Source organism: Bombus flavifrons, chromosome 6 (genome assembly GCF_040668555.2).
Source record: "Bombus flavifrons isolate JBK064 chromosome 6, iyBomFlav1_principal, whole genome shotgun sequence".
In the NCBI taxonomy this organism is placed as follows: Eukaryota; Metazoa; Arthropoda; class Insecta; order Hymenoptera; family Apidae; genus Bombus; species Bombus flavifrons.
This window is the reverse complement of record NC_138447.1, coordinates 13,870,217-14,878,456: the sequence shown is the minus strand read 5'-3', so window position 1 is coordinate 14,878,456 and position 1,008,240 is coordinate 13,870,217. Positions and strand designations below refer to the sequence as shown.

Here is a 1,008,240-nt window from a genome sequence, read left to right as displayed (position 1 = left end):
GATATGTATTCGTACGAGCCGTTTAATGCAAAATCGATATAAGTCAATTTTTTGCCCATTTGATCCAACATCTCGAAAGAGTAAGTTTCATTCTGCTTTGCGGAGAAGCGGCGTAAGTATATGTTCGCTAATTTGCCGATGGAGTTAGCGGAACGAGTGAGAATCGCTCGCTCGGTCCATCGCAGAATATTTACTTTATCCCTCATTGTCCAGTGATCAACCTTCTTGACTTGTATCGCTTTTGCATTAAACGGTTCGTACGTATCAGTGACGGTAAAGGTACTGTACGTAGAGAGAGAATTTTCTCTTCTGGCTTAGATATTCGAATACATATGTATATTTCGTTAAACGAAAGCAAATTGATTAAAAAGAGAATCCGGTCGTTATCCACTGACAATATCGTCTGTCAATAAAAATAAATCCATATGGATATCGGAATTTTGATAGCTACTATCAACTATGTAGCCGTCCAGGCTAATTTTACACGTTGAAGTATGCAAAATTAGTATCTGTTACGATTTCTTCATTTTTCCTCCGTATCTCTTCGAGATACTGAATCAGAACGATATTCACCGTGGCAAACATTCACGTAAAGTGCTTAACATTTCACGTAGCTTCAGCGAATCGTGTAATCGTGTAATAGAATTCGCGCGACGTTAAAGTCTACGAAATTCGTATCTCGGATGGCTTTTGCTAAAATGAGTTTCCTTTGGAATATAAAGCAAGGAGGATCATTAATTGTTAGAACAGAGAGATTAGAAATGACCAGTTAAAAATTAAAAGAATTAATAATTCTTAACTCTTGGAAAGTAGAATTAATTTCTTAATTCTCCGACTTGAATTTAACAGCGTTAAAACACGTAACATACGTCGCGGTTTTCTCACTGACCGTACTTCTCTCTTAGCGTAATGTGCTCTTCCATATGGAAGGCTCTTCGTCCGTGGCCCGTAACCCAATAGGCTTCCCGTAGGAAGATCATACTTCGGTACAAAGGCTGATCGCTACATCGCACGCGATCACGATGCACGTCATGGAAACTGACGATCTTCATAGCACCATTTGCTCGCTCGTCCTCTGCCACGCCAATATCGCACTCCCTTTTGGAACAAAGTGCACGTCTTGAACACATTTTCTGTATTTAACAAGATGAACCCTGATGTCGTCGAATTTTTCGCTTCGTTCGTAATTTCTACAACAAACTGTATCGATCTTCTTCGTTCTTTCCTTTTCTCGTCCAAATTGATATATCACATATAATATACTTTTCGTATTTGAAAACTTCTGCGCGCTTGAACGTCAATACATACGATACTATAAATAAATAAATAAACAATAAATACGATACTATAATTGTATATGAAAGTAGTATCGTATTGGCAACTAAGCGATTGCGGATTTTGTCAATAGGTGGTATTGATAAAATCCGCAATCGCTTAGTCGCCAACCCAATATTTTCTTGAAACATTACCATCTTTCTTATTCTCTTACTTTACGTAACAAAACGCACGATCTTAACGCTGCGATCTTCTTCTCGAATCTAACATCGGTATAACTTTTTACGTTTGAAAATTTGTATATAATTGGACTCGGCGTAAGTTTAACGCTGTAATTATCATTCTTTCAGAAGTTTCTTGCTCGTGTATACTACCAGGCTGCGCAATAAATTCTATCAACGATATTATTGATTCTCTGTTTTACTTGTTGAATCTGGTATCGGTATATCAGTTTTCATAATCGCGAACTTTCACATCATCGAACATGCAATTAACTAAATTCGACGCTACCAGCTTCTTCGATTCTTCGATCTTTCTTTTTAAGCGAGAATAGAACAGAGTACTCGACTCTTTCTTTTTATTTCCGTGCTGACTTAAGAGCACATCGTATAAAAAATATTCTTCGGCTCGAATTGCCGGCAAAGGGGAAGTAACCCCATAGAATCTCAATTAATATTTGAACAAAAAAAGAATATACGCGAATTCGTCGATGCGTGGAATCACGTTGGAGAGCGCGGCTACCATCGCGGAGGATCTTTCAGAGGAAATGAGCCATCCACTGCTTTGTATCCATTCTCTTTTGTACCGCGGACATTTCGTTTCGAAATCGATGAGAAGAGGCGCGGTAAAGGGTTTCGAAAAATACGACGATACGTGCCGACAAAAAGACGTTTTATTCGATTCACAAAGAAGTCCCACATTGTTGGCTGTGCCACTTGAGGCGATGCCCGTGCACTCCACGTTGCTACGGTGTTTCGAGATTCAAGGGATGCGCTAGAATCGGGCTCCATACGTTGCCTCCTGTATTTACGGCTCGTTTTTCCGCGTTTCGACGCGTGGCGATTCGATACAAAGCCTATTCATGCTCACCCGCTGTACAATGTTACTCGTTAAATCTATTTATATATGAAGACATCGTTAATTCCTCGTCGTTTCCTGTTTCACGTTATATATAGAAAGGCATAGAAAATTAGCCGTAGAGGATGTTTCAACATTGGCGACGTTCGGTGATCGATGAAATTTTATCGGGCAACGAGAAACAAGCGTTAATCGATAAAAGTTCGCGAACTTTCTCGCCAAGATATCGATATCTGTGCAAAATGTTCAAAACATCAACGATACGTGCGATTCATACTTCGACGCCTTCAAATTGATATATTCCTATGGATTAGATTAGCTTCTGCAACTTAAGCTTCTTATGCTAGGTTTTAGATACCAACTTTGTATATAACATTCGATATGAACGTATTGTACGAGCAGACAGACGATTGGTTCTTTATACAAAGATAAATTAAGAGTGCAGGATAAAGCTTGTTTCGTGTAAACTATCGGCCGCACACGTATGCGCATTTACATGGCTCAGATAGTCATTAATCAAATTTCTCTTTCTGCTTTTTCGTATCCAATAACTCGTAAAAATTGCCTGGCCAGATTTCGCAAAAAACAATAACCGTATCTTACAATTAACTACATGCGCGTTGTTGGTTGGTTGGCATTCGGAAGAAATGCGGGTCTTATTGGCCAATTTACCAGCAACGTACAGTACTTAATTACGTATCGAAGATCGATCTCTTTGAGAATCTTTTATTGCAAAAATTCTATTTTATTTCGTGTCTTTTATTTGTTTTTGCGTAAGAAATTATCACTCCTCCTTACTTTCAAACTATAGCCTATATATAAAATCGTTCTTCGACCGTGATTAAAATGACTTGCCAATCTTGAAACATCCTATACGTTATTTCGTACGGAACTCGGTTAGTTTCGTGGCTGCGGAACCAGACCTAGTTCCTAGCTATCGTCTTGTTCCTTCGTCGAGAAACTGTATCGCTTATCCTAAGTTAATACATTTCTAGTATATCGTTCTTGCGTGTTCATTCACTCGTCGTTTCGTTCGACCGTTTCGTTGGCCGCCAGGATTCTCACCAAATCGTTCGAGGACTCGTCGACGTTCGTGTAGGTCACCGTGTCCCGGTTCTTTCGCCTGATGTCCCAGTGACCGAGCGGTCGTCTCAACAGGAAAAAGCCCGCAGCCAAGACAATTGCCACGACCAATATAAAAATGCAGGCCCACAACACTGGATGTAGCATCGTTGCATCGTCCTCGCATTCCAGCTCGTGACTTGGTATCTCGCTTAGCTGTCTATTGGAGTGTTGTTCGGGAGTTCTGCACCTGTGACAGAGACGAAGCAGTTGTATTTTATCGTATAAACTCGATTCATCGAAACGAAATTTTATTATAAGGCGAGCTATATCGTGCGAATGAAAAATGATAGATAGAATGATCGACGAACTCCAATTATATCGATTGTTTATGCTCTGATAAATTTAGATAAAGGAAGTTCCACCATAGTAAAGAAAAATATCTTTTTACTGGGTTTTAAATATGTTAGGTGAACGAAGGAAAATAATTTTCCGTATATGTGATAAGGTATTTAATATTATAACAGAGTATTAGCTTAAGTAGCATGTAAATGTGTTAAAAGATTAATAAAAAAAAATAATTTTAGTAGTAGCAGAGACATCTATACGAAATTCGAAAAAGCCTTTGTTACTTGCTGCTCGATGCTTCAAACTATCGGCTGTTATTCGATGAAAAGTTTAGGTAGAGTGTTCGGCAGATTTTACTTACTTAATTTGTCGACTAAGAGCCTTCGTAGCGTTTAACATATTTAGCCACTGCATTTTACAGTCGCAATGCCAAGGATTGTTTTCAAAGCTCAAAATCGGTGTTCTCTTTATTATCGACATGAGGTTGTAATCCAAGGTTCTCAGCCCGCAGTTGCTTACCGAGAGCCGTTGCAGTCGTGGTAGAAGACGATCGTTATATGGGATCATTTTTAAGGACGTTAACGTTCTCGAACCATCTAAAGACAGTATTTCTAAACTGGTCAAGTTTTCGAAATCATTAAGTAATAACTCTCTCAGATTTTGCATGTTATTCAGTTTTAGTTCTCGTAACCGAGGCAAATAAACGTCTCGTAATCGTGATATATGAGTGTTGGACAAGTCGAGCTCTTCTAGATTGACTGGTAGCGATGGAACCCTACTGATGGGATTCATCGATAAATCTAGGGTAGATAAGTTAGTTAGCGTTTTGAAAAACTCCGAGGAGAAATACGACGACGATACGTTGCTCAAATTCAAATATCGCAGCGCCTTTAAGTTCCAGAAAGCGTTTTCATGGATTCCATCGTTGATCGGATTGTTGGCTAACGTAAGATATTCCAAAATCTAAAAGACACGAATCGTTTACAGTATATTCATTTTTCAACTTGTATATTATAAGATAAGAGACAGTTACTTTGAAATGCTCCAACATAGTTTCGTTAACGATGGATAGTTTGTTCGACGAGAGATCGAGTATTTTGAGCTTCGGGATTCGATCGTTGAAGGCATTGTCGTCGATATATTCAAGTTTGTTATGGCTGACGTTTAATACTCGTAAATTATACTCGTCTTTACAAAGAAAGAAGAACCTTTGAAGATGATTCTGCGACAGATCCAATATTTCCAAATTTGCAAGGTTAGTAGAACAGTCAAGGAAACTGTCAAATTCGTTCTTCCTTAGGATGAGATCGGTAACTTCTTGCAGATTAATCTGTGACTGAATCCTCATGAAAAAGTCTTCTTTCTTCAAACCACGCTCGGACAGATCCACCTGCGATGTGCAGAGAAAGAGAAATAAGATTTCAAAGAAACATTATTCCTGCATGAAGTGAGGAGAAAAATAAACGAAAAATTTCGACATTGTTCCTGCATGTGTCATTCGCGCCAATTTTAAGAGATGCGAGGAAACAAATTTTGGCGCGTCGGTACGTCACAGTAAGTGCCATTACAATTTAAAAAATCGCGGTCTATCGTGATACAATGCAATATAATACATAATCCTCTATACGTAATTATTTAAATCATCATCAAACGACCAATAAAACCGTTATTGGTGCCACATACAAATATTATAACAACGAACAACGTACAATTCAAAATTTAAAATTACTACGTATCGTACACAATAAATAAGTAAAAAAGTTGTGTAAACAAGCGATTTGGGGAACGAAATTAAAAAGAAATGTCGCCAAACGGCTCGCGAATCGTTATCAGATCAAGTGTCAAAACGTCGCGTGTATAGACCCACCAATTTCTTCGAGGTCGTGGAAGCAATTAAAACGAGGATTGTGATAGCCCTGAGCCACATTGTCCAGGTAGTGGATGAGTATGTGGTACACAGATAGACGTGAAGGAACTTTGATTTCGTTTAAATCGATCACGTCGGGACCGTCTAGATTCAACTATGCCTCTCACACAACGATCCGATGGAATGGCAACGAATTCATCCGCGGCATACTCTGCTCATGATTACAGTGCCGAATTAAGAGGGGATCAGGAGGGGCCTCAACATCCTGATGCAGTTGCTTGACCGATTTCCCTCTTTTTCGCGCCGTATTTTATAAGCTTTATTGCTTTATGGAAATCTTTCAGCGATATTCGAACCACTTATACTTTATTATACTTTAGAATTTTGTTTATTTTATTATTTTATTACTTCACTTATACTTTAACTTTTAACTTTCTTACACAACTTATAAATGATTTAATTTTCTTCACATCATATAAAGTATAAACTTCGCTTGCAATAAATTTAGTTGCAAATAAAAAAGACTCAGGTCGATAATTACTACGAAATCAATCGATAATTATTACGAAAAACTTTCGAATTATTTAATTCTTCGTGGTAATTCTCAGTAATAAGTTTTGGTTCGTTGCCAATGATAAAATATAAGTATCGTGTTCCTTAAAATTTGAATTATTCAGTCGAATCCTTCTCACGATATTATTACGTCTATTAATATTTATACACTTTTCATTCGATATTTCAGTCAAAATTTGTCATTGAGTTTCTTTTTGAATTTTCAATTTCTCTTCAATTTTTCTATCAAGTTTTTTACACCATGGTCACGTTTATTAAACGACTTGCACAACGCTGCCGGCGAACGTGAAATGTAAAAAAAAATTCTTCAAATGTCCTTTCGAATGGATTCACGGGGCGCGCATCGTGTTAATCCGTTCTCGAACAGTTCAGAATCCGAAAGGCTAACGCACCACTTTTTCGATAAAGCGAGATTACGTCCCCGATCCGCTCTTATGGTCTGCCCTGCGTTTGCTTTTTTCTTCCCATTAATCGCGTGTTTTTTCAATTAATTTATATTCGCACTACGATATCGCGCGACAAAACTTATTGCCATTAAACACGGGACAATTTAAAAAAAAAAAAAATATCGGATGGAGGTAGAGAAAAGAAACAGGAATGGTTGGCATATAACGACGATGCACCATTAATATCATTGTACTCGAATGCACGATTAATTATTGGACAGTCGACGGAAACGTTGAAGCATATCTGGTTAACTCCCAACGTCGCGATAAAGTTGGCTCCACCAAGCATGTAGGCTACGATAATGCGTTGCGCTATAGTTTTATTGCAATTAATATAAAGTTCAATGCTTTTTGTTTCGTGCCTGTGATACGACTCATCTTTTGGTAATTTTTTCTTTTTCTCCTTCCAATTTAAAATCTTATATCAGCAATGTACACTTTTTTTCATCTTGAAAGTGTGATACTAAAGACGGGTAAGATAAGATTTAATATCTCTTTTACTAGGGTATTACAAATTGTTGTAATTAGAGATATATGTAATACCATTTAATGGGTTGATTTGTCAGAGATTGTATGTTTAGACCATCATGTCTTTTATTTTACTTGAGCATCAACTTTAAATATATTATGTAAGATCATCGTGTTAGAACTTTAATCGTTGAAAGGTTAATATAGTTTATTAGGGAAGTCTGACGTACGACGAACGTACAGATATTGGCTATCGATTGGAAAATCTATCTTGGAAAATCAATTGTGTAAATATAATATAAATGAAACAGTTTGTCAAGATTCGGGCATATCTTATATAGTATTCGCGCCAGCGATGAATTATTGCCGCCAAGATGTGTGATATACGTATATATAACAACAAATATTTTAATATTTTCGACGCGTGTACAATAACAGTGGCAAGAGGGTCATTCACTTTTTTGGAGTTTGAGGTGTGCTTGTCGCTTTGAACACCAATGGATTCGATACTCGGAATATGCTCGGTAACATTGTAGCTAGGGTACCAAATACTTCCTCTGACATTCCCTAGAAAATACAAATATTTGATAAAAAAGTTGTTAATTAGATAGAACTATCATTTGTTGTATTGCATCTTTCGGATTCAAATTAAATCACCTTTGGTACCAGAAATTGCAGATTCTTCAATTCAGCACCACCCCAAGATGCCATTTCTATCATGAACCCTTTTACACATTTGAAAACTAATTCTGCTCTCTTTGTACACCACGCAACGGTCATATCCTAGGATAATAAAATAAGATTTATAATTTAATATTATTAATCATTTACTATAATATTTCTCAACAAAGTATTAGTATAGAGATTATTTTTTTAAGTGAAATATACCTCCGACATTTCATGAACAAGAAGTATTGGAATAGTTAGTGTGGTTACATCGTTGCAACAAGCAGTTTTTAAAATATTTCGTAATCCTAAAATGGCCGGGTGTCTTGAATTGATATCGCCTGTAAATTAAGTAAAACTGTTATCAACATGAAGCATCTGTAGTGAAATAAATACATATTTATTACTCACCAGATCGCAATGAATCGTTTACTACCATGTGGAAAATTACATGAACTTGCGCTAAATTTGAATGCCTCGTAATATAAACATCGCCTGTCTGTAAACTTTTGCTGCCCGTTGATCTTTTTGCCTGTAGAAAAAAAATGCATTTAGACTGGATTGGATAAGATATCCATATCAAATTTCTTTTTAGTTTACTTTTACGTACTTGTGAATCGTTTCCTTCTTTGTGATGCGCTTGCCTCCAGGCAACAGCATCCTTCACATCCTCTCGAATTTTTTCTAGTTGTTCATCGATTGGTGGGAAATGAAACTCTGTCGTTAATTGACATATTGAACATAATTCTAAAAGAAAATTTAATTGTTAATAAGATATGTATAATCGAACAATAGCACTTGTTAATTTAGTACTCGACAAAATAAAGTGATACCTTTCGTTATTCCTGAATAACTTCCTAAATGATTGTCGCTCAATAATACTAATCCACACAAATCATTAGAATATAATCCAAGAGCAGTCTGTAGTCTTTGAGGCGTTGGATCCATTCTATTTTAAAAGAAATGAAATGCTTTTTTTCAAACTGAATTTTAATGCAAGGTAATCGTAGTGTCTTTTTTTGTTTTTGTTTTTTCTAATTTACCAACCCAGACTCGCTCTTTTTTGTTCTACAAAAATCTAAAACATCGCCTGTCAGTATACGTATATTGTGCATCTGTTTCATCTGGGAACCCAAATGTATAGTGAAACTTTCTTCCAAGATAGGATATTCAGCCGTGTTCTTCTCTTCGCTATGAACAAAATTGTCTAACGCCGGTCGTATCGGTGGCATCGTCAGAATTGGAGAACCCCTAATAGTCATATAATCTATAACTATCAAGCCCATATCGCATGTCTATTCGTTATATTTATATATACGTACACTGGAGTCGGCAACATGTTAGTCTGCTGCTCTTCGAGTAACCTCATGATCCAGTTACGATATTGTCGCCTTTGTTCTAATTTCAGTGCGTCAACTCTTGACCCCCAGTGACCTTGCAATAAACTTTGTTCCTCAAAATGTCGTCCCGCCATCTCGTTTATAGATTTTTCGGTAGAACCAGCTTCGAGAGCTTCTACAGCGACTCGCATCTCCTCAGTTTGCCTAAAATTCATTTTTCTGATGTTTCTCTGTTCTCTTCTTTTTTTCATGCATTCGTGGAATAAAGACGAGTTATTTGTGTTTCAAAATCAATATTGGATCATTTGTATTTGTACAATTACAGGTCAAAACAAAAATATTAAGATGTCAGAAAATTTTAATCAAAGCTCTACTTTTATTTATATTAGATAGAGATGAGTTAACTGCATTTCAGTTTTTATATTCTATAAATGACATTCATGCATATCAGTATCATTATAATCAAAAGATATAGTCCGGAAATAGGGAGCATAGAGTACAAGGTTCAATTATAAAAAAATGACTGTTGACTTATATTGAAGCTGTTAATAATCTACATGAAAGGTCAATGCAAGTGATAATTTATATTACATGAACTGCTGTGTGTAATATAAATAGATACTAGTATATGAATTTGGTCTTTATTTTGTAGTGTAATATATAAACAGAAGAACATAAAAAATAATATGTACAAAGCATTCTGTACAACATAACACAATATTGCTACTAACTTTTGAGTAAGTTGTTCATACTGGGAGTCCCTCATCTGAATAACTTCAGTTACTTCTCTTCCATGTTTATGTTCCGCTTGAAGGATAGGCTCTAATGATGGAGAGTGTACCAATCTATGATATGCAACGGCAAACAATTCTTCATCCGTTGTTCCAATAGGATCGGCATATTCTACTGTCTTCTGCTTATAGATTTTTTCCCAGTTTTTAATAATATCTTCAATATCTAAGGTCCCAGATTTTGCATTTTCAAGAGCTTTTTCTGCTTTCTCATCATAAAATTCTAATGTTAATGTTTTAATAGTATGCTCCAATGATTCCAATAGGTCTAATTCCACATAGCATGGCAATTTAAAAGATGACATTATACGGTGCATAAGTTCCTTGACATTTCCACGATAAGGTATCTTTAATGGAACTTCCAATACATATTCTTGGTTTGTAGTACATGTTGGAAATTTATATATAAATGTTTTCTCTATATACTCATCCTCAGGCATATTCATATCTTCTAGAATAGTTTTTCATTATACTTTACAGCCCAGATATTTATTTTCTAAAGAGAGATAGGGAGAAAGAAATCTTTAGTTAGTTTTTATAAAAGAAATTATGTAAAAAAAAATTAACTTAATTTAACATTTAACTCTTAAAATATCAGGAATAATAAAGAGGTAGGTCAGCTTATTTCTCTGTAGTCAATAATGTTTTGCAGAGATCTGCTTTCACAATATTCCGGTCATAAGGTCAACGATAAGTTATAGTTATGCACCTCTGATTGCATCTCTTATCTATAATATATTAAAAACAATTATTTTCATGTATTAATTGTAATGGCTTTAGATTTGGCTTTCAGATAAACTTGTTATCAAACGCATATAAATCCGAGATTACTCTTATAAAAAAGTCAATTAAAAACATGCAACAAGTAATTTTAATGCAATTAAAAATGTTTATAATAAACTTCGATATCAAGCATTTTTAAGTGTATTCTGTACACTGTGTCATGTACAATTTTTTGAAATAAATATGTTTTTCAACTTTTCTTACCGACTTATGAGGGCGCTAGTAGAAAGGTCTCTGATTTGTTTATGAATAATTATTTCGATGAATGTACTATTGAGTAATGATTTAAAACTCTAGCAACATTTATTTTAGATTCCCATGGAATGTAAATGCTTTTAAAAATATATGTAAAACAGCAGATATCATATTAAATTGAAATATGACTACTAATCTCTCTACTTATGACTACTAATCTAAATCTTGAAAATTATACTTGCAAGATGTTTATACTTTCGAAGCTAGCTAGCCTTGCCTTGTCAAGCGTGTTGTCACGTGGAAAGTTTGTTTCTGATTTGTTTCAAGAAAAACATTCTAAACGAACAAACGAAACACACACATAACAGTCGTAGAAACCATTTAACGCCCTCCAATCATTTGATCGCCAGTTCGACCAACCTAAACATTATATATATATATATATATATATATATATCGTTTAAGTATGTATAGAATATGTTGTTTACTGCGTTATATTTCGAACGTATAGAATTAACAAACAAAATATTGTTGGGTAAATCAATTACATCAAGTATTATAATTTATTGAGTACTGAATGATTGTCGCCTGCTCTTATTATTTGAATTGATATATTGTTACGTTGGCTGCATTTTACGAGACGTAAACGTCGGCGAAATTTTGGATCGTGATTTTGGCGGTAGTAGATTTTCAAGTATTAAATCACATTTTTGAATATGGTTGGAGACAAAAGCCAAAATGTAGAACTAACAGATCATGAAGCTGAATTATACGATAGACAAATTCGCTTATGGGGTTTAGAATCACAGAAACGGCAAGTAAAATACAATCTAACCTAAAATTTCTGAAGTTTCAAAATACAATATAAGTTATTGTTTTATACAATTAATTAAGAAATACATTAGCAATATATACTTAATTACCGGGATATAAACATTCTATTTATAAGTGTTTTTGAGTTGATGTGTAATATTAAGCAATTATAGGTTACGAGAGGCGAAAATTTTATTAATAGGCCTGAACGGATATGGAGCAGAAATAGCAAAAAACATTATTTTAGCAGGTGTTAAAGCAATTACATTTTTGGATCATAGAAATGTAACAGTTCAAGACCGGTGCTCACAATTTTTAGCACCTAGAGAATTACTTGGAAAAAATGTAGGTAAACAACTTCAGATATAGAGGAAGGTATATTATTTATATGAATATCATGTTCATAGAGGGCTGAAGCATCTGTGCAGAGAGCACAAAGTCTAAACCCTATGGTTAATGTAGAAGCGGATACATCTAATGTTGACGATAAGCCAGATAAGTATTTTAGCAAATTCAATGTAGTCTGTGCAACACAATGTACTATAACGCAAATAAAGAGGATTAACGAGGCATGTAGAAAACATAATACTAAGTTCTTTAGTGGAGATGTATGGGGATCGCTAGGTTATACTTTTGCTGATTTAATGACTCATGAATATGCAGAGTAAGTAGATTTCTAAATCAGGTTTTTGGAAGTGGTTTTGTTAATGTATGTAAGTTATTAAAAGCAAGAATTATTTTATTTCACAGAGATGTAGTACAAACAAAGAAAATACAAATCTCGGAAAGCGGTGAACCTATGCAAAAGGACAAATTTGAAAATATTGTTGTAACTGAAAGACACGTAGACACTTTTGTACCTTTCAAATCAATTTTAAATATTACAAAATCTTCTCTTCCTAAAGATTCAGAAATATATTACATGATACTAAGTAAGTGTTTTGGAAAAAGATTTTTATAATAGTAAGGACACTTTTATATTATATATTCTTATTTTAGTAATGCTCAATTATCGTGAAAAGTATGGCAAAGATCCATTGCCCAGTGAAAGAGGTTCTGAAGATTTTGCGGCTGAAGCTGCAGCAATTATTAAAAAATACGATCTTGAGGATAAAATAAATCATATAGTCGAGTATGTATTAGAAAAATTGTTATATTATTTAAAACGTTTAACGTTTAATCTATTAAAAACTATATAGTAAAATTTATTATTGATTCAGGGGTGATTTATACGCACAAATTAGTCCAGTGTGTGCCATTGTTGGAGGTATTATGGGTCAAGAAATAATTAAAACAGTTTCACAAAAAGGTACACCACATAATAATTTGTTTGTTTTTAATCCAGATACATTATGTGGGAAGATTTTAAGATTAGGTCAGTCATAATAATTTTGCAGGGTGGTATGTTCTAAGTGCTTTTTTTGTATTACCAACTATTTCATAATTTCGTAAGAATGAAATAAATTTGCTAAAAAATAAAGAAAGATACTATTGTGTTACAGCTATGTTCCTTTATATACACAAATAATACAATATTATGTGTAATCACATTATCATAAAATGTCAGAAATTCTTTATACATTTATTTCAGGAAAGAATATTTTTCGAGGCTTTTCTAGTATATATTTTTGATTCAGGATTTCTTTCACTTCGAATTACATTACACTTCTTATATCTCGCTTCAAAACCGAAAAGAACATATCGCTCGAGTTTTGGAGCTGTAGTTGCGAATTGTCGAGGTTTCCAATGTATATATTAAATATATGTTGCATTTCCATGTTCTTCATTTCGTGGCATATAAAAGTCAAATGCATACGTAAATGTAGTTTATCACAGCCCGCACGGGTTCTAAGATATTTTTGTTCAACGTGTACAATCCTCGGAAACGAAGGGGTCGTCGCGCGTACGTGGAAATATGACTCACTTTCCCGGCTTCCGCCGGGGCAATTTGTGACCCGCTTTGCGGATTTTTTTCGTGTCCTTTCGCGTGGAAAACGCGGTGGGAAACGTGAAATGGAAATTGAAAAATTGGAAAAGGGGGAGTCGAGTTGGAGCACGGCTCGTTATGCTTTATCGGCTCGCTCGATATTACCTTCGTTGCCGCGACAATCTCTTTTTATGCTTCGACATTATTTAAAACGTTGTACCCTTTCGTGCAATCTCCCTGATGAAATCCCATCACTTTTCAATGTCCAAGTTTAATCGACTTTATTCTACGAGAATTTCAACAAAGTCTCTAAATATATACAATATACAGGGTATTTCAAAGCGTACAATCAATTGTACGTATCGATTGAGGTTTACTTTCCAAGTTATTTAGTTTTACGGGCATGTTTTACCTATTTCACATTCTTTTACGTTATTCACATCCATCCATATTCATTTTTTTTCATAGATTCTTTTAATTTTCATTGCTATCTCTATTCTAGCGATGGTAATCAAATTACCGTGTTAGATATTTGATATTTATTTTACCTTAACACCATAAAAGATGTAATAAACATGAACAGCGACACCAAGGTCTGATAAGTACGGAGAAACGGAGCACGTCTTCATTATTTATACCCGTCTATTTATTTCTCTCGTCTCAACTTTCATAATTACCTTTTTCTTGATGAGTGTAATCAGATATTTTACTATATTATCTAACCCAATCCGAAGAGATTTAATAAACATGAACAACGACATGAAATCTGATAGGTATAGACAAGTTATCCAACATCAAATTATTCAATTACGCTATGATCCTGCGCCAAGTAATTGCTTTCACGCGAAGTATCATACCTTGCTTCCTTGCCAGTGCGTATCAGCTTCGTACGTAGGTGCTTGAGAATCGATTCGTTTTTCACCGAAGAACTATGACGTATCGTCTTTTCCCATGGACACGATGTCGCGTGTCCCAATGATCATCGCGAACGATCGTACGTAAACGCGAGGAATTAGCTTGTCAAATGTTGCTCGTGTATATCCTTCTCCTCCTCCTCCTCTTCCCCGATTACAGGTACTTACAGGCGTGTACAATCGGGTTCCTTAACGATGCGTGCACGTGCTTTCACGGCTGTCGAATTATCTTTCACGAGGCGCTTTCACTCGCGTGTCTCCTGCTCGTTGAAAAACCATTAACTCAGCCGAAACTCGTATACGAACTGGTCACCCTTGCTTCCCTTAAATCGCGTTGGTACGCTCCTTCGCGTTCGCTCTGCTGGTCCAGACTAGGTTGAACCGTTACGTGACTGATGTGCCGTCACATGTCCGCGAGCGCGACCAATTGTGTTGACTGGTGATTTATAAATTTAATAGTCCATCGTCATTCTGCCGGAAAAGAGTCTGTCTCGGTCTCGAGAATCTTGCTCGGCCGACAGATAAAAAGTTTCGTCGTTGCGAATGGGCGGAGATTGTTTGAATCTCTGAGCAGTGAATTCATTTCCGTTAGTAAACGTAATTTCTGGGTTTGGAGTTTAGATTATTATTACTAAATTGTGGAATCGATCAGTTTGTAAAGGATTATTCTTTATAATATACTTTTTAACCGAACAAGTTTGCAGAGGGTGGTTTAGTTTCTAAGGAATTATCAAATTGATTAATTTGTGAAGGGTAGTTTATAGAGCGGAGTTCTAAGTGGAAAGATTCTAAAATTCATTAATTTGTAGAGCACAGCGTATAGAATTTATGGATACGGTTCCTAAAACAAAATATTTTAGAATTCATCACTTTGCAGAGGCTAGTTATATACAGGGTGGTTGGTAACTGGTGGTACAAGCGGAAAGGGGGTGATACTACACGAAAAAAGAAGTCGAAAATATAGAATAAAAATTTTTCGTTTGAGGCTCGTTGTCTGGATGGAAAAATTAGAAGAAAAAATATTTATTCGACATTTTGAACTTCTTTTTTCGCGTGGAATCACCCCCTTTCCACTTGTACCACCAATTACCAACCACCCTGTATATATAAAATTATCATTTATATCGTCAAATATTTATTAAAATTTATCTGATTGTTAAATATATTACTATGCGTTACTGTTAAATATATTTAATATGTTAAATATTGTTTCATATAAAGATCTTGCGATTAATTAATATGTATACAGCACGTGAGCTTTGATTTTAATTAAAAAGAAATCCTGGAATTGACTAGTTTGTAAACGGCAGTTCATAGAGTTTACGCTACTTTAGCGAAACAAATCCTAAAATTCTTTGCTCACCCTCTGTAAAGCTTTTTTTTAAATGAAAAAAATCGTGGAATTAACCAGTTCGTAGATGGCAGTTTAAAGACCTTATGGGACGTTTGTTTGACGTTTTGGTACGAAATCGTATAGCTACTGTACCTGTTATCGATGCAATGGTATGGTTTTATCGCGAGAACATTCGCCAGGTTCGCGTATCAGCAACGTGGAAATGCTCACGGTAGTTCTGAAATATGATCGACCCGCGCAACAATTTACTCGCGATATTATCTCACGGCAAATAGGCTAGAAGACGTAGAGGTACTTCCCGTGAGTCAGGTAAGGAATTTACCAAGACTACTGTCACGGCTGCCGCGCGTACATTCATTGAATCAATACGACACGTACGCCTCTAGGAATGTTAAATGACTGCGGAGGAGCAAACGTAGAGGAACGCGTGTTTCATTTCCAGCGATATGCTCGTTTCAACGTTCCACCAAATTGCTCGTTAAAACGAAATGATCGTCACGCAAACGCGTCTGAATGATTTTATTCTTGAAAACATAACTTTGCAATTTTCAGTTTATGATTTCGTGTGTTATGGCTCCTACATATTTTTCATTTCTCTGTTTCTTACACGAGTGTGTCATGATTATTCTCGCGTTCCTCTTGTGGAAGAATCGTACAAAAATTAAAAAATCGAAAGAAAAACACACCTGCCGAAGCAATAACGTTACTTGGACAATTGGATCGATGCAACGTATGCGTCAATAGCAGCGAATGTGTAAATTACGAGCGCGGTTATTTTACGCAATTTTGTAATTTTGTGCAATGATATCGAAAATTTCAACCGAGAAAAGGAAAGATTCATCGTAACGGTTACTTAACCGCGAATTGTCAAATTGAAGACGAAGGTAAGTAAACGGACGTTTGTCGGTCTAACTTACTATCGAGTTTCCAAGTCTAAGCGTGAAATAAATTTAAAAATTTATTATATGGGCATAAACTAGTTTGCAGGGCACTTTTGGGACAAAAGTCCACCGTAGACGAAATAAGAAAAAAGAAGAAAGAAGACGAAGAAAAAGAACGAATGGAAGAGGGTGCGCCCTTCGCACATTGCGGCTGTACACGCTGATTTATGATGCGACGAAAATTATTGCCGCTGTTAAAATATCTCGAGGCGTATTTATTGACAGATACGCGTTGCCTCCGCGAGACCATTCGTAAAACGAGGTGGTCCTCGAGACAACAAGGCAATGCCGACTCTAAATGCTATCCGTAAAGCCTCTCGGTACAAACGAATCGTAAAGGTACCATTTTTGCCAGAAACTGGTCGCCTTTCTTCCAAATATGCAACTTTAATAGCTTCCCATCAAGACTTCCGGGCGTTGAAATCAAAGTTTCCGAGCATTTTACAGTTTAACCGAGCAAAGTACTTTCTCGCGTCATCGCGCAATTCGTTCAAGTCTTTTATCTCTATTATAGTCTTTAATTTCGATAATCTTTTTTAAGTACTGTAATCTTTTATTTATGATACGAAGAATATTTACGTTATGTAGTAAAGATGAAAGGCTAAAACAATCTCGAGATCCTAGAATTGGTAGAATATTCAGCATTAGGTACCTGAGTCGATGATGCTATAAGAATAATTAAGAAGATTTTTAGATACTCTTTTTTACGTTGAATCCAACAGAAGGGAAATTAAGACCTTTATCCCTTGTTAAGTTTTAAAATCGCGACGATAGATGTAATCGTTCTGCGAATCTTTTTCTAGGAGAAAATTCATCGCGAATGTATCAGTTAAACATCGAATTAGAAATAATTATCGTAATTATACATTGTTTTTTAGAAGTAAATTATATATAGCTGGAATAGACCATTGAGATTTCCTAACGCCTAACAAAGAAAGAAACAAAGCGAATTAGGCTTTGTACGATAACATAACTGTTCTATCATATACAAGATTAAGCGATGACAAAAATGATACTATAACAATCATTCAAATTACCGCTTTCTAATAATCTGCCAATGTTTATAGAAGTGAACTAAATTTCGAACAAAATTTGGAAAATCCCTTCGTCAAAGAGAGAACGCGACGCCTGGCGCCTACGACACGCGATTTTAAGCGTCGCCGGTGGTGGCCGACTAAAATTAACCTTTCCGGCAACAACCCCTACGATTCCCCGTGTAAACATGCAACGGGAGCCGCCGTTGTGTTCGTCGCCGTGCTAAATCGTCCGCGCTTGTAATATTCGGGCAAGGATCGTCGGCGGCGGCAAAAATTGCGTACGTGAGGCAACTGCTTACGACTTCGTTCGTTTACTAGCCGCTTCCTATTTATACCAAACCGCCACGATGTTTTCTCCTTATCAGTGTGTTATTTTCTCTATCTCTACTTAGCCTCGGTTTATTAACTTCTTCCTCCAAAGGAACTATCTTCAAGGTTTCGTTTTGTGGTCGCGTTTCCACCCTTTTACGACGAGAACTTTTCTTTTATCAATGAATGTAATAATGTAATAGCGTAGACAATAAGGTGGAAAATTCGAAAGTGATATAGCTGAATTATAATTTAAAAAATGGGATATTAATTCCGCTTATAATTGGATTCTATCCGATTCCAACAAGTTTCGGTAGTGCGAGATATTATAGTAATCCAGCGGTTTTTTTAAAAGTCACCTACAAACGTAGTTCTCATAAATTAATGCTCTACGTTTATTATACTTCCTCGAGTTATGAAAACGTATCGCGGCAAAGATAAAAGTTATTCAATTATGAAACCAGAGAGGTGATACTTTTAAAAGTTACATTACGCGACTAAATTCAAACTCTCAAAGTCTTCACTTACACCGCTATGATTTTCCTTCGTTGTTATCAACCTCGTTTAAGGAGTTTCGTTGCTCGTTCCGAGGACGAGATCTCGCGTAGGTGAAATTTTGCAAACGAACCCGAAGAAGGAAGGCATAAAAGGTTTTCATGGTTGATTTTCTGACCGTAAAGACGTAATATTTTTTTCGTGACGCATTGGAGGCGCGTGGATCACCAGCCTTCGAGTGCATTAACAAAATAACGTAATAAAATCTGCCCCCGCGGTCGCTGCTCTTTGTCCCTTCACCTCTTTCACCTCTTTCACCCCTTTTCACCCCATTTTCGCTCCAACTTCTCTCGTTCGTTCTTTCTTTCCTCTGTCACACTCGTCTCCTTCGTTCGTTTTTCTTTTTCTAGGTGGCCGCTCGTAAAATCTGATACATTGTGCGACCAGCCGTGGCGTATTCGTCATGTCGAGACACACCGAAGACACGCGATCGACGAAACGAAAGGATTGACCCCGTGGAACGTCCGTGACCAACCATCTTCTTTTTCTCTGCCAGGCACCTACGACTCCAGCGTTCCACGAAGTATCGATTTATGGGGTGAGTCGTATGAATACTTCCTTCCGTGGATTTTTATGCCGTGCATGATGCATGTAATTCAGCGTTTTACTGCTCACAGCGAGATATCCTTGATTACATTGTGTCTGACTTGCTTTCGGATATCGCGATGTTACGTAGCTTTGTGCACCATCTTAATTCACGAGGAAATTCGAAATCCTTTTCGAGCTGATGAAATTAACGATGGGGTTGATTTCGAAGATCGAAAATTTAGCGGCGTTCGTAATTTTTTCATTGAAACTATTTCAACCGAAACTTTCGTTTTATTAATCGATTTAATGCTACGAAATTGGTTCAACTCTTCTAGGATATCTGGAATTAGATTGCGGTTAGGTTAGAATTAGATATCCTTAGAGTTAAACCAATTTCGTAGCATTAAATCGATTAATAAAACGAAAGTTTCGGTTGAAGTAGTTTCAATGAAAAGATTACGAACGCTGCTAAATTTTCGATCTTTGAAATCAACCCCATCGTTAATTTCATCAGCTCGAAAAGGATATCTAGATATATTAGGACGCTTAGCACGTCAAAGTGGTGCTGCTTCTGTTAATAGTAGCTTGCAAAAGTCATCGATGGAAAGTAGGATGAAAGTGCAACCTTCTTTCTGCGGTAATATTTGCCAATAGAATGCTATTCATATTCATGATGAAATACAGAAATGTAAATGACGACTGATTAATTATAAACCATAAATGGTAAAATTGCAACGCTACACCTCGGGTTTAATATATAATTAACGATATAGTACGACATAATTGGACAGTCTATATAATGAATTAAAATACAATACAAACAGTAACGTATATAGCAATTACTATGCGAAAAGTACCTGCACATCGTCAGGCAAATAATTCCTCAGTTTTCGAAACTGTGTATATAATTTATATGTCGGAGATGAAAGAACATCGGGATTTACCGTCTGGAATGTTGGGAAAAACCCTAATACTCTAGTCCAGACTTTTACTATAGCTACACTTAAGTAATAAAAATAAGAAATAGTTTAATGTTCTAATCTGGCTTTATAACGATGGGTTCGGGCTCGAAGTGACATAGCGGGTCACTGAACGTAGCCACGGTCAAGGGAGGGACCTGTACCTGACAGAGGTATGGAGTGATTATATGGCTCTCCTTAAAAACAAAGATTGACCCAAGGAGTGGGAAAAGGACTATATAAGGACAGTTTCATTTGGATTACGAGTTAATTAGTCAGTTAGTCGTTGGTCGTTGGTCGTTGGTCGTTGGTCGTTGGTCGTTGGTCGTTGGTCGTTGGTCGTTGGTCGTTGAGCGAATTGTTGATTGAGTTATCGAGAGAGTTATCAGAATCGTGTATTACGTTGTTATTCGTCATCCCGTGGACCGTGGACTTGTTATCGAACCTCAATTCGTTGTCATCAACATCTCGACCATCCTATCGCCGCCATTACTTATAGCCTCTTGTAGTGTCCACATTTGTACCAATAAACATCAGCTATATCCGCGATGGTAAATTTGAGTAAAGGTTCATCGAACGCCCGAAATTCCAACCTTAATCCGACATATATATTACATAGTGTGTGTACACCGAGGGAAGTGTCAAGTCTTAATCTTTAGATCTCCGCGCTCCAAGAATCTACCAACGAATCTCGTCTCCCAATCGCAGAATCGCGAGAATTCGGGGTCCATCTCGAGTCGAGTTTCAGATTTCGAGCGTAGCTACGATCCCCTTGTAACATAGCCTGGCTTTACGAGCATTCGCCAGTGCAGTTCCGACAGTTTTTAGGGTCAAACGAATAGCTAATGCAAATACGGCTTCGTGGTCGGCATTATTTCACCTCTTGTGCTTCCACGGTCGGCCGTTAGTCTGGACTGGCTGGAGACGAGCATCTTACTCCGTCTCCTTCGACCCTCCATCGCGCTTTCCATTGATTCGCGCGTCTCTTGTCTCGCTTTCGGAAGGGACATTACGCGAGAACTTAACGCTGTTCGTTATCAATTAAGACACGGTCGTCGCAATTAATTCCCTCGGCCGGTATGGAAACGAGAAGCGGAAACGGCGTCGTCTTACGAAGGCGGAGCGCGCGGGTATTTCCTTCGGATCGTGGACGAGAGTCTTAACGATATGCGCTGGGAATAAAGCGGCTTAGGAGAGAGCCACGTAATGATACTGATTAAGAGAGAGGATTTCGAGTCTTGTTTCATTTAGTTAGACAATGGCTGCGTTTATTTCTGCGTTTATTTTCGAGGAAAAAGGGTGGGAAAAAGAAAGAAAGGAAGGAAGGAAGGAAGGAAACAAAAGAAGAGACGAAAAGAGAGGATGGAAGTTAAAGACGAGAAGAATATTTCTTAGATACAACGTGATCTGTGACACAAGTTTTCGAGCCTCGATCTGAGCAGTGTTAATATAACTGTTTCGTTGCACAACAAGCTTCGCGTATTTGCTTCAATATGAAATATACATTTTGTGCGTGTATGTGGGTGCTCTTGCGTAATTGAATTATTATTAACAATACGTACAGGTTACGAGTTACACGCTATTAGCTCAATGTAGAATATTCTGTCGCACAATAGCTTAGTTATATATTATTATTTATATTATTATTGTCTATGTTATTATCTATATTGCTATTATTATTACACATAGCTTGGTTATGAACAAAACAGATGAGATTGTACATGTAAATTTTATAAATTCCAGCAAGCAATTACTCCATATGACGTTAAACAGAGAAATCTATAACCAATAACTTGTTGCTTGTCAATTTAGTAATATCGTTGATTGGTAAATTATTGCGCAAGACGTAATCAAAACACTACTACGAGTCAATTTCTATTTCATATCACGAGGAACATATTCCGAAAGCATAGACATTCGATGAAAAACCAAGAGCAATAACGTACAGTTCTTAAAACACGTAACATAACGCGAAACACAAATGAGACGATAGGATGCAAGCGAACAGACGATCTCTTGGAAGAAAGAGAGAAATTTGAAAATAAAAGTTCGTGGCTGAGGAGGTGGGAGGTTTTGGAAGCAACGCGGAGAGGGTCGAAATTGAATTAATATGCATAGCCATGCGAGGTCCGGTTTGGAGAGCGACGGTGATGGAACGACGAAATCTATCTCCGACGCGCGTCCCGGTGGCCGGAGAACAAACCTGTAATTTGTCAGAGTGGCGGTCTCTAAGCCCCGGCATTATAATTTACGCCTATGCAGAGAGCAAACTAGAAAGGAGGAGGGTCGACAGCCCCGGACAACACGTACTTGGCCCTATACCGCGAAATCGATTGACTTTCAGAATATCGTAGAGTGTAGACAAGTAGATAGCATTCATTGTTCGTAGAAATAGGTAAAAAATGTCGCTATGTACTTTGTGGGTTCTTCGTAAATTCGAGGGATTTTCGTGCAACAACGACAAAAGCGAGTGATTTCCACGAGCCTTTTTAGATTAGCTAACTGGTTATATGGGACCTTTGTAGACCATTTTGGGACATAGATAAAATAGTCTCGGAGTAAAAATCTAATTTTTTTATTTCAGTTCTTCTTATCGTACATGATACAAGCCTTGTGATCGTCTTTAACGATGTGAGCATTGTGACGTGCAATATAATATCTGTCACAGCCATCAGAATGGAGAAGTTAAGAAATTTTCTTACAGTTAGATAGTTTACGCTGGGACTGAATTTATTTTTGAAAGGAAAACGTGGAAAATTGGAAAGTGCCAGAGTTTAGAAGAAAAATTTAATACAAAGTTATTCGGATCTACGTATATACATCGATGCAAGTTTCATCAGTTTGTTCTTATCGTGTCTGCTACGAGAACCATACGATTCAAACACGCATTTCGTACCAATCAGTTAAAAAAATTAATTGTCTCTATCATTCAAATGTTCGATATAAAAAAACGTGTGCATATTCAAAACTATTCGCTCGATCCTATTAAAAGTTTCCTCGTCGTAAGTCTCGAATCGAGCCATCCTCGTTTTCGTTTCACTCTCCGCGAAACTCAGCTGAAAGATCGTTCTCTTGTTAATCTCGTTACATCGAGTTTTTCCTCTTTTTTTGCGGTAAAAATCCCAACGAACAGAAAGCTCGGTACAGCGACGACTCGTTAAATCGTTCCTTTCTTCGCCAAGAAGAATTTGTCATGTTTCCTCCCGTTGGTTGCCGGTGCTTTAAGCCACTTCTTCTTAAACTTCTCTGGAAAGAACGCAACTCTCGGCGAATCGGGAAAGATAGGAGAGAGAAAAAAAGATGGGAAATCCTCGAGGGACGAAACCAGGAGAAAAAGATAAAAATCTCGCGAACGGCGGAACGCATCCGTTAAATTACAATGGGCACGTCGTCGTCGCGTTACAATGTTTTCCTTGGAGCGTGCGTGGAAAGAGAGAGGAAGCGTATCATAAGTTACCGTGTGTGACAGAGGGACTGGTGACGTCGGTTCAGTCCATATTTCATGCTTTTGTTCGATTCTGTCGGGCATTATTTTAGGTTATGTCGAGAAATGCTTTCTGGATCGCGGTTTACCGTTCTCTTCCTCTTGCCACTTCATCCTATTCCCCAACTTTCTCTCCCTTTTTCTTTTTTTCACTCCCTCTCTGTCTCTTTTTCTCTCTCTCTCTCTCTTCGTCTCTACCCATAGCCAATAACCAAAGAGGGAGAAATATGTGGAGTTTCCTGGCCAACCTCACGAGGGCTCTAATGTAAGCCCCTTGTTCGAGGTACGATTTCGTGCTGTACCATCGACACTCGACCTTGTTTGCCCTTTTCCATGTCTCCGCTTGGACAAATAATATCGAAAGACCCGCGAGAACTACTTAATTCCGAAGTACACATCGTACACATCGTACGAAAGATGCTTGAGGAAGATCGATATAAGCCGCTTCTGTCTCTTGTTTAGGATCGTTTAAAACAATAACATCGTCATTTTTGTAAGGGATCAAGACACGAGAGGGAATCTTCCGATGTTTTTAATTCGCGCCCAGTAGGATGACAAGCATCGTGCATTTTGAACGGAAACACTGATACAAATTGTACGTACGATCATTCCATGCCTGGTTCGTCCAGATATTCATCAGTTTCGAAAATAGAAATAACGTTAACACACAGTTTATCGACGAGTTTCGTCAGAAAACTACCACGATCTCTGTCACTCTAATATACTTCAGGTAAATCATGTTCTCGCGGTAGGTACATTTGGTCGCATCAATCTGAGAACATGGATGATCTCACAGCCTTCTTTCGCGTGCTTGATCCGAATCATTCGATCCGTTCGTGTATCTTTATCGGTGAAAACTATCGATCACTTGATAAGAGCAACCCCATAATTCTTTTTCCTCCAGATGTGAATAATCGATAACGAAGGCAAGCGTGCTGCATCCTGAAGATTATCCTTAGTTGACGAGAATTCTTTCCAGTAATCAATTTCCACCACTAAGTGGAGTACTTTCCATACAAATCTTCGCGTGGTTGAATCCTCGTAGCATAAATCAAACTGATTTTATCCCGTTCGGACGAGGGGGGTCGACTTTAACGACACACGTCGTTCGGAATCGTCGCGAAGGTTGCCCGCGTGTCATTCTTGTCGGTCGTTTAACAGCGGCGATAAAACACGTTCCACCTATCCCTTTCTACCTTCAACCGTCTCTCCTCTGTTCGTAAACGGCCGAAACCTTCTCTTACCATGGTTGCACATGGCTTATAAGAGCGCGTGCCACTTTAAAGCATTTCTGCCGATATAAGGGGTTGACTTATGGCTCGCGCGATTCCCCCGAAAAACGACGGAGACGCCAAGATTGCGAGAACCGAGATACCAGCACCAACGAAGAAAAGAACCGAAAAGAAAAAGAAAGAAAGAAAGAACGAGGAAAGCCAAGTATGAAGCATACGAAGCAGGCTGAGAGAAGAGAAGAAAAGAAGAGAACTAGAAAGAGGGAGAATAGGAGAGACATACGCGGTGGCGTCTCGACCGGGACGACCGGGATATTGCATTGTGTTTTCTTTCGGGACAAATGATTTACCGTGTTTCCCCTTATATTGCCGCGAGCTACTACAGCCCCGCAAAAACACGTAAGGGGTTGCGAGAGTCACCGTGAATCGGCGACGGGGCCACGAAGCGCAAGGGGATGCCGTTGCTTGAACAAGAGAAAGAAAGAGAGAGAAAGAGAGATCGAAATAGAGGCGGACGGAAAGCAAACCGTACGATATGGGAGGTATTACATATTTATGGGCTTCTGGTACGGGCACGGAAGCAAATTTCAGGCAAATCTTGCTGGAAATAACGTTAGAGCCATTGGGACGTAAGGCCGCACCGTTTTCGTAGACGACGAATATCGGCGCGGTCTCGAATATTATTTTCCTTCGGGGTGGCCGAGATTCCCACTATTTTTACGTGTACGATCCTTCGTCGACTTATTTATCGTTTATTAAAATCCAATATTTGAATATTTCTTTCTGCCTGGTGCGAGAAATCGTGCCCTCGTGTCGTGGATTCTCATCTCGTTGATTGCTTATAGTGTTCAGATTAGTGTAGCCTTTTTCTGTATATAATTGGAATATTTCTTCGCGAGGTATTTTATTGACGATTTTTCTACGCTTTTCCTATGCCTCAATAATATAATATTTATTATATAATTCTCCAAAAACTATATACAAGATGTCCTGTTTCTCACATTCGGTTGCAAGTAAATATTCTCGAAAAGCGTTTGGAAATTCGCGAGTCAGCAGACAGCGAGGGAAACTCATCGAGAAGTCCGCGAATTAATCGCAGTGCAGGAAAGTTAACTCATAGGGAATTCTACCGGGCGTATCTACCAGCCAGGCTCATAGAGAATTCTACGGGGCAAATTTGCAGGAAATAACAAGCTACCGGTAGCAATCATGCAAATTAGCATTCGGTGATACATTATTCGTTTCCCATCGAAGCTACTGCGTCCTTGTCTTCGAAAGAGGGGTATAGCCTTCAAGAGGGTGGCAATTATCGTTTCTTTGTTCGTTGAGTGGTGCTCGCGAACGATCGCGAACTGTGTTCGTGAACATTATCGTTAATAGCGCCATTAACGTGAGATATCGTCGCGGATATTCGTCGAAGTAACCGGAAGGAGTTAACCTCTATTCCGTGGCGGACAGTGGAACTCGATGGACTGTCGACTTCCGATTTCTTTCGGCGATATTTTATGCGTGGGTCGGAGAACGACCCTAGGGGAGCGAGCACGACTGACCGGCGAATTATTGAATATTGAGCAGAGCCACTTCTTCATGATCATTGGGAATCGAGGGAACGGGAAACAATGGCTAGCTCGTGATCGTAACTATCATTTCGGAAAACAGCCACCCCAGACACCGTGTTCCATAGAAAACTCGTAAACCGGTGGCCACCCGCAGCGAGACAAATTTTTATTAAGCCGATGCAGCGTGGCGGGTGCTTTGTCGGTGATTAGAAGTTTAGCGAGGGGCTGGATAAGGGTGGAGCGAAGTTAATTAAGCTTGTATTTAAAGGAAATTTATACTAATTTAAGTTCTCGAAGTCTCGGTATCAAATATTCCGATTTAATATTTTAAATCTAAACAGAAATTCAATATCATCGTCATTCGATATATCATATAAATCATATAAATGTTAAATATCGTTTCATTGAATATCGAAGTTCATTAATAAAATAGACAATCGATCCTTTAAATACTTCTGTGAAAATACCTTTGTATGTGTGTGTGTTAAATATTTTCAAGTTCGTTTCAAGCTTTCCGATATAACGAAGATAGTCGAATCTCGTAACAGGGAAAACACTAATGAAATTTCAAAATGTTTCGTATAATGCACATAATATATTCGTAAAAGGTGTCTGGCGAATGTTTGAATACTTTCGTGAGCCTGTGTAGGTAGGAAAGCCTGTCAGGGATGCGAACCTTGGCGACCGAGTAATTTTCGATTGCCAAGACGAAACGACGGATGAATAAGTAAGAAGATATCGAGCCTGCAGCAGTTTGCGATCACTTTGTAGTCGGATCGACTATCTTCGTCTCCTTGTGGATGCGTAGCAGCTACGGTCGAAAAGGGGTTGTTCGGGCTGGCTTTCCACGGAATGTCCTGGCTCGCCGTGGTTAGAGGCGGCTGGATACACTGGCACGGGATTTCGCGAGCAATTACGTGATTAAGACGCCTCCGGCTCTGCTTCGGGTCTACTAAGTACGTACTTAGGTCTGATCCGTTACAGTGCTAACTGGCTGTCTCTCCTACCATCTTGTTTCTCCCTTAGCGTCGACTGTATCGTTTCTTGTCCTACTCTGTTGGTACGTGTATTTCATGACGAACGTTTACCCCGTCGGCCCTTCTTCGTGAATTTCGTCGCTTTTGAAAATAGAACCACGGATCGTGATCAGCTAACCGAACCGCGCAACTTTGCATAGCAACGGCAGTCTCATTTACCATAGAAAACTTTTCGTCGATAGTTTTATAAAAATTTGAACAAGTTATTTATGTTAATCTACATTGTTCAATATCTGCGACTGAAGGATCGTTTTCTATGTTACTTTGATTTTTAAACTAATTTTTGGTAACATACGCGTTTCTACAATTTTTTAATGATTATATAGTTCTTATAGTCCATTTTCATAGTGATAGATATAATATGACGATTTGTTAAGTCAATAGGACTGTTTTACTTTCGTTTTCTTGGTTGAGACCGTAAAACCTTCGAAGGGATTGTTCATCAAGCAATCTCTGTTGCACATTTTGTTGACTTTAACTAATTTACAGTAATCAAATTTTCATAGTAGACCGCGGATTTGTATAAATTTATCAGATTACATTTAGTAAGTAAAACAATTGAAGAATGCTTGGAAGAAACAACTTAAAATGTCCAAGAAACAATCTTTCCAGGAGGAAGAGAGAGCTTATGCATTAAGGAAGTTCAAGTTCATGGAAAATATAAATTATATGTGCCTGTATGTTCCGCTTCTTAATTGTAAAGAAACCACAATTTTCATTTAGACTTTGGATAGTTGGCACAGACAAAAGCTAAGAAATAATTAACCGACGTTTATTGCCACTTATATTTCTTTCTATGTCTTCTGGCATTTCTAATAACTAGTTAGAGAGGCAAATTGCATTTAAATTCTATACTACAGCATTCTCATTCGTACGTAGGACATTTTCCTATAGAAAAACCAAATTGTTAAATTGCAACGTTTTCTATAAGCACTCTCCGGTGGATCTATCTAGGTTCAATTTGAAAATACCTGATATAATTTCTCCAATAGCATTACAATGATCATTTTATTGCCACAACTATAAAGTCGTGTTTCATCCTTCCTTCTCCATGAATCTATACGACAGACCATCCGTAGAGAGGCTCACGAGGAATTAAAAACGACGGATGTCGCGTCCATCCTCGCTTTTATCTCCGGTCGCGACGTGTCGCGTACACTTTATGGCCTCGTGAAAGAAGTCCTCGTCGCGTTAGATATTCATTAGGAAGGATGAACAACGTGGTCCCTCTAGTCGTTACGAAAAGACGCGGGCGAGTCGGTTGTCTATAATAAAAAAAAAAAAAAAAAAAAAAAGAAACAATAATTGGCTGGAGTAACGCGGCGGGTTTAAAAGCATTTTACGACGCTCTTAATTAACCCGGAAATCACAATACGAGGCACAGCGACGTCGTTGGCGTTTCTGTTTGACGGAAAGCCTCGATTCTAACACGCGTTTTACGTTTTAATAAAATACTCTTCTTTAATTATTTGCGCGACTCGTTTCGGCTGTTTCAGCCTAACTTTTACGCTCGTGCTCTCCTCTTGACGCACTTGTTACGCGCTCCATGTTGCTCCCTAAGCTTTCACGTTGATTCGCTCGTTTTCCTGCGAAAGCAACGTCGTAAAGTAAGGATTAACACTGCCTGGTCTTCCGTGTATCGATGAAATAGTAACAAAATGTGCGTGGAGCGCTTTGTACAGTGCTAGATACGATTACGTATGTATTTATGTATTTCAGTCTGATGGTGTAGAAATTGAACTTGGTTTTACATAAACTACAGACACGAATCATAACTAAGGTACGAAGACACGAAACGTAAAACTCGCAGTAACTAAAACAACATGCAAATATCTCGTCTATGGTTATCTTTCTTCTGTATCTCAGAATACTTTGAATAAACCTTCTTCCTGTTATACCAGCACGATTATGTTTGAAGCTGTTGGAAGGTAGCTGCAATTTCCGAAATCCAATCCTACACAGGATCTTCGAATATTCTAATTTGAATTTTCCAATTCGAGTTCAGATTCGCTTAATCTTTCAATGGACATTCGGGACAATGGACATCCACACAAGTGAATTACCGCGAATAAATAAATATTCTCGAGTATAAATTTTCAAGCACGACCAGTTCAATCACTTTTTCTACAATAATCGTTGTTTTTTTACTATCCACATAAAAAAGTTTTCTTACGTTCGATCATCCGAAAGTCGAGGCTCACCGTAGGTCATAACCAGACCATAATCTTAGACATGAAAAAAGGAGGATTAGAGAACCAACTATCTTTATTGCTGAGAGCGTTTAGTAAAAATCTCAAGCATAATCTCGACGAAATAGGATAGCTATAAAGCGTGGAGTGTATCAAGGAAGGAATCAGCGTGTTCCACCCTCTTTCTTCCAACGATTTCGACGCGTCGAACCACTCGAAGCGCCTAAGGGGTATATGACGCGTGGCATGGTGTGAACGAGGCCTCATTTGAATCCGAATGGAGACGATTTTCGCAGAAGAGGTTGTCAGTGAAATGGCAGGCCGCGAGAGGGAAGAAAGAAAGCAACGTAGAACGAACAGAGAGGACGAGAGAAACGGTTCACTCTACTTTCTGGCATAACGACGATGCCAGCAATATGTCACCGACAGATATTCCCGTTGGTATTTCAGAGAGTGCGAACTATCGACCGGAAGCTCATGTATTTCCGTTTCTATATTGCATCGGGCTCACTTGGATTCCCTTTCACCGAACCGTTTTTTCTTTCCCTCCCTTTCCTTTCTTCTTTATTCTTATTCTTGTTCTTCTTTTTCGCGATCCTTCGTTTCGAGGAAACGCTGAGTTCGCGTTTGCCAGTACGCCTCCGTCGAGGTTCTCTATTTCTTAGGGATAAAAGTAAACATCGAATTGAAAGTTTTATTTTTACGAGAGAAAGAAGTATGTACATTGATCTTTCTCTTGTTTTTCTTGTTTGAAGAAACTGTGATTTCTAATATGTACGGAATATAGAACAGATAATCGCCTGTGACTTAACGATATCGATAGAATACACTAAAATATTGTAAATGTTAATGAACAAATGTCCAAATGGATCACACAGACGCAACGCATCTGTTATGAATTTTCTTAAACTGTGTCTCTTCCTCTTTCAGTCTTTCGAATGCTGTGGAGAAGATTTCGCAAAATAGCAGATTAGAATGTTGAATTACGTATCATATGCGTATCATTACGATACAAACGATTCACATTTCGCGGTATTTTCACAAATTCGCACGCTCCTTTCAAGAAGTCACTTAGTCCATTCTCCCTTACAATTTATCCGAAGGTTCGTTTCATTTCATCGGCTTACATTATAGCTGAGAAGCCGCGGGGCAAGGTGGCGGATTAAGTCGCAGAAAAGCAACAGCTCGAAGCGTCGGTCGAATGTCGCTGTTCGACTATTAGCACTTCCTCCCTCTCACAACCTTCCATCCACTGTTTCGCTGGCGGGGTTATTATCCTGCCGATTTCATAACATCCTTCGAAGTCGACGCTTCCTTCGGTATTCCTCTCTTCTCGTCGTTTCCCCTCCTCTTCCGGGACACTAGAACGCCGACACTCGCGCTCCATTAAAGTAATGAAGGCACTGTTGCCTCCGTCTTCGTCTGTCCTAGTCGCGTGACGCTACGGACACCAAAGGGTTTCCTTCCAAGGAATTTATTCCGCGTCGGGGGGCTGTTAAACTCAAAACAAACCCAGGCCAACCCATCGTCTTAGCCCTTTCTCATTTTCCGTGGCTCGCGCCTCTGCGCCTTATCCGTCGACGCGGTCGTATCGTCGCCGTGCTCGACGACGTTTCTTCGTTCGTTGTCGTCGTCGTCACGCCGCGAGAAAGACTTTATCGTTTCGCCTGCTTTGCATCCAGGGTATTAAGCCCACGCTGACGACCGGGTATTATTCTTAAACTGCGACGCTCGCGGCTCTTCCAGTCCCTCGATTACCCTCTAATTCTAATTTGACGTTTTCCAACCTACCAGCCACCGGTACTTTCGCCTTTCATAAAAACCGGAGACGAGACTTCTGGTTATTTCTTGCTTACCGCGAAACTGGAACGACTGTTGCTTTTATTTTCCGAGACTGGTTGTCGGTGTCCTTCCGCGCTGGTAATTGCTTCCTTGGAAATTTGCTGATTATCTTCTGCGATGCCAGTGTTGTGCAGGTGTGCAGCGGCTGCTTGATTAACCAAGAGTAGAAGGTAAGGTATTTCAGGATGTATTTGTCCGAGGTTTGTTTGAGAATTAGCTTTTTTGAGAGTAATTGGAACATGTCCTTTGCGTACATTTTTTCGTTTTATCGTCTTTAAATAAACAAGTTCCTAGTTCCAGTGATCGCTTATAATAGAATTATTCTGTTTCACGATAAAAAGCTCGTCTCACGATCGTAAAAGAACGATGGTGAACACGATAATAGACGAAGAGCGTGACTCACCAACGTCGATGTTACTCACTTCCTATATGTGACTGTACGTCTTCGAGTCTTAATTTGTCAACCAGGAATCAGTTCATGAAAAACGTATGGAGCAGATCGACGGATCTCGCGGTTCACGTGTACCGATGAATGTAGTAGGCTCGACGTTGGCCATATGTCGCGTGGGTCGCGTGCCTTCACGAGTGGCCATTCGGTGGCTTAGTAATTACGTGCTCGAGGAATAATGAACGACTAATATTGTCGTCCTACCTCCATTCCCGTCTCCTTTCTTCGTCGGTCACGACTTATCGACCTTTCGTTTTGTTGGCTTTTCAGCCGGTTCGTAGCCACGCACGAGTCCTTTGATTCAACTCACGCGTACATGTATACTATATATGTATATCTTTTTTCTACTTTCTTCTTCTCCTCCTTCTCCAATTCATTTTGTATTTTTGTTTATTATTTCCTCTGCCCATTGTCTCGACAACATTTTGTCGTCGTACAGGGGAACAATCGATCTGCCGTGTTGCATTCGCGTTGCACCCTGCCCTCACCCCTCGTGCAAACGAAGATAAGGATCTCTGTCGGACAGGTGAGGCGTGGGAAGCTGAGGCCAGAAGCCGAGGGTTCGAATTCTCTCCACGTCCCTCAAACCTTCTGACAGCCTCCTACAAATAATTAAACTCTTTGTCGTTAGGTTCACCCCTTTCTATTCGGCTGGACCGGCCCTCTCGATTACTATGGATTCTTTCGACTCTGAATTGCGAAACAGTCAGCTCGAGTGAACGCACGCCATCTCGACACTCTGAACGCTTTGCTATGCTACTTGTTACGGTCCATGCCGGTGAAATATTTTCTGCGGTGAAATTAGTTATTATTGCGTTAAGGACGACTTTTCGTTCTTTCTTTTGGTTCTTCGAACTACGATACGAGTAAGTTCTTCCAGTGCGGTTACGGTAGATCGCTGCACTTGTGATCTGTGCGAATGAAATCTCTTCTGGAAGGAAGAAATTGAGAATTCTTTTAAGGTAGTTCGAATTACAATTTTATTTGCATTGTACGAAGCGGTTGTTCGTACAAATTCACTGATTCTCCGTTTAGAATTTTGCGCTCGTACATTAGGAGTTCAAGTAAGTAAATTCAATCGGCGGAAGCCAGATGCTAACTAAAACTTGGCTCAAATAAATAAGGTTCATATAAACATAAATCACTACGATAAATTACTTGAAGTAACCCGAACCAAACTATACCTGCGCCACGCTAAATCTTTGTACCAAGCTCACCCCGCTATTCAATCTTAAACTCTCATACTTCCATCTCCGGTAGATTACCTTTTCGTTTCGCACAAGTACCAAAGCCACATAATTAATTAAACTTGCCTAAACTTTCCAAGACGGTACTGGTGTGTCGTTTGATTTGCGATTCGCGACTAGCCGATAGACTTTCACCGCGATACAGAGTGGAAGTCGCGACCGCGTGCAGTTCTCTTCTTTCGTCGGTGAAGAACCAAAGGATAAAAGAGAGGGAGAAAGAGAGAGAGAGAGAGCAAGGGGAGGGTTCTAATTAATGGGCGGCACTGTGCTTGACATGTTTACTCTGGGCGCAACCCCTTGAGCCTTCTCTCTCTATTCTTTTTCAGCGAGGGCGATACAATCCTTGCCCCTCCGTCTTACTTGCCTCCGCCTCTTTCACCTTCCCGTTTCACCCTTCCTCCTCCTCCTCCTCCTCCTCCTCCTCTTCTTCCTCTTTCCTTCTTCCTCTCGCTTTGTTTGTTTTTCTCTCCTTTTTCTTCTTTTTCCTTCCCCTCCTTCTCTTTTTTCTTTTTTTATTTCCACGAGTTTAGTCAAAAGCAGCACGCAAATACTCGCGCGCTCGACGAGCGACCAATTATGCTGACCGAAGAGCGTCGGCGAGAAACTTTAGAGTTCTGATTAAACACGGTGCCTCTAATGGATGGTGCTTCCAGCTGGAGGAGCTGGAAACACGTCATCCGGCAGATCGATCAACGCGACTACGTCGCACGACTACGAGTTAAGTACGAAATGTAGCACTTTGCTCGGCCGCTTTTATATTTATGGGCTCGGTGACTCGGTGCAACGCGTTCGCGTCGAGGTAAATCGTTGAAAAGGAGCTGCCTGCTCTTGCGAGCTTTCCACTCCTTCCTCTCTGTCTCCTTTACTCCCTTTTCTATTTCTCTTTGTGAATGCTGCGTGTTTCGTGCGATGAACGCGATGAAACGTAATTTCTGCTGAATATCCGATACCTTTTTTTACTTTTTATCTTTTAATCCTCTGCGATAGTTCCTGCATCGTTGCAACGATAGGTTTTCTTCGGTTCTTTTTTTGCGCGGGAAGAAATTATGTAGGATTAAGAGCGAAATGTTTGCGATTGGGATTTTCAAGGGATGACGTGCGATATATTTTAACTCGTGTTATCACTTTTATTTTAGTTTCTAACTAGAAAAGGTATATTATATATAAAAAAATATTTAAAACTGTAATACCGATATTCACATTTACGAGCGTAAGCGTTACCATTGTGGCGACGACGAATTTTGCAGTTTCAAGGAAATTGCTGCAATAAATGGTACGCGTAAATCGCGACGAAAACGTTGAAGAAACCTTAAGAGAAGTAAAAGCAAAAAGCAAAGATAGAAATCGACGTGGGGTTCGTTTGCATGCTACTTTTCGTTCTTTTTATTGGAAAACTAGTTTTACTCTGGTCAATAATTATCTGATTCCATCGAAACCAAATCAATTACTCATGGTTACCGCAATTATCTCAACTTTATTGACACCAATGATCTCATTAAACACCATCAGCTGGTTATTATTGAATACTTCAGCAAGTATTTTAAATGCGATTAGAGACTTTTCCAATTGCGAATTTATTGCGTTTCTCGATCAAATTGTTTTTCTCTATCGTCGGAAAATTTCGGAAATTTCGGAAAAATACGAAACAATTATTATCGATTTGCCTGGTTTCTAATGATTTGTCGTAAAACATTAAAAAAAAAAAAAAAAAAATAAAAGACCCGAGAACTGCAGCAGGATCGAATGAAACTGCGGTATCTTAAATAACGTATACGGGACTTTGATTGTGCTTAGCTCTTCTTCTACGAGTATGTTGTTGAGAAATTTAGTAGAATATTTTTTCTCTGCCTAATAACTCACGCGGAATGTGTTAATAAGAACCGGCACGATGTTAGTCGAAGATGTTGCAACTTTGCGCGTGAACTTTTGCCTGTAAGGTATACGGACGTGATTAGAGCACGACGCAGGATACAGTGTTTAGCACTGGCACTCGTGCAACCGGTTATCCCGATACGTGGCGTGCATTTTAAGCGTTTCAATTACATGTGAATTAGTGGTGAGCCATACTTGCTGCCTTGTTGCTTGCTTACCCGATACGCGTGTATACGGAGGCAACAGTTGATTGCAGTTCTTCGGACGAGGAAGCGGTTTTGTTGAAAATTTAATTACACACTCTGTGCGGTATTTTCTTTTACTACGAGCAATTAATTAGCAGGATTGGTTTCTACCGATGGTTGCTGTTGCTATTTTTTCCCAATTATATCTGATGGATGGGGGAAGGTTGCAAATTCACTGTAGTAAAAGATTACGAAAGGTGAAGATGTAGGTAATTATTTTTTGATGTTTTGTTCGCCACGACTCCTTTGGTACAGTTTAGGATAATTATCGTACGATTTTTTATTCGTTAATCATGGAAATATTTCTATTTGATCGTTACACGCGTGTATTTTCTGCATATTGTAAAAGTATATATATTTATGAATTACTATAAAGATTTCTTTGTAAATTTTGTGATTTCTGCTTTATTCCATGTGTCGATCAAGGCTTGAATTACCTCATTATCATCCCCTATTTCGCTTCAGATATGTCGCCAAACAATCAAGCCTCCGGTCTATTAACTTTGGAAACAACAAACGCAATTACATAACATCACAGCCTTTGGCTGCAACTTTCTATTACAAACGTGGTTCGATCGATGGACCTGTCCTCCTCGCAATTACCGCGGTTCTTGCCGCTGTGGGCGTCGTCATTTCCATAGAATCATTGAATCGCGTTGCGTACACGATTCCGCGGTGATTGCACGTTCCGTGAACGCATAATGAAACGTCGATGAATGCCACTCTCTGAAAACGCTTCGGCGAATAAATAGAGGAAGAAGACGCGAATAAAGGAGGAAACGTCGCGCTGCGAGACTTGACGCGTCGTAATGGAAGCGCGGTACGGTTGCACGCAATTTCCGACCTCGATGACGTTCGATCGATGCTTCGGATGATTATTATCTCCGTGGCTGTTTTGCACCGCGCCCTTTTAACCTTTCACGCTTTTCCGTATCGACGTGCATCTACGTACCGTGAAATGAACAAAGTTGCTTAACGTGCCACCGCGTTTGTTTCAATTTCGCGCCTGTACAAAGTGTTCGGCTACAAGTGTCAGGAAATCTAAAGGATGACTCTTGAAGTCGAAATAGCAATTAAGATATGTAAGATAAAGAATAAAAATATTACATTTCCTTTTTTGATGATCCAAACTGGACTGTTGCGTAGTTCTTGGCTTGGTATCGTTTTCCTAAGATTAATCGACTGATTAATTTTTGGAAAACGATGCCAATTACCAGGTCTCACCACGAGGAGGTGACTACGCACGAGACCCGCCCATGGGTTAACACTATACATCGATCTCGACATTCAACCTATTGGCAGAATGTCGAGTTTTGACTCTACTTGACCATGGGCCTGCGTAAAGAAATAGTTGTTTCGTAGTCTAACCGCGAAACACATATCTCCAACGCAGCGCTTACATGAATCTTTACAAACGTAGAACAAAGCATACGTAACGCAACATCTATCTCCCACACAACGATTACATCGATCAGTACAAATATTATACAATAATTCGCATCCCTGCTGGCAGCATTCGGTATCAAAGACACATTTATCTAACTTGGAAGGAAAAGAAGAAAATGAAGCTACTGACACTGTATATACCATTTCGTGTCTTGCAGAAGGGACATACGAGTCGCTGTACTAAACTGTTTAACGTTCTACTTTTGCGACACTATAAGATATTGAAGATATTGAAAAGTTATAAACTCTAACGTGATTTCAATAAGTTTCCCTTAAAAATGGGAAAACAAGAAGATGCCCGATGAAACAGACGATAAAGGAAAAAATCGCGGCGCGCCCGAAACGAACGAGATCGCGATCTCTCGAAAGAACTAACAAACCTACGCGACGTACTCCCGTGCACCAGATAACTCTAAGGTTCAGCGGAAAGCCCAAGCATTGACCTTCTCTCGATACCTGTCAAGTCGTCTGGATCTTATCACGGTCGATGGCACCGACCGATGATACTAGTGACCCAGCAAACAGGCCTGCAATTTAACACACTCCAACTGAAACAAGTGAGAACCCGGGGAGGGACCGCTGAACAGGATTACGAAGGCAAGAGGCCTCAACTGCACAGTGGGGTCCACTCACGAGGATGGACCGCTGAACAGGATTACGAAGGCATTACCCCAACTGAACAGTGGGGTCCCCCCGCCCGCGAGTTTTTCACTTAAACAGGATTACGGAGGACGTGAAATGCAGGTCTCTGCCCGAGTACCGAAGTACCAATCGGACAGTATTGCGGTCGCAGGTATCACCAGTGCGATGACAACTCCCGCGATTCGAGGCAAACGACGGGCAGTTTTCGAGCAGTTACTAACCACAGAGGTGTGCCTGGGGCGACTTACGAATCCAAAGATTTGTCCAGTGCACGTTGACCCGCACGTACCCGGAATACGCGCGAACGAGTACGTCACGCTACGGTTTGAAAGAACTGAGCGACCGTGAACCGATATATCGCGGGAACAATTTTTCCAGTGTGGTAAGCGAGGGGATCAAGAGAGACGAGATCTTTATTTTTCGTTGCAAGATAGATAAGTATCTTTGTACAGAATGAGCTTACAATGTACATAACATAGGTATCTATCTTATGATTAATTAAGGCTAAAACGCTCGCATCCCACGGCGTCCTGCGATGTCCCACGTTGTCCCACGATGTCCCACGATGTCCTTACATGAATCTTTACAAACGTAGAACAAAGCATACGTAACGCAACATCGATCTCCCACACAACGATTACATCGATCAGTACAAATATTATACAATAATTCGCATCCCTGCTGGCAGCATTCGGTATCAAAGACACATTTATCTAACTTGGAAGGAAAAGAAGAAAATGAAGCTACTGACACTGTATATACCATTTCGTGTCTTGCAGAAGGGACATACGAGTCGCTGTACTAAACTGTTTAACGTTCTACTTTTGCGACACTATAAGATATTGAAGATATTGAAAAGTTATAAACTCTAACGTGATTTCAATAAGTTTCCCTTAAAAATGGGAAAACAAGAAGATGCCCGATGAAACAGACGATAAAGGAAAAAATCGCGGCGCGCCCGAAACGAACGAGATCGCGATCTCTCGAAAGAACTAACAAACCTACGCGACGTACTCCCGTGCACCAGATAACTCTAAGGTTCAGCGGAAAGCCCAAGCATTGACCTTCTCTCGATACCTGTCAAGTCGTCTGGATCTTATCACGGTCGATGGCACCGACCGATGATACTAGTGACCCAGCAAACAGGCCTGCAATTTAACACACTCCAACTGAAACAAGTGAGAACCCGGGGAGGGACCGCTGAACAGGATTACGAAGGCAAGAGGCCTCAACTGCACAGTGGGGTCCACTCACGAGGATGGACCGCTGAACAGGATTACGAAGGCATTACCCCAACTGAACAGTGGGGTCCCCCCGCCCGCGAGTTTTTCACTTAAACAGGATTACGGAGGACGTGAAATGCAGGTCTCTGCCCGAGTACCGAAGTACCAATCGGACAGTATTGCGGTCGCAGGTATCACCAGTGCGATGACAACTCCCGCGATTCGAGGCAAACGACGGGCAGTTTTCGAGCAGTTACTAACCACAGAGGTGTGCCTGGGGCGACTTACGAATCCAAAGATTTGTCCAGTGCACGTTGACCCGCACGTACCCGGAATACGCGCGAACGAGTACGTCACGCTACGGTTTGAAAGAACTGAGCGACCGTGAACCGATATATCGCGGGAACAATTTTTCCAGTGTGGTAAGCGAGGGGATCAAGAGAGACGAGATCTTTATTTTTCGTTGCAAGATAGATAAGTATCTTTGTACAGAATGAGCTTACAATGTACATAACATAGGTATCTATCTTATGATTAATTAAGGCTAAAACGCTCGCATCCCACGGCGTCCTGCGATGTCCCACGTTGTCCCACGATGTCCCACGATGTCCTTACATGAATCTTTACAAACGTAGAACAAAGCATACGTAACGCAACATCGATCTCCCACACAACGATTACATCGATCAGTACAAATATTATACAATAATTCGCATCCCTGCTGGCAGCATTCGGTATCAAAGACACATTTATCTAACTTGGAAGGAAAAGAAGAAAATGAAGCTACTGACACTGTATATACCATTTCGTGTCTTGCAGAATGGGGCATACGAGTCGCTGTACTAAACTGTTTAACGTTCTACTTTTGCGTCGCTGTAAGATATTGAAGATATTGAAAAGTTATATAACGTGATTTCAATAAGTTTCCCTAAAAAATGGGAAAACAAGAAGATGCCCGATGTATCAGACGATAAAGGAAAAAGTCGCGGCGCGCCCGAAACGAACGAGATCGCGATCTCTCGAAAGAACTAACAAACCTACGCGACGTACTCCCGTGCACCAGATAACTCTAAGGTTCAGCGGAAAGCCCAAGCATTGACCTTCTCTCGATACCTGTCAAGTCGTCTGGACCTCATCACGGTCGATGGCACCGACCGATGATACTAGTGACCCAGCAAACAGGCCTGCAATTTAACACACTCCAACTGAAACAAGTGAGAACCCGGGGAGGGACCGCTGAACAGGATTACGAAGGCAAGAGGCCTCAACTGCACAGTGGGGTCCACTCACGAGGATGGACCGCTGAACAGGATTACGAAGGCATTACCCCAACTGCACAGTGGGGTCCCCCCGCCCGCGAGTTTTTCACTTAAACAGGATTACGGAGGACGTGAAATGCAGGTCTCTGCCCGAGTACCGAAGTACCAATCGGACAGTATTGCGGTCGCAGGTATCACCAGTGCGATGACAACTCCCGCGATTCGAGGCAAACGACGGGCAGTTTTCGAGCAGTTACTAACCACAGAGGTGTGCCTGGGGCGACTTACGAATCCAAAGATTTGTCCAGTGCACGTTGACCCGCACGTACCCGGAATACGCGCGAACGAGTACGTCACGCTACGGTTTGAAAGAACTGAGCGACCGTGAACCGATATATCGCGGGAACAATTTTTCCAGTGTGGTAAGCGAGGGGATCAAGAGAGACGAGATCTTTATTTTTCGTTGCAAGATAGATAAGTATCTTTGTACAGAATGAGCTTACAATGTACATAACATAGGTATCTATCTTATGATTAATTAAGGCTAAAACGCTCGCATCCCACGGCGTCCTGCGATGTCCCACGTTGTCCCACGATGTCCCACGATGTCCTTACATGAATCTTTACAAACGTAGAACAAAGCATACGTAACGCAACATCGATCTCCCACACAACGATTACATCGATCAGTACAAATATTATACAATAATTCGCATCCCTGCTGGCAGCATTCGGTATCAAAGACACATTTATCTAACTTGGAAGGAAAAGAAGAAAATGAAGCTACTGACACTGTATATAAAATTTCGTGTCTTGCAGAATGGGGCATACGAGTCGCTGTACTAAACTGTTTAACGTTCTACTTTTGCGTCGCTGTAAGATATTGAAGATATTGAAAAGTTATATAACGTGATTTCAATAAGTTTCCCTAAAAAATGGGAAAACAAGAAGATGCCCGATGTATCAGACGATAAAGGAAAAAGTCGCGGCGCGCCCGAAACGAACGAGATCGCGATCTCTCGAAAGAACTAACAAACCTACGCGACGTACTCCCGTGCACCAGATAACTCTAAGGTTCAGCGGAAAGCCCAAGCATTGACCTTCTCTCGATACCTGTCAAGTCGTCTGGACCTCATCACGGTCGATGGCACCGACCGATGATACTAGTGACCCAGCAAACAGGCCTGCAATTTAACACACTCCAACTGAAACAAGTGAGAACCCGGGGAGGGACCGCTGAACAGGATTACGAAGGCAAGAGGCCTCAACTGCACAGTGGGGTCCACTCACGAGGATGGACCGCTGAACAGGATTACGAAGGCATTACCCCAACTGCACAGTGGGGTCCCCCCGCCCGCGAGTTTTTCACTTAAACAGGATTACGGAGGACGTGAAATGCAGGTCTCTGCCCGAGTACCGAAGTACCAATCGGACAGTATTGCGGTCGCAGGTATCACCAGTGCGATGACAACTCCCGTGATTCGAGGCAAACGACGGGCAGTTTTCGAGCAGTTACTAACCACAGAGGTGTGCCTGGGGCGACTTACGAATCCAAAGATTTGTCCAGTGCACGTTGACCCGCACGTACCCGGAATACGCGCGAACGAGTACGTCACGCTACGGTTTGAAAGAACTGAGCGACCGTGAACCGATATATCGTGGGAACAATTTTTTCAGTGTGGTAAGCGAGGGGATCAAGAGAGACGAGATCTTTATTATTCGTTGCAAGATAGATAAGTATCTTTGTACAGAATGAGCTTACAATGCACATAACATAGGTATCTATCTTATGATTAGTTAAGGCTAAAACGCTCGCATCCCACGGTGTCCTGCGATGTCCCACGATGTCCCACGGTGCCCCCGCGGGGGGTTGTTAGTCCAGTCTAGATCACCAAAATTCTTTTAGAGGCTTTTGGTGATCTAAACTGGACTGTTGCGTAGTTCTTGGCTTGGTATCGTTTTCCTAAGATTAATCGACTGATTAATTTTTGGAAAACGATGCCAATTACCAGGTCTCACCACGAGGAGGTGACTACGCACGAGACCCGCCCATGGGTTATTTAACAATACACATCGATCTCGACATTCAACCTATTGGCAGAATGTCCAGCTTTGACTCTACTTGACCATGGGCCTGCGTAAAGAAATAGTTGTTTCGTAGTCTAACCGCGAAACACATATCTCCAACGCAGCGCTTACATGAATCTTTACAAACGTAGAACAAAGCATACGTAACGCAACATCGATCTCCCACACAACGATTACATCGATCAGTACAAATATTATACAATAATTCGCATCCCTATTGGCAGCATTCGGTATCAAAGACACATTTATCTAACTTGGAAGGAAAAGAAGAAAATGAAGCTACTGACACTGTATATACCATTTCGTATCTTGCAGAATGGGGCATACGAGTCGCTGTACTAAACTGTTTAACGTTCTACTTTTGCGTCGCTGTAAGATATTGAAGATATTGAAAAGTTATATAACGTGATTTCAATAAGTTTCCCTTAAAAATGGGAAAACAAGAAGATGCCCGATGTATCAGACGATAAAGGAAAAAGTCGCGGCGCGCCCGAAACGAACGAGATCGCGATCTCTCGAAAGAACTAACAAACCTACGCGACGTACTCCCGTGCACCAGATAACTCTAAGGTTCAGCGGAAAGCCCAAGCATTGACCTTCTCTCGATACCTGTCAAGTCGTCTGGACCTCATCACGGTCGATGGCACCGACCGATGATACTAGTGACCCAGCAAACAGGCCTGCAATTTAACACACTCCAACTGAAACAAGTGAGAACCCGGGGAGGGACCGCTGAACAGGATTACGAAGGCAAGAGGCCTCAACTGCACAGTGGGGTCCACTCACGAGGATGGACCGCTGAACAGGATTACGAAGGCATTACCCCAACTGCACAGTGGGGTCCCCCCGCCCGCGAGTTTTTCACTTAAACAGGATTACGGAGGACGTGAAATGCAGGTCTCTGCCCGAGTACCGAAGTACCAATCGGACAGTATTGCGGTCGCAGGTATCACCAGTGCGATGACAACTCCCGTGATTCGAGGCAAACGATGGGCAGTTTTCGAGCAGTTACTAACCACAGAGGTGTGCCTGGGGCGACTTACGAATCCAAAGATTTGTCCAGTGCACGTTGACCCGCACGTACCCGGAATACGCGCGAACGAGTACGTCACGCTACGGTTTGAAAGAACTGAGCGACCGTGAACCGATATATCGCGCGAACAATTTTTCCAGTGTGGTAAGCGAGGGGTCAAGAGAGACGAGATCTTTATTTTTCGTTCCAAGATAGATAAGTATCTTTGTACAGAATGAGCTTACAATGCACATAACATAGGTAATCTATCTTATGATTAATTAAGGCTAAAACGCTCGCATCCCACGGTGTCCTGCGATGTCCCACGATGTCCCACGGTGCCCCCGCGGGGGGTTATTAGTCCAGTCTAGATCTCCAAAACTATTTTGGATGATCAAGACCAGACTATACTCATGTAGTTTTTAGCTTGATATCGTTTTCAAATAATAATACTAATATTCAAAATAGTACTTGGTGTATTATTATTTGGAAAACGATACCAATTACCGGGACCCACCACGAGGAGGTAACTACTTTCGGGTCCCATTTACATAAAGAGTTTCTAAGCATTGGAAGCAGAGATGTAAAATTATTTTATAATAAAGAAGTGGCGTGTATTGAAATTTATTAATTAGAATAGCTGTAGTACGTGGATCCGCATAATCATACTTGATTATCGAACTTATCATCGAAGAGACGAAACCATGCGAGGTAGCAATTGTAGCGCGTATGGACGAATGATAAGATGTCGTTGCCTTCGGTTAAATTGCACTTGTTTCCTTGATTCCATGAATATGGTGTTGTGTTCTTGGTTTTGAGCAGACATGGAAAATTACAACTTAAAATTACACTCTGTGTTACCACAGGTTTTATACGAAATAGTGAAATGAGAAATTAAATACTGTATTTAAAATTAAAAAATAATGCTATATAGAAATAAAATAGCACTTCAAAGACTTGATAGATTTCGTTAATAAAATAAAACAAAATAAATCATTAATTCACTCACTACGAATTGATGGTATTGATTTAAATCAATGAATGTAGAGTTACAAATTAATGGCTTAAATGTTATAAATTAAGAGCATAATTACTTTGAATTAATGCGACAACGTGGTTATAAATTATTGGTATAACTGTTAAGAATTAATGGAGTAATTGTTTTAGATTAATGGCTTAAGTGTTATAAATTAATGGCTTAAGTGTTAGAAATTAATAGTTTAAATGTTATAAACTAATGGCTTAAATGTATAAAATAACAGTTTAAATGTTGTAAATTAATGGCTTACATGTTGTAAATTAATAGCTTAAATGTTATAAATTAATAGCTTAAATGTATAAAATAACAGTTTAAACGTTGTAAATTAATGGCTTAGATGTTGTAAATTAATAGCTTAAATTTTGTAAATTAATAGCTTAAATTTTATAAATTAATGGCTTAAATGTTATAAATTAATAGTTTAAATGTTAAAAATTAATAGTTTAAATGTTATAAATTAATGGCTTAAATGTATAAAATTACAGTTCAAATATTGTAAATTAGTGGCTTAGATGTTGTAAATTAATAGCTTAAATGTTATAAATTAATGGCTTAAATGTTATAAATTAATGGCTTAAATGTTATAAATTAATAGTTTAAATGTTATAGATTAATTGCTTAAATGTTATAAATTAATAGCTTAAGTATTGTAAATTAATGGTTTAGACGTTATAAATTACTAGTTGCAATGTTGTTGTTTGATATTTTTTTTTACTTACCTTATATTTATGTTCTTCTTCGATGTTCACTCTCCGGAATTTCAGGCACAAAAGAGCTCGCGCGCGACTTCCGTGTTCCTTATATAACTTGACAAGGTGTCGGTTTGTTAATCAAACGGTAACGATTTTTTGACATAGCAGGAGGCGGTTTTTCCATTATAACAAAATCGAATTGAACAATTTCTTAATTTTTATCGTAAATTGGCGTCTTTAACGATTTAATACGATATCCTTTTTTATCATATTAATAGTTTCTGCAAGCTAAGACTGAATTCACGCTTCTTTAATACTAGTTTTCGACTATCAATTAGTTTGAACGAAAAGGGGAAAAAAGCCTAACGGCAGTCGATAACGTTACTGTGAAATTAATTAAGGTATTAAATAATCAGACGGATAACATTCATATTAAGCGTTATACTATATTATCGATATTCGTTCATTTACTCGTGCTAATTAAAAAATAAAATGATCTTTTTTCTTGAATAACACCGACATCACTGTCTGCGATATTTAAAATTCTCATTTAATGCTTATTTAAAAGTCAGGTACCTTTTTAATTCTTCTCAAGTTAAACGAGTATATTTACTCGTTATAGTTGTAACATAAAATGGCTTTATTTCTACAATACCGCCTGCATCGCTGTACGTGATACAGTTATTAATTATGTAGCGAATAATATGATCTAATTGGCTGTAATCACGGTTAGGTATTTCTTCGTTAAATCTGTCGATCTATTAGGCTATTAGCGAGAGACTACTTATAGATTCCTTGAAGAATTGTTTGATTCTTATAAATTAATGTCTTAAATGTTGTCAATTAATGTTTCAATTGTTATAAATTAATAGTTTAATCGTTGTTAATTATTTGCTTAAATGTTATAAATTAATAGCTTAAGTGTTATAAATTAATAGTTTGAGTGTTAGGAATTAATGGTTTAAATGTAAAAATTAATGGCTTAAACGTTATGAATTAGTGGCTTAGATGTTGTAAATTCATGACTTAAATGTTGTAAATTAATTGCTTAAATGTTATAAATTAATAGTGCAGTCCAGTCTAGATCATCCAAAATTCTCTTAGAGGCTTTTGGTGATCCAAACTGGACTGTTGCGTAGTTCTTGGCTTGGTATCGTTTTCCAAAGATTAATCGACTGATTAATTTTTGGAAAACGATGCCAATTACCAGGTTTCACCACGAGGAGGTGACTACGCACGAGACCCACCCATGGGTTATTTAACACTACACATCGATCTCGACATTCAACCTATTGGCAGAATGTCCAGTTTTGACTCTACTTGACCATGGGCCTGCGTAAAGAAATAGTTGTTTCGTAGTCTAACCGCGAAACACATATCTCCAACGCAGCGCTTACATGAATCTTTACAAACGTAGAACAAAGCATACGTAACGCAACATCTATCTCCCACACAACGATTACATCGATCAGTACAAATATTATACAATAATTCGCATCCCTACTGGCAGCATTCGGTATCAAAGACACATTTATCTAACTTGGAACGAAAAGAAGAAAGTGAAGCTACTGACACTGTATATACCATTTCGTGTCTTGCAGAATGGGGCATACGAGTCGCTGTACTAAACTGTTTAACGTTCTACTTTTGCGTCGCTGTAAGATATGGAAGATATTGAAAAGTTATATAACGTGATTTCAGTAAGTTTCCCTTAAAAATGGGAAAACAAGAAGATGCCCGATGAATCAGATGATAAAGGAAAAAATCGCGGCGCGCCCGAAATTAACGAACGAGATCGCAATCTCTCGAAAGAACTAACAAACCTACTCGACGTACCCCCGTACACGAGATAACCCCGAGGTTCAGCGGAAAGCCCAAGAATTGACCGTAACTCGATTCCGTTCGAAACTTACACGAGTCGCGGTCGGTGGTGCCGACCGATGATGCCAGTGATCCACTGGTAATTCAGCCGTGGATCCAGCCGTGGCATAGGCCAGCAACTTAACACACTCCAACTGAACAAGTGGAACCCGGGGATGGACCGCTGAACAGGATTACCAAGGCAAGAGGCCCCAACTGAACAGTGGGGTCCACTCCCGCGGGGCCGAACAGGATTACGGAGGACGTGAAATTACAGGTCCCTGATCCGATGCAAAGGTCGAGCAGTCACCAAGACAGAGGTGTCCTTGGGGCGACTTACGAATCCGAAGAGTTGTTTAGTGCACATTGACCCGCACGCAACCGAAATACGCGCGAGCGAGTACACCACGCGACAGTTTGAAAGAACTGAGTGATCGCGAATCGATAAATCGCGTATACAATACCTCCACTGTGGTAAACGAGTAGAGGGAGACGAGGTTTTTCTTTTTTCGTTGCAAGGTGGATAAATATCGTTGTACAGAATGAGCTCACAATGCACTTAACATAGGTATCTACCTTACGATTAATTAAGACTAAAACGTACGCATCCTACGATATCCCACGGTGTCCAACGTTGTCCCACGGTGTCCAACGATGTCCAACGGTGTCCAACGATGTCCAACGATGTCCAACGGTGTCCAACGATGTCCAACGGTGTCCAACGATGTCCAACGGTGTCCAACGATGTCCAACGATGTCCAACGGTGTCCAACGGTGTCCAACGGCGTCCAACGGTGTCCAACGGCGTCCAACGGCGTCCAACGGCGTCCAACGGCGTCCAACGGCGTCCAACGGCGTCCAACGGCGTCCAACGGCGTCCAGCGGCGTCCAACGGCGTCCAGCGGCGTCCAACGGCATCCCACGTTGCAGTCCAGTTTAGATTATCCAAAATTCTCTTCGTGACTTTTCGTAATCCAAACTGGACTGTATTAGCGTGGTTCTTAGCTTGGTATCGAATTATTGTGCAATGTTTTTACTTATCGATGTAGTGGTTTTCCAAAAATTAATCAACTGATTAATTTGCGAAAACGATTACATCGATCAGTACAAACATTGTGCAATAATTCGCAATCGTACTGGCAACATTCGGTATCAAAGATACATTTGTCTAACTTGGAACGAAAGAATGGAAATGAAACTATTGACACTGCATATACAATTTGGAGTCTTGCAAAAGAGACATACGACTCGTTGTACTAAACTTATGAAGATATCGAGAAGTTATATACTCCAAAGTGGTCGCAATATACTTCTTTTAAAAATGGGGAAACGGGGAGAATCCTGAACAATCAGACAATGAAAGAAAAATCATTTGAGTATCTAGTATACATATTTAATATGCTATGAAATGTTCGTATATGTAACTGAAATGTAATTTCTGTAAATTGATAAATCTGGGACAAACTCATTTTCTGGTTTCTATATGAAAGAAACAGGCATCTTTAAAACGAGAACAATTTAAAAAATGAAAAATAAACTACTAATAATGGTCAATTATAGATCAAATTACTATTGATTAAATTTTAGTAAATATAGAGAATCATTTGTATCTTTTTAATCGAAACTAGGGTTACGTTGAAAACAAGAATTTTAAGTAATTGAATTTAAACTGAATTAAAAATTGAAAAGTTCATTTGGAATAACTAAGATGAGGGAAACCCCGATTATTATAAAATCACCTGCTTTGTCTTTTAACTTTTAACTTTTAAGAATATGTCTTATAGCAGTATTTTCAGTAATAAACATAGTAATAAGGGGTGCTGAAAAGGAAACAAAGCAGTAGCCAGAAGGGCTACTAAAATTCAATCGTCTTCCACTCTATATAAACCCGATCAACACGCCGAGAGTGGAACTGAATATTTTTGTTTCGCAACACAAATTTACTACTAATATTTATGAAGCAGAAAATTCTCAAAATCAAACGCGACGAGTGCTTCGTTATATCTGCAATATCAATTAATCTACCATTAAAAAAAAAAGAAAAGTTTGAAAATTCCCGATATTTGATACGCAACGCTAATAAGTATAAATCTACGCACTCGTATTTAAGCAATACGCAACACTAATAGCGAGAGATCGAAGTGCAACCATTTAAGAGGTTGCTGATGAACGATCACACTTGCACAGTTCTTACAGCTGTACGTGTGATCCAGGAACAGTGTCCGACAATTGCAGTCGGAGGGTTTGGGCAGTTTATGAACGCAACTCTATTCAACAAAACGCGATCATTCATTATCGCAATGCTAACAGGAAAAATTAGCAGAACTCGCGATGGAATAATATCGCAACGCTAACTCTTATAGTGAATTTAATAAAAATTACCATTTACTATATAAATAAGGTACTTTAAATATTCTGGTATTGCTACTTGCAATACTATAAAATTAATTAAAAACTAACATTTTTATAATCTAATTTTAAACAATACAAAACAAAATAAATATTGATACGTATTGTTCTATAAGAAATTCTAAAAATTCATAATAAAATTTGCAAAAGACAATCGCGATATCGTAATTCGCAACTCTAAAGCAAACGCGATTATCATTTTATCGCAACTCTAATTTAAACCGTAATCATTTTCTCGCCACACTAATGAAAGTCCGCGATGTTATTTCGCAACTCTAATACAACCCGTAATTAATTTGTCGCAACACTAATAAGAAAAATCGCGATTTGCCCAATGGGACGATGGACCGATATATACATCGGCCAAAAAAGCAAACTACTACTACTACTCCTACTACTACCACTACTACTACTACTACAAATACTAAAATCGAGCATAGTGACAAAGTAGTAACAATAATGACTTCCCATGCTCTGGATGACCCAGAGGATGGGTAGCCATTAGTAGTTGCCCTCTTGAGTGGCAGTTTGCCGGGCCTCTTCGGCTTATAGCCTTTTCTTTCTTCGGGCGCAATGCCCGCTGAAACTTAAATCTAAGCTCGAGACTTCTAAATCGCAAACAAAAAAAAAAACTTGAAAATAAAAATATAAACCGCGGAAGCTGATTGAAGTGCACATGGACTGACCAACGATCACTGCTGTGATCGTTGCTCACTCGCATGTGCGTGCTCGAGCAATAAACGTTCGCTTCGAGTCCATTCGCGACGGCGACCGCGAAATTCGAAAAATCGAAAGGCAAAACCAGAGACGAGTGCATGCTCTACTCGTGCCAGTTTCACCGTCGATTTTTCAAATTAGATTTCCAGAAACAGGTTGGTCACACGAAAATGTGCCTACCCGACCAGAGACTGTGCCAACCTGCCCGGCCCTACCTACTTATAATTAACAGACATACCAGAAAGTATACTACCTATCCTACCTAGCGCTATATTTAAAAATGGCAAAACAGGCACACCAACACACTCGCTCCACGGTTCTCACACAAACGCTCGGGCGCAAAGGTCCTACACTAGAGAGGACGTCCCGGGACGCCTCCGACACCCGAGCTTAACACAACATGCACACTCTAAGGTACGTACCTTTTTCCTGAAATCGACTGACGAAGGCTAGTGACCATTGCGTAAAACGTGATAAAACACGTCTACAGAAATTATATTTTTAAAATAAATATAAGTAAACTTGAAATTATAATTGCAATTGATAGCAATATTAAGAGTGTGATTGCACTTAATCGTGTAAATGATATTATCACAAATTGCGATTCTATCGAGACGTAAATTGAATCGATATATGTCTCGACATTTTTAATATTTGAAGTTTTAACGAATAAGAAAAAGCGACGCAATTCCACGGCCTAACAACACACACACATAATGTGGAAAATACGTCGTGCACGATTCACTAACACATCGTCAGTCGCTGATCAATTATTACATTACTTAATTCTAGATCATCGTGCTCAATGTCTTTCTCCCATTCAAGTAGCACCTGGGCACGTGAATGAGATCCTGACAATGGGCACGGAAAGGGTTAAACCTGAAAATCCTGATCTAAAAAGATGATTAGTTTGTGTAATTTTTATTTAACGGACTAACGTTCTTTGATTTTATATTTTACTACTTTGTATCTGATTAAATCTACTTTATTAATTTAATAGTAATTAAGTAAGTCTACTTTATTTATTTAATAAATCAGAACAAAATTTTAATATTGCAATAAAGATAGCGTTAATTGAAAAAGACTGAGACTCGATCAAATGTAATAATTGACTCTAAATATATTACTAAGAAAGAAATAATCTCAGGCGATCTCTTTATCAAAGCATATACTCGAAAGTGCAGAGGCAGTGTCCAAAATTATTGCTTTGATTCAAAAATCTGCCTGTCGCGAAGTGTCTTCTTGCACGTAAAATTTCACACATTCTTGTACGGGAAAAATGAATTTTAACTCATATTTTAAATTCTAGCCAAAGTGAAATAAACGAACGTGACTTAATATTGTCACGATTAATTCATTGCTTAAGATCAAGTATATTTGTGTCAAACAGATATATTCGTGTAGATATTTGCCATTTGCAAATATTCATACGGAATATTAACATGCATATTTATAAGTAACACGAATATATTCTCAAGTGTATATGTTTAAACTAATTATTATAATCGCGCTGTGCAAGAACACCTATCCTAAACTAATAAATTTAAAAAAAGAATGTTACTACTCACGGGTAAAAAAAATACCCGCGGTCACTATGCTCGCAAAAAATTCTACGTAATACAACCAGTCACCCGTGCCGATTCGGACCTTTCATCCTACGACATGATTGGGTGACCGGAGGAACAGAAATGCATGCGACTCACCGTCCGAAGCGGAGAAACAGAGGACGTACCATGGATGCTGCGCCATCCCAGCGAATATCATCAGAGAGACTAACATCAGGCAGGAACCGTGTAAAGCCCAGTGGTGGAAATGGTGGTTGTTTAAGGGCGGATGGGAGGGGGAGGGGTGAGGAAAAAGCGAAACGTCGTTTCGACAATTTTCTTCTTTTTCCTATCGAACGTTTATTTAGAAAATACTGCTATTTTTTTTTACACTTAAAAATTATTATTGAGTAATTGGAACAAGTTTGAAAAATATTATTTAGTTGAAAATTGTGAGATATTTCCCGATAGCGAACAAATGCTTACGAATACCGTGAATGCAATGCAATCGTTTGCAAGAATTATACTGTTCGCAATTAGAATATACTCTGAATTTTCGTTATTAGAATACGAAATATACATTCCACTAATACACTATAGTCGCGTGTTATAAATATTGGAAAATATTTGCAAGAATTCAAAAGTTCGCCACTTAAATATACTTAGAGAATACTGCACAAACACGCGCGAAACCTTGTTTCGAGGTATTTGAATCTAACTGTTACTAAGTTGCAAGTTTACGACGTTATAACTCAATTTGAAACAATAAGATAATACGCTAAAAATTCATTTGAAATAAGAGAATAATTTCATACATCGGGATCTTTCGAAAGAATCGATGGAATCACGTGACGCACTCATGTGCACAAAATAACTGCAAGATTCAGTGGTAAAGAAGAATAGATTTTTATATCTCGTTCCAAGTGAGATAAGTATCATTGTACAGAATGGGCTCAGAATGGATTCCACATAGTCAAGACATATCCCACGATGTCCAACGGTGTCCAACGGTGTCCAACGGTGTCCAACGGTGTCCAACGGTGTCCAACGGTGTCCAACGATGTCCCACGGTGCAGTCCAGTCTAGATCATCCAAAATTCTCTTGGAGGCTTTTGGTGATCCAAACTGGACTGTTGCGTAGTTCTTGGCTTGGTATCGTTTTCCAAAGATTAATCGACTGATTAATTTTTGGAAAACGATGCCAATTACCAGGTCTCACCACGAGGAGGTGACTACGCACGAGACCCGCCCATGGGTTATTTAACACTACACATCGATCTCGACATTCAACCTATTGGCAGAATGTCGAGTTTTGACTCTACTTGACCATGGGCCTGCGTAAAGAAATAGTTGTTTCGTAGTCTAACCGCGAAACACATATCTCCAACGCAGCGCTTACATGAATCTTTACAAACGTAGAACAAAGCATACGTAACGCAACATCTATCTCCCACACAACGATTACATCGATCAGTACAAATATTATACAATAATTCGCATCCCTGCTGGCAGCATTCGATATCAAAGACACATTTATCTAACTTGGAAGGAAAAGAAGAAAATGAAGCTACTGACACTGTATATAAAATTTCGTGTCTTGCAGAATGGGGCATACGAGTCGCTGTACTAAACTGTTTAACGTTCTACTTTTGCGTCGCTGTAAGATATTGAAGATATTGAAAAGTTATATAACGTGATTTCAATAAGTTTCCCTAAAAAATGGGAAAACAAGAAGATGCCCGATGTATCAGACGATAAAGGAAAAAATCGCGGCGCGCCCGAAACGAACGAGATCGCGATCTCTCAAAAGAACTAACAAACCTACGCGACGTACTCCCGTGCACCAGATAACTCTAAGGTTCAGCGGAAAGCCCAAGCATTGACCTTCTCTCGATACCTGTCAAGTCGTCTGGACCTCATCACGGTCGATGGCACCGACCGATGATACTAGTGACCCAGCAAACAGGCCTGCAATTTAACACACTCCAACTGAAACAAGTGAGAACCCGGGGAGGGACCGCTGAACAGGATTACGAAGGCAAGAGGCCTCAACTGCACAGTGGGGTCCACTCACGAGGATGGACCGCTGAACAGGATTACGAAGGCATTACCCCAACTGCACAGTGGGGTCCCCCCGCCCGCGAGTTTTTCACTTAAACAGGATTACGGAGGACGTGAAATGCAGGTCTCTGCCCGAGTACCGAAGTACCAATCGGACAGTATTGCGGTCGCAGGTATCACCAGTGCGATGACAACTCCCGTGATTCGAGGCAAACGACGGGCAGTTTTCGAGCAGTTACTAACCACAGAGGTGTGCCTGGGGCGACTTACGAATCCAAAGATTTGTCCAGTGCACGTTGACCCGCACGTACCCGGAATACGCGCGAACGAGTACGTCACGCTACGGTTTGAAAGAACTGAGCGACCGTGAACCGATATATCGCGGGAACAATTTTTCCAGTGTGGTAAGCGAGGGGATCAAGAGAGACGAGATCTTTATTTTTCGTTGCAAGATAGATAAGTATCTTTGTACAGAATGAGCTTACAATGCACATAACATAGGTATCTATCTTATGATTAGTTAAGGCTAAAACGCTCGCATCCCACGGTGTCCTGCGATGTCCCACGATGTCCCACGGTGCCCCCGCGGGGGGTTGTTAGTCCAGTCTAGATCACCAAAATTCTTTTAGAGGCTTTTGGTGATCTAAACTGGACTGTTGCGTAGTTCTTGGCTTGGTATCGTTTTCCTAAGATTAATCGACTGATTAATTTTTGGAAAACGATGCCAATTACCAGGTCTCACCACGAGGAGGTGACTACGCACGAGACCCGCCCATGGGTTATTTAAAACTACACATCGACCTCGACATTCAACCTATTGGCAGAATGTCCAGTTTTGACTCTACTTGACCATGGGCCTGCGTAAAGAAATAGTTGTTTCGTAGTCTAACCGCGAAACACATATCTCCAACGCAGCGCTTACATGAATCTTTACAAACGTAGAACAAAGCATACGTAACGCAACATCTATCTCCCACACAACGATTACATCGATCAGTACAAATATTATACAATAACTCGCATCCCTACTGGCAGCATTCGGTATCAAAGACACATTTATCTAACTTGGAAGGAAAAGAAGAAAATGAAGCTACTGACACTGTATATACCATTTCGTGTCTTGCAGAAGGGACATACGAGTCGCTGTACTAAACTGTTTAACGTTCTACTTTTGCGACACTATAAGATATTGATGATATTGAAAAGTTATAAACTCTAACGTGATTTCAATAAGTTTCCCTTAAAAATGGGAAAACAAGAAGATGCCCGATGAAACAGACGATAAAGGAAAAAATCGCGGCGCGCCCGAAACGAACGAGATCGCGATCTCTCGAAAGAACTAACAAACCTACGCGACGTACTCCCGTGCACCAGATAACTCTAAGGTTCAGCGGAAAGCCCAAGCATTGACCTTCTCTCGATACCTGTCAAGTCGTCTGGATCTTATCACGGTCGATGGCACCGACCGATGATACTAGTGACCCAGCAAACAGGCCTGCAATTTAACACACTCCAACTGAAACAAGTGAGAACCCGGGGAGGGACCGCTGAACAGGATTACGAGGGCAAGAGGCCTCAACTGCACAGTGGGGTCCACTCACGAGGATGGACCGCTGAACAGGATTACGAAGGCATTACCCCAACTGAACAGTGGGGTCCCCCCGCCCGCGAGTTTTTCACTTAAACAGAATTACGGAGGACGTGAAATGCAGGTCTCTGCCCGAGTACCGAAGTACCAATCGGACAGTATTGCGGTCGCAGGTATCACCAGTGCGATGACAACTCCCGTGATTCGAGGCAAACGACGGGCAGTTTTCGAGCAGTTACTAACCACAGAGGTGTGCCTGGGGCGACTTACGAATCCAAAGATTTGTCCAGTGCACGTTGACCCGCACGTACCCGGAATACGCGCGAACGAGTACGTCACGCTACGGTTTGAAAGAACTGAGCGACCGTGAACCGATATATCGCGCGAACAATTTTTCCAGTGTGGTAAGCGAGGGGTCAAGAGAGACGAGATCTTTATTTTTCGTTGCAAGATAGATAAGTATCTTTGTACAGAATGAGCTTACAATGTACATAACATAGGTATCTATCTTATGATTAATTAAGGCTAAAACGCTCGCATCCCACGGTGTCCTGCGATGTCCCACGATGCCCCACGGTGCCCCCGCGGGGGGTTATTAGTCCAGTCTAGATCACCAAAACTATTTTGGATGATCAAGACCAGACTATACTCATGTAGTTTTTAGCTTGATATCGTTTTCAAATAATAATACTAATATTCAAAATAGTACTTGGTGTATTATTATTTGGAAAACGATACCAATTACCGGGACCCACCACGAGGAGGTAACTACTTTCGGGTCCCATTTACATAAAGAGTTTCTAAGCATTGGAAGCAGAGATGTAAAATTATTTTATAATAAAGAAGTGGCGTGTATTGAAATTTATTAATTAGAATAGCTGTAGTACGTGGATCCGCATAATCATACTTGATTATCGAACTTATCATCGAAGAGACGAAACCATGCGAGGTAGCAATTGTAGCGCGTATGGACGAATGATAAGATGTCGTTGCCTTCGGTTAAATTGCACTTGCTTCCTTGATTCCATGAATATGGTGTTGTGTTCTTGGTTTTGAGCAGACATGGAAAATTACAACTTAAAATTACACTCTGTGTTACCACAGGTTTTATACGAAATAGTGAAATGAGAAATTAAATACTGTATTTAAAATTAAAAAATAATGCTATATAGAAATAAAATAGCACTTCAAAGACTTGATAGATTTCGTTAATAAAATAAAACAAAATAAATCATTAATTCACTCACTACGAATTGATGGTATTGATTTAAATCAGTGAATGTAGAGTTACAAATTAATGGCTTAAATGTTATAAATTAAGAGCATAATTACTTTGAATTAATGCGACAACGTGGTTATAAATTATTGGTATAACTGTTAAGAATTAATGGAGTAATTGTTTTAGATTAATGGCTTAAGTGTTATAAATTAATGGCTTAAGTGTTAGAAATTAATAGTTTAAATGTTATAAACTAATGGCTTAAATGTATAAAATAACAGTTTAAATGTTGTAAATTAATGGCTTAGATGTTGTAAATTAATAGCTTAAATGTTATAAATTAATAGCTTAAATGTATAAAATAACAGTTTAAACGTTGTAAATTAATGGCTTAGATGTTGTAAATTAATAGCTTAAATGTTATAAATTAATGGCTTAAATGTTATAAATTAATAGTTTAAATGTTAAAAATTAATAGTTTAAATGTTATAAATTAATGGCTTAAATGTATAAAATAACAGTTCAAATATTGTAAATTAGTGGCTTAGATGTTGTAAATTAATAGCTTAAATGTTATAAATTAATGGCTTAAATGTTATAAATTAATGGCTTAAATGTTATAAATTAATAGTTTAAATGTTATAGATTAATTGCTTAAATGTTATAAATTAATAGCTTAAGTATTGTAAATTAATGGTTTGGACGTTATAAATTACTAGTTGCAATGTTGTTGTTTGATATTTTTTTTTACTTACCTTATATTTGTGTTCTTCTTCGATGTTCACTCTCCGGAATTTCAGGCACAAAAGAGCTCGCGCGCGACTTCCGTGTTCCTTATATAACTTGACAAGGTGTCGGTTTGTTATTCAAACGGTAACGATTTTTTGACATAGCAGGAGGCGGTTTTTCCATTATAACAAAATGTTGTTTATTAACAGCTCAAATGTTATGAATTATTTGATTAAATGTTATAAATTAATTGTTCAAATGTTATAAATTAATTGTTTAAATGTTGTTAATTAATAGTTTAAATGTCGTTGATTAATAGCTCAACTGTTGTTAATTGTTTGTTTAAATGTTATAAATTAATTGCTTAAATATTGTTTATTAATAGCTTTAATGTTGTTAATTATTTGTTTAAATGTTATAAATTAATAGCTTAAATATTGTTTATTAATAGCTTAAATGTTGTTAATTATTTGTTTGAATGTTATACATTAATAGTTACAATGTTGTTTATTAATAGCTTAAATGTTGTTATTTATTTGTTTAAATGTCATAAATTAATAGCTTAAATTTTGTAAATTAATAGCTTAAATTTTATAAATTAATGGCTTAAATGTTATAAATTAATAGTTTAAATGTTAAAAATTAATAGTTTAAATGTTATAAATTAATGGCTTAAATGTATAAAATAGCAGTTCAAATATTGTAAATTAGTGGCTTAGATGTTGTAAATTAATAGCTTAAATGTTATAAATTAATGGCTTAAATGTTATAAATTAATGGCTTAAATGTTATAAATTATTAGTTTAAATGTTATAGATTAATTGCTTAAATGTTATAAATTAATAGCTTAAGTATTGTAAATTAATGGTTTAGACGTTATAAATTACTAGTTGCAATGTTGTTGTTTGATATTTTTTTTTACTTACCTTATATTTGTGTTCTTCTTCGATGTTCACTCTCCGGAATTTCAGGCACAAAAGAGCTCGCGCGCGATTTCCGTGTTCCTTATATAACTTGACAAGGTGTCGGTTTGTTAATCAAACGGTAACGATTTTTTGACATAGCAGGAGGCGGTTTTTCCATTATAACAAAATGTTGTTTATTAACAGTTCAAATGTTATGAATTATTTGATTAAATGTTATAAATTAATTGTTCAAATGTTATAAATTAATTGTTTAAATGTTGTTAATTAATAGTTTAAATGTCGTTGATTAATAGCTCAACTGTTGTTAATTGTTTGTTTAAATGTTATAAATTAATGGCTTAAATATTGTTTATTAATAGTTTAAATGTCGTTGATTAATAGCTCAACTGTTGTTAACTGTTTGTTTAAATGTTATAAATTAATAGCTTAAATATTGTTTATTAATAGCTTAAATGTTGTTAATTATTTGTTTAAATGTTATACATTAATAGCTTAAATATTGTTTATTAATAGCTTAAATGTTGTTAATTATTTGTTTAAATGTTATAAATTAATAGTTTCAATGTTGTTTATTAATAGCTTAAATGTTGTTAATTATTTGTTTAAATGTTATAAATTAATAGTTTAAATGTTGTAAATTAATAGCTTAAATGTTTTAAATTAATTGTTTAAATGTTGTTAATTAATAGTTTAAATATCGGTGATTAATAGCTCAACTGTTGTTAACTGTTTGTTTAAATGTTATAAATTAATAGCTTAAATATTGTTTATTAATAGCTTAAATGTTGTTAATTATTTGTTTAAATGTTATACATTAATAGTTTAAATGTTGTTTATTAGTAGCTTATATGTTGTTAATTATTTGTTTAAATGTTATAAATTAATAGTTTAGATGTTATAAATTAATAGCTTAAATATTGTTTATTAATAGCTTAAATGTTGTTAATTATTTGTTTAAATGTTATACATTAATAGTTTAAATGTTGTTTATTAGTAGCTTATATGTTGTTAATTATTTGTTTAAATGTTATAAATTAATAGTTTAGATGTTATAAATTAATAGCTTAAATATTGTTTATTAATAGCTTAAATGTTGTTAATTATTTGTTTAAATGTTATACATTAATAGTTTAAATGTTGTTTATTAGTGGCTTATATGTTGTTAATTATTTGTTTAAATGTTATAAATTAATAGTTTAGATGTTATAAATTAATAGTTTAAATGTTGTTTATTAATAGCTTAAATGTCGTAAATTAATAGTTTGAATGTCGTTGATTAATAGTTTAGATGTTGTTAATTAAGAGTTTAAATGTTTTAAACTGATAATTTAATTCGTAACAGTTTTTCTTCGATCTTCACAGTCCGGGAAATATAGCACAAATGAGCCCGCGCGCGAGTAGCGTATTGTTTATATACCTTCAGCATGTACTTGACAATGTTCCGAAATGTAACGGCCTTTTTATATCTCGAAAGTTCGTTTTTCCCGTTATGACACTACAGAATTTGATAATTTTTTAATTTTTATTGTAAATTGACACCTTCAACAATTTATTACAGCAATCATTTTTATAATTTCAGTAATTTTTACAAGCTTAAACTAAATTTACGCTTCGGTGGTACTATTTTTTCATTTGAAACTGTACTAATTTTTATCAAATGTCAGTTTATGATGAAAATAACTGTGCTATTATAGTGAAACGGTGTAACTATTATAAATTAATAATATAATTGTAAAGAGTTAATGGAGTAATTGTTTTAGATTAGGAATAGATTGTTATAAATGAATAAAATAACCATTATAAACTAGTTATTAATAAGTAAATTAAAATTCTATTTCGATCTACACGGTCCGCAGATCAAAAAAATACTCCCGCGCGAATTGAATGTCCTTATGTATACATGGTATACATATATAATTTTTATACTGACTAACAACGAATTTAACTCGGTTTTTAACTGGCGTTGATTATGTTTGGATTAGGTTTATGGTCAGAGAAATAGAGATTTCTTCTTAAAAAGAATTTTTACTATTTTTTCCCTGGTCTCCTTATCTACGAATATACTCAAGTAAAAATATCTACTTTGAAAGGTATCTTGAGTATAGATTCGATTTCTAGCGATAGATAACTGTTAAATAGAGAAAGCTACAAAGCTAGAAAGAACATTATACCAATTCGAGGAGCAAAGCATTTAAAAAATTTCAGTAATGTCTACTATAACACGTGCGTTAATTACGTAATTTATTATAATATCCACATTCGTTAATTTCTTGATACGCCGAGTACTTAGTATTTTATCCTACGTTTCCCATAAACGAGACATAGTTTTTCGCCAGAATAAGTACCTACTTGCGTCTAATTGGTACTCTTACGATCTCTTTTGTCATAAAGAAAGCAACTGAAGCAATTTCCTTGTACAAATAGACCCATTCCGTGTCAATATAATTTCTTTATATCTTCTTCAACACTTTTCCATAATCGAAGATGTAATCGTACTGAGAAAATTGATGGTTCTTCCACATCGATTTTCCCCAATCGTCGTTCGAGAACCGCTTTGACTTGGATCGAGACGATACGAAATTATTGCAATTAAGAAAAAAGGACGAAGGTAAGGCGGGAAGGTGAGTTTGCACGCGATCGTTCCTGGCCATGCACGATCGATCGTGGTCACTTTGAACGATTATTCTCGTCTGTGGCGGGAAATTGCTGCTTTGTGGTGTCTGTCCTCTTACATCGTGCATAAGCGTGTCTCTGCGAATGTACACTTGTACACATTGTAGGCCGAGAGCAGTCAACTATGGAGATTACACGCGCAGTTCGATTCTGACATTATTGCGCTCGATCCAGTTCCAGTCACACGTGATTCCATGGTAATTGCGTCTGTGGTAATGTCCTGCGTTTTAAGCGGATACGCGCTGCTCCGCGTGTCCAACGATTTCTGAACTGTGCGCTATAATTCTACGTTCGAGAGATTGCTTGTAACGATGGTAATGTTAGATCGATGTATTATTCGATATCCAGTTGTTAGAGAACGTTAAAGAGCAAGAAATTTGGTACAATACGCGTGCGTTCGGTATCAAAGAACGGTACGATAAAATTGTTAGATCTTTGTTTCGTGTTATAGATCATCCGCATGAAAATTGAACAATATATGTAAGTGTACAAGAAATGACTGTATTAAAAAAATAATTATTTAAATTCTGGCGAATAAGTGGGAAAGAATATATCACATTGACATTCGCTAATGTAACAGTCGGAAAGATGAAAATTTCTATATGCAATTGGAACGCGCGAAGATTCTGAAAAATTAAAAAATGATACAAAGAAATCTCGGGGAAATGTAACGTTCTAAAAGCGTTTTCCCTGCAATTAGAAGTCTTTTAATCGTTACCTGTTTAATATTATCATATATGAAACGATTGTCGTACTAAAAAATTAAGAAACTCTAATTTCTGAGAAGGATCGAAACAACAAGTTGTAGAAAATTCTACATTTAATTTTCGCGTAATAATTTATTCTAATACGGTATGGTCGATGGTTTCATATTACGATGAACGAAACTTCGCGTACTATGGTATAACGTAAACTTGATAATCCGTAAAATCGTACGACCTGCATTCCATACAGTTTCGAACATATTACTCCTCTTAACATCCTCAGTATTATGCGTTGTACAAACTCGTCGGAGTTATCTGAAGTGGCAGCTCGTTCTTCGAGTCGAAGTACTCGTGTAATCCTCGCGAATGCAATCTGACGTTGAAATTATTTATCATCTCCTCGTAACACTTGTATCGCGGTCTTATGCAATTAAATCACTGAAAAGCAGCCGAGTTTAATAATACAGCGTAGAAGCTCCATTTATCCTTCACGCGTATTTCGTTTTCCAAAGGCAACGCGTAAATCGCTATAATGTCGTAATTTCAAGACGTCGAACAGAAACCTCGATCTAACATCGCTGTTAGATCTTTGAAATTGCACAAATGTCTACTTCTTTTGTAACGGTGATACTTCTTTGTAAATTTATCTGCTTGTAAGTACGCGATTACGTCGATATCTCGTTGCAATGTAACTGAATCACGTTACTCTGCCGATGTTTCACGTTATTGCGTCAAATATCGATGCATGTACGCAAACAAGCGCGTTACACATGTATCGATAAACGATTCTGATTATGCTAAATAACCCAACACTCGAACTGCGCATGATTTATTGAATCGAAATGAATTTTGAAATTTATTGAATCGAAATTAAATTTCTGATTTTTCCAATATCTATTAATATTCCTATTCGTGTAATTTCAATTCAGATGTGCGTTATGTGTGGTATGTGACGCAGTGATTACAGCGTCGAGCTAAGCCGACATCGTGAAACGCTGATGGTAATCGTAAGTGCTGACTATGGTACGCGACCAGATATTTGATCGTTAACGTTATCGATTGCGCGATACTCTGTTGACACTGCGCCGTGTAAGACGTGTCTCTAATCGCGAGGGTTTGTTCTTCGATCGAGGGTGAAATTGGACGAGGGAGTGAAATTTCGTGTCCTCGTTTAGGTTTGAATTGGCACCGGAGACTGTTTTTGTTACGCCATAGGGCGTAGGTTTCATGTTTGAGTTTGATAAGTGGGTTCTCGGGAAAATTGTTCGAGTAATTGATACTCTATTATTAATTCTCTATTTTCAGATGTACAATTCAATTAACAGGACCATCCTTTATCTAAAAACTTCTCTAAACATGGAATTGATAATTGACGAAGGCATACCGGTTTCAAATTAGATCGATTTTGGTTCTTGCAAATGTAAATTGGATATAATTCATTTGTAACAAAAGCGAAACGATATATTAACAGATAAAGGATCCGTGAAAGAGGAATTATTATGTCCAAGAAATTGGAAATGCAAAAATCTCAAATCTCGCGAATCATTCCCGACTGGCAGTTTAATCAAACGTTAAATACTTTGTTATAAAACTTTGACGAAACATTAAAAAATTCTCCTCTCTGAGTGAATTACCAAGCAGAATTCATCATTTGTCATTTTACGACTGATTAAACGGCAATTTAAACACCGTTACACGGTTGGAAGACATTCCGATCGAAAAAGGGTGTAGAAAATAATCTCCAGTAGGATTCCCGCTATTCTTCACACAATTACGCCTTTAACTACCATATAATAGCTTTCATTACGTCCATTCGACAAAGTGATTTTTAATTATCCCTCGGGAACGATTCATCATCCGTCGTTCTTAACCTGCCCGATTAATGATCCCGCCAAGATCCTGTTCCATATTTATCCCGACCCTTCGAGTCTCAGCACTGTCCCAGCAATAAATAAATTTCGTCACGAGATGGCCACAACTCTTCGCCAGTCAGGAGGACTCGTTCCAGCTATTTCGCGGGTCGGCACCGAAACTGGCCCGCCCTCCTTTCGCTACACGCACATGTACAACCATGTACAACCTCACGCTCACACACAATCGTTTGACACGACACGAAACACGCGTACAGAGCGTTCGACTGTAAATCAATTCTACGCATCGGAGGTATTTCAGTTAAACGACACACGAGTGCCCCGTGGAAGAGTCTCCCGTTTTTCCTTTGCCATCTTTCTTTCGCCAATTCTCACGCGAGTAGTATTATCCTCGTTCTCCTATTCTCACCCCGTTCTTCCTCCCCTATCCTCCTTTTTTCCTCTTCCTTTTTCATTCGTGTCTTTCTGCCTCGTTTCTCCTATCCTCGTCCGGTCTGCTCTTTTTCTTTCTCTCTTCCTTTTTCACGTTGGTCATACAACCCCGGCAGCGTGTAGGATTCTATACGGTTCGGATATAGAATTGAATGCGACGCATTGTCCGGCGTAGTCTGACCGTACGATATTACAAGAGGAAAAGGGGCGACACGGAGGGAATAGGAGAGGGAGCAGGAGGAAGATACCAGGGAGGATCGAATAGGGTGAAGAGGAATAAGTGTGGAGGGCGCCAAGTCTCCCGAATGAAACGAGTGGAACGGGAAGGATCGAGTTATGTACCGTCCACCCTTGGCCAATGGGCGCGTTAAATTATGCCTTGTCTCGACCGGGACGCTGCATCCAGACTCCCAAATACCCGGATCCTCGTTGTACCAGAAGCGACTGCTCGTATCGTTCTGGTATTTATACTCTTTCTTCTTTTCCCTTCCTGTTTTTTCCCTTTTTACTCTATTTTCCTTCGAATTGCTGGACCATGAAGCTTTTCGAATTGGCCTCGCGCGACCGAACTATACGTTGCACTGTTTCTCGTGCCTGAGATTCCGCTGGTATTCGAAAAGGAAATATAAGAGCCTGTAACGAAACAGCAAAACGTCTGTGAAATCGTTAAACACGAGAGAATATACGCGTGCGCGCCACGAGCTCGCTAATTATTTTCTCGGCGTAATTGCGGCTCGCAAAATATAAGCGCGATAACATCGGGAAATGGGAGATGCTCTCATTGCAATAACACAATTACAGGCCGATGTAATATATAATTCAATTTGTCGACTGTGTTTCGACTGGTTCTCCGATATGTGGGAACAATTGTAAGTGGTGGATGATATTATTTGTGTGAGAATATCGTTATGATAAACATTTCTCGAATGATTCATAATGATTTTTAACTTTGCAGTAGAATTTTTATATTTCAACCGCATTTTTCTTCCGATGAATAAAAAGACTTTCAATGTTTTAAGAATATGTTTCGTATAAAATTGGAACGAGAAATCATGGTACAAGCGAACAGTTCTTCGAGACTTTAAAACTCTTCGTATATGGTAAAAAACCAAATTTATATAAAAAGGAAACGCTGCAAAACTCCACTGCAACAAATTAATGCGTTCTATACTAAAAGAACTACTAGCTATTCTATTATTGCTCGTACGTTATTATATATCTACTTTCTTTAAATAAAAGCCGTCTACGAAGATTTTTCCCACTGAGTGCATTAATAACAATTTAAAAAATGTTTCAACGAAGAAAACGATTGACTTGAAAACCACCCAAAGATCACAGCAGGGTTAGGGAAGAAGAATAGGAAGAATAGAAGCAAGAAAAGCTAAAGTGTTCTTAAATCTCGTCTACTACGGTGTCGGAAGTACAAACGACCAGACGATCGTCGTCGATAAGGAATCTCGAACGATTTGTCGAAAACGATCCGTTGGCTTTTTTCCCACGGTTTCTCCACGATTCGACGTCGCGTCTTATCCCACCATTCTCGCGGGAACTCGCGTTCCTGTTCGGTAACGAGGCAGGAACAGGAAGAGGTGGAAGTTTTATAGGCGAAGGCTCGCGTTAAAAGCGAAAAGACACTGGTACAGGAAGAGGGAGAAGAGGGTTAGGAAAAGAGGGAAAGATGCGGGAAGTATAAGGGAACATCGCGATTCAGGGATCGCGTAATGAGACTCTCAAAATATAGCTAACGACAATTGTCGAGGGTCAGTCTACCGTGCTTTAATCGTAACTGTCTATTTTTATTATTTTCCCTGAATCTCCACTCTCTTTTTCACCCCCTGCTCCAAGGGGGTAGTGGCGTTCTTTTATCCTCGACCGTCTCGACGCGTCGCGGCGTCGAAATAGCCCCGGAGATAAATTTAAGACGCTTAGTGCTTTTGGATGCTCGGAGAAGTCCTGCGAGTCTTCGCGCCGATGAACTCTCCGAACGAGTCTCTTGGATTTCGCGCTTCGAAACGTACCGACGTTTGGAAATCTGACGTTGAATTTCCTTTTCCTCCACCGTATAACGCAAAACAGAAAACCAAGAATGAGGGAGAAGTGATAGAACCACGAAGTAATTTGAAGTTTCGTAATCTTAGGGTATATCTTTTTATTCTAACCGATAACAGAAATATTCTTTGTGCGATCTTGTATTTAATTGGCAGTAAATTTGAATACATTATGCGTTCTTTCTAAAGATATTAGGAAAAATATATGTGTATTAATTGTTTGTTATAATAATTAATCGTTACTAATCATTGATAGAAAAATTTTTTCCCGCAGCCTAAAACAGATTCTATTCTGGCAGGATTAAGTAATCGTGTAGTGATACTTTCGCTTCTCCTATTTTACCCTTTTTCTTTATTTTGTTACTGAAATTTCACGTGAAACGCGCTATATTTTCGACGGTTTTTGCGCGAGTGCGTCGACGAATCGAATTTCGCGCAGGCGTTAGCGAGCGAGCCACGAAGAATGAACAGTGTCAGAAAAACGAAAAGGGAAAAACAGCAGAGAAAAAGGCGAGTGAAAGAGAGAGAAAAGGCGTTGGTTTTGAAAGAAAAAAAAAGTGGCCGAGTTTCGTAGCTGTAGTGCAAACGGGTCGAGTTTCAAATAAAATTCCTCGATGCATCGCGGCCGTTCGTACGTGATTGATATCGAAAATGTAGTTCCCAGGGCAAACTCGTTGGCGTCAATTCGCTCGATAACATTTTTCCCCGCCCTCGCTTTCCCCTGGTACCGCGTTTTTTGACATCTGTTTGTTATTGCCGCGTCACGAGACAGGATATCGACGCCGGGAAAAACGCGCGTTTTATTAGACGGAATTTCTAACTGCAACGATTCATCCCCAACTGTCTGTTCCTCTTATTGTTTGCCCATCTCTTCGTCGAGACGAAATTGCACTGATACGACAGGGACTCTCGAGGCCGACTGAAAGAAACACTCTCCCCTGAAGTAGAAAGCATCGCGTTTCTCATTGTCGTGATTGCTATCGTCGCCTAAATGCTGGACCACGAAGAAAGCAGTACTGGTCCTGATTATTCGAAGCGACGCAAACGTTTACCAAAGAATCAGGATACTATGTGCCACATGTAAGATCTGAGAGATTTGACCTTAGAGATTTGACTTGTGTTTGCGAGATCAAGATCTCTGAGATATAAAACGTATCTTCTTGGAAAAATGGTCTCCCATAAAGTATTCGCCTACAATTTTTCTCCTTTCTATCGTACGAGAAATAAGTGGTTTAAATAAAAATTTTCCTAGTTACGTAGAAACCTCGACATCGTGAATGAGATGAAAATGGTAAAAGATGCGGTACACTGCGTGACTCCATCCTTTGTATTTGATATTATTCGTATTTAATATATCACTCTCTACTAACGAACATGGTTCTTTATCCAATTGAAATTGAACTGTTGGATTTCCACGCAACCATTGAATCTGAAATAGAATGTGAAATAAACATTTAGTCTAAACAAAATTCACAATTACATATAGAATAGAATTTACTTATAATTCTATGATTAATTTCTAATCCACTTCTCACTCCAAATACATAGCCATTGAACTGTTACGGAAACCAGAGAATTAAAATTACACCGGTGTACATCCTCCTACCCCTTCGCTTCTAAAGATACTCCTACTCTATCGCTCCTCTATAAGGTCATACTCTTCGAAAGGGCCAAACGAAGCACGAAATGTAGCCCGAAAGGACAAGAATGGAGATACTGGATACAAAACGTATGACGCAAAACGTAAAGCCGAGAAAGAGCACGCTGGAATAGAATGGGGAACAACGCCGATCGAGAGAGAAAGAATGCGCGCAGGAGCGTAGGAGTAGAAAGATAGAGTAGAGGGTATTATCGAGAGGCATGATAGCACTTTCGTACGTAAAACAAGCGAAATGGTTTTGACATGAAGTGCAGGGCCACCGAAGGCGGGTGGACGGTAGGGTAGGCCGGCACCATTCCATAATCCATTGTGTCCAGTGCCAATTAAACGGTGCTGCCATGCGTATGGTCAGGAACTAACCGGCCGTTCTCAACACGGTCACGGGTCTACGTTGGCCGCGCGTACGTTCACGCATACGTGTGTCCCGCCGCGTAAGAGGAGCGCAGATAGCTGCAGGAGGAGGCGAAACCAGGAGGTAGTGGACCGCCACACGCTGATTGGGGAGCATCTGGACCTCTCCGGACGTACCGGCAATTACCGGACCGGGTTACCTATAACTGTACACCCCCCAGCTTCATGTACACGCACCACCACGCGAACGATCAGCACGGTGCACAGGCTGTTTCATAAAATATCTCGTCTGAATGTACTTACGTGATATGGTAGGAAGCTTCGTCGACGGATGTGAGGATCAAGTCGTCACGGTTATTTTCTTAGGCGGGTGTCGACGTAGAGCGAGAGAATTTTAACTTTGTAATTTGAACTTTGAATATAACGATAAATTTTCATCTTGGTGAATCTTTTTATTGGCGGTGAAGATCGATTTTGAGGAACGATTGGCGGCCTTGCTTCTGTTTCCTAATTGTGTAGTTTGTATTGGAAGTAGATTCAGGAAGACGTTTGATAAGTTCAAAGTGAAGAGAATATACTGTGACAGAAGATTGCCGATATTTTTATTAAAGATGAGAATCTTGAGGGATGCTTGATAGCAATGTTTTTATTTGACTGCTTCTTTATATCGTTTACTGTTACATCTTATCGCATAGGAAATTTTATATCGTTCCAGAACTTCGTTTGTCTATGGAATTCTCTATTCGATATCTGAAACAACCTGTAGCCCTTGTCTAACACAGGCTTAGCTGTATTAGCGATGGTACATGCGATGCGTTATAATCGCGATGGGTCGCCAGTCGTGTGCACCGGATCAGTAGAAATCTGTTGATTGGTCGCCGCCACTTGATCCATAGCAGACCATCGTCTAGTCAGGTCGGTGGCGCTGGCTTTTCTTCGTCACGACAGCGCGTTGCGGTTTCTCCTTGGTATCCGCGTGCGTCAGGCACTCGTTTGGTTATTCGAGACGCTCTGGTTTCCCTGTTCGACCAGATCTGATTGTTTCTGGTACGTTTGCCACGTCGCGAATTCTAGAACCGAATCCTAGAAAATCGGAATAGCGAAACGATCTCTGTGTAACATCGCGTGGCTATGAATTAAAATTCGTTCCGTTCTTGCTTCCGTTCAGGCATTAAATTCTCGTTTCAACGATCTCCGCAGTGGATGGGGAGTAAAACAAAGAATGGAGTTCGAATGTTTGTTCTCGAGCTGGTTCGTAGCTCGAAGTAAAATCGAGCGTTAAAGAGTGGTCCGGAGATTGTAGGGGAATTGGTATGTTATTGATCAGACAGAGTAATAGTAGAGTTCGTTGAAATTCGTTTCTTCTTAAATCGGAGTAAATTTCATTTCCGTGTAAGAATTGTATTCTTAAATCATTTTAATGAGATCCGAAGCACGATTTCAACATAGAGCAAATTAAACGAATCTCGATAAATTTGAAAAATTTAATCTCGCGTAGCTATATAATAAAATACGAGCGACATTAGATTTTCCAATATTGTGGATCATGATTTTTTAATCTTATACGGATTGGAGATTATTTTATTTGTTTCTTTGACGACGATCCACGTTGAACTCCAGATATGTAATAAGAAATGAAGACAAGAGGGTGAACGAACTCGTATGGTCTCCATGAAAGGTATCGAGACATTTAGGCACGAACGATCGTAAACAATTAGAACGATCGTGAAGGCGCTTGGAAGACGAGCCGCGAATACAGAGTCGACTCGCGTTATAAATGCTAACAACGCATCGGATTTACATTAGCAAACATAGATATCGCGATTATATCTGCATCGTGCGACCTGCTGCGTCGCGAACATCACCATACGTTCAGCACGATTAATGGGGCAATAGTGTGTCAGCAAGGAAACGAAAGCCTGAAGAGTACGACATCGCGATGCATATGTAACTCGATAGTATATCTCATTTCCGAATAGTTCGTAATGGAAACAATCATTTTATTACTACTATTTAAGCATTCAAAATTTATACTCGATACAATCATCTTTATGGTCTGCACGAGTATACCGAGTTCTTCCTTCATTTTATCTTTTTGTCGCCACAATATAACCATTTAAATTTGATACAAAATTAATTTTACAAATCTTACCTGCAAGTCATATCTACGTGTCATAAAATTTAGATAATTCTATGAACTTTCTTTTTATTATAACTGTCTAGCCGTTTAAAGCCTATACATTCCGTAATTTTTTTTGTCGATTGCATAGAAATTCCGATTTCTTCCTTGCAACCATATCCTTCTTCGTATCTCCGTACCATGTATTTACATAAACATTTGTACAAATCTGTACGGAATTATCTTTTTCCGAATACCAGATGCCACGTCATGTCGCTGAAATACAAACTCAGAAGCTCGTAATTGCCTGTGCAACCTTTCCTCTACCAAACGCCGTACACCTGAAATCACAAGATACATCTTCAACGTGCCTCCAATTCCCTTCGTCGTTCTCTTAACGTCACCAACGATTGCTTGGTCACGCAGGAAGATTGAAAATTTCCAAGCGTCCCAGCATTCTTACGGTGCATCTGGAAGACGCGCCGCGACTAATCGAGCGTAGAGATCGATGGAAGCCAGAATCTTTGCACACGCGAACCACGAAGAACAAGGCTTCCACGCAGACACGTGTCCGACCACGTGTGTCCCGATCCACGGCCGTTACTTCTACCTTACTTCCACCTTGTCGCGTTACTCTGCCTTGTCTTTCTTTCTCCTGGACCCCCCTCAGTCACTCTCGTCCCTTTTTAGTCTTTTTAGCCTTTCTCCGTGTATACATATGCATGCATGCAACTACGTATGCACGACCACGTTCTGCTAGTCGCGGGAGATGTGCTTTTATTATTTTATTACACAACGAGTTCGCTGGTTCGCGAGGAAAACTGAGCACGTTAAATCGGAGATTCTTCTCACGTCGTCTAGCGTGGTTCTTCTCTATTTCGTTCTTTTCTTTCGACGGTCTATTTGTTTTGTTCGTCGCTATATGGAAGGATCGACTTCTTTGTGTCTTCACTCCCTACCCCTTTGTACGCGATCTTTCGCGTTTAGTTTCTTATACTTATGGAATGAATATAAATCAGAATATATTTCGCGTGTTTAATCCTCAATCCGTACAGCTGAATATTATTTCATATGGAAGAAAAATTATGATTCTAATTTAATATTTAACGTACGCTGGATACAGAGAAAAATATTTAAATTCTTCGAGATATCTCTCAGATTGATTTCTTAACGTCAGGAGCTTCGATGATTAAATTATAAAACCTGCGCCAAAGAAATTAAAATGACAAATTGAAAGATATAAAACTGAAGAAGGAAAGTTAGCTTCTTTTAGCAAGTATACAAATCCTCAAAGATAAAGCATTGTAAATCAGTAAAATCTATAGGAAATTACAAATTGATCACTATGTCCACTCTGTCAACTATTCTGTTAACGAAGAGATACACGGCGTACGAGATAGTCCATAAATATGAAAGAATCACGATCGTGTTACTTTTCTGTGATTATCGTGCACAGCGTTTCAAACGCACATACAATCTTATGTTGAATAAGAACTGACATATGTTCAAAAAGAACATTACTTTAATAAATTATTTATTGTACGAAGGAACAATTACCGACACGCGATCGCGACTATCGAATCAGATACCCGGCAGCAAATAGTCAACCGAACGACATCCGATCGGCGCAATAAGACGGGCAGCCGCGTCGCTATTTACGAGCACACGGGGTCGCATAAATTCATTTATCCAGAAGTTATCGATAACGTTCAATAGCAATCGGAAGATTTACGACGTCGAAACCCTCCGGTTCTTTCCCTTACAGCCGATCATTTCGTATACTTATGTATATACAGGGTGTGTCCTACTTTTGCGGCCAGACTGTAAGAGTACAATCTATAAGTAAAAATAAGGAAACAGTTTGACTATAAACGCTTCGTTACAAAGTTACATACAAATATTGAACGCAGCCTGAACACGAAAGATTGTGTTTACTTTATTTCTATAAATTGTTTTTTTTTTTAATTTAATTTAATTTAAATTCTACAATTTGTCCAGTAGGACATTTGGTAAAATATTATAGCTTAGTGGTATAATAATATAACATGTGGATGGTTACCCCAGCGGGGTTCCATCTTCCAAGTTGATTCTATAAAGAGTAACTGCAATTGTTCAAATGCTTTAATTCTCATCGCAAAACGCATGAATTTATTACATGCCGAATTTCCTGAGAATTTTATTAAATATCGAACTAAATTGTTAAGTTGGGTAGTTACTAAGTAACAGTAATTAATTACTTTTGTACTATACTACGATCTTTCATATCGTGTAATAACAAAATCGTTTCTACACACATATTTCGCGCTACGATCAATATTGGCTTATAATTTTGTAATAAAACGTTTACAACAAAACTTCGTCTAACATTGTTCCTTATTCTCGTGCGTAAACTATCCTCTTACAGTTAGGTTGGGAAAGCGAGAAACACCCTGTATATGTGTACGCCTTATTCTCCAATTCTTGTTGCCTGTTCTTTTTCCTGTTCGGTTGTTCGCGTTATTACGTCCGCCCCTTCTTGCCCGTAGTCGTTGCAGAGGCATCGAGATCGATGATAATTCCTCGTTGCGAGGGCGAGAAGAACGATCAAAGCCTCCGTTCGTCAAATTATTTTCCAAGCGTCGATCGAACAAACGTTAAGCTCCGAGGCCGGTTTCAATTAGGATTACTTACTTTAATTCGCTCTCCTCCGCGAACTTGAAACATTAAATACACTTTAATGAGCCTAATGGCACTTTAGTGGGAGGGATGCCTTTGAAGAAAACTTGGTGCCACGGAACTAGGCCTTTCCTCGCTCGCCGATGAGAAACAGAACTTTCATGGAAAGTTTCCTGGTGTAACTAGCGGTTAACCAATGGACGGCTGTCTACTAGTTAGACCGTACAGTCAGTTGAAGACAGTGGAACTTCTAGTCAAGAACTTAAATCGTTATATCGGATTACCAACCATGAACTAGACAGAATATCTTCATCTATATAGCCGCAAGGATAGATAATTTATCAGATTTTCCTCTGGACGATCGACATTTCCGTTTTTCCGACGCTTATAATTCAAGCGATCGCGAAGTTTCGCCTGATGGAAAGTTGGTAAGGCAACGATGAACTAAGAGGGAAGGGAGGGACATAGAAGTTTTTGATACTTGGATCGTCTGCGTTGCAGAGGGATAATAATAAAATTGAATGGTGGATCGATGGCCACGTTAATTGGAAGAGCAGTCGGGTCAGTTGTAATTGCTTTATCGCGGGAATGATAGGTTTTACCAGGATCGCAAACGTACTGCCTCGTTACAACGTTTCATGTTGGTTATTATGCAATTAGTATTGCGTAACGTTCGACGTGCTTGAAGAACGGAAACGAGGTATTAGAAACGTTCACGGCAATCTCTTATTAAACAATTAACTGGACTCCGTGAGATTCTAATTTCTCTTTCATTCAGAATTATTTGTTTAGGCTTTCCATGGTCGTCCAATCGAACGCGAAAAGATCGAGAAAATGTATGAAAGCGTAACAAGATCGTTACATCTAACAATAAGAGGAAAGAAAAAGATGAAGTTATTAATAATTATTACAATTCGTATAATGTACTTGAACGTCGTCAATTTATTTGAAAAATTTGAACGAAGGCTTCGTTCTTCTCTCGATAATTTTGTAATTTTAATCCTATAACGATTTCATAATTGTGGAATAAACGGTCTTTTACATAGAACTTAATACATTTGAGATAATACCTCGTGATATAAGAGAATGTAATGGTACGGTGAATTTTCAGAATTTTCTCAAATAGTGTAATTAGGCACTCTGTCATTATTCCGTCTTTAAGAGCCCACTTCCAGTGGTATATCGTACGGAACGGGTTCAATCATTATCACGTCGGGCATTAAATCTCGGATCCTTTGGACTAGAACCCTGAAGCTGACCATCGACTCCATAACCATTCTCCAGTCATCTACCGTGCTTTGCCATTACCAAGGATCGTGGCAATTATTATCCAATTAGTACTGCGTAACGGACACCGCGTATATACCGTTCGAAAAACCAAAACGAGCTATAACCACAAAGGAGGCTACGAAAAATCTCGTGGAAAAAACAAAAAAGGGAAACGATTACGGTATAAAACGAGAAAAGAATACGATGGGTGGCTTCAAACGGGGTAGGCTTCAAAAGGAGAAACAAGACAGGATAAAAGTCAGATTTTCTAATCGTTTATAAATCGAGCGAAGCTTAATATTGGATTGTCTGATTATTTCTAAATTGATTAAACCTTAATGTTAAATTTCCTAATTATTTGTAAGCTTCTCACGCGACAGTACAGATGCGCTAGTGAATCGAAAAGCAATGCGCGATGTTCGCGTACGTCGTAGAGAACACTTAATGTTCGCTGTACTTTACGAAGGTAAATAGGAAAATAACATTAACCGTAAGGTGTGTGTGACTTCCGTGATCTAAATAGATCGCGCTTCGACTCTCCTCTCTCTCTCGACTATATAAAAAATCCCAAGAAATCGACGACAATGTAAATACGAAGGATGAAGATCGAGACAAACTAAAAATAAAACGACGATTCGAAAGGAAGTATAAGAAGGGAGGGTAAAAATGGAAAGAAAGAGAAGAGTGGTAGAAGAAAAAATGAATCGCAGGGGGAAAGGGAGAAAGAACAAACAGGAGAAAATGAAGAAAAAGCAGAAGAAAAAAAAGAGGAGCGAAGGGGAGAAAGGGAGAAAAGCGGCGAGAGAGAGAGGAGAGAGTGGCGGGGTAAGGTCAGTGCCGTGGACATAATATGGTTAGTGACCGCGTGACGTCACAGCCGCACCACGTGACTACGATAAAACAAGCTGCTTCCGAGCAGGGATACGCAGTCGAGGAGCGGAGAGGGTCGTACAGCGTAGCTGACCGATCCACGGGAAATAGTGGGGAGGGGGGCTGAGGGGGGCAGCGCGTAGTACTACGCCTCGTACTACACGTGCGTGCGTGTGTAAGACGATAACGAGGATACACGCATTCGCTCGTGGCGAACACGCATTCGCTCGTGGCGAACACGTAGTTCCGCGTACGCGACACACAGATAGAGCGAGTAAGGGGGTGGAAGATGGGAGGAGGTTGGTCGGTGCACGAGACGCAATAAGAGCGTACGATTAGAGACGACTCCCGGGACGCAACTGGGAACGCGTGATTCTCGTGTTTGGAAATTGGTTTAGCTGGTGGATATATGAACGGAGAGATTTAGTTGTTGGACGTGAAGTTACGTGCGTACCAGAGATTGTAGAGCTACGGACCTTGTAGATGGGTTTTGGAAGGCCCGAAATGGGATTATGTAGGATGACGTTTGATACGATGGTTACATTTTCGCGTAGTTTACAGGGAAATATGATTTTTATACCTTTTTTATGGTATCCTCTGGCGATGAAACTTCGAAAATCGAGGGCTCTGTTTTGCCAAGCGTTTGTGAATTTATTTATTAGCAGTTGCCTTTACTTTTTTATTTCGCGTGCATGAGAACGGAAGTAGATAACAATTTGTAAAGTATAGACGACACTTTTGCTGTGGTGGCGGCAGAGTATAAAGGATTGGAAGATCGTGGGCGCAGTTTGCAGCTCGAAAATACAGAGGACGCGTTGGTTTTGTTTTATAGCAGCGCAGAGGTTTAACGATTCGTTGGTTTTAAACGAAGCGGGAGCAAATAAATAAATTTCTTTGTTACGCTTGTTAAATATTTGACTAACATCGCCTAACGATATTCGGCTCTTTTAACAGCAGAATATCCGAAAAAAACTCTATACTGGTTAATCCGACAGAAACGCTTTTTCGTTCGGTGTTATTTTCATACACCGTAGGGTGAGTCGTGGCCGACATAAAATATTTCCAGCTGGTCGTTAACGCATAGAATAATTTACTCTTTCCCGTGCGTGCGCAATAATCGCGGTGTCGTGTGCACGTGTTACGTAAACACGGTATATTATTTCGTGTAATTTAACCGCCTATCTCTATAAATAATGCTTGGTGCACCGAGCCCACAGTATATTGACTCCGAAAGCCCTAATGAGTATCTGTCCTATGATTTCACGCAATTTCCATCGACCTTTTAATCGAAATTCCCCCCTTGTACGATTTATCCGTTATTAAACCGTTGCGAAATTCGTGGAAACATTACAAAGCGCAACGACATCGTTATAACTCTGTTTCTCATAAATTTTCATAAATTGATGAATTTCATACGTTAAACGAGTAAATATACGTTTAATTATTACGAGAAAAATATATAGGAAAAGAGAAAAACGAGAGAGCGAAACTGGGAAGATGCGAGGGGAGGGATAAGAGCCGAAAAATATTGGATTCAGCAGGATGAGTGATAACTTCCGTATCGAGAAAGGATGTCGCCTATATGTGTGGGTGAACACACCGTAGACGAGGCCAGAAACATAGTCTTTTTATCGCAAGTATTTTACACAAATATCTCGCATTATTAACATCTTACTATCGAATATCTTACAGAGGGGAGGAATAAAAACGAACGAAAAACTAGAACGAAATGAGAAACTAGTTGAATTACCCGTATAATTATGCAGTGATCTTGTATTTCACCTAATTATTATGCGGTTCTAAGATACACAAGATATGTAAAGTATCGTAAATTCTATTCGATAATGCTTGTCATTGTTTGATTGCTGGATTTAACGACTTTTAATAAGAAATATACTGCGTTAAATTAAGTTCTGAACGATATAATGGCGCGACAGAGAGAACTCGTCTCGTTTTCCAGCGAAGAGGTACTTGCGAGTTTAATAGTACACTTGGAGATTCCCGTTTTAGTGTCGCAAGTTCGCGATAAGACGCGTATGAATATATCGTAGTAACGTTTCGGAAGCGAAATTTAAGGGTAATAATGCCAGACCAGCCGCACACATTCGGCATAATGCATTCCTGCGATATTCCAACGTCTCGCTCTAGCTTACTCGTCACGCTCGTTCACAATTTCCACGATACACATCTGCAATTCAGATGCGGTCGCGTCAATCTGATCATTCTGCGACGATCTGCATTGACAAGATATTGTCATATTCTCGAATAGACTTTTTAAAGCAATTCCACTTGCTGGAAAGACAGAGGAAAAGAAGTAAAAAATATCCCAAATTGTAAAAGATGCAATGCGTCATATATGGTGAGAAAGCGAATATTTTCTTAATGCATTACGATGTAGGAGAAAAGGAGAACGTATTGTTATAAAATACAATGATATAGAGAAAAATAAAGAAGCTGGAGTCTTTTTGACGTAGAATTACACGAATTACAAAATATTGAAATTACTTTCCATGTTGTATCTACATATACATATTGAATCTCCCGCGAATTTTATTATTAACTTGAAATTGATATTATAGATATCGTCTTAGTAATCTTCTTTATTTCGATTTTTCACGAAAAAATGTTCTAAAGTAACAGAACTTTGATTTAATTTCTTTTCAAATTCTTTACTTCTGTGGAATACACAATGATGCCAAACTATCGTCGAGTAATGTACACCACGATTCCGCAACAGCGATATAAAAGTATCTTAACAAATACTATAAATCGTCTTACGTAGTCTTTTGTCAAGAATATCGCATTAAAAGCATTCAACGTACAAGCACGTTTGCGATAGCAACGCGCGACTATTCGTTTCGCTATCTCATTAACAAAGAAACGAAGCGTTCCGATCGATCGATACGAACGTATTAATTAATGAAGCGACCTTAAGCAGGCAATAAAAGCATCTCGAGGCACGATAAAACGTCTCTGTCGACGAAGTCTCTACTACTTTGCGGAGGAGGCGGATAGAGAAGAAGGTGGATTGATAAAAGAGGAAGGGTAAAAGGAGACGAAAGGATGGAAAAGAACAGCTAATGGAAACGTCAAAATGTAACGGCGCTACGAGGCACGTATAAACGCTCGGTTGTTCTGTAATAATGCCGGTATTGTTGAGCTTATCAAGCGGGGCTAATTGGACGCGAACAGCTGGGCCGGCTAGTTGCTGTTCTACGACGCTTCGAAGCGACCGCCGCCTCTACTTTACACTGATAATGTAATGGGACCTATCTGGAACACAAAAGCCGGCAATAGTTTAATGGATTTGTCTCAAATTGTCACCGACCGTCAAAACAAACCCGATGATCAGAGAAGAGGGAGGGGGGGAGAGAGAGAGAGAGAGGGAGAGAGGGAGGGAGGGAGAGAGAGAGGATGAAATTGCGCTTCGCTACCGCGACAATGCGTCGACGTATTAAGTGCATAATTATTGCTGACCGGTGCTTCGCTACCCGTTGCAGCTGCATGATTCGCCAACGAGATTGCTGATCTGTCGATTGGTAATCGAAGTTGCGTCGAAGGTTGTATGGTGCAGTGTTTAGCGGCACAGGGAAATCAATGCGTAGTAGTCAGCCTTTTTGTAGAATTCAGGTTTACAGTTATCGTATGGAAGATTGGATATTTGTGGAGAGAACTGCGATACGAGAAAATTGAAATTTGGGTTAACTTATTGATTAAGTCGGTAAAACGAATGTTTTATAATTGGCAATAGGAATTAAAGGTTAACCATCTGTATGTAAGGTGAATTATTAGCAGCACGAGCGAGATTTTACCGTTGAATTCTTCTTACGGAGCGAGTTCCTATTATTATCGAAAACAGCTTCGAACATTTGACGTAATGAACGATCGTACGATGTATTAGAGACGTTAAAAAGTATTTGAGAATATTTTTAGATGTTGCGGAAGCTTACGGGAGCGAAATGGCTTGGATGTAAACAACTCAGTTTGCTCAAAATAGTATGGAGGATTAATAAACACGAATGAACTTTAATTAAATCCAGGTTTTACAAACACCGATATAACGAAACACGTAGAAAGATAAAAGATTTCCTAAAGGAAAAAGCTATTATATAGATACGTTCAAGACTATTAAAGTGACTATATACTTAGTTAACTCTTTGCCAGTTAACAGGTGAAAAATCGAGCTGAATAATTCATACGTTTAAACGTATCCGTTTTGAACGATAATGTTATATCTTTTTGTTGAACGAGTGTGCATAAAAATCAATTTCAGGACGATAGTTATAAAGCACGTATGAATGAGTCGTTTAAATGAATTATGATTCTACTCGTTTACTTCGAAACGACCGAGCTCGTGTAAGCAAAGCCATTTTGCATTCACGAGAAAAGTCATTTGCCCGTGCGGGAGAACTTCGCTTCAGGAACTGTCATTAAGGATCGTTCGTTATTAAGCTTACGAAGGGGTCGCGAATAACGTAGAAAACAGGATTCTATGTACTTCCATCAGGAAGTTGCACTCATGTACGTTTGTATGGCTACGACGCAGGCAATAAATATTATCGATAAAAATTAACAATAACGACGGTGAAAGATAACGCCGTCGTTAAAAATAGATTCTTTACTCACGTTATATCTAACGTTTCAACGATTTAAATCGAACATATGTTACTTGTGCGAAGATCGCAAAGAAATAAATACAAATTTGATTGCTTCTTTTTATGAAAGCAATCAATTCTTACAAATAGCATCTAACGTTCAATGTCGATGCTTAATGACATTTGAGAAACTTCCGCAGATTAAACGACAACGTTAAAAGCATGCCACGTACCACAGATAGCAATCTTTTATACGAGTTATTGGCTGTTCGATTTCATATTCATAGAGGCAGATACGGATTATTTCAGATTAACAAAATGCTCTATAAATGTTATATGAACCAGTTCGAACTCATACAACTATATTATAGATTACTCTGGACTTATGGAACTCGTTGTAAACATAGTTTTGTAGAATTTGAAACGAATCAGTTTACGATTAAAACACTTTCAATATTCGTAAAGCACTCGATCAGTCAAAATTCGTGGACCCCGCGTTGGATCGACCTAAGGTCGAGAAATCAGAATCAGATTATCTCGAACACATAGAGTTCCAGAAGGAATAGCTGACAGCCAAAGAATTCAAGTCTGGTCACTTACAGGATCGAAGATCCGATTGTTTCAGAATTAAAGAACGCGATTTGGATCGTTCCAGGCTCGAAAGATTATCGAAAGATGGAGTTAGAAGATTTTAAGGATCGAAGAATCCAAGTTAAATCGGTCCAGGGAATAAAGAACCCGACTCGAAGTATTCTAGTACCGAAGGATCGATCTCGTCGCTCATTCAGGCACTTGGGTGGTGCAGTGAAACGATCCAACTTAAGGTTTTTCTCCGTAGACGATTCAAGCCTCTTGAGTCTAGAACAGTTCTATCCAGCTTCTTTTTTTAAGATGTTCTAATCATGGATTCTTCGATTCTAAAGTTACTACGTATGGACTTCTATTCTCAAGCGATCCTACTCTAAAGTGAATCCTATTACAATGATTTAGCAATAACTAGAAATTTTGCGCTTCAAAACGATTCATAATAGATCTCACGAATTTTCAAGATACTTTGAATGAAAATCTCTGAAAAATAGATATATCTACGAATTTAAAACGACGTAGTTCGCAATTCACGATTCTGAAGATGCGCGATACGAAGTCCCTTAACCTTATGGTGATCCAATTCGGTCTTGTCCCCAATTCCTTCGACATTCTATGGGCCCAACACTGAACCTGGTAATCTAAACTAATTCGCTGTGTATTCATAACTGTCTGTAATGTGTCCAATGAGTTCGGAGCCATTTATATCGTTGCCCATATCTTCATATCTCTATTAGCCTTCGTTTTTTCTTTTCCTCTTCGGGTGCCTTCAATATTGCTCGTTAAGCGGCGATACGTGTCAGGACGTTTGGTCACGTATCTTATTATAGTAGTGTCAGTGAATCTTAAGGAATATACACATGTTGAACGTAGTAATAATAGCCGGGACGATGCAATAGACTTTGCGTAAGCACGATGTGGTACGTAAGAAGCAGCGGGAAATACGACGAGTGTTGCGTTCATGGTTCCGTCGGTGAAAGATTTGTGAAAAATAACATACGAACCGTATGCACGGATGGCTTACACGTGGATTCGCTTTTAACAACCATCTGCAGCTTCTTGCCCTCGTGACGTAATTATAATGTTTTTGGTTCGTTGCGTTCATTCGAACTGCTCGGTTCTCGTTTTGTTTCCTTACTTTGCTTCTTATACGCTTTCCATCGAGACAATGCTTCGGTTGTCATTCTACAAACTACGTAGCGATAAATGGTACTTTTTGCGACGCTGAGTCGTAGCATCGAAATTGAAAAATCGAGACATTAAAGGTAAACTATGCATTCCGCTGCAAGAATTATAAAATTTATGGAAATTACGAAATTTTTAATTTAGCTGAAGTTTCGTGCGAATATTTTTATAGATCACAATTTAATTATTCTTTTAAATGATTCATCGACCTTCTATATTGACGTGTTATATGTTAGACACGATAGTTTGTTAACGAATTTTTCTCCATGTTGGAACAAGATCGTAATGCATATAAAATTAGATTTTATTTAGCAGCAACCTTGCAGCACTTATCGCGCTGCCGAGATTGTTTCTCGCCGGTATCGAGATCGAGATGCGCAATTATGCTCATTAAATGGCGAATCGTTACGCATAGGAAGTGATTACGGTTCTTCATACTATGATTCAGTTCTGATTTCAAGCATCTTTCTCTACATCGAAATTAATTACATACAAACACGCACACGAACGATCGTTATCTTTCAATTTACGGTTATCACTCTTCACTTTAACAAAAGTAAATTTTAACAAAGGAACAAGAGTAAATTCAAGAAACCTTAACTTCCTTTTTTCGTTGCATAAATCGGCCACGTCATAACCAGTCGTACAAATTGCTAATTTCAAGATGGTTTTGTCATATTTGATAAAAGCACGCGTCTAATGGTTAATTATCACCTGACAACGACCAGGCGAGTTTAATAGAATTAAACTCGAAGAGAGTTCCGTGTTGATTTTAACGGAATCTCATGGTTCGGCCGCGAGACTACGCTTTCGTATTGAAACTTCGCTACCGGTTTCCGTCGCTACACGGTTTATCGAGTTCGAAACTGGTGGACCGTCCAATCGGTTCGACCATCGCGCAAAGTCTGTCTCCAGAGATTCTGGCTGTCCTTGGCTTCGCCTAAATTAGTCGATAAACCCTGGTTTAAAGTTCTCCAACTGTCGACCGGGTAGTTCAGCCCCTCGCTATTCCTCTGGCCACTCTGCTCTGCTCGGGGTTAGTATGAATTTACTCCCCCGCAGCGTGGGAGAAAAAGTAAAATAAGGGGCACACGGACCGGAAAGGGGAAGGGTTGATCGACCACGATGGGAATTAAAACGCGCGGAATGCTCGTGATTCGAATTAATCGGTCGTGCAGGACACTGGCTCGTTCGCAGCTCGATCAAAGTGGCCGTAAGTGAATTGAAATCATTTGAATGGGTTCTTCCTTTTACCATCACCCCTTCGTGCCAATGTAAAAGATGACAGGGTTCTTTCTGATTTCTGTTTTTAGGATATTAAATCGGCCAAGTAATATTTTTCTCATAGTTTATATATGATCGAGCAACTGTTTAACTTAACTGCTGTAATTTAAGCTGCAGTCATTTGTCTCCAACTTTTGTGCGAGACTCGTATAAACGTCTTGATATTTAAAAACAAATCAAGGTTGGCTATAAATGGAACCAAACCTAGCTGCAGATTTATTTCATCCTCTAAATGTACAAGTATCTTACGTTCTTTATATTTTTATATATAATATCCACCAAAGGTACGCGGTGTACGGATGCAGGAAACTAAAATAATAATACAATTTTATATATATATATTCAGGCATAATTATGCGAATATTCAGTCAGTGTAATTTTATCTGTCGACTGCCACGATTCATTTCTGGCGAGACTAAACTTTCTACGTGAATATCTATCGTGAAAAGAGGAGGGTTAAGATATCACCAAACATAGCAATCCTTCTTTTCTCCGTAAGATATAATATTCCTCGCCATTCACCATAATGCATATTCCAAGTAATCTTGTTTCTTCCGTGTCGCGAAAGCTCGCGGATCTCGTCGTTATCGTGGCGAAGCATTCATTGGAAGCCGTTGGGTCGCGTTGGATCGCGTTTCCTCGCGTTTCCTTCGGATAAATCACAGAGTGCTAATGCAGCTGTGAGTGGTACGTACATACGTGCAGGATATGACGAGCTGGATCGATCGGATCGAACGAGGGCATCGAATTTCATTAATCGGTCGTTAGTCAACAACTCGAAGTATAAATCTCGCGGACAGTGGCGCAGAGAGTGGCTTCGAGCACGCGTAACTACAGATAACCGTTATCGGCGTGACTTTTTTTTTTCGCGAGTCGAATCGCCTTTTTCCTTGCTTCCCATTGGTTGCGACAGTGACTCATTTACCGAGAGCAATAATAACGTTCTTCTCCATGGGCCTGTTCGAACACGCTCGTCCCACTGCGTCTTGCCTCTCCTCTCCTCGGTTCGTCTCGTTTCATCCGTTACTTTCTCCGATCAGCTCATCTCCCTTTCGTCCTATCCTTCTATTCGTATCTCTCGTCTTTTGCGCTGCAGCAATCTGAGTGGGTCAGCCGGATAAAGAAACCTCGATGGTTTGTCGTCGTCAACTACGACAACGACGACAAGAAGAAGGCAGCGGAGGAGGAGAGGGTGGACGGCGATGAACTTCCACGTTGGCAAATGGTCATTGAGTCAATTACGCGGATAAAGTGCACCATTGTGCGGCGTAGCGGCGATTTTTCTAACCCCGTTCGCCGTCAACGACGTTTACACGGTTAGGCGGATAACGCCGCGCGTTTAATCACGCGTGCCTTCCTTTCCAACGAGATACGCTCGTGTTCGATGCGAGATCGCTGCTCCCTGGCTACCGTGCAGATAATTTATGTGCCAGAGGAATGCGTTGGAGATGTTCTAATTAGTTATTCGTGTCGTAAGACGAGTCTAGAATATCCGGATGTTTCTAGTATCTTAATCGTCGTTCAACCGTTTGATGGAAGATTTCTTAATGTTTAACTTGTTGCAATTTGTAATCTTTTCTACCAAACTATTTTTTACGCGTATAGGAAACACAATGCAGAAAGAAAACACTTAATGGATAGAAAACTCGGAAGAGTGGAAGAAATTCCGTGGACGAGAGAAATTCTGTAGTTAGTATAACGGTATTTATTATCATAGAATATACTTTGTCATTTTAGAAGTAATCTTAGCATCGCAAAAACACTGACTCTTTAATCACAGCATTAAAAACCTATTTCATCCAGTAAATATCGCGTCAATTCGTGTTAATGTCGACGATTATTCGTCTCGTGAGACGTGACAGTGAATTTCCCCAGCCGTAGTACGTTTATGAATTTATTTCGTTACGAAAGAGACTCGGGGTCACGTCGCGTTTAATGATACACATTATGCACGTTAAAATCCAACGATTCGTAAAACTCCACTCGAATAAATCGTCGAGTTGTTCGACATCGATGACGTTATCGTTTCTTTCTTTTTTTTTTTTTAACCGTGGGATAATGTATGTGGCTTATTACCCGCGAAAAAGTAAATTACGATCATTCACTTTCCTATTGTATTTCTGCTTCTCTTTATTTCTACGCTTAGAATCGCAATATCGACGTACGAAGGTAATGGACGGGTTAACATCGCGGGGCACGTGACCAGACAAAAGTTAACGATAGGTTTGAAACCGTAAGCGCGTTTTCACCCCTTTTTTCTTCTTCTTTCGATCATCGTGTCCCTATACCCGCCCCGGATGTGCGTGCACGTCAATTTCATCGCAGCCATTTCCCTTTTTTCTTCGTTTAATAGGGTTAATAGGGGACTCGTAGAAAATCACTCATCTATCGTGGAACGAGGGTCGATTGAAAGTGAAATTAAATCAACGAATATTTGTAAAGAGTATGGTCTCGAATCAAATTCAATGTGATATACAGTGGAAGAATAAACTGTTATGATACGATGGAAATTTTACGTTGAGAAAAATCCAACAATTCATACAGCTTTCGACTAATACGATTATTTCGAAATTTCGAACAAGTACTTAACGACTTAGAAATACATAATTATGACAATTTAATTACAGTATAAATTTGTTAGATTGTTATTTATAGGTATTTAAATATTTGTCACTACTACAACGAAATTTTTATTTCACAATATTACAGATAATCTGTATAAAAATAATTAATGTTCTTAATCTGAGAACTTGCCGAGCTGAAATTGTCGCTTTAACGAATGTAGAGATATGCCGCGTTTCTATCGAAAAATGTGTCTCTCGTCCTTCTAAGTAGAAAACAGCGACGATATCATCGATGAATTTGCGTGAATTTTTGAAACGTTCCTCGAACAATTCTTTTCTAGCGTGTTTCGTGGCTCAAAGGGAAAACAAACAGGTGTAAAAATAGCGACGTACGTGTGTTTATTCGAATTCGATTTGGCCCGCACCAAAGAAACCCGTAGATTATGCGCCAGGCATGGTAGTATCGCGTGCACGGGCCACGTAGGCTCTCATCAGCTAAGTGCACTTTCATCGCAACCTCGCGGATAATCGACGTACGATTTGTTTTAGCAAATGAAACGAAAACGCGTCTCGTCGAAGTCGTTTAATTTCGACGATATTTACTCGCACCGCGAGCCGATATTTCAACGCTGATACGTCTCGCGAGTTACATATTGCACGCTGTTCTCTCGATTTTCAAGTGTGATAATCAAACTACCCTTTTTAGGAGAAACCTTCTATTTCCAATAAACGAAAACGCATAGAAACAAGAAAATAAGAAAGGATAAATGAATATTTGAATTGCTTGTTTGATCTTCCAATTGATACAAGTAGTTATAGTTTATCGTATCGTCGAATGAATTGTTAATATCTAACGCGCGTAACATTCAACGTAACTGCCGACAAGAAGAAAGATTCATTTCATTAAATTCTTAATGACTGTGTTTCGTTTTCGGGACTATTTCGGAAGCACGCAACGAGAAGTACGATCCGTCGTATTGTAATTCAAGCTACGTGACTAACGCGTAGCACTAACGTTCGTTGGTTTCAAAGTGTGTGTATTCAAATTTGACATTTGGTCATTTCGAATTTTACCGAAGCAAATATCGTTAAAAGATTCTATTGTAACTTCTTTTTCTTATTCTACTTAACAATTAATAAAACGAATAAAATTACATCGTATTCTTTATATGCATTAGGAATTACACGGATCTATTTAAAATAAAAACAAACGCGACTCACGCGTACAGTGGTTGCAATGTTATCAAGTTTAATATTTCATTTTCGTAGTATCAAATTTTTGTAATCATACGAAAACTCTACTAAACGATACGAAACTTAATTTGCTGGAATCCGATTAATCGGTTTATAAATGCTACGATAAATACAGTGTATGCACATACAAATTCTTCTTGTTTCTATGTGTATTTACCGTAAATTTTACTCGAATGCGATCGTTCCGACTATACCTGCATTTTTCTTTATTAACACGAATATACCATCAATTTCAATATCGCCAGTAGCTTCGAACATATAATTCATCCAACAAATGCGCTACACGTACGCATGACATCACGAGGTAAAAAGACACGGATCGGGAAATTAGAAAAATCGGAGGTACGAACGCGAGCAAAGTTGGAAGCAAAGATCTGGGCCGGCAATAATTAGAGTCTGCTCCCTCGAAAGATTCATCGATCTTCTGCGGGGAGCGACGCACACGGTGTGGCATCGGGTTAGCAACGAGGGTGGTCGGCTAATGAATTCTTAGTGTCCGTGCCTCGCTTTAGAGCATTCCCGGACACGCGAGCACATTGCCGTCCCGTGTGCTACGCGGGGGTTAATTTAATACAGGTAGATTGCCCGCAGGTATCCACCCTAACTTTCTCCGTCTCCACCCTCAGCCGACCGTATCGTCGCGCCACCCTCCGCGTAATATAACGTCGTCACCCTTAGCTGCTCTCTCTCCGAGCTGTTCGCCGCGGAAACTAACGGAGAAAGAGAGAAATGGAATATCAGAGAAAGAGAGAAAATTATCCTGCATCAGCGAGCGTCACGGTAATGGGAACAGGAGGACCATTGAAATAATACGTCACGTTTAAGCGAGATGCGTCTTAGCAACGCACGTACACTACCTCTCAAAAGTTTGCGGTTACTTTTTCGCTTTTTGACGGAATTTAATCTAACGAGCGAAGTACGGACTTTTATGCAAATTTATATTTTTACGGGCGCCACTGAATGAATGGAACTCAAATGGCGATTCGTTTTACTTGTAAAAAATTATAACGAGTATTCCGCTTCGAATATTTTATATATTGCTGTATTTTACACGAAGATCATAGGAGATAGAGAAACGATCGGTACGTACAGTTTTGTTGATTATCGAATTTTAACGTCACTTTACGGATAAATAGAAACGTGACGTAATTGATATTGAACGACGTAAGTTTCTTAAGAACAGTCGATAAGAGTCGACGAAGTTTCGCGCGAGTGAAAGATATAATTACTGAGACAAACGCTATTTCAATATCATGAGTTTGGAAATTTCGAAGAGAATGGTAAAACATGCGTTTAGATGCAAACTGTAATCAAAGCAGCATGTAACCAAAAGCCAATTTTGGTGATATGGGATAGATCGATGGACAATTTGATCGAGTTTTATAAAATGTAACTAATCGTGTTTCGTTTCATTATTTTCCAGCCATTAATTTTTCATTACACTGTTTGTACACTTTGTTAGGTAATATTACTATGAGTCGATGAAAACATCCGGATACTTATGAGGGATAGTGTATACTGGTCTCTTGTGTCGATTTAGCTAGAGAGGGTGCGTCTTTCTTTCAGAACGAAAGGATTGCTGGAGGGTCGATGTTCTCTAGTGGCACGAAGAGTACGCTGTTTTCATTTTCTTTGCTTTTCTCCTGCTTTCCGGTTTCTTGGGCTTTCTCGAGGGATGAACGGGGTTGACGATGGTCGACGAGTCGGCTTCTGGTTGGATGTAAGGTGTAGATATCAGTGAAAGATCTATATACATACGTATCAAGAATTTTTGAACGTACAGTGTGCTTTGTGATCAATGTTCTACTTGAATTACTTCACTTGTATACTTGAATTAATGTTACCAGCGAAACTTCGTAAGTGTAGAAATACAAACCACTGGCATCAAGAAGCTATTATTGAAACTCTCTTGTATCACAGAGACAAGTTTTATAATAACACAAGAACTTCGAGTAGAATTACAAGTCCGCTGTGTAGAACATTGTGTGTAGAACAGCAGTCTGTAACATGAAACTTCTAACTTCTCAATTCACTAATATTATTAGAGGACTGAGATATGGTTATCAATTATTTTCTTAACTTCTCCAGGGATATTGGAACACGCGTGACATGTAGTTTTTTATTCAAATATGCTTCCGAACATAATTTCCAACCATTTCAACATACTTCCCAATATTATCTACCTGAATCAACGTTTAAAACTACATTTCAAATAAATACAAACTAAAAGATACACAAAATTCTTCTATCTTTGATACTTCCCTCCCTAAAGGTGTTAAACGTTAAATCAAACTATTATTCTTTATTTTTACTTCTTCATATAAACTTCCATCTGACAAATAACAAACAATTCTTCCAGCTTTAATAAATTCGTCCACAAAAATCACGATTACGCGATCAAATTATTGTTCTCCATTTTCGTTACTCGCTATCGACCCGTGTCACGATACGTCACCGTCAAATGCGCTGATCCATCGCACTGACGACTACGTGTCGCCGAATTTTCGTCGAGTGTCGTGATTCACGAGCACTCCGGAGCCTCGAGTACTCTACGAGATTCGTTCAAAGAAATCGAGTTGGTGGTTGCGTGAGATTGCAGAGTCAAAAGGAATTGGTAATTCGACTTTAAATTCCTACTGGATATCTTCTCTCGGCGCGGCGGATCCGTCGATCGTTTTGTTCGTCGCTCACAGACTCAAGGCGTTGAGAATCTCGTTAGATCGATCGCCAGAGTGCCACGTCCAATTATCGTAATTCTCTTATCTGGCTCGGTTCTCGAACGTAGAAACTCGGAAAATGGTCTCTGAATAAATCAGGCCGGGCAAACTTCTCGATATCCCGACTTCGTGATCGCGTGTACAGATTCCTTTCGCGGCGGTGGGAGGACGGTGAATTGGCATAAACTTCGGTCTGATTGTCTGTGACGAACTCGTCGGGCGACTTTATGGGATTGTAATGCGTATCTAGTTTTACTGCCGTAATTCTCAATGTTCCCGCGAACTTCCCAGCCCCTCCTCTTCGTTGGCGACGCGTCACGAAACTCGTTACCCGGCGAGCTTCCCGGAAGATTTCTCGTACCCCGATGTTTTCGGTACTTGGAATCTTCAATGAGGTTCTTCGGAATCGTCGCTTTCCCACAGACCGACTGCGTCGGTCTGGCTTGGTTCGTTGATTGTCCTGCAATCACAAGGAACGGTGTTTTATTTTGCGGTTACGTGTCATGACTTAGATCTTTTATGTAGAACTTTCAATCTTGGGAATTTTTTGTCCGAGACAATCTATCGAAAATTGAATGTTTATTAAAGAAGATAATGGATGGAACGATGGTAAATTCTAGGAATTCGCTCCGTTATTTACTCGCAAAGTATGATTTGAATTTTGGTAGAAACCTTTGGTAAAAGGTTCTGTGAAAATTAAACCTTGTTAATTGAAATTAAACAACGTACGTGTGAATAGAATCCACGACGAAGCGTTCATTTGTATTCACCAACAAAATCACTCGCTTAAATCTTCAAACGGTTTACAAGTCTCGAACACTATCAAATTCGAGACACACGCTAACCGAGCAGAATTTCTCTGATCCTCTGAAGAACGTTTTGAAGCGTATCCATCGAACCACATCTACTCAAGATAATTCCCGTGGCTTGTACGCGTTCCGAATTCGAATGAAAAGACAGCTTGGAAACCGGCGAGTACCACGAATGGCAAAAGGGGGTGACGTGCACCGATACGGCATATCGGGGATGAAACGACAAATACAGAGGATGGGCGGGGGTTGTATAGTAACATGACCCACCCTTGCATTCGTCCATCGCGTCTGTACTAATCTGTGGTCCAGTCGTAAACCGTTTAATTCCGTTTCGTGATAAACCGCGGCCGCCGTTTATTGCTCGACCGGTCACCACCCCCTGGCCCAACCCCTAGACGCGTCGACGGCTCGTTTCATCGATACGCGACGATTCCACGCGACCAAACGTAATTAATAGATATTATTTATTCGCCTGACGTTTGTACTTGCTGGACGACGCCAGGAGAAACGCAGAGTCGAGGGAGAGTGGACGAGTGAAATTGTGGGTAGAAGGGGTAGTTTCGTGCGTACAAAGGTGCGGCAGGAATGCGAGATGGAATATGAAAGGTCGCGAATGCCTGCGGCGCGTCTCTTAATCCGCTTTGCGTTTCACGGTGACTGAAAGAGGTTTCCCCTTTTCTCGATGAAACGACGACAGGGGTGGCATCCACGAGAACGGTCGTCGTGTCGAAAGACGAGGGTCCCTGGACGCGCGAGATGTATTTAATTGCGCTTTATCAACGCCGCTGACCGCGCTGCGTTTATCGCGATCGGGCTGCCCTTTCATTTTGGAAGGGTGGCTCTTCTCTGCCTACGTTTTATGATCGTCGAGGTACATACAGGTATATGTACATTCCTATAGATACCGGTCATGACATACGAACTTTAGTCGTATGTAAAACAACAATTTTGAAGTATATATTCAATCTGGATAACCCATACCTGTAAGGTACGTTGTAACTTTCCTAGAAGAAATACTACTTTCTTATTTCGACAACGAACTGGCGTGCAATTAAAGTTATCACAGCAATTTATATTTCCTTGCAGCTGAGGTAGAAGTATCTTTGAAAAAAGGGATGAACTCTATTAACGCAAGTCTTAATTGGCTCAGAAAAATCGCTCTTTCACTGCGTCTTAGAAGCAACAACTGTTTCTAATCAATTTGTGCATAGGTAAATGAAATACGAATACGCGAATATAGACTTAATCTGACACTCACAAGCGTAGTAAAGGCTGTCTTAAAACCGTGTTAAGTCCGTTAAGTACAGAATTAAAATTTCTCAGAAAGTCGTCGCGCAAGTTACGTTATATCTTCTGGCGATACGATCGCCGGGCTGAAAACAAGTTAGGTGCTTGAAACGAGTCTTGAAGAGACCGAAGAATCTTTAGAAGCGTTTTTCCTTTGCGAAAGGAGAGGTCGAGTAAATTGGATAGCGACGATTAAAATCGCGGCACGGTCGACAAGGAACCGGCACTAAAATCGGAAACGCTCTCCTTTCCAGATTTACGCCTCGGTTCCGCTCAGGCATCGTCGTTCGAGAGACATCCATCAATTTAATTGGCCACTGTTACTCTTCCGCCGACGATGGACTATAAACCGTGGGTGGATTGCTAACGAGACAGCGGCAGCTCTCGGGGTAGTTCGGTTCTCCCTGTGCCACGGCCCCGCGATTGCATATATATTGCATATCCCGAGCGAGCGAGAACGCCGGGCTAGCGGCCACTGTTAATCAGTTTAGAGTTTATGTCCGTCCATAAACCCGACTCTACCCTCCCAACCCTTCGTTCCCTTCTCGTCTAGCTGTCATTAATAAAACCCCCGTTGATAACTCGAAAAGTCGCAAGATACACCGGATGGGTAGCCTAGCCACGTCGTTCGTCGACTTTCCCCTCGTTTTGTGTTAGTTCGTCGTTCGCCGTTGGTAGGTAGAGACGCGCACTCTGCAAGCCGATCCAAAGGCGGAACTCGTTATACGCGGCAAAGAGTAGAAGGATTTACTGCCGAGATTCGCATCGTTCCGAGGAATATAGCAGCTTTTTCATTTTCATGCTGTCGCTCTTAATCCACTGTCCTGGATAATTAGCGGTCTCATCGATGGCCTCCGCGACGTTTCCCTCTTGCTACCCATCCAGCAAACTTCTCACCACCCTTTCCCCTGCCCTGTCATTTCTGTTGTCCGCTAACGAACCCCCAACTCTGTTTGCCCAAGGGCCGATTATATATTCGAAGGAAAGTTGTTCCTCCGCGATGTAAGCTCCGGAGTGCTGCAACTCCTCGATGGGGTTAAGGGTACTTCGATCACGGGCTTGCGAAGCTTGTTACCTCCCTGTGACGTTCTCATTCCATGATGCTTCTCTTGCTTATTTCTTTTCGTTACTGCAGGAAGAAATGGTTCTTTGTGCGCAGAGTGCTCGTATTTCTTAGAATAGTTTCCGTACAAAAGGATAATGCTTAATCACGTTTATTGTATTGGCTCGTGTGTGTTCTTATCTACAGTTATTTTCTTAATAACGTTTTACATTTATAATATCGTATGATGTAACGCAAAATATTCTCTAAATATTATCACGAAGATGTGTATGATACGCATTTTTATTTTCTTTAGAAGAAATAAAATATTAGAAGCGACTACTTACAAATAAAGGCTTCCTGCTGCGAGTCTTCTATCGCGGAAAATTATTTTCTTTACGATTGTACACGTAGTTACGTAGATAATTTAACGTATAAATTGACGATATACGCTTCATATAACTGAATCGTGCGATAGTTTTTCCACACAGGGATACCAAAAGGATCCAATATTCTATCAGGCATAATCGTAGAATCCATTCTTTCACAAAAATATCGTGTCTTTCCCTGCACCCGGACAAATTCTCCAGGGTGTACGCGGGTGTCGAAGGTCATAACGCGCGATCGGCGACACGTGTTAGGGGATTAAAACCGCGTATATACCGGCCACGTTCCCTGACTGATACGTTTCGAGTTTTAACGATGATCCGGCCAATAACTTGGGGCTTAAACCGTGGCGTGAGTTGTGGTTCGCGCTCGATCACCAATCATTGGTTATGCCTCTGGTAATTAACTAATGTTCTTCTCTATGCAAATTACGCGGCGCGTTTCGTGCTCCCGTTCGATTCATCGTTCATTCGCGCCAACCCGTTATTACGACGCGGTACCGCTGGTTGACGACCAAGAAACGATCGTCGAAGAGATACGAATGGAAGCCATCGGTTCTGAACGTTGGTAATAATGTAATTAGTCCGCGAGCCAGGTCAGGTTTGCCTAACCATGAAGAGGCTGCATCGAAGAAAATTGATGACGAGGAAGGAGCGTTGAACGCCCGTAGGCGACTCTGCTCGAGGATTAATCATCTTTGCATGAATGGAGATAGGGATAGTCTTGACGCTCGAACGATTAACGATGCAAACTGACGCGCTCGTTTTTAAAACGAACGAGTTTCTCGTCCTGTTCTGCCGTACAGCTTTGTTAATATGTTCATTCGAGGTTGATAGGTTTCAAGTTTGCTATGGTGAGTGATTATAACTAGGTTTATTAACGTCCGCGGGGAGAACCGACGCCTCTTAGGTCAATTGGCAATGAGTTGGATTTTCTGTCACCTGTGTATGCTCTGGATTGACCTTAACGATATTTCCTGCGACTGTTACAATCGGATATTTCAGGTGGCTCTAACAGCTGCTGTAACGTGTCACCTTTCACACCTGTTGTAAATTATACCTGGCATCTATATCTACCGTGTCATGTGGTTTTCAGTATTTACTTTGGCTGTTACGATAGAGAGAGAGAGAGAGAGAGAGAGAGAGAGAGCGGATCGATAAATCTGCTGCGGTATTCTATCTGAAACAAACCTCTGTTCTCTCGTTGATATCGAATGCAAGACCGGTTAATCTTTTTACGATGCGCACCAGCAGCTATGTCATAAGGAATCTTTATTCAATTTAATTGGAAACTTGTAATATCTTAATTGTTCCGTTGTTCTTCTCATCTATGCAGATAGGTGACTACTGTCTCTAGTTTGCGTATAGATTCTATTTATATATTCAATGACCAGTTACTTGCTAGACCATATCTACCATAAATTGTTATCATAAGCCATTGCTATAAATTATTACCGTCAACACCTATTTACACTGTACAGAAATATTTTCATAATTTGCCGCATTACCCGATTACGTTACATCGGCCGCATAAAATATCGTTCGTCGAAAATACATACTTAATAGTTTGTATTCTTCTTATTATCGTACCTATGTTTTATTCATATTCCATTTCTTCTATACATTTCTCACTTTAATGAAACCCATTCCACGCTCTTTCCACACGCTCTTCACGTCAAGGCCATTAATCAGAACACCGAAACGGACAAACTACACCTGAAAAAAAATTCTATCGTTGTTTTTATTGGACCGTCGAAAACTACCCCCGACCGCCTCCTGCAAAATGTTATTAACGAAAGACATCAAAAGCGAGAGAGAGGTCTCAACCATCGTGCACGAATGATGGCCTGTTATCACGATGATCCGCCCTCAAACTTAATTGAAAACGACGTAATTTCCATGAGTAGCGGTAGTTGGTCATTGGTGAAGGTCAGTATGCGTGCGAGCACGTCGAAACAGCCTCGTTCTCGTGGAGAAGGAGTTCGTTCCGCGTGCGTCATGCACGCATGCGACAACGGGGGCAGAGGGTTCCCGTGGGGCGCACATACTCTAACGATCTTATCGAGGATACGCGGCTCTTACGAAACGTTCCACGTTACTTGTGCCCTTTCGCGGTCGGCTCGCGATAATTATTATATAGGAGCGTAGTAGCCGTGCCTTGGATGCAAATCAACGTCGTTTCTGGGAACGTGTCGCGACCTTACATTCTCAGTGTTTATTTATTTGTTTAGTGTACGAGAATTTTCTTGGTGCACGAAGGTATAGTTTTGTAAAAATATATACTATGGTGAGTCAGAAACGCATATGCATATTTCAGCAGACGAATGTACATATTAGAATAAACGAAAAAGTAAATATAAAATGCAGAAGATAAGTAAGTAATAAACATAACTCAACGTGAGCATATGTTCGGAGTGTCCGCCTCGTGCCTCGATACGTGCTGCACGCCTTGACATCGTGTTCCGCGTTCTCTCGAAAGAACTGCATGTTCCTCGAGTAGTAGCCCTATATTCATTTTGTCGTAGATCGTGTTCATTGTTTACTCGTGTTGAATATACGATACATTTTAAATGGACGTAGAAACAAACACATAGTGGTCGTGCAATGGAGCTATCCATCGCGAAAGTACTGTCGAAGGAATGTTCTTATTGTAAAAAGAAAACAAGGTGAAAATCAAGAACATTTTCTTCGATCATTTATATCTTGAAAACTAAGGTACGCAAGATATGTGCCGTTTTTTAATTTATTTCAACGTGTAGATTCACCTTCTGAAGTATGGAACACTTGTATCTACGTTTCGTACTATACCGAAATTGTTCCGCTTTTAGGACTTGCAATTCCCCCTTTTTTAAATTCCAAAAGCGTCTAAACTAATCCTGGAAACATGATTTTGAAAGGCATAAGGGGATCGTAACATATTTACACAAGGAGTTGCACTTGTAGCATGTGAAGTATGGGATCATAAATAATTTCTAGGATTAGTTTAGACGCTTTTGGAATTTAAAAAAGCGGGAATTGCAAGTCCTAAAATCTGAACAATTTCAGCACAGTACGAAATGTAGATACAAGTGTTCCATACTTCAGAAGGTGAATATACACGTTGAAATAAATTAAAAAATGTCATATATCTTGCGTAACTTAGTTTACGATCCCATACTTCAGATGCTACAAGTGCAACTCCTTGTGTAAATATGTTACGATCCCCTTATGCCTTTCAAAATCATAACGCTGGAAACGTCCACGAAATACCGATCAACTCGTAAAGAAATCCTCGATAAGCAGGAGCAGATGTTCGGACAAGAACGCACGGAGAATCGGCGAACGAAATTTCGCGTCAGCTCGATCAAATTGAAATCGCATCGGCCGTGCTCTTCGTGCAATTTCGTTGGGGCGAACGAGTCTGGCAGTCGTCCTATCTCTTTCTCTCTCGTGCCCCCCTCTTTCGTTCTCTGTTATCGCGATAACTCGTCCGCGATCCTAATTGAAACCGCGAAACCTAATTCCCGAGAGTGTCCAATATAGGTCCCCTCCGCAATGTAACCGTTCAACGGGTCAATATATACATCAACGTTTCACCAGCCTCGCTCTTCTTTCTCCATCTTTCTCTCGTACGCTATTCTCGTTCTCTCTGTTTCCCGTGGACCCTCCCGAATTTATTCCCGAGCTACTTTATTTGCTTTCATTAAGCGGCGTGCGCTGGCTGACGTGCGCGATTAACCGAACCCTTTCGCGCAATTAAAAATGGATAACGCGACCCGCGTAAAAATAGAACGACTCGAAGCGAGAAATGCTGGAAACGAGAGACACGCTTCCGCGCGAGTGAATTGCGCACTGTGGATAGATGTTTCGCCGATTTTAACGTTCGTCGTTGGTTCATCGTCGACTTTCAACGATATAGTTGATGTGACTTGAACGATAGATAGTTGAGAATGTACGACATTCCTGTGCGTAAGTCATCATCGAACGCTTGCAAAAATGGCTATTGAAACGTATATACCTTTGATATTACGTAATTTCAACATTTAACGTCAATGTTAACTGTGTTTCACAATGTAGATTATTTCGTGGGATAAAATCGTGCATATTTTAATTCGAGTGAATAACGAAAAATCATATACCTATAAAACTTATATGATTTCCTCGGGCGACAAATTAATAGTTTGTATAATAAATTATATAACAAATGTAGGAATGTTATATTATAAGTAAATAGAAAACAGTATGATAAATACAATATCGTTGCACTCACGCGAAATCGAATATAATACCGCGTTTCGCGTATTCGTTTCTCACTAACAACACAAGGAACTTCACACGACCACGATAAATTCAACTCTGACAGCATTTTCCACGCTCATTTTTCCCTTAACAAACCTTGGTAACGCTCACAACACTCCTTGACAACATTAACATATCTTGACAACTTTTATAAACAATTACCCCTCACGTCACGTCCTTCCTGACGTCACTCCATCCCACACAAATATATATTTGATCGAATTCGTATGATAGCAATCACACTGTGATGCAATTTTTCGATCGTACAGTGGGAGCTCGCGTTTAAATAAACGGATTTAACAAACAAGAGTTCGTTTAATCGTGTACCGACTAAAATTTGGTTCGATCGAATGAAGTTTATATGAACGCAGTTTTATCGTAACATATAGATTAACAAAGTCAATCTAGGAAGTCGTATTTACATCTTAACAATTACTTTACCCCAAATAAACAAAGTGTCCGGTGATTTATGGACACGAACGCATACATAATACATAGCCTTCTTGCATGTGGGTTGATAAAGGTTTTAGTTTTGTTGTTTGATTGAAGAAATATCGTATATTGATTGGATAAATACCGCGGTTACTTTGCGTTAGAATTGCTAAATAACGTGATATTACTGTACGAAAATACGCTTTCAGAGATCTCGTAGTATCCAGTTTTAAACATTTACGTTTCCACGTCGAATTTCTGGGCTGGATATTTTATTATATTTTATTACATTTTTCAATTTCAGAATATGGAACATATCCTTCCTCCGTGCTATTTAAATTAACTCGAACATATCAACGTTAAATAGATACGTTGTTTATTATAAAAGTATGACAATATCTCAAAATTATAAACAAATTTTGAAACGATCTTTATTCGTTTGTCTAAAAAGAGAGAAGACAAATATTTGTAACGTATACTTTGTTCTTAATCATTAGATTTCATCTGAAATTAATTTCATTCAATTTTTTGCCAATGTTTCGCGAACACACGCAACAATGCACGAAATATCTTCCATTATTCGTTAATACTTTTGCTTTCGGTGTTTGCCCAGATCTACCGAGTATGTCGACTACAGTCTTCCTTATCGAATAACAACTACTAATGTTACTCCCCTCGAAATATACGTCAATTAAGCGTATTTTACATAGAGCTTCGTCGTGTCCAGGTATTATCCTGTGTACTTATGCATCCTAGGCGTGTACGACGAACTACCGCCTGGATAACGGAATGATCCATTAACTGTAGAAGAAGGTAATATGGTATTAACACGCGTGAAAGGGCGTGCTGACCTATCCCACTATCGGACAGCGTACGCTTACAAAGGGGAGAAGGTAATGGGTAGGAGGCGACCATCCTTTCTGACACGCTTAATTACCTCGAGATATCATTCCTTTAAAAAACATTCAAGGGGACTGTTTCTTCACGATCGATACAGAAATTTGTACTTCCTTACGAGAATGACGGTTAGTGTCATTGAAATTGGTGGAATAGCGAAATAAATTTGGGTAGTCAAGGTTCGACAATTCTGTCGCTTGAGAATCAAAAAATTTGAACGTTGGGAAATTGGTAAATTTGCAAATTTGAAAGCTTAGCAAGTTGAATATTCTTTAATTTAATTTAATTTAACAATTAGAAAATTCGAAAGTTCGGGAATTTTTGAATATTTGAAAGATCGATAGTTTAGAGAGCTAAATATTAGAAAATTTTGAAATATTTAATCCTTTGAAAGCTCGGAGAGTTGAATATTTGAAAATTTGAAAGTGTATGCTGTTGAATACTTAAACTGTTGAAAGCTTAGTGAGGCGAATATTGGAAAATTTGGAATTTTTAACATTTTGCTATCCGAGAGTGTGAGAATTTCGAAATTTTAATATTAAAAAATTGGAATATTCGAAAATTTGAAGAAATCGTTTTACGACTCCATACAGTTTCTAAACATTTCAATGAAATCTCCGTCTACAGAGAACCGTATTAATCGAACTCGCGCGAGAGCAAAATCCGCCTGCGATCTCTGTTTTATTGTAACGGCGATGATCGCATCGGCGATGCGATATTTTTGAAGCGGGTTTCCAGCGGGGCGAATCTCATCTAGAAACGCCTACATAAGAGCCCGGAAAAATGCAGACGGTCTGGCTGGCACCGTGAATGCAGTTTCGGTGCAGCAACCGCGAGAAATATAAAATCCTTACCCGCGACGACTTTGAATCGCGAAATTATTCAAAGTGTTTCACGCGGTTTCGGGCACTCGGGCTATTCCTTTCCTTTTCTGTTCCTTTAGCAACCTCTTCTCTTTCTTATTCCGCCGTCACGACGGGGCAGTTTCTGTTTCAAGCCATTTGCAAATGAACTTTCCATAAAATTTTATCACGCGACCGATATAAAGGAGAAACGTCGCGTTTCCTTAATTTATACGGTCACTGTTCGTTCACGATTTTTCCTCTAACAACGTACCAAAGGTCTACGAACTCTGTGTATACTGATAATTTTACAATTAGAAATACCATCGAAGTTAAGTGGCACGCATTCGATTTGCATTTGCAGATTATAGGGAAATAACACGATAAATCGAGTTCTCTATATTTTTTCTTTTTTTTTTACAGGGAAATAGTTTTAAAACACCAAAATCGTTTTCTTATTTGATTTTCTACACGCTTGAAGATTGTCAAAACTTTGCTCGTCGTAATATCAAAATACGGCCTGTCTTCATAATTATGCAACTTCCAATTAATTTATTTTTACAAAGACGCATCTTTGCATCTAACAGATTATTTTCGTTGTCAATCAGTAGACTACGGATGTTTATGTATTTATGGAAGATTTCAATGTACAAAAATATACAAATTGTACATCACGTAAAAAGAAAGAATACGAAATGTCAAGAATCAAATACTCATTGTAATATTTGATGGGTGAAATAAATTTCTTTCTTCGTACGTTCTTTTATAGGAATATAAATTGCCACAAGCATCTGCAGTCTATCAATTACGTTATATTAAAGTCGTCTTGTCTAATCGTCGAGTAACGTTAAAGTCAGAAAATCAACAGAAACGTACGTATCACGTTTTTCTCGTCTGATCTCCATTTATAAGGGCGAGCGTTTAACTCACGACTCTATTCGACTCAACGAAGATAAACTTTCTTTCGTGTTTCTTTTTATTACGTCCTGTTAGTATCTCCTCTAACGTTGGATTTTTATAGCCATCGGTGATAATGATAAAGCCTGATCCACGGCTGAAAGGTGTTGCGCAAGAGCAGGGCGAAGCTTGACGAATAAGGTCACGAGAATTTATGACACTCGTTCTCTCGAGTTTGCGCCAGTTGAAACCACGAACGATTGGAGCAGAGATTTTACTAGACGGAAAATAATTTTACAATCTACTAGTAGAGCTATCGCAATAAAATTCATAACTAAATCGATATTCGCATCTGTATCTCGATATCAAAATTTCTCGTCTATTGTTTCTAATTTCGCGGTGTTGCAATTGAGGATTTAATGGGAACAATTATATTTCCTGCAGCAACTAGACACGCGCATGTAACGATGCATAATTTTTTGACTTATTTCGATTTCTCCATGATTTTCCTTAACTTACATAAATACATATAGTAAGCTATTCTTTGATATTTAAAGATAAGTATGCAAATTTCTCTATCAGAGTCTAGCTTTACTTATATTTTTTCCAACTTAGAAATGTTCTCCATAAATTTGTAAAATGTATTTGCAAGAAGTAACGTGTGCAGGATACGATGCATAATATTTGCATTTATTCCGGTTTTTCTATGAATTTCTCCACTCTTACGAGTAACGTGTTCTTTAACGTTTAGAAAAATACACAGTTTTCTACCTATAATTTTCCCAAGGCAGAGACTCTCCTCGCGGATTCATGAAATGTATTTCGAAGGAATAATATCTATTCGATGGACATTCATGGAAGCTTCAAGCAGAACCGCTAACTCCACAAAACGAAACGATCTAATCAGAATGCAGAATCGAATTCACCGGTCGTGAATCGAATACAAACGACCTGAAGTGTGAAACGTGCAACATTGTCAAGCAAGAGGATATTCTAAAGCAGAAACCTGTTCAGCTATCTTTCAGAGAAGCTTGTCTCCCTCCCATGGAAGCCACTCGATCTCCAGATGTATATCAATTTAATTTCCCAGAGGAAGAAAAAGGAAAGGAGTGCTCGGATTATTTCAACGTAATACGCTTGAACGATACGTCAGACGATCGTTGGTTGTATGGTGACCATGTACGCTGTACATACACACGCAGGAAAAGCCGGAGGAGTGAACGTTCGGGCCAAAAAGTTTTATGAGTTTTAATCAGACGAACGAGCGGCCGAGTGCCGTGACGCGAGTTCATTTGCGCTAATGAAATCACTGTTATCTCCTCGACTTCGTGTCTCATATTGCGCCAACTGCTGTTCCGCGTTGGCTCCGTATTGTAAAGCGTGATGGCCGGACGCTGGCGCTGGCTAGTCATAAGTTGGCGAAAGGAACGGAAAATATTGGTCTGCTACGTGTTGTTTTTCCTCCTTTCCTGCTGTCGTATTATACTTTCTTTTCGTTTTGTGGATAGATGGAGAATTTTTGGTCACCAGGATCCTCTCGCACAATAATTTATTAACGCTAGAACTACCGAACAAGTGAGAATGATTCATATCAGATTCTTTGTTCTCGCAGTTAATAAAAACGTGCAAGTGTTTCTGGTGATATTAATGTTTACTTTTATATACACACAAATAATTCAAATTTCTGTCATACGTTTCTAATTCTAGTCAAGTATACTCCATGTAGATGCATGTACTGAGAAGTCGTTCGTAGCTGGTATGTGTTCTAGTATTAACCGTCGTTCGTAGCTCGTGTCAATTTGGCAGATTTTTGACGTTGAAGATAATGCTATTTTGCCATCTGTACACAAAATTAATCTGACATTTTGTGACTTGTATTTTTGAGTATCGTTAATGGTGAAACGTGCGAACAAAAGGTGTGACATTTGCTACAAAAAGGGCCCTGTGCCAATTTGACACACATAATTCTCACTTGTATCGAGTCCTTCGACGGCCAGTTCATTGCTTTGCAATTGTTGCACGACAACTATGTATTCGTTGCACTATCCCTTCAGAATGCAGCTAGACAGATACCTCTGAATATCATTTGGCGTGAACATGAAAAGTAGTAGAAGAAGACGCGTTATGTATTCTCTTCGTTCTTCTCTTCGTTGCGAGACAAAGCTAAGAACAGTGAGATCGAAGCATTGCGAAGTTGGACACGTGCGAATGAAATTCGATACTTTCGAAGAAGAACTAACGTGCATGCACGTGAACGACAAGGAACAAAATTAATTATTTATCTTTTCGTTTCATTGATGCTCTACCATTATGCCAGTCTGACGTATCAGGAACGCATTAAATTGGGAAAATGCGCGACAGCTGAGAGTCAACTGAATCGACAATTTACATATTGCTTCTTGACATCGGACACGTTGAATTAGAAATTAAACCTACCGAGCTCTCCGAATAGGAAATTAGTAACGCTGGGGCTACCGAGTCGGACATCGCTAATTCTGAGCCTAGCGAATCGAAAAATGATAATATTGGGCCTACCAAATCGAAAATTAGCGTTACTGGGCACAGGATTAGAAATCACCGGTATTGGGTTCGCCAAATTACAGACCGTGAAAAATAAGTCCATCGATTTAAGGATCGTCGATCTGGAATCGCCTAAGTTGAAAATTAACCGTATCAGACCTCCCAAATCGTAGCTATCGAAGTCCCAATATTCATCGGTGAAATCTTGAAAAGTTAACTCTCGAATCGAACGTGCGCATTGAATGTCGTCGACGTGAAGTCTACTTGCTCTACCATTCCACGAATGTCTCCTTCTCGTAATTCACACTTTACGCGAGTACACGAATTAGCATAGACCGTTCGATTTGAACGCCGCTCTACTCCATAACGATCGTCCGTAGAACCGTTTCCAAGTATTTGCGATTGCCATCACATTGCAAAGTACCTGCGATCCCGATTATCTAAATGCCGAACGACCACTCCGAGTGGCTCGTCTTACAGAGCAATAATATTGTTGTTGGTTCCAGGCTGCTTTTCACACCCTATAGAGTTGTATTTTACGATATCGGCAGTGTAGAAATATATACTTGCCTGTACTTTGTGTATAAGTACAGTACCGTGCAAAAGTCTTGGGCTATCTATGATCGTGATAGTCGTAAAGTTGACTGATTGATATTCTTTGGAAATATTTTTATCGTATTTCTAAATCAATTCTTGAATGCATTTCTAAATCAATGCATTGAATTCTTAGATTTTCGGAATTTTATATTTTTGAGATTTGTAGATTTCTATGTTGCTTATACGTATACTGAATGTCCCGTAACTCAGATACAATTGAATAAGGAGCGAGATACATACGTGGAAAATTTGTCAAATATCATGCTTTCTTTTGCAAAAAGATAGAGTATAAAAATTTGTTGAGTATACCTATGTGAAATTGGCTAATTCTCGAACAAAAAGTGGACTGTTAATATGAAATTTCTGTTGGTATTAAAATAAAATTAAAAATGTGAGATAACTTCCTTTTACGTCCGTTATCCGTTTACGGAATGTAGACTCAGCCTGTACTTAATTGCGCCATTTAGTAATATTATATCTTTTTTTATTATCTAAATGTTAATTAAAACTGTTCCTACATGTAACATGTATCACACAATTTTCACTGTAACAGTATCAACAGGTAACTTGTAACTTTTGCACGGTATTGTACCCCCTCTAACAGGTCACAATGTTGTTGCATTTATATCAAACTAACGACTGGTTTCCACAATTTGCATAAGATAAACTCATCTTGCAGATACTAACATGTAACAGCAGAGTCGAGTCTATAAAATTGAAATAGACATAGATAGTCCAAAGATCATTATTGCGAATCGTTATCATTACTGCAAAGACATGTTCGTTTTTACAAATATAATGTAGTTGGACTACCTAGAAAGCTTGATCATGTATTTTCTGTGTAAATATCGCGTGCAGATAGTCTAGCGGGCCAAATAGTTGGCCGGAAATATCTTTCCTGGTCGGTAAAAAGAAATTGGACAAACCCGCGGCTCAATGGAGAGCCAGCGGATATTATTGCTCGTCTTACGAGGCTTCCTGGTTGCGAGCGTAGTTCAGATAAATCTTGGACGTCTCGCGAAGGCGTTTAGTCCGCTTGGCTCGAAGAAAAGAATTTCTGTTTCGGGGGAGACAGAAGAATGGTCGTAAAAGTGATTGCAGGAAGGAGAATTATGGTTGCGTCTCGCTGGCTGCGCGGCTGGTCGATAATTAATTAGAGCAGAGCAATAAGTGAATCTTGCGAAAGTATCTACAGTGACTCACGGTAGCTTTTGAACGCGCTTGTTATAAAAATACTTTATTAGTATCGTTATGCGCGTTACACGAAATAACCTGAAATTTCATTCGTCTCGTAACGAAACGCAATTGTCGCACGGTTATGTTGGTACAGTTTGAAACAAGTTGGAAGATAGAAGTTACAAGATACTTGCTGCTATATCACAATCATATTTGAACAGTCAATTATTCATTATATTACGATAATAATTTTCAATTTTAGTACTAATTACACGTACGTATTGTAATAAGTTCATAAATAATAATCATTGCTTGCCCCAGGCACGCAAACATCAAAAATTTTCCCCTCAATTTCGAAGAATCTTCTTAATCTAAATTATAACACAGAAATTAAAGAATCGAGGCGAAACATCTCTGCAAAATTCGATAATTACAAATATCTCGACAAAAGCGGTTTGTTCGTAATTTTATAATTAGTATATATATACTTAGAATTACTTTTACGTGGTGGCAGGTACATACACGTATAGATACATATATTATAAAAAAATATATACGAACACAATATATACATACGCATGACACAACACACAGAATCTATTCGTAAAAGTTTTACATAGCAAATATTCGAATACTTTCACGAGCCACTGTACGTTATATTGTATATTGTTACTTCGTTTCTTTCTTTTCTTCAGATTTTTCCCGGTAACAACATTCTATCGACTGGTAGTGAGAAATGAAAGGGAAACGGAGAATTTGTTTGCAGTTTATAGTTGAAAACTAGCGAACGAAAAACGGAGTATTTAGATGCGAAGTAAAAGCTAGATGTAAATCATCGGTACTGTCTATTCGCAGAATCATCTGTTCAGAACGGGGAGGTTAATGATCAGTTTTCAGCCACCCATCGATTAGTCACCATCATAGCTGTAATCGCTTTTAATCCTGAGTTATTACTCATGCTAGATATATCGCTATTATCGCACCGAGTAATGTCGTACTATGTACGAAATGAACGCGAAATTATACATTCGGACCAAGCGTAGCTAAAATTTGCGTAGAGTATTTGTAGCGCGACGATGTCACTCAGAAGCAAAACACGCTGTAACTCGAAAGTCACGTTCTTCGCATATATCTGAGATTTTCTCTGCAGAAAGAAATTTCTTAGCTGTTTGTATTTTCTACGCGCGCACGTTAACAAACAATTCAGAGGGCCAACGTCAATGATATACGACATTTTGGACGTCGGAATTTCTTTATTCAATTTATTCAATATTCTTTGAGAAAATATTCTTCTAACCGGTTTACGCAACATATCAGGTCTTTAACAACTTGGAGGATAATTATTCGCAAAATATTTTTTGCTCAAGAGATATGAATAACGTAGAGGTGAGTAAAAAGTACTTGAATGATCGTAACGCTAAAACCGATTAAAAATTGTTCGGACAAGCGTTCGCGAAGCTACTCGATAGATAGCGGAAGAATCAGACAAAAACACTGTGCATATTATGCAATAAAAATTACTTTTACAAAGCTACTTTATCCTCAAGGCTTCTTCTGCTTATAAGAAAAGAAAATAGAAAAATCAATCACAATATTCTACTTAAATTTGACAGAGCTAATAATTATTCGAAATAGATAGTCTTCGTGGCAATAAAATACAATAATACAACGAAGTAGATAGAAGAAAATTGAAAAGATTCAAATACAAACGAATGCGATCTTGGACGAAACATTCACTTTCTCTCTTCTCTCATTGTGTCTAAGGTATAGATCTGTTAGGCGAGCCTTACTGAAGAGTCCATACTAGCAGATCTTGGACGAAACACTCACAAACGAATGCATAATGTTCTAATGAAACAGCGTTGTACAGAGTAGAATTTCATTATGAACTTTCTAAACAATCCATCGTAACGATCGAAACTACAAACTATTATACCAAACTTCCTTGAAAACTATGGATGAACGTGCAGGTTGTTGATGACCAGTGCCGAAAATCACGAAACGCGTTATCAGGATGTTTAATCAAAGGTCGTATACCAAGCCGGCAGCGTTTGCAGCGTGAAATGGAAGAGAACAATTTTGAACCGGTGGGGTAACCTGGTGGATATCGCGTCGACGTGGTACATAAGCAACGTATTATCGTGATGGCGGACAGTGAATTAACGACGAGGCGATTTCCAGGCATTATATTGCGTCTGGCTGACAAATAGAGACGCTGTTATATCTCGTGGCACGTGTTGTTGGGTAATCAAGCGAAGTACCTGCCGGTACACGGAATATTTTAAGGTCAGATTTTACTATTTTCCCGTGCAGCCTACGTACGCTGGCAACGGTATAGTGCCCCGTTGAAGCGGATGGCGTGCGACCAGGTATTATCGTATCCGTTTTCGTCGTCGCTTACCTTCGTGCACGCAGCACCAGACGATTCGGCCTTCCGCACGGCGGAATTTCCTTTCGTCGAATCGGTTGAGTTACTCGGAACCTGCTATCGCGACAGAACGCTTTATTACCGCCGCGTGATTATTGTTGTTGCGAGCAGCAACTTCATTTGCTCGTCGAGCGTCGTGCTCCGTTCCTTTTTTGCTCGATGATTCGAATCTTTAGCGAATATTTGTTAGCGGAGACATAGAAAGTTTAGGAATCAACGGTTGTTTTCGTTTCTCCAACTCGTGTTCTTCTTTCGTTTTAAAATAAAGGAAATAAGAATATATAAAATATAGGAAATAAGTGTTGTAATTCGGGCGAGATGTCCAGCAACGAATAAACAGGATAATTTAAGGGATATCTGTATAAGACAAGGTAGAACGAAGGTGAAGATTATAAAACGTGTTCGAGGTTCTGTTTATTAGCTATTTATATTTTAGAATTGATAAGAATATGCCTGAAATTCTGTAGGTCTATTACGCGTGTGTTCCAATAAGGTGTTTCATTAAGAATGACAGATGTGAGGTATTAGGAAAATATTTATTTCAATTTAAAGTACATTGAATGTTACTAATCGTAAGTCCTGCGGCTTGTTCCAAGTTCGATGTATCATACGTGAAACTTGTGGTACAGGAAGATGATGTAAGCGATTAGTCGATGATATAAGATTTAAGCTTGGAGAGAACAGTTAGCAAAATGACGAATGACATGTTCTAAAACCAGGCTTATCGTTAATACAACTTATAACAGTAAAAGAGAGATGATTATTTATTTGAACACCAAGAAAGAACTTGGAGCAACGTTTTCTACTCGAAGATCTTGCAATACGATTTATTTTCGTTTACTTGCTTCGCATGGTAATATTCTTCGAGTCATCTTGCAAGGATTCTACGGTATTTAATCTTCAACAGTCATAGTAAAATGGTTTATCAGTGCAGAATCACCGTGCAATTAGCTGGCGCTGCGTTAATAAACGGTACAAAGGATTTTCCCGACTGACGTTCGGACTTTTAGTCGGTGATTAGCGTCGAATTTCGCCGGGAAAACGTTTCAAATTAAGCGTCGCCGCACCTGAGCTTTCTCTTGTGTATTTCGAGAGCACTGTCGTGTGTGAGCACGTAGAAAGAGGCGTGCTCATATTTCACTGTCGCTTGGGGGTGCGATGTTACCGCTCAGTGGAACATTAGAGGATATTATGTATCGCATGCATCAGAAGTATTCCAGCTAAACGTCGCGGTAATTTATACCGAAAGTCGATGATCTTGCGTAAACCTCCGCATTGTCCGTGTTACTTAATGTCGCGATAAATATGCCATAATAATCTGTCTATGAACATATATAAAATTCGTTTAGTAATCTTACTACGGTATTTAGGACTTCGAACTTTTACATTCTAAAATCTCGTCCTCGTTTTGATAAATAAAAAGGTTTTTAACCAATTATGCAACTAGGCAAAACGAATACCTTCCTATCTAGGAAATCGTTTAACAATTAATACACCGAAATCTGTCTTAGTAGATATCGGCTCTCAGATTCTATGATATTGCATCGATTTCGAGTCGACTTCACGTCTCTGATTCTTGATAGTCGGAATAAATAGAATGATTCTCGCGTTAATAATCCCTCGCCAACCAATATTTTTAATATCCTGTATCGAAATATCGTTACCAATGCCCACAGTCGTGACCTGCATCATAAAACGTAGTGCTCAATGCACCTCGTAACATACGAGTGCATATTTCGCTATGCGTAAAACGCGTTATACCAGGGAAGAATTTAGAAAGGAAAGAAAAGAGCAACTGAAAAGAATGCGGGGCGGCTATAAGAGACTAAATGAAGGAATTTACAAACGTTTATGTCGAACAAAACGGTCGAGTTTTCCGCGTGGTTGTACGCTTTGTGCGATCACGGTAATTTCATTTCCCTCGAAACAGGTTGAATAACCATCGAACACTCGAGTTCTCCGCCTACGAGCGTTCAGGGAAATTTTCTATGTAGGCGAATAGAGATATTGCACGCGGTTCGTCTTCCGATTTCTCCTTTTTCTCTTCTTCTTTTCTTCTCCTATTTTATTTTCTTCCGACGAATTAAAGAACTCACCCCTCGCCGTTTTCCCACACAACCGACAGAATAAAGGAGAGAAAGATGCCGGTAATAATAGTGCTCGCGGCGAGGCACGTTGCTCTAGCCGAGTCTATTCAACCTGTCATTCGCGTTTTGCGGTCACCATTGTGATTTGCAATGGTAACCCTTCGCACATCCTGCCTATTGTCGCGAAAACGTTCGTTCCTCTCTCTTGCTCCCACCCCATATAGTTCTATTCCACTCTAGACCGTTTCATTTCCTTGTCTCCTTTGTGCTCTTCCTGCTTGGCTTCTCTTCGCTCGCGTGTGTCACCTACTCTATCACGTTGCTACTTTTTCTTTAATTTCATTCGCTTCGTATAATTTCCATTCCCTCGTTATACACTTTTAACGATTTTTTATTTATCTCTCCGATAGCTCCCTGGTGTCTTTCAAATCGTTTCTCACATGTGATTAGATATTTAGATTTCCTCCTCGATCACTGCTTCTTGTAAATAATACATAAACGTCATCTTCGTACATTTATCCTGACTATCTCTTTGACATAAGTCTTCATTGTTATTCCTCACGCGATTCTAATTATTTAGTTTGATACGAGTGTTCAATCCCATCATTCCTTTTACTCTAATTGCTTCAATTGCTTTAATTCAATATCGTTATCCTTAAAATTGTTACCTTTACAATTACTTCAAATCGCGTCGTTGTCTGGAAGAAAATTCCAGGTTAACATTAAATAACTAGAAATTTTACTCGAATCGACCAGTGTAAGTCAAGTAACAGTTGTTCAACTCCAATTACGTTTTAAGTAGCTTTAAACATTTATGATACTATTAGCCAATCCTTATTGTATTCCCTTCTATTTTCCTCTCTTTCTTCTCTGTATTTTCCAGTTTGCGTTTCTTTCGTTTCACCTATGTCATTTTACCTTCTCGTCTCCCATTTTTCGTAATTCTCGGTTCTATCGTTCGCTTCTACCCCGAGTACTAACTTCACACCCCTTTCCGTTTATTTCTAGCTTCGCTCCTCGCCCTCGAACTCCACACAACGTTCAATTCGAACCGGAAGCGTGTAAGCGCATAATTTTAACGGGCAACGCGTTTCGAAGCGGGTAAACGATCGCGCGTACGCGTGTACGCGCATACAACACGGTTTGTAGATCGTGTGAAAATCGTTGTAGCGCCGCACCGGTTAGACGCTGGTTCGAGCCTCCTCCGGTGAGTTGACACGCTCGATTCTTCGTCCTACTTTCGAATTGATGTAATTATCGAATCGAATTATACGGTTTGCATCCATACGCTGTTATTCGTGTCTCGTTCGAGCTCGTACAATCAAGTCCAGCGTTTCCTTTTCCTCGTTTTTCTGACAGGCTTTCTATCACGGCTGCTGGAATTGTGGTCTGTCTTCGCGTGGGGTACGGTCACTGACTATGCTTGGGACTTCACGCCACGTTAAAACGGTTATTGTCGACTCGACAACGGTGACTGATTGGTTAAAATTGGTTTTCGTGATGTACGGGAATTATTTATACGTTTGTAGCGGCACATGAGCTAGAGGACAATTCGAATCATGTTGTTGTTTTACCTCGGAGTATCAATATCGTTAGAATACACATAATGTGATATTAAATAAACTCCGGGCAAAACAATGTCGCCGCTATGCGCAACCGTCAAACAAATTCGAATTTAAATTTTCCGGCTCTTCCCCGACCAGTATAAATAAACGAACGCGATCGTAAGGTGACTAGTTTTTATCAGTCAGTCTCGAGCGATCTTATTAGCGATTTATACACTGCCTTTAGCGAATCCGTTAGTACCGAGCGAACGTTCTCTGTATTTATTTATTTATTATTTAAAAATATGCTTGACGGTTTTCAACTTCGAGTTATCCGGTCATTTATTATTATAACCACATATTATTATAATAGGAAAAATTATCGCGACCCTTTCGCGGTTCGAAGAAGATTTCAGCTCTTGTTTCTTCTTTATATCGCAAGATTTTTACTATAAATATTCTCGTCGCAAAGAAATCATAAAATCAATTTGATACGTCGACTGTGAAACCTTCGCACGCTTCATAATCTTCATTTACACAGTTTGCAAGACGAATTAGAAATATTTATGTGATTTTAGTCTTAGAAGGAAGGATTTAATTTTTACTTGTAAAATATCATGGATATCAATAAAATCATTTCCAGCACGTAAATAGATCAATACTGTCAATAGATCAATAAAATATACACAACGTATAACAATGAAACTTTGCAAGGAATATTCCGGATTCAAAGCGCCAGGGTTTAAAGAAATACTTGCTCGATCGATTTCCGCCTTTGACGAAGGATGAAGGGTTTGTGGAAGACGGTAGAAAAGGGAAGCAAGCAGCGGTTAGGCTAGGTCAGTTACCCAGACGGAACGAATTGGGTCAAGACGGAGTACCAGCTCTCCGGGGACGGTTTTGTATTATGCGTGAGACGACATATGGTTGCCGTTCGGACCTGCTACATTGTTATTCACGAGTGTTTGCACGTTCTTGGAAGGAACGTTTACGTTTTAGAATGTACATATCTTTAGCTTCAGTTTTGTTGGTACTTCTTACATTCAAATATGTTCGTAATCCAAACATACGTTCTAATTTTTCCTTCCACGAGTTAATCTCCATTTAATTGATCTGCGATAAAAATGTTGGAAATTTCTCTGCGACTCTCGACGATCGAATCCTTCGCGATGATCGTGTCACGTAAACTTGAGGGTTAGATGATAAAACAAGAAGGTTCAGTCGTAACAACTACTGTCTTTATTTTCTAACCAACTTTATTTACTAACACAGCACAGGTTTACAATAATCGAGACTGATCGGAGACATGTTCACTATTCGTAGGTTTAGTGTTTTTCTGTCTAAGTGTTCTCGTCTCGTTACGGAGGAAAGCTCGGTGTGGGTGTGCCCTTTTTAATTAACAACGCGGATTCGCTGTTCGCACCTTTCGTTAGGAAAAGCGAGGGTAACGATCCACGATGCCAATTGGTTATAGGCCACGTTAATAAACGAAGATAGGAGGAGGAAGCCTCCTACCAACGTGGCTAGTAGGTGATATTGTTTATGGGAAAACCCAACTTTTTCGTTAGTTACGTATTGGTAATCAGTAAGAACGTATAATAACCTAAGGACTGTTTCAAGGACCATCCATAAGCAGATAACGCTTACAAAAATACTAAACTAAAAGTTTAAGTCTATGGTGGGTCCCTGGGGTACTTGAGGATACGCGGTGAAGACCTGCACACATTCGGCCTCTAATATGAATTGACGTTCGCACGACGTTCGCATGAATTGACAGTCGCACTGAATACAACGATGGTTAATACGCGATATCATTAAGTGGCAGTTTAAATAATTAAGCTTCCACGGATAAATCAAATCGTTCATATGCAAGTCTAATTTCTTTGTCGTTCTAAACCTCCAAGAAATCTAAAATAATTTTCAGATGCTTACCCGAACGATTGGAATGTTTTTCGATAGAAACAAAATTTCTGTTGAAGAAATTCGAAAATGAATATTCGCTTGAATCGTCAACGATATCGGCGGTTAACGTATGAAGACGTAACTTCTAATACTACAAAAGAATTGCCAACGTAAGGAAAGGATAGAATACAGTCGTAAAACATATAAATTATAGAGAATGAAAAATTGGAAACACAAATAATAGGGGCTAACGTTCGCTGCCCCCGGTCTCCTCCCGCTTCCTCTTCTCCTATTAATTTCTGATTACAGGTTTTGAACGGGAAATTATCCTGTTTCGTGTTCCCGTGGTAAACAAATTCCGGTTTCCGCTCTCGAGAGTCAACCGATAAAACGTTGCAATGCCGCACTTCCGTCTAATTACCATATTTCACGTTTCGTATTCGAACTTTCAATTTGCCCAATAAAGTTTTCATCGACGCGGCTATATGCATCGGCGTCTATCCTCTGGCTAAATATTTCTCCACGAAATAATTTTGACCGAACGATGTATCGTTCGGGACTAACGGTGGTTAGTGTATCTAATTTTAACGAAGCGTAGTCGTTAAACAGAACGGGTTAAATTAAGCGGTGATGCATTACGCTGCCAGTGCATTTCGATTAGATTAAGCCGCGTCTCTATGACGTTCCGCAGAACGCGGTTTGGTTACAAACAATGCATCGGGGAGCAGTAGAGTGCTAATGTTTCCCCATGTTACGTGACACCGTGTCCACTCACGAGTTCTAGCAAACATTTAAATATTATGCTATTAGTTATACTATAGTTTTTGACAATTAAAAGGTACAATGCAGTAGCGTCGCGTTAACCGATCAGAATCTTCGTTAACTGACCGTTGCTATACTCATTGTACTTAGTTAAGATATTCTATCTACCATCTCTAAACCGAGTGAAACCAAAGTTTAACGATTTCTTTATTCCATCTTCGTTTTTCTAATACTCCAACATATCTTGAAAAACGAGAAAATGTTAGCATACGTGTATTAACTAAGACAATTAGCACTTACTAATTTTTCCAGCGAGTCTCAGAGCAATTTGACACAATAATTTACTAACTGGTAATATTAGTCCGATAAATTACGTGTCATAAATCGTGAAAAAAACTAGGATAATCGAATAGTTCGTAACTCGTAAAATTTCATTGGCCCATAAATTTTCTAACTGATAAATTAAAAATCTTGTACTAAGTATAGAACTTAGAACTTCCTTGATTCTTACTTTTCTTATTCTTCGTAACAGAATCTACACGAAATCATACTTTAAAGATATATAACGTGAAAAGTGTATCAAAAATCATTCACCAAACATTCGAAGGTTTTTCGACGTCAGGACGTCGGTTTGTACGACTGGGGGATCGGTTCGTATAGAGCACGTACATAATGTTGGATTTAGTGTCCGCGTTAAGGCTGTCCGAGTTGGAAGCTCGAGCTCGGAGCCGGCGAGATACCGACCGTGTATCGTGATTTGTGGACGTCAATACGGGGGTTACGCGTGACGTATCTCACCGATCATAATTACATCCTGTTACTGGAGATTCTGGCTCCTTGCTCGTCTACCTCCACGCACACTGTCTCCTCCATCGCCATAGACGTCCTTCGATGGTCTCCTGATTTACCGACTTCCTCTCGACTATCGTCTAATGACTCAATCGCTTGTTCCGCTCTGTTGAATCGTTGTATGAACACTCGTAAAAAAAGATCATCGACCAACAACCGCAAGAATAATTATTTTTCAAGCAGTTTAACTTCCTTTATTTCTTTCTCTTCCAAGGGTTAAGAAAAGATCACAAGTGAATCATTGGAAGAACACTTGCCAGAAAGAAGTAATTTCCAGCTGCCATAACTACTTTTACATAAGCAAAAACAACGAAAATACCACAAACTAATACCCACAACAGTATCCTACAGCAATCCAACTATCTTCAGCTACACTAACGATCACTTCCTTCCTAAAAGTTGCAATTTAGTATCACAAACTGATACTTGTAGGATCTGTTGCCTCGAAATTTGCAAACGGAAGCTTTTAACAATCTCTATCCTATCCTTGCCAGAAATTACAGTTTCGTGTCACAAACTAATGCTACCAAAATCACTTCCATATCCAATTACCCTTCTCCTTGTCCAAGTATTAAAAGCAACCAGTAACCATTGATCTCAAACATATTGCACTACCAATATCCCTAACATTCTTCAGTCTGGAATTCCGTCGGAAAAAAGACACATAAAAATATCGAAACGTGGAAAGCGGGCAGTAATCTGGAATGGCAGTCGGTCGTCACGGGTGGCCAGTAATTCGAGTCCGTCCAATTCACCACGATAATTGCATTTCGCGATATGCCGAATCAGTGGATACGTGTCCGGCTAGCCGTAAGGCATCCACGGAGCATCCGAATCCTGTCGATCCTCTCTCCGTTAACCCGGTGCCAGTCGAAGCTACCTCCTGGCGGTCAGCCTTCGATTCGCGCTTCCATCCGGCTTCGACTCTCCCTTCTCGATAATGCTGCGCCATCCCTTCGTGCATAACCTTGCGTGTACATGTGCGAGTACATGCAGGAACGTTTCACCTATTAGTCGCTGTGGAACGGCAGCTCGCCATCACGCGACTCCACCGGCGGGCTAACATCAAAGCCAAAGGCATAGTTGCACTCTGGGGACGGCCTATAACGCGGCGAAGCTGGTTTACCCGGTTGCAGTTCTCTCCCTGAACTCTCTGCTGCCTGCAGGCGGACGACGATACCAACGAGAGGAAGCTGCCTCTACTGCACCGTTGCAATTTCACCCTGAATCTCCTGCCACGAATTTCCCAATCGGAATTTACCAGAATTTCCACCCTTAATGACGCTACCTGCTCCATAGCGTACGTCTTACGTCACGTGAGGATCTCGAGGATCGTTCGTGACGGCCGGGTCTCGGGGATGGTTCGAGCTACGAACAAGGATTTACGTTTCGGTGGTTTCAGGTGTCTTGGTGTTCGTATTATGGGAGTACACGTTTCCATGAGTTTTCTTTAATTGTTCATAGATAGGATATTCGTGAAACGTTGATATTTCTATGCATGGAATTGGAAGAGTAGAACTTTGTGGCAGAAATCTGTTTCGCCTGTCGAATGCCGTAGCGAATAGTTTGGATATTTTATATATTTGAATATTTCTGCAATACTTATCATCCATGCAACTATACATCTTTAAATTTGTCTATGTAACTACCGTACATCAAGTTTAAAGCTTGATTACACGAAGACTCACAATTTATTTATAAGTTATAGCATCGCAATGCGTAATGTTAGATAAACTTGCTTTGCGATGCTTCGTGTTGGATTTAATTTACAAAGTGATTTTACTAAATAACTTTATCTTCAATGTGAATAAATTTATGTTTTCTACGACTGTTGTTCATTCTGCACATCATCCCCATTAGGGTCATAGACCAGACAGAACGCTCATGTTTTTAATGGGTCGTTCTTGAACTCTGACGATATATCGATGTATTTAAACACGTTTTATTTTTTTCACGTGGACTTGCAAACGACATTACCAGGTATATAATTTGCGTCTCTGCGTTCACGCAATCACCGTCATATTTATATTTCATGTTTCACGATTTTACGTTGCAAACACGTAATTGTCACTGTGTCACTTCAAAGCACAGGAAGTTACAAGGGGTAAACCGAAAGAGGGTAACAGATCGGGTTTGCTTTTCGAGAGGCGGGATTTTGTTCAGCGTCACTGGAGTCGAAATTTTACGATCGACATTTTACACTGTAACCTTCTTACCCCACTTTTTTGTTAGGTCAAACGGAGATATTAAATGACGGTCGAGCCAGTAAACGTTGGTAAAGGCAGCGCTATTAGTATAAATACGGTTATAATGCAGAAGTTAGGGTTGCAAAGGGTATAAACAGCCAGTAAATCAACAACTTTAACCTTTGTGCTGAAGGGACTCGAATAGAACTCGAAACCAGAACGAAAGTTTAATACCTGATCCATCTACCGACACAAAACACCAAACTTTCCCTAGTCAATTTCGACGTCACTCCTACTCGAAGTTTAAATGGATAAAACCAAAAAACTAAACGAATCGTGAAAAATGTAAGCTTTGTTTTTCTATTTTAATACGTGTGTATCACCGATTCAGCTACTATAACTTCCATTCACATAACTGTTATTCACTCGAATACTCTTTAAACGAATTCTCAGTTAGCAATCGTCTGGCAGTATGCGTTTATACCTGTCCCTGTATTCTCTCCAATAAATCACGAAATTAACTTGCAAGGAAATATATTCATCCCTGGAGAATGAAAAACCAGAAACGAAACAGTCCATCCGCGAAAGAATCATCTTTGCCCCTCGACCTCGTGACCTCAAACCGAACAACAAGAAAAAAGGGAAAGAAAGAGAAGAACGAAAGACGAAGGCAGCGCAGGTTGGAAAAGGCGAGCAAAAGCCGATCGTCTTCGCCGGTGCGAGTCTTTCACAAGGATCGCCGAATTAATCTGCCATTAATATCCGCTCGGGCACGAAAGAGCAAGCCGGTCGAGTGTGTAAAGCTTCTCTAAACAAGCGGTCGCGTAACAAATGGCAGTCGGTTCTCATTCACGTCCAGCTCGGCCGCTTTAATGCCGCGGCCATGTATGCATACGGCCGGAAGGTGATTAATGCCGAACAGGAGGGTCAAGATCCTTCACGATTAATCAAATTAAGGGGTGGAAGCGCGAGATAAAACTCGCGCCCGTGGAAAAGTCCAGTTAGACGCGTTAACCATCGCCGTCTCTGTCTGTCGGCGAGGTCTCGCCCCGGTTGCTCGACCGTTGAAAGCGGACAATGAAAAATGACGAGCATGACTTATCTGTATCGAGGACTCGCGAGACGAACCACCGGCCTTGAAGGGAGGCGTGACCGACGACGGGGGTTCGTTTCGTCGTCGGTAAGCTGACCGGCCCGAAATATACAGGGTTCGTGTTGAGTAATGACTGCTCGAATTTCGCGACGTTTAAACGGTGCTTGAGAGTTTCGTCAGGGCCATTGGGCGGGAAGAGAGGCTAGCTGATGTCTGGAGGATTAATGTGCCTTCGAGCTCAATTGTTTCCTGATGAATGTTAAACAGATAGGCATTGGCCGTTATTGGAAATAGCGCGTAGTTGGTTTCTAATCAAACGAATTTATCAGGCGATTTGAGGAGGAAGATTTTTAGTTTGACTTCTTGTATTTTTCGTCTGATTCTGACATAAAAGTATTTCGAACGAGAAACATATTTGTTACGGAAGATTTAGAATTGGTGCGATTGTAAGCGTTTATCATGAAACCTTTGATAAATTCTATTTTTACATTAAGTTACTAGCGTCATAAAGGTTAAAGGAATTAGCTCTCGTCTCGCGAATTCGTTTGTAATCACCGATCACATACATGGCACGAAAATCTTGCAGACGTTATCTCGACGAAATCTTTCGCACGTCAGGACAGAAACAATAATTTAATTAACCGAGCCATAGTTTGAACGTGTACGTACTTATGGCGTGTAATACGTACCATGAATATAACTCGTGTTTCTCACATTTTAATCTTGAAATTCGTCTGGCGAGTCTTACGTGGTATTAGGAAGCAAGGGGTGACCAGTGACCGATTGTATTCCGAATGTAGACGACAGCCATGGGAACGATTTACAATAAGAACAAGAAGAACATTTTTCTGAAGGAGTAACGAGAATCGAACAATTCCAAGGTCAGAAATCAGTACGTGCCGAAGCTCGAAAGACCGATCTCGTTATACACGAATCTCGCAGTTCCATCAACTCGGATGACATTCCAGACGAGTCGTTGAATCGTTTCAGCAGGCAGAAATGTCGGAAGAAGTCCAGCACAGCGAGGACAGCATGTAAATGAGTAATTGTCCCGCGAGATTAGCGACGCTGATGTCCGTTGAGAGGGTCTCGTCATCTCGTTCTAAAAGAATGAAATAAAAGGAGAAAAACGGCGAGCCATGACTTATCTGTATCGAGGACTGTGCAGCACGTTCTCTCGAGCGACGAGAGGCGTGACAATCGTAATCCCGATTCGTTCGAGGTACTTGAATGGGAAACGAAACTGGACACTGGTCAGCGAAAGGTTGCAGGGTGCACGAATGAAGATCCTTCGTGCAACGTGGCCACCATTGAAGGTCTAGCCAACGGTGATCGAAGATTAATGGAGGCTCCCGACCGTCCCACGACGATTTGTTATGTCCAATATCTCGCTATTAAGGACGGCTTCGCTGCTGAATATCCTGTTTCTTCGGTGAGATTCGCCACGATTTATTATTAAATGCACGTGTTTTAAAAGATTAGTTTCGTGCAGAAATATCTTGTCCGATAATAATACTACTGATCTTTGATTGGCACTTGAACGTATATTGTGTCGTATATCGTGCGTTATAGGTATCAGGATATTTACTAATTATGTTTACTGAGAAAACGTCAAATTTTGCTTTATTTGGCTTTTTAGATTACAGCGTTACGACAGACGCGTGTTCTGGTAAATGAAACATCCGAAGATCGAAACGCATACACTTGCAAAGGATCACGCAACCACTGTAATTATATAGTGCGATAATACGTTTATAATAAGATGTCTAGGAAATAAAAATAGCGAAAAGTATTGAATCGGTACTTATATACTTACAGCCGATAATGTACGTACTATATGTAAATGATAATAATCAAAGTAATACGACGAGGTACGCGTTAATCATATTTCCATCTCAATAAAAGTTGAAATTAATTTCATCAAAATTACCTGGATAATAGAAAATTGTAAAAGCAAAGAACTTGAAATTTGTCATTTTTATGGGTCTGATGGTTTCTCCTGTTTACTATATAATTTAAAGCAATTACATCTCAACCGCCTTTCAACTCGGAAAGCATTACACGCAACATTACACGGCAATAACCATCGTGAGCGAAAGATCTAATCTCCTCGAATTTACGTTGCTTTTAATTCAATATCCTTCCTTATAAACACACGCTTGAAATACATCAACCCTGAACAGTGGAACGTATCATCCTGCGCAGATTCACGGACCACCCTTTTCGTTCTGACGCGAAGCTCACGCGGTTTACGAGAGTGAAAAGACTGGCCAGCCACGATGATCCCTCGTCGCTCTGCGAGATCAGGTTCCTCGACTACGATCGGTTCTCGTAACGAGTTCATATCTTGCGCATCGTTTGCCTCGAACAGAGGCAAAGCCCGTTCCCAAAACAGGGAACGAATCACGATGTTTCGCGATTCTTTCGAAACTGCACACCTGACGATCCACAAGGGGAAGAAGGGTCTTTGAAGATTCAAATACGCGATGATCGAGCCTAGATATATCGCAGAATCTTCTGACCAACGAAACGAGTCACGGTAGAGTTTGAGCGTAATAGAGATGTTGAGTGCAAAGAGCGAAAACGATCATCGACCGATGAAAAAAGGATCGGATCGCGCTGTGATTTTAGGGGAATTTTTAAGCTGTTTCTAAGTGGTCACAGCAAATTCTAGTATGCTATACGAAAATACCATAAAGCTTTGTGATCGTTTGACTGTGTATTCTTATGCGTTTATGGGAAAATCGAAGATGCAAAAATACTCGGAATACACGTGATACGCAAAGATATATAAAACTATGGTTAGTTCAAAGTACAGTACCGTTTATAATATTTAACACGTGCAACAATTTTCCATCTGGGTTGCATTTTTAAAATTATTTCCATCGAAGTATGAATTTACAGAAATTTAGTGTTCTTTTTCGTAAATGGCTAATCATCGGCTTTTCACCGGTGGCTTTCGCACGTAAGATAGCGGATTCGATGCAACGTACGCGTATCAGTTAAAAACCTATTAGCCGAGATAAGGGAAACGAAATTAAGTAGAACGATAGAAAATTCGTAATACGTTCGATGGAGAGGACGTTTTTCGCAACGAAGAGGGTGACGGTGGTGACATAGAGGGAGAACGCGGAAGCGTAGTGAAATAAAGAGATGCGGAGATACAGAGGGGTAAAGAGGGGTAAAGCGGGGAGGAGTATTCGCAAACACGCGAATTTCAAAAGGCACTCGACTACGCGATGTCCCCGGCATAAGCGACGGGGACCTTTGACGACGTATGCAAATACAGATCGAGCATGATAAATTGCTCTTGTCAAGACACCCGGTATTTCGCACGAGCCCATAGAAACCCGTTTCCATAGGGAACGGATTCCGCATATAATTTCGTCGGCGACGGTTGAGGCTCGCAGCAACGATTCTCTTCTCTTTCCCCGTGTTCTTGTTCCGGCCGCGCTGTCTCTCGGTTTCCGGTGGAAACTTTCGCGAGATCCGTCTCGCCCGATCGAAACGCCCTTCCTCTTCATCCCTTTACGACGCTCCCCTTTCCTAGGCCGGCGTTATCGTCGACGCCGAATTTTGATGGAAATGTCGCGACACGTGCACCTAAATGTAGTTTCATGGCAATACCATGGTAGCTGATCGAATATTGCTGTAAACGAAGAAAACCACTCGCTTTTGGGAATTTATTAAATTTTTATTAAATTTGTTAAATTTATTAATTTCATTCTCCTTGGTTAAGATAGAGGTAACTGGTTTATTAGACACGTGGTTATTTTTACCGCAACGCTGCAAGAGAAGAACGAAGGAACTTAATGTTAGAAGATCTGAAATTCAGATTGTAATATGAATATGCAGCATATTATCATTATGAAGAAATATGCCGAATATTATACCTTTTCTTGCGCGAATCGTTCCTTTTAAACGAAAGAAAGAATCTTTCCTATATATCTGTTTTGTGTATAGCTTTCGTTTCGAAAGACAAAAGAATTAAAAATTATTCAAAGGACATAATCTCGACATAAGGAACTGTAAACGAACCATATTGGGATCCGCGTGAAATCTTCAACCTCATAGTACGAGTTGTAAATGTCAACTATATAAATCGATCGTTCTCACCGTTGAAAAGAATGAATTGCTTATAAATTAGAGAATTCGAAAATATACTTGAAATATCTGTTGTGTGTACGTCGAGGAATCATATTTTCACGATAACGTCAGAAATAATATCAGATCAACATAATACTTATCGAACGATTCAAGTTTCTCTTCATCCCTTTTCCACGTGTTCCTTTTTCTTTCCGTATAACACAAAGCTTCTACAGTCCCAACGTCCCTTCAGAGTCGTTAGAATCGCGCAAGACTTATCTCAGAGACTTGTATATATACCTACTGGGAAACTAGTTCGACTCTCGTCAGAGAGACGAGAGACCATTGGACGGAAGATTTATGTCGCGTTTAACACGGCTGCGCCTTTTGTCGAGGCAGTGGCAACATCACGCCTTCACGACTCCGACAGGGGTTACATCTATCTCGCTGTCATATCGCGTTAATGCAGCATCTCCACCGGTCGCGAGGTTGCTCCACGATTTCGTGGCTAAATCGTCTCATTAACGGGTTTCGTGGGGGGTCCCAGCTCATTTGCATCACACTCGCCCTTTGGAACCGGTCCAGCGACACCGTATTAACCCACTGAGACTGTTTTTACGACTGACTATTTGTTTGTCGTCTGGTGAAAGATGCTGCCTGTCAGTCTGGGAATGATCTTTGTTCTCTGTTACCTGGCCCAATACATTTCTTGTAACGATTTCACAAATTTTCAGACGTTTTGCAATCTTAATGTTTATAGGAATTGTCGTGTACTTGACATTTCCTTAACGAACTCGTTGAGAGTCAGAGATTTTAAGTTTTAAAAATCTGGGAGTTTTATATTATATTAGGTTGTCCGAAAAGTTTCTTTCGCTTTATGAGGAAATAATAGACGCACAATGTTCTTTTGTTTTATATTATTTCGTCGAATTACGTACGATTCATTTTGTTTTGTCGAGATAAACACCGTGATATTTCACAGACTTGGTTTCACGTTTGTACGAAGATGCACTGTTGTACAAAACACGTTTGCGAAAGAAAGACACTTTCCGGACAACCTAATATTACGAGTTTCGTTATTGCTCCGGTTTCAGTTACTGTGAGGTATCGTGTAAGAAATTTGGTACAAAGCGTTTAGAATATAATTTATTCGTAGAATAACAAGCGTTACAGGTAGAAAATATTCTACAGAAATTTATTAAGTAAGTTCCAAGGGAATTTATTTCCAATATTTATCCTAACATAATATTTTTCCCTTTCGCAATGAGATATCTGTTTATACTTTTCTTGGAATATTTCTTTGAGTTTCTTTTAAAATATTTTCTTTCATAGAAGTTTCTGCAAAATTTAAAAGAAAGAACTTTTATTCATTTTTGAAAATATTCGTTTGATATAAATTTGCTTTGAATATATATACCTGATCCATGTGATTATTTCTAACATTTAATATATGCATTTATTCATCTGGTATATCTTATGCTCCTCTCTACCATACGATTCAATTACCATTTTGCACGAGCTTCTTCCTCCATTTGGAGACCTACGTGCACTTAATCGCGGCGAAACGCGTTTCCGATACGGCCAGCGCTCAGTTCCCCTTAATTTCGACGAAGGCAGACGTGATGCACTGATTTTCCCGCCTCTCCAATTTAATCAGTGACCGTCGACGGTCCGTGAGGGCCGATGCAACGAAACCGGATCTCGAACTTCTGATGGAAATGCAAATGTCATCCGTCCGTCTGTCCAATCTGAAATTAGGCTTTCGTGGTCAGGAAATTTTCGTTTCTGGAAATCCACGTTGTCTCTTCGTGCAACACGACGACGAAGATTAAACTCGAATCAATTTTCAGTTTCATAGATTCTTTAAAAATTTCAATTCTTCAACCGCAATTTATAGAACGTTTCATACTTTTTATTTATCCTTTCCTGAATGACGAATTCTTGACAACGTCAGATCTTTATTTATCGGCACGTAATCATTCAGAATTTACAATTGGAAGAGAGAAATATCGCGGAAACTGAACGTAGAGATTTTCCAGAATAATATCGTGCAATGAAATATTTCATTCCAATTCATAGAAACGTGAAACCAAGTCTGTGAAATGTCACGGTGATTATCTCAACAAAACAAAATGGATCGTACGTAATTTGACAAAATGATATGAAACAAAAAAAGAAAATAATTTTAAATGTCATAAAAAGTGTTAAAATATGCAAGAATTACTTTGCGATTATCTTTCTAAAAGGAATGCTATCTATTAGGTTTATGTCGAACCTGAACTTTCCAATCGCGCGCTCTAATTGCCCATCGGTTCCTGTTTATCCGGAGATACGCAGAATACTTCTACATATTTCTCAATCGCTAGCTAGGGCATTAACATTAATCAGTCTGATCGTTAACATTAATCGGTTGATATTACCGGCCAGCTAATCGAGACACTTCGATCGCTGGTCTCGGGTCACCGACGTGATCCACGTCGCCAGAAACGCGTTCATCCATCCGGCAAAGGCGAGACGATCGCTTGGAAATTGAAGCCGCAGAGGCGGAGTCCTCGGTTGACTCACTGGAAACCATGCACCCGAGATTGGCTTCGCGGAAACGCGATCTCTGCTCGAGAGACGACCCCTCTGCCTGTTAACAGTCTAATTAAGATGATAACCTGTTACTAGTGATAACGAGGCTCGCGAACCTGCATCGTACGCGTAAACGGTGGAAACAATTTCGACGGATGAAATAGAACACCGGCGCGATGGCTTAAAACTGTAGAAACCCGTGGGTGGTAGACCGTTTCCTTTTGGAAAAGGATCGTCTTGTTGTTTGTATGAGAGTTTCATTAGGAGCCTGAGAACGGTTCGTCTGCGATCGTTTTCCTAACGATTCGCGTAATTAAGTCGGCTACGAGTATTCGTGCTTTGGAAATTAAGCTGGAGCTTTGCGTTCTTTCGAGAAATATTCCAACGAATCGAACTAAAAATCTGCACATAAATTCATTTAGCTTCGTTCGAACGTTTCTTCAATTTAATTTTGGATTTCTTAACAAAACATTCAACTGATAGATAAGCATAAAAGAGAAGGTGGAACGAATCGGATAAAAAGATTCTTCCTTTTTCTCAGCTAACTTCACTCGAACGCTTCTCGAGCCTGGCTTTGTCCAAATATTTTTCAGAAAATATTCCATTAAATTTTGATCAACAATGAAATGAACTAGATGTAAAGACATATTTTCTCAAGTAAATTCACTCCATTGAAAATGTTCTCCATCCTCTAACCTATCGCCATTCAGTGTATCCTTTTAAAATTCCTGTCACCGCGAGTCATCGCAAGTCTGAATCCTTATCGTACTTCATCGTCTTACACAATCGTGCTTTGAGCTTTCGGCTTCCTGCTCTTCTCGTGGCTTTTACAAAATCGTCGAAAGAGACGAGCTATCAGCGAAGCATGAAATCATTAAACGTCGCCAAAGACCGAACTTGCAGGGAATCTTACTTGGCGCCATGATTCTCCGCGGCGTTCGTTTTAAATGAATTTCCCAGAACGCAGTTTCCATTCAGCGCGATAAAGACGCGTCGACGTTAGTTTCCCCACGGAAGATCGAGTTATTCGCGCGACGAAAGACCATGCAACGTCATTATCGGCTGTTCGAAACGAACAACCTACTCGTCGTCCCTTTTCACCTGTCAAATCGGTGAAACCGGAACGACGAGACTCTCGAACGCGAAACTTATCGTGTATAACGACGTTTTCCAAGTTGAAAAGCGCGGATAAAAAGGAGACCGTGCGAAGGGTAGAAACGAATCCCCATTCACAGAGTCGAGGTGGGTTCTTTGGAATCTTTTCTAGTCGCGTGTGGCGTTGGTCAGATTTCTAGCCGTTTGCACGAGATTTTCAGAATGTCCTGGGGTATCACGAGAGGGAGTTTCATACCGTTGATAAACGCGGTTGGGTAGGTGTCGTCGGAGAAAATAGGGTTGGAAAAGTGGAAGTTAATTGGGTCTGCGTGGAGAAACCGGAGAATATGTCGTTCCAAGGGTGTAGGAAACCGTGTTCGCTAGTGATGGAGCTTCAAGTGTACTTGTGGTGAGGATGAGAGATTGAAATATAGAAAATCGAAAGGTAGAAGCTTTCCTGTTTTGTTTCAGACTGTAGTGTTTGAATTATTAACTGACGTCGAATATTTTTCATACAATGTGCGACAAAAAATGAGATTGTGCCTGTACCTTCTTTTATTAAAGAAATTCAGAAAAATTCGACTAAGATCGCCTCGACGTAGTTCTCTTTCGACTTGACACACAGCCGTATGCACCATCGTATGTCAGCGTTCAAAAGGATTTCTGTAAATCATTTTCTGCGACGCAGATCGAGAAGCGTCGTTTTCGTTTTTACACTTCTTGTCGACGAAAAGTGGTGGACTTCTTTAATTCAAAAACACGCGCACGGGACATGCAATCTCATGCAAAAGACAAGAAACTTGATGTTTATTCGTTGTTCAGTTTTCTTGTCCGACATTATTCAACCGAACGCGCCTATAAATCGAAGATGCGTCCACTTGTACCGAGTGCAGCGATCGAGCTGATTTTTGCAACATTGTCGCTTGACAAGAGATCTTTGATAGTCGGTTTCTTTATTTTTCCCCTCCAACTCCTGCTTCCAGAGCTATAAATTCGTCTTTTTTTAGCGATTTCATCGTAAGAATCGCAAAGAAAAAGGCTCTCGAAATCAGTTATGATCCTCGATTAAATTTCATTTACGTTTCTTAAAACATTCTCTGCCTTTCTTCAAATCAAATGATCAAATATCAAATCTGTTGATATTTTCATATATTCGATTTCACATCCAATTACAATGTAACCTGGATAACTCGAACCTCTATAAGACTACAATTTTGTCCATTCCCTTGCGCTCTGCGAGAACTTGCAGAAGTCGAAATAAAACTTACATTGACTGAAATTATCTGCCACGTGTCCAGACACATAACTTTACTTCTGTAACTCGAGTTTAGAATAGTCAGACTTCCACAGGTCCTCTGTAAATTTAGCCCTGTAAGTCGAACTTTTATAGCTGCAGCCTCTGCAGCTCGTAGTGTACCTATAGCTACGCTTCCAGCTGTTAGGATTGTCTCGAATAACATAAAACGAAAAACATAAGACGACACAAGCCGTATCAGTACTTCTTTGTCCTTCGACCACGTGCATTCCATAGAAACTAATCGTTTTTCGTCGGTCGAACGCACAATTGCCACCATCTGCCGCGTCTTTAACTTTTGGAGTTACGTATGTTGAATAAAATGGGTTCTAAGAAGAAGCTCGAAATACTGAAACTTTTCGACAAAGTGAACGTAATTGTGTCTTCGTACAAAGCCTCCGAATGTTGGATTTTCGTTCGTCGAACCTCTTTTACTCGCCAATTTCGATAAGTCGAAACTTCTACAAAATTGGCGATTTTAGTTCTTCCATTGAGATTCGAGTTATCAAGGTTCGGTCTTAATGAGACGAATCGTAGAAATCCTCAATCTTTTCTCAAATCCTTATACTCCTTCATCGATTCACCGAGTAATATTTTCTAACCATAAAAATTTGTCTGCTTTCAGGAACGGAACGTCGCATCGACGCGATGATTTCTCATCGGCTAAATTCAAACAACATCGCATCCAGCGCGTCTTTAAAGCGCTCAGTCGATCCATCGGCAATTTTTCACGCGATTTCAATCCACGAGGGAAGCGCGTCTGGCTGACGACGCGGAGGCGGCCCATGCGAGCCGGCCCGCACAAAGGCGCATCCTCGCGAGGAAATTTATCGCGACGGGACGACGTTTCCCGTGAAAAGCGTCGAAGAAAGAAGATAGAAACGAGGCGAGGAGCGCGGAGAACGCAGCAATCTGGTGAATAGGCGCGCCTTCCAGAAGCGTCGCGAATCAATTCCCGGATTGACTCTGCACCAGGTTGCCGCGCCGATTTTTCAGCTTTCTCCAGGCGGAAAACTCGCACGTCTCGTATCCATGGCATATTTGCCTGGTTACTGAATGGAAAATGGATCGACAAGAATGCAATATCGGAACTCGCGAACAATCGTTCGATGTCAGGTAATAGAGACGATATCGATATGCCAAGAATTTTTGTTACCTTTGATCGTTGAGTGAAGCCCTTCGTGTTTAAGGTATTTATTTATTTAACGATTATTTAACGTGCTTGACTATTATTATGGTTACTATAGTGATCGATACTGGACTTGTCATTGGCGATTTGCAAGTTAATTAAGGTATTCGAATTAAAGAAACGTTGATGGAAATTCAGTAAATCTTTGATACTTTTGATATCACTTTGATCGATCATTTTGATTTAAAGTGCCAGTTGCATCTGTTATAAAATACTTGGCAAAAGTGTTCGTGTACTCTATCTCAATCAACATAGATCATATCTTACTCTACAAAGATACTCGAACAACTAAGAAGACGAAGTTTTGCCAAGTTTTATTATTTCAAAGTATCAGGTCTGTAAATATGAAACCGGAATTTGCCTATAGATGGCCCTAGCTGATAATGTAGTTATCATTAAACTACGTCATTGATGCCAAAAGTCTTTGTTGACATCTCACAAACATTTTCCACTCGGAACAATACAAGTTTCATACGACAGCATAGTTTGTAATAGCGTTGAACGTGTCAAATTTTGTGCCTGGAAACTACGATTTGCGGACAGCATTGATTTTCTGTTACCATTCGAAGAAAACTGCTGCAGAATCGCATCGAATGCTTGTCTAAGCTTACGGTGAGCATGCTCTTGGTAAATCACAGTGCTTTCAGTGGTTTAAAAAATTCAGAAGTGGCAATTTTGACGCGAGGAACGAAGAACGTGGAAGACCACCGAAAAAGACCACCGAGCTGTTAAAACCTGGCGAAACCGTTAATACCGAGCGCTACCGACGACAAATGATCGATTTGAATCAAGCTTTGCGTGAAAAACGACCAGAATATCAAAAAAGGCAACACAAAGTAATTTTGCTTCGTGATAATGCACCATCGCATACAGCAAAACCGGTCAAGGAAACGATCGAAGCGTTCAGTTGGGAAATACTTTCGCACGCGGCTTACTCACCAGACTTGGCTCCGTCCGATTACTATTTATTTGCATCGATGGGACACGCACTTTCTGACTAGCACTTCGCTTCTTACGAAAATGTACGAAAATGGCTCGATGACTGGTTTGCCTCAAAAGAGCGACAGTTTTTTTGGCGTGGCATCCACCAATTGCCAGACAGGTGGGAAAAATGTATAGCTAGCGATGGGCAATACTTCGAATAAAATATTTTTAATCATTTTCATACAATAAACGTGTATTTTCTATACAAAAGTTCCGGTTTCATGTTTACATACCTGGTATATCTATATTATGTTAATACTTTGACTGCCACGTTGGTCATATATGACCGGCCATGGTTTCTTCTGTGACGCCACGGTAGTCATTGGTGACCGAAGCGCTTGAACTTCTTACAATTGTAAAAATTGTATGAAAATTGACAGTTAGGGAATTCTGAATATAACCGATAAATAGAAGATACTTTGAAATAAAAAGAGCCCCATTGAACAATTAAACATTTCTATTAGAACATCAAAAAAAAAAATAAGAACAAATCTTACAGCTAATGGTGCACTGCGTTTGCGTCCCATATCTTTGAGGGGTAATCTACGAATATTATTATAAACACACCTTAGAAAATAATCCTAGATGCTTAGAAGTGTGCACATACCTTACTATTATATATACAGTGAGCAAATAATGTTCACTAATATCTTCTACACGTTTCAACAATATATTCTGCTCGTTTTGCTCACGACGAAATAACAAATGCGAATGGTTTGTTGAAATAAACGAAGCGTTCTTATAATTGTTGAGAATCGTGGATCTTTGAAGACGAAATAATGTTACAGGAACACTAAATTTACACTGAGGATTCATATTAAAATAGTAATATATTTATTTCATGGACGATTCCTTATATATTCATCGATATACACTTGCACGCGTCTCAGCACTTTCTTCTATATCCGACTGTTAACCGACTGAACAGTTTACATTCATCTGTTTTCGGGACACCGCGCACACACATACCTCCACACACTGATACCCACATACAAGTACCTCCACTACGCATTTAACCCAGTCCAGCACAGAAAATTATACATATCTCAACAATAATATGTCGCTATTAACTGTTACCAAGGCGCCACGATGGTCACCCGTGACCACCAATAAGATAAACGATCCATTGGGGAAGAATGTTGTCTTACATCATCAATTTATTATCATTTGTCATTATATACTTCGAATAATAAAAATACTCCCGAGGCGTCCTGAGCGAAACATGTGATTTCGGCGTGGCAGTCAAAGTGTTAATATTTTGTGTGCACCTCGTTTTGTCTTTGAAACAAATATTGAGATAAGCGACTCTACTGTTTCGCTAGGAGTAAGATAAATCAAAGATTAAATAACAGTCAGTCAACGTGTTAGGATTTTGTTTCGTGGTTTAGCGATCGTACGGGAGCTCGTTTATCGATGGACGAATGTTCGCTGGTTGTATTAACGCGGAGACGAAAGCTCGTACACGATTGGGTGCAACAAATGAACGCGACAAAGGGAATCGAACGGCACAACGATCGCGGCAAATTGGTTTGACAACAATGGGATTTATTGCTGCGATCGGCCGCTACGAAAGATGATTGATATTGTATCCGCTTTTTGAGCGTGGATCGCCGATTGGAGTACGTGCAATGATTAAAGCGATTGATGGGTGTACGGTGCGCGAATGAGGAAGAGAAACGGGGTGTCGTTGTTGAATATTTCGCACGAACGTAGAAGAATTCATACGTAGTACGCGTTAGATTCGAACGAACGTCAATGAGATAGAAAATATTTTTTAGACAATACGGATAACCTATTTGAGAATTAAAATGGATTTGTCTTCGTAATTAACTGGTCGTGAATCTCTGTGCAAATTTGTATTTTATATGCATTCTATATATTTTCTACTTTTATATTTCCTTTTATATTTCCTATTAATCGTGAACATCCGCGGTCTACTAATTAACACCGTGATTCAATAAAAATAAGTAGTGTAAGCAATAAGTTGCGTTACATAGAAGTGTAATATATTTCAATACCCGTTAATTACACTAGGGATAAGACGAATTCTGCGTATAAACACGAAAAGACAATAGGTTAATTCAACTATCGTGAATAATTTCACCACCCCATCAGAATCAGCAATCAGCTAATAACCCATTACTTTGGTAAATTATTCCATCGAGCATATACCATTATAGTCGAGCAGAAAAGTTGAGAGATCGGATACCAACGTCGATGACACGAAACGTAGCGAGCAAACTTTCCACCCCTTTAGTCGGGGGACGTGATTTAATATTCCTTGCTTATAAAACGTTCCCCTCTCCGGCGTTCAGCCAATGATCTAATAGGAAGAGCATGTCCATTAGCGGTGGCTTCGTTAAGAAACAAAAGAAAGAAAAAAAAAGGTGAAAAGAAAAGAGGAACAAGGTGTTTTGTACGGGACAAATGGGCGGGCACGCGCGAACGTGGAAACTTGACGCGTCTCGCGCAAATCCAGAAGTGAAAATTCCCGTGAAAGGTTCTTTGATGACGTCGTGAACCGAACAGAGCAAAAGGGAGATCTCTGATGGAATCAATTCGCAGATCGACGCTTGCTTTCATTCCCATCGTCCGCTTCTCTCTGCACAAACGATCGCTGCCAGGATCGTATTCGGCGCTCTCTTGCCTCCTTTGAGCAATGCCGAACGCTCGATCAAACTGGCAAATCGTTTTCATAAGCAGAACCGATTAGGCTACTCGGCGTTTCGCTTCAATCGATGAAGCTTTAAGTCCACGAACACGGATATTTATCTCGAGGATTCGACTAATTGAGTATTAGGCAACGTAAATTGATTCCAAGACTCAGGTTTGGTTTTTAAGTGACATCTTGTTACCGTTGGTAGATTGCTAATGAATCTTCTTTTGATGTGTATCCCGAAGGATTCGAGGCGTATGCTATTTTATGGAACAACCAGAAGTATCGCAAAAATAATACATTTCGGATATGAGGGACTGAACTTCGAACTGAGACTCGTTTTTCCGAAATTAGTCGGTACATATTTTTATAACAGACAATTTTATTCTCAGCCTATTTCTGTTAGCTGGAAGAACAAATTCCGCGATGATATTTCAAGTAAGTAGTTGGTTAAATTCTAATAGAAACCTAGCGTAAAGTATGCAAAATCTAAAGTGTAAATTTACTTAAACTTAATCTACTCGACTTATCTGTTCAAATGTAAATTTTGCTAAATCAACCTATTTAATTAAGAAGGATAAATGCCAAGACTCGTTTCATTTATCGAAGAAATAAATAGATATTCTTTGAACTCCGTCTGCAATTATCCACGTTTCGTAGATACACTTCTGAAATTCCTAAAATTTCCACGAATTACATGAATATCAACCGTCCCTTGTCCAAAATCCTCTCATTAACTTACCGTCTCAAAACCCATGATCCACTCTCTTGGATACCCATAACATTTTCCAAACAAAAAAGCCGCCTGATATTCACGCTCGCCTAAACACGGCCCTGGGAACGCGTCTTCTAGCTCGGTACAACAGCGGCTTCGCACGTGGACTCGCAAAATGCGATCACACCCTCGTGAAACGCGCGATGTGGCGCACAAACCCTCAGAGTTCAGGAGTGCACCCTTTGGCAGGGCATCGCGTCGCCGAGGAAGAACTGCATTCATGCAAAGGATGGGGGAGAGAGGGTGAAAGAAGGGGGAAGAGGGTAATGGTGGCGGATATCACAAGGATCGGGCCTCCTTCCTCTTCCAGTTCTCTCCCTTTCGAAGGCCGGTTTCAACGTCAATCTCTCCCTCCTCCCACCATCCCTTCCATTTTTTCACCTCCCTTACTCTGCCTTCATCTTTCCCTCCTTTTCGTTCTCTCGTTCCCTTTTTGCTGTCAGGGACAGGACGTTGACCTGACCTGGTGAAACACATACGGAGGTCCTTACACGGACTCTGAACCGCGTGGAACGCGGTGCACGCTCGAGAGAATGCACGATGCGATCCCGAGGAGAGGGATTTTTACATCAAGTTCTGGTGAAGAGAGAGAAAGAGAGAGAGAGAGAGAGAGAGAGAGAGAGGGAGAAACGAGAGTGAAGCACGGTGGTAATGGTTGGCTGGTAATGGTGGTGGTGGTGGTGGTGGTGGTGTCGCGTTACGACGATGCTCCGGTGTCGTCGAAGCTGCTGAAACGTCACGCTGCTGGAAAACCAGCCAGCGAGAGAGGAGAGGATCAGCGAACGAGGAGTCGAGATTCCCGTTGTGGGAGCCTCTCTCGTTTCCTCTCCCTTCTGCCTTTTTCTCCCGCTTCGTCTCCCCGTAATCTCGTGGCCTCTCGGTCGCGTGATCGCGGCTTTTACGCCTTTCAAACAGCCGGTTTATTTGCAGCGTACCGTGTACAGGACGAGGCTATGCAAATTGTACGAGAGCAGGTCGCTCGTGCCCGCGGCCTCGTCACTCGGCGTCCTTTGAACCTTATCGAAGCGACTGGACCGAGCCGAGAGTCTGAATTATTCAGAGGTCGCTCGATGGAACGATTCGTCTTCGGGGATCGGAGATCTGCGTGGACGCTCCTAGCGAAGACGCTTGAGAACGTTTCCCTTTTCAATTCTTTGATCCTGCGGTGTGTGTTTTATGCTCCGGGTTCCAGATTTCCAGCCTGAATCGTGGATTTCGCGATCTTAAGATTTTAGACTTTGCGATTCAGAGCTTTGAACTTTGAATTCTGCGTTTTAGATTCGGTGTTCCGTGTTCTGAATCCTAAATCCAACATTCTGATTTCCAGATTCTACACCTTTCATTTCAGGCTTTCGCTTTCCGACTCCCGGCCAGTGAACTGTGAATTGCGAATTACCTTCCTGACAACATATGCTGTAATTTTCATCGTCGAGTATTTACACGCAATCCACGTTCCCCCATTTACCGCGTTCCAAATTTACACCGAGCCATCCACGTGTTTTCGTTCTCGCCAATCTCGATACCGCCGATATCAATTATCCCCCGTGAGCGGGCGGTTCGCGTTTTTGATCGCCGACTCACCCTGCGCGCGGATCAGTCGCGACCGATCGACTCGGATGAAAGGGATGGAGTCACAAGGGGCTAGAATTCCGCGTCGCTACGCGTTATCGGTTGAAATCGTATCGGGCGGAATCGAGATTTCGCAACGCGTCAACGATACTGCGTGCCGCGCGCATTCGAGTGCATTGATCCGGTCAATGCAGGGCGGCTCGGTGAATGCGTTAAGTGCAGTCTTATATGGGAAAAGTGGGGAAGGGTGTACCGTGTGCACGGAATGGTGTGTAGCTCGCCTAGGGAAAGGGGTTGCATAGAACCTCGGTGAATCGAAGGGAGACAGAAAGAATCTTCGTAAGAGCGAGACGAAGGAAGAGGGAGAAAGTGAGGGAGAAAAATATACCGAGTGCAAGGAGAAAAAAGATGAGAGAGAGAGAGAAGGGGGGCAGAGTAGGGAGGAGAACGCCATACTTTATGAATACACCACCATTCACCCCAGTTATTACTTCCTATACAGGCTGATCCTCGTCACCGGTACGCGGTACAGCTGTTGTTGATATGACAGAGAAATTAGCGATGGAAGTGTTAGGTGATTGAATTATCATGGCTGTAAGCTTGTTTTTATTTGTTGAAAAAATATTGAGAGCAAATTCCACATATCTTTTCGTGCTTTTCTATAGTCCAGCTCAGAGGAGCCGAAGAATTTATTTCTATTCTATTTTTCAAATTTGTCATTCCTATTAGTTTAAACAAATGTAGATTGGTGAATCGTGTCGAGACCAGATAAACAAAGTACGTAACAGAATTTCTTTTGATTTCATTTTCCAAGTTCTTGGTTACTGTCAATTGAAACAATTTTACCTTTTCAATCCTACATTTCTGTTAGTTGAAGAGTACAGGAACAAAGTGACTGAAGTATACACGGTATAGTTCACTTTTCAAATTCTTGGGAACACGAAGAAGCTACTTCGCTTCGCTAACGAGGAGCACCCAGTATTAAAAAGTTCTTAGCTCTTAAAACTTCTGACTTAAAGGAGAACACCGTAATCTCCAGCCTTCCGTTCGTCATCTTTCTCCAAACATCTGAAATCTGTCCTCGTCGCAGGAATCACCCTATACTCTGTACACCAACTTCTCTCTTTGGATTCGCACGTACGCAAGAGCGCACGGTCACAAGCTCACGAGCGCGCTCGTCGTAAAAAAAGATGCAAATACATCGTCATCACGCGTGCATTGATAAACATTCTATGTATGGAAATAACACACGTGCGACCCCTTTGATGCGTTGCGGTCGCGAGCCCGTAAACACGTTCTTACTTCCTGATCCCGGTGCGTTCGCCTTGCGGCTCCAAGTCCGTGCACCGTTTCTCTCTTGATCAATGACTCCCTTCTCGAGTGTTTTCGTTATTCGAAATCGTTGGCTGGAAGACGCAGAGTTTGTTAGCTTGTTGAGTAGCCGACCACTTTACCTGTCCTTCGTTTCGTTATTGTACACCTCTGCGTGTGCTTCGTTTCGACGTTACCGTTGTTTAGTACCGGGCACCAGGTGTTTAATGGAAGCAGGGCTTGAGATTTTAGACATTTGGGAATTTCCACATACTCTGGTTAAATTAAGCTGGAGTGCGTTCTCGATTGTCGAGTAAATTGAGCACAGCTTGATTCATTTTTGTCGTTGATTTTACTGGTTTTGATTTATTCCATCTTTTACAGTTGCTGAACTGTCTGAGTCATTTTTTAACTATACTTGGTGGGGAGAATTTTGTAAGTATGGAATTCAAAATTAATGAAAACTAATCAATTTCGATTCTAGTTCCTGCAAATAGAAATACATTTAGAATATAGATTATTCTTGATAGAATTGAATAGATACGTCCAAGAGATTGACGATCTGAGTGACAGATTAATTTACTTCCGTTCATTAGTAAATTAAAATATCTCTTTAAATTTCAGAAAAATATGAAAGCATCGTTGTTCGTAGTTTCTCTAGTTTCCGTTGAATGATAAAAATTTCCTTGAAACGTTGAACGTTCTTTTTGTTAATACAAGAATCAGATTCGGATATAGAAATTCAACGATTGCATCAGAATTAATATCGATACTTGCAACCCTTCAAGAAGATAAAAATCTCAGACGTCTTCGACGTAGAAGTCAAAGAATATCGGATAAAAGGATTGAAACGTATGAAATATTCGGGGCATCATCCATAGATGGAATTTCGCATTCCAACCAAGGTTCGCGTGCAAAATCGTTGCTGCCGGTATTTCTTCGCTCGTCTAATCGTCTGACAGAACGATGAATATTTCAAGAAACTCCCGTCGACGAGACGTTGATCGCAGTCAATAAATAACGAAACGCTTTCGTCCCGGGTCAACCAACTCTACCCACGACCCTTAAAGCGATCCCCTTTGTTCGCTCTAAAAAAAACGCGCCCTTTCCATTTATGTCGCGCATCGCTCTCCCTTAAAATCAGCTAACCACTGTCCAACACGAGACCAAAAGCGAATAAAATGAAGAAAAAATTACTTTAACCCCGAACACACGTTTGCAAGCTTGCGTCGAGCGTTCGCGCGAATTCAATCATCGCAACTTGGTCGCTGTAAATCCGCGACAGGGCGTGCAATTCCATTCTGTTATTCAACTTTGTGCCCGAATCCCGATGATCCCATCGATCCGTCGATCCAGGTGCACGCGAACCCGCGAAATTCGAGGCTGGATTTTATCGACGGCTCGCGGGGACGTCGAGCGGGATCGCCCATGGCGTAGGATTAACAACCGGATAATGAAGTCAGTGTTTCATGCCCTGTGAAATTGCGCTCGGTCCGCTCGCCATTCGATTCTCGCTTTGATTGCGCTATGGGCGAAAGCGCAATGCCCATAAACCGGTCCAGCGTTTAGCACCATCGCGAGAGTGGCCTTCCCTGTGGAAACCGCCACTGTTAGAGCGCACAGCGCCCCTACCACCGTACCGTTGGATTTTCCACGGCCGAATTTCCCCGGCTTTTCCAGGCCAGTCGCACGCGATACGAACCATCGTTTCGCTTTTACGGGCCTTTCACGCTGTATCGCGCTCGGCTACCCAATGTGTTTTTCAAAAATTCCCGCTAAAACCAGCTCCGGTTGGCCGCTGCGGGAATGCAGACCTGCTTTTCCAGGTTGCTATTCAGCAGGGATTGTCTCTTGTTCCGTGTGTTTTGGGAGCTTCCTTTTTTTCATTTTGCACGTTTGATTCGTCGTGGTTAATTTCGGCTTATTTTGGCTCATATTTAGCAAGCTGAGTGCGGAGGCTGTTTATATTTGATTGTAGCTATACATTTTCGTAACTAATAACATGTATATTTTGATATTTACGTATTTATATGGAATTAAAGTTTGGTATACAATAATCGATTTTACGTAGGTGTTAGAAATGAAAGGAATGAAATGAAATATAATACTCTTCGATATTATCATGGTTTATAAGCAACGTGTTAATTTTATTCTATCGTGTTCGTTATAAAATTATAGATAATGTCTTGTATGGACATTGTACATTGTACACTGCAATCTTTAAAGGCCTCCTAATTTTTATCCCCACTTGTACAATGTTTTACTAATTAATAGTATTAGTAAATTGAAGGGTTTGCACATTGCAAGTTACAAACTTCTCATTGATTTTGGAACTTCTTGTCAAATCGGATAATAACCAACAAACGTTATAAAATTTACGTGAAGAGTTTCATTTGTTCTACCAGCAATTTTGGTAGTATCGTTCATGTTTATTAATGTTGTTAACTTGTAGCTTGAGACTTGTAAAATTTCACTAACCACATTGGTTCCATTGTTCAAGGCAACCCTAGTGGTTATATCATATATACCATGTATAGAAAAGTTTTGTATCATCTCGTCTATACATTTTCTATCATATATGCGTTTATTAGGTTGTCCGAGAAGTTTCTTTCGCTTTATAAGGAAATAATTATGCATGAACATAATAGTAGAAATAGAACGAAATCATATCTGATTCAATAAAATAATATAAAACAGGAATTGTTGTTCATCTATTATCGCCTTATGAAACGAAAGAAACTTTTCGGACAACCTGATAATTCCTTTCGTTGCTCAAATTCGCTAAATTTTCCTCTTGTCGTGCTCAATATAAACGACCATCTACCACCAACGATGTAAAATTCCGGACAATGTAAGTTCAAAGTCGATACACGTTCGTTAATTCAATATCCCGTTGACCATCGATCAACGCGTCCCGTTTCCCAATTAAAATAAGACCGGGTTGATTTTCATGTAAATTCGAGAAATCCATAATGCGGGGGCGGTTTTACCCGGGCCGTTCAATAAATCGAGGAATCGCAATCACCGTGGCTTTCAGGCCGGCCCCTCGTCAAGGGGTGCTCGTTGTCCATGGAGATGACGATGATGACGACGACGATGATTATCATCATTGTGGCCCCGAGCTTGATATCTCGCTGCAACCACGATGATATACCTCAATTTTCGCGACTGCAGGCGAACACACCCCGTCTCTCTATATCTATATATTTTCGGTCTTTTCATTATGGCATAATGAAGCGACAGGGTAAAAGTAATTACCTGTATAAACCGACGTTTTCATTACGCGTTATTTGTCAGCCGTTGGCGCAATCGTTACAGAATTCATCGGCATTAGTCGAGCTACGATTTCGATACGCTTAATGGCGAACCAGAATGGCATTCGTTGCGAAACTAACGAGAGGAGAGGTACGAGCTTGGTCAGCTGTGCTCTGAAACAAACCCTTTTCGATAGGATGAATCATCGTAGATTCGATGACCTGTCCAGGGGAGGGTGTTTCATTCAAATGATAGTCTGTCCTTCGCGGTGTCGCCATATACGATTGCTTGGATGTTTCATTTTGGATGACGAGAGGGTCTTTCGCGTTTGTTGAAAATTCCGTAGAAATTTTACGAAGAATATATCTTTGTATTTAATAAAGAATATGTCTTTCTTACGGATTAACGTTTTAATTATTCGGACGATATTATGTTGCAATCCATGCGCGTTAAACTAACGCGAAAAAGACGAAAGATCCTCGTGCAATCTGTTTCTAAAAATAAAAAAAAAAAAAAAAAAAAAAGGAAATATACACGCCATACGATAAAAAAGAGCATTTACAAGTATTTTCCAATGGCAAGTTCCAAATTGATCATTCGAAACGTCGAAACGATCGAGAGGGATTACTCGGCTGGAATCCGGAAAAATATAACCATCACCCGGCCCATCGAAATTAAAGCGTCCGCGTGAAAATCCCAGATTTATGCCCATCTGGGCCTACGAAATACCGCACGATGATCTCGATCAGCATGAGCGATGATTCCCGTTTCGGAATATACATTTCCTCTCTTGCTTTCTCTCTTCGGCTTTCGAACGTGTACCAGCCAATATGCGATGATGAACTGCGTGGATTGAAAGCGATCACGGGTGTTAACAGCGTTATAACATGCACGCTGATATTGCAGCGGCCACGGTTACGGTGGCCATGGTGTTTTGCGTGGCAGGAGGTCGCGTTACGAAACCCCATGTAACATAGTCACTCGGAAATCGAACCATCAGAGAGATACTGGTCGAAGGTCGTTGTCGAAATTCACTTATACACGTATCGCGTGAGAGTGGTTCCACTTTTGCGAATGGACTCGTTTCTTCTTCATTACGTTTTTTCCACCTCCCCTCCTCTTTTCATCTATCCATCAGCAGGATCGTGTTTCTTTCGACCTTGATCGCGTAGGTCGTCGTTTCATCCCCCTACGGGACGCACACGGCCCGCTTGATCTACGGGTTTGTTTACTGAGGCGTCGCACAGTTCGGCATGCAATAGGCAAAAATCGAAATAATCATTGGTCCATTTCGTCCTATTATTCAATGATATCATCAGTCTATAATTCCTTAAAAATAATTATAAATTCCTTAAATAAATTCCTTAAACAATAATTCCTTAAAAATTGATGGAGAGTTAGTAAAAATCGTTTGTTCGTCAAACTGTAGTCGCTTAGAGATTGGCTCGCTCATTTATATTATATTCTCGTTTGTTGGTTCTTGTTATATTAGGTTGTCCGAAAAGTTTCTTTCGTTTCATGAGGTGATAATGGATGAACAACAATTTCTATTTTATATTATTTTATTGAATTAGGTATGATCCATTTCGTTCTATTTCTATTATTATACTCGTGCATAATTCAATAAACTAATATAAAACAGAAAACACTGTGCGTCTATTATTTCCTTATAAAACGAAAGAAACTTCTCGGACAATCTAATATAATGCTTGCTATACTTGGAATCAGGAGATTTTGACCAGAGATATTTTTATAATCCAATTAAATAATTTTCCCCTTTTTTGGAAAAAGCAATTTTAAAGGACCAGTTCAAACCATCCCGTAATTCTGATTGTTTCTGATTGTGTCAAGAAGGTATTGAATTATCGAACATTGCTATATTTGTTCTGTTGCAAAACGCTACGCGGGATGTTTGCAACTTTTTTATTGTTAATCCATTCGTAATTTCACGGATTCTCCACTTAGTTAGAGTGGGTTTCTGAACATACTTGTTGCAAGAAAATGTTAAAAGTCGCAGGAAAACTCTGTTCTTTACTAAATTATTTCCTATCTGACGAAATGGAAGGGAAGATAAATGATTTCTGCACGACATTTACGAAAACATGGCAAGATTGTTCTCGCATAGGCACTATTTACTTAAACGTCACCGAGTGTGGTCAGATAGAGCAATAAAATCCAATGATAATGATCAGAGCTTAACTACCTGAATCTGAAGAAACTCGTTGACGTTTGTAACGGAATATCGCGTTATTTTCCTATAACTTTTTCAAATAACTTCCAGAAATTGTTCCCAGGAAATTTGGAATCGTTTTCTCGTATTAGCGTATCGTTTTGGTCGATTAATCGGTTCGTTGATAATCTAGCACGTCTTGAATGAGACCAATAAGTGACCTAATACTTCTGATCAAGGTATACGTACTTGTAGACAGGCGACGAGTATCCATGTGTAGAAAAATCGTGTAATTCGTAATCCGAGCGCTAGGAGGAACAGCTAAGAACGAGCGATTCACGCGGCTTTATTACGAATTAAGCGCAATTCCGACCTGGCCCGGGGAAAACCGCGCGCTCGTAAACCGCAAATAATTTATGGTCACGGGTTAACCGTGCTGGCGTGTGCGGACGTAATTTTTCCACGATGTCTGATGGCCGTCCAGGGTGGTTTAAAGTCGAAAGATTCTGGAGGATGGGCAGATTCCTTGTGATGATATCGGAAGAAGCATATAATATGAATGGCCAGGTTTGTAGAGCTAAACGATTTCCAAGTGGCTTCAGAGAGTAGTTCTGTTTTATGGGAGCTTTGGCTTCTAGAGATTTCCGTCTGAGGTACTTCTGAATACCATTTTCGTTCGTCGTGAATATAGAGGAGCGTTCGAATTCTCTTGCTCTGCTTTCCTACGATACGATACGTGTAGAAAGTTATAGAGCAAAAGACAATTTTATTTTTTGTACCAAGCTGTTTAAGGTAAACCGATATCGACTATTTACTACATAATTTTAAATCTACAATTCGTAGCTGACATCGGAAGTAACGAGTATCGCTTTCAATTAATATACACATAATCCAACAACAATTTGCATGTTTCAGTAGCATCGTGCATTGTTACCACGAATCAAATTAAAATAGCTAAATACTCATGTATATTGATTTGCTGTTTCTATGATAAATTCAAGATTGTTAATCGAGAAAGTGCTTTGACGTACAGCCGGTTTAACAAGTCGTCAAACTAAACGTCGATTGTGTCAGATATTTCTTCTACTTTCCTCAAATATTTCTTTAACCATTCATTAACATTCGTCACTGTATCATCTGTCATTTTCTCATTTACCAGAAACCATTGATTTATCGTGTATTATCTTTCAACATCGTTTCAAATTGGACGATCGCTCCTCCGCGTTTCTTCGCCAAACAAAGTCAATGTACAGGGAATGCGTTTCACCCCTTTTGATCGTTTCTGCGCGTTGACGCGCTGGCGCTCGTGTGCACGCATGTACGTACGAGCAATAATGCAGCAATACAGCCGATGTTTAGTAGTCGTATTATCGTGATCCGTGTTTGACCACGGTTCGCAGCCGCGGCTGTTTGCGCGATACACAACCGCGTAGATTGCTACCAGTCGGATCACGGTATCGGGCCAGATGTATCGTTAAGATATCGAACGTGATATCAAGCGTCGAATATGTCTACCGCACGTGTACGTACCTGGTAACGATCCTGACCGAAACATTTTCGCAGAGGAAACGCAGACATCGATTCCCGCGCGTTTAGAGCCACACTCTTAGTCGAGCAGCCGATTTCCACGTGGCTAACTGCGAGACGATCACGCTGAAACGACTTTTCGATGCAGGTGTTCGACGATTTCAACGTTCTACACCTTTTTCGCAAGTTCTCGTTGCGATCTCTGTGTTTCCTCCCATTGTTAGCGACTGATCATCTTATTCTACGAGATTTATATTTTTTACTATTACAGTACATTTTATTGTATAATTGTATTCTCGGCAATTCTATAAAATCTTCTTTTACAAACGTTTTATTCAAATGTACTTTCTAGACGGAAGGATTTTTCATTCTCTTCTTTGATCTTCGAGTGGAATTTATTACGTAAATGTAGTGACAGTGCTTGCAACAGGGTCCGTACAAAGAGCTTCCATCTCTTTCTGAAATGCGGAATCTACGTGGTTGAACAATACAGTTTTATTTGAAAGAGAGCCTCCGCCTCTCGGAAATAAGTAAAAGAAACCAAATACGAGATGCGATAATCTATTGTACTATTTCAGAATTAAAAAGCCCTTAACGCTCTCGAGCGCATAATCAAGGGACAAAAATCCTAAAACATTCGTGCGGAAAGAATCGATGGTCCCGCGATTGCTTCGATACTCCGATGGGCGAATCACCGAGAAGCATGGAGACGCGGCGAAGAGAGAAAGAGAATATTATTTCGCGTCGAATGGCGCAACGTCCGTAGAAGTGGCCACGTATAAATTGTCCGGCCAGTCGTCGAGAATGGGAAAATTTTTACGTAGCTCGATCGTTGGCTCGCGGACGCGAAAAGGGGTGTGAGGGGGTGGCGGCGTACGAAAGTGGCCTCTCTCTCGAAAAAAAAAGAATCGTTCACGCTTCTGGCTCGTGTGTACACGCGTGTGCATGCACGGCCGAGATACGAGGCCTCTTTACGACCAATATCTAATGGATTGCATCGGCCGAGCGCAAACGTTAAATTTGACGTTCACGATTATTGCGGCCCTCCGGGGAGGCCAGTACGAATACACGACCAGGACAGTGGCCAGGGAGGGGTTGGGACGACGCTCGACGTTAATTTTATAATCCTGGCGAAAAAGTTACGACCCTCGGAGTCGACCGAGTCCGGATCTCTTCTCCTCGTCATCCACCCCGCGCTTTTATACTCTTCCCGCTTCACCACCCCCGCGTTCCCCGGCTTTTCCACCATTCCACTAGACGGTTCCCGCTTTGTCACGTTCTATCGCTGAATCTCGTGCCACCGCGAATACTCTTTTATATGGCGAATACTTCTTGATAGGATTTCCCGATCTTTTGTCCCCTTTTTCTTGTCGATGAATATTCGCCCGTGATTGGCTTTTGTGAAAAACGATTTTGGAGCTATGCAGTTTCATATAGCTCTTTAGTCATTTTATTAGCTGGGTGATTTACGATTTCGTCGATGCGTTTGTCTTTTTTCTTTTTTTTGAGCTTCGAATAGTTTTTTTTTTTTTTTTTTGTAAATAGGTAATACATCTTGTAATAACGAATGATAAACTTGCTGATCGAGTAATTTTTGATACAACCGTATCCTTCCATTGTCGAAAGAATTCTTTAATCTATGGAAAACACGAAAGAATCAGTTCAATTTGATATTAAAGTATTTTTGATAACATTAAAGCTCCCTTGTTTTCTGAAACAAGTACAAGATCGAACGTCAAGTTTTGTGCACTATATTGAAGATAATAGCGAAGATGCTGATCCTACGGTGAAAAAGATATGCAAACTCAATGTTCCACGGATTCAAAGGATGATCGTAAAGAAGCTTGGAGTCAAAGACTGCCAACAGTGAAAACGCTTTCTTCTTAAATATTCTATCCTTTGGCAGAGCCAAGCTTTCTCTAAAGACGTTTCATCCAGTAAATACGAATTACCGCATCTCGACAACCGCTCTATTTAGTCGATTCTCGTGCTCTTTGCGCATCAGAGAGTCGGCCACGGTTGCAACCCTTCCACGAGGTTTCGGTAACTGTGGCGTAAGTCGGAAGGGTTTGTCTCGGTTGCAATATTCATAAGTAAGCGGCTTGCTTCTCGCGCTCGCCGTCGAGTTTAACGGAATTACGCGTTAACGGTCGATGCTTAAGAAAGTTGGCTTTGATGGAAACCAGGGATGCTTTCAAACCAGGGTTGACGCGTCTCGTCGAGCCACGGCTCTTTAGCCCACCGGTTTATTCGGCGACGACGAGACTGAAGAGGAAATTCTCTCGCGAGCTATTCTTTCGTTTTATTGTTTATTCAAAAACTCGTTAGAATTTCATGGGGCCGACCGTTTACGGCGTGCAACGCGCACGCGAAACGATCCCCCATTTACAAGAGGGGGTGTAAGCGGCTTTTTTTCTGCTTCAGGGGCACAAAGAGCCTTGTTGCCGATGTTGCTCGCTTTTTGACCGCCCTCGTCGCACGCTTAGCCTTCACGGCGAATAATTAACGCGGTATCAAAAGGGATTATGAAAATATCGTGGACGGTGCCCTGGAACGTTCAACGAGAGTTTAAGTCCCGCGTCGGATGAAAGGAGAAAATCTTCTTGAACGCTCTACTCCGACGGATATCTTTGTGCGTCACGATGGAACACGTTGTTTGACTTTTGCAATATATTTTGAATCGCCGATCTATAATATGATACTGTAGCGATATTTATTGAAATTTTCATATTATGTAGTTTCATATTTATGGATTACTGGAAAACAGTTTCAGTTTATTTCAGCACGTGCGTTGCAAGCATCCGCTCGTTGGAATACACTGTTCGTGTCCGACACATTTAGTTAATTGCTGTTTCGATCTAATTGTTGAAGAAAAACCAGTCAACTTTTTAATTTGTTCTCTGCTTTTTTTCAACTTTCTTCTATTTGTACATAATATGTGCATTACAAATATATATTTTTAATATTAATTCGAAATGTTCCTCCCATTTTGTATAATTTTCTCTCACCTTTCTCTCAAGTCTCGAATCTCGTCGCGAAAGAATGATATTGGGACATCTTCGTGTTTCTGCAACATTTAGAAAGCACTGTCCGATCAAAGAGTGCGACATCAGTCTGATTAAGCGATAATTTGTCGGCGATAAATCTGGACGCTGTACGCAGAAGAAATTCCCAGGCAAAGTTAAGGGTAGCGATTCGAGCCACATGCGTCCTAGAGTTGTCGTCGTCGCTCATCGTGCTCACTGTCGTTTCGCGAGATTATCGTCACCAACGAACCACGATGCTGGCGTTTCAAATAAATCAATACCGACAAAACAATAGCGCAGAAACGCGGAAGATTATATCGAAGTTTAGAGATCTATTGTATAAATTGTAGATTTATATAAAATTAACTACACATGATCGCTTGACAAAAATTCGAAAGCTTTTGCATGCGCCTGATATATTCGATATCCATTTCGCCAATTCTGCGGTGTATTTGAAAATCCCTGTCTATTTAAAAATTACACACGAAGAATCTACAATAGGTGGCGTAAAAGAGCAGACGAAAGAATAGAAAATCTTCGCGTCAATTCATCAGTCACTCGTATATCCTACAGAAGAGACAATCTTCCAATTAGTTTCTCCATACTTCGCTCGATCTCCATTTTACACACTTCCCTCTCCTTAAAGGGAATAGCGTAACCGCCTAGCGACGACTAAGAACCCACCTTTCCTTCAGCATCCCTCAAAAAGAAGAAGAATAAACCTGAAACATATCCCACGCGTGATTTACTACGAGATATCGGATCTGTTAAAGAGGCGTAAATTATTGTCAGGAAAAATTTCAGAATCTCCCCTATCGGGATGTTTCCTCCCGCGTGATGCCGCAGCACGAAACGCTTCGAAAGCAGATCCTTGCCTCGACGTCGCAGTAATGAGTGCATCATACCCATTATGCAACCGAGGACGGGAGGAAGGATGCTCCTTCCACGAACCGATGCGAGTTCATAATCACGGGGACAAAGCGAATGCTCCGCAACCGCGCTCCGGAAATGACGATCCTCGAGGAGCTTCCTTCCATCGTCCTTCTGGCTTCGGGAACACCGGTGTCCTCGGGAGGACGCACAATGGCGGCCGTAATACGAATCGGCAGGAAACCGATGACGGCGTTGTTGCATCCTCCGCGAGCACGGCCACAAAAGCACAGCATCTAGGTAATAACTTGGGGTAATCATCGAACGGGACGCCCGACCGTCTGGAAGGATGCGTGCCTGTTGTTCCTGCCACGAGAATATGTGGCCTGGTAATCACTCCTGTTCGTCTGAAATAATTCGTTTCCTTCTAGCGAGGGGGAAACCGAGCGGATGAATGCAGGAATCGCCGCTTCTGGGGGAGACGCTTTCTGATTTTCGCGTTTGCTCGATACTCTTACACCGTTTTTGTGGATTTTGGTAGCTGATCAGCTGCTTGATTAATTATTTTTGATAGGTTTGCTTGCTTCGTTTGGAGCACCTGGTTTGATTTTTCAGTATATAATTAAAATCTTTTTAGAGAAGGATTAAAGAATTTTAGTTGGTTACACTGAGAGAAAAAGTGACAATTATATCAATCATATTATTATAAATAATAGCTACTTAGATATAGTTTATCTTGTAGAGATCTTAGCGGTATCTCGAATACGATGGAAAAATATTTCCTATATTCTGAAAGTTGAGATTCGATTACTAATATTCCTATCGTGATTTATTTTTACATCGAATCACAAGTATGAATTCGTGTACACGATACATCGCAGTCTGACGTGATAAAATTCAAGAGTTACTCGTCTGTTTTAGCTATACAAATGAAAAGTCCTTCTTCCCTTACAACTTGTCACCCTCGTCTTCTTCATCGTCTTGAACCTCTCCTTCAGAATAAATTCATTCTCACGTATCTTTGTTTCTACACCATATCCACTTGCAATAAACGATTAACTCCATCAAAAACATTCAGTTATTATATTATAAGAATCAACCTGCGTGTCCACTTAAAACTTAACTTCCCTTGTGCTCTGCGCGTGTCTTGCAAACGAACCAAAGGAATAAGAGGACGAGAAGGGTTGAAGATGAAGGTAGGGTGTCACTTTGCAAGAATTATTACTTTCTGCTGTAACGAATGCTCAGAATATACTTGTAAAGGCAGCAGAACACGACTCGTGGATGGCGAAGCGTCGGGACGCCGATTTCACCACGACGAACGCATCGAGTCGCACACTCGAACGAGCATTAACGCGAGCACGAATAGAGGAAGCGCGAGCGCGAGTGGAGAATCCTCTCTTGTCTTAGTGACGTCGTGGCGTCATTACGACTCGTTCTCTCCCTCTCTCTCTCTCTCTCTCTCTCTCTCTCTCTCATCCCGCTCGAAGGACGATGCCGTGGTTTTAATTACGCGGATGAAAGTGCACAAGCTGACGCGCGTCCTTCCTCTGCTTCGCTCGTTCGACTCGCCTTTTAAATGGAGCAACGTGTGACACACGTGTGCTGGAGATGTTTCTTCTTGGCGTGAAAAAAACAGGTTGGAAATGCGTTTATCGAGGCCTGTCTTTCAGTGGAATTAAATGAGACTTTTTATGGAATTTGTGTATTACTGTGCTATGAGTGTTCAGGCACTTATTCTAAGTGGAAATGTGTAAAAATGGACGAGTTAGGGGATAAACGTTTGTTTTAATTTTACCTTTTTATCAGCAGAGATTTAACGCAATTAACAGTACGATAATTAAGTCGGTGGGAAGCCATACTAATCAACTTCGTAAATTGAAAAAGAGGGAAGAGCGATGATGTTGCAAGAAATATTATTTTAAAAAATGTATCTTGTACTTTACATCTTGCACTAAACAAAATGATCTTATCTGTAAGAAAAGAAATCTTCATAAATATCCAGTAGTCGTTATTTTTGTAAATTACGTTACTACAATTCAGTTAAAATTTTCGTTTTTATGATATTGAATTAAGCAAAATCAATGAACGTAGTTACTCACCTGACGGGCTCCACTTTTCAAATAATCGAATTCAGCTCGTAATAAATTCATTGCCGGTAAATAAAATCCATTGCTATTACGTGTAATTCGACGATGAATAAAACGTGGCTCCATAATTCAAGATTGTTTAATTCGAGACGGGATGCAATGGAATATTAATCCCATCAAATGGAATACTAATGGAATATTAATTAACCGAATTGACTATTCAACCGATTCTCCCGCCCCACGTTCCTCCCCCACAGCAAGGAGGAACACAGTCATATACGTATATCATACAAGAAACGTGACTTTTCCCAACAATACTTATTCCAACCGAACGCGCCATTATCACAAGTTAGATTGTAAAATCGAAGAACGTTGCTCCAAACTGCACCATTCGCTCACAAAAACCAGACTGTTCGCTATTAACCTATTAACCCTGTGCACGCTTCTTGCGCAACTAAGCATTCTTCCAACTACGTTTCTTTCCTTCATAACACCATTTCCCTATTACCTCGATAACCATCGTTAAGACCAAACATGCACTTCGACTAGCCAAGCAACTTGCCATTCCACCCTTTTTCCAACCCTTAAGAACAAGAAAGAACCATGGAATTTCTTTCGACCCAGTTCGATCTAGTCTTCGTCAACAGTCAGCCTTTCGCTCCCTCTCACGAACCACCCTTCTAACCATCCTTCTAACCACCCTTGTGTAAAAGCATCCCAACAAACAGATCCTCCGCTATTTACCGAAGAAGGCCGAGACTTGGCGCGAAAGTTTCGCGAAACTTCCCGATCCCTCGTCTTTAAAGATAGGACGTTGCCCTGGGTGCTCGCGAAGGGGGGTTTGGTACCACTGGCATAGATGCATAAACGAGCAGCAGGCACGCACACAGGCTCGTACAACGGGCCGCGGGACACACGCGTGCTGTGCGTGTCGACGAACGAGACGAGCGTACCTACATTACATGCAAATAAATATGCCATGCGAGGTGGCGAGGGGTGTATGGCCGCGCGGGATCCGACAGGGTGCAACAATAGGCCCTCACCGGTTGCCATAGTAACACCATCAATCCCTTAGCAACAGCTTGAGATCTTAAAGCCGAGGATTCGCTGCGACTCGCGTGGATCATTTAATGACACGGAGCTCGCTGATGGGATAGGGTTATCGCGGCTGATAGGTTTAGGGCTCGGGTCGTTCGGATGATGGAGGTTTCGGGGATTTTGAGATGAAGATGCTTGGATGAGGTTTGAGAAAGTTTAATGGAGGGACTAGGCAACTTGCGCAGGTCATCTGTTTTAGGTTCCGTGTTTTTGTAATTGATGAAAGTATGTAGGTGATTTTGGGAAGCTAAATGGCGACTTTTATTCAGCTGGAAATGCGATTATGTATATTTATTACGTTAATTCGAACCATTTCTGTATGGGATATTATACAATTGTAGGATCTTAGGAATTGGTAGCCTAAAAAGATTGCAAAATCAGAAATGACGGCGAACTTCTTGTTCTGTCTTATCTCTTTGTCATTTGATTGCACGTGATTAATTTTCCAGCGAATTCTTCATTGATTTTCTAGTGACAAAATTTTCAGAAACTCTTTCCCTTCATTGCAGTTTCTCGTCTCCTTTTTTTAGTTACACATGCGAGGTAATTAATTTTCTAGTGAATTTTTTGTCGATCTTCTAGGGATCGGATTTTCAGATACTCTTTCCCTTCGCCAGATACTCTCGGTCGAAATTGATTGATGTCAACCGTGGAAATTCGATAGAGTGCCTCTGTCGAGTCTCCAAATTTTCAGAGTCCATCAGAGAACTGCGGACGAATCTTTATCCGTTCAAATCTAGGAATGTGATTCGAGTGTTCTGTATAAACCGAGACGCAGAATTAAATCACGTTGGGTCGCGTTATCAAATTTCCATGCTTCCGTTCCCGCCCTCTACGATTCACCGTTTGTTCTTTTTCCGCGGTTATCGCGTCGAGACGTGACGAAATACGTTTCCCACTGCTTTCCAGCTTGCTCGTACGTGACGAAGATAACGATTTATCCCAATCGTCAAAAGAGGAAAAAATATAAAAAATTGCAAGAACTACCATCTCCCGACAAAGTAACCGCCATGCAATTATCATTCAACGATCTTCGTATTTCCATACAAAGAAAAATCTGTTTCCTTCATCCACGTTCGATATTTTTGTCTGCGAATTAACATTTAACAAAATTTAATCTTTTATTTTCTGTGATTTTAATTGACAGAAACGGTAACTCCACGACTCATTAAAGGATTAACACGATCCTGTTGTACTTTTCTCAAGTTCGTCTCTGCCTTTTCTACTGGTCCGTCAAATTTTACTTCCTCCATCGACCAAACAATAAAATCACCGCGATTAGAGTTGAACCTCTCGACCCGTACTTCTTTCTTCAAGAAAAAGAAGGAAGTCTCCGTTCCTCTGACTCCTCCACTTCGTTCTTTTCTCGATTCAAAGCATGCAGGTAGTTCTCTTGAAACGACGTGACTCATTTGTCGGGGTAATTACGTATTTATCGCGCGAAATTTCGGACAACTTCCTCTCGCGACGGATCTGGCGCGCGAAAAGGAGCCAGAGCCTCGTTGCCGACGGCCGACAGCCGGATGCGCTGCTTTTATCAGATTTCAGGTTGGCGGTAGACTCGCCTTCTTCGAGGCCACGAAACCCTCCGGTTAATTAACCGTGTCCGAGGAGAAAGGGAAACGGAACTGGGTTCGCGAACCTGTCCGTCAAACCTCTAACTTTTTTCCTTCTTTTTTTTCCTCCTGGCTTTATGTTAATTTAATTAACGTAGCTTCTTAAGTTTCGCGGGTAAAACAGAGACGCAGGTCGCTTCTAACGTGATTAATTGCAAGCAGAAAGCGCAGATTGTGGGCGAATATTTTGCATAACTGGGAGGGAAGATTCGTCCCGGAAAATCTTTCGGTTATTCCGTGTTTGCTGCATGGTTTTAGTACTTCGTTTGATAAAGTCAGTATACCGGTCGGTTATTAGAGTATTCCCGTGTCAGAGTTTGCTGTTAGACAGCCGTGACGGGCAGATAGGGAGCCGTAACCAGAAACCCGTAGCCTCTTAGTCAATGGGTCGATACCCTGAATACGACAGTGCATTCGGCGCCTGGCTATGCAACGACGATAGTTGGGAATTCAATTCAGCTAATACCGTCTTACGGTCCTCTACAAATCGACAGACCACCGATGCATTCAATGAATTCGGATCAACGTCACCCTACCTTTACTCGCCAGTCACGGAGAGCAGTCACGCTTTTGTTTCTGCTCAGCGTTTTCGAACATTCATCGCGAAACTCGGTTATAATCGTCATTCCAGTTTGTAGTTCCGAATAGTTCTGTGATCTTCGTCAATGACGCGTTAAGGAACATTTGTGTTATAGTGGAAATTATTAATGTATATTTGTTATTTCAAGAGGATCTACCTATGTGTACGATCAAATTATTTATTTATGCATACAAAGAATATAATTGAATATAATAACATAGTTTAATACATTATATATAATTTGTTAGAAAGCTTGACTGAAATTGTTATTTTATTTTAGAAGCTTACATCGCTCCATTTTCACCACGAAGTTCGTACTACGAAAAACGGCGACAAAAATGAGTCACAAAGCCTCGCAAGGTTTCTACCTGCTCATAAATAATAGATACGAATCCTCAAACTTTTCCATACTCTACTAAATATCACAGTGAAAATGAAACCTAACGTTTAGAATTTTTCACAGAGATTAACGTAGGTAACGAAATACAACAGGAACTGATGAAAAGAGCTTTGCTTCATAAACTGATATCGCTCGACTTTCGCCAGCAAGTCCGCTTCCAACAGTGTGAAAACTACCCTCCCAAAACCACCCTAACGATCGCCAAACACCTATACCTCTCTCTTTCCACTCGCTTCATCCGCACAAAAAGCTCGTCAGAGTTGAACTTAACCCATCCTCGTGCTGTGGCATGTCTCCTGGACGTACGGTTTTGTCTCGCGGCGGGTCTACTTGGAAATTGGCAGAACGTTTCGCGGCCCCGTGGATCGGGCATTGATTAATGGCGCGCCTGTTGCAGCCCCGGTTACAATGCAATTTGCTTTGCATCGGGACGCGTACGTGTATATACCGCCGGTATATCCCGCGAGCGTGTGTTTGCATTTTGAGGGAGGCGAGAGGGAGGGACGGAGGATGGCGAAACGCGTGGGTCAAACTGGCGCGGTGTAGCATTGGGGCCGTTGGTACAGGAGACGATGAAAACGGGAGGGTGCATCGGCGGTCTGGCGGTATTTGCAGCGAAGTGACAAAGCCGTGACAAGAGTGACACGGTGGCATGGAACGGACGACAACTAATTAATCATCCTGCGGAACTGGCATCGCGTTTGGCGCACGTAGGAGCTGGTGCAATGAATGCACCGGCATGCACCTCGCGTCCTTTCCATTCGGACATGTGTCTAACCGACGCACACGAGAGCGTACCGGCCGCAATTGTGTAGATCGCCGGTGTTCTCCGTCTTCCTTTCACCCATCGCTTCTCCCTCGTGTCTCTGTCTTTTCCTCTATCCACCTTTCTCTTTCCATTCAATTGTTTCTGCCTGCGATTCTCGTCTTTCACCGATCGACCGGCGAGTCTGTCTTTGTTTACCGGACACCCTCCGGTACAGATCCTCGCCATTGGATTTGCCTATCGGCACTGTTGCAGCTACATTCCCGCCCTTCGCTCCCCTCGGCTACACCCTTGCTGGCTGATTGTGAGTCGCCGTCACGCTTACTGTCGGTCTACGAACGTGGTTCTATCGGCGAGCGAGCCGATTGTTTCGACAGAAGTCGGCCTCGCACATCCACGCATTAATTACTATGCATAAGCGATGGGAATTAGTGGGTTGGAATGTAATTCCTCTGCGTGGGCTTAGAATTCTGAGCGAACGGCGGAGATTTTGCGATTTGGAAAGTACATTCTTATATTAAGTTCTTGGCTATGGTGTCTTTAGGATCGAAGACGTACTTGGTGCAACAGTCGAGGCTGTTTTAATAAAATAATAAGAGAGACACGCGCATGTCTGCAGTTAATGGTAGAACAAATATAAATGGAAGTAAAAGTGATTCTGTGTGAACGTACATTTCTATCGAATAATCGTTTAAAGTAAACATAAACCATGAGAATACAAAGAACATACAAAGAACATCGAATTTCACCGTTTATCGTCCCCCTCCTCGACTCATAACTCGCGTATCATTTTTCCTTAATGATTCTCACCTCCGCTGTCTGGTAAATCAGTTTACTCACAGCCAGTTTCTCCGAATCAACCTAAGAAACGCTAAGAAACACGGTGAGAAGATGCCAGCTTGAAACAGAGAATCCAATTTCTTTTGGAAGAAGAGGCTCCGGTGTTCGATCGACGAGACGGTCCAGGTCGAATAAATATCGTAGCAGTCCCGGGAATCAGATCGACTCGGGAGAAAGAGAGGCATCCATGTGTCTTCGGCAATTTCGTTAAACTATTGAAGTCAAGTGCCCCCCGGAGTGCAAGCCCTCGGTTACGGTTTTCTCCGGGACGTTCCATCGTTTCTGCTTGCTTCGTGTTCCTCCACGAATGTTTCAACGAGACGATAAGCTTTCCTGGCCAACGTACGCAATACACAACCTTTGTCAATTTTAGGGTAGACAAGCTCGTTCGTTCCTTTCTTTCTTTCTTTCTCTCTCCTTCCTCTCTCGTTCTCCTTTCTCGTTCATTTTCCTGGGCCATTAGCGACGAAGGAAGACATCAGCTTCCACTCAGTGATTACCGGAGAAGAATTTGCATAACACACGAGTCGCGCTCGTACGACGGCATTTACATTTTATTCGAATCGCGGTAATCGATCGGATCGAGTCTCCCCGGCGCGTTCTGGAATGAAATGAACGCGACGATGGAGGGATCCAGTGAGCCAGAGCATCGCCGCAGCAGAGGGTTTGGCTGCTTTAAATAAAAATAAAGTGGCCATGGATGCGGCCCGGATGGACGCATTAGCGATTGGGGAAAAGCTACGAGTTAGTTTTAACGAGCTCGCTTCGAAACTTCTCTATTATGGACTTTCCTCTTCCGTCCGTCGTCGTTTCCTCCCGTACTTCATTCTGTTTTTCTACCTGCACCGCGAGTGTGTCTTTTCCTTTGCTTGTACGGCAGCTTTGAAGCGGTAGACGGCTAATTAGGAACTGAGAAATGTTTCCTGGTTTACGTAGCATTTCCTAACATATTTCGAGTAGTTGGTTCGATTAGTGTAGTTGCATTGTAACATATCCAGCTCAATTTAAACAAAACCGCGCAATAAGTAAATAAAAAAAAAAGAAAAAGGCGATCAATCGAAGTTTCGTCAGAAGAAAATCTTCTTCGTCATCTTCCACAGAATCATCGAATATACAGGGTGGTTGGTAACTGGTGGTACAAGCGGAAAGGGAGTGATTCTACGCGAAAAAAGAAGTCGAGAATCTAGAATAAACATTTTTTTTTAATTTTTTTTTTTTAAAGTTTTCCATCGAGACAACGATCTACAGTGAGATCCGTTATAACGTACCGCACGCGTACCGAGCCAAAATTCAAAGTCGATTTTCTCGAAAACAAAGCCTCAAACGAAAACTTTTTATTCTATATTTTCGACTTCTTTTTTCGCCTAGAATCACCCCCTTGCCGCTTGTACCACCAGTTACCAACCACCCTGTATATTATATATCTGTTCCAAATAATATACATACATACGTAAATTCTTTCATTTTATTGACAACTTTGTATTCTTATTATCTGTAAAGTATTTAATCATCTGCTCTATTTTGGAAAGGGCAAAGAAAAAGAACGCGCCGAAACGACTAGCAATTTCGGAACGATGTTCCGAGCGGAGCTCATGTATTTTCTGGATAATAATTTCGTCCGGAGTTTCTCTCCCCCTTCTATTACCAACCACAAATTACCGCGCCGCGGCGGCAGTAGTTTTGATATACGACCCGTACTCCTCCGCGATCAAGCGCGATTTATACGGTGCAACAATAACGTTTACCCTCGATACCGGTCCCCCGTGTATTTTACCCGGGGACAGTTTTACCGTCGCGCGAGGCGCAACCAGTGCGAATCCATAACCGCGTTTTATACACTTTATCTGCATTAGCAGTCGTGCCACCGTACTCCGATATATTTATTACGCGATACAATTTTTATTTTATTCTGTTTGCGTGACGATTCTTTACGACCGACTAGATTCAAACTTTATATTGACAGTGCACGGCCGTTTAAGGGGCCATTTAATGATAATAAGAAACGAAGAGGCGTACGGGTTTTCGAAAAATTGTTATTTCAAACGTTTCTTCTGTTTATGTTCTATAAAAGAAAGAATAAGAAGGAAACGTGGAGAGTACGCCTTATCACGGTAGCTGCAGTTGGAGGTATCTTTGCTACAATTTTAATGGGCAAGATTTGCCATGGAGGAGATACGAATGTAATTTCAATGAAACTCTCAGTGCTTTAGGATATCTAAAAGGCTTACGTATTCTTAATGTCTCTCTTAATATCTTTCCTTTTAGTTAATGCCGTCATATATCCCTCGCACATATCTTCTTGAACATCTATCAGTAACAGTACGTTTAGCTTAAACTCGATATTAGACTAAATACATTCCAATAATTTACAGTACTATACTATTAGCACTGAAACTATCAAACCGAACAAAATAACCGGTATCAGATTTTTTGTTTTTAAAATTACCCTTTAAAAGTGAATATCTGTTGATAATATTTTTTAAGAAACAAATGCATGCTACGACTACATAAATTTACTTATTTCTTTTTACTTTATTTTTGCATATTAAACGTCAGTAGATGCGCATAGCGTTAAACCAACGAAGCAAAAATATCTCCTTTTCACGGTACTCGAAACAAGGTGGCCTGAAAGTAAAATCCAGTGTCGATTATTTCACAAAAGACTATTTCGCTATACCTTAAAGCCGGTGCGTGAGGGAGCTGGAAGTAGTCCTGCTGCAGCTCTCAAGTATCGCGGTGCGCACGGTCGCGCATAATTCTGCCGCATTTCGATAATAATCGTAATTGAAGCATTTAATGCCCGGTGGCGTCGATATTCCAATAATTCACCGGCTCCCTGTCACGATGCGCAATGGTGTGAGGTGTAAGGATCCCCCCCGGTTCGATTCCCGTGGGATCCGGTCCTTCTCGGTTCCACGGCAATGCATCACTCTGTCCGCAGTCCCGTAACTCACCGCGCCGCTCGCACACGCGTGCCCGCGCGGACAGCACGCACATAACACACACGTAAACACATCGTTGGACACGCATGGTCGATAAACGCTCACATACAACCGATCGAGGATAGGTGTGCGCGCATACGATGCGACATAGCGATGGAAAGACGGGGTCGAACAGATATATGGCCCGAAGTGAACGACGTATCTAATCTAACCCTTCTGGACAAGATACTCCGTGATGCGCGACGGGGGTTGCCTCGACCATGCGTTAACCGTGCTACCCCCGGCCAGGCCAAGTGTAATCTAAAATTACAAGAATCCACTGGCCGGACCTGTGCTGACCGGGGCCATTTGTCAATCTGCTTGGACGATTGCTATCGACACTTTTCGAAAGGATCGGGCATGTAACTTTCGTGAAGTTGAACGATATTTTCGACGACGCGGTTAACCCTCCGTTCTTTGCATCATTTCACGCAACGATATTCTTCCTAGAACGCAGTCAGGCGTTTGTAAGGGGAGGAAATGTGCAATGGATAATTAGATCAATTTAATATGGAGCGTGGAGGAAGCTTTTGATAATTAAAATGATCTCTTGGCTGCATGTTCGCGTATTACATAATGCGATACGTGTCTAATAAAATACATATACATGTTAATTATTGAGTGTATACTTTTAGGATTTTTGAAAATATTAAGAATTTTTGTGTTTGTTAAGAGGAGAGTAAAATTGAGAGGAACGTTGAAGAATTGGAACGTATTTCAGCGTTAGCGAGCAAATATATGATATACATAATTCTTTGTATTATGCGAAATATAAATGGTGTAGAATGTATATCAAGGATATTGAAACAATAATAAGAAGTCCATTCGCGTGAATATCGGAATTCGATATTTCCCCATTTCAAGCGATTATCTCTGTAACCAATTTCAACTATCCTTTCGCAATTCATCGATTATCGTTACACGCGTTACTTGCGAACCAAAAACTTCATTCTCTAAAAACTCTCAACAAACGAACGAACAAACTCGCTATAAATTCAATCGTCGATCAGGATTACCATCTACAATAACTCAGCGGCCGTAGACCTTCCTAAAACTTCAAAACGCGCAACAAAACCCTTTCCACCGAAACGTCACGAGCCACTCCATCGCTTCCATTCATCACGCGGCGCAAACTTCGAGCGTCGAAGAAGCTTATCGCAAAAAGCATGAACGCGTTCGCAGTTGCAGAGCTTCGCAGTGACTCATTGCGTCGCGCGATGTTACAAAGTTGCGATCCTCTCGCGGCTCCCGAGATATTCATCTCCATCAAGGCTCGGCTAATAACTCGGGCGCTCGGTTCACCGAACAGAAAGAAGCAAAACAGAGAGCCCTTTCGACTCCTGCCCTTTGAACTTACTTTCTCGCCATCCCTCCCCTCTGTCTCCGCGTTTTCTGCAACACCGTGTACTCGCAGATCCAGACCATTAAGGTCGTCTCAATCGCGCCACGGGTGGTCAACTCGAGGAACACCGAAGAAAGAGGCGGAGGGCCGCGTTTGCGAAAGTAGGGACAGACTATTTCGCATCCGTCATCGTTTAGAGCTCGTAAAAGTGAAACGATCACCGGCAACTAAAGTAACGAGGCCTGAACACAGGCGTGACGATCAGATGCCATCGAGCGATAATGCCCGCATCGTGGCATCTGCTAGTCGCGTTCTCGTCACGCTGCGATCCTGATTTCGACCTTGATAAAATTGTGCTACGGCCACCAGGGAACGCGTTCACGCGGGGATAGCGCGTGAAAACACGACACAGAATACCGATCCTACACCGTCGGTAGCTACTTTTCTCCGTAGGCTCCCCGTTGATTTGACCTATTTTCGAGGGTTGAGTGATTCTGAACGAGAATCGACAATGTGTATAGATTTGGAGGAGGGGTTATTGGTGTCGAAGAAAGTCAATTTATCATCGTCATTATTATCCTCTTTTATTCTTATCTCTGAAGTACCTGTGAGGATTCTTAATCGACCGTAATCTTATTATGTTTGTGTAATTCCTTTCAATCGATCAGAACGACGTTGCGCGTTGTATTACACGTGTGAACTACCGGCGAAAAAGATGACATCTGTCTTTTATAGAGAGCCGTTTGAAAATTCAGTACGTCGATTAACTTGCGTTAGATTTGTCAAAGCTGTTACTTCGAATATCTCATAGTCTTTAATATTCTATAGTTTCTAGCGAGCCCTTCTAATTGGTATAATTACGTGAACTCATTGCGAATCGTTTCTACCCACAATTCATATTTAACGAAGAAAAATCCTCACGCTAACCACTCGCAACGAACATCGCGTTTCGCATTCTCGGTTTAATCCATCATCATCGGTGGAAATCGAAGGGATGGCCAGGCCGCTCCGGGCGATAACGGGGCCGGCAACGAGGAGAGCATCACACCGCCGCGAATAGTTCATTAAAATATCCATGAATACGTAATTGTGAATGCGGTCAGAGGCAACGAAATCAGATAAATGAGCGCGTACCAATCGCGCGAAATGGAACAGTAATTCGTACAGGTTTGCACAATTAAGCCAGCCATCGAACAAAAATATTCTATTTCGCTTCCGGTGACCGCGCCATTAAAATCCTCTGTGATTACTTATCCATTTATTTACGGGAAAGCTGGAGTGACTCCCCCGGGCTCTGAATCGTTTCAATTTTCACCGTTACGGGCTGACCTGGCTGCAAATTGTCTTAATATCCTGCCGTTAATAACGTCGACCACGCATGACACGTGAAACGATCGAGCAATATGGTGGACAATTTTCCATGGCGTCGAGTTCGAAACGAAATCGAGTGAAAGAATAGAAGGTGCGTTAGTCACGGGCCATTTTGCCACCAGCCGTGACCTGTACGCGCGTTGCCTTTATTTTCCAAGCGTTAATTCACTCGAACAGTGTTCGTCCTCTCGTGCAGGAGGAAGTCGAACCCCTCGAACGAACCTTTCTTTTCTCTTTTTTATCTCTCTCTCTCTCTCTCTCTCTCTCTCTTTCTCTATGTAAGTCCTCTATCTATCTATCTATCTTTCAGTTGTGAGCGTTTTAAAATCCGGCCCGGTTCGCGGCGGTTCGGTCACGTGCCGTCACAGGGGGTGCATCATAATGCGCTCGTCACCGTGCTGTTTCGCCTCCGCTGCTCGGTTCTTCGTGTATCGAGATGCATACGTAATTAACGGGAAGCATTAACGGGAATTAACAGGCGGCTTAACGGCGCGGAAAAGTAACGTGGGAGCTGCGAGGCCGGAACACCAGCGAGCCAACCTTTTTGTTGTTTGTTTCGCTTTATTCGGGATTGTCTTTGGTAGCAATTTTTTGTCGAGTGATCGACGTTTGTAAGATTAACAGCCTGTCTTGTCTAGTCGCGCATAAATCTTGTGATTTTGTCAGCAGCTACTCAGAATGCTGCTTGCTCATTGCATGTAATATAACGTAAGATGAAATGGCATTTTCTGCGATAAGAAAAGATATTGAAGAATATTCGAGTACTGGCATGTACGCACTTTGTATTACCAAACCTCCGATTAAACAATTGACGTCAGAAGTTGTAATTTATACCACGTGTATGGCTCGATATTACGAAACAAGGAATTAATTGACGCGTGAATATTTTGACGAGTCTGTGCATTTAATGATTGAATTATTAACGTCTAACTGGAAAACGAAGTAAATTATAAATAGAATTATTAATCCTGTCTTCCTTTCCTTTCTGATATTTATTCCAGTTACAATCGATATAGTATATTCATAAATTTAAAATGCATGAATATAAATCGATTCCTTTTTGTTAATCGTACTCCTATTATTTATCAAAAATGTGTAAATCGATTTGTAGGAGTATTAAAGTCGGCTTGACTTCCAAACGCGTCAGAAAAAGTATATCGATGATGATGATGATGATGATGCATGTGTACCAGTCACGGGATGGTCAATATGCACACAGATCGCTAATGCAAGCTGCCGTCAGGCTGAAATTACCCAGGTAGAAATGATCGATCCAATTAAGCACACGACGTAACGGAAACGTATAATCGTGTCTAGAGACGGCTAAAGACGGTCGTGCGTATAATTGGTAACGTATAGTTTCGTTCCTTGCTTCTGTTAATATCATACAATGATAAAATCTTTAATAAAGTGCCTGTTACACGGCAATGAATCCTCAGGTAAGTGGCATTCAATTTAAGAACGTAATAACGTCTCGTAATACATCGACGATAAATTTCCTTTGCTTGATCTTCGAATAAATCTGCTTCGAATAGTATCGAGACGAAAAACATTGTATCGTATTAAAAGTTGATTTAAAAGTTAGCGAGCTACGGTTACGTGGCACACAAACACCTTACGATCGCTCAGAGATCTCAATTAGACGAAATAGTCGTATAACGAAGGCGTTAATTACACCGTTTGAAACTTTCTCGTGGATCTATGTGTTTTGGAAGAGATAAACCTTACTATACTTATTGCTATATTTTAGTATACTGATTTCTATATTTGTACTATACTATGTATATACGTTGTAAAATACTCGCGTAACTGTGGAAGAGAAAGGTGGTATAATTTTTGTATCGTTTCAATTTCATTTATATGAAATCCGTATCGTTGATAAAGAAGTGAAGTACAAAAAGAAAATCCAAGTTCAATTATTTTTTTGTGGAATATAATAATTTTAAAACGATCCTTGTTTTCTTTACCTAAAGTAGATAAAAAAATAGAATATTGTTTAGTATATAAAAATGCGTTTTTTATAGACAAAATATTCTAATATTACTTTATTAATTTATTTAGTTATTACTTTATTAACCACGCTATAAATGTAGTCATACAATTAATTGTAAGTAAACGAATTGAATAAGGTATAACCATTCTCAGCTATTCTTTTCTTCGCATCTCATGGACCTTCCCTCTTGATCAACCTGTCCGTAGTGCGTTCCATGCTACTTCAAACATTCTCACTACTCCATTCTTCAGCAACAATAACATCCTCTAAAAAAACCCTCTTTGAAAAAAATCCTTGCAATTGCAGACGATCGTCAGAGCGTAAAAAAGGCGTGGAAACAACGGGTCGTCGGTTCGATTCAAAGGCGTGAACTATCGGTGAAATGATCAAAATAATCGAACGTAGACGAAGGAAGCGAATGGTGGAGACGAGCACATCGTAAAGTGAATCTCATTAGCGATACCCTGATGCATAGCACGGCTACGGGGGGCATCGCTTTGATGTCGAATGAACTGCCGCCCCCTGAGGGTCATAGCACGCGGCATTATTGTTATCACGAGACGAGGCTGTTTCTAATTATCGGAAAGGAACCGGAAGTCGCAGCCTGCGACGCCCTCCTCCACTCACAGAAGAACGTTATTTGTCCTACGTTAAAGGCACGTACTCACTGGCAACCAGTTCACGACTAACGTTAGCGAACACGATACTCGATAAGATGATCACAAGCATTTTATATCCAACAAATAGTCTGTCGATGTCACAAAAATATTCGGACTTATAGAAATAATTAAAAAAATATTTAGATAATGATAGACTGTAATCTTCTGTCAAATTAAACACTTTATTTGTTTATTTATCCTAGATAATTTTTTATATTTAAGTACAAATGGAAGATGTCTACTTTTCGCGTTACAGAAATATTAAAATAAATTGTGTTTTAATAAATACCAACAGTACGCAAACAAATTACGGATTGTTGTCCGTGAACTGTTTGCGAACATCAGTGAGAACGCACCTTAAGGGAAACAAAAGGAAAAAGCAAGGCAAAGGGATCGAGGTCCGCTTTTGGTCGAGCCGTGAAGAAAGACAAAGCAAGGGGTCGATGGCCCACCTGTTCTTTCGGAACCCTTTGACGAATGACCCCTGTAGACGAGTTACACGTATTCCTCGGTCCCCTGTCATTAATCATATCGACGCCGTTGGATGATCGGTGTTAAGTGCGTTGCGTGCCACCAGGTCTCCTCGATCGCGGTTTGTTTGCCTTTCATTAATATTCGATTTCGATGCGACGATGGAGAATGAATTTCTCCCATGGATTAATTCGAGAACGAGGAAAGTGGAGTTTAAGTCGTTGATGTAGTTTTATGTTAATTTTAAAGTTAGGATTCACGAGGTGCGAGGAAAGATTGACATTTTCTCTTTATTTTGTGATGGGTTTTTCAGGATAGAATGTAGAAGATCGGATTAGCGAGATTTTGGTGTTTTTATAGGAAAACAAACTGCGACATCAGTCCGTAACAAAGTACAACATCAGGTTTAAGGATTAAATAACTCAATCTTTCACACTAATAGTTTATCTTTGTATTTAATCACGTCAAAGAAAAATACTTCTACATAGCCATCAAATGGCATCAAACACAAACAATCAACAAATCTCAACTCTTCTAAACTCGTCAATTCATTTAACGACAACATGAAAAATTATATTGTATATACGTTTTTTAAAAGTACCTTATTGGATACTAAAAAGGAAGAAATACTGAAAAAACCATAAATCCAAGCTCTCGAAGCAACTAGTGGAACGAAGGACTTTCACCTGCGTCCAAATGACATCACCTAATTTCCTCCAGAAAGTAATCAAATAATAGTACCGTCCAACATCGTCAGCGTAGCAGCAATTTCGGTTTAATCGCTCGTTCCGGAATCACCCCCGGTGACGCTTCGGAAAATAAATTTGTGAAAGTCCGCCACGAGCACATGTCACACTGATTGCACATCCGCTTCCGCCGCCGTTAGGTACGAAGACAGCGCGCCATTATAAAACCGGCCCCACGAAAGAAACATAATATTTATTGCCAGCTTCCGTTCAATTAGGGGTTGACACGGCATCGCGACGAAGGGAGAGGGTTTGCTACATCGAACCCGCTTTCATCCCCCCAAAAATTCTGTGTACCCTGTCCGACCCGCCTTTCTCTGTCGCTTGTCGATGCTTTCGAAATCTATGTTCGCTTTCACCCCCCGCTCGATGGGGTGTTCTGAATTTATATATTGTTCACCCTCTTCCGATTCGGGACGACACTCGCGAAATGGCTCAAGAGGCTTTTTTTCCTTTTCGCCCCGCGTCGAAACGGGGTTGGAAACTCGAGTGTCGAGAATGTGGCAAGGGGTTTGTAAATTACCAGTATCTCCTCTCCTCTTTTTTTTTTGTCAGTGTCTCTTGCCTTATGTTGGATAAATTGAATGAGATGATCGGAGATTTGTTTGCAGATGGCGGTGGAAGAGGCGTGTTATTTTTAATTAATTCGACTATTACAAAGTAAAAATATCTATTACCGTAATAACGACGTTTCTCGATTTAATTATATTTTTAGCTAAATCAAATAATTTTCTCTTACTCGATGGAGATAAAAAACACCTGTTATTACGGTACAAAGTTAAGTGTCTATTTCCGATAAAACTACCACTGCCACTGTACTTCAGACTAATTCTATTTATAATATCGATTGTGTAACATTTTCAGCACACTGAGTGCACATACTCTCCTGTCCTCGTCTGTTCTACAACTATATACAATACGGTTTATTGCTATTTTTCATCAAACACTATACAAACAGCGTTGAACAAAGAGGCGTATTTATTTTTAAACTTAGGAGAGCACCTCTATTACATAAGCTATATTTATATTGACATTAACTTCATATACTACGCACGCTATTTAATATTTAATAATAACAATCTACAATATGTATATATATATATCAACAAACAATAAACAATTCCATTATCGATTTATTTTTATCGATCCACTAATAAGGTGTAGTGAAGCGTACTCTTTCATAGCGGTCCCATGGTGTAATGGTTAGCACTCTGGACTTTGAATCCAGCGATCCGAGTTCAAATCTCGGTGGGACCTGAAATTCATTTTTTTTCTTTTTTCAATTCGCATTACCTGCTCTTCGCACGTTTACACTTTATACCATTTAACGACACCAATCCATTTTTTTTTTATTTTATATTTCCTATTTAAAAAATCCCGCTTACAATCTACAATCACACCAGCGCGCACAATCTACGCTCACCACTTATCTTCCTACTCGATCGTAACAACGCGAAGCGACAGAGAGATACGTATCTACATGGTGCGCAATATTGTAATGCGTTTTCGCTGTTCGATCATTTTTAATGAAACGCCAGAACGCATCTTACGTGTCGACGTGAACGTCGATCGACATATGACGCGTCTCTATATCCGCGAAATCCCCGTGCCTGACGCTTAATCCGTAATTATATAACGCGTAGCCGGCGATAATTCATTTATTATACATGTAATTCGATAATCGGACAGAGGCGTAGACCGCGCGTTATCGTTCGTTTCCACGAAGGTAGCGGTGCTTTTTCGCCTCGCGATGTCGGGCTTATCTGGAATCACCGCGTCCCGGCTACCTGGCGTGTAACTCACGGATCAAAAATGTATCCGGCCGCTAATTATCGGCTAAATTAAGCCCTACTCCGGACGTACGAAACGTTGTAAGTAATTCGCTACCGATGACAGATTACGCGTTCACAACGACGCGCCATTAAAGATTGATTAAAATTGTAGAAATTATAGGCACGCGGTCGCTTCCACGATGTTACCCGCAACGATGTACGTAGCACGATTATTTTCAGTTCTTGTTGTTTTATCTTTCAGGCTACAACGAAGTGAAAATGTAGCGGTAAATTGCCGTAGAAAATGACACGTGTTTATATGTTCGTTTTTATTGCCGTTGTTAGAGATAAGTGCGTGGTTGGAAGTGGTGAATGGCTTAGCGAATGATTACTAGATCCAGTTGATACGGATAAGGTAAGGGACAAAGTAAAGAAGACGTTCAGTGCATTATATAGATTTTCAAACAGCAACTCAATCTTTGATAGTGAAACACAGAATATTTAATCAGCTTCATTTTTCGCAGTTTTGATATCCATCGCGTTTATCCTTCGTTAAGAAGATTTTTAATTCGAAAAGAATATAAGGTTGCTTTTAACATATTTTCTGATTTTCATTTTATGTTGAAAATTCTCTGCTTCTCCAAACTCGGGGTTTCTTTTTCCAATGAAACGAGAATATGACGGAACGACGAAAAGAAGGCAAATATTATCTGTATCGAGTTTACATATCACTAAAGCGATCTATAAGAAAAATAAAATACAAAATAGAAATCCGCATTCCTAATATAATTGAAGCTAGATATTAGATTGTCCTAAAAGTTTCTTTCGTTTCACAAGTGAAATAATAGATGCTCAACATTTTTTATTTTATATTAATTCATGGATTCATGTATGATCCATTATGTAGTAATAAATGGATCAAATAATAATGGATAAATAATAATGGAGAATAAAATGGATCAAACGTAATTCATTAAATAATATAAAACAAAAAATATTGTGCATCTACTACTTCCTGATAAAACGAAAAGAACTTTTGCAACAACCTAATATAAAAGCATCAGAGCTTAAAATGCAATTTAATAAGTAAAAACTGTAGCATATTCAAGTAAAACTGAAACTATCCGTAACCGAAGCCAAAGCAAAAGATGACTATTTTCCATCATTGTAAATATCAACTACGCCAAAATTCAACGATGAAAGGTGCGAACGATTCACGCGCAATTATGTTTGCTATCCACGCAACACACGTGACCAATAATCCGACCATTCGTACGACAAACATATGTATAGCCATAACATATTCGCGTCTAACGTGGCCGGTGCTCATCAATCACAATTACAAAACGCCAACGCGAATAGTAAAATCACACAAATTACACGTTCGCCGCTCTCATCGGCCGCTCTGCTGCACGCGAGCGCATTATTACCGAGCGTTTCCCGGTATCAACATTAATCAACCAGCTGTCTATTCTATATTTCCGTCGAGGTTGTCGCATTGATTTCGATCCCCTTAAATCAGTCGTGGAAAAACGAATTTCCCGGCGCGACACGGTGTTTCGCGATTCGAACGACGCGTGAAACATTGGATTGCGAGTTCATCGTAATTTATCGACAGCACGTGTTTTATGGGTTTTCGTTCACGCGGCGCTTGCACAGTGCGTAAACAGCGGTTTCAAGTTTCCACAGAGGCAGCTTCTTGCTAGGAAAGCAGATTTTTTCATTGCTATTCATACGCCTCTGTAAGTAACTGTTTTTGTGGCTTGCGATTCAATTTCGTCTTTTCGTTTCTCGAAATTCTTCGGGCAAAGTTGCACTCGATATCATTCTACTTTCTTACAATCTCTGAATTTTTATACACAAATTTCACACTCGTTTCAATGTATACAAGTTTGTAGAAAGATCGTCGTATAAAATTAGGAAACGAAAAATTACACGTATCAAGGAAGATCATCAAAGAACGTATCAGGGTTAGTGTAATTTTGGATAGAACTTTGAGGCGAAGAATTTTGGAAAAGAAGTTTATTATGAAATAAAAGTTGTTTCCATCTCTACATCCTAACAACATGTTCGAGGATAAATATTAAATGGAGTTGATAATCCATGAAAAGCATTTATTCGTTAAATCTAAATAAACGTACATCTTTTCCTATGTATATCGTTGATTCCTTGAAGCTTTCTTTCTTCTTTGATAGTTGCTCAAAAATTATTTTTTCGTTCTTTTTTGAAAACTTTCAAGCTGCCCCCAATACAAGAACAGATAGTTCGTCAACTTGTCCCAATTGCACCGATCCAAATCCACAGGTGTCGAACAAATTTTAGATTCCAGTACAAACAGTGAACGACGATCCGTTATGATAATTACAGTCTGCGATGAGCAATCGAGGATAAATGGTCCGAATAAGCGATCATCGTTCGTTAATCCCTGGAAAATGGCCGATTTCGCGAATCAGATTTCCTGGGACGACGAAGGATAAGGAAAACGGAGGGCCCAGACTACGACGTTCCCGTACGATCGTTACAGCAAGTTCATCAAGATGTGACAACGCCACCGTGAAACTGTCGCACGCTCGTAAAATACTTTCTCAATTTAAATTTCACCGAGACGATCCCTTGGAAGTTTCCGGTTAACGAGCGGAACCGCCCTAACTCAGTTGGACGATAAAATACCGGCCTCGTAATGACGGAACGTGTAATCGAGAATCACACGAGCCATCGTCCGTAACACTTCGCCCGCGGAATTGCACCTCGTCCGCGGATAGACTATCCAGACAGGGCAGACGGTATCAAGAATCTTGCCACACCGTCGTCAACCGATTCTAGAGATCGTTTTGTACCAAGATCTTTCGAATCTTATAGTATAATTTTATTTCTGAACCTGCTGATAGTGATTTCTTGATGGTGATGGTTTTATCTAAGTTTACAGGATTCAACTACTTCTCTGCATTAATGTAATCGTACTTTATTTTCGTTATATTTCGGTTTCATTGAATGCAGATTTGTTTAAGTTTTAATATACTTTTCTATATTTTTCTGAATATATGGGCGAATTTTTCATACGAGATTTGTTAGGAAGATATATAACCCAATATAAGTCTGCAGCTATAAAATTGTCGATTTATCGTTAGTTAGATTTTGAACAAAATCGTGAAAGATGTTTCATTTTTATTATATTCCACTGCCATTGAATCACTACATCAAGCTTTAAAATTCTAATAGAATATGGAACGAATTTGGAACAGGAATTCGCGAAGCTTTCACCAGATTAAAACACCGGCGAACTACTTCTATTGTTGTCTTTGAAATAAACTGTTCTCATACTGTTATAGAAAATAGAAAAGATTCCACCAACTATTCGAGAAACCACGTTGATCGATGTGAGCGTAGAATATGAAATAAAACAGTTATTAATTCCACGCTAGTATTGCTATCGTATTTAGTTACACATTCCGATACGTTATCGTTTATCGCGTGTAAAATTTCGACGTACCAATCACGCTAAAAAAATAAGCAAAACTTATCAATACATCCATCCATTATGAAAGAAATTAAACGATTCCTGTCGCCATAGCATTTTCTAATTGAACGTCCAACACGCCTGTGTCGCTTTTATTCCAAAAGTAAGTAAGTACTCGATAAATCCGTCGCATTGAAAATGTTTTCCAGCCAACTGAAAAAGCCCTGCTACGCGTCGTATATAAGCCACGGCGAAGTTACTTTATGCTCCGATTTAAGGAATACGCGGCGTGCTCATAAACCATAAAAGATTCCAGTCATAACTCGAACGGTATCGCATTTTATTTAATTGCCCCGCGGCTCTTACACGGCCCTAAAGGAAAACAGGCAGCGGAGAACTTGCGTGCATAATATTATTTATTACCAAAGAAGCTGTTAAAGTTTAACGCCTGCCGCGCGAAATTAAACGCGATAAAATGTTTGTTATCCAATCGTATCGCGCCTCTAACGTCTCCTCAATGTCACGCTTGTTCCGCCTCGCTATCTCTCGCGGATAAGACGCGACTTTACAACCGCGAAGAAGCTTTCGGCGTTCGCCCTACCGAGCGCACGACGATCAGTCGAAGACGCTTCGATCAGTTAACGCGACTGCTCGTGACTGATAAAGCCGACACGTCGAGAGTACAGCCTTCTTAATGCACGTTCGATTTAATTTTATTCGTTAAAACGTACTATATTGTATTTTTGATATAGATACGACTGGTACAGTCTACGAGCGTTTACAATTGAAGACCATAAGAGACGAACACGATATATACTAAGTTTCTATGCATTTATGGGATATTTAAAAATGCAAGAATCTACGTAACATGCGCAGGTGTAAATAATATTTCAAGCGAGGTAGTTGTTGGAATGGTTAATGGATGGGATAAATTTGTATTGAAAGAATAAAGGAGAAGATGTGATTTATCGCATTCTTTGTCTGTAATCTTCGGTTACGACCCATTGGGCACTTCAACAGTAACAAATTGATACGAAGTGAGAAAAATTGGTTTCCAATTTTCGTGATCTTCATTCGTGTTTCTTATTTAATTAGGAATATATTAAGATACATATAAATCCTTTTGATACATATCGGAAGTGAAATTTTGAAAAAATGACTTGGTCAAAACGTTGATTAAATTAAAAGACCAATACAACGCATTAAGTCGTTCAACGAGATTTATAACTCCAGCTCAACGCTCGAATAAAACCCCTGTCACCGAAAAAAACGCAAGAAGACATCGACGTCTTGGGTTAAGAAAACTTTGCATATTTTTAATAGTCGCAGGCATCTCGAGCCAATTTCCCGTTTCACCATAAAACCCCAAACGCTCGAGATTTATGGCCACCGCGTCAATTATAATCCGTTTCATTCGGAAACCTTCTTCGTTTCGACAAACCTAACCCTTCGCGACTCTGCTGCACACCCTCGAACTTATATCGTAAAAGAAGAACGATATTAGACGTTCTCCCTCGTCTTCCCTCTCTCGAACCTACCCGCTTGGCAAGCTGAGATGGAGCCTGGCTTTGGGGAACGTTTAAATAAGACGCGAAATTTTTTATACGGGTAAAAAGCGCGTGGCACGACGAGGAAGGCACAGCGAGTTTGTTCGTAAAACGTATCCCGCCGGATGGGCCAGAAATGGCCCCTCTACCGTATCGAATGATTACCACCGAGGAACGTACAACGTCGCGATTTAACTGCCCCTTAAAAATTGTTTGTCTACGCGGCGTTTTAACAACGCGATCCCCGTATACGATCTCTCGTTTCGTTCGTCCCTCGTCGATGTTCTCCGTTTCGCGACGTTTAAGGTAGATTTTAATGTATGCGCGGGAAACGACGCCGGTGGATGCCTTTGATGAGCGAGCGTTTAAAACGCGAATATTTGGAAGTAGGGTAAAAAGGGAGAAGATATAGTGTTAGGAAATTGAGTCGTAAATGGTACGGTTTTGCAAATGGTTGCTTGGAAGTGAGAGGGTTCGATGAATAGGGTGGCTTGTTGGTAGTAATTGTTAATGGTTTTGGAAAGAGTGGAGTCTTCTTTTAGAAGAAATTGGATCTAGGGAATGGTGATGTTTTAATTAATATCGGTAAGTAAAGATTATCGTTGGGGATGAAGGGTAATAATCGTATTGCGGGTATTTATACAATTTTCTATTTTTATGAATATAATTGAGGGAGCGTAGCTTAAATAAAGATTTGTTTCGCTTAACGAATAGTTAAATAACGAATAGTTAAATAACGACTAGTTTATTCTGGATAGTTTACGGATTTATCGCTATTACGTGAATTTTCTGCATTTCTACATCTTTAACTTTCCCAAAGGTGTTTCAAAATTCGTGGTCTGACGGTGATTCTCAAAGACACGGATTATTTATTTAAAAAATTGAGATAAAATACGACAGTAGTTTGGTTGTTTCGTCTGTGAAAATCATCACTAGAAAATTTGATTGTATAGCGTAATTGAATAATTATTGATTTACATTTTTCTACAAGAAATAGTATTTTCCAAGCAATCCCATCGACGGCGTTAGTTTAGGACTTAAAATGTATGTCAACGAGTTACGTTTCATCGTGGGATTAAAATAAAACAAGACTGATAAAGTTTCAGTAATTGGTTCTGGAGTGATACAGAGTTTCCTAATCTGCTTATAACAATACACTCGTTATCAAACAAGGCATCTGGAAAATATTATTTCCAAAAAACAATCCAATAAGTAATACATTATATCATACATTTTAAATTTAATACAAATATTTTATCTACAAAATAGTTTCTCTGAAATCTTTCGTTCTATTTCTCAGAGCATATTATTCCTTATTTTCATGTTTCTGTATTCTCGTATGTGCTTCTTTCTATTTATTTAACGAAAGTCTTGGACTTTTCACAAAACCCATCTCAAAACTGGGTTAAGAATCTTTCTCCTTAGTAACAGAGGAGAGCACGAAAATACAGTACGAAATATATGGAAATGCTATCAGTTAGATAAGCGATTTTATTTAAAAAAAAAAAGAAGAAGCATCGCTTACGTTCGTTTCTCGATTGCGTATCGTAAATTCGATAAGCTCGGTCCCAATCTCCTTGGTTTTCGTCACTGCGCATAAAAATTCCCTACGTCAGCAGTACTATCGTCTAAATAGCCGAATTCGTTGCTTCTAGGTCAATGTGGACATTCTTGACCGAAATGCAAAAACAAAAAATCAACGAATCGAACGAAGCGTCGTACGAGAAGCGTCTGATTCTTCGTGTCTGGCCATGACCTGGAAAAATCTACTTGCTTCAGTTCCGCAAGGAAATGGGATTGCGATGGAATTGGAAGTTTTAGGGGAAATGGGACCTAGATTTTTGATACGTCGGAAAAATTGTGCTGGTTCATTTTCTTTCAAATGTTAACCTTAATTCAAAAGCTATTGCTGTTTCTCAAATTACTTTTTGTATTTTTCCTTTTCGCTCTTCTTCGATATCAAGTGACCTAAAATCTAAGTACGAGGTTGTAGATTTTACATTTTATTTTATCTGTATGTTATATTATTTTCTTTTATTATTATTTCACTGTACTACATCTCAGTAATTTATTTATAACCGCATTTTACCTTAATTACATATTTTCAGAGTAGGTTGCGCGTTATCTAAAAATTTTTAAATTACTCTGAGTGCATCTAAGTAATTAAATAACTAAAGTTATTACTTGACTCATTTTAGATTAGTTTTTAATTAGCAGATAAGTATTCAATTAATTTATATAACACCCTTCAGACTAGTTTTTCAATTTTCTATCCAAGTCAAAAATTGTAAATTGTTTCTCTGCCAAACAATCAGAATTCCGCCGGTAGATTCCGCGATTCATTGAAACATACCTAGAAATAAAAAAGAAGGAGAAGGAGCCTGGAATTTTTTTTTCATATCCAAAAGCCTTCGTTTTCTCTCTAAACTCCCAGCTAATTTAATAATTTGTCGCGAAAGAAAAAAAAAAGAAAAAAGAAAGGAAATACGATCGCAACGTACAACAAGCTTCTTTACACCGTGAAAACTGTCTCTGCAAATACGTGGCCCACGGGAGGTCCCTCATTAAACATTCGTCTCTCGTTAAAGCAGAACGCGATCTAGCTCCTTAATTCGGCGATGAGGAGTAATTAAGCGACGCGACGAACAGCGCAGCTGTGAACACGAGATGGAGAACACAGAGAGACGTCGAGGTACTTTGTTTCGCAGTAAACCGGGTTTAATGACTTCATGTAAAAATACCCCATCGACTTTACGATATAGCTTCTCCCCTGCGCCTCTTCCCTACCTTTCCATCGTGTTCCTCTTCCGATGCTTTCGTTCCATGTTCCCCGTGATCTTCTATACTTCTCCTCGCAGGGTGAGTTTTCGGCTACGACCATAATTTTATAGTTTTATGTAAACTGTATCGAGCCATGAAACACGCGGCGCTCTACGATGGCTTGATGGTGATTGGCGTGCAGCACGAGATAGAGAGAGGATTTCTACGGGGTATAAAATTTTCACGACGTTCAGTCTCGGCCGCCTTTGACACGCAATTCTTTTTCGTCCGCTGCCTCGAGACGTCGTAAATAAGTGATAACTGGATCGCGGCACGGCGGAACGCGTCGTCAGCGATCGTCGGCCTCAGTTTCGACGTTGTCCTGCTTTGGATATCGGAATTTCGGTGGTGGCTTTTCGACGATGTTGTTGATAGGCGAAGTTAGTAGTCTCTGTTGGCGAAGAAAGGCTCGAAAACGAAACTTTCTACGAGAAATATGAGTAAAATCGTATCTGTCTTGGCCGAATGATCTTCCTAGAAGTCAATTGAATAGATGCATTTGGAAGAAGTATAAGGTAATATCGATTTATATTGGAAGAAGAAGACACAAGAATTAAATTCCTTACGTCCAGAACAGATGAAATTACGTCTATTTCAGTTGAATAAAGTTATTGGGAGATGACTGAGCAATTTATTCAGTTTCACGTTCCCTGATAATTAACAGTTTGAAGGTGGAGCAGGAAAGTGGAAATATAGAGTAACATTGATTCATATTGGAAAAGAAAGGGTACAAAATGAAGCTCTTTCTTGGTTGAATAAAGTTATTGGAAGGTAATGGAGCGATTTATGTAGCTTTACACCCCGTAATAGTTGAGAATTTGAGAATGGAGCGCGAAAGTGGATCTATAGAGTAATATTAATTTCTTCTAGCAAAAAGAAAATCCAAGAGAAAGATTTCTGATAGCCAGAACAGTTAGAGTGGTGTATTTCATAATCTTTGGATATTTAGTCGAATAAAGTTAGTGTTACGTCGGGCGACACTATACCTAGCCCAGGCCACACACTGCGGGCCAGACGGGAACCAGATGTCCGCTCATCCTTGCTGCATACCCTCAATAGTCTTAAGGACCCATCATAAATCCCAGTAATTTGCTAGCTACGGTCCTTGAGACCCAACAAATATCTTTTTTCCCAATCATTTTCTAAAGACTATTGTCTACTACGGCTTGACAAGGGAAAGTTAGTTTCTTCTCACGTACGATGCTTCCTACTAGCAACTTTCTATCGAGGGCGGCTAAGACCCTTCCTAGTCCACCAACCTTCGTTTATCCAATCAGAAGCAATGTATACTGCCCTCACTTTCCTGACCAAAAATGTCATGAACAAATCCGATGGGCTCGTGCGCTAGACATACCCATCGCCAGCTTTCCTCCGACACAGCATCGTCGCCCAACTTACTTCTTCTGCGACATCAGAAAAGTCAAGTCAACATGTCAGTAACGGGTTAAGCAACTATAACAAAACTCTAAGAGCCTTGCTCTATCCTCAACGAACATTGTGCCAGTGTATCGCGTCTCTATACGCTAACTCATTGTCGACGATATATATTATAAGCAACGGTGTAACTTAAGTGGAAGAAATATATAATTTATAATTCTGTGAACCACAGTGTTATACTAACTGAATCACCCCTATTATCTTAACGGAAATCAGGGGATCGATCAACTCGTGGTGTCGATTATTATAATCGTAACGGGAATTTACGACTCTCGTTGACGTCTCTCCTCGCGATTGCGTCTCCCCGCGATTGGTTGAAAATATAGTTAGTATGGAGTAACTGAACGATTTATCCAATTCCAGGTCCCTTAGTAATTGCTAATTAGGAGCAGAGTATAAGGGTGAAGTACGCTCTGACGTTCAAATTACGCACGAAGGCTTGGCATGACGCAACACTTCGTTTGTAACGTAGGTCAGGTAGTTCTACATATAGATCTTCCTTTGACCTAATTCTACTTTCGCTTTACGTGATGGATAAAATGTCAGAATTTATGAAAAATATTGGATTCTTATAAGTGAAAATGTATAACGAGGTAAATATTATTGTTATTGTTTAATAAATAATTAATTTATTGAAGACTAATAATTCCAGGATAATACCTTACGTTATATGTAAAAAATTAGAAGTGGACCTCAAGCCTTCGATAGCTCAGTTGGTAGAGCGGTGGACTGTAGTTGGAAAGTAAAAGAGCGGACATCCATAGGTCGCTGGTTCGAATCCGGCTCGAAGGAATTTTTTATTTTGTGAATTATAATTTTGCATTAAATATTTGCATATAGATATCCACTTGTAATTTTTTATATATATTTGTTAATATTATTGATAAACTATTAAAGGTATTGTACAATTTTGCGCAAAGACTTATCTGGTCATAAATACAGTTATGAAATAGAAAATCAATAAGAAGAAAAATTTACTGTGAAAACTTAATTGAATAAAATATGTAGATTAAATTATAAGTTAATTCAAAACGATTCGCTATATAAACAGAATTGAATCAGATCTAAAGAAATTTGATTTATCGTAAAGCTTCCTATTTTCAACTAGATTATTTTTAGTAATATGTGTTTATATATATAATATATGTTCCTCTTGCTGAATATCACTTCTATAAATATTTGAATAAAAAAAAACATTAGTTTGTCACACAATCACATGTTTTGTTGTTAGAATCATTGAAAAAATTATGAGAAATATTTGTGGAACATTGATCAATTAAATAATTATGATTTTTCTATTAATACGAAAAAAAAGCGATTGCAAAAAAAGCAGGTCCCACCGAGATTTGAACTCGGATCGCTGGATTCAGAGTCCAGAGTGATAACCATTACACCATGAGACCGCTTGAAAGGGGTAGTTTTTCTCACCCCTATCGAGCCCTTGAAAAATATTCCGCTATTATAGTAAAAATGATTTAGAAAAAAGATTTTTCTCAGGTTCCACCGAGATTTGAACTCGGATCGCTGGATTCAAAGTCCAGAGTGCTAACCATTACACCATGGAACCGGTTGGTTAACGATTTATATATATATGTATTCTATCTACAGAAACATATCCTATATAAATATATCGGCGTAATCAAAAGAAAACTACTTAGGTTCCACCGAGATTTGAACTCGGATCGCTGGATTCAAAGTCCAGAGTGCTAACCATTACACCATGGAACCTCACATGCGATCGATTTTTTAATATTACATCGTATTGAACTTTTTTTCATTTCAAATGTTAATATTTTTATAAAATTTAAGATTATATATTTCGTACTAAAATTTGAAATAATAATGTAAATGTTGTTTCTATCTCAATATTGTATTGGTTACTTATTTTATAAAGATCTTCTCACCGTTATGTAGTTTGTTAGGAAGATTTAATAACTTATATAAAACTTCATCTTATACGTCCATAGTCTAACAATGGGAGCTTCAAAAACTATAACTTTCATGTGAAACCTGTTGCACGAGCAAAATATAAAAATTCTTAGACTTTAATATTAATAACTTATTGTTTAAAATTTTCAAGATGTAAAAAATATTGAAGGTCCCACCGAGATTTGAACTCGGATCGCTGGATTCAGAGTCCAGAGTGCTGACCATTACACCATGGAACCCTCTATTTAAGCAATTTTCAGTCTACTTTCTTCTTGTACTAACATTTTTTCAAAATTGCAATAAATGATGCAAAAACGTAGGTTCCACCGAGACTTGAACTCGGATCGCTGGATTCAAAGTCCAGAGTGCTTACCATTACACCATGGAACCAGTTGTTGAAACAGTATTTATTTAAATTTTTTAATTGATAAATTATTTATCAATATTTAAATGATTTTTTGAACCAAAAACAAAGGTTCCACCGAGACTTGAACTCGGATCGCTGGATTCAAAGTCCAGAGTGCTTACCATTACACCATGGAACCAGTTGTTGGATTAGTATATATTTAAATTTTTTAATTAATAAATTATTTATCAATATTTAAATGATTTTTTGAACCAAAAACAAAGGTTCCACCGAGACTTGAACTCGGATCGCTGGATTCAAAGTCCAGAGTGCTTACCATTACACCATGGAACCTGTTGTTTAATTAACTTTTTACGCCTCCTATTGTTGTTGAAACATTTGTTTAACTTTATAATAAATTATTGCAACGGTAAATGCAAAAGTATAGGTTCCACCGAGACTTGAACTCGGATCGCTGGATTCAAAGTCCAGAGTGCTCACCATTACACCATGGAACCTCTTGTTAGTAATATTCTTGCCAATAAATGACAATTATCAAAATCGCATTCGATATTCCCAGCTGTCACGTAGGTCACGATTAGCAAGAAATCCGCGTGTCTTATCGGGGCTTTAATTCTTCTGCTATGCGCATTTTACTTATCTACCATAATCCTCCACTTCCTTTTTCAGTTATTATCAGCATTTTTTCCCAACAAACCAAACTCACACACACGCACACAATGAAAATCACAGAAATAAAACGCGTCTACCTAAAACATAAAAATCATCAAATTACCAGCCTTTAAATCGTTCTTCAACTTGCTCCAATCCTCCACCCTCGCCAATGTACCAATCAATTCCACAATGACATTCAACAATCTCGATCGACGAACAAGCCAGCAATCCTCCCTACTTTCCGAGTCGTTCGTCTCAGCCCGGAAACCACTTGAATTAATTTCCAGTCAAAGCATATTCTCTGTTCGGACGGCGCGACGCGTTCTCCTGCTTGACGTCCAATCAGGTCGAGCAACCCCATAGCCGCGGATACCCAGGCTCTGTTTGACCCTCGATCGGCCCGCGACAGCTCCGATTCCATTTCTCTGTTATACTTTCGTTCACAATGGCTCTTCTTACGGTTCGCTGATCCTTGACTGACAGCATCCCAGGCAGGCGGCACGTTCGTTCTAGGTGCGGTCCTGTCAACCTCGGATGACAGCCGACAGAGCAAGTGTTATTGTTCAGTCGGATTTTCGGGCCACGGGGATGATTCAGCCACCGTTCACGCGGACACGCTCGATGCATTTAATTAATTTGATAATTGGGCGCCGCGCTTAAGCACGCGGCGCCTGGAACAGAGAGGAATGTAAATCTATGGGGCGATTTATCACGCTGCGCTTGCAAGAGATTTTTGTTATTTCATTGCGATGGTTAGACTGCGAATGTTTATGCATTTTCATACTTTTAGGGATGCAGCTCGAGAGACGAAGCTTTAAGGGAGATTTGTTCCATCGACTAAATATCGTAGTAAACGCTTTATCTTGAGTATTTCGTATACTTTTGCGTGGTAAGATGCATTTTATACTTTACGTTTTTGAAATAATAAGCGGATAAACATTCGCAGTCTGGCGGTGGTATTAGCGGAGAAAGAAAGGAAAGAGAGTTTCGTTTAAACACGAGGCGCTTGGAACCGGGACGTCTAGCTTATGGGTCAATTTATAAGAGAAAGATTGTGCCAGATTTTCGTTACTTCTTTGTGATCGTATTTTTGAAAACAAAGACAAAAGGGAATTTTAAACGTACATTATTATATTATAACTAGTAGTCAGGAGCAAGGCTCACAACATGGTAAAATTGAATTATGAAAAGCGATCTATATTCTGATTTATCGTCGAACGGAAATTAAGCAGCTTTACGAAGATAACCCCTGTTGTAGTCCCGTAATTCCATGATCTAGTTAAAAGTGCACTTGCAGAATTTTATAATATAACAAATACTTTGTTAAAAAAGTATTGTATTGAACAGTAATTAGATTTCGTTAGAGTATTCTCTGGGTTTTCTGAACAGAAGCAAACATAGAGAAGAGTCTCTTTCGCTATGAACCATTCGATAATAAAATAAAACCGCTAGGAAAATTGCAAAGAAGGGAAAATGGGAACTTCGTTTTTCTGTCGAAAACGTGGATCTGCAATATCGAAATTTTAGGATAATAATCAAAAGTTGAAAGGATTCGTAGAATTCTCATATTTGCAGCGTAACACGAGTTCTAAATTACGCATCGCGGAGGGCCCTTTTGCTAGGGGGAATTTCGCAAGAATTTCTTTGCCTCTTATCGAGTAAGCAAGCTGCTTTCCTTCGGAGACCCGATGTTCCACCGAGCATGAAATAAGTGTACACACGCGGAGGAAAGGGACGATAAAGCGAATTTCGAAGGGAACAAGACACGAAGGAAGCGGTCGTTCTCGAAAACGCGGATCCTCCCCGTCCAATCGAATCCGCAGATAAAAAGAATCTGTCCCCGTTGTAAAACCATAAAGGTGTAATCGTGATCGTACAAGGGAAAGGAAGTAAAGAAAACAGCGCGATATATGTTCGCCATTTGTGCAGACAGGATTTACAACTTTGCGCAACAGTGCAAACAGAATGACGTTTAACGCTCGTTATTTAAACAGGATGGATATCTTTGATGTTTGTCGCAGGATATTGACACGAAAATTTACCGAGAAATTACGCTTCGATATCGATTACGAGATTAAGTATCGATTCGTGTTTTGGTTATTACATTATCAGTATCGTATACTGCCAAGAAAACGTTTTAAAGTTATTACTTATTACTGAAGAGTACACGGAGAAAATATGAGTCCATCTTTGATTCTATGACTTTTTATCGGTTGTTGGGAAAAGAAGCATTTCAATGTGAAATAGTTGAGAAGATCTATAACTTGATAAATTAAAGGATATAAAGATTGTAAAAGTAGATGACATATCTATGTGTACTGTTTTCTAAGAAACGAATGATATTTGTTTAGTTGTTATGTTAGTGTAATTTAATTAACAATAGTCTATATTACTATTACTAATGTATTATATTTTTTAAGTGTACCGAAAGACAAATGTCTATATTTATGAAACACATATTTAATTCCACAACGAAGTGCAAAGATAATTTTGTTATGAAAGTGGTTGACAATAAATCGGATTTTTAAATTATTCTGTAGAATACGAGAAATGTGACTTGTCATATTTTTCATCCTTGTGTTCTTCGTTTATTTGATAAGAATCTAAGTTCCATTTCTCTAATCATATTCATAAAACTCTGAATTCCTGGCAATATCAATAATTACCAATACATTCCCCGCCCTATTTCCCTGAATTTAAAAACTTGAAGTCGTAGTTTTCCTAGACTTCGACAAAATTCACTTACTTTTCCAATTTCGCCACGAAATATGTTACTTCTCTTGACTTTCCCAATTTCACGAAAAAGTGGAATTTCCAACCACTTTCCACCGTATCGTCAAAAAAGTGGCATTCCCAATTTCATCACGAGACGTGTATCACTGGGTCATCAGTTTCCGCGGAACCATTCACCAAAAACCTGGCGACAAACGTGCACCAAAGTACACTCGCTTTGCGGCTTCTTTTCTAATTAATGCGCGACTAGCGTCAATCATTGACCTCTGTGCCTCGCACGGAATAAAATATTCGACCACGCGTCGTCCCGAGGCACAATGCAGGAAGTGCTCGGTAGCGTGGCGCATCCCGTTGCACAAAAGCCGCGTGCAACCGGTGCAGTTGCTCTCCCTTTTACCCTCTTCTTGCCGTATCCTTGTCCCTCTTCGAAAGCTAAACAGAGAGATGCCCCGGCGGCGCGTTTCTCCCGCTAATGAATTCCTCTTTATGCCAGCGAGTAATTGGTACCTCGCATTATTCTCAATCAGCGAGGCTGTCCTCGCGACGTAGTAAGGATCGCGAGCTAGGGAGCGACTGAGTCGAAAGAATCACCGTTTCGTGGCAAAGAATGAGAGAGTCGAAGAAGAGACACCGCGAATGATAGGGACAAAGGAAAGCAGAAATGCAGTGAAAAAAAAAGGGAAACGTGGAAAGACGCTGTGAAAGTTAAGGAAAGAGGGAGGAAAGGAGAAAACTCTGCACGGGAGTTAAGGGAAAAAGGAGGAGAGGAAACGATGCGAAGGGGTCGAGAGCGAAAAAGGAAGAGAAAAAATATACGGGGTGATCCATGTAACTGTTTCAAAGCGTAACTTTATTCTTAATGTGGTCTGAGACGTAATACGCTACTCTTGTGCTTATGCTGGTTAACGAAAGTATTCAGAATACTTACAGCGCATAAAAAAGTTTAAAACCGATACTTGCGTGGAATTGTACAAGTGGAATTTGTGTTAGACATTGTTTTCTGTACCAAATCCATACGTCTATTATAGGATATACATAATTATGTTATACATTCATTTCTCTCGTCAATTGTAATCCAAGTTTTTTAAAATTATAGCGTCTTTTTTCGTTTTATTCTTTAAATTTTCTTCTGGCTGTCACTGTACCGTAGAAAGATTTTATGAAGACATTATGTATGTTATACGAAACCTTTGGAAATTTTATTATCGCTGTAATAAGCTAAACATATCATCATTATGTTAGTAAAGTTTGAAATCAATCCGTAAATATATATATAAAATAGTATTATTTATTGAATGGCGAGAGGGTTCGATCTACATAAAAAAATATTCATTTCAGCATTTAAGAAGTAATACGATTATTGTTGTAAAGAATCTATAATCCTACAAATGTTACAGTCTTTGAAACTTGCAGTCTTTCAAACGTTCGTCTTCTTCCTTTGAAATTTTTCTTTAAGTGCGTTAATAACGGAGTTACGTCTGAAACAATTCTGTAGATCACCCTGTAGAGAGGAGTGAAAGAGGGAGAGCGAACGGAGGAGAAGGAACGCGGGAAAACCACACAGAAAAGTGCATCAGCGGAGGAAGAGATTCGCTGATTTACGAGCGGCAGTTGCTGGGAGGGCATTAATATTCGTGACGGAATATTAAACCGCGAGCGTCAATGGGCAGAGCTTCAAAGAGATTTTCCGGCCGCGCAGGGAAAAGTCGAGAGATAGAAGGCGGGTGGCAGATCAACGTTCCTGCAAGATTATGAGATTCTCGTTAAGTGCCACGTGTAAAGAGTTCTTTCATACGCAGCCTCGACCCTGCCTGCATCATCGTTCTGCTCCTCGTCGTTATCCACGATAACGTCCGAGTTCGTAAAAAATAAATCGTCGCATAAAACGACACACAGAGATATATCGATTTATCGTTGATTTTATTTTTCACGTCGGAATTTTTTGGACTGTCAGAGACATGCGAAGGTATGGGTTTTTCACGCGATGGATTTTATATCTTGCCGGAGATATCGCGGGTATTTATTCCATAATTCGGTTGGTTCAACATTTCCCTGGGAATTCGGTTGGATCGGGGGGTCGAAATTAATTCGAGCATTTTTCGACGCTGTCCCTCTTGATAACGTTTTATTACGTGTCACGCGATATTGGCGCTTTTTATTATTGTTTCCTTTCCGCGGGCTGATGAATAGAAAGCATGACGGAAAATAATTTTGCTTGCTGAGTGGAAAATTCGATTCGATGACGAGACTAATTGCACGTGAAATGGAAAATGAACGCATTACGATCCATTCGATTTGCAATATTATGTGCCGATATCGAACTATAACAGGCAAATCGATCCTCTTTTATCAAATATACTTAATTATAGGCAAATGGCCAAGCAGGCCATAGAAAAAATAACTCGACCATCTACAATCTACAGAGAAATTCTGTAACATATTGATTATACAGTAATGAAATAGTTGCTATCTATACAAAATCTTATAGCGTACTGTTTATACTCATTGTAATAATTTTTCTGTCTGATCCTAATTCGGTAACCGGTACCTGTATTCATTAATTAACTAGCATTGTTAAATCATGGGGTGATTTCAACGGTTGAAAAACTCTTCGCTAAACATCAATTACTTATCGCAGAAGCAAGAATTCCATCGTGAAACGTCGAAATCTCGCCTGGAGCGTTGCAACGTCCCGGATTCGAACAAGGACATTAATGAGGTAAGGCCGTCAGAGAGGGTAGTCCTGGTAATAATGAGGAACATTTTTATAACGAGGATCACCATCGCGAAATCATCTCCTGGGAAAAAAGGGAGAAAACGGAAGGAGGCTGCAGCACGACATTTCTCTATCCAACATCATCCTCCATTCTCCGTCGTCGTCGTCGTCGTCGTCGTCGACGTCGTCGTTGTCGCGGGGAGACTTAATTATCTAATTAATTAACCTCAATCAGAACGATGAGTAATTTCTCGGTTCGCTGGCGCCTTTGCCAACGTCGAGACTTTCTTGTCACGCCGACTGTGGCCCCGAATTACGGATGAGTTCACGGCAAATCGATTATGTCCCGATGCTATTGCCCGCCTCTATTTAGGCGCAGCATCCACAGGATCCACAATCCTCCGGCGTTATCCTGTTTTCCCTGGCCGACCAATTTGCTCCTGCCAAGCCAGCCCTCATCCCACCGATCCGTTCTCTATATCTGTTCGCCTTTATCTTCGCCTCTTACACGCCGATCGCGCGATAACTCGCTCGTGAAACGACCAGACGACGCGAGTTTGTTTTACCGGGGGTTCTCTCGCCTGAAAATTGCGTTTGCTCCCCGTGCAACGTTCTCGACATGCTCTGTTCCAAAGGAAGGCAACCCGCTCGAACGAATCTTTGCCAGAGTTTGGCAAAGTTAAGGTATTATAAATTTTGTGGGGATTTTTATTCGAAGAAGTAATAGATTGTAGTTTGGATGTAAAATTAATATCTACGAATGGAGTCGGGGAGGAAATTAAAAGTTGCGAAATAGGAAAAGGGAATTTTATAACAGTTCATAAATTAAACTTTATAAATTGGAAAGAAGAGAAAAGTGATTACGTTACCAACGTCATACTTTTAAATGCATTTTAGAATAAAGCATAAGTCGTATGATATATCGTGAGCATAGATTGCAATAAGTAAAAAGGAGATCATTTATTATTTAAAAAATTCAACACTGGCCTAGGAGAAAGAAGAAGGATACGATAAATCACTTCAACTTCGAAGGTCGAAACAGACAAGTGTTACACGAAAATTGTTCGTTAATATACAGCCTTGTGAACAATAAAAATCCGATCTGTAGTTTAAAGAATCAACTTCCAGGACGTAGAAAGGCGCCATAAAGATCTCTGAAAATTTTTCCCACAAATATTAATTTCATCAACTGCCTACTATTTTCATAATCGAAAAGCACAGTCGCTAATAAGAGCAGCTAGATGCAATCCCCAATTCCAAATCGTTCAACCCAATCAGCCACCCTCTTGGAAATAACAACACCGCCCCGAAGATGCTGGAATTCCTACTGGCAAGCATAGTCCAGGATCCGGTGCCGACAAAAGCGATCCACTCCCTTGGTATCAGTGTAACTGACGTTTTTGACGCGTCAAGTGGATCCAGCCACGGCTAGAGTTTCGTTTAACACACACAGGCACGCCAAACTGAGATACTCGTCGATCCATATCGGCTACTGTTTTACATAAACATCGACTCGTCAGCGACAGGGGCGGAAATCGCAAGCGGAAGGGTGGCAAAAGGGGAACGGTGATTCGTCTAAGTGATCTCAAGTGTTTTCGCAGTTGACTCGCGGCGTGTTTGCACGGCGAACGAAGCTTTTTAAGGTTGGTTTAACCCTGGCCCCGGGCCCCATTTTCGAAGCTAACTACGTATTTAGTTAGTCAACCCCGAGGCCGCGAGGCGCGATGGGAAACGACAAGTGGCGTTTTCCCTCTTCGAACGGTGGACGATTGTCGTGCCATCGCCACCGTCTTTCATGTGCTAATTCCTGTTTATTTAATCGAATGCTGACGTCGATCGCCCCGGGATTAATTTCTAATATGCTTTAACGTGACCCGACTAGATTGTTTGGACAAACGCGTTTGTCTAGCGTTTAGGTGGACGAGAGATTTGTTGGCGTTGTGGATGATCTCTTTCCAAGGATGGAGAAGCGTGGAGATCGTACGAAAGTGGGGAATACGGGAAAAAGAATAAAACTATTTTTGTCAATTTGCTGACTTTTATGTCACTCGATGACTAGTTTAAATATTACGGTCGAAGAAGGAAATAATATGACAGATTCGAAGATACATGTTAGCCTCGTAAGGAGAGATGATAAATCCACGATGTTTTGCATTAGGTATTAATTCTTACGTTAAGTAGATTGATACGAGACTGCATAATTAACGTTATTACTCACAATCTCTTTTATTCTATATTTTTCCTTCGTTTCTTTTAGTAACATTCTAGCGTTTTTTTTTTTTTTTTTTCGAACGCGGATACTGGTGGATTGTTCGACGAAGAATCGATATCGTAGCGACGCTTCTTGTTTGCGAAACAATGCGAGACAGATCGCGCGAGCGAACTGTCGCGGCGTACTGAATTTTTTACCACGCTTTGTTCGATGTCGCGTTCCCTGCTAAATTATAGTTTTGTTTGGGCTGTTTCGTTGGCGCGAAACGGTGATCCTTGACCGAGACGGTTCACAGGGCGACGTTTGAATGAGGATTCGCGACACAAATCGAAATTCGTTAGCCACGTTCGCACAACAGGTTCACACGTCCGTATGCCATGTTCGCACGTTTGCAGGCAACGTTCTCGTGTTCCACAGTGTGTTATCTGAATGAGAATTCAGGACAAAGGTAAACAAATTCATACAATGTGCAGTTTTCCTGAAACTTGATACCTTCTCGATATCATCTCCGTATGATGTATAATGAACGAGTGAGCTAATTTTCAAGTGATTAGATCGTGATGGAGAAACGATTTTTACTAATCCTCCATCGATTTTTGGGATTAGGTTATTTAAATAATTATAATTACGCGTGTGAAATTATAATTGACATTTATATTATTTACAGGCTGACGATATCATCGAATAATAAGATCAAAATCGAACAATGATTATTCCGATTTTTGTTCACTTCATGTCACGCTGTGCGATTGTGAGATTTAATTGCGCGCGTTAATTCCGTGCACGCGGTCTTTTTAATTCGATTAATGGACCTCGTTTAAATTTCAGAATTTGATTAAAGTTATTCGAAAGCATTAAATAACGAATAAGATTATTTGAAATATTTCGAAACATTCGAAAATGTTTTGAAACATTCGATTAGCTCAATTCTTATGATTTCTTTGGAAGAATTGTAGGTAAATATTAGGTGATACTGTTACTTTGCAATGTCATATCATATAATATTGAAATATTATACATAATGTTTATTTAAAAGTCCTCTACAAGTCTACAAAACTGAAATTTAAATTTCACACAACCTTCGTTGGTTTAAATATCGAATCTATGATCGATACCGCGAATACAACTTCTTCGTTGAAAGTCAAAGGGTTAAAATGAAATTTCTGCCATATAGCAACGTAGATAATTACTCTTCTTCCATTCTTCGCTTTGTACCGTTATAGTATTAATTAGCTTCGAAGCAAGCATTTTAATTGTTTCCGTTTAAACATCTCCATCATAGTGCTTTACATTAACAAGCAGATATCGTGTTCTACATTAAACAAACGTTAAACCAATTAAAACGCAAGCCCACACGTTATAAATCAATAAACGTGTTCATAATTTTCATTCACCGTGCTTGCGCTCTTCATTATCGATATTACACTCACACGTTCTTGCAAAACGCGTTTCGATTCTTCTTTCACCCGTCGACCACCCCGTATCACGATACAGACGTTGTAAAATTAGCGATATTAAGCGGATCGTTCGAATAAATTCTCGTTGCTGACGCATTAAAATTATCGTATTTCGGCGATTCTTTCATCGGACGGTGGAAAATTACACGCAAACACGGGAAAAGCATTTGTATTATTAATGCAGAATTCGACGATAATTTCGAGGCCGCGGTTTCGAGATCGAATCTCGTGAAATTGCGAAGGCTGACTCGCTAAAAGCACTTGGACGCCACGAACCAATTAGCATCTTCGTAAATTACCGGCGAATTACTTTACGAGCTGATTGTGATAAAATCGCTGGAACACGTCTCATTTCGAGTCGACTCGCTTAACGAATGATAACAAGGAATTACGCGACCAAGCTTAACTATCTCTATTAAACATGTACATGTACGTTCTCAAATCGAATATCTAATTATTTACTAATTAGGAAATAAAATCATGTACACGCGAAAGTCTTGCACTTCCTTTCCTCTTTCTATTTTTTTCTATTTCTTTCTATTTCTTCCTGTTCTCTGTTTTCCCCTCATTAATTTCCTTCGACAGCTGCCGCTGTCAGAGCTTATTATCGGCGGCATTGTCAACATGGCTGGTGCATCATTATATCACGAATCGACCAAGCGATAACGCGACGATTGCGAAATTAAGTCAGCCATTGAAGCTGCCGTGAACAGGGTTTAATAATACGCGATTATCGGTGGATCACTCCTTTGGCCAACGGGTACAAGTAAATTATGTCCCCTGTTAATTAATGACACCCCCAATAATGTGTTATTAGTTTCTTTATGGAATTTGGTTTAATCGACACCTTAATTGAAATTTAGTCCTTTATGGCGTTCGTTGGGTGTAAAATTTCACTTTAATTATACATTTAATGCTTTTGCTCGAGCGTATGTTCGTTGAGATTTTCTTTTCGAATTTAATATTACGTTGTTGTTTGGACGATGGTAATTATCGTAAACGATCGATACCGTTCTTTGTGGCTAGATCTAATTGAATTTGAATCTTGATAGCGATATAAAAATTATAAAAAAATAGCGTGACTCACCGGTGGTTCACGTTATCGCATAAAATGAAGCTGTTGCGAACCACCAGTGAGTCACGCCACACGTTGGTCGCGCTAGTTTATGCTGTGAAACGAGCGTTAAGACAGGATAACTCGTTTTGAAATAACATACGTCGCACGTGCGAATTAATTAACATTATTATTCTAATGCTTCGTTCTTGAATTAGTAGGTAAGTTGGTAATCACGAGATTTAAACAGAGCGTAATTTTGTTCCTTCAATAACAGCAATGCCAGGTGAATGCCTTTTCGATTTCAAGCAATCTATCAAATGTTATTTCCAATTTTAATAAAGAGAACGTAATTCTTTGAAAAAGAACAAGAATATAAAATACCATACAATATCTTTTCATTCTTTGAACGTTTGCTTTCGAAGCTATATCAGAATTTATTTTTAGATACCATAAATCAAACGCTCAAAAGATATAAAGCAACAGGAGAAGATAGAACAAGATAGAACGCTTACGAATAGAAAATACTTTCTTTGCTTTTTAAACTTCGCTTTATTATTTTCAAATGTCATAAATATTCGATTACTCGACAGTCGATTATTCAATCGTTACTCGATTCAGAACGTACGTGATGTAACATCTGGCAGATTTTCGTCTCTCGTTTATCGAAGAGACGCGTCTCGTGTCGAGTATTTCTCTATCGACGATATTTTCCATCCTTCGTGAGGAATTTTCGAAATCCTTAGCAATCCTGTCTAATGGATTACATTCGCGGGGATGTTCTTACAAAAGCAGAGCTACTTCTCCCGGCTGGCAAAGTCCTACCCGATTCTAAAGCTCGTTGATGTATACGATCGTCAAGTAAAGACCGTGAAAATCACGAGACATCGCGTGATTTCTACTGACTTCCGTTTCTTATTGCGCCACAGTCGTTCATACGGGTGTACGTGTTGGACAACGTCTACGTTTGCATTCTGGTGCACATACTTTTTTACGTTGCTCTGTGGTACGCCACTACGGTAAGTACAACTGTAAATTTTGCACAGAAAATTTAAGACAAATTTTGTCAACATTTGGAGGTAATCCAAAATTACCATACAATAAATTTTCCGCTGTCGCTCTTGTAATTTCTCTTCCATAAAGCTTGAACAATTCTAATCGAACATTATAATCGTTAAAATTTATCACTCGAAACCAATCTTTTTCGAAAACTAATAATCTATCGATAATTTTAATCGAATCGCCAATAATCTAAAACAATTAATTACAGTGATTGATGCGACTGCGATGATTTTTTTTAACGCTTTTATTAGCTTCGAATAGATTTGTGTCCACATTCCTAGACTTCTTATTTAGTAATTTAGTATTATGCTAATTATAGAAATCTAAAATTTCAATTACATTATTAATTAATTAATAAATTAGGAAGCTTCATTTGTTTCTTAACTGCAGGTGATAAGAAAAATGGAGAAGGCGAATAAGGAGATGCTAAAAATTATGGAGGAGAACAGAACGGTGCGTCGACTGATCGATAATAATAGAAATTCAATCGTATCGATTTCTCGTTTAAACGATTGTTGCAGAGACTGGAAGACGTAGTGGCGTTGAAAGACAAGAAAACGGAATACGACGAGGCGGTGGTTAAAGTGGTTAGTGTCTAGAAGAAACTTTCAGTTCTTTCAAAAATCACAATAAACAATGACTAAGCGAATCTCATTAAACACTTTCAGAAAGAAGCGCAGAGATTAACATCGCAGGAACTGGAAGACGAGGTAACTAAAAGTTCAACCGTCTTGTTAATCTTATAAATATGGCTAAAGATTTTCATCTTTTTATTCTACTTTATTTATAATTTTACCTATAACAACTTAATTCTATAATAAGTATAAACATAGGTGCATGTGAACGAAATATTTTCAGTTACAAAGAAAGGGGTAGCTTCCACTGTGATTTCTAGAAAAAGTAACTTACAACCTTCGAATTTTTATTCTTCGATCTCGTTCTCGCTTCGATACACAAAAATCTGACGATTTTAAAAAGAATTACAACGTAACATACTATCTTAAAGCTTCCGAAACTTTTTAACTACAAAAAAAAAAATGAAATTAATTGCAAAATAATGTCAAAGACGAAGCAACGATAGAATTAAGTTTGCAAAACTCCTAGCCCCATAAGATTCATTTACTTTATCAAATCTCAACAAAATTATTATAATTCAGATGCAACGTCTAAGCACGGAGCTGATCAACGCAGAGGACAAGCTACTGGAACTGGAGAAAGTGGTGAAGAAAGTATCGAAAAAATATCTCTTCTATATGAAACATAACATTGAAATTCCTTCTATAGCGAAATTCTTCGATTGTCATTAATTCGTAGTTGATTTCCAGTACATATCCAGCGGAGAATCGTGCAAGAGTTCTGCGGGCGACGTCGCTGACCGAGAAAACGAACGCGCGGGACCGTGTTTTGGCGAAGGACGAACAGTCTCGCTCGAGAATCTCAAGGTACGTTTCAATTAAACTGTGTGCACCGATTTTCCCTACGTGACGGTGTTCTGTAATTGTCAAGAAAATGAAGACGGGGAGGGCGGTTTACCTCTTACTACCGGTTACGTCAGTCGTTGTAACAGCTTGGGCCAGCGTTCGGAAACCGCCAGCAAAACGGAGACGAACAGATTGTTCAGGAATTCTGTTAGGGAACTCGCGACCACCGGGACGCGACGTGTAAAGTTATTTCGGTGTCTGGCGAACGAAATTGGGGAAAACCATAGGACTCTCGGTTAGTTAAGACGCATTCAACGGAATAGTCGAGGCTTTCGAACCCCGTGGAAGAGTTAATGCTGACGCCGATAGGATTGTCGTCGTATTATTGTTAGGATTATTGTGTGTCTTGATTACGTAATTTATCGATAGATCGCTTGGATAATGGACTGCGGTAATCCTTTATCCATAATAATTAGTTTGTGGATGTTTATACAAATTTGCGGTACTAGGAATACGATCGAAGAGATTGAATGTAAATAGATGTTTACTTCATCCCTTAAATGTTACGAGTATTCTGCTTTGTATGTTTTGCATGCCTTTGCTAATTTTCATAGTGGAAGCATAGCGTTTACTCTGACATTATCTTGTTATAAAAAATATTTTCCGTTCCTCTTCCATTATTTTATTATTCTATTTATATTACTTCGATAGGTTAGATTAGATATAATAAGAACTAGAGAAATTAGGTTCAACGATCGAAGAAATGTATTATTGTCGTATTGGGTATAGATATTTTACAATTGCAAATAGTTGGAGGCCATTCGAAACCGACAGGCGAGAATTAAATAAATATACACAAAAATGCTAATTAGAAATAGTATTTGTTTGAATTTTGAACAACTTGGTAAAATTATTTGCATGTTTTTTACTTTAAAGAAATTTCGTTGTATTCTATGTAAATTAATTTTCTTCTTTAATAATCGTCTCTAAGTTCTATAAAAAGAGTATGCTCTCCAGAGAGAATATCAGAAAAGAAACCTCTGTATCTATTTTTACATTTCTCGTAAATGGATGAACACCTGCAATCTATTTGGTAATAATTATAGCATCTAAGAGGTTCGTTATTGATCGAATATCGAATTAACATCAATGAAAATTAATAGAAATATGTTGTACATTGTGTTGAAGATACTCGAACCGTCATTTCCACCGCCGCAGCCACCGGAACCTCCACCTAGGAAGTATGGGATCTTTGTCTCTCGACCTCCTGGCCAACGTCGTCCGCCTCCCGCGGCTTCAGCTGCGACTGCACCCCCAAAAATCGGACACAAGTAACTACGGATCCGTGGAAGCTTCCGAGGAATCCGGGATTTATCACCGTAAGCGCTATTTTACCCATTCTGTAACCTTTTTTTTTTTTATATAGAATTCATATTTCTCGTTAAATAAAAACGTTTCTAAATATTGCAATTAACGTTACAAAGGAAACTTAAGAGAACTTAGTCTTAAGTTATGTCCGTGGTAATATTTGATTTTTATATTACGTCCACGAAATATTAGGTTGTCCCAAAAATTTCTTTCATTTCATAAGTGGAATAATAGATGCACAACATTTTTTATTTTATATTATTTTATGGATTTATGTATGATCGATTTTGCAGTAGTAGAATAAAATGAATCAAACGTAATCCAATAAAATAATATAAAACAAAAAATGTTGTGCATCTACCACTTCCTTGTAAAACGAAAGGAACTTTTGGGACAACCTAATATTTCGTAATTTGTCGTCAAATTAGATAATTATTGTCATAAACGACAGCTAGTTTACCCGAGTTACTAATTTCAATAAAAAGGAGAGAATAAAATATCACCGATTTACTTTCTCTTTTCTATTTTATAAATTACTGACAGAAATTATGAGATTCTGTACACGAACGTGAATCATAGAAATTTGCATACATGCTTAGCAAGTTGCATACGTTGTTTTAGACACGACTTTTCGAATATCTTTTCATGTCGAATGTGACTTTTATGATACTTGATGATTTCAGACCCTGATAAATTCATGTGGAGTGCTGGAGATCGTCGACGAGACGATAGACGAAGAAGGCGATCAGGAAAATTCGCTAATAGTGGCATTTCGACGCGTTTTAGTGTGAAACAATTGCACGACGAGTCTCTGAAGAACGTGACACCTTTTACCAGATCGTTGTTGGGTCTCGTTACAATTTTCACGCAGAAAACATATTAAATATACTGCATACAAATAGACTATGTAATATATTTCTTAAATATATCAATTACAAGTGCTTGCAATAAATTGAATAATATATAGGAAATATTACACACTTTCTACTTTATATTTATCTCCTTTATACGTAATTATATTACATGTATAAAATATTGCTTGCCCTTTTCTAGGGAAATTGACTTGTTGGGATTAAGCATCTCTGATATCATGAACATTAACTCCGGATACAGAAAAACTGCATATCCGAATAACGAGACTTTCTCATTTATAACACTTACCGCTAACAACAAACCGAACGAATATAAGTACGTAATATATTCGCGAGCATTAGCTAACATAAACATCTTACCACGACAACAGCTCAATGCTTATTCAACGAAATTGCAGATTTCTGCCAAGTCATTCAACTATTCATCAGCATACATTGGATGTTTACTTCGTGCATATCGTTAATAGTAATTGGCAAAATTAATTACCACGTTTACGTCGAATACTAGTGTCGAGGAGAAACAATATTCGTATTACACGATCATACATTGTAGATTATTAGACTTTTTCTCACGCGACTATAGCAATTACGAAATACGCTGACGTCTTTACAGACGTGTGTCAGAGTGCAACGCGTATACGATGACTCTGTGGGAAAGTGAAATTAAAAATAGAATCAAGTTTCAACGCATATTGCGTAGAAAAATGGCAATTAAAGCAAAATCAATTAATCGAACTTAAACGAATTTATGAAAATTTATTATTGTGAAAATATACGAAGCAAAGCAAACGTATCTATATGGACTTTGAAGATAGTACGTGACTGATCTTTTGTCTGATCTGGACGCGCACGTATCATTGCCCTTGGGCAAACTGGTTTACTCGAAGAAAAATTCTTTTTGTTCTACGTACGCAGGATATATCGTGGAACTGGAAAATACATTTATTCAGGATTGTGAGAGCAAACATCGTATTACATGTGTAGAACTGTTGTTGAAAAATAATTTCTCCGTGTAAATATTTATTTCGTTGTGTGTCGAGATATTGAAGAATGAAAACAACATTTTGATATTGTTAATGTTGACAAAACAATAACATATTTGATACTTGTATTTAACAAAATATTATTTGTTACTAACGAAGAAAACTGAAATTATTAAGTGATATAAATAAAACTGTTTCAAAGAAAATTCCATGTTCTACTTTTCCAGTATCTTATATCGTAAAAAGAAATTAGAGTGAATAGTTTTTGATTTAAAAAGAACACTGTTTCTAACAATTTCCATACTTAACGTTTCCATTAAAAATGTAATATTCTATATCTTAACAATTAAAACTGGAGATTACTAGAAATACCGCATCCAGAGGAAAAGAAATAACACGGAATTAATAAATTAATTAATAAATTCATACTAAGTGGAAAGTCGATTAAATACGAATCTGTACTTGTTTTATCCGATAAGATATAGAACTCGTGCGCTATCAGAACAAAGTGAAAAATGGTTGTTAAGTGTTCGCACCGGTTCTCGCCAGACAAACTGGCGAATAAACGAACCACGGCACGAGATCGGCCGATCCGATCGCTGCGAGTTGCGGCCGAGTGTCCAACTTTCACTGACAACTCGTTAGGTCCGTAGGCCGTGGTTTCGAATCATTCACAGTCATTCCGCGACGTCGGTAGACCGCGGCAGCGTCGCTGAATTCCTCCAATCGGAACGCATTCGTCATCTAATACACACATAACTTTTTGTACTTGACCTATCAAATTCTATTATTTAATCAAAACACTATAATTTCCCGTAAGTTTGTGCCCGTGTCGAGTATAGCATTAATTAGAGTTTAGAAAGCTTTGTTACCGCTCGTGTTCGTGCCAGTGATTTCACTTTTAACGGAGCAGTGTTAGAGTGCATTCCGCGGACTACAAACCAGTTTTGCACCGATTCAATTTTAAGCCAAGAAAAAGAAGAACACGGAAGAATCCGATTCAGAGGAATATTGGAAAAATTTGACTTGTGTGGTTCAGTTTTAAGTATAGTGTTCCATCGTTCGGGATTGCGTTGGCATTGCGACACACGGGATCGAAGAAAGTGGAAGTGAACAGAGAGCGAAAGTTCTGCTATAACATCTTCCACGTTGAAAGTTGACGATCCGTGACCACTGGCTCAGCACATCGTCGATGCTTCTCACGAGTACGTATTGTTTCGCTATATGTGTATTTACATGCTCTCAAAAATCGGGTTAAGGCGTTGTAACACGACTATTGCATAACTTGAACGCTCTCCTTTCAAATTCTTACGGAGACCTTAATACGTCTAATTTTGTCGACAAGTAATTATTAAATATTGATCAATATTGTTTAACATTTTTCTGTTTAATTATTACTAGAAATACAAATTATTTCAGGCAATAATTGTACAAGAATTTCTTTCACCTACTGGAATAACCTTATGTCCATAAGGAAAACACTAAAACTAAGTGGGCTATACTAACAGACTAATACCGATTCCAATCGATATTAAATATTTTCTAACAATGCTGATACTATCCTATTTAATTATTATTAAAGAAAATATAAAGATATCCAAAGTAACAACTGTACAAAAATTCCTATTATCAATTCAGAATTCTAACTGATTATAGCGTTTAATTGAACTCGTATGTTCTAAGAATTATCGATCAATAATCGTCAGAAATAAATTCTTAACTACCATTGCATTACTACATTACAGTACGATAAACACGTTCGTAAAGAAGCAAAGCAAAAATTGAAAGCTGCAGATATACGAGCACTATGTAACTTGCACACCAGGCGGCATTACGAAAGATTACGGTAGCTACAAAAAGTATTTGCACATACCCTTCTTTCCCAATAAAACGTTTTTCCATAAAGACCCCTAGCCCCTATACATGTTGAAACATGTCGCGATGCATGATACATGTTACAATATATGCGTATCAGAAGCAACTTGTATCGATGTAGGAATCAGAATCACGTTTTAACTGGACCGATCGGGACGCAGGTTTTTTCTACCTGTAACGCGTATCATCGGTTAGTTTACAGTAGGCTGCCATCATTGTATTTTGTTTCCTAGTCCTTGAAAGACCTGTTTTCATCTGGTATCGAAAAACAAAGTTATCGATAGGCAAATAATTTCTATGATCGCTCGGTTCGTTCGTGTTTACTTCTCTTAATAACGTGGAATTTGAAAACCTGTTTCTCTTGATTAACCATCACTTTGTTCGTTTCTTTTTAATCTTTAATTCTTTATTTTTTGCAGTCAATATTGCCCTCTGTTATTGACAATTAATATTTGGAGAATAATCAGACATCGTAGCACGCATGTTTCGACATTGGTGTCGCATCACAAACTAAGGAGAATCGGTAATCTGGTAGACTGGAACTGGTGCAGATTTCATGAAACGCAGCTGTCGACGCATGCATAGCAACGTGTTTCAACGTGTACAGGAGGTTTTACATTTCATTCTCAAGGTATCAAATGTTTATCGTGATACGAAAGTATCACTAAACGATGCGAAACTTAATATACTTGGACCTAATTAAATAATTGCTACAATAAATAACGATCGTTTCCAACGATACCAACGATAAATTCGAGACAATAATTGTTGCTGCCTTAGCGATCGGAGTGCCTCTGTCTAGCGCCGAGTGTTTGCATCACAACATTCGAAGCCATTGCGTCTGTTTTTATATTATCCTCGAGCAGTCGACTATTGTTCTTCGAATTTCGAAGATTCTACAATAGCAGCGCTATCTTCGGCAACGTTTGGCGGCTCGACGGCTTAGCAACAGCTCACCGAACTGTCAAGGCTGTCAACGACCACCGATGACTGTTTTCCGTTTCATCGTCGTCGTTGACATGTCACGTTTCATTGTCGAAAATGCTGTTTGATCGCGGTTTCGATCGCTGCTTGCACAAAAATCTAAAATTCTCCAATGAGACGGAGAGCACGTATACGGCATAAATCGGCGAGTTGCGCTCGGCCTACGCACTTGTGCGATCTCGCTTTGTAATTTACAGATCTTACCATCACGTGTGATATTCACCGTGCTCGACGTTAATCCGTTCTAATTTCTCTCTAATTGTTCGCGCCCGTACAAAGTTTAGAAGTACAGCCTCGATTTATTTACTCCGTTGCCTACATTAAATATTAAGATTGTTTCGTCAACCTAGTTTTGAGTTATAGTAAACTCTCGTAACTTGATATATTTCTCCTAGTCGTACGAAAATATTATTAAATCATACGAAATTTAGTACATTTAGACCCGATTAATTAGTACGTAAATGCTACGATAAATACACTTGTTTCCAACGGCTCCAACGTTAAGTTCGAAGCAATAATTGTTTTTGCCCTAATAATCCCCTGATAGTTGTAATGAACTCTTGTTTGGATAATCTCTTCGTCTCGCGTCCGTGATTATTTATTATCGGCTTGATCTTTCGTTCTAATTTATTCCGACGCAGCGTAGACGCCTCCGACGTTACGTTCCAAACAACAATAGTACGCAATAATATTTTTTGTAGCCACTGTAATTCCAAGACGATGTCAATTTATCGGGGACTCTTGTCCTCGCCTTAATTCTAATACGAAGATTAGTATCGGTAATATAACCCTCTTTGCCTTTTAATCTTTCTAAGACCTTGCGTCTTAATCGACGGCTATATTAGGTGTACCAGAGCGAGGACTAAAGTTCAAACAGCAAATCCAGTGGCGCGGCGTGTTCTTCCGATCCGGTCCTTGAATCGGTAGAGGCCGCAGTGAATCGAGGATCGTCGATCGGTGCGGACGTGACGTTACAAGGACGCCAGTCGGCATGGCTATGGACACCAGCACTGTGCGTCTCGTGATATTCCTCGGGATGTTCCTCATGTTCGCCGGTGACTACAGCTACGTGATCTTCACGATTTTCGGTCGATCGTCTCGGCAAAATATCACTGAACCGGTTAAAAGTCTGGAGGATCCTGCAAGCAAGGTTCCTGGAGACAGGGTAGCCTTGACGACGGTGAAGAAGGATAACGAGAAAGAAAACGGTAAGGAATAATTTACACGCGCACGAGGAACTAAGAAATCTCGACTATCGACGCGCTAACGAATGTTCGTAATGTAATTGTAATTTCCGGAAATGTTATGCTAATGTACTTGTGCATTGTAACGAGTCGTCGGATTTTTTATCGTAGTACCGTGTGCGGTTTCGTTCCGGGATGTTAAAGGAAGTGTTAATTCCGTTTGATTTATTCGTATGGAAGCTATTGATTTAGTTTGAGCTCGATCGAGTTCCATGTGGATGGAGAGCTTCGATTTGTAATGCGTTGAGCTGTAGATAGTTAGAAGTAAAGTATTATTTTCCTTTCTCGATGACAGTTGATATTCGTTTTGTTAAAGGTATTTGCACAGTCTTAGTAATTACAGAAACAACAAATTTGACACAAAATTTATACGATTCGTTATTCAAGGTGGGGACAACAATGATTCACGTTGTGTGTTCATTAAATTCGTTGAATAAATCGTGTTCCATAATAGTCATCAAATTGGAGAAATTCTTACTGTGAGCGAGACAGCATAATGTACCCATATTGGACCCTTTTATCCATCAAATTGGATTTCAAACAATTTGAGAGAAAAATTCATCGTATTAATGTAAGAGAAATTCCTTAATCCTCATTCCAGAAATTTAGTACATTTTTTACCTGAAGTTTTACCTCAAGCGATTATCTTTTTACGTTCTGATCGTTAATTGTTTGGCGTTACTTGTGTAGGTTTAATCGATAGTATGCAGCATGCAGAATATATTATATTTTTCGTTAGTCGTGTACAAGTCAACTATCCGAATTAATACAATTTCTTAAAAATCTTTATTAATCGCCACAAATTTACAAAATACAATTTGCAGGCCTTTATTTTTATATATTGTTGTCAAGTATTATCCACTTAGTATATTTTCACCAGGTTTCTTACGCAATCTTTGAATAAAATAGGATCAATTGTCGCAACCGTGACAATCGACCATCGAAACATTCCACGGCCCAGCTGTCCGATTTAATTAATATTTCTCGCTTTAACGACCCGATAGTTCGTATTAATCACAAGACTATACAACTTGTAGCCAGGAAACGATAAACAGATCGAAATAAACGTTGAAGATAAACAGGTTGGAGAGCGAAAGAGTAAGAATTGTTTACTTAGATTATCTACCTAAAAGGTAAAAACATTCGTAGCTTGATTTCCAAGCCGAGATACATTAAACATACTATTCTGCGGTATAAACTAATTTGCATAAACATTAAATGTTCATTAATTCGTTAATGGTGGGATATTTAGAAAAGTTTATGCATCTTATATATATATATTACTTTACAGCGATCTCGCGACGCGCGAAGATGATGACGACGATCAAGACGGCTTGCTTGCCCAAGCTTATATGCGAACTGACCTCGTCCGTCCATCAGGATCAACTGAGTGAGATGGAACGGTCATTGCTAAACTTAATCAGGTAAACGACGAGTTGTTTGTTTCTCTTAAGTAGATAAGTCCAAGGACACAAAAAAAAAAAAATTAATACGTAGCTCGATTTAAATTTCCTTATAAATTAATGATCGAATTATTTAACAATTTTGGTCATTGATTTTACCCAAATATGCGTTCAATGTTAAAAATTCTTTCGTCGAATTTTTAGCACTAGAACTAGCGATGATTAAAATATAAAATTGAACTAACAGCTTTCTCTATAAATTTCTATACGACGCTATCAATCGGTCATTTTTACTATTTTCATAGTCCTGCTGTCTAAGCACCCATATGAAGTTATCTACAAATTAGTATTCCATAAAAATTCCATCGCCTACTGCACTGAACCGCCCAGAAACATTAAGAAACCGAGCAGTAACTTTTCTTTTCAATTAAAAAATCATCCGCATAGCGATTCATCAATATTCCAAGTCCTCCGTGGAAATACATTTTCGATGGCCGCTATGTAAGAAGTAGTCCGAAACGTTCCGCTTTTAGGCGGGTGAAAGAAACGAAATAGATCATGACGAAGAAACAGCGATTACACATTAAGAACGTTTACGAGCCGTTCGACAGAGTTGATTGACGTTCGAAACCTCCGGGATGATGGGGCAGTTTCGCGCTGGAACTTTTACGACACCTCATAGGACGCTCGTAGCTCGTCCACTTTCATCATCGACTCGTTCCAGTTCACCACTTTCACTTTCCACTTTCGATCACCATCGACGGTAATGCGAATTCGCTGGATCATGAGATTCTCGATAGGCCAGCAACCATAATAAGAGCCACCAATGTCACGTTGTGAAATTTATATTACATCCTGGACTCAGTTGGACTATTGTCCTCGTTCTGTTTACGAGCTATCAATGTGTCGATATCGTTCAATGGTACCTTGTAGCTCAAGCTAATTGCTTCCTAATTTCGTCTAGATAAATCGTATTCTATCGTGGATTGTGTGTAGAAACGTTGGTCTTGTTCTTTTTACTGGCTGCCAATGTCTCTCGAGATTTGTTTTACGGTATGTTCAACATCAAGCTGAGATATTGGATGACGAAGTTTCTCAATTTTTATAGAAAGATCGTATTCTATCGTAGCTTGCGTCGAAACATTGTTCTTACGAGTTATCGATATCTCGATAGTATCTTCTAAATCAAGCCACGTATTCGATAACGTCAATTTTTATACAAAAATTCGTAAAACGCTGGATCAAGAAAAACGATTGCTTCGTTGCAAAATCGTTAGAACAATTTGCGCACGTTACGAATCATTGATTCAACAACCTGACTACGCAATAGCGAACTGATAATTGAACAATAAACATAGCCATACAAACTCGCACAATGTTACAATCTCGCGCCACCTAGAAACCTTATTAAATCAGCCATACTTTATACGTAAATCGAGTACAGCGTTCATAAACAACAATATGCAGCCTCTGGACTCCACTCCCCCCTGTCGGAGAATTAAACGTCAGCTCGTCGGATTACCTTCCAATCTGCAGATTACACCGATGGAGCAGTGTACGCGCCGAATGCTCTCTTCGATCGTGGGAATATCGATCAGCGCGGTCGAAGCTTGATCCTGGTGCGCGAAACAACAAGCCGAGCGCACAGGCCAAACAAACGTCAGTTCGATATCTCGCTAAACAGATGCAGTCGAACAGTCAGGCTCGATATCGTTGCTCGCGAGGATGCAGCGTGTCATCGAAAATTGGATGGCGAGCTGAGCGGGCCGCGCGTTGCGCAATTTTCAATGAACGAGCGTTCGACGTTGAACGATCGCGCACGGACGTTACGAAGCACGTCGCGACGCTGGTTCGCCGCGTTGAAATTGGATGACGGCCGCAGTATCTCGCAATATTCGTTTACGATCGAGAAGCGAAACGCAGCCACGCGCCGTCACCATCGGGGGTCATTTTGCTCGCTGATTAAAAGCAAAGTTATGTTAAACCGGCCAAATATCGACCGCGACGATGCGCGGTCGGCTCGCGTTGTTTCGATCCCGCTGCGAATCTCCGCGTTTCAACGCGATTCGCGGCGGATTTCACGTTTTTGTTTTCTCCTCTTCTCTTCTTTTGTGCGCGTATGTGTTTTTGCGAGACGTAGGTATTGATTGAAAGAGAAATTGTCACGCGGGATTTTTCGGACTGGAAACTGCGAATGAGCAGGAATTTTTTGTTCCACTGCGGGACACGTGGAATTCGAAATCAAGAGAGAAATATCTAGTTTTCTCTTCCATAGATTCCTGCCATGTAGATACGTGTTTTAAACTCGAGTAATTTGTAGCTTTAATTGAATTTTATGAGCTGGTAACCCGAACTGACAGAGCAGAAATTTTATTTCCTAATACGATGTGACGGTGCAATTTTCAATCATGCGAACAATTTCTATACTCTTCGTCGCCACCTCTCAACTAGGTGGTGATCAGTTAAATCGAAAACTCGGCGAACCTTCAACGATATGAACCCTCAAGGTGGAGGTAGATTAAGGAGTTCTAATTCGTTTGTCATTTTTGTATGTTTATTTGAAGAGATTTGTAGTGTGTGTCGAGGTGTGTTGTATGAACGTAAGAGCCTACTTTCCTCTAAGTATGAAATCTGTGTCGTGAGGCACGTAACTGTTCACGTAAGTGATGAACGAGCGAGTGATGAAAGAGTTATGAACGTAAGAGAGTATGAAACGTAAGTATGTACGAGACCTGTCTTATTCTCGAAGCACGTGTTGCTTGCATTCCAAGTGTCTGTCTAGGGGCTACGTTTTCGTCAACGTTTTCTACCACGTACAAATCTATATCTTTGCAATCATGTGACTGTTAAACTGTCGTGGTCGCCTTGCAAGTGGTGCGTCCACTGCGTATCTGGTTGAGAGTACGTAGCACAACGTCCCGTTAGCGACATCATCCGGTGACCTATTGTCGAGTTCTAATCCGGGATCGAAGTTTATCGCACGTCATCTGTTGTTGTGCGGACCTGACGAGCGCTTAAAAATGCTAACCGTGTCGTGGACGTGATTCGAATTGCAAAGTTTATAATCTGCAATGTAGGAAATTCCAACTTCTCAGAAATAGCAGATGTACTGTCCGTATCGTAAAGTTGGGATAATCTCGTATCCTCGATATTCCTTTTCCAAATTTCATACCAAATTCATCGTTCGTAAATAGAAGTTGGCGAATGATAAATGTAAAAAATAAAATTTCGGTCGAATATTTACACAAGATAGAATGGAGATGCAGCGAAAGAGAACAGGGAAGAATGTACGGAGATCTGGTATTTAGCTGCAACACGTTACTATTTCCGGTCATTGAAGAGCCAGCGGTTTTTCTGCGAGCAAAAGGTCGAAGTACAACGTGAAAGTTCCTCTGCTCTTATGTAAGCCGCCTCGAAAAGAGAACGACCATGTGCTTCTACGTTGACGGAGGCTATAGCGATCCGTCACTTTCCTTTTCACGAGTTATTCAATCTTCCGACTTTCTACGGCGCCTGAAGCGTGTTTCATTCGAACATCACTTGTCCCTGAATCTTATTTCGCATCATTTAGTCCCTACAAGCAGCGGTAATCGGTGGAATCTATATGATATCATTTCGTAATTGATTGCAGAGACGTCTCTCTTTTTTCGTTTTCTTGTTCTTGTTTTCCGGAGATTGAAAACAGAGAAATAGAATGGTAGCTCGGCTTTAAAGGTTAATTCGCGGTCGTTGCTCGGCTACGATGCTTCCGTTCATCTCGCGAAATTACATACAGCTCTTTACTTCTCCACGCGGAAATTAAATTTCGTTTCGACCGTGTCGAGCTTAATTGACAGAAATTAAGCTCCGAACCTTCCGTGCTGTTTCTTCCGTTAGAGTAATTAATTAAATAATTAAATAATTGATATCTAGTAAGAATAGCTTTTGGTAATAAATCGATAAAATTCTGTCAGATTTACGTGACAGATATTATTGAAACATCGACGTACATGTCTCTCATAATTCATATATTTTTTAATACTCTAATTTAATCATGAAAATCCGTGTAAATAAAATTGAAATAATTGAGAAACGTAACTTCGTGTAATTTAATATTCGTTTCAAACAGATTCATAGCTGCCACTGAGTAGTTTTGGTTTCCAAAACTACGTCAGAAAATCACCAAATATACAAAATATGCGAAGAATACAATGCTTAATCTGATATCTCAGCTTTGATACGGTCGAAAATAGATTTGTGCACTAAAATCGACAATCTACAAAATCCAAGTTATGGTCACATTTGACAATACACGTGATAAATCAAAACAGTCGTAGTAAATGCAAAGGCTGATCTTCGATCATTGCCCCCGAATTTTCCACTCGTTCCCCAACGAAGCATCAAATTAAAATACACGCAAACGAACAGGAAAAGGAAATAAAAAGAACGCGGGAAAAGTCGAAAGTTAAACAACCAACAAGGAATGATGTCACGGTGGATCGTGATGGTTAACGTCCCGGAAGGATTCGTGCTTTATATTTACTTTTATGCGTGCGTAAACGCCGTTCCCATAGCGAGGCCGATTTTTATGGAACCGCTCCGGGTTAAACCGATCAAGATGGAAAAGCTAAGAAGCCGTTTTGCGTTTGCTCGTTATGCTCGCCTCGAGGCTGCGATCGTAAACGGGCAAACAGGGAGATTTCCCTTTTGCGGCCGCGAGACATCTTCCTCAGGAGCCATGCGTGACGAAACTGTTTCTTACGACGATCAGCCCCCTTCTTCCGACTTCCCGGAGGATGGAACGTGAGTTCCCATATTTTCGTTGACAGGATATGGCGCACGCCTTTCTTCATCGGCAGTTGCGGTCGCGGATATTATGGATCGTTGTGTCTTCTTTGGGTTTCATATATTTGATATGAAAAAAGGTTAACGTGTAAAAATGACTCTTCGCGATAAACGCGTTTAAAGTTCTACAAATTGTCTATTTTCATTGTTAATACAGTGGCCATAAGTGGTATTTGCGCACTATTGTATTTATTATAGCGTCTATGCACTGGTTGATCAAGTCCGAGTATATTGAGATTTCCATATCATTTGATAGTACTTTCGTAGGACTACGAGATTTGACTAGGAAAATGGAACTCAATAAAACAAATACTTCATTGAAAAATGAGAATATGTACTTGTAAACACTTGGTAGTTATTGCGCATGATTCTAATTGTGAGTTGTGAAGCGAATAATTATTCTACGAGATTGGGCTTGCTCTCATTGCAAAGACTTTTGTCTATAAAAATCACGAAGAAGTCGAAATCGATTTTTTTTATTCTGAACTTCTTTTTACCACAACATGTCGCGTATCAACATGTGATAAACGCATTTAAAGTTTTACAAATTGTCTATTTTCATTGTTAATACAGTGGCCATAAGTGGTATTTGCGCACTATTGTATTCATTATAGCGTCTATGCACTGGTTGATCAAGTCCGAGTATATTGAGATTTCCATATCATTTGATAGTACTTTCGTATGACTACGAGATTTGACTAGGAAAATGGAACTCAATAAAACAAATACTTCATTGAGAAATAAGAATATGTACTTGTAAACACTTGGTAGTTATTGCGCATGATTCTAATTGTGAGTTATGAAGCGAATAATTATTCTACGAGATTGGGGTTGCTCTCATTGCAAAGACTTTTGTCTATAAAAATCACGAAGAAGTCGAAATCGATTATTTGCATCTGAACTTCCTTTTACCAGAACATGTCGCGTATCAACGCGTGATGTATTATATTTGTGAGCTATATAGGAGTTTTTAAAATCGAGAACGATTGGAAGATGTTGGAGTCATCTAATAAATTTTTTCACGTATTTCGATTTAATTTGTTAGTTAAAGATCCATTTGTCAGCTATGTTGTGATTTTTAAAACCTAGCAATGATTGGATAACGCATTGATCATGTAATGATTCTACGCGTTTCGCTATTTAATAGAAGTTCCTTCGCGTGTGCTCTTTATTTAAATCTCTTTCTGATATACGTTTTAATTGTGTTATAATTACTAAAATTATCGCGATAATTCAATTTGCAAATTTATTTATTTTTATGAATTAATTTATTTTATGAAACGCGATGGTTTCAGCGGGGATTTTAAGCAAAGTGAGAGATAAAGAGAGATGTTTCTGTTTCTACAAATAAGATACCAACGAGGATTAGAAACCATGGAAACGTTTCTTTCACAACCTTTATTTACAGATTCTATGCTGATATGCGCGTTAATTATAATTCTCTTGGATCACGCAACTAGATAGTAAAAGTTTCAAAAAAGATACACGAATAAAACACGTTTTTATAAAGAATCAGGAATATCTGCGTTGAAATCTTTGAATATTAAAAAGGATTCGTCGAAATTCTAATAATAACGGTGTAATTAATATTACATGAGATTATATTATTGATCTTCTTATATTGATTATATTATATGAGAGAAGAATCTAAATGAAGCATCCTTATAAAGAAACGAGGTGGAAAGTATCGAATTTTTTGAACACTAAAGCAGAATTACCACCAAAATTCCAATAATAACGACACAGTTAACGTTACAAGATATCAGAAAATAATCCGAATAAATAATATACGCACAGAAAATTGTATTAAATAGTAAAATCTACTGGAATCGAAAGTTGGAAACGGAAGTACGTCGCGTGGCGAGCGTCGACCGGAGGTTCCCAATTTTCCCACATTTCTTCTTACTTGGTGCACAGGACGGAACCAGAGAAAGGCTGGTTCGTGCAATTTGCAGTCGGTTTCATCGAGCGTAACGATTCTGGTGCACGTATTTACAGACAGCAGTCGATATCGAAAGTAAAAGGCAACTCGCCTTGTGCCTGTTCTTATGCGGCTTGTTCTCAACCAGTTTATCATGGTCAAACGTTGCGAAAGTGGAGTCGATTTCGTGCGTGCCAGTGCCGTCGACGCCCGTCGATTATTCTTTCGATCGTTTCGAAACGAGTTTCCGCGACATAATCCTTGCGAAACGTGTTCGTAAATATGACACCTGTTTCGTCTTATTCGCGTAAATCTATTCGCTTTCACAAGGAGGAAAAGTAAGAGATTTTTACCAACCGTCGAATATTGCTAAATTAATTTCTTGTAACGACGTTACATATTTCATATTTACAGAGATGAAAATTCACGATAACTTGGTATAAATATATATAAAAATAATGTTAGCATTTGTTATAAAAAATAAGTGTAGCACAGAGCTATTAGCTTTTAAATAACAGTTGAGTTGTCAAACTTATCTAAATAACAAGTGATAGTTTGCTTTTTTCTATAACTATTATGAATAGCTGGTAATTCTTGGCAAAATTGATGTTTACTTTTATTGAGATCAAAATACGTTTACGTATGCTTTAGTTTATTTACATCGTGCCACCTTAATTGTAATTATTTGCAACCAAGTTAAGCTAGCTATATTCGCTTAGAAACTGGAAAATGTTGAATAATCGTTGAGTGGTATTCTATATGATAAAGAAACCAGCTAGTGCATAAATTAATGTTTGGTATTAGCAAGTTCATTGAAAACTATTAAACTACTACAAACTATCAATCTATCGACAAATAATATACAACAATTTATTAAAGCTATAAGCTGTCCTAAGACTTCGAGTAAAAATTTATGTATAGTACATTTATCGTATTATTTAAAAAATTTGTAATTCTAAAGCTAGGATCATTTTAATAAAATACGTTTGAAAACCATGCGTTTACATAGGAACAGCTACTGCAAGTTATCAAAGTTTCAACGTTACCGCAGTTTTCCGGAACTCGTTGAGCAGCGGACGCTTTGCTAAGGCACTTTAATTTGCAAGAATTAAAGTTCACTTTTCAACTATAGAACAGTGATAAATATTTAGCTAAATATTTACATTAATTAACGTTACGTTAGCGGGGCAACATTTTGATACTTGCTCCGCCCTGGCGAAAGAGGAAGTACAAACGATGAATATTTCATGGAAACTTTTCAGGGACACGAGCTTGAACACGATGGCGGAAGTGCCCTCGAGGTACCACTTCGCGGCGCATATGGGTCAACTGATATCCGGCGTGGAAGGTCAAGGATGTCATAATTTCTACCCTACCTGCCCTCTGCCTGGCTCCAGCGTTCTCAACATGATGAAGAAGATTCGACTGCGTTGACGCTACGAAATCACGTGGACAAGCAATGAAAAAATACGACAACACGATCTGCGATATCGCAGATGATTTTTCTCGTAAGGTCGTTACGAACAGAATCTCGACTTTTTAAAAATTGTGGATAATTTCTGTTTCACTTCAAATGATGTTTCTTACGAGTAAGATATTATCGTAAAAAGACGGAAAGAAAGAAAACCTTTTTGGTGTGCTTCTTAATACAAGTTAAAATTAGATAGTAATTACGAAGATAGTTAAGAAACTTATGTCTAGATTAAGTGTACTTAAGGAGTAATTTCTATTATGATCATACTCGACTCTAATGAGTACTCATTAGATTAGAAAAATAGAGTTTAGTCGATGTAAGATTACTATAAACTACGTTTAAGTGTATGGAATAGTATTTCATCCCAGAAAATACGCGATAATTATTTATTTTTCGTCGTCGAGCGATCTTTGATTGCACACCTCTGCGTAAAATGTATTACGAAACCACTTGTTTTATAGTATCGAAAATAAAAAAACTCTTTTGAACGTACGAAAATCATTCGCAAACCCCTTACGCTTCTTGAAAACTCTACGTCTCAAACATTTCTATCTTTCTATTTATTTCTTATTTTTGTATTCTAATCAAAGTACCAGACTTCCGAAATTGAAAAATTCCAAAAACGAGATATATAAGATTACAGAATGTCCATATGCGTAAACATACAAAATATCAAAAAGTAAAACATTCGCTATAGTATTTGTGAGCGAAATATTGGAAGATGAAGCAAACCTGGATTTAGATTTTATTTCTTCATTCTCTTCGTAAAGATATTTTCCATGAACGTCTTACGAATTATCCAAAATCCGCTCTATTTTCCTATCCTTCGACTTAAACGTTTCATTCTTTCGCATGATTCTTCTTCGCAGTCGCGTTGCATAGTATTTCGAGCGCGCCTTTGTTAGGTTGCCGGCAATTACGGGACATTTTCGGTGTTTTCGACCGTAATAGCAGTTTCCACGGCGAATCATCGTCGCTCGAACTGATTTGAACGAGCGCCTGGTCCTTATTTACCATCGGTGTATGTATAATATTCAGTGAGCGTATAAAACGTTCACAAAGACGTTCAGGCCAGGTAATGTCTCTTTCACTGGAACTCGCTCCTTGTAATTATTTCTCGTGCGCGCCGCTATGACAGAAAAGCTGGCTCTAATTTGTGGTACAGCTATTTATCTTTCCCGTTGCTCGTTATCGTTTCGCGTTTAACCCGTCTGTGATGCTTTTCCACGAAATTAAATGAAATCGGCACCTAAGCATTCGATCGTCGTTGCTTGCAGCGATTATTCATGTGATGCTCTTTTATACATTTTTTCTTTTTCTGTAGTAATTAACAATTGTTCTTTTTATTACTGCGCGATTGATTTCAGTTTGCGTTTAATATACGTCTTTGTATTTTCACATTTTATATTTTATAGACGCCAAAAACGGCACTTTATTGGTAAAACTTTCGAATTTCGTGGACCTTACCGAAAAATTTTATATATTTACATACGTAATTCGGAAACTTCTTCGAACCCCTTGAATACATCGACTGAGAGTTGTAATTTACCACATAACTCGACGTTTGAGCAAAATTCGTTAAAATTGGTGAAATGTGGTCCGAGAGTTTGATTTTTTTTCTGTTTGACAAACGAAATATAAATTTGACGCGTGATTGGTGTGTCTCCGTTTGGGAAATTTCATTGCCAGCATGAATAAAAAATTTTTACCGAAAAAGTGATCGAGCTTTGTCAAACAATAGTGGATTTAAACGTGATATCGTTTTTATTATGGGCAGTGACGAGGTCCCTATTCCCAACAGCACTCTTAATCCGCTGAAATTAAATTTATATCCAATTACTGTCTACATTAATTGCGACCAATTTAAAACGAACGTGATTAGTCTTTAATTATTTATCACTATTAATCGTCGTTTAAACGCAAAATGCATTCACTTTTGCAAACAATATGTTAGTAAATCGTCAACCAACAGATACAAAAATAATCTGAATTTTCAATTATAAATATTTTATGCTATATTTTCTATTATTTTGATATTCTGTGCTACATTTTCCCAAAAGACTTAACATTCTTCTATCATGAAATTATTTCTCCTTATACTTGCTACCATTCCCTTAAGGACGCCTTCCGTTTCCTTTAAAAAAGGGAAAGCAAATCTTACGACGGTGATCTCGCGTGAAAACAATCCGTACAATTTACAGCGGCGTCTGTAGCGGCGAAAAGTTATTGTAATAATCTCCGGCGCCTTTATCGGCTTAAGCACTATGCCAAGCGTGCTTTCTCCGCAACGATAGCGAAGAGGATCGTGCCAAAAACGATGTCGTGCAGTTACGATCCGCGGTATTCTCGCAAAAATGATCGCAGGCGTTTCGTTTATCGCGCCAACTTGCAAGAAAACAGGAGGAATATCTGGAAAAAGAAGGACCCCCCATTGTTTCGTTCGAAACAGCGTCGCCGCGTTACCAGACGTCTCGTCACGTTCGGATGAAAATGAGATTGAAAGTCGTCGTTGATATCACGAAGTTTCGCCGAATAATCGAAAGAATTTTCAAGTGTAGAATAAAATTTGTTTGATAGAAAAATTGATACAAACGACGTTATTAGTAATTGGCACTTTTTAAGGTAAATTTGACGTTCATAATAAATGAAATGTATACGACAATGAATTAGGATTTTGAAGGCATTCAACAACGGCGAATATGAACTGGCATGTTTATGACATGGTTGTTTGTTAACGTTAATTAAGTTTCCAAGCTGGGACAATGAGAGTCCTGCTGTTCTGTAAAATTGGAAGCTTAAGGCAGTTGCGGATTCCGAGTCTTGCGACCTTACGAGCTCGAGTCTGTTAAAACACGTGGCTGCCAAACGTAGGAAAATCGGTGGATGTCCAACTGCGCAGGAGGACATTTCGCGTTAAGAAATTTGGGAGCTTCTTAGATAAATAGAATTATTGTCTTTCTTTCTCCGTACATTGCATCGAATTATTATATACATGCAAATTTTCAAATTATTCCGAACTGAAATAAAAATGAAATAAATAAGAAAGTTAATGGCTAGAACTAAAATTCATATTTAAAAATGAATAACCTTAATTGTCATTTTCTATCGTTCGTTTGAAAATGCAGATATCACCGATATTACAAAGGAGAAAATTAATCTGCAGGTAGGAAATCGACCGTAAGAGATCGCTGGTTTCTATGTAGCAAGGTAAAAGTGCATCACACACATTCGGATCGACGTGAACGAGAGTACGTAAGAAAACCTCGTTCATTGAGCAACGATTCGAATAGATTCGCGCGTAATCGTTCTCCGTGCCACGCAAGAAATCAATTATATTCTTACGGAGTAGTTGCTGCGTGATCGCACTTAAGTAGTTGCTGACACCATTTCTATGTACTATTACGAGATATCGCTTAAAAAACACCACTATCTAGTAAACACTTTCTCAATCGCTAAATTTATTCTATCTGGAATGTTCAACCTCTCGAAAACGTCCAATAGAAGTTGCATATTAACACTTTACAGGAAACTTCTCTTTCTTTCCCAATCCAAAAAACATTGTTCGCGTCATGTAACTTCCAACTATTTTATATTATTCGATAAAACTTCAACGTCGTACAAATGTCTCGAATCTAAAGAAACTTTACTCACAGAACCTCCCTTGAATCCAGAGAACATTTTCTATCTACATTTCACGTGTCATGCAATTTCCACGAGCAACTTCGATTTTCACGCTTCCGTCCTTTTTCGATTCGAAGAAACTCTACAGATTTTACAGAAATCTGCCTGGAAATTTAAAGACCAGCCTTCACGCACATGTCACATCTTACGCGAGTTGCACAATTAATAAAACTTCGATGTTTACACTTCGAAAGATCTTTCCGCGTTTTACAAATCCGACTGAACTCCGCGAACACATTTCACAAACTGTTCGTTCGTTCAAAAGTCAGTGCTCGATTTCTACGTTTTCTGCTCGGTCCATTGATCACCCCCGGAACTGGATGTCCGCCGCAAGCGTTAACCCCATCGCGACCAAACTTTCGATTTACTTGGACATTCGACGTTCGAAAGGAACTTTCTACGCGGAAAGCACTGCCAATCGTTGGTGCTGAAGCATACAGGGCTACGAAACCGTGACGATGACCTTGCGGAGGACGCGACTCGACACGGAAGAAAATTAGGACGACGCCACGCACCGGTCTTGGTGGCGCACTAAATGTCGCAATCGGTCGGACGCCGTTCGTTTGAACGCGACGACGAGGAAGGGGCCGAACACTTTCTCTCGACGATCGACTCGAACCAGCGGCAGCAGGCCTACGGTCGCCCGGAGGAACACTCGACCACGAGTTTTTACCAAAGGAACAGCTAGTCTAACGTCACGTTTTCTACCGGTGATCCTCTACATCGCAACTGTCACGTAGAACAGGTCGGCGGAATCAATCGATATCGGTTCGGTGTTATCTTCCAACGAAACACGTGAATAATCGTACAAGGAATAAGAACCAAGTGGATGCGATGGAATGCGATGGATTTGTGAATGAAGTTTGAGACTGTTGGTGGAATGTGTTGCGATTGATAGAGGTTTTGGGTGTTTCTGAAGTTTCGGCTTTCCAAGTGGAACGTATTCGGATTGATTGAGATTTCGAACGTTTTCTCTGGTGGTTGCAGAGTGAATAATCGTAGGAAGAATAAGTTCCACTAGAATGGATTTGTAAATAGAGAGTATTGGCAAAGGGAGCTGCAGTTGGTCGTGGTTTTCAATGGTTTCAAATGTTTGATATAATTGTTAAAAAGCGTTGACTTGCGTGAAAGTTGCTTGAGCGGGAATTGGTCGAAGAATTTGTATACTTTGCAGTTGAGATGCTTGAAACTGTTTGAATGAAATGGATTTGTAACTGAAAATTATATATAATTATAAGTAGAATCGGGCTTGACCGAGTTTTGGTCGAATTCTCTATGGTCGTTGAAAAACGTTGAATAATTTAGAATTTGTTTGAATGGGTAATTTATAAAATTTACGACTGTGATAGATTCGGGTGGAATGGAGTTGTGAATGGGAATTATTAATGAAGTATATCGAAGTTTGAAGTTTTTAATGTTCTCCGCTGTCTACGAAGACCGCTGAATCGTTTGGAAACCAATTAAACGGAGATTAAATTGTTTGGAGAATTTCAGAAATTTGAATTTAGAACGTGGTTGAAGTTGTGTATGGTGGTGGGATTAATATATCAGCTTCTTGCGAGGGATTAAATTTAATTTAAAGTTAATACAATGAACAAACGTTCGTGTGGAAACAATAACGATAACAGAAATAATATATGGAATAACAATAAATATGGAAACAATGCGATTAATTTGTTAGATAGCGTTCTAAGATGCAAATGACAAATGCGCGTTTGATCCTGGGATGTTGCTTCCTTGCGGTGACGTTGGTGAACGCGGCACCGGGTCCAGAGGAACCTGCCTTCCACCTTCCGGTGCAGTTGATCGGCTTCCCCGTGATTACAGCCGCTGTGAGGATCACTAATTTCGTGAAGAAACTTGCGTACTCGTTGAATCCAGGTGATTTTCATTTAAAATTCATTTAATAAAAAGGAACTACTTATGTAGAGTTATAAAAACAATTAAAAAATACTTCGATTCGGTGACTTGGGATTTTGCAGATATTTTTTATCTACAAAATAAATAAGAAAATGCGACGAGATTCGTTCAAGTGAATAGTAAGAATCCAGCAGGATATCATCACGTTTTTAAACGAATCACAGGAACAGAAATCTGTCGCACGAGCAAGTTCAATGTTCTTCCACTTCGATCGCCGGTCAGTTAAGTACATTCAACGCAAAAAGAGGTTGAACTTCGGTGTATAGGTGATTCGTCTAGCCTGTAGTTTCGGGCGTGAATCGAATGGACGAGCAGCGAAAGCGAAAGTGTTCCACTTGTTGCAACTTCTCTCTCGGAATACCATGTAACGTCCGCGTAACACTCCGTTGTTTCCTGGACAAACATGTTGTCGTTAATCACTGTTTGCTCTTGGTAATTAGCACGGATTCTAGGTAATTAATGATTATTGTTAGGGTAAATTGAAGGATTTATTTTGAAAGATTTGGTGAATGTAATGTGGGAGATTTTTAATAGATTTAATATTAATAATTTTCAATTGGGACAAATATTATAAATTTCTAATTTAATAAACCTAATGTTATTAATATCGTTGATATTAGGGGTGGGTGCGGTATTACAAATATTCAATTCAGTATATTCATTCATAATATTATAGAAGGTCGACTAACTTGTGGGTAATTTCTATTTAAATCTAAATGACGTTTCTTACGAGTAAAATATTATTCTCGTAAAAAGAGAGAAAGAAGCGGAAGCTTCTTGATGTATTTTTTAATACAAATTAAAAGTAGACAGTAGCATTTTAAACATATTTTATATGTCTAGATTAAGTGTACCTAAGAGATGATTTCTATTGTGATTATACTTGACTCAAATGAGTAGTTTACAAATATAGTTTACAAATAGGTTTACAAATTTTGTAGTAAAACATAAATCATTTGTTTTACAGTATCGAAAATAAAACTCTTCTGAGTGTACTAAAATCGTTCGCAAACTGCTACTCTTCTTAGAAATTCTACGTCTCAAACATTTCTATCTTTCTATTTACTTCCTATTTCTGTATTTTAGTCAAAGTTCCAAACTTCCGAAATTGAAAAATTCCAGAAACGGGATATAGAAAATTACACAATGTCCATATGCAAAAACATACAAAATATCACAAAGTAAAACATTCGCTATAGTATTTGTGAGCGAAATATTGGAAGATGAAGCAAACCTGGATTTAGATTTTATTTCTTCATTCTCTTCGCAAAAATATTTTCCATGAACGTCTTACGAATTATCCAAAATCCGCTCTATTTTCCTATCCTTCGACTTAAACGTTTCATTCTTTCGCATGATTCTTCTTCGCAGTCGCGTTGCATAGTACTTCGAGCGCGCCTTTGTTAAGTTGCCGGCAATTACCGGACATTTTCGGCGTTTTCGACCGTAATAACGGTTTCCACGGCGAATCATCGTCGCTCGAACTGATTTGAACGAGCGCCTGGTCCTTATTTACCATCGGTGTACGTATAATATTCAGTGAGCGTATAAAACGTTCACAAAGACGGTCAGGTCAGTTAATGGTTCTTTCGCCAGAACCCGCTCTTGCTAATTATTTGTCGCGCGCACCGCTATGACAGAAAAGCTGGCTCTAATTTGTGGTATAACAATTTATCTTTCCCGTTGCTCGTTATCGTCTCGCGTTTAACGCACCTGTGACGCTTTTCCACGAAATTAAATGAAATCGACACCTAAGCATTCGATTGTCACTGCTTGCAAAGATAATTTATCTAATGCTTTTTTTAAATATATTTTTCCTTTTTCTATGGTAATTAACAATTGTTCTTGTTATTACTGTGTGATCGATTTTAGTTTGCGTTTAATATCTGTTTTTATATATTTTTACATTTTATATTTTATAGACACCAAAAACGATATTTTGTTGGTAGAACTTTTGAATTTCGTGGATCTTACCGAGAAACTTTATACATTTAACACAAATATTATAAATTAATGCACACAATACTGGGTCAGTGTTGCAAAATTTTTAATTTGGATTTGATAATACTAATTTATAATTCTATACGCGTGATGAATTGAGAATCCATTGGTTTCCGAGTTTAGTAATATACCAATTTATTTTCACAAGTTTGGTAACTATCCGTAATAATAAAAAGTTCCATAAATTATAATCAATCGCCATCAATTCCAATATTTGTCAAAACTTTCTCTTCCATGTTCCGATTTACTTGCTATAGATATTAATAAATCTAAAAAATAATCCAATTTACGCTTCTCTTATATATCACTGCGCGTTTCATACGTATTATGAAATGACTGAGAGAGGAATTTTTAGCACCAAGGATTGATTAATAAATCGGTTTCAATATCGATAATTCGATAGAGTGTGAAATTTAGATGTGTGAAATTTGACGAGCAGTCAGCAATGACAGGCGAACACGCGACCGCGGATGGAATGCTATCGAGATATGTCAATTTTCGTTAAAGTGAACGTTGAAGGAGTCACGCCGTTAATTGGTCATTAGCTAGGGATAGTTATTTGACGGTTCTGAATGATGGAAACGTGGATTGTCACTTGGATTGATGACAGTAACCTGTCTAGGTATATAACAGCCTGTATTGGTATTCGTATAGTGCATTAACTCGTCTGGCAACGATGGTTCATTGAATATTAAGAACGAAATTGACCGATTTGGAAATTGTTAAATTGAATTGGAGATCTCGACGAAGCTACCGGGAATGTTAAAGATATCGTTCAAGAACAGTGTGAGAATTTTCGACAGCCATTCCATGAAGTCGTTTCGCTAATTGCGAAACGATTCTGACATTTAGCACAGTTTTACCTCTCGTTTTTAGAGACTTACGTCAACCGAGTAAGACGAGACCTGCCTTTGGTACACGACGAAGAAATTCTAGATGTTAGCCAAGTGGAGAAGAAGTTGATATCGGAGTTGGGCAGTAACGTTTGCGTTTACGAGAGAATCTGCGCCAAGTATGCGGCCGAAACTCTGCAGAAACGAAGTCGGCAACGAGCTTTGGACTGGGACGTCGTTTTCAGGTACGTTTTATTGATATTTCGATATTCGCTTGAAGTTTCAAGAACTACGTAGTACTGAATTCGATCTAATCGTTATAAAAAAATTAAGTAACAAATTTGCAATAAATTATTAACACGAAAATATATACAGATCTAAATATCAGATTTAATTTAATTTTTATCTCAATCTTCTACTTTAATTCTGTTATCTTAATTTCTTGATTCAATCTTCTTGTTGCAACTTATTTTCACAACTCGTTTCACTGCAATTTGTTATTTTTGAGAGTAGTGTTTTCAAAAGAAATCACATTCAAGAATTTAGATCTATTGTACGTGTACATTAGGATAGTCATTAAACGTTGATTATCAACAGATCTATCGATAGGCATTACAACACACTATTACTATTATTATCACGCTATACAATTTTCCTAGCACATTGCACGTAACACTCTATTTCTCAAACCTGTCTCCGAGATATGCAACTATTTCTCATATCTTGTCGTACGAGTATTTTTTCCTTCTTATTAATTCTCGTCTTACTTCAATTTTCCTTCTTACTCTTCAAGAACTCACGATACAATTTGACCTACTTTCCTAGAAAAAACCATACAACTTGATACTATATAGTTTTTTTCGTTCACTCCAACTTCTATTCTAACTAACCTGTTTTTCCATAAAATATTCAAGGAAAGAAAATAATTTAATCTGAATACGTTGCCATCCTGCTAAAAAACTGGTTTCCTTTTTTCTTTTTTTTTTTCTTGCCCGTTTCAAATCGCTCGCTTCTAATTCATCTCTAACTTTCGTTATACAATTTCAGACATAAATACAATTCACTAATTTACTGTTCTATCACAGCAACATTACACACGTTTGTTTTCCTCGCAATCCTATTTTTTCTTCTCATTTACTTTAATTTCCACTCATCCTCGTTTCAATTGCTACTTTAACTTATGCAAATTTAATAGCACACTAGCCTTCCCCGATTCTTTTTTCATTTATTTCAATTTCCACTCGCCTTCACTTCGACTTATACTTTAACCTACGCAAATTTAACTTGCGCATTCGTTCTGCAATCTAAAGGAAAGATAAAAATACTTCAACGTTAACACGTTACCATACTTTCCAATAACACCGTGTCATATTTACATAAACTTGTCATGTTCCTGGAGAAGCTCATACACTTTGCATTAATGCGTCATCATCCTCTATTAACAATCCTAATCTCCTTCATTTACATCATATTTGTTACTCAAACCGTTATACGTATACGTTTACCTTAATCGTCACATTTTCACCTTTCATCTGATGCGACAAAGTTGGAGTTTCTCTCTTCTTCTCACGGAAGTTCTCGAGAGCGATCGACTGTTCCGACTGTTGTATAATTAGTCTTGGTGGATCGATTGCGAGGCAGCATCAGTAAAACAAATCAGTCGCGATCGATAACGCGGTTTTGCAAGTGCATCTCGAATCCATGTAGTCACTTAAGTAACCACGTCCCTGAAGTTCACGACTCAGGGTATCGACGACTGGCAAAGATTAGTTCTCAACCTTCGTTGCGCTCGATGGCCTTGCGAAACTTGGTGAATACGAAGTTTAATAACGAGCTCGTTAGTGCATCGTAGGAAAATTACCGATCCATTTGGTCGGCCAACCGTGAAACGGGTCTTCTGTCGCCCGATCGTCTTCTTCTTGTCTTCTTTTTTCTACCTTGCGCCGTACCGATGATGTCAATCCTGACACGGCGTACGACTTTTTCCTCTGACACCGAGTAAACGATTTCTCTGAATCAAAGATACAGCTCGGACGGTTCTTGAGACAGAAATTCCTAGAATTGCGTGGAATTATGAGAATTTGTTGACATTCCGAGAGTGAAAGAGGCGACGAAAGGTATTTGTGTGTTTTAGCGCTGGTCACGCAGTTAAGGTTGATTGGATATCGAATCACGAATTTTGTAGTTGCTCTTTTACGCGTTCTTCGCGTCTATCGTATGTTAGGAAGGTTTGTCGTTCGTAGAAATTCAAGTGATAGTGAGTTACGATGTTTGTGACATTTTTCAAGGATTTCACCGAAGACTAGTAAAATATTTGACAGATATGTTTGTTTCTAGGTTTTAATTATTCTCCACTGAACTCCTCTTCCCACTTATAAAAATACTCAAATTCTCATGTCGATTTCGATGAAGTCTACAAGAGGTTTCGATAATTCCGTGAAACATTAACGAGACTGCATGAATCCTTGGGCTCTTAAACCGTCAAACTTGTCCTACCTATCAAAATATCAGAATGCGAACAATGTCTAAAACAGCAATTCCAATTCAGCATCCCGTCACATGCTCGTTCAAAATTCATGCGTAACAATGCTTCGCGATCTCCAATGCATTGATTCCTCGAGTCATAACTTCCGCGTAGAGAAACCTCCACCTGCTCGTAAAAGTCGAAATGTGAAACGAAGGAGATGCAACCGAAGAGATCGCTTCTCTCTTCAACGGCCTTTCCTGCATAAATTTCAGGCATTCTTGGATAATTCGTCGAGAATGATCGGACAAATAAATCATGCGGAGATGCAACGAATGTGATCTGGTCAGAAGTGAAGACAGTCAAACAGTTTAGATGGATTTAGAGGTTTTAGAAATTTTTTACGATGAAGTTCTATTGTCACTTGATCGTTAATATTCATACTTTGTTATTATTCAAATTTTCCACCACGATGAACTGTTTATCAATTTATAAAGACGCGAAGAAAGAATTTAAGAGATCGACTAGAGGCACTTGGAAGGATCTGCTCCATACTATAAATACAACGCTCATGAATGAATTATAAATTGAAAAGCTTGTAAACGAAACTTCAGTGTCATTTATGTTATATCTTCTATCGCCACAGAACCTTCGTCGATTTATCAAAAATTAAAGGTCGCTTCTCTTTCCACTTCTCTCTTCTCGCTGCATAAATTCCAGGGATTTTCAGGTAATTCGTGGAGAACGATCGGTCAGATAAGTCCCCTGAAGATGCAACGAAGGTGGCCTGGCTTCTAAATGACCCGACGCTTCTATCCAACTAGTAGAAGTGGAAGCTAATAGAAATCCGTGCTACCGGTTGTTCGTAGCTAGCCGGCCACGAGCTCGCACTAAATTCAGTTGTAAGTAACGCCAGCGGCAGATAGCCCTTAATGGCGGTCTCCACGAGCGACCTAATGCATCCTGATAACTCTCTTCGTTCCACCCTCCACCCGTTCCTTCGTTCTCCGCCGTTTTACGAGCGTCTCGAGCTACCCACCTTCGAATTCGAACGGCTTATCTGCGATTTCACGGTGCCGAGATGGCCAGCGCGTGTCCTCGAAGACGAAACGCGTCGGTTAATCGCTTCTGTCACCTGTAGGGGCAAGATGGAGGTAAGGCAGAGAAGATTCAAGGGAAATGAGAGGATGTATCGAAGGTTGGAACTGGCAGAGACACGTTTGGAGAGGTTTAACGGAGCATGCATGAGAGACTGGCATCCTCGAGTCCCTCGCAGAAGCTATTCAAGTCGAAGGATGGAAGGTTAGGAGGTTTTCGGATGGTCAGCGTGAGCTCAGGTCTTTTCAAATTCCTTTTATTTTAGGAGTAGTTGGATCTTAGTCGTGAAGAGGCGAATTAGGTTTGTTGGTCGTATTTGTGTACATTCTTAGGCCATATTTGTTGATGATGTACGTGTAATACTTAGGAGCAGCAAGTTCCTAGGATCTTCAAGGTTTCTTTGATCTTCAAGGAAACATCATCAGACTCGATCCGGTGAAAATCTCATGGATCTCGACTCAGCAAAGTACTCGATCAAATTCGTTGGTAGTAGAAACTCTATGTAATTCCGATACAAACTCTTCGATTCTAATATTTCCGTGGTTACTAGGGTGAGAGAGATCTTCGTACAATTATCGACTCCAACCTCACATTTCTAGACCACTCAGCACACGTCACCGCTACTTCTTCTAGAATGCTGGGTTTCATTAAGCGTAGCTGTGGTCATTTCAGCAACCCTTGTGCCTTAATTAGACTTTACCTCTTCCCTTGTACTCCCTCACCTTGACTATGCCTCGGTCATCTGGCAATTCCGTATAGCCAGACAAAGTGACCAGCTTGAGAGGATCCAGTACTTCCTTCTCGGGTTCCTTGCTTGTAAATCCGCCTGTCCAATGAACGTTCGTGATCGCGACTCCTATCACGGAGAAATAGAAATTCTTTTCACTTGCAACTAGGCGATTGTCTGCCGAGACTATTTTCCTATTTAAAATTTTAAATGGATTTATCGAACTGTTCACAGCTCTTAGCCTTATCAACTTTCACATATCTTCCTACTTCTCCGGCTCTCCCTGCTCATTCTATCGACCATCCTTCTCCTCCAGATTTGGTCACACGAACACTATTGTCCGTGTATGCGAGTTAGGAAATTCAATACTTTTGTGCAATAAGATCAACTTGTTTTTTACCTGAATCGGCAATCTCGTGAAAAAGGTTCACGAAGCTTTAGCTAACCCGTGCGATCCGATTATCTCACAGCGCCTGTATCACGCTGACACCTATCTTCCTTTTATTATGTAGCATATATTTGAAAAACGAATCTTCCTCCGTTTAATAAATGAAAATTAAAATTAAAATTAAATGAAAATCTTTCCATTCTGTTTCGAGTATGTACGAGTCTAGTTCGCGTAGAAGGGGTTATTTGCAAGGGTGCAAGATCAAATTATTATGTTAGGGATTTTTTAACTCAAAAGTTATCGTTAAAATTCGAGCATTACTCATTTTAAATCTTCCAGTATCATGATAAATTTATTTACCAATCTATAAAAGAACGAACATAGAATTTAAGCGTAGAAAGAATTCTAAATCGGTAAACTCACGGATGAAGCTTCATTGTCGTTTATTTCGTATCTTCCACCGCCATGGAACCATCATCGATTTACGAACAAAAAGCTCGCGAATTTGAACGGTTTAGACAAAGACACTTTCAAAAGATTGCAATGTTAAACGCGTAGAAAATTCTCACGAAACAATTGCACGTGAATCTCGAACGCTCGATATGAAATAAAGAAAAGATACTCGACGTAGGTAAGAAAAATCATATTTAAACGCTCTCGTACCGCCTATAACTTCCTCTCTAATCTCTCCATAAGCACCGTGCAATGATCCACGTTATTCTTCTTACCATACCAGAAAAAAGACACGATCCAGTTACTTTACAACGTACACGCACCACGCATAGCAATTTATGTTTCTCGACTATCGCACGAACGCTCGTAACGCTTTCACAATCAAGTTCATTAGATGGTAACGTATGGGAATGATGGTTTTACAGCGGGTACAAATCATCGCCGAACCCGATGAAGGAGAATTATTTATTGAGCGTGTTCCTGGGCGACATCATAGGAAGCCCGCGACTCTGTCATCAGCTGGCGAAACGAGGGAGAGGCTGCGACGAGGCCACGCTCTCGGATTAACTGTAAACCGTACCCATTTACGGAGCCGCGTACAGATTGTAAATATCGCGAAGCGTGTTGCCGGTTTGCATCGTGCAAAGGATCGTCTATCCTTACTATATAATAATCGTAGTTGCGTAAAACGCGACGAGGATAAAATTGTATAGGGGAACTAATGACTTTAGGACCCGTAATTAATTGTTATCGCTTTGTTACCTGAAGTTCGTTGCTTATAGGATTTACCGATTAATCGTACTTTATCGTCGGTGGAATCCAAATGGAACGAGTCGTCGATGATAGAAAACTGTTAGAATGAAAAGATCCGACGAACAGAGGGCATATTAGTTTCCCATTTCAAAACTAACGTTCCTTGTTGTTATCGCTTGGAGAGTCTTTTAACGAAGAAACGATCTGTTGTTAATCGTTGAAAACGAATACAGTCGCTTGCAAATGTGCGATCATTTTCATATTTCATAGCTATATCGAGTGTTTTGTTAACTCTCTTGTTAATTTGAAATCTATGTTATAGATACGTATCAATAGTGATTTCCTTTATTTCGATAGATTTTTCATGGAAAATTTGTCTGAAGTAACGCAATTGTTAAGTTGATACTTTTTTAAATCCTTGAATTCTGCGAAACGAATAGCGACTCTCAAGTTTCGATCGATTTGTATATTGCAAACAATGTACACGATATTCTACGAATTAATTGCACGAGAAGTTTAACACTGGCTCTATCTTAATTCGTGATTTTTTTACGGTATAGAAATGGTACAAATGTTTGACAGTTTTTAGTAATCGGTAACTGTAGTGTTAAATATTCGTACGCATAACTGAATTACATAGGAAGAGAATTTCGAACATTTCAATTTCAAGAGCAACAAAAAGATCGGAAATGTCCATCGAATTCTTGCCAGAGCAACAAAGTATCATTGATTAATTTTCTGTTGATTAATAAATAAAGTCATTAAAAGAAAACAAAAACAAACGTACTTTGTCTTCTTTAATTCCGGTGAGGCGTAGAATACGAATATCTTCGAACGTGTACGCGGCACACGAGCGAAAAACGGTCACACGAAGTGAGAGTAGACCACGATGACGTTTCTTCCTACCTACGCTTCTTCGGCCGAGCTTGTGTACGAAGAACGCTTTCGAAGAAAGTCCCAGTTGCCGTGGAACTGTGACACGATCATCCGCGAAGCGAAACACTCGCCGTATTCCAGCAACGATCGCAACAAAGTGCTACTGCGAAAAGAATTACCGTCATCGACCGTTTTATTCTTTCGTCGGTAAAATTCATAATCCGGTCGACGTGAAAGTTTAAAAATTCGATATAAACGAAATATCTTTCGACAAATGTTCCCCGTGATGGGAAATTCTAAAAAGAGTTGGCAGAGAAATTTTTCAAAAATTTGGTAAACGCTAGATATTAAACAAGGAAATAAAGAAAAAAATGGAGAATTATAGTACGACGTTTAGGTTGATGCTCGTTTGCCTCTTATTTTGCTCTGAAATTCGCGCAGAGGATCAATTTCGCAGGATTCGTCGTAAAATCGGCGAGGATCGTTATTGTAATTTTGACGAAGCTCGAAGCAATTATAATGCCGCGGATTTATTAAGGTAAGTAGCAATTATATTGCAAATTTATTATTGTCGTTACTTTTCAATAAAAGTTTGAGATATTCAAGTGGGAAACATGATTCGTCGCGTAGGTGTATCGATGAATTGGCTGTCGATCTCATCGATCGAGAAAGTGGCGTGCTAAAAGTCTCCAATGGAAAAGGTCAATCGAATGGATTCACGGGCAGGAAGATCTCTTTTATGGATGTTTTCTCGAGTGTTTTCAATAACGCTGCGACGGTATGTTGGAAATTGAATTTGTCCATTCATTATGCAAATTTTATTCGGATTCGACTGGTATTTTTAAAGTTTTCGAAACATTGAAAAGAAAAGAGTTAGAATTATAGGAATAATAAGATTGTCATTATCGAGTTCTTTATTATCCACGAATTATTTCGTTACGAGGTTGGAAGATACGTAATGAACTATCGAGCGAGAACATCGTAAATAGCATTATACGAGTTTATTAGTTGGAACGTTCTTAAATTAATAATAAATTACATCGTGAAATTTAATACCGAGCATATGTTGCCGCACTAAAAACTCCAGCAATCGCTCGTCGTAAAGAATTTAATGTATCGCCGATTATCGGTTATTACGAAAGCACATGAAATACTATTAAATACTGTAGGTTAATTTTCTTTAAAGTCACTAATAAACATTCTCTTGTATACAACATCGAAAGAAGACAAAAGAAACCAGACGAAACAAACGAAATTCGACTTTCTAATTCTAATTTCTAGCTAAGTTTTACTACCCCTAAAAAAAACAATATTCACTCGTGAAAGTAAGAGCCTTTCATTATAAGAACTTCTCACAGTAGATGAACTGTTCTGGATATATAATTAGCATTAAATTCCTTGAAAAGTAAATGACACATCTTCGCAAGATTTTTTATCGCGAAAGGTGAGAATAAAAACTGAAAAACAAATGTATGTTTTCATTAAAAAAATCTCGTAAAATCGTAATCATGGAAATAGAAATTATCCTAGTGTTGTTCGTGCTCCTTCAAATAGCGCAATCTTATTCTAAATAATATTTTTATAAGAACAAAAATAACAGAAATATTTAGATATTTTTATATAAATGTCTGCATGAAGTTCCATTCTTTTCGACATATTCGACACGCAAAAGAAGTAAGTAACCAATGGTCTCGATGTTCCTGCATCTACGCAGAAAATTCCACAGCTTTTCTACTTACAGTCGCATCAGAGCAGCTCCCTTCCGGTGTACCCGATTTCCGACTATCAGCAATCGAATTATCCGAGTGAAACCGTCGGTCTTTCTCCTGGATTTCAAGTGAATCTGCTCGATGCGCTGTCTACGATATCCAACCACGATGACTACAAGTGTGTGCCCAGGATACTCTGCGAGATGGCCAGCGGAAAACTTCCTGGAAGATCGTTAAGCAAACAGGGCTCCAGCTTCTTCGAGTTGCTCGGTCGAAATGTTTTCACGGAGTACGTTTCGTGCCACGAAAATCAATACAGTGATAGTTGCCGAAGTAGATATTTCTTCTTCGACGAACATCGAGAGCCTCTCGATCGATTTCTTTTTGTGTTTTCAGCTGGCTAACGAAAATCGACGTCGCTGGAATGTCTCCATTGCTGAACTTTGGTAGAGCGATGATTCTTGGGTATGGCAATCGAGGAAATTCTGTGGCCTGCTACGAGGCGTTTCCAAAATGTCCAAGAGACACGAATGGATTGATTTACTATCTGAATAACTATAATGGAGGATTTTTCAATCTTTTCAACAGGATTCGGGGTGGAAAATACAGGACGTCTAACGGAAATCCTGGTCAGCCAGGTAAGAAAATTATAGATTCGAAGGTTGGGAATCTTTTGTCGATAGTTGGATAAATTGTCTAATTTCTTGTTTCGTTTAGTTAATGATTATTCGAAGATTGAAGTGAGGGAGAGAATAGTCGCTGGAAGCTCGACGAAACACATTCGGAATGAACCAGTGCTAAATACGGTTCAATTTCCATCTATAGAATACCAAGAATATTATGCAAACGGAGAGTATCCAAGATTTGATACGATAAGAAATTACAATGCGATTACTTTTCCTGATCAAAGAGAATTAAGCATCGAACCAACGAATAGTTTACAGGATGACGTTCCAAAATCGGAACCGTACGTTTGGCAAAGAGACAACGTTGCATTTTTTCCCAAAGTAAATTGCATAAAGTACAGCAAGTACGAATCGAAATTCCCTCTGTATTAATTGCATGTACGTTATTTCAGGAAAACGAAGACAGAGGAATCTCTCAATTTCGATTCCCCTCGAGTTTTACAATCGCACCGTCGTAATTCAAAATTGTAACATCGAAATACGTAACCAAATACCTCAGTGAATCCAATGCGTATAATTAAATAAAGGTTTCCATAAAACGCATAAAACCATAGAATATTCTAAACTCCTTAACTCGTCTTCGGGGGATTACGACCGCGATAAAATATCGAATTTCAATTTTGCATCGCATAAACCAGGCGCCTTCCGTCGTGCGTTGCGAATTTGCGGATTATCAGCGACGAGAGAACCGCTGCAAAGACGCGATACAGGTTTCCGCGAGGCAACGTCGTTTATTTCGTCAGCGTTGCTCCCATCGGCAATTTTCTATCCACCTGTACGCGATGCGCTCATAACAGGAAGTCCCGAGTCGCCGGTGAACGCGATGTTACTGGCGCGGACGCCATTTGTGGAAACAGCATGGGGCGCCGTTAGAGTACCGACAACTTGTCCAATGAATCTGCGCCCGAGTATGAGCCGCTTTATGTCTCAGTTACGCGGCACGATAAATTGTATTTTATCTCGATTCGATTTCCTGCTTGCTACCGGCGCGTTTGTATGCGTGCACGCAGGTGTGAGACTTTCAGGGGCAACGAAGGACGATGAAAGAAATCACGGTGAATCTAGAGTAACGTATAAGTGATATAAACGGAAGATGAGTTAATAGAATGATATATATAGGTAGAAGGAAGATGCTACAGTAATATTTGATTACTTGTGGAGTAAATTATTAATTGGACGTGACGTTGGAATTTATGAAACTCGTCTGTTTAAGATAGTATAATAATTATAATTTGAAGAAAAGCGGATGCATGAGAATTTGACCATAGTAACGTTGACAATAGCAATTAACTGTAGCAAATTGAGTTAGGATAATTCGACGCGCCTATGGAGTCAGAATATCGAGTAATAAATGAATTACCATTGATTACAATTTTACGTGGTAAATGATATTATCGATAACTGCTACAGACACTGCTGTTTCTAAAATCATACCTTTAAAGTAATTAATTATTACTCTCACCTAAAAAAAAAAAAAAAAATGTTAGATATTCACTTCGAGTTAAGTATATTTCATCTGAAATATTTTTAAGTGGATTCGTTTTTGCTGTTTTCGTTTTATATGAGAAATGTCAACTTTCTAAGTAATATTAAACACGAACGAGCCTATTATCATGATGTTTCGAGGGAGGAGCTGCGAACGATGGCGAATATGTTCACAAACACGCGAATGATCCCGCTATAGTCTACTAACACGTTAAATCCATGTTTTCGAGAAGTCATACTTTCACGCGTATCTTTCATTGCGATTATTTCGCGAGAGAAGCGATAATTTTCACGGTGCAGATAGGAGACAGGTAACAATCAATAGCGACGGTACGTATTTATCGTAGCTTACGCGCGAGTAAGAATTAAATTATGCAAAACCTCGTAATAATGCGTTATAGTCAACCCTTTGCTTCGCTAACCAACATAAGGGGTTACTAACGTTATCGTACGCTCGTTAAAATCGCACATCTCTCGCTAAAAACTATCCTTCATCCATCTAAATGGCACTTTCGCGTTTACCGTAATTATATCTCTCTGTTCCCTTACCTATGTCCACCATCGTTTCTATCGTACATTATATGTAGAAGTTCTGATAAATTGTTCAACGAAACCGCTCTCTCTCTCTCTCTGTATAGCTTCAAATAAATTCTAGTAATTTATCACTTTCGAATTTTTACATCTCAATACATTCCTTTCGTTTCAACGCACAAAAAGACTTTCGGCATATGAAGGAAAACGTTAGCGGTATATATAAGTGATATGTATAAAACCGAGTAATGATATGTATTAACAGAGTGATTCTTTTAGATTTCTCTCAAGCTCAAGAAACTTTCTCAACTAATATCAATAATATTATCAACGAAACTTTACAAATCACAAATTATATCTTACTTTCGCGCAATATTGGCAAGTTTAGTAATAACATTTTACAGGTAATTCTGCACATCGTAATTATTAATTATCTCGCTCGAGGAAAAATTATAAAATCGTAAAAAATAGATCTATAACGTACACGTTGTAATTTATCGATTGGCTGATAATTATTGGTTGGTGAATTGCCGTGCACGAGAGCTTACGACTAGAAACCAACTATACGTTGACCTGTTAGACTTAGTCTGAACCTGACTGCATCTGACAATTCTACGAACCGATCTGAAACTTTCAAATCCCGAGTCTTGTACAAACCACGATCAATCCTAAAACCGACCGCACAAACGAATGTATAAAGGAAATTCCTTTCTCCGTATAGCACCCATTTCTCTCGCGAAATTCGCTACGTCCCCAGCACGTGTTCCCCCAAACTTTTTTTCACCAGATTCACGCGTATAGCTTGGCCTGTCTCGTTCGGGAAAGAAAGAAACGAAAGGTACGGTGGTGGAAAAAAAAAGTAGAAGAAAAGGGGGACGACGTGTAATTATTTTATCCTTTCCAGCGTGTAATTCGAGGCGTGCTCGCGCCCAAATGTCGACCAATGATCGTCGTAGCCCGAAGGGCCGTGTGCTTCGGACAAGGCCAAATAGGGTGCAACTGACAGCGAAAAACAATTAGCCTTCTGATACATCCGATGTCGCCTGGTTCGAAACGCGGAGGCGCGTTGCGGGCGTACGCAACACTTTAGGGTGTGCTTGATTGTTCCTGGCAACCGAGCGAGTCCTTCGACACGGTTTCTCAGCCGTCTCGTAATTGAAACGGTGATTTTTGTATCGCCGGTTCGATGGGGGGTAATTTTCGGCCCGCTTTGTGGCCGACGTTGGCATTTAATTTGAGAAATTGGGGATGAGAGATGGGTTGTTCCCGCGGTAGTTTGCTTAAGATGTTATAGAATTAAAGGATGTTTGATGAAATTATGGTTGAAACATAGACACATGCGAGAATATGCGGAATATGTATATAAGGTTCAATTCTAGGATAATTCAGGGATCGATTCTGAAAATCGACTTTATTGTGAAAATACTTAAATGAAATACAGGAGTAAACAATAATTAATAACAGTAATAATTAAATAAACAACAACCAATTAATGACAGTAAACAATAAATAGCAAGTTCTGTGCAATGTCTACCTGAAAATCGAGATTCGATTTTCAACGTCCTGAGCTACCGATCTTTCTCCGTCAATCTTCAATGTGTTAAATAATTACTCTTTCTTCTGTGATCTTGTCTATCTCCGATGTTGATCTCTGTCCGTCCGTTTGGGAAATGCGTGCCTCTCAAAATGGCTCTCCGTAAAACAAAGAAAGCCGCTCTGTCCGTGAAACAAAAGAAGTCGTGCTGTCCGTAAAACAGAGAAAGTCCCCTTGTTTATCCGCATTTGAACTCTTAAAGAGTTTACATGTATAATATACAAAATTATACACAATATCTGAACTAAAGTATTTGTTATAATATTTAAGAGAAGATCGAGAATGAAGAATGAGTTCTTGTAGTGGTTTACTCAGTACACGTAACAGAATTAGCAAAGGAAGTTTAGTACAGTTGTATTTAGAATATTTGTGCATTCGTACACATTTATTATAAAATTTGTTCGTAATGATATAAATTTATACAAATATTCGCAGTTTAGTTATACTTCGTTGGAACTTTGGAAAGGTCTAAACGATTTTGGATTTACTAACAACAGTCTAAGAAATTTGATGAATTGGAATAGTCCTACATTTTGTGCTTCTGATATCCAAACTGTATACAGGACAAGACTAACTAAATATTTATTCTGTTTCTACTAATGTTGAAACGTTTGAAGCACAGTTCGAATGATTTCAAAGGGGAAATAGGGGGAATATTTCGCTTCAATCTTATTTCGTATTATTCCAAAAAGTCTGATATATTTATTCCATTTCCTACATTATGGACATCTATATCTCCTGATTGTCCCGTACTCTTAAAATTCCCGCCCCGCAGCAAAAGTTTCGTCACTTCGCGAAACTTGCAACCCCTAAAACCTAATCGTATCCCTCTTACTGGTCGAAATTGAACACACAAATCAGGGGTAAACGGTTACCATTCCGTGGCGATGGTCGTTGCGGAGCAGCGTCGCGACGCGCATGACTCCCTTCGTCGTCGTCGTCGTTGTCGTCGTCGTTGACGTCGTTGCCCATAATCTCACTCTATTAGGGCGGTATTATTTTCCGTGGTAGACATCAAAGAGGATTTCCCGCGGGCTCATTGTATCGCAGCGATAATTCCTCGTTATTAGGAGCGGCGCCGGCAGCGTTGGTCTCATGGCGGCTTACCACACCCCAAGTGCCGAAACAAATCCTCGCCAAATTGGAGCCGATGCAAAGGAGCAAAGACGCCACCCGGCGATGACAAAAGGGGGGACGCGGATCGTCGCGACTAATCCCCGTGAAAAATGCGACTCAGGTGAACCAGGTGAGAAGCTGACGAGAGAGGGAAAATCGAATTTTCAGCCAGCGGATCCGATCAAGTGTTCCTGATCGGATAGAAATAATTAGATACGTTTAAGGGTGGATACATGTGGGGATCTCGCGGTAATTCGGTGTTCAGGCTGAGGAAGGACATTTTTGTTGACGATGGATGAAGAATTTTGGGTCGGTGGCTTGGAAAAATTGGCGTGAAAATGATTGTAGGTTGTTCGTGGGGATTTGATGTTTTTTAGAGAGGGAACACGACCTGGGATTGATTTTCTATTTATTGCGAAAGACGATAGGAAGCACGGAGTGATATAAAATACGTCTTGTTTGATGTTTGAAAGAATTGATCATTTCTTGGCAAGTATAGCTTGAAATTAGTTTCGTATTTATTGTGAAATATTCACATGGTTTATTCGAAGTTGAAAGGATGTTTTTTCTTTACAAGAGAATTACGACTGGCTTCTTCTTGTGAATTTTTAGCATTCTTATAATTTTTGTGGTTACCTGAGTGAGAATCAGTCAGAGAATTTTTGTATGGGAACTTACATTCAGTTTCTCAAGCTCTTTAAATAAATCAATAGTATTTAGAGTACTTCGTACTTAAAAATGTCTTAACATCAAGAACAATCGCATATATCTCCTGTTTATTAATCGAGAAATTAAAGTTATCCCTGTACGTTGGAAGTTGGAGCAAATTAAAAAAATCCCAGGGTCCGAGTTAATCAAGGATCAATAACACGGTAGACCGAGTTCGGTCCACGGAATAAGACATAAATTTCCTCACATTCCTGCTCTCCGTTTAACCATAAAACACCGCGTCCACTGTTCTATTTAGCCATATATTTTTCTGCACGAGCGTTCCACAATGGTCCAATATCGTCCTTCCGTAATACTCCCTACGGCTCTGTAATGAAGCGAACGAAAAAAGAGGAAGATCGAAGAACGAGGAAGAAGAATCGGAGTCGAATTCTGTGCAGAGTCTCTCACATTCTTAACATGAAACCACTTCGTTCGTTACTTCGCTTGATTCTGAAAATCCAATCAAGTTCCAAGCGGTTAAGCACAGAAAACAAATTAAAAATATACAAAACGATCGTAAAACCAATCTGGACGTACGGAATACCACTATGGGGAACAGCAGCAATGAGCCATATAAGCAAAATAGAGACAATGCAAGCTAAAATTCTTAGAACGATAGTAAACGCCCCATGGTACGATAGAAACGAGGACATTGGGAAAGATCTGGGAATACCAACGGTCAAGGAGGAGATTAGCAGATGCGCAAGAAGGTACAGAGAAAGAATAGCAATGCACCCGAACCGGCTGGCAACGGAAAGGATCAACACATCAAGCATAGAAAGAAGACTAAAAAGGAAACACCCAACAGATCTCATAAAGGATATAACCTAACAAACACGAAGATGGTACCCCGCTGGGGGTAGCTACCCACATGATAATCAAACAGCCAAAAAATTCTACCAAATGTCCAAATTGGACAAATTGTGAATGTAAACAACTAAATAAAAAAAAAAGTTCCAAGCGAAGTGGAGCTTCTTTCAACAGTTTGTCGAATTTGAAGTAAACAGCATTCGTATTATTATTTCAAGTTTAATAGTTCAAGTAATATTATTTCAAGTTTTCCACTTTCTATGCTCAATTATACGTCACGTATCTCGTATTATATACAACTATATTTACATTTATGTACAAAGTATGACAATGAACAAATATGCAATTATAATAATAATTATAGTTACAATCGCATTATTCCTTAACATTTTCCATTACTGTATTTCGTCACAACATTTCTCACAACGTTATATAATTTCCTTTAACGCTTTTTATATGCACTCGAAGTAAGATGCAAGACGCTTGAGTTCAAGCAACTTAGCTAATCCCAACGAGGTTTTAGACGCGAGGACAGCGAAGGTCAGGTCAAGAGGATACATTTGTACAGACAGGCCGGTTGAACGAGAACTTTTGAGAATACTGTGTCTGTGGTGGATCTCTTTCTGGTGGCGATTGCACGAGGGCGGTCACAACCCAACCAGAACTGTCCTCCCGTTTCACGGATGGATTTTTCAATTTAGAGGCATCTTTGTCACGGGGGGATGGCAATTCGAGCGGACAAAAGAAGCCGGACGGCCGTAGATCTCGCTGAAAACTGGCCCTCTCTCTATCGGTTCCCCTCGATGGACGGAATAATTCGAAGCGAGGATGAGAATTTCGCGACCCACTCGCTCCTTAGGATCGCGCCACGGGATCTCGTGGCCGCTACGGATAAGTGGATATCACGGGGATGGAAAATATCCCTGTGCCGACCTTTCATTGTCGTGGCCACCGAGATTTCCCCTCCCTTTTAAAGCGTTCAATCGAGACAGGCCCTTTGTGGACCGAGCGTCGAACCGTGGATGTGATCGATTGTCCCTTTATTCGCTGCTCTAAACGCTGCTTTAAATGCTCTTAATTCCTCTGTTCCGCCTTTATGATTTATGACTTTCTGGAATATTGTAAAAGCTTTCCTCGTGTTTGTCGAACGATGTCCTATAGTTGAGAGTGTTTAAGGGTTTATAGAATTGCGTGTCGAATTTCTGAAACTCAGAGGCACAGGTAGCAGGAGAATTAATAATTCTGACACTAATAGACTCTACATAATACTTGTGAAGATTGAAAAATTCATTCGATAGTAATAACAAGGAAATTAATAACTTTGACACTAATAAACCGTGTATAATACTTTAGGAAAGTTGAAAAATTCCAGAAAATTAATGATTCTGACACGAATGAACTCGACGTCAATGCCCACGAAGCTTGAAAAATTTATTCAACGGTAAGAAGGAAATTAATAATTCTGACGCTAATAAAACTCTACACCTATACGATATTTAGTTGATTTAATTTTACATCAAAGCAACGGTGTCCCGTTTATAAATTCCCCTGGAAGCGCGGCATTCAGCTCGATTTCCCAATTTCGACGCCGAATAAACACCTCCCTATCTGTTTATCAGCGAGACCGAGGCGACATTGCCGGGTATCCCCGTGCTCATTAAAAAAGGAATCATCGATGCCCTTTATCGGATCGTCAAACAGCGATCCTCCCTTTAAAACGGCCACGGACCATCCAGATCCAGCGGATAGGCTTTCAAATCGTTCATAAATAAAGCATCGAGCTGCGGGTCTCGTCTCGTGCAACGTCAGTCAGCCACGTTGATTGCAGCATTGAGGGCACGTGTCGCGGATCAATCCTCGGCCGCGTGTCAGTATTTTCGTATCATCGCCCAAGGGTGCCACCGACTTTGCTCCCCGTTTCCCTTTCTAACTCTCGCGCCTCCTAGTCGCGTGTTTTATCCCTTGCAAACCGCACTTTTGTGGCTGTTTTCATTTTCTGGCAACGTCTTTCTCATTTTCGAAGCTTTAGCCCGCGTCGAAAGAACAGAGAAACGAGAATATAACTTTCTTCCTCTTTCCTTTCTTTCGCCAGTCATATCCGCGTCGCTATGTTTATCGTCTTTCTTTCTTTATCTTTTTAATTTTTGCCTTTCTTTTTTAAACGACTAGACGACGCTTTAATGCGACAGGATTATGCGGCCGGTCGAAAGCTTCAGATTTTCCTCGAGATTGTCACGGATAAAGAACTCGAGCAAACAGGGGGTAAAGGACACTCGCCGATTATCGACACCTCCTTTGCTCCTCGCTCGGTGGCTGGATTTTTAATTAAAGTATTAACCGAACGGGGCTGCTGGCTTCCTCGCTTGGCTGTTTTCTGTCATTCGATTGGTAAAACGTGAAAAGGAGTCTGAGTGTATTTGTGGAGATTGGAGTGGAAAAGGATTTAGAGATCGGGGATCAAGAATTCATATAAAGGAGTAATCTTGTTGTTTGAACTGATTAACACGTGTACCAAAATCCTTCTGGAAGATAAGTTATTATTGAAACAAGAAAAATTATCATTTAGAAACGATCACTGGCTTGATTCAATAAAGTGACTGGTACTTTTAGAACTTTTGCCACCTCTACCAATATTAACTTCCTGAGAGATGCTGACATGTAGGTACACGTACTTCGTGTTCAATTGAAGCATCATTTTGAAACATGCAAATATAAAATGTAACATATATGTGTAATTAGTTTTCTCAAACATTTACTTCAATTTTCTCTTATGACAATTTTTCTTTAATACTCTTTTCTTCAAGTTACCATTCAATATTTAGAAATATTGTTAGAATATTGTTGAAATATCGTAGTATTGTTTGAAATATAAGTACATAAATATAATATAATAAATCATACACATATAGTGAATCAATTTGACCAATCACACACAGACACACTGTTGAACTGTGCAGTTTTCAAAAGTTGAAATCGTCCCACTCTCAAAAGCCTTCTTAAGCGTTGATGTTGTTAAACGTAATCGCTGTAAACAATAATTTTTTCTAGATCCAATATTCGCTTCTTCACTTAATTGATTCTCGTTTCATAATGATTGTAATTGTTTAACTCAAAAAATACGAGCTGCAAACTGCAAACTTTCTCCTGTAATAACCTCTAATGGTCCAAACAGTAAACTCGATCCAGAATCGGAACGTAGAATCCCGAAGCACAGGCGCCATGGTGTTCTTAGAAGAACAGTCTACTCGGAAGCGTTTTATGTCCACAAGCAAAGAAAGAAGTGACGCGTTTTACCTAGGCAGCGTCTGTACTCTGTGGGCTACCCGTTGCAGCGTCTTGGAGGATCAGAAGCGTTCGTTCCGCACCGGCGAGGGCTAATTCGCGCTGGAGGACGCGAGTACAGCTACTTTCGTCGCTTTTCTTGCGACGCATCACGCGGTACGAGATGCTCGTTTCTGTTCGCCGCGGTTGCGGTGTTCCGCGTGCAAAAAGCGGAAGCGCGGCGATCGCCGCGCGCGGAAAACTGCTCGTTCCTTGGTTTTGCAGCGACCCGTGAAACGCGCCGTGCCTCTTTGGGAATTACGCAATTATGTAAAGCGGAAGGGGTTAGCAGACGTTTTATACGGACGCTACCATGCCATCTTCTTGCGCGCCGTGATCTGCGCGATTGAGTTGTAAAGAGGAGCCGCGTTCTTTTAGATACGATTATTTCATTTAAAGTTGTGTATTTTTTTTTTAGTAGGAAAGGCAAGGAGTTGTGTTTCTTTGGTGGTTATAGCGGAGTTTCAAGTGTTTTGCGTGTGTGGTTTGGTTGGATATTTTTGGTCTGCAAATCTTGTGACTATTAAGGAGTTTCTGGAAGTGGAAGATGGAGTGAGATTGAAGAGCGAAGAAAGAGAAACTCTTCTGTCTGTACATTGAATAAAAAAAATAAAACAATTATCCAGGGATAGGTCATAAGTCATGGAGTAGAAAAAACTAATTTTTCTTTTATGTGTTTGTTTGTTTCTCACAGCGTAAAAACTACTGGACGTTTTGATGGGATTTTCCCTGTTTCATAACTTAGCTTAATAAAATCTGCGAAGATAAGTTTGAAATACTTACGGTACACATTTTAAAGTTAGATTGGCACAACATTGAGAAGGAAACCAAATTAACCGACTATGCGAATAAAAAAGCAGAGCTGTTAGAAACATAATTTTTACAGACAGATGTCACACATCGTAGAATTTGAAGCGTACACGGTCGTCGAAATCGCGCAACGATTATCCGGAACATTGCCCATGCACTTGAACCAACCCCATCCCCTTCCAAGACGTCAAACTTCCTGTCGACACGAACGTCCATCGCCAATGACATCCTGAAAACCTATAATTAACGAATTTACGGATGCGCTGGTCGATGGAATACCGCGATGTTTGCCCCGGTTTCCCAGTATTTGATATTCGTAACGCGTATGAATCATGGCCAGAAGGTGTGACGGGATGTGATTATACGGTGTCAGTGGCGTGTACGCGCAAGGAGTCCCGCACTTTGCGCGTTTGCCGTATTATTAAGCCGACAATACGACCGGTTGGGGTGGTTCTGCGGCTTTGCCCGTCGGGGGTCGAAATTCAGCTCCCGTGCATCGTAATAAAGAGACGCGCGTGCGGGCCCGGGAGCTTTTAAAAAGTGCCATAATTACACGGTCAGCGCCACCGCTGTCAATGGTCACGACGACGAACATCAGCCTCCTCGTTTGCCTTTCGTGCATCGACCATCGTGTTTTCCTCGTTTATTTTTTCTTTTACCCTTGCTGTCTCGTTCTACCGGTAGATGTAATTGCAACGTTCGAACAGTGACACCTGGGTCTGCGACCAGGCTATTGACTTTACGAGCCAGGACGTTTGAACGCTCGTTTCCGCGGCTCAAAAGGAGGAAGTGGCGTGTCTCTGTGGTATTACACCGCTGCTGGTGGTTCCAGGTGAACAAAGTGTGAAGTAGGTTGGAATTGCGGTAGACGAATTGGGAAACTTTGATGGGAATTTCACGGTTTAATTTGTATATAATATTGTTCATATGTAATATTTAATTTATATATGTCGGGGAGACGTTGTGGTCAGGATTGTGGGTGTTTGGTGAGTCTTCATTGAAATTAGCCATCGTTGCGATATAATAAAGACACAGCTTATTAGCCCAGGCGCGGATGATACAAATTTGACAATCGACTATGGTGATTGGGCACCCGCGATACTAGCAACAATGGTCTCGGGTTCGACAACGAATCCGCGGTCAACGGGATGATGGATGAACGTGCTCGCGAAGTCTAAGTCTGAACAATAATTCGTAAGAACGTTACTCCCTTTAGTCGACGAGATCGCGTGAAAGAATTCTCTTTCGTCCCGGTGATGCCACAGAGGAAAACTATCTCAGGGTGTGTCTAAGGACACGAGATCATCGGATTCGTCGAGGATAGTCTTCGTTCAGAGGGTAGGGGAAATTGGCATTGCTGCTAATTGGTCAATTTCCATACCGGTGGTTAGAAAAGATGCTAGTCGCCCTCGAGAGAAAGTTGCTAATGGGCACATCGACATATGGCAAACATCTTACTCGAAGAATAGGAGCTGTGTGTGGCCACGGGACAGAGACCGTTAGAATGTTTACTGTCATGTCTTGCCAGGGATATTTCTTTTAAGGGCGGCTATAAAATTACTTCATACCTTTGTTAGACAAAGCGTTCATCCCTTGACCGCGGGTACGTTGGCGACTGACGGTCGCCTCGAGCCCAAGCTCACTATTACTAATCCCGGACGATTACAGATAGGTTGAATAATTACAATTGTTTAATTACAGCTATAGTAGACTCCAGGTTACAATGTTGCGGGATTATCCAGCATTCCAGAGGCTCCGGTGTTCTTTCCTCTCCGACATATATATAGTATGTATAACAATATAAAACAATAATATGAAAGAAATATGTATATAAATAGCGGATATTGGGCAATTTAGATAGTTCTGTAATCTTGGATTATTGGAATTTATAATTTTTGGAGCTTAGAACTTCTTTATCTACTAGTTCTAACACTATTGTCATAACTTGGGCAATTTTCCTTTGGGTACTTTCATCGACTGGAATTCACAACTTCTTGTCCTTGGAATTTATAATAATATCTACTAGTAATAATCGGTAACTGCTGTTTGTAAAAGTTTCGAACTCTGACCCGTACATTTTTCACTATATTAATAATATCTAATTTATGAAAATCGCTTAATCATTGATCTGAATGCTTTAATATTTTTAAAACATTTTCAAGTAATTCTTGAAATATTCCAATAGGCGTATTCGCGTTTATATCTCAAACGTTATAAAACAAGAAGCAAGAAGAAACGCATCGTTGGTATCCCTCTAAAAATCACAATATTACGATCGCTCATGGAGAAGCACGATTACTCGCGTGTCACTCAGCGGCAGTTCATAGCGGTTACTAATTAAGCGTCTCTATCATCGAATAATGCGTATAACACAAAGTGAAAAGGGACGAAGAAAGTTGAAAGACGGCTGCAACGAGCGCAACGAGCCACGAAGGATAATCGGCTTATTTGCTCGAGTCGAACGCGACTCGCGCGTTTGTCATTCGTGCCACGTGCTGTCGTGCTTTTAGAATCGTGCTTTTATTTGGCGAGCACGATTAAGCGGTCTGTGCTTGATTCGATCGTGGCCCTTCGTCTCGAGATCATGGCCTCCATCGACGTTCTGGTGATTAGCGAATGATGAAAATCATAAAACTATGAATAAGCTTATATCAAACCTTCTTTTAAATTTCAATCGTCTCCTATAAGAATATTAAAAAAAAAAAAAGAAACGTTTAATTAATAGACTGCGGATCCTGGCGCGAATTTACATTTTTATGAACCTAACTAAAATGAGATCTACGCAACGATTCGTTTCACCTACCAAATATCACAATGAGTAGCATACTTTCAATGTTTTATACGGAATGGTTGGTAACTGGTGGTACAAGGGGAAAGGGGGTGATTCTACGCGAAAAAAGAAGTCGAAAATATGGAATAAAAATTTTTCGTTTGAGGCTTTGTTTTCGAGAAAATCGACTTTGAATTTTGGCTCGGTACGCGTGCGGTACGTTATAACGGATCTCACTGTAGATCGTTGTCTCGATGGAAAAATTTAAAGAAAAAAAAAAATTTTTTTTTTAATTTTTATTCTATATTTTCGACTTCTTTTTTTGAATCACCCCCTTTCCGCTTGTACCACCAGTTACCAACCACCCTGTATATTTTTGCCTATCATATGCGTTTAGGAATAAGAAAGATACTATTCTTAGGTTGATCCATACGAAACGTCCTTTCTCTGGAATTTCAAATTGACGAACTAAACTCGAGAAACGCTTAAAGATGGATAAAGCGTGGTAAAAATTGAGAAAAAAACAAGGTTATATACTAAGTCGCAGCGAAGCGACTCGTCTCGCCGACGTGAGTTATGGCCGAAAGGGTTGAATTATGTACGAAATTATTCGAGCGTCGAATTTATGTGCCGTGGCCGCGACTTGGCCGGGATATCAAGTGATATTAATTGCCGTGATAAAAAGCGAAGCCGGTCGAGGGGCTCGCTAGCTATAGTTGGTCCCGTTGCCTCGAGCAATTATGCGTGACGCTCGTGTGCATTAGACGCTTCACGAATTTTGTTTCGAATGGAATTGTCAGGAGCATAGTCCGTTCTTAACGTTAGAGGGTGAATCGAATATCAACCCTTTATGGGTTGATACATCAAGGAATCTGTAACTTAACCTTAATACTCTGTGACTTCTCTTCCATGTAGGCGAACCAAATATCGAAATAAAAATTCGATTAGCTAAATTATGTTTTTTATAATTGAGGAGAGCGAAACATTTAATTCCAAACGAAACATCTTTCTCCGAGTTTCTGTGTCTTTATAATAACTCTGTAAATCTACTATGTAAACGAAGTGGAAATTAAAATACGACTTAAATTACAATCAGACAGTAGTATCATTTATTACGAGACATATTAATTAATTTAATATATTTATACGTTCTCTATGTCTAATTTAATACCTCCGATAATTTGAAGTAAACAAGTAAAAGCAACACGTGAGACATCCAACTTTCGTAATTTTTATCATCAGATTTTATCGTCGTTGTTTGATAATGAATATCCCAGATCGGAAGATTCGTAAAATTTTCTATGACACATTTCCTTTTAATCTTCGTGAATCTTTATCTTCGCTAACGAACAACCGACATCGGAATATCTATAAGACGAATTGCAAACGATCAACGATTTTTCTACCCGCCACGCCGCGCCGGAAGATCGCTCGGCAGCCTTGACCAACGATGAGCAAACAGAGTGCAGCGGGTTATTCATGCCTGCCGGTCTTTCGCAGCTGTGCCAATGTTCGTTGATAGACCGTGAAGAGTTACATTACTGTGTTATGCAACGATCATTGCGTGACACGATTATCATACCTCGTTCCTTTTTCTCCTTTTTTCTCGTTTCTCGATCGAACGCATCCAACAACAATTTTTTACTTCCAACGTTTCCATTTTCATCTACCAATTGCGTTAGGTCAGAGCTCTTCAGGCGAAATAACAATCGGACGCGTTCACGCGAAAGTATGCTGTCAACGATTTATGGAGTGTTGTGGCAATAATGAAAACAACTGTAAAGCTGTTTTTGCCAAGGAAACACGCTCGAAGCGATCCGATCTTTTATTTATTCGCAAGGTAATGCGTTTGAATGACGCAACGAACAGAGAAAATGGTTTTGTCGCTAATGGTGACATGTACATACTTAAGACGCAACGAAATGCCACTTCTTTGAAATACGTCGAGGTTTAATACGAATGTTAATAATAGTAGTATCCAAGGAATGGCCAAGATTGATGGTAAACGGTGGGTAATGTCTGGCTAGTAGCGAGATAAACCAAGAGCGTGGATGCTCGATATCTCACGTACTTATGGCCATCGTTTCATAACGCTCTATGAATCACTACAGATTGACGGTCGGCTTTTGATAAGAGCGAGCCGTATCGCCACTCTTTATTACACTTTTTCCTTTCTTTCACCTGAAAGAGATACGTTATAAAATCTCGTATAAACCATCAAAGCTTTAAAAGCTTTTAACTTCAAAATATAATTTACAATATAGGTATAAAATCTCTCTGGAATATAATCGATCAAACTATGTACCAACTCTCTATACGATTCTTTGAAACAACAATTTTTTCCTACGCTCGTATTACTTCCCTTATTTACACAGAAAGAAACCCTCCGTGCTTAACCTTCATTTCACATTACCGATACATCTGGTTGATTGTTTCCAATCGATTGAAATTTCTTTTTCTTCAAAAAGCAGGCGATTCTTCGCAAGAAAAGTCCTTTACCATTTTCGCGTCATCTGCCCTATTTGCACAAACCGAATGGAATCCCCATTAGAATTTTCTTCTTGATAAATCAATATATCAAATCAATTATTCCCAACTGTACATAATTGACAAAAAGCAAACATCCTTTACTACCCTCTCGTCATTTCCCTCGAAATAACCAAATACAGTATCAACGTTTTCTTCGAAAATTCAATACATTAAATCGATTAAAATTGTTTTCCCTCTAAAAAGTATACGATTCTGTGGACAATTTCTTAATAGAAAAATAACTACCCCTGCGTTATCGCCCCTATGTGGCCTCGAAATATTCGATCGTCGATTCAAACCATCTTCTCAATGACTAATACATTAGATCGATTAGAAACAATCGAAAGCCAAAGAAACAGCACTTTAGAGAAGCAGATTCTACCCCATGAATCAACACCACCCACATGTTTCTCGACAGCCCTCTCGGCTCGCTCCAGCCATTATAAATCATCCCCCGGTGCTGTGGTCGGTCTCGTGACGCGATATTCGGGCCATTTGGTCGTCGATCGACGGGGAAACGGCCTCGAGAGAAGTCGAGACTCCGATACGCGTTTCGAGAGCACCGGCGCGGCGCGGCGCGGTGCACAGGTGTGACTCGCGCTGGCACGCGCGTGTCTCTCTGTTTACGCTCGCTCCGTATCGCGCTAGACTGCCTGTCGCCACGGCTTTATCGCCTTTTTCTCCGGCCCCTGCTGCCTCGCGACGACTATCGTCGCGGCACTCGCCCGATAATGTGATTCATTCCGCTTTGCTCGCTGTAAATCAACTAGTTACGTCGCCGCGAAAAAGTTCAGCGACCAGAGTTTCGATGCGGAACCACTTCTTATTTCGTGATGGCGATTCGTGAATTTTTTATTAGCGTAGCTGGATTTTCTGGGTCTCTTGAGAGGTTGTTTTTGTAGAAAAACAAGCGGAAAGTTTTGAGCAAGTTTTTGGCAATGACGCGAAGTAGATAGGGAATTGATCAGAGGGATGGATTGGTTTGAAATAGCGTGAAATACAACGACGATTCGATGGATGGATTGGAAAGGGGAAAATAGTTGTTTCTTTATATTTGTATTCAAAATTATGTGGTTTTCGTAGTTTCTGGTTTGGGAAGCATTCTTCGTTTATCAATTGCGAAGACACAATGCACTGAAAGTAGAGAAAACGGTCGTTACAAAGAACAAATACGTTTATCGTTTAATTAATCATTAATTCGTTAAGAATTGGAAATATGAAAGCGTTAAGAGCAAACTGTAATCTATTCTTATTTTTCCTATTGCAAAATCGAGCAAGTGATACATATATTATGACTCTATATAATTTTTCCCTCGAAAATAAAAATATCTTATCTGAAGAGATTGAATTACCATCGAGATGTTCAAATCTGGTAATTGATGGGATCGTTCGACGATTCTGTGAAATTTGTTAACGTGCGAAGTGAATCACAAATACCCTTCGCGGAAATTTGTCTGAGAACCTACTGCGACGAGAGAAAATCGATATTTTATCGAAAGCTCGATAACTATCCACCGCGTACATATTTTCTACTCTATTTACCATACTCAAAGACACGTAGATACTTGCGCGCGTCTAAAATTCATATGACTCACGAAACGATGTTATCTCGTTACGTATTTCATACATTCTTTTCCCATGATTCGATTATTCTTATCGATCCGTTTTTAATAAACGCATCTATACAAAATTTGATTTTTCTAGAATTTGTTGACTTTTGTTACCGTGCGCGTATGTTTCTGGAAATTGTAGCGGGTTATGAGTAATGAGCACAATAGTAGCAAATAAACGCGCAATTGAGTAAAGATCAAAGTTGATCCCACGATGCCGAGGTGTCTTTATCGAACGACTTACTCACGCCGTTATATTTTAACGCTACGGCACGTTCACCACCTTGAATCACTGCTCGTGCGTGACCGAGTTTTCTGCTTCGTGATTGAAACCGTCTCCACCTGACGTCTGCAGAAACCAGACAATGAGACGCGCTTTATGTAAACAGTTTAGATAAAACGTGGCTTTATTGTTTGCTCGAAGAAGCGTACAACGTTTATCCGGGATAAGAAATGGCAAAAGTGAACAAGACGTCACGTTTATTTACGCGTTACAGCGTGTATCTTATTTGTTTGAAATAAATATAGAACACGCATGACATTTGAGACGAGGAAGCTACAGATAAATAGAAACTCTAATAGAAAAATCTGTTTGCTTGCAAACATTAGAACGCATTATTATACGCGTGTATAAAAGCGTGTAAATTTATACATGGTGGTTGGTAATTGGTGGTACAAGAGGAAAGGGGGTGATTCTAAGCGAAAAAAAGTCGAAAATATAAAATAAAAATTTTTTTTTTAATTTTCTTCTTTTTTAAATTTTTTTAAAAATTTACAGTGAGGTCCGTTATAACGAGACGTGATAAAGTGCACGCGTACCGAGCGAAAATTCAAAGTCGATTTTCTCGAAAACAAAGCCTCAAACGAAAAATTTTTATTCTATATTTTCGTCTTCTTTTTTCACGTAGAATCACCCCCTTTCCGCTTGTACTACCAGTTACCAACCACCATGTATATCAAAATCTTTCTCATATTCTCCGTAATTGTTATAATTAATTACTTTTGAAAAAAAAATCACGAATATGAAGTACGATATTTTATTTTAAACTTGATTTCTTGTTAACGCGCAAACGTCTGAAACTTCTAATGATTTATACGATAAAATGATAATATTCTCTAACATGATCTTCATAATGAGTCTTTTATTTTGTTTCTCAATTCTATGTCCCAAGTCTGTAGCAAAAGAAATTATTGAAACGTTTCCAGGGAACATGCTGCCACTAATTATCTGGAATACGAGAAATCGAGGATGAACACGTTTCTTCAGCTCGTTAGCTCGGAAAACTCTGGTCGCGAGAGAAACAAAACAGAAAAATAATGTTTTAACATACGCGAACTTCTCTCGCAACTTTGCAAACAGTGTCCTACCACGTCGAAGAAATAGAGCCACGTACGGGAAAGCGCTAAACCTTAATAATTATCGCTCGACTAACTACTCCTTTAAACAGTACACAACCGAACAGTACGATATCGCACCTTAATTCACGCAGAGTTTAAGACCGTTTCAACCCTCCAGTACCAGTCGTCATACTCGTTCATCGCTTTCTTCAAGGAACAAGAACGAAACAGAACAACGTATTTTTATTTCACAGTTGATACCTGCATTTACTTTTCACCTAGTCATATTTCGCGGCGGAAATTATTTTACGATTTCAAAACGAAAACTCATCGATCAGTCCGTTTCTTCTTATACATACGATCATAAAAAAAAGGGTACGGATTTTAATCAATTTTTGGTTACTCAGGGTAAAACGTTGAAAAAATCAAATACTGGGTTGACAATGAAGTGATTGCGGATTTTGTCATTATCACCTAATGACAAAAGTAAGAGAGAGATATTTGAATCAACTAACTAACTGACATCTAAGCATTTTTAACCTTGACTCGATGTGACTCAAATAATTCTACCATAGAGGGGAATACCAATGAATATACAGATCGAATAAGAGTATTGTAGTATTAGGGAAAACCCTGGAGAAAATCTCGATGTACTATAGGTACTATAGGTAAAAACAACAAATGATGACAGACCAGGGAAAGATGGAGAAACCCGATGGGCCTATAGCCATGGCCCTCTACGACACGGGGTAATTAAAAAAGATGTACTTGACCATGTGTCATCCACATCTGTGTGCGTGCTAGGAATATCAATACCGTGGTACAAAAGGTAACTATAAGTCAGTTGCGAGCAGAGTTGTGAGAGTTGTTAGAGAGTTGCGAGGAAGCAGAATTGCGGAATTTGCGTCACGTTAAGTAACCATAGTTTCCTGTTTATATCAATAATAAATAACTTTGTAGAGATCATTAACCAGAGAATGGAATTTCTACAATATTACCAAGTGATCGAGACCAAATCGCCGGTAGTCGCGTATGAACTCTGACCACCTGAATTTCCTGCAACATTGTTGAAGTGGGTTTCACTTCGAGGAAAACTCCACATCTTCTCTAATGTTTAGTTTTCTTAGTCCTCGAAGCCACTGAGTATTGTTTAGCACTAAAACAATTTGAAGAGCCTCTCAGCCTCGTAGCCTTTTCTAGGAACATGCCTTGCACAGATGGTGCAGCGGGGTACAGACAGGCCAGTTTTTCGTAATTATATAAATACCCATAGGCCCATGGCTTCAGAGTTGTTTCGTAAAGTAACGCTACCAGCGTACGGATCTGGTCTAGCATACACATTGTACTTATACTTAAACTTACTTAAATATTATATATTTCTATTATACATTCATCCACGCATTTTCTCTCTCTATTCCGAGATAGGTAAACCTAAACAAACATTTCCACCAAGCAGAAGAAGATACAAAAAAAAAAAAAAATGAAAGAGAAATAAAAGGAATCTGGACCGTATCCATCAATCCCATTCATCATTCTCCTTGACATTTCCAGAGAAAGAAAAGATTAAAGAAAAAGGAAATGTAAAGGAGATAGAGAAACTTAATGATATCACAAAGGAAGGCCAATAGAACACAGGTGTAAAAAAGGGAAGGTTCTCCCACGCGAGTCAACGAGGCGGGCGACGTTCAGGTTGCGCGAGGAGCGGAACAATTAACGCGACGCAGCTCCCATTCTTAAATTCCAAGCCGTCGAACCGAGCAGGCCTCATTTTCCACTTGGCTCGTCACCGCAATTCGCGACCAGTCCGCTTAATATCCGCGACGCGCTCGTCCACGGACAATACCATGCATGTACCATTGCGCGCGTCCATAATTCACGGGCCAGAGGGTCGCCGATAAAGGGCTAACCGAGGCCGCTAACGCCTGACACGCGTCCCCTTTTGTACGTTGTACGACCATTGTTTCTTCCGTGTGCCCGTGGCGGGCAAAGAAACCGCGAACAGACCGGATCCGCTTCATTTCGCCCGCGAATTTCCGCGACGCGAACGAGGGTTAAAGAGAGGGTGAGAACTGTAGCGATAGACACGGCCGCGTGCGCTCAATGGGCCCTCGATTTAATTTCTGCTCGCCGATGATTATTCTGTGGACGGATTACGCGTTATTGCGTGTTCCATTTACACCGGCTATTATATCGTCGGTTTTAAAATACCGTGGTTCACGTTGTTGTTAATAACGATCATCGGTGATCATCGAGACACTCGGGGTTGGTGGTTGAGCGATACTAATCTAAGTTGCGCGTGTAATGTCGAGTCTGTGTAACGTGCTTCTTTTTCTGGGTGATCGAAATGTGTGACGGTTTAGATTTTTATTTGTTGTAGTGGAGAAAGGTGCCGATGGATTGGGGAGATTTTTAGAGGAAATTTAATGAGCTTCCTTTATGCGAGTAATATTGCAGGAGAGGATAGTCCAAATAATAATAGAAACAATGAAAGAAATACATGTTTTAGTTTAAAAAGAATTGCGTATATATAGTAACTGTGTATATAAATGAGTTATTATATTTGTAAGAAACATATAACTTTTAAAAGAATATAATCTTTGAAAGGTACTCTGCTTCGAGTTCCTTCGTCCTGTTCTACAACCATTTTTTAAATTACAAGCAGAAAACTTTGGCTATCGTTAGCGTTGCATAATTTATCCTGTGTACAATTAAACTTTTTACAGAAAAGAAAAGACATGTTTTACTTACCCTCGTTTTTACTCGTTACTTTCGTAAAAATACAAAAACGTCGGTCACTTGAACAGCATAACTCTCGCCGTATCAAAATCATAGCTTTGATACCCTTTCATCTCTCTCCGCACGAATCGTTATCCAGCAATTAGAAACCACTTCGTCTCCCCTATATTTCGAGACAATCCTGGTTTTTACACGATGCAGGACAAGGCAATCGCGATGCTGTCATCCGACGATCGTGTTCGTTCCTCGCGCGGAAACACCAAGCGGAAATCGTCGCCCCCGCGATATGGTAGGTGGCAGACGGCAAAAAAAAAAAAAAAAAAAACAGCACACACACACAGATTCATGGGATAAATATGAAGGGAGATTCGCGCGGGATCAAACTGGTCCGCGAATGTATGCAAATAGAAATGTAATCTGGTGTCAGCGGCGCGACCAATAATGTCAATCAAACGCACTGGTGGCCGAAAGCCAACAATGGGGAATTGGCGAGCGAGTATATGGCCCAGAGCGAATATGCAGTATGTAAATGTTGTCATATCAATGGGGATCTGCATATGGATGCATGCCAGATATACCGTGGCTAGCCGGTGACACGCGCGCTTTGGCGACATGTGCACTTGGTTTAACCCGTCCTCGGACCCTTCCCATTTCTGCTCGTCATCCTTCGCGTCCTCCTGTTGCCACCCACTCCGCCACCCTGCGTATCTTCCATCGCACTTCTACTTTTCACGCGAATTATGCTCGCTAACACCGGTTATCCCGCAATGATCGAAGGGGTCGTTGCATTAAGAAAATGCCCATTTGCCAATAATGCAAACCAATAAAAATCAATTGAAAATTAAATCGGTTTTTCGTGCTTAAATAAATTTATAGTTCCAATTAATTTCCATCTCGAATTACTGTGTTATTAAATAAATAGAGGAATAAGAGAAGAGTCAGAGGATTTCACGAAGATAAGGGAAAAGCAAAGAAAAGAAAAGGAATAAGAAATGCGGGTACAATGAACGGTAACGCACAGTTTCAGTCGATTAATCCCAAAGTGACAGTTATATTATTATTTTCCGCTGTCCATCATTCGTCAGCCGCTGCAGTCGACCATCGCAAATCTTTCAATAGAAGTATCAACCTCCTTACCTGTTCCCATCAGTTCTGATCTACGTCGACGGTTTGATAGGACCAATTTGTTCTTATTAACGCGACTCGATGCATTATACGTAGCTCTCACTGGCAGCTTCTAATCTACGAGCACGCGACAACGTCTTACGACCACCACGAGACCCGGACAGAACGTCGGGGGTTGATTGGTTTGCGGTCACATCCGTTAGTAATGAGGTTCGCAGATGGCACGTCTCAGGAAACCCATTAAGCCGATTCTAAACACCGGAACTGGTTGCCATGCTGATCGATACAGATTAAACGGACTGGCTACCCTCTGGAGGCGGCCAAAGATTATCGAAATAAATTATTGATAGACCGCAGATCTTCGTAATCGAATGTCACGGCGATCTTAGTCGATCTTAGAACGATTAACGTTGTTCTTCGTGTCGTTGTCCGTTTCTGGTTCGCGTTTGGAGAATGCTATTCGTGCGAACGAAGGCCGATCGATCTATGAGTAACGTTCGTTAATCGAACAAGCGTAAATTTTTATTAGAAACAGAAGTTTCGATGTCAATGTTTGCTTTGAAAATTATCGAGTGATTCATTTTATCGAAGCTTGGCAGTTTTTAGATTGTCAGTACACGATAACGATCCTCTTAGCGATAGAACTACTATATTCGATTAGGAGTTACGTTTGATTACGATTCGATTGGAATTAGATTGATGATAATCGCGCCAGCTTCCTTACTGTTAAGTAATTACGTGTAATAGGTAGGTTTATCGATTTTCATCTATATTGGATATAATCTCTGATAATTTCTAACCAGAGAATTCCATGTTAAGATACGAAGGCACGGTTTAAATTTCGCACAGACCGACACGTTATCTGTCGTAATCCTTTTTGAAGATCTCTAGTATTTCGTGTCTATCTCTAGTATAGTATCTCTAGTATTTCGTGAGATTTGCGCTTAACCTGATGCTTTTCTTCTATTTCTTACGATTTACTTATCTTCTACGTAATATGCTGAAAGAAGAATGAAAAGAAGGGAACGGTGTGGGAAGGGAAAAAGAGAAATCGAACTGCGCTCGAAGAATCACCCGAACGTCTCCATATACATTCGGTGTTCACATTTATTCAATAAAATAAAAAAAATGTCAAGTACAGTAATAATACGGCGACACATAATGACACCGCCGCAATCGACATTTCATAACAATATGATTTATCGATAACTATAAAAGTGAAAAAATCTGTACAATGAAAGACACGCGGGTAGCGAAGAGATGCCCCCGTCCCTTTGCGAACTCCCAATGGTCGACGCTACACCACACGAAGAGCGTCAATCTGTGTGCGTGCGTGCGTGCGTGTTCCTATGTGTATCCACGTACACATATCTTGCAATACCGACGAAAAAAAAAACGATGAGAAGACAAAATAAAAAAGAAAGAAAGGACGAAAGAGGGGCAAACGCGAGAGAAAGAAGGGAGCGAGAAGCGTCGCGACGTCTTCGGGGCGATGCGTCGACCGGCGATCGGGCAGCGGACGCGAGAACAATTGTAAAAGTAACGACCATGGGGAGTGAATAATTACACAATGTTAAGATTATAGAATAATAATAATAATAATATTAATAATATTAATAATAATAATAATATTCAGATAATAATTCAATCATATATAATAGGTAATAATAATACATTCTCGTAGCACTTAAAATCCTACTCAAATAAAATTAATAACATAAAAAAATTGTCATAAACTAAAATCAAAAGTAATCAATAACATAGTTATGTAGTGACTTAAATAACACAGCATCGTATGATCGGGCTTCGGCTTGCTCATTCCTCGTTGATTTCTTGATATTGTTGCTCGGTTTGAATTTTTCTCAATAAAAAGCGATACAGAAGATATCGTTTCTCTATTTTAGTCGAGGAAAAGATCCAAGTGGTCAACGATGAATGGGCAAACTCGTGGCCGTACTTTCGTGTAAAGAAGTAAAGAATATCGACGGAAACGAAGGAAGGAAAATGAAGAGCGAGAGAAGCGCGACAAAAAGAAGAAACAGAGATCGAGAACGCAAGAATAGAGAAGTGAAATGTCGCGGCGTTTACGCGCCCTCCGAAGGGATGCGTAAGATTCGTAGAATACGGCGCATTCCTTTCCTTTTTCTTTCTTGTTCTCTTTTCTTTATCGAGAAATCGACGTAACGATCGGACCGTATAATCTTTCGATTTCTCGTTTCGCTCGAATAATCATTTAAGAGAAGACCAAAGAAGAAACAAGTTAAAAAAAAAAAAAAATGAGTAAGGAGAGGGTATGGAAACGAAAATAGGATGAAAGAAACGTAATGGGAGGCAGGAGTGAAGTAGAAAAGTAAGAAGAACAGAGAGAAAAGGAAAAAAATAAGAATTGGAAGAAAACAAAAAATAAATTAACGGTAGGTACCGCGCTTTTCTCACTTACGCGTGATATAAGGGGGGGCCTGTTACATAATACGATATTTTACGCTTGTAAATAACATATCACGTTGACCGCCGTACGTCTTCCGTCCAATCACTCGCATCGGGACAGTCGTTAAGCGAAAACACAAAAACTCCTAAAAAGGAAAGAGAGAAAGAAGTTCTCCTTTTACACACACGTTTACGGAGTTACAAGTTATACAGAGTACAGAGTAGAAAAATTTGTGTTTGTTTGTTTCTTTCATATTCTTTTGTCTCTCTTCTTTTCCTGCCTTTCTTTATCTTTATTCTCATTTTTTATTCGTTTTTTTTCTTTTGTTTGTTTTGTTCTAAGCACCTCAAGCGTTATGCAACGGCTCGCATCGTTATTCCTCTCCTCCATTTATTTGGTCGCTTCTTTGGATTGGTCAGCTGGACGAAATTTCGTTTCAAAATATATATATATATATTTCTTTCCCGCGTTTCGCAATAAAACGTTTTCGCGCGCAGAACACTTCTACTATACGCATCTAAGCATATACAATATATATATTATATATATTATATATATATATTTCTCTCTGTTGTCTTTCGTTCGCTGTTTCGCTGCTTTCGTTTCTTTCTCCCAACCTTCCCTTTCTCATTCTTTCTCTGGCGCGTGCACGCGAAAGAAAATCGTCTTCGTTCGTCCGAGCCAAGCGAGAGAACCCAGAAACGATCGAGGAACGACCGTTTTTCCTCTTCACGTTTCTCGCTTCTTCGCCTATCTCGAGCAGTGGGGGAAAAAGAAGGAAAGTAGCAAAGGTGAACACGTTTTCTCCGAGTCCAGACTCTATCACAAGGTTGCTGCGAGCTTTACAAACGGCTTGAGAGTCGCCACGCCTCTTTTTATTCCTCTCTTCGTCCTCTTTATTTCCTTCTCGTACGTTTTTCTCGGCTCTCGTTTCGTTTCGTTTTCGCGGATTTTTCTCGACGTAGAAAGGCATCGCGAAACGCTTTGTTTCGCTCGCCTTGTTGTCTCTCTAACTTTCACGCAACTCTCATACGCACTCGCGAACGAGGGACCAGGGGAGAAAGATTGGTCCCTCCGCGTCTCGATCACACGTTTTCTAGCCCTTTCTCTCTCGCATATAGTGTTACGAACAGATCGCGGCGGTCTATATGGTCCACGGGACATTTGGCTACAGGTAACGTTATTACTCTTTTTTTTTTCGTCATTTTTTTTTTACTTTTGTTTGTTTTAGGTTTAATTAGGCGTTTAAGGGGTACGAACAATCATCGTCTTACGTTTAAGTGGGGCACATTCAATTACGATTACACACGGTCGGATATTACAGGCTAAGTATTATTATGTCTCTTAGACGTGACTCCATTGAAATCGAACGTTAGTTTTGTAGAATAAAAATCATGTTGGAATTTTCATAATTAGACAAGAAGAACTTTGTTTCTTTTTCTTCTCTGTCGTTTATTTCCGTTGCATTTTCTGCATACCATACACAGAATAAATAGAAACTGATTTCTTGGCGGTATGAATAAAATGAAAATAACTGACAGACGGATTTGTGAGTCACTTCTAGAGGGAGAGGGAGAGAGAGAGAGACAGAGAGAGAGAGAAAGACAGACAGACAGACAGACAGACAGACAGACAGACACAGACAGACAGATAGATATCATTGATGAAGCGGAATCGCGAAATGGGCGAATATCGACACGACAAAATGGCAACGTGCTTCGCTTTTTAGGAGTTACAAAGAAATTCGCGGTGGCTAATTTGCCATGGTTGGCACCTGAAAAATACGCAACACGCATTATAAAAACGTTATTCTACGAGACTCACGAGCTTTCGACCGCAAAAGATCGCCAAGTCTCGCAAAATCTTAAGTTCTCTTTCTTTCTCTTTTTCTTTTTATGGCAAACTTAAGAACAGTCTGAGCAAATGAAACATCTCCAATTCTCTCTTCCTTTCTTTTTTTCTTTTTTCTTCTTTCACTTTCGCTCGATCACACGCGCGATTATGCAACACTTATATCATTGTCTTTGTATGCTCGTGTATGTGTATGTACGTGTATAGCTGTATACATGTAAGTATCCCCTAATTTCATTCATTATTTGCAATTCTCTCTTTTATTATTCTCTTCGTTAAATACAGTACGCTCCACGATTTCTCTCCTGTTTTCTTTGCAATTGAATCGGGGCCCGCTCGATAGCGATTCTCCGATTTTAGATAAAAATCGTTGGAAACATCGTAGGGCACACGAGCAACTCGAGAAAACCCCGGCTTAAATACTGGCGGGAGATTCAAGTTTTATACAGGGTGGTTGGTAACTGATGGTACAAGCGGAAAGGGGGCGATTCTACGCGAAAAAAAGTCGAAAATATAGAATAAAAAATTTTTTTTTACTTTTTTTTTAATTTTTCCATCGAGACAACTATCTACAGTGAGATCCGTTATAACGTACCGCACGCGTACCGAGCCAAAATTCAAAGTCGATTTTCTCGAAAACAAAGCCTCAAACGAAAAATTTTTATTCTATATTTTCGACTTCTTTTTTCGCGTAGAATCACCCCCTTTCCACCTTGTACCACCAGTTACCAACCACCCTGTATATCGTTCATGGTGCGCTACGTCGATAGGTAAGAAGAATCGGATGAAATCGAGCATTGTCTTGTTCGAGATTGAAGATCCTCGTCAAATAACGATATGTTCGATCTCGATCGACAAACATCGACGAAATTGAAAATTATCGCACGAACGAACGAAACGGAACCGGAATACCTTCGAAGAAAAGAAAAAAACGACAACACACACGCGAGTCAAAGTACAAATGATACAAATAAACAGCAAATACAGAGGAAGAACAACAGATCTCCGTATCTTAGTTCGTTTTGTTAAGAAAAAAAAAGAAAAAAAAGAAAGAGAAAAGGACGAAATAAAACAAGAAATAGAAAAATCTCAATGACTGGTCCGATAAAAGACTAGTCTATTATCTATCAAACACCGTGTTGTAACCTCGAAAGCTTACAGTTATCACGATGCGACTGGCGGTGGTTTGATACGCGCGATTAATTAACCATAATGAATGATCGATACAAGGATAAGCTCGCGGGCGTTTAATGGAGCGCGGAACGTACAGCGAAATAATCAATTTCCGTTGTGGTAAACCCAGCTTAGAATCATCGGGCGAGATCATTCACCGATTTACCCGTACACTGTTTTTCATGATTTTCCACGCTTTCGTTTTTGCCCTCTTCGAGCGTCCCTTTGCTCGCCCGCTTCGTTCGTAGTAAAAAGTTCGGTGGCGCGATCAGGAAAGGGGAAGAGGAAGAAAGAACGAGGTGTCGATATCGTTTGATCCTGACGACGAAGATAAAAAGTAGAAAGAAGAGAGTCGATAAAGACGATAGAGAATAAAGCGAATAAAATTGCGAAGAAAATTAGAACACGCCGGCCGTTGATAGACCAGTTTGCTCATCTTCGAGCGCGCCACCGGGAGATCATTGGAAAGTTTCGTTTTACGATTAATGATTACGATTACGAGCTAACACGTACAAGAGGGAATTAATCTTTCGATTCACCAATTCATTTGGTTGAAACGAATTAAAAAAAAAAAAAAAGAAAAAGGAAAAAGCAGAGAGTAATAAAGGAGGATAGAATGTAGATGGAAATAGGAAAGAGAGCGAGACGAAAACGAAACGAAACGACGAAAACAACAAAATACGAGAGGTATTATAGGATGCTCTCGATCCCGATACGAGAATCGAACACGTTTTCTCCGCCCTTAAACGGGGTCATTCTCTCTCTTACTCCTGCGGAGGGTTAGGGGCATAATTGGGAAGGGGTGAAGGGAACGGGTACATTATAATATTCATACGATTATTCGTTACAATAATCAGATATTTCATTAATAATTACGAGATCACAGTGACGCTTTGACGCGCGGGGATCTCGGATAGGCGGGCTGCTTTTGTTCGACTTTAGCTATTTGGTTGGCCAGTTACTCATTAGACTAGCCTTTCTTTTTATCTTCGATCTGATTGAGCTGATTGATTTCTGTTTGAACTCTTTGGACTGTTTCGTTTTTTTTTTTTTGTTTTGATTTTCTTCGATGATCCAGAAAATTATTGACTCGACTTATGAAGGGTTTATTTCTTTGTTTCTTCTGTCGACTAAAACATGGCTCTCATCTAACATCAATCGAAGAAATCGGCCAGTGGTCCTCGAGTAAAATTTGTAACAACGAGGTCGAAAAGGAAGAAATTCGTAACACAGCCTGCCCCCCACGATCCACTTAGTCACAGTTATAGCTTATATCTCAGCCTCGGCTGTCGTTCTCCGATTTTTGTCAATCTCAAAGGAAAAATCATCGTCTTCAGACGAGAAACACCTCCACATTTCTTTCTTCTTTCCGATTTTTTTTTTCCCCTCAAAAATCCTTTCTTTTGTTTCTCAATCGTTCATTCTCTCTCCGGGTTCGCCCTTTTGAGATACATCACTACCACTATATTCTTTTATACCGCACAATATGCCTCGAAATAGCATTTCGATAATAATATATATATCCAAATATACCATTTAAAATATATATATATATATATATATTTATATATATAAGTGTTTTCCATTATAATATATATACTTTTATTCATGTTTATTTATATAATTAATACGTTCTCAATATGGCTGACTACTACGCTACGTAAAAATGCTTCTATTAAGGGGAGGAGGATTGTTGGCTTTTTTTACCGTTTTTCTAAAGCGTGGTAAAGTTGAAACCAAAACGTGAAAAGGAAAGTAATACGAAATGAACAGACGGCGGGTGGAAAGGATACCGTAAAGAAAACGAAAAAAAAAGAAAAAAAAGTAGAGAACTAAAAAAAAAAAAAAGAAAAAAGGTTCAGGGGACAATAGCAAATCGTAGACGGTTATGGTACTTTACGGCCCCACGAACAAGCGGCTATGTACATGCGTTTTTTCTTATTTCCTGTGGTCGCGTTTAATCTTAATCCCATGTGCTTGATTGGCTTATCGTTTGCTCGACTGGTAGTAATAGCTTCTATTTCGTTTTACTAATCGCGTTTTCCTCGGTTTCTATTTTATCTCTTTAATTGTTCTCTTTTACTCTGACTCTTAAACCTACAACGGGGCTATGTTTTGCACAGGGCAAAAATTTGTTCGTGTTTTTCGGTGCTCTATTTCATTTTTTTCCCCCTTTGCGCGTTACGTTGGCTAACGTACGCGCAAAGAGGACATAGGCAAAAATAAAAAAATGAAAGAACGCAAACGGAAAGAGAGAGATTTCATTAAGTATAGCCGCGGCGGTCTCAAAGGCCATCTCTGGGCGCTGATTTCACCGCGATAATGCAGGGAACGAACAGGAAGGGAAAAAAATATCTAATAAAAAACGAAAAAATATTTTGCGTTTAACTACGTGCACACGACGTTCACGTTCAAACTCTACTTCCTTTTCCTTTGGTCGGAATGCTAATATAGAAAGGTTTCGCGAGCGCGATGAGAGCCCTGTTCGCCGGCTCCCTTCTCACGACGCCAATGGCAATTACTATCTTATTACATCACAATTGTACGACGATCCTGCTCACTCTCGTGTTTACCCCCTCCTCGGGTAAATAGAGAGGAGAGAAGAAAACTCGATCGACAAAGAACTTAAACAGATTCTAGAAAACAAAGTGAACGACGAGAAAACCGGAGACAAGTTTCTGCTGAACCTCTAACAGAGTTTAACTACCATCGAACGAGGAGACGATTGGGGCAACACCGTGAAAAATCACGTCGAACAAAATGTCGTTCGAACTTCAAGCGATAATTCTTCATCGATCTAACGGAACACGATTAAAGACTTAACCACCTGTCAAACATACTATCGCCAATTAATTCAACCAAAAGGAAGAACAAAAACGAACACACGTCGGACGAAATCACAGGGTGGAACGAAAGAAATGGTCGGCTCAGCACAGAACTTGTGCTCCCCAGAAACATGTTCGATGATTTCTGGCGATGAGTAGTCAGTGAAAAATACGTTATATTAAATTACTATTTTTACGACGAGAACATCAAAAGACTCTAGGTAATCCGTCCGTCGAACTATTTCGAATTGGCCGAACGATGAACAGCAACGTTTTCCGTGAATACGTACTCGCGTTCACTTGGCTCACCTGTACTCGACCAATCGAAATTCTTCCTCGGAGAATCAATCAAACAATCATTCTTCCTTTCTGCACGCTTTCTTTCTAAAGGGTGTTCCCTCTCTATGCAGTGGCGTGTCTTTACTTTTCTCGTTTAGAGGGAAAAAATATACACGCTACCTCGAAGAAGCATTCAGGCAGAGCTGATGGCTTCTGTTACATCTCTGTGCACTCGTTCATTCATTCGATAAACGACACACACCTCTCACGCGCGTTTCATCATTAGGACGAATGGCAGTATTAATTATCTCGCGAGAAGTACGATCAACGCGAATACTCGTACAATCCTATTTAGACTTATATGAATACGTTTTTATCTATAAATAAATACTACTATATCCTCTACACACTGGAATACTTTGACGGAGAACGTCACGAAACCTTATCTGTTATCTAAAGTGGAAGAAAAAATGGGCAAACAAACAATAATAAAAAATAATAATATTATTAATAATAATAATATAATAATAATTGTAATAAAAATATTAATAATTATATGTATATTATACATAATTACATATGTATAATATGTATATAATTAAAAAAATAGATATATAAAAAAGGAGAAGTCTTTACTCGGGAGATAGAGACAGAGAGACAGATAGAAAGGTCCACGGGAATACACTATCGTATCGACAGCCTTATGATGATTTTGGTTTCATCCCGTTCGAGGCTCTCAGCACGAGGCCCGAAACAGGGATACTCTAACTATCCTTTAATTATAAATTCCACTTTCAGCTTCCTACGAACGTTCGCGCCAATTTTGGCGGGACGCGGCATGGAATCGCGAATATACGAGACAACCAAGACCTAAATACACGCTAATTAACGAGATCAAACAAAAAAATGGTCGTTCAAAGAACACAGAATCGCGAAAATCTATGAATAACAAGATAGAAGAGGAAAATAAGAGCAGAAGAAAGGATAAGTGAAATAGAGCGAAGAGAATGAGATTGTTTAAACAAATGGAAATGACGAGACGCGAGCGTCGATCATCAAGAGAAAAGCGTAAACGTTACGGTGAAAGACACTGTGAGCAGAAGAAGAAAATGGAGAAAAATATGTGGAATATGAAACGAAAGATAGAAGAGAAAGATAGAAAAAAAATGACACACACAGGAGCAAAGGGTGAGAAATCCTTTGTCACGAGTGTCATGAAGGGCGTCCTTCGTGGAGGAGGGCGCCACTAAGAGCTAAGCTACCGGAGATCATTCGAAAACTGTCCACGGGACACGCAGCTAGCCAATTAAGATGCTGCGATCCTCGATCTATCGATTATCTACTTTAATTATTAAATGTCGACTTATTTACTGAATTTTAATTATTTTAGTTAAATCCTCTATACAATTACAATACGTTGCTCCCCTCTTCACGTTACATGTCCTCGCCCGTTTCCCTATCAGCTCAATCGCGCATCTTATCTTTTCTTCTTCTCTTTATTCTCTTTGAGTTTTTCTTCTCATAGTATTATTTTTTTTTTTGTTCTTTTACTTTTAGAATATACTGAGAGAGAGAGTTAGAGAGAAAGAGAGAGAGAAGCTCCCCTTGAAAATCTTTCTATGTACAGATGATTCGACCATCGCCATGAACGTCCAACGATATCGATCTTAATCCACGGCCGTTCTTCTCCAAAAATCGCAATTAATCGACCCTTGAATCGATCAATTCCGGATACTTTAAATCACCTGAATCAAATTGTCGACAAATGTGTCTCGGCAGACTTCTCTATCTTTTTGCCATCTTTTTCTCCTCGAGGATCATCGATCGCCCGCGGAACGACATGGCGCGGTATCATGATATCTCAGATAGAGTTCTGCCTTGCCTGTATCGGCTAGGTAACCGCGTTATCTACAAGCCACGTCAAAATACTTCCTACCGACGGGAACGGAACAGAGAGATGTCTTACGAGTAACGAGAAATTAAGCAAATGCATAATAAGAAAAAGAAAAAAAAAAAAACACAGACGGAGAAGAGCAAAGTAAGATTGTACGGAGAAACGAAAATGTCCATGTCTACTCTGTTCCGTTCCCGTGATCACACTACTTTATTTAATTTTTTTTATTTTATATCCGTAATGAGATCATCATTTGATTATTGGGTTAAGTCCTCTTTGGATCTCGTCCTTAGCTCCCCGTCACCCTCACCAAGACCAGTGTCACAATGCGATCGTCACCTTCGCTATTCGTTCTACTCGAATATTATCATGTAAATTCACCCGGGAGAAATATATATATATAATATATATGTATATAATAATCAATATATATATAATAATATATATATAATAATCAATATATATATAATAATATATATATAATAATCAATATATACATATATGTATATATTTATATTATCTTCTTAACTTTCTACCATGCAATATAACCTGAAGGCGAACGATCGCCATGATCGAACGAACAGTCGGTGTTCGATAATACACGTCGATCGCTGCCGCGGGCGAGAATGCACCTGGGAGTCGATGTTGTATCCCGAGTCCATCGCGCGACGATCACGCGGAAGATGAACTCTCTCGAGCAAGATGATACTAACTATAGCTCTAAGTAATCGTGAGCTTGACCGATGTCGATGCGGAACATTAAAGAAAGAAAGAAAAAGACAAATCAAAAAGAACACAGACTCTGGATGCGAGTCTTTGATCGTCGTCGAGGCAGAGTTACTCGAACGTACGCGACATCGGTCTCCTTTTTACATCGAATCATCGTCAAACAACAAACATCAGAGAAGTATGAAATGGTACTTGGCTTCAGATAACTCTGACTCCTTGACAAGTAACGAGTTGACAAGCTCCACCCTCGTCGTCCTCGTCATCCTCGTCGTCAATACCGCTATCTATACCTCCGTACTCGTCGAATTCTTCGACTTCCTCGTCCTCGTCCTCCTCATCCTCCGAGTATTCATCCTCGCTCGAAACATCACCATCGATAGGACGAGGGCGACATAGCATTAGTGCATTCTCGTCCGCGGAAGGCGATAGACACGCATACATAGAAAATAAATCGTACAAGATATCGCGTTGGATATTCCGGTAGGACGTCCAGCGGGAATCGTCCAAGCAGAGCCCTTCCTGCTGGCTACCTATCGGTCTTTCGACCTTCGAATAATCGATACCGGACGATGGTATCCGGACGCACGTGGTGCGTGTAACGGGCCAGGAAGGAACAGTTGCTGGTTTACCAAGTAGCGACACGTCGTACTGGTTGTCCCTGATGTGGCTCCAAGCTTGGGTAATCGTTCTTCGAGTTCTCGAAGCATCGTAGTCGTTCGTCGTGACGACGAAACGACAATTCTGTTGCGCCTATCGAAGGCGAGAGACCAACCTCCATCCGAGATACAGGGCCACCGTCGTCCACAAGGTCTCGCGGAGAGGAGCTGGGATAAGCAACGACAGGAAACTGTCGGATCCGCTCGTGTTGTTCGTGTTTGCGAAGCTTGGGTTCATCGCGCTCAGTCGAGACTTCTCGATCTCAGCGGCCTGTAACACAGCAGAGAAACGATCTGAGTATTCCATCAGATTTAGTTTTATCGCTGTATAGTTTGGTACAAGTACTATATTGGTAGTGCTATATGTAACTTGCGCCTGTAAGATCCTAAAGTTATATAGATACAGTTTCAAAGGAACTGGTAGGAAGACGGAATTATAGTTAGCAATAAGCGAAAGGAAAAAGAATCGCTGCAATTAAGCCGACGCTACTACATAGTAGTACAGATTACAGAATTTGAGGAAGGAAGTAAGTTTAAGAAAGACACAACGTTCTCCGTAGAACCTCGATAAGAGGAACTCGACGAGCTGTCGTGTTTCTGTTGGAGCAAGAATCACAGGGAAATGGAGTGGGCCAAAGAAAGACGGGGTTCAGGCTAAGGCTCCTCTAATTGGGAGTGTCCTAATTGGACGGAATTACCGTCGATTCGACACTCCTTGCGGCTAAGCCTCCGGCGTAGAGAAAGCACCGCGCTCTTTTTATCGAGTTCTCTCTGCCTGATCCCTTCGAATTTACACGAGAAGACGAGAGACGCTCGGGGGGAACACGACGCCGCCGATTAAGGTCCACCGAGCTCCCTCGGGAATAGCGGCGCCACTTGCGCGAAACACAAATCGCGGCCAGGAGCGCATTAATACCGGTTAATTGTCAATTAATTTCCGCTTTGAAGAATTTCCACTGAGGAACAATTGGCCTGCAAAACTTTCCTCGCTTAAGAATCCGTGTCTCCCATCCCCCTAAACCCTTCTCGAACACAAAGGTCTTCGTTATAACTTGCACGGAACGCTTCATTATGCAATTAGTCATTAGGGGGTGAAATCAGCACGACAAAGGTTATCGATATTCTTCTAACAATTCAATTCACTCTTTCTCCTTACGATCAATTGTTTCATCCAAAGGAAATTTCGTTTTATTGAAATATTAATCACCTCGAGAGATCAGAGATTCGCGTCAAACTCTCTGGGTCTGATAAGCACCACGATAATATATCCCGCCAGCGATAATTCCGCTTTCTCCTATATCTGCTGGGCGAATATTTGCCGACCAGTGTATCTTCCCCATTCCAAGAGAGTGGAGGGTGAAAGGGAGATTTCCTCTCTGTTTCCTCGATCACACCCGCAGTCCGCAGAGTGCGCGCGCGCGACTTCCGATCCTCGTTTCGTCTTAATCCACTCGTGGTGGCCGGACGTGCAATAATAAACGACGAGAAACAGGGGGTGAGCTCAATCTCCGTGAGCAGAGGCTTTTATGGGGGGATGGCTCCATAATATCTGGTCATCGTGGGCTTCGATCCGCCCCAATACAACTCTCCTTCGTCCCTCTACGTGAACCGGAGGATAGAAAAACACTCGGGCCGAGTGTTGCCTCGTCGCGAGGAAAGAGATTACGCGGCGAATGAAGAGGGTGCGAGCGAGAGAAGTAGAAAGGCGTCGCATTAAGAAAGAATTATGGTCTATGGACTCTTCTCGTGGGAGTCCTCCTCGTCAATTAATAGTATCCCTCCCCTTCCCACTACTCGTTCAAACGTCTTCCCCTCTTTCTATCGCGATCTTTTCTCGAGCTCTGTCAGCTGAATTTCCTTTTACTTCGAATCGTCTGAGGGAAGTGCGAAGCCGAACGAACGTTTCACGCGTCTTGTCCGTTATCATCGAGGCAGCTGCGACTCGAAACTTTCTCTCCCAACGACTATACAGGCGTATGGAAAGATGGCGAGCAGGTTTTATTGCTTCGGGCCCGGAAGAGAACGCCCTGAACCGCTTGAGCAACGCGCGCGATTTCGCTCGAGCTTCGTTCACCGTTTAAACGCGGAATTTATGCGCGACCTGGTCGCCAGGATTACGTTGTCGGTGTTTATCGTTGCCGAGACGGTAAATTTTAATTGTTCGTGGCAGCCGGTTGCGTAACTGGCTAAATATCGTTGCTGCAACCTCCTCTTTTCTCCGCTTTTCCGTTCGTTCGGGAACGCGTTACACCGCGCGGTTGATTTAATGCGAGGATTAGAGAAGGCTGGCAACTTTAATTCAAGTAGTGCGATGATTAATAATTCAGCGAACAGGAAACGCACGGACCAACCATTTTCTGTGGATTTAATACGCAAGACGATACCGTCCATTCTGAAGGAACGTGATACAGATTTAATTAAACTTCCTGCTTTGTTGCGTCGCACATCTTCTTCGAGGAAGCTCTACAGCTTTGGAAGAATGGTCTTAACAAACGGAAGAAACTTTCTGTCTCGCTATAGAAAAGAAAAGTTGCTTTACTAAGTAACCGATCCACGAGTTAATCTAAATATGTATATTCTATCGGATAATAAGTTACAATAAATAAATACAAATGGAAAAAAAAAGAAAATTCCTTTACTACTATAACTTCACGATTAACAATTCAAACTTGAATTGCGTCTACCTTTCGCCAAAAAATTCATCAAAATTAAATTAAACCCTGACATCCGTGCCAACGATACAATAATAACCTTTCAATGGAAAACGAACTGCAACGCCATCAACTATCGGAGACCGGGATATTGAGCGACGTAATTGCGCAGCTCGCCATGAAAATAGCCATTCGGACGGACGTTTCGGTAAGCCGCGTAAGAAAACGTTCACAGGCAACTGAGATTTGCGGACTGAACGTCGAGGCAACCTGAGTAGCAAATGCGCAACGCATCGCGTGGGCGACGAAACCCTCGCTACGATTCGATCTTGGCGAATACTTTGAAAGATGGTGGAAATATGACGTGAATCGTAAGACGAAGCGGTCGATCGCGTGCTTCGGAAGGAACTCATCGATTATGTAGCCAAGAGCAACGGCAAGAAAAGTGGACAGAATGTTCTTGCTAGATCGACCAAGGGATCCGTTATGCCACCGAGTGTCTAATGTATCAATTTGCGCGTCTATCGTTTGAATAACTGATAAATACCGACGGGACGTTCCATTAACTGCGCCATGGTTAAATCAGACTTCGAGGAAATCTAAGCTAAGCTAAAAGCGGGAGGAATATTTTATCGTGTCGATGAAGCAATTTTCTTGGTGCTACCGCGAATGGCTTCGACAGGCCTTCTAGGAACGAAAGATTGCGGAATACTTGGATGTCTGGCCCGTGTGATTAACCCTTGGAATAAAATTGCTCCATATTTGTATCTGTCTTTCTTTTGTAATTTTTTAAACTTCCAATATCCGGATTCGAAGAATTTCGAGATTTTTCCTTCTTCGAGGAGTAATAATTGATATTTTTCGCATTTCTCTGAACTCGTATTAAGAATTCATATTTTTATGCGCCAATTCATAGAATAAAGAAATAGTTTCCATGAATAATAAATCACGAAGAGGTTGGCGAGTAATGCGAAGAAGAGATCGAGAGATCGCGAGCAAAGGAGAAGAGAGCAAAGGGGGCTCACGATTGCACGAGATAATTGAAGATAATTTTCTCGGCCCGTGGCCACGGCTCGTGCTGCCATGCCCACTTAACTTTCACGTAAGGGGATGTGACCACTTAGCCGTTACATGCTCGCTTACTCTCCATGCATATGTAAAACGTTGCCTTCGCATGACGAACGGGGAACGAACGGGGATCGTGTTTGTAAGTTACATTCGATCACGCGTTTCTCCGATCGACTCAGCTTCCTTCTGCACCAAGAAACCCGCGAAAGGTCGCAGGGACGCGATGACATCCGGTAAAAGCAATTTTCAGGGGTCGATAAGTCAATGCCTATCAAGTGGCGGATAAAAACGTAGGTACAAGCATGTCGTGATCGAAGTTACACCAAGCTCAATTATGTTATAATCACTTTTAAATCTTGACTCTTGTTTCGTAGCGATAAAATGACTTAAGATTTGCGATAAACGAATTATCGAAGAGCAATGTATAGATAACGGAACAACTGGCCTTAGGCTTAGAACCAGTCATTTGAAACTAGTCCATAAACATTTAACGAAGAAAACATGGTGTAACCTTTGCAGCTACGATCCATATCTATGTCAGCGCCATCGTATAAAATATGAGACATCGTAAAACTACGGAAGAGACGTCAATCTCCACGAGCAAATTGAATTACTTCAACGTAAAAGAAAAGCACGACAATTTCATCACGAAGGGAACAAAATCTGTAATTAAAGTCAAGAGAAAACAAAATAACATTTACTCTTTAATTTCATATATCGAAAACGCGAGGCTTCATCACGTCGTAGTGAATATCGCTGAATCGAACCAAGCAAGAGTAAACGAAAAAAAGTGAGCCAGGTCTATAAGACACAAATAAGACACGAATCTACCCTGTGCACATAGAACAGAGGAGATACAGGAACATCTCATCTCTGCCCCATCGACAGATTAATCTGACACTTCGATTCCCCAAGAGGGAGGAACGCAAACACCATGCCGGGGATTCCGTAGAGACAATTCCCCCGGCGGAGAATTCGCCACGATTCGTATTATCAACAAGCCTCGGGTCCTCGAGTTACCGAGCCGATCGGTATCCGATCCTCGAACGCGACGCGCAAGATTTCTTCAATTTCACGGATCCGTTCGCCCCCTTCAATTACCACCACTTAACCAGCAATAATTAGACGTTGTGGGATTGGGTATCACGCTGACGCGGACCTTTAAAGCGAATAAAGTCGAGACGAGGGATAAAAGAAGGGAACGCCCTTCCGGCTTGTTCATCTTTTTCTCCGTCTCTCTGCTTTTTAGATGGATCGTTCTTTATTGCCCTTGGCTTCTTCCTCTCGATCGGCCGCGGCAAATCACGGGGAATCTCGTAAAATCGTGAAAGGCCTGTGCCTTTCCTCCGAGCTTCGGCGACGTGCGTAAGTGAAAAGAACGACCGACCGTAATAATCGTTGCCGCAGAAACCATTCTCTTCCTCTCGCTAGAGACGATTCGATGATTACTAGGTTTTAGATCTGTTTTTATGTTCGTTTATGCTTGTCTATTAGGTCCAATTCTCTGTGCTTCTTGTCTAGATTATGAAGAAGATTGAGTGTGGTAAAACTCCGCTAATGTAAAGTTCATTTATTCCAACGAAATTCCAGTTAGCGCGTGATCAAAGGAATTCCTAGATGAATCCACTTATCTAAAAAGAAAATAATAAGATTGGTAAATTTTTATTCTATGAACTCTAATTGTATGTAAACTATTTGTCCACTGAAAGTTCATATAAGTGGAGTCTCTGTGATCTAAGTCATGTAGTCTGGAGAGAGAGAGAGATGACCGGTACTCGTAAATATACTAAAACGATAAAATATACTAAAACTATAAAATGATTTTTTCATAAGAGTAGGAGAAAAAACTACACTCAGAAAATATTTGACGCGGATTACATGGGACGCGCATCGATCGTGAAATTCAATCCAATTCTAATAAATCTACGATGGACTTTCGCATCGATAGGCGATCTTCCGTAATTCGTTTGCGAGTGTCCGCGAGCAATTTCATCTGGGCTCGGTGTAAAAATGGAATTCTGCCATAAAACCGTCCGATGTCCTATTTCTCTCACCTGTCTGTCCGGGACAAACAACCGGGAACCACTCGTAAAATCAGTGGAACATCGTTCCGAGGCCGTCGATACATATTAGATCGAGTGATCAAAAGAGACAGGAAATGGAGAAGGTAAAGCGGGTGAGACGGTGATGAAGTGGCGGCTACGCGCAGGGTCGTACACACTGGAAGCAATACTAGACGTCTTAACGGTAGCGGGCAGATATTTATTGCGCCCACGGGACGCCGTCGGTGGCACCGATATAACTAAATTCGTGTTTATGACCCTGGCTTGACCCACTCCAGCCGCCAATTTCTCTCCATTCTTCCGCAAACCGGCGAGAAAGAGAGAGAAAGAAACCGCGACGAAATGAGAGACACTGAATCATTCGTGGGACCATTAAATCGTGGATATCGCGACCATGGCACGGGGGATTCTTTCATCGGTCAGATCGACTTTCGGCAATCGATGTTGCTCCACGTAAGTAGAAATGTATCGAATTTTATATGAGAAGAAAATTATATGAGTTCCGCAGCAAGTAAACAGATCAACTACTTTTTATTAATTTCTTAATTTCATAAAAATATTTGAATTAACTCTCCTTTGAATTAGCTGTCCTCCTCGTTATTTTTTGCACGTTTGCATCTCTTCAGGGATCCTTTCTTTTTGGACTATTTCACCAACAAAAAGCGTGGAATACGTGAAAGGTACAAACATTGCATCAAACAATAAAACCAAATATTTAAAAATTATGTATCTAAAATTTGTTAATATTCATTAAAATATAACATGCATTTCCGATTATGTAGAACCAAGGTCAGCGGAGTTAAAAAACAATTCTGTTATGAAGGACGGTCTCTGAAGAATCAAACCGATCAACTCTACTTTTTATTCATTTTTTAATGACATTGAAATTTCTGATTAAAAAATAACCCTGTCAACCGGTTGAAGAATTTAGCATTGCGTTGAAATATGGTTAAATTGAAACGTTAGATATATAATACCCTGAGAATGTGAATATAATAGTAAAAAAATGTTGGAGTTATGTACGCTAAGCTACGAGAGGGTGAATAGGATAAAATTAATTTAGGAATTGAGGGCGTAAAAATGCCGAGGGGGTAAGCGAATTTTATTTTAAGGCTTCCCTTTTTGGCATCTGCGTATTCCGGCGGTTTTATAACAGTCACGCTACAAGGGTGACTTTATGACGAGTGAAAAAGTATCGCGCGGGGGTGGATAGGATTGTGACAGGGATCGCGCAACGCAATTATTTTTACGCCACGCACTTCGCACCTGTATTCTTCGCGTCGTAAACACTTGGCGTTACGCTCGCGTTGACGACAAGCCCGGCATTCAACCGCGAAAACTCGAAAACAATAGAGCCATCCTGAGCTTTCCCTTTTTTTAGCGTCAGAAATTCAATATGGATTTCGAGCTTCTTTCTTTAGTATTTTCAGATCTTTACGAGATGTAATTTTGCAGTACTACGATTGTCTTAAAAATGACTTGCAAATATAGAAAGAATAAGAAACAAACATCTTTTATAGATAGAAACTTAACTGCACAACTCCACACTTTTCACAAACTTGTTAATTTTAATGTCAGAGCGTGTATCGTACTGAACTTCTCAGAAATCAAACAATTTATCTAGACGAAGTTGATCGGTTTAACTGCAACGTTACAACAATGTGACTCTTACGTAACAACTATGACACAAAGATATGTTTTACGAAAAGATTAAGTTACAGAACTTCCTGAACTATCACTCCGATTCGGCTAATCCACTGACCTTGGTCTTTGACGCGTGGAAATCGTCGGCGATGTTCCTGAGGTTGGCACCTACGGTCGCCCAGTAATTTCCGTTGAAGGCCTGTCCAATGTGGCCGCAGCAGCACTTGCAAATTGACTTTACGGCGGATGTCTTCTTCACGGCCGCGGAGCTACCACCCTCTGAGGCAAGTCTGCGTCTTCGCGGTCGTGGCCTTGGATTTGGCACCGGTGCCACATCGTTCACATCATTGTTGGATTCCGGAAACTGGAATGTCGCGTCCCTGGTTGGACTGCTGGGCGCAGATACGGTCACCTGAGGCGCAGCGGGCGGAAGTTGCTCCACGGCAGACAACACCAAATCCGGCAGCGGCATGCGAGCCAAATCCGAGTCCACCAGAATTGGATGCCGGTCGTCGCCCATTCGTCGTGGCAACCGATCTGAAGAACACAAGAATTTCGTTTAGTTTCATTCCAGTTTTCTGGATCCAAAATTTGTCAAGTATCGTTTTGAAAAGAATCTATTCACGAGAAAGATTGTGTTGCTTTCTTCAAAGATTCGGTTAACTCTGATCTGAAGAGTACAGGAAATTCGTGTCACTTAATCGAAGGTTTGCTAGCCCACAAAATGTTCAAGAGTTAAAGTGAATTCGCCAATAGAGAAGATCGTTTCTTCTGCCTAGAAATCTATATTAAGCTTGATTTAATAGAGAAGGAAAATTCAATTTCAACAGGGGAAATTTAAGTGAAAGTTTATTAGTTTGAGATTTATACAAGCTATTTTATTTTTCAGACGACTGAAGAAGATTTATCGACGAAGAATGGATCGTTTCTTTTCTCAGGGTTGATATTAACCGCTTCATTCGAATCGGTGCTAAATGTCTGTGAATATTACTATGACCTTTACAAATAACTACAGGATGACTTCGACTTTTTTGCTTCGTTGAAGATAAACGTACGATCGAGGATTAGACTTACTAAATCGTGCTTATCTCACGATCTACAAACGTATTTCTAAAATCCAACAATTCGAATGAAATGCCAACTTCAGCTAAATTTCGAGATATCGTGGCAACTGTCTAATCAACTTCGACCGCAATTTGTCAACTTTGCGAACCACATGCGCGCGTCGGGTTTCGTCGGCGTGTCCCATAAATCTCGCGCAAAATTCAGCCGGATAACCGAGCGCCGTACGAGATCGCCTTACGTGCAAGCGTAAAGTTCAAACTTTCCTCGATCATCCGATAAGTACAAGCTCGACGATTCATCATCGCCGTTTCGATCGCTCCGAGCGATCTTTCCAACTGCCTACTGAAAACAGATGGCCGCCGCGATATCGTAATCGACGAAATACGCGGTCCAGCCGATTTGTATTCAGCGTATCTGGATTTACCATCGATAATTAATCGTGGCACAAAGGCAAACGTTGCGTCATACAATGGAAATGCTACGATCTACGCACGCATGACGGCCGCGCGCCTTGCTTATAAGGTTTAATGCCACGCTCTGGCTAGACAACGGCAAAGGCGATCACCGGGTTGCCCTGTAATGGTAACTAACGACATTGTTGGCTAATGATTGTCTGAAAATTTACAACGTTCCGTACGATAGCCTTCGTTCCGTGATTTCGACATATCTAACCTACACACATATAGATGCACACGATATATACATAGAAAGTGCAAGGATATTGTCAACACAGATTATATACTGTACGTGATGGAGCGTTTCTTTGAAAAAACGGCAGAATTCAAAGGAAGAGAAGAAGTGGAAAAACGAAATAATCGAGGCTGAGTATGGTATCTGGCGGTCAGGAAACGCTTGATATCGGACTGCCGCGCGGTGTGTCGGGGTACGCGCGTGTTTCGCCACTTTTATCGCCGCCAGTAAGCCCGAAGAAGCGTTTTCCGATTGATAAGTGGCCACGCGCGTTTTACGTCTCTCGCGTCGACGCCAGATAAACGCAGTGTAATTCCGGCTGAGAGAACCGGTAAACAGAAATGTACTCGGTCGGTCGCTTGACTCGCTTTTACGACGCCTTCGATAATTAAGAGCGGGACACCGAAGAGGGGTCAGGCCCCGTGGTAATTAGTTTTAACGAAGCCTTTTCGCTGGCTCGGCGGTTTCGTCGCGAGAGAGGGCCTAACGGTTTACTGTTTGCGCCAACTCCGAGACGCAGTAACGCGTTTTACGAACCGCGAAATGGTACTCGTAAACCGAGTGCAACTGGTTTTGGAATTTTCGGAGCGGGAACGTTATCTACCGCCACGGATGCCGAGGACGTAGTTAAATACCTTCGAGAAACAACGAGCTACTTCGCATCACGGAATCAGGTAAGACGCTTCGATCGCACAGTATCATGCGAACGCGTCAATAATCACGTTCGTATCAGTGACGTATATACCAGCTTCCTTTTTTGCTTTCCAAAAGACGCTTGTCGGTTAAACGTGTCTCTGTTCACGGATCTTCCTTTGATAGATTTTGAGTTAGAGAAATCAGAATGTAAAACATGAAAGCAACGATTAAAAGATAATTCATAGAACACAACGTTAGCCCTTCTTTATTCTTCTTCGATCTTTCTCTCCCTTGAATAAACAAAAAAACATATAATATTTTCAGGAAACCAAAGCAAGAATCTTTTACGTATCTTCTTCGAGCTTCGAACAGTATCGAATAATAGACAACACGACCGAACAGAAACATGATTCAAAGGTTATAACAGGGTTACAGTGTATCAAGAATCCGATGACATTTCAAGCTAACAAAAGGAAAGACCAGCAAGCAAAGGCTAGGTAGGTAATCTCAACTTTCAACAGAGCAAAAATTTGCGAAAAAATCCATCTTTTCACGTCGATAACCGATACAATCATCCACCGACAAACTATGAAATCCATCTTTTCATAAGCGAAGAACAGTTCGCGCCTGTGGGCTGCCAGAAACATTTAAGCGCGCGGGTTTTTCGCGCGATGTGCGCCGCGTGCGCGTAAATCGAAGCCATGCGTGACAAAATAACAATTCCTCAGCGCCTCCGGCCGCCATTGTCTCAGGGACCGGTCGCAGTGGCGCGCGCGCGTGCGCCCTCGTGCGCTCGCGCGGTTGCATCCTTGACATTTCGAGTAAACGTCCGCGCTAGCATTCGCACGCGCACCACTATACTCAGGCCACACTCTCCTGAGGCTCTCTTTCGCTTGTGCAACCCGTACGCGCGCGCATCGGCCACACATCGTCGCCTACTCGCATCGAACTGCTCGATCGCGAAATCTCTAGCAAACGACAGGCTTTTCACCGCTTGCAAAACAACCGCTGCGCTTATCCGAACGTATCGACGGTCTCGCTTCGCTTTCTACCTCGCGATTTTCCTCGTAAAATGTCACTACACACACATGCCAATATGTATATTGGATGGAACACGAACCTGGTGTGAACGCCAGCCTATTCCAAAACCGATTTATGTAACGATCTGTTGTAATTATCAATGCACGCGAATGATTATTAGCACGGATTCTGTCAGCTCGCGATTTACGACCGCCTTCAGCATGACAAACGGCCAGCCTAATTCTAATTTATGCCCCGGGGAAGTTCGACTATATTCGACCTCTTACAGCCGTGCAATTTTCGCGCGCTTTCCTGTGAGATTCAAGGCGACCCGCTTTTACTCGCGTTAAGATTTCATTCGCTTTTCTCTTGGTTCCACGGTACATAATATAATGGCAAGATATTAAAAGTTTGTCGGTAACTTGAGTTCTCGATAAGCCAGTTCTTCGCGATGCGGTCGAAAGAACTCGTCTTCGTGAGCGGAGCAACTAAAGGGGGAACGAGAAGAGCACGGCTCGCGCGTCCCATAAAAGCGTTCGGGGCAAAAAGTGCAGCGCGCACGTGGCCAACACCCGCATGCACGCTGCGTTCGCGGTCTCGCGCGCGGACATTGGATCCGCGTGCATCAGAGAGGACGTGCACACGCGGTTCGAGGGCGGGGACGTCGGGTTGGAACCGACGAAAAAGACTCGAGAGGAGAATGGTCGTACACAGAGGGGACGTGAAACGAGTATATAAAGAACAAGAAGGTTGGGACAAGGAGGAGGGGGATCGTGAGCCAACGAAGAGGGGGGAGAGGCGTTTAGACAAAAAAACGGGGTTGACGAGACGAAGCAAGGAATGTACGGCTAGAAAAAAAAGAGAAGTTCCACGAAGAGATAGAGCGGTGGAGATAATACGCGGTGGAAAAAAAGGGAACTCGAGAAAGCAAAAACAGGAACAAGAAGGGAAAAAAGAGAAAAGTGGCGGAACGAGGGGGAAATTTCGAGTGTACACGGACCAGCGGGAACACGCGAGAGACAATGTACATTATGTACACGCGTTATGTCAAAGAGGCAGAAAGAGAGACGAAAAAAGGGCGAAGAGTGGGAGCAGATTGAACGCTGGCAGCATATGCGAGCACGTGACTCACATGGAGCGCCCTTTGTACGCGTAAGTGCAACGCAACTTGTTACAGTATACGTGTAACGTCAACCCTAGCAGCGCGAGCGCGATTTCCCGCACCTATGTGTGCGTAGGTGCGAGTGTACGTGTGCCTGACAGCATACGTGAGCAGTGGTGAACGCTCAACTGCACAAAGAACCCCTCTCAAGGCTGCTGCAGTCGCGATACACACCAATGAGACGCGTGCGCGCGCGACGACGACTTGCGCGTGGAAACACTCGCGAATCGCGAGCGGTGTCGAGCGTATACGGGCGAACGCGCGCTCAGTTTTTATCGTGTCACGCTTTTGCGGCTTTTCAGAGACAATGAGACGGAACAGTCGAACTACGTCGTTCCAATGATCGGTTGCTCGTTTCGTCAGAACCTCCCGCTGAGGCTGTAATGGAAATTAATTTTTACGCGATTTGGTAGTCGGTCTTGGAGTTTCCATGGAGTCACTGTTAAGTACGTTCGATTGATGCATACATATGGGGCGCAGGTGGAAATACGAGATCGGTCTATTTATGCCGATCTTCTGAGTTTGAATGTCACTCAATGATTAAAAGTGTGAATTTTGAGGCGCTTTTGCTAGACTTTCACCCTACAAAAATATTTTCAAGAAATGACAGACAAGATTCTTTAATCGATTTCTGTAATTACTTCTACAATACGTCTAAAGAACCAAGTCATTCTCAATGCTTATACATTACAATGTAATTATTTGGTGTAGTTGCTCTGTCTTCAAAATGTAAATATAACATAGCTAAAGTCGTTAATACAAAATTAATTAACGGCATACATTGAATTTTAAAGTCGTTTCCTCGTTAAAGGAAGGAAACATGGATTATATTTCTCCATATGATCTTCATTTATAAAGGAAGTAGATAAAATTCCAAGATATACATATGTATACGCCAGGCACATATTAAATATTATTGTTAGTTTAACACAATAAAACGTAAAACCACAAATGAGTCACCACGAAGAAAAGTCGAACCATCCAACCAAACTTACACGTGCACGACATTTCTCGTTCTGTAATAGAAAATATCGCCGGGCCTATTCGAGAGAACTGAAGTCGTAAATACGCGATGATTTCTCCAGGATGTGGACGATCGTTCAAGTAACGTTCCTTAAATCGCGCCACGGTGAACGTACCGTACAAAAGCAGCGGATTTTGCGTCTTACTTGAAACTTTACTTCGCTTGACTTTCGAACGCTTCGCGGAAATCTCGTAAAACCTCCAACTCCGATATAAATGTTCCCCACCACGCTACACTAGCAGTGGACAATCGATTCGCGGCGTGCTCCATTTTTTTTCACCCGAGAATCGAACGATCTTTCGCCGTTTCGAGTAATTCCCTTCGACGAGGCAAGATCTCGTGCTCGCGTTGTACCAACGCGATTGCCCGGCATGGAAACGGCTACGGTAGATACGTTATCGCGATACGGGCAACGAGAAAATTGTAAAAATGAGGGAACAAGGTTGCGCCATGACGCGGCCGGCCATCGATTTCCTACGACTATCTGATTACCCAATAAATTCTGTCCACCGGTTCGCGAGCACGAAGCCCGATCGGATTCTGCGGTGCAGAAGTCGTATCGAGGAAACGTTCCGGGGCTCGCTCGACCGATTGATTACACTCTTATTGACTACGTGACTCGCGATTTCGTTGTCGGCGGAATTAATCGAGGTTCATAGTTGATTGCTTGCAATGTCTCTGCGCTCGACCTACAATGTATGGATGATGAGGAAATTCTGGTGAAACAGAGAGTAGAAAAATTGTGAATCTATTTTAAGTTTCCAGCATTTCGGTTAATTCGAATGTTTTGATTTGCCGTATGCGAAAGTGAGTACGTTGGAGGAAGAAATATTTTTATAAAAGTCCCTGCGCAAAGATACGTGCCTCTGGTAATGCGAAAGTATTTGCACGCCATTTACATGTCGTAATAATGAAGTATAGTAAATTTCGTATTATTTAGTAGTACTTTTATACAAACTATATTTTATATAACAAAAAAGGAATATTATGAAGATGAAGCGTAGAACTGATCAAGGAACATTTCATCGAAAAGTACGTGGAAATATTCTTTGCAGCAGTGTACATCTGCAACTGGAAGTTATACGCTCGATCCAATAGCTCTACTTGTATCGGGCAACGACAAAGCGATGCATAGCTTCCGTTTGCGGTATAATCACTAAGAAGCTGCACATTGCTGATTATATCGTTAACTGGCGAATCGCCACTGCAAGTTGGTCACGTGTTGCCCCGTTATTCGATGATTATAATTACGAGCGAATCAAGCCTCTCTCTCTTTGTTTCTTTCTTCCTGTTGCATCGCGGTCAATAATCGACCGAGAATCAAGCGGAAACCGATACCACTAAGCTGATGGAACTCGAGATTCCACGAACATGGAATAGTCTTAAGCTCCGGAATTATGCATACGATAAAATATATTCTCTGATTAGAAAATATTCAATTCAATAGAATATTCTATCGCTGTAATGTACTTAAAAAATTCTCTGCTTCGCTTAATACGTCGGTTTCCAATATACTTTATGCGCCTCTACAATGTTGGAGGTATTATCGATAAGTTTTATAAGTGAACAGTCGCAACTTCCATCGAGAGAAACAAAGAACTGGTTTTGCGAGCTTTAGCTGTCTGCGTGGAACGCATATTCAGAGTTCGGTTCAGTTGGTTTCAGTATATACTTCGCTTCTTTCGACGCAGCCATATAAACAGTATCGATATTATCATTTGAATATTTCCCATGAATATTCATATCGTGATAATGAAAGCAATATTCATCAACCGAGATGAAACTTTAGAAAACTTTCTCCCTCTCTTAAGCAAAAGAAGAAAACCTTCGACAAACGATCATAACGATTCGAAAGCGATCAAATAATGGAAATAACTCGAAAAAAATTAGAAGTACATTTTGTTTAGAGATCGCTATAATCAGGATGTATTTTGGAGGAGCTCGTGAGGAAAAACAGCGGTAGATCTTCACGCTCGATAAAATCACGATGGCGAGCCGCGATAAGCGAAACCGTACCACGAAGGGTTGAGGTAATCGAAGGAAAAGGGTTGCCGGGCAGATAAAATCAGCCGAATTTCATGTACGGCTGGAGACGCGTGCTCGAGCCGCCTACGAAGAATACGCTCAGGGGAGCGTAAAAATGTATAACAGTAAAAGAACGGGGAGAAGACAGGAGTACGCTCATCGCTTCGTCTCAATGAATATTAATGATTCCACGGGGCCAGCTCGCGCGAACCACCTTCGAAATCCGTGAAAAGCACGCGGCGAGCGGTACAATTAGAGTTTTAATTAAAAACGACGCGACGCGACGCCGCGGATAAGGATCGACCTGGCAAGAAGAACGTTAATTGGCCGGAACCACGGGCAACTAGCTTGTTAAGTCGAAAACAATCCGTCATGCGAAAAACATTGTTTCGATGTTTGTTTTGGAGAAAAATATCGTGACAGATATTGCTGTACACTTGCATCGATTAGAAGTTCGTTTAAATCTGGATAACGACCGACTGAGTACATTTTAGTGGTTTTATAAAAATAAAAGATGTAGAAGTTTTACTAAAGTATACGTGGAATTAGGATTTTCGGTAATTCGTAGGAAGTTCTATTTATGATTGCTCTGTGAATTTTTAAATTTAGATATTCGAGAACTTATGTATAGGTTTAAAATTGCGTTGCCTATACAATTCTGTGGAACCCTAAACTATGACTCTGAGAAATGATGTAATACTTGGAATTCAATTTCTTAGAAATCTTTTAAGGATTCTACGACGGTTGCAATTGTATATGATAAAAATTTTGAAAGATATTAGGAAATGAATTATCCGCTATCTACTACGATTCATATTGTGCAAGTTAACTTCCGGAAGTAACGAAATTTCCCTTATGCATTAATAAACATGTTTTCACGAGCATTGCGTAAAGCAGAACGGGAACCTCGCCAGGAATTATACTTACACGGTGTTGATCTGATTCATCTAGAGCTAACCGTCTTTCGTGGACTGGGACGTCAACCAGAATCTCGTGAATGTTCCGCTTCTATCGAAGCGAAAAAGGCCAGAGATAAGTGAGAAAATTCAATAAACCTGGTTCTGACGGATAGATAAGGAAGATACGGCATTGTTCTACTGACGTGAAGATAAAACGCGACTCACCGGTGACGGTAACGAACTATCAACGAGACGACCACGAAAAAAGAAGGAAAAATAAAGAGAAAAAGAGAAAGAAGGTACTGATACGATGAATATTTTAAGGGCTCCGCCAATAACGCCAGGCTCGTTGGATGAATGGAAGGAGACGGCCATCGCGGACCGGACGATCGTCAATGACGAATTTCTTTCAATATTTCATCAAGTCTATAGACTACGGTCGGTGCTTTCGTTCTTCGTGTTCCGGATCGATCGTCTTCGGGATTTCCGCTGGGAAAACCGTGATGAGGTAAATTCAGAATGCAACGATCGATAGGAATTACAATCAGAATTCCACTCGCATAACTTTTTCGAGTAACATCTAATCGAAAAATTCTTTTAAGGAAGCGTAGAAAAAGATAAGGGAATTTTGTATCCACGTAAATAATATAATGGTCGAAATTTTGGCGCATCAATTTCTCAGAATTCTTCCATGCAATTTAACACATTAAAACATTAATTGCTAACATATGGACTATATCTGTTTATGGCTGAAATAAGACCAGGCAAGCTTGACGCATACGCTGCCACGGACGTACAATTATACGCAGAATTCACTGTACTGATACCAACAGGTTTTTACGTATATCTCGGAAACTAAGGCCGAGTGGCAGTTATATGTATAGGAAAAAGTTGTTCAGAATCATGTCTCCGACGACATATTCAAAAAATTAGCGAAATCGGCGATGTGGATAAAATATCGATAATTACGGGTAATTGTCAGTTGTCTCTGAGAGAAGCAGAACGTCTTACATCAATTTCAATTATCAATTATTACGTATTCAAAATGGAACATTTCAAATTCTAGTCCCTAGAATTATTCCATAATTGTATAAAATTACCCATTATAAATATGTTAATATACAAAGTTAAAAAAAAGAGCAAGTTCGCAGTTTGAAAAAGAAAAGGCCAATTCTACTGGTCTTCCGGGAGGACGGCGAGTTCACTGTGAAATTCAGTGCACCGATACGAGCGCAGGCTTTACGACAATGTAACATAATACGAAGTTCAGTGTCGAAGGGTTATCGTTTTACGGACGATATCCGATCTTTCTCTTACCGAGAAATTAAACGCCTCCGATTAGAGCGGAATCGCGGGGCATGGACAGTTCGATTCTCTTATCGGTTCGCGCGATGGGAAAGGGGCGCGGGCGTCATGGTTCGCAGCGAAAACATTAGCGAAGGGGTTATCCGTAACGTTGAAACGTAACGTCGACAACAATAAGACAAGCAAAACGAATCGCCGAGAACGAGAGTGAAAACGGATAGGCGGAAGAAAAAAGAAGCGAGCGTGATCGGGTAACGCGGCGTAATCGTTATTACCGTGGTCGCGTTTACGCGAGCACGATGACGAGGTGGAAGTTTTCTGCAAATGTCACGGGAGAAGACTCGGAACGGGGCTGGCCACAGCTGTTTCTATAAATAACCAACCCCGACTCGATGCAACGGCGCGCTCGCGGTCCGCCAGATTCTGCATCTTCTCTCGAAACCACGCTGGCAAACTATGGTTATTGACCCTCGCACATACACCGTACGCCACCTATTTTCGTTTGAAAAATAATGAACAGACGCGTAATTCAATTTTTCTAACAAGGATTCTTCTCAATTTCCATCTAATTTTCCCTTGGCTTTTGGTAGTATAGAACGTCTTTATCGAGTCCAAGAGGGTTGATATTACATATAATATTATATCTTTGGGAGATCGATAAAAGAAGAAAAAAAATTTCTTAAATCAGTGGGGAGGATTCGCGATCACTGGAAAAATACATACGTACATTGTTTTGAGGAGCGTGATATTTTCAAGGAATGTTGCGTCACTTCAAAACAATAGTAACACACTTGCAACGGCCGGATGCAATTTGTGGTTTCTTTCGGGACACTTCCATGCGCTGCTCGGCGAGATCAAAGGCTCGTTAGCGACGTATTGCCGTGAAACTGCGGCAAAATGGATTCAGAATGCTATCTGACGACGTTTCCTCGCGGTTAATCGCGCATTTCGAGCGAACAGGGTGCATTGACCCTCGATCATAAGCATTTTATAGGTGGTTTATAAAATTACGGTCGCTACGCAAGTAATTCTGAACTAATTTAAAACTAAAGTTTGTCTCAACTAATTGGCAGCCTGACGTCGCTTTTCTTGCTCTCTGAATAAAACTGCATTTATAGCTATTAACACTACTTCAAAGAGAGCAATCAATAAATAATTATTATTATTTAATAGTAGTATTAAAATAAAAAGAAAAAGGAAGAAAGAAAAACAAATTTCATAAGACTACTTAATCGTAAATAACTTTCAAGGTTCAACAAATTTCCATTAAATTACTCAAAAAATCACCTCAAAATTTATCATAAAAATTATTTCATGGTTGACGAACTTCTTCAGAATTGACCATACACCATATACATACGTACTATTTGAAAGCGTGTAAGATACGATATCGAGGCACTCGTCGAGCAATCGTCGCGGCACGGTTCACGGTTCGATACTGCAATCTCTGGTGGACGATCGACATCCGAGATTCGGGGAACGAGCCGTTGCATCGCGTTTTATGGCGCGTTTTACTCCGGTGTGTGCCTGACCATCGGTCTTTTCTCCTCGCTCCTCCTCTCTGTCTCTTTCCTCCTACTCTCCTGTCGATCCGAGCGACCGCGCCGTCTCTTTCGCCGTAAAGGAGGCTCGAGCAGCGGTGCAGGGTCATGGCCGGACATCGTCTGCCATACTCTCGCCTCTACACCCACGCTACATCTGTTATACTCGCCCCCTTTCGCTCGCTGCACCCTCGTAAAGCCGCGTTTCATTATGCGCCGAATATAAGTTACCGCAATTTACGCCTCTGGCTCGCTCCTCTCCTTCTCTCTCTTCTTATCTTCTGTTTTCTCTTTGCGCCAGTCTTTTGCGTGGTATGTTCCAGCAAAATTTCCCTGGTTATTGTTACAATGAAGAAGGATTGCATCGAGAAGAGACAGTTGAGAAACTAATGGACAAAGTTGAAAGCAAGTGCACGTGATGGTGAGTATGAGAATTGTGATTAGAAGGATTGCAGCTTGAAAGTTTCCTTCCACAAGTTTAACCCTTTTTACAACATTGATGTTACAGCCAATGATATTGAGGCAATTTTTATTTGATTTTGTTTTCATCGATGAAACGACAGAGAAGGGAAGTTTTCTTCTGCTTTCAAAAAGTTTCGCTGCAAAATGTATACTAAAATTTATTGATCGATTATATAATAAAAATTATCGAAGTGCAAAGAGTCGATCGCGATACACGCAGCTAAAAATCATGAGGCAACAAGGATGACATTTTTTAGTTACCTTTATCATGTTACATTCTAATCATTCTACTTGAACAAATAAAAAATCACGAATTTACGATCGTCTTACTGAATAGCGTCGTTGCTTTCGTTAGTTGTAATTAGTTCCAAGCAAAGAAAACACTACTGAACAATGCTATTTAAAGCGAGCGCGAATGTAACAGCAAATATAAATTACTAAAAATTCTGGGAAAAAAGCGTCAGAGCATTAAGGAGCAAGGACCTAAGAAGACATTGAAACTGAAATCAAATTAATCACGCGAAAGGACGGGCAAATGTAAATCACGCGATGACACGCGCGTTTCACAACCTACGTGTCCTTTTTCTCTCGAACGTCCGCGAAATCACGGCAAAAGGTGTCGGGATATCTCGCAACCATCGCGATGGACCGAAATTTTTCGACGCTGACTCATGGGACAACGACCGCTGTCAAATGTATCAGAATTTTCGACAAATCGTGCAACAGCCGACGCGAGTCAACGACCTGGACGAAACGACGATCGCTCCGAGACTTTACGAACGTTCGCGTGTGTCGTGAGTCCTACGAAATAATACAAAGCGAACTTCCCTATATCCTACGCCTTAATTTTGACGAATTTGTTGCGCCTTCAATAGCGATTAATCGTTTTTTTACATCTGGAAATTGATTAAGAAGTAATTCTTTGTTGGCAGAGAATTTATATATCGAACCTCTGAAACCATAATTAATATATTTGACGCTTAATTTTTAGTAAGAGCAAACTATCGTAGCATAATGTGCACGGAAAATATATTCGATTTTTACTGTTATTAATGCTATGTATATTGAAACAGACTACTTAATTCTATGTCTTGTTGCAGTCAATGACGAAACAGAACGTGAATTGAAGATTGATCAGTACATGTTTTAGGGAACATGCGATACTTAAAATAACGAACAAAGATATATATCACTAAAAAAAGTTGACTTTTTGTAATTTTTTGTCGCAACTCGAGTATAGATATCTTGTTGCAATCAGAAGTTACAACCACCGAAATATTTTACTAAACGCCCACATAACCCACTTTCTCTCTTTTCCCTGATTATCAATAAAAAAACTAACATTGGAATTCGGTGACATACTCATACTCCTACTTATGTATAAAATGTCGAAGAAAACCATTTCGGATAACTTCGTGTGTGAAATGAATATGAAGCGAGAATTTTTGAATGATCTATGATTTTTTTATAGAAACTTGATGAAAAACATGATTCTAAAAGTATCTTTCAGGTTTGAAAAGGAAATTGGCTGCAGAGTCGCGTTGTTCCACTCGAAAGTTATCCGCGTTGTACCGCGCGACAACCACGTGTTGCATTTCTAGTGGATATGCAGCGTGCTGTCCTACTCTCGAGTGTATATACCCGCGGCTGCAGCGTGTGAGAAGTGGAAATTAATTGCGTCGCACGTATTATAAATCTCAACGTATTCAGAGTTTATTAAAAAGTAACAATTTTCAATCGGTGTTTACAAAATCATCGATAATATAAGGAAAAGGAAACATACATTTTTCAATAAATAAATAAATAAATAAATAAGGTAAAAAAAAAATAGCTTCAAAGAAAATAACAAAGATCAATTATACAATGTCAGATAAAGATCATTTGTGTCATATATGTCATATATAGGTATCAAAAATTCACAGCATCTGTTCAAAAAACAACAATGACTGAATTTATAAATCCTTCGCGTCGCAGCAATAGCTGCGACATTGCGAATAACTTTTAAAATTAATCTACATAACAAGAATTACGTTAAGCATTTTAATATTTTTTTTTGCATTTTGCTTAACTTTTTTCGAGTGTCTACATTTCTTTTTATATTCTCTCGACTAGATCCACCAGTCCCCGTGGACGGTCAGAAAACGTCTCGTGGACGGTATTGTCATTTTCTCATGCAATTGCCTCTATTTGGTCGCCCTTCGAAATGGTCTTCGAATGCATCTTTCTGAAAAGCCGTCGGAAGGATATCGTTGTAAGACTGGATCTATCCAATAGATAAATGGATACATCCTAGCCATGAGACCGGGGCCAAGTGGAAAGAACAAGAAAGACGCGGCCGTAGCACGTGTCAACGAGCCACATGACCACGTAAAGTACGGTAGTCGATTGTTCGTCCCTTTCTATCAAAAGATAAACTAAAGTTGACGCCATAAACACAACATGTTGTTCATTGCGCTGGACAGTTCGACATTTGTACAAGAACGCGTAGGAAAATCTTGAGAAAGATGCAAACCAATTTTAATAAATCGTTCAACTCACGATTTCGTGACGGATGCTGGTCGTTCCTGTTTCGGAGGACCTGTTGCAGAGCGGCGTACAGAGCGAGCATCAGTTGCTCCAGATCCTGTCCCTGGACCTCCGCTTCGTCGTCGGACGGCAATAAGAATGGGATGGCCATTTCTCGATCGTGGCAGGTGCACTACGATTTTCAGATCTTGAATACTCTGCTGCTCTCTTCTCGTCTCGACACTGCAATCGAACTAATGTCAGTGGATCAAGCACTACCACTTTTTGAAATTTCTCTCTCGATTCTGTTTTACGCTACTCTCTTTTCCCCGCAGGCACAGAATCGCCGTTAAATCGAAAAAAATATCGACGGTTCAAGAGTCAAAGGGGATTGCGAGCACGAATTTTTCCGAGTTCGACACAAAAGGTATTTTCGTGGCGACACACGTGCCTTCGGGCTTTGACGGCGCACGCTCGATGTTCGTCGCCGCGGTTACGAAGGTCTCTATCGTCGTCACTGATTGTCCGTAGAGAAAACGCACGTGGCCAGAGAAGAACGCAACGCGCCAACCAGTTGACGAAAATCGTGATCCGCGGATTTACGGCGATCGAGCAAATAAATAAGTATACGATCGACTGTGCGTGCGATTAGTCTGATTTCTTTCTCTATCCGACGCGCGTGTCTTAATCACGTCGCCTGCAACGCCTATAAGGTGGATCCTCGAATGGATCACTTTCCATGAGTGAGATCTGTCCGCCGTTGAACTCAATCGATTATCGAACTCCGTTTCACGGACGGTCGAGATTCACTGGAATATCGAAGTTTGAGATAGATGGGGGCGCGCTCGCACGTCCGACGATCTCCACAGAGAGGCACGGATGGATGACAGTTCGAAAACGTTTCGTGGGACGATGGCACAAAGTTCAATGTCCTCCGGTCAAATGTACGACACACGATGCACTAACTGAGTCTATTGGCAAAAGCGTCAATTTGCTTTCCTCTTACACCGAGCACAAGCGAAATATCCGCGCGAGAGGGAATAGAACAGGGAAAATTGACTTCTTTCGTCCGTTTCTTCGATTCCCACACACGCACACGGTCGATGCTATATAACACGTTGCGTCTCGCGACTGTCCTCTTTGACGCGACTATCACACGTGTGTACGTAGCAAAAGTGCAAGAGAGAAAGTAATGCGACACGAGAACTCTCGACTGAGCTTAGGTAACGAGAAACACGTCTACACTCCTCGAGATCTAGCGTGGTAATGATTCTGTGCTTTCGTTTCAGCCACTCGGCCCGCACGTTCTGCCTCGCGGCGGCAACCGATTTACCCCACTCCGCCAGTCTCGCGCGGCCGGTTGCTCCAGCAGTGGGGGAACGATGCGCGCGCATCCGGACTCGAACGATGCGAGGAAAGGGAGAAAAGAACAGTCGCTAGTGGGGTTGTGTGTGTGTGAACGTTGCGTATGTGTGATCGTGTGGTTGCGCGTGGTCCGTAGCGTTGTAAATTTACCGGTTAGGGTCAAGTAGGGTAAAAAAGATGGAAGGAAAATCAAAACTTTCGAAACCGAGCGTGGCACGATGTCCCGTGTTTTACGCGTCGACGAAACATCGATACGATGCACTGACTCGAAAGAGTCAGCGAATGCAGCGCGGCCAGAAGATTTTGCGCGCCATTTCTCCAGGTTTGTAACCTCTCCTAACGTTGTCGTTTTTCTTTTGTTCTCTTTATTCCGGTTTTGTATATTAGTCGTATCGTAAAAACGATAGTTCTCTCAAGGATAAAAGATTTTCCTTTCGAGCATCCGACGCGAAACGCTGGCGAAGGCATAGCAAAGCAAAGCAAAGCGTGTAGCACGTAGCAATGCGATCTCGACAGGAGAGAGTGAGAGGGAACCCATACAAACGAGCGGCACGGTTGTATGCACTTCGGAACGGTTCGTAGAGGCGCGTATGACACGACGGAGCGACACTCGAGCGTAACTGCGTAGTTTCTGCGAGCAACTTCACGGGGGTAGTTGATGGAGTTTTACCAATACATTCACGTTTTCGGGAAATGGAATTATAGACAGTGAAAAGTTATCGAGAACGACTCGCATTATCGCGATAGAATAGCTCGAGTAACATCGTTGTATAATTTAACTTATGAAATACGTTCCTGCTTCCACACTTCTCCTAATAATTACTCAGTTTTTCCATCGAAACTAAGACACGAGATAAAACGGACGTGAAAATACCGACTTTGAACGATGAATAAATGAAAGTCGCCACGGTGTCTTAATTTCGCGATAATTTGCGGAGATGCGACAGATATCTCTGGGACTGTGATGCTTGTCTAAGCGACAGTTTTTTATGCGTCCAATGAATGGGTAAACAGGAGGAGAAACAAGAATACAATGTGCTCCTACTGTGAGCGCTGATTCACAATGCATACGATACACCCAGCGCACTGTACAATGAAACCACATAAATAAGTATCGGCATATTACTCTGCACGGGGACAATGGGATCAAACAAGAAGGAAAAAAAAGGAAAAAATCCAGGATCCGAAATTGACATAGCTAAATGCTTTATATAAACAATCTTATATTATCACTTACAACCTGTAACATTTTATTTCTACGGTATTGACCTATACAATGCTAATACTATGTAATATAGAATAGTTAATAATGATTATATCTCTTAATCTAAGACGGGCTTATAAAAAACTGAAACAAAAACAAAGATCAAGATTCAAAACAAAAGCCAAATTTATAACTAAGTATCACTACATTCATTAGGAAAATATTATCGTAAACGATCGATTAATACGTTAAATCAAGATACTCTTTATCCGTACAAGTTTCCAGAATTACGCATAGTAGTCACACAATAGCTTGTTGGCACCGAATAATCATTTTTCGCGATCCGACTTGCAAATCCGTTCTCGCGAGACAAAGAGTCCAACGAAACCGTCGAACGGGCAAAGTATACGTACACGCATTATCCTAAGTACGATGCACCGATTCCAACATGATCGAGCAAGCGAGTCACTCGAATCGACGAACGATCGTGGATTATCTGCATTCACCGGGGCAGGTTGACGACAAGGCACAAGAGGAGAATAGATTAATGGCGGGAACGGCGCCGAGAGACATTGTCATTGGATATCAGATGAGAGAGATCAAGAGAGAGAACACGAACGAGAGAGAGGCAGTTAAAGGCCAGGTGAGTCCTTCGTGTATCGGGGATGGCGTTACAGAGAGATGACATTACTGCCACGGACCATAGAAACTGGAGTCGACGAGAAGAGAAGCGGGCCTATCCTGATGGAGAATGCCACATCGATATTGACAGATCGATCCTTAATCCCAGCCACAGTTTATAGGCAACAATTTCACGCGAGCCACAATCTAAGTCTAGGCAGATGCACGGGTTGTACCGTTAATCAAATTTTCCTGCGCGGATGCAGAAAAATATTAATTGACTGGATCGGCGAAACGTCGATCGAGAACGCGAGCACGAACTACTTTTACACGTCGCGAATCCTTTCATTCGTTTGTCTGTCCGTACGGTGATTTATGACTGGCGCGTAGATTAGATTTTATTGGGATCTTAATTAGCTGGTAATCTCGAGATGCGGCTACCGAGTTACCTTCGTAACGTGATTGCCATCATTTCTTTGATCCTTTTGCGTTCGAGCGAGGATGGGAACGATTACACCGCTGGAAAACTTGATTTCCCGGTGAAACGGTAAGGTGAAACATTATCGAGAGCGAAGATAATGATAGATACATGAAGCAATAGTGCTACTAACGTTTTGTTTCGGACGATCTTTCTTCCACTTTCCTTTTCTTCATAGGTTTTTTCTCTGAATACCAGCCAAATACCGCCCGACAGTCCAAGTTTGTTAGTTAAATGTGAACTGAATGTAAAAGTAATTCCTTCATTTTCATGTAGCATCTAGTACGATAAAGAAACGAGTTAAAAGATTGATTTTGATAACTTACATGAAAGCGATAAGATTCACTGTTTTATCAAATTGTACTCTAGTAACTTCGATCACTACTAACAGTCTCCTCTCCTTTCCTCGCGTTTATAAGGAAGTATAAGCTTATCTTATCTTCATCGATAAGTAAAACAGTATCAGTAAGTAACGAAGTATTGAAGGAAACTACTATATGCAGAGCTGGAACGAAGACCATACGTGTATATGATATGTACACGAGATAGCACTTATCGATTGACCACAAACCTCCTAATCTATTTTGACCAATTGGACCTGCATTATTTTCAGCTCTGCGCAATATTTAGCTAATTTATCTATAAAGTTACATTTTTTCAGAAATGAGAGGTCATAACTTTAAATTACCTATCTTTGTCTATATCTTAGTAAGTAGAGTTATCAAATTATCAAAGTCCGAAATCTCAAATAATCCTCATATCACTGTCTTGTTTATTGCACATTCCTATTTAAATTCTGACATAACATATACTTTAAAACATTAAATTCCTCCTTAATTTTATCAAATACATTTTTTTAATAATATTTCACTCAGACCATCTTGAATTCTTCTAAGCGCTTGCAAGATCATTTCTACTGCGTTTCTTTTTCAATTATTGTCAAACTATTCTAATTGGCTGTCTGTTTAACAGAAATCTCAATTTAAATACATAGTTTATTTTTCAAAGGTATCATCCCTTCAGTTCTATAATTAAATATGTCGCAACTTTGTGTCACAATACATTTTCATCGCTTGAAAGAATTTAATTAACTCTATATAATAATAAACGTAGAAGATTATTTTATGAAAATACACGGTGGCCTTACACCACTGTGATTTTCAACCTGCAATAGTCTATCGAATCGTATGATATTTAGCTCAGCGATTCTAGTCGTCTAACTATCCTTATAGCGATCAACGTTAACGATCCACGAGTTTAGCGGCTCGGAAGTGGCTCTCTGTCGTCCGTGTGGCCCGGGTCTTTCGTTTTATTTCCACGGAAAGCATTGAATCGGTTCCTGGCCGGTAGCGGGCGAGATTTAAAACCGGTAGCACCGTATGCTCCGACTGGATTGTATATTTTTAGAACGACCGGCATCCTCGCGTGGGCGGACACGCTGGTCACCGGTCCAGGAACCTGCACCACGTTGTTTCCAACGCGCACGATGATCCCCTTTTGTCGGCGGATCACGCTCGTCGCAGATTTCTCAGCGTTCGTTCTTCTGGCAACGCGCCGTGAAGCAAGGATAATTCGTTGGGATTTAGGGGGACGCCACCGGTGCTCATTTTTCAAAGAGAAATCTTCGATCGATATAAGGGTGTTAAGAGATCAGCCAGCCGTTATTTCTGTTGTGTTTCTTCGATTTTGATTTTAAAAAGAAGTTTGACATCCGAATAATTTGAAAGTAGGACATTCGTTTATTGCAAGATTTGTCACATTTTCCGTAAACTTGGGAACTTTAACGGCGATATTATGATATAGTAGGATGTAGTTATTTGGGTCAGTATTGTTTTAACATTTTAAAATTCGACCTTGAATTTCCCTTGAATTTTTTGTATAAAATAATCGAACTAGTATATTGCGAGACACTGCTAGTCTGGATAATTTGAATGTAGAAAGTTTCTCCAAATAATAACAAAAGAATGAGAAAACGCGAAATCCATGGAAATTCGCTAAACCTCACATCAAACCACAATCGAAAATTTATTTTACTTCATAGTAACTCTTCACTTTCAAGCATTTGCACTCGAAAAATTGTCGATGACTCTCCAACGGTACTCCCACGAGTAAATTCCTTCTAAAGATTACACACACGAGTGTTATAATCAGTCGATACGTAACAGAAACCAAATAACAGAGATAAAGGAAGTGGCGTGCGTATTCTGCGTGATTACGGTAACTCAACGATAAAGCTCTACGTCATGCTCCAAAAATGATATTTTGGCGATGATACCCGTCGATCGACAACGAAAACACGTTTTTCGTCCTTTCTACCATTATACACACGCTGCTGTCGTTTACGAGGTTAATAGTAAGAGCAGCGTTAGTAAGCGTCTTTCATACTGGCTGCCAGGCAAAAACTCGCCAGTTGGACGAGTAATTGGCCACGATGCAAGGATACGAATGAAAGTTCTCAGCGAGGTCATTGAAGGCGGACAGGGTCAGGAAAAATCGTGGACGAGAGTTACTTTAATCGTATTTCAACGTTTCTTAAACGAATCGTTAAACATGCTATTAAATGTATTCTCCTCTTAATTATTGTTATATTTTACGTCAGAGTAACATTAAACTCTCGTGCAGTATTTCTATTTGTCTAGAATGCCGTACTGAAATTGTCGTAACATGTTACAAGATTTACGAAAAAGTGAGTCAGAATTTTATTCGATTAGATATACTTAAGAAAAGCGACGGTGAAGCTTTATAAATAATTGTAGAAAATGCGAACTAGGCTTTTTGCAAGATTTCTGAGATTGCGGTTTAATGAAAACAATTACATATGCAATTTCTTTTGTAATAATTCCTACATGCAATGTAGATTTAATCTACATCCGTTGTCAGGTAACTTAATTTCGCGTAAAACTTGAAGCAACGAAATTAACGTACAAAAAAGCAGCACGATTGAGAATCACATCCGAAAGGTGACTCAGCTTATCACGTAGATGGTACGAATTGCATTTCTTATCATTTTTTATCGGATTATCGGGTGCATTCACCCTATCCCGCCGGTTCATCGAACTAGATTTATTGCCTGTTTTGTGCAAATGTCGACTCGCCGGACCGGAAAGAAATTATTAAAACGGCGTAATGACCTTACGGCGACGTACCACAATAAAAAAGTCAGTAACCAAGCGCAGTAACTAAAAAAATATAAAATGAATCGAATGACAATAGCCGGAAAACTATGGCCGTGCATTATTTGTAATTCACGAGCGAATCTCGTGTCTCAAGCTTACCATAACGATTTCATTCCATCGTCAATGTCATCACGTTCCAAAATCTCAAGAATTATCGTTCGTTCCATCGAATTTACAAATTGAGTGTTTCATAATGTGTCGTGTAAATAGGACGAAAAGATGAGATCGATTCGTGTGAAAATCTTAACCAAACAGCAATAAAAGCGATTTTATCTTTCGGTGTTGAAACAGGGTCTTTTGATAAGCATCAGAAAAAAACCCACTTACATCTATAGTCATCGCTGCTTAAAAGTTACAAAAGATTCCACTGAGTGATAATCGAATGATCGGCGAAAACGTAAGAACCGGGCATCGATATCCAATTACGTGTCCCTTCGGTTTTTCCTCCTTCTTCGTCTACAACGAGCAACGTATTTGCAACGAACGACGAGAGAAACACGTGGAAAATTGTTGGATTTCGTAGCGAAATGGAGCGCATGGATATGGATTTATAGAGTGCGCAGGTGCGAAGACGCGACTAATATCGGCAATTTTGTAATTCTGAAAGCGTCCATTCGGTAAACGCGTACCGAGCAGTCGAAGTGAAAGAACTCCGCGTTCCGAGAAGTGCACAAACGTCAGTCACGAAAGCACAGAGACACGTGCACGCGGGCACACGTAACGCGATGGGATTTCTCGATAAGTGAACACTTCAATGTCAGAGGAAATTATTTCCCTCGGATTTTTAAGATTTCAGAACGATTTTTTCGATACGTTCAAACGATCTGAGACGATGGATTACGATCGTGATAACGTTATATACCGTTGCTGTTGGTTGCTCTTTGTTTGAGACCTATCATATTATTTAGCATGTTGGGAAGAGAACGAAATATTATTTATGATTTTTCGTTGGTGATTTTTCTGTGTTATCGATTCACTTCCTGTGATTTTATAAAGTACGTTTAGTTCGTCGAGCTAATTGTCACGCTAATTGTTCATTGGGTTTCATTAAAATTGCCAAGGCGTCAAGCCTTCTACAAAGTCTGTCTGTCAGAGCACCTTTATCAATTTCCTTATCGCATTCCAATGTATCTTAATGTACATTTATTTTTAGCTTCTTGCTCATTATCAAATCGATATTCGTTGCAACACTAGAATCATATGAAATTAAAATATTCACTAAGTATGTTAAATATATTTTCTCCCATCTTTATAATTTAGCTTAAAACATCGCCAGAAAGTGTCAGAAATTTCAAAATCACCTAGTTCACAAAATTAATAACCATTTCTACTTGCTTGTTACACCATAGTCGTTCCGATTAGTGTGTTTTATTTTATAATCTCCATGAATCTCAATATTTTCTTTTTTACTTATTTCTTTTTACTAGTAATTAAGTAACTACTTTATTTAAAACAGAATTTTTGATAGAAAATTTTATTCTTATACCTTCCAAATTCCCAAGATTTGATTTTTAAGAACATTTTAAAGAGTATTTACATATAACTTCAACCTTTTGCTTTATGAATTGTTTTCACCTCTTTAGCATTAACGATTGTCAAATATTCTTTCGGCTATCTCTCAGATAAATTTCATCAGAATTAGCACATATGAATTCGAAATATTTCCTTCTCGGTCTATCTATTTTCCCATAAATGTTTCAAATCGTCATGGACAAGCATAGAACAAAGTTTGGCTCGACGTAGTCGATTATATAAGTTGGTAGCAGATATTTGATAGCAGATCGTTCTTTTTCACGATAAGCAATTATATCAATCATGTCTGTGAAGGACGTGACTATTCTGCACGAGATTCGTAAATCGAACAGCGGAAATGGAGAATTCGCGAGGGTGTTTGCGGATGCGATAACGAGGGGCCGCAAAGTCAGATTGTCTGTCGCCTTCTGTGTGCTAGTAGCAACAAAACATCGAGCCACTTTGTCGTCATCGTTGTCATAATTGTGAAACGATCGAAATTTCTCGCAAAGGCTGTTGTGATCGCGAACCGATTCACCAGGATACCGGTTCTTTTCGCCACGCGCCGCGGAACCAATCGACATCTTCGTAAACACAGCGTGACTCGCTTAAAATTGTTGCGGGTCAGTAGCACGATCGCGTGCCACGCTATCGATACTGACTTTCCTTAAACTTTCAGATAACCGACGTTGATTAACGTTACACTGATACTGGTAAAAAAAAAGTGTAATCAGTAGCTGGTAATATTTCTGTTTTATTGCGACGAAAGCTACGTACGAGAAGTGAAAATGATTCAGAAGTGCGCAGAAAATAGAAATTTTGGCATGTGATAGAATTATACGGCGGATAAACGAAGAAACAGATGTTATATACCCAGATATCTCGTCGATGACATTTTCCATAGAATCGATTAATCTAACCGAAGAAACAAGTAATTGCTAATTGAATGGATCGAGCGAGTTATCAGAGGATACATCAACATCTGGAAGATCAGTTTACATATCACTTTACTCCAACCTACAAACTTCTCAGAAACTTCGACTGGCAACAGAAACGTTCCTAAAAATGCCGGACGTGGTGCGGTCATCGTGATTGGAATCCAGGTCGTATTCGTCGAATTACGCTACTGTAAACCGCAGCGTCGACATGGCTCAAGGTCGTACGCAACTTTCCAACATTGGAAGCTTTCGATTTCCTTCTTCCGCAAACTTCAACCACGATACGAAATGTTTAGAATTATTTGAAAAATTGCGTAAAAAGAGAAAGAACGTTTGAACTTCTCCGCGTGTATAGAAAATGGGAAAGGTGAAAAGAAGAATAAGAAGATGAGAAGCAAAAATTGGCTACAAAGGAGGAAAGGCGGAGAAGAATCGGATGAGAGCAAACGAATGCTCGCGCAGTGAGTAAGCCTGGTGCGCTTGCAGGTGCATGGACGTGCATTCCCAGCTGTGAGGGCGTAATATGCAGGTAGACGCGCGGAAATCGTAGATAACCGGTGAACGTGAGGTATCATCAAGGTCCGATAGATAGGAATATAGTTCGTTTAGGCAGGACAAAAAGAGTATCATCAGACGAGCTAATCGTGGGACACGCCGGCCTCTAACGATAACCTCGGCAGCCCAGAACCTGCCCTTGCAGGCTAATAAAACGGTATCTGTTTCAGATAAAGCCATGTATACCGAAGTTGCATGCACGGTTCGCGTAATGTTGCAACGACGGCGATAATCGTGCGCCTTCCCCAAAGAATGTTCAGCCACGCGTCAGATAACAATTTCCTCGACCTTGTCTAAAACATCGATGTAAACATTTAGTGTCGCGTGTTTTTCGATCTAACGGTCTATGACGCAGTTTCGTCATAGATATTTATTTGGTGCATTCGACGGAATTTCGCTAGCTGTCCTTGAATCGTGACAACGGTTTAACCGCTAATACGAAACTTTCCTACGATGACTACGTGTTACACGTGTCCATTGTTTTACCGCGATAATGTGTTTTTACTCGACCTTCAATTCAACGATGACGAACAAATATTCAAGATCTGTTCAATAACAGGGAACATTTCCTTCGTATAATTTTCTAAGTTCTGTATTTTACAATGTTTACTCTATTAAACGGTATTGTAGTATTTTTTTCCCCACTATTTCGAAACGCACTATCTTAGAATGTTTTTGGCAATCGAATGTAGACGTGATTTTCGAGACCCGTTGAATAAAGCGGTTATTATTTGTACGAATGCAAACTGCGTCACATAGGTTGAACGAGGAAAGGTAAACTTTATCATGCGCGATCGATAAAAGAGAAATGGCAACTTCGATACATTTACTCACCGAAATGGAAGACTCACGAAATGGAGCAGTCGGATTATTTTCAAAACACGCTGAACTGTTTCGACTATCAACAGGTTGTGATGTCTAGAGTAAATCTCGAGTAGACGATGATTTAACGAAAGCACGCTCTCGAAGACTAATTTTGAAAATGTTGGTCGCGTCGGTGGCTAGCTTAATCTCGACGAGATTTATGGGCTGTGACGGAGGGGTTCGGGACACGTGGCTCCGCTTGTTTTCCACCAATCACAGCACGCTGCTTCGGGTCTCGCTACGTTTTACTTGGCCAATCCTGGTGTAACCTGCTCGCCGCCTCCGTCACCATTGGCAGATACCAGGCTGATGACTCCTGCGATTTTCACCAAGAAACCAAACAGAATCCCTGATCGCTAGCGGCGCGCGCCGCCTATTATCAAACCAGAAAAAATTCGCTATCAGGGGATGATACCATCATCAAGGAATTCCTCTATATTTAATTAGTCGATGTGAGTATTTTTTCCGCTTACGCGATCTTCTACGCACTTTAACTGGCTCGTACGAGTTTTAAGCTACATACACACATACGCATATTGTCATCGAGAATTCCTTTTGGACGACGAATTGCAGTTACAATGTGTACGAAGTGTTTGCTCTTTACCGAAAATGGGGCCATACGTGTTGACTTTGTTTAAAGAGATTTATTAGGTTGTTGGGAATGATTAATGACACTTGTTGATCTAGACAATTTCTCCTTCCATTTGCTTTATGCGCTTCTCGTTGATATTGCAAACTGATCGAAGAGAAGGCAATCACAGAATAAAGCTTTGACGTGCTTACGCAACGCAGTCCTCGAAGAATACACTTAGTCTGTTTCCAATTCGTTTATCGTTTCCATTCGTTATCGCGGATCAAACACAGGTGACAATCTATCTAAATACTATGAACACACCGTGGCTATCGACCATGAGTACAGGTAGTCCCACCAGGTCGCATTGTTTGTATGTACACACAACGGGCCGGTGTTTGCGACCATTGACTCATCAAGGCGAAAGGCATCGAAGGGATTCAGCGAAATATCAGGCAGGTTAGTCAGAACCGAGATGAATCACGTGATTTTTCGAAAGAACAGGTTCGTGCCTAGCAACCGTCCAATCCCGGGCGGTTCTTTTAAGGCCCAGAAACACAGGTTCTAACCCGAGGGACCCTTCTTCCGCCCTCCGAACCCTCCCGCGTCGCACGATCCCGTCAGGTTAACTCGAACGCGCTATGACGGACCTACCAACAGCAGGAAACGAACCCGATGACTCACCCGTCTCGCTCCGAGGAAACGAAACGACGAACCGGCGCGGCGCGGCGTGCATAGAAACTGGAACGCAACCAACTCTTACCGCACTTACGCGCATCGCATAATCTTGTTACCGCGCTTCTGTTCTCCAGCCACATACAGTCACGCGATAGTCCACCAAATTCACGTGCATCGATCTTCGTAGATAGGAATAGCGATAACACGTACATTTTTTTTCTGTTACGTGCTTGTTAATTCGTTATCAGAAATGTTGAAAATTTAATTTTTTTTTTTTTTTTTTGGAGCGAAGATTGATTGATTCCTGAGTCCGTTTTCGGGTTACGTAGTTTTCTTTATGGAGATTTTACGTAATTATTCTTCCTAATTGATGTCTATACGAGTATTAACAAATATAGATATAAAGTCCAATAATTCTAAATTTTATAGGTACAAAGAAAGATAAACTTTTTCTCATCTAAGTGGATGTCGATCGACTTCTAAATTCACCTTGGAATTTGGTTTTCTTTTCTGTATAAAAGTTTTGTGTAACGATTGCTTCGAATTAGTAACAACATAGATATTGGTAAATATCGATCTAAATTTCAATTAATAATTGATTTACGTTAATTAAATTAAATTTTACCAAAGCGAAATAACTGCCGCGGAAGTTACAAATAAAGATGAACTTTCGAGTACTTTAATCTCTTATTTCGCCCATGGCTAACTGCAAGTAGCATGTCTTTCTCCGCGGAAGCGGTCGTTTGTTTCTGCTCGAGAAAATGCTTTCAGATGGAGAGGAGTGCTTCGACCCCAGGAAGAAGTCGTTTTTCTTTGCTTAACAATCACATGTACGTTTCGACAAAGTGGGCCGGAAGCGACAGCGCGCCGAATAATTTCGCAGTAAGGTGTTTCTAATCGCCACGCAATCTCTTTTGTCGGCGTTTTCGTACAACATCTCGCGTAATCTCGATTAATCGAGGCAAAGGGAAGAAGCGGCCGGTCAGGAAACGAGATGACAATTTTTCACGCAGGATACAACCATTGGCTGCGATAAAACTGATAACGCGAACGTTTTTCACGAGACGATCTTTTTCGCCCGGAAACGAAGGGAAGACGAACGTAGCAGCGGTCGACACTTTGCTTAAATGGAAGCCAGAGAATTTACTCATTTATCAACCGTTATGGCCATCGTCGTAACGCGTGCCGCGATCTATTGTAGAAGCCATGAGAAATTTCGTCGTATTATGGTGCTCTCGCGTGCTACGCTAGCCTCAATCCTTTTAATGGCAACCCTCTATGATTTAAAACCCTCGCCGTCATCGGGAGTGGTTTGTGGACCTTGCTAAATGTTCTATCGGGTCTTGAATTTGTAGATTGTTTTTCACTTTCATATAGTATTTGATTTATAAGGATATTATCTATCCACCCTTTTCAAAATTCGCCCTTGTTTTCAGTGTTAAAATCAGAGAAAATAACAAGAGAACGTCATCCATATTAATGTTTTTGAAATTGAAATTTGTGAATGCAATTAAGGATACAGATAAATTCTAATCTTGGAGAATTTCGCTAAAATATTAGAATATGTTGGGCGAGGTCAGGTTCGCCTCCGTGCAACTCGTTGATATATCTAACGATATAAATAACTTTTAAAATCTAGCGAAACATTTTTTCATTAGAAAGATAAACTCTTAAAACTCGTTGATATATTAATTGGTCCAATGGTATAAAGAATATTGTAGAACTCTGCTAGCCATTTCAAATATGCTTTATCCTTGCAATGATTCAACGAACACCGAATTCTAGAAAATTCTACCAAAATAATCAAAACAGTATGACACGGAAAGTATTTAAAACTACGCAATAAATCATATTATTCTATGATTCCAGTCGATTGCGTGGAAAGAGTCGTGAGCACAGAGATCCATAAATCGCTGCGACAGCGTAGCGGCGCGACTCGCAGGCCGGACAGGCATAGAGAGCCAGACAGTCGCCAGGCAGACGGACACCAGACGGAGACGGTGAGAGCATTTTTTCCTTTTTTTCCACCTCTTTAAGGCAGGCCTTAATATTCTTATTGGGCATCGGCGGCGTCTCCATCCTCAGGAGCTTGTTTCTTTTTATTTTTCCAGACTCCGAGTCTACAGAGACCCGGTTTCGAAATTGTACTTTTTATTAATTACACTCTCTAAACGAAGCAAACCTCACGTCAATGTTAACGAGATTTAACTATGAATTCTTTCATAAATAATTCAGTTCGGAATTTTGAATCAGAGATCCATGTTTATCTGGATAGTCGAACGATTGTATCGACAAAGTGACTGAACCAAGGTGTTGGAAATTTAGTTTCATTTCAAGTTAGAGGTTTCATTTTTCGTCTCGAAACGTCCAAGTGACAGTAGGATGATCGTTGATGCGTTTCGGACGGACAATCGAGGCGTCGAGACAAGGAACGGGGAACGGACGATTTTCAACGACGCAAAAGACGTGCCCACACCTCCCTTTTGTCCTTTTTCTCGGTCGACCTGCGCATTATTTTCTTCCACAAGCCTGGTCCCGGATCGGACGAATGCACCTGCAAGACGGAACAGGTCCCAACAGGTTCGGATTCCCCTGCTTCGACGCTTCTTACCTGTCCCCTACTCGTTGGTCTGATTTCAGGGGGTCCCTTATTTTTTCTTAAAACGGTACAGCCAAGTTCGTGTATTTCGATCTTTTGTTGGTACACAATTTTTGGCCTGCCCCGCATAATTTTCCAGACAGCGTTTGGGATTGGAGTTTTTGCGATTTTCATGTTATTTTCATATCTGAATAATCATAGATCAATAATAAGATAAACTTAGTTGTGATGTAAATATTTGACTATTGCGAAGAGTACTATATTTACGTTATAATGTGTGTTCTTTGAATTATTTAAAAAATATTTGATAAATATTCTACAAAAGAATGAACATTGAATTAAGAACAATGGCTTTTTAACATTTCTTCTCTTTGAAATAAATTAGCTATATGCTTTAACCTTCACACTTTGTTCTACATTTCCGCTGCATCAATCGGACGTAACTCCAAGACAACGTTGCACCGTTTACGAAATCGCGCTAAGAAATAGTTTCCACGTTAGCAATCGATCTTAATCTCCCCCATAATCGCGAGTCATTTTCGTAACCGTGGTAGCTAACGATCCTCTGAAAACCTTGACTCACGAACGACAAACCGTGGAAAGAATTGACGATTCGACGTTCGGGCGCGTTCACCTTGAGTTCCCACGACCGGGAAAATCGACGACGAGGAAATCGAGAAGCTCTTCTGTCGCGACGGGTCCGGTAGCGGTGGAAGGTCGCTCAGATAAAGCTAATCTACAGATAACAGTGTAAATTTGCGGCCTCCAGAGTTATGGAGTTGGATCACAGCCAGACTCGGCTGCGTCGAATCCTCTCCGACCGACCTAGTCCAAAGAATATTCAACATACGCTATATGACCAAACCGCAGAAACAAGAAGATCGATGCAACCACGCGTGACCTATCGAAAAATCACGTCCGTGCTCTTGTCATCGACAAATGTTCGAACAAATGTTCGAACAAGTCGTTAGCAGAAAAATAACCCTGCACGGGACATCCGTCAACGAGCACAGCAGACCAGAGTATCCGAAGCTTTACACGCTTTCGATTCTTTTTTCTCCGCTCTCGAACATGCTGCAGCTTCGCAGATCTGTTAGGGATCAACACACTTGTGTAAACGTGACCCGAAGATGACCATAGGGAAACAGGAGAGCACAGTGTCCGCTTGCAGAAGGAGAAGGACAGGCTGAGGTAGATTTTGGTAAAAGCGGAGGATTGCTCGAAGCAGGCAGTTACACATCTGGCCTTGCCTTTTCTCCCTTCGTTTTCGTAGGACCTGTCCGTGAAAAGATCCACGTCGCGTCACGTAATAAATGGCATAGGGCCCCGAAAACTGGTCCCTTACCACACCAACGCGTCGCCCCTCTATCTTTATGGGATCTTCTTGTGAAGAGGGACAAAAAGGTTCCCTGTATCGAAGGAGACCCTGTTTCCTGGAATTCGTCCAGCTTTTCTGGGACTTTCAGGTTGTTTACTACGAATCACATTTGCGTCGAATCTCTTCTCGAGTCTCTTCCAAGATAGGAAAAAGTTCGGTGTTTATTTTCGAAGATTTTTTTTCAGTTAAGTCTGACAAACATCGGCGGTCAATCGTTAAACAAATCACAACAGGTGACGTTACGATGCTTTGTCGAAAAATAGAATAGCGTACGAAAATGAGAAGGACTTCTGGTTACGAACCATCTCTGGTTTTCTCTGGTCTTCTTCTCTTTGTGAACTTATGGCTACTCGTCTTTCCGGATGATTAATGAATTTGGGAAGGGCGTCTTCGCTGATGGATTTCAAGTTGATTTTTTACCACTCGAAATGGCTTCGAGTGTAACAAGAGAGGGGCAACGCAGCAACCGAGTGATTTCATCTCGATGCAATTTCACAATGCAAATGTTATCTCCCTTATCTTTTCATACTTGAAATTCCTCACATTGCTCTTTTTTTCCTGTCGCCTGCGTATATTCACTGATGGATTTTAAGTGTTGCTTTTTGTATAATCTTCCTATATTTCAACGTAGTTATGTGACATTCTCTACTCAATCGACTCACTTCTTCCTATTTCTCCACGTTCGAAATAAGAAGGGAAACGATGTCGATTGTTACACCGAAAAAGAGACCATGATGATCCCCTACAAACATATAAACTAGTAATCCTCTAGATGTTGCGATTGTGTCTTAATGCGTCCATGTTCCAACACCTGTTATTAAAATCATTCGTCTGAAATTGCTCTAAAATTGGTCGAGTTCTACGATTCTTTCATGTCTAAAATGGCAGAAATGAGAGACTGGCGGGGACCAGTTCCAGAGAAATTCCCGGTATGGTTCGCACGAGGGCAAAAATTAGGCTATTAGGAGGGTCCATCGGGTGGAGAGGACACGAAGTGAGACGGTCGCGTTCCCGGTAACCTTGGCGCGTCGCGATCAAAAGGAAAACAAGAGGGAGAAACGGAGCGTCGCGGGGGTAGAATTAGGGCAAGTTAGAACGGTGGTTAGCGTGGGAGGGTGAACGACTAATCACAGTAATTTCGTTATGGGAGCCACTATGGAACGGTGTCCGCCTCGCTGCTCCTCTGCACGGTGCATTTTAATAAACGTGAGAGAAGAGGGCACGGACGATGAAGAAGGATCACGTGACGAAACAAAGAGTAGCAGAAAAGAGAGAGAAAGATACTGAATTTCTTTTCTTCGACAAGGTAGAAGACGAAGAAACGATCGGGCAAAGAATAGAAGAGAGAGAGAGAGAGAGCGAGGTAAAGGAGAATCGAGCCCTATGGTGTTGCCGTATGGGAAATCGCCCGCAGGCATGGTCAACGCGCGCATAATCGGTGGGCGTTGCACGGATTATTACGGGAAGCCAAAAAGTAATGATGAATTATTCTAACTTCGCGCAGCACCCGCAACAACCAAACCCTCCCTCGACACCCTTCGCTTCGAGGGGCGAGCAAATGACGTTCCTTGACCCCGAATTGCAACGAGGGAGACGCAGGTATAAATGCATACTGTGGAATCGTTTACCGTGCCTCTCTTCTTCTTGGTCTTTTCTCTCTCTACGTCCACGTAGGGGGAAGTGGCACCCTCCGAAATTGCGGGTTTCAGATCTTACGATGATTCTCTGGATTTCTTCTTTTTGTACACTGTTCTCCTCGTTTTGTTGTTTCCTAGAAGATCTCTGGATTATATACGAGCCTGGTCACAATGACGATGTTGCAGGATGTAGGTAAATTTTGTGAGAGTCTAGGACTTTGATATTTATTGACAGTGTCGAATCAGAAGTCGGAACGAGACCGATTCCTTATCGTAATAGGCATTTTCTGTTGTATCAGTGCAAATATTGATAGTGGTTATCGCTTGTACTCTTCAGTGCGAGGGTAAACGAGCGTAGAAGTTTATCTATGTTAGAAGAGGCAGAAATCTCGCGAATGCAATATCAATATTACATAAACTATGTATAATCGTAACGTTGAGACAGATCGTTCACCGTTCGCCAGGGAGGGTGTGTCGATTATTTTTCTCTTTCGAATCTTTCGAGTCGTCGACCGAAGAAAATTGATAATCCCGGCTGGTGTCCGCGAGGCACGGAGCGCGGACGACGCGTTTCGCAGCGGAAAAAAGAGTCGACGGGCAAATAAAGTGCTCGTTAATCCAGGCCTGTGGTGAAAGAGCGAGCGAGACAGCTGGTAGAATCCTCTTTGGATGAAAGTATGTATTAGCGGAGAGAGAAGCGGCCATTTTTGTTTCTCCCGTCTGGACACGATGATGAATAATTAGAGAGCTACCCGGCTTCGTCTTTCTTTTTTCTTTTTTGTATTCCTCCCTCTTCTCGTTGCCACCCCCGCTGGGATTTGCGAGAGATACGGACGCGAAACCGAGAGCAGAAGCGGACTGCTGGCCGCCTGCAGGGCTGCGTGCACTCGTTATCTCGTTGTTTCGGGGCCCTGTTCGAGCGGGAAAAAAATGTGTACCGGGGAATTCGAGTGGCGAGGCCCGCGGGACACACCGGCGACCGCGATACAAGACACACGAGGAAACCTTATCGTGGGCAAACAAGCTCGACGGGCACATTATTTTCATGAAAGTACAACGACGACGACTCCGGGACGTTCTCTTCTGTCTTTTTCCTTTTTCTCTCCTATTTTCTTTCTTTCTCTCTCTCTCTCTCTCTCTCTTCTTCGTCTTCTTTTATTGAAACATTTATTTATGCAACCCAGAAATCCATTTATTGGAACAACATTTTAATCAGCGAGTGATTAACTGGATTCCCGTCCATTGAATTCATTTATCTGAGCTCTTATCAAATGATCAAATGATGAAGAGGAATATTAGAAACAATTATTTCTTTCTGATTGTAATAATTTTTCCCCTGCCGAGATTAAGGGGAATTATTCGAAGAATCGATATAAAATTGACCCACTGAAAACGTCATAAATATCGTTTCAGTTATTTCTCTTAACAATCTCTTAAATATTAGTTTGTCCGAAGAGCGTCTTTCTACTACAGACGCGTCTCTTACAACGACGCATCTTTATACAAACATAAAACCTAATCTGTCGAACGTTGTGATCTTTATCTTGATAGAACAAAATGGATCATACGTAATTCGATAAAATAACATAAAACGGAAAATGTTGTGCATCCATTACTTCCTTATAAAACGAAAGAAACTTTTCGGACGACCTAATACATCAACACGTTCATTTACGTTGTAACAGATTCTTTCTATCTTTGCTCTTTCTTTGATGTCTATGAACAACGATTCGCTAGATAGCAGTGAATTCCATCGGCAAAAGGGTTACGGATCAAATGCCGAGCGTGTGTCGCGCACACTCGATAACCTCGATCGCGAGGTGTATAAATATTTAACGCGGTCCCGTTAAACTCGCCTTCCCGATTCGTAAACCGACTCGTGTGTCGACGACTGATAACGCCGCGTTTACGCGCCTTGATATAAATAGCTAGTGTAAACAGTTTCCATGAGATAGTCTTTTTTCGAAGATGCAACGAGAGAAAATGGGGAAAAAGATGGGAAAGAAGCGCGACGATAAACTGGAGCGCGACCTATATCCACAATAGCAACATAGATGCTACTGCACCGATGTTTTCTTATTATCGCCTCTCAGATAAACCTGTGAATCAGTATCGATGAATCGACTGCCTTCCGTTTTCTATTAATAGATTCCTAACGTTCTCGGATCATCTCCATCTTTTTCATATGATTGCGGATCTGCGCAAATTCTTACGATTATTGTTTCGTAATGAGTATTTGCTATAAATAAATCGTCTTGATCCACCTTACGCGTTATCGATAAAAATCACGAAAAGAGAATAATCGATGTTAAACCGCGTGAATAACCGACTGTGAGATAAAATAAAGGAGATACCCTATACTGTAAATGTAATTAATTTCTTTTCCAGCCGCGATTAACCATGCACTTGAGTATATTTAATCTTGTATCTTCCACTGATACCGCTACAACGATGTTGACAGCTTGAAGATTCGTACTTTTTTGAAGCGATAAAACGAGGAAGAAAAGAAAGCTACCGTATAAATAAATATACAAACACTTTTAAAGCAGAAGCTTTGATCTTCCGATTGTATCTCTCTACAAACGCGCTACGATGCTTCTGATCGTGCACAAATCTCCAGAGTACTGTAAGTTTATCAACTACAATAATAGCCTTGTGAAAATAAAATTTGTAGCAGCACGTCAGATAGGGAGCAATTGAAATCATGTTATTGTTTTGCCTCGGAGTATCAACATCGTTAGGACATATATAACGTAATAATAAATGAACTCCGGGCAAAACAATGTCGCCGCTACGTGCAACCGTCAAACGAAGACGAATTTGAATTTTCCGGCTCTCCCCTGACCAGTATAAATAGACAACCACGTTCTCCAGAAGTCAGTCAGTCGTGCGAATCAATACCACTTATCAGTCTCGGTCTCGAGCGATCTTATTAGCGATCTGTACATAGTCTTTAGCGCATCAGTTGTATCAAACGTCTTAGCGAACATTCTCTGTATCTATTATTTTAAAATATATTTGATGGTTTTCAATATCGAGATATCTCGTCATTTAAATAACAACTCAACCAACCATTCTCTACAAATGTATCAATTTCCATCCTAAAAGTATACTGAAGTTTCGGTGCAATCTTATCATAAAAATTCTGCGCAGCGTAATAGATTAATTAATTAAAGTACCTTAGAAATGGCAAAATCGCGTGATCAAGGTTACAAGTTGCGATTTTCACCGATGGTCGGCCACCAGCGGATCATTCTGGAATTGTGTCACCTGCGCCTCCGGCCGGTTCGCTTATGCGTCACGATTCGGTTGTTCCGTCATGCCTTCTCGAGGGGCCAACGTCTGATTGTGCAACACGGTCCCTATTTTATTTAAGAGGCTGGAGAGCATGCTTTCGCCAAACGAACGGCCGATCCCTCTCTCCTCTAGCAGTCCCTCTTGTGCGTCGACACTGAAAACCGTCGGGCGGAGGAGCGCGAGGAAAGGGGGCAGGCAAGTGGCGACGAACAGGAAGGATAGGATAGTGAATCATACCTTGCTCCACCGACGGCGACGTCAGAAGACACTGTGGTAATTTCTGCAGCGGTAACTCGACACGTTGCCCCAGTCCCTCGGTTTCGCAATTTTGTAAAACAGTGACGCGGGGGCGGGTATGAGCCATTCGGAATTTGTCACTGGAATCGAAGGCGGTCGAGAGGAAAAATCTATTATTCGCGTGTTTTATGATACGATGAAAGAGAACTTTTTGTTGGAGAACGATTTCCTCACTCGTACACGTCCTTCGTTTCTTTTAATTAATTTCGCCCTTGAAAGATCGACGTAATGGTAAGATGTCAATATAACGGAAGGAGAAGTGGTTAAGACGGCATTTTCTTTGTTGAAAATGTCTGTAAAAATATAATTTTTGAGCATTCGGATAGAAGATTGTTCGCATAAAGAGATATGCAAATTATGTGCACTGCTTTTGTTATTGGATTGACAGAAGATGCAATTTCAAACGGTTTATCTGCGCAAATTCTTACGCTTATTGTTTCGTAATGAGTATTTGCTATAAATAAACCGTCTTGAGCCACCTTACGCGTTATCGATAAAAATCACGAAAAGAGAATAACCGATGTTAAACCGCGTGAGTAACCGACTGTGAGATAAAATAAAGGGGATGCCCTGTACTTTGAATCCAATGAGTCTTAAGAAACGTAAAGAAGCAATTGCACTCTGAAACCAAACTACTGTAATTAATTATCCGCTTTTCAAGAAATGAGATATTATTACTCCCGTATTCTAATACTAAAATCATAGTACGATTATACTAGAAGATTATATGGAAAGAAAATTAGAATAAGAAATGTCGAAATTGAAGGTAATCAGCGTAACGTCTAACGTCTCGGTCAACTTTCATGTTTTTAAATCAACTAACGGATGGCGATGCTTCTTATAAAGAAGAGGAGGCCAAAAGAGGGTCGCCAGCTTGCATCTGAATCATTCGGCGGTACTGTCGCGAAAAGATATTAATTTGCCTCTGGTTCGCTCGGAGAGCAGGCGTGTTTCGTGGAAAGGTACTTTCGGTTAGTTTACTACTCTTGCCGGAGTACACTCGAGCAACGGCTATCGGGGCAAAAAAACTTTATCCTCGCCACTGGCTTTGGCTTTCCGCGGGGGCCCCGTGCACCGATGAACACGATTAACCAATTAGCGATACCGTTCTCCTTGTTCTACGCGCGGCAACTTTATCGTCGTCGCTGTATTTTACGACGCGTTATTTGGGGAACCAGCTCTCGGAATTTCAACCGACGAGCCGACCACCTTTTTGCAACTCTGTCGTCGCTGCTCGTAAGATGGAATGTCACTCGCCATAGTTCTCGATCTTACGTAACCCTTTCTTCCATCTCTTCTCGCAGGTCTTCATTCGGTGTCTTTCATCGTATCGTGTTTCTTGAATCCTTTAACCAACCGCTACTAGCCATAAAAACTAACTAGCACCAAGAGTAACATATGATTATTTGGATCAGAAGGACGTTTGACTCAAACTAGGTATAATCGTCTTGCAAATTCGGCAAATTCGATTACGAACAATTTTTAAGCGACCTATGCCTGGAAGCAGGTTAGTCGTTGTTCTTGGCGTAATATGTATACAGTGAAATATATCGTATAAATATCGTAATAAACATCGTTTGATTATTCTGTATAAAGTTACAGATCGTATCTAAATGTTGGAGCTTAGACCGATTCAAAGAATGCCAGGAATCAGGTTTTCGGAAATTGCTATTCGCGTGTTAAAAAATATTCCCAGAATCCTCTAATCTTGCTCGAAGTATGTAGAAATTAAATATAGAATATAGAAAGTGTGCAGACAAGGTCGAGATATCATCGACCTCGTGTCCCGACCGAGAGACGATACCATTTAAATATTCAAGATTCTCTGACCAGTCCAGACCATCCAAAAAGGATTCGCCAATGTGAACGGACGATGAACGATCCGCTGCAGAACAGGCTATTAAACCATAAGGTGCAATTCGAGCAGGAGGCCGTGGAACAATGTGCACCGACTCGAACGTTCATCGACCCCCGCGATTAATCCGCATTCCGCGGTCCGAATCCCGGCGAGTCCAGGATCGGCCGACGTCGATGACTCATACTCGTGATCGGTAGCGAATTCGTGCGGTACGTTGACCTAGACACCGGTCTGTTGACTCGACTATTTAACACGTGCGTTGATCAGAAGCGAAACTTCGCGTCGACACACGGCAAGTTTAAAGAAAGGGAGGGAACTTTAAATGGGAATGGTGGAAAGAGAAGCGAAGATGGAAACGAAGAAGTGGGGAAAAAAGAGCGGTGACTAAGAGACGTGCACGTGGAGTAGCGCGATGCACCGTTAACGGGGTGGTTCTGGAAGGGGCTGGTAACCACCATCATCATCGTCGTAGCCACCAGCAAGACCCCGATGAGTCATCCGACCGTTGGTATCGAAGAAACGACGGAAGGACCCAGGGACGCCTCCTTCGACGTCGGGCCCCTGCTGGCCAGATTAGCTAACCTCGTTAGAGCCACACACACTTCGCGCGTCGCCGCTAATTGTTTCGTGTACAGGTCGAGTCACGTGCTTCGTCGACTGTTGTTTCGACGCGTCGAGAATCGTTTGGTTACGATGCTTGTAAACAGTACCGAGAATCGAGCTGTTCATTCCCCGAAACACGGCTATCGTGAATAGACGAAACGAAAATTTTGTACAAAATATCTTGAAATTTATTATTATTCTTAGGTATATGGATAATTAATTTATGGAAGTAAGTTAGGTGTTTCTTAAGGATTAAAACTTATCATGCGCTCAAGTAATGAAATTGAGAAAGTTATAAACAACGAAGTCGAAGATAAATTAATTGTAACTTGTTTATTAAAGAAAAATTATATGATTTGGAATCGGGATTAAGAGTTTCAGACGTTTATCTTGGAAATATGTGATTTCTGGATTGACAAAAGATTTTATAATTTAATAAAATTGTCTAGGTTGGCCAATTTTTCAGACGTACGACTCAGTTCGTGTGAGTGCCATGATACCGAAGTAATTTATCGTTCGGAACTTGCTCAGCGAGGCTTGACGCGTCCACGTCACAATAATGCAGAGGGCATTTTAGGTAACCTCTGGATTAATCGTTTCACACTTAAACGGTGAAAGGATCAAATGGTCTTAAACGTAACACAAATGACCCTATAATTGAGCATAAAACTTGCGTTAAAAACACATGAACTTCGTAATCATAGTCGTCGATCATGCAATCAAAATTGATCGTGAAAATCTCTAATCTTGACTTTCTAAGCGACACAGGCGATAACGGGATAGGAGGAAACAAGCTGGGATACAGGAATAAATGGGATAAGGGAGGGCTAAGATGCGATCTGGTGAAATTAGAAAGTACCTCGAGGCCCGATAGCTCGATAAACGGTGGCCATTTTTGTTTCAGGTAGTTCGCTGCTACCTGGTGAACGCTAATGGCCGCGAAACATGACTCACTATGTTTACCGTTCTATTATCAAGTAATGGATTGTAGATCTATCACTTTCTATTTGAAGTCGATGCGTATCTAGATCCAGTGTACTTGGCTCGTGTTACGCGTTATCATTCTGAATACACATGACGCGATACGAGCAATAAAAATCTACAAGAACGAGAAAAAGAAGGAAAATAAGAGACGATAGAAATTTAGCAAATTTCGCGATCGTATCGTTCAAATAGCATAATACGTACATCCTTGTTCGCAAGCATTATATTGGGCTATTTGCTGCTCTGGTACACGCTTAAAACGGTTGATCATGCGTGTTCATGTTCGTACTCGTGTCTATCCTATATGTGTTCGGTAATGTAACATAGTAGCTGCAAGTTTGTGAACGTTACAAGCAGAAACTATACGTGTTAGCACCTATGATTTTTTCATTTAATTAATTATAATTTAAACGAATTATATTGGAAACCAGGAGAAGTCTATTAAAAATCTGAATATCATTTGTGATATTACGTATCAACGTTAGAACTACCGATAGTTAACACGAAGCTATTTCTACCAAAACCAGTGCAAATGACTGGTCTTTAAAAAATACGTAATAATAGAATATTTTTATATTTATTGATTTATTACTTTCTTACGGAAGCAATGTTATGTAGTAGATTTTTCGTATTATTAATCTATCTGGGACCCCCAAAATGAGGGTTGACACATTTATAAAATTGTAGAGCCAGTCATTCCGACTGGTGTGGTATTTCTAGCGTTGGCATCTAGCGATCTAGCGACCGATTCGGAATTTTCCTGATAACTGATATCATCATATCGAATGATAAGCAGTAAACATTTTAAAAACGTGTGGGAAGTTGTACAAAACGAGAAAACTGGTTAATTGCGGTTCGATAAACAGATTGCAGGATCCTTTTACACTTTGACAAGTATCAGTCATTTTGTCTGATATTGGTATAAGCAGCCTTGATACAAAATTGTTTCGAGTTTGAATACATAAAAAACAAAATAAAATTTGTTATATTATTCTTTTAGTTATCGTTGCAAAAGTCATTACATCATTACAGAAAAAAAATATAAAACGAAGTAAGAATTTTAAAATAAAATTGTAAAACCAGTCAATTTGTGGTGTGATAGTTCTAGTGTTAAACGTATACAATCAGAGAATCTCAAATACGATGAAAGTCTGAAATTGTTCAAATTAGTTGCCGGTAGAAGAAACTTTAATTTTATTATTTATAATTGCTCTAATAACAATTGCTCTAACATATCTATTGTTAATAATTCTCTGTATTTATCTTATTTCGCTGTGTCTATTTTAATACTTATAAATAGGGGTGTGTTTATCGAAAGCTTTCTTCTGCAGTCAGTATTGCGAAACGTTTTTACATACATATATGTATTCTCGCAAGGATTATTGAGAGGCAACAAATTCGCAACGATCGACGTCTGGAGGATTACGTAAATGGCGGACGACGACGATATCGGGTCGAGGGAAAAATCGGGAAAAAGGAGGCCGCAGTCATTCAACAATGTCACCGCACGGCTGGCCGGGAAATAAATGAAATGCATTTCCATGGAGTGCATACTTCGATACTCGCGGACTATTAATATCGCTATGACAGCTTGACTAATGATCCTCAATACCGAAGCACGGCTTTGACATTACGAGATTAAAATCCTGCGGATGAAGAAAAAAATTGCCAGGCGTTGACAGAGAGAAACGCGAGAGGACGAGGAAGTTTTAGCACGCGACTTAATGCGATTACATTTTATGTCGATGTCATTTTGCATCCTCACGGATTCACAGAGATCCATATCTAGTTCGATCGATCAATCTTCGCTATTCGTTAATATTTCTTTGAATATTTATAGGCGACATAGAGCGAATAGCAACATTCTACGATAATTATAACGCGTTGGTAACTGTTGCTGTAAAATTTCGTATTTTTCCAAGCTGCATACCGTTAACATAAAATCACATCCTTTTATAAGAAGTAATAAGGATAAATAATAGGAATAAACACGTAAGAAACTGGTGTGAAACTCTGATCTTAGAAATTCTTCTTTAATAACCCTGTTCTAATGTACTGTGAAAATTCGTGTAATTAAAACTACTACACATATATTCTTTATTTTCTGCAACAGCCTACTCTTTTAGTCGAACTTGCCAAATATGATTCATTTTTAATCGTTTCGCAATCACGGACAAACTAATCCGTGATGCAATACCGTTGGTAGGATGGCCACGGTCGAGATGTCTATTTCTCTGTAATTACAACTCTCGCCCTAATAAACAAACAGATGGGATATCTCGCCCGTGGTCAATATGGCCATCGCATGTACGAACAATATTGTGTCTCCACATAGTAATGGTATCTCGGCCGAGATTCCTGGTAATGAAGCGATTAATACACTCTCGCGAACTTATAATATTCTCCAAATGTTGTTCCTTGTTTAAACGAGATTTAATCGCGATCGGGAAGCAAACAGTGTCATTTACGTATTTTATTCACCAAGCTCGTACAAATGTCGATACAAATTCAGCTAAGCTTGAAATCTAGTTTTAATTTACAAACTATGCTTGTATATTTTAACAAATTTATCAAACAAGACAAAACAAGAGAAGATAATACGAGATGAGACGAAAGCAGGACTAAACCGGAACTAAGGCGAAACCTGAAACGACAAGGAAACCACACGTAAAAGATAGGAGATTCGCAAATTCTCTGATTGACAGATCGACGAAGTAGAACGCAAACAGAAGAAAAATAAAAAAGCACTGTTTTCTTTCCACACGACGATCGTTGAAAAACAGCCATTTATTTATTCAGAATATATACGAGGAGAATAAATCGCGTGACCTGTTCTATCGGCCTTTCGGTAGATCCTGCCGACATTGGCAGAGAAATGACAGGCGAAAAACGAACGAAATTACCCTGGAGTTGATCACCGCGACAATAAGGGGGTAGTTTAGCCCCGGGACCAGCGAATTCACGGGCGTTCAAAGGGGCGGGCAGGGGATGAGACGGGGGCGGAATAACAATCTCGCAGAGTGTTTCTGGATATCAGCCTTAATGCGACCTGTCCGGTCAACCAGATGCCCTGATAGGCCGATACGAATTTTTTATTCATGAGCGGCGTTCTGATGGGATTTTCATCGACGATCTCACCTGTCTGCCCTCCCGTCGATCGCCGTCCGGTGCAATTGAACGCGAACAACAACGACGACCGACGAAATCCGCCTCGTTTATTTATGCAAAACGCGATCCGCTCGACATTCGTTCTGTTGCCGTATCGTGCGGAAAAATCGGTAGGAACCGTGGCAATAATTGACGCGACGCGTTAAAGAGAATGGACAATTTCGAACTGGTCCAGTTAGATTTATCGTCACTGGTAGAACACCAGTTTAGGTGTTTATAACTTCTGACAGGAACGTTGATTCTGTTTAACACAGAGAATATTCAAGCTGATAGTGGGCTAGGATAGCTATGCATATTTATACAGGACGCACTGTTTAAACAGAAATATATATGAACAATGATATCAGATCGTCCAATAAGTTCGTACTACGATGCATTCGTACCTTTCACGATGTGTTTTACGAACTAAGAACCTAAATTTCACCAGACGTATCGAATAAACAGTAAGTTCAGCACGTCGTCCGATGAAATGTCAAAGTTCGCCTGTATCTCCTTGGACATTCTTACACCGCCAATCATCGACCTCGAAACCTCCTTATGCATTCAGCATGAAACAAAAAAGATCTGAAATAGCAACCGTAGCAGCGAGCATCTCGATGAATCATTCGCTGGTAGCTCCCCGCGCGAGGTGGCACCACGCGCTACTCGCCAGGAAACCACGTTTCCTGCTGTCTTCGCGCACAAATACAATTAAATCTCGCCTGTTAAGGAACGACTGCAACGAGAGGAATCGAATCGAGCGATCACGTGGAGCGCGAGAAACGCGAAGGGTGAACCGAAGACTCGGTTGAGGGCAGAAACGCGCGCCACGGAGAAAGGGAATCCGCCGAAATTATCGTTCATCAGGCGAGTGCTCGACGCTGCTCCCACGGGAATATCTCTCCGGTTCATCCGCCCTTTGTTGCGTGGCAATTAAAATTAGCGCTGTTAATTACGCGATGCCGCGACGCTTGTTAGCGACCGTTAGCCGAAAACTGCCAAAATTAAACGCGGGATAAAATGTAACGCGGCGCGTCTAATGGTGTAACGCGCAACCCCCTATTTTTTCTCCTTTTTTCTTTCGGCTTTTTTTCCCTGCGCTACGGCTGATTTAGATAACAGTCGGCGCACGAACGAAAACATTTTTCGAAACGCGCCGGATTTTTCGGCAGGCCGGCGGTTTTTCCTCGCCGCGTGGCTCACGTTTAGCTGGAATTAATCGGCGCTCGTTGCGTGAAATTCGCTCGCTAATTGCGTCCCGCGATACCGTTTTCTCCATTAGTTTGGCTCGGTTTGGCGGAGCTGGTTCGTTCGTGATGTTGGTACGAATATTTGAGTCTAACGGTTGAAGTACATGGGACTTTACGAGGACGTTGTTAATCGCCACTGGTTAAACTTCCTTCTATTTCGCACCGTGAACGATTAAAATGGACGAAATGTTACGTTATATACTACTTCATGCGAAAGCTTTGTTCTCGTTGATTTCCTAATTTTCACGTCACTTAATGGCTAAAAGGAAAAATTCAAAAAAGAAGACAAATAATCTAGATACATACGAGGTTCAAAGATAGAAGGACTTTTCAAAATAGCAGTAGATGTAAAAAATCAGAGATAGTTGAAGAAGATAAGAAAATCAAATAGAAAAGTAATCTTGTTGACATGAAACTGATTAATAATATAGCAAAGTTTTAAATTGTTTCTGTAAACGATGGAAAATATAACTTGTCATACCTTCGTCCTGTGACCTTCGTATACTTTAAATACATCAGTAGGCAACTTAGAAAATTGGTTGGATACAAACATCCTCTATTACCTTTGAAACCGTTCCATTGTTTGCAACGTTAATCTGTAAAATCCCATGCAGAAGGACGGAACGGGAACGCAGGCCCTCGTATTTGTTAAACAGTTGTGTAAGTACCCACAAACTGTGCGGTGATTGCGGTCACGTGGCGGCTCGCATCGCTCGAACGGAAAGTAAAACAGAGACTGTACACGCCCCGGAGGGTGGTTTCTCTGAATGGGCTGTTGATTGTAATCATCGGGTGTAAGTAATGCCAGTACTACGCGGACGTATATAAATCTACTGTGACTCGAGAATGTCGGCCGAAAATATCATCAGGGAAGTGATGGAGGCCGAGAAAATTTGTCCAGCCCTCTTTCCTTTTCAAGTGCATTTACATCGATGAGCATACATGATTTATTGGGCGAATTCGCTAAGTGGGCGTTGGAACGTGACTATTCGATGCTAACGTACTCTTTATTCTAGATTATCGAGCGATTAAAATCGTGGTATTTGGTATTTTTAATATCTTCCCTTCTCTGAAAAGATTCATGTAAAAGACTAGTTCCTGAAATTCCTCACTTCCCCGAAACAGAGATACTCGTACTGTAATCGCAAGTATAGGAATTGCGGGGATGCTTACTTATAAATTCAGTTAATTAAATTATGAAAGGATTAATTTTTTTCTATAATCTATAATCTGTAATTGAATATCTTGCCTACAATGTACAATCTATAACAGGATTTAAATGCATTTCTTATACTAAACATAAGCATAAACATAGTTTAGTACAAACAAGCTGTAAACATAGAACGACTCTTTCAAATTTGTATCTCGAAACTGTTTATGATAAACTCATTAATTTTAGTCGGTATAATGACTTTCCTCCCTATACACATGCCAGCAAACCATCAGAAATTCAGCAGCGTATCACTCAAACAAATTCCGATCATACCTGATAGGTACACGGTGCACAGCCTCGTCGATAAGAAGATCGACGTAGAGGTTGTTTTCGCACGATATGACGTTTAATTAATAAAAGGTTCGCCTCCCAGCCGCGGATGGATGCGATATCAAGCCGCGAGATGTTTGAAGACGAGTGTCTGAGCGGGTTGGAAATGGATCGAAGCTGTTTGTCGGCACCGGAGACCGCGTTGTCAAACGGAGGCACGAAATGGCTCGCAACGTATACACAAACGCTCGATTCTAATTGGATGGCGGCGTTGTGTTTCTGAACCACGCTGTACTCCTTGACGCTTCTCGGCAAATTGAACGTGTATGCTCGCGCGGCAAATTGAGGAATTGAATATTCATACGGTTCCAACCCTCTTGCACAAAGGTGAATTCAATTACGCATGATTGCCCGGCTCTAACCCTAGACCTCCTCCACTCTCTTTCGTAGCATCCTCCATTCGCGTCTTTCCAGTCTCTCTCCTTCCTCCGCGCGTCTTCCTTGCCACCGTTCCATTCTACCGGCTTATCTGTCTGTTCATCTTCTTCTACCACTCCGTAATTCCTATTCCCACCTTCGACTGCCTGTCTCAGAGAGCAGTTAGGCCAATTTTACGCTTATTGGTACGTAAATACGGATCTACCTGGTGGAAGCTACCAGTGGTCCGTAGAAGGAACTCTAGAGTAGAGTAGAGTAGAGTAAACCCTTTCGTGTCGCTTTCCTTAAGGGATGGGGGCAGAGAAGCTTCCTCGGTGCCTAGTACCCTTCTGTGTGCAATTAATATTGATCAGAAGAAAGGATCTGTCTTAGGCTGGTGACGTGCATGGTTCGTAGTCCCTCACAAGATTCTTTAGTTATTTCATTAAATAATTAGTTGATTATTATTTCTTAATTGTATACTCGTATAGGATATAATACCATAGTATGGTGTACTTCGTCGCAGGACAGTATACAACCAAAGCTTCAATAGTACCATAAATAATTTTCCTGGCAACGTTGCACGATTCTTCTATAGCTTTTACCTCGATGGTTAAAATGTGCAGGTATTGTGTTTGCTTGCGGCTAGAAGGTAGTATAGGGTCGTGTTTAATGACACAGGTATCTTTGTTATTGACCGAAGTGGTTACACCTGCCGATTCGAAGAATCTCTTACCCTCCATCTCACTGGCAAACATTCTAGTCACGCATACTCACGCGTAATATACAATTCAATTATGTATGATTTCCGGAAATCTGCAAATAAGTTTGTAAATATACAAGCGAAATCTACCAAGATAATTTTCCAACCAACCTAAACACTTGCCAAGGAAACAGTTCTTGCAAGAATTAATTACATTCACTGATTCATGCTTTGCACCGTAGTTACCCCAATCTCTGCCCTGTTGTAAATTCAAGCGAACCAGAAATCTTCATTGTGTCACGCACGATCTCTCTATAACGAGCAAGAACCGCATTCGGCAAGTATATCCCAGTCGATTAAAAAGCAGAGCCCTCGATTTGCGTCACAGGATCCCGCATAGAGTCTCTGGCGGTTGAAAACCACCCCCTGTCGACGGGGCCTCCGATCCGGCGAACAATACGTATCGAAAATAACCGGACAGACCGCTCGTTAACGGGCTAATAACTCATCAGTTTTACGAGCGCGAAGGTCGACGGGGGTCTCGATTTTAGGGCGATATGCACTGTTGATGGCGCAGGTGTGGTCGCCGGCGTGAAAATCCCTCGTTTCCTGATTTGCCACCCTTTCACCCGCACGATTCTCGTCGATTCCTTCGAACGCTTTTAATCTTCGCGTTAGCGCGGCACATTTTATTTGCAATTTTCTTCGATCAATTTACATTATCGAAATTAGATTTCCAACATCGTGACGATGGAGGGAATTTCAAAGATTTGCTTAATATTTTCTCGTCACTATATCTCCCACTCTACAATTGAACTTGAAATACAAAAGAGATTAAACTATTTGTTATATTAAGGTAAGTTATTGGTAAATTATTGGTATTTAATAAGTTGCTAAGAGAAGTTGCGTGGAAAATTGATTCTTTGATAATTATCTTCGTAATTTTGTAGATTAAGTTATAGGTGTATATTATATGTATATCATAGGCAAGAGGGATTTTACGGATTAATTAATTAGTTGGCTAGGTATAAATAGATGAGATAAAGACAGGTGAGTCAACGAACCTCCTGATTTTCGATGAAAAAAAAAAAAAAAACAGCGGAAGATTGGAGTTATTGGACAAATTTGACCAGTTTAGCTATGTATGTAGTTATGATTCATCGACACGTCATACGTGAGCCTTGGCACACTTAATAACGTGGCGTCATCGCGATCGATACGTTGTTTTCAATTAATAACAATAGAAATAGTAATTGAATAGATATTAATTCTACAATCGTACCGTGTTCTGCATCTTTCTACCACGCTCTACATTTGTATAAAAATTGAAAGAATTACGAAATTCTGCGGCTTTGTAGACAGTACATCGTAAATTATGATATACAGCGGAATGTCGGACGTTAACTACCCGCCAGGTTCGTGAGCTGCGATTAAAAACCTATCTCAAAAGAAATCGCCGGGAACAAAGTGATTTACGGAATAAATCCAGCATACGTGAACGATAAAATGCCCACTGTGAGACGACGTGCCCCGATTACACGTGCACGAGTATCTTGCGAATTGATGAATTAAACAAGACTCGTATAATATTAAGTTCATCGAAGACCTTCGAACCCTTATCTTATGAGAGTTCACTGGTGGTTCACTGATGGTTGCAAGACGACATGATATTGATACGTTATATGTAATTTGTATTTGGTTCAATGACTCGACGATTGTCCAACGATTTTGTTCAAAGGAATTGTATTTTTTCAATTAATTAAAATACTAATGTATGAACTTCAGACTATGTTGAAAAGGCTTTGATTACTATTTCTATGTTGTTTGTCATGTATTGTTGGAAATTGTCATATATTATTTTTAGACATTGTAACGTGACTCTTTCACAGCAATCTCGTTGTTCTCTGTCATGGAAAATATATCTAGTCTCTATTAATTTAATTTAATAATGAGAAAATCGAAACAAATTTATTTCTGAATGTAATCTATCTTATCACGAATAGCTTTCAGTATTATTAGGCAAGAAGTTAATAATATAAAATTTCCTTCGAAAATTATATCTATTATTACGAATGGCCTATTATTCTTCATGGTGACACATATAAGATAGATATGCAAGAATGGAAAGATAAATCGTCGGTGATTCGCAGGAATTGCCTGGCACGCGACAATATCGCGAGAGGCAGCCCTTTAAATTTCAACCCCTAGCTCGGTGCCAAAAGAATCGCGGGCCAGCTGCCAACGTTTAAGCGGGAATTAAAATTTCAGAGAAGCCCGGATAGGGAAAAATATACGATCGAATGTCGTGCGCGTGAAACGACACGTGAAATCTGTTGCAGAATGCCACGATTCTAACAGAATCGGCGTGGTTATCGTTGTTTCAACGTCGTTAAATCGGCCGCTTCCTCCACTTCCATGCAATTCCTGGAACAGAACGATTTAACGTTGAGAATCGAAATCCTTTCACCGTGATTTCTCTGGATCGCGAGATGATTTCGAGAGAATTGGTAGAGATTTCAGTCGCAATATCCATGTCCGATGACTCACTCTACTTAGTCGCTGAAGGGAACTATTAGTAGAGGTGATAATAACATCAATTATGGTACGTATAGTGAGTCATCGATTATCGATATTAAGCTACGATTATTAACAAAATAATGATAACGGTAATAGTGTACAATTTTGTAAAATAACATGGTGCGCAAAGATAAGTAAATGACTGTTTTATGGATTTTGAATTATGGCAGAAAAGTAACCTAGGTATATCAGGTACGAAGTAATTTTATTTTACAATTTTTAGAAGTACTGTTCAGATTGTAATACCTTCGTGAAACAGCAGCCACTTTTAAAAACACCTTTTAAAAACTGGACTTAAAAAAGTGCTTTAAAAAGAAAAAATAAAGAAGCTCAAATAAAGAAGAAATGGCTTGCTAAAAAGACAAGGATAAAGATTAACGTAAGAAATAATGGTAAAAGTGCTGAGATATTATTTGTCTGCGAATTAGCTGCAAAAATCAATGCAACAAAATTTCGCGCAAATCAATAAGTTTCCAATTGATTCGGTGAATAAACCTGTCGATAGCGAAGAACGAAGAGGCGAAATGAAAGCGGAGGTAGAAAAAGGGAGAAGAAATACGAGGCGCGTTTTGCGAGCGCTGAAACATCAGGTCTGTGTAACACCAATAGAAGCAGGGTCAATAGAAGCGACAATAGAAGGGAAACGAAACAGAAACGAGAGCATAACAGTGGCAGTTGCTTCAATAGTGCGTGTTGCTTCATACACTTTCATCGGTTTCATTTATCGAGGAAGCGAACGAATTACTCATCGATTTTTTGCTATGCCCCAGCGTCAAATAAAAAACGCAAGACAAATTAATTAAAAAAAAAATTCCCATGAAGACAAATAATCATCGTGTCATAATATAATCAATAATTGTCAAAATTAATCAAAGTCGGTAATCCTGTGCAATCAGAGTCGCGTCTTACATTTTATTTTAATCGTTTCGCAGCTTGTTTTAAGAGATTGTTTAAAACCTGTAATGTTTACGCTTATCGTGACCGATGACTAAATTACACTTGTCTACGCAAATTCATATTTTTATGAATCGCTTGAGAAAATATATCTACTTTACTCTGAACAAATATTCGCGCATTTTTACATATTCGTGTTTAGACATATGATCTTACAAAATCAAAGAAGACAACGATTGAAACAAATATCTTAAAGACCCATTAAATACAAATATTAGGTTGTCCGGAATGTTTCTTTCGTTTTAGAAGGAAATAATAGACGCACAATGTTTTTTGTTTTATATTAGTTTATTGAATTATTAATGAACGTGATAATAAAAATATAACGAAATGGAACATACCTAATTCAATAAAGTAATATAAAACAGAAATTGTTGGTCATCTATTATCACCCTACGAAACGAAAGAAACTTCTCGGACAACCTAATACAAAAGGGAAATTTCTTCGAATTAAGGCATTGGAACGCAATTCCACGAACATCGAACCATCTGCAGAAAGGCAGCCTACGATCGAGTTGTCCTCCGCTTCGAAAACGTCGATCACGATGTTCGTCGAGACACAAGTATACCTTGTATCGTATCGATAGGCATTCCAGGCTCGAAATAAAGGCGAAAGAATGACGCTCACCGTTCGGAGGATTTCGTACCGGTCTCAGAAATGCGAGGCATTTCCTCGTCGCGGACAAATTTCTATTACGAGCAACGAAGACGTCGACTGGTAGACGACAGGGTTGGAAACGGGCGAGAAAGGAGGAGGATCGTATACCAACGAAGAGAAAAGAAGTTAGATAGTGTTTTGTTTTGTCCAGCGTGTAGGTGGACATCATGATGACAGGATAGAACATAAACGTGGGGCTCCCGAGGGAGTTACGGGACATAAAATCCCGCGTCGCCCCTTCCATGCTGGCGTCGAGATGTCGGGACTTCCCCGTTTTCCCATATAAAACGTGCCACTGTTGCCCTGCCCTTTCTTGGCTCTTCCTCATCAGCCTGTGACAGTCGATCCTCCCTTTCGTCCTCGAATTTCGTCCCGTGGATCGGTCCAACAGATTGAATCCAATATCCTTCCTCGATTTCCACGGAGGACGACTATCATCGAATCCTTTTTTCGTTTCTTCGATCGAAGTAAAGGAGGAACGTTTTGTACATGAGTGTTTTGCATGCAAGTATAGATAGAAGTCTTTTGTTGCTGACAAGGTAGGAGAGTATTTCACGTCGAGATACGAGTATCGATACCATGTATCATGGATAAGGATATGTATTACCTATAGGGACATTCGTGTAGCGAGAGATGCAGTATCGCGATATTGATTTCGTGCACTCTGCATTCGTCAGTCAATGGTGACTTTTTCTATATACGTAGATATGTATTCGTACACTATCGTCTATAAGTATTAAGCCAACTATTCGTTACACATTTTATTACACGAATTTCTCTTCTCCCAAATTTGGCAATTTCTATTGTATTAGGTTGTCCGAAAAGTTTCTTTCGTTTCGTAAGGTGATAATAGATGAACAGGAATTTCTGTTTTATATTATTTTATTGAACTAGGTATGATCCGTTTCTATTATCATGTTCGTGCATAATTCAATAAACTAATATAAAACAAAAAACATTGTGCGTCTATTATTTCCTTACAAAACGAAAGAAACTTTTCGGACAACCTAATAATACCTGATACGGATTTATAGTCGAGTATATAAGTGTACACGTGTATGTGAAAAAGGTTAAGATGGCAGAAGGAAGCATATTCGATAAGAAAGTGCGTAACAGCTACTCCCTCTTTACCATTCCATTTCTTCAATATCTACATAGTCACAATGTATCGTTGGAAGCTGTCCCGGCAAGCTGGTGAAAGGTCCTCTAGCTCGTGGTCCGTAGCCAGTGAAATTTCTTGCGTAAGGTGCGCATGGCGATTACGCACTCTCGACGCTCCGTGCCAGCTCGCCGATTATTTATCTTATCGACAGGACGGGCACCGTTGCAAGACAGCTCGGCGACGTGATGCAACGTACCTGTAATACGCGATCTCAGTTGTGTACTTGTGAAATACGCCCCGTTTTACGTCACTGTTCGCGCATTTATCACGAAACTCGCAGGATTGTGGATGTTTAAGTAAATTTTTCTTTATCAATGTAAATAAAGACTATTTCACTGTCTTGCTTTGACTATCTCGTATATTTTTTAATATTATCCACACATACATACGCGACATATATATAAGCTTCAATTCTAGGATAATTCAGGGACCGATTCTGAAAATCGACTTTATTGTGAAAATACTTAAATGAAATACAGGAGTAAACAATAATTAATAACAGTAATAATTAAATAAACAGCAACCAATTAATGACAGTAAACAATAAATAGCAAGTTCTGTGCAATGTCTACCTGAAAATCGAGAATCGATTTTCAACATCCTGAGCTACCGATCTTTCTCCGTCAATCTTCAATGTGTTAAATAATTACTCTTTCTTCTGTGATCTTGTCTATCTCCGATGTTGATCTCTGTCCGTCCGTTTGGGAAATACGTGTCTCTCAAAATGGCTCTCCGTGAAACAAAGAAAGTCGCTCTGTCCGTGAAATAAAAGAAATCGTGCTGTCCGTAAAACAGAGAAAGTCCCCTTGTTTATCCGCATTTGAACTCTTAGAGAGTTTACATATATCTGTTTTTGTTGTTACAATTAGCAAAAGCATATTACACCTTTCGATAATACCAATGTTTACTTTTATTCAGCCAGAAACTTATTTATTACTCTGGTCAGGATTAACTATACGTAGAATATATTCAGATACACATAGAAAGTCGATAGTTTTCACGTTAAATTCTTAGACCAGTTAGAACGAAGAATGACATGTAAGAAAAATTAATTAACTTCAATGTTCCTTAATTACCAGGCCATACTTTGTTGATTTTGATTCCATTTCACCCTATTAGAAAAAAAAAGGGTCGGCTGAAAGTTCCACGTGACAAATGACACGGTTCACGCCCTCGTCTAATCATAAATCAACGAAAACAGAGGTCACGGCAACTAAAGTAGCGGCGTCACTTATGTCAGTGGGGTTAAACAACGTCGAACCTTGATTTGATTTTTCGATGACTGGGTCACCTTATGTTCACCCTGTGTAATGACTTTGTTTATCACGTCATAAGGCGTCCAGGTGAAATATTGCATCGGATCGACGGTGGCCGAGGCTTAATCGAGCCGGTCCGCCGTTTCCAAACGACTTTACGCAATAACGATCATCGGTTCCCCGTGCACAGGTGTACGCGCGAACGCATGAAATTACGTAGTAATACGCGTTTCCGTGTCCCCGCGCACCTCTCACAAGCAAATTGAGATGACTCACGTGTTCCCGTTACACTGTGCCACGTTTGTTTCCATTGCTCTTCAGATGCCATCGATTCGTTTCTTTCCTTTTTCATTTTATCTCTTTCCACTGTTTCATTTCTTCCTTTCTATTCCAACGGCCTATGTTTATTTATTAAACAAGAAAAAACAAAAAAACAAAATTTGTGGAAATTTATTAATCGAGCCTCTCAGAAGCCACACCGATCGTCTTTGCTTTTTGCTGATTCATTAACTTTGTTACGTAAGTTTAATGTTCGATTTCAGGAAACAAATATTTCCATAAATTCGCTCGTCGTAAGAAGATGACATAAATAATGGTTAATTCTAAGGTAAATTCAAAAAAACTATGTTTTATATATTTTATGTTTTATGTTTATGTTTAGACGTTAAAGGAACTATCGAATGTTCGACTTCTTTCTATATATTTCATCGAAGCTTTCAGTTAGTTATTTAACCTTAAACTGGAGAAGAAACGTCGATCTAGATACCCTTTAGGCAGAAAAACGCATAAACGCTAATAATAAACAGTAATAACGATGATCACTCGCAAGCGTGAGACGATGCGTTCGTGGGGAAAGTGAAGACCGAAGCCATAAAAGATGCTTTTTATACACCATTGGCGTTCGTTTCCGGTTCTATTGCTGATTTCACCGAGGTTTCCGCGGTGAAAATGAAAACGTTCCGGGCCACTGTCGATCCGGTAAGAAATAAATGGAAATAATGAGATAGCAATAAAGATAACTCGCGCGAGTCCGAGCAATCGAGAAGCGTTCTCGAGCAATTTTCGAGTCGCCGATAATTTCTAAAAAAACTGGGCAAATGTCGGTACCCTGATGTACCGAGAGATGCAATCAAATTCTATTATCGTTTTTCACGCGTTTTAGTTTTCGCGTATTTCAAACATACTCGATCGACATTTTCCAAGAAACTTCTTGATTTCTTCGTGGCTACGTCTTTCAGGTGATTCAGTTTTTTTCAGTCACTCGACTATCGGTGTTTTCAAGGCTTAGCGAATACGATACGATATTTCTCGAGGCAAGAACCATGTCCTCCGAATAGGAAAGCTAGTCGACACGTGACGAGTGAAAAGTGAACGCTTTCAACGATAGTAACCCTTCCACGTGAAACAACAATAGAGAACCGAACTTCCCTTCTGACACGTTCAGATCCTGTAACGTGTCACACTTGCTCTTGTCCAAATACAAAACCAACAAACCGAATCCTATAACTAACAGACGCGACATAATCGTTCTCGTAAAACGCAACCCTCCCTTATAGCTCTTAATACTAATAAACCTCATTAGTTTCATCCACGATCCGTAACTATTTAAATTGACATTTCACGTTCGAATTTACCCTTATGATTTCATGGATTGATTTAGAACCATTCGAGCCTCGTTCCGAGGAATCATTTTTTCCATATTGACCAATTATTCGACGATAAAATTATTAAATCGACACGCTTCGTTCAACAGCGTTATTCTCTTAATTCGAACTATTTATTCGAATTATTTTTTTTTTTTTTAAATTATGATTACGTATTAAACGATCGTTTCGAAACGAAATGTAGGACTTTTGAGAATATCAAATATGTAAAAGGTACCGAAATTTCTTACAAAAGCTTGACATTTTCTAATAGCTCCAATGGTATTTTTAACCAGGAACAGAATCCTTACGTTGGTAGTAAGACGGTTAAAAACAAATTTCCAAAGTAAATTTAGAATTTCCTGTCGCGTCTTTAGCCAATTGAATACACCAAGCGGTCAAGTTAAAAAGGGAGCGTAGCGGTGCAAAATGCGGAGGAAATCGAGCGAGGATCGAGGGAGCAACGAGCCGTGAGTACCCTTGACAGTGGACACATCGCGGCTTCCTGGTGCTCGCGAAATCGTACTCGAGCCTAGGACTCGTGAAAGGATCTAGGATCGAGCACGAACAGTCTGCTCTCGCTCGATTACACGGTAGCCCGGCAAACCGATCGGTGGACCCTTTCCACGCCAGGATTTCTGTTCAACGATCCGTTTTATGAGTCAGCTTGACTGCCTTCGCGGAAGGGACTGAGAGCAGATTCGCTGCTTCGTAGCATCGTCGGCTCACGAAACACCGTGTAGGAAGAGAAATAGAGAAGAGAGAAAGAGAGAGAGAGAGAGAAGATGGCAACGACGAGGAAAGGGAGGAGACCATGAGGATCGATCGGTTCGAACGATCGCCAAAGAAATTATTGCGGCTTCGTTCCGGCCTGATAAACGACCTCTACATACTATCATTTCGACGTTTATGCTTTTTCTATTTTCTTTTTCTCTTCTCGTTTTTTTTTTCTATTATTTCCCTTCCTCTATTTGGGGAACTAGACCATCCGAAAGATGGCAAAGGATGAGTTAGTAGGAACGACGGTAATATCGGCGAGAAAAAGTGGAATACCGCAATAAAAGAGCTATTGGAAGGCGAATATCTGTATCGTGGAACATTCAGAGGACTGACAAGCACCAGCTCGTGCTTATGTTTCTTTCAAGAACCGATACGGTCGACTTGGAATAATCTAACCCTAAGTGCCGACTCGAGAGGAAATCGAAGTGGACTTGGGGAATATCTCGTAAAAAATGAAGAGCACGTAGATAGGTAGGAAGAACGCGTTACCCAGGCCATACTTACTTTTACAGGTAAACGGATTTAAGATTCAGTACATCGTCAATCAGTTTTACCTTACCGAAATTGTCTGCATATTTGATTTTGCAATTAAACGCGCGTCTTTTAATCTCCTGGAAAATTTTCAAGATATTGCTCGTCATACTATTACAATACTGAAATTTTCAAAGTATCGCTTCTTTGGCGTCCATGGAACTTCGTCAATTTCTCCTCAACTTAATTCGTAAAGACCTACATCTTCGAAGTTGACGCATCATTTTCATTTCCAACTACGTCATATTAAAATTCTCCCGTTTAATCTTGGAGCGGCACTAAAATCAGAAACTCAAGAAAAATGTACTTATCGCATCTTTCTTCAGTGTCCTTTATATCCTATACGTAGTCTACTATGCGGCGGATGATATTCCTCGAAGATTTCGAAATTTCCTGCTACATTTTCCACGAACGACTCGACCATCTAATTTGCATGCTGGATATGACGGGCACGGAAATCGAGCAAGGAAATCGGTTTGCGAATCGAAGCGCGTGTTAGCTCCGCTCGGTTACTCATACGCGAATTTATGCTCGTTCCCTTTCCCGATCGTAACTCGACGGGTCACGATGGATCTATGCTAATGGAAATCATTAATGCGTCCACAAGGATCCTAATCGGCGGTGATAATCTCGCGCGGGGATCGCGAAATTAAAATGCACGCGCGCACAGGTGGGCACATCGCGTGTTGCACTGATGGTTCACCGGACCAAAATACGCGCACGTTACGTCATCAGGACCACACGGTATTTCCGGATTGTGTTTTTCTTTCCTTCCCTCTTGCACCGACTCGTTATCGTGCAACAACTCGTGATAATGGAGAAGGAAAGGGAGGGAAGGTAAATGAATATGCATCAACGTATCAGACAAACATCGAGCTTTTTAAATTTATCTCCGACCGATTGCTGTTTGTAATTTTAAATTACACGAAAGCGAACGAAATATTAACGAGACATCCGGCTCTTTCCGATCGAGTTCGCCGCGCCTGGGCTTCGGCTTGTTTACGCGCATCGAAATGAAACGTGGATTGCCGAGGATGGCCGAGCTCGGACCGAGTTCTTGATTGAAATGCTTGTGTTTGGAGCGGAATGCCGCCGGGAAAAATTATGCTCTGCAGAATCGAAGCTTAATTTGAGTCGGATAGAGAAGAACCAGAAGAATCGCTGAGAGACGCTACGATGAAACTACCAGAGACATAAAAAAAACGAATGATTTGTGAAACTTATTTTTACAAATTTCCTGAATTTCGAAAATTGGAAAGGAAGATTGGAAAGCTTAATGGTTTGACGAAAATATGAATATTCGAAGATTCGAAAATCCGAAGGTTTAAATATCAGATATTCGATACGTCAACCGCAAAGGGAAATGTAATGCACGGCTCTAGCACTCGCTAGGCATCTCCTCCCGATATCGATGAAAGAATTCGTCTCGGCTAATCACCAGCGTATCCGCGTTGAAAATCAATCTGCATCTCCACGGCAACCAATGGGCTGCCGATCGTGCAGGTAACCGATCGCCTTATCAACTATCCGCTACCTGTTCCCAAAACTGACGACTCATGTTGGAAATAATAAATCCGGTAAACGACGCAAATCCCGCGGAGCATTAATGTAAATTCATGCGGAGCGGCTCTCCTAATCGGCTTCGAGTACACCTGCACGCGCCATATGGTGTTTTCTATTCCAGGAGCAACGTGTTGTCGATTGGAATAGTGCGTGTTCTACGGGGTGGCGAGGCCACGACCCCATCGTAGGTGAGCTTCGAAGCGACTACGAACCCTCGGCTCCTCGATCATTATGTATCGCCGCCACGGATTACGAGCTATTATCATTCCAAAGTGGAAAGGGACGTGTCCACCGCTGGCAATCCACGAAAAACAGCGGCATATGTTTGATAAGTTCGTATGACGTTCTCTTCTCGCACCCCCTTCAGTATACCACCTCCGTGACCGCCAAGAGGAGCACGAATGTTGACACGCGCGATAATTAAATTTGAATGCGAGCAATTGGGAAGTGCGTGTCCCTTTTGTAATGGCTTTTTGATCGGCTGGTGGCAATTAAACCGACCGATTTCGCGATCGAATTAATCGCAAGTAAGCTGGCGGTGGGCAGCTACTTTGTTACGCATCTCGATAGATTTTGAAACGTTTGTTTGTACAGTGACAGTACCTGCGATTCGATATAGGTAAAGCATAGATAAGATTGCGAAGGGTATTTTTATGTAACTCTTCTTGGTAATTTTCACGTGCGCGTACGAGTCAGTGCGTTAATTATTTTTATTCGTACAAATATCAGAGTTTAGATTTTCAGATATAAAAGGTATCATTTTAGAGGAAATATTCTAACTGTCGTCGTACGAGTATGTTATTTGATAATTGATGAAACTCTTTCCTTCTAACAGGTACGAAATATTGCGATTTTCTTTCGGAAAGGCACAGTTCGAACCTAGAAACTTCAATTGTAACGATCACATGACCTTTCTTTTTTTAAATTCCATGTACTTAAAGGGAAATAAAAAGTTAGAAATTTCAAAACCCACGCTTCGATCCTCTTCTGCTTAAACCGTCTCCCGAAACCGTCTCAATTGCAAGATCCATAAAAAATCCTTCGTGACTTGTGCGTTTCACCCTATTCCCGAAAGAGACCAAGTTTCCACGATAAGACGGTACAGAAATTTTACGTATCTTCCTTCTTCCCGTTCTTTAGAGAAGCTTTTTCCTCGAGATTCGAAGGAATTTCTATTTTCGTCCCGACCACAGATATCTTTCTCTCTGCGGACTCGGGAACAGTTTGAAGCTCGCGTCAAGATTTCAGAAGGCATTACGGACCGCGACAGTTTATTATCGCACATGTGGGTTTAGTCTGAGAGTTGTCTCCAACTCGGCGAGCAAGTCGGCCGATCGTCTGTCCGCGGGGCCACCGAATAAAATCAGCTTCTTCTGACCGACGCGACGGGCCAGGCTTCGAAAAAGAAGGAAAGATGCGAACCAGATTTGACATGCTACGCTCCGATCAATCTTCTTACTTTCATCCATAATCCCGCGAAATATTCTCGCGATAAGACGAACAATTCCTTTAGAAAATATTATGAAAATAAAAATTTGATTACCATGATTTCAGAAGGAAATTCTTACAAACCTGAAACACAAGATATCAAGAATTATATCAAAGTTATTTAAGCAAGAAATTAGCTAATTTAATTGTAATATTAGCAATCGGATTCTCGAGTGTCCATTCCTACGTTTCTTTCAACGATCGAAGGAATTGATGCAATAAAGAGATTTTGTTTTCTAGTAAATTGAGCAAAGCAACAAAAACTAACTTAAAATTTATCAAAATCAAATCGCCTTTTAAAACATACTGCATACATTCGTATTAATAAACTTTCGCACTTCTCAATACCTTTCTTTCTCTTTCGATAAATACAATTTCAATATTGGATCTGTCTCCTGCAAATCGTTCAATTTTAGATTTCCCAGACTAAATATCCACAAACTACTTGGAATCGCCGTTCCGTGGATATTTCCATGTCGAAGTTTGCACAAATATTTAAAATACTAAAACTCGAAGCTAGAAGTCAACGGAATGTAGATTGTTAATTAACAAAATCGATTTAATCTCGAGATCCAAGGAACAACAAATAGAAGTATAATTGAATGGAAATTAAAAATCGAACACAGTGGAGAAACACAAAGAATTTTCGAAGCAATATGAACGTGAACGACGAAATGGGACAAGCTAAAAATAAAATAAGGAAGAAGGCGAAACCACAGTGGAGGAAATCCACTTTCGAATTTACATCAAAAAGGATTTCGTACGTGGATTAACGCTCGGTAGAGGCGTTTCTAGAATAAGTCTTTAGAAATTCTGATCGTCGCCAGAGCGATAAATAACGAAAGTCCTCCGGAGTGTATATCTTTCGAAAGATCAGGTTGGGATAATGAGAGGCAGGGGCTGACCTGCAGGTGTGGGATGGGGATCTGCTACCGGGCTACGCGTCATTGGCGTAGCCACCAAAAAATCGTTTCCTGCCCGTTCTCTTCCACGCCTCTCCGCCAAGTTCCCCATCCTTCCACTTCCACGGTCCCATTACTCCGTTTTTTTACCGGAAATTTTGATTTGCTGCCATCGCTATAAAAACATCGTTCCTCAATATTCGATCCTCCATTATATCATTGAAGGAATGGCGCAAAAAGCGCGACAAATATCTGGCCAACGGATGAAGAAGCTGGGACAAAACGAGAAGAACGAAAGGCACTCGGCGGTAAAAAACTCTTGTGAACACTTCTCGAAGAGGAAAGGGTTTATTTTGCCAAGTTGTACGGATTTTGTTGCGATTTCGTCTGGTCTCGATGTATATTAAATCAAGCTTGTCCAATTGTTTCTTCGTCTTTTTCAGACGACTTGTTTCTGTCCTGTATTTTTTACTTGCTTGGTATTCGATGGTTGGTATCGAGATTTCGTAAGAGTTTTCTATTTTCTTAAGTTGGTGGACGTGAGATATACCGTGTGAGGCTTTATCTCGGGATATACCTGTTTCCAGCTGTTGTAAATTAATGATGTAGAAGTAGCTCAAGGATATGGTGTAGACGCACGATGATGAAATCGTGGAGTAAAGTGTTTCATGAATATTGTTAGGTTCGGATGATTTTATTGTCGAGATCGTTAATTACAGTAATAAATAGAGGTGGATTCGTACTATCGTTTCTTTGACTGTTTTATTTATGCGAATAATTAATTTCTCGTTATTTAATAATTTAATGAGTTAATAAAATTTATTTGATGTTTGAGGCTTGATTAATCTAACCTTCGAGTTTCTAGCATGAATTCGAGAAAACTATGACATTGCAATTGTAATGCCGTACGTATGGAAGGTAGGGTAATGAATAATGACTTTCAGACGACTCGGCATTTTTAGACTCGTTCAACAGCCAGCTACCTGTAGCGACAGACCACAAGAATATGTACACGTTGCATCAGCAGCTCATCTTCTGGTAATATGATCTAACGTGAAACGGTGTACGAGATTAATAAACGACGATAACTATGATACAAAACACGTAGTATATATCGAATCTCTAAATCCGAAACCGAGATTCCATTTTTGTTTTAATTGTCATAATCGATGCTTAATGTAATTTCTTTTCGCCACAATAGCGACACGAACCTTTCGATTTGGAATATTATTCCCATTTATTATATTATTTTATATACGAACCTGTCTTACCTAATCAACGCATTACGTAATTTCAATCAATTTCTATTTATAAATCTTCTCAGTGACGTATGCAACGACGACACGAAACTTCTTTTACATCGAGCGTCAAGCTACAAATCGCGATTCGACATTTGTTCGAGCGTTTGAACCTGCCTGAAAAATTAGTTCGAAATATTCATGTTCATATATTTTTCTGGCATAGAAAATAACAACGTGAATTTTTCGATTCGGAATAGAACACTTACACATCCGATGTTCATTCTATTTCGAGAATTCAACCTGTTCCACATACTCATCGCACGATATAACGATAATTAATTTCGCATATGATTCGACATATATTCCATTAGAGAATCCAATCTGTCCTATAGTCGGCACTTGATACAATTCCAATTAATCTTAACCTAAGCCAACGAAATCTTGCCAATAAGCAACAACGACACGAATCTTGCAATTCCGCCAAAGACCCCAAATACACCCTAATCTCTCGATCCTGCAGTTCGTAGCACACAATTATCCGGCCAATAAACGCACCTATCGAATACCTTGGAAATCGACAAATTCACTTTCGTAGCGAGTGGCAGGGGACAGAGAAGCATTCTCTCGGTGGAAGCTCGGGGGATCACGATTTACAGGCGAGTCGTTCGCGGTATTCGAATAAATTTGCCGAGGCTATAGCCCGGTTCCGGTTACGCAGAGCAAGCGAGAGCGAGAGAGGGAAATAAATTTCCGGGATCGACGACGTCGCGACGCGACTCGGAGGAAAATCGAGCCAAGGACTAATTGTGGCCGGGAGGAGGGGTGGTTTTGTCGTGGCACTACCAGCTGGAAAATCCTCGTCCGCATTCCACGTGGACGAACGCGTCCACGACGAAGAACGACCGGAAGCCCATTGACCGATGCCGGAATGTAATTTCGTCTTGGCTGAAATTCTGCCGCGAGACGTGGCTCGCCTTATTGGCCTTTATGCGGCGTGCCGACTGCTGCTGCACCTATAAAACTCGCGGCGGACCATTATTGTGAGCCCCCGCCACCTAGACACCATCCTCCGATCCACAGAACCTACGACGAGATTCTGTTTCTCTTGGCAGACGCGTATGAACACGCGGAGAAAATAGAAGGTAGGAGGAAGACGAAAAAAAATGAGCAAGATGAGAATTTGAGGGATGGTTTATGAGATCTTGTGAAACGTTTCCCTGCCTCCGGCTGGATATTGAAAATTTATTACCGATATATATATAGAGAGAGAGAGTCACAGGTGTTCAAAGGGAAAGATCGAAGAGCTGTTTTATTAATAAGGGTTCATGGTGGATTGCAATTTGTTGCGAGGAATTATAGGTGCATCGTATTCCGTTATTCAAGATTACGTGCAGGTAGGTATAATGATCCAATTAGGACGTACAAGATATCTCGTTTAACTGTATCACTTGGATCATCTTTTATTTCCGGCATTTTCTGCTATGCGTTACGGTAAATTCTTACGCTTGGTTAGAACATTTTTACGTGTGATAGTGTTTAGTGCATATTAAGGATCGTTTAGTCGAGTATCGCTGCTTTTATTCGTATTTGATAGTGGCTCTGAACGTGAACTTGATAATCCATCTATTCGTTGTATAAAATAATGTTCTCGATGAACGCCTGTATATTCGGGTTAATCCTGCGAGAATCAGTGGACAGATTTTGATACCGGTTTTTACCAGTTTAAAGACCTAGGCGTGGGAGACATTAATTTATGATAGAAGGAAACAGGAGTCGAAAAATATGAACCGGAGACTGTTTACGGATATTCGAAAGGCGACAGCCACTTTCTTCGCTGCGATCGTGTTTTATAATCTCTCCCTCCTTTCTCTTCTCGGCGTGCGGCATGTCAGAGGCTCGACGACATCGCTGTTGTTTCACGGATTACAGAACGTTTATCGAACCAATAGGAAATCAGCAATTCGTCAGTTGTATTATTAAAGAAAAATTACGTATTTAAGATCCCAGGTAAAGACCGGATATATCAGCTGGTTATAAATAATACGAAATTCCTCGTTTCGATGTTAAACCTCTTTGCTTTATGATTTTTTATGATCCTTATCTTTCTATATCTAACAGAAGATACTCGAATGATTTATAGAATTTGTATTCGATAGCCGGTAGCCTTGGGATTTGGAATTACGATTTTAATTACAATCCCATAGAAAGATTAAAGGGAAACCTTGATACAAGCATAGCTTCTCTTCCCTGGTTTTCATCCTTAATCACTCAACGTTCATATTTCTCTTGTAGCGTAGCGTGTTCTCGATATCTGCTCTCCTACCTATAATTCTGAACCGAACCGATATTTTGTTATAATAATTTTGCATTATAAATCATTCCTTACCGCGCTACTTGCTAATTTACAGTTCTTTTATTCTAAATCCTTTCCTCGAATCACAATGCATAATTTTCCTAATGACTGAAGATTCAGCGTCTGAAATGCTTCTAGAATCAACTAAAAAGATGAATATTACACGACTAAGATCGTCAGGATCGATTTATCGAAATACAAATCCTAAAGCACTGCCTTAGAGGAGACAGTCAGGTCAAATATCGATTTCAGATGTGTTTTTCCAAGTTAATAATCAACAATCGTAAAAAGATATCCACTTCCGTGGCCCATGCTCCATTCTGCAACCGGATACGGACGCGTGCATGCGCTCGAGCACCGGTGTCGAGTCATGGAAACGAGTTTTCTGCGCGTTGAATTTCAGGGTGAATCAAGAGCGACGACCCTCGACGACGACCTTTTAAGCGGCGTGCACAAGCGTGGTGGCGGTGGCGCGCACGGTTGTTTGGCCGCGTCGTCTGGTCGTATCAGCAGGATGATCGGGCGGGAGGGGCGATGACGGGCCACGATGATGATGACTTTGATTCGCAAACACGCACCCCAATTACACCGGGGCTCGGCTGCTATCCGCGGTCCGACGTTCGATCGCCTAGCTGACCGTGCATTAGCTGCACCAACAATGCATTATTCAGTGCATACACGTTCTGTTGACGTATTTGCCTGTTTCGTAATATGATTGCCGCGATATTATTCCCTGTGTACGTATACTATCCACCGTGTTCCACCTGCAGACGAATAACTTGCCGTTTTACAACGATTCCATCGGCAAATATTAATCCGATCGTCTATCGTTCACCTGCCACTTGGATTTCGCCTGCTTGCGTTTTCGGTTTACGGACGACCATTCGATTAACGATCGATACCGCGAGATCGAAATTACATACGAAAAGCAGGTATACAATTTTCTTGATTTTCCAATGTCGGTGAGGATTTGTTTTGATATAACTCGATTAAAAAGAGGAACAGATTATTCGATTCAAAGATACGTGACTTATAGCAAGAAATAGCAGATGCGTGGTTTTGTGAAAAATCTAACAGTACGTCTAACGTATATTAAATATGACGACTGATAGATTTGAAACGAACGTTTTTCGAAGTCATAGTTTTGAGAAAAATTCCGATAATCAAATTTAATAGGAAGGCAGTTTTAGTAATGCGAGTGTAATTGATTGACAAAGTACTCGATTTTAAAATTGCTCTCATACGAGAAACAAAAGAAGTGACTTATATCTCTGCCCTGTGGTCTTCATGTAGGAACCGGTTATTACAATCATCATTAATTTGTCTTGTTATTACGTTATGTAAGTAAAATTGAAGAGAAAATCGAAGGTATATAATAATAGCTATACGAGAAATCTCAGTCCTTGTTGCACATATATCTTGCTTGATACTACATGTAATTACAATCTTTGTACCAATACCTCGTGAGCTTTTTCTTACTCTAGTTACAGTTCCATTATTACGTTATCCATCATTTTTTTACCCTTCGAGTAATCATACAGATAAGATATTTCTCTGACAACCGCGGAATTGTACCGCCCGTCGTACGCTCGTTAATATTTTCCTCCTATTATGACATAATCGTGAAAACTACTGTTTTATCAAATCGAATCTAACGATCAGTCGGCTGATATTTTTTCCTGTATCGTGCTCCTAAATAATCGCTATATTTATTATTAAAGCACTCAGAAGTCCCATCGATAACATTCACGCGAAAATGATTCGTCCAAACCAACTCGCAATTTCGTTAGGGCAATTTTTATAAATCCGCGATACATTTTTCGAATTTTTATTGGCAACATTTAAGTGATTTTTTATATCTCTTTCTCGCGTATCTCCATTATATCCAATCCATCCATATCCAATATATCTCCATTTTGACTTCTTTTTGATACGTATCGTATTTCTACTATCAAGCGATCAAATGCCGAAAAAGATTCGATTAGCTTTTTTTGGTAGTGCGATTTGATAGGTTTGCGAACCGTGAGAAAACGATCGACGAAACGGATTGGACGCCGCACCGCTTGAAAACGATCACTGACAGAATTTCTATAACGCGGCCCGTGCGGTGAAAGAGCGAGCGCGAACGATTCGCGTTTCGCACGTATCCGATCCGTGACCGTCCTACCGATGCACATGCCTCTATTGTATTTTTGCTGCATGTGCCATTTAGCTTGCTATTCTTGGCTGAACTTCCGCGTACCTGCCTCGATTGACACGGCAGAGACGAGCAGCGTGTCTCCTGTCCGCCGATCGCGCACGATAGCTAGTAAGTAGACGAATCGACGACCTGTTCGCGTTTCTTGCCAGCGTCAATTAGATGCTCATTGCTCACAGACGTCGTGGCGATCGGACATCGACGATATCTATGGAGTCTCTGTGGATCGTGAAAGTGAAAGAAGGACTTCACTGGCAATGGTCAATTAAGAGATTGAAATGGTAAATGATGTAAATATTGGAAGAGAAATTTTTGGTTTAGAGTAAGCGAGAAATATCGGATTAAATAACGTTATATACTTTTAAATATATTATTCTTACACCATTGAAATATTCAGCATGCAATTTACATTATCTTTTCATTGTAAACATTGTTATTCTTTTTTTTTTATCAATTATACTGGAGAATTAGAAATGTTCGTTTATATGCCAACATCGTATTATCGTATCGCTATTATTTGTCTAAGACTTTTTATTAAAATTATTTATTTGTATTTTTCCTACATAATAGGAAAGATATAAATTTGTAAGATATAATATTATGTATAAAATCTACCATTTTCGAGTATCCTATTGTTTTACTGTCATCGTTAACTAGATGTTGAAATGGCCATGTGAAACAGCGGCCGCTGCAATTGAAACGAATAAACCGGAACCGCCAGAGAAAAGAAATCGAGACATGAAAATTGCAAATGGTCCATTGAGCGAAAGCCCGCGTGGCCGTAGCTTTCGCCCGGTCAAAACGCATCGATGGTTTAATGCGATTGGAAATCGAATTGTCTCTATCGAGGCTTGCGATCGAGTACCCGATAGTTTGTTTGAGTTTTCATTTTCCCCGTAATTACTTTAGAGCGTTCGTAGGCGAAACGAAAAGCATGCAGCAAGGGGCGGTGAGTAAAAAGTGAGAGAGTGGGAGGGAGGATGGGTGAAAGGTGGAAATATCGGCGAAATTCCATGGGGAGAGGCGAGTTCGTTGTGGATGATATGACATTCCCGCGAGCAAGCGCAAATCTGTCGCGATACAAGCAAACAAATGCAAAAACGCGCGGCCGGAAATACGCAGGCCGATGCGCCAGGCGCATCGAGGTCCGGCCTGGCCACAAATATTTGCGTTTCAGAGTGCTGTCCGTGGTAATAACAAAGGAAAATAGAGCGTGGAACGGACTCCCAAGTTCGCGCTGGTTATGCATTCGCGTGACACGCCGAGAATACGCCCTTCCGATTAAACCCGGCCACGCTTCTGCCAGTTTTTAACGTTGTACAACAACACGCCACGCGATTACAAACTGGTCGCGCCGATCCATTGCACGCGACACACCAAGGAAACCCTTTTTTCCCTATTTTTTCTGTTTTTCGTGGAAAGGAAATTCGGCAGAGGATTTGTGCTCTTCTATGTTTGCTTCGATTTTCTAGTTGCTACACATGGGTATGTGGAGTAACGGACGGCGAATAGAAAGTTACGTGTTTCTTATGGAGTTAGAAATTTTACGTGGGAGATTTTTGTGATTTCGTTTGCACTCGATCTATCTACCGTGTCTTGCGCGAGCTTCTCAGAAGCCAAACTGATCGACTCTTTCATTGCACAGACATATATATGTCGAGTTCTCATTGGGGTTAGAAGCGTGCAACGAATCTTCGTTTGGATTAGTTGTTGTTATACAATATAGATGATATTTACTGGTACAAATACGATTATTACAGAATTTGACAAGTAATCGTGACGATTAGGTACTCGAGATGCTAATGACAATGATCTTAGGTTCAATAACGAATCCACGATCGACGGGGTAGCAAATGCGCTTTCTTCCAAAGTCTAAGTCGAACTGAACTTACGTGTTCGCAATTCAAGTGTAACTAAACTTACTTGTCCACCGTACAAGTAGAACTCGACTTACTCGTCTCAGTCCAAGTGGAACTGCACGTATATACTCTTGTCTGTACCTCTCTGTACCCCTCGGGTCAACTATATTTTTAAGGAGAGCTATGCAACTACTCCATACCTCTGTTAAGTAAAAAAGTTCATCCCATGGCTACGTTTAGCGACCAGATGTGTCACTTCGAGCCCAAGCCTTTTAAATCATAAACAACTACTTTCAAGTTTCATTATTTAAGTACAGCTATAGTAAAAAGTCTAGACTAAAGTATTGGGGATCTTCCCAAAAATTCCAAAAGGAAGGCCCCGATGTTCTTTCATCTCCGACAGATATATAATTAATATTCTATTATGAAGAAACGAAAGAATTAAATTAATCAACTACGTGTTCTAAAAGTCTCTTAATTTTACTTCCAAAATAGATGTATGATTGATATCTAATTAGGTCGGAAATGATTTAAAGAACAACGTTTAACGTAATAACAGTATTTAAACAATATTATCTCCATTGCCTCCGTGTAATTTCCATTCATTTTAAGTAAATCTCACCCTCGTACAAACGAAGCGAATAGAAAATGATAATCGTGATAATCGATCTAATTTTCCGCAAAAGTGAATCTTGTCTCTCTCTCTCTCTCTCTCTCTAAATCTCTTTGTTCGTTCTCGATAACTATTCGAAATCAGCAGAAGAACGATTCTATGGTCGTTAATGCGTATCCTGAAACACGGGGCTTCTCTATACCCGGCATTCGTAGTGGTGACCGTGCGCGGTCGATTTAAATTAATAAAGCTAATCGAGCCATAATCTATCGGACAGAGAGAGCGCCTAAAACAACAGACGGAGTTGGCCGGTCCATTGTTGATCGCACGTTCAAAATATGCAAATGAACGGGGGATGAAAGCGTCCCGACGCGCTGTTCGGTCGTCATCACTCAGTTGCGCGACGCCAGCTATACCGTTTTCCCTTTTAACCATGTGTGTGTATGTGCGTGTGTGTATTCGCGTGGACACGCCGGTGATAATGAAAATACCGCGATGCCAGCGGGCTCGGTGATCATTACGGTCATCAGCGGAATGACCGGCTCGATAGTCGATCAATTAAATAACCCTGGTCGAGGTACGAGCGAAATCGATGCGAAGCCTGACCGACCGACGCAATCCGGCTTCGAGTCCATAAGCGAGTTCTATGGGATTGGGAAATATTTTGCTCTCGTCGATGGGATAATGGAGAGTAGAGTTGTTTGCCAGATATTAGCATAGACGGGCTATAGAATAGACTTGTCGCCGCGTACGACTTGTGTCATATGTAGTCTGCGGGTATTTATGCAAATTTATATTTTTATAGACAGAGTAAAGATATGGAAATTAAGCAGAACGTCTCAGTTACTAAGAGAAGCATGAGTACTCTACTTTGAATGCTTTAAATATCTTTGTATATTATGCGAATTTCAATTTTCTAGAGACGCATAAGAATCGATAGATTACGGTAAATATCACGGGTCGTTCGCAACATTGTTTTACAAGGATTTGTACGTTATCCTCGTGCGCGATTAATTCCATGGAAAATTAATAATATTGGTATTATATTATAAGAAAGTGTCGTTATATCTAAATCGATCATTGATCGCTATTTCGACGAAATTTATTCGTACAATTAGTTCGAGCCACCGAGAATATTCTTAATACTTAATCTAAAGCGACCAATCTGAGTCTCCTACTAAAACATCTTCTTGTTAACATAAAAGACTAAAAGGTACTCGCACTTACTTCGAGATAGATCCACATATTTATTAAAATCCGGTCAAAGTAACAAGTTCCATTTCGCGGTAATACGGTTCTCATCCGGCTCGAAGGTGCTCAAGCTCCGCCTTTCTTCCTCGTTAAAGTAGCTTTTTCTATTCAGCCAGTGTATATCAATGATGATACTCTTTTAGCCCGCCAGTTTTTACACGCAATTTGTGCCCATCGGGGTAAAATAATCCTCGCGCGCGAACGCGATCAAACGACGAACCTACACACTGCATCCGCGGGTTTGCTTGATTTTTATTTAACGACTGGTTGCGAAACGGTGTTGAGCGACGATAAATTACCAAGCTGAACGGCCGAGCTTCCAGTAAATAATGCTTCCTCGAACGGTTTCCATTACGGCTGGCGCGAGCGAGCGCGCCAGCACAAACGGCGTGTACTTTTTCGGTGTAAATTATTACACTCTGCCGAAGCCATCGGGGATCCTAGACCATCGAGCCTTCGATTGTAAAAACCGGCAATAAGGGGCCGGCCGCAACTATCGCTCGTTTCTATGCAACTTCTTCGGCATTACCTTGAAATACGAGCGAACGGAGAAGCAAGCCCGAGCTGTGTTGCAACCGCGATTGTAACGGGCCACGTGGCCTCCTCGTCGTAAATATTACGCCCGGTAGGCAAACGGTCCGCGCCTTCCTTCCGCGAATTCGACCAGAGAACAAACCTCAAATCGTCGTAACCGCGAATTCGTGGTCTGACCATCGCGTCCAGTTCTACTTTTTCATTGCCTTTTCTTACGCTCTTGCGATACTGCTAGGTAAATGTTAGGTTGCGCGCTTCAGATCTGCGATTCGATCGGCCAACGATCCGGCGAATTAATTAGACTGCGAATACTCATGCAAAGTCGTATCTTTTCGAATACGTTTAGGACAATTGATCTATCGCGACGAGTACTATTATTTTGTATACATTATATATTTTTGTCGCGTACTATGTTGATTTTCCCCCTTTCGAATTTCCTATGAATATCATAAAAATCCGCGGTGTAATTATAACCGTGAATTCGTTGTCTGGACATTGTATCTGTACTGGCGTTTCTACTTCGTCTCTTTCTTACGCTTTGTTAGTACGCATGGGTAAATGTTAGTTCAACGACGTGGAAGGGTAATTGAGCTGGTTCGAACGGAATAATTAGACTTGTTTGGTAGCTACTCGAATATACGAGCTTCTATGATACACGTTTTGTCGTGATAGTAAATTAAGCAGGAGATTTACGGTGCTGATGTTTATCGTCGTATTATCTGGATTGAATATCGTGTATTTCGTTTCGATATTCATAGACGTAGCTAGCAATGAATCGAGTATCAATAATATCTATCAAATAAATTATAATGCCAATGGATTCTGTACGGACACCGATGGCCAATAAAATTTCCAATTCATTTTCATACGTACGACGGAACGATACAAATTTTCATCTTTTCCAACGAAAAGATTCCGAGAAACTAATCAGGAGAGTCGCATCTCCAATTTCCACGTGTTTTCGAACCACCTCGGACCACATCACCGTTCACCCGCTGAGCGGACCCACCAGTCCATTTTCGTAAAAAGTTAAAAAGAATGAAATTTCCTCGAGGTAATCGTCCCGGTAGGAAATCACCGGACCTGCAACGGTTATCGTAGTGACGATCGTGATCCATTCGGCCGTTCGAAGGGGCGTTTATCGCGATCGTCGACTTCCAGCGACGCGTCACCGCGCAGGATATAGGCGCAATTACCAGCGCTGATGGGGATCTATCCAGACGACGAAGATGGCCAATTCGCGGAGAAGGGGGAGAAAACGCGTCCGCGAAAATCGCCTTGCATCGTGTTCCGGATGCTTCATCTGCTGGCAGCTACTCGCGTTTCTTCCTCGAGAAGTCTTCTCCCGACCGTAGCTTTATTGGGCTAATTTAAATAACGACATGGAAGGGGTGCCATCTCGTGCCTCCGCCCCTTTCTTCAACTTTCCACCTCCTGGCTTTCTATTCGACGGGCCGAATATCTCGTCGCTTCTTTTTCCCCCTCGTCGTCTTTTGCCAGCCCGCAGTAGTCGCGATGACTGAAGGATTTACGGTCTTTTATTGCGCCGAGCGTTCATCTCGAGCGAATGCAAATTAAGATCTCGCTGCCCTCCACGCTCGTAGACACGTACCCGCGGCTGCAGTGCATCGCCAACCGGGAGAAAAGGAGCTTTTGTCTTCGGGCTTGTGGCCCGTTCCAACGTCTACAATGCTCGCCTTTGTGGCGGCTTGTTACCGAGATGTTGCTCCTCTCTATCCTTCGCCTCTCGTGTTCCTTCGTCTTTCGTGGCTGATTTTTACCCGCATTTTCTCTTCGGTAATTTTGAACCACTGAATAAGTTGTTTAAATTCCTTAATCCCCTGTTATTTATCACACAGTCTGTTTCGTGATTGCTTAATCTCTATTCGTGCTTCTTGTTACTTTGGTACATTGAAAAGAATATAAAGTAGCGGAGTATCGTTCGGAACACTAATGGAAGTTTTATTTCTCTATTTTCGACAGAATTTCCAATCTCCTATCTTTTTACTTTTATTATATTAATCGTTTACATCGATGCAAAGGGCAGATTAATTTTAAGACAACGAAGAATTGCTCGATAGGAAAATATTTGCACGTTAAAAAGCGACCGAAACTTTCCATTGGATCTCCGATGATAATGCAAGAGTTAATTCATCAAGAATGAGAAATAATAGTACAAATTTTTCTCGAGTTTGTGCTGGCGGAACGGCTACCAGTCTCGGTAAACTACGCCCGAGGAAGCAGCGGTGCAACGTTTCTACGTTTCTGCGAGATACACCGGCGGCAAGGCGAATAATTCACCTGCAATTTTAGGCTCGACCGAACCGCGTAATAAACCAGTTTATACGCGTATTAAAGCCGTGCTTTTTCGCCGGCAGACTGCAAGAATCGCAATATGATAATTGCTGGAAACCAGCGTGCACGCGCGCGCCTTTACCCGACTAGCCTACTTTCTAATTCCGCGTCGCGTAACACGCAGAAGCCGTGAACTTTACTCCTGTACTCGTTCTTCCTTTTCTCCAGATCTTCCTCATAAATCTTTATTTTGTAACTGTCGCAGTCGACGCGCCATTTTATTAGAAAGTTAGAAAAGCATAATCATCCTCTCAACGAAGTTTGCAACTGTAATATTTCAAAATTTTGCAAAACTTTCATAGAAGCGATTCTATGATATTTTCGTTGGAATTGTAAAATTTAGAAATCGATAAAGATTAAAATTAGAATTTATCGTAATCCGAAAGAAACGTATGGTTGACGCATATATTTTCTTCGATCGAATGGTTGAAAAGCAAAGACATTTTTTAAAGTAGAATTTTTCACCATAACGTTGCGTCTTACATTTTATAATAAAGCGAGAAGTGCGATGAACAAAAGGAAGTCAAAGAAAATAAAAGACAGTTTCTTCGTAAAAAAACATGATTTCTCGTTAATCTTAAACCGTTTGGCTTTGACTTCCAGCATATTTCTAATCTGAGACTTGGTAGCAGGAAGAAAATTGCAGAATTATTGTGACGGTGTGAGATCAAAGGAGAAGACTGAGAGGCGTTGCGTTAAGGAGAAATTGGAGGTTAAAAATGTAGAAAGCTCCCGGAAACTTGACGGTTGAAAGGCCGTGAACTGGACTGGGGGCAAGATTCGTGTGGATTAAAAAATCGTGGGAGAGAAGGATTGAAGCTCCTCCAGAAAGAGACAAGAAAGATGATTTTCAAAGAGAGGAAGAAACTCTGAAGATGTTTAAAGAAGATTGCCAAGTTCCTTGGAAAGCAGATGTTCAAACGCTGGAAGAAGTTTCAAATGAGGGACAAGGATCCAAAAAAAAAAAAAAGGAGAGGCTCTCCAGACAGGTTGTACATTAAAGAATCTTTAACCACAGGGTGAAAATAGTAGAACGCGGTGTCAAGGTTGAAATTCTTTGAATAGAAAAAAATAGAAAATCCTAGATAGACTCGAAAATCTCTGCGATATGTGAAAAATTGAAAGAAACCATGCAGATCGAAGCAAACAAAGGAGAAGAAAAGACATCGCGCAGAAGCAATCTAACCGCAAGCGAAGCGTAAAAAGCTGTCGCATCGTTTCGATTTCATCAGAAGCAGCCTCTAGCTTGCCGCAGAAATTGTCCGTAATTACGGTGTCCACGCGCATGACAATCATAATGTATGCATCACGGTCTTTTCTTTTTCCGTGACGCGTTCGTCATATGTTTCTGTTCGATTCGCGAACTATACGCCATATGACAAGGTACCGACGTAATGCAATAATATATGTATTACTTCTACAGTGACCAAGCTGGTCACGAGCTCGACCCTATATTTTCCAAAGGAATGTGCGTTTCCCTGGTGGCACGTGGCCGTCGATTGATCAGTCGTTGCATATGGACGAAAGGATTGGCTAGGAAAATTAAATGCAACTGTCGAAGCTAAATGTGGCGGGGCGAAGAGAAGGAAAAGAGAGAAAGAGAGGTAATTTCTAGTTCTGACCGCGGCTCTGTCAACGATCACGTCAGTTTGCTGGGTTTCAGAGGGTCCGGTTAAACGCATCATACGGCTTCCAGGATAAATACTGGCGCTGCACGCGGAAAAGGGGTGTCACGATTGGGGATCGAAACGAATGTGTCATCCGGATCGTGCTCGAAAGCTTCCGAGGGATTCCCGACGCTGACCGATCGCTCTTCATGCCTGGATAATCCCGAAGGTTGAAACGGGGTAGAAACTCGGGGCTGGACGCGTGCATGCCGTGCGGCCAGAGCCTCGATTAATGCGTTTCCCTCCGCTCCCGTTGTAATTCCTCGCGACTTGAACTCGTCAAACATCGGACGCTGTTTAATTAACGGGTTATCGGAGAACCGGCCTCTCGTACGGAGAGATAGTTTTCGAGGTGATATAAATTCCCGAGGATGGTTTAATGAAGGACAATGTTGAAGCACATGGCGGAGGATGTTACTCGTTGATGAAGCGCGATCATGCATAAATATATTAACTTCGACACGTCTTTCGAGGTATTTTGGTCGAGGTAGTCACTTCTGTGATTAACAAATCTTTTACGTTCGAGCGAGGGATAATATCATAAATTTGTATCAAGAAAAGATGCGAAAAAATCATTTTAATTATATGGTGAAGATTTTCTTAATTTTAATATTTTCGACCTATATAATCCGAAATGCATATATTATATTTCTCCAAATGCAACTGAAAATTAGCTGTGAAAAATACTTGGTTTTAGTATCCAGTACAAGATTGCAACGTTTTATGTGTACCACGCTTTTTATGAATAACGTATTCAGAGAAGAGAAAATATCTGAAGAGATACACGCGCGCAAAGGAAACGAGTGCGACAGTCCGGTTATAAAACGTTGAATGTCGTTGAAACGAAAAGAACATTGAGAAATAAAAATTCAAGATCCATAAAAGTTTGCTGACAAATTCTACTATGAAAATTCTACGAAGCAACGGGAAGATGTAGCATCACCGGAAACCCTGTTCCGCAATTTCCCGCAAACTCTATTACCACTTAACGATTCTGATCGATTGACAACTAGCACTCTTGCAACGACAGTGAAACGCGATCCAAGAGAGAAGTAACGTTATTTGGAAATCGTGAAGTCTGCGGACGTCGCCCTCGAGCGTGCAATTATCGCGATCATTGTGGAATTGATAGGCGAGCGCGTGTCGTGCGACGCGCGGAGGCACGTAATTAACGGGGCCCGTTTCTTGCGAAACGCGGGACGATCCGGCGTGGCGGGGACGAGCGTAAGAAGGTGGAAGTTACGAGTGTTGCACGCTGAAACGGTTCCAGGGAATTCATTGGTTCGCCGTCCAGTGTGCTAATGGTTTCAATCCCGAGCACGAAGATTATTACGCGTAGGTAGCCGGGGAAAGAGCGTCGTGTTGCGGCAACGATCGTCGCAGATCGGACGTTAACCAGCGACGATTAACGTCGCAACGGGGCGTGCGCGCCATCACGCCTCCTCTGCAGAAGATTTGAAACGAACGACGATTGTGTTTGTCTTCGTGTAACAACGAATGGGGACGGAAGAAACGCGGTTACAGATACGATGATTTTCGATGATGGACGTAGCTGGTTTTAACGAAACAGCAAATTCTCTTGATAATTAATTCTTTCGAGTACGATGGTATAAATCTTTTTAGTGCTTCGTCTGTTTCACAATTATCGTATGATGTATAACCAAAGAAAATTGTTTGCACGAGTAGCGTTGAAACGTTTCTTGGCTTCTGTATTTCCAAGCAGTTCAAGTAAATTTATTATTCGTTAATGTAGGTTTGCTATTCGTTTAGGATATTAATGAGACAGGAAATTGTCGTGAAACAGAGGCATCGTTTCGTTTAAAGCACTAATGCATCGATTAAATTTTCTTTAGTACCATTTAACCTGCTTTGACATTTGATTTACGACGTATACTACATAATATACACTTTGTCTAACGCAGTGTGCGCGATCAAATAATAACATCGTATTAACTGTATCATTAAGTGATCTCTATCGCTAACAATGTTAAATTTAATGCGTAGATGCATGCGTTTGATGAACGCCGATTCGATTGTGAAAAGTTGCACGGTGACTTCGTATTCATCAAACCATCGATTAAAGCCTCATCAACTTATCGATTTGCCCGGTGGTTAACCCTTCCAGTCTGGCCAAACATAACAGAGAAACCGGTAAGTTAAATCGTTAATTTATATTCATTAGATACAAATTGAATATTGGGTTATACCGTGATGGGGTGGAACAAACCCCCCAAGGTTCTTCTCCCCCCTATCGTTTGCACGGACCATCGCGTGAAATTTTGCCACGATCGACGACTAGCCTCGTCGAGCTGACGAATAGACCGTGTCGCGACGATAATGCATTTTAGCGACACCGGGGTTGTCCGTTTATCGGTAATGCGACATCTAAATTGCCACGATAATATAGTTGAGAGAATCTGGTGGAGTTGGCCGAGGAAACATTGTAGATTCGTTTCGACAGCCGATGCTTATCATCGGACAACTTTCAGAGAGTTCGAAACGATCGAGCGTTTGTCTCTGTCCCGAGTTAGTCGACGTTTTGCGGTTGTCCCTGGGGAATACGGAAAAATAAAAAAGCCACACGTCGATATGGCTCGTCTTTTATCATAACGATTTATTCTTTATGCTCTTCGTAGAAAAAAAGTTATATCCGTGCGTTAGATAGTTGTATGAATCATAATAATGATAAGGGTGACGATATAGCGTAAACAGATACGTTTTTACGGAGCAATATACAGTAAACGATAGACAACGCAATTTCACTAAATTTGTTGAAGCGCAGAATTTAGAATTTGCCGTGAAACAAATGTTAAGTTTTATCTTCTTATTGAAATAATTTCATGATTCGATAATCACCCAATTGAATAAAAATAATACACCAAAAAATATCTCATAGCTCTATAGCTACAAATTCCTTTTTCTACGAATTTTCTTGGTTAAATACCCGCCACAGACATTAAAATTAGAAACCACAAAGTGATTAGAAACAATACTACAAAAGTCGTTGTATCTTCCAACAATCCCTAACCAACAAAAAACCCCTAATATCATCGCTCTTTCATCAGTAATCTCATCAGTAATCTTCTCATCGGTAATCCAATATCACAAACTTAGTTCAATATCATAAAATAGTATCGAAACTAGAACCAAGACGAAAGATCCCACCAGAGAAATCAGCTCGGGAAAAAGCAAGTTGCATACTTAAAAACAGCTCAAGCCAGGAACTTGGACGACGAAGGTGGTCGACTCAGCGTAAAAACGCTCACGATGCTATCAGCCACTGACCCGAGCATCGCGGTTCGTTTGATTATACCTTCCTCGCAGAGATTGTAGCACTGTTCGTCCCTTTCCCTCCCTCGTAGTGAAAATTACGGCAATATACGCGAGTGCCAAACCCCCTACGCCTCCCATGAGCGAGGCGGGACCAGCTTTTGTTGCGGTGGCCAGCAAGAAAAGACGTTCTTCACGGGTGAGCATAGGTTGTCGGATAATTTCAGCCCTGTTGTATCGTGCGTACGACTCGTGGGCGTGCGTCACCCTGGCAAGGAGCCACGCGAAGAAGAGACACGCTCGTCCTGGTCGCGTGTGCCCATGCGTGCGGTGCAACGTGTTATGAAACGCGAAACGTCACTGCCCTCACGGACTACCTTGCTAATGAGAGGTTCTTCCGTCTCCTCGTAGCTCTTCGTCCTCGCTAACTTCTCCATTTGCCTCGATCTTCCTTAGTCCCAGGTACTCTTTTGCTCTGTTCTCCGTCGTTTTCGTCACGCACCGGTGCGTCGTGTCGCGAACTTCGGCGAACACGACAGCCACTTCGTAGAACTATGCCTGTAGAGACCGTTTGGGGTGCAAATTGGATCGAGAGATCGATGATTAACTTTGCTATTGATCCTCGAATTCTTCGTGTCTCAGTCTTGTTTTCGTTTCAATGGAGAAAAGAATTTTTTTAATTCTTTAATCAAATCTTTGATATTAGATTGAAAAGAGCAAGTAAGCTTATCGATATTCTTCTATATTTTCTTCGAACCTCGCTTTTATATTATCCTCCATGCGTACGTTCGAAAGTGACTCAAAGAAGGTAGAGAACGAAGATTCGAGGAACCTTCCTCCGTGTAATATCTGTTTTTGGATATTCGTTAAACGATCTGTTAGACGTTTTGCTTTATCGAAACTGCGTGACTGCGGTTATAGGGAAAGTGTTTGCCTATTTAAAGAAGAATTTGGAAGAATCCTACGGTGTCTGGTAATCGGGACTGGATAATGAGCGTGGTACTCGTATTATTTCTCCTGGGAATGAACGCTAAATTCCTGTTTCCTGGTTTTCTAAAGGGCAGAAAGAAGCGATACTTCAAAGAATCCTTCAGTGCCTTTGGCGAAGGCAATGCCCTTTTGTTCTGGTTTTGTTCCATTCAGCAAGGGTCGATGAAAGGATTGAAAAAAAGAGCCCGACAAAGGTGGTGGGCGTGCACTGGTCGTATCCGCGTCTTCGTTTTCAATAAGACGTAATCAACATTCGTAAACATGCAATCAAAACGAACGCATCTTGAATCACTTCGCGGTCAATGTCCTGAAGGCTGTCGAAAATCGTGGAACGTGTTCATCTTGACGTATGCAAATCCTTCAGACCCTTCGATTCTTTCCTTCATATTGTGTAATGTCAACGACCACATTACGTCAGCGAAGAATTATGAAATTGAAGGGTACAATGATATTACCTCAAGAATTGTTGTCGCTCTTTCAACTGATTCTTTCAAACTGTCAAATTCCTAATCAGTCGTCGATATACAACACATTCATCGTTATTTACGACCGCCTTTAAGCTGTCTGACGATTCGTTTATCCCGTTGCTGTTGAATTTTTCATTTTCCTTATTAAATTACTCTTGCGATGGCTTTACGATCCTCGGAATAGAACATTTTTCCTCTCGTGAAATATCATCAAAATTTAAAACACACTATCAAGTCATGGGAAAACGACTACGAAAAATTGCTTAGAAATTGTTGTATCCGGTACTCGTACAGAATGCAACGTTTAAGACGCCACGTTGTTGAAGAACAATTTATTGATCTTTATAGTCTTTTTATACTTTACATCTCAACTCTCAAAACTATCTTCAACTATCAAATAAACTTGTGAAAATATAGGTGAATCTTCTGACGAACCGAATTTTTCGCTCAACCTTCTAATAAAAATAAATCTATCAGATCCTTTACGAAGAAGAAAAAGCAAGAAAGCGATCGAAGTCACACGAGAAGGGAGGAAGAAAAACTGCAAGTGTGCGGGCCGTCCCTAAGAAGAGGAACACGAGAGCAGGTCTCTCGATTCTATTTGTATCAACGACAGCTTGCTTTAATCCACATCCCACACGATCATCCTTTCTAATTAACGTCTGCTGGCTCGGCCGAGAAAAAAGTCTGAGGATCAGCAGACGAAGGGGAAGAAGGAGCCATCGGACTCGATAAGGGAGAAAAGCTTTCGTCTCGAACGGTTCGAGAAGGTTTACCCAGGTGGCCATTCCTACCTCGAGGCGATCCTAATTGAAGGAAAGTTGCAACCATTGCAGAAATGATTAAACTCTTACGAGACGACCGAGGCCCGGTGAGTGGAAATACGTGCCACTCGGCTTAATGGAGCCACGATGACGTGTCTCCACCTATCTGCTGTAATAATTATCCGGCATTACCGGCCTGATGATACCTGTACTCGTCACGCGTTACCGAATGACACTGTTCTTTACCGTTTTACCCCGCCGCCTTCCCCTCTGTAACGTTAATTACAGACGCAACCGGACTTACAGCTTACCGCGTTCGAAAACGATAAACCGTGCGCATTGCCGACCCACGGACTGTGTCGATTCAATTGGTTTCTCTATGTTTGTTTGTCGCGACAGCAAGTGACGCGACACTTGTCACGAATCAACGAATAAGTACAGGGTAATGGGTAAATTAGGGCGTGACGAGAATAATTATTTGTAAGTGGTGATTCGATAGTTTGGTTGTTCCGACGGTTGACTTCGAGTGCGGTTGATTCTTGAGGCAGTTGGTGTGATTATATTAAAATTTCTATACATATATTTAAGCACAATTGCTTTCATGTCCATAATCTGTAGCAAAGTTACCGTAAAAGTAACGTCGAATTAATTTATACAACTGTTGAATTCTCTGGACAGATTTTCCTCGACAAAAACAGGAAGAAGCTAACACAGGTGAGAGGGATAAACGTCGATCGTTGTAGCACCTTCTTCCACCACGGCATCCCAATTTCATGTTTAATTTGTCAGCATAATAATTTTGTTTATTGAGACTGTTCATTGTAACGTTGTTCATTAGCATATCCAACTATATTCATATTTCTACAAAGTTATTTATAATATTAAAAAAATTCCAAAATACCATATATGTTCACTTAAAAAGATTCCCTTTTTTTACAAGAAAATTATATAATCCACGCGTTCGAACAGTATTCCGTCTGAAACAGTTACCCGAACAATCTCCAGAGGAGAGATGAGCAAGAGAGAGAGAGAAAGAGAGTTTGGATCGACACACCCTATCATGTTACGATACCAAGTAACGAGATCATCCTTGATCTCGGATCGGCAGATTTCAGAGAAAAGGCCGGAGGCGTCGTCAAGTAACCAGTTGGCAGCGTGGAAGACGGACGCCCCCACGGGAGGGGCGCAATTTCTCCGGATCCGGGGCTGGAAAACGCTACTAATTATAATCGCATTAGGATCGTTGGCGCCGCTACTCAAGTCGAACCGAATCCCCGTCGCTTCGCGTTTCGTATCTGTGAACGATGTTTGCTTTACCAGTTTCCCGTCTCCTCCACTCTCCTTTCCCTCTCTTTCTCCCTTCTACGTACTAATTATGTATCTCGTGTACCCGTTTAGTTCTCCATCGACGAGCTTCTTGCTTGGATTAACATTGTAATGGTAGCTCGGTCCGTTTGCCAACGTTCGAAGCGAGAATCGCCTCTGGCTAGACGAAATCAGAGAAAATGCAAGTGTAATCGATTAGCATGGATACGTAATCGGTGTATGGTTATGTAGAAAGTAGAACGAATGTGTGAGATAATAACTACAAATCGTTGTAATAGTAGAAGGAGAAGGTGTCAGCATGTTTGATTATCTGCTTTTTTAGCAGCTGTGCTATGCAACAGGGAAAGTTTGCTATATTTGTTTTTTTTTTTGGAGGATGCATTTACAAATTCGCTTTTTGAAGTCGTGTCACAAATTGTGGGAACCTAGAAAGACACTGTAACTTACAGCATCTTTTCATCGTTCTTAACATGATGTTTATTTTACATAGAGGAAGAACTTTTCGACGCTAACTTGACTATCCTCGACTTGGATTTGACTTCCACTATTCCGTTGTCTAAAGCGTCTCAACTTGCTTGATCGTGTTACTGGAGAAACTTTCTATCTTTTCCCTTTGTTTTCCTGAAAAATTTCAAAATGTCTCTCATCTAAAACGGGCTTACGAAATAACAGAACTTCCAAAAGTTGATCCATTCCTCCACTTTGCATGCATGTACATCCTCTCTTAACAAGCTTCTTAATCTTCTAATAAAAAAAACTATGTCCCTATTTAATCATTTTTTTTTTCTTATCAATTCTTTCTCGTCAACTTTCTCTATTGATTTCTTTAAAAAATTATTCTTGCCTTATATTCGTCTCATAAAGTTATACTTATACTCCAATATTCTATTGCATCGTTCCCTTATCCCTTATCATAATCCGTCACCGCACCCCAGGCCGCAAATAATCTTCCGGAGGATCGTTTCGATCGTCGGCACCGATTTTATTTCACCTGTATCGATGAAACTCAATCTCGAGCGTTGCCGATCGAAATCGAAGAAGCTCGCGGCTCGATCCTCGAGGCGCTCCGTTTACAGGAGCAACCGAACCGTGTCTCGTTCCCTCCGCGTCGTTAGTGTTTCGCGTGCGCTTTGACCGTGACCACGAAGCGTGGCGGTCGTGCGTGTGTCACTCGATGACTCCTGGCCCTAAGGATCGCTCCGCTACTCCGCCCAGAACGTGCACGCTTCAGCTTTGTTCCCTGTGCAAAACGCTCCGAGTTTCCCTCGCGCGAGGGCCGAAGCTCGCGCTCGCAGCGACCACGTCAACTGCAGACCACTGGCTACCTTGTCCCCTTTGCCCTCCTCTCCTTTCGTTTTTCTCTTTGTCTGTGGTCGAAGAACGCATTTCGTTGCTGGGACAGGTCAGTGGAACGAGCATTCGTGCCTCACGCCGAGAAAACGCTATCGCGGATACATTCGTCTAATCTCTTTGTTCCGCTGGCGCTTATGATCGATGGATGCTGTAAATTTCACGCGCCAGTTTACTTCGATGGATCAACGATTTTGCAAACTCTGAACCAAATTATCTGCTCATCTCGAGGCAAATTTTCATTGTACTTATTCTGTAAAATCCCACTTGATCTCTTCCGAAATATCTACGGTTCATTTTAAGACAAATTCCAGTCTATTTTCGGATATTTATCTCCGCTACAATTTGCATCTAACATCAAACTAAACGCAATTTTCACATTCGCGTTTCTCCCCTGTTAAAAGCATCGTAGAATTAAAATGTAAATACGTTTTTCACGTTCGTGCTTTTCTCTCGTTAAGAACATCGTAGAATTAAGTCCGTCCAGTAAAACTGTGTCGTTACATGTCGAACACCCTCTTCGTACCGTTCAAACATCCAAACATTCGAATGAGAAGCATCCCACGATCGGATACGCTTAAAACTCGTCGACTCGGAGCGCGTTGTAAGCGGAGCAGCGAGGCACAGGAGAAAATTAGCTGTCGATTTGTGCTCCCGTTCTTACCGCACCCAATGTTTCTCTTTCGCGAGGCCACTAACACTACGTGATGGGTGCCGTGGGTGCCCTTCTCCTCTCTCGCTCTCGCCTTCTTCCTTTTGTTCTTCCACGCTGCTCGCACGTACGATGTATCAGCTGCAGCCAGAGCTTTACAGCGTAGCGGTATTGCTAACAGCTACTGACGATTTATTCAAGAGTGAAAATTAGGGTCGGCTCCCATCTCGGCTTTCGGCCATTACCTCCGACGATTCCAGCCACCGGTCATCATTAGCTAACCACGCTTCCACGCTTCTATCGACGAATTTCACGCGAACCTTCCGTAGATTAGGTTCTCTCGTCTATTCTAGTTTCGCAAACATTGAGGCATTCAGGGCCTTTGGCCAAGTCAGATTTTTACTGTGGGAACCGATGATTAATTTTCTACGCTATTCTACTTCGTCATTTATTAATCCCTTTACATTTGACGTTGCATGTACGGAACACTTTCACGAAGCATTAACTAATACAATGACAAATATATTTGCTTTGAATTTGCATAGAAAAATCAGTAAAGATAAATTTACACAAAAGAAAGATTTTCCATGTAGTTTAAAAAGCACTCGATCCTGAAAGAATCCTGCGCACATCATTTGAAAGTAATTTGCCTCATCGAGTTCCGCAAGAAATGAAAAGATCTCTTAAAGAGAACGTAAACGCGTGTATGGACCGAAAATTCTCAATTAAATACATCAAAGTACGAATTACTCGAAACACAATGGAAAGAAAGATGTCGAAGCAAACAATCCACCGGCCAAGCATTCGTCGAACGCTCGTACACGCGGTCGTATAACGAGATCGAATTAAAAACGGAGCAGCGAGAGATTAGATCTCAACGAGAAACCTCCTAACCGAGCGGTCGCCTATCATTTAATTTACCATCCAATCCCCTCTGCAAAGTCGCGGCGTTTAACAACCGGTGCATCGACCACAGGGACAGAGACCGTACGACCGTGCCAGCGCAACGAGAAAGAGCAACAAAGAAACGAAAAGGGAACCAGACGCGGGTAGAAGCGGTAGCAACGACCAACGAGAAAGACGACTGCTGCAACATTTACCGTCGACTTCTATCCTTCAGGGGTGGATGACTCGAGAGGTCGCCTCCTCTTCGTGGGCCTCGACACACAACTACTGTTCGCCACATGGCCTCCTCTCTTCGCTTCTGGTATCTCCCTTCTTCTCCTTTTCTCTTTCTCTCTTTCTCTCTCTTTCTCTCTTTTCCTTTCATTTCCTTTCTCTCTCTTCCTAAGGTTGCCTTTTTCGCTTGTGCTGCTTCTCTCGTGTTTTCCATCGGTCCGCGGCGTCTCGTTCGCTGCCGCGAGCCGCAATTATTACCAGTATTCCTGGGCTGACGTGACGTGACACGCTCGGCCTATGCGCGCGGGGTCAGGCGCACGGGGTTAGCTGAAATTACGCCGACCAGGCGCCTCCGACACGAGGAACGAGTTACATGTACGCGTGCCGCTGTTTCCCTGCCGCTACTGCGACGCTTCTTGCGCGCGTGCATTCGCAAGGACGTCAGATTCTTCTCTTTTATTCGTCGATCTTCGATGGAAAGTAGTTTTTTTAGTGGATTTATTTTTATCTGAAGTAAACACGGGACTAATCAGTCGTTGCAGTCATTTATCATGTACGCGTGATATTTTTTTTTATTATGATATTTCCTGTATGCAATTCTATGTATATTTTCTTTATCACGTTTTTTCATTCTTTTGTAAAAGTACAGTTAAGATGAATAGTACACTAAGAAACACGTGGAATAATTTCGTCAATTGTAAGGAATCTTCCGCTAGTTTGAGTAATAATGTCGTTTGATTCAGGATGCAATTAAGGGAGTTCTTCCAGAGGTCTTCCCAGGGTAACATGGAATTTCCAGCTGATTTTCGTTTAGATTCTACAATCTCGTGCAACAGGTAGCGAGTGGAAACTTTCATTTGATATTGTATAGGTATGTATATTTCAGAATAGATGAGACTTTTCAATGGTCATGGTAAAAAATGTGCAGGTAGCTATAGAAGTTTTTAACATTCGCACGCATAATTACCAATTTTAAATCTTCTGTTGTTAGCCATTGTATATGTATATGTACAAAAAGTAGCATAAAATTGTGTATACGTCTCGAACTTATTTCAGCGATTGTATGCGTTCAAAAACGTAAGAGACTTTGAACTGTTGAAAACTCTGTGCCGTAAAAAGCGATGTACAATCTTCGAAGTAAAGAAGATAATGCAAGATATTACAATCCAGATAAAAAGCGGCGATAGAGGAAAAGCAACGATGCCCGCGGTTTATTTGTTGGCGAGTAAAGACGAAGCGGACAAGAAGGAAAAGCAGAGAGGAGATCGAACAGAAGAGGAAGAAGAAGAACGAGGGCACGTCAGGAGGAGTATAGGACCGTGACTCGTCCGTGACATCGCGATTACGCTCGCACACCTGTGCCCGACCCCGCTTCGACTCCAGTCGGCCACTTACTTTAGCAATCGTCACGTGCTGCAACGAGCCAGCCACGCGTCTCGCGCTTAAATGCACCAGCGATCAACTTTCTCTGCTTATCTAACCGATGATGTTCCAATAACTAATGATTCGGGAATCGAAGATTCGAAAGCGATGAATTACAATTACGGAGGAAAATTTCAAATTGGATAAGGAATCGATTATATCCCAAGTTACGGAAGAGTTAAACGAGCGATTACCATGGTTTTTCCAAAGTTAAATATTCATTGGGTATTCTGTACTCTACGTAAAATTGAAATAACGTTTAAAGAATTTGAAATTGTAAAATTGTCGATAAATAGAGCGTCGTGTGCGATTAATTTGATTTTTAAATGAGCCGTGTGTAATTTCAAGATGTCACAGAATTCTTAAAACTTATTCAAATGCTATGTTGCGTATAATGTAAATTCCTTGTAATATTTGAGAATATTCAATTTCCATGTAGTTATTACAACAAAACGATATACAGTTAAATTCAAAGAATTCGTAAATATATTCTTGAACATCGTACGTAGGAGTCGTGCATCTGCAAACTTATCTGCATCACAGGCAACGAAATCAAACTAATTCTCCGAACGTTGTAAACCACCACTGGAACATATTCCCCGAAAATAATATCACAAATAGCCAAAACCGATCAACACTACGTAAAACATATTCATCCGAAGTGAACGAGTTGCGTGGAGTTTGCAAACTACGCAAAATCCGAAAATGCACCACCGTCAAACTCAACGACGCTCGAACATGCCTGGGAAGCGTTCCCAAAGGAACAACTGCATTACCCCGACCGCAAACCGAAGGCTCTAAGCGCACGATATCCTGGATTCTATTAAATTACATACAGTCTTGACTTCATCGTCGAAGCCACGTGGCACGGTACACGCTAACAGCATCGCGGCGCAACGATTCAAGCGGTTTCCCATACACAGCCGCGACAGAGGTTTACGTTGCAGCCACGCGTCCACCCTGTTTTCTCGCGAGCCGCGGTATAAATTATGCTGCCTACCGTTCCACCACCCCGTATTGATTAATTCCAACTGCTGTTCAAGCAACGAGATTAAATCTCGGGATTCGCGGCTTCTTTAACGGTGTATTATGTTCCTGTAGACTGTTACTCGACGCTTATAATCTCCGTTTGATTCTCGTATTTTACAAGATCGTCGGATTACGCTCGCTAGATGTTCTCATTGCCAATTTTATTTCTATTTTCTGCAAGCACAGCACAGAGATACTATCGAAGGAGAAACATGCGGAAATATTTGTATAGCAACGATGTGTGTTTGACGATTAGGTGTGTGAATCGTATCGTTAGTTTGCCTGTCTTTTGAAGATTGAAAGCTGCGATAGTACAAGATCGTGTTGATAAAGTGGAACCTTTAATCTTGCGATATACTTGACTATATACGGTGGAATCATGTATGCGTCGACGTGTCGAGATAATTTATTTAAAATCTTTGATTCCACGTGGACCATGTGAAACGTTCGCCATGCGAGCTTCCACGAGATCATCGTTGTAATTCTGTGTGATTTCTTCTGTCTGATCTTTAGTTTTCTTTTTATCTCTTCTTACGTGGCAGTCATGTTTCAGGACACTTTTAATTTAGTTGTTTTGAAGATACTGTCTGTACTTGGTTCACTTTGCATGCTTTTTGTAGCCTGCTCCAGTTTTCCGGCTAAACTGCTCGTTAATATTCCTGGGTAAAGTGTCGTTGACGCAGATGTGACAGAATTAAGGGAATCATTAGTTCAATGGAGCCTAGCGTGAAAGCTTGATTGACATTAACCCTGCAATACTACACCTATACGTAATATACTGGGGTAGTGGATATTTCAATCGTGAAAACGACTGAAAGAAAGTAGAGTTTACAGCATCGAAAGATCTAATTTTATTAATACGTCGAAAACAAATTCAGATCTCCAATTGGATAAATTTTCTCATACTAGAAAATTACCGAAAAACGTGACACAAGTAGAGAAAACCATTCCATGGACAGCAACATGGCAATATTTCAATTCTAGTAAACCACAGAATTAAAGATCTTTCGATAAATCTCTTCGAAAAATACTACAGAGAAACGTTGCTTTTCGATATTCCAAGGTGACGAGAAAATTCACCGAATGACGAGAGAATTGACGGAAAGCCATCGTGACACAAACCTAAAGCAAATCCGCGTGCAATATAATTTTTAGTCAAAACGCGTAATCTAACGAAGCACCGCATCGTGTAGAGAAAAACTGGCAAAACAGAGGGTTGGAGAAGATGGTAAAAAGAGAGGAGAGCAGCGAAGCTGGCGCATGCCACAAGTGTGCCCAGCACCGTATCCTATTGGGTTACAACCCGACGTTGCTTCTCTTCGTCTACCGGTTTAGTGTTACCACGTTCTCTACACGAGAAGTTGCGCTATGGAAGCCTTAGGCCCACTGCGAAATGGATGCACATTCCTCTTATGCTCGTCCGTGAACCTCGGAACGCCGATCGGACGAGACACCTCGACGAATTAATCTGACTACAACTCGTTGCGCACCGTTGTCAAGCTAATTAAGAGCAGCCTTAAAATCCGAGCTCGGGCAAGTGAAAGAACCAAGGAGCTTCCCTTCTACAATTTTTTACTCTTCTCTTGCGAGGGTAGTGGTTACTGGAAAGTGTTTAGGCTGCTGTAATCTGGGTATACACGATGGGTTAGGGTTAGAGATATTGTGTGGTTTGCTGAAGGTACTTCGAAGATAGGGACAAGCAGTTGTTATATTGTTGAAAGGTTTGTGCTTTCTTATGTCAATTTTGCGGACCAAGTTAATGGTAGGTAATTTGATACTGTTTTGAGAAGAGGATGCGGTAGGAAAATGATATTAAAGAGTAAGAAAATATTGTTGTTTATTTTTAGATAAACCAGATTGGTGCAGCGTTGCAGATCGGAATTAATTAGGAATTAATAAAATTGTTATTGTATTTCCATCTGTTTATGCTCGCACAAAGCTATTCTTCTCTAAAGCGTTAAATGTTTGTAATAAGGTGGTGTTACATCTGCTGCAATATCACTTCCATATGTTTTGTATTATTTAAATTATCACTATCTTTTTCGTACTTCGAGTATACCGTTGACAAAAAGACTTACTTATTTTGATCACAAAGTGAAGCACATACCATTCCCAAACTATTAAACTACCAAACATTCATTTCCAACGAAATATCTATTTCATTATATGAATATCATTTCCTAGATTCCACGGTTTATTATCAAAGCATTAAACATAGATGAGTAAAAAGCCATAAAATACGGGGTTTATAACGGAATAATCGGGAATGAGATCTGAACCGAAAGACCTTCCCGGCACGATTCGTTCCGCGGTTAAGCGAATTTCGTGAAAAATCGTCGCGGGGTTGCGCCACTCTCCCTTTCAAAACAGCTTGGCTTCGTTTCGCCGCGTTACCGTATTATTTCGCCTGGCTTAATGCCTGCATCCGTACAATATAACTGGTTGGCCGGTTACGCAACCGGCCATAAGATAAGAAATCCCGTAGGGCAGTAAAACTCGTAACGCTCCCGATCGCTTTTAGTTTTCCGTTCGTCGGCTTTCGACCGTGGTGCTCGTTACTTCGCAAGCACGCTCGATTTCTCGAGGCTTCCGTTCGTAACCCACCTCACCTAGGAGAGAAATAAAAATTCAAAGGAAAGACCATCTAGCCATAAGTATATACGTAGACTGTAGACAAAGACGCGAGAACAATGAGAAGGAGAAGGGAAGGCAGAGAAAGAGAAGGCGTGTTTCCAGTCCTATCAGATCGCACCGGGTCCACGTTTGCCTCGTAAATGGCTAATAGATAGTAGCTTACGATGGAAAAAATATTTCCACGAGATCGAACCGAAAAGAAAAATTATTAGTCGTTTACCGAGCCATCGTTTAATCCGCAATTTCTATAATCCTATAATTGAACGTATCAAATAATTAATTTCAAGTAGATTAATTTGGCTCACCGGCCCACGCTCCAACCTAAGCACACAGAACAACATTACCCTCTATAAGACCGTAATAAAACCTGTCTGGACCTACGGAATCCAACTATGGGGAACAGCAAGTAATTCCAACATTGAAATACTGCAACGCTTCCAATCAAAAACGCTAAGATCCATTGTAAATGCACCCTGGTATGTCACCAACGAACTAATACATCGCGACCTCAGGATACCCACAGTCAAAGAGAAAATAGCAAAATATAGCGACAGATATATCAAAAGAGTCAACAAACATCGAAACCCCCTAATTACTGGATTACTCGATGCGTCGGACCAGATCCGCAGGCTGAGAAGACACTCTCCGTTAGACCTAAACACTAGATTTAATTAGATATTTATATTCAGTAATATTTACTTATTTATAATACTTACCTATAAATTATACTTATCTATGGCGCCACGCCAGAAAAAATTACTGATAATTCTCAATGCGAGAATTGATTGTAAATTTTAATAAATAAAAGAAAAAAAAAGTAGATTAATTTGTGTACCCTCAGAATTGATTACGAGAAAAATTGTTGTTCTTTTCTTTATCAACAATGCAAATAGATCGAAAATAATACGTTTCGTTCTTCGACGAGGAGGGAAGAGAAAAACGTGGCCGATCGACTTTGATGGCACGTCGCGAGCAATTGTTACCGAACACAGCGTGGTTGCTCTCACCAGAATCGGATCCAATGAAGTCAATACGAACAATAGCTCGATAAGTAGATAATAATGCATAATATAATAAGAGAGCACCGGCTGCTTGTAGCATACACGAGCCGTTGTGTGTTGGTAGCACGCGCCACATTGAGCCGCCAATTCAAGCTGCTTGAGAGACCGGCCTTTAACGACTCCTTTCTACATGGCTGTGACTCCGCCGCGTGCACAATGCCGTTTCTTAAATTTTATCGTTACTCGTTGACCGACCGGTGCCGTTGGATTTATGTAATGCGAGGGCCTTAACTGTGTTTGATAAGCCTAAACGATCTCTCGACTCTAAGCCTACTCCCTTTCTTTTTATTTTTTTCTTTAAGTTCCTTATAGCCTTTGTGTTCGTTCCTTATATGGGCTATTACACTTGATTTTTGTTGCCTGAATAGGCAATATTCGAATTAAGTTTTTTTTACGATGGTGTTCGCTATTTAATTTCGTTTCTAGCGTTTCCAAGTGAAAGATAATTCTGCCTATTGTCGGTAATAGAAATAAACAAATATTTAGATAAAGGAACATACACGAACCTCGTCATACGTTGCAAATTGAATCCTCGATAAAAGTAATCAACGTCGAGGATGACTTTCAGTCAGGGTGGCCGTGTCGATGCTCGATATTTAATTTGATTCGAGCATCTCCGAGTTGAAGATGGTTCATGGTATTTTTCTCATCTATTCGAAGATGGTCCGGGATCGTTACTGACGAAACGAGACGATAAAAACACGCCATGAATATTGGATTAAGAAGAGTTATCACAAAGTGTTATATCAAACAAGATCTATTGTTACTTCCTGCTAAATGTATAACTATGTACAAATCCTTTTCTCCGCTTTTTATATAATTCTCCAACAAAAATTGAATCAAATTCTTGAAAGTGAGCTTCGGTTCTTTATTAGAAAAGCTTCCCTCTTAGTTTTTCTTTCTTTCTATTCGTCTGTATACAGGGTGGTTGGTAACTGGTGGTACAAGCGGAAAGGGGGTGATTCTACGCGAAAAAAAAGTCGGAAATATAGAATAAAAATTTTTTTTTATTTTTTTTCTTTTTTTTTAAATTTTTCCATCGGGACAACGATCTACGGTGAGATCCGTTATAACGTACCGCACGCGTACCGAGCGAAAATTCAAAGTCGATTTTCTCGAAAACAAAGCCTCAAACGAAAAATTTTTATTCTATATTTTCGACTTCTTTTTTTGCGTAGAATCACCCCCTTTCCGCTTGTACCACCGATTACCAACCATCCTGTATTTTTGTCATCCAGTATGTAGAATTTGATTGTTAACTGTTTGGACGGAGAATATCTGAATTTACGTAAATTTCTTGGAAAAATTTCCAGAAACTTTGAGACTTCTTTTAGTTGTACAGTTGTGTTTACGAAGCTCGCAAGGATAAGCTTTCAATCAATTATTCGGCAAGCTTTGACGTACATACGTGAGTTAACGGACAGTTTACGTGGATCATAATGGGGTCTTGTTTGATCATCGAAGTTAAGCTGCGTTCGACACGGCTTTAGCGCTTACAACGTGTTGTAAGCTAGTGTTGGATAATTCGTAAGCTTCCTCTGCTCCTATTAATGATTCGCGTAGCATCGTAGATACTGTTTAAACGTCGGGAGTAATCAATTACGATTCGCATGGCGATAAAAATATGAAATTTTCTCAAATTGAATTCTAAACAGAGAAATATCAGACAAGGTTCCTACAGATATAAATTCGATAGAAAACACGAGGTAACGTTATCGATAGATACGTTCGAACTCGTCTATCGTCGTAGACCAGTTCAGTCGCCTTTAACAACCCATAACTCGTCACCCTCGTGTTCACGTATGTACCGACTTTATTTACATTGCTCCCAGTACATCCATACGTTGTATCTCGTGTATTTTCCCTTCTCTGCTTGTTTCTCCACCTACGGTCTTCCTCCATCCCTTTTCTTCGCCTTCTCTCTTCGCATTACTTCAACCACGTTCTTTTTAAGCCCAGTGCAAACGAATGACGTGACATTGCGATATCGACGAGATACTATTCGATCACGCCGTGCTAGTCGCTAGTTTATTTCTATCATTAGCGATGCAGTGTCTATAGGCGTGCAACTTTAGCAATGGAAATATAAAGCTATTGAATCGTACAGTGTCAATCGCTGCAAAATAACGACGATATTCTGTCGGGTCTTAACACCTTAGTCAGCAGAAATTTTTCGTCCAGTGGAAATAATTAAATTCTTGTTATTATGAAAAGCAAGGAGGACTGCGAATGGACGACATATCCTTTGTAAAATGTGTGTTTTAATAGAAGATACGGTAACTTGTATCCGTTGCAATCAATGGCTGCGATAAATAAATTGCCAAATATTCCCCAGTTACTAAAAGAGTCGCATTCCAACGAACTCGACCAAAGCTTATTCCCCTATTATCATCTCTCCATTGACTAGATTTACTAGAAACGAAAGAAAAGTATATTGCTAATTTAACCGAGAAAGGTAAACGCTGAATTCCTACTAGTCTATGATCGCATACAATATTTAAAGCTAAGATACTTTCCTTTCCTTCCTCTCATTAGCCTAATTCGCAGCAATCGTAGAAGTGTCGCATAAAAATAGACCGATCGACGATCGAAGATACCTTAGAAATCTCTCTGCCTCTCACCTTCATCTCCGATTCCTCGCAGAAAGTTCGCTATTTCAAACGTTAGCAAACGCCCGGGCCAACTATCATAAGCTAAGAAGAATAATTAAAACCAAGAGCAGAGTGCTGAGAGAAACACCGACGAACGAAGGAGATCAAAGCCAGTGGAAAAAATGCGAAAGGGCTGCACGAGAAACCTAAATCAGGCTAGAGAAGGGGGTGGACGCAAAGGCGAAGTAAAAAACACGGAAACGAATATAGAAAAGTAACAGGCGGCATACGCGGACAAGAAGAAAACGTTGGCCAGGTAAAAGCGAGAGAGTGCAATTACCCGCTGGCAGCAGAAAACAAACCAAAGGGAAAACGGCTTGGTTGCCTTGGTAGGGGTGGATGAGGAACTACAGCAGGGGGGAGCAAGGGAGGGAGTAACAGAGGAGAGAAGCAGGGAATAGGAGAAACAGCGTGACGCGTATGCTTCAACGAGTCAACGAGGGAAACAGGGAAACCTATGGTAGAAAGCCGAACCGGAGAAGCCAGCCAGCGAAGGAACAAACAGAAAGATAGAGCGAGACAAACGTAAAAGACTCGATATAGGGGAGATCGAGAAACGAATAGACTCGGCGAACGAGTCAAAACGAGATGGTTGTTCGATGCTAGGCGAGAGGGAAAGAAGGAGATGCAGAGATTACCATATAATGGTGCCCTGAGGGCGCATAAGCTGCGCCACAACGTAATTTCTTCGTCCCTTTTCAACGAACGGTGGCAACCGTACGTATACACGTACATAAGAGGATCGTTCTATCCTTGTTTCGTCCGACTTGGATGGTCTCACTCCGGTGTTCGCGTGTTTCTGTAGTCTCTACCCTCACCAACGTTCCCCGGAGAACTTGTTGCGAGTCGCGCACATTGCGTTGTCAAGTCAGTCAAACGTAATCCACCTACTTACGCAGCCCCTACCCCTTTCTCGTTGACAGATATCGTTTTCCTTCGCGTAGGCCATCGAAAGCACCGGCAACGCGTGATTTCGCGCGGAGGTGTACCGCCTTGTCCGCGTTACGAATTACACGTCGCTCTCGCGACGTTGATAACAGCTATTCTGAAACTGATATGGCTGGGAAGATTAGTACGATCGCGATTGAATTTATATGTACCATTCTTAATTTTAATTCTCTCTACAACTATTCCCTTTGGGAAACATACGATTCAATATTCAAAAGGCATGCGGAGTATCGTTTGGAATTTTTTATCCTATACTCCCACCAACTACCTTTCTTGACTTCAAACTAGTATCATTGACTCTCAACCCTTAAAGAGTATACTCATATCAAACGTACGTATCTCAACAATAAACTAAGAGCAAGCCTGTCATTAGAAATTATTTTTCTACTCTATGGCGTTAACTATAATCTTTGATCGGTTGATAACTATTACGCTAGTATAGTGCAAACTAACCATCGACTCTCAATTTCCAGCCTTTAAAGAGTATTATCGTATCAGACACGTGTCAACGATAAATTGAAAACAAGTCAACCAGTTATGTTCTTAATTTTTCATCACTAAAAATTATTCTCCTATCTAAGTTGCTCGTTGTAAGGACAAATCCAAGGAGAAGAAGACTCGAGCGACGAGTACACCGATCACCGGAGGATCCCGATCGCGTGGGAGTCGCCGGGCACCGGTCGTCCCCTCTGCAGCTTGAGTTACGTCTCACATTTTGACGTCTTCAGGCAGCACGTGACTCGTGTATTTACGAACGACGCATACGCGCTCGCGGAGGCGTGCGGACGAGGAACGACGCGCACACGCACATCGCTCGCGAAACGCGTGTTGCGCGAGGATGCAGCGGTGGCCAGTGCACGCCACGCATACGAGGAGGCAATGAACTTCACCTCTCTTCGCGTACGAGATACGACGACAACGACAACGAGGACGATGCGGCTTTTACGTGTATATAATGGGCCATGTTTATGCCCCTCGGAGCGGTACGCACGACCGGCATATACACGCGTGCACATGCGTGTCCTGAGTGTCGCATACGCGCAACTTTAAGCGTTTAACCAACCCACGAACCTGATTGTCATGAAAATCTCGTGGAGTTAAGATCGTAATAAGCATCGTGAACATTAGCATCTAGTCTACATTATCCGTTACAATACATGTTTTGCGAAATCTTTCGAAACTTTCCCTTGTTCCTCGTTAAAAGGCTGTTAATAAGAACGTATACTCTCGCGATAAATTAACCACAGCCTCAGGCAACTCGTTAAATATTAGCAACAAGACATTATTCAAATTTGACACGCCGTATTACGTGTCTATCCTGTTTCGAAGCTTCGCGAAGATACCAACCTAAAATCAACCGGTCTTCTCGCAGCACGAATTGCTTTTGTTCTATAATTACCTATGGCTAATACTACGAACCAGCGTTAGTTTCATCGAGATACCTGAAACCGCGACGAAGATTTTGCAAATCGAAGATCACCGTCTCGCCTGTCCTTTCGATCGTTAAACGCGAACAAACTGTCGATCTTTCTACGAATACGCTAACTCGGTTGTGCTAAACGAACAAATGGAAAACTAGGGGCGTCGTCGATCGATCGATAACAAAAACAATCGATCCGCGCGTAACGTCATCCACTGCAACGGTCAGTGGAGCGAGCGAGAGATACGAGCGAACGAACCGAGCGCGGCCGCAACGCGCACGGTCACAGTGTACCGTGCAATTTTCTTAAGTCCAGCCACTTATTCTCATTTACGTTCACGTTTACATCATCGAGGCAGTAAAGTGTTACTGCTGGCGCACAGGTGCGCCCTGCTTTTTCTTTTTATCCTCGGTGTTGGTTCGTTCTGTTCGTCGGTCGACCGGTCGGTTGGCGGTTGCCTCGGCTCGGTTGCTTCGGCTCGGTCGTACTCCTTTTTGTTCGTGGTCTACGGGCACCTAACGAGTCAGGGCCTGTCATTATCCGCTCTTGCTACCTCCCTGGCTCCTAGGCTGCTCCATCTACGCGCAGATTATCCTGGAAACTTATTGCGGTAAACTCGGACAATAACGATGGAATCGAATGCGTTTGCTGAATGCCCAGGCCACTGGCCTCTCCGCTTTCGTACAATCCTTTTCGTGCGACTGGTCCGTACTCGCCACTGAGCCTCTATTTGTCGCGTGGCTCCGAGCTTCTCCGTTCTTTCCATCTCTTTCATCCTTGTCGGCGTACCGAGAAACGTTTTAAGAAGATAGCGAAACGAGAAAGTTCCCCAAGCCGTCTCAATTTCTTCATCGAGCTTCTCATCGATCCTGCAATCGCTTTGTTCTCTGCGTCTTTCCACTGGGATGGGGAAATTTAATTACTTAACCTGTGAACCTAATACGGCTACGCATACTTGCAATTGCGTCGTTTATCATCAGATATTACGTTTTTATTTTCAATGAAGATCACGCTGCTCTTTGCGGAACGAATTACACAGTTTTGTTGTTACGTTAGTTCAACTTGTTATTAATGTTCTTTGAACGTTCGAGGGGATGACAAAAACACTTATTTCATTCAAAAATCAATTACAAAGATAATTTTAATGCGAAACTGGATGATAACATATGGAACCTTGAAATTGCTCTTCTATAAAAGATGTGACTCGCTACTATGTTTTGCACCTGTGATCCCCAAATAACGGTGTTTCTTGCAACACTCTGTCTAATCATCTTGCGTGCGTGTTTTTTGAGCCAGTTCGTCGAAGATTCGCAAAGATTAAAGGACGCTATTAAAATCAGCTTCACTTGACCAACATAATCGACGCATCAGATGCGTCAATAGAATGTGTCAACTGAAACAGCCCTTAACCAGAAACTTTATAACAGCGAAATTAAAAATCAATAAAGACAAATCGATTTTGGTGATTGCAAATGCAACGATCTTCTAACAAAAATAGAGCGAAGCTTCGCAACCAAGTGAACCGAAACTTCTCCAATTAACAGGATAACAAATTTCACGCTTGGTCTCTGATATTTATAGGAGAAAAATCACCGACTCTCGTTCGACCCCTTTTCACGCTTTCTTTGCGGCGGGATCACGGTCAATCAACTACGCGGAAATAATTACGCGTCGATTCGATAAAGCGCGCCGATAAAAATCCACTCATAATAGCGCTAGTCATCTCTAACGGGAACTAGTTTACCAAGAGGTGTACCTGTTCTTCAGACTGCGCTATTAATCCGGTGCAACTAGTACGCGCGAATTATCGGCCACGTAAACTCATCTTGCATCCCTGCGACTCAAAAATAAATATCGTTCCACGTACCGAAGAGAATCGACGGATCGCACTCGGTTGTCCTCGAGCCTTTAACGATCTGCTAGCGTTCGGCTCGCGGTCGTGGCCGACTTATTTCACAGAAAATTACGCGCTCCCTAAGCGACTGTAGCTGCTTCCGCGTACGCTCGCTTACGCAACGTACCTCGACTACCGTAAATTCAAGTAAGTTGCATCGAATATACCGGTCGATCGAAAGAGTAGCAAAGAGTGATCGAAAGGAAGAACAAGACAGAGAATCGTGGAAAAAGTGAGTCCAATTACTAATCATAGCATCGAGACCTTTGCACGACGCACACGTCCAAACGGGCTAATTGTAAATGTCATTCTCGAGAACTGCAGTTTCTACGTGTCACGAAGCAAACCGCAATGCGAAATATCGTACGGCAGAGAAACGGTCGTGCAGCGGATCGTGAAAAAGAACCCGGGCAACGTGAATGGGCTCGTAATTTCAAAAAGTCAGCCGGACTTCTAGCGTAGAGAGGGAACGCGCGCGTGTACGCGCTGCGAGCAAATCAGGCGCTCTCGCGTGGCCAGCCGCGATCTCTCTCCTCGCGTCGTCCAATTATCGCGGCCGCGCGCCAACCACCGACGGCTCGCGACGAATAGTAAATAATAGTAAATAATGGTAACGGGCTGGCAGTCTCCACGTGCCGGTTACACGCGCTTCAAACGATGGAATCGTGGCTGAGAGCGAAGCGTTATCTCGTCCTCTTCGACAATAGGCACTCCATCGAGGTGTCCGGTATGGATGGTGCGTCTTGTTTTACTTGCTTTGACATCGTGTTGGATAAAATGCACGGTAATGGACGGACGTTTTAGGGTCCAACGAGATCCAGGTCGCTGTTAAGCGGCTTAAAGTGCTGCGTGATGAGGACTGGGTTAAAGTTTCGGTTATATATTTGGGAAGCTGTTTTTGAAGAATGATGTTAATTGGAGATTTGTTTATATTGTTGTTACGGGAGAGTATTAGATATCGAGGTGTAACTGGGAGGTTAAATTCTATTTGTGTCTGAATCGAAGCACTTTCGAGTAGCAAGAAATTTTTACACGTAATAAGTAATATTATCAAAGTGTATGAAATTTTCTGAGAGTCGCGTAACATGTATTGCTGCAGTTTATAAATACGACGAAGAATTAACTATTATTGTCGTAATATCTGAGTATCAAAAGATTAATCGCACTAATCCAATACCACCTATCTGTATCCATAGAAAGTGAACGATAAATATGACGAAATTTCTACGGGGTTTCGTGGCATAGATCGAAGCGTCTCAAATTAGAATACGACATCGGTGTCTCTATTTTTGCGCGAAAACGCCGCGAGTCATCGAACCCCAACGTACGAAGCAGCCTTGAGACTTTCGTCACCGGGTGGGAGGGGGCACGGCCTCTTAATACCTGACGTAACCGCACGAACCGCATCAGAAAGAAGGACAGAGAGGAGTGCAGAAGAGCGGCGTGGGTGCATGGTTTGTGCACATACACGTGCACGCACCGGTGCGTACTCGAGCGATATTTATGGCACAAGCGACACGCGGATGGAAACAAATGCCCAGGATTCTCGGATGTTCCGTCGATAATCGTCTGCCCGTTGCATTCAACAACGAGTAACACACGTGCGTTCTTCTGCCGGATAGTTGGCGTTTCTTTGATCCTTTTTTTCAAAAAAATCATCGCTTTGTCGATTATCTTCAGCCTTGGTCCTCTACAAAGTTTTAATAAAAAGTTTCTTATCTAATTCGCGGGATTACGCTTCTTAAAAATACAGACGCACTATTCAAATAGATCATCGACTAAGCAAATTGTATAATTCTACGATGATTGTATTGGCCTGTTTCGGAATCGCACAATCAGTTGTGTCAGTTCCAATCCATTCAGAGTATAATAACGTTCACTATTTTATTTTCCACTGTATAATGATATAAATAAGTACTGGTCAGTATACGAAAATACTGTATTTCAGAACTTCCTTAAGAACATGAATTACATAGAAGACTGACTATCACTCAACCTCGTCCAATAAACTTCGTCCGCCAACCTAACCTTGAAGATATACATAGCACGCACCGTGCATCTTATCGATCGCCAAATTCTAATCACGATCATTAAAATCCATTCTACCAACTATCTCAACAGCTACAAAAATATCAACGAGCTCACTCGTCGAAATCAATCCTAGTCTAGGATCTTCGCACTTAAAATCACCGTCTCTGCTCAAACTCATCTATTAATCACCTCGATTATTAATGCGATCCTACAAATAACAGTAGACGATATTTCCCATACAATATATTCTCAATAGATTCTATCTTATCTCTTGTAATCATAAAAATTCTCCCCTGTACTGAAAGCCGCCGATTATTATCTTGCGAATATCGACTAACCAAAATTACCTCCGATCTAAATCAATTCTCTGCTAAACCTCAGCAGCCAAGATCAGGCATCGCTGTTCTTACAACCTTCATAATTCTCCGTCGACCTATCGAGGAAATCCGAATGAGCTCTTCGTATCCGTGGCACGGGTCGATGGGTGTGTAACCTCTGCATCGAGCATGGTTCGATCGCGCGTAACCCCGTGTCGTGGCGGTGAGGAAGCGAGAGGAGGAAAGATCGAGAACGAAGGACAGAAGAGCGGTGTTCCTGTCCGGACGATACGCGGAGGGGCCCCGTTTGGTGTTGGAGTCGGTGTCCCGGTGTGGTGTTGGTGTCGACGAGCCGCGTGGGTAACCGGTTTGGCGGGTCCTGCAGTTGCAACGCACGCACGTGTACGTATCGGCGCGAGCTGGCTGAGCGTGCACCAGGTACGCACGCACACACCTGCGGCCCCGCGTGTCCAGCGGCAGAGGATCCGAACGAACGAACGTATTATACAGCCGAGATACTGGTCTAAATATAGCAACGCATTTACATACGAGTCCTAAAGACCAGGGCTGGATTAATGTGTAGGCGAAACGGACAGCTGTCCCTCTCTCTGTCCGGCTTTCTTGTTCGTCGTGGAGACTGGATCCGTTTGCTTTGACAATCGAACGGACGATTTTCTTCCTGGCGACAGGTAATTCTACGAAGGAAAGACGCGGGCGTCCATTTTGATAGAAGCGAAGATTCGATATACTCGTACGTGATTTTTAAAAGAATAAAAGTAGCATTTTTTTAGTTTAATTTTTATTCGATATTTCGCGAGCGTTGTAATGTTTGGTTGGTTCATAGTTAAGTTCTAAGTACACGATTTTTTGAAAAAACCAAGACGATACTTGTTGTTTCTGTTTAATTAGTTACGATATATTCCGAGCCTCGTTTTTAGATTTGAAACTGATTCGTAACTGCAAATATTATATTATATATTGTGTTTAACAAAATCTCCAAAAACCAGAGAATTATTATAGCGCTAGCCGCAACAAAAGGTAGGTAAAATGCTACCTAAAGGCTACTACAAAAAGATCTTACACGTGACGTTGACAACAATGAACGTCATTGTCCAGAAAAAGATGAAAAAGGGTCCCTTTAATTTGCGACAACTCTCACGAAAGGTCAAAGCCGACGGACCTCGTGTTTCTGGCGGTCTGGTCGGATGATCCCTGGACGAACGAGAGATTTCCGAGAGAGATTAGAGGTTCCTACGAACTTGCTTCTGGAGTTCGGGGTCTGCAACGATCCTTCGAAACCGGCCCCTGTCGATGTTGATACGCCACGCTTCATCCCCCGCAGATAATCGTTCCGCATGGTCAGATAAAATCTCAGCGATTTACAATCGGAAAAGAAAAATCCCTGCAGATGTAGCAAACATTTTGTGTATCCTAATTGTGTTTATAATAGTAATTACTATTATATTATTGATATCTGAATATTTTACAACAGTATTAACGATCATTCATTTTTAATGCGAGTCGACGTGTAGAAATGACTGCATCCTTGAAACTATTTTTATTCGCTATTAATATTCGCAATTATATAACATACACAACGTACGATCTATTTCTCTACAATTTGTTTGACTATTAAAAAAGAGAATTCTATCGTAAAACTATTTAAAATTATTATAAAACTATATAAAAGAGAGGTAATATAGTAATTGTTATTTTGCAATGCAATCTTCTATCACTCATCGGACTATTTCACTTTGTCATCAAAATTTTAGATTACTGAACGAAAAGAAAAAGAAGAAGATTCAATGCAAACTGGTAACGTACTTTAAATAATTTAATAATAATTACTTTGCAATGTACAGCTGCCAATGAATCTTCGATATAAATCGAAGCATGGAAACAGTTCCATCTCGAAAATTATTCCTCTTTTCCATTATCCTCTCCAACTCGGTGACTAGTCGAATTTTCCCCGGGTGCTCAGATTCATCGTACGCGACACAGAAGTCTCTGGAACCGGGCTAAGGATTCACTTTCTCGGCCCTCGACTCGGGAAATAAATGATGAACTTGACAGGTCCGCTCGTAACACGGTAAAGAAGGAGAAACGAACCAAACCAGAGAAGGAAGGTGAAATCCAACGAGGCAGACCGACGAGAAGGAGAATCAGATCTCACCTTCCTTCTCCTTCTTCACCCTCTCGTTCTTCCTCCCGCCCCCTTTCCATCTCGAAACAAATTATCAACGCATCAAATATAACTTAGCTCGGCTACCGTATTCTTAAGCCGTCTCCGCTTCGAGGCCGTCTTTATTATTTCTTATTTACTCGTCTGGTTTTATTGGCGGGCAGCTCGGTCCGCCACTTTTAATTGGCCGCTCGTACGTGCCACCGATGATTCGGTGCTTCAACGAGTTTACACGCGACTCGATCGTTAACGACACCCTTCGCATCTCGTTCGTACGTATCCTCGAGTTTTCGTCGTTACCTTTTTCTTTTCTCTTTGTTTTTTCCTTTTATTTCATTTTTTTTTTTTTTTTTTTTTGCTTCCTGTCAGATCGACCGTTTTATGATCGCAAAGATATTCTATTAGTTTCTCATTCTAAAAACTTATTAGCTTCCTAGAATCTTATCTGCTTTCTTTGATTGCTCGTTCAATCGGTAATATATTTCGATCTTAGGTAATATATTTACGATCATCAAGAACCACCGCATCAGTATTCCAGTCTTATTTGTTGTTAGCGAATGCTTATGCCAGTCAGTAGCGATTTTATTTATAACACGACTGCCACCAAGGCGACCGTGATCTTTGCGCGACAATGAAAATTATCGTCGATGGTAGACACGACTCTGGATCGTAGAAGATTGTGATTTACTGGTAGTGCTCGTGCCTTTACAGTTGTTCTTATGTACATACCGTCTCTGGCTGTCGAGTTATGTCCACGTGCAAAAGTTTCGCTTCCCTAACTACGATGCTACGTTATAAATATCAAATTGTACTTGGTTGTCCATATTATTGTTACATAAGTAGATAATCCATTTACATTCTATTTTCAATTTTCATTTACATCCTATCCCTTTGATGATACTCGTAAGAATCTGCATTTACACGAGCCTCTGCAATTCGCTAATCAACGAACTGCTTTAACGAACGTGTATCTGTAAAGTTCATTTCCGTTTCTCAATTTTACACAAAATAAATAAACGTAAAAAATGTCGAACAGTTCTAATTCGATGACCGCGGACGGCAACATCGATCCCTGACCAAAACCTGTCTAACCTCACGGCAGCAAACAAGTATGGAACGAATCGAATGCTGAGATCGTCAGGTTCCATTCGAGACGCCATAACAGCACCGTTACACGAGCTTCCAACAAAACGATTTTCCCTTTCTTCTCTCCAACATCATCGAAACCTAACGTCCCAGCCAGAACAGCCTCGGAAACGGTGGAACAAAAGCGTGACGCTTCTTCAGTCTGGCGAAACTCCCATTTACCGCTGAATTATTCTATCCATCGCTCGTTTCAATCCTCTCCTCGTCTCCTATCGATCATCGACGATCAACCATTTCCAAGTATCTCTTCGCCTATTCCCTCTCGAAAGATCATGCAACCTTCGAACGGGCTCGCCGACATCAGACGGCGATTTCCGCGCCAATAAAAACCTCGCTGGCGCATAATTTAACGTTCTGTAGGGTAATACGCTCCTCCCCATCGGCAGCCACTGTGCTGCAACCCCGTGCACGGTCGAGAAACGCGCACGAACTGGGATAAACGCTAACTCTGGATCCTGGAACGGTGCCAGCCAGCTCCGTTCATAAATCCGCGCACGTCCTGCGCCGCTACTAGTCACCGATGCGCTACCAGCGCCTCTGCTCTTTTCCTCCTCTTGCCTCGCCGCCAGCCTTTTCGTTCCTAATACACTTCCAGGTGACGCGAAGTCACGTCTTCCACCAACGGGAAAATTACGTTGAAATCAGGGAAAGTTTCGACCAAGATTTGAGCGAACGAAAGGGTGAAAGTCGTTTTTAGAGAATGGCAGTTGGATAGCGAGCGGGGATGGATGCGCAGAATGATGGATTAGTTGGGTTTAGGGAGATCGAGAGATGGTTGAGTTAGGTGGAGAGAGAGTAGGATTTGCTGGGTCCCTATGCATTTATACTTAGTTTGTTTCATGGTAAATTATGGGATTTGGTTTTGAATTTTGATGTAAATTCGACTTGGTATAATTTTGTTGTACAGTTGGAACTGCGTGAGACTTACGTTCGATTGAATGGGCTAATTGGATTTTGGTGGACTGAGAAATAGTTGCTCAGTTAGGTGAGGAGATAGTAAGATCTACCTGGCCCTTTATACATTTATACTTAGTTTGTTTCATGGTAAATTATGGGATTTGGTTTTGAATTTTGATGTAAATTCGACTTGGTATAATTTTGTTGTACAGTTGGAACTGCGTGAGACTTACGTTCGATTGAATGGGCTAATTGGATTTTGGTGGACTGAGAAATAGTTGCTCAGTTAGGTGAGGAGATAGTAAGATCTACTTGGCTCTTTATACATTTATACTTAGTTTGTTTCATGGTAAATTATGGGATTTGGTTTTGAATTTTGATGTAAATTTGACTTCGTTTAATTTTGTAATATAGTTGGAACTGTATAAGAGTTACATTCGATTGAATGGGCTAGTTGGATTTTGGTGGACTGAGAAATAGTTGCTCAGTTAAGTGAAGAGAAAACAAGATTTACCTACGCCTTTATGGATTCTCACTTAATTTGTTTCATGATAAATTATGGGATTTGGTTTTGAATTTTGATGTAAATTTGACTTCGTTTAATTTTGTAATATAGTTGGAACTGTGTGAGACTTACATTCGATTGTATGGGCTAGTTGGAGTTTGATGGACTGAGAAATAGTTGCTCAGTTAGGTGAAGAGAAAACAAGATTTACCTACGCCTTTATGGATTCTCACTTAATTTATTTGAAGGTAAATTACAGAATTTAATATTGAATATCGATATAAATTTGGCATTTGTTTAGATGCAACAAATACGGTAGCATTCTTCGATTCCCAAATCAAAAATTGGTTTCCAAAAAATCCGAATTCCTTAAAACGGCTAAAAATGGATTACTCCACGAAATATTTGGCATCGTTAACGATGTCAAGAATAGATATAGAGCGGCGCGAGATTCCCGTACGAACCATCGATGCTAATGCTCTCTTGGCAGCTCCTGTGCGCAAGATTCTTGCTGTGCGCGAAGTTAATGGAACAGGAAAGACGCTAGTCGCCAGGAACGAGCGTCTCCAGGCTCTTTTACAAAGTGGATTACAAGTTCGACGGACACGTTTCTCGACGACGAAGGAAGGTAAGGGGCTAGGTTGGTTGGCGAGCGGCCAAGCCGTATCGCGAGTCTCTTATCTGACGCGAGGAGCGTTATCGTCGGGCTCCGTTTGAAAGTTTGCTCGACACACCTTTCCTGGAATCGCATTAGCTGTCGGGCAAGGCCGAGGTGACGATCGTTTCAATCCATACAGCGTGTTATTGCGGCCGGCTTTCTGTGCGCAGAATATTAAAAGTCCTCGTCTCTCCTGCTATATAGCAGCTTTAGAGACGCGGCATCCTTCGAGCAAGGATTAAGTAAGCGACGGCCATGAAGCCTCGACGAGAAATTGCGTCTCTTCGGCCTGTGTCCAGTATTCATTGTACTATCGATGGGTCGATGGTGTGCTTATGCGAGCAACATCTTTTAGCGTACGAGGATTTGATCTCTATAAAGCATGATATAGTGGGAAGATTATAATTAGAATATTAGAACCACCAGTAACACAGGATATGTGTTAAAGAAGTAAATACGAAATGTTACGTAAGAAGAAACATAATGTAGCGGGAAAGGTAAATTTTTAATCATGTGTCTTACGGAATATCATTCAGATAATTAAAATTATACTGTGGTGAATTTATCAAATTTCTATGAGAAGTTTTGTTTTCATCATTTTGGTAGTTGGAATGACAATATCGTTCTTCTTGATAGTAATGTTTATAAAAGGGTTATTGTATTTTCATAGACGATTCTTAATTGATAATTTAACCCTTCATAAACAAATTTGTTTTTGGCTTATGAAGAAAAAGATGTTGTTCGATTATTATTTTTACTTCTGATAGCGAAGAGAAAAATTAGTAATTGATACGAACTGATCGTTTAGTAGTCACGCGATAACGCAACAATAAGAAAGTATTGTAGCAATCGTAAGAAATCAAAGCAATAACCGTTTAAAGTAATATACTTAAAAAGTACTAAAGTAATACTTAAAAAATATAAATATAGAGTTATGTAACTTCCAAATTCTCGACGAAAGGAAAACTACATTCTCAAAAAGCGCTCCTACCCCAAGAAACACTTTGATAATTTGATAATTACATTGCATCAAATTAATAAACACATTCGCAAACTTTCTTCCTTTTCGATTCTCATCTTTCCTTCGCATTCTGCAAAGTTTCAAACTTCTGTCAAATTCATGTTGCGAGAAAAGATTGTTTAATTAGTATCAGGAAGATACTGTCTAAACGCTTCAGAAACAATAGGGACGTTGTCGACGACGAGAGTTCACGAACAGTGCTGAAACTTTTGTGCGTGGAGAGCTTTTCGTTCGACCGCATCGCCGTGAAGTTCCGGTTCTTACGCAATCCCCACGTGTAGTTTCGCATGCAGAAGCGGGAGAAGGAAGAAAGAGGAAGAGGAAGATGAACGTAGGAAGGAAAGAAAGAATCGCGTGCACACACGCGTGCCGACGCCAGAAAAGTTTTAATGACGACCCTTCTATATTATGCACGCGATAGTTACGCGCGGCTTTCTTTTTTTCTCTCGCTCCTCAAATAGAGCCGCGTGGAAAAACAACCGCGTTTATACGACGCTCCTGCTCGCGCGACAGAAATCTTCCTTCCCCTGCTGCGCTATTTTTGGAGGAGCAATCAAAGAAACGAGGCTACATTTGCCGGAGAGATTGTACTTCGAAACGCGATTGCACTTGGAAAAATGGAACACTCTACGGTTTGATGGATGATAAAGTTTTTCTTTAACCATTTTAGAGTATGGCGGTACCATTTTTGTATCGTTTCTATTGCACGATTGAAGCTGCTGCGATTGAAATCAGCTGCATCTTTCGGTACTTTGAGCAAATCAACAAAGCGTGTTTCTTTAAACTTTTAATTCAAAAATATAAATTCGTAATCTACTAATATTCGTAGTAATACACTTTCGTACTTTGGCCCACTTGGAAATCAAATTGATCGACTTCACTTTATATAAAATTATCAATTTCGCATAATCCAACTGCTCAGGCGTCACACTAAACAACTCCATAAATTGGAAAGTACGGGTAAACAATGACATTAAAAATACTGTTTTTTTAAATATACCTTAGAATTTACCGTTATTTATGTCATCCTCTTGCAAGTTATTTTTCTCTCGATAATCGTACATTAATCACATACTTATATAGTGAAATGAAGAAATTAATAAGAAACGAAGTAGCCCAATTTCGCCTCTAAGAGATTCGTTTCACAGCGATTGATAATATTTTAAGTGCGCCGCTCTTTCTGTTTAAATAGTTCGATTGAACTTTTAGGATACGCAAATAAGGTCTACCAGAGCGTGTAACGATCGCGTGCTGTCCAAAAACAAGCAACGTGAAATCGCGGTAGCTATAACGCACATGCAACGCCCTTTCGCCGTTTGTAATGCTCTCTGTCGCGCGATTTTTATCGTAAACGCGCAAGCCGCTGGTGGCCTGGCTCGTTTGCGAGAGAACATCGCCGCAAAGCGTTTTTCGAGGAAAGGAGCTTACGCGGGCGGATTACGCGCGGTTTGTTCAATCGATCGGTCAATTAGACGCGCGGCATTAGACCTCGTTGGATGAAAGCTCGATCGACGATCGACGATCGGTCTCGTTTCGATGGCTCACGATTAAAATTACAATCCCGCAGCCGGGATTTCGCGCGCAGCCAAATATTGTCCCGCGATTTGTCGGTCCCGGGGTCGAAACGATCGAATCGGTCCACGGTTTGTGTTTAGTTGGGGCGCGATTGTTTTGTTTACCACGTAGGTGTAATGGAAATTCGATTTATCAGGGAGAGACTGTTTGCTTTTGGTGTTGGTGGTTTTCTTTGATTATTGATAGAAAAATTTGAATTCAGATGCTATTTCGTTCGATTTGCAAATTTGAATACTGCAACTGTCCATGACTAGAGTATTTCATGTCAATGAAACGAAAATGAAAAGCGTACGAAAAAGTGCATGATCTAAAGGGCAAAAGAGTTTTCATTCTTACAGATAGGTTTACATACAATCAGTCAAATTTCCAAAAATACCGGCTAGCTGTGGAAACGATCAACACCTCGAACATGGATAGAAGACTGAAAAGGAAACGCCCAGCAGATCTCGCAAAGGACACAACCTAACAAATACGAAGATGGTATCTCACTGGGGGTAGCCACTCACATGATAATCTAACAGCTAAAAAATTCTACCAAATGTCCAAACTGGACAAATTGTGAATGTAAACAACTAAATAAAAATAAAAAAGAAAAAAAGAATTTCCAAAAATACATCGTTGCAAGTTTGTAGAATTTATATATACAAAATGATGTTTCGATCACTCTTGCAGTCTATTTTGATCACTATGACACGTGTTCTAGTGTTAAACAAGAACTCTGATTTTAAGTGAAATAACTCCTAACAGAAATTCGTTAGGTCCAAGTGTATTTTGACCATCATTTGGCAATACATGCGTTCGTATAATTACAAAAATTCCATACTATGAAAATGAAACGTATTAGGTTGTCCGGAAAGTGTCTTTCTTTTACAGACACGTCTTTTACCACGATGCATCTTTATACAAACATGAAACCTAATCTGTCAAACGTTGTGATCTTTATCTTGATAGAAGAAAATGGATCATACGTAATTCGATAAAATAACGTACATCCATTATTTCCTTTTAAAACGAAAGAAACTTTTCGGACGACCTAATATATACATGGAACCTGGTAAAGAGAACATTTCATTAAAAATTATATTCAAATATATATAAATGCGTGCCAATACCCTTTGTTATCACGATATTTAATCAGCACGTAAATACTATAACAAAAATAAAGATGTACGAAGATTATTGTTAGCTGTTGTATTGTCTTCCAACGTGTATCCTTTCTATTTCAACATATAAAAACAGAAAAAGGAGCGAAGCAGAAGAGACGAAACACGGACACGTGAAACAACGAGTGAACACGAAAGAGGGTAAAGCAGGGTGAAGAATAGATATCGTCGTCGATCTGGATACGCTCTAGACAGACATACGATCTGATAGTCGTGGATCACGCGTACCGATAGGCCGATAAACAGACGGAACGAGAAAGCAGCGGACAAGATCGAATCTGGAATAGCACGATTTAATGAAAATTAACACGGGGCGGATTATGTTGGACAAATTGCAACAAATGCGTGGTGCGGGCAAGTACACACGCGTCGCGTTGGCCCGTAATTATGCCAGGCGCCAGAGCCTTGAAATTTTTCGATACCGGCCACTGGAGCCACCGGTAACTCTGGTTCTGGCTCCCACCCCGAACACGAGACTAGGTCAAGTCTACGTGACTTGACCGCACGAAGGACAAGTCGTACTTGTTCCACGGGCACCGGCGACGTACGACTTGCCACACGGCCACGAAAGTAAAAGCCGACCGGGCAACGGGCCACCGATCATCTCCCGCGACACACAGCTTCGAGACACCTCTCCAGACTCTACCTCCGCTGCCTCCAACAGGTTCTCCATCGTCTAATAATAGCGTATAGTCCGTGAAAGATGTATGATTGGCAGATATAGAATGTTTGTGCATTGACGGAGAATTGAAAGGTGGATAAAATGCACAGGATGCACGGAATATGAAAAAATATATGAAATATCCAGAGTATAGTGCTGGTGATTAAATTGCGAATTTTTATGCACATATATGAAATTAAAAGGTATAAAGATAGAATGCACATAATATACAGAAATGTATAAAATATGCAAAGTGAAGGGCTCATTATAATATTTAACGATTGAAATAAATCTCTGGTTAGATTCTATTTTCTCAATTTCCTTAAATATCCGCAGTCCACAGTCTAATTATGATGTTCGGTTTAGTGGGTGAAACCAATCTTTATTCCATTTAGGCAGATTCCATTTCTACAATTGTGTTCGTAGAAATATGTTTATGAGATTTTAAATTAGAGTATGGAATGATAGTAAAGGTTGATACGTTAGAAGATAGGACATGGCTCATAATAGTCTCAATTGTCTCGTTTACGATGCATTAGCGGCGGAGATTCGCTTTACCACAGTAAGACTATTTGCAGAGGCACTGGTTGGTTATTAGCATGAAAATTCAAGACTCGATGTCGATTTTTTTAAGTCGAGGAGGAATGACACACCACATGCAATGATTAAGCAGTGATGGATTAGGATACGAGGAAAAAGTTTCCCGCATTTATGTTCACTTAGTCCAGGTAAATCAATTATTCCGTGCGCGTAATCCATCTCCCGGCGAAGGTTCCAATTACACGCCGATTCGTAACAATATTACACTTAACGTTCCCGACCGAAGAAAATGCCAGGCTGATCTTTTACGAGGCCAGGGATAGAGCCACGCAACGACGCTCGAACAACATCGTGACTCGATTCGAGCGCGTTTAACAGGTCTAATGAACACTTAACGTTTAGCATAAAACAACAAACGACTCGTGCCTAGATCGGACTAGCGCTCTATACGACAAATTGCGTTTCCACGTTGATTTTTCCAACTTGTCGTACACTAGAACCTGGAAAATCTCAGGTTAATCGTACAATTTGTTTCTCTTTGGAATAATGAAGTTGTTAGGGTGGTAAGTGTTAACGACAAAGATTTCTAACGAAACCAAGAGACTCGCTTCACTTAATTTTGATACTTACACCGTTGATCGCTCAAACGCTATGAACTTTCAACGTTTATCATCTTTGGAAGTTTAATGAGAAGATAAATGGTAAAAACTATCAGGTTAGTTATCAGATTAGTTAGACTTATTTTCTTCAACTACAATTTAGTTGAAATTCTCAATTATAATCTATTTTGTTTTAAAAGATAAAATAAATTATTCCAGTACTTGTAACTTTTTACTGTTTTATATATACATTTTCTTTTTTACTTTTTGTATCTATGTTGTTTACTATATTCTATGTATTCACATCTTTTCAAATCTTTACGTATTTAAACGTATCAGGTTTTTCTGCGTACGAAATCTTTTATCTCGCATGTGTCCAAATTTTTCGACTCTGAGAATGGAAGTTGCACTGTCTGGTGGTTTCCATGAGGCGAGTTCTTCTATTCAGAACGGAACACGCTGGGTATCGGAACCTCGGAGGCAGTTAATTAAGATTAGCTCAATTATACGCGTTTAACCCACTTTCGCCAGCGTTGCGCAAAACCGTTCAACGGCTCTGAAACACTGCGACAGATGCTAATAACGATTTCCACCGGTTTTAATAAGAGCAGCCGGCAAAAAGCGCGCAACGAACACGACCGACTCGTTGCCACGGACTCGCGTTACCGCCTAATGAACCGCAATTAATCCTACAATTCGAACGTGTATTTATTAATAATCCTGGTGACGATTACACGGAGGACCGTGATGCTCGATGAATCATCGTGACAGACCGTTTTGCTCTTAACACTTTTACAGATCAGTCGATTAAATTTATATAAAGTAATCTCCCACGAAAATTTTCGAAATTATCTAAAATAATCTTAAATAATTATTATTTAATTATTATTAAATTATATTAAGTATTTTGTCAAGCACAAAGTTAAAGTCTTCTCCCTTGCATTTTATATCTTGTCATATACCTTTCATCTTAAAAGTTTCACACTTTTGTCGTTTAGTTTTAACTGTACAAATATTCTCGGTGCTGTCGCATAACTACCAACTCTTTATTCTAATTAACTACGGCGCACTTTCAGGAATTTGCGAGATTTTTTGCAAAGTATAAGGACAAAGTCATCCTACGAATAAGTCTTCCATTTTAATTCCTCTATCGCAAGCCTTATATTTTAGTCGTCTAGTGTTTACATTGTGTAATTTCAAACGCGGACAGAGACGATCGGACCAGTGTGCGAACGTGTTCATTGAAAATCGGAGGATCACGGGCGCAAAATGTTAGAAACGTTCGGGGGCTGGTTGAAATCCCTGCGGTCGATGGGAGAGCAGTGACGCTTAAAAATAGTCGTTGAGTGCGATACGTTTAAGCGAAACAGCAGGGAAGGCTGAAATGAGCCAAGATAACGGTACGTTGGAGACAGTATCTGGTTCAAGGGCTGAGCTCTGCGCGCTTTTAAGAAAGTCTTCGACCTCGCGGGAGATGTGAACATATGACAGCCGGAGAACGAGAGGAAGAAGGATTATAGATAGTATAATATCGATAGAACGAATCTGCAAGATTTCGTTCCAATTGCAGCTTTTAATCCGTGATTTTCTTCTCTTAAATATTCACCAAAGTATATGGAACATTAGTATAGAATAATTGTTTGATAAAAATGTATATATTACATTCTCTGGGATATAAAATCATTTCTACCTCTACCTTTACTTATCGCGCAACGAATACTTGAATTTCCAAAAAATTCTTTGACACGTATACCGAGATAAACTTTCAGCTATGAGACGATTGTAACGAAAGTATTAATACCGATACATTAACGTCAATACACTCGGAAGATATCACGGTAAAATCACACAGTCACAGACCGTAAAATTATTTGAGAAAATAATATTCTATATTATAACAATAATAAACTTTTGTATGTCAAACATCTACGCGTTAGAAAAACAAGAAAAAAAATTCAAATAAAAAGAAATCTTAATCTAATCGACTATCATATTCTCTCTCTTTGTCTGTGTCAAAAGAAAAAAAAAACATTAAAAAATAGAGTGAGAGATAGAAAGAATCACGTGGCTCTTGGAACAAAACCGAAGGCGCATAACCTCGCGACACGAGCACCTCGATGGCACGAGTCCGGCGATCTCGGCGCGGGAGAGGGTGGGAGGACATTGGAGAGGGCACACACGACGTGCAAGCAACGAGCAGGAGGCAGGAGGGACGGCAGCTCGACCATACGTTTGAGTTGGTTGACCCGGCGCGGCCACGTTCCTACCTTCACCTCAACTTCGTCCTAAGGAATTGCCTTCACGCTTGCGATTTCATTCCGCGCGACCGCCGCTTTATTCCTGAATTGACCCCGCGCCGTTGAACTTGTCCCGGTAATTGATGGGTCGACCGAAGGAAAAACGAACGGCCAACTGCTAGGATAATCGATCTCCCGCGATACTTCCCTGCAACGAATATTTATCATGAATTACACTGGCACGGTTTTACTCGATAACATTGCTTGGAAAGTTCGATCGTACAAAGCAATAGCGACATAATCAATTATTCGTTAGAAACTGGAGAAATTACCGCCAAGGATGATGGAACGATTCTACGAAGACGTTTCCGTCGAATTATTTCTATTTCGCAAGATCATCGACAGGGGTTTTAAATTGGAGATTACCTTGAATTTCGTATCGTAGTTTACACAGAGCGATATTGGCTTCAACTTAAACGCGTATGCAATGTGCACGTTTCAAAAATAAACCACCGGTGACAATCGGAGTATACGGTGACAAACTCGCGGGATAAAAGTCTGAAAGGTTCAGCGTACGGCGGAGAGGGTTGGCCATCTTCGACGAGCACCCCTTACCGACATAATTCACAGGAACGGGACATTTTCCGGTTTCGAGGATCCGAGAGGAGGAAGCGTGTCTCTGTAAAGCTGGAGAGGTAGAAACGAAACGAAGATCCGAGTAAAGCCGGTATTACGAGAGGTAGCAGATCGAAATAGTGCGGAAAGAGGGAGAGAAGGGCAGTGGCTGTTGGCGAAGGAGAGAGAAAGAGGGAGAGATTAACGGAGGGCTGGCTAAAGGGAGGAGAGACGGAGGATGGGGGAGGGAAGAAAAAAGCAAAGGGCAAGAGGGAAGAAAGGAGACGGAAAGAGGGAACCTGGAGGATTGTGTGCCTCTGGCGCGATGTTCAGCTCGTGGAGGATTACTACCTCTCGAAGAGACGAAGAGAAAAGAGCGAAGGAGCGAGGCAGAGGGCAAAGAAAAGGGGGAGAAAACGAGGGAAAGAGCGAGAGGCGAGAGCAAGGCGACGAGGAGGGGCCGACATCACGTCGTCAATCATGGTCCAGTTGCTTCTATGTACTACATACTCTCGCTGAGCGCGGAGAGCGGACCTGTACATGCTACTGCATTGTGGCGCACAATGTTCAATCATCTCTGCGTCGATTCCTTCGGCTTTAATTGAAGAAAGGGTCCGTCGAAACCACCACGCGGCCGCGGTGGGGCAAAATGTCCGCTGGAGGGACGAGGAAAGACACGGTGCGGTAAGAAATAAGAAAAAGAAAGAGTACGGGAGCAAGAGTGACGGCCGACAAGAGGCAGGAAGAAAGAGGAAGAGAAAGAGAGAGGGATAGAAAGGAAGAACGAAAGAAACGGAACGGAATAGGGAAAAAAAGAAAGCGCCGTGGGGGTGTCGTTGACCCCACGACGACGATATTGTGTACCACTTGAGTGTTTAAGTCGAGGCCTCGAAGGACCCCGGCCAAGGAACAAGGACCTCCTCAGCCACACTCAGCCGAGTCCTTGGGGCCACGGATCATTAACCAGAGCGAACCGCGAAATACGAAATCACGCCGAAAATCACGGACCTTTTGATTCGCGTGCACGCCCCATCGCCATCGCCATCCCTATTCCCCTTTGCCCCTTATTTTTATTCCTCCTGTTGCGAAAAAAACGGTTCGAGTGGCGGTGTCGCTGGAGAGTGCACGAAACGAACGGAATAAAGAAGAAAAGGAGAGGAAGGAAACGCGGGAAACGCGAAACTCACCAATTTGTTGCGAAACGCACTATCGATTCTCGGTGGCCGACCATTTTTTCGGCGAAAAGGGGAAGGGCAGGTCGTCGAGTGTTCTCCCTCGCGAGCACGACAATGAAACTCTCTCGCCGTTCTGGAGCCTCAATTATGATCCGGCAATAAGGAGAAAAAAATATCACCTAACGACCGCGACATTACTCGTAACAATTAACCCTCTAGAACCGAAGAGAGACCAACGAAGCTGTTCAAGGATCGGGCACACTTTTTTTTCTTCCTTTCTTCCCCGTTGCGTCGTTTCCTTTACTTCCACCGGCTGCTCCTCGATACTCGTTCCCTACCGTAATGAACCGAAGAAAATTGATCCCGTCATGCTTGTTACCGACCGCCTTATTATCAATCGTCTCGCTGGCGATTCGCGATGCGAATTCAATTACTTGACTTCGTGTTTACGATCACCCCTTTCGAACAATATTTTAGACATAACGTGGCATCAAAGACAAGAATCAACCCTTCGTAGAATAGGGCGTATCGAACGAACCTCGTCATATCGTCGACTACGTCAACACTACGAGACTTTTGAAATAATATTACAGTCGGTTCTTTGATTCACCTCATTTTACGGTTTAGATAATGCGCTACATCACTTTGAGCGTGTGTATAATTAATTCAAATACTCCTATCGATCTAAAATTGCCTCAAAATACAAACTTTTCAAGACACCTTAAAGCGATAGGATTTAACACGTAAATAATAAATATATGGTCTTGGGAAAAATATAAAGCGACTTTAAGAAAGACGAAGAGAAAGCAGGATCTTAAAAGCAATTCTTCTTTCCACGATATTCCTCCTTCGAAACCATCTCCATTACGTTCTATACATTTCCCAGTATCGCTATGAACGAAGCATACCTATACGAGTATTTGGATACTCCGTTGAGTGTGAGACACTCTGTATGCGCGAATTGCAAATATCAGGAAGCCAATCCGAAGACACCAGCCAAGCGTATCTTAGCGTTTCGTCGCGTTCGCAAAGTGTTGCTGGAACAACGTTCCCCGAAAACAGAAGTCACAAAGGGATTTCACCCTTGAAACAACGGAATCGACGTTTTGGTAGTTGACTAGATGCTGCGTGAGCAAACGTCGTCCGTACCACCTTCAGACACGACTTCTGTGGCCGTCGGGTTACGCGAAATGAGATCCATTACGCGATTTCCTGCGAACACGATCTACGGAGTAGAAAGCAGAAGTTGAGGACGATGGGAGGGGAGAACAGCCCGAAGGAGGACGGAGTCGGAGGGATACAATGGCGCGGATCGTGGCTCCTGCCGCGGCAGCCACCTCGTATGCCCTTCGGTTATGGTAAACGCACGGTAAGTCGAGATACGATGTAGAGGTATACGCCCTGAGCCGCTTAAGTTACAAAACAGCGGCGGTAATTAGCTCAGTTGGCGCCGGCTCATCCTACTTCGCTGCGTTTTCTCTTTCCACGATCCTACGTCGCGTTTCTTTGTAACACCCGTGATGAAACGAACAGGGGAGCGAGTCTGTAAGCTGGTTCTTGGCTGTACGCGTTAGGGTTGATACGAGATTGAAGAAAGAGAGATACTGCAAGATGTTATACGATGAGAGATAAATGTAAGATGTTTAATCTGTCAACCTGGTCATCCCTTAATCGAAAAGTTTTCTAATTATGAAACTGGAAGCTAACGAACACGCGTCAATTTCGAACAGATGGATTTTGATTTCTTTAAATATTTTTGATATATTTTATTTTCAATAGAACTGAGAATGAAATGTGTACGGTCTTAAGCGTATCTGATCGATGCTTTTCGATGGTTTAATTTATCTCGTTATATCTTTGCCCGTACTATAATTCACAAATTTTACAAGGGATTAACATCGTTGATGATTTAGCTCGAAATTCTTCGTCGTTGAATCGCTCTGTACATTCGCCACGAACGATTCTTCTTCGCCTTCCATTCTGTTCACCAGACTGCGTAACCTCTGTTTATACAAACGTCCATGTTTCTTTCTGTACATCCTCCCTCGCGCCTTCTTCTTTTTCCCCGTCTGTTTCTTCTCTCCACTGTTTACCCTGCAAGTCGTACAACGCAGAATTCGCCCGTCCATATTCCACCAGACTTTCATCCGAATATTTCAAGAACCACCTTTTAACGTCCACGAGTAACCATAATGGCGAACCACTCGTCGACTTCGTAGAGAAGCGTTCCACTTCCCAAAAGCATTCGCTTCGATCCTCCGCTATGATACGCATCCATTCTCCCATCGACAACCACCTCATCTTTGTACCAGTTTACTTTTCGTTTCTCGGAAAATTCCAGCTTGGTATCCTTCGTTCGCAAGACCAACGACGAGACACGCTCTCTGTCTACGAACGCTCAACAAGAATCGCAAACTCACACGAACGTTCCTTCCACAGCACTCTCAAAGAATCCAAAAGCAAATCGTCTTGCAACTCCATCGAAGTCTTCAACGTCCCAAGCACAACGTCCACTCTACTAAACGCCTCTGTCCCGTTTCAATAGAATCTTACTCGTCTCTGTTCTCTTCTAACTCGTTCTCCTCCGACACGCACTTTATTCCCAATTCGAAACTCTCGAATTCTACGCTCGTTGCACCTTCCTGGCTCACTGCGATGGCGATGTGTCTCGCTCCTGACAGCCAAAGTGGATTGCATCGAGGATTATCCCTATGCACCGTTGACCCTCAGTTTACTGGTACATCGTGAAATTCTGTATCGCCGGGCAGCTGCATTAGGATAATGAGCCTCGTGAAGCAATCGGGAGCCGAACCATTGGCAAGTTTAGCTTGACGACGTTAACGCGCTCGCTCGCGGTTTGAGAAAGACGCCTTTGAGCCGTTCGATTCGATAGTTGTGCGCCACCGACGTAAGTATAGGCAAGTGTTTTGATCGCGATCGTACTTTGCGAGATATTTGACTGGAAAATATTTAGAGATTGAGAAAGTGATTTCTTAGATCATGATAAGCTGACCGACTCTAATTTCTAGCTTACATCGTACGAAGCATTGAGAAGATTTTTTGGTAGAAGACAAGAAGGGCAGTAATTAGAGTGTTCGTTGAAGTACGCGCATTGTATTAAACCATGTCACCGGTGCTTCTTATTTCTTTATTTTTTCAGGCAGTTTGAACCTCTATGAAACAATTATTTCGCGATGCATTATACCTACGTAGCTTGTTCTTATATCTCCTTGTCTGCACATAAGATTATAATATCATGTATCATCGTCTCATCTAGCTTAGCGTCTCGATTATTGTCACACTGTTACGACATAACAAACGCTATATTCGACTTGAAGCAAAGATTCGATTACTTAGGCCAAAGGAGCAATACAAAAGTACACGAATCTTAATATTATTGCCATCAGTTATGGTTCGAGTCATCTTCCATCCCGCAATATGAAGTTCAGTTATCGCATCCGAATCGAATCGCTCACGAAAGCCCATCACGTCGTATCCTATGTCACGTAATTGTCCGCTTCCTTGGCCGTGCATCGTAACTCCTCGCCTCTGCTCCGAATACTAAAGCCACCTAACTCGTTAATAAATCAAACGAAACATCGCGGTTCGACAAATCCGTCGTGGTTCCCACAATGAAATATCATCGAATGCTGTTCGTTTCTCGATCGCCTCCTCGCCGAAAGTTCAATGCACGAGCCACGTTTAAACGTGGTTCTCGATTAAGGGTGTAAGAAATCCGCTGGGAAATCCCTTTTGCGCGCTGTTAAATCCCACTTCTCGCCCTTTTGCTTTCGAAGGGAAGCGTTCGAGGAGCTTCCTTGAAAGGAACGACAATCGAGCAGCGTACGCGTGACGCTTATACGTGACGCAGGTTCTCTCTGCTCGTCGCAATCGTATGTGCACGCTGAGATACCGTTAGCCGTACCCGTCACGCGCCACTCGATACGTCACGCCGCCTGCGACGAAACCCAGTCGATCATAATGATCCCCCGTCGAAGAAGGCTAATCGACCAAGGGATCGATCAAGCGTTCGTCGCAGAGGAGTACACGCTAAAAACGTTAATGCGTTCCGTCGTGGAACCGCGACAGGAGTCGAGCGAAGAACATTGTGACGAAACGGTACACCGTATAGAAGGATGTGATTCTCTTATAGGTTGTTAGAGTGTCATCGTCGAGGATGACGAAAGTGATTGATATTCTCCGCGAGAAATATCGTTTCGAGGGAACGATATAAGAAACACGGGGCGTCAGGGAATCAGCGAAAGCAAGCGTGCAACGTTTTAATACACCGATTACACCAGTTGGCAAGAGTTACACTTCATAAAGCTATGATTCAGAAACGCTAAAATCGCGGGTTTCGGGATCGGTGAACAGCAACAAACGATACATCTCGAGTCGCCGATCGGAAACGGATCGCCAGTTGGAACTTGTCTGCGAGAAGAAGTGAAACTTTCCGGGGCTGAATCTCTTTCGTGCTGTAAGAGAATTTTCTCTTTATCGATTGTTATCATTTTTCTGGTGTTTCCGTGAGGGAGATATGATAATGCACTAAAATGAAAGGACAGTATTATGAAAAATAGATATACGTAGTCCGATACAATTAAATGATCGCTAATATGAAAGCTTCAGTCTCATCAATATCAAGGAGAGAAAAACAATGAAAAGAAATAGAACTTGACATTTATCGTTTAGTTGATCGACAAATTTTCCTAACATAAGAGAATTAATCGGTCTAACGAAACGATAAATTGATATTTTCTCCAAATGACAATTAGTCAGTTTCATTCAATACAACGAAACCACGGAACCGACAAATACGAAGAAGCCTGGTTCCACTCTGGATTGGGAGGATCATAGCCTAGCGGCGAATCTCCGAATGATCGAACATTCTCGATCGACAGCCCTCGCTACCGGTGGTACCAACGTCGCTGTTCGAGATAAAGCCGCGCAGATCGAGCGGTGATAGCGGCTCGTACACAAACTCGCAGCGTAAGATCCCGCGCGAGGTTCTTGGACAGACAGAAAGGAATACATGTAAAGAAAGAAGCAGACAAGAGAGGCAGAAAGAAAGAGAGAGAGCACGGTACATACGTACCGGGGAAGCCGAACGAAAGGTGAAGGAAGAGGGAGAGGCGAGAAAAAGGAGAAAGAGCCTCTACGGTCGGCGTCACGCTGTCGGGTACACCGGTTTCGCTCTCCTCCCTCTTCCCGGCGTTCTCCACCAGCGCAAACACACATTCACGAACACACTACACACGACGTGACTCTTGGCTTACTCGCGAGCTCTCGCGCGCGCTACACGCGCAATATCGCGAAACGCGCGGCACCAGGGACTCGCATTGATGTGCCTGCGTGTCAGGTAATCGTATGTAATTGCCGGCTAGGATAATTAGCGATCAACAATAAACTTCTGCCTCGCTCTCGACGCTTCTACCCGCCCCTTAAACCCGACGAGGAGTCGCGGCTGCAGTTGCACGTGTGCACAGACGAGGGACACATCCAGTCGAGGTGAGCTCTCTGTGGCATCTACGCGTTAAACGATTCTCCCTTTCTCTTTTCCACGATCACGCTCATCCTTTTCTTCGCCTACGATCCTTCGCCATCCTGTCTATCCGTTTATCTATTTCTCTTCTTTCCTCCAGAGTTTCCTTTTAGCAAGAGGTTTTTAGCAGGAAGAAAGGAGACGGATGGCGTTGCACGGTAGTCCACAGGGCCGATCGAGCAGCCTGGGGATGCTGTTAATAATATGCTACGCGAGTAGACGCGTTACTCGCGCTACTACCAGCCACTGACCAGTCACGGACCATGATACAACGAACGTAGGAAGGGTATGAAAACGGGAGCCAGTGAAGGATAGACTAGCTTCGACGAGAGGCTGCACCGATTCAGTCCTAGTGCCCCTTTGCACCAAAGCTGGTTCGATCGATCGACGAAACGCCAGGCCACGACCTCCAGCTTTGACTCAGAGAGCCAAAGCTCCGGTGACGAGCGTCTTCGGATCTAACGTACGATATAATACGGTCCATCGTGCAAATGGAATCCGATGAATGCTTCTGTACGCACACACGTGCTCGATTATTGCCACCGCAGCTCTTTAATCTAGACACGCTCGAATTATTTTGTAATATCTTTTAAACAATCTTATTTTCCTTCATTTCACCGAACGTATCAATTAGATGTTTCATTAGCGATGGCTAATTTCCAAAACAATGTATATCCTTCCAAATGGTACTGATATTTCAAGGATGGAAAAATAAAATTAGGTAGCTTGTAATTTTTCTTCTGAAAACATGATAAATATATTATTATTCCATATAACGACACTGTGCAATTTAGCGATAATAGAATCGCATATACGTTACGTTATAAGTAGAAATCTATCGAATAGTACATTGTCATCAGTGCAATTGACATAATTTTGTTCGTTGTTCGACGGCATCTTGCTTAAACGTTACGGAACGAAGTCACCGTGTCCCTGGAAACGTGACCTGTTCGATAGAGTCCAGAGATATGCGACGATTTGTTTTCTGGAGTCGAGAGATGTGCAGCGATTTGTTCGTCTAGAGTCTGGGGAGATATGGATACAATTTTCTTAGAATCCTTTGATCGATACGTTTGAAGATGGCGACGAGAAATATCGTTATTTTGGACGTGGGATGGTGATCCGCGTGGATAGCGGCCAATCGAGTCTGGCACGAGTAGTTTCGAGAGCATTTTGAAGAGAGCGTTCGTGGGAACACGAGACACGTCTGGATCGTCGGAACATGCCGCGGTTAAGTAGCTACAAGTGCAACAGGAGCTTGTACGATACAATGGTGTCCCAGTTTTTCATGAGTCTGCCCCTGAGTTTCGTGTCGTGTCGATACTTCCAGACACGCGCGATCATTCTCTCGATGGATAATAACGGCGAATAAAAAACTTAGAAATGATAAACTCGAACTTAGAAACTAGAATTATAAAGTTCAATCTAATGGAAGATCAGGGAAATACTTAGCGTCGTGCTTTACTCGAAAGAAAATTACTATTTGGAAATATAACAACCTTTTGGTAGTAATTATGAATTACTGAACCTTACCATTGTCAATTTGACATTAATAACAAAGTATAGAAAACGTTTATACAAAATTTAGAGATGCGAAAATGCACAGAATACACGCAATGCACGCAACGTGCAAAACTATGCAAAATTTTTCAAACATAGTACTCTTTATAATATTTAGCGAATAAAATAATTGTGTTCTAGACTCCATTCTTCGAATCATGCTCGTAAAAATATGAATTTGCATAAACACCCGCAGTCTAATAATAAATAAATTCACAGGCACCTGAAACTCTTTCGTTCCGAAGATTTTCCGTTTCTAGCTACAAAACTAACTACAAAGCTTCTAAACTACAAAAATACATAATTTGCTGATCAATAATATCGAAAAGTGCATGATATACAAAATGCAAAGATATCGACAAACTACTGAAATGAGCGTAAACCGGTCACCCACCGTACAAATCTAAACCCTTTCGATTACAGCAATTATCTAAAATATCGTAATACGTCGTACATTATTCTGATTCGAAGAAAAGGAGGATTGTCTATGCACGTGAACCGACTGTCCACGACGACGTCTTAAACGACGACGTGCCGCGGCGGCCGTCTGCGTAATTAGGCGATCCAGCCGCGCACCTGTGCACTCCCATGACGTGTCTGCCATGTGGAATAATCGGACGACGGCAAGCAAAAAAATCTTCGACCCGATTTGTCAATACAGGATCTCGGCGGAGATTAGTCACGCGCGGCCGTAATACCTTGCGAACACGGGCCCGCTCGCTTCGATATCCGTGAGGCTAGATCGACCAGGGGGATGCGATTAGCTGATCGAAATCCCGGCGTCTTCGAGTCTGTCCTCGGGGATCCGCACGGGTAAACGATGGCCCGCGAGAATTCCTCTACACCAGAATTGATACGGTCTATGCCTTGTATATGTCATAGTACGTGGTACGGGTTCGCCTGAACGTGATACGTTGAAATTTTGGTGACGAGAAACTGCAAAGGAGGATAATCCCGATGATGGGATTAGGCAGAACTTTATGAATAAACTGCAAGTTTTACGTATCGCAGATTTGTATTTGTATGAAATTTATTAAAAGAGTAGACTCTAGGCAGATATTTGATTTGCGTATAAATATTATCACGACTATTCTTGGTTATACTTTTAAATTTCTCGCAAAGTATAGAAATGCAGCAGCACGCTAGTTTATGAAATAGACGATTAAATGGCTTGGATTATTATTTGGCGTTTAAGGAGCCGAGAAAGTGCAAGGGATTAAATCTTCGATATAGTGATATTAAATATATCTTAATATGTGAATATCAACATAACATTACTGTTAAAAATAGAAAATGGATATTATTGTAATGTAAACATATCGTGCTTCGTTGAGAAAATATCGCTTTTCCTAACGGTTGTCACTCAATGCATTTTCATTTGGATCTATTAGTGTGTAGTTCAATTAACGCATAGTTAATGCATACTTCTAGTTATATCAACTTTGAGAGTCGAATATGAATGTTTGGGATTGGGATTATAATCAGAGCAACAGTCTGAGGTGAAACGCCTCGATGTTCGTCGATTCTGGACAAAGGAAAGGAAAACAGATGTTCTTGATCCGATGATGCAATTGATGCTTTGATGCACTGAGGGTTGTTGATCGTGAAACGGAGAGCACATCGACGTGTACACGGTACCGTTCCGCTTTACGTTCAAATATTGCAACTCGGTAACTGGATCGAAAAATGCCTTATAAATTATGTTTCCGTGTTGCTGTAATTTCTTACTCATAACGGTCATCGATTATAGAACGCAGGTGCGAGTGAGATAATGGAGCAGTATCAGTAGGAAACGCGGGGTGTGGCGAAAAGGCGCGAAGGAGGAGATACCAGCGCGTAATGTAAAGGGAGCAATCGCGTGTATGCACATGTAACTCGAGACAGAAAGAAGGAAAGAAAAAGAACAGATCAAATAGAAACCTACGCTATTGCCGCTAAAACTATGGAACTTATTAAAACTGTAGGTCTCAGATTTATCGAAGAATATACGTATCTACGTGTTTCGAGGAAATTAATATTCAATCTTATGGAGATAGACGTTTAATTGTATCGTCGGCTTGTCAAAAGAGCGACATAGCTGAGAAAAAATACATTTTTCAGGAAATTACTTTCGAACGAGAAGTTCAAAGTGGAAGACCATTTAGCAGTAAAAACTTTTCTCTCGAATGTAGCTGGTAATTTCTGGATCTTTTAAAGAACCTCTAGAATATATTAAAATAACCGTCTGTATAATTGCAATATTATTCTCTTTAAATGCACGGTATAATTATTTTTAATTTCATTAAGTAATTAACACGCTTCTGTCCTAGTATATACTTCACTTTTGGAATTAATTTTTGAAATGTGTCTATTTATCCTCATCACGCACATCGTTTAATTTAAACCACCTATATATTAACATATTTCCCTACACGTAAATTTCTAGTACTAGCGTCAAATATAAAAACCTTTTAAACAAATTCTATGAATGAAGTTACAGCAAGAACTGGGAAATAGGAAACGGAAGAGCAGAGTGGCCGCTCGGAAGGCGACAAAAGGTTCTGTGGTGGCGGCGATCGGATCACGACCTACGAAGCTTTTCGAAGCGGGCCGCGGTCGAAGAAGCGTGGGTCGCCAGAAATAGAAGGGAAGATACGCGAATTCGTAACCGGCCGGTTCTTAGCCCGACTCTCGAAAGAAGAAGAGGAAGAAGAAGAAGAAGAAGACGACAACGGAGACGAGGAAAGAGAAGAAGAAAGGAGGACGCGCGGAGCCGGCCCCGCGCGCGGTTTATCAACCTTATCTCCCTCCTTCTCTCGCCCTCCTGCTTCCTCGTGCGCGTCCCGCAGGCGAAAAACAAAGTCAGTAAAGTTACGGCGAAACGCAAGCAACACGAAACGAGGGTCAAAATCCTTGCGCTTCGAAGGATGCTGCTGCCGTTGCCGCTGCTGCTGCCGCTGCTGCTGCCGCTGTACGCTCGAGGGACGCTCTGAACCGGAGGAGGAAGAGAAAGAGGAGGCAAAGCAATGGTAGTGGTGGTTCTAAAGGAAAGAAGAAGAGGAAGAAAGGCGAACCGTGTACCGAAGAAGAGGAACAAAGCGAGTCGAGTGAAAGAGACGATCGCGAACGTGAATGTAGAAGCGAGATAAATGTATATATACAGGTATATATATACATATATATGTAGATATATAGATATATGTTTATATATATATATGTATATATATATATATATAGAGAGAGAGAGAGAGAGAGCAAGCAAGAGAAAAAGTTAGAGAGAAAGGGAGAGAAATGGACGCAGCAAAAGAAGCAAGAGGAACAGAACGAGGATAAGGGGTCAAAGGAAGGGAAGGGTAAAGCTACTGCGCGTTAGCTGTGCCTGTAGTACTCTACCTTCGCGGCCTCTGCCACCTCCACCTCGACCGGCTCACCTGAAGACAAGTTACCCCGCAATAAAAACACCGAGAAAATTATATGCCTCCCGGCCGCGCGCGCCAGCGCCAAGCAAAAGGACCACTTGGCTTTCCTACTAACGCGGAGAAAAGGAGAGCAGAGGACAGAGAAACGGACAGAGAGGTAAGAACTTGGGACCATAGGTAGAAGAAGAGACGAAAGTATACCGGACGAAGAACCGGGGTATCAGGAGAGAAAGAGCGAGACGCCGCGTTTGGCAAGAGAAAAAACCGCGACGCGAAGCGAAACGAATAGAAAGAGAGAGAGAAGAAGGAAGAGCGTTCGAAGGAGATGATCCAGAGGGATGGAAAGAGAGAGACGGTTGTCGCTGTCTTTCTCGATTGGGCCCTAAGGCCTGCCGAGGAGCCGTTGAAGGAAAGGACTGTATAAAGGAAGAAACCGTGCATCGCCACGGAAGCCTCGATCAAGCCACTAAAGCCGGCGTCTCTCTAATACACAGGGTGTTCCACTTCGGTTGCAGCGTAAGGTCTCGTTCGGGTCCAGTCTATTGTGCTCGGAAACGCGTCTTTTTATGCACTCGACGTGCTGGAAGGATCGGTGATCTTCTTCTACGGTGGCGTCGTGAGCGGCCATCCTTCCAATCCGGCCATCTCCTCGCTCGTGTTCTCTCGTGTCGTAGGATGTTGTTCTAATAGAAAACAAGAGGAACATCGTTTATCCTTCGACGCGATTTTATCGTTCACCGATTAGAATAATATTCTAGTAGCCTCCAAGATCCTCTCTCTTTCTTTCTCCGTATCTAACCATCTGTTGTACACGTAGATCCTAATCGATTGTTTCAGTGGATTAAAGCGAACCTGTTAAACGCTGTTCCACAAGATCATGTACTATGCATGTAACGTTGAAACGGGCGTTCGATCAGCATCGAAGGAAATCAATGGTCGTTTTTACGAGCGAGACGCATCGTCGAGTAAAATCGATACGCGTCCACGATCCACGCTCGAAGCTGCTCGCCCGTATTCCGAATAAAATTCAGGCCAGTAACAATCTCCCGGTGACGAACGGAGAACGACGACTGGTTTCATACAGGAGAGAGCGAGACAGCAACACAACAGACCAGTCCGGCCAGCTGATGAGCCGGTTCTCCGATATACTTTTGTTTCCTCTTATTTCCTCGCTCCTTCTGCCCCCTCCGTCTTTTTTCTTCCCTTCCTTTTTTTATCGCTAAGGTTCTGGTTCGAGAAGGGACCCGTTCGTGGTGTATTTATACCCAACTCTCACTGGTTCCTCCTCCGTTCGTCCGTTTATACGTGACTCCGAATTTAAGGGTCCCCGGTCCGCGGCCAGCCGTCCCCGGGTGCGTTCCCCGCAGGAGGCAACGCGTACACGCCTCGCGACTTAACGAGCTTTTTGTATATTTCCAATGTACAAAATGAGGATATCTCGGGATCGAGCATGTTCGATTCTTTTATCCCCTTTTATTCGTCGTCTTATCTAATTTTCTTTTCGTTCTGCTTCGAATGCGATCGTTCCTTGATACGATACAACATATCCAACTAGTCTGGGGTAAGATTAAATGTTATATAATATAATTTATATAATATAAACTTTAACGATCAAGGTAAGACTGTTCGAGTTAGTGTATTTTGTAGTAATATTTGGATCTAGCCAAGCAATTTACCTTACGGTTCGGCAAATTCGATTATGAATAATTTTTAAGAGATCTATATTTGAAATCGGAGTATTCAACTCGTTGCTAGTGGCATGACAAACGGACAGTTTTCCACGAGGAAATGACTTCTACTCATCAAAAGGAAAGAAGTTCGCTTAAATGATATTAATATTCTCTATTGCAATCATCGTATTCGAGTAGCTTGAGAATATTTGTTTCTAAAAATTATTCTGTTTATTTTCATTAGATCTTGTATAATCTCGCCTCGTTTTCTCATTTTTGCTGTTTCTTCTTGTTTGTTGTTCTTCGTTATTACATTAAAGACTAATCGTGTCTCATAATGTACAATTTCTATGAAAACGAAGATAAATGAAACACATATGGTGCACTGTAAATCGCTTCACGGTGCATCGATACTTCTTACGATAGTTCCCTCCGGCTCGTTGTTTACGTCTTTTCGTTGGAACTGGGACAAGCCACTGGCAGCGGTCGAGACTGGAGAAATTACAGGTTTATCGAAACAAACTGATCTTTCCGCGGGAGACGGACGATCGTCGATACGCGACGCGTCGATACTCACCAGCGTATCCCGGCCGATACATCGCTAAATACTTACGCTTACGTTGGTCGACCTGATAAATTTCGCTATGAGAACGCGGCGAATTCCACGCTCCCTTGATCGACCAACGATCGACGTCCCGATATCAGCCTTAGCCGGCAATGAGATCATTGCCTGGAATAAACGAGGCAATAATTTTATGCCACCACGGCGGCATCGCGCGCGAGTAGCAGCACCCTCGTGCACTATCGCCTGTCTTAGCCACGAAGGCTGTTGCGCAACCATTTATTTTCCGTTGCGATATATGCGGTATATAGCGAGGACTGTAGTACAACTGGCCTTGGATGAGATAGGCATTACACGATGGCATAATGCACGAGACACGACGAGCCAGCTGCGTGCTCGAGGGCCCTGCATCATCATCGTCATCGTCGTCGTCGTTGTCGTCGTCTTCTTCTTCTGCTTCATCTTCTTCATCTTCTTCTTCTTTTTCTTCTTCTTCTTCAACTTCTTCTTCTTCCCCTTCTTCCTCCTCCTCCTCTTCTTCATCTTCTTCTTCTTTCACTTCTTATTCTCCTGCTCATCCTCTTTAACGTCTATACTTCTCTTTATCTTCTGGACGTTTTCTTCTTTCTCTGCCGCTTCTTGTTCCTCGTGTTTTTCGTCTTCCTCTTTTCTCGTCCCCGTTCATTCCCAGAACGCTACCGTTACACGGTGTAAACGCAGATTGGCCGACGTCAGAGGAACCAGCCAGAGGTTGTTCGCGTCGTCGCCACCGGTCAATTAATCCACGTGCTCTGCCTCGCTCTCCTCTCGTTCCGGCTTTCGGCCAAAGAAAAGGTAAGAGAGGAAAGGAGAGGGACGAAGGCGAGGCAGGCGATGCTATCGGTTATTAGTAACTCGTTTCGCGGCCCTCTCGAGCGCTCTAGCCGGCGGCCGCTCGCGCGATCCGCGCGAACGGGAATTAATATCCGAGCGCGGCGAACGCGAGGATAGCTGTCCCTCTCCTCCCGTGTTTTATGTACTCGTTAGACGCGCACAAGACACGCGTACTCGCCGAGCGAGTGAGCGGGCAAACGCGGTGTTTTGCGCGAGCCGTGGATCGTTGCCCCCGCAGCCATTCGTCTTGGCTAACATCATTTTTGCCAGGCTTCCTCCGAGAAACAGAAGCGAGGAATCAGTTAACTGTGCTTCGATTTTTACCTCGTCGAGTGTTTGGTAGATCAAACCGATAGCGGTAGAAATATTGGAATACCGCGATATAATCGATCGAGCTTATCGAGCCTACAGTCGAGGCGAGAAGAAACCAGACTAGAATATCGCTTAATTAGATTCCTCTCGATATTTAGATATTCCTTTGGCAATACACCGAGACGATCTACGATCGTAATTATCCAGCCTCCTTATGTGTGCACGACCATGCCCGGTACCCATAAAATCCGACAACCTGACATTTCTATCCGCAACGAGAACGCACCGCTCTCCCGCTGTTTCCAGCCGCGCGTAATTTCCCGTGGCATCGGTTAACAGATATACATAGCGCGTTCTAGGCGCGACTCGGGTTTACCTTGATCCAATTAATACCGATTAACAGACCATCGTCGATCCTCACGGCAAATAGCGGCCGCTGTTAATACGCGGTTGATCTTCGACCTTGATCTATCCGAAGGTGCGTTTGGTTACGACTTTCGGCGTGTAGTATCGTGACGGGTCCGACGATGGATCTACACGACGACGCGCGATTCGACCCGTTGCTTCGTCTTGTGTGCCCTCTTCGTTGTGTACCTATCATTCCCTACCTAGAAACTACACTGTTTGCTTCGCTAATTAGACACGTAGTACGTACGCATTCTCCATGTTCACGAGACCACACGGTACAGAGAAGGAGGGAACGTGTAATGTGGTGCATGGAAGAGACGAAGGAAGGGAGGCTTTGGTCGGTTAGAGCGTGTGAGACGGGGACAGGCAGAATGGTTAGAGAGATGGAGAAAGGCAGAAGGGAACGGGTGGGTAAGAGGGTAGGCGAGAAAGACGCGTATCTAACACCGGCTACCAGTATTTGCACGCATTCGAACACGTACACGGAATATTGATCCGGCTACGTGACTCCATAGATCAAGTCAAACATCGCGGATAATCAGCGGGGCGGTTGCACGATCACCTTGGTCCATTGGCTTACTGCTCTGCCGCGAGCAGAGGGAATACGGCCGCGTGCTCCTTCGGACCTGTTATCAAAACTGGTACCCGGTGAATACTACGATCAGTGTTAGTCTCTGGGTTCTAGGAAGAGCCTGGCGTGTTTCTCGATTACGTGGCCCGTAGACGCAGCTGGGATACAGCAGTTGCTCGTGTTCTCTATTAGGGCTCGACACGATAGCTCTTTGCTTAGGTCTGATGAAGTTGGATCTTCGCAATAGCGACGTCTTTTCGATTGTTTTTACATTTGTTCGTCGTCCGCGGATCTTGATCCGACGTTCTTACTTTGGAGACAATTCAATGTACATAACGTCTGGCGACAAAAGCGTAGAAAATCCTGGAGTTTGAATCGTTTTGTAAGATTCTCAGCATAGATTTTATGGATTTTAATGTTCGACTTTGATCTGACCATGCTTCGAGATATTTGGTTTCTTTTATATAGTTGAGAAGATTCCTTGAAATAGCATGTACCGACTCATGGAATATTTTGTAAGTTTAAGGAGATTAAATCGCGAGAGGCAAATCTTGCTTCGATTCAGGAATTTTTAAAAGAGATATGACGTTTGTACGGAGACGTGTAATGTCATCTATTCTATTACGAACATCACCATAATTTTACTGAAATTATATTTCACGATAATGTTTAACGCATGAGCTACGTACTGTTGACTCGTTTACGAAATATGTAAATGTCACTTTCCCATGTATCGATAATACTTTGAATATTACCACTATTCATAGCTTGGGTCTTAGGTCACGAACATTTCACTTTTCACGAACATTTCTATGGAAACCTACGTATTTCTATTTCGTATCTGCTTTTTTGAAGCAAAAAATGGAACTTGGCAACCTTTCGTGCAACCTGAGGGATTACTTTACCGGGAATCTAAAAATCCTTTGTACTTAAAAAGCTCAGCGCGTTCACGGAAGCTCGAGGACGGCAAAAGAATTGCACCATTACCCTAAGTAAAATTCTATCCCCGGTCAACAGGAAAACTGGATTGCATCATTTCTCTAAGTAAAACTGAATCCCTCGACGTGATTCACTCGACGGTCGCCGAGCGCCTGAACGTCAGCGATTACGCTTTTGGCGAGCATGGCTACGTGATGCACCGACGCGCACCTGCGCTACGAACATAATCACGAGCGCACTTTTCTCTTCCGTGAGAATGGAAGAGACTCATCGGACAGGTATCGTTGTCCTTTAGCAGCCTGGGAAGATTTTGCGTGTCACAGATCACTTTCGCAACGCCGTTCCAGGCAATTGAGACGCGTTTCCACGGATCTTCCGCGATTTTTCCATTCGCCCTGCCCGCCACAACGACACACCATTTCCATTTGCCTCGACACGTTTCTCGTATTTCGCAAATTCGTTAATTTCATGCGAGGAAATAATAGGACGTTCGCGTCTTTCTAGTTTGTTAACCATCTTGTTTAACATCGTACCACGACTTTGTAGTTAGCCAAGAGTTTGTTCTTCGCTTGCAAAAGGTTTCGATCGGTTTTTGTTGCAATTAAGCGATCGTACGTAGCGAAATTCCTGGAATGCGATAAATGACGTGAAAGACAGTCTTGGTGTTTTATGCAGGTGTTAAACGAGGATATAAATTCATTTGCTTCGAGTTTCTTTTTTATTATGCTTGATTAATTTCAATCTACGGCGGACTCGCGATCTTTACCGATTATAATAGTAATTGTTTCGTAATTGTGTCAAGGCGACATTTGTCAACTGTCTTTTAGAGATTCGTATTAGCCTGATCAACTACCCGGGATCCACGATGAAAGCTGCAGTGTTTCTTGTAATCATTCGATTATTAATTACTTTGCATGTTCCCACTGTGTCTCTGCCAAATCGTTGGTAATCAATTACATGTTTTATATGTGCACTGTAGTACAGCAATCGAATTTCTATCGCCGCTGTCTCTGCAACTCGAAGTATACCTATAGCTATACCGCATCACAAGAAGTGAGAAACCAATGATTCGATATTGTCTCATTTCTTCCAGCCGTTAGAATTGTCTCAAGTAGCATAATACGTGACACAAGCCGTGTTTCTACTTCTTTGCCCTTCGACCACGCGCAATTGTTAATGTCTCCCGTGTCTTTAACTTTCGAATTTACGTACACTGAATAAAATTAGTTCCAAGAGGAGGCTTGAACCAGTAGCATTTTCCGACAAGGTGAATATAATCGTGCTTTTGTACAAAGCTTCTGTATATCGAAGTTTCGATTGTTAAACCTCTTTTACCTGGTTACTTTCGACTTATCGAAATTTCTATAACTCGAACATCTTAGCTCTTCCCTCGAGGTTCGAGTTACCCGAGATTCGACTGTATTATAACGTAAAATATAATTCTATTTTTCAATACTCCAATACCATAAACTCATCGATACAAGACTCAATTTGTCGCATTCATCGACAATTTCAGTTTATCAAATAATCAAACAACCAGATAACTTTCATTTCTCACAATTTTTCTCGTTTCGTCTTCTCCGCTTTCGATCTTTGATGATCGCGATCTTCGATCGCAATGCCGAATACGAAAGCGATACGTAGTAACAAAATTGCGTATGAAAATGATACGCAGCACATTCCTTACGCGGCAGCTGTTACTCATTCGTGAATCATTGCACGGGAGACAACGAAGGTTTTTATTTAGCCCCGCGTCCATTTTATTCCGCGCGATAACAACCAGCGCAATGAATTTCGTTCGCGCCGGAACATAAACGGGAAAGAGCCGCCAACCGTTACAAATATAAAAAGCGCGTCAACATGCCGGTTCAGATTTACAACTGTATGGCCGACGCCGGTCCACGGCTACCGAATTTACCGAATTGCTTTTTTCCGTCGCCGAGAGTAGCTTCGCTCGGACTGTCGCGGTCTCGCAGGCGAGAACGTTCCGGAAAAAACAATCGGCATGAGATACCGTCTGATAAATTGTAGGGCCATATTTTTCACGTGAGATTTATCGGGATAAAGTCAGCACGGAAGAATCGTTCGAAGATTTATCCAAATATGAAGCAAATATCGATGCTTATTCCATAGATTTCAAGCTACTCGGCAAAATAATTGACTTGACGTGTGAAGCGTGTGGGAAAGCGACGATTATAATATCTTGATAAAATAACAATCTTGTTAGTAGAAACGTAAAAATAATGCTAATAAAGGTTGCTTTTGTAAAACTGGTCAATTCGCATTTGATAATAAGCGAAGGAAGTAAGTTTTGTACAATATCGGTTTTACTATGTTGCGAATTTCGCCTCTGAGAATGCAATATCATAAGAAAAAATCGCAAGGTTTGATAAGGATTATTTCTACCATGAGCCTATTAATTGTTGAAGTAAGAAATAAAAGTTGGAGTAAAAACTAGTTATAGTGGATTATTAAAGTAAGTAGAATATCCACGCTCGTATCCTGGTCTGACCAGTTGATTAATAGTCTTATTCTCCTTACAACATAGAAGATTGCCCTTGAACTGAAGTGTCGTTTGAGTTAAACGCGTTTTCCGTGCAAAATAATCATTCGTTAAAATATGAGTAATCGACGTTAACAAATTCTGCATTGGAAAACCAACTAACAATAAGTTTTCGTAACTTGCCAATTTTATCTGAATCGTATAAACTTGAAATACAATCTCATCGCGAAAGCTGGGAAAAGTGCTACAAAACCAAGTACAAAATAAATCCAGTGGAGTTGCAGGGCTTTAAATTCAAACTCACTTCTAGTAGCCACTAAAACCGACAATTTTTACACAATCGCGCACAATGTTTATCATGCTATAAGAAGGTAACGTGGCGCGTAACACGGTCGTCAGACCGGTGGAATCGTCGCTTAAGCAAATCCGTGGTTCGTGACAGAAGGAAAACGACGCTGGCCGTCGCTGGGCCAAGCATAAACCAGCGAGGACCATCCACAGAGGCGTAAAAAGTACATTAACGCGCTCGTAGAAGTTTACAAGTATATTCTTTGTACGGGCGTTCCAACGTTCGTCAGCCGGCGGTCTGACAGGCATCGATTTACAGAGCAGAGGAAGCTTTCGAGTTATGCGCGTTAAACGGCCGTTAAGCAAAGCCCATGCTCGATTTTTTAATGCGCCTCTCCCCGTGCGCCGAACTTCACCGTAAAACGAACCGACTCTCTGTGTTACACTGTTAATGACGTCTCAACGGGCTGTTTGTGGCCTCTGGAGAATTTCCTAGGAAGTCCACGCGTTACTTTGTAATCGTTACGGGGAACCGAAGTTCTCTATCGCAATTTGTCTACGTTTTTCACTGGAACATTTTTCGATCCACTGGAAAGTGGATTCTCGTTATAAGATAATTTTTTAGGATTTTATATATATACCTTTTTCTTCTTTTTTTTTTCTTTTTTAAAGTTCAGGTACTTTCAATATTGAAACTTCGTTATTCTCGAATCTAAGGTTTCGTTGTAGGACGATTTTCCCGTGATTGCTAAGCTTTCAAGCTCTGATAATCTTCGTTTCTATTTCAACTTCTTGTCCTATAATATCGAGTCACAATCGTGATAAGGATTAATGTTTCTACTCTGAAAACGACACGTTGTATCGTAACAAAGATTAAGTTGACGAGTATCAACCATAAATTGTGTACAATATTTCAACATTATGTTATCTGACAGTGACTATCTAACTCTCGCTTAAATACCTACTAAAAAGATCATTAGCCAAGATGTCAATTCTGAACCAATTTCAACCGCTTCCTCGTGTCTTTTGCTATTTCCATTCCTCATTTCCTCGATATTCACCGATCTCGATTTCCTGTTCATAAAATACATCCATAGAAGAATCGAAAAATCATATTCTCAACATCTTCTTTCATTTTTCTTTTCCGAAACGAATAAAGCGTTTCAAAGAAGCCTCGTTGAGGCGCATTTTGTCACGCCTTCTTCTCGTGTTCAAATCGACAAATTTCGGTCGTCGTCTGGGAGAGGAGAAATTCGTCAGAAATCACCGTTCGAATCCTTTGCTTTCGATCGTTCGACGCGTACCCGAGCGATGGCACGAGGCAAAACGAAGCGGCCTGACAAGGGTCCGAACCTTTTTCTCGAATTTCTTCTCTCCGACACTCTTTCGGAGCCACCGTGCTGCTCTCCTTCGTCCCAGCGGCGCATGATTTATTTTCACTGGTACCACGCGACACGTGTTGCCTTGTAACACGTGGCCGTGCTTACATTTCCCGCAGCTCGCGCGTACACGCGCGCGCTTGTCATACTCCCGACATCGACCGGCTGTTATCTTCAACTTATTATTTTAAGGTCACTTAGGGAAAGCTTTACCGCTGCTCATTGTCGATCCTGCTGCATCTTCACTAAACTATCGTAAAATTTTAGGTCAATGGATATGGAATTTCCGTTCGAGTGGCCCTCCGCTATCTTCCTTCCGGCACTCAATTCGTTTCTTGTCTTCTTTTGTGTTTTGCGGTTTTGGCCTAAGTGTTTCGTGGAAAATCAAAACGTTATGATATGGACAGTTATGGCGGTAGGAAACGAGCTGTGTCCTGTGAACTGTATATGGCTCTTCTAAATTTTTATCTCATATTATAATCACTGTTTATGAATTTCGTACACATTTAATTTCAACAGCATCTTCTATATCTTCGTTACAGTAGTACAAAGATGCTGTTCTAATTCGGCAACATATTGTGTTACGTAGAACATTGTGAAATTTCATTAACGTGATAATGAGACAAGACTGGCATTGTGAAATCAATCTGAAAATTTACATGTACGTAGAAGCTACGAGATATTTATTGCAAACTAAGTGCCGAATATCGAGGATTATTAATGGGATGGTTAATCGACCGTTTGAATATCTTCGTGGTTTCTGTGAAACATACACTTGCGCTAAATATTTTCAAGTTTTCATGTACATCTTCAGATTTTCTCCAAACTTTCTCAGTACGTACCATGCTTGTCCAGTCTCCTTACAGTGCTAATGGAATTTCATATTGTTTCGTTTAAAACATAAAATATGTTCAGCAAGAGTTTCTACGAGCGTTCGAATGCTTTCCTGAGCAATTGTACGCATAGTTTTCTGATAGACACAGAGTATATGGCTTCTATCATGGCAAGGTCTATATCTATAATGTATTTCAAATTCTTTGAATACCTTCTATCCGATATACGTATACGTCGAAAATAGAGAGAAACGTGAACCGAGGCACCGAAATGGCACGTTAAAACAAACGACGAGGTCAGATACGCGTACGCGTACGCGGAAATTCATCGGCGAGAGTTCGGCGAACGCGGGCGAATGAAATTCCCTGAAGAGCCGGGGCTCTAAAGCGAGGCATTATTTCCAGCAGAACACATTATCCTGTGCGCGACGTCGATCGTGCCGAAGATCGTATCGGCAGACGTATTGTTTCCTCCAGCGAGCGCAATCATCGCGTTAATTGCGCGTCTCTTAAAATATTATCTCATTGCCGCTCGCGGAACATCTGGCGATCGTCCAATACATCCTCGTCATCTTCTTCGTCGTTTTTCTCGTTTCTTTATCTACAAAGACACGGTCGTGGATTTCGCGTTTCCATCAAAACTTAATTATCGATACCGGAATGAGCGGAGATATCATGCAACCTTACGCAATCAAACGCGTGGCGAGCACAATGGAGAAAGAAAAAGAGAATCGTAAAATAGAAATAAACGAAGAGGAAAAAAAAGGAGATGCTAATGCTCCGTAATCACTGTAATTTCTAAAACGAAATAACCGAGAGAAACGAGACGCGAGATATACGTAGAGAGATGTTAATTAAAAAATTACACATCCTTCGCGGCTAATCGCCACAATTTTCTCCGCGGAGGTGTGCATAATGCGGACGATTATGGGTTCTTAATCGTTGCGAATCGCTGCAAGACACGTCGTGTCGATAGAGAAGATCGATCGACCGTTGTGACTTTCGTAAACGTCATCCAGAGACACGCATTGTCTTTGCCGTGATGAACGGTGCCGTTATTAGCTGATCACGCTGATCATACGCCCCGAAGGTGAGTGCTACGCGAGATCTAGATACGCGTACCGCTCGATGAATCCTTGAGCAAGAAGTCATCTCAACGATTCATCGAAAAAGTAGTGACGCGAAAAAAAGAGAATTACGGTTCAGTGCTGAGTAATCCAAAGTAATCGTGCTGCTCAATTTTCTCTTGTTTCTATCGATATAATAAAATTGATCGCGATTCGGGTAACTATAAACTTTAAACATGCGTTTAAAACTATGTAATATTATGCAAATCGCAAATCTTCCAATTAGAAAGTATATTAACCCAAACGTAATTCTATACTGGGTATATCTATATTTCTTAACAATAAGTGGAAGATTTGTAATCAGCTCTGTTGGACTATTCCATTCTCAAGGTCTTTAAATACTTTAATAAACTTTCTTACAGATTATTCGAGTTACTTCGGTTCAAGCAACTTGAATCGAAACAATTTGCACGTGAACCTGATATTTGGTTTACTCGAGACATGCTTTCGAATTAGTCGAGTCACCTAACTTCGAGTCGATCGAAATCAACTGATTCGATTCATCCAAACGAGTGTCAAACATTTTTCCAAAGACTATAGCACGAACCTGAAAATATAACACGAAGTTGAAAATAAACGTAATTGGAGCAAATTGTATGAAAATGCCAATCGAAAGGCATGACCTTGACCTATCAAAATCGTCGATCTACCTGAGCAAGTTCCTCGTCCCGAATGACTCCAAAAATACAAACGGTCGCGTCATCGTTCAGAAATCTCTGAAATGCTAATACCGCTTACGTAAGTGGACCCATGGTCCTGCCAAATCACGCTAAGCGATCATTCAGCTGCATCCGAAGCGTGCCGCCAGCATACCTTACTCCAGATAAATAATTGCGCGTCATTATGCAAACGACTCCGCGAAAGCATCATCGACGCGAGCACAATGAAGCTAATGACACGAGATGGCTGATGATCCTAACGATCGGCACGGATAATCAACCGTTGGGTAAGGTTACGGTGTCATGGCCAGCGGTGTTTGTATTCCCATCGAGCTGCCGAAGATCCTGGAAAAAGGATACCGGCTGCCGTCGTTGCTGTTGCACGAACAGCCTCGACACTCGGACAACCTATAATCTTAGAATTATCTGTTCTCTTTTCCTGAGCCGGGGAGGGCGGCGCGAGAGGGAAACGGCAAGGCCAAGTTTAGATCATCGAGAAGCGAACATCTCTCAAAGCTCGTGTCCAGCTCGTCGTCAAAGACTCGTTCACAGTGGAATCGAGATTCCAACCGATAACGTGAATGGGGTGGATCTGGCTTGATGATAAAAGTTCGAGCGCGTAGAGATTGAAGGGTACGTCTGTTGGTTGCTTTAATTGAAAGATAATTGGTGGTAATGCTATTAAAGAGATTTGACGAAGTTTGAGGAGGAGCGAAGGAATTCCTTCTTTGTATTCTGGTCGTGTGGTCTATTAGCGAAGGTTACATTTCTTGTAACGCAGAGATTCTATTCGTTTGTGGAGGTTTCAGTATGATAATATAATTGCAAATATTCTACGAAACGTTGTCGTGCACGTTTGACGATGTTTGAGGCAATAAAAAAATTATTCTAATCGTGAAATCTACCTATGGAAGTTACTATATTTACAATAGAGAGTTTCGATTATTTGTATCTAAATATTGATATCGCGATATAACTACTGAAATTGTATGAAAACGATTTGATGAAGTTTGATAAGTTTGAATTTTCCTGCTTCGTATTGCAGTCACAATCTAGCAGTGAAGGTTGTTTTACTCGTAGAGTTTCAATTACTTGTGGAACTATCACTATAATGACTATGAATATTCTATAGAGCAGTGGTTCTACGAAAATTATGTACATCACGAGAGGATCACGGAGGCAGCCAGAGAACGTAGATATGATGCAGCTGGAGTATGTATGACCGGCGCACGACACAGCGTGATAATGAGCGAATCGTGAACGGCTTATCTATGAGGTCGGCAGCGAACGTCGCGGATTATTATTCGCCTAACGAGCGTGCTATGTAAACTCGATCAAGCTCACCGGTGTAAGCCCGATTCTCTCGATAAGGCACTCACCACGGATGCCTATCATTTGTCACGGTTGGTCGTTGAGAAATTGATCGGACTCGCTCGAGGTTTTTTACAGAAAAACCAGGGCTGCTCCTTCACGGCGAGATCTCGACCTTTCTTTGTGCTGGAATAAGTAGAACATAATTAGTTCTTGCGCTTTACTTCGTAGCCAGCACCTCGCCCTTGCAACTGTGTTTCTTGATTTGTACTTCCTTTTCGCCGGTGCAGATGGAATTTCAGATTTTGGTTGGAAAATAGAGTAAAAAGGGATGGAGATATAATGGAGGAAAATTAGCTCGGATTCTTTGATCAACCACAATCCGTTGTTTCTATAAGAAAGGTATCCCGTGCCTGTTTCCTTATATTTCAGATTTGTCTGTTTACATCACGAAGTTGTTTGCTTATATTTTAGATTTCTTGCGTGCATTCGAAGGTTGCTCGGTTGGATGCCTAATTTGTTTCGTTGCATTCGCGTTTGTTTATTTACATTTAAGGTCTGCTTATTTACATCTACATTGCACGTCTGTTTGTTTATATTCTACGTTTACTTGTTTACGTTCCGAGTTTGTTTGTTTACATGCCAGCCTTGTCTGTTCGTGTCTCAGGTTTGTTTACATAAAATCTCCTAATATCCCCACAACGATCGAAGACATGTTACGGCGAATGCTAAACAAGAAATTCAACACGTAGCACGGGTCCAATTTAAACGCCAAACCTACGAACGCATCCTCGCTCTACCACCTTCGATTTTTTCATGCGCTCAGTCCGCATCACCGACCGGTCTCTATTCAGCGAAACCAGCGATCTGAATAAACCGCGGAAAAATCAGCTCGAAGGCCGTAACTTAAACTCATCCAGAGATCCCGTCCATTTTGCCTCAACTTCCTGGATTTTTGCTCGTCCAATAGTTCCTACATTCCCCGGGACGATGATCCCGCCTGGCAGTTGGATAATTTAGCAAAACATCGCGCGCGGAACACTCGCCGGATAAACGTGGTTGGCCTACATTGCGCGGGGATCGCGTAGCAAGGTTCCGAGAAGAAGCGATCGTTCGCTTCGGCCACGGTGTACCTTTGCCGAGACTAATGGAACAACAACGCGGAGCATCGGGCACGTAACACATGCAATTTGAAGAGTAGATAACCGATAGAGTAATAGAGAAAGACGGTGACCAGAGGAAAAAGAGCTGCCACGCCAAAGAAACGAGGACGATCGCTGGGAGCTGTTGGACTCGGAATAGCTGGAAGAAAGCAGAAGAAACGGAAACCTTTAACCAATAACAAGGAGCAGCAAAGGAGCACGCGCGTCCTGTCTTTGCACGGTGCTGCGTTCACGCTCCAGACCATTATGCAAAGTCAAAGCAGTGAAACGTGGGCGAGCGTGGCTCTGTTGTAAACTGTGATTAAAACATAAATCATGCGTAAGTTGGTGGAGCCATTCCTTACGATCCGGGCATTATGCGGATTTGCCGCGGCAGATCCTACCGTTCCGCGCCGTTTAAGTGATTTCTTGGCGGAAGAGACGCCAGGAGACGCGACCCTTACTGCTCGTTTTACGAACACTCGAAGCCTTGCCTTCTGCAAACGAATGCCCAGGCATTTGGATGATGGATCGTCCTTGGTGAACAAGTTTGAAATGGAAGGCTTCCGCGGCAGGTTGTCCCATTGAAAAATCGTGGAACACGTGGATAGTATCCGCTGCTGGGTACTTATGGCACCGTACCAACTGCGGGCAAGTGGAAATCACAATTGAGGATTTCGTTGGATTTCTGTTTGCTGTGGCAAGTTTCACGGAAATTTTTTAAATCGAAAGAGAACTCTATGGCAATTCCTTTTCTTTTGCTTAACGTTCTCGCTAATTTGCGATACTTACATTCTTGTCCTCCAATCGAATAATTTCGAAGTCAAGAATGAAAACACAAGTTCAAGAGGTTGTAGACAAGCGCTCGTGACAATACAGGGACGTTCTTCGGTGAAAGACAGTCTGTGGCGAATTTAGCTCTACGACGTAATATAACTATAAAATAATTGTTTGTCTCATGCGCATGATCGTTTATGTATTTAATTCGTCATTTACGACAGAGCATAAAAATTAGAAATTCTCGAGCACGAGCTCGACCAGAATTCAACGACCAGAAGCTGTACTTCTGCTAATTATATCGCCCTCTTTGGAACACGATCGAACAACGCGGTAACAAGAAGCAGGAATCGCTCGAGTGACAGCTAAATCTCGATCGACGAGTTTCTTTGTTTGTCGCAATATCACAATGCCGTGTGGTAACGCGTGCCTCGCAATTATCCGCTGCGATATCTCCGCTGTCTGATAAAAAACTTTTGTCTGCTCAAGTATCTCTGTCAAAATCTATCGATCTCGAGCCAATCTCGAACCAATTCAACTGGAAGGTTAAAGTCAACAAGCTAAAAACTCAATGGATATATCGTAACAGAGTGTAACAAGCAATTCGATCCGAAAAAAAAAGGTGAAAAATCGGCCGACGATTGGATCGAACGATCTAAAGCGTTCCTTCTTAATCGCTTCAGAAAAATCAAACCAGGTTTTTCCTGAAACAGTGACTCAACTCGATAATTGTCGCGGATTAACAGACCGCGACACTTCGTTACCGATCCTTTCCTTTCGTTCAGATTACAGTACAGTTCGTCGGTGGTTTCATAGCATAAATATTCGCAACCATCGCGATCACCTGTCTCACAGCAGTGATTACGATCTGTCACGCCCCTGGCTACGTCGATAATGCCGCAACGATTAAGATTAACCCTTTCAACGTATCCACGCACGGGCAACGTCTCGAGAAAGTGATAGGCACGCGCGCGCAACCGATTCCCGTGTGTCCATCAAACGTCATTGGCATGATCTCTGAACTCGTGTGCCACCGACACGAATATGCCCGTTCGAGATCCAGCAACCTGACGTTCATTGGTATTGATGACGCGAGAAATGGATGTGTGGCACTGCTACGTCGACCTGAATCTTCCAAATTTCACTTTGTGTCAAGATATAGAACAGTGTTACTCTGCAAGAAATCCTTAAAGGGTGGTTAAACGACGCCGTAGTGTCTTTTTTTCGTGTTGCTTATTCAGCGTGTGAAATGTAAATCATATTATTACTATCGATGTATAGTGTTGGAGTCTTTGAATTGGTGAGTTCACATTACGTATAATCGACAAAAATTATTTTTACTAACAAGTCTAATTGTTAGAAGCTATGATTTTAGAGACGACCGTTTTCCTCTCTTTTGTTCAAAATAATAGCAGATTGTTCCTCGATGATTATTTCTGAAATATAAAGGGCGTAGGAAATGAAGCCTAGAAAATTCAATTCCGATAATATTAACACGACCATGGATCATCGCTTCAACGCGGAGAAAATTCATGGAAAGATCGTACGGTTAATATATCGTTTCTCATTTTCTACGCGCGCATACAAAGCTTAATATAAATAAATAAATAAATAAAAATAAAAAAGCTTAATTTAACTCGGTAGTATAGCGTTGTACAACGTTGATTCGTATGTCCCATCGCAAATGCGGATATTCAAAGGAAAGGGGAGGATAATATTAAATAAACAGATGAAACGAATACTGTTACGTGTTGGATAACCGATCGTTGGCGGACGCGGAGAAACAATTATCCTGCAACGTGCGCGGCCACGCAAAGCGGCGCGTGGAGCGGTTGGATGCAATGAAACGAAATAATCCGCGGATACCGATTACACGGACCGATACAAGTGGTCGATCGGCCGAGATTACAGAAGGACAGGGTGGTGCGCGGTGAATAATGCAATTAGCGGCCGCGAAATACATTAATTCCCAATGACAACGTTCCCCGCGGCTTTTACTTCCGACACGTTCGCCTCGTTGCTTTCGAGAGCATTAAACCGGCGATATTAAGCCGCAATTATCGACAGAGGTAATCGATGCCGCGGCGATCCTAGCCGACTTAATTATTGCCCTGACCGGTTCGATCGCTGCAAGTAGATCGGGTCGCTAATTAGCCGTAAACCTGGCACCGAACACGGAGACATGTCGCCCTATGAATAACGAAAAGGAAATTAGGTGAACGTGACACAGCCTATGATACAGATCCTCCTGTTTCTCTGATCTTGTTCCGTCTTTGTCCTTTGGTCGATTTCGATGTTTGCGATCGATTTCATCCAGTTAAGTACTCCACCGTTTGATGGATGTGAATGCACTTTGTCCATTAGTTACTTTGATCCCAGCTCCATGGACTGCGAGATTTCATCGACATAGTAATTGCGAGTGTTTCTGTTTAACTGATGGAAGTGTTGTATGTTGATTTTAAAAATTTTTTACATTTTCTATATGCAGAGTCTGATTTTTATTCGAACGAAGTCTTAGGTAGTGTCCGATTAATTGAACTTTTGGTGCTGAATTCTATTTATTTCATCGTGAAACTACTCTTGTATAAAGTACAGTTGTACGAACTACAGGCGATATTGTTTTATTTCAAAATAATGTAATGAAATTTTATAATTGGCCTTTGTACAAAGCGAAAAATACATCAAGACTTGTATACTATGGTTTTAAGTTACTCCCATTCAGATATAAGAAGTAATTGTCGTAGAAGACCATTGAATATCCGAAAGAAAAGTAAGATTAAAAATTATATTATATTCATCCAACTCTACATTATACACAAGAACAATCAATTTTTTCAGTGCGTTATACAAACCTGCAATACACCATATTCCATAAGATTCCACTGGAAGTAACTTTACTTACTATTAGGTTGTCCGAAAAGTGTCTTTCTTCCGCAAAAGCGTTTTCTACGATAGTGCACTTTCCTATAAACGTGAAACCAAGTCTGTGAAATATCGCGATGTTTATCTCAACAGAACAAAATGGATCGTACGTAATACGACAAAATAATATAAAAGAAAAAACGTTGTGCGTCTATTATTTCCTCATAAAACGAAAGGAACTTTTCGGACAATCTAATACCATCGGTCCTCATTTCTCAAACGACACCGCGCGAACCCAGAGCCAATCGGTGACATTCAATTTCCCCGACCACACTTAACATCCCCCGAGTTTCCGTCTATCTCGTATCGGTATCTATTCCGTGGCACAACAGGCGTTAATTATTCATTTCCTAGAACAGCTCTCCGCGAGTAACCTCGTAAGGTCCCTGCCTCTCTCCAACTACCTCTGGCTGTCTCCCTCCCTCGCCTAGCTTCGTCGATTGGTGCTCGGTCGAATCGTCGACTTAATGCGAGACACTGACAACGAGGTCTATTGTAGCGGCGCACGCGAGAGGAGCTATTATAGCGCGGTGACAGTATAGTATGTGTACACACATAGATCCCGGTGTGTCTCGGAGAATAGCTTTGAATACGTTTGAATCGATTTGCAGGATCGTTAGAATCCGTCGTCTGCTAGGTGCAGCCGAAGGTTCAGCTGGAACCGGGCCAGCGGCAATTCCGGATGGAAATCTCATTCCAGACGCGGATATCTTCGTTGCGTCGAGATTGTATCGACGCGGTAGACGCGGACTAAGGTCGCGTCCAACCACCTAGCTTCCCTTATGTAACGCCTGCAATCAGACTCTTTCTTCTTTCTCTCCCTCTTCCACCGTTTCTCCGTTCGAACGCTATCTTCGATTCCTTCCTCGATTCAGCTTACGTTAGAAGTCCGTGTGGCCATCGTCCATTTGCATTCATCGTTCCCTTCGCTGAACCTGACCATCTCGTGCCACGAACATGGCCACGGTTAGACCACGGCTACTACCAAGCGAGTCGTAAGCGAGCGTAACTGTTGTTTCGAGAGGTCGAGAACGATTCGAGCTACGATTCGTATACGCGTGATGAGCGAACGAATGGGAGAATCGACGAGCGATAACGGGTCGAATCGCCCGAGGAACATCGTAGGAAGCAACGAGGCTATGCGTTTGCAGGATAGATTTACAGGAAAGCGTTAGACTCCGGTCACACCTTCGCGCGTAAATCCTCCCTCAACCAGATGATCTACGGCCGTGTCTACGATATTCATCCGTTCGATATCGAGAAAGATAGAATCGATGATATACATACAGTGGCTTGTCAGAGTATAACAGTGAACAGTTATAGAAATTCTTTATGAATACGTTATATGTATCATGGAAAACATTTTGCAATAAATCTGTAACGAGACGCAATGATTATCATTATATTGGAAATATTTGAAACCGATCTGAAAATTTGTTTATGGAAGCTGCAGAATATTTATCGCATGCACGTCGAAATGATCATTGAAATATTTAAACATTCAATATAATTCGTTATATAAATAAGTCATAATACTTTTAGAGGGAGCTACCTTTGGGATTAATTATATAATTCAAAGTATCTATTCGTACTACGTTATTAATTGAATTAAAGTAATTTTATATTCATCTTCAGATTGGTCAAATTTACCGATATAATCGTAATCGTCGCTCCTCGTGTCAGTACCAATGAAATTTAAAAATGGTTAAAATATAGAAATATCTTGCAGCTTCCGTATACATTTTCAGATCGGTTTCAAATTTTACGAATTAATCACGATCGTCGTTTATCATTACAATGCTAATGATATTTCAAAAGGTTTCGCATAAGGCACACAATATATTCAAGGAAATTTTCCGCGGTAACTGTTCGAGCACTTTCGCGAGCTGCTGCAGGTTATTTCTCTTAAATCGAATCACGTTCGAATTCTCTCCTGTTCCAGCTTCCCTTGCTCCAGTCGATTTGCATTCCCCGCTTCCTGGATACTGTCTAGCCCTGGATCGAGTCCTCAGTAATAATAGAAGCGCGATAAATCGCGAGCAAAGATCCGAGAGGAGAGAACGCTGATGAAAAATGTTACACAGTCGTTCGAAATGTATTCAACGACCTCGAAATCATCGGGCATCTTCCGCGTTACAATCCACAGCCCTCTGATAGTGTCTTTGAAGCTTCTTACCAACGCATCTGTGCTCTTCGTCATGGTCAAAGACGCTTGATAAAACCCCTTTTGTCGTTGTTGTTAACAATTGGAAATCTTGCGGGATAAAGCTTCCTCATAAGGCAGGATGGTGAATCAAATAAATTGTTTCAAATCTTTGATCCTGGTATTCTCATATTGGCGTTTATTAAAACATTTATGAAAAGTAGCATCCAGGTATAGAAATTTGTTTCACTCGTTAAATATTATACTTTGCAAACTGTCCCTCAAATCGATATATTTTTGCATATTTATGCGCGTTCTATACGTTTCTGTACCATTAAATTAATCTCCTTACAAATCTCCAATCTAATAATGGCCTTCATCGAAGATTCTGCTCTTTCATATTTATCAACTAAATTTTCAATAATTTGACTAAAATATACACTCCGCGTCTACGTGATTTCCACGGACCCGTAGATTCACATCATCTCTCTCAGAAAGCTTCTCGATTCGATAAAGGATCCTAAAAAGTCAGTCGAATCCGTCCAAAATCAAATCATCTCACTGAATAACTATCTTCATTCTCCTTTTTTTTACGCGTGATTTTTAAATCGATTTTACGCGCGAGAAAGTCTCGAGTCTTCGAACGTCGAGGTCTCTTACCCCGGACAAGAGCAAAATAAAGATTAAGGAAGGTCCACAGGAGGGGGTAGTTTAAAAACACATCGACGTCGTTGCTATCGTCGTCCGTGGGGTTTGTGTGGGCAGAAACCTAAGGTTCAGGTTAGTCAACAGGTGGCTAACCTGCCAGGGGAGGCAACCTACACAAACAATACGTCGAATGCACAAATACAAATCTCCCTTTTCGAATATAACTTAGGGGCACAGGGGTCCGGAGGGCGGTGGAAGGGAGAAGGAAGGAGGAAGGCCTGGCTCTGCCTGCGAGGAGAGGGAGAGAGGAGCCTTCCTATATCTCAACTCACACAAACGAACGGTACCATCTGAACACGAACACGTTTACAGGGGGGACCTGGACCGTTCGAGACTGCACGTGTTCCTAACGTACCCAAACCCCTGGCTATCGTCGTGTGGTTCTCAGCCGGACCCTTTCTGGTTATCTTTCCTTCTGCTACACCACTGACAGTTGCACGCAGTTGTCGGATCGTCAGATTCGTGCGTCAAGGTGGTCAAATATTTGCTTTTCTTCTTAATGTACCTCCTTTTTCCAGAGGGACATTATCTTCGAGTCAGAGGACACAGCTAGATATTTCCGAAAAAATTTGGAAATGCGCAGTACGCGCGATAACGATTGCCTTCTACAATGCGTATCTTCGGACGAGGAGTAAAACTGACTTTCAGTGAAATAAATTTATGTTCGATTTGGAGGACACGGGAAACGGGGAATTTTAAAAGAGGAATTAAAAGAATACTCGTACGAAATTATTTGGTCCGTTCGATAAGACGATTTATCGAGATTTGCTGGAATAAAGGAAAAAAGACGTTTAATGCGAAAAATCGATAGAAGAACGTGAAAAAAGGTTGAGAGTCACTGAGACCCTCGCCGCGGGGCACCGTCCGTGACTCATCAGGCCCCTCGATTCCCTCTTGTACAGGAGCAGGGCCCAAAAACGAACAAAACCTCATCCACAGCGAGCCAAAGGCAGTGTCTGATCGATTTACGTCCCACTCGCGCTTTGGGGAAATTTACAACGGAAAACGTGGCTATCGCGGTTCGCTGGGACGAGACCCCGGTATCTTCGGCTCCGGAGATCGTTCTCTTCTCTTCTTTCCGTCTCTCTCTTGCTTCTTAACCGGCCCCTTTTTTCCCCTTTTTAATTCGACCCGGCCCAGTGGAAGAGCTGAAAAGAGCAGGCGTGCAAACTCAATCGGGACTCGAGAGGAGACTGGCAGGACTCCTCAAGGTTAAACCTCGTTTCACTCCTCCACCAAGACTCTCGTCTCACTCTATATACGTGCACACGAGAGATTCGCTACCAGAACTAAGTGGTCAAGGTCACAGGAGGCTAAGATCGCTGTCCGATCGGGATCATATCTTGGAAGATATACGGGGATCGATCGATAGATACACAACGCCAGGGATATATACCTACGAGGTTAGAGGGAAAAAGGTTCATCGGCTTCGATGACGATTCCACCTTTATCGTCCCCTTGCATGGTCGTCATTGGTATCAGAGCAAATTGTCGCGCTTTTGTTTGGATTTATTCACAATATAATTCGATAATTTCATTGTATTCTTCTGTCGAGATATAAAATTACATTTTAGTTCTTTCTTTCAATCACAGACGATAAGAAGATTTGATGATACGGATCGTTAGTGATTTTTCAACCTTGATCGAGAACCATTGGTGAATTTTACGATTTGACGAATTTGTTACGTCGTTGATATATGTTAAAAATTAAATCAGTTTTTACGAGAATTCGTTGTAATCTAGATGCATTAGCCAAAGATCAAGTTCTATATTAAAGTATCGAGAAGTGATTACATAAGAACAACGTGACAATATCGTGTATCATCGTACCAGAATTGCTCGTAGAATAATTATCGAGTAAGGTTTCGTAAGCGTTTGATAACGGAGATATAAAAATAGATATGCAAAGAAGCACTACGTCCACGACGTTGTTTCGAGGTCAATGAGGAATGAATATTCAATAGAATCGAGCCCGTGTATCCGTAGGAATTTTTTAACGCACAGCATAGGTGTACCAGCCTCTATCGTTCGTTAGTTCCAAACGGATGATCGAGGATTTCGACCTCGGTTGACCTACAGGAACAGAAATATCTCGTGGACTGATAACAAATCCTGACTGCGGGTAACCTTCCACGAACACGATTTTATGGTGACACTTTTGACCCAAACAGCCCCACAGTGCGCCTCTATCAAAGGTTCAACGGCCTCTCGTTTGCCACTCGCCATCGTCCATCCTACGTTTATCCATCCTTCATCTACAAATCACTACCAACCAACGTATTTCGCTTCAACCAAGCTTCAAATACAATTTTTCAAATCTACGAAGCTGCGTCCTCCTTTGTATTTCGTCTTTCGTCGATACAAAAGAATATCGAAACAAACTTTAACACTTTGAGGAACGAGCATAGAGCCTTTCACTTCTTTATAGCTTGCTATAATAGTCCCTTTCCCCAGCACGAGGAATAGAGACTCGGCGTAGGTAACCTCTCGACACGTATCGATGGATGACGCAGAGGGATTACGTACAGGTCCGATTGAATTTTCGAACGCCTGCGTCTCGATCCTTAACCCATGGGACTCGATGGTGGTACTCTTGACCCATTCCATCTCTTCCTCCTTTTCTTCCGCCGTTCGAATGGTTTTTCGTGCCATGCGTATACGAAGAGTCCCTTGAATATCGAATTCCCATGCACGTGCATTCGAGCAGTGTCATCACCTTCGAGCCAGCTCCGTCTCTCCACCGGCTCCCAACTTTTTTCGTCCCATAGGATATTGTGTTTTAATATCACTATTACGGTCAGACGGAGGGCTCTTTCCATCTCTCGTTCGACAATCATCCCCGTACGTAGAGCGACGAGCCAATGGAGCCAGAGATCCTCGCCCAGGAACAAACTTCTTAGAAAACCATGCACCTGTGAGATTCCCATACACACAAGTTGGTTTCCCCAACGATCTGCCTCGCTCTCTCTGGTCTGTCCCCTCGATAATGCAGAAAAGACTTGCTCACTGATTCGTTCTCTCTTTCTGTTCCATCTGAAAAACGTAACTAAAAAACGAGACGAGGCAAGGGGTTGAGGTGATGGGGTTGGGCCAGAGTAAAAGGGTGTTGGAACCAGTTGGAGGAAGAAAGAGGGGCAAGAATCACGGTGTAACCGTTTCTATGGGGCGGTAACACACTTGTCCTAAAGATGAGTTCTTTTGTCGTGAATAGGGTGGTACACCTGCGAGCTTAGTAGGGGAGCCATTGATACGGAGATCGCGGTGTTACGCTACACCGTAGCCGTTCTATGAAAATAAGAAGCTACAAGGAGGATGGAAAAAAAACGGGCGGCTTTGTCGGGGCTTTTGGCACGGCTCTGTAGCTGTTCGTCGTCTTTACTCCTTTTTGCGATAGCGTCGAGGATCATTATGGCCCGCGCGACCATCGAAACTTGACCGAGGGTACGAGTAACATGAAAGCTCGTCTTCCCTTCCAGATCTGGGTGTTACGTTTCATCTTTCTCGCTGTGATCGAGAATCCGTGTCACGGCCCCCGGACAGAAAGGATTCGGTCGCCGTTTAGGATATTTAAAAAAAAAGAAAAAAGGTTGTGACAGATGAACTCTTTCTTCTCAATGCTAGAACGTTTACTGCCACCGTAGTTTTGTATTTCTTATGCGCGATAGTTAAGTTACAATCTTTTTATGACCAGCCAAACTGGTCAACTCCTTCTTTTATTGATTTCTTAATTTCATTACACAAGTATACGATCGATGTTCGATTCTCAAGAAATAAATGATCTGCTTCTATAATACTATCATCCTTCTGTTCCGAAGCTGGACATAATGGCCTCTGAACTGCTCATATAACATTGGCATAGATATAAAATGTGTGCATTGTTGCGTGCTCATTATTTTTGCAAGTTCAAATATTTATGAATATAATTACATGAACAAATAGGATATAAATATTAATTTCACTTAACCTCTTAACCTACGGGCATGGCCCGTGGTACGATGATCGGGCCAAACGTAAACATTGCGGGCATAGCCCGTAGTAGATGATCGGTCCAAACGTAAACATTACGGGCATAGCCCGTAGTACGATGATTGGGCCAAATATAATATACAGGGTGGTTGGTAACTGGTGGTACAAGCGGAAAGGGGGTGATTCTACGCGAAAAAAGAAGTCGAAAATATAGAATAAAAATTTTTTTTTTTTTTTAATTTTTCCATCGAGACAACGATCTACAGTGAGATCCGTTATAACGTACCGCACGCGTACCGAGCCAAAATTCAAAGTCGATTTTCTCGAAAACAAAGCCTCAAACGAAAAATTTTTATTCTATATTTTCGACTTCTTTTTTCGCGTAGAATCACCCCCTTTCCGCTTGTACCACCAGTTACCAACCACCCTGTATAATAGCTTGTTTACGTTTTCGGCCCAAAATTCTCGAACGTAAATCGTAGGTTAAGGTGCTAAATACTTCAACGAGTATTCTACTTTAAATATTCCATATATTTTCGCATATTACAAACCTACTATGTATACATCTCTGTGCCTTTTAATTTTATTTATACGAATTTCGTATATATCCGCAGTCTACTTACGAATCTCCAAATTTGAAATATTTCTCTAATTAAATAATTAGCGTCGAACTATTTGCATTCTTCTCTGTCTAGAACAAAAGTCGTCCTAGAAAAGGAACAAAAATAAGCTACTATAGGAATCGCTTCGTCCTTCTTGAGCGGTCAATTAACTAAAAGTACCAACCATATGTTGCATCCATCGCCTCCCGCAAGGGGTTGCAAAGCCCTGTAAACCTTCTGAAGCAAAAGGCACGGCGCATCAAGCGCATTTTCAACACGAGGCGAATGTAATTGGACGTGTGTTGTTAAAAAAACCCATATCGACCGATCGTGCCCGGAACCGCGTTTTAAGTTACATAACACGCGTCATCTAAGAAATAGAGGGCTCGATACGGTGATATTTAAAACCGGCACGATCGCCGACCCGTCGAGTGGCATCGGTGTGGCAACGAGAACAAAAGAAAGTGAAGACGAGTGACTCAGGTGGAATAGCCTCCGGCCGGTGCGTAATTATGTCACCGGTCGTGGCTGGTGGGACGAGGAAGGGTCGATCGGTTGGAAAGAGTAGCACGAAGACGGTTGGGCAGAGGGAAGAGCCGACGAAAGGAGGCAAAGCCTGCGGGAGAGGCTCCGTGCTCTCTGCAAATAACGTGAATCACACCGGAGAGAACTCTCTGTCTCCGGGTACGCAGTAACTTTAGAAGCGTCGCGCGGAGAGAGCGGACAGGAGATGAAAAAGCTTGAGGAAGGAACGAGTCGAGGCAGCGTAAGTTCCAAAAAAAAAAAAAAAAAAGAAAAGAAAAAAGCAGAGAGAAAGAAAGAGACGGAGAAGAAGAAGGAAATACTCGACTGTTTGCAAGTTTGCGAGGTAAAAATTTCCTCTCCACCGAGAGAGGAAATATTTATTAATTATATCGCTAATTGGAGGGTCGACAGAGGTCGGGCAAAAGACGGGAGAACAAAATTAGAGAGAGAAACGGCAAACTTTGTGAAAGGTTCGCACGTTCGTTCGCGGAGCGGGAGAAATAAAAAAGAAAAAGAGTCGAGGCTTTTTACCGTTTACCGATGCCGGTTACGCGTGACAGCAAAGAACAGCGCGCTGGGGAAAGCTGTTAAAGCTAACCCCGGTCTGACAACGTCAAACGCTTCAGTCGCACAAAGCCGAACGCTTTCTTTCTCTTTGCTCGCCCTAGAAGTCGTTTGTCGGTTCCGTTTGCCGGGAAATTAACTGCTGTATGCCATGCAACGACCATGTGAGACTAGGAAACCAAAATTGGAAGGGCCGTGTTGTAAACGAAATTGGAAGAGACGATGGGATTAGCGACGAGCACGGTGGCCGCTACTATATATTCTGGCTCGCGTTTTAAGACACACTGTCTCGTTTCGTTCGACCCACAACCGTATGCTTACTTAGGACGGCCCGGCTAATCCTAGACGCGCATGCATAGACACATTGGACGACCGCGGTCCCGTTTTCTAAGTGGAACATTTTCCACTGAATATTGTTAGAATGCAACGATACATCGTTGATGAAACATTTTGGAGTGTGGTCTATGGAAACGTGAACAGGTTTAATTCGCCTTCCTTTGCAACACTTTGTTGTATGGATCTAACAAAGGTATAAAAGAAGAAAAGGAGGAAGTATAAAAGCAGGAAGGGAAGCGGTCAAGCGTGTTCATTGGGATATTGTGTATCGTCACATCAACGTGTTGTGATCTGTCAAATATAGTATAATGTAAATTTTACATCATAAATATGGTTATATGTAACACAATTATTAACATTTCTTATAAAATAAGTATCTTTTGTCGCTGACACAGATAACAGAAAGACACAAAAACTTGACGATAAAGAAATCTAAAGTCTTCCTCGTTTTATCACGCTGTCAAACGGTCAAGTGCTTTTTTACTTTGTCACTGACACGTGTAACTCGACTCATCCGTAATCCTTCGCAACACATGTTTTCCTATTATGTATTTTATTTTATCCGGTGTGCTTTTGTTATTACGAAATTCCATCATCTATGAATAAATGTTTATGGAATATGGAAACGTCATAATAGCGATATCTATAGTTTTTATTGGGCAATTATTGTATGGTAATTAAGTCACAGCGAGCATAAACATACCAGAACAGCGTTACATTGCCAGACTAAATATACGTAAATACATTATTCAACTATTCAGACAGTTAAATATGTTTTTTTTTCTCATCCTTCGAGTTTCTAAAATTACGTTACATCCATCGAAGCCACTCAAACGTTTCCTCGTGACGTTCAGATTCGGTCCAACTTGTAGCCTGACAAGAGGTAGTAGATACCTAATTATCGGGCACTTTGGATCTGGGTCATCGTCGCGTGAGTCGAACCAGACCGAAGAAATGAACAACGATTTGGTTTTCTATGTGGTAGCTGGAGAGACATGGTCCGCCATTCTTGTCCCAAACACCCATTAGAAGGTCTTTCTTCGGAATGACGGATCGTTTCCTGCGATTCAGCCGTTCGAGCCGCGTCGAACAGTGAAATCATCGAGCGTGAGCTGCGTCCGTTCTGCGTGGAGGACTCAACCAACCGAGGGTGCGTTTCGAATTAACGAAGGGCTACCTGTGTCTCGATTGATTTAGGAGTGAAAGGTTGAGGGAGGTGAGCTGGGGTTATGCGTGCAAGTTGCGATGAATTTTGAAGCGGTTCTGATCGAAGTTCTTCACGCCTCCACGATAATTTTGCAGCCAGATGATCGAGGCCCCTAAAATCTAATCTAGAAAGTTTATGGATTACGGATATTTATGCGCCATTAATTTTCTATATATATAAATCCTATGTATTTTTTTATATATTTTTAAATTGTATTTGTAATAATATTAATATGCGTAAATCAATTTAGTGACTTCATAATTTTGCACGCGTACGGCAACTTCGACGAAACGAATGTCTACGTAATTCCATACGGATTACTCGAGTAACAGAGACTATCGTGGTGATTAATTTTCTATTTCTACAAATAAAACTTGACTTTTATCTCAATGCGCGGCGATTTAATTTACGCATCTAACGTTTAGAGTACGAAACGATTCGCTATTTACTTTCTATGTTTCTAGTTCTGGTCATAAAAATTCTAAATTTCCGTAAATATGCATAATCTTTCCGTGAGCTGCAACCAAAATTCTAAATTAACAAATTTGTCCAATTGGAAAATAACCCTTGCACAACGTGGTAACCAAGGATATCCGATCACTTTCCCTAACGCTATCTAGCCTTCGCCACCTCTTCATCTAAAAATTGACCATATCACGATGTCTAGATCCCGTTGCAAACAAAATTAAACTGTCAATTAACAGTCGTCAGCTGTTCAGAAGCAGTTACGTACGCGCGGACCCGTGGAGGTTTCGGTGCACGCCCTGAAAAGCGTCAAGCGGCTCCTCAGCTTCCTCGGTGCAAGTTTCCGGGCGATGTAAATCTCCGCGGATCGGCCCATCCGAAGATCGTTAGCGGGCCGGCTCGCGGCGTTACACTCGCCGATTAAACGTCTACCTCTCCGCTTATCTCCGCGTCGCTTTCAATCTCTGTCGACGTGTTCGCCGACAACGCTGACTGACGCTCGATTCCACACGGTAGCTGGTAGACCACTCTTTCTCGGCCCTGTCGATCTATATCGGCTCGCGTTATCGTGGATCGTTATCTGCCAGTCAGCGGACAGGCGTTTAGAACAACGCTGATCGAATGGATCGGCTCGACAGAACCGGGCTAATAGTCGCTTAACCGCTCCAAACGAGAAATCCGATTTAGTGTTATACAATACCCTATACCATTCGAAAGTTTAGTTATATGATTTATATACAGGATGTAGCAAAGTATGCGGCGCGATAGCAGGTTATTCTGCAGGGAAAAATCAGCCGGGAATAAAAGTTTTTCGTTTGAAGCGTTTGAAAAGTTTTGGAGAAAGTTAAGATTGAAGAGTTGTCAAGTACATGTAGACATGGCTATATGTATATTACTCGGTTGGATACAGGTGAGTAAAAGGGGATATCGCAGTGTATGTCAGTTCACTGTTAGTTCTCGTAATGTAGAGTTCTGTATTTATTGTTCGAAAAAGTTGATTATATTTTTCAAATCATGGAAATCGTATCGTAGCAAACATCGTATGATAGTAAAGACTAACGTTATAATTTGATTGGCTATGAAAGTAAAGAAGTTACAGTTTGAAAGTTGAAATATACGATATTGTAATTACGCTATATCGCAATGTTGAGAAGAAAATTTCAGAACTGACAGAAGGTTGTTCTATATGCGGAAACAGGTCGAAAATGCGGAGGAAATACAATTATCTCACTTAAAGAATGGAATATGAATATTCATTGGCTACACGTATATCGAACCAATTTTTGCGTGAACATATTCGAAGTTGATTTCCCTCAAAACAAGACCTGGGATTTTATTCCACGTATTTGACTTATTTCTGCGTATAGAATAACTTCCTGCATGGTTGTACACCTTGCCGCAGCCTGTACGATCTTGATATTTTAAAGTACTCGTATGATTAATTGCAAGGTTGTGTAAGTTAGGCAATTTGTATTGTCTACCCTAGAATGCTCTATCTCATTTGAACTATCATGGTATAGGAATGCTCGTACACGTATCAGAGACGTGACGGTGTTCCGTAGGGACTGCGCACGTGGACGGCACTGTTTTAAGCAAACAGTTCCAGATTTTATCACCGATGAGTAATAATACTGGGAAATTTTCAGATATTCAAACGTAATCTCTGAAAACCTCCATCACGTCATCTATATCACAATTAAAACGCGTTTTCTTTTCCTCCTTGAATACCACACGACAACCATGTGTACCTCCGTAATCCATTCTGAAAATGAAAGAAAGAATAAAAAATAAATAAATAAATCACTTATAGTATCTTGGGATACTTTGTCACGAATCGGTGAACCGCGAAAACCAGCGTTCACCAAAGAGGCCAACAATAGATACTAACGAAACCGACAACTTTCGAACGGTCGATCGATCAACCTTAATATCCCCTAAATACCGGAACAAGTGACACACGAGGAGATCGAAAACGTCGCTATCAGATGAACGAGCAACCGGTTAAAGTCGAAGTGCTTTAAAATCCATGACTAACGGGCCATCCATCCAGTTGCACTCGCGATACACCTATGTACGATGGCCTGTATGTAGAAATGCGCGCGAGTTTGTCATACAGAGCTCGAGGGTCGCAACATCACTCACCTCTATGACTATTTTATGGTTCGGCCAGTGACTCATACGGGTAGGGAGACAATGCTGGAAGCCCTTCATCATGCGCGAAGCCGCCGCTTCCCGTACGTACGTACGTGTAACGCACGCGTTTCCGTATAGAAAGCACAGCCCTCGTACCTGTTGAACATCCACCCATACAAGCAAGGTAGTGGCCGCGCGCGTATTTCACGCACACCGGATCGCACCGTCCACAGGAGCAGCGTCGTAACACGACAGAAGGTGATTCACGTCAAACAAAAGGCCGAACGCAGACCGGCTTAGAACACGTGTACGGGTATTTCAGATAGCAATGGTGCATGTGTACGACACACGTTGACAGAGGTCTCGAGGGGGGCGGAAGGGTCACGACGAATCGTTCGATTCTAATGAGGAGAAATCTTCTCTGGCTTTGAAAATGTCACGTGCTTTTACGGAACCCGCGACCCTGAACATTTCCACATAGAACGTGAAAATCTGGCGAAATCCAATAGCGATAGGATAAGATGGAAAAGTGTTGTACGGTGGAGCTCTATTTGTTCTAACGAAATCCTAGTTAACGACTAATTAAACGAACTATCGATTGAGTTTATTTATCTAAACGAGAATCTCTATTATATGAACGAAAAGATAATGAGAAAAATCGGTAAACTATTGTTACGCGAACTGTTTGTCCTAATGAGTTTAAATAGATGTAGATCTACTGTACTAATGTTGTTAGTTTAGGACTCGTTCGATCGAATCGAGATACTGTAAGAAGTAGAGCTCGTTTTTACAGTGAAACGTAAAATAATCATTTCAGTCTCTGCTGAAAACACTTACGAAAAACACTCTTGGCTTTATATGGACGTAGACGATGGAACGAAAGCCAGTCGACAATACGAAAGTTGACGGCTGACAACTAAACGAAACTGCGCGCAATCGTGGACGCCGATCTTAAGTAGCTTTTTCGCAGAGACGAGTGGTGCATTCATTGAATATCGAGGCTCATTCGTACGAAACAGTCGGCGGCCACAGCGATTGGATACAATCCCGTGTCGTTGCTATCTCGCACGATCTTCCATGGTGCTCGAGGAGGAAAGGTGGCGCGTACGAACACTTTTTTACAGCTTACTTACACGCAATACTGGTGTGTCGCCCGTTTGCTTACGTTTCAGATCCTTGACTGTACGCGTAAAACGTCGTCAATTGCCCTTCGTCCCCTCTCTCTTTTTCTCTCTTCCAGTCATGCCTGGACCCGGCCGTTTCATTACGCGTAATTGCTATGGTCTGCGGTCTGTCCCCTTGGCTACACAGGTACAGTATCATTTTCATAATGACGCCAGTCACCCCTCGCCTCCGTTCCTCCGTCGCCCCTCTAACGTTTCTCTCTTTTTCTCTCGCTTTGGGACAAGAGAAGATTAACCGAAAGAGGTCTCTTGAAAAGAAAAAAAAAAAAGGTAAAAGGAGAAAGAAACAAAAACAAAGGAAAAGAAGAAAGAAGTACCATAACGTGATGTGTTAGTCGAGGAGGAAAGGTCGCGATCGACGATGGAAAAGGGAAGGAAGGGGAGCCGAGGCCAGAAAGAAACAATGGAAGATGAGGATCTGGCGAGCGAGAAACGCTGCGAAAACGGTGGGGGCAGCAACCGGACAAAAAATACGATCAACCACTTCGACGTGACCCAGTTCAACGGACGGACCGTTGGGACCTATATACATACGTCCCCCGTTTGTCCCGGGATAGAAGACCGCCTATTCAAGGGCTGACTTGCACACGCTGCACAATAGACCTGCCCTGGCATTATTCAACTTGGAAAAAGCGGCATCTCCTCCCCCTTTGCCGTGCCTTACTACAACTATAGGATTACCAGGCGCATACGGGAGTGATGCACGTGCATTTTTTCGCGCCCTTTCATCGGGAAATTGCCGGCTACTTTCCGCAACAATGGCCCCGGTTGGCACACCGGCCGCGCGTTCGTTAGTACGTACGTGGCTTTAACGAGACTCTTCTCGTGTAACGGTCGAGCGTGTTAATTTGAACGGTTGCACGTAGCTGCGCAACAAGTAGGAGCATCGATAAAGGCAGCACCGCTTTAACGATTCGAAAAAGCAAATGGCTAAAAATCCTGCGGCTAAACTTATACAGCTTCGTATGTGTCGTTGTGTTAAGCGTAACCGATTCCTTTCGAAGTTCCCTCGGATCAAGTTGGCTTAAACAACAACACAGATGTATCAGAAGCCTGTGGATCTTGAGACAGAGCGAGGCTACGCCACTGGGGCTCAGCTGCACTTTGCCTCCCTCGTGTTTCACTTTTTTTCTCCCTTTGCTCGTTTCGTTTGTATCTCGGCTCGGTCTGGTTCGCCTCGACTCGGCGTTGCTCGGGCCCCGAGCTTCTATCTTTCTCTCTCTGACTATAAAGAAAGACCTTTCCTCCACTCAGGCCGTCATCGGCCGTAGCATCGCAAGCCCCGTCCCTCCGGTCGTTTCTCTTCACCACGGGCCCTGCCGCCCGAGCCCCTGTAACCCCGCGCAGGGCCCCACGGCTATCAGCCACTCGTGTTTACATCGGGCCAGGCTGGTGGGGGTTTCGACAAAACGACGAGCAAGTTAAAGCACCCGCCTGCTTTCCTCTCCTAGAGCGCGCGCGCGCGCAACCGAGACATTGGCTCCGGCTTTGTACGTGGAAAGAGGATGGAAGGATCGAGCGAAGGGTAGGAAGAGGAAGGAGAGGCAGGGATCTCCACACGATCTCGCGCACACAAGGAAGGGAAGAAGCCAGAAAAGAGGGTCCATCGACGAGTCGACGCACACGTACAGGAGGATTTGTCAAAACAAAAGCCCGGTCTTTCGTCGAGTCACGTTCTAAGGGCAAAGAGGAAGAGGCCGAGAAGCGGTGAGAGCGAAACAGAGAACGAGAGGCAACGGTAGTGGTAGTGACCGGAGAAGCGAAGCGAACAGAGAACCTCGAACGAGGAAGAAAGAGACGAGCCTGTATTGTGTGCTCCTTCGTCTCTTCGTTTTTCCGTTTCTTCGTTCCTCGCCTTTCGTCCTCGTCGAAGGTTTCCTAGTAATAAACTGTCGGAAAAAAAAGTGACCTCCTCACCGGTCCTCTCGGTCCTCCTACACCTCCGATCTTCCGTCTCCACGGATCAAAATCCAAGCAATTACGACGCGGCTGGAAAGGGTTCTAGTCGGCCGAGCGGGACACGATCGAGCGAACCCGGCGACGCAAGAAAAGAAGAGAACGGCGCAGTGCAAGGGAGAAGGTGAAGCTTAGAGTCTCTCCCTCGGATCGGCGGATCCACTATCCAGGATTACTCGTTATCCTTGAGAGGAGGTTGCGCTCGCGCGAGACGGCCCTCGATGCGCTCGAGGAATATAAGACGAGGGGGAGTTGGGTGCCACGGACTACTCTCTTTCTCTCTTTCTTTCCCCACCCTTCTTTACCGCTCTCCTCGTTGCGAGTGCAACCTTTCCTTCGTTTCACCATCCCTCGCCTATATCCTACGTCTTTCGCTCGATCTATCTTTCTTCCCCTCTTTTCCCCTCCTCTTTCTCCTTCTCCTCGCTACCTCTTGACACCTGTTCCTCACGATGGATCCGAATCCTTTTGGGGATTCAGGTATATCCACGCAGGTAAGAGCATAAAGGAAGGTTCGATGTACTTGAAACGATCGTCAGATCGCACAGTATCCGACTGTTCGAGGCTGGTTGCATGGATGGCTATAAAATGACTCGATCGTTTAGTTACGCTCTTAGAAATTGGCGTTACGTGGCTCGGTTTCGCGAGCGTACAGTTTGTATCGGGATGAGCTATTAAGTTTGACCACCGCTGGCTTACGTTACTTTCCGCGGTAGAGTACTACCTTAGAGGAGATTGGCAGAAGCCGGTGTTTTCCACCGCTGCAATTATCCTTTACCACGCCGTTTATCGAATTTCCTCTTCCTCCGGTTCGTTAGGCGAATAAGATCAGTGGTTGTGATCCGAGGGAACGACGGATGGATGCGAATCGATAGCGGTTTCACGTTTAAGCCAAATACGTATCATAATATTTGGAGGAAAGGAAATAGGTTTCTCTCCTTTATCGGTATTTATCTATGCAAATTTATATTTGCATGAAAAACAAAACCTGAATAAATATTCGTTTCACGCATCGAATACTATGACGAATAATTTGTTTTCAATGTTCTACACGTACAAGTTTACATACCACGTACATTCTTGCGCATTGAAATATTTCATAAATACATAGTTTCAGCGGCTTGTTTGTCAGTAATCGCAAAAATATGAATTTGCATAGACATCTGTTGTCTTAATTTCTTCCGAGAATACGTTATAATATATTTATATTCCAATATAAAATCACGGTAGATAGAAATTTTGTTTACAGAACTACGCAGTTTAAGGGAATATTTCCCACCTCCTAGTCTTGGTGAGCAAAACAATGGATGCTTTCGCGTAACGGAGGAACGCGAGGATGGGCCCGAAAAATCGGTCGAAGAAACACGAATCCAGAAAATCCTGTTTCCCGCGACGGGGGCCGGAACACGTGAACAGGGACGAGGACGTGTTGATTTAACGGAACAAATGCAGCGTATCGGGGCGGACCTGTTCCCTCACGTGGGCAGAGCACGGCATCGCGCGAGAAACGACGTAGAAATCGGCTGATCGGGTTCCTTGAACCGTGGACGTGCGCTATAGGTGGCTGGTGTTGCCCGCGCAATTCGGTTCCGTGAACCCCGGGACCAGTTTAATCCGCGTCCAATCTGCGGCCGCGGTTCCTCGAATCGAAGAATGAGTTGTCGGTAGCGGCTCGACACCGCGTCTCGGCGCCAACGCGCGCGCGTTCCTCTTGCCCATCCACTTCTTCTTCCTCTCCTTCGCAAACTCGACAGATGTTCCACTTCTTTTTTCCCTCAACGTTTTTCTCCTTCGTTGGTCGATCGAGCTAATTGTCCCAAGATTAGCATCACGAGTCGATGCTAGTAGCGATTGGGTGTGTCTGCAGACTAGAATTCTACGTGGTGTAGATGCCTCTTAGTTTTTTCTTTTGGTTCGAGATAATTTATATTGCAGATTAGACATAAATTTTGCAACATAAATTGTAACATAAATTGGATATCAATTTTACATAAATTCTGTCATAGACTGGAGATTGTATCATAGATTGAATATAAGTTGAGAGTTTCTAGTAGCTACCTAGGTGAACCTTGGCTATTTGCTAGTAGATACATAACGCTAAATATAGAATATAATTTATATTTATTAATCCTTACCAAAAAAACTGAAGCCACAATTAGTGTTCTATCTAAAGTTCCTCACAAAAACATTAGTGATGAGGGATCACTAGTCATCGTAGTTATGTGATAGCTTTTGCGCTACAAAAGAGGCAGAAAACGAGACGAACGACTCGAAATGGGGAAGAGGAGGAGACGAATTCGTAGCACGTCAGTGCCACCTTGAAAGCCAGCGGGGAACGGGTTCAAGTTCAGGGAAGCGCGGGCGTCGTGCACGACACGCGATCTCCGCGATCTCCTCTCGCCTTTCGATAGAGACGAGCTCGAGGAGAATCTCGTGCTTGGTTGGCGCGCCGTGAGACAAGTGGATCGAAGAGGTCTCGCAAACACGGCCTCGTAAATAACGACGGTGAAAACGGCCGCGAAATAAATTCACCGGCTAGGCGAAGCGGTTCGATAAGGGACCCGATAATAGATGTGTGGCCGCCGCGATCCTCGAGACGCGCGGCTTGATATAATTCACGCTGCGAACCGCCTTTTGAAAAACCTGTTGATTTACGGCCGCCTCGCGGGATGCTCTCGTTCGCTCCTCCTGGGGATCCGCGCTCCATGACTTGATGAGACTAGATCAGATTATGATAGGATCGTGTTTGTGCTCTTATTTCGGATATTGATATTCGTCGCTCGGGGATGCTTCTCGTTTGTGTGCTTAGGATTCTACAGGGAATCTAGGTTTTTAGGAATCGAATATGGGTTAGCTGTTTGCTGGGTATTCTAAAGCTTGTCCTATTGATCGCTAAAAGATATAAATAGCGCCATATAAACAAAGAAGTAGCAGGCAATTATTTGATAATACATTGTCATTTTTCATAGGTTTTGTTATGATACAAGTATCTTTGTTATACATCTTTGCTACAAAACGATAACTTGAAAATGAATTTCATTGTTAACGAAGTATTCCAACCATTCCTTAGCGTATTATCATTTTGGAGATACTGCTAATCTAAGTGGAAACAAGAAATCTAAGACCTCGTTATTTATGGCGATAGCGATATCGAAACGTAAAAAACCTGGCAACATCAAGCCAATTCCTTATCATATTAACCATCCAAAATAACAGATTTAAAACCAGTCTTTCCTATGATCTGTCCAACAAAACGAGGCAGTAAACGTAAACAAACTTGAAACTCGAGCGTCGGCAGCCAATAGTCGCAGCGGCAGCGATCGAATTTCGTTTACGTTTACTGCCTCGTCTCCTTCGACAGGCTATAGTCCCCTATAGTAATTTTCGAGCACAATTTTAACTTCTACCATGAGTATCCTATTTTTTCAAAGTTCGTCGCACGACGCGAAAACACCGTCGGACGTCTACATTCGTCCAACTAACGGCTGTTAACATTATTCACGCGCGGCGTTATCCGCTCGCTAGTGCGCTCGCATCCGCGCAGGCGCCTTCGCGCCGCTTGTCGCGCTTCGCCTTCACTTAACATACGCACGACGCTCGCTCGACACACTCGACACTCGGTGAACCAAAACAAACCAGTGCTCGCGCGAGTAGGACGAAGAAGAGAGCAGGAAGGATGGAAGAGGCCGGCAAGCTTGGAGAGGGATCCGTGCAAACGAAAGAGGCGAACGACGAAACCGAGAAAGAGAGGCCGAGAAACCCGCCTCCGTACGCATTAACACCCTCGAAAGGTACGACGACGCATGGACTTTTACGCGCACACACTCTTCGGAGCTTCTTTCTCCGGCTGGAGATGGCCTCGCGTCAAATCGTATGTAGGTACGCGGACGAACAAAAGAACGAGTTGACGATCGTTTCCGAGCGAGTTCTGCTGTAAGAGATGGTACAGGATTTTTCGGCGAGCCTGAAGAAACTGTTATTTATCTCCCTTGAAAGATAAAAAAAAAAAAAAAAATAGGACAAAAGACAAATCTACGAGGAAATCGCTTTTGGAACGGCGCTAGGTGCGAGTTGTAATATACGTCTGGTGTTGGCAAAACACTAATGGGCTATCTCGGCAAACTTTCTTAGGTTAAATAATTCGAATTCCTGTCATAGAGAGTTAAGCGTTTAAATCGTTAGTTGATACGTAGAAAAACATAATCATGTATCGAGATCAAAGATAAAACATTTCAAAATAAACGACGATCGACTTGGCGTACTAATGTTCAGCTGTTGAACGTTCGAAATTCACGAGATAATTGGTATCGCGAGACAATGCTCGCGAGCCGTGTTACGATAGCCGTCTTATTATATAACTCGCGTTAAGATAGCAGCGCGAGTCTCCCTCTGTCAGTTCTAACAGTATCCGCGCGTTTTATATTTCAATTTTACTAAGCCGTGGAGTGACGTGCGGCGCGCTAGCCTCTCTCCGCTCGTGTACACCTGTGCTATCCCTCGCCGTACCGCGAGGGGAACGAAATCCATCGGACAAATTTCCAAAAGACTTTCACCATTTTCCCGCCCCTACTTATAGCTCGCTTTATCGGCTTACGCGGACGCACCGTTTCCCTTCCTCCTCTCTTCTTCTAGCGATGCGTCGCGTTGTTACGCGCACGAGAGAGTCGTTTCGAGTGGCCAAGAACAAGTTCACGCGGACATCGGAGGCAGAGATATCGAGAGAGAAACGGGGAAAGAAGAGGCGCCACTGGTCGAAGCGAGAAAATAGGAGAAGAAAGAGCGAGGAGTAGAGGCACGATCCAACCGTGAGGGAAAGAAAAGGGCGAAGAGGGAAGAAGAAAAGGGTTTACGAGGGACGAAGAGGGAACGACGCAGAGAGATCTGTTCCCCCTCGCGTCCAGAGAGCGCATGCAGTTTAAGACGCACACCGGGGACCGTGTTTCCAGCACGCACACACGTGCGTGAACCAGTCTAACCACCTCATCACGAACAATCTCCTCGTGTTACTCTTTTCCTCTCGTTTTAGCGGCGTCCTCGTTCAGCGAGCGACGCAAAGCGAGTCCCTCTTTGTTCAAAGGCAATCAGCAGGCCCCGATAACGGGCCTACTCTGTCGTAACCCAAGACACGAATACGAATGCATCGACGGAGAGCACACCAGATACGTGGAAGATATACGAGAAAGAGAGACGATGCCTGTCTTGTGCCAGTGAATATGAAAGCGTGTGTATGTGTGGGTACACGAGCGGGTATACGGAGGGGAACCCTGGAGGATCGTGCGATGCGTAAAAGGCACTGCGTAATAGAAAAACTAATTTTCACGGCGTCTCAGACGATAGGGATGGATATTTTTTTTTTTTTTTTTGAAATCTCTAAAAATCCTTTGAAATTTCGGAACGATGTAACAATCTGATGGAATTTTGTAATTAGTTTGTGGTTCAATTATGGTACGCGAATCGACGCTGCACCTTGGAACCTTGGGTAATAGAAAAATAATCTCTACGACAGGAGTCCCGATATCTTTTACAATCTTTACAAATTTTTAGAAATTTCAATTCTTACTTAGTTTTGCAATTGGTTTATGGTACAGCAATGTAACATCGAGCGAGGGAAGTACCTTCGAACCTTGGATTATAGAGAATTAATCTTCGCGACGACAGAGGTTGTGACATCTCGGAGATCTTCGGAAAGTCTTGAAAATTTCCATTTTCGTAATAATCTCATGAGATTTTCATGGTTCGATAATGCTTCATGATTCAACAATGCAACTTCAGAACTTGAGTAATAGAAAAGCTAATCTATTTGACGACAAAGGCTGTGACAGTTGTTGGAATGTTTAAATGTTCTTTGAAATTTCAATTTTATACGTATGCAGTAGTTTGACGAACCAACCAATTGTGTAATCGGTTTGTGTTTTAATAATGGTAGACTGCGATGTGTCTTGGGTCTTCGGGCTCCGTCAAATTGGAGTACAGGCGAAGATGAAACCTGACGGCTCAGAAGACGACGTCCGTCTTCGGTCAGGCGTAACACGCGATGCGGAATCGAATTAGTTGGATCGATGGCATGTAATCCAATTAACGCTACACACGCGTTTCAGATCAAAGGATTAATTATACCGCGTGAGGTGTCCCGTTATAATTATCGACCACGCGGATTCTGGCTACGTTAACGACATTGCAAATTGCCAGGAATTCTGTTGGTGATCCACGAGACCCTCCAAAATTCTACCTCCGACTTCGAGTAAATAGACACGTTTCCAATGAGATCTCTGGTTAGAACCCGCGGTTTGTTAGTGTAATAACAGATCCGTTTCCATGAAGCATCCTAACGTTCGAACGAATCAACCGGTGATGCACACATCGATATGTGTCATCGACATTTCGTATTTATTTCACTGAAAACTGATATATTTTCTGGAAGAATATTTACGAGATAAAATGGCGAATTAAGTAAATTAGACTAATCGTGAGTTTTAGTTTTAGTTTTGCGATATTAGCTATACTTGGATCGAGAATTATAAGAAGTTTGTTCTTTCCATATTTATAAAATAAATAGAAATTTCATAACATGATTCGATCACTGGACCGGAATATACACTCGGTAGCAAGGATAAAATAGGCTTATGAAAGTTCAATCCTGAATTTTTTACAAAATAATCAAACTCATATATTACGAGACACTATCTGTTTTTAACATAACAACGAGAAAATGAAAAAATATTGTGCACTTGAAGTTCAACAAGAAAAGCGATAAAAGTGAGTAAAAGCCTACAACAGAATTATTTGAGTCAACGATTTGAGGTTACTCGAATGGAGCAAACAATTTCAGAATTAAATAAAGGAATATGTAAGAGGAAAAATAGACTGCAGCCTGAATTAAACATAAAACGATCATACCACAGACTTGTGGAACTTTTTTTCAGGAAGCTCCTCAATCTCAAAATCAATCTCAAATCTCATTACGTAAACCAAACGGTAGATTACTCTCGCTTAGAATCAAGAGAAAGATCAACCCAATTCGCTACATCCGAGAAATCACTAAATCGATTACCGATCTAATCATCCGAGAGCACGCGACCAATCGAAAACGTCTGGAGCCCAATTCGTCCACTCGGTTGCTGTAAGTCGAAGGCGTATTGGAAACGGCTCCGCGAAGGTTCATAGCACGCGTCGAATGAGAGAAAAGATCCAGGTCGTGGTACGCATGAGCGCGCACACAGAGCGCAAAATTGTTACGAAATGTGTGTTGTTGGGTCTGTTAGCGTAGGACTCGAGACCGGTTGCGATCGATAAGATCGTCGAGAAGCGGTCGTCGAGAGAGGCGATCGATAGTCGAGCGGGTAAATTATTAATGGGGAAAACTGTACGGTGCGAATATCGTCGTCCGCCCACGGCGCGACACGGCACGTGAACGCTTCGTATCGGTCGGAGCGGAGAAAGGCTGCCGGTTGTTTTCATTCAGCCCGGCCTTGACGATGTCGCACCTTCCTTATCGCGACGCTGTCCGCATCTTCGACGCGTCTGTCTTTCTCCGTTTCCATCAAACCAGTTGACATATACGTACGCTGTCTGGGAGTCTCCGTTGCCACAGTTCGTGGCAGGGTTCCTCTTTCCCTGACAGATACGAGATTAATTTGGACGAGATCGTTTCCGAGCTGATTCGAGCTGAGCAAGTCTGACGTGCAAATTGCGTGGTTCCGAAAGATAGATCTGAGAAAAAGTTGTAAACGTTGCAATTTCACGTATTCTTCCTCGATCTTCCTAATCTCTTCCATTTTCGAGTCGAGTAAGTCTGCGGAGACTGGGGGAAAAAGATGATGATAAAAGGGGTTCGTATGATTTTGTATAGGAAACTTACAGAAGTTGCTGTTCGAGATACTCTTTCTCTATCTTCCTGATTTACTCGATAAGGAACGATTTTTTGACTTCGAGTGGATTAGGTCTGATATCCAAGTGGAGGAAAAGAAGAGACGATACACTTTTTTGATTTTGAGAAGAAGTTGCAACGATTACATATCTGAAATACCCTTTCTCTAGTTTCTTAACCTACGTGACATAGCAGTCGTTCGAGTTGTAATGCTGTGTCGTTGGTCCGGATCGCCAGCTTCTGGCATCCCTACGACCTCGATAAACCGCCCCGAGGGAAGAGAGGAAAGGATAAGCACGGCCGCTGCAGGAGAAGCGATCGACGGCGAAAGGTGCGACGCACCGCGTCGTCCGAGACTTTACGCATTCGTAGTAACCTAGAAACGGTCGATCGGTGGCGTGGTTGTGCCTGCTTCGATACTTGGAACAGATTAGCCGTATGCACCGGCACTGGAAACGACAAAGACGACGAGGACGATGTCGACTGTATACATACGTTTCGTGTGTATACTACATATACATAGAGTGAATTACTTTCGCCGTTCGGTGCACCGCGTCAATGCCATCAGCCAGCACGACTGGCTGGCTAGCTGGTTGCTTGCTTGGTTGGCTGACTGGCTGAAACCGGCTACGCTGCTGCAAAGCCGAACGAACGAACCGAGGGACTGCCCGGAGAGAAACTGGTCAACTGGAACCGGAGTTGTGCTACCGCGGAGCTGGACCAGCCGCGGGACGACGTGGGTTCACCTGGACAGCTGGAGAGATACGCCGACCCACGCTGCACGCTGCTCGTAAAGTATTGCACTATAAAGTGCAGGACACACCGTAGTCAGTCGATCCCTCCTTATCCCTCTTCCTCCCGCTCCCTCTTTCCTCTCTTGCATCTCTTATACCTTCCTACTATCCAGACTATCCTCCGTGTCTCCGTTTTCCTTTGCTACGTTCTCCTTTACACCGTTCTTCTTCTTATAATATACACATCTTCGACGTATATACATCTTCGTGGTTCCTTTCGTTGATTTCTTTCAGGATCCACTCTGGTGGAATCTTGGCTGATTAGGTATTATATACTACTCTCTTGAGATTCGGTTCTTCAGCTACGTGTAAAAGAACGTGGGCGTGGACGATTGGGTTCAGGGAAACGCGACTGGGAATTCGCGTTTCCGATGATTAGCCGAGCGACTCGATAGAAAAAGGCTTAGGCAGGAAGAAAGACAGAAACGATGTTGAGTATTGGTTTATATGGAGGCTGGCGTGTCGGCACGCGTTGGAAACCAGTCGATCTGGAGATGCTGATGCTATCGCGAACGATCTGCCTTTTCGAGGATAGATTGTTTTTACGAAGGTCTTGATAGATCGCGTTGCTTCGTGGACCTCGATGATATATTCCTTCCAAGATCCCCTCACCGTCCAACGTTCTTCCAGATCTCCATCTATCGATGTTTAGTCTCTAATTTATATACCACTTTCATAAAGAAACGCCACGACAGGCTTTTGTATATCTAATTTTTTTCTACGACCACGTCAGTGTCATTGGATAACGAAAGAATGTCGGCCCGTCGAGTTACGAGCCGGCTTCCTGGTTACGCGTTATCGATTCCCGGTAGCTTTCGACGCGTCCAAATGAATCTATAAAACGTTAGGACTCATCGTCGATGCAGCAGGATCAACGTACACCACACAGGGAAGCAAGGGGAACGAAGAAGAGGGACAAAGTGCCGGTATATTTAATGGTAGTTAAGAGAGTAAGCTGGTATTGGTACTGTTATATCTGTAGCGAGCACCGATTGGTATTGGTGGCCAAGCTGGTGGTGGGGCCTGATGCAGGTGTTGGCCTTGGGCTCCCTAACACCAAGCCTACAATCTCTAAGGCTCGCCTATATACGTTTGCTGGTCGGTTCTGAGCACGCCACCACCTCCGTTTCTCGATTTTAAAGCTATAACGCAACACGCCAATCCGTGTCTTTGTTTAGGAGCCGAGACGTGTCTGATTGGCTACAGAGACACGATGAAAAAAATTACATATGCCAAGCTTCGAGAAGGGAGAAGAGGGAGGGAGGAAAAAAATGCCGCGTCTCTTTCGTCACTCTGCTCATGGGAATGTGATTTAATTCGTCGAGAGGTTGCAAAAGGGTATTCTCCCCGCACCTACGCGATCAAGGATCCCCGACACGATTAGAATGGGGAGGGCAAGGACAGTCGGCTCTTTCCAACCAGAGTCCCGATGTACAGGAGAATTAATTAATTTTAATCCAGTAGCCGGATCGATCCATTAGACCGAGCTGCGACTTCGTTACGCGGGCATCGATGAGATTTACGTTCGATACGATCATCGATACTAACAGTTTTGCTACTGTCACTATATGTGCCACGCTTTAAGATTAATTATGCTTAATTTCAAGCTGTACCGATGCTGTTGCACCCGTGCTTCCTTATAATGAAAATATATCGTACCTATCGTTAAATATACTGAACGGAAGTGCAAGAAACAAAACATATGATCGATGATACATTTTTCGCTCCAGTCCACTATGAGTAATTCGCTAGTAGCGAATGCGTTAAATAGCATATTAATGGCTCTAAATATAATTTATACACCGTTGTACATACCATAGCATTAACATATCAATTAAGTCCAAGTATTTTATATTTCTTATTATCCAATAACAATTTTACATAACTACAGCGATTTGATATTGTGAAAATGATACATCGAGAAATAAGAATATGCGCATACACTTTTCTCAGCCACTGTATATGTACATAATTTTGTCTTCGTTTCGGGTTCAACGAACTTTCGCTACGCTGTACTATACAGTGGCCAAGTACTTAACGAGTAGGTTTTTCTATTATGCTCTAATATTTCTTATCAGTCTATCCTCTTCAACTGCAACAGCATTATAGACCTAAAAACCCTTCAGTCAGTCGCTTTAACATCCGAGACATCTATCAAAACACCTTCACCGTAATTACCCCGCCTTCTAACACACCCATCAAACAACTCAATCACACCGTATCACGTTTAGCCAACGAACCTGACCCCGCGAACAGGGAAGCGTCACCCAAGTATCACCGAAGCGTCGCGACGTACGCAGCTTCTTACTCTGGATTCCTGTCCCCGTGCAAACAGTACCTACTACTCGGCGCTACGTGCACACGCACACATTCGTCGGCTCTTTAACCGATGAAAATGAATGATTCCGTATGCATATGTATGCGGGGGCTCGGTACGCGCGCATAATGCCGCTCGCGCGAGCGTGTAACTCGTCTAAAGAGCGAGCCAACGTACAGACAAGCTAGAAGAATCTTCCAGTTGTGGATTTAACGCGAATTTATCCGACATACTGATTCATTAGAGTTATAGCGCGCTATAATTCTTGTTGTTTGGGTAGGTGTTTTTATGTAAAACAGATTGAGCAGGATCGATCGGACAGAGGCCTTGGAGAAAGTGGAGAGACGCACGCGTATCGCTACGAGCCAGCTCGCGCCTTTCCACCGACCAGCAAGAATAAATTACCGCGGTACCGTTATTGTCTCAGTCCGGGAGAACCCGAGCGTCTTTATTTGTGGAAACCGCTGGATCGGCAGTTCGTTAGTGTATTTGATGTAAGACGAGGAAGAAAATATTACAGGCGAATGCAAATCATCTGCGAGCAGTTAAATAGTGGATTATTAGTAGAAAAGACCGAAATTGCTGATTCGAAGTGAATATCTTTAACGAATGTATTTTCCACAAGATAAGCGAAGGGAAGAATACGTAATATCCATACTTGTACACGAGCCTGGCAAAAGATAAACCGATTATTACACTTTCGTGAATTTTGCTCAAAAACTATGCAACTCGCTTCCATAAATTTATTCGTCGAAAGAAGGTCGTGTAAATAATTGTACATTCCAATATGGATTTAAAAAAATAAAGTTAGAAATCTCGCTTTTTCTACTTTTTAATTTATGGAATTGATTAGGTTCTACGTCTCTCGACGATTTTATTAGCAATTTCTTTTAATATCTACAAGCCTATTAATTTCTCTAGAAGAATCCAGCTCTGTCGAATCTTTTCTAAATTAAATATATCGTCACTCGTACTACTCTTTCCCTAAAACCATCATTCGCGAAATTTTGTATTTCACAAATATACGTATATTCACAGGAAGTACCAGAAACATCTAACTAGAACTACAAATCGTAGACCCGACTATAGAAGCAGCTATATCCATCAGATTTACTGTTAATAATTTACTGTTGCGTCGCAGCACGACCCGAAGAGAAACGTTCCCGGTAGGATCCCGGAGCAGGCGGTGCAACGAGCGGGCTCGCGTGAACGTAACTTAAAGATTATCCCCCGAGGATCGTGCGATTCGTGACGTCAGCCCCAGCCACGTGTCGAAGAGGAAAGAAGAGGTCGAGGAGGTCCAGCATGACCGGTGGTTCCGCGAACAGATAATTTCAGGATACGGACAAAGAGATGTGGCTGTGATCGTCGCGCGCACCCTGCGGCTCGATACCATCGCTTATGCACCCGCGGGCGGTTCATTTAAAATTAATCTCGCACGAGCAACGAACCATCGCTTTAAGTGTCGTTAAACGAACGACTTCCTCGGTCTTTAGCTTAGAACACGCGCAAGGTAAATCGACGAAGAAGAAACAGCGATTCCAAACGACGTTTCATCGAATACGAGCCATTACGCGATGAATATTTCCCGAAGAAGAAATCGCGAGTAAACAAGCGAACGAGTTATCTCGGTGGAAACCAGGCTGGACTCGAGCCTAATCCCTCGATGGAAACCTCGATAATTTGTGGTTGCACATCGAGGAAGAGATACGGCCGTCAAAGAAGGAACGTTTCTGTTCGCGTCGCGCGCCTAATCATCGGTTATCGCGCTAACGCCAGGCAAGCAACGGATAATGATACCAATCGCGCGACAAAGAGTGTACGCGTGCATTAGTGGTGGCTCGTTGAGTCGACAGAGGGGCAGAAACGGACGACACGAGCTAAAATTCATGACGTTGATGTCTCTGCTTGTTTAAAGAAACGCGGTTATCTACGAGGCACTGGAGTGGATCGGTAAACGACCGTATGCATTTATGATTCTAAATATTTGAACGAAGACCTTAAAGCTCTTCCTAAACCTTAAATCCTGTTTGAAACATTGTGCTCCGATTGCTTCAAGAAACGAACAAATCGAATAGCCTTTATCTTCGATGTATGCTCGTATCTATAGTTATATCGTCCGAAACGATCTTCCTACAAATCTACTAGAGACACGCGATGTGTATGGGCCCTAAGGTTCTCGTGACGCCGTAGCAGCCTCGGTCGTTGGAGCCTCGTGACGTCAGTGGTGACCACGTGCTGAACAAGAGGGAGAGTCGGCCAGAGAGAAGCCACTTCGTGCCTCTCTCGTATCGTATGGAGCGTGGCCCGGGGATCAAGGACGGTTTTACTCGCGAGAAGCGGAGCCGCGTGTCCCTGCATCTCGTCGTGCTGTGCAGCTGAGAGTGCACCAGTGGCGGCGGAGGGACGCTGAAGGGGGACCAAGACGTGCAGCGAGACGAGAGAGGAGGTAGGCAGCAAAAGGGGTGGGGGTTAGGTAGCGGGAGTACAGAAGAAGAAGAGAGGACGAAGCGGAGGGAAAGAAACGTTGCAACAAGAACGGGCCAGCGGGATGAGGGAAAGGAAGGGGGAACTCGAGTTATAATGCACCGCGCGTCCAGTGTCCCTAGCTGGAGGAAAGGAGAGGTGGAAAAGGCGATGAAGAAAGAGCCAGAGGTAGAGTACCTCGTTCCCTCTCGTTCCTCGTTCTCCCACTACCCCTCGTTCGCTCGACGTGTTCCGCTCTTTCTCTCGCTCGTCTGTTGCCCGATTTCGACTTCTTCGTCGCTCTTCTCGCCGGAGATAAAGAGAGTAGAACGAAGAAAAAGAATCAAACGGTGGAGAGAGGAGGGTATACTCCGCGCGGGAGGGAGGAAAAGGGAGGAAGGGGGGGCGAAGGGGGAGGTTAGGAAAACGTGTCCCAGCCTGCACGACCCGGTACACTCACCTCCAACAGTTCTGACCATAACATTAGAGGAACGAGCCGGAATCGCGAAACATCGCGCTGAAACACCTGGTTCTGCTCGCTCGTTACGTCGTCCAAGGGAACATGATAAAACGTTACTTGTTGCTACGTGCGCTTAGAAAAATATCGCTGCACTTCCAGCCCATTTTTTCTCATAATTTTCTCCGTTGTTCGTTTTCTTTACGTCTCCTTCTTTCATTCTTGCTACTCGATGTACACTGCACGAGAGACCTAATGCTGCGTTCGGATCGGATGACGAAACAACGTTGAGGAACGACGTCACTCGTGAAGCGAAACATCACACCAATTTACGTCTGATTTCAGTCGAATATTCATTCGTAATCGCACACATATACGCAAATTCATGTAGATTCATGTATCGGTACTTGAATTAATTATACTTGAAAAGTCAACCGTCAGAATGGTAGAGTAGGATACCACGAGCAAAGATAACGTAACGACGAAAAAAGAAATGAACGTGGACCATCAAATATTATGCCCTACTCGTGTGGCGACTAATTGTAAGTGGCGATCGCATCTGGATGCTATCGTTCGCTTATGCAAGCGATTTCGAGTGGAATTATGCAAAAAACTGCACGCGCTCGATTAAGAACTGAATCCGCGTGGCGCCCCCTCGCGTACACGGCTCGATACTTTTTCCTCGGGAACCGCTGGGGAAGATTAGGAAAACGTGTCCAGGCTTGTACAAACTCGTACAGTTCTGACAACGAGTTCAAGCGATAACAGTCGAGGCGAGACGCGATAACGGGACGGTTGAAATAAAACGGAGGGTCGTTTAATCAATGCGTCATTTAATCAGTTAATTCGTGTCAGGAAGTCGGGTCTCTGAGTAACCGTGTCAAAATATTCCGGCGACCAAGTTTATAAATTTTAATTGCAACGATAAATTAGCCTTTTGTAATTGCATTTATTACGTACAGCTAAGAGTACAGAAAATAGTTTTGTAATCGAGGAGCTACGTAAGCGATTAATAATTATTATTGATTCTAACGTAATCACCGATTATACACTGACGTTCCATTAATTTAGACCCGTCAGGAGACAAACAGTTCAAATTGGAGTTCTTATTTCATATATAATGCAAGCTTACTAATTCTTCCAACTACTAATAATTTTTCGTTCACATACAAATTTTTCGTATAAGCGAAGTCGATACTGTTCGTAATATCAGTTCATATTCAATCGAACACTAACTAAAATTTTATTCCTGTAAAAGTAATCCGTAAATAGAGAAGCTCATTTACGGTTCTCACATTAAAAAATCCAATATCAGAGGTCAATCACGATCTGAACGTTCCTTTTACATCCTATGACCTCTACAAATTCGATGTCAAACTTCGCTAAGAATGTAAGTTGCGCTTAAGAAACACGAAAAAAACTGGCTATCCATAGATTACGTTTTTTATTCGTTCAGGCAACAAAAAGACGTTTCAATTTCGAGTGTAAAAAGCGATGTACAGAGCGAACGAAGAGGGCGGTGTACGTGCACGCCGAGCTCCGGCTAAGGAAATAATCCGTTAGTTTATTACGAGGCAGAGTACGAAGCTGCCGCGCGTCGCTCTGTTTTTGCCTGGACGCGTAAGTAAAACCTGTAACGCGATCCCGGGCAAAATGAATGATAAGTTATATTCAGCGTATGCACCTCCGTGTATTATGCGCGCAGAGGGACGAAGCAGAGAGACGCGGAGAACGGAGAAGAAATTTTGGTCTTGCTCGAATGGACTAAAGGAGATGATTGCGTTGACCTTGGACGCCTCGCGCCACTGCACAGCCATAACTGAATCGCGTTACCCTGCGATACTTTCATAACGTAGCCAACGCACGACTCGATAATAAAGTAACGTGGATGCCACTGCATTGCAGTGCCCCGCGTTTCTGTTTCTGCTCGTTGCAACGAGCCACACGATTTTCTTTCCTCGTCGCCTGCTCAAGTTCTTTATGTCGTTCGTTTCGCCCGTCCATTATCTTCGCGGTTTTTCCGCGTGACTCCCTTCGTCGTCACTTGGGAATTTATACGATTCCGTATCGAGCGAGGTTCGTTACGGCCGATTAGAAAAATTTACGATTAACCGGAGTCGTAAATTCGACGAGCTTTATACTCGCCCGCTAAGCTCACTGGCCATCGATTACGAAACTCCGATTACTACGCTTCTAATGGGAATACCATGGACACGCGCGAATCAGCATCGATCCCTAATGCGTCTTCCGGCTCTTTAAGTGGTCACTCAAGACCACTTTCGCTATGGCGAACGATGTCACAAATTTTCATGCTGCTGGAATTGCAACCTATTTTCTTTGTTTATTTCGAAGCTGGCAGAGTTATATCGAATACGGTTCTAGGTTCTTGACTGGATAAACACGCGAAGCCGCTTTGTTTTATCGATAGAATCTGTCTGATAAACTCGACGAAATTCATCATCAAGAAACGTCACTGGCAAGGACGGTAAAAGGAACGGGAGCTCTGTGAAGCGTTTGAAACGCTGCATAGAACACAACGGGAAAACATCATCGACTATCAGCCCCATCGAGGAATCTCGATTGTCCTCGAAGCGATGTGACTCGCCGAGCTTCCGCCTTTCGCTGTCTGATCGCGAGTCTTCTGATTTAGAATAACGATCAAGAACGATATCAATGTCAGTCGTACAAATATCAAGAGGACACGTTTCATTCTTGCATAACTACTCAGCCAAGTCTGGCAAACAGAAACAGTTGCAACTATTCGTAGTAAAACACAAAATTAATCTAGCCGAACTATCAGAGAATCTCTGTCGGAACGACGTCTGGCAAATTTGCCCAAGAACCTCATCGAAACTTTCCCAGTCTCTCGAACAACCCGGAATATTTAGAGAAGCTTGGTTCGAGGAGTATACTCGTTGAAATCGGCGACGATCGTCGTTTGTGCGGCTCGGATCGCTCGGCAGGAAGCGAAACGCTCGCGTCGTCGCCAGGTCGCGCGGTTAGCGACGCGAAAAACGTTTCATCGCGACGGTGGAAACCTTGTCCGGGGTCAGCGTACACTACGTAACGAACCAGACGGCCGGAAACGGATGGAACGGCCAGAGTCGTGGAGGGACAATCGAGAGAAACAACGATCGACTGGATTATTCGCGTGGCGAAAACACTAGACGAGAGGCAAGCAAGGAATAAGAAGAGCGAAACTGCTCGATGTAATTTCGCGAAATGTCGAGTGCTCGTCGTATCGTTTCGATTCGACGAGCTGCTCGCTTTTCCCGGGACCCGAGAAATGGCCGGGAGAACTTTCTGGAGTGCGCGCGTCGTCCTAGGATAACGCGAAGCGTCAGGACCTACCACCACATCGCGCCGGTTGCGGCTCCCAGAGGAGGGGGAGGTGTGGAAGAAAGAGAAGCCCGTGTGTACAAGACCTTTGGTATTACCAAGTCAAATACATCGGCGAACATTGGTCGACGCCAGAAAAATGGCGTCGATGGAGTCAAGAAACCTGCTACGATTCCCCTCGACGCGTTGTTTCACTCGCTTTTCCGATGATACTCGCTCGCCCTCGAGTTTGCTTCAATTTAGGGGAACGACGTGTAACTCGTGCTTTGGATTAGGTATCGAAGTGAGAAAGGGTGAATGCGCCTCGTCGTTGAATTTATTTATTCAAACTCGACAGTGGGAATAATATTGAATACTTTATTGTAGGTGCTAAGTTACTGGAAATTGGTATATGTTGCGGTAGATCGTTATGTTATTATTTCGTATATAAAGACGAAGAAAGAGACTGGTATACGTTACAGTAGATTATTATACGGAATGAGAAATGGTATATAGATATGTGTTTTTATTTGTTGAATTTATTTATTCGAACGGTTCTGGGTTATCGAAGATCGTTATATAGTTGTTTCGTATACCAAGAGAAAGAAGAGAAGCAAGGTGAAAGAGGTAGAATTCACATGGGAGAGAGGAGGCATCTTGCGTCAGAGATCACCGCCAGAGAGCTGTTGGCATTTCTGCTGGAAAGTTTACCGTGTCTACGTTCGATTCGCTTTCCACGCACAGCCTAGGAGAAACGCGCTTCTTTCAATCGCGGTCGACGATTTCCTGGCTCCGAACCGCGGCGCGATTATGTACGGGCTATTTTGCAAGCGTCCGATGAGTCAGCGCGCGCGACGAAAACCGCCGACAACGAGGTCGACGACGACGACTACGACAACGACAACGACGACGACAACGACGACGATGATGACGACGACTACGACAACGACGACGATGACGACGACGATGACGACGACGATGACGACGACGATGTACACGACGTTCGGGGAATCGATAAGCGAACGATTCTACCTTCTGTGCTCGCTGGTCCCCTTCGATACCGGATTAACCAGTTTTTGCCCGCAGCGAACTCTGCCCGCTATCGAAATAACTGGAAGAGAGGAAACGGAGCAACGCACGCGTGTATACTCATGCTTCATCAGAAAACTTAACGAGAACATGGTGCACTTAATGCAAGGTACACATAGACGAACGTAGACCAACTTTACCTAGTCGTATACGACGAGGAACGAAGAAGAAGGAGGAAACGGTCGATCGATTTACGACATGCAGCGTTCGATGCTCGAGAACAGACACGAAAGCGAAAATTCAAATAACTTAAAGGGGTCATCGGAACGACGAACGTATATTGTCAACATTTAGAGCTATTCAACGTTATTATAGGCGTAAAGAGGCTCTCAGAAGATCTTTATACGATAGAATATTGTCAATGTATATAATGTTGAAATATTGACAATATATATCGATCGTTCGAGTGCCTCTTAACTCTATAATTATAGCGGATAGGTATTCGAACGAACTGGAGAATTCTGACGAATTCAATACGTCGAAGCAATCAAATATGTACATATATGGATTCTTCCGAGCGAGTTCCGAGTTTCATTCGTCCGAATATTCATCCGCAATAACCACGAGCCTAACGCGTAGTATCTACACACATCAGCGAACTTCGTCTTATCAGGCAAGGCGAAGAAGGAAAAAGAAGAAGACGGTCGATCGACTTAGGACGCGCGGATCCTCGACAACGGACTCGAAATCGAAAGCGCGCCGAAGCAGGCTGGCGGTCGGCTTCCGTGACGCAATCGTGTCCGCCGAGCTCTCTGTGTTCCTGACCTGCCTTCATTTTTTATCCCCCACCAGCGGCCACGGTAGCGTGGCCGGCAACACAGTTCAGCGTAGTGTAGAGTAACCGCGATCCACGAGAGAGCATAGAAGCCTCATAACGACGAACAACCGGTAGGTTGTAAAGCCATCGTAACTCCCGCAGGATAAAAATCCTGGCACACGCTCGAACCGGCTGTATCGGCTCGGCACATCGACCACCGCCGCCGGTGGAGGTGGAGACACGCAGAAAGAACGAAGCAGAGACGGTGGGAGAAAAAGAGGGAGAAAGACAGAGAGAGAGAGACAGTGCGGCTATTTCTTGGCTTGCGACACCCTCCGCAAGCGGAGACCAGCGTTTTCCGCTCCTTGGCCTTAATTAACATCTGACACGAGTCCAGTGTACCACCGTCGATCCCCCATCGGACCTCCCAACGCTCTTTTTTTTTCTTTCTTTCCTCCTTTCTTCTTCTTCGTCGTCTTTGCTACCAGCTCTTACCCGCCCCGCTGCTTAATGCCGTTTAATTGCTCCTCCAGCTGTGGATACGAGGTCGGGAACACCGGTGACCGATGCTTGCTTAACCCTGAAACGACGTCGTTTTGCCAGGTGCAGAGTGCGGGGGGGAAACGATACCATCGCCGAGTCTCCCGCGACGAACGGTCACGCCTAAAGAGCCACGCTGGCTACGAACTGACAAGCCTTCGCAGAAATTTATTCCTTGTTTTTATTTGTTGTTTTTTCCTTGACTGGCTTGAGTGACGGTTAGAGCGACGGTTAGTTCCGTTAGAACGCGGTGGGAAGTTTCAGGTAATGTCTTATCAGCGGATATTCAGTGTCTTTGGATCACGGTGAACGGTAAAAGCTTCGTGTTAATCGCGTTTTGTTAAGTTCACCCTGTTATGCTTGAACGAAATTATCGACACGTATAATTCTTTTGATTTAATTCTGAGGACAAATTTTTAAAATATCTACGTTCGTGAAAGCAAGAGTTAGATTGAAACAGGATTGGTTAAGCGAGATTGCTGAAGATTTTGCGAAGCTAATTAAGCCGTCCAAGTATGTGCGAACAATTTTTATTTAAAACGAGTATCTCGATGTTTCATTAGAATTACAACCATCTTCGTCAGAATCGTACGGACTCGCTGGTATCTATGAGAACATCGTTACTAATTAAATTCCTCTGTGAGAAACATCATCCAAAGTGCATATCGTGAAACCGGCATCGAATTAACAGCGGACACTTGTGACCGGTGAATCAATGAATCATCTGATCGACAGGAACAAATCAATAAACAACGAGCTACCGGTCGGTCGTTTCTCAAAACCGCTGGAAACCTGTTCGTTACCCTTCGTGCGTCCCCCATACCAGTGACATTTTAGCGGGCACGCGTAATTTGCATGCAAAACCGTCGGCAGACGGTTAATTGCGCGTCGCTCGATCGTGATTTATGCGAGCTAATTACCGACAAAAGCGGCCACCGTTGACTTACAGCTGCGGTGTACGCGCATAAATGCATAATAAATTCTTAATATCTGCGTGTTCCAGGGGACGAGGACGATATCGATCTCGCGTCACGAAGCGGAAAACGCTTGGAGAAGACGCGTCCGTGAATCGGCGAGGAACGCAACCGATTCGCGGGGAAACAATGTCCTCGCGCGTTTTTCCGCGCAGAAACGCTCGTGTGTTCGGGTTGCGTAAAATTTCATTGTTCAGCAGAGGCAACGGTGCGGCACCTGTAGTAACCTTGGCCCCGATATTATTTGCTAATCTTCGAGTTACGCGCGTTTACTACGCGGCGAACGATCGAACCAGAGATAGCTTTGTTCGAGGAAAGGGAAGATCGGCCGCTGCGGAACCAGGAAAGATTCTTTAACCGGAACGAAAAGCCTTTGAGCACCGTGCAACTCGGTGTGATACACGGTAGGCGAATCAATAAACAGCAGCGGACGGGACAAAAGGCAGAGTGTAAGGAAGTCGCTTTGACTGCTCGTGAACGCGGCTACGTTGCCATTAGCGTGCTGTGTATTTTCGTTTGTTAGATGTAAAATTGACTGACGTTTATTAATCATGGTTTTTATGCAGAAGATTGATTTTATGTTTGGATAGATGGCTACAGAAGCCCGGGGGTTTAATGATTTGCAGGTGGAAATAAGCAATAGGAAAGTTATTGGTACAGTCGATAGAGTGAAAGTCGGTACGCTGACACAGCGGTTTCGTAACGCTTCGTACAATTGAAACAGTCGAAAAAGTACTTGAACTATACGCGTTTACGTAAGTGCGAAGCCGTAAAGCTGAAAATTGTAAAATCGGTGTAAGAAATTGCGTGTAATTAACAGCGCCGCTATACAGCGAGAAACGTCGATTCCAGGCTCAGAGACCGTCCAAGTTAAGCTTCATTGGACACGGTTGCTACTTTATAGATCGACTATCTATGTATACATGCAAGTTGTATTCCATGGAAATCTGAGGTATCTCTACCAAACTTGTTTAATCGATACGCGATTAATCAATCCTGTCTTAGCTTCCTTCGTAACAAATCCTATCAGGATAATTAACTTAGTAGGTACTATCAAACCACAACTATCGACGTTTCATCGAATTATCTCGCCAAATAATCCAGTTCGGAAAGTTTTATCGCAAGTACATGTTTCACAGTTACGATGTGAAATTTCAAAGCCACTGTGTACCTGACAGAAAAATTAAGTACATTGGGAAATTAAACAACGACAGGTTCCTATTGTGCGTACGAGGGTTTTTAGTTCACAATTATATCGTTTATAATTTGAAGAACGAGTCTCAACCAACATTTTTGTCCGTGAAGGTTCCTCGTTCCTTGTGATATACCGTATAATTGGTTATTATATAAATAATAATATAATAATAAAATATAGTACAACATACAACACGTATAGAATATAAACAAAGTATCATGCACGAAAACCGATCCCGTAACATTATTCCGCTAATACCTACCATTTGCAACACTCCTTGCAGAGCAAACAAAGCGATCAGAATTTCAAGAAAAACAATCAAAACGGCTGTATAATCTGGAAGCGAGCCATGCAGAGCAGCACGTGGTTACTCCGGTTTTACATCCCGTCCTCCAATTGCGTCCACGACCGTACGGGTTGCAACGGTACACACGCGGGACAGAAATAAGAAGAGCAAAGGAGCAAAAGGAGGCGGAGGATACGCGGTAGAAGATGTCGAGGAGATAGGGGAGGCGTGGGCAAGTTTCGAGCGATTTTCTGCCTTTGTTAAGGTAACGCAGGAGAGTGGAAGAGTAAAGGGGAAGTCGAAGCCCCAGGGAGACGATATAAACGAGGCCTGATGCAATTACTTTTACGAGAGACAGGGTATATAGGTATATAGGTGGCTACCGTGGCATTAAAGCGCCACTAAGGCAGACACGCTCGCGCTTTAGTGCTCCTCGGCGCGAGCGCGTTACACCGGCGACCGATCGGACTCGGCCACGGGCGGATTTAGCTCAGGGCTAGGCGAAAGTATCGCCACGGCCGATCGCGGTTGATCTCTTCTGTCCTTCTTTCTCGCTCCTGTGAGTCGTTCGAAGGGCTGAATGGTACGCGACACACTGAACGTCGCCGTGGATCGTGACCCGTTCTGCCAACTAGGAAAATTGCGAAGATGGTTATGATGGTAAAGGTTACGGCTATACGCTAGAGGTTCTTGCTTTACGGTGAAACGATTTTTTAGCAGATTATGACGAAGGAGCTTCTGACTACAGTGAAAGATATACATGGCATATAAACGAGTTGGATTTTCTTTCAAGAGGAGATTGGATTAAGAGACAAATGAGCCGTTCAGAAGCCACATTGATCAACTCTATAACTTGAAAGGTGATGCTGTTACGTACGTGTCTTTTAATTTATCTTGGAATTTGCTGCTTTTTATATCGTCCTTTTCCGATGAATGAACTTGTAGAAGCAAGTTGTTTGTTTCTTGACAACTGAATATCGATTCATAATTACTTACGAATTAAGAAGATTAATAGAAAAAGCGGTGACGATCGGTAAGGCCTTTAGAAGCCTGGAATTAGCCTGCAAATTAGCAATTTAGGACGACAAGAATAGCTACACTTTTGATAAATTGGTTGACTGGAAAACATACCGGTGGTATAATTGGAAGATATATAAAATGTATGTTTGAAAATAGGTTGTGTTAGAAGTCAAATGTCAAATTGGCGATTTGAGACGAAAAGAACAACTCTATCCTTGCGCAAGCCTTTGTTCAGGGGAAGATTTATTGGAATACTTCCGAGGACGAGTTTCTCTAGCGTAGGTTGTTGATGCCATTGTCTTTCTCTTTTCGCAACTCGAAATTGTACGATTTCGTCAAGGATCTGTGGAACACGCAGATCAACCTTCTGACATCATAGAGGAATCGAGATTTTCGTAAAACTTGATTTCGATTATATGATATCAGATACACTCAAACGAGAAATAGACAATATCGTGTCTCATTTTAGAGTCTCATTCTGCAACAATACAAAATCGAACTTATCCATTGTCTCGTTTTTGAACTTTAACAAACTATCTGCACCTTTATCTGTCGTTTAATAAAACATTCAATTGTGTTAAAATACAAAAAAAGCATCACAATCATGATTACATCATATCTTACAGAATACTCTCTTGTCTATTCACTATGATGTTATATGTCAAATACATTTAACCTACATTAAACCGCTGATGTCCACCAAAACTTTGTCAAACTGCTATTTCCAAGAACACGACTCGTCATCCCTAACCCTAACAAATTTCGACGCCAAATTCCAGACCTCAAGACAATAATACCAGACATAACATTTGCTAAAATTTCCTCGATCTTCGAAACCAATATCACCTCCAAATTCTACGACCAATATCGGCTCAAAGCTTGTTCGGAGTAAGCGTACAGTTCCCTTCAAAGGCAAACCGCGTACATATTGTCGAACACAAGGGTCGTGATAATCCAACAACGCCCGAAGCGAGCGTGTCATTGATTTCGCGAGTGGCACACGTAAGCATACGGTGGCGGCGGATCAGACATCACGTCGAGCAGCTGGAAAAGGATGTCGCATGCAAAGCGAATCTTCCTTCCGATTCGACAATGGCTGGCGGCGGCCCGTACGTTCTCTGCACTCGAGATATGCGCGGGCTCGCTTCATTGTCTACCTGCGGTTTACAATAATGACGACGCGGCATACAGAGAGCTTCATTTCGCGATGCCTTTGACCGACCACCGACTGCGACCAGACCTGACTCGCGACCTCCTGCTGCGGCCACGCCGTTTTCCGTGTTAACCGGATATCCAATTGCTTTCAGCTACCGTCTTAAACCTGCTCCACGCTATTGAACTCTTTCAGAAGATATGAGAGTAGCGGGGATGAGATTTTTTTTTTCTTTTCTTTTCGTCCTTCTTTTTTTCTTTCGAAGGTCAATATCGAAATGTTTTACGGAGGATGGAAAAAGAGTTGAAAAGGACAAATGGAATTCTGGTTGTAAATGTAGAGTTCTACAGATATGGCAGCTGATACTAGTAGATCGCAGGTGATTAGTTTAATCAGAGATTTATTTTATTCGATAAATATTACGATCAGTGCTATACTCCGAGAGGCTCGATCGAAGCGAGGACTGTTCGCCGATCTAGCGGTTCGCTGTTGCAACTCGATTTAAAAACAAATAAAATGTAATTGTAAACGATATTATAAATAATGATATTATAGATGAAAATTCTACCTACCAAGCAACAAACATACGGTTCTTTTAAGTCCTGGCTCCGCACAACGATATTAAACTTCACAAGCTTTAAACTCAGTTTCCTCCGTTTACAAACTAGCGGAGATGCAATAGTTGAGAACTAGAGCGACGAGTTGTTTTCAGAAGTTCCATCGGTTCAGACGTATATAGAAGCGATGAATTATTACGTAATTAATCTTCATACGAGTAATCAGGGATTATATACCGGAATATTATTCAGCAGATAAGTAAACATTTACGTGTAGGAAATCTATGTAATTATTCGACGTTTTCACTGGATTTCTGTTGAAGTGACCAACGCGCATAATGTAATTAATATTCAAGCAGATATCGAAAATTGTGTTAGACAACCGCGTGCTCTAGTTTATGAATGAAACGTTATCGTGATTTAGCTACTATGCGCCGTGCGTCGAATGAAATGCCGTAATTCCCACTGTGTCAACGGGATTAACCGCTTCCCCAGGCCATTGTAACTCTCTGTAATGTGGAACAGAGAGAATCAACAGAACGCGCGACAAATTCCACCTACGTGTTACGGTAGAAAATTCCATGGAAATTGAAACCGATATAACATCGAACACGATTCTCTGATGGTGTAAACGAACGGGAGTAGATTTTGAGAGAGGGTTAACGAGCGTTTGATGAGAAAAGAAAAGAAAAAAAAAAGGATGGAAGATAAAGGTGAACGTTAAAAGGGGATTGCGGGAGGCGGTACAGTTGTTAGAATAATCGACGAGTTAACCAGCTACGGAGCGCGAGAAATTTTTTCGCGAAAGTAGAGGAACACTTTCAGCGGGTCAGTTGGATGGTTTTCTCTGGCGACAAAAAGGGACAGCTAGTCGGAAAATAGGCTGCTGGGTGCGACGAAACGCGCGTACCGACAAAGTATGCTGTTTCGCAACGTAAAATTCGGTTATATCTCTTCTTCTGGGAATTAATCTCAATTTACTGGTACCTGGTGGACAAATCGGGGATTTTTATCGTACACGCGTATTTGCAATGTCGAGAATGACGATCTTTATTGCTCAAGGAAGCGTGACATATTTTTCAAAGCAGCTGATAATACAGCAGACTAAATGACGAGTAAACAGAGCGAAGATTACTTTTAACGACTTTGAACAGGCTTATCAATTCCTTGAACTTCAAGCGGGGCCAAATCAAGGTTTGTCACGTGTCATTATGCCGTATTAGAAAGTACGCTGCTTAACGAGAAACATTATTCGTCGTTATTTCTTCTTTTTTTTTTTTTTACTCGGTAGATGTACTTGACAGATAAGATACCTATCTGGTTCCTTTTGACTAGTCATCGTGTCAGAACGGTAGCCAATATCACATGGCCCGAAGCGAAATCCTAATTCTACTTAAACGGTACAACTCGAACGAATATCGATCCTGCCACGATCTCACGTATGAAAGACCCACCTGACGCCGTTGAAAGTGAAAGTATAATACGGTCGACATCGGCTACAACCTTCCTGCAGCCATATTTCATTCGGTCTAGGTAGAACAAGAAGTACAAACAACGGCTGAAACAAGCACGAGAATCACGTTATCTATTCATATATTCCGTGTTCTCTTAGATTTTCATTCGAGCAGCCGTGATATTTAATATCAGACAGTCGATCGAAAGTCGAAACTTTCTCACGAGACAAGAGACACGCGGTCCAACGAACGAAGTTCTTATCAGACGGTGTTGCGCTGATAACGAAACGCTGACACTAGCCTTCTCCAGTATCGTGAATATACGAGAAACGAGAGTAATACGCGTAGCGAGTGAGAAACGTAAGGACAACACAGAGAGAGAAGGTTTTGGAAAAAGATTTTTACGTAAACATTGCCCGTGTCGAATAAAACATCTTGAAATTTCATTGACGTTATAACGAGACAGCGCTATCGTGATTATCTTGGCAAAATTTAGAGCCAATCTGAAAATGCATATAGGAGTTAGGAGATACGATCGCGAAATTTCATTAGTACTTTAATGAAACACCGCTGCCATGATTATATTGATAGAAGTTGCAACCAATCTGAAAATGAATATGGGAGTAACGAGATGGTTATGTATCGTATAAAACATTACGAAATTTCATTGACATTATAACGAGACCGTCGTGAGCTTACTTATGTACGTTATACAGGGTGGTTGGTAACTGGTGGTACAAGCGCAAAGGGGGTGATTCTACGCGAAAAAAGAAGTATATAGAATAAAAATTTTTTTTTTTATTTTTTTTTTTAAATTTTTCCATCGAGACAACGATCTACAGTGAGATCCGTTATAACGAGACGTGATAAAGTGCACGCGTACCGAGCGAAAATTCAAAGTCGATTTTCTCGAAAACAAAGCCTCGAACGAAAAATTTTTATTCTATATTTTCGACTTCTTTTTTCGCGTAGAATAACCCCCTTTCCGCTTGTACCACCAGTTACCAACCACCCTGTATACTTAATAAAAAATTAGTGTACAGCATGAATAACCATTTTAAACGTATAATAAGTCTCAAAAAATTGGCTTCACTAAATATTGCAACCTATCGATATAATTGATAATCGAGTGTTATACAAATACTTTTGTGATCTTTGTGGAACGTACAGATACTTGCGCTAAATGAAAGACTAAGAAGCATAGTAGGGTAAGTTCATCGTTAGGTGTGCTATGTTTATTATTATAAAAAATTCATTATATCTTTTCAAGTCATGAAAATCGTATCATGACATAGAACAAAGTTACAACTTAATTAAAACACTGAGACTATGATATCCTTAAACGTTGAAATATGTGACCAAATTAAAATTCTTAAAATCTTCATTTATATCGCTACAATTCTGAACCCACCACATGTCTTGTAACGTCTACTTACCTACACTTTCGAATTTATTTCAGACTTTGCCGATATAATCACGACAGTTTTGTCTCGTTACAATGCCAATGGAGTTTCAAACTATTTACACCTAATATATTCGTGAGAGGTTCCTATAAATGTTGGAATACTTTCGTAAGTTTCAGTACATATAGATAGAGAAAAAGAGAGAGAGAGAGAGAGAGAGAGAGAGAGAGTGAGGTGGGGGCGAGAGCAGGGAGTGCACTTACGTGGCAGCATCGATAAGTACAAGCAGCGTAAACTGATTTATGGTCGCTCGAACTTCGCTAAGTAGGTCGTCCACGTTAATGCACTCGGCTCCGGTGCATCGCGCTCGTCTACGCGCTTCCGTGGAACTCTGGAGGTTAAATCGTTTCGCCCCGACGTCCCCAGGGGCGCTGAATCGCGCCGACTCGCCGAAATATACGGGGTTGTTGTCCGCTGTTAACAATGATATCTCGAGATCCGGGCAAACACCATTATTTCAAGCTGTATCTACGAACTGATACAGACCGGCAGAGCCAACGAATTACCTTTAACGAATTTTTCTGCGATCCGGTTCGATCGTTCGCTATCGGGATAGTATTTACAGCATCGTAGATTTCGTCCGGCGATCAGACCAGCCACCGACATTTTTCCAACTTATCTCTCTCTCTCTCTCTTTTTCTATTTCTCTTTTGAACGATGGAAATATGGAATTGGAGTTTGATCCGCGGGGGGAATAGTTTAAAACTGGTTCCGATAGAATGGAACTGGAGAAACGGAGTCTTTTTGAGAGGAAACAGGTCAAGTTACTGTCATGTTACTTCACTACGGTGAAGCTCTATTGCGAAAAATATGAAGTCCCTGCATGGATAAAATGGATTAAATGAAAATATTTGATTGAATGTTGAACTGTGCTGGAATGTCCCTTTTTTCTTGAGTATTGCATAAGTTCTGTATTAAAGTTCTCTTTTGTTATCTCTTAGCGAGCAAGGAAGATAAACAGTATTTTCGTTAGATATGGAAATGATTTAATATCTGTTTAAAATAGCATATTTACTGCATATTTATTTATTTAAAGCATATTTTTCTTATCTGTTCGTTTAATCTAGTGGCTGGCTTTGATTCTAAATACATTTTACTAAAATGTCAATTATGAATTTTATTCTCTATCTTGTCTGATAAATTTTTAACTATTAACATTCTCTTCTCCTCTGATTGGGTCATCTGTATCTAATAGCTACTAAGTATCGACCGACTATATGGAGTTGCAGTTAATCTTCCAAGTATCTACATACGAAGTTTCCTAATATATACTTATTTTTTGCTAAAACGAACTATTGATAAATCACGATAACTTTCACAATGACTTAATACGAGTTTACGAGATAAGTTAGCTGCGCGAAATCGTGAGAGGCTACCACTGAAGGAGACCGTCGTTGAGAGTCCTGAGAGCCACGCGGGAAGATTGCACGAGAAGTGCTTGACCCAGAAAAAGACTGTTCCTTATTTACGCAGAGTATCATCAAATTTACCATAACAAAAGTAGTCCTCCTGCTTTGAAAAATCTCCAGATTAGTTACCTGCTCGATTTCTATTTTTAAAAAAACAAATCTCATGTAAACTACACTATCAAACGTAAATATTAGGACGCACACCCATTAGCCACATTTATTGAAAAAATAACAAATTTTATTTCGTTATTTAGTGTCTCAGGTTACTAAAAAATAACGGCAATGAAAAATTCACTATACCCTTCAAACGACGAAGACCTATTAAGGCACAGAATAAAGATACAAGTTAATTAATTACGAAACCAAAACGATGATGCTTCTAATAGTTGAAATATGTGACTAAATTGAAATTCTCAAACTCTCGACTCACGCCACTACGATTTTCAGCTTGTCAAATATAAATTCTAATACCCACGGCTATCGATGTTTATAAAACGTACGATTTATTCAAATTACAGCTTTCTCTCTTTCGCCAGACAAGATCGATTTCAATGACGCGATCGTTTCTTGACGCGTGCACCTGAGACAGACACGGGTCCGAATTTAGGAATCCCGTTACGGTGGCCATGGGCTAAATAGGTCGTGTGTATGATAATGCCGCCATTATCGTGCCTTCGTCGAAACCGTCGAGAAACCGCCAGATTTCGGCGAACACCTGAGTCTTCCTGAAGGACTTAATTAATTAAGGGCCGTCCCTTCGGTTCGTTACGCAAGGGTTGAAAGGGTTACGTCTTAACATCGAACAGCTGATGCCACTGCCACGGGACAAAGAAGCCGCAAATTCATTATTGGACACCGTGAAGCCGGAAACTATCGGTCTAGAAACTACTCGTACGTTCGTTCAGTGGGAAAATATGTTCTCAACTTGCCGCCAATTACTAGCATGATTATTATCGCGAGCTACCAATTAATTTCCTTGTGGCTGGTTATCGAAGAAAAAAAAAAACAAACGTGGAGTGTGATTGCAATCGAGAACGGAAATCGAATCGAGCCGGATCGCTCGAGGTTTACCCGAGAGGTTAATCGTCAAATGAGGAATTAAGAGATCGTTATCGAGTAACTGTGAAGCTCCATTCTATTCGTGAATCACTTTATCGATAGCCTTGCGCGATTTCTTTTCAATGATACACATTCTAAGAGTAAGCATTATTTGAAATAACGTGATAATAGTTGCCTACGAAAATGACTATAAATTTTACCCAACCAATAAGTATATAACTAGCTAAAGGCTGCAAAGGAAAAGCACGATAACGGTATTTCTAACCTTTTACATATATCATCGACCAATTTTACATAAAAATTATCTTTTCGTTCGATGTTGGAATTAATTACATGTTCCGTTACCTTCTAGAATACATACAAAATATAAATAACGTCGGAGAACATTAACGTTACACAGACCGACATTAATGAAGTTCAACTAACGCGACAACAAAATTAATATCGTTTGCTTCTCATGAAATATCCTGCATTCGTCGTTTAATCTATTTTTATCGTCTATTTCTCCTTGAATCTACCTACTATTTCGTTCTTCAACTATTTCATATATATTGAAATGTTCCCCTTTTAGGCCATTAAGTGACATATAACTCGTAAAATCAACACGGATTGACTTAACATTCGTCTCGACATTTTCTCTGTTTTTCAACTATAAATAAATTTTCAATGAAACCAAGATAAATCATGGAAGAGAGTTTCGAGCGATTGACAAATCGCGTGCTGGAATCTCAACTAATCATCGTCATGCGTGAAGAGTAATGGTATGAAATCGTTTTCAACGATGGAAATGCGACACGTAGTTAATTACCGCTTAATTCGTAACGCGTCTCGACGGTTCGTCCTGAAAACGTAGAGGCACGTTAATCGAAATCCGCGATATTGATTTACGGTCTTGTAAAAGTGAAGTGGAAAAGCCACTATATCAAATTAGACGCTATGCTATCTGGATCGCATGCACGCTCGCGGTCACCTATGATTTACGCGATTATCACGGACGAAAATTAGCCTGCGCATTTGAAACCGCTCTTCGCCGTCGTAATCGCTCTTAACGTTTCCGTACCACGAGATTATGCATTATTGAAACGATAAGGCAGATACCTGGCACCCTCTGAGATTTTAATTAATTGTTCCGCGATCGATCGACGTCCTGCAGAAAAATTAATTGCATACACACTGCGATGTTTCATATTCCTTTATCTCGTATGCTTTCATCGCGTTTCATCTATCAGTTATTCATTTATGTAGCGATTTTAGCACACGTACGTCTGTAAATTATTCGCGATAATAAAATCAAAATAGATCTACGAAATAAAATTAATTTGTGGAAATAATTAACACGTAGCAACGTAAAATTCGACTACCATAGAATGGTTGTAGATCTAGTTATCCAAAATAAAAATAAAATTATACTACGATTACTATGTAGAATATGGAAGCTTATTTGTGGTAGAATCAAGATTACCAAACGATTTTATTCGCGTATCTGATTTTATGTGGGATGGTGTGACGTCAGGGAAGGACGTGGCGTGAGGGGTGATTGTTTATAAACGTTGTCAAGATATGTTAATGTTGTCAAGGAATGTTGTGAGCGTTACCAAGGATTGTTAAGGGAAAAATGAGCGTAGTAAATGCTGTCAGAGTTGAATTTATCGTGGTCGTGTGAAATTCGTTGTGTTGCTGTGTCGTAGAATTAGTGAGTAACAAATACGCGAAACGTGATATTATATTCGATTTTGTGAGAGTGCAACGATATTGTGTTTATCATACTGTTCTTTCTGTTATTTATAATATATCATTCCTACATTTATATCGATTGAAATAAAGCAAGCAAAGGAAAGTCAGTCGTTTCCTAAATCTTCGCTACTTGGAACATACACAAACGATCGATCAATTATTCATCAACTAGCTATTCAATTAACCTAAATAATACAGAACAGAATAATAACAAAATCAGAACTCGAGCAACACGATCCAATTATCCAGCAACCAAACATCTGCAACATCAGACAAATCCGCCTCCGGCATCCCAGCAACAGAACTACCATATCGAATAAACATCAATCCCTTTAACTAGCAGAGCCATTCTCTCAATACCTGGAATCAACATCGTCGCAAGAAACACAGAACTCGGCATCAAACTACCGTCGGGTCTGCGACTGGCGACAGCGTTTCACCAGCCTCTTCGTACAACAACTCGATCGTTTCGACTCTACCCTCGAGTTTCGTTTCCATGCCGAATGTAGGTCGAGCATCGAAGAAGCACTTTGCTCGGCTCTGACCTCCTCCCTTTCTCTGGTTATTCCACGCGACCGCGAGAGATCAATCTCGAGGTCCCCATACATCAGATCGATTTTCCCGCGGAGCGATTGTAATCTCGCGGCGATACGCTCGTGTCCAAGCGACCACGTTTGCCTGGCCTCGATATTTCTAGCTTCGGATGACGTACCGTCTATATATACACCAGAAGAGCTTGCATCTTCACGCGTGAGTTTTCCCACGAGAAAGGAAGGGAGGAGGGGGCCTGGTGAGTGGCTTCCAGGCGGACGTCGCGTCGCGACGTCGTCGTCGCCTGTGAACCCAGTGTGTACAGCAACGTTGTCCGCTGCGGCTTATCACGTTGTAAGACACGTAACACGACAACGCGGATAATGCCTGGATCCCTGCAGTGCCTCGCTGAACAGCTCTCTCTCTCTCTCTCTCTCTCTCTCTCTCTTTGTCTCTTTAACTCCCTATAGTTCTCTCCTTGGCGTGTACCGAATTACGTGGCACACGGCCACGTGAATAGAAATGCACCGTTACGCGTTTCAGCCATCCATGGCCAAGGGCATGGCCGAACTTTCGAATTCCGCCCGTGATCCTTGCGGAGAAAGGAGACCCGAGGTTTTGAAGAACGAGGCCCGTACAATTCTTGGGAATTAGTGACTACTGTTCCTGGAATTGATTACCTTTTGGTTCCTGGTAATCGTACTTTTCGCAACGATTTTATGTATCACCGATTGCCTGTGAAGTAAAAGTGGAAAATGAAGAATTTGGCGTGGATAAGGTGGAAGTCGAGAAAGAAATAATTCTCGTCTAAGGCAACAAGAACTATTTGCGATAATAATTATTAGACTCTGGATATGTATGCAAATTCGTACTCTTAGGGATACGATCGAGGAAATGGAAGCTAAGCGGAAATTTATTTTAACGGAATATTATCGCGAGCGATCTACATGGAATATTTCTTATATTTTTCCGTGTATTGTACGAGTCCTGTGGATTTTTGTACCTTTAAAATTGCACGCGTAGAAAAATTCACGGTCTGATAATTTTCTACGATCGAGAATCTTTATACGAGCGTTTATGCCAAGCGATAAGGACGACTACGAATGAGAGAAGCAATAAAATATGAAAAAGACGTTGACGTTGTGTAGAGTGATAATTGGAACTACTTTAGTTGGGAAGAACTGCGAGAATGCAAAGAAGAATAGAAGAGAGGAAGAATTTTATCAACAGCAATATGATTCAAAGTAGAGAGGCACGCTGTGCATTATTGTTTCGATAGACGGCACGAGGGCGGAGTTTTAATTAAATTCGCAAGGGGTCCTATTTTAAGTAAAGCTTGTTTATCTTGCTCGCTCAATTACCCGTAGGTCCGTTTTATAGTAGCCTTTATCTATCGTCTCATACTGGAGCTGGTGCCGATAGAAGGGGCACCGTTTTACGATCCTCGTCGCCGAAATCACTGGCGACGTGATAATAAAATAATCTGGGCCTTTCGAGTCATTAGGCCGGCCCTTGTTACTTAGCAAAGTCCACTTAGCTACAGCCAAACACCAGCGTTCTTCCTCGCTGTCGAATTCAGCGATGTCCACGAGTTTGTCGCGATAGAACAAACACATTTATTGTATTTAATCATAGCGAACCTAAGATACGATTTCAACCACAATCCATCCACAAAATTCACTGTAAACTACGCGCAAACCTCCGATACCCTTTACCATTAAATTTCTCCGCTACGAACTATAAAATTTACCAATAGCTTCATTTCCGAACGGTTGGCAGCTACTAGATTCAACAACTTCGTTCACGATACAAGCAACGCTATATCGTAAGAGCAACAGCGATCGTAAACTCGCGTCTACGAAACTACTCCGTGAAATTCAAAGCAGCACTTCCGTTTATCAGTCTAAAGACGTCACACAAAGACGTTACCGGGGAAATTACCACGGGACCATCGCTAATAGCCAATCTAGCGTGAACACAAGACGCGAGCAATACCGATCTCGAGAGCCGTTTCGCTCCGTCGCTGACGTCAGGTTATGGTGGCGCAACGCAACAACACGCTTCGCCATACACCATAGAGCAGTAATGTCGCATGCCGTATACCCCGTTAAGTGGATCCAATCAACTCTCGGTGGCAATGTAACGGTCGGACGAAGAGAAACGGAGAGAGAAAGAGAGAGAGAGAGAGAGAGAGAGAGAGACAGTAGAGAGATCGTGGAACACAGAGAATGAGAATCGCGGAGCCAGAGAACGTTGTGGCAACAAACACGTTGCAAGGGGGGTTAGGCCACTTGGCAGGGTGGCGAGACAGAGGAGAAAACAGAAGGAGACAGAGGGACGAGAAGGATGGCATAGTTATTATGTTATATGCATCGAGAGATAGCGCGATATTAACACGCTCAGGGCGATAGAGCGATATTCGGGCCCCAACCGATAAATCCCTTTGTGCTGCACGGTTGATTTTCAAACTGCCATTTGGGAAATTACTGTCAATCCCGGAAATGAAGTCTCTTCTCCGGTGAGAAACGGAGAATTCGTTCGGGCGCTCGACACGTCGCGACAATTCCGCTCACGTTCAAAAGATATGGCGCAAATAGTACAGATCTGATAATATAGATCTAATAACATAGATCCGATGATCGAATTAGCATCGCTGCGAATTTTATATATCTTTTAGTTTTTTTAACCCTTTGAGTCCCAAGCATCGCTGTTTCGATTTTGTGTCGAGAAGTCCCAGTATATTTGAACGTTACGGGCGACTGACGGTATTTTATATTTTATTGTTATCTACTCAATAATTTTTATTGAACAAAACTTGAAATATTTATAAACCAATAGTACGCATATATAATAATACAGATGTATTTCATAAAAATAACAAATTCGCTTGTTTCTCTTCGCAATCGATTAAGACAAGCGCTATCGCGTTGTTCGGGATTTTTCGACTCTGTTTTTTCAAAAACCCCTGGGACTCAAACGGTTAATAAAATCGTGAAACGCGAACGAATTCTACTGCCACGTCAGGTTCCCATTTATTGTAGGAATAATATAAATATTAACGATACATGGCATTCGAAAGGATAATGGCAAAATCTGCTCACAATACGAACCATTTATCATCTTCCAAAAATTAACGAGAGTCGTGCTTTTTACTGGAAAGGTATTTACAGTGGCTCGTGGAATTACTTCTACATTTACTATAGAAAACTTTTAGAAGTATATTGTGCGTTATACGAAACATTTTGAAATTTTTTTTAGCGATGTAACACGTTCTGGTTACCATTTATTGGTAAAAGCAACAAATCTGGCAATGTACGTAGAGGCTACTTGTCGAAGCTAACAGGATGATGAATCGAGTTTCTGGAAAATACAAAATGAAAAAACAAAAAGTATAAAAGAATGGATTCAAAGGGTAGCTTTAAAGGAAAAAAGTCGTCGAATTTTGAAAAATTCTAACACACATTCAGAGCGGTATATATGATGAAATTGTCAACTTATCTCCATAATCTGCTTTTTGTCCACTGGAATATATCCTCGTTCAAATAGCTCGAATGGCTGCAGTCTTGATTGTTCTATCTGGACCTCCGTTCGACAAAATTGATTCCAGGTAGACAAAAGGAATGGTCTGAAAAAAATGCACTTTGTCGCTTCCGGGTTATATAAGTTTCCGCGAACCTCCTAATAGTCCCTCTTCGAGTCGATCGTCTTATCACCGTGGAACGATCTGCTTAATGCTTTTATGTCGGAGTTACGATAAGATCGTGCACAATTTGGAGTGGCCACACGTTGGAAGGATCGGGGATATTCGATGTTGGGAATTCAACATGTGATTATCGTGTTTGCAATTTCATGGCTGAAATTTGTCATACGTAAGGCTATTAAGGTACTTTATGACACGACGAAATTGCAATTTTTTACAATGAAGAGGACACGATAAAAAATGGAAGATAAAGTGGCCGCAAAAAAGGTTGGAAAAGGTTGAACGTTGACATGTTTGCTCGAGTCACGTAGCAGCCGATGCTATCTCCGTGTACAATTCGGCCAATTCTCGTCGTTTCGAGCTATCTTAAACGGAGCATTAAGAAAAAGAGTCGATCGGCGGAGGGGAAGGGAAGTTCGGTTTCACGCGACACCCTCCAACGAACCATGAACTCGGCCCGGTCGCGAGCAAACTAATAGCTTTTAAGAACACGGAATTATCTTAAGCGCACTTAACCCATTTCGAAATGGACTTTCGACCACGAGTGCGTGGCTGGCGAGCACGCGGCCCGCCATTGTTTCCGCTACTCGACCGGTGAACGAACCGCGAGCTCACTAATCCTAATGGCACAGCGTTTTCTCTTTGAAAGATAAAAATAGTAGCCGTCAACCGTGGCGGGATGTCGTTCAACCCCGAAATACCTTGGCGAGACGTACCGAAATGAATTTTACGATTTGCGTTTCGAGAATTTCAGGATAATACGCGTGAAGCGCAGAATTCTCTCTATCCCCGTGTCCTTTGTGCATTATTTTTCCATCTACTTGCTTTATTGTACTCTGCTATACTTCGTTGTATTCTTTATAGTACATTTTACGATAATTTATTGCAATCTACTGGATAGTTCGTTAAATACGCGTATATTTCGCATAGATTCGAATCTTATTGGAGCGTTTCCAACACCTTACGAGTACTACGTAAAAAGATCTAAACTAGATCACTTTACAAGCACTTTTGCGAAATATATTCTTAGGTTAATTGAACGTTAAACGAGTATCGTACAGCAGATTCGAATAGTTTAGGAATATTTTAATCAGAAATTTTCTATTTTATACTTTTATACTTCTATTTTCTATTTTATAATTGCATATCATAACTACGATTTAGATAGCTATTTGTATGAAATTCGAGTGAAATCGCGGTATATGTTACGTAATAATCTCCGCAATGTGTAGTTTCTTACGTTTCAAGTACGTATAAGTACATTCTTAAATAAAGTATACAGGAACCTGTTCTAAAGTTCTCAACTAGTTTGAATAATCTAAATACCTTGCAACTATACAAAGTAAAACGTCCATACATAAATACAGAAATGAAAACAGACCATCAAATCTTATTATTCAATCTAGTTATTCATATACAGGGTGGTTGGTAACTGGTGGTACAAGCGGAAAGGGGGTGATTCTACGCGGAAAAAGAAGTCGAAAATATAGAATAAAAATGTTTTTTTTTATTTTTTTTTTTAATTTTTCCATCGAGACAACGATCTACAGTGAGATCCGTTATAACGTACCGCACGCGTACCGAGCGAAAATTCAAAGTCGATTTTCTCGAAAATAAAGCCTCAAACGAAAAATTTTTATTCTATATTTTCGACTTACTTTTTCGCGTAGAATCACTCCCTTTTCGCTTGTATCACCAGTTACCAACCACCCTGTATAATAAAATGAAACAATTTTATCGTAATTGATCTCATCCCAACCCCGATCTCTATGAATTGTTAATTCGTCAATTTAGGGGTATAGATTTTGGAAATTTCGAGAATGATAATTGAAAGAAAGATTGGAAGGGGGATGGGGAAAGTTAGTCGGATATAATAACTGTCGGTTAGGTGAAAACGTGGTGGAGGGCTTTTAATCAGGATCGAATCGCCTTGAACTGCCGGCTGCTTTCTCCAGGGGTAATCAGGGTTAGAGTCGGGATTATAGGCTGATTGAATTAACCCCGTGTTGGCGGCCCTCGTAAACTCTTACTAAAGTCAAGCCCTGGCTCCTCCCGTCTCGTGTATTCGCATTACGACCGAAAGTCTGTAGCGAGTAACGGCTCGTTACGGTCCTTTCGGAAGTACACTATCGAATTTCCGGTTTCTTCCATTATTCCGCAAGGTTTATGTAATGTCTCGGGCCTCGTTTCCCGAGCCACGTAATTCCTTGCTTTTAACGGAATACGCCACGCACGATACACGACAACGACATCAATGTTTCAGTATATTTTACCGTCCAACGTATGTGCATACACAGGCTCGCGAAAGTCTTCGAACGTTTGTAAAAATCTTTTATGAATATATTATGTGCGTTTCATTAGTATTGTTACGAGACTCGACTATTACCGTTGCGTTGGTAAAGCTTGAAACCGACCTACACAGGTTCGCGAAAGTCTTCGAACGTTTGTGGAATCTTCTATGAATATATTATATGCGTTTCGTTAGTATTTTAGCGAGACTCGACTATCGTGATTGCATTGGTAAAGTTTGAAACCAATCTACATACACGGGCTCGCGAAAGTCTTCGAACGTTTGTGGAATCTTTTATGAATATATTACGCGTGTTTCATTAGCATTGTTACGAGACTCGGCTATCGCGATTATATTCGTAAGGTTTGAAAGCAATCTGAATATATACGCGTAGAAGCTTGAGGATATCCAGTGTAAAATGCAAGCATACGTTACTCGCAGATGAGAAAGGTATTTAAGCAGTCGATTATTCACTGCGTTAATAAGCCTAAATATTCAGTGGAACCTGTTATATGTTTAAGATAGCCATTCGTGCTGCATACTAATTTCTTATTAAATATATACGTTTACAGTCTCTCGTTTTACAATTTCTCGTAATTTTCATATATATACATTTTCAGATCGGTTCTAGATCCAATATTATCACGATAGTCGTGTCTCATTGCAGTGTTAATGAAATTTCAAAATGTTCTATATAGTACGTCTAATATATGGACATAAAAGTTTCTTATCGTAAATGTTTAAGTATCTTTGTGAGCCAGTGTATTTAGTATCTTTACTCCTACATTTTTATTTTATTCCTATTTTTATATAGAAATAGCCTTGAATATTTCTTGAAAAAATATGCATATATTAAAATTTGTATTTGGTAACGATGGAAATCTTTTATTCGAAATCGAAGCAATTAATTCCCTGAGAGGTAAACGCAATGATTGTTTCGCGAACTTGTTTGTGGCTAGAGACAATATTTAAAAGCGAGCGTAGATAACATCGACGTAACGGAATGAGAAGAATATAAAGCAGTGTTATTTTCATCGCCACATAGCTCTTCCTTTACAATGTAAATCAGACTGTGACATTTTTTACGACGCGTAGCTCAAAATAATTCACGTTTATTCAAAGTGTATCGTGCACTCATCAAACACCAATAAGACACCTAACATTTTTCTATCAGAAAACTTATTCCTTACGATATATGTTCTTAACACCATATTAACTGCAATTTACCTTCTAAATATAATCCAACTTTTCAATGCGTTGCTATTTAGAGATTCCATACAATTTTATGCAATGATTCATTGTATTTTACATTACATTACAAATGATACAACTATTTTAAATCCTCTATATGTAACAACATGAAAAATAAATGACACGATTGCCTTTAAAAAAAATGAAGATTAAGCTTCCCCTTCTAATTACTCCTTTAATGAGAAATACTTCTCGAAACTTTAATTATTGTAGACACAATAAAAAATCAATCGTTTCTATTAGGTCGTCCGAAAAGTGTCTTTCTTTTACAGACACATCTTTTGCAACGACTCATCTTTATACAAACACGAAACCTAATCCGTCGAACCTTGTAATCATTATTTTGATAGAACAAAATAGATCATACGTAATTCGATAAAATAATATAACACGAAAAACGTGCATTTGTTATTTCTTTATAAAGCGAAAGAAACTTTTCGGACGACCTAATATATACTTCTATTTATCGTATCGCTTTCATATCCCATTGCTCTATCACGACAGTCGTTAACCACAGGAATATCATCGTACCATACTACAAACAAAATTTTTCTATGCACAAGTTATCGTGTCATTGACTACAAACATATCATCCTACCATATTACCAGAAAATTGTTCGTTTCATACACAACCTCTACCTCGAACTATGTGTCTCTACCACGGTCACGAACCAACGGACCATCAAAGGAAAAAACGATCGCTAAAAAAGCGTGAATTAACAAGCTAGCAACGCGTACTTATTATTCTGTGCGCGCGTGCCACCATCGCGAATGTGGTACATTCACCGCGTTTTATATCGCATAACGAATATCTCGGGTGCTTGTCCCCCGCCACACGATCCACCGTGCAACGCATAAACGCAAGTAAACGCGATACTACGCGCGCGTATGTTTATCTATTTAATTCCTACGTTATGCCGGTTGAACCTGCCGAGAGAGAAAGCTGTTTTTCCATAGCCGACGATCTCGTCATACCTGCGCTCCGCGATCGTTGCGTTATGCAGTCCCCAGCACTGACCTACGCGTAAGTCTTACATATGTATTACACCGGCTGGACAGCCTCGTAGGAAACGTATCTTAACACGACAGACACCGGCGCGCTGTTCCAATAATACGAAATCCTAACGGTTGAGGAGAGTAATTAACGCGCGAAGGTACGCGTGTATTATTCCCGCGTTGCTAATATACGAGGAGTATTAGAATGCCACTTGGTTTGTCTTCTTTTAATCTGAGAATAGAAGACGAGGAGAGACGACCGAGCCGGCCAACACAGTCGCGAGATCGATAAAAACTCGCGATTATATGCTCCACCGAGCTTGGATTAATTCATACGGGCTCGATCGTGATTTACGATCCATCGTGGACTATGCAGACAGAGAGAAACTGTTCGAACGTAACGAATGAATTCGAACGTTTCGCTATCCTAAAGGGGAGAAAAAAATACTTTCCGTTTGATGTAAAAAAAGCTGGTGGTTTCTTTTGATCGAAACGTGTGGGATTTTTTCGGTCTTTGGTTAGGTTTTTTTGCGATCGTTTGATATATTTTTATTCTTTTTTTTTTTTTTTTTTGAGAGAAGATAGGTACAGAAGGTGGGGTTGTTGTTTTGTACGTGGGACCTATTCATTTATAGATGAATGTGAAATTTATAGAAATATATTCTTGCGAGTTAGTAGATGTGGTCACGGTTCTATTCAAAGTGAATATTTTTCATCATTTGTTAAATCAGGAGAGAATTTGTATAGACTGAGGAATTTTATATTTGTGTCTACCGTTTGTTGCACGACGCCGTATTCGTTGTGGCATATCTTTCGTACATCGATTTATTTCTAATCGCAGTTTCATCTTCTTATTAGCGATGAGAAATCAATATCGAATCTGCTCGTTCAACAGCTTCTTTCAGTAGCTAAATAATGTGATCATATACAATCAATTATAGGAATAAAAAAAATCATAAGGAATACATTACCATCGCCTCGCAACGACTCGATCAATCGTCGTTAAGTCATCGAAGAAATATATTGGCTCACGAAGTGCTTCAAATTTTACCAATACAATCGCGATAGTCGTATCTCATTACAGTTCGAACGAGATTGCAAAATACTTTCATATCACGTACACGATATATTCATAAAAATCTTTTGTCATAATGTGCGAATACTTTCACGAGTTCGTGTACGTGTCACGTGAAACTGCGAAATGAAATCCATTTTTCTTCAACGTTTCATTTTCATCTACTGGCAAACAAAGGAGCGCGACGTTCGCTAGAAAAATGTCGGCTATGCGATAATAATTTGCGATAAAATGCGCGACAATGCGAGAAATTAATTAGACCGAGCTGTCGGATTCATCGACTTTAAACGTCATTCTCGCGTTATCGCTTGCTGCACCTTGCCATGGTATGGACACGCGTAGCGATGCATGAAGCGACGTGCAATGCGTGCGTAGAACGGACGGTGGCGTATTATCGACGCGAGTTATAACGCGCTGGAGCAATAAGTGCGTAATTAAATACGCGAATACGAACACGCCAGAAATTGAAGCCTGTTTATCAATATCCGAGCGAGCGAGCTTCGACCAAGCTCTTTCAACGTGCTTTTGCGCGCGACGAGTCGCGATAATGACCATGTCCTCGTTAGAAAAAAATTGCGCTCATTTGTAAACCTCGGATTTGATACTTTGCCCGTATTCCACGATTCATAAATATATAAAACACATTGGTCGAATTATTCAAGAGATAAATCGATAAAGTTGTTCATTTTCTATCAGAACGAGTGCTTCGGTTCAATGAAGTTGTTTGGTTGACTTCTTATTTATTCTATAAGTAAAAGTAAATAGGTTTCGTTTTCAAATAAAATAAAGCGGAGCACCTACCAAAGTGAACTATACGTTCTTAGGTTGTCAGGTTATTCTAGTTTGTCGATTAATTATCGTATTTTGTAGGAAATGGAAAACTTGTTTGAAATTCAAAGAAATCTTTTTTTAGCTGTGCCGGTTAACGGAAAGAGAACACGCGGACTCGTTCTGCCACATCGAGTACAATTACCTGAAAATAAAAATTCTCCCTAATACCAGCTACCTATTTCACATTGCAATTTCGCTGTAATTCCACCTACGACTCGCATTAACCTCGGATCAATCTTCGCAACCTCGAAGCTCGCTTTCGAAATCGGTAAGAGCTTGAGCTCTTCACGAAGAAAGGCGACTTCGTCGAAGCTACGTCAAAGAGACGGTGAAAAAGCGAACAGATCGACCGATAGGCTAGGCAAAAACAATAGAGTAGCGCGAAAGGTTAATGAGAGGAGAATTTTTTCTCCGCTGTGCGAGATGCAGTGCGGCGTGCGATCGGCGCGGTGAATAGAAACGCGGGTTGGTCGACAATGAGCGCCGCCGGCCCACGACTCGCGGTTGCACGCGTGCCCGTATCTTCTATACATATAAGCCCAAGGTAATCGCGTATGTCACAATGACGTGCACGTGTGCGTTGCGCGAGACCGGCCGTGTGTACAGGCGCGCGTTCAAACGCATACGACGAGACGGTGGCGAGAGGCTGCGGCACAACCTCGAGTCATTGATCACCGTAGAAAACGCGGGAAACCGCGCCAGTCTTGTTTTCGTGCTGCAGAAACTCGCCGTTTGACGAGAGGAAGAACGGGAGGAAAAATAAGAAAATACGAAGCAGAGAGAGAATCGAACGGATCGTATAAGGCGAAACCGTGTTTTTGCGCGTCACCGAGAAATCGATGAATGGAGAAGAGAGACGAGGCTACAGATCCGTAGGACGTCGTCCCACTGAGACACATCTCGTCTCTATGCTCCGCGAGATCGTTGGTGCGTGCATTTCCTCGTGCTCTGCTCCACAGAAATTCCGCTGTTTCCCACGAGTTTGCCTTTTTCGAACGGAATCGGGAAGTAGATTATTAGATCGGTCGCGAGTCGATGGCTGGTTTTCCGCGATGCGTGTAGCGCTAGACGATAAAGGGAGAATGTTGGCACTGGATGGAAAGAACGGTGCGATCTGGTCTCGCCTTGTCGGTCTTCCGTATAAAGGCCGTCATAGATAGTGACAGGTTGCGTTATACTTCGCGCTTGATCGATCTTTTGGTGCATATAATTTATTGATGGAACAACTTGGATTAATTATTGTAGAACTCTATTTATACGAACCCGTCAGGCAACTACGAGATTATAACGATACGGAATTCATATGCCAATGGTTTCTCCTTCATATACGAGCGCGATACGAGTTCAGGTTCCGATAACTGGATTCAATCAACAGGAGTTCGTCTCATCGGACGCTAAATAAAATTTCGTCCCAATGAACGGAATTCGTATAGACGAAGTTCTAGTAAATATGCTTCCTTACATCAAATTCGATTCACCAACACTTGGCTCTTGAAAACGTACAAGTACGCCGACACCGAATCAAAATTCAAAGTCAGAGGGAAGACTCTCGTTCCACCGACCTCACTCCCCTCCTGTTTGTTTTCCACCCTTGCGAAGAAATTCCATTCACGCGGCTATCTGCCACGTCTCAAAGCATTCCGACCAGAAGTAAGACGTAACGAACAGAGAACTCGGAAAACAGTTAACCTTTCGGCGACTTTACCAAAGATTTTCAGCGAAACCAACCGACGAAAATTGGTTACAATTCGTTTCCTTTGCTTCCCAAGCCCAACGATCGATCGTGGGTGGTCCAGCGTGTAAACTATCCACGAAACTTTCACCAAGGGATAGCGGAACGACCATCAATACCGATAATCCACACCGAGGCCATAGAGGCTTCCGTCTCGCGGGTAATTCGCTGTTGTGGAACAACCTCGGTGCGCAACTTTGTGCAACTTTGCCGAGTGCTGGTCCAGTCCGGCTTAAGGCGGCCATTATGAAAGCGCTAAGGCAACCATAAAAGTCTTAGCGACCGTGACGGACGCTTTGTAGCCAAAATACTGTTTCTCGGCTGTCGCCTGAAAGATCTTCCTCGAGGTAATAACGACGCACCGAGGGATACCGGACGTCACGGTTCTAAAAGTCGAAAAGTCTCCCAAATGGTTACACTTCTCCGCCCTCTCCCTTCTTTATTCTGGACCCGCGAGTTGGACAAAGTTTACACTGGCCACAAAGTGAGGAAAAAAAAGAGCACAGGACCGCGACGAATATCTTTCGCATGTTCCACGAATCGCCAATGGATCTCGCCGTTCGAACGTAAAAACGTCTGGGTGGCGACGGCTCCGGGCTTCCAGCTGCGTCGACTCTCCTCCGCCGCGCCTTTTTACCTTCGCCCGCGACCAATGTTATCGTCGATAAACGTCAATCAGTGGCGCTGGAAAATTCGGTGTAACGGAAGCGCTCGAATTCTTCGTTCTCTGGCAGGTTAAGAGCGCGCCAGGATAAAGTCGGAGACTTTTTGAAACGTTGTTCTCAAAGGTTTGTAAGAACGAGGCTGATAGGTATTTGTGGGTAACTGTTACGTCTTTGTTCCTCTGTTTGGAAATTTGACAACTCGGGAAACAAAGGCAACGAGAACCATGAAATTTTTGAAGCAAAAGTTTCGAGAATTTGGTCTTTATTGTTGGTCACGTTTTTCCACTCTTAAACGATATATACGCGACTAAAATGAAATAAATTTAGCGTTAATCAGGCTAAATAGCAGCGAGACGGTAAGATAATTTCCCAAGATGACACGGTTTTTACGTAGTAACATCGAACGTTATCGATCACGAGAACCTTCCGTGGGACTTTGGAATATTTCCACCGATAATGAGGCGGATAAAAAGATGGCTTGAATTTAAAAGAAGAGAAGAAGGAAGCGTTCGAGTGAGATAAATGGGTGAAAGGGCCAGTTCCCTTTTCGTGATTCTAATCTCGGGCTTTGCCACCGATCTCACACGTCGTCGATATGACGGATGCGGCTTGACTAAACAAGCGCGCGCCCCGATTCGAAATTTCTATCTGACACGCGTTTAAAAGAATTACAGGGCATTAGCAGCGTAGCGGAATGCGTGGTAAAGAGCGTCGCTAAAGAGCGTGGCACCGGCCTAGGACGAGCATTGTCATGCATATGAGCGTTCGTACACGAGTTACCGATACAATGAACCCTAACTAGCTATTATACCTCACACGTCGGTCGCAGGAATTTTCTGCCTCGTACGACAGATTATTTTCTTGCCGCAGTCCTCCTCCGTCGCCACCGATTCAACGTTCCTCCGAAGCTCGATGAATTCTAAACTCTTACCAACACACGGTTGTGGGAAAATGAAACAGTTTTTACGATGAACATATTTGTTATCATGTCTGGGAACTTTAAAATATTTATTACCAATAAAAACCCAGCCACGAAGAAGTTCTGCCGTTTTACGAGCCACCAAATCCCTCGACTAGAATACGTATCTGTCTACCATACACCTCTTCCACGTACACTCTCGGGAGTTTCTAGAATGCACGCGAGCGCGGCGTCTCCAAAGAAAAAGAAAGAAAAAAGAACCTCGCAACGATTTTAAAGTACCACAAAGCGTTTGAAAAGAAGTCAGCCACCGTGATGCCTGTTCGACAACCGAGAAACAGGTGTAAATATATTCATCGACCGTTGTCTTTCTCGCAGGTGGTACAAGAAACCGTGAACAAGCACGCGAACCACTTTGCGTACGATTATTAGCGGAAAATAAAACAGTGGTTGAGCGTGTCCTCGCAAAATATCGCGTTTTCTCACGGTGCGACTTTTCCTCGTCGGTGCTTCGAACGGAAATCAAGAGTCCATCGAGGACACCCTCGAAGAAGCGGTTTAATGACAGGTCGGAGGAATCTAAACCGCGATTCCTCTCTTTCGTCCTCGATGATGCCGGAAAACAATGAAGGGAACGATGTGGAAGCACGAACGTTCCTTGTGCTGCACAATTGCTTTCCCACTGCGACACATGGCGCGTCTCTTCTTTCGTCTTCTTTTCATCGAGCCATCGGGGCACGAACCGGGAGGAAAGGCGGCGTAGGAAGAAGAAACCGCGCGGTTGCACGCTCTACAATTATTACAATTACCGGTAACTACCCGCCATTTGTTCGTTAATCGTTACGTGACGCTCCAACGGCCATAGGCAGTCCCTTTGACGACCGACTATTTCGCCGGCGCGATACGAATATTTGCGGTCGCCGCGACTACGCCATCAGGAAAAGGTTCTCGTTCTCGTGATACAGGCGACACGAATTCTCTACGCCGCCGACTATTTTCACGGTGGAAAAATGAGGAGGAAAGAATCGAAGAAGGAAAATTGCGGAATGAAATTGTCAACGTAAATATATCTTGCGTTGAGAGATGTGCTATATTTGCATGATCGAGCTGTAGGGGTGCTGGTTGCGTGCGGATAGCTGACGGAAGGATAAGAGTAGGTATTTTACGGAGAAAGAGGGACTAGTCGATTTGTGGTATTATTAGTAGATTCTAGATATTTATGTACCTATTTCTGGGAAATCTTGCAAAAATATACAGAATGAACACGATGTAGTACAGAAAAATATGAGATGTTCAAAATAAACTAGTTATTACAACAGTTGAGTGTGTGGTTTAGTGTGCATAATGGGCGTACATGCGTTCCTCGTACGCTGACTCAATTTGCGTGAGGTACTTCAGTGACTGAATGATGTAACGTGTCCAAGTCTCCAGAAATATTAACAGTGAAAATCTTAGGTTAATCTTTGTATAAAATATCTGCTCGAATTGTTGCTATTTTGAATATAGTATATTTCTTATTATAAGTGATTATAGTAGGTCTTATGTTTCTTTAAATATCTTCACAGAAATATGAGTTTGCGTAGCCATCCACGATCTAGTTACTAACGCAATTACGTAAATCTTGAAATTGACAAACACAGAGGGAAAATACAGAAGAAAACATGGGTCGTCGTTTCCATAAAGACTTCTCTTCCTAAGAGTCAGTATCGATCCACAAATTGCACAGTTGCACGAGTAAACATCCAAAAACCCGTGGCGAATCAGCCGCAACTCGGCACCTTTGATCCTAACTCCGGGAATGAGCAATTAACCATGCCGTTTTTTGCCCTGAAATGCAACGCTTTCGGATTTTGCGGGCGTGGATAGGCTTAATAAAGACAGGAGCAAACTCAGTGAGACACCTGAAAGTGGAACGAACAATTTAAAGATCGAATGACCAAAATGGTAACAAAGAAAGACACTATACATCTTGCTCAAACTGTGAAAAGCGTTCGTCTCGGGAGAAAATATTGAGACACGCGCCCCGACCTTCCGATCTCGGGGCAGAATGTTTCCAAAACTTGGATCCACTCCGTGACGAATCGTTGGCCGGATCGGTCACGGCCTCTTCCACGTCTAACTCGATGCTCTTTGTCAGCCGTGAGACAAAGTTTCGGCCGGTCTTTGTCCGCTGACTTATGTCGTCCATACGTCATGGCCCATTGTAATAGTCGCCTCTAGCCTTCTTATACGCTCCCTTGATCGCTTAACTGGCTTCGCGAGAAGCTGACGACCCTTTGAGAACAGGCGAGCGGTCCTCACGGGCAAAGAGAAAGTAGAAGGAAAGAGGTGTTGACAATAGGATATTCTGAAGTTTATGATACGGACAAGAACATATGCTACTCTTGAGGGTTCGAATATTTAACTTGTTCTGGGCACATGCACTTTTTACGGTCAACGGAGACGTAGGAAGCTTACATAATCGTCGCACAAGCGTTTCGCGTTTGTTACTTGGTAGCGATAGAGGTATCGGCATTTTTAATTTGAGGTTCAATGACCGAACATGACGTGGACGATACAATGGTTGACTGGAAATAGAAAGGTACATCCCTGAAAATTAAAAAATTGTATATTATACGAAACGCAATTGTTCCTGGTTGATAGACTACGCGAGAGTAAGATAAGACGTTTAATAGGATCGTACGATACTCGAAGAAAGGATTTATTTCAGGATATGACAAGACATGGAATTTCTAGAAATACCGAAACAAGAACAGACGTACCGAATGAACAAATAAGAACAATTCTCGAATCTGAATTGAATACCATTAACCGTTAGATTTTGGAGTATCAGACTTAAAAGTTTCAGGACTCCTGCACTTTTAGATCTGAACGATTTTACGTTTGTAATAAGCTTCGTAATTTTGTTATCTATCGTGAACCTACGAATCGGTTCTGAGGGCCTTAACAAAGTAAAGAAACTAAAAAAAAAAAGAGAAAGAACTCTTCAAGGAAGAGTCACTTCATCGAGAAACATTATGGTACCTTCTGGTGGCCCCGTGATGTCGTCCGAATTAGCGGGAAACTGATGGCTCCAATAAATACCGAAGACAATCACGCGCGACAAAGAATACTGGAGATAATAACGAAATCATCCCTTAAAAAGTCGAACGTCGACGAAAGAAAGAGAAGTACGGGAAAAAGCGAGGCAATCAGGGATATGAAAAATGTCCCGCTGCCTCTGGCGCTCGTCTGCTAACGTTTATTTATTTAGGACAATCGGGGACATCGTTGTGAAGCATCAAACCGTTTTCGAAGCATCGTCCACGAAAATACGACGACGCCGTGAAATAAATTGGTACATCAGTCACACAGCCCGGACACGAACCCCGTTCCCATTGTACTCGGCCTTGATAAAAATGCTTCGGATCCTATTATTCAATTTCATTGCATACACACGAGAGACGATATCGAAACCGGCCGTATCTTCTGTCCGAGGGTCGAAGAGAAGTGAGATAGAGAGAAAAAAAAGGGGGAATAGAGGTTTGTACGTATCAGTGGAACAAGAGTCAGAGGTCCAGACATTGGGACTCCCACCTTTATTGTTACAAATGACACGGCAGTCAATTCGCCTCTGACCCCATCGCGGGTGGGATCCAGCAAACAAGAAAGGACTTGTCCCTTTTTTCTCCGTCCTTTCGCTCTACCCTTCGTACTTTTTTCTCTTTTTTTTGTCCGACTCGAAGCTTCTCTCGATACTGAGAAACGACGAAGTCGATCGAACTAGGAAATTTCAATACATCAGCTATCAGATTTTAGTCGAGATTCAAAGTGCAATTTGTCGGTAATCCTAGTTAAAGTTGGATCAGTGAGATCGAGTTGGATTAAGGTTCTTTCGTAGACGAAGTGAGGTTAAACAGATTAGCGACTCTGTAGGAAAATGACTTTCCTTTTATCGATTTAAAAACATAGCAAATGATAATATTTATATAATTGCAAAAGCTAATGCGTAGCCTCGTACTTTAGGATCTCGATGAAACAATTACGAATGTACGACTCTGCCAAATGAAACAGCGTCACTCTGATACACATTGAAAATTACAACGATGCAACGTTATGTCAATCGGACTCGATCGAGTCTCGTTTCCTTTCCAAAAAATCGAACGACGTTATAACAAGCTGTTGCTTCGGTCTCAAAACACCAAGACGAATCTCCCTTTGTCGAGGTTACAAAATTAACCACTGAAAAGAGGATTCGAAAAACGCAGCGAGGATAGAGCAGTTTCGACCCCCAACATGTTTTTATCTCTTTTATCACCACGGTGGCAACGAGGCGCCACGCGTATCGAGAACGCGTTTCATTGGATTTTCCGGCTGAAGACTTTCAGACAGCCACCCGTTTGATTCCTCGTTCGATGTATCGCCCTTCCGGGACCTCGCATGAATTAACACTTGGAACTTGGTTGGCGACGGATCGCGTTACCCGCGCCAGACTACCGTGAATTGCATTTGTTGTCCTCGAGAGCGTTGCACCGAAGGGAATTCGCGAAACACCCAGGAAAGGCGATACGGATGTACCACGGTGGAGTATCGGTCTTCGAATCTGAAGCGTGGTTTCAATCAACTGGTCGTCTTCGGACAACCGTGAATGAACGTCTGTTATTGGCGTCTGATTGGTAAATTTAAACGTCGAGAGGCCAAGTATAGATAAGGAGAAGTACAATAAAACCGAGCGAAAATTGCCGAGATTTATCGGTTACTCGTTGTACAAGATATCGTTAGGAATATTATACGATCGATGAGTATTTTGTTCTTATTTTTCACTAATATTTTCAGCGCGAACTTTTACTTCAACGTACAAGTACATATATTCGACTCATGCTACCATTTCGGTAAAAGTAGAACTTCGAAAAGACACAAAGAATTAATGGCAATCATTTTCGAAACTTGATAAGCAACAGACGCGTTAAAACTATCGATCTATTTGTTGCTTAGAATTATTTAAACAATCGTGCAATTAATTACAAATAAGACAAATTAGCGAAACAGAAGATCATTCCTACTTTCAAATTCTCTTGAAACATCCTCCATGCACAACGATCGACCTTCGTAATCCACCAAACCTGCAAAAATAAAACTCACCCTCGTCGAAAGGCTTCGGTGGAGCCCCTAAATCCGTGGTCGATAACAATTTTACACCTTCAATTTCGCGGAAGATTCTCGGTGGCCAATCGCCGCGCCGATGACTCAGAAGCCAAAGGGAGGAAGATAAACGCGTCTAGCGTGGCTCTCAGTCGTCTTCGGCCGATCTAAACGACGAGGTTTACGCGGTCGGTGCGAGATCGCACTTTCGAATCGGTTGTCACGTCGAATCGACTAGAACGAGACGGAAACGATAGGCTCCGAGTTCAGAGCAGAAGGAGGTCCCGTTTCCGTCGCGCACCCCCATCCACCCTACTCCTATTCATTTTTATTAACCGACATTTCTCCCGTAATAAAATCCCGGGCAATCTTCATAGAATCTTTGTGAAACACGCGGTGTATCCAGTATCGTTTGACCGTTTCTCCCCGTAGCTGTTTCCCATCGACCAAGCCAACCCCCTCTGAACGCGGATATAAAACCTGATGGCCGATAACAACCACTAGCGCCCCTTTCCGCCGCGACTCCCACCCTCGCGCGCTCCAACACCGCCACTGTATCCGACACAAAAGCTGTGAGTGGTTCTCGTTTTATTGGAACCATACACGGATACAGATAGGGGCGATACCGCCCTCTAACTCCCAGTTTCTCGCTGTCTTCCTCCATTCCCCTTGTTTCTTCTCTTTTTCGTCTACGCATCCCCGAGCAAGTTTCGGATCCGAAGAGGTTGGCGATCGTGCGGAGGGTGCGGAACAAGGTGGAGGGTACGACGCTGCTCAACGACGCCAGGATGAGGGGCGCTGATGGTCTGACAATATGCGATTTCCCTCTCGACTCCCCGAATTTCTTATATTCTTATATGTATCTATGTATGTATACATATGTATACACACATGTATATAAATTCGAAGGATAGCTTGTGTTAAAACGGTCGAGAGAAGAAGGTTCGTTCGTACCATGATGACTCGGTTTGATGCGGTACGTAAAGATCGATCAAAGGTCGGTTACACGAGATTTCTCGATTTTCCGGCTCATCTCGGCACTTCGTATCGAATATCCAGCTTTTCTATAGAGACACTGCTACGCGAAGATAGGGTAGAGTTTTTAGCTTCTTTACTCGCTACGGGATTGTAAACTTGGGATTAAATAGTTGGACGTTCTAACACAGACACACGGACAAGGATCGACGAGTGATCGTTGAAATCGGAATTTATGGTCTTGTAATTTGCTCGTAGAATTTAAATTTTGCATTTCAACATGTACATGTTACAAAGAAGGATTGGTTGGTAATGGTCGTAGCAGGAATTCGAGGTCTTGTAATTTACTTCCAGAGTTTCGACTTTAGATGAAACGGTCGGATTTTCTAACGGAAACGTCGAAATGAAGGAGTTTCATAGAACGAATCGAAGTTCGCGACTCTGGAAATGAGTGGAATCGCTTTCAATTTCCCGGAAACACGAGCCAGTCTGCAGATTGAATTCGTACACAGCCGCGATACGCCGCGAGAACGACGTCTCTCGTTGCAACGGAATTGGCGCAACTCCAGCGAGACGGCTGTTGTTTCGAATCTCCGTGCTTTCTGTAGGTGTGAGTCGGGCGATATAGAATTGCTCCAAATAACAGTTCTGGCATTCTCCCCTGTCCCCGTTTGTCGGTGAACCGACAGTAAGCATCTCTGATAATACAGTAGGGATATCATGGAGAGCTCTCGATATTTATGCGCTATAAAAGTCCTGTACACGGGGAGGGCAACGTTCGAATCAAGGGTGCTGACCGGACATCGGTTTCGAGGGAGGCCAAAACGGTCAATTCTTCGTGGCTCGTGTCCATTCTCCTTTTATCTCTCTCTCTCTCTCTCTCTCGCTCTTTCGTTTCGTACACTAGCCTCTTCGTGCGTTCTTTGTCAGATATTCGTTTCTTCCTTTCATTTATGAGCGGCGAAGTGACCGATTTACTTACAATAGCCGGTGACAAGAGAGCGAGCGGGAAGCGTCGTGGAGGAAAGCGTCGCGATGAGGAAGATCAAACGACAGATTTCGTAGGGACGAATCGCCGCCACTCGATCCTTTATACGTCGTTACATCGGACATTCGAGTGTTCCACTCTAGATTTAAAGTAAATGCTTGGGATCGCTCAGTGTTTCGATTTACGACGCTATACAACGTTCTTATTCACAGCGTTCGATATTCACAGACGTTTACGCTACAGACAGACGGCTAGATACATCGTAGAATAGGTCGTTCCACTTTTCACGACGTAACCCTGGAATTATCCTGGAATTGTCGCGAACGTGAGAAACGAGACTGAACGTGATGTTTTTCACCGATAAATAGCAGCAGGATGGAACGTCGTGAAGAAAACGGCATCGGGGGAATGCGCCTTACTATGGTCGATTTCGTCAGATGAACGTCGCTGGTGGAATAACACGTCGACGGTATTAAGGCCGAGAGACGCGTGTGTGTGCGTGTGTGACAACCAGCCTTCTCGAGATCGAACGACTTTTTTTCATAGTAAACCGATCGACAACGAATTCACGGCCGGTGGCGCTTAGCCTCCTTTCAGCGGCGTGTCTTCCATACCACCTTTCGAGTGTACGTCGTCTTCGTCGTCACCGATTTCATTTTCATCGACCTCCCCGGGGCGAACTTGCGCCAATAAATTTCCTCCAGCTACGTCGAGCAACTGGTGTCGAGCGGCGCTTAACCCTCGGGAAATACGCTTCTTCGTCTCCTCTTGTTCTATGTTTTCATTCCTCTCGCACTTGAGGTACAGCAGCGTGTACTAAACTATTGTTATGACGATAGCGATCTTCGCTGTCTGCATTCCAAAATCAGACAAGGATTATTTCTATTTGAATACACATCGATGAACATATCATCATTCTTAAGCAGCTTTTAGGGCATAAGATTATTAAATAATTGTATACCAGGACATTTAAACTTTTTCATAAATACACTGTATGTTCCTTTTCCATAAACCAATACAAATTACAAATTACAGATTATGAATTTCTCTTTTACAATTTTACGATTCCGCGTCAAGGATGCTAAAATCAAATAATTTGCAATTTGTAAAATTTCATTTCTTACCAAAATTGTTACTGTTATAGAAAAAGATTTGTCGAATGTATAGTTCATAACTTATTCAATTTCACGTTCAAGTTCGTTCGTACAATGGTGTTCTATCTATAATAATATCTATAATAATCTACATAATAAGATCACAGCGTTCACGACTGGAATATCCACAGTACAAACCAACAAGAGTAAAAGAAAAAGCCACGCGTATTTAAAGGTACAACGAAATCATAAATGTGCGAAAATAGGCAATAAACGTTTGACGTACCAATGCGTTGTTCATAAAAATGATCGCTAAGATCGCCACATGTCAGAATATCCTACGTTTCGATTAATTTGAACGTAATTTTCAGAAACCAAATTCCACACGAAACCAGACAAATCTACGACTCACGATCGACGCAAGACTCCATCGATCCTCGTAATATCCGGCAACAAATCGTGCGCGTGGCCATTCATATTCAAGAGAAACGAGCGAAACTCGCGTCGCTCTTGTGTTTCGTCTAAAGTACCGACCATCTTGTGCCCGACTCCCCTGGGTACCAGCGGTTTTGCGATTCGCGGTGAATCGTCGACGTCATTTTTTCGCATGCAAAGCGTCCGCGTTTTTCTTGCGTGCATACACGCGACAGTAGAGGAAGATCAGCGCGGCAGCTCGACGAGGGTACGCGGAAATCGGCAAGGCTCTGTGTACACGGGGCGAATTTCGTGGCCGTTGTGTACGGTTGCATCCGGATCTCCCCATTTCCTGTGGGACTTTGGGGACGCGAGCCGGAGTCGGGCGGCCAATCTCGATAAAACGCGGGAGAGAGCAAAGAATCGGGAAAAGATGCCGCACGAGGAAACGAAAAACGCCAGAGAATTCTCTCTCCTCCTCTTTTTCAAGCTACGTTTTAAAGCTTGTCCCGCCATGTCAGAATATTTACAGATACTTCAAAGATATCAGTCACGCCTGTATAACAGAGCAGAAACGTTCCTTCGTAGATTGAATAAGCAGAATCGATAACAACAAACAGAGAAATTCACCTTTAAGATGCTGTTGGCTTTCCTTCCCCTTTTTATTTTCCTCGCCGGTTCCCAGATTTCTCCGCGTTTTGCCTATCGTGCTCGCGTTCCATAGCCGTCGAACTACAAACAGCGACGAGACCAGTCTCGATGGGGGGAAAAGATCGTAGAAAGAACGAGGAAAGAGGAGAAGACAAATGGACGAACGGTAGAGGGAAGGATATACGGGACGAAAGGTAAAGATTTAAATGGCCTCTCGCAAAAAGCATTTAGCTATTCCCCGTGGCAAACGACCATGGCGAAATGGCGAGAGAGAGAACATATTTTAAACAGATTTCCCTCTTCCGTACGCGATATATTTATGTGCCGTGCAACCGGCTACCGATGTTTGCCTGTGTGTGTACGCATCGCCCGGTTGCGATGTTTTGTATCGCCGCCGCTGTCGCGTCGTGCCTGTTCGCTTCGAGGACTCGTGTCCTTCTTTTTCGGGGGTTCCGAATTTAAAAGGTTTAAAGCGATTTCCCTGGGGGTGGCGCGCCGAATTCTCAGCTCCTCGAACGCTGATCGACCGACGCATACTTTTTCCTCTGTTCCACTTGCGTTTCTGCTTCGATTCCTTTCGTTCTTGGCTTGGAGTTTCTCAGGCACGTGAATATTCTTTCGCGAGCTTGTTGGGTGGATATGATTTATCGTATGGGGATAATTTCTTCCTTTATCAACTCTGGAATATCCTAATAGGGAACTGTATTCTTTATTTATTTCTGTTTTAGCTACTTCGAATCGTAAGAGAGAGTAGCTGTTTATTATTTGTTTCCATTGATAATTTTCCAACGTCTGAGGCTATTTAGTAGCAGATCCAGACTTATTTGAAGTAATAATATTAATGAAATTGTGCTTATCAATCGTTAGAATTCTGTCGTTACTTATTTTTATGGTCGTGGTAGCTAATTTTCCAACACAGCGTTAGATAGATTGCGTATAGATGGAGCATTACGGAGCTGAGGATCATATCAAAATTCGTGAGTGTATGGAATTTCTTGCGACAGGGAACCAAACCATTAGTATCCCACGGAAAGAAATAACGCGACGACACGTGCTACCGGAATCGTGACGTTTGTCGCGCGAGATGGTAACTTTTACGACGCCTCCTGGCGAGTTTCGCTATAGCATTATTGCTGGATACCCTGTTACGAGATTAGTAGTAGAATCCTGCCATAAAATCCCTCGACAACTCGAGGCATCCTTGTTCTACACAATTCTACGTTCTATATATAAATACGCGTATCTAATTTCGCGAATATCGAACACAATTGTTAACTACGTCAAAGTAATCCAACGAACAATGAATACCTCTCGATCAAAGAAGAAGACTGAATATCACACGAGCGTACTAACGAAGACGATCTCATAAACGGATTCTAACCTCGAGAAAGAAACATGAGAACGAGGTTGGCGCGTATCTCCTATCGTTGACAGAAGAAGATGGAACCTGCCCTTCAAAGAAAAAGGAAGAAGAAAGAGAAACGAGAAGACACGGAAGAGGGAGGTTACGAACGCCTTTTCTAATGGAATTAATGTGCTCCTTATAACCCGCCCGGAGCGCAAGATTTACCTTTTATCCCCGAGAATATGTGATCAGGGTATTAGTGTCTCTGTATTATTAAGAGATGAAAACTGAAAGTACCAGAGAGTAGAAACGATGGAGGGAGAAGAGAAAAGGAACGAGATCGTCTGAGATGGAGAAAGAGAGCCGTATAAATGCAGGACGAGAGAGGGCGAGCACGAAAGTCCTCTGGCAATGGAGACGTTTTCCTGATTTCAATGCGAGGCTGATTTAAAATTCATCAGCCTCTTTAAGGGCTTATTTTTCTGCTCGCGCTCCAGGGTATTTATTTTTTTTTTTTTTTTTCTCAGACGAACGATGACGAGGAGAAGACGTAATCCTGTATTCTCGCTACCGAGGCAACTGGAGCATCTTCTTTTGTCGTGCTCTCGGATAGAGGGGCGTGGGTCTTTTAATTTCACGTGGCTGCACATCGTTCTTTCCCGTTTGTACTTGCACGACAAGAAGAGGAGGAATCGCGAACGATTCTCGCGAATCCCGTTTCCCGTGTCCTCCTCTGTGTTGTGTGCGTCGTAAAATAAATTGAAACACCGACTATCGCGGTGGAAATTCTCTTGGCTCGCATCTTATCGCGCGGCTTATAGATTTTTAACGGGAATCGGCTTGGCTTCGATCTTATCGTCCACGGTTTATCACGATTCAACGTGAAACAATTCCCTGTGCTTCGCAAAGGAAAAAGAGAGCTGTAGAGAGTGGTACGGCGAGCAGTGGTACGGATTCATCGCGGAAACGGGCGGTCCAATTTTTCCACGGACGAAACTGTACAGATTGCATTAAGTGATATCCCGGCGAAATTACAATACGCTACATTTGACTTGGAATTTATAATATCCGCTTTGGCGGAGCAACCGCCACCCAGGGACCTATATAGCACCGAAACGTCGCGCTAATGCATCCCCCGCCCCTCGAATTTCCACCAACAACGCCGAGAGATTAGGGACACCGCTTTTAAAAGTGCTCGAATTGGCAGCCACCCTTGCGAGTTTCGCTCCTACGGCTTCGAATCCGACGCCAGTCAATTACGAGTATTACGATCACTGTTCCCAACGATCGCCTTATTTCGTCGACCTGCTTATGTATAATCCGCCCCTTCTTGCCTTTAATTCTCATTCGTAAATCTCGTTCAAGCTGCGCCGCGTAATTGGAGAAGTCCGATCGTCGAGATGTTTATGTTATCAATAAGAATATTAATAAGAATCGAGTATTGAGAACGAAAAGAGAAGAAGAATTGTTATTATTTATTTCGCGTGAGATATTTTTAAGCTGTAGCACTTTTAATATACTTCTATTTAGTACTTCCTCGACTACTATAACACTATCGTTACTTGTTGATACGTATACTCCTGCACGAATCTTGTACGTCTGTCTACAACGATAGTGCATATCTTTCTCTATAATTCTATCAAATGTCCAAATTGGACAAATTGTGAATGTAAACAACTAAATTAAAAGAAAAATATCTTTCTCTATATATCTTATCAAAAGAACAAAATTATTCAAGCTCTCCACGGAGCATTTAATTATATTAATAATAATATAAAAGAATAAACATGATTTTTCATTAAACAAAGTATCGTTGTATGGTGACCCTCGACTCCCGTGTCGCCAATGACAAAGCAATCGCTTGTCACCAATAATTCCCATAACGATCAACACGTTAATAATCATAATTACAATAATCACTCTCTGCACATAAAACGTAAAGTACCTCATCATCCGTATAATCGATCTACCATTCTACCCTTCATCGCTATTTCTCCTTCCCATTGTCCATCTTCGTTCACGGTTAGTTAACCGCGAGATCAACCGAGACTGAACGAAATCACGGTCGATCACCACGAGGTCGTGTGAGGCTGATTCGTCGACATCCGCCACAGGTATTTCTCTGGCTGTGTCACTTTCTAATAACGGCACGGTGGTTCCACTCGGCCGCCCTGCTTTACACGCTTTCTCATTGTTACCGGCGAAACAGCGCGCATAATTGTGACAGGGCGTAATGGACAACAGAGGGCCGAATCCCGGTGGCCCTTAGCGGACGCGGGAGATGTCGGAGTGCGACGCGATTAGCCACGGACGCGGTGTTCGAATCGATGTTGTTTCGAAATATCAGGCTGGCCACGGTTACGCGTCGCCCTATTACCGTGATTAGCATACGCTGACAGCGGGCCATCGCCTCTAAACAAGGGGGCGAGCGGTGGCGGAACGCGTCGTATCGGTTCAGAGGAGACACGAAACACCGCGGAGATACCGAGCTAAACCGATTCGATGCTGGAAACGGCTGGATCCCGTGTAACATATTGCGACAAGCTATGCTAAACATTAGGCCGCCGGCACCGACTGATGCCGCACGGACACGCGGTCGTAATGTATGCGGACGTACTCTCGCGTTTTGGTTCCAACGGCTGTAGCATTGTCGCCAATCGTACGCAGCACGTTTTCACGAGGAAACGTTTGACACGCGTTGCGGACATATTTGCCGTTGATTCTTTGATTTAACCGAGCTTCTCAGAAGCCAAACCGATCGATCCCACCTTGTAATTTCATTTATCAATCTCATTACACGAGTGCACGATTCATGCTAAATTCTCAAGGAACAAGTAGTTTAATTCGATAACCCGATTCTTCGCAGGAAGATGACGTAAACGACGTTTAGATTCTACGCCATAGAAAATATCTAGGGGGTTGTTTTTCGCATCGCATTCGTCCTTATATCCACTCCTTGTGTCTATCTTCCTTTTTAACGATGCCTTAACACGTTCTTAACACGTTCTTCCGCTTTCTTGATTAACGCACTCTAACAATTCTTTGATTCTTGAGCAACGTACGTATATTTTTTGAAACATAATACGCAGATTCTGCGAGAATTATTCTTCACGGAAGATTCCACTTTGCGTACAACCTTCGGTGACATCTTCTGTACAAGATATACCGTCTCGTAGAGATGCGTCGTGATAATCAGAAATTGTCAGAGATTTAAAGGCGAACCAAAGTAATTCCACAGAAACACGAGGCATCTTAATTACGTATTTCATGAAGGAGCTATGCTGTCCGAGCGGAAAGAAACATTTCCACGAAAAAAATATTCCAACCCTCGTACACTTGTAACTGGTTTCCACGGGGTAGCGTTTCTCGTCAGCCACTCGACCCTCCTGAATTATTTCGCGTTTCGTAATTACGTGGCATCCAGTTGGTTGGCGACGTACGGCCAAGTCGTTGGTCACACTGATTGCATGCATCAGAGGCCATGGCTGCCGTACACCGGGAAGATACTCGTAGTAACCCGATTCGATGGTGGAACGGGTCGGTTGGTGGATGGTGTGTAACATATTGCGACAAGCTATGCCAAACATTACGTCGGCGACGTCGACTGATGCTGGCTAACCAGCTCGCTACTGTAATACCGCCAATACCGGCTGTGTATACATGTGCGAATAGTGGTATTTGTACGAGTGCACGCAAACAATCCCTCGATAGAAGCGAGCACAGAGAGCTGCGAGAATAATTATCACACGCGCCCGGCCGTGTCATCTCGTTTCGCGCGTTGACGAGGCATTGTTAAAGCGGACCGCGACGCGCGATCCTTACGACGACTGGATGACAGCTCGCTAATAACCGACATTAATCGAGATCTCCGCAAGGCGCGATACTCCTACGCCCATTCGCGCCTACTCTCTCTCTCTCTCTCTCTCTCTCTCTCTCTCTCTCTCTCTTTCTCTTTCGAGTTACAGTGGTCCACGAAAATACTCGAACGCTTACTACGGATTTTTGTTGCGAATATATTATATTAGAATAGTAAGATTTGAAGTCAATCTGAAAATGTACGTAGAAGTTAGAAGACGTTTATTGCAAACATACACTCAGTGAAAGATTAGTATAGATGTATCAGGGTGTACAACCAATATCTGATTCTTCGGAAAGGATAATAATCAACTTTAGCGAAGTTGATTGTTCGGAACATTTTTAATATAATAAAAAATACAGAACGTTAAGAGAGGTTCGAAGAATTGAAAACTGGAAAAGTACGTTGAAATATAATTCTCATTTGAAAGGAAAAACAACCCTACGTAGGTTGGAAATATTTTTCTGTAATTCACAGAAATCTTCACCATCTCACACGCTACGGGACATTTACGTATCTCCTTTTAATCGAAGCGCAGAGTGAGTCGAGAAATTAGTCCATGAAATCTATAAATACCAGACATAGAAAGCGCAAAGCTCTCCACGTGGAAAGCTCGAACGTTAGCGATAATCGAAGCCACGAGCGAATTTGCATGAGGCCCGATCGGGCAGCACCGACGACGGTGGTAGGAGTTGCGACGGATTTGCATTCGAGACGGAGGCAGGCCGGTGGATTCGGTGGAAAATGGCTGTACCACCGCCGCCTAAGTGCAAGGATAGCGGCAAACGACGTTACGGGGTTGACGGACTCATTACGCGGCGGTTTGCATATAGAGCACGCCGGGAATCGGGGCGGATCTCTATACACAACTCGAATACGTAGTTCCGAACGAACGGACGCGCGGAGAGGCAACACGGACACTGACTGACTACTACACGAGTAATATGGATTTGAGGGGAGGCCCGGGCACAATAGTGCCACTAATGCACAATCACCCCCGCGTACCGGCAACCTCCGACCCCCTTCGGGCAAACTACCTATACAGACCATTCAATATTGGCCGGAGCTCTAGCCGCTGGCTTATCTACAGTTAATGGCGCGATATTGCGCCCGAATGAAGAACTTCGTTAAATCCCTACCTCTCCTCGCGATTTTCCTTACCTGAAGTTTTCACATTTTTCCGCATTCTTCCTACATTTTTATAGTGGGCCTCTACGAATACAGTGACTACTGCTTATAGTAGGACACGGTCGATGTGATGCAGGGGATTGAAAAAGAGGTGGAAGATGTAAAATTGTCGGACAATGTACTATGCTGCTAATATTGTAACAGCAATATACCGAGTAGCGATACGATAGTAAATAATATATTCTATGCTACTCGGTATACTCTATATACGTTAATCCGCTACATTTTATTCCAACTAGATACATGTTCTTCAAGATATATTTATTTTTGAACAAGAACAGCAATCGAAAGAGAATTAGCTAACTGCTATAAATAACAATCTCCCGTTTGAGATCTATCCAATTCTTCATTTTCGACTTCGACAGCACTTCAACAACACCGAATGCCCGTATTTTCTTTCAATATCACAATCGAAATACGATTTCTCGTCGCTCTACAACCGCAAAGCGCCGTTTCTCTATCTCGGGCTCTGTGTTAGGGTCTAAAGGACGTAGTTGACAAGACAGGCAAGATTCTCCGCATAGGGAACCTGCGAATGCGACCACCCATTTCACTACGACGAGATCGCAAACAGCAACATTGAATTCGTACGACAGACATAGAGAAAGAGAAAGAGAGAGAGAGAGAGAGAGAATCACATAGGCAAGGATGGCACGTGTTCGTGTTGTATCGGTCATATCGAGCAATACTTGGAACCGATATCCGCGGCAAAGAGAGTGCGCGCGCGCACCAACGGCCCCGCAGTATCAGCATGGCCCATTGCTCGCGAATCCGGCCAATTTCCTGCATCCTGATCTGATCGTCACTTTACGACGCGTGTACCGCCAGCGACCGTCCACCAACCGGCATTCTAACGCGTCCATCCACCGAGATCCCGGTAGCCTCGATGGTTTCGCCCTCTCGCTCCGACTAAATCGCATTCTACATGCTACACGACCGGCTCATATCCATCGACCGTGCGCTATGTACCGGCTGATAACGTACGTATCGTGTTCTACGGATTCGGCATAATCTGACTGATTGGCGGACAACCCCCTGCAAACAGGGGATGCTAGACAAACTCGTTTCGACGCGACTGCGGGTTTCGCTTGACGCTTGATGGCGGCCGGTTTTTCGTGGATTAGAATGGGAAACAGGGAGGTCGACGTTCGTGGTGCTTTTAAGGGAGGGTGCGAAGAGTAGGTTTGAGGATCGTTTGTCGCGTGTTTGGTTAACCCATTGAGGACCGCGTAGTGAAAAAGTGCGTGAGAGTTGTGACAACGTAATTCTATTGGTATATGTAAATAAAGTAATTCGAGTATAATAGGAGCGATAGATACGGAGGTTCGGTGCGTAAAACAAGAAGAAATGAAAGTTTCCTACGATCCAGTTCGATGTCGTTAAACTGTGTAAAATTAAATGGAAATCTAGACGGGTAAGAAATAACGAAGGAAGAAATATTAAACAGATGCTTGAAATTCCTTTTTACAATTACAAGGTTAAAACACAAACGTTGAGTAAATTATACATGGTGTATTAAAAAAAAAGAGAAGCTTTGTACAAACAAATGCTTAAAATTCCCTTTCTAGGTTACAATGTCAGAACGCAAGTATTAAGTAAATTGCGCATGACGTATTGAAGGTTAATTGAATGTGCATATTAACTAATTTTTGTACAATGTAAGAAGTATTTGAAAGAAGTAGAATCGATATATTTATCCGTGGAAAAATCCAACTAATGTTACCTTGAGCTACCTGCGAGATTTATACTCGTTGAAAAGTGACTAAAACGATTTACTACGCTCAATAACCTCGACTGCACGCAGGTCGATCTAAAGATGTGTATCATCGAGAGTCTCTTGAAATCCAGCGACTCGTGAAATATTGCTTCTCCTAACACGGTTAAATCGGTCAGCTCAATCATATTTTAAACCACTTCTAGAGCCGTTCCAATGGAACAGACAACTTCATGAAAACCATAGATACACGTTTCTATCGAAAAGCTGTTATCGAGGAATTCCTGAGAATTACAAGGAAGAACTGAGAGTATATGGACGTTTATTCAACAGGGAATACCGCGTAGCGTCGTTCGCGTTCATACAACATTATAAACGCATCTCAGCACGACGTTGCCAATCCAAATTCCATTCGAAACCATCTACCGTGGTATTTCGCATGAAATTCGTTCTACCGTTTTCTTCCGCTCAATTTAGAGAGTAGCGAAAATTCAGGAGAATTTTCGTGCGTTCGGTATAGTTTCTGCGTGGAGTCGTAATGGCTCGGGCGAGTCAAAGGCGAGTTAAAAGCACTGACCGCCTTATATTGCGTTTCTAGTCGGATGAAAAATTAGTTCATTAATGAATTTCACTTTGACTGCCATTTACTTTGCGATTCACAGTACGAAACGACGAATTACATAGTGAAAATAGAGACGCGAAGCGAGAAGGAAGAGAAAGCAAGTGGCTAAAAATTTGCAATTATTTCATAAAACTCAGACATTTGACACGATTCACGATTCTTCGTAATGATTTGACAGATTTTTAAAACGATATATTTTTTATCATTTATTTGTTGAAGTATGTGGATACAATTTTTTCTCTTGCGTTATACATTTTTCTATATATCATTATATTTACAAATCTTACATCTCAATGGTCCTTAGTAATCCTAATTGAAACAGATCAATCGACTTTGAATTCTATTAACTTACAAACTCTTTAATTAAAAATTTATCAAAGTAAAGGAAACCGTCGCGCTATCCACGTTATATATAAAACGACAAATTTATGATAATTATAATGTAGATAAAATGAAAAGAAAATTTAATTATAGATACAAGTGAGAAAGTGATTCCAACTATTTGATCGCTAGTACATCGCACACGTTTGACTTTCCCACCAAATCGTAAAGGAAGCAAAAAGGAGGAAGCATCGACTTGGATCGTCGCGACGACGACGCGACGTAGCGAGCTATCGTTTATGAAATACGTGTTCCGCCTGAATATTCGCAAGGCTCGCGGCGCTCGTAGCCGGGACGAGCCAGGCTATTGTATGGGAAACGGATAGAGTGGCGGCATTTGCTATTCTCGTAACGCACAGACTATGTTCCATTGTCACATTGTGCCTGCTAATACGCTAAAAGCCTATCTGTGTTGAGATCTGCACGCGGAATATTGCCGCGCCCGGGATTTGAGGCGGCGTAACGAGGTTACGTCCGAAGAGACAATCGCGAGTTAATGACTACGTAATTGAACGGCAACCCGGCGGACGGAGAGACCCAGCTAAAAGGAGATTGATCTCGCTTGGAGGACTTTCCGACGGCAGCTGGGTAATCCCTGTCCTTAAGAACAGGACGAAACATTTTGGGAAACAAAAGCGAAGCTTCTTACCTGTAGAATTTTTTATTACGTTTCGTCATTTATTATGTTTTATATATAATGTTGGAATACACGCATAGACACAAATAGTCTTATACAGACATCTACATAGGCATTCGAACAGGACACTTACACAGGTCATACTCATTACTGTATATAATGTATAGTATACTGTATACTATATATAGTATACTGTATATATATATAGTATACTGTATATATGTATAGAGAGTGGGATTCAAAATTGGGACCATGGGTCACTACGTACAGTCAGTCTTTACCTGCACACTTTCTTAATTATACCATATCAGTCATTTGTATTTTAAATACATTTGGTTCTGTAATTCTGTTTAATAAATATCACCTAATATTATTTCAACATAAACATCGTGTCTTCCACGGATTATTTATCTTAACTTTAAGATTAAATTCTAACATATAATATTTATTTACATTTTATAATACTTATTTTTAATATATATTCGACATTCAGATGACAAAGTTGTTCTTCGTACGCAATAAATGTACACACATATACACGTATACACAGTGAGCACGAAAAATTCATTGGCATATATAGCCATATATATTTTTCAATGAATTTGTAGGTTTACTTTTCCACGCTATAATTCTACATTCTAACAATTCCTTTTATACATCTGTTAAATAAAAGGAAAATTATATTAACGTCGAGAGGAACTATAGTAGTTTGTATATTCCTTCCAATCTTTCTTCGTAAGAATATGTATAGTAAAATACGTACAGAGAATATGTACAGTAAAATAAATAAAATATAATAATACTAAATAAATACGTAAGATCATGCACTGAAAATTATGCATCTGACGTGCGCCGAAATTTTGCAGATCACGAGTCCATCCATCTTTATCTCGTTCGTTTTCAGAAGTTTCACTAACGTGTATCCTGTCGCTTGAGTCAAGTCATAGAGATATCAGGAATGAACCACGTATTCTTCGTAATACGTAGCCCATAATTTTTACACTTTCTACTTCAATTTACCACACAAAATTTAGAAACAGCGTGCGATACATTCGTGCACACGTGCACACAAGTTACGTAAGAAAAAGAGAAAAGGGTCGAAAAACGAGCGTGTTATAAAGTGCCAAGCAACATGACGTTTCTGTAAGAAACACATACAGGGAACATACACTCGTCCCCGCGATTTCTTTTTACCGCTAATGGCAGCAGATTAAAATAAACGATTCGACGTCGAACGGTCGAACGAGTCGCGTCGATGTAATGACAAGTGTTTCTTGCGTGCGAGCAGCTTTTTCGTTGGGTGCAGCGTATCGTGTCCGAGGCGAACGTTGGCACGCCTTGCGGGGAAAGAAAGCGAGGCCTCCCTTAATTTCGTAGGCTCGCGTGCGTCGTCGAACCGCAACCTGCCCCAAATTCCATCGTTTCACGGGAAACGCGAGCGATCGAGGTAGAATTTTGTATTGCGTACGCGAAGAAACCATGTAAAGACGTTTGTTCGTTATGAAAACATAAAAAAACATACACACACACACACATAAAAATAAGGTAAAAAAGAAGATAAAAGGTGGAGAAATAAGGAAACGACTGGAAAGGGAAGATCCTTTGGAGTCGTTGTTCACGGGCGGACGAGCTGCTGACGAGGGCGTGCAAATTTGTTTAACGACGCCCAAAGCCACGGAAAAACGCGCCGACAGCGAGCGACGCGATTATGAAAATTTTCTTTGACAAATACTCCCTTGGCCCCAGCCTTAACCCTCGGTCGCGTTGCATTTTTTAACCGCGCTGCGTGTAATTATGTCGTTTCTGCGTAGCGAACTTCCGAAGCCATCCGACATCAAACGAAATTTCCCCCCGTTCCGTGAGAAACCTCGATGCCGCGAGATCTTCTTTCAAACGGTCGATACCTCGCGCGCAAATATTCAAATACGTTTAGTCGCGAAAATGCGTTACCGTCGACACAACAATTTCGTTCCTCGAACGAATGAAAACAGACTATGACAACGAACTACATTCAAACCTGAAACGACGATAACGTTTCCGCTATAGTTACATTCGCCAAAAGACAGTTGCATAATGTGTAACCGCGCGTCTAATTAACTGTACAAGCGTAATAATTTAACTAATTTAATAATAAATAATTTAACTAATTTAACTAATAAATTGATCTCTTGTCAACGAACAATAATTTCTTCCAATATCTCATATTGTTTATGATATAATCCGATACAGTTGCACGTTCTAAGCTGACGTCGCAAGTGCAACATTGCTACACGATTCGCTCCTCTTTCTTTCCATAAAAACCATCCCATAAAATAGAATCGCTGCAGAGTAGCGAAAGGATTAAACATCCAGCGTGCACCAAAAACGTCTGCACGCAAACCAACCATCCAACCGACCACTTATTCCACATCATAACACGACTCACGCGCAAAGTCTCGAGCGAAGCGACATTGCCATCGAGGAAGATCGCCGTTTTTATCTGCCAGACCATGGAAACAAGCGGTCGTCTTCTTTCCGGCTAATGCGAATACTCGAAGCGTTCACGAGCGATGTCGCGCGGACGACACAGGCGAAACAGCCAGAAAAAGAATCGTATAACGGCTCATCGGGGACTTTTTAGGGGGACGTTGGAACGTCTGTGGAAGATATCAGTGCGGGTTTATCATGAACAATACGACATAGAGCGGCTCGAACTGCTCCGCAATAAATTCGTACCGACCGCCGAGATATTTCATAAGGGAGGAATCCATCAATAACCTGCGAGCGTGTGCGTCGAAGATTGTGGTGGTGACACGGGCGGAGGAAGGGCTGTCGCAGGAAGAGCCTGTAGTTCGCAGCAATAAATAATGCGATAAAACACGAGTGAGAGCCGCGGAGGGCGGTAGAATTTCGTCGAGTAGACGTTCTTGCCACCCTCGGCCGACTACCCTTCTTTGAAGTCTCGCGCGTCTCACCTAACGTAGGTATTTCCGGCTTTCGCCGCTTCCTGGATCAGTGAGGAAAAGCCACTTTGTCGAAAGCGGCCCGCCTCACTACCCAGACAAACTCGATTACGCTCGCGAGTACGCCATAAATGAATTTCACCCGTAAGACAATGCTTCCCAGTTTATGCAATTTACGGCGAACCCTGAACGCAGCCGCCGTGATTTCGATACATAGATGAGGATGCTGTTTTTTTTATCAGCCGGAAGTTTTATTTCTGTGGCTGAGTGGATGGAACGAAGAAGTAGATCGAACAGATACTTTGTGGTAATAACGGTGCTCGCTGTTTTAATCTTTTTATTAGGGAGAAACTGGTCGTCGATTACACGGCGGGTTGTTATTTTAAGCGTGTAAAATGGGATCATAATAATCAACTCTGATAGCATTACATTTAATTCTATTTCTCTGTTCGTACTATTAGTTATTATGCTTTTATTCACTTATTATTTAAGAATATTATGTTTGTTTTTATTATTTTACGTATATTACAGCCGACGTTATGAGAAGATGTAACATCATTATGAATAAATTATGAATGATGCGATGAAAATAAACGAGCGTATATAATTATCCTATCTTGATAAAAGTAACCATTAATTTTACAAAATTACTTGCATGTTTCAATAATCGCAAGGACGACAGATCCAATATCTGTTATCTCGTAAAAAGGTTTGACGTAATTTGAATAGAAATTTAAAACTGCCGCAGTCCTCGAATCTTTAATAAAATATCTAGCGACAAATCGAAACGAAAAATCACGTATATCAAGAATAATTGTTGAGAATCGTGGATCTTTGAAGCCGAAATAATTTTACAGGAACACTAAATGTACACTTGGAATTAATATTAGAATAGTTATATATTTATTTTATGGACGATTTCTTATATATTCATCGATACACACTTGCACGCGTCTCGGCTACTTTCTTCTATACCCGACTATTAACCGACTGAATAGTTCACATTCATCTGTTTTCGAGACGCCACGACACACATACCTCCACACACTGATACCCACATACAAGTATCTCTACTACGCATTTAACCCAGTCCGGCACAGAAAATTATACATGTCTCAACAATAATTATTTCTTTTTTTCCTTGTTAAAAATAGAAAATTACGATTGGCGCCAAAAGTGGTTAAGAAAAGACGAGACGAGAATCAAAGAAAGTTCAAATCGAAATGCAATCTTAAAACCACAAAAAGTCCCAACACGCTCTAGAAATTCATCATCGTCGCAAAGGATTCTACGCAAAGCAAAGATGGTGCTTGATCTACCGAATCGCGTAAAAGCGAACTGAGAAAGTATTCCGATACTAGAGCTGAAGCACCGTGGAAAGGTTTCCCTTGTTTCAGAGGCAAAGTCGATGAATTATCGTTCACCTATAACGTTCTTGGCTTGGCTTTCAACCCGGGTTTCCGGCCGTCTAGGGCTCCTCCTTCTGGTGCAAGGGGTTTCAGGCTCGCGCAGTTGCTTGGAGAAAGCATATTCATAAAACCGTCGAAGCAAAACCGCTTTATATCACGAGACTACTCGCCTCGCCCGCTTCTCCCTTGGCCGAATTGGGGTTGGCGAATCGTCGAGTGCCGGTACGTCGAATTTATTAGCACTAAGCCGCGAGAAACGGCCGCTGCCAATCACGAATTACGCCCAATAACCAGAATTGTAACCATCCACCAGGCTAACTCAGCAATCCTGATGGCAAGGATCGTTACTCTCTGAGCTGCTACTCGCCGGTTAGCCAGTCGAATCGTTATCTTACTCCGTATAAACGTTAATAACATCGCGTGGCACAGGCGGACACCGCGTATTTGGCTTTGACAATACGGAGAATTATTATGCGAGCCAGGGGTCGCTTTACTCGCCTATGCAATGTCATTTGCTCGTGACACGCGTTACGACTCGCTGTTACGTTTATGCCCGGACATAAAAATGCCTGCCGCTCGAACATTCTCTCTGTCTCTCTGTCTCTCCCTCGCTCTCTCTAGGGCCGGACTTCTGTATATGTTTCAACGATCGAAACCTCTTCGAGGTTTCCCACTCTGTTTACCATTCCATTCGACGTTTCCTCGAGGGATGTTCCGGTACCATCGACTACAAAAGGAAGAAACGATGGTCGAAGCTCGCGTGTATACGCTCGTTTGTATCTATTCGAAGGTAATCGAAGCGAAACGAGCCTGGCGAGCAATCAACGCGCGCGATTGCAGCTCGAAACACGGGGCATAATTACGTCGGTATACGCGATACGGAGTGTCCAATTGCGCCGGTGGATATTAATATTCCTAGTTCGTCCAATTATCCGAACGTCATCCAAGCAGCGACTGTTCAACGCAAAATTAGCCGTCCGATTCATAAATACGTGCTGATACGAAACGATTTCAGTATTCGAGGACGAGACTGTCGTCGCAGTTAATCAGGAGACTGGATGATTACTATGTCGAAAGAAAGCAACGACCAGCCGCCACATACGTGGAAACAGTTCAGGCAAATAGAATTAATTAAATCATATCGCGGCATGTTCTTCGCGATTGCAAGGTGGATTTGATTTCGACTCGTCCGGTAGATACTCTCAACTGTGGCCAGCGAATTTTTACGATTTCTAGCTTCTTTCCGATTTAACGGCACCTTTAACGACCGGCTGTTTCTCGCAAACATAGTACAAGTCGTCGGCTGCATCCAGTTACATCTAATCATCATAACCTCCCGTTCGAGCAGTCAGCCAACGAGCTCGGATTGTAAAAGTTTAATATCTACCGGTTTACGATTCCGCGATACACACGATCGCGCGTGTCCTGCACGCGCGCTGCACCGCGAACAGGTCCCTACGTGCGTAATCCGATCCACGAGGAAGGAGAATCCGCCGATACCGCAGACTAAGATTACGCGAAGCGGTTGACTAAGCGCGGGCATCTTTTAAACGGTGAAGGAACTTTATCGCTTTTTAATTATCAGTCTCGAAAGTAGTGTGCGAGATGAATAGGAAGATCGATGTTTTCATCTGTTGAAACACTGAAATATAACGACACACAGATATAGTTGAATGATTTATGGATGTCCAGAAAGCTGAAACTCGAAGAAGGCAAGAGTTCCAATAGTCCTAGAACAGTGTACATCTTCTTCGTTCGTTTTACGATTCCTCGTAATTTGTAATATTTTACACCGTTCACGAGGCGCTGGTTTTTTGTTAGTTTCGTAGATAACGTTTACCAAAGTAAAAAAGTACGAATGAAATCATTAAGGTAGAAATAAATTAGAAATCTGATTTCGTATAAAATGTCCGTATAATGAATTATGGATGGTATCTATGTATGATTGGTAATGTTATACTTGTGATAGTAATCATATACATTGAATAACAGCTTTCTTTCTTAAAGAGAAAGGTATTCGTTGTCAAATAAATAAACCGACCCAACGAATACACCTTAGAATTTGTTACGAAAAAAGACTCGATAAAAGGACGATGTACCATAAAAAAGGCAATAATTCGAAAACTCATTCCGCGTATAGACTGAAACTGGACATACAGTAAAATCGGGAACAAGGGAGAAAGACTAGAAAGAGACGAAATAACAGAGAGAAAGAGGGAGAGAGAAACAGGTCGATAGTTCGATGGAAAGGGGTGAAAAGGGGAGGAGGAACAGAGAGATAAACATAGACAGAGTTCGGTTAGTTTGGATTTAGTTTCGAGTTTACGTTCCTGGCTTCCTAAGTTAACCGAGCACGTAAACGCAACCGTTCCGGCCACCGACTGGTTATATTCTATTACACGATAAATATTGTAGCCAGATATATACGCGGGGGTCGGCACCCGCGTATCATCCCTTCCATTACGCCACCCCTAGCCCAACTCGGTATTATACGGCGAATTTAATTACGATACGCGCCGATCGAGCAGCGGTGCATTTTCCATTCCTCTTTCGCTCGTGCCACGTTTAAAAGCGGCCGCGCTCTCACCCCTTTTTTTCCTTTTTTTTTCGTTTTTAACTTTTCACATGGTTGCACGATGTCAGGATTAATTTAATTCTTAATTAAAACCTTTCAATCATCCACCGATAGATACAAATAACGCGGCGTTTCGCGAATAACGACGAGACGCTAATGAAAGGCCAATCGATATCCATCGAAATAAAAAGCAAAGATAGAGAAAAGAAACAGAAGGAAAGAATACACGCGATAGAGGTAGGGGAAAGAGACATTCTTCGAGAACGCGAGTACGAAAATGGAGTGGCTTCCATGGCGAACACGTCAATGGCGACGCGTAATTGCACCTTTGTGTCGTCGCGGCGAACGTTTTTTGCCGATCTGACGTTATTCGAAAGGTCCTCCAGCCTGCGAGACCACTTGACCCCCACTCGAGAAGGAGCAAGACGAACGAGGGCTCTTACAAGGACCACCGCGCCTCTATCTGCTTTCATCAAAGACGATCCGGCTCTTCTCTTTTTCCTCTCGTTTCTGCGCCTTCGTCCGCTTTCCTTCGACTCGAAGGATCGAGACGGCGGGACTTGTAGTTTGTATCGGCTGCGTCGTGTTTCCAGGCAACTGCTCGCCTCCATTTCGAGCACGTAATAAAGAGGATAAACAGAAAAAGACGTGACCCCGTGAAGACAAGCGCGGAAGAAAAGGTGTAAGATTGCCCGCTCTCATCGTCGATGCTTCGCTTCCATTTCGTTCCGTACGTTCTATCACCTAACTAGAGGCAGTTCGATTATTTGTCCGGTGTCGTGTTCTCGATTGAGCCACCCTCGGCCCTGTTTGACCCAATTTCCCCTCAATTTACCGGCAAATAAACGAGCAGGCAAACATTAAACGAATCAAGACATTTATTTGGTCACGAAAAAGAATTCCATGTCATCAGTCGCTGCGGGCGGTACACGTCTACTCGTCCATTTGATTTCCTCCTTTCATCCCTTTTTTTTTTCATACTTTGCTGTTTTATCTCGTCACGATACACGCCACTTTCGTAGGAAAAATCGAGCTTTCTGATACACTCTATCTAAATAGGTGTAATTTACGAGTCGTGGATAATCCACCTACGTTTCGCCGATCGGCATTTATTTCCACGCAACCGTCGCCAATCGCATGTCAGGAAACGAAAAGGAAGAAATAGAACGCTCCATTATGAGAATATATTAAGCTGCGGTAGTTTGATAAGAAGAAGACCATTTCCTATTCCCATTAAGCAGCGGCTCATGAAACTATCTCAATACTTATGACTCTTTATGAATATGTTATGCGCGTTATACAAAACATTTAGAAATTTCATTAGTTCTGTAACGAGGCTCGATTATCGTGGTTATGGTATTTACCCATAGAAAGATAGTCGCTTCGCTACAATGGAAGTTACCTACTAAGTACAAATCGATATCGATTAGGTGGAATTCGAAATTTATCTTCGACAGAAATGAAACGACATCTAAAGAACAAAGCTTCCGACGAAGAAATTAACATATCCGAAAGAATGACAGATTTAAGTGGTGAGTGGATTTTCTCGTTGATGAAAATGAATTTCCATCAGGAGCATTGCTACGAATTTCCAACCAACGTCTGGTTCCGATAATCGTCTCTCGTTGAAGAAACTACCAAAGTCAAGAGTCACATTCGCGTGATCGAATGTATCGCTGGAAAACCGATACGAGCCATTTTGCACAAGTTTGCATTCGAATGTTCGTCCATCTGCGCGTGTGCCATTACCGCGACGAGTGGAAAAAAAAAGGACGAACAATGGACCAAAGAACGAAGAACGAAGAGGGACGTAGCGGGCAGAGAGAAAAATCGGAGCCGACGATTTGCGCCCACGGCGCGCTGAATCGTCGTCATTAGACTTCGCCTCGATTTGCATCGAGAGGAAACGACGGAGCGGAGTTTCCGTGGACGTCGAGATTTAACATATTCCGCGCGTAAAAACCGTGCGCCTGTCCGAGCCGCTCGTAAAACGGCAACCGTGCGCCCGATACCGGAAAATCATTGATTATAGACAGAGAAACTTTCCCCTGGGGCGGAATCGCGAGTCGAAGAACGGAACGTTTCCGCGGCGTTTGTACGCGAAGTCGTACAACTGCCTGGTTATTGTTGGAAATAGTTCCACGGATAGTTTACCCGTTCACGGTGTCTCGGCAGACAGCTTTCGATTGAACGTCTGTCGCTTTGATCTTCCACCAGTTTCCATTCGTTTCGTTTCGAAGGTCTTCGAGACCGTGTTTCCCCTACCTCGTCTTTCTCCCCATCTTTCGCCATCTTTCGCAGACTGTTTGCTAAACAAGATGCGATCGAAAGTCGAGTAAATATCGCGTTACCAATTTTGAGGATCTTTCTTCATCGCTTTTAACTTCTTTTTCAGTGAGGATTTCTCTTTCTTTTTTTATTTATTTATTTATTTACTTATCTTTTCTTTTTTTTTTTTTTTTTTTGATGATGATACTAAGTATATTTGTCTGAATATCTTATTGTGCGTATTTTAGGAACGTGATTCAGTTTAGATTTGAGATGAAAAAGTAGTACAAGGTTTTGTATGATGCACATTCCTGATGATACTATACGAAGATTAAGGAAAATGACATAATAAGTCACATGTTTCGTGTCTTATAAAGCAAGGATGTCAAAATTTGATATGGTGTTAATAGATTTTGTATTGGTAATTTCCCTTCTTGCATTTGATTTGGTATGTCTTTCTTGAACGTATCAGGAATGTAATACAAGAATGCCATAACATTATGGTAATGAGACACGGCTATTACGACTCCATTGGTCAGTCGTTGTATTATATGTATATTCGTATGTATGTATTGGAGGAGTATAATTGTTTAGATTTCAGATGCAAAAATGGTACAAGGTAACAAGGTAGTTTTGCATAATACATATCGTAAAAGTGATAGGTATTAGCAAGTAATCATCTTACATTTCATGCATAAATAATTCTACATACGGTAGTACAGGCACCTATAAAAAGTAGCGTGTGAATCATATATTATCATAATTACGTTTCATAATTACGTTATTCATCAACCTCTATTACAAACGATCATCCACGATTATTAACAATATACAATTTTACATAATTTAATGTTACACCTATCAACGATTCTTTAACATAAAACCTACTACCAAATTTTGGCTGAATTACTAAATTCTAGAATTGTCTGAATTTACTAAAAACATACCAAGACATATAGAAGTATTAATACCAATTTTTATTCGAACAGAAATACAATTATATTAGGTTGTCCGAAAAGTGCCTTTCTTTCGCAAACGTGTTTTCTACAACAGTGCACCTTCGTACAAACGTGAAACCAAGTCTGTGAAATGTCGCGGTGTTTACCTCGACAGAACAAAATGGATCGCTCGTAATTCGACAAAATAATATAAAACAAAAGAACGTTGTGCGTCTATTATTTCCTCATAAAACGAAAGAAACTTTTCGGACAACCTAATATCTGTACGCTACTCATTTCCCATTAAATCTGATTGTAATTAAATCATCGCTTGAATTTTAATCATTCACGCATTTTACAGATAAACAATTCTTAGTCTTAAACACCGTATCGATATCTATTTTCATGAAACAATTTTCATCTCGTATCTGCAGAAACTTTTGACAGCGTTTTACCAAAATACCTGTATCCCGTGTTTCAACTCTTTCGTGCACTCGCACGACGGAAATTTCATCAGAAGCAACGTGAAACGCCCGGGGCCGTTTCACTTGAGAAACGATAACCGCGGAAGAAACGCGTGTTCCAGGTCGCGAGGTATTGACCTAGTGAGACGACCCTTGCACGGTAGCTCGCGTATCATCCCTTCGTTCATTATTTACACCCTCGGAGCGAAGCAAGACTCGTATGTGAAGCAGCGACCCTCTGCCGTGGAAAGAGTGGCAGGAGGAAGCGGAGGAGGGAGGGAGTGCGCAGCACTTAATTCTTCTTGTCTTCTCAACCCTGTTCCCGGGAGCAAGTGGGCCAGTGGGCTGCTCGAGGTACTCGAGGTCGACGTTTCTCGGTTATAACGGGCTCCGACGATTTCGATGAATAATAAAAGCCGGCCGATTCACGCGGCATTCCGTGAATCAGTGACGGAGCGCAAAAGGAAAGCTTAACGAGAGCCAGACGCCGTTTGCGTCGATTTGTTTCACTGAAATACCTCGATCTCTTTCGTATCGACGATCGAGGGTTGGAAACACGGAGAAAGAGTATTCCGCGCAGGCATACGAGTAATAGAAAACCGTGGATTTATAGCGAATTGACCTTTCAGCTTTCACTGGTTACCTGTGGATGATGTATGTTACAGAGAAGTGGATTTTCCGTTGAAAATGAAAGAAACGTAACTTGCTGCTTCCTGCTCGCGTCGAACATATTTTTCCTACCCTTGGTTGGTTTCTTCTCGCCGGTGAGAAAGAGGGGGGAAAAAAGTAGCGAAGACGTGGGAAGAGAAAGAGAAAACGGGGGTGGAAGGTAAGCCACCCGCGGCGAAGCGATCCCGCGTGCCCCTTAGTTGGACTAATTTAAATATCAGTTCGGCAAGGGCGGCTTGTAAATCTATCAGCCGTGCAGAAATTTATGGGCGAGGCGCGTATGGATGTTTTATTTAGTAGCTCTCGGATCGCGCTCGGCTACGGGTTAGGCAGCCGTGTACAGAAGAGGTGCTTCATGAATAAAATATCACTGCTAATGCCCGGAGGCCGGGCGACGCGTTTTTCTCCCCGAAAGATGCGTCGGGCAAACACGAACGAACGAAGGAGAAGAACAGAAGAAGGTGAGGAAGGAAGAAGAAGAAGAAGACGACGATGACCAAGACGAAGGGAAGAGGAAGAAAGAAAAAGAAAACGATCACGACATCGTTTGGAAAAACGATCGTAAATAACTGCGGAAAAAGGTCGTCTATTTTGACTGTCGTCGTCGAGTGTGGTCAGCGATCGAATACGAGTCGATTCGATCCAATGGGGATGAATCAGGCACAGCGAACATTGCTTACGTTTCAATCGAATTAATTCGCGCTTAGTTGGCCGAGGTCGACGATAATCTGCTTAGCGGAGGATCAAATGAGCGAGCAGAATTAATTCCGCTGCTTAATCTCGCCCGTTAATCTTAGTTAACACCGTCACTTTTCACTGATCTGCTCTATGTTCCCCGGTGTAATGTCAGGTTATGTTCACGATGGGATTTACCTCTCCCTGTGGATCTGCTATCTGGCTGCTAATTTCACCACCAAACGACTCAATTTTCAGGGTTTAGAACTGGACACGGTATTATTGACAAAAGTTATACTTCAACGAGAATCGAAAGATTTTAAGCTACCCCTAGCTGGACGCGCTATCGCTACACTAGGCAGGTAACTTTTTACTGATCTGTCTTTTCATCTCTTAAAATAATGCGAGATTATGTTCACGACGAAACCTACCTTGCACCATGCACCTAATTGCGTCTAACCAATAATTTCGCCATTCAAAGTTAATTTTCATAGTTGGCAAATGAACGCGATATTATTGCCGGAAATTGTATTTCCCCGACAATCGGAAGATTGAAAACACCGAATGAGATTCAAAACTGCCCCCGGTCGACGAGCAACCACCGCTTTAAAATACACGACAAATCTGTATTTTATTATTTCTGCTTGTGGCATTTAAGAGGCCGAGACCCTCGGTATCGCGAAAGCAGCAGCATTTTTCGGCGGGAAAGGCGAAGCAGGAAGCGGAGCGAGCGGATACGGCCACCATTTGCATTCGCGGTTGTAAAGAAGGCGAAAAGCGATCGGCTCTCTCCCGATAATAAAGACAGCCCGAAGGATAAAGCGACCCTTTCTCGAGCCACGGAAACTGGTCGAGGGGGCCACGAGAGCTTATGCTTCGAATAAACCTCGAAGGGAGGCCAACCACAAGGACGAAGAAACCGAGGAGAAGGTATCGGAACGACATAAGTCCGGAATCGACCGTTCTTACCGTGCGAAGGTAACTTTTATTTGCTGCTTCGGGAATTTTCCATCGTTCCACGCATTTATCTTTACAGTCAGTCATTCCGGTAGCACTTCTCCGACTAATTTCCTACTCGCGTTCGATTTTCATGGGATCTTTCTTAAATCTTCATGATCCAATGGCAGCCACGCGAGACTCGTTTACGCTTTTGTGCCTTTATTTCGTCGTACATATAATATTTATAATATAATATAATAACATATAATAATATAACACATATAATAACACGTGTAATAATAGTATAATAAAATATAATATTTATATGTTTCGTTATCACTTATGCCAAGGTAGAAGCGTGCCCAGGGTGTAAACTTGGATCATTTGAGTCGGGTTATTTCGGAAGGATGTTTGAGTTAAGCAAAGTAATTTGCCTTGTAAGTTCGCCAAATTCGATCGTGAGCAAGTTTTAATCGATCTACGTTTGCAAACAGACTGTTTATAACTCGTTACTAGTGGCGTGATAAACAGTATGGTGTATCTTAGTATACAATAAGTTTCATTATTCTGCGCAAAGTTCAAGATTGAGTTTTAAGACGTCGAAGACTTTATATGACTCGAATAACCCTACCTTGTTATATGCATGCTTTATGCCTGAATTTTCACTATATAGAAGCACGTTTAACGGTCGCTTTCTCGGCTTATTTCAGCGGTCAGCATTTTAGATCGTTAACTGGCCGCGTAACCGACCACCGTTCGCGATTATAGTTTATACCGTTAATTACATGATTTATCGCCTCCTCGTAAAGGAACGCGACTCCGCCTAGGCCGCTTGTTCATTAAAGTACCGACCCGCCGTGCGTTGCATGGAGTCGTAAGTGCACGACTTACGTAACAGCCAACCGAGATACGCGTTAAGTAACCCATTAAAGTTGAAATCATCTCGCTCTTGTGACGTTTGTAATGGATATCGTCGCGCGAGACTTGTTTCTAGGATCGATCGATCGGTGCGATACTATTATTACCACGATTTTCGAAGAATAGAAATTAAACAGGAAAAAAAATGCAAAAAAATGTGGAACGCTTCACGATTTTGCGTGTCATCCTTGCGCAGGGGCCATGCTAATCTTCTCTGTATCGTTCCAATTTTAGTAAATGTACTGCCGAAGCAAGTACACTCGTACCTTTCATCAGCTCGTATATATACGAAGTGACCAGTAAAATGGCCACTAGCGAGAAACATTCATTTTGACTGAAGAGCTTGTGCCACCTAGCGTCGATTTTTTCTTCCAAACACGTAACGTCGATCATTTTGCCGCGATATTAGAATCCGTCGTAAGAATAAAATTTCATCGTTAAAGTATTATAAATTGTAATTTATATGTTTTTAATATTTAATAAAAAGTTTTCTCTTATGACAGCAGTAAATCACTCGATGCGTGGAATTATCGACTGACACGTGTTGCGCGTATCGAGCAAAAACAAGAGAATTGTAGAGACGTTTCGTTTCGTTTCCTGGCGAGTGTATGGCACGTGACTTTTTATCGTGTAACCGATACTGGCATCAATGGCTCTAATAAATTTTGAAACATTTAATTTGTTACTTTCATCCCTTGTTATTTTTAACTCTAAATATTCCTCTTTCTAGATTCTAGACGATCGATTTTCTAGCTGACACCATTCCCAGCAATGAAAATTACCTTCGTGAGGTATAATACGAGCTTTACATCATATTATAAAATTATAAAATTATACAAAGCTCAGTAACACTTTAAACGAAATACCTAAATCTTCCGCTGCAGCCTTTTAACTTTCTCAACAACGAAAATGTCGTCGAAAGAAACATCGAACGCTGCAAAATGTACGTCAAAATTAAAATTGTATCGCGAAAAGTGGTCCTACGTACAAACCAATCGGATCTGCATTTCTTCCGCCAGCTAACTTTCCAACCACCAACCGTTCCTATAACCTGACAGAAAATCGAAGCTTATCCCCGAAGAAAGTCAAGTCTGTTGGATGCAGAACGCGCGAGATCTCGTATCTGCATTTTATACCAACCGAGAATCCAACTTCGTTCATCGCGAAATCTTTTATGATTTCTTTTACGTTAAGAAGTCTGGGCTGTGACTGACAGGCGAATCGAGCCGCGACGAATAAATATCGCGAAAATATGCCGGAGAAATGCAAACAATTCGAGGCAGGGAGCAGAGGGTTCGGAACCTTTGTCGGAGCCACGGAAGCGTAGTTCAGACCCTAGGGTTATTATTTTCTGTTTTATTGGTCGAGCAAATACACGCCGTAATGTGGCCGTAAAAAAAAAAAAAAAAAAAAAAGGAAACGGCGACGAGCTTTCTTACTCGGCTAATCGACGAAGAAAGATAAATCGGTCGTAATTTGGAAATTTCACGGGAGTCGAAACGATCGGTGAAGAAATTGCCAAGCTTTTTCATTTGGTGCTCGCGTTTGGGTAATCAGGTCAGACGGATCATCAACGCGTCCTTGTATTAAGTAGGCCCGTAAATTCGTCTCTGTACACAATGTGTCCCGGCGATCGGTCTAATTACCCGTTTCCAGGATAAACGCGAGTACGACGCGCCATCAACTCCTTCGTTTCGCGTTTTATCGTCGAAATCTGCATGTAAATCGATTCGACATCTGGGCTAGCTAGCGATGGAAACGAGCCAGCCGCGCTTTGGGTAAACGGAAGCGACGAAAACCGTCCGTCGGCGATCGTAAACGTATCAATGACCAACAGGGTTCCTCGTGGTTCTACGGTGAGATCATCGAGCGCTAGGGAAAATAATGGAGCACCGACATGTACAAACAACAAAGCTGCTCCCTAACACTCGAATTTAAGTGATTTGCGTTTACTTTGCGGTCAATAATGGTTTAGGATTGTAAACGGTAGAGGAAAGGCAAACTGCGCGGTTAAGGATCCGGTAGCTGTGTTCTGGAATTGTATCGGACGACTGAGAGCGACTTCGAAGAATTCTGGCGTAGAATTTTATGCGAAAAATGGTAAAATAACGATCGTGAATATAAAGTGCTGAAAAGGATTGGAGGATCTTGGATCGTAGCAGCTGTCTGTGTGCTTCTGTGTGTATATTTTTGTTTAACGATTATATTAAATAGCTACATGGCGTAGTAAATCTAAATTACAATCCTTTCGTGGACAAACCTTACAGATCGAACCTCGCAGTTTCCCGGAACAACTTTCTCTCTATCTCCATATATATTTTCATCGCTTTGTTTCCATTCCATGTTCTATCTATCTCCTTCCTTCTCTTACGTCTTTTTAACTAACCCTTCCCTCGCACACAGTATAGTTACTGACTATTCTTAACTTCAACCCACACACACACCAGAATTATACCCAACTGGAACTATCCAAGCCTAATCCGATATTACACATCAGACTCGAACAATATACGCCACTGATATATATCAATATTGTTCGAGAGAGTCTATGAAATCAGCGATTCATAGATCCATCGACAAAGCTATCGAAATTCGAATTTTTCATGAATTCAGATTCATCCATTGCCGCTCGATCGCCTCCACGATTGAACGATTCAAGCACCCATGAAATTCCCAATGGTCAAGCTTAATGCTGGAGAAACGTGGTTCACGGGAAAAGCGAGCGGTGATCGAAAACGACGGCGCTGAAAGGCGTAACGGTTTCGTGGCAAAGAGGCGCTAAACGACGAGAACCGTATAAGAAGCGGAGTTCCATGCGCGTTACCACCTTTGGCTTACAGACTGAGTCAGCGTAAAGAATAAAACGGATTTACCATCGTGACCGTTACCGGCAGCATTAAATAAAGAAATATAGCCGGGCGCTTTCGTCCATCGCCGTGACACCATCTCGTTCTAAGCATTCGCGCGTTAGCACTAAACTATATTACAACCGCAAAGTTAGCGTTCGCACACGCGCGCGCATTCGCGTACACCGGCATGACGGATGTCTTTACGAGGCTGTGATTTATTTTATTATTGGCCGTCGAGGGCGTTATAATCCTCGACTGGGAAATGAAGCGATTCATGGAAGACTTCCCATCCTCTGTTTCTCTCTCGCTTTCCGTGGAACCGCGCGAAAAAAATTCGATCGAACCGCCCAGCCCGGGCTTTATAGATGGCGCCATCCTCTTTTCGTTCGTTTATCGCCGCGAATCGAAATTACGTCGATCGTAAAACGAACGCGTGTGCGCGAAACGTTTCCTTTTCGGGGGGAAAAACCGGCAGCCTCGTAACTGACAGCTCTTTTTTTCCTCCTTCCGCTCTCTCGTCTAAATCGAAATAACCATCCATTCGGCAGCCACACGTTTCCACCCGCTGCGTGCCTCTCGCACCTGCCATCGCGATTACGCTTTTACGGTGTACTCTCGCGTGTGGCAACGATCCATCGTCGACCTTGTCCCTTTTACCGTACACTTACCCGTACGTTTTCACCAACGAAGAAGAAAAGGGAAACGGCCGTGTGTTTTATTCAAAACGCGGAATAGAATCGCTCCCGGTTGGTTCCGCTCGCGAACATTATCGCCCCGTTTCGCGCGTTAATTTCGCTCGGCCAATCCCGATGAGTCGCGAACCCCGTCCGCAACAAGTTCTCGCGATAATCGATGCGGCGGTTGAATGGAAAAATTCCTCCGCCGGATTCTCGTTATGGAAATTGGACGAGGCCTCGAAAGAACGTCGGTCGAGCGTAACGACGAATAAGGAGAGGGACAAAGAAGTAGGTAGAAGCGGTGGAAAAAGAATCGAGGAGAAACAGGAACGGGAGAATCGAAGAGAGGAAGAACGTTTCGAATAGATGGAAAGACTGGGGTAAAGTGGAACGAGAGCAATCAGACAGTTTCGCGAAACGGTAAGGCTGGTGAAAGTCGCGAGGCCGAAAGAAGAACGTGGTCGGTCGTTGGGAAGGAGATTGGTGGCGTCATGGTGGCGTTTTGGGGTAGAATTTAAGGGTGGCGTCTAGGGTGGCACGGTAACCGGCTGAGCATTCCGGCCGCGAAAACCTTTCGGGATCCTTCGGTTCCTCGTTTTAATTTTCTTCGCGGCTTGATTTCACCCTGTCCACCCCACCTCTTGTTGCCCCACTCCGCTGAATCTATCCACAGCACGAACCCCAGAGATCCGAAACGCGGTGACTCCTCTTCACCCCGGTCGCGTCCCTCTGTAGTAGTCGTCGTCGCCGTCGTCGTCTCTCAAGGAGTGTAAAGTCTCGGCACCCTCGGCTTAAAAAATTGATCCGATATCTCGGCGTGTTGGCCCCGCAATCCCGCGGGGACTAAAAGGGACAATACCGTGAGACGAAATAGGAGGAGGGAGGTGGGGTTGCTCTGTTCGAAGAGAGAACCAGAGGACGAGGAGGGAGGAATCGGTAAGACGACGAGCAGGGATAGTCCTACCAGTGATTATATCCGACAACCACCCCGAAAAACTTCGAGACACCTCCGTCTTTTTTCCTTTTCATCCCTCTCTACACGGTCCAACGTCGTTCTTGGCGTGGTCCTTCCATCAGCAACCGAATAAAAATGTTTTAAGCCGTCCCTCGTTCTTGGCCGTAGCACTTATATTTAGCTCGGCGAGAGACGATGTCCTTTATACCACCTCTCTCTCCCAACACCCCCACGACTCGTGCTACTACCGGGATATTGAAACGCAAACGTCTGAAGAGTCTCGTCCGCGAGCACAATGGTCGGCTGGTTTTCCCGAAATTATCGTCTTTCGTTCTGTTGGATAAAGTTCCGAGGCACTCGAATCACCGACTCTGAATTACTCCACATTATTCGCGAGTTATTCGGGAATTATCGTCTGATTTTTCTCGCGTCTCCGATATCTTTCCAAGATTTTTCCATTATCCAAAGGTAACACTACCTTCGAACGTTTATTTCCTTTCTCTTTCTCTTTTCCTTTTTTCACACAGAAAGAATTCCTGTACGAAAGAGTCTACGCGAAAACTAATATAACTTTAGCGGAGGAAGACCGTAGACATCACCCACGAGCCGGTCACGTTATGAATACGAACGCTACACCGGCAATATTCACGGAAGTTACGATCGAACTACTTCGACTAGCGAGGAGCTGTTCCCGGAACTTAGCCGCCGGACATTATGCAATATCCCTGGAGCACCGAAGTCTTCCACCATCGACGACATCCACCGCCGTGTCGACGACATCGTCATCGTCGTTTCGTGTTAGATCCGCCTTAAGTGCATCGGGCAACACCGAAACGCGGTCTAGTTTCTAGCTGCGCGACGCGGCTCGATATCGTCCGAATTTCCGTTCGACGGAAGCTTTCCACGATACTCTCATCGTCTGAGAACAGCGCATTATCATCCGCGTAAGGTCCCCGCGCGTCTCCTATCCACGTTTACGCTTTAATATCGCGAGAAAGAGGATCCGACGCGTCAGACGAACAGAGAACCGTGGAAACGAAAAAGAGAGGGTGAAACAGCTGCACGCTAACTCGTTAGGAACGAAAGTTACGTCAATGCAACATTTTACACGCAATTTCTTTCTAATCCATCGTAATTGTTTAATCCTATCGAATCTACATATATAGGAAGCGAAGATCGCTTATGATGTAGAAAGATGTGATTTATTTTCAAATCGTAGATAGTTGAAGACAATTTTTGTACCGCAGATTTGTATAGAATACAGCTTCTTCATGGAAAAGAAAAAAATAGATAAAAGAAGAAATAGAAATGTGACTGAATGTGTGAAAAGTATGCGAACATGAATTTCGTTTTCTATCAAAATTCTATAACTTCGTGAAATTCGAAGAAATTTTATATCACTATGACGAACTATTTCTCTTTTTTCAAATTGCGAAGATCTTTCTGTATCTACGATTTGTGTAAAAAAACTTCTGTATAGATATCTATTATTCTAATAAATATTTATAATTCGACAAAAAACAATAACTTATTTTATTTACGATTTGTAATAATGTCGCGTTTGTTCAGCTTGCGTTTGTTATTTGTACTGTGTACGTGTTATTTAACTGTTTGGTTCTTAATGAGTCGAAGGAACCGAAAGCGGTGTGTGCTCGTAGTACAGGGCTGTTGGGTCGGTAACCCTGGTTTCCTCGATCCTAACCTAACCCAAGGAAGTAATATCGTCGTCGTCGTCCTGGCTGGTCGTCTAGATTGCCCCGACTCGTAAGTTACGTCGCGTAAAACTGCTTGTAAAGGCAGGGATTTTGCTGAAACAAAACTTCGTACTCGGTCGCTGGTTCGGCTCGGCTGTACGTATATAGATTTCCGAGGTTTGTACGTATGAACACGTACACACGGGGCAATAAACGCGAATTCGCGTTGATACACGCTTGCGCGACACGAACAGAGTACTAGGAAAGAACGGCAAAAGAACGAGAAAGTACGGCCAGATAAGCGCGATTGTATGTCAGAGCTTCGAACTTCGACGCAAACACAGACGTGCACTGGATCGCGAAGGTATCTGAACACTTGCCGTAGAAAACTTTTATGCCGATTAGTATGCCTTATAAAACATTTTGAAACTTCGTTGACGCTGCAATGAGATACGATTGTCATGATTATATTCAAATCACGAAATTGCCACGATTATATGATATCAACCTGAGAATGTAAGAAATTACCACCGCATAAATATACATATTTAGTAAGAAACTAATAAATAGGACGAATAGCCATCTTAAGCGTATATTGTAATAAATACTGAATACGGCCCCACTGAATAATGAGATTTATTAATATAATGAATTACCATTGCATAAATATACATATTTAGTAAGAAACTAATAAACAGGACGAATAGCCATCTTAAGCATATATTGTAATAAATTCAGTCCCACTGAATAATGAGATTTATTAATATAATGAATTACCATTGCATAAATATACATATTTCGTAAGAAATTAATGAATAGGACGAATAGCCATATTAAGCATATATTGTAATAAATACTAAATACGGTACCACTGAATAACGAGATTTATTAATAATAATGAATAATTGACTGCGTAAATATTTTAGTGATTTCTGTGAAATATATACGTTCCACGTATCCTATATACTGTTCTTTTCTATACCTTCTGTACATCTATATATTTTATATTTTCAGATTTGTTTGAAATTTTATCAATATAATCATGACAACCGACTCTCACAACACTGTCAATTAAAATTGCAAGATGTTTCATATGACAGACATAATATGTGCATAACAGGTATGCACGAGTATTCGAAGAATACTTTCGTGAGTCTGTGCACAAGTATAAAAACTATAGGAACGATTGCACACTACGTTATCTCTTGCTGTATGACAATTCGAAGAGTCACCGCGGTATAAGAACGCGCAAGAACCATGCAGCCGTACGCAAATAAACGCTGTCGCGAGAGAGAGGATTCGCGTGTGAGTTAGTTAAATATATGAACGGTCATTCGCACGAAAAACCAGCCGTTTTGTTGCGTACGAGACCGCGTGTCGGTTTGTGTGTTGTACTCCTCGATCGAATAAATATACGGATAGAGATCTAACTTTATGCAACCGCGCGAAGTCCACTTGGTGCACGAGCACGGTAGTGCTTTGGTAACTGGCCATGGGTTGGGACTTTATCTAGTCAACTATCGGGCAAGATATATGTAGTTCTACGAAATCTTGAATATCTAACTTCTCTGTTGATTTCGAGTATCAGGGTACCGTCTACCAGCCGCAAACAAAATGTAGTAATTGATCGAAAATATATTGGAATTGATCGATCAGTGGGAATTACGTATTCATGCAACATGATGATTCAGAATACATAGAAAAATTTGCAAAAGCTATTTACCACAATCGCAGAAAAATAGTAAATTATTCTACCACATGACACTGACCGCATTTCGAACAATAATAATCACACGTATCCTTTCTTCGTGAATATTCCATACGATCTGTTCAGAAATCATATTTAGCAACTATATCAATTGAGAGATACGAAAAGGTAATGTTACAAGTACGTGCTCTTTTTGAAATTTACTTTGGAATTTTCAATTGTCTACTTCATCTTCTTGCGATGAAAGAACATATAGAAGTAGACCGTTTGTTTCTTGAAAACTGAATATTAATCGTTAAAAAGTAAATAGGAAGTGGAATTGAGCAATGAGAGGAGCACGTATTAAAAGTATATATCGCAAAATTTTCAAGCAAACAATATCTCCGATCTTTCACCTGGCGTATTGTGGCTGAAAAAGTCGTCGAAAAAGCTGGAAACTCGTATCTCTTCGCGTTCTTCTATCTGTTCGATCGTTGAAACAGTTCGCCGCGAGCGACCAATATTTTTAGTCTCGCGGTGATTTCCGTGCCACCTATTCGCGCCGTGTAAACGAAAATTCCACGCTCTCGTCGGCGTGGTCAACTCGAACATTTAGGTCAAAAATCTCTCCCGCGTCGCGATGACGCGAGAACCTCGACATCTCGCCACGATGCCACGTCACGGTATATTCTGTGTGCCGCGGCGCAATAAAATTCAAAGTACACAAACGGCTCGCCGTTTCGCAACTTTCTTTCCACTCGCTCTATTTTAATTTCCCAGTCCCCGGGATATCGCGAGACCGTCCGGGGAACGACCAACCCGGCGAAAAGCTCCGCTTTTTCCTGCACTTTGATTTTGTTCGAATTCGTATACCTCTACGTGTACGTACGTGTACAATAGCATCGTGTTAATTGATCCTTATCTGCACCGGTTCTTGGAATAACATGATTTGATAATACTGATAAATAGTCAAATGACAAGTACAAACAAGTTTCACGATTTTATTATTTGAAGATCACAGGAGAGCAACGTGATAAGTAGATTTTTGTGGACTTTCAGATTTTACTGTTACTCTATGATTAAACAGAAGTGTTTCAGTATGACGTGACGGAAAACAGGAACGATTCGTCGAAAGATGGAAGTCTTTTGCAAAATAGTTGACACGTTGACGAAGTTTTGTGGAAAACCAAAGGTATAACTTACTCAGACCAGCAATTTTCGTTCAAAGGTACGAAGTGGTTGAAACAATGCGCGTTTGGTTTCAGAACCAAATAAAAGGACAGCTTTTCGATAACACGAGATTGATCGACAACGTGTTTTCGAATATCAGAACTCGTTCTCTGGAAAAAATTGGAAATTTGATTTATCCTGTTTTTACACAACAGTGTTTCTTTCGTGTAGGTTAATTGACTATGTAACTTAGGAAATTTAATTTGTAAAAGTTTACACGACTTTATTAACAATTGATAGATGTTTGTAATGTTTCGTACTTCGACTATCTAACTAGAAAAATATCAAACGGTAGTTTCAATGATTCTACGAGATCGAATATGTAAACATCGATTACAGATATAGCTCTTAATTAATCGACAATGATTGGCGTCTCTGTGATAATCTTTTCATTGGCCGACGTACCGCGACGAGAAAGAAATTCTCCGTGGAAAAACGAACAGACTGTTGACACGTCTGGCAATTAACTGGTCGGTTTAACGGAGGGGAAAAGAAAGACAGGAAATCAGAGGGAACGAAAGGACGACAGTCGACTGGCGCCACTTGAGCAAACACACTCGCTTAACTCTCACTTACCACCTTATTTCCATACGATTGCAAAACCTGACGAACGCTCGCCATTATTCTAGCGGGTAGGCGTAGTATACCAGACGCGCGCGACGACTCTGAATTTTCCATTCAGCCGCGACTTTCCGTCTTATATTACCGCCTTTCCTCGCAACAGAGTGCGATAGATCAACCGCGATCTGCTGTATTTATCATTCTACGAGTCGTTTTATGGCAGTGACAATGAGACAATATATCGCGCAGGTCGCGCGAGGTTGGATACGGAACATTCTTAAAAAGTGTGTTTTAAAAGCTGCTTAACTTCCGTTAAACCTTTGCGCTTCGAAAATTTTTACGATCCGATTAGCCAGTGAGTGATTTCAGCGCACTCTTCGCCGTACAAATTTTTAAACGTAAAAGTTTTAAAATTTTAAGATGCAGAACTATGCAAGAAACGAGTATCCATTTGGGTTCTACTTTTTTAGTTGTGTTCATAAAGCTATAAAATTGCAATAAAGTCCGCACTCTGCTGTAAATTTATTTACACAGCAGTAACCTGTTTCCCTTTTCAATTTCTTTCTCATCAAATTAACAGAAGCAGCAATTTTCATATAATGTTAATGGCGTCAGTGAACTACAAAGAATTAGTATCTGTTTCGATATCGGCGTGCGTAGCATTAAAAAAGGTTTCCCAGTTTTTTAATGGTTTACGAAGTTTCATAAAAATCGATACGCAACAATTCATACGTTCCCCTATCGATAACCCAACGTATGTCCGTTTCGAGGGAACTAAGGTTCCTAAGGGAGAGAAAGAGAGAGAGAGAGAGAGAGAGAGAGAGAGAGAGAGAGAGAGTATCGAGGGAAACGCGATTAGCCGGGCCGATTCTTCGACAGCTTAATGCCATAACAGCTTAAGCTCTTTTTGGAAAACGCGATCGGACCGTGGCGGACAACAGCCAGCGCACAGTGAGCAGATCTAATTAAGCGAGTATCCTAAAAACGGTGTCCCCTGCCCCGCGTCCCATCGCAACAATGCCTTATTATATCGGCCCAATGAAATGGCGCGGACATAAAAAGAAAAGCATAATTACTGTATAGGGGTTGCCATGGCACGACCCCAGCGTTACGGTACACCAGAAGTGTCCCATGGGACGCTACCAGGCTATAGGGGAAGATACGTAGAAGCGAGAGTCGATGGCGAGTCCGTTGCTCCCAATCAGAGAAATCGTTTAATTTAATAACCCATCAAAAATATTTTCATCGTGTCGTGTCCGGGTGAGACGGAAGGTAAACGAATAGCTCGGCTCGAAAACAGGGAACGGGGAGCAAAGAACGATGGAAGGAGGGAAAGAAGGGCCGATAATGCGAACTGCCTTAAGCTTTTAACGATGGCCAATTATTTCCGTTAAGACGGCCACTCGAACGTAGCTGCTAACGAGACGCACAGCTTCGAACGGAAGTTACTTCGTCGGGAATTTCAATGGCTTAGCTGGAAAATACGCTACGATGCACCTGCATCTTCCATCACAATCAGCTACCAAAGAGTGAGTTGCAAGCGATCGTGGAATTCGAGACAGCGAGAAATCGAGACATTCCTCTTGCTTCTGCAGAGTATTCCGCGATATCGTAGCGCGTTCTCGACGCGCGGAATCAAACGAGGCTCGGCGAGAGATTAAATCGTAGCTCTTTGACTCGTGGTCCTTCTAATTAAGCTACACGCTTACCAATTAAGTTAGAAATTAATTACCATCCGCGGCGAGTGTCCCAATTAAAGACTCGCTGGGGACAATGAGACGAACGAGGCGGGGCGTGAAATCGATGACGCGGGCTCGAAGTGGCAAAGAAGAAGCCGAGGAAATAAGAAAAGAAGAAAAATGGTGGCGCGAGGCCACGCGCAAAAGCCTTGGCCACGGTTAATGAGCAGATTTCGAATTTTCTCGCGGTCTGGCGATAAGGGGCGGCTCGGCCGCTTTTTAAAATTCGAAATAATCCTTGTAATTATCAAATCCCAGCGGCACTCTATAGAGCATCCTTGAAAGGATCCTGACTCCTCATTACCGGCAGCTCGGCCATCAAAAGGACCTTCTTCTTGCTATCTCGCTCCCTGCTTTCTTCCCTTTTCTTCATCTTCTCTTTTCTTCGATGGAGAAGAAGCTCGTAAAAGGACCGCCACGTGGATAAACGGGGACGACAAATTGCGACAAGCTCGAAGAAGAAACGTTCCGTTCGAAATCGCAAAGTAAACGTGGAAAATCAACCTACGCAATAACGTACATACAACTTCTAGCTATTAAATTCAAGTTTCTACAGGATTTTCGTATTTTTAGTGACACAGAGCAGCTAATTCTACATATACAATTGAAAAATTTATCGATTACCAAAGACTGTACAGATACGTTTTAATAATTTGCGTTCCATCTCGTCGGAATTATCCAGTCGTATACGTCTTATGAAGGGAACTCTGTCACAGATTGGATTCTGTGACATAATACGATAATAAAATTAACAATCGCACACTAACTGACGAAATAATTTTCCACTCGTGAAATAATTACACTGTAACGTGTATATATGAGATATTGCGTGTATTTTACGTAATATCTGATTCGAATAACGTTAAATAAATAAGATATAAATAACGATCAAAGCTTCTTTGATATATCGTTAAATTGGTATTGCAATCTTCAGAAAAAGAAACCTGAAATTTTTCTATCGTCTTAACGTTATAATCAGAAACTGTAAAACAAAGTTCAAAGGTGAAGCGATGAATTTAAAACGAAATTAAATCGGGGTTAACGACGACAACGATACGAGTAAAGTCATTGGAAAGAATCGACGTCTCGAGATCACCCCTTTGACGAGGAAAAGAGAGGGTGATTTCCGGGGTGAACCGGGAATAAGGCAACCAGCAACCTTAATTACCGAAGTTTATGAGCGGCCGCGACGGTGGGCGAATTACCATGCTAATTTTTCTCAGCCTCCCCGGCCGATTTTCGCCAGTCTTTACGACTGCTGACGACTTTATACAACCCCCGAAACTTTTCGTCTCATATTTCATCGTCCTAACGAGATCGCCGGAAGATTTCAAAACAAGCCATCGGATTTCAGTCATAGCTACGGGCTGCCGCTTTTTATCTGGCCCGTTTCGTCGTACCGTCGACGAGTTCATTAATTTCGTCGTGAAAACAGACGATAAGCAGTTCAACGTCGTGATCAATCAAATCGTCCAAGGAGAATTGAAAAACGAAGAAATACAGTCGAATCTTGCAGAGATACCGTTTTATCATGTTCTATCATCTATCATGCCGAATGTACGAATTCAATAAATTATAGAAAGTAAACGCAATACGCGTATTAATCAATCTCGAGATACGTACTAATTTAATAGGTCGTATGAAATCAGATTTATACTGATTGCAGTACATTGTCTGCATAAACATATACAAATGCACTCCAGATTGCATTGGCTGGTAGGCAAGTACATTTACTAACGATAAAAATAGTAGAAATTTATACATCTCATATAAAATAATTAAAATATACCTAGGATTTCGAAACTCAAGTCTCGTTGCTTCTTTAAGTCGCATTTCTCTTCCTTCGTGTAATTAAAAATATTCGGTCGTTATTTCGTAATAACTTTACTTAAAAGCTACGAAACACGGCAAGCTTAAAATATTTCAACGTACGTCTTGGAAAATGAGAAAATGCTGGTAAAATTTCAGCCAAGCAGGACTGATCAGTGTTCACTTATTAAATGGTATACGCTTAAATAAAAAAAAAACTAACTTTTACCGTGAAATAATTCTACTTGGAAAAAGATACAATTCTTTTCAATTCATCAAAAATTGTTGGATTTTCGCAAAAGCACAATGGCATTCCTTCTGCAAATTTTACGATCGAAACTACGTATCATGGCGATCGATCGACCGATAATACGGCCTGTCCTCATTCCCTGACTAAATATTAGCAAAGTCAGCCGTATTCCCGGTCGGGATAATAGCGTGCAATGTAAATAACAAGCAGCCACGGTGGAACGCAGCGACGAGCGGCTTCATCCTCGCTTTTCAACCCGTCCTGTCCGCCGTCATCTATTGTTTCTACCGTACACCCGCATATCCAGCGCGATATATCTTTTCGACCCCCTTATTGCTGGGGGTAGTTTGTCATGTTAATTTCGCGAGACTCGCGAGGGTGGCGGAGCAGGGCTTTTAACGCACTGCCACCGTCCCGCTTCGCCGTTCGTCGTGCCACTCTCGCTTCGCGATTCCGCGGAGAGAGATGCAAATCTGCCCGACGCCGATGAAAGGGTTAACTCGACTGCCGGCCATTAATATGCTAATAGTTTTCGAGTCTCGCGATTCTCCCGAGATGAGAGTGATTATTGTCGCGTAATGACCCAGAAACGCTTTTTCCGGAAGGGTAGCGCCTCTGCCCCCTATCGTTTCGCAATCGACGAGTCTTCTGCGGTTTTTCTACGCATCACGGCGTTTTATGACCTTTAGAAGTGGTCGCGTGGTGTAAAGTTTCGATGAGACGGCCGAGGATGGAATGTTCGCGAGCTTCCGAAAGCTCGATTCTACGAGCGAGATTCGAACCATTTGGAACTCAGAACTTTTTTAGAAATTTTTCAATTTCAACGAGAGAATATACGATTATATATTTCTTAGTTTCCTAGAAAACAAACGATTAATTTTCCTGTAGTCGAATAGTCCAACTTCTTGTCTCGTGATTTCTGTAGCGTCCAGTTAAACGCATTAGCTGCTCGCTATTTCAACATCACGTGCGAATAAAATATTATCACGTACTTCTTTTTATTTGTAGTTCTCAGTTCCTGCACCCATTCGGTAAAACATGAAACCGTCGGTACAGCGTAGAACCGTGTGTACAGTAAAATTCGCACGCTGACAGTCTTCTGACAGGAACGAACCTATTCATTAAAAAAACGATAAACAAAACCGGATACAATCGTAGCCCACAGAGTTACGTGCGAACCACTACTCGCGTCTCAGATACGATCTTCGTTTTATCCAACGATCGTACACGCCCGTTTCATTTCGTCGTCGCTTTTGACCGATTATGAGTCAATTGTCCGATTATCTAAATTTCCGTTGCAAGCTCGCTACGCGTCTCGTCGCGTCGTCCGATCGTTAACGACGAGCAAACGAGTTCCCGTCATGCTTCATCCCCTGAATGAAACACACCCGTGTCTTCCGTCTATGCGACGTGAAACTGCGTACGCGATGCACGCCGATGCGGGCAGCGATAAAAATCCAGTGGGCCACGAGTGCGCGATTATAGGGCGACACGTGCGTGACACCGTACGTCCTACAGTTTCGTACGAACGTCGAACGTCGACTCGTTAAGCCTCGCACGTGAGTGCTCGTTACTACGCCTGTAAAATTTTCCGTCAGCCAACCAACCAGTTAAAAGTATTAATCCCACGGCTTCAGCTGCAACCGAACTGTTTAACTTTTTTATAGATGGATACGCTTTTACGGGCGCTCGTAAAGGGACAGCTATTTTCGCGTAACTTTCGGCTCCAGATTTTGTTGCTACGTTCGTTGCTTCTTCGAAACGCGACTTCATCCGATTCGAACGATTTCGAAAGGATTACGCGTGCTACAGTTTCACAACATTGTGCCACTTTTTCGTATCGGTTACTTTCATCGACTTTTCTCTCGGACTGTTCTCAGATTTCCGGTGCATGGTGTTTCAGGATCCTGGGCTATCCAAGGAACTTTTCGTCGTTTTCATCCTTTGAAATATATCTTGTTCGATGGAATATTTACAATTTTCCGATGCTGCATCTCCCGAATGTCTGATGATACGATATCTTCTTCTTGATTTTTTTCTTGGAAGGCGCAGAAGCGAAAGATTCGTTCTTAACGTTAAAATTTCTCTAGGAACGATTAGACGTTCTCGAATCGAACTTCTTCAAACTAATTCGCTAGTTGATGGGAACGATTTCGGAAACATAGAATATCGATGAATTGGAGGGTGATCATCGTCGGGTAGTTGGGTTCGGTTAGGGTAGTTGATACGTTAAATAATAATCTCGGAGGAACTACGCTGATCGTTGCAGATGCTACATAACCTAATCCGATTAAAATCTAAAATGCTACATATGGCCCTCAGGTGTCACAGCATCAATCACTTTAATTTAGAAACTTGTTACGTCGTACAGAGACTATTGTAGCATAGATCGCTCTCACACTACCGTTTCATGGGGAAAATGTTTCTGAATGCATTTTCAAATAAAAAGAAAAAATGGTAATTATGAAGCGAAACGCGAACCAGCCGCAGCAAAGATTACGATCGTCGCGAGATCTTGTTGAACGGTCCCATGAAACGTTCCATCGGCAGCTGCAATTTCGCAGGATTCGAGGGGACTTTTGATCGATCACTTTGACTCTGGCGTCAAAGCAGCGGGTTTGCGTGCAACGCGAAGGAATGCGTTTCCCTTGCAACCCTTGGGTGGTGGCAATCTTGAAAACTCGTAAAAGCGAATCAAACTGCGGACTTTAATCCAGCGGATGATTAAAACCCCGTTTATTGCCTGCCGGTAACGACGTTACGACGCTACATGAAATTGCATCACGCCTGCACACACGATCCGCGTTTCCATCCGCTTCGTTACATCGTGAACATAGCCGAGTAACTATCCTCGAGAAGGTGCACGAAGGGAGAGATTAAGCACGTGTCACGCGCACGTCGCAAGGTAATACCTCGTTCCTCGGTTTCCTGCGTTACGTGAAAGCGTTACGGGGTGGCTGTTTTATAAGCTTAGGTGCGTCGCTACGAAAAGCCTACGTAATTATACAACGAGCCGTTTACCGTACACTTAGTCGTAAAGCGCTATTCGAGGAAGGTGTGTAACGGTAGCTGTCGATTCTTGAAATTTATCGCCCATCGTTGTTGCAACGTGACGATAAACGCGATTATGAAGAAACTTTTATAGCTACTTGGAAGTTCATCAAATGGCAAAACTATGAATTAGGTTACATGCTATGAAATGTCTATTTGTACGGCTCCGCTTCTTTACCCGAATTGTACCAATAAATCGTCTGTAATATAGTTTATGTATGAAAGTAAACGTCGTCTTATATAACGTTGTAAGTTTCTCGATACTCTAGTCGCAACTGTGCAATAAATGTGCATAATATACCTTGCGTTTAAACTTTGTAATTCGGCAGGGACGATACTAATAAAATTTTTGAAGAAAATACCGCCGATGGACGTACCATTGGTCGTTTGTTTCCTCAATTTGTCTCTAACGAATCCAACTTGAAGATAAAAGATCGAAAAGAGGAAGATATTATATCGTAAAATGAACAAAGTTGGTCGATTGCAACTCGAATTAATAAACGCGTTTCGAAGAAAGATCAAAACCAGATTTATCGTGACCGGATAAAAGCAACGCTTCATACGTCGCACACTCGCTAATTCTCTGCGGTTTAATTCTTCGTCGCGATTAACCGCTCTTTTCCACGGCTAATCTCGATCGACGAATTCACACGAAGCACACGACTCTTTCGCTATCAGCGTAATACGTCATAGCTGTTTTATGGTGTTTTATACTCAGCCTCCATAAAGATAGCGTAACTGTGTCATTGTTGCGTTATCCGGATAGAAACCTTACGACTTTCCACACGAGCGTCACGGTAAATCTACGATATACAAAGGACGTATAACGATCTTCTGGAAAGCAGCAAACAGCCGAGAAGTCGAAAGAGGTGATTCCGCGAGATATGAATTTTGAAGTAGATGCCAGGAGCGCGAGCCACTCGGCACGCCTATCTTGCCGCGACACTCGGCACCAGGTTTACGCGTCGCTCATAAACGTGAATTAATTTCAATCGTTCTGTACGAGAGAGATTGCTACGCGTGTAATTCGACGAGTCTGATTGTGGTGGTACGCGAGAAGGTCCGAGGGGAGGCCAAACATAAAACAATAATGGCGAAACATAAACGACAGAGCACTTAACACTTGGCACTTAAACAACTGGCAAATTGCTCCCTTGTCAGTCCGGCCTTAACAGAGAATTTAGGTGGCCTGGCGTGACGAACGACCCTCCCCGTTCTCGAAATCGAAATCGTTATCCGTGGAACGCGACCGTACCCGCTGCCGAGAGATTACGGAAGCTCCGAACGATGAATCATAACGGCCTTCTTCTAAAAATGCAAATCTACGTTGCAGGCTAAAAGCTTCGAATCGCTATATGTCTCGCGGAAGCTGAGAATTGAAAAATACGTCACCTTAGAATTCCTTTACTTACTCTTTAGTTGGGAATCTCTGGAAATACAGGAAATTGCTGTGGTATTAATTTTTCACCAATAACAAAATTATCAAATGATTTACTATGTATAGCTATAACCGAGCCAAACACGAGATTGCAAACGTTTGTCCCACGGTGTGTATGTATAAGTTCTTTGTATACTTGTATAATATAAAGTCCAATAAGCACAGAATTTACAGCAAAAGGGTGGAAACGCAGGCACCGTCTCTGATCCTTGCATCGCGAAACAGCTTTTGGCGGCGTTCCATTTCGAAAATGAAAGGGATCAGGACGTGGTCACTTTAAATTCACGCGTAACCAACGAATAGGAAATTTCGTAGAATCGAGCGAGGTGAAGGGGTGATGCCGGGTATCGCGGAGAACGGTTGTATCATGCGAAAATCTGGCCCCAACAAAATTTCTTCTTTCATAAGAAGTAATGAAAGTCAAATAGTGGTTTGGCACCCCGGGTGGTTGGAAACGTTCGCGAGGGTGGCTTTGGGTGCGGGACACGAAGGGGTTGGTGCGGGACGCGGTGTCGTCCATGTTAAACGCGGTATCGTGCACGATGTCCCTGCGTAACCACCCTTATTATCGGTAGACAGGCTGGATTCGAGCTGGGGAGCAGCTTTTTAATTTTACAGTGTCCCCATAAAATATTCGACGCAACAATAAAAGTTAGACCGAGCTAAGCTCTGATTTGCGAGCGTTCGTCCCCGTGGAAAGGATATTTTCCACCCTCTCTCCTTGGGCTATCGTTTCGAGGCAGCCTCGTAGCAGGTTTACTAGCAGATTTAGTAGCAGATTTCGACGACGACAGATACGCTGGGAAGCTTCGGGGAGAGATCGATGGGTCATTCGAGGCTTTCGAACGCGTATCGCGATGAAACGCAGCGAACTTGACAGAGAACAAACGGCGAACATCCGGCGGATTACGGATCGCGCGAAACGACCACGCCAACTGATCAAACAAACTGGAACCTGCCTATCGAGTTATTTATACGGACGCGCGGTTCCCTATTTTTTCGCGCTTTTATTTCCTTCCTTTTCCCTATTTTTTGATGGCTGCGTTTCGATCCGAAGTATACAGGTTACAGGTAACCTGGACATAGGCGCACGCGCCGCGCAGTCTTTCATTCTATCGATACCTGTTACCGCGCGCAGTTATTCCAAGCCTGGAAAACCCGTTACCGAAGAATAATCATGATCGATATCAGCCGTGATTCACTCGTTTTGGATTACTTGCTGCGAATCGAAGCCGCCGTTACAATCGGCACGTATTTTTTATTCCATGAGCATCGAAATCGAACAACTGTCGGGTATCTGTCACGCGGGTGGAAGTTTTCCAATAACTCGATGACCGAATCCCCTTTTTCGTCTCCTCGTCCCTTTGCCTCGTAAACGCCTGTAAATTTTACACCGATTTTACAGTCGCAAATGATAGTTGTAGAAATTTCATTTGCGTTCACGAAAGCAGACAATCCATCGTTGATACGACAGTGGTTCGTTCGATTTATCCTAGCGCAATAACCAGAAAGATGTCTCGGCGAAAAGAGGCACCCGGTTCGCTGTGTAACGGGACGATCGTAAAATCTACGCGCTTACACGCGGTCGCGAATCGTAGGCTGACGAACGCATTAACGACAATGGGCGTACACACGTATGCACGCGAGGCGATCGCGTTGGTCGTTTTGCCAAGAGTCGAGAGAAGCGACGTTCGTAAAAGAGACGAATTCACGCTGCCGCGTATATAGCAACCGGTGATTACGCGATGGACGCGGAACGAACATTCCGCGAGCAAAACCGTTCGACGGGGCACCGAACACCGACGAGTAAAACCGTTTTCCAGACGCGCATTACGCGAAACCTCCGGCAGCCTCGAACGAGGAAATAAAACAAGCCGTGCCTGCCGAGTACGATAGTACTCTACGCCACTACAGCTATAGGTACATACCGTGCACGCTTGTATACCGGCTCGATAAATGTACGAGATAACGGTACGAAGGTATATCATTATCTCTCGTACGCCGCCCGATAAAACCTTCTGCCTCTCGGACGGGCAACGTTCGCGAATCGCGGCTTTCCGTACTCGTAACCCTCGCCAGACGTACAGAGAAAACGAGCGAGAGACAAACAGAGAGACGAAGAGGACAGAGGCTTGTGAATTTTTAATTTTTATCGTCCTGCAAACCGGCGAAATCCGTCCGGCCAACGATCCGAACTTGCGATTACGGTTAACGCTCGGCGGTCACGAGCGAAACGCTCCGGGGACACGCATCGCGCTTGTTTCCTCCGGATGATTTTTCGTTGTACCTTATGGCACGAGTATCGCGAGACGTCCTGCCGAGTGCTCCTAACGGGAGATCGACGAAAACAGGGACAACAAGGCTTTTACGATTCGCGTGGGTCGTAATACGGTGTCACGAAGCTGGTGGGTTTATGTAAAATGTAAGAGATTTGATTCGTTGGTTTGTAATTTTCAGGCAAACGGAATTTTTGTACTTTTTGATAAGAGTTACTATTTCTGCGTGACTGTAAGAATCGTTATTACTCCATTGTCGTAAAGTGTATGTTAAACTTGAAACGTAACGATAACTGTAATTCTTACGGACTATCACAGGTGAAACTTCATCTTTGCACTTTGGTATATTATTTTTGGTCTAAAAAAAAAAAAAAAAAAAAAAACATTTATAAAGTAAAATAATTAAAATTATACGTTTCACTATTCATCAATAGTAAACGAAGAGCAGAAAAGTTACTTGATATACAAATCGTAGTACAGCCATGGTATTATCGTACACGGACGGTATTATTGAGATTAAGACAAAATCCGCTTAAATTTCATCCGTGATAAGCTTCAGGGGTTAATAACACGTAACTGTAATTCGACGGTTAAATGATTTCAAATTAATTTCATAAATGCCAACATCTCGTTTGCTCATTACCGTAGCCGTCTATGAAGATTTCAGTCCTCTAAAGTATGATATTCCGAACTTTTGAATTACGTCGGTTTGATATTTAACATGTATAACGATTTCACGCGAAACTTACTAAACGTTATATGGCAAACGTATTTTTAGATCTCGAGCAAATGCGACACTCAAACGGTACCACGAAACGATTCAGTTCACCAACGAAAGGAAACATTCCACGTTGGACGCAAGGTGTCCCTTGAAAATGAACGACTCTATTTTTGGCCGTGTTCGGTGCACCGTTGGAAAGTATTTTCGAATGGAACAGTGGTAACTTCGGAACGATCGAGAGACGATTGATGATCCCGGATGAGTGACGAGAGACGGATCGGCCAGCCGAGATACCGCGAGGGAGGCTTAAACGAATATTTATGTGCGTAAACGAAGGGAAGAGTTGGTAGTGCTCGGTGGAAAATAAATAACAGGCCGGGACGTGGAAATCCTGCGTGGTGGCTGCTAGCACGATTCTACACACCGCGTAAAATCCTTCTCTGTCGGGTTAGAGATTAGAAGACGTGTCGGTGGGAAAGACATACGATAAGACATCGTTTACCAGCCGTTGCTCGCTAAAAATAGTCGAACAAGCGGACATTCGACGAGTCGAATACCAGCAACGTAAACTTGATTCTCGATATTACAGCCTCTGGAAATTGAATTGCAGGAATACGGAAAAATTACAATTTTCTAAGCAACAACTTTATCTCGCAGATGACTCGCAATTTATAGTCTTCGATTAGCCATATTATTCAGCTGTCGAAAGAGGAACGATCGAATTGCCATTTTTCTCATAAATTGTATTTACGTATTTGCGAAAACCGACCGAATTAAGCTTTTCATTCAGTGATCGAGGAAGTTTCTGTCATTAATTAACCAATTTGAAGACGAAAATTGGAAATATTTGACAAAATCACAAGGATACAAAGCGTATGATAGGGTTCCGCGCACGAAATACGTGACACGTATATTGAGAAGGGTCATGGTAATGAAAGCAAGAGGTCGCAAATTATTAATTTGAGTGTACAACAGCCTGGTAATCAATCGATAAACTTTGCCGTTCTGTGCAGAGGTTGCTCGTGCCTTCCGCTGTTACTCTTAAAATTACGCTTAAAAATGAAAAGATATTGGAAATTTCGAGTGATATTAATTCGATAAGCGAGGGATGTGTATCGGAGAATACATAGCCTGATTCTCGTCGTTTCAACGTGATTTTATCGTTCAATCCTATCGAGTTTCCATTCGCCATGCGGAGGCAGCCGGTGCTAATTAACGAGCGAGCCGAACGAAAGCGCGTAATATCGTAAAATAAACGAAGGTATACCATTAGCAAAAGTATCTCACAGCACTTAGTAGCCGGTGCTCGTTGGTATTTTCGACATGATCGCCTGTGCGCATTAACCTCCCAATAATCAGCCAGGACTTTCGTTTCCACGTAAGCATTATGCACGTGGACGTCATTAAGAGTCAGCCTTTAAAGCAGCCTTTTACGCTTTACGACCTTTTGCCGGGCGTGCAGCGGACCGTATGGCTCTTCTCGCGTAATGGTTCCTTGTGAAAGTGCAGCCGGTCGAAAGTCAAGCAAAAATCGAAACATCGACCGCGACTGTGCTTGGAAAAGGGTTGAGCGGACCGGTCGATATCCTGCAAATCGAAGGGATAATTCGATTAACCGAGCAGATTAGCCATTTCGGGATGGTGCAACGTCGCGTGTAACTCGATTATATACGCTCGTATTAAATCGTTAAGTTGTCAGCGAAAAATTCTCCGCCGCGAGGGTTAAGTCGACACCACGGCAGATTTGAACGAGAGCGTAACGCAGCCGCAAAAGCTCGTCGCGAAGCGCAGAGAAAGGCAATGTTAATTACGGCCCCCTAATAACTAGATATAGCCTGTCTGTCTGCTACGTTGATACGAATGGTGTTCATCAGAGGAGAATAACTACTATAAACCGTACAACTTTCCATCAGCGTACATCATCCTTAATCCTTACGGGGTATATTCCCTAGATTAAAGGGGCTGGAATAAGAGAGGATATATTAACGAGGGTATTAAAACATATGGACTGGCGATGCTGTTTGAAACAACCACATTTTCACGAAGGATTATTTTCTTTAATTTTTGTTCGCTTTTATTTCTTGCAATCTGCTTGGATTCGTTTCCATCCGCTCTGATTCACTTCCTGTTATATTCATATATTCTACAAGCACAATAGCTTTCTCTCTCGTTGTTTCCTCTATCCCGAGCTTCGTCGGAAATCTCACTCGCTCTTGCATCCCCACTCGCCGTGTACTTTTTTCCTGTTTTATTGTTTTCCCGGTAGTCCTCGTGTCTCGACTTTTGGCGCTGGTCGGACGCAATTCCACGCGACGATCTTTTTAAGTAAGACGGTCGTTCGTTCGTTCGCTCTTTATCCCCCAGCTTATTCGCCGTTCACAGAAAGAATTCCAGAGGTTTTAACGATTCTGCCGACCCACGACCCGACCAGGCGTTCATCCTTCGAGTTCAAGGCGTGATTTGCACAGCTGAAAAGCAGCCATACCGCTCGGACACACTCGGGTCCCGTTTCCTTTAACGATGTCACACGTTAACTATCTCGTTGAAAAGGGAACTCGTTGAAAAGAAAGCCCATCGAGAAATGGTAACGCGGACGAATACGGTGATATTCGCGTAACTGGACGACGAGGAACGCGTGATAAATGGAGGCGAGCCGGCTCGCCACGCGGGACGACTTAATTAATCGATCCCACGTGACTTCTTCGTGGCGCGCGGAAGGATATCGTTGGCGTGGCGGCGGTGGAACAACCGGCAAAAGGCACCGCGACAAATCGTCGATCAGATAGAGAGGCGAGCGCAGTTCTGCAGCCCGAACACGCCGCGCTCGCGCTCTGCCCAGTGGCGTAACCGCAACGAGACGTGACACCTGCGCCAATCCCACACCGATGAGGATCTACTCGTAGGTAGGCGCAACCGGTCGTAATAGTGATTTAATTTCAGCCGCGAGAGATCGAAATCGTAGATGCCGTGCCGGTTTTTCGGTGCCACTTAATGGCCACTTGACACAAACGAGCAACACGTACACAGGTGCGGATTTACACGCGTGCAAAGTGGCAGAGCCAGAACGCTGCTTTGAAACGCAGGTGTGCTCTCGTTACGCGCGCAACCACGTCAAACGCTCGCTCGTTTTGTCAAATAGAATTAGCCTCGCGACCACTTTTTCGTGCTACGCACACGCGTGTTTCATTACGTGGAATAGGCGATGCTTATCTACGTGGTTGAGAATAAATTTGCTTGAATTCGGGGTCGTCGAGGGTTGCACGGAGGCCGTATGTTAAACACTGTCTATCGGTCACCGATCTGTCCAAGCTCGAATATCTAATTCCCTACACGAACCTGTATACATTAAGAGCGATGACTCTGCTTTTTTCCCCGTGTCAGGGGTGTATTTTGAAATATTTCCTACGGAAGGATTCGACGTCCATTCAGCGACGAGATACGAGGAGAAATCGACGAAAATAAAAAAAAAAAGGAGCGGACGGTGCGGAGGAACGAGAGATACCAACGTTTACCCGGAGAAAAGCGATTATGAGTGATACGCGGTAATATCCACCCCAGCCATCGGGCAGAAATTCACTTGCCGACGAAATTAAAAACAGTCATCCAGAGCCGGGCCCGCTAATGGCGAGCATCGTTCATGTCAATATGGGCCATTGCCCGTATTACCATATTACGTTTAGGAAAGCCCCACGGTCCTATACTCACGCTGCTATTGCTTATAAATACCAGCAATTACAAAACCGGGGGTGGTTCGTTTCTCTTCCGTCCTTGTCCGTCTCGCGTCGCTAGATGGGAACTCGATTATATATGGGAGGCAGTCAGGCTTCCCTCTAGCAATCGCATTAACGCTCCGGTTTATCGAGGTATTTTTTATTTTTCGCCGTATCCACGGCGGTCGACAACGACGTCGGCGTCGAGCCGACGCGGCCAAGCAACGGGAGGAGGTGGAGGAGCACGATATCACCGCTGCGTGTCGTTCCAGAGGCCAAGCCGCCTCTGGGATTTACAAAATTTAATTCGACCGTACGAAAAGCCGCTGGCTGGTCCAATTTCGCGCTGCCCCCGCCACGGAATTGCCGGCTAACTAATATCCTGCAGCGGAAATTGAGAAAATTGCACGAAGAACGCGATCAAACGGTAAATTGCCTCGATTTTTACGTGACCGCCTAAACGAGTTTTACGTAAACGAAGAGAAAAGAGAAGAAGACGAACCACGGACCCGGTTAAACGGTGTCGCGTACTCGAAACGATTCCAAGCCGATGCCCAAGAAGAACGGGGAAAGGGTTGGACAGGGCGCAGCCAGACAAGAAGAATATCGCCCTATACGTGACTATTTATTCTCGAATAACAACATGCAGTCGATTCCGCACGGTTCAGTGAAACGCGCGAGCACAATGCAAAAACGGCACGTGCAGCCTCAAGATTTCCGATCAATTAACTCCGCTTTCAATTCGTGGCGAGTAGGGCCAGTTTTCCTGCCGCTTACTTGTTAGCACTGTAACCACCCCCTGTTTCACCACCCTCGCTCTATCTCATTCTCGTTTCTTCTATTCGATCCCTTAACGCTAGACAACCGTCCCTTTCTCTCCATCTGTTTTCTCTTACTCTTTCACCGCGTTTCTCTATCCTCGTTTTTCTGCCTGGAAATCGTTTCCACGTAGCGAGATGCTACCCTCTTGGCACCCTTCGGCGAAGGATCGAAGCATATTGACGGGTCGATGGCGTTCGACCGTGGCACGATACACGGGTTCGAGGGTGCTCGAGGGATGCAATAGTAAATATTAAAGCACGCCGCGGAGTCATTGGGGCGGTAATGGGTGTCGCAGCGAGTACCCGGGCATACGGTACAGTAGTACGGGTCTAGCAGGCTATACCTGACGATTGCGGGGAGATGGAACGAGAGACGGCGATTTGACAGGCATGGGAAACACTCGAAAATTTCGTGCAAGACCCTCGAGCGACGTTCTCGAGTACGCTCCAACGGCAATGAGAAAAAATATTTTCTACCTTGAACAAAGCTCGACGAGAGTCGCGTGTATACTCTGTGTGTTGCGCGCACTCACGCGCAATTGTGTTTCGCTTGAAAATGTCATCGAGCCTAGAGTATCCTCGTTACGAGAATAAATATCGTATTGCGAGAATATATACGCGCACCCGTGTAAAGAGACGACGTATCGTGCGAGCGAACGCGGTATGGAAAGTATCGAACATGCCGCGCATTATACGCCATTACAATTCGAAGCTCTATGAAACCCTCTAATGGGCTTCTTATTGCGCTGTACGCGGAACGGAGTACGTGCGCGCGGTGGCACTCGTCGTCGTGTACATATACACATCGGTCGAGGAAAGAAGAAGAAGAAAGACGCGAAGAAGGAGGTGGAGGTACGTATCGCTGGAACGATTGGTACACGGGGGCCAATTACGCAGGGGCTCGGTTTCGACATTCTTGTTCCAGCCCATTCCGATCGGCGATGAAACGCGATATTATTATTACCATCGACACTGACTAAGTGCTGCAACATAATGCAACCGTGTGGCACGCGCGTGCACGCCGAGACACGCAGGTAGACACGCGGCTCGGTGTTGCGTAAAAAGCGGCCTTAATAACGGCGTGCGTTTCACAGCGCGCGGTCCGAGTAAACTTTACAAAATATCTCACCAAGGGGCCTTGCCTCGCCTCGCCATTCTCTTCCTCCACGCAGTCGATAAATGAATCAGAAAATAGCGGCGGGAGCTTCCCACACGTGTCTGGTCACGTGCTCGATAATTAGATATTCTTTAGACCGTGCATTAGGCTGCGCTCGGTATTCCATTAAGTTTCCGAAGGAAACGGCCGTACGATCCACCGCGAATAACATTATACACCCGCGCCCCGATGTTTCTCACTCTCAAACTCTCCTTTATATTAATCGTCGGCGAATTTAACGGCCGGATAGCGTGCCGAATCGTCACGATATCGCTCGACCCGTGATCGTGCTACTCCACGCTCTCATCTCCGATCGGAAGTCGCGCCACGCCCCTTGAGACGTTTCTCTCGCGCCAAGCAAACGGCCGGAAATTAATTATCGTCGAGGAACCAACACGTTGACCGAACGTAAGGAGTTGAACGACCGACTGTGATCCGTGGCGTAATCGCGTGGGCTGCCACGGGTACGCGCCCGAATGCCTCTTTATCCGTCGACTTAACCAACCATCCTCGTGTCATCCGGTGACGATCCACGAGCGGGCCGATTAATCGTAACCGGAAATATTTCACGCTTCGAAGTGTTGTCATAGAACTGTCCAACGCACAACGTCGATTCGTACCGAACTTTGCTCGTGCAACGAAGAAACATGTTTGAGTAATATCGGAACGATAGTATCGAAAGGATAACACACCGTTCCGCGTGCCTCGAGCGTACAAAAATCCTCGCGAATTTAATATATAACACTGACACAACGTACAAGCTTACCGCAGCCGACGTTTTTCCATCTCCGTAGAACACGCGTAATCTATGACCAGCTATAAACAAATCGTAGTGGATTTGGAACCGGTTCCGATTATTATTATAAACTCCGCGTGCATAAGCATCTCGGTCAATTATGTACGAGTATATTTTCCAAGTCACGACACCTTGCGATCCAACCCTGGAAATAATCTCGATGAACGATAATACGGCAAGGTGCAGCGATAATATTCCAACGACATTGTGGAGAACGCTATACGTTATAAATATACAATAATTCGATCCAACGGAGCTCAGAGTTTGGTCGTGTAACGTGGTCATAGTTAAACGGTGTAATGCGGATTAAACGGTCGGTGGTTCGAGTAAATTCAGGAGGAACGGCGTAACACGGCATTATGTATCGCGGGTCCCCGAATCGGAGATTAATGCGTCCTGGGCTTTACATTTCATTGGCTCGCAGCTTCTACTCCCGTTCGCGTTTATACGCACATAAATGGAGGCGTTAAACCGACTGCCTGACAACTCTGATAATTGCCCGCCGCGTAAAACCCGTTACGAGCCTTGTTTGTCAGTTTCGCCAACGTATATTACACCCTTCAGCCCGCGCTCTCCTTTCGCGCCACGCATCGTACCGCGTTTTCAACTTCGTTCGTCGAACGAGCTCCGCCACCGACGAACTTCCCTCGTTTACCGGAAACTTCCAGCTACACGGCACCTGACGATTCAGAACCAGAGACGAGAGAGATGAAACTTCTTTTTCAAGCGTTTTCTACATCGAGTAGTTTTCCTTATCTTTTCTAAACGCGCAGAGACTCGTGTTTCCAGCTTTCTCCAGGCTGGTGCAAAGATTCTGATTAAGCGACGACCAGAGAAAAAGATACAGCGCGCTGGTCGTTTCGCGCGTGTACATTTAAAAGGTACACGATCAACGGTTAACTCGATCTTGCGGAATATCCTGAGAGATTCAATTACACTTCGCTGTCGTAGATGGAGTGGAAGGCTGCAATAATAGCGTCGTATCTAGAAACGTATCATGTACGTGTAAATCAAGGAAGCTAGGGAATTAATAACCAACGTTTAATAATTGAACTATTCGAAAGGCACTCGGACTTAATAAATTAAAAAGCAAGTTACGATATTCATCTGTTGAGAATTAAATGGTAAACGTAATTAAAAGCTAATAAAAAAGATTGCGGAAAGTGAACTAAATCTGTCTTCTGAGAAGCATGGTTATTGGTTAAGTTTAGTTCGATACCGGAAATAAATACCTACGTCCACTTCAAATTCTATATTGATATCCAAATGTAAATTCTACGCGCTAAATGAAACAATAAACTAGAAACTCGTGTCACTCTTACATAAATCAATTAAACAAATTGATACATCTTTTAATATGCGACAATTATCTGATCAAAATATCCAACTACAAATGTCGGTAAAACGATGTTGAAGTGAAACTGAGAAAGAACAGGTTTCAACAGACGTCACCTCAATCGATGAAGATAACGCGTCAATTAACCTCGCGACATTTACAGTTTGATTATCCTATCCGTCATAATGACCAATTACATAGTACTGTTTCTCCGATCTGTCTCTATCCGGGTATACACGATGAACACATAATCGACGGGAAATCGTGCACACGCACGTAATACAGGGACAAATAATTACCTATGGATTACCTACCGGTGTGTCGTGACGCAATGGATACCGTGCTTTTTCGTGTCCCATTAGACTCTCTGCGTTCCGCCTTACAGTAGCAAGAAAATCTCATATAAACACGCACGGTAGCTCGTAAACGTGCTCCGTATTTGCTCTACTGAAAACACACCGTGACTCTATTCTCGACGCAAGAAACTGAAAGGAACAATAAGCGTTTCAACGCAGAAACAATCTTGCACTGATTGCACGCGAGATTTCGAAACGGATAGCATTCCACCGAGATCGCTTTCGATAGACGAGAGAGAAAACCATTCTACTAAAAGTTAACAGTTTGACGAGTAGTAAAATAGCTGAATTTTTATCAAATTTACAATCGCAAACGCCAATTCTATCACATCGCATACCGACTTGCACAAATCGATTTAATCAATTTATAACATACTACGTATTATACGTAACTCTGATCGTTCAACGGAATAAAACCATCGCGACTTTGAAAAACTAAAGCGCCAATTTTAGAGAATTAAATTAGGTCTCCTGGAAAACAATCCAACGTGTATCTTCTACTTAAAGTTCTTTGATACGAATTTTGCATCTCAATCTTCGATAATCCTAGTGTTAATAGCCGCAAAGAAAAGTTGTACGCAATCGTCTCATCACGCCTCGCTAAAGGTATAAAGACATTAACACGGAATATCTCTAAAGCACACAGCGATATCTAAGGGCGTTGAGAAGCGTGGAGATACGAATCTCTGAATCTCATCCCCTTCCTTCGACGATATTTCGCGCGCAAGGGTTAAAGAAGTGGCAGGACATTAAGGGAAAGCGCGCGCGAAGGGTTAGTTCCTGGTTAACCGCATCGGCCCCCGTTCCTCCGTCGCCGAAATAGCGCGACCATCCCTCGAGTGATTAAAAACAATTACAGTTTCGTCGGCGCGGCATCGTTTCCCGTCCCTCTTTCCGTAATGAGCATCCTGTTCCCGGGGAAAGGAGAGAAAAAAATAAAAAAGAGGAGAACGGACGGTTGAGCATCTGAGCCCCTGCGGGTTATAGGTGGTCGAATATTCCCTACCTACTCTCATCCCCTCGCTACCTCTTGTCATTTCCGCGGTACATTTCTATGAAAATATTTCCACGGGTCGGTGGAGCATAGAGGTAGGGTTAGAAATCCAGTGCGGATCCTACGCCGTATATCCTGGACGTAGTTGTTGCTCGCAGGGGTGGCGAGTCTTGTACAACAAGGGGTAAAGCCCTGACGCGACTCCGACCGACAGAGGGATGATTTTCACGCTAAATCACGGAATAACTTGCCAGCCAAACTCGCCATTTACACGAACCCGATGGATTCATAGACGAGCCGGTTTTCGGTCAGCGTTCAAATTGCACGATACATAGCATTGTACACGAACTGATACACGAACCTCTCGAATTACAGCCCAAGTATCCTTGCAAATGTTAATTAACGATCAGCCTGGAGCAAATAACCGTTGATCAACAGAGTTTGCGCGAATGGTATCGTCAGTTGTTTCGAGAAAGACCGTTTCCGAAGGTACGCTCGTAGATTGTTCTCAGCAGGTGATACAGCTGCGTCGAGGTCCATTAACCCCTCGATCACCGGGCTAAGACGCGTCGTTCACGCGACATGCTCGATGTTGATATAAATGAGGCACCCTGTTGACATCCGTCGTCCCGGATCAACGTCCCTATAATTTATATACGGCGATTTTTATTACGATACTTTTGACGAAGCATAGTCCTGGCATCGAGAGCCATTCGGCCGATAGTGGAGCAATTTTTACGAGCGATCTATCCTTTCTAACGGCATGAAATATTTCTCATTCGTTATACCGACGAATTTTATTCAATTTGGCGAACGAACGACCAATAGTAAGGGAGGAGAAAAAATAGGAGATTGGCTAGCATAGTCGGAGAACGATCGGTACTGCGATCGCTTAACCGTATTAAAGTCCCTCACGGATGCATGGAATTTTTTCATAGATGCAGGCTGTTTACACGGGAAAATTCGATGCTGTTCCATCAAACCGGGATGCAAAGGGAAAATGCGGTTTCGTCGTTCGCGTTTACATCCGCTTGTATCGAGCGTAAACGCATTACAACGTGCACTCTTTTGTACAAAAGCCGAAGCTCGTTTTGTATCAACCGGATAACAGACAGCGGCAAAGAAAATTGCAATAATGTTGATGCGGTTGTGCGTCGGACAGCACTTCAATTTGCACAAGCCACGAAGTACAAAGAGAATGAAGTATAAAATGAAGCGCCGTAGAAAACAAAAAAATTGCGTTTAAAACCGCACGGAAGTATAATACTGCTTTGTTCGCAGACTTTTCCCGACCACGGAATTTAATTCGTTTTTCCTGCGTACCGCTCGTCCAGACAGCTGCTCTCCTTCCGTTTAACGAGCAAACGTTACGGGAAGCCGTCTTCTTCGCGGCAAAAGATGGATTTCCAGAGGAACGAAAGCGACTATCGGCGAAGAGATCTTCCTTTTCAATCTCCATCGAACCGTCCCCACGGTTTAATCAATCGCACTTGCCGCAATTAAATTTCTTTAACGAGACTCGGGACTCGTGGAAATTAACGAATTCAAGCTCGCTGGCCACATAGATTAAAATCGGTTTAGCCACCAGCGTTCCGACCACCGTTTCCCTCGAAGGACCGCCGTCTCGCTTCCACCCTTTCCCACCCCTCGTTCGTTTCGCCTCTTTTTCGCGGTGTTTCCGTGCTTCGTCGAATTTCCGGGCGTCGGCACCCCCGCAATATCGTAAGTAATTAAACAATTTGCCTACAGATGGAGTTTTTAGCCGAAGCATTTCGCGCTTAGTACCGGCACCGCCGCTCGTCCTCCGTTTGCGCCGTGCCACCGCCCTGCCTCATCACTATGCATAACCGCATTGCTGCTATATTAAAGCGCGTGCGGGAACAGCGCGTCGCTAAAATGCTCGCGTGATTAAAAATGATGTCGCGGAAATTCCGACATCCACAGAATGTCAGGCAGGACGAAAGGCCGCGGGGAATAACACCGGTGCCTCGCCACGTTCCGCCACGTCGACAACCTGTCGCGCTCCTACGCCCGCGTCCAACGGTCTCTCCGCGTTAAGCCTGCTCGGTAATTAATCGTGGAAAGCGACACGTGTGCCAACAGAGACGGACGAACTCGCCTTCTCCTTGATTTTCCAGCGTACATTTTCAAATTGCCGTTTAATTGCTACCTCTCGTCTTTCGAGAATCCCATTCGTTTGCCTTATGCTTCTACGTTTCGTATATATTCGAGCAAAGTCGAACAGAAGATAGAGAACAAACGCAGACGCTATCTCGTAAAGGAGCGAAGAACATCTTTGAACATCGACATTCCAATGTACGAACTTTAGAGGTTCGCGCTGATTAACTTCGTAGGTTGAACAATACAGGAAAGCAGTGATACAAGCGTTGCTGTTTAAAACCTTCGAGTTTATCGTATTCGTATTTATGTCATCTTCTTGCGACGAACGATCTTATGGAAGCGAGTGATTTGTTTCTCGATAATCGAATATTAATCGTGTACTTACGCAATGAAATTCAGAAAGAAGTAAAAAATTACAGTCGATCAGTTTGCCTTGTAAGCCATCGATATACCCAAAATATAAAATTTCGTTTAACTTCTTCCGTATGTAATTAAATGTATCCTTGTCCTAGCACTGCTACATTATGCTCGCCTATTTCCTATTCCACTCGCGTTTATACCAAAGAAACGCAATGTCCACTCAAGGAACGTTACCCTGTACAAGGCAGGAGCATTGAAAAGGCGAGGCAGACGACAGGGAGAATTTTTTCCCCTTGCGACTATGTAACCTGTCGTGGTGTAGTTAACGTCGAACCGCTGTTACCGAGGCTCTATGGGTTTACCGAACGTATCGTGGACGAGGGTACGGCTTTTCCTGCGCCGCTATCTGAATCTTTATGGGACGGCTTTAACTACGGGGGTAAATAGCGAGCGAGTCCCGACTAGTCGTAATGACGATGCCCGTGTCACCTAGCAGCCCTTTCGCCACGTCCGGCCGAAAGGGCGGAATAATTCGCATGTGAATCGCGAACGCATTCCTCGCGTCACGACAATCGCGCCTGGTAGCTAACGAACGTAGCTGTATGGTGTTTTTCAACGGTCGATCTACTTTGACGCGACACTTTTTCCACCATGTTTATACGCTCGTGTTGAAACGCGAACGATCGAGTCACGGAAACGATGAAGCGGCCCGACGAATCTTTACGACGGTGTTACGCGCGCTGGAAAGGCGAACGGAACGAGATATCGCCACGGCGAGCTACGACGTCGTTAACGGACGTCTTAATTTCGCTTTTTGTTCCTGTTAGGTCAGTTCGTTTCCTCCGCGTGGTTACGATATATCGATTTCCGCGCGATTCTAGCGATCGGCGTAACCTCGACGCTTAACGCGCAATTACGAGACAAAGAAAGTGTAATTGCAGGAACAACGCGCACTTTGCGGACTGATTCAGCGACGTTGAAATGCCAGGAAAAGGAACTTGCGTTCTCATCATTCACGAGATAAAGATACCACTCGCTGGTACGTGGAATAGAGAGAACCCGACGAGAAGAAGGAAACTGTGCGATGATAGCAAACTGCGTTTTTTACACGTTTTCTTCACGTTGGAAACTCGTCGAATGTTCTTCAAAGATCGTCCGTAAATGCCACGCTCGTTCCTTCGAAAGTAATGTGTCTACGTATGTATCGGAAAAATGATGAATCTCGTTCGTACGAAAGGTTGAAAAGTAGCAAATGAAAGAAGTATGCTTCTTCTGACAGACGAAACCAGAAAATTACGACTTCTTTCGTAAATTCGTGATTGAATATTCCTTGGCAAGGAGCATCTTCGTAATCCGTATAATTGCAAATTTCCCTTAATCCCGACGAAATAGAATATGATTGAGACTCGCCAATCGCGTCCCGACGTTCAATAAAGCCTGACTGGAGATCAAAGGAACATCCTCAATGGAACTGCTCGCTACTTGCTCTCTCTCTCTCTCTCTCTCTCTCTCTTTCTGTCTTGAAGAACGAGCAGAGGAAGAGAGAGAGCTGGACTGCCTTAGAAATATTATATACCTGTGAAAACGTCAGACGTTGTCGAAAAGCCTCTCTCCCAGGAGGGATACCATTTCAGTCGAAATATTCGATGTCTCGAACGACGACGCGCTTTTGACGAACCCCAGCTACCTTCTAATTGCGATAGCGAGAAATTGCTCTCGCGATTCGTTTGACGACGCGAAAATCTCGTTCGATAGCCATTCTTCTAGTCAACGAGAATAACGAGGTGTCTCATTCCTGTTAAGAGCTTTAAAGATTAACTGTTTTACGTACAGGTTAGTTGTATAGTTATCATTGTATAGGGTTAGTCACAATTCTTTTTCCAGATAATAATTTCAATATTTTTCATTTTTTTCTCAGTCTTCTTTTTTGTACAATTGAAAAATACGAGTAAATTCTCTATTAGCAAAGTACATTGATTATCAAGGTATTATAAGCATTAATTCAAAGGAGGAGAATTGCCTGATCATGGCAGTACAGGAACGTGAAGAGGTAAAAAATATTTTGATGACAGATTTGGCTCGAGAAAGCGATGTAGCAATAAAATAATTACTCTACACACGCAATCGGACACCTACGTATTTAGTAATTTTCCTAATCAAGGATAAATTACTATTTATAATTTATTTATTAACTAGTTGACGGATTACATTGTTTGTACAATTAGTAAATACAAATAATGGCGAAAATACGTACAAGCATACATAGATAAGATAATACAAAATAAGTATTGTACGAAATAATATGACAGTATTATAATATAGTGGAACTTCGATTTTATCAGAACATCGATAGAATTAAAGGCACAACCGATCATACGAACATCGATATAATAGAAAGTTTCAAGTCCATCTCTCACAAAAAAGAGGATTGGGAAGAAAAATAGAAATTGAAGATTGAAAAATGTTTGTCTCTATTTGACATTAACATTTATACTACAGAACGAATGATCTTCTCTCGTGCGAAAATAAAACAAGCGTAGTTAGAAAATTACAATTTTTACGTACGTTCCTAATTCAGTGACTAGGAGGAGCTTCATATAGGTAAAAGTTCGCGTTATCTACCATTCTTCAAAATTTCACGTATTTTAATCGAAACAATCGTTTCGAAATCGACACACGTGTTTTGGCAGAGTGAAAGCGAAACGGGTAACAAACATTTTTGGAACACGATCGAACGCAGACGACACGGGGAATACGGTTGAACGTCGAACGGATCACAGAGAATACTTTATCAGGTCGTCGTTTGCCAGCAATGCGTATCCACGTACGATATTCTCTCTGAATATGGTAGCAACGCGACTCTGCCTACGGCTACGCCGCCATTCGATCTTTTCAACGAAGGACATTTCTCGTTCGCAAACAGACGTTTAATTTCCCATGCAAATATTATGTATGCGATGGTCGTCCGTTCGGTACACTTTTCGTGACTTTGTCCGCGAACGAACGCATTAATGTTCCGTTTCTATATTAATACTGCATCATCCACTTTGCTTTCGAGATTAAATACTCGTTTGCTGGGAAGCAATATTCGTCGCAGGTTACGAAATTTCTATTTTCGATGCTCAAAACGCAGATTATGGCAAGTGGATTACGTTTGGATATTAGGAAAGTAGAATTTTCGATAGTCGATATATTCAACCGTATGCTATAATGGAGATTATAGAAGATCTCTTTTGCGATGAATTTCTGTCACACAAGGAGAATTCGAAGGAATATCGTTTCGAGTGGAACGTAACTGCGATTTAAAAGGCAACATCAAGGATTCAGAGAAATATATCGTGCTGATGTATAGTAGTGGATGTTGTACAATGTAAAACATTGCAACAACCGCTTCAAAGAACCGATTGCCGAAGAAGGCAAACTTTCAGGAAACCAGTCATGAAGCAACCCGATAAATGTTCGATGAAAGTAACTCGAAGAAACTATGCGCAAACCTGTCATTTAATAGAAAAGAAATTCTATGAAAATACATTACCTTCGAATTTTTCTAAAACGTCAAACTTCGCAAACAACGTAACGTTTCGGGCGAGGATCGAGGAAAAACAAAACGAAGACAGAAAATTGCTCGAAACGAAATTTCAACGATAGGGCGGAATCCCATCGGAGGATGAGTAGTGATGGAGTCACGTCTCCATTTTCACGTAGCCATTATGAAAACGTTGCACGATCTAACGCTCGAACGATTGAGGCAAGGAACGATTTATCACGACACCGTTCGCGCGATATCTCCCATCTGACTTGCAAAATCGGCCGCGCGATGTGACGTACGTTTTTTTCCGAAAATGCAAATCATTCGGTGGCTCGCAGACGCTCGCCCAGAGGATCCAACGCCGGGGAATAAATTGAAAAGGATGAATGGGGATACGAAGATGACATTCAAATTCGGTCGCGGAGAAAATGACAGAAATATACATATGTCGCGTACCCTTCGCGCATCACGCGTAATTGCCTGGTATTCAGATACCAAGAAATTGAGTTTCGCCTTCATCCCGCGCCGAATCGAGGGACATTTTATTCCGAATCAACGGTCCCCTCTCGTTCCAATCAAACATTCTCTGCCACTGTTCTTATTATATCTGCCTTTCAGCCTAGAAACGATATGCTAGAGATTGGCCCTAAAGCACATGATATTTCCTTATTTTTTTATTACTATATCGAAAAGTAATCGTAGATGACAGCAGGAGAACGTAATCGCTAGATCCTCGTTGATTTTTTGATCGAACGAAAGGATTGTAATATGAAATAATTGAGAACGAGAACAACCCGTTAGTTTCAAAGATGTAAATCTTCTGAAAATAGTTTTCAAAGTTTTTCGGAAACCAAGGATATGCATTGATCGTTAAGACAAGCTATACCTTAATAATTAATTTAATATTACTACGAGTAATATTTCTAAAATTCCGAAGAGTAAGGAAGAACACGTTTAGCTCCAAGATCGAATAAAAAGACAATTCTGTGAAAATACGAAATTTGATTTATCGTTTTCTCCCCTTGTACTCTTAGTGCAAGTTCGATTTATGCAAAGTATTGCGTTCAATCTTACGATGTTGAAATTCAACCGACGCTATCTTAAACCGTTCTCTAATTTGTATCGCATGTTGTGGCCTGTCGACGAAGCAAACGAACCACCGCGATAATCACTGCGAAGGTCTCATAGAGACGCGCGGAGACGCATCGAAGTAGCTTTATTTGCGATTCTCGACCCTAATGACCACTGGTCATCTCCGTTAACACAGCCGGCCCGATGTGTGACGAGCATAAAGTCCAGCGTATTCGCAATGAATGCGCACCCTTTCGACGTGTCTTATCGCGGTGACGAGCGAAAGATCCGAAACGAGTTGTTCGAGGCGCTCGAAATAGCCGACGAAAGTGACAAGGGACGTGTTTAACACGCTCGTCACCAGCGGATTAAGAGACCAGAACTGACCAACGGTCAGTTCCCATAGATCGGGAAGATTCAATGACGGATCAACAATGCGGCTAAGGGTCGACCGATGTTTGCCAATGATGAGCTGAACAAGGGCAATCGGCTACGATAAGCCACTCCGGAGAACAATCCTAAGTACCGTGAGACGAGTCCTGTCGTCGTATCTTAGATCGACCGCAACTGACCACGGTTAATTGATGCTCGTCAATTTGCAGAGCTGACCCGTCATCAAAGGGGTTCCCCGAGGGCTGTGCTCCGCCGACGTGCAACACGGGGCGAAGAGGGGCACGCCAGACGTGAAAACGACCGCGACTCGGTCCGGAGGAACCGCTGGCGACCGTTCGACACGTGACACCCTGTCAATCTTCGTTTTCTCGAAATAGAAAACGTGGTTGCGAATAAAAAGGGAAACGGACCGGTCCATTCGTTTCCCAGGTGAAAGTTCGAGATTAAACGAACGTGCCGTGTCTATTGTCGCCTATTGGGTTTACGAAGGCTGCTATTTGAATCGGGATGATCAAGATTTCCAGGGGTACGTTCTATTCTGCCATGATATTCGGATCTTCTAGCTACGTATAAACAACTATTAGATCGTCCGAGAAGTTTCTTTCGTTTTATAAGGAAATAATGGATGCACAACATTTTCTGTTTTATATTATTTTAACAAATTACGTATGATCCATTTTGTTCTATCAAAATAAAGATCGCAACGTTCGACAGATTAGGTTTCATGTTTGTATAAAGATGCGTTGTTGTAAAAGACGTGTCTGTAAGAAAAAGACACTTTTCGGACAACCTAATACAACCCTATAAATTAAAACGTATATATAAGAATATAAAAAATGTTTGTTACACGAACATTTAACATAAATTAGAAATTATCGTGGCATTTGTGCTTGCTTACACCATCTTATCGCGATAAATAAGCACACAGAAGCAAGTTATTTATTTCTCAAAAAGTTTGACGCTAAGCATCTGTCCAAGTAGAGAAGAAAAGGTTGGTCGACCAGCGTAGCTTCCGAGAAACTAATTCATATGTCACAGGTTCTGGGTCATTAATCACGAAATACAGAAGTTTTGTTTAGGAAAGAGTTTGGTTGCACATTGTCAGTAGTTGGTCGTGGAAATACTCGTCAATCGTTGACTATTCATCATGGACATCGTGGTATCGACATATTGTTAGAACGTATTTCTCATATGTTTTAGAAATTCCATCGCGTCGAAGAAGACCGTAACAGTTCGCAACAATGGTACGACCAAAGATCGAAACCCGAGATGAAAAAAAAGACAAGTCAACGAAGCATCTCTCGTGACGCGGGATCATTACGAGGGAGGAAATGTGGGTTGCCAGTTTTCAGAATCTTTTCTTCCATGAGTGACAGACGGCCTCTAAATTGACCGGTACGTGCGTGTGTATCGCCCTTGAGGAAATCACGTCGAGGGTAGCCAGACGGTATCGGCTTACCCCAATTTCACCCCAATCATTTTGAAACCTAAAACCACGTTGCGCAACGTCCCTTTCTGTGTGCGCGACGTAGCTAGCTACGAGTGTTACGCGGATGATAGCGATACGGTGGAAAAAGAAGGAAAGGCATCGCAGACAGTTGCTGTCCAGCGCAAGGAGAGAGAAGGGAATTTGACAAATCGCGAGACGTCGAATTGTCGGTGCGTCGATTTTTCACGTCGACGAGATGGCGAAGAACAACAGGGACGCGTCTCGAGCATTTCTCAAGCAGTGGAACGGAACGAAAACGCGACTCGCGAGGCGGACACACGTGTGCGTCTCCAGATCGGAGAAATCGTCGACGATTTCCTTAAACCGACGACTCCACGCCGATAATGCGATTGGTTGGTCGCGCCTTGTCACACGGAGCTCGATGAATCGTTTCGCGTGATTCAACCGTAGATTTTAAGCCTCGTAACGCTGCGACTCCGTGACAAATCAGGACGAAGTAGCGAACAGAATCTTGTTTGCTTCCTTTCAACACTCGATTCGGTTCAATTCGATCTTTCGTAACATACGATTCTGCTTTTAACAGTTTTACGCATCGTGTTATACCGATAAACGATTATAACCAACCAGGATACATTAGACGGTACGTATGCGTTATAGATACATTGATTTCCATTTACGATCGCGTATTGTATATCGATTTCCATTTACGACCGTACGATCTCTGGTGAAACGGAAGGGTGCAGGTAAATTAGTACCACGATACATTAATTTACGTCCAACGTTCGAACGTTAAAGAGGCATACGTGTCCTACGTATGTAAATAAAATGCAAGCCGGAGCACCGTTTGTAAAGCGTTCTCGCAGGTCATTAACGCGAGCGTCGTGTCGAGTTGCACGTGACGATAGGACACGACAGCGGAAGAATCATTGTCGGTTTTAAAATTTTAATTACATCGACCAGGCGCGCATAGACTGTTCGAAATCTCGACCGGTTACGTTAGACGGTTAGAGCCTATGGAGCAGCTAAGGGAGCAATAAAACCGGCCCCGTGACAGCGTTTCAAACCATTTCTATCCATTTCAGCCGCGTTTTCTTCCTCGCTTCGGTAAATCGTAAAACAAAGTGGACACACGCGGGGACCGGTTGGTTGCCACTCTTCCATTCTATTTACTGCGTCCAGGAGACCGTGTCAGTTCTTTCCTCGCTGACCGTGGACCATGCGAACGCGACAGAAGCAACGTACGAGGCCAGGAAATGTAAATTAACGTCGAGTGCGGCCAGGTAATCACGCGCGGCGATAAAATGGTGATAAACGAACGAAACGAAGCCGGCAGGCAGCGATGCTTATCGGGTATAACTCACATTTTTCGTGCCATCGAACGCCATAGAAAAATCCTGCTCGCCTTCGTTTATGTCACCGGGCTTCACCCTTCCCGATCGTTTTCCAACATATACCGTCTCACATTCGTTTCACGCGCGTGTAAACCGAAAGGAGACGCGAAAGTATGCGATACGTAGCCAAGTGCATCCCGTGGTGCGTGTTAAAGAGACGTCGTTTTCCGTTTACTTCGCCAGAAGGGGTTTTCTGTTCCCCCATTCTCACGGCGATGCTATCTACAGCAGAAATACGAAGCTGCCTGTATAACCTCGTGTTAGCTACCTGGCGCATTACGCCACCCCAAACAGGCCCCTCTTCTTCTCCTCTCATTAACGCCACGATGAATCCATTCATCGACACTGTTCACCAGGCACATTCGCAACGGCACAGGCGGAACCCGCACGAAAATGAAAAATGAATCGGGGATTACGCGTCGTCGACTAATCCTCTTCCCGCCTCTTCTATTGGGCTTCGCGCGATTCGGGTTTTCGACGTTGTTGTTTCGAGATTGGCAGAAGATGCTTGGATAAGTGTCACAGATGGACTAATGATTAATCCTTTCGCTTCTTGCATTAATCCTTCTTCCATCTTGCTACGGGATGTTGTACAGGAAACATTTTAATCCAGATATCTCGAAAATTGAATCCTTAACGCGAACAGCCGAATCTTCTATGCGGAAGAGAAAGTAACTAAATTTGATTTTTAAATAATAATTGGATTCTCCGCAGACAAAATGTCTCGCGAAATAACTTACTTACTCCGATCTATGTATCAAATACGTCGCGTCTTAACGAGGAAACACGCGAAGCAGCGTTGCGTGAATTTCTCGTCGCGAGATATTTTGTCCACAGCTGCCAGAATGTTAACAACAATTAAACACGCGACCAGCAATATCCCTAATTGCGCCAGCTCTTCTATCGGAACACGATTATCAAAATCACACGGCCGAGGAAAAATAAAAGACTAGGGGAAGCGATACATCCCCTGATTCTAATAAAAGGCTGCAGTCGTGACCAGGTCGAGAGAGGAAGAGATGGCTACGGAATCGACATTAGTCGTTAATGAGAGAACGGTGGTTACTGGTCACACCATCGTGTCACGCCATCGGGGCAGTCGGCAGGACCCCATCGTGAGAGCATCTCTGTTTCGAAACACCATAGACTATTCACGCTGGTGGAAAGGGGGGACCCCCATATTCGCGGGGGGAAGACACGTGACTGCTTTATGGCGAAGCGACGAGAGGGTGCCGAACGTGTAAGTGCGAGGGACGCTCATCTTTTGACCGGACGCTCGTCCCTCGTGTTTCGAGCGTTCCTCCACGAGCAAGCGGACCAAAGTTAGCCGTTCTACAGGAACGACGGTTATACTGATGCGCGGAACATATTTATGCCGAAAGTGCGTATTGTTTTACAGGCTGCGACAATGTGTACAAAGGCAGCCGGTGCTCTTTATATGCCGCTCTTTCGTTTTTCATTTTTTTTTTTCTTTCTCTTTTCGTATTCGGGTTTCCGTCAACGAGCCAAGAGGGCTAACGCCAGTCAGAAGCATTACAAAACGCAATTTCCGGGCGCTGGGACGATTTCTCGTGCGAGCAAGGATCGAGGGTGGACCAGGGAGCATAAACGCGTCAGTCAATGGGCGTTTGCGAGCTTGACGTCAATCGAGCGCGAGCAAGACAGGGAAAAGCTTTGGTGTCGCGCGGACGGAAGCCCGTGCAATTAATATTCGCCAATCCTGTGAGCTACCCTTCAACGCGAAATCGATATCATCCTAAAGGCGTAACTTTGTCCGAATATTTTTTTTCTTTCTGTCGATGCTTCTATTACGCTTCTATGTCCAACGACGAGAATGAAAATTTAGTAAAAATCTATTATTCCTATAATTCCAATATCGCATCGACAACGATAGTGGAGAATTCGGAATCTATTAGGTTGTCCGGAAAGTGTCTTTCTTTCGCGTGAAACCAAATCTGTGAAATGTCACGGTGTTTATCTCGACGGAACGAAATGGATCGTACTTAATATAAATAATATAAAACAAAAACCGTTGTGCGTCTATTATTTCCTCGTAAAACGAAAGAAACCTTCCGGACAACCTAATATACAAATTTCCCTCTCGTCCAACTTTTAACAACAATAAAGATCGTTTGAAGAAAAGGAGAACAGCGTCGCGAAAAAATGTCGTTCTCGAATATTCCAGACCACCCTCGCGCGATTTCTTTTAACCACACGATTTCTTTTTCCACGTGATCGGGCTAGATTCAGGATTGCGGTGGCGACCGACGAATCACGTACACCGACGAATCGAGGTCTAACAGAATTTGAACGCGTTGCGGCGACGGGGCGGCACGTACTGTAAAGGCCACGACGAAACAATAAGTTGCGCGTGTCTGTGGCGTTTAATCGGCCACGGTGCACCGTGACTCCCTGCGGAAAGGTAACCGATGAAAAACGTGACAGCGTTGTCCATGTGCACGTGGACCGCGCCAGGATCTCTGGCAGAATCGCTGAACGGCAGAATTATATCGTATACATTCTACAACGCGATAACTACACGGTAGTGACAGACGACGGACAACGGGTTAGCGCGTTGCAAAACTCTGTTGTGCCAACGTACTTGGCCGATGCCGGGGGAACGAATGGGTTTTCGCAGTGAATTATGGGCGTCGTGGGTGTGCCCCGGCGCGATACGTCAAGGCAACGAGACAAGAATAATAAAGTAAAACGGAAGGGAAGCGGATAGAGAAGGTCGTCGTTTATACCTAGACACGATATAATGACCCGTCGCGATTGCATCGATCTTTTACTAGTTCCACCCGCTGCAGCGTTTCCTAATGGAGCGATTGCACCCGCAATTCGCCGATTGGCCGTAAATCTCGAGCACGGGTGTCATTAGGCGTGCCATTAAAATTACTATTCTTTTGCACGAGCTTCGCGAGCCAAGGCTATCCACCAACGCGTTCGCAAACAGGGTTAAATCTCCTGCCGTAAAGATTAGCCGAATTAAATTGGATTTTTATCTGCGTATCGTATCCGTTGCTCCGACGCGACGCCACGTATCTATACAGTCGTGCCTGTCGTCGTGTTAACGTATCAGGAAAGTACTCGTACCTCGAAGAGAATTTTCCAACGATGAACCGACGGACGGTCAAGTTTGTTTCAGTAAAAAATTTCGTGACAGGATCGAAACGAAACGAATCCGTTAACCGTAGAAGACGAGTCAGCCTGTCAATTGGATCGTCAAATCGTCGATCTTCGGAGCGTAATAATTTGTCTATTAAAAATCTCCAACTTCTTTAAGAATCGTTCGGCAGTTATTAATTCATTACGAAAGTTTAGTGACCGTAAGAAAGGAATTTCGTAGAGTCGAACTTTGGCTTGGCAATTTTCACGATTAACAGAAAAATGGCAAACTCTTCCACGGTATAAATAATAGCTAAAGCAATTCAATGTCTCAACTTGAAATCGACAAGTCTAGAAACGATAAGAGACTCGTCGTTCGTTATATCTAAACCCGTAATCTCGGCGCGAGATACGGAGCCAATGGGTTAACCATCGAGCGACTCGATTACAACGACGGTTACTCTCGATAATATAGAATCCTACAACGATCGATGCAGGTGACGAGACGTTTCGTCTGCGATGAAAAAAGGAGCAACGTTCTCACGGATACGTTTACTCACCTCGAGGGTAAAAGCCCCTACGTTGAAACATCGACGAGGAAGTATTTATTAGATTGGAATCTAAACGCCCCCGAAGATCTAAAAGCGTATTTCCTTCGCCGTAGGTGGTTTCGTGGCTCGGACGACCCTTTTCGATCGATCGACGACCTACAAAGGCCAGTTCCTGTGTACGTTTCGAGGGTCGTAGAAATTAGCGGCTGCAACTTTATTGGCCCGTATCACGAGATCCTCGAGTACGATCTAATTTCTCTCTTTCGTCGATTCGTGACTATTCGAAACTTATAACGCGGATTCCGTCTATCCGCTTAACTGATAGAAACAATAATTGCTCGTATTCATCGGTGAGATCAGATTTATCGCGACTAAAGGCAAAATCGATTTTTCTTTTTCGCCGATGTTTCCCAGATAATACGATGGGATAATAAATATGCTTTGAATATTTCACAGGAAAATTGCTCGCATATGTTGTCCGGATATTTGACCAGGCCAGACGAGTATTTAATTCGATACGAGACCGTTGAGTGGCTCGCGAAATCGTGTTTGGAAATAAATGAATTTATCGATCACCGGTTTGCGTACGCCCATGCGTGCTCTGCCAGCGTGAAAGCCGACGTCATTTATTTTCCAAAAGACTGCGAAAGGCATACGTGGTGCGCCAGTAAAATTCCTGCTAAAAACATTGCGAATCCACCCCGAACGCGGGACATCGCTCCAAACGACTATTTTACTCTTTCGTTAAACGAACGTCAAGTAAAACCTCCGCAAAATTGTATACGTACACGGTTCTAGATCCATGTACATCTCTATTCTCTTCCGTCTTTGCACTTTTTATACAATTTCTTGAAAAAATTATTATTTTTCAAAGTACCTCCGAATCGTGTATTGAGATTGTTTTGTTTTCCTAATCAGGAAGAAATACAGATTTCTAGACGGCTTACAAATACGAATAATAATGTGACAGAAAGTAATTCAAATTTTGTGAATTAATCATAGAAATAAGTATAAGTACGGTGTATAGTTTTACGTACAAATTTCCTCTTATCGGAACATACAACATCGAACGAGCAATTCCACGTGTTCGTCTAAAAGTGAAACAGCTTGAAATAAGCATCTACGAATAGACAGGGCCGAATAAATCAAACTCGTCGTCGAGCTCATAAACCGTCATTTCCCATCATTAAAGTCGGGAATCGGGTGATCATGGCCAGCGGACCGGAAACTGACGTTTCAAAGGCCCACGGCGAACATCCGTTCTGCTCAATTTCACCGATTTTCCGTCGCCTTTGTATCGGTTTATCTATTATCGTCCCGTAGCGCGGATCATTAGTATTAGTGTCAAACAGCGGGACATTGTCGGCCGTATTTACGATCGCTTTACCTGGTGCCCCCGCTCGACCTCTGTCACCCGACTCTCTTCCACGTATCTTCGCGTTTCTCTTTTCTCGCGTACCGTGACGTTCTTCACAACGATAACGCACGAAACCGATGACCGAGGCTTAGAACCCCGTGAACCAGAACACGGTCCTCCACGATATTATTTAATCACGTATGCTCGTTTTCTATACGGAACTAAGAGAGTGCTAACGGTATCCCCGAGAGTTTACGATCACTCGGGCCAGCACGATGGAATCTATCGGCTGCTCAGCTTCTTGACAAATGACCCGCACCGCTGTCTGCCAGAGAGAAACCCGCTCCGTAACACGCATACACACAAGCGATCTATGCCTGCAACGAATTTATTTCGGATGATTTAGGAGCTGCTGGATATCTGCCACTTCCGTTTTACGGCCAACGGATTACCATATAACGAACGCACGCGATCCTCTATGACACGAGGTCCGCTGGATAGTATTAATCTTCCACGATTCGAAATATCATTTGACATCTAGGATGCACGATCGATTCGACCGCGAGACTCGTCTCTCCTTTTGTATTCGTCTTTCCTATTATGCGGTATATATATCACACCTCCATAAATATTACGACGTTTATAGAATATGAAGCAAGCTTCGTGCACAATAGCTACAACGCATTGGAAATTTATTTAACGAGAATCAAATAAGAGGATCGTTGGGAACGATACACGATTCTTAATTTATCGCGTTCCTATTGTAACCGTAGCTATTACGGATAGCTTTTACAAATTTTTAGGTCACCGCCTGGCGCGAACAACGCGACACTCTGATCGATGAATCGTTGCTCTGATAATTTGTTCCAAGTATCGCGTCTCGTACAAAGCAAGAACGTGTCCCCGATGCTCTTACATATAGGACAGGACAGATTCAAGCAATAGGTGACATAATACGCGCGTTTCGTATTATACCATGTACATTATAAGCCACGTGGTGTCCTCGTTTCGAGCAAAGGGATAGAAAAGAAGGAGAGTGGAAAATATCTCGCGTCTTTCAGGTGAAGCCACCTGGTTGGTCGAGTGTCGTGTGAACCTGTCCGAGATAGAGCGTCGCTAGAAAAGACACCCGAAGGGTAACTGTTTGTACAAGCACCCCGGTATTTTTATCCGAATGACGGTGACTCATAAAGATCAGAGCTCTCTCGCGTGTCCCCTCGTCGTCGCGTCATTCCCTCCTCTCTCACACGTACACGAGCTTCACCACGCGCACACCCCCGTAAACTCTTTCTCTTCCCGCCTCTCTTCCTCCCTCTCTATCTATTCGCTTATCTTTCTCGCTTTATCTCGTTATTTCTCCCTCTTTGGATCTGCGGAGCACCCACACTGGCGCGCGACGAACGAGCGAGCGACGGTGAAACGCGCGAGGAGGGAACGTGCTTGAATGTGTACTTAGCGGCAAAGAACACACTCGCTTCGCATGTTAGGATAGAGATTATGTCGTCCAAGGAGTCTATAGTTAGTTAAGGCTACTATTCTTCGGTTGGCTGAGCCTTTGAGTCGCCGAAAATCCATCTCCCACCCCTCCGCCCGCTTCACAGGCCCAAGTGTACCTGTTAACAATTAGATATTAATTCTATTCAATCTTCCGGCGCGGAGAGTAGGCCCGCCCTTTTTAAAAAGGAGGCCAGGGATTAACCGCGACCCGTTTTTCTCTGCGATGGAATCTGATATTCCGTTGGCGTGGCGCACGGAATGCAATATAAAAATGAGCTTGTCTCTGCCGTTCCAGAAAAGCGTTCCCAAAACATCGAGGCGACTCGGTGGCAGCGGTTGAGAGAACGCGTTTTATATTTAAAAGGTGGCACGTAAGGGGAAAGCCCTGTGATCGCGATGTACGCGATCGATACTAAATATAAGAAGCGGATCGAGTAAAGGGAGCATGAAATTGAATCGAGCACAGAATACATGGATACATAGATGCGAATTAGAGCTCGTAAGTTACATTTATTCTTAGTAGCGTAATCAAGCGTACATCGAGAGTTAAGACAATAAACTTTCTAATTATGTATGCATAAGGGATTAGATGAATTCCCTTAGAACAGCAAAGGTACCAAGAATTCTTATCGAGAACAGAATCGTAAATGCGAATACTTATACTTAAATCCTCGTTTTTTACTGCAATTTTCCAAAAGATGTAAGTTACTGTTTAACAGAAAGATCGTTTTAATAAAAGCCCCTTTATTTTGCTGGTGTTAGCGTTTTATAAAGTTTTCTCCTACATTTAAGATATACGAGCATAAATTTCTAAGATAAATGTGCATTTGAATTCGACAAAGAAGTTGACGCTTCCGTTTATCGTAAGAACGATTAAACTGTTTCGTCGTTCGAAGATTTTATTATAAACTCGCGTTAATAAATATCGTATTTAAACTTAACAAGTGTCCAGCAGCAACTTATGAGTAAGACTGTACTCCTATATAGGAGGCGAACGTATGCTGGTCTATGCACAAGTAAATACAATAAATGTCTGACACGTGGGTGCGAAGAAAAAGTTCAAGTGGTGTTCGCGCGTCGGCGGCAGCACATACAAAAATATATCGTACTCGAGGGCGGCGCCACTTAACGCAGCAAAGCAAACACGTCTTATTTCAATGAAATTGTTCGGACGCGTGAACGACGATGCTTTTCACTGCCAAACGCTCGTTCGAAAGTCACATTAGCGCACAGAAAATATTATACAAAAAGAAAAAAAAAAAAAACGGTTGCCTGCAGACATTAGAACGTCTGCTTTGCGTCAACGCACCCTCTAAAATTCATCGATTACAGCCCTCTGTCCTCCCTCGTGTTCGCTTCTTCAGATCGGAGCAGCCAACGTGGACAAGGGTGAATCATTGAACCCGCGGAAACGTTGCACGTTTCTCTGTGTATCGCGTTAGCCCTCCACCTCGGTAATTGAGGCGACTGGATGTGTTGGAACTGGTGGAAAACAATTTTTTATTCTATTTCCCCTTATGAAGATGAACGAGGATCGAATGGTGGCGCGATGGGGAAAGGGATCGCGCTCGCGGCGGTTTCATGACAGCAATTTTTCCGAAAAAGTGTCGGACACATGGCCCAGCTATGAAAGGGCGAGCACAGTGGCCACGAAAATGCTACGTTTTATGGTTTTATAATGCGAATGGTTGACCAGGGGGTCGCGTGGGATGAGACGTAACACATGGCTGCTTCTGTCCGCTGGTTTCCAGGTCGCAGACACTCATGTATATGTATAGATATCCCACGTATGTACGAGCCGAGTGGTAAGAGCAATGGGGTGGTCACTGGTTCGACTGTCCACCACGAAACCGAGTAATGAGCCGTCACGTAGTCCGGCTTTACTCCCCAATAAAATCTATATCAGAACCCATGGGGGACTGCTTTTTTAGCGGACCAACGTAATACATCATTTCTCGGCCATCGTCGACGGAGGAGTTTCACTCGGCCGCTTATTCCTTCCCGTCACAGATTCACAGCCGTTCCGGCCGAGCCAGCCAGTTTGATTTATAGCATATCCTCCGTATCTCTTCTTACTCACCTTCCCCTCCTCTCTCTCTCTCTCTTTCTCCACCCTCACTCTCTGTCGATACAAACGCGATCTGTTCGTGTATTAGCGAAGCTTTAAAACGTGTTTGCCAATCATCGATCGACTACCACCTTCCAACCTTCCTGCGAGTCGACGATTCTAAACTCGATCGTAAATGGGTTCTCGTGTTTCAGGTAGAGAGGTAAAGTGCGAACGTAACGCCAAACAAACCTAGAAAATATCCACCTAGCGCTTCAACGTCGTGGGAGATGGCTCTATATTTACGCGACGGTGGTTTCGACTTTTTCCTACGGTGGCCGCGTAGTATCTTCGTTATATTTAGCCGCGCGGTCGCCGAACACCACCTTGTGACGTGTCAGATGCGACTCGTGACTCGTGCTTGTCTTTTTATCGAAAAGGGTTGAGACCCTTCGTAAACCGAACTATTTCAGCTCGCATGGGAACGTCGTTTAGCAGGTGCCCTCGGCCTGATTATAAATAATCAGTGTTTCGCCTCTTATACGACTGGCTGCCTCTCGTGCCGCTCCATCACGCGATATGGTTACGTTCGCGTCGAGGGGCTGGCTGCAGCGACCGTAAACGGTATACTACTCGATAGAATGGAGGCAGGCAGACGTGGTTCAACGACGAGAGAAATATTTGTTCGTTTCGATCGCGTAGCCGTGTGGTTCTCTGAGAAACAGCCAGCCTAACCGTTTAAACGACGGAGAAAGAGATGGAGAGAAAGAGAGCAGAACGACGTATCGAGACGGGGCGTACAAGAAAAATATTTTACTTCGAAACGTCTCGGTTCCATTAACGATCGTCGGTCGATGTTGAACGGCTACGGGATCGAGACGTTGCTCAACGATCTGGAGCGACCAATGAATCGGCTTCGAAGTGAGCGAATAGACTCTGAAAGCCCATAGGTTTCAACAGGTGCTTTCGCAGACCTGAAGTATGCAGGTATGCAGAAGTAAGCACTCGTCTCTTAAAAACCTCTTATACGTGAACACTCCACTCGTACACAAAGCGGGCCCGTATATTTCTCCTTTCCGGCTGGAGGGCTCGCAGAGACTCTCTCGAAAAGTGTGCGACGTGTACCCCTTTCCTTTTCTCTCGCTTTCCTTCTGTCTCGTTCTGGCCGCTGCATCTGCAGCAGCCACGCGCATTGTCATATTCCCTGTCGTGTAAGGGAATTTGAAAAGGGCCATCGTGAGGAAACGTTTTGCGGTTAATAAGCTGTTGGTAAAACATGGTGGCCATTAAACGCGAGTTTTTATTACATAATGGGAACAACTCGCGAGTTTTTCAGGGGTCTGTATGGCGTGCCTCGAGTGTTAAGTTTGCGGTTGTAATAGATTTTACCCCTTGCCCCTTGCGTGGTGCACTTTAAGTGTCGCGAAACACCATTCACGTGCAACGATTCGGATGTTGTCATACCGCTGGAGGCACAGCGGCGCGTTGTACACTACGAACTACTACGCGACCGGCATTCGTCTTTTCTAAGCGTACCTTTTGCTCTTCTGGCTTCGGAAGAGCGCTAAGAACGCAAAGGGTGGTTTCATTCAAACGCGCTCTTATTGCTGCGAACAAACACGGGCCAAGGTCATAGGGGAGTGTATCAAAGTTGCGCGAACGGATCAAAAGAAAGTGATACGCGCTGGATTAGTTGTGCCGGCAACAACAACGGCGATATCAACGGCGAGACTACGACGACAAGTCGACGGGAAAGTTCAAAGAAGCTACGGATTGCGAAGAAACGCGAAATATGGAATTCCGGTTGAAAGGGCGGTGCCTCGTCCGGGTCAATTCCTTTGGAGATCACTCGAGAATCAGCCTCTATTCTCCGGAATACTCGAGAAGATTAGACTGTCACAAGCTTTCCCGCGTTTCCACGTTTCACAATAAGCCGGCCGCGTAGCCTCCGAAGAGGGCAACCCCCGAGGGTAGTTGCATCGAGTGACCGTATCCACTCGAAACAAAAATAATTCTGTCTCTATCTGGCAAAGGGATAGAGAGCGCGAAAGGCGAGAGAGAGGAAGGAGAAATAAAAAAAAAAGAGAGAAAAGAAAGAAGAGGCTGGGATGCGGCGTGGCAGTGGTGAAAGAAGAAAAGAAAGACGAAGCTACGTAAGCCCCTCGACAATGGGGAAGATATTTTCTCTAATGAACCAAGACGAGTGCACTCGAGTGCCAATTACACTTCAACCGCGTTCTCCGTATTTCGCTCTACTTGACTTCTGTCATTTCAAAGCCAACGGAACGTTGGAGAGACAAGGGTGGTGGATAGAGGAGCGAGGCAGATGGAAGATGGCCTGGCGTTCTGCGGCACAACTCCGGTACGGATCTGCTCGCGATCGATGCTAAGCCCCGTGCCGCCTTCTCGTCTCTCGTTCTGAGCAATAAAGCGTGAGACGAGGAACTCGGGCGAAGAGATAAGCCAGACAATTAATTCTAAGACGAATCTAAAGACGAAGAAACTTCGGTGATCCGCTTCTGACGCGGAGGATCGCTTTTTATCTCGATGAATGCCCACCTCGTTGCACAGACGAGGTGCGGAAGCTTTCGGGGTGGCTTTCGACGATCGAAAGGGAGATCAATGGATTATTTCCTTTGTGATCGTCGTCAGGCGGTTTTGTACGCCAGAAGCTAAGCATCGAATAGATGTGTTACGAACGTTTGTACCTGATATTGCTTTCGGTGAACGAATTGCCGTAGGAGGGGAACTGCGAATTCTGACAGTCGCTCGGCGTGCAAACAGGACACAAGAACGTATTTGTCCTATACCCTGTTCTATGGTTTCGATCCGCCCAATCAGGCAATCGTTTTCCGCGTCACAGTCACTTTAATACTCGCTCCATCCATCGTTTATGTACATATTCTTCTTCAATGATTATCTTAAAGTCAACTCTTATCGCGGTATCCTAGAAGTAACATATTAATCTAGAAGATACTAGAATTGTCCATAGCAGGGATCCTCGGATTCTCCGGAACAATGTATTTCGTGTTACGTACCTTAAACCTTGGTCGTTTATTTTATCCTCTGTATCTCTTTCATCTACGATGTACTTTGTTAATAAATCCCTCTATTTTCTTTCTCGCGTTGCTCAAGTTACTCGTAAAAGAAGATCCTCGGTGAATACGGAGTCTGGTGTTCCACGATTCTGGTTATAATCAAAACTAAGTACTCGTCTAATTAATGCCGAACACATAGCACGAGTTACGCAAACTAGACCTGCGATTCCGCGACGACGACGGTCCGTCTTAATTTAGCATAGATTACGCAGATCACAATAAACCAAGTTGATAGGGTCAGTCCAAGCAGTAAGCCTTGATTAACGGATTTAATTATGGGATTGTGTGTGAGGGCAGGATTGCAGTGGTCATTATAGAGGCCTTAGTAACCCGTATCCCGTACACCCTGCGTGTACCTCCTATACACCGCTGCGAATATACACGGTGTTCCTATACGAATCGTGACTGACCACCGTCGTAGAATCGTTCGTTATACGAACATCGTAACGTCGTGCAACCTGACGAATGAAAGAAAGGCAGGCTGCTCGGTGTAAGCGGGTTACACGGTTCGCGCCAACTATTTCATAATGGAGCCATTAGAAGCGGTATCAATTTTCCTTCTCTCGGCTACGAGCAACACTTTTACTTCTTCGCACCTCCAGCGAACCGTAAACCGAACAAAAAGATCATTACGAAATCAAAGCGATCCGCGCGTTGCGGAACGAGACACGGCTTCCGCGAATATTTCACTCACCCTGTATAGAGACGTTCATCGACGCGTATTACGCGCGACGATAACGCGTGGACTGCCGCGATCCATAGGGAATAAGGTTTTAAAGTTCGCGAAGCCACCCTTCGTTCGCTACTACTGTTCGTGTACTACGTCGCTGCGTATACAACGTATATACGAAGAGAGAAAAGCGGGCGAACGCGAAAGATAATTAAGTCCGTAATTAAAAGGCACAATCGCGGCAAAGCCTTTCACGGTAGCTAAGTGACAAAAGCAATCGATCAAAGGGACAACCGTGCAGCCGATTCACGGCGAGACGCGTTCGATGTGTACAAGTCTATACATCGAGCCTGTGTACGTGCCTCGACCATTAAGGATCCTATCATTTGTTACCATCAGGGATCGGTGGTATCCCTTAATACCATGTTTCACGGGTCCGCGACTCTGCTAGCAGAATGTAAGCGTATTAACGAAAGTATTGCTGGCGTGCGCGTATCGATTCGCCGGACACGAACGCCGTGAAACAACCCCGAAAATTGTTCCGATGGTGACGTTAAAATCAATCGGCAAATCACCACGATCGAAGGCTCGAACCAATCGAAGGATCGAAGTCGAACCAATGAAACCTCGCCGAGATACAACGCGACTCTCGTTTCGATTACAAAGTTGTCCGCTCGATGCTCGCCTCCTCGAGACACTTTGCATGAATTTGCGCCGATGCCTCCGAGGAAGCTCTTAGCAGTTTCCATCGTGAGACCAGTTCGAGACCCTTGGTTAAATGAAATCACGGTCAATCTAACGTTATGTAAATCGACGGTCACTATCTGGTCAGCTTTACATATGAATACCAAAGGGACGGAATACTTACGACGCTGTGTACGACCTTTAAGATGATGCTAATCAGCGCTCCTCCGAGAACGCGGTTGTATCCACGGTTCGTTTGGTTTAGTGGTTTCAAGGGGTCGGGCTTCTAGTCAATGATGCCGCCTACGAACACGGCCGAATGCCATTCGGCTGGCATTCGAAGAAAATGGAATCGAAAGGAAGCAATTACTAAACAAGTATTCCAATTTTCTCGATAATTTTCGAATAAAATTTCAAACTACCTCGCCTCGAGTGGAAAGTTTTTCGAAGCGTTCTCGTATCGAGGGAACGACGACGCAAGCTTAGGAAAATTTGTTCGCCAGATACTCCGTCGATGGCGGTGATAAAAATACGAAAGGACTGCGCGTAATAGCGTAGCTATGCGAGCTGAAAGTATTTCTATCGGGGCATTTGCGTCGTCAAAGGAATCTAATACAAAGTGGTAACTCGCGCACCGACCGCTTCTAATGTCACCGCATGGTTTCGATGACTAGCCTGAACCGAGTAATCCTACGGGGTAGCACCTACTCGAAAATCAAGCCCCGCTTAAATATTGTCCGACGTTGGATCACGGCGATTTCCTAAATTAAATACAGCCGGCCGACAATTGTTGTCCGTTTATCGGCAGCAACGGTATTACCCTAAGGGGTACGCACCCTCTGATTAAAAATTCTCGCGTGGTTAAGCCTCTGATAATGATCTTCCCTAACCCCTTTCTGCCCGTGGGGTTTATACAGTATGGTCTAAAAACGATTGTACTTACTCAGTCAGCGTGCACGGGCGACGGGTAAAGCGCAAATGGCTCGAGGTCATCGTGAACAAGAGTTAACGATCGTTTCCAAGGGCGTACCGCTTCCTTCTCCTTTCTTCTTTTCCAACGTATCAACGCACGTTATCGTCTCTTGGTGTCTCTTTGATAACGACCTCTAAACGTTTCGTACAGTTTCCAAGCTTTTTACGAAACAAGGAACGAAAGACGCTGTTGCGACGAATTGATGTAAATTGCTGGCGAATAAAAATTAACCTTCGTTTCGAAGGGAGTATCCTCTTCTTTTACCTTGTTCTAACCTATCAACGAACGTTATCGCCTCTATCTATTCTCTTTAATAAAAATTTCAGAACGTTTTCGAGAATTTTCAAGCTTCGACGAAAGCTTTCATGAAAAATTCTCTTGAAACGGGTATAAAACGAGCGCTTTCCTTTTTTTCGTTTTTTCAAACCATCGACGCTTGTTTTTATCTCTACGTGTCTGAAAAACATCCGGAAAATATTTTTCAGCTTCGACGAAAAGGTGGCAATATTGGCAGGGCGTATCTACAAATGGCAAAATATAAAACAGAAGATTCAGCGATAACAAGGCATGTATATACGTCTGGAAAATCACAAGGCGTACTAATCATTCACAGTGCGTTGGCTGGATTCAAAGCGCGATTAATCGATACGTCAAAAGCACCGATACCGGCAACGCACGAGCATCAACCCTCTAGAATCCGCTACGAGATACCATCTTCCGCCGGCGGTCGTTATTAATTAATATCGTAGCAAAGATTAAATGAATTCCTATTGAGGATGGCCGGCTGACAGCAGGCGAAGCGTGAAGTAGGCGGATGCCGCGAAATTTGTCAAAAGGCTAACGACCCACGTTATTAAAAGTAACGTTCCAGTGACCTCGCGTGATAATCCATTCACTTGACAAATCGAGATAATTGCGAGCGACACCCTTAATCACGGCGAGAAACTCCGGCATATTTCGTGAGTGATTTCCTTCTGCCAAAATTCCATTAAATCTAAAGCGATGAAATACTTAGGGGACGCGCTGTCTCGCGAAAATGCATCAAATTTACTGCGTTCGATAATTTGAAGAAGGTAATTCGCAATTTGAAAAGACGATTTCCTAAGAAATTTTGTCAATTTAGATGGCAATGTATCAGGTTGTCCGAATAGTTTCCTTTGTTTCATAAGGAAATAATAGACGCACAATGTTCTTTCTTTTATATTGGTTTATTGAATTATGCACGAACATAGAACATAATAGAAATATAACGAGATGGATCGTAGCTAATTCAATAAAATAGTATAGAACGGAAATTGTTGTTCGTCTATTGTCACCTTACGAAACGAAAGAAACTTTTCAGACAACGTAATATGTAGCCATAATCGTTGGACGTTTCATAGTTTGATTATTTTTACAATATTTTTAACGTTACATATTCATAACGAATTATTGCTTTTTTGCAAATGTCGATCAAGATAATCAATTGTCTACCCTTTCGTCCATTTTTAACGTATCAAAATTCTTAATTACTTGAGTTATTTAATGACCCTAGGCTGCTAAGCCCCCCCGAGTCTGTCTCAATGGAACGGAGTATGCAACGAGCTGAAGATTTTCCGATAAACGTCTGCACGGCTTGTGGAGAAAGCAGACAAGAAGAGAGGGTGAAAAAAACAGGGCAAAAATATATACACAAATACGAGGGGGAAAAACGAGTTGGAAAGCGGGCTTCGTCGGCGAACTTTCATTAATTAAATATTCAAAATCGCCATTAATCCGGACGTCCCTGCCAGTGCCCCATCCCGCATCGCGGTGGTTGAAATCGGCCTCAACGAATCCCGACCGTTTCGGATCTCCGCGGCTTAGGCAAATGAAAGCCGTGGCGCTCGCATGCAAATACACACTTTTATGCGTGAAACCCGTGCTCTACAACGCTAATAAATTTTTCCACGGACGCGGCCGGGGTTCGCCCGACGTGTGACTAATGACGGAGAATTAACCTGAGAGCGTCACCGATATCCCGGGACGTACCTGGGAACGCTCAGGTGTTGCGGCTGAATGAAAAAGGGTTGGGCTTTGGAGAGGGTGCAGGGTAAAAAAAAAAAAAAGTGAAATGGAAAAAAACGAGAATAGGGAGAAAGGACAAAAAGATGTGGAAAAAAGTTCCAACGTCATTGCAGAGCTGTTTGCTCAAGGTATGACAAATTCCGGGAGATCGATTAACGTGGATGCCGCACCTTATGGTCCGTTCCGTCTACCTGTCCATTCTACCCTTCTTTCTTCTTCTTTCGCCCCTATTCACATTCAAATACGAAGTTAACGAACAAGGTGATTTCGTAATAAATGACACAGGCAAAAAGTCGTGCGCGCATTCTCCTCTCCCCGGGTTAATTATTCAGACTAAGGGGGTTGTAAGCAGATTGGTCTCACCCCTAAGCCCCTATCTCGGTACAACGAGGGTGGCGCGCAGGCAGACCGAGAGATTGCCGGCAGAGACTTTAAACCGCCCTTACTTACTGACTGGTGTCTGTGATTAGAACCAGAAATATGCTAAGCGGGCTTCCAATTATCGAAGATTCCTAGCCCGTTGGATTTACGACCTACGTCAGTTCGTGCTCGAAACTTACGATTTCTAATAGCGTCGTCCCCATGATGATCTTGGGCAATAATAAACGGCTCCATCGTTCGAACTGTCAACGAACTTAGGGTGGAAGAAGTTACCAGGAAGTGGAAGCTGTGTACAGCGTTCTTTTTGGTATCTACGGTATTGGTCGGTACTGGTGTTTGGTATTGTACAGTTTTGTAGTGGCAACTAAACATTCTCAGGACACGAATTCCTGTATCGTTGCAAGCAAATCTTTAGATGTTACAAATTAATCGATCAATTTGGACTAAATATTCCTTAAAAGGTAACTTCACGGTTGAAGCATTTTACATCAATATCATTCCTTAAAAAGAGTATACTTATAAAACTTAGTATAAGACTTTTGCACAACTCGGTATATTTCAGAAAGAAGGGCAAATTAAGGTTCAACGTTTCCGCGAGTTATCGAGCGTTCGATTAAAACTTGCCAGCCATACAGGGAGGTCGTAAAATCAGGTCCAGGGGAAACTTCCGAATTGCAGCCAATGAGTTTTTCTAATCCCAACGTACGAGCCTGGAGGAAAAGTCCCGTACAGAAAACAGCACGGAAATTCAATCCTCCGCGGCGCAGGAGGGGACGTGGGCGGAAATTAATTCCACGTCGGCGACAATAATTTCGGACGCGGCTCTTTCAGAACGGATAGTCGTGCGACCACGGGTTTCCAGGCTCCGAGAAAGGATAGCGGAAAATCGTAAGAGAACATTGTCGTTAACTTTTACGAGGCCATTAACGTGGCTGTCTTCCGCCGTTCCGAACGTGAACTGGACACTGTGACGTCATCACAAAAGAGTAGCGACAACGGAGAAAGGAAACTTAGAAAAAGAATTAGTGCGTAGACCGCGAGACTCGTCGTTCTCTTTGTTCACCGCCATTCCGAGCTGCAGCTCTTTCATAAACTCTTCGATAAAGTCTACGCTGCGACCACGACAAAAGGCTCCATTTGTCTCGATTTCCATACGAAAAGAAACCGCACGGGATTACTGGCATTACTGCAGGATACATTTTCAAATTATTCCTGTCGCTTAACCGGTTAACCGTTTTCGACGAGTATACTCGTCGTGAATAATATTTTGTCCGATGACGAGCAATAAACTTAAAAAGTAAAACGGTCATTTCATAGAAACTTAATTCTACGTTGTAACAGCCACACGCGCTCGACGAATACGTTTTCACGACACATTTTACGTGCACAGCTTCCAAAGTTTTCAAAGAAGTCGCAACAGCTAACCGGTTAATTAAACATGGTTTAATTAAACGCTTCGTCGTGCTGGAAAGTATCGAAAGAACTTTCCAAGCGTACAGCGTGACGTTTTCCCTTGCAGCTGAGTCGTTTGTACACACAAGGAAATGTGCATGGCGAAGAGATGAAAAAAGATATAATTTTAGAAAGACTGATAGATCGACGAGAGGAGGAAAACGGAGACGGTGTGGCGAAAGGGAGATGAGAGTCTTCGTTTTGGGATTTGACACGCGTATCTAAAACACAGAGACCGGCAAAGGGAAGGGGGGTCACGTGTCGGTCGACCATGTCGCCCTTCCTGTCAGGTCACGTGACCGTGCGTAAAAGGGTTGAGATTTTCCAGTCTGGATTTTTCGTCGGCCGACTTGACAGATCGCCGCGCTAAGTCTGACTGATACTCGTCCGCCACGGGCTTCGCTTTAATTATGAGATATTATTCCGAGATCGCGCCCCATGCGCGATCGAGTTTAATGCCTTTTTAAAAGGAGATCAACGTTCTAGTCTTCGCTACCCCGTGTGGCTAGATGTCACGTGGTGATCGCGACGATACCTCGACACGATCCTTCGACACGGGGTGACAATGGTGTGGCGGATTCAGAACGAAACAATTAGCCGAGCACCGGCGACCGTTCTGCCTCGGTGTGAATCTCATCCGCGACACCGTACACAAAGGACTCTGCATTTATACGTTTCGTCCTTTCGATTAAACTCCCTTCCCTGGCAGAATATCCAACGAGGGGACGGTGTTACTCGACAAAAGGAGGAGGTCGTTCACCGGCGACGTTGCAACTTGCTGGAAATTCGAAAATTCCGAACTATCCCGGGAGCAGTCTACCGTGAAAAGTTCCGACGATGTCTTAAACTTTGGAGAAACGTTCGGACGATAATGCCAGCTATACCGTCACCTATCGAGCGAAATTTGAAATTCATAATCCTGCAGTCTTTCGAGGGGATTCTGGTAAGAGCGTGGGTTATCAATTTATCGTGTATCCGTGTGTTCTTTGTCTAGAGCAGCAACGTCGAAACTACGATATAGAGGGGTAAATCGAAAACGGAGTTGCACGTCGCGACAATACTATTGCCGCTGTAGCGCTGTGAGAGGCGGCAGAACACGAAAGAAACGGGTGATGGATGCTTCCCGTAATCCACGCTAACTTCCTACGGGATTTGCCGGTGGATGCCTCTGGGCGCCTCTTACAGGAAGCCACCCCTAATTCAAATTTAGCCTAAAACCTCGAAATCAAGTCAAGTCGCTAAGTCTCTCTCTCTTAGGGGTTGCGGTACGCTCCCTGACGCCGTTCTAATTAACATCGTGTCGCTCTCGCGGCTCAACTTGTTCGGTTCAACCGGCTTTCGCGTCTTCCGAAAATCATTAGTAAGACCGTCGAGTGAAACGAGTTCAAGAGATCGACGAAGCGAGAAAGAAGAGAACTCGAGAAGAGGAGCGGAGAAGTGAAGCGAAGTGGCTGCGTTCGCTTGTCACGTCGAACGGATAGGGGTGGTACAGAGACAGAAAGAAAAAAGAGGGAGACTGGTAGAATGGATAATATGCAGGTTACCGGCGAAACGGTATGAGAGGAAGCGAGTGTGGAGAAGCGGGATTGAAATTTCCGCAAATCATTCGACAAGGGTTCGGTAACCCCTTCTGGGATTATCGGGACCCATGTGGCCCTGGCTCGCTGATGGCTCGTTACCAAACCCAACTTCTCTTCGATAACCGACAGATATTACTATTTATGAATGGTGTTGAGCCCTCGTCACGACTCCACCGACGCTTCTTCGCCTTTTCTCTATGCACACCTCTGTACCGATCGCACGTTCCAGTCACGTCCACAACACGTGTCAAACACATCCTTCCACGAGATTTATCTACCTACGATATCGACAACGTCGATCGTGGTAGCCGCGTATTCGAAAAACTCATACTTTGTTTTGTAAAGACGATTTCCTTGGCAAATGGCAACGCCCTCTTAAACTACGACCCTTGATCTATTACAGATCCCTCCTAGTCTTCAACCTTACTGATGTCCGGCTTAAGTCGACGAAATAGACGCCATGGGGTTCCGTCGCTATGGAGCACGTTATTCGTCTCCTCATTGTTCCTCCGGCAACTATGTTACCGACTGGAATCAAGCATTTACAGAAGGGACAAATAATACAAATAGTCGGTGAAACTTACTACTATTAAAATATCTTTACGATTAGCAAGCAAACAGCAAGGACTAGATTTTTAAGTATCTCAAATGCGATTGTGCCTTTTTATCGTTCGACTATAATTCCTCTATATTCGAGATCAACCGGATAGAAGTCATAAATACAAGAGCGTCTCTTTGACAACAGTACGCTTTACACAATGCAGTGCTTAACTCTCAAAATTCAACACTCAGGTAGCTCGATAGATTAATTTTCCCTCAAAAAAAAAAGCCATAAACACATAGCGCTACAGTGGCTGTAACAATAAAGGAATATATACTACATTATTAGGCTATTGATTCCATTTCAGGGTTTGGTATCGTACCAAAGAATATCGCCTTAATCGGATTATTAATTTCGACCCAAGAGGACTGTTCCAACGATCCTAAACCCCTGTCGAATGGTACCGATGTCCGTCTTAAATCTGGAAAGCGTTCACCACGGGGGATCCGGACGGTGGACTAAGATATTTGTCACTTCATTGTTCGTCTCCGAAAACCGAGCTAAGTTCGCGGACAGAGTTTAATGTCACGCAATTCCTGCGGGTCGAGAGAACGCAGCGAGGATTATTCCTGTGGGCAGGATGTCCTACGATATATCTCGTGCAGTTCGCCGACGAAACGAGCCCATTCTAAACGTAGAGCATCGTTGGCTACCGCCCTCTTACCCATCTCGTTTATACGTATACAACTCGGTCGAGCTCAAATCGACGACACTGCAAGGAGGTAATGCGCGTTACGAATATAACGACGTAAGTCTTAATTAGTGCGACTTGGAAACGATGACTATGGAAGCGTGGAAGTCTGCGAGAATGCTGTCGATGACGATACAGCAGCAGCCATTGTCAGTGCTACGAATGGAACTGCCTTAGCAAAGCATAACGTTGTTAATTAATCTGCACGGATGGACGGATACTCGAATAAGACGTTAAAGTGTTTATTGTCGCTGTATCTCGTAGCATTCTCGGAAATATTACTTGACCCGTTTTATTGCTGCAATTATCCGACGATGGGTTGTTTCATTATGACAACCTTGGCTATTCTAGCAACTTCCTAGCCCTTTAAATACAGCTGCCGTCAATAAGCGACGAGACAAAAATTTCGTCTTATAAATATTTAAATTTCCCATATCTTGTATCATCGTTAATATCATAGAGATCGGTATTATAGCGATCTTTATTTATTATATAGATTTATTTGTAACGATTGCAACAGAAAACTATGACTATTTAATCAGAGCTGTTCTATGCAACTTACAACTGACAACTCACAACTGACTAGCAATTGTTACTAGTCGCAACTTACTGGTAACTGCCTATTTTCTACAACAATCGTTCTTTTGTGTTGCCACTTATTGTCCTAAAGGGCCACAGGTATATGGCTCGTTGGGTTCCTATTCTTCCCGGCCCGTCAGCATTTTCACTGTTTTCTACCTGTAGTTCGTCAGGATTTTCTCAAAGGTTTTTCTACGACACCACAATATATTACTGCTTGGAGTAGAAAATCTGATTAGAATTCACATTCTATATTTTAATACTTTTATATAATAGATAATACGCTTGAATCTGAGAAATATTATATGATCCTAGTTGAAGTTTGATATAAAAATCACATTTGTCGTGTTTTATTTACATTTAAAGACACGAACATACAAAGACACGAGTACAAGAAGACAGATTTGATCTTAAAAGATTATGCGCGCAAGTTACGTTATATTTCCTCGCGACACAGTCACCGGGTTAATCGTCGTCAAGGAAAGATGAAATAACGGTTCGAGATAAAACTCAAAGTGGGTAGACGCAGTAAAGACGCGAACAGCTACGGTATAGCGAGTGGTATGCAAAAATTACACGTTAAACAATAAGAAACAACCGTGCAAACGGGTCAAACTCTGTTGATATAATTTCGTGACCTTACGTTTTACGTGGAATCGACGAAGGCGAGACAGCAGCGGCTTATAGTTACGTGCAATACATTTCTACCGTGTATTCTACCGACTGGTAATGATCGTGCGTTGTAATGACACGTTAGCGTAACGTTAAAGCCTCGCGGATAGCGCGCCACTCTTTCGTGACTGATGATTGAACGCACATACCTGAAATACGTAGCACGGAGTTTATTATGTTGCTACCGTATTGCGGAATATTAAGCATCGAAAATGGCGCATTTGTCAATCGAAATGAACCAGAACATGAGAAATGTGACACGCCAGGTATTACACGATAGCATTACGAAATATCGTCTCTGCTATCTGTTACGCATATTCGTGCCGTTTCAATGCTTACAGATACAGATAACAATATCAATGTGCCGATCTACGAAAACTTTCTTGTCTGACAAACTGTGAATTGTTCTAGCGTGGAAGATTTATTTTGATTTTTGTCCGACAGAGAAGCTGATTCTCATCGGTCACGGAAACGAATTATCCCTCTTATCCTATTTGTTTTTAGCCGTCGACAATGGAGGGAACGCCGCGTGCCCGGTACGCGAACGCGGCGAAAACACAGAGAAGGACAGAGAGGGTGATCGGTCGGAGATCCCAAGGGACCATCATCAGGGAAATTGGATTCGGCATTTTTCAAATCCCGCTGCCGGAAAACACTGCTACGAACACAGCGTTCGACTTGTCTCGTCGGAAACGTATTTTCATCCCTAAGAGGTTAGTGCTCTCCAATCAAATTAGACCGTTTTTGCTGGTCGATTTTGCTGCAAGGGGGCAGGAGGATCGAGCGACCGACACCTAAATCGCGTCGATACATTCTGGACGGACGGGAACCGGGCTTTCAGGAAAACGAGCGCTCGTTTCCGAATTTTCGCGATAAGAGAATCTGCTGAAAGTTGGAGGAAAACAGCGGTTTGCAAGATTCGAGCCAGAGAAGAGATAAGAAACGAACTGGATGATTTTCCAGCGAAATTCGGCTTCGTCACCTCGAGACAATTCCTCATTTCGCGGTTCTGCTTTCAGATTAACATCTACCCCTAAAAGGCAGACTCCTGCCGTCGCTTCGCTCTAACTCATCGCCGTCAGATAACGTCGCTCGATGTATTATTTATCCTCGACTGTCGCCGCAATTATTCATACCGCTATCACGTGGCGCGCCGTTTCCGCTGGGAATCGAAACGAATTCGTACTTATTAGCGCAGTCAAAGGCGGAGACCGCATTGACACGTAGCATTTTTCTCGCGACCGCTCCCTTAACGGCGTATACGATTTCGCCGGCACGATCTTTGTGGGTGTGGCATCGTCTGCGAATTCGCGAAGAAATCGAAGAAAGCACGAACCAAGGAAACATAGGGTGGAAGGAAGAAAAGAAAAACATCCTGTATACGGTTGCAATTCACGTAGAAACGATCGAGACGTTTGATAACACGTGTGTTGCATAGAACTTCGTTAAATATTAAAGCGTTAGGTAAGTTCCATTAATTTTTCATCGTCGATTCAAGTACTTTCTTCTATGCTTATCGAAACCGCGTCATTTTTCAGCTGTGTACTTTTTTAGTCGGTATTTAATCTTGAATAGGAGAAAATTTCAAGAAGATGGAGGAAGGATGGCAAGTGAAAGACTAAATCGAGAAACACGAAAGGGTATTCCTCGGACAATCGACAATATCGTCGATGTTTCAAGGGGCTCGACGAAAATCCGGTTTCCCAATAAATATTGACAATATCGCATTGACGAACTTATTGAGCCCTTTAGTTGAGAACTTTGAAGCGTAGACAACATACGTCTATCGATAATTGGCGGACGCCCGAAGCTAACTTCGCAAAGAAATTAAACAAAATTAAAGTAATCATGGTATGTGAAAATACTAATTCGATTGATCCGCAAGCGTTAGATGCAAAGACAAGTAAAAGATGGTTTTCGTAGTTGATAACGAATGTATCTAGATTCCAAGTCATAGAAATTTGATAAACGAGCGACAGAAAACGAGGGGAAGTACGAATTGCTTCTTTACTCGTAATGCTTTTCTCCATTTGGTAACTTTGTAACAAATCAACGAAGCTCAGGAGACATCCTAATAGTTTAACTGGGAATTTTTTACGACTAAAGTTGCGCGCATAGCTAGCTACTCGGAGCACGGTGTACTTTGAACGAATGGAAATGTAATTCCGAGCGAAGATTAGCAAGACGCGGCAGCCACTTTGAAAGGCGGAATTCCATGAAACGAGAGCACATCTAGTTAGTACGTTTACGAGAGTTGGTGAGGAACGTGGTAGGGGCCGGAGGGCGAGCAGCGTAATAAAACGTAAGCACGGCAGATATTTCCAAGTGTGAAATATTTCAGTCTAATCCAGCAATATCATAAAGAAGGTTGGTGCGAGGCGGCCGCGGGACGAGCCAGCCAGAGTCGTAACCAGGCATTAGGGCTGTTTACAAAGGGCCCTTCGATACCGGATCGCGTACGAAAATCGTCGGCCGGTACCCCGTGCTACGAGTTCGTCTGTGAAACTTACCACCTGGGTCCTCCCCGCCCTTATTATCAACAATCGTAAAATGCTAAATTGAAAGTCCTCGAAGAATAAGAAGGGCGCGAACGTTTGGGGAGGAAAGCACGAAATACCGGTATAGGCAAATCGTGCCACTGGAAACGAGTCTCGTCGTTACGCTCGGTCGAAACCGGATTTTTCAAAGCACGACTTCGGTCTTTATAACACACTTTTATGAGAAAATATAAAGGATTAGAATGGTTACGAGGTTCCATTATATTCCAGGATCGGCACAGTATCGTAGGATTGTTTGAATTAACGTTTAACGTTACAAGATTCGACTTAATAAACGAGGTTGAGCTAAATAAACGAAATATTCCACGTACGATACGGTATAAGTTTGAAAGTGTTCGCGATTTGACATTTGTCTTCTTGCCTTCCATTAAACCAAGATACGTCTTCCAGAGGGAAAATTGTAATTTTTGTATCGACCATTTTCATCAATCTTGCACGCTCGTCCAAGCGGACTAGACTCCGGCAGCTTATATATCGGTAACAATCGCGACACTTCATTCACCCAGCGACTAATCAATCAAATCCGGCCGAGACGCGAAACTTTTCTACGATATCAACGTACAGATCCGAGGGCTTATCCTTCGTCCAAGAAACAACCCCAACTTTCCTCTACGCGGGGATGATACCAGATTCGGAATTCCGAGCGGCACTCGAGCGACCCTTGACTAATTACCAGGGGATGACTGGCATCTTCTCTCACTTATCTCTATAGCTGCCTCCCTTTCAATCGAATTACTTCTTCTAGGTATTCACTCGTTCTCCGTCCCAATTTTTTGGCTAATTGACCCGTGGCTTTCACTGGTGGATCGAGAAGAAGTGCACCGAGACATTTGTCTTGTCACTTTAGACAGATTGAATTCGGAGGACCGACCCTTAACCTTTCGACTCGCCTCTCCCTGTGGCTCTGTCTTAATTTTTTCTGTTGGGAACAATTCCACAAGAAACGATAGAGTATTCGAGTCACGCCAAGTAATTCGCCTCTAAGTAATTCGTCAAATTCCGTTATCAACAAAATTTTAATTATATCGTTGCACGCGCGTCCAATATCAGAAGTTGCATCGATCCTCGAAATCTTCTCCTCCCGACGTATACTTTTATCATTTTCCGTGGATCGCGTCATATATCATTTTAATAACCTAATTCAGACACTTTAATTCATCGCTGGTCTCCGGTGATTTCCTCGCTGGCAGGTCCAGTGCCGGTTATCAATGTCACTCACGACGGTCGACGTATCAAGCTCGTTGCTTTGTCTCACCTCCGAAATATCTTCGAATATCCCCATCAACGTCGTCCTACGGGTGCTAGGCTAATCATCGTTTCTGTCTCGGCTAGTCGACGTTTCATAAAGAGTGCTAACATTTGACGCCCCTCTGGAAAAGAGTGGTGAAATGTCAGTGGCGATGAACGCTGCGACCTATGACATAGGAAGATAGCTACGTGACATTTCGCGGCATATCCGTGACCGGTGCAACCTCGAATTACTATCGTGTAGCACGCGGGTACGCACACGCGGCTTGTATCGGGGGAATGTTACGTAGGTGCTTCCAGGACACTATGGACTGTCCGCCAGTCCAGTGGGTATACGTATTGGACTCTGGACAGCGGTCATCTGTCACTGTCAACCACCCCTTTCCACCGCCTACCCCTCGTCCTGATCTTCTGTACGGCCGGGTAGCGTCAGTGAAGAGGACGACCAAGGGAGGATCGAACTCGAACACCCCCTTGCACCCTGGTAGCACGTGTCGATGTCTATGTCCTTATATGTACACGTGTGTGTTCCAACGGAGCTACATATGTACATCGGTATACATATGTATATAGATAGGTATGACCGTGAACGCAACGCGAGCTACATAATATATAGGCAGTATAAATAAAGCGCCATACTGCGTTAATTACAATCGACCGTCGCGTTCAACGTGACGTCGCCTCAAAATAATCGAGGGGATCCGGTTGTAACTGTGGCCTGCTAAGTAGCTACTTATTATCGGAAAACCTAACACAATGGAACTATGTTACAGGCGTAAAAGCCGTGGATCTATACCGACGCGTAAGATGGAATTAGCTACCGTAAGTAGTTAACGTTATCAGCCTATATGGCGTTCGGTAATCGAATACAGGTTAATGAATTGACGTCTCTGTGTAGTCGGTTTACGGTAACGTCTAATATACGTGTGCAAACATCGATGTTGCGTACCGTGGCGTATCTATGCCAACACATCCAGCTTCCTGATTATAATACCGGCTATATGTCCGTTGTACACGCAACATTAGGAAATGCGACTTAATTGAGGCAACACGGTGCACACGTTCTAAACCCTGTAACCATATTTACCCGTTAACGCTCGACTAACTGATCATTGACTCGAGATCAACCGCCCAACGGCTGTGACACGGGAAACAGCAATCGGATCGAAGAAACGTATCCTTTTTCTCGATCCACGAATTACCTTCTATCGTATCGCAACCTGTACGTTGGTAATCTTATGCAATCAAGGTTTATTATACACTGTTCTATTATGTAATGTACAGCCACCGATACGACGTGCAATTTAAGCGCAAGACGCCGGTGTCTACAAATCATCGATCGATATTCCGCCGGCATTCTATCGTCCTAGAGGCGTATCCGTTAGCTTCTCGTGCGGCTCCTTCGTCTTGATTCGCAACGGTGATTAATAACTGGCCATTCACGTCGCATTACTCATCGATGTTGCTCGTAGACTTCCGCCAGACGAGCGTTACTTACGAGTCTGTGGTTTCAGTACCGTGAAACAACGCCGACCTAGCCACGACGAGACGCGGTCCAACATTATGCGCCACGATGCAAAGTTTCAGTGGCGAAACACCACCGAACGACTCCCTTTTTCTTTTCTCTCCTTCTCGATAATCGACCTTCCAAGATCGTTACGCCGAATATCGTTACCGCAGCCCATAGAGGATAAATATTTACTGCCCCGTCACGTAAAAGCGGCTCACCGCAAAACGCGGATGCACACGTGTACTTTATGAAGTATTTAATACGTCGCGCGACACGCCAGCTGTAAAAATTTCGTGTCAAAATGTCCTTTAAAGTGTACCATATATCTCTCTGTAATCGTTCCCGGCTCGAGTTATTAGTTTCGAGAAGTGTCGTTCGAAGAAAGTCTGGTCACGCTGTGTACATTCCCGTTCATAAGTATAGCAGGCATCCCCCGATTTCACATAAAATATGATAATTGGTTGAAATTATAGAGAAAGCGATTAAACCGTGATTTTGTAATCGTGCGAGATAACGGCGCAATGTTTGTAAGAAGCTATCTGTTCCAATTACAAGAGGAACGTGGTAAATTAAGAATCATACGTTTTACTCTTCCCTATCGTCGTTCGATTTCATCGAAAAAGTTTCTTACGAATCAGACATAAACTGTGCGAAGCGTATCTGATATACGAATCGACACTTGCAACTAAACAAGAGCAAATATGATAGACAGACTAATAACACGAGTGGCAGAATTGCCTCTAAAGCAACGATTTAATAATAATAATAATATAACGTAATTATATGACTCGATAATCCACTTGATAACGTGATAAATTGGAAGAAATTAGACGTTATCGCTGATGAAAATGAGATTTTTATTATAACGTGGAATCGATGAATTGATGCGAAGTTTCCAAGCGGATAATAATTTCCTTGGTCGTTTTAATAGCTTCCTGATCGTGGTTGATATTAACTGCACTTCCTGAAAGTGTGTGCCAATACTTGTGAACACGAGTGTATTACCAAACCGATACTCCTCGCCTAACCTTCTACATCCGGCGGAAGATGGTCGGCCTTTCGGATCGTCGCAACAATATTTTACAATCTAACGGATTTTACGAGCAATTCCCAGCGGTCCCGCGGCTCTTCAATCTTCCTCAACGCGCCTATGAATATAAATACGAAGGCGGCAGTGATTTATGCCGACCAGCGAGAGAACGAGTGGCGAGATGAAGAGAAAAAGGAAAAAAGGAAGGCCGAAAGGACGATTCAATACTTGCAGTCCCATTTTACGTCGCGGTCAGTGTTTATGCCCCAGATTTTAGCACCTACCCGAGGCCGTTTGAGGTTCCTCCCTGTTGAGAGCTCACCAATTTTTACGAGTCTCCTTCTTTCTTCTTCTTCTTCTCGCCAAACTCTTCGCTCCTCTCACCTTTCACTCTCCTACGAACAAAGTCTTTAGTGAAATACCTCGAACAAATATCCCATGTCAATCCATTTCATCGTTATCTGTCAACGATAGTCGTACAATTTTGTCTATTCTCTTCTCTATAAATGGTCGTACAAGCTTGCTACTTTCGTGAATAAACCTTATCGTCAAAAGTAAAAAGCGTCCGACGCGCTATTTCACGCGCCGTTAACCCGCTGTTCAACGAAGATACGACAACGAAGAGAGAAACGCGAGGAAGTTCGGTGCCGATGGGAAAAAAAAGCTTCGGTCAAACAATATTTTGGAAAAGGCAAACAAAAGGACAGAATCGAAAAAAGGCTAGAAAATAGGAAATAATTAAAAGAAGACAAAAGCGACGCATCGAGGCTTCGCATGACGCCGGACCTATTGTAGATACGCTCGCTCAGTTAGCGCCAGCTTGACGAAAAATTGAGCGGCACGGATGGCAAAAACGCGGCCCATTGTTTCTGCTGTACAAAAGCACCGAATGATATTATTCCTAAATTTCGTTGTAGAGCCGAAATCCCGCGTCGAGTCGTTATTAAGTCTTGATCCGTCGTCTGTGTGCGCGTGTTCAACTCGCGTCCCACCCTATTGTTCCTGACAAATCTGATGTACGAGTGCGATCATCGATCGGATCCCTTTCTTTGATCGACAGGTAATGACAGTTTAAATCGTTTCATCGGCGACCGTACAACCGCTGTCGCGGTTCGTTTAGATTTTCACCGCGCTGCCGCGTCAATAATTTCCCGACCGGTGCGTAATCCTTTCCGCATGCAGTCTATAAGCTCCGTGTATGCCTGCGGTCTCCATACGCAATACGCGTAATGCATTTGATCCGCGCTAAAACGCATTCGGATGCGCCGCTCCGTCGTTTCATGCGCTTACGGAACTCACTGTCTCGAAAACTCCGACACACGATTGAGTTCTGGAAGGGGACGCGCTCCCTGCCGGAAGAATGACCGATCGAGTGGCATGCGTCGCTTGTTCGTCTCTTAACCATCGTCGGCTTTGTGTAATACAGTGCAAACATACGTTCCTAATTATTAGCACACACATCCTGGTTTTATATGAAAATGACAATAGAAGGATGCACGATAAGTGTATTCCTGACTTTCTGATTTTCGTGTCACGTTGCGATTAAACGGGATTTAATACGACGCGATTGATAATAAAGATAACCTATTGGGTTCGAAGATGTAAATTAAGAACAGCTTAATAGATTCGCGAAATAAATTTTGTGAGATATTTTGAAAATATCTAAAATATAGGACACGATGAAAAAGCACGCGTTAGCGGTAAAACCGAATGTAACGAGAATTTGAACAACGTGGCGAATCTGAAAATTGCTTTCCTGTAAAAAAAATAGGAAATTTCTTATCGTGACTTTCACCTGTGGCGGTCATATTGTACGAACGTACCGTTATAGAACGCATTTTGTTCACTGAATTAGTCATATGAAATTTATTGATGCACGATGCTATAGGCTGGCGTTAAAAAGAGAAGAAGATCGGTTTGAAGAGTTAGTTATTGTCAGAATCACGTTATCAGTCCATTTTTCATTGAGGACACGTCAAATGGAAAAAATATGCGGGCTCTTTAACGAGTAAATTACCGGTATTATTAAGCGGCGTTCCATTAGAATAGTGGACGAGCGTGTAGCTACGACATGTTGGACGAACAGCCCATTACTCGGCCGTTACTTGCAGCGTGTTGGATAGAGATGTCCTCGGACTTGTATTCTGACGCTGGTAATAATTATCTTTTGGTTTCGTGGAACCACTCTGCGTTAACGCATTCGCTGTTATTAATACACAGCTATCCCCCCTTTCAAATTACATTACAAATTACACACCTTCTTTCATTAGAAGTGTCTCTGCTTGAACGTTTAATCGAAACACGCAATCGTTGAGCATCAACAACGTTACTCGTTGCTAGGTAATTGCATCAAATAGCCATTTGCTACCGCTAATAACGCCACAAGTGCGAAATACGCGAAAAGAAAACACGATGAACGAAGTACGAACGTTTGCGCGATTTTTATAAATATTTTTGTAAATTCAACTATCGAACAGAGGTTTGATTGGCCCGTTTTAAATATCATAATGCGCGCTTTGGATAATTTATATCTACATTTTTTAAATTTCCCGATAAATGCAACCGCGCTCTAACGACAAGATACGAATAAACTGAAATAACATGGACGACGATAGAATCTCGAACGAAACTGTCAGTCGAAACCACTCGATATGTCAGGTGACCGAAATCAGAAACGACGTGTGGTGCGTCATAGAGGCAAAACGACTCATACATCATTCTTGACAGATCGTCAGACAGGGTGGTTCTCGGAAGAATCCGAGAAGTTGGACGCAAACAAGGAAAGCCGAAGAAACAAATGTAACCACGCACGTAATTTCCATTTTCTCGTGGCGCGATGGGTCGTGTATCTCACGAGGGAGATCGATCGTAGCGGTACCGTGGCTGAATTCCGAGCACGACAGATAGACGACGAGTCGGCACGGAAATAGAATGATGATGTCTCGTGGAAGATTCGCAGTTGCCGGCTCCCCGGTGTCACCGTTCGTATATCGGTTCGGAGGATCGATCCTCGACGAGCGTGCACGAGGATGAGAACGGTGCGTAATACAAATTGCAACGCGCGAAAACAACGCTCACGGTCGCGACGAGGATAGTGAAAGGAGAGAAGCGGGTGGCATCGTATTTGATAAATGACGCGGACTCTATTTCTGCCCGGGGGTGTGAGTATGCCCGATGCAATCAACCGTTGTATTATATAACAGGGTGACTTTACAGATTAAGAGGGTCGCCGCCTCGTTCGATACTCGTCGTTCGTTTCGCGGTGCCTCGCTTCACCGTTCGTCGTGTAATTAAACTGGTATATATACCGATAAAAAAAAGGAGCTAGCATCGGAAGAAAAAATCGTATTATGCGGGTTCTACGGTGTATACACGAGACTGAAATACTTCTTCTTGTTCCGTGCAGGTTTTACGTCATTAGTGGACTATTGGATGTTTATGCAGCTGTGGGAAATTTAATACGGATCCGATTTCCGTTTCTTACAATGCGCTATGAATATAAATTATTATGAAATTTTCCTGATGCTTAGTTTCCGATCACCCTATATGATGTAGGGAAATAAACGAAATAATCAATTTATTTCTTATAATATTTAATAGGTGAGATAAATCTCTAAGTAAATCTCGTATCTTAAATTAAAGCTTACGAAAATATGAATTTGTAGTCTACCATTAGCAACCATACGTTTCTTCTCATTGTCTGCTAGTATGGACTCTTCAGTAAGGCTCACCTAACAGACCAATACCTTAGACACAATGAGAGAAGAGAGAAAGATCTGCTAGTATGGTTTCTTCTCATTGTCAACTAACAGACTAAATTTTGGAATATACGTGTTTCCTTTAGTATCAGGTTGTCCGAAAAGTTTCTTTCGTTTTACGAGGAAATAACAGACGCACGATGTTGTTTCTTTTATATTATTTTGTCGAATTACGTATGATCCATTTTGTTCTGTCGAGATAAACACCGTGACATTTCGCAGACTTGGTTTCACGTTTGTACGAAGATTCACTGTTGTAAAAAACACGTTTGCGAAAGAGAGACGCTTTTTGGACAATCTAATACCTCATATCCGAGGTAGTTTATCGCAATTTATCGTAATATAGCTCTGACTAACATCGCTGCGTTCAATGCAACGTTATATCTTCGACACGATATCGTGCGCGATTAGCAAGAAGAGAGGCGATAGCGCAATCGAACCAGCATACGCGTACCAATTACGTCGAGTCGCAAATTTCCAAGTTTCCAGGAAAAAGCGTAAACGATACGTACAAGAATCGTTGGGTCCATGGCGTGCGCACTTCTGACGGGATATGCCGGTATCGTACAGAATTATTGAAAAGAGGACCAATAACGTCGGAACTTAATTGCCGCTTTCAGACACGCTGAGTGTACGGTTACCTGAGCACAATTTTCTTATTACCCGTTAATGATGCAAGAAGTCTCGACAACCGTCGATCCAAGCACGCATAAAACTAGCTATTACAACGGGCCACTTTTACAACGCTTAATGCCATAGTTGTGTGTGCTCTGTTCGGATCGCAATAGAACCGTATCACTTTTTGCTTCAACGTTCCGTATCGCGTTTGATACGGTCGTACTAGCGGCGATAACTAGTTCTCATACGGCAATAAAACGGTATTTCTCGTTGGCGGATAATTATTCCTCGTTAATAAGGTGAGCGTGTTTCGATCGTTCGCTTATGGGATAAGGTATGCGTTTGATTCTAGCGATAGCAGGTAAAATCGAAGGCAACGCTAAACCTCGAAGAACTCCGAATTGTTGGTTTTGCTTGTAACACGGAACTCGCTTGGAAACCATATCGATCAATTGGAACGTAAAGTAAAATGACAAACGTTATTTTTTAAAAATATATCTTGAAATTGTCGATTTCCCCGATTGTTTGTTAGTACAAACCTGTGATAAATAAATTCGTGGAAATAAATTTTTCGCTGTTTTAACACGTTAAATATTAGTCGTACCTGACCAGTGAAATTGAAAGTATATGAAATAGAATTGATCAGAATGCTCTCTATCATACGCGTAATAATAATGTCTGACGAGTAAAATCCAAAATTACTAGTTTTAATGCAACTGATATTGGTTTAAGATAGATTTGTGTTAGGTTCGATTAACGTTATTAAGCAGCAGCGTGTTATCGTTTGATAAATCCGCGCGCCTTAAAATTACGCTCTTTCGATCCTATTCAAAAGCTGTGTACAATATACGTCAGAAATTCGATGTGCCCCGAAAGGAAGTTCGACCGAGGGCGATTTCTACGTAATCGGAATCTTCGCGAAACAATGGTAGAACGGACATTAACTGAGCTGAGATCCGAGCACAGTCGAGATTACACGAGAGAAAAGTTAATCTTAATAAACGAGGGCAATCAGGAGGACCTCGGCGAAGGTAGTTGCCGCCGCAAATGCCCGGCCCATGCAAATTCGCCCCAAAGCCAAGCTCTGTGTCTGCCGCGGGCTAACCCTAAGAATTTACATACCGCCGCCGGCCCTCTCCGGTTCCTCTCGGCCAGACCCCATCCTTTCCTCTCTCTTGCTCAATCCAGAGCCTTTTGTCCGGCGCGGAATGTCCATCAACTTTTTGTCCGTCGAGCACGAGTAAATAGGAGAGTCAAATGACCAGGCGAGGGCTTTAAGGACGGTGAAATGGGGCTACGGGCCCTTTTATTTGCTGATTCCGTGCGGATTGTTTCGTGATTTAGCATAAATGTTTGATTAGATTCTCGAGCGGATAGAGGCCTTGTCGAGTTTAAAACGAGGAGAGGGAGGCGAGGTTGTTTGCATGAAGAATCGACAATGACCAACTCCAATCGAGTGTACGTAATTATTTAACCGACCGTCTACGACTGCTTCAATCGGCACGTTCAGAGAGGATGTTATTGACTTTGCCGGCAATATCTCACGGATAAGCCGATAAACTGAATTAACCGAAGCGTTTCAAGTTCGACTTGTCCGCAGGTTAGATAACTATCTTTCCGTGCGTTCTTGCCTCGTTTAATCTCGCGTAAAGCGTAAAGCGCGGAAGTGGTTCCAGCAGCGATACAGCGATTGATCGACGTCGTTTGAGCGAAGCAGCATATCATAAGGTTGGTGGTTCGTTAAACATTCCATCTGAACTCCACTTTGTATTACGATACGAAAGATATTATCGATACGAAGAGGAAACAAACACTTGTACTTCGCGGAAAAGTCGGTCTTTTCGAGTCTTACGGAAACTTGTTGTTTCTTTAAATATTTGAAATAAACTTTATCTCGTAGCACGATACAGGCGATGTTTTACCAACACGAGAGAAAATAATCTTGTGTTTCGCGATAGGCAGACTGAATCACGCGAGGTGTCAAAGTGTGAGAAAAATGCTACTTCGTTAAAAATTGTTTATAAATCCTATTACTCGCGCGACAACGCAAACAATGTTATCCAAACGAAATAATCTTGTCCTTCGCGTTGAAGCCACATCTCCTGTAGTGTGACAAAAATACTCCTTGCAAGCTATTAGTAGGTCGTACTACGTAAACAACGTAGTACTCCCGCACCAGAGGCTATTTTAAGCATTCGATCATCGGCGCGTAATCGATTAAATTCATAATTAGCATCGTCGTTAGCTCGTCGCGCTATCGGTAATCGGCGATAAATTTATTGCCAAGCACCGCGTTCCTTACGTCACTGTTACGGCAGTTCCTACCGAGATTCTTCAAACGAAGACATCTTCGTGACTCTGCGGAGATGTTTTATGCCGGTCGTTAACGGAGACGGCAGCGTAATTATCGCACGCAATAAAATTCCAGTTAAATCCGAAACTATTTGCAAGCCGCCGTTAAGCTAGATTGCCAACAGTGTGTACACATAGCGCAGCGTTTCTATGTTGATAGCCGAAGGTCTCAAGGAGGAACGTTTCGTTCGAACGGATAGAGACGGATAGACGAAGAGAGGGAGGCAGGGCAGAGGTGTAGAGTATCCAATCGGTCAAGATAGGTCTTCCAGTCGACAAGGTGGCAGCGAATTCAGTTAGTGCCCCGCCAGTTGGATTGGACCATCAGTTTAGACAATGGGACCTGCTCGTGCGTTTAAGGTAATCCCCCATGAATGGTGTCCCTCTGGTACTTAATACATTGTCCGCCCTGATGGCCGTCCTTTACAATCTCGTCGCAGGATACACCCCGTACTCGTTCAAACCTCACCCCTGCTAAAGATGCTTCGCATTAACACCTATTTACCGTAACATTGGCGAATAACCCTTGACCCTATAGAAATATTCTGAGCAGAAAAATAGATACATATACGTACGCATACAGAGCGAAACACGATTTGTCCGTAGTAATTTGCTCTCAACGATCTAGTTTTAGTCGGATGTTTTCTAACTAAGAGCAAGAAGGAGGAGAAACGACGAGACTGAAATTCCTCGTTCACGCTAATAGATCGTAAACCAGCGCTGTATAAATCTCGAAGCGTTTTACGATTCGTCAAACGCGATAGATTTAAAGTCATAAACGACGTGTCGTTTTCTCTTCGGCCGGTTTTATTTTGCCGGAGGCGGACGCAAGGACAGCCACTTGGAAATGCATCTAACATCCACTACATGCCACGAACTGTACGGGTATATCCTTCGGTCAGTCCCCGGGGTGCGATAAGGTCCGGACAAATGACCGGTCAGTCAGGAGACGGAAAACTACTGGCGGGAAAATCAGCCCTCTAAGTAAATTCGTATCAACCCCTGGAGATAGAAGAAAGGAGACAGGGTGGGCCGATCCGTCATACGAGATTACCGAAGTAAATAACAGGATCTCTGTCCTTGGATGGAGGAACAATGACGGAACCAGAGAAAATCGTATTGCGCGTAACCAAATTTCGGAATAATGTGGACACGTTCCGTGGATCGTTCGGCCCTCGATCATTCACGGTTCCGTGAGCATTCGTCCATCGTTCGCGAACCATCGCTCGTCCCGACGACTGCTCAATGTCCATTGCATTTTTTACACGATCGTAGAAAGAAGAGAGGAAGCACAGGGCGAGGGATAAAATACGATTCCCCTCTGGTGAACAAGGTCCCGGCCGACCCAATTTCACGGGAAAACTTCACGCCGTTTATGATACAACCGGAACAAGGACGAAAAAAACTTTTTCTGCTCGGGAAACCGCTTGAAGGATTAGATAGATTATCGGCCGTACTGCTCCGTGGGGTTCCAGAAGTCGATAAGGTGAGTCTATGGGAGAGAGACAGTTTTTTTGCGTTTCATCGGAGCCACGGTTGATTTATTCGACGACCGAATTAATCCAGCAGAAATTGCGAAAGTCTCGTGACAAATCGGTGCAAAGTATCAATCGGTTAGGATAATACGCGAACGACTGGGAAGAAAATGCTACGAGCATCGAAATTTTTAACTCGTGGAAACTACGGCTGAAGTTAGACTTGGATAAATCAAATCTGGAAACATTAAACCTCACTATGTATTATCGTGAAAAGAAAGTTCTTCGAAAGAAGATAGTTTTCGAACGAATCAACTTGAAAAAGTTGGAAAATTCCGCGGGTAGGTAGACTTGGAATATAGAAACAAACAATTTCACTATATGCGCGTAGAAAGAATTTCGTTACCAATTGCATCCATTAAGAAATAAAATTCTTCGTTACACGGCATGTCACTGATACCGGCAATGGATGTTCCTTCATTGTACGACACGAGAAGAATAATCGAGGCCCGGATAAATGGTCCGACTGGACACGTTAAAAGCCTCCGTTCGGAAAAAGGGGTGCGCGAGAATGAGTCTCTTCCATTTTCCACCGATGGTTAAACCTGTTTGGCTACAGGTAATAAGCGCTAATATCAAAAAATATTTCACGTCAATCCGTGGACACGGAATATTGATTCCCCTTCATGAAAGCCGAAGACCCCCACTGTTTGCTGCAACCAATATGCATTCAAACCGAAATTCCATGCACAGCCGAGCCGCGCTTCGCCCGCTCTCGTTTCTACTCCGTGAGATGGATTAATTAATCAAAGCCCCTCCCACTCCACCCACGCGTGCGTACGTTCGAAAAACTATCCGACGTCCATGATCGACACTGATGAACGATTGCAAATCCGTGAAAATAAACGCTTCCCGCTTTTCCAAATAATAATATCACCCCGCCTGCAAATGGAATATACGACGCATTAACGCGGGACGCGTCGAAGAACCATTTTCCCGATCGCATCTTATGACAGTTACAAACTGAAATCCCATTTGATCGATAACACTCATCGATACGTGTATCAATATCCAAAACGACGTAATTAAAAGAAACAGATACAAATGTACGTAATTACGTTTCTGCCTCATTAATAATCGGTATTAATTACTTCAGAACCTATTCGGCACTAATGATCGGCACTGATGAACACGATTGCACCTGCCTTTTTAACGCATTATTCAAATCAATTACAAGATAGTTTCAGTCACTGTTTTAAAGTCAATTTTCACCAGGGTACATTTCTTCCATCCTGTTCGCCTTAGTCTCGAGATGGAACTACCCACAGTGACGATTTTCTAATTGCTTCGAACGATAAAATTGCGGAAACAAAGAGCGTGAAATCCGTCGTATCAAGCAACTACGAAATAGCGAAGAATCAAAAATTAATAAAAATCCTACGGCATAGAGAATCCTATAAAGGGAAACTCGTTTCTTCCTACGATTTTGAAACTCTATGGCAACCCTGTATCTCTGTTATCGTTCGAACGATTGTTAGCCGTCTGTAAAGTTTCGTTCGTGGCAGTAGAAATGACGTATGTTGCCTCCTAACCGCCTTCCATTAGGATCGACATCTTCGGACAATAATTTATTTATCTCGGCGTATGACAATCGAAAGACTGATCGAGGAGCGATCCTCTCGCTAGGGCCAATCAGCTACCAACGAACTTCTGACTCTCTTACCGTGGCCGTTCATAAGCATTTGAATGGGCCAATCAATCACGCCGCTCCTCTCTTTCTCGCCCTCGTTCGTTTCTTCTCCTTCTACTCCTCCTGATGACGTCACGTTACAGTCATCCCCTATTAGTGGGGTGTTGTAGCAACCAGCAGCGGAGTAGCAGAAGTCGGAGCTGTGCGGGTTACAGAGGAAGACGGAGGAAAGAGAAGGCTGACTGTTCCAAACCGGGTCTCTGTAAGGGGGTTGGTAATTATATATTCTAAGGGTGTTTCGCCGATCAGTCAATGTTTCCGCTGCAGCTCTCCGACAATGGAGCAAAGATAGAAAAAGCTTATCTGTCACCGTGCGCGATACTTCCTTAGGGGAAACGAGCCAGAGACTTTTAATTCGCGCTACGATTACCGGTTCTGGCAATGAAAAATTAAACAGTCAGTGGAAGGGACGAGTTCGTTAACGTTTCGTTGTTAAATGGAATCTTTACAAACTGGTATCGTTACCTTTCCTCGCTGATATCTCGAGGAAGGCGAGAACACAAACGAGTGATGCAACGTTGTTGACGTTCCGAATCAACGATGCTACGCTATTCTATTTACACTACCGTGAATTTTTCCTCAATTTTACTCGGATACGCTATCCTATAGATCAATCATAATTTTCTTTAATAGATACGTCGCACGCGAGACGAGCCTACCCTGACATTTTTTTAATTTCTAAATACATCGTGCAAATACATCGTCCACGTATTACGTAGGCGTAAAATTAATACTTTTGCGAAAGCTGACATCAGAATCCGTTGTACCCAATCGCAACAGTTATCGTAGTACGTATAAGATTCGAAGAAACGAAATTTTGTAAGGGATTAATAAAACGAACGAAGGATGAATCTATGTTACTTTTCTTCCATCCGTCATTCAACGATCATAAATATAAAAATCGCGTGTAGCATTGCCGACAGGATATCGCAACAAAGTTGCATCACTCGCGTGTACACGGCCTAACGCATTTCCTTCTTCAAACGTATCTCTTCAAGAGCTTAAGCAGCGATCTATGACAACTACTGGCATAATGGTATTTGATGTTAATCGGGCTTTGAGTACGAGTTGGCGCGGCGAACGTATCTCGAACGCATGAGCGAGTTGATTAAATTCAAACACCTCGTAGGCAGAATGCCAGAGCGTGCCGCGTCGATAGACCAGTCGCCGTGTGCGTGAGTTCAAATATGCTCATATCGGACCGGCACTCAAAGGACTGAGGTAACTCTCTGTCCAACAATAGTCACGCATGATAATAGCATGCCATCCGGACCCCTCGGTCAGACTCGCAACGGTCGGTCGTCTGGAAGGAGTAAATACCAAATCGGTGAATTGATTCGGCCACCAGGACCATCAGCGTCGAATTCTCATATTCGAAGCCGGTATGCATCGTAAAATACGTTTATCGCGTTTCCTCGCCTGATAACTCGCAATTCAATTTGATTCAGCCTGGAAAATACCCGAAGAATAAGTACTGTTCGTGGCTGGCTTCACCTACGGACGTACAGATGCGACGATTTAACCAAAGATGGAAATATCTGTAGCCTATTTTCGTAATCGTCGACTGTCGGAGAAGGCGGATCCATCGATGGAATTTCGCTTGGAAAGAAAGAAGCGAAGCAATTTTCATCGTTGGGGACGATCAAACGGGAAGGTGGTAAATTCACATCCTATCAACTCTGGTCAACTTCAGGCAAACGACTATGCTCGCGTTCGTTCGTTCCTCTATTTTCCTGCTGTTTTCAAATGACGCGTATCGTGACAGTTTCATCCACTCGATATCGCGCCGCGGCTGCAAAACCGTTCCGCTTCTCTCGAATTTAAATAGCCGAACGACGATCCGTCATGCGAATATCTCTGGCGATGGATGTAGTAGGAAATTTCTCGGTGCAATGAAATCTCGTAACGCGTTCCCCGGTCACTTCGCCGGGGCGTCCGTGTGCCAGCGTGGAGGTTCGCAGCCACGAAAACGTCGAAACGACGCGGCTGACACCGCGTGCGCGCGAGAGAGCAATCTAAAATCTGTCAGGCCTTTGATCGATGCGCCGTTCGCCATTTTAATGCCTATCACCCGACAACAAGCCTCACGTGAAATACGAGTTAACCCCCGGGGCGTTCTCACCCTCATCAAAGCGCGATCATCCCTCGAGGAATTCAAAACGCCACCGCCGAGCTCGGTGTCGTCGTGTGAAAATGTTTTAAACAGCGTCGAACGTCGGCCCGCACCCAGATCATTATCTCGAATCATTATCAACGCGTCGTTCGGCCAATTCGCGTGCACGTCCTTCCTTCTTCGTCTCTCGCATAAGGAACAGATCGTGAATTATTGAGTTAGCAACTAAGTGATTGCGGATTTTGTCATTAGGTGGTAATGGCAAAATCCGCAATCACTTAATTGTCAACCCAATATATTTGTCGACAATGTGGATACCTTCGAGTGTAGCAATACGAGACATCGTTCAGATGCTCAGAAAGCGGTACTCTCGGTGAAAGAGATACAAAGGGACCGATAAAATCGCTCAGGTGTTCAAGTTTACTTGTTTCGACGAGCAGAATATTAATTTGAAACGTGTAGAAGAAGGTAAGAAGCTCAAGATTTCGTTTACGACTCGATTCAGAATTTCATTCTCATTTGCGAATACAAAACTACTTTTCATACAATGCACGTGTGTTATGAGGAACTTGAATCAATTGTCGTACAATTTTGTTAGGCTGAACGTTCCTGTGTATGTTATTCGTCAACCAAAATTACTATTTTCCAACGACGTTTATTCCTTTTGTTGAAAAATACCTATTAAAAGAGAGAAGAGGAAGCGTAGCAGGTGTCCAAGGTACGAGAACGGCGATTAACAAAACACCTAAATTAACAAGAAACGACGTCTCAGATCGCCAGGCAAAAAATTGTGCGATGTAGAAATTTCAATGAACATCGTGATTAATCGATATTCCAATTCGCGATTTTGCTATATACCCTTGCCGCCAAATATCTGCATCAAAGGACGCACTCGCAACAGGCTTCTGCCTGTGCTTCACTCGAGAGCTCTGATATGCCACACGACGCTACTTTTGATTAATATAGCCAGGAAACTACTCGCAAACAGCTATAGTCGCGGAATGTGTACGCGGCATAATTTCTTTCCTGATTGATCTTGTTCGTTCAAAGTGGAAAATAAATTTCCACGCGATGCCTTGATTACCGATCCCGTACCATGTATCCCGTGGCTACAGCCTACTCGTCAATTATCCGAGTTTTAATTCCGCGAAAAAGATAAGCTCGTAACTAGCCGAGCCCATTACGCGTTCTACTAGTTTGATTCGCTTTTGTTTTCCTGTATCGTCCACGCCAGAGCCGAGAAAATTCTCTTGTATAACACGATTGTACGAGTCTCATAGCCTGGCGGCGTAATTTTATTCGAAAATAATTGCCCGCGAGCCATCGAGCCCGGAAGGGGAGATCCTGCAACAGACAGGAACTCGGATAATCGCCAAGATATTATGATAACACGATTGACCAGTCGTCGTAGCCCGAGTGGCGACGGTGCTGCATCGAATCATCGTTAGATGGGATACAGGATTGCTGGAAAAACTCGGTAAATCCAATGGACCTGATCTAATCCTAAACGAATAGGGATACAGAGACGGAGACAGAGAGGGGGAAAGAGAAAGAGAGAGAGAAGGGAAAGTGCGTTAAAGTAAAACCTGTTCGATGTCCATGAATCTAATGACGAATTCATTCGCGTCCGTCGTGCATCGGGGGACGACCCTGGATTTTTCGGGAAAATCCAAACCGAGGGAACGTACGAGCGTAACTAAATACCTATTAAAGTATCACGGTGAGGGAGAATCCGCGCTCAGCCGGTTCGTCGCGTTACAGAGGTCCGGCAGGATGAAAATTTTATCGGTGTTACTTGGCGAATTTCGCTTTAATTGGATTACCTTCGATGTAGTTCCGATGCCGAGCGACGCCGCGGGTACAATTTCACCCGGGTGTCGATTACATTCGACGACGGCGATGCACGTGAATTACACGACCGTTCCCCGTGTATCAATTTAATAATTCGACCGGCGCGCGGAGAGGAGACACAGGTGTAAAAGCCAATATTCCGGTGTACGTACCTCTGTAACGCCGTTATGCCGTTACCAGGACGCGTTAATGTAACGGGTGCAACTTTTCCCGTGATATCTGAACCGAATTACCAATAAACCGGATTAACGCGCGCCCGCTGACGTTTACGATCGAAGCAAAACGCCGATCGACCGCGCGTGAAGAACGAATCTTCCGATACGTGCATCGTGAAACGCCAGGAAATTCTGTTTCCAGGAACGACGGTTCCGTGAAAACCTCCACAAACGCGGGTCTTACGCGAGCAACATTTTTCGATAATACATGCGATAATACAAGAAACTATAGAATACATGACACAAAGTACAATGAAATAATTACAATGAAAGTTTATTGATCGTTTAAAATTCGATCTGTGAACGATGTATTCTTCCGTTGAATTAAAGTCTTCGTTACGATAAATGGTATTGACAGACGAGCGAGGAATACGAAATGTGTCGGTTGTTTTCCTGCCGATCAATTGTCTTCGTACGAGTGAAAATGTTAAAGCGAGACCGAATACCAGAGAGTCTATCGTAAATCATTTAAGAGTAGGCGGACAGGTTCGAACGTTTCATCGTCGCGTCTTATCCGCGTGGCTTTAAGAAAAATCCTAATTTTGTCTCAAAAACGGCGTGTCAACGTTGTAACGTTTGTTTCTCTGTCGCTCGCGGAAGTCTCGTGAGTTACGAGAGTGAATAAATCGAATAGGCGTCGTCGAGAAAGATATTCCGGTGGACTTGACGTAGCGAATGCCCAGAGACACTCGTAAAAGACGTATCCGCGCTGGTGAGCATAAAATTAGAAGAATGGAGTTAAAAGGATTTGAAAGGATTGCCGTGGCTCCGCCTTCGGCGAAAGTCTCGCTTTTCTACCTATATTCGTGTTTTCGTCGCTCGTAGACGGCCAAGCGTTGGTGTTCGAGAGACTGAATTGAGAATGCGCGACGCTTTTCAGCCCGGAGAACGAGAGAAGAAGCGGAAAAATGGAGAGAAAATGATAGACGAAGTGCATTTTGACGCAACCGGAAAAGCAACACACCGTCGAGTGACGCGCGCGAGTAAACAAGCGAACGACGATGTCCTGCGGGATGAAGCTTAAACGGAGAACCGGAAGGACAGAAGGGTGAAAAGAGGCAACGAGGATACATTCACCCGCTTTAGAAGCTAACTCGTCTGTGAGTAAACGACGCACGACTATCTACGAAGACGATATTGAGGCGACGAACGAAACGGAGGAAGATGGGTCGTCGCTTTGCTTCGTCACGTATACTACGATTCTCGGGTAGGAAAAATTGCCCAAAAATATACAGGGTAGACTGTATTACGTGGAAGTAGAAAACATACTGTACAAGTAATTCATATAATACCAGTTTACATTGCGAAGTTCAGATAGATAGAGTTCTATGGCAGCGAAATGGCATTGGAAAATTCATATTTCAAACGAATGCATTTAAAACTCAACTGAGCACGCGTGAGTTTGACTGATAGCCAGCGCCATGAATTGCAACAAAGAGTGCCATTGTGATTGTATTCATACACGGTATAATATAGGAGATTATTTTCTACCAATATTTATCTATTAGTTGCATTGTATCCTCGATCTAACGAACAAAAGGTTACAATAGCCTATACTAAAATCCATAACGCCAGTTATCAGTCGGGTACACCCGTGCTCCATCGCTGTTCAAACGCATTTCTCCCAAAAACGAAGCTTTCAATGCAGTTCGTTCGGCCATTCTTTTTTTAAATCCATAGAATCTTCTTCGCCCCATTCGCGCCACCATTTACGATCCACGGTGTATATACCACGAACAAAAGGGAGCGCGTGAGTCAAGGAAACGAGCAGAGGTTCGCTGTCTTTCGAAATGGAGGTTTTCCGGGTTTTCGGACGATTTGAGGGTAAGCGCGGTAATACGCGGGCAAAAAGGAGCGCCTTGATAAAGACTGGCGTTGGAACTAACGATGGCGCTCAAGAAAAAGCTTAATGGATCGTCCTCGTGGCGCAATGATGCGTCATTTGTAACGTTACGTCGGCTAGCACGAGCTCTCTTTCTCTCGGATTAATTGCTGTCCAATTAATGCCCCGACATCGCCGGAAGGGCAAACGCGCGGCTTCTGTCTCGCCGTGATTCACTTCGCCGTATTTCCAACGACGGAAAACCAACCGGCTCGCTCGGCCTCAGTCATTTTTCATCCGTCCTATTCCCGATTGAATTCCATCGGATCGAGATTAAGATAGTTTCGCTAGATCCCGGACGATCCGAACGATTTCGATGTTAATGCGCGCGATTCGATCCGCGAGAATAGCTGTCGGTGCATTTGCTTTGCATATTAACATGATCAATGCTGCCAATATTGTGCCTCGCCGCATTAGTCACGGCCACGTGACCGTCTGCCCGGCCATTTCATACAAACAGCGATAGACAGAAAGGGAGAAAGAGAGAGAAACCAAGTTGTTTTTTTTTTTTTTTTTAAATACATGCACGAATAATTCCGCGGCGATCGACGGACGTGTCGCCGGCAGCCGACTCTGGACTTTATTAATTTATTCGAGCATGGAAATGGTAATTAGCCTGGACACCGGTGACAGAAACAGGCTCGCCCTTCGGGCGCGACGTGTGTCCATTCGCGCACACACACGCGATATTCCGGATACCTGAAACGCCTTCGGCCTATTAGAGAACAAAGGCTCTCTATTTGACGATCGACGATCGACCCAACTAATTCCCCGCAATTAATCCAAAAACTCGATCGACCGCGTACAAGCTAAACACCGTGATATACACATGGTTGGTAAACCAGCCCTAAATATCACGATCCTCCTTACCGCGCGAAAACACATTCGCTCCGACTCTTCTCATCTCCTCTCTGCTTCGCGACTCGTATAAACCAACCAACTCGCGAAATTGGCGATTGTAATCAAGCGGCGTGCGAGCCTCCTAATCAGAATCGGGCGTTAAAGCGGCGCGGTGACCTCGAACCGAAATTAACAATGTTGTTAACAAGCACGCCGGCACGACAATCCCTGTGCCATTGGGCGCGAATATCCTAGGCTAAAAGCACCGGGAGTCAGCCTCGCTCGCTCTGTGGGAGATAAGTGTGACGACCTGTCCAACGACACTGGGGGAAAGGGTTGACGCAATCAACGTAAAACGTAACGCCGACGGTAACAGGGATTAGTTATCTTCAGCACCCTCGTAGGTATCGGCGGGAGGCATAGCCTGGTATTTAGGACGAAAGACGGGAAAGAGCGAGAGGGCTGGCGAAATCACCGACCGGTCTTCTAGTAATTAAGCGAAGAAAATTGCGCGAATAGCCCGGCGCTAGACGGAATGGCTGCTGACGAAAATCGGTGACCAACAATGGCTCAAGATGGTTATTGCTCAGATCTGACGAGATAATATCGATACCCGTTCCGGAAATGGCGTCATTCGCGAGAACGATCGACGCTAGTCACGCGTGTAACTTTGGTGAAAATAGAGAAGCGTTCAGGGAGAAACGATAGTACTCGAAAAGAACGATCGTTTTGGGTCTGTATTGATCGTCACATTGGCTATCGTCGTATTTGTTGATGACGAATAAATTCTGAACAGCGCGATTCGATTAAAGTAATAATATGTTACGTAAATCGTTCGGAAGACGCGCAATCGTTCAAAGAAACAGGGAAGAGCGACGTTACATATACTATGTTTTTAAACTTAGGAAATAAATTCACTGCTGGAAATTGAGCGTTCATAAAGTAATTCGTGTTTACGAATAGAACGTTAATTATTACCTAGTCAATGAAATTGGGAATTCACAAAAAGTGGAGGTAATCAATTGGGTAGCTGAACGGCTCGTATTTGTATCGATTATCGTTTCAATATATTCCGCGTTATCTATCCCGAACCTTCATCGCGTATGTCATTTTTATTATCCCGGACGCGTTATTAATGACAGCATTAATCAGTTCCAAATTCGAAAATGCAGGAGATAATTGTAGCACGCGACTGGTACAACGTTCGGTGTTAAATTATGATAATACGTTAATTCTCGCGAGAGGAGGCCGTAGAATGGGAAAACGCGGATAATGAATCGAACTGTAACCCTCCTGCCCCTGCTGATTATTTCAGATTGATTCGCGTCGAATTGGCGTCAATTTGCGGGAAGCGACGGTACTCGAATTCGTGTAATGTTTTTAACGTTACACCAAGCCCGTCACGTTGTAAAACGTCTCCATTATGCATCGTGCCGAATTTGTCACATCGTATCGGAGGGTGAAAATTTCATTGGTAGCCACACGTTGACAAATAAACACACGAAAAGCGAATACAGGCGACGAAGAGGGCGTGGAGAATTTTTCGCGCGTCGCTCAATTTGCGCGCACTTTGATGTAACGTACGGTGCAACAAAGCACGAACAAAATTTACCAAAAAGAATGCATAAACAACGATATTACGAGCGAATGACGCTCGCAGCGAGCGCCATTGCTAGCAGCGTGATAAAACGCGAAATAAAGCACAGATCGACGTTTACACGAGCAAAGTGTTAATCTCTTTTACGGTTCGCGACAGCATCACCGGCAAAGTGGGCACAAAACGGCCCTTTGACGCATTCCAAATGCGTCCACTACATGCGACTCGAACCCAACAACGAAACTCGCTATTCCTGTTTCGTTCTCTCGGGTTACTTCTATTTCTCTCTCTCTCTCTCTCTCTCTCTCTCTCTCTCTATCGTCTCGTTCGAAATGCTTTTGCGCCCGCAAACGACACAACGATAAATAATAGACACGGAATTATATTGCTTTTGTATTCATATTAAGGTCCGCGGCGTGGTCGTTCAGCGTCGAGCTGAATATTTTCCTTCTATTCGGGATTAATGGCTCGGACGTATTTTATAGGGAGCCCCTGTCCGTGCGATATCCATGCAGAAACTGACCGCTGCCCGTTCCACTCGTGATATATCGTCGGAAGTTTAAAAGTAATACGGGGAACAGGAGAGGAGAGAGAGAGAGTGGCCATGATAATATCGCACCGGACCTCGATCCGCTCTCTCCTCGTCTCTTTACCAACTCTCGCGCTCCGTTTCTCCTCCGGAGAGATTTAAATTTCAAAATTTGACGTTTCGCGTACGTGCCATCACGAGTCCCACGGAGACTCAGCCGAATAGCTAAAAGAAAGGAAGAGACGTTTCGAAGCGAGTCTTTTCTCTTATCGAGGACGCGATAAGACGTTCACGTTCCAATCGCGCACGATGGAAAATGGCAAAACGTCGGCAAGAAGAACGAGCGCGTGGAGATCTTAGCTCTTGACCGATGCGAGCTACTCGCGTCATGGAAAATGAATTTTTCCTACGAGATTTCTACCGAGAAGAATGGCGGGCGTAAAATAAAAATTGATTCGGAGGAATTTCCGTTATCGTTGGCCGTGAACCAGCCATTTGTTTGAAGAATATCCATTCGTGGATCGTGTACACATATCGCAATCTGGATATTAAGAGTGTATTATAAGACTGAACGCAATTCGAACGATATTTACCCTGGTTTGCTAGGATACAAGCGTCGCGCATTACGCGTGACAGTGCAGTTAATCGAAATTCACTTTCACACCCTCGGTCAGACACGTGTTGAGTACACGTGCTGCAGTCAGGGCGTTGGCCATCTTCCATCTGTCAAAAATCGACAGGCTGCGGTGCGGGTCATGCATAAGCTAGCAACTTTCTCGTTTCTCGCGATGACGCGTTACCGATCGAAGCATCGTTTCGCCGGTGCCTTTCGTCGCGTGTCATAAAATATCAAAAGACTACAAAGGGAAGAAAGAAGAACGAGTTCATAGGAACGTAACAAGAGCACAAGTACAGCTGTGAGAAACCTTTCTCCCGACAAAGAGCTTTGATATTGTCTCAACCACGCAAAAAGAAGAAGCATCGAGTCAGCCGCGTACATTTGTAGCAAACAGGCAGCTCTTGGAGAATCGCCGCTCTGGTGAAAAAAAGAAAGAAAGAAGGGATGGTATAAAAGGGAAGCGAAGAAACGCAGAATCTCACCTTAAACCATGACGATCCGAGTCCCTTTGAAGATTCGGTGAAAGTTAAATTCTATTGGGAGACGCACGCCGTTATATGCGACTCGAGTCGGTACAATGTATATAGGTATAGAGGTTCGAGGGCGGTTTCCTTTCAGCCCTTACTCCGTGACCATTATAGCATAGCCGTAGGGTGTCTATAGGGCTGTTCACGGCCGAGAATCGAGCAGACGAGGCGGGCGGTTGCCACCGACCTTCCGGAAGGGTCGATTGTTGACCGAAAAAGTCGCCAATTTAAAAGGACCCCCGGCGCTTCTTTCTCGACCAAGCGCAATGATGAACAGAGACCGAGCAGAGGAGAGCGCACGCCCGATCCCGAACAAGCAATTATGTTGTTACGAAATGTTTACAACGAGATTATTGTCAGCGGCATCTTGCGCCCCGGGTGGTGGCCCGTCGAACCACATCTTCCTTGTACTATCAATTTTATTCGACGATGGGACTCCAAGTACGCCCACGGCGTGCCTTTTGTAGGCGAACGTATGCTAACGTTCGTCTGCCGGAACCAGCTTCGAGCACGTATCACTTTTACGTTTCTTCAAATACCTTCTGATCCTCTTCCCGGTTTCATACATTTCGCACCCTTCTTCCTCGTCTTCCGTTTTCTTTTCCTTCGATCGCTACACGACCGCGGATTTCGCAACGAGAAATCGAGAGAACGGCAGAACGAAGCGGTTGAATCACGTGCGCGGTCTGTTGCATTATGTAATGATACGCGCGAGTAAAAAGAGTACGCCGTATTTCACCGAGAGGGAATTATTTGCACGGTCGGAAGTAACAAACAATCCTGACGCATTGTAGCTGGACCGAAGTTATGGCTCGCAGTAAAGAGTTAGGAGTTAATAATTCAAAAAGACGCGATTACCGGGCTAAGAGTGGCAAGTTGCCGACGATAAAGGACAGGAACGTCGAGGTGGGAAGCTGAGGAGAAACGGAGGTCGAAGGTGAGGAGAGGTAAAACGTCGCGGCTCACGGATGTCTCGGTGTGCCTCGCCCTCGCATACGGTCTCGATTCGTCACGGCGCGGATTCTTCCGCGTGCGGAATCGCGTCTCGAAAGAATTTGCATGCAAATAGCGTCGCGAATCCCGAGCACCGTTGGTCGCGGCCGGTGCAATCAGTTTTGCGGTCTCGCGGCCATAATTGAATGTGGCGTAAATAAATAAATAATGTCGCAGCAGGCGCGGGACAACGTTCGCCACCTTTAAAGGTCGAGACTTCGATTAAGCCTCGCGCCTCCGTCGGCGTCTCTCTGTGAACTTTTCGTCTTCGTCGCTCGTCCACTCGCGTCTTACTCGCACGCTCTCGCAGAGTACCAAGCGAGCACCGCCGAAAGGGAATATTACAGCAGCCGGAATTTTTCTCGAGGATTAATTTGCGGTCAGCCTTCCCTCATCCTGTCAGGACTACCGGCATTACCGGCTACCGTACGTTTCGACCGGACCGCCATACTCGCGCGACCACTTCTCCGACCGTACGACGATTAATTATTCGACAAATCCTTTTCTTTCTGCGACGCCGCGCGCGCACGCCGGCCGCGTGGAAAGGACGAACGAGCAATAAGACGCACCGTGGAGAACACGCGTTACACCATGACAACCAGTCCACGGAGAAACGTTCGTCCGTCTGTCGATTCCCTGAGACAGAATCGAAGCTTTCGTTTCGATTCACGCAACGATTTCAGACAATTTTCCAATTGAAATGAACATTTCACGAGGACACGCGTGTCCACCGACAGGAGATACCTGGTTTTGTCTGAGCGAAACCGAATTACCGTTTATTATTGGCGTGTCGTCGATGAAATATTCCTTTCTATCTGTCTCTCTGCCCATAGAATTAATCAGAAAGATTTTAATATACGGCTCGCAATAAAGGCTGAAAGCCGCAATTTCGGCGGTTTACGATTCGACCCCGCGATCCTAGCCGGAAGGAGTCGAGATAAATCCTCTGTCAAGATGAAACGCGTACGAGTTTCTTAGCCCCGCGTGCAACGTACAGAGCGAAACTGTTGGCTACATTCTACGATATTGCTCCTCTTTCCTCGAACGAACGTTGGTAGCTCGTGAAAGTGACGCGACCGTCGGTAGTAAAGCGAGAAAAATATTTGCTTTGCGAAACCGCCAGACTAACCCAGCCCAACCCCTTCTCGTCGCGGTCGTCAGCGAACGAATGCGCGCGGCTAACACACACGGCTCATACTTAATTCTTCCCGGCGGCGGCCCACTCTCGAATGTTTCATTCTCCGCGTGAACTTTCGTATCGTTCGAGATTTATCGCTCACCTCCGCCAGCTCTGTCTCTCCAGAGTAAATATTTGTCCCCTCGTTTCAATCCAAGCCGCCGCCGTAGCCGCAAAAACCAATTCCCAGGATTCGTGAGGCAAAGAGAGCAATTTTCAATTTACAGCCGTTACTTCTGCGCGGCCCGTACCCAGGACACGTAGAGAATCTCTCGAAAGTAGGGCCATAAAAACGTCAGAGAATATCCCGAAGTGGTACGATTTGCGGCGCACCGTATCCGAATGCAGCGCTCGACACCAACCCCTCCTGCCCTTTTTACTTCTTCTCGTCCGTGTCGCGGACTTTGAAAAACATTCGTCGATGCTCGAGTACAAATAGTGCGTAACGTAAAGTGATATATGCAGTTGAACGCGCAGTGTGAGCTTCGGACGTAACGCAACGTTTCTTGCCCTGTGGCCCTCGTGGTCTTTCGCACCTATGCCACAGGACGCGACACGGTGGTTGCGTGTCAAGCCGTGAACATGCGGTCGCTGCAGCGATTCCACGTTGCTGTTTTCAGGGAAGCGACGACAATAAACCAACGAAACTTATTGCCTCGGTTCGCGGTCGGTGGCGCGATTTTTTATGCTGCTAAAAAACGCAATACCTTTGCCATATCGACATAACCCGCGACCTTACGAAGGCAATGGTGTCGATGAACGATGTCGCCTTTTTGCCTTTCTTCCTGTACCGCGTCTTCTTATACGCCTCGTATGAAAAGGAAGAAGAAAAGAAAGAAGAATGTTCCTCGGTACGTGTACACAGACTGGCGTAGAGAGAGAGAGAGAGAGAGAGAGAGGCAGATCTTGCAGAGGAATTCGAAGATCGTCTTGCTTCACGATTACTACCGTCGCCCCTTTCGGAGGCTATTGCCCGGAAGACTCGCGTATTTCACTCGATCTTATTAGTTTTTGGCCCGAGCGACTACGGGAAACAGCAGTCGCGCCAAGGGTGGAACGGAGCAGCCAGCGAAAACCCTCGGCTGTGTTCTGCATAATACTTATTTTATGCGCGACACCGCGCGAGAAACCAAGGGAATAAGAAGCTCCGGGCGTCGTGGCACTCGTTCTCCAGAATAGAGTGCGTCTCGGCTGTTTCACTCTATGGAAATCCGAAGAAACGAATACGAATTCGGAGATGGCATGGCGGAATTTTATCGCGAACGCTGGTGTTACTTTCGCGGAAGTGGCCGCGAGAATGAAATTGTCCAACGAATAGAAAATAGACTAGGAAACGGGCTAGATATTACGGATATTATCTGTTAAAACGTTAAAGACCGTACGCGAGAAACACACACGCGTCTACTTTTTCTGATTCGTCACGCCTCGAAGCGGAGCGTACGGAGAGAGCAAGAAGGGTGGGAAGCGAATGATTTTTCAACGTCTCGAAACCGGAAACGCCTGAAGGACGCTCGAAACCACGAGAACGACGAGTTCTCGTGGCCTGAGTAGCTACACTCTCATTTTTTTCCCTCCTCGACGAACTCAGCCACTTCAGCAAGAGAAGCCAACACGGCGTCTTTCCCGTTAACATAAGAGAAGAAGGAAGTCTTATCCCCCGGGTTTAGCTCCGACTTTTGACAAAAAGTGAGAAAGCGTGAAGATTGATGCCCTGGTCATCTTAGCACTTTGCCGAGTCACCGGACATTAGAGGGTCGCGGCTGCTACTACCCTCTCACGGGTGGCGGAGAAACAGAGTGTAAAATGCATTTAATTCACGTGTCCTAGGAACGAGGGTAGGACCAACCCCCGGCGGCATCACGGAAATCTTCCCTCCGAGTCTGCGGCTCCCGTTAGCAATGATTTCACACTCGTAAATTTCGAGTGTCTGGTTCATCGTTCCTATCTAAAACACAATTTCCGCGTTATTCTATTACTCGCTTCGCTGTGTCCATTACGATGGATACACGTCGCTGACCGATTCTTCGCTGCGAAGTAATATCCGTTGAATCGTTCTGCACCGCCAGGTTTATTCAACATCGAATAAAACTACAATGGTTACGGTGGACGCACGTTTCGACGAATCGTCGCTCTTTCAAATCAAACACCGACGAATACAAACATTTGCCGTGCAATTTAATTTTTAATTCCAATACGCTAATTTGGATCGATTGTCAAATTTCGTACGAGGTTAATAAGCTTATCGATGCTTGCGAATGGGAATTCGCTATAACCATAGCGTAAGACCAACGAGGAAAAGAAGATAACAGCGGTGGAAGAAGGGGCAAAGGAAACATTTCTCGAGTGGACAAGCGAAAGACGCGAATCGATTAACGGGAAGGTAAATTAATTTTTGATCAAGCACTCCGTATAAGATGGACCATGATCTCTTGTGCATAATTTAACGCCTCGAGAGCTAATTCGTGTCAACGATAATGAGACCTTTCACGGTAATGGGACGATTAACGTTTGCGAGATACGATGCTTCCTTCGAAATTTCTATGGCAAGCACAAAGAAGAAGTAACTCGATAAACAGACAAACTCAGAAACGTTCGTGAAAGTATAAGGGTCGCGGCTAAACTGTTTCTATATTTCAAGAAAAAGTCAAGCGTGTCGAAATAGATGGAAAAGAAGTTTATGGGAGTCCATAAAGGAAAAACATAAATTTGTGTCATTAAGAGACCATTCGTGGACATATTGCCTTCTGTTGGAGGGCTAATCTAGAGGGGACTATTTCTTTCAGTCCATTCGACGTGCAGTTCGACGAACACAAAGACTAACATAAATTCAAACGCCATCGTGATTGGCGATACGATGAAACAGAAACGAAGCATCTCGATTGCTCGAACCTTCGCGTTCCAAACGGAACCAAAACTTATCGCGCACGACGTATAGAAGCACCTGAGCGACAAAGAAAGCGTGCAATCGTGCTTTCCTTCAGGCACCTTTGCATGGAATCTTCGATCCAAATGTCAACGTCGAAGAGAAAGAAGAAAAGAAGAAACTGTGCGTGACAACAGCTGTCGATATAATTGATCGATCAACGAGGACGAATAAGTTACGACGATTATAGGACGATCCTCAAAATCCCCTGTCCCTATATAGGGCTGAACGTTTTCATGGTTTCGTAGTCGGCAATGAATAACAAAATCACCGACGGAGGATAGAAACGAAAAGAAGGAACGGCGATAGTACGAGCAACGACGAAATTCATAGCCGGCGCTAAACGAAATACAACTTGGGTGCCGACTTGTCGGATATACCCGGTGGGAAAATACGTAGGTACGCACGTGCGTACGCGAGCATAGTTGACTCTACAGCAGAAGAGACACGTTCACGATGCACGGTGTTAATAAACGGCATCTGTCACCGGGCATTGCGTTGCATTTCGTGTTTTATGCTTTACGCTCGCCCGGCCGGTTTATGCTTCGGTTTATGCTTCGCACCGAGCGTGCAGCGTGGCATTGACGCGCGCTCGCATGTGTGCATAATGTCACAGCGTAGTGCATTTTTCTCCCCCGCTAATCACATCGCCTTGCCGTGCCGTACACTTTGTCTCCGATTTTTATCTCTCGTCCATTGGCTGAAAAGAGATTTTTTACTGCGCGGAATATTGGCAGGCCCTGCATGGTTTCTCGTCGGCGCCGACAACCCGCGTTACTTTCGCACAGTCGTTACAGCGAACGCGTACTTTCTCGTATTTATTCCTGAAATTATTCCGCCCTTTCTCTCTGCTCGTTCCAACGCGTCCACGCGGATGCGCGCTTAATGGTTTACGTTCGTTTCTTTCGGTTTAACGCGAAACGTATCTCTCGACAGCGTCGTTACCGTGCACGACTGATGGCGAAAGAGCAACAACCGGCGTTGATAAAACAACGAATTCGTGTTTCGAGCCGATCGGCTGAGTGCACCGATGAACCATTTATTTTTCAATAGCTAGGGGCAGCAAGATCATTCCTCATGGGGCGCGGCACTCGCCCAAAAACAGGCGAGTTTTGTCACTGGGTGATGTACGATCGACTGTCCGCTCGCGTTCCTCATTCCATCGAAATTGCGAACAATTGTCTGTCTATTTAACCCGGCAAGTCTCGGTGGTAAAATATTCTGTCATTGGTCGTGCTATATCTGTTTGATCTATATTGCTAAAATTTCATTTTGACGCCACGGATATAACTCATAATTATTGTCAGCCTTCCCCGATGAAATTTAATATACCGCAGAGGTAAATCACATTTTCAACTGAAAATAATTGATCAGCACAAAGATCACTGATACATTTCGTGATTATTCTTTTTCGTTCGACTAAATGAATTTTTTATTCCACATACATATGTTTAAACCTACGTATAACGTATATATTTTATTTATACATATGTATACGTATTTTTCTTTTCATTAGCAATCGATATATGACAATTAGTATAAATCTTCGGATTAACGAGTCAGGGGCTCGGTCTCATAAGGAAATCTACCGTATCAGATCAACCTAAATTTGGACTCTTCGTAAAATGAATAAAACAACGAAGCTCGTGCAGAAAAACTGAGCAATTCGATTCCGTAAATAATTCCTCGAACAATTCTCGAAAGTCGAGAATGAGGAAAGAGCTGGAGGAAAAACGAAGACTCTGAAGCGAGAATGAATTTTTCAACGAAGCCACCGACGAAGAGATATGTTCGAAGAAATTCGACAGACACGACGCACAGAGTCTTCGGTTACGTTCAGAGTCGGTGAAGAGGCACGAAGTGCTTCGTTAAAAGTCAAGGGCACTCCGTAACGTGAATTTTAATCGGCAGCAGCGTGTCCCGAAATAAAGCCAAGGCGGATAATATCATCGACCTCGATCCGCAGGAGGGTCCTGCTTAGAATCGAAACACGGATTAACTTCGTGCAACCTGCCTCTCTTCGCGGCAAAGTGCACAGACTTTTCGCCAGCTGTCAGCCAGGGCCACGGTGCGCTCATTCGTGAAATCTGATCGTAAGTTGCACCACTTCACCGGCCCCTTAATCCGCCTCGACCGCCCTTAGCTTCCTGCTTGCTTAAACGTACGTGCACTGCTTCGTGGGCGACTTCAAAATCAGGGGGAGAATCGTATCGTTTGAAACATCCGTTCAAATCCGAATTATAAACCTTTGCGTAGAGATCGACGATTGGTTACTTCGTTTAGACATGAATCGAAGCAGATGAAGAAATTAAGGTAGAAACATTTTAAGTAAAATATCACAGAACAAGTATAGAATTGTAAAATTACTCTTCTATTAATGTTTCGTTAAATATTCGAGAAAATGGAATTGGGTGACAAGAAAATGAATTTTAAAATTGCCTTTCCGTAAAACACGGCAAGTGTGACTTATCGTTCGTATTTGGTCGAACCACGTATAAAATAATTGATTTTCTTGATCCCTTTTTTCTATTCGTTTCTCTTCCTTTCTCTCTTTTTTTCCTTTTTCCTCCTGATTTTATTTTAAATTGGACTCGATTTAATTTTCCGTGAAATATCGCGCGCAGACACCGTTGTGCAGGCATCTATCCACCGTGCGCATTTTCGTCGATGTAATTTTGCAACCCGTCCCTGTCAACGCCGCGCCGTTCTCCAAACGTCAGCCGTGCAAATGGCCGAGTTTCATTCGCGCCGGTCTATCGAGTTCGTGGAATGCGATGGCCCGGCGCGTTCCCGGTTCGTCGAAAATTCGACGCCGGAATACAAAAACCGGCATTGTACGTTGAAATGGCAATTAATAATTCTGCGACGCGGCGTTAACGAGAAACTGCAAGTGTCACCTCGGGACAAAGGATCGGGAAAGCCGACAAAGGAACGCGAACCGAAAAACAACATCGGATGAAGTAGCCACTGAAAGCATCGAACAAACGTGTCAAATCGAAAAAACGTCACGTTCGATATACTTTTACGGCGTAACGGCAGCACCATGAGCGAAAATGGACGTTGATTTTTGGAAAACAATACTCGACCGGTTTACCGGTAACGATCCAGCAGCTCCTAAAATCGGCTTACGGATCGAGTAACTTATAAAACCCCCGCAGTTACGTGGCGCTAATCGATTCCACTTGGTTCAGCCGTGGACGATAGGTACGAGCGCGTTTCAAATCCGAGCGAGGCGCGGATTTGCAGGTGGAGTCATGCGAGAGGCGCGTCATAAACGTACGTGCGTGACCGCGCATCCGATAGCGCGATAATCCCCAAGCTTCCGAGCGAAGCTCGAAAAGAGGACGTAGGCGGAGAGAAGGTAGAGGCACGTCGGACGACGACACGATGCGATGCGCTATCGCGCACATAATAGACGAACCGCCGTGTTTAGTATACACGTGTTCGGTTAAACGCACTTACGTTACACGAATTTCACGGTGTACTATGTGTACATGGACGCACCTTATATAGGAGGCACCTATGTACCGATATACATGTCGAGAGACGCGCGTGGTTCGGGGGTTGGCTAAGATCTGTCTAAGGCATTCCTAGACCGCCTCAAACACAAGTGCACTAAATCAATCCATTGTCAGGAGCGACCCGATTCCGTGCAGGTTGACTCACCTTTACGACAAAGGCCCTTCATTCCACGTACGTCCGTGGAACTCGTCTTAGACCGTGCACAGAACAAGCGTAAGGAGACTCGAGAGATTCGAGCTAACTGCTAGACACGTTCATGGGAATCTTCTGACGAATCGTCCACGATCAGTCAACCTTCTCGATCTCCACTGACCTCTTTCGCCTCTGTCGCTTCTTTCTCTTGCTTCTCCTTCATCCGACGTATCTTCCGCCTTCTAAAGCTAGAGTTAGAACTCCTTACACCTGGCCCGAAGGATTCCACGACGAAATAACAACGGGCGCGCATCGTGGCGCCCTTAATGGATTCACAAGTGGCTACGATTTCTATGAGCCGTAATAACGTTACGCTGATTTATCTCCGCTTTAACCCAGCGGGCTCGCGTTCCTCGCAGCCTTTGAATGCGTATGTAATATCGTTTAACCCGAGCATTGTCGAGTTCAAACGTATGTAAAGTTGCCGTGACGTCGTTGACGAAGAGCAGGCGTCGCGTATCTTCAGATCGGCGAGAGTCACGGGTACGTGCTTCGAGGTCGCTTCCTTATTATACGTCGGACGACCTCCATAGAGAAGGTATGTACCATAAGTTGCACGGGATTTCCCTCCGTGGAATCGTTACTTTTAAATATCGTAGACTCTTACCGCGTTGCGAGAACCATCATCGCTGCAGAAATAACGACACGCTTTTCGAGTATGTATTTACTCTCGGGCGATTCTCCCTTTTCCCCCTTTTTGCCTTGATTGCCGCGGTCACCAAGTGGACACGCGAGTAATTTGCGTCTGTTGATCGTACCTGCTATTCTCCCAGTTCCGCGTCATTCGTAGCTTTTTTATCAAATTGAACGAGATAGAAGGGAATCCTAAATAACCTTGGTATCAGAATATTTTCGAACGAGGCATTTACTCGAACGAGGCATAAAATTACGAGGTATCCCCCGTGACAAGGGGCCGCGACTAGAATAACAGACTCCAACTAGAGAATCCAAGTGTCTTTCCGAGCGTACGAAAGATAATGATTATAAAAAATCTCCTATGCCAGCGGGTGGGACGTAATAAAGCAGAGTTTTTAAATAGCCACTAAAGCACGAACAGCCTCAATCATAAACGGACGTCCCTTAAGTAAGAGCAGCCCTTCTTTTATCTCTCGCTATTATTTCGACCCTCGTATCCTTTTTTTTCCTTCCGCCGACGGGAGTTCCTCGCCGTTTTAACGATAACAATTAAAAGGACCACCGTTCTCTACCAAAGCTAATTATCACGGAGACACTTTTATTAGCTGCCTCTTCCTGAGAAGGGAACGCCTCCTGAATATTTCGCGATCGTCGCACGGAACTCCGCTCGATTGCTCCATACACTTGACTAGAACGCGAATTTGTAAGAAGCTATCAAACTCAGAAGCGTAATAAGAGCTTGAAACGCTAGGGTTCCAGATGGTTTACACGCGATCGAAGATTCTAGACGATAACAGCCGCGATTCTACGCTTTAACTTTTTGTATTTTACTCGTCGATAGTTCCAGCGTTAACTTTCAATTCGGATAATTTAATAAGACTGATTTGTAATTTAGAATAGTTTAGTATCGCTAATTAGTCAAACTAAAAATCCATTAATTCCAAAGATCGATACGCTCAATTATCAATGCTGTAGAAATTTATTGTATTTATTTTTTACTTCGCGTGTAAGTCATAAATTATTTTAATATATTAGTACGCAAATATTTCCAGCATATATAATCAAGTATACAAATTAGGCTAGTGACAAAAAAAATTGTATTCGTTCTACTCGTACGAAAGGCGAGTATCGACAGTATCTCGAGAGTTCGCTAAGCGGCCGTAGTTGTTGGAGATCGCGAGATCGCTCTTCATAAACGTACAGCGATATGAAACCGTTTGTACTAGTCAGCCGCTGCGAGAACTCGTTTGCAGTGGGATTCACACATATCATTAAAAGCGCTCGACTCGTTAGCATATTATCTCTCGCAATGGTATAATTACGCGTGGCACACGACTCCATCCGATAAGGACGAAGAGTGTCCCGATGCCCGATATGTTCGTGCCGCGATGGAAAACTTCGCGACAACTGCGTATGCTAATCTAATTAGCTCGTAAGGTAATTACACAGTGACGGTACTTGTCTTCTGAGAATTTCGAAACGCAATTGCTCCCGTGTCACGGCTGCTAATTATTATGAGATTCTGCGCTCATCGGATACACGCGAAAAAAAAGAGAGAAGAGGGAAGGAAACAACAACAGTAAGGAAATTTAATAACGACTAAGAGTAATTACTTAATGTAACTGGTACGCGTGACTCGAGCGATGATTTATAAGCAGTGTGATTTTATTAAATGTAATTGCAATAAGGGGCATTAGAGACGCACGAACTACATATTAGAAAATTACACGTTTCAGTGAGCGTAACATGTAAATTGTAACGCAAGGAACGTTCTTCCTTGACGTTCACAGTTTGTCGTTCGATTAAAGGAAAACGAAGTTTACGGTACTAACGAAGAGGATTAAATTCCACCTAATAACAACATTTCTTTGCGAGTAGTTCCAAGGTATCGATATCGGAGGCCGTCTCGTAAAGGCCGAAATGAAACGACAGGAACGCGGGGACGGGTACTTGAGAACGTTATCGCGAAACGAGTATCATAGAAGTACAAATTCCACGTTTTTTCTTCGTGGTGTAGGTACGTGTGTGCGGTAGAGAGGGTACGGTGCTTCGGAGCACCCTAATATCCCTTGACGCGTAACGGTTTCATTTCTACCTCCGCCCTCCTCCTTTCCGCATTTTCCTCTCGCACGTACGCGTTACCTAGCCTAACCTTCCGTCCCTGTCGCAAGATAAACGATCAGTCACACCCTGCGACTTTTATTTCTCGCAATCATCCGCGTCTCACAAGCCTACTCGTCGCCACTTTCCGTTCGCTATCTGCTCCTTCTTCCTCTCTTCGTTCCATCCTCGACGATACAGGACTTCCTGGCGTTGCCGAAGAACCGAGAGACTCAGCACTTTATTGCATAGCGTAAACTTCGCGTCGTAAGGATTCGACTGCTGATTGAAAAGAAATCGTATCTCCGTCTCGGGTCTATAGCAGCCAATGGCGGTAATCGTCGAATAAAATTTAAACGATGAGCCACGCGCTCCTGATATCGAGGACCAATCGCGAGACCGTTTCATCGAAATGAAACTCCGCTCTGCATTCGTGTATTATATGATTTGTTGGATAAAAACATATATTTTGAACGGAAATATTCTATATTTTCTGCGTCTCTGACATTAGACAGAAATAAATTTTCCAGCTTTGTAAACTGAATATTAACTCCCCATTATATGAACGAAAAATGGCGAATTGTTCGTAGAAACGAACTTTCCCGTATGACTTCTAAGTCGATTAGAAAGAAATCGATCGAGTTTTAGTTCCGCAGTTGTCAGCGGAGACGTTCGTCCGTATTTTCGTTCGCCGATCGAACTCCAATTGTACGACGGTTCGCATGTACCGGAAAGAGAGAAGGAAAAAACGCGAATAAACGTCGACGGACCTTCCTGGCCTCGGACGCGAGACGAAAGTAAAAAATTGAACGATATCCTCGTGAAACGGGGGTGACCTACGAAAATGGCCGGACGGAATCTATTTTTTACGGCTTTGTGTGTCTCCATCGACGTAGGAAAATGAAAGCGGTAATGCGACGGCATTGATAGATTCGCCACCATTTGGAGAATGGTCGGATTATGCGCGGCATAAATACGCAATTTCACCCCGAATACTAGCGGGTCTCCCCTTTGGGAATAGCCGATGCTTATCCGCTTCAAATTAACAAATTGCTCTGCACGGATACGCTGACAGTGAACCATGGCGTCGCGCAACATCGCTTAATCTAAAAGGAACTACTACTCCGCTAACGAGTCTTCTCCGATTTCCCAGGACAAAGAAGAAAAAAGCAGGATGACGAATGAATCGGTAGTCGAATAAACTTGACCACGCAACCTTCTCCCGTCTTTTTTATATACTTCTATACTAAACGTACGTAGAAAAACCTATATCAAAGAAAAGCAAACACGTTTTCCCTCTTTCAACGATCGTCCAACTTCGTGCTGTCTAATTACCAAGCGAACGTTTGCCGGTGAGCCACCCTGCTGTTACCGATCCCCAAGAAATTGCGACGCGGAACCTGACGAGTATTGTGTCGCGTTATGTTGTTAGCTTTTTTTCCCTTCCTTCTGTGTCCCTCGTGCTTATTGTACCTGCGACCGCACCCTCCATGCACACTCGAAAAACGTACCTCTGTCGACATCGTGTACACGTTTATATGTAAAGATTGCACCCGGGTGCGCACGGTGATTCCCTATTATGCGGTTCACGGTCTTCTCCACGCTCACCTTTCCACCCCACGCACCCTCCATCCCAACTATTCACCCTCGATCTTCAGCCTGGCCCCACGCGGATGCGCTCGGTGGTTTGACCTTATTTCCATAACGTTTATACGTACCGAAAGGGAGGCTCTCATCGAGATATCAGAATCCTACTTCCGGCGCGGGACGACCACCTGGCAAACGATGACCATCGTACCATACTGTTACCGAAGGTTACACGGTTTCAGCTTGTACACGAAATCGGGCCAGTCGCGTGCGAAACTTTCACGGTGAACTACATTCCTTTTTTATTCTCCTTTCTTCTTTTTTTCTTTTCTTTTTTTACAGTATGGAACACGTGCTGCGATCATTAACTGTCGAACAGTACCGTGCAATTCGTGCAGCGATACACCACCCGTTGCAACTTAACCCGTCAAGGACCAGAGTCGCGTTAACGTAACGTTTCGTATTTGACATTTTTTCTCGATCGATTTGCATTATTGGGTATTATTCGATCGACATTGTAACTACGAAGAGGAATTTCAGGAATATGCTCGACATTTTTTCCTTTTATCTTACCATTTCCCATGTAGATTCAACGATTTTATAAAATCCGAAGAAATTCAGATTCCTTTCAAATTATAGCGATTCTTTTCGTATCTACGATTTGCGTAATAGGATTTTGTAACGTATCTATTATCCCGATACGTTTGTCGGACATTAGGAAAACAATAACTTACTTCGTTTATGCTTCCTAATGTTACGTTTACGTTTTACTGCTTGGCCCTTAATGTTAACCATACCCGATGCTGGCGGAACGTGCACCGGAGAGGTCTTTCTAATTTAGAATATTTCCGGGAACGCGACACGTTCGCGGTAACGTTATTTTTGCTCGGGAGAATCCGTCAAACGAAGCCAGCCGCGTTTGCTACGCTTCTATCTAAATCTAAATGTAGGGGAAAGTCCCGACTATCTCTAGCATAGCGAAACGACCGAGTTTCTCGTTGAAATTCCGAGAAGCTGATGCCAAGAGAATTCGATTATCGGTGTATTAATCCAAGCGAAATTTCGAAAATCGATACAGCTGGGATTAATAGCGAGCTGCGAGGTTCGGGCCGCGCATAGTGCACAATAACTTTGTAATTGAGTAATGGAAATAGCGGCTTCGTTCGTACGATGAGGCTAAAGAAATTGGATCAACATGGAGGACCTAGCGTGCACTATTCTTGATCCGAGAATGTACTTTATGGGGAATATCCGTGAGGAGTTTCGAGGCAAACGTGATATCTCTCGGCTGGATTTATGTGGGACGTTATGGTCGTCGGATCTAACCCACTAGAGCTAGTCTTGTGCTATAAACCGAGAGATAATTAAATTATGGGAATAAAAAGTGACGGAGGAAGGCCGTGGTGGGTAGTCGGTTCTCTACCAACGGCGCGAAGAAAAATCGTAAAACCAATCCGACCGACAAATCTGTATAATGTTTAGCGATTTTTATCGCCTTGCACCCCTCAACACTAAAACCTTCGCGCAACACACGCTGTATGCGCACGCCCGTTTACGCACGTCGAATTTTCGAATGGAAATGAAAGATTTTATGTTGTCGTGAAAGATCGTGAATGCGCGTGGAACGGTTGGCGCGACAGTAACCCTGACTCTTTTCATTGTACCTCGCTTCTTCGACAGCTGTGTATCAAAGGTTTAACGAACTGTAACTTGAAATCGCTCTTTGATGTATTATTGACATATTATTCGCGATGCGCTGCTTGCCACAGTATACCGTAGTAGAACAAGCATAGAACAGAATTTACTGTGGCTGTTATCCGTAGATTTTTGTCCAATGATTAAGTTATCAACCTATTGCGCCTCGCGATTTGAAAGTTACGCTCCTTATTACTACACTGTTTTATTTGATTGTTATACCAATGATCTGTCATCGGTCGTCGCTTTGTTACGATCGATTTATAATCGCTACTACCAAGTCTATAGCGTATCTTAGCCTCTGTTCGTTTAGCCGATGCAATAGAACCGCTCGTAGTATCGGTCCACCAATTATTTCCAGCGACGTAATAAACTTTCGTCGACAGAAATTTTTGCGACGACAAGCCGTACGCGAAAAGATATTGGCGATTAATTCGAAAAATAATGGATGCGCGTGAAATTAGCCGTGTCGTTACCGGAGAAGAAGTAAAGTTCCAGACGATCCTAACTAATCCCATCGCGTAGTGCCATAATCGTCTCGGACGGCGGCGTTAATCAAGTTCCGAAAATACAGGAATGGCCGGAGGTGTAATTTCACCCTTATATACGGGTGTTAAAGCGCGCCGGAATGGCACCCCATGCATAACGCCTCTCGCTTGTACGTATATATGTAGCTACAACCAGTATACCACCAGTTTCCTCCCACTCGTAACCAGTGCAGGTACTATACATATATCTGTATATCGTAAACTACGTAGTGGAAGTGTTAAATCTTCCGCGCCAAATGGGAGAGGACAAACTTACGCGGAAACTTGGGAAATCGCGGCGCTCCTCAGCCATTCACCGTTGCTTCGCGTTCGGCTTTATGCATGTGCTCGCAAAAAGCACCTAATGGCCCGTTTACGCTGCCACGACACTGATGTAGGATAGTCTAGGGACGCTTGAAAAGAATACACGTACCAAGGTGAGCAACGAGGGCGTTAATCGATCTGTACTTGAAAGATGCGAGAGGAAGAATTTTGGACGCGATAGATTTCGTACGGACCACCCTTCGAACGAAATGAAAATGACAAAGATTTGGAAGTAATTGAAAACGATGAATAAATTTTGCGGTGCGAGAAACTTGGTACGAATGACGCTAAATATGTCGTAGGTGACAGAGATACTCGAATGATCTCTGGAATCCAGATGAGCGTCGTTCGAGTCGTTGCGATCGCTATGGTTGTTCAAACAGTTTAAAACTCGCAGGTTCCTAGAATAATCAGAGTCCACGAGATCTCCGGCGTTCTCAGACTTCTCAGAATCTTAACTTTCTAACTTTTCTTCGAGGATTTCAGAACAGAATTACAGAATTCCAGGTCTCTCGGACCTCCAAAGACTTCAAGATGCTCACGGCTATATCGATATATCTAGAGTTTTTAACGTTTAGTTAAAATTTAGTTTCGATTGTACCAATTTCTACGAGTCTACGTACAATTTTGTATGCACGTAATTCTACAGAGGCTTGTGGATCTGGGATTCCAGCGAGGTATCTGAATCCACAGGTGACTGTACCACACACTACGCACCTACGCGCGATATTACTGTGTCCCACCGATTTGTACATATCCTTGCCAAATTTTATGAACTTGAACACTGAATTCTGAATCTACTACGTTAAAACATTCTGACGTTATGCAAAGTTCATCCTAATTCACCGATAATAATGTACAATTTAAAAGATACGAATAATCGAATAAGAAGGATAGTCTCGAGGTAAAAGGCAATTGGATATTGGCGATATAAAGGACTGTTTACAACTTCGACACAATTGGTCGTGTGTTACGTTACAACCCATCAAATTTTAGTGTGATCTATCAACCAACAAGCTTGTAACGAATCGCCGTTTAACACTTTCCATCCCCAAGCATCAGCCCCTACGTCGAAGAACTAACAATATCTCTTACGGCTGATCGGCTTGTAATAATTGCGACTGTACGCTGGTACACTAAAAGGGGAGATGTTTTGTGTTTCCGAGGCCTTTAAATCCCGACTTTAAATTCATTTCGTACCGACGATCGACTCGCCATTGTCCCCGCATCTGTTCCTCGGTCTGTCCGCAGGGTTTAGCTTAGGAATTAGGGGTCGAGGCTGGATTTCATTATCGGTATAATTTTAAAGTGGCTGTCAAGGGGTGATCGTAGCTTTTGACGCTTCCTTGACTGACGGAGGGTGTCTCTTTCTCTCGGTAGTCTCAAGCTGAATCATCGTTTAAAACGTTTTGTTTCGCCCGACTAAACCCCGAAGACCAGATAGAAAAGCTGTCGCGTGAAATACATTCGACGCGAATCCAACGAACCGACCCTTTTACAAGATTAATGGATATCGTGTCGACTTAAAGTAAACAAGACTAAACAAATATAGTAACGTCTTCGACTAAACTTTACTACGTTATCTATGTATACCTGTGTTATATGGTTCGTACCACATGGATCGTAAACGTTCCACGTCTAACTCATGAATACGTTCGTCGTACAATAATACGTGTGCACCGATAGACCTCGTGCGAGATCATCTCAGAGGTACACAATAAACGCATCATTCCCGTTCCACTCTGTCGGTCGATAAATTTACGGAAGATATTCTCGGCTGGTGGAAGCTTGTTATTTCCAAGCGGAGAATCTGCGCGGCGCCGAGCAGAGATCAGAGAAGAATCCATTGAGAGGGGTGATACAACGAGAAAGAAGAGAAATAAGAAGAAGAAGAAGAAGAAGAAGATCACCCTCGAGTCCTGACATAACGTCTCTTCCTTTGAGGCTTACGGAAAGGATCAGAGATTGTCGACGAAAGGACGACACGTGAAATCGGCACAAAAGTGACCATCGTCTGGTAAGCGATAGAACCACGAAATTGGCCTGCCCTCGAGATTCAGCTTAACTCTGCAACCCTCCTATCCATCGTATCCAACGTGCAACGGATCCAGAAAGTATTTCGCTTGAAATAACACGGACGATGATGCTTCGAGCTCCCGGGGCACTAATGTCTAGACAATATTTGTCTTGACCCGGGCAAGAAAATAATAAGCGATGAGAGAAAGATACGCGCGTCTGTATGGTGGGCACGGAGGTCATAACGGGGTTATGAGCTGTGAGGTAGTTAAAGTTTTCAACTGCCGTCGCGATATATATGCCTGCCACCACCCACCCCCTGCCCCCTGGCAGCTCGCAGCGCTGCGAAGCTCGTTCGTTACGTGTTTCGCGCTAAATTTGTTCGATATCCTCGAGGAGGATACCGTAAATCCGGATATGCCGGAGGAAATTGCTCTTCCCCGGCGTCGGTTGGCTGGGAATTCTCTGACGAGAAAGAAAACGAAACGACTGAGAGACGGCAAGCAATTTTTAGCGACCCGTCGACCAGGCTGCTCGTACTTTTTAAACGAATCGAAAGGTAATTATACGCGGAGAATTAAAACGTTACGAACGTAATTGAAGTTCCTTGTATTTGAAAGTTTCTCGAGCAAAACCGTTTTATATAGTAATGTGATTAAAATAAGTTGTTAAATTTATAAACTCAGCGAAATACAGAGAAGAAGAAGGACGAGCATAGAATCGAAAGTTTTACGACAGCAGGATACAATTATCCGAATCGTGACGCAAGTTTGAAAACGTGCTCGATGAGATTCGTTACGTCGCTGGCCCTTCTTGTGCCCTTCGCCCACCACTAATGACAACGTCAGGGTGCTTCAGCCCCTATCATAATTCGCAGCTTCTGGTTTTCTGTCGAGGGTTGTTGACACAATGCGGGCGCCTTACCGCAGCCCTATTCGTGCCCAAGACCGTCGAATATCAATAAAGATAGGAAGAGGAGCGAACGCGTGGAAGAAGAGTCGAACAGAACACGACCACCGAACGTTTGGACATCGTTTGGGAAACGTTGCTGCGGGATACGGAGATCGTGACGAGATCAAAGGGAACGTTTTGTCCTAATGACCGTCTTGCACGCTTGTGCATCGTCGAGAAAGCCGCGGGATACGTATTCCCCCGACGTGAAGCCGAAATTAAATCGAGAATCTCCGAAACGAGGCGAAAGTAGCGAAGCCACGTCAAAATACCGATATCTGACCGTACCACCCATCGCGTTACATCGTCCCGCCGCGATTGGAAAATTAATTCCATTGTTACGAGCTGTGTAATGGTCGAATTATGGCGTATGCATGCTTGACGAGAGGAAACGTACAGTCAAACGTTCGACTAATTTCTCGTTCGCAATTTACTCGTAACCGCGTCGCGAACGCTAGACAATTCTACGTTCGATATTAATAGCTAACAGAAAGCAGCTGCGATAATGATTACGATTGCTTACCCTAAAAAACGGGTCCCCGGGTAACGCGAACTCGAACAATTAATCTAAATGTCACCGGGAGTTAATTTATACCGGCGCGAAATCGTATATCAAACGCTATCTTCTTCGGATATTCTCCAGGGTATAGGATATATAAAGCATTTCCCGTTAACCAGCTACGAGACCCGGCCTTTATCAACCCTTCAACGGGTGTTTCCTATCGTTACTTTCCCGGCATTACTCTGTGCCAAGGTTGTTTCACGGTTTAATTGCTTTTGGAACGAAAGAACATCGTTAATAGTCTTATAGGAAATAGTTAGCCGAGGTAACTGTAACTGCACGTAGCAAGAGGAACGTAAATACGTACCTACACCATCGTCCATAATTATTTCCACGCTTCCAAATTATCACGTACATGTAAAATGTGTACTTATCCCTTTAACCGATGTACGAATGCCTTTAATCTCATTTTCAACTCTGATCTTATCTCAGGCAGACGTATTCAGTTAACAGATATCGTTAAAAGCAATAGTTAATTGGTATAAATAAAACAAGAAGAATCGCAAGTGGATGAAAATGGGTGCCGCAAATACATCCGAGTCGTGTGACGAAAATATCAATATTTTTATCGAATTAAATCAAATGCCGAAATAGTTATAAACAGCGGTACTTGTGCTTTTGCATGCAACAAGAACTCTTTCCCTGTTTCGTCGACTAACTCAATCGCCAATAGTTTGTACGTTAATTGGTTCTTCGTGCGGCAATACCCAGCAATCAAACACAATTTCATCTCCAATTGATGGAAACGATTCTCGTTATTAAATCGTACGCAGCCAGACCATGTCGTTCGATAATTTCGCCCCGATTTGGATAGCAACGTGGAGCTTTATCTCACGGTCGAAACCACGGACATCGATGTAGCAGGACGGTATTAATATTTATCAGAAAATCACGTTTCTTGCTGACGGACGTTTTATCGACCATATCGCCGGCATCTTTGAGCGAAAGCCACCTGTATTATGTATTATTATTACGCGCTGTAAGGCAACGCGGTAGCGCCAATAAAACGAGAAGGAGCAGAAGCACGTCGCGCGATATCGACCGCGTGTCTAGATAAACAGCGTGTACATTGGGAACTGGCGAACGGATCGATCGCAATTTCACGCGAAACATTAGCAGTAAAGCCATACCGATGTAATTATAAACAGAAGGTGCTTTGCACGACGATAAATCCCATTCTCGACTTGGCTACGTGACTCGTTCTCCTTATTTTATTCCATTTGATTAATTCCGAGCAGTAAAAGCAGCGTAAAAGCGCGAAGGAAGTAGAATCGCGGACGATCGGACTAGCTCTCTAGCGTTTCGTGACGACAGTTTCACGTTGATCCGCCTGTCTCAACGACGAAGAAGAGAGAGCGATGGTTTTCCGGTACTACCGTTTGTCGTTTCCACGTACATTCGACGTACAATGTAAGGGACAGAATGGAATCGTAGCGATTTCTTCCTCGTAGCGAAGAAACCAGGAGCAAGGGTAAAGTCGTAATTTTAACGAAGCTGCACGACTCGCATTTCGATGTCAGCTCGCGTTTCAGGGCTATTACTCTTTTATTCCATTTTTCTTTCGTGGCGATAAAATTTTTCCCGCTGGTGGATGTCGGGACGCGTTGTCCAGTAGAACGAAGATATTAACTGTCTCCGGAGCGAATATTTCTAATTGCCAGCTAGCCCTCTCACCGAGATAGACATTCATAAAATCTTTATTATCGCGGTATTTAGAGTTCGGCTGCCAATGGTGAATCGTAGAAACGATCGTAACACGGATTTCAGGGTATCGTGCGTGGAATATACCCCAGTAGGATCGTCTTGTATCTTACTTTTCTTTCACGAAACACGTCCAATATTATTAATTGCGAGGACACGTTCGCCCTCGAGACACCCGCCGCGTTTACTTTTATCGCGACATAAAATCCATAGTTATAAAGGAACTCACTGATCCACGCTGCGTGAGGTCGCTACTCTATCAACGGACGCCTTTTCGAAGTCGTTAAAGATGCCTCGCGTCGAAACTCCAACGCACAGAGGAACTTGTCGTTAGCGAGTCTCGGTCGACACGCGCGCGCTTTCAGCGTATCAGGCTTAATTTAATTAAGACCAAGAGGCGTTAGAAGTGGTAGGTCACGAGTTACGCGCGCAGTACCAGTCGGAAGGCACAAAGAGATCTGGGAGCACAATGCCGCGATTGTTCCGATGGTCGGGACTCTCGTTACCGTGTCTCTCGTTGCTCATAAATCGCCTTGTTCCTTTAGCTCTGGCGCGAGTACGAGACTACGCGTAAGAGTGAACGTATATACGTGAAAAAGGAAGCGTGTCCGTGCATTGGTCCGCGTATCGCAGTCGCTGCAGAGAGAGAAGTGTCAGCTGTAACTTTTATCGGTTATAAAAGCTCGAGATATTATGCTGAGCCAGAGTAAATACGTTTATGCTCTTCGCGTCTCCTTTCGTCTCCTATCTTCCTGCTTTCTCTCCCACCCTTCTTCCACCCCGGCAAGACTCCCGGAGCCTTATCAATCTAATACATTTCATATTTTATGGTTCCTTTTTCGAAGTGGTACGAGCCATGCTCTTTACGGGCGCGTATCCAGCTGTACCTTGTGTTTTGCATTAATTTGACGAGCACCGAGACATCGAGTGTCTATCCGTACGCTACAAAGTCCTGGTATCGACCAACACGGATGAATCGGTCACGCGAGCACGGAAAGAAGATTCGTACGGGCCGACGCACTTCGATGTGAACGCGATTACTTGCTACGGCGCGTTTTACAGAAGTTGCAAGAGTCCGTGAAAATGAACGTCGCGCAGGAAACTTCCTAGACGACGATTACGGTGTCGAGTCGAATGTCACGGTTGTCACGGTTGTCACGATGTTTCAAAATGTAGCAACGATCATTATCGTAATAAGCACGGCAAGCAAACCTTGAAAATCCACCAACTGTTATTAGAGTGAAGGAGAAAACAGTGGCTGGAGGGAAAATATGGAAAAACGAGTAAATACAGCAATCTGGGCGTAAATCGTGAACGGTAAACAAGCAGTTAGGCGAGATTTTAATGCGATCTCGTGTGATACGGGCGCTCGCGGACAACCAATAAATAGGACGACAGGTTCGGTCGCATCAGTACCGGCAATTGCATCCAGGTGGTCGTACTGTTATGACGTAATAATCCAAAGCAAGCTACCCCTAATTCACAGGCAAACCCGTAGCGCGGCTCACGGGAACTTCATGAGTGGGACGTAGTGCGTCGTACTGGTTCGGCAGGTCGATGCATGCGAATGTGCACGTGCATCCTGCGGTGCACGCAGCCCGTAGAGGATGCACGCGTTGATAATGCGTCTCGATCCACCTGACGTCCATTAGCATCCACTAGACGCGTCTAGATATCCGACCCTACCTGAAACTCGCCATCGATTCGTATACGAGCTTGCGCGATAGTAGTAACTTAATTACGCGGGAAACCAAATCAACCGCGTTCGAATCCTGATTACGAGAAAACGTTGCACGCTATCTGGTAGCAGGGAAAATTACCTTTGACCTGATTCGCGTGGAAACCCAGGCCGCTGAACAACTTGGCGGTCTGTGGGCGGTCGTGCGAATATCGAAAATGTAATCTGAACAAAGAGAATTCGTGGACCGAGCGCAATAAATCATCTAGCGACCTATAGCCTGCAGGGGCGTACTCTGTTACAAGAGACGGTAATCACCGGGCACCGGCATCGTTTTTCTTTTCCTCCTTTTTTTTTCTCGCGCTAGATACACGTTTTAGAACGCAATCAGCGTCACTCGTGCGGGACCATGAGCTCTCACAATCGCGATCGAATCAATCGGTCCGATCGTATCTACGGGAGCTTGGAAAAACCACTGACTACGGGGCAATCAATATTATCGTTTACCAGTTCACAGGCGCAGCTATATACTTTCTATTTCCCTAACGCGCGAGTCAATACATACGCACACCTGTGCACGGCTTTCAACCACCTTCCGGACACGCATACATGCATCGTGACTTAAGGCGTCAGGGCCGTAAGAATAGCCACGATCGTGGGAGATACAGTTCACCTCGTAACATTTTCATTCATTAAGACACCAGATAAACGCCTCGATCCCTTCGTTTCTTTTCATTTTTCTCTTTCTTTCTTTTTTTTTTTTTTTTTTCACGAACATAATATCGAACACGTTTCCAAACGTGCACAACTGGTAGAGTTACGAAACGATGCCTCGATAAGTACACGTTTTAATTGGTGATAAAAGCTACGCGAAATAAAGCGCGCAATTTATTAACGTAGTACTCATCTTTAAGTAGGATTAAAAGAAATAGGCATCTAATAGTTTTCCGGACGATTAACAGACTCGTTTTAAACCTACACACCTGCGACTTATACCGTGTTCGAAAGAGTACGAGCCGCAGAGAGTACATTGCTGCAACGCCTATCAAGGCCACTGAACTTGCTACTTGAACCTAGAGCGGTGCAACGCTGCGGTTTTTGTGGTTGCTCAGATTTTATGACGTTTCTTCGGCCTATTCCACCCTTCTCTCCTCTACCCTCCGCCCGTTTCCCGCCGTTTTACGTTGCTCTTATTAGCGACAGGGTTGTACACACCGCACTACGGTAATTTCCAGACGATGATGATAACTCGTCTTCATTTCCTGGTGCGGTCAGCACGGCACGAGCCCACTCGCGGTTAATGGACGATACGAAACAAAGAAACGAGCAACGAAGACGACACGCCTTGGCCATAGGGCGAAATCTTCCGAGAAGCGATTACGATTAACGCACGCGCGAAACTCGGAAGCTTCGACCGCAAGTTACACCGTTTTCGAGATGCTCGAAGGGGCCGACTCATAATAATTATCTTTGCTGGTAAGTAATAACCAAGGTGGAAAGGCAAACAAGAAAACATAAAGATTACCGAGGAGTTCGTTTTCTTCTACCGAATCGTGTTACGTGCATTGGAATTTTTCCAAGGAAAGCTCTACCGATGAAATTAAAGATCTACTAGATCCGTGCATATAAAGTATCGTCTACTAGAAATTAGAATCTGATGATCCAACGCGGTCTATTAAATTTTCTCCTATTTTTAAAAATTAAAAGCATCGAAGGAGACGAAATCTGTTATAAATCGCGTATATTCAACGTTAAAAGAAGTATAACGAAAATATCAAAGTCTCGATATCTCGATAGTCAAAACGTTCGTGTGATTTTTTTATATAACATCGGATGTATGTTAGAGGAATTGTTTAATTCTAAAGCTGTATAATAATGTAGGATCTTTGCTACAATTAGCCTATTTGCAATAAATGGATTAAACAGGAAACGATGGTTGTTTAACGTGAACTAATCACAATAACGTACTATAATTAAGACAACTAGATAGTTGATTAGAAACTCTCGTTACCACGGATCCAACGCTCTCTCTCACGCGGACCACACTCTCTCGACAACGCTAGCAACACTATCTCGACAACGCAATTCGCACTCTCTGACTTCTCAACTCACAATGCTGTTAATTCGTTTATCGTCCCTTAGCAACCCCTTGTCTTTTGTCTTAGCCTCGTGTCTTTTGTTTTAGCCTCGCGTCTTTTGTCTTAGCCCCACCACGCACATGGTCTGCAACCGCCTTTTTATAATTCGCCCGACACCCCCCCAGGCCCCTTGTCCACGATACTACGATAATTCTTAGAGATATGCAAAATGAAGCTGTGAAATTGATTGATAAAACCACGTACGAATAAATCACTCCGATCAACTGTACGACGCATCGAAGAAACTACAGGCAATTAAAAAATTACACTTCATACGCACAAACCTCGTAACATTCAGAGAACCAGGGTATAATTATTCACGCTTTACATCATCGTAATGAATGTTGCGCGTTTGATAAGTGGTAATTAAATCAGTCAACTTAATGAAACGATTCGTTCTACCAGAAAGGAGAATGAAATGTACTTACGATGCTTATTCCTCGCATTTTACACGGAGATGCATATACGTCGAAGAAATGGCTTGAAATATACGTGTGATAAAAGACAATGCACGCATAGAAAGATTTAAAATATAGCGGAGAATGACAGCCGCGTACCGAGTCTAAGCACCACTTTGAATGCACTCGAGCATTCGAATATTTAGCAGAGCCTTTCTCTCCTCCGGCGATTCCTTTTCCAGTGCGCTTCATTTACCCGAGCGTTACGCCCCTTCGGCAGGAAAAAAAGGAACAGTTTCCATGGCTGGGGTTCGAGAGAAATTTTCGCGAAATCTTCCGACGCCTCATTTGATCCTGGCTCGCAACTTGACGTACCGTGTACTGCCGCGACTTGACAGCTCCAACGATTTAAACATCCACGATAAATTCGACTATTTCCTTTTGAATCACTACCATCTTTTGCTCGAACGAAGATTTATGCGTTTAAAATAAACGGCATGTTTCGAAGTCGTGACAGACCGCTTTTATAATTCATCTCACTTGGAAGAAACATTCGTCAAATCTGATTCGAAAGTTGCTCTTTTAGTCGAAGTATAACTTTGGATAACTTGCCCTGTTTCTCCCGTTGCCTCGTTATAATTCGCCGAAGCAAATTTCGAAAGCTTCGAAATTAATAAATGGAGCGCAAGATGGTTGAAACGGAAAGAACGTATCACGCCGCTTACAAAACTGAACATATTTGACTTTCCTATCGTCGGCGTAAAAGTCGCTGCTTCCGAGCCCTTGATACAAAGCGCACCTTATTAAGAATCGCGCAATGGAAAACGTGCATTCAGAGGGAAAGTAGACTCACGAGAAATAATCGGTAATACCCGTCGGTTAAAGAAGGCGAAGTGCTGAATAAGGGGTTGCTCGACTCAAAAGGACCCGAATCTGAAGCCTACAGAGGACTTGAAATATACATATATCTGTGCCGTTCTTTACGATATAAAAGACTATAAAACCCTTCATTCTTTCGTTGCCTACCACCCCTGCGCACCACCGAGTGACTGATCTTTTGCCCAAAGCGTCGTCGATGCTGCGCCGTAATTAACGATTACAAAGTATTTGGTAGAGATGATTATCAGACTGTGCCGGATCCAGTAGCGTTCTCACTCCATAACATCCGGCACTTTGAAGTCCCGACCGTCTCTTGTTTTCTGCTCCATTGTACCGACTCTTACAACCACACGCCGCGTCAGACTGGTACACGCTGCGTTTCCATATCGGTGTGCACGCGTATATACACACGGTGATCCTGGACCCGTTGTGTTGCAGAGGTTCGACGGCGGGCGCGGTCTCCGCCATCAAAAACCCACGTCGATGAAGCGCGGAATTGCGGGCTCCATTCTACGGCATTGTTGGCAGTACGACGTTTTAATTGGCGATCCCCGATGAAGCACTCTTCCACGTCGAAAATGAACTATCACCGTGATACGCACGTTTTCACCGACGATAAAGATATATTCCACGTAGTTAACCCTCCCGGTGCCCGTTTACGGTCGACGATGCACTCGAGGGTTATCCAATATCTTCCATGGAATTACGTGCACTCTAGCATTTAGCAAGACAAGATTGCTCGAGTAGTATCGCGACGCTTAATACTCAGGCTAGTGCTTTTAAGCGTTGCGATAAGTTTTCTGTCGCGTTGTTAATACAACGACCCCTGACTGTATGACACAGTACAAATTGCGTTCCGGACGTATCGTTTCTTTTCCCCTTCTTTTTCTCTCTCGCTTTATTCTCTTTCTTTTACTTTTCTCGTTTCTGCCAACAAGCTTTAAACGGATATCCCCTTTCACGCTGCTTTCATTTCCCGCATAAAAAAGCAGCTAGCCATGGTGAAACAGCATGCAAGAAACCAACACGCAATTTCAATCGTATTTTTCGCCAGAATCAACGAGACGTCGCGTCGGTTAATCGAAACCTGCTTTGAGTCGCGACAACTTGCGCGATGACCGCGTGTTTCAAGACGAATGACCAATACCATGGAAAATATACGTTGCCGCTGTATCAACGACCGACACCGTCTAATGGAATACCGACTATAATATGATACATTAATAACGTACACTAGGAACTGCGTTCCTCATAGCTGCTATTTTAAGAGATGTTAGTTGAGACCGTACCGCGTTCAATTCGCTACGAAATAAAGAAGAGAACAGAAATATTCCAACGTTACGATTACGAGAACTTTTATCGCGGCGAAGCAACGGTTTCGATTTAGGCGAGTTCACGTTCCTCCAACGGCTTACGTCGTAAGCACTAACGAAGTTAATGACGTGTCAGAAACGTAATGGCGTATCATCGTTCGAAGACGAGGTATATAAAGCATATGTTTCAAAGCTTCGTGTAATCGAGCATCGCAGTAAACGCCGTGTGGACGAACACAATGGCAACGACGAAGGGCCATTAAAGAGGTGCGATTAAATTTAATTATCAAATTTTACGATTATTTGGGGCGCGACCGGGTTAAATGTGCTTGCATCCACTGGATAGCCGAAAGGGCGCAAAAAAGCCAAGGGGTTCGGAGACGCAAAAACCGAGTTAGAATTTTCTTCTGCCGTATGAAAGAGCTAATAAACCTATAAACCTGTCGCACAATATACTCATATTGTCCGTTATTCCATAAAATATCATGTACAATATAGAATACTATAAATCTACGAGACTTCTGTGTCTCATAAATAGCATTAAAGTCCCTTCTTCGTTGCACAAGCGTACAAATGAATCGAATTGTCACGCTCTGCGGTTTCAGTGTAATTTTCTAATTTTATCTTTCTTTTTTCCACCACATGCAAACGCAAGACAAAAGAAAAGGAGAATTAACCGACAAACGTTAGTCTGTCACGGCGAATTTCATCCGTGAAACCATACCGTGAGACGCGTTAACTACGACGATTAAATGAGCAGGCCGTTTGCTCGAGTGTAATCGTTTTTATCATCGCGGGTCAACCCCGCGCACGCTTTTATGCTCCTCGTGAAAATCCAAGTCGAACTCGTAGCTTCTTCGAGCCGCGTAGGCTTTGTTTCCGATGCTGCACGTGGGTCAACGTTCAAAATGTTCCGCATAAACCGAAGGCTTAATAAAGTCAGGAATCCGGGCTATTCCGTTCGTAGTCGACATTCCGTATTGGATGAGCGACCGTTTACAACCTTTCGACGATCCTACGAGTCTCGCTCGGTGGAACCGGGAACCAGAAACGATTACATATAGAGAAGCGAGAGAACCAACGTCGAGAGGGCAGAGGTCGGAACGATTTAACGAAATGAAAAAACAGTGCGCTTAACGTACGCTTTAATGATGGGTCAGAAACAACCAGGACCTGCTAGGTCTCTTTTAGCAATAAACGAGGCCTGACTTTATTGACCGGAAGAGCTTCGCTGCCGAACGATTTGGACAGTTGGACATTCGACCAACGAATTTCCGGTTTATAAGCGAGCCTGAGAGTCGTAACGCCACGCCGTTAACGATTAACGATTCATTTAGGAACGTTTAGTACGACGGACGAGGGTTCCAAACGTTATGTCGACCGGCATCTCTTGCTCGCTGCGATAAGGGAAACCTTTCTTGGAAATGGCAGCTTTGAATATGCGCTTACAGGTTGCTGCAAATTGAGGCACGTGATAAGAAAAAAGTGTCTTTTAGTCTTTTCGGCAAATGAGAAAGTATACGAGTATAATTTAGCAATACGTGTCGTTAAGATATTTGTACGCTGCTACAAATTTATCGGTAGTATTGTTAGTCATCGACGATACTTTCCATTGCAAATGATGGCGCGCCATGATGTTATACGTTCGGTTTGCTTATTGAGTTGGAAACTGATGTCCATTGTATTTTAATTTATACGCTTCGATATCTAAAAGAAAGCCAGTTTGTTTATTAATTTTGAAATTCCACATATTTGTTGTATCTTAAGTTTTATATTTTTAAATTCAGATTGTTTATTGATACGAGAAATCTGTTGCATCCGCAGTATTTTAATTATTATACTCTTAAGTTCAAATTCAGATTTTGAATTTTCACATTCGAATTTGTGTTTCGTATTTTCAAATCAAGATTTTAAATACGTACGTCTGGTTTCGTTATTCTCTTTTTACACGAAAATTAGATTCCGTTGTGAACGATCCTGTACAGACGAACGTCACCCGTGTAATTCACGTCATTCCGAAGTTAGTGGCGCATTAAACATACTGAAACGCGTCTACAGAATAGGAGACAATTCGTCGTCTCGTTAATGTCGTCGCTCGAGATCGTATAACTTGCTCTACTGTGAAATTAAACCAAGAATCGATTAACCAGAGAGCGCATAAATTAATACACAAGATGCTATTTGAACGAAGAAAAATAATTGCGTGACCGAAATTTTGATCACGTATTTTGGAAAGCAAATAGATAGAAGTAATAGACAAATATGCAACATAGCAATACTCAATGGAAATTTAAAGAAGAAAAGCGAAAGAAACATAAAAGCGCTAAAACGCATTTAAGCATTAAATGCGAATCTTGCATTAGATTAATAAAATTCATAAAAATTACACGCATGAAATCGTGAGTAAGTAATGTACTAAAAGCAACCACGTTAGTCAGTGAATTTCTTAAAGGACTTTTCAAGAAACGATATAAACCCATCACGACATTCCAAGAACGATACACGACATTCTTCCCGGACAACTAAAACCGTTCGTTGGTAGCTGAAATCTCGTGCATTTAGTATTCCGTTATTTTTTCGCGATTTACGGATACGAACACGTATAAATGTTTAATGCAAACGAATCATATCACCGGCCGCATAATAGCATGACGGCACTCTTTTAAAATGTAACGATGGCGCCCATCAGCAAGCGAACCTTTTTCTTCGAGCGTTAATCCGCATGAGGCATACGGTCGTTTATACGAGTGCATTATCGCAGCTGGCCTGTTCACGGTTCCTCTTAACACCTTTCATAGTTGGCGTGTCCTTGCTCTTAAAGCGATTGCGAGTAAGTACTTCGTCTAAGTACGCTTCCTACAAAATATGTACGTCTGAGATATCGTTACAACATTACATTTTGCATCTATTTCTATATATTACGCCTCCTTGTATCCTGGTCCATTGCATACCAATCTATCAAGAGTATCGAGTCAATATCATTACCTCTTTCCTTCTTTTCTTTCCTCTTTTTGTAGTGAAGTACAAGAACAAAAACAATTAATCGCAATATAAGTTATTGCATGTTGAAGTTTAATGATTGCATTCTCTTTATGAAGAATTTATCTCTCTTCTCTTTTTTTTTTTTTTTTTTTTTTTTGTTAAAGATATTATTTCAATGAAATATGGTTGAAATTACGTGTGTCATTACCTACTATTAAACGCTACTTCATCAATGAACTTCAAATGCGAAACTTTTTGTTTGTTATGTGAAATTTACCTATTTTGAAAGATCATGTATATTTAAACTAGGATCTAGGAAGCGATTTTCAACTTGGAAAATACAAAAGACAGTCTAGTGCTTGTAAATTCCAAATTACATTGGAACGTTTTGAAGAATTCGTTGAACGCGAATGATAGACATAAATCAAATATTATTTTCTTTTAAGTAAAACTGTATAACATCGAGCGTTCAATTATTCGACACGGCACAGGAAATCAATTACCGTCTGAGCAATCTATCTACAAGCCCTGACAATGACACACGAAGAGAAAGGCTCTTTTCCGCGGCAGTTCGCAGTCTACCTCTTCTCTGTCCGCGTGCTCCTTCTTTAATAGCCTCTGCTCCCTGGCGAGCGAGGGAAGAGAGCAACCCAGCCATAAATATCCCGTAGGGTAATTAACCCTTTGAGGACGTTGAAGCTTTGACGATTTTAATAATCTTAAAAGACAGCGAGTCCCGTGATTAGTGTTCCTGTCGGCGGATGCAATCGACAGTGCTCTTCTCCACCAATGCTTAGTTCGGTACGCGTATACATCACAAAGTTCCGCTTTTCTCGGTATTGTACATTGTAATGAAAAGCAGAGATACACGGACCAGATAAAAAATGAAATGGAAGTTCGACGTCCTTTTTATTAAATTTCAGAACATTTTTGTTATCTTTCATTTATTACATACTCTGAAATATATTTAAAAAAGTTGGTAAAACGTTGTAAAGGTTAGAAATAAGAAGTTTGAATGAATCTTTAATAAATTCTATTTTTTGCGTGTAAATTAATCACTTGTCTTTCAAATTTACTTTACTATATTTAATTCATTAAATATACGTAATAAGAAGTGCAAAGACTAGACTGTGTATCTCTGCATATAACAAGGAAACTGACTCGTGCATGCTCTTAAAAAAGTCTTAAATACAAAGATGCCCTTTGGCATACGTAAATTGTACGTTACCGTACGGAGACACCTGAAGATGATAATGAAGATGGTGCGACTCTGGTTCACGTAACTTTTGCCTCGTATGATACCCCCACGTAGGTTATAGCACTTTGAAGTATTGACATAAAAGCAGTCCCTCGTGGTACGACGAAAACAATGAGCGGTGAACATGAAACGACCCCTACTAGCCAATAACACACGTGGATTATTTCAAAAAGCTAATTTTTCTCTATAACCGTACACAGAGTCAAAGGACTACATACGTACATCATTGTGGAACTCCGTCTGCATTTTCTAGAAAGCGGAAATCCCATCGTACTTTCAACCGTACACGCTTTACATCTTCCATTGCAGTCTGCGAACGCTGAAAAACCATCAGAACAAAGCTAATTCGAAATTTAAAAAGTACAGCAGCGAATCAAATGCTTTACAACAATACCAACTTTGACCGTTACGACGCCATGACACTATTCATTTTTGATCGATCGTTAGGTTGAGCATACTGTATTCCTATTCGCATTTTTAAACTTCACGCAGCAATATAAAAAAAAGTCGATCGTATATCATAATATCCCGATAACGAATAGGTTTTACTGCGTGTTTTTAAAGATACCGTCACGGATAAAAAATGTTTACGAAGCTTGATAGCGTAAAAATCAAGATGGATAAAAAATGTCACACAACGGTATGCTGTTCCTTTCTCGCGATAACCCAGTAGGTTGAGGACGATCGCGTGTCGTTGATACTTATATGTAATCAGTATTTACAAACAAAATTCTTTATCAATCTTAGCATACAAAGCCCTTCCTTCACTTACCAAGGTTTGTGGTTTCTTATGCTATGATTATTTCTCGATAACCTAACCTGTCAATTACGTTTTCGTAGAAAAACATCTCGCGCATCGACCGCGACACGAAATTCATTTCTGTAGCTCACGTAAACCTTTGCATTCAAAGAAAAGCATTAAGAACTCGGTCAATGCCTTCTAATAAAAAGCCAACTCAATCCTTTGAGTTGAACTTTTTGGGATTTGGACGATGTTCGATCAATCATAATTAATCAATTAATATTTATTGGCCATCGTTTATTTCATAAGTGTTTCACTGTTAATTGCTTTCCTTATACGTACAGATTTTTATATAAACTATTTTATATCGCACGAAACGCAATCGAATTCTGTGTAAATTATCGAAATTCTAATGTCAGTTATATAAATACAAGTGATTTCAGAATAAATACCTTTAAGCTAACCCGCTGCGTGGGTTCCAAATTCTTTGAAGAAGTCAAGTTTGGCATATGTTAACCTAAATTCGAACGACAGGAATCTATTCAGCAGCTGCGTTTCAGTGGCGTCGTGTTTACATTCGAAAACACATGTGTTTTTGTAGAAATTCGTGTTTCAACTAATCACTCTCCTATTTCACGACCTCTGAGGAGCTTGGCGTTCTACCGAATGTACAATGTTATGTTGCATGTCTTCGGTTTCGCGCATTTTTCAAACGTTCATAGGCGTCTCTAGTAACGAATATCCTAATTTCACATCAGTTGCATATTGTTTCTAAATAAATAATAAAAGCATTACTATCATTTACGTATTAACTTATTTAACTTTAAATATAATTACTTTTATGTAATTACTCTAAGCTATATGTAATATATTACTTTATATACGATACTATATTAACTTTAAATTCGATTTTGTTATTCAATAAGTAATATACATGAACAGTGCTCATTTGTTTATAAATTTTGCGCGGTTCTATTTTATTTTATTTCAAACCTATCAAAGCTCTCAGGACTTTTAGGACTTTTAAGCTTCGTATAACTTTCAAAGTGATTCACTTTTTTCGCCATATGTATACAGACATAATTATGTACATATACAGTTTCGAAGTACATATGTATGTAATTTGAAGTGTTTCAGATCCCATCACTAGGCGTCTCCAACCGCATGATGCATTTGTGTCTGAGACCGTGAAACGATTTATCGTATCTTCTTCAACACGAACACGAGTGGAAATTCACGAGCAATCACGTCGGAAGTGAAACGAAAAGTTTTGACTACTTAAAATATCGAGTATTCTGTTGAGTTCTCAAAGTGACGGAGAGTGATTACGTTAATGACATGGCGAAGTATGCTTTAACGACGGGATAGGTGCAGACTGGTACGACAGTGGTGGCACGCGATCCCAACATCAACCACGACATCAAACCTAACCCCGTTAGTAAATATACTAACAACGAATAGAACGATACACGACTACTTTCAGGGAAGTTACCGTTTTTTTACGATACGAAATATAGTCCAGACAGTACGATTCGGTTTTATTACGACGCCAACGTATATGTGTATGATACACTGACTTATCGACCATGCATCACACAATCGTGTTGTGTACACAATTCCTTACTGTTATATCAGTGAAACACCATGGATGATACGCGTATAAATCCGCAGACCACTGTATTAAGTGTTAAAGCGACTAATGGAAACAGGTCGTTGGACTTTCTCACGTGAGAAGGTAGACGATTATATCGGACCAAGATGAAGCGAGCCAAGTATATCCACCATTTCGGTAAGTGTCTTGAATCAGAATTATTTCAATCGCGTTCCCCAAGGGAGACGTGCATAAAAGCGCAATGTATGCTCTTGTATAATAGAGAGAGAGAGATGGGGGGGGGGGAGAGAGGGACAGAGAGAACGTTCGTATCTGAAAGCAATCGAGTTTTACGAGTGCGCGCTATTTTCTTAAGTCGATCATTAGTCAACATTGAAAACAACGAGGGTGAATAATGGTTGTATTATTCAAATCGCCCTTCGCCTTTTACAACTTCCGTAATTTTTCTACGATTCTCAAGAAAGGAAAGTTCGTTACCGCTTCATGGTAAATTAATCTATTGTTCTGTAAATTGATAAATTTGCATCAATCAAGGAGTACGGCGTTGAATTTAAATAAGAATTTAAAAAACCATTAGGTCATAGTTGTGAGTGCCAAATAACTTTTTTAACATCATTTATCATGCTAAATTAAACTGTATGTTTTGTTTAGAGATATTTGTATTTGCATAACATAGGTTAAAATTAAATTTCATTTGAAATTATACAATACGCATTTGTCACATATGATATGTTGTCATTTAGTGTAAATTATAAACTAATAATAACTGTTAGATACCATATATACCTATATAACACAAGCACCTTTCACCAATGCTAGGTTGGCCGAGCGGTCTAAGGCGCCAGACTTAAGTTCTGGTTCCCTCTGGGAGCGTGGGTTCGAACCCCACACTTAGCAAATATTTTTTGTTTTTATTTCGTCCTATATACCAACACTAATTAAACGTATTTATCATCCGTATAGCAACTCTAATTAATTAATCGATTTATTTAAAGAATTTTCATGTTTAATGAATATATATACATATAAATATATCTCGTAAATTACACATCCAATTCCTCGGACACGGAATAAAAATCTGAAATATTTCCTTAACGAGAAAATGGTGTTCAAATGAGAAGAGAAATGGTTTTGCTAACAAATCATTAATTGACGGGCTAGAAGCTGATTTGCAATTACGGGGTATCTCCGCGTAAAGATAAATGGTCGGAGCTTTCGCCGAAGCCGGATTCGAAGTGACTCGAGTCTCGTAACTGATGGCAGCGATAATTGAGCCGAGTATAAATGACTTGATGAATAGTCATAGACAATTAGGGAAACTGAGATAAGGCAACGAACTATGCGCGAGCAACTTTAGTCCGTTAATCCTGTTACACCGAGTCGCGTACCAACCATTTTCGTCTCGGTGTATTTACATAACCGTACGGGTTTCTTAGCGAACCCGACGACTTACCAACGTTTCCACGATCGTATCGTTCGTTTCACGTGCATAATTCGTATTCGACGAAACGTTCAGAGGCCTTACGAACATGCTCATCCCCTTTTGTAAATCGTAGAGGCTTGTCAAACGTTTTATCGACGTTTCCAAGTTTCGCCAACAGTTTCATACGAATCGTCGTACCGGGAAGGAAAAAGAGCCGATTAAATCGGATTACCGAACAGCAGGGCCAGCCCTGTTCCCAGAAGACCAGGACTTGACACCGTAAAAGTGTCATGAGACCACCCTATTCAAAAAGGGGATGCCGTGTGCCGGCATCGAGAAGAAAGCAAACGCCAAGAGTCGCCCGTTGAAATGCTTGTCACAACAATTTCGCTAAAAAAGCACAACTCCTGTGTACTTGCCGGGGCACGATGAACCCGGCACACTTGTAATTTCATTCCACCGCATCTGTTGTCATTCTCACGTTACCACACGAATATCTCGACTTTCTTCGTTACTTGCACGATTGCAGGATCACCGGGAACAGATACAGAGGGAGAAGTAGAGGACGGTGATCGCGTTGAAAAAGAAAGGAAAAAAATCAGACGCGCGTATTTCAAGCAACCCTTGCGCGAACATTGCACAATGCAGCAGCTTCGAAGATCCACCCCTTAGCTGAGGGGTGCCGTTCCTGTCGATACTGTGGTCGACGTATAAAGGGTCTGCTATGAAAAAAAGGGGATGAACGACAGGGAGGAATGGAACAGTTTGGGTAGGTGTCCGCGAATCGGGGTACTTCGCATTATTTTTTTCCTGTTGCCCTTCTGACTCGTTCCAAACTTCCTTTCTTCCATCTTTCTTCGTGTAACCACGTTCATCGATCGACGACCACTTTGCATTATGTAATTTGAGTTACCAGTTAAATTCTTATCGATGCTTCGAGGAGTATCGAGGGTTCGTTGTTCGTTTCTCGCTCGTTCGACCCAACCGGTGTCACGATAATTCGATTGCAACACGTCGAAGCGTGAAAGCGAGACAGGAAGAAATTGAAAAACAGGTTCAACCTCGAAAATACCTCGGCTACGAAGCAATCCAACCCTCGACGAACAGAAAAGGGAAATCGTACTTATAACGCTTACGCGTTTCAAGCCTGACGTCCGGTGAAATCGCGTTATCCGGATTCGGAATATTAAATTCATCTCTATCTTCTCAGGCTATCGCCCCGCGTTATCGTCACCTTAATCGAAGCTTAAAAATGTGATTTCACCCCAACGAGATCTTCGCGCCCGACGATATCCCTTCGACTAAATTCAACGAGGTTTTATTCCAACAATCGGTCGAGTGAAACGAACGTTAGTTGCAAAGCCGATATAAAATTTTGTTCGTTCGTGGTAATTTTTTCAACCATCCGTGTTACTTTCACAAACAGAATTGCCAGCGACAATGGAAACGCTTGTAAATCGTAAATCGAGCGTCAGCCACGAAAGGCTGCGCTTGACGCGGACAATTTCGCGATATCACGAAGATGAGGCAAAAATTAATCAAGCGAAAACCATAAATAACGATTCATGGCGGGCCGAGCGTACTCGGTCGGACAATGGATGACAAATCGCACGGCAAAGCAAAACAAACTGAGGACTAGATTAAGCTTCTCGTCTGCTCGATTCGCCGCTGCCTTTCGCCATTGTCATCGATACAGCGAGGATCAGCTTGGACATAATCTTCGTGGCTTATGGCGCAACAGCCAAGAAAAATGAAGCGTTTCTCGAACGCCCAGCGACGGTTTCTTTGAGCGAGTTCTCGTTTCGCTGTCGACCCTCTGTTACAACCGCGATAGACCGACCCACCCTCTTCTTCCCGAGCTTCGCTTCGTCCGTGTGGCAACGATCTCGAGTGTTGGTCGTATGGTTGCACCGTTCACGGGGTGTACATCTTGAAGGAAGCCTCGGTGAATCGGCTTGATCTCCGCGTAAGGTTATCAGAAGGTACGTAAACATAAACAAGAGGTGGCGTGAGCGTTGGCGGTTGCAGGGAGGAGTAGGTCGTCTTTGTGCAGAAGGGAAGATCGGATCGGGGCCGCGTTAAAAAAAAGAAGAAAAGAATAGCCGTCTTAAGAGCAGGACGCCATAGCAATCGTAAATGTTTAATATCGTGATTAAAGGCGCTGGCGCCTCTTATTATTATTTCAGTCTGGAGGACATTTCGCCCACAGTCCTCTTCTTGCTCCGCGTCACCGCGTTTCTTTTCAATTCTCACTTTCCTTCGTCGGCTTAAAAATCCTCCGTGAAAATTAGCCGCCTAAATATTTAAAGCTCCCCTACCCATTCGGCCGTTCGTTGCACGGCTTGGAACACAGTGCCGCGTGGAATCGGGCGCCGGGGGTGGTGATGGAGTCGGGGTGGAAGGTAGAAAAAAAAAAATAAGGAAAAGGGAAAAAAGGACGAAGAAAAAAATAGAGGAAGAAAAGGAATAGAAAGGACGAGCGAGGAAGAGAGAAGAGCGGGAATACAAAAACAAGCGTCTGCGGGCCGCGTCATTGTCCCGGGCATGGAGACAGGCGTGATCTCTTCCATCTGATGGATTTCTGCTGCAGTCACCTCTAACCACCTCGCTCGTCACTTCCCGTTGCGCTTCGTACCATTGGACACCCGACTGACTTTTTCTTTTAAATCCTTTTTCCTCCTTTTCTTTCTCTCTTTTCCTCTCTGTTTCATTCGCCCTCGCCATTCAATCGAGGCTCGAACAGCTCGCACCCTCTCCCTTTCGTCGTTGCGAACAACGAGGAATACAGCGGTGCGAGAGCATCGAATTAACGCGTAATTTCTTCGAGGAGACTTATCACGCGAAGTGGAGACACCTACGTGACGCGAATTCTTGTTTGCCTCGAAGAGACACGAATTCACGGAACAACGACCCGAGATACCACGTCGAGGACGATGTTTCCGCGTCTCGTCGAACGCCCCAACGTGTAGAGCTGCAAATCGAGGGACGAGAAATCCACGTGCCGTTCAATTGGACATTTAAATTCAGCCGGAAGTTTGCAGCACGCCTAACACGAAAAAGAACCGTGTTCCACGTGGAGGATGGTTTTATGTCGATCCGCGAGCCTCGGACACCGTATACATCAACGGATATTCGTAAATAAAATTTTCGCGAGGGTGACAAAATGGTCACACGCTCCACTGCTGACCCCATCGGGGTCAAAACTCGATATCTCTATGCGACGTGATTTTCTTCTTTTTCTTTATGTTGTTTTCACGTAGTTACGCCGCGACTCGGGGACACGATAAAATAGATACGGGATTGCCGGACAGAATATTATAACGGTCGAACGACAAGGGGGATCCGTTTCTTTCCCTTTCGAGGGAATAACGCGAGGAATGCCGGCTGATTTAGGCGACTCTATTAGATTTCTTCGCGTGTGTCCCATAGCGTTCGCAATCCGACACGCGCTACTCTCTAATTTTCCAGCTTTTTCTCTCTCTTTCTCTGTCCCTCTCTTTAGAATTCCTGTTCAAGGTCCTCGCGTTTCTCAAGACAAGTTACAAAACGTCACCGTTTCGCGATGACTTCGCGCTCCTTTTTCTTTCATCGAGATGCACCGACCGTCCACCGGCAGTGCAAAATAGATTTACGTAACGCGGAGAGCCAGAGGCAGAGTGGACGCCGATGAATTTGCATGGTGGATAATGGTTGGCTTGAAACAATGGAAAAAGAAACGAGCTGTGCCGCCACCGCCGCCACGGTCGTATCTTTTTTCGCGATCGACCGTGTCTTTTGCCTCTTTCCTAGCCGACTGCCGCAACATTTAAACGGTCACGTTTACCTCCGATCAATCAAGGCCTTTATTCCCGCATCGCTGTGTATTTCTTGCACCGTACCAACTCATCGGCGGTTCTATTACGTTACAACCGAGCTATGTTTCTGCCTTACTGCGTCGTTTCTCCGTAGTACGATGATTAATACTCTCCGGTTCGCGACGTTGTATACTCCGCGATAGGAAGAAAGAAGAGAAGGAAGCACGAGGAAAAAAAGAAACGTGCGAGAGAGGGAGGAGAGGCGAAAAAAAAGAAGCTGTCACAGTATATTTCACGCGATTATTCTCTTCGCGTTTATCGTCACGAACAGATACGAAGTATCCGGCCGCGCGATGAGCACGGCAATTCAAACGATACCATCTTTCTCCGTCTTCGACCACGGGGACCGCTTTTCACTCGTTTATACGAAACTTTTGCATATGACGAATCGAGGACTATTACCATTCAATCTCCTTCGCTCGGCTTCGTTTGCATCCTATCATCTCCTCGATGCTTCTCGCTTTACATACGGCCATGGCCATCCAGTTGAATACGACGACTCGCGATTCTTCTGCCTCTTGCTTTTCTTATATCGATTCTTTTTTATTCCTCTAATCTTTATTCTTCTTTCTCTCTTTTTTTTTTCGTACTCGTATTACTCGTATTTTCGTTTGGTGTGTGACTCGTCTCGCGATCGGTGTACGCTGCATCGCGTCGATAATCGTACTGCACGTGTTCGCAATCGCGAAGTCAATCACGTGCCATAAGTGCGTAGTTGCTGCTCATTTCGAAGCGCTATGCGAAACGTGTTCGATCATGGTTAACGTTTAATTGTGTAGCGTGCATGTGAAATAATGAGAAAAGAGGCACGCGGTAAACGAAACACTCGCAAATCAATCTGATCAACTTCATTTTTTATAAATTTCTCAATCTCCGTAGCCGATCAATATGACTGGAGTTTAACTCGTCAGGAACTGAACGATGTACCATGTATGTATCTTGATGAAGTTGATTGGTTTAATTCACAGGTGAAGCGTACGTTATAACAACGTCATTAAATACGAAATATTACGAGTATAATGCTTGTAGTTAAATAATATTCGCAGTATCATTAATTAAACGTTACTAATAATATATATCGATATTAACTGGAACGAGTAATTTATTATTTTGATAATGGATAAAAGAAATAAAGAAATAAAGAAAGAAAAATGAACGCTATAGATTAGAACGATACAAAATAATGCATATATATAACGTACATATAATCCGGACAGGTATACGACTGCCGCCTTTGAATGTCGAGCAACGACTGCCAGAATTAGATTTGAACGATACAACATAATGTGTATATACAACGTACTTATAATCGAAGCAGGTATATGACCGTCGCCTTCGAATGTCGACTGACGACCGCCATAAATAGATTCGAACGATACAAGATACGTCAAGTGCAATCAAGACAAGTATATGAACGTCCCGTATGTTTGGATACCGAGCCACTTCCAGAATATCGCGTTCTCCTCTGCCAATAATGGGATATTGTAAGTAAGTCTAAATGAATATTTCGTGAGAAGAAAAAAAAAAAAAAAAAAAAAAAGAAACTGGAGATGCCGGGGATCGAACCCGGGGCCTTTCACATGCAAAGCGAACGCTCTACCACTGAGCTACATCCCCGTTTTTTAATTCAATCGAACAAATTGAAGAACAGATATCTATAATTATTATCGATCTTGTTTAAACAATTTTTATTCCTATTTAACATAATTACATACACGTTTTAAGATTTAATCGAAATGTATAAATACATTTTTCGTCGTTTTTAGAGAAAGATATCTTTACACGTTAGTGAATCGATTCAATCATGGCGTTTTAAATCATGCATCGATTATCTGGGCTTAAAATATTTTGACGATTTTATTTATTTAATTGTTTATTAATTTGGTTTCTAAAGAAAGATGGATATACAGTAAGAGTTTTGTAGTTTTTAGTGCTGTCTTACGATCGAATCGATTCTTGATCTTGTCTCAGTGACGTTTCTGTATTTATAGTAATGACTTACAATTTCAAGGTCACATTTGGTTTATATTTTTATTAACCCTTCTGGAAGGTCTCATGGTGTAATGGTTATCACTCTGGACTCTGAATCCAGCGATCCGAGTTCAAATCTCGGTGGGACCTTTGAATTTTGGACTTTTTAACCAAAATTTTTAACCATAACCATTTTAACCATAGACACAAACAATTTCTTCGATATTTTACTAACTTATTCCCTTAAGTTAGAATTTACACGACGTTCTTAGTTTTTTAGCTTTATTGAACTAGCAAATTATATTTTACAATACATGCAACTTTATATTTAACACTCAAATGTTTGCGACATGAATACTAATAACAGAGTATTCATTTCTCTCCATACTGTTACACGGTTATTACATATCACGCTTAAACTAACTTGCATTGTGTGCATTGCTTTGACTGATACTCAGTATGCTACGCTGAAGCATAACAATGTAAAATTGCATTACTTATCGTTATGATCCTCTCCTAAAGGATCGACATCGTGAATTATTGATTACCCATATCTTCCTAGATCTATCAAAATTGTAGTTAGTGAATTTCATAAATTTTATGAAACCTGATATATGTATGAAAAAAAAATGAGATTGCGTGTGCATCTTACACTTTGGCGACTTAATTATAAGAGCGAAAAAAAAAAAAAGAAATTGACAGCGGTGGGATTCGAACCCACGCCCTTACGGACTGGTGCCTAAAACCAGCGCCTTAGACCGCTCGGCCACGCTGCCTCGAAAACTTTTCGTCCCTATCTCCCTACATGACCTCTACGCCACCATATATATTACATAACACGAGTTACCGTGTTACCCAACAAATATTTTCCATTACATCAAATTTAAATAGCAGACTCTATCAAATTTGCTATCTTGATTCAATAATTTCTAGTATTCCGATATGCCTTTGTAGCGGCACATCGGTCAACGGAAGATTTGAATCGGGACAGACTCATATTATTGTGCCTTGGAATACCAACGTTTTTTTGGTTTGCTAGATTCAAATGTAAACAAACTCCGGACAAAATATTATTGCCGTTATTTGTAATCGTCAACCGAAGTTACATTTGAATTTTTTGTAATAACAACTGTAGTTGTAAATAGACGAAGGTGCTCTCTCGGACAATTCAATAGTAGAGTGATTAGCAATTTATATTAGAGATTTTAATATATCGACTATTACGAATTTATCACTCGTATCTTTGTTAAACGAATCGACACGTTTAATAACCACCTCAGCTTTTAAATAGGAAAAGCGAAATATATTTTTTTATGTAAATAATAGGCTATACATATTTGCAGGCTAATCACGATTGTTGTTAAAATAATTTTAAGAGCGACTCGGTTACTCCTTGGTCTATGAAAAATGTTGAAGCAAATGTAAAAATGAGTAGAAACGAAATTAGAAGTTCTTAAAAACTTGTAATTTATTTATAAAACTAGAGTAAGTTCTAGAAACTGTCGTCTTCTTCGATGATTCCGCACAGGACACCACCAACGATAGTTACTCCAGTTTTATAAATAAATTTGATGTCTTGAAGAGATTTGTTTTGAGTTTCTACTTATATTCTTACTGAAGCTTGCTTAAATAGAAATGTAATTATAAAATCTCTATGCTTCGTGGAACGTTGTCTGGAAAACGCAGCAATATGTTACACGCGATGTAGCCTATTTTTGTACGTCAGAAATTACTTCTGCTGCGCTAGAAACAATTAATTAAGTCAACAAACGGGCAATTAAGGCAGGAAGTAGCCATCGTGAAGCAATGATTAAACGTTTTCATCGCAGCCTACGGACGATCGTCGCAGGTTATCATCATGATAAAGAGGTGGTCTCGCATTCTGCCGACAATGTGTGTTATACGTGTAAGAGCGTACACGCGGGTCGTCTATTCTTGCCAAACGAGTTGCGTAATCCAACGAAGCATCGTGTTTCGCGTAACACGGCTCTAACCACCGTTAAGAAGAGGGGAGAAACTTAATTCACGAGGAACGAAAATTTTTACGATCGATTTCAACGGTCGTTACTCTCGCGTGTAGTTTCTGTTTCTTCTTCTTTTTTGTTCTTTCTTAAAGGTACGCTTGCACATTCAGCTCGACGAAAGGAAGAAAAAGAAGCGACGAAATCGGCGATGATACGCACGAACGTACGTCATTATGGTCGCGAAACGAAACTTCGTTTTTATTTTCCCTTCCCGGCAGCGGCGCGATAATATCTCAATATAAAAATTCATGCTCATAACGCGACTTCAAGTTTCAGTCTTCTTATTTTTCCTCTTTCTTTCTCCTTCCTCCTTCCCCTCGTCTTTTTTTTTCCTTATCGCGTCTCTCGGGGACGACGAGCGTAAAACTAACGCTTTAGAGAGAGAAAGAAAGAAAACGCCAGCCATGCCGAAACGACTGCGGACAGATCGATAAATTCGCGTGAATATTCTTGTAGCTGATAAGCCGGACAGATAAGGCGAAATCGGTCTTTGCAAGTGAGGATCCCCTCGTTACGGGGTTGGAGATACGAGCATACTGCAAAATAGAAGATAAATGTCGCGATTTCGTATTCTTTACACCGATGTTTTATAACCTCGCCCCTTTTTACCTCGGATATATTCACTTTTTTCATTTATTTATCGAACTACCGGATCTCTAGAAATCACATTGTACAAATTTTCATAACGTTTCCTCGTACGGTTAACGTTCTCTACGCGTGCACGCTCGTTACGATCGACGTCGATATCGACAAGTAACGTGTACGTACTGATCGTTCGATACGTGACGATATTGTTCCTTGACGGTGGAAAGGTTCGCGACAGAAGCGGTACCTGTTTAGCATCGCGTTTAGCAGAATCACGCCGCCACTTTAACCTAATACTCGTGGCTGTCGCGGTAAATGATGGATCGTTAGCGGCGATCGTAGTCCTACGTAGATGATCCCGATGACTTGCACCGACTGAATTACGTCCCGCATGTTGCATATCATAGAGAAAATCCTTGCGCGTATATCAGCGTATTGCGTTACGAGGGGCTCGCGCGGGGGCGTTCATCGTCCATGGATTCCCATGAAATAAACTGCTAGAAGCCAATTGGGGATGATAAATCTATTATTTTCGGCGAATCATCGGACCTAGCGAAGGGAACAGGCTCTCGTAGCCGGATAATATACTCGACGTACGTACAGGTGCTCTGTTTCGTGACTTACAGTTCGTTCGTTTCGATAACGCAAATTCATCTCTCGTCCGACTAACGATTAACCGGACGATACGATCGTTTCGCGCGTTAAACGATCTTTCCCTGAACGATCGAAATCATTAGCGTGGTCGTGCAAGAATCACGTGGAAAAATTCAAATAATCAGCGAACCGCGAAATAATCCGATTGGATGTTATCGCATTGGCGATTTATCGGCAGGGTCATTGATCGATGGTCGCGCCCTGATAACAACCGCCGTGACATCATGTGGAAAACGGAACCAAAGGGACTCTTTGGATAAAACGCGCTCTCCTCGAAACGGCTCGTTAACGGTCAATGGGAGAGGGCTTTTGGCATTTTCGCGAGGCCGTGCACATCGCTCGACACAATGTCCCGGCCATTAACGAAATACTCGATGAGTACGTATCGAGCATCGATCATTACGAGACCGCGGGCTTCGCTGGATATTCCGGTAACGGCCTATCGCCGCAATAATCGTCAACACGCGCAATAATCATGTCGTTTAATGACAATTGATGAGGACCAGGAAATGTCCGTGCTTTAACATCAGACCGCGCGTCTCTACGCTTAGCCGACTCTACTCGTGATTCGTACGCGATAACGCGTGCACGTTTCAATGTATGGATGCGTGAATTTGCGTATATACGTGTATGTACAGGTACATAGGCATAGGTACGAGAATGGATACGCACGAGTACAGGTACGCGTGCTTCGCATCGCGATAGCTACGTACACGTAGGCAGAGGCACGATTCTATTGTTGGCGCTCGGGTGTGCCATTACGCGCGATCAGTCAATATTTTCTCGTAACTGACCTCCGTTTCGATTCGGGTTTCCGCCGCTGTAAACTCGAAATAGACGGTTCAGATGGGCGAAACAAGCAGGCTATAGGCGGAGTTTGCGTGTTTCCGGACCGAAGGCAGCCTTCCCGTTTTCCGAAACACGATGTTACAACGGGGAATATTTTCGCGTAACTGACCTCCGGCGATTCCGGATGCGCGGTGATGAAGTGTCTATATGCACTTCATTGCACCGATTCCGCCTACAAGCTACCACGCCTCTGGCGAACCTCTGGTAACACAACGTTACAACCTTATCAAATATTTGCACCTTCCGAATCGAATTACGGTGTTTCTGTTTGTCTCGCCACCGAGATATCGCCCTTTCTTCGGTTAAGCGCTAATTAAAATGTGCATATCGAAACGAGGCCTCCGCTGCGATACGATCGTTCAATTCGTGCACTCCCATGGATTCATAATTAACACCGAGCCAGTACATTTAATATCGCGACTCATCGACTCGTGAGACGCTATACCATACAGCGATATCGGTACAGTATCGCTATCGATCTCACGTTGCGTTTTCGCCAACGAAATTCGTATATCGCCGTGCATCGTCGCGTATAATGCGAATTTCATTGTACCGCAGGCACGGACGATTTTTAATTAAAACAAATTGCGCTATAAGTGGTCGACCCTTGATCACCGTCCCGTCGGTATTTCGAGGCTGATTTCGCCCGACTATAATATTTCCGGCTGTACGAGCCATCAACGCAACGTTTCGGAAAACTCCTCGATTACCGGTCAGATTATCGATCAATTTGTGCGCCGACCAATTTGTACACCGTACCTACGCGTTTACACATATGTACATACACACGTATGGCAAACTCGTACGTACGCTGTAGATAGGATATCTTTCAGTCGAGTTGCGCCTGCTGCTCGAGGCCAGGCAGCCAGAACGTTCTGTATGCGCACGATGGTTGCGATCGAACGAGCTCTCGCACTCGCGAGTATCGCGTAGAGTAATTGAGAGTAATTTCGCAAGGCCAATTTACGCTGAAATTTAAACGTAAAAAAATTTTGTCCCTATAAACCCTCGGTCTTTCCGCGGACTGACGAGTCTATGTTTTTTCATCCCTTTGTACGTTCGGCTGCTCGATCCCTCGTGAAACCGGCGTTCACCTGCATCATCGGACAAACCTCGTTTCTCCGCCGTAATTCCATTTTCACGCAGCCCCGGCGATCGTATGACTCGATTTTTCCACAATTTCTGCGCCACCGCTGGTGAGGGCACGGTTGGGGAATTTCAATTAAATTACTCGTTCGTCTCTGTTTCTCCTTCTGCCACGTATCGTCGCGCGAAGGGAGAGAAAAAAAAATAACTCGTTCAACCCCGGAACACGATCGTCGAACGCCGACCGGTGACGAAGTTCTCGTCGTTTGCCTTTAATGGCCGCGTCCTTTCGACGCGCTCTCGCGAGATTGCCGATGATTAATCAGCCGCGGCAGCCCCATTTTTACTCTGCGAGCACGCGACGACGATTACCCCTAAGCGAGACACCATTTCCATTATTTGTTCCCTTTTTCACAGTTTCCCTTTCTCCTCCCTCTCTGCTTTGTTTTTTGTTTAAACTTCTTCACCCAGCAACGATTCGGTTGGAACGTGGAAAAACGATTACGGGAGGATGGCTTTTATCGGACGATTGCCAGCGTCGAACGCGTGGAATTCGTTCGTTCGATCGATTCCATTTTTCCGTTTAACGCGAATCGATCTCGTAACTTTCATTTTCTTCCTACATATTACACGCTACCAACAAACCTACTTTCTTCGCGTACACAAACACCGCGAGCTCTTCCTTCTTCTAACAAGTAACCAACAGAGAACTCTTGCCAGATGAAAGCAAATAGAAAACTTGGTATCCTACGAGAAAGAAAGTGTACGTAACTCCACCGGATGACTAATATCTCTAATAACAGTGATAAGTGGAAAACGGCGGTGTATTACCTGCTGAATGCGGTCGACGAAGTTTCTCGGCGTGGGTTGACGCCGTGGGAATCCCCAGAGAATCGACGTATGACGTAATGTCGAAGGAATGGCGTGCAACCCTCTACTCCCTGTCCTTCCACTCCGAACCCTCCGACGCAGCCCCTTGCTCGGCACCTCGCCACGGCATTCTCTGACACAACGGCGACGCGTACGCGAGGACAATGGCTGTACGACGTCGGCGGCGAGAGGCGGAGGGCTCTGATTTTCTCCCTCGGTGCATCACCGATAAATGCGTTTAGCTTGAGAAATGAACCGCGCGGCTTGCTTGCGTGCAGTCTGCGTGCAGTCTGCGTGCAGTCTGCGTACAGCCGAGTTTCAGGCGGTGCAGGCTGCGTGGTACACGATTTCGCGCAGAGAGACGCCACGCGGTTCGTAACGCCAATGCTCCGTTGCAATGGGATGCAGTTTTTGCGCTAATCGGATTAGGAAACGTTCAAACGTCGAAGTTGGAAACCGCGTTATTCCGCTGCGTTCAACACGATTCTGCAGTTATATGCATTTTCTGCTTCACCCTTCCTTTTAACGTTTCTTTCCTCTTTTTTCTTGCTTCTTTTTCTCCCCTTGCTTTCTCTCTTTTCGATTTCATTGCCGACTATATCGTGATCGATTCTCCTGTTCGAGAGACGAACATGCGAGAGGAAAGGGAAAAAGGCATCCGAACGAGAACGAACAAGCGAGCATCGGTCCCTTCGGGGCGCTCGATCGGCATTCATCCTCCGCGATCCCTCAACCCGTTTACCTTCCGATATGCGAACATATATCCATTGGTGTTTCGCCTTTGTTTTCCACCGATGAAAGAAACGTGACGGTCCGAACGATTTGTCTCGGTATTTAATCGAACGCGGGAAAAGAATTTTCCTTTACGTAGGTTCGCGAGCGTAGCTCGGCGAGCTATTGGTCGGAAACACGCGACGTAGAGTAATTAAAATTTAGTTTCGAACGCGTAGAGAACGTTTGTTTCGCGAGTTTCTCGAGTGCTGTGTTGACTGAAATCCTAAAATTGCCTCTCTGTCAGCGTGACAACACGGTTATTGTATTACTGGCTCGCGTTGACGTCGGGAAACGTGTTCCGGTCGTTTAATAATAGTAGTGTCCTGTATCCTCGGAAAATTAAATCGGGAAACCTTAATAAAATCCTTGCGAATTTCGCGATTTTCTGGCTTCGTGAAACGTAAAATGTCGGTCCGGTCGATGGACGGCAGTTGCGAGGCTTCTGAAAAGAAAGAAAAAGAGAGGCAAAAAATGGAAAAGAAGGGAAAAAACGGAGAGGAAACTTTTGATTGCTGATACCGGACGACCGCACGCTCGAGGGGAATCGATGATTATACGTGTGCTCCGCAGCTTCCTGTTATTTCAATTTAACTCCGTGCTTTTTTACGCGAATATCAGATTTCACTGCATAAACCACCGACTTCTACTTTTTCTTCCATTGATTTATTGGTAATCAAGATTAAATTGCGCAAAAATCAAAGTATAAGTGCGAGATTCAAAATATAACCTACATATTTCTTATTCCCGAGATTGCCTATAATGCCATAATTACGGTGTTTCTTGTCTCCCTATATGACATTTGTGTCAATGATTTTACTCTGTGATTAATCCTGGCAACGCGTGTTTATGCCTACGTATAAATAGAAAATTACGCTAATTTACAATTTAAGTTACTTTGTATATATTTTTGTAATGGAAAATTGTAGCGTACGGCAAATCTCAATACGAATTACTGTAATGAAAAGCAAAAAAAAAAAGAAAAAAAAAGAAACATACGTAGTGGAGACAAAAAGAAATCTGGAGATGCCGGGGATCGAACCCGGGGCCTTTCACATGCAAAGCGAACGCTCTACCACTGAGCTACATCCCCCCGATACTTGTAGATGATTTTATGTTTTGAAATACTGGCAAACTCCATAAGGCTATATACAAACAATAATTATAACATATTTGTAAACAATTCTCGTTAAATTAATGCAATTACCTAATCATCGAAACAGATGTTCGAATGTATGCGTATATACTCTTTTCGATTACCGATTATTACGAATACGGAGCCAGCTGTCTCTGCCGAGCTAATTCTGCAAATATGCAAGACCGATATTATTAACAGATGTGTATCGTGTTCGAAAATACAATGTGCAATTTAAACGATGTCATATGGCGAGCTGAGAATCATAGCCATGTAAGTCAAAATTCGAACAAGCTTTTCACGTTGTACACTCCCTGAAAGAACTATCTGGCTAACTTATAATTTTATTTTGCATCGCGACATATTTTCCAAAATTCCGTTGAATTTCTTTGTACTAATGGAACTAAAACACTATCGTACGAAAAATAGTAGTTCGCTAACTCGCATCACTATGATTTTCAGTCTGCTATATAATCCACGTAAAGACCTGTTCCACGAATTATGAGCGGCCCTGAGGTAAAACCGATGATCATTTGCCGCAATTGCGTCCCATTATTGCAACGCATCCGCATGGGGTTGGCGTACGTGCTCAAAGAATTACGAGGATGGCTAAAAGTCACCCCCCGTCGCGTGACTTATGCACCACCGACCTCTAATAAAGATCTATCACCCGGTGCACCGGTTACTTTTATCTTTCGCCCGCATTTTTTCTCCCTTCCTCGGTTCCTATTCGTTTAAAAAACATTTCAATTCTCGCGTATACGTTGCAATTACGTACACGGTGTGTCATAGACAGGTTGATAATTTTAGAAATCTTTCTGCCATACATTTATTCTTGCCCCCAAGTTGTAAAGATGTCTAAGGATCCTTAATCGAAGTATCATTTTTGGTTGACGTGCAAGGAAAGTTATAACCTTCGTAACAGAGGAAAACGATAGGTTTACAACGGGGAAGATCCCACAAATCCCATCGACGTATACAAGAGACCTTCCTTTCAGAGATAGGGCAAGTTAGAAAACTCGCTAGGAAAGTGACCGTGGAAATAACACTCGCCAGATCGTCCGACACCTTTTGAATGGGTCCATGCATTACACAGGCGATACGGTACACACGCGGATACATAGAATAGGTAAAAGTGAAAGTAACCGTTCCCTGTGCTTTCTAAAGGCCAAGATGTTTATATGTATGGCGCAGACCGGAGGCATTATAATAAATGACGCTGGTTTTACAGGGAAGAAAGAAGAAGAAGAAAAGAAAGTCTCTTGGCGGAGCCAGACGCGACCGGACTGTTTCGACCGGCTGAAAGAACTTGATAAGCGCTACCATCCATTACGCGTTGATACATTCTTAATTATGTCTGTTGATGTCTGTAACAGTAGTCTGTAACACTTGACTTCGCGTCGAGTATACAGGATACATCTTAACGATCGTATTATATTTTTCGCAAAGCGTAACGTTGTGGCTCGAACCGGTTGGAGCGGAAAATTAGATAATATTTAACATAAAGACATTTAGTAATGTTATTATTGTACGCTGTTGATATCTATGGTCGTTTGCCAATATTTACCCATGACTCTGATACTAATGTTTTTGAATTAACGCAAACTTTTTAACGCTCAGTGTCGTAGTTGGTTGGAAAAAGTCAATATTCTTTTGACAACGCGGCAACTCGCAATCTGATATCCCCCTTTTAAATTTTCTGTATGCCTAAAAACTTGATAAATCGTAACCCGATACGTGAAATGTGATATTTTAGAGGCAGACGAATAAGAACGAGCATTCTTATCGTATAAATCCGAGAATCTCCCTCTTTGGAAGTCCAAAGGCAAAGCAAACAGTAATGTGAGAATGATAGCGCGGTGTTTTAAAACAATACGTCGAGACGCATCTTAAAAACATGACGGATCTCGCAAGTCTCTCCCGATATTTATAGATATACATGCATTCGTACCTTCTCGTTATGAAAATATTTCATACTCTTATTTTTGGCTCTCGTTCATTTTTAAGAAACACATTTCTATGTAGAAATGCTATACCCAAGACACGTATACAGAATTTCCGCTAGTGCGGTAAACATTATTTGTATCAACTTGTTCGAACGTCCGTTCGCGAGAACGTTCTTAAGCCGAACAAAAACCCCTTTGTTCTCCGAATTACCACCTACAGCAAGCTCGTCCATGTTTCATACAAGACGAGGCAATATTAGCCCCGAAGTCTTAATCCTTAATTTTCCAAGTCGTTGCCTTAGCCCCCTGCAGACTTTCGAGCCGACATACTTCGCATCCTTTGAGACTAACAATTAGCGATATTAATCCCGGCAGCCTTAGAGAAGAAAGACAGAGAGAGAGAGAGAGAGAGAGAGAGACCCAGAGGCATGCGTCCTATTATACTTTAACACCAGAACCGGTCTCTCGTAAACATTCTTTTAATACCATTTCTCTCCGCTCCTCTCTCACTCGCTCACTCGTTAAATCAGTATACGCGGCGTGGTTGCGAAGCGGGAAGAAAAAGAGAGACGATATTTCGCAATTAACAGGGCTAATTATCGAAGAACGACCGAGGGAATGGTACTGAAGAAACGCGGCTCCCAAAGAGCCCTGTCCGTGCATATTTTATTCTTAGTATCCTTAAGTCGGGAACGAATGAAAGAAATAATCCTGCGATAACAGGCTGGGACTCGCGGGAGCTCGGTGTTTACACGAAAGTAAACTGCAGTAGCCGGCCGCCCGTGGCGAGAGAGGCTCTTTTGTACGCGCGTTTCTCTTCGAGAAAAGTTCTCTGTAAATACGGTCCGTCTTCGAGTTTCCATTCGGTATCAGCTCGGGGTCGTTTCTTTACACACGGAAGATAAAACGCCGGGGACTCGATACGAGATAACGCGTATCCATCGCGGGCATCGCTCCAGCTCGCGCGCACTCGCTCGTTCCGCCTGCTTCGTCCAACGTGACCAGATTTACTTAATCCCCGAACCCCGATGGGAAACCTATTCACCGTCGATGGAAATAAAGTAAAACGCGGCCGAATAAAATAAACGAAACGTCTGTGTCTAACAACCGGAACAGCCTCACGGCGCATGATAAGAAAACGTTCGAACGGGCAACGTAGAAACGTGACATCCGATTTTGCGATTGGACGTGCCGTATGCAAAGCGTGCGGCTGCCGAGCTTTTTACGATTCGGCGACATGGCGATAGAAGCCCGAGAACGACGCCGCTGTATAGAGACCTCCTACCGTGGCAAGTGTCGGCAGCCGTTTCGTCGCAATTACGTGTCCCTTATCGGCTCCTTATCTGCTGCGTTGAGCAAACCCGACGTTAATCCATTCGTCAATACGTTGCGCGGGTAATCTGCCGATAACAAATGGCCATAGCGTGAATAATCGTCGAACCGCTAAGGTCCTTTCGTTTCGTTTTATTCGAATTGCGTGGTTTTATCGCCGCGGGTCTGGCACTGCTTATTGCGCGAACCAGATCGGCTTTGCCCGTTATTTGCACGGTGATTGATGCGTCTTATCGACGGTATACTGTTTCAATTTCCACGATTTCTATGGACGGTTCTTATTCGAACGAGACTTGGACCGAGCCCAAAAAGCAACTCGGAAATGGGAATCGGTGGAATTATCGTCGTATCGATCGGCAGAATGGCAGTTCGGTTCGTCGAATTGCGCAATGAATCCAACATATCGGTGCGCTTCGGCAGAATTCTTACGGAACACCATGGTGAAATGCAACACCGTTACCCTTCTACTAGGCTTCCGCGTTTCTCGAAAATGACCGGTTCAACGGAATCGCCGTGAGTCTAGGAACGCGTCTGCCATTGCGGAATCCTATAGCGCGTTTACCTGGAAACCCAGTTCCACCTCCGCCAACGGAAGTCCCTGAACTAACCCTTTACGGGCTTATATTCCCCATTCCGGGTATTAATCTTGGAAACCGGATCGTTATCAATGCTATATCGCATTTGAACGATTTTATTGTTCGTTATCGTTAATTGATCGTCACGAGATCTAATCGTTAATCCGACCGCTATAATGCAATTATTTGAAGCTTTTGTTCGGAGATGCGTTTAACGTACGTCCATTATCTCGATTGTTTTCATTATTTGCAATGTTTCATCATTAACATCGACGTGACTAATTGATACAGCGTTGCGGGATGAGAAACGATTTCTAGCGATTCGTCACGCTTATCGTCGAAGACATTGTGCGAATAGATAAATACGACCCTCGAACCTATCTACTCTGTTTGCGAAAATTTCCATTCGTATATTCTCCCTCTCTCTCTCTCTCTTTCATTCTTTCTTCTTTTCCAACCCTAAATTTCATTGGCAGAATCCGTTTCCGTCGCGTGCCTGCTTGTAAAATCAGTACATCCGGGTGTCAAAGCGATGTCACCCGAACGGGTAGCTCGGCTACGCATCAGTTTTAAATTCGATCAATGGGTGATACCAAGCGTGAAACACTTTTAGGGTTGAAACTTTAAAGGCCAGCTCGCGAAACAGCAAATCGCAGTTACAACCGTGAAACTCGGGGGGGGGGGGCGGGTGGGAGCGAGTTGTGGGAACTCGGTGTCGAGTGCAGCCGGAACCGAAAAGGATATTCATTCCGAACCCCTCGCACGTTCCAGTATTCTTCTCATGCCGTTGCTCGTTCGACGTATGGCAAAAATCTTCGAAATCTGTGTGAAAGGGGAAAATAAACGTACCTGCCGCCGTGAAAACGATCTCGACACGGGGCTTTTGTCGAGCCGAATTTATCGCCCGTCGTACGTAAACTGTAATTCGTCGAATAGTATGAAAAACGTAAATTTCGTTCGGGATAAATTTCGGCCTCGTAATTGCATAATGTCATCGTGGATGATATGCGAACGACAAGTGGTAAATTCCTGGGTGTCACGGTGCTCGCCGTGTTTCGTGTAAAACGTGTCGATATAAAAACTGCGCCACGTCGCTCCTCCTCTCACCCTTTTTTTTTTTTTTAACGCGGTTGATTGCTTTAGGTATGGGTCAATTGACCGGGCTCGACCCAGAATTTACAAATTCCCCGATCACTGGCCACGATGCGTCCGTGACAGGGTGATTTTGTAATACAAACAAAAACCGTGGCGGCGCAGAGTGCATTACGGTTAAAGAGAGAAAGGGGAAGAAAGAGAGAGGAAAAGAGAGGAAGGTTGCCTGGCAACGGATCCACGCCCGTGTAATTCATTTTAGGGAAGTTTCTCTGTATGCAGCCACCCTTTATTGCACTCTCCCTCGCGCGATGCATTCCTGCCACTCTTCGCTCCTAGCCGATGCACACAAACGATAGATGCATCCAACTGACCGACGAACGGATTCGTAGTGATCTGATTTTAAACCAATCAACGGCGGTTTCGCGCTTAATTTACAATCAGCCCTGATACGAGTCATTCGTTATAGGACGTCCAACTGCAAGCACCCCCAATTAAAATATTTTAATCGATTGCCATACAATTGCCAAGTTCGTTCCTCTCGTTGAAAATTCGAGCAGGATTTACAAGGGGATGGCGAGGTAGGCGCCTGATATTCGATTAAAAGTCCACAAAGACAACAAACTGTATTTCGATTTAAATGCTGAACGATAAAACGCGATTACATCGAATTACCGTTAAACCATAGCGTTATTTGTTCTGCGGAGTGTACGATGCGCGTGGAAACGTTCGGTGACGATTCAGAAACACGTAGATCCACTCGATGCGCACTCGACCGTAAAATTATGATAATAGTTGGAGCGACGATGCACGGGAAGACGATTATTTATTTTCGTGGATGGTATACAACGCGGCATTAATATACCGAGGATAATTTACGGACAACAACACCTGCGCGCAATAAAGTAAATCTAGCTTTTCATTTCATTGTTCCTCGGCTACCCTTCGTGCTCACCACAGCGATCACACACCGCATTAGCCGACAATAAAAGCACGATCGATGATACGCCAACGAACGATCGCATACATGAATTTTTAATAAATCTTTCGATGGTCTATTAGGGACAAATTATTCGAGAACCTTTTCCATACGGCGATAAATTAACCCATAACCCGGTTACTTCGCGCTAATTGTACGGACAATTCGCTCGATAAACTCGCGCGATAAAATAACCGGACGAAATTCAACGATACTTGCTACGCGACTGCTAATTAATGATTCTATTTAACGTAACAACTGCCCCGACAAATATCTATACTTCCCTCGGACAAACTACTGGCGCTATCTGACGATCGCGTAACTGCGTTCCGCGCGCGAACTCCGATTAGAAGGTGAAGAATGCACCGCGTAATTTACAGAGACGAGCATGCGATGCGGGAAGCTCGAAATTTCTCGGTAGGTGAGCGAGGTAGGTCGCGTCTACGAGCGAATACGAACGTGTGGAAACGTACGCAACATGCGTGCGTGCGTGCGTCTGACGCGTGCGTGCATATGCGCGAGCCTGAATTGCGTGCGGTTCGCGCTTTAATTTAGCAAAGTACCTTGTCCGTTCCGCTCGACGAAAGTGCAAGGGGGGTGCACCCTACGCAATGGACGCAATCCTTCACGCACCCGTTGCATAATAAGCTTCTGTACATCCACGTATCCAGGTGAGGACGCGTTCACCCTACAAGGATCGCGGATGGCACGTGGACGATGTAAGCTTAATGACTTTCTAGCTGGTTTCGTCTTTCAGAAGCGAGCCGCTGGCGGAAGCGAGGAACGATTATTATTAAAAATTAACGAGTATTCCTGGTTCTCGACGAAGGCGAGTTGCTCGCCTTCTGCCACGAATTTGCAAGGTCGTCTCGACTCGACGCCCACGATGAATTTTCATGCATCCTTGATCTCTAATTTCTCGTATGAGAAAAGCGTAATGAAACCGTCGTAAAGAAACCGTAGACTGTGTAAACGGCTGCCGTAAAAGTTTATACGGAGCGTTTCCAGTAGCAAACGTTCGTCGAAGGGGTATCACACGCGTTAATTAGTAGCAGTAATTCGAGGCTGTTGGTCACGCGTAGATATTAACGGTATAATCGACACGTTCTATTTCGCACGATCTCGAAAAACCGAGCCGTGTCACTTTTTAACCTCGTGCAACGCGTAACGCGTGTCTAATAATCCGCCTAATTTTTAAGGTGGAACGCATTACGATTGTATCGAGAGGGTAGTATAAAGGCAATAATAAACGCTTTATCGATAGGTGACCGTCTCTTTGAAACGAGACCTGAAGCTCGTCGTCATCTACCGCTCGGTAAAATTGTTTCCCGAATGCCATTAATAGCCTCAGCGAATAGGGTCAAAGTTGTTGGCCGTGAGTAGATTCAAAGTGTTTCCAGCATCGCAGAAGCCATCGTAGATCGATCGATACCCCATCGAGCACGAAGTTAGCCGGATCGAGTAGCTTGCTAGATATGGTATCTAACAGTTTGCAGCAGTTCCAGATTTTTTGCCCGCGCTAACGCAATATCGTATCACAGCGAGATATCGATCGAAGATTAGCATCTGGCCGGCCGCAAAGGGAGATTAGCTAGATCGATCACACATGCTGAACCAATTCCTCCGGTCAGTTGCTCATCAATACCAGTAATGGTACTATCCCCCGTGATCCCACTCCTCTTCCTTCCTGTGTCTATATTGTATGTATGTATACGTCCCTGTATTCCTCTAATAGGCATATAATCGTTATGCATATACAACACACCCACAAGCCTGCGCAACTGTGTGTGTCGATTCCTGTCCATATATTTATACATATGTAGGTACATACATTATGCGCAGACATCGACAGGCGATGCGTGTGTACCAACCATAATTATGTACAAGCTGATCCCGTGTTTCTTGACGTTATATATATATATGTGTGTGTGTATATATATGTGTGTATATATATACAAATCTGTATTATAGATACATATGTAACGCGTGTACATATGTAGCCACCGCGACATACGGCACGATTGCATATGCAAACCTGTTTGCACCGGCCGATACGCGATGTCATGCGAGCCCATGCAAATTCTCCTGCTTTCCGCGCTTTTCGACCAACTACTTGAAATCCGAATCGTACTTCTTCCAGCTTTCTCGACTGTTTGGCGTGCTCGATTCTTTCGTAAACTTGCGAGCGAATACGAGGAGTGGCAGGAAATACGAAAAAGCCTGGTTGACTGGTGGCGGTTCGCGGTAGAACTCAGACTACGTACGTCTCGGTGAAAATGTAAGTCGCGGCCAACGAGCGCAACAGACTGTTACATCTGTCGCTCGCATAATGCGCGATATCGTGTGTATATCATTCGTTGCATAATGCATGGGGCGTGTGTGGCCGCGCGATATTGCGGCGGAAATGGTGTCGCGGAAAATGGGAAAGCTGCGGCTGTTGTACATACAACATCGGCGTCGTTGCTTTCGCTGCTTACCGTTGTTGCCCTTCGGTTTCGCTCGGTATGCGGGGTAACGCAACTGTTGCCTGCGTTAAGTCATATCGTGCTTCTGTGCTTTTACTGTACGCCGTGAAACAATATAAACTTCGTTGGAAATTCGTAGTCAGTTTTGAGTCAGGAATTCTCGTGGTTAATATACAATTTTTCTAAGACGAAATAACAGTATTTTCGAGAGTATAATATTAATATTACGTACAAATAGTAGGCGTCGCGTAAGTTTTCTCGATCGTACGAAACACGTATCGCTTGGGTCACGTGTGCCTGAGTATCTTTGACGTGACATGGTCACGATCTCTCTTGGCCTACAAATATCCCTCGTACGACACTTTACGACCTTTCATAACCTTTTAAACTACCTTTATATAACCCTCTATAATCTTCAAATGTCTTTAATACGACCTTCTATGAACCTTAGATAATCTTTACTTGGTTTAAAACAACGACGTCAGGGTTTGTATATCTGCTCGACTGGAGGACTTTGAACGATACTTTCGAAGAACTGTGAATAGTTCGAATGACGCGATATATTCTTACACTCGATGCGTCGATGCAACGAAGTAAAAAACGGTTGATCTAGAAATAGCGTATTGAAATTAAGAACCTGATACCTTATCGTTACGGAGATAATGTAATCGCAAGATCGAAGGCTGGAGCAGAAAAAAAAAGTAAAAGACCAAACAAAGTAGATACCTACGATGAGCTAATTAGAGCTATTCTTTGACATATCCCACTCTGTCGGGAGAAATTTCCATTTAATGATAGATAGCGGAAATATACGGTGGAAAGATTTCCCTCGGTTCGACGATTAGATGGCACCCCGTATTCGAGGAATAAAGAACGGCAACGACGGTGGAGAAATTCGACCCGACATGCAAATCATTCCCGAACAGCGTCGCATATAAATATTCGACAATTTGCATTTTCCTCCTGGTGGCAATCGTAGTACCGTCCCGGCCATTCCCAAGATGGATGCCGCCACTTTGCGAGATATACGCCGAAAGTTTTACTGCCCACTAAATTTCAACTAGCTTCTCTAGGTAGGTACATATATATTCTTATATATGCGACGCGAAAAATAAGAGGAATACGACACTTGTTGCTCCCGTTGGGAAAACCTTCCGCTCTGGCGTCGGATCAAGACCTATAGGAATATTACGCGATCACAGGAAATCCTTGTAACTGTTTTTGGTGGATTCAAACATTTTGAAAATCACGCTGACCAGGCTACGCACGATACCCGATCGATTTTCAAGCGGACAAGCGCGTTAGTCACGTCGGCGAGTTGCGTTTAATGCGATTCCACGCGGCCAAGGACTCGCAATTAAAAATATTTTTATACCCCTCTCGTGTCTGTCGGTCATTCGATCGGTAAGAGCCTTTTTTCCCCCCGTTTCGTCCGAACGATATATCCCCGAAACGAATGGCCGCGATTTTATTGGCTTTCAGCGTTATATAGGAAGCCATAACGACTCGATTAAGCGGGACAGTCAGTGATTGCCGGTATAATTTGGCGAACAAATCGCGTCGCCGTAATCCTAGCCTCGTCTGATCGGCTGTATCGATCATTCTGATTTACCGATTTCCCGCCATCACGTGTTCGGCGATGCGCGTTGCATTATCGCGGTACACGGCTGTGTACACCTGCGCACCATTCCGCCGCCGTCGCTCTCTTTTGTGTCGGAATCGAATTAGCGGAATATCGAGCGCCGTCGACAAGTAGACAAAATTATAGTGATATCGGGAACTTGGTTAAAATAGAGACCGGGGCTCGGAACCAAAACGCGCAAACTCTGTTTTTTCGTTCATTAGGAACCCGATACGATTATGAAGCCTCGGTACTCGGCTAACGAGCGATATATCGTTTATTTTCGTTCGTTCGAAGCCGACCGGCATTCGTATTAATTCTCTCTTTAATTAAATGAATTCGACCGGCAGAGATGGCCGGCACCGCGACCAACGAAATAATAGAGACGTATATCGTCCGAATCGAATCAGATCGCCCGTTTACTTTCCTATTAGTCGATCGTGCGTGCAGAAGCATTTCATTACGTTCTTAAATTATTCTAATTAACGGGAAATGCCTACAAGAGCGCGTCAAAATTGACTCCCGGATGCACTCTCGGAAATCTTTTTTCATTATTTTTTCCAGTAGGAGGCTCTCGCCCTCGCTTTGGGGTGGCGACGCTGTCCATCCACGCGTCTGTCGCTCGTTGATGCAATTTTCGTAGCATATCGTCGTTAATCGAAGTACCGGGGCTCTCTGCTCCACGCCCACGTTCCTCGTTCCTCGGCTATGGAACGGGGTGGAACAAAGTAAATGGAAAACTGAAACAACAACAACAACAAGAGCAAGGAAAAGGGAGGAAAAAATAGCGACGTAGGAACGCGCGTACCAACGGAGAACGAGAGATGGGGTGGCGACCGAAGGCTGGTATCCATCGCCAGCCGGTGCCTCGATTACTTCGCAATGGCGCAATCAACGCCGAGTGATCTTTATTTTCAACGGGCAACCCGCCCCGATACATTCGAACGGCCAGGTACTACAATTTCGCGCAAACGAGACAATACCGCCGCGGAGCTTCGTTACAACAGGGTGTGATTGTCGTCCCATCAAAGTGGACAGTTTACAGATGGATTGGAAGGCCGCTGCCGCGCTCCAAGCCCCAACTCGCCTGTGGATGGCACTTGTGCATATACCAGGGGCGCAACTTCCCTCGATTGTTTCGCTGAATTTTAGACGGTATTCACCGGAACGCTGTGATTAATTACCACAGCTTTGTGTACTGCTCGCACGAAGCCTCCAAGCCCGTAATCATTTGAAATATCGACTCGTTTCGTTGGTGATAAACCGGCCGATTCCAACGCAAAGGATATCGATTTGTTCGTTCGTAAAAAGAAATTAAATTAGAAGAATCGTTTCGTGATCGTACGTAAATCATCGATGCTGCGTGTACCCTACGTAGCACGTGTACCTGATTCATTTTCTTATCTATTTGTTCGTATCTTTACCTTATTTCTTTACACATACACGTTCAGTTGCTCGTGTTTGCTACGTCTAACCTTCCTTTTTCCAACGTTTCAAATTCATCAAACTATTACGTTCATCGCATAACGGTGATCCGTAGTGGACCAAACGCGCAAGCTACCGCGAACACCTTCGCTCAAAGAGCTTTCTCTCAAAGATCAATGCCTCGTGCCGACAAAAGCGTTCCACCAGCGGCTCACCCTTCATTTTTCCGTCAGCCGGTGTTACGCAAACACGCGGAAAGCGGCTCCGTCTCACCCCTGCGGCGGGAAGCTCGTGGATAACGCGTCAACTAGAAGCACAGGAGAGCAGCCGTGTTGTAACCGCGAACTCATTCTCTCTCTTCCTTTCTCCTACAGCCTACCGCTTTTTCTCTTTCGCTTCCGCAATTACTCAGGTGTAATTGCGTTCCGACCCCATGTACCGGTCGGCCCGGGCTTACACGAATTCGCGCGAAAAAAGAAAGAGCGCACGGTACGCTTTATACACATGTAAACCCACACAGGGCAAGAAAGAGAGAGACAGAGAACGGGTATTACACGAGGTTCAGGGGATTCGATAGTAGCCGTAGGTCGATGCAACGCTGCAACGGGCAGGCATTTGCCAGTTTCCCTTCCTACGTCCACCCTCGATTCAATTCAATGCCACTCAATCAGTCAATGTAACGCGCATGCAGCCGCATACCGGTGTACCGCATTTCGCAATGAAACGACCGCTGTTTCGACCGGTACTTCGCTGTTAAGTGTCCCCCCATGTAATCGGAGCGCCGGTCCTCGATCGGCGCAGCTCTCGCCGCCGTCCATCAAGGCATCACGCGGATACAGCGCTTGCCATATCCGCGCGTTTTACACAGATTTTATTTTTCAGTTACACTTTGTTGTTTATTGACGGCCGGCAGCCGGTGTCCCCGTGTATATCTCGCGCGATTTATTCAAGCTTCGCGGCCAAGCGGATCGCGCATCCCCGAAACGCATTAGCGCATAGCGTAGCACCGAAAATTACGACCATTCGAGTTTCATTTTTTTTCGATACGCGACGCCTGTTCCACGGCACGTTGTAAAACGGTAACGAGCTCCATGACGAGTGTTTCCCCGTCACGAGAAATGGAATTTCACAACGTCCACGCACTTTTCGTAAAAGCCCCCGACTCTCGCGCCGGTGTAAACGGTGAAATTTTAATTCGTAATTTCGAGTGATGCGCACGTACACACCGACACGCGCGTCGGGGGCCAAGGATAATTAACCAATCTGTATATCGCGTAGTCTAGGAAAAAACCTGGATGTAATACGAACCGGTGGGAGAGCAGGGTGTTGTGACGTGGTTGGAAGTTGAACGAAGGTGGGCATGTAAAATTTAGCAGCACTTCCCTTGTAACGCTAGCCAAGCGTAATCTCCCTTCGTGTTTACCTTCGTTATTTTTATGAAATTCTCGAGAACGTCTGGCAAATTTTCCCTTCCTACGGAGCTTGTTAAACTTACACTTTGTAACGCGATGTAGTTAGATAGATATCGTTCGATCGTTTTAATGGATATTCGTCTGTCGAGATTTCACCAGTCATCGTGCAACATTCAGCCCTTGTTTTCCACGGAGGAAAAAGCTCGTCAGGATCACGAGCCGTGTCGGATTCATAATCCCTGCGAATGACTTAACTAAACGCGCTCGTGGCCCGAAAACGTTCCGTATCGAATCGTCGCGAACCCCTGCACCAACCTCTCTCAGTCTCCCTTTAAGAGAGAAGTTATTCTCCCATCTATATTCCATGATGCAATCTACGTTGGCCTCGTACTGCGGTTCGAGCGACTGTATATCTCGTAAACCGCTCGGAAAGTCCCTCGGTGGACGCGTTTCTCAGCCATCCAGAGGATACCTCGATGCTCGCTGGACCATCGACAAAATCGAGACCGAGCTCGTGGAGCGGGAAGATCGTCGAAAGTTTACATACGAATGCCTGATTTCGGTGTAACGCGCCCACCAGGGAAAATCGAGGGACGAGGAATATCGCTCGCAACTGAATGTGACGTGCTATCGCGCCAGTTGCCATGCTAATTATCCCCGTCGATTAAGTAAATCAGGGGTAGGTGGAGTTTGCCTAATGTCGGTCACACGAAAATCTCGATGAGACTCGACGCTGTTCCTGAGTGTCTTCGAACAAAGGCTGCGAACAGCTTCCCTAGAAGTACGGTGTCTCGCTTGTTGCGAAATTACGAGCGACTTTACAGGCTAGGGATTACAATGGCGAAACGTTTCTATGTTCTCATGACGTTCGCCAGATGTCTGTTTCGTTCTTTTTTTATTTAGTTTTCTTTCTCGTTAAAATACACCGTTACGAGTGTCTCGCGTGACGTTCGTAAAGTTACGCACGTGACAAACGGAACGGTGGTGTTCGTTCTACTTGTCCCTTTTCAAACGAGAGGATTACATCGTGCACGTCGTTAGTCGGGAACGCGACAAAGAGTCGAAGAAAAGAATGGTTTTTGTCAGTCGTACCGGGGTCTAATTGCGGTCGATGTCACGACAAATATCGTCGTTCTACCCCTCGTCGATATCGTACGTCACAGCGTCGCGATGGCCCGTATTCGTTTACCGATACTTACTATGCTAATTGCAGCAATTAGCATAGCGACGACATAACGCGACGAGCGAGCATCGTGAGTTTCAGGGAACCGTCCGTTTCCTCGTAAATTCGTCGATACATAGTTGTTGGTCCCCAGCGAACCCTCCGTGACGCGTAGAAGTTCGCACACGAATTTACATGCAGTCCGTATGGAGACGCGTGCATTGTTCCACACGCGTATACGCAACACATACACGACGAGCGTTTCGTTTTGGTTACGCGTGTAAGCTAGAGCGTCGTGTGTGAAGTACGCCAAGCAGAACCATTCGGACACGGGATTAACATAAAAGGAAGAGTCAATATCATAAACAATCTTCGTTACAATGGACCGAGCGGTGCCGGCAATAAATTCGTCGATACGAAATGGGGAAAGGTGGAGAGACTGTCTCTCTTCGTAAAAGCAGACCAAGGGAAGAGGGATGGTATTGCATCGAGGGCGCCGATTGGCCGTTTGGAGAACAGAGAAGAAAGTATAACGGAGAGAGACGACTTTTCGTCGATATCATAAAACACGGTTCGGGGGTTGAAACTTCCCTCCGAGCGAAACGGACAGAAGAAGTGGAAGAAGAAGGTTGAGCGACAGGACGGGTTCGACCGGCTCGTAAATTCGTCGATATGCAAAACAGATTCGCCTCGACCGTTTCCTCTACACCTCCTCCTCGTCGTTGTAACGGAGCACGCTTACCTTTATTTTTTTTTCTTCTTCTTCTTTCTTCTTTTCTTTGCTTTTATTCTCCTCTCGCTTCTCCTCTCTTTGTTCCTTCCTGCATTTAGTTCTCGGCACAACCGCGTATAAATTCGTAGGATGGAAACACACAATGCCACGAACTGTACCCCGAACCACCTCGATCGCCACGGTGGTGCTGATACGGTGGTGGTAACTCGTAAGCAGGATAACTCTTTCCACGGTCAGAGGTTGCGCAATTGCGGCCGTGATTTTTCGACCGTGGGTCGACCCGTGTTCTCTGGCATCGCAGGTAGTAACACCGCCCGATATCGTGTTGCGTGCTCGTGCATTTGCATAGAAATGGTGAGAATTTTGCGCAAAGGCGAATCCTTCTTTACGGGGAAAAAAACGGTCTGGGTTAGCCGGATGGTCTTTCGTTGGATACCATCCCTGCAAAAATACTATCGCGCCAAATCTTTGAACGTAATATTAAACGTTATTAATTAGCGATTTTTCTTGTAATTCTTGACTGTCTTTTGCTTTATTTCGTACCTAAACCTCGACGAACAGCAAGTCAATTTTATTTTTAGATATTTAACGAAACTCGAGCGAGCACTTCGCCGAATGGCGAATAAAACGATAAAAATCGCGGAAGACGGTGGAACGATTTTATTATAGGTGGCCGCTATCGCGAGTTATCTTTACATTACTCGCGACGCGATCGTTTTAAGAGCGATCGCCGCAGGAGATACGCGATGACTCGTTTCGCCATTTAAAATCCACACCAGTGAGTATGCGCCGCGACGACGGCGACCAAGGTAAACACAGATCTCGTTATGGATTTCTAGCTGCCACCAGCTGCAAATTAAGACGCAGACGCGCGAAATACGATTGGTGAAGCACCGAATCGATGTATAGGTAAGTAACGCGTGCAACGACGTTCCAGACGTAGCGGCGTTTGTATTTTAGCTTTATACCGTGATTATGGCTAAGTTAAAGTTTAAACTGGCGTATCATTCAGGATAACGCGGGATAAAATCGCGTCGTACGATCAGCCGGTAACTTGGAAGGCGCTTTCCAACGAGATAGTTTCGGCGACCGGGGGAGAACAGGGGGTCGGATCGCAAAGTCTTCGCGATATTACGCGAATTTTACGATCCGGGACTTAGTTTGCATATCAATGGGATATATATTCGGGTTCGAGTCTCTAGTCGGACGGGAGAAGAAGGTTTTTCGAAAAAGAAGACGACGACGACGTCGTCGGGAAATTGGGACGTAGCAACCACCGATGCTCCTCTCTCTAACTTTTCATGTACGCGTAGTGTATCGATAACGCTTATCGTGCCGTTCGTTTTGCGAATCTCTCGTATTCCGCGACTACGATGTCTCATGTGTTCGGGCACTCGTAGAAACCTTTTACGAATAACATTACGTATGTTATGCGAAATGTTCTCGAATTCCATTAGCGCTGTAACGAGGTCCGACAATCGTGATTCTGTTGGCAAAGTTTGAAACAAATGCGAAAATGTACAGCAAAGCTACGAGATATTTACTGCAAGTATCAAGTTTCGCAATGTATCCAAACGATTAATCACGCGTTATGTTAACAAATCCGAATATTCATTTCTGACGCTTATTGTCACGTTTACTCGCGTTGTATACTAATTTTCTACTAAATATATCTTCGCGGTAACATCCTGTAACCTTTGTATAGAATTTTAGATTGGTTGCGAATATTACCAATATAATCGCGATAGTAGTAAAACGATAGTGAAATTGAGAATGTTTTACATATGAAATATATACGTAAAAGTTTCGTGTGCCGGGCATTCAAATGTATTCATAAGTCATTGTACGTAAACTTCCGAATGCCGGACATGTGAGGCTTTATTTTCCTCCATTCGAGAAGATTCTATTTTCTTCCGACGAGAGATTACATCGAATATGCTTTAAAATTGCGCGAGCTACGGATTGCTTCCTGGACGAAAGATAAAAGTGACGTATAACGTCCAGCTACAGACCTATAAAAGGAACAAAATAAAAAGGGTAAGGAAAAGTTTGTCGCAAGAGGTTGTAAGGCGAATTCGATAAAAGGAAGAGCCGTGAAAGAAGTTCGCGACCGAGGGTAATGAAAAGTTTCACCCTCTTCCCACGTTGCTTAACGACCGAGTTTTTCCGAAAGAGCAAGCTCGATCGACGCATGCTGCGACCACCGACCCGTTGGAATATTTTATTTAATGAAGCCCTAATATAAATATCGAAGATTAATCGAGCCATAATGCGCTCGTTCCCGGATGATAAACTACCCTCGGCCTCGATAACGGCCTAGTCACTGTCCATCAATATTACGTGCATATACCCTTCGCCCTGCCACGAGTCGAACTCACTTTACCCTGACAAGAATGAATTTGACGAGAAAAGTAAGTTATCTACTTTTCTCGTTTCTTGGCGTCCCTCCGCCCCTTAGCTCAATGGAAATTTCTTTGAAACGCGATTACGTCAACGCGGCTCGTTAACTTGTTACCGTTCATTTTTCAATATCGTTACGGACATCGTTCTGTCGGAACTTGATATCCCGTGTCTATTTAATATTTCTTAACTTCGGTTTACTACTCTCGCTTTTTGGTATATCATATCTTGTATGTAAGCTCTGCCATAGGCAGCTATTTATTTATTCGTGCGACGTAAGCGAGCCGATGGTTCATAAATTTTAATGCATCTCGATACGTTAATTCGCGATACTGCTGGCAAGATCTTTAGTTTCGTTCATTTTTCAATTGCTTTCTTTTTTAACGTGGCATACCGAACCGGTTTACCAAATAACGAATTGCGATTCGTAATAGAGATAAGAAAAAGTATATTTCGTGTATACTTCAAAAGGAACTCTCTTTCTTCGGTCTGAGAGACAGGACAGGATGGAAATGAACTTTTCGAGTGAATTCCTCGTGTTACGTCTTAGCCAGGAGAACGGAAATATTAATCTTGCAGTTTTATACAAAACGCGGAATTCGCAGAATTCTTATTCTTTCGTCCGTGGCAGTGTCAAAGTTCCTCGCATGTTCCGTTTTATTTCGCGAAATATTTCCAAAGTTGTATCCTCCAAGTCGTTTTACGGAAGAAAAGAGTACGTTAGATGCGAGTACACGATACAGACTTAATGTACGATGCAACCGTCACGCGCCAATAGCACAGCGAGGGAATGACAAAGAGGAAATATCGAAAGGAGCGGAAGGGGAAAAAGGGTGGGTGGAAGAAAATAAAGTTGCATGGTTCATAAACAATTCCATATGGTCCTGGGCGTTCGTCGAGCGGCACTTACGACGGCGATCGCGCGTCTTCCTAGTTTCCTCGATATCGTCTCCGCTTTACTCTCTCCATTTCCGGGCCGAGGCTCGCAGTATTTATGTCACTTCGTATTTCTCCTTTGGTTATGCCTTTGGAATTGTTATATACTTTCGTCTGTGCGATTATGGCAGCCGCGCACTCACCGGCTCACGGAAAATCTGACGCGGAAAAAGAAGCTTCCATAACCATTACCGGGTCCTAAAAGGCCCCAGTTTCGTGGCGGCCGTAAGTTTTCCCTTCGCGACGATATCGATAAAAATATTAACAGCTCTCTATATCTATATGGATCTAGCTCAATCACCGACAAACAAAGACGTTCGTTTCGGTCGAATTTATAGCCATCGTTCCTTTTTCCTTTTAATTCACTTTTATGTTAACTTTAATCGATGCCAGGTTCGAACGTTCTCGCAAGTATCAGCGAAGGCGCGAACGAATAAAAGAATGAATAAAGTATCGTTTCATCGCCTCGCGGTCGAACCCAGTCCCATCAGAGTCCCAACTCGATCGAACGAAGCGACGTAGGCGATTTTACAACTCAGTTTTCCCCTCCTGGCGGATCGACCGTTTGACCATTAATTCCAATCACACAGGCCGGTGACTTTTAATTACCAATAAAATCTTTGAACGATGCCTGATGAGGGAAAAATTGCCAGAACACGCTCTACCCTTCCGTTAGATTGATTTCTTCCTTTTTTTCCCTCCCTGTTTTCTATCCTCCCAGTCTGCCGTTCTTTCTAGGCATTTTCACCCTCGTGCAGTGGTCAAAGACCAAACGAGATCGCCGACGTCGAAACGATCGACGCGACTAGACGCGAAACAACGCCGGAACCTGCAAAGGATGCCGCGCGTTCACCCCGGAAATGAACAAAGCGAAAAAACGTGTTTGTACCCTGGGCTAGAGTATCGGGGGCCTTGCGTTGGATGAGCAATTGAATAAAGTGGAGGCGTCAATACGTGACGGCAGTCGGATATGACTCGGTCGACGAGAAACCCTCGAGACTAGAAGCCATCGATTACATCCTCTATGCGTTTCTAACGGCTCTGAGCATCTTCTGTTCTTTTCTTTTTTTTTTTTCGTTCCAGCCTCGTTTTCACAAACCTGAAGGAATACCTTATTTTAATTTATATTTGCAAATTTCTCGATCCGTCGATATCTCGCGAACCAACTGTAAAGTATTAGTCGTTTATAATACAAATAACGGAATTAAAGAAACGAATGGCTGCGCGTATTTATACAGACGATGCAGAGAGTTTGGAGTGTAAGGTATATTTACACGGCGAGTAATCTTCGATAAACCGCCGTTTCTATAACATATAGCGTATTTCGAGCGACGAACAGCTCGACAATGAGTCGTACAAATATCATTACCATGATGGTGACGTTACCACGTCACGAACTTATTGCAGTTTGTTTACACGACTAGTTCTTTTTTCCTGCGACTGCAACGATTCCGGGCTAACACGCGCTCCACGACATTTCCGGTCTTGGTGGTGGTGATGGTGGTGGTGCTGCTGCTGGATGTTAACGACTTTTTGCATGTATATATGCAACGAGACGGCAGCTGTACTTCCTAGACCACGGAAGCTCGCCGATACTCGAGCCGCGTTCAAGGTTAATTATAATTACGTCCAGGTTGATCGTAATGCGGTGAAACTCGTTCTCATCGTCAGCCCGTAAATAGCCCGACACTAAGTAAGGGGGGAACGAACGCACATGGATGTACGGGTACAAGCCTCTTACAGTCGCTGGTCGCCTATGTGTCACCTGGTTTCGTCGAGAAAAACCGACAGGCACACGCTCTCGCAGATAGAACAACAGTGCGTTTTTTATTTCTCGATAGAGTTATCAACGTTGAGCGAGTAAAGATGTCTCTACCTCGGAGCTTGTTCGTCTCCGTGGGTGTCCTGCGACAAGTTTACGATGAATCGGACAAATTGCGTGTCTCGCGTTAAACCATTAAAGGCCAATGTTGCGTCAAACGAACATTTCATTTGTAATTCCGTCTGCGCTCGATTTACGTTATCGAATTCTGTGTTTTCGAAGAACGTAGTCGTAAAACGGAGTTGCGAAAGCTTGTGCGACTCTGTTATTCTCCACGCTTCTACTTTATCTACATTTTTCCATACCATCGTATTAACTCGCGACACTTACTCATTATCGTTTTGTTCGGCTCTTAACTCTGCCGCGTTCTTCCTATTATTTCGCGTCTAATCGTATTTTTTTAATATTAGAAGATATCTTACATAAAGATATCTTCGAGATAAATACGAAACGATTGTTACAGTTACGTTCTTAATAATTTCTCGTTTCAACTTTCTGCTACGCGTTCTCCTACAACATTCCATGTCGTTTCTATCTCTCAAAATGAGAGCAGAATTGAAACGAATGACACAGTCGAGAACAGTGGCAGAATTAACACGTTGACAGAATCGTGTTCATCGATCTGAACATCGTTCGGAATTCCATCAGGAAGTTCCTTCGACGCGAATATTCGCGGGGGATATTTTCCGTAGCAGGAGACAATCCCCGAAAGTAGATGGTCGAAACTCGTTCGAAGCGGATCGAAACCTCCCCTTTCTATCCGCGACGTGTCGACGAGGCGCTCCGAGTTATTTCAATAAAGCAAATGGAATAGGCTTCGCCGAGGTGGTATATCTTCCCATAGAATGGCGAAGAGGAGGCCGATCGACGCGCAGGGGTGGGCAGAACTGCGAGCTATGATGGAGCCGTCAGTACATCGTGATCCACGCATCATCAACATTGACGACCTCCGTCCGCTTTTTGGCCCCGGCGAAAACCTCCCCCTTCCTCAGGGCCATTGCGCCAGTTTACGAGCCTGCGGGGATCTGTCTCTCTTTCCGCCCTTCTCGCCAAAGCTGGTAGCTTGCTGCTATACGTGGGACGGCTGTCTCCGATCGTGTGTTCGTTGTTCGACGACCATGTCGGTTCCTCGAGAACCTCGAATATTCTCGGTACATCAAGTGACGTCATTCTGCGCTAAATCACCCTTCACGCCTTGTTAAGTCGCGCCAACGTACCGTTTTACGGTTTCGCTCTGCACCGCTCGCCAATTGCCAATTGTTAATTAGCATTGTCGCGGAGAAAGGCCAACCAAGAGGGTGTCTAGTCGAGGATGTACACCGGGGAGATTTACGCGGTAGAGTTGCTAACAGGACGAGCGTACATCCGCCTTTATCCGAAGCGTACTGACAATACGTGTACGCTGAGTACGCCTCTGTTCATACGTATTAGGACATATTCTGACTCTACGTAAGATGTGATAATTGATCCAAGTTATCAAGGAAACGATTAGTCGATTATTATCAAGAATTTTGCATTTATCTATCTATTTATCGATGTAAGAATAGTTGGAAGATATTCATAGAAGCTTCAATAAGGAAATGATAAGTTAAGAATTGCACGTTGTCCCCAATGATCCTTCGATCGAAACTTCGTTGAAATGATTGTGGATGTATTAGAAAATTCGGAGAAAATTTGCAGCAAAATCTGAACTTAGATGGAAGAACCGATAAACCAGATGTCATGATTGGTTGAAGCAATGATCGGGAAACGTAATGAACATAAACGAGAAAATATCTAATCTCATTATTGTATAAGATTTTTATTACAGTATAGAATATATGGATTCTTTACTTAACTTAAGATTTCACAATCCATATCTATCTTGATCCGACATTTCAAACGAGTTATTCCGTGTAAGTGCCAATACCTACGAGATATAATACCGTATCCCTTTAACGTTACATAACGCGACGTAAAATGGTAAGCGTTCGAAGGTTCCTTGTTATAATAATACAGTAGAAATGTAAAGAAAAAAAATGGTATTTTTTTTGGTAATGGACACAAAAGGCGAATGAACGTAATAATAGTACACGGTGTACCGTTGTCATCCGTTGTTGAAGGTACATACGGGGTTTCACGTGACCCGTGAAACGGACATTAAGTACGTTTAAAAAGTGAAAGCATAAAAGAGCGAACAAGAAGTAACTCGCCAGTAAATTAATAATTCATCGACAATTAGAGCTCCGCAGGTGGTCGGTATAAAATGCAAGGCAGCATATGTTTGCCCTGGTGAATCATAGTGGAATTAGCATAACTAACGCGCCACGAAAACATTAGCATATTCGTGTCGATAGGCGTATATAGGGATCTTGCATGTCAGCCGCTCGTCGTGCACTTCTGCCGGCGCCTCGGAACCATCGTACCAGGAAACATCTTTTTCCTACATTTATACCCCGGCCATTTTGCATCTAATTTCCTGCTTAACCATCCCTCGTTCTCTCGTCGACATCGACATCCTTTTTATCGCCGTATTTTCGCGCCTTTCATCCGTCCGCGTTTGTCCCGCGTATCGAGATCGCGTCGCTGGCGAAATCGATACGCTCGAACGAGGGACAGTGCGAGTTTTAAACTCTAACGTGACGAAAATGAACGCGAGCTTTTCTCTTTTCCCTTCCCCTTGACACCGGCACGATGACTTCGTCGGTTTGTCCAACAAACAGACTGTGTTACATCGTGTTACAGCGATCGGCAGCCGGCGTCGAAACGAGAAATTTCACGCCGCGTGGCAATGTTTTAGCGACGTGGCAAATCGACGTGGCCCACGGTACCGACTGCAAGCTTTAATTACCAAATTCTGAATATAGGCACGCATTGGCCTCCGCACCGGTTCGTGTATGGACGACCGGCCGTCGATTCCCGCGGGGCATAGCGGCTCGGACGACCGAGCAAACGGGCTTCAATCGTTCTCTGCGTGTACTCTCTCGATTTCGCGGAACGTGGAGCACAGAACGAAACAGCCGCGAACGAAACGCGAGAGGAATGACTGCGAGCTATGGCCGAGAGACGCGATCGCAACCCCGCAACGCGTACACCGGTCGAACGAGCCTGCATTTCGCTGTTGCTCGGTACCAGGCTTTGCTTCTGTCCAGAGAATACAGTGCATGCGTAATTAATGAAACCAATCAGGTCGCGCCCGTGGCCGTGGAAATTCGTTAAATTTAATTGGACGCAACTAATCGTCACGCCGTCGATAGTCGAGAAGGAAGGGTGCCGTGCTGAAAGCACCGAACGAGGGAAGAGACGCGAGCCTGTCCGTCAGGAAAACTGGATGGACGCAACGAAATCCACAGGGATTTGCAACGCAACGGAGAAGCAGGGGAACCTTCTGGATCGAACAAAGAAACGTGCGAAAGGCGTGAAGTTACGGGCGCGTTTATCGCGCGTTGAAACGAGCATCGGACGAAATGGCAGAAATCCTTTAACGAGCGGTCAAGGAAATTCAGTGTACCGTTGCGGTGCACGAAACGGCGCGAAGAGGTCAAGTCGTGGAATTCGAGGATCGTTAAAAGCGACTGTGGTAAAGTGACTAGGAAACGCGTGAGTCTCGGTAGGAAGGTTCTTATCGAAACGGGAAAGACGAGAGAAAAATGCGTCGGTCAACGATAATCCGCTAGATATTTATTGTGCTTACGTAGTTGATTTTGTTTTCTTTGAAGATAAATATTTGCCGCATTTCGTATAACAGGATAAATAAAACTGTTCCGCGTAATGCATCGATGTAAGCTATTAATTAATCGTGAATTTACGAGTGCAAACGTTGATCCCATTAAATTAAATTGGCATCGCGGCGACGATACTAATCCGAGCGTGGAATATCTGCGCGCTATGAGGATAACGCGATCCGCGTTGTAAATGCGTGGCTCGCGATCAACGCGCTCGGATGATCGTAAATTTTTGAATTAATGCCGCATTAAGGACGCGCGTTGCATCGATCGAGAACGTAGTGACGCGGCATCGCGCGTTACACACGTGTGTATCGACATTAATCTGCTTCTCGAATAACAACGTTTCACGGTTCGGTCGCGGTGCCTCCCAGAAACGAGCAGAGAGTCGACGCAGTACAGAGCAGCGAGTCGTTCGGAATTCAGTCGACACTGAAATATCGCGTTTCCAACTAAATCTGGCCGAATCTAATTTTACGGGACCCATGTGCATTAGCGGATTAATGCACTCTATTCCTGCCGGACCAGGCGATGAGGTGTATTTGCATGACATTATACTTGCGCCTTCCCTCCCCTACGACCCTTATCCGGGCCTCTTCAATCCCATCTCTAATTATTCGTGTAACGCCCGCCACGAGTCCTATTGCGCAGGTGATAATCATATTACCATGCTATCAACGTTATTGCCATTCCTGGTCGCATACCACGATCACACTATTTGAAGTGCTTAGACTAGTGGCGATCGATCAACCCCTAAGAGGTTCGAATTTACCCTCTCACAATCGGTCTGGTCTTTGAAGAGAAGGAATAGGGTGAGAGAAGTAGCGAACAGAGAGGATCAGACAATGGACGAACACCGAATATCCTATTAACTCGAACGATATTTATTTCAGTTTACTCGTGTTTCTCTCTTTCTTTCGTCTCTCCTTTTTCTCTACGATTCTCCACCCCAGCTATATTCGAACGCGAATTCCTATCCCACCAACGAACAAACAAAACGTAAATAAATAACGACAGAAAGAGGGCAACGAACTCACGTTTGGCAAGTTTTGCCTGGAAGTTCTGTGAAACTGGTGCGCGAAGCTATCGCGGCTGAACCGGAAAGGAACGAATGTTAGATACGCCGTATAACTTTCGAGTAATCTGGCGTTGTCGAGGCGGGATATAAATTCGCGGGCGAAAACGAAAGAACGGAAGTCTCTCTCTTCCTCTATCAGCCCCTTCTACCTCCGTAGAAACTCCGTCGTTTGATCGTCAGCAGTTGGATCGAGTGGAAGGAAAGCAAATAATCGACCTGTGTAATTCTTCCTGGACGAACGGCGCAGCGTGTTTGCGCCTCCGCTTAGGCAACTGGCTCGTCGCACGAGTATACGCGATCCCGCACACGCGATATGCAAATGCGCGGATTACCCGCCTCTCGACGCTGTAAATCACACAACCTCGCTGTTTTTCCAGTAAGATCTTTTCATAATTAAAGAATAGACCTGTCATGGTAAACGCGGTATCTTAGTCAGGGTCCGTAATTTTATCGCGACGATCGACCGTGGCTTTAATAACGATCGAGATTACTTTGTGCATCGGTCCCGCCTTTGTCATTACTTTTCTACAGGTGATGAGAAATACTTTCATGACATTTGTCACGAAATACTTGTTGACCCTTTTGCTGCGTAGTTCCCATGATGGCACACTCGTCGTAACGAGTTTAGATCGTTATTAAAATCGTGTACTCTATACGATGCACAGCTCGTGGCGCCATATTTCCTTGAACGAGCGCGTTTCTCTCTTTAATTAAATACCTGCCACCTTAATAACTGGAAGGGTCTATCGATCACCTAGCAGAGTTAGTACGTACCGTGGGCGTTTCGTGTGGCGGGAAAATGGTAGCAACGCGATGCGTATCTTCTAACGACATGGTTGCAACAGTGAATCCGCGACAAATTAATCGGGCAAGTAACCAATGCACAGCTAATTCGGGCTGAGCGCCAAATGCTGTTTCTAACGTAATCGAATTTGCAGCTTGTCTCGCATGCAGCGGAAACCACCGTGCTCGCCTATACGCGTCAGCGTCCAATGAACGGCTATAGTAATCGAATAATTCATTTTCGCAATCTCGTATCGTCGGACAATAACGACACCGGTTACGCCAGCGACTCCGTTTATTCAGGAATGATTTAATCTTTTAACGAACCAACGATCGTTGGCTCCAGTTTGATATTTCGCTGGTTGGTCAAAGCTATTGCGGTCACGCGCAAGGATATCGAGAACGTGTCGGACGAAGTTTTGAGAATATCACTTTGATTCTGAGCCCCAAATAAATGTATATATCGTTTAACCGTTTAAATGTTTTAACCGCGGACAAAATGATACGCGAAACTTTCTCTCTTTGTATGCGTCATCAATTAATAATACGATGCTTCGTTTGTAAAAGTTTGTATGAACGGCATTTGTATTCAATCGCGTACAACGATGGAGTTGATTTTACGAAGTCGAAGCAGCTGAAGCGACTAAGAGCCGTTTCGTGCTATCGGCAGATTTCAAACTTTTTTCATTTTTAGGGATAAAGCAAGGTTTGTTCTCCCGAGGTTTAAAGAATGGACGCATCATTCTGAAAGGGTAAAGCAGTTTAATTTACGAACGGAGAACAATGGTTCACGTGTGCTTATTAAGCGACGGCATTCAAACGTCGTTATTACCGTGCGCTGATATTAATCGTGCAGATTTCATTTTTATACAACTAATCGCTCGTTTCAATAAGCATGCGTATTTTAGTTTCAAAAGATAAAAGTCTGCAGTTGTATGCCATTTTGCACGTGTCACGGATAATGTCCAGTATACCGCGATACGTTGTTTTCGAATTTCCCGCGATAAATCACTGTCACTCGCGACGATGAAGACGATTTATGCGAAATTAATTGCAAAAAAATTATGTTGTAACTAAGATTTGAGTACTGACCATAAAATATAAATAATTTTCGTGATTGATGTACATATTTTATATTTAACAGAGAAAATTAATAAATGCACGTGTAGTATGACGCGTGACGTAATCGTTTCTTTTCGGACTTTCATTCTCTCCGTCTTTGCACGTTCTCTGCGTTCGAATTTTTATGAACTGCATTTTCGTGCTGTTAACATGATGTGTGTAACGCAAAAGATAGATTTTGTGTTTCTCATTGGCCGGTTTGCGGGTTTGAAAGTGGACCTTCGAGCCTTTTCGTCTCTTGTAGGGGAAATTGTTAGGAACAAATACAGTCTATTGTTTCGTATTTTCTTTGGCGAGTGACATCCTTATGGTAGAATGCCTTGACATAAACCACGTGTCCCAACGTCTGAGTTTCGAACGAACAGTCATAAACCATGGCTCGCTAAGAACGTTCCTGCACACTTGAACGCGATAATATACAATGTTCAATTCCTTTTTTCTTTTTTTTTTTATTTGGAATTAATTTACAATTAATTCTCATTGAGAATTATAAGTAAATTATTCTGGAGTGGTACTATAACGTGAATAATAAATGATTATCGTATGTTTGATTCTAGCTGAATCTAATGTTCAATTTTTGAAACTGAACTGATAATTGCAATTTTGTATTATTTGACTAAAATTTGTCTAGCGACGTTTATTTAATTATTTAATTATTTAACCCAGAAATGAAATCCTCATGTTATATCTCCATATGATAAGTTTTAGTGATTGGATTTTTTTTCTAAAGAATTTTTCTTCGGAAAGTAATGCTACTTATACAAGGTTTAAGATGCTTGCAGTTCCTAGATCATGTTATCAGTAAATGGTAAATAAAATAAGACAGTAGCCATGTAAAATTTCGTAACATGTATCTGTCGGAGATGAAAGAACAGCGGGATTTCTCGTCTGGAATGTTGCGAAAAACCCCAATACCCTAGTCCAGACTTTTACTATAGCTACACTTAAGTAATAAAAATAAGAAATAGTTTTAATGTTCCAATCTGACTTTATAACGATGAGTTCGGGCTCGAAGTGACATAGCGGGTCGCTAGACGTAGCCACGGTCACGGGAGGGACGTGTACCTGACAGAGGTATGGAATGATTATATGACCCTCATTAAGAACAAAGATTGACCCGAGAAGTGGGGACAGGAATATATAAAGGCAGTTTCACTTGGATCAGGGAGTTAAGCAGATAGTTAGTTAGTTAGTCGTTGGACGAATTTCTGGTTGAGTTATCGAGAAAGTTACCCGAATCTTGTATTACGTTGAGACTCGTCATCCCGTGGACCGTGAATTCGTTATCGAACCTGAATTCGTTGTCACTATCATCTCGACCATCCTATCGCCGCTATTACTCATAGCCTCTTGTAGTGTCGATAAACATTTGTACCGATAAACATTAATTACATCCGCGATGGTAAAGTAAATAAAGGTTCATCGAATGCCCCCAAAATTCCAACCTGACTCCGACATATCTATATAGTAAATGGATAGAGCATGGCAATATTTATGTGAAATAAGATAGTTGATAGTTGATACAAAGGTAATTAAAGAACAGATCCATGGATTTTTTTTTATTATTTAATTTGTACTTTACAATGGGCCCAGCTGGACATTTGGTAAATTTTTCTAACTTAATTGCTAAATAACATGTTGGTGGCTACCCCCAGTGGGATACCATCTTCGATTTTGCCTATTTTATTTCTTTAGTGAGGTCAGTGAGTTGTTTTCTTTTTAGTCTTCATCCATAGATTTTCTCAATGTGAGAATTGATTGTAAAGAACTTGTAAATAAAAAGAAAGAATCCATAGATGTGTGAAGAATACTTGGTACTTGATGGGACACATGAAAGCAAGCTGTTTAGAGTATTTGAGTTATCGAATGAACAAAGAGTCTACGGCTACCCAAAGTTTTAGGAACATGTGCGTCGAACGTAAGAAATAAGAAAGTAGAGTAGAAGGGGATATACTTGTAGGAATCGGTCAGAGCTAACAACAGTACTTCGAAAGAGAGAATTTGTTTTTTTTTTATTTGGTAGAATTTTTACAATCAATTCTTATTGAGCATTATAAGTAAATTATTTTGGCGTGGTACTGTAACTTGGATTATAAGTGTTTATAGTATGAGAGAATTTGTGGAAGTGAAAAATGAAGAGTAGAGTAAAAGCTTTGAGTGATATCTTTTTTTTTTTTTTTTAACGTTTATTGTCCAAGGTGAGTATTACATGTGTATGTTATTCACAATAAACAATGAATTTCGGTTGTGGGGTGGTTTAGGCAAAAGTAAAAAGCTTTGAGTGAAAGTCACTGTGTGTGATTGAATTATGTCTTTTTTATTGCTATTGACTCTTTTACTATTAAGAAGAATTGACATTATTTTATTTAAAACTTTATGTATTATAAATTCGTCGGCGACTATAAATTTCAATAATAGATTTAATGAGACCTTATTATAATGACAGCTGCATTTAACTGTGAGCCACAACATAATGAATGACCAAAATTTGAATGACCAAAAGCGTTAATTCGAGTGAAATTGCAAGAATATACAATTATTCATTTAATTATAAAATGAAAAAAGACAATGGATTTGATTAAATTTCCAAATACGGCGCCCCTAGAATTTCTCTATGTGAAATTCTTCCATCAACTGCGATGGTGGTGTAATGGCCAGCATAGTTGCCTTCCAAGCAGTTGATCCGGGTTCGATTCCCGGCCATCGCAGGTTTATTTTACTTTCACCAAGCTTATATTTTTTTTATTTAAGTCGCTTTATCTACAGGCAGTAAATATCCTTAAAAGCGTAGGACTTCAACTGCAATGGTGGTGCAATAGTGAGCATAGTTGCCTTCCAAGCAATTAATCCGGGTTTGATTCACGGTCATCGCAGTGGTTTGTTTTTTTTAGTTTTTAAACTTGTATTATTTCTTCGAATAGTTTGTTTTTCCTTACTAGTGTCTTTTCGTTTGAACAATAACATTTCAACTGCGATGGTGGTGTAATGGTCAGCATAGTTGCCTTCCAAGCAGTTGATCCGGGTTCGATTCCCGGCCATCGCAGGTTTATTTTTTATTTTTTAAATTTGTATTCTTTATTTAAATACATAATTAGTTTATTCCCATTATTGTCTTTTTGTTTAAATAACAATGTTTCAACTACGATGGTGGTGTAATGGTCATTTTCCATAGCCTTCGCAGATGATGTTCGAGATTTGGAGTGACCGCCTGGTAATTACCGTGACGATTTATGTGAACCAGATGCGATCCTCGGGCAGGACGACCGTCAAGGGTCTAGGCTACCCTAGTGCGGACCCATCATAAACAGTGGGCCTATTGTACAGTCAAGGTACTTTAGGACCCCATGGAAAAGACCCATAAAGTACAAAATTTCTTTCTTTTATGCTACATCTCAGGAAGACCGGACACGCGGGTTTCCCCAAGTGTAAGGTTTCCCGCGCGCGAACCTTCATGAAGGCAGCCAGCCCATCCTCAAACATACGTCTTTACCAAATGATCAGTTAAAAACAGACTTGAGACACACTCACCACGAACCTTCCTCTACCACAGCAACATCCCCAAGAGTCACTCTTGCACCAGTATTCTAAGAGTCAACACATAACAGTATTCAGTCAGTAAACATTATATTTAACAGGATAATCAGTAAACTTAAAGACAGTTGCAGTCAGAGTATTAAGTGGAACTCAGTGAACTTAAAGACAGTTGTATTCAGAGTATTGAGTGGAATAAGTAAGGTGAACTAAACCTCGCTCTTTACGTTTATTATAATCCTCCACCTTGGGCGCTAATAACGTTCAAGGCTCGCGATACCAACCGATCAGTTGTGCCTGACTGGTCGTTAGTTAGTTGTGTGTCGCAACAACGGCTGCCCAATCTGGTACAACATATCAGCTTCCCAAATGGAAAAAATTCGCATATTCGAAAGAAAAATGCATCAGGGCTTGCCTGAGTACTTACAGATCCGAACACGGCGGATTCAAAAAATATGTGAAAAATAAAAGAATCCGCGACTTAGCCAACATCCACCACATCGACTGTCACATCTTAAAACTAACAAGAAACCACGTCGTGCAAGCTGCAAAGATAAAAGAAAACAGTTTAATCTCCGGTTGCTTATTTCCAAACGATTCATATTACAAAAATACACTGACAACAGGTTATATCCCCCCCGAAACGTTTTTATACCTAGACGAAAGAAACCTCCTCCAAGACCAAAATAATATCCCAATAATTTACCATATAAAAAGAAAAATAGGATTAAAACAATACTCTACTATATAGATATCCTATTTTATGCAATTACAATTAGTTTTTCTGATATTCCAAATAAGCAGCATTCATACTGCGATGGTGGTGTAATGGTCAGCATAGTTGCCTTCCAAGCAGTTGATCCGGGTTCGATTCCCGGCCATCGCAGGGTTTATTTTTTTATTTTTAAAATTTGTATTTTTTGTTTAAATACATAATTAGTTCATTCCCATTATTGTCTTTTTGTTTAAACAACAATGTTTCAAGTGCGATGGTGGTGTAATGATCAGCATAATTTCCTTCCAAGCAGTTGATCTGGGTTTGATTCCCGGCCATCGCAGTGGTTTGTTTTTTCATTTTTAAAACTTATATTTTTTCTTTGAATAGTTTGTTTATCCCCACCAGCGTCTTTTTGTTTGAACAATAACATTTCAACTGCGATGGTGGTGTAATGGTCAGCATAGTTGCCTTCCAAGCAGTTGATCCGGGTTCGATTCCCGGCCATCGCAGAGATTTATTTTACTTTCAAGCGATTTTCTATTTTATGTAATTACAGTACTTTTTCTGATAATCTGTACAACTAGTGTTCACACTGCGATGGTGGTGTAATGGTCAGCATAGTTGCCTTCCAAGCAGTTGATCCGGGTTCGATTCCCGGCCATCGCAGGGGATTTATTTTGCTTTTGTACAATATTCTATTTTATGTAATTACGATAATTTTTTTTTTATATTTCAAATAAGTAGCATTTATACTGCGATGGTGGTGTAATGGTCAGCATAGTTGCCTTCCAAGCAGTTGATCCGGGTTCGATTCCCGGCTATCGCAGGGGTTTATTTTTGGAGATTTTTACCGTATAATTTTTTGTATTAGTAATAACAAGAACTTCGTAATAATTTCCTAACAGTTTATTATAATTATTTTGCAGCAATAAGAATATTTTACTAATCTCGAATGTGTCGTATTCAAAGAAGTTGTGAACTTCTTTGATAAGGCTATACATTCGATTTCGGTGAGATATCATAACAAAATATTTGATTAGAAAAATATGGTTGTAATACTGAACATTTTTTATGAATAACAAATGTAGCAAAAAATATTTGTAATTGTCTTATGGAAATTTTACTTCTGCGATATATCACGTGTAACAAAAACCGCGTTTCTTAACTTTTTCGTTACATTTCTGCATTTCAATCGTATTTTTGATCATCTTAAATGTTTAAATGATCCTATTATCTACATTTTTTAACACTATCGTAATGGTTTTCGTTGAGAGAACTTTTGAAAAATAACAAAATTGGCGGGAGAACTGTCAATGTATGATAGCAACAACCAATCAAGTAACTATGAGTTCGATTTGTAGATTTGGCAACAATGGCAACGACGCTGCTTGACTCAGGCACGCGGTAGTAGTCATTTACTTCAGTTAGTTCTAGATGGTGAGGTGAAGGTGCGTTGAATGATAAGGCGATTATTTTATTTATCAAACAAAGGCCACGCAGAAATACTGCACATTTTGAGCACAAACAGCATTAATCAAGTAAGATTGAATGAAGAATTATTTCTAAAAATTTCCGAACTATTAAAGTCTTTAAATTTAATTTTGAAGTCATTGACCGAAGTATCCTTTGATTTTACGAAGTTACAGTTACAGGAACTAGAAACGATACATTAAATAAGTAATTTTTATTACTATAAAAGTATATTATTTATACAAGATATATAGAAGAATGAAACTTGTAGCAAGATTATCTTCAAGGAAAACTTAGGTCTATACATATGTATATATAACAAAGATAATATGTATTTTATGAATGTTGTATTATATTTTTTCGTTTGTAAATTTTTTCAAGATAGTACTTTTGTAAATAAAATATAAACATTTATTATACAGAACATTCTAAGCATAACTAATTTCATACCTTTACTGTTAGTTTAATTTATTATTTAAAATATATATAAAGTAGACAGGTAACAGATATTTTGTCAAGGTTTATTTAGCTTGAAAGCCATGATATTTCTATATTTAGGAATAAAAAATGACGTTCTACATATACTTTTATTACCTGAGAATTTTCGTGTTAGAATTAGAGTTTTATTTCTCTTTATATTTATAGATAATTTTATTAAAAACAGGACAAATGTAATGTAACAAAGCATATTTACAAAACATCAAAAATATAAAAATGGAAAAATTGCATAAACATATTCTTAGAATGCTACGAGAAAATATAGTGGCTGATATGGATGTACATAATGGTATTATGAAGCCATTGCAATCAGAATATATACTAAGAGATCAGCACATACAAGAAATTGAAAAAGGTGCTTCTAAACAGAGAAAAGCTGAAATTTTATTAGATATACTTCCAAGGTATAAATTAGATATGGAATATAAAATTTGTCACATTTATGTAACAAAATATTTTTGAGAAGTTTAATTTCCTTCATCACCCTTTATTTTTTAGTCGTGGTCCACTTGCATTTGATATTTTTCGTCAAGCTTTAAGACATCATTATGAATGGTTAAGTGATGATATGGATAGACTTGAAGAAAATGGAAAATCTTTTTCAGATATGAAGTGTATGGGTACACCTACTCTCCCGCCAATTTCACCATTAACTGTGGTAAGAGAGGAAAAGGTATGTATATATGTTATTAAAACATCAGATATTTATTTATTATTAATTGTGATATTTGTTATTATGCATGCATACTTATGGAAATCAATTATGTAAGTTTAAAAAGGAAAGTTACCACATAATTGTTAATGTCAATGTTATTCATTATGGATAATTTTTCCATAATGTTAAACTAATGGTCATTAATTTTAGATGGAACAGTTACAAAATTGCCTAGAAGAATTACAACCAAATGAATATATTGTACTCCATGGTATGAAAGGTTTTGGTAAATCATCTTTAACAGCTAGCACATTAAAGAATAGTAAATTTATAAGAAATATATTTTATGTAAGTTGTCATACACTAAAAAATTGTAAGCACAATATTTGTCTGTAATTTAAGCTATTCATTATATTTCTTCCAGAATGAAGTATATTGGATCAAATTTGGACATAAGCGTTCAGTTGATGAAGATATATTAATTCAACTTAATAGACTATATCACCTTGTTAAAAACCTGGAAATATTACCAGATTCATATAAACCAGAATCTTTAAAGGATTCGTTGATCCACTTCTTGCAAGATTACTTTAGTAGAGCAAAACATTGCAATGCTTTGTTAATTTTGGACGATGTTTGTGATAAAAAAATAATTGACACATTTGATTTTGAATGCAAAACATTAGTGATTACAGCTGATCTTGATGTTGTATTGGAAAAGAGACCTTGTGTCATTGAAGTAAATTATTTTTCCTATCTGTATGTAATATTTATGTGTTTTAATAAACATATTATGGATATTATTTATTTACAGATGAATGATGGATTTACTGAAGCAGAAACTTTAGGTCTGTTCGCTAAGGTGTTAGATACAGAAGTGGAACAACTTCCTGTAGAAGCGAGACTAATTAATCAAGAATGTAAAGGGATGCCTTTATTAATAGCAATGTTTTCTGCGCAGTTTGAAGAATTTAAACATGATATGAAGTTACATTCAAAGAGATGGAGATATTACTTGGATTCATTAAGAAATAAGGATGAAAAAAATCAGTAATATGTCAAACATATAAGTGTATATATTTAAATAATTTCATCTTGGAATAATATGAAGTAATGTTTTATATGTTTTTAGTGTAATTAAAAAGTTCTTGGAGAAACAAGAAGCCATTTTTAATATGTGTATAGATCAGTTACCTCTTGAAATGAGAGAACATTATGAAGAATTAGTTATTTTTAGAGAGGATGTTAATATAACACCGCAGGTAATACAACTTCTGGTCTTACACCATTTAATAATTGTATGTAAAACATTCAAAATTGTATATTATTGTTGTATACATTATATATTTGCTTTATAGACATTGGAAATTTTGTGGGGAGGATCCCCTTTTCAAGTTGAAGAAATGATGCTTGATCTATGTCATAAATCGCTTGCTGCTAAACAGTGGAATGCAGAATTACGAAGTTACATTTATGGCGTACATGATTTATTACTTTGCCACCTACGAAAAAAATTTTCAGAGGGTGAATTAGTAAAAATGCACAAGTCATTGATTGAAAAATATCGTAAATATTGTAATGGTAATTTTTCGAAATTACCGGCAGATAATTACAGTTATTCCTATATTGGATACCATTTGGAACAAGCAAAATTATATGACGAGTTTCCTAATATATATTTAGATTTTGATTTTATTCAGCAAGCAATAATTCATAGTGGCCTAAATAATTTATTGATCGATTTAAATAATTATAAAAAATATATTACCAAAGATTATGATCAAGTATATGAAATGCGTCTTACAGACTTGGAAAAATTCTTAGAAGAACAATCAAGTGTTATAGCAGAACATAGGCGTAAAAATTGTTTGGATATAGTACAAATTGCTTTGAGTCATCCTTATGAAGGATATGTAAAAGATACTGCCACTCAACTTGCAAATGAAAGATCCAAGTATTTATATATATTTCATGCTAAAAAATTAAGGCACATGGATATGCCATTAAGTGAAGAAGTATTAACGAAAGTACACGCATTATGTTTTACATGTGATCCAAATCTAATTTTAATTGGAAACGGAAGAGGCGAAATATTTTTGTGGGATATCTTTTACAAGAGGCAAAAAGTTTTCACTGGACATGACAAGAATTGTTGCATAAAAAAGATTATCATATCTAATGAAGGAGATTGTTTTTTATCGCTAGATGATCATGGTGTCGTGAAACTTTTCAGACTTTTTGATGACGAAAATTATAAACAAAATAATGTTGCTGTATTAAGTCCGAGACAAAAACAGTCTTTTTGGAGTGGAATTTTTACAAGTAAAGTTCCGCATGATGATAGTTCAGTAGTATTTTCTGTTCCTGGTGAAGTTATATTGGATATGACATTTGCACATGACAGTAGTTCTGTTGCAGCTTGTACAAACAAAGGAACGATAAGGGTATAAATAAATTTAAATGGAAGTTTATTAACATATTTTCATTAAATAAAATAAGATTCTTTTCTTTAGATTTGGGACCGCCGTGGAAATATATTATCAGATCATGGCCATAGCCCTCAAAGGTAAATTTAATAAAATTGTTTGCTTATACATTGTTTATATATTGGTAGTAGTATAAAAAATAAAAACATAAATTTTTGCAGTAACCTTAAAAATATAGCGTTTACAATGGGAAGTAATCTGCTTCATGTAATGGATGAAATACATGGTGTCCTAATATCGTATTGTAAATATGACGAAGAGTATAAATATATAACACAATACAATGTAGATTTACAGAAAAAGAAAATTATCCTTTTCTGCAGTGTGCCAGAACAAAATAATTCTTTATTCATTGTTACTGAAGAGAAAGCTGTATATGTAAAATGGTTTAGATCACATAACCATATACACAGTTACAATAAGCAAACAAGAGCAAGTGTTGAAAATGAAAAAACTGTTTATGTTTGTGCTAGTTTGACTAATGATGGTCGGTACATAGTCTTAGCTGATTCCAGTGGTTTTATAAATATATGGAATACAGATGTTGGACATCAGCCAATAGCTACTTATAGAAGTCGTGTCTCCTCCTTGGATACATATTGGTTAAGAGAAGAAGGATGTCACATTATTTGCGGTAGTGAAAATCAATTACTTCATAAGTGGAAACTTCCAGTAGAAGGAACTAGTACTTCAATAAGAAAACATTTATTTGATGCAAAAGTACAGAATTTTGGTGATGCTCCGGATACTATCGTTACGGAAACTCTGTCAAATACTATCATTACATTAGTTGATGATAATAAAATAGCAGAAACTGAACCTATCAATGCAAAAATAAATAACTTAATTCTTTATGCAGAGAAAATAATTTATGTCACTGATAAAGGCATTGTCAATATATTTAACATAAGGAGCAAAGAAAATATACCTGTATTAAACTTCACATCTAATGTGGAGTTAGTTGAAATTCTAGATATGAAAAGAGATCACAACAATGGTATACTCGTTTGTAGAGGAACTGATAATAACTTAAAAGTAAAATAAAATTGTATTATATATCAGAAATGATAAAATATTTCTAGATTGTCTTAATTTATATATTATCTTTTACAGGTGTGGGAAAACGTAAAACTAACGTATTTAATCGAAGATGCAGGATATATTATTGCAATTCATAAAGTTGATAAAGAATGTGTAGTAACAGTGACTAGAAATGGTATAATTACAATTTGGAATATTAATGGCACAAATTGGGTGCGAGTGGACATAGTAAAAAATTCAGACTCAGTTAGTATTTGTAGTTGCTTAAGTTACTACAAAAGTTTTCTAGCTGTGTTAAATGAAAATGGAGATGTTATTCTCTATAAATTACAACAAAATACAATGTCATTGCCGGCATATATCAAAATAATTGAATATTTTAGAAAAAGATATACCCAGAAATTAACATGCTGCGAAATTTCGCAAGATGAGAAGTATTTAGCTATAGGTTTCGAAGATGGAGACATTTCTGTAAGTATTCATTATAAACAATTTCTCTAGCTAGATTAAAATATTGTTACTTTTCAGATTATTGATACATCAACATCGGAAGAGATAAATAAATTGAGTTTTCATACAAGTTCTGTTACTCAGTTACGTTGGGCTCCATCTGTAATTGAAGTCCCAATTTTGCTTTCTGTAAGTTCCGACGAATTAGTTTGGTGGAACATTGCTTTAGCTCTATACATACGTAAACCGAAATGGTCATCGATACGAATAAATCGCAGCATTAGTACTCCTTCCGTTGGTGTAAACGGAAATATTACTCCAAATATGTCTACTAGTCAAAGCATAGACTCGTGTATCTTCAATATACAAAATCAGGTAGATGATAAAGATACTAAGTCTGACATAGATAAAGAAACTAAATTTTGGAAATTTAAAGAGGGTAAAAATCCTAACAAGCCAGCCTTATTAGGTGTTGTCGAGCTACCTTCGAATTTTTTTGCTAAAGTATGCATATCTACCGATTTTACAAAATTTGTCACAGTTGATATATATGGATCTGTTAGTACTTTTACATTATGTGGATATAATTAATGATAATTATTTTTATTAAATGTTTTTATAAATCAATTTAAAAAGATTTTATAATTAGTCTATTGAAATTATATTTGTTCTAATAATTTTACTTGCATATAGGTAAAAATTCGATATAAGCTCAATGCATTGAGTTTTATGAATGGTAGATATGACTACTACATTGAGATAAAATACATTACAAGTAGAAAAATAAGAATTTGATCGATGCTGATGATCATAATAACGATAGTGTTAAAATTTTATTGCATTTTTATACAATCTAATTGATTGATGCTCAAAACTGCACATGGGGCACATGAAAACTATTTAACAATATCCTAATACCACTGCCACATGCATTTATCAAAAAATTATAAGATCTCTTATTTATACAATTACACAGAAAAGCCATAGTTGCAGTTCCGCCTACATTTTTTATAATGAATTTATAGACAATACAATTTTTGGACAGATCTTTAGAAGTAGCTATATATTTTGAGTCACTTATAGTTTTTAGACCCATTTTTAGGTGACTCAAGTTGGTAAATGTAGCTTGTAAGGTTTATTCTATTTATTACTTGTACAAATGCTCTTTTTTACATATTTTAGATAATTATACTCAAGTACCATATAGGGTACATACAAATGCTAATATATCATTTATAAGTAAGTATTATTGCAATATATAAAATATATTGTGGCATTATATACACAATTTTTGTAAATACGGATAATTGTATTTTATCACAAAAACTCGCAAAAAAATTATTCATTTTTAACGATCAAAACTTTTATTATAAATACTAGAAAAATGCATAAAATATTTATATTACGTAATGAAACTAGAATATAATTTTGTATAATTAGGAAATTTATTATCTTGTATTTTGATGTTTATTTTGTATTATTTAAGAATAAATTACAAAGTGCTAAATTTGTAAGTCAACGATATGGAAGAAAATTCGATTTAAGTTTCTATTAATTTATAAATTATATTATAATAATGTTATAATATAATTATTATACACTATTATAAATGTGCGGGAGTAAGTCTTTCATAATATTTTAAAAAAATCAAATTTCATTCAAGAAATATAAAATATAAAGTAAATTTCTAATGTTTTATAAATTATAGGAAACTTTCATGTCTGATTTTTGCTCGTTCATCGAACAACGAAGTCAATACTATTTTCTGTCGTTATTTTATACTATGTGCCTTAAATGTATAATAGATACCTATATTTAAAGATGTCGAATGTTTAGCGTGTTTGTATATTTAAGTTATATGTTTAACAATCAATTTATGACGCAATTTCCTTTAAATAAGACTTAAGTTATGCATTTACTTTATATATTGAACATAGACTATTGTATACTAAATGCATGGCATAAAAATTATACCTAATTTGTATCATGATAATATGATAAAATTATACTATAATTTTAAAAATTAGATATAATTTTTATGCCATTCATTTAATCTCAGTGTTTTTTCAGTTTTAGTAAACTTATTTCGTTCTATACAATTATAGTATTACTAAATATTCTAATAAGATAAATATTTAAAGATATAGCAAACAGAACAATAATGTATAGAGGGAAAGTTGTCAACATTACGAAGTACAATTATTGTAAAAGAATTAAATAAGATATATATTGTACAGGTTGCATAAATTCTGACGCATTCGATGCATGCAATGACAAATATATAGTTATGTAGACGTCGAAATATTTATCAATTTTGTGATATAGGAATACACATGACCAATGTATTCAATGTTAACTGTGGTGCAATTTATGGGAGATGCGAACAATACCGCTGCTCACGAGTAAACCATAATGTTTGTCGGCCAAAATAAAGTTTGCATTCTCTCTCGTTGAGCTCAATTTTTAATAGCATTTATTGTACTATGTGCGATTTATTTGCGTTTTACGTGATGTTATAAAGGCTATATAATTAATAATTAATTATATAATTAATAATTTTAATGTACATAAATAAAATACATTTGTAAATACATATTCTCGTTTCGTTCCCATGAGATCAACGTACCGAGAGCGGAATTGCGTTCTTAAAACGTGTTACCGCATTGCGATCCTCAACTCTACACGTGGTTAATATATTAATAGAACAGAATGACCATGCGACATACGATTTGGCAACTGCACACGCCGTTCAATTTTGTTCTCTAGGCCAATGCCAATACTATTTATATTATGGTACGTGTATTGTTAGTAGGTGATATAGTACATTATCGGTAAAGTTGGAGAATTAATTTTCTTATCGTACGTTAGAAGTTTATTCTATGAAAAGTTATACACCACTGTAACAATTCATATCTTCGAAGCGCCAGAAGTATTCGGAATTCATTTGTTGAATTAATAACTATATGTGTCTATTAATAAACGTATCACTAAATTCCAATAATTGGAGATGATGTGACAGATAAGTATAATTTAGATTACATGATAACATCATCATATCAGTTGTAGTCTTATCTTCAAATGACAATACGATAATTTCATCGAAATTTTAAATATAACCGCTCAAATCTAACGATAAATTAGATAAATTTGTACATTATTAAACGAATCTTTAATATTATACATGTAATATTTCCTTTATTTTGATAGACCTTTGATAGATCAAAAGTGGTTAGGAACGAGATTTTACCACATGCTGTATTATTTTTAAGTATAGATTCGAATCGATATTTCTTGAAGGGTACTTGCACGTGCTAATAATCGCGCGTTGATTATTATATCGCTATTATCCGTAAATATTGATCGATCATGAGTGCATGTATGTTTAACATGGTCCTAAATAATCTACGACAGTGTGTGCGAATATAAACCACACATACAGAGATACAGAGTATGTTTTAGACTAGCGGTTTAGGTCCCGGAAATCTGCGAGGGGAAAGGAAAGAGCAGACTACCCGTACCACCAGCGCGGCTACCAATCGGTGCACTTCACGATATTCAGTCTCAGTGTACGGACCGTCTTACCGCTTGTACTTTCCACGTTCACTCGTTTTGTGGCAGATCTTTAAGTAATTCATTTTCTAAGTTTTGTTGGCCTTTTGACAATTACTGGCGTGTGAACGCGTGGAACACAATGTCGGTCGCCTACAAAAACACAATGAATGCGATTGGCAAGTTTGTGCCACAGAAGTTCCAGCCACTGTGGAATCACCCAGCTGGTTAGTAAGTTATCAATGATTATCCAGTTTTCTCAAGCAGTGACACGTGCGTACGACATATGCGCTCGTGTCACTGTGCATCACTCACATTCGGTCGAAGGAGCAAAAAGTACGATGTCATGACGTCATACAAGCTTTAGGCATACCTTACTTTTTTGCTGTCTCGTGTATCATACAATACTATAAATTTAGATAAACTTGACCGTCATTCATGTCTGTGAATATGTAAATCAATGTCATTCCGTGGCACATCGTCTTGCATATCTACTAGTCCTTGGATAGTTTTATGCATTTTTCCTATCATGTTGCCTAGCGAATTTATACAATGTCAACGAGTTCAAAGTATTAATGATAACGCATTAATATTCATTGAATATATATCTGAAAGCTTACGACAGATTAACTTTTTTGTAATTGGAGTTTGGAACTTGTTGGAATGCGATTAAGTAACGTGTGTACATTTTGAAATACGATTCACGTGAATTCGGAGATATGACACAATCGGTATCACTATACTACGAATTAATCGTATTTTATTTGTTTTTTTTTTTGGATTACATATGAGTAACATACAAAAGAAATACATAACAGCAATTCGACCTATTTTCCCCTTTCAGGTCCGCAGACTATATTCTTCTGGGCACCAGCTTTTAAATGGGTCAGTAATATCTGAAGCTTTTAATGTCTCTTGAAGTATTTAATATACATATGTATATTTTTTGATATATACACATCGTATCAGATCATGACAGGAGAAGACAATCGTTAATTACGTTTTAAGATCTTTCCTTATCTAAATATACATACGTAGTTTTTCTTTCTCTGGTATAAATGAATCAATTTTAACATGAAATAGACAGTACGCGTGTTTCACGTCCTTCGTTGCGCTAAACGTTATAAAAATATTTCTCGACCGTGTATCCTCATGGACTTGATCCAAATGCGATGTTGATCTGGTAATGTTTGTTACGAAAGAAACTATGAATCTCTTTATTGTCATCAGCATCGCGTTTAATAATTCCGTAATGGTTTTACATTTCCACAATGGGGCATAGAATCAACCATATACATTCATCATCGATACCTATTTTCTAACACAATATTAAAGAACGATAAAGGAAAATTATCTCGCGTAAATGTCACATACTCGTAACTTAGCAAATGTAAATTTCACGGATAATGTTTCTTAGGTATCACGCGCGCGTGCGTGCATATCTTATAACAAATCGCGGTCAATCTACCTAGCTGAATATAGGTCAGCCTTCTAAAGTAAATCATCCGAATATGATCTGCATTGTTGACCCTTTCGTTATTCCCCATTCTATCGTGATACGTGCCTTATTTTCCTTCTTCGTTTCTTTCTCATTTTTTATAATATAATATATATGTATATATTTTAATTACGTTAAATCGGAGTTTGCAAATTACAGGGACTTGTAATAGCTGGCCTCAGTGATCTGCAGAGACCAGCAAGTCAAATCTCTGTTAGCCAATCGTCTGCCTTGGGCATTACTGGCTTGATCTGGACCAGGTACTCTTTAGCGATCACTCCGAAAAACTGGAGTCTTTTTAGCGTAAATCTCTTCGTCGCTATAACGGCTTTGTACCAAGTTAGTCGGGGAATAATGTAAGTCTATGTTTTATATGTTATGCAAGAATCTTTAAGTTAGCATAATAATAATCATATAATCATCTTTCTGTTCTGATGTATTATTTATAGCGGATATATTGATATGTTGATATACACACATATACATATGTCTTTCCATTTAAACATATATTTTCTATTTATTCGATGAATGTTAAACCAATATCATTATATCATGTGTTGTATGCACTACGTATGAATAAGCGATAAATTTCAAAGAAGTCGATATTAAATTACAAGATTCTATCTTATGTATGTATTTTACATGTCTGATTAAATGATATATTTTGCAGGTATCAAAGAGAACAAGCATCTTTAACTGAAACGGCGCTGGCGAAAGAAAAATAGTGACTATGTCAGGACAATGTACATTCCTAGAGATCCAAATACTTAAATGTATATATTTAGAATGTTAGAATCACTTTAGTGACTTGCGGAATTTATTCGACCTTTACGTAATTTCGAACAAGAGTAAAACACAAAGTTAGGGAAATTTATAATCTGCACTGATCATGAACTTCCAGTGACTATGAAAGTTTCATAGTAAAATTGTAAATACTACAAATTCAAGTAAATTGGTGTTACATGTATAAAAAAGGAATTAATCGACGTAAACCGTAAGCAATCAGTGAGATAACGGATGTAAGTAATCATAAAATGCCGAAAGTAAGCAATTGCGAATTAGATAGATTAGATCAATTACAGAAAAAGAGATTAAATGTAATGTTCGAAAGTAAACGTTAAAAATGCCAACATTCAGGAACGCGAGACACCAATAATTGGAAAACTCAAAACTTTAAAATTTTAAACATTGACGGCCAGGAAGCAAACGATATAGATTGTCGTGTTAGTCTGTTTAATATAAAATATGTTTGAATACCAAAAATGGGACAGTAATAGCATAAAATTCTTCATAAAATGTTCATATTAAGCTGTGATATTGAACATAAGATACTGTTCGTATCTTTATTTTATTTAGCAATGCACAAATTTTAAATCCTATACTAAGTACAAATGTACCAATGAAACACATAGAACATAATTTCAATGTGCAGTACAACATTTAAAGGCATATATCGTAAACTAAGACACCAATCTATAGTACATTAGTCTATAGTAATAGAGTAGATTTAGGTGAATATGCTTACATACATATCTACCTCTAATTTTAAGTAATAATGTACAATTTATTGGTCTTAACGATTCGCAACACTGATGCTGAGGTACTCAAAGAAGTAGGAAATGTACAAATTGTATACCAAGTTCGATAATGTTATCATTGCCTTGTATACATATAATAAAATAATATATTTTTCTAAAAACTGCTTCCTAATATTATCTTTTTCATGTTTAGTTTTATTGTTAGAAAAGTAAATCGTTATAATTCACGTAATTTTGTGAAATACACTATTCATTGCTTTTTGTATTTAAACTATGGCGCTAAAAATTACGCTCCATCTGAGAGAAAATTGTACTAGTGTCCCTAGAAAATCTAGGAATATTTAAATTTGCAAGCACTGTTTATACGGCAATGTATAAATTACAACTTAGATTGTACAAGTTGTATTTTGCGCGACGTACCACGATACCCTTCGAAATCGATTGCGATATTAGTTCCACCTTTTTCCGTTCGATACGGGAGACGCCACGATCGAGCGAATTACACTGCGCAATGTGAAGTGCGCTGTCACACGTAGATCCGCGCAGTTCGTGGTTGCGCGACCGTTGAAACGGATAAGTCTTCGTCGTCATTCGGTCCCGCAAGGGTTTCCAGTAACGTTTGTGCTAGCGTAGAGGATAGAAGGGAGACAAAGATATTACGCTCATATTCAAGAGTGAAGTAATTGTCGCATTGTAATTGAAAATGTTCACCGGTTTAACGAATCAGGTGTCTACATGGATGGGAAAGAAAGGAGAAGACGCCGGCACAGAATTGCCGACTGAAGAGAAACTTCCCACGGGTACTGAAGGAGGAGAAGATCCAGATAGAAAAGACAGGTATCATTATTAACCTATATTATCGTCTTACTATTGAATGTCGTAACCTCTTTCAGACGAATATTATCCTGACATTGTGTAAAAACGAACCTTGTAACAATCGTACCTATAACATTCCCCCCTTTATAGAATTGTGTATTGCGTTTTAATTTTAATGGAAATACGTTTTATTTGTCATATAGATACAGTTATTTTCAACAGAAAATGCGTTAGTCATGATCGAACGTCAGACACGCGTATATGCTCTTTTTGCGCATCTGCACAACGCGTTAAAAGTTTTAGATTCGATCTTGAATGTAGTTTTCGGATTAGATCGATAACATTCGTATTTCTCTGCTAATATAAATTACTTACTGGACGACAATATGACGTTTCATAAAGCGGAATGAGGTTAAGATACGCGGTGGTCATACATTTATATAATGCAGTATAACTGAAAAGGAGACTAGTTAGACAGCATTGGGATTAGATAAGTTTATCACTGTTCTCTTAACTCAAAATTGAATGTCAATAAGATACAACTGCGTAACTGCACAATATGCGTTTATCTTTTTCTTTCCATATATCGAAAATACATCTTAATTAGTAAAACTGCATCGAATGACAACAGCATTAATGACAGATACAAAACCCTACTATTATTACCCCGTGTCTATCATACCGTGGTTTCATTTTCGTTAAAAATTACTCCAACGAAGAATTCCGTGTCTCGATTCATGCATATCTGCTAAGGGTATTAATTAATTTCTTTGAAGCACCAAGAAAGCAGAAACTCCCTGTTTCTCTTTTTAATTCCAAATTTTAATCCCAAATTTTCAAAGCAACATTTCGTACAAAATGTACGTCACGATACATTATTCTGTATTTCCATTTTATGAGATCCGATATTAAACGTTACAAGCATCTATATGTTACATCACGCTCTTTTCGCCTCCGTAACTTTCCTCGATATTCCTAGCGAGATAACTTATACTTTTCGCTTGGAAAATGCGAGATGGTCGCCGGTTTGCATAGGCGTTATCGAATAACTTCGTAAATGAAACACGTTTATATAGTTATTTCCTAAAAGTTATGTCGAGAGAAATGGATTTCGGGAATAGGATTGCATGGGTCGATGGAACGTCATCGCGTTACACAAATCGCTATCACAAATTTCCTAATACGATCTCACGTATGCATTTACTAAATCGCGTTACTAAATCTACCAAACTAGTCGACACGACTAATTCGTAATTTTTCATATGTCATATAAATATATATAAATTTGTTGGAAGTTGAATGATTTTTCGTACAGTACACGTATGGTTAAAGCCTTGTTTTTTGTTCTTGGTATCTGTATTTTTTCGTCTATTTTCCATTTCGATTTCTTGGGTAGGAATTTCGCATCTTCCTAGTTGGTAGTACTAGTGTTAACCCCCGTGTCAGCGCTCATTGCGCCGAAATCAATGCGCCATTCAATGGATTTCTTTTTTTATCAATCTAAAATTTAACGTTTAATCGAAATAATCTGCACTTGTATTCCATTCTCTATTCTTACTTTATGATATCGTTCCCATGGTTTTTAGTGTATTTTCGTGAAATATACGAGTCACGATACCTTTATACGTATTAAGCGTATTCTTAACAACGTGAAATGAGTTTCCTCGCGTTGGCCAAGTGACTCACAATAGAAAGTCAGTTCCCTTTCTCCGTTTTACGACGAGAATTCGATTTTTGTTTTTTCATCTCTGCACCCGCCTGTATACGCGTTGCGAGCGTCGAGAGATTTTTTTCTCTCTTCTTTTTTTTCCCCCAAAGAGTCACGGTTTCACCCGTTAATTTAATTCCCTTTATTCGATCGCGTCCGGCTATTTTTCCTTGGACGACTAGGTGAAGGTGAAAAAAGCACGACGTTGCCGATGAACACAGCTTTCCAAGTCAGATACGTTATCGAGCTGCCTCTTGATTCGACCGTGCCACTCGTCTTCTATGAAAGACGTAAAAAAGGAGAAGAGAACGAGAAAAATAAAAAAAGAAAAAAAAAAAGGAAGAAATACCAAGAGTGGGAAAAAGGGAAAGAAAATAAGATGAAAGATCGTGGTCGTTTTCATTGATCGTACGAACGAAACAGTTTCACGAGAGGGAATTTCTCGATACAGTTGCCCGGTTGATTATATTCTGCAGATCTTCGACATACTGTTCCAGTATGCATCGTTGATGAACATGAATTTCGTCAAAGGCGTGGAAGAATTTCCGGCGTGGAAATTCTGCTCGTTTGGAAAAATTGTTTCCCCGTTGGAAGATCGGAAGCAATGTTTTCTAAGAAGTCGGCGATATAACGCTATATACGTGATTGAACGATGGTGTAGTCGAGGATTCGAACGAGCTCCATTCGTGTACGAAGAAACAGCGATGTTTCCATAAAGGAGTGGGGGGCGGTCGTAATCTTTTATATAGGTCGCAATCGATACCACCGCAGTCGCCCTCCCACGAAACTGTTAAATTTCGTATAATAGTAATGAGACCTCGTAATTTTTTCCTTTCTCCCATTTCTCTAATATTTATTGCTACTTTTATTCTCTGTCATATTTTTTTCTTCTTTTTCCTCTTTCGTTGGTTTTTCTTCTTTTCCTCCTTTTTTTTTTCTTTTTTTATTTTTATTTCATGGTTTAACGACGAACGAAGAGACGATAAATTTTCTAATTTTCCCTCGATCATAAAATAGTTTAGGGAAATACGTTTGTTGTTTCGACGAACGGTGAGTTATTGATAAACGAAAATAATTGCAACGGCTCGATGCGCATTTCATACCGATTATTAACGAAGCATCGGTGTTCGTTATCGCGATATTGATACGGCTCTTCGAGGTTTGTACGCGGAATTCCGACGAGTGGCGTTAATAGTTTCCACGTTTAACAAATTATTTGTACAATAAACTCGCGATAAATGTTTATGTAAGAGGTGGACAGGAAGCTTAATAGAAAGATGGAAACCATCGATGCAGACACGATGCATAGTGGTGTAAGTCGGGCCACTAATATTTTTCATAAAACAGAGAAAACGTGTCGTCTGGTTATCGTTGTAAAGAAATTTATTTGATTACGAAGATACAGACACGATACTCGTAAGAGTTGAAATACGTGGCTATTCCAAATTCGTAAATTCTCGATCTACCCCACAATGATTTTTATTTCGTCTTTATTTACGATTCTGATCGAGTACGGTAAATTTTCAAGAAAATCGATGCATTGTTATCAATAAAAATTAATTAGAGCAAGGAAATGATACGTATCTCTGGAAACGGTGGTTCATTGTTCAACCATTTGCTAAGAATCAAGAAAAACGGTGCTAGAGAGATGAAATTTTTCACGATCCTCAGCCACAGATCTCTCTATCGATTGGACAAAATTATAACATCGGTAAATCTTTTATAAAAGACGCGGTACTATTTATTAAACGAGTTACAGTTGCCACAGTGTTTCTCGTTGCCCTTGTTACTTAACTCGATCACGTTGACCCGTTTTTCCACGTAACATATTTACAGCGAATAGGCAGGAATCGAAAGCACACTTTGCAGTACGTTCTCCTTCCATTGGCCTGTTTCCCTGGAACGTTAGGTAACCATGGCGAGAAGGCAGTCTCGAAGAGTTTGGGCAAATAGTAAAAATGAGAAGCACGTCACGATGTTTATACAGTTCTCAAAATTTCAGCGAAAAAGCTGGTCGACTCGGCGAATTTCCTGCGTTTCCTCCTACTGTAATTATTATTATATACGCGAACGAAGAATAATGGAGCAGACTAAGTACGACGATCAGGATAAATGCCTGGTGAAATTGTATCGCGTTAACGTCTCTTAATAACGACGTTGCCGGACGATGCGCTTTTCCAACTTTCTCGTTCAAGTTATTACCTGCAACTCGCAGTTCGAACTTTGCCACGTTACACGATAACACGATTAAAAAAAGGGAAGAAGAAAAAGTAAATAGACTCGGCTAATTATCGCTGTATAAACTAGCGCGAAAATAGAAAAACACTCGTTCGCAGCGAACGCTCTCTCCCGTTCGACTTTCCTTTCCTCTGTCTTCCCTCGCATGTCACTTTCTGTTTTGAGATATCGGTTTCTGATTTCTTTTTTTTTTTTTCTTTTTTTTTCTTTTTAGTTTCGTATTACGGTAGCTGTACAATGTCGAACGAATACCATAGTTGCTGCGTTAAATTAAAGAAAAGTCGTTTCTTTTGTGCGTAGCCCGACCAGAAGCATGCTGGTTGGTGTAAAATCGCAGATGACAGGCTGGTTCAGCGGAGGAATTCCGGGATTGAGCCGCGGTGCTGGACAGGGAGGTGACGGCGAATCACAGGCGGGAAAACCTATGAACGGAGCCCAAATGGCGCAAAATACCGAGAGTACCGTCGCCGAACAGACGAAAGACGACGACGCCAGCAGGTAAGAACTCCTGAAACGTTCCATCCGTTCTTCTGCCCAACTATGGAAAATGGTAGTAACTGCGATAAGCGTAATACGAGTTTCTTGGTATCTTCGAAGATGTAGTTAAACGTAACACACAAGCTAAATAAGTTATTAATATGTTTTCTGCTTTTTAGATAAGATAGTGAACGTAGTAAGCTATACATACATATATGTGAATTTGCTACAAATTGTTTGTTTAATCGATACTGTCTTTCTCCATAGTTGGACAAACTTGTCAGAAGCAGTCTCGACCGTACCACGGTGAGGTTTTTTTTGGAAATGATATTGCGATCCTTTGCGGTTCCAGCCAAATTCGACATTTTATTGCGATCGTGTCCGATAAAGTTACTTTAAGAGAGCTCCGATTTGGCTATGTCTTATATCTCGATTCGCATTATCGCACTGTTAATGTTTATGCAAATTCGTATCTTCGTCGTTACGATGAAATAGAACTCGAACAGAGATTTGTCGTCTTATCCTACGATGATATAGCGAGTACGTTAATTTGGATATTCTCACATATTTCGTATATCTCCGCACATTTAGATCGGCCAGGAATGCACAAATTAAGCTTGGCTAGATTGAACTCGCGCTTTGACGCGAACGAGAGTATGTTTTATATGCAGAAAACGAATGAAGCGAGAATAGAATGTTGAGTCGAGCTGGGTGTGCGACTGCAAAGGATCGATTAGTTAAAGAGTTAATAAGCACATTTGTGATGGCTCCCACTGTTGTTAGAACAATTTACACGCTTCTTTTTTAATTATTCGATCGATCGATCGATAAGGTAAGCGTAGGTATTGGAAATCAAGGTAGCTTGTACACCGTTTAAGAAGCCATTGAAGTTCACTTGACACGTTAATGCACTGCGTAATTTATTTTCTTTCTTCACGTATACTCGATCTGCATCCTACGTTGAGCTTTCTGAAAATCGCTGTAGGATAGCGTTGATTGCACGACAAAGTGCAACCTTCCTCGAAGTTCCTCGTTCAGTGTTTTTCTCGTCGTATTTACAGCGCGACTGGCGGAGCCGACAGTGGTCCCGCGAGTTTAGAAGGTTCTCCATCCGAGGACAAGGAAGGACAACAGGCATTCGGTGGAGGTGAGTCTCTGTAAAATTTTTCTCATCGTTTTCTCTACTTTCTGCCGAATGAGTACGAACGGCAATCGGATACGTTACGTATTAATAAAATTTAAACGTTACGCAGGATGGCGTGCAAGCGATAGAGAATGTCGTAAGAATTTGTTTGTTCGACGCTTGATGCTGATATTCCGCGATGTTTCGGCGCCGATCATTTCTAACGGATATTTACCTTTACTCGTTTACCTTTTGCAACGGTAAATGATTTTAAGCCGGTGAGTGGCGAAAATAACTGCGAAGGAAACTTTTAATTAGGTCCAAATTGGCAGAAATGAAGAAGTTGGAAGGACTTTTCAAGAAACTGACTCGTTGCCAGTTATGTTTGTTACGAGCGAGCAAACGGTTCTTGTTAATAAGAAAGTGCAAGGGAAAAGGAATTCTATTTATCCTTTGGATGAAAGTAGCTTATTATAAAAAGAACCGAACACTTTCGTTCAGCCTGCCAGTTATTTCTGTCTGATGTTACGACAAGTTGCAGGATCTTGACAGAAGGATTTAAGTTCGTCTAGTACGTTTATCAGTAAACAGACTTTGATAACAAATCGATTCGAGTGCTTCTGCGTGGAGTTAAGAGAAAAGACAGACAGAGTAGGATGGGAATTACGACGCAGTTTACGATCGTATTACCTTTAAGGCGAGCATGTTATTGCTATTATATTCGCCGATAAAACATCGGTAGACAATAACGAATGCTCATTACCAGCCAAGTAACGTAATTTCTTGTTAGAAGCTTAAAAGCCAGGCACCAGGTAGAAAGTTAAAACGTCTTCGACGTAATCGTTAGCGCGAACATCAAAGTTAAAAAACTTCGAGAGCCAAAGAGAGGGGCAAAAATGAAATAATTTAAATTAAATTAAAAATTATCGAACGACAATTTAAATAAAAAATTCCTTCGCCAGTTCACGTCGTTGGCAGTTAAATCCCTCAAAGCAAATCTGCAGCAGTATCGTTGACATTTTTCTAAGAGATTTATGCGTCTCTTGGTTGTCGGTTTAGCGATCACGAGCGGCATTTATCCGTATAAACGAGAAAGCTTCTTTCGTTTCCGAATGCGCACTCGTGACCCACACCTTCGCTTAACCGTACCTCGTATATACCAGAGATTTGATTTTTCCAAATGTCCTTCGGTGTTTCGATGCGCATATCGAGACGTACGGTAGCTACGCGATCCAGTAAAAAATTCAACCGAGCAACTATCAGCGGTCTCGATCTCTCGGCTCACCCACGTTCAGCTCGTCCGATTAATGATGCAGTTCTCTTCGTCGATAAAGTTTAACGATTCGATATCGAGACCGCTATCGTGTTACCCAACTATTAAATTAGCTTTCATAACCCGTTCTGTCCTTCCTCTTTCCTTCTACTTCGTCTTCGTTAGCCGTGCGATCTCTATCTTTTCCCTTTCCTCATTCCTGTCTCTCCATTCCGCTTCATTTCTATTTCTCCTTCCTCGCCATTAACTCGACTCGTATTTTATTCCACGGGATAAATCTATACCGTTGCCGGCTCGTGCATTCGAAAGAACTTCGTTTCTCTTCTGGAGTATATGGCAGCGCGATTTTTCCGTGTCTGTACGCAGAGACAGCGCCAAATTTCTCGCGCACAGATCTCATCGATAACGTTTACTCGGGAACGCGATGCGAGATAGCTGGTATTTTTTCTGTTTCCATCGTATCACGCTCTATCATGTGCATATTTCTCTGGTAGAAAACACTTGTACGAGCGAGCTCGCGTCAAGAGAAATAGGTGGAGCGGATGAAAAAATAAAAGAAAAAAGGAAGGAGACGACGCGTTATATCGTTAATTATCATCGAGCTCGATGAGATTTACCTGCGTCGGTTATTGCGATATTTTTCAACGTGAAATACGAGACAGTCGCTTGAAATACGGTAACGCGACGGTGGATACGATTTATCGTTGATTCGCATAATCCATTCGTCGACGATCGATCGATAGATCGTTCACACGGTGTCGTATATTTCTTTTACTCTACAGGGAGCGAAACAAAGTAACAGGGCATTGGTAGAGACCAATTAATTTACGATCATTTTGCCAGATACTCGTCACGAGTGGAACATTTTTATTTCTGCTGTTATAATTAATTTATTTATTTATCGATTTCAAGTTGAAATGTTGCGGAATGCAGACGAACGGAATGCACCGTATTTTAACGTCGAACGTTGCTGTTTTTTTTTCTTTTTTTTTTGAGCGTTATTAATCGCTTGTTTCAAATTTCGCTTTAACGTTTCAGAGAGAAAAATTGGCTAATACGATTTATAAATAAATACGATCGAGTATAAATTTAACGTAAGATTGTGATAAAGTTTATGGTTGCTTTTTGCGGAGAAGCTCGCGACTGTTCGCGATTCGATCGCAGACTGTGCCAACGAAACGATAAAAGCTGCACTTAATTTTCGTAACGCGTATTTGTACGCGTCGAATGACTTTGTTTGCTACTTTCAGACGGAAATATCGCGCCGTTGATGAAAATGTCGACTCATGATGCAGTTCGCGTCGTTTGTTATCACGTTGAAATATTTAAAAGCCTTTGTCGCGCTGCCAACAACGTGCAACGTTTCCACCTGTCGTTTCATATCGAATCAAAATTTTAATTTGCCACCGTGTCGAGCGTCGAAATGGTCGTTGACACGTTCGTTCAAATTCATCGGCGATTCATCGGCGTAGATTTTGCATATTCTATTGTATATACAGGACGTTTCAAAATTTGCGAAGCTCGAGGAATACATTTTTTAATTAAAAATATAAAATACAGTTCATACGAATATGATCGGTATATTGGAAAGTCGATGGAACTTTAATATACTGTCTATGAGAAAGTAATCAGGCCGTGGATCTTTTAGAGAAGGATAATTATCTTCTTTTCTTTAATTAGTTCCACGTTTAATTCCTCAGACGTCTAATATGATATCTTCCGGTTACATTTTATTATTAATAGATCGAGTCGCCTTTTTACTATCGTCGAAGATAATATATCTTTTAATCGTATCGTTATCAGCAGTCTGGAAAGTCTGTTAAATTCGAGTTATTTGCCACTTTCGTTTCGCAATAATTTGCTATTATTTCTGGGAGTATTTAGAGTGTTCGATATCTAATACGTTTTAGTAGATAACGTCGAAGTTTACGCTCCGATGTTATATCCAAGAGGAGCATTAACAAACTTGAAAAACATCCGACACTCTTTCAAAAAGGGTGAGATACTCGATAATTCATGTAAATTCTTTCGTTCGAATCGAAGATGCTCGTTTTAAACGATTGCGTAGAAAGCCTTATTCTTATTTCTGTATACTCGAATCACCTCTCAAGTATACGTACCTACCTTTCTAGAACACCTTGTGTATAACCCATTATAAAATCTTATCGTTCAGAATTTTATCCCAGTCGCTTGTTTTCGCGCATAACGAGGTTACAGATACGCTGGAAAAGCGTAGAGAACTTTTCTCGAGAACGATATCGACCGTGCTCCCCTATTTCACTGTTCTATACGTATCTCTGCTCGATTCCACCCCCACATCGGTAGACAAAGGTATGAAACTTGGAAATTATACGTCTTATGCTGCCAGCCGACCAGATCTCTCTCTCTCTCTCTCTCTCTTTTTAGCTCGATTGCAGACTCGATGGAGAGCAATTGTTTTTCTCTTTAACGTGATGTTATTATAAATCTACGTAAAGACGCATGTAGAATATTGAAATTTCTCTTCTTTACCCTCCATATTATATTTTATCGTATCTTTATTTGATTTTTATTCGATTTTTATTCTATTTTTATTTTGTACACAGAGATTGTCAAGATATGTACAGATTTTTGGAAGCGGACAAAGAGCGATATAATCGTTGGTCTGCGGCTGACAGCGCGTTTTCCCGATATTAGATTTCGAAAGCTCGGATATACGTTATAAAGCGGCGATCGAAAACCGCTCTCTTTTTTATCCTCTTGTTTCAAAAGCGCAACGACCGTGTACAATTTCAAACGTGCTTTCCTTCTTGGGTTCATTCGCGTACAGTGAAAAAAATCAAACGCCACTTTTAGGCCGATCGGTGAATCCTATTCAGCGTTCGTCTACACGTATATATATTTCCTCGACGAAACACGTAAATAATTGTAGGAGCAGCATTTGCACCTACATAATTTCTATATCGTATCAACGTTTTATCCTTCGCACGGTACATTGTGTGCACATGCATTAGTCGTATATCTTGTATCGATTTCTCTTACGATATGGTTGAGCCACGAATCAATATACACACGAGGCTTTTACATTATACATACCTTAACATTATACATACATTACCGCTTGCTGATGTAATAACATTACTGGTATATCTGCAATATTTGCATATTCGCTAGACATTTAAAGAGCCGAACGTTTAGATAAACATCGTTGGGATAATCGAAAGCCTACTAATATGTAACGTGTTCCAAATGTTCTAACAATATTACCGTGCAAGCTATGATATCTAAAATACTCAAGAACAAACTTTTCAAATTCCGATCTCTTTTAATCACGAACGACATACTCGCGATTTTCAACTTTAACGTTTCCGTAAAATCTTGCTCGACAAAATGCTTGATACCTAGCTGTCTTGATACCTAAGCTCGGAAAATTCGTTTCTTCGCGGTCCCAAGTCGTTAGCACTCTCGTCACCTAGGAGACTCTCCGAACGAGAAAACGCACAAAGAATGGATGGCGGAGGCAAAGAGACGCGCCAAACGAGAGATCCTTTTTCTTTCTTCGCGTTGGTTCCTCGTCGCTGAAATAGCCTCGTCGGAGAACGTAAAAGGCAAAAGGAACGAGAGTTTCGAACATTAGCAGAACGCATTTAATCAGCACGAACGAACTGGAAGGTCGACCAAGGTTGTACGTGTTCGTTGGCAGTTGTTCGAGTTACAAAGTCTATCGAATATCGTCTCCGTCACGGAATATATCGTTCAGTTGGTCGAACAGTACACGTTGCTTCCGCTCGCGGGCAAACTCGGCTGAAGATCGCGAGGGTGACGATGAACTGGAAACAATCTGCCTAACGTCATTAGCTTTCGCGAGTAGAGAAAACTTGGCCGCGGAAACGAAACAACCGTTGCATAATGCTGTCGCTGACGCGTCCCTGTGGCGAATCTCTGCTCGCTGCCGAGCCAGGAAATAAAGCACGTCCTCGGCTACAATTGAGAAGTTACTTTACGTCGCTGCGCAGAACTTTCTCGACCTGAGAAGAGAAGTAAGAAAAAGGAGAAAAATGGTAAAATCCAGGCGAAGCGAAGAAGCTGCACAGCGCTTCGCTAACTGCACTGGCCACTGCTCGCATCTTTAGTCGACTATCGAGATACATCCCTAGAAAGTATCTTCTCTCTAGCTTTTGTACGAGTACGAGTAAGACGTGGATATATTGGGTTGGAAACTAAGTGATCGCGGACTTTGTCGATACCACCTTGTTGGAATACAACGATATTAATCGCATACAGATGAGATAATTGATCGAACGGATTCTTCCCTTCGTAAGGATATGGATGGAACATTGGGCACGTCGAGAAGCTACTAGAAGGTTCCGTGGCACGTGTGACGCCACACAGACATCTACGCAGGTCACACTCATTACTGCATAGAGAGTGGGGTTCAAAACCTTTTCAAGGGCCATGGGTCACTAAGTCAGTCAGTCTGAGAATAACTAGCCAACTGTCTACATTCCACAACGCTCGCTTATATTCCCTGTAATAATTGTTTGATAAATATCACATAATATTATTTCAACACAAACGTTGTGTCTTCCACAGATTATTAATCTTAATTCCGAGATTAAATTCTAACACACCTAATGTCAAAATCCGCGCTCACTTAGTTGCCAACCCAACAGTCAGTTGAACCGACAGAGCAGAGTTACAAATCGAAGCGTTAAATGACACTCGTTACCATAGTCGTACTTAGGATCGTAGACACGCTTTGAGTCTTAAGCTGTGAACGTTTTTCATTAAGACAGTATGATATTAACACTTTACCGATAGCCGATTAATCGGTTTTTTGTCGCCGACAATTTTTCTCATTATTTGAGCAGTAATTTGCTATCTAGTACTAAGGTACCTTGCTCAGTTGCTCTCACGGTTTTATACCAATTTGAAAAACCTACCGTTCGCGATGAACGAAAAGAATGGTATTGGAGAGTCTGAATCGAAACAGAGCCGGCGCCAGGGAGAATCCGCGCCTGAGTGCGTACGCTGTTGAATCATTAGGGGTCAGTAAAGTGTTAACGTCTTCTCTGTGCCCCTTAAAACGATCGAAGATAATCGTTTTCGAGTGGTCGAATTATAACGATCGTATACGTTAAAATATACAACGTCCAATCAATTGTACGACTCACTGTTCGTCTTCCGTCGATTATATATCGATCGTATACGCGACACCAGAGAGTCAGGGTAAAAAATAAGTCGGAGGAACTGGCGAGGATAGCGACGGCAGAGTTAACGAAGCAGAGTATCGACCAGCTAACACAGCAGGACCGTGTAAATTCGGGAACGTAATGTGGTGGAAATAACGACGACGTTGTATCCTTCAAGGGGAGGATACACGCTTTTTTTATACAGGATCGTAGTCTTTAAGTGCTCGGAATATTCAAGTACAACCAGGTATTTGTACGCGAAACGGGCGAGAATCAACGAGCCGAGTAACGCAGTCTGAGCGAAAAAGCGTTTAAAAAAATAAGGAGAGCCACGGCGATGGCGAAAGAGAAACAGGATCTCCTGCTCAGGGTTAACAGATTCGTCCTTGTCCTGGGCCATGGATCACCTAGATACGTCATTGGACAGTATCGAAACCTGATAAAGCACCTTGAAGAACATAACCGAGATTGGAGACACGTAGATTTTCTTTCTCTGAATTTTCTCGCCAGTCGCGTACATGTACATATAAATTGCAGTGATTTGCCGCGTGACCGAGCAACGATAGATCGCTGGATTCGGGGAATAACGTTTACCAGGAATTTCATCAGGAATTTCGCTGCCGACATAACTAAATTCAGTCGGCAAGTAAACGTCCTTCGCGTCGAGCGGTTGGACCCATCTTCGTCGATCGATACAACCGCCCGAGCGAATCTTCTCTCGCCGAAATTGCTGGCTACGACGTCGACACGCCGGAAGTTAGCGTTGTTAGCGCGGAAGCTTTACGCCTGTTTTTCGTTGCACCGCGCTTCCTCTTTCGCCTTTTCGTCGCTTTCTCTTAGCGAAATTGATTTATCAGAGGGTAGATTGCAGTTTGTGAAAGAAATTAGTTTTCGTCATATTCGTCGCCTTTGGTTCGTGTCAATGAAACGAGAAATACGCGAGACCCGTTGCGGAGAGAACGTGACACAAATTCATAAGTATCGTTCTCGTCTCGCGAGGGTGAAATGTAGTTCTTTCGTCGTAGAACGTAATTCCGTTTCCCAGAGGCAAATTAAACAGAACTCGGTCATCGATGTGAACGCGGAGATGGAGCGGGAAAAGGAGAGATGGAAATAAATGCATCGAGAAATCTCAGACTCTCTGAAAAGCCCGCCCCATATACGTAACACCGTAACGAAAACTAAACGAGGAAAGTTGTGTAAAACCCCGGGAGCTTAGTTCGAACGGCGGCGATTTTTCCACCGGTCGACGTTGCCTTCTGCAGATTTTTCGTCGGATTTAACGGCAGCGGAAACGCGTTAAACGGTCAAGGCTATGTTTTGTCGTGGTCGAAGAGAGGGAAGCCGAAGAGAACGAGAGACAGACACGAACGATTGAAAAAACGGGCAGAAATTTCCACCGACGAAATGCGAAGCTGATACGCGTGTCTGTCAGATCGAGGCCGGCGGCGCGGTGGTTAGCTCGCAGCTGGGTTTCGTATTTCTAAAATCACCGCACCTACGCAGTTGAAACCGCGTGAAATTATTCGCGCTGGCGGATCCGGACAGAGCAGCAGCGGTGCACGGGTCTCGCCACCGCTTTCACGAATTTTTCCGCTCGTGGTTTGCGCTTCGCTGGGTCAAGGTTGCTACCGATGCGCTTTCAACGCCGCGAATCTGGGTTGACTGATGCCACATCGTAGAAATATAACGAACGACGCGACGTTTCGGACCGCCACGAAACTTTTCCCCCTTCTTCTTTTTTCATTTTTTGGTCGCCTGTTTCGTAGCTTTTTTTTTTGTTATCCTTCCCATTTTTTGTACTCCCTTCGTATCGAATGAATCGCGACCGCGCTATTCTTTCTCGCGTTGCTGCGGTTTGCTTCGTTTTTCTTTTTCCCCTTTTCTAGTTCTGTCGTTATTATTTTTTTTACTTTCCTGTTTTTCCAATATAAAAGAATTTGGAGATTGGAGTCAGTTAGGTCTCGTTGCCTTCAAAGCTAGAGAAAGATTCCAAGAATACTTAACCAGGCCAAGCTCTAGGAGTTGGCATCGATCCTTTTCTATAATGGAGCCTGCATACTTAAACGAGGTCCCCGGAGAGACATTTATCCCGGTTCCGGGAGATTGTGTCGGCTTCTGGCAAACAATTGTTAAATCGTGCAATTTTCATCGAGCCTGCCTCCAAGCTGGACTAATTGCACGCACTAATTATTCTGTCAAGTAAACTTAGAGGGACAAAGAAAGAGCGAATTGTCGCTCGGTTTGAACTCTCTGGCGGCGAAAGCTGAGTTAATTTCGACTTAGACCGAGGCTTCGCGTTTATTACTTTGCCAGCCACGATTACGCGTTATTATTCTATCAAATTATAAGAGTGAATTAATTTTTTTAACTAATTTAATTATTACCAATTATAAGTTTTCATTTGCTTCTTCGGTACTCTATCTACTTTCATCCAACATTTTAAAGAAGATTATATTCCTCAAATATAAACAGTTCTATTAATAGGTTGATAATACCTTTTGATAATACGGATTACCTTTGACGATTAATCTTTGTCTACACGCAACAAATACAACTAACCAAGAAACAGTTCGATAGAAATCTATTGTATTTCATCCTCGAGAAACAACAAATAAAAATAACAAACAGACTTTAAGATACTAGACATTTTACATTGTGTGCGTGCGCGAGGCTTTAAATTTTCCATAAATAAAATCCAGTAACATTCGATGATATCCGTCGTCATCTTCGAGCGTCCTGTCAATTACAAACACCAGTTTATATCTCGACCTTGCGCTTCCTATAAATCTGTCGGTTCTTTGAATTTTCTAGCTTGTCGCATATACTTCAGGATCTTGGAACATTGACCGTCGTTGGCCGACCTTCTTTTCCGCTTTCCACACGGGAATTAGCTACTCTTATTTGATCCCCTTTACGCTTCGCCTCCGTCTAAAGAGAGCTTTCCGTTACGAAAGAGATTACCGTTGCTTCAGCGGTCAGATCGAAGATGCTAACGAGACGGTATCCAACAGCTGCCACTAGAATTAATTACGGACGGCCGTAACACCACCGGTGCACTTTTCCACGGCTGTTTCGTCGATGTGCTCAAACAAAGCCAGTCGTTGGAGAGTGTTACCCCTTCGGGATTGATAGGATGCGGTGACGTGCACGAAACCTGCTGCTGGAGGCAGCCAAGCCACAAAGAAAGGGATGCAGCCAAAGAGAGATAAAGAAGCTTCGCGACTCAGATGGAACGTCGAACTCGCCGACTAAAGAACGCAGAAAGCAGGAATTTCGTCCTCGTTATTTGACCTTATCTCTTTGGAAGTTACGCGAAAGGTATTTCGCAAAGACGTGGTCGGACCTTAAGGATGTTACGAACAAAGCACAACTTAAGCGTGGACGAGTATATTATTTTCGGAGTTAGGAGATATTTTCATCTACGAGTTGGCGACAATATTTATAGCAATTTCTATACCCCGTGGCTATCGCGTTCGTGGGATTTAGATTCGCTGGAATTTTATTTATGGAAACGTTCTAAGGGTATCGTACACGACGAACCTCTTACGCTTTCTTCGAAGTACAAGTTTACGCATCACGTAAAAATGTTAATGTTACTGTCAATGAAAACAGTAGAAAGAGGAAACGGATGATATAAACAAAATGTTATGAATGTGTTTTTACGTTGTATGGTTTAATAATATAAATGAAAACGTCGTCGATATGTTAGATACGATATTGGTTGCTGGGAAAGTTCGTTGCGATTTTTGAAGGATTTGATAAAATAATAAATTTTAGAATAATAAATTTCGAAAAATTGTTTTCGAGCATTACTAGAAGTATCTTTGAACATGCTCTCCGATCTTCATTAAAATATTACACTTGTTAAATGCTGCTCGGAAAGTTCGTTGCGATTTTGAAGGAATTTGATCGACGTAGAAAATCTCGTCGAGAAGTTTTTCGCCGAAAAATTTTCGAGGTTCTGGAGGGTTGGAATATTCGTGTTGCGCGAGAAGGAGAAAGATTGCGGAACAAAATGACACCTATATGATTCAATAAACGTATACCAAATCTAAATGTAAATCTAAACGAACTTTCCCAGCCACCTTCTGAATCTTCCCTTTTTCGATCGTTTCAAAATTACGCGAGAATTCAGGCTATGCGCTTGTCAAAGCATACGGTTTTCAAAGTGTTAAGTTATAAATTGAGACAGCGCGTGGAAAATGTTATTTCATGTTGTCGAGAGATAAAACAAAATCCGGCGATCTGTCAACGCACACGGACTCTCACGATAAAACGCACTGGAGCACGCGTATTGAAATGAACATAGGTCGTGTTGAATATACGCTGTTCTCAGAGGCAATAATTACACTGCGGATGTTTATGCAAATTCATATTTCTATGAACGTAATTAAACAAAACGGTACCTACACGAAGATTCGTTTCGTTCGCTAAATTTTACATCGACTACTTTACATCGAATATTCGAATATATTATATGCCTTTGCGTATCATATAAATACCGTAAATTTTTGCTCCTTTGAATCTTCCATAAATGGATAAATATCTACAGTCTACCAGTGATATTTGCACTCGAGTTATCGACACTTATTTACTCGTTTTAACGCATACCATTCAGCTGCGAGCGATTCTCTGTTTCCTTGTTTTCTCTGTTTGTACAATGGATGAAAAAACAGGGGTGAATTTATATCGTAACTCGATACACACTCTGGAAATTCAGCTTCTCGAATCTCTACACGAGTCGCTATCGTTGACCATTTGCCGGAAGAACAAGAAACAGGACAGAAAGGTAGAGCCAGGTTCTTTGACCGACCTTCCGGAACATGTTCAGAGTTCGATGACACCGAAGTTCCATTGGCTTTCGAAGCCTCTTCTACGCTGTCCTCTTCACTGCTATACTCTACGCGAGTGGAGTAATTGAAATTTGAGAATCGCTGAATTCTTGTATCGCGTTTCCAGTTTTCCAAGCGAACGAACTCGCATTTATCGCGCCAAAGAGAGATTTTGCGAAAGAGAGACAAAGCGGTTGTTCGAGTGGCCGAGTTCACTCGAAAACAACAAATATCGGCCCTGCAATCCGGGCATCCTGTTCTCTGCATGCTCGTGTTTCCACGCGAATACGCCGAAAGATTTTCCGACCTGGCTGTCGTTGGAAGTTCAATGCACCGAGGACAGGGCGCAATGACTTTCAGAGTGGTAATAAATCGAACAGGATCGAGGCTTGGAAAAGAGGAAACGAAGAAGAAGGGAGGTTGGTAACCCGAGGATCCCTGCCGGCCGAGTCAAACGTTAAATCCACTTCTGCTCGGCTAAAGTCGTCGTAGGTAGGATTATTAAATCATCGAGCCGGTAGCGCAGTAAGGAAGCCAGTAATTTTATTTACCGTTGCATCCGGCCTGTCGACGTATATATTCCCGCCGCGTTCCTCAGGATCGAACGCCGACGCTCTCCTTTGGGAATAGCAAGCGAGCCTACGAGGTATTTTTAAAGAATGGCGTGACACGTAGCCTCGGCAGCACGGCCTCTGCACGCCAGCAAAAACGCTATTTAAGCGCTCTTTTCTTTTCCGCAGAAATTCTTTGTCTTTCGAACCAACCCACCTCGCTGTGTCTGGCGTTTTTCTCTGTTCAGGCTTTTCCTTCTTCACTCCCCTGGTGCTCTTTGATTTTCCGCTAACTAAACTGGCACGAGGTTAACACGATGGAGGCGCAAGGTCGATGTTTGATTAAACGCCGGTTGACAATTGCCAAAACTCAGACCCTTTAACGCCGCGTTCCGCGTCCAATGAGCGCACCGGTTCGACTCGCCGAGCTTTTGCTTTTATTGTGAACGAGATCAGCGAATAAAAGCGCGGAGGATCGATGAGGGCTAGGATATTCTATGAGCGAGTGTCGTAGCGGCTGATGTAAAAGATACGAATGGGTCGTGCAGAGAAGCTAAAAGCAGATCCAAGGAGACGAGGATGGCCCGAGGGGTGGGTGTCGCGAGTTTGAATTAAGATCGTTCTCTCGAGATTCGTACGTTCATATCGTGTCGCGGTCATAAAGAATCACTAGAGCGAGGAAGTTGGATTATTTTATTAAGAAATCAAATTTTCTTCGAGCTGCGGCATAATTTCAGATGGAACACAAAGGGCTGAGAAAGGACATCGTAACCTAAATCGTATCCGATTTGCATTATACCGTGTGGATCTCCACTTTCGAATAATCTTTAATTCAAAGGAGATTATCGACCTCTCCTTGAAAACGCTCTGGAAATAACTGTTCCGATAATCGATAATCCAGCCACCAGGAGCTTGCCTCATCGATATAGAGTTTGGAAACAACTTGGCCTTCTGAAAATTTCGTTTTACACAGTTTGAAAGCGTAATCTCATCGAACTCCGTTTCTCCCCGTGAAACGGAACTTTCACCCTTTAAGCTTCTTCCACCCACGGCCAAGCTGTTTCTATTTTTCGAAATTCGAATGACCTTAAACCGGATTTCGCTGGATAAATACGGTGCGTAGGTTTTACGCTTAATAACCAGAGATCGTGGCACGGAGTTATGGCGAGCCGTTTATACGTCGCGTATCGTCGATCTTCGTGTGGTTTTTCCCCCTCCTCTGTTCTTTACAGCGAGCAGCAGGTCTGAAGCTCAGTAGATCATCGTCTGGCGAAGAATTGCGCGTCACGTACTCGGCATTTTTCCCTGAATTTTTCCATCGACGTCGAGACCTCCTCGAAAAGAGCGCTCCTCCTTATCGTTCCTGCATCAAACCGAAAGACGCTCTCTCAGGAAGATTTTCGACGTAGTAACTTTATCACTTAAAAAAAATAAAAAAGGAAAAATATCAAGACCATCGCGAAAGTCACCGTAAACTCGTACGTCGAGAGTGCAAAGACGTGGATGATGTTAACGTATCGACTTGGTTATCGCGTGTGAATCCAATCTCGAGGTTGTTCCAGAGGAAAATTTCAGTAACCTCGATGGCGCGTAGCTTGTGACCCGGACTGCTGCATTCTATCGATTTATCAGCGATTAACAGGGTTACAGTGTCGTAATATTTCTTATTATTGTCGCTGTTAAATACGCGACCGTGGTAAATTATCCGGAATATATTTGCCCAAGGGTTGATCTTGCCAGGTAACAAATCACACGGCGTAACCCTTACACGATGCGAGATCCGTCCGAAACTTGGCACCTGTTTGGCGATCGTTGGTGCCGTGCCAGCAACGATGAAAGTGCCGCGTTGATTCTTCTTTCGTTTTTCATCCCCGTCTTTTTATTTTACCCGTCTCGTCGTCGGCCGACTCGGTCCACCGTCAATTTAATCGCGTAACACCGGAATTATTGTGCAAACGCGGTTTGTCGAGTCACCTCGATCCTCTGAATTTCCTGCATTGAGCCTTCGTTTAGTCGGATGAAACGAAGAAATAGAAAAATTGGAAAGGAAAGAGCGTTAGGTAGAACGAGGGAGGAATAAAAAAGATGGAAAGACGAGTGGAGAGAGGGGAAGGTCGAGGAAGAAAGACGAGGATGCAGCAACATGAATCGAAGTGGCTCAATTTGGTTGATTAAATTGGCCTCGATTTACGTCCAGAACCAAGTTACTCCGACCAAATAACACAAGCAACGCCCATGGTTTATTCGCGTTAACGCGCGACTGCTTCGCTGCGTAGCGGCTAATTTTCCATCAACTTTCTAAGCTGCTCTTTCCATCGTAAACCCTCCACTACGAATTTCTTTTGAAAATAAGATTCGTTGAATAACGCGGGATAAGCTGAGATAAATGCATTAAAAGAAGCACCGTGTTTCGAGATTCGCCGGCTGACTGTCGAGATTAGGCTAATATGATCCTGAGGACTGTCAGCTATTCCGTCAGCTGGCAATTTGGACGCCAGATACTCGACCATGATGGAGCAAGGAAATTTTGTCTCGGAGATGTGGCAAAAGGTGCAGTAAACCGATTGTTGTTCAAATTTCGCCAGTTTTAAGGCTCTTAGCGAAATTTTGGTTGATTAAAACAGTCGGAAAATTCCGTTCGTTTCGTTGTATATGGGTCACGGTATATATCGCAAAATACATTATCCAACGTATGTGTCGAATGATACTCGTGTATGGTATTACAATTACACACAGGAAGATTAATTAAATATTGATTACTAATTGACTAATTGACTAATTGACCAATTGAAGGAACGATGCAAAGTTTGATTAGACAAATATTAGAATTGGTATGCTCTTTCGTTATGAATTACGTGAATTAATCGACATCGTTGAAAGTCATTGCGCGAACTGATATATCGCACGACGAATAGCGGTTGATATTCGGATATACGTCCTTTACACCGGACACAAGGGGGTGGGGGGTGACTTGATCCCGGAATCTAAATGTGTCAAGCAACATGCCTATTAATTAGTAACCGTTGACCGGTCACCATGAGGTTTGCCCAAATGTACCGAAAGACGTATAATGGACAGATGATTTGCAGAAACGATGTCGATGATATTCATCTCGATCTTTTCCCCGTATACATTTAATTACTTTGGTATTGCCAAATGCACGTGTAAATCGCGCAATACGGTGGTTTGAAACAGACAGTTAATTATAGCTTGCAAAACAAAAGTTTCGAATTTCAATGAATTTCGATACACGATTTAATTAACAAAACAGTTACGGTACATTAAACCGTTATTATTAGACCTTTTCAGAGCGTTGTTTAGTCTATCGACAAGGAAGTGATTTAATCGTTAAACATACGTACAATATAAATAAATACGTTAATTTCGTTCTCGATATTTGCCCTTAGATTTTCAATGAAAAGCTTGTCGATGTGTAGCCACATTGGCATACGAATTGTTTCACATTCAATGTTTCCGTTTACATTATTTTTTAACCAAAATTCCCCTCATGCAAAATAAATGTTTTCTCTTGCTCATATGAAAAACGATAAACGATAGCTACTGCTGTATGCAGACATTTTACAAAATACCTGACGATGACCGCAAAAAGACCTGCGGATGATTGGTTAACAATTTTCATGCTTTTCTCTGATCTGTATCTGAATTGAAAAAAGAAGAAAGAAAAATATAGAAAATATAACGAGAGAAAAGAAAGAAGCGAAAATACAAAGAAATAAAAACTCTAAAACTAGACCATTTTTTTTTTTTTTTTTTTTAATTTGCACAAAGTCTTCTTTATCGCCATTCCGCCGCGCGAAATAATATCTCTTCGTCAGCTAATTTTTTTTTTAGCTCGAACATTCTCACTCGCCAAGGTGCTTAATTTTCGTCGCTCACGCTGATAAACGCTAGAATACCCGGCAGAGATCCCGAAGTGCGAGAAATTCGACTGACGTATCTGGGTTTCTCGCGTTTGTGCAACGTTTTCACGGGGGTTGGGATGACAGCGAAAGGTAGTCTGTTCGCGTTTTCCGGCGGACGTTTTTCCGCCGACCAGTCTCCATTAAATTCCACCCGGTTGGATAACGTATCACCGACTCGCTCATTATTTTCTTCCTTCTCTCTTTCTGCCGTAGTTTCAACGAAGGCACTGGCAGGTGCTAAAACTCTGGGCGGATTTTTGTACAGCGCCGTGAACAAGGCTGGAAAAACCGTGGTCGAGGCTGGAGCAAAGATCAAGAAGACGGTCGAGGAGAACGTGAGTTACATCGATGTTTTACGTCGTATCTTTTCGTCTGCTATTATTTTCTAATTTTCGTTTCCTTGTCGTTGTATATGGTAAAATGTTGTTTCGAATTGTTATTTGTGTTATCCTCTCGGGAGACAAACTGATCGACTCCATTCTTCTCTCGCAATAAACCGACATAACTAACGATAAATCGTGAAATAAATTTAGGAAATAACGTCTGTGATATCGTCGATATCGTCGCTTTCCTGTTTACTGTTTTCTGTTCTACTTTCTGTTCTGTTTTGTTCTACTTTTTACTGTTTCACTTTTCAATCTATGGAGTTGATCGGTTGCGACTTTTGAACGACTTATACGAGGATTTAGGGAGCAATTAACAATATATGAGATATACAGAAGACAAATTGAACGGTTCTATTATTTCATTATTGTTAATTGATAAACGTTTCTGAAGATTTAGATAGCAATCGTATGATCTGATACGAGAATTAATTGAAGAAATTTTTAGGAAATGTAGTTGCTCGGTTTACTTTCTGAATTGCTCGTGTTGTCTCCCCTGTGCCAAAATTATGAATGTGCAGTTCGATACGTAATAAAAATTCACAATTGAACGTAAAATAGTAAAGTAGTCCTAGGGATGATCATCGTTGTTGTACATGCGTTTTATAATATTTAATATTTGACTGTATATCGTTGAGAACAGAAAGGAAACTCAGGAAGAAACATAGAACGGAAAAATAAAAGGAAATTCAGTGTCGGTCGGTGAAAAGCTGAAAATTTCCATAGTTATGGTCCAGGCATAAGTGGGACGTTATGGGAGTGATATTTTTATCGCTTCCTTTCCTTTATTCGAAGTAGAATAAAGGATAATTTATACGCGAAATATCAAAGCATAGGGTAAGGTCATAGTGGAGCAGGGTTTTGATAAATTGAATATTATCGATTTTCAATGACGTGTCGCTTCGATGTCGGAAGTTATAAAAGAATTTATCGCAAGGCTTTTACATTATACCGCGTACTTTTTGATCACAATTTGCGAAAAAGATCCTTTGAATCCGAGTCCCGCCACGGAGTTTAATAACAGAGGATGATAAAAAAGAAAAATTCCTCGGCGCTCCGCTCACGAGGTCCCGGTGTTCTTGGCCGTTGAAATTAATCGAATGGAACGTTATCGTCGGAAAAACCGAAACAAAAGGACGACGAAGTAAAAAAAGACCAGCGATCTACCGCGTCCGTTTTAGAGGCAAAAATGCAAATCGTCGACTTTTCAGTTGTGCACGTCGCCAGGGACGAATGACGGGTTTACTTTCGCGCAGTTTTTTCAAACGTGAATTTTTCCGATAATTGGATTTACAATATTGTCGCGGTTAAAAATCGTTCGTTCAGAAACAAGCTATTTTTCCGCTGCTTTCTTTTGTTCGTTTCCTCTTTATCCTTCTGCCGCACGTTATCCGGAATTAATTCAGTAAAGTTTCACGACCCCCGACTAGCTGTCATTGAACCATAGTAATTGGAAAAAGCGCCTCGTCTTATTTCCGCTCGGCGAATAAATTTCTTTCCATGAAGGAAATAATTCCCGCGTGTCGAGCTGTCAGAACAAGCCAGGACTAAAAAATCCTACGGGCATCTTTTCTCTCTTGTACCGTACAGGTATAAATAATTGCAAGAGCGATCGTGTTAACGCGCTCCCGTGTAAGAACGATAATTTGCTTGTCAGATAATTAATCCGTCAATATCGAATCGGACCGAAACACGATAAAATCGCGAGGTCATCGATAACCCGCTCGATTACGTGCAACATCAATTTATTTATAAACCTCTGTTACGCGTACGCGCACGCTATAATCAATTGAAATTAACAGGTTGACCGGTTTGTTGGTTAATTACTTCCCTGTGCAGGCGGCAACGATAATAATCGTAATCACGATAACGTCGACTTATCACAGTCCAACCAATTACGTGCTTGTAAAACGTAAATTAATATACCGAGGTAAGAGAAAATAGGAGCTGGTAGTTGGCGTTAATTCCGCTAAATGAACCATGGCTTTCAATAAAAAGCAAATATTTCACTGGTATTTAAAAAACATGAAAGGCGAGATACAAAAGGAAACTGGATATTTTTTCGTATCTGTTGTCGAAGATACAAGAAACCTTGCGAATTTTTAACCATTTTAATTTTCCAATTTTTTTTATATTTTTTTTTTGTCATTTTGTTACGCTTTCAAGCAGTTCAATTTACGAGAAATAACTGGAAACGAACACGCGAAAATGCGAAATTGCACGCGTCACGTAGGTGAAACGAAGTTGGGAAAAAAAAACAGCAGCGAAATACAGGTGGAAATTTTTTATTAAAAATTCCCATGTAAGGTTCATTGGCCTCTTTCACACCCCACTACTTATTGGTATTTATACGATACGCGCGAGAAGCAGGTGTAGTAGTAGTAGATGTTGGAGAATTCCATTCTCGAATAGAAATGTCATTTTAATGGGTGCAATGCCCTCGAAGAATGAAACGGAGACACAGGACATTCTTTAGAAGAACGAAGTCGTTGAACACTTTCTTAAACGCGTGTCTGCAGTTTCAACCCCTCTGCAACCTCTTCAACCCCTTGTATCCCGATAATTTTATCACGTTATACGCGTTCTCCACTTATATACCACGGTTTCTTCTTCTCGAGTCTCGCTCGTACGTGAAACGTAAGTTCAACGTCCGTTCTCGCACAATCGCAGAGAGATTCAATGGGATTCTTTGAATCGCTGCAATCCCATACCTTCGTAACGCGTTCTGCGAATTTTTGTCGCAGGAACGTCAGGTATTGGAAGTTATTGAACTTTGTTTTTTAACGATTTTACGCACGCTAGCCAAACGGAGATTGAAATGGAAGATGAAACGGGGGAACGATATTTGTCACTCTCTTGTTTGCACGATTTTTGTTTCTTTTTTTTTGAGTGTTTCACCGATAAAAATAACAAACTCGTTGCCAACATCCATTTAATCTCATGAAAGGTATCGAGCATCGATCACCGGATACGGCGACTAAATTTTTTAGAGAAATTAGACAATTTTTTCGAACGTATTAGGCGTATCGTGCGAGAACATTTTTTTACGTTTCACGAGTATCGCGACGAAATACGATTATTGCGATCGTATTGGTGAAATTTGGAAGCAGTCTGAAGGTTTATACAGAAGTTACAGCTTGTTAGAATTTAATCTTGAAATTAAGATTAATAAACTGTGGAAGACACAATGTGTGTATTGAAACAATACTATATGATTTTTATTAAACAAAGTTATAGTAAAATACAAGTAAACGTTATGAATGTTAACAGTTGGCTAGTTGTTCTCAGACTGACTTGCTTAGTGACCCATGGCCCTTAAAAAGGTTTAGAACCCACTCTGTATGCAGTAATGAGTGTGACCTGTGTGAGTGTCTGTGTGGCGTCACATGTGCTACAGAACCTTCTAGTAGCTTCTCGACGTGCCCATCGAGAATGTTCCATCCATATCCTTACGCTTCTTCCGTCGAATTCTCGAAAGAGCATGCACGTGCTAGCCGCCATGGTACATCTCACGAACGCGCACTAGTGGGGATAGCGTTGGACAACGAAGGAAAGAATCCATACGATCAACCACCTTATCTGCATGCGATTGATATCGTTGTATTCCAACACAGCTTATTTACTGTAAATGTATGTTTAATGGAAAGCTAGTTGTACGGCATTAGTGCCGGCAATGGTTTTACTAAATGTATTACGACTTATTAATGCGAATGAATAATTAACTATGCTTTGCTACGCAACATAAAATGTTTCCTATAAACCATATAACGTATTTATGAAAAGTTTCTGTGGGCGTTCAAATATTTCCCTGAGCCACTGAATATTCGAAACTTGATTACCGTAGACTCGTCGGCCCGCCGTATTAAATTCGGCGTATTAATATCGCTCGACAATATCGTTTTACCTTTCAGATTTCCAGCGTTGTGTATTTTATATTGGCAATACGAAGGCAAGGTCGTTCTTTAATGGAACCAGACGACTGAATAAAATTCACGAAATGAATTTTCTGATGATTCCCGTGGAAATGCATCGCGCGTTATACAACATCGCGCGTGTATGATATAGCAAAATTCATAAAGAGATTTTAGACGCAAGGTCGCGTTAGCGAATTCAAATTCATCATAAAAATTTTATACGTTTCTCGAGGCTGTATCGACATTTTCAATTTCGATAACGCCACGGGTTTTGTTGCAGACAAATTGGGCCACTGGGTGAAGGATCTCGTTGGATGTATCGTCGGAGATTACTGTCAATAATATCTCTGGAAATCCTCTTCCAAGCTCTCGCACAGCGAACGTAAACGTGCACGCGTGCAAATGTTCGAAAGCAATCTATTCGATTCGCGCTCGATCAGCCGGCGATTCACAGCGGCCAACCGTATCGGACCAACGTGCCTCTTGCAATTTGTAGCGACAAAAGATTTGACCTTCGTTTTCACGCCTCTGTATCCACCAAGTTTTACCTTTTCTCTGTAAAAATTCATCCAATGATTCTTTTTAATTCAAATATCCCAATCGTTACTTCTTCGTTTTTCGACAATCTTCAAATATTCCAAGTTCCCCGTGATTTTCATCTTTCGGGGAAAATTATATCGGCTGTTAATAAACGATAGCCAAATATTTTTAGTTCTACGAAGAGAAATGAAGATGGCCGAAAGAAAATGACGAACGAGAGATATAAGTTTCGTACAGATAGATTTAACGTATAACATCGGCTCGTCAAATTGGGAAAAAAGAAAAAGAAAACTGGAGCGCGTCGTGTATATTTTCTACAGTACGTGTGGTTCAGCTTTAACCGATAGGTTGACAAGTGGCTGCTATTAAAACGCGGATCGTCGAAATTTATTAATCGTCCCTCTCGAGCATTCGATTTCATTTTTAGAACGTGTTTCACAGAACTCTTCTTCTTCTTCTCTCAATTTTGCTGACTGGGTTAAAACGAAGGATAAGCGAGGCTCGACAACCTTGTTGCGAAAAGAAATACAGAAAAATATTAATGAATCTAGCGGGATTGAATTTTATCTTTTAACCGTTCGTCATCAGAAGTCCCTGGCAATCCCCGAGCGTAGCTCTTAGAATCATAGGATCTTTGACGTCGCGTGTTTTCCCAAGTTCGAGCAATCTTCGTGGCTCGCTATTTTTGCGTGAGACGTCTGTCGTGCATGCATGTGACGTGCAATTTCTCAAGGGAATCCAAACGTTCCAACGATTGTCCGCCTAATGCGCTCTTGACAGTTTAGACTTGTTTTCGAACTTGGACATCTTCGATCAGGAGTTACCCGCCGAGTTTACTGTTTACCTCTAAAGTTTGACTCTCCAGTTTATTTAATTAACGAGAGATCGATAAATACAGCGCCGTTTAGAAACGTTGGGATACCTGCTGATTCATACGAAACTTGTTAATTGAGCCAAATTATTGCGACTAAGGGGAATTAATTAAAAAGACGCTTAATTGGTTGGAGTTACGTACTCGTGCGAAACGACGATTCAAAATATGCTGAGAATTATTTATTATTGGTTGTTTGATTTAACGATGCTTCCTCTTCGTATAAACATTTTTTTTTTTAATTCAGATGTATCTGCCTGAAATTTGTCAAAGATCTATCAGCGATGGAAAAAATGATTTTATAATCGTATTATATCGTAATTGATGCGATTTCTATTATACAGGGTGGTTGGTAACTGGTGGTACAAGCGGGAAGGGGGTGATTCTACGCGAAAAAAGAAGTCGAAAATATAGAATAAACATTTTTCGTTCGAGGCTTTGTTTTCGAGAAAATCGACTTTGAATTTTCGCTCGGTACGCGTGCACTTTATCACGTCTCGTTATGACGGATCTCACTGTAGATCGTTGTCTCGATGGAAAAATTAAAAAAAAAAAAATTTTTATTCTATATTTTCGACTTCTTTTTTCGCGTAGAATCACCCCCTTTCCGCTTGTATCACTAGTTACCAACCACCCTGTATATAAGAAATACGTATATAAATTCCTTGCATCTCAAGGTTTCAAACGCAGCAACAATTTCGCCACAACAGTTTCTACATATTTGTGGACGGTGAAGCTTTTTATTCATTTTCAAACATCGTATGTATATCCTAATTTTCTTATGTAGAAATTTTGTTTTCTCCTTTTATTTGGATGAATTTTACAATCAATTCTCATTGAGAATTATGAGTAAATTTTTCTGGCGTGGTACTATACCGTGTTTAATAAGTGTTATCGTGTGTTTGATTCTAGTTGAATCTACTACTTAAATCTAAAGGGTAATGTCTTTTTAGCCTGCGCATTTGATCCGACGTGTCAAGAAATTGAGTAACTAGTGGGTTTTGATGGTTGTTAACTCTTATGTTATATCTGTTACTGAATTTGAATATTTCTTCTTTGACTGTGGGTATCTTCAGGTCGCGATGTATTCTTTCGTTGGTAACGTACCAAGGTGCATCTATTAAGAATCTTGGAGTTTTTGATTGGAATCGTTGAAGAATTTCTATGTTGGAATTACTTGCTGTTCCTCATAATTGAATCCTATAGGTCCAAACAGGTAATCCTACGTGGAAATAGATTCGAAAATGGAAACAACCCCTTGGCCAAGTGTCATTGCGTGGAAATATTTCTCGTTAACGCGCGTGTACCGTCGTCGAATAATTATTAACGTACTCGACACCCGGATGAATAAATCGCTATGCTCGAAATTAGTTTTTAACCGCGGTTAAATTCGAGCGAGCCACTTTCGTTCGACGATCGAATGAAGTACATTTCCAAGTTGATCGTTGAAAGGGCGAACGGTAATTCGAGCGCATAATGTGGTTGCAGAATCTCGAACACTTGGCACACGAGAAAAATTTCCACAGGAAATGGCGATCTTCTAAAAAAAACTTTGAAGGACGACGAACGTTCCATTTTCTAAAGACCAGATTTTTCACCATTAAGCAGTTATTGAATCCTCTGCAAGCAAAATTGCGCTTTTTATTTCCTAAATTTTTGCTCCGTCAAAGATGAAAAGCAAAGGAGATCTCCAACATATATGTACACCGTCGTTCATACGTCTTAAGATACTTTATATTCATCTCAGATGTACGTATCGTGTTCGAAATATTCGTTAAAACTATCCGCAAGAGTTATAGACGTATGATAAATTAATAGCGCGTTACTTCTCGTGTAATTTCTTACTTGAAATCCTATCGGGAAAGTTTGAGACGAGTTAAATGAGAAATTTCGAGAGTCTGGATTATAAGATCATGTTTTTAGAACGAAATAGCATAGTAACGAAAAGACGTGTCTTTGTATTATTAGGTCGTCCGAAAAGTTTCTTTCGTTTTGTAAGGAAATAATGGATGCACAACAATTTCCGTTTTATATTATTTTATCGAATTACGTATCATCGATTTTTTTCTATCAAGATAAAAATTACAACTTTCAACAGATTAGGTTTCATGTTGGTATAGAGATGAGTTGTTGTAAAAGACGGGTCTGTGAAAGAAACAGATTTACCGGACAACCTTATATATGTAATATAGACTTGAAAACAAATTAATTTTATTACATCAAATTCATAAATTTATTACTATAACACTGACCGTATGTGATGTTTACAGTCTCAGGTTCCACGAACCAACAATTTTTAAGGGTTTTGACAACTTCCTAAGAATTCCTTGAATTCCGTATTGCAATACTTATATACGGTGTTCTGGCAAGAAACGCGAATGAAAATACGCGATACAGTTAGACTGGACATCCAGCTAGTTGACAAGTGTCGCTTCTAATAACGTGCAGAGATATATGCGCATCGTATTATCGTGCACTCTTCCATCGTTCGTACACCCGGCGTTTTCCTGATGATATATGACCAGCGACGTGGTAAAGTCTGTCGAGCAGTAACACTAGAGGGAGTGAAAACGGCCGATTAATGCGGAGCAATTCTTTTGACAGTGTCAGATCACGTGGAAACCTTCTTCCAGTCAAATAACACGCTGCAGTGTCGCCACTTGGAAGCAATATTAAATTCCATGAATTATTACCATCACCGAATCACATCCGGTCACGATAATTCCTTAAGGAACGTTCAGACGATCAATATCATCGTCGATATTCAGGGTCCTTGGCATTATCGTGCGTAAGAGATCGTCTGGACGATCAATATGTCGTTTATATTTTTTTTTTGTCCTTCTTACGATAAGTTTGACGAGATTACAATTAAAATCCCTTTGAAACTAATCATTTTTCTACCGAAATATATTAATACTGTAGTATCGTGGACGAGGGGCCTGGGGGGGTGTCGTGCGAATTATAAACAAGCGGATGGGGTTTAAACAAAAGGTACGAGGCTAATACAAAGGGTTGCTAAGGGACATAAACGAATTAACGGCAGTATGAGTTGAGAAGCCAGAGAGTGCGGATTGCGTTGTCGAGATTATGTTGTTAGCGTTGTTGAGAGAGAGTCGAATCTGTGTTGACGAGAGTTGTTAATTAATTATAATAGGTTGTTACGATTAGTTCATGTTAAATAACCATTGTCTTCTGTTTAATCCATTTATTATCGATAAACTAATTATTACATTTACCACAATACTATGTATACAATATACAATATATACAATATTATATATACTACAATACATTTTTGCAGAAAATCAAAAACATCCAGTTAGAAAAGTTACATTGATATTCAACTCTTCTTAGATAAAAACGCAGAAGAAATGGTGAAACAACTTTCGTCTGAAACATTTGTTCGCATTTCTGATACTCGGAGAAGTAATGAAGCGCATGCCTTTAAAACGAACATACTGTATGTTGTTAATACAATGTTGAGAACTCTGAATATTGACAATAACATTGACAATAACATTGATTGTCTGAACGATCCTTTATAATCTAGTTGGCGGATGTCGTTTATCGGAGAACAAATACGTCTCGTCACGTAGCACGCGTTTACGCGTTTCATCCGTGTGAATGAGAATCAATGACGTGTAGGAATCCTTGTTAGGGAATGTTTGGAAGGGTGAGGGGATACGAGTATGAGACAGTTTCAATAGTAAATTGGAATCTGGTCAGATACAATACGGATAAAAGCAAGTGGTAGATACTCTACCAAAGAGTAATTTTATTTTCAGCCAAGAATGACGAGACACTCGATGTTATTTAAATTTTGTTTCCCTTTTAAGGATTCGATCGAATAATTCTTGAATATACTTGTTTTCGCTCTATCCACTTTTTTCCTTTCTTTCTTTTTTTTTTTTTCAAAACTGACTCACGTTTCTGATGTCCTTTTCCGCGCAAACGCGTTTTAAAACACCTTGATGACGGCTCTATTTATCGCAGTGTTTTCAAAAGATTTGCGAGATAGAAGAAATCATAAATATGCAATACCATTGAGAAAATATCTTTCTCCGTTTTCACGTAACACCAGATGAGAACTGTTCTAAGAAATATGTTTAGTTTGCCATCGTAAAACCAGCAACGTGAAAAGGTCTAAGGGTTTTTCATGCTGCTGTACAGCATTAAAAGTGAAATATATAACGTAAAACGCTTCTACGACTACCATTCAAGAACTATTTCGGGCACAGTGTAACATCTCCCACGCAATATATTCTAAAAGCCTCGGTGTATTGTCTCTTTCCTCGTTCTACAACCTCTTTTACTCACTTTAGACAAGCCACGTAAGCATTCTCAATCCAACCAACACCTAACGCACACTTCTTCCACAATTTCAGTCTCGCTCTTTACCGCCATACATTTCAAGTATTAGGAACTCAGTGACTCAGCAGCAAACAATATCTAAAGATCTTTATTCCAACGCGTTTATTTCGTATCTTTTATTTCTTGACGCGTTAAACTACGGTTGATTAGTTCCGGTACAGCTAATTACACGGCGGGAAGAAAATCGAGAAATTGCGTGAGCTCGTTAGAGCTTGTCATTCACGGCGATAAGGCAACCGACACGCGTGCGACAAATTGAAAACCCAGATCTGTTAGGAAAATCTGTCGCATGAACCACCGCGATACTACGTCGACATACAGTACAGTATTCCGACACATCGTCGCTATATTGATTTAGGCGGTTGACGTTAATTAATACCAAATTTCCAATACCCAGCATCGACCGTTGTTCGATACGTGATACCTAAATATCTCTGTAAAATTGTCGTTTCCAAAAACTTTGAATCGTAACGACAAAATTACGATACATCGCTAGCGGCAAGAAAGATATTATTAGCATATTGTTGTTTGTAATTTCCAACCGGTCACATATTTTGTCGCGTTGTAAGCGCAATTCCTGTCGTCTATCATTTCGCGTTGCGAGCGTTCTTACTCGTAAAAAAGATACGACGATATGTCGAGTTCTTGTCATTTTCAACTTAATATCACAGCGAATATGTAAAGTGGAGGGTTTTCATAATTTTCGTGCAATTTCTTGTTATTTGGTATTTATTCCCGAGAATATATCGATGGAAAGGAGAGATGCGTGCAATTTTTGTAGTTTCACGTCACACGCGGATCAGATACGGAGAAACAAAGATAGATACAAAGTAATTGGTGAGTTGTCGTGTAATGAAAGTGCAGTACGATTTTCCAATTATTTTTGAAATTATTAAAAGATAGTTGACACGCGTGATTCCTCGTTTCAGTTTCACGCTGGAAATTTCCTTAAAAGATTAAAAATTCCTTCGATCGTTAAGATGAAATTGAGGTTGAGATATAAGAATTCCAAGGCCATAAACAGAATTGACCTGTTTGTTTTTCAATTAGAAACATCTTTATGTTACGTACAATTACGTATTGATAAGAACAAATTAATTTTAATTAGTCGTCAGTCCTTAGTCCTTCCGCGTTTTATTTTTGACTACTTTAACTGTTTCTTTTGCGTGAAAATTTATTACGTCCAAACGATTGGCAATTCGAGTCACGAATTAACCGTTTTCGGTTAAATCGCGCGAAACGTCGCTGCCTCTGATATGAACACGATGATGTGCAATAACATTTTGCTAACTATCGTGCGATTACTATACACGGTGTGAAAAGCAGCCAACACGAAAGCACTCTAACTCGGCGATAATCATCGCTAATGTTATCCAACAAGTGGATCCAATCCATGACATGTGTCGGAGTCTGCCGTGCGCTTTGCAGTAGTCAAGCTCGTGTATGGTCAGACGCGCTCCAGCGCAGAAACGATCGCCAAGCCACGCGATGCCTCGTCGTCACTGTGATGCTTACAATTGCAAAGCCACATTCACACACAAGCTCTATCCTTACACAAACATGTATAGATACAAAGCGTATATATGTGCGCGTCGGTACGTCGAAAAAATTACACATACAATACGAACGAAAACGTTTCATGGAAACCAAAAGTTTCGGAAAGTTTAACCCAGAATACTGTTATCTTGGAAAATATTTTCATTGGAAATTTATCGAAGTGCAGGAAATTTGTATCGATAACCGAACGGTTTGCAGCATTGAGGTATCTCCTATGTTTAAATTATACTTACTGTATTATTGTATTAGGAACATTAATATACTATAGGATAATTAATATACTTTTAGAAAGTGATTGGATCTGTTGAGAATTGTGGATCTTAATCGCGGAAATAAAAGTAAAGGAACGCTAAGATTACACTTAGAATTTATATTAAAATAGTTTTAGATTTATTTAATAAATGATTTACAGGATCTTCGTCGATATACATTTGTACGCGTCTCAGCACTCTCTTTGTCTCAGCATCTTCTATACTACACTGCTAACGGAACACTTGCATTCATCTGTTCTTCGAGTCGCTGTGCACACATATACTTCCACACGCTTATACTCATATACGTGTGTCACTACTACGCGGCTGATCTAGTCTATCTCAATGGGATCTTCTGTTGGTTTTTGTTAATTTACTCAAACTATCAGAAAGTGATCTGTCGCCTTATCGCAGCAACCATTCTAATTGCCAATTTCAAATTAATAAAGACATTCCTGGAAGCGTTGTATGTAGATGCAACTAGAGAAGTGTATTACTACGAATATTAGTGAATTCTACATTTATATCATATTTCAGAAAACCCTTGAATTTTGTTCAAACTACAAGAAGGTAGAGCCGTCTCTCTATCGCAGCAACCTCTTCAATCGTTGATTTCACGTTAATAAGAAAATTAACAGAGCTGTTATATACATGCAACTAGAAAAGCGATGCCAATTTTTTAGTCGACAATGTATGTGCTTACCGAGCAACACGGATACAGAATCGCGCGATATGTTTGTGTGAGCGCGTCCCGCGACCAAACTACGGCTCGTGCATACACGGACAAAGAATAGGGGCAGTTGGTATTGATCCAAACGCCACCCTCTTCATTCGAGACCCAACTACACGAACACGGGCCAACTCGCACCGTCGAGCATCTTCCCGGTTTATGCATCGACTTTCGACAGAAAAGAGAAAAAATAGCAATAACGTCTATACCACGATCTTATCTATTCACCCGTAGACACATTGGCGACAGAATCTTTTTCTTTCTCCACCCTATTTGCTCCTTCATTTTGTTGTCCCCTACCACATTCTGCTGTTCCACTATCCTCTTTCCTCTTACTCTGCCATCGATTAGTTTTCCAGTGCATTCTACCAGTTTCTGTATATCCAGCCTGATTGTCCGCGTGGATTTGATTTTGCGTATATCGAACGTCGATTCCTTTCACCTGTGAATTTCAACCGTTTGGCAGCCCAAGGTTCCCGAACAGCTGATGCCTCCGGCTACGTTTCGACGACTCACTAAATCGACTTCCTCTCTATCATTATCGCCGAATTTATCGGAGAGAGAGTAAAAGCTTGCCATTCGTGCAGATATTCGTATTATCGATTTTCGTTAGCTCCCCCTGGCTCACTTCCACTTCTCTCTCCCTCTCTCTCTCTCTCTCTCTTTCTCCCTCCTTCTTTCTCTGTATGCTACAGCTTTTTGTTCGGCAGCTGCTACGTATTAGCTTTTTGGATGGTTCAAGGTCAGTTTAGACACAAATTAATCGAAACACCGGAGGTGGTCGCACGTGTTTAATCTCGGTAAATTATTTCGAAATGAGAGCCAATGCACATGAGCTTCCACGCGTGTTTCAGCTGATTATATGGAGCAATACACGTTATACGCAATGCCACAGAGAAAAAGCATGATATATAGCAAGTATATTTTTAGTGATTTTGTGATTTCCATGGTATTACTCGCTGGTTAAAGCTCGTGAAATTTAAATATACGAGATACGAGTGTAAAGCTTTTAAAGGCTCGTCAATCCGCCGGGATCTATAAAACCAACGATGTAACCAACGTTGTAGCATTTTTATATCGTTCGAGAAAATAGAGAGTTTTTAATCTTGTGTTTAATTCTGCAATCGAATAGTCGATATCAGGTAATAGATGATTACTTCGGTAACGTGTATTCGGCTTGCAGCGTATTGGATTTAAAGATCACCGTCTTATAAGAAAATGCATCGTCGTCGTATTTTCTGTGCACCTGTTTACGATCGTCGCCTTTAAACGGTCATAAGATCTTGAATTTCCAAGGATCTCTGCGAACCCGTCGTACTATTCGCTGTAAATGACCGGAGAAATTAGAACGAGTAAAGCGTAGAAAGAATATAACACAGTGGAAACAACGGTGGATTCAATTTGCTAATTTGTGGCTTGATCAAATGGAAAACAACAGGAACGATCTTGTTCTTTTGCGAAAAATCTTATCGGGACGTTTGACCGATTCGGAGGGTCAAAGTATCGCCGATATCGCTGAATTTTCACGAGATCTTGATCTCCGATCGTCTGTGTTGTGGTAAACACTCGGTCATCGGCAGTGTGAAAATTCCGCAATCCAAAGTAGCGTGGTTACAACGTGGCTGTATCGATATCGGCCACAGGACCGAAATAGGATTTCCACGGCAAGATCAAAGAGACGTTGATGGACACCTGCTCGTAACAGCGCAGCGTAGTGGTAATGTCCGGTCAGAGATCATTGTTGTCGACCCCGGGGGAACTCTTTCTCTGATCGATTATCGGATCTCCCCTCTACTTACACGCTGACAGCCAGTATGCGTTGTTACTTTCGCATTTTCCGAGCTGTTCGATACCTTTCATTAACATGGTGTATCTCTGCTTCGACGGCTTGTCCATTTAAATCTTTATCACTGCAGCTGCTGATATATTTGAATTTACATGTTTGACGTTTGATTTCGAGTTATCTGTTGTGTGTATTTTTCTATTTATTTCGCGATCTTCCGTGACACCGTCTGTATTTAACGTTAAGGTTATTTTTCTGCGTCGGTGATTGGAATGATAAACGAGCGACAGATGTTTGTATAAAGACTTAATTAACTTGATTTAATTTAAATGTCAAATAGAGAATCGTGTTTCCATATAGAGTCGTTATATGGAAAAATATTATGAAACAGAAGAAGCGGAATATTTGGCTCGATGTAGGAAATGTTGATTAATCGTTGAATGTTAATGGTTTAACTATATATATATATATATAATACAACGATGAAAAATTATAAGGAGCTTAGAGCATTCGTCGAAGAGAATACGAAATATTTGATTAACGTGGAATCTAAAATTAATTTATTTGGAATGAAATGCAAATATTTATATTTACAAGTAACATAAATAACTTGTCACGATAACACGCATTACATATGAACGAAGGAATCAACTTAACAAAAGATTCTAATTTGAATGCCGCACTCACATACTAATCGACGTAGATACGTTTTCAAACTACCTTGCTCCACATTTTCTACCACTCCCACTCGTTCTTGTCGCAATTTATATGCGTTATTTGTCATACACGAGTAAACTAATTTCATTAAGCGTTCACGGAAAAAAGTACAATATTAATTTTCACGGTAAGAATATTACCCTCAAACGTACGTTGATTTAACATTTTTTATTCCACTTGCTACCAAACTAAAAGGTACTAAAAGATATTGAAATGTACTAAAGGTCCTGATACTTGTTATTCCATAAAAGAAAAGTAACACGAATCATGTATTTAATAATTCAGCGGAAAAATCTCTTTTCACATTCGCTTTAACTTCAAAATATCAAGCAGTACGTTGGCTGAGAACTTGGCCACATTTTTCCTTTTATGTTTATTCTTCAAAGAAATTGCTCGTCTGCAATTCTCGATATATGATCAGCACGCATCCTCGATAAAATATGTACACAACCGTTTAAAAGTACCTATTTGTAGAAAAATAGTTATATATTTCAACTACGAAATTACGAATAAAATCGATCTGCAGTGACTTTATTCTTCGTTAGTATCTGCGTACTTACGAGGAGTAGTGTACGTCATCACGAAGATAGGAATCGCAAAAACGATTCAGACGATGCATATGAAAACGAAGGAATATCGCGTTCGACGATCGGATGATCCAAAGAACTGTAAATATTGCGCCTAAACGCGTGCATGGGGCAAAAAGACAGGATCCTCTGGCGCGCCCTTATACGTGGCATGGAATGAAAAGCTCGCATTATCCGAGCAAATATTTACCGCGCCGATTCGCGAAACAAAACGATTCTGCCTCTAGGCCGGTCAACTTCATCGATACGTTGCGAGACTGAGCGTAGCCGGTGTGTATAAGCACGTTCTATAGTGAATAAAATAAAATATAGTGAATAAAAAAAAGAAAAAAAAGGTAAAGAAAAAAGAAAAATTCTTCGTCATCCCTTGTATATTCTAGTTCGAATACGTGGTAATCCAAATAGAACCATAGTCCCAGACAGAAGATCGTTATTTTCATCACCAATCTCTGATTTAAGGTTTTAAACCTTTACACAGGATCAATAGCTAACAAACGACTGACCGCAAGGCGCACTTTTCTTTTTCCAAACTTTAGAGCGTCCACTCTGTATATCCTCGTTACAATCGAGAGCACATCGTGGACGAGCAAAGCTATCGGGTTGTTCAAAGAGTCGGTTGTACCAGGAAGCGTACACTGTTAGAGCACAGAAGAGACGGCAATTTAACGACACAGCTTGCTAGTGTAACTATATTGAATTTGGGCTCTGTGTGCAACACAAACACGCGATAATTGTACCATATACTCTGTATACATATAGAGACGTAGGAGAAGACAGGTTGGTCGTGGTGGTCGCCGGCAGTCGGCTTGTAAATCAGTTTTTAAAAGGCTTCGTCGGTCGTTCACGTAATACACGAGGATATTACAAGAGGGTGAAAGGTGGCCGGTGCTGCGTTCTACCCGTTGAAGCCGCGAGCAAGCGTGCCAACCCTGCAAGAGCAGACACTCGGGGAACTAATCGATAACGAGCCTTGACCTTCGTAGGGCTGGCCCGATGCACCGCTCAAGGCAGCTCCGTTCTGCAGAGAGATCTCTCGCGGATTAATATCTAGCTGCGGGTGTTGTTTCGAAGCTGCATCGAAATCGTTCGATCGTGTCAGTTGGATTACAGTTAATGCCCGAGAGGAAATCTTCGAGAAACCTGGATTAATATCACTTTGTATGCAAGGATCTCACTGTGAATCCTGTTTATCTTCTTCCGCTTCATTTTTTATTCTTATTCGCTTTGCCATTTCGTTCTTGTTATCGCAGTTTGTGACTGTGCTGTTTTATTCGTCGTCCCGTTATTAGACGATATTTGTAGACCGTCACCCTTTCTTCATCGTCTCTTCTTATATTTTCTTCTTTCTTTTTTTCACTTCGCTCGTTCGTTTATTTTTTCTTTGCGTTTGATACGCTGATCGAGCCGCGGTGTGTACACAGCCGCACTTAAGACGAATACGAATCACAAAGCTAGCCAAAGAAATGGTTTTCCGTATTTCTTTGCGTCTAATAATCGAATACGTTCTTTTTCTCTCTTCATTCCGTCGCTTTATTCGCGCAACGTAATTCCTATGAAATATTCCATTCCCTCTTTTATTCTTTGCTGGTTTGTTCGCTTTTTATTTTCGCTTTATTCCGTGCACATGTTCAAAGCGCAATAAACTCGAATTTACAAAACAAAGACACGAAGTAATATTAATTTTATTATATGGGCTCAGCCAGTAAACGTTGTATCGTAATCCCTTTTAATATCAAGGGAAACACATTTCTTTATATACGGAGTGTCTGAAAGGGTTGCGACAAAACTTAAACTACGTATTAATAAGGCCAAATAGGTAAAAGATAGTTCGTGTAGACTCGCGTACTGAAAATGCTTCATCGAAGAGTTACAAGCGTTCAAAAACTTGTGTTAATCGGTTCGGATAGTTATAACGAACGTTCGAAATTTCTTGCTTCTGCGAGAACGCAAGCTTCCATTTCACTCGATTCCAGTCGAACTCTTACGAATGTTCCTGCCGCTGTTGAAATCGTAGTAAATGCATTTTGGATACATTGGCGAACTCGTTCAACGCTGGATCGGTCGATGCGCCAGTCGGCCTCCTAGGTCACCAGATCTCGTTTCCCTGGGTTTCTATTTATGGGGTCACGCGAAATAGTTGGTTTATGAAAATGGGACAGTAACGGAAGACCAGCTTTAGGAATGCTGCATTCTTGCAGAAGCAGGAAATTTCGAACATTTACTATAACTGTCAAAACAATTCATACAAATGTTTGAACGTTTGTAACTTTACACAAATTCCAACGATAAGGTATTTCCGGACATAAATTTCCACGATCTTCTTTTATCTTCTTGACCTCGTTAACACGTAATGTAACTTTTCTTCGCGTCATTTCGTACGTATCGAATGTATCGTGTATATAAGCGTATATGGGATCCGAGCATTTTTCAAGGAAATCCAACGTTATTTGTTGTATCCCAATAGCAATTAATCGGTTATATTCGTTTTAGAACGGTTCGATGCGCTTTATCGAAACGAAAAGATTTATTACTGATTCGAATGGGGAATCGTTGCCGGGGAAAATTCGCCTTGGAACGTTTTCCGGTGCAACAGGCACGATCTTTATCCTTCTTCTGTTTCTTTCGTGGAATTGTGGATTCCTCGTTTTCTCGGCACCTTTGTGCTATTTCACTAACTCGTAATTACGGGCAGCACGTGTACCTCAGGCTTGATCGATCCCGGCCTAACTTTCTCATTCTCTTTAGGCTCGCCCGGTACATTAGTCAAGAGCGTTTAGTTTGCCGTTCATTTCCACGGTAGATAAATTTGATGGAATTAAACTCTTTATTGGAGTTTATCTTGGATATTTGTTGAGATTTATTATCACGGCTACAAGTCATCGTTCTCGTTTATTTCTGTACCGTTCCACACTGCAAATTCGATTCGGGATCGAAGTACGGAAGATTTCAAATTCACCTATACTCTCAATCGAAATTCAAAATTGAAATTTATTGGGATACTAGAGACGCAGAGTTCTAGATTTTCGAACATTCAAAAATTCGAAACTCGCGTTTCGAATGTTCGACGTTTCAATTTTAGTTTTACGCGAATGTGATTTATTATAGAAGAGGCGTACGTAGAAATTTATCGTTTAACATTTACTATAACAGTGGCGGATTATTGTTATATCATACACCGTCTGATATCTGAAATTTCAAATTTAAACTACAAATAGAGTTTCGAATTTTAAATTCGAATATTAAATATTCTGATGTAAACGTCGAACATTCACAATTTTACACTTTTTCGATATTCTATCATTCAAGATTAATTTTGCGTTAACTCGAAGCAATTTTCGTAATGTATCTAACGTATCGAATCCTAATTGGACTCATATTACATACAGGACTCATATTGTACACGAATCATCGTCTCTGATAGAATGAAAAGCGTTGTTTGTTCCCATAACCGTCAATTAATTGTTCGTTAATGATTTCCGGGATAATAGCTGGAGAAACGATACGTGGCAGGAGTTGTGTCGGTCTTAAAATTAGTCTTGTTATTTCGATCAATCACGGAATTAATCCTTTTGAGGGCGTTGTGAGAAATATTCATGGAACACACCTACGCGTGGCTAATATAGTATAATAGTATTCCAGCTTATGATGCTTTTCTTTCTTTCTTTCTTTCTTTCTTTCTTGGTGCATGAAATTCTGGCATTTCAAATCTGAGAATGTGAATATGTAACTTGATCGTTCTAATTTTACGCGATTGAATCGATAGGAATAAAAAAATGGCTTCGAATGTACGCTATTGATTAAACATTTTACTGTTGCGTATATTTATGTTACTCAAGAAAAAAGGACAGTCTATTAAAAAACCTATTTAAAACAAATTGACGCGAGCTTTTACATTACTACTAAATTTACTGTATTTTTCTTGACATTTTATTACATTTTTGCATTGAATCAAATCGAAAAATATTTACGACCATTCACAGATACAAAGAGTCTCATTTTGCGCTTTCTTACCTATATCTTACTATTTTTTTTTTTAATATTTCCCTAGTAGATTAAATTTATAGCAATTGGAAATTAATATCAGAAAGATGTCGGAAGAAATTACCTTCGCTTTAATGGAGTTTTTAAATATTCTAAAAGATAATCGTTCCGAAGTAAAATAATCGTAATTTGCATTCCTGTTAAACTCTTACGTTTTATGCAACACGTAACGATTGCAAACTTTTGACAAGCAGTGTACTTGTCGCTTCATCGATCGTCGAAACATTCGGATTTTAAACGACAAAGAATACCGCTACATATATTCGTGTGTCATCGCGGCGCCAAATGTTTCTGACTAAGCCGGATATCGCGAGTAACAGAGGATTCGCGTAAATATCGACTATCTGTCGGCATCGAGCGTATTCGAGATCCGTCGCTCCTAAATTCGTCCGATGTCTCCGGTTCGCGTGAATTCTCGACGATCGTGTATCTTGGTTACGACTAGGAGTAGCTTTGCTACTGACTATCGTGATAGACGAGACAAGTTCTTCGTGTTTAAGTTCACGTCGTGGCTTATGAATCTTCCAACGAAAATTATTCTTTCTATGTAACAACGCGCCTTGTTATTCCTAGCAATTTTGTCGAGAAAATGTATTCTCATCGAGATCATTTTAAATCATTTTTATCGGGTTTATTGCCCCGCTGGGTCGCTACCTCGGCTACGTGTTTATTTTCTCGGTCGATTAATGAATATCGGGAGAAAAGCATCGCTGTATAACGAAACGATTCGCCAAACCATTTGATTCGTAAAATTTTTATCACGAATATTTGTGTTCGTCTCTCTCTCTCTCTCTCTCTCTCTTTCTCTTTCTCTCGGTCAATGATTTCATTTTTATTCGATTGAAACGTAAATATTTGCACGGCAAACGTTGCGATTAATCAAACTGGCCGCAATTCGAATCAAGTAATTTTATAAAGGTCCTTAACACGGACCCGTTACACCACGATTTTGATGAAATTCACGGAGCAAACACTGCGCCAGAAATTATACAACCGAGTTCCATGGAATCGAATATTTTTCCGATTGATCGAGTGTTTTCAATCGACGTACAAAGTTCGTTTCACGTACTTCGTACCACCATTCTACGGGAACTCCACTTTTTCCACAAAATTTACTTTCATTTCTGAGAAAGTCTCTACCATAGTCTGACTAAATTAGATTATACTGTAACACCAGTAAGTGGTATAAATAATTCAATAAGCCTCAAGTTTATAACAACGTCGGATAAACTTTTTCTTCTGAAATTCCATACTTCGTATCTATGTATACTTTCACAACATGGAAATGAACGGTCTTTAGTCGTCACAGATTGAGACATAAGCTATAAAGACGTAGTTTCACGCTGTTAACCTCGATACTTCTTCCAATAAAATTCACCCTTAAACGAGGCTCACTCGTCGTTTAATTCTTAACGACCTTCGTTAGAACGGTCTCGCGAAACGCCGCAGGGGCAAACTGCTGCCCCTAATTAAACGTTCTGCTGTCATAATGAATGAAAGAGACGTGTCCGAGCAAAATGCACGCGTTGAATACGGTATCAAGCCGGCTCAAGCGTTATCGCGATGTCCGGTATAAAAAGCGGCTAGACCGTTGCTCGCGTGGTGAACAGAAACCGAAAGGATGCTGAAAACGACTGTAAAAATTTACCGGAAACGTCTCTGGGAACGATCTTATTGTTTTATCTCTCAAACAGATTCGTAGAATCTATGGTTCTGATTTTCGAATCGACCCATATTCGACGGACAGGGAAATTGAAACGATCGCTCTCTGTTACCAGTTCCTTTTCCACAGAACGAGTTAATTAAAACCGATAATTAACGTATCTAGAATAATTAGCATCGTCGTTCCACGCGTCGCTTCGCGCTTTCATCAAAGTTTGCTTGTTAGCAAAAAGCGAAGACGATGTCGTCTTCAAGGTTGCAAGGTCACCGATAATTCGTCTCTATGAAAGAAAACTTGTATATCTGTATGCAATGGCTAATTTCAAACGTAAATATCAAGTTGAAAATTGTAGGAGCTGCTGCAATAAGGACACACCTCCGCTTTCCAGAATGAATCAACATAAATCAACTCGGAATTAATTAAAATCAAATTACGTTTTGAAACACATAGCGTAACATCGCTCAACTAATATTTGTAGCAACAAACTTTCGCACTTTTGAGCGTGAAATTTCTAGCTTCCTTCCTCTCTTCCGATAAATGCGATTTAAACATCGAAACTGTCGTCCCTCGTTGCTTGCGTCGCAGTAGCAAATCCTTCGGTTCATGAAATATGGTTTTTGTTACCAGGTGTATAAATATGAAACCGGAATTTGCCTATAGATGGCCCTAGCTGATAATGTAGTTATCACTAAACTGCGTCATTGATGCCAAAAATCTTCGTTGACATCTCACAAACATTTTCGACTCAGAACAATACAAGTTTCATACAACAGCATAGTTTGTAATAGCGTTGAACATGTCAAATTTTGTGCCTGGAAACTACGATTTGCGGACAGCATCGATTTTCTGTTACCATTTGAAGAAAACTGCCGCAGAATCGCGTCGAATGCTTGTCGAAGCTTACTGTGAGCATGCTCTTGGTAAATCACAGTGCTTTGAGCGGTTTAAAAAATTCAGAAGTGGCAATTTTGACGCGAGGAACGAAGAACGTGGAAGACCACCGAAAAAGACCACCGAGCTGTTAAAACCTGGCGAAACCGTTAATACCGAGCGCTACCGACAACAAATGATCGATTTGAATCAAGCTTTGCGTGAAAAACGACCAGAATATCAAAAAAGGCAACACAAAGTAATTTTGCTTCGTAATAATACACCATCGCATACAGCAAAACCGGTGAAGGAAACGATCGAAGCGTTCAGTTGGGAAATACTTCCGCACGCGGCTTGCTCACCAAACTTGGTTCCGTCCGATTACTATTTATTTGCATCGATGAGACACGCACTTTCTGACCAGCACTTCACTTCTTACGAAAATGTACGAAAATGGCTCGATGACTGGTTTGCCTCAAAAGAGCGACAGTTTTTTTGGCGTGGCATCCACCAATTGCCAGACAGGTGGGAAAAATGTATAGCTAGCGATGGGCAATACTTCGAATAAAATATTTTTAATCATTTTCATACAATAAACGTGTATTTTCTATACAAAAATTCCGGTTTCATATTTACATGCCTGGTATGTTTGTAGGAAATGTCAACAACTTCGAACGTTCGACAGATAAAAAGGTAGGAAGATAATAGAGAATTGGGCATTCGCATACAAAATTGTATACAAACAGTGAAACGCTGAAATGCACTTGGTGTAACATCAGCGGTATAACGTTACGTAAAAGAGATAAAATGAAGACATCGATGATTAACGCAACTTCAATTATAATTTTGCGACGCAACGCTTAGTATCTTTCGCCGCTGCTCGTTTATACGGTATCGTTGATCGAGATTGAAAGTTTTCTCGTTACCTTGGAGACAATCTGAAGAGCCGACGATGCGACGCGACGTCTAGTCTTTTTGTCTCTTTTCAACCGATCTCTTTGCCCGAAGCTTTTTACGCCTTCCAAATATCTTCCTTTCCTTTTTTCTACTCCTCAGAACTACCGACCAGCTCTCTTAGGTCCTTTCCCTTATCGCTTCGCTTCTTCCATCGTTCTCGAGCTTTCAAGGAAGAAGATCAAATAATGACCAGCGTTAAATGACTGATTAAGGAAGAAGCGCGAGCCGACGGAATCCGATTATGATGAAAATGAAATTCTTGACACGACCTGCGACGAAATTGCTATTTTCCTCCGTAAGCTGGAACGATCGAGCCGGTGACAGCGCTGATTCTTTTGCCCTTTGCCTTCATTTCACTCGCGTATCTGGTATTCTCGGCATCCTGTTCTTTTCCATCGACGTTCTAATTTCCTCTACACAACCGTTTCAATCGTGATCTGGAATCCAAAGAACCGATTCCTCCCCCATTGTTTCGATCGAACTCCTCGAACGCAGAGATCGAAATTGCAGAGTGTGAATTTAATTAATTCCCGATTAGCGGATAATCGTGTATCAATGCCGATCGATCCATAGACCGCAAACACGTGACAGAGCACATTCGTCTGCAAAGGTCAATTCAGAAAGCGATTTGCATATAAAAATTCGGTAGATACGCTGTTCGCGTACTCTGAAGCGATCCACGGATAGAACGATCTTGCCGGACTTTGATTGCGTCCGTGAATGTTTTATGAATTATTTATCATCAAACACAGTCGGCGTATCGTCACGGTCGCCCGTGATGAGAAAAATTTTTCAACTTCGCATCCTATTTCCACTTTCTCTTTGCGTACAACCTTCCAACATCTCGTGATCAACGTTTCTTCTTTCCATCTAACTTGGAGATTTTATCAAGGTAAATAGCAAACAGCAAGAATAGAATCAAGCAGAAGAAACATCGACAGAACTGTGCTAAGTGTTTTCTACCCCCGCGATCCTTTCTGCCTTTCCATCCCTGATTTTTCGTTGCTAAAAGCAAACGACGCCTCGATTTCTCTTCCAACCACTTGTCAGTCATTATATGTAATGACGCACAGTGTCGAGGTAACTAGTTTTTGTGGTCAGCTGTAGATCCGGTTCCCAAGGGAAACTGCGGGTCGTGTTCGTTAGACGCCGTGTCGCGCCGCTGTATCGAACGTGCTGTGCCCTGGAGAACTGAAGCGTACCGAAGAACTTGCGTTCATAGAATTTAAGATTTACGAGGTTCGTTACTTTTCATTCTATTTTGATCGTAGACCTGGTTTCCGTTTGGATTCCTCATTTCGCCGTTCGTCGTTCGTTTTTCCTTGGTAAAAACGAGATTACGCATTCGGATAAAATACTTTTTTGGCAGTCACTAAAATATTTTGAGCCTTTTGTGTTGGTTAACGTATCAAGCGCACAGTTTGGCGATCAAACGGAGGAAAATGTGAATTTTTTTTTCGATTTGACATTATTCCAATAAATATAATAGAATAGAGATTATACCAAATGGCGGATTAATCGGTCCCGACCATTCTTTCAACGACCGTAGCAAATTATATTTCACGCTAACAAAAAGTCACCGCCGCGTGCATCCCCAGCAGCGACATCGATACCGAACGATCGACGAACAAACCGAATGGATTTATATTTTAGTTTTATTAATAAATCGTATTATCATGTTATTCGTTGTCGGGTTTTTAATTATTTTCTTCGCTTTTACCACTTCATCGGTCCCGAATTTGCCGAATATTTGGAATCGGAATTCCAAACTGATCTTTAATTCGGTACCATCACTTGTACCATCGTTTCTATTGAATCAGCCAATAGAATTATCTCTATTTGTCAAATCATGTGGATCAGCGCTCAGAAATCATTTTTCCGACATAAATATAAATAACACGACCAAGTGAATCGCATCAGCTGTCCCTCTTAATTTTCTGTCTTTGCCTGTTGAAGTACTCGCGCAAGAAGAAATCGACGTGCGAAGTACACGTAAAGCTTCACAATCGTTCTGATTACAGATCGCGAAATTTCAAGAGCTTGCAAGGGATGGTTTCGATACTCACTGCTGATCTCTACCGCGATTCTCGAATTTTGTACAAAGTTTTATTTTTTAAAAAAAGAACTTCCAATATTTTAAACCTGTAAGAGGAGAAAAATTGTTTATAAATAATTCTTTCGACGAGGAGTATTATTTTCAGGCATAGAGGAATATTAAAGTTATTTCGTTGTTCCAAAGCATCTGTTAATATATTTTCCATAATTTCCATGCATATTCTGCGTAATACACGTTATAATCCAGAATTATGTATTTAGCAGAGGATCGAAACGAGCTTTATGAAGCTTTCTAAAGAGAGAAAAGTACAATCCGATCAATAATGCTCAAAGAACGTAAGAGGATTAACTATTGAGGCACAACATCCAGTGAAAATCCCAACAGACACCACTGGATGACCTTCGAATTCGCCAGACACAACCTCGCCAGCTCGCCTTGAACTTCAAACGCGTTGATGCGCATGATACGCGTTTCGTTTAGTTTGGTTATTGTGCGGCGCTCGTTATCGCAGTTCGTTTGGCGTTAATTAAATTTCTCTCTTTCCATTCCTCTGGCTCTTCTCCTGTCTCTGTGGAAACCAGGCATCCAGGCAACCGTGACATCGTAGTCCGAATATGGAACGAAAACACGGCCTAGAACACGGGTTCCCCGGTAAACTTTCTCGAGGTCGTCTCAACGCCCAGGGAAGCGTCGTCGGTTTCAAGGTTGTACCACGTTAACGGGATTTCGATGAAACATTTCCGTCGTGTCGAACTCGTTCGCGGATGAATGTTTCGCGAGACTTTCGAGCCACGATCGCGACACTAACGAAACCAGCACAAGGACGATTCTTTTTCGGGAGTTAGTTTCTAGAAGATGTTACCGGCTTTGTGGGAACTTTCGTGTCAGTGACGTACAGCGCAGTAATTGGATGAGATTACTTGTTCGAAGTTAGGAACGCAATGTGGAGAGTTGGACGTTTTCTACACGACCATTATTCCTTATTATTTATTATTTACTACTTATTATTAATCTGCCTCGTGTCGTCATGGATTTTGTTTTTAGATAATAAAAAAATCGTTAGATTATCGGGAGTAAAATAGGTGTTCGTTGTGTATGTGATATACATATATGGTAGCAATCGCTAGTACGTCGATAGAATACAATGTCGAGGGAGACAAGGAAGCACCATAAGCTCTGAGACTTAGCTCGGACAGCACCGGGTTAGAGCAATCGGCTGGCAATCCGATCAAGTGATATTTTTCTCGCTCGATTCAGGTTATATTTTATGTGTAAGAACAGGGGACACGCGACCGAAGAAAATACGGTTCTAATTGATTGTAACATCTTAACCCTGACTTTTCTTGGACAATCACAATCGATAGTTCGTTAGAACACGCGTACATTGAGATCGAGTGGAATTCCAAGCATTCACGTAGATACAAGCGCAGAATGTTGGTAAAATGTTAATGACGAAGACGAAGCTCGCGAGGTTGCCAAAAATCTGAAACTACAACGAAATCCCTCGTCCTTGTGCCGACCTACTAACCACCCTTCTTCCATCCACGCATACTGCACATAGTTCAGTTCCTCCGGTGTATCGTGCTTCCATCTTCAACAGGCCAGGGAAGCTCCTTAACAAAGCAAGCCTCTGTTCGATCCACGGAATGCAACGTGTCTCGTCTTTCTCAGGAAACCGCGGTCGAGGTCAGTTTGGCTTGTACCAGGCGCGTACCGAGGTTAGCCGATCTCCTGGCTCACCTGTTGTAATTAATCCTCGTGAAACGCTCTGATATCAAACGAACCAGGAAGAAGAATTCCATCACGAGGTAACGGCTAATAAAATCACATCGGAAGTTCGGAAAGAACGAAGACGGAAGCGTGGAACGGGGCCGAACGAACAGGCCAAAAGTATCGACCAACCAATAGGTTTGCCACGTTCGATCTGTCAAGGTCTCGCGAGGGTAAAATAAAGGCGGGGAACAGCGAGGTCGAGCAATAGCTTCGCTACAACTACTGCGCCAGCAGCTAACCGGTGCAAATATCCACACAGCGGTGCTATATGGTTGTGCACGACGGTCACGACTACTTTAACCGCTATCACCATCTGCACACACTCGAGATCATGCCAAATATCCGGCCGTCGGTACTCGACCCGCCTCTTTTTACGACCTGGAGCGAGAAGGAAAGAACACAGTTTATTATTTTTCCGACGTGTTCCGCGAACACGTGACACCTTGGAGAAATATCACGCGGATATTCTGGATTACCGGTAACCCAAATAAAAGGGGGTCGGTGGCTGGTGTGTCGGCTGTAAAAGATTTCGGCTGGTTTTATGGGATATTCAATTTTAAGAATGTATAGATTCCAACGACGACGTCCAGGCGACTTAGGTAAGGTAAATCGCGAGACTCTGCTCTTTGCACGTTTTTCAATTTTAACGTCTACGTTGACGATTGAGGTGGAGGTTAGGCAAGTTAGTTAATTTTACTAAAATGCACCTGTCATTTGGCGAGTTGGAAATGTTCTTACGAATTGCACGTGAAATCGAGGTCCTTCCGATTATCTCGTGACTCGGAAGGAACGAGTTGCTAGGTAACTTTGCGATAATCTTCACTTTCATACATGTTAACATCGGTTCTTTAAACTAAGTCGACTTCACAACATGTGCCACTTTACGTATTCATGTTGCATTAAGTACGCTCTTGTAGTCGAGTCAGTTGAATTCAAAGAACTTTAAGCCGAGTAAAGAGGCAGCGTATACGCTTGTAAATTTCAACGTTAATTTTAATAGCTAGTGTTTGTAATTACGATATCATGGCTTTTCTCTAATATGCAGTTCACGGAGTTGATCGTTAGGTTATTAAACGTAGCAAAGCATCGCTGAATATTAAAGTACCGGGAATTACGATCGCGATTACTCTCGAGTTCCAAAGCTTTTCGACATCTTCGATCGTAAATTTTAAATCGCCTCGAGACGATACGAAATTACAGTCTCCTTCGCTTTCGCATCCAACAGATTCCTCACATAGATCGAACACCGGTTTTCGACGATATCTCGTACCCGTAGGAATTACAGTATCCGTTGCAATCTCATTTGAGAGATAACAAACAGATCCACGGTACAACGTGTTCCAACCATTTATGTAATATCCTTCGGTGGTATACGCTTAATCCGTGTCGAGTTAAAGGTGGCTTATTATCGATCCGCTCCAATTGTATGCGTATACCAAAACGTGAATCATATCGCCGGTTGAGATCATCTTCCCCCGCGAATTTAACTGGAACACGTAGATGTAATTGAAACCTACGCCGCAAGACAGTGGAAGCAAATCGTAGCCAAACTACGAGATGGATCGATCTTAGGATTGTTAATTCCGATTACATCGATTATCCGCGTGTCCCAAAGCGCAAGACTGTCGAGCACATAACTCGCGTACTGCGGATGTCGTGCCCATCGATGCGTTTGAACGTATTGTCTTCGATTATGTCGTGCACACCGAGGTTGCGTAGATTTCGTGCACCACACTGTACATAGACTGCGTTTCCTCGCCGGATTTGCAACTTCCAACCGCATTCTTTGCATGTACCTCCTGTCCACCCGTGTCACGGGCTGCGTCTAATCGAAATACTCTGTCGCTTTCTTTCATACGATTGGAGCGAAAGTTGACGCGACAAACTTTTAGGTACATGATCGATCGCGTCTTTTTCGTTTAATCTTCGTACGGAATCCATACTTTTTCTTCTTTTGCTATAAATATAATTCAAATATCGCTGGTCTCCTTATTGCAGCGATCCCTTCAATTTAGGACCAGAGTGTCGAAATAAAATTATATTTGAATATATAATTGTTAGGTAGATGATACATTTACACTGCACATGTGAATGTGTGTGTAAGCGTCAGAGGACGTTCAGGTCTTAGTTGAGACAAAAGACTGTTGGTAGCTGTTAGAAGAATCTAGAATAGTCTGTTGACAACAAGCGTGCGTGTAAGAAGGTTATCGAGGTCTTCAGAGTGTAATATATATGTATAGCTGTTGTGTGTGAATAAATTAAATTATTTATTATTCCGAATCCTCTGTATAGCTCAACAATAATGAATCTTATTTAAAAATAAGGCGAAGTAAATAGAACAAACAGGGTAAAATAAATTCTAAGTAGACGCTTTTGATTAAAAAAATTGGTAATTTCTTCGCGTTTAAACGTAGGCTTCTGATCTAGAACTGGTTATTACGAGAAAAGAATTCACTGAAATAGCAGTTGGAAATTCCTTTCCACTTGCAATATCTCCTTCGAGAGGAATTATCCGCTTTGACGGAACTAACCGGGAAAAAATTGATGGAAGAATTTGAGAAATTTTCTTCCCCGATACCAGCCGTTCCGCGCAAATATTTGTCATCGTTTTCCCGTGCACGCTCTACAATAACCTTGTGCAGTGAAATGGCTAGGCGGCGGTTGGTAAAAAAGACACGCGAACAATATGGACAAAGGAACAATCCGAGCTGTGCTTTAAACACGGAACAGTCGTCGATCTAGCTAGCCAAGGGCGGAAAACGTGGATCGTATGTTTGCACACACGCTGTCGCGGCGCATCGTCGTGCATAAAGCGTGCCACGCGAGATATAACTTGGCGCGATATACGCGACACGCCAGTGGCTAACCCGGTGCTTCGAGTGGCGTGGTTGATCTTGAAAGCGTTTATCGGAGGGCCAAGGAGACGAGAAAGGGGCGTGGGATTATGAAGATGCTCTTAGTAATCGACACCTTGAAGGTGCAAGAAGATCAAGGGGGTTGCGTGACGTCACACGACATTCATCTGGGTCAGGACAGGCTACGACCCAGTTACAGGTCAAGCCGAACCTCTCTTACTCGCTCTGACTCACTTTTCTTCCCCCTCTTCCTCTCGCCTAACTACTCTCGTGCAAGTTTTCCGCGCCGACCAACCTGCAGGAAGCGGATTCCTCGATAGAGGCTGGTTTCTCTTCGAGGAAACCGAAATTTCGTTGTCGTTCCGAGGCAGGAAATTGAATTCGCGGAATTCCTTTGAAACACGTTCACTTTGTATCGTGACCTGCGCTCCCCTTCATCCGCAAATTTCTCTCTGCACCTCTGTGTCCTCGGTTGACCCGTTTCAAGTTATTCGCGCTAATTCGTGGCTCGGTGTTGCGGCCTCGATGTGATTTATAACGCGTGTGTTTAATAGTGTACACACGACGCAACGGTTAATTGCTCTCGAGTCCCTCCCATTTGTGCGCGCCATTTGCTAGATCGATGTAAAACATCGACGCGAAATTTTCGTACTCGCCGACGGTATCGAAAAACCCACCTTCTCTTGCAGTTCGATCGGCCCAGTTCTCCTCCCTCTCTGAGTGCCAAATCGTTAAATTTTCTACACGCTTATACGGACACACGTCGCACGCAAAGAACCCTCTTTCGTTGGTGCCTCGCTGCTGTTGCTTCTGCTGTTGGCTAGGAAAAACAGAATTCGATATGCCGGCGGCAAAAGCAGCGACGAGATAAATCGAAATCCAAAGGAAATAAAGCGGCGTCGAACTAGGAACGTGCATCCGTTTGAATATTTCACGCATCGTAAACTCGAACGGTACGATACGAAATAGTACACACGTTCGGCTGGAGTTTACATCGTAGCAATGCGAGTGAATCGCGTCGGAAAAGAACGATCGTACGGCGATGTTCTTGCAAATGAATCTTCCATTCGTTAAACGAGATAGTTGGGTTGGTAAGCTTCTCACAGTGGATTGCAAATTCGAAATAATCACTGTGAATTGGACAGGCGTTTTCTCGAGGAAAAGGAAGGTTAATGAAATATTCGAGGAAGAACCTACCGATTGATTCGTTGATTTCGCGTTAATCCAACGAACGTAATCTCGTTCGAACGTGGAGTCTTACAATGGTGCGGTGATCGATTCGTCCTCGAATTGGTCGCCCGAGTGTCGACACGAATGATTCACCAATTCGACCTGCTTTGGCCGCGTCTTCTCTTTGATTGCACTCCTCCTTTCCGTAGCTGGTGGTCTATTTCTCCGCGCTTCTGTTTTCTCGATGTCCACTCAGAATTCGTCGCCGTAAAAATTGCGAAGCTTTGAACGAAACGGGAGCAAGGGTTTTATCCTCGTTTAAACGAAGTCGTAACTTTTCGCAGCAGCTCTTTTTTTTTTGCTTGTATTTTGTCCCCTCTTTTTCTAAATGTTTCTCTTTCCGACAACATCGGTGTAATCGAATGTTTTAATTCAAGTCTTCCAAGAGGAAAGTTCGAGTTCTCTGGTTGGTCAGCAGTGAGATATCGGAAGTTTGTTCGTTCGGAGGCTTGTTATCAACCGGAGGTTCGCGTTTTTCGTTGGCTACCACGTTCGTTAAAATGTAGCTTGCGTAACCAATTAGCCCCACAAGGCCGAAATTCTCTAATTATGTCGTTGCTTCGTCGACATTTTGTTTTCAGTCGCTCATTAAATGTTCCAATAACGAGAGAGGCGAGTGTGTCTATCATGAGCACTTGAAATGTCAGCGTGATCTTTGCACTTCGGTGAAAATGTTATAGTATCCTGAATAATCGACGAATAATTGTAGCGAAATCGTCTCTTTTCGATTCTTTGTAGAGAAATGATTGCGTACTTGCTATCTTACAACGAGCATCCTCTCGATCTAGTATCGGAAGATTTATTTATTTATTTATTTATTTACGGGGTAAACTCTTTGATACGACAGATTGACACAGGAGATAGAAAATAAAGAAAGAAGAGGAGAAATAGAAAGGGAAATATAAAGAAGCAGATGATGCAAATATACAAATAAAAAAGAAACAAGATAGGAACAGATAGGTACGAAATAATAAGACAGATACACAGTATAAATGCGTAAAGAAAAACTACAACATAATCTTGTCATAGAAAACGCTCAAGAGAATGTCAACTGTGTTATATATTGATCATACGATTTATTCAATTATAGTAATCATACAATGTACGATGTTGTTGTGTATGACAGAATAAATCACTTCATAAGATGATGCATGGAGTAACAGCAACTGTATGATATCCGGATCAGTCGACAGTACGTTCAGTTGTTTTGCTAAGGAAGATCATATCAAATATCATTCTTTTCTTGTCGAGTGTCGGAAGAGTTTGAACTATTAAAAGGACACTGTCGCAATTGTGAGAAACAAACGGATGACCACTATGATTGCGGCAGTCTGTTTTAAAAATTTGTGTGGAAAACTTTCGATATTATGACGGTGAGACGCCCAATACGAAGACCATAATGCTATTTAAACGAATATTTCGCACGAATTCTCTCCTGCATCTCTCTTGTTTAGTTTTAACACGATTGTTTGGTAGTTAACAGGATAACATACCAGGCGTAAATTACATTTAAACTGATTCCGAACATCTCGTCCAGTTCGACCTCGACCTCGAAGTTTTCCGCCTAATCAACTCCTAAACTCCACTAACGCTCGATGCGAAACGAAATTTGCTAAACATCAATTCCACGCAGACGCGTGTCGATGTAAATCGAATCATACGCTTCCCTAAGGATCGTCAAACCCGGTAGTCACATTGTCGAACGTTCGAGAGGCCATCGAGGGGACGTTAATGGGATATCGAGATAACGAATAGCTAAAGAACGAATAGAGAGAGCCTCTTTAGCCTCGTAATTGGTCGTCGTCCAAAAAACCACGGACTATTTTCCAACGTTCCGTTCGTAACAATATTTTCAGCTCTAAGAACGTGGTAGACAGGGCAGAAGCTGCAGCGGAATCTTTATGTGGCATGTAAGAGCAAGGAGATACAAGTTCCACTAAGAAAGATGCCCGTACCTTCCGTCTAGACGAAAGTTTCGTCGTAAACGAGCTGCGAGAGTGGCGAGTTTCTCGTTAAGCGCCACTCTAGCCGCATCTTACGCCTAAATTATTTCACGGCATCTGCGCGTGTCTCATGGCCAGATAACGCCACGTAATGCGACGTTTATATTGAACAATATCGTTGGAGAATAGTTGCTCGTACAATGATAGCGAATATAAATAGCGTGGTGTTCATGCTGGAACAGTTCGTGAATAGATTGCAAGCGGAACACAAACATGTCAGAATAAGGCCTTTGGTATATAATACGGATCGAGATATAGCGAGGTCGTAAATTAATCTATCGGTAATGACTGATGTCACGAACTCTAGACCCACCGTATGTATATACTGCTTTGTGAATCCACGCAAGGAAAACACGACGACGTATGATTAATGGTATTTTATTCAGAAATAGAAGAAGTGCAAACATTGATTACTGTTTGTAATTATTTTATTAATTATTATTTGTAAATTGAACGATCAGAAAGCGAAACTAAAAAATTATATCTACATCTCGATTTCGATATCTTACGGGAAATAAGTTAGCTCGGATTAGGTTGAGTTGAATTTTAATTTCAAAGTTCATTTTATTGTAATTCGTATTCTACCCTTCACGCGATGAACATCGTCAATGAGATTTATTATGAAATGAAATGCACACTACAAATTAAAATTAAATACTTTGAAACTAAGTAACTCAAAGCTGACTCGGTCTTTTGTGATCACCAGCGATCCATGTCACGCTAACGAGAGAAATGTCCTCCAGAAAATTCCTTTATACGATCCTTTCAACAATTTCTACCAGTTCACTTGTCCTCGCGCTCGAAACGTTAATTGTGAACGGTAATTTCCGTTCTAATTAATTTTGCGACTCGTTCGTATCGTAGCCTACGATCCAACGTCTTTCCAACGAGAAGAGTAGAAATTCGTTATTTGCTAATAAAACTACTAGTCATGAGAATCTTCCTACTATCGACCATCATAGTTCGTCATCTGTTTGTGTTGGAATACAACGATATTAATCGCATACAGATGAGGTGATTGATCGAACGGATTCTTCCCTTCGTTGCCCAGCGATATCCCCACTAGCGTACGTTCGTTAGATGTACCGCAGTGGCTGGCACGTGCATGCTCTTCCGAGAATTCGGCGGAAGAAGCGTAAGGATATGGATGGAACATTGGCACGTCGGTGTCGCGCCTTGACAGTGTAGCTCTTTGTATCGAGAAGCTGCTAGAAGGATCCGTGGCACGTGACGCCACACAGACATCTACTCAGGTCACACTCTTTACTGCATAGAGAGTGGGGGATCAAAATCTTTTCAAGGGTCATGGGTCACTAAGTCAGTCAGTCTGAGAATAACTAGCCAACTGTCATCATTCCACAACGCTCACTTATATTTCCTGTAATTTTTGTTTGACAAATATCACATAATATTATTTCAACACAAACATTGTGTCTTCCACAGATTATTAATCTCAATTTCGAGATTAAATTCTAACAATTTGCAAACTGTTCGCGAACATCAACGCGAACGCAGTATAATATATGGTCTGTCTGGCGGACAAAAATACATATCGTTGGAAACGGAAACGACGTATCGCAATTACGATTCGGCCTCGACACGATCGAAAGAAAGATTCATCGAGGAGAGAACAGTGATTCTCTGTTGAAACTTGCAAATAGACTGTTCGATCGGCTGTAGCCGATATTTGTACGCTGGGAAAATGAACGACATTACGTGGCAGAAAGTGACGAGGCGGAGATCCTTTCAACGGATGCACGATGTGTACGATGGAAAATGGTCGGGCAATGGCGGAGAAGTAGGTCGTTTATTATCGTGACCGGGAACTTTCCGAAACGTGGAAAGATTTACCGAAGGAGGGTGAAAATGGATGAGAAGGCGGAATAAATAGAACGATTGAAGGTTTCTGTTTTTATCGTTCCCCTATGGGGAGAGGACTTTGGGGAGCGTAATCTTATTAGCCGAACATTTGAGAATTTTCCTGCAAGATGGATAGGAAATTGATGTTTCTTTGTAAAATGCAAAGGTCCTTTTCCGGGATATACTCGAGCGTTTGTAAATAAGCGACCGATGGAAGTCCACTTCTCTTCGTATAAAATATTATGTTTCCTTCAAGATTATACTATTCGCTAGAAGAAACATTTTAACAGAGGTGAAGAAAAGTGCAAACAAAAGGTAAATATGTAACGAATGAAGAAACGAATCAAGTGCGATGGGTGGAATATTTATATAAAGATAAATATTTATATAAAGTATTTAAGGGACTTGACTTTTAACTGGCAGCTCGGTTTTAGCTTTGTTTTATGTTTGTAAACCGTAAAATGATATTTCTAAGCCATCAGGCTGAGATAAATAAATACACGAAGAACGCTTTCATTTCAATTGCACAGAGAAACATTTATGAAACGAGGTTATAAACGAAGTTCATTATTACCTTTCCATTGTATATTTCAAAGACACGCGTTCGATCGTTGCTCCAATTAAAGCCTATACGCGTCAATCGCGGTTCAACAACCGCCACTAAAAACCATCAAAACTCGTATACCTACCGCTTGTCAACATGCAAATGCATTGGAAAAATTGTACGCGCACCACATTCTACAACAGCAACAACGACACGCACCTTTAATCGTCGCCTACCATCGCGAACGCGTTCTACCATCGATCACGTCATTCAAAAATGCTACGCAATTTATGTATGAAACACGCTTCGTCACGATAGGCCAGTTAGTCGAAAATAGCATCGGATCGAAGGAACTTTTGGATGGTTGACACTCCAGGAGAGACAAACAACTGGAGCTTCATAGTGCATCGAACGCGATCCATACAACGACAAACTTGTAACACGGATACGATGATACAACGTGTGGAAAGTTGCCGGTGAATTGGCAGGGTAATCGAGTTTCCGTGCTTGGGTAATGGTTCGTCGATGCCGCTAACGATGGCGACTGATGCAATTTCTCTGGTGCATTCTACGCCGCTGAATAGAATTAATTCGACGTTCAAAAGCGTTGCCGGCCGTTATTATTCTCGTTCAGCTGCGTGGCTATTTGGAAGCAAACCCAGGGGTGAACAAAGAGTAATATAAACAAGAGAGGAACGACCCCTGATATCCTCGGGGCTCTTCCATCTTGCTATTTTTCACGTTGCTGGTCGACAAGCATCTCTGACAGACGCCGGGAGCGGGTGCACGACCTGGGAATTCCCACGGTGAAGCTGCTTCGACTTCCCAGCCAGGGTCACGGGAAAAGATCTCGTCCTATTCCACCGGAGTTTCTCGTTCGTTGTACGCCTTCACCGTCTCGTTCGAGTCTCGTCCAGCTCTTAGCTATATCTTTGTATATTCTTCCCTTTTCTCCGGTTCTTTTTCTCCGGTTCTTTTTCTCCTTTGAACTCTACCTTCCACCGTACTAAATTTATTTATAGATGTAGCGTTTGACGAGTAGAATCCAAAAATACCAATTTTATCACGAGCGGATCGTTAGTTTGACCAAAGTCAGGTGCGATTAATATTCAACGTTTCAGAAAACTTAGGATCTACTCGCGTAAATTTATTTATTACAGTGAGGTAGTACGGATAATCGAGAGTTTCGAGGTAAATTAAAAAAATCGATCCTCGTAATCGTCACGTTTCTTCGCATTTCGATTTGTAAGGTTCATTAGCATAGTCCCTGAACGAGTTAAACGTTGCAAAGAAGGTCAGAAATTCTCTGCGCCCTAAGACGAAGTTCAGCTCTCTTGTACTTTCCTTCCCTTCTTGTTGCCCTTTATGCCTTGAGGCGTTTCTTCAACGAGATGTAGCACTAGAACGACGGTTGTTCGAACTGGGTTAAACTCCGGGGGCGAATCGAACCGCGGATCTTCGGTAATCGATGAAGCAAAACTGCGTGGAATTCGGACCAATAACGAGTTTGTGGCGCGAAGAATGCCTGTGCGCGTTGCGAATCGTTGGTCGTGCGAGTATCGCGGACGAAATTGAAAAATCGATCTATAGCGAGGACTGTTTAATAGTACTCGAGCACTGAAGCATTCAACAGTTCTCGTATGTTTCACATAAGATGATCGGCCTAATTGTTTGTAAAGCGGTGCTCAATTATTGATGTATTTAAACGGACAAGTAATTGGAATTTATCTCGTCGATACGACATCCATGTACACGTTACAGCACAGATTAAAATCAGTTGAAATATTCGTGCCGATACACGGTTGTTATTATACTTCGTTTCGTACTCGCTGATAAACGATTACTTTGTTAGAAGCATCTTTACGTCTGTACTTTATGGGCTAAGGAAATATCGTGTCTTTGTTACGAACGACTTTGAGTCGAAACTATGCCAGACCACGGACGTTTCATCGTTATCATTCATGTTGCTCGAGAAACATCTTATAGTTGCGTGATCGCATTTGCCACGGTTCGCAAGGTCCGACTATGCACCGGCTGCTACTACTGCCAGCTACGTTTCGCTTCTTGCTACTTACTGACTTGTATATACAATTACTTGTTACGGAACTAAAGTTCCAATTAAAGTTATTTTTCAACTTTTTAACGACCCGCAAATCTCGTTTTACATTTTTCAAATGCTGCAAAACAACTACACGTTGTGTGTAATAGTGTAAGAGCCGAACAAAGTGAGAGTCAAATTTACAATTTCTCCATCTGCAATTTCGCTCGTATTTCTCCTATTGATAAGTATGAACACCGCAAAAATCATGTTAACTAACCGTCGCTAACCCTATTATAATTTTCGATACTGACTTCGTTACGTCTTTATCACTATGATATTTAATTCTAGAATTTATGGAAACAGCATCAAAAAATAGGAAACAGATAGATTTTCGAAGTATTTTCCATCGTCGATCGGTTAATTATAATGATTATAATGATGAATTATAATGATTATAATGATTAATAGAGGAAGCGAGGTAAAGTATTTTAGTCGACGATACTGTGACACAGAATAGTAGGATCTAGTGCGCTAATCTTGCTTCCACTTAATTGCTTGAACATACGAGTTAGAAGGTTCAAAGCTTAGTCAAGCAATAATTGAAACCCGTCTTATCTATATCTCACATGCACTCAATGAATACTTAAAATTCTCTACACTTACGTTTCCTTCGACTACTGACCAGACAAAGTGTAACTCGTTGTCAGATCCACAGTTAATCAACGCGACACTGCTATAAGTCGAAAAAGATGAAAGCTAAAATGTTGTACGCCGACGACAAGTAATGTCATCGTTTAAAATAAACTTCAGCCGTATCTAGCGATTGATTCAACAAGCAAACACGAGGTACCAACCCCATTACCGTTACGAAGCGAAGAAAGCGACGATAGGGTGAAACGTTATACCTCGCGCGACCGCGCTCATTGATTTTTCTCCGGTGAACTTGCTAGTCTGACTACGTCCGGCCTATACCACTACCGCCAGTTACGTTCCACTTTCTGTTTACCGCTATTAGCTTACTTTTGCGTAATCATATCAACATGGTCGCTTTCATTTCTGGTCTTCACATCGATTACGAAGGTTGTTAGAAAATTATCGTTTCAGTTTAGTTTCAATTTCGACACATCGTTCAGTTTATAGTTCGACAAATCGTAATTACATGACACGTGGCGCAACCATTGGGTATAGGTCGGACTTTAACGATGTGTGACTCGTCGTGTTTCATTAGATAGCTCGTTAGTATTGGCTAATGGCGTCCTCCTGGAAGAAACATAAGTCCAATCGTCGAAGTACGTTATCCCTGATCGTCCCACGTACAATTTCGAACAGTAACTCGGGACAAATGTACGATTTTCGCTTGCTTAACCTTCATGATATTTTATTGCAGCAGAAAGGTTGCTGTATGTTACGCTTATCTATAGCGTGATTTGGGTTCAGCTCACGCGTCGTTAAAATTTATTCTCCTTTATTAAGACATAGGAGGAAAAAAAGCGGGCAATAAGCAGAGATTATAGGGTGTTGCTGTTTCTGGAAAATTGTCTTCTTAAAATATTTTCCAGAAATTAATTATACGAACAGCTAATTGCCAGCTATCTCAGTTGGTGTCATTTCGCTCTACTATACGTCTTTCTGGATCATTCTTAATTATATCCTGTTTTTTCATCGTTAACAAGTTCCTGATGTCGAAGAAACACGAGAGTATCGTTAAACTTGCGTAGTTTTAATTTTCTGCGAATTTAACAAAATGTCAGTTTTCTTCAGTTTCGAATATAACAGACAAGACAGTTTAATTAACCAGAACAGTATAAGTACTCGGAGAAGGTCACTTACGGCTATCGTTAATCAACTACACGGTAAATTTAATACTACAATAATATGGTTAAAACGAAGGATTCGCAACGACGCTGTTAATCAATTTATCCCGCAAGAGGAAATCATTCGCAAGTTTAATCAGGCGTTTATTCCGTTAAGAAATCGATCCAGTAACTGTATGACCCGGAGACGATAAGATGTGGATAAACGCAATAAACCGAGTAATATTATTCACTGTGGGGGTGCAGCTGCGAGGCTCTCGCGCCAATTATGAAAAACGGAGACATTGTCGAGGATCCATAAGAAAATTATTCGACAGGATTACGAGAAGAAAGCTAGAGGTTCGTGAAGTTGTCGAGCCGTGTCGTCTGGTACCGCGAGAGGAAAAGGGAAATACCGGTCCAGCGCATAACAGTGACACACAAAGGAGGAAGAGAAAGAGGAAGGGAACGGGTGAGAAACGGTTCTCCCTCGAGACGAGGAGAAAATCGTAAATGGAGCTTTCTCTATCAGCGACGGATATTACGTCAGGGACGAGGTACCGCCATCTCTTTGGCACTTGCTTCGCGGATCAATAGGCCTGTTCTTGGAAATGTCTCTCGTCAACGATCGCCCCGCGAGAACACTCCCTGCTGTCGTTTCGACGTTTGTCCCGGTTGAAGATATCCTCGAGCATCATTATTCACAGCAGGGCTGTTTTCTTCGCAGTGGAAAAGTTTCACGATCTTCGGAATCTTGCGCGTTTAACGAATAAGTAAAATTCGATGTAGAATCGTGATCAAAATTTATAGATACAATGGCTCGTGGTTAGACTGTGGAATTTTTGCAGGTTTTTATTTTCGTTCGCACAATTAAAAAGAAAATAGCAGTTAAATAGAGAGAGATTCGTTCTACTTATTAAAAATTATGGCGAGTTTTCCGTATATAAATATGTATATATCATATATCTCTGCATATCGTATACATTCTGTATGTTTTTGCGTCTTCAAATTTTGCATAAATACATACAAATCTGCAGTCTACCGGTGACAGTATTTCGACGCTCGTATAGAAAGCCTTTTCAGTAGAAAATTTTTATACGTGTATATCGTATGTGTTATGTAAAACATTGTGAAGAAGCATAATGTCACTGTCGCGATTATATCGTATCTCACCAGAATGTTAATGGAATACCAAAATGTTTTCAACTACACGCATAAAACTTTCTACAAGTGACTATATATTTTCGCCAGCCACTGTACGTTCATTTCGTGATACCGAACGAAAAGTATCGTAAAATTCGTTTCTGGTAATTTTCCATTTTTTTGATTCGCGTCCGAGATAAAAGTTAGAATTTTTTTCTCTCATCTCCCTTTTTAATTTTTTTTTTCTTTTTTTTTGTGAAATTCCCCGGACAGTCGCAAACTTTTATAGCCGCGAATGCGTACATTGTAGTAATTTAACTGGCGCGGATCTCGAATGGAACGTAGCGAAAGTTTGGTGGAGAAATATAAGTTGGACAGCCCATCACGGATCAATAAGTCAGTCCGTTGCCGTAACGGATTTTCCCTGGTCCGCTTAGAAATTTCTCCGTGCGGTTTTCTTTCCTTGTTGCTCGTTGTTGCTGCAGCTGCTGTTGAAAACGATGTTTTCCAACACGCGTTGCGCTTGCGGCGAGTATAAAAACGCCATGGACGTAAAATGATTAAAGGTGGCTTGGTAATATTGCGAGTCAATTACTGTCAAGGCTCGCACTTCGATCAATAGCGGTTCTTGTAGCTGCGGGGCTCTTTCTCTGTTAATCGTTTCAGCAAAACATTCTCACACGTTTACGTGACTCACATGGCCGGAAATAATTTACGTGAATTGTATTCGCTGGAGTAAAAGCTCGCTTATTCGAATTTATCCGAATTTAGAATTTAGAATTTATTAGACTGTTAATTATTCAAATGGTAATTCTTCTTTCTGGATCAATGATTTAGTCCTGGTAATAACGGGAATTCTTGTTTAGAATTATAATATCGTTAATACGTTTTTGTAATAATTAGCCTGTCTCGTTAAAGATCATTGATTTTCATATCTCATTTACGTTTCCCTTTGCAAGCTTCGTTTGCTTAATCATCGATAATCGCGGCATTCATTATTTCCAGTTTATCTGAATTAATTATCTTACGGCTGTTTTATATCATCGTCGTTCTCACGTGTATGTAATATTTAAAATATCGCGAAGACTTTGCATATCATGCAGAAGATAGATTTAACGTGTAACGCATTTTCTGCCAACTTCCAGCGTATTATCGTGTTACCTTTCAAAACAGAAAACAAGACGCAACGTTATTGACCGTTGAAATTAAAAGCAAATACAGCGAAGGGAGTATCGCGGTAGTTTGCTCGTGTGTTACTACTATTCTTTAAACATATAAATTGAAAAACTCGTGATAACTTTATTTCTTTGTATTTCGAACTCAAACTACGTCTAAATGTTCTTATTAATTCTACGAAATTACTGTTATCTACGATAATGAATATTATCCTTCGCGAATATAATCGAATTCCTTTTACATCGTTGTTCTAACTTATAAGGAACGTAATAGGATCTTAAATTGCATATCAAAATTATTATTTCACTTTATTCGATACAAACTCTTACGAAATATTATTATAGTTCGTACTATAATTCGTCTGTAATTCCATTGCAAGGAAATTCCATTGAAAGGATGAGTCAGTGGCAGTGATAAACATTTGTGGTTACGTAACCAACTAAATATTACAACAAACCAACAATTCCCTTTCCACGAACGAATTGAATTTCACAGAACTGTAATGCTCGTGCTTCGAATACAAATGAAAGAGAAATATTATTCAAGCCAGCGCGGATCTTATTGTCGGTAGAATCAATCTTGTTGTCTTAGACGTCGTTTCAACGCACAAGTGGCTATAACCCAGCAAAAATGGACATGTACTTCCCTCGAGACTTGTCTGGATATTTCATACGACGTGCAATTACCTTCCCTACTGTGCCTCGTAATTTCTCCCTTTAAAAATTAACAACCAATTTCACTATCTCACCCTTTCAAGCCCTTTTTCTTCTCAATTTTTATCCTTAAAACCGTACAATTTCATATCGATTTTATCGCTTGATTATTCGAAAGACGATATTTATTCCTTCGGTAATCATCAAATGGATTGCTCGTTTCATGTATTTTCTTCGCTTAAATCGATATTTTGAATCTTTAGTGTATTATCTTCACTACTGTGTATCGTAATCTTTATTTTATAATATCAATTTTCGTTTCATTTTCTATCGTTAAGCACACGTGTTATAACTCGTATACGATTGAACATCGATCACGCAGATCGATCTTTCCAAGACACGGTGAATATTTGCTTCAGTGGTCGTCGAATGAATCTGTGTTTCTACAGATTCTCTTAATTTAAATCGATACTTTAATATGTACATATAGAAGATACGTTATAGTATTGTTACACGACGACAAAAGCTCTTCTATTTCTTGTTACGTTTTCTGTCATTGTCCTCTTCGTGGTTCTGTGTTTGAACTTGACTTCATCTTGCTGCTATTGTCAGTGCAAAACCAGTGTCGAGTGTTCTCGACAGAGAAATGAAGTAGACGCATTTATGTGTCCCTCTTGGGAAAATCGTAGCTCTTCGACCGCGTTGGCTTTTCTTTTTCCGTTTGCATTCGACGTTATCTGACGCGACACAAAATTATTTCGTTAATTATAAGCGATACTCCCATTCACAATTTTTAAAATATTCAGAAAAATGGTAAAGATATACTGGGACTGGACCAGAGGTGGTTCTACGTGTGAAAATAAATGGAAAATGCAGAATAACGTTTTTCTCTGGACGCTTTGCTTCCGAGGGAAATAAATTTGAAGGTTTATCACACGCGTGTACTAGGTCGATTCTTAATTAAACATGGTCTTTCCTTTTTTCGCTTTTCATTTTCTTGAAAATGAAATCCCGAACGGAAAAATTTTACTCTACATTTTCGACTCATCTTTACACGTGGAACAACCTCCTATCGATTATTTAGTACCGTCCAGTCCGGGATTAACCGTGTTCAGATATATTTGATAAATTTTGAAACTGGATTTTCTCGAAAATTAAACCTTAAATGAAAAAATTATATTCCATATTTTATCCTTATTTTTCCGTGAAAAATCACCTCGTGGCCGCTTGTATTATTCGTTGTACGTTATTCGACCGCTCCCTGTATGTACTTACTCGTATCGAATATCAAAATCAAATAGGAAGAGAAGAAATGTTAATATAAAATTGTATCGAATCTTGAAATTGCCCTTCTGTAAAAACATAAAACATGAAAAATATAACTTAGTATAGTGTAATATTATAATCTAATAAATATTTCAAACGAAATAATCATTCTCAAAGGTTTTTGAAATTTTTCTAAAAGAGCTTTGGATTTATTTGCTACGAGTTCTCATATGTGTCCTAACACATACGAATTGGGCTATACACAAGGGAAGTGCATTACGTAAAAGACCAGGCGATACACTGAGCATTGGAAATGGAAAATAGGTCGTCACGCATCTGTGACAGAATCCAATAGACACAAGTTTTTGGGTGAAGGTCGGTATGAGCTTGCTGAAACTGTAGTCCTTGCGTTCGTATCGCGATATCGCATGTATAAACCGTGCGAATTAATAGAATTAGCGGTAATCGACTGTTATAAATCTCTCCTTTCATAATTTGTATCGCGTCATCGTTATTAAGAGCCTTTCAGCGTTTTAGCACACAACTGCGAAGAAAACGACATTATATACGACCGTCTGCGTTTTCACCTTGTTCCGTCACCTTTCCTCACACTCTACTCGAACCTAAAAGCTGCTGCAAACTCTGTCGACAAGTCGGTGCTTTTCATTGTCGAGCCGAAACTTTCCTGGTAAATTTTCCTTCGAGTTCAAATTCACCGGGGACAGGTGAACTCGCGAGAACGATAAGAGTTTGAAATATGAAAGGTTCCCTTGGAAGGTTCCACTGCAACTCGAAGGAACTATCGATTGGTCGAAATTGAATACAACCACGTAAAATGCGTTAAAGCGACTATCTGACCGTGAAAAAGTCATGGCACGTTGTGCAGTCGCCTAACGTTCCACTATTTCAATTATTATTGATACTATTATTTCAGTAATTATCGTTCGAAAAATTTCTAATGTTTTTGTTGTTTTCTATCGGATAAATTATCGGAATAAAATTCGGCTCTTAATACTAAAGAGAATTAAGGTGGAAAAGAAAAAACGAAATTAGTTAATAAACAAAAAAAAACAGGATTTTTTCGATGAGAGAACATTGAAACTCGTATAATAAAATTTAGTTATAAAATTTCGAATTGTAAGTGGAATGTCGAAATCTGTGAAGACTTAGAAAGTTAAAGAAGATATATAAATTGAAACATATTGTAATAGAAAATAATCAAAATTAATGATTTTTTCTGGTCAGTCATTTTCAAACACTATTGCAACCTGTACCAATCCATGTAATTTTACTTATATTAAACATCCAAATAACATACACTTGGATATTGACCATTTGTTACTGCATCTACTCGAAAATGTCATCAAATTTTTGTACTCTTATCGCAAAACTTAAATATACGAACGATGCACGGGAAAAAGAGGGAATACTAATTTCAGTTTTAACGAATTTTCAAATTCACATTTTCTCGTATGCTCCTGTATGTGCACATTTCCCCAGTTCTACGGTAGATGATTAGAAGAAATCAAGGTGTACAACGAAAGAATTATTTCATTTCTTTTTAATTGTTTAATCTGCGATATATTACTTAAGATTACAAGTAAAAGCTAGAATTAACGTGGAATAAAGTAAACAATGAATATGAAACGATATTTTATTTTGATATATGAGAAAATACGAACTTGTAACGTTGTATATTTAAAAAGTAAATTTCCCTTCTCTGAGAAATGCTAAAGCTCCACGTTACCCCTTTGACCTGTCGACCATTTATATATCTTCCTCTACGATCTCCTACATTCTAATTAAAAATCCGAGAAATATAGAAACTTGAAGAAACCAAGAATCGAGTGACCAAGAAAAATGATGAAAATTAGAACATTCCCAGTCAGACGGTCGTTCTCAAACACCGTGTACCGTTGCGTTCGCCAAGTCGCGCCACAAATCAAACTCCGGCTTAACATTTATCGCGACTATTTGGCAGCGACGATCGCGCATCTGGTAAGACTTTGAAATATGAAAGATTCCCCGGAACTGGAAGAAGCTATCGATTGGTGGAAATTCAAGGCGAGGCGTTCGCCAAGTCACGCTGCGACCCGAATTCCGGCTTAATAACTAACGCGACGATTTGGTAACGATGCTTGTGCGAGCGGAATTACGGATTGCAAAGTGTTAGTCGACGGGTGAACGAAGGAAACGTGACTCGTCTTTGTTACGCGGAGATGCGGCTGGGCTTTCCTTTCGGGACGTGCTTCGTCGTTTCTGACGGTTTCGTTCCCGTTGGGAAATAGGTCGGCGCTGAAACGACGGACGAAGCACATCGACGAAGAACGCTTATTGAAAGACCCAGTCGTTTTTAACGACGCTCTTGCTCGGACGATATATACCAGCCGTTAGCCGTCTCGTAATAATACGCGTCGGTTGACAGCTGTCCTGATATCGCGTCGTTAGACGTTGAAAGGGACCCGTGAAGAGAACATCGCCAGATTGAAAGGTTGTCAATGCACGCGGAACGAGAGAACGTCGACAGACTCGGACAAAATGGGGAAATCTTATCAAGATTTTGTCAGAAGATTGTCCTTGGCTACGTACAAGTTGTTATTATTCAATACGTAGATATTCGTACGTATAGTATTTATTTTTATAATTTAATATAATATACGCGGAAAAAATTGTAAAAACGCGTGGGTTAATTCGGGTTCGGCAAACAGATTGTAGGAACCTTTTACGCTTTCACGAGTACCAGTCATTTTGACTAATATTGATATAAGTAGACAGGATACAAAGTTATTTTGATTTTCAATATTAAAATAAAATTGTAAAACCAGTCATTTTTGTCGAGGTGGTCACCACTTCTAAGAAAACTCTACATCTGGTCTTTTTAGTTTTCTCAAGCACCGAAGCCATCGACAGCGTGTAGACAAGAGACTGCGACGAAGACAGACCATAAACGGTAGACAGGCGACGTTAGCTTCGGGATTTTCAATTATTGGGTAACACGGCTAGCGTGTGGATCTGGTCCAGCTCAAATTGTATTCTTACTTATAATTACACTTCTATTTAAATATATTTTCTATCTTACAATTTATTCACGAGTTTCTCTGTTTACACTTCGAATAATCTCAATAATTTTGAATGGTGTGGTGCTTCTAGTGTTAATATATTGTTGCATCGTTTTATAGAGTTCTTTATAGTTGTGCTTTATTCTTATACTTTCATAGTCAGACGGTTTATCGGAGTTCAGTGTCATTGAAAATACGGTACAGACTACTTAAATCACTCGTATCTTCATGCTCGGTGACCATATCATCTGTTTCGAAGGCAAAGATTCAGAATGTTTGGCAAAATAATGGGAGTATCAAAGTGCATTATATCGCAGTGCGCATGTGGGATACGCTATAAAGGATTCATGATATAATCGAGGCAAGGGAGATACAAATTAGAAACATATATCTACACACCTTAGTAATTAACTGTTTAGCGGCGAGGCAAGGCAAGTGACACCCTGACGTGTGATTAATACTAATCTTACCAGATCCGGTCAAATGACCGGTTTCAAAATTTAATTTCAAATTGTACAGTCATCGCTATTTCTTTCGCAACTTGCGTTAGCAACTATAATAACTGCATTAACAAAAATTGAGAAATTGATTAATCCGATAACATAAAGTTAGATGAACAAAAGAAACAGCGATGAATGTACAACTTTAAATTAAATTTTGAAAATACGAACAACATTGTATTTGATAATTGTTACATACCGGTCCTTGTATATTTCTTAAAAAATGCTCCATAGATAAAATGTTCACAAACATCGATGTGAATAAAAATAACGAAAGTTAACACGTAAACGTTAAAAGCGCTTTGGCTTGCAAAAAGAGAAACACAAACACGATACTCGTACAAACAAATACAATATTGTAAATGTATATAGCGTCGTATTTAATAATTCTTATCTATAAATCATTTTATATCTGATGAAAAATTCTACCTCGATGAGGCATTAATCTTACGGTGAAGTCGAAGTAAACTTTGGTATCAAAGTTTGCTCGTGCTACAAATTTCACTAGGAAAATAAAAGCTATTACGCTCTTAATTCGATAGCTAGAGACTGCAAGCATCTCCAGCGGATACAATAAATAAAAGTGGCCGGTTCCGTCGGAACTAGTGCGGCTTAATCTACCTCTGATAATAACCGGCAATAAGATAGTCGAGAGGAAATGTGCTCTCCCACTGATCGCCTGCTGATTCAATGGCTTTCTATGGCCTGCCAAGAGAGTTATCCTGGACGTAATAGTTTTTAGACGAATTGTCGATCGTCGTTAGATCTGAATGTCACTTCAGCTGCTGTGGTCTCCTTTTGCAAATGTTCGTAATATTCTGATTTGAATATCTAGAACGTTATTCGTAAAAACTTTAACAGATAAGATTACAAAAAAAAAGATGGAAATTTTGTTATCTTTGTTTGAGATCATGTATGAATATATATATCATAATTTACGTAGTTTATATGTGAGTATATGTAGTTTGCTGTTGGAAATTTTCGTTAAATTATTAATGAGTAATTCCATATTAAATAGGATATACAGACTATTAATCGCTAAAATTGAAGCACATAATATTATTAGGGTGAATATAAACTAAATATACGGTACACAGAACCAGTAAACCTTATTAACAACTTTACCGAGGATTAAACTCAGTATGAGATACATAGATATGCTTACCATACATAGGATAACCTTTGTAAGGTAGGTATCAGTAGAAACGTATCGCTGATAATGAAGTTTCAATAGCAGTAAAGTTATTGAACTATAGGGACCGGCATAGTTATAAAATATTCGTAGGCCTCGATAATAGCGTAAGAATTGTCCAAGTTCCTAAGACAAATCCCATGGGAAATTGAAGAAGTCCAAGCATTCTTGTACTTCGCGATGTCTCCTAGACTCTCGAGGTCTCTGAAATATTCAGAAACACTTGAATTAAAAATTGTACGAATTGGAATTTCTGAGATACCTGTTTACTCCTAAAACTTTAAATTCTTGAAACTTTAGAAATTGCAGGGATCTCCGAACCCTTGAAAATCTCTGGAACAAAAAAGAAAAGAAAACAGGAAAATTACGTGGATTAATAAGATCCATGAAGTACTTGTCACTTCTAAAACCTTCGATTCCTGAAGTTTTTCCATCTTCCAGATCCTTGATATTTTTAGAGTCAAAGAGAAAAGAAATTACATAAATTAATTTTTCAATGATTTTTTCTTTTTTTTTATACGAGTATCAGTTATTAATAAAATCTCTAGCTGTTAGGCCTGCCGATCTAAGTAACCAAAAAATTGAAGGTCGTGTAGCATGAAAATAACGAAGGAAATGCAGGGTATGTCGATTCAGCAGGTTTCTGATATTGACTATTATAACTCCATTGACCTTGATATCGAGTTCCATGACCCGTGACTGTCTCATATCGACTTTCGAGGCACTGCTCTTCCTGATATCGCGTCCCACGACCCGGAGGACTCCTATATCGACTTCTGCAATTCTAACTAATATCGAGTTTCACGACCCCTAAGCGTCTAGAATCGACCTCTATGACTTTGCTGTTCCTGATATCGAGTCCCTCGACTTCGTGCGTTTTTAATATCGATGCTTAAGACTTGAACCGCGGACAATTTTCATATCTTTCTGTAAAAAAATAGCGAACAAAATTTTTATTTCGTATAGATTTATCGCAAAAGCACTATTAATGCGACGTAAAAAACGATAATGACGAACGATAAACGACGTGGTAATACCGTAGCTTTTCGAAATTAATAGACTAAGAAGATACGCTTACTGAGGAAATAAGTAGACGCGGTTTCAGATTCGCCCGCGGCTGCAAGGTTAATACGCTCCCGCAAGTTCAATCTTCATAATATTAAATTGTACTAACCTGCAGCTTAGGGATATCAGTTCTTATTATGGTCTTCTTGTTAACGCAAACCTCGCGATCTTATAAAATTGTACATAACTTTTGATCGTTAGCATCGGGGCGCTTTGGACAATTTGTAGCGCAGCAGCTTTCCGTAGTGAAATAAATAATCCATTAGAATTTATAAATTAATAATAAATAATATCGTTGGTCCGAGCATCGGTCGTATTTCTAGTGGAACTAACTGAATTAAATTACGAAAGAATGATTAATATCGGTCACTTTCCCGTAGTATTCCTTGAGGCCTGACTAAAAATGCTAACTCTACTGTCGCTCATTATCTCTGACAAATCAGTTTCATCGCATAAATTTCATTCGTGGTATTCATAGCGTTCTATTAAATATCGTAATAGCGTAGAATAACGAGATTATCATAAACTACCTTCGCAACTGCATTTCCCTAATTAAGTAGTCGAAAAACAAGCACGTGTGTGAATATTTTTTGCCAGGCGTGTCGGTGTCAATCCGACGGAATCCTCTGCATATTACACGAATCAAGTGTGCACGACACGTGCGAAATTCTCGAGCTTCGAAGATTCGGTGACCAGCGACACGCTCTGCTTCACATTCTTTTTCCATTCCACAAGCTTTAATCCCCAGACGGTAATTCCACACCTTCGAAACGACTTGACACGAGTAAGATTCCTGACATTCGAGCCACGTTCCGCGACATCACGTGACCGTAATACTCTGCATGAACACCATAAGCACGCCCTCTCAGAATCGGTCTACGATTAAAATCATTTTTCGCTAAGAACGTCGGTTCTCGTCGCGGAAAGTCCGTTAACGACTTAAAATGAAATTTCCGGCTGGAATTTAACCACGATGAGAGCACTTTCCCGTGTATCCTATAAAAATATCGTATTACACGACGCCTTGTTATTTTCGCGATATAATGCTTCGAATGTTTAGATATCGTACATGTGGTAGAATAATAGGATTTATAAATTAATAATAGATAAATTAGTAAAAGCTATATTGATCACACACTTGTGCAATTATAAATTAAATTACATATAGATTTATTAATAATGGTCAGCTTGCTGTGGAATTCTGCGAGGTCCAACTATGAATGGCAATTCTACTGTTGCTTGTGTCACACCTTCTGTCCTTTACGGGGAAACGATACTTTAAACTTTGCTGTTAACCGGTTTAATATTATCTAAACATTCTTTTATTTGCTTTAGGAATTAAATAGTTAAACAAACGAAGACAATAAAATAAAAATGAAGAAATCTTCGTGCGAGGATTAATCGAAAGGTCGAGCGCGATCGTTACGTACCCATCGCATCGATGATTCACGTTTCATCCGCGGTTTTCAATATACGTTTGCGTCACTTGGAAATCAATTCACCCTTAGAACTAAAAAATTGTGGTTCTTCAAACGCAGCTGCTCTGTCTTTGTATCTCTCTGATACAGATGAGAAAACAAATGTGAGGGGTCACGTTGAACGTTACGTATCCTCGTGGTTACCACAGGTAATTTCCCATGAACTTTTCCATGGAATTTTAAAGTTCTATTATCGTACAAGTATATTCATACGTTGACCATATTATACTTCTCTTTAATACAAAATTTATAGTAAAAAGTTTTTCTCGCAAAAATAAGTATCGACGTAAATAAATATTTGTATATGGCATATCTAATTTCATTTGTACCATACATACAAACTATATATATATATATATATATATATATACATACAACATACAAAATAGAGAACCACGGAAAGATCTTCAAGTCCCCACGGTAAAGTAGAAAATTCAGCGAATATACGACAGATAGAAATCGAGAACGATAAAACATCCAAACCCGCTAGCCAATATATCGTTCACCGAAAGTACCGTTAAAAAAGACTGAAAAAGAAAGAACCTAGTGACATAAGCTCAGACGTAAATGTATTCTCGTAATAGCGCTAATCCAGTGCCATAATTATCAACCACACGCCATCCTTAAAAGCTAGAACAGTCTGCCAAAATTATTTCTACGTCCTACAGAACAAATTGCAGGAATTTAGCAAAGCTCATCTTAAAGAAAAAAAGACAAAATTCCATTTAAAACGGAAACATAACTGCTCCTAGATCTAAATATTACGAACACCACTCTATATACAATTTCTTCGTCACTCCGCCGGATTTAACAAGAAGTTTATAGATTCGAAGCTTTTACGCGAATCCGAAGCTTCTCTGTCCAGAAGGTGCCAGTGAATTTCTCGCAGACGCTGTTTCATTTCTGTAGCTTGTCTCGCCATAGATATTGATTTATCGGATACAATCCACCACGCCGGATGGTGTTCCTCCAGGTTTCCATCTAGCGCTGCAGGCTTCCGGGAACGGGAACGCGATACACCGAACCGGATCGCCAAATCAAATTCATGGCAAGCGCATAACTCCAGAGAGAAACTGGCCGCGTAGGATAAAGGGGGATGAAATGCAGTGACGGATTAACCCTGGATTTCCCTGCAGCGATCGAGATCTTGGAGCCGCGAGTTGCCCTTTCATTCGATGCGATCGCCACACTTGCACGTCTTCCGGTGATCTCTCGCTGAATTCGAGTCCGCGTCCAGCTTTCTTCATCGATCGTGGAAAATACGACGAGCGTTCCTTCCTTCCTCTTTGAATTCTGCGTTGGAAGAATAATATATTAATATAAGACTCTGTGCCGTCAAAGAAATTTGATAGCAACGATTCTTTGTCGTTCTTAGGAAGTTTCTAACGTAAGGATATTTTTTAAATATATTTCCCAACCAGAGGAAAACTCGGTTTTTAGAAAAATTTATTATCTTCAGAGGCATGGCTGTTGATTATCATCAGTCGGTTCTCACAGTTTATCTTGATAGTAGAAAATAATGGGCGTCCAGGGAATTTTTTAAGTGTATTTTCCAGCCAAAGAAATTCATTCTTTACAAACTTCAGTATTTTAATATAGTTGGATCTCGTAATTCATCGTGGCCGTGGAAGCAAACGAATGACACGGGAATTTCCTAATTATATTTCTCAGGGGGCGAAATTTAGCATTTAAAAAACTTGGTATTCTAAGAAACGTAGATTTTGATTGCTATCAAACATAGTTGATTTATACGATTCACCTCGATAGTAGGAAACAATATACGTTAAATATCGTACGTTCCTAAGATTTCTCGCGTTTCCATAGCTTCAATCCCGACAATACATTTAAACGAGCGAAGGAAATACATTTTTCACCTCGTTAATCCTTAGCTCCCAGTATACTAGGTTCGTTTGCCTGATTTATGAAGCGTGCAATTTATACAATTTCTCGTATCGATCAGTAGTCAGAGCAGGTAATAAATAGAATAAATAATAAACCGAGATCGTGTTGTCGTGTTAGGACGGTCTCCGATTACCGTGAAAAATACTTGTTCCTACGTGGAAATTGTACTCGGACCCGCAGTCCTAATGGCGAAGTCATATATTCGCGTGATCAACGGTTATAAAAATTCGCCACGGGACGTGTACACAATTGTAAAAGAATGACGTAGACCTATCGACCTGCTGCTGGTGCAGCAAAAATAAACCGAGTTTTCTGGGCCACTGGCGCACCAATTCCTAGATCCGACGCCCGGAAATCGTGACGCCATGTTCAACTTTGGAAAAATATATATCTTCCTTTGAACAAAGCTTGCAGCTTACGTAGATTGACAGATTTTGAAGAAATTGTAACCGGGAACTAATCCACGTGGCGCCGGCAGTCTGCCGTACCATTCGATATCAATGAGACAACCATCCGGTTTCATTTCTACGCTAGTTTGTTCGTCTTCGTAGTAGTTGGCGCAAATATTGAATCGAAGATTACCTTCCGGACGTTACGTCGTCGGATGGCTTCGCAAATGAGAAATTTCATAACAGTGTTATATAAATTTATTTAAATATACTTTATCTAATAGAAATGTTCGCTGTACGTTTCGATCCGGTGAAAAGTTGAACAGAAATTTTAAACGTTCATCGTCACTCCGCCGGAAGAACGATTATAATTGCGATGTCGTTCCTCTTTTGCGTTGACATGATTATTCGCATTAAACGTAATATTCTATTCGGGGAATAAGAATAATAGATGAACGGTAAATATTAATACGGAAATTGAATAGATGGATTCAATTTATATAAACTCGATGAAATAAAATTCAATCGATATGTAGATTCTATCGAAACTTTATAATACGATTTACAATCTACCACGATGGATGTTTAATAAATTCTATATTATACCGTAAAATTGTATTATTGGCGGTAAATTAAACTTTCGAACGAATGGAATTGTTGTTGAAAAATATTCACGGAAAATTTAGAAATATTTGAATCGAAGCATGGACCGAGAAACACCAGATCTTTATACCGATATTTCATTTTTCCAATCGAAAGTTTTTGACAAATGCATCGACAAGAAAATTTGTACGATTTCATTTCGTAGGTGGATGGTTCTGTCTGTTGGTGACCTGGCTCTTAACGACCAATAGGTCACAGCCATCAGAGATTACGACTGCAAGGTGAAAAACAAAGAAGAATGGCACTTAATCTCCGTATAGCAATTTCTGTCAACGACAAAAGTCGTTTATTCAGCGTTGTGATTGGTGGCGTTTAACGGTCAAACTTATTAAAGCTCGAAACAAAAATATCGATCCCTTGCGAACGCGTTGTGGTTAATGAAGAATGCGCAACGATGATGCATTGTCTGTTCCGAGTGAAGGACTTCGTTGACCCAAATACGAACGCAATACGTAATAAGGGGACTTGTCGAACCAAGCTCGATGCCTGGTGCTACACGATGTCCCGATGCATTGCGATTCTTCCGATTCGATTTTCGAATCAGAAATTGTTGATCGTCAGGTTCTTTCGCTTTTAGCGCAACCGTGTCAAGCAGAGTTGGATATCGTTTGTATTTGTCTACTGAATCACAGCCTGGTTCGTCTTGTGCAACGAAACTACCGCGGAACTTCATTTATACGAATTTTTCAAGATGAAAATAATTTATACTTATAATTAAAATTCATATAACTAACTCTCATACGATACTCGATCGAGTCAAATAATTACAATTCGCCTAAGCATTAAGAATCGTTTGTATTAAATTTCTTCGGTCAAAGTTTAGCTTAGGTTTGATAAATTAACTTTTTGTTCCGAATTAAAGCCCTGACGTCGAATTAACTCTGTGGTATCAAGAATTTCGTTGATCCCGGCACCGTACACCAGTGAAAGCTAATTTGATCCTCGAAACCACAAACGACATCGATTGCCTTAAGACTAACTCGTAATATCACGTGTCTCGGGGTAACGTCGGGTTCATCAAGTCAAAGATCGCCAAGATCTTCGTTGACCCGAATACTAGAGCGATAATAAGAAGACTTGTCCGGTGGAGCTTTAGCTCCGACATCAGTGGAACGTCCTACCTTTAATCCTTTCGGTTGCTCCGTATCTCCACGATCCGAGCTCATCCATTTTTCTTCGTTCTAAGCTGGATCCCTGCCATTCGTTTCATTGTACCTGCTGTCGCTTCACATTTCATGCTTACCGCGCTTTCCTTTCCTTTTTTTTTTTCTTTTTTAAATTTCATTTATTTAACCGGAAGACAGGTAGCTATTCTCTGGGCGTCAAAGAAGAATTTCTATCCGGCTCTTAATGCAGATCCTCGACCGTAATACGGAATAAGTAGCTTTTAATTATCAAGGAGACGGATTTACTCATTCCATCGGATAAAACCAACCTTTAGAAGAAAAGCTGTTATAAAATCAGCATACGTTTCCTACTAGCCGGCTTCCTTGGAAATTAAATAAACGGAGGAAGGTCGCATATAGCTGCTCTGATTGACGCTAGTTACTCACGCGATTGTTTCGCAGATAGAATCTCCACGTTTCTATACCTAAGTAATTTGTATTACGTATTCAGCGTATATTTTACCATCATTTTTATTAAATGTCGCGAGATATTCCAAATGTCAAAAATAACGACCACGTTGCCACACAAACACAGCTGTCCCAATTCCATCCCCATTCCAACGCTTATCTTCTTCATTAGGTATCCTAAAGAGTATACCAAATCTGAAAAGCGTCAATCGAGATCTAACAACCAACCAAATGTACCACTCCCTCCCACAATTACAAATCAAAATTAAATCATCCAAAGCAAATCCAAATTGTCAAGCCTCCGGCTCCAGCCTCGAGCTACCTTCTTCATTAAATTGCCACGTGACATGTGAAATCTCAAAAATGACATTCGCATAATAAATCTAATTATTCCCTGATTCTGCTATCTATTTCTATTTCCACGAGACTGCTAAATCCAGCGTACGAACGAGACGACGTATCCAGCGTGGCTCGACGTGATCAATACGATCTTAGCCGCAGCGCGCGGCTATCGACGAAAATACGATAAGAACGATCTAATTAACCAAGAGGTGAACGAACCCTGTCACGGGCTCTTCTCGCTTTTTACCGTGGAAACTCGTCGCGTGGCGTGGAAATAGCTACCCATCGGCGCGACACAGTCCTCGTCGATGATAACGATAATTGCTCTCTATAACGTGGCCTCCAACGAGACACACATAACGCGCTTACTAGCATTGCTAGTGACAGCTGCTCTCTAACGCGGAATTAATGCTGTTCCAGAGGTTGGTCGCTGAGCTGAACAAAGAACAGGAGGCTTTCATTGCCAACAAGCATACCGAAAAGGGTGAGGCCGTCGCACCGTGGGTCGGTGCACCCAACGAGGACATACTCCGCGAGGAATGCTTATCTCTGTCGACGGTGAGTAATTCCTCTGTGTCTCCTATTTTCGTTGCTAGTATACTCTCGTTCTAGAGAAGAGGGAACAGTTCGAGTCCACACACACACACACACGGAACACGCGTCGCGATCGTTCTTGGGAAAACGAAACGAAAGTGCCGAGAGTGATTCGCAACTGGATTCCCATAGCAAACAATGACCTCTTGCCACGCGTTTCGGGTATATGTCTTGACGTGTTAAGGCGAACGCGACGTATATTTCGCTATGCAGATTTTTCGATCAGAATTAATGTACTCTACTGAATATTAAGCATTGGAACATTCGCTGATGTTTAGTACAAATTGAATGCTTTTCTCGGGTTTTATTTTTTTAAAATTTCGTTTATACGAACTTGTCGGGGAACAAATAGTTTATATGGAATTCGTATAACAGTGGTTTTCATCAACTATGATTTTCCGGTTATATAATAGGAAATCGAATAAATGGATTTCCATCGAGTATTTGTTTGATTTAAATAAACTTTGTCCGAATCAATTCTGCTCGTGTGAACGCAGATTTTTATCGTATCTTGTTATAAAATAAAGTAAAATTCGTTAGTGTTTCGATAAATAGCCATACTTAGAGTAGGTGTCCTGTTACTTTTTAGTCAGGAAATCGTGCAGTTTAATTCCTTCGCTATAATTGTTTCTTTTGAAAATTACATACAAACTTTGTACTTGATTCGCTTCATTTCTTTAATATTTTACAATTGCCCCGAAAAGGCTTGAATGTCACGTATAGTTGCTCGTATTAATCAAAGGGTTAATGAACTCGTGCAACGGGATATAGACAAAGATTTTCGATTCCCAGTTAGATTGGCTTGCATTGCGTTTCGAGATCGAAACACAGCAGTTGATATCTCGCAGCGACATACACAGATGGGCATAGATATGCACATGTTTAATTTGATTCATGATTTAATAATACGTATGAATGATAACGCAGTGACCATGTATCATAGAGGCTTGGAAATTACTGTGTCAATTTATGATGACATAACTGATCGAGTCCGATACAATTCTCTCATGGGAGAAATAAGATGAATTAAATAAAATTCCAATAAAACATTTACAATGCTGTTAAAATACATTAATGACAATGTCGATTGGCAAATTTGAAAAAAACATATCTCACGAGTAGCTGATCATTTTGATTGATTTATTGTGACAGTATGTAAATTAATAATCAGCTCGTGACTAAAAGGGGTGCATGACATACATATATTATATTATATTATATATTATACATTCTTATACAATTAACAAATTATAAATTTAAATCGATTATTGAGAATATAATGCATAGTATATTAAAATAAATAAATTTAAAATATACCGTTGCTTTCATAATTAATCGACTTTGTTTGCGTTTCGAAAATCAACGAAAGATGAAATTATTACAGCATCATTAAATCATACAATACGGAAAATAATCGAATATTTGAATACATTTGAGCCGCAGCATGTGTACAATTCGTAACAAAAAAACATAATCTATCCACAGTCACGCTGTAGACAAAATTAGACACTGTTAATTACAGTGAGGAGATCGTGTCGCGATTAGTATAACGATCTCTAAAGTTGAAATTGCTTCCCCCCGAGTAACAGAGTATCTGCTCTATTAAATCGAATCGATTCTTCTTTAAGTGGACTTCTTGAAACGACGATTTCGTTAATCCTGCATAGATCTTGGCTGATCCGTTAAATGTGTGATAAATCTTTTTATAAACAGCAGGTTTAATTAAAGGTTCATTGACCAAGGCTAATTAATTTAATTTGACGTTATTAAATCAAAATAAACCACTTCGATCGAATCAAACTAAACAAATTAAATTAGGTTTGTTAACTTAATTTATAAATTATCTAATTTCAGATTATCCACTGGCGATTTAATTCGTGTACCATTTAAAAGTGGTGAACGACAAAGCGTAAAGGAATTTTGGTAATTTGAGAATGTTGATTTCAGGATCAACGTAACTTCCTGAAATCCCCACCAAAGGAAGTCGATTTCCCTTGGGACTTTGAGGCTGTGCAACCAATGGCACAGGCCACTCTCGCACTAGATCCTAACTTGGAGAACATGAGGTTCCAGCTTGTGCCGAAAGTGTGAGTAATTTTACCAAATTGTTACTCAACTAATCGTACTTTAGAAATTGCATTTATGCCATGATAACATTTTGCAAAATGATATTGAAACTATGTCCGTAAGTTTGAGATCCTAATTTAGATGTACACAAGGAAATTAATATTACGATATTCGAGAATAGTGTTGAAGGAAAAGGAAAATTTTGTAGAAGTCGAAGCAATTAAAATATCAAAAAAAAATATATATATATATACATTCAATACTAGAAGAATCGGTGTTATTTTTCTCCAATTCCATTAACGAGATAGCAGAAATAGTTATTTTCATTAACAAATATCATTGTTCGGGAATATTTTATTTCAAAGGAAAACGAGTGTATTTGTCTATTTTGTTTAAAATAATAGCAAGTTCCACTTTCGTAATAGTGTTTAAAGTATCTGGAGAGTACACATGTGCATCGTATGGTACACATACGCGCACAGTAATAATTTTCAACCAAATGCTAAAACGTACTGTTGGAAACGTCAGGCACATAATTGAATAAAGCCCGTGCTTTTGAACTTCCATTTACGATGATTGCACATACTTAACTCTAATGAATTAAATAATTTGATATAACGAAATAACAAGTAACAATTCTGTGTACAACAATATTAAAAAGAGTCGCGTACAAGAGGATAAAATGAGACACCCTGATAATTAGTAAAAACTATTCGTCGAAAAAAAACTTGATACAAATCTCCTTATTTCTTCAGCAATATTAAACAGACTTTTTATATTCAAACTCGGGGCACAGAAATTCCTCCGTCATTTCAAATTCAAGCCTCTATTAACTCGAGTCCTCCACATCTAATTCCACTCTAACTCCATTCCATCTCAACCAACTAGAACCAAAATCATTCTCAAACCTTTACAAAGAGAAAATCTCTGCAAAATCCCTCTGGAATTCCCCCTGCGAATCTTCTCTCTGACTTTCCTCTAGAGATCGCCAAACTTACGGACAGGCTACATTGCATCACAAACCACAGGTACTTTTAGTATTCAGATGGTTGTCATAGTTGATACGTAAATTTATTCTCCGCTTCAGTTGATCACGTCTAACGATGGAAATTGATTTATAGTTTACATGTCTCTTTTAAAAATACATTAAAAATACATGAACACGTGGGTTCGCTTCTCTCGCAATCGTCTCGCATCGTAGAACATACGAATTTTTATTATTAGTCGGAAATGTCGTATCTACCGAAATGAAACTATTGCGAGTATTGCAAGATGCGTGGTACAAAGCTTCAAGTGAATTTTGTTCTACATTTTTTATTTAGTTTCGTACGTAGAATGTCCCACCCAACGTTCACCTCGCAAGGTATTGAGAATTAATCAAGTTAAGGTGCATTTGTTAAACTTTCAAATTCGATTTCCTCGTAAACAAGGCTTCGAAAGAAAAGATATTATTCCAGATTTTCCACTTACTTCCTCCGTACAATAATCTGTCGCGATTGTCCATTCGTATACGATCGCACTTGTCAAAGCTTTCAAAAGCTTGATTTTCTCGCAAATGAAGATTCAAACGAGGAGATTTTATTTTAGAATTTAGATTCGTTCTTTGTAGACTTTCTACGGAGTAAGTTCCCATTCACGAGTTTACCTACGCGTTTATCTTACACGTAGCACGCGTTTCGCTACGCAGTATACAATATCGCGTGACTGAGAAAGCGAACCAAGCGTACGAAGATCGAGCGATCGACATCAAATCTTCATCGCTGGCGTATATCAACTGTGAACTATATCGTGTGAACTCCAACCATAAAATACCTCTGCCGCTATCAGCTACGACGTATCTCTTCCAACTTGTCAAATTTGCGAAAGTGGCTCAGGAAGCGAGTTTCTAATTGCGAGTTATTTCAAGACGCACCTATCAATCTCCGGAAGATCAATACGCACTCGAACTCCCACGTTTCTACGTACGAGGAAACGCGGATAACCCACGATCAGTGTTATTTACCCACCGACTAAATTAAATCAGTCGACGGTGGCTGGCGTTAATTGGCAATTTCCAAAGCGACATTCGATTACGGTTGACCGGAAGTCGTGTGGCTTCTCTGCTAGCAAGACTCTGGACGAATTCGCGCCCCTAAATTAATACTCGACATCTGTATCGTGCAGAATATCAGAAGAGAATTTCTGGCGGAACTACTTCTACCGAGTATCGGTTCTCCGTCAAAGCCACGAGCTGAATACAATGGCAAACCAGACGGAGAACAACCTCAATCAGACTTCCGCCGGAACCGTCGATCAACCTGAAGGTAATTCGAACCTCTGTGCAACCATTTCTCACGCTTATCCAATATTATCATCGTTTATAACATTATTATCGTTCGTTTAACCACTTAACGCACATTTAGTTTACTTGGTTATTTTAGTCATTGGCCTTTACGGGTTCACGAGCTGCGATATTTTATATAATAAGATATCTATATGTCTTCTAAAAACATAGCGTGGATCCATTTGCATCGCAAGGCCGTGATTACAGTGGATGTGTGCTCTAACGAACTGTCGTTTTGACGACAACTATTTTTAAAGTTGCATACATATAGACACCCTCGTTGATCGATGCTAAGACTCTTAACGAGAACGAGATAATTGTTAAAAATTGGTAAGAGACTGTTTTCAGATTCTACGATTATTCTTCAATAATTATACATTTCCTTTCTCAATTGTTGTCTCGACTAATTTCCACAGCATCTATTATTCCTCGGCTTCATGCATTCTGTATATGATTCCACAAATAAAATTGGAATTTTTTTGCGAACGTGATCGAATTTTCTAATTAAATCACTTGAAATTATCTCTTAGTGAGATTTAGATGGAAATATTTTAGGTATCCATATATAATCATCAATTCGTTAGCTTTATTCGATTCTTGCAAACATCTCCGCAAATTATTTCTGTATATTCCAAATCATTATATTGCACGAACACATAATTGAGTTGATTAATCGTTCCCCTGATAACTCACGTTATTCTACGTTAATTATTATATTTTTTATGAGGCCTTAATATTCATGAACGAGGTTGCAGGTTCTTATAAAAGCAACTGTTTCGTTTGTCGAGACTGATCGCGTAACAGGCATCCACCGTAACCATACGTTGTTTTTATTACGAAAGATTTCTTCATTCTCGCTAATAATTCGAAGAAAAATTTATGCGTTAAGGGGTTAATGTATTTTTATCATATGATATCATCATCGTCATTATCATCGAATCTATCGTTCGACCCTTTCGATCAGAAGTGTTTCGTTTGTGCATCGCTCGACGCGTTCCTTGAGCATTTGGAACATCTGCGTTGTTTTTCGAAAGAACAATCATCAGTTTCATTAAATGATCACAGCCAGTAGTTAGTAGCGGTTCGTCTGTATTTTTCTCTTCCATAAGATCGAGCGATTTTATTGAGACAATTCCGAGGATGGAGCAAAGGTAAGTTAAATTTCGCTTCATCGACTCTCATCGATACATAGACGTTTGATGAAATGGTCGTTTACATTTTCATGCGATTCTTTGAAGCAACGCAGATATTTTAAATGGTCAAATCGAACGAAACACAACGCTCGATGGCTATCAATTCAAAACCGGATATCCTACTTCGTATTTGGTTAACCTTAAGATAATAAATCACGAAAGCAGAGTAGAATGATGGTTAGACGTTGCATAATTCAGAGGAACGGGGTCGAGGTTCGATCGGCCGCGAGTTAAATGAAATACATATTTCATATAACCGGAGATAGATTTCGCGTAACTGGGATTAGCTAATCAAATTTTTACCATCGAAATCGATACGAAACAGAGTCGGCAAATTGGTCGTGGCTTTTATATACCGGTCGGATTAAACGGTGAACGATTTCAGAGGATATACACCGGCGTTGCTTTTTCGATTTAACGGCTTCGCGCGATCGCATAAAAGTCACGCGCCGAAAGTACCGCGAATAAAAAAAGGAAACGAATCGGATGAAAAATAACAAAAGTACGAAGAGAAAAACACGAAGCATCGCGATTCGATATCCAGCCATCGACGTCACATTGCGTAAAGGGTCGATCGTCGAGCTACGTTTGAAAGCGTGCACACGCGAACCCTTTTCGTTCGTTTCCTCGGTGTGTGCACGTTCGTTGCCTCTTATATTAGTTTGCATCGCAATTTCGAGCCGCTTGACTCGACGTCCTCCTCGTCGCTCCAAGACTAGTACGGTAATTTCCGATCGGAGCGAAAGGATTTTTCGCTCGTTCGACGTCGAGGTGAACCACCGCGCCTGGCGAACGACATCCTTCGCGATCAACCTATCGACCACGATCGAGACCAGAGGGAACGTTTATGGGTGTCGTGCGCACACCGTTCACGTTCGATCGACGGCTCGACGTTCTCCGAAAGACCACCATGCATGGCACATTTCCGAGCCTGATGCGTCGTGTAGATTTATCTGTTCGTCGACGAGCCACAAACAACGTGCTGATGAGTCGTGTAAGAGATGAATAGTCGCATCGATGCTGTGAATACCCTAGCGTGGAAAATTTGTATGACGTACTGATCATTGTTTTATCGTGTTATAGGTTCATCGTTCTTTACGATATTGAGGATCTTTTTATCATATACGTGGAATATATACGATAAATATGTACAAAAGAAGTATTATATATTAAATATCAGAAAAGTGTTATGTACAGAAAGTATTTTTACATCGCTGCATTTGTCAGTGTATTTATGTACGTACGGTTGATTAGACCCAATTGTAATAAATTTTCTATCATTCGGTGGTAGTTTCATACGATTACAAAAATATGATACTGTGCGAATGAAATCGTAGAACTTGATTTAAAAACGCTTCGTTAGGAAGTTAGGGTGTACAAATACTTTTCGTCGCGGAAAAAGGTTCAGACGGTCAATATTATTTCCGGTATTTAAGGTTTTCAACGTTATTGTACGTGATAGACCCTTTACACGATCCATATATACAGGATGGTTGGTAACTAGTGGTACAAGCGGAAAGAGGGTGATTCTACGCGAAAAAAGAAGTCGAAAATATAGAATAAAAATTGTTCGTTTGAGGCTTTGTTTTCGAGAAAATCGACTTTGAATTTTCGCTCGGTACGCGTGCACTTTATCGCGTCTCGTTATAACGGATCTCACTGTAGATCGTTGTCTCGATGGAAAAATTAAAAAAAAAAAAAAATTTTTATTTTATATTTTCGACTTCTTTTTTCGCGTAGAATCAGCCCCTTTCCGCTTGTACCACCAGTTACCAACCACCCTGTCATATTGTCAATATATATTGTTGAGAATTCTAAAATATGTTGAGAATTGTGGATCTTTGAAGCCGAAATAATGTTATAGGAACACTAAATTTACACTTGGGATTAATATTAGAATAGTTATATATTTATTTTATGGACGATTTCTTATATATTCATCGATACACACTTGCACGCGTCTCAGCACTTTCTTCTATATCCGACTGTTAACCGACTGAATAGTTTACATTCATCTGTTTTCGAGACGCCACACACGCACATACCTCCACACACTGATACCCACATACAAGTATCTCTACTTACACATTTAACCCAGTCCAGCACAGAAAACTATACATATCTCAATAAAATATATTGACACTATATTTATATTGTTGACACTCGAAAAGAATACGAACAAAGTTATTACATTATCAATTAGAATATGCGCCGAAAATGAAATTAAATACAAACAGCTCAATAAAAGGGTGCGATATAAGTTTCTGAGATTCGTCGCGTATAGCGGTATGTTCCGGGCCGACCACGATTGCGGGTCTATTATTGACAGCGTTGTTCTTTATCCCCAACTTCTTGAACTTATAAATTTTTATACCCCGACCAGATCGTTTAGATTCACGAGATCCTTTCTCCCCATACCGTTATCGATGCTTACTCGTGAATTCGGACCCAGTAAATCGCTTACAATAATACAGCGAGCTCTTACCGCCCCTGTTTTGATTTCTTCGACGGTAGCATCGATAGCTTGAAAAACTAGCTTCACAGAATTTTGTGAGGGCTGTTACACGCCCGTTATAGTCCGTACTGTTTCTTACGTGATTCACTTAGTTTCTAACATTGTATATTAATGGCGATTTACACCGTTCATCTCTAAATAAATGAACAAATAAATTATTTGATACCACCGATGATACATATAAATTAGCAAAAATACGTAAAGTCGATAATAACGCGATGAAAAATTCCACGATAGTTATTCAAATCGAAAAATCTATATCATCGGTGCATCGGCCACTTCGAATTACGAGCGTGGCATTAATTCGAGTTAATTCAGCGTGAAACGACGATGATGTTCCACGAAAATAATACGCTCTATCCACTGGAAAAATCGAGCTCGTCAGCACGTTGATAAAAAAAGGCTTTCGGGAAAGCGCAAACCGTTGGCCGGAGTCGAAATTGCGGAATCAGGAGGTGAAATCCGTACAAACAATGGAATTCCATCCGGAGTGGAGGTGAACGAACCGGATAAAACGAAATACGAGAGGTGTGCCCCTGGGAGAGGAAGGTGAATAGTTTGGTGAAATACTGTCTGATCCTGAGAATGATCGCCCGTGAATGAGAATTCGAAGCCATCTTCAGGGGCTGTTCACCCCTTCTGCTTTCTGTCGACCGTTTCCATCTGCCCGGTTTCCTCTTCTCTTTCGCGAAATGAGAATTCGATCCCGGCCAACGGCTTCGCCGCGGTTCCAACGACGACTTCCGTTTGTTCGAAGTCAAATCACTGCGAGGAGGATGTTAATGCCCTGGCGTCTGGTTAAGTCGCGCTTGAAATTCGATGATCTTGCAGTCGAGAGTTCGTTCGAGATTGAGTTTGATATTTGTGCACATTCCCTGTTTATAAAGCTTCGTTTCTTGCTCGGTTTTCTTTCCTTTTGTCAACCCTGCTACGCTCTTTGGATCATCCTCGATGCAATCGGGTTTCTTTTATCGTTAAAAAATTAATTTCAAAGAAATTATCAACGAATCCTTGTTAATACGCGTGACACTTCATCACGATTTTATTTCAATTTTTCTTAACGTATTAAGGGGAAATATTTTCACGAAAATAGTCAATTTACGTTATCGAATTTTATTAATATCGTTAGGATCGATTTAATTATGTTTATATCGTTTTAATATCGTTGTTCTCATTTCGTTGATATCTTAAAATTACTTGCTACCTTTTTATCGCTATCTCTTCCACACAGATTCACCTAACGAACTATCTTCCTTGTTCAAAGCATTGAAATATTATTATACTAAAATATCAAGCATCGTGTTGTTCAAAGACGGTAGCAGGGTTAAAGCAGAAGCTTTATTTTTATTTCTTTTAGTTATTGAGAAACTAGAATTACATTAGACTAAAGAGCGCAGCAAGCTTTTGTACAGTTAAATCGATAAATGACACGCGCACCGCACGAACGAGCAGCAATTAGCTAGTTCGATCGATAGGTAATTAGAAAATTAGTAAACAGCATATTAACGAACGTAGTAGAGCTGTTAGAGGCTTTTAGCTGTTAGGCGATACCCGTCCCTTCTAGTTTAGCCGTGAGTGTTGTCTTGCGAACAGTTCAAGTGACCACTGGCCAGGAAAGCAGCGGAACAGCGATGACCGGAAGTAACAACGCGTTGGCCGATTCGCCGGGCCACGAATTCGTGTCCGATAGCATGAGGGTCTCGGACACGGACCTCGAAGAGGTCCGGGAAGGCATGAAAAAACTGGGAATGCAGCCACCTAAAGGTTAGTTGATCGTTGGTCGTCGTTAACTCTGCCTTCTGTCAACAATTGTACAGAACATGGAACACGATTTTGCTAACTCGTGGCATGGTCATTAATTACTTCTATTTACTCGTATTATATTTAATACTAGAACTACCAAAGGTTTTTTTTGTAATTGCTACGCATATGTTATTTTTCATTCTCTTTTCTTTTTTTTTTTTTTTTTGTTTAATTACGCGAGATGTAAAGGTAACTTTGACGAGATAGTGGAAAATCTCGATTAATATGGAAATACATTGACTCATGAAAGTGTTTAATCTCTTGTCATAGAAAACTTTTACGTTCGTGTTATGTAAAATATTTTGAAATTTCATTAACACCGTAATGAAACACGGCTATCGTGATTATATTGGTCAAATTTGAAAGCAATCTGGAAATATATATAGAAATTCGTTTACTTTGTACATCCATAAATTTGTATTACACGTATCGTGTAAAATGATTGATTTATGATAAAGCATGGGCGAAAATTTGTTTCCCTTGTATCACGTATCTTTTCATCTTAATCTTCTTAATGTTATACCTTTGGTAGTTGCAGTGTTTCGAGAATAAAAATGGTAATAATAATTGGAGAACATAGAAAATAGGAAGAAATTATAGAGCCATTTGCCACGAAGTGCCGATGCTTTGCTGATTCGTGCAACGTCCTCGATCGAAACCTCCTTGACAAGAATTCGCGCGATGCACGTTGATTCGAAATTGTTCTGTACACACACGTTTGGCGATTAGCCACCGGAACGTAATATTCGACGAGATGTGCCGCGCCAGTTATTTCATTACGACCACCAACGAAATTTTTGAACAAGAGCTACATGTATCCGTATATATGTTCGAAGAGGAACGAATTCTCCTTTTTGTTTCGCTCGTCCGCGATTTCGATGAATGCATCTATTGATCGGCGTACGAGCGAAAGTAAACGAAATTTCCACATCGCGGTTATACTATGGAAACGAACATCGAACATTTTTCCGTGGAATTCGTCACACGAGATACGAATGTATAAAAAGAAAGAAAGAAAAATAAACTCGTAAGATAAATGAGAAAAAAAAGAAAGAAAAGTTCCTCTTGGATCAAGCGATCTATGCCCAAGACACAAGGTGTCCAAGAAACACATTCTTCGTGAGTATACTCGTATAGATGAACTTGAAAATTCGAATAATAATCGATCTGTCGATGTTCCACCTTTCTCTTCACCAGCGTTCTAGCTAACCACGTTGCGTCACGTCAGTAGTTCTATATGTGCTCGTTTCTGTCTTTGTTCTCTATCTCTCTCTTTTTTTTAATCTATTTTTTATCCCTTCTTCGTGCGTTTAACATTTTCCTTATCAGTGTGCTTTATCATTCTTACTCGTAGGAATTGCTCGTATAGGATATACAGCTCTCCCTGTCCATGTTTTGTTAAATTCATTCATCAGATTTAAGTATGTTCCTCGAAAGAGTTTACGTTCTGTTTCTCGTTCTCTATGTGTTACGAACCCTGCTCGCCTCTCACTTAGAGTTTTATAATGCCCGATGTGACTAAACGACCGCTTTTCCATTCTATTCTGTCAACAGCCTAAGAAGAGGAATATCCCCCCGATAAAAAAGCATTATCCAAAGCACACCCCTCAGAAATAAATACGACAAGCTTCTTTCCCCGTCTCGAAGACCGACGTGAGCTTTTTCGGTTCTTGTCCACCATCTCCTCTAACCCTCCGTCGCATTTTTCGTATCGAATTCTTCTTCTCCTTCGTCTAACTTTTCGTTGCTATCAAGTTTAAACTGCTCCCAGACTACCACCCACTCCCCTAAACTTGACACTACGAACGGGGACGTTCTCACGCGACGAACGATCCTCGTCGTTTTATTTCCCTCGGTTTGCTTTCTCGTTCTCCCTTCGCTGCCTCTCGTTCTTTTCTTTTCGTTGTCGTTTCTTCCGTTATCGTTTCCCAAAAACCCTTACGCGTCGACGCGATCTCGTGCCACGCGTAACGGACGATCAACGATTTAGGGGTGGGTTACGTCACGCGGTTTTCGTTCTGATCGATCGTAATTATATATAGATATATATATATAATTACAACGCCGTAATTTACTGTGACTGTCGTCAACGTGGCTTATCGTCGTCGTGTTCGTCGTTGATCATTTCGTCGCTGTACTCCGTCGATATTTATTAAATTGACGATATCTGTTGGTCGTCCAGTTCGATTCGAACAAAGTGACCGACGACCAACCCCCTTCCACACGGTTCTTTTCCGAGGATAGTTAATTTTGATAGACGCTCGACTCGAGACTTCGTTCGAGATAGAAGAAAAGACGAACACGAAAAGAAGAGATAGAGAGATGTTAGAGGGAGGGATTGGGGAGAATAGACGACTATAATAAGAAAACCGCGAGTAGAAGGCAGCGTTTCAGGAGACACGTCGGATTTGAAACGTGACAAGAAACGACGCGTTAAATATCGATGATAGCGATGTAGTGACACGCGATTAATGATACGCATGCTGAGGGGAGAGCAAGAGAGAGAGAGAGAGTAAGAGCGTGAATGAAAGGGAGAGAAAGAGATAGCGAGATCGTGTGTAATAGGTGCGTGAGGGAGAGAAAGAATGAGAGGACGATTCTTTCGAGGAAAGAACGTGGCAGAAAGAGGGTGAGAAAGAGAAAACGAAAGAACCTTTGGTAAAAAATGAATGGAAGAACACAAAAAAAAAAGAGGAAAAGGGTACGTAATATACGCAAAGTGAAAAATCGTAATAAAATCACAAGCAAAGATAAAAAAAAAAACTTGATTAAATGTCTGTATGTCTGTCCGTTTGTCTGTCGTCTGTCTGTCTTCGTTCTTAATCAATAAATATTGTCTCTTGTCGATTCTCTCCGTGTTGTAAAACGTTAAGGAAAACATTAAATACATAACGTAGGAGGAAAGAAACAGGAAAGAAGGAGGTAAGGAAGGGAGATGAGAAAGATCTGCGAGAAAGTAGCGCGAATAGAGGAGAAGGACGACGCGAAAACTGTGACTCTTGAAATAATGCTAATGGCTCTTTCGCGAAATTAACGCGCTATCGAGCAGTTACTCGAACGAAAGAAATAAATAGCCAAATAAAAGAAAAAAATATCTGCTGATCGTAGTTGGTATCTTCTTCTTATAAAGGAAAAATATTTAAACGAAAAGAAAAGACAGCGATGGCAACAGAAAGAATTTACTAAATGTTACCGTAAAAAAATTAAGACGAAATAAGGAAAAAGAGAAAAAATATACAAATTCGTTGAATGACAATACGTGTTTTAAAAGAAAACCTAAAAAAAAAAATGAAAAATAAATAAATGAAACGGGGATCGAGGTGTAAACTTTCGTCTCGTCTCTCGTGGGTGTAGTCCTCGTAGTGATTTTCCTTCTGATTCAATTAAACCAATTTAACAGAGAGTTATCGCGCGAAAGATAAAAAGACAACCGGCCGGGGGCAATCCGTTTATGCGCGCGTCCACGTTCCAACGAGTGTCAAAAACCATGCGTATCAAAACAGAAAAAGAAAAGAAGGAAAACATCGGATAACGACGTTTCGCTTAAATCTAAAAAATAGAGTGTGTGAGACAGAGAGGGAGATAAAGGACAGACGTATAACGCAACGAAAGAAGGAAATCGTTACGACGTTAACGATTAGGGAGACGAGGTAACGTGAAACGCGGAAACGAGAGCGGAAATAAATTAATTTATACGCGAGGTTGTTTACATGTGGACGGACGCTTAAGCGGCGTAAACGAGCACGCGAGAAAATCCGCACGTGCACCGGTGCACCTGATTTCGAAATAAATAGAATAAAAAAAAAAAAAGTAAAAATGAAAAAGAAAAGAGATACAAGATGAAGGAAAGAATAAAAAAAACGGTACGTGGTAGAAACAAATCGACGAAAAGGAGAGAGTAAAAATAATAAAAACGACCGTGGCACGAACGCGAAGCCTCGATGTAGTCGCGGTGTGCTATCGAACGTCGAACTAGATTTGACATGGAGAGCGCATGTAAAGACGAATCGATATACACACACACAGCCTGTTAGAGCTAGTTATAGAGACAGAGCGTGTATGCGAGAAAGAAAGAACGAGTATGGAGTTTCCGATGAAAAATTTGGTTAACTCAATTTTCTCTGTTCGACGCGTGAAAACAATTCGTTCGATCAATCCGGAACAAATTTACGCTGAAAATAACGATAATTCGTACACGGTGCAGTTCGTAAGGTGGAACTTTTGGACACGGATAGAAGTCTTCGTACAGAGGGATGACGATTCACGATGATCGACCAAGTTCCGACGAACGGATTATGTGGGAAATTTGAGGACGCGTTTCACGTAATTCCCGATAGAATCCACGGCCAGTGGGCGCATTTGATTTAATCGCGTCAAAGGGGAAACGTAGTTTCTTCGCGGTTGGATCGATCGAGTCAGACGCGATTCTCTCGCGTTCCGCGGTTGCTTTCGGTTCCGACTGCGTCCCTTTTCGCCTTCTTCCAACTAAAACACTGGCGAACGTACGTCGCTTATCGTGATTTCGACCGACAGAAGACAAGATTACTCGCGTTAGAATCTTGGATACAACGTGTACGAGAACTAGGATGGTCGCGGCCATGTGAAACCTTGCAGGGGAATATTAGCAGCCGCGTACGCCGCGAACGAAGAAAGGAAAAGCGTAGCGAGACACGCCGGAAACCCGTCTATCCGGTTCCGTTTCGCGTTCACCCCCCTTTTCTCGGTTCTCTATTCTTGTGTGTGGTTTCAGTTTTTACTCCCCTTCGCCCTTCGCCACCCCTTTTCTCCCGCTCAACCTACTACGCCCCCGTCCTAACTAACACTAACACAGGCACACGATTAAATTCCGACACACCGATACACCGAGGCACAAGGACTGGCGTGTCGCGAGATCGATGCGGAGAAACGGGCGGCCGGAGCACACGCTCTTGAAACAACTCGATTGTACACGTGGAAAATCGTTTGCCATCTGTAACACACGAAGAACACACACACACACACACACGCACACACACGTACTACTGTATTCGTATAAATCGTTCGTCTAATACACATGCACACTGAAATACATAGACGCCAACACATAGGAAAACTAAAAACGGCACACATACACGAACACGCTTACACTCAAGCGGACTCATCGGTGCATACGTACACTGACACGCGCCGAACAAGAGGCCGCGTGGCCCGCTTGAAACTAGCCTACAACGCTGCTTGTGAATCTCCGCAGAAGAAGATTGGGAACGCGAATTGGAGGCGGAACTGAAGGATTACGAGGTAGTAACAGGTAACGAGGAGAGGAACAGCAACGCGACGCCGATCAGGAACAGCGGCGCGTTGGATAAGGACGATTGGGAGAAACAGATCGACGAGTTGCTGGCCAACGAGGACGACGAGGACCTCAAGTGAGCCGAGAGATTCTTCGCGGTGGACCGGATAGTGGCGATCTCGTCGCGTTTCGAGATCATCCTGCGTTAGAAAAGGGAGATTGAGAGTGTGTGAGATCACCGGGTAGATTGTCGCGTCTTTCCTTCACGGAGATCTTCCTCCGATTGTTCGAAGAGGGGCAAAGGATGAAAGACTCTTGGAACCGAGGGATCTTGTCTTCTTTCCGCTTCCTTTCAGCTTTCAGCTTTGCCCCTCTTTCGCGATCGTTCAGACATCGCCATAAAGGGAGGAACGAACTTTTTGGGGGTGGGTCGACGATGTTCGAGACCGTCGATGCTGCGTCGAATGATGTGACGATGTAATAATGTGTACAAGGGAGGAAGGAAACGCGAGAGAGAATGAGACTTTGTCTGAGTTTTTTTCTTTTCTGTTTTTTTTTCTTTCTTTGTTAAAAGGATTGTAAGCGAGAGCAGGGGGAGAGAAGGCGGAAGAAAAAAAAGTTTGAAAGGGAAGAGGAGCCTGTTCCTCGTTTCCCCTTCGACGGGGTGTTTTCCTCGACAATGTGCGAGTACGTTTGCGATCCTCGAGCACGATGAAGATGAGAAAGAACAGAGAGAGAAAGAGAGAGAGAGAATAAAGGGGAAAAAAGAAACGCGGGAAGATAAGTTGTACTACGGTGGTTGTAAAAAGAGAATTATTTCGTCGATCACTCTCGCTTCTCGAACCTCCGTCGATAATTCCATCCATCGATGAACCGTGAACCGTAGAACGGTGAACGGGTGTGCACACGAGACGATATAACTTTAACGCTACACTTATGTCAATTGTTAAACGACTCGCTCTCTATCACAAGGGCGACTATGTAAGATTTACAGAAGAACAAGTTGAAAGAAAGAAAAAAAAATTCCAAGCTTTCCCCTTTGTAATATCGATCGTTAATTATATTTATTGCTTAAAAGAAAAGAATTAATATAAATAAACGTATGTTACTTTCAACATCGAGCGTATTATGTAATGTTACGCGAAATGCACTGTGCTACGGAATATATAAATATACATCTATATATAAATAAAAAGAAAAAAATTAAAGAAGAGAAAGATTTGTTGAACGCTTCTTCATCGGGTTCGAAGGATCGACGACTATCCGAAGTGACACATTACACTGCCGTGTGCCGAAGGACACCGTTTCGAACGAGTATCGTCGAGTATCGTCGGTTATATTTTTCCGCAAAAAAGAGAGAAAAACAAGTGGAAACAATCCAGAAGCGATGGTCAGGCGCTTTCACGCGCGACGATCCCTTGTCGTTGTTCGTTGATCGTGGATGTTGTATGCCAAAGATGAAATCGATTCGACGAGAAATCGCGAATGGAGAAAAGAAATTGATAAAGATTGACTTACGTTGATGTTTTTGTTAGTATTACATTATTATTACCATTATTGTCATTATTACTATTATTACACAGGCACATTTGTTAATGTTGCGCCACGAGAAATACGTACGTTGTATTTTTAGGTTGAAGCTCATCCTAATATGTGTTACGTGTTTGCAATATCCGCGCTAATATCGTTGAGCGCGCGTTAACGTCGATTTGGAGTGAGCGCGTGACGTATAAAGGCTCGAGTTACCAATAGCACTAATTAACAAGAATCGATGATGATAGGAAACAAATAATCTCCCGACAGGATTTTCTGCGACATGCCGTCCAATTATTTCCTCGACCTCGTCGAACAAACCGGGTCGAAACAACAATTCTCGTTCGTAGACCAGAAAAAAAGTCGCGTTGGATCAAGTTTAGCGTTTCACGGCACGATGTTTTATCTTCGTTAAAGCGCGCCTTCGCAACGTCACGTGTACGCTCTGCGATCGATGAGAAAATATTAGAACGTTCGATTGTTGTACAAGGCGAAGGGTGAACTTGCTATCGATGCGAACTAAGGTCGAGAGAAGAGAAACGATGATACGAACGATCGTATATTTGGGAGAAAAAAAGAACGAGAAAAGGAAAAGAGAGCATATTCGTATGAAATCGTTGCACTTCCGGTTTCGGAAGAGGCTCGTTTTGCGTGCGCCGCCATGTTGAGTCCAGATCTTTCGTCAATTCTTCCCAGACGTTTTCTATGTTAACCTCTATATGTGCGTGCATCGATCGACTGATTCGATGCATTTGAGAGTAATATTTAAAAAAAGAAAAAGAAAAACAATGAAATACATTTATTTAGCTTAGAGATTCGTAAAAAGGAAGTAGAATCCTTTAAGGAAGACTTGATTCTGAACTCAACGCTGGTTCACCGTGTGCGCGTGTTTCACCCAGCCCGCTGTGAAGTTTTTAATTCGCACTAGTCGTTAGGTCGATATATGTATATTGTACGAGATATATATATTAACGTTAAGCTATCGCAATTAATCGGGCCTAAGTTCGTCAAAATGTTAATGAAAGACAGAAACGCGCGTTGTACGTAAACATTGTATATGGACACGTTAAAGACCGAGACGCTTGGTAATCATGTGATTTATCTTTCGAGGTAACATCGAAGGAACGCGAGAGATATAGGCAAATTCTGGCGCGACGTTGAACGTGTCTTTCGTTGACAAATTGTTGTACATTATTGTATTCTATGATTCCGTTCATGGAGCGATTCTCGTGTTATATTTCTTGTACGCGCGACATGTTACAAGCGCCCGTAGAAACCGCGTTTTATGTGTGTTCTTTGCCCCGACTGACAATGAGACGTGAGGAAAAGTACATTTTCGCGACGAGTCCTTCATTTTTTTGGGCGGCCAGAACGATGGATCAGGAAAGTAATATATAATAATATGTACATGTCGATAAATGAACGTCTTTCCCTTCAATGGCCAAAACAACAAAAGAAAAAAATTAAAAAAAAATGAGTATGAAGAAAAAATGAATCATCATGGTGTACTTCGGCAGTTCCCCTATTTCAAAACGACTCTGTGAATTGTGTAATAAAAGCTATCCTATGGTACAGTGCATTCACTCATAAGAATGAACGTAAACCCGATACGTATATATAAAATGATATACATAATATACATATGAAAATATAAATAAATAAAAATATATATATATGTTGTTGACTCCATTGAAAGTATGATAATATATTATGAATATTAATGAGAATATAAGGAGGATAAGCATTAATTACGGAACTATTAAGAGAATAATTAATATAAGTGCGGAATGTAACAATAAAGGTCGTGTACCTCGTAAAAAATAAATTGAAAAATACCATAAATAAGTTGATAAATCTTTTACCTGTCAGAGTTCCTTCCAATACCAAAGCTTCTATGTAGGAATACAAAAAACATAAACTTGTGGAGTGTTAATGTTGTGGTACAATGTGTAATGTCAATACTTTTATATTTATAAAACTGCTTACATAATTTAATATTTTTAGAGTGTAATGGTATTGATAAAAAAGGCATCATATTTTTAAAAAAACACGGTATTTTAATACGAAATACATTTTAAAGATACAAAAATACTGCTGCTTTTTATTAATCTGTCCTTAATTAGCATGATCTATTTACAATACATTAAACGATATAATATATTGCAAAATATATTATTTTCGTCTGCTTCTTAATTTACGAGTTGGTACTGACGGTGTGATAGTTAATGTACTCTAAACAAACAAACAATATGCAAAATGAATAAATGATGTATTCGATAGATTATAAAAAAAATTTTTAAAACTTACCTCGAGCGGTTCGATATCTTGGAAAGATTCATCTTCTGTAATGTACAATTTCTTTCTACGGGTATTTTTCTTCCTTTCCGAAGCTGTTTCCCGAGATGGTAAAGTAGTAGTGCGTTTTACACTTCGTCTAAAATATAAAAGTAATATGTTTTAGTATAAATTTTTAACTTAGAAAGACATACTACTCTTTTATATCTCATTTTTGTGTAATATACTTTGAATCCGAGCCAGAAAGATCGATCACTGAAATTTCATCCTGTTTTGGAGATGATGGTGTAAACTTCTTTGGTGGACGTCTTACTCGGCGATCTTTATGTATCACCTCGTCTTCAGATGTATTTTCACAACACTCTTTATCCTTAGAACGATTCTTTATTAACTACAAAAGGCAGTTATTAAAGAAAGCTTGTTAAACTGTATTAAATTTTGTAATGAAGATACCTTTTGCTTTTGCTTTTCCAACTCTTCTTGTTGACTTTTTACTAAGCTTTCATACTTCGCCACCATTTCATCTCTATTCTTCATAAATGATTCCATTTCACGCTCTTTCTCGACCAAGCCATTTCTCAGTTCATCATTTACAGTTCTTAACCTTTCGTTCTCCTCTTTCCTTTCTTGAGCAGTTTGTTCTAAAAGATCTAATATTTTGGCATTTTGTTCGCTATGTTTAACGCGCATTTCTAACTGTTCGATATATTCTTGCTTTCGAGCAAGCATTTCTTTCGTATCTGTTAGATTCTTAATTGTACTCTTCATTTCTATTTCCATTAATTTATCGCTTCTGTCATCATTTTCTTCGTGTTTTTGTATCATAAATTTCATTTCTGTGAAAATGCACAATGTAGTAACTTTAAGGGGAATATCATTTGTTAAAATAACATACCATAGATACTGAACTAACCTTTTTGAAGAGAAATAATTTCAGCATCTTTCTCTCGCTCTTGTTCCTCTGCTTGTCCCAAACGATCTTCAAGTTGTAAAAGCTTATCATTATTCTCATCCAATAACTTTTGCAGTTGATCTTTTTCAACTTGACATGTTTCTAAATTCTTATTTAATTCGCGAATTTTTTCCTGAAGCTCAGTTATACTATCAAGATTACGTTCTAGCTCTACTATTTTAGCGGCATGAGCATCGAGACACTAGAGTTTTATTAAAAAAATTATTAAATTTTACTGAAGAATATATATATACATATAGTATATTTATATGAATTTAATTAAATACCTGCGATTTGATATTATACTTTTCTACCATGGATGAAAGTTCTCTTTGTAAGTTATTTGTTGCTTCTTCGTGTTCATTTTTACACTAAAATAAAATTAAACAGATTATATTACTGTAAAGAATGGTGATATTACTTATACATACCTTTGAAATATGATTATCAAACTCTGCTTGCAACGCATTCAATTTCTGTAAATATATAATCTTTTTATTACATTTGTATAAAAATTTGTATAAAAAGTTGTTATAGAATAATAAAAAGTAACCTACTTCCGTACACTCACTACAGTCACTTTTAGTGAAAGGAAGCCGCCCATCATTCTCTTTACTTTCTTGTTCGTAATCGCTAGTTTCTGTTTTTAAAAAAGTCTTAATATTATTTGCGTTTTTTAACGTCTCTTGAATCTGCATTTTATCTTGCTTTATTAAAGAAAGTTCTTTCTGAAGCAAATCAATCGATTGTTTATATTCTTCTGCATTAGCCTTACTTTCATTATTTTCTTCAACAAGTTTTTCTATTTTTTCTTCTAAAACTAATACCTTTTGGTCCACTTCTTCTTTCATCTTGAAAATAAAAAAAGAATTATGCAGGTATGAAAAAAAGAGCATCATATTACATTTAATTACCAACCAGACATTTTTCTTCATACTGTGTCTTAATGTCATCGTATTTTACCATTAATTTTGTCAATTTATCTAATATAATCTCATGATCATCAGTCTCTTCAGCAAAACTTGTCTGGCTAGCCTCTTCTTTTATCACATTTTCAATAGTTTGACTACTTTTATTGAATACATAGTTCTTAGATGTTTGTAAAGAAGCTTCATTAGATTCTACGTGCGCTTGACAACTTATGTCTACTGTTTCTACCGTTACTTTCTCTTTTACACTTTCATCATTGCGGTTTTTAGATTGTGTACTATTCATTTTTAAATTACATATCTGTTCAGATATATCTTTTAACTTGACTTTGGCAAACTCCAGTTCTTGCTTTAAACTTTGTATTTCAGTTGTACTTCGAACTAATTTTTCTTCCAGAGCAGAATTTTCTTTGCCTACTGCCAGTACCGTTTCTTCCATTTGAGCATCGGATATATGTTCTGTAAAGTTAATAATATATTAAATTACATCATGACTTTAAAGTTGTATAAAATTATGTATACATACCTGTCTGTGTATGCTTATTATTTGAATCCACTATTACTACTTCTACTTTGAGATCAGAAGATAAATCTTCTTCAATGGCAATATTTCTACCTTTAATGTCTTTACATTCCTATAAAATAAAGATTTATGTTATTAGTGCACTTAATCAATGCCGTGGTATATTATGAAATGTAAATAATAACATACATTATCTTTATATTCCCAATCTTGTTCTATGTTCTTTGTAGTATCAACTGTTTCTTTGAGTAATTTAAATTCATTTAATAACAAGTTCTCATTTTCCAATTTACGTATTTGATCTTCCAAATCTTGTACTTTGTTTTCATAATTCAGTATAATTTTATTTTGATTTTCTAATTTTTCTTCAAATATATCAACTGTTTTAGTTTCTTCTGTTAAACACAAATTAATATGTGCAAGTTCTGCTTCTAAATCATCTATTGTTTCCTGTTTGTCATATAACTCTTCTTCTTGCTCTTTAATTATACGTTCTTTTTCTCTCTCTTTTGTAGTAATATCAATATATTCTTGTTTTGCTTCATTTAAAAATATCTTAAGTTTCTGGAATAATACACAACGAAAAATATGTTTAATATCGCGAAAATTATAAATATAGTATTAATTAATAATTATCATACCTTAACCTGTTCCTCCCTGGCAGATAATTGAGAACTTAATTCTTCTACATAACGAGTTGTATCTTCATCCGAACAGACATCCTTTTGAACTGCATTTAATAAATTGTTTGCATTTTTTAGATCTTCCTTTGACAAACTGAGTTCGAAAGTTATTTTAGTTTTTTCAGCCATTAAGTTTTGATTTGCTTCCTTAAGTTCCTTCACGCTATTTTTTAACAAGATGATCTTCGACGTTAAATGTGAATTTTCAATTTCTAATTCTTCAATGTTTTTGGAGTCATCATCTAGATCTAAATTATTAATAGAAACAGACGAACGTCTTCTTTTACGACTATTAAGCTGTTCCAATTTTTCCTTATAAAAATCTTCAACTTGTTTTACAGACCAGTGAAGTACATCTTCTTGTTGTTCTTCCACGTCTTTCATACGATTCCTAAATGATATTTGACAAAGTTTACATGAAAAATGTTAGCACAGAGAAAACGAATGATTTAGTACATACTTCCATTCTGTTTCAAGATTTTTCATTATAGATGTATAAGTGTCAGCCATTTCTTCGCGTATCTGCAGATCGCGAGTCAATGCAGAACTTTTTAAAGTAGCAAGTTCTTTTTTCAATCTTTTATTTTCACTTATTAACTCATTGTAATCTTCTGACTGACCATAATCAGAGTTATCATCAACTATATTTTGCCAATCTATAAAGATAATTCAAAATTATAAATTCTACTGTAAATTAAGATTAATAATACAAGGCATACCTTCACTTTCCAGTTCTGTAGCATCCCAATCAGTTTCTGTTTTTATGCTTTGTGTAACTATTCGTGAAAATCTCGATTTAGTTTTCTTGCATACTTTCTCTTTTTCTATAACTATCTTTTTTGCAATAGCAGAAAAATTGAGCACATTTTGTGTTTCTATGTACAAATTTGGTATAGGATTAATATTGACTATTAAAATTATATGCTCTTTTCCAGATAAAGCTTTTTGAAATAGTCTTGTTAATTTTGATTCTCTGAATGGGCCAATATGTTCTATTTTCTGTTTCGATAACTGTCCTTCATGAATGGTTTTTAAACATCTCCCTAATACTAGGAGACTTGTATTAATATTTTGTGCTTCTTTTAATCTGTCTCCAATATTTAAGGTTTTTTTTAATCGTTCTGATCCAGCCAAATCACAAAATGCAAACCTATCATTTGAGAAATAACAAGTAACAAAGCATGTAATTAATATCTAATAAAAATAAAAAAGATTATTTTCTACATACGTGCTAACTTCAACAGAACTGGGATCATTCTCAATATAATATTTCAATAATTTTATGGTGAATATACAATGTGATCTTGAGCTTCTTGCATTCAAAGCAGTTGCAGCTACTTTCAAATTATATTGTCCTGCCATTAAAACTTGATAAGCCTCAGAACCAGAGTTCACACAAACAGTCTTTAAACCTTTAATAAATGTTCTTCCATGGGTATCTGTCGCTAATTTAAGAGGCGTTCTCTTTTTCTGACACTCATTTGATAAAAGATCATATACAATTTCATTATAAATTTCAGCGAAAGAAACCCAAACAGAATAATGTGCACCAATACATTGACTAGGTCTAATAGGTGATTCCTCTTGCAATAATTTTTGCATCTCTTTATAAGCATTAATAAACTGATATTTATCTACAGAAGCAAATGTTAGTAACTTGGTTTTTATCTCTAATTCTTGGGCACGTTCAAGAGGATCCAAAATAACAATATCACAGTGATTCACAGGTTTATAAGAAGGAGTAGACTTTGGTGTAATGTTTGAAAATACAAATTCTAAGCATCTTGGTACTATTCCAGGGGATGTGGTAGTCCCTTGTAATGTATAAGATTTCCCGGAATTTGTAGTACCTATGAAATTATATTAAAATGATTTAGAACATTATATAAATTATTATATATAAATTTAATTGTATAATATATTTACCATAAGTCATGATAGTACAATTCTGTCCACTTAGAAAATCTATCATTTGTTGCTTTACAGATTGTTCAAACAATTCCAGCTGAGTAGTTTCTGGTCCAAAGGTTTTAGTAAATGTAAACTTCCTACACACAATATCGGTACTATTGGATCTCTTGAAGCAGCTGGTATTATTATCTAAAGTAGGCAATCTTGTGAACAAAGTAGTGGAATTGATAATTTTATATGCATCTTGTTGCTCTTCAGATAATTTTAATTTCTTAGGGAATGGTTTCATTCGTAAATATACTTTAACTGTTTGTGAAGTTTCTGATTCTGAATTTAAAGAACCACTTTGTACAGTATAATTGGATTCTTCACTTTGAGTTTCAGTGTCATAAACAGAAAGTAAATTTTTCTTAGTTTCCTTTAATACACAAGGTCTCTTTCCATAAGCTAATATACTAGGATCTCTGCCAAATAAATATGACATGTCATCTGGAGGATTATTATAAGAAGTTCTAATAGAATCTAATGTGTTATTCATCTACAAACATTTGAAAAATATATGTTATTCTTTTGTTATATTAATCCTTGTAATGGAAAAAAACGATCAAAATTTTGTTCATACCTTCTTGTGATAAAACTTTCGATTAATTATGTCACATTAAAAATAAAATATCTTTGCGCTTATTAAACAAATATTGTTTAATGAATGGAAAAATTAAATTCTTCCTTTATTGCATACTTCTGAAAACAAATCTTATTTTTAAATAAACCGATAACCTGTTAACAATTTTAAATATATACCTTTTACTTCATATCTATAGTAGTCACTTATGAAACGTTAGATTAATACCTGCTTTCACATGCTATATGAAAATTTAAACAATTAAAACAAAATAAACATTAACGCATATTTCTTCCACAGGAAGCTCGTGAATCCACAGTCACAACAAACGGTTAGTATTTTATTTTAAAATCTTGTCGTGAGGATACTTTCTTCGGATTGGTACAATTTTCGATGGACATATTATTACCGCGCTCAGCATATAACCAATAAAAGTCAAGATATACTTTTAACGACCAATAAGAGTGAAGATAGAAAACTGTGTTCTGATTTGACAAAACGTACCTACCTTGTACTTAAAAATATAAAATTTAGTTAAAGCAATTATATTAAAAAAAAAATAGTACATATAAACAATATATAGAAATAGTTTAAATGTAAAAAATTAAGTAATGATTCCTCTTCATTAGATAAGGTGATTATAATAAACATATGCATAACCACATTATTAAAATAAATCTTTATTATATTTATCATTCATATCAATATTTACAAATCTCAAATTAAACACATATGTACATATAGCAGTTAGTACTCTCTTTTTTATGTTACCTTCACATACGATGACAATCTATAATAACTTTTGGAATAAAAAATATATTTTTTGGACGTTCAAAAAAGGAGCCCAATATTATTAAAAACTGTTTAAATTAAACGATGGTTAGAGGAAGAGACATGGTTATACAACGTAGATATAAATTGTAAAATATTAGAAAACAATATAATCATTTACGCAAAAGAAACATGATAAATATACCTAACATTTTATAATTGTAGGAATACTAACGTGAGCTCATAAGTCTTTTGTTGCACCTATGAAATATTTCACGCACCATTATTGACTTTTGTATCACGTTTCATGTTACATATAAAAAGAATATTTCATCCTATAATATCCACTTCAGAGTATTTAATCATTTGAATCAACAATGGAATTACAAGTAAAAATAAATTACTTTTTCCAAAGTACATCAACACAGTTATATTTCTACATTTTTATGTCTTTTATGTCTTTTATGTCTTTTACACATTTTAGTCATTATTTTTTTCATTCAAGTCAATTTTTTATTATGTATCAACAGAGACAACTGTTGGACATATTTTCAATCTAATTTTTTCATCACATGTTGATAACTTTAAATTGTTTTTAAATGGTGATACCATTTAACGAGTTTTAAAATTAATACAGTAATCGTAATGTCAAGATTCATGATTCAGAATGCCTTTTAAATCATCTGGCAATGTATGTGTGATGTCATTTATTCTTTCTTGAAGTTTTTCCCTTACAGAATTACCTATAGGTACTTCATCAACGTAAGTCTTTTCTAATTTCTGCCGAATTCTAAGAATCATATCTACCAATTCTACTTCCTGTTTTCCTTGCACCCAGGTTTTTAAATCCTACAATAATGATAATTTGTTTAAGAAATAAAACAAATAAACATTTTTATTTTTAAAAACAGATCAAATTTTTATATTGAACGCGAACATACCGCTTGTGATAATGCCTCAAGTTGTATAACTTGTAACTTTTGTGATAACTCTGTATATCTAGTATGAAACCAACCAGAAAAATTAGGTGAACGGAAAAATCGTCGATATAATCCTACCCAATCTCCTTTTATGCCTGTGGTTAATTGTGGTCCAGCACTACTTAAAGTAGCTAAGAAATCGTTTGGATTAAATAATTCAGGTATGGGTGTAGCCTAAAATAATTATAATATATGTATATTATAGTTCCAACTGTTTAAAACATTCAATAGACAAAATGATAATTACTTTAAAAGGTGATATGTCCTTTTGTAATGGCATAAGACTTGCAATATATCTTTCGAGAGGTATCATAAAACTTTCAGTCAGTTCTATCAAATGACGTTTTAAAAGAGCTGTTTGCACTTCCCCTGGCCTCTTTGTTTGGATACCTCTAAATAATTTCTTCAATATAGTTTTATCCTTCTGAAGGAAAGGTTTATACTGAGTATAAACTCCTGGCTTTGAATCTAATATTTTGAGATTCTCTGATTTCTTTATTTTGTACCTTTGATTCTCTAAAATATAAAAAATATTTAAATATTCTATGTATATACTGTTTCATAGAACTTACCATTACTAGTTCCATTACTTATTCTTATAATATGAGGCCAATGCTGTAGAGTTTTGGCAAAAAATGGATTTGTTACACCTAATATTACAGCAGGTGGTGATGGAGCATCTGTAGTATATTCTTTAAATTCAGAATCATGAATTGTAAAATAAGGTCGGTGATCAGCACAATATTTTAGTGGTGCAATCATCCTAAAAAATAGCGTATTTTTTTATTTCATTTTCTTATTAAAATTATTTTTAACTATTCACGAAATATAATAAAATACTCACGCAATAAGTGCTTGGACCATTTCAGAGCAACCAGTAGGTGAACCAGCCATAACAACAATTGGTTCACTAAGTAATACTAATTCCCATAATAAATGTACATAACTTACAACACTAGCTAGACTTCTAAACATATCTCCTTCATTGGCAGATGTTAAAATTAGTCTTCGAGTTGCATGAAAATTTGGCGCATGATCCATGGCAGCAATTGTAGGTGCAGTTGCTTTATAGTTTTGATTTGGAATATATGTCTAAAATATAAAGAATGAAAAATAACATATGGTGGAAATACGAATTACAATGTATTAACTTTTACCTGAAATAAAACACCTATAAGTGGTAAATGCACTACTTGGCCTGGTATTGGAGGAGGCCATTGATCAATTTCTCTTACAATAGCTTCCATCACTGCATTGCCCATTTCAAAAAATTCAGGTGCAATTAAAGCACACAATTCACCAAAGAGATTCACAAATGGCAGTTTTGTAATTATAACAATACTCTAGCATGTAAATAAAGTTATTATTTATGCTTCAAGATCCTGTATTTACATCTTTATTATTTTAGTATATAAAATAAACCTTTTGGAAATATCCTCTTGGAAGAGACTTATCTTTCACTTGACGAAAGTATACATAACCCCAATAATAATCTTTATCACATTGTAAAAATGGAGGTGACTTTCTGTCGTATTCTTTTAAGGCTTTAGTCTCTTGAAGGATAGCTCCACTCTGTCTTATTCTGACATGATATTGTGTATCTCCCATACAACCAGAGTTAGAATCGGGAAAAGCAAGATAACAAACATTAGATCTCTCTTGTTCAGATAGTTTGATATGAGATGGATATATAGCCTGTATAAAAGAAAAACAGATATCACTATAAATATAAGATGTTTATAAATAAATAATTGTATTAAAAATTAAATATAAAATGTAATAAGAGGGTACCTCTATAGCTTGACCTAATTCAAGATCAAAAGTAACAATACACATGCAATGTACCCAATTATGAAAACGTTCCCATTTTTCATATATCATTTCTTCTTGACTACTTATAGTATCCATTCTCCTAGTTCTTGAACAAGAGGCAACTGACATCTTATAAGAATTTAGTTAACATAACCACATGCATATATTAGGGAACATGTCACCTTGATATCTTATTAAGTGACAAATTTAAAAACTTCTGTTTAATTTACAACTTAATATGTGTGTGTTATATTTCCTATAAAGGAATTTGGATATCTGAAAACATATTAAAATATTATGTTTTATACTTTTATGCTATATATTATATTATACAATATGTTAGCTTATATGTTCATCAATGAAGAACTTACAACTTTATTTAAAGTACACATTACGCCGTGCTTTTGGATTAAAATTGTTTCCTAGATAGTTTTTCTTCCTATTTTAATAATCTCATAATTATTTTTAACTTCAGCATATATATATACATATATTTTTACCCTGTTTAATGATATTTAAAAACATTTAATACACTTATGCACTTTGTTTACTATCATTGAGAACAAGGATCAAAATGTCAGGGAAGAATGTTAATTGAACAATGAAAAAACTCAGGTATCAAAAACACGAGGGTCATTACATATACACTTATTTCATTATTCTTTACTATTTACACACAATTGTTAAAATGCCCACGTGTTTTCCATCTTGTAATAATAATATTCTGCCAAACATGTTAATTTGATTTCGAAAACGATGATATGACAATGAAAATGTTCATGAATAATGTTTACACCAGTACTTTTCTTCGATGAAAGTATCTCCGTATGTACGTATTTAACATTTGGTTTCGCTTTATTGGAGAAAGTCTTCATAATGCTTAGTATCTATAACAATAGTTTCATAACCTCCCAAATCAAACATGTACGTATTTTCAGAAATTTGATTTATCTGAGCGCGTCAATCTTGTCAGATAACATCAAATCAAAGATATATTGCTTACAAACAGATTGCAATCAGTACAATTCTACCTCGCACTTTAGTCATGAGAGATTTGCTTATACCTTATGTCCCTAATAGTAATATACAACCATAGCAGTACAGACCCTTTATTAACTCGAATCATAAACTGATGTATGTATATATCTATATACAAATCTCGATAGATACCAAATTTGTTTTTTGCAATATTTATACTTTCTAAAATGTTTAAAGATGAAACTACAAGAAACAAACATAATTGTTTTATTTTACATTTTCAACCGCATTATATTTCATTCATTTCAGTTCCTCAAGAATATCGAAAAGAATACTAAAAATGTTAAGAACTATTTTCCTATCATTCTCGTTTATATTGTACATACATACACATAAACATTCAATTTTCATATCATAGAATTTTTATTTTAACGAATAATAAATTTTATATATATATAATACAATATATATATGTATATATATATATATTAGAAAGAATATATTAATTTACCTCTAACAATAAAGATATTAAAACTATCATAAGAAAATAATAAGTCAAAGTTTTAATTGTCAAGTGTATTATTGTATATGACATTATACGAATGAATTTCGTTAATGCATACATAATAAATATATATATGTTTCTTTATATGAATCAATAAATTTCTATTATACAAAGAGGAAATCTTTATCGATGTGCGTGCACTATTCTACGCATGCATATTGCACCGGTATATTTCATATTGATCAAAAATTTTTGATTTGTAACGTGATTGTAATATAAATATAGTTAAATACATATGTAGATTATATAACATTTTTCACGAAACTGAATTGCATTTTACAGTAACAAATCCATAATTTAAAAAAGTTCGTTTACTAACGAATACTATGTACTTAAATAATAATAGTTTACCCTTGCATTTATTTTCTAATTTATTTGTACAATTGCATAAGTTATCTGCATTTCAATTGTAATTTATTATTATAAGTTATTATAAAAAGTTACATCACAATATTGACATTAAATACAAGATATGCAAGTATTTGTTCTACCTCTTGTATTAACTTTAATATTTCGATCAAACTTCATTGGAAATCGAAGATATTTCAATAAGCGAAACTTCTATTCTTCTTTGCCAAAAAATTAACAGTAAAGTTAGTTACAAGAATGTGAAATTAAATTAAAATATATATAATATATATATATATATACATATTACAACGTATACCAGATTTTAACGGCGAAACTTGTGTAAATAAGAAAAGAATGTTATAAGAACATAAATAGTTCAAAACTTTATTAAGAAGTTATAAAAGAAATATCAAACACGAAGGGAATATCATATAGCTATTACTGCGATACAATGTAAGAATTATATCAGCAATATTTACATTTATTGTTAGTCTATCTTTGCGTGCTGTGTCGAAGTCGTCAACAATTTCTTAAGGTAATTTCGTGATAATTTCTGCCAGTACCATTGAATCGTTAGTAAGTTAGTGGACTTCATACGAAAAAGCCGCAATCATTTACAAATCGAGAGTATGCAGATATACATTTCGTTTGTTTCTGCAATGAAAATACCTGAACTGCTGTGAGAGAATATCAAAACGGATTCCCTAATACAAGAATTCAAAACATGTGGATGCAACTGGATAGCTGTCCGGTACATTATGGAATACATAATATTTGTGAATTAAACAATTATTTTCCTCACAGATGGATAGGTCGAAGAGGGCCAATACCTTGGCTTCCAAGATCGCCTGATCTCATGCCATTGGATTTTTATCTGCATTTTGAGATAGAATATTAGTTACTTCTGGAAGTGCTAAAAGTATTATACTACCTTGGACAGCCTGAGATAGCAAGCACAGCTCGCGTAAATAGAATAAAAGTAAGTATTGGTGATTTATTCCTACATTTCATTGTAGTAACCGCAAATCCATTACTTTGCATTTCATATTTTTCTCATAACTTTTTAATAAAGTGCTAAACGACCTATATTTATATAACTTTTTTTTTCTTAGGCCGATAAGTAAGTTTCGTACTGTAAGTTTTGTCGTTAAAACCTAAGACACCCTGTAGATATATAAATGGATCTATTATACTAACAATAGAGCAAGTGGATACGCCCCTGGGTGCACGAATCCGCGCGTGCTTAATCTTTGCGACTGTCACGTTCTGTCAAGCCCGGTTGTCAGCCTATGCTCATCAGCCATGCTGTGTCTAACTGTAAAAAATAACTTTTAGCCATTAAGTGTCACTTGGTGCAGTTCCAAACTAGTAGATAAAAAACGGTGGCTTGCAATCGCGATCAAACATGTACCGTATCTTTCCCGATCTAATAACCGATACGGGTGTGTCTACGCGCGTGTTCCGATACGTGATCAAGTATGTCAGTCAGTTTGTAAAAGTGCAAGCTTGTAGCTGTACCAAACATTAGGTTACCAACAAACAGTATATTTCCTAACGATGTCAGCTGACATCCTGCAGGATAAGAGCGTAGCCTTGAACGGCAAGAATGACGTACCGGTAGTCTCGCAACCCATTACCAGGGGTGGACTTAGGGTTTACAAGATTGTTGTTTTGGGCGATGGTGGTGTTGGTAAATCAGGTATAATCCAGTTTTATTTGTCATCGTTTAATTAGAAAAACATGTTATATTTCATATATATTATGGAAATTAATTTTTCAGCTGTCACATTGCAATTTGTCAGTCATAGCTTTCTTGATTATCATGATCCAACTATAGGTAAGAGTTTATTTCATGTATGTTGTAATGAAAATTGAAAACTCCGAAAAATGTCTGTAAAATTTTGTTCTTATTATTTCTTAACTTTTGGAAGAATATTTCATTTAATGTTCTTTCTTATTGACAGAGGATTCATATCAGCAACAAGCAGTTATAGATGGTGAAGCTGCACTTTTAGATATATTGGACACTGCAGGCCAGGTCAGAATTTGTTCTTAACATGGTTTCATAAGAAAGTGAATTCATCGTATTGTAATTTTATATATATATAAATGTTATATGTAATATTTTTTTTTTATGTGTAGGTGGAATTTACAGCCATGCGTGACCAGTATATGAGATGTGGAGAGGGCTTTATGATATGTTACTCTGTAACTGATAGACATAGCTTTCAGGAAGCTTTGGAATATCGAAAATTGATAACACGTGTGAGAGCTAATGAAGATATACCATTGGTATTAGTTGGTAACAAATTTGACTTGCAACATCAGCGAAAGGTAAAACACAATTTTCCATTCTAACTGAGATTCACTGATTTTGTTAACATGAGAAACATATTATAGGTAACTACAGAAGAAGGAAAGGCACTTGCTGAGCAGCTTGGTTGCCCTTTTTATGAAACATCTGCAGCTCTTAGACAGTTTATAGATGATGCATTTTATTCATTAGTCAGACAAATTCGAGCTAAAGAAAGGTCAAGAAATTCGGTACGTAAACACAGTCGTTGGTGGCGGCTGCGTTCAATTCTTGCCTTTATATTTAGAAGGAAGCAAAGACATGTCAATAGTCATCATTATTCCCCTTAATCGACGTATTTGCATAGATATCTTTTTGATAGCGTTTGTTTTAAATTAACAAATTATGGCAACATAAACAATTTGGAATTCTACAGATTACACAACGAACAAAATTTTTTATGCTTCTTTTATATTTTATAACAGTCCTTCAATTTAGGGATTAATTCACTAATATCTCACTGCCTCATCTTTAACCCCATTATATTTTAAATGTAGTAATGGAAACATGAAATATAGACTGCAGTTCATTATTTTTATTATAAACTTTACACTAATAGCTTCTATTACATTGAGAAGCTATGTAAAAACTTATATGAAAAAAGTTAAACATGAGATAATACAAGCAACAAGGATGTGATCTCCTGAAAAACTTTCAATATAACAGTAATAAGATGTCCATAACTCTGTTCCCAAGGTCGCTAGTTTCTTCATTATTATTTATTAAAAAAGGCTATTAATATTATTTACAATATATGTATCTTATCAGGAACAACAACTAATAACCATAATTTAAGGCCTAATTATATTTGGAGTATCTTACTTTTGTTTTTTTAAATTAATATAATTGCAGTTTTTATTTAATATTTTCTCTCCAGTTAAAATTTTGATTATTGTTTTATAACTACTATTTTATATGACCAAAGAATTTGATATTTCATACTACATGAAATATTATATGAAAATTTGTAAATGCAGAATATATAGTATATGTGAGATGAATAGAAAGTTTTGTAATGCTAAATAATTGTTATATTATGACAATTAGTCGTATAAAGTTAAACTAAAATTTATTTATACCAATTTAATTATCTGTAGAAAAAAATGAAAATTATGGATGGTTTTATATCGAATTAAATTATTACAAAGTATACGAAAGTTATAATGATTTGTAAAGTTTACAAATGTTATTTGATGAAATCGCACAAAGTGAACAATTTTTAAAACGATATTTTCCAATCAAAAAGAGTATTTACACAAATATATTTTTATTTTTAAAAATTGAAGAGATAATACTAGTAATGTATTTGATTACGTAGTAGGTCAACAAAATTTTATGTTCATAGACTACTAATACTTTTCCTCTAAGTTTGAGTTCTAGAAACTTCGAGTAGTAAATCCACGCTGTGGAGAGCGTTCTTTCGTCTTCGGTAAAAGAGATTTAGTCATATGCTCTCGATTCTTCTCTGCTGGTTTTATGATGGTATGGACGCTAGGAGCACTACTTTCACTATCTGTCTGTTGTGATGGAATGTCCAATTAGCAATGCGTCCAATTAGATAAATAATAATTGCGCAAAATCTCGGGTTGATATACATCTAGGTAATGAATATCTTATGTATTCATAAGAGAACCTAGGATTGTTTTGTTTTCTCGGCATAGTAGGATGTGTCAACAATGTGGAATTATTGACAACTGCTACTTAAACATAACTCCGTTACTTTCATTGAGGATGATTTTTTGTATTTTCCTTACAGTGCCATATCTTTTAAAGCTGATTTGAAAAATCCATTTCACATGCTTACAGTCATCATTCTGTTAAGGTACTCTATTATTACAGAATACCTTAATGATCATATAGGTAATTCTCCATCATAATTGTAATTTTTTCACATTTGCCACACTTATACCATCCAGAAAATATTTTTAATATATTTTGTTGCCGAATTAAAGTTTTCTACCTTCATACTTGGCATGTAGAGCACCATTATCTTGTGGAAAATTATTCCTATCCTAACTAAATGATTACCAATGAATATCACATAGAGGCTAGTTTCTCTTTCTCTATAAACTGTGGCTTCATCATCAATACTGATGCAAGATCTCAGGTAGATTTTGTATCTCCACGTCTGTTACATAGAGCTCCATTATCCTGTAGAAAATCATTCCTATTCACCAAATAATTTTATCAATGTGTATTATATGGACACATTTCATAGTATACTACGACTCTGCCATTAACAAAAATGATCCAACATATAATTAATAGATTCTATTTTGATGAGTAAAAAGAATATAATACAGAGTTTATGCAAATCGCCAAAGTTTATTTAAAAAGTAAAAATGCGAGTAGAAAACTCTTTGATATTCGTCCACGCTGATTGCGTGAAGAATAAAAGAGTAACTTATTCGTTGAAATTACAAAAACATTGGTGCTCGCTAGTAAGAGTTAATTTATCGTACCCCCAAGTGTCTTCGCTTTCTCTTGTTAAAGCCAAAGGTAATAAGGCATGTGGTGTCTGCTCCTAGCGTTCAAATTTCACGTTTTCTTACATTATTTATTAAAGCTTTTAATTCTCGTGCAGCTTAAGAATACGTGATTTCTTTTTTAGTGCATGTATATTATAAATCAATTACGTTTAGTTATAAATTAATAGAATTATAATATACACTAGAACCTCGTTTATACAGGCAGGTCGGAGGATAAGGCGGTTCAAATAACAGAATAGTTTCGATAATAGTTCATTATACCTTTGTATACACATACATAATTCGAATATTAAGATTTAACCGTTAAGATTTCAACTGTTTCTTCTTTGACATATTTTGTATAAATGCAGATGATCACATATATTAATATATTCGCTATAAGAATACGTGTTTGTACATGTACAATTTGACGTAGTTCGATTAATAGGGACTCAGCATTAACTTGTTCGCATAACGAGGTTCTATTGTTCTTTATATAGTTGCCAGATAATAGAACCAATCTATAATAGCATACAGTCAAGACATTAAAAAAAATTGTTAAATGTATATTTATATGTATATTAAACGTCTAGTCGTTACTTAATGTTTCCTAGTCAAGTCTTGCATTTTGTTAAACATGCAATAATTTACAATTTACAGACGCAGTGACGAATTTTGATTGCAGTTTAAAGTGATCATTTATATGTATTTATCATATCATATAAATATTTATACATGTTGGTATTACATTTGTTATAGCATTTTATAAACAGTTTACTAATAGGGAACATAATTATTAATATTTAATCCATCTTATTAGCTAACATAACAAATCTGACTATTTCATTTTATAGAACAAGTACAAAGTATTATTGTCAAATCTGATAATCAACTACATCAACACTAGCTTTGTACTGATACAGTAGAAAATATTAATAAATATAAATTACTTGTATGTAACAATTGAACATACAATACAAAATCTGTGTAATTTATGTACTGTGTAAAATGTGTTTAATCTTTAAAACTTTATAATAATAAAAGGAGAGTATCTGTTTTAGTTATTAATGTAATATTTTATTTCTCTTCATATTTGTTTATAAACTAACGAATCTACACGTATAAAACATGGAAAAACAATGAAATGTAATACATTGCAATAAAAATGTAATGATATATTTATATCAAAATGGAATTTTTAAAGCTAACAACGGCAGTGAGTGGTATCTTTGTCTGTCCATAGTTTGCTTAATACATCATATTGTATATGTATATAACCAAGAATACCCAAAAATATTAAGAACTAGAAATAATATAAATAATGTTAATATATAGTATAATATAAATTCAAATTAATTCTGTATTTTAAGAAACACAAAAGAAACACATTTTACAATGACAATACAGTAAAATAATTAAATAAAATGTAAATTTATAATGTACTACCAAAAGAATTTTAATAGAAACAAAATTTAAAAAACGCTTCTTTTGAGATTGAGCAATAATTTTTATATGATTGAAATAAATTTATGTATAATTAATGTATTTAAGTTGTGATTGTGTGATATACTAATTGGAGATAACAAAATACAAATTGTGATTGTTTTAAATATATGGTCTTAATTGACAATTTTCGTATTCTCCACGAAAAATTTACAATAGTATTATATACAGGTGTCCTCAATTATATGATAATTATTATAGAAAAATGGCTCATTTCGGATAATTACTTGCGTACATTCAGTGAACTGTGACAAAATTTTAATTGTATTTCTGTTTATAGAATAAATATAGAATACAATATTAAAAGACATCCATTTTATTTATTTACATTTAATAAAAAATCATATGATAACAGTATAAAGTAACGAACAAATGTGTTAAGTCATGGAAGCTTGATATATAATGTTCTATATAAGTAGAATAAATTAATACTTAAGCAATCAAAGAAATAATTTTTTATTATTTGCTTAAAATATATATATTTTAATTTATTTAATTGTATTATGAAAGATTGTAAATATATTGTTTGCTTTTAAATTTCTATTATTACATATAAACTAATGATTACAAATTGTGTAAAGTACTCAACACTCTTTTTGTTTTGGAAAGAGTTATAATTCAATCATATTTAATAAATGTTTGACACATATTTTTTTTAATCACTGTGCGAAATACTTTTTGATCGGTTATTAATCTTCAGTGGTTCCTCCATTTGTATGTTGATCTCTTCCACTTTCTACTATATTGCCATCCGTGGTTTCTATATTTCCTGCTTTGCTATTTTCTATATAAGTCATAACAAAAATAAAATAATTCATCTATCATTTTAAGATACCACTTTCAAATGAATGTATATCATATACATATATATTAAAAAAATTATGTACCCTTTTATGTTTGTATTATAACAAATTAAACAAATACTTACCAACTTCTACATTGTCCTCTATGTCTCCATTTGAATCATTATTCTTTTGGTTCTTTGGACTTGTTTGAGCTGAAAGTCATATAAACTAAGTTACTACTCTAAAATGAAATGAAATAATAAACGTATTTATGAGAGTTTGTAACATCAGTTCATTTTACAAATAATATTACAATAGGTTCTATATTAGTGGACCCTCGCCAATTAGTTATATTATCAACCGCCAAAATATCACATAAAGCTAAATCAATTGACAATATGCAGAAATTAAACATAATGGAGCTGCATTAATGTTTCTATTAGCATCATTGATATGCTAGAATAATTTACAGAATTATTATTAAAAAAGCCGTTTTAAGAGGTACAAATGAGATATAATTTTTTTATAATTTCAATAGAATAGCATTAAATCAAACTATTTAAATTACAAATATTTCAAATCATTTTTTGATTTTAATTTTACTTTATAGACACATAGTATCAAATAAGGAAAAGTATAAAATAGAACAAAATACAAGAAATGTACAAAATAAAATTTATGTTGTAGGATAGGTGGAGCTATTTTTTCAGGAGTTAGATTGCATGTAAGCTTAATTTTAAGCTTTTTTTATATCTTTTTTCCGCATTGATGTAATGACTTTCGCAACGATAACTAAAAGAATAATATAATGAACTTTATTTTGTTTTTTATGTATTCAAACTCAAAATAATTCTGTATCAAGGCTACTTATACCAATACCAGTCAAAATACTTCCCATGCGTTTTTTAAATTTTTACTGCATATCATTCGATATGATGATATCAGTTATCAGGAAAATTCCGGATCGATCGCTAGATCGCTAGATGCTAACACTAGAAATACCACACCAGTGAAAATGACAGGTTCTACAATTTTATAAATGTGTTAACCATCGTTTAGGGATCATGGTCCCAGATGGATTAATAATACCAAAAATGTACTACATAACGTGGAATTCCTTCTGTAAGAAAGTAATGAATCAATAAATATAAAAGTATTCTATTATTACGTATTTTTTAAAGACCAGTCATTTTGACTATCTTCGTGTTATCTATCGGTAATTTTAGTGTTAAAAAATAGTGCTTTTTTTAACCTCTTCTCTCGACTAGGCCTTTTTCTGGTAAATATCCACGAAATTTTCGTAGAAATAAACACGTTTAACGTGTTGTGGGCGTACCTACTATGCACTATCGGTATTGACAACGGTATATGTACATTTTATCACAAAAAGTACTAAATCAAGTTATATGTTCGAGAGTCGCGGATTTTTACCAAATATTAAGTGACTTCATTTATTTATTGGCAAACGTGACATCGGCGTTAAAACGATTTAAAATCAATGCGATATATTTATCATGCTGGAATAACTAACAGTGACGATTAGAGAGGCGTCTAACCATACTAACCACGCAATCACACATGTACGTCAACACATCCATTGCATACACAGGGTGGTTGGTAACTGGTGGTACGAGCGGAAAGGGGGTGATACTACACGAAAAAAGAAGTCGAAAATATAGAATAAAAATTTTTCGTTTGAGGCTTTGTTTTCGAGAAAATCGACTTTGAATTTTCGCTCGGTACGCGTGCACTTTATCACGTCTCGTTATAACGGATCTCACTGTAGATCGTTGTCTCGATGGAAAAAATTAAGAAAAAAAAATTTTTATTCTACATTTTCGACTTCTTTTTTCGCGTAGAATAATCCCCTTTCCGCTTGTACCGCCAGTTACCAACCACCCTGTATATATGTATACATAGAAAATATATTCATTAAATTTAATGACGAGTTGGCTGGTAGGTTATCGAATACATGTAAAACAGGTGGTACGACTATTTACAGGATGTCGTTTTTTTATTTTCATGTATCCTTATGAGATTATCTCTTATAATGTTACCTCGCAGTGTAACCGGGAATCGGAGGACGCACGACGATTAGAGGACATACACATAACTGACAGTTACAATAATATTTACTTTGATGTTTCGTTTGAATATGTGGAAGAAAATTATTTTACAAATGAGAGTTAAAAAAATAAAAAATAAATACTTTTTTCGATTACTTAACAACGATTTTAAAAAATTAATTTTATAAATTGTATAAAATTTGGATTTATTAAAATTTATATTGTGATTAAAATTTACAAAAGGATATCGGAAAGATAGGAATTTGGAATTTTTATATGCTAAATCCTATTAGAGCTGAATAGAGTAAAAATAGCGCGATCACGTAATGAACCCAACTGAATCTCGACTTTCAAATTCATTGTAATATGATTGACTGAAAGTTTTGAAAATGACAATGTGAGTTCGTGCTCGCCATCCATATGCAGATGCGTTAGTTATAAGAAATAATAACAAGAAAATAGTCCTAGTTACAATCGATAGATTTAATCGATAGGCTTAAGATGCTTTTTTGTTTTTATCCCTAGTTTTTGTAAGAGTGTGCAATAAAGGTTTTTTTGGCTTAGAACGGTGTGATAGATTTATCCATTCAATAAAATAATGACTATTATGATCCTACCTCTGAGTATAGAAATAACAACAGAAAGATTACCGGTTCAAGAAAGTAACAAAACTATATTCAACTAATCGATCGTATATAATATAAAAGAGAAGACTGCACAATCATGTGGCCCGAGAAATTCGTTCTTAAAACGATGTCATGTAAACCTCCTCCGCCAATCAATCCTCTCTTGAAACGGCATTTTCTCCAAAAATTTTTGTGAACGAATTTTTCGGGTACCAACGGATGTGTTTGGCTCAATATTGGGGATTTGCATTAGAAAAATATGATGCGTAAAAAAATTGTCCTCGAAATCGTACACAAATTAGACAATAATTAATTAATATACTACGGATATGTATTTATGTATATTCGTATTTTTGTATCTTCAGGTTTCCTATAGATGCATACCAATCTGCAGCCTACAAGTTAATTTATTTTCTATTTGTGAATGACGACTCGAATAACTTATTCGTATTTATAAAACTCGTGATCTATTATCCGTTATTGGAATTATATTTTCGTCGAATTTTTTGCTATAACTTAGCCGTTGCTTTTGTCCAAAACTGATGTAAATATTCGAATTCTAGAAAAATACTGTAGGAACAAGACACAAAAATTGTTTTCATAATATACAAGCAATGTGTTAGAATTCGAACGTATTTAGAACTAGCATAAAGGTTAGGTTCATGATGCTCTAAAGCAACCATTACTATTACGGCAGCCCAAAAGAACAGGACGATAGTAAGTAAGTTCTTAGTTGGTGATTGTTTAATTGGTTTCCGAAATATTCATCGGTCTATCGAAATTTGTTCTTTTACTTTATTTAAAATTTAAAATGCATTGATGTGCAAAATTAAAGGAGCATTAGATTTTTATCAAAAAATTGGTGATATTTAAACTGTTATTACGATTACGGGCTTAATTGTGAAGCCATCAAAATCCTTGGTTACGTTTTCCTACAGAGGTTTCTGCACTTTGTAGAAGAGTGCGAGGTACAAATCCGACGTGCAACCTCCACTTGAAATATCACCTTGGGATGATTTTAATGTCGGCGATACACTTTTCATTCAAAGTTCAATGAAACGGTGACAGAATATCGTACATCAACTCTACAGAGGTCATTATAAAGGAAGTCTCTAATCTTCAAATTTGTGGTAACTTTAGGCATCCAAAAAATTTGTTGATATATCTAGAATCGGACGAATCTGAAAAATGTTCAAAACGAAAAAGCATCTTCGCTACATGATAATGGTACCTCTGTAGAAGAAGCTAAAGATCCTGAACGTATAGGCCTCACGCTTTAAAATGAGCCCAGAATGATCGTTTTGTTTTCTTATTACGAAGTTCTAACAGTTTAAATATCAGCTATTTCTCGCCGAAGATTGAGCGTATAGATATGTAATGATTCATCCGAAAGTATTGGTTAGATCGAAATGTTCGTAGTAAAATTTAGAAACGATTTAAAGGTATTATATTACAGAATTAGTATATCATTAAACAATATCTGCACCATTAACTTTGAGAATCAAATAAGTCGTCAAAATATTCACATAATATAGTTATATATATAGTAATAAAATTGTATAATTGCATCTTTTTTGTCGATGGCCGAGTCATAGTATATTATAAAGTGTGATATGATACCTATTAATAATTATTTGGTGGTAGGAATAATTTTCAACAGAATAATGGAAGTACCAGTGGTGAAGGATGAAAATCTTGGCTTGGCGCTCTCAAGTATACGGACATGCTTGCCGAGGGGGCTAATTTGCGAAGACGTTACAATATTGATGGATGAACACATGACCTGCTGGTCAGCGCTGGTCAAGCCTACACTGGCTTGCCTGAAACCGAAGAAGGCGGACTGTTGTATCGAAATAAAAGAACTTATGCAGATTTTCTTCTACCATCGTGGCGTAGTGGAGAAGGTAAGCATCACCATCCACAAGGAACCGCATGGGGATGTATCGTACAAGTGGCAGTTTTTGATAACTCCTTATATTGAGACATTCTTCTCATGGGACGTTGTGGAGGAGATTTCTGAATCCACCCCGGATCAGATACATAACTAACTCGAAGCTTCTACCACCATTTTTTAACATTTTTTTATAAACCGACAAGAATGATGATACAATATTTCATATAATATTATATGGTTTTATTTCAACGACTAAAATTTATTTTAATATATAAATCGATTCCTCGTGCTCTTTCACATCAGAAAGATATCTATAGACATGCGAGCTACTGTCGATTTAGCTATTACATTTATACTTATCACATTTGTAATTTTTCTGTAAACGCTGCTCTTTGGCAACTGTTTCTGTACGCATAAATGTACGGAGTCAAACTTAAATTAATTTTAATCATTGTAATTGTCACGTCCCGCGCTCCGCACGTGCCGTAATGAAGATACAAAACTACTATACGCAAAACAGCGCGTGTAAAAATTCGAATACACAAATGAACACGCGCTACTACCAATAGCCGACTCGCGATTTGAAAACCTATGGTTCAATATCATATAAATCAACCAATAAACAAAATATATGTATATAACATTAAATAAACCTACCAATAACCGACTCGCGATTCGAAACCTATGGTTCAATATCATATAATGTAATACTACAATTAAAGAAGAATAACCTATGATTCGACAACTCGACGAAGAATAAACTATGATTCAAAAATCTAACCAATAACAATCAGTATAAAATAAAATAAACAAAATCGATTAATAAACTGATGGAAATGTCGCAGTACGATTTGAAAATCTAACCAATAACAATCAGTATAAAATAAAGTAAATAAAATCAATTAATAAACTGGACTAGATACGAACCGATCAAATAAATCAAGAATAGGAAGGATTATATACGACAAATTAGCAAAATAAAGGAAAAGGAACAACAGGAAGATATACTACAATCAATTAACGAAGATGGAATATGTAAAATACAAAACAAAAAATAAAATCATCGAATAAAACTAACTAATGAATTGAACGAGTCGCGAACCGAACAAATAAATCAAGAAATAAGAGCAATTACATACAACATAATAGTAAGGGAGAATAAATGGAACAATAGGGGGACACATTTTAATTAATCTACAAGTATAAAATATATAAAATGATTGAAGAAACTAATTAATAAACTGAACGAGCCGTAAACTGTCCTGGTGAATCAAAATAAGAATGACTACATATGACATAATAGCAGAAGGGAAATAATTAAAACAACAGGAATACATATTTTAATTAACAAATACAAGGAATAAAATAGATAAAATATTACCGACTAAGTAAACCTGTTAACGAATCAAGCGATTAAGAACAATCAACACCGCAACAAGCTTGGAGAATTACATACAGAAATTCCATCGTCAAGTATAAACATATATGTAAATCACATTAAACACATAATAACCTAGTAAAAATTAGAAAGAAAACTTTCAATACTATGTAACAAACCCAAAATTATCAAATTACAAATATATATGTATATATGAAATCAAATAATTAACAGTCTAATGAATACATAACCTAAAATACACAATACTACATTATTAAAGAACTTATATAAAAATCACATTGTCAGAAATATGTATATGTGTGCGTGTTCTATACTATTAAATCAAATTAACAATCTAGTAAACATAAAATGCATAATTAAAACTAGCCAACATTCCAGCAAAGAATTATATATGAAAACTATATTACGAAACATGCATGTATATGAAATCTATATTTCAAACCAAACTACTAATAATCTAAATGAACATAAAAGAAATAGAACACCCAACATAACACTATTGAAACTAACTAACATTCGCACAACCTTAAAGAATTTTATATGAAAACTACACTGTCAGAAATATGTATATATGTGTGCTTTATATTATTGAATCAGACACTCAATAACCTAGTAATTATAAAAATGCAAATCATAAAAACACACTATTAACATTAACTAAGATTTTAAAATCAAATAAATTCTATTATGAAATACAAAAATAAATATATATATATATATATATATATATAAATGTATACGTATATACATAACCTCACAAACATAAAATGCACGACACCACTCTATTGAAAAAAGAGGAAAAATACAATACATGAAATTACTTGATTAAGATCGAATAATACAGATAGTGGAAACCTAAAAAGGAAAAAGAAAATTATTACGTGTGCTCCGATTATTTTTTGAATATAAAACGTGTTAATTCAATGAATAATTAAAATACTGAAAGTGAAATTTACCTTGTGAACAAGTAATCATCATACAAGAAAGTATATGTGCAAATATAGGTTATGGATCCCTGTTTGCGGAATACAATGTACGACAGCCAGCTGAAATAAATGAATGAATTAACTTCAATTGTTTCAATGCAAAATACAATATTACTAAATGTTATAACAATATTGTGGTTAAATCAGAAGGAAGTGTGACACTGTTCGTCGAATAATACAGATAGTGGAAACCTAAAAAGGAAAAAGAAAATTATTACGTATGCTCCGATTATTGTCTGAATATAAAACGTGTTAATTCAATGAATAATTAAAATACTGAAAGTGAAATTTACCTTGTGAACAAGTAATCATCGTACAAGAAAGTATATGTGCAAATATAGGTTATGGATCCCTGTTTGCGGAATACAATGTACGACAGCCAGCTAAAATAAATGAATGAATTAACTTCAATTGTTTCAATGCAAAATACAATATTACTAAATGTTGTGGTTAAATCAAAGGGAAGTGTGACACTGTTCGTCCAATAATACAGATAGCGGAAACCTAAAAAAGGAAAGAAAAGAAAATTATATGTGCTCCAATTATTGTTTGAATATAAAACGTGTTAATTCAATAAATAATTAAAACAGTGAAAGTGGAAGTTACCTTGCGAACAATCAATCACCATACAAGGAAGTGTACATGCATGAATCTCGCAGGAACAAATTACGCATCCGCTCCGTAGAATATAGTATACGACTGTCAGTCAGAACAAATGGATAAGCCATTCCCCAACCACCTTGATATATACAAAAGAAAATAATACCATTAAAAATTTTACTAAAAGAAACACAATAATAATCAATAATTGATGCTCCACAACAAACTTACAGTTGGCCAGCAGAAAATTAAACTGAAAAATCAAGGAAACGTAGGGATAAAATTTGTATCAAACAAAGAAAATTCAAAATTCTAACCAATCCATTAACGCGAAAATTCTTGTTTTACTGTCCCTAAAACGCTATAAATAAATAAATTCCGTGCGACGAAATCGAATATTTATTTTATTCAACTTTAATCCTCTCCCGTGCCAGTATCCCTGCACATAGCAGGTTAGCCGAAAACGTGGAAATTATCTATCAGTAGCCTAACACTAGTCAACGCGACCCATAAGTAATTAATTTATCAATAAATTATTTCGAAAATAAGTATAAAGAAATTTCTCTATTCGAAACAGTCCTCAGACTGTTTCTGGTGGCAGCAACTACCGTGTAAGAAATATTTCTTATACAATCAAATAAATTTAAATCTTTCCCTTCAGATTAAATTTAAATCAAACAGAAAGTAAAATCAAAAGTTTGAATTTGACTTTAAACGAGTACGTAACAGTAATAATATAATTTTTGCCACATTTTTTTTATTTAATTATATTGTATATTGTACAATGCATTTAAAGCATTTAATATTAAAATGTTTTTTAATATGTATGTTGATATAAATGCAAGAATAAAATGTAAGATCAAATATTATAAACATAATGGAATAAAATAAATTTTCTTTATATTCTTTAATAATTTGTATTAGAAATGAGAATGATAATATAATTTAAGATCATAATCTATAGCCTTTTTATTATTGATATTCAATTTAATACTTTTACTTTAGAATAAGATAAGACAAGCTTCTTGTCTCTTAACACTAAACCTACCGACACTTCGTATATACCTATTCCTACCGTGTGCGGTCAAAATGACCGGTGATTAAAGAAATAATAGTTTTTATGATTTAACTTAGATAATGGTTAATTTATAACTAAATGTATGTAAAATGATGAACTTTTATAAAATTTTGTCCTAATTTATTTTAATTTACTTTTGTTTAATTTCAATTATAGACCTAAATAGAATTACGCTTTTATTTATATAGAGATATATCTTATTCAACTTTGCTGCATTTTTTGCAAATTATCTTATTATCAAATGTACATTTACCGCATAAATATTTCCCGCATTTTAAACAAATTTTCGTAATTTTATAACCTTTACAATTTTTTACTTGACAAGTTTTTTGTAGCAGTGAATCTGAACTTGTTGATAGTTTTATTCGCAATATCTTTATTCTTGATCTTTGTCGTGCAGAAGATATTAAAATAGTTAAAATATTATGAAAAAAAATTAGTCATATAAAATATAATTTAAGATATTCATTTTTACCTAGTCAGCCTTTATTTTCACTCGCTGTTCTGTCAAACCTAAAACAGCTATAGCCAAGTAGTCGTAAAAAGTTACTATCTCTATCAGGCTACAAGATTACGGGCTCTCATTTGAGGCATTAAGAGAGCCCGTAAGTGCATTAAGAGAGGAATAATTAGAATTCCATGGTATTTCATGGGATTTTGATCGTCTAACAGTAACATAAAGAAATAAATTTCGTAAATATTGTAAAATTGATAATCTAGAAAAAATAAGAATTTCGGTGTCAAGAGTAAGGGATTGACGTTGTGAATAAATGTGCACAGGCACGCAAGTTTACATACATTTATTCTGTTCTCTTTATTATATATATGTCGGAGATGAAAGGACATCGGAGCCTTCCCTTTGGAACCCCGGGAAAATCCCTTAACACCGTAATCTAGATTCTATCATAGGCGTAATTAAACAATTGTCGTCTTTCGATCCGATTGTATTTGTTCAAGATTTGTGATAATGAGCTTGGGCTTGAGGCGATAGCCAGTGGCCGAACGTAGCCGCGGTCACGGGATGAACGCTTTGTCTAACAAAGGTATGAAGTAATTCTATAGCTCTCCTTAAAAGAAATATCTCTGGCGACACGCGACAGTAAACATTCCAAGGGTCTCTGTCCCGTGGCTCGCCACATGCAGTCCCTATTCTTCGAGTAAGATGATTGCCAGATGTCGATGTGTCTCCACAGTACGTGATCAGCTAGCCCGAGGGCCGTTATAAACACTAAGATCTAGTTACCTAAAGTCCTTCAAACAGATAAAGAGTCTTTGTCCCAACTACGGGAAGATATGGGAGATCTATTTCTTTCAACGAACGGCGTCTCCCACTAGCAACTTTCCCTCGAGGGCGGCTAGCATCTTTTCTAACCACCAATATGGAGATTGACCAATTAGCAGCAACGTTAATTTCCCTTACTTTCTGAACGAAGACTATCCTCGACGAATCCGATGATCTCGTGTCCTTAGACACACCCCATCATAGTTTTCCTCTGCAGCATCATCGCGACGAAAAGTCATTCTCTCGCGAGATCGTATTAGCGACTTACTTAGCGTCTGTACGCTCGGTGGATATTCCCCGTTTTAACAAAGAGTCCGACTTAGATTTTGCGGGTACGTTCATCCATCACCCCGTCGACCGCGGATTCGTTATTGAACCTAGGATCATTATCATTAGTTTCTCGAGTGTCTAATTGCCACGGTTGCTTGTCCAATTCTATAATAATCGTATCTGCACTAGTCAATGTCTTCTCTATTGCTTATCGACAATGCGTAAACCAAACGACGATTCGTTTCACGCCCCTAATCCTAATTCCAATGTAAACCCGACATATAATATATGTTTAGTTAACCCTACCATTGAAGAGAATCTATAGCTGAATAGAGTGAAAAATAGCGCGATCACGTAATCAACCCAACTGAATCTCGACTTTCAAATTCATTGTAATATGATTGACTGAAAGTTTTGAAAATGACAATGTGAGTTCGTGCTCGCCATCCATATGCAGATGCGTTAGTTATAAGAAATAATAACAAGAAAATAGTCCTAGTTACAATCGATAGATTTAATCGATAGGCTTAAGATGCTTTTTTGTTTTTATCCCTAGTTTTTGTAAGAGTGTGCAATAAAGGTTTTTTTGGCTTAGAACGGTGTGATAGATTTATCCATTCAATAAAATAATGACTATTATGATCCTACCTCTGAGTATAGAAATAACAACAGAAAGATTACCGGTTCAAGAAAGTAACAAAACTATATTCAACTAATCGATCGTATATAATATAAAAGAGAAGACTGCACAATCATGTGGCCCGAAAAATTCGTTCTTAAAACGATGTCATGTAAACCTCCTCCGCCAATCAATCCTCTCTTGAAACGGCATTTTCTCCAAAAATTTTTGTGAACGAATTTTTCGGGTACCAACGGATGTGTTTGGCTCAATATTGGGGATTTGCATTAGAAAAATATGATGCGTAAAAAAATTGTCCTCGAAATCGTACACAAATTAGACAATAATTAATTAATATACTACGGATATGTATTTATGCATATTCGTATTTTTGTATCTTCAGGTTTCCTATAGATACATACCAATCTGCAGCCTACAAGTTAATTTATTTTCTATTTGTGAATAACGACTCGAATAACTTATTCGTATTTATAAAATTCGTGATCTATTATTCGTTATTGGAATTATATTTTCGTCGAATTTTTTGCTATAACTTAGCCGTTGCTTTTGTCTAAAACTGATGTAAATATTCGAATTCTAGAAGAATACTGTAGGAACAAGACACAAAAATTGTTTTCATAATATACAAGCAATGTGTTAGAATTCGAACGTATTTAGAACTAGTATAAAGGTTAGGTTCATGATGCTCTAAAGCAACCAGTACTATTACGGCAGCCCAAAAGAACAGGACGATAGTAAGTAAGTTCTTAGTTGGTGATTGTTTAATTGGTTTCCGAAATATTCATCGGTCTATCGAAATTTGTTCTTTTACTTTATTTAAAATTTAAAATGCATCGATGTGCAAAATTAAAGAAACATTAAATTTTTATCAAAAAATTGGTGATATTCAAACTGTTATAATTTCATAACAAGAAAACATATAACGATTATGGGCTTAATTGTGAAGCCGTCAAAATCCTTGGTTACGTTTTCCTACAGAGGTTTCTGCACTTTGTAGAAGAGTGCGAGGTACAAATCCGACGTGCAACCTCCACTTGAAATATCACCTTGGGATGATTCTAATGTCGGCGATACACTTTTCATTCAAAGTTCAATAAAACGGTGACAGAATATCGTACATCAACTCTACAGAGGTCATAAAGGAAGTCTCTAATCTTCAAATTTGTGGTAACTTTAGGCATACAAAAAATTTGTTGATATATCTAGAATCGGTCGAATCTGAAAAATGTTCAAAACGAAAAAGCATCTTCGCTACATGATACAGGTACCTCTGTAGGAGGAGCTAAAGATCCTGAACTTATAGGCCTCACGCTTTAAAATGAGCTCAGAATGATCGTTTTATGTTTTCTTATTACGAAGTTCTAACAGTTTAAATATCAGCTATTTCTCGCCGAAGATTGAGCGTATAGATATGTAATGATTCATCTGAAAGTATTGGTTAGATCGAAATGTTCGTAGTAAAATTTAGAAACGATTTAAAGGTATTATATTACAGAATTAGTATATCATTAAACAATATCTGCACCATTAACTTTGAGAATCAAATAAGTCGTCAAAATATTCACATAATATAGTTATATATATAGTAATAAAATTGTATAATTGCATCTTTTTTGTCGATGGCCGAGTCATAGTATATTATAAAGTGTGATATGATACCTATTAATAATTATTTGGTGGTAGGAATAATTTTCAACAGAATAATGAAAGTACCAGAGGTGAAGGTTGAAAATCTTAGCTTGGCGCTCTTATGTATCCGGGAACACTTGCCGGAGGGGCTAATTTGCGAAGAGGTTACAATATCGATGGATGTATACAAGGCCAGCTGGTCAACGCTATGTATCGCTACAGATGCTTTCCCAACACCGAAGGATGCAAGAAATTGTACCTCAGTAAAACGACTTTTGCAGATGAGCTTCGGAAGATATGGCGTAGTGAGGAGGGTACAAATCAGTATTCACAAGCAACCGGATGGGGATGTATCGTACAAGTGGCAGTTTTTTATAGATCCACGACAGCCTAGACCTAAGACATTTGGTGTGTACATACAGGAAACGTTGCAGCACTTTCATGAATCCACCTCGGATCAGATACATAACTAACTCGAAGCTTCTACCACCTGACGAAACTAACACAGTAGATATAAATTATATGTAAAATAATCTTGCAGCCTGATAGAGATAGTAACTTTTTACGACTACTTGGTTATAGCTGTTGTAAGTTTGACAGAACAACGAATGATTTTAAAGGCTGACTAGGTAAAAATGAATATCTTAGATTATATTTTATATGACTGATTTTTTTCATAATATGAATGCTATTTTAACATCTTTTGCATGACATTTTTTAACATCTTTCAAGAATGAATATATTGCGAACGTAAAAATATATTACATAAAACTATATAGTACTATCTTTATGACTAAAATTTAATAATTTATACAATTATATTTTTTCATAATATAAATATTTTTTTACATTTCTTTATAAACCGACAGGAATGATGATACAATATTTCATATAATATTATATGGTTTTATTTCAACGACTAAAATTTATTTTAATATATAAATCGATTCCTCGTGCTCTTTCACATCAGAAAGATATCTATAGAAATGCGAGCTACTGTCGATTTAGCTATTACATTTATGCTTATCACATTTGTAATTTTTCTGTAAACGCTGCTCTTTGGCAACTGTTTCTGTACGCATAAATGTGCGGAGTTAAACTTAAATTAATTTTAATCATTGTAATAATATAATTTCTGCCACATTTTTTTTATTTAATTATATTGTATAGATAACTGTAAATAAGAAATGAAAATATTGTACAATGCATTTAAAGCATTTAATATTAAAATGTTTTTTAATATGTATGTTGATATAAATGCAAGAATAAAATGTAAGATCAAATATTATAAACATAATGGAATAAAATAAATTTTCTTTATATTCTTTAATAATTTGTATTAGAAATGAGAATGATAATATAATTTAAGATCATAATCTATAGCCTTTTTATTATTGATATTCAATTTAATACTTTTACTTTAGAATAAGATATTTATGTTATACATGAAAATTTATTTATATTCACACACAGTCACATCTTAAATCATTCTATGTATTAAGTAGATAAACAGTACAAAATACTTATTAGGAAGCTACCTGATTTAAGTCTGAGAATAGATGCATGAAAAATACACTGATCTTATATACACAATTACTGCATGAGTGCTGTTTTATTTCTGTAATAAGCTTCTTGTCTCTTAACACTAAACCTATCAACACTTCGTGTATATCTATTCCTACCGTGTGTGGTCAAAATGACCGGTGATTAAAGAAATAATAGTTTTTATGATTTAACTTAGATAATGGTTGATTTATAACTAAATGTATGTAAAATGATGAAATTTTATAAAATTTTGTCCTAATTTACTTTTGTTTAATTTCAATTATAGACCTAATTAGAATTACGCTTTTATTTATATAGAGATATATCTTATTCAACTTTGCTGCATTTGTACATTTGCCGCATAAATATTTCTCGCATCTTAAGCAAATTTTCGTAATTTTGTAACCTTTACAATTTTTTACTTGACAAGTTTTTTGTAGTAATGAATCTGAACTTGTTGATAGTTTTATTGCATGGTTTTTTCCCGCGATTCTTTATATAAAAGTAATGTATGCACTAGGTTTATAACAATTTTGTGAATTCTCTGTAAATTGGCTCCATACTGTAGATACCATTGGAAATTTTTTGGTTCGTAAACGTTGGCTTCTTTCGCTCTTCTTATCAAATCGTATAAGCCTCATAATTTCAGCAAAGTCATTCGTGGTTTTTGAAAAAAATGCAGGTCTCCAAATTTTATTCCACAAATATGAGACATCTAAATTTTTTGTCTGATGTGCACCGCGGGCATATATCAGAGCAATAAATGCATCCAGTTTTGATACATCTAGCTCCCTCTTAGTCCCCAATACTCTAAACGCTTCTTCTTCCGTACATTTTATTATATCCCTTATACGGTAATCAATGATAAGATAAAATGCCGTCTTTACTTGTCCTTTCATTATATGCCGTTTAGCATATCCCTAAAAATATTATGAACTGATGTCCTACCAGGGTTGGGACTTGCATTTCTTTCTCTCCAAACTGTTCCATCGGGCCCAGTTTCACTCTTTGCTGTCAACAATAATTTCCTTCCTTTTTGCCCTTACGTAAACGCTTATTTATAATATTCAGTTCTGATTAGATTGTAAATAGCTTTTCATGTGTTACCATGTCGTTTTCAGTTGCTGAAGTTTCTTGTTCATCGCACACTGAACAGTCTTCTTCTATGTCCCTTATTTTTTTTTTATAACTCTTTTTTGAAAAATCTTGACATTTCTAGAGTAAATATTTATCACAGAATAATACGATGTACGGAATGCAAAATTATTGTCAAATTTGATATGCATTACTTTTCCTTTTATAACAACTTTACACAAAACGCTCTGAGATGCTTTTTGTCTCAGTTTTAGAGATAACAAGTTTAGATGTCGACTAATTGACTAACAAACCGAGATGTATTCTAGTCGAAAAGACAATGGCAAGTAAAAATATGATCTGTGACGGAGATATTTATACGAAAATATTGATGAGTATTGACCGTTCTCCATGAACGATTACTCGAGGGTGGAGTTGGGAAAGCTTTTCTCGTGTTTTATAGCAATGAGCAATAACTCTAAGAAACTTCTTGACTTTTAAAATGTTTGTAACAATGGACTGTAAAAAATGCTAAATTTTGTGGCGGTTCCTTAGGATTATTATGGGCCTGAGTTCATATGTATTGAAAGCTGGTGGCTATCTTGATTGAGGGATGGATTGTCTTATGATAAGATTACGGGTGTAACAGCTGTTACTATTTGTTATTATTGATTTTGTTTGTCATGTGACCCTGAGGTAGCTTTTTCTTTTGTACTTATTGCATTTATTTTATGAATAACTAACATATTTTGTCTGGCGGTCAAAATGACCACACACGGTAGGCAAGGCAGAGTACAAATTTTTCTCAGAAAATAAAAGAGCAAACTAAAATTAAATACCAAAAAATATAATGTATGCATGTTTTAGAAAAAGTCACAAATTATGAAGCGATATGATAAAGTTTAAATATGGTTAAATTTGTGTAGAAGTCGCGAGAGCGGTCAATTTGACCGTGCCGGAAGGTTTAATGTTAATTAAGATAGGAGAAAAGTATCACAATATTTCAGCATTGTAACGGAGAAGCGCGGACTTAGGCGCACAGCACCAGGTGAATCTGGAGTGCAAAATTAAAGGAACATTAAATTTTTATCGAAAAATTGGTGATATTTAAACTGTTATAATTTCATAACAAGAAAACATATAACGATTATGGGCTTAATTGTGAAGCCGTCAAAATCCTTGGTTACGTTTTCCTACAGAGGTTTCTGCACTTTGTAGAAGAGTGCGAGGTACAAATCCGACGTGCAACCTCCACTTGAAATATCACCTTGGGATGATTCTAATGTCGGCGATACACTTTTCATTCAAAGTTCAATGAAACGGTGACAGAATATCGTACATCAACTCTACAGACGTCATTATAAAGGAAGTCTTCAAATCTTCAAATTTGTGGTAACTTTAGGCATACAAAAAATTTGTTGATATATCTAGAATCGGTCGAATCTGAAAAATGTTCAAAACGAAAAAGCATCTTCGCTACATGATACAGGTACCTCTGTAGGAGGAGCTAAAGATCCTGAACGTATAGGCCTCACGCTTTAAAATGAGCCCAGAATGATCGTTTTATGTTTTCTTATTACGAAGTTCTAACAGTTTAAATATCAGCTATTTCTCGCCGAAGATTGAGCGTATAGATATGTAATGATTCATCTGAAAGTATTGGTTAGATCGAAATGTTCGTAGTAAAATTTAGAAACGATTTAAAGGAATTATATTACAGAATTAGTATATCATTAAACAATATCTGCGCCATTAACTTTGAGAATCAAATAAGTCGTCAAAATATTCACATAATATAGTTATATATATAGTAATAAAATTGTATAATTGCATCTTTTTTGTCGATGGCCGAGTCATAGTATATTATAAAGTGTGATATGATACCTATTAATAATTATTTGGTGGTAGGAATAATTTTCAACAGAATAATGAAAGTACCAGAGATGGAAAGGTTCAAAAATCTTAACTCGGCGCTCTCATGTGTTCGGGAACACTTGCCGGAGGGACTTATTTGCAAAGAAATTAACAATGTTGATGGATGTACACAATGCCAAGTAGCTGGTCGGCGGCTATGTACCCCCAATAAAACGATTCTTGCAGATAAGATTCGGAATGTGTGGGTAGTAAGGAGGGTATACAAAAATCAGCATTTTCCAGCACCCAGAATAGGAGATGTATCGTATAAATGGCAGGTGTTGATCTAGATCCAGTTCCACAGCATTCTAAGACCTAAGAGACATGCATTTGATGTGTACATACAGGAAACATTGCAGAACTATCTTGGGTCCACCTCGGATCAGACAAACCATCCTTCATAATCAGCCAAATGGGAATGTATCTCAGGCGTATATATGTAGTGCTGATTAATCCTCTGCTGTTGCCGAGGTACGTACGTAGGGTAGGTGTGGTGTGTGTTGTTGTCGCTTGTGAGGTTACTGCTACTTTCTTCTTATTTAGCATGTCGTTGAAGAAAAAGAGGCCTACGGAGATTTCAACTCAGGTCCCAAATGTTTGTAACCAAAGACGCTAACCACTACGTTGCCGCCGTCCGGTTGTAGTTTCTGTCGAGTGCCGCTATATATCGTACAAGTGGCAGGTGTTGATAGATCCATGATGTTTTAGATCTAAGACATTTGGTGTGTACATACAGGAACTGCATTGCAACACTCGGATCAGATACATAACCAACAATATATTTATTACTATACTTTCTAAAATGATTAAAGATGAAACTACAAGAAACAAACATAATTGTTTTATTTTTCATTTTCAACCGCATTATATTTCATTCATTTCAGTTCCTTAAGAATATCGAAAAGGATACTAAAAATGTTAAGAACTATTTTCCTATCATTCCCGTTTATATTGTACATACATACACATAAACATTCAATTTTCATATCATAGAATTTTTATTTTAACGAATAATAAATTTTATATATATACAGGGTGGTTGGTAACTGGTGATACAAGGGGAAAGGGGGTGATTCTACGCGAAAAAAGAAGTCGAAAATATAAAATAAAAATTTTTCGTTTGAGGCTTTATTTTCGAGAAAATCGACTTTGAATTTTCGCTCGCTACGCGTGCACTTTATCACGTCTCGTTATAACGGATCTCACTGTAGATCGTTGTCTCGATGGGAAAATTAAAAAAAAATTAAAAAAAAAATTTTTATTCTATATTTTCGACTTCTTTTTTCGCGTACAGTCACCCCTTTCCGCTTGTACCACCAGTTACCAACCACACTGTATAATGTTCTATATAAGTAGAATAAATTAATACTTAAGCAATCAAAGAAATAATTTTTTATTATTTGCTTAAAATATATATATTTTAATTTATTTAATTGTATTATGAAAGATTGTAAATGTATTGTTTGCTTTTAAATTTCTATTATTACATATAAACTAATGATTACAAATTGTGTAAAGTACTCAACACTCTTTTTGTTTTGGAAAGAGTTATAATTCAATCATATTTAATAAATGTTTGACACATATTTTTTTTAATCACTGTGCGAAATACTTTTTGATCGGTTATTAATCTTCAGTGGTTCCTCCATTTGTATGTTGATCTCTTCCACTTTCTACTATATTGCCATCCGTGGTTTCTATATTTCCTGCTTTGCTATTTTCTATATAAGTCATAACAAAAATAAAATAATTCATCTATCATTTTAAGATACCACTTTCAAATGAATGTATATCATATACATATATATTAAAAAAATTATGTACCCTTTTATGTTTGTATTATAACAAATTAAACAAATACTTACCAACTTCTACATTGTCCTCTATGTCTCCATTTGAATCATTATTCTTTTGGTTCTTTGGACTTGTTTGAGCTGAAAGTCATATAAACTAAGTTACTACTCTAAAATGAAATGAAATAATAAACGTATTTATGAGAGTTTGTAACATCAGTTCATTTTACAAATAATATTACAATAGGTTCTATATTAGTGGACCCTCGCCAATTAGTTATATTATCAATACATATATATTAGCAACAGCATTTTATGATGCATACTAAATCTAAATAATAAATGAAAGTATTGCACACTGTATTTAAAATGTTTAATATTGATATACCTTTTATTTCTTCACATATTGTTATAAATATAAAGACTAAAATTTAAGATCAAATAAAATAAATCTCCTTTATACTCTTTAATAACTTACACTAGAGATAAGAATGGTATTACAATTAAAAATTATAATCTATAATCTCTTTATTATTTATGTTCAATTTAATGCTTTTAGTTTAGAATAACATATTATATATGAGAATTTATTTATATTCACACACATTCACATCTTAGCCATTACTGTCTATTAAGTAGATAAAAAGTGCAATATACTTATTAGAAAGTCATTTGATTCAAATCTAACAATAGATGCATCAAAAATACAACAATTTTATATACACAATTACTGCATGAGTGTTTTTATTTCTGTGGCCGCCTTCTTCTCTCCTGAGATAAGAGAAAAGTATCACTATCTTTCAGCATTGTAACAGAGAAGCGAGGACTTAGGCGCACAGCGTCAGGTGGATCTTTTGGAAGAATTGGAATTCCATGGTATTTCAAACCACGCTGACCAACTAACGATATTCTTATAGCTGATTCCGGAACAGGATCCAACTGAATCTTGTTAATTACTTCTCTTGTAGCTAAATTGACAAACCGCCAAAATATCACATAAAGCTAAATCAATTGACAATATGCAGAAATTAAACATAATGGAGCTGCATCAATGTTTCTATTAGCATCATTGATATGCCAGAATAATTTACAGAATTATTATTAAAAATGCTGTTTTAAGAGGTACAAATGAAATATAATTTTTTTATAATTTCAATAGAATAGCATTAAATCAAACTATTTAAATTACAAATATTTCAAATCATTTTTTGATTTTAATTTTACTTTATATACACATAGTATCAAATAAGGAAAAGTATAAAATAGAACAAAATACAAGAAATGTACAAAGTAAAACTTACGTTGTAAGATAGGTGGAGCTTTCTTTTCAGGAGTTAGATTGCATGTAAGCTTAATTTTATCAAGATCATCCTTTAGCTAAAAAGATTTGAGTATGACAAATATATAACTTACTAAAAATGTTATGAAATTTTAGAACTTTCTACATTTAATGTTATACCTGTTCTATGTCTTCCTGCAGCTTTTTATTTTCATCTCTTGTTATATTCAACTGTGAATTAATAGTTTTTTTTTCAAGTCTTAATGTTTCCAATGTTGTAGTTTTAGTAGCATCTAACTTGGTTAATGAATCCAATTCATTTTTGCACATATTCAAATTTTCATTTAAGTCATCATTTTTTTTCTTTAACTCTTCTTGTTGTTCTAAATGTACATGAAGTGATGCCACCTCATTTTCTGCATTCTTGTATCTCTGTTCAAAATTTTTGCGTAGTGTAACACATTGATCTCTTTCCTCAGCACTGAAATATAATTTTAACACGAATATTAATAGGTATAGTCCACCACAATATAACCATATATTATTATAGATTCAGATGTCAGTTGTTAAATCAACATTAATAAAAATGTAATGTTTTCCAAACTTCAAGATGATACAACTTATCATGAGTTATACAATGTTGACACTTTTGTTATAAATAAAATTTAAACTTTAAAAAATAATAGAAAGTAAAGTACAGCTCGTAAAACGCAATACATTGATTGATATAAAATTGTTTCATAAAACAATACCTAATTTTAAGTTGTTCATTCAATTCGTCGATTTGCCTAACTAATTCGATATTTTCAGAAGATAAAGTCCACCAGTTGCAAATAAGCATTAAACAAGCAGCGAGAAGTCCGCCAACAAGGAGGGGAGGACATCGGCCTCCTCCGACTCTCATACTGTCAATTCCCATTCCTTACTTATTATATGTTATGTTTTATTTAACAGATACACACGTGTGTGTTATAAATTTGCACGTGCATGAAAAATCAATTCTCACTGCATGTCAGTCGTATTCTATTCGAACAACGAGATGAAGAGGAGTAAATGGTCTTATCAAGTGTCATAGTCCATTACTTACGATTAATTCAAAGCGATTAAAAAAATAGTGCTTTTTTAACCTCTTCTCTCGGCTAGGCCTTTTTCTGGTAAATATCCACGAAATTTTCGTGGAAATAAACACGTTTAACGTGTTGTGGGCGTATCTACTATGCACTACCGGTATTGACAACGGTATATGTACATTTTATCACAAAAAGTAATAAATCAAGTTATATGTTCGAGAGTCGCGGATTTTTACCAAATATTAAGTGACTTCATTTATTTATTGGCAAACGTGACATCGGCGTTAAAACGATTTAAAATCAATGCAATATATTCATCATGTGACGACAGTAACAGTGACGACTGGAGAGGCTTCTAACCATACTAACCACGCAACCACACATGTACGTCAACACATGCATTGCATATATATATACATACACAATTGTATATGTTCCAAGCGCAAGATCCTATTTTATATATATATATATATATATATATATATATATATATATATATGTATACATAGAAAATATATTCATTAAATTTAATGACGAGTTGGCTGGTAGGTTATCGAATACATGTAAAACAGGTGGTACGACTATTTACAGGATGTCGTTTTTTTATTTTCATGTATCCTTATGAGATTATCTCTTATAATGTTACCTCGCAGTGTAACCGGGAATCGGAGGACGCACGACGATTAGAGGACATACACATAACTGACAGTTACAATAATATTTACTTTGATGTTTCGTTTGAATATGTGGAAGAAAATTATTTTACAAATGAGAGTTAAAAAAATAAAAAATAAATACTTTTTTCGATTACTTAACAACGATTTTAAAAAATTAATTTTATAAATTGTATAAAATTTGGATTTATTAAAATTTATATTGTGATTAAAATTTACAAAAGGATATCGGAAAGATAGGAATTTGGAATTTTTATATGCTAAATCCTATTAGAGCTGAATAGAGTAAAAATAGCGCGATCACGTAATGAACCCAACTGAATCTCGACTTTCAAATTCATTGTAATATGATTGACTGAAAGTTTTGAAAATGACAATGTGAGTTCGTGCTCGCCATCCATATGCAGATGCGTTAGTTATAAGAAATAATAACAAGAAAATAGTCCTAGTTACAATCGATAGATTTAATCGATAGGCTTAAGATGCTTTTTTGTTTTTATCCCTAGTTTTTGTAAGAGTGTGCAATAAAGGTTTTTTTGGCCCAGAACGGTGTGATAGATTTATCCATTCAATAAAATAATAACTATTATGATCCTACCTCTGAGTATAGAAATAACAACAGAAAGATTACCGGTTCAAGAAAGTAACAAAACTATATTCAACTAATCGATCGTATATAATATAAAAGAGAAGACTGCACAATCACGTGGCCCGAGAAATTCGTTCTTAAAACGATGTCATGTAAACCTCCTCCGCCAATCAATCCTCTCTTGAAACGGCATTTTCTCCAAAAATTTTTGTGAACGAATTTTTCGGGTACCAACGGATGTGTTTGGCTCAATATTGGGGATTTGCATTAGAAAAATATGATGCGTAAAAAAATTGTCCTCGAAATCGTACACAAATTAGACAATAATTAATTAATATACTACGGATATGTATTTATGCATATTCGTATTCTTGTATCTTCAGGTTTCCTATAGATGCATACCAATCTGCAGCCTACAAGTTAATTTATTTTCTATTTGTGAATGACGACTCGAATAACTTATTCGTATTTATAAAACTCGTGATCTATTATCCGTTATTGGAATTATATTTTCGTCGAATTTTTTGCTATAACTTAGCCGTTGCTTTTGTCCAAAACTGATGTAAATATTCGAATTCTAGAAAAATACTGTAGGAACAAGACACAAAAATTGTTTTCATAATATACAAGCAATGTGTTAGAATTCGAACGTATTTAGAACTAGCATAAAGGTTAGTTTCATGATGCTCTAAAGCAACCATTACTATTACGGCAGCCCAAAAGAATAGGACGATAGTAAGTAAGTTCTTAGTTGGTGATTGTTTAATTGGTTTCCGAAATATTCATCGGTCTATCGAAATTTGTTCTTTTACTTTATTTAAAATTTAAAATGCATTGATGTGCAAAATTAAAGGAGCATTAGATTTTTATCAAAAAATTGGTGATATTTAAACTGTTATTACGATTACGGGCTTAATTGTGAAGCCATCAAAATCCTTGGTTACGTTTTCCTACAGAGGTTTCTGCACTTTGTAGAAGAGTGCGAGGTACAAATCCGACGTGCAACCTCCACTTGAAATATCACCTTGGGATGATTTTAATGTCGGCGATACACTTTTCATTCAAAGTTCAATGAAACGATGACAGAATATCGTACATCAACTCTACAGAGGTCATTATAAAGGAAGTCTCTAATCTTCAAATTTGTGGTAACTTTAGGCATCCAAAAAATTTGTTGATATATCTAGAATCGGACGAATCTGAAAAATGTTCAAAACGAAAAAGCATCTTCGCTACATGATAATGGTACCTCTGTAGAAGAAGCTAAAGATCCTGAACGTATAGGCCTCACGCTTTAAAATGAGCCCAGAATGATCGTTTTATGTTTTCTTATTACGAAGTTCTAACAGTTTAAATATCAGCTATTTCTCGCCGAAGATTGAGCGTATAGATATGTAATGATTCATCCGAAAGTATTGGTTAGATCGAAATGTTCGTAGTAAAATTTAGAAACGATTTAAAGGAATTATATTACAGAATTAGTATATCATTAAACAATATCTGCACCATTAACTTTGAGAATCAAATAAGTCGTCAAAATATTCACATAATATAGTTATATATATAGTAATAAAATTGTATAATTGCATCTTTTTTGTCGATGGCCGAGTCATAGTATATTATAAAGTGTGATATGATACCTATTAATAATTATTTGGTGGTAGGAATAATTTTCAACAGAATAATGGAAGTACCATTGGTGAAGGTTGAAAATCTTGGCTTGGCGCTCTCAAGTATACGGAAATGCTTGCCGATGGGGCTAATTTGCGAAGACGTTACAATATTGATGGATGAACACATGACCTGCTGGTCAGCGCTGGTCAAGCCTACACTGGCTTGCCTGGAACCGAAGAAGGCGGACTGTTGTATCGAAATAAAAGAACTTATGCAGATTTTCTTCTACCATTGTGGCGTAGTGGAGAAGGTAAGCATCAGCATCCACAAGGAACCGGATGGGGATGTATCGTACAAGTGGCAGTTTTTGATAACTCCTTATATTGAGACATTCTTCTCATGGGACGTTGTGGAGGAGATTTCTGAATCCACCCCGGATCAGATACATAACTAACTCGAAGCTTCTACCACCATTTTTTAACATTTTTTTATAAACCGACAAGAATGATGATACAATATTTCATATAATATTATATGGTTTTATTTCAACGACTAAAATTTATTTTAATATATAAATCGATTCCTCGTGCTCTTTCACATCAGAAAGATATCTATAGAAATGCGAGCTACTGTCGATTTAGCTATTACATTTATACTTATCACATTTGTAATTTTTCTGTAAACGCTGCTCTTTGGCAACTGTTTCTGTACGCATAAATGTACGGAGTCAAACTTAAATTAATTTTAATCATTGTAATTGTCACGTCCCGCGCTCCGCACGTGCCGTAATGAAGATACAAAACTACTATACGCAAAACAGCGCGTGTAAAAATTCGAATACACAAATGAACACGCGCTACTACCAATAGCCGACTCGCGATTTGAAAACCTATGGTTCAATATCATATAAATCAACCAATAAACAAAATATATGTATATAACATTAAATAAACCTACCAATAACCGACTCGCGATTCGAAACCTATGGTTCAATATCATATAATGTAATACTACAATTAAAGAAGAATAACCTATGATTCGACAACTCGACGAAGAATAAACTATGATTCAAAAATCTAACCAATAACAATCAGTATAAAATAAAATAAATAAAATCGATTAATAAACTGATGGAAATGTCGCAGTACGATTTGAAAATCTAACCAATAACAATCAGTATAAAATAAAGTAAATAAAATCAATTAATAAACTGGACTAGATACGAACCGATCAAATAAATCAAGAATAGGAAGGATTATATACGACAAATTAGCAAAATAAAGGAAAAGGAACAACAGGAAGATATACTACAATCAATTAACGAAGATGGAATATGTAAAATACAAAACAAAAAGTAAAATCATCGAATAAAACTAACTAATGAATTGAACGAGTCGCGAACCGAACAAATAAATCAAGAAATAAGAGCAATTACATACAACATAATAGTAAGGGAGAATAAATGGAACAATAGGGGGACACATTTTAATTAATCTACAAGTATAAAATATATAAAATGATTGAAGAAACTAATTAATAAACTGAACGAGCCGTAAACTGTCCTGGTGAATCAAAATAAGAATGACTACATATGACATAATAGCAGAAGGGAAATAATTAAAACAACAGGAATACATATTTTAATTAACAAATACAAGGAATAAAATAGATAAAATATTACCGACTAAGTAAACCTGTTAACGAATCAAGCGATTAAGAACAATCAACACCGCAACAAGCTTGGAGAATTACATACAGAAATTCCATCGTCAAGTATAAACATATATGTAAATCACATTAAACACATAATAACCTAGTAAAAATTAGAAAGAAAACTTTCAATACTATGTAACAAACCCAAAATTATCAAATTACAAATATATATGTATATATGAAATCAAATAATTAACAGTCTAATGAATACATAACCTAAAATACAGAATACTACATTATTAAAGAACTTATATAAAAATCACATTGTCAGAAATATGTATATGTGTGCGTGTTCTATACTATTAAATCAAATTAACAATCTAGTAAACATAAAATGCATAATTAAAACTAGCCAACATTCCAGCAAAGAATTATATATGAAAACTATATTACGAAACATGCATGTATATGAAATCTATATTTCAAACCAAACTACTAATAATCTAAATGAACATAAAAGAAATAGAACACCCAACATAACACTATTGAAACTAACTAACATTCGCACAACCTTAAAGAATTTTATATGAAAACTACACTGTCAGAAATATGTATATATGTGTGCTTTATATTATTGAATCAGACACTCAATAACCTAGTAATTATAAAAATGCAAATCATAAAAACACACTATTAACATTAACTAAGATTTTAAAATCAAATAAATTTTATTATGAAATACAAAAATAAATATATATATATATATATATATATATATATATATATAAATGTATACGTATATACATAACCTCACAAACATAAAATGCACGACACCACTCTATTGAAAAAAGAGGAAAAATACAATACATGAAATTACTTGATTAAGATCGAATAATACAGATAGTGGAAACCTAAAAAGGAAAAAGAAAATTATTACGTGTGCTCCGATTATTTTTTGAATATAAAACGTGTTAATTCAATGAATAATTAAAATACTGAAAGTGAAATTTACCTTGTGAACAAGTAATCATCATACAAGAAAGTATATGTGCAAATATAGGTTATGGATTCCTGTTTGCGGAATACAATGTACGACAGCCAGCTGAAATAAATGAATGAATTAACTTCAATTGTTTCAATGCAAAATACAATATTACTAAATGTTATAACAATATTGTGGTTAAATCAGAAGGAAGTGTGACACTGTTCGTCGAATAATACAGATAGTGGAAACCTAAAAAGGAAAAAGAAAATTATTACGTGTGCTCCGATTATTGTCTGAATATAAAACGTGTTAATTCAATGAATAATTAAAATACTGAAAGTGAAATTTACCTTGTGAACAAGTAATCATCGTACAAGAAAGTATATGTGCAAATATAGGTTATGGATCCCTGTTTGCGGAATACAATGTACGACAGCCAGCTAAAATAAATGAATGAATTAACTTCAATTGTTTCAATGCAAAATACAATATTACTAAATGTTGTGGTTAAATCAAAGGGAAGTGTGACACTGTTCGTCCAATAATACAGATAGCGGAAACCTAAAAAAGGAAAGAAAAGAAAATTATATGTGCTCCAATTATTGTTTGAATATAAAACGTGTTAATTCAATAAATAATTAAAACAGTGAAAGTGGAAGTTACCTTGCGAACAATCAATCACCATACAAGGAAGTGTACATGCATGAATCTCGCAGGAACAAATTACGCATCCGCTCCGTAGAATATAGTATACGACTGTCAGTCAGAACAAATGGATAAGCCATTCCCCAACCACCTTGATATATACAAAAGAAAATAATACCATTAAAAATTTTACTAAAAGAAACACAATAATAATCAATAATTGATGCTCCACAACAAACTTACAGTTGGCCAGCAGAAAATTAAACTGAAAAATCAAGGAAACGTAGGGATAAAATTTGTATCAAACAAAGAAAATTCAAAATTCTAACCAATCCATTAACGCGAAAATTCTTGTTTTACTGTCCCTAAAACGCTATAAATAAATAAATTCCGTGCGACGAAATCGAATATTTATTTTATTCAACTTTAATCCTCTCCCGTGCCAGTATCCCTGCACATAGCAGGTTAGCCGAAAACGTGGAAATTATCTATCAGTAGCCTAACACTAGTCAACGCGACCCATAAGTAATTAATTTATCAATAAATTATTTCGAAAATAAGTATAAAGAAATTTCTCTATTCGAAACAGTCCTCAGACTGTTTCTGGTGGCAGCAACTACCGTGTAAGAAATATTTCTTATACAATCAAATAAATTTAAATCTTTCCCTTCAGATTAAATTTAAATCAAACAGAAAGTAAAATCAAAAGTTTGAATTTGACTTTAAACGAGTACGTAACAGTAATAATATAATTTTTGCCACATTTTTTTTATTTAATTATATTGTATATTGTACAATGCATTTAAAGCATTTAATATTAAAATGTTTTTTAATATGTATGTTGATATAAATGCAAGAATAAAATGTAAGATCAAATATTATAAACATAATGGAATAAAATAAATTTTCTTTATATTCTTTAATAATTTGTATTAGAAATGAGAATGATAATATAATTTAAGATCATAATCTATAGCCTTTTTATTATTGATATTCAATTTAATACTTTTACTTTAGAATAAGATAAGACAAGCTTCTTGTCTCTTAACACTAAACCTACCGACACTTCGTGTATACCTATTCCTACCGTGTGCGGTCAAAATGACCGGTGATTAAAGAAATAATAGTTTTTATGATTTAACTTAGATAATGGTTAATTTATAACTAAATGTATGTAAAATGATGAACTTTTATAAAATTTTGTCCTAATTTATTTTAATTTACTTTTGTTTAATTTCAATTATAGACCTAAATAGAATTACGCTTTTATTTATATAGAGATATATCTTATTCAACTTTGCTGCATTTTTTGCAAATTATCTTATTATCAAATGTACATTTACCGCATAAATATTTCCCGCATTTTAAACAAATTTTCGTAATTTTATAACCTTTACAATTTTTTACTTGACAAGTTTTTTGTAGCAGTGAATCTGAACTTGTTGATAGTTTTATTCGCAATATCTTCATTCTTGATCTTTGTCGTGCAGAAGATATTAAAATAGTTAAAATATTATGAAAAAAAATTAGTCATATAAAATATAATTTAAGATATTCATTTTTACCTAGTCAGCCTTTATTTTCACTCGCTGTTCTGTCAAACCTAAAACAGCTATAGCCAAGTAGTCGTAAAAAGTTACTATCTCTATCAGGCTACAAGATTACGGGCTCTCATTTGAGGCATTAAGAGAGCCCGTAAGTGCATTAAGAGAGGAATAATTAGAATTCCATGGTATTTCATGGGATTTTGATCGTCTAACAGTAACATAAAGAAATAAATTTCGTAAATATTGTAAAATTGATAATCTAGAAAAAATAAGAATTTCGGTGTCAAGAGTAAGGGATTGACGTTGTGAATAAATGTGCACAGGCACGCAAGTTTACATACATTTATTCTGTTCTCTTTATTACATATAATATATGTTTAGTTAACCCTACCATTGAAGAGAATCTATAGCTGAATAGAGTGAAAAATAGCGCGATCACGTAATGAACCCAAACGCCAAGAGACATTGCACTCACAGAAACTCGACGTCCAAATTCGTCGTAACACGATTTACTGAAAGATTCAAGAAACTGGCAAAACTATTTTCAACTAATCGATCGTATAATAACATAAAGGAGAAGATCATACAAGCATGCGATTCCTGCGTAAGTTAATTCATTGCCAATATTAAAATTTTAAGATATACTTTCTTCCAGTACAATTAACTTGATATCTTTATACGAATTACGTATATACTATTGCTAACAATAATTCTTGTATACTCTCAGATCATTTACTTTATATCGTTACTTTTTTACGTAGAAATTTGATTAGTAATTATATAGTTATGATTAAAATAAAAAAGTTTTTCAATCTTATAGATTCAGTATTAAAATAGATTTATTCTAATTAAATTTTAACTAAATACGAACCAGCCAATGTTGGTATTATCACCTTTTATTATCTAGTCTCGTTCGTTAATTGTACGCATTTTTCATTTCATTTTAACAATCATAATTATAAATTTCTTAGCGACCGTAATTATAAAAGAAAATAACGATCCATAATGTATATATACGCAAATTATAATTATTATCATAGACATCGTTACTGTTCTCTCTCACGTTCAGTGACTACGCCTGTACGTCTGAAGGAAAATAAAATATATGATAAATGTAATATGTGTCCCACCGGACATTTCAGTCACGGACACCTGTATATCATCGTTATGCAAAACATGTGAATTGCCGATCACCAACTTCTCATTACGTCCTAAATCTAGCTTTACAGATGTTCGTCGAAGGTTCGAAACATTCGAGCTAGACGTGGAAAAATAATCTATTGTTGCAAACGTCGTATGTTAGTATTCCGCACACTCGTACGTATTTACATACATACATGTACACACGGGACACGTTCCATTCAATTGTTCCTTTCATATAGTCTAAAACTTTCGAAAATCGTGCTGCTTCGAAATTAATCGATATCGAACAAATAGATTAATTTTTCCATTTTCCTTCTTCCCACTCTCTTTATCGTTTTCTTTTTTACTGTATCCTCTTTTGATCGATTTTTCAATGGTATTACACACGTATCACGTAAAATCTAGTTGAACACAAGGAAGTGCTAAGTTGAGTATTTGAGCAATAGATCTTTTTTCTTTTTTGATTAGAATTAGTGATTTGATGGAGTGTTTCGAAGCCACGACGTTATTTCACACAGCATTCCTCTCGAAACAGCATAATTGTCGATTAATAAGTTCTTTAACATGTATTGAACGAAAAGAATATCGCAGCATTTCTCGTCTGCGTGAATTTCTACTCACGACGGGTCCACGTGTTTCAAGACACGTGATAATTAACATCGAGATACGTCGAAATATTGCACTTTCTGTGAAAAATATTCGACAGAATTGCATTTAATGTCTTCCTTAGACTATTGTCGAAAAATCGGTAACTTGTCGTTTAGTTACAACGAATTTTGTTTCTTTCTTCAACAAAAAGAAAATTAAGATCACAAAAGGTATCGTTTATCTATATATATGTATATAGAATGCAGTCACACCTGTGCTACCTACTAAGAATAACTCTATGTCGATCCTCGCGTACATAAATACCACGTTTTGTTTTATTTTTATCCTTAATCATTCCATCGGTTGATACAGTGAGCGGAATATAGGATGTCTCTACGGTATTGCTCTTCTCGGTTCGTTTCAAAAATTTACTCGTCCTTGTTCTATTTGCACAAGATGCAACACATCTGATTAACCAGAAACATGCATCGTACGACACAATCGTTCGCGCATACCGTAGAATTATTATACGGAAACTCGCAGTGTCCGCTTTCATTCTCTCTCCGTTATTCTCGATATTACGAAGTTTAAAAAAAAGAACAGAATAACCGAACTCTTCTGCGTTCTTCGATCAACTAAATTTCTATTAATTAACAGATACAAAATTTAGATCTGTTATTATCGATTAATCGATATGATTTAATCAACGCTGTACAATTACGAGAAAGCGATGGACGCTCGAAGTCGGATGTCGGATGATGGTTGAAGATATAACCGGAAGAAGATACTGCACTAACCAGCACGTAAATGAACCCGCGTGTTCTTCGTCGCCGATTATATCAAGCTTCTAGAATGTTTAAGTGGAAGTCAGAACGTTTTTCTTTATGACATCATAAAACATAAACGCTTGCGAGTATGCATATGAAATCATCATCATCGATGGAAGAAACGATTTTTGATATCGTAAAATCACACGTTGCTAATTCCTTCATTCGCGTCGATTCTGGTACGACTTTACCAGATATAATATGTGTAAAATTGGCTTTTGAAATAACGAATCCTATAAAAAGGTGCGATTAAATATTAAAAAGTAGGATATTCTCATCTATGACACGTGTTCACGTTTTAATCGTTAATGATGCTCGTTTCGCAACGACGGTACGAATATAAATTTATATCGAGGTATAAAATTACAATCTGTAAACGTTGTTTAGCGTCTTTTCTTTTACTTTTTTTATCTTTTTTACCGACCTTGCGATTAGGCACGCTAAGTTGTTTTCTTAAGTGTAGCTTAAACGTGTGATATTATTTGGATAAGTAAATTACAAAATTCGACGAATCTTCAAGAGATATGCACGAGAAGAAATAGTGTTCCAATTTTCTCTTATTTAATTAAATATTGGCCTTTGAAATTGAAACTGTTTATATGAGTCTTAGAATTATTCTTCTCGTATACAATGTTTTCGATTACCAAATCAAAACTTTTGGTACTTTAGACGGTAACAATTAATTGTATGCGAATTTTATCACTAAAACACAGTTCTAAAATTTCTCGTAGTCCCGCGGCTACGCTTCGAGACTACGAAATTCCATCGAAAAATACAAATATATATTACTTAGTACGATTGCAGGTTGAGTGCAGTACTAGTTTGTTTAACGTGAATCACGCTAAATTCCTATAAAACTTCACCGTAAAGTCCAGGTCTCTTAAACCTTCGCTGCAGCGTCCTTTCATTCAATTTCTCTCTAACGTGTACAATTCGCTTTCTACCTGATTATCCTTCACGCGTGTTTGCACGTTGCAATCGCGTCGTGTGATTTTCAGATCTAGTCACGTAGGAAGAGTCTGTGGTAAAATCGTGGTCTGACATTGCCGTTTGCTTTTCTCTTTTCTTATATGTCAGAACAGTACAGCAAATTTGTTCATTACAGTTTACTTTCAATTGCGTGTTTACGAAAAAACCAAAGACTGGTTCGAGCATATTTCATGCGCTAGAAAAGAAAATATTATAGTTATTTGTATCTGTATTTCCTTAACTATAGATCTTTCTTCCTCTATTTTCTAGATCTCTTTCAGATTTCTCACGTCCTTGCAATCGATACCATCAAAGATCTTTAGATGTAGATCCTGCTTCGAATGAACGTAATTATTAGTTCATTAACGTTTTATTAAAAAGGTACGCGATTTACATCCGAAAGTCTTGGTATGGTATTCATTCACTTCACCTGTTTACTACAATTAATTAACTCTGGAGGATGATAACTCAGTGCATATGCAATATTCGCTTTCGTTACTGCCAAAAGATACGAGTGATTAACAGAAAGGCAACACGCGGGATATAATATTGAAATATAACGTATTGAAATTTATTTATAGCAATATTACAATATAGGTAGAAATAGAATATACTTTTTATAGTGTAAGTTTACGTATAATTACGTTTTCCGTTATTTGTAAATTGTTTATTTCATCCCAATTAATAATGAATAAAATATCTAAAATTTGTCTGTACCAAACTTAGAAGAAGAATCTGTAAAATTTATAATTCATAAATTTGCTTATACAAGTTCAAGGTATATAATACAGATAGATTGTAACACTCTTACTAGTATAATAAAATGAAGTTTAATACGTACTTTTTTTTTTTTTTAGTAATTTTAGTATAGTTACAGTTAGTTTTGGAGATGCATGTATCTACAGTGTAAGTACACATTCATGTTATAAAAGTTTGCTACAGTGAAATAACGAGTATTTCATGTAAGATACTTTTTTCTTCTATATTTATTCATAGTTTCTTCTAATATATTTGAATATTATGGATATCGTTTCAATACATTTGGATAGAACAGAATATCATGCCACGTATACGTACATTTCAAAATATTCCATTTGCAGAATATGTATAATAACTTTGAACTGATATTCTAGTACGGTCTAGTGTCATTTTTCGTTAACAAAACTTATAAAACAAGATAAGAGAACTAATAACTTTTTATCAATTGTTCGTAAAAATAGTTTACGTTATCGGATAGTTATCGAGAATAATCTCGCATAGTCAAATATAGTTTCTTAATGGATTACACTCTGGATAATATGCATTATGTAAGATTGGAATTTATCGAATGAAAATGGATGAAAATAATACGCCAAATTAATGTAAAGTTATTAGTTCTAAACGTTTTATCAATCTTTTAACACATTTCAAATATGCTAGTTTATAAAATATTAATAATGTAAATTTTTAGCATAACATATTAGGGATTTAAAACGCCATGTTAATGCTTAAGCTACAAGCAGATAACAGAAAGTTTGTATTGATAATCTAAAAATAAAGTGTGCGCTTAAATTATTACAGATTCAACATAGCCCCAAGCCACCTAATCATATGTGTGAACCACACATTAATTGATTATTAATGTAATCTATTAATCGTTGGTTTTTACAAACTACTGTTTTAAAAGCTACTTCAGTATCTCAGTTAAAATATATTATGCTCAAAAAAAAAAATTGAAGACTTCCCTAAACAAATTAATGTATGACTGCTTCATTTATTTTCTCTATAAATTTTTTTTATACTAATACCTTGACTTAGCAATATCTTAAAAGATTAAACTTCTTATTAGACATAATATATTATAATGATATACTATCCAAATAATTATTTTGTTGCCATATAAAAATATTAACTTTGTTCAAATTCTTTATTTTTCAAAATATCAACACTTTCGAAATCAAGTTGTAATTTTCACGAATAATACGTGCATTTCTATGAACTTATATTTTCCCACTTTTTTTTTTTTTTTTAATAAAATATCTCTGCTTTATTGTTGAAAGAAATAACAAAATTTCAAAGCAAATCTGTATTTAAAAGAAGTTTACACTACGTGCTCCTTTCTCTTTATGTTGATTATATATTTTCTTTTTGCGATTGGCAGTAACAAAAGTAATGAGAATAAAATGTAGCACCGATATTCTATACAGAAAAGGATGATATCAACAAAATTTTCGTTATACTTGCATCGTGCTGCAAAATTTCGAGAAAATTTCAACAAATACAATTGTAAATAAAATTAAAAGAAAATATTTCCAATTACAGTATTTACAATAAATATTTAAACATAATAGGAAGCTTTCTATACTTCCACTTCATATTAGAAAAACTGTACGTACATATATCCGAGTAAAAATAAAAGATTTTCAAATACAAGTAATTTAAAATAAATTCGAACAAAGCATTTGTTAAATACAAAGCTTTCGTACAAATTAAATGACTACTTCATTTCATCATTGTTTTATTACAACTTGTAGCTAAATTAAATTCGACTATTAAAAGATAAAAATGGAGGTGGTCAATATTTAAACGAAATTATATACCATAAAAAGTGATGCAAGTGTTGATGCAAGTATCATCGGTATGTTACGACGCTTATTATGGAACGCATTATAAACGTGGAAAAAGTTATTTAACTTGAAAATAACCACCTTGCCATTTATTAACAGTACTCGTATTATCTTTACAGAAAATGTCGCGCATTCGCGAAGGAATAGGAGAATAACGGTGAGTCAGAAAACGCAGTATAGAAAGACCTTGTATTCGTATATAGAACACTTAAAATACTTTTTTTTTAACTCTTATGTTTATACCTCAATATAGCTATGGATACCTCTTCCATCGCTCTATATCGTGCATTCATTTCTTTCATTTGCTCGCATGTTACGTCGTTTATTCGAAGAATATACTGTTTCATTATCGTTGTTAGGCGTGTGTACCAGCGGAAATTAAATAATGAATAGCGCTGTTTGGATATTTGGGCTGTAAAAGGTCAAGGAAAAACAGGCTCACGAAAAGTTAGCTACTTGGTCTCTTTAGTTTCACCTTCTTCTGTGGGGAGCTTGCTTGTAAGCGTATATTTACACCACGTCTCTTCACTTGAGGATTGTTCTCCATAAAATTAGTTTGATCTGATGACGCTACAGATGCTGGTATAAAAATTAATATTTTATAACTTTTAATAAAATACCATTACTAAAAATTACCCAGTTTGTTTCAAGAAAAAAGAATATAACTAACCTTGTTGTAACCACCTAACTTGCGTGGCTGGCCCATATCCTTTAACATTTCGTGCTGCTATTCTAAATATTATGGCCGGTGTTCGAGTAGTATCAACATAAGCGGCACTAAGGGAACTATTAGATACCGAACAAGAATTGTTTGTACCGCAATAAAATTTTGTAAATGTTAGGTTCGAATTCGACGCCGTTGTCTTTGGTTCTCCGTTATTATTTGGTGCGGTATTCGCCATTGCTATGTAGGCAGAATATTCCAAAATGGGTCCATCATTTCTGTTAGGTGGTGGTTCCCATGAAATATGAGCACCGTCTGCCGTTTTACTAATTTTTATAGCGCTAGGTGCCCCGGGGAATCCCGGGACATATGTTCTGAACGCCGATACCTTAAATAAAAAAATGTTACATGAAGTTGTATATTTTTATTTTAATGTCCGTACTTGCAATTGTTTTACTTACCTCACTCCAATCACTTTGTCCACAACTATTCACAGCAGCAATTCTAAGTTTATAAATGGTTCCCTGTTCTAAAGGAACCTTTGTTCTTCCTTCAAAAACATCCATAGTTAATGGTTGTGTTATATCTAAAGGTTCGTCATTAGGTAAGTAATAATGTTGTACAGTAAATCGTGATTCCTGTGTTACTCCTACATCATACCATTCTTCTTCTTTTTTCTCTTTTTCAGTCTACGAAAAAAACGTTAAAAATTTCTTATATACGAAAAAAATTAGCTTATTATTATTGTAATCTAAGATATGCACTTTTACCTGTTCAGCCTTTATTTTTATTGGTTGTTCTGCCGAAACTAAGGCAGCTGTAGCCAACGTAGTTAATGCCGTGGAATCATCTCCATTTTCTGTTCTAGTACCATTCATCTTTTCTTGTTTCAAACTTTCTTTTTTGATAGGTTCATCTTTTATTTCCACTTTCATTGGAATTACTGGTTTTTTAATATCCATTTCCTTCTCAAGAAGACTAATACTATTGACAGATGATGCTGGCGGTTCAGGAATCTTTGCTTGTTTCATTGGCTCATCAGGTTGTTCTAATTTTATTTGCATGATGGATGTTGTGATTGGAATATTAACAGTGGTAGAAGTTGAACAAGAATCTGTAACCATTGGTTCATCGTTGTCCTCTAATGTTTCCATTGGAGTTCCTTCAGGAAGATCCATTGGTGGCTCCACAGCCTCATCTTTAATTTTTTCTAAAACTTGAGTTTCCTCTTGAGAGAGCTGTGATAAACTATCTTCAGGTGATAAATGTTCAGGAACAGATGGTTTCTCAGACTCAGAAGCATATGTATCTACTGCCATTAATTTTATATCATTATTTTCAATCTGTTCACTTTCATCATTTTCTGGCAGTTCCATAGCATCTGGCATGGATGCTTCCTCTGATGAAGCTTCTATTGGATCTTGCATACTAGAAATTTCAGGTTTTATTTGTGCTTCTTCAACTGATGCATCATTCATATCTTGCATATCAGTTTCATTCGCTGGTTCTGGTTCATTAGAAACTTCAATAGGTATGTCATTTTCGTCTGGCTGAGCATCAATGGAAGGTTCTGGATCTACTGGAATATCTTCTGCAGCGCTTGTAGAAACAGGAAGTTCAGATGCTCCTTCTGACAAAGTTTCTGGATCTTTTATAGAAGACTCGTCCATATGAACAGCTTCCACTGGTGCTGCATCTGTATCTTGCTCCATACTTACGGAGTCTGCAACTTGTGAATCTTCTTGATTCTCTAACACCGGATCTTCCGCTAAATCAATTTTATCGTTCTCTTCGTCATCATCAGACAGAAGAAGATCTGCTGGACCATCAACTTGAGGAATTAAGAAGTTACCATCTCTATCAATTTGCATTGATTCACCAGCTCCCATTTGAGAAACCAAAGCAGCTGCTGTGGTGGTTTCATCACCATTACAACTTTCATCCATTTTACCATCTCCTGCTCCACCATCATCTGTAGATACCATGAATGATAGATCACCAGAAGGTTCTTGAACTGGATCTATTAAACCTGCCTCTGCAGCTAATGCAGCCAATGCTGCATCAGTGGTAGCAGGACCATCAGATGTAGATGCCAATGAAGCTGATGGTTGTTTTTGTGATGGGACAAATAACATTTTACTTGTATCTATTGTCTCTGATGCACTTGAAGTAGTCACTATTGTGCTACTTGTAGGCATAAGAGTAACCGTTTTTGCACCTATTCCTCCAGACATTTGTAATGTTACAGGCTTACCAGATACTGTGACAGTCTCTGGCGTTTTCTGTATTTGTGGCATGGTAACAATCTGACTCTTTCCAGGATTAAAGATAGCTTGTGGGCTTCCTTTAGTTGTAATAGTTACCGTTTTTGGAACACCACCTTGGCCTGGAACTGTAATAGTAATCGGTTTTCCAGTAGTGCCACCGCCCATTGCACCAGATGACACAACGATCATCTTTACTCCTTGTTGATTTGTTACGTGATTAGTAGCTGATAAGGGTAAAACATTTACAGGTGTGGTAATATTACCCGTTTGTCCACTGCCAGCTTGGGATGTAGTTACGGCTTGTATAGTTCTTAAATTAGATCCCGTTGTAACTACTATTATTTGATTACGGCCAACTAATCCACCATTACCACCAGGTTTGGTAATCATTATCGTTTGTTTACCGCTAATATTTTGCCCTTTGCTCATTGCAACGATGTTAGATGTTTTCATAGTTGTAAGAATTTTAGATCCCTGTACAGTATTCGGATTTACTAATCTCAATATTTTAGCCCCCTGATTAAGTGGCTTTGCACCTGTTGCTTGAACAGTCTTTCCTGGGATGAGGCTTACTTTAGGCACAGTTGCTACCATTGCTTGTGCTGTTTTAAGAAGATGTACTATCTGGGGTTGACCAGATATATTTTGCCCTGGTTTTTGTAGGATAATTTGTTTACTTTGTTGTGGTGAAGCAGTTCTCAATACTGTCGCTCCAGGGGCAGCGAAACGTATTTGTTGGCCTGGTTGTACATTTTTCATCCTAATTGTATTAGCTGTAGTTTGTGGAAGAATTGGTACATTGTTCATGCTTATTTTTGGCGTAGCAGCAGCTGCTGCTGCTAAGGCAGCAATTCCTGACATAGCAGCTGGTGTTTGGCCTGCCACTGTAGTATTAGAAGTTGGAGCTTGTTCAGTAGCAGTAGTTGCTGTTGGCGTCGTTGTAACTAAGGGAGAACGAATTCTGATAAGATTTCCGGCTACTCTTGGTGTCAATGGACTCGATGGTTTTGTTACGCTTTGTGATGGTACTGGTTTTTGAACTGGGCTTTGCACAGTTGACTGAACTCGGACCGGAGTTTGTGGAGGTATGGACGGTCTAATAGTGGCTGGAGTTTGTGGAAGCTCAGGGGCAGCAGTAACAGGTGAAGATGTAGCAGAATCAGTTGCAAGAGTAACCATTGCCGATGTTGTGGTAGGTGTTGCAGTGTTTGCTGGAGTGCTGACTGTAGGAAATGTTCCAGTTGTCGCTGAAGGTTTACATTTTTGTATTTGCAATATGTAGTACTGTGCAGATGGCACTGGTGTCCATTGAATTTCCAGTGCTTGCAAACTAGCCCTAACTAAATTCAATTTCGATGGTGCAGATGGTTTGCCGACTTCGAGGTACCATAAATCTTTACAACAAACCTGAGGATAAAAGTAAATCATATTTTATAACAGGTAAAAGCATTCTCTAATTAAAAATAAATTATAAGGACTAACCCTAACCTGATTGTTCCAAGCTTTGCGATATCCATCTCGACCAGACCATACATAAAGTTTATTATGCATTCCAATCGCACAGTGACCAGCACGTGCACGAGGAACATTTTCCTCCAAAGTATCAACCGTTAACTGTTCCCATGTCCAAGTTTCTAAAATAATGTTGTCAATTACGAAATCATGCATCAACAAATATAACATCAACTTACCTATATTTAAACAAGCCAACGTGTTTGTGCATTTCCACTCTTTTTCATGTGTTGCAACTTTAACATCATCAACAACAAGTGGTACCCATCCTCCAAAAACGTACATTCGATGACCAATTAAAGTGGCAGTATGAAGAGAACGGGGTAATGGAATAGGTCCATGAACCACTGGTTTGTGCCAAGTCATTGAATCAACATCAAGATACCATAAATCACCCAAACGACAGCCACTCATACCACCATAAATCACTAAACAGGTTTTTCCTGTCTTACTATCAGTATAAGACACTCCAGTATGAGACTCTCTAGGTGGTGGTGCATGCCCATTTGTTTGTGGTACATCCCAAACTGTTCCTCCATTAGGAAGTAGTTCAAGGGTATATAGGTCATTTAAATATCTTGGTATATTATTCTTATGATCCTCACTGTCATTAGCCAGTCCTCCAAAAAGAAAGACTCTATTACCAATAAGGGTGAAACTATGTCCTAATCTGGGACATGGTGGGGAATCATTTTCCGGTGGTCTGGGTCTCAATTTTTTCCATTCCCATCTAACTGCTTGAAGTTCATAAAGCTCATCTGAATACTTTCCATATTCAACCATACCACCAAAAACCAAAATACGGCTTCCATCAACAACAAATCCATATGCAGCACAGCCAGGTGGAATATCACCTTTTGTCGATGGTACAAACCATTGATTAGTTGCTGCAAAAAGTAATAATGTGTATAAGTAGGAAAAAATTTTTCAGTGCATGATATACATTTGTAATGAATTAAAAAATCTTTAATCATTTGAATATGTTACAGAAATTTACATAATTTTTATTTGTAAACAAAACTTTTAAATAAATTTATAGAATGATATTAATCAACTTAACTTATTAAAAACTAAGAAATAATATTAAATTTATTAAATATTTATAATATAAAAAATCTTATATTTATATATTTAGGATTATATTTTTATTAAGGTATATTATTATATTTATTATCTTTATATCATATAAGTAACTTGAATAGTATCACTAAGGGAAACATTTCAAAATTAAGTACGAAATATTCGTTACAGTACGCATGCGTATAATTGTTGGCAACATAGTAAAAGAAATGCTATACGCATTCATGATATGGTAAAGATGTGAAAACCTAAAATGAAAGAGTGGGAGGAGAAATAGGAACAGAAAGAAAAAAGAAAAGGAAGGGTAAAGCGTGAACGTGGAATGACGGGAAACGCGGCGCGTTGCATATCGTGGTGGGGCGTATAAGACAGCAATGGCCGCTCCCGTGCGTATAAACATGAAAAATGACAGATCGCACTAATTCTACGCATGAAATTAACCCAATGTCTAACAAACAAGACTTATAAAGACACGTATAGTAAAGGTACATTTAATGTATATGGAACATATGATAATAAGACATCTGACATAAACAAAATTCATGGTTTTCACGATGATCCGGCCGGTGACCGTTTTGTCAATGTATGCCGCCATCTTGGATCGCGGGAATCATCAAGAACGGCGCGAAAGACGCACAGCAAGGAAGCAACTTACTCGTGTTATAGACATGAAGCTCGTCAACAATGCCCTCATTTCCACCGCCGAAAACGACCATAAGGTCCTTAAGAGCAACTGCCCTGTGTCCATGCCTAGGTCTTGGCTGGGGTCCGGACGGATTTGTGATCCGCTTCCACTTTAGCATGGGTGCCGCCATGATGACCATCGATCACATCATTTTTTCATACCGCGCAGCTATGCACCCACCGTGTTACCCCTAGAGCAGTGCAACGCCCGATGGTTTCGATGATAGAGTGTCCTTTTCTTCAAACTTTTCTATCTTCGATGTCCACGATACAACAGTTTGGATAACTTCGAAGGTTCACACACCCAACGAGAACTTACTACTTCTTGATATTCTTAGCACTGTCAATATCGTACGTCTTGATTATAACCTACCTTCGGCTATTGTTCTTTATTAATTAATTTGACTTAACAAAATGGTCCATACAAATATAAAGTCAGATGAATTTTTTTCGGTGGGAATCATGAAAATTCTACGCGATTTAGAAGACGTCTGTAACGTAACACGTACACAGAACGCACACCGTGTATTTACGTTCACGATGTTTACGGCACTGATTTCATGTCTTCTAGTGTGCTCACTCAGTATTCATCAATGATCCACCCCCGAATATATTTTTCATGCTACTAAATTATTATTATAGTTAAATAATGGTTTTTTAATGTTATATTTCAATCTAAATCTATTCTGTATAGTTTCTTATAATATTTGTAAAATAAGTTTATCTGTTCGTTACTTTTAAAGATTTCACAAACCAACAAAAAACGACGCAACAAAAGAATTCCCTATGTATTCAGATTTCCCTAGATAATCATAATACAAATTTGTTAAATATGATAACTATGTGATAAGAAATTTGTAATATTTACTGTAAGAATATATTACCGTCCATAATTTTGTGATTGGTACAAGCGAACACTATATATTTAATGTACTATTGTATGAAATTTGTCTTACAATTGCATACATTACCAGATATGACTAGAGAGATCGCCGATGTAATGTTAAAAAAGTCAGCCAAAAAATGCTCGCTAGGAATATAGGCTTCTAGCGGCCAGCGGCCAAACTATACGCACATTTCTTCTTCGGTGATCTTGGTAGGAGAAACATGCGTATTCACGACGAGAGGGGAAATGTGCATTCCTACCACACATCAGCGAAGGGTAAGGCCAACAAAAAATAAACATTTCTTAAAAGTTTAATGAAATATTAGAAATAAATTGCTTTTTTTGCATTGATTACAGAAACAACAATCAGGATGATCACAGAATAACAAGCAGTCAGCAGCAACCATCTTCTTGGAAATGATTATTGTAAAATAATTATATAAAATGTATTTAAACAGATTTTCCATAAATCAGAGTAGTTTAACAGCATTTTACAATGTTGTTACTTATCGCTTTCATTATCCAATCACATAAAAATCAAAAAATGAAATCAGGAAATAATTAAGAACACGGGAAATTTAAAGAGGAATAGTATAAAAAAAGATCGCAAAACAACTTTTGAAAATTTCGAGAAATGATCTCAAATTTCAAGAATTATCGAGATAATATTACCTATTACAAGATTATATTCTTCTGAAACAAAACCTATATCTTGAGGAAAAATTCTATCGAGGCGCCGAAATTTTCAATTTCGAAAAGCTCTTAAAATGTAGTTAAAGCAGCTCTTTTCATATGAAAATGACGATCAAAATCTTATAAGTGCTCGTGGTATAGCGCAGCGTTTTGTCACTCGTTTTCGAATTGCCACTAGGTGCCTGCATATGCACGTTTCTCCTACTATTATTGCTGGAGGAAGAAATGTGCGTATAATTGGGCTGTTTCACCACTAGAGTCGGTAATTTGCGAAACACGTTTGGCTGAATTTCTTCCATGAACATCGGCGGTTACCCTACTCATTTCTGACATTACCAACCAGCATTTATTTGAGGATTTTACACACATTGTTCTATAAAATTATTCTTTTAACAACATTTAGCCATTGCTTGTACGCCTTAAATATAACCATTAATATTATTGAAGTTACAGCACTGTACAAAATAATTGATATATTCTCTTCATCATTCAACCATAATTCCTCAATAAAGATAATGTGAATTATACTATAATTGAGAAGTAAATTGCTTGTATCTCCCTTTATAAAAATAACATAAAAAGCAATTGAGTAAAAACATTTCTAGTTAATATTTTTATTGCGTATTTTTAAAATGTAATTTACATGTCCACTGTTCCAATATGAAATACTATTAATGACAATAATGTTACACAAACTTTTTCTCTATAGAGTAATAGAGGAAATATTTAGAAGTTATCTCATCATATTTACAATATCTTTTGTAATGACATATTTTTTATCTATAATACAATTGAAAAATTACAAAACAACGATATTGTATTACAATATACTGTATTATTTGTAATAATAACGATAAAAATATCAAAAATTTATCGGAATTGAACAGGACTTATCCTTAAGCCGATACATTGTTTTCCGATTAGTGCAACTTCACAAACTTTGCATACTGTATCTTTAAATTGAGGTAAATAACTTGCACCGCATAATGGACACTTGACTTCTGGTTTTCCTCTGTAAATTGGAACAAACGTGCTTGCGCATAATGAAAACGGATTATGTTCGTCGTACGCTAATTGATGTTCATCCACCGGATTTTTATCGCAAGCCTAAAATAGAAAGAAACGCGGTAATAATCTTTTCCTGTACTTTATATGAGATGGTTAATATACACGAAAGTATACATACCAGCAAAATCTTTCTAACTTGTTGTGCTAATTCAGGTTTAGGTCCCAATTCAAGTAATCTTCTTGCAAACGAAGCCGCAGTTTTGTAATTTTTTAATTTGAAGAACATATTTACAGCTATCCTTAGAGTGAGAATCTGGTGAACAGGTTGTAAATTGCAATGTGTAAAGTAGGCTGCCATTTCACAGATTCGTTTTTGTTCAGCTAAAGTAGCTTTAGGTAGATTTTTCCTTTCAGTCTCCATTTTTAAACCTAGAATATACTCTCTACAAATTTGAATCAATTCCTGTGCTTCTATAATATCTTGCCTCGTGTCAACAACCAATAATGGAACACTGAGTAGAATCGCTTGCAATTTTTCTATCGCTTCTGGAAACTTGCCGCCAGTTGTCAAATGATAGCATACTTGAAGTCGTTGAACTAAATCGGTAAGATGCAATCCAATTGCAGGGAGACTGCTTTTTGGATTTGTATCTTTCCAATTTCTTTGAGGATATCCGTATAAAGAAGGTATATTGGGTAACGACGCAAATGATGTTCTAGCGCGTACGAATGTATTCATGAAAAGACTCTGATACGCTTCAAATTCAACTACACCAACTTGATCATTTAGCAATCTAAATGCTGTTTCTAGTGATCCAGCTAGTACATGATCTACAACCAATTGCGAATTGTTCATCCAATGTTGAGTTGGTGATATTCCCTTAGTTGGCGGTGAATAATAGCCATTTTCCGTCGCAGCCACTGGAGTTTCGAGTTCCGGCGGCAAATCTACGTCCTCCACATCCCACCCTGCATTTTCTTCGCCCTCAGGAACGTTTTCATTTTCGATACCTTCCTCATCGTCTATTCCTAACTCTTCGTCATTGCCCCACCCTTCAGCAGGTACAGTGTTATCGTCTTCCGGAGCCAACGCAGCAGCTACCTGACTCTTTCCACGCGACATCATCGCTCCGTCGAAGAAACCTTTTGATACTGTTAATAGTGGCCAGTTGTTTTCGGCCTGTTGAATTGGTACCGGAGGTCGAAGATATTCTGCTCCTTGTTCAAGAGCAGAAAGTTCTTCGCTCATAGAACTATATTGAACGTCGTCTTCTGGAGATGATATACCATGAATTTTCTCAGTTACATAAGCTAACGAAGCTTGACCAGAATTCTGTAACATAAAACGGTAAAAAGTAAGTCGTGGGAGTAAGAAAAATTTGAATATAAATTGAGTTATATAAATACCCACACGCAATATTTTTGCACGTTCATAAACGTCGCCAAGTAACAAGCTACCCTGATATTGTCCAGAAACGTCTTTCCTAATTTCTGCAATTTTTATCATCTTACGTAATTTCTCTAAATTACCAGTTATAAGATACAGGAATGCCAATTTTTCAAAATTCTTAGTTCTCTGATAGCACATTTCGACAACTTGATGATTGCCTTGTAACAGGGCAGCCTGGGCCAAGCTTTCCCAACAGGATTTTTCATCAAGCGATCTCGCGGCTTCTAAAGCGACTTCGATGTTTCCGCATTCAAGGGCAAGGCCAAATCTTGTCTTTTCATCTTTAACAAAGTGCAAAGCAACTTCGGGATATCCCTTCTGTTGCAAGTATGCAATTATAGATTGACCAACGAGATTTGCGTTGCGAACCATGTGCAAAACCTCTTCGTATTTCCTATTGATCAAGGCCAATTTAAATTTATATTCAGTTGGATCTATTCGAAGAATCCTTGGTCTGCATTCTCTGTCCAAGCAATAAACTTGATTGCCTTTAACTCGCGTTACATATATCGGGAGGTCTAATGTGCGTATAATACCATGATCACCATTGTTGATTGCATATTTGATGTGATTGCTAGTGGTGTAAATGAACACTCCCGAGTCGTCCCAAGCTCCCGACTTTACCCTAGTGTTTTCGTGTACAGAGCACAAGGATTCCAGACGTCGATTACAAATGTTAACATCATGTTTCGAGAGTAAAGCGACGTGAGACATATCGCTAGACCAGACGGCATATTTACACTTAGAAATTTTTACTTCGGCTAATGTTCTTTTCTGTTGAACGTCAAAGAGCGTTACTTGATCAGCATCACGTAAAAGGAGCATTCCAGTACCAGCGTAAAATATTTCGTCACAGTTTGGGATCTGCACCTTTTTCGTAATTTCGTTCTTCAAATTTTTGATGAGCAACTGCGATAAATAATTAAAAAATGTTTATAAAATTTCGTTATTTTAAAGAAGATAACGTTTCTCCCTGAATACATACCGAATACGCCCTATCTAACACCGCAAAACGATTTCTGGCAACCCAGATGGCAGTGACACCCGAAGCCCGCTTCGCATCGGCATCAGTGTTTGAATCACCTTCGCGCGGTATCAAATATAGATCGTAAGTGCTATTTTCGACATTATTAGCTGATCTAGTACAGATTAAAACAGCGTTCTCAGCTTGATTATACGACATGCTATAAGGAGGTGTTTTTCCACCTCCTCGGATTTGCATAACAGATGTATCTTTTGAAGTAGTGAAGTCCAATTTTCTAAGAAACCGTTCTTTCACGTAATAAAGAACGTTTCCATATACAGCATATGCAGGACGTTCTCTTTCTAATTTGAAAATAATCATTCCAGAATCATGACCAGCAGCAAACAGATTCAATGTAGGATGTGCTGCGATGACCCAAAATCTCTCGTGTTCTCTTCTAAATGTGTGCAAACAAGTACGTTTAGACATATCCCAAACGCGGATACTTTTATCTTCAGAATTTGAAAGAATTAAGTCCTGTCTAGGATGGAACAAAACACAAGAGACATTATTATAATGTCCCCGACAAGTATCAACCTCCCACGCTTTGGCATCATTCATTCTCCACATTTTAATCTGACGGTCATCTGCTCCAGAAACAATCAGAGGCAATGTTGGATGGAAGCATGCCCAATTAACACCTCTATCATGTCCCTCCAAAACATGTTTTACAACAACATCTGCTTGACCAAATAAATCTGTGGCTCCAGGATTTTTTAAATGATCTTCCAAGCCTCCTGGACCAGGAGCTACATTTTTCTTTCTTAATCCAGAAATATCCCATACTCTGACCGTTTGATCTAAAGAAGCCGATACAATGATATCCTCTGTAGGATGAAACTGTGCACACATGACATAGTGATTGTGCCCAGTCAAGACACAAATGCAAGTGCGGCTCTGCCAATTCCAGATACGAATAGTTTGATCGTCTGATGCACTCAATATCCATGGGTATTCTTGATGAAATACAATTGTTCTGACATAATCTAAATGACCCAATAAAGTAAAGAGGCATTTCCTTTGCTTATAATTCCATACTTTGATCTTATAGTCATCACCACCAGATACAAATAATGGTTGTTGATTGTGAAAACATATTCCACGAACTGGTCCTTCGTGCTCATCAAATTTATCTAATAAAGTACACATGCGATAATCCCATAATTGAATAACACCATTGTGTAAACTGTAACAGAATACATAATATTTCTGGAAATCTGAGTTTCTTAATAGTTCAAGAACAATGCAGAATTTTCCGAATTACATTAGAGTTAATAATCCTAACGTAAACATCTGTATGTGGTTGTTTTAATAACTTAATAGCTAACCGACACGGAGAATATTTATTATTTACCTTACAAGCACCCATGGACGTTTTGGATGAAAGGAGATCCCTTTTACACGAGCAGATTTTGTCTCAAATTTTGTTAACATCTCTTAATAAGTATTTCACAAAATTTTGTTTAAAGAACCATTCCTCACTTCTAACCCTTGCAAATTTGTCACGAATCGCGACACGTCACGACGTCATTAGCGCTGCCATGAAATACATACATGGGTATAGATAGCAAATGGAACATTTATTTTATCGTATAATATGTATCCTATCAAATTATGTTATTCCAAATTTTGAACATTTTTTTACTATAATTATATTTCTTTGTATTCAAATGAATCGTCTGCTTATAATTTCTAATAGATATTTTTTAATATTACGTATATTGTATTAACCGAAAGAAGAGGCTGGCCTTCACCTCTGAATCCCAATTTTTTTTTTATGTTATACATATTTGAAGTATTTATTGAATAGAGTTCAGCGATAGCAGTTTTGAGTTTAGGAATCTCTCCGCTCGAAAGTTATTATACAGAAAAGATTGCAAATTTTGTCGTGTTTCTGAAAGACCTAATTGGTCGGAAATGATTTCGAGAATCAAAAAATTTAACTTTGTAAAATTTCTTGAAAATAACATCATTCCCTAGAATCAGCGAAATTGTGCCACCTCCTATGTTATCGTGTTCTCCTGATACAAAATTGTAAAATGAGCTTAACACATTTTTGAAAACACGAAATTTCAAATAAGGAATTTCTCGAAAATGAATTAATACCCAATAATCAGTAGAATTGCTCTATTTCCTATATTGTCGTGTTCTTTTGTACAAACTTGCAAAATGTGCTGAAAGTATTTTCGGGAACCCGAAAACTCCAACTTCCCAAAATTCTTTGAAAATGAGGTGATTCCTACAAATTGGTAGAATTTGCCACCTCCTATGTTATCATGTTCTCCTGATAGATAATCGCAAAGTGAACCAAAAGCATTTTCAAGATCCCGAAAATTTCAACTTCGCAAAATTCTTCGAAACTGACGTATTGGAAAAGAATCGCCGAAATTGTTCCACTCTCTATGTTATCGCGTTCTTGTAATACAGAATTGGAAAATTGGTCGAAAATTTCTTTGCTCTTGAATTTCCTACGAAAATGGCGTTTTTTACAGAACTTTTAATAAGTTTCTTATATCTCTTATGGTATTTTAGTCTCTTAGTACTTTTCAAATTCCTCAAACTCTTTCGTCATATTTTTTAACTTATTCCTCGAACTTATGGAAGTTGGAAGTTATTTGGGGAATGTGGATATTGGAAGGATTTTAAATGATTAAACGCTTTGTTTATTTGCAAAATAATATTGTTTTCTTCGATTCATTTCATCAGTTTACAATAATTGTACAATTTTACAATGAGCTAATCTTCTGTGTAATCATTTGCGTAATTTTGTTACTTTACAATAATTTGATTCCTTCGTTCGATAGAACTAAAACAGCTTTTTTCATATGAAAATGACGACCAAAATCTTATAGCGTTGGTGACGTGGCGCAGTGTTTTGCCACTTGTTTTCGAATTGCCACTAACCGCCTACTTTTGGCCAACTGCGTATGGACTGGTACAAATCGAGACACATCTTCCTTCTCATAGTGCACACGTTTTTCCTACCAATAACACCGGAGAATAAAGTGTACGTATAGTTTGAACCGTTTGAACATTAGAAACGGCAATTAATGAAGTTCTTTTATGGGAGAATTTCTCCTTTGATCATCGGCAATTTTCCCAATTTCATCTCTGACATTACCAACTAACATTTACTTGGTGATTTTACATACATTGTTCATTAAAATTCTTTCTTTAGTCGGGTTTAGCTAATGCTTATAAATCTTAAGTATGATTACTGATATTATTGAAGTTATAAGTTACTCTATGAAATGATTTATATATTCTTTTTGTTATACAATTCTACCTGCTCAATATAGAAAATGTGAATTATACTATAATCGATACAAAAATCGCTTGTGTCTCCCTTTATAAAAATAATAAAAAGTCAATTGAGTAAAAATATTTTTAGTTCTTAATTTTATTATGGAATTTCTTTCTCTGAAATTCTTAATTTTTAAAATATAGTTTACATGTACTGTTTCAATATGAAATAATGTTAATAGTAATAGTGGTAAACAATGATGATAATGAACTTATTCTCTATAAAGTAGTGGAGGAAATATTTAAAAAATTTAAGTACATATATATCTTATAATGTTTACAATATCTTCTGTAATGACATATTTTTTATCTATAATACAATTGAAAAATTACAAAACAACGATATTGTATTACAATATACTGTATTATTTGTAATAATAACGATAAAAATATCAAAAATTTATCGGAATTGAACAGGACTTATCCTTAAGCCGATACATTGTTTTCCGATTAGTGCAACTTCACAAACTTTGCATACTGTATCTTTAAATTGAGGTAAATAACTTGCACCGCATAATGGACACTTGACTTCTGGTTTTCCTCTGTAAATTGGAACAAACGTGCTTGCGCATAATGAAAACGGATTATGTTCGTCGTACGCTAATTGATGTTCATCCACCGGATTTTTATCGCAAGCCTAAAATAGAAAGAAACGCGGTAATAATCTTTTCCTGTACTTTATATGAGATGATTAATATACACGAAAGTATACATACCAGCAAAATCTTTCTAACTTGTTGTGCTAATTCAGGTTTAGGTCCCAATTCAAGTAATCTTCTTGCAAACGAAGCTGCAGTTTTGTAATTTTTTAATTTGAAGAACATATTTACAGCTATCCTTAGAGTGAGAATCTGGTGAACAGGTTGTAAATTGCAATGTGTAAAGTAGGCTGCCATTTCACAGATTCGTTTTTGTTCAGCTAAAGTAGCTTTAGGTAGATTTTTCCTTTCAGTCTCCATTTTTAAACCTAGAATATACTCTCTACAAATTTGAATCAATTCCTGTGCTTCTATAATATCTTGCCTCGTGTCAACAACCAATAATGGAACACTGAGTAGAATCGCTTGCAATTTTTCTATCGCTTCTGGAAACTTGCCGCCAGTTGTCAAATGATAGCATACTTGAAGTCGTTGAACTAAATCGGTAAGATGCAATCCAATTGCAGGGAGACTGCTTTTTGGATTTGTATCTTTCCAATTTCTTTGAGGATATCCGTATAAAGAAGGTATATTGGGTAACGACGCAAATGATGTTCTAGCGCGTACGAATGTATTCATGAAAAGACTCTGATACGCTTCAAATTCAACTACACCAACTTGATCATTTAGCAATCTAAATGCTGTTTCTAGTGATCCAGCTAGTACATGATCTACAACCAATTGCGAATTGTTCATCCAATGTTGAGTTGGTGATATTCCCTTAGTTGGCGGTGAATAATAGCCATTTTCCGTCGCAGCCACTGGAGTTTCGAGTTCCGGCGGCAAATCTACGTCCTCCACATCCCACCCTGCATTTTCTTCGCCCTCAGGAACGTTTTCATTTTCGATACCTTCCTCATCGTCTATTCCTAACTCTTCGTCATTGCCCCACCCTTCAACAGGTACAGTGTTATCGTCTTCCGGAGCCAACGCAGCAGCTACCTGACTCTTTCCACGCGACATCATCGCTCCGTCGAAGAAACCTTTTGATACTGTTAATAGTGGCCAGTTGTTTTCGGCCTGTTGAATTGGTACCGGAGGTCGAAGATATTCTGCTCCTTGTTCAAGAGCAGAAAGTTCTTCGCTCATAGAACTATATTGAACGTCGTCTTCTGGAGATGATATACCATGAATTTTCTCAGTTACATAAGCTAACGAAGCTTGACCAGAATTCTGTAACATAAAACGGTAAAAAGTAAGTCGTGGGAGTAAGAAAAATTTGAATATAAATTGAGTTACATAAATACCCACACGCAATATTTTTGCACGTTCATAAACGTCGCCAAGTAACAAGCTACCCTGATATTGTCCAGAAACGTCTTTCCTAATTTCTGCAATTTTTATCATCTTACGTAATTTCTCTAAATTACCAGTTATAAGATACAGGAATGCCAATTTTTCAAAATTCTTAGTTCTCTGATAGCACATTTCGACAACTTGATGATTGCCTTGTAACAGGGCAGCCTGGGCCAAGCTTTCCCAACAGGATTTTTCATCAAGCGATCTCGCGGCTTCTAAAGCGACTTCGATGTTTCCGCATTCAAGGGCAAGGCCAAATCTTGTCTTTTCATCTTTAACAAAGTGCAAAGCAACTTCGGGATATCCCTTCTGTTGCAAGTATGCAATTATAGATTGACCAACGAGATTTGCGTTGCGAACCATGTGCAAAACCTCTTCGTATTTCCTATTGATCAAGGCCAATTTAAATTTATATTCAGTTGGATCTATTCGAAGAATCCTTGGTCTGCATTCTCTGTCCAAGCAATAAACTTGATTGCCTTTAACTCGCGTTACATATATCGGGAGGTCTAATGTGCGTATAATACCATGATCACCATTGTTGATTGCATATTTGATGTGATTGCTAGTGGTGTAAATGAACACTCCCGAGTCGTCCCAAGCTCCCGACTTTACCCTAGTGTTTTCGTGTACAGAGCACAAGGATTCCAGACGTCGATTACAAATGTTAACATCATGTTTCGAGAGTAAAGCGACGTGAGACATATCGCTAGACCAGACGGCATATTTACACTTAGAAATTTTTACTTCGGCTAATGTTCTTTTCTGTTGAACGTCAAAGAGCGTTACTTGATCAGCATCACGTAAAAGGAGCATTCCAGTACCAGCGTAAAATATTTCGTCACAGTTTGGGATCTGCACCTTTTTCGTAATTTCGTTCTTCAAATTTTTGATGAGCAACTGCGATAAATAATTAAAAAATGTTTATAAAATTTCGTTATTTTAAAGAAGATAACGTTTCTCCCTGAATACATACCGAATACGCCCTATCTAACACCGCAAAACGATTTCTGGCAACCCAGATGGCAGTGACACCCGAAGCCCGCTTCGCATCGGCATCAGTGTTTGAATCACCTTCGCGCGGTATCAAATATAGATCGTAAGTGCTATTTTCGACATTATTAGCTGATCTAGTACAGATTAAAACAGCGTTCTCAGCTTGATTATACGACATGCTATAAGGAGGTGTTTTTCCACCTCCTCGGATTTGCATAACAGATGTATCTTTTGAAGTAGTGAAGTCCAATTTTCTAAGAAACCGTTCTTTCACGTAATAAAGAACGTTTCCATATACAGCATATGCAGGACGTTCTCTTTCTAATTTGAAAATAATCATTCCAGAATCATGACCAGCAGCAAACAGATTCAATGTAGGATGTGCTGCGATGACCCAAAATCTCTCGTGTTCTCTTCTAAATGTGTGCAAACAAGTACGTTTAGACATATCCCAAACGCGAATACTTTTATCTTCAGAATTTGAAAGAATTAAGTCCTGTCTAGGATGGAACAAAACACAAGAGACATTATTATAATGTCCCCGACAAGTATCAACCTCCCACGCTTTGGCATCATTCATTCTCCACATTTTAATCTGACGGTCATCTGCTCCAGAAACAATCAGAGGCAATGTTGGATGGAAGCATGCCCAATTAACACCTCTATCATGTCCCTCCAAAACATGTTTTACAACAACATCTGCTTGACCAAATAAATCTGTGGCTCCAGGATTTTTTAAATGATCTTCCAAGCCTCCTGGACCAGGAGCTACATTTTTCTTTCTTAATCCAGAAATATCCCATACTCTGACCGTTTGATCTAAAGAAGCCGATACAATGATATCCTCTGTAGGATGAAACTGTGCACACATGACATAGTGATTGTGCCCAGTCAAGACACAAATGCAAGTGCGGCTCTGCCAATTCCAGATACGAATAGTTTGATCGTCTGATGCACTCAATATCCATGGGTATTCTTGATGAAATACAATTGTTCTGACATAATCTAAATGACCCAATAAAGTAAAGAGGCATTTCCTTTGCTTATAATTCCATACTTTGATCTTATAGTCATCACCACCAGATACAAATAATGGTTGTTGATTGTGAAAACATATTCCACGAACTGGTCCTTCGTGCTCATCAAATTTATCTAATAAAGTACACATGCGATAATCCCATAATTGAATAACACCATTGTGTAAACTGTAACAGAATACATAATATTCCTGGAAATCTGAGTTTCTTAATAGTTCAAGAACAATGCAGAATTTTCCGAATTACATTAGAGTTAATAATCCTAACGTAAACATCTGTATGTGGTTGTTTTAATAACTTAATAGCTAACCGACACGGAGAATATTTATTATTTACCTTACAAGCACCCATGGACGTTTTGGATGAAAAGAGATCCCTTTTACACGAGCAGATTTTGTCTCAAATTTTGTTAACATCTCTTAATAAGTATTTCACAAAATTATGTTTAAAAAACCATTCCTCACTTCTAACCCTTGCAAATTTGTCACGAATCGCGACACGTCACGACGTCATTAGCGCTGCCATGAAATACATACATACATATAGATAGGGAATGGAACTTGTATTTTGTCATATAATATTTGTCACATCAAATTATCTATTTCAAATCGTGAACATTTTTTAAATATAATCGTATTTTTTTATTATCTAATGACTGAACTGCTTATAATTTCTAATTAATAGTTTTTAATATTAGGAATATCATATAAACGGTATAAAAATATTTTTCTACCAATTTATTAAGGTATAAAATAAAATTGAATTAAAATAAACTTATTTACTAAATGTGCATTAATTGAAACAATGCAAAGAATCAACGTGTCACTTTTATATTGATTGAACCGCGCATGTTCAGTTACGAAATATTTGTTGTATTATAATACGTGGGACTGTTTGTCTGAAAAATTTGGAATAATATAATTATTCATATATTGACTACAATCGAAATATTTAATAAAATAATGATCTTCTACAAAATAGTATAGAATCAATTACATTCTGTGATTTGTATTTAAGAGTAATTATTATTAGCCTTTAAGTAAATGCTGATAGTGTTACTGAAGGTAGTGACCGGTACGTTTCTGTAGAATAATGCGACGAACCAATGTCATTCTTTTTCTTTTCTTAAGCTTGTTTATTTTACTTTCTATGTCTGCTTCTGTAAAGTGCAACAAAACACCTTCAAGTGAAGAATTTAAAGCTCAAAAATTTCCTCCATGTGCGGCTTGCAAGATTTTAATAAATAGTTTTAAGAAGGTGAGTTTGTCAAATATTATAAGTTAAAAGAACACAATTTTTAAGAAATATGTGTACGAAAGTATATGTAAATGCATATCTTTTTGTATATAAATTTAACGTAATATTGAGTTTACTATATCATATTGTTTATGTGTATATATATAAGTAATTTTATTCGCATTTAATCATTATTTATCTGTGTAAATATCTTTTATGTATGTATTTTACATTTATTGTACTGTTTTGTTATACAGGGTATAGAAAGGACTAGTCGTGAAAAATTTGATGGTGGTGATAGCGCATGGGAGGAAGATAAGTTAGGTTCATATTCAAAAAGTGAAACTAGATTAATAGAAATACAAGAACATTTATGCGAAGAAGTAGAACGTGGTAAAATACAGTGTCAGACTTCAGCTGAAGAATTAGAAAATAAAATAGAAGATTGGTGGTTTAATTACCAACAAATACATCCAGATATTTATGATTATATCTGTATTCAACAAACAGAATCCTGTTGTCCAAAAGATCATTTTGGTCCACAATGCAAACCATGTCCAGGTTTTCCAGATAAAATTTGTAATAATAATGGTAAATGCAAGGGAGCAGGTACCAGAAAAGGAAATGGTAAATGCTCCTGTGATAAAGGCTATGAGAAAGATGATTGTTCTGAGTGTGCAATTGGATTTTATGAATCCTATAAAGATGAAAATAAATTACTTTGTTCACAATGCCACAATGCTTGTGATGGAGCTTGTAGAGGACCAGGACCAAAAAATTGTGAAAAATGTATGGAAGGATGGCATATATTAGATGGACAAGGTTGCTTTGATATTGATGAATGCCTAAAAAGTGATGAATATTGTTCAAAAAATCAATTTTGTATTAATAAGGAAGGAGGATATATGTGTTTAAGTAAGTTATAAAAAAACATACAAAAATAATTTAATATTTATTGTTTTTAATTAATGTTTTAGATTGTGACGTGGCCTGTGATGGGTGCACAGGTGATGGACCAGATATGTGTATAAATTGTGCAGATGGATACCGTGAAAAAAATAATTTATGTATAAGTATGTTCTCAATAAATGTTGATTGAATAAGATATATAAAAATATTGCTACTACTAATAATAATAATCATATATAAAATTATTTATTTTAGATTCTGACCTATTGGGTCGTAAACAACAAGAGAATGTTGCAAGATATGCTACATATCTTGGTCTGTGCATAGCTACATGCATCATCTTCCAACGAAATATTTATGTAGCAAGTGTAATTGGATTATTAGTTGGGATATACATATCGGTTTCAGAATACATGATAGCTCATAGTAATGTTCAAGATACAACAGCAAATGTTGACATTCTAGGACCAGCATAAATGTATAGTGTATTATCTGTCATATTTTAATAAATTATAATGTATAAAAAAGAGAGAAAATGAATATTGTTATAGTAATCACTCGTATATTAACAATTATATATTCTGTTGTTTAATCTAATATATTAATTATTATTTATCATTTTAAAATTCAAATTTTAGAGATATTTCAATCTATACATATACATATATATCATGTGTTATCAGGGATGAGTAGCGTTATGTAATATGTATAATACATACCGTAAAGTATGTATATGATATATATATATATATTCTCAAAAACCAATCTTTAAATAACAAAAATTTAATCTTGTTCCGAGCATTTCTAAAAAAAAATCATAATTATAATATAAGATTTTTGGAGATATTATATTAGTAATTTCTTTCACTAGATGGCTACAAGAATGAAGTTTATTTCACTAGAGAATGTTTTTAATGACGAGTATATAAACATATGAAATAAGTGTTAAAGTTTGCAGTACCTTTATATCATATTCATATCAATTTTTGTCTAAAGTTTTGCTTTTTACATTTATTTCAAATATATAAGAAGTTAGTATTTTAAAGCAGACACATATATAGTATTATATACACCGATGTGTAATGAATATCTTATCAACGAACATACCGTTGTCGAAGTTTCACTTGTCTCGACATTTTTTTCTTTATTCAGTGCGAAATCTTTTGCTTTTAGTTCATTTAGATTTAGATAGATGCTTTTAATCCAAAGATTTAATATTTAATGTTTACAGAATTTTTAATATTGATCAAAGATGTCTATTAAGAAGTTATTGTTCTCATATACAATATGTAGAAAAAGTAAAAGCAATATTTTACATGTACTTTGTCTTTGAGTGACAATACGTGTAAATGCTTGGATGCACTGTGCCAACTAACAGCACCCAAACTTTATTGTTATTTTGGATATATTTTCTCAAGTAATTTTTTAATAAATTACCTTAGGATAGATTTTCCCAAATTTGATACAAGTTCATAGAAAAGGGGGTTATAATTACAACTTTCAAAACAATTCACTATGCGAGCATCAAATTAATATGCAGATATTAAAATATTTATACTGTTATAAAATCATTAATTTTTAATATTTCGATGTAATATTTTCAATGAATATTTCTAAGCCGTAGTACTGTTAGAAAATGCAAGAAATAAGAATCCAATTTTTATTTATAAGTAAAAGATCTTTTAATATTATATATGCATATAGTTTGTCTGTCACTTGAGTAACAGTAGTCGATAGCCATTAGTTACAACTGCAGCAACCTAATTTTGTTTACGTATACTGCCTTGCCTTGTTGTACAGACTACATATAGTTATACTTATGTGTACTATATACCAGATGGCGCAATGCATATTCTGTTTCTCGAAAGTTACGAAAGTCTCTTTCTATATATATTCGGGAAAAAAAATATACAAATTAAGTTGCAATACATTATCATATCCATTACGTGAATTTTTGTGTATTTGTTTTTTATGGCAAATGTTTTGTTAGAAGAAAGAATTAAATGATTTATTTAATTATTATTTAATATGTATTTATTGATTACATTATTTCTAGAGTATTTAACGAAGTACGTCCGTTATTTTTTTTATGCGGAAGGTGAAATTATAATATACAAATGTTTTCCTAGAGAAAGCGCAAGATATCTGGGTATAATATTTGTGAAAATGAATATACGCGTAAGAAGTTCTTATGTAGAAATGAGCTTACTAATAGATACTTGGCGCAAGAAATGTCTTAAACCTTCATTACTATATATTTTTTCGAGGATATAAAAACTGAAATTTTGAGCTCCAAGTTTCAATCATTATGCAAATAGACCAAGCCTCGAATTGACGTTTACAATAAATACGAAGGATTATTTCAATATCGAATCTTTAATTATCAAGATGCGGCTAGACTGATTTTATGGTAAGATAATCATAAACATTATAGAAATATGTCTATTATAGACAAAATATGGGAAGAAGTAGGAAATAGTGGTATGTTCGTACGTCGCTCAATGTTACCGCCTGAAATGCCGCTTGCTACTCGTCACTTTCTATATAATGAAAATGATTTCCATGGTCATTGGGAGGCATATACATGTATACATATACATACATACACTAGCACTGCATTCTGAAGTTTCTCTTAAGTAGGTTAACAGAATAACTAATAGATGGCTTCGGTATTATTATTTTACTCTCAATAATAAGGATTCTATAAGCTATATATAAATTGAATAAAGTAAAGTAATGAATACAATACTTTTATATATCGTATCTGTTTGAATATTTTATGTCTGGAAATTTTCTGCTGTAAATGTAAAAACGCTATGTTACAGAATTTTGTCCTCGGTTCTTTGATTATTAGTACTCGGCACTCATACGTATATGAGCGTGTGCCATTTTCGGGTTAGTCCTCTATTTTTCTATATTTCTACAGCAAACCATGATGTACTACTAGCATCAAATTATAAATAATCTATATTCAAAATTATTTAACTTTTTTCGAAACATTTTCTAATATTACGAATAATAGTTACGGTGATATTCATAGAAATCGATCTAAATAAGACGTTCTCTGTATACAACAATATAACTACATATTGTTATAAAAGCAAAAGACGTTACATATTCTGAGATGTACTCTATAATTAAACTTATATTAAATTTTTGAGCACAGGGTAATTTATTTAGATATGAAATCGCGAAACTTATATTAATTGTTATACATATTTACTATAGCTTTTTGGTGATTTATTACCAGATTTTAAAACATAGTCTTATAAATAATTCAAGATTATTACAAATTTGTATGAGTATGTAAAAATTTTATGAAACGTATATTTTAAAAGTTAATGATATACGTTACAAAACGTCCTATAAATATTTTTAATAAGAAAATATTTGAATAAAATATTTTGGCTTTTAATATTAACACCGATTTTGAGAATAAAAATTGTAATTTATTAAGTTATTACAATTGTACAATGAGGTATATAGGTTCAACAAATTTTAATCGACATGACAACGATTTAAACCGTTGCAATTTTAGAAAATGTAAGTACATGGGAAATGTATATATAAATATATAAAATAAATTAGTCCAGTATTTAAAACATTAAATTCATTGAAGAAAAACAATTCAAAATCTTAATTGTAAAAGTGGTTAATGTTATCGTAACTTGTGACTTGGTCTTCCAAAACGTATATTTGATTCAGAGATTATAAACTGCGGTCAAAAGTACATTGTTTATCCAAAGTATAAGATCAATAAAGAACAAATACTTATAAGAGTATAATATATGTTGGAGAGGAAAGAACACCGGAGCCTCTGGAATGCTGGATAATCCCGCAACATTGTAACCTAGAGCCTACTATAGCTGTAATTAAACAATTGTAGTTATTCAACCTAATTGTAATTGTCCGAGATTTGCGATAGTGAGCTTGGGCTCGAGGCGACAGTCGGTCGCCAACGTGCCCGCGGTCAAGGGATGAACGTTTTGCCTAACAAAGGTATGAAGTAATTCTATAGCTCTCCTTAAAAGAAATATCTCTGGCGACACACGACAGTAAACATTCCAACGGTCTCTGTCCCGTGGCCACACGCAGTTCCTATTCTTCGAGAAAAGATGATTGCCAGATGTCGATGTGTCTCCACAGTACGTGATCAGCTAGCCCGAGGGCCGTTATAAACACTAATATCTAGTTACCTAAAGTCCTTCGAACAGATAAACAGTCTTTGTCTCAACTACGGGAAGATAGGGGAGATCTATTTCTTTCAACGAACGGCGTCTCCCACTAGCAACTTTCCCTCGAGGGCGGCTAGCATCTTTTCTAACCACCGATATGGAAATTGACCAATTAGCAGCAACGCCAATTTCCCTTACTCTCTGAACGAAGACTATCCTCGACGAATCCGATGATCTTGTGCCCTTAGACACACCCCGATATAGTTTTCCTCTGTGGCATCATCGGGACGGGAAAGGCATTCTTTCACGCGATCTCATCGACTAAAGGAGTAACGCCTTTACGAATTATTATTGTTCAGACTTAGACCTCGCGAGCACGTTCGTTCATCATCCCGTTGACCGCGGATTCGTTATCGAACCCGAGACCATTGTTACTAGTATCGCGGGTGCCTAATCACCATAGTCGATTGTTAAACTTGTATCATCCGTGCCTGTGCTAATAAACTGTGTCTTTATTATATCGCAACGATGGCTAATTTCAATGAAGACTCACCAAACACCCACAATCCTAACCGCAACGCCCCTCCGACATATATAATAATAAGATTTATATTTATTTTTTGTTCCTTGTACTTTTTCTTGTTAGGAGAAATTTAAGAACGATTCACTTTCGATAACCTTTATAACAAAACCAAAAATCAGAATTAATCGTTTTTTATTAAACGACTGACGCTGTAACCGATAGATGGCTGCAGCATTATAACTTTTCTCGTAAGAGCTACACTCTTTAAAATAATATATAAATACTACGGCACATATGTAAAATGCAATACTCTGTATTTAATATCCATATTAAATTTTTGATTGCTGGAATATATTAAAATAATTCTAGACATATGCAATTGTAAAACTTACATTGTTTGATAATTCTTGTACGGATACGTATTTATAGTTTTATTTGTGCTTGTACTCATGTCTTTATAAATGTTATTAGATCTTAGAATGCATTCTCGGAACATTGAGGTACATATATGTAATATTGCAATCGTTATGTTTTATTACCTTGTACGCTAAAGAGTAGATGGCAAATAACGCGGAGTATAACAGAAAAGGGGGGGGGGAGATTCGCTGCATGTTTTAGCGTTCAAGAGCGAATTAATTCTTTTAAGAGAGAAGGCAAGCTTTTTCTTGAAGATTAGATGACAATATAACCAGGGAATATCTACACGTAGAAATCAATATGGAATAATGGCAAAAAAAATCGTTCGTTCTGGAATATTCTATTCAGAAAATTTTTCTGGCCCCATTTACGAATCATAAACCATTTTATATAGTGGTATTTTAATAAATTGTTGCTAAGTCTGAAAATATCGCTTTGTAACTTCGAAATTATTACCAGTGAATAGGTAAAAATTTTGCGAGGTATGAGTTTCAAAGACGTATTTTTGTTCCAAAATATCTTTGTTAGAAATATCTTTTACCGTGAAACGTATAGGAATGAAATATTTTTGTTCCTTCGTATTAACATTAATTACAAATGTTATTAAATCCTCCTAATTTTATAAGAAGGGTATATGTGTACACATATTATACATTGTGATGGAAAGAAGCCCTCTGGAAAGAATGCGAGCCTGATTGGTTGTTTTCGACAGATTCAACACAATCCTAGAGCTAAGCACGCGTATTGAACGAAAGTGCTACATATTTGTGTAAACAAAGCAATGTTGCATCGCGTGATGCAATAAAGAATAGTAAGTACCTCCCTTGCTCTTGTACCGTTCATCTTCGTGTTATCTTGTAGATAGTTGACATTATATTCGATAGATGGCTACGTAAGTTTTTTCTCACTCGCAGTAATAGTAAACCCATAGACTTTAAATATCGTTCCTTAAAGTAGGTGCGGTTGCAATACTCTGTAAATATATCCATATTTATATCATTTTTTTTGAGGCGTTATTAATTTCATTCTTAACGTATCAGATTATAGTAAGAAATTTGTTGTGGTAGTGCTAGTATTAAATATAGGGAAAACGTGCATAAATGCCATTGGCACTATATCAATAGTCCATAAGTGTTTTTGTAGTTGAGATATATGGATTTTAATGATACTATTACTCTTTAAAAAGAAGAGAGGTTGCGGTTGAGAAATTCGATCTAAATTTTCTTTTTCTAATTTCGAGTTATTCAGTATTTCTTTTTATTATTCCAATGTATATCTGGTAAAACATTTTAAAAATATTTATATCGTTCCAACAAGCGGGCCTTTTTGCTGACATCGACGTAACTACGAATGAAAGAAATTTTTATGTCAATATATGTAAATTAGGATACAGATTCTAAAACATTTTTGTAAGAGATATTTTTTACCGCAAAATGTATAAGTATTAAATATCTTTAGACCTCCATATTAGTATTAATTAATTAAATCGTTTTATAAATAACATTTCTTACTAAATGTTAACTTTGCCTAGGCACGTTGAGTTTAATAATAAGCTGTATTCAAAAGTACATCGTCCATACAAAGCGCAAAGTCGGATAGGAACAGATTAATATTTTTGTGTTTGTCATATGTCAAACGTATAAATGTTAAAAATATGTATATACAAGTTTTCAAAATTTAAAACAATAGAAAATTGTAAAGAATTAATTTTTTAAAGTTCTGAATTAGTTTTCCTCAATAATTTAGCAACCAATAGATGACTTTGGCATTATTGTTTTACTTGCAATGGTAGAAACCTTCTATGCTGCATATAAATGGACAAAATAAAGTTATTAATGTAATAGTTTAACATCAAATCCACATTGAATTTCTTACTTGAAATGGGATTACAGGTTCCATTAATGTTAGGTTTTCTGATTTTGAACGAGTATTGGAAATACACGGTATAGTTAATACATTTGTATCGTTTCTAATCCACGTACATCTTCATCCAGAGGTGCACGGGTGTTAAAGTATACTGAAAAAACGTAAAGAAACAAATAACGGTACAAAATGATAAAAATACTTATAAGAGTATAATATATAATAATAAGATTTATATTTATTTTTCGTTTCTTTTACTTTTTCTTATTAAAAGAAATTTAAGAACAATTCACTTTCGATAACCTTTATTACAAAACCTAAAATCAGAATTAATCGTCTTTTATTAAACGATTGACGCTGTAACCGTTAGATGGCTGCAGCATTATAACTTTTCTCTTAAGAGCTACAATTTTTTAAATAATATATAACTATTACGGCACATACGTAAAATGTAGTATTTAATATCGATGTTAAATTTTTGGTTACTGGAAAATATTAGAATATTACTAGTCATATGCAATTACAAAACTTACATTGAACGTTAATTCATGTACGCATACGTATTTATAGTTTTATTTGTACTTATATCCATGTTTTATAAATGTTATCACATCTTAGAATGCATTCTCGGAAGATTGAGGTACATATATGTAATATTACAATCGTTGTGTGAACATATAACGTTTACGATAATTGTAGACGAGACGATCGCCAACCCAATCTTGGTAACGTAGATAGATACCTATTGGCAAAATTTAAATGCTCTACCTACTCGTAATTAATCTGCTGATCAAAATTTAAACCAGTCCACCTCCAGTACAATTATTCCATAGTTTTACCAGAAATTTTCGTGGCTCAATTTTTCGTCATATCCAACGTCCACCAAATCCTCTGATCCCATTAGAAGGAGTAACAACGGAATTTAATATCACGAGACTGTACTCAAACACAGATTTATCTATCTAAACTCATTTACGAAAGTACGATTAACCCTTTTGCTTCGGGTGCTGCTTATAGACGACGCCCGCGAGATGACCTATGGTTACGAACATCGCTTATAGACGACATCCACAAAACCACCTGTGGGTACGAGCGCCGCATGTAGGTGGCGACCACGCGACAAATCCTGGGTTCCGCACCCCATATACCGGTCATACCAATGCCATCTGTGGTCAATAATATATTTTTTCGTTATCGACAGGACATTTTCTGTTGATTTTATCGATATATTGGATTAATCGCTTCTTAAAAGTTACTCATTGTTGAACCAACATCAAAACGTTTTACGCAATATATTTCAAACATCCAAACGATCGTATACTGTTTCGTGCTAAAAAATCTGTTAAATCCATTGACAGTGAAACGATACTTCATATACGGTTCTTACAAGAATTATTGTTATTTAAGACTTAGAAAAACGCATATACAGCAACCACGCACACCGTGCGCATTTCTGGCGCGCGCTTCCGTTCAGTGACGGCACTTCGGCGGGCTGGACTGTCGAAACGAAAGGATTAACGTAACGATTTGACAGGATCAGTCTTGTCACGAATTTATCAAATTTCACATTACACGAATCAAGATGAAATAGAACATGAAAACCAGGAGCCGCCGATTTAAATGTAGACGGTCTATCTAGACTGATTTCCGAAGGCCCGTCTAATGTAACGTCTCAACAGAACTAGTCGTATCACGATTTTCACCATTAGTTTTACTATACGAATCAAAGTACGGTATTTTATGAGTCAGAAAGTAGAAAATTATCGACACCTAGTGATCCATTAGCTGTACCATGGCCTCGAGATTTAGAATCGAAACGAATCGATATTCCAATTACGTGTATTCGTATTTCTATACAGAGAATCTTAAACCGAAGTTGAACGGCTTGTCTGAACTACAAAATGGAAAGCAAAGCTTTTATTTACTATATCCTTTAAACTTACGTTTCGACGAACCAGAGTATAAAGATCTATTTCGATGTTTGCAGAAATTAAAACTACCGATCAAGAATGAAGAATTTATATCTCTCCCTGCTGGGAAGCGCACCAATATCAAATCAGAGATCGATTGAACGAGTAGCGGAAATTTATATTTCCGAAGAAATGAAGTTAAATTACTCAATTTAGAAAGTATCACACCACAAACTCTTGAAGAACTGCAGCAAATTTTGAAAGAAAATCTCGACGGTTAACCATCCGGATATTCTGGTAAAATACAAAAATCGGGGAGCGACGTTACTGGCCGTCTGTTAGATCAGATACAAGGAAATACGCACGATCGTGTAATTCTTTCCAGAGAAGCGAAACAAATCTTAAGCCAGCTAAACAATCTACGGAAATAACCACTACAGTCGACAAACATTTGAAAAGCTAGCGATAGACATAATAGGGCTATTAACCACTCACCGAAACTAGGATTAGATTTATTTTTACCGAGCAAGATGATTTAAACAAATATGACTTTGCCGAAGCTACGCCAAATCACGAGTCATCGAGTTTTATGAAAACGTTAATCAAAATATTTACACAGTTTGCAATCTCAAAAACGTTTCCTATTGACCATAGTCCAGACTTTATGTCCGAATCGACGAAACATTTGAGTAATTTGTTTAGAAGCGAACATACTTGTGCTAGCCTTTGCCATTGCAAAACCAGTGGACGATTAGAAAGACATCGTCTAAATCTAAAAGATCACCCGAAGCATTACGTCAAGACTAACCACAGCGGAACGAGTACGTCTCATTCGCAAGGTTTAGTTCCGAATCCAACTATGGGGAACAGCAAGTAATTACAACATTGAAATACTTCAACGCTTCCAATCGAAAGCGCTAAGATCCATTATAAATGCACCCTGGTATGTCAGCAACGAACTAATACATCGCGACCTCAAGATACCAAGAGTCAAAGAGGAAATAGCAAAATATAGCGACAGATATAGCAAAAGGGTCAACAAACACCGAAACCCCCTAATTACTGGACTACTCGATACGTCGGACCAGATCCGCAGGCTGAAGAGACACTACCCGCTAGACCTAAACGCTAGATTCAATTAGTTATCTAAATTAAGTAATATTTACTTATTTATAATACTTACTTGTAAATTATACTTATCTATAATAAGTATTAAGTTATTATAAATAGTTAGCCATGTCACTGCGCCACGCCAGAAAAAATTACTGAAAATTCTCAGTGCGAGAATTGATTGTAAATTTTAATAAATAAAAATAAAAAAGAACGTTTAGTTCCAACGCTTCGACCCACAAATCCGCCGACTCAACACCGTACGAACTTCTATTCGGTCAAAAGGCTTCTCTACCGTCGTCGATTTTAAAACCCTTAGAGTGCCGAATACTCGTAGCCTGTGCGGTCCGTACGGACAGCGCGCGGCCAGCGCTGACGATCGCTGTGGACCGGAGTACTCTTTCGCTAGACTGGACTCTGTCGGTTGACTGTTCAAAGCGCAAATCATAATAAGTTATAGTAATTCTTTTGCAGGAGATAAAATGATTCAAGAGCGTTATTTTTTAGTATTCAATTTTTTAGTAGTAATAAAATAAAAAATAATTTATTAGCAGAAGTTTAAATAATTTTTAAAATACTATTTTAATATGTTTATTAAAATAATTCTTTAAAATTTAAACTTTTGTTAATAAATCACTTTCGATATTATTATATCTATTTTATTATTACTATATTTGCACGAGATTCAATGATTCAAGAGCGTTATTCTTTAGTATTCAATTTTTTAGTAGTAATAAAATCAAAAATAATTTATTAAGAGAAGTTTTAATTAATTTTTAAAATACTATTTTAATATGTTTATTAAAATAATTCTTTAAAATTTAAACTTCTGTTAATAAATTACTTTCGATATTATTATAATTATTTTATTTATAAAATAAGTATAATAATAATAAAATCGAAAGTAATTTATTAACAAAAGTTTAAATAATTTTTAAAATACTATTTTAATATATTTATTAAAATAATACTTTAAAATTTAAACTTTTGTTAATAAATCACTTTCGATATTATTATTATACCTATTTTATTATTATTATATTTGCACGAGATTAAATGATTCAAGAGCGTTAGTTTTCAGTATTAATTATTTATCATAAACATTGAAATTTACGATAAACTAGAATTTCGGTGATAAACTAGAAAACAATAAACTAGAAAACTAAATTTAGTAAACATAACACGAGTTAATAATTCAGTTGTGCGTGAAAAATTTCAAAACAATTATCGATACGTAATCCGACGTCGCATTTTCCGCATTCGTGTCGCTCCTTCTCTTACTTTTCACACAAACAACACATTTTCTTCTTGATAATTGCGTTGTGCCGGAACGATTAGGCCATTTTGATGGAAAATGCCTATCGATTAAACGAAATGGTAAATCCTCAGACTTTCTCTTTCCTCCTCCTAACATGCTTCTACGTTGGAAATATTTTCGTAAAATGTCTCTTATCGACGCTAAATGAAGTTCACTAAATTTCTGTTTCGAAGCAGTAGATTTTCGATAGAAAATATACGCATTATATACAAGGAATGCATTTATATTTATCTCACACAAACGTAACAGTATTGCTTCTGCGTAAGTGTTCGGAAAAATTGACAAACGCATAATGCGTCCTCAGTCCATGCCGGACACTTACAGAAAACGCATATATGCGTCCTTAGTCCGCACCGATAGCTTTCGCCAGACGCTTATATGCGTCCATAGTACTCTAAGGATTAAGAGAACTCGAATTTCGCTGCACCTACGACGATTACATATCATTACATCGTTACGAAATAAAGCGAATATCTTCTTCGAAGTAGCAATGGAAAACTTCACGCGTTGAAAAGACGAAAAGAAGGAGTAGACGATAAGAAAGACAAGGCAGTGGAATTTCAAGCAAACGATCTCGTTTTCACGTAGCAAAAACGAAAACTAGCGCAGGTTTGCATAGAAAATTATCGCGTAATTTCAAGGATCCAGGCAGGATCGCTCGAGCGCATTCTAACGATACCGTGGAAGTTCGAACAGCAAAGGGAAATGTTAAGTATCGTCCTAACATCTTGAAACTCTATGTTTCGCGCAACTATGATTCGAACGATCTTGACTCTGATTGTATTTCCCGATCTTACGTTCGACACGCTCTAAGTCGATGCTTTGCTTTCGCATTCGAGCGGACTATTTTATAACGAAAAGAAGCGTTATGGAGATATCAAATTCAGAATTAACTCTGTCCACGCGTATCAACGTGAGCTGCTTGCACGAGGCAATCCGCGCTTTGGCAACGTTTTCTACCGAGTCGTAAACTCTTCGTACGTTTAACATCGAAAGCTCCCGGGCAACTCTGTCGCGCTATCTTTCGCTGTGGTTAAACCGTTAAGATTTATCTGCGAAAAATTGCGAAACGCATACGAGAGGAGTAAAATTTCAAGCGATCCACTAGAAGCACCGAAACAACGTAAGCGTTAAACAGCGAGTAATTAATTTGGAATTTCTCAGGTGCTAAATTGGCTGATTGGAATAGCCGACGCAGACGATGCTGGATATTATTCCGACGGTATTAAAATCGCTGCTCAGCGATAATGAACAAACACACGCGCTTCTGAAATCTCAAAGTTCAAACAGTTTCAACCACGTTACGAAACCTCGACAATTGCCAGCAGTCTTCGACGATTACCTCGGACACGCTAAATATTAATACAAGCGTCGTCAACAAACAGATATACCGAGCAAACCAACGCGGTGTTAACTCGTCTGTTTATCCGAAAGCGCAAAACCCGAGCGTGTAGCCTACAGTCAACACATCGCGCTCGCGTGTTCGCCGAATATTGCGAATATATCGAAGCGATTAATCCAGGAAGCCACGACGTTGTCACTGCCACGTAAATTTGAAGGGTTGGTTGATGAAATAAAATAGCTGAGTCGTAACGCGACTATTAATTTTGTTTAATTAAACTTTATTATGAATTCAGCAAGCACAATGTAATACACACTGAATCAACATAAATCACAATTCACTCCAACCACGTTACGTAAGACTTAGTTACGATGATACGTTAAGTACGCGACTGTTATAATGGTAGAGACCGGTAAAGATACGTTGACTATTCCGAGGATACGGAATAAGTGAGTTTTACCGACGACACTGTGTCTGAGGAAGGCTAGGGGTGGCTGTGTCCAAGGACACGGGACTATCGGATTTGTCGATGACAATTTTGGTTAAGGAAGCGAGGGCAGTGGACACCGTCTCCGATTGGGTAATAAGACGGTTGGTGGACCAGGAAGGGTTTTAGCCGCCCTCGCGAGGAAGTTGCTAACGGAACATTCCAGATGTGAAGAAAACCAACTTTCTATGCTAACACGTGGTAGACGATAAACGTAAAGGAAATCTAAGACGAGAAATACTCGCTTGGTCCGAAGGACCTTAACTATGAAAATTCCAAGACCCCTGGTGGGTACTTAGGACTATCGAGGGTACGCGCCAAGGATGCGCAGACACCTGGGTGCCATCCTGTCCGCGGTGTGTGGCCTGGTCTCTGATGCGAATTCGCGTTACATCACGACCGGCATACTTCAAATCCGATGGACCGACGATGGAGATAAAGATGTGGCGGCACTCGGCGACAATGTATATCGCTGAAGCGCCTAGTGAACCATCAACATCCCAACGGTCCTTCCACCGAAGGTTCTAGAAGAAAGAGCACGTGGCAACGGTCGCGGACGCCTGGCAAATGCATGGACGGTGGGGATGTTGAGGGATGACAAAAGAAAGTAATCGGATCCGATCGAAAGTGAAATTGTAAGAGCTTCAGTCTTGGAAAGTCAGGCCTAGAGTTCGGAAGTGGATCGTAAAGTGGATTGTTGTTAGAAAAAATAAAGTTTCTTTTTTTTATTTTTCACCTCAAATTTCTGTTTTTGTTTTGTTATTTTACGTGACAACGTAGTCTCGCCGTTTGCGACAATCCCGAAGAATCTTTGCGACGAGCTTGTTAGATACATGATACATTTACACTGTACACGCGAATGTGTGTGTAAGCGTCAGAGGACGTCCAGGTGTTAGTTGAGACAAAAGACTGTTGGTAGCTGTTAGAAGGATCTAGAATAGTCTGTTGACGACAAGCGTGCGTGTAAGAAGGTTATCGAGGTCTTTAGAGCGTAATATATATGTATAGCTGTTGTGTGTGAATAAAGTAAATTATTTATTCTTTCCGAATCCTCTGTATAGCTGAACAGAGCTAAATAATTACAAAGCCGAGCTAGAAGCTGGAACCAGTCGCAACAGCGAACTACGACAATTTACCAACAATTTGCAAGCGAATAAGAACGCGTATTCCGGTTGCTCTCGCGATCTCGCGACGTTCCTTTCGAAATTCCTCCTCGTAAAAGGAGTCTCGTTCGACTCGTACGAATTAATTCCGCTTTCTATACAAAGTTCTCATAGTCCAAGTTCGTTCATCTTCTTCCGTATAGAACCCAGACGATCGTATTCGATGCTGTTGTCGCGTAAACTCGAGGGTTGGGTGATAAAATGAAACTAGTTGAGTCGTAACACAACTATTAATTTTGTTTTAACTGAACTTTATTAGAAATTCAGCAATCAGACTGCAATACACACCGAATCAACATAAATCACAATTCACTCCAACCACGTTATGTAAAACTTAGTTACGATGATACGTCAAGCACGCGACTGTTATAAGGGTAGACATCGGCAAAGATATGTTGACTATTCTAAGGATACGGAATAAGCGAAGTTTTACCGACGATACTGTGTCCGAGGAGAGCTAGGGGTGGCTGTGTCCAAGGACACGGGGCTATCGGATTTGTCGATGACAATTTTGGTTAAGGAAGCGAGGGCGGTAGACACCGTCTCCGATTTTCGATAATAAGACGGTTGGTGGACCAGGAAGGGTTTTACCGCCCTCGTGACGAAGCTGCTAACGGAACATACCAGACGCGAGGAAAAACAACTTTCCGTGTTAACCCATAGTAAACGATAAACGTAAAAAGAAACCTAAGACAAGAGATACTCGCTTGGTCCGAAGGACCTTAACTATGAAAATTCCAAGACCCCTGGTGGGTACTTAAGACTATCGAGGGTACGCGCCAAGGATGCGCAAACACCTGGGTGCCATCCTGTCCGCGGTGTGTGGCCTGGTCTCTGATGCGAATTCACGTTACACCGTCGCGATCCAACATTTATTTCTCGCTCCTGTCTCGATTGTCGGACTGCAACGAATACCTGGCCGACACGTGTCTGCGTACGCGCCAACGTCCGCATCCGCGAGGCTACGGAGCGAGCAACGCGCGAAGCGACCTTCGCGCTGGACGCCTCGCGTCGGTCGACTGCTCGATGACCTTGAAACGAGGGCTGCAAGGTCCGAGATCGACGCACGCGGAGATACACAGCGGCCGACCGATGGACCCGCGTTCTACAGCGCACGCTGCGCTGCCGAAAGGTAATTTGCGAAGAATCGCGCGGCGTCGCGCGGAGGACGTAGCGCTGCGTGGAACAGAGACGCCGCGGTTGCGGGGAATAACCGCAAGGGCTACGCGCTGTACGTTCCAGAACCGTGGAATCGCGTCGACGAGAATATTGGCCATTAGGTGGCTGCGATCGGCGCAGGAAAAAGAGACCGCGTGGTAAACTTCGAAACGCAGGAAACGGAATTGGCCGAGGCGAATTAAACGACACGAAGGCATACGAATTAAGAACTCGATGACCACAGCGATCGTTCGCGTGTAGCGATAGCGTTTACGATAGCGCTGCGTGCGATCGGTGCTCCGCGCCGCTTCGAATAATCTACGCAAACTGTCGCCGATATTTCGGCTGCGGGAAACTCGGGAAGATCGTTCTGTCTCGCGAGGAACCGCAACGACGGCGAAGTAAGATCGTAATCGACGAGAAAGCCTCGTTAGTTGCGCGTTCGACTCAGATACTCGCATGAAACATAGAGAGAATTCCGGTGAAATGGTCGCGCGACGATCAAGTCGCGCTACCGATCACGCGGACGCCGCGTGCAATGACGAAGGGTTACGGAAAGCGCCGAACTCCGTTTCGTCGTGTAATTTTGCGAAGAACAGAGTGCTCGACTGATCGTATTTTAAGAACTCGGAAGACAGGGCCAACTACAATTTAGGGAACGCGAAATTAGCGACTTCTTTTGCAGTCTCGTAGTTTTTGGACGTGTTTCGACTGAAAAAGCAAGCTTCAAGGGGCGAAATCCGCTGGTTCGAAAGTTACGCGTGCTTAAAGTCAAGTACTTTTGGCGTATCTGATGGGATGCTTCGCGCCATGTTGGTTTCTAGCTATCGTTTGATTGGCTCGCATCACGGTCGTATGGTAAATCTGGAAACTACGTGGTAGGGGTAAGGCTCTCAGGGACAAAATGATATTGGTGAATTTGTCCGCAGTAAGACACTTCGATCGAGTAATTGGGACTTGTCGCGTAACGCCATCGTGCGGAGATAACCAGAACCCGGTTGTTTCTGTTTCTTTGTGTTCTTCCTTAGTGTGGTCGCGTACTCATGGTAAAACGAACAGCAGCGGGTATGGACGAAAACAGCAACGCTACGGTAATGATAATGGAGAGCAATTTTTGTCTTAAACATACGATCATTACGATTATATCGTCGTTATTTTGTATTCAACTAGTGTCTAATAAATGTTACATAATATAAATATGTTTTTCTTTATCGAAAACCTTTGTAAAGTGTAGAGTCATACTATAATCTTGCTTTCCTATTACAGAATTTAATAACATTGAAATGTTTCATTCGCGAATAATATTTTCGACGTGATACTATTTACACATGTTACAGATAGCGTTAGTAGTTACACAATTTTCTGACGATTCAAATAAAATTGAAAGCAAATTTACCTTCCGATATACGCGTCGAATATAAAAGTATCGAATATATGTACACGTACTTGATTTTAAAGTTGCAGTTCTTTGATATAAAACTGTTTTGTTGTTAATAATAATACATATGTAATAAAGCTTCGTAATTGATATTCATTTAAACAACGTCTTTCCATACCAAACGAAATACCGTATACGCACTTATTTGAAATAAACGTCGAAAAATGACGAACAGTAGTTTAGTTTAGTCACTGAAAAATCTCGCTAGTGTACTTTATATTCTTTTCCCTGATGCTTTCACCGAAAGATAGCGTCACGTACAAAATCCTAGCTTCTCCATCGTAGCGTTCCACGGTGGCCAATTTGTAAAGCGCAGCTCTCGAAATTCAGAGCCTACGCCCCTCCACAGCAGTTTCCAGAAGTGTACGCGCGACCGTGGTCTACGGCCAACGACTCCGTTCATTGGTCGAATCGTGGCATAGAAGCCATTACGGCGTCCAAGTAGCCTATCAAAAACGCCGAAAATGCTGGATTTCGCATGCGCGACACTTTTGCGCCAACGAATTCCGCGCCTTGAAACTCGTTTCTCGGGTCGAAACACGTGGAAAGTTACAGCATCGCAATGAAAAAGAAGTCGATAATTTCGCGTTCCCTGAAGCGTAGCAAAGCCCGAAAAAGTATCGCTTCGTTGTAAATTGCCGCATGTACATTTCAAGATATAACAATTTCTCTGCTTTTCGATCTTTCACGCGATTACAATAACAACGATCATTCGTAGCATAAATTGCAATCTAACGAGCCTAACTACAATATTCATACGTTCACATAGTCCACAATATTCTTCTATTCTTACGTCATAGTACTTCTACGAATTATATTCTCTTCTATTTTAATTTTCCTATTTCTTGCGCTCTCGTTTTTTTTTTTTTTTAATTCTTTACATTCACAATTTGTCCAGTTTGAACATTTGGTAGAATTTTGTAGCTGCTGGATTATCACGTGAGTGGCTACCCCCAGTGGGGTACCATCTTCGTGTTTGTTAGGTTGTGTCCTTCGCGAGGTCTGCTGGGTGTTTCCTTTTCAGTCTTCTATCCATGTTTGAAGTGTCGATCGTTTTCATAGCTAGCCGGTTTGGGCGTGTTCCTATTCTTCCTTTATATTTTCCTACGTATCTGCTAATTTCCTCTTTGACCGATGGTATTCCCAGGTCCTTCCGCATATCCTCGTTTCTAACGTACCATGGGGCGTTTACCATTGTTCTAAGAATTTTAGCTTGCACTGTCTCTATTTTGTTTATGTGGCTCATTGCTGCTGTCCCCCATAGTGGTATTCCGTACGTGCAGATTGGTTTTATCATCGTTTCGTATATTTTTCATTTATTTTCTATGCTTCATTTGGATTTTCCACTTGTTAGCCGATGCATTTGTCTCCTTGTTGTCTGTATTTTGTCTATTATCGATTTAATACGCTGTTTCCATGTGAGTTGTGTTTCTAAGTGCAGTCCTAGGCATTTGACTTGCCTTGTTTGCGCTATGTGCGTGTCGTTCAGTAAGATGTTTGGTAGTGTCTGTTTTCGCAGTGTGAATGTAATATGGTTGCATTTATCGAGCTTTGCTTTTATTTGTTTATCTTGCAGCCACTTTTCTATTTTTGTGATATTTTCTTGTAGTAATTTGACTGCTGTTTCTGGGTTAGCGTGCCTGACTAGTAAAGCTGTGTCGTCCGCGAATGTCAGTATTTTGCTATTGGTAGTTGTTGGTATGTTGGTCGTGTATAGTGTGTATAGTATTGGTCCTAAGACTCTTCCTTGCGGAACCTCTGCCTTGATCTCTTTAACTTCGGAGTATGTGTCCTTGATTCTTATTACGAAGGTTCTGCTGCTTAAGTAAGAATTTATTAATTGGTATATTTGCTCCGGGAATTGTTTCTTTAAGACTATTGAGTGTACGCAGTAAGGATGAGCGGACATCTGGTTCCCATCTTACCCGCGGTGTGTGAACTGGTCTAGTTAGAGTGTCGCCCGACGTAACACGTCGCTTAGGATAAAATCACATTCGAAGACTCTTGAATTTCTATCGAAGTATCGTTTATTCGTGAAATATAATCTTGAAACTGTCATCTATTGCAAAATATAATATATTTATAATATCTATAAAAGGAAAAAGGATTAGAGTTTACTTCCACAACAGCAGTGTCGCGTAAAACTGACTATATCATAGGTATTTGCATTTCGCCTCGTTTGTGACTGTTCTTGAGCATCAGTCTGGTTTGTTTACTACGCTTTTCTTTTTTTTATTTAATTCTTCATATTCACAATTTGTCCAGTTTGGACATTTGGTAGAATTACTACGCTTTGACGCCTATCGTTTGGGCCCGAGTTTCGTCGAGCTATATGGCACGGAAAGGGGTTAATATTCGATCTGGTATCGTCGTACTTGGTACACGACGATATTGTTATTTTCGTATGTTTTTAATGTGTTTCGGCAACCGAATTGGGAATATGGTTTCGTTCACAGCATGAGTGACTTGTTGTAGACGATAGAATAAGAAAGAAACTGAAATTACGAAAGATTAACTACGAAGAGGAACGAGAGTATCGTCGCTGGATGATGTCTCTGCTAGCGTTAAATTTCCGTAATACGTTTATTTATTTATTACCTTGCACGCCGAAGAGTAGATTGCAAATAACGCGGAGTATAAAAGAAAAAAAGGGGAAAGATTCGCAGTATGTTTTGGCGTTCAAGAGCGAATTAATTCTTTTAAGAGAGAAGGGAAGCTTTTTCTTGAAGCTTAGAGGGAAATATGATCAGGGAATATCTACGCGAAGAAATCAATACTCGTAATGGGTAACAAATCTTTCATTCTGGAATATTCTATTTAGAAAATTTCCCTGGGCTCATCTGTGAATCATAAACCATTGTATATAGTGGTATTTTAATAAATTGTTGTCAAGTCTGAAAACATCGTCTCGTAACTTCGTAATTATTACGAGTGAATAGGTAAAAATTTTGCGAGGTATGAGTTTCAAAGACGTATTTTTGTTCCAAAATATCTTTGTTAGAGATATCTTTTACCGTGAAACGTATAGGAATAAAATATTTTTGTTCCTTCGTATTGACATTAATTACAAATGTTATTAATTCTTCCCAATTTTATAAGAAGGGTTGTATGAACATGTGTATAACATGGAGATGGAAAGAAGTAATCTGGAAGGAACGCGAGCCTGATTGGTTGTTTTTGACAGACTCAATACAATCCTAAAGTTAAGCACGCGTATTGGTCGAAAGTGTCACATATATATGTAAGAAAAAAGAATGTTGCATGGCGTGATGGCGAGCGATAGAGAACAATAAGTAACTACCTTGCTTCTGAAATGTTTCACGAGACTCTTTTTCATCTCCGTGTTATACATATTAGGTTGGCAACTAGGTGGTTGTAGATTTTGTCAATAAGTGGTATTTTTTCATCTTCTAATTTCAAGTTATTCAATATTTCTTTTTATTATTTCAATGCATATCTGGTATACCATTAAGAAATAAAGAAAATAAAATAAAAAATAAGAAAAATAACAAAGTAAAATAAAATAAAAGATAATAAAACAAATAATAATAAAATAAAATAAAAAATAGTAAAAATAAAGAAAATAAAATTTGAATATGTTCAGATAAGAACTGATAGGGCAAGCATGATATATTTCCAAATTTATTTTTTTCGGAAATGAAGCATCTTACGGAAAAATTTTATTCCATTTTGTTATTTTTATATTTATCATGTGTCAAACTAATGTGTATTTGAAAAATGTATAAATAGTTTACAAAATTTGAAATACAATAAAACATTGTAAGGATTTAACCTTTTTTTAAAGCCCAAATTCAATTTTCCTCGATATATAATTAACATAGCAACCAATAGATGGCTTCGGTATGAACATCTTACTCGCAATGGTAGTTACCCTGTAATCTGTATATAAGTTGAGAAAATAGAATAGCTTGCGCAATACTTTTATAAATCATATCCATATTAATTTTTTTATGCAGGACAATTAAAATAGTGTTCTCTTTGTTAATAACCAAAAATTAAGTAATACTCATCTTATTGAGACTTCCTCTAGTTATTCGATTCGCTTTTAAAAGACTCGATAATAGCTAATTGCACTTCTTATTTTGTTTCATCGTTACAATTAGAATGACAGGGTTATAAAATAAATTAGTGCAGAATTTAAAACATTAAATTTGTTACACAAGAACAATTCAAAATCCTAATTGTAAAAGTCGTGAATGTCATCGTAACTTGTAATTTTGGTCTTTTGAGAATTTGTATATTTAATTCATAACAAATCAAATTACACAACAAGTAACATAAAAAATTATAAAAATACTTATTAGGTAGCACATGAAAAATGTTAATGGAAAATGTATTATTATGTAAAATGAGATTATTTTAATTTAAAAACGTTTTATATGTAAATAGAACTTCTCTTACTCATAGTAGTAGTAGACTCATGCAATTTAAATATCATTCTTTAAAGAAATTACGATTGCAATATTCTGTATGTATATTCACATTTACATCAATTTTTGGATACCACAATCTCATTTCGCATTTATATTATTTAAAGTGTAATAAAGAACTATATTTGAGAACAATTCTAACACTAATTGGAATCAAGTAACTTGCCTGCTGCTCTCCTCCCCCATTCCACGCCCACATCCATGTCAAGGTTTCAATTCAATTCAATTAAAAATCTAATATAATAGATTTTAAAACAGTAAGTACCTCCCCTGTTCCTGTACCGCTCCACGGAGCTTCTTTCCATCACCATATTATAGATAGTCAACATTATATTCGATAGATGGCTACGTAACTTCTTCCTTACTCGCAGTGATAGTAAACCCATAGACTTTAAATATCGTTCCCTAAAGTAAGTACGATTGCAATACTCTGTAAATATATCCATATTTATATAATTTTTTGGCGGGGTAATAGCACGTCCTTGATTAAAATTCAATGAATAATTTCTTTCGGTAGGAGGAGCTGTATGCATAATGAAATTATAGTGATATATCACCGGCCTATTATTATATCAATTATCTATAGGTATATATGTAGTGAAACATATAGATCTTAATGATATTAATACTGTTTAAAAAAAGAGGCGGTGGGTAATAAATTGTATCTAAATTTTCATCTTTTAATTTCGAGTTATTCAATATTTCTCTTTATTATTCCAGTATATATCTAGTAAACCATTTAAAAGTATTAACACTAGGTTTACGGGTCCGTCAATTTGGCGGATTTCAAACTTCGAAATGAATTACCCCAAAAACTATAGCATTAATTTTAACCATTTTGCATCGCAATAAATTAATCATTTCATCGTAAGAATTTATACACACAATTATTTTTTTCTAAGCTTTCTAATTTTTGAAATTTATATGTAGTATACGTATCTCTACGAAACCCGTCAAATTGACGGGCTTAGCTGATTTCATAAACAATCCTTATATGTTTGCTTCGTTCGTAAACTCATCCCTCCAATAATAAATATAACAACGAAAGAAGAAGAGTCTTTACTAAGACGCCTCCAATTCGTTATCTCAATCTATTTTCGTCTTCAACGAAATCGCCTATGCCTATCACCGAAGAAACCCCTAAAGCAAGAGACGATCTTCGGTATGATTGCTGCAGTGACAATATAAGAACGTTCTATAAAAACAGTGTGCAAAAGTTTCAGTTATTGCAAACAGTCTTCTCTTATTGTAAGTATTTACAATAGGGTGATTGAATTTGGACACAGTATTTTTTTATCTTGACCAATCCGCCTTTTCTAGCAATCATGAGTAAATCCAAGAGATATAATAAAATGTGGCGACACTCGACCACGGAAATTTCCAACGGCTTCGCGGCACAAAGCGCTATACCTTCAAAGCGTAAGGCCGACAGGCCTAATGTACCATCGATATCCCTACGGTTCTTTCGCCGAATATTCTATAGAATGCATACGCGGCAACCGTCGCGGACTTCTAATAAACGCGCGCGTAGTGGGGATATCGAGAGGCAACAAAGGAAAGAATCTGTTCGGTTTTGAACCAAAAAGATTCATCTGCCCCGAGCCGCGAAGTGCGAAAGATTAAGAGAAGCAAACTCGATTAGAGAAACGAGTCGTCTACTCTTGAGAGTTCGGTTTTAATCGTTACTTGTTATTAATCGTTGTTAGACGTTAACCGTTGTTAAACGTTAACCGTTGTTAATCGTTAATCGTGGTTAATCGTTAATCGTGATTAAACGTTATTTGTCGTTAATTGTTAAGAGTCTAATAAACGTTACTGTTGAAAATCAAGGGTATTTTCTTGCGGGCACCTTCACGGACGATCACCTCACAAGTGCGAATAAATACCTTGGTTGTTAAACATATTCGAGTGTTCTTTCAGTACCTATCACGACCTATCCACCTCAAAGATATTGAACAAAATTGTCAACATCAGTAAAGATTGTTCCGAGGATACCTCCGAAGAAGATCAGTATGAATTAGGCCAAAGCGAAGTTGACAGTGAAAGTTCTGGATACATTGAAAGTGGAGAGATAGAAGGATCTTCAGATACTGAAAAGGAAAACTTCTTGAAAGCGTGTCGTAACAAGGAAAGGATGCGTATTCTTTCTAGCTCTGACTGCGAGGATAAGAGGACGAGCATTCCAAGCACATCCCAAAATGTAATGGGTGAAATTGAAATTGCAGCTGACGGGACACAGTGGATAAAACTGAAAGCAGGCGGATCTAGGGGTAGGACACCCGTTCGTATGATATTCAAGGATATCGCAGGGCCTACTGGCTATGCTAAGAGAAATATCATGTCGAGTTGTGTAACTAGTGCTTTCGAATTCATAATTGACAGACACATAACGGAATACGTAAAAGATTGCACTGAAACCGAGGCGCATCGAGTTTTGAAAAAGGACTGGACAATCACAATTGTTGACTTACGTAGTTTTACGACAGACAATTTTGGTTACAAGCATCCCGCTAGCTAAACAATTGCTTGCAGAAAAGACGACCTTGATTGGGACCATCCGGTCGAACAAAAGAGAACTGTCGAAACCAGCGAAGGAAAAAAAGAACGAGATGACTTTGTTTTCCTCACATTTATATAAATCAGAAGACTGCACGCTTACCGTAGAAGTAAACTTAACGTAAAAGTCTTCCTTCTAAGCACCAAACATACAGGTGTGCAAGTAGAAGACAATTATAAACGTGTTCCAGAAACCATTACTTTTTATAATAAAACAAAGTTTGGTGTGGACGTCGTTGACCAGATGGCACGCAAATATAGTGTGAAAGCAGGGAGTTTCCGATGGCCCCTTCAAGATTTTTTTAATATTTTAGATTTGGCAGCGATAAACGCGTGGATATTACATAAAGAGTGCACCGGATCGAAAATATCCAGAAAGGAGTTTATATTTTGTTTAGCCGAGGAATTAGCTGGAGAAGACAAGGAGAATATTTGCCAAAGATCAGACGCTTCATTTCTGTCACCTTCAACGTTAGAAATGCGGAAAAGTTGCCAAGTGGGCAACTGCAAAAAAGATGGAAGCAATAATTGTTGTATATATTGGAAAAAGATCGTATGCGGAAAATACACAAACAAAATTCAGTATATTTGTAAAAAATGTGAACAATAATTATGATTACCCTATACCGTTAATATTATTATCATTTCCGTGATAATTTAAAAAAAAAAAATACTTTTTACTTATTAATAATTCATTTAAACGTGAAGTCTAATATTGTTCAATTTAGACTTAATTTGAATACATCGATTTTTTTGAAGAAAATGCGAATTTTCGTTTAACCGTCAATTTTACGGATGCTCGTAGAGATAGGTATATAAGAAACGCCCGTGAACCTAGTGTTTATAGTTTCCAACAAACTAGTTTTTTCGCTAGGTTAACGTCAAACAAATTTTTGAAAATAATCTTTTTGCTGATATCGACGTAACAACGAGTGAAAGAAATTTTTATTTTAATATATGTAAATTGGAGTACAGATTCTAAAATATTTTTGTTAGGGATATTTTTTATCGCAAAATGTATAAGAATAAAATATCTTCGGATCTTCATATTAGTATTAATTAATTAATTAAATCGTTTTATAATACGTTTTATAAATCGTTTCATATATACGTTCAATAAATCTGTGTCGAGATAACATTTCTTATTAGATGTTAACTTTGCCTAGACACGTTGAGTTTAATAATAAACTGTATTTAAAAGTACATTGTCCATACAAAGCATAAAGTCGGATAGGAACAGATTAATATTTTTGTATTTGTCATATGTCAAACATATAAGTGTTAAAAATATGTATAAACAAGTTTTAAAAATTTAAAACAATAAAAAATTGTAAAGAATCAATTTTTTAAAGTCCTAAATTAATTTTCCTCGATAATTAGCATAACAACCAATGCTTCTGAACTGTTCCACGAGACTCTTCTCCATCTTCACGCTATACATATTAGGTTGGCAACTAAGTGGTTGTGGTTTTTGTCAATAGATGGTATTGACAAACCATTCCTATCCCTACAACGCATCTTCCTAGCACAAGAATTTCTTTATTATACTTTAACGTGGGAAATATTCCGCCGAAAAATTACAGCAAATACTTCTGTAATCTGAAACTTTTTGAACCCTATCAACATTAAGGAACGGTATTTAAAGTGTATGGGTTTACTACTATTGGAAGTGAGACAAAACTTACGTAATCATCTATCGAATATAATGTTAACTATTGGGTTGGCAATTAAATGATTGCGGATTTTGTCAATAGGTGGTATTTTTTCATCTTCTAATTTCGAGTTATTCAATATTTCTTTTTATTATTGCAATGTATATGTGGTACACCATTAAAAAATAAAGAAAATAAAATAAAAAATAATAAAAATAAAGAAAATAAAATTTAAATATGTTCAAATATAGTTCTTTATTACACTTTAAATAATATAAGCACGATATATTTTCAAATTTATCTTTTTCAGAAATAAAGCATCTTACAGATAAGTTTTATTCTATTTTATTATTTTTATATTTATCATGTGTCAAACTAATGTGTATTTGAAAAATGTATAAATAGTTTACAAAACTTGAAATACAATAAAAGACTGTAAGGATTTAAGCTTTTTTAAAACCTAAATTCAATTTTTCTCAATATATAATTAACATAGCAACCAATAGGTGGCTTCGGTATTATCATTTTACTCGTAATGGTAGCTACCCTGTAAACTGTATATAAGTTGTGAAAATAAATTTGCTGATGCAATACTTTTATAAGTCATATCCATATTAAATTTTTGATGTGGGAAAATTCCGTTTCTCAACCAGAATTCTAACGAAAAAGCAAATAACATATTAGTCTTATTAAGATTTTCTTTATTTATTTAATTCGCTTTAGGAAATCTCAATACAGGCTAATTACACTACTTATTTTGTTAAATACTTCTTACAATTAGAATTCGAGGTTACAAAAAAATTGGCCTCCAGTGTTTAAAACATAAAATTTAATAAACAAGAACAATTCAAAATCTTAATTGTAAAAGTTATGAATGTCACAGTAACTTGTAACTTGGTCTTCCGAACCGTTGTATATGTAATTCATAACAAATCAAATTACATAACAAATAACATAAAAAAATTATAAAAATACTTATTTGGTGGGCACATGAGAAATGTTAATGGAAAATGTATTATAATGTAAAATGAGATTATTGTAATTTAAAAACGTTTTATATGTAAATAGAACTTCTCTCTTACTCATAGTAGTAGTAGACTCATGGAATTTAAATATTATTCTTTAAAGAAATTACGATTACAATACTCTGTATGTATATTCATATTTACATCAATTTTTGGATACCACATTCTTGTTTCGCCTGTTTTGTTTGTGAATTGGGAATATGGTTTCGTTCACAGCATGATTGACTTGCTGCAGACGATAGAAGAAAGAAGCTGGAATTACGAAAGATCAACTACGAAGAAGAACGGAAGCATCGTTGCTGGATGACGTTTCTGTTCGCGTCAAATTTCCGTAATGCGTTTATTTATTTATTACCTTGCTCGCTGAAGAGTAGATTGCAGATAACGCGGAGTATAAAAGAAAAAAGAGGGAAGATTCACAGCATGTTTTAGCGTTCAAGAGCGAATTAACTCTTTTAAGAGAGAAGGGTAGCTTTTTCTTGAAGTTTAGATGGAAATATGACCAGGGAATAGCTACACGTAGAAATCAATATGCATAATGGTAAAAACAATCTATCATTTTGCAATATTCTATTCAAAAAATTTTCCTGGCCCCATCTGTAAATCATAAACCATTATATATTGTGGTATTTTAACAAATTGTTTTAATTCTGAAAACATCGTCTCATAACTTCGTAATTATTACGAGTGAATAGGTAAAAATTTTGCGAGGCATGAGTTTTAAAGACGTATTTTTGTTTCAAAATATCTTTGTTAGAAATATCTTTTACCGTGAAATGTATAGGAATAAAATATTTTTGTTCCTTCGTATTAACATTAATTACAAATGTTATTAAGTCCTCCTAATTTTATAAGAAGGGCAATTTTATAAGATGTGAGCACATGTGTATAACATTGTGATGGAAAGAAGCCCTCTGGAAGGAATGCGAGCCTGATTGGTTGTTTTTAACAGACTCAACACAATCCTAAAGCTAAGCACGCATATTGGCCGAAAGTGTCACATATATGTGTAAACAAAACAATGTTGCATCGCGTGATGGCGACTATACCGTTCCACGAGACTTTTTTCCATCACCGTGTTATAGATAGTTAACATTATACTCGACAGATAGCTTTGTAACTTTCCTCTCACTCCCAGTAGTAGTAAACCCATACACTTTAAATATCGTTCCTTAAAGTAGATACGATGGCAATACTCTGTAATATATATATTTATATCAATTTTTGGATGCAAATAACAGATATATTTGCGCCAAACTGTATAACAAAAGAAGTTTTTTTTTAAGGAGGCAATTATCATGAAAATATATTGATGTAAGTGCCGTCGGTCTATTGTTATATCAGTAGTCCATGGATATATCGGTGTAAGACATATATAGATCTTAATGATATTGATACTGCTTAAAAAGAGGTAGTAGGCAATAAATTCTATCTAAATTTTTATCTTCTAATTTCGTTATTCAATAATTCTTTCTAATATTCCAACGTATATCTGGTAAACCATTTAGAAATGTGAATATCGTTTCCGACAAGCGGATTTCTTCGCTAGGTTATGGTCAAACCAATTTTCGAAAATAGTCTGTTTGCTGACATCGACGTAACCTCGAGTGAAAGAAATTTTTATGTCAATATACGTAAATTGGGATACAGATTCTAAAATATTTTTGTTAGAGATATTTTCTACCGCAAAATATATAAGAATTAAATATCTCCGGACCTTCATATTAGTACAAATTAATTAAATCGTTTTATAAACATATATACGTTCAATAAATCTATATCGATATAACATAGGAACAAAATATTGTCGAGAATTGATCTTTTGTGAAAAACCAGGTTTTTTCGAAAACTAACATAGTAATGAATATATGGCCTCGACATTATTATTTTAATCGCAAATTTGTTTCTATGCTGGATATAAGAGAAGCAAGTAATTTAATAAATGTAATACCCTTAAATATTATACGCATAGTAATCATTTTTGAACAGTGGGAACATTATAACAGTTGTTTCCTCTATGAGAGTGAAGATAAGTAAAAATATGTACCTTTTTCTTTCCGATAATTTTATGACTGTATGAAATCTTAATCTGTTGAACGAATTTCGTGGAATCATACGTTTTAAAACTTGATGATTCGCATTATAAGTATTTTTAGTAGGAAAGCATTTAAGAAATGAAATATTTTTAATTTGTGATATTAATACTGAATACAAAAATTAAGACATACTAAGTTGTTGCAACTGTGCGTGAAGTATATTACAGAGTGAGGCCGGACGAGTGGTACAACCGGGTAGGGGGTGATTCTACGTGAAAAAATGCGAAAACCAATAAGAAAATGTAGAATAAAATTTTTACATGTGAAGCTCGGTTTCCGAGAAAATCAAGTTCGGGAAATTGATAAGTGTATTTGAATTTGGCTAATTCCGGACTGAACAGGAGTAAATAATCGACAAGAGCTTAAATTACATAAGGAAATAAATGAAAAATGCAAAATAAAATTTTTCTACCTAAAGGCACATTTCCAAGAAAATAAAATTTGAATATGTTCAGATAAGAGCTGATAGGGTACGCATGATATATTTTCACATCTACTTCTCTCGAAAATAAAGCACCTTACGGACAAATTTTATTCTACTTTATTATTTTTATATTTACCATGTGTCAACATATATGTATTTGAAATATGTACAAATAGTTTACAAAATTTGAAATACGATAAAAGATTGTAAGGATTTAAGCTTTTTTGAAGCCTAAATTCAATTTTCTTCGATATATAGTTACCATAGCAATCAATAGGTGGCTTCGGTATTATCGTTTTACTCGCAATGGTTGTTACTCTGTAAACTGTATATAAGTTGAGAAAAAATAAAGTTAGCGATGCAATACTTTTCTCTGTTATATCCATACTAATTTTTTATTCAGATATAAACTAAATCTGTATGATATTAAAGAAAAACAAAATAATATCTGTCTTGTTGAGATCTTCTCTAGATTTTCGGTTCGCTTTAGAAAGACTCAATAATAGCTAATTACACTTGTTATTTCGTTACATGCTTCACAATTAGAATTTGAGGTTATAAAATAGAGCTTAGTCTCCAGTACTTTTAAAACATTAAATTTAATAAATGAGAACAATTCAAAATCTTTTTTGTAAAAGCAGTGTGTATGTTATATTGTAACTTGTAACTTGGTTTTCCGCAGTGTTGTATATTTAAACCTGAAGAAATCAAATTACATAACAAATAAAATAAAATGTAAAAAAAATGTAAAATAAAAATTATATAATAATAAATAAAAATTATAAATAAAAAACAAAAATGTAAAATAAATTGTTGATAGTCATTTTAGAGACTCAATGTGATTACAGTACAAATTATACGTATTATAGTGGAAATTATATGAAGAAACCAAAATAACTGATCTTATCACCCACATCAAGAATCTTATTCATAAAACTTGAAACGAACCAACCGACAATTCGCTTGTAAACAAATCACCAACGAAATTTCACTCAAAAGTAAAAAAAATATACCTTAAAGCCTAAAAACTCTAATCTTACTTATTTAGCTCACATATGTACAGATACACATACATATGTATTATTTCATCCTTATAACAATTAAACGGATATAAAGACAATTTTCAACTACCTCTATACATCGTACTAAATTTACAGAAGAGAAGCCGAAAAGAATTTCTGTCACAATATGTACTCTAATAATACATATCCATATTACATTTTGTATGTTGGAAATTTTATTTCCGGGCCTAATGTTTGCGAAAATATACGTTTTACTTGCCTAAGATATTCAAAATTGTTGGTTTTGATGATTATTGACATTCGTTTGATCATGTTTCTTCCTATCTTTTGTCTCATGGTGTAAATTATCACACAGTAGTTTGTTCGATTTCATAGAGTGAACATAAGTTATTAATAAATTAACTTATATAATCCTGTTTGGTTCATGTCTATAGCACAAATATGTGTAGTAATAATTTATAAATAATGTTCATATTATATTTTTAAGAATAGGAAAAGTGTTCTATATATAAAATTAGAACACTTGTACTAGTTGTTTTATACGTATATCGTGATATTCGAATAATTTATTGTCAAATTTCAAAATATCGTCCCATAACTTCGAGATTATTTTAAATTTGTATGAACAAGTAATGATCTTATAAGATATATATTTTAAAGACATATTTATATTCCAGGATATTTTTGTTAGAGATATGTTTTAACATAAAATGTATAAGAATAAAATATTTTTGGTTCTTCATACGTATATACGTATTTATATTAAATACATATAAATCTTTACTTTCCAATTTTAGATCAATGAAAATCTGCTTTTAAAACACAATAAAAAATTGTAAAACATTAATTTTCTTTAAAGCCCCAAATCTGCTCCTCAATAATTAACATAGTAACCAATAGATGGCTCCGGCATTATTATTTTGCTCGCAATAGTAAATACTCTCTATAGTGTATATAACTAGAGCAAGTAAAGAAATTAATGCAATACTTTCATCTATCATATCCATATCAATTTTTTATTACAAAAGTTGAAGAACATTCTTCATCGTATTCTTAAATCAAAGAAGTATCTTGTTCTCCGGTTCTTGTTAATTTTATACCATGTTAGGGGTTTATTATGCTTGTATTGTTAGATATACGGTACAAACAAACATTTAGTTTAATCTGAAGAGTATTGCAACGTATTTATTAAACGAATTTAATGAGAATGTGAGAGCTTATTTTGTCATTTAGAAAATATGTTCCAAATAAGACAAGTTAATTCATCTGTAAAATTAATACAAGTGAAATTACATAATTTCTATACATATGTACCCGTGAACTTCAATATGCAAATGACGTACAGATATTACGATCCATATATTTCAACACCCGCGCACCACTGGATGAAGAAGTACGTAGATTAAAAATAATATACATGTATTAGCTACACCGTGTATTTCCAATGCACGTTCAAAATCAGGAAACCTAATATTGATGGAACCTGTAGTCCCATTTCAAGTAAAAAATTCAATGTGGATATGATGTTAAACTATTACATTAATAACTTTATTTTGTCCATTTATATACAGCGTAGAAGGATTTTACTATTGCGAATGAAACAATAATGTCAAAGTCATCTATTGGTTGCTAAATTATTGAGGAAAACTAATTCAGAACTTTAAAAAATTGATTCTTTACAATTTTCTATTGTTTTAAATTTTGAAAACTTGTTTATACATATTTTTAACACTTATATGTTTGACATATGACAAACACAAAAATATTAGTCTGTTCCTATCCGACTTTGTGCTTTGTATGGACAATGTACTTTCGAATACAACTTATTATTAAACTCAATGTGCTTAGGCAAAGTTAACATTTAGTAAGAAATGTTATTATCTCGATACAGATTTATTGGACGTATATATATTTATAAAACGGTTTAATTAATTAATATTAATATGGAGGTCCAAAGATATTTAAATCTTATACATTTTGCGGTAAAAATATCTCTAACAAAAATTTTTTAGAATCTGTATCCCACTTTACATATATTAACATAAACATTTCTTTCACTCGTAGTTACATTGATGTCAGCAAAAAGACCCACTTGTCGGAAATGATATTAATATTTTTTAATGGTTTACCAGATATACATTGGAATAATAAAAAGAAATATTAAATAACTCGAAATTAGAAGATGAAAATTTAAATGGAATTTATTACCCACCCTCTCTTTTTAAACAGTATTAATATCATTAAGATCTATATGTTTTACTACCGATATATCTATGGACTATTGAAATAGTAATAGGCCGATGACATGTACATGGATATATTTTCCTTATATTTACCAACCCCTATCACAAGCAATTCTTTGTTATAGTTCGATGGCACACTGTTTAAAGCACAGATACACCAATATCATTAAGGTGTACGTGCTTCATAAAAGATAGCGTGTAACTTGTAACTGGAAACGTTAGTGTCTTTTATCTATCGTTACTTGCCAGCTGAGACGCAACGTGCAATGCGGTGATCACGCCATCTCGGCAATTCCATACCTATTAAATAGTTGACGCTATCTTCGTTAGATGGCTACGGTAATTATTTTCTTTCTCATAGTAGTAATAGATCTATAATCTTTTTACAAATTGATTCGTTACATAAATTCGTATGGATTACTGTACATTATATTCTGATAAGATGTCCTAATCTTTTAATTAATTTGCGTTATAGTACTTTTCAAACAAGGTATTGAACAGTTCAATCTCCTATAAAATTATCTAAAAAAACCATAAGAAATAATTATACGTAATGGCACGTATTATAATTATAATAATGATTAATAACTATATTACTTTAATATTTTCCAGGTTACATAGCTATGTTAATGAAGAAATTAATTCCGGAAATTATAATCAAAAGTACATTGTTTGTACGAAACATACGATAAGTAAAGAACAAATCGAATTATATAACAAATAACATAAATTAATATATACTACATATGCATAAATACATAGGCACATGGAAAATATTTCGTAATGTAAAATGAACTTATTTCACTTCTATGAGCTTATATATTACTAATATTAAATTTCAAAATATATATAATACTTTCCTCTAATTTTCAATTTATGGGTTCATCACTATGGCTTTTAAATTATAAAGAATAGATAATATAAAAGTTCTTAAATACGATATACAGTATACTTTAAAGATGCATGTATTATAAGATAGAATGCATCAATTTATAGCATTCATTTATTTTTGTAACATGTTTACTGACATAAAAACAATTATTATATAGCAATAATTTTTAATGTCGAAATAAAGAATTTTACTCCGATTTATTTGTCATCGTAACTTACATCACTACTTAGAAAAATAATATAAATATAAAAAAGAAAGAACCCTCTTCAGCTCCCTGTGGCTGGTAACACCTGGACCAAAAACTGTTCACCCTTCCAATTTTTTTAGCTCCCTTTCTCCTATCTATACATTAGATTTAAAATTTCACCCCTCTCAGATCGCCCGAAGGGTTGTTTTATATAAGAATGGAGTACCAAATATATTCGCAGCTTATCCTTCAGTCTCTCGACGTAGTGCGCAGCTTTCACATGCTCGTGTTCTTTATACCTTGTTATTAACATTAGTGTAAAGTGTCTTGATAAGATATGTTTCCGAAGTGCAATTATAGCTTAAATACTTTATATAGTAGAAATTGTGTATAACTTGGTAATAGCATCTTTCAATTAATAACAGTAAATGAACTATTTACACGCAAATAATACATTAAAATAATAAAATACCACATTAATAAAGTTTATAGTAGAAAGTTACATTTCACGAAGAGAGTAACCTCATAAATAAAATATTTAATCATTAAATGTTTCGAATTTCTTATACTAGGGCTCAATAATTTTAAATTTATATAAAATTGTGAAGGTTCGAAATATGTTTTTTGAATTAACAACAAATTGACAGAAGTTTATTATTCTCTTAAATATTTTATTAAATTATTACTATCAATTAAAATTACTATCTTTAATTTACATGGAAGTACACATTTAACCTATAAACAAGGTAACGAATATATACAATAAATTTTACTGTAATTCTATTATAATTATCTATTCCTGGAACTTTTATTTTTTATAACACGGATGTAATATGGTGATTATATATACATACATTTGTACGCCATTTTGTATCCGATCGGTCATTAAAAGTGCTGTCAGAACATCAAAACTAGCCAGGGGTTGCTTGGACAATATACTGGTTTCTGGAAACGGATTCGAGGAGGTGCACATAAGAATCGCCTTTCACCCTCCTATTTTGATGCCCCATTGGTCAGATCAATTGCTATCCCCGGTCAGGGCTATCGATTATTTATTACGGCTTTTCAAACTTATCTACAGTGGATAATTTCAATAATCTAATAAGTATGGGATCCATTATCAAATAATTTTCTGTCTATGCTAACAATTTCTTTTAAATTAAATTACTTTACAGCTAGCATAAGGATAATGTTTAAGAGAATTCTGCTAAAAACTGAGATAAAAGATTCATAAAAAAGTTCAATATTATTATTCAGCATGTTTACAACTAGTATAGAATATTTCTTAAAAATTAAATTCTTTTTGATAATATATTTTACAAATGAAAAGTTACCTGTCCTAACATGTTATTTCCAACATACGTGTACGATACGTAAATCCAAATTAAAGAACATTGAACCATTCAAAGTAATCTGAAACGGAATAAAAATAAAAGTCTAATATAGCAAAATTATTATGCTAAATTAAAATGACAGATAAAAATATGTATCAAAATACAAACGTAAAATAAAGTTAAACCAAAATTTCTTTAAATTAAGGAATTCTTTAGAATGGTAATAAAAGTTTTCTTTAATCACTATTCATAAGTAATCATTTTTACTTTCTTATCTCTACGTGATATGCGAAGAGCGTGTATTCACACAAGTAAAAAAATTATCAATAAAATGGTCATCATGAAAAAACGCCATTTTGTCTGTCGTAATTGCGTTGGTACGCCTGTGAGAATGCGAACCTGTGATACTGATGCGCATATGTGCTGCGTGGTCAAGGGATGGTTAGAGGGTGGTGAGTCACGTGATTTTGACGGAGACGCTTCCGGATTGGTTGGTTGATGTCTGATGACGTAATAAGTTACACGACGCGCGAACCGAGTCTAGCCACAGGATGACCCGACCCGAACGATGACAGACTGACGAACGTATCCACCCACTCCTATGTGTTTAAACACTTGTATTATTTATACTTCGTAATCGTTTTTCCTTATGTTGGCTCTCCATTCTAATTCTGAGAACTAGTTGCCCGTACATTTCACACTATAATGTTCTTTAATAAATAGCATTTCGAAGGCTTGATCTATTGTTTCGATTTTAGAACAAATAATTAATCTTGTTTGCCTTTCTCGTTACGATCTGTGAGATATTTGTGCAATCTAAAGACTCAAAATTGTCTGTTCTCTATTTTTTGAAATTTGTCGAATTTTCGATTACATTACATGAAACATTGGATTGATAATCCTTCTCTCTGAAGGTAAGGTACAAACATAGTATCAATAAATGATTAATTTATGATTCGTATTTCTGGAACTTCTGACATTGATATTATCTTCCCACATTATGCTATAGAACGTTAAAATTATTTAAAAGACAATGAAAGTTTTACTTGTAACTTCTATGTGTATAAGAATATACCACAAATTAATATTCAGCAGAAATTTCGTGTAAAAGATCGCTGACATATCAACACATTATATATAAGATAACAAAGATCGTATTTAACAGAACGTAGCTATTATTGCCTCGACTGATTGTATTTGAATCGAACATTCTTATCTTACCGACTCTGAAACAATACATTTGACGTGTATCATCGAGTGATCGTTAAACGAATTGACAATAGATTATCGAGAAGTATTGTGGGTTTTAAAAAAGTATAAGGGACTTTGTCGTAGTGGGGGTAACGAGCTACAGGAGAAAGATCGGGCACGAGTGTTCCAGCATTCCGTAACGGGCGCTCGTGATCGACGGAAGTGTTGTGCCGGCGTGAAAGAGCTTTCATTCAGAAACATTGAAAAAAATCGATCAAGACGATCTCGTTCGAGATAGAATGACCTCATTTCGCGGTAGAGGTTAACGATGTTTATCGTTATCGAGAATTTATCATCGGGACCATATGAGGACAATCACGCGGTATCCTAACCTCACACGATGCTTTTTGAACATGACAGAAGATACATTGACACCGGAAGATTCTACCAGGTATCTTGAAATTAATAATTTATAATACTTTTTCCTATAATTAATAAAAAATACATAACGCAAATAGTATTTATTATATTAGAGCATGTTTTAGAATGTCTCTGTTTATATATTTCCGCTTTTTATCATACGCATGGTACCATCAAATTTCGGTACCATAATGTCAGAATAAATATTAATATTGTGATTATTGAATAACAGCAGAGTTGTTCGTACGAGAATCGATGAAAGTTTATTTCTAAACTCTATTATTTTCCAATTCTGCTAACGAATACCATGTTGCTCTATACGAAAAGAATTGCACGTTTTATGTGAATAATTTGAACGAAGTCAATCTGTTAACCTAGCTTTTTAAGCGTAAATTTTTCAATAATATATTCCAACCGATATAATTACGTATAACCTAAAAATTAGAGGAATGAGAAGGTATACGTTTCTTTCATCGCACGATCCTCCAATTACTTCTTAAAAATTAAGACTTTTTTAAAAGTCTCAACGTTAATTACCAATCTCTCGGCTCGAATATATTTCTCATTCTTGGCAATAAAGCCTGAGAAAGTGCGACAGAAGTTGCAGCAACGTTTATTTAAGAAGCGTGAAGTGGGAATAGACGGTTGAAGAAAAAATATAAGAAAAGGAAAAAGAAAGTAGAAAATTATGTAGAAGCGGATTGCATAAATTGAATTTCGCACGATGCAAGCTTCGTGATTATCTTTTCGCCGTGCGCGCACTGTCAGCATACTTCTTAATTGACGCTAACAGGTTTCCTTCCTGTACGAATACCATCCTTTTTCTTCTTTTAACCTCTTTCTTTACCTCTCTCTCTCTTTCTATCCTTCTTAATCTGCAGATCTATCTTACGCGATAAACCATGTTTTTCACGTGAACGTGACGTCACGTTGGCGGGTATAACGACCCCTTGCATGGCTCATGTATTATCATGTTATTATAATTGAACCGTGCTTTCGGCGCACTAATTGAGAGAGTGAGCATAATTAATTAGGAACGGGCTAGCCGCCGTTTCGAATACCGTTTCGGATTGTTCGCGTTCGACTATTTACTAAAAAAATCGTACCGCGTTAAAATATCGCCTGCTGGGAATTAACCGGTCGGCCATCCGCCCGTAAATATAATTGCATTTCAAAATGCATCACCGTAAAGCGTTGATCTAACCAGTCGATAATTGCAGCCAGCTCTCGAAGAATCATTTATGATAGGTACTTGTACTTTCGTCGTGTCTTATCGTCTTTTATATAACGTAGCTTTTATTAGATTAGATTTTTTTTTACAATATTCTATAATAAGCATTCTTCAAGAATATATAGGGTGTCTTATTTTCGTCTTCCTATGAAAATATATTCCGAGCTTTTTCTTATTCGACGAAAATGTTTCTGACGAAATTCATTTTACTTTAGAAATATTTTATTATGATCCGCAATATATGTATAAACCTGCACTTGTGTAAACAAAGGTTGTACCATGCTTTAAGCCTCATTACAATAAATAACGTGTATACATACGTAGTTTGTAATGATTCTTTTTAATAAAATAATTCTTTTCTATGGTATGTGAAGATATTTTCAAACCTTCAAGCTAATTTTTATTTTCTCTAAACAGAATTATAATATTGCATACGTGGTATTAGTATTAATAGTAGTAATATTGATATAGTAATATTTGGATTAATAATTATTCGGATTAAATATTCGGATATAATAATTTCGAATAACGAGTAGTTTGAAGAAACTCACGTAGAAAACTTTTATTTGCTCACCCTGTATCGTATCCAGCTTAACAAAGTTGCAAATTGAAGAAGCCGGTGCGGGAGAAAAGAAGGGAAACTCGATCAAGATATAAAACTGCACCATATTTATAAACACAAATTACCGTCATAAATTATTCTTATATAAATGCTGGTATATCTCGAAATCGAGCAAATTATCTTTTCTTCTTGGTAGGCTGGCGTACAGGCGACCTTGCTGCTCGGTCAATGTTCTCGCTTTCGAATTCGAGAAAAATACCGCAGCCGCGTTTTACATGGCGGTGAAATATCGAAAGCGGTCTGGTCGTTTACTCGTAAAAAACAAAATCAGTTTTTTCACGGAGACAGACAAACAGACAGTCAGAGAACGGGCAGCGAGCTTTTTTTCAACGGAATGATCGGTCGTGCCAGAATAATTCGATACGCTTCCCCTTCTTTCTTTTTTCTCTTCTTCAGTGACCTTTTTCTCGCGCGCTTTTTCTTCGTTCCGCTCCGTTGTCGTCGCTCAACGCCGCAAAATCGTTCGATCGATCGCTTTCACGATCCCGTATTAAAATGATCGCTCTGCCAAAGCAGAAATAATCGTAACACATCGATTTTCGTCCAAGGAAACGTTGCATAACGCAAATCGAATGTTATTTATATGGAGATACACTGCGAGGAATTTTAAGTTCAAGCGAATTATTCGATTTCGCAAAAATTTCTCGACATCCGTAGCCTTAATTCAAGTTAAGTTACCTGATTTCGATCAATTTGAAATTAGTTTCTCAAAGAGTTGCTCGGATTAGTCACGCTATCTGAATTCAAGCCACTTGAACGACTTTATCAGCGAGAACCTGTTATTTATTTCATTCGAAACGTTCTTTCCAGTTTCTGCGTTTGTTCCCAACAGTCGAGTCGCTTGACTTCGTGTCGATCGAATTCAAGGAATTTCACCAATGTGAACTTAGAATCAACGCAAACTTACAGAACTTGAAACAATTTCTCATGTCTCAAGCGCACTTCACTTTCTTCTAACTATCCCTCGAGTTCGAGTAACTTGTCCGATTCGACGAGGCTTACGGTGAAATTGCAGAGCTTGAAATATCTTTTCACTCGTCAAATGCAGTTGACATTCTTTTTTTAACTATTATTTAACTGTCCTGACTAATTCCACGAGGATTAACGTGAATTCGAACAACTCGAAATATCTTTCCACTTTTCCACTGAAATTGAGATTCTTCCAACTATTCCCAGACTCGAAACGTAATTATTACGTAACGTAATATTATTCCCAATTTCGTGCTTGCTGATCCCTATTGATTTCCCAATTTGACAATGATTCGTTTATCGGTATCCGATTGACACGATCCGCATGATCTTAGACACATGCCATTTTCGATATCCATTTTCCACGAGGGATCCATTCGAAGTCAAATTACTTCGAATTAAACGAAGATTATTTGATCTCGATTCAAGTAACTTGCACGAACGCAAGTTCGAAATTAGACTGATACGAGGCTCATGGTACATTCGTAATAAATCATTACGTGTAGCGTGTTACTTTGCCCGTACGAAGATTAATGTACTTACTAGACATTTGTCGTAATTCGCTCATTAGATGTTGTTCGTTTTTCCAGCGAAGAAAACGAATTATTATATCGAATGCGATAGAAACAATAAAAATAAAGAAATCCGCACGAAGGATACCAAATACCATCTTCGATTACATACACTCATCAACTTCGTCCAGTCTAGTTTCTACGTTCTTTTTTCCCCGATTCCATCGAATTGCTTCATAAATCTTGCCGTTTGAAATTTTTACAACCAAACCGAGAGTTTCTTGTTGCGGCTATTAAGGTGTACAAAGAATCGGCCAACGATCCTCGAGTTTTATCGATTCCGGGCATTAGCGTTCCGTCAAGTGTGTCGAGAGATTCGGTTCGAAAGAAAGTACCGTAATTGCCGTCGCGTTTGCGTTTATTCTTCCACGATCGGTCGATGGAAAAGGGAAGAAAATGGTGCAGGGGAAAAATGGCGGAGCGCGGCTATGGCGTTTCCACTATGACTCATCGGTAGTAATCATTTTTACGACGCTATCACGAGCTCGCTAATTTTACGTGATGTTTTACAGCCACTCCGGTGACCTCGTTTTTCATAGTCAAACCGCAGAGAACTGACGAGACGTCCAACGACATTGTTGGAATCTCGCGAATGGACTGCGCGATTCCATGAAGTCATCGAATGCTCGACATTCCATCCTAGAAATTCCAATCGATTGATTGCGTTTAATAAAAACCAATGTTATGGAAGTTAGAAATGTGATCGTGATAATCGAATGAGACAAATGTCGATCATTTTTGGAGGAGATCTTTTTGAGTTGGATTTATTTAATGCTCGAAAGAATTGGTCAAACGTGTCTTTGAGCGAGTTTCACTCTTTTTTAAGCTTCTTTAACATCATGTTGTACTATCGTGAATACTATTACGCTACTACTATACAGGGTGGTTGGTAACTGGTGGTACAAGCGGAAAGGGGGTGATTCTACGCGAAAAAAGAAGTCGAAAATATAGAATAAAAATTTCTTTTTTTCCATCGAGATAACGATCTACAGTGAGATCGAGGTGAGGTGAATAACGAGACGTGATAAAGTGCACGCGTGCCGAGCGAAAATTCAAAGTCGATTTTCTCGAAAACAAAGCCTCAAACGGAAAATTTTTATTCTATATTTTCGACTTCTTTTTTCGCGTAGAATCACCTCCTTTCCGCTTGTTCCACCAGTTACCAACCACCCTGTATATGATACTAGTATGACACTGAAATGGGATCGTAACAGTTTCTATTTAGTTCCAAGTCTAACTTTGATTCCTCAGATTTTGAAATAATTAGAGACTTCTTTAAACGACTAATATAAACACAAATTTCAATATTCTGCATTAGACGTAACGCGAATGGAGTAATTAGCTATTCGTATCACGACGATCAATAACTAATGATTGTATAAGTAATTGCCAAACAAATCATAAGCAAGCGGTTAATAACAGAAGTGAAGAGAATAAGTAAATAGGAAGATATTTCTTACGAATAGGCTTTACATAGTATGATCGAAACGTATATCTTATTTGATTGTTACGATATTATTAGATTATACTATTATAGGTTTTATAAGCGAAAACATCGTAACGTATAAATGGATAGCGGATAAGTGCTATTACTCGTGTATCTTTCTTGATAGATAAATAGATAGATAGATAAATTAGGTCAATGCTTAAAAAAATTGTGCAAATATTTAGCCAAAACCTCACGATGCCAAGTACACTACACTATATTCTGTTCCTTATCATTCTTCGGAGAATCAGAGGATTAGTCGTAAAGACAATAATAATCTACAAATATCTTACGTATATCCACGTGTTACCTAACTATTCGACAAGAATTCCACCTTATTACGTTTAGCAATATCTCTCGAATCGATCCGCGTTATCAAATAATCACATATTCAAATAACACGTGCGTTGTATATTCTCTGAAAATCGAACGATTACGCAAACTAAATCAGCCAAACCTGGACAAATTTCTCGATAAAGATACTACGTGTCTAAAGGTAATACAAGCTTTCTTTATTCCTGTAAACAGCAGATACCAATTACCATCATCAGGACCAAATAAAAATCAACGTTGCTATTGCCACGATGATTCACTCGGTACAAAGTTTCCTGGCCTAATAAAACAAGTCGATATGATTTCATCCGAGGTCCTCGATGCGATTAAAGGAGGTTAAAAACCTCTTCCGTTTCTTCCTTCTTCGTTTTCCTCTTTCTCCTCTTTTTTCATCGATCACCACGAGGTATATATCGTGTCTCGGACAATCGGTAACTTCTTCACGGATCGGCAGAGATTAAAATATTTGCGATACGATGAGAGATATTCCAGTGGCGTTTCGGCTTTCCCTCGGATAGAAACTAATAAACGACACTCTGGCGAGCTTGTCGCACCTGAGCCACGTACCGTTCTCCGTTCGATCGTTCATTCCGGGACGAATCCGATTTTAATCGCGCGCGAAGCTCGCGCGTTTCGAAACAGGGATTTTCCCCTTCCTTCCTTCGAACGGCTCGATTCGATTTAGACTTCAAAAACGCGCAGCTTTTTGTCGCCGTCTGGATCGAACGATCTTCGACCTTCGAAACGCGAAGCATCGCCGATCGACGCGGAACAAAAGAGAGAGGGGTGAAGGGTGGCGCAAGCTGGGAGAGGGAGAGGAAAAAAGAAAAGAAAAAAAGGCTTTGCACGGGCTGCATGCTATCACACCACCTGGATCGCATTGTTCTCCCGGATGCATTCATCAAATAAATTGCTTTCATCGAGCCGAGTGTCGGGTTAGCCTCTCGATTCGCGCGTTTGTTACTTTGTTCTGGTTTCAGGATGACGATATGTGTTATAGAGATATAGTATGTGTATATATATATATATATATACTAAAAAAGAAAGAAAAGGGAACGAGAGAGGGGTGAACGCGTTCCTGGTAAACGATTAGAAACAGCAACGGTGGAAATTTTGGTGTAACAGTTTCGAAGGTGAAAAAGCGTCACGTTTTTTTTTTCCTTCTCTCTTTTTCGGTCGAAGGGTGAATTCGTGGCTCGACTATAGGGGTGAAAAGCTTCGCGTCATCGGTGTTGCGTACGTGTGTTCGCCGGCAGCCACTCGCAAGATGGTTCCTTCGGCTGGAAAAAAAAAAAAGGGAGCATTACCGTTGCTTATCCCTATCCTGACCTATCGTTACCATGGTGACGCACACCACGGCCAATCCCACCCTTTTACGTTAGGGGAGTCCTCCAAGGACCACGGGAAATTTCATTTCTCTCTGATCAACGGACAAAAAAAATATATAGCTAACTGCGTATTTTTTTCTCTCTTCTCTCTTGCACTGTCACCGGTATCCGGGTAATTTTCTGTACGTTCGTTCGGCCCTGATTCTTTTGTCGGTTTAAAATCCACCCCGTGGATACCACGGGGATGAAAGGTTTTCTCCAACGAAAAACCCGAAAACATACCGGTTTCACCAATTTCAAAGGCTTCATATTCTTCCCTCCTCTCCCTTTCTCTCTCCTTTTTTTTCTTTTTTTTATCGTTAGCCAGTTCGCTAACCGGAAATTTTTCGATATTTCTATACGGACGCAACAAGAGCGTCGAGTATATCTCGCGTCATTGGTGTGCACAGCTGCGAAAGCAGATATTCGCGGTATTGTACAGTTTGTTCAACTTCGTATCAAAAATCTCGAAAGTGCCACTGTACGTTTCCATCCTATGTAGGAACTTGCAAGTCTCTCCTCTTCTCTTTCTTCGTCTTGCTTTTCCTTCTCCTTCGTCGAGCCTTCTCGACGCCACGATTGTCGATGAAACTTTCTAATTAACCCGGCAAACGTAGAGTCCCCGTTCCGCGAATTTCTCGAAGCTCATCCGCAGCCCTTTTAGCAGCGTCCGAGGGACAGACCTCTTACGATCCTGGTTTCAGGCTTCGTAGTTTGTACTACTTATGCTCGATCGTAGACCGGTTCGACTTGACGCTTTTTACCTGCTCGGCTACGTATGTATGCATGTTCGTCTTTGTAAATCGCGATATCGGTTATTATCGAAGCCTCGAAGAGAACTGGCCTTCACACGTCACTGACGACCAGGCGTTCTGACGAAACCGCGATTGTCTTTCATCGAGATGCCACTCGAGAAGCTTTCGGCCTTCGATCACTTTTTCATCGATCCTCTTTGTATTGTACGTAACCGACGGGGCTTGCTGCTTCGTCGAAGCGAAGTTTCAAGGAAATCGTAAATTCTTAGATGGGTTAGATGGGTCTTTTATAAAGTACTTTGGAATTGAAGAGTTTTCAGGATAATATCGTTTCGTAGCTCTTTGTTCGATGGTTCAGAAGTCGATTCCGTACGGCTAGTTGGACGTTTCATGAATTGCAAGTACTTTGATCTTTGAGGAATTTTACAGTAAATTCGTTTAGTAACTTCTTCTTTGCCGCTTTGTTAAACGTTTCTCTACGGCTATTCTGTGGCGAGTATTTCAGTCAAATTTGACAAATTTTCAGAGTAAATTTAGTTATCGGGACCAGAAATTTAACAAAGCAGTTGATTCATTGTATAAACTTAACGCACGTGTGTACACTTGTACGTAAGCTGTGGGTTTTTATTCATTTATGGAAAATTTGAAAGTGCGAAATTGTACAGAACACACATGATATGAGAAAATATATAAAAATATAAAATAAAGAATATATATCCAGATTACAGTGCTTTTTATAACATTTGATATGTAAGAGAATTTTCTTCCAAGATTTTAGTTTCTTAATTATATCCTCAAAAATATCTACATAAAAATCCACAGTCTACTTATATATATAAATAATATTGTACTGGGTATAAGCCTCGTACAATAAATAAATAATTAAATATATAAATATGTATAAACACGTAATAAATATTATTATTAATGAAACCTTGTTTACTGTCTAACGATAGAAGAAGGAAAAATGGTATAAGTGAAACAAGTCAATTTTCAATAGAAATATTTGGATTGAAGTGAAAAGGTCTGGAAATTGATAGAAGGAAGAGCAGAAGATAAATACGAATTCTGTATAACGTTTCCTATATTTGTCTCGCTCTTCAACAAATATCACTTGTCATCTTCATCTCTCAGTTGTCTATTTTATATTCGATCGACGATCGAAATATTTCTATCTCTCCTATCCGGAATCTGTCAGTCTTCATTCTCAATTAAATTCTCTCCTAATTTACCCCATTGTTCTCTAATTGCAATACCGACAATTTCACTTAATCCCTTGATAGAATCGAGAATATTTTATCTTCGATTTCGTACTGTGTCTTTTTATCCATGTCAAAGTTACCCAAGCTGTTGCTGTTAATACGTCACTGTATACGTGTACTATACAGATGTTTGGTCCCGTATATCGAACGCTGGGTTTATAATGCCAAAGAGAGAGGCAGACAGAGAGACAGAGAGGAAGAGAGAGAGAGAGAGAGAAAGAGAAAGACTGAGACAGAGAGCGGGGAAGACGACGACGCGAGGGTTAGCGGATTATTCTCTACCCAACGGGTGTAATTGAATTTTAAACTCCCCAAGCCCGCGTGCATATGCGCCCATTCATGGCTACGTAGTTCAGCCGCTTCGTAGAAGTCGCGGATTTCATACGTGAGAGAATCAATTGAACGTTTCCGCGCAGGAAGTGTTTTGTCCCTGTCGATATCCGTCAACCACCGTACGTACACTGTACCACGTGTTCCGCTATTTACACGGAAAAAATGTGCATGGTTCGTCGTAACCCGTAAAAGAAAAAAAAAAATAAAAGTCCAGCGTCGCAGTTTCCATTGTGATTGCACAATGTGCATAATAGTATCACCTTATCGGACGGTATTTCGCATTCCTCTTGCTCAGCAGCGAGGAGACAAAAGGAGAGAAGACCGTGTTGCAAACGAGAAATGCATATTGTGTGGTTTTAGTGCGTTTTAGTGCAGCTTCCGTGGAAAAATTGTACGATTCTTGAAATGGCAAGTATGCGGTCGACTTGTTAACCCTTTTATTCGTAACAATGATTATGACCAACGTCCGCAAAGCGACTGTGAGAAGATATTAGCATTGAATTTATGGAGTGACTGCACCAACAGTCTCTGCAGACATTGATTATCTGAATTGCTTTAATATTTAACATCTTTACGCGTTCTCTGAATGCGTGTGCATATCGCATCTTCGCTTCGGAATCTCATCTCGTTGGAAACATTACTTTTTGAGAAAATGCAAAGATATTTTTGTTTATATAGCAATTATATAGCAATTATGGTAATATGTATAAAATAAAGTATTAAGTATAGTAATATAATAATATTTTGAATATAGTAATATTATTTTGTTAATCGAATTTATAATCACTAGCTTATGCAGCTATAAGAATATATACTTTTGACGTGGAATCAGAAGATGCTCGTACAATTTCTTTTTGTAGCGATAATTCTACACACGCATTTTATAGTATAATTGCAATATATACATATTTGATTAGTAGACGGCGGATGTTTATCCACTTGTGAAAAATTTTATAACGCAAAAATGTACAGAATGCACGTAATGTTATGCTATTATAGGAAATATATAAAGCAAGTTAAACATCATAATATTTCATAGCGTAAAAGATCACTGTTTAGTTTTTATTTTTTCAATTACCTTCATAAAAATGTAATTTTGCATAAACATCCGCAGTCTATTAATTAGCTACCATTCTGCCAATTCTGCCACGCGTTATATTTTTTTCCTTCTTTTATATACTGTCATAAATTCTATCGTTCACACACGCGAAGATAATAGCAAACATACTTTCTAGAATATCCTACAATAATTGCTTTACCCATCATCCGCAATCTTATTTTTATTGGCGTCGTAGATGTACTTTGTTTAAATCTATCGAGCTTCTTCAGATTTTTATGATTTAATAAATCGCCAAGAATTCTTGAATATCCTTCCAAGTTTTTAGAATATCAGCCAATGATTTTTATTGCTGTATGTTACCTTAATTTTCTGAAGGAAGATTTCTCGTGTAACAAGTTCGGAAAATCGAAAATATTTCTTACGTGAATCAATAATAAAACATTTCAAAAGAATACTTCAGAAAACTGGACTCTAAAAGATAAAGAAGTTACAGGCTGATTTGTATGATGCGTCACAGTTCAAGAATCATCGACGATGTACTTTAAACGCGATATATTTTCACGAAGCTGTGTCGTATAAACTGGTGTGCACGAGAGCTGAGAAACTAATTGGTGAATCAATTTCGAACAAAGATCGTTCAGTTTCCTACAAATTCTTCCAGGACTGGAACCTCAAATTTTTATTTGCTTCTTTATTTATAATATTCTTCTAAATAATACGAACTCTACCTATTCACCGAAAAATTAAATTTTTCTTCTAAACGCTAGAACCTTTTTACTTTTCCATGTAGAAATAGATTCAAAAATAGATTCACAAAATAGATTCAAAATTTCTTAACTAAACGATGACGAGTATACTCGTCAAACACAGAGTATGCGTGGTTTCTATAATATATTAGGTTGTCCCAAAAGTTTCTTTCGTTTTACAAGGAAATAATTCTTCCTTTTATCTTTTTAAAAATTTCTTTCTAAAAAGGAAGAAATTATTATAAAACGAAAGAAACTTTTGAAACAGCCTAATAGAATTAAATTGTAATGAAATAACTCTTTCATTTTTTAATTTTATCACTGACAGGATTCGTGATAGCACAAAATATTGCCATTTTTTCATGACGAGTATACTCGTCAAACACAGAGCATGCGTGGTTTCTATGATATATTAGGTTGTCCCAAAAGTTTCTTTCGTTTCACAAGGAAATAATTCTTCCTTTTATCTTTTTAAAAATTTATCTTTCTAAAAAGGAAGGAATTATTATAAAACGAAAGAAACTTTTGAAACAACCTAATAGAATTAAATTGTAATGAAATAACTCTTTCATTTTTTAATTTTACCACTGTCAGGACTCGTGATAGCACAAAATATTGCCATTTTTTCATGACGAGTATACTCGTCAAAAACAGCTAACTGTTAAGCAAAACTAAACTTAAACAAAAGTACGAAAAAAGAAATGATAAATTACTTAAAATTAACGGTTACGAAAACAGGTCAATATGCAGATGGAAGGTCAACAAACTTCATCCTAAAAAATGATGAATATACCAAGAATAGAAGAAATTTCAGGTTACCCAACTAAATTACGTAAATTCGTAGACTCTCTATTAATTCGTCTACCTGAAACGTTGGGAAATATCCGTCGAACACCCGCGAGACATCATTTTGTTTCTAGTCCCGGGATAAAAGCCTTTGAAAATCTGTCTTCTGCCCCACGTATACGCGATCTTGAACATTCCCTACTACAGATCGAGTGTCTGTACGTGAGATGGTGCGCGGAGAGGCAAACAAAGCTGAACGTTATACGGGGTGAGCCTGTGGGACTTGGTTGGTCGCAGGGCTCCTCGATCGCGTGGAAAATACGAGATACAAGTGTTTGATTCGTGGAAAATGTTTAATCGGCGAAATGCACGCTCGTTTTGTTCTCGAGGATGATAGGATCGCGGGAGTGTGACTTTCGTAGCTAATGTTTGAGCTAAATAGGCTAATGCACCGGGGACAATAGTGGTTCTCAACACGGTGATCTTCTTTTCAATGCGCGACGCTCTAGGACGAACAACTATTCTGTGTAAAACAGAATTTAGGGAAAATTCCGAGGTACGAATTTATTTTACGTTGACGTAAAGATTACAAGTTGCACAAAATTTCGTATTAATATCATCGATCATTTAGTCGGAGGCTTATGCTCGATATCAGACTTATGACCTTGATTGTCATCAATTAGCTGAAAGGCTTTGACGCTGACTATGACAAATTTACACACTCTGTTATTCATACTTTATCTCGGTATCGCGTGTGCAATCTTTCCGAATCTTTAAATTTTAACGCCGACATTCTTTACAAAATTCTTCCATAATATAATAGAGCTTTGAGATCTAAAATAAAATTTCTGCAAATCTTCCGACTCTTCGAATTTTATTAACAAAATTCTCTAGAAAATCCACTAACGTCTGACATAAAATTTCCGTGGATCTCTTGATTCTTCTTCAATGAGGACCGCAAAAAGAAATTTATGGAATTATCATCGATCGAATCTTCATTCTTTATCCGACTTTCTTTCGGAAGAATCGCTTGATCTAAAGGAATGAAACAATCTTCAGGACTTTGTTTCCAGGTGGATCGTGGAGAGCCTCTGCGGGGAATGCGCTCCTCCAGCATGACTCGTATTTACCAGACGCGGTTCCTCTGCCACCGCCGCAGATTCTTAACTCGTCCCGGCGACCCATCGTCGGGCCGGATCACGGACAATGTTTCGGATTTCCAGCAATGCGGTTCGACGTATTACCGGTATCCAGGTAGGAACATAACGCGCCGTCTTATCGCCCAGGTGAATCCAATTAATTGGGAATCAAATTCTAATTAAGGAACGCGCGCCTGAATAATTGATGTGCGTGTACTCAACAGAGCGTGATCGGTTGCCATATTGCAGGCGGAACGCATTTCCGAATTAATTGCATCGCGGACTAATCACCTGAAATAAAACAAGATTTCACCGACGTTCATAGCTTCGATGATGTGAATTTTTCTTTCTACGTTTATTCCATTTCTTTCGTTTTTTATTCTTTTTAATGTAAGAGAAATTACATACAGCGTAGAAAATAAACATATTCGAAAATTAATTATCGACGATAGGAATAGAAGATAAAATTTCTATTCAGTTAGAGGAAAATATTCTTCGAGTTATTTTCCTAACAAACTATGTAATCAGACTAGATAAACCTTCCAAATTTTTCTACAGTTTATATATTATTCTATATATTCTTCGCTTTGCTTCAAGCTTTTGTCGATATCTTATTTCTTAAAGAATGATAGCAAAACGAGTTAATATAGAAAATATTGCTTACAACAATTCTTTTAGGAAATTCAAATTGTACAAGTACTTAACTGTATAGTACAATCTGTCCCAAGTTTGGGAGTTATGTTTGACTAATCGGTAGATTAATTCACAATAGACACGAGAATTTCGAGAGTTTCGTAAGTTATCATATAGCATATAACCTGGTACATAATATGTTTAACCCACTGTCTTGATCCTTGGAATTAGGTAACAGACCGTCTTGACTTGGAAACACTTGGGACGCTCGCGGAATTCGCACCTTACCGCGCTTCGCTCTTGAAACTTGTTCTCCTAGAGCGATGAACTTTGTGGTATCGCTATAGACCAGTTGGCGCTCCTATGTAGCTGATTCTATTACTCACTGCATCTAATTCGATGCAATTTCATTCACTGTATTTCAAGCTTGGCAACGAAGAACAATACTCTACATTCTCCTCAAAAAGATACAGATATTTCATACGCGTATGTAAATTATCTGGGTTAAATTGAACGTGTATTTAAAAAACGTCTCGAACTGGAATCCTACATTTTTTAATCTATATATTTTATGTATTTATATATATATTTATATACATATTACATAGTTATATAATTATCAGCAAATTTCTCATATTAATTTATTTTGACAATGAAAAGTGTCTAAAATATGAAATACTTCAATAAGAAGTAAAACTGTTCGAAACCCTATGCTTTGAAGTTCATACAAAAGAAATATCATAAATTCCAACAAAGAAGAGGATTCTCAATGTTCTAGGAAAGACTGAAAATATATTTTCTTCAAACTTAATGGAATTTTTTAACGATAGATGATTGGATTATGTTCCAAAAAGGTTCTAAAAATGATAGCAAAGTTAATGCTAAATTTATATAAATCAGGCCACTGTTCAAACTACGCTCTATCTTCATTCCTTTCAATATATCACCTGACAATTTATACTTCAATTATACCAATTATTTTATGAACGAACTTGAGTCTCGTTCCATGCCTCATCGAATGGTAGTTATATCTGTATCGCGACGAGGAAAGGAAAAAGACGGAAAAATGAAAGAATAGAAATATTTTACGATAGCGGTGGAAGAACAATCGCTCGATTTCCTTTGTTACTTTCGGTGTGGAATTCTCGCAAGAAGCCCAGGAAGTGGCGGGTTAAGCGTTCCTCGCCGCACGGAATCTTTGCCAAGCGATGCTTGCATTACGTTTATTGCCGCTCTCTCGGAGGCCGAGTTCTCGGTATTACATCGTTTCTAAGCGCATTTGCAACCGCCGCCTTCCTTCCTTCGGGCTACGCTCGCAGATGCTCAAGGCTGTACGACAAACGGATCTATCTCCTACCTTTCGAATTTTCCATTCTTTTATTTCAACGTCAAACGGATGAGAAGAAACCGTATTTTCCTTTTTATTCGTATTCGTCATTGTTTTTATAGCTATGTTGCAGTTACTTTTATGGGATAGTTTCCGTTCTTGGAACAAAGAATTTTTTACTGTCGTCAAAATTCTCTTTCAACTTCTTCCATCGAATTATCCTTATATCGTTCTCCACATTTCGGACGATGTTTCTATACTAGTTTTACGATACGAGAGTTTCGACAGTCGCATTTATTTTCCAATATGTTTACCGATATAGGAACAATTATCACGCAACGTTGACGTTTTATAACGTCGACGTTAAAAATTTTATTTCGCTTTTTAACGTAATACCTAACATCGTAGATTACATCTATGCTTAAACGAGAAATATACGTATAAGGACGACAGGAATCCCTTTTTCTGCTCCTCGACTAAATCGACGAACAAGAACTCTGACACTAATTCGAACAAGGTAACTTATCTCTTTCATTCCTCTGATCTACGTGTAGCTCTAAGTCAAGGATGACACGAATCTAAGTAAAAAGCATGTGAAGTACTACGGAGACGGTTTTCAAGTTAAATTTCTTGGAAACCAGATCGAGATCATGTTCCAGAACGTGCAACACCATAAAAAGTTGGAGTTTTGCATCTCAAATGACATTTCACACATTCTCACTATAAACCAAGAAAGTGATAATACGAGCCTGGGAAAGTTTCTCAAAAATCGGACACGAAGATATCCTAACGCAATTGAAACTATAGAACCTCGACTCTCTGATGTGCCACGAAATCCAAAACGACTAACGATCCAAGTACCGCGTATATAAAATCACCTTCTCCTTGGGAATAAACTTCCAGCAAATGAGAAACACAGGAATCTTATTTCATCGCAGAAGCTTTCAATATGAAACACACGGACGAATTCATAAAGGATATACCTAACAAACACGAAGATGGTACCCCGCTGGGAGTAGCCACCCACATGATAATCAAGCAGCTAAAAAATTCTACCAAATGTCCAAATTGGACAAATTGTGAATGTGAAATATTAAATAAAAAAAAACACGGACGAATGTCCTTCTTCGACTGTAACTAAAACTCGAACTACATAAAATGCGCAAGATAAAAAGCCGATAGTCCACTTGCTACAACTTTAAAGTGGACTACCCAACTATAGCCAATGTATATCACTTTTGGCACATCTAGTCGACAAAACACCGACTTTCAACCCACGCACACACAACCACTCGACTCGTCACGAGTCGTTCGTTCAACTTCCTTTAATCGCTCAATTCGCTTTAACACTCGCTAACAAAACACGTCAACCATACTCGGATACAATTAAAATCCTACGCGCAGGCTGTCACTGTACAACCAGAACTTAGAACCAAGTTTCAAAAAACGATTACCCTCGATGAGATCATCTGCCAAATCAAAATCGTGTACAATTTAAATCGAATCGCGTGTAATTGTAGGCAAAATGTGAAATTTAAAAACGTGTTATCAAGCTATAAACATTTAGCTGAAAGGCTTAAAACACGCGCTACCTGCGTAGTTCATTCGAAAGGATAATATCTTCTTAGAGACAAAAGCGTACATTAAAAGGTGTTTTTTTTTTTATTTAGTTGTTTACATTCACAATTTGTCCGATTTGGACATTTGGTAGAATTTTTTGGCTGTTTGGTTATCATGTGGGTGGCTACCCCCAGCGGGGTACCATCTTCGTGTTTGTTAGGTATATCCTTTATGAGATCTGTTGGGTGTTTCCTTTTTAGTCTTCTTTCTATGCTTGACGTGTACATTAAAAAGCGTGTAGGAAAAATTCGAAATCAATTTTTGAGAGTCGCTGTAGACACTCGATGTGACTACAGTACATGGAAATTACAGGAGGATACAAAAATAGCTTATCTTATTACTTTACGCGTAAAACTTTAAACAAATTGACATTCCGTTAGTAAACGAAATAGCCAGCTACAAAATTCACGAAAATTCATTTAAAAATATTTAAACGAAATATCTCTCAACTCCTAAAAACCCTAATCTCACCTATTTAGCTTACATAGGTACAAGGTTTTGAAACTTTCTCCTGCCTCGCTCATTGTATACTAAAAACATCTTGTTGATAAAATTCTAATGTATAAAAAAATACAAACAATCTATAATAAAGTTAATTCATTCTTATAGCAATTAAACGTACGCAAAAGTAACAGAGGAGAAGAAATCAGAGAAGAAGAAAGAAGCCAAAAAATATACACACTTACGAACTTTTAACGATCAATATCAATAATATGTTATTTTCGCCCAAGTGGGTTTGTGCACTGACCCTTTTTTCTTGGTCTTCGTGTCGACCTACAAGTTTCATGTGTGTTCTGAACCATCAAAGCCACGCCGATGTAAGCACAATAGCAACTACGAATAAATCAAGTTGCAGAGGAGCCGGCTGAAAAATCGACTCGGACGACTCCATTTGGGACTCGAGCCGAGGAACCCTCGATTATGAAGCAAAGCCAAAGCAGATAATCCATTGAAATAGAGCCATTCGGATGAAAGAGGTGGTCATTCTTACTACATCGAATTTCCACGAACTTAGCATACGAATCTCTTAGATGGCGCAATACCAAATATTCATTTTCTATGATATCTGACGATAATTTATGCAAAAGAACCTGTCAGGTCGCGTCAAATCCATCCGAATAGCTCTATTGACTGGATTAACTCTTTTATTTCAACGTTCAAGAAGAAATTGTATTTTTCCTTTTTTTCCCCCCCAATATTTTTATACTATTTTTATGGGATACCTTCGTCTTCGGATAGCCGATTTCCTATCGTTATGTTTCTTCTGATCTTCTTGCTTGGAATTATATTTACAGAATTCTTTAATAAATACATATATATATAGTCATCGTTATTTTTACGCTACATTTATACGACAGCTTCATTTCTGAAATACGTAATTAGTTTAACTACTCTTATCGAAGTTTATTCTCAAGTTTCTTATCGTATCGCATTCAGTCCTCGGTTCAGCATCAACTTTCTACGTAGAATTGTCGTTATAATATGTATCAATATGTTCATCGATATTTCTAGTACGCGAGAGTCGCATCTTTGAGGTAATTGGTTTTCTGTCTTCATAGAATTTTCCTCTCGACTTTCTACCATATTATCCTTGACTTGTCACTTACGATGGAATCATGTTCGCAACGTTGGTCAATATTTTCATCAATATTTCTACGCATCTTCTAAATAATCGCCTCATCTTTGAAACAGGCAATTTTCTATCGTCGTTCAAGTTTCCTCTCAACTTCGTATTGTTCTCAACTTCTCACGTGGAATTATCTTTACAGTCACTGATGACACGTGCTACGCCGATGGCGCGGTGCTCGTTTCCACGAAAAACCATTATTCACCGTTAGCAATCATCGCATTGTGCCTTGGCAAATGACAGAAAATTATCCTCGAAAGTCAAGTGTTTAGGAGGACGACGAACAAGCTGGTTTCTAAAGCTATACATCTAGAGATCCTGTAAGCAAAATATCCACACGCTTACCAATTGAACAATGACCTTTTTTCTATAAACAATTGCGTTACAGACAGGTGAAATTGCAGCTGTCTTTAATTAATCGCGTCTTGTTGCATGCAACGGCACGCTTTCAATTACACCTTATTATTGTTTCTTCATTTTTGGAATTTTCTTCACTTTCGTATTACGAAAAAGGGTTAAGACAGAGCTATGTCTAATTTAAGAGAGTTTGGAATTTCTTTTTCGTGCATCTTCTTCAGGTTGTTGCGCAGAACCATCTGAAGGTAGACGATTGCTTGCCCGGGCCCTTTTATAGTGACCATTATAACGCGTCCAGAGAAGCGTAGGGTTTATCGGCTATCATGACTTGCCGTATTATGTATATTGCTCGCCCGGGTCTTTCCACCTGCGAGACCACAAGGTTCTATCTTCTTCTTCCTTCTCGCTCTTGACCAGTCAATTTTTTCGTTCCCGATCGATCTAAAGTTTTCTGTGAAAAGATTCGAAACGATCGTATCCACCGTACCCTTAGCATCCTACACGAACCTCGACTAAACCAACTGCTTCCTATAACACTTTGGATACGTTGAATTTTCTATCTCCTGTTAACTTTGCTCTTCATTTAAACAGGAGAATGCGTACGGACTAGAAATTGTTTTTTAAAATAAGAACTGATATATTAACCTTCTCTAGGCAAAGCAGTAAAATTTCACCTTTAAATTTCTTTCCTCTGAATTTGTATTTCTCTTCGTAAATATTTCACACATTTGGCTTAAATATAAAAATGTACGAACGATTTAATTTGCCTATTTGAGGATCGACTTTAAAAACTAGAAATTTGATTATTAAGAGAAAAAGAGCTTGATCGTTAAACGAAATAAATGTGAAATTTCAAAGCTGTTTCGCGATAAATATTTCCCAATTATTTCAGCTCAGGAAGCCAAATTACCAGTGCAATTATTCCCGCTTCAAACGTAAAATCCTCAAACGTAAATCCACGAATAAACTCGTTGACAATGGAAGCCGCATAGTAGCTCATTACCGCGTGGACCGTGCGATCATCCCTTTAATTAAAAGCGCCGGTGCACCGATTGTTCCCCGACGGTCTATGCAAACAAGCCATCATCTGTTGATCGACGTGGAAGGAACGAAAAATACGGATATTATGTCCGGAGGAACTTGAAGAAATATTATTATAGGATAAAATCCGACATTGCGTCCGGATGAGCTGGGCAGAAATAAAGGAAACAGCAAGGACGGGTCAATTATTTTTCTCTCGTTTGTCGTTTATTGGCAATGAACGGTGTAGCCGGTAATTGTTCCATCACGGCTGGCTGAAAAAGCGCGTGACCAGCCAGCCGCGAATTTCTCAAGAAACGAACGATGGAAGAGGCCAATGAAGGAGCCGATGAACTTTTCTTCCGATTAATGAGCAGCCAGAGGAGGCCACCGATATCCGTCCGCCTCTCGAGAAATCTAACCTAGTTGCCTTGGAACAGTCTTCAAACCTTTCTTACACGATTCTTCTTCTTCTTCAACTCCTCCTTCTTCTTCTTCGTCGTCATTTCAGTTCGTTCAGTGGCCACGAGCGTAACGTGGATTTATTTCACGAAAGCCAAAGGACGGGTTATTTTATTACACGTCGTATTTCATAGCGCCAAATCGTTCTGTTCCCTGTCACGTTTGCGTCACTGTGTTCACGTATTTTCCTCTCCAATTATTTTTGATTTGTTACGAAACAAAGGGAAACATCGAACAGCCCAAAGAGCTACAGGCAAAATGGACGTGAGATGGATTATACGGATGGATAGCGGTCAGCTGTGCCAGCGATCATACGTTCGTACAGTGAACTACGTTTCCTGGAATATTATGTAATTGTTATAATAAGATTCTTAATAAGATACCTTTGTAGCTCGCGATATTTTCCAGCCGCGTAGATTACTCGAATCAAATTGCGCGTATTTAGAAAATTTCACAAATTCGAATCTTAAAATTGTGTTAATCGTTTGTGAGCAAATTTCGAAGACCAATTCGCTGAATCTCCCAGGATATTAAACGCTTCGATGAGAAATAAAATTATTCGAGTCCTTTTATTTCGTATTAACCAACAACGTGAAAACCTTTGTTGTACCTACGAGATGTCTTCCTCTAAATTATTCGTCATTCGTAAATTGTTTTATGCGTTTCTTTTTAAATTATCCATCTTTCGTAAGACGTCTCCATCTAAATTATCCTACATTTCTCATTTCCTTAACGATATCGTTACAATCATGAGTATAAAAATCCCTGTGCTCGAAAGGACGTTCAATGTAAGTCTTCGGTAATTCTGCGATTCGCCACGGTATAAAATAGTATAAGAAGCGATTTGAAAGAGGAGACCGTGACATTGGACCGAGATTTTTCCTCGGCGGAAAGATCGAGCGATTGTTCGCGGGCCAGCGTTTCCGGCGCTTCACTCTCACGATCGAACCGTTCGATTTCTTGCTCTTGACTCCTCGCGGATCTCTCCACGAATCCAATTCAGCCGTTTCCTCGAGGTATCCGGATAACCGTGGCGAGGAATTCTCCGCTGTGGATAATAGAACCCGTCCTGTCGTTTTCTGCCGCATCACCGTGCGTAACCGTGTTGCCCTTCTCGCAGTTCCTTCGGTAATAGCGTTCTAATGTTCCCCGTAGTCCCCGATTCCGGGCCCTTTTTATTCTCTTCTCCCCTTTTTTTTTCTTTTTTCTCATTCCCCGTTTTTACTCCACCTTTTTTTTTCGCAAACAGACGTTAACGTGTTATTTCGTAAGTTTCCTACTCTTGTTGAACGGTGACGAGACTTTTCTGACCCGTGGAAAATAGGATTGCTCGGAGAAAGTTTAATTAAGTTCGAAAATCGAAGCATACGGTGGCTGGGTCGTGTTCACGCTCGATTTTTCGGGATCTGTTGCGTGTAGGCTTGCGGCATTGTGAGGATGAGCGAGGAACGACGCGATAAATGACTCACGAAGATATACAGGCCCATACAGAAATCCCAAAATATCTCTATCCAGTGGAAATATTTTACTTTTAAGAATCGATACTCTTGACGTTATTTTAATTGCATCGTTCTTTATTAGAAGGAATTTAATTTATACAGGGTGGTTGGCAACTGGTGGTACAAACGGAAAGGGGGTGATTCTACGCGAAAAAAGAAGTCGAAAATATAGAATAAAAATTTTTCGTTTGAGGCTTTGTTTTCGAGAAAATCGACTTTGAATTTTCGCTCGGTACGCGTGCGGTACGTTATAACGGATCTCACTGTAGATCGTTGTCTCGATGGAAAAATTTAAAATAAAATTTTTATTCTATATTTTCGACTTCTTTTTTCGCGTAGAATCACCCCCTTTCCGCTTGTACCACCAGTTACCAACCACCCTGTATAACGTTAGCAGACTCAGGGAATATCTCTTGATTAGACGAATTAATCTTTTCGCTATCTCAACTATGGTAGTTTCTTCAGGACAAGAATCATTTTTCGATACGTCTATCTTCGTTCAATAACTCTAATAATTTTGTTAGTTCAATCTTTTTTTATAAAACTGACTCCCCTTTATAAATTCTTTTCCTCCTCTGACTTGTTCTAAACGATCTGACACACATATTGCAATAATTACACCTCTACTTGCTTCAATACTTTCGAAAGTTTTCATAATTAATAGAAACTATCAGCTATAGGAAAAAGGGTAATATCAAGAAGAAAGTATATGAAATGCGTAGATGTTTTCTAAAAGTATACATACAGTAACGTAAATGGTCTAATACTTTTGCACAGTGCTGTATGTTAGCCGAAGGGGAAGGTTAAACAGCCAGAAAGTATTAGATACCTGAACAGAGTCGTATCCACTTTTATTCCAGCGATGTTTGCCTTGCCTTGATACGCCGTGAAGGTGATTTATCGCGCGGAATTCCAGACCGTGAAAATATTTCGCGGGAAAGTTCACTGTTACGCTTTTTAATTGTCGAAAGAACGATAGGATATCCGAAGAGATTAAAATCTAATATGCAAAAAGCCTGGCGCAATTTTTCCTACAAGATATCCAATTTACGTAATAAAAAATCAATATTGACCTTAGCGTATTTCACTGAGGAATTTAGAAACTCACGTTTGAACTATTTAATTCACCCATCACCGAGCGTGGCTATATTAATAAATCACGCGATTGTTCGACGAGTTTCGAAGCTATTGAAAACGTTACAGCTGCGCAAACACGCATCATCAGGTGAAATCGTTCACAGTGCACACGATTTCCTGCCCCGTTTTTCCTCTATAAAGAAACAATTTACACGCGATCCTGCATTCGAATACATTTAACGCAGATCAAACAGAATCGCGTTCAAAGATTATCCATGTCGAATATATCATAAAACGAACGTTTTACGTGCGGTTTAACGTTTGTGAAAACTTTTTGCGAATATATTATGTTTGTTATACGAAACATTTTGAAATGTTATTCAGGCTGTAACGAAACACGACCATCACGATCGTATCGATAAGCCGTAAAACGAATCTGAAATTTTATCGTACGTAGAATTTATAAGATTTTTATTCGCATTCGAATAGTTCGTTACGTTAAGAAACTACGGTATTTAGTGGAATCATTTTTAGTACTAATTCTGTTCAAGACCACTGCTCCTGCTATGTAAAGTAAACTATTTCTTTCGCTAGATATACAGGGTGTTTGATAATACGCGAGACCCACTTCAGTACCAGGTAGGTGACACAGAAAGAATGAAAAAGATCGCTACAAACGTGTGTCATATTTGATCTCGTTTCAAAGTTACAGCCACTTTTGTGTTACAATGATACGCGCCAGATTATTTTCATAAAATGTACTCGAAATGGTTACCCTGCGTCTATATTATTCGACATGCACCAGGAATTTTTAAAACATTGCGAAATTCTCTGATACGGCGACTTGCGTACAAACCGAGGTTGGTAGTTTCGTTTCTTTTACGAAGATAATTTGTCCTGGGTCACTGTAGCGCAAAAGGTGGCTATAACTTTGAAACAAGATGAAGTAGGACGCGCGTTTATACGAACTTCGTTCGTTGTTTATTCCCTGTTCGATCTTGCCACATATTATGAAACACCCTGTATACTTGGAATAAATATATCTTGTAACTTCTATATACATTTAAAAAATACCGATACAATTATGACAGCCGTGTTTCGTTACAAAATTAATAAAATTTCAAAAACGTACATACGATATATTCGCAAGAATTGTTCACGATAAATGTCGAAATATTTCCGTGACACGCTGTACGTATTTATATCGTGCGCCATCGTGATTATCAATATCGTAACGCAGATCGAACTTCGCCAACCACCCTATTGATACTCCTTCTATTACACGTTTTTCCCCGTAAACGCAAGGTACTCAATTAAATTGGCAATCTAGGGACGTTGAATTTCCTAGACCGTGATTAGTCTCGCGTTTGTTAACCGGTTTGCCACGTCGGACGTCCCGATATCGAAACGTTAATTAGAGCCGATTAGAGGCCAGTCGCGATCGGATCCATTAACGTTAACGTGAGCGGTAGAACCGCGCAAATTGGACCACCCTATAGACGGCAAGTACGCGGTACACGTTCGAGGATTCTCCAGCGAACATGATTTGCTTCTCAACTCGCTGCAATTCCAAGTTCAAAGCCACTGTGTGTGTGAGCGTGTACGTGTCTCGTTTCCTTCTCGGTTTCACGGATCCTCTTTGTCTTCACCTCGATCTGCACTTCGTAGCAGACCTTTCTCCACGTCGCATTCGTCGCTATAGCTTGCGAACCAGTGACGTAGCCAACGTGGCTGCCAGCAATTAAGGGCATTCGATAATGATGGAACTGTGGGGAACCAGGAACCGCGTGTATCTCTGTTACTCACTTTGGACGTCTTCTAAGCTGCTTAGAGAGGAGAACAAATCTGTCACTGTCAGACGTCTATTCACGATCGTACCGTGCGCGCTAACTCGATGAAAAAGCAGAGGACGTAAAGCAGTGAAATCGCGGCAGCCGAGCCGTGGATGGGCTTCACGGTGATTTTAAATCGTGTTTTATTCAACCGCGCCGGGGATGTTCTGTTAGAAGGAGTGGCTCGATACAGTGGATTCTGGCGAAATGACGATTCACATAATTATGTAGAGACGTTGGCGAGAGACGTTGCTGGATATTTAAGACGTTCGAGAGGTCTCAGAGTGGCTGGGAATAATTCGTTTGAAGGATTATAGCGCCGAGTAGCGGCGGTCCAATTCTTACGTTTCAAATTACACTTAATTTCCTTGTCAACCTTTTGTAAATTCCAATTAAATTCCAATTGTCAAATACAAATCTTGCTTTTGAATTTCAACTTTTTTATTCGAAACTCAGAGGAGTTTGATATTTCTCAACCACCTTCCCAATTTCACTTCATCGTTGACTTACATTTTTTCACACGCTAAACGCTTTCCTCGGCCGGCTATGTATCGAACGATTTTTCTGCCCCTTGCCTTTAAAAACGTGTAATTTGCAAGGTTCGAGCGTACCTTTAAGAAACGAAAATTATAGATCGAAACTGGAGATAGAAGGTAGCGATAGGTTTTCGGAGCGGAACGACGTGCGAGCGTAACGCGCGCACAAGAGGGGAACATTTTCGATTCTATTAGTCCATGGTTTAAATTTGACGTGGAGTTCGTTGGAAACTTGAGGTATTTGTTTAAGGATCGGAATTCTATCAGGCTTCCCAATTGTCATCGATGCTTTTCGATCGAACAGATTTGCCTGGAGCGGCTCGTGAATATTATCCTCTTTCTTTCTCGCTCTGTCCCGTTACCTCACTATTTTTTCTTTTTTCTTTTTGTCTCATTCACCTCTTCGAGGACTCTCTTCCTCGAGTAGAGCTAGCACGTGCTCGTTTCTCAGCGTACGTACTCGATGGGCAGGATTTTCGAGGGTAAAAAACTCGTGTTCCAACGCGGGGACAAGGCTAAAAGCACGACACACATCGGATTACGTGTCTAAAAAGAGGAAGAAACTGATCCACGGGGAAAAACTGAAGCCTACTTTATTTCAAAGCCTTTCCCAACCGCGATCTCTTCAATAATCCGTTATACGTCTGCCATAAGAAACTTTCTCAAGTTTTTAACATTAGGTCGCAACATGCGAATAACGATCCTTTTCTTTCGTTAACTTTCTGCTAAATTTGATTCTACTTTCCAGTAGAGTACGGCTGTCGACTTATCGATCAGGTTACCGGTTAATCAGAAGTTTCTATAATCGGAGAATTATCAAGATGGCTAAGCCTGGAGTCAGGAAAATGACTCATATTATGTATATATTCGTTGTATCTATAAAAGGAGAATTTAAGAAAATTGTACATATATACTGTACTATGTATTTTGGTATAATATGCGAGACACGTTGCTTGATACAACTTTCAAGTATTTGATATATGAAACAGGAAATATACTGGATAATAAATGTCATAAATATAAGAGGCTATAAAAATAATTCCACTGATAGACGATATATTTACTAACGTAAGTAGAAGAATGTAATGCGTTCGTACAGACATTTTATTTCCTTATATTAATCAATCTTTGCTTCCTGAAACCTGAAAAGGCAACAAAAATGAAACTTAAAAAGCGTCGTAAAAATCGAAGAGCCGCGTATAACCTTGACTCTGCATGACTCTGGGACGATTAGGACGTCTGTATTTTAAGTAATAAGGACAGAAATCCAGAAGGAGAAACTCAGATCCTCGTATTTCGGTATAAATTAAGCATCTCCCCTTTCCAAGCAGAGTTTAAAAATATCTCGCTCGTATAAATCAATATTCCTGCACGTGTCTCTCTTTTGTCCATCTAAAAATCATTAAACCCCGTTTAAACTGCCTTTGCCAGCATTCGTCCGGTGTTTTTGTTCTATGTGCATCACAAAATCCAAGTTAATCCAAAGGTGGTGTGTTTCAACGGTCGTGAGGCGACTAAAAGGACGTCTGGAAGCGAAGAGAAAGGAAGAAGAGACGCGGAGAACCGACACCAAAGGATTATCACAGCCGTGTTGCATAACATGTCGTTGACCAAGCAGGCTGGATTACTCATGCTTCGCGTCGAGTGACCTTGTATCACAATCGAGCCTCTAACCCGTTCAGGCTAGGCCGATTCCCTCCGAGAGCCGACGATCCTGGACCAACCGGTGGCCCTGGATTCGAGGGCAATGCACCTTCTCGCCGGCTTCGTATCCTCCTCTTCTCTTTCCCTCCTAGAACAATGCTATATAAAGATCGTGTGTCACGCGTGTCTGTCAGGATTTACACGTTTTGCTCGCTCTAACATGATAATAACGTCGGGCAAATTTCTTCATGGATGCACTCGTAGTCGTTTTATTATCGAACACCACGCGTCAACAGGTCGATGTTACGTTTTAATGATTTGCAAGATTTGCTTCGATTCAGCAAGAGTGGGGGGGATGTCGGGCTCGTTGATTTGGAGAACAACGATGGGAAATCACGCAGTACGTATTTTTGGAGTTGTTCGTTGCGATTCTTGCTTGTTGAATACATCGTAGAATCGCCTGTTATTTTCATTCTTTCGACGGAGTTGACGGTTTGACCTTTGGAATTTGTGACTTGCTGGAAGTCTTTGGAATTTGTTAGAAATATTTGGAATTTGTTGGAAAATGTTGTATTTGCGGGAATAGAAGAATTCCTCTGGAGACTATTCTTCAAAGAAGTTTTTGTAATATGAAGTTTCGTGCAGCGACTGATTGCAATGTGAGCGTTTGGAAAGTAAATATCCGCGAAGCGGATATTTTTAAATTGAATACCTGCAATGTGAATATTTGGAAAGTGAATGGCTGTAAACTAAGGATTTCTAAAAGTGAATGCTTGCGAATAAAATATTTGTAATAGGAAAGCTTGGAAAGCGAATGGGCGTAAATGAAACTTGGCAACTGGAATATTTGAAAAGCGAAATGCTTTTAAATTGAACAGTTGCAAAGTGACAACGGAGCAAGTGAGTGCTTTCGAATGAAATAATTAAAAAGTGAATCCTTCCAAATCGAATAATGGCAAAGTGAATGCTTTCAAATTAAATAATCGCAAAGTGAACGCTTCCAAATTGAATAATTACACGATACTTCCACGGTACTCTGTTTTTAACGTAAACTAACTTTTATTAAAAACGACGAAACGTCGATAGTACCCTACGCTCCAGAATTTGATTATTTCTCTCTTCAATAAAAATGCACTTGCAACTTTCTTATTGCCACAGGAAGTGTGTAATTTAAATAGACAAAGTTTATACTTTCTTACAACTTACTATTGATATATCATCAACACTAACGTGCCAAATAGAAAGCTACTTGTTGCCTTATTGTACGAGCTGATTTTATCTTCTTCGTCGTATCATTGTTTCCTTTTTTCGACGAAAATTTTCGTTTCCAAGTCAAAAGTCAATTTTAAGTGACACAGGATAAAAGAGGACAGAGAGAAAGACACGTGCCTCGTCTATTTTTGAAAATGACTTCCCTGCACGATTCAGTAACCTGAAATTTTAACGTGAATTCCCTCGTAACGAGTTTAATCTCGTTAACGGCATTCGCCTCCAGGATTCTACATAATGTAATCGTATCTTCGTTTCCAGCCGATCTAATTACGAAAATGAGTTATGCATCTCGGATGCTTGTCGTATTTTCACGAGCCACGTCGATAAAAATCTATAGTTGAGTTTTTAATCAATGGATACACGATAAACTTCACGATCTCGCACAAAATCATTATCGTTTATGAATTTTCTACTTCGACGAGATTTATACCGTCAGGTGTGCTGGAAAATTATCGACACATAATTCGAACGAACTTCGCATCACACTCTGCAGATTGTCTTTTTTAATTCTTACGCATTTGATCCTCGCGCATTATTTTAATAAAAAAAAAAATAGTGTATAAATGAACGTAAAAGGGTATCAATAAATTAAAATCTAGGTACTCGCTGTTTCTCTTTCCTGCTCGAAAAAAGAGGAAAAACAAAAATGGATACGAAAGAAAGACTCTCATCTAAAATTACTTTGTATTTCAATAACCAAAACACACATGGTTCTCCTGCAAAAAAAGCAGTAGGAGGAACGAAATTAAATGCCAACAAGAAACATCCGAGTCTTTCCTAAAATTATTATTTCAATTTCAAAAACATACGAAATATGGAAGAAACGAAACTATGAAAAAAAGAATGCTCAAAAAAAGAAAGACGAAAAAGAACAAATAAGAGGAACAAAACCAACTGTCTGCAAAAAGCACTCGGCTCTTTTCTAAAATTACTATTTTAATTTTCAAAAGCTCGGAAAATATAGGAGAAACAGAAATAGCCAGGGAAAAAGAAACAACCGGTTAGTTCGCTTCCAATCTCCGTGATGCGCCAGTTCGATGGGGTTACAGAGGATAATGGAATCAATGCTCCTGACGTATCCGGAATTGCAAGGATCTGTCCTGTGTGCCTGGATCTGTCTCTGGCTGGCAGGTATCCGCGGAAGCGACGCTGTTGCCTAATTAATAAAATAAATCATCCTTCGGTGCATCGACCCCGTCGCTGCATCAAGCCAGTTTGACTGACAGTGTTTCACCTCTGCCGTCGGCTAATTGTCAAATTACAAAGATCGAGAATATCTAATGGACGTCGAGCATAGGACGCGGGCGACGCGGCTCGTCGCCGATTTTGAACGACTGCCTCCCCTCCCCGCCGTCGCGCCGATCGCCGCTGCGCCGATCGCCACTGCGCAGAAGCGAAACGCGCCCCCACCACTGACCACGACTAGCAACCCCTACCCCTTTTGCACCTGCAACCCTTCCGTCGGTTTCCAAGTTACGTCATTCGACTCCGGGACTCCGGCGGTCGTGGTCCAACGCTTCCGCTTCCGGTTCTCCCAGTCACGAGGCACACTCCTTGCTTCACCAACAGCTGGACCTTGGTAAAGACTTCTGACTTCTACTCTATGGACTTTGCGATGCGTGGTATACACCGAGTAGGATTGATAGGTATACTTTGTAAATTGTAGAAGATTGTTCGATCAGTATCGCTTTACCGTTTGATCTTTTTGTTCTTCTTTTCATTTTGTAGATTTATTTTTATCTCGTAGTGACTTGTCTCTTTGTTTGGTTGCTATTTGATTTGGTATCGTGTCGTAGATCGTTGTAGATAGCGGACGTAGATTTAATTTTTGCTTCGCTGCTATTGGTAGCTTTATGTATAATATAATTAACAAGGCTTTTGGCGTAGAACTGTGCTAGGTGCGATTGTAGATTTAGCTTTCGATCGTAGTTGTAATCGATCGTGTATATTAAGTTGTGAATCGAATTGGTTTCGCAGTGTTTTAAATTCAAATACGCGCCACGGAATTTAAAAAAGCAACACGGTCGGTAAAGAAGAAATCCACTAAAGTACTTGGAGTTTAATCCGAAGAATTTACGTTGATCTCTCTCACGATGATTTTACTTAACGAAACGAGTCTTTGATTGAAATTTATCGAAGAATATAATTAAAAAAGTATCGTCGATAAGGATCTTGTCTTACGCGTAAACGAACGAAAGAAGAAAGATCTGTCGGCTGCCATCGCTGTACCAACATGTGTTCGATATCTTACGTGTAATGAAATTATGATTCGATAGCCCCGCTGGGCCATTCGTCTCAATCATGTTTCTGAGAAGATTGACGAGCGTGCAAGGTAGTTTCGATGTTTTCCAAGCTTTCGCGATTCTTTTCAAGCCTCATAAGGAACCTTCATCAAAACGAAATTACCTCCATGTCGTTCTTAATACTACGATTCCGATGTAATTTTAACTATTTTTTTACATTTCCGTAGATTCAGACAATTTCGAATAATCTCTTTATCTTGTGTTGCAGATTACGAAGAAGCGACCGTTCTTCAGATATTTGTCCAGTAAACGCTCTTTATGCTTTTGATTGTTGCTCAGAAAGCCTTGATTACGATATTGGCTTTCGGGCAATAATCATAATCACGAAAGGGCAGAACCTCAACTCTGCCTGTTGCCGATGGCACCTGTTACTTCAAGACACAGCGCAATTTCAGATTTCGTTTCTTCTCGACGATCGCGAATTCTACGATTAAGGAAGAAACTGTTGCTCCACTGAAGCGTATATATTAAGAATATTTGTTAGTGATGTGCAAAGATTATTATCTGAAATAATTTCAACTAATATTAGAACATGACAAGTTAAAGGAAACGTTACAACAAAACGTTAATAGCTTTTGGAAAATAAAGTGAAAAATCTTTTGCACACCACTGAACGTAATTAGAATTGTAATAATAGTTACATTATTATTATTATTGTACCAGTAGTACTAGTATTACTTGTATACATTCTACAATGCGTTATCAATACGTCCATCAATATATATCCATCAATATGTTGTATGTATTTAATAATATGTTAATATTATTTGTATAAACTCTTCTATAATTAGCAACTCGGGCTCTAGTTATTAGTACAACATATACATACATATGTGTGCGTGTATGGGCGTATAAAAAACGTTCTTAATTTCTCCTACAAATATTATATAATAGGGAAACCGATATTACTCTGCTTTCATAGTTTTTCTTATAAATTCATCGTTTTAGAAATCCAATGAATACCAGGTTGATTAAAGCACAAAAGAATGTCGGCGAAAGGAATTGGTTTTAAACCCTCCAGGCATTTAAGTTGAAAACAAATTGATGCCGCTTGCTGCTGTAGATCCGCGTCCGAATAAAAATAACTAAAAGAAAAGATCGTCTTTCATGATGCTGCACTTTATTCAATTTCATCCACGATACTCTCGACCAATCCCCCACCCCCCTCTCTCTCTCTCTCTTTCTCTTTCTCGCTCTCACGGAAACGAATTAAATTATTCCTTTGAAATTATAATTGCACACTTGACTCGTGGAACCATCGACTAATTGTTACTTGAACGATCGATTGACCGATACTCGTAGCTAATTGTACCGCCACCGATATGTATCGTATACTCGATAATAAACGATCGTTTATCTCGTATATCTGCCTAGCTCACCTGTTTCACTTGTTTTTCACGTACTTTATATAAGTAGCATTTGATAACTGTTCTTCGACCACGTAAGAAATTAATTTACTATGTTCGTTACTGTTTTCACTACGAATTACGATATCTTTCTTTATTACAAACTGATCATAATCTTAAGTAACCGGTGCTATTGGAAAACAAAAATCTTGATTTCAACGTTTATTATCTCGTAACCGCGAATTCAATTGGTGAAACAATATTTCGATACATTTATCGTCGCTACATCCGAAAATACCTCTGTTTATTATATCCTCGCAGAAATACGTTTCTAATACGTTTTCACAGTGGCGTTATATTTATTTACGATTTTTAAAATACTTGCGATTCAATTTTCTTCGACCATTTTTATCAACTCGTTTCAATATGAACGGAAAGAATAATCTACTTTACTCTAATGCTAATTTCATCATCTTTGCAGATCCACTACGACTAACTCCATTAACAATTACCATATTTCCTCAAACACAGCGTTTCTCCTCTAAAAATTCTATTTCTTCCAATTTCTATCTCTAGCAACAGCAAATGGAGCGTCGTTGTTCAAATATAATGTTCGTCCACGCTTGCTCGAACGTAACGTTTCCCACGCAACGATTCTACTTCTGTCAATTTTCATTTTCCATACGTCAAACACAACTCCATCAATCCCTAACAATTCCGTCGAGTATCGTTATTCAGCCGCAACGCGCCCCGCTACCGTTTGTTTTAATCCGAATTTTACCATCTCGAGGATCCACCGTATCCTTCGGCAATCCTATTTCCCCTGCAAATCCATCGAACACGTTCGCTCGCCGATAACTCTGTTTCTTCCAATTTCCATGCCGCACAATTCCGTCGATTCCCAGCAATTCTCCGTCGTTATTCAAATATAACGTCCATCCATATCGTTTATCTGATTTTCCAACGGCGAAACGGATATACGATGTACACGCGAGGGAAGGAGCCCGATAAAATTCATAAAGAATTCAACGTTAATTACCGAAGATGGCCCCGCCTGGAAATCCGGTTTTTTTATATCCTCGAAGAGCACGCGATATTTTCAAAGCTCAGCGAGAACTTTCTTCCACGCTACATCCTTGTCAGCCACCTTCGTTTCCAGAAGAGAGCAGCGCCGAGTCGAGCGAGATACATCCGGTTTCGGCGCGTCGATGGTAACAGGTTGCGACGTCCGGGCGTTCCTCAAAAACTGCCAAAAAGTCGAGGCAACGAGGGTCGACAGGTGAAGGAACGCGGACAATGAGAAATTCCGGTGCCGCGAAAAGGGGCAGACGGGTCGGGCAACGATGCATTATTTAAATTTTAAAAGCGTTTCGGAGTGCCGGCTTAATTCGACGTCTAGTTAGCCCATCCCTCGGTTGTCGCGCGTGGACGACAAACAAGCATCGAAATCGCATACGAGAAGGTTTCGCTTTCCACCCTCTGTTGCATCGTTGCGCCTGCATTATGGCAGAGAGATAGCTCGCGTGAAAAGCTATTTGCGTTTGCCATTTTGATCGTCGATAAACCTGGCAAGAACGGAGATTTTAAAGAAGTCTTGCACAATCGAATTAACAGAACTTTTAAGTATCAAATGTAGATTCCGTTGGGAATTATAACATGGCAATTTTAATATGTCGTAAAAGTAAGATTTACACTTGCGATTTTTCTAGAAGAAGCTGTCTAGGTAAATGTTGATCGTTCGAGTGTGGAAGAAAGCCTCGTTTAGCTTGCGAGCTTTTAACACCTGTTTAAGCCAGCTTCAAGCATTCGTTGTTGTGATTCCACGTCAGATAGAAAGTATCAAATTTTATACGTACTTTCTATTTGATTAATTCTCCATCTAAAGAATCGAAAGTAAAGTTAGAGAAGGAAGTAGACTTTGTTATGCAGATACAATTTGTCTTCGCAGCATATCATTCAAAATCGAAGTTATAAACCGAGAATTTAATTACCAAGTTTCTTCTGATGTCACTCGGTGGAGGAGATGAGTTTGGAAATTGCAGTTAAACGAGTAGAGTATGAGCACGTGTGATCAGACAGTAGAAGATCGTTTACGTCGTTTTACGTGAAATATATTCAAAAAAATAACTAATTCACTTTAGAAGAGATAAGTAGTATATGTTTAACAGGAACGCGCGTACGTGACTGTTAAACAGTCATACTTTTACGACTGTCCACCAGTAAAATCCGTCTCTTTAAATTTCTCGACAGTCCTGATGATCTGTCGTTCCTCGAAACCCGTGGAAGTGTAATCCCCTGATAATACTCTGACAGAGATATCCTGAAGCACAAAGTTTCGTATCACGGAGCATACTATCGAATCTTAAATCTTTGTAACGTATATACATTTCAGTCGAATTTACACGGATCATCGTCGTAATGTTTAACGCGGTACTTACAATAATTAAAAAATAAAAGAAACAGATTCCATACTACATCGTATAGCACTATTTTAACTAAACGTTATTTTCATTCCATATTTACACGGAGGGACGTTCAAGCGTTAAGAAAATTATTACGCCAATGAGTTAAAAGCTCTAGAAATAGTTTCCGGAAAAGAATCGAACAAAAGTCGTCTTATAAATCTTATCGTCTCTATTTTCCTGACAAACACGATTCGATCCTAATTTCAGTGTCATGCTGATGGCATTAGATTAATTCGTTAAATGTCCATCATCGGCGGATCGAAAAATGTTTTAAACATTTGCCTTTTTATTGTAAATCTATATAACGCGCGGAATCTCGATGGCAGTCCATATTTATATAGTCAAAGAGGTTGACAGATCGACGTTCAGTCGCGCCTCGTTCGCCTTGTGCCGATGAATATTTCAGTCACTCCTGGCTTCAGCTGTCAGTCCACGGGACAGGATGCGCGAGAAAGAGAGGAAAGGGTGGAAAGATCAAGAGAGGAGGGGGAGGTTCAGTCGCTTCTATGTATAGAGACGTATGGCCCGACGAACTTTCGACCTGAAATGACCCGGGATGCAGTCACCTCCGCGAGTTTCTACCTTCCACGGTGGTAACCTCCCTCTTTAGCCTGCAACCATTTAATGATCGATTTTAATCCAGGATACTCAAACGATTGTCTATGAATAACAGGAAATTACATATTTACCTGCGTGCGTCCCAGATCAACGAGCGCTTCCACGTGCACTCCGGATGAACGATGATTTTTATTTAATAACTGGAACCTCCATTGAACGATCATCGTTTCGATCTCCTCTTTTTGTTCTCCACCTGAAATTTTATCATCAGGTTAGAGACCGTTCGAAACGTACACGAATTACTAAAACCATGGCTACTTATCGATGGCAAGCGATGTTCGAGTTATCAGTGTTAGTATGCTGGAATAAATGTAACCAGGCTCCTCTTGTACCATGGAACTTGTACTGTTATCATCTTCACACGCTATAATTCCAGTTTCTCGAGAAATTCTCTCCTGAAAGAAAGAGAGGGAGAGAGAGAGATATGGAAGATTTTGTCCTATATATTGTTGCACGATTTCTCTAAAATTTATTCGGTTTATACGGTTTTATATAGTTAATGTACATATTATAATTTTTATTTTGTTAAAGACAGAGATTTGTTTAGGAAAATGTAACTTTAGTCAAAGCTAAGTTGTAATACGTAAAGATTACTCTTTGCTTTTTCCTTGCATCTAAATACTTGTTAAATATTTAATAATTTAACTCGTAACATATAAAATTAAAATAAAAAATTAATTAAAAAGAACGTCTGTGTAATAGAATTTTACTTTTTACGAGCTACGATTTGTAATCTGTAGATTCATTAATATTAATAATTGACAAATTATCGTGCAAGAAGATATGTCAGGGTAAATTTTACATTAATAATATTGGCATATATTAAAAAATTCGTACGTACATTAGCAAAGATATTATGTATTATAATATAACGACATATGTACATACATATGCATATTGCCATATTACTTTGAGCGATAATCTCTTTCGACATAATTGAGTAATTAATTGCGGCTGGAAATTGCTGGCCGTCGTCATTTGCAAGAATAAGATGTACGTGTTAATGTAATTAAATTTAATAAAGAATTAGGTGAGAATGAAGGTAATATATACGATATCATTAAAAGTGTCTGACTTAAACTCTAATTACAAATTGGAACAAATTCCACGGTGTACTAAATAAATTTAATTATTCATTACGCCATTTTTCCTATTTATAAATTTCATCGTTACAATTTTGCATCGTTATTCACATTTGAAGCTAAATCAACTTTTGTGAGATTTAACGTCGCGTGAAGTACAGAAACTGATTTCGCAGGATATCTATACGATGAATTAAATTGAGGATAAGTGCAACTGTCAACTGACGTCGACTGCTTTTCGTGAATATTCATTTGCATCGTGAAAGGATCGTTGAACTTCGCAATTGGATTTATAAAATGGAATTATATAGATAGCCTTCGCGTTTATAAAGAAAATCTATCATTATATTGTAATCGATCGTTTATACGATGGTTGAACGTTTCAATTTAATTTATGTTTTTGTAATTTTCTTTTGCATTTGGTGCTCTCTGATCGCTAGAACGATAAAATGGAATATTTGAATTCATGATTACCTTTGCACGGAGTACTTAAATTTCTCTTATCTTATTGATAAGAAGACTTTTCGTTATTGAATCGTTGTCATTTAAACCTTAAGATTTTTTAGTAATTTTTTAAATAATTCTTCAATCTGTCTTTTGCTCAGTGCGAACAGACGAACAACATATGTGAAGCTTCTATGATTATTTTGTATTATCAAACTTAATTAATCCTTCGTGATATAAATACGAACTCCTTTGGAATAGCAATTACGAAAAATATATTACAATTATTGCAAAAGTGGATATAGTGACTGAATATATATAGAAAATTCAATTTATTTTAATTAACGAAGTTTTAGCGTGTTTTAACCGCAATTAAAAGTAAATAACGAAATAAATTAGAATATAACAAAACAGTATCGGTGGCTGTTCTTTCGTCTGACGGCAGCTCGATAAATTGCACATATCTGCGCACACAGATGCAATTTATATATAAATTTACAATACCGTTAAAATTATTGAAAATATTCGTTTCGCGATATGTACCAGTTTTCGTTCTATGTAATGCGTTTGATAACCATTTGTTGTTACATTTCGTAAAAGTTAGAAATTTTGTAAACTGTTGAACAAAATTGACATCTTGTATCAGGAATGCATGAGCTTCGAAGAGGTATTCTTTATTTTGCACAAAAACGGACTTCGTAACCGCGCGATTTTAGCTACCTTTCACTCGCGTATTAAAATCCCGAAGTACATAGATTTTCGCGTTCTTGGAGTGTTTTAATGTTCTAATAATTTCAAATAATTATAAAGAACATTAAAACGCTCTGTTTTATATTTAAATTAATTTTTATGTAAAGTAAAAATATAAGCAGTAAAAGATTACATGAGAAATAAATAGAATATAATAATCATTTAATTTGATCTATAGTTAATATTATAGATTTATAATTAAGTGCAGTTTATCTGATTAGTGGGACACGTGGTGGTAGTTTGATATTAGTCACGTGTATAATCACGTGTTCATGAAGCATAATATAATTTACATGTAAAGTACAAAATTTGACATGAATGAGGACAACGAATCGAATTTACGAAAGCTTTTCATAGAATCATTAGCGAACGATAATGTTTTTATAATAGCAACGACAATAGATACAGGTAGCTAAATGTTCCCTAATTAATAAGATTAAAGGCACGTGGTTACTTAGAGTAACCTATAAATCGTCTAATTTTAGGTTTCGAATGGCAAGCAGTGGATGAATGCAAAGAGAAATTAGATAAAAATGTTAAGATTGTTAAGGAACGCGGCAAGATTTATTTTAATGTATATTGGAGTCAATTCGCACAAGTAATATTATCTTTTGTTTATTTTAAAACTGACGTTTTTAATATGTAAATTTATTTCTGTGAAGTAAAATTATTATTGTACAGAAAGCGAATTAATAATATTATTTTATTTGAGTTGTAATTTTAGGTACAAGAAATGAGATCGATAGACAATGTTTATATTGTCGCAGATGTTAGAAAATTTGAATTCTCAGGAAATAGTAAAGAAGCTGATTTACAATTATTTAAAGATGCTGTGCATAATGATATGAAATTAGAAAAAGCTTTGAATGCTTGGAAAAGTATTACTGGTTTTCAAGGGAAAATATATCCAACTACTGATGAATATAACGTAGCAGAAAAAGATCGTAAGCTTTGTAACACAACTGTTACACCAATCACAGTTAAAGGAAGAAAAAGGGGGCAAGATCCATCTGACACTAAGGAAGATGAAATATTAAGATATAGAGTAACATGTGAAAGAACTGGAAAACATACATTTGAATCGGCAGAGGTTGCCAGAGCTATTGGAGGAGAATTGCAAGATAAATATCTGTGGCTTGTGGATCTATCGACATATTATTTAGAAGTAGTTTGTAAAGTAATTGACAGTAAGTGAAATAAATTAATATGTGGTTGTTTTTTATTGTAGAGGATAATATGTATTATATCGTGAATAGATGAATTGATAACACAGTTACGTATTACACATGAATCTAAGCATCACAGGAATATCATGTGTTTTGGACCAACTACTCTTAGAGCAACTGTATGTTATAATTTGTTAAGATTAGCTCATCCTAATCCAGGAGACATAATAATTGACCCAATGTGTGGTAGTGGTTCCATCCCAATTGAGGTAATACAGACACATACATTTGTATTTCAATATAACATAATATATTATGTTAAAGATAAAAATTATTAATATTGAAAATTACAGGCAGCTTTAGTATATTCCCAATCTTATATTATTGGAGGGGACAATCATCCAAAAGCTGTACATAATACAAAATCTAATATAGAGGCATCTTCCTCTAAATGTAAAATTGACTTACTACATTGGAATGTTTCACAATTACCTTTTAAAGATTCCTTTGTTGATATTATTGTTACAGATATGGTATTGAAGTATTTAAATATTATAACATTTTTATTATACGTTACCCTATTTATTTACTTTATCAAATAATCCTTATAGCCATTTGGTAAAAGGAGTGGACGAATGATGGACAATAGAATACTTTATAAGCAATTCTTGATAGAGTTAGGACGAATTATGAAACCCTTAAGAGGTCGGAGTGTTTTACTCACTTACGACAGGCGCAGCCTTAGTATGGTACGCTATTAAAATTTTGAAATCAGATTTCTGTAGAATTATGATTGAGGTTGTTTTCTTTGTTACAGGCTTTACAAGCAGCTGGAGATTTGTTCTATGTAACAAAAACTTTGGGTGTAAATATAGGTGGTCTCCAAGCTGCAGTTTATGTCTTAAAACGAACAGATATACCCTATGAACAATTTAAACCAAAAGTTATTAAACATATGATGTGCAAAAAGAAATAAAGTATTCTTATTAACTCATGTTAAAAGATAAATTTAAATATCTGTATTTTATATCTACAAGTTCACATTTTGTAAAAGTTTAATAAAAGGAAATTTTTATATTTCTTATAAAAGAGTTTTTATTTAATCTATTAAATAATAAACTTTATAAGAAGAATTTTCTTCTGCTCGTTTCCATATCGTGTCTTTTTCCTTGTATAATCCATTCGTATTCTCCATATTTGCTGTCAAATGTTCCATGTTGCAGTGACTGCAATTTTAGGGTAAATCGAGGTCCTAACTCTCTCAATCTGGGTTTATTCCTTTCCATGTCAAATTGATATCTGTAATATCATTTGTGTAATTGTATGTTCATTAAGCATTCTACCACAATAAAGACTAAATTATTATACCTATGATGCCTGAAGAATATATAGTCTCTTTGATTATGGAATGTTACCACTCTCCTGCCCTTAAATTCAGGTTCATAATGAAACAGTGCCCCTAACATTCTACCAATTGTACAACCTAAGCGAGTAGTGAAATTATTTAAAATAACTTCTGGTCTATGTTCAGAAATTTCTTTGTGACTACGTTTTAAATCTACTGTTAATTTAACATTGCTAAGTTTAAAATGTGCTGTTGGTCCATCAGGTAAATGAATAACTAACAAACCATCTAAGAAAACTTATAAGGAAAACATTAAATATACAAATAATACAAAATTGTTCTAAATAATTCAGTTACAAATGTATAGTTATGTTCAGTTCACAAATGTTCAGTTACAAAGGATACTTGGTTTACACTGATCTTCATTAACAATTACAATATCAGTGAAATTCTTTGCTATAGCACTTTTTACCATTTTTTTTACTCCAGAACGGTTTCTATATAAAGAGATAGAATTCGGTATTATTCTTGTTAATTCTCTGCCAAAAATTCTGGTTTTTCTTGTCGGATTGTCACAAAAGCTAATCAAAACTTTAGGTTCGTAAGCATGCTTATAAAAAGGAGCAAATTCATCATGTTCAAAATCAACTTTAAGCTCTGCATTCTCTTCATCATCAATATCACCAGAAACAGTAGTTTCATCTTTCTCTCTTAAGCTCTCAAGAGTATGTGGTACTTGTTTCCGACCACCTTCTTGAATTCTTTTCTTCTTGGCTTCTTTTTTGGCTTTTGCTTTCTCTTTCATTAACTTCAGACATTTTTGATGTCGAACTACCTTGCATTTTATGTGATTAAAGTTGCTATCAGATGGCAAAATAACCTCTGATGTTTTGTGTCCTGAAGTACTTGGTTCTCCTTTCTCTTCCTTTCGATGAACTTGACTCAAAGGATTTATTCGTAAATTTTTGAGCTTCATTTTCATAAATTATTTGTTTTATATTTTGATATAAAGTTATTACTTAGTACCATGTATAGCCAAATATCTTACACGTGAACACTACTCGATAGTCAGGTTATAATAGGTTACCATTTACTATCTAGTTGCAGTTCATTGCCGCCAAGTTTCAAACATCACTCGACGAAAATTTCGAAGATATACAATTATCTTTATTTCGCATTGAAAAATTTAAATATATATATATATACCTGTATATATATATACGTTTTATCTTAACATAAAAAATATTTTTGATCATTCTTATAGATTATTTAATTTATGTACAAGATATCAAAAAATTATTTGTCATGGTTTTGGAAGGTGACTACATTTTCGGGTCGGTGGAGATCTGTTAAAAAAGTGAACCACAAAATTGACCTGATTTTCAAGGTTAAATTCTTTTTTTATTGCATCACGAAGAACGAAAGTCACGTAGGAACCACGGATCACAACTTAACCATTTGTCTGAAAAAATATGTGAAAATTCCATTAGTTCTCAACAACCAACAGATATTCACTTTTCCAAAGGTCAAAAAATCACCTCCAAAAACTATGACAAATAATTTTTTGACATCCTGTACATGTAAGTGTAATATTAGAATAAAATTTTTTATACATAGAATTCGGCTAAAGTTTAACTGTACAGCTTATTGAAATAGGTTTAAAATGTTATTTCTTATACACAAATATTAAATGTTATACTTGGAAATTATTATGAACACGTGCATAATAAAACACTTCATAGGAATGAATCCTGTTTTTGAATACCCCTTTGACATTACAATGTTCTAGTTAAAAGAATTTCACTGTTACCCATAATATGAAAAAGACAAATATGGAAAACAACATTAAATATAAGATGTAGTAAGTATGACTTCCTTTAGATAAACGTAATACACGTGAAACTGCGTTTGTTAATGAACCACTTGTCCTTTCAACATCTTCATCCTGATAACAAAAAGTTTCTTCTATATACTTCTATTTTCTATATATGCTCAGTAGATTTTTATCTACACTAATGCGTTATTCACCATTCCACGGAGCATTTTATCCTGATATTCCACTTCATTTCCAATGTCAATCGACAGTGACTTTAGGGCATGAATTTTGTCTTTCAAATGATCTGTCATTCTTTCATTCTCATCTTCCAAATCTCCATGGCTCGATGTAGTTGGTATTGGTTCATAGGCATAATCTATCATAAAATATCAAATCATATTAAGTTATAACAATTAAACATTATATTGAACTTTGAACATAGGTTAACCTACTTGTATGACTCCTTCGCATTTTATTCTCAATTTTGGCGGTTAATTAATGTACTTTTGCAGGAAAAAAATTATAGTGAATCTAAACAATAAACGTGTCACAAAATATTAATACAATAAGACATAAATTAAACAAACAACTGATATTTTAATTATAAATATTACTTAATATTTGTAAAATATCTATCGTTTCTTTTATTATAACTTTTTTCTATTTTTAAATAATTTGATAAAATATTGAAACACACATAAACATGAGTTTTACAAGTTGAAATTTGTATTTTTAATTCACAAGAAGTTTGAATTAGAAATTAACATGTCATATGCAATATTACAACAAATTGTTTGTTTTAATTTATATTATATATCCACGAAATTAATAAAAATATTTAAACTGTTTTCATACATATTGATTATGTTAAAACACAATTACAAACCATGCGAAAAGAACTGTCAAGCAAGCGATCAAATAATGTACGTTATACACATATGTATACGTTAAACGTAGTGAGTGGTGATGTATGTACATATGACGTATATATGTCAACGTCAACGTCACGTTACGGTCATGATCATGATATGTAATCAGCACTGATCATCATTATCAATCAGGGTTGCCAACTTCGAAGTTCGAAACTTTAACCTACTTTAACTCGGATTTCAAATATGATGTAAAGTGTTCAAACTATTAACAATCAAATAAATATGATTGTATTATTTAAAATTACGGTTTTGAAATAAATAATATTGGGATCAATGTATAGTTTTTATGAGAATATATTTCTATTTGATTAAGGACTATTACTATCAAAATGCTGAACTTCTAATAACGTATATGTATATTAAATTGATCCAATTTATATTTTATCCATAAAGTATTCTTTGCTGATCATAGGACATTAAACTTTACCAAAATTTGCTTTTTATTATCATTAGTACATTTATGACGGTTAAGGGTTTCATATAAGTTTATAACATAAAGTGAGGATTTCGATTAATTCATACTGTATTGTTTACATTAATTTTTGGTAAATTGTAGTATCATACAATTAGCTTATGTTGTTTCTTCTCGATTTTATTATCAATTACAATATTATGTTAAATATAAAGGCACAAACAATGAAAAGTAGTTATTTAATTTCTAGATTCCTACGAGTCTATTACTTGATTCAGTACTATCTTTGATACATAGTCGTCACTTAACGTTAATATAAATCCTTAACGATAGGAATACTCATTATAGCGTTAAACCTAAATCTTTGATGTTGAACTTAAATACGTTCGTTATTTCTAGATATTCACAACCCTATGTAAGAATACGTTCAACGTTAAGATTATTCTTATACATCCAATTCCTAACACGAGGGTAACACAGATAAACGAGGAATGAAATGAAATTACATCTTTTGTATTTTGTTCTATATAATATAATATATAATATATATATATATATATATACTGTATCCTGAAATAATTTCAACAACTATTAAACTTAGTAAATTTTCCTCGTATGCCCTCCGATATTTTGTTGTTATGTACGGATGCTATATTTATACTTTCACATCTATAACATTTCTACTTCAACATCGAACGATCACCAATAGGTTCTACAAATTTCTCCGTATATAAATTCAACATTATAGTCACGGGAATTAGAAATCTCGTATTTGTGCACCATATGATCATTACACATATTGTATCGTTTTCCTCTATGTGTATCAGTACACAATTATTCTACTGATAGTTTGATCCCCAGGATTTAACGGAAATTAGGCCTGACAGTTACAAAATATGTTATAGAGTAGATATAAGAAAAACTTTCTGCGACAAGAAATTCGGATTGTTTGTCGATTCGTTCTTTTTTTTTTTTGGAATGTTCAATGCCACAGGATGTTGGAAGACATTACGTACTTAATTCTTTCCCTGTGTGGGCTCGTATTTATATATAAGAAATTTTTTTTGTACTTTCACACATGGTTTCTAAAAATGTAAAAATTGAATTTTGAAGTTAACCATTTAGTCATCGTGACATCGTATAAAATTTATTAACAATGAAAATGGATTCATCTTTTACTCTGATAGCACCTAGAAAGAAGTTTCAAATTTTATACAAATCCCTCCTATCTACTAACGATATGAAACAACACGTTTCACAGATACCTTTTCTATGGACTAACTTTACAAAACATCCTCAAACTTTTTTTGAATAATTGTATACAAAGTTGAGCAGTTAAATACACATCTTAAATTAAATGTTTGCGCTGAGACTGATGAATGATTAGGCAAGAATATGATTGTTTCATATTAAAAAATTAAAATCCTAAAATATTATAAATCGACGATAAATACTAAAACACGTTAGCAATAAATATAGGAAACACGGAACGCCGATTGTATTATTGCTTATTTGTATGATGCGATTATAATTCAAATTATTTACTAGTACGTTAAATATCAATAAAAAAAGTCTTCGAATATTGTAAATTATTTAGCAGAATATTTTGAGGTGTTTAAGGAAACTGTTGAAGAATGAATTCGCCGGGATGGAGCTGGGCTTACGGGAGCTGAAGGGGAAGGGCCGGTAGGTGTTGTCGGTTTAGAACCTCTTCTACTACGTCTCATCGATGAATATGGACTTGTTCCTCTATTCACGCGCTCGTGTGCATAGAGTAATACACCGATATCTCGATTGCCTGCTTCTAACGCGATTTTTAGAGCGGAACTACCATCTATATCAACGATCGATGGATCACAGTCTGGATGCGCAAGTAACAATCGTACGATGTCCGTGTGCCCATGTTCCGCGGCACACATTAAAGCTGTACTGCCATCTTCATCTTGAATGTTAACCGCAGCTCCAGCATCCAGAAGTAACTGTGTCATGTCTTTGCGACCATGAGATACTGCCAACATCAAGGCAGTTTGACCATGCTGAAAAAGATTACAAATTTTAAGTATACAACAAAAAAGGCAAAAAGTAAAATCATACTAAAGTCATTACTTAAAGTACTCACTAATTTTGCTCGAATATTAACATCTGCAAGCTGGAATAACCTGTTAGCCACTGAAGCATGAGTGGAATTTCTGACTTCAGCAAGAGCTGCCAACATCACAGCCGTGTATCCGGCCACATTTGCTTTGTTAATATCGCAAACTTTTGAATCAAGAAGTATAGATACAACATCAAAATTTCCATGAGATACTGCATAATGCATTGCGGTGTTCCCACTTGAGTCAGTCATATTAACAATATATTCCAATAAAGTACTTGAACATTCTTCAAAACAATCTAGATAATCTTCAACTTCTAAGGGATTGGCATTTACTGTACTTGAAACTTTGAACCATTCTTGTTGGATGATATTAATAGCATTTTTCATTTGATGAGAGATATTTTTACTAGGAGATTTTTTAAAGCTGTCGTTAAGAACCTTCATGGCGGCCTGCATCTCTTTCGATGGTTCAACTTTCTTCCTGGGTTTTTCTTGTATAGGTTGGAACAATGCAGATTCTGGAAGTTCGTGTTTTTCTTCACTATCTGCTTGTTTTTCTGTATTATATATTTCTTCTGATTTATCATCTTTTCTTTTCTCTCCTTGCAATTGTTGGATACTATAAAAAGTATGGAGAAATGTAAATATAAAAATATATAAAATATAATAAACATATAATATATAATATGTAAAATATATAAAATATATAATATACGTTTTTTTTATTGGAGAGGATTAAATAAAATAAAGTGATTAAAAAGAAATCAATTACCCTTTCTCAACGAAACAAGCAGAATTTATTTCGGTGAGTTCGGTATCGTTAACTAAACGGGTAGTGTGTTGTTGTTGCTGCTGTTGCAGCATCGATTTGTTGAGATCGGATACACGATTTACTTATTCACCATAGCGAAATCGCAATGATTTTAAGTGCACTTTTTTCTGTCACTGACCTCTACGACGTTATTTACGACTTGACCTCTGCGCTCTGCTCCGTGAAAATACTTATGACGCATAGGACGCGCAACCATGGAGTTCGAAAAAACCAACAAATCCTTGATATGCACTTGATTGTCACTGACTATGCGATAGATTGATTCTCCATGGTGCCAACTTCTTTACTACCTTTTTTACCGAACTACCCTTAATCTGAACTTTCCACCCTATAGATGGCGTACGTAACATTTTCTAGTGTTTATATCGACAGATATCGAACGATCTTATAAGATAATTTTTTGGAAAAATAAATCTTAATATGTAATTCAAATGAATTAATAATGATTACACATTACTAATTTCTAATCTACATAAGGTTTTAAGTATCTAAATAATAAGATTTACCATCGTGTTTCATTGAGAAGAGTAATTAACATAATAGAGACGAGAGAAAAATAACGGGGATGTTATCCTTAAACGAGTTACTAACCGATTGTCATATTGTTCCTTGTTATCGGAATCATATCTAATCACACCTGCAGGTATCTTCGTATACGTATCCTGTCGTTTAAATTGTCTTCTATGATCCATCGTATTGTTCAACGGTATTTGAGACGGCCTCGGTATCCTCGAGACGAGATTCGTGTTCTGGTGATTCATATTATTTTCCGCGTTGTTGGCAATTTGTTTCGCCAAATTTTTTATAGTCTCCTTACAATTATCGCAATAATTAGCAGCGCATGAGATAGAAATGTGTGGTTTGATCGACTCTCCGACCGAGACGTCTGTGAATTTCTTTTTTATCGGCGAAGTACCAAACTCTCGTTTTCTAGGCGCTAAACCAGAAGTGTCGGTACTCTTTATCGCGGTTCTCACTAAATCATCTACCATAACGCTAACAGATTTTGTAGTTTTTCTTTTTAGCTGAGTATCGCCGTAATTAAACGAATGACTTCTCGAGTTCATCGAATGTAAAGATAACGATTGAGTAGCAACTGGATCGGGACCAATAGCGATGGTCCTCGTTTCAGGACCAGTTCTAACCTCGATTCCAATTTCACACACTCTCGGTTTTACCATGACTCCTACGTTCGTTCTCATTTTAAATGGTTCCGCCACCTGTATGTACTGATCCTTCTTCTCGACTATTTTTACCGGATCTGGGGTACACTGACAACCCCTAGACACTGTATCTTTAATTAAAGTACTCTTATAAATCCTGAGAGCATCATCCACGATAACCGCGACATCTTCTTTCGTTAAAACGTCTTTCATGTTTAATCCTGTCGATGTTCCACACGATCTTTTCTTCGCTTCTTTCTTTATTTCAGGTGCTATATCCTCGATCACAAATCGACTGTATACAAGATTCTTTAACTTGTTCCTCGTGTTAACTGCAATATCACGAAATTTCTTTTCATTTCTGGCCAATTTCGGGCTGGTAGGTGGTATCGTTTCTATCTGAAGTGGGCTCCTCTTCAAACGATTCCTCATTTTTTCCTCCGACGTTGTGTCTTTGTACAGTCGTTGGTTACGGGTTAAAGTCGATCTCCAACTGTCGTGGGAATCGCTCGAGTAGAGCTTATCAAGACTCGACGACGTTCGATCCTCGAACAATGTGCTCTGGTCTTTAATTTCAGGTACGATTTCTTCGATTTGCAATCGACTCTTTTGCAGGGATCGTTTTATCGGGGTGCTCGTTATCATGCCGACGTCTCGGGTTCGAACCTGATCGCGTGACAATCCAACGTGTTACTACGTATACGTACTACGTACGCTGCCATAAGTATTAGGATACCCGATACTTGGTACAAATCGAATACTATCTACTGCTTTTATTTTCTAATTATTTTATTATAAAATGTCACTCATTGTGTTCTTCCTCTGTCGTCTTCACATATATATATATAGATGAAATAAAATTTGTGCAAGTCAATGAATAAATATAACAAGTAGATGTCCTGATACTTATGCGCGAATACGTATCTTTTTTTTATTCGATTAGTTACAATACTAGCCTTGGCTTTTAGAACGAAGAGCTTAGAGAATACTAGACTACTACTTCGCGGAAGCTAATCGGCGGAAGTTAGTTACCCAGTTCGCAGCTAGTTTTCTAACAAAGTTTTCGATGCAAACTTTATTTTGATTTACGTAAGCGACGTATCTGACACGATGAGAAAATTCGCGGAGATTTTATCGACTTAACCTTTAATTCAATTACAGCGTAAAAGTGTGATGCAAACGAAATGTGCACGGTGACCCATTTTCGTTCGGCTATAAATACAAACGCGTATTAGGAAGCGGAATATCGAGCTCGTAATTAGAATCAGCAGATGCCAGGCAACCAAGAGAGAGAGCTAACTCGTAAAGGAGACTTGATAAAATAAACCGTCCAATAAAAACCATTGCATACCGTCTATTATTACTCCTTTATGTTCACCGATTAATTTATTCCGCCTGAAATAAAATCAAGTAAAACGGACGGTTGCGTTCGAAAAACTTTTCTTTCATGCAAATGGTAACAAGCTAATAGAAAGGTGGCTCGCGCATATTCATAAGAAACCCAAGAAGTAGAAACTGCATGAAATTAATTGCATAGAATCATCCTGCCGAAAAGAGACGGGCTCGCGTTTCAACGGCGAATTTAAGCCCCATACTTTCTCACCAGATCCGATAAAGCAACATTCGCCTAACTATTTCGCTGTGAGTGCAATTAAAAGGTAGCCGAGCATCGGGTATATGCAAATTTTCCACTTCGGTCCGTTGAAGTTGATTCAACGCCGCGTTCTCAATGTGTTACGGTTTCTCAAGCGATGGAACATAAGAGAGCGAGAACAAAAGGAGATCGAGGGGGCCGATAAAACGGCGTGAAACGGAAGTCGACGGCGTACCTGCTGGTGCGAAACACCGACGTCCCGTGTCATTACGCCGCACATCGTTCCCATGTCTCTCGTTGGAGTGGCCGTGTTCCTCAGATTTCGCTGGGAGTCGCGTTGTTCCGAGAAAGACTGGCTGCGATGCCTGTGCAATACGCTATCGTCGTACTGCCTCGTTTTGCTCAGCTCGTCCACTTGTCGCAGCAGATTCCGCTTCTCCTCTTTCAGCACCGACACTTGCACCTGCGTTGGAGACGTCGTCAAAAGGGAAATGTTATGGCATTTGGGTAACCGTCTAACGTTGGTTTTGCTGTTTAGCGTTTCGGTGACACGGGCGAACTACTTGGATGGTATAGAGTCAAGGGTTTGATAAATTTTCGATACTTCAAAATTTAGGCACTTGGGGTTTTGGAGGTTTAGGTGTTTCGAGTTTGGTAAACACCTAGAGATTTGCATATATTTAACAGGGGTTTAGCGAATTTTGGAAACGCGAAGCTTTAGAGATTTACAGGCGTTTAGGTGTCTAAGGTTCGGCGTTCAGGGTTCAGGGTTTAATAAATCGGACTCTTTGGAAGTTGGAAATTTCAGGCTTTAGAAATTTAAGATTTGAGGAATTTTTCAAGATCTCGAAATCTGTGAATTTAAAGGTGCAGATGTTCAATGTTTGGTGAATTTTTAAAGATCCTTAAATTTGGAAATTTAAGAATGCATTGAAGTCGTTTGGTGAATTTAGAAAGTCAAATGATTCAAACGCAAGGGATCCTGTAATAAGTTATTTTTATCGCATAGACAGAGAAGACAGATTGTTTGATCGATCGCGAAGAGAAGGTTAGTTCCACACGTTTGTCCTTGGAATTGAAATTAAATCAAAGAATTTAGTTTTGACGTTGCAGTGATACATTTTTTTTCAACGTTTATTGTATGAAAACTTTGCTTCCGAATAATCGTTTTGTGTTACCGATAAGCGCGAGGCACGGAACGTGCCACTGCAACAGTCAGCATTTACTTTACGACACGTAATTATATTTCCTTGACGAAAGTATCGCAATGAGAAGAAAGAAATTAACTCGTGTTATAACGAACGCCGAGAAAAACACGCTAAACGAAATGTGAATTTCTCGAGTGTCGGTTCAACGAACAACGAAAGTCTCTGTGCGAAGTTATTATCTTTCTTCCTTCTTCAAAGTTCATTACGTTGTTGAGTCACGAGTTTACGATAATTAAAAGGACGACCCTCTTCCCGTAGGGATTTGAACACGATTACGTTATCGAAAGAAGGACAAACACGATTCACGAGATTTACAGTAAGGAAAACGTCTCAGATTGAAATCAAAATTATTCTGTTTACCTGTAACATGGGAATTGCCTTGACCTGTTCCTCCAACTCCCGCATCCGTTCCAACGACGCCGCCATTTGTTCTCTGATGTTCTACAAATACACAGGTTTACGTTCACAGTAATACGATCTTATTGTCGTAGACGTTGTCAAGTATACGAGTTCGATTTTGTTTACTTGTTGCTCCTACCTGTAGCGCGCCGGTGCTGAGATTCGAATTTCCGCTTCCGACGCTCGCGTTGTCAAAATCACCCCCGGCGTGTTCCGTTTGCGCGTTGTTCTGCGCTGGTGTGGCCGTGTTCGTTCCATCTAGAGAAACATTTTTATTATTTATTTCCATAATTTATTTTTTATTCCTGATATTTCGGAATCGATATCGCGAAAACTAGTCCATGTCCTCGTTTATCATCGGATGAAAATTAAAAGGATCTAAAATCGTTGAGGTTATTCGATATGTAAACAGAGAAAACTCGTGGATAAATTGTAAGGTAGAAAATATATTTAAATGGAAGTGTAATTATAAGTAAGAATACAATTTGAGCTGGTCCAGATCCGCACGCTAGCCGTGTTACCCAATAACTGAAAACCCCGAAGCCAACGTCGCCTGTCTTTTTTTTTTTTTTTTTTAATGATGTTTATTTAACCAAGGATACAATTTTTGTTACATTTTGGTATTTATAATAAACTGTGAATTTTGGTAATGATGTGCTAGGCAAAAGTACCGATACGCGACGGTACGACGTAGCCATACTATATTATGTGTCGGTGTTTTACATTTTTTGTGATTTTCAATCTATTCTTTGGATTTAAGCCGCTGGGGAGCGGAGCTTTTATGTAATTTTGTTTTTGGTTGATTTTTTGTCCTGAAACTTGGTCGCAAAACAGGACTCATCGGTAGTTTACATCCAACGTCGCCTGTCTACCGTTTATGGTCTGTCTTCGTCGCAGTCTTTTGTCTACACGCTGTCGATGGCTTCGGTGCTTGAGAAAACTAAAAAGACCAGATGTAGAGTTTTCTTAGAAGTGGTGACCACTTCAACAGAAATTATCTTTATCAAGGTTCCGTAACTTCTGATTTGAATTACCGATTTAATTAAATACATTTCATCTATGGTATAACTACGGTTTACAACGATCACGTGTACAATATGCCAAGTATTTTGTCGAAAGTATGCCAAGTATCTTGTTTCTTTGGGAAGAGACAAACACGGATAAGGGTTATTTTTGTTACGAGCTCTTCAATTTATCTTATAATGGTGGAGTATATACGGAAAATGTAATGTACGTGCCGCTACTATTGCGTGCGTATTGTACTTTTTAACGACTAAGGATCTTGCTTTTGACATTTCGCACGAAACCAGCAAATGTTAAAAAAAACTCACGCGCGTTGAGGTACATATTTCAATTAATCGCACGTGAACGATATGTAATTAAACTTGGTGGATTCAATCGTGAATTTAATTTCGACTGGCAGCCGACGGAATGATTCTAATTATAAGAATGTCTACTCGCGAATGCCACAGAAATTCGTATTAAAATATAATTCTATGTAATGAAGTCAAACCTTCATATCGTGCTTTGTTCTTTATTAAAGCGAGCAGAATTTTTCTACTTTATTAGGAAAAGGAAACACGTATTACACGCGACATTTGGAAAAATTACTGCTTAATGAAAACAGAATTGTTCGATTTTTGCTCCGATGAAAGTGTACGTTATTTTAGCCGAAGGTTTTCTCGATATATCTGTTGAAATCGGTTTGATCGTTCTCTACTTAATTTAATTATTCAAATAATTCTACGAAACTTTATGAAGTGAAACATTTCGTTATTGATAACGAACGCAAGTATGCCGCCCTGAATGCAAACAAATTCTTCATGCAATTAAATTAACAAGCGAATGAATATTTGATTGATATTATTATTGATATTATCCAAATATACGATACGAATCGCACGTGTAATATGTGCAATACGATGTATAATAGTAACGTACAACTCGACGTATAGGATGATACAAATAATAAAATGGACAGTTGCGCAATGTAGGACCATTTCGTTGCGATAATGTCTTCCTTCAATATCCAGATTCTCCCGGTATACGTTTCGATACAGATAGCGAAGTCGTGTAACCGATTCGTCAGAAACTAAGAGAAAAGTAAATGTCTTAGCACGCTGATGAAATTGTATCGATCAAACAGAAAATGCATACGAATGTACATGTTGCTTGCAAGAAGTATACGAAAGTTCTGATAGCGTGGCGAAAAATATTGGACACTGAGCAACGTAGCGATAGCTTTTAGCGCGATGTTCAATTACCGTAGTTACGTAGAATGCGTCGCGTAATACGCACACGAATAGGTTAATGGGACACCTGTTTCGTCGAAGGCGTAGAAACATCGCGATGGAAAAATTGGACAGCTGTGGAAATTACTTTTTCCATGTGTACAAGATTTTACATAGATATAAAATATCTTTTGGAGAATTGTGTAAACATGTCGTTTGACCATGAAAACACGAGGGTAACGAACAGAAGATACTTGCATAGATAAACGCTTTTGTCGAAATCATTAGCGCTTGAGGTCATTAGAAAACTATAAAAGATGATTGAGATCATATTGTTAGAGTTCTAGGTTATTTGAGAGCTAAGTGGGGTCATTGAGATTATATCGTCGAAACGCATTTGGAGGTCAAATGGGTTCACTGAGATCATGCAATCGATATTCAAGATCATCTAACGACTACAGGAGGCCATCGACCTTATGTTATTCACGTCCACGGTCGTTTAAAAATCTGAATCAGTCACTGCGTGCAGTTGTCATTTGCAGTTATGATGATTTAAAAATTGCAAAATATTTTATGCAGAATACTATTGAATAAATAAATGTCGATTAAATTGTTTGGTCCTGACTCGTTCGCAGATTAACACGATTTGATTAAAAGGAGATCCGTAATTTTGCCATTTAAATTATAGAATATCTGGTCTTTTACTTCAATCGTAAAAATATATTGCTCGTAACAGTATTTAATTAAAACGAAACGAACGATGAATTCTAATACGTTATAAAATTTTAATTAATGTCTCTATTTCTAAAAGATGGGATTACGCGTTATCTGCATGTGAAGTCCGAGGGAACAGCAATCTAATTTTCCGCGTACACCCCTCGTTCGTAACAATACGGTTCTCCACTCGAAACAGACGGAGAAACAGCGTACGTTACGCAAGCACTGCGGCAGCGGTGTTCACCTGCGCTGTCGTTCAATTTTTCTTTTAATTGATTGTTGCGTAACGGACCGCGTGGCTGCATGGAAACGAGCTTGGACAATAAAGAAACGCGCCAGACGCGGCATTTCGAATGCGTTTGACGATATCGTGACACACGTGTCTCAGGCTCGGCCTAATGCCAAGGGGTTTGCCGCACGCGAATCGCGTCACGCGCTCTCGCAGAACAACGTTCATCCATCGTGTGCCACTTTTTCCCTTCATTACAGTCGACGCAAGCTATATAACCAAGTCATGAAATCGGTCAGGCATCAAAGTATGCATATTTTATTTGAGAATAAGCGCCGAGTAAGCGGATTGACAGAATAGAAGAGAAAAGGCCATAAAACTTTGATTCTCGGACGGCGAGCGATCGGTCAATTTTGCATACTGCATGATCGTTTTCCAAGTTATGTTTGTTCTCATTTCGTGTAATTATTTTGTTAAACCGCGCGAACGGTTTTATTTGTCAAGCAACTTTAGTTATATCTAAGTTGTCATAAAGGATATAATCTAACAAACACGAAGATGGTACCCCACTGGGGGTAGCCACCCACATGATAATCAAACAGCTAAAAAATTCTACCAAATGTCCAAATTGGACAAATTGCGAATGTGAAATATTAAATAAAGATATCTAAGTTGTGGATTTTTATGCATTTATGAAAAATTTAAGCAACTATGCACTCTCTGTTTTAAAATTCTAGTTTCTTAGCTACGTTCATGGAAATATAAAATTGCATAAATACCAGAAAGGGGTAAAGCAGGGGTAAAGTAAAATATTCGAGACTCGTGATCGTAATAATCCGGCTTCCGTTGGATCTCGTTAATCCTTAAACGGATTAGTCGAGTTATTTAAATTTAAGTAAAAGGACTCGAAGTCAAGTTAGTCGAATTTAATTTGAATCCGAAGAAGGGGGTTTAAAGTTGTTTTAGCTAACTGGATGAAGGCATAAATTTTGCGACAGATTACTTCTTCGTTCGAATTAATCGGTTGTTTAAGTCGTTTAAGCAATGGACGTTCGATGTCTGCTTTTAAAGCTTCGCTATTGAGACTCTCGAGGAATCTAGGACTACCTCGTTGACCTTTTTGAGGATACAGAATTAACAAGTATCGAAGGCTCGCAGGCTCATTGAGATAACCAACACGATGTACAAAGGGTACGCTTTAAGATCGGATCGATCTGCCATTTATCAACAAGATGAAAGTATCGAAGATGTTTATTCATCTTGTTCCTTTGCGTTCCCCTTTATAAAATGATATTTTTCAATTTCCCTTATAACGAAATAAAATAGCTCGTAAATTCGACTGTTATAAGATCAACACGAGTTTATTACTCATGCAGTCGTTCGTATGAGAACAGTTAGAAATAAATTCTGCACCTAAAGGTGCACCTGCAGCACGCGGAACGAAGAAACTTGGCCGTTATCGATCGATCCTGTTGCTCGCTATAAAATTCATAGATTTAAATCGGCTTTCTAACAGCTTGCTCTTTAAATCACAGGAGATTCTGGAATCAATTTTTACCTTTGAAACTTCTTTCCATTATTTTTACCGAGTTTACTTTAACGCGTTGGCTGAACGAATATTATTTGGAAAAAGAACATACAGATTTTTTAAATCCTTCTATTCTTCCAACTGAAAGTTGCTTTTCATTTTGCTCTTTTTCACTTTATCCCTTGTACTGTTATTTTTTCCCAGAATCGGTTATATACATATAAAACGTTTATTTTCTTTTAAAAAAAACACCGTTACGCTAGCATTTCAAAATATCAAAAATTTCACAAATATCACCATTTATTTATCTCTTCCTAGACCGATGCAACCATATAACCCGAATATTTAAAATGATAATTTTTAAAACGATTGCTGGATTATTATACGATATATATAACATAATTATATATTATTTTTGCTATTATAAAATACATATACATAACATTACTGACATCACTGAGACCAATTGGGACATGCTAGCAATTATATTAAAAACTATACGAATCTAGGTTAATGAAAAATATACTAGCGATCACCGTGAAAATCAATCTTTGTTAAGAAGTTAAGTTCTTGCAGTTCCATCAAAGAATTTCCCAATTATAATTTGATATCTCAGGAACTTTGGAAACTGACAGGACATGTAACATCTACGTTGACGAAAAATTTGTTCAGGAAGTCAGGAGCCTTACGCAGCCTTTTAGCGCTATTGAATATCCTTAAAAGGACTCGACACGGTCCTCACGCGAGCCGTGACAACGCGAAGGATGCACGAACGATGCAGCCATGTAAATAATGGCGCGTAATCGTTACGTTGCGCTTTATATGGATGAAACTGTGCTGGTTTCTCGCGTACGTTGTACATGTGGATTAGAAACAAGTACATATTCCTTTAAGAAAAAAAAAAAAAAAAAGAAACAAAAAAGAAACAACCGTGAAAGTCAAATTAAAAAGGAGCACTCGACTGGTCCTCGACATTTCTTCCCTTCATTTTCCCTTTCTTCCTCCTGCTCACAAATTGAAGGATTTGTAGCAATAAACGAGCAAAACATCTTTCTTTCCCATACGAATTTTTAAGAGAATGTAAGTAGTTTTTTCGTAATGTGGTGTATTTAACGAAAACATTAAATTTCCACACTATTCAATGCATTTTCCTAACGACTAACTAGTTTCGTTATTTATGAGACTCTTTATAGGAATTTAGAATCTAAATATACTTGGAATGAGACTGTTACAGGGATCTTTTTAAAGAATTTGTTTACCGAAAAATTGCTTGGATGGAACAGAAGATGTCTGTAACGATAATCTTACGTCTTCGGTGGTTTTCGTGATACCTTTCCCGCATATGAGAAAATTAAACGAATATTCTGGTTATTTATCGATGGCCAATAATATCTAAGATTTTGATATTCTTATTGCGACATTGTGGTAACATTGAATTCACGTGGTTTATATCGAATCTCCTCTTTCTTAATATGATCGTTAATCTATAAGTGACAGATGATAAATTTTAACCGATGGTATTAGCTCGTCGAATTGAAACTCCAAACGAACGATATTTATCGGCGATAAATTTACGACGATCTTAAATTCGAAGGAATCAAAAAGATGTTCGAAATGATTGGGTAAAAAAGGAAAAAGCAATGGAACGGTTGCCTCTGAATAATTTCCGATATATCCTCGATTCTCGTTCATTCCTATATAATTTGATTCCATGTCAAACACTCTAATTAAACGAACTGCTAGCCAACGAAAGATCGTATCCATTAAAATTTCTTCCACTTTCCATTCGATTACTGCCGGACGTTTCGTTTCTTCCTCTTTCTTTCTGGAGGGGAGGGAGAAAACGTACAGATACGAATTTCTAGGGTCAAAGTGGCCAAACACGCGGTAGCACGATTCTCCTATCGCGATGATAATGAATTCTTCGTTTGTTTTAGTCTTCAGATAAAAGTATCTTTTAATTGCTGTTGACGTTGAAACACGCGCGTCTCTGGTAGGAAAAGTCTAGTCTAAGCAGCGGTTAGATTCGAGCTGTACGAGTATGCGAAACGATATGCAAACAGTAGACGATAATTCACGCAAAAATATGATGAGAAAAATCGATATGACGTAAGAATTTGTTATCGTAACGTCTCGTAGATATCGCGAAGAAAAACAGACGCGGAGACTTGTGTATTGTTCGCCACTATCTATCGTTGAAATTTCAAATATATGTAATATGAAATTTTTCCATTTGATCGTCGTATAATATAGATAAATATTAAAACAAATATATATATATTTAACTAAATAAACGTTAGCATCGTCGATCGCGACCTACTCGTACCACTCGACAAAATGTGAAAAAGCAGGAAAGTAAGAAAAATAGGCTCACGGTACTTCCTCTTCGCCTTCATCTTGCAGAAGGGTATCCTTTTCATAATAAAATTCTTCACCCCCATTTTGCCAATGTCTCGTCCGCTATTCGACCCGCGAGCACCAAACTATCGAAACACTTGTCCACAGATGTAAAAACCAATTAATTATTCATCCAAATCCCGGTAACAAGATGTTCCTCTAAGATTCGATACTTCCATACGCACTCTAGATCACACGAATTGTTGGTGACTTCGTGGAAACTTGAAAACTTTCTCCCGATTATCAGTCAGTGGAAAAGCGAACATGATGGTTTAAAGTGGTTGCATCGTTCGTTGTCCGGTGCTTAGTCGTTGTTTCGTTCGTTCGTTGTCGCATCGATCGATCGATCGTGCAGTGACGCAATGAATCCGGCTGAGAATCGCGCGATAATTGAATTGCCCTGATAATCAGAGCAGCCGATTCTCTTCGATTTGGATCCCCATGGATCGCATGCCGTGTCCGGGGTTTCTGTCGTTGGTTTTTCGAGCATTCGTGCCACTGTTTTGCCGCGGCCACTGTTTGCGTTTGACTGTGACGCCGAACTCTGGGCTATAGCCAACCAGGACTCTGACTACTCGCGATGAGGTGAATGGAGAGGGGAAATGTGCCTCTTCTCCTGTTCTTTGCCCGTAGCGACGGTACACTGACTGACGAGCGTGTATGCATGGTGCATGCATGCTCGTCGATTTCTTAATCGCCGTGGAAATAATGCTTCACCCTCTCTAATTCGTCTAAACTGTCTGCTTACGAAGCTTCGTTTTGGCAACAATGATTCGCGGACATCGAGAAGACATTGGCTAGATATTTTGCTATATTTTCGTGATCGTTTCAGTACAATTTAATTTGACAATTAAGTTTCTTCTTTTTTCCTTCTTCTTATGTTCCCTTATCTTCCCTTTCTTCTTATCTCTTATCTTCTTTTGTATATTTTGTTTCATTTCCCTTGTACAAATAAATTATATCGTATTTGCATCTGCGAGAGCTACGATCGACGTAAATGAAATCGATGGAAATCTGTTTTTACTATTAATTTCTAATTTCGTAATTATAGAAGTTTCCGGTTAAGATACAATCCAGCGAACAGATTAATAATTAGCTTCGCAAAATCTTTCAAGCTTCGTACGTCTTGTAAGTCTAAAGCGTCGTATTATTGTTCCAATTCTCCGTAATACTGTGGTTTTGCAATTTCGTAATATTCCATCGTCACAATGTTTATCAAAGCGCAAAGCTTCTCGCAAGTCTATCTCTTTGAAGTACAAAAATAACAGGCTCGAGGTGGTCGAATAATCTAGTTTAACCGCGATGCATTAAATCGTGTATGGTGCCGTATAAACGAACCCGCTGGTGCAATCGTCGAATCAAAAGCATCGCGTTTACGCGCGTGAACAACATTTTAAACGACCTCGAGCGCGTTCAAACGTTTAGTCGGCCGACCATCGATCGGCATTTTCGCTTGACCATCGCTTTCACGCGCCACGCGTTTCCTGGTTGCCTGATCGTTGTCACCGTAGTCCCAATCGTCCAGTGGGCCCATCGATCGTGTTGCCACTTTTTTTAAATGCCGCCGGTTTTACAGCTCGTCCTCACGAAGAACAGTTGCGACAGTTGCTCGTACGTACGTTTAGGTCGCTGACAGGTGCACGCCGCCATATGCGACCACCTTGCTCCGACAAGGTTGCACCAAAATGGTTTAGCGTTCTCGATGAAGTCACGTCATACCTTCCAAATCGAGTTAAATGGAGTGCCACCGCATTCGCGCATCGATGTTTCGCACAGTGATGTCTCGCGTACCGATGTTTCCAATGGAGAAGTCCATCGTGTTTCCACCTTCTACCACAGACGTTTCTTCATCCGTTGCGTTGCCAGAAACGCTTTTTCGATATTAAACCACGTGTATTTTCGGACGTGGAATCGCGGCCTCTAGCGAATTCGTGTCACGCATTTACCAACGTGGTATTTTTGTACCGGTAAAACGTCTTTCGCAATATCGTGTCCCTTTTTCGCGAACGACTGATGCGTTTGGATTGTTTGCTTTCGTGTGGAAAATTTGACGAATGCTACCGTTGATACGGTATCAAACTACTCGTGACACATGTATCTTCCTGGTTTGGAACTTTCAGTCGCGTTTAAGGCGAAAATTCTGCTACGATAGCGAGGAATACGAGTTATGCTTAAAAACGAAGCTTCTAATTTCCAATTTATGAACATTATAAATTACGACTTTGTACGTACGCGATGATCGTATTATGACAGGTCTATCTTCTAAACGACGCAAAGCGTTTCTATTTTCAATAGGAAAGAAAGAATTTCAAGTGATTAAGTGGCTGATTTTATCATATGGAAAAGTAATAGCCGTAAAAGGAAATAGTAGAGCAACAAGTTAATCAGGATGCTGCTCTCTGTTCCTTGTGAGATTCGATTAGCTACTATCTAACATCTATAAGATACACGCGCGATTTCAACACGTCACGCAAAAGCGAAATTACGAGAATCACGGAATCTTCGCCTGTCTTTTTTTTCTACTTTCTAAGCATCCTCGCCAAGCGGTTGCTATTGTTAACGCTTTAATAAAGTCTGGATGATCGTCGACCGGTATGCCGACGCTTTCGTTAAATTGTACGCGTCTACACGTTGATGTTTGATCGCGGAACAGTCTGCGATATAACGTACGAGTGGAACGTAATTTTCGGAACGAGTTTTTTTTTTTCACCGACCAACCAGTCGTTTCTGAAACAAATTACATTATTTTACGAGTTTTACGGCTGCGTTCAAGTTCCTAATGAAGCGTGTCAGTCCGATTTGATGCACTTTCGCGAAAAGTTCGGGTGCTTTGAGAATCCTGTTACCAACGTCGAGAGAAAGTTACGCTCCATTAGAGTAATGGGTTTGTTCTGTTTCTCCAGAAAATCCTAATCTCTTTACACGAGACAATTTTCGAACGTGTTCAAATGTACATTTTTAGGAATTTTTGAATTTAGCTCCGACAAATATTTGCAATTTCTATATCTTAATCTTGCTCACGTTTTAACAAATAAATAAAAAGATATTTAATATTCTGAGAGGATGTAAATAATGATTCATGAATTTATCCCAATAGTTTCCGAATGTTTATGTGTCGATATTGCTCTTACGTAGGAAGATACAGAAATTTCTGTCGTTTTGAAAGAATCTTTGCCGTAAGATCGAAATGAAAAACCACCGACATCAACGACGATTCTTTCGTATTTGTTTCAAGCTGAGGAAACTTTTTCGAAACAAAAGAAATGTATAATCGGTTTGAAACAGCCTTGAAGAACATAACGAGAGTAAATCGCGTATTCGTTCCCTATTTTCGTAAAACTGGCGAATAAAAAGTTCCGGGGCTTGTTTGAAAAAAACGTAGGAAGATGATAGCCGGATAATTCAATTTCCAATGTAGGAAGAATTGATGGAAAGCAATCTCGATATTGAATCGCGGAAGCCTCTGATGCTGATCGATAAAACAGCATGAAAGGAACCTCTCGCATAATATCTCTCCTAATAGAATCAACTCTTTTAAGAATAGCTGCATCCTAACCAAGAGGAAAAAGGAGGGTCATGAAACAGGATACGAAACGCAAAAGGAAGCATAGAAAACGAGGGGAGAAAAAAACTAGACAGAAAGAGAGAAAAAGAAGCTAAGAATAACTCCCTCTTAACCGAGAGGAGAAAAGAAAATCATGAAACGAGATACGAAATGCAAAAGGAAGCGTAGAAAACAGAAAGAGAGGCAAGCTAAGAACAGAGAACGACAGTTCGATGCATAATCTTTTCGCATTCCTATCCGCTGGCGTGCAGATCCTACTTTTGTCAGGGAAATCGGCCCGGATGAGGAACTTGGAATTAGTTTGGTTGAAAGAGGACGGAACTTCGAACGTTATTGCCACGGGGTTGTAACACAGGTGCCGTTGAAGCGACGGTGCAACTGACGCGATGCCACGAGCACCGGAAGCAGGTGGTTCCAGCCACGCACCGACGACTTCGCTGACGCGTTCCGGCGGCGTTCGAGCGCGGACTCTGGCGAAGAAGCCATCGGGACTATCTTTAAACCGCGATTTACCAGTCAGCCCGGCGATCAACGGCCGCGTGAACCATTCGCGATTTACTCGTCACGGAAACACGGGAATTGTATCGAACAACCGTTTCTCGCGATTACTTAACGGTGCGGCCGGACCGGTGCCGCGTTTTATTCGCTTCTCGATCGAATTATTAGCTTAGGCCTCTGTAACCGGAATTTTACTTGCTTCGAGGGATAGAAGCGGTAGTTGATTATGTCTTGCCACTTTGATTTGAAAATTAGAAAGCGATTAGATCGTACGATCTTAGATTACCGTATAGATTAATGATTATTCGTAGAATGGTATAGTAAGAAGAAGTATACATAATGGTACGATAACAAGCGAACGAGTTAAAAATGCGAATATATAAATAAGAGAAGCGTATGGGAGAAACGTACGAGTCTATCTTTCTTGGTTTTTTGATTTTTATGTCACTCGACGGTTGAGATAATTGCAAAAAGAATGCATAATTTACTTCGAACATACGAAATTATCGAATTTTCTGAACAATCAAGGATACGTTCGAGAAGATCGAAAGAGAAGCACAGTTTATTTTAATTCGAATTTTAAAATTGCCCCGTTGTATGTAGCGTAGAAACTTCCTCGAAGAACACCGAGAAGAATGCACACGAACGAGTACCGATTCTCCTAAAGTCTCTTAAAATCTGTTAATTTGTCTTACGTAAAACACGGATCCTGTTCGCAACTGATCTCGTGTTCCTATTCCCTCAAACGCATTACCTTCTACACTATATAATTTCGTATTTATTCAGTTCCCATTGTTAGGTTTCATACTCTGCACCGAAGAAGTCCAATTTATCAGAGAGTGGAATCAAAGAGAGGAAACAGCGTCGTTCACGTCGGTAGGACGCGTGTTCCCGGTTCAAGAAGCTTCTATTGTCTGACGACCGATAAGACAGGAAACGGGAGCAAGTGCGACCCAGGTTGCGAAACGTGAGAATCTTCCTGCAGACGAGCGTGCAGCCACGTCTTGGGATTGAGTTTGCGGTCTCGTGAGAAAATGACACGATCGTCGTATTTCGTCAACCGAACCGTCAACCGTGTCATCAGTAAAAAGCTGAGCCGCTTTGTTTCAGCGAAAGTGAAAACCGTACCAAGTCGAGGCGAAGCGTTCACGAGGACGACGAACCGAGGACCGAAGAAGTTATCCTTGATGGCGATCTTTCATCTTTAATGAGTTTTAACGTACAAGGTGTACGCGAACGAAAGAAGTTGTGCAGTCGTTTGTGTGCCTCTTATTGAATGTATTGTAGGCGCCACTAGGAGCATTCGTCTTAGGTTGCTGCATAAATTCTCCTCGATTTTTGTTCGTACAGGTAAGCTATCGACGTTGATAGAATAAAACTATAATATTGCTATGTAAGTTGATATAAACGAAAGAAAAGAATAAGATATGTATTTTTATATTAGGTATATAAAAAGTTCTTCGCAAGTACGATGACTTTGGTGGCAACTGATTTTTATCCTTTCAAAACGTTACGAAACAATTTCGAAAGAAAAGATTAAATAATTTTAAGATCGTAGAAAGGAAGAAGTCTCTTTTATAATAATCCCGAAAATAAATCTGAAGATTTTTATAAAAAATATATAATATCCACGTAGATGGATGTTACAAATCGAATTTGCGGGGATGTGCTCTAACGGATACAACTTATGCAACAACTCAATGTCTCAGATTTCAGTGTTTTAATTGCGTTCTAGATAAATTTGGGACGAAAAATTGAGAAGGAAGCGTGCAATGGAATTGTATCTTTTATTTCTATCTAAATTAAATTCAAAATTTTAAAACTCACGAAAGATAAGAATAAGATATGTATTTTTATATTAGGTATATAAAAAGTTCTTCGCAAGTACGATGACTTTGGTGGCAACTGATTTTTATCCTTTCAAAACGTTACAAAACAATTTTGAAAGAAAAGATTAAATAATTTTGAGATCGTAGAAAAGAAGAAGCCTCTTTTATAATAATCCCGAAAATAAATCTGAAGATTTTTATAAAAAATATATAATATCTACGTAGATGGATGTTACAAATGTGCTCTGGATACAATTTATGCAACAACTCAATGTCTCGGATTTCAGTATTTTAATTGCGTTCTAGATAAATTTGGGACGAAAAATTGAGAAGCAAGCTTGCAATGGAATTGTATCTTTTATTTCTATCTAAATTAAATTTAAACTTTTTAAACTATGGCAAATATGGACTACTATAGATTGGTTCTTTCCTTCAAGCCACCATGTATACAGAAAAAGTAGTTCAAATCATAGAAGTATTAGCAGGTGAACCGTTCTCCGAGGGGAATCCAATTGACGGGGCAATTATTCGATTTTCGATCGTGAATCGCCCGCACTGTGAAGGTCTTAATTGAGAGGAGAAAATTGTATTCACCTGTTTAACTGATTGCCTTCTATGACGGGCCCGTTAAACGGATAGTAAAATAGAGCACTCGTTAAATCGCTTGAAAACCATCGAAACATTCTGCAATAAAGAATTTTTGATACAACGAAATACATTACCGCTGATCGGTTTCCATATATCATATACGTATGTACTTTAGTCGATTTGTAACAATTTGTAAAATGTGTAAATGAACGAGTAACTCGTGATTAAATGGGATTCTTATCATTTGACGGAATCACGAAATATTACATTCTATTTATACACTTAAATTATACGTTGTTACGAGTCCAGAAATATCTTTCGTACGTGAACTTTATCTCAGAGATCAGATACTCTTTCCTAGGAGGTTGTTATATATTTTTTTCTTTTTTGTGTAATTTTGAATCACCTTTTTGATTTATCTCGCTTCTGCGGGACACCGATAATTATCTATCGATGCTCTTCAAGTCAATCTCTGCATGCCATAAAAACAGCATACTGATACAGAATGCAATCGTGATCTATCAATAGAAAATTTTAACTGGCGATTCGAAGATTAAATTACATCTCGTCAAAAATGGACAAGCGTCCGAATACTTTCGAAGCAACAGCGTACGTACGAAAGTGCAGACGAGAAATTACGAAGAGAAATTTTCATATAGCTCGTATGCATTCCTCGTCAACCGTAATTACACGATGAGTTGTTGCGTTATAGTTTCCACCTGCCACTTGTTCGATCGCGAATACGTTTCGTTCCGTAGGAAACGTCAGCCAGTTCCAAGATTCATTTTCTTCCTACGCGCGATTCACTTCTGCTTTTTATTTCGTTCCTCTCTTTCTTTTCCTCGCTGGTTTCTACTTGTCTCTCTGCTCGAGCCCGCACGTTACAAGCGTATGCATTTCGCAGCGAGAAACCACCTCGAGGCGATTACGACGGAAAGCAACTCATTAGCGAGACCTGTGCATTTATTTAACCGGTGTACGAAGCGTTTCAGCGAAATAGTGACTCTAAAGCGATGGAAGCATTTCTCTTTGCACGGCATCATTGTGTATCAGGTCATTGGGCCATGGAGAATCCAAAGATGGCCGAAAGGATTCAGCGCGAGGAAATCAAATGTGCGTGAAATTATCGGATCTATTCCCTTCTTTCTCTCTTTTTTCTTCCCCCTTCGTTTCTTCACCGCTGCGATTGATATCGACTGCGATCGGTTGCATCGTACGGTTCCTCCTTTTTGTATCGTTCAACAGAAAGACGCCACTGTTACGACATGGAAAATAATTCCAAAGAAAGTGTACGTAATCAGGCTGCGCTTCACGAGACGCCAATCGCGAGCGAATGGAACGAAGAAAAATTAAATGAACGATTCTTGCCTTGTGATTTTTTTACGAGATATCTACGTGACCATGTGATATCGAAATAAAACCGCGGAATTTCGATTATATCGGGATATTAATTAACTCATTAAAAACCAACGTTGCTTTAGCACTACATTTTATCTGTGATCTTTTTCGATCAACTTATATTGTCGAACTCTATGTTTTTAACATCGCGGCTACGAAAGAGAATTCCAAGGACCGGCTCAATATTTTTCTCTACGCAGATTCTACAATTTTATGAAACGTACAGAATTTGAAGTATTTATGACACATTTCTTCAACGCATTTCTATTTCAAAGTTTCTACTTGATATTAACGTTCATAGAGCGATTCGATATAAGCGATTTTTGTCCGTACGACAATAAAATTAAATGATTATCGGTATGGCAAATATCATGATCGTTTCAGGCAATCAAGTTCTATCGTATATTACACGTAATCCGTATTCGATAACATACAATTTGAGCAATTTCCAACCAAGTTACGATTCAAACTGTATTTTATTACAAATACAGGCTGCTTTTATTGAAACCGCAATTACGACTCGATAAATGGGACGAAACGATCGAATAGAAACGAAAGATAAATATGTCTGACCGTTCTCTGTGCGATCTTCTTTATCGAAAGTCTTGGTGGATTTGGACGAACGTTTCAAGGTCGCCTCGAAATCGCCCACCACGTCGCTGAGGTCGAGAGCCGTTGATACTTGCGTGCACTCTTGTTTATCGTGGGTCGACCTCGGCAGAGTCGTCACGCCATTCGTTGTAGCAGGTTCCTGTGGTATTTTCGGTAATTCCGCCTCTATTCCGACAAGGGCTGGACTCACCTAAGATTAAAAATATCAAACAATTTACGAAACGATCTTCCTTCTGTTTATTATGCTTGTCTTTCATTTTTTTCCTCGAGATGAACATCGTTGGACCTTCGTTCGACCTAACCCATTGAGGATCAAGCAGTGAAGTAACGTGTCGATGTTACGTAAATGCAACATTTAAAGTAGGAAAATAAATCGTTGGCGAGTTACACAAAATCTACATAGAACAGTCGATACGTTATATTATTACGTTATATTATCAAAGATATGGAAAGAATTTCTATAATTAAAAAGATACGCCTTATCGTAAAGATATAAAATACCTCGATCTCTTTAAATTTCATAAAACTGTACCGAGGAAATAATAACGAAAAGCTATTGCGCGAATTCTTTACATTCCTTTCTATTGATTGTAAATGTAATGCTAATTTACATATTCAGAAATATTACGTTAACAGAATCCTGGTTTTTAAATGGATCGATATAAGGTGATTCGCGTGATATTACATTGAGATATAAAATGAAGAAAAGGAAGATTAAAAAGGATTCTATTATCAGGGAACGAAAGTCCATTTGATTTAGGTAACGTTAAACCGTTCAACGATTGACGTTCGAAATGGAGCGTCCTAGATTCACAATTTGGATCTAGGAGCAGTTTAATTATGGAATGAAGCGATCAATTACCAGACCCAGGAGAACCTCCATCGACTGACATTGCCTTCGACGTTCTCTTTTCTTTCGTCTTTCGATGCTAGACCTGTCGCCGGCACTTCCTGCTGCAACCGCCTCGCAATATCGCACGAAGTCCAGGTCGATGTGGTAGCCGTAAGGGCAGCAAAGACACTTGGAGCCTGTCGAACCGGAAACGTAGGCCTGCGTCCCCACTGAAGTATACCGGGAACAAGTATAAAAAATATCATTATCTATTCGATAAAAATTTTTATCTAACACTTAAATCAAACGACACATAAAATATTTATGTTAACCACTTAGCGCACATATTACACGTGTTGGTGACATATACAGGTATAAATCACATTTACTTCAGATAGTTACTTTAGCTATCGATCTTTATGAATTTAATACGATATATCGTATGTGTACGTGGATACGTATTGTGTATGTTGATGCAAATTCATATTTTTATGGACGTAATTAACTGAAAGAAATGGAAGGATTTCCAGGTAGAAATCTGATTCACTCGCCAAATATTCTGGAATATATCATACACGGTACATTTTATGTATTATATTTCTGCATGTTTCGTGCATTTTATGTATTTTTTGTACATTAAAATATTTCATTACTCGTATTACCAAATAGAAAATGTATTTTCGCTTGTACGTTACTTTTGTATAAAAATTTGACCGACTCCATAAAACGGAGAGAAAGATTGTGCGTTAGGGGATTGAAACGGAATTCATATAAAATCCGCGGAGTAATTGCGTATTTCAATTCCCTGAATCAAGCAGAGCATAGACAATGGTAACAGTTCTTTCATCAATGATTCTCATTAAACCCATAACCAATGTCCCAATTACACACTGTATCACGTACACATTTTTTATCGAAGCATCTTTCGTAGAGGATTCACCAACCGAATCCTCGAATGCACCGAATATTAATGTGTTATACTAGTAATTTAGAGCAACATCAATTTCCTTCAGGATACTCGAAAATAAAATGACCTTATCCTGCTTCGAATAGATCGAACAGAAAATCGAAGGAAAAATATCTTTCGAAGTTAGGTTCGGTGGTATTTTATTTCAAAAGGCGGATATAGAAAACGTTCAACCCTCCTAATGATATTCGAAAAGAAAATGATCTCGTCTTTGTTTGATGGATTCGATAGAAAGGATCTATTTTTAGAAATTAGATTCGATTGTGTTTTATCTCGAGAGGCTGATTGTTCGAGGGTAATGACCGATGCGAAGCGTAAACCGAAATATGTTGTAACCATTGGCGATCATCCAAAGCCACGGTAATAATAATCTGGCAAAGTTCGTTAGCCGCGACAACGTGGGGATCCCATTTACGTGTCATATTGGTCCGTTCATGCTATCGCAACGTATACGTGGCAATGACTCAATGAAGTCCTACCGCAGTATTTGAAGATCGTAGAAAAGATAACCGCGATAAACATATTTTTCTTGATTTTCTGATTTTATCGTCTTTTGGCCATTTAAAGGAAGAATTTTAATACGAAGTAGTCGAAGAAAGGAACAGACTTAAGGTCAATTAAAAATAGATAAGAAATACACGATCTGATGATAATATTTGTTTAAATCGATTAATTAATTTGTCAATTAATTTTAAACGTACAAGATATATTTATTCTCAAAAACAAACGAAAAGATAGTTCTAGCGTGGAGTTGATTGACGCGATATCAAAAATTATTCCTTTGCACCAGACGAGAAATTGTGATTTATCATATTTTTCATTTGCGATCTTCATACATTGTCGTCTTTTACTTGTTTATTTTATTTATGTGCGCGATACTTCTTTGGGTAATTAAAGGATCAAGTTGATCATGAACTGCAGTAAACTGTATAAAGGAAATGGTGCCGGAGATTCGCATGAAATTTCAATTTAGAGTTTAGGGAGAATCCGGCTGCTTCATTAGTCGGATCGTTTGTAGTTTGTTGAGAAAGTTTCCTCGGTTAGAGGCGCGCTACCAGGTTTCCAAAGTTTTATTGTGTTTATTTATAACGATGCGATGCAACGTAAACAACGAGTTGTTTTATCCGATAAGACGAGAAACTTTATAATTTTTTCTCTGTGCTATTTTTTTACAACTCAAGTATTTTCAGCTAGACACAAAATTTGGATTATCAGCAGAGTATATCGTTATCACTAACATTATCACAATGTTATTATCTGTTAATATCACTTACGTAATATTACTTACACGTTTTCGTTGGAAATGCAGATCGAAGATATAAATCGAATATTGTATAATAAATTAACGACAAATTGTATAATCTTTCGCGATCGAAATAAAGGGTTTCTCGATACTCAATTTAAATCGTACGAATTACATTCGACATGGCTAATGCATATCATTATCGATAGTCCGCGGATTTGTATTCATTTATTTATGGGAAACACATAGATGCAAAAATAATTACATATAATCCATATAATTTGAAAAGATATATAAAATATTCGAAGTATACTACTGCTTACGATATTTAATCGTGTTGATAAAAGTATAAATTTATATAGATATCCGCAGCCTAATTATCGATAAAATTATTGCAATGTCGTTGTATGTTAATGTGACTTACCGTTTCCGTTGAAAACGCGGGCCGAGGTTACAACGGTCAAAGCCATTTTTCTACACAAACAGTGTTACTGTGTTTCACCACCAATCACAGGAAAACATCCTCATCACCCTGAAAATAGAAAAAAAAAGACCTTCGTTAGTTTCTCGTATTATAAATTTACTATATATTATAAATTTCTATCGTGTAGTAACACGCATGACGACAACGCGCGTAACAAACGGAAGGAAATTAATTCGGAAAATATGTTGTAATTTAAAGAGAGAAGTATTTCAGAGAAATACGTTTATTACATTTATCCGACTAGATTTATTAGAGAGCGGCGCTAGTATTATTCTACGAACAAAAGATTCTCAGAAACGCGTAATTTCATTAGGCGTTCGTTGTACATTCTCTGTTATCTATCGTCAGAATCGGGTTAAACGTGGAAATTCAACCCTGAAGATCTGCGACCTTTCTTTCGCCGATTCTAAACCAGCGAAATCTTCGTTTTTAATAAAATGCGCTATGGAATTCCATGCAACGTGCGCGGCAAATAAATTAGTTTCGTGGAATTTCAGACTGTCGGTTGTAATTGACGATACAAAGAAAAACCGCGGGATGAATCGCGATAAGGTTCGATATGGATGAGCGACAGCGATACGGTTGCCGTGTTTCAACGATCTGATTATGCGATCGAACTAACGCAAGCAAGCTTATACCTTCAATATATGTGTATGAATTTGTTATTATGGAAAATGTAAGAGTTATGATTGGAAATATAAGGTTTAAAGCTAAAGAGTCTGAAAGAAATTTGTTTCTAAAATTTTCAGTTTTTCGCCACTTCAAGGCGACAAAATTTAATTTACGAGTATGCAAAATCGAACGATTCGGCTTACAGAAGTTACTGTTATAAATCGTTTCATCGCGTCCTGATTTTAATTTTTGTATAAGAAAATATTCTGTTTGCTGCTGTTTTTCTTTTTTGCCAATAAATTGATCTATCATTTTTGGGAATGGAAAGAATAAATGCGGAAGAAAAGATTTTCAATACGATTTCCAACGTGATATATAAAAATTAGAAGTTTTTGGTTCGTATTAGAAGAATATAAAATATGCGATTGGAAAGATAAAGATTAGTGCAGTGTGTTACAACGTTGTTGTAATTTCGCAGTGGAGGCACTGTGCGATATGATAGCTTCATTTCTAACAATGAAATTCCATGTTAATATACACTGTGTTAACTGGAGTACGAATTTGCCAAATTGCAGAGTCACCTCTGTAAAATTCCAACGATATCGCATCGTTCGTCTGCGCTGGGGACGTAGAAACATAAATCTGTCGAAACGCATAGCACGATGCAATTTAACAACAATGAAACCGTGGAAGGTCGTAACCGAATAACCACGATAAAAGCGTCCTGGAACCAAATTAAATTTGTGATACGTCAATCGAAAGAGCTTCCTAGAAAAATCATTTCGACAAACGTTTGCCTCCCTATTCCTATTATTAGAACAGTTATTGACCTAAACATGAGATTTACAGTTTATGCTTGATTTATTTGTCGTATCCAATGAAAAATTATTTAAAAAATCTGAGATACTGTAACCATGGTATTACATATCTGGGAATTTTGTCCAATTTTTTGACCGAAAAGCTTAATTTAAAAAAATTAGGAAACTTTTAAACTGCCAATTTTTTTTTATCAAAGTTATTAAATGACTGCATTTATATCTCTACGGTAGAAATTGTTGCGAATCCTCAACTAGGTTACGACCAGTCAGCAACCGATCGGTTGATATCGCGAACCGTGAACGCTATTAACGCTCAAGGTAAAGGTAGATTAAAGATGCCGAGTAATATACAGGGTGGCTGGTAACTGGCGGTACAAGCGGAAAGGGGGAGATTCTACGCGAAAAAAGAAGTCGAAAATATAGAATAAAAAATATACAATAAAAATTTATAGAATAAAAAGAAACGTCAATCGAGACAATGATCTACAGTGAGATCCGTTATAACGAGACGTGATAAAGTGCACGCGTACCGAGCGAAAATTCAAAGTCGATTTTCTCGAAAACAAAGCCTCGAACGAAAAATTTGTATTCTATATTTTCGACTTCTTTTTACGCCTAGAATCACCCCCCTTCCGCTTGTACCACCAGTTACCAACCACCCTGTATAACATAACATAACACGAGGAGTATGACGCTCTGATGAAGCCTGTTTTAAACTTGAAGAAGCTTCGCCTGGTCCTAATATACTAACTCTCCGTCCCGGGGTTTTCCTTCTTACCATGGTTTTTACGGGATGGGAATCTATTTCTTCCAATCTTATAATTGTATATGTTGATGGGCGCATATCCTCCGATGTTGCTGATTGATACCAGATGTTTACTTTAGAACGGATCCATCGAGTACTTAGAGTGTTAATTAGTCTCTTAATGAGGTCTGCATCGTAAAGTTTATAACTTGGGAGATAGGAAAATCAGATTTTCTCAAAAAAGGCAGATGTGCTGTCCGAGTCATAAACGGACGGCCACTGCAAATTCCGAACAGAAGCTAATTGTCATGTTTATTAAGCGATAATTTTATCAGATTTTTCGTAACGGTGCGACGTATTGTATTATTAAAACTATGACTCTGTTGAATTGGTCAGCGTTGTTAATGCGAAATCGCAACAATTGAATTGGTAATCCAAACCGGATATTAGGATCAATGCAGGCGAGTGAAACGTCGCTGTGATTTCGTAACGGTGACGCTGTACATTTTGGCAGGTTTATATTTTTCATGAAGCGATCTACGAAATTGTATTGTTCGTCGACATCGAGTCTTACATTGTCAACAACGGTATTACAAATTTATGTGCGCTGGATTATTAAGAGTATAATATTGCCGAATCGTGTAACGTCATCGCTGTAAAACTGCAACACAAAGTCGAGAGAAAATCGCGTTATCGGTCTGCATCGGGTCTCTATATTGTCGATAGCGATGTCATAAATTCGTGTGTATAGGATTATTAAAAATACAACCCAGCCAAATTGCACAATGCCATCGTTACAAGGCTGCGACAAAATCGCAAGGTAATAGCGATATTACGCGCTTTGATACGCATCGAATCGTTAAAAACATAATCCTATCAAATCTCTATCACCGATACGAAATCACAACGACGTCCAATTGCTCAGCCGTGCCAGTCTTAAAGGGATACGTTAACACGAAGGCTCGTAACACCATAGCAATGCGAGAGCTTTAAGCGCGATATCTACGATGTCCCGTACCGTGGGGCTAATTCCGTATGCCGGATTTCTGGTCTGACGGCAACACGTCCTCTTGGCTTCTCTTCGACTTCGCGAACTTTAATTGTTCCATGCTCAGCTTCGTCCAGTTTCGTGCGGATATTTTTACTATCGTTTCCGGTGAAGATTCTTAGCGGATGATTTGCCTGGTTTTCGCGTCTCCAAGAATTCACCCGATGACTACATAATACAGGCTGATTTCGCTGCGAATATATTTAGATGTACCGCGGATAAATACGTTTCGTGTTGTAGCAGATAGAGAAACCGTGTTTTCGTTAGATGGAAACTAAACGAGTCGTGTCGATACGCGACTACTGCGGCAATTTTCTTCATTATATCACGTGGAAATTCGTGTTACGGAGTAATTCGTTGTATCTTTGTCTAGATATGTCTCGAAGATAGCAGTGATTTCCCTATTACAGTCGGAATAATCAATTTCACCTAAGAGGGTAATTCGGAAATTAGTTTGGAAATTATGTTGGAAAGTGATTTCGCATAGCCAGAGGGCTGCTACGAAATTCTCTAGGCCCTTTTTAATCCTTGGCCTGGAAACTTCGCTCCGTACTACGTGATACATTTGCCAAGGAATCATTCCTCGAAGTAATTAGGATTCACGTGGCGATCTGCTTGAGGTCGTAGGGCCGGACGGAATAAGGGACCTTACGGCGAACACGTAACAACGCATTTCCTCCTTTCCTCGAGCGACGAAGTCACGACAGTTCGTTGATCTTTAATGAGCCGCCTAACGTCCTCTTCGCTTCAAACTAATCGCTATTAATCGAATAATCGTGAGTTAAAGGAGTAAATGTTGGAATATCGCAGAAGGAAAACACGATGAGTATGTTTTTATCGGTTTTCTGGTTTTGGCGTTACTCTATGATTAAATTTGTATTTTTATACGGTAGGATTTTTATACAGCACCATTTAAAATCGAAACGATCTGTTGGCTTGGAAGATGCAGCTTTTTTAAGAATACCTGATATATTGACGAAATTTGTTAAGCCAAAGATACGTACAATTATCGAGGCAAGGAATATTTTCATTTCTTCGATGTTTTATACATTCGAGCATTAAGACAATTTCTTTTTTACTTTGAAGAAAACAAAAGAATAGAATTTCGGAAAAATTTGACGAACGCCGTATAGAATTTTAAAATCGTTTGGCTGTGAAAACAGGCAACGCGGCTTATCGTATTCTTCCCAAGTCCTCGTTTACATTTATCATATATCTTCCGACCCTTCCGATCAATTTTTTCGAACGAGGTAAGGGGACAACCGAGTTTTCTCGAAGGAAAAGTCTGTCGATTTTCTTAGATGAAACCGGTATTCCTCTCACGAATGAGGGTTACTTCTTCGAATCGATGTTCACGCAAAATGGAAACTTGCGGCTCATTACGTATGGAGGTTGATGCAACGAGACGTTACCTTGGAATCTTCGAACGGATACGTTGATCTTTACCAACATAAGAATATTAAATTTAAGACTCTGCCGATACGTACTAGCGAAATTTCGGTTTTTCTCGTTGACGAAAAATGAATTCGCGTGATTCGAATGAATTACAGCGAGCGGTAACAATATTTTGCAATTTTTATTGTCCTATTATAGTATAGTATAATAGTATAACATATTGCAGTGTTTTCCGTTAAAAAATTGATAAATTAATCTGAACGTAAAAAGATAGGTATTGCACGAACGATTAGCAAACGATAAACAATAGTTTGTTGAGTTACGAAGTAACAAAATATCTACGGTTATGAGATGGACCGACGGTATGTTAATACATTATTTTTAAGTATTCATTCGTTCGTTTAAATATTCATATGCTGTCATTTGTTTCTGTGACGTTATTATAAAGCGACACGACGGCAATCGTTATCTACGAAGGTACACCATGTAAAACGTTGTTTATAAGCGGTGGCTGATAAATGGAAATAGTCTGTAAATATTTACCATGGTGTTAAGATGGCTCGTGTTGAATTTCGGCGGCGTGGATAGAAAGCCAAACTCTTTCACTCGAATCCTTTGAAAGTAGTAAGCATTGAAATTCAAGCAACGACAACGACGTGCGTGTGCAACGTCGATTCATCGACGACTGATTGCTTTTGCTCTGACTAGCTGACGCTTTGCCACGTTTATCTTTGTAGCGTTGATAATTTCGTCAATAAAGATCCGTACACGGTATATGATCGTACGCAGTTGTTGTTCTGATCGATATGTCGTATTTATTAGTCATCATCGATTGTGTAGAATTGTGTAGAAACGATGTACGTAAGTAGGCAAAGGTTTACGCAATTATAAAATCGATAATTTTGTAGATTCGTATTAGCAACTCGAGAAAAGATTTATTATATAGTATTTATTGCACGAAAGTATTTTTTTAAATAAAATATCTTCATTAAATTCGATATTTAGCTTTTTTAATGGACTATTCTTTCATTAATCCCGTGTGTGATTAATTTCAAATTTAAAAACGCACGGAAATAACCAAAGAATTAAAAGAGAAGAAAAAAAAGAGCATGACGTCGGATTACGAATTCTCTGCTTTAAAACGTATGAAAACTTATAATTGGGAATATCGATTTTTTTTTTATTATTTTCAATAGAAAATTATTATTTATTTCTCGCTATATTCTGCTTTCTTTTGCCTTAGAATCATCTACTCGATTAATCGATGGGAAAAGAAAGAATAAGTAACTTTTGGATGTTTCTTAAAATGTCATTCGTCACGCAAAAGATTAATAGGCAAATTCTATTAGCCGCGAGCACGTAAATACGACATTGACCCATATAACATTAACTTACAGTTCGTTAGTGCTAAACCATCAAAACTAACACATATTTCAATATTCTGTACACTCGGTTCAAAGACGTTACAAGACACGACGTTTAATCCTCGTTATCGAACATCTCTGGACTATCTTCTGGTAAATATTCCAAGGCCAACAAACAGTGTACTCATCTTCAGCGTCACACGAAACTTCTTAATGATTTAACTTTCGACTATACAGCACAAACTACAAGAAGACACAAGGTATACGACTCTGTTCATCGAAACGATCGAATCAACGACGATATTACGAACTGACAAGCAACTCACGTACACTGGCTCAGAAAAGTATTCGAACGGTTATAGAAACCTTCCATGAATATATTATGCGTATTATGTAAACCATTTTGAACTAGCAATGCAGTAAGATACGATCATCGGTATTACATCGATAAATTTTGAAACCAATCTGAAAATATAAATATGGAAGATATTTTGTGCAAATGTACATTTCACACAGATCACAAAAATATTTACACGATCAATTATCCATCAGACGAATAAACTTCGACATTCAGTGGACATATTTATCATTAATCATGTGTGCAAGACTACTATTTACACTGCATAATAATTTTTCACTAACAATAAATGTATTTGCAACGAACATCTCGTAGCTTTTATATGCATTTTCAAATTGCTTTCAAATTCACTGGTTGAAATGAAATTCACTGGCTAATGAAATTTCACAATGTCTTGTGTGATAATGTAACACGTACTATACAGGGTGGTTGATAACTGGTGGTACAAGCGGAAAGGGGGTCATTCTACGCGTAAAAAGAAGTCGAAAATATAGAATAAAAATTTTTCGTTCGAGGCTTTGTTTTCGAGAAAATCGACTTTGAATTTTCACTCGGTACGCGCGCATTTATCACGTCTCGTTATTACGGACCTCACTGTGGATTTTTAAAAAAATTAAAAAAAAAAATGTTTATTCTATATTTTCTACTTCTTTTTTCGCGTATAATCACCCTCTTTCCGCTTGTACCACCAATTATCAACCACCCTGTATAAATATAAATGTGTCGTGTTATAAGTGTTCAAACACTTTCATGGATCACTGTAAACGTAACTAAAGCCATAGAGGAAGATTTCGTCGAACGAAAAGCAAAGTAGTTGATTACACGCGAACCGTGGCCTAATTTCGGAAATTCAGTCGAAACCAGCATCGAACAATGCGCGATGGTTGAAATTTCACGTTGGATTTAGATTCGACACCGATGGAAGGTTGCGAACGTGAAATACCTATAACACGACACTGCCTACCGCCGAATGGATCGATACGCAGTTTAGTTGATAAACTGACCAACTGATAGCACAGTTAGTTTACGAAGCCTGTTTGAGAGGATCTATCAAACGTTTGCTGCTTCTGTCATATGACATTCCTCGTTGCCCTAAATTGATAATTTGTGAGGTTTGAAGGTTTGGACGCGAGCGGACTGGTTTCCGATGCTTTGGCTACGAGTCATTCGATACTTAATCCATCACTTCCTTCTGTACTCGAGTTCTGCGATTTGATTGAATTATTTAAAAGTTCATACGAAGATAAGAAGAATTGAAGTCGTTATTTTAGCGATTTTAAAGTTGGCTAAAAGATGTTCAAAGATCCTCGAGATCTTCAAGATCTTCAAAGTAGACAGCTTTCGACAATTTTTATAACTTTTCTCTTCACAACGGAAGTTTTATCTCTTCAATTGTCAAGTTCGAGAATTCTGTTCTTTAAAAAAAATTTTTTTTGCTTTCATTGACTTTTTATCTTATTCGTAAGATGAAATAAATTAATCTTGCTTTTATTTTGCTCTCATCGTAAAGCATAATTGTACAATTATGGCATGTCGTATAAGCTGCACGTATATACATTTCGTTTATGGACATTTTTGAGAACCGCGCGATGAAGATGTCTTCGTCTTTATCATCAAACAAGCGCTCTGCGTTTTTATTTTAACAAGGGTCTTATGGCTGTAAAGAACGAATGGATCAACAAGATTTTTCCTGAAGATGTTTACTACGTTTGTAATACTAAACTTAATAAAATTCCACTTTTATTAAATATTAAACTTCATGTCGGAGTTTAAAGGCTGTACTTCTGCTAATTAACAAACATATATAAATGTTATTGATTTCCCGTGTTGCTTCAGTAGACAAGTAATTTATCGCAAACTAAAGAACTTCTCTTTTGCCAACCAATTAATTACGCCAAGCTTTCATAAAAACTCGATACAGCCAGCGTAAAAAAGTTCTACCTTTCAGTTGCCTTGAAATATCCCCAGTATATATGAGCATCGAAACCGGTATCTCAAAAAGAACAAAAAAAAAAAAGAAGGAAACAAAACCATCCATGTTTCCATAGTGCTCCTATTGCGATTCGTTGAAATATACGTTCGTTTTGTAATCAAAGTCTGTCTCTAGCATTCGAAAAAAGTATCAATACCCATATTCACTCGTATATTGTATAGATTTTCCGAATACCTATACAACCTGCCAAAGTGAAATACTTTAATTGTAAGATTAAATAACTGGACGCAAAATACGATCCAACGATATCAAATCCAATTAATTGACGATGCAATTGATACAATTATGTGTACAAATATAATATTTCTATGTATTATGTCACATATAGAAATACAAATTTTTTTTTGTAATTTTGTATTTGATTTTGTATTTGATGGTAACTTGACTCAAATATCCTCAATTACCTACGACCCTATGCCAATTAGAAGCTAAAATCTCAATTAATGCAATTGTGTATTTATCAATATCTATAACATTTTGATCATACCTTAAATATAATTACGAAGCTATACAACAATATGTATGTAACACATTTCGACTACAAGTTAACATAAATGTAAAAATATTATCAGAGTGCATAAGGATAAATCGTTTAGAGTATCTCGCTCGCGTCCTTGCCAGATTAACCTTGCGCGGCCACTTTCATCCCCCAGCCCTCGTTATCGTTGGAAAATTACCTCGTTAGCAGAGTGTCGAGCACGACACACAGTTCCATTGAATGAAACTGTATTCGAACCAGCGTTCTTCCATACAGAGTTCAGCATTACGCGCTATCATTAACGTTCCGTTGTTTGTACAACGATAAACAAAAAGGAAACCGAGGAAAATTGGTTTTATCGTGTCGACACTAGGGAAAGAGTTGTTTGCCAGCGCGTCCAACAGTTCTTCTCGCATCAGATAAGAGATTCTGTTGCTATATCGCGAACAACCTTCGGCATTGTAGCTCGTCCTCTTTGTCTGTCTGCGAGATACCTGCATGCTAGGCTGTACAATGGCCTGTAAACAATAGCGAAGAAATCACACGACAAACGTTTGCGTGATTATGAAGTTTCTTTTGAAAAGAGAGGCGTCGGTGCGTTTCTTTCGAGCGGCCACTGTCCAGGCAATTTGTTCGCTATTTTATTTACGACTTCGTGACTTCGACGCGGGTAAATCGTCGTTCCGAACGCGTGGGTGGCGGTCGTTCTTCGAATGCAAGGCAAGAGAGAGGAATGACCGCTGTTCGAATAATTCAATTTGGAACAATTGCCGAGGAAGCGAAGGAGAAACTCAGGAAACTTGATATTGTGAATTTTTGTTTCTCCACTGGTTGTAAAATCTGCGACTCGCCTAGTTCTCGTAAATTACTATGTTTCGTTACTATGTTATGTTTGTGTTGCAAAGTAATTTCGTTTTATGATTTTCCATAGAACTATTTACATTGCGTAAAGAGCGTCTTAAAATGATATCCATTTTTTTTTTTTAAATTACCTAATACGAAATCTAAATTACCTGACACAAATATTTAGTTCGTTCGAACTCCGAATAACAATAAAACTTTGAGAAACGTCGCAAAAAGAATCGAACAGTTTTTCGATGGCTACAGGTACTTCAAGCTTAGAAAGCAGATAATTTGAGGAGAAATTAGTTCAGTATGTACAGAATGTTTCATAACGCGTGCAATCCATTTCAGGAATGGATAGGGGATACGATAAAAACGAAAGTAATTCTGTACTCCTATTCGACATTCCTTCAAAGTCATAGCCATTTTTGTGTTTCAATAATCCACGACAGTTTATGAAAGAATGCTGTGTATATCGGCGAAATTCGTCGCTACGACTGCATACAAACCGAGGATGGTCATTTCGAGCACCATCTATGAAGATAACCTGTTGCGGATTATTTTACGTTATGAAATACCCTGCATATACAGGGTGCCGTAGAATAACGTACAGCGAATACTCCAAGAGGGCACGAGGCGATTCCTTATGAAAAAATAAGAACAAAATATGGAATAAAATTTGTTCATTGGAGGCTTAGTTGACGAGAAAATCGAGTTTGAAAATTTATCAAGTATACTTGAACATGACTAATTCCGGACTGGACAGGACTAAATAATCGACAGGAGGTCGTTCTACGCGTGAAAATAAATCGAACATGCATAGTATAATTTTTGCCTCGAGACAATTTATTTCGGAAAAAATAAATTTGAGAATTTACCATACGCGTGTATTAGGTCGATTCTTGACTAAACACGATCGAATTTTATTTTCTTGAAAACGGAGCCCCGAAGGGAAAAATTTTATTCCACATGTTCGACTTATCTATTAACTCGGTCCAATAGTTCAATTTCTATCACTTTGCACAAATGTTTTCGAATCGTTACAATGTACATAGACGCAACGCGAAACAAGCGATAAAGTCATTTTCTTTTTCTTTTCTCTCCGCTTAGAGACCATCTCCATATCACCGGCACATATTCCATCGAAATTCCTATCATTTCTACGAGGTATATCTTCAGATTTTCTCTTTTCCTACGTCGCAGCGCTAAAGGCGCAAAGCATATAGCTCGAGGCGTTGTATCGGTCGGTTAAAAATCGCATCGGTAATTACGAAGCGTGTATAATTAAAATGTAATGCGCGGGTGCGTCAAAGTATCGTGCAGGAGTCTGTAGAAGGAATTAACGGAACACGAGAGCAATTAATTTCCTGTTTTCCTGCCGTTTAATTCCACCTCGCTCCGGCTTGCCGCTTTTTCTCTCCATCTTTTTTTCCCTTCTCTTCAAAGGGTAACATTAACCCCGCGTTGTGCGGTCAGATAGTAACGAGCACACGCCAGCCACGAGGCTCGCGAGTGTATAAATAGGAGAAGAGAGCCGTGCAACCGGCGAGAGAAAAGCGTAAGATAAAAAGTCATACGTGCCACGGTCAAAGCAGCCGCCACGGATGACGAGGAGGACGCATCCTGATGGAGATTAAACACCGGGTCCCCACCGGCGACGATCTTCAACGTCTTCAAGGAAGCACTTAAACTTCCGTGGACCAGTGTAAATCATACGCTTAACCGCGTCGTTGATCTCCTGTGTTTCCTTTCGAGGCTCTTGTTTTGGTAAAAGTATACACACGAGTCTATCCGTCTGTCAAGAGAAACTTGTATCTAAACTGTGGATGTTTATGAAAAAAGTTGCAACCACAGTGGATATTTACCTCATCTACTAAGAGTTACGGCTACTTTGTATATTTATGTTATGTTTTATATATTTTTATATTTTCAAATTTCACATAAGTGCTTGTGAGAAGTAGAAGAGCTCTTCGTCAAATTCGACTTTCGAAATAACAAATAACAATAACACGTTTTAATAGTCAGAAGCTAAATAAATTCCGTAACACGCTGGGATTGGTATAATAAAAAGTGAATTACGGTGTGCAAAAGTACAGAGCTGGTAGATTTGTCGCTTTATATTTTGAAGGCGATATTAAAGAATTCGAACTAGTACCGTGTATAACCAGATATAGTAGTGTTAATTTATTTTACTGTCTTTTACTTGTTTATATAAAAATGATATAGTATAGTGAGTATTTTGTCAATAAAGTTGAAATATATGGAACAAAAGTCAAAGACGTTACAATATACTTTATCTTCAGAGACAAATATGGATAAGGATCGTTTCTATCACGAACCCTTCAATTGTTTCTCGTTTTTACTTCCTTTGCTTTTTTCTTTCTTTTGCCTTTTATCGAACAGTGTACGATTTAAAAATATCTAGAATTCCCGGAATGACGTTGTCTCGCGTACACACCCCTTGTTTGTTAAGCAAACAGAAGAACGACACCGTAGAATCTTTAACAGTCGACAAAATGGAGAAGGAAGATCGTAAAGGAGAGACGGTTCAAAGTTCGCCATGAGATCTTGCGAATCGTAAATTTTATTTACACGCTCCGTAAGCGCCACTTCATTCAGACGGTCGACTGGTCGCCTGGTCGCCTGGCTGCCTCTGGTCGCCTCTTTAAATAACCAACCCGCGAAAATCGGTGCAAAGGCAAGCCCACGAAGGTCAAGATTTAAAGTAGCTGCTGCAATAAGGAGGCAGCTCCAATTTTTAGTAATTTGACCGAATCAACAGAAACCGTCTCGGAGTTAATTAAAATCGAATCACCTTCTGGAACGTATTATAAATTCATAGTCAATTAATACTCGTAGTAATAAACGTTTTTCGAATATCTCCTCTTAAATGCACTCCTTTGAATACGAAAGCTATTCATTTCTTTTCCAATAAACGTAATTCAAATATCGCAGTTGGCACCCGACAATTTTTAACTCGACTTTTTCCTGTCTTCTTTATTCCTTTATATCTTTTATCCTCATTTTATCTTTTCATATATTTCATTAATTTTAATTTTCTCATATAGCCCTTCTTTTCTATCATTTTTATCTCTATTTTCGAGTTAGCAATACAAATTTTTGCGCCTTCGTACAATGTAAGAAATCTATGATATTTCTTCTCCATCGACAAATACAATTTTTCCTGTTTTCTTTATTCCTTTATATCTTTTATTCTCATTTCATCTTTTCATATATTTCATCAGCTTTAATTTTCTCATATAGCCCTTCTTTTCTATCATTTTTATCTCTATTTTCGAGTTAGGAATACAAATTTTTGAGCTTTCGTACGATATAAGAAATCTATGATATTTCTTCTCCATCGACAAATACAATTTTTCCTGTTTTCTTTATTCCTTTATATCTTTTATTCTCATTTCATCTTTTCATATATTTCATCAGCTTTAATTTTCTCATATAGCCCTTCTTTTCTATCATTTTTATCTTTATTTTCCAGTTAGTAATACAAATTTTTGCGCCTTCGTACAATGTAAGAAATCTGTGATATTTCTTCTCCATCGACAAATACAATTTTTCCAGTCTTCTTTATTCCTTTATATCTTTTATCCTCATTTTATCTTTTCATATATTTCATTAATTTTAATTTTCTCATATAGCCCTTCTTTTCTATCATTTTTATCTCTATTTTCGAGTTAGCAATACAAATTTTTGCGCCTTCGTACAATGTAAGAAATCTATGATATTTCTTCTCCATCGACAAATACAATTTTTCCTGTTTTCTTTATTCCTTTATATCTTTTATTCTCATTTCATCTTTTCATATATTTCATCAGCTTTAATTTTCTCATATAGCCCTTCTTTTCTATCATTTTTATCTCTATTTTCGAGTTAGGAATACAAATTTTTGAGCTTTCGTACGATATAAGAAATCTATGATATTTCTTCTCCATCGACAAATACAATTTTTCCTGTTTTCTTTATTCCTTTATATCTTTTATTCTCATTTCATCTTTTCATATATTTCATCAGCTTTAATTTTCTCATATAGCCCTTCTTTTCTATCATTTTTATCTCTATTTTCGAGTTAGGAATACAAATTTTTGAGCTTTCGTACGATATAAGAAATCTATGATATTTCTTCTCCATCGACAAATACAATTTTTCCTGTCTTCTTTATTCCTTTATATCTTTTATCCTCATTTTATCTTTTCATATATTTCATCAGCTTTAATTTTCTCATATAGCTCTTCTTTTCTATCATTTTTATCTCTATTTTCGAGTTAGTAATACAAATTTTTGCGCCTTCGTACAATGTAAGAAATCTGTGATATTTCTTCTCCATCGACAAATACAACTTTTCCTGCCTTCATTATTCCTTTATATCTTTTATCCTCATTTTATCTTTTCATATATTTCATCAGCTTTAATTTTCTCATATAGCCCTTCTTTTCTATCATTTTTATCTCTATTTTCGAGTTAGCAATACAAATTTTTGAGCTTTCGTACGATATAAGAAATCTATGATATTTCTTCTCCATCGACAAATATGATTCGAACACCGCAACTGCCTCCTTATCGCTGCAAACTTTTCGTCTCTTCTTCCGCTTCTGTAATACTGGCTTTCTTTGCACGCTGTTTGACAGGATGCGATTTATGTGTTTGGAGGAGTCTCGGATATGTCTATATAGTAAATACTAGAAGTGTCTACGTTAGCATGTACTCTAGGCCCGTTAAGATTTTTCTCAATGAACGTACGACGAAAATATCATGAGCAACCGGATGACGAGACCATCACGTATTTTTGTCATTTTCTTAGGTCGGTTCTGTGTCTTCGTTTTTTCGGTGCTTGTATAAAAACAGGAAATACTTTTTGCCCGTTGACAGCAAACACGAACGAATAAGCCGAGGAGGAATGAACTCTGTACTTATTAGACTGACGAAGTGCAGTTATTTTTCTACGCGATGTTATGGTTAGTTAATCATTTGTGGGCAAGAATGTTCTCCTTGTTAAATTTTCTAATTACCTGCTATTTATGGCTACAAATGGTGTTACAGTGGCGTACAATGCAAACGGAGAACAATTTGTTCGAATAAAAGGACAATAGATTTCTTTGAGAAGAATCGTTCTACCAGAAACGTTATCTGTTAAACTATTAAGGTCGAGGCAGTGATGTGCAGAAATTATGTAAACGTATATTCTTGGAGAACGTATGCAAATAAAGTAATCTACATAGCGAAAGTACCAAACTTCGTCAGCTTTTTAAAGCATAAGAAAATCTATTTCGATAATAAATATTTTATGCAAGCTTGGGAATATAAATCAAATTTCCATAATTTGGCAAAAGGTAGCTTGTATCGTGCAAGATGAAATAATAGGAATAAAGAAAGATATTGTACAAATCCTCTGAATTCTCTACCACGACCACGATATTTAAAAAGTAGAATTCAGTTAGGTAAATTGATCGAAAGAATTGCAAATGAAATCAACGGGATGTGAAAATAGCAGATTATGATAATAATAAAGATTTTATCGTATTTTATCGAGTTTAAGAATTTCCTTTAATTATATTTCAACTGTTTCTCACAGCAAACGAGTTAAGTTAATTCATTGCCTTTGTAAATGTTATCTCTCGCGTAGGATGACCTGGTCTGTCTATCGAGAGTTGCACATTTATTTTCATCCACTGTATATTCTCCTATAAAGTATAAAATAGCACATGTAAAATATCAGATTTCAGCAGCTGGATCGCAACGTACGTGGATCCTGCGAAATTTACCCTTTCATCAGTCTGACAACGTTTAATTAAAATACACACACACGAGCAATCCATTCATCACTTTGACACAATGAACTGCACACAGATTCGAGGATTTCTCGATACACGACACGCTGATAATCGCGATTTAGTTGAGCATGAAATTGATCTCTCCATTTCTTGCATAGCTCGGTAATAGGATATTGATAGAAATTATATCCGCTTCGCGAATCACATCGATGGAGATAAAATTAAACTGCCATTGATCGCGATCTAAAAGATCATCGCGATAAATGGTTGTTTCATGGATCGTTTGACAATATTCTTCGATCCCTACGAACGACAAGATCGCAGATATTTATGCAAATTTCTAATTTTTTTGTGGAAACAGATAAAGAAACGATATCTAAGAGAGTTGTTTCATCCACTAAATATTAGAACGAGTATCTTGCGACTATACTTTGGATACTTTGCATAGTTATGCAACTTTATACTTTCCATGCATACGTAAATATTTGCGGTCTCGCTTTGGATAGAAAATGACTGTTTTGTGAATGGAAAAAATCATAAAATTACATCTCCGGCATTTACGTACGGAATATTTTAACGTTTCACAGAAATTAGAATAAACAGATGTTTAAAAAAATTTGTTAATGTATATTACATCGCACAGCTATGTACATAGTTTCGCTTTTGCATTTCGCGAAACTGCACTTTCTTCCCCTTCAAATATCTCTCTAACTTTCCCCTTTATTCCCGCTATGTGTCTTTTTTTACACCTCTTCGACACTTTTCCTCAATGATTATGCATCGATTAGGAATTTTTCTCGAACGCGTATCGATTCTAACGTAACGTGCATTTATTCGCGTGTTCACGTTTATTTATAATTATGATATATTTTGTCTTCGATGGAAATTATATTAAGGACACTTTTATTCCTGTTTAATTATCATAAATCTGGTTTTGCTATTTGCCGTGAAATAATAGCAGTAAATCCGGTAAATAAACCAGCGTGTAAATTTAACCAAGCTGTCAAGCGCGCACGGATTTATTTTCGCGTTGGAAGAAATTAGATTGACTTCTCAGCCTATCGACCGCGTTTAATTATAGGTAACACAGCCGGTCATATTTTTAACCGAAAACATTCCCGTCATCAGACTGCTATCGAGTAAGCGCCGCAATGTCAATCCTGTTTCTAGCGCAGCGATTTGTCCTCGTTTCTATCTTACTTTTATCATGCAAATGCGAGATAAAAGACACAAGTATTCCAAGAACGAATATTTTCTTGTTCCCTTCGCGCGTTAGATACCTGGCATTCTTTCGCATAACCAAACCGATATTATTAATGAAATTGTACACGTTAGTAGTTACAAGTTACAAACGTTAATAAAATCTTATATACACACGACACATACATTACGACAGTAACGAGTTCGATGATTGAACAAACCAAGTTTTACGAATAGCTTTTACAAATTACACGTGAGAATCCGATATTATGAGATTCTACGAACAGCGAAATTTTGCATGCCGCTAGTTAGCAACAAATTCTCTTGCGTAACAGCGACAAGTATGATAATGAAACGAACGACGTTGTAATAGGAGAGGAGATAGTATACGAAAAATGTTGGATGAGTCAAAGGTTCTAAGTGACCAAAGGTTTAAAAATACAATGATTCCGCAATTGCGTATTTACGACACATACCTTTGTTAAAAATCTGTTGGTATTTACCAGATTACGAGCATCCAACACACGCTCCACGCAGTAACTTGGAAACGATACAAAGTTCAAAATTACCAGCACTTGCTCTCCGACGATTTACCAACGTCTGCTTAATGATCGAAGATCGAAGTTTTAACGAGGAAATATTATACGAAGGTTAGAAGAGCGTTTCGTATCAAATTATGCATTACGCGCTATGGAAGAAGGCGACGCGTATAGGTGCAACTTGTGAAAAACGACGAGATGCAATTATCGAAGTGCTGTGCCGCGGATCGATGAGCAAAACAACGTCGCGAGTACAATTGCGTCGGCATCAAATATCGTTTCCTAGCTACCATTTACTATCCAACGAAGAAATCGAATAGCACGAGCCGGAGAACCGCGAGAGCTCCTCGGGCTTCACTTTGTTTTGCATAGATATCGTCGGGCAAATGAACGACTTCCGGCCGGTTGGACTTGGAATACGGGATCCTCGATCGCGCCTACGACTCGTGATCTTTGTTCATCTCGATAAGAAACGCTGTTAACACGTTGACCGCTGTTGAATTTTGCCTTCAGAGTCACGATAGATGGAAATATTCTACACCGTAAGATTGTAAAATTTGCAAGAGATTAATCGAACTAATGAATCGATTATATGGTAATATTATCTACGTCATTCGCGTTGTTGAACATTTTCTAGTCGTTGAAATTTATCGTATTTTAATGGATTAAAAACATTCGGTAAAAGCGATATCAATCGATGTCTGTGTGTTTGAAACGAAAGAGTACCCTCTCTACGTTACAAATCTGAATTGATAATTCGAACGTAGCGACTGACGTGTAATTTAAAATTGTTAATGAGATACGATTTCAATTGTTGCTGTAACATACATATGTAGCAATTAATTAATCAAGTAACTTTATCCGGGAATTAATAAGGTAAACAGAAGCAGGATATAATTTATTCAGCCATCGTGGATCATTTTCGATGTTGAGAGAATTATATAATCAGATTTCAATATTATATCAAGCAGAGTAATTTTCAATGATTTTTCCGACATCGACCATAGTTAACACTGTACAGGTAATAATATGTGATTACACAGAACTTAATTAAACCATGCATATTATTGAATACGTGAAATCAGTTTCGAGAAATTAACAGATACAGTGAACAGCTTCTAATTCGAGCGATCACTTAATCACGTAGTACAGTCACTATGGAACTGGTCGTTAAATAACGGAGAATAAGAAAAAGACAGTTACGAAGTCGTAACGATTAGGAAGGAACGAACCAAACAACAGACTTGTACCTTATAATTTGTTAAGCAGAAATCGTATAACGTAAAGAGTGGCATTAGTGTTCTTTGATCGACTGCAACGACAAAAATTAGCTAGACTCTATCTATAATATTACTTAAATTCTATTTGCTCGTGTCTTTCCTGTAATCCTTTCCTTCTGTCTTTCATCCTCCATTTCAGAAATTCTTCTGTTTATAATTAATATATAAAATATAATATAAAAATCTATTATATCTCACTTTCTCTAATATTCGCAAAGGTATCATTAGTCGAGTTGTTATCGACTACAACGACGAAACTTAAGAAGCAATTGGTAACGAGCACATGTTCCAAGCAAATTGGTTACGCTTGTTCGACTCTGATAGGAAACTTTGTGTATCGAACGGTGCTCGAACCTGGCTGTCGTCGAAGCTGCTCGACCGTACACCAGTGCGCAAACATCAATTTACAATCGACGCTTTAGCGTTGCCGCAACGAGTAGATTTAATTAACCTCATAATAGCTCGACCTGCGTTAATTTAGTCACGAGGTACGTACAATTCTTTTGCAACTATTATCGATAATACATGAACGCGGAGAAGTGATTCTTAAGATACGTTATATTTCATTCTGAGTGATATAGCAAGCGGCGAGTAGCTGCTATGATTAACTACTAGTTCGAGAAATTAGAAACGCGCATTAATCTTGTCCATCGACTAGTCATTCTCTTGCTCCTTGCCTTGCAGCATAAAGTCTGGCATCTTACGGTCGATCGGCAGACTATTCTCTTAGACCATTATACTTTCTATCGCATCGTTCATAATAAGTAACATTTCACTTTCACAACATTGTTACGTAAATTAATAAAATCGATTTCTAACGCTGCCGCTATCAATTCTCACGTACGTGAATCCTTTTCGTTGATTTCTTCGCAAACTTTCTTAGAAATTGTACATAATCTATATGTCGGGTTAAGGTTGGAATTTTGGGCGTTTGATGAACATTCGCTCAAATTTACCATCGCGATTATAGCTGATATTTATTGGTACAAATGTGGTCACTACAAGAGGTAATAGCGGCGATCGGATGGTCGAAATGTCGATGACAACGAATTCAGGTTCGATGACGAATGCGATGTGATACACGTATGACTCCACGTACAAAAGTAAAACTTATCTGAATGAACTCACCTGCAGTCCAAGTGGAACTGCCCTTATATATTCTTCTCCCTACCTCTCTTTGTTTTTAAGGAGAGCTATATATTATTCACTTCGAACCCAAGCCCATCGTCATAAAATCGGATTAGAACATTAAAACTGTTTCTTAGTTTTGTTACTTAAGTGTAGCTATAGTAAAAGTCTGGACTAGGGTATTGGACCTTTTGCAACATTCCAAAATGTCCTTTCATCCCCGACATGTACAAAGTATGTAACGGAGTTTTCCAGCTTCTCTATTGACGAAGAAATTTATTCAAAATACATATCAGCCGAATTAATCATTTTTACGTTGCACATTACCTAACATCATTTTTACACAGAATGACGAGAGGATTTTACCTATGCAACAAATTACACGCTACCACTGAGAAAAATGGTGCAACTTGCATGATTGCACTAAAATGCACCTGCATGATTGCACTCGCGGACCATTCATCATCTTCCAACAATTTTTCTAATTGCAGTCAGAAACAGATATGGCTTGTTCCAATTACGTGAATTGCTCTGTACACACACACACACACACACACACACATATATATATATATATATATATATATATATATATTTAATTACTATACATCTAAACTATAACGACTATATAGATCAATCCAATCTACGCTGGATCTTAGCTGTAAAGCTACCATAAAACTCCCAATTCTTACATAGACACAACGTAGCAGATGTAACACGACAAACGTAATTATATTATGCAATTATGTCCAATTGGATTTATAAAATCGACTCCACGCAAAGTTGAATTTCTGTATAATTAAATATTCTACGCTGGTTCCTGCAGCTGTAGGACAAGAAGAAACCAAATAGTATTTTACACGAATCTACATGCAAACGTCCAGAAACAGCACAAACCTATTCAATCGTAATTCGTTCGAGTGACAATTAATTAATAGGCGCATCGAAAGGACGATCGTAGAGTTAGGAACGAAGCAAAGGGTCAGTTTTGCGCAATCCAAGAGGGAATTTCTCTTCTCGGCGTCTTCCAGAGCTCGTTTCAGCTCGCGTGAATTAATTATGCCGCAAGTTTCTCTCCTCTTGTCGTTCCTTTATTTTCTCCTTTATCGCGGCTCGTTTTACCCGCTCAGCACGTGTGTGAGTGCTCCTTTATTGGGCCTGTAACACTGGGGCCTGATGCAACGAGCCGCGAAGGCGTAAGCCGCGTAGGCGTACGCACGACGTTGTGTTGTCTTTTCGTACGCGATCGCGTGCACAGTGTGGGTGATCGAATGTAAGGGGTGCCTGGAAACATTCGTACACCTGACGTAACAAACACGGACCAGGATACGGTGAGGACACACGTCTCTGTCCTTGGCTGGAAAGCGGGAACCAAAGGGATCCGCGCTCGCTTAATCACCATCGTGCTCGAGTCACGTAAATTTCCACGCTGTCAATATCAGAAGCCGTTCTCAGCTGCGTCCTTCACCGATCGATAGAATCGCAGCAGTCGGAGAAACGACTCGCTGGTAATCTAGACCGGAAGTTGGATAGTAGGAAAGGAGCCGAAGAGTGGTTCGGAAAAATTCTTTCGACCAAGTTTGCTTTTTCCTTGAGTCCAAAGATTGAGAATTTATTCAGAGGCTGTGAATGTAGGGTGGAGGCGATGACAAGTTTCGGTCGTCGCGGAAGATCGGTTTCTTGCTTTTGACAAACGAATCGCGGAGATGCGTTCATTTGGAAAAATAGAGTAGTCAGAGAAGACTGTAGTTTTGGGGAATCAAAGAGGTTTAAACTTTTACCTTCAGAGTATTATATCGATACACACGATCGTTCGCAGAACTGGATGTTGGAAAATTAAACGTTGCGGAAGCAAGACAGTGTAATTTCTTAAGTTTGATATAAGCGCCGTTTTAACTTCTCGTCTTTAGTGTGTCGTGCTGGTACGTTCGTTGGTCGAATTGGATAATAGATGGTAGAAAGTTGACGTTTAAGGAACAAGAAATTTTAATCGTTATTTTGCAACCTATTGAATTGTAAAACTGGATAGTCGAGGTTCAAAAAATTGAGCTTTAATAGACTCGGCAAGTTTCATTTCTTCCTTTCGACGTATATCACGTCGATGAAATTCACGAAAGTAATTAATCAAAATTAGAAAGTGGAAGTTGAGAAATCACGAGATTATAATCTCGCGTTTTTAACCTACTAATTTCTGAAATTCAATAATCCAGGATAGACGATAGAGATCTATACAACCAATGAGATTTAATCTCATCCTATCGATATATAATATACCGATACACGTAGAATCGAATGATCAAAATTAGCAAGTTCAAGTTCGAAGTATCGAGAAAGTTGAATGATTCATGCGATACCGACTAATCGAAGTTAAAAGGTTGAAATATTCTTCGTCCGTTTCACCGTGTCAACTATGTTCAAATTACAAAGCCTCGAACGACGAACACGGTCTCGTTCTTTCCTTTTCTTTACGAGAAAACATCGGTTCAAGGTTATGGTTTCCAATCTAAACATCTCGAAGGCATCGATTTTACGATCGCTAGAGGTTGCGACACTTGGTACCACCCGGTACATGAAAAGGAACATAAGAGAACCCACGTGGGCTCACCTATCAGCCTTTCTCGTTCGCCCATGCACATTACGCACACGCGTGTGTGACATGAATAACGCACGACCCGGTTCGCGATCATACAGGCATATTCCTTTAAAAGAGCTTTAAAGACCGGCAATCGGGAACATTTCGCGCGAACAACGTTCTCCATATACGCCATTTTGGTCGTTTGCAGATTCCATTAGATCGTTCGTGACAATCTGGAAAGTAGGAGGAGCATATCCTCGTTCAAATATAATTTCATCGTCAGACCAGCTGCGTATCTTTACTGTTTTTATTTCCAGGTCGTTCATGGGAAATCGTCGGCCTGTTTTCTCGAATGGGAGAATCGAAACACCATGGAATACCGGAGTATACTATATCGAGACGACGATGGTTAAGCTACGACCTTGCCGAAGCAGCAACGAGGTATTTTTCGTTTCTTATTGTTGCCGTGTATTGTAAACGGTATCGAATGAATGAGGATCACAGAAAAAGAGAGAAGCTGTAAGTATATGTTACAGAGCAAATTGATTAAATCCACTTTTTATAAAGTTATCAATTTCGCGTTATCCAGCTAGGTAATTCGTATTCAACATCTGAAAAAAGAAATCTTATTTTCATAAATATATTTCTCATAAGGGGACCACGTAAGTAATCGCTGATTCCAAAGAGAATTTCTCAAAATAATGCACGTAATTGTCATTCTTCCATACGGCTTATATGTAGCAGCTTTTACGTTAGCTGATCGGTTTGACTACCGAGAGGCTGTTTTCTCTAATGGGAGAATCGAAACACCATGGAATACCGGAGTATACTATATCGAGACGACGATGGTTAAGCTACGACCTTGCCGAAGCAACAACGAGGTATTTTTCGTTTCTTATTGTTGCCGTGTATTGTAAACGGTATCGAATGAATGAGGATCACAGAAAAAGAGAGAAGCTGTAAGTATATGTTACAGAGCAAATTGATTAAATCCACTTTTTATAAAGTTATCAATTTCGCGTTATCCAGCTAGGTAATTCGTATTCAACATCTGAAAAAAGAAATCTTATTTTCATAAATATATTTCTCATAAAGAGACCACGTAAGTAATCGCTGATTCCAAAGAGAATTTCTCAAAATAATGCACGTAATTGTCGTTCTTCCATACGGCTTATATGTAGCAGCTTTTACGTTAGCTGATCGATTTGACTACCGAGAGGCTTACTCCTTTCTATCGCTGTGTTTCTTACGTTCCTTTGATCTTTGCCGCTTCGAACGGAAACAAACATTACCTTTTGTTACTACGTATATAGCGCTAAGAACCCGAAGAAACACGAACAAGCATCGAACAATAACTAACAACTTTTTCAACAAACGATAGAACATCCACAAAAGGTTGCTCGTTTTTGTTACGGCCAGGATGCAGCTTCAGCGCGTGGAGAAGTAAAGGAAAGATCGAAGGAAGCACGGAATGAAAATCGAGGCGTAACGACGGTATAAATAACGCTGACACGAGGAGCACGCGTAATGGTGATCCTTGAAGACGATTTTCTCGGTCGCGAACCAAGGAATTCCGAATGACACGCGTATTTTCTGTGAACGTGCCTAAATCGCCAGCTCAAGGTGAGGAGTACCAACGACCACGGCGGTAAACCTTCGCTCGAAACTATATTGGCATTCGTGTTCCGAGCACGAAACGTGTTCGAGCTTCTTCGAAGCCAGATCTCCCCCGCGGATCTCTGTATGTGGCAAACGCATACGATTAACTTTATTTTCTCTCGAGTTCTCTGTTCTCCGTTCTTTTCCCTCGTCCTCTTCCTTTTCTACTATTTATTTTCCTTTTTTTATCTCCAATTTTACAAACGTAAAACATATAGCTCATTTAATTTGCTTCTCCCATTCTTTCTCTCGCCCATCTGTATTTTTCCCCGTTATCCGGTCCTTTCATCTCTAACTTCGATTTTACAAACACACAACGTAGTATTAATTCTATTTGTTTCCCTTTCGTGCTACTCTATTCTCTTTTCCCCTCCATCCTCTCTTCTCTACACTTTCCTACCATATACACGATTTTCCTTCTCCATCCTCTTTACCTATACAAATCTAGAAACCTTTTGTCAATTGCCAATTATCTCAAAATATCGAAATATCGAAAAAATCCGAATGCAATTCTTCTGTCTACGTTTATTCGTCTTTCTATATTGTTATCAGTGTTATTATTTATTCATAGCGCACGCATCGCGACTCAGGATTGCTCCCGATTTACATTCTCCTCGCTCGAAATACGTGCTTAAAACATTTTTACGTTATAACGTTTATTCTTTTTTCTTCTTTGTCTAGAAAAAAGTCTCGCTTTTTTCCCCAGTACTCTCCCTTTTCTACGAATTTCTTTATCTTCGACTTTAACGATCCGATGTTTTTTCCATTCTTTTTACCTTTGCTCGTTGCCCACCTCTTCTCGCAACTTTAACGTTCTTGTTACGCGTCGTTATCTCTTATGCCCTTTTCTATTCGCTTCATCCAAGCATCGCGGTTATTCCCGCTTGAGTTTTTGCGCGTTTTTCATTGCCACGGGCGATCATGAATACGTCCCAAGACCGGAATATGGGATTGTTTCCTGGTTGTTATACCGAACGAGGCATTAAAAAGCGCAGCCAGAATGCTCCATGCGTCTTGCGTTTGACATGCACGAGTCCAGTGTGGATTGTACTCGTTTTAAACGAGCAGACCATTCAAAGTTCTTCTAATTGATTTATCTAGGTGATTTATGTTATCTTTGACAGTAATCGGAGAGGAAATGGAGCTCGTTCTATCGTTCGTATCTACCAACGAAATATTTCACGATGTAACGTCGTGCATGCAACGTTATGCACCGGGTATTTCGCGTGTCTCAGTAATAACACGTTTATGAAAATAATAGTAGTTTTATGGAGACTTTAAAAGTAGAAAATCACAAGCTTCCACGAATAAGACAAACGAGAGTTCGAAGAATACTCTTTCAAATATTACGCTCTGTATTAATTCAATCCTCTTTTGTTCTTTCGTTGCCGGAATACTTTTATCGTTAGAAAGTTGTTCAAGTGTGAAAAAAATACGAGAAGATTTTAATTTCAATTTCATGCTACAGTTTCTCGTAAAATATTCCATGTCTTTCTGACTGTCGGAACAAAAAAGAGATTGCAATATAAAAATTCAAAGACCCTATAGTTAGATTACTTCGCCTGGCATCGTTATAGGATAATAGATATTTTCTTTTTCCTTGACATATTCTCTTTTATGTTTCGTTTATCAGGCATCAGGTTCCTGAATTACAATAACAAAGCTGGTGTTAAAAGGTGCATTCAGCTTGTTGAATGCGCTCGGAGTTGCATTGTGTCGGGAAGAAACGGTTCTCCAATTAAAACGGTGATTTATATTTCTGTGGTTGAACAAGGAAACCGAGATTCAGCCGAGGTCAGATTCGGATTCATCTAAAAGAAACGGTTAGTTTTTCAGCGTACATATCGAGCATCGTAGTATACTTTTTGAATTAATGCGTTTGATACGTTGCGTGGGAATTTCAAGTCGGCGAGTTTTATCAATCCATTTAAAATTCAGCCGGTTTTTCGAAATGTTCTCGGTGTATTTGATGAACTGTAGGAATCTGAATTTTAAATCAACTGAATATAAAATCAGGTGATTTTAAAGTAATAAGAGAACGAGATTGATATGTTCCGTTATAACTACATTCCGAAATTCATCTGAACGGATGGTATATTTCGTCGAATCTAATTTTACCGGTTTTTTTTTGATTACAATACACAAAAATGAGGAAGGAAATCCCGGAAATTTTTCTTTCTTTTTTTAGCCTCGAGGTATTTCATTCTGAAGATGATGTAATATATTCGAAAAATATATACTGTAAATTTTCGAAAGATAAAAACATGGCTCTAACTGTGCAGAAAATAATCGAAATAAAGCTTGTAGATACCAAGTTTTCTTTATTATTTCTTTCCTATTTGCCAAACACGCTGTGACATACTGTTTTAATTTTTTTTATCAAAAGATACATATAAATTCTATTCTAACGAAGCTAAATATCAGCCAAGTTCGAGTTATTCGATTACTTTTCAGAACGGTGATTTAAAACACTGGTATGGCCGAGTGCGCGTCAAAAAATTAACGAGTAAAATCATTGAATCGCGATTGAAGTTAATTTTTAATGCCAAGAGAAATTTCGTGAACCTCTGGTCCGTCAATAATCATTTTCCGATTTCCAATATCTATCGTGTCTGAATCGTATTATTTTTTTTTTTTTTTTGTTTAACCATCCGTGCTATCGTCATTGTTGCAATTTACAGGGTACGACAAATGCTGCAATTTGAGCTTAAGCTCAATTAAACTCGATGAGTTTAAGCTTGCCGAGTGGAGCGATTTTTTCGACATTTCTTTTTATTTATTTCTATGAAATTGTATTAAAAATACCTTTGTCGTTTAGGAAATCGCGCAGAAAAGATTAAATCTACGATAACATTGATCTTGAAACTTTTCAGAACTTTAATTACATTTGATTTTAATTTATTATATTTGATTACTGAAGAAGATCGATCTAAAGTTCGCCTACTTGCTCAACATGAATCTTTTGATTTCACCAATATTAATTCATAAAGGATATAATCTAACAAACACGAAGATGGTACCCCGCTGGGGGTAGCCACCCACATGATAATCAAACAGCTAGAAAATTCTACCAAATGTCCAAATTGGACAAATTGTGAATGTGAAATATTAAATAAAAAAAAAAAAAAGCTTGATCGATAAAATCGAGTAAAAACCAATATTAATGATGACTCCGTGACTCGTCAGCTACCGCACCATACTGGATCCATCGATCGCCGATCCAACACGTAAAATAAATTACGTTCGTCTACGTTATACACAATGCACAGACGATCGATGATTTATGCAAGTTTCTCTCGCGAGCTTCGCTGTTTCGCGTTTTAACTTAGCTAGTCATGCTTGGCGAATGTTTATGGTAATAAACGAGTCTCGTCTCTGCGTATAAATAGTTATAGCCATCTGGCGATAAAAGCTATCTTAACCCAGGTAAACTCGACTTATTCACACTTCACACTGAACTCATCATCGCTGTATACTCTTCCTATATTTCCTAAGATAAGATAATCGAATTTATATTGACGCTCCTTGCGTCACTGTCATTGTCGTCTTACGTAATGACTAATAATGACATACCTTCGTGTCGTGAGGCACGTTTTCTTTCTTTTTTTTTTTTTCAGACTATTTCGTCGTTGCGTAGGTCAGAGTAATTTCCACGTTTTCGGATTTCACGTTTGAAACGATCGCGCGGGATATTACTAAATTTAATTGTATTTACGCTACGATATGACATTCTTTGTACGAAATTATTTCTTTACAATTACGAAATATTTGTATGGATTACTTCTCCAGCGTTGATAGAATGAAATTCCTCTGTATTATTTGGTGGATTGCTAATTAGCTCGGAGAAAGAATTTCATTCAGAATCGCAAGTTACGCAATCGAATATCTGTGTTAGGTAAATATCGAGAAAGCAGTTCTTTTTTTTCAACTGGTATCGTTGAGACGTACGTAGATAGATGTAAGAGATGATAGATCATTTAATATTCAATTGTATTTTATATTTTACAGGGTGGTTGGTAACTGGTGGTACAAGCGAAAAGGGGGTGATTCTAGGCGAAAAAAGAAGTCGAAAATATAGAATAAAAATTGTTCGTTCGAGGCTTTGTTTTCGAGAAAATCGACTTTGAATTTTCGCTCGGTACGCGTGCACTTTATCACGTCTCGTTATAACGGATCTCACTGTAGATCGTTGTCTCGATTGACGTTTTCTTTTTTATCCTATAAATTTTATATTTTTTAAATAAATAAATTTGTATATTTTTTATTCTATATTTTCGATTTCTTTTTTCGCGTAGAATCACCCCCTTTCCGCTTGTACCACAAGTTACCAACCACCCTGTATATTTTAGGCAATAAACGCTGTTCACATTTTTACTTTGCTTTCGTTTGTCGTATCAACCAAAGTAGCACGTTGAACTCTCGGACAAAGGTAAGATACACAATGTCGTATTACAAAAATAAAGATTTGAAAACAAAAATAAATTTCGTCACGATGTATTATGAAACTGAAACTCGATATTGCGCTAGAAAAAAGTACAAATTTAAAGAAACTCGTGAATTTTTCACAAACGCGTGTTATATAGCAAAGTATTGAACGGCTTTGGCTCTGTATCTTCTCTTTTTCATATAATTATTCGGATATATAATTTTTCGATACATAATTACCATTATTTCCTCTTTTTCGTTATATCCGGTTTAATCTTCAAAGCGGAAGAGCCACAGGCCAGTTCGTAACGCGGCACGCGCTCACGAGTGTTGCTAATTTAATGAAAAGATCGCATACCGGGAGTGCATCAACATGCTGACCGGGCACGATTATCGGTCATTCGAATAATTACCAGCCCGACGAGGACAAAAACTCGGCCTAAAGAGCCAACTAAGCGAACTATAATTTATTTCATCTGATTTATTATCTACCACGACTCTATAGTTAATTCTCGATTCAATGATTTTCCTACTTTCAACTCTGTTCTTGTTTTCACACAACGTGTACTAAGCTGGCAACATTAAAACATCAGAAAGTTCGTTGAATATTCCACAGGAATTAATGATTCTAACGAGTCTCGAATAAAATATCAGGGAAAATCATCGAAATACGTATTATTGTTGGTCAAATTTCCGTAAAGTAGAACAAGGCAACGTTTAATTTGATTCGAAGGTTTTCAAGCTTTTTGTACTAAAAATTTTCGAGAAATAAGTTTTCGAAGATTAGAGAGAACGAAGTTTTGATAAATGGATTATTGATTTAACGTTTCGGCGATGCAATTCTATCGACGCTATATCGACGAGATAACTTTACAATTTTAGGTTTTGCAGCGTAGAGTACACACATCAATCCGCTTTTTTTGTTTGTTAAGCAAAACGAACACGAGAAACGCATCCGACAGTTTTCCGATGATACAAGTAAAAGCAGTCGCATGTCTTGCGACTACTTTGCGAAATAAAAGTTTACATTTTCTCCGAGGATGCTGTGGCATGAGGTAATACGACAGGAGAAATTTGTTCTTTTTCCGGATTATTTCGAAACATTCATTTCCGTAACCGTAAGGAATTTCACTCTGAACCGACGTTATTTAAAGATATTATTTTGTACATTCTATGAAGTGGCAATTTTAGTAAATATACAGGGTGGTTGGTAATTGGCGGTACAAGCGGAAAGGGGGAGATTCTACGCGATAAAAGAAATCGAAAATATAGAATAAAAAATATACAAATTTATTTATTTAAAAAATATAAAATTTATAGGATAAAAAAGAAAACGTCAATCGAGACAACGATCTACAGTGAGATCCGTTATAACGAGACGTGATGAAGTGCACGCGTACCGAGCGAAAATTCAAAGTCGATTTTCTCGAAAACAAAGCCTCGAACGAAAAATTTTTATTCTATATTTTCGACTTCTTTTTTCGCCTAGAATCACCCCCTTACCGCTTGTACCACCAGTTACCAACCACCCTGTATAAATATGCGTGTTGTAAAATTCATTGTCATTTGTTAGACTGTTTGTTGCGGAATAAAATGTCTAGAATACTTATTCATGATTTCACGTTCTCTACGGAGAAATTAATTATAAATACCGCTGAATGAGTTAAATAAGAAAAGAAATGATTTAAAATTCGCATATAGAAAATTCTTTATCGAGTCGAATAAGCAATGTCTGTGTAGATATCCTTTTCACTTATCGTTCAAATTATATGAGAATATGTTTGCTTAATTTTACCTCAGTATACTAATAAACCATGGCAAGCTGCAAATTGTACATGAAACGCGATTCGCGTTTCTCTTTTAACGAACCCAGAGGCAATGTGAAAGAGATGGAATGAAATTTAATATTCAATCAAATTCGCGAAATATTAAATTTTTAATTCTTTCCCTGCTAATTTCTCCCTAATTTCCTTTTTTATACTTTGTACAGTTCTTTTTAATTCCAGACATTAAAAAAATATAGGTTCATTTTTTAACCTTCTCAAAAACACGTTGCGACAAATCTTTTTCATCATTTTTGGTTTATTAAAATTTATCTCACCAAAAGAAGAAACGACAATTTATCGTAACATATTCCAAAATGTATGCCTCTTTTTGTCATTTTTCCACAAACACGTTGTGTCACATTTTTTCAATCATTTCGCACATTAAACTCTACTCCATCGATGATATAAAACGTGCTACTTCAAAGAAGCTAACAACAAGTACCCATAGTGTGAAATTTTATCTTAAGGCTACCTATAATTTTATTCAATGAATCTCACGTAATTCGTGTAGAAGATAGAAAAATTCCTCGTTTGTTTCGATCGAACAGCGTCACTGTTGGCATCTGGCTGCAATCGAGCGGCAAACGTAACGTTCGCTTAATTAAGAATGAACGCGCATCTCGCGAATAACGATGTAGCCGCAAGCGGATTATATATTCGCGGAGCGTATTTCAAGGCGATTACGTTTGCTCGATGACGACGTTATACGCACCGTATACCACGAGTTATTCCCATAGCTATCAAAAGCGCAACGCTGCCGCGCCAGCCTGCCTGACGATTATTAACATCGTACTTATTCCTACTGCTGACTGAGGAAATAATGTCAAGGTCGTTAGGCGTGTCTGCAAAACTATACCAATTGAATAAACTTGTAAGAACATAGTGGAATAAACTTGATAAACACATAACATTATATATTCATATTCGCTAAGATATATCGATTATTATATATATTAATTAATATATGTGATTAATATATACATATAAAGCAATCACATTAGGTTTTACGTTTACGATTTGATGGCAATATAGGTTGATTGTATCCAACGATTACAATGCACGAATGGATGAATAAATATAAATGTATTTAATTAATAAATGACTATAACATAGGTATTAACGTGCCAAATAGGAAAGTAAGTAATTACAACTCGGATGTGAGAATAATTGTGACAGTGAAGAGGGTACTGATATGAAGAACTTGTAAAATAAAACTATTTATAGATAACAAAAAATAAAAAAAATAGCTAATTAATTACCTCGATCGTCATATGATAATGATAATAATAATAGATAGAGGAAACTGTTATCCAAATAAGTCGATGACGAATAAAACGAGTTGCTGAATCTTGGGAAAATTCCGCGGAATTATGTATTCATTTCAGCAAACAGTGAACTACCTCGTTAAGCAGGGCTCGAGCAAATACGGACGAACAATGCCACGTGAAACTCGCTTTTCATCGAATGAAACTGCTACAGTCAGGAGATCCGATCGTTTTACGATTTCAGCCAGGAAAGTCGATTTCGTTTTCGCGAAATGTCATGAAGCGTTCTTGTGCGTACTTATGCTTACGGTTCTATGAGAAATCTCCTACTTATGTTAGTTCCTATCGATATAGTATGGTAGTCGTTTGGTCAAGTGGACAAGTTTTCGCAAGATTTCACAGAAAACTTTTAGAAGTTCATAGATATTATTACTTTATTACTCTAGCAATAACTAAGCTGCGAATTTGTATGCCATTTTATTTTATTCTTTTTTACATAGAAGACGCATAATATGCAAAAATATCCAAAATATATAGTGCTGGTATTTGTATAGATATTCAGTCTATCGATTACTTTACGCTGTAAATTCATTTACTGGAACGAAATTTTAGTTAAAACTCGCGTCCATTGTGAATCTACTTATTTGACTGTGAACTCCGATTAAACGAATGAAAAATTATAGCGAGAAAAATCATTGAATTCCTATTATTATAAATTTCAGTCATATCGTATTTAAAAGCTACAAACCCTAAAATCGTTAACAAATAATAATACACAAAACGCAAAGGATATCTTCCAAATTACACACATGTCATATAAATAAAAATATCTAAGATCTCGCTAGAGTAGCATTGCACTTTATGGATATAGTGGAATAGTTGAGATATCTTTCTATTCACACAGAAATACCAATTTCCATCGAATTCGTTATTATACCAATTACAGGTTAAATCTCGAAATAGCTATGTGCACGCACGTGAGATTCGTGGGAACAAGCAAACGTGGAATTCTGGAAAATGATCGCAGCAAGAAGCTAAAATGTCACTGGGCCAGCCTGGAAAATCGCTGGCGAGTTATCGATAACGTGGCCAATCCCTTCACGTTGCTTTGCCTCGGTTCGTCGTTGCTTTCCATGAACTTTCTACGGTCGCTTTAACGAGCTTCGGAACGAAGTCTCCGCCAAATAAGGATTCCGTTTGCCTGAACGGACGGTCGATGAAAGGTAATGAATAAGTTGAGATACACTTGAAAGCGGTTGCAAAGCCAGCAGCCCGCTGTCTCGACTGGTAATTTATTTGTTTAATCTTGCAGACGGTGTAATTAACAGAGAATTTGCTGTATTCGAAATACGTTCGCTTGAATTACAACAGAGAAACGCCCTTTCGTTTGTTCCTTACTTCGCTATACAATTAATTTTGCGCTGAGTTTTGATCACATAAACGGTTTTACCATTTCAGTTTAATTGTTCTTGCATATAATTCGTACTTACTACATCTTCCCTTGTTATTATATCGTAAAATTATATCCTTTCCTGGTGATACATCCGAAGCTTTTCTTTCTTGCTACAGCTTCCGTACGAAATGGTTCTTTTGAATTATTTTACGCTCTAACGTGGTCTTTTATCGTTAATAAATTTCTTAAATAAATTTGAAGAAAGTATGAGAGAATCGCTGCTTGATTCCTCGTTTTAGATGTACGTCACAGCTCTTTTTGAAACAATAAAAATCTCGCTTCTTGAAACGAGGATGAGATTCGAGAATAAAAATTCTCTGATCGCAAGTAAGTTGTTACTTTTTTGACAGTCGTTTTAATTTATCTTTTGAGATATGAGTTCATTGACCCGTTACCGATAGTGTTTTTAGCATTATCAACTACTCAGAAGTTAGATTGATCGAACCCAATAATATTTTGCAAGTTACAATACGTATAACTAGTTTCTAATTTGTCAGAAAAAAGGGTTAATCAGTTTTAGTTGTGGGCTTGTTAACTCGTTAGTAATTGTGTCTTTAATATATTACGAGTCACTCGATAACTAAACCGATTAATTCGAATGATTAATAAATCGATCGGTTTGATTCGTGTGTGGCTCATACTTTGATTAAATATGATACATCGTCGTTGGTATTAACTGTTGGTAGCATAATATATTAGCTACTGTTCGATAGGAAAAGTGTTAGCGTCATGCCAATTCACGTCCCAGATAAAATGCACACGGATTAGCATAGAAGTGACTAGAACGTGCATGTGCTAAATACCCTGCCTTGTCCAAGTCAAACAAAACGAGTATTACAAATAGTTACGTAAGGCTGCACATGTGCAACGATGCTTTTAGACGCACATGTTCGAACATCGTCGAAGAACCGGAATAAAGGTTCTTCTCTCGATGCTCTGAGTCCACGAATTAATATAAAAGTTCACTTGTGTATATACACCAGCGTAGAATAAACATAAAATCCTTCGTCAAATAATGTGTCTATTAAGGGGGTATTCTGGTCTAGAAATTTGAAAAAATCGAAAAATTTCTTTTTTCATATTTCCAAAGATTAGACATTCAAGAATATGCCCTTAAAAGGATTTTTCAAAATTTCAATTATTTTATGTGTTACAGCGATTTTTGTGACGCGGCATCTGCTCCGGTCTGACCGGAACAAACGAATAGTAGACGGTAGACGTTGTCCGAGTAAACTTGTCTCAAAACTTTAAACGCGTTTTTCTCGAAACTACTTTTTTCGAGTTGGCGTGCACGATATCTCAAGTTCTAACGAACCGATTTATTTTAAATTTGGTCTGAATATTCCTTGTATACTCCTCTATCGTCCGGATCACGCTCAGCTCAAAATCTTTAATATTACTATTTTTTAAACGTTCGGAATTGTCAAAAAAGACGTGCGAAATAAGAAATTTGTTTTCAAACGGCCGTAATTTTGTGAAAAAATGTTATATTGTCTTTTCCAAGGTTCAGACGATAACGGCATCCATACTAATTAAGAATCCGTTCGCATTTTTTGTCTCAGACGAGCAGAAGGGTTGATATCATGCACGCCACGACACAACATTTTTTTGGCAGCACCCACTTTGCCAGCTCGTAACTTTTTAAATATTGAGTTTTTTTCAGTGAATTTTTTACGTAATCTCGAAATATCAATAAACAAATGCTAAAAAGAAGGATAGCAAAAATATTTTTTGTTTCGCTTGTACAGAGCTTCAAAAATCGCCTGAAATTCATGCCTCTAGACCAGAATACTCCCTTAATGGACAGTCTATCTGTACCTAAGCGTTTAAATATGTCGGAGATGAAGGAACATCAGGATTTCCCGGCTGGAATGTTGGGAAGAAACCCCAATACCCTAGTCCAGACTTTTACTATAGCTACACCTAAATAATAAAAATAAGAAATAGTTAGCCACGGTCACGGGAGGGACGTGTACCTGACAGAGGTACGGAATGATTATATGGTCCTCATTGAGAACAAAGATTGACCCGAGAAGTGGGGACAGGAGTATATAAGGGCAGTTTCATTTTGGATCGGTTGAGTTACGCAGATAGTTAGTTAGTTAGTCGTTGGGCGTGCTAATTGTGTTATCGAGACAGTTATCCGTGTCATGTATTACGTTGGTGTAATCGTCATTCCGTGGACCGTGGATTCGTTATCGAACCTGAACTCGTCACCATCCTCTCGAGGATCCTATCGCTGATACGACTCATAGCCTCTTATAGTGTCCACATCAACATCCAGGATGGCAAAGTAAGTAAAGGATCATCGAACGCCCCAAAAGTTCAACCTGACTCCGACAAATATGTATCTTCATGAAGATAAATTGATTCTGATTTTTAATACAGAATCAAGCAACTTCAATTCTGTTTACAAATGTCCTAATTCCAAGCTTGAATATACATTAGCCGAATACGAATATGATTTGCACGATGCAAATTCTCTGCATAAATGAATGTAAAAAGGGTAGAAAAAGCTTCGAAAAATACTTAGCTACACTCTAATGGACTACATGTACATGTACATACGTATGTATAATATAAGACCGTACAGCTTCTAGCTCTTATCATCGAACTATTTATAATTCCGATTCTAATTACGAATACTCCAACTCCAGTTATAGGCGGTTTTACTAGAAGCATAATTTGCGCGATACAAATTATACGCGCGAATAAAATAAAAAGAGCGTGCGAAGGATAATTGAAAAATGTCTACTAATTTCTTCTCTCTGAACTTTCCGAACGTGACTACTTGCCAACAATACCGCCGTTACCTAAAATTCGTAAATACATACAAAACTTCACTCTAGATTTACGTAATACCTTCTTTGCGAAAACGAAGCTCGTTTATGGCAAAGACGATCGAGAAGAGCGTGGAAGGCGTCGATGAACTTTCACCCGTTTCAACGAGTCACGTAACAGATCGAATCGTTTTCCGTTCGTTACCATGGCACATGTCAAAAGCGACGCACTCGATCAAGAGGAAGAGAATAAGTACGCGACTGTACACGAGCTTTAATAACTCTCTTTACTAGAGGGACGCTTAAACGACGTGTATACAGTATGATATATACGTTAATGGCAGCCTAATGCTTGGGTGATCGTTGTAGGATTATCAGAGATAACTTGGTATTTGCAGCGTTAATTGTACGCACTTAGGGATCGTGCACGCTTCGGGATATAACTGGCCAGCAAAGAGAAGAGAACAGAAGAAGCAATATATAGTTGAGAGGGTTTGTTGCGATGCCAGCAGGTAACCTTATATGTATCGACAGAAAAGCCGCGGATCTTGATAAGTTACGAGATGAGGACCGACTGTTTGCCGGCTAGGTCGTAAATATCGCATCTGTCATTGGATTTAAAGGAACTTTGCGACGTGTCAATTCGCGAGAGCGCGAGGAAATCGTAAATAATCGATGCTTCGAGCAACTGTGGTAATCGTCGAAACGTGGCAATATCGGCCAACTTTTGGAGCAATAGAAAATCAGTTTAACACGTTGACTGCCACGACACCCGTATTCGGGTGTCAGCAGAGTTTCTGGTCAGGCCATGTAACCCATATTCGGGTGTCGCTTGTTTCACTACTTGCAAAGAATCGTCGTAGGTATTTGAAAAAATATTCCATAATAATAAATTGTAATAATAGTTGAATTGTTATAAGATAGAAGTGCGAAAATGGTTTATTAAAGAAATCATTTAGAATGTAAAACTTTAAAGCATTCTATACATAGCTGAGGCTGGTCGGGACAATTTGGACAATAAATTGAAGATTCAACTTGACGCACGAGTTTCTCTTTGGTCCGCTAGGATATTTACTAGTAAGCGAATTTTTGTTAGAAGTATACCGAATCGAAGAGGCGGCTCCACTTTTCAGTACCTTGAGAAAACCAACAAAAACGAAACTCATAGCTAATTAATATTTGTCGTAATAAACTATGATGTGGTATAATATCCATACTTTAATATAAGCTACACGTCAATTTGTACATTGTACTCGTAAAGACGAATGGCTAAAATAATGAACTTCATTTTATAATTGGAATTTATAACATCATTTTATAATTCTAATTTATAACACCATTTTATGATTCTAATTTATAACGTCATTTTATAATTCTAATTGTAATACACAGTTGGGTGCTTTCTGATGTAAAATCTCTCTAAAAATATTCGCCAACATTTGTCGCTGTGTGTTTAAGGAATTGGCACGTTTGAATGGAGACGTGACCAATCTATCGATCGCATGGGTGCGAACACTCTTCTCGATTCCTTTTTTAGTATTTATTTTATGACGGTGCATCGTGTCATATAGGATATTAAATTGTATAAATTCTTTTCTTTAGATATATAAATAAAATTGTCCGTATGCAACGTAATACGATTGTCATCAAATATTGAATTGGCCTTATATCCTCGATAGTTCACCGAGTGACTGTCGTTCAACCAGATAATCTCGTATCTATTTAGCACAGTGTATTTTGCGCCTATCTTTTCTAAATTAACCATCGCACTTCATATTTCATATTTTCAAGCAATTAATCTATTCGACAGGATGTACCATATTTGAAAGACGAAACAAACACTGTGCGTATAATATTCAATTCGCGCATTAGAATGTTTTGCATTTTGCATTTAGACGATGAAAATGTCGCAGGAGGCGTTGTCTTGGGCGTCACTTGCAAAATTCTCTATTTCCATTATTTAATATTTATTATTACAGAACTAATCTTTTCCGCTTTTATGCTTATTAACGAATGAATCTACGTTTGAAAAATAAATAAAAAACTGATAGCTCGTACCCTAACAAACGAAATAAACTTATTCGCGTGCGTTGTTTCGAAAAGATTTTATGTCGAATAAAACCTTGTCCGGAGAAACAAATAAAGAAATAAATAAACTATCAACATACGCTTTAACAAACTGGATAAACCTGTCGTTTGACTCGTTTTCAAATAATTTCACGAATGTGTTGCTTTATATTACGTCGAGAATGAATTGAAAAAAGAATCTGGAGGTCGCAATCGGTAACGTTTGATCCAGGCGGTAGCGACAAAAGGCAACATGTGTTATCGTCGTACGTATTTCCACGTAACCGAAGTCCACTTGTTTCCACGAGCACGAGATTATGCGCGTGCGGAATGTAAGCAGCGATCGGATCGCTCGTAAACACGAAGAAATAGCGGAACGCGATATGTAAATTGTAGACGGCGGTGTAGGTGTAGTTTGAGCAACCGATAAAAAGCGTCGAGTTGGATCACCATTTAAATTCGAAAGAAAATTATCATTTCCTACAAATCGGTATTCTCTAGTCGAGCTAAAGAGTATACGAAAACTTGTTTCCTATATAGAGTATACAAACGCGTCGATCTACAATTACATTAGAAAGAACTTCATATAATAATTTTTCAAATTGAATTAAACAAAAATTAAATTGAAAAATTAGTTAAACACTGTAAATAACATTGGATTGCCATTCTAAAATCAATAGGAATTATTATTTTTCTAAACATTAGATGTCTGAAATTAAAGAATTGATCTTCGTGTATGTCCTATTAATTCCATCGATGTCAATTTAATCGTACACTGCGTCTCATAAGTATAAAACCGTCTAAATTTCGTCTATTTTACTTCACATACTTCTAATTAAATCTTGTCGTATCGTATCTCATACCTTGTACCTGTGTACGACTGAAAATTTCAGACTAGTTTCATGATTACGAGACGTAGCGTATAATACGAAACATTGTGTTTTCTATTGATTTAACGTAGACACGTCATAGTTCACCGCTATCAGAATTTTATCGCGGATTTACGACTTCGAGATCGTAGCCCAGGTTATTGACTTCGTTGTTGTGGCACGTAAAACGTGTATACGGCGCGCATGAAATAATTATTCTTAATAAACTAATATATCGACGCGATCTATACGTGGAAGAGACGCTTTAATGAATGCATCGTCGAACCCTGTGTGCTTCGAATCGCTGGTGAATACGATCAATGGATAACGAGTGGACGTTCAATCACCAGGCAAATCAATTAATCGTACATCGAACATCCTCTTAGTACGTGTTTATCTTCCGTTGCTCTGTTTTTGCATCGACTAATTACCTACTAATTGCCAGTTTCACGTTGTACTAAATTTATGTCGTCTACACGGGAGTTACGAGATGCTATACGATGAATTTTAATATGTCCCACGCTGATTCGCGTCATTGTACTTCGAATATCGTTTACTTTACTAATTATCAACGACAGACAGAAAGTCACCTACGCGATTTCGAGATCGAGCTTCTGATTCGTGGCGCCTGACCGATCGCAATTGGCACCTCTATACCACGATCTTGTAATAAAACGATAAATCGTGGGACGCGGATCGAATTTTCATTTATGAATTTTGTTGTAACGATAAAGAGCAACGTACGTACATGTATATACGACAAGTGATAAGAGCAATCGTATTATCCAAAGTAATCGACTTCGCTTTCTGTAAATTTCAGGATTTCGTTACATAGGTACAGGATTAATTCAATTTTTAAGAAACCAACGAGTTATTTCCATAAGCTACGTCTTATCGTAAAATGATCGTGTAAGTAATAGTAAACTCTAAGGTAGAATTTAAAAAATCCTCTTTGTAATATGACAACGTTTCTCTACTTTTCATTTTATAGGATCGTGACTTTTGAATGAATCGACTAAAATCCTATCGATAGATATAGGAATAATACATAATATCCTTTCGTAGATATTTTCCTCAATTCTCGTTTATCCATGTACATACATATGTATAAAAACAAATACGAGGCGCTTGCAAATCGTTCAAGGAATGCTATCCCACAGTAAAAGCTGTGTATCCTACATCGCTAAAAATCACAAATATCCCAAAGAGAATCATGAAAGAAAATCAGTTACAAATATCGTCTATCACTATCTATAGATCGGGCAATCTATCAATAAAGGCAATTGCATGGCGGAATTTCGTTACCGGTTCGATACCGGTTTTTCGGCACAACGTCACGAAGGTTTGCAGTGGGACAGCGCTTGTCGAACGCTTTTTGCGCGGCTCGAAAATCGACTCACCGACCTGTCAATCGTCCGCGTCCTCGACGTGTATCCCCGTCGTCATCCTGGATCGATCGATCCACGCGATCGTGGTTGCGCACCGGGAGCGGGAAAATGTCGAGGTGTACACGATCGAGACAAATCCACGCGCTGGTCCCCGTACAGACTCGAAGAGGTGACTGGGAGATTCTGAGGACCGACGGTTCTGGTTCACGACTGGTTCTTCTCCTTCTCCTTCGGCCTCTGGCCCCTTCCATTACTCGCTATAGCACCAAGCAAAGAGAGACACGCGTATAGTCGTATTGCGAACGTTAGACGAGGTCGGATAAAACGCGTGTTCGAAATAGAAAAGAAAAAAAAGAGAAGAGAGGGAGAGAAAAAGAGACCGCGGATGCTAGAGAGATCCAGCAGAGACGCCAGCAACGGCAGGTTGCTCCTTTCGAAGAGAACCTTCGGAGGGACGGGGTGAAGCCCTGGTTGGTAGGTCCCACCGGGTGAAAAGAAGTCGATCAGGTAAGGGTCAGGGACGCATTCGCAATTTCTGCCTCGGTCGCCAGATGCTCGATCATTCTGTGTCGTTGGAATCAACCAGCTTTTTTGCCATACACGCTGCGCGGTAGGAAGAAGAAGATGCACGGACGTTGATTTAACGACGCTCGTTAATATCTTAATAATTATGAAATACGAGAATATATGGATAGCTTAGTAGACAGCTGCGTGAGTATTTTGATCGTATGTTGATAAGAGGCGAGGAACGCGTTATTAGAGGAGAGGAACTACTTTTTCGAAAGAGGAAGTCAGAGCGAAGATTGCACAATCACCGTACAAATAGCACATCGACGAGTTTTCATCTGGGTTTATGTAATCGCTGGTAAGCGCGATATGAGATCACACAGCCGAGTAATAATCGGCGGTGCTTTCACGCCGATCGTTTTACGATTATTACTAGCTACCTCGATTTGCTCTGATGAAGGTAAATACAGACCGGGAAAGGAAGCGTCTCGAGAGAGCGATACGACCTTATATACGTTCGTAAGAGCGATTCGAAGAAAACGAGGGATAATCTTCTGACGAAGCCACGGCGAATGTATTTTTACCTGCGCCCGGTTCCACCGCAAACTCGAGCAGGGAGTTCGCTCGTTTTCCTTTGAACGCTAGCCGAAAGCAGGAAGAACGTGACAGGGAAGAAACAAATGACGTCACGGGGTACTATCTCGGAGAAACCGGCTATTCAGTTCGCAAATCTTCGGCCCTGAATAGGACCGTTCAGGGCCTACACCCCATCGAGTTAGCCCGGTTTGGGCGCAGATTAGTTCGCGAACGTTTGTAATTTCGTCCCAGGTAGAGGAGATCTGACCGATAAACTCGACGCTATGGCCCAAAAACGAGCACGAATACGGGAAACGTTTTATTTTTTGATTACATCAGGAATCGTCTTTCTCGACGAAGGTCCGAAGAAGCACGTCTCGTAACGATATGCACCAAGTAACTAGCCTCGACCGGTCGGCCGGGGTTAAAACGACGCGCATTGTTCTTTCGAAACACGGTGTCTCATTACTTGCGGTGCTCGTGTGGTTGAGCTACAGAGGGCTTAAAGTTATTCTTGTTGCCAGATCTTTATACGTAAAACGAAGAATATTACAAAAATAGCAAAACCGATTTCAAACACTGGCAAGAAGTTCCTCTATCGATCGTAGGGATAAAGGTACCTGTAAGTATATACGCGTGATAACGTATCTCTTGGAATTTGGAATAAAATCGATCCATTTTCGCTCTCTGTCTCTGCTGTTTGTCTCTCTCTCTCTCTTTCTCTCTTCCTTCCTTCCCTGGGAACCCTATTTGCGTCACCCTACCAGTCGAGGGGTTAACGAGCCAAGCTCCGTAATAACGTAATGTCTTACCAAGAGCAAAGCGTGTTTGCCTTGAGAGTGACGCGATGCTCCGCTCGCGATGGACATACGTATACCGACATCCGTAAATTCTAGTCACGTCGTACACAGTTGCGTTCGGAATCAGATGAAACTGATAACCGGCACACCGCGGTGACTTTGCGGTGATTTGTTTCCCCGGATTCCAGGGCCAAAGTCAACAATAACCAATGGAGACTCGACGTCGGCGCGAGCAATGGCAATGACCCCGAGAATCGCGCGAATCCCTCGATCGGGTCCAGCTGCTGCTTCTGCTGCTAGTTTAGTCGACAAATAGATCTCGTGCTTTTCCACCTCGCGTGTGCTCTATGCATTTTCGAGCGGGATGAGTCAGTCTTCCACTCGAAGTTCTACCGGTCACTCTTCTATTTTAATAATTGCCGCAGCGGTCCACCTCTAATTTTACCTCGACAAGAGGTCTGCTAGCGAGACGGTGCAGCGAAGCTACGAGCGCGAGCCGCCCTCTTCACGCTTCGTTAACGCGAGCGCTTTTGTTACGATCGAGCGGAGCTCCAGCTGAAAACACGCAGAACAGTGGAGCGGGGTGAATTAACCATGTCGTGCGATTTCATCCGTCTGACACATTCTGTTGCGCGTTCCACCAGCTCCAAATCGAGCCACGGCGAATTAAACGGTCTGCTTCTCCTTACCTAACTTCATCAGCCGCTTCCAAATAAATGGAATCTGGCTTCTGCGCACTGTCTGATGTTGTAAGTATATGTAAAGAGATGTTCCTCGATGCGCGAAGCCTAGTTTAAAATAAGAGAGAAAAAGAAATGAGAAAGGCGAGATTCGTTGGCAGATCCCTGAGAAATAATTTTCGAGTTAATTAGGAGAATTACAGAACTTACTTTTCTATGTATAGGTTGCTGATGAAGTGCGTGTCGTATGTTGGAATTATACGAATTGTCTGTAATTTAGAGACCAATGTTACAACACGGTGCGAATAATACTTTGGAAAAATATAATCTCGAAGAATCTGTTGCTCGGATGCTCAAACAAAAATAAATGGTGGAAGATAGCAATTACGTTTTAAGATCTCCGGAATGACTAATGACGAGGAATGGCTGCGATGAGATAGAAATCGGTTGTCGAGTAATAGGGCTTTAAATGCCGGAATTAAATCGTAGCGCAATAAACAGCGAACAATATCGAATCATTTTTTCCATTTCTCTCGACTCTTGGTACCTTGGCTTTGCCTGTGAAACATATTATCCATAAACGTCCTTGTTGTATATGCGTGCTAACTTGAATTTATCGTCGTACGTGCGTTGTTTGCAAAGGAATAGTATTTTTGTTCCGACAATGCCAAAGGAAAAAAACAACTTGTTCAACAACGTACGCTCGGGATAAAAACGTAAATTTCAAAAATGGATATGTACGTGAAACGATGAATACAAAAAGTATCCTGACAGAGTTGAACGAAGTTTGGAAGATTAGGAAAACAACTGTTTAATTATTCTTCCGCGATTCCATGTAATAATATCTATACGTAATATAAGAAAAAATAATTAAATAAAAAAGATTTGTAAGTAAAAACAATTTTCACCTGTTATATCGTAAGAATTTTGTCGTCAAACAGTTCTTAGACGCAGCTATTAGTTCAAGACCGCCCAAACTTTGTAGACATCGTTAGTGGAATCGCGCAGGCTTGATAAGGATCGTTCTCGATCGAGATCGATGCGAATCGATCACGTTTCGCGCACGCTTCCCATGCTGCTCCTTGCTCGATAACCGATGGAAAAAATCTGGAATTCCCAGTGGGTGGACCAGTTCTTCGTTCTCCAAGATATCCGAGCGTGGCGTCCTTTCACGTTGTATATGTGAAACTCGTTCGTTCTGTGAACGTCTATAGTCTACACAGAATCCTATCGTACTTTTATCGATCGATCTATCGCTCTAAATAAAGATATTCTATAAATCATTATACACGTATGATAAGATATAATAATTATTCAATCTTCCAGTGTTTTATAGTATTCCAGTTTTTCCATTATTTCTTTATAATGAATTATGTAGAACGTAACATGTAAATTACTTCGTACAAAGAAAAAAAGAACAAATAATCTAAATGTAAAATAATTTCAATCGAGCTAATTATTTTAATTATTAATTATAGAAAGCTTTTAAATACTTGAAATTCCGAATAATACATCGTTTCACTCTTTGAATAAACGATAAAATATTTTGTTACAAATTATTTCCTCGCTTCAGATTCACTGACAGAGAAACACGTCGTTCTATCATTTAAAATTCTTTTATTTCCGAAGCTTTGTATGCACATATAACGATCAACGATGTAACAATACCGTCTCTGCTGATCGCAATCAAAAAGACTCTCTCTTCTTCTCCAAACTTTCTCTCTACCTCTTTCTCTCTCGCTTAAGCGTACACGCGTTCACATTCTCTCCCTCTCTCGTTTTTTAAATAAAATCCAATCATCCAATCCCTCAACTTCTTCCTTTTATATTTAATAAATTCTCGCGTGATTTCAAAGTGAACAATCCATTTAGCCATCTTCTCCGCTGTAAAGATACACCGGCCACTCGTTACACACTTGATTTTGTAATCGACCAACGAGTCTCGTTATGAAAATCGTCGCAGATACCAGTTGCTCGACCAATGGCTGAAGAAGAACGCTCATAATACTGTTTTGGTTTCGCCTTCGAATAAAAAACACCGAATCACGCATGTCACGTTTTTTTTTTCACGAACGACACACATATTATTGGATATTCCTACGACGTCATTGGAAGAGAAAATTGCTTAAAAAATTTGTTGACGTCGAACAAGGAGACGATTCCTAGTAAATTACGTGAAATTTTATTCATTCGTTATTTCTTAGTTTCTCCTTTGACCGTAGTTCCTTTCTTCTTTAGACAGAGGATGTAAGGAAATCATCTGTTTTACATTTTTCTTTTTATTTAGTCTGAATTTTTGTAGCTCTGTTTCTTCATATAGAGTTGAAGATGGAAACCGTACAGGAGAATAGCGAAGTTCCTTTAGAAGGTAAAATTCGTTCCCTAGGAGCGAAGGTTGGATAAATTTTAATCTAAGAATTATTGTTGTCGTATTTTAACGTTTCTTCATTTTCCGTATATACTGACGAGCACCAGTTAACACTGTAATTATCTATATACTATTTTAATTAATATTCCCTGCAGACGTTTCGACAGATATTTTCCAAAAGTAAAAAACTTCAGATCAAACATCGCCTATGATACGAGTTACAGTGAGAAGAATACGTATGGATTATATTACGAGTTCTAACTATGAGTCTTTACTCGTCAGTCTACACGTAGTTCTCATGCAAAGACGCTATTATAAGTAGTCTAGTCCGCTTTCCAAACTCTCGGAAACGAGCGATGGAATATGTGCGATCACTCGATACAGTGTGACCTATAAAAATCTATGTCTTTCTCGAGCATGCGTTTAAAGCACCAGTTCGATGACGATTACGAAGGAAGCCACTAATAAAAGAACGTTGAGAACGGTCCTTAATTTTTCTTTCTTTTTTTATCGTTTTACAATCGTAAAAATGTCTCCACCTTTATCGAAGAATGGAAGAAACTCTAGCCTGAATTATTTATTATTACACAGAAGTGTCGTTTATAGATTACAAACATGCTAGATACCTGAGAAAAACGTGATCACGAACGTGTGTCGATCGATTATCGTTTAACATTATACTTCCCTCCATTTTATTATACAAATCTCTGTGTACATTGTAAAGAATGCCAACGTCTTCGTTGCTAGTCGACGATACATCGCTACGTTCTCACGATAAAAATATTATATCGAAAATTTCGATGATATTCTTATGGGATAGTGGAGCGGTGTAATCGTACAAAAGTAAACGGTCGAAGAGAACATCGAGTACGGAATTTGTTTCTCGTCGAACGAGCCTATGGAAATCGTACAATTAGTATCGATCTACGTGTATGTACTTATATTCTCCTTTTTCAGGATTAAATTAGTCTCTTGTCAGTTGTCATCTTTTTTCTTTCTTTTTCTCATTTATCATCGATAAATTGTACAACTACCTTCGTGTCACGAACGTAGTAATAATAGATTAGACGAGTAAACGCGACAATGCTTTATTACTCTATACCTGATGCATCTATGATTAATTAATATCGAATCGAAGACGATGGTAATATAATGACACAGTAGAACTTCATTCACTAGAATGGAATTTTAGTTGGCTCAATTAACTCGGATATATTATTATTTCAAAAGATACATTTCATTTTCATATTATCAGAATTTGTAGTCGTACTACCAAAATGATACGAAATTTAATATACCTGACCTAATTAATTCATTAATATACAGGGTGATTGGTAACTGGTGGTACAAGCGGAAAGGGGGTGATTCTACGCGAAAAAAGAAGTCGAAAATATAGAATAAAAAATATAGAATAAAAATTTATAGAATAAAAAAAACGTCAATCGCGACAACGATCTACAGTGAGATTCGTTATAACGAGACGCGTACCGAGCGAAAATTCAAAGTCGATTTTCTCGAAAACAAAGCCTCGAACGAAAAATTTGTATTCTATATTTTCGACTTCTTTTTTCGCGTAGAATCACCCCCTTTCCGCTTGTACCACCAGTTACCAAGCACCCTGTATAAATACCATAATAGACACAATGGCGTGTAAACACTTGTAGCTACTGTAGGTAACTACCTAACTAGAAGACGTAATGAATTCTTTTAATATCATTTGTTTCGTAATGGAACCATGATAAATGAAATTCTACTGTATTTATGTTTCATATTTTTCATTCGGTGTAAGCTACCGAGTATGTAGAAGTATTTACATGAAAGCGTTATATCGTGTTTTCCTTTTTAAGTATCCAAGTGTGTACCTAATTGATGGATAAAAAAATATTATTATTAAATATCGAGAATGCACAATGATTCGCGTCATCGACGACGCACCTAACTGCGAACGCGGCGCCTATCTTCTACTATCGAATGCAGATCGTATTGTACAAAGTCAGTCGCTGCTCGTGAATAACAAACGACAGTGTCATCGATGATTTATGCCACGTTACAACATTATACACGTATACACTTACGAAGCTAGCCTTCAAAACGTAAACGTATCTTTCTTTCCACATTCTCCTCTTATATCCCTAACGTGCTTAAGAGGAGGAAGTGTCGGAGGAACGCGTGTACTGTCCAATTTCAAAAGATAGCCGACACACTATTTTAAGTATACTTTCTAATTTTACGTTCTAGCGTATCTCTTCTTCCTTTCTTCGTAGGAAAACCTGCATACCAGAAGATAATTGCTTTTAAAATAACGCGTACAACGTTACCACGTGGGGAAAGAAAACCTCTATTATCATCTGTGACGAGGCGTCGTCCCACATAATTGAAAGATTCGAAGGAAAAGTGTTACGAGCGACACGATTCTGAAGTCTTAATCCATAGACCACGGAAAGTAGTACGAGCGACAAAATCTCTAATTTTTATAAATCACGACCTTTACTTTACCTCTTAACCCAAGGGAACCGAGAATTTCACAAGCATCAACATTTTTGTCAATTGTGAAAATTCTCAAGAAAGAAATATATTATTATTAAATGAAATTGTCATAGTAAAGTAATTTTTGTATAACACAGTGATTTAATATTAACACGTAAGATCATCAAGTACTCACTCGGTGATGGTATAGTAAGCACACAAATGTCTATGTTTGATTTTTGAATGTTTCAGTTTGATTTAGATAAAGAGTTTAGATAAAGTTTTATATATCCTTGTGTGGAAAAAATAAAAAAGCATTCGTATCGCTTTTCCAGTAAATCCTTCAATTGTTCTATGTTGGAACGACGAACGCTTTGTTTAACGAGATTCATGCTCGTAGAAT

General features: G+C 39.9%; 24 protein-coding genes, 9 long non-coding RNA genes and 22 other non-coding genes across 90 annotated transcripts; 28 read left to right on the top strand and 27 right to left on the bottom strand.

Annotated features, from left to right (window-relative positions):
- Positions 1 to 2,149: 2,149 nt before the first annotated feature.
- LOC138180895 (leucine-rich repeat neuronal protein 1) lies at positions 2,150 to 7,159 on the bottom strand. Its single transcript, XM_069115208.1, has 4 exons — positions 5,630 to 7,159; positions 4,796 to 5,152; positions 4,124 to 4,725; positions 2,150 to 3,664 (listed from the first exon to the last, which is right to left on the bottom strand). The coding sequence occupies exons 1-4, from the start codon at positions 5,687 to 5,689 to the stop codon at positions 3,370 to 3,372; spliced, it is 1,314 nt and encodes a 437-aa protein (XP_068971309.1). The 5' UTR covers positions 5,690 to 7,159; the 3' UTR covers positions 2,150 to 3,369.
- On the top strand, positions 4,882 to 127,253 carry LOC138180904 (uncharacterized). 3 transcript variants are annotated; one of them, XR_011173398.1, is made up of 5 exons: positions 4,882 to 5,017; positions 5,087 to 5,316; positions 19,092 to 19,279; positions 87,523 to 87,681; positions 126,365 to 127,253. It is a non-coding gene; the product is annotated as an uncharacterized LOC138180904 (long non-coding RNA). The 3 variants fall into 3 exon arrangements; XR_011173399.1 differs by lacking the exon at positions 126,365 to 127,253 and adding an exon at positions 88,045 to 88,168; XR_011173397.1 differs by lacking the exon at positions 87,523 to 87,681.
- On the bottom strand, positions 7,509 to 14,686 carry LOC138180893 (FERRY endosomal RAB5 effector complex subunit 3). 3 transcript variants are annotated; one of them, XM_069115205.1, is made up of 10 exons: positions 11,169 to 11,311; positions 9,854 to 10,409; positions 9,105 to 9,326; positions 8,830 to 9,033; positions 8,616 to 8,731; positions 8,393 to 8,529; positions 8,194 to 8,314; positions 8,005 to 8,123; positions 7,774 to 7,899; positions 7,509 to 7,683 (listed from the first exon to the last, which is right to left on the bottom strand). In XM_069115205.1, exons 2-10 carry the CDS (start codon positions 10,357 to 10,359, stop codon positions 7,570 to 7,572), a joined length of 1,665 nt encoding a protein of 554 aa, XP_068971306.1. In that variant the 5' UTR covers positions 10,360 to 10,409; positions 11,169 to 11,311; the 3' UTR covers positions 7,509 to 7,569. The 3 variants fall into 3 exon arrangements, 2 of the variants coding, with proteins under 2 accessions (XP_068971306.1, XP_068971307.1); XM_069115206.1 differs by lacking the exon at positions 11,169 to 11,311 and adding an exon at positions 10,498 to 10,632; XR_011173396.1 differs by lacking the exon at positions 7,509 to 7,683 and adding an exon at positions 14,489 to 14,686 and having other exon boundaries at positions 8,005 to 8,140.
- Aos1 (SUMO1 activating enzyme subunit 1) lies at positions 11,404 to 13,176 on the top strand. The gene is made up of 6 exons (XM_069115226.1): positions 11,404 to 11,705; positions 11,878 to 12,049; positions 12,112 to 12,368; positions 12,455 to 12,636; positions 12,704 to 12,836; positions 12,925 to 13,176. Exons 1-6 carry the CDS (start codon positions 11,608 to 11,610, stop codon positions 13,088 to 13,090), a joined length of 1,008 nt encoding a protein of 335 aa, XP_068971327.1. The 5' UTR covers positions 11,404 to 11,607; the 3' UTR covers positions 13,091 to 13,176.
- Positions 108,002 to 111,451, bottom strand: LOC138180907 (uncharacterized). Its single transcript, XR_011173401.1, has 2 exons — positions 109,146 to 111,451; positions 108,002 to 109,052 (listed from the first exon to the last, which is right to left on the bottom strand). It is a non-coding gene; the product is annotated as an uncharacterized LOC138180907 (long non-coding RNA).
- Positions 127,254 to 163,209: 35,956 nt separating the features above from the next.
- On the top strand, positions 163,210 to 163,281 carry TRNAQ-UUG (transfer RNA glutamine (anticodon UUG)). Its single transcript has one exon. It is a non-coding gene; the product is annotated as a tRNA-Gln (tRNA).
- A 10,474-nt stretch (positions 163,282 to 173,755) lies between these two features.
- TRNAY-GUA (transfer RNA tyrosine (anticodon GUA)) lies at positions 173,756 to 173,849 on the top strand. The gene is made up of 2 exons: positions 173,756 to 173,792; positions 173,814 to 173,849. It is a non-coding gene; the product is annotated as a tRNA-Tyr (tRNA).
- A 539-nt stretch (positions 173,850 to 174,388) lies between these two features.
- TRNAQ-CUG (transfer RNA glutamine (anticodon CUG)) lies at positions 174,389 to 174,460 on the bottom strand. Its single transcript has one exon. It is a non-coding gene; the product is annotated as a tRNA-Gln (tRNA).
- Positions 174,461 to 174,552: 92 nt separating this feature from the next.
- TRNAQ-UUG (transfer RNA glutamine (anticodon UUG)) lies at positions 174,553 to 174,624 on the bottom strand. The gene has a single exon. It is a non-coding gene; the product is annotated as a tRNA-Gln (tRNA).
- An 89-nt stretch (positions 174,625 to 174,713) lies between these two features.
- Positions 174,714 to 174,785, bottom strand: TRNAQ-UUG (transfer RNA glutamine (anticodon UUG)). Its single transcript has one exon. It is a non-coding gene; the product is annotated as a tRNA-Gln (tRNA).
- A 368-nt stretch (positions 174,786 to 175,153) lies between these two features.
- TRNAQ-CUG (transfer RNA glutamine (anticodon CUG)) lies at positions 175,154 to 175,225 on the bottom strand. The gene has a single exon. It is a non-coding gene; the product is annotated as a tRNA-Gln (tRNA).
- Positions 175,226 to 175,304: 79 nt separating this feature from the next.
- On the bottom strand, positions 175,305 to 175,376 carry TRNAQ-UUG (transfer RNA glutamine (anticodon UUG)). The gene has a single exon. It is a non-coding gene; the product is annotated as a tRNA-Gln (tRNA).
- Positions 175,377 to 175,459: 83 nt separating this feature from the next.
- On the bottom strand, positions 175,460 to 175,531 carry TRNAQ-UUG (transfer RNA glutamine (anticodon UUG)). The gene has a single exon. It is a non-coding gene; the product is annotated as a tRNA-Gln (tRNA).
- An 83-nt stretch (positions 175,532 to 175,614) lies between these two features.
- Positions 175,615 to 175,686, bottom strand: TRNAQ-UUG (transfer RNA glutamine (anticodon UUG)). The gene has a single exon. It is a non-coding gene; the product is annotated as a tRNA-Gln (tRNA).
- A 92-nt stretch (positions 175,687 to 175,778) lies between these two features.
- TRNAQ-UUG (transfer RNA glutamine (anticodon UUG)) lies at positions 175,779 to 175,850 on the bottom strand. The gene has a single exon. It is a non-coding gene; the product is annotated as a tRNA-Gln (tRNA).
- Positions 175,851 to 187,007: 11,157 nt separating this feature from the next.
- LOC138180700 (uncharacterized) lies at positions 187,008 to 192,869 on the top strand. 2 transcript variants are annotated; one of them, XM_069114780.1, is made up of 9 exons: positions 187,008 to 187,198; positions 187,632 to 187,694; positions 187,763 to 187,828; positions 187,910 to 187,951; positions 188,399 to 188,470; positions 188,556 to 188,683; positions 189,851 to 190,041; positions 190,714 to 190,937; positions 191,084 to 192,869. In XM_069114780.1, exons 2-8 carry the CDS (start codon positions 187,644 to 187,646, stop codon positions 190,911 to 190,913), a joined length of 750 nt encoding a protein of 249 aa, XP_068970881.1. In that variant the 5' UTR covers positions 187,008 to 187,198; positions 187,632 to 187,643; the 3' UTR covers positions 190,914 to 190,937; positions 191,084 to 192,869. The 2 variants fall into 2 exon arrangements, with proteins under 2 accessions (XP_068970881.1, XP_068970882.1); XM_069114781.1 differs by lacking the exon at positions 191,084 to 192,869 and having other exon boundaries at positions 187,010 to 187,198; positions 190,714 to 191,006.
- Positions 192,870 to 192,958: 89 nt separating this feature from the next.
- geko (olfaction protein geko) lies at positions 192,959 to 205,975 on the top strand. Its single transcript, XM_069114791.1, has 4 exons — positions 192,959 to 193,090; positions 195,590 to 195,952; positions 197,280 to 197,412; positions 205,399 to 205,975. The coding sequence occupies exons 2-4, from the start codon at positions 195,736 to 195,738 to the stop codon at positions 205,568 to 205,570; spliced, it is 522 nt and encodes a 173-aa protein (XP_068970892.1). The 5' UTR covers positions 192,959 to 193,090; positions 195,590 to 195,735; the 3' UTR covers positions 205,571 to 205,975.
- A 5,005-nt stretch (positions 205,976 to 210,980) lies between these two features.
- Positions 210,981 to 219,746, top strand: LOC138180807 (uncharacterized). The gene is made up of 3 exons (XM_069115002.1): positions 210,981 to 211,172; positions 214,089 to 214,290; positions 219,601 to 219,746. The coding sequence occupies exons 1-3, from the start codon at positions 210,986 to 210,988 to the stop codon at positions 219,740 to 219,742; spliced, it is 531 nt and encodes a 176-aa protein (XP_068971103.1). The 5' UTR covers positions 210,981 to 210,985; the 3' UTR covers positions 219,743 to 219,746.
- A 1,395-nt stretch (positions 219,747 to 221,141) lies between these two features.
- LOC138180806 (uncharacterized) lies at positions 221,142 to 223,727 on the top strand. Its single transcript, XM_069115001.1, has 6 exons — positions 221,142 to 221,342; positions 221,435 to 221,582; positions 222,546 to 222,802; positions 222,910 to 223,151; positions 223,231 to 223,520; positions 223,592 to 223,727. The coding sequence occupies exons 1-6, from the start codon at positions 221,176 to 221,178 to the stop codon at positions 223,655 to 223,657; spliced, it is 1,170 nt and encodes a 389-aa protein (XP_068971102.1). The 5' UTR covers positions 221,142 to 221,175; the 3' UTR covers positions 223,658 to 223,727.
- A 32,853-nt stretch (positions 223,728 to 256,580) lies between these two features.
- LOC138180701 (uncharacterized) lies at positions 256,581 to 631,325 on the bottom strand. 8 transcript variants are annotated; one of them, XM_069114786.1, is made up of 6 exons: positions 630,512 to 631,325; positions 622,697 to 622,797; positions 622,449 to 622,617; positions 279,314 to 279,523; positions 265,065 to 265,483; positions 256,581 to 257,791 (listed from the first exon to the last, which is right to left on the bottom strand). In XM_069114786.1, exons 4-6 carry the CDS (start codon positions 279,450 to 279,452, stop codon positions 257,615 to 257,617), a joined length of 735 nt encoding a protein of 244 aa, XP_068970887.1. In that variant the 5' UTR covers positions 279,453 to 279,523; positions 622,449 to 622,617; positions 622,697 to 622,797; positions 630,512 to 631,325; the 3' UTR covers positions 256,581 to 257,614. The 8 variants fall into 8 exon arrangements, with proteins under 8 accessions (XP_068970887.1, XP_068970885.1, XP_068970886.1 ...); XM_069114784.1 differs by lacking the exon at positions 630,512 to 631,325 and adding an exon at positions 623,673 to 624,051 and having other exon boundaries at positions 622,449 to 622,614; positions 622,701 to 622,797; XM_069114785.1 differs by lacking the exon at positions 630,512 to 631,325 and adding an exon at positions 623,685 to 624,051 and having other exon boundaries at positions 622,449 to 622,614; positions 622,701 to 622,797.
- Positions 280,713 to 424,776, top strand: LOC138180704 (uncharacterized). 3 transcript variants are annotated; one of them, XR_011173357.1, is made up of 5 exons: positions 280,713 to 280,967; positions 293,112 to 293,242; positions 388,375 to 389,043; positions 389,120 to 389,456; positions 424,614 to 424,776. It is a non-coding gene; the product is annotated as an uncharacterized LOC138180704 (long non-coding RNA). The 3 variants fall into 3 exon arrangements; XR_011173356.1 differs by lacking the exon at positions 424,614 to 424,776 and having other exon boundaries at positions 389,120 to 390,811; XR_011173358.1 differs by lacking the exons at positions 388,375 to 389,043; positions 389,120 to 389,456; positions 424,614 to 424,776 and adding an exon at positions 293,354 to 294,529.
- On the bottom strand, positions 502,198 to 502,304 carry LOC138181340 (U6 spliceosomal RNA). Its single transcript, XR_011173495.1, has one exon. It is a non-coding gene; the product is annotated as a U6 spliceosomal RNA (small nuclear RNA).
- Positions 624,864 to 680,013, top strand: LOC138180699 (apoptotic protease-activating factor 1). Of its 8 annotated transcripts, none has more exons than XM_069114773.1 (13): positions 624,864 to 625,009; positions 672,252 to 672,428; positions 673,025 to 673,262; positions 673,357 to 673,531; positions 673,724 to 673,861; positions 673,938 to 674,252; positions 674,328 to 674,563; positions 674,646 to 674,775; positions 674,872 to 675,957; positions 676,027 to 676,079; positions 676,161 to 677,034; positions 677,113 to 677,511; positions 677,569 to 680,013. In XM_069114773.1, the coding sequence occupies exons 3-13, from the start codon at positions 673,075 to 673,077 to the stop codon at positions 678,079 to 678,081; spliced, it is 4,107 nt and encodes a 1,368-aa protein (XP_068970874.1). In that variant the 5' UTR covers positions 624,864 to 625,009; positions 672,252 to 672,428; positions 673,025 to 673,074; the 3' UTR covers positions 678,082 to 680,013. The 8 variants fall into 8 exon arrangements, with proteins under 8 accessions (XP_068970874.1, XP_068970879.1, XP_068970878.1 ...); XM_069114778.1 differs by lacking the exon at positions 624,864 to 625,009 and adding an exon at positions 631,386 to 631,597 and having other exon boundaries at positions 673,733 to 673,861; XM_069114777.1 differs by lacking the exon at positions 624,864 to 625,009 and adding an exon at positions 631,386 to 631,597 and having other exon boundaries at positions 673,006 to 673,262.
- TRNAL-UAA (transfer RNA leucine (anticodon UAA)) lies at positions 625,647 to 625,729 on the top strand. The gene has a single exon. It is a non-coding gene; the product is annotated as a tRNA-Leu (tRNA).
- On the bottom strand, positions 631,655 to 631,726 carry TRNAA-UGC (transfer RNA alanine (anticodon UGC)). Its single transcript has one exon. It is a non-coding gene; the product is annotated as a tRNA-Ala (tRNA).
- TRNAQ-CUG (transfer RNA glutamine (anticodon CUG)) lies at positions 632,159 to 632,230 on the top strand. Its single transcript has one exon. It is a non-coding gene; the product is annotated as a tRNA-Gln (tRNA).
- On the bottom strand, positions 632,777 to 632,856 carry TRNAL-UAG (transfer RNA leucine (anticodon UAG)). Its single transcript has one exon. It is a non-coding gene; the product is annotated as a tRNA-Leu (tRNA).
- TRNAA-UGC (transfer RNA alanine (anticodon UGC)) lies at positions 639,941 to 640,012 on the bottom strand. The gene has a single exon. It is a non-coding gene; the product is annotated as a tRNA-Ala (tRNA).
- TRNAG-UCC (transfer RNA glycine (anticodon UCC)) lies at positions 669,278 to 669,349 on the top strand. The gene has a single exon. It is a non-coding gene; the product is annotated as a tRNA-Gly (tRNA).
- TRNAG-UCC (transfer RNA glycine (anticodon UCC)) lies at positions 669,613 to 669,684 on the top strand. The gene has a single exon. It is a non-coding gene; the product is annotated as a tRNA-Gly (tRNA).
- TRNAG-UCC (transfer RNA glycine (anticodon UCC)) lies at positions 670,987 to 671,058 on the top strand. Its single transcript has one exon. It is a non-coding gene; the product is annotated as a tRNA-Gly (tRNA).
- On the top strand, positions 671,328 to 671,399 carry TRNAG-UCC (transfer RNA glycine (anticodon UCC)). Its single transcript has one exon. It is a non-coding gene; the product is annotated as a tRNA-Gly (tRNA).
- On the top strand, positions 671,485 to 671,556 carry TRNAG-UCC (transfer RNA glycine (anticodon UCC)). Its single transcript has one exon. It is a non-coding gene; the product is annotated as a tRNA-Gly (tRNA).
- On the top strand, positions 671,645 to 671,716 carry TRNAG-UCC (transfer RNA glycine (anticodon UCC)). Its single transcript has one exon. It is a non-coding gene; the product is annotated as a tRNA-Gly (tRNA).
- A 749-nt stretch (positions 680,014 to 680,762) lies between the features above and the next one.
- Positions 680,763 to 684,236, top strand: LOC138180696 (uncharacterized). 2 transcript variants are annotated; one of them, XM_069114769.1, is made up of 4 exons: positions 680,849 to 681,266; positions 681,884 to 681,924; positions 682,697 to 682,893; positions 683,208 to 684,236. In XM_069114769.1, exons 1-4 carry the CDS (start codon positions 681,182 to 681,184, stop codon positions 683,260 to 683,262), a joined length of 378 nt encoding a protein of 125 aa, XP_068970870.1. In that variant the 5' UTR covers positions 680,849 to 681,181; the 3' UTR covers positions 683,263 to 684,236. The 2 variants fall into 2 exon arrangements, with proteins under 2 accessions (XP_068970871.1, XP_068970870.1); XM_069114770.1 differs by lacking the exon at positions 681,884 to 681,924 and having other exon boundaries at positions 680,763 to 681,266.
- A 372-nt stretch (positions 684,237 to 684,608) lies between these two features.
- Sap47 (Synapse-associated protein 47kD) lies at positions 684,609 to 781,124 on the top strand. Of its 3 annotated transcripts, none has more exons than XM_069114765.1 (10): positions 684,609 to 684,912; positions 689,138 to 689,335; positions 689,582 to 689,620; positions 690,376 to 690,461; positions 706,404 to 706,525; positions 762,403 to 762,540; positions 764,524 to 764,663; positions 766,807 to 766,946; positions 772,268 to 772,438; positions 777,708 to 781,124. In XM_069114765.1, the coding sequence occupies exons 1-10, from the start codon at positions 684,779 to 684,781 to the stop codon at positions 777,884 to 777,886; spliced, it is 1,347 nt and encodes a 448-aa protein (XP_068970866.1). In that variant the 5' UTR covers positions 684,609 to 684,778; the 3' UTR covers positions 777,887 to 781,124. The 3 variants fall into 3 exon arrangements, with proteins under 3 accessions (XP_068970866.1, XP_068970868.1, XP_068970867.1); XM_069114767.1 differs by lacking the exon at positions 777,708 to 781,124 and adding an exon at positions 774,032 to 775,999; XM_069114766.1 differs by lacking the exon at positions 689,582 to 689,620 and having other exon boundaries at positions 684,610 to 684,912.
- Positions 772,445 to 773,526, top strand: LOC138180698 (uncharacterized). Its single transcript, XR_011173354.1, has 2 exons — positions 772,445 to 773,456; positions 773,489 to 773,526. It is a non-coding gene; the product is annotated as an uncharacterized LOC138180698 (long non-coding RNA).
- Positions 781,125 to 781,311: 187 nt separating the features above from the next.
- On the bottom strand, positions 781,312 to 787,543 carry LOC138180691 (kinesin-like protein KIF20A). Of its 2 annotated transcripts, none has more exons than XM_069114760.1 (18): positions 787,423 to 787,543; positions 787,195 to 787,313; positions 786,588 to 787,110; positions 785,890 to 786,511; positions 785,381 to 785,811; positions 785,122 to 785,317; positions 784,620 to 785,052; positions 784,168 to 784,542; positions 783,982 to 784,090; positions 783,445 to 783,914; positions 783,084 to 783,377; positions 782,958 to 783,002; positions 782,814 to 782,897; positions 782,488 to 782,728; positions 782,028 to 782,410; positions 781,802 to 781,965; positions 781,587 to 781,713; positions 781,312 to 781,511 (listed from the first exon to the last, which is right to left on the bottom strand). In XM_069114760.1, exons 3-18 carry the CDS (start codon positions 787,108 to 787,110, stop codon positions 781,452 to 781,454), a joined length of 4,557 nt encoding a protein of 1,518 aa, XP_068970861.1. In that variant the 5' UTR covers positions 787,195 to 787,313; positions 787,423 to 787,543; the 3' UTR covers positions 781,312 to 781,451. The 2 variants fall into 2 exon arrangements, with proteins under 2 accessions (XP_068970861.1, XP_068970862.1); XM_069114761.1 differs by lacking the exon at positions 787,423 to 787,543 and adding an exon at positions 787,381 to 787,399.
- Positions 787,544 to 787,858: 315 nt separating this feature from the next.
- LOC138180693 (protein DENND6A) lies at positions 787,859 to 792,009 on the bottom strand. The gene is made up of 9 exons (XM_069114764.1): positions 791,129 to 792,009; positions 790,737 to 791,033; positions 790,368 to 790,640; positions 790,103 to 790,288; positions 789,790 to 790,037; positions 789,518 to 789,708; positions 789,193 to 789,461; positions 788,907 to 789,119; positions 787,859 to 788,814 (listed from the first exon to the last, which is right to left on the bottom strand). Exons 2-9 carry the CDS (start codon positions 790,884 to 790,886, stop codon positions 788,614 to 788,616), a joined length of 1,731 nt encoding a protein of 576 aa, XP_068970865.1. The 5' UTR covers positions 790,887 to 791,033; positions 791,129 to 792,009; the 3' UTR covers positions 787,859 to 788,613.
- Positions 792,010 to 794,070: 2,061 nt separating this feature from the next.
- Ric (Ras-related protein interacting with calmodulin) lies at positions 794,071 to 795,760 on the top strand. The gene is made up of 5 exons (XM_069114745.1): positions 794,071 to 794,350; positions 794,432 to 794,488; positions 794,616 to 794,689; positions 794,794 to 794,985; positions 795,052 to 795,760. The coding sequence occupies exons 1-5, from the start codon at positions 794,209 to 794,211 to the stop codon at positions 795,292 to 795,294; spliced, it is 708 nt and encodes a 235-aa protein (XP_068970846.1). The 5' UTR covers positions 794,071 to 794,208; the 3' UTR covers positions 795,295 to 795,760.
- A 3,655-nt stretch (positions 795,761 to 799,415) lies between these two features.
- LOC138180679 (uncharacterized) lies at positions 799,416 to 800,113 on the bottom strand. The gene is made up of 2 exons (XR_011173352.1): positions 799,904 to 800,113; positions 799,416 to 799,759 (listed from the first exon to the last, which is right to left on the bottom strand). It is a non-coding gene; the product is annotated as an uncharacterized LOC138180679 (long non-coding RNA).
- A 7,059-nt stretch (positions 800,114 to 807,172) lies between these two features.
- Positions 807,173 to 826,862, bottom strand: LOC138181022 (uncharacterized). 2 transcript variants are annotated; one of them, XR_011173424.1, is made up of 3 exons: positions 826,771 to 826,862; positions 826,448 to 826,537; positions 807,173 to 807,235 (listed from the first exon to the last, which is right to left on the bottom strand). It is a non-coding gene; the product is annotated as an uncharacterized LOC138181022 (long non-coding RNA). The 2 variants fall into 2 exon arrangements; XR_011173423.1 differs by having other exon boundaries at positions 826,448 to 826,669; positions 826,771 to 826,847.
- On the top strand, positions 810,531 to 812,989 carry LOC138180921 (uncharacterized). Of its 3 annotated transcripts, none has more exons than XR_011173404.1 (3): positions 810,531 to 810,560; positions 811,182 to 811,335; positions 812,285 to 812,989. It is a non-coding gene; the product is annotated as an uncharacterized LOC138180921 (long non-coding RNA). The 3 variants fall into 3 exon arrangements; XR_011173403.1 differs by having other exon boundaries at positions 810,532 to 810,654; XR_011173402.1 differs by lacking the exon at positions 810,531 to 810,560 and having other exon boundaries at positions 810,665 to 811,335.
- LOC138180743 (protein GOLM2) lies at positions 818,294 to 821,289 on the bottom strand. Of its 3 annotated transcripts, XM_069114870.1 has the most exons (6): positions 820,588 to 821,287; positions 820,016 to 820,316; positions 819,858 to 819,933; positions 819,351 to 819,524; positions 818,629 to 818,697; positions 818,294 to 818,484 (listed from the first exon to the last, which is right to left on the bottom strand). In XM_069114870.1, exons 1-6 carry the CDS (start codon positions 820,752 to 820,754, stop codon positions 818,390 to 818,392), a joined length of 882 nt encoding a protein of 293 aa, XP_068970971.1. In that variant the 5' UTR covers positions 820,755 to 821,287; the 3' UTR covers positions 818,294 to 818,389. The 3 variants fall into 3 exon arrangements, with proteins under 3 accessions (XP_068970971.1, XP_068970970.1, XP_068970969.1); XM_069114869.1 differs by lacking the exon at positions 819,351 to 819,524 and having other exon boundaries at positions 820,588 to 821,278; XM_069114868.1 differs by lacking the exon at positions 818,294 to 818,484 and having other exon boundaries at positions 819,288 to 819,524; positions 820,588 to 821,289.
- Positions 826,863 to 830,615: 3,753 nt separating the features above from the next.
- Hcf (Host cell factor) lies at positions 830,616 to 841,505 on the bottom strand. Its single transcript, XM_069115780.1, has 7 exons — positions 840,924 to 841,505; positions 839,368 to 840,075; positions 839,165 to 839,310; positions 836,180 to 839,083; positions 835,871 to 836,098; positions 835,416 to 835,797; positions 830,616 to 835,324 (listed from the first exon to the last, which is right to left on the bottom strand). The coding sequence occupies exons 1-7, from the start codon at positions 841,090 to 841,092 to the stop codon at positions 835,194 to 835,196; spliced, it is 4,668 nt and encodes a 1,555-aa protein (XP_068971881.1). The 5' UTR covers positions 841,093 to 841,505; the 3' UTR covers positions 830,616 to 835,193.
- A 1,772-nt stretch (positions 841,506 to 843,277) lies between these two features.
- Positions 843,278 to 847,559, bottom strand: LOC138181154 (coatomer subunit alpha-like). Its single transcript, XM_069115781.1, has 5 exons — positions 847,368 to 847,559; positions 845,975 to 847,199; positions 844,951 to 845,898; positions 843,718 to 844,872; positions 843,278 to 843,638 (listed from the first exon to the last, which is right to left on the bottom strand). The coding sequence occupies exons 1-5, from the start codon at positions 847,445 to 847,447 to the stop codon at positions 843,402 to 843,404; spliced, it is 3,645 nt and encodes a 1,214-aa protein (XP_068971882.1). The 5' UTR covers positions 847,448 to 847,559; the 3' UTR covers positions 843,278 to 843,401.
- Positions 847,560 to 849,576: 2,017 nt separating this feature from the next.
- On the bottom strand, positions 849,577 to 853,882 carry LOC138180692 (coatomer subunit alpha-like). The gene is made up of 5 exons (XM_069114763.1): positions 853,683 to 853,882; positions 852,290 to 853,514; positions 851,266 to 852,213; positions 850,033 to 851,187; positions 849,577 to 849,953 (listed from the first exon to the last, which is right to left on the bottom strand). Exons 1-5 carry the CDS (start codon positions 853,760 to 853,762, stop codon positions 849,717 to 849,719), a joined length of 3,645 nt encoding a protein of 1,214 aa, XP_068970864.1. The 5' UTR covers positions 853,763 to 853,882; the 3' UTR covers positions 849,577 to 849,716.
- A 207-nt stretch (positions 853,883 to 854,089) lies between these two features.
- On the top strand, positions 854,090 to 856,027 carry Creld (Cysteine rich with EGF like domains). Its single transcript, XM_069114768.1, has 4 exons — positions 854,090 to 854,603; positions 854,840 to 855,497; positions 855,560 to 855,655; positions 855,747 to 856,027. The coding sequence occupies exons 1-4, from the start codon at positions 854,439 to 854,441 to the stop codon at positions 855,965 to 855,967; spliced, it is 1,140 nt and encodes a 379-aa protein (XP_068970869.1). The 5' UTR covers positions 854,090 to 854,438; the 3' UTR covers positions 855,968 to 856,027.
- A 21,937-nt stretch (positions 856,028 to 877,964) lies between these two features.
- LOC138181315 (uncharacterized) lies at positions 877,965 to 879,364 on the top strand. Its single transcript, XM_069116060.1, has 2 exons — positions 877,965 to 878,008; positions 878,767 to 879,364. The coding sequence occupies exons 1-2, from the start codon at positions 877,965 to 877,967 to the stop codon at positions 879,362 to 879,364; spliced, it is 642 nt and encodes a 213-aa protein (XP_068972161.1).
- A 49,341-nt stretch (positions 879,365 to 928,705) lies between these two features.
- LOC138181073 (tRNA (guanine(6)-N2)-methyltransferase THUMP3) lies at positions 928,706 to 930,718 on the top strand. Of its 2 annotated transcripts, XM_069115622.1 has the most exons (7): positions 928,706 to 928,871; positions 928,949 to 929,061; positions 929,188 to 929,650; positions 929,720 to 929,898; positions 929,983 to 930,162; positions 930,241 to 930,378; positions 930,447 to 930,718. In XM_069115622.1, exons 1-7 carry the CDS (start codon positions 928,778 to 928,780, stop codon positions 930,603 to 930,605), a joined length of 1,326 nt encoding a protein of 441 aa, XP_068971723.1. In that variant the 5' UTR covers positions 928,706 to 928,777; the 3' UTR covers positions 930,606 to 930,718. The 2 variants fall into 2 exon arrangements, with proteins under 2 accessions (XP_068971723.1, XP_068971724.1); XM_069115623.1 differs by lacking the exon at positions 928,706 to 928,871 and having other exon boundaries at positions 928,947 to 929,061; positions 929,176 to 929,650.
- LOC138181074 (probable ribosome production factor 1) lies at positions 930,626 to 932,104 on the bottom strand. Its single transcript, XM_069115624.1, has 3 exons — positions 931,380 to 932,104; positions 930,998 to 931,262; positions 930,626 to 930,928 (listed from the first exon to the last, which is right to left on the bottom strand). Exons 1-3 carry the CDS (start codon positions 931,954 to 931,956, stop codon positions 930,751 to 930,753), a joined length of 1,020 nt encoding a protein of 339 aa, XP_068971725.1. The 5' UTR covers positions 931,957 to 932,104; the 3' UTR covers positions 930,626 to 930,750.
- A 22-nt stretch (positions 932,105 to 932,126) lies between these two features.
- Positions 932,127 to 933,847, bottom strand: Bet1 (blocked early in transport 1). The gene is made up of 4 exons (XM_069115626.1): positions 933,677 to 933,847; positions 933,243 to 933,321; positions 933,003 to 933,166; positions 932,127 to 932,919 (listed from the first exon to the last, which is right to left on the bottom strand). The coding sequence occupies exons 2-4, from the start codon at positions 933,259 to 933,261 to the stop codon at positions 932,764 to 932,766; spliced, it is 339 nt and encodes a 112-aa protein (XP_068971727.1). The 5' UTR covers positions 933,262 to 933,321; positions 933,677 to 933,847; the 3' UTR covers positions 932,127 to 932,763.
- Positions 933,848 to 934,293: 446 nt separating this feature from the next.
- On the bottom strand, positions 934,294 to 1,000,627 carry Kank (KN motif and ankyrin repeat domain-containing protein 2 kank). Of its 5 annotated transcripts, none has more exons than XM_069115617.1 (10): positions 1,000,453 to 1,000,627; positions 960,487 to 960,594; positions 957,883 to 958,082; positions 956,982 to 957,210; positions 941,568 to 941,686; positions 941,390 to 941,470; positions 940,057 to 940,284; positions 937,656 to 938,893; positions 936,254 to 936,851; positions 934,294 to 936,170 (listed from the first exon to the last, which is right to left on the bottom strand). In XM_069115617.1, exons 2-10 carry the CDS (start codon positions 960,530 to 960,532, stop codon positions 935,724 to 935,726), a joined length of 3,186 nt encoding a protein of 1,061 aa, XP_068971718.1. In that variant the 5' UTR covers positions 960,533 to 960,594; positions 1,000,453 to 1,000,627; the 3' UTR covers positions 934,294 to 935,723. The 5 variants fall into 5 exon arrangements, with proteins under 5 accessions (XP_068971718.1, XP_068971716.1, XP_068971719.1 ...); XM_069115615.1 differs by having other exon boundaries at positions 1,000,457 to 1,000,627; XM_069115618.1 differs by lacking the exon at positions 1,000,453 to 1,000,627 and adding an exon at positions 966,560 to 966,907.
- On the top strand, positions 941,251 to 953,761 carry LOC138181078 (uncharacterized). Its single transcript, XR_011173437.1, has 3 exons — positions 941,251 to 941,345; positions 953,393 to 953,560; positions 953,704 to 953,761. It is a non-coding gene; the product is annotated as an uncharacterized LOC138181078 (long non-coding RNA).
- Positions 953,811 to 954,543, top strand: LOC138181077 (uncharacterized). The gene is made up of 3 exons (XR_011173436.1): positions 953,811 to 953,943; positions 954,038 to 954,373; positions 954,456 to 954,543. It is a non-coding gene; the product is annotated as an uncharacterized LOC138181077 (long non-coding RNA).
- Positions 1,000,628 to 1,008,240: the final 7,613 nt, after the last annotated feature.

What these genes read in the sequence shown, in the direction of transcription:
- LOC138180895 (XM_069115208.1), bottom strand. Translation starts at nt 5,689, where the DNA reads ATGTGGCTCAGGGCTATCACAATCCTCGTTTTAATTGCTTCCACGACC. An exon ending in CCACGACCTCGAAGAAATTG is followed by an intron (nt 5,153 to 5,629) that starts GTGGGTCTATAC and finishes TGCACATCGCAG; the next exon opens with GTGGATCTGTCCGAGCGTGG. An exon ending in CTATGTTGGAGCATTTCAAA is followed by an intron (nt 4,726 to 4,795) that starts GTAACTGTCTCT and finishes CGTGTCTTTTAG; the next exon opens with ATTTTGGAATATCTTACGTT.
- LOC138180893 (XM_069115205.1), bottom strand. Translation starts at nt 10,359, where the DNA reads ATGAATATGCCTGAGGATGAGTATATAGAGAAAACATTTATATATAAA. An exon ending in AAGAAGGAAACGATTCACAA is followed by an intron (nt 8,315 to 8,392) that starts GTACGTAAAAGT and finishes TTTTTTCTACAG; the next exon opens with GCAAAAAGATCAACGGGCAG. An exon ending in TTGTTCATGAAATGTCGGAG is followed by an intron (nt 7,900 to 8,004) that starts GTATATTTCACT and finishes TTATTATCCTAG; the next exon opens with GATATGACCGTTGCGTGGTG.
- Aos1 (XM_069115226.1), top strand. Translation starts at nt 11,608, where the DNA reads ATGGTTGGAGACAAAAGCCAAAATGTAGAACTAACAGATCATGAAGCT. An exon ending in GGTTTAGAATCACAGAAACG is followed by an intron (nt 11,706 to 11,877) that starts GCAAGTAAAATA and finishes AAGCAATTATAG; the next exon opens with GTTACGAGAGGCGAAAATTT. An exon ending in AAAATAAATCATATAGTCGA is followed by an intron (nt 12,837 to 12,924) that starts GTATGTATTAGA and finishes TTATTGATTCAG; the next exon opens with GGGTGATTTATACGCACAAA.
- LOC138180700 (XM_069114780.1), top strand. Translation starts at nt 187,644, where the DNA reads ATGGAGAAGGCGAATAAGGAGATGCTAAAAATTATGGAGGAGAACAGA. An exon ending in ACGAGGCGGTGGTTAAAGTG is followed by an intron (nt 187,829 to 187,909) that starts GTTAGTGTCTAG and finishes AAACACTTTCAG; the next exon opens with AAAGAAGCGCAGAGATTAAC. An exon ending in CGCAGGAACTGGAAGACGAG is followed by an intron (nt 187,952 to 188,398) that starts GTAACTAAAAGT and finishes ATTATAATTCAG; the next exon opens with ATGCAACGTCTAAGCACGGA.
- geko (XM_069114791.1), top strand. Translation starts at nt 195,736, where the DNA reads ATGGCTATGGACACCAGCACTGTGCGTCTCGTGATATTCCTCGGGATG. An exon ending in GGATAACGAGAAAGAAAACG is followed by an intron (nt 195,953 to 197,279) that starts GTAAGGAATAAT and finishes ATTACTTTACAG; the next exon opens with CGATCTCGCGACGCGCGAAG. An exon ending in TCATTGCTAAACTTAATCAG is followed by an intron (nt 197,413 to 205,398) that starts GTAAACGACGAG and finishes GAAACTTTTCAG; the next exon opens with GGACACGAGCTTGAACACGA.
- LOC138180807 (XM_069115002.1), top strand. Translation starts at nt 210,986, where the DNA reads ATGCAAATGACAAATGCGCGTTTGATCCTGGGATGTTGCTTCCTTGCG. An exon ending in TGCGTACTCGTTGAATCCAG is followed by an intron (nt 211,173 to 214,088) that starts GTGATTTTCATT and finishes TCTCGTTTTTAG; the next exon opens with AGACTTACGTCAACCGAGTA. An exon ending in GACTGGGACGTCGTTTTCAG is followed by an intron (nt 214,291 to 219,600) that starts GTACGTTTTATT and finishes ATGGTTTTACAG; the next exon opens with CGGGTACAAATCATCGCCGA.
- LOC138180806 (XM_069115001.1), top strand. Translation starts at nt 221,176, where the DNA reads ATGGAGAATTATAGTACGACGTTTAGGTTGATGCTCGTTTGCCTCTTA. An exon ending in TTTTCAATAACGCTGCGACG is followed by an intron (nt 221,583 to 222,545) that starts GTATGTTGGAAA and finishes TTCTACTTACAG; the next exon opens with TCGCATCAGAGCAGCTCCCT. An exon ending in GGTCGAAATGTTTTCACGGA is followed by an intron (nt 222,803 to 222,909) that starts GTACGTTTCGTG and finishes TTGTGTTTTCAG; the next exon opens with CTGGCTAACGAAAATCGACG.
- LOC138180701 (XM_069114786.1), bottom strand. Translation starts at nt 279,452, where the DNA reads ATGGCCATCCCATTCTTATTGCCGTCCGACGACGAAGCGGAGGTCCAG. An exon ending in CCAGCATCCGTCACGAAATC is followed by an intron (nt 265,484 to 279,313) that starts GTGAGTTGAACG and finishes TGTGTTCTTCAG; the next exon opens with ATCGGTTGCCACGACGAATG. An exon ending in TCCACGCGTCAAAGACCAAG is followed by an intron (nt 257,792 to 265,064) that starts GTCAGTGGATTA and finishes GCTGTGTTACAG; the next exon opens with GCCGCTGAGATCGAGAAGTC.
- LOC138180699 (XM_069114773.1), top strand. Translation starts at nt 673,075, where the DNA reads ATGGAAAAATTGCATAAACATATTCTTAGAATGCTACGAGAAAATATA. An exon ending in AATAAGGATGAAAAAAATCA is followed by an intron (nt 674,564 to 674,645) that starts GTAATATGTCAA and finishes ATATGTTTTTAG; the next exon opens with TGTAATTAAAAAGTTCTTGG. An exon ending in CATGGCCATAGCCCTCAAAG is followed by an intron (nt 676,080 to 676,160) that starts GTAAATTTAATA and finishes AAATTTTTGCAG; the next exon opens with TAACCTTAAAAATATAGCGT.
- LOC138180696 (XM_069114769.1), top strand. Translation starts at nt 681,182, where the DNA reads ATGTCGGTCGCCTACAAAAACACAATGAATGCGATTGGCAAGTTTGTG. An exon ending in ACTGTGGAATCACCCAGCTG is followed by an intron (nt 681,267 to 681,883) that starts GTTAGTAAGTTA and finishes TTCCCCTTTCAG; the next exon opens with GTCCGCAGACTATATTCTTC. An exon ending in CAAGTTAGTCGGGGAATAAT is followed by an intron (nt 682,894 to 683,207) that starts GTAAGTCTATGT and finishes TATATTTTGCAG; the next exon opens with GTATCAAAGAGAACAAGCAT.
- Sap47 (XM_069114765.1), top strand. Translation starts at nt 684,779, where the DNA reads ATGTTCACCGGTTTAACGAATCAGGTGTCTACATGGATGGGAAAGAAA. An exon ending in ACAACAGGCATTCGGTGGAG is followed by an intron (nt 690,462 to 706,403) that starts GTGAGTCTCTGT and finishes TTTCTGCCGTAG; the next exon opens with TTTCAACGAAGGCACTGGCA. An exon ending in AACCGTCGATCAACCTGAAG is followed by an intron (nt 766,947 to 772,267) that starts GTAATTCGAACC and finishes TCTTGCGAACAG; the next exon opens with TTCAAGTGACCACTGGCCAG.
- LOC138180691 (XM_069114760.1), bottom strand. Translation starts at nt 787,110, where the DNA reads ATGAATAACACATTAGATTCTATTAGAACTTCTTATAATAATCCTCCA. An exon ending in AATCTTGAAACAGAATGGAA is followed by an intron (nt 785,053 to 785,121) that starts GTATGTACTAAA and finishes AATATCATTTAG; the next exon opens with GAATCGTATGAAAGACGTGG. An exon ending in AGTATAATATCAAATCGCAG is followed by an intron (nt 782,729 to 782,813) that starts GTATTTAATTAA and finishes ATAAAACTCTAG; the next exon opens with TGTCTCGATGCTCATGCCGC.
- LOC138180693 (XM_069114764.1), bottom strand. Translation starts at nt 790,886, where the DNA reads ATGTCAGTTGCCTCTTGTTCAAGAACTAGGAGAATGGATACTATAAGT. An exon ending in ATGGTCCAAGCACTTATTGC is followed by an intron (nt 789,709 to 789,789) that starts GTGAGTATTTTA and finishes GCTATTTTTTAG; the next exon opens with GATGATTGCACCACTAAAAT. An exon ending in TTGAGGCATTATCACAAGCG is followed by an intron (nt 788,815 to 788,906) that starts GTATGTTCGCGT and finishes TCATTATTGTAG; the next exon opens with GATTTAAAAACCTGGGTGCA.
- Ric (XM_069114745.1), top strand. Translation starts at nt 794,209, where the DNA reads ATGTCAGCTGACATCCTGCAGGATAAGAGCGTAGCCTTGAACGGCAAG. An exon ending in TTATCATGATCCAACTATAG is followed by an intron (nt 794,489 to 794,615) that starts GTAAGAGTTTAT and finishes TCTTATTGACAG; the next exon opens with AGGATTCATATCAGCAACAA. An exon ending in TATTGGACACTGCAGGCCAG is followed by an intron (nt 794,690 to 794,793) that starts GTCAGAATTTGT and finishes TTTTATGTGTAG; the next exon opens with GTGGAATTTACAGCCATGCG.
- LOC138180743 (XM_069114870.1), bottom strand. Translation starts at nt 820,754, where the DNA reads ATGGGAATTGACAGTATGAGAGTCGGAGGAGGCCGATGTCCTCCCCTC. An exon ending in TGCAGGAAGACATAGAACAG is followed by an intron (nt 819,934 to 820,015) that starts GTATAACATTAA and finishes AAATCTTTTTAG; the next exon opens with CTAAAGGATGATCTTGATAA. An exon ending in TGTTACAATGCTGAAAGATA is followed by an intron (nt 818,698 to 819,350) that starts GTGATACTTTTC and finishes TATGACTTTCAG; the next exon opens with CTCAAACAAGTCCAAAGAAC.
- Hcf (XM_069115780.1), bottom strand. Translation starts at nt 841,092, where the DNA reads ATGGTCATCATGGCGGCACCCATGCTAAAGTGGAAGCGGATCACAAAT. An exon ending in GCTTCATGTCTATAACACGA is followed by an intron (nt 840,076 to 840,923) that starts GTAAGTTGCTTC and finishes TACTTTTTGCAG; the next exon opens with CAACTAATCAATGGTTTGTA. An exon ending in GCAAAGCTTGGAACAATCAG is followed by an intron (nt 839,084 to 839,164) that starts GTTAGGGTTAGT and finishes TTTTATCCTCAG; the next exon opens with GTTTGTTGTAAAGATTTATG.
- LOC138181154 (XM_069115781.1), bottom strand. Translation starts at nt 847,447, where the DNA reads ATGTTAACAAAATTTGAGACAAAATCTGCTCGTGTAAAAGGGATCTCC. An exon ending in AACGTGCAAAAATATTGCGT is followed by an intron (nt 844,873 to 844,950) that starts GTGGGTATTTAT and finishes TTTATGTTACAG; the next exon opens with AATTCTGGTCAAGCTTCGTT. An exon ending in AAGTTAGAAAGATTTTGCTG is followed by an intron (nt 843,639 to 843,717) that starts GTATGTATACTT and finishes TTTCTATTTTAG; the next exon opens with GCTTGCGATAAAAATCCGGT.
- LOC138180692 (XM_069114763.1), bottom strand. Translation starts at nt 853,762, where the DNA reads ATGTTAACAAAATTTGAGACAAAATCTGCTCGTGTAAAAGGGATCTCT. An exon ending in TGTTAGATAGGGCGTATTCG is followed by an intron (nt 852,214 to 852,289) that starts GTATGTATTCAG and finishes TATTTATCGCAG; the next exon opens with TTGCTCATCAAAAATTTGAA. An exon ending in AACGTGCAAAAATATTGCGT is followed by an intron (nt 851,188 to 851,265) that starts GTGGGTATTTAT and finishes TTTATGTTACAG; the next exon opens with AATTCTGGTCAAGCTTCGTT.
- Creld (XM_069114768.1), top strand. Translation starts at nt 854,439, where the DNA reads ATGCGACGAACCAATGTCATTCTTTTTCTTTTCTTAAGCTTGTTTATT. An exon ending in TAATAAATAGTTTTAAGAAG is followed by an intron (nt 854,604 to 854,839) that starts GTGAGTTTGTCA and finishes TTTGTTATACAG; the next exon opens with GGTATAGAAAGGACTAGTCG. An exon ending in AGGAGGATATATGTGTTTAA is followed by an intron (nt 855,498 to 855,559) that starts GTAAGTTATAAA and finishes TTAATGTTTTAG; the next exon opens with ATTGTGACGTGGCCTGTGAT.
- LOC138181315 (XM_069116060.1), top strand. Translation starts at nt 877,965, where the DNA reads ATGCCTATCACCGAAGAAACCCCTAAAGCAAGAGACGATCTTCG. An exon ending in AAAGCAAGAGACGATCTTCG is followed by an intron (nt 878,009 to 878,766) that starts GTATGATTGCTG and finishes GTGTTCTTTCAG; the next exon opens with TACCTATCACGACCTATCCA.
- LOC138181073 (XM_069115622.1), top strand. Translation starts at nt 928,778, where the DNA reads ATGAATGAGGACAACGAATCGAATTTACGAAAGCTTTTCATAGAATCA. An exon ending in GTGGTTCCATCCCAATTGAG is followed by an intron (nt 929,899 to 929,982) that starts GTAATACAGACA and finishes TGAAAATTACAG; the next exon opens with GCAGCTTTAGTATATTCCCA. An exon ending in ACAGGCGCAGCCTTAGTATG is followed by an intron (nt 930,379 to 930,446) that starts GTACGCTATTAA and finishes TCTTTGTTACAG; the next exon opens with GCTTTACAAGCAGCTGGAGA.
- LOC138181074 (XM_069115624.1), bottom strand. Translation starts at nt 931,956, where the DNA reads ATGAAAATGAAGCTCAAAAATTTACGAATAAATCCTTTGAGTCAAGTT. An exon ending in TGAAGATCAGTGTAAACCAA is followed by an intron (nt 931,263 to 931,379) that starts GTATCCTTTGTA and finishes AAGTTTTCTTAG; the next exon opens with ATGGTTTGTTAGTTATTCAT. An exon ending in ATATTCTTCAGGCATCATAG is followed by an intron (nt 930,929 to 930,997) that starts GTATAATAATTT and finishes ATGATATTACAG; the next exon opens with ATATCAATTTGACATGGAAA.
- Bet1 (XM_069115626.1), bottom strand. An exon ending in ATAAAATGCTCCGTGGAATG is followed by an intron (nt 932,920 to 933,002) that starts GTGAATAACGCA and finishes TTTTGTTATCAG; the next exon opens with GATGAAGATGTTGAAAGGAC.
- Kank (XM_069115617.1), bottom strand. Translation starts at nt 960,532, where the DNA reads ATGGCTTTGACCGTTGTAACCTCGGCCCGCGTTTTCAACGGAAACG. An exon ending in TGGAGGTTCTCCTGGGTCTG is followed by an intron (nt 957,211 to 957,882) that starts GTAATTGATCGC and finishes TTTTAATCTTAG; the next exon opens with GTGAGTCCAGCCCTTGTCGG. An exon ending in AGGCAATTCCCATGTTACAG is followed by an intron (nt 940,285 to 941,389) that starts GTAAACAGAATA and finishes TCTCCAACGCAG; the next exon opens with GTGCAAGTGTCGGTGCTGAA.